General features: G+C 43.7%; 1 protein-coding gene and 1 long non-coding RNA gene across 2 annotated transcripts; one reads left to right on the forward strand and one right to left on the reverse strand.

Annotated features, from left to right (window-relative positions):
- Nucleotides 1-21,228: 21,228 nt before the first annotated feature.
- SFXN5 (sideroflexin 5) lies at nucleotides 21,229-953,637 on the reverse strand. Its single transcript, XM_029594581.1, has 14 exons — nucleotides 953,338-953,637; nucleotides 876,293-876,361; nucleotides 829,012-829,089; nucleotides 747,466-747,492; nucleotides 673,280-673,334; nucleotides 648,278-648,303; nucleotides 632,502-632,555; nucleotides 603,462-603,518; nucleotides 573,029-573,094; nucleotides 517,414-517,504; nucleotides 446,458-446,573; nucleotides 405,680-405,765; nucleotides 271,007-271,124; nucleotides 21,229-21,648 (listed from the first exon to the last, which is right to left on the reverse strand). Exons 1-14 carry the CDS (start codon nucleotides 953,392-953,394, stop codon nucleotides 21,571-21,573), a joined length of 978 nt encoding a protein of 325 aa, XP_029450441.1. The 5' UTR covers nucleotides 953,395-953,637; the 3' UTR covers nucleotides 21,229-21,570.
- Nucleotides 953,638-958,582: 4,945 nt separating this feature from the next.
- On the forward strand, nucleotides 958,583-972,127 carry LOC115080469. Its single transcript, XR_003853569.1, has 3 exons — nucleotides 958,583-958,693; nucleotides 971,823-971,876; nucleotides 972,031-972,127. It is a non-coding gene; the product is annotated as an uncharacterized LOC115080469 (long non-coding RNA).
- Nucleotides 972,128-1,001,084: the final 28,957 nt, after the last annotated feature.

Below are 1,001,084 nucleotides of genomic sequence, written 5' to 3' on the forward strand. Positions count from 1 at the left end.
ATCTGAATAAGTTGTAGACCTTATCTGGCTATATTCTGATTTATCCAGCTAAAAAGCAGCAGATAAAATGGTAAATAGCCGGATAATTACCGCTACTTATTCAGATAAGTCTCAACTTGTGCAGCTCATGGGTTTTGCATACACGAGCACGTTTGCATGCATATATTCTCAAATTGTATAACCTACACTTATTGTTTTATGGAGTGTGTACAGCTATAGCTTAGAGTTTGCTTATTCTGAGGGCCGAGGTTATTGCTATCAAAAACAGTACTTTCCAATTTAAGAATTTTATATCAACTATTGCAATAGCTTCAAATGGAGGTTTCACCAATTTGGAAGGTACCAGATTAAGATCCCATTGTGTGGATGAAGATTAAAAAGGTCTTTCATGAACTTTGCCATCAAAGGGAGGCAAGATACTGGAATGCCTTCTGAAAAGTGATGGTATGTTGCAATAGCTCTCAAATGTACTCTGACAGAATTAGATTTCAATCCTGTCTTGGAAAAGTTGAGTAGGTACTGACGTATGGTTGAGGTTGAATATTTGAAAAGATTTTGAATTTGAGATAAACACCAAATAGAGATCTTTTTCCATTTAAAGTTCTTAGAATGGCTTGCAAATGGCCTTCTTGCCACTAGAAGCCCTTCTCTTACTTTTGAGGGCAAAGACATCACTTGGAATACCCTGTATTCAATATCCACGTTGGTAGTGCTAGAGATTGAAGGTTAGGGTGAAGAAGGGTCCCATTGAATTGCATGAGATCTGGGAAGATCTGGAGATGAATTGACTGCATGACAGCTAGTTTTGGAACCATGGAGACCATATTTGGCATGGCCATAAGGAAGCTATTAGAATCATTTTCACTTTGCCCTTCCTTAATTTGTAAATTGTTGTAAGAGGAATTGGAAGAAAAGCATACATTAGGGGGTCAATATACAAAGGGATCTATTTGGCTAAGTAAGACTTTAGCTGGCTGGATCAAAGCCTTTGAAAATTAGACATCCTAATTGGCTAAATTTATCCCCCTAAATTTTAATAGGCAGTTAAATTTACCTGGACAAATTCTAGGCAAGCCTGAGGGTAATGTTAGAGCAGGACAAAATATGTAGGTGGTTAGCACTGATTTCCAGCACTACTTTGCAAAAGCAGTCCTAAATCTCCCTTCCTCATTAAAAAAAAACTATGTTACAGTCCCATCCCCTATCCCCCACACTCCTGAAGTGCCTTTTTCCCCCAAAAAGATAGCCCCGCTGGCCCTATTTTCTTTCCCCATGCTCCCAACTCTCCTTTAAATAAATGTTCCACATGCCCAATGTTCCCCTTATTAAAAATGAAATTAGTCAAAGGTCTCCATACCCCTTGTCTCCACTTTCCTGATATTCTTTTTTAAAAAGAATAACTTATCCAATTCTCCACCCTCCCGACGCTCTATTTTTTTTTTAAAGTGAGCCTGCATTTCCTATCCCTATGCCCCATCCTCCTGTTGGTCTTTTTTTTTTTTTTAAAGAAGTGAACCTGTTGTAACAGCGCACCCTCATCTATCCTTATGGTCCTTTTAACAAAAGAAGTGAGATCCACGGCTAGCCACCAGCTACAATTTCCTCTGGCTCTCCTCCCCCAGAATAAAAAAAAGCCTGTGGGGAAATCCCTGGGATCCCATGCCAACTCCAATCCAAATAAGGATAGAGAGTTGGCCTGGGGATCCCTTTCCCTGCCCTCCCGTATACCCCGTCAACAGAATATGTGACCATAGTGACTTGAAGTGCTCCCCTGCCAATATGAAATCTAAGTCTGTCTCCAGGCCCCCTTCCAACCTCCTCGCCACTCTCCCAGAACCCCCCCCCCCCAAATTCCTCAAGTCTACTTGATGCTGCTAGGAGTGGTACGAATGTGGGAGTTTTGAGAGTTTCCATTTAGGTGGGGGTAGAGGTTACAGGTGGATGGGTAGGATGGGCTGGGGGATAGCAGGATAAGCTTAAAAGGGCCAATATTCAAAGCTGAACATCTATGTATGTTAGCCCGATAAGACTTATATGGGATATTTAGCCACATGGTTATGTTGCTGAATATCCCCGTTACAATCGCTACTTAGCCAGATAAGTTTATCCGGCTATGTTTGATCTGCCATTCAGCTAAGTTAACTAGATAAGCAGAGCTTCCCCAATCCATCCACTACCTGCCCACAACTTATCCAGCCATCTATTTAGCAGGGTAAGTGACTTATCCAGCTAAGTGGCAGCCGCTGAACATAGCCAGATAATCAGTGGCTGCCATTCATCTGGATACGTCCTACTTATCCAGCTAATTAAAGTTTGAATAAAGGCCTCAGAGTTATCTGGACTACCCTCAGGCAGCCCTAAACTTTTCCAGATAATTTAGCCAGGGAACCCTAAATATCAGCATTATCCAGCTAAGTTATCTGGCTAACTTTGTTCTGCCCAGCAACAACTTGGACTCTCCTGACTTATCTGGCTAAATTGTTAGCAGGCTTATGATTTAGCTGGATAAATCTGGTGTGGTCAAACAGGTAGGAAATTTGTCCAGCTAAATGCCAACATTTATCCAGCTAAATGCCAACTTAGCCAGCTGACTCCTTTGAATATGGACCTCAGTATGTTCTATGTACAGTTTATTCTTATTATATGGAGAGACGTGGTACAGGATTAAACAATTTTATGAAACGTAGTGCCTCAACAAATGGGACAGAGCTAGTGAGAGTGCTTTCATAAGAAACTGGAAGCACATCACTGATTCTGTAAGAATCAAACAGTATGGAGTATCCCCTTGACTCTTCAAGTGTAGTTGGTGTTGATTTTCAAAATTGTCCCTAAAACACCAGCAAGATCTCAGTAACACTAGCGTCCTGTGTTTTACAGGATAGTTCTTGGGGGAGAAGGGGAAGGGGAGTTGATCTTGATTGTTTAATAAAGAGGGGCATCTTATGTAGCAAATACGTGCCCAATTAACATTAAATTTGAAAAGGAACACATACCAGCATGACATAAAGAGATATGCATCATGCAAACTTGTTCATTGCCTGACTGAGAGCCAGAATGGCTACTAGTTGCTGCTGTTGCCATCCCAAGCCACTACCTACCAGCCTTTCTTCAGCTGATCTTCTCAGGATGAGTACCCCTGTTAGTCCAACTCTGGTCAATCTGGCATGTCTTTACCCTTATCTTTCTGTGTTAGAAGGGTATGTTTGCACACCTTGATGATTGCTTTATATGTGTTGCTAGAGTGCAAGTTAGTGTTTTATCTGGACTAATAGTTGGATTTGCATATTATGGACTCAATCTACTATGTTTTTTTCATAACCCAGACCCCTTCAGCATCCTGATCTTTGTCTTGGGATTGGAGAGGGATACCAGAAGGCTTAAGTGGAGGAGGCAAGGGTGCACCAGTGGCTATTGGCCCAGAGGGATATGAAGGCCTGAAGAATTAGCTCTGGATGGTCCTGTGGATCCAGTCAGTATTTTCCCATATATCTGTTGATGTCCAGCAAGAAGTCTGGTGGGTCTGTTTGTCTGCAAATGTCTTTAGTAACATAGTAACTTAGTATATTATGGCAGATAAAAACCAAAATGGCCCACAGCAGATTCCAGTCTTTCTGTCTGCCTACTGGCGTAGAATCTCCTGCGTTCTCCATTTTGCTTTTTGCGTGTACAGTATGCATATAGAATGAGAGCCAGGTAATAAAATCAATAATTGTGTGGTCCCATGGTAGTTAATAAACTTCATTAGAGCTGAGAGAGAGAGAAGAACTGAGAATCCTTTAAGAAAATCTTGTGAAAAAAACTACCACCACTGTCTACTGCAAGGCGAGTACACACAACAGGAAATATACCCGTATTATCCAACAACAGTAAAAGAAGCACGAGAGGTGGATTAACAGAGTGCATTTTCTTTTATTTCATATATTATTCTTTACTGTTACATACAGTTTATATTATTAAATCCACTGAGAAGGTAAAAAGACTGTGTGCATTATTTAAAAGACTAGCTCATTTCACAGAGGTATATTTGTTTGTTAAGTTATATTTCATAACCACTGGAAGACAAGAAGAGTTTCAAGGAAAATATCTCTCAGCTTTGAAAGTTTCTCAGTAGTCACAGTTTTTTTTTTTTTTAGCAAACCAAAGTATATTTAAATCTGAGGAACTGGACAGTTGTTTCATTGGTAGGTTCGAAATATCTGATGACAATCCAAACATTATGCGGGCCATACTCAAAGCCATTTAGTGGGATAATTCACAAGTTAAATGGCAAGTTTTGAATATCCCCCTTGTTTGTCTGGCTAAACATTACCAGATAAGTCATTATCCAGCTAAGATTTAACTATATAAGAAAAGGGAGTGTTGGGGACATTACAGGGCAGGAATGAGTTAGCCTAATAACTTATCTGGCTAAGAGAAGATCTAATGTTTTTCTGCCCCATGTGGTTGGATAACTTTATCCTTATCTGGCTATATTTAAAAGAATATAATTGGTTAAGGGGAGCTGCAGGATTACATAAAAAGGTTGCAGGCCTAGTGGCCATCTGTCATTTCCCTGAATTTGAAATGTAGGGTCGAGTCTGCAGCCCCCCTCAAACTTAATTAAAGATTTGGGTTTATTTATTTATTTAAATGATCCTGTGCCATTCTTTGCCAACTCCCATTTAAAATCAACAAAACTTTGCCTTCCCAAGACCCTTCCCTTCCTTCCCCTTCCACCCCACCCTAACCCTCCCATCCTCCCAGTACATTAAATGAGTAAGTTCTTCATCCTGGACCGTGGGAAGCAGCGTAGCTTCTCTAGTTATTGCAGAAGTGCTGGGCCCGGGTTGTGGTAGGCCAGCATCTTATCATTTAAATACATTTAAAAATAAATAAATATATTTGAAAGGTATTGGGGCTGCAGGCTCAGCCCTGTTTGCTGAGCTTGGGTGGGGATGGAGGGATGTGATAGACCACTAGGCTCAAGACCTTCCTTTTTTTTTTTAATACATATAAATCTTGCAGCTTCACTTAACCAGCTATATTCCTTTGAATATGGCCAGTTAAGGCTATAGTTATCTGGTTACACAAAGCTGGATATCTTTAAATCTAACAGGTGATAGTCAAAAGATATCCGGTTAGGTTTAAAGTTCTCCAGCTACAGATAGCCTAGTAACTTTAATCAGTAATATTCAGTGGGTCACTTATTCCACTGAATATCTGGGACAAGTCAGCCAGCTAATTGTAGCTGTATAACTTGTCTGCTTGCCGGCTTACCTAATATTGACCTCCACAACTCTAATTTAAACATGTGTGCTGCTTAGTAGTTGTCATCAGATACATTTGCTAGTACTACTTCAGTATATTTAACCTGATGGCTAGCATTAACAGCTGGAAAGCAAACTCAGAGGAGGAGATTGTTAAGAACAGGTTCACAAATGGTGGAACAAGTTAATGCTGCCTCAGGGAAGATTATAAAGATAGCAATCACCTCCTGAAGCACTACTGGGAGACAAGCAAGCATCCAGATACAATAAAATCAACAGCCCAGCTTCAACAAAAACAAAGTGCATAGGTGAGTATAAATTAGGAGGGGTATAAATGACAGAAGTGTACACCACCTGTGGACTGGCTTAGCTTCCCCAAGTCACAACTGCTTTTACTCATCAAAATCAAAATGGATTCAGATGAAAATCTGATGTGACAAAGATGTGACCTGATTCTGAACATTGAAAATGACATTTCTGGGAGAGAAGGTCAAAATGTAACCATCTGTTTCAGAATCAACACTGACATTTGTGAAATATGTCTTCCACTTTCCATTATAAACCACTCACATATGCACCAAGGGGGGATTTTATAACAGTTTGCATAAATCAGCGAGCTGTTACATGCACAAAATTACACCAGTTTTTAAAGCAAATTTACACGCATAAGTTTGCTTTGAAAATTATCCGGGCAAAACTCCCTGCACAAGTTAAACTTTTTGATTTGTGCGGGGAGTTTTCCTGACAAGCCTTGCCCGACTCTACCTCCTAGAAAACCTCTCCGCTGTGCGCATAAAATTGCATGCAGACGGGGTGAATGCAAGTAATTTTACACACATATTGAGTGGGCAATTTTCAAACAGGCTATTTCTACAGATAAAGCACTATTTTACCTGCAGAGGTTCCTTTGAAAATGCCCCTCCAAATGTAAAAGACTGCGGTGCAAGCAGGGTTCAACAGACACAGAGATTTTGTAACCGTACATTCAAGAATATCCACATAGGATAGCATGACAAACATCAAAGCAGTTAAAATATGAAGATGTACCACAATCATTTTAAATACAGATTCCAGTTAACTGTAAAATATTTTAACCCATAGGGAAACTAGCCTTATAAGATCATCATGTCTGTGTGTCTGCACCCTGATCATTTTTGAATCGTACAATCAAATTTGTGCCACAGATAGAGGAGCATCCAGGGAAACCCTGCTCACAGTTTTCATGCGCCCTCAATACCTGCATCACTTAGGGGTTGATTTTAAAAATGTTGCTTGCTCATATACGCATGAGCAATGTGGATTTTAAAAGCCACGATTTATGTGCACGTATGCCCATGTGCGAGGAAATAAAAAAGGAGGCAGAAAAGGGGCGGGGCCAACAGTTACGCTTGTAACTCTGTATTTTGAAACCGGAGGCCAGATTGCACAGTAGCTTGTTAGCTGTACAAGTTTACTGCTGCTCCTGATGAGGAGCAAGTCTGCAGATCTTATGTTTCAGGGTTTAAGCGACAGGGTGAGGAGGTCTGTGTCAACTGGGGGGCGTGCAGAATGAAGAACCAGAGGGGTCTGAATGACCTTGAGATTGACTGGGTAAACTGGTGGACGGACTAGAAAAACTGGGAATATCCCTTGTGTGAGCAGGTTGTAAAATCCGCTTACATACATGCTTTAAAGCGTATCCTATGTAAGATACGCAAAATAGGTTTGCTCGAGTAACCTCGTAAAATTAGGAGCATGCTTACGCGAAGTATTTTAAATTATGCGTGTGCATGATTTAACATTCCAGCATATGTCTACTTGTACACCGATATGGGCGTACGTGCACTAGTTTTAAAACTAGCCTGTTAGAATCTCTTTTTTTGATTGCTTATAGGAAAGCCAACCAATTAGTTTAGTACAGTTGAAATCTGAGGGAGGTCACATTATGATGTCATCAAGTACTTTTAAAGCTACCTTGCTATTGGATAATGCCTAAGGTCTTCAGCCTCATTTCTTGCCTAGCTTCTATAGAGGAAGACATTTAGAATGTTTAAATATGTATTTATTACAGAGAAAGTCACATAATGTTATTATGACCATGTGCAATTTTCTGTACAAAGAAGGAAAGTAAAAACATAAGAACATAAAAAAATTGCCATACTGGGTCATACCAAGGGTCCATCAAGCCCAGCATCCTGTTTCCAACAGTGGCCAATCATAAGAACACAAGAAATTGCCATGCTGGGTCGGACCAAGGGTCCATCAAGCCCAGCATCCTGTTTCCAACAGAGGCCAAACCAGGCCACAAGAACCTGGCAATTACCCAAACACCAAGAAGATCCCTTGCTACTGATGCAATTAATAGCAGTGCCTATTCCCTAAGTAAACTTGATTAATAGCTGTTAAAGAACTTCTCCTTCAAGAACTTATCCAAACCTTTTTTGAACCCAGCTACACTAACTGCACTAACCACATCCTCTGGCAACAAATTCCAGAGCTTAATTGTGCATTGAGTGAAAAAGAATTTTCTCTGATTAGTCTTAAATGTGCTACTTGCTAACTTCATGGAATGCTCCCTAGTCCTTCTATTATCCGAAAGTGTAAATAACCGATTCACATCTACTCATTCAAGACCTCTCATGATCTTAAAGACCTCTATCATATCCCCCCTCAGCTGTCTCTTCTCCATGCTGAACAGCCCTAACCTCTTTAGCCTTTCCTCATAGGGGAGATGTTCCATCCCCTTTATCATTTTGGTTGCCCTTCTCTGTACCTTCTCCACTGCAACTATATCCAGGTTACAAGTGCCTGGCAAGTACCCAAACAGTAAATATATCCCATGTTACTAATGCAGAAATAAGTAGTGGCTGTTCTCTAAGTCTGCTTGGTTAATAGCAGTTTATGGACACTCTAAGAACTTGTCCAAACCTCTTTTAAACCCAGCTATATTAACTGTCTTAATCAAATCCTCTAGGAATCAATTCCAGAGCCTAATTGTGTGTTGAATGGAAACTAATTTTCTCTGATTTGTTTAAATGTGCTACTTGCTAACTTCATGGAATGCCCCTTAGTCCTTGTATTATCTGAAAGAGTAAATAACAGATCCACATTTACCCATTCTGCTCCTCTTGTGATTTTATAGACCTCTATTATATCCCCCCTCAGCCCTAACCTCTTTAGCCTTTCCTCATAGGGAGCTGCTCTATCATGAAATGCTCACACATCTTCTTATTTCTCAGTGGTGACTATTTATTATGCTTTCATTGTTGCCCTAAGCATCCAGCTGTGATTGGTTTTAGACTAGAAAATTATCATCTTTCAGTTATTTTGATACTGGTTATCATCCCTACAGATTATAAACCAACTCTAAATATTCCTATTGGTCAAGTATGATGGCAGAAAAAAGACCAAATTAGCTTATCCAATCTGTACATACTATTAAAGATATATCCTTGCTGCCCGCCCACCATAAAATATGACTGCTTGTAAGATATCATTCCTTATTCAAGACTTTTTTTTGTCATCTTTGTATTCTACCATCTTGGATAGATGGAACATACAGTACAAGATCCACCATGGATATTACTATAGGAAATTTTGTTACACAGTCTGTGGACAGATTTTCTAACATGCAGGCCAGTTTCTGGACTGCATATTAAACTGGAAAGGAGTTTTCACCATACGGTCAAGAACTATATTTCTTTTCAGTAAATGATCATGTAAAAGAACATACAAAACAAAGAACTTCCATACTGTGCCAGACCAAAATTCCATCAAGCCCAGTATGCTGTTTCCAGCAGTGGCCAATCCAGGTCACATGTACATGGTAGAATCCCAAAGAGTAGATAGATTCCATGTTGCTTACTCCCAGAGATAAGCAATGACTTTCCCCCAAGTCTACCTGGCTAAAGCAGTTAATCGACTTTTCCTTCAGGAACTTGTCCAAACCTTTTAAAACTGAGCAATGTTAACTACCTTTACCACATACTCTGGCAATGAATTCCAGAACTTAATTGTGCAGTGAGTGAAAAAATAATTCCTCCGATTTGTTATAATTGTGCTACTTAGTAACTTCATGGAATGTCCAGTAGTCTTTGTATTTTTTGAAAGTGTAAACAAATGTTGTGCTCCGCGGTTGTGGTGTTCCACGACCGCGCTCCCCTACCTCCTCCGCGGTGGCAGTCCGCCGCGACAACCTCGGGAAACCCCGGACCCGGTGCCCGGCGCGGCTCCCCGGCCTGACCGCGGGGCAGAGGGCCGTCCCTGCTCTGCTCCCGCGCCGTTCTTGCAGCCCTTCCTCTGCGGAGGGAATCAAAGATGGCCGCCGCCATCCTTAGGCTCGAGGCCACGCCCCTTCATTAGAATTAAAGGGACCTGATCCCTTTAATTCACCACAGCTGTTCCTTAGGAGCCTGAGCAGAGGAAGTATATAAGGAGACTTCCTCTGCTCATTCCCTGACTCGGCAACGTCCCTTCGCTGTCTAGTCTGCTTGACTTGGCGAGTTCCTTGTACTTGGATGCTGGTTCCTGTTTTCGTCTTGGTGTTCCTGGTTCCTGACTTCGGATTGGCTTACGGTGATTCTCTGGTTCTTGACTTCGGATTGGCTTACGGTGATTCTCTGGTTCCTGACCTTGGCTTGGCAAGCGGTGATTCTCTGGCACTTGACTTTGGACTGGTGAGCGTTGATCCTCTGGTACTCGACCTAGGACCTCTTCAAGACTCCGTCTCCAAGGGCCCACCTAAGTCCCAGCGGCCCGGGTCCCTACGGGCTCCTCCTGGGGGGACCGTGGGCTTCCAGGGCAAAGCTCCAGTTGGCCTTTGCACCGTTGCCTGACCTCCCGAGGTCCACCTAAGTCCCAGCGGTCGGGTCCCTACGGGCTCCTCCCGGGGGGACCGCAGACCACCAGTGGTGAAGACACAGTGCCTCGTCTCGACTCTTCATCGCCTCCGTATTCACCTCAGCCTCCAGTGCCAAGGGTCAATTGGTCCTGCCTCCTGTTCTGCCTCGCCACCCGACGAGAGAGCCTACGGACCCTCCGAAAGGTATTCCATCCTCTCTTCGGCCAAGGGTCCACAAGCCTGAGCATAACAACAAAAGATTTGCGTTTATCCATTCTACTTTACTTATTATTTTATAGACTTCTAGCATAGCTCCCCTCAGCCATTTGTTCTCCAAGCTGACCTCTTTAGTCTTTTATTATAGGGGAGCTGTTCCATCCCCTTTATTTTTTGGTTGCCCTCCTCTGTTTCTTTTCTAGTTCCCTTACTATGTTTAAAGTGATGTACGAATAAATTCAGTGAAGAGTTTCATTTTTGCTTTCTATTTCTGAAAAAGTTGCCATTCTAGCTTCTGTTTTGAACAGCATCCTTCTTCTTCCCTTTCAGTGTGCATAGATATCGGGTTTTCTAAGCTTACAGTTAACAAATCTGTCAATACGTGGCATCAGACAAATCAAATATATCACCTCCTAAAAAAAATGGCCAAGAGATTCATTTTTTTCTATTCTCATTATTTCTTAATTAATACCCTAAGAAATCAATTAACTACTACCTTCCCAATTAAATTCTGCTTAAGACAATAATCACAATATCATCTGCTGAGGTGAACTTAAAATGCTTCCTCCAAGTCTTAACTTTCTATAATTATTTGGGAATACACGTGGTTGCCGATTGTGCCCTCAGAGTTTCCAGACATCTCCTGATCATTAGAAATGAGTAAGTAATTAATTACCAATTATTTGAATGTGCATAATGCTGTCATTAGCTGTCCTAGTTCTCATTTTTAGCACAATGTATTACCATACTAATAAGAATTAATTGCATAGACCTCATGGTTTTCAACATCCACTCAAGACTGTCATAAACGTTATCTTTAAAACCAAGGTTTAAAAACATGGCTAACCACAAATGTCCTGGAGTTCATGAGGCTATTAATCACTCAAAACTAATGCCGCAGAGAGGTTAGAGCAGGGCTTCCTGAACCTGTCCTAGGGATCCCACAGCCAGGCAGGTTTTCAGGTTATCCACGATGAATATGCGTCAGCCCAAATGTGCATACATTGTGTTTCCATATATACAAGTGTATAGCATGCATGTTCAGTCTGGATAGCCTGAAAACCTGGCTGCGGGGCCGGTGCAACCATTAGGAGGGACTAGGGTGGCCACCCACTGACGTGAGGGCACCATTTTCAAAATGTGAAAGGAAGAGTGACAGCAGTCACGGAGCAGTTGATAGGTTTGTGTGATATGGTGTATGCAATGAGAGAGAGAGAGAGAGAGATCATAACTTAGCCAGTCAAATGACACTGACTATGGCCCTCACAGAATACTCTTAGATGAAACTTTAAAACAGAAGGCTGGTCAAAACATGTATGCACTCATGGGGTCATCTATTCACCATTCTCTTGCCCAGGACTTCCCAAACCTGTCCTGGTCACCCCACAGCCAGACAGGCAGGGCCAGTGCAAGGGTCTGTAGCGCCCTAAGCAGACCAATGTAACACCATCACCCCCCACCTCCCCAACCCACCCTGTGGGTTGGGGAGGTGGGGGTGGCTAAGTTCCAATTCAGCTGGACAAATTGTGGGATTTGAAAAACCTCCTGGACTGACCAGCCCTGAGATAGCTGGATATTTATCCAGCTAGCTTGGGAATGGGACTGGGTATCTGGCTAACTTAGCTGATAAACACTGAAGAGAAATCCTAAAGTTGGCCGGATAAAGTTATCCAGCTAACTATGACATAGCCAGGTATCTTCAGCAGCATGAGCGCAACACTGAATATCCCAGCAAAGTCAGCCAGATAAGTTTATCTGGCTAACTTTGCTAGCTGGCCAGTATCTGAATATGGAAGGGATTTTCCATTATAAGACTAACTACTAAGGCGCTAGAGGAAATAATGTGATGGTAGCGGTGGTGCGAGCCCTTTGTGCTGCGGTGTAGTTGACATTGCCTTGTAGGTGAATCTATGAAGTCTACGCCTGCAGCTGGCAAATGCACTCTGTAGCAGGACAGTCTAGCGTTTCATCTCTGCCAGCTGCATCCCCCGCAGGTTGGCCCCTTGGATTCTGGTGGTTGGCAGGACTTAGGTGGGTCCCTAGGGTGGTGAAGAGAGTCAGAGACCAAAGGCACATTGGGATCAGGGCAGGCAGCAAATTAATGGAGTTGGAGACAGGCCAAGGTCAAGGCAGGTAGCTAACACAGACGGTCAGGTCTAGGCAAGAGGTCAGATCCAGGCGGCAGGCAATCATGATCAGGTCCAGCCAAGAAGTCAAGATCTAGAGAGTCAGGCCACTGGTGGATGAAGGCACATAGAAGACACTGGACAACATGGACAGGACAAGGCTGGACAAGGTAGGCTAGAGAATATATGGCTGGAGAAGGCATGGCTGGGGAAAGAAGGCTGGATAAAGCAAGGCTGAAGAGACATGGCTGGAGAGGCAAGATTGGACAAGGCAAGGCTGGAGAGGCAAGGAACACTGGAACTCTGCGGCAACGTGCATTGCTACTAGTTAGGAAACCCGTTGCTGAGGCAATGACAAGGAGTGCAGGCCGTGCTTAAATAGTGAAGTCCTGCTGACATCATCACCGAGCACCACGGTTCCTTTCTTTACAAAGGCCCTTTAAATATAGGTGCTTACCGTGCACGCACACCTAAGAGAAGGGCCCAGAGGAGCTGGAAGATGGCAGCATCCAGCTGCAGCATCGATGCGCGAACTGTGCGAAGTGCCCCTGGTCAGAGGAGGCAGCATCCCGGCCACGGAGGTGCTGGTGCTGGGTCAGAGGGTGAGTTAGGTGGCTCATGGGGGTGTCCTATGAGCCACTGACTGTGACAACTAACTTTTAGAACTAGGGTTAAAGGCTTTTTCATTTCCAACTTAATGTCTTACAGTATTGATTTTCCTCTTGCTCTTGGTCAGCGTTAGGTTGAAGTGTTATGATGGAGACAATTCTGTTGCTTGGGACTTGGTTCTTGGAACATATTGGCAATTTGTTTCTGTTTGTCTTTGTCTATGTTTTGTTGTTTTTACATGATATGTGTATTTGTAGATTTACATGAGAGCCCATTCATGACAAATGAAAATGGTAGGTCCAAATAGCACACTGAAACAGATAAGGAGAAAATATTCTTTAAATTTGAAAAAAAACCAAAATTGTTTATGACCTGGTAGTTTCATCCTGCTCCTTTGGGCCTCCAGCTCAGTTAGAATTAGGACTGCATTCTGGTTCCATGAACTTTCATTCGCAACTATCTTGGGATTTTTCCACCAATTTTCATAATGCCCCCACGATACTTAGTCCAGTTATTGCAGTGACTGTCCTGGGCTGGGGCCATGCACAAGGGCACCTTCCAGAACCCTGCAATTACTGACCCTGAATCCAGCTACTAGGTACAACTCTTGAGCAGTGACCATGGATAGGAGACCCTGGAAAAGAACTTAGGAGAAGATTGAAAAAAAGAGACCAGAACCAACCTAATTAGAAATCTAAAATGCCCAGACAATAACAGATTGATTTTTAAAGCGTTACTTGACAAAAATGCATGAGCAACATGGATTTTTAAACCCGCAAATTATAAGCAAATGTACCCTTACGTGCATGAGGAATAAGTGGGGGGAAGGGGGTGGGGCATGGGTGTTCCAGGGTGAGGCCAACACATATGCACATAACTCCGTACTTTAAAACTGAAAACTGCAGCGAGCATACGCAAGATATCCGCATAACCTTACTGCTGCTCCTGATCATGAGCAAGTCTGTAGATCTCAAGTTTTAGGGCTTACAGGGCAATGTGAAGGGTCTGGATCAACTGGGCGGTGTGCAGGATGAAGAACCAGAGGGGTCTGAAAGACCTCGATATTAACTGGAGAGACTGATGGACTAATTGGAAAACTGGGAAACTGGCTCATGCTAGCATGTTTTAAAATCTGCACACATACACGTGTAAAAGCTGGCAAAGTCCTATGGAAGACACATGCGCTAGCTGTGCTTGAGTAACCTCTTAAAATTAGGAGTACACTTATGCATAGTTGGTGTATTTTGAAACATACACGCGCAAGTGCATGCACAATTAATAATTCCAGTGTCTCTTCGCTTGCGTGCTGATATGCGCGTATATGGATGCACACACGCTCATTTTAAAATTACCACCTTAAGGTAGAAAAGAACACATATTATTTTCAGTTTTTAGAGATTGAAATACGTCAACTTTGGACTGTGCATTACTTATACATTTGTATTTTGCTGCGTATAGACAGAAATGCATTTATGTTTATTTTTGTCCAGTGCTGCACTGCTTAGGGTTTTAAGTTTTTGTCTGCATGCTATGGTTTTTAATTTGTGGCCCCTTATTTAGAATTAGGTAAGGGTTGGTCTGTGTTCTGCCTGTGTGACAGAAGTGAGATATTCTGCTTGAGTGTGTTGATATCTATAGGAGTTCAGTCTATTATGTTTTTCTGATAGGAGGTATACTGTTCTCTAGGGCCTGAAGTATTTAATATTTGTATTGCTGCCTTTTCATAGACAGGCTTGTTGCTGTTTGAGTTCTGGGAGTTAGTGCTGTTATGACAAATTTGCTGTATAGGTTCTGGTGTCTTTTTTGTAGGGTTTTGATTTACTTCACAAACTGTTTGGCAGTGGAAGAAAGTTGTGTTGCTCTTACTGAGGTGACACCAGGATTTGAATGTATTGTTTTGTATGCTGATGAAGGACACCATTTGAAACGCGGCCTCGTTGGGAGGACAGTAAGATATTGAGGCCGAGGAAGACAGAAATATAAATGATTTAGTTTTGGCTTACAACACATGCGGAGCATTGTTAAAGGAAAATTTATTCATAGACATAAAAGACATTTATATTTACAATTATTGATAAAATTTTGACATATAAAAAAGAAAAATACCAATAGGAGGATGGTGGTTGATAGTATATGATTATGATAGCTGACTCAATACGACACCATTGGCATGTATTGGCATTACATGAATTATTTAAAGACATGCCTTTAATTGCAATATCCCGTGGGGCAAATATCAGAGATCAAGTAGTACATACCCATATAGACAAGTAAAATATGACATGAAAAATGCCAAACATGTGATTTTTGTGAGCAGACAATAGAAGGAGGAGTATGGCAGGATCCGGTGTCCAAAGTAAAAGTCAGAAGAAGATATAAAACAAATGTGGTTTATGTTTTACTATGTCCATGTCCGAAGGTGTACATTGCTAGGACAAGCAGGCAGATAAGAATAAGGTTGGTGGAACATCATTCACGATTAAACACTGGAACTTTATCGGCACCTATAGTTCAGCATTGTATAGACACACAGCACAAGTTTGAGGATCTTCGATGGACTGTCGTCGAGCAAGTGATGCAATCAATAAGGGGAGGAGACGATGCGGCAAAATTAAAACTATCAGGAACAAGGATGGATCTTTAAATTGAACTCAGTAATTCCCAGTGGACTTAACGAAGAGCTCGATTGGTTATCGTTGTGTAGTGGTTGAGAAGGTGAGCCTGATTGGTTGTTTCTGGAGCAGTAAGAGGAGTATAAAAGATGTGGGTGTATGAACAAGAGGAAATTCCATCGCAGTGCAAAAGAACGCTTGAAAGAAGAAGGACGTATCATTATTTCCCCTGAAGAAGAAATCTGGACATTTCGAAACAAGGCCTTGTTGGGAGGACATTTAACAGAGATACATGATATAGCGCTAAGTTAAGTAAATGACGGAAAATTCTTTTAAATAATTAAGGAAGTATATTGCTACATTGGTATAAATAAAAACAAATAGATGGGTTTTTCCAGGTTTTGAATAAAAAAAATAGGATGGTATGGTGGAATGTCAATGATTAAATACATGAATCATAGACCAACATTAACTCAATGGATCTGAAATTAATTGAAAGGGTCGCTGAATGAGACTTCCACTACCATCTTTAAAAATTTTTTTGAAAAATAATAAGAATAGATATTGGTGAAGTAAATATATAAAAAAAGAAAAAAATTGGTATCCCATATAGATAGATTTATTGACAATTAAAAAAAAAAGGGGGGGGGGGGGTTGAATGGGTACATTGTAGTTTAAAGTTGGACAACCCCTTTGAATGGAGATTATTAGTATATTTACAGCAGAGTATCTATATCCTGAGGTGGTGATGGTTTGCTAATTTATATGAAAATATCTTCACACCTCTTTATAGTCTTTTTGTTTTATAGTTTCTAGAGTTATGAAGTGATTTCAGCACAAAAAAGTTTTTTAGGGGTCTTATACTAGTAGATCCAGGTGTATGCTTTAACACAGTGCCAATTCAGTGCCATACATCAAAATGGCACCCTCCACTGGGGAGGATCCGCTGGAGTTAATTTTCTCCGGTGTGTCCCTAGTGGACAGTGTCATTTGAAAAAGGAAGACTGGAGAAAGAAGAATGAAGACTCCTATGAGGCCTGGGGTTGGGCCTCTGGGTTGGAGCCTAACCCTGGGCCAAGGACCTAGTATCAGGCCAGGGTCTGGCCAAGGCCCAGGCATTAGGATCCAATCTCAAGACTGGGCTCCAGCATCAGGCCTGGGCCTGGCTACAGTGTCAGATTTCTAATGGATCAGGTAAATGGGAATCAGGGAATTTCCCGATCCTGGCAATACTTTTTAGGGGGACCTTGGCCTTTGCTCACTTCATGGCAAAGGCCCTGGTGGGCCTAGGCTGAGACCCTGGCATCACGTTTGGGTGTAGGCCGTAATCGCTGCATCGGGCCATGGCCTATGCCTTGGCAAAGCCTTGGCTTCAAGCCTAGGCCTAGGCTGAGGTGTTGGCATTACATTGGGCATAGGCCATGGCCTAGTCCCTAGACCCAATGGCAAATAAGAAAACAAATAGTATTTGTTTAATTTGGGGGGGGGGGGGCTCCTCAATTCGTTTTGGGGCCCCATGAAAGAAACAAATTGTCCCTATTCGTTTCATTTTTCAAATTCTGTTCATCCAAATTCACATCTCTATTCTAGGACTGCTCTTCGGCAACCCTATACTTATCTGGTTATTTCAGCCAGATAATGCTGAAAATACAGAGAGGTTAGAAGGAAAAGCTTTGACACAATGATCTATAACACAGTTGACACCACTAGGGATGTGAATCGTGTCCTCGATCGTCTTAACGATCGATTTCGGCTGGGAGGGGGAGGGAATCGTATTGTTGCCGTTTGGGGGGGTAAAATATCGTGAAAAATCGTTAAAAATCGAAAAATCGAAAAATCGAAAAACCGGCACATTAAAACCCCCTAAAACCCACCCCCGACCCTTTAAATTAAATCCCCCACCCTCCCGAACCCCCCCCAAATAACTTAAATAACCTGCGGGTCCAGCGGCGGTCCGGAACGGCAGCGGTCCGGAACGGGCTCCTGCTCTGAATCTTGTCGTCTTCAGCCGGCGCCATTTTCCAAAATGGCGCCGAAAAATGGCGGCGGCCATAGACGAAAAAGATTGGACGGCAGGAGGTCCTTCCGGACCCCCGCTGGACTTTTGGCAAGTCTCGTGGGGGTCAGGAGGCCCCCCACAAGCTGGCCAAAAGTTCCTGGAGGTCCAGCGGGGGTCAGGGAGCGATTTCCCGCCGCGAATCGTTTTCGTACGGAAAATGGCGCCGGCAGGAGATCGACTGCAGGAGGTCGTTCAGCGAGGCGCCGGAACCCTCGCTGAACGACCTCCTGCAGTCGATCTCCTGCCGGCGCCATTTTCCGTACGAAAATGATTCGCGGCGGGAAATCGCTCCCTGACCCCCGCTGGACCTCCAGGAACTTTTGGCCAGCTTGTGGGGGGCCTCCTGACCCCCACGAGACTTGCCAAAAGTCCAGCGGGGGTCCGGAAGGACCTCCTGCCGTCCAATCTTTTTCGTCTATGGCCGCCGCCATTTTTCGGCGCCATTTTGGAAAATGGCGCCGGCTGAAGACGACAAGATTCAGAGCAGGAGCCCGTTCCGGACCGCTGCCGTTCCGGACCGCCGCTGGACCCGCAGGTTATTTAAGTTATTTGGGGGGGGTTCGGGAGGGTGGGGGATTTAATTTAAAGGGTCGGGGGTGGGTTTTAGGGGGTTTTAGTGTGCCGGCTCACGATTCTAACGATTTATAACGATAAATCGTTAGAATCTGTATTGTATTGTGTTCCATAACGGTTTAAGACGATATTAAAATTATCGGACGATAATTTTAATCGTCCTAAAACGATTCACATCCCTAGACACCACTGAGGGGTGGACAGAATGCAAAGCCATCTAGAAAAGCATAAGGAGTGGTTGTTTCTGGTAGCTAAGATTCAATATAAAAAAATGTAGTTCTGTATTTGGGGTGCAGAAATCCATAGCAGCAGTACAAAATAGGAAGTAAGAGAATGATGTGCACTGATTAGAAAAGTCCTTGGGGTAATAGGCTCCTTTGATCTCCAGAAATCATGGATATGTGCCTTTTATAGTCTTCTCAATCTTTAGGTAGGCTACGCCTTCTGTGGCTGTAAAGATCCACATGTGAATGGCAGCCTCTGTTGCAATGACTGCAACAGAAAATAGATGCAGCTACATCTGAGCTTTTGTTTTTCTCTTCCTGCAAGCTCTCTTGTCTTTCTGGATTCATATCAGTCTTTCCTCATGCTTTTGAAGACCTTTGTGGAGTTCATGTTTCTAGTGACTATGATTTTGTGCAGATGTTCCCCAAATGTCAATGTCAAGGGTCTTAAGGTCTTGCTTGCACTTGAAATTCAGATGTGGACAGCCAATTGATCTTTTACTGGAGGCTAGTTCCCCATATGAGATTTGGGAATTCTGCCATCATCTGAAGCACTGGAGGAGTCTCTGTTTCAGCAGAGTGGAGACAGTGAAAATTTCAGCCTGCTACAGGAATTTTATCCTTCCAGAAAATGTTGATGATGTCCTGCAGATAAAATTTCTCTTGACTGAGTACAGTGTCCATGTTTCATTGCCATAAAATAGAATACTGATAACGCAGGTTTTTTAAATGCTGATTTTGATGCATTCCATAAGTTCGCTGTTTCTTCCAGCCTCTCTTTACAAGTGGTGATAACTTTTCTGGATTTCAGATTTAAGTCTGCATCAAGTGAGATGTATGGGAACTTATTGATTACTTCCAGTGTACAGTTGTTGATACTGATAGAGGGGGGCATTCTGTCCCATCACATATCTTTAGACTTATGGTGAGTCTGAATCCTGGCATGAGAAAAATGATCCATGAGGCAATGGAGATGTTTTTCAGTGTGGATTGTGAGAGCAGCAGCATAGGCAAATAACCGTTCATTAATAAGATCTTCATGAACTTTGGTTGTTACTCTGAATCTTGAGAGGTTGAACAATTTACCATCAGCTCTTATATGCTTTAAGAAAAGCACAGAAAAGTGTAGGGGCAAGGATGCAACTGTGTTTGGCCTCAAGTTAATGAAATAATATGATACCGCAGTGGCCAGAGCCAGAGGAATATTACAGTGCATAGGGAAAGGCATAACCAGCAGAAGAAAGGAGGTGATTATGCTTATACAGGTCATTGGTGAGCTCTTATCTAGAATATTGAATCCAGTTCTGGAAGCCATACCCCTAAAAGGATACAGACTAGAGGTGGTTCAGAGTAACACTAGCAAAATGGTGCAGGGTCTGTATCGATTGCCATATGAGATGAGACATAAGGATCTAAATATGTATATCCTAGAGGAAAGGAGAGATATTAAAACTGCAAAGGTATAAATCAGCCACAAGATGCAAATCTTTTTGAGAGGAAGAAACACTCTAGAACAAGAGGATGCACTATGAAGTTCTATAGTATAGACTCAAGAACAACATCAGAAAATATTTCTTTATTGAGAGGGTGCTAGATGCATGAAATGATGGGATGCCAAAATGGTAACAGAATTCAAAGAAATATGGGATAAGCACAGAGGATCCCTAGTGGTGAAGAAGTGAAGGGAAAGCAGAGATCAGTTGGGGTGTATGACATTGCACCAGGAGTGAAGTTGGGCTGACTAGATTGGCCCAATAGATCTTACCTACTGTCAAATTCTATGACAGTAGATAATGACGACGGTTGCAAAGTTGCAGTACTGCAAACAGCTCACCACTCCCTCAAGTGCAGAAGCAAGGAGAGTGATAAGGGGAAAGGTGATAAGGATAAAACAAAGGGAAGAGAAAGGAAACACACCCTAGTGATACTGCAGCCAAGTTGGTTTAATTAGGCTACAACTCCCCAGAAATCTACTAGGTCAGTGTCAGCAGATTGGCAGTGGATGGCTATTGTTCAGCAAAACCATGGAAATATAGTAGACCAGATGATTGGGCAATAGGCTCGCTAGTTTTAGTAGTTGTCTAGATTATTACAAATCTTAGTGGACAGACATAGTGGGAGAAGGGAAAAGGGAATGCTGGTCAATGGATTAAGTATGGAATCTTGTGTGGTCATCTATCCAGAATAGTAGAAAAACAATGAGGAAGTAAACAAAAATTACTTGATTAAGGAGTGATATCCTACAAGCAGTTATGCTTCTACAGCTAGCAGCTGGGATATATCCTTATAGTGTACACTGGGTGGGTCAATGGGTCTGTTTCTTCCATCATCTACTATGTTACTGTTACATAAAATGAACAGAGAAACCCTCATGCCTGCTTGTGAATCACAAACAGGAAAATGATCCTCACCAATGGAATGGAAAAATTCCATTGTTTTTTCTTACTTAGAAGGAAGGCGAGGGACAAATGAAAATCATATAGTCTGAACTTCATTTGTGATATTTCTCCTTATCAGCTTTATGAATCAAACTATATAAATCTGTTTGTGTATCCATTCTTATTTTTTTGCAATTACAGGTGCAAGATTAGCATTTAATTACTCACTGTGTAAGCATTATTCTAACTCCTTATTTATTACTTTGTCTAATTCATGCACTGAGATCTCTATGAAAAATTATTTCTGTGAAGCATCCAACAGTGTTAAGATTTTAATTCTTTAGTAGACAACAGAAATCAATTTCACCCTTTTCTTATTTCCCTCATGTTTTCTGATCTGCAGTAGCATTAGGCTTTTATTAACAATTAAATCTCCTTTTCATGCAGTGTTGTTAGCTCACTGTTATTTTTCTTTTAATTAATTTTATAAAAATGTTTATAGTTGTTCTTTTATTTAACAAGGCTAAATTTTCAACTTATCCTTTCTACCTCTGTGAGGTGGAAATTCTCTGAATGCATTAAATTCTCTCTCCGACTGTCAGCAGTGGTAAGGCAAAATTAACTGTTCCTCTCTCAATAGTTTTCCACCACAATATATAGCACTGGCTGTTTCCATCCAGGACATCTGCTAAGAGGCTCCACTTCTGTTTATAATCCTTTGTTATAGACAACGGTCTTGCTGGTGGTGGCCACAGCAATTTCTGGCTCCAATTGGGAGGTCTCAATCTGTATAAAATCAGATAAAATTTGTATTAAAAATGTGAACTAATGGTTTGCTTAATTGTTTTGTATTTGTTATACTTATTAATGGTATCAGAGTGACAGTGATGGGCAGGTACAACATGGACATTGATTTAATTTAACATTCATGTTCCACCTTTTCTAATTGAGGTTATTATAACAAGGTGGATTATTACATGAAATAAAAATAAAACATTTCCTAATCATCATTATAGCCAATTCATAAAAATACAATCAGAATCAACAATTTAAAAAAGTATACTCAATAATCCCATTCCATCCCTGTTACCCCCATTATTATTATGATTTATTAACTGTCTTTTTGAAAAAATATACACCCAAGGCCATGTACAGAGTATAGCAGGTTAAAATGTCACATTTATGAATAGTGGAAGATCTATAGATAGATAGATAGATCATGTATAAAAATATATGTAAAACAAATAAAATCGTATTATGTAGGACATATTTCATAAATTATCTTACAATCATAATATACAAATAACATAGAATAAAAAAATAATTGTAATAATGATTGCTGCTGCCTCAGCCCCCAATTTCTCTCTCCACTGTTGTTATACTATAATTACTACCCTAGTCAATCGCCGGACTCAATTAATTCAATAGATCCTCACAATGGACTTAGCTATCTAAAAGTCCTGACAAACTTTATTTTTTTTTCATAAACTGTTTATTATTTTCCAATCAACTACACAAAAGCATTATAAAACAAGCATTATAGTAATTAAAGACAACCGCACACTTCCACCTCCCTTCCTACAACCCTCTACAGTACAAAGGATCAATATATATAAGGGTGAATTTTAATACATGCGCGCCTGCACACATGGACGCATTGATTTTATAACATGCACACGCTGGTGCACGTGCATGTTATTAAATTGGTGGGCCACGCACACATTTTTATAATCCACGTGCATATGTGCGTGCGGCGCGGGCAAGGGGGGCAATTATGCAGTTTCTGCGTGGCGACGCCTCCCGGCCTTCCCCAGTTCCCTCCCAGTCCGCTCCAATTAAGGAGCGAACTGGGAGGGAACTTCCCTACCCACTACCTAACCTCCCTTCTCCTTCCCCGCTCCTCCCCGTCCCCTATCCTATCTACCCCCCGATTTCTTTGTTTTGCCTTTTGCTCCTCAACAGGAGCAGTAGCAACTTGCGTGTGCTGGCAGGGTACCGGCGCACGCTTCCCCGGCACAGCAGCAAATGGCTGCTGTACCGGTGCCTCCAGCCCCTCCCCCGGAGCGCCCCTTTTCTTCGGCCTGGCACTTCTGCACACATGGCCAGGCCCCTTCTAAAATGTGTGCGGCGCGCACAAGGCCCGGCCATACGCATAATCCCTGGATTTTATGCGCGCAATGGATTAAAGATTCACCCGATAGTGTCATAACTGGGTATTAGGTGAGGTATATAAAACTGGCAGTGCTGATTATAGAGTGTCCACTCCACAAAAGTGGTACTTAAGACCTGTCCTCCTGTAACATTTGTATAAAAGGGAGTCCAGGTTCTGGTAAATTGCTGTAGATACGATCACGTCTTTGTCTGAATCGATTGTTATTCCAAACACAACACAACCAGTTTTTTAATGCTAGAGGGTGTCTGTAGGAGAATCAAACTCCAACCACTTCAACAGGATACACTGTTTCCGCACCAGGCAATACTTAAACAGGAACATATTGCCCTCCTTATCCAATCTTACATTATCAGAATCTAAATCCAACAGACATATTTCTCCCGAACACTGTAAAGAGGTCCCTCATCATCTACTTATGGATAGAAAGATAGTTTCCCAGAAGAGATGAATCTGTGTTTAGGTAACTTGCCAGGTTCTTATGGCCTGGATTGGCCACTGTTGGAGACAGGATGCTGGGCTTGATGGACCTTTGGTCTGACCCAGTATGGCATGTTCTTACATTCTTAGATAATATATACGTTAATATCTCTTAAAAATTGCAACTTCTCCACATACCTCTTGATTCTGCCATAGACTGTCCCTTTTTTGTGCCAATAAATGAATATGCAAAACCGAAAATATGTGCATTCTTTTGATGTTTATAAAACAATAAGTATGCAAATACAGGCTACACATCCTTGTATGGGCTTTTTGAAACATCACCCCTTTGAAAATGTACTCGATAATTGTATATATGAGTAATTTTCTGATGGTAATTTTCAAACGGGAGTGTAGGCACACATATACACATGAGTGTGGGCAAGTGGCCAGAATTGTGGCATTTTTATATCCTGCACGTACATACGCATGCATGTTATAAAATATCCCTGGCATGCGTATCTGTGCTTCTTATGTTAAATGTATGTGCGCATAGCCGTGTGATGTCGGATTAGAGCTACATAAGTGAGGGAATTTTATAACAGGTGCGCATCCATGCCATGACCAGTTTCACCAGTTCGTCCACCAGTTTTCCTCCAAAACTCCCTAGTTTTTTAGCTTGCACACCACCCAATTAATCCAGACCCCTTAAACACTTCAGAGATGCCTGGAAATAGTTTTGTTGAGAATTACACATCCTCCATAGCAGACGTAATTTTACGCTCAAGTATTTCTGGGTGCATGCCCAGGCATGTAGGTATCTGTGCACACATCTCTTGGCCCCACCCCGGAATGCCCATGCCCTGCCCATGCTCCACCCACTTTCTGCCCCTTTTTTGTCTGATTTGAGATATTTGCACATCTGTAGTTGTGCGCGCATGTGGGCAGCTTATAAAATTGGGTGGACACGCACATATCCTACATGCACGCACTTCTCCCAATTTTGGCTTATAAAATGTATCTTTATGTGCATATCAGTCATACAATTGTCTTAAATTCTATTTCTGTGGTTAAAACACTACATTTATAAATAAGACATTTTATAAATTGAGGGGTATGTAGTAAATGAAATCTTATTGCTCTTTTTATGGTGATAATAGGAACAAGGAACATTTAATAAACTTTATTTTACCATACATAAAGTATATTTTGAAAACTGAATCACTCAACGGATGAAAGGTTTCATACCCTCATGTACAATGTAGTTATTCCAAAGTAAATATTTATAATGTCACAAAATGAAAAGGAGAAAATATTTTAAAAATTAAAAAAGATTCTGTTTCAAGAAAATATTTTTGGCAGCCTTTAAGGGGTTTCTCCCATTCTGTGTCTCTGGAGAAAATAAAAACACCAGTACTCTCTAAATTATACCAGGGCTATTTTCATTTTTCAAAATTTGCATTTAATTTTTATGTAAACAGTCTATATTACTTTTTAGTTATTATACAATACATAAATCTGGCAATGTAGCCTAATGATTAAAAACAAGTTTGCTTACCATAAATGGTATTTTCTGTAGATAGCAGAATAAATTAGCCATTACATGTGGATGACATCAACTGGCGACACCAAACGAACCTCTCTTTCTTAGCTTGAAAAGCTTTTACTCTACTGAGCAAGTGGGGGAATTCTCACTTGGGTGTTGCCTCGTGAGCCCTCTCTGTCAATTTGAGAATTAATTCTAGCTAGGTAGTCAATTCTCCAGGGAGGTGAGCGGGTATTTAGTATGGCTAATTCATCCTATGTATAGAAAACACCATTTATGGTAAGTAAACTTGCTTTCTCATCGATAAGCAGGGCCTAATTAGCTATTACATGTGGGAAGTCACAAGATGAGGGTTGCAGCAAAGCATTTAGAAAGTAACTTTCAAACAGCCACGCGAACATACATGTAGATGCGTATGCCGGCTCGCGCCCAGAGACGCAGACATTTTATAATATATGCGCGTATATGTGCGTATGATATAAAATCATCTGTACATACAGACATTTGCACACAATTATATATGTGCATGTGCATGTACGCATAAATATTGGCTCTACTGCATAATGGGGGTGGGGGAGATTTTATTAGACATGTGCACCGACGCAATAGCCCTTTTTTCCAGTTCACTCCCAGTTCACCCAGTTAACAGATCAGATTTTCTAACCTCCCTGCCTGTTATTTAGCTTTCCTTTTACTCTTTTAACCCTGACCCTTAAAACCCCACTGACTCACCTAGTTATTTTATTTGAATACTTACATGCCATCCATAACCAAAGTCAAGTTACATGGTAAGGGACTCCGGTGCGTACTTGTGCTTGTAAATGCTTACACACACATTTCAAAGTAACTTCATGGAACACCCACGTCCCACCCATGCTCTGCCCAGACCATATCCTGCCCCCTTTTTAAAGTTTTTGATTAGTGTGTCTACCGGGAGATACATGTGTACTCACATGCTTTTTAAAATTCACGTGGCATGTGCCAGCCTGAGACACACGCTTATCTCTTGACTTTTGCAAGCACAGGACATTTAAAATCAACCTTTTACTGAATAAGCAAGCCAGACCCCAACATGAAGAGTAGACTACTTGGTGAATAGGCTATGAAAAAATGCTTGTGTGAAGTTACTCACTGAGAGATTGTCCAGACAGTAATAAAATGCAAAGGTGTATATCATGCATCTGATGAAGTGGACTCTGTCCTCAAAAGCTCATGTCTCAATAATTTGGTTAGTCTATAAGGTGCCACCCTCCTCTTGACAAAGGTGTGTACTGATGGCCATGTTGCAGCTTTATAGATGTCTTCAAGTGATATGGCTTGTGGATGAGCCACTGATGTTAGGGATGTGCATTCGTTTCATACGTTTCCTATACAAGCATGTAATATGAAACGTATGAAACATATGAAACGAATGCACATCTAATTGACATGTAATGGGAAACATATGAAACGAATTAAACGAATGAAACAAATGCACATCCCTAACTGATGTAGGCATTGCTCTACCTTCATAAACCTTGATGGTGTCTTTAATTTGTAGGCTTGCTAGCATATAGCATTGTGCAATGTAGTCTGCTAGCCAGTTGGACAATGAACGTTTGGCCACTTATTCCCAGTTTGTTAGGATCATTAGAGATAAATAGTTGCAAAGCTGTGGCTGAGTCCTTCTTTTGTAGTAAGCCAAGGCTCTTTTATAGTCTAAGATATGAAGGGCTTTCTCACCTTCATGTGAATGTGACCTCAGAAAGAATGTAGATAACATGATGGCCTGAGTAATATGGAAAACTGATATTTATTTAGATTTATACTCCACTTTTCACACTTTTTCAGCAGAACTTAGAAAATCCGGTGGTAACGGGGAGCAGGCCGGCTTTTGCAAATCAGTAGCTCTACCATGAAATGTGGTGCTATTGGCCGCATTGCTGATGGCAATAAGGCTCCTTACCTTTTCGCCATCAGTGATGTCTTTGCGGCGTCCACCCCGACTCCTCCCCTTCCAGTGCGGATGCCACTCAGAACCTGCCCCTATCTAGGTATCGCACGCGAAAAGTACCTTTGGAAAATGATTCCCTAAGTTTGTACCTGAGGCAATGGAGAGTAAAGTGACTTGCCCAAGGTCACAAGGAGCGACAGCAGGACTCGAACCCTGGTCTTCTGGTTCATAGCCCACTGCTTTAACCACTAGGCTACTCCTCCATTCATATATTTTTAGATGAAACTTGGGGTGGGTGTGGAGTAGGGGTGTGCATTTGTTTGCAACGTATTGGCAATCCGCAAAGTATATGCCATATTCATTGTATTTGTGGGGCTCATGAAAGTATGGCAAACCCCCACGAATACAACGTATCACTAACAAATAACCCCCCACCCTCCTGACCCCCCCCAAGACTTGCCAAATGTCCCTGGTGGTCCAGCGGGGGTCCTGAAGCGATCTCCTGCACTAGGGCTGTCAGCTGCCGGTATTCAAAATAGTGCCGATAGCCTTTGCCCTTACTATGTCACAGGGGCTACCGGTGCCATTGGTCGGCCCCTGTGACATAGTAAGGGCAAAAGCTATTGGCGCCATTTTGAATACTGGCAGGCCATTTCCCCCAAGACTTGCCAAAGTCCCTGGTGGTCCAGCGGGGGTCCTGGAGCCATATCCTGCACTCGGGCCGTCGGCTGCCAGTATTCAAAATGGTGCTGATAGCCTTTGCCCTTACTATGTCACAGGGGCTACTGGTGCCATTGGTCGGCCCCTGTCACATGGTAGGAGCATAAGATGGTGCCAGCAGTCCATTGCTCCTACCATGTGACAGGGGCCGACCAATGGCACCAGTAGCCCTGTGACATAGTAAGGGCAAAGGCTATCAGCGCCATTTTGAATACCTCCGAGTGCTGGAGATCGCTCCAGGACCTCCACTGGACCACCAGGGACTTTTGGCAAGTCTTGAGGGGGGTCAGGAGGGTGGGGGGTTGTAGTTAATTAAATTTAAAGGGTTGGGATGGGGTTTTTTTTTGGGAGAACGGATGCAACGGATTTAGGTCCCGATGAATCCGAATACCGAATGGGATGAATCCGTCCCTGTTGCACATCCCTAGTGTGGAGCATCACACTGTTGTGAAAGAATTGCATATAAGGTACTAAGAGAACAGGGAAAATAGGGCATACCAGTAGAGAGGTTGCAATAAATGCCAAGGTGAACTAGAAAGTAAAGTGCAAAAAGTTTCCAAATTACCCCGTCAACCGATGAGCAGGTTGTTAATACAAACAAAACATATACTTTGAAATGTCTGTATACAAATGCTAGAAGTCTAAAAAATTAGAAGGAGGGGGGTGGTCCTAGATGTTAAAGAGAGCATTGAGTCAAATAGGATAAAAGTTCTGCAGGAAACAAAATGCAATGTTGAATCTTTATGGATAGAAATTCTAGCTGAAAAAGAGAATAAAATAGTAGAAGGGGTATTTTACCATCCACCTGGCTAGAATGAACTAACAGACAATGAAATGCTAAAAGAAATTAGGGAAGCTAAGAAATAGGGTTCATTTAGAAGGAATGCGTGTGTGCCCATAAATGCATATATCTTGGCGAGTGAGCAGAGAGATGCTGGAATTATAAATTGTGCTCGCAAGTACGTGTATATCATTTAAAGTACCTCTCCCATGTACATTTCGGTTAGAGCTTTAATGGCTCTTACACGGATATGCAGGAGGATTTTAAAACATACTTGCTTGAGAGGAAAACCAATTTCCCCAAGTAGTCCACGAGTTTGTCCAGTTCATATTGAGGTCTTCAACACTACTCTGGTTCTTCGTCCTGCAAGCTCCCCACTGATCCCTCATGCAGTGCTAAACATCCCAAAACTCAAGATCTCCAGACTTTCTCCTCATCAGGACCATAAGTAAAGTGATGCGGATAACAAGCCGGCATGCGCCATGGTCAGCTTTTTTAAAATCTATTCATCAAAACATCATCAACATTCGGGAACTTATTTTTTTGTTATGTGAAACCAGACCTCATATATTTTACAGTTACATTCTACAGTGTTTGCAGACTTTCCGCTGTTTTCTTATTCACGGGGCAAAAACATAAAGGAACATGTGGTTCATGCAGAAACCTGCATATGAGACACTGAATTAATGGAAGGATACCACGATGTCTGTGGGGATTGTGATATTTGTAACCAATCAATCATTGGAACAGATTGGCAACATCCCAACACAGGAATGATCTATAAGAAAAGATCAATATTTAATTCAGTGTCCCTGTCCGTCCATTTACATGGGACATACAAGCAGACAAGTGAAGATCCGTTTAAGAGAACACCGCTGTAGGATTAACACACTTAACATGGAAGCTCCGATGGTAAAACATTGTGTCCAGAATCAGCATCAGTTTCAACAATTGAAATGGACAATATTAGATCAAGTAAAATGTTTAGGTCGTGGAGGTAATATTCAAACAAAATTGAATTTTCTGGAGCAGAAATGGATTTTTAAATTGTCTGCTCAAAGTCCGTATGGCATGAATGATGCAGTAGATTGGTCAACTTTGATATGATATCACAAATATAGCCTGTCAATGATTGGCTATATAGGGAGGGGAAAGTACCTATTGGCTATTGTTGCATCCGAAGGTGGGTTTAAATACCTCCTCGGAGGAAAACATGGTGGATCTTTAGTTGGGAAATGCTGAAAGCACAGGAAGAGTGACAACACAGAAGTATGGAGCGTATGTATACTAGATTATGGTCAGACGTTTTGTCGTCAGAATTTGGTATATCTGAATGTTTTATTCTTTTGAAGAAGCAAATAAAAGTTGAAGTATTGCCCCTGACGAAGCATCTAAGAAACACGAGCTGTGTCGGGCAGATGAACATATGATCACTCCTTCAGCGTTTTGTCGCTTAAGCTTTAAAAACGATAAGTGACATTCACTATATAATTTAAAAAAATGTTTAACCAGACCAATGATTATAAAAGTTGAATAACCACATATGAAAATATTCATGTGGTAAAATAGTATTTGTATACTAATGGGAGTATTTTCCAAAAACTTGAAGTTTCTCCCGTACAATATATGAGGTCTGGTTTCACATAACAAAAAAATAAATTCCTGAATGTTGGTGATGTTTTGATGAATAGATGTTATGAGATACATTGACCGGGCAGTTTTAAGATATAATTGTTAGATATTACTGCAAGTATGGATTCCACCAAGCTAAAGGATACCTTCAGTTATTCGGCAGATTTCATTACAAACATAATACAGGGTCAATCATTACTAGGAGAAGAAGTTTCTTCTTCCAAGATAGATTTAGAGTCTTCTTACGTGGAGCTACAAAAAAACTGATTAGATCAAAATTACATTCGGCCACTTTAATTCAGAATTTGCGACAACAAATTATACCCCGGGGGTTGAGGATTAATAAGGCACCCTTAGTTTTCCAAGAAGATGAATTGTTCATGATGAAATGGATATCTATACTGAACAAATGTTCATTTGATTTAATGACATTAATTGTTGAACGAACAAAGGTATCTATAGATGAAACAACTGCACAGATAGTGGAAATTCAAGCTCAAATACATCAAGAGTCATCAATTGAACACTTGAATCAGATAGTAGAAAAATGTCAGTCTTCATTAGATGAATATCGGATGTCAACTAAACAATTTAAAATTAAAAAATTATGACGGGATGAAGATGATTACACTTCGAATAACGTTTATCACTGGTTAAATAAAGAACAAACATCAGCGGGCCGGCATGTAACTTTTGAAGATTCAGATAGTAATAGTGGCTCTAGTGGTTCAGACGAGGGAGAATCTGTAAAAACCTTAAGAGAGGTTCAATTAACCCACATTTTTTAGGCAGAGGCAGGGGCAGAAACAGATGGCAACCTCGGACTCATCGAAGACCATACAAACAAGACCCAGTATCACAAGCATCTAAAAAACATGAGCCGTGTCGGGCAGAAGAACATATGATCACTCCTTCAGCATTTTGTTGCTCAAGCTTTAAAAACGATAAGTGACATTCACTATATCATTTTTAAAAAATGTGTAACCAGACCAATGATTATAAAAGTTGAATAACCACATATGAAAATATTCATGTGGTAAAATAGTATTTGTATACTAATGGGAGTATTTTCCAAAAACTTGAAGTTTCTCCCATACAATATATGAGGTCTGGTTTCACATTACAAAAAAATAAGTTCCCGAATGTTGGTGATGTTTTGATGAATAGAAGTTAATAGATACATTGACTGGGCAGTTTTAAGATATAACAGCTTTTTTAAAATGCATACTTATGTGTGTAAGCCTTGGCCCCGCCCTGGAATGCTCATTCCATGCCCCCTTTTCACCCCTTCTTGATGTGTGCATGAGTATGTACTTCACATCTTCTTAAAATGCATGTTGCTGGCACAAGGCCTGTATGTGGCTGTTTTTGTGCAAGCAAAGATTTTAAAATTGACATGATAATCAGCAGCACAGTAATAATGGTTGATTTCAATTACCCCAGTATTGACTGGATGAAAGAGAGGCAAAGTTCCTAGATGCAATAAATGACAGCTTCATGGAGCAGCTGGTACAAGAACCAACAAGAGGGGAAACTATTTTAGACCTAATCCTTAGTGGAACACAGGATTTGGTGTGAGAGGTAACAGTGTTGGAGCCACTTGGAAATAATGATCACAACATTATCAAATTTGGCTTAATAACTGGAGGGAGCATAAAAAAGAAATCTACTACGACAGCATTTAACTTTCAAAAAGGTGACTATGATAAAATGAGGAAAATGGTTAGGAAAAATCTGAAAGGAGCAACTGCAAAGTTTAATGGGTGAATTTTAAAAGCCCTATGGCACCAAAGCTGGGAGATAGGCACGTATATCCACCCAGCGCGTGGCGTGGAGATTTAAAGACATGCCCGAATATGCACATATCTCCCGGTACGCAAGTAAACATTTTTTCATAAAGGGCCGGGTCAACGGCGTGGTCTTGGTGGAGACTGGGTGGGGCATAGGAAGGGGCATGGGCGATCCAGGAAATATGAATGAAACCACCGTGTAAGAATTTATGCACACCAGCATATGCCGAGGTCCCTATCCACGTAACTTTACTTCTGCTATGAATGGCAGGTAAATCATGAAACAAAAAGAACCAGGCTAGTCAACGGGGTTTTAAGGGTTGGGGCTAACAGGGTAAAAGGGGTCAAGTTGGCTAGGGGTTTAAGAAGTCCTCTCCTTTACTGGGGCAAACTGGGAAGAAACTGGGGCATACGTATCTACTAAAATCCCCCCACTTACGCAATTGAGTCAGCATTTGCATGCAGATGTGCACATCAATGTAAAACTGTGCACACATGTATGCACGTATAGCCGATTTTATAGCATACATGCATATACTTCCTTTGTAGTTGCCAAGTAACGGCAGAGGCGGCACTAGAAGCGACTTCTACCGTGATCCTGGACAGCAACTTTAAATAAAGGTACGGGGTGGAGGGGGGGCAGGGGGAGAAGGGAAAGGGTTAGGGTTGACATTTGGGGGCAGGAATCGTGCCTGAAATATGGCAATGTTTAAGTCTAAAGGGTGGGGGAGGGGGACGGGTTCTCCCGGCACACAAAAATGTATTTTTTAACAATAAATGTCCTAATTTGGGGGGGGGGGGTGGCATGTTTGGCCTCTTAGGACCTTTGCAACTTGGGTTGGAGGGAGGTGGGGGACAGGCTGCGATGTGGGCTTTTTTTTAAAGGGAACCTAACTTAACCGGATAGATTCCTTTTTCAATCTATCCAGTTAAGTATAAAGATATATGGCCCCATGAAGCTGTATAAATTTAGACCTGCTTCCAACAGGTTTAAAGTTATGCAGCTAACATATAGGGTCATCCATCAAAATGCGTTATGGTGTTAATGCATGCAATAATGAGCTAACACAAGTGTTAACGCCATAACTCATACTGCTATACAGTGGCGTAGCCAGAATTGATTTTTTTGGGTGGGCACAAGGTTAACATGGGTGGACTGTAGGCATGCAGGTCTACTAGTTGTTTTTTTACTGATAAATAATGCCAAATTATGCAGCATAGCATTCACATCTACGCCTAAGTATGAGGTTTACTTAATGATACAAACATAATTCACGGTGATTTGTGGTACTTTAGCCTTCTTATTATTACGATTTTATACACGGCTCCTACCTGTCCATAAATTTTGAGAGAGCAGTTGTGTTGCTTATATTTAAATTGCTAACATCTCAAAATATAGATATATATTTTTACCTTTGTTGTCTGATCTTTGTATTTTTCTAATCAGTTGGTCCTGGTCTTTTTCCCATTTTCCCTTATAGCTCATTTCCTAATTCCTTTTCAGTGTCTTTCTTCTATTACTGTCTTCTTCCCTTCCACACACACACACACACACACACACACGCTTTCTCTCACAGACTCCCTCTCACACACTCAAGCTGTCACTCTCATATGCTCTCCCCCCCCCCCACAAACTCACATTCAAGTTCTCACTTTCTCACCCCTCCCCAGGCTTATATTCTTATGCACACACAGACGCACATCCAGGCACCCATTCTCACCCACACACATAAACCCAGACTCCTATTCTCACCCACAAACCCATGCTCCCAGTCTCACCCACACATATTCAAGCTCCCATTCTCATCCATACATATACACATTTAAGGTACTATTCTCACCCACACATACACACATTCAACCACCCATTCTTATCCACATATTCAAGCTTCCATTCTCACCCACCCACACAAACCCAGGCTCTCATTCTCACCCATATATACACACATTCAAGCTCCCATTCTCACCCACCCACAAACCCAGGCTCCCATTCTCAACCACACATACACACATTCGAGCTCCCATTCACCCACATATTCAAGCTTCCATTCTCACCCACATACACACCCAGGCTCCAGTTTTCACCCACACACACTCCCATTCTCATCCACACATACACATTCAAACACGTGCACAGCTTCCGCTTTCTCCCCCAGAGCAGGAAGATCAGCTGCCTCTCCTGCTGCCACCGGCCTCCTGCTATCTTCGGGCGTCGGGCCGTACTGCCCGCCGAACTTCCTGTCGGGGGGGGGGGGGGAGCGGAAGCACAGCGCACAACGTCCGCTTCCTCCCTCCCCCCCCCCAAGCAGGAAGATCGGCGGGCAGTACGGCCCGACGCCCGAAGATAGCAGGAGGCCGGTGGCAGCAGGAGAGGCAGCTGATCTTCCTGCTTTGGGGGAGAAAGTGGAAGCTGTGCGCGGCGCTTCCGCTCCCCCAAACAGGAAGTTCGGCAGGCCGTTTGGTCCGAAGATAGCAGGAGAACGGGTGGCAGCAGGAGAGGCAGCTGATCTTCCTGCATTGGGGGGAGGAAGCGGAAGCTGTGCGCGGCGCTTCCGCTCCCCCCCAAACAGGAAGACCGGTTGGCCATACGGCCGCAGCACTGCTTCCCCATGTGTGCCGTGATGGCGCGCGAGGCGTGGGTTCTCTTGTTCGCTGTCGCGGGGATGGGATCCCGCGACAGCCTTGCAGTTCCGGTGCCAGTTGGGTGGGCCTGGGTCTAAGTTGGGTGGGCACCTGCCCACCCAGGCCCACCCGTGGCTACGCCACTGCTGCTATAACGCATGCGTTAAGAAAAATAATCCTCGGCGCGAATGCAAATCTTTTGGAGGGGTTGGATCAGGGAGGAGTTTGGGCAGGATTTAGTAAAATGAGGTGCAATATCACACATTTTTAATGCTGGAAATAACTACACCTTTTTTCCTGGCTTTAGGCTGTGTGATATGCCTGAAATGGCCATAATGCAATTTGCAATACATTTTTTGATTTGAATTGCATTTTGGCCATTTCTGGGCTTGGGAAGGAGGGAAGAAGGGAGGGTGAGAGAGAGAGAAAGAGCCTTTGGAGAGGAACTCACAGTGTGCACCTATTTATATCTCTATAGGAGGGCTATCTAATAGGTCGAGGGGAGGTGTTGGTGGTGATTTAGGGTTTGAGGCCAGTTTCGCATATAGAGTGAGATGTACGAATAGCACAGTACACCTTGGTGAAGATTTGACATCATTTGGAGTGAGGAAAGTCTCACAAAGATGAAATTTTGTACTATGTTAGTTCACTGTAGCTTGATGGTTCCCTAACTTGAGTGCAACAAGCTAGGGTGAGAGAACATAATAGACATTTCATCTTTGTGAGACTTTCCTCACTCCACATGATGTCAAATCTTCACCAAGGTGTATTGTGCTATTCATACATTTATTATTTGTTATTTATAACTTTTATATACCGAGGTTCAATTAACAAGATTAATTATCACTTCGGTTTACATTAAACAGCAAAAATATAACAGAGACAAAGTCTTGTTTTACAATGAACAGGGAAGAAATAACCTGGATAAACAATGAACAGGGTAGAAATAATTAGGAAAACACATATTCTGGCAAACATAAAGTGGGTGAAGCAAGTTTAGAAAAATTGGGTCTGTATAACTTGGGTGAAAAACAGGGAAATTGAGTAGGGGAGGACTATGAAGGCCTAAAGTTGGATAGTGAACTCATGATAAGGGTAAGAGCCATGGCTGAGGTGAGTAGTTATTGAAAGGCTTGATCAAACAATAGGGTCTTGAGTCTCTTCTTAAAGGTGATTGGACATTGTTCTAGCCTCAGTTCAGGAGGGAGCAGGTTCCATTGCTTGGGGCCCGAGGCGGATATAGCTCTCTTACCGAAGGAGGTCTTGATGGTGGGTGTTTGAAGAGTTCCTCTCTGGGCAAGTCTAATTGGGCGGACCAAGGTGTGGAGTTGCAAAGGTATTGTAAGATCCAGAGGAGTAATGTTGTGTATGGCTTTGTGAGTGATTGTTAATAGTTTATGAAGGATTCTAAACTTAATTGGTAGCCAATGTAGATTCTTTAAAATTGGGGTTATATGGTCCCTCTTGTTGGATTTTGTGAGGATCCTGGCCGTGGCATTCTGTAGTAGCTCTACATCTCACTCTACATGCGAAACTGGCCCCTAAACCATAAACCACCACACCTCACCTCACCTCAACCTTTTAGATGGCCCTCCTATAGAGATATAAATACTTCACTACTATGAGGACTTATAGGTATTCTCTCTCTCTCTCTCTCTCTCTCCCTCCCTCCCTCCACAAGATGTGAAAAATAGGGATTATCACAGGGCATGCTAAGTTTACTGCAGCATGTGATACTACCAATGCAAATTGAAAATTTCCCTAAACACAACCCTTTTTCTTAATGCAGGCATTTTGATGAATCTAGGGGTAAGCTGGATATACCCAATATTCGGCAAAGTTAGCTGAATAATGGGACTCTTTCCTGGAACACCCTCAAAATGCCCCTTTTATATCCGGCTAAATTATAGCCGGATAAAAATATATCCGGCTATAATTTAATAGGATAAGAGGCTCAATATGCCATTTAATCCATTTAGACGGATAACCTGTGAGTTATCCGTCTAAATGGCTTTTAAATATCTACCTCTTTTATGTCTTCTAACTCCTTGGGTAAGGACAATTCAGCGATTACTGAGTGCTCAACATCCAAGCCATGAAGCTGAGGAAGGGAAGGTTAAAATGAAATAGCTTTCCCTCTTCTTGAGTTAACAAGGATGGATCTGACCAGAGAGAGATTTGAGGAATGCTGGACAGCTGTACCAAATATGCAAACCAAACTTGCTTGGGCTATGCTGGAGCTATGGTTCCAGTCTACATCATCAAAAAGGGGCAGAAAGTGCCTTGTCCCACTATGATATCATAAAAAAGGGACAAAAAGGGGCATGGTTGGGCAGGGCTATGACAGTCATCAAAGGGATGGGGACAGAGGAGGGGCTTGGGCTGGATGTGAATGCTGAATGGTTGGAAGGAGGGTCAGTGTGTGGAGCTTAACTTAGACATGAACATTGATTGGCTGAGCAACCTGTCACTCACCTGTCAAAACCAAAGTTTGACAAGTGCTGTACCCTCTATACTACTCAGGTTTATAGAATATATTGTTATTGACTCTGTCAAAGACAAAAATACTTAGGGTTGGAAAACTGTTATTTCTCTTAGTTTGGATGACTTTATAACAAGTAACAAGTCTGTAACCTAAGAGTGAGTTTATATGAGAAACTATCTATGGGACTGTATGACTCTAAGATCTCTATGGGGTCTTTACTTCAAGCTTTAATAAATTAAGAAATTGTATTTCTCTCTATCTAGGTCAGCCTTGATATCTATGGTCCACATGCTAATATTATCTCGCACAGACTATCATACCACTTTCTTATGTCTTCCTCTGAAACTGCTGTAAGCTTCAATGAATACAGCCACCCAAATTAAAGATGGGCTTAAATTGCAAAACAATATTTCACCTTTTTTGTGAAATTTTCAATGGTTACCGGTGTTATTCAGAACCTAGTTCAAGATACTTTTACTGGTGTTCAAATCTTTTAATAAGTTAGCCCTTGGTTGAGAGAGAGAGAGAGAGAGAGAGAGAGAGAGCACCTCTGTACAGAGTAAGTCTGACACTCTCTATATATGTACAACTGTAGAGGGGCACTTTGAATTGGAAGGTGGAGGTGTTACAGAAACATTGTACAATACAAATCTACTCCTCTAGTTAAACTTTTCATGCATTATAATTACTACAAATCTTTAGTGATGGCAATTTTACTATGAATACCTCAGAATATTTCTGTAACACCATCCCCTAACCCCCCACCTTCTGAAACCCACCCAGATTCAAAGTGCCCCTCTACAGTGGCACCTATAGAGTGTCAGACTGACTCTAAACAGAGACACTCTCTCTCTCTCTCAGTGTGTGAAGCAAAAATCCATGCCCCCTTTTTTTTTTTTTTATCGTGGGCGTTATTTCTACTATATTTATAGCATTTTGATAAATCTAGGGGTTAGCTTGCATTCTGATTAGATATAAAACTAAACAAGCACTTAGATCAGCTTTAGAGGAATTATAAGAAGTGCCATTCATGAAAATGGCAAAATTATTGAGGGCTCAGAAATGAGCCTTTTCTTGTTAAGACCCAATTATGTAGAATTTGCTATGTAAAGAAATGTGTTACATCTTGAAGATGGAAGAGTTTAAGAGGCAACTGAAAATGTGGTTATTCATTCAGGCCTTTGGTGAATAAGAATATGAGAATACATTATCTGTTTTCGGTGGTTATTTTTATTTTAATACAAGGAGTGTAACGTGGATTGGCTAAAGGAATGATGAGGGTATCTTATGGCTTAGTGAGAGTGAGGACTTTAAGCAGGATGTTTTATGATAGTTAAGAAGTTTTATGATGCTTTGCAATGTTTTTATACTTCAGGAATGTTATATTCTGTTTTAATTCATTATTTTATGATTCAAACTGCCTTGGGTGGTATGTACAGGAATACATCTTATGATGATGAAGAAGCGGGACCAACATAAGCACAAACCCCTGTACATAGAACTTTATACTAGCTTATTTTCAAAGGGAAACTACAAATTACGTCCATTAAATGTATGCATGTACCTTGCAGTGAGATAGCCTATTGAAAATTGCCCCATAAAAGTAAGGTGGCTCAAGAGCAACTGAGCAAACTAAGGATGGAGCTCATGAGTTGAAGTGCTACTGTACTGGACAGATTATGATTGGCAACATCAGGTGAATATCCAGCACTCTCAGACTATGCTGTCATTCGTTTTGTGAGGGTTCTGTTTTGGAAGACTGACATGTATCAAGAGCAAACAAAGGCAGCACCTGTGATTAGTAAAGCAAGAATGGAGAGTAGTGCTGGCAAGGTTTCTAATCCACATGGATCAAGATAGGTTTCTCAATAAAAGCAAGGTTTATGAAAATTATAAGTAATTGGGGAGTTTGTATTTATCTAGGTGTGCCTGGTACAGCAAAAGATTCAGAAACATTGCTATATTGTATTAAGTATGCAATATTCTTGAAAACTACAGCAGTGAATCTATGATGGAAAGAAAAAAAATATAAAAAGTAACATTACTGTTCTTGATAGCACACTCTATGTTTACTCAAGCTTACTAAAAAGGCTACAACTTACATCTAATTTAAAGTCAAACATAACACAATGAATCTGAAAGGAAACTATGACTGTTTTCTGGTATTTCTACTAATAAAGTGATCAACACAGAGCAAAACCAGTCTAGATGCATGAAAGCTACATATGACAGTACTGGGAACCCATGCTAAAAATCGAAAGGCTTTTGAAAATGTTTAACCTAGTTAGACAAATTAGCAAAAAATTGTGCCAAACAATTTAGGTATTTAAAATATTCAATGTTTTTAAAAACTGGAAAAACTGTTCTTAGCTTTCAGCTGCAAAACCCAACAAAATATAACATCAAAGCAATCTTAACATGAGGTGCAACATAACCCTTCAGCAAAGCTGTTAAACAGCTACTGAGGCATCATGGGAAATAGCACTTCATTTATTCAAATGCACATATGTCAGGTTTTTGCACCATATGTCATTCTAAGCTATTTACAGTAATAATTAAATCTTAATCAACGTTTAACCTCTGTAAAATGTTTGAAGGATCTAATCACCCTTCAGACAGCACTAATGAAGGAGAAATATATAAACATAAAAGGAAAATGATGCATAGATATCACACCAGAAAGAACAGTAATTGCAAAATTGTATTTCTTTTCAATATAATCAGTAAATTATGTAAAGTAAGCCAACAAGTATTTTAAGTTAAGACATCTTGGGTGTCAGAGGTGTGAGTAGCTAATTTTGTACTGCTATCCATAACAGATGTAGCATATTTTCTTTTAGTGCCATTATTAGCAACTTTACCATTGCTTCTTTTACTGAAACGCAAAGTACTGAATTTTAATCTCAGAAACTATTCATCATAGGTAGGAAAAAGTGACTCTGAACTATTAAAAATCTCTTTTTGTATATGCAGATGATTTCACATATGTGGATAATATGCCCATTATATAAATTCCTCTGTTCTGTCAAAGGATGCCCATAGTTAAAAAAATACGTACATACTCTCCATGTCATTAGGACCCACTCACTTACTTCCTGTATACTCTTCACTGTATATGATAAAACAAAAACATTTTAAGGAATTACATACATGCATTTATGTCACTTGTCATGAATGATTGAATCATTGAGTCTTGCTTGCTCCCCTCATGAGTTATAGACATTCATAACATGTGAAATGAAAACTTGTATGCAATGCCTTGAATGGATGCATTTTTTATATACAATTTTATTTTATATATCATGGTCAAAAGAATTTGTAATCTGAACCCAGTAATATAGCAGATGTCGGTAGATAAGGACCATTTGGTTCACCTCATCTGCATGGTTGCCCTTTCCTTCAATGAGGAAAGGGCAACATGCAGTTGAGGGTATTTCCTAGCTGCCAGCTGTACAAGATTGACTCCCTTTACTGTTCTAGCTGTAGCCATTACTCTTCTTTACTCTTATTCCTGCCACCCACTGCAGTAAGGATACCTCCCAGCTGTCAGCCATTCAAGCTTTATCACTTGCAGAATATCATCTCTTCTCCCTGGCTGCGAGGTCTAGTCCAATGTTTCCCAACTCTCTCCTGGATGCACACCTAACTGTTTTTTTTGTTTTTTTTTAAGGTTTAGGTCATGGGATCCAGCCTGATTTGTGGTGGTAAGCTGTTCCAGAGCGAGGATCCTGCTACCGTTAGGGTGTGATCCCTTGTTGTGGTCAGGCGAGCCATTTTTGGTGAGGGTATTGGAATGAGTCCGCTGTTAGTGGAGTGGAGTGTTCTTTGGGGGGTGTGATAGTGCAGGGCAGAGCTCAGCCAGTCAAACCTTTCATTGTATAGAGCTTTGTGGATGAGCGTTAGGACTTTGTATTGTATTCTGTGTGGGATGGGAAGCCAGTGAAGATTTTTGAGAATTGGTGAGATATGATCGGATCTTTTGGTGTTTGTGAGTGATCTTGCCGCTGCATTTTGAAGCAGTTGCAGTGGTCTAAGGGAGCTGGATGGTAGGCCCAAGAGGAGAGCATTGCAATAGTCGAGTTTGGAAAATAGTAGTGCTTGGAGGACTGTTCTGTTGTCTTGGGTGTAGAGAAGTGGTTTGACTTTTTTAAGAATCTGAAGTTTGAAGAATGCATCTTTTATTATTGAATTGATGTGTTTTTTCAAGTTAAGTTCATTATCTATGACTACACTGAGGTCTTTGACTGTGGTGACTATTTTTCCATCCATGTCGGGTGTTGAGTTGTTGTGGTTGAGTGTTGTGATGGCTTTGTTGTTTATAAGTAAGATTTCAGTTTTCTTGTGGTTGAGGTTAAGTGACATTTGTGACAGTAGCTGTGTTATCTTCTGAAGGTGAGTGTCCCAGATTTTTAAGGTGTTTGTAATAGTCTCTTTTATGATTTATGTAATGAATATGCATGAGACGGATTTGTATACATTGGGTCTTCAATGTATGCAAACCTATTGCATGCATACTCATTGTGGCAGTCCTGAAAACCTGACTAGCTAGATGTGCCTCCATTAGAGGCTTGGGAAACACTGGCCTAGTCAATTCAGCCTGCAGCCCATGCTAGGAAACTGGCCAACTTCCCCAATTACAATATATATAAGAATATATCAAGCCTTTGTTGTCATTTCATGTTGGTTGACCTTCTTTTCTTGGGAACTTCATACAGTACCAGTATTCTGATCAAGTTGGTTTTATCTTCTCCTATTTTTGACCTCTACTATTTCATGTGATGGACTACTTATGGAAACTTATTCAGTCAAGCCTAGTCCCCCTCTCCATTATTACTGCATACTGCATCCCTGCCTACTCTCTACACATTTCCCATGTATTCTAAAATTCTGTCACAGTTTTACTTACTACTACCTTGGCTGGTAGGCTATTCCTGTTATCACCACTTTCTCAGTAAATAAGTATTTCCCCATATTTTCTCTGATTCTTTCTATCTTCACTTTTGAATCATGACCTTCTTGGCCTTGAGTTTCTCATTTTATTGAAAATGCTTTCTCCTACTTTATTGAAGCTACAGTTTGAGTGCTTCTAACATATCCCTCCTTTTTATTCTATTACAGTGAGTACATTTTAAATTTCAAAAGCTTCTCTCTGTATGGTCTGTTTTGCAAATCCTGTACCATTGTGGTAGCACTTCTCAGAATGTCTTCCAACCTATCAACATCTTTGCAAAAGTTTGGTTTCCAGAACATAGTGGGGTCTTACAGTGATCTATACAAAGACAATATTACCTCTTTTTTTCTCTGGTGACCTCAATAGCACAGACTGCAGCTCACCAGACAAACAAAGAGGCAAATGCTCCAGATCCAGACCCATACCAGAGAGATACTCACTACACTCAAACACACAGGCCACACATCGCACTGATAAGGGCTGGAAATTTTTTTTTATTTAGATGCAGGCCAAAATGATTTTAAGAGCTGAAAAAAGTTTTGGCCCACCCTGCCCAACTTTTTTTCCTCTCTATTTTTGTATTTTTATTAGTTTGCTGTCTTTTATATTTTCTTATGTTTTCATTTGCTTATTTATCTTTCTTTCTTTCTTTTTTTTTTTTTTTTTTTTTTTATAATTTTTGCCTTTGTTCCTCCTTCCCCACCTTCTCCCTCTCTCCCTTCCATGTCCTCATTCTCTCTGGCTTCTTTGCCCATTCTCCTCCCATACCTCACTCAGACGGGTGACAGTTTTGATCTTTCTCTCTCTCTGTGTAGGGACCTAGTGGAAGCAGGAACTCTTTCTGGGCTGAGGCCTAGGAAGGTAGCTCTTTTTGAGTTGTGGAACACCACAGTGGCTCCTTCAATGTCCAGTTCTGCCTGCCACAAAAGAAGCAGCTCCTCTTCTTGGCCCACCAAAAGAGATGCATGGATAAGCCATGGCATGCATACAATGATGTCATTATGCATTGGAAGCATCCTCCCTCCTAAGGATGAAGTGCCTCCCTGGTACTGAGACTCAGCACAATGTTATCCTCCATCTGGGGACCAACGACCTTACTAGGCACAGTATTAAAGCAATATAGAATGATTTCCAGTGTCTGGAGGAGATTAAACCCAATGTAAAGAATAATGCCTTTTCTGAAATATTACCTGTTCATGGAAAGGGAAAGGAAAGGATAAGCCAGATAGAAAATTGTAATGCATGGCCCAAAACATGGTGTAAAGAAAGTGGAACTGGATACAATGGAGGCTGGGGTTGTGTATGGAGCAGTAAAAGACTATACAATAAGGATGGCCTACATTTGACAGTGGCAGGACAGAAGATGCTGTTAGGAAGAACAGAGAGGACAGAAAAGGGGGAGGAGTAGCACATTATGTCAAAAACAATATTAATGCAACCAGAATGCAAGGGACGTGGGATAGGGAGGAAGCATTATGGGCTATCCTAAAACAAAACAATGGTTCTTCCATTTACACTGGCATGGTCTACAGGCCTCCAACCCAAAATGAAGACCTAGATCAAGATCTGGTGAAAGACATCCAAAAGGTGGGAAAGAAGGAAGAAGTGTTGATCTTTGGAGATTTTATTTATTTATTTATTTTTATTTATATCATTTTAAAACATTTTGCACAAGAATTACATCTTGATTGGCAACAGTAAGTTTACATACAGAAATCCAATAACTAAGAAGTCCAAATTCAATATTAATGTCTCTTCTTACTTATAGTCCACAATAAAGGATCCAATATTCATAACATGTCTTATAATAGTTATACACTTAAAATAACTAAACATTATCACAATTCCACGCACACTACTTTAATTTTAATTGGGATATTCACTATTTTAAAGGATTCAGTGGAGTTCAATCCTTAAGTCAATTTACTATTGCTTTATCCTTTAAAAAATCAATCAATTGAAGAGAGGAAAAAAAATAATTTAGATCTTTGGAGATTTTAATCTGCCAGATGTGGATTGGAGTATCCCTTCTGCAGAATCTGCAAGAAGTTGAGAGATAGTGGATGCTCTTCCAGAGGCTCTGCTCAAACAAATGGTAATGGAACTCATGAGGGAGGGTGTGATACTCGATCTGGTGCTCACTAATGGAATACTGTCTCTAATGTCTGGACAGATGCCCACCTGAGAACCAGTGATCATCAGACAATAGGTTAGATATTGCAAATAAGATACAGAGAAGTCACACGAAGGCCTGAGTTCTGAATTTCAAAAATATGGACTTTGACAAAATGGGGACATACCTGGAGGAAGAACTAGAAGATTCGGAGAAAATGGTTGAGATGGAATAACAGTGGGCCAAATTAAAAGGAGCTATTACAAAGTAAGAAGAAAAAAACCCCATCTGGTTCTCAAAGAAGGGGGCTGAAAAAATAAAGGCAAAAAAGAACAGCATTCAGGAAGTATAAAGGATCCGAAAAAGAGGAACACAAGGAAGAATATCTGTGAAACTGAGGGAGACGAAAAAAGAAATCAGGAAAGCATAAGGTCAAGCGGAAGAAAGGATTACCAAAGAGATAAAGTGAAGTAACAAAATATTTTTCAGATATATCAGAGAAAGAATGGAGTGATCAGAGAAAGAATGGAGTGAAATTGAAAGGTGACTGGGAGCAATGTGTGGAAAAAGATGAAGAAATAGCAGAAATATTAAACAAATACTTCAGTTCGGTGTACACTAAAGAAGACCCTGGAGAAGGACCATTGTTGATTAACAAGACCGTGGATGGGAGTGGAATAGATGCAACACTGTTTACAGAAAAGAATGTATGGGAAGAGCTAGGAAATCTGAAAGTGAACAAGACCATAGGTCCAGATGAGGTACATCCTAGGAAACCGAGGGAGATCAGAGCTGAGTTAGCGAATTCGCTGAAAACCTGTTCAATACATCCCTGGAAATGGGAGTGGTGCCGAGTGATTGGAGAAGAGCGGTTGTGGTCCCCCTTCACAAGAGTGGTAACAGGGAGGAAGCTGGAAACTACAGGCTGGTTGGCCTCACTTCTGTGGTGGGAACATTAATAGAGACTCTGCTGAAGGAAAAGATATTGACCTATATAGAATCTGTTGGGTTGCTGGACACAAGGCAGCATGGATTCACCAGGGGAAGATCCTGCCAGACAAATCTGATTGACTTTTTTGATGGGTGACTAGAGAACTGGATCAAGGCAAAGTGCTCGATATGACATACTTGGATTTCAGCATAGAAGGCTCATGAATAAAATGAGAAGCTTGGGAATGGGTGCCAAAGTGGTGGAGTGGATTACTTATTGGTTGACTGACAGGAAACAATGTAATGGTAAATGGAACCTGTTCTGGATGAGAGAATGATGCTAAGTGGAGTACCTCAAGGATCGGTTTTGGGACTGGTTCTGTTCAATATCTTCATGAGCAAAATTGCGAAGAGGTTAGGAAGATCAGAAGCAGGCAGAGGGTCAAGGCAGGGAGCAAGCAGAATCCAGAGTCCAGAACCAGATGCAGGGTCAAGGCAGGCAGCAAGCAGAATCCAGAACCAGGCGGAAAGTCAAGGCAGGCAGCAAGCATGCAGTACCCGGCAACGCATGCGGTACCCGGTAGTAGATTAATCTCACAGTCATAGGGTCAATGGGGTGGGAGCCTCTCAGCCTTTTCTTGTAAAAACATCTGCGTAGGAGGCATACTGAGATGGTAGCCCAAGAAGAGAGGTGGTGGCAGTCACGCAGTGTAAGGGAGACACCGTATCTAGACAGGAGTTTTGACAGTCCAGTCCCCAGCAGACCAATTGTAGCTTCTTCCAGTCGAATTGGGGGTAATGTGCTTGGAGCCAGGGGAGCTCCAGCATGATGGGATGTATGGACCGATCAAGGACATGTAGAGAGAGATGTTCCTCATGAAGCAATCCAGTGCACACCTGGACGGGAGCGGTATCGTGGGTGACCCAGCCCGGAAGGGGTTCGCCTTGAATAGATGAGAGGACCAACAGAACCTGGGTGCGGATGAGTGGAATCTCGAGATGTTCCACTAAACTCTTCATGACAAAGTTACCCCCAGCTCATGAATCCACCAGGGCTAGGGTATGGAATTTGCTGTCTCTAAGAAAACTAAAAAGTCATGGGATAGGAGGCAATGTCCTTTCATGGATTACAAACTGGTTAAAAGACAGGAAACAGAAAGTAGGATTAAATGGTCAATTTTCTCAGTGGAAAAGGGTAAACAGTGGAGTGCCACAGAGATCTGTACTTGGACTGGTGCTTTTCAATATATATATAAATGATCTGGAAAGGAATACGACGAGTGAGGTTATCAAATTTGCGGATGATACAAAATTATACAGAGTAGTTAAATCACAAGAGGATTGTGATACATTACAGGAGGAACTTGCAAGACTGGAAGATAGGGCATTCAAATGGCAGATGAAATTTAATGTGGAGAAGTGCAAGGTGTTGCATATAGGGAAAAATAACCCTTGCTGTAGTTACACAATGTTAGGTTCCATATTAAGAGCTACCACCCAGGAAAAAGATCTAGGCATCATAGTGGATAATACTTTAAAATTGTCAGGTCAGTGTGCTTCAGCAGTCAAAAAAGCAAACAGAATGTTAGGAATTATTAGGAATTATTAGGAAGGGAATGGTTAATAAAACGGAAAATGTCATAATGCTGCTATATCGCTCCATGGTGAGACTGCACCTTGAATACTGTGTACAATTCTGGTCGCTGCATCTCAAAAAAGATATAGTTGCTATGGAGAAGGTACAGAGAAGGTCAACCAAAATGATAAAGGGGATGGAACAGCTCCCCTATGAGGAAAGGCTGAAGAGGTTAGGGCTGTTCAGTTTGGAGAAGAGATGGCTGAGAGGGAGATATGATAGAGGTTTTTAAGATCGTGAGAGGTCTTGAACGAGTAGACTTGAATCTGTTATTTACACTTTTGAATAATAGAAGGACTAGGGGGCATTCCATGAAGTTACCAAGTAGCATATTTAAGACTAATCTGAGAAAATTCTTTTTCACTCAACGTACAATAAAGCTCTGGAATTTGTTGCCAGAGGATGTGGTTAGTGCATTTAGTGTAGCTGGGTTCAAAAAAGGTTTGGATAAGTTCCATTAACTGCTATTAATCAAGTTTACTTAGGGAATAGCCACTGCTATTAATTGCATCAGTAGCATGGGATCTTCTTAGTGTTTGGGTAATTGCCAGGTTCTTATGGCCTGGTTTGGCCTCTGTTGGAAACAGGATGCTGGGCTTGATGAACCCTTGGTCTGACCCAGCATGGCAATTTCTTATGTTCTTATGTTTCCTGTAGTCAGCTTGACCAGCAGAGTCAGTGGAGGTATGGGTGATGCCAGGCCCAGGAAGCGTCCTCCTTCAGATCCTAGGGCTGAAAGTTTCCTGGACGCACCGGGCATGATTAGAGAAAATGCCCGGCACCACCACAGTAAAAGCAGAGACTGGCTTGCAGACGTCTAAGGCGTTCTTAAGAGGAAAGTTTGCCTCAGCCCAGTTGCATGGGTTCCTCTGGTGAAGACCCTGGAGGGCTTGATTCGAGTTTCGGGGACGGCAAATGTCGCTGGATTCGGAAAGCACTGGAAGCCTTCTTGGATAGCTGAACCTCCCGGGAGCATTCTTGAAGGCGTCTGTCTATGCGCCCCGTCAAGTCGATGAGGGAGTCCAGTGATCGTGGTAAATCACGAGCTGCGAGTTCATCCTTAATCCTAGGGCTGAGTCCCTCCAGGAAGATGGTCCTCAGACAGGCGGTATCCCTAGGGAGTTCCGAAGACAATGTTCGGAACTTGATTACGTATTCAGCTAGAGTCCGGGAACCTTGGTGTAGGCGTAGGAGAGTTGCTCTGGAGGCTGCCTGCTGAGTGGGGTCATCAAAGACCATACAGAAGAGAGCTAAGAACTCACTCAGGTTATGTAGAACAGGATCCCCATGCTCCCACATGGGAGATGCCCAGGCGGGGCCCATCCATCGAGGAGAGACAAGATATATGTTGTCTTCGTTTCGTCATCTGGGAATAGGGTTGGTTGTTGACGGAAATGCATGTTGCACTGGTTGATAAAGCCCCTACAGGATCAAGAGTCTCTGGCGAAGAGGGGCGGAGCCGGTAAGGGGATCACTGGATGAATATTGGATGTCGATGGTGCGACAAAGGGTCCTGATGGTAATGTGGGGTTAATAGGCCCGATGGAGTCCAAACGGCGATTCAGATTGTCTAGTGCTGAGGCAAAGGAATCTATGTCTTTTGTTGTTCCATAATCTTCTGTGCCATGCCTAGAATGGCTTGGCGAGCCGAAGCCTCTGCCGGTTCCATGGACTTGGCAATCTATAGTGTGGCCAGAGGGAAAGTGGAACCCTTGCCCGAGGGGGAGTTGGTGCTACCTGAGGGAGCAAATTCCCACAGGTCCCCACCATCGGGAGTCGAGGCTGAGTTGATGCAAGGGCCAGCTGGGGCTTCACCAATACCAGCCCAGTTCCCCACAGGTTGAGCCTTTGCGTGTGTGGGGTTGGCTGGACTTAGGTGGGCCCTTGAGAAGACAAAGGAATCGCCGAGGTTTGGTCTGAGGTCAGAAGCCAAAGGATCGCCAATCGCCAGTCCGAGGTCAGAAGCCAGAGAGTCACCAATCGCCAGTCCAAGGTCAGAAGCCAGAGGATCCATCTAGGAGCTTCAGGAGGGACGACAGGAACAGGACTTGGAAGGCAGGAACAGGACTCGGAAGGCAGGAACAGGAGCAAGAGCACAAACGAAGCACAGATGACTCACCGAAGTAAGCAGACTCGTTGCCAAGTCGAGGAACCGGAAGGGAAGGTCTCCATAAATAGTGCCTGGCTCCTGACGTCATCTGAGAGGCTAGGTGGAGTCAAGGTATCCTGCCCCTTTAAAAATGGCTCTGGGGCATGGCCGAGCGACTAGGGAGTGTCCTGCCTGTTGTGGGCTGCTCCAACGGAGGCCCGCGGCCCGGCCCCATGAAGAGGAAGATCTGAGGTTGCCCTGAGCACTGCGCTGACCCAGCGGCAGGGACTGTGGAACATGGGGGAGGTCCTAGGTCTGCGGTGGGAGCAGCTGTGGATTCTAACTCCTACCTTACCTTCTAACTTTAGAGACTAACCCACTAAGTAGGGGTTTGGACTACGCAGAATATCTTGACATTAGTTGGCAGGATAACACAAGAAAGTAGTTTAAATAAATTTAGTCATTTGTGGAATCAAAATGTTGCAAGTGCGGAGGCACAGTCGCTTCTGATGGGAGATGTGAGCCCTTGGATCGCCACGCCACTCAGGGAGGAGCCCCGAGAGCGCAGCGAGAGGTGAGCCAATGCAAGCACGGGCAAACAAGAAGCAGAAGAAAGCTGAAGCAGAGACAAGGAGATAGAAGGTCTGACCCTCTACCGGACCTGCACGCCCCAAGAAGACCAGCAACACAATGTTGGTCAATGAACAGTCCTCCGACCGTTCCAAGCCCTTTCAGACCTGCCGCTGGGTAACGGAAATAGGCGGCAGGCTGGACAGAGGATGAGGTCAGACGGAGGCCTTGGAACATGGAAGACTCTTGGACGAAGACATAGGCGAAGACTCAACGACTTTTGGACGAAGGTTCAGGAGCAAGGTACTGCATACGAGGGTTCAGGAGCAAATTACAGCAGACGAGGATTCAGGAGCAAGGTACTGCAGGCAAAAGTATACAGGAGCAAGATCAAGTACTGGGTTCTGCGATGCAGCATGCCCTACACAGCCCACCTGTGGGGCTGGTCGCGGACCACGCTGGGCTCGAAGCAGGCTCTAGACGAGATGTGGAGTAGATGAGACTGGAACATGGCAAAGATCCCAAAGAGGGCCTGCACTGGGGCGTGCCCTACACAGCCGCCTGAGGCGGGCTGCGGACCAGCCTCAGGCAGCTGGTCCACAACCAGCCCCACGGCTGTGAAGCGGAGCAGGTTCAAACAGAGTCTTAGACATGGACGGCCGCAATGCAAGGAGCTACGAAGACAAGGACAGGAAAGCAGCTCAGGATTCAAGATACAGGGGACAAGCAGAAGTCTTCCGGAGGCAAGCACTGTGGAGAGGAAGATGGCAATGTGCCATGAGGCGCCCTACACAGCCCTCCCGCAGGGCTGGTCACGGACCATGACAATGGCACGCCGGGAAAGTGGAAATCCAGGAACCAAGGAACTGGAGGCAGAGGCGAAGACAAAGCCATCAGGAAGTACTGATATCAGGAGGTACGGACGAAGAACATCAGGAACTCGGAGACATCTGGAGGCATGGACGAAGGACATCAGGATCATGAAGACATTTGGAGGCACGGACGAAGGACATCAGGAACATGAAGATGAAGCCGTCAAAGCAGGAGAAGACCATGGAGGATCTGGATCGAAGTAGAGGACACAGACGACTGTAGAACCCGATCCGGAGGCCCAGAGAGACTGAAGAGGAGCCCTTAAATAGGGCTGGAATAGGAAACTGTCATTAGGTGGGGACAAGGGCATATTCGGCTGTGGGCCCTTTAAATACACAGAAGAGGTGTGCGCTGATGCCTAGGAAGGCCAGGGGAGGAGCAGGACTTCAGCCAGCAGCACCCAGCCGTGCAGGAGCAAACAGGCTTCGGGAGTGGACTCCAGGCCGCATGGAGGACCCGATGAAGGTGGCGGAGGAGCAGGTACTGGCAGGGACAGTCTCCCTGCGAATTAGGACCCCGGCAGTGGCTCCCTGCCATGAAGGAACAGCGCCAGCGACGTCCTCATGGCCACGGAAGGGCGGCAGAAACTCGGTGGTCACCTGACTGCATGGGTGGTAGACAGCGTGGCGATTCGGGCCGCGGAGGAGTGGCAGTCTCAGCGGCTCCCTGCCGTGGAAGGACAGCAGAGATGTCGGCGGCCTCCAGCCACGTTGGAAAAGGCAGTGTGGCGGTAAGTAGGTGGAGAGGACTGCTCGCGGGATAGGCTCCGCGAGCAGGAATCGTAACACAAAACACTTAAGTAAAGTTCAAGGGGAGCTTAATTAGTGATACCATAATATATACTTCAAGTAATTTATTTTTAGTTGGTCTGTTCTTTAATAGCTAAGGCAACAGGATTCTTTATAGGATACATACTTAATAGGTGGAAAACCACATTTTATAAACTAAAAAGGTTTTGGAAAATTGAGTATAGCTGCACCTATTAGTGACTTTAGACAAATACTTTAAGTGTGAAATTAACCCTAATTAAAATTATAAGAAATAGTAGGTCTATTAGAGACCATAGTTAAACAGATTTAAGACCATAGATTAAGATAAATTACTAGGCATCAGTTGGAGAAAAGCACTGCTTGGTACCAGAAAGAGGAGACATAGCAAGATTTTTAGATCATTTTGTGTCTTCTACAAATAGAACAAATTAAGAAATTTCTTCTGAGCTTGATTTGTGGCTTCATAGTTGATATTTGTGGTAATAATAATGTCTAGTTGCTCTGGCTTATTTTTATACCCTCAGCAACAAGACTCTAAAAAGGGAACACTACAAAACTACATAGCACATAGATTTATAAATATATTTTGTGGTCTGAAAGAATAAGACACTTCATACTTCCAAGCATTAAGTAAGCAAGCAAACAAGACCACAAGCAAGGATTCCGAATGTGGAGGTGGTAGTTGGATTCCACAAGCTAGTTAATTTTACTTGCAGGACAGTTGAGGAAAAGGCAGGGATTTTAGCAAGTCTTTCTCATGTCTTTCAATATATACCAGAAGCTTCCAATAGCTGAAGGATATACAGGAAACAATGTATTGCCAAAACTGTTGCTGCTGTTGCCACTTTTACTGTTTTTCAGACAAATGTCCTGATCCATAGTGAGGAATCAGTTCAATGTGAAAAATGGCTGTAGATAAACTCTCTCAGTGAACAGGTGGCAGAACTCAGAGAGGAGGAGATGAGACTGACAAGCATCTGGGAGAATGAGGACTACATCGATGAAATGCTTATCGAGGTGCCAAAGATGGAAACCTCAAGCAGAGGGGAAAGTGAAACTGGACCACAAGATAACAGCTGGACCCAGATTACTACAGCTACCAGACTCTACACCACAACTCTGATTTCCCTTGAGCTGAAGAACTTGAATGCAGCACTGGAAGTGGAGGAGGAGAAAATATCCCAGGATGAAGAAGAACTGAAACATGCAAACCCCAAAGCTGTGGGCTCAACAACCAATGCACTTAGGAGATGGAGAGTAGTTGTAGTTGGTAACTCGTTTCTGAGGAGTATGGTAGTATCCATCTGCCAAACAGATATATTGTCCTGAGAAGTATGCTGTCTGTTGGGTGCCAAGATCCAAGACATTATGGAATGATTGCCGAAAATCCACAAATCTAATGACTATTATCAGATGCTGCCCATCCATGTTGGCAGAAAAGATATTGCTAGGTATCTGTATGCTAGGGCATATCAAAAGTGACTTCATGGCTCTGGGAGCGAGGGTAAACAGATAGGTGCACAGGTGGTATTCTCCTCCATCTTCCCATTCAAGGATAAAGGCTCAGGTAAGGAAGCTTACATTCTGGAGATAAATGAATGGCTGCATAGATGGTGTAGAAAGAGTGTTTTGGCTTCCTGGATGATGGGATGATATTTCAAGAATTGCTGAGCAGAGATGAGGCCACCTGTCAAAGAAGGGGCCCAGCATCTTCCAACACAGACTGGCAAATTTACTGACGAGGGCTTTAAACTAAGATTGTCGGAAATGGGTGAACAAATCCCCAAGGTAAGTGAAACATTAAGGGGTAGATATTCAAAAGCATCTAGACGATAACTCACAAGTTATACATCTAAATAGCCTATACAGTATGGGGTAGATTTCATAAACTTGCGCAAATGCGTACTTTTGTTCGTGCACCAGGCTCGAACAAGAGTACGCGGGATTTCAATAGATACGCGCGTAGCCGCACGTATCCATTACGCGCAAGGTTGCCCAAAATCGGCAGCCTGCGCGTGCCGAGCCGTGCAGCCTGCCTCCGTTCCACCTCCCCCCACCTTCCCCTCCCTTCCCCTACCTAACCCACCCCCCCGGCCCTATCTAACCCCCCCTACCTCTGTTGCGAAAGTTACGCCTGCTCGAGGCAGGCGTAACTTTGCATGCGCCGGGCCGGCTGCCGCGCGCCATGTTTCGGTCCAGGGCTGGTCCGGAGGCCGTGGCCATGCCCCCGGAACACCCCGGGCCGAAACCACGCCCCCACCATGCCCCCGATAACGCGTGGATCGCGACACGCCCCCGTCGCGCCCCCCCCCCCCAGGAAAGCCCCGGGTCTTACGCGCGTCCCGGGGCTTTGCGCGCGCCGGAAGCCTATGCATCATAGGCTCGGCATGCGCAGGGGGTGTTTGGGCCAGGTTTTCGGGGGGTACGCGCGTACCCCTTTGAAAATCTGGCCCTATATTTAGCCTCTTATCCGTCTAAATTATAGACAGATTTTTTTATTTATTTCTAAAATATTTGTTACCCGCCTTTCCTAATTTCAGGATAGGGATATGTCGTTATCTGGCTATAATTTAGCTGGATATAAAATTTATACCTGCTACGAAGCAGATCTAAAGTTATCCAGCCTCATGTGGTCGGATAACTAGTTACTTACTCGGATCTCTTCAGAGATATCTGGGTAAGTAGCACACATTTGAAAAAATAAAATGATACCAAGTTGCAGGCTTCTTGGCCTGATGCCCACCCCCACCATCTTTCTCAACCCCCTCTCTCCTCCACTTACCAAGAAAATGGGCCCCAATCTTTAAAGTGCAAGATGATGAGGGCTGATGGCCTGAGCCTCCTGCCCCAGCCCCCTCCCAGCCAGGCAGCAACTCACCCACATGGTTACCTTGCAAATTGCCCCTCGCTGCCCTAAGTGATCCCAGCGTATGCTTCCAGTGTTATTTAGGTAATAATGCTGGAAGTGTACCTGCACAGTATGCTTCTAGCATTATTATCTACGGTAAGTAAAGCTGAAAGTGTATGCTGGAATCCATTAGCACAGCAATTCCAGCAGATCAGGAGGGGCAATTTGCAAGATAACAGGGAGGGTACGAGGCTGCCTGACTGGGAGGGGAGGGGGTGAGTGGATGTCTGGGGGGACAGAAGGGATAAAGTTAATATTTTTTAGTGGGGAGGGGGCTGGAGGTCCGGGCCGGCGGAGCTCATCTTCTTGCACTTTAATGTGCTTTTTAAAGATTGGTGAGCATTTCTTTGGTGAGCGGGGAGAGGGGGGATGGGCATTGAGCCGGGAGGCCAGTGACTTGGTGCCATTTTGTTTAAAGGTGTGCTCCTTACCCAGATATCTCTGATGATATCAGGGTAAGCAGTCATGGATACATGAGGCCGGATAACTTTAGGACTAACCGGCCATAATCAACCAATGGCTGGTTAGGGTTCAAGTTATTTCACTATATGTAGCCAGATAACTTTAAACAAGTATATTTCAGTGGACTTTTATCCTACTGATTATATTGGACAAGTTATCGGGCTAACTATAATCGGATAACTTATCCATTAAATGGCCTACTGAATATTGGCCTCAAAATAATTGTATAGAATGAGAAAAAAGGGCAGTATCTGGAAAGCTAGGTACAATAATGCTCAGAGTATGGGAAATAAAGTCTCATAGAAGTCTCATAGCAGTCATAGAAGAAGCTGATTTAGTTGTAGTGGCAACAACAGAAACGTGGTACCTGGAAAGCCATGACTGTGACATAGTTATACAAGGCAACCTTTACAAATTCTACAAAATGCAGCCGCCAGAATATTGACAGCAGTGAGAAATTTCGACCATATAACCCCCATTTTAATATCTCTACACTGGTTACCCATTAAATATCACATTAATTACAAAGTACTCTGTTGTGTAAAGTAATAAATGGGGAGCAATCAGAGTGGCTAAATGCGGCCATACACCTTCACACTCCCCAACGCAATTTAAGGTCCTTAAACAAAGGGTTACTGACCGTTCCATCAATTCGCACTGCTCATTTAAGCGAGGTCAGATCAAGGGCATTTCAATAGCAGGACCCAAGTTATGGAACACCTTACCAGTAGAATTGCGTTTACAAAATGATTTAAAAACCTTTAAGAAAGATCTAAAAACATGGCTCTTTAAGAAGGCATTTCAGGAAACAGAATAATGATTATAATCAAGAAGAACTTAAATTTGGCTGATTTAAGAAAGCATCTCAGGAAGCAGAATATTATTGTTAATGATTTAGCTTAGACTCTGAGGCATTTATTTTATTATTTCATTTTATTTATTTATTTTAATTTAATATATTAATGTATTTTAGCTTTTATCATCTTTATCATTGTTTTACTATTTTATTTATTTATGCTTTTATTGTATGTAATTAATAGTTCTATCATTTTATGATTATGTAAACCATTGTGATAGAATACTCAATGATGGCATATAAAACCAGCAAATAAATAAATACATACAATCTATTTGGGAAAGACCAGGTAGGAAGGAAGGGAGGCTGCATGGCAATATACATAAAAAATAATATTAAAGCAAAAGAATTGCAGGACTTATGAGGTAAGGAGGAGGCAATCTGGAAAGAGGCTGGAACATCTATTTATATTGTTGAAGCACTGATTGTGCACATTGTGTAGATAATAATAATCATGAGTTCAATGCTTAGAAATGTAATTGACCGCATCAAAAGGAATCTGAGAGGAGGAGATAGAGATAAACTTTGAATACAGAAGGAACAAAAATGGATTTTTCAATTACCGTAAATTGTTTGGAGCCTCATGGATTAAATTATTTTACTGAATGGTTTGCATTTTTTTACATCAATGTCTTATCTATCAACCACTTTTTTGTAACCAATGCTATTTATGTTAAATAGATATTTACTAGTCATTAAATTAGCCTATTAAGCAAAGGATTCTCTATAAAGTATACACAGCAATTCATAAATCTATTTACAACATATCCCCACTCCACTTAAGCACCCAACTACGTTTTCATTCTTCAACTAGACCTATCAGAGGAGCTTATAAAGGCACACTCTATGTTCCTTCAACAATATCCTTACATCGGAAATGTTCCATTTCTTTAGCAGGACCTGTCCAATGGAACATGCTCCCACCAGACATCCGCCTTGAGATCTGCTTTGCTTCCTTCAAAAAGAAAATTAAAACCTGGCTCTTTAGCCAAGCTTTTCCAGAACTTTGATTATTTTTTACCTCCAGCTATCAAGATTTTCTCACCATCTCAATCCCTTTTGCAGATCACAGTTATCTTAGACAATTACGCCTTATTTTATGATTTGATTTCTCAGAGACTTTACAACTTTATCAGTGTTATTATTCGAATCTGTTTTCCATGTTTTCCAAGTTCTATAACCTTGTTATATGTACCGCCTCTTGGCATAATTTTTATGTTTCAATGTAAACCGATGTGATCTGTATTTTAATACAGGAACACCGGTATATAAAAATCTAAAAATAAATAAATAATAAATAAATTAAATCACTATAGAGTGAAAAGGTGGTTATTTCAAAAGAAGGCTTTAATTGCTCATATTGATTGACCAATTAGCTAATTAATGCAAATTTTCAGCTTTTAAATACCATGGGCAACTGTGCATATGTGAGCATCTTTTGAATTGAGTGGCTTGTCAGAGTAGTGCTCTGCTTTAGAAAAAAGAAAGAGGCTGATATTCAAATTGTATGGTGGCGGCCATCTTTAAAGATGGCGCCAGCCAGCGCTCCTACCATGTGACAGGGGCCGGCCAATGGCATGGATACCCTGTTATATGGTAAGGGCAAAGGGCCATCGGCGCCATCTTTATGAGTGGCAGCCGACGACCTGAGAACGGGAGATCGCTTCCGGGACCACCACTAGACCACCAGGTAATTTTAAAATGTTTTGGGGGGATCGGGAGGGTGGGGGAAGCTAAGGGGTAGTTTTTAAAGGGTCAGGTGGGTTGTTTTTTTTATCGGGCCATCGGCACCATTTTTGAGTGGCAGCCAAAATGGTGCCGATGGACCGAGAGTGGGAGATCGGTCCCCGCACCCCCACTGGACCACCAGGTACTCGTAAAAAGCTTTGGGGGGGTTTGGGAGGGTGGGGGAAGGTAAGGGATTCGTTTTATAGGGTTGGGGTGGGTTTAGGGGTTTTTTTGGTGTGCCGGTTTTCCCAGACCTCCCCCCTCCCCCGATTTACGATTTTTCACGATAAATCGGGGGAATTTCTATTGTATCGCGACTCTTAATGATTTTTGATGATTTAAAATATATCTGACGATTGTTTTAAATCGTCAAAAAACGATTCACATCCCTAGTTAACACTGGGCTCTGGCAGAATAAAGCCTGTGATGAAGAGAAACTCACTCTCGCCACTTTTACCCTTACCTAATTCTTTTTGTGCATTGGAAAATGAGGATGCCTCAGCAATAGAATATGAGGCAATATCTGAAAGAGAAGTAGTCACCCATGCATCCAGAAACCCTTCAACATCATCAAAATTTGGTCATTCTTCTTTGTGTAACAGATCTTATTCAGCTGTAATTCCAGGTTTATGGCATAGCCTTCCATTGAAATTGAGAGAAATACATTTACTAAAATTCCATTAAAAGTTAAAGATGTGGTTTATGTCTGTTGACAATTAGCTTCTTTTGTTATTCAGATCTTGGGTCTGAAATTCATGTCAATTGCAGAGTATCCTATCAATGATTGACAATTAGTCTTCATTTGCTGTGTGGGGGGAGATTAATTAGTACCACTATAGTTTATAAATGTTTTCTTATATTTAAATTTTATATTGATTATGTTATTTAAATATGTGAATCTTGTATTTTGTTTTTGCTTGTCGATTTTGTTTGCTGCTTGGGCGATTGCTTCAATCTGTAAAGTGATTGATAAATGCTGAAAAAAATATAAATAAATGTTCAGCTTGGAGAAGAGACGGTTGAGGGGGGATATGATAGAGGTCTTTAAGATCATGAGAGGTCTTGAACGAGTAGATGTGAATCGGTTATTTACACTTTCGAATAATAGAAGGACTAGGGGGCATTCTATGAAGTTAGCAAGTAGCACATTTTGTTGCCAGAGGATATGGTTAGTGCAGTTAGTGTAGCTGGGTTCAAAAAAGGTTTGGATAAGTTCTTGGAGGAGAAGTCCATTAACTGCTATTAATCAAGTTTACTTAGTGGAAAAGGGTAAACAGTGGAGTGCCTCATGGATCTTCTTGTATATCTGCTGCTCGAGTAGCAATCTGTTATGGTAAAGATGCTTGATGGGAGGAGCAATCAGATAGGAGGAGCAATCTGTAGAGAGAGCTCTGTGTAGCGGGCTCCTAGAGAGGGAGGAGTCAGCAATCTTTAGTGTCTCAGATATCGTCTTGCTAAGGAGTAGCAATCTGTAATGAATCTGATATAGTTGTGGGTAGATTCCTGGGCCGATGGCAGATGACCATGCTCCCGGGAGGATACCCCGAGAGGGACCACTGGCTAGGCTGGAGTATGGAGACAGACACACATCAGTTCTTTTATTAAACAGGTTATTAGAAACCACCAGAGGTGGCAGTAGTGACCTGATATGCCCGGCAGGGCTGTATTCCCTCAGGTACTGGAACAACGATCCCAGGATGGCTGAACTGTTGAGAAACTGTAGAAAGTGAGTAGGCAGAGTTCATGAATAGAACTAGATGACAAAACTCACGTAAGGTCTCAAGTAAGCTCAGGAGCTGGAAAGGATTAGGCCCTCGAGGAGCGAGTACCTGGTTCCAGGGAAAGCTCTGAGACAGCGATGGTAACTCACAGTTGTTTGTAGCAGTGATAGCTTCCAGGCAGTAGAGAATCTTCAGAGTGTCCAGAAACATGGGCCCTCGAGGAGCAAGTACAGGTTCCTATCTGTAATCTGAAATAAAGAAAAGAGCGAGGCCCCCAGAGGAGCGGGTACCTCTGGTAAGTCCGAGGAGGCAAAGTAGCATGGAACGAATCCCTTGCGTATCCTTGCTAACTCAGTTTGTTAGCGTTTTCAAAGACCTTTAAATATTGGAAGCAGATGACATCATCTCAAGGGGACGCCCCTGAGGTTCACACCCTTGCTGGTATAAGAGTCAGGACGCGCGCATGTGCCCTAGGCATCAGGACAAGATGGCGGAGTTGCAGCGTCGAGCTGGTCCGGGGACGCCAGAGGGAGACGGCATGGAGATGCCACGGTAGCCAGTCGTCCATCAGACCCGGAGGGAGTCGCCACAGAGGTAAAGAGGGCGGAGTGAGGGCATCGAGCAGCGATGGATGCAACAGATCTGTACTTGGACCGGTGCTTTTCAACATATTTATAAATGATCTGGAAAGGAATACAATAAGTGAGGTTATCAAATTTGCAGATGATACAAAATTATTCAGAGTAGCTAAATCACAAGTGGATTGTGATAAATTGCAGGAGGTCCTTGCGAGACTGGAAGATTGGGCATCCAAATAGCAGATGAAATTTAATGTGGACAAGTGCAAGGTATTGCATACAGGGAAAAATAACCCATGCAGTAGATACATGATGTTAGATTCCATTTTAGGAGCTACCACCCTGGAAAAAGATCTAGGTATCATAGTGGATAAGACATTGAAATCATCGGCTCAGTGTGTTGAAGGAGTCAAAAAAGAAAACAGAATGTTAGGAATTATTAGGAAGGGAATGGTGAATAAAACGGAAAATGTCATAATGCCTCTGTATCGCTCCATAATGAGGCTGCACCTTGAGTACTGTGTACAGTTCTGGTCACCGCATCTCAAAAAAGATATTGTTGCACTGGAGAAGGTACAGAGAAGGATGACCAAAATGATAAAGAGGATAGAACAGCTGTTGCGCTGGAGGTGGACCCTTGGCCTGGTACAGGATTGCTACGGACCTCTGGTCGGACCCAGAGAGTGCTTGCCACCAGGAGGCGGAGCACAGGAGGAGACAGAGGCTAGCTGGAGTTTCTCCAATAGCAACCCGGGGTTTCCGCAGGTTGAGCCCTTGGGTACCGGGCTGCCTGGTCTTAGGTGGGCCTCGCAGGGTCTCCTAGAGAGGAAGCCCAGGGGAGTACCCACCACAAACAAGGGTGCATGGTCAATGTCCAAACAAGATGGTCCAGGGGTCACAGGAGGCCAGAATAGAGTGTTCTAGTAGATAGCAAGGATCAAGATCAGAGTATCAGTCCAGAATGGTCAGCTGAAGCAGGGGTCAATACCAGTGGTCAGTCAGGGCACAGTCAGATCAGGCAAAGGTTCCAGGTAGCGATCAGACATCATCAGTAGACAGACAGAGGTCAGTTCCAGGCAGTGGTCAGACATGGTCAATGGGAAGGCAGAGGTCAGTTCCAGGCAGCGATCAGACGTGATCAGTGGACAGGTAGAGGTCAGTTCCAGGCAGCGGTCAGACGTGGTCAAGAACAAGCAAAGGTCATTACCGTGAGATCAGTCCAAAGGGTACTACCAAGGAATGGAGAGACAAAGGAACAGGAGATGCTGGAACAGGAGACACTTGGAACAGGAGATGCTAGAATAGGAGGCATTGGAACAGGAGACGCTGGAACAAGAGACGCTGGAACAGGCAAACTTACGACACTGGAGTGTTGACCCGATTGCCAAGGCACTGAGCTAAGGCCTGAGCCCTGCTTATATACAGGGCTCAGGTGACGTCATCATCGGGTGCCATGTGCAGATTTCCCACGCTTGGCCCTTTAAAGCTGTGTGAGCGCTGCGCGCGCAAGGGGCGGGGCCGACGCCATGGAGGATGCCAAGCCCTGGCGCGAGGATCATTGCGAGGTTGAAGGCCACAATGAGCCTGGGGAAGCTCGGGGATGCCGCGGACGAGCAGCGCTGGGAGTGAGTGAGGAGCTTGTAGATGGGCACGCCAGGTGAGCAGGCCTGGTCGCGGCACCAATGCGGCCAGGAAGAGCAACAACAGTTCCCCTATGAGAAAAGGCTAAAAAGGTTAGGGCTGTTCAGCTTGGAGAAGAGAAGGCTGAGGCAGGATATGATAGAGGTCTTTAAAATCATGAGAGGTCTGAAGCAGTTATTTACACTTTCAGATAATAGAAGGACTAGGGGCACTCCATGAAGTTAGCAAGTAGCACATTTAAGACTAATCGGAGAAAATTCTTTTTCACTCAACGCACAATTAAGCTCTGGAATTTGTTGCCAGAGGATGTGGTTAGTGCACTTAGTGTAGCTGGGTTTAAAAAAGGTTTGGATACATTCTTGGAGGAGAAGTCCATTAATGTGGATAAGTGCAAGGTGATGCATATAGGGAAAAATAACCCATGCTATAGTTACACAATGTTAGGTTCCATATTAGGAGCTAAGAGATCTAGGCGTCATAGTGGATACACATTGAAATCGTCAGTTCAGTGTGTTGCGGCAGTCAAAAAAGCAAAACAGAATGTTGGGAATTATTAGGAAGGGAATGGTTAATAAAACGGAAAATGTCATAATGCCTCTGTATCGCTCCATAATGAGACCCCACCTTGAATACTGTGTACAATTCTGGTCGCCACATCTCAAAAAAGATATAATTGCGATGGAGAAGGTACAGAGAAGGGCGACCAAAATGATAAGGGGAATGGAAACAGCTCCCCTATGAGGAAAGACTAAGCTCTGGAATTTGTTGCCAGAGGCAGTGGCTATTCTCTAAGTCAACTTAATTAATAGCAGGTAATGGACTTCTTCTCCAAGAACTTATCCAATCCTTTTTTAAACACAGTTATACTAACTGCACTAACCAAATCCTCTGGCAACAAATTCCAGAGTTTAATTGTGCGCTGAGTAAAAAAGAACTTTCACCGATTCGTTTTAAATGTTCCACATGCTAACTTCAAGAAGGAAATACCCACACTTTAAATCCCATAAAAGGCAATTTAGCTGCATGAAAATAAAGTTTAAGAACCAAATCACGATCCGTAACTGAAGCAAAAGACACCAATAAAGTGACCCTATGATCTTCATCCACTACAGTTACTCTAAAAAAGCAAAAATGTCCAAGCCCACCGGTACTGATGTACTTAAACGATTTATGTCAGTAGTAATAGAATTAACCCTCGTAGGGAGATAGTAAGCTTTCATAATAAATGGGGAAAATTCATTAGAGAAGCCCAAGACCTCACGCATATATGATTTATGTAGTTCTGATGGAGAGATCATGGGAACTACAGGAAAACTGACTATATGCAGATTTGCAGCTCTCAAGAATTCTCTAGCAATAATCTTATCTTGAAGCAAAGAGGCTTCAACTTTGGAAGAATGTTCAGATGCCTCTTTTAAGATCCTGGATATCCTTAGTATGTAAAGAGACAACAGCCTCATGTGATTGCCTACGCGAAAGAATTGTATTAGTAGAAATAGTTAAAGAGGCTAATGACTGTTCCATTGATGATAAAAATAGCCAGCCAAATGCTGTCTAGAGTAATGGAGAAGGTTTAGCACTAGGTCTTACCAAAGTCAACAAACTTGGGAGACTCTGAAGAGCAGAAACAGTATTAATTTCTGCAGGTGAGCTTTTATCCACCATAGAAACTCCCAAAGAGACTTTTGCTAGTGAAGCCAAAGTGCCCTCCCATACGAGGAAAGACTAAATAGGTTAGGACTTTTCAGCTTGGAGAAGAGATGGCTGAGGGGGAATATGATAGAGGTGTTTAAAATCATGAGAGGTCTAGAATGGGTTAATGTGAATCAGTTATTTACTCTTTCGGAGAATAGAAAGACTAGGGGTCACTTCTTGAAGTTAGCATGTGGAACATTTAAAACTAATCGGTGAAAGTTCTTTTTCACTCAACGCACAATTAAACTCTGGAATTTGTTGGCAGAGGATGTGATTAGTGCAGTTAGTGTAGCTGTGTTTAAAATAGGATTGGATAAGTTCTTGGAGAAGAAGTCCATTACCTGCTATTAATTAAGTTGACTTAGAGAATAGCCACTGCTATTATTAGCAACAGTAGCATGGGATAGACTTAGTTTTTGGGTACTTGCCAGGTTCTTATGGCCTGAATTGGCCACTGTTGGAAACAGGATGCTGGGCTTGATGGACCCTTGGTCTGACCCAGTATGGCATGTTCTTATGTTCTTATGCCCTGAACTTCTTCTGCTGCCACAGTCTCTCTCAGCATCTGTAACCTTCTCGTGAATTCATCCAAGTCATTTCCAACATGACCCAGGTTACACCATGCAGGTGTTAATGTGGCTGAAGGAGGAGCAGGGGAAAATCTAGAGTCAGGGCTCAGGGACAGCTCAACATCCTGTCCCAGCTGTTGAATCGCTCCCTTGATGTTAGCAGCACCGGGAACCACCTTGACAATAATGGAGGAGCCTGCAAGAATTCGGATATAGCCACCTGTCTCAGGCAAGGGAGCTGAGAGTGAGGAGAGGAGCTCACCTTCACTTTCCCTTGTCGCTTGACCATAGTTCCAGAGGAAACAACAGGTAAATCAGGAAAAAAAAATGTTGGCAAACTACCTCTAAATGTTTAGATGCTTTGATACCATATGTGATGCCGCCATATTGAAATGAGATGAGACCATGATATGTCCAGATTTGATAAATTTGTATAAGTTTTGGTCTTCCTCTTTTGATTTGTGAGTGAAAAGTATTTTTGCGTCTATGGATCATTTCTAACTGGCCCCTGAAGCAAATATTATGATGTTGAAACACTGGCAAGGCATTTAACCATCTATTTGGAAGGAACATATTTATTTCTCAAGTATTTTGTGTACAGCAGTCATTATATGGGCCTTTCCAATGCCTAAGTAGACCCAACAGTCACCACATAAAGTTCACTTTAAGCATAACTATTGATATTGGATTACTTCAAGTTATAGAGCTAAGTGAAGGACTATTTTGCAGTCTGTTTTTGTACTATCAATTGGTATATAAAAGTTGGTATGTTGACAATACGTTAATGAAATAATACTTATTTTGGATAAAAACAATACTCTTAAATCAGCACATTTTTTGTCAGTGCAACAAAAATATATATGAGGTCGATATTCAAAAGCCATCTGTCTAAATGGCTAGCCAGCTATATTGAGAGTCATATGGGGCATTCCGGGGGTGGGTGGGAGATGTTTCCAGGAGGAGCAGAGTTAACCTCATAAGTTATGCAGCTAACTGTGGTCAGGCCGTAGGGCTGTCCTACAGTTAGCTGGTTAGACATAACCGGCTATCCTTAAGATTGCTGGGTATATTCAGCAGTGAGACCATGCCACTGCATATTCCCATTAAGTTAGCTGAATATCTATATTCGGCTAACTTAACTAGCTGCTCCGCAGCTGAATATCGGCCCTATATATGATAATAATTGTAGTGCTTTAGCTGTTTGTGTTATGGCTTAATTGCACCATATATGATATCAGAGTGAGGACTTTATAGTCTACATCCTTCCTTTTTTTATATCCGGTGATTTTGGTTTGTGATTGGTGGTTTGGCTTCTTGTAGATTTTGTTGTAAAAAAAAAGAAGTAATATTTTGTTTCTTTTGTTCTCTGGTGAGACCCCATTTTCAGTACTGAGTTCAGTTTTTGAGATCACATCTATAAAAGGACATTGACAAGGTAGATGGAATGCAATGCATTATTGGTGAACAGCCTGCACTGTAAGACAAATAAAAGTTCTGTCTCCTTAATTACTTGGTAAATTTATAACTAAATCAATGCTGTAAATCAGAGATAGTATTACCTTAATTCCAAACATCCTGGTTGATATGTGCGTTTATGGTGCTTATCAGCCAGGGGTTATGAGGTCCTACAAAGGGATTTTGAATTGCCTCTAGGTTAGAGAGGAGTGATCTTTGAGATAGTGAAGAGCCACATAAGCTTATTGCAGGAGACAGAATGATATGAATATTCTTACTCTCATTTTAAGATTAAGACAGTAGTGTTTTATCTGCAAGTTTGGAAATGTAATCCTAGTCTGCGGAAGATCACCAGGGTATGAGATGTTTGGGATGTTGCCCACTTGAATCTGAAAATCCTAATAGTTCAGAAGTGTTGTATGGATATCCAGGTAATCATTTTATTGAATTGACATCTTGGATTAGAAAGAGATGAACACTGTTTATTGCCAATAAAAGACCTCTGTACTCTTGTATTGTCTGTATAGCTCTCTAGGGCTAAAACTAGGAATAACTCTAGTTCTGTTTATTCTTAACCATCTGTATGAAATGACTTTTACTGAAATATAAGGACCAGATGGATTTCTTACTAAGAAATGTGTCCAGGTTGCTAGGCTGGTAGTCTGACCCAATATGGCATTTTTTATGTTCTTATGTCTTTTGTAGAGAATCATATTAGTAGTGATTCTATATAGGTATACTGAACCATCTCTCAAAACACCCTAATGGGAGGTGTTTAATGGGTCATTCCAACTTTTAATATATTGATCCCTAAAGTTTTCCAGATTCATATCAGTTCAGAATTGGAGTTGAATATCAGTAAAGGAGCTGACTCTCTCTCATCCCTACATAGGATTGCAGAAAAAATACTAATAATATTAGATCTGTAGTGCCACTTTCAGAAAAGCTACTGGCCCAAAGGAAGGGGTTAATAAGCTGTTTTGCCTTGTTTTCTTTTTCTTTTCTGACTGCCGCTCCAGGGAGGAAGAATCAGACATCTTTTATCACTGTTTTGGAATCACTGTTAAGGAAAATAGGATAAAATATAAGTATTGGCAAGTTCAATGTAAAATGTTGATAAGACAGGCTAAGAAAGAATTTGAAAAGAAGCTGGCTGTAGAGGCAAAAACTCATAATAAATACCTGAGGCACTCCACTGTTTACCTTTCTCCACTGAGAAAACTGACCATTTAATTCTACTCTTTTTTTCCTATATTTTAACCAATTTGCAATCCACAAAAAGACATTGCTTCCTGTCCCATACCTTTGTAATTTTCTTAGGAGTCTCTCACATGGGACGTGGTCAAATGTCTTCTGAAAATCTAAATACACTAAATCTACTGCTCATCTTTATCCACAGTTAGTGTAGCTGGGTTCAAAAAAGGTTTATTTCTTGGAGGAGAAGTCCACTAACTGCTATTGATCAAGTTTACTTATGGGCGGATTTTAAATGCCCTGCTCGTGTAAATCCGCCCGGATTTATGCAAGCAGGGCCCTCGCGCGCCTATTTTGCATAGGCCGACGGCACGCGCAGAGCCCCGGGATGCGCGTAATTCCCGGGGTTTTTAAAGGGGGCGTGTCAGGGGCGGGGCCGAATGACGCAGCGTTTCGGGGGTGGGACACGGCATTTCGGGGGCGGGACCAGGGGCATGGCGCTGGCCCAGGGCATGGTCGAGGCCTCCGGACCAGCCCCCGGGTCGGATGACGGCGCGCCAGCAGTCCGCTGGCATGCGTAGATTTACGTCTGCTTCTAACAGGCGTAAATCGAGGGACAAAGGTAAGGGGGGGGGGTTAGATAGGGCCGGGGGGGGGGGGGGGGTTGGGTAGGGGAAGGGAGGGGAAGGTGAGGGGAGAGCGAAAGAAAGTTCCCTCTGAGGCCGCTCCGATTTCGGAGCGGCCTCAGAGGGAACAGAGGCAGGCTGCGCGGCTCGGCGCGCGCAGGCTGCCCAAAATCGGCAGCCTTGCGCGCGCCGATCCAGGATTTTATAAGATATGTGCGGCTATGTGCGTATCTTATAAAATCCAGCATACTTTTGTTTGCGCCTGCTGCGCGAACAAAAATACGCGATCGCGCTCTTTTTTAAAATCTACCCCTTAGGGAATAGCCACTGCTATTAATTGCATCAGTAGCATGGGATCTTCTTAGTGTTTGGGTAATTGCCAGGTTCTTGTGGCCTGGTTTGGCCTCTGTTGGAAACAGGATGCTGGGCTTGATGGACCCTTGGTCTGACCCAGCACGGCAATTTCTTATGTTCTTATGTTCTTATTAACCCCTTCAAAACAATACAACAGATTTGTAAGGCACTGCTGAGCGATTGTCAGCTTCCTCCCTTATTCTAGTTTAAAAGCTGCTCTATCTCCCTTTAAAGGTTAGTGCAAGCAGCCTGGTTCCATCCTGGTTAAGATGGAGCCCATCCTTTTGGAAAAGACTCCCAAATCCACAAATATTGCCCAGTTCCTTACATAACGGAAACCGTCTTCTCTGCACCATTGTCTCATCCATGCATTGAGACTCTGGGGCTCTGCCTGCCTCTAGGGTTCTGCACATGGAACAAGGAGCATTTCTGAAGATTCTGGATTTCAACTTTACACCCAAAAGCCTAAATTTGGCTTCCAGATCCTCCCTCCCACACCATTCTATGTTGTTAGTGCCCACATATACTATGACAACCGGCTCCTCCCTAGTACGGTCTAAAATCCTATCTGGATGACACATGAGGTCTGTCACCTTCACACCAAGGAAGCAAGTTACCAAGGATCCTCACGTCCACCATCCACCCAGCTATCTACATTCCTAATAATTGAATCACAATGCTCTGGCCAATGCAGTCCACTAAGCTGGTTGTGACTGTGTCTGACCATGAGAAACTATTGGACAAGCTAAATTAAGGCTTGACAAAATTGTAAGAACAGGTGAATTTACTTATTTTAATCCTCTGGCCCGAGGCTGTGGGAGCATAGCCACAGTGGGTGGCTGTGCCAATTCCGATATGGAACTTCGGGTTTGACTCCTCTGTTTGTTTTTTTACAGGGACTCGAATTCCTGTAGAGGATTTTTGAATCAATGTTCAATTGTTTTTACTCTCCAGGCTTTTTGTTTTTCTGACTCTAAGTCCAAAGTAGGCTGTATTATCTCATTTTTATTAGAGGAAGCCTTGGCCTGGCTTCTACATTCTGAGAGATACAAGATTCCCTGATTTCCAATTTGGCTGCTTTTATTTCAGCCTTCAAGTACAGCTTTGATAACCCAGGAAGTTTAGTTTCTACATCTAACTCTCTCCTTCGGATTAGATAAGGGGTCCACATGGAGGGCCAGAATGTCATTTAATACCATATGATTACAGTGAAGATAGGATGGAATACTGTAGTTTTAGCAGCTTTTTACAATGGCCTGGTGGAACAGATTACAGATGAACTGGCTTGTCGGGAATTACCGTCTGACCTGGATACCATGGTTTCTCTCTGCTTATATATCAATGCCCGTATTCAAGAACACCAATCTGAGTGCCTAGCTCCTTTCTGAAGTTCAGCACTTTCCCCTCACATCACAGGAGATGTTGTAAGAAGTGAAGGGCCCATGGAATTGGGGTTTGCTTATCTCAAACAGAGAGAGACTGAAGGAAGAGGCAGGGGTTGTGTTTCTATTGTTCCGGCTAAAGACACATGGTCAAGATCTAGTCGAACTTCATGGTCCATGATTGAAGAGGAAGTTTCTTTAGGCCTCATCATCCTTTCAGTACGTCATGTGGCTCCACATTTATCCATCTCAGTTTCCACGTGCTGACCTTCTGCATCTGCAGCAGCATCTGACCTTATTGACTCCATTTACATTTATTACATTTTATGAATCGCCTAACACATCAGGCTTAGGCGATGAACAAGTGAACATACATCCAGGGGAACATGGGAATTTCATCATCCAGGATTTCGTTCATCTGCATGGGATACCCTTAAGACTGAATCCTGCCTCGTCTCTGTCATAACCACTGATGGAAGATATTGGATCAAGGGGAAACAGGTCACCATTGACTTGAAATTCAGGGTGGGCACTTGGCACACCGAGACTCTAACTTTTGGGTTCTTGAAGGACTTTCATGAGATATCTGTCTAGGTTTGCACAGCTCACTTGTTGATTGGCATTCGGGGCAGATTGTCTCTTGGTCCTCATCATGTATTTCATCCTGTATTCCAAATCCACACTGGTGATTTCTGTGGTAGAAGTACCTTTGAGCTTCCCAGCCTACTATTATATCTTTGCGGATGTCTTTGGCAAAAAACAAGGCAAGACCATTCCTAGGCACTAGGGGGTGGATTTTCTAAATTTAGGCGAGTGCGTACTTTTGTTCGTGCACCAGGCGCGAACAAGAGTACGCGGGATTTCAATAGATATGCGCGTAGCTGCGTGTATCCATTAAAATCCTGGATCGGCTCCAAAATCGGAGCGGCCTGGAGGGAACTTTCTTTCGCCCTCCCCTCACCTTCCCCTCCCTTCCCCTACCTAACCCACCCCCCTGGCCCTATCTAACCCCCCCTACCTTTATCCATGGATTTACGCCTGCCGGAGGCAGACGTAAATCCGCATGCGCCAGCGGGCTGCTGGCGCGCCAAGACCCGACCCAGGGGCTGTTCCGGAGGGTGCGGCCATGCCCCGGAACGCCCCGGGCCGAAACCACGCCCGCGGCCCCGCCCCGAAACGCCGTGTCACTCCGGGCACGCCCCCGACACGCCCCTTCATGCAAGCCCGGGGACTTACACGCGTCCCGGGGCTTGTGCGTGCCGCCGAGCCTATGCAAAATAGGCTCGGCGCACGCAGGGGGAGTTTGGGGTAGGTTTTCGGGGGGTACGCGCGTATCCTACGCACATACCCCTTTAAAAATCTACCCCAAGGAGTATGACTATGCCATTGAATTACTCCTGGGAATCATGGTACCGCATGGTCAGATGTATCAATTTTCAATTCCAAAAATCAAAACCTTGTCCAAGTACATACATGAAAACCTGGCTCTTGGCTTTATCTGCCCTTCAAAGTCCCTTGTTGGAGCATGTTTCATTTTCATACAGAAGGATGGATTTCTTAGGCCATGTATTGACTACCAGGATCCTAACAAGATTACTGTCGAGTATCATTCCTGTTGCTATTAATTTCTGGAACTAAGATTTTCTCTAAATTGAACTTCAAGGAACTAAGATTTTCTCTAAATTGGACTTATGAGGAGCTATATCACCTCATTCTGATTAGACAAAGGGATGAGTGGAAAGCCATCTTTAATACCAGAGATGGACATTATGAATATCCTGTCATGCCATTCATACTCTGTAACATGCTTGCAGTCTTTCAAGCTTTTATTAATGATGTATTTCAGGACCTCCTCTCACAGTATATGGTAATCCACCTTGATTATATCCTAGTTTTTTCTCCAGAGCTGAATCGTCAAAGGCAGCATGTCAGAGAAGTCCTCTCTTAACTTCACCATTACCAACTTTTCACTAAATTTGAGAAATGCGTGTTTGAGCAAAGGCAGATCCATTTCTTTGGTTTTATATTCTCAGATCAAGGATTTGAAATGGATCCAATAATGTTGCAGCAGTACTTAATGGGCCAATACCTTTGGGCCTTAAAGCCTTCCAGTACTTCCTGGATTTTGCTTTATTCAGGATTTCTGAAAAGTAGTGGCTCCAGTTATGGCCTTAACGCACAAGAGGTCTCAAGGAATGCCTAGAATCCCCAAGCTCAGCAAGATTTTAAGAGACTTAAACTGCTCTTCGCATCAGTTCTAATGTTATGTTACCCTAGCCTAGCTTTGCCTTTCATACTGGAAGTTGACACCTCTGAAACTGGTGCAGGGAAAATACTGTCTCTAAGACCAGATCCAGATTCCCAATTCTACTCATGTGGGGAATATAATTATGATGTTGGAAACTGGGACTTCCTCACTATAAGAATATAATTATATATTCTTCCTCATCAGAAGAATATAATTATGATGTGGGAAACTGGGAATTCCTCACCATAAAATGGGCTTTGGAAGAGTGGAGATATCTGTTGGATGAACTACTTTTCCAATTACATTCCTTATAGATAAGAACCTAGTTTACATTGAGGTTGCTAGATGATTGAATTGATGTTGCGTCGGAGGTGGACCTTTGGGCCGAGGTGGGGTTGACGCAACCCATAGGTCCCCACCATTGGCAGGCGGAATGGGCTGATAAATAGAGGCCGCTGGAGCTTCACCTACACCAGCCCTCATTCCCCGCGGATTGAGCCATTGGGTGCCGGTGCTGGCAGGACTTAGGTGGGCCTCTGTGTGTAGTCGAGGTGAGAGTCGGTTTAGCCCAGAGTCGGCAGTTGAGAGATGGTACTGTCTTTCTCTGGACAGGGTAGTATCCTGGAAACTCAAGCACCAATGGAACAGAGGCAGACAGAGGGGTGCTCGAGCAAGAGCAGGCTAAAGCCTGAGTAAACCACCTCCAGGGAGAAAGCTGGAGAAGCGTCGAAGAGCAGGCTTGAGTCAGAGCTGGTGGCAATCTGAAGGCAGTAGCAAGCAAGGCAGAGGTCTGATCACGAAGATAGTCAATAGCGTAGTCAGGCGAAGCAGAGGTCTGGGTCTGGAATAGTGTAGTCAGGCGAAGCAGAGGTCTGGGTCTGGAGATAGACAATAGTGTATCAGGTGAAGCATAGGTCTGGGTCTGGAGATAGGCGATAGCGTAGTCAGGCGAAGCAGAAGTCTGGGTCTGGAGATAGGTGATAGCGTAGTCAGGCGAAGCAGAAGTCTGGGTCTGGAGATAGGCGATAGCGTAGTCAGGCGAAGCAGAGGTCCGGGCTTGGAAAGAGTCAATGGCGTGGTCAGGCAAAGCAGAGTCAAAGTCCGTGTAGTCAATCTGAGGTATGAAGCAAGGTAGGAACAAGGAGACAGGAACCAGGAACAGCGCGGAACAGGAACGCAGAGATGAGACGAATCTCTAGGAGGCAACGAGTACTTTCTTCGATCTGCTGATTCATCTCACTTGGTCTTTCTGGTTCCAGTCTTTACTTGTGTGTCTCACTGTGTTCCTGCTTAGTCCTGGTTCAGGGCCTACTCCCTAAGCCCTGCTGGCCACCAGAATTCAAAAGCTTAACCCAAGAGGAAAGTGGCCTGGTTTGGCCTCTGTTGGAAACAGGATGCTGGGCTTGATGGACCCTTGGTCTGACCCAGCATGGCAATTTCTTATGTTCTTACTCGACCAGCGAGGAGACCTGTTGCAAAGGCAATGCTAGGGAGCAGAGCCTGAGCTTAAATACTGTAGCTGGGTTGACGTCATCATCCGGGGCCGCGGCTAAGTTCCTGCTGCGGTTCCTACTTAAACATCAATGGTGCTCATGCGCCTAAGAAGGGGCGCAGCGCGAGTAGTAGTGTCTCTCCACGGGCCACGCGGACAGGCCCGATGAGAATTGGTAGCAGGACAGGGAATGCCAGGGACTGTGGCATGGCCGGAGACACCAGGGGAGGCCAGAGGATGGAGCTGATGGCCCACCACCGCCAGCGAGGAGGAACCAGGAGCTGAAGAGACTATAGAAAGGTGAGGGGGCTGTTCCACAGGTCTGCTGCAGATGGCATGTGTAACAATTGATGAGCCATATTTTCAGCCCAATTCTAGCTTCTTATATTTTATCATCCAGGTTTGAAGAATGTCAAGGCTGAAGCTGTTCATACAGTTCTCGTCAGAGGAAGCCCCAACATCCCAGGACAAGGCCCTAATATACCAGCTTCTTGGATTGTTATGAATACCATAAAGAGTAAATTCTTGGAAAATATTCTTCAAGAATCTGCTGCTCGAGAACTTCAGGCATCAATTCTGAGAGGCCATACTTTCTTCGATCTGCTGATTCATTTCATTTGGTCTTTCTGGTTCCAGTCTTTACTTGTGTGTCTCACTGTGTTCCTGCTTAGTCCTGGTTCAGGGCCTACTCCCTAAGCCCTGCTGGCCACCAGAATTCAAAGGCTTAACCCAAGAGGAAAGTGGTCACTGCAGGCAGAAGACATCCTGCAGAACCCATCTCACTCATCTTGCCACTCTGGCCTCAGGGTCACACTTTTCTGATGACATCTTCTAAGGTTTAGTGTATTTAGAATCAGGGATAAGGCCAGCTGAGAAAAACAAATATGAATCAACAACAATCAATGATAGGGATTATCCTGGCAGCAAGACTTCTCAAGACAAAGTTACAGGATCTTGACCAGGGATATTACAAGCAAATTAAATGAGTATGATGACAAATCATTATGACTTACAAAAAACTAGACCAAAACTAAATAAATTTATGCTATATCATGAAGGTGTACCCCATTGTGTTCTTTGAAGAGAAACTATATTATTTTTAACAACAGAACAGACGGCACTCATTAAAAAATTCATAATTAACATTTTTAGCATTTGTCAACAAACAGTAGATTTGTCAACAAATATTTACGGAGGAAAAACTGTTAAGAGAAAAAGAAAGATAGAAGTAAGATGCATTGAAAACATGAATATCTGTCAATAAAATTGTTGAAAAAGGTTCATTAAAAAAATCCTTATTTGTCAACAAGACTTACATTTGTGTTCCATTATGTCAACAAATAAACTGGATGCAAATATATATTTTATGGGGTTTGAAGTTCCATTTCAAAGGTATAATGGATGAGGGAAATTTCTGTTTAGATTGATTTTAATTAGCTAAAGCTGTAATTAAACTAAAACTGAAAACAGTTTCATTTTATTCATAATTTATATAAATTAAAAGGACTAGTTGCAAGAAGACTCACAACTCACTGAATATCATGTACAATTTATCAAGTGTATTCAACTAAAGTAATTGCTGATCTTTTTTAAAAAAAACTTTGAGGTGGATTTTCAAAAGATGCAGGTGCAAAAAATAACGTGTGCATGTACAAAGGCACATAGGTGAGCATAAAGTATTTTCAAAACTGCAAAATATATGCATAAATCAAGGTTTGCAAGTAAATATGTGCAAGTGAAAAAAGGGCATGCCAGAGACATTCTGGGATGGGGCCAATATTTATGCACATAAGAGTAGATTTTCAAAAAGCCGCGTGCATAAAAAATGGGGGTTACGCGCGTGGCCGGGCCTTGCGCACGCCACGCTCATTTTCAAAGGGACCCAGCCACGTGCTTCACCCCCGTTTTGCGCAAAACTTCTGGGCCTCTTTGAAAGGATGAGCCCGAGGGTGGGGCAGAATAGCGCCATTCATTGCTGTCTCTGCAGCCGGCGCACACAACTTACTTCAGATTGGGCCCTGAAGTAAATTGGAAAACAAGAAACCCCCTCCCAAAAAGACAGGATTTAGGAGTTGGGGAGGAGAGGAGAAGGGGAAGGGGAAGGGAGGATAGGGTAGAGGGTAAGGAAGTTCCCTCCCAGTCCGCTCCTTAATTGGAGCGGACTGGGAGGGAACTGGGGAAGGCCGGGATGCATCGCCACGCGGAAATTGTATTACTCTCTCCCCCTTTGTGCGCGCCGCCTGCACATGCACGCACGGATTATAAAATCCGGTGTGCATGTGTGTGCGGCCCACGTATTTTAGAACATGCGCGCACTGGCGCGCACATGTTAAAACGACCGCATCCATGTGTGCGCACCAGGAAGCACACACACATGAACGCGTGCGTGCTTCTTTTAAAATCTACCCCACAAGTTGCTATTTTAAAACTTGCCAAAATGATATGCATAAGCTGAAATGGAAGATTTCAGGCTGAAAGCCTACTAATTGGGAAAACTGGTAATTTAATTGCTGCATGCATGTTATAAAATACCCTGACTTACACATGTAAAAGCTGATTTACAGGGGTAATGCTTCTAAATAAGGCACTAATAATCTATTCACATATCCATTTAAAATTTGAAGTTGAAATACATGGGTATATCACTTGCACCCACTTACCCAATAAATTACGACTTTTCTGGTTAAGTAACACCTTTGTCACTACTTAAAACAGACAAATTTGAACTTATCTGGAGAAGTAGATGCACTTATCTGGCTATATTCCAATTTATCCAGCTATCTAGCAGCAGGTCTACTTAGCCAGATAAGTCTGAAAAATGCTTCTTGCCCGTCTAAGTAGGCCATTTTGGACTTATCTGGATACATGTCGCTATATAGCAGGATAAATAGATATTTATCTGGATAAGTCCAAACTTGAATGGCTTGTGGATTTTACTGTATATGCACAAGCATTTGTGCACACAATTGTATCCTTATTATATAAGCTGCGCAGATTATAAAATATAGTAGTAATTTACCATGCTCCCGTATACATGCATATATGGGCGCACCTGAGCACTTTTGAAAGTTATCCTCTTTGAAATTTCACAATACTTCCAGCATACTACTTGAAAAAAAAAGAAATGTTAACATAGAAGCATAATATATCCAAAAGAACATAAAAAAGAAAGCAAACACAAAATTACTTGTATAAAACAATTAGACACCAAAACAGAGGAAATAAAATAAGGCACAATAACTTATCATTAAAGAAAAGAAATACAAGAAACAAATAAATTTGCACTAGTGGTCTAGATTTGTATTACATTATAATGATTTATACAGCAAAAGAAAAAAAATAAATCAGCTGTATAACTCCTTTTTGTAAGCAAAAAGCAGTTAGCATTTTCTTTCATAAATAATACTGTTATGGACATGGACCCTTGGACTGGCTAGAGTGCTGGATGGATCCGCTGGAGGAAGACCTACAGTGGGACTCGTAGCCAGAAGGCGGAACTGGACTAGGAGAGCGGTCAGAATCTTCACCTATACCAGCCCTCGTTCCCCGCAGGTTGAGCCCTTGGGTACCGGGGCCGGCAGGACTTAGGCGAGGGTCTCCTGGCAACGAAGAATCCAGAGAACAGTCCGGGTCGAGGCAGGCAGAAGCGTGGGAGAGACAGTGATGGTCCAGAGGTCGTGGCAGGTAGCAGCGGTGCGAGACGGAAAACCAGGCCAGATGTCGGGGCAGACTGAAGGCTAGCGAAGCTGGAGGACGAGCCAAGGGTCAGGACAGGCAGCAGACAGAGAGAGTACCAGAAGCCAAGCCAAAGTCAAAACCAGGGAATCAAGCCGAAGCAGGAGCAGGAGCTGGACCAGGAACTCAGGAGCATGAGCAGAGCAGAAGCAGGATCACGGAGGTGGGAATGGAACTGGAACAGGAACAAGGAATCAGGAATGGAGCTGGAACAGGATCATGGAGACAGGAACACAGGAACTGGAGAACACAGGGACAGCAACAAGTTACTCGGAGAGTCAACCTGTTGCCAAGGCAGAGAACACTGATCCAAACTGGGCTTAAATAGCCTGGGCGGCTGACGTCATCTTTGGGGGCCGGGCCGAGGTTTCCCACCACGGCCCCTTTAAATTCCGACTCGATGCGCGTGTGCGTGCCTAAGGGGCGGAGCCTGGAGCAGGAAGTTGGCGGCATCTCCCTCATGGGGAGAACATCGTGGGAAAGCCCTGCCATAGCCTGGAGCCACATGGAGGAGGCCGCTGCGAGAATCGGAGAGGAGCAATAGGTAAGAAAGGACCTGGCCGGGGCTGCCCGCGGCTAGGGTTCACAACAGTAGCCCCCCCTCTTATGCCTCCTCCCTGGGGGTCTTGGCTTACCGGGATGGTCCTGATGGAAATGACAGAGGAGAGACTTATCCAGAATGTTGGAGGCAAGCTCCCATGTGTTCTCCTCCAAACCACATTCATCCCATGATATTAAATACTCCCATCGTCGGTGGTAGAAACGTACATCCAGAACATCACATACTTGATATATGGTGTCCTCCTCTACTACTGTATTTGAAGTTTCAGGTGGTCTGCGGTGAAAAGTTGAAAGTATCAATGGTTTCAGCAGAGAAACATGGAATACGTTGTATATCCTTATGGTAGGCGGTAGATGTAGGCAGTAGAAGACAGTACCCACTCGTTCCGTGACCACAAAGGGGCCAATGTATTTAGGAGCCAAGTGCATGGAGGGAATCCGGAGATGAATATGCCGGGTGCTTACCCAAACCCTACCTCCAGGGTTGAAAACAGGGGCTCTGCGACGATGTTTATCAGTGTTCCTTTTCGCGGTGGCAGCTGCCTGCTGCAGTTTAGCTTGAGTAGAATCCCAGAGAGAGCGAACCTGCTGGGCTGTGAGTTGGGCTGCAGGTGAAGGCACTGTTAGAGGGAGAAGCATGGGAGACTTGAGCTGTTTATCATAGACAAGTTGGAAGGGCGAAGCTCCAGTTACAGAGTGAATGTGGTGGTTGTAAGAGAACTCTGCCCAGGGTAGTAGGGGTACCCAATCATCTTGTTTGTCCCCTATGAAGGAACAGAGGAAGGCCTTCAAAGAACAATTGGTCCATTCCGCTTGCCCATTGCCCTGCGGATGGAAAGCTGACGTGAAGTCCAAGCAAATCCTAAACTAGTTACAAAGTGCTCTCCAGTATTTAGCTGTAAATTGCGAGCCACGATCAGAAGCGATGTGTAGTGGTAGTCCATGTGCACGGAAAAAATGCTGTGTAAAGAGCTGTGCAAGCTCTGGTACAGTAGGAAGTTTAGAGAGTGACACAAAGTGAGTCATCTTTGAGAACCTGTCTACAGTGACCCAGATGACTTGTAGAGAGATGAGTCCAAGGTTCCACTGGTATGGAAAGAGGTTGCAAAAGGCCCCAATAAGGGCTTTTGTCTAGCGTAGGTGGGGCAGGAGCTGACATATGTCCGGACGTCTCGATTGATGTGTGGCCACCAGTAGTAACATGTTAAAAGTTCCAAGGTTCAGGCTCTACCTGGATGCCCCGCCGTTAGGGAGTCATTGCCCAGGAGAGGACTTTCCTCCGCAAACGGATGGGCACAACTGTCTTGCCAGCGGGGACAACTTCAGAGGCGGCAATGCTGACCTTAGCTGGATCTAGGATGTACTGTGGAGAAATGGGTGTATCCTCTGTCTCAGTAGTATGGGAGAGTGGATCCGCACGAAGATTCTTAGATGCTGGCTGGTACCGTAGGGAGAAATTGAAGCGGCTAAAAAACAAGGACCAATGAGCTTTTCTGGGACTCAGGTGTTGGGCTCGACAAAGATATTCCAGATTTTTGTGATACGTATATATCCACCAATTGGATTTTGGGCTCCCTCCAGCCACTGACGCCACTCTTCAAAGGCCAATTTTATGGCTAGGAGTTCCTTATCTCCTATGCCATAATTCCTCTTGGCGTCTGAGAACTTCCGAGAGGAGTAGGAGCAAGAAAGTAACTTGCCTTTGCTAGAAACTTGACTCAGGACAGCCCCCATGGTCAGGTCTGAAGCATCTACTTCCACAACAAAAGGGCACTGAGGATCTGGGTGATGTAGGCAAGAGTCCAAGAGGAAAGCTTGTTTTAGTTCTTCAAAGGCCTGAAATGCTGCTGGTGGCCAATCCTTGGCATTCGCTCCCTTTTGTTGCATCCATCAGTCGCAGACGGCTGCGACTGCTCTGCCTCACCTCTCTTTCAACCTTTTCCTCCTCCCTTGGAAGGATGGCTGCCTCCACTGCTGTTTGCCGATACCCTCGGCGTCTCCGAGCCAGCATGGGCGTCCCCGTCCGCCATGCTTCTTCCTGAGGCCTCCTAGGGCACACGCGCGCACGCTGCCTATGTTTTTGAATACATCATGACGGGAACCTCGGGGGGCGGCCCCACCGCATGCCATCAGTACCTCGAGGTATTTAAACCTCCGCTCCGCTCCAAAACATTGAGTTAGCAAGGACTTTGGTTTGCTACACTGACCGCTTCTAAGCTGCTCGTTTGGATTCCTCACTACTCTCCGGGGTATCTCGCTCCTACAGGAAGCTCTGGGTACCCACTCCTTGGGGGCCTCTCACTTCTACTCGCCCTTCAGGGTAAATCTGCCTAACCTACAGGACACCCGCTCCTCGGAGTTCTCTCTGCTTTCTTTCAGGAACCCTCGGCACTCCTAGGTACCTGCTCCTCGAGGGCCTATTCTGTTCAGGGTAACCTGCACCTCAGACCACGGGTCCTTCTCTCCATTCAACTACCAAAGGGAATTATCAACACTGCTACTCTGGAGTATCACTATGCTCCAGCTCTCTTCATTCCACCCTTCAGGTTCACGGCCTATCCTGCGCTGCGGAACACTACCGGACCTTTGCTACATCTGGGTGAGACCATCTACTATAGAGTCTGAGCTTACTGTGATACAGCTGGACTACAGCACTGTCTGTTCCTTGGGCAAGATTCAATGCATCAACAGCAGTATAATAAAGCTTTCTTTCCTCAGTGTCTGCTTACTAGAGTCTAGCCAATCGTTGTGGTTCCCCATGGGGCCCCTCCCCATGGGAGGAGTCATCGCCACTTCGACCAAGAGTCCACAATATGCCACAAACCCAACCCCTTTTTAGTGAGGGCAGTGAGTGGAGCTACCTTTTGCAAGTAGTGGGGTATGAATTGTCGGTAGAAGTTTGCAAATCCGAGGAAGCGCTGAAGAGCCTTGGTCCCAACTGGGCAGGAACACAGGAACTGGAGAACGCAGGGACAGCAACTAGTTACTTGGAAAGTCGACCTGTTGCCAAGGCAGAGAACATTGATCCAAACTGGGCTTAAATAGCCCGGGTGTCTGACGTCATCTTCGGGGACCGGGCCGAGGTTTCCCGCCATGGCCCCTTTAAATTCCGGTCCAGTGCGAGCGCGTGCGCCTAAGGGGCAGAGCCTAAAGCAGGAAGTCGGAGGCATCTCCCTTGTGGGGAGAATGTCACGGGAAGGCCCTGCCACGGCCCGGAGCTGCGTGGAGGAGACCGCAGCAAGAAGCGAAGAGGAGCAGCAGGTAAGAGGGGCCCCGGCCGTGGCTGCCTGCGGCAGGGGTTCACAACAAATATTACCAAATACATAGGGATCAATGGTAAAAAATGCAAAGAATTCAATTTTTAAAGGTTTTAGGTGCCTAGGTTTTCCAAAATTGACCCTCTTGAAAATTTTTGCATTGCTCGAGCTACATCTTGAAAAGCTAAAATTTTACGATCTAGCAACTGGGTCTCCAGGTTTCTAAACAGGAGTTTGATCAATGGTAAAATTAACAATTAAAGTAGCTGGCTCTATATTCTCAGTATCCTTCTTTTCCACAGCATACGACAAATTCAAAGGATAATTCAGCCTCCAAAGGCTTGGTCAAGCAAATAATAAGCTTTGGATATTTGGGGACAAGACTATTCTGGAATCTATAAAACTTCCATCATATGCCTATCAAAAACAGTAATAGGTATAGCAGTAGACAACTTTGAGAAATTTATAAAATGCAAAGTCCTGTGTCTGATTCCAGTCTCCAAGTTTATAACTTTTGCAGGTATATTTACATTATCATGCACTAAAATATCTCAGCCTCTGTTGTTTTCTTGATAGAAGCTTCTACTAGGGATGTGAATCGTTTTTTGACGATTTTAAAAAATCGTCAGATATTTTTTAAATCGTCAAAAATCGTTAGTGTCGCAATACAATAGAAATTCCCCCGATTTATCGTGAAAAATCGTAAATCGGGGGAGGGGGAGGGCGGGAAAACCGGCACACCAAAACAACCCCTAAACCCACCCCGACCCTTTAAAACAAATCCCTCACCCTCCCGAACCCCCCCAAAATGTTTTAAATTACCTGGTGGTTCAGTGGGGGGGGGGGGGGGGGTCCCGGCGCGATCTCCTGCTCTCGGGCCATCGGCGCCATTTTCGCCGCCACTAATATAAATGGCGCCGATGGCCCGATAAAAAAAACCCCACCCGACCCTTTAAAATTACCCCCTTAGCCTCCCCCACTCTCCCGACCCCCCCAAAACTTTTTACACATACCTGGTGGTCCAAGGGGGCCGCGGGGACCGATCTCCCGTTCCCACGCTATCAGCTGCGCTAAAAAAAATGGTGCCGATGGCCCTTTGCCCTTACCATGTGACAGGGCAAAGGTAGCGCCGGCGCCATTTTGAATATTGGCAATATGGCCCAAGTGAGGGGATCGCTTCCGGACCCCCGCTGGACCCCCAGGGACTTTTGGCCAGCTTGGGGGGCCTCCTGACCCCCACAAAACTTGCCAAAAGTCCAGCGGGGGGTCCGGGAGCGACCTCCTGCACTCCGGCCATATTGCCAGTATTCAAAATGGCGCCGGCGCTACCTTTGCCCTCACAATGTCATAGGAGCGACCTATTATATCATGGCGATATTAAGTCGGCGGTCCTGAAAGTTACAAAAAGTTAAAAAAAAAAAATTGAAGTCGGCCCGCAACTCACAGGTTGAACATTTCAGATGCAAAATTTTGCCGGCGTCCGGTTTCCGAACCCGTGGCTGTCAGCAGGTTTGAGAACCGATGCCGGCAAAATTGAGCGTCGGCTGTCAAACCCGCTGACAGCCGCCGCTCCTGTTCAAAAAGAGGCACTAGGGATGCGCTAGTGTCCCTAGCGCCTCTTTTTCCCTCTTTTTACCACCGGTCCTAATTTGAATACTGAATCGCGCGCACAGGAGAGCGGGCTTTTGCCCGCTCTCCCGCGGACTTTACTGTATCAGGCCGTATATTAGTTTACCAGTTAGCACTATTAAGGCGCTCCAGATTGTGCAGAATGTGGCCACTGGAATTTTGATAGGTGTTTGGCTTAGGGACCATATAACCCCAGTATTGCAATCACGTCATTGGCTCCTGATTACTTAGTAAATAAAATTTAAGCTCACGTCTGTTGTACATAAGGCTTTAAACAATAAAAGGTGAATTTTAAAAGCCCGGCGTGTGCCAAAACCTGGAGATATCTGAATATATTTGTTATGAACTCTGCTGCCTGCGGGTTTCCCCGTGAGCAGACTCACTCACCATGTCGCTGTTCTTCACCCGACGCGGCAGGGACGCTGCTGTCAGGCCTCCTGTGCGGCTGGAGACGCGGTCTCGCCTGCCCCATGTGGCCCGGAGGCCGCCCTGGATCCTCATCTCCTCCGTGGTCGGAGCCGCGGCCTTCCTGCTGTCCTCCGCGGGGCTGGAACCGCTCCTGACGCCATTGCCATCTTCGCGGCACTAGGCTGCAAGCCCCGGTTCCATCCGGCGGCTAGAGCCGCCCCCAGGGCTCCCTGCAGCGGTTGGAGCCGCTGCCGACGTCAGGGCCAGCTCCTCAGGCCCTGCCTGCGTCTGTTCACACAGATGCTGCGCAGGCCGCTGTCCACAGTCCTGCACAGCCCCTGTTTCCTGCTCCTTAGGTGCCGGCGCGTGCCTCTCTGCATGATTTAAAGGAAGTGTGCTGGCCCCACCTTTAATGGGACTTCTTGCTTTAGCCCTATAAAGGGCTGCCCTGTCAGTCTGTTCCTGGCCTTGCATCGATGTGACTTCCCTCTGGAGGCTCCTGCCTGCCAAAGCCTCGTAAGGTCTTCTGTTCTTCGTGGAGCTCCTCGTCTCGTCTGCCTTCGTGCCACGTTTTCATGTCTTGATGTCTTGCCTGAGGTCCCTGACCATGTCCTGATGTTCCGCCATGATCTTCCTCGTCCTGATGTGTCTGCCTGCCAGGATGTTCTTCCCTGCGTCTTCGTCCGGTGCTCTTGAACCTTCTGTACTGCCAGCCGTGATCTCACGGTGACGCTGCTGTGTCTTTGGAGATGCTGGCAGTGGACTCCCGTCCCTGTGCTCCTGAGCCTCCATTCTCGCCAGCCATGACACCGGCTTCGTCATTGGAGTTCCTCTTTGCCTGGACCTGCCCCGCGCTTGTCCCGTTCTCCTCGTGGTCCGTGACCAGCCTCCAAGGGCTGTGTAGGGCGTGCAGTGGGACAGGGTGGTCCGAGACTCAGTCCCGCAGGTGGCCTGAGTAGGGCGCCCTGAGAAACAGTGCAAATGTCCTTCCTCCCAGCTGTTGTCAAGAACCAAGTGTCTTCATCAGTGGTGCCATCGCGCCAACCAAGTGTCTTCATCAGTGGTGCCGTCGCATCAATTAAGTGTCTTGTCTGCGATGCTGTCGCATCGACCATAGTCTTGTCTACGTGTCAAGGTCTCTATCTGCCCTCAACCTCAGGCCAGGCCTGCTGCTCCAATGCCAATCAAGCGGCAGGTCCGAAAGGGCTCGGAACAGTCGGAGGACCGTTCCCCTACCAACATCACATGTTGTTGGCTCTGGGAGCTTGCAGGCCTGGCAGAGGGTAAGACCGTGTTCAGCCATGCTGGAGCATGCCGTCAACCCTCGGCTCGGTCCTGGATTCATCTGGGGTCGGGCTGCTCGCCCATTGCCTGGTCTGGAGGCCAGATCCCAACACCTGGGTCTCAGACTAGGCTAAAGCCCAGACCCAGAAGCCGGAGCCCGAGCTTTATAAGTGTCATCTTCTTCTTTCTTCATCAAAATGATGGCATCCACTGGGAATGCCCTAGTTAATTAACTCTAGTGCCCCTTAGCAGATGGCACCGTTTTGGTGTATGGCAGTTTAAATGAATTGTTGTTCACCAAAACAGTGCCCTTTGCGAGGAGGAAGGCACAAGACTTAATTAACTCTGGTCTGTTCTCAGTGACACCATAATTTTAATGAAGAAAGAAGAGAACTGCATGAATGAGGCCTGGGCTTCAGTCTCTGGATGCGAGCCGGCAAACGCATGCACATGTGCACCTGTGCACCTGTTTCAAAGTTACTGTCTTAAATTTGGTTTTCAGGATATCCAGAATGAACATCCTAGTTATCTTTGCAAGTTTTGATCAGTTAGTTTGAATATTTTGGTCACTCTGAAAATCTGAAAGTCTTGAAGATAGAGTATGGGAACCCAGTATTCTATGCTGATGAATGGTTTTACAGTTCATGTATGCTAATTCAATCTCCTTACCTTTCTGCTTCTGCTCTGAACTATCTGCTGATCTATCCTGAGTTCTCTGATCGCCTTCTCTTTTCTTTTTTGATCTTTTCTTTTTGGTCATCATTGAAGGCTTTTATAACAAGGCAAAGTAGCTCAGTGATCGCCTACTAAAGAGTTCTTAATTTAGAGTGTTCCAATAAAATCTGACAGGTTATATTGCTGAGATGAAAAATGAAAACCTATTAGACTTCCAGTCTCTACACTAATTCCAAATTCTTTTATTTACAATGGGGCGGATTTTAAAAGGAGCGCGAATAGCCTACTTTTGTTTGCGCTCCAGGCGCAAACAAAAGTACGCTGGATTTTAGTAGATACGCGCGGAGCCGCGCGTATCTGCTAAAAACCTGGATCGGCGCGCGCAAGGCTATGGATTTTGTATAGCCGGCGCGCGCCAAGCCGCGCAGCCTACCCCCATTCCCTCCAAGGCCGCTCCGAAATCGGAGCGGCCTCGGAGGGAACTTTCCTTTGCCCTCCCCTCACCTTCCCCTCCCTTCCCCTACCTAACCCACCCGCCCGGCCCTGTCTAAACCCCCCCCTTACCTTTGTCGGGGGATTTACGCCTCCCGGAGGGAGGCGTAAATCTCCGCGCGCCAGCGGGCCTCTTGCGCGCCGGGCTGCGACCTGGGGGCGGGTACGGAGGGCGCGGCCATGCCCCCGGACCGCCCCGGGCCGTAGCCACACCCCTGTACCCGCCCCCAAAACGCTGCCGACACGCCCCCGAAACGCCGCGACGACCGGGCCCGCCTCCGACACGCCCCCCTCGGAGAACCCCGGGACTTACGCGAGTCCCGGGGCTCTGCGCGCGCCGGTAGGCCTATGTAAAATAGGCTTCCCGGCGCGCAGGGCCCTGCTCGCCTAAATCCGCCCGGTTTTGGGCGGATTTAGGCGAGCAGGGCTCTGAAAATCCGCCCCAATGTGTTTGCTTATTAATTGAAATACAATAAATTACAAATTAAGAAATAAAACTTTACAAGTTCAGCAAAAACAATAAAAAATAAATCAAGAACAAAATAAAGGTCGAGTAACAAACAAGAAAAATAAATATAAAACATAACTAGTCAATTCAATGCAAACAAGACAAAATTCAATGAAATAAATGAAATAAATAAAACATCTCAGAAATAAATATTAAAAGATAAGTACAGATAAAATCATCAGAACATCAAGAATTTCTTTAGAATAACTTTTCAAAAATATTACTGTATTACCTGATATTTTAAAACACAGGAACATTTAAAAAAATGTCCTAGGTTTATAAAGATTTTCCAAATTCTCTTAACTTAGGATGAAGAGCAATGTAGTGTATTTGTAATTTCAGAAGGCATTTGACAAAGTCCCTCATGAGAGGCTTCTAAGAAAACTAAAAAGTCATGGGATAAGAGGCGATGTCCTTTCGTGGATTGCAAACTGGTTAAGAGACAGGAAACAGAGAAGAGGACTAAATGGTCAATTTACTCAGTGGAAAAGGGTAAACAGTGGAGTGCCTCAGGGATCTGTACGTGGACCAGTGCTTTTCAATATTTATATAAATGATCTGGAAAGGAATAAGATGAGTGAGGTTATCAAATTTGCGGATGATACAAAATTATTCAGAGTACTTAAATCACAAATGGATTGTGATACATTACAGGAGGACCTTGCAAGACTGGAAGATTGGGCATCCACATGGCAGATGAAATTTAATGTGGACAAGTGCAAGGTGTTGCATATAGAGAAAAATAACCCTTGCTGTTGTTACACGATGTTAGGTTCCATATTAGGAGCTATCACCCAGAAAAAAGATCTAGGCATCATAGTGGATAATACTTTAAAATCATCAGCTCAGTGTACTGCAGCAGTCAAAAAAGCAAACAGAATGTTAGGAATTATTAGGAAGGGAATGGTTAATTAAATGGAAAATGTCATAATGCCTCTATATCACTCCATGGTGAGACCGCACCTTGAATACTGTCTATAATTCTGGTCACCGCATTTCAAAAAAGATATAATTGCGATGGAGAAGGTACAGAGAAGGGCAACCAAAATGATAAAGAGGATGGAACAGCTCCCCTATGAGGAAAGGCTGAAGAGGTTAGGGCTGTGTGTTCAGCTTGCAGAAGAGACAGCTGAGGGGGAATATGATAGAGGTCTTTAAGATCATGAGAGGTCTTGAACGAGTAGATGTGAATCGGTTATTTACACTTTCGACTAGGGGCATTCCATGAGTTAGCAAGTAGCACATTTAAGACTAATCGGAGAACATTCTTTTTCACTCAACGCACAATAAAGCTCTGGAATTTGTTGCCAGAGAATGTGGTTAGTGCAGTTAGTATAGCTGGGTTTAAAAAAGGTTTGGATACGTTCTTGGAGGAGAAGTCCATTAACTGCTATTAATCAAATTTACTTAGGGAATAGCCATTGCTATTAATTGCATCAGTAGCATGGGATCTTCTTAGTGTTTGCGTAATTGCCAGGTTCTTGTGGCCTGGTTTGGCCTCTGTTAGAAACAGGATGCTGGGCTTGATGGACCCTTGGTCTGACCCAGCATGGCAATTTCTTATGTTCTTATCACTTAAAAATTGAAAAATCCTCTTATAATGACCTTGCACAATTGCTGAAGAGAGACCATCATAAAGCTGAACTGTATAAATTAACAGTATCATAATTATGATATAATAATTGGTCTCTAAAATGTTTTGTCTCAGTTTTTGAGATTTTTCAACACAACATGCTAACACATCTATCTGGGTCATTATGCATGTGGTGCCTGTTATTTTTGTGAAATTATTATGCAGGGCAATTCTTCGGTACATCCAAATACAAGTTATAAAATCAAATATAACAATTATACTAACTGTACCATAATTTATGTTATTTCTGCCATCTAGTGTGAATATACTTATATAAATGTAGGGCATAGTAAGCACAATATCAAAACTCGTTTGATCGACCACAAAACTTGTCTCAACACAGACAAAAGCCAAGCACCCATTATATAAAATAAGAACATAAGAAATTGCCATGCTGGGTCAGACCAAGGGTCCATCAAGCCCAGCATCCTGTTTCCAACAGAGGCCAAAACCAGGCCACAAGAACCTGGCAATTACCCAAACACTAAGAAGATCCCATGCTACTGATGCAATTAATAGCAGTGGCTATTCCCTAAGTAAATTTGATTAATAGCCGTTAATGGACTTCTCCTCCAAGAACTTATCCAAACCTTTTTTGAACCCAGCTACACTAACTGCACTAACCACATCCTCTGGCAACAAATTCCAGAGCTTTATTGTGCGTTGAATGAAAAAGAATTTTCTCCGATTAGTCTTAAATGTGCTACTTGCTAACTTCATGGAATGCCCCCTAGTCCTTCTATTGTTCGAAAGTGAAAATAACCGAGTAACATCTACTCGTTCAAGACCTCTCATGTTCTTAAAAACCTCTATCATATCCCCCCTCAGTCGTCTCTTCTCCAAGCTGAACAGCCCTAATCCCTTCAGCCTATCCTCATAGGGAAGCTGTTCCATCCCCTTTATCATTTTGGTTGCCCTTCTCTGTACCTTCTCCATCGCAACTATATCTTTTTTGAGATGCGGCGACCAGAATGGTACACAGTATTCAAGGTGTGGTCTCACTATGGAGCGATACAGAGGCATTATGACATTTTCCGTTCTATTAACCATTCCCTTCCTAACATTGTACACAATTTGGCCATTTGTTTACCCATGTGAAATAGATATTATTGACTCAGTTCTTCCTCATAATAGAGGTGATCAAGATGAGTTATTAAGTAGGCATGAACAATTTTGGATATATAATTTAAATACTGTTTTGCCTGCTGGGTTAACTGATCAGATTGAATGACACACATTAATTTAATTCCATTTCAATCATCACCAGGTTAACGCTCTCCAATCAGAAGGAAGGTGTCATGATTGGAGAGCATCAACCTGGTGCAGAGTGAATTGATCCTGTAGCAAGGACCTGCTCTCCAGGTGGTGCATTGTCCTCTTGAACTGAGGAAGTGTCTCCCAGGGCTTCTGCCAAGGACGGAAGGATCAGTTTGGCCATCATAGCTGGTGATTCAATTATTAGGAATGTAGACAGCTGGGTGGCTGATGGGCATGAGAATCACCTGGTAACATGCCTACCTAGTGCAAAGGTGGCGGACCTCACGTGTCACCTAGATAAGATTTTAGACAGTGCTGGGGAGGAGCCGGCTGTCGTGGTACATGTGGGCACCAACAACATAGGAAAATGAGGGAGGGAGGTTCTGGAAGCCAAATTTAGGTAGAAATCTGAAATCCAGAACCTCCAGGGTAGTGTTCCTGAAATGCTCCCTGTTCCATGCGTAGGTCTCCAGAAGAGGGCAGAGCTCTGGAGTCTCAATGCATGGATAAGATGATGGTGAAAGGAAGAGGGATTCAGTTTTGAAACGTAACTAAGGAAACGTTTGGGGAAGGGGGAGTCTTTTCTGAAGGGACGGACTCCACTTAACCAGGGTGGAACCAGGCTGCTGGCACTAACCTTTAAAAAGGAGATAGAACAGCTTTTAAACTAGAACAAAGGGGAAAGCCGATAGTTGCTCAGAAGTGCATGGTTCGGAGGAAGGTATCTTCAAAGGATACTAATGAGGCATTAGAGTTAGGGCATCCCAGCAGAGAGGTTCCATTAATAATAAAAGTAATTCAATTGTCTATAATTAAAAACTCATTAAATCTAAAAACATCCAGTTTATCCCTGTCAACTGAAAAGCAGAATGTAAATAAAAACAAAAAACACACTTTGAAATGTTTGTATGCTAATGCCAGAACTCTAAGAAGTAAGATGGGAGAATTAGAATGTATAGCAGTGAATGATGACATAGACTTAATTGGCATCTCAAAGACATGGTGGAATTAGGATAACCAATGGGATAGTGCTATACCGGGGTACAAATTATATCGCAATGACAGAGAGGAGCATCTTGGTGGTGGGGTGGCGCTTTATGTTTGGTCTCGGATCATCTCTTTGTTCTTTGGAGTGGCCCCAAAAGGGGTAATATGGCGTCTATAGCCTCCTTCAACGATGGTTGAAGGAGGCTATAAATTCTGCATATTTGTTGCGTGGCAAGCCCTTACCAATGGGTCTTAGGGCACATTCGACACGTTCTCAGGCGACATCCTGGGCTGAATGTCAGCAAATTTTGCCACAGGAGATTTGCAGAGCGGCCACATGGATATCTTTACATAGTTTTACTAGACATTACTATCTGGATGTCCAGGCTCCAGGTGCCGGGGGATTTGGAGAAGGTGTAGTGAGAGCGGGCCTCTCCAGATCCCATCCCAGGTAAGAAAAGCTCTGGTACATCCCAGGAGTCTGGACTGATCCGGGTATGTACAGGGAAAGGAAAATTGGTTCTTACCTGATAATTTTCGTTCCTGTAGTACCAAGGATCAGTCCAGAGTCCTGCCCACTCAGCATATACAGGTAATGGAGAGTCTGCACTGTCAGCAAATTGTATGCTTTCTATCTGCAGATGAATCTTGTTTTTTCATAGTCTTCGGGTTCTGTTCCCAATTGGGATTAGTGATTTAGTTAAAGGTTATACGTTAATGTATATAGTTACTTTGGGTTTTTAAATCCATTCTGCTTTGTGACTGTGCAATACTGATGGGCTATAGGTGGAGCCCTGCTATATATGTCAGAGTCTTTAGAACTTCTCTGTCTCTATCTGCTAGAGGTGGGGGAGCAAAACCCAGGAGTCTGGACTGATCCATGGTACTACAGGAACGAAAATTATCAGGTAAAAACCAATTTTCCTATTTTGATGCCACAAGGTTGTGCCATCAATGTCTTTGAGCATTTCTCAAATAGGATATACAGACAATGTTATTCATTAGAACAATGTTATTAATTAGATTTTAAGCCCTTGATGTAAAATTATTTTTGTCACACTTTGGCAGTATTTACTAATATTTAATTGAGGTGATTGATGATTTTATCAACTAATAATGTTTCAGATTTTGAAAATGGAAGTTACATCATTAACATTTTCAGTCATAAAATATATTGTGTCCTTTATGCAGGTAACACCAAATCATGGCAACAATTAAGAGTCAGTGCCCAACATCATGGTGGTGTTGGAAAATGTAAAAATTAAGAGAAAGGACATGTAAGATTAAGAGACTTGTAAAGATTGTTTCTACATCAGTGGGACCATAATCTTAATCTCTATTCTCAATTTGGGATGTTTAGAGACTGATTCAGAACTGAGCTTTTTCCACACTTAGTATTAGTCTTAGTTTATGTCATCTGGTGTTCATGCAAACTCCAGTATGTGGGTAAAACCATGAGGAAATTAAAAACTCGCCTCATTGAGCACAAAAGCGCTCTAAAATATTTAAAAATGGAAGCACCTCTTGTGCAACGTTGCGTAGAGAAGGGGCATCTTTTTTAAAATTTAAAGTGCACGGTGCTGGAAGTTCTTAAGAAAGATGAACGAGGAGGTAACGCAAATCAGAAATTGTTACAAAAAGAGCAGAGGATGAGAGACAACCTAGGAGAAACAGTTAAAAAAAACCAGGCACTTCTGTTGAAACAGAGTCCAGCATTCCCTTCTTAATCCAGAAGGGTAAAGTAGCCATTTGGCAATCATCACCTGGAGAAAGGGAAGGTCTATATTGCCATTATGGGGTAGATTTTAAAAGGTGTGCACGTGTCCATGTGCGCGTGCTACCTAGCGCACGCACATGCTGATTTTATAACATATGCCGCTGGCACGCACATGTTATAAAATCGTTAGGTCGCATGTACATGCGAGCCAAATTTTGTAATCTGTGTGCGCAAGGGGGGGTAGGTTTTTGCAAACCTCACATGGTAACACATTTTGGTCTTTCCCAGTTGGTCTGCTCCAATTAAGGAGCGGACTGGGAGGGAACTTCCCTATGCCCCCTACCTCACCTTCCTTACCCTACTCTTCCCCTCTCCTCCCCACCCCCTAAATGCTAGATTTTTTTTTAACCTTGTTTCAGCAGCTCCTTTAGGCGCATGGCTGGACCTTTTTGAAAATAGGCTCGGCGCGCACAATGCATATTTGGTTATGTTCCACCGAATAGCCAAGTAAAATTACCTGAGTAACTTTATCCGGATAATTTTCCTACTCCTTGGTTAATTAATAGGGACCTCTACATCTTTATGCAAGACATATTGGAACAGATTTTTAAAAGCTTAGTTGGGATACCCTTGCATAATTTTGGAAATTATACAGTGATACCTGCCTATTTGAAAAATTATCACTGCATACGTGTGTACTTTTACCCATATTAAAAAGATTGTTTTCGGGAGCGAGGAGGGGGGGGGGGCGGGGGTGCTATGCATTGTCATGAGGAGGACCTATATTTGAGTTTTGGCTCAGATTTGCTGCTTCCCAGGTTGGCTGGGGCTGGAGGTGCTGAGGAGTAAGTGGCCAAAGCAAGCGCCAGATTTAGGATTATGGCACCCACAGACAGGGGACTTGGGGGGTTGGGGGGGGGGGAGGAGATTTGACTCTAGAAATCAAATAGCAGAAAGGGGAGTCTCGGATTTTGGGCATCTTCAGAATTTAGTGCCTGTGTCGCCTGCTCCTAAATCTAGCTCTGGCCAAAGTCCCTGGATGGAGAGGGAGCCCTGGTCATTGAACAATGGTAAATTTGGAATTAGGCCCAATAATTGCAGGATTTCGGAAGGGGACCTGGTACATGGCCCCCAGTCAAGGTTTGTCACTGCAATGACTGGAAAAAAAGTTGAGAACAGCTATAATACCTACAGTACCTGAATGTAAACCGATGTGATATCTCAGATCGAATGTCGGTATATAAAATAATAAATAAAATAATAAATAGATAAATAAATAATGTCGGGGAAAAATTCCTCGGCAATTGTAAATGAAGGCTCCTGGTGCCAGATCCCAATCCCAATTATGATTGAGGTGGACATCAACAGAAACAGGAACAAACTGCTGGATCCAAAAAAAAAAAAAAAAAAGTTCAAATGTAAGCATGTATTTCCTGCTGTGCAATTCCATTTACAAATATATGAGATATCAGATATGCAGGGACTTTTGTACCAGCGTACGTTTTTGCGAATTTTCAGACACACTAGCAGGTTAGTTTCTTTTTAAAAATGTGCTAAAACTCCCGCATGTTCACTCGTACCTTCATATTTTGCTATGAGGTGCCTTTCTGAAAAGTGCCCTGATCACCTTTCTGTCCTCATCTGAAACTGGAAGATTATAATAAATGTTATTTCACCTGCGCTTCCATGACAGCAGCGCCCAAACTTTGAAATCTGTTACTGTGACAAACGTCGGTGGTACTTACTTCTCAAGAGTATAGACTGTTACATTTTCAGTGTTAGAAATAGTATTGTTCCTCACAACCAAGGTTCTGATATAAATGAAATGGGCTGAATATAGCTCTGGCCGCAACCTTTACAAGCAAGGATGTCTGTTTGTAAATTTAGTCTAACCCAGGTAACAGCATGCTAACAAGAAGATAGCAGGGAGAGCTTTTAAGCAGAGTCCCTGACCTAGTGAAATATATCTCTAGAGGGGAACAAAGACCCTCATCCTGATACCTTCATGAAAACGCCTCTCACTGGTGCCCAGTGTGTGAATAAGGTCTTGTTCACCCTACATCTCTTCCCTATGGTGGAAGGCATGTCTCCTCTAATCAGCCACAGACAGGGCTAATTGGGGTGATAAGGAGCTGGCTCTGAGCGCTGGCATGGGCTGAACGAACAAATGGTGTGGTGGTCACAGCTGGGACTGTGTAGACGAGACAGAAAGAAAAAGACGAAGAAACCAAAGGAGGAGGAATTGAGTGAGAAAGAGAATCCAAGTAAGAAAAAAAAAAAAAAAGGAAAAAGTGGAAGAGAAGGTGGGAAAGTAAGGTTTTCGGGTTTGACGAGTTCAAGGCATCCTTAGCCCCATTTTGTGAGAGAAATGGATAGGTTTACTTTTTGGTTGATTTGTGTCTGACTGAGAGCAATCCTGTGCACACCAGTAGAAGAAAAGCAGTTTAGAAAGCAGATGCTTTGTTTGTGGCTGCTAATCATTTCTATCCCGACTCTCAGAAAGGTGTTAAAAGGAATGTGCTCCTGGGGGAGGGGGGAGACAGGTCTAGGCTTTTTGCCAGAGTCTCTTCCTATAGAATAAATGTGGTGAAGAGCAGAGTGCATGGATTAGGCACAAAGCTAGTCTTTAAATTATAAAAAGGCACTGATCAATTAGAGGGCTGGAACCAGAGGGTTACATTATATTTGATTCATTCACTGCAGGGAGCAGTCAACTCCACCATGCCATGGACATATTTAGCTATAAATTATAATGAAATAATGTGAAATGTTGCTTTTGCCTTGCTGTTCTTCCTCCCTAATAAATACAATTAACATTATAAATTATTCAGAAATTAAAACAAACAAAAACATTACAAACTGGAGTTGTTATCTTGCCAGTTCTGCTTTCAGACTTACACTTTTAATCAAGTAGTGCTCAATTTCCCACTCTCTGCTTTTGAGAAAAAAAGGCACATCTGATGCATTTTAATGGGGCATTCAATAAGTGCTAGTAATTTAATGTCACATGATTCAGATTGCAGTTACAATAACGTAAATATTTCTTTTTTGTATTTAATATCATTTTCATTTCTGAGGTGTTAGTAATTAGATGGGGATGGGCATACTTTCCCCAACTATAGTCAGCGCTTCAAAAATTGTTTTTGAATAACTCAAGCCATCTTTAATCCAGCTCACGATAGTGTGTTACAAAAAGCCTTATGATGGGTTAATTTTTAATTTAAAACAATTTTTATTGTTTTATAACAAGAGTACAATAAATACAGAGTGGCGGATTCCTGAACCACTCTCCAATAACAAGGAGACATAACCAGACAGTACATTCCCCTCCCACCCAATCCCAACCCTCTGGAGGCAAGGAAAAGTCCAGTGTCCACGTGTGATAGAGTAACTTCCACCTCATAAAGCATGTGAGAAACCTCCATAGAAGTGTCAACTGTATGTCACTCATTGAGAATAGAATTACGAGAATGTTGTGGTAGAGATTGTAACTAATAGTCCCAGATGTCTAAGAATCGTTTCTTATGACGGGGAGAGAATCGCATCACGGCCGAATCCAAGAGCATCATACGATGAAAATTGTTGCGCCAGCTCCAGTAGGATGGGGGTAGATTCTCGCTCCAATTCACCATGGTGACCTTCTTAACCACTAAACAGGCTTTGTGAATAAGCAGTCGAGATCCCAAACCTCGTATCCGTAGAGGAGAAATGCAACCAAAAAGTAGCCACAAGGGTGAGAATGGGATGTGCACTCCCAGTAAAGTTTCAAGATAATGAACCACCCCAGTCCAAAGACTATGTATAGCAGGGCATGCCCAAAAAGCATGGGACAGCGTGCCAGGAGAGCACCCACATCTCGCATACGCAGGGGATGGTGAAAGTTGTAAATGGAAGGCCCCTTGTGCCGAGATATATCCCTGACGCAAAAATTTATATTGTATTTCTCTGAAATAAGAATTCACCGAGAGTTGGGATACTCGTTTAAAACAAGCTTTAAGTATAGACACCGTGACTGTGAAGACCCCATCTCCATTCCATCTGTCAACCAAAGTAGTACAGGAATCCTGAACCGTCAATTGTTTAAGGAGTTTATAATACTGCGATAGCGAAGGTATCGTGTCTTTCTCAAAGAAAAGATACTGTCTAGGGATTGAAAATGAGAGGCTTGTCTAGCAGGGGAGGGAAGAGAGCCAACATAATGTTGAAGCTGTAAGTAGGGGAAGACTTCCTTAGCAGATAGGGCATAAATCTCCCAAAGTTCTGAGAAAGGTAGCATCTGACGCTCTGGCGTCAGCACATGACCCAACAAATGAATCCCCTTGGTGCCCCACCTTTGAAACATAGCTGATTGTGATCCAGGAGAAAAATCCGGATTCCCCTGAATGGGCAAAAAATTGGCACAGACACGATTTATCTGTAACAAGCGTGTGAGTCTCAGCCAAGAAGATCGGCTGGGCCGAGTGAGAACATTCTGCACCAGAAATGTTGGGAGGGAAGTGGCTGGAGATTGCAGAACTTATTTAAGGGAAAGGGGAGTAGCCAATTCCTTATCTGCGGGGAGATTAATAACAGTGGACGAGTCCAACAGCCAATCTCTCATTACTCGAAGATTACTGGACAAGTTATAAAGTGCCAGGTCAGGGACACCCAATCCCCCCTACCCCAATGCTCCCTCAACCAGGCCAAGGGGATCTGAGCCTCCCCCCCCACCAGTAAAACTGTCGCTGGGCTTTATCTAGCTGCTGCAGCTCTACCCTACGCAGCTGCAAGGGCAAATTCTGAAAAAGGTACAGCCATCTAGGCAAAATGCTCATTTTAAACAGGTAAACTCTGCCCCCGAAAGATAATGGTAAATGGGTCCAAGTGAACAACTTGTCTTGGGTGCTTTGCAATAATGGAGACACATTTAACTTATATAAATGCGAAAGTATACGAGGAATGGTGATCCCAAGATAAGTAAATGAGGTATCTGCCCATGTAAGTGGAAAGTCTTCCCCCCAGTCTTGCTGCAAAGTCCCTGGAAATGCCAAGGCCATAGACTTAAGCAAATTCAAGCGGAAACCATAGAATATCCCAAATGCCCAAATATGTTGAAGCAGGGTTTGTAGGGACTTACGGGGATCCGTGAGGAAGACAAAATGTCATCCGCAAATGCAGCGTATTTAAATGTGGTTGATTGTAACCGTAAACCTTTGATTTCCTTTGCCAATTGAATTGTTTGCAGTAAAGGTTCAAGCTGGAGGACAAATAGTAGTGGGGAAAGAGGGCAGCCCTGTCTGGTGCCCCGGGTAACAGGAAAGGTTTCAGATTTTGAACCATTCGCTATGACAGTGGCTTCTGGAGCCTGATAAAGAAGCCGAACCACATTGAAAAACAATTCCTCAAAGCCCATTCGATGTAACACATAAAAGAGATACTCCACTTGACCCTGCCAAACGCTTTTTCAGTGTCAAAGCTGACAGCGAGGAAGGAGGCATCCATCTGCTGGCACATTACCATGGCAGCGAGCACTTTGCGAATGTTAGTTAATGCATATCTCTTCTGGACAAAACCCACTTGATCTAAACCAATGAGAGACGGGAGTATCTCAGACAGTCAGTCTGCCATGATTTGGCAAAAAGCTTTTGGTCAAAATTCAAAAGCGATATAGGCTGATAAGACTCAGGTAGTAATGGATCCTTCCCCTGCTTATGAATGAGAGTAATATTAGCCGTGTTAGTGTGAGCAGGGAAGGATCCAGTCATTAATAGGTCTGAAATGATACTTACCAAAGGGGGCCCCACCAGGTCCAAAATGCACTTGTAAAATTCCGCACCATACCCATCCGGCCCAGGTGCTTTAAGAGCCTTGGCCTTCTTAATCACCGAGGTGACTTCATCCAGTGTAACTGGCATATTTAGAAAGATGCTTTGTGTCTGGGTGAGACGGGGAAAATTCAGGCATGCGCAAAAACGTGCGCACGCTTCACTATCCCATCCCTCAGTGGTGTAAAGATTGCTGTAAAAATCTCGGAAGCAGTGTAGGATATCTGCTGTGTCCGTAAGAATCTAACCAACAGGAGAGCATAAAGCTGGGATGTAATGTGAACCACAAGCAGTGCGTACCAAATTAGCAATCATCTTACCGGCTTTATTACTATGCTGATAGAGCTTATACTGATAATAGAGAAAGCTCTTCCAGGCTCGCTGGTGCAATAAAGTATTTAACTCCCCCTGTATTGAAAAAAAACTGCATTGTAGCTCTGTGGGAATTAGAACAGTTCAAAGTGCTCCTTGCCCTATTCAATTGATTAGTTAATGTCAAAATTCTGTGATCAATAGCTTTCTTCCGATGAGTCATATAAGAAATAATATCCCCCCTCAAGACGGCTTTAGCAGTATACCAAAACAGAACTGGGGTCGCTGCGTGCTGGGCATTGAGAGTTGCAAAATCCCTCCAGCGAGCGCGCAGATATTCCTGAAATTTAACATCATTGGCTAAGTAAAATGGAAAGCGCCAGTGAAAAGTGGTAGAGTTGGAAGTGCCAAGGAGCAAGTCTAAACACACTGGGGCATGGTCAGAGATGACAATTTCATCATTGGCCACTGCGCGTACCTGAGATACGGGAGATATGAGTAAAATCTTTCTCGCCAGGGTGCAGAACCCTCCATATATCCACCAGGTGCAGGGATTGTTCCAGAAATGAGGGGCCCTTGCCATAACCAGTTTGAGAGCCCGATGGAGGGATTTATCAAGCTGGGCATCTCGAATTGTGTTAAAGTCCCCTCCCACGATCAGACAATCCTCCCCATAAGGTAGTAACAATTGATAGATCTCCCGAAAGAAGCTGGGACTGTAATTGTTAGGGGCGTAAATATTACACAGAATCATCTTAGTCTGCTGTAAGTTGTCCATCAAAATAATATAGTGCCCTAAGGGGTCTTTAATCATAGTAGTAACCCGAAAGGGTACATATTTATTAATCCAGATTACTACTCCAGCCGATTTGGTGGTACCCGAGGCTAATAGACCTCTCCTCCCCAGCATCTGCTTAATTTATCATGCTCTGTGTCAGTAAGATGGGTTTCTTATAAAAATGCAATGCTCGCCCACTTTCGTTTGAGAAGCGAGTGAATCTTAGATCTTTTAATAGGTGAACTTATCCCACAAACATTCCAAGTAATTAATCCAGTAACATTACTAGAGACACATGAAAAAGAAGTTTCTCCAAAAAAGATAATTCAATATAATACTGGCAACAATGAAAGTGTTACTGACCTAAAAAGGTCCTACTCTGTAGTATCTTGATGTGCTGAACACGAATATGACCATGAAAAGTTTTTATTGGCTCTTGTTTTGAAGATATTTAATATAGTTCACTTTCTATGTTTAGTCATGTAAATTTATCCAGTAGGACTGTAAATAAGCCTAGAATGATGTAATATTGCATCATATTGCATAATACCATCATGCACACATCATCCAGAGTTTATTACATCATTTTCTGATGCAATGCAGTTCGACTGCCATGCTGCTGCTGAGTAAGCTGACGTCAGCAGTGTACAAACGGTATGGTTTAATATTACAAAAAGGATACGGAAAAGAAGCACAAACACCCAAGTTTTGCGGTTCAAAAACACGGACTTTGATGAAATGGGGAAGTACCTGGAGGAAGAACTGAAAGGCTGGGAGAACGAGAGAGATGTGGATCAACAGTGGACCAATCTAAAAGGAGCAATTACCAAGGCAACTAATCTATATGTTAGAAAAGTAAAGAAAAGCAAAAGACAAAAGAAACCTATCTGGTTCTCAAAGGAGGTGGCTGACAAAATAAAGGCTAAAAGAACAGCGTTCAAGAAATCTAAAAGATCCCAAAGGGAGGAGCACAAAGAAGAATATCTGGTAGAACTAAGGGAGACAAAGAAATTAATCAAGACGGCAAAAAGTGAAGCGGAAGAGAGGATTGCCAAGGAGGTAAAGAGAGGTAACAAAACATTTTTCAGATACATTAGTGAAAAGAGAAAAGTTCAAAGTGGTATAGTGAAATTGAAAGGTGGAAAGGATCAATGTGTGGAGAGAGATGAAGAAATGGCAGAAATATTAAATGAATACTTCTGTTCTGTGTTCACTAAGGAGGACCCTGGAGAAGGACCTAGTTAACAAGAAACTGGAGGGGAGTGGAGTAGATGTAACTCCATTTACAGTAGAAAATGTATGGGAAGAGCTGGAGAAACTGAAAGTGGACAAAGCCATGGGGCCTGATGAGGTTCATCCCAGGATACTGAGGGAGCTCAGAGATGTGCTGGCGGGTCTGCTGTGTGACCTGTTCAATAGATCCCTAGAAACGGGAGTGGTGCCGAGTGATTGGAGAAGAGCGGTGGTGGTCCCGCTTCACAAGAGTGGGAACAGAGAAGAGGCTGGTAACTACAGACCGGCTAGCCTCACTTCGGTGGTGGGAAAAGTAATGGAGTCACTGTTGAAAGAGAGAATAGTGAACTATCTACAGTCGGGAGAATTGCTGGACCAGAGGCAGCATGGATTCACCAGAGGAAGATCCTGTCAGACAAATCTGATAGACTTTTTTGACTGGGTAATCAAGGAATTGGATCAAGGAAGAGCACTCAATGTCATCTACTTGGATTTCAGCAAAGCTTTTGATACGGTCCCGCACAGGAGACTGGTGAATAAAATAAAAAGCTTAGGAGTGAGTGCCGAGGTGGTGGCCTGGATTGCAAACTGGTTGACGGACAGAAGACAATGTGTGATGGTAAATGGAACTCTCTCTGAAGAGAGAGCGGTTTTAAGCGGTGTACCGCAGGGATCGGTGTTGCGACCTGTCCTGTTCAATATCTTTGTGAGCGACATTGCGGACGGGATAGAAGGTAAGGTTTGTCTTTTTGCGGATGACACTAAGATCTGCAACAGAGTAGACACGCCGGAAGGAGTGGAGAGAATGAGATGGGATTTAAGGAAGCTGGAAGAGTGGTCGAAGATATGGCAGCTGAGATTCAATGCCAAGAAGTGCAGAGTCATGCATATGGGGAGTGGAAATCCGAAAGAACTGTATTCGATGGGGGGAGAAGGTCTAATGTACACGGAGCAGGAGAGAGACCTTGGGGTGATAGTGTCTAATGATCTGAAGTCGGCGAAACAATGTGACAAGGCGATAGCTAAAGCCAGAAGAATGCTGGGCTGCATTGAGAGAGGAATATCGAGTAAGAAAAGGGAAGTGATTATCCCCTTGTACAAGTCCTTGGTGAGGCCTCACCTGGAATACTATGTTCAGTTCTGGAGACCGTATCTCCGAAGAGACAGAGACAAGATGGAGGCGGTTCAGAGAAGGGCGACCAAAAAGGTGGAGGGTCTTCATCGAATGACATACGAGGAGAGATTGAAGAATCTAAATATGTACACCCTGGAAGAAAGGAGGAGCAGGGGTGATATGATTCAGACTTTCAGATACTTGAAAGGTTTTAATGATCCAAAGACAACGACAAACCTTTTCCGTCAGAAACAAATCAGAGGAACCAGAGGTCACGAGCTGAGGCTCGAGGGAGGAAAACTAAGAACCAATGTCAGGAAGTATTTCTTCACGGAGAGAGTGGTGGATGCCTGGAATGCCCTTCCGGAGGAAGTGGTGAAGACCCGAACTGAGAAGGACTTCAAAGGGGCATGGGATAAACACTGTGGATCCATCAAGTCTAGAGGCCGTGAATGAAGAAGGGGTGGCTCACATACAGTATGCCGAACAAGCAGCAGCCCTCAAAATAGAAGGGCTCAGAATAGAAGAACAACAGGAAGCCGCTGCTGCCACAGCTGCCGCCACAGCCGCCACAGAAGTGCGCAGAAAGGCTGAGCTAGAGATCGCCTTAGACCTGTTGCAGTAAAAGGGAGAAGCAGCAGCCCTTGAAGCCCAATTTAAAGGTCTTGTTGTGGGGGGAGGGGAGTTGTCACAGCCACAAAAAGTAGCGGACGCAGGGATCAATAACTGGGGCCCGCAAGGCCAGGGGTGGGAGGAGGCAGCAGAACACTGCACGGAGCGGCAGTAGCCACAGATGCATTCACGGAGCGGGATGCCAGAGGTCGGTGTTCCACCTTCACGGAGCGGAAGGCTGGAGTGGCATTCACGGAGCGGGATGCCAATGGTATACCACCTTCACAGAGAGGAAGGATGGAGGGCTGCCATCTCCAAAAAAAAAAAGCAGAGGGGTGGGTAAGAGTATGTAAAATTACCGGTGAGGACATAGGCTATAGGTATTGCCAATTATTAGGCTTGTTCAATATTTGTTGATTGTTAATGTGGCTCGTGAGAATGAGGGCTACTACCTGTACATACACATGGTTAATGAGACTCCATCATTGCTCTAGGCTTCAACAGCAAGAGGAAATGTGGAAGAAAAAAAAAAGGATTTGCATTCACAAAAAAGCGAGGTGTAGCTTGCTTGTTACGGCGGTTACTTCCCCAAAACCAAATAAGCCGATACTTTACTTTCAATACATATCCAGCATAGCTCTCTGCTTCAGTGGCAGGGGAGAAAGTCTAATACTTCACTTTCAACGCATAGCTCTCTGCTTCAATGGCAGGGGGAATGTGGAAAAGAGAAATCTGTATATGGACAACAACCAACAAGGTCTGAATTACATTGTCTGAGTGGACAAAGGCATGGGTATAGCCAGCTTATTGCTGCGGTTACTACCCCTAATTAAGCTAGATATTCACTTGGATGCGGTTCCGGCACTGCTCTCTACATTGGTGGTGGGGTGGAGGGGAAATGGAACTAAGGGGTACTAAAAGCCAGGCGTAACAAGTATGAGAAAAAAAAAGAATGCATGGCTTGCTGGGCAGACTGGATGGGCCGTTTGGTCTTCTTCTGCCGTTATTTCTATGTTTTTATACTATATAAAGCCCAGTCAGAAAGGGTGAGCATTTGAAATATTCATGCTGGCTGACTACTGCTGGACACTCCGCAGAGATGCTCCCGAACAGGTGTACAAGAGACAAGCAAAGAAATCTAAGACGTAGTCTATGACCTCATTTTTCAAACGGTATTATCCGTAGGTCTCCTACTATTGGCATACAATTCAAGATGTAATTATATTATTGCATATTACAAAAAAACCAGAGCCAATTTTGCATTTTCACAGTCACATTCATGTTTAGCACATGGAAATGTATAAGAATTGACTAATTTCATTTCCGTAACATGACTTTTGTGAAAATTTGTTGCCCAGTGTAATCTGCAGCGGAGGCCCTCCTAGCTGAGACCTCCAGCCGCAAAGCACTCGGCACCTGAGTGATATAAGAGTGGCATAGAAACATTCCTGAGGTAAAATCACACAGTGGACAAGATATATACAGACCCATTCCCCAAAGGCCCCAACCCTCCCAACTGCAACCCCCCCTAACTCCGTACTCCCCCGTATGGAAGCATGATCCTAACTATACCTTGAGAACACTACCATGCTGGCCAATCCCGCCCCCCCCCCCCCCCCCCCATTCAAACCCCATCTGCATCCAAGAAAGGATATATAGCAGGATGAGGAATGTATACATTCAAAGAAACCAAAAAGAAAACCCTTGCATGAGTTAATAGTCAAAGCCAAGATAATATGTGAATACCCCTGAAATGTGGGAAAAGGAAACCACCTACATGAGGGATATGAACAATCATAACCCCACAAATCCATGAGAGATATAAGTGATTATAACCCCACAGTTTCTCAGAGTAGGTGTAAGGTTGTCCAGTACTCTATGAAGCTGAAAAGGGAAAGAAAAAAAAACCTTGTCCTGCAGATCTCATGAGCAACCTTCAAAACAAAATGAAGCCGTGTAAGCATGCTAAGGACTATTAAGAATTTATCCAACCAGTTGAATGAACACTCTCCAGAGACGTCGCAGCATAAACTGAGGAAGGGCCACTCTAAAAAGCCCTGTAACTTCATCTCTTCAAGAAAGGTAAGTCTGCTATGTAAAAAAAGGAGGTCCTGTGAAAAATAGAATGCTGAACCGCAACAGGCCCGGGGAGTTGCATCAAATATAACTAGGAAAGAAGAACCAGCAGTTTCTGACTCAAGAACCCAAGAGCCAATCATGGCCATTAACAGTCCTTGTGAAGGATAAAAAAGGCATCACTGAATGTAGAAACAGTCAACAGTATCCGGGCGCTGTCCGAATGGGGGAATCAAAGCAAGTAAATCAAGACTCCCACCACTAAGCTAGTCAGGTTTCGATCCGGCTGCGTCGGGCCCTGGTTCCTTCAGTAAGATTTTAGCTTCCTGTGGTGTATTGTACTACGAAACTCCAGCATCAGTTTGCACCCACAATCGAGCTGGGTAGAGCAGGGTGGCCCAGACGCCCTGGGCCAATAACTGGGAGCAAATAGGCGCCATAGCCCGTCTCTGAGCCGAACTGCCATGGAGAAATCTTGAAACACGAGCACCCTGGCATTATCATATTTTAGCGCTTTCCCTTTGCGCATCGCATTCAATATTTCCTGTTTGTGCATAAATGTTGAGATTACTTACTTGATAATCTCCATTTCCTTAGTGTATGCAGATGGACTCAAAACAAGTGGGTATAGTGTGCTCGTGCTAGCAGTTGGAGACGGATCTGACGTCAGCACGGGTACATATACCCCCACAGGAAGTGTAGCAATTCAGTAATCTTCCTTGCAAAAGCTTTTATGGATATATGTGTGACTGACCGATCGTTTAAATGAACAGGATTACCCTGACCAATTGATGGTAGCTGGAGACCGCCAGTGTTCTCAACCGGAAGGCATCGACACCCGGCAGGGTAGAAGCCCTATATAAGCAAACATGGCGTACCGTGAGTCGGCGAATCCCCATGTATACCGGCAGCCGGGCGGGATGCTGAGTCCATCTGCATACACTAAGGAAAAGGAGATTATCAGGTAAGTAATCTCAACATTTCCTAGCGTGTAGCAGATGGACTCAAAACAAGTTGGATGTACAAAAGCTACTCCCGGACTGGGTGGGAGGCTGCCCGAGGTCTGTTTAGGATTGCCCTCGCAAATGCTGTGTCCTCCCTGGCCTGAACGTCCAGACGGTAGAATCTGGAGAAGGTATGGAGGGAGGACCACGTCGCCGCTTTACATATCTCTGCAGGCGACAGCATCCTAGTTTCTGCCCAAGAGGCTGCTTGCGCTCTGGTAGAATGAGCCTTGACCTGTAGAGGTGGTGGTTTTCCCGCCTCTACGTAGGCCGCCTTTATAACTTCTTTGATTCAGCGGGCGATGGTTGGCCGTGAGGCCGCTTCTCCTTGCTTCTTCCCGCTGTGAAGGACGAACAGATGGTCCGTCTTTCGTACTGCTTCTGACATTTCCAGGTATCTGGCCAGTATTCTGCCGATGTCGAGATGACGCAGTATTTGACCTTCTTCTGACTTCTTCAAACCTTCCGTGGTTGGCAAGGATATGGTTTGGTTGAGGTGAAATTGTGAGACTACTTTGGGTAAGAAGGAAGGAACCGTGCGAAGATGGATAGCCTCTGGAGTGATTCTGAGGAACGGATCACGGAAGGACAGTGCTTGTAGCTCTGAGATGCGGCGTGCTGAACATACCGCCAGCAAGAACACCATCTTCAAGGTCAACAAACGGAGACACAGGCCTCGAAGGGGTCTGAAGGTGGATCCCGCTAGAAATTCCAACACTAGGTTGAGGTTCCACAGGGCACTGGCCACTTCAGTGGCGGACGAATGTGTTTGACTCCTTTCAGGAAATGTGAGACATCTGGGTGTTTGGCAATGGTGTTGCCGTCACTCCTGGGACCGTAGCAAGACAGCGCTGCTACCTGAACTTTGATGGAGCTGAGGGACAGACCCTTCTGAATTCCATCTTGTAGGAAGTCCAAAATGATAGGAATCTTAGCGGCATGTGAATTGGTGCTGCCAGAGTCGCACCAGGCTTCAAAAACTCTCCAGATCCTTATATATGTCAGGGATGTGGAGAACTTGCGTGCTCGGAGGAGTGTATCTATTACAAGCCCCGAGTATCCTCGTTTCTTCAATCTAGCCCTCTCAAGGGCCAGACCATAAGAGAGAATTGAGCTGGATCCTCGTGGAGGATGGGACCTTGCCGCAGCAGGTCCCTGTGTGGAGGCAGGGGAAGTGGATTCCCTGCCAGTAGTCTTCTCATGTCTGCGTACCAGGGTCTTCTTGGCCAGTCCGGTGCCACTAGAAGAACTAGACCTCTGTGCCGCTGAATCTTGTGTATAATGGCGCCCAGCAGGGGCCATGGAGGAAAGGCATATAACAGGATCCCCTGAGGCCATGGCTGTACCAGGGCATCGATCTCCTGGGATAGAGGATCCCGCCTGCGGCTGAAATATCTGGGTACTTGAGCGTTGGACCTGTCTGCTAGTAGGTCCAAGCCCGGCATCCCCCACTGATCCACAATCATCTGGAAAGCTGTGGGCGACAGCTGCCATTCCCCTGGCTTTAGGCTTTCTCTGCTGAGGAAGTCTGCCATGGTGTTGTCCTTCCCGGCGATGTGGACGGCGGAGATGTCCTGGAGATTCGCTTCCGCCCAAGTATCAGGGGGCTATTTCCAGGGATACCTGTTGGCTTCTGATTCCGCCCTGTCGGTTGATGTATGCCACCGTGGTGGCGTTGTCTGACATCACTCTGACCGCTCTGTTGCGAAGTCTGTGGGCAAATCGCAGGCACGTTAGCCTGACTGCCTGCGCCTCTAGTCGGTTGATGTTCCACCCCCGACTCTTCTCTGTTCCACCCCCTTGGGCGGTGAGTTCTTCACAATGTGCTCCCCATCCGTTCAGGCTGGCATCTGTAGTGAGCAGGGTCCAGGTTGGGGAGGACATTCTCGACCCCGGCTCATATGGCCGGGCTGCAACCACCACCGTATCTGATGCTGCACTCTGGCTGGTAGAGGTAGGTGTACGGTGTAGTTCTGCGATTGTGGGCTCCACCGAGATAGGAGGGCGCGTTGTAATGGTCTCATATGAGCCCGCGCCCATGGAATCACCTCCAGAGTGGATGCCATAAGGCCGAGGACCTGTAAGTAATCCCAAGCTGTGGGCCGGGTGGCGCTCAGCAGGGCCTGCAGACGATTCTGGAGCTTTGATCTTCTCTTGGAGGTCAGGCTGACCTTGTCTTCCTGGGTGTCGAATCGGACTCCTAGGTATTCCAGCGACTGAGAAGGCTGTAGGGAACTCTTGTTCAAGTTTACAACCCATCCTAGGCTTTCCAGAAGAGCTATAACTCTGTTGGTTGCCTGGTGGCTCTCCTCTGGTGACTTCGCCCGGATCAGCCAATCGTCCAGGTAGGGGTGGACGAGGATTTCCTCCTTCCTGAGGGACGCTGCCACTACTACTATGACCTTGGTAAAGGTCTGCGGCGCGGTGGCTAACCCGAAGGGTAAAGCTTGGAACTGGAAGTGCTGGTCCAGGACCTTGAAGCGTAAGTAGCGCTGATGATCCCGATGGATTGGGTTATGCAGGTAGGCTTCCGACAGATCTAGGGATGTAAGAAACTCCCCTGGCTGTACTGAATGTTTGACAGACCGCAGAGTTTCAGATGACTGACCGTAGGTATCGGTTGACTGACTTGAGGTCCAGGACGAGCCGAAAAGTGCCCTCCTCCTTGGTAACGATGAAATAAATGGAATAATGCCCAGAATTCATCTCCCTTGCAGGCACTGGGATTATGGCCTTTAGGGACAGGAGCCTCCGCAAAGTAACCTCTAGGGCCATCCTCTTGATGGGCGAACAAGGAGATTCCACAAACCTGTCCGGCGGAAGACGAAGAAAATCCAGGTAATACCCCTCTCGGATGATGACGAGGACCCACTGATCCGAGGTAATCTCGACCCATCTGCGGTAGAAGAGGGATAGCCTGCCCCCTATGGCCGCGACCCCCGGAAGGGTCGGCTGGTTGTCATTGTGGGGTATGACCGGGACCCGAACCCGAGCCGGTTCCCCTCTTGTTGTGCTTAGGCCGAAAGGACTGGTTCCTGGCCTGCGAACGAGGTGCTTGGTAGCGAGTCCTGTAAGGGTTGAAGCGCTGAGAGTTTCTACCTCTGGATGGTCTGGGAAAGGGGCACTGGTTCCTCCTTGACCGGTCTTCTGGTAGACGGGGTAATGGAGAGGCGCCCCATTTATTGGCCAGTTTCTCAAGGTCACTGCCGAACAGGAGGGATCCCTCAAAGGGCATTCTCGTGAGGCGTGTCTTGGAGGAGGAGTCGGCCGACCAATTACGTAGCCAGAGCTGTCTCCTGGCCGCCACTGAGGATGACACTCCTTTGGCTGCCGTACGGACTAGGTCAGAGGCTGCATCAGTGAGGAACGAGAGAGCTGATTCCATTTCCTCTCCCGGGGTGTTGTTCCTAGCCTGTGATAAACAGGAATGTGTCACCACGGTGCAGCAGGTCGCAATTCGTAGGGACATGGCTGCCACCTCAAAGGCTTGTTTCAGAATGGTGTCCATGCGCCGGTCATGTGAATCCTTGAGGGCCGCCCCCCCCTCCACCGGAATGGTGGTGCGCTTCACAGTTGTGCTAACTATGGCGTCTACCTGGGGGCACGCCAGCTTCTCCTTGGTTGCCGGGTCTAAGGGGTACATGCCAGCCAAGGCCCGACCCCCTTTGAATGAGGCCTCCGGCGTATTCCATTCCAGATCGATTAACTGCTGAGCTACTTGTAGGAGGGGAAAATGGTGAGACGTCTGGCGCAGGCCCTCCAACAGGGGGTTCATTCTAGGTTCCTCTGGGGCATCATAGCCCGGAAGAGCCAGCTCCGACAGGCATTGAGAGATCAGGCCTGGGAGATCTCCTTTCAAAAAGAAGCGCCTCATGGTCCGATATGGTTCAACCCCCGAGGGAAGTTCTCCCTCCTCGGGGGACTCGTCGTCTTCCTCAGGGCAATCTGAATCCCCATAAGTGGGGGTTCCGGGTGGCGCGTGGCCGTGCCTAGGCCTTGAGGGTCCAGGGGCCGGGTCATCCGGTACGTATGGACCCGCTCGGGGAGCAGCCTGCATGGACACAAAGGCATGAATCCCCTTGAATAATTCCACCCAGGAGAGCGAAGCAGGATCTGGTCTGAGGGGTACCATGTCCCTCGGGGTCCCCGGCTGCTCACTGCTGCCTGCTAGGTCCGGGGTGTTCCCTGAGGAACTGGCAAGTACGCTGGGCTGTGATCAGTCCTGGCCTGGAACTCCCAGGGCCTCTTCACATTGGGCACATAGGGAGTCTGCTTCCTCGCTCTGTGTGGCTCTGAGGTTGCATGCCGAGCAGAGGCTCATGCCTGATGCTGGAGGGGCCAGCTCCGCTGAAGCCTGGGCTCTCTTACGCTCCATGTGCGTCTAGGAACGGACGCTTATCAGCGGGCGCTTATGAATGCGCTTAACAATGTGCGCCTAACAATGTGCGCCTAACAGCGTGCGCCGAACAACGTGCGCCTAACAGCGTGCGCCTAACAACTTGACAAACCAGGCAGAAAAATGGCGACCTCCGTGGCGGATTGCCACATAGGCAGCCTCTGCGAATCCTCACTTCCATGGAGACCAAGTAAAGATGTATGCCTTACCTTGTCTTCGGCGCTTCCCGGTTGCGACCCGGGCGGTCTCCGGCTGCGGGGGGAGAGGGTAAGTACCGTCACCGCCGCGCTCGAGGAAGTGCACCCCTGCCTCTGGGCCGTGCCCGAACTCGTCTCGCTCGGGGGCCAAGTCCACGCCGGGACCGAGGCTGCCTCTATGCCGCGCCCGAGCCCTTCTCACTCGGGGGCTAGGTCACTGCCGCGAGCCGGCCACCGGACCGAGGCACTTACTTCCGAGGGACCACGGAAATCGCCTCGGGAAACTCAACTGGGGGAGGGACCGACTGGTATCACCGCAGGAGTGCGGGGCTCGTCTTCAGGTAGGTTTCTTCAATGAATTTAGTCGTGTAGAATTTGGAAACACGCTCAGCGAGCGTGAGGTAGCTCCAAACTGCTTTGGAGATGGAAATTACTGAATTGCTACACTTCCTGTGGGGGTATATGTACCCGTGCTGACGTCAGATCCATCTCCAACTGCTAGCACGAGCACACTATACCCACTTGTTTTGAGTCCATCTGCTACACGCTAGGAAAGTTAAGGATTTTGGCCACAACAACTCTCGGCCTGGAGGTGTTTGGCTTCCAGGCCCCTAGTCGGTGAGCCCACTCTATACACAGGCGGCCATGAGCTTGAGACAGGTCAAGTTCCTTTTCTAGCCACGATTCCAACCAGGCAGGGAGTATGTGGTCGTCGATGGACTCTGGTAAGCCGATGAATCGCAAGTTAGACCTTCAGGATCGATTCTCCAGGTCCTCAAATTTAGCTGCGTTTTTCTCTACTGCCTCCCTCAGCGCGGTGATTTCGAGCTGCGCTGTCTGGACGCCATCTTGCGCCTCAGACATGCGACCTTCAAGCTCGACGAAACAGTCCTCAAATTTGTTTAAATTTGCTGAGATTTTGGCGACAGCGGTGGAAATATTTTTCAAATCAGGCCCCAAAGCCTCTAATACTGCAGTTTTAATCTCGGCAAGGGCCGGTGCAACCGGCGATTCGCCCGAACCGGCGGCAGCCATGACAGGGGCTGGAGGGGCCAGCAAAATGTCTTTCCCTTTTTCTTTGGCCGGTTTTGCAGGACGAGCGGGCACGCCGGGCAAAAATGAGTGCGGGGGTACAAGCTACAGCTCAGAATATTACAAATCCAACTTATCTGCTTAGCGATGCAGATGAGGTTCGATGTTTGAAGGCCAGATGCCGAGGGAGAGGGGATTACATCCTCCTCCCTCAGTGCATCACGTGATCTCATGATAGGTTAATTTTTATGTTTCTCTTTTTCTTTCTATAAGAATGGTCCCCAATTAACTCATGATGACATTCCTATGCAATATACATGTGCTACATATACATACATACACACACACACACATATATTTGTAATATACATTACATCTATAAATTTGATGGTTAAATACATATATCTATATATATACATATATCTATATATCTATATCTATCTATCTCAATATATACAACAGATGAGGTCAATATTTACATTTTTTTTATGCATTACTTGAAAAGTTATGTACACATAAACTGAGCTTTTAATATTTCTTCCTGCCAACCGTACAACTTATGTGTGTACAAAAAGGGGTATAAATGGAGGTGTTCTGGGCCAGGGCTAAACATTAACCGGTGAGTGCACATATTCAGCGCTCTCCAACTTACATCATGCACATAAGTTTGGCTAGAGAAACTCTACCCACAGTTATTCAGTGGGAGATTTATGCTCTTAAGTCTCACTGAATAGCCAGAAAAAGTTATGCATTTAACTTTCCTCAGATAAATCTGCGGCTTGTCTCGTCACTGAATTTTGATGTCTATGGCTCAAGAGATATTATGCAGGGTGCCGCGGGGTCTTCTCTCTCCCCACTCTTATTTAATATCTTCTTATATCTGCTGGTTAGACTTTAATCTTATGGGTTTGTTACCTATATCTATGCTGGGCTCAATGGACCTTAGTCTGACCCTGCATGTCATTTATTATGTTCTTATACTGATATGATAATTCTCTCTATTTAGGACTACCAGCTTCCTTAAAATGATCACTGGAATTGATATTATGAGCATATTAGGCCTGTGATATGGTCCTTACATTGGCTGCCTGTTTGCTGGAGTTTTAAATTTAAAGTTTTGACGCTAGTGTTCATAGTGTCCATGAGACGCTCCATTTCAAAACATCATTTGAATAAGTTCCTACTTGCGTTCTTCACTCTGTGAAAAAATATGCACTTAGTACCTTCTATTAAAGTTTTTCATTTATTGAAGACATGAACTAGAGAATTCTCAATTGTTGCACCCGTGCTTTGGAATTCTTTGCCTCTTGATCTCTAACAAGAATCAGATTCTTTAAAGTTTCATAAGAAGGTGAAAACTTTTTTCACCTAAGCTTCCAACTCTGACTTAATGTGATACTCCTTGTTTTTTTAAATTAGTTCTTATGCTGATTTGTATAACATCTACTTTTAAATTTATTTTCTGTTGATTCATAGGTTTTATGAATTGTTGTAAGAAGTAGAAATGTGGATTTACATTTTTATTGTGTTACATGCTATTTTAACATGTTTATTTTGTATGTTTTTGTTCAATGTACTTATGTTAACTTCTGTAATCCGCCGAGAGCAAGTCTTATCTAAAAACATAGAAATGTGATGGTAGAAAAAGATCATCAGACGTATCTAATCTATCTATCCACACTGACTAATCCAGTTTTACAATCCCTACCATTCCCTCAGAGATCCTCTGTGTTCATCCCATATTTTCTTGAATTCATATACTGCTCTAGTCTCCATTGCCTCCATAGGGAAGCAGTTCCATGTATCCACTACCCTCTCTGTAAAGAAATATTTCCTTGGATTACTCCAGCCTACCCCTTTTCAGACTCATACCATGATATCTTGTTCTAGAACTTCCTTTCCGTTGAAAGGGACTAGCCTCCTGTACATGGAAACCTTGGAGGTATTTAAATGTCTCTATCATATCCACCCTATTTTATCTTTCCTCTATTATTTATTTACAAACATTTGATATTCCATTTTTTCCAGGGATGGTTTCAAAGCAGTTTACAATCAAATTATGAATAACAGTATATTAATGGCGGCGTGGCCATGACATCAGCTTAACAACATGCTCCTCTTTCTCACTCCCTAGGAGTCTGAGAGGGTTCTTTATAAAAGCTACATATTATACGCTGCAAAACACTGAAATCACATCATGAACAAACGGTAAGCAACTAGGGAAACGCACAGAGTTCACAAACTGGAGATAGCCGAACGTCTTAAAAGAAAGGGTCTGGAAAAAGCTTTTAGAGGAGAGGACAAGATGGCGTCAGAATCCCCAGCAGCAGAGGGCCTATCGGAAGCAATAATAAAAGACCTTACTCATGTTGTGTCAATGGCACTTGCAGATCAGCTCTAGAGAATTCAGTCCTCTATGGACGAAGTGCAGGACAAGGCAGAGGCTTAAGAATCCTAAGAAAAATCAAGCTGATCTATGGGTTGGATTTGTATCACAGGAGTTGTAGTTAGTTGACTCCTGGCACATGCTACACGTGGAAGACCAAGAATATGGGGTAGATTTTCAAAGGGATACGCGCGTACCCCCCTGAAAACCTACCCCAAACCCCCCTGCGCGCGCCGAGCCTATTTTGCATAGGCTTGGTGGCGCGCGCAAGCCCCGGGACGCGCGTAAGTCCCGGGGCTTGCATGGAGAGGTGTGCCGGGGGCGTGTTGGGGGGCGTGGCGGTCATGACGCGGCATTTCGGGGGCATGGCATGGGTGACGCGATGTTTCGGGGGTGGCGCCGGGGGTGTGGTTGCGGCCCGGGGGCGTTCTGAGGGCGTGGCCGCGCCCTCCGGAACAGCCCCCGGGTCGGGTGATGGCGCGCCAGCAGCCCGCTAGCACGCGCAGATTTACGTCTGCCTCCGGCAGGCGTAAATCTGGCGATAAAGGTAGGGGGGGGGTTAGATAGGGCCGGGGGGGTGGGTTAGGTAGGGGAAGGGAGGGGAAAGTGGGGTGAGGGCGAAGGAAAGTTCCCTCCGAGGCCGCTCTGATTTCGGAGCGGCCTCGGAGGGAACGGAGGCAGGCTGTGCGGCTCGGCGCGCGCAGGCTGCCCAAAATTGGCAGCCTTGCGTGCGCCGATCCCGGATTTTAATGGATATGCGCGGCTACGCGTGTATCTATTGAAATCCCGCATACTCTTGTTTGTGCCTGGTGCGAGAACAAAAGTACGCACTCGCACAAAATTATAAAATCTACCCCTATATGTTTTTCTCTTCTGAGCACAGCATGTATTCCTGTTTAGACTACATTCTCATTACTGAATCGCTTTTTAATTAACTGGTGGAAAGAGGAATTTGTGACATGCCTTATTCTGATCATGCAATGGTGGTCACTATGCTTGCTTTGATACCCAGAACTCAGAGTCAGTTTTGGTGGTCCATGCCACCCTACCTCTATAATGATAAAGAATTTACTCCATTTAAGAGATAAGTGGAAGGAATATGTTGAATCTAACTTACGTCCTGAGACTGATTCCATTACTTTCCGGAAAGCAGCCAAAGCAGCCGTGCGCATATTATAAAATCCAGGGTCAGTGCGCGCAAGGGGTGCACACTAGTGCACCCCTTGCACGCACTAGGCCGCTCCGAAATCGGAGTGGCCTTGGAGGGAACTTTCATTCCGTCCCCCCCCCCACCTTCCCCTCCCTAACCTGCCCCCCAGCCCTATCTAAACCCCCCCTAATCTTTGTTTAATAAGTTGCGCCTGCCTCCGGGCAGGTGTAGGTTGCGTACGCTGGCCGAGTGCCGGCGCGCGATCCCCCGACACGGCCGCTGTGCCTGAGACCTCGGTCCTGCCCTGCCTCACCCCGCCCCGCCCCTTTCACAAAGCTCCGGGACATACGCGTGTCCCGGGGCTTGTGTGTGTCGCCGGGCCTATGCAAAACAGGCTCAGCACATGCAGGAGCGGTTATGCACGTAAATCCTGAAGATTTAAGAGCGTAACCCTTTGAAAATCTGGCCCTATGTGTTTCGTCCTCAATACCAATACACAGGAGAACCAAATAAGGCCAATAATGGAATCTTTATTTTAAAGAAAATTTGTCTTTGTTTTACAAGGTATTGGTGGAAGGAAAGAGAACAGTACACAGAGTGCAGAGTACAAACTCTTTCAGAGAGCTAGCTAGCTGTTACATCTCTTTCTTGTATACAGTATTCTTACTATAGGCTCCATACACCTCCATTCCCCCCTCCCCCATCATGTGTTACCCAGACCTTTTGTAATTTGTCATTTACCATGCACCAAAAAAGGGCACTGCTTCCTACTCCTAAGCCAGTATAGCCCCCCTTCTGACCATAAATGTCTCAGCTCTGGTTCTGCATTTCACCTCTGTGCCCAGGCAAAATGCTTCATGCTCTCTGCTAACTGTTGTCAGTCTGGCACACACTGGTTCCTCTTTTGGACATGTTCCTTCTGTGCTGTCTGTCAGTGTCTCTACAAAGATGCAAGTCTCCCTTTGGCTGGGGCTTTGGACACATGAGCATCTTGCCTGACATTTGGTGCTTGTTGCCAGGCAGATTTATACAACTGTTGGTGAATGGATCTCTTTCAGAGATTTTTACCCTGGGCAAGGGTACTAGACAAGAGTGCCCTTTATCCCCTTTATTGTTTGTTCTTGTGTTGGAGCCTTTGGCAGTTAAACTATGGGATCTCCACTCATTCCAGGACATAAAGATTAGGAATAAAAAGTTTAAATTAAATGCATTTGTGGATGATATGCATTATATACCAAATCGGTTTACATGCAGGTACTGTAGGTATTTCTCTATCCCCAGAGGGCTTACAATCTAGATTTGTACCTGAGGCAATGAAGGGTAAAGTGACTTGCCCAAGGTCAGAAAGAGCGACAGCAGGACTCAAACGCTGGTCTCCTGGTTCATAACCCACTGCTCTAACCACTAGGCTATTCCTCCTCCTTCTATTTGTAGGCAACCCACGCAGTAGCCTTCAGGATATTATTGAGGTAATTACTGAATTGGGGAATTTCTCCAACTTCCAGAGTAATTATGGAAAATCAGAGGCTTTCCCCATCTTCTGATTTGCAAAGTCGTTGAGAGGGTCCTTCCCTGCTAGCATGGGCTGGGAACCATTTTCGCTATTTGGATATTCAAGTGGCTCGAACTGCTGATGAACTTTATGAACTCAACATTGTGGCCTGCCTCCAAAAGGCTCTTCCCCTCTTAGTGATGGGCAGGTGTACTCTGGTGAAGATGTGATTCTTCCTAAGATTCTCTATCCATTACAAATGCTCCCTCTGTGGCTTAAGATGAAAAGTATTACATTTTTCCACTCGATGGTGGGCTCCTTTGTATGGAGTAATAGAAGAGCATGGGTGTGTTATGATGTGTTAAAACTAGATAGGAAACATGGTGGTGTGACTTTGCTAGATTTAAGAATTTATAACGTTGCATGTTTCTTTGCTATGTACAGGAGTGAATATCAAATCATCCTAAGTTTGATGTGGAGAGACTGATGGCAGATTGGACATCTCCCTATTCCCCAGGCAGCTTGTTACATCTGTGTTCAACCAAATTATCCCCACTGAAAGTTTCCGCATTTTGACTTACAGCAATAAGAAAGGCGTGGTCTTAGTGGAGGGGATCCATAAGTTGAAGTTCTTCAGTATGACCCTTTCTGTCATGGACTGGGAAATAAGATTTTCTGCCTGGCTTGGGCAATTCAGTTTTTAGGATTTCAAAGGGGCGTGGGATAAATACTGTGGATCCATAAAGTCTAGAGCAGTGGTTCTCAACCTTTTTTCTGTCGGGACACACCTGACAGATGGTACTCACATGCGTGACACATTGACCCATGATCGTCACGGGGCTAGATGTAAAAGTACAGTTTACATCCAGGGGAACCCCCCTGACCCACAATAATGGATGTAAAACAGAATTATGACATTCCCCATACAACTCACCCTACAAAAATGATATTCTAGTTCTGGTGTCATCTCAGTAACAGCAACTCAAACTCCTTCTACTTCCAGGCTCAATAGCCCTACTTATGAAAAGACAGCAGTTTACCACCAATGCATGTCCTCTTGAGAAAACATAACAAATAAGGCTGATAAAACGCTTACATGCTAGTAAAATATCTCATCTCGGTAACAGACACAGAACCGACCTAACATACTCCCAGGATCTGTAGTAATGCACATAAACTAATCCGCACACAGTTACACCTGTATTATGGAATACACTCAAACAGGTGCAATCCTATGAAAAGGCAACACTTGATCTGACCCAGTATGGCAACTTCTTATTTTCTTAGAAAACATATAGCTAAGGCCGAGAAGTAGATGAAAAATTAAAGCAATGAGTGGCACCGGGAGTGATGGCCCTCAGTCTATTGCTTATATGGTGGCTTAGAACCCCATAATGGTATTTCGGTATATTGTTTTTCTGATTCATGGATTAATACCGAAAGTACACCTGTACCTTACAAATACTTATATTACTTTGACTATGAACTGGTCCAACTCCTTTTATTGTTTGGTATGCAAACAATGTGGAAAGTGAGCTGCTGGACATTTCATTCCACTCTTTGAGACATTGAGCAAAACTACTTTTGCAGTTACAAATACCACCCAGTACCTATATTTTCTGTTGCAACATCCTGCTTCTGATGAGAGCTGTGAGTTTGTGTGTGCAATGGGTGGGAACACAGGCAGACACAATCTCTATTGGATTTAAATATACTAAAACTGTTATGATATATCCTAATGGTAGCAGATGCCCAAAATATAGAATTGTTCAAACTGCTTCCATAATAATACTATAACCCATGCCATTGTGAATTACTACTAGAGACCTATTCATTTCCCACAAACACATATTAATTTAACTGCACACTTTTTTAAGCCTTATTAATTATATGCACTATGGATGAAAAACAATTGGCCATTTCCTGCCCCTTTCCCATTAGGGGGGACTATTTTAAATTCAGAACTACAAATGATTCTTAATGTCACTATTTCCCATTGCAACTCCCTATTTTAAGTGCTGACATATGTATGCAAAAGGCCAAGGGGCAGGCCCCACCTGTAATAACTGCTTTGACTGTCTTAGTCCCAATGGACCTTCTTATATTTGCCATTTAAATTAAAGTCATTATATTCATTTTTCAAATATTTTTGACTCTTTCAATAAGCTGCAGCTTATTCAATTAAAATAAGACTTGGACTTCTGTGACTTCCTAGTTATTGGTGCCCAAAATGGTTTAGGAAAGAAACTGATATATGTAATTATTATTACTGCAGTTACATTCATTTTCTTTATTGTCTTGTGCCTTGGCTGTCAATGTGTAATAAGTTTCTGCTATAAATCTTCTACCAGTTTTATGATGGTATTGACCAATCTTCTGTTGCTACTCAACTTTCTGATTTTCATTCAAAAAAGAAACTCTTGGACTGTTCTTGTTGTCCTCCTATTCTCCCCTGGAGGAGAAATGACAATTTCAAATGTTACAGATCAACATCAGCTAACATGAGATTAACCCAAAGCCTCCACCCATATGATGGTCAGACTAGGCCTGCAGTGAATCCATACAGGATGGAGGCCAGCATTATTGGAGCTTGGAACATATATTGTCATACTAAATGTAACAAAAGGGAGACTGTAAAGATGCTTTGAGAAGGATTTTCTTTGAAGCTAGACTAGTTTTGTGGCGGTGAAGAATGAAGATAATTATAGCACAATGAAATAACACTGATCAGACTTGTAAAACTGTCCAAGGTTGCTGAAATGCTAAAAAGGTATGTTAAGAGTCAAAAAGTATGTTAAGGTTTATAGTTGAGTTTTGTTTCTGCCTTTTGGGCTCAATTTACAAGCAATAACATGATGTACAAGAATCCAGGGGCGGATTGGCCTATCAGGGGATCGGGCATCCTCCGGTGGGCCGATCGCTCCAGTCACATGGTCTGCCGTGCACGGCCATGACAGAGCCACGCTCGGCAGACCACGTGGTGTGTCCTGGGCCGGCCTAGGCGGCGAATACCCGGGCCGGTCCAACATCGTGAATCCGCCGCTGCAAGAATCCAATCTTATTAGCATTTAGGACATAAAATTATAATGCCAATTAATTAGAAAAATGTTATGTTAATTAAGTAGCTAACTCATTGGTTTGTGTGCAAATAGGAGATGGTCACTGTATTACTACCATTCCCTGAGACTACTCCTGAATTGCTTTTGCTGGTAATTGCACCTTTCTCTCGGGACATCTCAATAAATGATTTTTCTCTCTTGTTGTTTGTTTATTGGTATTAAGCATTTCTTTCAGCTCACAACAAAGGTTTTTACCTCATAAGAACATAAGAAATTGCCATGCTGGGTCACACCAAGGGTCCATCAAGCTCAGCATCCTGTTTCCAACAGAGGGCAAACCAGCCACAAGAACCTGGCAATTACCCAAACACTAAGAAGATCCCATGCTACTGATGCAATTAATAGCAGTGGCTATTCCCTAAGGGGCGGATTTTAAAAGGGTTACGCGCTTAACCCTTTTAAACCCACTCCTGCGTGCGCCGAGCCTATTTTGCATAGGCTCGGCGACGCGTGCAAGCCCCGGGACGCGGTTATGTCCCGGGGCTTGAAAAAAGGGGCGGGGAGTGGGCGGGGCAGTCCAGCGGCGGGGGCAGGACAGAGTCCTCCAGCACAGCGGTGGTGCCAGGGGATCGCACACCAGTAATCGGCCGGCGTGCACAACTTATGCCTGGCTGGAGGCAGGTACAACTTATAAAATAAAGCAGGGAGGGTGATTTAGGTAGGGCTGGGAGGCAGGTTAGCTAGGGGAAGGGAGGGGAAGGTGGGGGGGGGGGGCAGAAGGAAAGTTCCCTCCGAGGCCGCTCCGATTTCGGAGCGGCCTCGGAGGGAACAGGGAAAGCCATCGGGGCTCCCCTAGGGCTCAGCACATGCAAGGTGCACATGTGTGCACCCCCTTGCACGCACCGTCCCAGATTTTATATCATGCGCGCGGCTGCGCACTCATGTTATAAAATTGGGCATAGATTTGTGCGCGCTTGGTTGCGTGCACAAATCTACGCCGGCGCGAAGTTACTAAAATCTGGCCCTAAGTAAACTTGATTAATAGCAGTTAATGGACTTCTCCTCCAATAACTTATCCAAACCTTTTTTGAACCCAGCAACACTAACTGCACTAACCACATCCTCTGGCAACAAATTCCAGAGCTTAATTGTACGTTGAGTGAAAAACAATTTGCTCTGATTAGTTTTAAATGTGCTACTTGCTAACTTTATGGAATGCCCCCTAGTCCTTCTATTATCCGAAAGTATAAATAAACGATTCATATCTACCTCATTACTGATTTGAGACTAGAAGGTTAGATGAGTGTCAAAAATGACCCCTAATGTCTTCCTTACTTGGCTCTAAAATAATACCATCAATAACAACTTCAAAAGCTTTAGCAACTAGATTAACTTTCAAACATGTCTGCATAGCCCCATAGGGATCTGCAATTTGATTAAGTATTTTAGAATCTGCACAGAGTCATCTGCACAGTTTTAAGATATGATTATCTCTGACCCCAAAGTATACCTGTACTTGAGATCCTAAGTATGTGCAAACATCTCAGGAAGCTCCATATGCCTATAGTAGTCTGCTAGCCCTTACATCATTTCCCTTAGTGCCCTTGATCCTATCTGACATGTAAGAAAAAGGAGTATTTGAAGGCTTTCTCAAAAAAGCACAAAGCTGTGAGATATCAGGGATTCCTAGATGTAGCCATTATCTCATCACCTCACCTCCCTGCCCCGCTATAATAGAGAATGATCCACACAAAGCAACCCTTTAATGTCTGAGTGAAATCACCTGATGCAAGGTTAGAATTGGTTGTAACCACAGTAGCTTCCCATTCAGGTGGATGTTAGTGACAAAGTAAGGTGAACACTCAGGACAAAAACACTCTAAAGTCTTCTATTACATAGGGGTCACAATATTACACAGATGAGTCTATTTGGGTGAATGAAAGGCCATACCATTAACACTAAAATGCCAGCTATAAAGGTGAAGTGCTAGGACTACTATAATATACGTAAAAAAAAGATTCAAATAATAAAATCATCATTCACACATGCTTTGAATTCCTAACACCAAATATTTAGCATATTGTCCAACATATACAAAAATATACCATAAAAAGGGGACCCTATGCACGCATAAATCTGATGCAAGTACACATACGTAGGTTCTGCACTAATCATGAGTTTCTATGTTATAAAATTATACATATAAATTCAGCTCCCATTTAGGTGTTATTATGTTCTCGTTAAGCTTGCATGATGGTATTTAAGCTCTTGTCTCACTGCCTATCTTCTAAACTGCACCATGCCTGAAGACAAATGACCCCTACTTAGGAGGACTAACTTTCAGCCACAGGAAGTAGACTTCCTTGTCACGAAGGTGATGAACATCCTGTAAGTGAAAGAGTTAAAGAAAGTGGGGTGTTATAGAAAGCAGCAGAAATGGGAGAAAATCTGCACAAATTGAGTGCAGTCTTCCATAACAATAGAAATGTGCAAAACCTCAGCAACAAATGGTGAGACCTTAGATGCAGGATCAAGGAAAACAAGATCAAAATGAGATCAGAGAAACCCTCCATCCAGATAATGTTCACTTCAACAGAATAGATGGTCCTGAGCACTATAGCAAAGGCAGAAGTGCGAGGAGCTGGAAAGCAAGACACCTCATGCTCATATGTCAGACAAGGTGAGTATTCTTTATTAGAAAGGTGTTAAGATACTTTCAGATACTATAAAATATCTAAATATATATATATATATATATATATATTTGTGTAACTGTATATACAGATAGCTTACGGTCCAAATTATATGCAGGGACTATACTAATAGGCAGCACTTTTTTTTTCATGCCTGTTTCTCTTTATTGAAAACAGCATAATGGTAGCATGGAGACCCTAGGGCATGGTGAATTAAAAAGTTGTTTTGTAGCAGGAGGCCATTCAGTGGGGCTCCTTTGGTTGTTCTCCATGTCTATAAGAGAAATCCAGTGTGATACTAAAGAGAATATCTGATAGAGAGAGTCATAAAGTTTGTGTACTATACCTTCTTGCAGGTGAGGAGTCTCACCATGACTCAGATGGGCCTGGTCCCAGTGATCAGGAAAGGCCTGGGCATCATCCTAGAGTGCTGCCTGAAAGTCCAGAGGCACCGATTAAGTCAGAAGAGGAAAGGTCCAGTGAGTCATTAAATGCCAGACAGGATGAGGAAATGGCCAAGGAAGAAGATGAGAACTAGAATGGGGCATTGTGTAGGAGAAGCCCAACCCTGCATATGGTGAAACATAATCTCCTGATCTCTTCACACATGATGCAGACGAGGAGGAAGAATGCACTGGAGGGGAAGAACAAAGCTATTCACCAGGTGCAGATGAGCAGTTGTTGTTCACTCCTGCAGAGAGCAAGATGATTGGACAAAATGATGGACTGGCAGACCTTCTTGTTGGTCTACATCAGGATATACAGGGCTTAAAGGAAGTGCTGCAAGAGGAACTGCAGGGATGAAATGAATGCTATTAGTTCAGTTTTAAGGGAGATGCTTCAGCGCATGTCTTATTCCAGCCACAGACTGCATGGGCTGCTCCTGGGCAGCCACAGAGCCCTTGGATGCTGCCTTCTCCAGCAGTAATACCACCACTGTGGTTTCAACCTCCACCAGCTGTTGTTCCACCAGTTTGGTTGGAAGCTATCCCCGCATGTCCAATATCACCAATGATGCCTCCTCTACCTATGGTTCCACCACCTAAGAGGATGCTTCCTTCACCTCAAAGGAAGCCTCATCCCCTTGTGGACACACAAGGGGATGAGGCTTCCTCTCTCTGCGACCCAGAGGTTAGCCTCATCTTCCACACCTTCTGATGAGGTACTCCACACCAGAGCTGCCAGTCCATCTTCCTCTTGTCCCCAAATCTCAGGTCTCAGTAGCCTCTCTTGCCTTCAGTGCCATCCTTCAGCTCTTTCCCTTTGCCACCGCCTTCTGTGTCTCTGGCCTCCAAGGGTACATACAATAATCATCGCTCGCCCCTTCACAGAAGCAGCAGACTAGGCCACTGATACCGGAGCACCCAAACCCCAAAAGAAGAGGACATCCCAGGAATAAATAATGTATGCTTTGTACACAAATATCACCTTTCATCTGTTAATAAATAAATGTACCTTCACCTTGAACATTTCTTGGTATCAGAATGTTCCTTTTATATACAGCCTGCTGGTGAATCTGGTGCTATATTTCCTCTCCTTCGTCCTCCTCCTTTTCATCATTGGGTTCTATAAGATGAGCATCATCCCCCTCTGGAGAAGGCGAGTCTCAGATTTTGGCCAGGTTATGAGGCATGCAGCAGGATATAAAAATGTCACAGACCTTTGTAGGATTGTAGAAATGAGAACTTCCTGACTGGTGCAGGCAGTGGAAATATGTTTTGAGTAAGTCAAAAGTTCTCTCAATGACTGCCCTGGTCTGCCTGTAGGCCCTGTTGCAGTGTTCATCTAGTGTAGTCTGTGGGTGTGCTAGGGGGATCATGAGCTAGGTTTTGAATGGATATCCTCTTTCACTTGTTAGGGAGAAGGCAGAGAAGAGGAGAATGAGATATTCCTAGCAGATTTACAGTGAGACTGGCCCATGGTAGAGGCAGATAGAGGCAGAAGCAGGCCTCCTGGGGCAAAGCAATAAGACCATCTGGAGGAAGAGAAAAGGGCAGAAGTTAGTTGCAGAGTTATTGTAATGAGAGCAGCATGCATACCTAGAAACCAACCCCCAGTGATGTGGCCAGCCTGGAAGCAGTCATGAATTCCTGACTGAGAGAGAAAGAAGGCATCATAACAGGTCCTTGGAAACCTAGGCACTGCATCCATGATGATTCCCTTGGGGTTGCAGATCACCTGCATGTTGAGGAGTGGAAAACCTTACAATTGTGGAAGGTGGCTTTGTTGGCTGCAGGTGTCCTTATAGGCCCATGTGTGCAATCAATAGCACCCCTAGAGGTGTCTAGAAGGTGCTTATGACAAAAAAGGCCAGTGCTGTAGTGACGTTGAGGTGTACAGGCAAGGCATGGCCTCTCTAAGTGAATGGGTGCAGGTCTTGCTCTAACTGCTGGCATAGCTATAGTATGGTTTTCTTGTTCAACCTGAACCTGTTCAAGCCTTGCTCCTCAGACAGATCCAAAAATTGTGACCTGATCGTCTATACTCTCTCTAAGAGGTACCGACTCTTCCTCCTCCTCTTTTCTCTCTCCCTCCTCAAACATTGCTCCCTGAATATCCACAAGTTTATAGTAATCATTGTCTGTCACTTCATCATCACACACACACACACACCCTCACAGTTAGCACCAACAGACACCACTCCCACCCCCCAAGTTAAACACACACACATACAGGCTGGAAAATCCGGTGACATCCACTGAAAGCACCCCCCCGGTAAGCAATGGAAGTAAACTTTTGATCAGACAGAAAGACATACTCCAGAACAAATTAACACAACAAACCAAATAAACTTCTAGGCAAGGAAAATGATTTCCATTTTAGCACCTCAGATACTGTCCCTCTACTCATAGCAAGCTGCCCTCTCCACTCACCACCAGAAGTCACCAAACACCAGATCCAGAAAGATAATGAAAGTTTGAAATTGGCGCATTAAATAGCAAGTATAAAAGTGTTTACATGTTCTTGCTGACATACATGTGTACATTCATTATAAAATAGCAAGCATCTAAACCATGTCCCAATATGCTTGATGCACACTCATTTTGTATGTGCTTACTTTCCTGTAAGATCATATTCTGCATTTTTTAAAAATCGCTTGTATGTTGTTAAACGTACATGCATACAAGATGTTTTTGAGTGCAAAACCCCTTTGAAAATTGACTCTAACACATGGTAGTCTGACCCATTAAACCTCTGTTTTGGATTAAAACTCAATTTATTAAGTATCAACCGATCAAGAATCACTTTTAACCCAGAGTTCAACTTTTCTAACCTTCCCCTTTATTTGCTTTATTTATCTGAGAGTTGCTATTGCTTTTTGTGTCCCCACCTTATTCTGGCTGAGTTATCCAAGATTCAAATCCCTTCTGTGAGCAGGCAGCAGATCTCCCATATCACAATGATCTCATTGACGCAGACACTACATGACTCAGTAAAAAGTATAATAGTCTTCCTGAATCCCCCCAAATAAGTAAACAAATAAACCTGAAAATAGAGTAAGGACAAGTTCTTTGGGTGGTAACAATTTTGCAACTTTATTAAGGGCGATAAAATGCAAAACAGGGTTTATAAACAGCTCATAAGTCACATTACCCTCATCATCTAGTACCCAAAAATTACTTAGTAGTAGCAGCCTGAAATACTATATTATCTTTATAAATGTCATATTTTGCCAAATTCAGCTGCAGTATTCATCATGGAGAGAAAGACAGCATTTGCTTCATCAGCATGATGCAGAAAAAGTGAAAGATACAGCAGGCAAGCATGGCTTTCCTCTCTTGTGTCCATATTCCTGCTAGGGGCACTAACCCAAAGTGTGACCTATAGTCCTAGAAGCCTTCACTCCCAGCAATGTCACATCCACAGGAGCCTGCTTCTTGCTTTAATGTAGTTACCCTTGTCTTCCATATCATCAACAAGAGACAAAGAAGACCAAAAAGCACCCCACCCCACTAGTGAATATGACCTTTTATATGTACTCCAAGTGAGTAGTGACATAACCATTTCTTAAAGTTACCAAACCCCTTAGTCAATCTCCATTCCCAGTGGTTCTCAACCAGTCTTTGAGACATACTCAGCCAGTCTGGTTTCAGGCTATCCACAATGAATATGCATTAGATAAATCTGCATGTACTGCCTCTATGAAATGTGAATCTATCTCATGCATAATATTCATTATTATGTATATCCTGAAAATCTGACTGGGTATGTCTCGAGGACTGGATTGAGAACCCCTACCTTAGACACTGCAGCTGATTGCTGATTAGAATTAGAGATTAGGTATCTGTAGAGGTTAAACTGGCTGCCATTTACACTTAACTGTATCACTTCTTGCAGCTGCCTCATTTCAACCATCATTATTGTCATCAAATGTGTAGGTAAAAAGGGTCAGGTGCTGACTACAATATTAAAAACCTGCAAGTGTTTCACACAAACATAGAAGTGAATATGTAAGCATTCAAACACCTTGCTATGAAGAACATTACAACATTCCAGATATATCCTTGCAGCTCTTAATATCACAAACATTATGCAGCACATTAATAAATATTCCACAACAGCCACATGTTGATAACTATTTTTATCTGCCATTATTCAAAAGTTCTACACCATTTAAAAATCTCCCAGAATATTTGAAGTTTTAAAACATTGGGAAAGATATAAAGTTGCAGTAATTTGGAAAAGCATTCTTTGAGGTAACTGGGGAAAGCTTTACGTGCCATAGTGGAAATACAGTATATGATGCTCTATCATAGTGGAAAGGCAACTTATTATTTAGCAGCAACTTGCAAGAATTTATAAAAGTTATAGCAATTCAACATATCACGTATTGGCGAACACTTTCAGTCCTATAGTAATTTGGGAAAGTATCACATATTTGACAGGTTTTGAAAATCACAAAAATATGTACAGGTTGTGTGTGTAATTATGGGCTGGTTTATGAAATAGTAAAGGAAAGGGATTATAGAGTGTTTTTCCGAAACACGATGATGAGCTATAACGGTCACTTTTACATCACAAGTGATACCTTTTTTCAATATTGCAGTGTGGTTGTTGAGTGTTTATGGTTTTTCAATCTATTCTTTAAGTTGTCTGAAATTGGTTGTTCAAGAGTTTTAAGATAGATTACACCACTTTATGGCTGTATGGCATTTACAGTAATTGCACCAAACAATTTCCAGCATGTGTGCATAACTGGAATTAATTTACATCCAAAGGCAGAAATTTTATATATATATATATATATATATATATGCATGCATTCTGTGTGCAGTACAAGCGCAATGGCTGCCAAAAGGTTCCCCTGCTTAGAAAGCCCAATTTCTCAGCAAAGAAATGTTTCATGATTGTAAATGAAGTGCCACCACAAAAGACGATGTGTAACAAAAACAAAATTTGAATTTTGATTTGAATTTGAATTTCAAGGCAGATTTCATAAAAATTTGCTTGTATATCACAGTACATACATTATACATCACAATAATGTATAAAACAGTGGCTGCTCATACAATGAAAATATAAGGTAATAACAAAATGAAACTCAAAGCCTAGTAATTAATGCGGAAATTTCCTGATTATAGGCCTGCATATACAAATGTGTTTTTAAACTGTGGCAAGTCATGGCAAACAGGCTTAATGCAATATTCCACAACATAAGGATATTGAAGACCTATGGAAAAAGTAGAGGAATCTCTGCAAGTAGGAGAAAGCTAAACAGGTCACCAAAAGAGAGAAGGTCCTTTTGCTCAGACTCTATCTGGCCTCACGCAAAATGTGCTGTCCATGCTGGTTGAAACTACTCTTTCTAGAATCAGACAGTATGATGATACTTCCTACTCTGAAGTCATACAAAGTGTGTCTTTTTTTTACATTCCTGCTTTTTTTGTGTCTATGTGTGACATCCATGTGTACTTTCTCTGAGACAACTATAACTGTCTCTGTCTGCAGCCCTCAATTGTGGAGTAACAGGAACCTTCCGAGAGGGCCAAGTGAGGAGCAAGGGCTTCAGTAGAGACACATGAAATGAATTGTGGATTCGTAGTGTGGCAGGTAGGCGTAGTTGATAAGTCATGGGACATAATTGTCTTGTCACTGGAAAAGGACCAATGAAACGAGGGGCCAATCTCAATGAGGGAACTCTTAAACGGATATGTCTGGTGCTGAGCCACACCTTTTCTCCTGGACGAAATCGTGGTGCTGGTCGTCGGTGTCGATCTGTGAATTTCTTTGCAGTACTTGCTGCCTTCTGTAGCATCTGCTGGGTATGCATCCAAAGTTGTTTTAGTTGTATAGCTGTAAGCTGGGCCGCCGGAGAGGAAACAGGCAGAGGTAGCGGCACTGGTGGAGCAGGTTGTTGCCCGAAAACAATTTGGAATGGTGAAGCCCCTAACGACCAGGCCTTGATGTTTGCTTCTTTTCGTGTAAGTGCGGTAAGTGGCGCAGCCAGCTTGGAGAAATTCTTGATAAAACTACGATAGTAATTTGCGAATCCGAGAAATCGTTGGAGTGCACGTAGACCGTTGGGCTGAGGCCATTCTTGTATGCATTTCAATTTGTTAGGATTCATTTGGAAACCTTGTTTAGAGATAATATACCCTAAAAAAAGTAATGATTCTGTTTCAAAAATGCATTTTTCCAGCTTGGCATATAGTCGATGTTCTCTCTAACGTTGCAATACTTGTGTGACGTGTTGACGATGCGTCTATAAATCCCTAGAGAAAATCAAAATATCGTCTAGATAGACCACCACACAGATATAGAGCAGGTCTCTAAAGATTTCATTAATAAAGTGCTGGAAGATGGCAGGAGCGTTGGTTAAGCCGAATGGCATAACAAGATATTCATAATGGCCATCTCTGGTGTTAAAAGCCGTCTTCCACTCATCATCCTCACGAATCCTGACTAGGTTGTAAGCTCCTCGCAAGTCTAGTTTGGAGAATTCTCGAGCTCCTTGCAGGCGGTCAAATAATTCTGCAATAAGAGGTAATGGGTATCGGTCCTTGATGGTAATAGCGTTGAGTCCTCGAAAGTCGATACAAGGGCGCAATGTCCCATCTTTTTTCCCAACAAAAAAAAAATCCAACCCCAGCAGGACAGGTGGATCTTCGGATAAACCCCTTCTGTAGATTGTCCTGGATGTATTCGGACATCGCCCGAGTCTCTGAGGCAGATAAGGGGTAGACTCTTCCCCGAGGTGGTGTGGATCCCGGAATCAACTTAATGGCACAATCAAAGCTCGATGCGGAGGCAATGTATCTGCGGCCTCTTTGGAGAATACATCCGCAAATCATCTGTACTGAACGGGTAAGTTCCCCAGGATTGAGATACAGATGAGACTATGAGAGGGGGTCATTCCTTTTAAACATGTTTCATGGCACTCTGACCCCCAGTGAGTAAGTTTTAAAGGAGTCCAATCAATTTGGGGATTGTGGCGTCGCAACCAGGGGATGCCGAGAATCACCGGGTGAATAGCTTTCTTGAGAACATAAAAGGTAATTTGTTCCATGTGATCGGGTGCGATGTGGCAGTCCAGAGGTTCCATGTGGTGTGTTATTCTTCCAGGTAAAGGTTTGCCATGGATAGAGGAAATGATAAATGGCTTAGGACAGAGACGTGTGGGAATATGAAGTTGGTCCACTACTTCTTGTAGTATAAAGTCCCCGCCGGCACCGGAGTCCACTAAAGCCAGAGTTGTGAATTCATGTCCTCTACTGGTAAGTGTAACCGGCAACGTGAGTGGGGGAGCTGGTGATGTGAGGCCTAGGGTTACTCCCCCCATGGATCCTAGGCTTTGTAGTTTCCCGGACGGATAGGACAGATTGCTATGCGATGACCGGAACCTCCACAATGTAGACAAAGGCCTGCCTTATGGCGTCTTTGACGTTCTTCTGGCGATAGAGGACCTCGACACAGCTGCATGGGTTCTTCTACCATCCCTTCAGTGGTAGAGGATTCTCGAGAAGTCGTGGAGATTGAATGTGGAGCATAGGAGATGGTCGGGCGTCTTCTTGAGCTTAGACCTTCACGAGCCCTTTCTTGTAGCTGGTGATCAATTCTGGTTGCTAGTTCGATGAGGGAATTTAAGGAGGATGGAAGTTCCCGAGCTGCTATTTCATCTTTGATTCTGGCTGATAGTCCTTCCAGGTATATAGTGCAAAGGACATGTTCTTCCCAATGAAGTTCAGTTGCTAATGTTTGCAATTCAATAGTATAATCCGTGAGGGAACGTCCTCCTTGACGGAGGTGAAGGAGATCAGAACCAGCGGCTGCTTGTTTCCCGGGTTCCTCAAAAACTGTCTGAAACAATTCCAGAAATTGTGGAAAGTCCTGTAATACCGGGTCAGAGCACTGCCACAGCGGAGAAGCCCAAGCCAGGGCTTTGCCTTCCAATAGAGATAAGATGTAGGTAGTCTTGGTTATATCATCCGGAAAGAGGGGAGTTTGCAGACGGAAATGCATGCTGCACTGGTCAAGGAACCCCAAGCATAAATGAGGATCCCCGGCATATCGTGGTGGAGCTGGTAATGGAAGAACTGGGCGAGGGTAGCCCTGTATTGCTGACGGAAATGGTGCGGGTGGAGGAGTTGCGGATGGAGGATTGGAGTGCATAGCTACTACTGCATCCAACCGGGCATTGAGTCATTCCATGGAAGCTGCCATGGATTCCAACATACTCTGTTGTTCCATTATCTTCTGGGCCAAACCAGGAATGGCTCGCAGGGCGGAAGCCTCTGCAGGGTCCATGGCCTTGGCTTACTGTTATGACCTGGAAGGTGGACCCTTGATCCGAAGTAAAGTTGGCACCACTTAAGAGAGTAAAATCACTCCCAAGTTTCTACCGTCGAAAGGCAAGGCTGGACTGAGAAGATCTTGTGAAGTTGAAGAGGAGAATCTGGATGCAGGCGCCTCCTGCAGGTCGTGTGGTCCAGATGGCTGGCACCTCCAGCAGGTCGTGTAACAAAGATGGCTGGCGCCTCCAGCAGGTCGTGAAATCAAGATGGCTGGTGCCTCCAGCAGGTCGTAGACAGTTCCAAATCACGCTCGGAGGTAGTTGAAGCCAGTCCAAGGTCAAAACCAAAGGATACTCCGCAGCCAGTCCAGGAGTCAAAACCAAAGGATACTCCGCAGCCAGTCCAGGGGTCAAAACCAAAGGATACTCCGCAGCCAGTCCAGGAATCAAAACCAGAGGATAATCAGTAGCCAGTCCAGGAGTCAAATATGGGAAATCAAGCAGTGGAGCGGGAACGGGTCTCAGGAACAGAAAACAGAGCAGGAGCCAAGAAGCCAAGGCAAGGTCTGAGGTGCAGGCCTTGCCTTAAATAGTCCCCCGAAGATGGAGCCTACAGGAAGGAGCCAAACCCATTTCCTGTAGTGGCTCCTTTAAATCCTTTGCTTCTGCCGCACGCGCGGCTCTAGGGGAACCCGGCAAGGGCGGAGCCAGACGCGCGTAGGAGGACGGCCAATGCCGTGGCCATGATGGTTAGGCAGCAGGCACTGCTGCAGGAAGAACCCGCCGACGCCGAGCCTTCAACGTTGGCGGGTCGGCCCACCGCTATTTAGACACGCTGGTGAGTGGCCGGCGGCCTTAACACTATCTCCAGTTTGCTGGTATTAAAAGAAACGAAAAGCTGGGTGGACATCCTATAGGTTTTAGTACATGACAGACAGAAAGCCAAGGCTCTTTTACAGTTCAAACTGTGCAGTGCTGGTTCTCCTTAATGGACATGTGGCCTAGAAAAGAATGTTGGAAGGATAAATGACTGATCAAGATATATTTCCAATGCCACCCTAGGCAAGAACTTCGGATAGGTGAGCAAGACCATCCTATCATGAAAATATTGGTATAACATGGCTAAGTTATTAGAACCTGAAGTTCAATGACTCTGTGCGCTGAAGTGACTGCCACCAAAAATACAAATTTCCAGGTCAGGTACTTCAGGTCACTGGAGCTGAGTGGCTCAGAGGGAGCTTTCATTAGCTGGGACAAAATCACATAGTGGAAGGCCTGATGAGAGGCTTCAATTGAAGCAGGCCCCACATAAACCAGACAACTAAAGGTTATATGGAGATGGGTTTACCTTCTACATGGTAATGGTAGGCGCCAATTGCACTATGATGAACTGAATTGATATGAAGGCCAGACTTGGACAGATGTAGAAGGTAATCAAGCAGTTTTTGTGTGAAGCAGGAGAAAGGATCTAGAATCTTATGCTCACACCACAAAGCAAACATCTGCCACTTAAATCCATAGGACTCTCTAGTGGAATCTTTTTTTTGAGGCTAAAAGAACTTGAGAGACATCCTCTGATAGATGAAGCGGTTGCAAAGTCAACCTCTCAACATATAGATGGTGAGCGCCAGGGACCTGATGTTGGGATGGTGAAATTTGCCCTGATTCTGAGTAATGAGATCTGGGGAAGTCATCATAAGAACATAAGGCTGCCATAATGGGTCAGCCCAAAGGTCCATCAAACCCAGTATCCTGTTTCCAACAGTGGCCAATCCAGCTCACAAGTACCTGGCAGGATCCCAAAGGGTAGATAGAATCCATGCTGAACATCTGAGAGATAAGGAATGGATTTCTACAACTCCACCTTAATAATGGTTTATGGACTTTTCCTCCAGAAACTTTTCCAAACATTTTTTAAAAGCAGCCACACTAAGAGCTTTCACCACATCCTTTAGCAACAAATTCCAGAACTAGTCTAACTGATTCCCTGATGGACAACTTCCTGGGGAGTGGGAACCAAATTTGTCTCAGCCAAAAAAGAGCTACGAATATCATAGTTCCTCCATCCTTGATCTTCAACAGAGTCTTCGCAATTAGTGGAATTGGAGGATATGTGTACAACAGACCCCTATGCCAATCTAGGGCAAAGGTATCTGAGGCTAATTTGCTCTGCCCTCTCTTTTTGGAACAGAAGAGTGGGACCTTCCTGTTCTGAGGGGATGCAAACAGATCAATTGTGGGTATGCTCCACTGGTGGAATATCTGGTTTGTTACCCCCTGGTCTGGGGATCATTTGTGGGTTCTAAGGTCAACTCAACCTGCCTGCTAGGACATTCTCCACACCAGCTAAGTATGGGGCCCTCAACACTATCTTGTGACAAATGGCACAGTCCCAAATCTTGTCAGCCTTCTGACACAGGAGGTATGATTCCATGCCTCCCTGCTTGTTGATGCAGTACATTGCTAATTGGTTGTCCATTTGAACCAGGATGGCCTTGTTAGACAACTGATCTCTGAAAGCCTTTGGAGCAGTGCTTCTCAACCCAGTCCTCAGGGCACACTTAGCTAGTTAGGTTTTCATAATATCCACAATGAATATGCATGGAAGAGATTTGCATGCACTGCTTCTATTGTATGCAAATCTATCTCATGCATATTCATTGTGGATATCTTGAAAATATGACTGGGATAAGTGTGCTGCAAGGACTGAACTGAGAAGCACTGCTTTAGATTGTACCAAATTAACCTTAGCTCTAGGAAGTTTATCTGATAGAATTGCTCCCGAACAGACCAAAGAACCTGGGTAGAGAACCCATCTACACGAGCTCCCCAGCCTAGGTTGGATGAATCAGTTGTAATGAATCTGAGAATTTTGGAAGGGGATGCCTCTAACCTGATTGGAATTTTTCTGCCTCCAGGACAAGGAGTCCCTGGGTAGTTGTGTAACATGGATGATGTCCTGTAGGTTTTGAGTGGCCTGCAGCCACTGTAACCTCGGGGCCCATTGGGCTCTCCTCATATGGAAGTGTGCCAAGGGAGTGACATGCGCATTTGATTCCATTAGACCCAACAGCCTCATCTGAATACCTTCCACTGTGGACATCAAGGTAATGGCCCTTTGTTGTAGAAGGAAGGCTTAAACCTGAGCCATATCTAGCAGAGCTCTGATAAACTCCAATTGAGGTTATGGGTTCAGAAGAGACTTGGTGTAGTTGATAACAAAACCTAGTAGCTCCATCACCTGGATAGTCATGCCCATTAACCCTACTGCTCCGGCCCAAAATATGCTTTCGACCAGCCGGTCATCCAGATAGGGATATATTATGCACCTTCAGCTTGCACCATGGCAAGACATTTTGTGAAAACATGTAGGGCTGACTCTACTCCAAAGTTACTGGATACGATGGCCTTCCACAATGAATCTGTGTTCTGGGAATATGTGGGTGTAAGCATCCTTTAAGATAGAGAGAGCACAGCCAGTCCCTATTTTGTAGAAAGGGAATTAAGGTGCCCATGAAAACTACTTTGAATTTTTCTCTTTTGATAAAATGTGCAAGGCTCTCAGGACTAAGCTGGGACAAAGTCCCCCCGTTTACTTTGCAATCAGAAAGTACTTGGATCCCCACCGTTTTTCCCCTGGTGGAACAGGTTCAGCCATATTGGCCTATAAGAGGGAGGAAAGCTCCTTTTGCTGCAGCTGCTAATGAGGCACATTACCCCCAAATGGGATCCAATAGTGGATTTGGCAGGATACTCAATAGATTTAATCTGTATCTTCTGATGATACTGAGGACCCTCACATCTGAAGTCACTTTGGGCCGCCTCTGATGGAAAGGTCCTTTGGCACAAGTACTGTGATGCTGGGTGTGGACTGGGTTGCTGTCTGGGGCTTAGGGGCCTGTTGTTGCTGCGAATGGGCACATGGGGCCTGCTGTTTATGGGAGCGAGAGAGCAGAGCAGAGCATTTCCTTGATTGGAAGAAATGCCTCTTCTGCCCAATCTGGAGTTCCCGCAGAGAGCTCCTGGAGTGCTGGACAGTGTTCACAGATCTGTGTGACTGCCTCTTTCACCCCACCTCCAAAGAGATTCTCTCTTTAACATGGCATGTCAGCGAGTTGTTCCTGGACTTCTGGTTGGAGATCTGAAGATTGACCAGATGAGTCTTGAGGCATTAATCCCCATGATAGAGACTGTCAATGCTGTCTTGAAAACATTAAACAATTTTCCTTTCCCTGTACGTACCCAGATCAGTCCAGACAGTGGGTTGAGCCTCCTTTCCAGCAGAGGTTCTTGATGCTCACCCAAAGTCCCTGTGGGAGATGCTCTTGAGTATTTGGCCTGGATCCTGAAGAAACTCAATGGCCCATGGAAGCTTTCTCCCATGAGAAGACATAGATCAACAATGGTACAGTGAGCTCTGACCCTGATCCCCCTTCATGAACTGGAATCAGTCCCAGTATTGGCACTGGTGCTGATGCCTTGCTGCTAGGCAGCCTTAGTGAATCGAGCAGCGGCTGGAAGACCGACATTGCCTGCTCTGGTGCCTTCAATACTGTGGAATTGAGGCCCTGCAGCACTTTCTCCAAGGCCTGTTGGATCTTCTCTTTTAATTACTCATCAGAGATAACTAATGCCAATACTGACTGGGAGGCAGGAGAGGTGCCCATATTCTCCTCGGAACCAAGAGGAGTAGTGGTGGCTGACACTAGGACTACTGGAGGCTGTCGCAAGTTCCAGGATTTCTGGGAGGATGGGCTTTCTTTCAGGGGATTCTCAGCAGACACCAGACTGTCCCTGCTCCCAACATTGGCCTAGCATCGAAGTATCAAGAACTCGTGTCAAATTCATGGACCCCGCACCTTCTTCAAGTGAGAAGAGCCAGTTGAAGTCCTGTCTGTGGGTTCCCTGACAGCCACAGCACTGAGGGAACTGATGGTCCTCCCGATGCGGATAATGCTACCTCCACCGATGCAGCTCTGAGATCCCTCTATTTCAATGCCTCCAATGCCAATGCTAGTGGACCAGTCTTCTGATGCTCAAAACGTTTTCCAGCAGTTTCAGATAGGACTGATGGTCCTTCTGGGTCATGGTTGCACATTTGTGACTCCCATGGACATCATGCAATGCCCCCGGGCACAGGATATATCTACCATAGGGATCCAAGACAGACATAGCCCTGCCACATCAGGGGCATCTCTGGAACCCGATAGACATGTTCAACTGAAAAAAAACCTGAAACAAAATCAAACTTTATAGCGACGGTGGATCAAAGTCCCCAGGGCACCTCTGGTGCATCGCCACAGAACCAAAATGAAACAAAACTTACAGAAGAAAAACCTAACTAGGGAACTACTGGGTAAGATGACCTCAGGGCTTTGCAAGAAATGATCCTGCAGCCATAAAAACCTGAAGGCCTAGAAGCAGGTGGAGTAAGGCAAAAAACTCTGACCTGTGGGCTCCACAGAAAAAGAAAGACTGAGGGGTGCCTATGTGGATGCATGGCATAATGGCATGGGTGTGCATACTCAGTGTGGTATAGACATAGTCCTAGAAATTTTGACATAAGTTTTCCATGCCAAACTCTATCAGATAATGTCACCCATGTGTGGAGACTGCCATCCTGCTTGTCATGGGAATTACTGAGTCATGTTTTTGTGACAGACAAAATATCTAAGTATATAAGAACTGCCAGTGCCATACTGAGTCAGACCAAGGGTCCATCGAGCCCAGTATCCTGTTTCCAACAATGGCCAATCTAAGTAACAATCTGCCTGGCAGGATCCCAAATAGAAGATAGATTCCATGTTGCTTTTGCCCATAAAGTCTAGAAGATGTGAATGAAGAGAGGGTGGCTTGCGGGAATTACGGCTACTACCTGGAGATAATACCCTTATTCAATAAACATACATATGGTTAATATGACTCCAACATTGCTCTAAGCTTCAACGGCAAGAGGAAATGTGGAAAAAAGGATTTGTATTCACAAAAAAGTGGGGAGTAGCTTGCCTGTTACGGCGGTTACTAACCCAAATCAAATAAGACTGATACTTCACTTTCAATGCATATCCAGCATAGCTCTCTGCTTCAACGGCAGGGGGAATGAAGAAAAGATGATTTATATTCAGACAACAACAAGGACTGAATTACATAGTCTGGGTAAACAAATAAGCATGGGTGTAGCTTGCTTGTTACGTCGGTTACTACCCCAAATCAATTAAGCCTGATACTTCACTTTCAATGCATATCCAGTGTAGCTCTCTGCTTCAACGGCAGGGGGGAATGAAGAAAAAATGAATTATATTCAGACAACAACAAGGACTGAATTACATAGTCTGGGTAAACAAATAAGCATGGGAGTAGCTTGCTTATTGCGGCGGTTACTACCCCTAACCAAATAAGCTAGATACTTCACTTAGATGCAGTTCCAGCACTGCTCTCTACATTAAGGGGCGGATTTTCAGAGCCCTGCTCGCGTAAATCCGCCCAAAACCGGGCGGATTTACGCGAGCAGGGCCCTGCGCGCCGGGAAGCCTATTTTACATAGGCCTCCCGGCGCGCGCAGAGCCCCGGGACTCGCGTAAGTCCCGGGGTTCTCCGAGGGGGGCGTGTCGGGGGCGGGCCCGGTCGTCGCGGCGTTTCGGGGGCGTGTCGGCAGCGTTTTGGGAGCGGGTACGGGGGCATGGCTACGGCCCGGGGGCGTGGCCGCGCCCTCCGTACCCGCCCCCAGGTCGCGGCCCGGCGCGCAGGAGGCCCGCTGGCGCGCGGGGATTTACGCCTCCCTCCGGGAGGCGTAGATCCCCCGACAAAGGTAGGATGGGGGTTTAGACAGGGCCGGGCGGGTGGGTTAGGTAGGGGAAGGGAGGGGAAGGTGAGGGGAGGGCAAAGGAAAGTTCCCTTCTAGGCCGCTCCGATTTCGGAGCGGCCTAGGAGGGAACGGGGGTAGGCTGCGCGGCTCGGCGCGCACAGGCTATACGAAATCGATAGCCTTGCGCGCGCCGATCCAGGATTTTAGCCGATACGCGCGACTACGCGCGTATCTACTAAAATCCAGCGTACTTTTGTTTGCGCCTGGAGCGCAAACAAAAGTAGGCTGTTCGCGCTCGTCTGAAAATCTACCCCTAATGGCGGGGGTGGAAGGGAAATAGAACCAAAAGGTTACTAAGGGCCAAGAGTAACAGATAAGTATGAGAAAAAAAAAAGTGTGAAAGCTTGCTCGGCAGACTGGATGGGCCGTTTGATCTTCTTCTGCTGTCATTTCTATGTTTCTATGGGTATGCAGTGGCTTTCACCAAATCTGCCTGGTTAATAACCATTTATGAACTTTTCCTCCAATAACTTTTCCAAACCTTTTTTATACCCAGCTATGCTAACTGTATTTACCACATTCATCAGCAATGAATTCCAGAGCTTAATTGTATGTTGAATGAAAAAACATTTTCTTTGATTTGTTTTAAAAGTGCTACTTAGTAACTTCATGGAGTGTCCCTAGTCTTTTTTTTTTTGAATGAATAACAACTGATTTGCATTTACCCATTCCACTCCACGCATGATTTTATGGGCCTCTAGAATATCTCCCCTCAGCCATCTCTTCTCCAAGCTGAAGAGCCCTAACCTCTTTTGCTTTTCCTCATAGGGAAGCCATTCCATCCCCTTTATCATTTTGGTTGCCCTTTTCTGTACTTTTCTAGTTCTGCTATATCGTTTTAAAGATACTGCAATCAGAATTGCACATTACTCTAGGTGTGGTCTCACTATGGATCAATATAGAAGTATTATGAAAATCTCTGTTTTATTCTCCATTCCTTTACTAATAATTCCTAACATTCTGTTTACTTTTTTTGTCTGATGCCATACATTAAGTCAAAGATTTCAACATATTTTCCACAATGACTCCTAGATTCCTTTCCTGGGTGGGACTCTTAATATGGAACCTAATATTGTGTTACTTCAGTTTGAATTATTTTTCCCTATATAAAACATTTTTCACTTGTCCTTATTACATTTTATCTGCCATTTGGTTACCTAGTATCCCAGTCTTGGAAGGTCTTCCTGCAATGTCTCACAATCCTCTTGTGATTTAATAACTCAGAATAATTTTGTTCCATCTGCATATTTAATCACCTCACTCATTGTTCCTTTTTCTAGATCATTTATATATATATTAAAAAGCACCAGCCCCAGTACAGATCCCTGAGGCGTGCCACTATTTACCATCCTCCAATGAGAAAACTGACCATTTAGTCCTACTCTCTATTTTCTATCTTTTAACCAGTTCAAAATCCACAAAAGAATATTGTCTCCTATCCCATTACTTTTTAATTTCCTGAGGAGTATCTCAGGAGGGACTTTGACAAATTCCTTCTGAAAATCCAAAAACTCTATATCCACTGGCTCTTAGTTATCCACATTTTTATTAACCCCTTCAAATGTGTAGCAGATTGGTGAGGCAAAATTTCCTTTATGTAAATCCATGTTTGCTGTTTCCCATTAAACATGTCTATCTATAATGTTCTGTAATTTTATTCTTTAGAATAGTTACAATTATTTTTCTCAGCAGAGATTGTCAGGCTCACTGGTCTAAAGTTTCCTGGATCACCCCTGGAGCCCTTTTTAAAGGTTAGCATTACATTGGCCACCCTCCAGTCTTCAGGTACAATAAACAATTTTAATGATAAGTTAAAAATTACTAGTAATAAGTCTGAAATTTCATTTTTTAGTTCTTTCAGAACACTTGGGTGTAAACCATCCAGTCCAGGTGATTTGCTACTCTTTAGTTTGTCAATTTTCCCTATTGAATCTTCTAGGTTCTACTTCTACCATTTTAGCTTGCAGGTCTGTAATTTTATTACTTAGACTACAAGCATAGCTTTCCAGTTATTCTTCCTTCTCTTGTTTTCCCTTGGTATATCCTCTCCCATATCTCCCTTGTTGTCCCTGTTCTTAACAGGTACCCTTGTGTGAGACACTCATGTTTTTTATCATTAACTTTGTATGTTAGAGGTAACAGCTTGATTTAATCAGCTTCCATATGCCTTTCCCCTCAACTAGTTTAAATTCTTGTAAGTGTATGACCTGAACTATTTAGCTGGGATCCTGGTTCCACTCTCACACAATACAGACCATCTGTCCAGTTTTAATTTATCCAGTGCTGTGTTTTCTCTTCTTATGCTAGTATCATCTGTTTAAGATATATGCTAATTATATAGTCAAATCTAGTTATGTTTTTAAAAAAAAAAGAAGGGATGTAATGTCCTGGCAAGACATGTTTAGTAAACCTACCAGAATTTGTTTGTGCTTCATACTAGTTCAGGTCATACTCCACCCTAGGCTTTGGATATAGCATCACCAAGTTGCCAGGGATCAGATGTTCAGATTCCACACTTAGGCAGTAATTTTCAAAAGGTTTTACGCACGTAAAAGTAGAACATATCGTAGCAATTTTCAAAAGCCCATTTACATGCTTTAAGTGCACTTACAAATCTAAAACCTATTGATAATTCAATAGCATATGTTGTAGCAATTTTCAAAAGCTCCCTTACGAAGAGGTGAATTTTCAAAACATTACGCATATAAAAATAAGCATATACACACTAGGTATGTGCATTCATTAGAGATGTGAATCGGAACCGGAATCGGTTCGGTTTCCGGTTCCAATTCACATGTGGTTTTTTTTTCATCGGGCCCGATCGCGGTTTTGTTTATCGGCTGCGCCCGAGCCATTTTGATTACTGGCAGCCGATGGCACGAGTGCAGGAGATCACTCCCGGACCCCCGCTGGACCACCAGGGGCTTTTGGCAAGTCTTGGGGGACCCTCCTGACCCCCACAAGACTTTCCAAAAGTCCAGCGGGGGTCCGGGAGTGACCTCCTGCACTCGGACCATCGGCTGCCAGTATTCAAAATGGCGCCGATAGCCTTTGCCCTTACTATGTCACAGGGGCTACCAGTGCCATTGGTCAGCCCCCGTCACATGGTAGGAGCACAAGATGGCGCCGGCCATCCAGTGCTCCTACCATGTGACAGGGTCCAGTCAATGGCACGGATACCCTGTCACATGGTAAGGGCAAAGGGCCATCGTCGCCATTTTGATTAGTGGCAGCCGACGGCCCAGGAGCGGGAGATCACTCCAGGGACCCCCACTGGACCACCAGGTACCTGTAAAAAGTTTTTGGGGGGGTTGGGAGGGTGGGGGAAGCTAAGGTATTAGTTTTAATGGGTCGGGGTGGGTTTAGGGGTTATTTTTGTGTGCCGTTTTTCCCGCCCTCCCCCAAAACGATAAGAGAACCCCCACGATCAATATCGTGGGGTTTTCCTATCGTTTTGGGGGAGCCCCCGATTTCTGACGATTTTGAAAATATCATCCGATATTTTCAATCGTCCGAAGCCCGATTCACATCCCTAGCATTCATTGCTCCATTTGTTTCATTCATTTTGGTGTTACGCACATATCTCAAGAATGGATATTAGGTGCACAAGACTGATGGTATGCTTGCATTTTGACAGCCACCCACATATGTGCATATCTTCAGTTTTGTGCAGCTACTCTCCCTTCATGAGATATGTGTATATCATCAAAAAGAATGAAAGGAATACAGCAATGAATGAACGTCCCTAATATACACGTAAATAGCCTTTACTGGCATAATCCGTAGTTCATAAAAGTTGAAAATACATGTGTATTTTCACCTTTGTGTGCACATATACACGTGTAAAAAAAGGCTAGTCAAGGGGTAGAGCCAATATTTATGTGCATAAGTTGCAATTTTAAAAGTCACTTCTGTGTGTACATTTTCCAATTTACTCGTGTATTTTTACACCTGATAATTATCTTGTCTAAGTGATATTAATTGTGATTTTTGTGTAGTACTGACTGGGCTGGAGGTCTGGGTGAACTGGAGTGGAATTCAGGCTAAAGAACGAGGAAGTTCTCAATGACCTGCAGGAGGACTGGATGAACTGGTGGACTAATTAGTAATACTGGTAAAGGTAAGAACATAAGAACATAAGAAATTGCCATGCTGGGTCAGACCAAGAGTCCATCAAGCCCAGCATCTTAACAATCCTGCTTCCAACAGAGTCCAAACCAGGCTACAGATAACTCACAAGTTATCCATCTAAACAGCATATGTGACATATCCAGTCACTTATTTAGCCACTTATCCAGAGCAATGCTGGAGGTGCCGGCAGAGGGTCCCTTGCTCCTGGCTGGGATCAAAAAGGTATTGGGGGGATCAAGAGGTTCAGTGGAATGGGAAGGCAGGTTCCATAATTCTTCTTTGTGGATGGGTAGGGGGAAGGGAGCCAGCTCATTCATTTATTTAAGTTACAGTCGGGACCAGGGCCTGACCTTCAATGCCAAACAATTCATAAATCTTTAAACACTATCCACCTTTCTACCGTAGAAGCATCAAGGGTCTGAATTGGAACCATTCGGGCCGCCGACTCGATCAGAGCCTGCCTACTCTAACACTCTGGGCCGCTGGCCCAACAAAACCCTGGTCCCTCTGCTCACCTTGCTCTCACTGCAGGGCAGCCACCCACCAATGAATTTGGCAATACTTGGAGGTGCAATCTATGAAGAGTCCTTGCTAACGTGCTGGTCACCGTGCCACTGTACCCTGGTAGCAAGATCTCTTACAAGGGGACCCCCAACAACCCCATCTGTGGCCAGTCTACCCAAAAGGGGCTCAATGACATCCTCTAGGTTAGTGTTAAATATGTCCCAGCCTATATCCGACGAACTCGGAATGGCTGAATGCCTCTTTACGTATCCATGTCCCATCACGAAATTTGAGGTCCCTTGGGCAGGCCTTGTTGACCATTCCATCGCCCAAACTGGCCCACCTTAGTTCAGTAAGGGAGAGGTCTTTATCTCTAGCAGGGCCGAAAATGTGGAATTCCTTACCCACAGAGATTCGGACAGAGGAGGATATTAATAGCTTTAGGAGGCAGATAAAAACCTGGCTATTTGAACAGGCTTTTAGCCTAAATAGTTGATCCCGTTCATCATAGTAATACAGAGACACCAGGGGAAGATGGAGATGAGAGTTGGAGATGGAAGTAGGGGAGATGGGTGGGGGGGAGGAGGGTAGATGGAGGGGTAGAGGGAAGGGGGATATCCTGGTAAGATGTGGCAGTACTGCTGCGATTTGAAAGAGATTAGTTTTAATGTACTGTTTAGTTAGTGAGCCTTTGGTTTTACTGTATTATAGCCTTGTATTATGTTTAAGGATATGTTTTTAGTATATATGTATTTGAATGCTGCTACTGCAATTTCAATCAATGTAAACCGCCTTGAAATGAATTTGAAAGCCGGTATATAAGGTTGAATAAATAAATAAATAAGTGAGTTCCATCTAGCCTAAACAACCCAGGGCTTTCATCTAGCAATTCATGTCTGACACACAACCCTTGTATAGTGGGCATAAATCTGCTAACCCACCTATTAATTTTTTTCCTAGCCCTCTTGACTGCCGATGGGACACCCCCCCCCCCCTCCAGACCCAACGGGGGGTGATACAGGACCAAATGATGACAGACTGTGGGATCATGTTATGCAAGCTGACAAAATCCTTTTGTATCTTTTGTGTGAGCTGGACACTCCGGGTTGATGTTAGATCATTGCCTCCCAGATGAATATCATCGCTAATGGGGCACATGTGTTTTTCCCATATCCAACACAGTTGACATCAGCTGGTCCCATCTCATCCCCGGATACCCTTTCCATAACAGCGACAAGCGACGAGAAGCCAAGCCGAGATGTTTGCCCTCTAGCCAATGGATGGCTCTCTTATGAGCCCACCGCACATACGAGTGGCCTATTATCTAGATGAAGCACAACCGAAACCCCAGATCTGAAAGAGACCATATATATTATGAGCTAATGCATGAAATATTCTTGAGGTCTCACATACAAGTTAAACTTCTTAGACTGCCATCTGCCAATGGTCATTATTTTCTCTGCTTGCAGATCTAACTCCGCTGCCGTGTTGGTGGCTCCATTGTGAAACAAATGAGTTGCGTAGCCTCTGACATTTACACCTGATGCCCGTAGGGTTGAGTGAAGCAGCTTACTGAATTGATATCTGGTGACCGGGTTACCAGCAGCATGCACCAATAACTGCTCGCCACCTGGGGGGGGCACCTTTCCAAGTATAGTTTTGTGCAGAGAACTGGGCAGGAGGCCTCTCCCAGCTATTCCTTCAAGACTATCTTGGCACCTGTACCAGTTCTGTCTGTTTTTGACCTGCGAATGAATAGCACCAGCTTACCCCTCCCGAGCACCATATCAGCCTGTTGTAGGCTGAAAGTGCCCAGCCTAGTGGCCAAGCGGGCTGTTAACTCGCTAACCCGCAATGCCGCATAGAAAGCCAGGGAGAAAGCATATCGAAATAAGCAGACCTCAAAGCCATTGAAATAGACAGATTCCAGGGCCACTAAAAGATGCCTCAATAGACAGCAAGTGATGGGGCGCCAGGGATCCCGAGGCCTGCCTGCCTTCCTTGCCCAACCCACCATTATTCTTTTGACTGGGAAAAACTCAGTACAACTAGGGAATCCCAGTGCCCTAGAGAAGAATGAAAGGCCTGCTAAATGGGTGACCACAGATGATCTGGCTATGCCCCATCCCTTACAGTGCAGGATGTATCTTATCAACGAGGTTGCTGATATTGGCCACATATCACCTTGCTCTTCGATCCCGAGGAAAGTCCAAAAGTCGGACAGAGCCTGTTTATAACTCCTTCTTGTGTTTTCCGCTAGGGAGCCCATGATCAATTCCCAAATGTCAGGGGGCCAAGCAGCAATATTTATTCTGGTATCGGGGTTGGGAGACGATTGGCCTCTGGAGCATATAATCTGAACGTTGCCCACTGAAAGTGGGAAAGAGAATCTGTAATATTATTCTGAACACTGGTAATATGCGCTGTGAGACAGGTAATATTGTAGTGTAAGCACATGAGCATCAACTGCCTGATGAAAGCGTTAGCCATGAAGGTCCGCGCAGACATCCCATTGATCACCTGCACCACCGCCATGTTATCAGATCAGAAAATTATGGATGACCTGGCTAGAGCTTCCCCCAGATCTTAAGGGCCACTATGATGGGGACCAGTTCCAAAAAGGTCAAGTCTCTGGTGATCCCGCACTCATGCCAGCTGGGGAGTCAGCGCTTGGCACACCAAGCTCCTCTGAAATATATGCCAAAACCTAAACCACCAGAGGCATCCATGAATAATTCTACCTCGCTATTCTGCCTTGGTGGATTCTGCCAGAAAGTCATCCCATTAAATTCCCTCAGGAACCGATCCCATATGAATAGATCCTGTTTAATTGAGCTAGAGGCTCTAATCCGATGGTGTTTTCTAACTCCACCGCTGTGGCTAAGGAAAGTCTACACAAAAAGGCCCTTTCCATTGGGATGACTCTGGAAGCGAAGCTAAGGAGGCCAGTCAGAGACTGAAACTGATGTAGGGTCGCTTTCTTAACATTACATAGGGCCTCAAAGGCCTCGCACAGCTTAATGATTTTGTCCACAGGGAGCCTCGAGATATGGGACCCAACATCTAGCTCTATCCCCAGGAATGTAATCACTCTGGAAGGCCCTTCTGCTTTCTCCTTTGCTAGGGGAACACCAAAATCCTGCGCAATGATTTGGAATGTGGCCAGTAGGTGTTGGCAGTCGGCTGCAACCCTTCCCACCAATAAAAAGTAATTGAGATAATGGATGACTCGTGTGGATCCTGATCTCTGCTCGACCACCCATTGGAGAAACAAATTAAATAGCTCGAAGTATGCACAGGATATCAAGCAGCCCATAGGTATGCACCGATTGAAATAAAATTGACCTCTGAATTGGAATCCTAGAAGGTGAAACGAATCCGGGTGAATGAATAACAGCCAAAAGGTAGACTCAATGTCTACCTTGGCCAGCTCAGCCCGGTTTCCCACTGCCTTGATTGTTGCTATAGCGGAATCAAATGATGCATAGGAGACAGAGCATAACAGGGGGGTCAATCAGGTCATTAACGAAATTACCAGGAGGGTAAGACAGATTATGTATGAGCCGGAAGCCCCAGGCTCTTTTTTGGGAACCATGCCCAAAGGTGTCACTACCATATTTGGGAAGGAGGGTGGGGGTGGGAAGGGGCCCCACTATGCTGCCCATGGTGAGTTCAGGTAAAATCTTTCTTTCTGCCTCACTCTCATGTGCGGACAGTGATTTAGAATTGCGGACGGAATCCGCCGAGACAGGCGGGCCCGTTTGGAATGGAATATGAAATACATGTGTAAAACCTTTGATCAGCTCTGTGGCCTTATCCAGAAATAGGTACAGTTGCAGCCAGGTACAGTTGCAGGCATCATGGCAGTAACGCTGACTGGTGTTGGAGCCAGGGCCCTCAGATGCGCGGACGGCCGAATGTGGTTGTACCCTACATTCCCTGGTGCCTCAGCATTGAGCTTCTGGGTGGGAGTTGAGCCCACAAGTGGAGCATATGTGCTTGAACTTGCAATTCGACCATGTGCAGTGCCCAGCATTGAACAGTCTATACACATCTCGCCTCCCACTGGGATGGTGATTACATTTGTCTCGCGAGACACCCGGGCTGAATACTGACCTATCAGTCGAGAGAGACTTGTGGAGTGTCATCTCGTCCAACCAAAGGTCAAGCATTCTGCATCTCAAAGAAATAGATCTATCCTGGCCATGCTCTTCTAGAACCTAATATTATAATTTAACCATGCCCACCTACCACGCTTATGCGCCTTCATAATCGTGTCCAGGTACCTTATCAAATATGGGGCCTGGTCAGGCTCATGCTCTACTACTACACTCATGAATATATGGAAGGCATTGATCCAATTATGTATGTTCTTTGAGATCTTGGGTCGTTTCTCTGTGGGATTGCACCCGCCGTCCTTCTCCCATGTTTCTAACTCACCCGCCTCTAAATCCTTTATTAGCAATGAGAATATATCGATAAACTCGTGCTTCCAAATCTTCTTCTTAATTTTCTTAGGGATGCTGTGCGCTAATGAGCTAACCCACATAACTCCTTCTCATTAGTAGAGGTATATGCCCTAGCCTGACCCATAGGAAGGCCAGAAAATGCACCTGAGCCTGTGTCCAGGGAAGCCCCGGAACCCGCACCTCACACCTTTGCTGCAGAAATGCCTCACCTGGATGCCCGCTTCTTCTTGAACGACTTCAAGGCATTCTGCATCACCATGGCCAGGGCTAGCTTTTCATCACTACTGTCGGGAGAAGAACCAGACTCAGAGTCAGTGATGGTGATTGCCGCCTTACCTCTGCTCACACCCAGGGGGCTGCCACTACCTCTCGCAGTGGCAGAGTCCTCAGAATCATGCCTAGGGGGCTCAGTTCTGTCTGCGTGCCTGCCTTTTTCTGGTGTTACCGGTCTTGCCAGGCACTGTCTCAGCCAATCTGTGCCGTGAGCTTCCGCCTGCTCTCAAAGCTCGGACATAAGTTCCTCAATATCGGATTGCTTTGCCCAAGTCGAGACACTTCTTCCACGTAGGGCCCCATCAGCAACCTGGTCGCTCTTCTGGGCTCTGCCTCTCTTGAACACATCATTATTCTGTCACTGTCCTCACCTTGCTAGCAAGAGATTGAGGTCGAACTGTCAACACATTTTTTCACTTTGGGGCGATAGTGACTTCTAGGGACTGTGGCTATCAGAATATACCGTGCAAAGGCTGCAAGACATGAAGTATGGCAAGAAAAGTTGTGTTTCAACGTTCCAACAATTTAATTTGTTCGCTTGAACCAATAACCATCCTGGCCGCCCTCTAGGAAACAAGGCCGCCCTTTAACAGACATGGCTGCCCCCTAACAAACATGGCAACCCCCTGACAAACATGGCCGGCCCCTACCAAACATGGCTACCCATAACAAACGTGGCCACCCCATAACAAACATGGCCACCCCTTAACAGACATGGCCACTCCTTAACAAACATGGCCATCCCCAAACACACATGTTGCTTAGCCAAACATGGCCACTTAGCCAAACATGTCACTTAGCAAACCTGTATGCTTAACTAAACAATCCAAGATGGAAGCCCTTCATAAAATGTATGCCCCTCACACATGATCCTCACCTCCCTGTCCCGAGAAAATTAAAAAAAAAAATTTTTTTTAACTACTCACATTAAAAAGGTCCTGATTTTTTATTTTTTTTGAGCAGCAAATGGGGCTGTAGTGGCGAGCTCAACGAACCTGCTAGGACCAACTTGCGCTGGGAAAGGGGACCTCCCCGTGCAGCAGTAAACTAGCAAGAGCCAGAAAGAAAGGCCAGTCTCGGACAGCACACCACCCCTCCCCTGAATGCTGTAGCCGGCAAACAATAGCTGGCTCGGATGGCACGCTGCCTGTGCCATGGTAGGGAGATGTATGGGGGAGGGGGGATGTGACACGGGGCCCGGGATGCCGAGCGACACCCACTAGCATGTGCTGGCCAGTGGAATACCTCAATATGCCCCTCATCCTCCCTTTTCCTCCGCCGACTGAGAACAGTGCTTCCTGCACGTTGTTAATGCTGGTTTGCCCTGTCACAGAGCTTAGCCAGCCTGCTGTCGGCTGGTGAAACAACAACACACTCCTCTGCCCATGGGATTGTGACCACTGCTCTCCTCCTACCCTTCTGAACCAAGAAACACGAGCCCAAGCATACAGTGGGGGGGGTTTGCAGAGATGAGTAGCACGTGGGGCTACAGTGCCGGGCTCAGCGAACCCGCAACGGACCAACTTGCGTCAGGCAGGGAAGGGGGAGCCTCCCCGTGCAGCTGTAAACTAGTAACAGCAATAATGAAAAACTAAGCCTGGACAGCACAAAACCTCCCCGCCAGGTCTAACCCCTTCCCCGCTAGCTGAACCCGAACTACATGCTGCAGACAGCTATTTTTTTTTTCTTACCCGCGGCAGAGTCAGGCGCAAATCGCGTGCCTGCTGCTCCTTCTGACCAGGCCGCACAGTGCTGCGATTGCACATGTGGCTCTGCCATGCAGCCGGGAGTCTAGCGAATGACTAGTATCAGCTGCCTTGTTGAGAGAGCTAGTGAGCAGCAGGTAAGCGTGGAGGAGAGCAGTACGCTCTTTCCACCGATGAGCCAGGGCAAAAGAGAGCCTGTATGCACGCTGCTCACTTTTAAGCCCCGGCCCATCCTGCAATTTAGTAACATATAGTACTGTAAAAAGCACAGACACATTTTAAAGCATTACTTTTATTGTCGGAAGAGAAAGTGCCAAGGCATGTGTACAGAACATTATACCGATACTGTTTTGAGGAGAGGAATTCCCTAGTACTCTTCTCACCGATGTCATCTTGTCAGGCCTCACGGTCATCAGCACACCAACAAGTGTTGCAAGATGGATAACAGGTGTCAATTTAGAAATGTTGTAAACTCTGAATCAATGTAACTTAACACGCCTTAAATCGAGGACTTCCTGTCCTTGACTGCCAATCTCAGCTATTCCAATACCTCTTAATGCTATGAACAATCACTCACAGCACCAATTAGCCTACACTGCATCTATGAATTTCACATTCTTTTGAAAAGAAAAAAAAAAATATCCACGTAAAAATGGGCTGTTTTCTATTCCTGAATAACTATGGAGAAATTTTAAATCTATCTGCGTTGGGACAAAAGTATGTTGCTCCTTTTAAACCATGGACGCATTACACCAATGTTCAAAACTAAACTATGTGCATACTTTTGCTTTAAAACATGCAGTGGGTGCAAAGCCCCCATGGATATCTGCATCTGCACATTTGAGTAGAATTTAGCTGGAAAAGTATGTGCATTCAATTGAAAATGCTATCTAAATGCATAATTTTCCTTCCCTGGCCAAAACATGCCTTGGGAAAGCCTCCTCTAACTGCAACTAAAAGTACAGGGGTAGATTTTAAAAGAAGTGCGCGCGGCTTACATGTGCGCATGCTACCCGGCATGCACACGTGTATACCCGATTTTATAACATGCGCGTGCAGGCGCGTGCATGTTATAAAATCGGGGGTCGGCACGCACAAGGGGGTGCACAATTATGCATCTTGTGCGCGCCGAGCCACGCTGCTTTACCCCATTCCCTTCCCCCTAACCTGACTTTCCCACCCCTTCCCCTAACCTTTATTCTCCCTAGCCCTACTCTAATCCCCCCCCCCCAAATTTTTCATTTACCTTTTGTGTCTGCCTCTGGGCAGGCGCAAGTTGCGCGCACCGGCTGACTGCCGGCGCACGATCCCAAGCACAGCAGCAAATGGCCTCTGACCCTGCCCCCACCCCTGACCATCCCACCCCCACCCTGCCCCCTTCCCGCCCCTTTAGTAAAGCCCCGGGACTTACACACGTCCTGGGGCTTTATGTGCGTCACCGGGCCTTTTGAAAATAGGCCCGGCGTGCGTAACCTTTTTAAAATCCGGCCCACAATGTGCATGGATCCGTATGCCTGCTTTTAGGTACATTGAGGGTGATTAATTTTCAGATGGCTCATTTGCATGGGTCAAATACTCGTTATCAGTGTAACGACTTTGAAAATTGCCCTACCCATTGACAGCATATTAGAATTAAAAAACCCTGTATAAGCATTTCAAAATGTGCACGTAAAAATGAACTATAAAATGTAAATCAAGATGAGATATTTTGTAAAAGACACAAAACAAGCTACACTTATTTTCTTTGAAGTGTTAAAACTAGTCTCATAATAATGAACCAAATTAAAATATAATATTTTAACAAGTGTTTTTCTTTAATTTTCCCATCCTTTATCATATTCCTCTTCCCTGCTTGGACATCTCTTGCCCTGCTTTTCCTCTGCTATTGGTACTTCCACTATTTCCTTTTTCTATTTTTTCTGCCTCCTCAATGCTCTGTGTCCCATTTATCACTATTGTTTCTTACCACACACATTTTTCTTCCTTAACCTGAATCTTTGCTTTCTCTTCAGTTTTCTTGCATTTTCTTTTTCTTTCTTCTTTTTTCTTTTCCTTTCTAATCTTTTGCTGCTCTTTTCTAATTTCTTACTTTTCTTTACCTCTTTTCTTAGCTTCTTCTGATAAATTTCTTGTAATTCTTCATCTCGTTCATTTATCTCTATCTCCCATCTCTTCAGTACAAACCTTCCTGTTTCTATGCATGTAGGTACTCTGTAGTATTATGGAAAAATAAAACACAAAGAATATGAAAGGCAATTGTTAACTAGCTTTTGCGCTTATGTGTGTGACTACTATATTCTATCTTTGGTTTCCAAAGGTCTCACATTTTACTGTGTGCTCTCATTGGAGTAAGACTGAATCCCTTTAACAAATTAAGTCATGGCATTCCTGATAATTACAGAGGAGTTTATTTTGGCACATGTTTTGCAAAGTTTGTGGGAGAGGCTTTCATACCCAGCTGGCCTCTCCTTCCTAAACTTGGCTAGGTCACAGATGCTTGTTTTGGCCCATTCTGTTGGGGCCTCCTGCAGAGATCTAAAGAGGGAGTTTGGGGGTGGAAAGAATACGACTTCATTAGTATGACTACCTCCACCTCCGCCTAGCACCCTGCCTGATTTTAAAAGGCCAAGAACATGGCCTTGCTTGACGGCTGCAGCAGCATTTGTGTTGTTTATTAATCTTTTAAAGCAAATCCAGCTCTGAGTTGGAGAAGCGATGCCACATCCCTGTCACCATGAAGCATAGAAGCTCAGTGAGGACAGACGTTGCGACATTCCCGGCTGGGAATCGTGCCCTCAACACCCACATTGAAGGCACATGCACTACACGGTCTCTTGGCTGGCTACCCCCATGCCCATCTGTTTGGAGGGCATGGTGCCTACACACAAGTTGGACATTCAAGTTCTCAAAATCTATCCCTAGCATTATTAGTTTTGTTCACGACCCAGTAAATATTAAGGATTGTGCATAATTTAATGGTAAAACAAGTGTTCAGCTAAATAAAATAATGTATCACATTTGGTTCTTGGCATTTATTGGAATCATTAAAGGTTATCAGCTCGGAGGAAGGCAGAGTTTGGCAGTAATTTTTCACTTTTTATAAACCCATAGTCAAGAAATTATCAAGTATAGATTTTTATTTTGCTTCTCAGTAATATGTAAATGAAGTCCATGAGACCCTCTTATTTTAGTAAATGATCACTATCATTCTTTTTGTATTCAAATTGTATTGAATTTTCTCAAAATATATTGTATCAATTTAATTTCAGAACTACTTAGCACCTTGAATTGGGCTTATCTAAACTAATGGGTCAATGTAGTAAACTGCATTAATATTGGCTGTTAACACATGTAAACATGGCGTTTTTTATGCATATTAACAGCTGATGTTAATGTGATGCAAATGAGGCATGTGTTATCACAGACGGCAAAGAACATGGTTTAATGTGGATGGTAATATAAAAAATGATCTATACTTTTAGGAGGTATAGATAAGTTTTTGGTGTTAATGTGCCTGCATTGCATTTTGCTGCACTAATGGATAAATGATATATTTTGCATATTTTTGCATCTCATTACCTTATTAGCATACATTTTTAGTTTGTATTAATGCACGTTGGTTTACATGTTAAAAGTGCTGTTAACATGCACTAACTGCCTGCAATAGATAACAAGTAAGGGCAAAAATATTATTATTCAAAAAGTACTATGGATCTCAAAAAGAAGAACCAGGGAAAAAAATCTGCTAAGGGTGAAAGAGGAAGGGAACTGAGTCAGGATGACAAAAATGCAAGGGGAAGAAAAAAGAGATGATTAGGTAAAGCAAGGAGAGATGACTTTTTTTTCAGGCATGTCGGTGAAAAGAAGAAGGCCACAGGTGGATTTGTTAGAATGAGAGGACATGAGGAGAAATATATTGATGAAGACAAGGAAAAAGGAGAAAAGATAAATATATAATTTTATTTGGTATTCACTGAAGGGATTAGAGAAAGACTGCTGATCATTGGCAAGGAAATATATGGGAGTGGACCACTCATGAAAGAGTGTATTTGTGAGGAACTAGCAAAACTGAACGTGGTTGAAACTGTGGGGTCAGATGGGATACAGCCCTGAATATTAAGAGAACTCAGAGAAGTGCTGGTGGGTCCATTGAAAGACATGTTCAATAGATTTTTGGGGATAGAAGTGGTCCCATGGGACTGGAGAAAGACAAATGGCATCCCTTTTTATAGATATGGTAACATAGAAGTGGTTGGAAACTACAGTCCAGTTAGTCTTAACTCAATGATTGGACTCTACTAAAGGAAAAGATAGTACAGTATTTAGAATCCACTGGGGGCAGGATCTTTGTGTCAAACAAATTTGGTTGATTCCTTTGATGGGGTGACTAGAAAATAAATAAACGACATGCACTGTATGAGGTTTACTTGGATATCAGCAAAGCTTTCTGATACTGTCTTGAATAGGAAATTCATAAATAAATTGAGCAATCTAGGAATGGGTAATAAAATAGTTGAATGGATTAGAAATTGTTTGAGTGATAGACTACTAAGGGTGTTGCAAGATGATTAGTGGAGTGCCTCAAGGATTGGTCCTGGGATCAGTCCTATTCAACATTTCTGTGAGTGTTATTGTGAAAGGGTCAGAAGGAAACATTTGCCTTTTTACAAATGGCACTGCAACAAAATGGAAACCCATGAGGGAGTTGACAGAATGAGAAAAACTCCAGGAGTTGTCTATTATTGGCAGTTAATATTCAATGCAAAAAAGTGCAGACATGCATTTGGGATACAGAAATCCAAGGGAGCAGAGCACAATCAGGGTAGGTGTGTGTGTGTGTGTGTGTGAGCGGGGGTGCGAGAAGCCCATGTGCTTGGACAAGGATAGAGATCTAGGGTTGATAATGTCTGATGATCTGAGGGGTAGTAAAACAGTGTAATAAAGTAGCCAAAGTCAGAAGGATTCAAGCGTGCATACAGAAAAGCATAACCAACAGAAAAAAAGGACATAACACCACTGCACAGGTGACTGGTAGTGAATATTGTATCCATTTCTGGAGGCTGTTCCTCCAGAATCATAGAGATAAGCTGAAGGCAGTCCAGAGAAAGTCTACAAAAAGGGTCAAGGGTTTTCAGCAAAAGCCACATGACATAAGACTTTGGGACCTACATATGTACAGCCTAGAGGAAAGAAGAGTTGGGGGGATATGATAGAAGTATTTAAATATTTGACAGATATAAACCAACCTGGTCTTGTCTCTGGCCCTGCCCACTTTTAGAGAATCTAAATTTAGGTGCTTTGTAAATATAGGCACCTGAATTTAGGCACCAAGCAGGGCAAAATTTATATTTAGACAGATAGGTGCTTGAATCTTAAAAGTTAAACACTAAGATTTTTTGAATATTGGGCTCTCTTTTATTAGTGGCATGTTTTAACAAACTAAAGGGGTCATTTTCTAAGCTGCAGTATTTTTTCTGGAAGGAAAGAAAATACAGTGGGAGTACTGCAGCTTAATAAACCCCCATGGTATGTTCCCCTGTGGTAAAATACTATGGAGAAAAATACTGCAGGTATGTAGCCCCCACAAATGCTGCACAACAGGGGCCTGCATTACACCCATCCTGTCCATGTTGTACTCTCCATACCCTGGAGCTGACATCTTGTTAAAGGGCCTGAGTGGCCCAAAGTCTCCCCCAAAAAGTGCAATAAACTTACAAGGGTCTTGTGGCCCCTGTCACACCAGCCCACCGCCGCCTCGGTGCAAGAATAAAAAAAATTAAACATAATGACATGAAGTGCAGGCCCCTGCTCTCCTGTCCCTGCCTCTTTATCAAAATTCCCCCATCCTCCTCTCCTAACTCCCTCAGAACATACCTGTGAAACCCTTGTGGCCTAGTAAGGCCCAGATTCCCCCTTAGGCTCTGGGACACACGCCATCCGTAACACACGCCATCCATATAAAAAAAAAAAAAAGGTGCTGGCCATCTGGTGCACTGGGGCCACCTCTAGGGGCAGCAGGATGTTGGGATGGGGGGGGTGGGGGTCACAAGACCCCCCAGGTTTCTTTTTCACTCCTGGGGTTGGGATTTCGGATTGCTTGGGCCCTTTAACTCACCTCTTCCGGAACACTGAGACACACATTAGCATCCCGATATTCCCAGGGAAAGTTAGCTACAACCTCTGAGTTGTAGCTAATTTTCATGAAAATAAAGCAGCTTGAGATTTTTCAGGTAAGCTACTTTATTTTATTAATATGAAACTGCCTAGTAATGAGCTATATTGCATTTATTTGCATACAATGTAGCTCATTACCATTCCAGTAATATCAGGGTGAAATATCACACACTATTGTTGCATTAAAACATTTATCATATGGTAAATGCTGTTTACTGTGAGGTAAACACCCAATACAGCTTAGTATATGAACCTCTACGTTAACTTTGAAATGTACATTTGTCTGAATGCTATTTATGGTGTTAAGGGTACAGTTCTGATCATACCTTTTGAAAGGAAGCAATAATTGAGTAGCTGTTGCCATTTGTTCTCTGCTTTGAATTGGTTTAGAGGTGGACCACAGAGGATAATGATGAATGTAGTGTTTCAGGAACTGGCCCTTTTTAATATTTTTGTGAATGATATCGATAAGATGTTAATAGTGTAGGACTGTCTTTTTGCATATGATGCAAAGATCTGCAACAGAGAGAACAAGCAAAAAGAATGATTGATCAAGTGCAATAGATTGTTTTGGCTTAATCTCTGTGATCAAATCATCTAGATCTATAGAGATCTTAGTAGTTTTGAATTTAGCCATATCAGTAAGGTGCATTATAAGACTGAGGGAATGCTAGTTTGAAACAGAGCTCAATATGTTTAAATAAGTGCATTCAATGTTGTTGTGCATCCCGGTCACGTCCGCTCCACAGCCGGCCCTGCTCACCTTGCTCTTCTGTCCATGAGCTTCAGGCTCTCCTCCTCCGCAGCCGCAGTCAGTTTGCGGCGTCCCCGGTTCACCCGCTCTCAGTCTCCCCTACAGGCCTCACCGAGGACGCGGAGCTCCCGTCGGGGTTCCGCGTCCTCGGTGTCCTTGGTCCTGCCCCTAGGCGCGCGCGTGGCCAACCTGCAGCCCTTTAAAGAGACGGGCACGGGAAATCCCTGAGAGGCGCACGCTGATGACATCACTGAACCACCATATATAAGGCAATGATCTCTGCCTTGGCAATTGGGTCGTATACTCTGGTGTTGTCTAGTTTGCCTGTTCCAGTGTCTCCTGTTCCAGTGTCTCTTGTTCCAGTGTCTCCTGTTCCAGCATCTCCTGTTCCAGCATCTTCGTCTCTCCATTCCTGGTAGTACCCTTCAGACCGATCTCACGGTACTGACCTTTGCTTGCTCCTGACCTCGTCTGACTGCTGCCCGGATCTTGACCTCTGCTTGTTCACTGACCACATCTGATTGCTTCCTGGAACTGACCTCTGCCTGTACACTGACTTTGTCTGACTGCTGCCTGGAACGTGACCTCTGCCTGACCTGACTACTCCTGGATTGACTAAAGGTATTGACCCCTGCTTCAGCTGACCATTCTGGACTGATACTCTGGCCTTGATCCTCGCTATCCACTCGGACACTCTATTTTGGCCTCCTATGACCTCTGAACATTCTCACCTGGACATCGACCACGCACCCTTGTTCGTGGTGGGCATGCCTCTGCGCTTCCTCTCTAGGAGACCCTGTGAGGCCCACCTAAGACCAGGTGGCCCGGGTACCCAAGGGCTCAATCTGCGGAAACCCCGGGTTGCTATTGGCAAAGCTCCAGCTAGCCTCTGTCTCCTCCTGTGCTCCGCCTCCTGTTGGCAGGTGCTCTCTGGGTCTGACCAGAAGGCTGTACCAATCCTGCACCAAGCCAAGGGTCCACCTCCAGCGCAAGAAATGTACAACACTAAACAGCATTGGTATGACTGCATCAAGCTCCCAAAACATGCTAAATCTATCTGCCAATAACTCCTGTTGACCATGCCAGAAACTTCGGAATTACAATTGACAAAGAAATATCCTACAAAACCCATATAACAATACTTTTGCTAATATTTTTAGATCACAGTTAAGAAGGGAATTAGGTTGATATGAAGCAGGGTATAGAGGATCTTTGCCTGCTTTAAGAAGCACCGTTATGAGCGCTGTATTAAAGTGCTTGGAGAGAATTTTGTTTTGTACGGCTTCCCTGAAAAAGGCCATTAGTGGATTTGCCAATGCCAATTGGGTTTCTAAAAGTTTATAGAAATCAAAGGAAAATCCATCTGGTCCTGGGGCCTTTCCGGGCCTACTATTGGAGATTACATTTAGAACTTCTATGGGCAGAATTGCTCGATTTAAAAAAGAGAGTTGCATTTCTGAGAGAGTGGGCAGACTTAATTGTTCAAAGAAGGCATCCTCTTCATTAGAGCTGCCTGGAACGTCATCTGTTTTCCATATAAGATATGGAAAACTTCACAGATATCCTTGCGGCTGGTTACTGATTGGCTGTGTATGGTTTTCATGGAAGGTATAAAGGTTTTCCCTCTATGTGCTCAAACTAGGTTGGCTAAATGTCTACTTGCTTTGTTTCCAAAACGAAAGAAGTTATGCTCAGAGGCTTGGAGAAATGTTTGGGCTCTCTGCTGTAATAAACAATTAAGATCGCGTAAGATTGTGAAATAGTTGGCATGGGAGGACTGTATAGGCTGAGATATAAGTTTCTTCTTGGCTACGTCCAATTGGGTCTCTAAGTGCAAGATAGCGTGATTGATTCGGCATCTACGTGTGGTAACAAAAGAAATAACTTCCCCTCTCAAGACTGCCTTTCCTGTTTCCCAGTAGAGTTGGGGGTTAGCAAGATGTTGGTGGTTATATAAATCAAAGTCATCTCAGTGTTTTTGGTGAAAGCTTTTAAATTCAGGGTCTGTTCAAAGGAAGCTGGGGAATCTCCAAAACCTTTCGCTGGGTTCTTTTATGGAGAACTGCAAATCCACCCAAATAATCGCATGGTCAGAAATTGCCTGTAGTCCAATAGTTGCATTAACAAGAGAGGGAAAGCCCTCCCGTGGTATCAGGATGTAGTCGATTCGTGACTGAGAGGCATAGGCGCGGGAGATATGAGTGTAATCCCTCTCGTTAGGGTGGAGGGTACGCCAGGAGTCTATGAGGGCAAGTTCTGTACAGAGAAAGGGCACCCCCTTACCTCCCCAACTAGAGCTATGTTGTCCCTGGGGGGGAACCTATCGATCTGTGTGTCATGTGTGAAATTGAAGTCTCCAGCGACTACAATGTATCCGCGGGTGTGAGAGACTAATTGAGAGAGGACATAGGTGAAAAACTATGTGAATAGGAGTTGGGTGCATAGAGACAACAAATAGTAATCTCTCTGCCATTGAGTGAACCTATTATCATCACAAATCTACCATCCATATCATGCAGAGTGTTTGAAATCTGAAAAGAGGTGGATTTGTGTATTAAGGTTGCAACTCCGGCCTTCTTTCCTTTAGCAGGGGTAAAATGACATGCACCCACCCAGTTTCTCTTCAGTTTTTGGCTTTCAATGGATGAGAGGTGGGTTTTGTGTAAACAGGCAATAGTAGGATTACATTTTTTTAATTGTTGTAAAACTTTTTGCCTCTTAACAGGTGATCCCAACCCATTCACATTCCAAGCAATTACTTGTGTTGTGTTCCCCATTGTGCCTCCTGTAAATATTTGGTGCAGATGTTTCCTCTATAAGAAGGTACTTGCAAATGACAGTTATTTATGATGCTATCACCTTTTATCATCCAGGTATGTAACCCATATGGTGTAGGAGGCCCTTTTCTCCATTCATGTCAGGCGTAACCCTGGGTTCAAAAATGTACTTTCATAATCGTTTAACACATCTTAAAACTCAGCCATATTTCCTTTGAGCATGTGCACAAATCTGTCCAGAAGCCCATGGTACATCAACCCCACCCACCCTTCCCTCCCCCTCCTCCCTTCCTCCCCTACCCCCCCATCCTGAATTGTAATCCAACAATCAAAATTCCCCATAAAACGGGGCTAGAGATCACGCCTTGATGTGGGCGGGTGCCGTGCCCCAGTCATCGTAATAAACAAAAAGGAAAAAGAAAAAAGAAAACCATCATAAAGTAAACATATCGGAGATATAGGGGTGAGACATTGTGTTCAACCGAAAATGTATAAAACTGTGAGGACTCATTTCACCATCACTAAGAGCTCATATTGATTACCCCGGCTCCATGATCTTTCTCTGCCTTCCCAGTTTCCGTATAAGGGTCTATACCCAGCTTTGGGTGTGCACATTCAAACTTCATGTGCCATGAGGAATGGGACTGTACAGCAGTTTTGGTAGGCTATCCACAGACGAAAAACAAAAATTAAATTTAATTAAATTGTAGCCACTCCTGCTTGTCGTGTAGCTTCGGCATTCAATATTGTTCAATATTGTTCAAGGGGATCCCATATGTCTTTATTGTCCCACTGGGCTCAGCGGTGTCAGGCCTTACCTCATGCGGGCCTGGGGTCTCCATTTACTTCAGCTAACTGGCGGGTAAACAAACTGAAAACAGTCACTCCTTCAGAAACATTACCTTGAGAATAATCACCCAACTCAGGCAAAGTCAACGGAGAGTAGAATTCAGGAAGTTCTGTGCTTCATTGGTGGAGTCGAAAAATTTGATCATGTCCTCATGTCAGATTTTTAAGCGGGCTGGGAATTGCAGTAAAAACCGAACTTGCTTTTCAAATAAAGCTGAGCAAATCGGGAAGAACCCTCACCTCATGGATGACACCTTGGCTGAGTAGTCCTGGAAGATCTGGACCTTCGTTGAGTTGTAGGTGAGATCCGGTGCTTTACGATATGCCTGTTTGTGAATGAAATTTAGTATCTTCGCGATAACTAGTTGCGGTCTCGGGTCGCCATCTCTCCTCTGGCCTAGCAGGTGGGCCCTTTCAATTCGGAGGGACGTGTAGAGTTCTGTTAGATGGAGAGATTCCGGAAGCCAGCATTCGAGAAAGGACACCAGATTACGCTCAGCTAGTGATTCTGTTAGGCCCAGCAGCCGTATGTTAGATCTGCGGGCCCTGTTTTCCAGATCCTCCAGTTTTGATGTTTGCGCTATGAACATCTTTTCCAACGCAAGGAGTTTAGTAGTAGTGGTTAGGCCGTCGTCCTCCAATACCGCCACCCTTCCCTCGATCTGCTCAAAATGGGGATTAAGTTCTGTTAAGGCCGTTCGTACCTTGGAGATCTGCGTGGATATGGATGCAAGTTTGACATCAAGAGCTTCCTTGATAATAGCTTTAAAATTCTCCGGCATGTTATATGGAAGTCTTTATTGCTGTGCGATTTGGGGCTGGCCGCCATTTTGGGCTCAGCGGCTTTTGGTTTCTCCCTGTCTTTTTTATCGGTCTTAATGGGCATTCCAGAGAGTGAACGCTGCATATATGAGGTTATCAAAAAACTGTAATAAGAATTATCCCAAAAATAGCAGGAAAAACTTGAATCAATACTAACAGAAAAAGATTCCGCTATAATATAAAGGCTCTTATTGTATGTAAAGAGTGACCATCATACAGCGCCCTTGCAACTGGTGGCTTATGCTGAGTAAGCTTTTATGAGCACTGGGGCTTTATAATCATAGGTCACTTCTTATATGCTCATAGAAGAAATTCTATGAGAATAATGTATTCCCCTTGCTTTGGTTGGGGGCTATATAAAGGTGCACTTATCTTGCAACGAGATGTCAAAATTGCAGCTGTACTAAAATCTTCTGCACTTGTCCTTTGGAATCACGGATCAATGGTGCTACGAAATTGAATTCTTCCTTTGTGTCTACCAACACTGCAATATTTCGAAGTGATTCTTCTTCAGGGAACACAAAGCTATGAGCTGCAAGAGGATAAATCTGTGCAACAGAAAATAAATACAATAGCCCTTTAAAATCAGCCGGTAGCTTATATAAACAACATGGCTGCAGGACGAGTTGGAACACTTACTATTTGAACTGTGCGGTCAATATACCATCGGGAGTAGATTTTCGTTGCGCTAAAAAAAAGGGGAGAGAGAGAGGAACCCCATCAACCGGGAAAATGACAACTGGTTATGACGGGGATGATCATACCAAATAAGGTGTATGATGTTTTTGGAGGTGGCCATCTTTGAAAAAGACCGCTGATAATCTAATGACTTATTTGTAACAATGGCAAAGTACCTAATATGGAGAATGACGTGTGAGGTGGCCATCTTACTCACTGGGAAAACCTCAGCATTTAAATCAGAGAATACCATTCAACGCTTTCATTTAAACCCGCAGGTTCTACAAACTTCAAATGAAAAATCCATTGATTTTCTTTGATATTTAATATTACGGTTCTTTCACCCTTACATTTAAAAGGAAGAACATGATCAAGGATAATCCATTTAAGATCTTCAAATTTATGAAAGAAATCTATGCAATGTAGTATTGTAGGTGCTTTCTTATCTTGATTGTTAATGCGGCTTCGATGTTCAGTCAAGCAAGTATGTATTTTTCGTTTTGTGGGCCCAAGGTAAATTTTTTGGCACGGACATTGTAAAGCGTACACAACTTGATCTGTATTGCAATTGACTCCATATTTAATGGTAACTGTAAAACCTGTATTGGAGTCTTGCCACTTGGTACCTATGTGGGCAGTTGCACAAAAAGAACAATTGCCGCAAATAGTTTGTCCAGAGAGCATGACAGTATGATCCTCAGGGACGGCAGCTCTAACTATATGTTGCTTAATGTTTGATCCTATTGAATATGCCATCATAGGTTTTTCAATGAATGGGGGATGGTGTCAAAGTCCATTGTCAATTACGGGCAGGAACGCTAACAAGTAGCTTGTGGCACCAAAAAGTAAGTAATGTTCCCCGAGACAAGATTACATTTTAAAGACTTGGACATTTTGGAATGCTTGTTAGTTTTGCTTGTGTTATATTCGCAGCGCAACGAAAATCTACTCCCGATGGTATAGTGACTGCACTTTTCAAATAGTAAGTGTTCCAACTCATCCCACAGCCATGTTGTTTATATAAGCTACCGGCTGATTTTAAAGGGCTATTGTATTTATTTTCTGTTGCACAGATTTATCCTCTTGCAGCACATAGCTTTGTGATCCCTGAAGAAGAAGCACTTCGAAACATTGCAGTGTCGGTAGACACAAAGGAAAAATTCAATTTCGCAGCACCATTGATCCGTGATTCCAAAGGACAAGTGCAGAAGATTTTAGTACAGCTGCAATTTTGACATCTCGTTGCAAGATAAGTGCACCTTTATATAGCCCTCAATAACCAAAGCAAGGGGGAATACATTATTCTCATAGAATTTCTTCTATGAGCATATAAAAAGTGACCTTTGATTATAAAGCCCCAGCGCTCATAAAAGCTTACTCAGCATAAGCCACCAGTTGCAAGGGCGCTGTATAATGGTCACTCTTTACATACAATAAGAGCCTTTATTTTATAGCGGAATCTTTTTCTATTAGTATATAAGGTGATCGACATATACTCACGGGGCCCTGTGATATTACCATGCAAAAAAGGTTGCAAGACGGTAAAAAGCAAGAAAAGTCGGAGCACGGCACCTGGAGCCCTATGGAGCACGCCCTCTCCCGCTCACCACATCACGTGATCTCTCTCCACTCATTATTTTATAGACCTCTATCATATCTTCCCTCAGATGTCTCTTCTCCAAACTGAAGAGTCCTAACCTCTTTAACCTTTCTTCATAGGGGAATTGTTCCATCTCCTTTATCATCTTGGTCACCCTTCTCTGTACCTTTTCTAATTCTGCTATATCTTTTTTGTTATGTATTAACTAAAACTGAACACAATATTCAAGATGAGGTCGCAACTTGGAATGATATAGAGGCATTATGATATTCTCTGTTTATTCTCCATTCCTTTCCTAATATTCCCTAGCATTATATTTGCTTTCTTGGCTGCTGCTGCACACTGAGTAGAAGATTTCAATGTAGATCCTTTTCCTGAATGGTGACTCCTGATGTGGAACCTTGCATTCTGTAGCTATAATTAGGGCTACTCTTTCCTAAGTGCATCACTTTGCACTTGTCTACATTAAATTTCATTTGCAATTTGCATGCCCAGTCTCTCAGTTTTCCATTGTCCTCTTGCAATTTCTCACAATCCTCTTGTGATTTGACAACTTTGAATAATTTTGTGTAATTGGCAAATTTGATCACTTCACTTGTTGTTCCCATCTCCAGGTCATTTACAAATATATTAAAAATCATCGGTTCCATAATAGATCCCTGGGGTACTCCATTATTCACTTTTTTCCATTGGGAAAATTTACCATTTAGCCACAATATTTGGGATTATCCATTCTACTTATTTAATGAGCCAAAGAAATTAGTGCTGCCTTTCCATAATCATAGGTATATTCAAAAGACAGAAAAATATAGTCTGCTTCCCCATTAGTTTCAGCACAGCACATTGAGATCAGGGGGATACATAATGTGGCCTTTTCCACTATTGCACATCTTACAATAATCCATGAGGACCCTATAACTACACTATTTCTAACCAGTAATCAGAGCTTGCCTGTCAGCTGAAGCTGGGTCTGAACAGTTATTACCCTCAGCTGCTGCCCATCTCAATAATAAGTACACCATGAAGAGTTTAGAGGGTAGATGAAACTACTGACACCCAGAAGAAACTAGTTGGTATATATATATATATATATATATAGCAATCAAAAAACTATTGGCAATATCGTCTCTACCAGTGCTATGAGAAACATATATCAAAAAACCCCTTACATTAACAAATGTATGGGAAACAACTAGCACTTATGTAAATTCAAAAAATATTTCAAAATGATTTATTACTGATAAAGAATCATTACTTTATTTAATAAGTTAATCACCTATCATCATTACACACATTGAATTTTCACATGTCACAAAAAGTACATACACATTAAAATTAACATAGAGTCCTCTAAAGTATATCCCTCAGTGCTCACCTACTTCTTACCTCGATCTTACCCTAAACGGACCTTGTACAGCCTAATCCCATTGATGTTAACTTAGGTCTTTGTTGATGAATACACCTCTTACATCAAAAACCTCATGTATAAATCTTAAATAATAACCATATATGTTTCCAAAGATCATAAATCCTAGGTGTATTGCATTCATGCAGTTCTTTAATCCATCCCGACAAGGGCCTCGTTTCGCCACTGCTGGCTTCTTCAGGGGAATACTCTTTTTCTAAAGACCCAACATCAACAGTTACCCATGGCTCCCACCTCGTGTCTACAATACATAAAACAGTATTACAAAAAACAAAAAATTTTTTTTACATAACAAACATAACTCATGCTAAAATATATGTATGCCCAATTTATCAAAATTGTCCAATTGAATTTAATTTATGTAAAACATTGCATATATTAATATGAAGTGCCTAAATAGTAATAAATCAACTCTATGATTTATAAAAACTTATCCTAAGTCCCACTCCTACCTAAAATTGAAGGAGCGGACTCAGACACAACACACTCAATTCACTCCAGCTCAATGGCTCCCGTTGTTTATCATGAAAAACTCCCGAATATGAGTGTGATCCTAAAAATTAGTTCAAACAAAAAAATAAAAAAATCTTTAGTATTTAGTTTAATACTAAAGATTTTTTTGTTTGAACTAATTTTTAGGATCACACTCATATTCGGGAGTTTTTCATGATAAACAACGGGAGCCATTGAGCTGGAGTGAATTGAGTGTGTTGTGTCTGAGTCCGCTCCTTCATAGCCGCGAGCATGTTATAAAATCCGGGGTTGGCGCGCGCAAGGGGGTGCACACTTGTGCACCTTGTGCGGCGAGCCCTAGGGGAGCCTGATGGCTTTCCCTGTTCCCTCTGAGGCCGCTTCAAAATCGGAGCGGCCTCGGAGGGAACTTTCCTTCCGCCCCCCCCCCCCCCACCTTCCCCTCCCTACCCCTACCTAACCCACCTCCCAGCCCTATCTAAACCCCCCCTGACCTTTGTTGATGAAGTTGCGCCTGCCTCTGGGCAGGCGTAGGTTGCGTGCGCTGGCACAACCGCTGTGCCAGAGGCCTCATTCTCGCCCCTGGCCCGCCCACTCCCTGCCCATTTTTTCAAGCCCCGGGACATACGTGCGTCCTGGGGCTTGCGCGTGTCGCCGGGCCTATGCAAAATAGGCTCGGCGCATGCAGGAGCAGGTTTTCGGGGTTACACACGTAACCCTTTGAAAATCCACCCCTTACTGTATAGCACACTATGGGGTAGATTTTATAAATTTGCGCGAGGGCGTACTTTTGTTCGCGCACCAGGCGCGAACAAAAGTACGCTGGATTTTATAAGATACGCGCATAGCCACGCGTATCTTATAAAATCCGGGGTCGGTGCACGCAAGGGGGCGCACATTTGTGCAACCTGCGCGCGCCGAGCCTGGCGCGCGTTGCCTGTTCCCTCCGAAATCGGAGCGGCCTCGGAGGGAACTTTCCTTTCCTTCACCCTCCCCCCACTTTCCCCTCCCTTCCCCTACCTAACCCACCCCCCCGGCCCTATCTAAACCCCCCCTACCTTTGTTGCCAGATTTACGCCTGCTGAAAGCGATTTTACCACAGCTTTTCACCCCCAGGGGAATGGGTAAGCTGAGCGAATCAATAGAGGATTGAAGATGTTTCTCTGCCTTTTTGTAAACGATCGCCAAGACGACTGGTCCACACTCTTACCCTGGGCCGAATTCTCGCATAATTCCCACACGCACTCTGCCACTGGAAGTTCACCGTTCCAAATTGTCTACGGCAAGCAGCCTCGGCCTCCCCTTCCTCTACCCCTTTCGGTTGCCTCCCCGGCAGCTCACCTTTCCGTTTTACAACTGCATGAACTCTGGAAGGTTACTAATGCCACGCTTTCACGTGCGGCCGCAACCACCAAGCAGATGGCGGACAAACATCGTAGGCCTTCTCCACTATTTAATGCGGGAGACTGAGTTTGGCTCAGTACACGCCACATACGTCTCCGGGTTCCATCCATGAGACTCGCTCCCAAGTACATTGGACCTTTCTTCATCAGTAAACGCCTGGGACCGGTAACCTATCGTTTGCGGCTGCCTCCCAGTCTCCGTATTCATAATTCCTTCCATGTCTCCTTGCTCAAACCAGTGGTCTCCTCTTCGTTCCATGCTGCGTCGGTTCGGCCTCAGGCCGTTGCATCAGAGGAATATCCAATCTATCAAGTACGTGAGATTCTTGACGTCCGTCGTAATCACAGATGGTGGGAATACCTGATTGCATGGGAGGGCTTTGGTCCGGAGGAAAACTCGTGGGAACCATCGGCGAACATCTTGGATAAGTCCTTACTCCAGCACTTTCATCTGTCACACCCTGGTAAGACTGGTCCTTCCAGGAGGGGGCGTAAGAGGGGGGGGAACTGTTGTGATTCCTGGCCGTGGTAGCCCCCGGCCACGACCCCTACCGGTGCGATGTGCATAAGGGACCCTCTCCTGGAGGCAGCCGGCTGCGCGGGCCGCGGCGAGATCTCCCCTGCACCTCCTCGAGCAACATCGAGGAGCGTGCGGCTGGTCCCGCTCCTTAAAGGGGCCGCGGTGGGAAGACTCGGCCGGCCCCGGAAGATGACATCATCACCCAGGGAGATTTAAACCTCTCCCCGGGAATGAGCAGATGCCTTGCAACAAGGTTAGTTAGTGAGTGCTGTGTTTGTGCTGTGCCTGCCTTGACCCTGCCTGGACCCGAACTCTGTTTGCTTGCTGCCTGCCTTGACCCTGCCTGGACCCGGACTCTGTTTGCTTGCCGCCTGCCTTGACCCTGACTCTGTTTGTTTGCTGCCTGCCTTGACCCTGCCTGGATTTGGACTTTTGTTGCCTACCGCCTGCCTTGACCCTCGTCTAGGCTATTCCACTCCACCTTCCGGAGAGGAGTTCATCAGGACCGTGCCTCAGTGAGTACCCTCTGGACTAAGGGTCCACACCAGTATACTGCCCCCTTGCCCCAAGTATTCACCACCTGCATTCACCCTTTTTCAGCCTTCACCCTCTTTCCCTCACCAAAAATCATTCTGGCCTGAATGGAGATCTCGACAACTCTTTCCTCCCCCTCTGCTGTCAGATGAATCCCAAGTCTTGTGGGCATAGTGATCTGCTAGGCTGGGGGCAGAGTTTTTTTCAGCCCCTTCTCTGGACAGTAAAATGAGAGAAGGGCCCCTCTACTCCAGGGAGCAGATGGGATGGAGAGTTGAACAGGGTGGAGAGGATTTTAGCAGGAAGCTGCCTGGCTCTACTTTTCTTTCTTGCCAGCTCAAGCCTTGCCCACCTTCCTTCCTGTCCTCCACTGCTGCTGGCTGGAAACAGGAGAGGGGGTGACAGAAGGGAAGGGACTAGAACTGCTTTTCTCAGTTCTGTACTTCTTTGTGCTCCTCCCTGCTCTAGCTCCTCCAGTTCTGTCCTCTGTAATGCTACTCAGATCCATATTTTGCAGATGAAAAAGCCTCATGATGCTCCTGAGCCACAGGGTGGCCACCTGTGCTATTGGTAGGTTTATACATCTTTATTGTTTACAAACTATATTAACTGAAAAGGAGTATGAATTACAGGGCTGTCATGGCTGTTTACTTATTTAACCTATGGAAACAGTATGGGCATAATAAGGCACGCTACCACAAGTTATAATTTATGAAACTAGACAAAATAAGGGTTTTAGGGATGGGTATTAATTCTTTACTCATAGCTCCCATGACCTGGAACATAATTAAAACTAGTGCAGTTCTACACATTTGTTCAAGTTCAAAAGGGATTAAAAGTAAATGAGGTCAGTACTGAAAGTGGTTTGTCTGGCAGAGTCCCGGACTTAAGCCGGACAAAGCAAAGCATTTAAAACACTGCTGGTCTGACCACTGTAGATTTAGCTGGCTAACTTTATATCCAAGTAAAAAAGTTAGCCAGATAAGTCTGGGGTGGGGCTGGTTAGCCAGAAAAGAGCTGGCTTTCAGTGATTTCCGCCTGACATAGCTGGATAACTTTAAGACTGCCAGAAATCTGCCCCAAAGTTAGTGAATAAACTTCTCCATCTAACAGCCGCATAGCCTGAATATCCCAGTAAAGCTAGCTGGATAAATTTATTCGGTTAACTTTGCTAGCTGACTGGCGGTTGAAAATGGACCCAATGTAACCAAGCGGTCACTTAACAGGCAATTTTGAAAGCAGTCGTGGAGCTTGCATACCCACAGGCCTGCAAGGTCATTTTATTAAAAAGGAAAGCTCTTCACAGCCTTTGAAAATGTGCGGCTTCTGACATGGCCTTAGCTAATGGCCATGTCAGAAGGCCCTCAGCTCCGGCTGTTTCTTGCCTGTGGAAGAGAGGGCTCAGTGGGAAGAGCAGGTGAGTATTCTTCATCAGAACCAAACTCTTCCAATCTAAAAAGAAAACTCCACAACTCATCAGACTTACTCAAAGAAGACTGAAGGCGAGGTTTGGATGGGTATTGACCCTTGAATGGACTGCCTTTTGGTGTGAATGTTGACTCTTTGGGGCCGGACAAAGCCAAATAGTTGGAGAAGCTTCTCTCTCTCTGAGCCCCTTCAGTTCTGTCTTGGTGCACTTGGTGCCAAGGAACACTCTCAAGATCAGTGCTTTTCACCCAGTGTGCCTTTAGAAAGTTGTTCTTGTTCCTAGGACAATCCTTCTCCCTGGGTTCATGCCCCAACTATATTTGGTAGTACCCCAAATCTTCAGCTCCTACCTCCTGTTTCTGTGGTAACCAGACAGCACGGGTGAAGGCTGGAGGGGAGGGGTAGGAGCAGGGAGCCCACAGATTACAGTGAATGACAGAGAAGAGCCTACTACTATTACTATGTATAATTTCTAAAGTGTTACTAAACATACACAATGCTGTAGAGATACTCAGTCCCTGCTCCATAGAGCTTACAATCTAGTCAAGGCAAGCATATATGACAAACAAGAGTCTAAGGGACTTGTATTTATTGTAGAGAAGTGCTTAGGATGTAAAAGCAGCTTCAGAAAGGTGAGATTTGAATGTGGCCAGACACTGAGCATGACACACCATTCAGGAAGTTCATTCTAGGCATATGGTACAGCAAGGTGGAAAGCATGAATCTGGGAGCTGGTGGAGGATGAGAAGGGTGCAGATAAGAGTGAGTTGCTTGATGAATGGAGTTCACAAAGAAGTGGGTAGGGAGAAAAAAAGAAGAGAGGTAATTAAGAACTGCAGAGCAAATACATTTTTAGGTGAGTAAGAGAAATCTGAACTGTATACAGAAGTGGACAGAGAGCTAATGTAGTGATTTGAGAAGAGGGAATACATGGTCATAGCAACATTGAAGAAAGATAACCCTCTGCTCTCTACTCAGCCTTTCTCCTCCTGTGCACTCCCCACTGTCACCTGTTGCCTGTCATACAGGGTTCTCTGCTGTGCTCTATTTGCTTGAAGAATCACTACCCTAGGGCATGGAAGCTTCACAGGTTGCTTGATAGAAGTGGAGCTGCACAATACATGCCACTCTTCACTTTTTACGCGCTGAGCTACTAGCTTTGCTATTCTCCTTTGAAATGGTTCCAAAATGATTGCAGATTCAAAGATGTGGTGAAACAAAGCAGGTAGACTGATTTTTTCTGCTGGTTTTTGAGGGTCCTTAAGGCCTAAAGTTGGAGCTGGAGCTCTGGAAATCATCATAGAGCATTGATGGTGAACCTTTCAGGCTCGGTGTGTGAAAAATTTGGAAAATGCTTAACTTGACTGCTGGTGTGTCACCCCCCTCCCCAGACACAATTCTTTATATATCCATTTATTTACGAAAAATACAGCCCCATCATGTCTGGTGCTGTATTATATAAATAAATGTCAGATAATTACAAAAATTAAAAACAAGTAAAACAAATTAATAACGAAAAAACAGATTAATTATTAAAAACAGTTTCATATAGCACATTAATCAAATAGGATGAAAACAGAAATTCTGCAGATATACACTTACATGCTCCCTTGCACCCGCTGACATGCACACACATTCTCTCTTGTACCCACTGACATCTACGTACACGCTCCCTTGCACCCGCTAAAACACACACACTCTCCCGCACCTGCTGCCCCACACACACATGCTTCCTTGCACCCACTGACAAATACGCACACATGCTCCCTTGCACACTCCCACTCTCTCTTCTCTTATGCAAAAGGCAGGGCTACCAGCTGGTGTGTGACAAAATGGGAAATAAGGCCTGATGCAGGATGGGTGGGAGAGAGTTATTTTTTGCCATGGTTCCAACATAAGGGGGGAGGGAGGCATCTGCAGAAATCCGTGAGGAGCCTTCAGCTGTGGTGAGGTAGCAGCGGGAGGTCTGCTGTTGTCTCCTGCAGCAGAGGTAAAGTCAGGGCTGGTGTGAGGGAAGGTCACAGGAGCGTTTCCCACCACTGCAATGGTGAAGGGAGGACAGAACAGTCCCACAGCTATCAGTGATGCCATGGGGAAAAGAATAAAAACAAAAATGCGAGGCGATTGCAGCCGGGGGGGGGGGGGGGGGAATGAAGAGAAGCAGAAGCCTATGAAGCTGTGGGAAAAACAAGAGAAAAGAGCAGAGAGCCTCAAGGGAGGGTCTTATAATTTTGTTGGACATTGGTGGACATTGGTGTCTCACCCAGCGCCCTGTGGCATGTCACCTTTGACGCATGTCATAAGTTCACCATCACTGTCATAGGAAGTGCCTTGAGTGGGAGGTACAGAGGATCTCCAGGTGCAGTAGCTTTGGGGGTCAGAGAACAGCCTCCAGAATCCCTCAGCTCATGGAGCAATGAATCGATGAAGCTTGGTGCAAATACGGTGCTCAATTTTCACCATCTCTTCTCGTCTCCATGCTCGAGCTCCCACATCCTAATGCCCAGTGCAAGTGGGGAAAACAAGACCGTTCTCATCCCTGGGGACTTTTGCTTTGGCTTTGGATCTGGAAGAGTCAATATTTCCTAAGGTTCTTCTGTGTTACCAGTGGGTTGGTGAGGCACTAACATAAGAACTTAATGTTTTTATGTTTCTGCAAGAGGGAAGCTTTCTGTGTTTGTGAGCAAAAAGGAAGTTCTGTGGGTGTGAGAGAGAAACTGATGTTTGTATATATTTGTAAGATAGCTGAATTTGTCTGCTTGTGTATGTTGGTCCCAGCAATTCTGTCATTATATGTGTGTGTGTTAAATAGAGGAGGTCTGACTGGGTGGATGTCTGCGGGTGTGTACTGGTATGTGTATCAGGAAGGAAGATTGTTTCCGTGTGTGCGCATATGAGACAAGGAGGCAGCGTGTGTTTAAGAAATGGAATGTATGTTTGCACCTTGCTGATTTCTAGCAACACACTTTTCCAACTTTTGTTCACAACTCTCCATTGCTGGAGACTTTATATGTGTAAGTTCTGCAGCATAGGAAAAATCTGTGGTTATGTGGACAGACAAGAGAATGGACTCCATCTTGCTGCATTTGATATATTTGACATATGCACCTATTTTATACACTTGCAGTATGCATGGAGAAGATACAGTGGAGCTTTGCTTTTGTCTTTGGCACCAGATCAGTTAACATGATCAATGTTTAGTTCAACAAGATATATCTCAGTCTTAATATTGCAGCACTTAACTACCCTCGGTGACACACTAGAGCGGATGCTATAAAAGCATTTAAAGCAGAGTTGGTGATGATACATGATGGACATCTTTTGTTTGCATTTTAGAAAAACTTGAAGCTGATGCTGTTCTTTTCCGACATGCTGTGAAAAATCTTTGATGAAAAATGTAAAGACAGCATTTTGTCTCAGTGAAAGACAATCTGAAGAATAAAACTTCAACTGGCGGGTCTGTCACAAGAATTCACTGCCTAGAAATGGTGGGCTCACTGTCAGGAATCGAAAAAAGAACAGACTACATTCAAACTGCCACAAACCAGACTAGAAAAACCAGGAGGATGAGAAAGATTTAGAGGCCTATTGCAGCTGAAGCAGCAAAAAATTATATCAAAAGATGCTCTTAAGATCCAATGGAGCCACTGCTCTTTAGAAAGGTCCACTTCCTACCAGTGGCAAAAAACAAACTTAGGCATCCAGTGGGGCTGCAACAACAAGTGAACTAATGGACATGCTCAGAAGTGTTTTACCAATACTTTGAAGAACTTTCCGGAATGCATCTGATCAGCGCTAAGTGTGATGACATCACCCACATGTATAAGCGGTGATTCTACTTGTCTTCGGAGAAAAGCTTGTCTGTTAGAATTCTGTACTTGCAAATGATAGAACTGTGTAATTTTAAATCCATTTTCACAGTAAATACAGATCAGATTTCCATATATATGTATTCATTTTCATTCCATTGCAGTGTTAACAGGTGTATTAAAAATGCCAGTAGCACTTTATTTCTCTTTCATTTAAATGACATGGGAGAAAGTGGAATGGGCTAAAAATATTTTAAAATTTAAAACATTTAGAAATTGTGATGAAAAATTCCAGGAATATTTCCTCGTACCCTTACTTTATGAAGCTCCTTCTATTGTGGTTTCAGACTTACTTTACTTGTAATAGCACAATATTCAGTTAACATTACTCAGTTGCTCTCTAAAGTGCAATAAAAACAGAAGAGAAGTCAATCATTTAAATACAATTTCCTGTGAACCTAATAATGTCATGCGTTCATTTCTCTCCACAGGATCTGCACTATACTTCACTTACTCCCTATTGCAATGACACGTAGCCAGTTACCAAAACCATACACCAAAATTTGTGTAATCATGAGAAAAAAGTCAATTCATGACAATCATGACTTCAAATTGTTCTTATGGAACATTGTTCATTGTGTAGAATCTGTCAAACTTCTACCATTAGAAGAATGTTCCCAAGCAGAGATAATCTCAGACCTACTGCCCCCCACCCCCTGTCATTCCCTACAGCAGATGCTGCTGAGAAGTCCTCTGCACAAAACACAATTAGCAAACACTGGAAAAATATTTCTTTCCATCAAGTGCTTTTAAGTGCAGCTTTTCAAGTCTCCTCAAGGGTTAACCTTCAGCTGTTTAGTCAAGGCTGTCGGATGTCAACTCTTTCCTTTGCCTCTTAATGGCTTATAGTCATCAAAAGGTGAATACACCTTAAAAGAGAAGTTGTCAAGAATGTTTTCATGCCCACTAGCACCCACACACCTGCAGAAGTTTATGGTCCTACGACAGATAGTTTACATACTTGAATCTGTAGCTAAAGGACTGAGGTATAAACATGAAACCAGATCCTGCCTTGCACCTGAGTGATGCTATTATTGAAGCCTTCTGTGCCTTACAAAAGGTTTCTCCTGCTACAGTTCTTCTGCTTTTAAATAGGATTCTAAGTGGCAACAAATAACAATTGCTGGCTCCTCTTCCGCTCTACTTCACTCTACTAGGACAAACAAGATATTCAGGAAGCACAGTAACATAGTAATATAGTAATGACGGCAGAAAAAGACCAAATGGTCCATCCAGTCTGCCCAGCAAGGTTCCCTAGGTAGCAACTGCCACTCCGTGCAGGTTACCCCCATGTTTCTCTTAAGGGTAGTGACTGCCGCTCTGTGCAGTAATTCCAAGCCTTATGATAACCCTTAAAAATTGCAGCCTCAACATTTTTTACTGAGTGATGAGCTTTCTTGAAAATTTGGATAGTGCTGCTTGATGTGCATTGCTTATGGACTTTGCTGTAGAAGCAGTCCTGTGATTTTTCCCTTATGCCTGAGTATCAATACCCCAGACCATAGAAGTTGGGGCCTTCTTGGTTATAGTCTGAATCCTAGTCCCCTTTTCCCATGGCATCGAGTGGGGAGCAATGTTAAGCATCAAGCGTCAAATATGATACAGAAAGTATAAAAACAAATGGTGTAAATATGGTCACTGGGTTGTTAATTCCATTGCCATCTCTGTTCTCTACATACTGCAAATAGAATATGAAGTGCATCTATGCCTAGTGGCTAACTAATCAAAATTATTTTAGCAAGGATAAAAAGAACAAAAATGTAAATGCTTGCTGGAAATATTACAGTGTAATATTGATCCATAATGATGATGTTTCCAGTGTTTATTATAATATGTTAGACTGAATGTCACATTAAATTTTACTCTGCACCAAACTTAGGGCCTGATTTACTAGGTCCCCATCCCCCGCCCCCCTAGGCACAGAGGGGTAGATTTTAAAAGCCCTACGTGCGCCAAATCAGGGAGATACATGTGTTTTTCTGGCCGGCGCGCAGTGCGCGTATTTTAAGAAGTGTCCATGGACACGTGTATCTCCCAGTACGCGCACAAAAGAAAAAGTCCAAAAAGGGGTGGGGCATGGGTATGGGCGTTCTGGGAATTTAAATGGAAACCAGTGCGTATTTACGCACACAAGCACATGCCGGGATCCCCTACCACTTAACTTTTCTTCTGCTATAGATGGCATGTAAGTTTTAAAACAAAAAACACTAGGCTAGTCAGTGGGGTTTTAAGGGTTGGGGCAGGTAGGGTAAAAGAGAGGTTAGTTAGCTAGGGAGGTCAGGAAGTTCTATTCTGTAACTGGGCAAAGTGGGAAAGAACTGGTTTAATTGGTAATTGTGTAGGCATGTGTGTATATTAAAATCCCCTCACTTATGCGGTAAAAGCAGCACATGCATGCATCCATATAAAATGGCGTGCATAATTACATGCATCCAGCCGATTTTATAAGATGCGCTCATATATGCACGCATGTTATAAAATGACTGTATCCATGGGCACGAGCCAGCATACGTGCATTCATGTATGCCCGCATGGCTGTTTTAAAGCTGCCATCCCTATGAAGAAAAAAGCTTTCGAAAACCTGGTCCTTAGTTACTGTAAGCAATGGCGTGAGTGTGAGCCCTTTGTGCTGTGGCACAGTTGCTGCTGCCTCATGGGCGGGCCCACGAGGCCTGCTCCAACCGCTGGAGAATGCACTTTGACGTGAGCCAGGTTAAGGATCCACCTGAACCAGTCACCTCCCCTGCCGATTGGGCCCTTGGGTTCCAGCAGCTGGCAGGACTTAGAAGATTCAAGGGGCAATGCAGAGTGCAGAGGCAGTCCAAGAGTCGAGGCTGGTGGCGGGCAAGGTGTGACCCAGGTTTCAGGCTAAGGTCAGGTTCAGGCGACAAGCAAGGAGTCAGTCTTGGTCCAAGGCTGAGGTCAGACCTAGAGAGAGTGGTCAAGACAGACAAGACACAGAGGGACAGACAAGATAGAGCAGATAAGACAAGGCATGGCAAGACTTCAAAGACAAGAGTAACACAGACAGACAAGACAAGGAAAAAGAGATAGGGCAAGACTGGAAGACAGGATGGACAGGCTGGATGAGGCAAGGCTGGTTAAGGCAAGAGACCTGTTGCTGAGGCAAGGTAGAGATGTCTGCTGTGCCCTTTTATAGGACTGAAGAGGATGACATCATCTATGGGCATCACAGCATTTCCCCACTGCAAACCCTTTAAATGTTGACTCATCAGGTTCGCACATGCCTTGGCAGGGGCAGAAACTGGTGGCGTCGTACTGCACACAGGAAAGTCGGCACAAAGGGGGATGCTGGCAGCATCCGGATGAATGCAGCTGCTTGCGAGGTTGTCCTGCAGGCAAATATAAGTTCCCAATAGTCACGAATGTGGCAATTTTCAATACTTGCCTAGATCAAAGTACCCAAGCATTCTTAACATGCATATTTTGTGGCTAATGTTCAGAGATAACATATCTAGATGGAATTAGCTAGTACAGGTGGCCAAGTGACAGTAAAATGGCATGATTACATTTGAAGAGAAAATTTATGCACACTGGGCCGGATTTTAAAAGGGTTATGCGCGTAACCCGTCCTGCAAGTGCCAGTCCTATTTTCAAAACGCCCGGCGACGTGCGTAAAGCCCTGGGACGCATGTAAGTCCCAGGGCTTTACAAAAGGGGCGGTCCGAGGATGGGGAGGGGCGGGGGCATGGCCAGAGGCCTCCGCATGGCCACTGGGCCGGGGATCGTGCGCCAGCAGTTGGCTGGTGCGCCTAACTTACTTTGGCCCCAGGGCCGAAGTAAGTTTTAAAACAAAAAAATGAAGACATTAAAGGTGGGGGGGAAAGGGCGGGGGAGGTAGGGGAAGGGAAGGTGGGGTGGGAGGGAACAGGGGACGGCAACGCGGCTCGGAGTGGGCTCGGAGTGGGCTCGGCGCGTGCAAGGTACACAATTGTGCACCCCCTTGTGTGCGCTGACCCCGGATTTTATAACATGCGCGTGCCTACGCACGCATGTTATAAAATTGGGCATACATGTGCACGCACATGTAGGCTGCGCGCACATGTAGGCCGCACGCCCATGTTATAAAATCTACCCCACTGTTTTCCTCACTTGACTTAAACAGCCCCTGTGAACACTTCTTTTTAACCAGACTAAAAGCATGTACTTTCAGCCAGAAAGACGTGGGCTGTTTGTAGCCAGGCCATTTAATCCGTGTAAATGGCTTTATAAATTGTCCTTGAAAATGGACAATGCATAAACAAACATGCATTCCGAATTATTTCTGTTTTGGGCTTATATACTGCATTTCTCATCAAAAGACAATCCAAGAATTTGCATAAAAACAATACATCTTAGTATAAAAATATATAATATATATAATAAAAATTATCTATTTATTTATTTATTTTTAATTTTTATATACCGATGTTCCTGTATAATATACATATCACACCGATTTACAAGGAAATAAAACTGTTGCCTCGGGGGCAGTTTACATTGAAACACATAACAATAAAGGATTAACAGAAAACAAATAAAGGCCTGATTAAACTGCAATATAGGACTATTAAGAAACATATGTACAGAAGGAGAAGGGGATCGGGGTCAATAATGTAGCTATAATCTAGCTATAATAAAGAGGAAAGTTGCCCCACAACTGCATCATGGGTATAAAAATTGAGCTCTGCCCCTCTCCATTCCTGTACTTTCCAGCTCTGCCCTTCTTTCTCTGCATGAAAATTGAGCTCTGCCCCTTTCTGAGTCTCCAGCTCTGCCCCTCTCTCTCTGTATGAAAATTGAGCTCTGCCACTCTCTGACTCTCCAGCTCCACTCCTCTCTCTCTGTATGAAAACTGAGCTCTGCCCCTCTCTCTCCCTGTACTCTCCAGCTCCGCCCCTTTCTTTCTCTGTATTCCAATGCACTGTCAAGTACCACATATGGATATTGAGCTCCGCCCTTCTCTCTGGCTGTACTTTCCAGCTCTCTGACTTGTCCAATCCCCTCTCTACTACCACACAGTACATGCAAGCTCAGTCTGCACTTTGTACTACCACACATTTCAATTACACATATCCTACACCTGACAGGATGACCCTGTCCTTGGGCAGGCTTTTACTACTAGTAATATGCAGAATACAAAACATTACAAAATACAATAAACAGTATATAATCAAGCCCCTCAACTTTCCAGTAATCTAATAGACCCCTTCCCTTCTGAGCAGGTAGTTCCCTCACCCATATTACACCAATGTAGCAACTAAGGGTATGCAAGCCAAAAACATTTGTGTCATGCCATTTTATGTCATTTGGGTGCAAATGTCCATGTTGTTTAGATTTTTTCCACCAATTTTTTGTGCATTTTTAGGTTTCAGAAATATTGCACACTATTCAGAATACTGACCACTATTTCTGAATAGTGCCCATTATAAACAATAGAAGGAAAAACATGAAATTTTGTGTTTTTTTCTATCATTTCATTTTGAAAACATCATAAAATGACATGTCATTTCAAACAAGTGCACATCCCTAGTAGCAACCGGATATCAAACTACCAGCCTTTAACTAACTTACCCTGTTATATATACATAATTATAACTTACCCTGTTATATATACATAATTATAATTATTCCTTGTTAACTTCAAAGGAATTGTGAAAAATTGGGTCATAATTGTTGACCCAAAAATAAAAGATTCCTTCCCCTTTTCTCAGGAGTAAATATTTATTTACAAAGAAGGTACTGGATGTATGGAACAGCCTTCCTATGGAGGAGGTAGAGACAAGGACAGTATCTGAATTCACAAAGCATGTGATAAACACAGAGGATCAGAAGTAGTATGGATTAAAGAGTTGAATAGTTGGTGTGGATAGGCAGACTAGATAGGCATTAACAGTAGGGATGTGCATCCGTTTTCCACGTATTTGAAATCCACAACTTATTTTTTGCTATCTGTTAAATACGTGGGGAGGCGAAACGCATCACGACTCCCCACGTATTAAACAGATTTCTGTTTAATTCGGCCTAAATAAAAATTTAAACCCCCCCACCCTCCTGACCCCCCCAAAGACTTACCAAAACTCCCTGGTGGTCCAGCGGTGGGGTCCGGGAACTCACTCACACCCTTGGTGCTAGTTTCATCATGGCGCCGATAGCCTTTGTCACAGGGGCTACCGGTGCCATTGGTCAGCCCCTGTCACATGGTAGGAGCACAAGATGGCACCGATGGCCATGTGACAGGAGCTGACCAATGGCACCGGTAGCCCCTGTGACAAAGGCTATCGGCGCCATGATGAAACTAGCACCGAGGGTGTGAGTGAATTCCCGGACCCCACCTCTGCACCACCAGGGAGTTTTGGTAAGTCTTGGGGGGGGTCAGGAGGGTGGGGGGTTGTAGTTAATTTAGTAGTAACGTATTTACAGATCGACAACTTATTGAATTCTCCATACTTCCGCATGAAACGGAATTGACCCCCCACAAATACGGATCGCGTACGCAACGAAAACTTTTTGCCTGCACACCTCTAATTAACAGTCTTTCTATGCCTTCTTGTTTCAATGTTTCTAAATGTAGCTGTCATATTTACTGTACAATTATCACATTAATTAAACACTATAAACTTATATATGACTGACTTGCACATTTAGGGGTCAATGTACTAAAGTATGATAACAGGGATTACTGGACAGTAAATACATTGACCTGCAGTATATATTAACCATTAATTGCACCTTTAAAGTCACAATATATGATATTACTATGAATGCATTAAGGTCCTGATTCACACTAAAGTTTTCTTTCCATTCCGTGTGTACAGGAAAAGACTTTGATGGATAAGGCCTTAAGGTTGAGTTTGGAAAAGTGAGCAAGCAAGTATAAAAAAATGCTAACGGGCATACTAATGAAAGATAATGATCTGTTTAGGCATGCATGCCCTATGTACTACAGTACAATAAGTGGTGTAATAAGTCAGAAGAAAATCTCACCTGGAAAGTGGTATTAAGTACAGATTGTAGCTTGTAAAAAAAAGCCTTTATGCTGGGAACATTTCTTTCATTAAAATGGATCCTCTGTTGGAGCTCTAGCCAGTGACATTGCTATAGTGTGTGAAGTTCCCCCCCCCCCCCTTCAAAAATATAAATGGCTTGCCCCCAATTTGCCACCATAGTTAAATTTACCCCTGCAGGCACCCAACTCTGCAGATTGAAAGATGGGACAGGGTAGGCTCTGTCTATTATATCTTCAGGCAATAATTGTGGCAGAAATTGCAAACAAAAAGAAAAAAAGAACAAGGTGAGGGGATTCTAAGTCTGAGTGAGCTTACAGTCCCTATGGTGACTTCACTCCCACATCTTGCACAAGTTTTCTGTTACCAGGGAAACTCTCATGAGGCGTGAGGCTGCTGCAGGAATGGGAGCTGCTTGGACTCAGAAGGGGAGATCTTGCCATGGCAGCTGATGGAACCCATCTCACTGGCTGCGGAAGGGAATGAGGCCTAGTAGCTGAGTAAGTACATCTCACCAGCTGCAGGAGACTGAGGCAGGCAGGACATCCACTGCAAGTATAAGCATGCCTCACAATTGTTTCTGAACTTGTGGGTCAACTGAGCTAATCTCATGCAAGGTTAGCACAACCCACCTGCGAGTTTTGAAAATGTTTGAGGTATCTGACTGGCTTAGAGTGCACCAACGCTATTGGGGGGTGAGGTGGAGGGATGAATGTTGTAGAGGTAAGGAAAGAGAGAGGGAGTGAATGCTGGGAAGAGAGAAGAAGGGTGGATAATTGCTAGGGGATGGGTAGGCAAAGAGGAGAGTGCATATGTGTGTGCATAAGGGTTTGTGTATGTGAGAGAGGGAGGAGCTGGGAAGGAGCCAGGGTGGGATGAAGATTCAGAAAGAGGTCATGGGAAATTGTGGAGAAGGAGGGAAAGCTAGGATACAGGCACAGCCTGAGGGTTTTGCAACCACTGCTCATTCTAAGGTGGACGGCCCCCTTTCAGATATTTGTAGGAAGAAACAGTTCCCCCGATATAGGGCACCATTCTCTCCACTCACACAATGAACCACTGGGGCTAAGGCTGACCCTGAAAAGGAGGAATCAGTGGCAGCAGAATCAGCCTGAGGGAAGGCACAACTTCAGAGGAAAGGAAGGTTAAAGGCTGGTAGGTTTGGTCCTGATGCAGAGTACTTGGGTCCATCCAGGGAGAAGAGAGTCTGTCCTGTGAGGACATAGGGGAAAGTGATGAGGACCTGAAGAGTGGGGGGAAGGGGGAAGTGCTGGGGTAATACTGGAAGTGGAAGAAAACTGGAGCATGTCCTGGGGATAGTGTTGAGGTCTTTGCTGGGGAAGGGTGGGAAAGGAAACAACACTAGAGGAGAGCAGAAAGAGTAGAGTCTTAGTAAGAGCAAAAAAGTAAATCACTCTAATACTTTATGCGAAGTGACACTTTTATCTTAAATGATAAAGTGTTAAATGCTAATCATCATAATCATATATCTGCTGCCACTGATTACACATAGCTTTCATGGCCTATTTATTTATTTACATGTTTTTATATTCCTCCACCTCCAAAAGTATTCAGGAGGGATTACAATAAATACATTAATAAAAATACAATAAACAAAGCAGAGTTGCTTACCAGTAACACTTGTACTTCTAGGACAGCAGGATGTTAGTTCTCACACATGGATGACATCATCGGATGGAGCCAGGCAAGGAAAACTTATGTCAAAGTTTCTGGAACTTTGACTGAGCATACTAAGCATGTCCAGCATGCCCTATTTCATGTGTCCACATGGGGTCGTTCTTCAGTCTCGTAGCATAGAATTACGATAAAAATTAAACAAAAATTAGGAGAAATCCAACTCTGTGGGGTGGCGGGGGGATTTTGTGAGGACTACCATCCTGCTGTCCTAGGAGAATACCTGTTACAGGTAAGAAACTCTCCTTTCTTCGAGGACATGTAGGATGGTAGTCCTCACACATGGGTGAATTCCTAGCTACAGGCTGCTCCCCAGCACAAAAGGGGACCAACAGACACCAACCAGGTGCCAACGGGTACAACAACCACAGTTTTGTTGGTAACAGAGGGGGAGACAGCCTGAACCCAGACAATGGGCCCTAGGCAGGGAAAGTTGGGTTCTACACCTCAAAGAGATTCCTGAGGACAGACTGGCTGAACCTACTGTCACATCAGCCATCCTTGTCCAGACAGTAATGGAATGTGAATGTGTGGAGAGAACTCCATATTGCAGCCTTGCAAATCTCCTTCTCCAATTGGGCCACCGACGTTGCCATGGCTCTGACAGAATGAGCCTTGATATCACGCCCAAGATGCAGTTCTGCCTGGGCATAACACCACTGAAAGCAGCCAAAGATTATCATATACTTAAGTATCCCATTGAAGATTTATATTCCTTCCAAAACATTACATTAGTCCGAGGAAACTCAGAATTCTTGGTCTGTATAGCTCAATATGCCTTCATGCATAAATTGTTTTAGATACTGACTGCTGGAGTAGGCATTTACAGCATCTGTACCTCTTCTTGTAGTGGTCTTCAATATGCAAAAAGCATCCCAAAATGGTGATGGATGACTCCTTTCACAGCTTGTCATTTGCTGCTGTAGACCTCTTGCTCAACTCCTTGTAGAGAGGAGTGATAAGTTGTGCTTCAGGACCTGATCGACAAAGAGAATATTCTTTTTGGGTGCTGAAAAGGATGCTACAGATGCAGGATCTGGGTAGCAGCGTCCCTGCATGCTTTACTGCCTATAATGCCACTTTCCCATCCAGTGGTTCTGAATGATGAGGAGCTCCTTCACTTCCTGTCATCTCCTTTCTTCCCCTACCTCTTCTTCTGTCTTTTTACATCTCCTTCTCCTTTCTCTCTTTTGTTCTCCAACTCATCTCTAAAAGTCTTTTAGTGGAAACGTCTGCAAGTGGCTTTAATGGCCAGGCTTTTATTCTTGTCCAAAGAGGATGGGGTATCCATGATTAGGATAAACCATCCTGCTGTCATTTGCCAAAGGAGGGATGGTGAATTCTGGGTGAGATTGAGGGAATTTAGTGGGTAGTGTAGTTGAATAATAGTTTGCATGTTCGGTAGGTTTAATTTTTATTTAATCTATATGTTTTATGATTCTTTATTGTATCACTATAGGATTTGATTCCATCTCAGGATACGATTTTCAGTATATAAATGCAAATAAATAAATAAATTGCCACTTTTTTTTCCTGGCAGTACCAACTTTGTGTTTGTTAAGCATGATAAAACGATAAAACAAGGTCTTTTTGCATAGAATTAGTAGGGGCGTGTAGCCAAAAAGGTTTTGTTTCATTTTGTTTTTAAATTATCAGCTGCATATATTTCTACACAGTAATTTCTTAAGTCACTTCCAGTAGGCTACCAAAATTACCCTATTATTACACATTAGCTCCTTATAGACACATTTCCATATGAACGCACATCCTTAGATTTATAGGGAAAATAAAGAAAGGAGACATGATAAAAGAAGGACAAGCCAGTTTTGATAAAAACTGCTCAGGTTAGTACAGTTTGTCACTTACTCACCTAATGTAAGGGCCGCTGAAATAAGAGGTGTTGATCTTAATCTGAGTTTGAGTGCACATTTTTCCACGCAAACTTAACCCAGGTAGTTAGCAGGATTTTTGCATGGAAAAAAATGTTTGCTAAAACATAGGTTAAAATCTGTGCTAGGTTTAGAATGTGTCTATGCAAATCCTATGTTAATAATGGTATTAGGCAAGCTCAGACTGCTTTGTGTGTTTTTTCTAAAGTGGTAAATTTAATTCCTGGATCAGAAGTGGAGTAAAACTTAATTCATGGTTTAAAACACAAGTTTTTTGTGCAGATGATAGGGGAAATGTGCAAAAGATTATACTTCTCTATGAGAAATTGATTTCCAAATGATAAATGAGATAACATATGCCTACTGGAAGCCTATGTAGGGAGTTTTTCACTTTTTGTACACTGCAAAATTATGCTTTGCAAGATCCATGTGGTGTTTCCCTAGAAAGCCACTGCAAACTGTGCCCGAGAGTCTTGGAAGATGCTGGGAATTCCCACAGAAAGACATGTATGTGTATGAGAGGAGGAGGAAGGGGTTCTACAACAATCTGCTTCTGTTGCGTGTGCCGGCTGCGGCAGGCCCGCAGCCAGGCCCTCTTACCCTCTACTGCCTAATCCAGCATCTGACTCCACTTCCCTCGCGTCGGTAGGCCGCTGGCTCCGTCCTCGGGCCACCCCCGGTGCTCCTGATGCTATGACAAGCTCCTGTGTTCCGCAGCGGGCCTCTCCGCGTGGCCCGTGGAGAGATGCCGCCGTCCAGCGCTGCGCTCCTCCCTAGGTGCGCGCGCGCACATCACTGTCTCTTTTAAAGGGCCTGCGGCGGGAACTTGGCCGTGGCCCCGGATGATGACATCGCTGAAGCTCCAGTATTTAAGGCTGGGCTCAGCTCCTGTTAGTCGCCTTTGCAACAGATCTCCACACTGGTCGTGTACTTCGTTGTCTACTGGTGATTCCTTCGTGTTCCTGGTTTCTGTTCCCTTCAAGTTCCTGTTCCTGGTTTTGTCTTCTCCGTTCCTGTGTTTCCTGCTACCAAGCCTTTTCCTACGGACTGATCTCCTGGACCCGACCATTTCTTTGCCTGACTACCATATTGATCTTCTCCTGGACCCCACCACTGCTTTGCCTGATGATGCTATTGATCTTCTCCTGAACCTGACCTCTGCTTTGCTTGACTATGTTATTGGTCTTCTCCTAGTCCAGACCTCTGCTTTGCCTGACAACGCTACTGATCATCTCCTAGTCCAGACCTCTGCTTTGCCTGACCACGCTACTGATCATCTCCTAGTCCAGATCCCTGATTCGTCCAACTCGCTATTGCTTCTCTCCTGGATTTGACCTCAGCCTTGACTTGCCACCGCTCCTTGATTGCACCCTGCACTGACTCCAGCTTGTTCTACGATGCCTCTACTGTCTATGTCCTAGACTTGGCCTTTCAGGCTTCGGCCTGTTCTTGCTCGGGCGCCCCCTGTCAGACTTTGGTTCCTATTGGCGCCCAGGTCTCCAGGACTCTGCCTCGTCCAGTAGAGACTCCTTAGTTCTGCTGTTGCTGCCTCTGGGGGCTGACCTCTCCATCTTCTCATCGACAACTACATATGGAGGCCCACCTAACTCCAGCCAGCCCCAGTATCCAAAAGCTCAACCCGTGGGGTACGAGGGCTGGTATTTGCGAAGCTCCAGCTGGCCTCCGTCAGTCAGCCCACTCCGCCTGCCGATGGTGGGGACCCGTAGGATCCTTCCTACGGGTAGTATCAACCCCACCTCGGCCCAAGGGTCCACCTCCTGCGCAACAGCTTTAGCTACACCAAAACTTTCCAATCTTCTAATCAAGCCCAGCTAGTGCAATACAGAGAAACTGAATTTGTTTCCTCAGCTACCCCAGAAACACAATCCCAAGATGTCACAAAACTCCTTTCAGTCCAACTGACTTGGCAAAGGCTTTTCAATTCAAGCTCTCCTTTGCCAGCCAGACAGGAGAAGGCAAGACAGTTAGCAAGCTCCTCAGCAGCAAAAGCTGTGCTGATCTCTCCTACCCAAACTTCCATCACTGTCTTCTGCCTCAATAAATTAATACTTCTGTTAGGAGCGCGGCCTTTGGGCCCTGTTAGGAGCGTGGAGGTGCGGTCCCATCTCAAGGGAGGATGTGAGCCCTTGGATCACAGCGCGACTCAGGGAGGAGCCCCAAGACATACCACGAGAAGTGGGCAGGTACGAGCACGGGCAGAGCAGGAGCAAGGCTGGACTGAAGATGAGGCAAGGAACGTCTGGAACAAGAACAAGGTAGGCTCAAGCCCTCCACTGGACCTACACGCAGCAATGAGACCCAGCAATGCAATGCTGGTCTCGAGAGTAGCCCTCTGGCCACTCAATAGCCCTTCTGGACCAGTCACTTGGGAACGATGAGTGCATGAGGCCAGATGGAGGATGAGGGCAGGAACAAGAAAACTCAGACGAAGACTCTGGATACTCGGAGGACTCAGACAAGGACTCAGGATATTCGGAGGACTCAGACAAGGATTCAGGTTGCTCGGAAGTTTCAGGCAAGGACTCAGGACTCAGGCAAAAGTACTGGGTGAGAAGTGCATCGCAGCATGCCCTACACGCTGCCCATGGCTGGTCACGGACCATGCTGAACGCGAAGCAGACTCCAGACGAGGCAATGGAACTTGAAGCCAGGACATGACAAAGATGCTCCTTTATGTTATTTGTTAATTGTTTCAATGTAAACCGCCCACGAGGAGACAGTTTTACTTCTTTGTAAACCGGTGTGATATATATATTATACAGGAACATCGGTATATAAAAACAAAAATAAATAAATAAATAAATAAATAAATTCAGGAGAGGCCTGCACTGGAGCGCACCCTACATAGCCACCTGTGGCTGGCCACGGACCATGCTGAAACGGAGCTGGTTCTGGCAGAGTCTTGGGCATGGACATAAGCAGGCACAAGGAACTCCGAAGACCAGGACAGGATTCAAGACTCAGGATTCAAGACTCAGGATTCTCGGAAGCAAGGCATAAAAATAGAAATCTTCCGGAGGCTTGCGCTGTGGAATGAGAAGAAGGCCTTGTACCAAGTGGCGCTCTACACAGCCCCCATGGACTGGTCACGGACCACGACGGTGACACACCAGGAGAGGTGGACAGATGAGGGACCTGTGAACTGGACAAAGAGCTAAAGATGAGATGGACAGAGTCAGGACAGGAACATTGGACATCAGGAACATGGAACATGGCACCTCAGAACACAGGACATCAAGACATCTGGACATGGAACATCTGGACATCAGGAGAGCTGAAATCTGGAACATCAGGAACATGGAACAAGCAATGAGGGAGCTTGGATGAGGAATGAGACCAGGAACATCAAAGTGACGAAGTTCAGGAACATGAAGAATATGGAACGAAGATCATTCAAAGCACAGGAAAACCACGGAGGACCTGGATCAGGAAGAAGACCACAGATGCTGTGAAGACCGGATCCGAAGGCGCTGAGGGAAAGAAGCAGAGCCCTTTTATAGGGCAGATCCAGGCAAAGGCTGATGTCATCACTGAGGGTCACGGGGCATTTCCCGCCGCTGGCCCTTTAAATATCGAAGAGAGGCGTGTGCCCGTGCTTATGCTGCAGCTGAAAGGCTGCAGACATCAGTGGAGTCCCTGCTGCGTGGAAGACCCGACCGACAGCAGCTGCGACACCTCTGCCGCAAAGAAGAGAGCAGGTAGCAGCAGCAGCTCCATGCTGCGATGAAGGGACTCCCGGCGGCGGCACTAGGACTGCGGGGGAGCCAAGAACGCTGCGGCTCAGCCTGCCGCGAAGGATGGCGTTGGCAGCAGCCTCGTTCAACGAAAGTAGGGGACTGCCTGCGGGGCTGCCACGGGCAGGATCCTAACAACTTCTGAAAATAACTAGTCAAAGGAGACTTTTTCTGCATTTGAAAGAGGTTTGTAAAGAGGAAAGCCTCTTGTTGGAGGAAACCAGGTACAAAGTAGTAGATTTTCAAATGAGTTAGGGCCGATGAAATAAAATATAAGTAAAAAATGTGAGCTAAACTTTCTTTACTCATGCAGTAAAACCTGAGTTAATTCCTGATGCAGTAAGCTAATGGTATGGAAATGCATTGGGAATTAAAAAAGCACACTAACCCAAAAAAGTGCACAAAAAATGTAAGTAGCATACAAAGAATGTGATTTGTATGCATACATCATGATTTAAGTACATAAAATATGATTTCTGTGCACAAAATATGTTTTATGTGCATAAAGCAGGAGTAACTTGAAGAGCGTGCTCCAACCAGCCATAATGCAGTATAAACAGGAGTAAAATGGAACCTGCTATAAAAGCACCTGTGAAGTCACCCTCAGGCAGGGTTTATGGTACTGAGGAGCACCAAGCCTAAATATTAGAAGATTTTGGTTTGCGAGATGGTTTGTTTTTGTAGTTTCTTTGATTGTAGATTGCTGTGACTTTCTATCTTGCATGCTTTAGCTTGCTGTTTTCATCCTGTGCTTGTGTTCTTGAGTGAGTCAGTTGTGTGGAAGTGTTTGTTGGTCTGTACTTGTCAGGCTTGTATTGTGTCCACTTTAGTGTTTAATTTACTGAAAAAGCGGAGTAGGTGCATGTGACTGGTGTGGGTATGGAGCATGTCAGAGAAGGTGTGAATCCTATAACAACAGGTTTGAGAACAACAGTCATATAAGATCTGGCAAGGGACTAGATCCTGGAGTGCTTAAATAAAATAGCTCTTCACACTAAGTGGGGGAGAGAGTAGCTAAAAACTGCCTCTCAGAGGATGCAGTGAAGGCAAAGGCAGTAAAAGAGAAGGTATTAACAGATATCAGGTCTAGACAAAACAGGAAAGCTATGAAAGAGACCATGTATAGCATAGGAAAGCAACAGACAGAGGGATGCTAGGCTGCATAGAGAAAGGCATAACCAGTAGAAAAAAGGAGGTGATAATGCACTTGTACATGTTAGGGATGTGAATCGTTTTTTGACGATTTAAAACAATCGTCAGATATATTTTAAATCATCAAAAATCGTTAAGAGTCGCGATACAATATAAATTCCCCCGATTTATCGTCAAAAATCGTAAATCGGGGGAGGGGGGAGGGCGGGGAAAATCGGCACACCAAAAAAGCCCTTAAACCCACCCCGACCCTATAAAACTAATCCCTTACCTTCCCCCACCCTCCCGAACCCCCCCAAAGCTTTTTACGAGTACCTGGTGGTCCAGTGGGGGCGCGGGGACCGATCTCCCGCTCTCGGTCCATCTGCGTCATTTTGGCTGCCACTCAAAAATGGCGCCGATGGCCCGATAAAAAAAAAACCCACCCGACCCTTTAAAAACGACCCCTTAGCTTCCCCCACCCTCCCGATCCCCCCAAAACATTTAAAAATTACCTGGTGGTCTAGTGGTGGTCCCGGGAGCGGTCTCCTGTTCTCAGGCCGTCGGCTGCCACTCATAAAGATGGCACCGATTGCCCTTTGCCCTTACCATATGACAGGGTATCCTTGCCATTGGCCGGCCCCTGTCACATGGTAGGAGCACTGGCTGGCCGGCGCCATCTTTAAAGATGGCCGCTGTATTTAAAGATGGCCACCGCCATCGTAAAGATGGCTGCCGCCATCTTTAAAGATGGCGCCGGCCATCCAGTGCTCCTACCATGTGACAGGAGCCAGCCAATGGCACGGATACCCTGTCACATGGTAAGGGCAAAGGACCATCGGCGCCATCTTTATGAGTGGCAGCCGACGGCCCGAGAACGGGAGATTGCTCCCGGGACCACCACTAGACCACCAGGTAATTAAAATGTTTTGGGGGGCTCGGGAGGGTGGGGGAAGCTAAGGGGTCGTTTTTAAAGGGTCGGGTGGGTTGTTTTTTTTATCGGGCCATCGACGCCATTTTTGAGTGGCAGCCAAAATAGCGCCGATGGTCCAAGAGCGGGAGACCGGTCCCCGCGCCCCCATTGGACCACCAGGTAATCATAAAAAGTTTTGGGGGGGTTCGGGAGGATGGGGGAAGGTAAGGGGTTAATTTTAAAGGGTCGGGCCTCACTAAAAAAAAAAAATAACGATGTGAATCGGAACCAATTCCAATTCACATCACCCACATCATCCACGATCAGATTTTTCCCCCCTCTAGCCAAACCCGATCGTTAAGACGATCGGGCACACGATTCACATCTCTAGTACATGTCATTGGTGAGGCTTCATTTAGAATACTCTGTTAAATTCTGGAGGCCATATCTCAAAAAGCATAGAGATAGGATAGTTGCCAGAGAAAGGCAACCAAAATTATGAGCCTGCACCAAAAGACAAATGGGATGAGACTTCCGGATCTGTATATCTTAGAGGAGAGCACAGACAGTGAGGATATGATATAAATATTTAAAGATCTGAAAGATATTAACACACAATTAAACCTTTCCAATGGAAAGGAAGCTATAGAACTAGATATCACAGCTTGAAGCTACAAGGAGGTAGATTCAGGAACAGGATCAAAAATATTTTTTCATTGAAAGGGCGGTGGATGCATGGAATTCCCTCCTGGAGCTGGTGATGGACACAAAGACAATAGCAGAATTCAAACATATGGGATAAAAATACAGAAGATTCCTTATTGGCAAGAATACAATAATAAAACCTGCACAGAGCAGTGGTTCAGCCCCAAACCAAATTGAAATGATTATATTGTTTTTCTAAGAAAGGCATGGAGGCAACTTGCAAAGCGTGATAGTTACAATCCTAAACAAAAAGCATGGGGCAACTTGCACAAAGTGGAAGTTACAACCCTAAAAGCTTTGCTGGGCACACTGGATGAGCCATTTCAAACTTTTTCTGCTATCACTATTTTCCAATTTTTTAAATTTATTTAAAATATTTCTATTTTACTTAAAGAAACTAGTCACGCTAAGCAGATTACAGTTTTCAACATAAAAAAAGTTACATAAAATCCAAACAAAATACTTCCATACTTGACATATAAATGCAAAAAGCTTGAGGAGACACTCCATGTTTAGAAATGGAGTGGCCAAGTTTCTATTAGTTCACCCAAGGGACACATATAGCAACATTGCTACTTTGTTGGAGGATGGGGAGTAATGGCAGGGATGCATGCAGCAGTATGATTAGTTTTGGAGGGGAGGAGCATAGTAACACAGAAACATAGTAATGCAGAAAAGGACCAAATGCTCCATCCAGTCTGCCCCACAACCTTGAGGTCATAACTGCCACCCTCTGCAGGTTACTCCCATATTTCTTTTAAGGGTTGTAAATGTTCTGTGCAGTTATCCCCAAAACTTATGAAACCCATAAAAATTTCAGCTAGTAACATTTTTTTACTGGGTGATGAGCTTTATTGAAAATTCAGACAGTGCTGCTTGATGTGCTTTGCTTATGGTCTTGGCTGTAGAAGCAGTCCCTGTGCTTTTTTCCTTATGTCTGTGCATCAGTACCCCGGACCGTAGAAGTCGGGGCTCTCTTGGTTGTTGTCTGAATCCTGTTCCCCTTTTCTCCCTGCTGTTGAACCGGGGACCAATGTTTCAGCTGCATTTAAAGCATCAAGGCTTATTGGTTACAGGCATAATCTCCATGCTTTCTGCTAAGGGTAGTAACTGCCACGCCAGCAAGTTACCCCCATGCATGCTTTCTTCATTTCCTTTAGGACTTGACCGCAGAAGCAGTCCTGTGCTTTTCCCCTTATGTCTGTGCATCAATGCCCCAGACCATAGAAGCCGGGGCCCTCTGTTGTCATCTGAATCCAATTCCTCTTTTCCCTTTTGTGTGGGCAGGTGAGAAAGAGACACATAGCTAGAGGTGTACTACCATCAGACATATAGTGACAGTACTTATAACAGGACTCTTGCAGTGATAACATATGATTTAACAATTAAGCACTTAATCAGTGGCACAGTGGATTAATACATAAGAGTTGCTCATTTAGGATTGCTACGCAAAGTGTTCTTTGGGATAACTCACTCATTCATTTTTGGAGTCTTTGTTTAAGGTCTGAGTGGCAAATGTCCCCTGACAAAGCCCTACAATTGGTCGAAACAAAGGCCTTTGTCAGGTCTTGTTAATGATGCATTACACTGGGTTAGTCTTTTTAAATCAGTGGACCTTAGAGAAATTGAGGTCAATATTCAGTTGGTCGTTTAGTGGACTAGTTATCCAACTAAAGTTAGCCAGATAAACTGTCCTGGATATTCAGTAAACGTCTCACTCAATATCCCCGATGAAAGTTATCTGACTAGCCATAGCTGGATAGCTTTATGCATAACCGGATATTCTCTTGAATAGTGCCGGTTATTCCTAAAGTTATTCGGCTATGGTTAGCTAGATAACATCACACTTAACAAGCTGTATTCAAAAGAACATAGTTGATTAAATGGGTTCCATTAAAAAAAAAAGAAAAAAACCCCATTGTCCCCGTCCCCCTCCCATCTGAACTCCAAAGGTCCTGCTGGGCCGAGCTTGCCGTCTCCTCCCCAAAGAGCTCTGATTTCAGTTTTAAAAAATATATCAGGGCCGTGAAACCAATGCCATGTATTATACCCATTCCCACCCCCTGCTCCCGCTTTCCATATTTTAAATATTACAATCTCATGTCCAGGCCCCCCACCCCCACCCCGTCACTCCAACCCTTTCTCTATTAACCCTCCTTCCCTCCAGTACCTTAATTTTTCTTATTTCTTCACCCAGATCGCAGTAGCAACCTACCATGATCTGAGCTGGGTGTGTCTTCCATTGCTAGGCTACTATGTTGGGAATGTACATCTAAATGGCTTTTGAATATTGAAATGATTGTATTAGTAAAATTATTAATACATGTTGTGAAGTGATTGTAACCACTGATTTTTGCATGGCCATACAAGTGATTGATTTTGCAGTGAGTTGTTTTGAATATTGTATGCTGTTGGATGTATCATTTGTTTATTGTATGAATGAGTGGAGTGGAATGGTTGGTATACGATTCATATATAAAAGGGTGTTGCACTTGTTTTAAATTATGATAAGTAATAAAGCAAAATTGCTTACCTTGTAATAGGTGTTACCCCAGGACAGCAGGATGTAGTCCTCACTAGGGATGTGAATAGTTTTAGGACGATTAAAATTATCGTCCGATAATTTTAATATCGTCTTAAACCGTTATGGAACACAATACAATACAGATTCTAACGATTTATCGTTATAAATCGTTAGAATCGTGAGCCGGCACACTAAAACCCCCTAAAACCCACCCCCGACCCTTTAAATTAAATCCCCCACCCTCCCGAACCCCCCCCCAAATAACTTAAATAACCTGCGGGTCCAGCGGCGGTCCGGAACGGCAGCGGTCCGGAACGGGCTCCTGCTCCTGAATCTTGTCGTCTTCAGCCGGCGCCATTTTCCAAAATGGCGCCGAAAAATGGCGGCGGCCATAGACGAAAAAGATTGGACGGCAGGAGGTCCTTCCGGACCCCCGCTGGACTTTTGGCAAGTCTCGTGGGGGTCAGGAGGCCCCCCACAAGCTGGCCAAAAGTTCCTGGAGGTCCAGCGGGGGTCAGGGAGCGATTTCCCGCCGCGAATCGTTTTCGTACGGAAAATGGCGCCGGCAGGAGATCGACTGCAGGAGGTCGTTCAGCGAGGGTTCCGGCGCCTCGTTGAACGACCTCCTGCAGTCGATCTCCTGCCGGCGCCATTTTCCGTACGAAAACGATTTGCGGCGGGAAATCGCTCCCTGACCCCCGCTGGACCTCCAGGAACTTTTGGCCAGCTTGTGGGGGGCCTCCTGACCCCCACGAGACTTGCCAAAAGTCCAGCGGGGGTCCGGAAGGACCTCCTGCCGTCCAATCTTTTTCGTCTATGGCCGCCGCCATTTTTCGGCGCCATTTTGGAAAATGGCGCCGGCTGAAGACGACAAGATTCAGGAGCAGGAGCCCGTTCCGGACCGCCGCTGGACCCGCAGGTTATTTAAGTTATTTGGGGGGGGTTCGGGAGGGTGGGGGATTTAATTTAAAGGGTCGGGGGTGGGTTTTAGGGGGTTTTAATGTGCCGGTTTTTCGATTTTTCGATTTTTAACGATTTTTAACGATTTTTCACGATATTTTACCCCCCCAAACGGCAACAATACGATTCCCTCCCCCTCCCAGCCGAAATCGATCGTTAAGACGATCGAGGACACGATTCACATCCCTAGTCCTCACATATGGGTGATGTCACTGATGGAGCCCTATTGCAGGAAAACTTTCTGTCAAAGTTTCTAGAAATTTTTGACTGGCACTGTAAGGCCACCGAGCATGCCCAGCATGCATGATATTCTCTGCCACAGGGGTCTCTCTCTAGTCTCATATATAGAAATAAGCTTTAGCAAAAATATAATAAAAGGTAACATACCCAACTCCGCGGGGTGGCGGGTGGGTTTCGTGAGGACTACATCCTGCTGTCCTGGGATAACACCTATTACAAGGTAAGCAATTTTGCTTTATCCCAGGACAAGCAGGATGCTAGTCCTCACATATGGGTGATTAGCAAGCTAGAGGCTGAGTCATTTTGTAGTGAAGCAACAGTGAAGTATTGTTGGTGAAAATGAGTCAGCCGAAGATCATAGCAGGTTGGATGTAGAAGGAGTTGGGATTAAACTGGAAACAAGTTTTTTTTAAGACAGATTGTCCATAGGCTGAATCTTGTCATCCTTCTTTATCTAAACAGTAATGAGCTGCAAAGGTGTGAAGAGAACTCCATGTTGCTGCTTTACATATGTCAAGAATTGGCACTGAACAATAGTGTGCTACTGAGGTTGACATTGCTCTTACTGAATGAGCCTTTACTCGCCATTGGAGAGGAAGGCCTGCTCTTTCATAACAAAACTGTGTGCAATCTGCTAGCCAGTTGGATAGAATATGTTTACCCATTGCTTTACCCGGTTTGTTTGGATCATAAGATACAAAGAGCTGAGTGGATTTCCTATTGACTGCAGTGCGGTCTAAGTAAAATGCTAGCGCATGCTTACAGTCCAAGGTATGTAAGGCCCATTCCCCTTGGTGAGAATGAGGCCTTGGAAAGAATGTTGGCAAAACTATGGATTGGTTCAAGTGGAATTCCGTAACTATTTTGGGAAGGAATTTTGGATGTGTACGGAGAACCACTCTGTCATGTAAGAACTTTGTATAGGGTGAGTACGTGACAAGTGTTTGTAACTCACTAACCCTTCTAGCTGATGTAATGACTATGAGGAAGATAGTCTTCCATGTGAGAAATTTAACATCACAGGAATTCATGGGTTCGAAAGGAGAATGCATGAGTCTTGTTAAGACCAAATTCAGGTCCCATTCTGTGACTGGCGGCCAAATTGGTGGCTTAAGTTGAGTTAAACCTCTCATAAACCTGCTGTCAAGAGGTTGTATGGATATTGGTGCATCTCCCATCTTGTTATGGTAAGCTTAGATTGCACTTAAATGGACTCTTACAGATGAAGTCTGGAGACCAGAGTCTGAAAGATGGTATAAGTAGTCTAGTAGAGAAGTTGTGGGGCAGGTGAAAGGATCAATACTCTTTTGCCTACACCATAAAGTAAACCTTTTCCATTTCAAAGAATAATTCTTTCATGTTGAAGGTTTACGTGACGCTATAAGCACTTGAGATACATTGGTTAAGAGATTGAGTGGTTGTAAGATCAAGCTTTCAACATCCATGCTGTCAGGGATAGGGATTGAAGGTTAGGATGGCGCAACCGACCCTGATCCTGAGTTATGAGAGTGGGAGCTACTCCCAGACAAATGGGATCCCTGACTGAGAGGTCCAGAAATGTGGGAAACCATACTTGTCGAGGCCAATACGGGGCTATGAGTATCATGGACCCCTTGTCCTGTTGTAGTTTCACTAGAGTTTTGGTTATGAGCGGTATTGGAGGATACGCGTATAGAAGGCCTGAGTTCCAAGGGCGAGCAAAGGCGTCCTTGGCTGGCTGGTTCTTCTGTTTGTGTAGAGAACAGAATTTGTCCACTTTGTGATTCAGATGTGACTCAAAGAGATCTATTGTTGGTTGCCCCCAACGCTGAAATATCCTGGTCGCTATTGCGGGATCCAGGACCATTCATGTGGTTGGAACTGACGACTGAGTCGATCCGCCAGTACATTGTGAATGCCTGCCAGATAAGTGGCCTTGAGAAAGATTGAGTGTGTCAGGGCCCAGTCCAAAATCTGTGCAGCTTCTTGACAAAGGAGATACGAGCCCGTACCTCCCTATTTGTTGTTGTACCACATGGCTACTGTGTTGTCCGTTTGTATGAGAACAGTCTTGTGTGAAAGGCAGTCCTTGAATGCATGCAGTGCATAATGTATAGCTCGAAGTTCCAGGAAATTGATTTGAAATGTTGCTTCGAGTTTTGTCCAAGTACCTTGGGTTTGGAGATTGTTTATATGGGATCCCCAACCCAAGGTGGATGCATCTGTAGTTAAAGTTACTTGTGGGACAGGTTGTTGGAAGGGTAGGTCCTTGTGCAAATTGTCCTTGTTCGCCCACCAAAGTAGCGATGAACGGAGCTGGTGGGTTACTTGAATTGGAGAGGACAGTGGTTGAATGGCTTGGATCCATTGTGACCTTAGAGTCCATTGAGTGACTCTCATGGCTAACCTTGCAATAAGAGTGACATGAAATGTGGAGGCCATGTGGCCTAGTAAGGTTAGAAACTGATGAGCTGTCCCTTGTTTCTGTGAGTAAATGGATTTTGCCAGAAGGGAAAGTGTCTCTGCCCGATCCTCGGGTAGAAAGGCCTTTGAGAGGATGGTGTTCAATTCTGCTCCTATAAATTGAAGCAGGTGAGACGGAGTGAGATGGGACTTTTGATAATTGATGAGAAAGCCCATGGAATGAAGTAGAGTAATTGTTCGACTGAGAGAAGCCAGAGTTCCTTCTTGAGATTGGCTTCTGATGAACCAGCCGTCTAGATATGGGAAGAGATGGACACTTTTCTTGTGCAAGTGTGCTGCTATTACTGCCAAACATTTGGTGAATACTCTGGGAGCAGAGGCAAGTCCGAATGGCAGTACTCTGTATTGGAAATGTTGATGACCCACAATGAAGCGCAGATACTTGTGATGAGGAGGGAATATTGGGATGTGAGCATAAGTGTCTTGAAGATCCAGAGAACAAAGCCAATCTCCTGTTTGAAGAAGTGGAAGCATGGTGCCTAAAGAGACCATCCTGAACTTTTCTTTCTTCAGAAATTTGTTGAGATTTCTGAGATCGAGGATGGGACGTAGGCCTCCGGTTTTCTTTGGAATGAGGAAATAATGGGAGTAGAATCCTCTGCCCTGCTGAGTCCAGGGCACCAGTTGTATAGCTCTGGCTCTCAGAAGGGCGGATAATTCTGCTTTTAGATGAATTATGTGAGATTCGTCCTGCGGATATGATCCCAGAGGAGAATCTGTTGGAATTGTGAGGACATTGAGTTTGTAACCTCGAGAGACTATGGAAAGTACCCATTGGTCTGTTGTTATGTTTATCCAGTGATTGTAAAAGTAGGATATTTGGCCTCCTACTGGTAGATCTGCTCGAGGGTTGAGGAGATGGATTTGTTCCCTGGTTGTCGCCTCAAAACCCAGCAGCTGGTCCAGTCTGTGGCGGGGGCTGACGTCGAGCAGTCCTTGCTTGTCTGGACTGAGAACGTTGTTGTGGCCTAGTGGACCTGCCCCTCGATGCTGGAGGGTAGTAACGTCTTTGCCGGTAGAATGAACATCTGGGTTTACGTCGTGGAGGACAGCGAGATGGCTGTGTGGCAGATTCCTGTTCAACTAGCGATAGTTGGTGTAGGGTTTCTGAATGTTCTTTCAATTGTGCCACAGCGTCTTGGACCTTTGAACCGAATAGGTTGTCTCCAAGACATGGCAAATCGACCAGTTTATATTGGACCTCAGGTTTAAGGTCAGAGGCCTTAAGCCATGCCCAATGCCTAGCACAAATTCCAGAAGCTGCTGTCCTGGAAGCTGTTTCGAAGCTATCATAAGCAGCCCTGACTTCATGCTTCCCAGCTTCAAGTCCCTTATGGATGATCGCCTGGGCTGCTTCCTGATATTGCTGTGGTAAAGATGTAGTGAACTCCTGCATCTGTTTCCACAGATTCCTCTGATACTGAGTCATGCAGAGTTGGTAGGAGGAAATTCTGGTATTCAGGATAGCTCCTTGGTATACCTTCCTACCCAGGGAGTCTAAAAATCTATGATCTTTCTCTGGGGGAGTCGAAGAATGCGGACGTATTCTTTTTGATTTCTTTTGAGCAGATTCCACCACTACTGACTGATGAGGAAGCTGCGATTTTTGATATCCAGGAACAGACTGTACCAGATATGTAGTGTCCATCCATTTATTGACAGCAGGTACAGAGCATGGGTGCTCCCAGAGTCGATGTTGTAGATCTAGGAGAACCTCATGAATAGGTATGGCCAATACCTGCTTTGGAAGGTCAACAAATTGGAGTACCTCCAATGTCTGCTGTCTGGTATCCTCTTCCGCAACCAATGTGAAGGGTACGGTGTCTGCCAAATCCTGAATGAAGTTGTTAAAGGATAAATCGTCTGGTGGAGACTTTTTCCTTGATCTGTAGGTGAAGGCTCCAACATAAAATCTTCAGATGATGTATCTGTGTGGTTATCATCCCAAGTGTCATTTGGATCATCCTGATATGGAGATAGCGGGGAGGATCTTGGTGGATGATGGAGCCCAGAAGGTCCTGGTTGCAGATCATCAGAGGGTATCTCTGCAGAAGTATCCTCTGATGGTTTTGGTGGAAGGGCATCGACTACTTTCTCAAATTTCTTCATGAGAAGTTGGAAGAGTGCCATTTCCGGTCGTCCCGGGGCCCCGGGCATCATTGGCATCGACGGCATGGGGGTTGGCATCGGTGTTGGCATCGATGGGTGCCCCAGCAGAAGTTTTGAAAAAGTCGATGGTATTGATGTCGAGATCAGCATCGACGGAATCGTCGGTATTGGTGCGAAGATCGGTGTTGATGCAGGGATCGGCTTCGATGCGAGCACTGGCTTCGATGCGAGCACTGGCATCGGTGTTGTCACTGGCATCGGTGTGATCACCGGCATCGGTAGGGTTACCGGCATCGGTGCTGAAGGCACCGGCATCGGCGAAGGTGCTGGAGTTAATTGTTGTTCCTTAAGTGCCCGAAGAACCACTTGTCTGATAAAATCAGACAATTCCGGCATTACAACTGGTGTGGACAGAGCAGTTGTACGTGGTGGCGGAGGCTGTGCTGGTATATCCTCCACAGCAGTCCATGGCCGCTTTGTGCTCGATTCCCCTGGGGAGAGAGGTGACTCCGATGCTGATGGATGTCAGTGTCGATGACGATGCTTTGATCGGTGTTCGCCGACTGATTTCACTGATGCTATCGATGACGTTGGCGATGGAAGGTCTCCCGATCCTTCCGGACGGCGTTTTTTGAAAAGTACACGCTTGGAGACTCCGGCCGGAGACGATTTCGTCGAAGTCAAGGGAGATGGCAAAAGTTGCAGATGGAATAAATGCTCCATCTTCTCCTGGCGGTTCTTTCTTCCTTTCACAGTCATCTCTGCACACTTAGGGCAGGAATTGACATCGTGTTTCTCTCCTAAACACATCACACACTCGAGGTATGGGTCCGGTGGAAAATTGAGAGAAATCCCGTGTGGGAGAATATTCTGAGAAAAAATATGACTTTTAGTCACACAAAGCTGTGAGAGAACTCACAAAGGCTCCTAATCCGCGATGCCTACAGCAGCACAGAAAAACGAAGACTAGAGAGAGACCCCTGTGGCAAAGAATATCATGGCATGCTGGGCATGCTCAGTGGCCTCACAGTGCCAGTCAAAAGTTTCTAGAAACTTTGACAGAAAGTTTTCCCGCAATAGGGCTCCGTCAGTGACATCACCCATATTTTTTTTTAATTTAACTAATATTTTAGGGGGAACACTTCTTTTAATATATATATATAAATAGATAGATATTCTTTACAGTAAACAACAGGACCAAATGTAACTATATTTATTAGAGATGTGAATCGTGTCCTCGATCGTCTTAACGATCGATTTCGGCTGGGAGGGGGAGGGAATCGTATTGTTGCCGTTTGGGTGTGTAAACTATCGTGAAAAATCGTTAAAATCGTGAGCCGGCACACTAAACCCCCCTAAAACCCACCCCGACCCTTTAAATTAAATCCCCCACCCTCCCGAACCCCCCCCCCCAAATGCTTTAAATTACCTGGGGATCCGGCGGTGGTCCAGAACGGCGGCGGTCCGGAACGGTCCCCTCAATAGAATCGTGTTGTCTTCAGCCGGCGCCATTTTTCAAAATGGCCGCCGCAAAATGGCGGCGGCCATAGACAAAAACGATTCGACGGAGGAGGTCGTTCCGGACCCCCGCTGGACTTTTGGCAAGTCTTGTGGGGGTCAGGAGGCCCCCCCAAGCTGGCCAAAAGTTTCCTGGGAGTCCAGCGGGGTTCCGGGAGCGATTTCTTGCCGCAAATCGTTTTCGTACGGAAAATGGCGCCAGCAGGAGATCGAGTGCAGGAGGTCGTTCAGCGGCGGTCCGGAACCCCTGCTGAACGACCTCCTGCACTCGATCTCCTGCCGGCGCCATTTTCCGTACGAAAACGATTCGCGGCAAGAAATCGCTCCCGGAACCCCGCTGGACTCCCAGGAAACTTTTGGCCAGCTTGGGGGGGCCTCCTGACCCCCACAAGACTTGCCAAAAGTCCAGCGGGGGTCCGGAACGACCTCCTCCGTCGAATTGTTTTTGTCTATGGCCGCCGCCATTTTGCGGCGGCCATTTTGAAAAATGGCGCCGGCTGAAGACAACACGATTCTATTGAGGGGGCCGTTCCGGACCGCCGCCGTTCTGGACCACCGCCGGATCCCCAGGTAATTTAAAGCATTGGGGGGGGTTCGGGAGGGTGGGGGATTTAATTTAAAGGGTCGGGGGTGGGTTTTAGGGGGTTTTAGTGTGCCGGTTTTCCTGCCCTCCCCCTTCCCCCGATTTACGATTTTTTAACGATAAATCGGGGGAATTGGTATTGTATCGTGGCCCTAACGATTTTTTGACGATTTAAAATATATCGGACGATATTTTAAATCGTCAAAAAACGATTCACATCCCTAATATTTATTCACAACAGGCTTCAGAATTGCATGGAGTTATATTCATTCCTTGTCCCATCCTATACCAAAATGGTACTAAATGCCATCACTCAAACAGTAACAATCCTACCCATGAACATGCAACACTGCAAATATTACATCAGGCCCTAATACACTTGTTAAGAAAATAGAACAAGACAGGCTGCTATAGATTCCTACATAGAAACTACACAGTAGCAGGATAACTTACCTCTCATATTCACAGAACACAGGCCGTCACCAAATACAGAATAAAGTGACTATAAAGTATAAAGTGAAACACACAGACAAAAACTATACTGGAAATTGCTTTAGTGGAAAAACAGAAACATCACTCACACAGCCCCCATTGCTTCCCTTCCCTCCCTTCTCACATACTCACTTATCCCTCTCTTTCTTTCTCACTTACCATCTTTTCCTTCCATCCCATATCATTCACTTATCTTTCCTCCCAACCCAGCCATTCTTTCTCACTCACCCCCCCCCCCCCCTTCACACCTCAATTATCTTGTCTTTTCTCCTGCCCATGGAACATGTCATAATCCCGCACCTCTGGTGCAGGGTTTGTCTTCCTGCCCATGGGCCTCAGTACCTGTCAGGAATGTCATAATCCTGCGCTGTTGGCTTGGGGTTTGTCTTCCTGCCTGCAGGCCTGGGAACCTGCAGACATGTCATAATCCTGTTCCGCCATCACTAATGATTTCGGCCCTCAGGGTCTGGGGTCCCTATGGGTACATTATACTCCTTCCCAAGCATATCAGAATTCTGCGCCACCAGTGCTAGGTTTGTCTTTCTGCCCATGGGGCCCGGGATCCCCATGGGCATGCAGTTATTTGGGGCAGCTGGTAATTTTTTTTTTGCCTGGGTATGGATGCAGGGTTAGGTGGCTGCCACAGGAGTGTTTTGAGCGGCAATTTTGGTTGCTTTAAAATTTTGCTGCCTGAGGTCACTGCCTCACCCTACCTCAAAATAGAACTGCCCCTGCAATCTGTTCAGTCCAAAACAGCAGGTGTATGAATATATTGTGTTTCCAAGAAGCACTGTGATAACCTGAAGAACAGTGATTACAACCCTAAACAACAATGATATGATTTCATTGGGCCTCCAAGAAAGCATTGAGGTAAACTGCATGGATAGCCATGGTTGATATCCAAACATCAATGAGTATGGATTGTTTTTACAGCAACTTCATTTACCTTGATGGCTATGATGATCTTTTACAAAGCTTAATAAGACATAAAAGAAGACCTGGTGTTGGTTTAAGCATTGGTCTTGCAAAAGCAAAGCCGAAGATGATAAGGTCCGGAATGGCCTACTAGCGGAGATGGTAGAGGCCATCACTGTAACAGATTATGGTGTTGCTTGGACAGATAAGGAAGGTAGTAGTAGGAAAATACTTGAGAGTTGGGTAAAAGACATGAGAGGCAGGGTTGGGGGGCGGGGGAGTTGATATTGGGTTGCTAATGGGAATTTATGTGCACATTTACCCAAAGAAGTTGACATTAAACTGGGCAAACTGAATGGATTATTTTGGTCTTTACCTAACATTATATGCTGTGTACTACGAGCTGGATTATCTCAAGAAAGCCAGGTTTGGATAATTTCCTAGAGGAAAAATCCGTAAACTGCTATTATTTATTAAGCAATAGTAGCTTGAGATTTATTTAATGTTTGGGTAAATGCCAAGTACTTGTGACTTGGATTGGCCACTGTTGGAAACAGGATCCTGGGCTTGATGGACCTCTGGTCTGCCCCAGTATGACAATTCTTATGTTCTTATGTTCCTGAGTCTATCCCCTTGAAGTTTCATAACATACCCAGTTCAACAACTTTCTTTCCACTGAAAAATGTTTGTTTTTGTGCATTATTAATACTTTTCAATGTCTCTAGATAATCCCCTCTGCCTTACCTCTCCTCTGGGGTATACATATTTAGGTTCTTAAGTCTCATATGAATTTTTGTGTGGACCTCAAACCATTTTGGTTGACTTTCTCTGGACCACTTCTAACCTATCTCTATCCTTTCTTAGATACATTTTACACCAGCCCAGTGCTAGCATAAAGGTATGCCACACTCAAGGGCACATTGAAAAAAAGAAAAATCCTGCTTTCTGTGAGTCCTCCTAATAGTATTGTAGGGATACTAAGTAGGAGGAATCAAATAAAGCAGATTGAGTTAAAAAAAAAAGTTTTTGAAAAAAAAAACAATTTTGGATGCCCAAGAGACCCACACAAAATACACACTCCAAACCATGTATCTTGTACGTGCCTATGCTGGTAGCGGGATAGGCATGCACAAGATTCAGCATAGATTGAACGTCCGTTTTCCCAACCCCCTTGCAGGCACCTTTACTGTGCGCCCAATCCTGAGGGGGTGCTAGGGATGCACAAATTTTCCCTAGTGCCTCCTTTTTTGTGCGATCCCTAATTTAAACATTGGATTGCGCGCCCAGGAGAGGTGGCTGGGTGCACATTAGGAAAACGGGCTATAACTTGTTAAGGAAGGACAGAGAAGATAGGAAAGGGGGTGGAGTGGCTCTTTATGTCAGAAACAATATCCAAGCATCTGAGCTGCAAGGAAGATGGGGCAATGAAGAAGCTTTATGGGCCAACCTAAAAAAAGATGGGGCATCCATTTTTATTGGAGTGGTTTACAGGCCTCCAAACCAAAAGGAAGAGCTGGACAGAGATCTGGTTGAAGACATCCAAAAGATGGGAAAGAAGGGAGAAGTGGTGATCATTGGAGACTTTAATTTGCCGGATGTAGACTAGAGAATCCCATCTGCAGAATCTAACAATAGTAAAGAAATAGTGGATGCCCTGCAAGGAGATTTGTTCAAGTAAATGGTAATGGAACCCACAAGAGAGGGGGCTATACTCGATTTAGTGCTCACTAATGGAGATAATGTCTCTGATGTCCAGGTGGGCGCCCACCTGGGCACAGTGATCATGATACAGTATGGTTTAATATCACAAAAAGGATACGGAAAAGAAGCACAAAGACCCAAGTTTTGCAGTTCAAAAACACAGACTTTGATGAAATGGGGAAGTACCTGGAGGAAAAACTAGTAGGCTAGGAGAACAAGAGAGATGTGGAAAAACAGTGGACCAAACTAAAAGGAGCAATTACCAAGGCAACTAATCTATATGTTAGAAAAGTAAAGAAAAGCAAAAGAAAAATGAAACCTATCTGGTTCTCAAAGGAGGTGGCTGACAAAATAAAGGCTAAAAGAACAGCATTCAAGAAATATAAAAGATCCCAAAGGGAGGAGCACAAGGAAGAATATCTGGTAGAACTGAGGGAGACAAAGAAAGTAATCAAGACAGCAAAAAGTCAAGCAGAAGAAAGGATTGCCAAAGAGGTAAAGAGAGGTGACAAAACATTTTTCAGATACATCAGTGAAAGGAGAAAAATCCAAAGCGGTATAGTGAAATTGAAAGATGAAAAGGATCAATGTGTGGAGAGAGACAAAGAAATGGCAGAAATATTAAACAAATACTTCAGTTCAGTGTTCACTAAAGAGGACCCTGGAGAAGGACCATCGCTAGTTAACAAGAAACTGGAGGGGAATGGAGTAAATGTAACTCCATTTACAGTAGAGAATGTATGGGAAGAGCTGGGGAAACTGAAAGTGGACAAAGCCATGGGGCCTGATGAGGTTCATCCCAGGATACTGAGGGAGCTCAGAGATGTGCTGGCGGGCCCGCTGTGTGACCTGTTCAATAGATCCTTAGAAACGGGAGTGGTGCCGAGAGATTGGAGAAGAGCGGTGGTGGTCCCGCTTCACAAGAGTAGGAACAGAGAAGAGGCTGGTAACTACAGACCGGTCAGCCTCACCTTGGTGGTGGGAAAAGTAATGGAGTCGCTGTTGAAAGAAAGAATAGTGAACTATCTACAGTCGGGAGAATTGCTGGACCAGAGGCAGCATGGATTCACCAGGGGAAGATCCTGTCAGACAAATCTGATTGACTTTTTTGACTGCGTAACCAAGGAATTGGATCAAGGAAGAGCGCTCGATGTCATCTACTTGGATTTCAGCAAGGCTTTTGATACGGTCCCACACAGGAGACTGGTGAATAAAATGAGAAGCTTAGGAGTGAGTGCCGAGGTGGTGGCCTGGACTGCAAACTGGTTGACGGACAGAAAACAATGTGTGATGGTGTTATTGATCACGCCGCCAGGGGGGGCGGAGTTAGCAATCTGTTGTGAATCTGCTAAGGAGTTAGCAATCTGTTATGGATCACCTCCTCCAGAAGGGAGGAGTGAGTAATCTGATCAAGGCTGCTCCTTTAAGGGGAGGAGCTAGCAATCTGTAATACTCCATAGGCGAGGTCAATGATCTGTTGTGGGTTGGCTCCCACAGTGTGGCAGTCTGTATGATACCACTCTAGTAGTGTAAGGAATAAACACTTAGTGGAAATTGGTGAATCCTTGGGCCGATGGCAGATGACAGCACCTCCAGGAGGATATCCTGAGAGGGACCACCGGCTAGGCTGGAGTATGGAGACAAACACAGATAGTTCTTTATTAGATGGGAAGTAGAACCACCAGAGGTGGCAGTAATGAGTTGATGTGCCCTGCAAGGCTGAAGTCCCTCAGATACTGGAACTGTGATCTCTGGGTTGCTGAGCTGTAGAGAGTAGAGATGTGAATCGTGTGCCCGATCGTCTTAACGATCGGGTTCGGCTAGAGGGGGGAAAAAATCTGATCGTGGGTGATGTGGGTGATGTGAATCGGAATTGGTTCCGATTCACATCGTTATTTTTTTTGTAGTGAGGCCTGACCCTTTAAAATTAACCCCTTACCTTCCCCCACCCTCCCGAACCTCCCCAAAACATTTTACGATTACCTGGTGGTCCAATGGGGGCGCGGGGACCGATCTCCCGCTCTCGGGCCATCGGCGCTATTTTGGCTGCCACTCAAAAATGGCGCCGATGGCCCAATAAAAAAAACCCCACCCAACCTTTTAAAAACGACCCCTTAGCTTCTCCCACCCTCCTGAGCCCCCCAGCTGAGATTCAATGCCAAGAAGTGCAGAGTCATGCATATGGGGTGTGGAAATCTGAAAGAACTGTATTCGATTGGGGGAGAAGGGCTGATATGTACGGAGCAGGAAAGAGACCTTGAGGTGATAGTGTCTAATGATCTGAAGTTGGCAAAACAATGTGACAAGACGATAGCTAAAGCCAGAAGAATGCTGGGCTGCATAGAGAGAGGAATATCGAGTAAGAAAAGGGAAGTGATAATCCCCTTATATAGGTCCTTGGTGAGGCCTCACCTGGAGTACTGTCTTCAGTTCTGGAGACCATATCTCCGAAGGGACAGAGACAGGATGGAGGCGGTCCAGAGAAGGGCGACCAAAAAGGTGGAGGGTCTTCATCGAATGACTTATGAGGAGAGACTGAAGAATCTAAATATGTACACCCTGGAGGAAAGGAGGAGCAGGGGTGATATGATTCAAACTTTCAGATACTTGAAAGGTTTTAATGATCCAAGGACAATGACAAACCTTTTCTGTTGCATAAAAATCAGCAGAACCAGGGGTCACAATTTAAAACTCCAGGGAGGAAGACTCAGAATCAATGTCTGGAAGTATTTCTTCACGGAGAAGGTGGTGGATGCCTGGATGCCCTTCCGGAGGAAGTGGTGAAGACCAAAACTGTGAAGGATTTCAAAGGGGAGTGGGATAAACACTGTGGATCCATAAAGTCTAGAGGATGTGAATGAAGAGAAGAGGCACGGGGGGGGGGGGGGGGGGGGGGGGGGGGCTTGCTTGCGAGAATGACGGCTACTACCTGGAGATTAATATCCTTATTCAATAAACATACACACAGTTAATGCGACTCCAGCATTGCTCTATGCTTCAACAGCAAGAGGAAATGTGGAAAAAAGGATTTGCATCCACAAAAAAGCAGGGGAGTAGCTTGCTTGTTACGGCGGTTACTACCCCAAACAAAATAAGCCTGATACTTCACTTTCAATGGATATCCAGCATAGCTCTCTGCTTCAACGGCAGGGAGAATGAAGAAAAGATTATTTATATTTAGACAACAACCAACAAGGAATGAATTACATAGTCTGGGTAAACAAATAAGCATGGGTGTAGCTTGCATGTTACAGTGGTTACTACCCCGAATCAATTAAGCCTGATACTTCACTTGGAATACATATCCAGCACAGCTCACTGCTTCAACGGCAGGGGGAAATGAAATAAAGAGGATTTATATTCAGACAACCAACAAGGACTGAATTGCACTGGCAGGGTAAACAAGCATGGGAGTAGCTTGCTTATTACGGCAGTTACTACCCCAAACCAATTAGCTAGATACTTCACTTAGATGCAGCTCCAGCACTGCTCTCTGCATCGATGGTGGGGGTGGAAGGGAATTGGAACCAAAAAGTTACCAATAAGGGCCCTGATCTCAGTGGTCAGAGAAAACAAATAGGTGTGGAAGCTTGCTGGTCAGACTGGATGGGCCGTTTGGTCTTCTTCTGCCGTCACTTCTATGTTTCAACACTGAGCACCCATTTTCTGCCCTCAAATATTGCATCAGCCCCCTTAGCATGTACTGTTAGAAAACACAGGAACAGGAAATAGGGCATACACTTTGGGCCGGATTTTAAAAGCTCTGCGTGCGTAAATCCGGCCAGATTTACTCGCGCGCCGGCGCGCCTATTTTGCATAGGCCGCCAGCGCACGCACAGCCCCGGGACGCGCATAAGTCCCGGGGCTTCGTAAAAAGGGCAGGGAGGGGGCGTGTCCGGGGTCAGGGGGCAGTTTGGGGCGGGACCGGGGGCGTGGCACCGGCCCAGGGGCATGGTCGAGGCCTCCGGACCAGCCCCCGGGTCAGGTGATGGCGCACCAGCAGCCCGCTGGCGCGCGCAGATTTACACCTGCTTTCAGCAGACATAAATCTGCCAACAAAGGTAGGGGGGGGTTTAGATAGGGCCGGGGGGGTGGGTTAGGTAGGGGAAGGGAGGGGAAGATGCGGGGGGGTGGAAAGAAAGTTCCCTCCGAGGCCGCGCGTGCCGGGCTCGGCGCGCGGAAGTTGCACAAATGTGCACCCCCTTGCGCGTGCTGACCCTGGATTTTATAAGATACGCACGGCTACGCGCGTATCTTATAAAATCCAGCGTACTTTTGTTCGCGCCTGGTGCGCGAACAAAAGTACGTGCTCGTGTAAATTTATAAAATCTAACCGTTTGTCAATACAGCTACACAAAGTATGCATGCACACATGTATACAGTGCATATGTAACTGAAAGTGGAGATGTTTGGATTTTGAGAACAATGAGGGTCACACCACAGCTGTTTCAAAATTCAAGGAAATTTTAGGCACCCACAGATAGCAAAAGCATTACTTAAAATTTGCCTCTTCATTATAAGCTGAGTGAAAAGTAGCATATTTCAGAATTATCATTTGTATTGTGACTTGAATGTTTATTTAAAAGCCCATAGAATTATCAGAGAATGGCTGAAGCAATTTTTTTTTTTCAAGAATACCCTGGTTCTCAAAAGGACCCTAAAATTATCAGTTTTTGTTTGAAATCGATGGATAAAGTAGTGTGCTAGCTGTGTTGAAATAGTTTAATCACTCAGAGGTCCATACTGAGCAAGCCTGAGTGGAAAAGTTATCTAGGTAAAGTTACCCCAATAACTTTAAACGGCTTTTTAGTTAGACATACCCAGAAAAGTGTTCTGCCCGTTATGCAGAAAACTTTAGGACAGACTTACCTGGCCAACATTATCCGGGCAGCACTGCATATCAGCACTGCTTGGATAAAGTAAAACCACACCCTGAGAATGCCTCTACTGCCATCTCTTTATAGACAGGTCAATTTCGTGCAGCCAGTGAGTTGTCTGGTCAAAATTTAGTTAGGGAGCAGGGAGAAATATTGAAATTGTCTTTTTTGTTCCGAGTAACTCCAAAAGTTACCTGGACAAACCTTTTAAATATTGAACTTCCAGGAGGCAAAACCTTCAGGACCTGTCAATAGTAATGGTGATTCTTTTCAGGAAATCCTTGTGCAATTAATACACACAGAAATAAGATTTCATTGCAAAGCAATTAGCCTCTGTAGATGTCACTTTCATGAAACACCACTTGTGCAGTACACCAGGCTGCTGCGCACCAGGCAGTTAGTAATTCAAAGAATGCCTATGTCTAGAAAAGTGCTGCAATCAGCTGCAGAAACTGTAAAAGTCAAGGGGCCTAAGGTGGCTTTTCAAGCAAAGGGAAACCAGCCATGCCCATTTACTTCTAGCACGTTTGCCTTAGCAGTGGTAGGCTGAAATGAATTTTTCCATATTGATAGTTCAATACATTTCAAAATTCCTTGAAAGTTTTCACAGCATGCTGTAGGAGAAATGATGTGAGGGGATATGAGAATCCAGTTACTTCACAGTAGGCTAAAAATGCAAAGTCTCAAGCTAAATAAGCATCCTATTTAAGTTGAAATGCTATGTCTTCCAGGTTTCTGGGCTAAAAATGCTACCAGCTGACAATTAATTCATTCCGTCTCTGTATGTTTGAGCCCCATATATGCACACACTGATCCAAATGAAGAATTTGTGCAAGACTCTATTTCAACTGCAGACCAAGAGTGAGTCACCCAGACTGACAGAGCTCTTCCGATAGCTCTGACACTCACTCAGTCTGCCCACACACAAGAACCACAAGCGGCTCACAAGCTTGAAGCTGTGATGGAGGCAGCTGCTGCCTCTGGCAGAATATTGCCTACAGCTTATCATCTGGATGCCATGCTTGCTATCCAATGAAGAGGTGGAGTGGGAGGAGTGGGACAATGTGGTAAGGCACATGACATCATGTCACTCTATTTTTTCTTTTAAATGCAGTCTGGAAAGAAAAAAATTAGGTTTAAAATCTGGAAAAGCAGTTTTAATTGTTTTATAAGTAAATAAAAGGGACATCTTCAATAACGGTTTGGTCTAATACAGTAAAATAGTTACATTAATAATTAAGAATAGAAATTTAAGATTCCTACATGATGGAATAAAATGAGTATGTAGATTACTCACATCCCTTGGCTTAGCGTAACTGAGCCAAGTGTGACAAGACAACGGATATCTACAATGTCCTAGATATCAAATACAACCATAGCAATATTATACTGTGGAATAAGAATAAGTAACTTATTTGGGTTTAGGAGCAATTCAGAGCTATAATGCAAATGATGATGTGTGCACAACAGAGAAGGGGATTTCAGTGTTTATAATGAGAAAACTAGTTGTAAGATGAATGTTCACATCCTCCCAGTTTCTAATCAGAGATTAACTACATTCATTGCATACAACATGAGTTTGTGCCACACAGGATGACAAAGGAACATTCTAAAGCACAGAAACACTTTACAAAAACTGTAAATGCTACAATCATTGGTGTTGAGACACAACAGATATTGATTTTGTGCATAGGATATATTTTGCCCAAATTCATATTGTCTTCTGGATGGCAAATAGCTGAAAATCAAACAGCAACTGTCTGCCATAAAAGCACATATTCAGCCAAAAATGAACATATTTGTCACAACTTAAAACAAAATATTTGAAGCACATTGGAAGATGAGTCAACATTGATGTCCCATTAATGTCCTTTGCCCTTCTTTCCCTCTTCCCATCCTATCCACAAACACCTACTCTTGTTTCTGTTATTTATCACTGGTAGATCTCAGACTTGAATATACAATATTTATTCCTGTTTGAGGCTGGCATAAGTTCCACAGGAGTGTGGCCACATCTGGCAGCTCCCATTACAATCTATGGGGGTATTTTCTCAAGATTTGTAAGTCTCCATTCCCATTTTTCAGTAACAGCAGCAAAAGTGATCTTATTATATACAAAAGAGAAGTCTACGTCTTCATTTTTTGGAACTGTTTAAAGATGCCCTGCATTCTTTTGTAATGTACGGAATGTCTGACTTACTGGCTGGCTCTTGGAGGCCAATGAGGTGGATAGAGCTGAAGAAATGTCACCTCAATTACTATTTCTGATTTCCTGGTCACCCACAGGGCTGAAGACACACCAGTTCCAGCTTCTCCCAGCAACCACAGGCTCATACATCTACTGCCTCCCATTGTCAGATAGAAACAGAAACATGACGGCAGAAAAAGACCATATGGCTATCCAGTCTGCCCATGTGTCAAATTAATTTAGGATTATAATTCCCATCACTTTCTTAGAGATCCCCTATAATAATTCCATGCTTTCTTGAATTCAGATACTGTTTTTGTCTCCACCACTTTCACTGGGAGGCTGTTCCTCACATCTGCCACCCTCTCTGTAAAGAAATGTTTCCTAAGATTACTTCTGAGTCTACTTCCTTTCCACCTCATTGCATGATCCCTTGTTCTACAGCCTTCTTTCCATTGAAAGAGGCTCACCTCCTGTACATGGAAACCTTTAAGATATTTGAATGTCTCTATCATATCTCCCCTAACTCGCCTTCCCTATAAGGCAGGGATGATGAACTCCAGTCTTTGAGCGCCACAAAAAGGCCAGGTTTTCAGGATATCTACAGTGAATATGCATGAGAAAGATTTACATGCACTGCCTCCATTGTATGCAAATCTACCTCATGCATATTCATTGTGGATATCCTGAAAACCTGGCCTGTTTGTGGCACTCAAGAACTGGAGTTTGCCATCCCTGTTCTAGGGTATACATGTTTAGATCTTTAAGTCTATCCTCATATGCTTTAGAACAAAGACCACAGATCATTTTAGTAGCCACCCCTCTGGACCGACTCATTCCTATTTATATCCTTCTGAAGGTGCAGTCTCCAGAACTTTACACACCTCACCAGGGATCTATACAGGGGCAATATTACCTCCCTTTTTCTTCTGACCGTTCCTTTCCCTATGTGGCCAAGCATCTTTCTGGCCTGTACCAACACTTTATACACTAATTTGCCACATTAAGATCATCAGATACAATTAACCCCAGACTCCGCTCTTCCTTTGTGCTTAGAAGAATTTCACCTCCAATACTGTAACTTTCCCTTGGGTTTTTGCATGCATTACTCTGCATTTTTTAACATTTAATCTTAGATGCCAGATATTAGACCATTCCTCGAGCCTTGCTAGATCCCTTATGTTTTCCATTCCTTCCTGGCTGTTCAGCCTATTACAGATTTTGATATCATTGGCAAAATGACAAAGCATCCCTGACAACCCTTCTGTTATGTCGCTCACAAAAGGTTGAAAAGAACTGGTCCAAGGACCGATCCCTGAGGCACACTGCTAGTATAAACCCTCTTCCTTAGAAAAAACTCCATTTACCAATACCCTTTGTTGCCTCTGACACTGCCAGTTTCTAACCCAGTCAGTGACTCTAGAATCCATACCAAGGGCACACAATTTATTTATAAGTCTTCTGTGTAGAACCGTGTCAAAGGCCTTGCTGAAATCCAAGTACACCATGTCTAGAAGTCTCCCTTGAGCCAACTCTCTGATCACCCAATCAAAGAAATTGATCAAATTTGTCTAACAAGATTTACCTTTGGTAAAACCATGCTGTATTGGATCTTGCAATCTATTGGATTCCAAATATTGCACTATCTTCTGTTTTAGCAGCAATTCCATTCATTTGTTCATCACAGAGTTCAGACTAACATGCTTGTAGTTCCCAGGCTCCTCCTTACTTCCACTTTTATGAATAAGAACCACATCCGCCCTTTTCCAGTCCTCCAGAACTACTCCAAACTTTAAAGAAGCATTGAAAAGGTCAGTCAGTAAAGCTGCCAGGACATCTCTAACAGGCCGATTCAGTAAAGTCTGCGGGAGAGCGTACGAACGCTCACTCTCCCGTATTCAAATTAGGTGGTGCGGTAGAAACGGGGAAAAGGAGGAGCTAAGGACACTAGCGCGTCCATAGCGCCTCCTTTTAGCCCGGAGTGGCGGCTGTCAGTGGGTTTGATAGCCGACGCTCAATTTTGCCAGCGTCGGTTCTCGAGCCCGCTGACAGCCACGGGCTCGGAAACCGGACGCCGGCAAAATTGAGCGTCCAGTTTTCGGCCTGACAGCCGCGGGCCGAATTCAAAAATTTGTTTTTTTTTTTTAAAACTTTTTTTACTCTTTGGGACCTCCGACTTAATATGGCCAGAGGCCATGAGGCAAGATAAGGAACAGACTAAAAAAGTGCACAGAAAAGCAGTTTTTACTGCTTTTCTGTGCACTTTCCCGGTGCCGGAAGAAATTAGCCAGGAGAGGCAAGATAGGGAGAGGCCTAGAGAGGCCACTGGGGAAGCAAGACTTGGAAAGGCCTGAGGTCAGATAAAGGCCTAGGAAGGCTGCAAAGCAAGGTAAAGAGCAAGAAGGCCCTAAGGTCACAAGGCAAGGCAAGACTGCAGTCAGGGGGCCAGAGGCCATGAGGCAAGATAAGGCAAAGCTAAAGTCAGAAGGCCCAGAGGCCATGAAGCAAAACAAGGATAGGCCTAAGAAGGTCTCATGGCAAAGGTGGCTAAGGCAGGGAGCCAAGAGAGACTCAATGTAGAAGCACTGAGGCAAGGGACAGACAGGGTTAAGTACGGCTGGAGTCTAGGTGTAATGCAGGCAGGAAGGAGGAGCTTAGCCAGCCTGTAGAGTATGCTCACTGGGGACCCTTAGTAGAGGGGAGGCTGCACACAGCTGAAATTGTAACAGTACCCACCCCTTTAAGATCCCCAGCTCCTGAGTCCCATTTTCCTTGGGGGTCACAACTGGTTTAGTGAGGTGAGACTTGACTGAGAGGTTGTTGACCAGGGCAGAAGCCTCTTGCTAGGCAGACTGGTTATGAACGTACACTCTCTCCTGTGCAGACTAACTGTGGATGGACACCCTCTCCTGGGAGACTGGATATGAATGCCCCCTTTTGGGCAGACTGTGGATGAGTGCACCCAGCAGGGCAAATGTGGTGGACAGGCACCCCTTGCTGGGCAGACTGGTGGTAGGCAGGCACCCCCTGCTGGGTGGACTGGTGGTTGGCAGGCACTCCCTGCTGGCCATACAAACTATGAGTAGGCCCCTCCTGCTGGGCAGGTTGGTTATAGGCAGATGCCTCCTGCTGGACAGACAAACTGTGGAAGAGCACCCTCTGCTGAGCATTCAGGCTATAGAAGAGTGCCCTCTGCTATGCAATTGGGCTGTAGAAGAAAGCTATCTGCCTCAGGGAGCCCTCTGCTGGATTGGTTGTGACTAGACTGAAGCCCACAGCTGAATTGGCTGTATGTGGGTGAGAGCCCTCTGCTGGGCTGGTTGCATCTGGGTGAGAGCCTTCTGCTGGATTGGCTGCAACTAGACTGGAGCCCACTGCTGGGCTGACTGCAACTGGGCAAGAGTCCTCTACTGGACTGGTTGCAACTGGACAAGAGCCTACTGCTGGGTTGGCTGCATGTGGGTTACAGTCCTCTGCTGGGGTGGTTTCATCTGGGTGAGAGCCTTCATCTGGGCTGACTGGAAAAAATCTGGAAGGCTTTGCTAGGTTGGCTGAAAGAAAGCTGGAAGCCTTTGCTGAGCTGGCTCGAACAATATTGGAGCCCTTTGTTGGGCTGACTGGAACGAAGCTTGGGGTTTTTGTTGAGTTGCCTGGAACAAAGCTAGAGCCTTTTACTGGACTGAGGGAGTGGACTGTGCTTTTTTCTGATCACTGGGTGTCTGAGGCAAAGCTCTTCTTGGTCTGGACATCTGGGTTTTGTGTGTGTATCTTAAGGTTGGTAAAAGCACATGCTACTCTCTGAAGCTTCACTGATGGGCACATTAGCAGCTCCTGGACTATAGCAGATGAGGACTGGGCTTCATCTGGGTTAATTAGTCCTTTCTGCTTTTGGTAGTCTGGTGTCTGCGAATGTAGCAGGGAAAGCACAGGATCACTGCAATCAAGGTTTGTGTCAGCCCTCACTGATAAAGATTTTTAAATTACCTTGGCAAAATGTTTTCACTGTGTTTGGGCAAGGAGATAAAGATCAGATGTTTTAATTCACTTTCAGGTTTTACCTTCAAAGTTAGTTTGTCCTTTTCCCCCAAGAGTTGAATTTGCCTTACTACAAACAGAATTCAGGCTAATCAAACAAGCTGGGGTTTTCTGAGCTGCTGGGCTGAGAGTTTTTGCAGCAATCTGCAGATAGGGAGCTTTAGTTGACTTTTCCCCTGGCCGAGGCTCTGTACCTAAATGGGCTCTGGTCTTCGTGGAAGTTGGATTGGTGGCACCACAGATGGGATAGGTTCTATCTGGAGGCAGATAGCTAGAGATGAATGGGCATTTCCACCCGCTTGGGTTATGGGAAGCAGTGTGGGAATAGCAGAGTGTTTTCTCTTTACATTTGCTGCATGCCCAAGATTTGAGGTAGGGGAACTGACATGATATGCAGTCACAATAGCATAAAGGGTTTAGAGTCTGGCAAGTACCGCAAGGAAAACTACCATTCAGCAGTCGGTATATTATTCTTGTCAGAATTAAAAATAAAAGCAGACTTACCAGGTTGGCTCAGGGTCCTGCCCCCACTAATGTAGGTGATGTTTGGCTTCTGTATCCTGTTGTGGCTCCAGCTTAGGGGGAGCATAAAGGACACACCTCTAGAGTGGCTTGGGATGACATGACAAGCCTGGAGCAAAGCTAGGGCAGTCTAGTAAGGCTAGAGCAAGGCTTTGATTGTCATGGCATGGAGGGCAAGCAATGCTGGAACCAGGGCTTGGGCTGAAACAGCGTGGAGGTAGGACCGGAACTCAGGGAAGGTATACAGACAAGGCTGAAACTCAGGAACAGTGTGCAGGAAAGGCTGGAACTCCAGAACAGTGTGCATGCAAGAGTGGAACTCCAGAAGTGAATGAAGGTAAGAGAGGAACTCTGGAACAGAGTGCAGATAAGACTGGGACTGAGGCTTGACAAGGAACAGACTAAAAAGGGAGAAGACAGGGCACGACAAGGACAACAGAGAACATGGAACATAAAGCTCAAAGATAGCTGTACAGTAAAACCCTGAAGGGCAAGACAAGGGAGAGGCCTAGAGAAGCCACCAAGGGAAGCAAGGCCTGGATAGGCCTGAGGTCAGATAAAGGCTGCAAAGCAAGGTAGAGAAGAAGAAGGCCCTAAAGCCACAGGCAAGGCAAGACTGAGGTCAGGAGGCCCGGAGGCCCGGAGGCTATGAGGCAAGATAAGGTAAAGCTGAAGTCAGAAGGCCCAGAGGCCATGAGACAAGGCAAGGCAATACTGGGATCATACGGCCTGGATGTCATAAGCAAAGCAAGGATAGACCTGAGAAAGCCACAAGGCAAAGGTGGCTAAGTTAGGGAGCCAAGATAGACTCGATGCAGAAGCAGTGAGGCAAGGGGCTGACAGAGTTAAGTAGGGCTGTAGTCTGGATGTGGTGCAGGCAGAAAGGAGGGGCTTGGCCAGCCTTAGAGTAGGCTCACTATAAAAAAAAGTCTTGTTCTCCATTTTATTGTATTTGCTATTTTTTGTTCAACTTGAATGTTTGCAATCCTATTTTCACAGCTTCTCTTAAATTTTCCAGATATTGCTACCTATCTTCTTCTTTCTGTGATCTCTTGCAGTTTATGAATGCTAATCTTTTCATAAGAACATATGAACATAAGAATATGCCATATTGGGTCAGACGAAGGGTTCATCAAGCTCAGCATCCTGTTTCCAACAGTGGCCAATCCAGGCCATAAGAACCTGGCAAGTACCCCAAAACTAAGTCTATCCCATGTTACTGTTGCTAGTAATAGCAGTGGCTATTTTCTAAGTCAACTTAATTAATAACAGGCAATGGACCTCTCCTCCAAGAAATTATCCAATCCTTTTTTAAACAGAGCTATACTAACTGCACTAACCACATCCTCTGGCAACAAATTCCAGAATTTAATTGTGCGTTGAGTGAAAAAACTTTCTCCAATTAATTTTAAATGTGCCACATGCTAACTTCATGGAGTGCCCCCTAGTCCTTCTATTATCTGAAAGCGTAAATAACCGATTCACATTTACCCGTTCTAGACCTCTCATGATTTTAATCACCTTTATCATGTCCCCCCTCAGCTGTCTCTTCTCCAAGCTGAAAATCCTAACCTCTTTAGTCTTTCCTCATAGGGGAGTTGTTCCATTCCCTTTATCATTTTGGTCGCCCTTCTCCGTACCTTCTCCATTGCAACTATATCTTTATTTGAGATGCAGCAACCAGAATTGTACACAGTATTCAAGGTGCGGTCTCACCATGGAACGATACAGAGGCATTATGACATTTTCCGTTTTATTCACCATTCCCTTTCTAATAATTCCCAACATTCTGTTTGTTTTTTTGACTGCTGCAGCACATTGCACCGATGATTTCAATGTGTTATCCACTATAACACTTAGATCTCTTTCTTGGGTGGTAGCTCCTAATATAGAACCTAACATTGTGTAACTATAGCATGGGTTATTTTTCCCTATATGCATCACCTTGCATTTATCCACATTAAATTTCATCTACCATTTGGATTCCCAATTTTCCAGTGTCAAAAGATCTTCCTGCAATTTATCACAATCCGCTTGTGATTTAACTACTCTGAATAATTTTATATCATTTGCAAACTTGATTACCTCACTCAAAGTATTCCTTTCCAGATCATTTATAAATATATTGAAAAGTACGGGTCCCATTACAGATCCCTGAGGCACTCAACTGCCCACTCCCTTCCACTGAGAAAATTGTGCATTTAAACCTACTCTCTGTTTCCTGTCTTTTAGCCAGTTTGTAATCCATGAAAGGACATTGCCACCTATCCCATGACTTTTTACTTTTCCTAGAAGCCTCTCATGGGGAACTTTGTCAAATGCCTTCTGAAAATCCATATACCCTACATCTACCGGTTCACCTTTATCTACATGTTTATTAGCTCCTTCAAAAAAGTGAAGCAGATTTGTGAGGCAAGTCTTGCCTTGGGTAAAGCCATGCTGACTCTGTTCCATTAAACCATGTCTTTCTATATGTTCTGTGATTTTGATGTTTAGAACACTTTCTACTATTTTTCCTGGTACTGAATCAGGCTAACTGGTCTGTAGTTTCCTGGATCGCCTCTGGAGCCCTTTTTAAATATTGGGGTTACTTTAGCCACCCTCCAGTCTTCAGGTACAATGATGATTTTAATGATAGGTTACAAATTTTTACTAATAGGTCTGAAATTTCATTTTTTAGTTCCTTCAGAACCCTGGAATGTATTCCATCTGGTCCAGGTGATTTACTACTCTTTAGTTTGTCAATCAGGCCTACCACATCTTCTAGTTTCACCATTATATGGTTCAGTCCATCTGAATCATTACCCATGAAAACCTTCTCCATTACGGGTACCTCCCCAACATCCTCTTCAGTAAACACCGAAGCAAAGAAATCATTTAATCTTTCCGCGATGGCCTTATCTGCTCTAAGTGCCCCTTTAACCCCTCGATCATCTAACGGTCCAACTGACTCCTTCACAGGCTTTCTGCTTTGGATATATTTTTTAAAGTTCTTACTGTGAGTTTTTGCCTCTACGGCCAACTTCTTTTCAAATTCTCTCTTAGCCTGTCTTATCAATGTCTTACATTTAACTTGCCAATGCTTATGCATTATCCTATTTTCTTGTGTTGGATCCTTCTTTCAATTTTTGAATGAAGATCTTTGGTCTAAAATAGCTTCTTTCACTCCCCTTTTAACCATGCCGGTAATTGTTTTGCCTTCCTTCCACCTTTCTTAATGTGTGGAATACATCTGGACTGTGCTTCTAGGATGGTATTTTTTAACAATGACCATGCCTCTTGCACACTTTTTACCTTTGTAGCTGCTTCTTTCAGTTTTTTTCTAATTATTTTTCTCATTTTATCAAAGTTTCCCTTTTGAAAGTTTAACACGAGAGCCGTGGATTTGCTTCCTGTCCCCCTTCCAGTCATTAATTCAAATTTGATCATATTATGATCACTATTGACAAGCGGCCCCACCACCGTTACCTCTCTCACCAAATCCTGTGCTCCACTGAGAATTAGATCTAAAATTTCTCCCTCTCTCGTTAGTTCCTGAACCAGTTGCTCCATAAAACTGTCATTTATTCCATCCAAGAACTTTATCTCCCTTTCCTTTTCAGCTAAAACCATAATAGCCTCTTTTTCCTCTTCCCTTTATTTACATTCTTAACAAAAATATTAGTTGCCCTTAAGATATCTCCTATTTGGTTTTCCCAGTGCCCTTTTAATTCCCCTAGATTTCCCTACCTAGTTAATGACTTCATGAGGTACTGCCCCATTTTGAGAGAGTTAGATTTCTTGAAGTCTAGGACCCTCATGAACCTTCATCTCTTGCATCCTAATATTGAACTACAACATCTGGTGGTCACTGATTCCCAGATGATCATCCATTACAACATCAGAAATATTGTCCCTGGTGGTGAGGACAAAGGCACCCCCTCCTGTATGGGTTAGGTTACCAGTTGACAGAATGGTTATCTTTGCAAAGAATCCAGAATCTCCCTGCTTCTAGCAGATGCTGCAGTTGGGATGTCCCAATCAACATCTGGAAGATTAAAGGCCCTTAGCAGTAGCACCTCACATTTTACAGCAATCCCGTGAATATGCCCCATTAAATCTCTATGCATCTCCTTTGTCTGTGATGGAGATCTATATATTACACCAATGTAAACAGATCTTCCAATCCCCTTTCCGGATTAACCCACAGTGCCTTCTCCTTATCTCGTAAGCCCAGCAATGCTGTTGCTTTAATACTGTTCTTTATATATAATGCTATGCCTCCTCCTTTCCTTTCTTTCATGGCTCCACCACTTACAATGAAATCCATGGTACTGTGGTTCATGTGTAACCCCTGGGTGGGATAGACCCTTTAACTGTACCCAGGTGTACATAGGAAGAGAAATGGACCCTTTCTGTACACAGTTCTCTCAATGCTCCATGAATAGCAATTATACTCTGAGTTCCAGGGCTCCCTGTGGTGGGTGGGTGGGGAAGGAGGAGGACAATAGTTCCAAGGCCCTTTTCCAGTAGTCCCAATACAAGCCCCTTTCTGCCCTTGTAAAAAGCACTAATAATAATTACAGTTTTTTACATCCAAAAAGCACATTGAGAAGCAAGGTGGTTTCCAGCTTTTAAACTGATAGCTGATTTGATGACTGAAAAATATTTACAGCTCTCAATTCAGTATTTTTTGTTATTTATTAATAAATTTGCTTGTAAATATCAAGCAAATGCTTGAGAAGCTAATTAACAGATACAGGTTATGTCAAAAAAGATTCCAGGGATAAACAAAAAAAAAAAAAAAAAAAAGGAAATAATAATACATCAGTCCTCAAATATGGTTCAAAGTCCAATGTTACTGAATAAAATTACTAACAAAAAAATAATAGAGGGAAAAAGCGGCATGACCAGGCTCAAAATACTAAATCATTCATTTAGGGCAATTCTTCAAATTGAGAAGGGCAGTAAGCTGGGGAGGGTCAAAGAAAACTTACTTGATAGTTTGAAATTTAACAAAGCACTTGAATGGATATCTAAGAAAAAATAGAGCTCCTAGTTGTAATACTACTGGTCACATCAACAAAACATATTTATGACGCTTTTGAGTAGACCTGGATATGTCGGGAAACATGCTTACATTACAATTCAAAAAGGAAATATTTTTCTCTTTTAAAGATAAATGAAGTAAGCATTCCCTATCAGAATCCAGGGCTAAAGAAACCAATAAAGTAGCCTGTGAAGAAGCATCCTCTTCAGGTCTTTGCAGAAATTCAGTTAAATTGCCCCCCAGACTCGTCTCCCTTCATTGAGGGAATATAATACATATGAGAGACAATGGAATATCCTGATCTGAAGCTTTCAAACATTCTCTAAGGAATCTTTCAAACAAATCTAATGGTGATACGGCTGAGGGGGGATATGATAGAGGTCTTTAAGATCATGAGAGGTCTTGAATGAGTAGATGTGACTCGCTTATTTACACTTTCGAATAATAGAAGGACTGGGGGCATTCCATGAAGTTAGCAAGTAGCACATTTAAGACTAATCGGAGAAAGATTTTTTTCACTCAACACACAATAAAGCTCTGGAATTTGTTGCCAGAGGATGTGGTTAGTGCAGTTAGTGTAGCTGGGTTCAAAAAAGGTTTGGATAAGTTCTTGGAGGAGAAGTCCAATAATGGCTATTAATCAATTATACTTAGGGAATAGCCACTGCTATTAATTGCATCAGTAGCATGGGTTCTTCTTAGTGTTTGGGTAATTGCCAGGTTCTTGTGGCCTGGTTTTGGCCTCTGTTGGAAACAGGATGCTGGGCTTGATGGACCCTTGGTCTGACCCAGCATGGCAATTTCTTATGTTCTTATGTTACTGTAGGGAGTTTAGGAAAATTAATAAGGCGCAAATCACAGCACCTAGAAGAATTCTCCAGCAATTCAAGATTTCTAGAGATGACCAAGTTACCCTTGGAAATCATAGTGGCAAACCCTTTCTGCTCCCCAATTGTATTCTCAACCTTCTCTAATCGTGTTTTTACCAATTTTAGCTCTGCTTCATGTTCAGTCACTAAAGTCGTGGTGGAGTCAAACTTGAGAGCTAATTGAGAAATTTGAAAAGGGAGCGTTTGGCCTACTACAGCCATTGCTTTCCACAAAGACTCAATATCAAATGTTTTAGAATGAGGTAAAGAGAAAGATTGTAATGATGATAACTCCTGAGTACCTCAATTCAGTTCCTCAGACCTTCGCCTGCATATTACATCTACCGAGGTACTCTCAGACTCCCTGGCAGATCGAACCACCGTACCTCTGATAGAATCTCCACATCGAAGTGCAGAGGGAGCCAAGAGATGAACAAACACAGCCTCCAACACATTCTTTCCTGCTGCCAAACCTAATGACGACATCACCTCTTGGCAACAGAGCAGCAACTGTGCTGAGCGGGTCTTTCCCTGATGGCTGAAGTGGTGGTGCCCTAACCTCTGGGCTTAAGGTTGTATTGAGGCCAGGAGAGACTGCATGATTGCTGGCCTCTGACATCTTCCTGATGTCACTTTCAAGTACCTCCATCTTGACCAAATGTCGATCAATAGGGCCAGAAGGGATAAGACTCCCCAAAGTAGAGTGAAAAACTCGCAGTCAGCCTTTGTGGTAAGGTTGAACAAAGCCTTGCTGGGAGCGACCTGAATCATGCCGCTGTCTTCTTCAGTGTTTAAAAAGGGTCAATAAATAATAGGACAGCAGAAAAATTAATCAAGTTGTGACCTCACTCTTTTAGCAAAGTCTCTGAAATCCTTTGGAAGAACAATTCTTAACACTTGATCTATTTTTTTTTCCCAGTTACTCCAATTACTCAGTTTACTCAAATCAATCAGTTTGAAGTTAGTTCAATCCTCTATTTAATTCTCCATTTTTTATTTCTGTTCTCTCCCCACTGTGTAGTGGTTAGGATAAAGTCATAATATTTTATCAGAATATAAGTCCCAATTCTCATACCTTTCCAGAAGTCTTTTTATTTACTTTATTTCTCTTTCTCTCTGGCAGCACCTGTAGGCACTCCTCTCTCAAGCAAAACGCCCACAGCAACAATGTTTCAAAAATACCTTTAGCAGTAGGTAGCTACTGCTCTTAAGAGAACTCATGGTAGTAACCTGCATGGCGCAGTAGTTACTACCCTTAATGGAACATATGGGGGTGACCTGCATGGCGCAGTAGTTACTACCCTTAATGGAACATATGGGGGTGACCTGCACGGCGCAGTAGTTACTACCCTTAATGGAACATATGGGGGTGACCTGCATGGCACAGCAGTTGCTACTCTTAATAGAATGCCTGGGAGTAACCTGTATTATGAGCCAGTTACTCTACCATAAGACTCTTGCTGGGCAGACTAGATGGACCATTTGGTTTTTATCTGCCTCAAGGCTATGTTATTATGTTACTGTGAACTGGAAGAAGTCGGGCAATGGCCATGTTGCTGAATTAATCGATTTTTATTGTACTGTACATCCCTGATGCAGTTTTACAGTGAAACGCCAGTACCTGTGTCTATGCTGTGGAAAAGCATTTTGAAAATTAAGCAATATTTATATGAATTATGTGTGGAGATTAGAGGTTTGGGAAGACTGATGATTATAAAGAGCAGCTATATATAAGTGGTTTCCATTGTGAAACTGCATATGATGGTGTCCCTCTCCATCTTTATTTAGGGTGTTTTTTAGTGTGAGTGGTTTGTTTGTTTTTGAGTATATGTAGTTCTTTACATTATCATCAGGAAGATATTTACAGGTATTTCAAAAATCATGCTTACATCACTGGTCCCACTATTGTTCAGCCATGCACCAGGACCTTGTCCCTGCTTACTGCTTCAAGCAACCCTTGTGCAGACTAGCTTTATGTTTGCCTATTCTCTGAGTTATGGGGAACACTGTCATGAAGCTGTGCTTGTTATGCACTCATTGGCCTTGAAAAGAACTCAACAGAGTGCTACAACGTACACCTCCTATTCTTAACTGTAATTAACTGTAAAAGTTTGTGCCTACCACATCATCATTATTTACCAGGTTATGATGTCCTGTACAGCCATTGATCATGAACTACCACAAATTAATGGGCAAGATAGGTATGGTGATTTCCTTCACTTCAGGTGTTGGACACAGTCTCATTGCGCCTCTAATTTAAGTGCCTCTCCAAAAGCGCGCATGTTATAAAATCCGGGCTCGGCACGCGCAAGGGGGTGCACACATGTGCACCTTGCGCACACTGAGCCCGAGGGGAGTCCCGATGGCTTTCCCCATTCCCTCCAAGGCCGCTCCGAAATCGGAGCGGCCTTGGAGGGAACTTTTATTCCGCCCCCCCCCCCCCCCCCCACTTTCCCCTACCTTCCCCTATCTAAACCCCCACCTTCCCTATCTAACCCCCCCCCCACCTTCCCCTACCTTCCCCTATCTAACCCTCCATCCCTAACTAAACCCCCCCCCCTACCTTTGCTCCAAAAGTTACGCCTGCCCAAGGCAGGCATAACTTGCTTGCGTCAGCAGGCTGCCGGCGCGCCATGCCCCAGCACAGGTCACTGTGCCGGAACACTCGACACTGCCCCCGGACAGCCGCCACGTCCCCGGACTGCCGCCTCACCCCTGGCCACACCCACGGACCACCCCTTTTTGCAAGCCCCGGGACATAAGCGCGTCCCGGGGCTTGCAAGCGCAGGGGCTAATTTTCTTGGGTTAGCTTTTGAAAATCTGCCTCTGTGGATATAACCTCTGCAGCAAACGTTTGGCACATCATACTTCTACAAGTTGCCAATGAGTTAGCTCCTTTTAAATTAGTCTTCTAGCAGTGCAAAAAGAATGATCTATGGTATACATAAGCACCAGTTACAGTGAATTGAGACACCATTGATGGAAGATCCTCACATCATCTGACCTAGAAGCATATAGTTTGCAATTGGCTGTTAAAGAGCTACTACGGACATGGCAAAAAAAGCCTGCTAATCTGAAAGGACACATCAAGTGGGCAATATCCCGCATGAGCTATTTTGAATGTTAGGATATCTTACCCACTCCACTGAATCCACTTCAGTTAACACCAATTTGTTACTCATTCCTTCCATTGTAATAATATTTCCTTCTCATTGCACAGTAATTCTATGACATAATTTCAAATATCTGTGCGATATTTCCTGCGAATGCTAGTGGGTCATCGGTCAAGTCAGAGAATATAGATTCAAGCTGGGATAATGCCTCTATATCACTCCATGGTGAGACCACACCTGGAATACTGTGTACAATTCTGGTCGCCGCATCTCAAAAAAGATATAGTTGCGATGGAGAAGGTACAGAGAAGGGCAACCAAAATGATAAAGGGGATGGAACAGCTCCCCTATGAGGAAAGGCTGAAGAGGTTAAGGCTGTTCAGCTTGGAGAAGAGATAGCTGAGGGGGAAATGATAGAGGTCTTTAGGATCATGAGAGGTCTTCAACAGGTAGATGTGAATCTGTTATTTACACTTTCGAATAATAGAAGGACTAGGGGTCATTCCATGCACAGTAATTTAAGACTAATCGGAGAAAATTCTTTTTCACTCAACGCACAATAAAGCTCTGGAATTTGTTGCCAGAGGATGTGGTTAGTGCAGTTAGTGTAGCTGGTTTCAAAAAAGGTTTGGATAAGTTCTTGGAGGAGAAGTCCATTAACAGCTATTAATCAAATTTACTTAGGGAGTAGCCACTGCTATTAATTGCATCAGTGGCATGGAATCTTCTTAGTGTTTGGGTAATTGCCAGGTTCTTGAGGCCTGGTTTGGCCTCTGTTGAAAACAGGATGCTGGGCTTGATGGACCCTTGGTCTGACCCAGCATGGCAATTTCTTATGTTCTTATGTTCTTAAATTTAGCCTGTAGTGTTCACTAAGATGGAAATTATGCAAACTATTGCAGTAATGAATTCCTCTTCCTGCCCATTGAACTAATTTCCAACAGTGCCGTTAAAGCAATTAGAGATGTGACCTTTTTTCAAAAATGTTAATGTTTTCTTAATAGAAGTGCACCTATCAGCCACAAGCATTTATTCAGTTGCTACTAAAAAAAAGCCTTCACTTGATCCCTCAAGCTTTGCTAGTTATTGACCAATCTCTTTCCTACTATTTCTAATGAAGGTCATTGAATCCTTAGTCTTACACCAACTCATTGATTTAATTGAAAATCATTCTATTCTTCATCCATTTCAGTTTGGCTTTCACAGATCTCTCAGCAAAGAAATTTTATTGTTATATAGCTTTAGGCGTGAATTTGATGAGGCCAAAGCTATGTACTGGTAATGTTAGATATCTCTGCAGCTACTGACACCCTCAACCATGAGATCCTAAGCCATCAATTGAGAGTATGCGGAATCTCAGGTGTTGTGCTAAATTGTTTTACATTATATTTATCTAACCATCAGCAACAGATTCATATTGCATCTTCTATTATCAGGATTAGATTCCCACAGGAGATCAGCCCTTTCAGCTACACTTTTTAATATCTACATAGCCCCAATTTGAAGGTTGGTCACTGATCTTGGTGCAAGTTAAAGAATATATGCTGATGACATTCAGCTTTCATTCCAGCAACATCCACCTGGACCCACACCTTCAAACTTCAGTCAACAAATAATAGCTTTTCCATAACAAATTAGTGTTGAATGTAGACAAGACAGAGGTTATGATATTGGAAAGTTTTCCTGCCAAAGATAAACCCTCTGGAGGTAATTTTCAAAGAGTTACCATGTAAAAATAAGTCTATACCCCTGTAAGTAGCCTGTACTTGCGTAATTGCTATTTTATAAAATTAAAAAATATGTTCATACTTTACATTCTGTGCACACATAGATGCGCGTAAAATAGGGACAGTCTAGGGGTATTCCAGGACAGGGCCACAGTTATGCATGTAAAGTACTATTTTAAATGCCACATATGTATCTTTGGCAACTTACTCTTGCTAGTTTTCTTTCATAACTGATATTAGAGTGATTAACTAGGAGGGTCTCAATGACCTGGAGGAGGATTTGGCAAACTAGTGGTTTAATTGGTAAACTGATTAATTTCAATTACATGAACATGTTTTAAAATATGCCAACTTATGTACATAAATTGGGTTTTATGCAAACAAGCCCTACTTTATTTTTGTGCATAAAATATATAATATATGTGTATATGTATTTTAAAATAGGCTTTCAATGTGTGGCAAGTATTCATGTATAAGCATACATATGCATGTGTATTCTGGGATAAAGATACACATATTTCATAATATATATGTATATGAAGTACCTGAAAGGCAGAATATTAATAATATAAATAAATAAATTCATCCACAGAACTTTGGACTCAGTGGGGTTCAATTTTAGTTTATTTAACCAGAAGCTAGTCTGATATTTTAGATAAACATTGATTTAATCAGTTCTTACTAAGCAGCGTATACAATTGTATATTGACAGCACAGACATGATATCTAATACCAGCTTCCTTAATCAGATTTCCCAGAGGCTGCATGTAAATTTTAAATAAGAAAGAAAATCAAATAAGTTCTTCAGGAATGTCATATTTAGTAGGCAGAAAAATGAAGAGAGTGAACCTTTGCAGTCTTCTCAGAAAAGATTCAAACCAATTAAAGACCTTGTCTTTAATAATTAGGATCTATAAATTATTTAACATAATCTTATGGTCCACTGTATTAAAGGAGGCTGTAGAGTCCAGTAACACTGCAAGAAAATCATTTCCCTATCCAGGTTACAACACAAGTCAGTTAAGGGAAATAACATGATTTCAGTACTGTGGCCTGTGCATTTGACTGCCACAAGTCTAAAAAATGTTTATTATCCAAGATTCACTGTGATTGCAGAGCCACAAAACGTTCTGCAAATTTACCCAGCTGGATAACCATTTCTTTTAACTGTCCTGACATATGACCTTCTCCGTATTAACCAACTATCTTATTGAGTCTAATAAACAGCTTTTGCTGCCTTTAGCAACCAGAAGGGACATGCATCCAAAGGTCAAATTTCAGTTTCCTCCAAATATTGTCCAACTTATCTAAAGTAGGTTGGTCTGGAAAAACCCACCCTGTGGCGAAGCAATGTGACAAGGCAATTGCTAAAGCCAGAAAGAAGCTGGGCTTCATAGAGAGAGGAATAACCAGTAAGAAAAAGGAAGTGGTAATCCCCTTGTTCAGATCCTTGGTGAGGCCTCACCTGGAATATTGTGTTCAGTTCTGGAGACCGTATCTCTAAAGGGATAGAGACAGGATAGAGGCGGTCCAGAGAAGGGCGACAAAAATGATGGTGGTGGTGGTGGGGGGGGGGGGTCTGCATCAAAAGACTAATGAGGAGAGGTTGAAGAACCTGAATATGTATACCCTGGAAGAGAGGAGGAGCAGGGGAGATGATACAGACCTTCAGATACTTGAAAGGTTTTAATGATGCATAATCAACAAACCTTTTCTGCTTGAAAAGAAACTCCAGGGAGGATGACTTAGAACCAATGTCAGGAAATATTTCTTTTCGAAGAGGGTGGTGGATGTCTGAAATGCCCTTCTGGAAGAGGTAGTGAAGACAAAAACAGTGAAAGATTTCAAAGGGGCATGGGATAAACACTAAAGGCTAGAGAATGGAAATAAAGAAAAGAGTGCATGGGGGTAACTTGCTGGTGCGGCAGTTACTATCCTTAACCAATAAGCCTTCATACTGTAGATGCAATTCCATCTTTGCTTTCTGTTTCAATGGCGGGGGAAAAGAGGAAAAAGGAATTGGATTCAGACAGCATCAAAAGGGACCTTGACTTTTACTGTCTGGGGATACAAATAAGCATGGGGTTAATTTACTTTTGATGCAACTCCAACATTGCTCTCTGCTTCAACGGCAAGAGGTAATGGGGAATTGGACTCAGAAGGCAATAAACAAGGGCCCTGACTTTTACGGTCTGGGAAACTGATAAGTATGGGGGTGACTTGTACGGACCGGCAGATACTATCATAAGCTTGCTGAGCAGACTGGATGGACCATTTGGTCCTTTTCTGCCATCATTTCTATGTTTCTATGTTACTTCCTATTTTCTAAAGCTTAAGACATCTATGCCATTTCAAATACTATTAATCTTATGAGAAGAACTTTGCAAAATTGTCACCATCAAATCTGGGAAAATCTGGATTAGTCAACTTGGAGGATGGTTGATGTAATAAATATTTTCCTATGTGGAACATTCTTTAGAATGATTATAATAAGTGGAGATAATAAAAGAAAAATAATTTTTCTTAACTGATACATTTTCCTAATTATAGACCTTAGCATGAATTCTATATTTTAACTTATCTGCCTCACTTAAAGATTTCTGCTATGTCCTAATTGTCAATCTGTCTGTTTCATTTTGCACAAATCATAAGTGCACCAAGGGCCAGATTTAGCAACATCAATATGACACAGTTTTGAGGGAGTTATCTGATCAATTGCGTTTTTCATTTTATGTTTTCATAACTCCAATAGCAAGTCAGTATAAGTGTCAACCAGTTTCAGAGAGAGGTTACCAAAGACAGTAAACAAACTGGTAGTGTTCAAGTTATATTGGGCCTAATCTTCCTAAGGACCTCTTTACTTTTATAAAGATGCATGCTACAATCTAAAGAAAATAAAATAATCAGACCATACAAATGGCCTTATATTTATTTATTCATGTTATTTACCCTGTCTTCCAAGGTCACTCAGGGAGGGTTAAACAGTCAACATGTAATGTAATAGACGTAGATGTAAAAGGCATTCTATTATCATCTAATATTTTTATTTTATTTTAAAAGTTTTTATATACCGCGAAATGGTCAGGATCTGGCCATCTAGGCGGTTTACAATAAAAACATACATAATTAAAACAGACATTATTCATTTATGCATATTCAATGCGATATATAATTAACACCCTAATAAAGTAAATTCTAACATTAAGAACTACATAACATAAATGATTAAGGGGGTCATTTTTCAAAATGCGATAAGGCGTTTTCGCATGCGAAAAGCCCTGTTAACGCATGCGAAAATGTGTTTACCGCATGCGATCGCACCATATCGTATGGTGCGATGCAAATTCCGAAAATAAGAGGAGTGGAGAGTGGGCTGGGTTAGCCTGTCTACGAAGAGCTATCGCACAGCCGATTTTAACTACACCTCTTTCAAATGTGTTAGGTGTGCGATAGCTGCCGTGACTATGCGGTAAGGTTTCATTGCCATTTGTGATGTCTCCCATAAGTCTGATTTCAACTGAATTGACAGCTTCAGAGGAGAGAGAGAGAGAGAGAGAGAGAGAGAGACTGGCCATAATATCATGGCCCATAGGCAGGTATTTGTATCCCTATGGTAGGTTCACCTAGTAACTCGAGGTGGGGATTAGGTAAGAGTGTAGGGGGTTAGGGGCCACTTTGACATTCTACGTGACACCTACGAACAGAACAGTGGTCTCTTGTGAAGATTTGCTGGCCTTCAGAGTGAGGAAACTCACTCCAAGATGAGATTTGGGCAAGGTTCTCTCAACCTAGCTTGATGTTGGAGAACCTTGCCCAAATCTCATCTTGGAGTGAGTTTCCTCACTCCAAAGGCCAGCAAATCTTCACAAGAGACCACTGTTCTGTTCGTAGATGTCACGTAGAATGTCAAAGTGGCCCCTAACCCCCTACACTCTTACCTAATCCCCACCTCGAGTTACTAGGTGGACCTACCATAGGGATACAAATACCTGCCTATGGGCCATGATATTATGGCCAGTCTCTCTCTCTCTCTCTCTCTCTCTCTCTCTCTCTCTCTCTCTCTCTCTCTCTCTCCTCTCTCTCTCTCTCTCTCTCTCTCTCACATGGTCCCCCAATGGTTGAATACAGGAAATACAACACATCTGGCACTTATCACAGAATCTGAAATGGTATCGCAATTTGTGCTAACTTAGCTCTTTGCGCAAATTGCAATAAATGCTATATAAGCATAAAACACACCCTTTTGCTATTGCATGCAGTACTTACCGCATTTTGATAAATCTACCCCTTAAACGTGTAAAATCGGATTATCGTTATGGAACAATTTAGTCAGTTAACTGGTATTGTAGGCAACCTTAAATAGATATGTTTTCAAATGTTTTTTAAATTCTCCTGTATTTTGTATTAATCTAATGTCTTCTGGAATAGAATTCCAGAGACGAGGACCTGCAACTGAAAAAGCCTGTTCCCGTGTCATGTCCAGTCTTGCATTTTTTATCGATGGAACTTCTAAAATACATTTGTCCATGGAACGTAATTGTCTTGATGATTTATATATCCTGAGTAAAGAGCAAAGCCATTCAGAGTTAGAGTTATATAGTAGATTATGTATTATAGTGAGGATTTTGTAGGAAATACGGTAAGATATCGGAAGCTAATGAAGTTGTTGTAAGATTGGTGAAATGTGATCTCTATTGGATAAGTTATATAAAATACGAGCTGTAGAATTTTGAATGAGTTGTAGTGGTCGAATGGTGGTATTGGGCAGACCTAAGTATAATGCATTGCAGTAATCTAGACTTGATAGTATTAATGCCTGAACTACAGATCGAAAATCAGATGAGAATAGTAACGGTTTTAATTTTTTTAGCATATTAAGGGGGGGTGTTTAAGTAGCTCTTCCCAATATATCAATGAACATCAAACAGCAGTAAATAAAAAGGGTTTTAAGAACATATAAAAGACATAAGGTCAGTCGATAACAACAAAGAATAGCCAAGTTGGGCCAGACCAATGGTCCATCCAGCCTAGCATCCTGTCTTTCGACAGGGGGCCCAGAGTTACCAGATGAAAACTAGAACTCATCTCCCTGTAAATCTATCAGTGTGAAATCACTTGACCTCCATCTAATCTCTAATATCTGTTTATGTCCACCAGGAATGCATCCAGACTCCTCTTGAACCCTGTTGTGCTACCTGCTGTGACTATATTTGGTGGCAGCAAATTCCACAGTCTGACTACCCGCTGAGTACAGAAATACTTTTAGTTTTGAAACTGCTAGCATACAGTTTCATTGGGAACCCCCTGGTCCTATTACTTTTGGACAGCATAAACAGACACTTGCTTGTGCTTTTTTCTTTTCCATTCATGATATCATAGACCTCTATCATGTCTCAATCAATCATCTGTTTTTCAAGATAAAATTCCCTAAATTTTTTAGCCTGTGTATAAGACATGCCTCAATCCTCTCACCATTGTGGTCACCCTAATCTGTACCTTCTTGAGCTCCAACACATTCTTTTTCAGAAAGGGTGACCAGAACTATACATGCCAGTATTCTGTAGAGGCATAATAAAATCTTTAAATATGTCATAAACGCCTTTCCAAATTATTCATAAAATACAATTGGCTTGTTTGACATGCTGTTCCAATGGTTTCAGCATGTGGTCCGCATTAATTCAATCCCTCTCTTGATAGCAGTTTTCCAGAATGGACCCCAGAAACATGTGCTGGTAGATTGGATTATTTCTCTTAGAGTGTATAATTTTGCACTTGTTTATATTAAATTCCTTTTGAATGCTCAAGTTACCAATTTTTAAATCTTTTTTCAGTTTTACACAACTAGCTTATGTTTTAACTACTCGACATAATTTGGTATCATCTGAGAATTTTGCAACCTTACTTGTTACTCCGTTTTCTATTTATTTATTTATTTAGGATTCTTATATACCGATATTCTTGTATGATATACAAATCATGTCGGTTTACAATACAACAGAACAATCGCAGCATAGGCGTTACATTGAAACATAAAATTGAAACATAAAATACAACAGAACAATCGCCGCATAGGCGTTACATTGAAAAACATAAAACAAAGCGTCTAATAACAAGTAATATAGTACAACTGAGCAATCGCTGCTAAGGCATAACATGAATCTTAGTGTCTGAAAGAATATAAATAAGCAAACATATATGCAAACATATGTACAATGCTAATATAGCATGAGGGGGTCCTAAAGAGCAATAGCACTTTGAAACTTGACACAAAATAATCAACATTCACATGATCCAAGGGAAGTAAGGGAGGAGAGGGGGTGAGAATAGGAAGGTGATGTTGGGAGGGCGAAAGAAGAAGATGTGGGCTAAGAAAGGGAGAAGGAGAAGGATCTTGGCTCTCAGTGGTGACCTGTTAAGTCCTTTAACCGGTGTCAGAGTGGTCTAGGGGATCCGGGAAGGCTTGTCTGAAAAGCCATGTTTTTAAGAGTTTTTTGAATGTTTGGTGGCACGGTTCTTGACGGAGCTCCGGAGGCAGAGAGTTCCATAGGGTGGGCCCTGCTGTCGAAATTGAGCGTTTTCTTAGAGAGGATTTGACTGGTGGGGCGTATAATGATCCTTTGGAAGCGTTTCTGATTGGTCTGTTGGATGTGTGAGGATGGAGTTGAGAGCTTAGTTTGAGATGGGCGATGCCATGAATGTCTTTATGGATCATCATTAAGGCTTTGAAGGTGATCCTAGATTTTATGGGGAGCCAATGAAGGAAATGAAGGATGGGCGTGATATGGGCTCTCTTGTTTGAGTTTGTAAGTATCCTTGCTGCAGCGTTCTGGACCATCTGAAGTGGTTTGATAGTTAACGCTGGGAGACCTAGCAGGAGAGAGTTGCAGTAGTCTAACTTTGTGAGGATGATTGACTGAACAACTAAGCGGAAGTCTCTAAAATGCAGAAGCGGCTTCAGATTTTTGAGAACTTGAAGTTTAAAGAAACATTCTTTAGTTGTGTTGAGGACGAATGATTAAGTTGAAATGGTTGTCGATCCGGACCCCTAAGTTTCTGATGGATGGGGAATGGTTGATAAAGGTTTTAGCGAATTGGGAGGCGCTTTGGGAGTTTAGGAGAGCGTGGTTTTCGTCTGGCGAAATGATGAGGATCTCGGTCTTGTTGGGATTTAGGATGAGGTTGAGGCTGGTGAGCAGACTATTGATGGATTGTAGACAGCTGTTCCAGTGTGCCCAGGTTTTTTGTAGGGAATCAGTGATAGGTAAAAGGATCTGAACGTCGTCGGCGAAAATGTAATATATTAATTTGAGGTTAGAAAGTAATTGGCAGAGTGGCAGTAGATAAATGTTAAAGAGTGTGGGGGAGAGGGATGATCCTTGCGGGACACCCATGGTCGATTTGATTGGGTGTGATTCCTTGTTGTTGATCCTAACCTTGTAGAATCTATTCTCCAAGAATGATTTGAGCCAACTGAGTGCCTGACCTTTGATGCCGATATCTGATAAGCGCTCCAGTAGGATGGAATGATTAACCATATCGAAGGCGGCTGATAAGTCGAGGAGTGCGAGGAGGTAGGGTTGTTTACCTTCCAGATTGAGAAGAATGGTGTCCGATAGAGAGGTTAATAGGGCTTCGGTATTTTGGGATTTTCTGAATCCGAACTGGAAGGCGGAGAGAATGTTGTTCTCCTCTAGGTACTCAGACAGTTGTTTGTTTACAATTCTTTCCATGACTCTGGAGATCAAGGGTAGGTTTGCAATTGGACGGAAATTAGCAGGGTCCGACGTCGGAAGGTTAGGTTTTTTCAGTAAGGGTTTAAGAATAGCTAGTTTTAGTTGGTCTGGAACATTTCCTTGGGTTAAGGAACAATTAATGATGTCTGCTAGTGATTTTGAAATGACATTTGGGATGGAGAGAAGTAAATTAGCAGGAATTGCATCCAGCGGATGAGAGGAAGGTTTTATCTTCTTGAGGATGGTTTCGATTTCCAGAGATGATGGGGTCTCAAAAGCTGTTAGTTCACCGCTCTGAATAGTTGTTGAAGTGCTGAAAGGAAGGGTTGTCGGGTGTGGGGTAGAAAGTGGCTTGAGGAGGTTAATTATCTTATTTTCAAAATATATGGCCAGCTCTGTGGCTTTAGATCATTTATAAACAAATTGAATAGCACCAGACCTAGTACCGACCCTTGGAAACTTTGCTATGTACCCTTTTCCAGTTTGAGAACTGGACATTCAATCCCACTTGTTGCCTCCTTCCCTTTAAACAGTTATTGTTCCATGAAAGTACATTGCCTTCTATCCTATAAGCACACAGCTTGTGGTAATTTAGTCTGTCAATTTGGACCTACAGAAGAAAAATAGCGATTTTGGGCCATAACTGATTTAAAGTGTTTAGATGGTGGAATCATCAGAAAATTATGCTCTCATGACTGTAAGAACTGAGGTGGAATGTATGGGATCAACCACTCAGCCAAACTATTAAATGCCACTATTTGGGCATTTAAGACCCAGCACTGTTGCACTGCTGGGTTTTAAATGCCAAAGTTAAAGCTTTAAATTTAATATGCCAAGCATATGGAGAGCAGTCAGAATGGATGAAACATTATCTGAATTGTGCCTGGACAAATCACTGATAGAAAATTCTGATAATCTGTTTCCAACAGGAAAACTAAATTGTTCAGGGTGGCCCATGGAAAAGTAGCCTGCCTCCAATGCACTGGTATTGGAGGCGGGCTACTTTTCCATGAGCCACCGAGTAGTATAGAATGCAGTGATTACTGCAGTTTGTATGAGGGATAACATTACTCCAAAAACAATAAAAGAAAAGAAAACTAAAAGAATCGCACTGGTTTCTGATTCAACAATGAGCCCTGTTTAAAATGCTCACTATTATTCATAAAATAGTTTATAGTGAGAACTCACATTGATTGAAGAAAATGTTAGTGCTGTGTATCCTTACACATCTTTTATACTCCTCAAGGCAAGGTCTACTTGCTGATCCTACTCTTTGCAGGGCACTCTTTATTTTCTTTTTATTTATTGAAATTTTTCAAAATAATACAAAGATTCACTTTGCACAAAGAAACTAGGAATACAGTAAGTATAAAACAAAACATAAAGTAACATCAAAAAAAGGATAACACTTCTTTATAGGCCACAAAATATAAGCAGGGAGGAGATAATAAGAGGAGAAGATGCAATTGAGTTCCGTACGCTGGCCATGGAACTGAACTGGCAGGGGAACAACCTACACTGCATATTTTTGGAAGGACTGGCACCCAGGCTAAAAGACGAACTCGCCGCATGGGAAATCCCTATGTCCCTTGAAGGGCTGATGGACCTAACGGGAAAATCGGATTGATGACTCCTGGAGCGGGTCCGAGAAAACCGACCTAATTTGAAGAACTGCTCGAGGGCCTCATTTCCCACCTTCAAGAACCATCTCCTGCTCTCAGAGAACACCGAAGAACCTATGGAAATTAACCGCGACCATATATCGGAGGAAGAGAAATCTCGTCGTCAGCAGTTCGGCCTATGCCTCTATGGCGGGAACCAGGGTCACCATTGCCTTCACTGTCCTGAGAAAAGAGAACCTTCTTCACGTCAAGGGATAATGTGTTCAATACCTCTCGGCCTCAATACAATCTCACTGCTGCTCCTGTTGCCAACCTCAGTGGAGTCATCCTCCATCAACTTTGCTACTCAGGCCCTAGTAGACTTCGGTGCAGGGGCCAACTTTATTCAACAGAGTCTGGTAGACCAGTATCAGATTCCCACTAATACCTTAACTCCACCTCTGGCCCTCTCATCGGTCCATGGGGACTTCCTTCCCGGAACAGTGACTAGGGCTTCTCAACCTCTTACATTGAGGGTTGGTCAGGACCACTCAGAGCTCATCTCCTTTTCTGTTCTTCCTAAAGCAGTTAACCCGGTTATTCTGGGCCTTCCATGGCTGCAAAAACATCAACCTCAGTTCGACTGGGCCACAGCCGATCTCATCCAGTGGGGATCTCAATGTTCTGAGTCCTGCCTGGAACCGATTGAATCTCCCCGGTCTCTAACTGTAGCTACCACCCTTACCAACCCCCTACCTTGCCGAAGGATTCAGGAGACCCATACCAGTTCCAGTTCGCCTCAGAGGGGGGTCCTGAGGACGACCGAACATGAAATCCTCATCAGGAAACATAACCAAGACATGGAAGGGTTTTTATCCCTCTTGTCCTTCAAGGAAGACGAGGTCCAAGACCTTCATACCCTCCTGCAACAAGAGAAGGAGAAGCATTGCCTCCCTCTGGATATGACTGATGCTCCAAGCAATCTTAGAACACCTTTTCTTCCATACCCTGTGGGACCTCAGGCGGCAGATGCACACAACATGGAGGGGATTTGGTACCCCACCCATTGGGACCCTCTGGCGGGGGGCCTTGAGGAAGGGATACTGTTGCGAAGACTGGCCATGGGTTCTCTGGCCGGCTATCCTCACCTCCTTTCCATGGCTCTGGCAGCTTCCCTAGGCCACGCGGCGTGGTGGGGATGCCATCACCGCCTAACTTCCAGCCTGATCTCGCGGCCTATTCGCCACCGCCAAGTCCCCTTCTCCTTGGGTTCTTCCCCAGCGCACACGTGCGCTGCTCCATGAGATTTAAAGGGGCTGCAGCACGCTATGGCTGCCGGGCCCCCTCAGATGATGTCATCCTTTCAGCCCTATATAACCTTTGCAACAAGGTTTCCTGCGTTCTTTTGCCTACAGGTGTCTGCTAGTTCCTGAAATCTGCCATTTCACCTTACTGATCTTCCGGAACCGACCTCTGCCTGTCCGACGACGTTGACCTCTCCCGACCTGACCTCCGCCTGCTTGACAACGTCTGACCACTGCCTGGAACCGACCTCTGCCTGCCTGACCACGCTGACCTCTTCAGTCCTGATCCCCACCTGTCCATCAATGTCTGATCACTGCCTGGAAATTGACTTCTGCCTGGCTCTGACTTCGCCCAAACTGACTTCAGGTATTGACCTCTGCTTCGGCTGACCACTCTGTACTTTACTCTGACCTCTGGACATTCTCGCCTGAACGTCAACTGCGCACCCCTGTTCGTGGTGGGCACATCCATGAATTTCTCTCTCTGAGACCCTGTGAGGCCCACCTAAGACCAGGTGGCCCGGGTAACCAAGGGCTCAGCCTGAGGGAACCCCGGGTTGCTATTGGCGAAGCTCCAGCTAGCCTCTGTCTCCTTCTGTGCTCTGCCTTCTGGTAGCAGGCGCTCTCTGGGTCCGACCAGGGAGCCTACCAATCCTGCACCAGGCCAAGGGTCCACCTCCCAGCACAACAAACCAATGTTTAAATACATGGAAAGAGAGAAGGGAAGCTCTGAAACATCAAAAAGAAAAAGGTTCCGGTAGAGGGAGGAATAACATATGAGGATGTGAGAAAAAATTGATATGTTTCAATATTGTTGGATGTGTTCAAACGGTAGTATAAAGACTAACAGGGCTCTTCAATGTCCCTGAAGCAGACAATATTGAAACACAGCCAATGTTAGAAAGTCGGACCAGACCCACGATATAGCAGTAACAAAGAAAAGGGAAGGACAAGGGTCCACAGTAAAAATGGAGTAAGTAAATTGTTATATAAGTAAAGCAAATTGAGTTGGTCGGGAAAACCAAAAGGAGAGCCTGGATGGTATACAATTAAGAACAAAAGAACATAAGAAATTGCTATGCTGGGTCAGATCAAGGGTCCATCAAGCCCAGCATCCTGTTTCCAACAGAGGCCAAACCAGGCCACAAGAACCTGGCAATTACCCAAACAGTAAGAAGATCCCATGCTACTGATGCAATTAATAGCAGTGGCTATTCCCTAAGTAAACTTGATTAATAGCCGTTAATGGACTTCTCCTCCAAGAACTTATCCAAACCTTTTTTGAATCCAGCTACACTAACTGCACTAACCACATCCTCTTTGCAACAAATTCCAGAGCTTAATTGTGCGCTGAGTGAAAAAAAATTTACTCCGATTAGTTTTAAAGCAAAAATATAAAATAAAAAACAAGAAATAAAAAACCAGATTTCAATTAAAAGATTTAGATTAAAAATTAAATATGGCATGCACTAACATAAAAGATAACCTAACAATGGTTTTCATGATGTTAAGGGTTACCGAACATAAGAACACATTCAATACAAATTCCCCATGAGTGGTTTTCAGGTTTGTTTTCAAAGCAGATTACAGAAATTAAGATTTAAATGTTACGCTTGGAGGTGGACCCTTGTCCTGGAGCAGTGTAGGACGGCTCCCTGGTAGCGACCAGGAAGCACCTGCCCCCATGGGGTGGAGCACTGGAGAAGACAGAGGCTAGGATGAGATTCACCACTGGAAGCCTGTGGTCCCCCCGGGTGGAGCCCATAGGGACCTGGGCCGCTTGGACTTAGGTGGGCCTCACAGGTTCTCCCGGAGAGGTAGTAGAGAGGCATGCCCATGAGCAGCAAGGGAGCACGGTTGGTCACTAGGCTGTAGGTATGGAGAACCAAGGAAGGCCAGTACAGCGTAGGCGATGACAAGGCAAGGGACAAAGCCAGAATCAGGAAGATGTGAACAATGGCAGCCGGGGTCAGAATCCGAGGATCAGTCCGAGGAGTAGTCAATGAAGCAGGGGTCAGGTTCCAGAGGTCAGATGAGGTCACAAGGCAGGCAGAGGTCAGGATCCAGGCAGCGAGCAGAATGGTCAAGGAACAGGCCGAGGTCAGTACCAGAGAGACAGTCCGAGGGTACTACCTGAGGAGACAGGACAGACAGACGCTGGAACAGAAGGATGCTGGACAAGGCTGGAACAAGACTGGAACAAGACTGTGAACGTGGAGGCAAACTAGTACACTTACAGTGCCGACCCGATTGCCAAGGCAAGGAAGTGCAGACAGGGACTTCCTTATATCATACGTTCAATCAGGGCGCACCGTGGAGCTAGGACCCGCCCCTGGCCCCACAAGAGGCGGGCGGTCCACGCGCGCATGTAGGGGCGTGGCCAATGCCACTGAGGACACCAAACTCCGGTGTGAGGCCTGGTGCGCAGTGGAAGGCCCGGCGACCGCTGCCGCGGGACGCCGCGTCCTGGAGGTGCTCGCAGCTGCCGCTGGGGAGGCCGACCTGTGACCTGCAGAGGAGCTAGCGAGGTGAGGAGGCCCATGCACGGGCCGGGCGCGGACGGGGCGCGCAAAAGTACCCCCCTTCTAGGCCTCCCTCTTTCCAGCCATGGCTTTTCAGGATAGGTCCTGTGGAAAGTCCTGAGGAGCTCTTTATCAAGAATGTTATGGGATGGTTCCCATGAGTTCTCTTCGGTCCCATAACCCTCCCAGGCTAAGAGGTATTCCCATCTGCCTCGATGCCGATGGATGTCGAGGACCTCTCTTACCTGGAGTGACGAATCTGGTTCGGTAGAGATCCGCAGAGGAGAAGGATCTCTACGAGTGGGCCAGGAGAGGACCAAAGGCTTCAAAAAGGAGACATGGAATGTGTTGTGGATGCCCATGGCATGAGGTAGCTGCAGTTGATAAGGCACAGCTCCCACTCTTCGAAGAACTGGAAACGGGCCGATGAACTTGGGAGCAGGCAATGAGTCTCAACCTTATGTGTCGGGTGCTTAACCACACCTTCTGACCAGGACGGAAGAGAGGAGCAGGACATCTATGGGCATCAGAAGTGTGCTTGGAGCGCTCACTGGCCTGGGTAAGTCGTTCTTTGACTTGATTCCACACCTAGCGAATGGTGTGGGCCATGAATTGCATGGCTGGAGAAGGAACAGTCAGAGGAACTGGAAGTGGCAACCGAGGTTGTCGCCCGAATACTACGGAGAATGGAGATACATCGGTGGCAGCAGCGACATGGGTATTATACAACAACTCAGCCCAGGGTAACAGATCGGACCAGTTATCCTGCTAGGTCATTCACATAGGAACAAAGGAATGTTTTCAAGGTTTGGTTGGTCCTTTCAGCTTGACCATTGGCCTGTAGGTGATAGGCCGACGTGAAATTCAAGGCAATGATGAACATTTTGCATAGAGAGCACCAGTACCTGGCGGCAAACTGTGGTCCTCGGTTGGATATGATTTCCTTTAGGAGTCCATAGAGACAGAAAATATGTTTCAGGAACAACTTGGCTAATTCTGGGGCCAATGGGAGGCCTGGCAGGGGAAGGGAGTGACCCATTTTCAAAAAACGGTCGATGATGACCCAGATTACGGTATTGTTCTGGGATGGAAGCAGGTCTGTGATGAAGTCCATTGAAATGCTGGACCATGGCTCAGTAGGTGCTGGAAGCAGTTGGAGTAGGCCCCAAGGCCATCCGGTAGGTGGCTTCTGTTGGGCGCAGGTGGGACATGAATCTACATAGTTATGAGAGTCTTGCACCATGTTGACCACCAGTAATATCTCCACAACATCTCTAGGGTCCTGGTACGACCCGGGTGTCCTGCCAACTTGGAATCATGAGCCCATTTCAGAATTCACGTAATCTATGTGGAATGACGGTTTTCCCAACTGGAACTGTAGTGGTCATGGCAAGGGATATGCAGGCAGGATTTATGATGTGTCTGGGAACATCAGGAACATCCTCTGGTTCGAAGGATCTTGATAGTGCATCAGCACAGAGGCTCTTGGAAGCTGGGCGATAACGTAGTACGACACTGAACCGTTCAAAGAAGAGCGCCCATCAGGCTTGTCTAGGATTCAAGAGTTGAGCTTCTTTAAGGTGCTCAAGATTCTTATGGTCAGTAAAAATGGTAAATTTATGTTGCGCAGGCTTCCAGTAGTAAAGCTCATCCTAGCCTCTGTCTCCTCCAGTGCATCCTAGCTCTGTCTCCTCCAGGGGCACCACTCTTGGAGTGCCAACTTGACAGCTAGAAGTTCTCGGTCACCAGCGGTACAGTGCTGCTCTGTAGGAGAGAACTTGTGTGAGTAGAATGAACAAGGTATCAATTTACCCTTTGGAGAACACTGACTTAAGATGGCTCCTGCTCCGATTGCAGAGGCGTCAACTTTGATGACGAATGGGCATCTTGGGTCTAGATGCTGAAGACAGGGACCGGAACAGAATGATTCTTTTAGCATCTGAAAGGCGGCCTGTGCTTTGGGAGTCCACACACGAGTGTTAGCCCCCTTTCTTAGTCATGGCGGTGAGCGAAGCAGCTAGGGTATAATAATTGGCAATGAAGCTCCTGTAATTATTAGTAAAGCCAAGGAAACGTTGTAAGGCCCATAGGCCTACTGGCTGGGGCCAGTCTCAGATCCCCTGGACTTTATCTGGATCCATGAAGAACCCTCGATCGGATATGAGGTACCCTAGGAAGGATAAGAGATTTCGCTGGAAGAGGCACTTTTCTAACTTGGCATAAAAGTGATTTTCTCTTAGATGTTGGAGGACGATCCGAACATGATCTCTATGGGATTCAAGGTCCTTGGAAAAGATCAGGATGTCATCTAAATATACGACTACGAATGAGTACAGGAGGTCTCGGAGGATTTCGTTCACAAGGCGTTGAAAGACCACTGGGGCATTGCATAGCCCAAAGGGTATCACAGTATATTCATAGTGACCATCCCTCATGTTGTGTTATGATCGGCGGGGGCCGACCCCCACCGCCAACCGCACTTATGGGCTGCGATGGCCGTGGCCAGGAGCCGGCAACCCGGTCCCTGCATCATAGGTGTTTTAACTCCCCACGGCCTCCTCGGACAGCTGCAGGCAGAGGCAGAGTCAGCTTCCCTCGTTGCTCCCTGCCCTGCCTTCTTCAACGACAGAGCCGGCAGGGATCTGTCAGCACGGCTCCTGAAAGGCCAGCTTCAGCCCCAGCCAGACGCAGGCGCTCGGCTCCTCCCCCTTCTTAAAGGAACCACAGCAGTAAGTCTACTTGAACCATTTCCTATTCTGGACTACTTAAGGAGGCTTGTGAGGTTGTTCCACTGCCTTGCAATAGGTCCAGCTTGGTGTGTCTCCTGCCTTGCTTGCCTTGCCTTGATTTCTGCTTTGGATTTGGACTTTGCCTTGCCTGTCACCTGCCTCTGACCTCTGCTTTGGATTTGGACTTTGCCTTGCCTGTCGCCTGCCTCTGACCTCTGCTTTGGATTTGGACTTTGCCTTGCCTGCCACCTGCTTTTGACCTCTGCTTTGGAATTGGACCTTGCTTGTGTACGACTTTGCTTGGGATTTGACCTCGAATGGAATGCCGCCTGCACCGACCCGGCTTTGTACAAGACCTTGCCTGCCAACTGCCTGCCCTCGACTCTGGATTGTTCTGAACTTTTTGCTGCCTCTGCTGAGACCACTTCATCAGCAGCTACTATCGCTGAGGTCCATCTACCGCCAACGAGGAACTGGGGTAAGCTCCTTTACACATATCATTGCGGCCTAAGGGTTCACCAATTCTTCAAATCATAACATGTTGAATGCGGTTTTCCAGATATCTTCAGGTTGGATGCATACCAGATTGTACATACCCCCTCAGATCCAACTTGGTGAAGATCCGTGCCCCTTGAAAGTGGTCAAACAGCTCACTGATAAGGGGCAAGGGGTACTGGTCTTTTCGGGTTATGGCGTTGAGCTCTCTGTAGTCAATACAAGGGCGTAAACCGCCATCCTTTTTCTTGACAAAGAAAAAGCCCGCTCCAGCAGGAGAATTGGAGGATCGGATGAAACCTTTTTCTAAGTTTTCTTTGATATACTCAGACATGGCTAGGGTTTCTGGATGAGACAATGAATAAGTTCTGCCCTTGGGAGGCATCGTGCCAGAAGTTCTATAGGGCAATTCAACTTGCGTAGCAGAGGCAAAGTGTCCGCCTTCTGCTTCAAAAAGACGTCTTCGAACCCAGCATACTGGGTAGGCAAACTAGATAGGTGGTAGACTTCAAGACAGAGACAGCTGGGGATACTTGACGTAGACATCTCTTCTGGCATTTGGAACCCCACTGCACCAACTGCAGGGAATGCCAATTGAACTGGGGTTCGTGGACCTGGAGCCAGGGCAGCCCCAGGATGACTGGATGTGTAGAACATTTTAACACATAGAAGGACATCTCCTCCTCGTGGAGATTGCCCACAGTAAGACAGACAGCTACTGTTTGATGGGTGATGAGCCCTGGAAGATGTTCTCCTTGAATGGAGGCAATGCAGAGGCTCACATCTAATGGCTGGAGAGGAATGTTCAGAAGCTTGACAATGTCATCCATGATGAAGCTGCCACTTGCTCCTGTATTGACAAGAGCAGTGGTGGCGAAGGAGTGGGCCTCAATGCCCAGAGAGACTGGAATCAGGAGCTGGGGGCCAGTGACAGTAGTGCCTAAGCTTGGGACCCCCACCGGGCTCAGGCGTTGCAGTTTTCCGGATGGACCGGACAGGACTGCCGAAGATGTCTGGAAGCACTACAATAAAGGCAAAAACCCTCCTTCCTCCGACGGAGACATTCAGTCGGAGACAGTCGCCCACGGTTCACCTCCATGGGTTCCACCATGGGAGGAGGTGGTGGTGATGGAGTCTTGGCTGGAGGACTCTGGACACGCGTGGGATACGGTGTAGGAGAGCAGGAAGCTTTTACTTCTAGATGCCTTTGCTGGAGTTGATGGTCGATCTTCCCGGTAAGGGAAATCAGGTCCTCTAGAGACGTGGGAGTCTCACGGACGGAGAGTTTATCTTTGAGAGCGATGGAGAGTACATCTAGGAAGATGGCTTGCAGACAATGTTCTTGCCATATGAGCTCAGTAGCCAGGATCCTGAATTCCACCATATACTCAGAGAGGGTCCGTGACCCTTGACGGAGGTGGAGTAGATTATGGCTGGCTACAGCTTGGTGGCCTGGGTCTCCGAAGGTCTGCTTGAAGAGAGCAACAACCTCGGATAGCTTGGAAAGCATGGGACCAGAGTGTTCCCTCAATGGAGAGGCCCATGCAAGAGCCTTCCCTTCTAGGCGGGAAAGGATGAAGGTCACTTTAGTGGTTTCCTTCAGGAACAAGGAAGGTTGCAGTGCAAATTGCATGAAGCACTAGTTGAGGAAGCCACAATAGGAGTGTGGGTCCTCGTTCTATTGAGGAGGTGCAGGGAGTGCCATCGATGCTTTGGGTAGCATAGAGGCCGATAGGCCCACGGGATTGTACAAAGCTGTATCTCGCAGCTGGGAACGAAGCTCTTCCACCGAAGAGGCTAGTGATTCTAAAGCTTGGTGATGTTCTTTGACTGTTTCAGCCAAAACCGGTAGGGTCCTGGAGGCAGGAGACTCTGCCGAGTCCATGGCCTTGGCAACCTGTTGCACTTGGAGGTGGACCCTTGTCTTGGAGCAGTGTAGAACGGCTCCCTGGTAGGAACCAGGATGCACCTGCCCCCAGGGGGCAGAGCACTGGAGGAGACAGAGGCTAGGATGAGCTTCACCACTGGAAGCCTGCGGTCCCCCCAGGTGGAGCCCATAGGGACCTGGGCTGCTTGGTCTTAGGTGTGCCTCGCAGGGTCTCCCGGAGGGGTAGTAGAGAGGCGTGCCCACGAGCAGCAAGGGAGCGCGGTCAGTCACTAGGCTGTAGGTCTGGAGAACCAAGGAAGGCCAGTACAGCGTAGGTAATGACAAGGCAAGGGACAAAGCCAGAATCAGGAAGACGTAGGCATGTGCAGAGGGACGCCATACGTTGCATTCGGGATTCGTATTCATCGGGGGGGGGAGGGCAGAAACGTTGCATTTGGCAAGGGGGGCCCCTGATACGTACACCCTCCTGACCCCCCCAAGACTTACCAAAACTCCCTGGTGGTCCAGCGGGGGGTCCGGGAGCCATCTCCTGCACTCACACCCTCGGCTGCCAGTATTCAAAATGGCGATGATAGCCTTTGACCTTCTATGTCACAGGGGCTACCGGTGCCATTGGTCAGCCCCTGTCACATGGTAGGAGCAATGGATGGCCGGCACATTCTTGTCACATGGTAGGAGCAATGGATGGCCAGCGCCATCTTGTGCTCCTACCATGTGACAGGGGCTGACAATGGCACCGTCAGCCCCTGTGACATAGTGAGGGCAAAGGCTATTGGCGCCATTTTGAATTCTGGCAGCCGACGACCTGAGTGCAGGAGGTCGCTCCTGGACCCCCGCTGGACTTTTGGCAAGTCTTGTGGGGGTCAGGAGGGTCCCCCAAGACTTGACAAATGTCCCTGGTGGTCCAGTGGAGGTCCAGGAGCGATCTCCTGCACTCAGTCCATCGGGCCGGGCGCGGACGGGGTGTGCAACATTAGACAGGTATAACATGGTTAATATAGTTAACATAGTGTCACTGAATTCTCTAGAATTTTTCAGTTACCTAAAAGTTACAGAATTCACTAACAGCTAATGATAATTCACAGTTCTCCACAGGTTACAGATATAATGACCACTCTTTATAAAATATTTCTCTGTAACACAGTTATCACACACACTGAAATCTTGTTTCCCACAATGATTCTTGTACTGTATTTGTTCTATTAGAATACATTATTTACATTAAACAAATGTGTTGGTTCTCATCTAATTTGTTATAGAAAAGACTATTGTAATATTACATAAGACAAAGTCTGATCCCTAATTATGATGAATCAGCTTTATGGTGAGACAAACAAACAAACAAAAAAAATACTAAGTCAAACACTCAAACATTCTAAAAGTCTAAGGACCTTATTCATAGGAAGGCTAACTTTCAAAACAGCTCGCAGATGCCCATATACGCATGTATATGGGTAAGCACAAAGTCGCTACAGTATTTTATAACCTGTGCACAAACAATATGCGCAGGTTATAAAATACGAGTACATATGTGTGTAAACATGCTCATGTATGTAAAAATTGTGAGCTATGCAAGTTCAGACTTATCTGGATAAGTGGCAGCACTTATCCAAGTAAGTTCCAATGTCTAAAAAAACCTGCTACTTAGCCAGATAAGTTTGAAAAATGCTATTTGTCTGTCTAAGTAGAGCTTGGGGATGGTAACTTTGAAACAGAGTTGTGGGCGCCCATGTACGCACATATGCCGGCTTGCGAGAAAGGACACGGCCATATTATAACATATGCGCGCATATGTGGGGGGATTTTAGTAGACACGCATGCCATCAGAATTACCAGTTTCTCCAGTTTGCTTAGGTGCAGGGTAGGACTTCCTAACCTCACTAGTTAACTAGCTTAACTTTTTAGCTTGTTACCCCGTTAACTTATTTAGTTTTTTTTGTTTCAGGACCTAACCGCCATACATAGAAAAAGTAAAGTTACTTGATAGGGGATCCCGGCATGCACTTGTGCGTGTAAATATTTATGCGCAGATTTCATTGAGAAATCCAGGAACACCCATTCCCCACCCAGACCACACCTATTCCCCTCCCCTTTTTTGCAAAAATATTTTTGTGTGCATACTAGGAGATCTGCACATATTCGTATGCTTTTTAAAATCTGCACAGCACCAACTTTGGCACACATAGAGCTTTCAAAATTCACCTTTAAGTACTTATCTGGCTATGTAAGATAGCAGGATAATTTTTAAAAAGCACTACTTAGCCAGATAAGTCTTAAAACAGTACCTGTTCAGCTAACTCAGATAGCCAGATAAGTCTGAAAAGCGCTACATATCTAACTAAATCAGATAGCCTGATAACTAGCTAAATAACGCTTTTTTTAGATATTTCCAGCTATCTAACAAACAGGGTCATCATATTGCTATAATGGCTTAATGCCTGCATTAAGGCCCTAATGCATGCGCTAATTACCACATCGTGCATTAATATGCAAATTAGGCATTAGTTGAGCGAGAGAGAGTGAGAGAGACTGAGTTTTCGACAAAAGGGTCAGTTTACTATTTATATCACTGTTACAGGGGGACATTTAAATTCGGGGTGAGGTGACAGGGGTGCGGAAGGCTTAGGGGGCAGCTTAAGATACACCATCACATGTACAAACAGCACAGTAGACACCTGTGAAGATTGGGTGTCATTCGGAGTTCTGAGACTTGAAAGAAAAGTAGATTTGTACGCCAGAGAGTACATTGTGATAAAATACCTGTGCGATGTGGAAACCAGAAAATTAGCCTAACATGCTCCTTTTTCTTATTGCGGGTGTTAGGCCTGCGAAATTTATAGCAAAATGATGAATCTAGGCCATAGTCGGGTAAGTCTGAAAAATTCTACTTAGACAGATAAGTAGCACTTTTCAGAATTATTTGTCTAAGTAGCATCTGCTGTTACTTAGCCGGATAAATTGGAATGTATCTTGATAAGTTCAAATTTGTCCGTCTATGTAGCAGCAAAGGCACAACTTAGCCGGATAAGTCAGAATTTAGCCAGAGAAACATGAGCAAATAATATACCCGTGTATTTTTTCTTCAAATTTTAAAGGGATACACAAGTAGATTTTACATGCATTATTTTTTTAGTTTATGAATTACATGCCATCTATAGCAGAAGTAAAGTTACGAGGCAGGGGACCTTGGCATACACTTGTGCATGTAATATTTATGCACTAATTTCAATGTAAAATCGGGGAACGCCCATTCCCCACCCAGACCATTCCCATGCCCTGCCCCTTTTTTATAACTTTTCACTTATGTGCGTAGCAGCAACTACATTTCATACACAGGCTGCTTGTAAAATCTGCTCAACACATGCTGGCCCAACATATTTGCGCATCCCCTAATTTCAGCATGTGTCGGGCTTTTAAAATTCACCTTTATGTATGTACTGTAATTGACTAGTCTCCTGTCTATGGGGGTTATTTTCTAAAGCGTTATCGCGTACGATACAATGCAAATTAGGGGGAGGGGAGGAGTTGGGGCAGGGAGGGGTGGAGTCGGCGGTGTCTTTGCTGCCGGCAATAATGTTACTAACATTATCGTCGGCAGTAGCATGCAGAATAGCACCACCTTTCACGATGCGAAAGCCGGCAGCCGGCGCACTGCCATGATGCGAAGGCTGCGGGCTTTTGCAGGCCCGCCCCCAGTTTTCGCAGGATTCATCATTCTGCGAAGAATGATAAGTCCTGGCCTATGTTCTCTACATTGCATTTCATTGCAGACCCAAACCTATCATAGCTTGCTTTGAACTCTCTTGTTGGAAAAGCACGAAATAAAGAAATGATGATAATAATCATCATGTCATATGTAAATAGAACATGCAAAATATTTTTTTTGCAAAGGGAAGTCTTGTCTTACCAATTTACTAGATTTGTTTGAGGCTGTAAATAAACATGCAGACAAAGGTGAGCCATTCGATATAGTGTATTTGGATTTTCAGAAGGCATTTGACAAAGTCCCTCATGAGAGACTCCTCAGGAAATTGGGAGTTTATGGAATTGAAGACAGCATCTTATTATGGATTGGTAACTAAATAAAAGAAAGAATACAGAAAGTAGGACTAACTAAATGGTCAGTTTTTCAAATGGAGAAAGTGGTGTGTAACAGGGGATTGTAAATGATTTGGAGAAAGGAATGACAAGTAAAGTGACCAGATTTGCAGATGTTGTTTCGAGTTGTTAAAATAGCAGCAGATTGTGAAGAACTGCAGAAGGACTTTTTGAGACTAGGAGACTGGGCTTCTAAATGGCAGATGCAATGTAATGTGGATAAGTGCAAAGTAATGCAAGAAGGGAAAAATAATCCAATTACAGTTACATTATGCTGTTAGGAAACACTCAGGAAAATTACCTCTGAGTACTTGTGGACAATACCTTGAAATCTTTGGCTCAGTGTGCAGAGGTGGTCAAAAAGGGAAATAGAATATTAGGAATTATTTGAAATGCAATTGAGAACAAAACTGAGAATATCATAATGGCTTTGTATAGATCCATGGTGCAATTTCACTTGAGTATTGTGTGCAGTTCTGGTTGCCCCCATATCAAAAAAGACAGGAGATAATTTTCAAGATACTTTATGCACATAAATGGGCTTTTGAAAATTGCTATGATATATGTTACTTTACGTGTGTAAATCCTTTTGAAAATTACCTCCATAACGGATAAAGAAAAGGTAGAGAGAAGGACAATGAAAATGATAAAAGAGATGGAAAAGTGCTTATTTATGGAGACAACAAACACAGATTTGGGATCTTTAGCTTGGAAAAGAGACGCCTGAGAGGGGATATGATTGAAATTTATAAAATCATGAGTGAGGTGAAACAGGTAAATCAGGAGCAGCTACTTACTCTTTCAAAACATCACTAGGACTAGAGTACACTCCACAAAATCTGTAATCATCAGATTTAAAACAAATTCAACAGCAGGGGGGAAAGAGGAATTGGATTCAGACAACAACCAACAAGGATATTGAACTGTTCAATCTGGGAAAACAAGCTTGGGGATAACTTGCTTGATGCGGTGATTTCTACCCTTAACCAAAAAGCCTGATACTACTCTTCTGATGCAAATCCAACATTGCTATCTGTATCAGCGGCAAGGGGGTAAAAGTAAATTGGACTCAAACAGTAACCCAACAAGAACCCTGACCTTGGTGGTCTGAGTAACTGATAAGTATGGGAAACTGATAACTATGGGAGCTTGCTGGGCAGACTGGATGGGTCACTATGTCCTTTTCTGCCACCATCACTTCTATGTTTCTATGTAAAAGACCATACTGTCCAAGACTATCTTATTAGCCATATTAACAGTACCATCTCCTACCATGACAGCCGCAATGACAATTGGCCCAACAGGTTCCCCCATGGGGGCACCCTAGGGAATGAAGGCAACAGAAACTGCAGCCACAACAACCACCTAGCAAACTGGGGCAGAGTTTTCGATCCTACTCGACATTTGCTCCATCACAAGGGTCATAGAAACATGATGGCAAAAAAAGACTGTATGGCTCATCCAATCGGTCAATCTGTCCAATTAATTTAGCATTATAATTCTCATCATTTTCTTAGAGATCCTATGTTCCTTGAATTTGGATACTGTTTTTGTTTCTACCACTTCCACTGGAGGGCTGTTCCATGCATCCACCACACTCTCTGTAAAGAAATATTTCTTAAAGTTATTCTTGGGACTACCCCCTTTCATCCTCATCTTGTGACCCCTTTTTCTAGAGCCTACTTTTCTTGAAAAAGACTCACCTCCTGTGCATGTACATCTTTGAGATATTTGAATTTCTCTATCATAGATCTCCCCTATCTCACCTTTCCTCTAGCATATACATGTTTGGATCTTTAAGTCTATCCCCATATGCTTTAGAACAAAGACCACTTACAAATACCTTGTCAGGTACTTGTAACCTGAATTGGCCACTGTTGGAAACAGGATGCTGGGCTTGATGGACCCTCGGTCTGACCCAGTAAGGCAATTTCTTATGTTCTTAAATAATAGGAAGTCTTTTTTTCACTCAGTGCACAATCAAGCTATGGAATCTGTTACCAAGGAATGTGGGCAAAGCTACTAACATAGTTGGTGTTCAAAAGAGCAGTGGATAAGTTCCTGAAGGAAAAGTTCATAAACAGTTATTAACCAGGCAGAGTTGAGAAATCCAGCACTTAGCCCTCGGAGTGAGATTCAAGAAATAGATTAACTATTGGGGATCTGACAGGTACTTGTGATCTAGACTGGACACTGTTGGTCAGGATGCTGGGCTCAACTGACCTTGGTCTGACCCAGCATGGCACTTCTTATGTTCTTATGTAGTTACAGTAATCCTCTGTTCCATAAAACATTCCTACAGGAATATTTGGATCTAGTGACTACTTCTTAAAGTTCACTTTATCATTTCAAGCACAGGGCACAAGGTAACTATCTTGGCATTACAATTACAAAAGGTGAGGTCTCATACAATTATTCTTTCTTATACTTTATATAAGGGACCACTAAAAGTTTTCCCTGATACTTCTGGCAATTGGAAGAAATTTTCAAAGCAACTTACATGGATAAAAAGTGTTTTATCTACATTAATCAAGCGACTGAAAATTGCCATCTCTCAATGTAGCTAAAAACATAAGAACATAAGAAATTGCCATTCTGGGTCAGACCAAGGGTCCATCAAGCCCAGCTTCCTGTTTCCAACAGTGGCCAATCCAGGCTATAAGTACCTAGCAAGATCCCAAACACCAAGAAGATCCCATGCTACTGATGTTAGTAATAGCAGTGGCTAAACATCCCTGTGTGTACTCTTAGCTGCATTGAGGTGAGACATTCCCAGGGTTTGGTTATGCACATAGATGGACTTTTCATATCTCTGCACATACTTTTCCAGAAAAATTCTAAAATATATGCATACTTTTTCTGTGAAAATGGGTGCAAAACCTGTAGGTAAAAAGCATGCAGGGTCTTTATCCCAATGCAGTTTGAGAATTGATCCCTATGAGCACTACTTCAATCTACTTTGATTGCCTTCTAATCTATACTTGTCTTTCTCTAGTGTCATCCTGCAGAGTATTAATGATAATTTGATGAAGTCAATATGCATCCTAAGTATTGTTTTATGACAGAGCGAAATAATTATTCCTGCTACTAGTAGTACCATAGAGACGTTTTGTATATTATCACAGTATTTCTTGGCAGTACTGGCTATTTTCATTCTAGGAAAGCAGCAACTCATTCATTTTCAATTTTACTACCTTTCCAATGTGAATTTTAGCACAAAAACAATTAGTGTCTCCATTACTTTTTCTTCCTATACATGATAATCATGTGTAGAGTGACATCATGTGCTGCAGTGCATTATGGGAGACTGAAGTTCTTGAAAACTAACACAGCCACCTTCTTAGCCTCATTTACACTCATAGCGAGTGGGGGATGAGATTAGGTCTGTATGATATAAACTGTTCATTTTTATGTTAAGTAAACATTGAATTTTTGCTGTTGCTATCTGCTATGAGCCCTATCTTGAGAGGGAAGCAGGATAAAAATATTAAAATAGAATAGACTAAATGTGTCAAACAAGACATCTGAAAATAATCAAAATACCCGAGAGACCTAAAATGGATGGAAATGATTATTATTTTAGGCTTTGTAGTCATAAGAATTCTTCTATAAGTTTCAGAACTTAAGATCCCAAGATATCTTAGAATTTGAATGCAGCAGGCTGCTGGCCAAGAGCAGTGACATGACTGATAGAACAGCGTGTAGCAGGTAGAGGGTTAAATTAAAACTTACCATCTGTCCTACAACCTAATTATGAGCATAAAATTAAAATAATTCACAATTGCACTGTAATGAAAGATATACATGATGTCTTAAGATGCATATGTATGTCCTTTATTGAAGGAAATATGAATCTGTAGTTTCCATATTTCTGCTAAAAAATTAGGGGGGAAAACAGTTTCTTCTGGTATAATGATTTTTCTAAATTAAACAAGAAATCCCACACTAGATATATGTATCACTGTAACATTATTACTGCATTTTGTATCCACAATTCTTTTATCTATTAATTATCTTCCATACAGACCATTCCATCCCTGCCAAAAGCAGCCTTCCACAGCATCACAATTAGAAGGTAATTAAAAGGTGAGCTCTCATTGGAATTTGCTCTGCTCCTTTCAGGAAGTGAGGCGTCGGGAATTTTTATTTATTTATTTATTATTATTTTTTTGCAGCAAAGGTGTTCCACACATGCCAGGCTGTCGGTGGGAGTGGGGTGAGGGTGTAAAGGGAAGGCCAAAGGGCAAGGGCAGAACAGCAGGCAAAGTCTGGTTCTTCAGGAAATACATGCCAGGCCTGTGAACCCTGCCCTAAAAAAAAAAAAAACAGGAACAGCTGGTGCAGGTAACAAAGAAACAAAGCGGAGAGAAAGATTACCTGCGTGCAAAATTTATTTCTGCAAATTAATGTTGGGAAAGAGGGGGAGGGAAAAAAAAAAAAACGACGAAGTGCTAAGGTGAGGTGCTTGGGTAGGATGAAACTAAGCATGCAGAAATAATAAACAAAGCTCTACTGCTCTAAAGACTGACATTGGGTGAAATCCAGAAATACAAAATGACTGTCAGCTTCAGATGCAAAACAAACTGCTGATTAAAATAAAAGATTTAGCCCAGTGTTAATTCAAGTCAAGGGAGAAAAAACAGTCAGAGCAGAATATATCACATCAAACCATAAAGTTCTTGTGTTTTCTCACAGCTTCCTACCAAAACCAAAAGAGTTCATGTCTGTTTTCTACTCAAGCACTCCCAAATTTTTCTCCCATACTTCACTACACCTCTGCTTCACTCCACCCCACTCTGATTCACCCTTATCCATGCAGATAATACCTTTATCTTTCAAAGAGATGACCACCACTGATGCTAGACTCATCTCTGTAAACAAATATATCTCATGCACATTAATTCAGATATTCTGAAAGCTAGACCTGTTAGGTGAGGTTCCAGGACCAGGTTAGGAAATGTTAACTCTCACTGAGATGTGGTGTAAACGTCTGAATTTTATAGGTCCATACTTCTCTACAGCAATAAAAACATCACCATATTTATGAATTCTATATTTGCTGAACACCACTTCTCTGTCTTTAATTCCAGGCATTCATTCATATCTTTTGTCTTTCTATCACACACCACATCAGCATGCTCCACCCTAAGTGCAGATCCTCCCACTGTGCTTCATAAGAAATATACCACATGACCCTGTTCTCTGTGGTGGATGCAATCTACAAAACTCTCAGAATTTATGTTAGATCTGAAAAACACTCGTTCACCAAAGCATGCACAGTCTCAGCCTCCATTTTTCATACTAAATGTGACCGCAGCTCCAGTTCTCCACACTCCTATGTGCGATATCAGTTCATTATTATTATTTATTCATATGACACTCTTGAACAAAGTGTTCTACAAGCACTAATTAACATTACAAAATAAATGGGAATACAAAGTGGCATGGGGTACTGAGGTAGTGTGCTAAACAGATGGGTTTTCAAACTATTTTTAAATGAGGCTAGTGAAAGACATACCAGATGTAGTCCCCTTTCTCTATGTCAGGTGTGGTCCATGACTCACACTCCATGACAAATGTGACCCATGTGCTAGTCCTCCACACCAGAAATGTCACACCTCTCCATCCTCCAAGCTAGATATATAACCTATGCCACACCCACATCCTTCATGACAGATGCAGGGTTTTTTCCCACCTAATTAGACGTAGCTCATGCCAGCCATAGGCGCAACAAACACCTTTGTCCTCCATGCCATTCTGGAATTGTTTTGTTTGTGAATATTTAGCTATAAATGTTTAATAAATTCTGTCTGCAAACTGTTCAGTCTCTTTTCTATTTCTGAAAATAGACGCTCTTTAGAGTTAGCAATAATGCAAGTAATGATACAATATGATAAACAATCTGAAGGACAGACAACTTCTTGGACAATCCTTGCTGACATGTGTGTCTGATTTATCTCTTTAAACACTGGTGAAGTGAAATTTAAGGAGGGCCATGGCTGCGACCTCCTTACAGCTCTTTTATCAAGAGCCATTTCATTAAAAATCAGCCTTTTAACTGTGGACGCATTTCAACCTCACCAGATCTGCTAATTATTGACAGTTGGTGAAGAGGAGATTTCACTTTTTCCTCCTGTTAAACTGCATCTAATTAGTAATTACTGGTTCACTGTCATTTTCTTGAAATAATCCCACTGCACATTGGCTTATTAACCTTTTGCTGTTTCTAATATGGTCTGCCAACAAGATGAAGGCTAAAACAGATTGTGAAACACTACACTTGCCTTTGCTTCTATCCATTTTTTTTTGTTTCCTGTGAGTTCTCAAAGAAGATCCTTCCTTATTCTTTCCCACGATTCACAGCTGACAGCATTTTTTCTCAAGGTAAATCATATCTTCTAAACAGCTAAACATTTTTTTTATATTGCAGTCTAGGGAGGGAGGGAGGAATAGTACAATGGTGAATGGCACACATTAGTCAAGTGACAGTCATCTTGCGGACAAGAGTCATTACTTCTGCTTTATGCTATACAAATGAGTTAGTGATGTCATTTTGAGTCAGGACAATCATGCAACATTTGTTCTTCCTTTACTCGATCTCTACTGGATTTCTAAAGAAAGCCTTTATTTCATAACATGTCACAAACTGCAGTTTTCTTTTCAGACTTCCAAATCCCAAGTCTCTTTACCCGGAATAATATGCATTTCTTTATGAAGCTCTACATTGCTGTCTCCTTGCTGCCCGAGTAAATGCACTTTACTTGAGTTAATGGCTTTTGAAAATTGCTACGATAGTATGTTATATTTACGCATGCAACTACTTTGAAAATTACCCATTCTGTGTCTATGGGAAAATACCTTGATGAATCAGGCCCTTAATCTGTAAAATCAGTAAATTTGTGCCTTACTGAGCCTGGGAGATACTGCAGGTGGCCTACTATACCTGAACAGGCCTAGAAGTAGCAGATGGAAAAAAAAAAAAGATCTCTAAATATGCGAGCTTTAGAAAAACCCTTCTGAAGAAAATTGCCAAGCCATAACAAATTGAAGGATCAAAAGGAGCACTGGGAAACCCCTAGAACCAGCTACAGAGAAAAAATTTACAATAGATGGGAAATGTTTTGAGTAAATAAGATTCTTTATTTTATTATAACCGTTTAGTCCTAATATTTATTTATTTATTTGTGGTTTTTATATACCGGACTTCGTAGAATAACATCAGTTCGGTTTACATTATAACTTCAAAATCAGCAAAAACAGAGGCTTTACATTAACTTATAACTTATGGAAAAAACAGTGAATAAAATAAAATTAAATAAACTATATATTAATACGAGACTTAAATAGAAGGACTTAAATAGAGGTTGTTGGATAACTGGGATGATATTGAGAGAAATGATTATGGATGGAGTAGGGGGAAAGAAAGAATGGGGTAGAGGGAGGGGGGATGGAGATGGACGGAATGTATAGAATTCAAAGTGGAGGGGGGAGGGTTGTATATTGCTTATAGGGAGGGGAATGATGAGTTGCAAGGTTTGCATAGGGGAGGAAAAGGAGGAGTAGCACAGATTGCAAGGAACTATTTACAATAGATGCATTGGGGAGGATATATAGCATATGTTTATAAAACTATATACAAGGTGTACATTATTGAAGTTATGTATATCAAGGTGTGAAGTTGAAAATTAAAAAATGGTAGCTACTATGAGAGGTAGATATCATTTAAGTGATCATAAAATTAGAACTGAGGGATCTGATGGGGCAGGGACGCAGGAGGGGAGGGACATTAAGGGACGGAGGGGGAGGGACTAAAGGGGGAGGGCTGATGGGAGGTGTGGAGGAGAGTTGAGGGGTGGTGAGCGTAGAAGCATTATGCAGCAGGGAAAGAGTTTTTTCAGCAGATTGATGGTGAGCAAAATGAGTGAGTTTAGGTGATATGTACTATTTGAATGCCTTAGTGAAAAGCCATGTTTTGAGTTTTCGTTTGAATGTTTTATGGCAAGCCTCTTGGCGTAGATCTAATGGCATAGTGTTCCAAAGGGTTGGTCCAGATACAGAGAGTAGACGAGCTCTAGTTGCGGCCAGTTTGGTGGTTTTGTGGGAGAGGGTTAGCATGGTTGCATGATATTGGTGTCTTGTGGGTCTCTTGGCTTGGTGGAATTTAAGGGAACCGTTAAGCCAGTACATTTCTGGGTTGTAAAGGGCTTTGTGAATGAGAGAGAGGGATTTGTACTGAATACGAGAGGTAATAGGGAGCCAGTGAAGGTTCATGAGTATAGGGGTTATATGCTCATTTCTGCGTGTGTTGGTTATGATTCGAGCGGTGGTGTTTTGAAGAATTTGTAAGGGTTGTGTGACATTTGCTGATGAATGGTACAAGGTACCAGAGTTGGTACAAGGCCAGAGTTGGTACAAGGCCAGAGTTGATTGAAGAGTTTATGATATTGGCGATGGGATTAGCAATGAGTTTGGTAATAGTTAAAAGGAGTTTGGTAGGGATCGTGTCAGAGGGGTGAGATGATGGCTTGGCTTTCTTGAGGAATGATTCTACTTCAATGGAAGCAGTGCAATCAAGGGTGGACATGCCCTTGAGAGGGTTTTCGGGGAGCGGCTGGTGTGCGTCTTGGTGGGTTGGTGTGGGGGATGTGGTAGTGGGGAATTGGTTGAGCAGCTTGCTTATGTTATTGTGGAAAAATGTAGCAAGCTCCTCACATTTCATTTTAGCAATATGTTCTGGCAATTCTGGGGGTGTAGATTTGGTGAGGGTTGCGACATAGTCAAATAGGGCCTTAGGGTTAAATTGGTATTGGTGGATTTTAGATGCATAGTAGTCTCTTTTGGTCTTATTTAGTTTTTCACAATATGTGTGTAGGGAGGATTTGAACTGTGCTTGGTGTTGAGGGGATGGGTTGCTACGCCAGTTCTTTTCAAGTTTTCTGAGATGTTGCTTGAGGTTTCTCAATTCTTGTGTGTACCAGGGTTTTTTATTGCTATTCTGTGGGCAGATGATCTTAGTTTGCACGGGGCAGACAGTGTTGGCAATTGAAGTAGTAATGTTCTGCCAGGAGGACAGGGCTGAGTCAGCGTTTGTTAGGCTGATGTCGTTTAGCCTATTGGATAAAGCTGCAGTAAGGTCATTGCTGCTGCAGATTTTCCTGTAGTGGATGGTTTTGTTTGTGTGAGTGAGGCATGCTGGTTTTATTGAACATTAGGACTTGATGAGGTAATGGTCTGACCAGGGGATGGGAGTGCAGGTGGGTACGTTTGCTTCTATGTGAGAACTGACGAATAAGAGGTCAAGGGTGTGACCAGCCTTGTGGGTGGGGTCATTTATGGATTGTGTGAAGCCGAGGGCAGTTAGGGAATCTAGGAAAAGGTCACAGGAGGATGTGTGAGGTAAGGTGTCTACATGTAAGTTGAAATCGCCTAGGATGATTGCTGGGGTGTCGGTGTTGATGTTTTTAGCTATGTGTTCGATAAGGGGTGAAGGGTCATTATCTATGGTACCTGGGGGCACGTATATTAAGCAGATTTGTATTGTCGGGGATTTGAAATGGCCTATTTCAATTTTATGCAGGGAGGCTATGGGTAGGGGGACCAGATTTAATTCTTTTTTGGAAGCTAGGAGGATCCCACCTCCTCTCTTTTTGGGCCTGGAGATAGAGAAAATGTCATAATTGTTGGGGAGTTGATTAAGGAGGACCGAATCTGTTTCCTTAAACCAGGTTTTGGTTATTGCGCATATGACTGGATTTTCATCAGTGAGTAGGTCAAGGAGTATGGGGTTTTTTTTTGCATAATGATTGCGCATTAAAGAGTATGAGGGAAAGAGCGGTGATACCGATTATCTGGGATAGTGAAGGGGAGATCATGGATGGTAGTATGTGTTTGAGGTGTGTGTAATGCCGTTGGGGGGAAGGGTTGTGGTATCTGAGTTTGTTGTATTTGATGATGGGAATGTGATGCTGCAACATGGTTGCAGCATCACATTCACCAGTTTGTTAGCAATAAAAAAATATTCATTTCTGAGTTTAGAAAGTGCTAGATGTATAATAAATAGTATGATATATCTAGTTTACTTTTAAATTGTTGCAGTTTTTGTAATTTATATAACTGACTTAATTCTGCTTTACTCTGAAACTCAGGAATAATATCAGACACCGCTGAAAGTACAGAGAGCGGATACATTTTTTTCCTTATGAGGAGGACTGCCTCTTAAATTGCCAAAGCACTTTTCCTCCTAAAATTTAGCTCCCTAAAATGCATGCTAGTAGGAGATTAAGACATCCCATTTTCTGCCCCCCCCCCAAAAAAAAAAAAACTTCAAATGTAACATTTGGATGTCTACCATACTGATTTGTGTGTAATTAAACTATTTACATTCCATTTGTAAAAAAACAAAACAAACAAAAGTATTAGGAAAGAGGAAGTGGTGGAAAGTGACCCTTTCATCAGAGATACCTTAATCACACCTGAGAAAAGCATGATCAGGGCCTTCTTCCCTTGGGGGTTATTTTCTAAAGACTTATCGCACTTGATACGGCCGTATCACCTGCGATAAGCCTCTATCGCACATGAAAAGGCCCTTTTCACATGCAATAGCATGCAAAATTGATTCGGGGTGGAGTCGGGGCAGCGAGGGGGCAGACTCAGTGGTGTCTTCACTGGCAGTGATAAGGTTAGTAACGTTATCGTCGCCAGAGGCGCGCCGAATAGCACCACCTTTCATGGTGGTGCTATTCGGTGCGAAAGCCAACAGCGAAGACACCACGGTGGTGCGAAGGCTGCCGGCTTTTGCAGACCAGCCCCCCCGATTTCGCTGGATTCATTCAGTGATGAATGATGAATCTGGGCCCTAGTTTGAAGTATCTCTGTTTAATGAATTATTTTATTCAGTAGATGCATTGTTACTATGTGATTTTTCTTTACCATTATCATTTCAAGGATGGCACCTCTCTTTCCTTCTTGACTGTAAAGATGATGATCCTGGATGCAATACATTTTCAAGCCTTCAAAGATCTTCCTTTTCTATTCTTCACCCCAAATTGAAAGCACTGGTGCCTCAAACCTCCTCACCTCTAAGGAAGGCTGTAAACTTACCTCAAGTATTTTTATAACATTTTAGTCATTGCTAAGTTAGGGTCTTTTTCATGACAGTTGAAGACAGGTTTTTTAAAACTGCAGGAAGCTTGCAAGTCCACAAATACTTTGTGCCACTGGACCAGTAAGCTAATTATCAAAGGGAAACTCTATAAGATTGAGACTGGTGGATGCAAAGGTAGCTGGAGACTTTCCACCTTTATATATAGTGTATATGCAAGGATTTAAAAAAAAAAAAAAAATAAATAAATCCTTGCGCATATTTTACCTCCTCCAATCCTTTCTCCACTGTCCCTTTTTTCTTCAGCTAAAAGAATTTGGCCACTGAAAGGAGGGCAATTTTCAGATTGGGAAATTTACTGTGGCAACCTTTTCATTATCAGAGCAATTTCCTTTGAAAATTGTCCTCTAAATATGTTGCTTTTCTTTAGATAATAGTTTGTGGCTTACAAAACAAGAGAAGAAATACAGTAATTGTGCATAAATATGGCATCTTAAGACTTCTTGGGTTTCTATTATATAGAGACCAGAAGAATTCATGGACGTTTTACCAAAACATTTTACTCGAGTCCTTATTTTTCAACTGCTATTACAAACCATTATTGGTTTTGCAGTCTTACAGACTCTACAAAAAAAGCAGAAATGAGACATTGGCAGATTGTACTAGATTGTTCTCTGTGTCTGAATTTGTAGAGGAGTAGCCTAGTGGTTAGATCATCAGGCTGAGAACCAGGGTTCGAACCCTGCATCTCTCAGTGATGCTCCTTGTGACCTTAGTCAAGCCAGTTCACTCTTCAGGTACAACTTAGATTGCAAGACCTTGTGGGTATGGAAATAACTATAGTATCTGAATTGTAACTTACCTTGACTTTGAATTTTAAATGATGAGTAATTAAATCTAAAATCCATATGCTAAAACCAAATTTTATTTTCATTACATAGCATAGGGAAAGAGGAAGAAACTGTCTTACCTAGATGCAGCTCCCCCAACCACTGGTTCTATCTCCAGTTTTATATGCCATGGCCAGCTAAGTAAAGCACTCTGGCCCTTTTTGAAAAATGATTTCAAAGTGATTTGCTCAAGGTCACAAAGAATGTCAGCAGGTAAAGAAAGATTTGAACCCACGGTTTACAACAGGAGCATTATATATTTCAATATAGAACAGAAAAAATAGAGGGCGTAGGAAACAGATTCTTATTTGTTACCAAAAAGGATTCCACCTCTGTCACATTTACACTGCAGGAATCCACACACAGTATACCCAAGCAGCCAAACAATCACATAGGTACCTATGCCTTCATAAATCACATTACTGCTAGGACCTTGGGAATTTATTTAGCATTTCCATATTGTTAAAAATGACCTACATGATAAAAAGCTCTGTTCATCTCCCAAAGCATAGGGAAGAATATTTGAAAAAGCTAAAAGAAGAAAATGTTATCAGGATGGCAAAGGCACAAATGGAAGAGAAGAGAGCTAAAAAGCAAAGCTAGGTGATGACTTTTTTGCAGATTATTTTTGGGTTATCTAATTTTGGGGGTTGTGGATAAGAGGATTGGTTTTCAGGCTCATAGGCCTGTTACCTTTAAACATCTGGTCAACTCCCCTCTTTCTCCAAGGGGCTGAAAAGTCAATACATGAAATACTGAAAACATGGCTCTTCCAGCAAGCTTACCACACATCACCTCCCATTACATAAATCCTTACTGATTAAATAAGTGATTCTCCTAGTATCTGATACGCGACTTATGATTTATTTCTCGGATTACGTTGTATGCCTATCGATTTTGTACTTTGACTCGGCTATTTATGTACTTATCTTTTGTATATAGTTTTGGTGATATGTATATAGTGATTTTGCTGTTCTCAATTTTATGTAAGGGCCCTGCCCAAAAGTTAACCTGTTTGCAATGTTATATGTAAGGGTTCTGCCCAATGGTTCCTGTTTAACTGTAAACCGATACGATGTGTGAACGGTTATCGGTATAAAAAAGACATTAAATAAATAAATAAATAAATAAATAATAAAAATAATACAATATAAAATATACAATATAATATCATACTCAATGCAGATAATAAAAAAATGTAAAGACTGCATTGTACTATACCCATAAATTATATATCATCTTCACAACCTCCCAATTACACAAGAGTGGAGGAAACTAACAATTATAATCCCCTCCAACATTTATTAACGTCTCATAGACAAACATAATAGACCTTCTTGCCTTTCCTAGAGCTTCCAAAGGGAGAATCTACTGTAGATCATGCTTATTGTGGAGTATATAATCGACTGAATCAACTGCACCTGAAGGAGTCTTAATGTTGATGCTGCCTTCATTGTTTATTATTATTTGTTTACTCTATTTGTAGAAAATTATAGCATTTTAATGGAATCTTCTTTGTATTTCAATTAGAAAAATGTTGAATATCAAATGAATACAAATAAAATAAATTATGGTTTTACTATTTCCAAAGATATATATAGATAGATAGATTGATTGATATATAGATATTAGAATTATATATATATATATATATATATATATAAAATGTTTTTTTTATTATGTAACTTTAAGAAATACAAATATCAGGAACATCTTAATGAGGCAAATGATACATGTATTATAGAGAAATTATATCTCTTTCATAGACAATGAAAACCATTCCTTATATGATAAAAGGTTCCTATACAGTTCCCCCAAAAAAGAGAGGAGACCCAAGCTGAAAAGCCCAAGAGCTGGATAAAAATAAAGGCAAAAAGAAAAGGAAAGCTATTACAGAAAAGAATGCAGCTACAGGTTTACAATATTATACTAAACTTACCATTAATTGCAAAATTAATAGAAAAACTGTACAAAAACAACTGGCTGAACATTTAAACAACAATAATATACTGTACCCTTCACAACATAGATTCCGTAAACATTACAGCACAGAGACATTGCTGCTCTTACTGACCGATAACATTCTGAGAGGATTTGATAGTGGAAAGCATTACATCCTGGTGATGCTAGACCTATCATCAGCCTTTGACAGAGTAAATCATGACATACTTTTAAAGAGACTAGAAGAAATAGGACTACATAAAAAAAACTATCGCCTGGTTCAGATCATATCTAAGTAACAGATTTTTTCAAGTCCAAATTAAAAACGTATTGTCAGAGAAAATAAGCCTACAAACAGGAATACCACAGGAATCAGCACTCTCTGCAACACTCTTTAACATTTACCTGCTTCCTTTATGCCATCTCCTAGCAGGCCTGGGAATCATACACTACATTTATGCTGATGACATTCAACTATTACCCATTGAAGACACAATCGAAAAAACACTAAACCTAGCTAACATGTACCAAGACATCATCAAACAGCTACTAAACCAATTGGAGCTAGTTATTAATATCGAAAAAACTGAATTCCTAATTTAGAACGAATAAATATTACGGTCTTTCAAACTCCAATACTGCTGAAAAACAATCAGAAAATAGAATTAAACGAGAAGGTACTGAACCTCGGTGTGATAATTGACACAGAACTCAGCCTCAAACAACACGTATCACTAAATATCAAAGAAAGATGTGCTAAACTTATGGTTCTCAGGAAATTAAACCTTTACTAACATTTACAAACTTTCCAACAGTCCTACAAGAACTAATATTTGCTAGCATCGACTACTGTAACGCCCTTTTCTTAGGATTACCAGACACAACAGTAAGACCACGCCAAATACTGCAAAACTCTGCCACAAGAAATCTTACTGGCAAAAGAAAAAGGAATCACATTACTGAAACTCTAGCAGAATTACATTTGCTACCCATAGAACACAGAGTACAATACAAAACACTATGCACAATACATAAATTAATTCATGATGAAAAAGCAGAATGGCTGAACACAGCACTATGTGTACATGTCCCACATAGAAACCTGAGATCTGCTAACAAAGCCCTATTAACCGTCCCTTCTGTTAAAACAGCAAGACTGACCCAAGTCAGAGAACGGGCATTATCCTAAGCTGGACCTCTACTACGGAACACCATGCCCCTAGAGATTAGACTACAAGAAAATTATTCCTTACCTGCTAATTTTCGTTCCTGTAGTACCATGGATCAGTCCAGATGGTGGGTTATGTCCCCCGTCCAGCAGATGGAGTCAGATCAGAGCTCGAGAGTGCCACCTCATATAGCAGCGCACCCTCTGCTGGAGCTCAGTATCATGTATAACAAAGCCCAAAAAGAGCAAGAAACAAAAAACAATTTGGATCAAACAACTGACGTAAGTAAACATCAAGAACAAGAACATGTACGACCCAGAACGAGGTCGAAACAGTGAAACCTATGAGGAGCTGTACCAATCCCCTTAGGAAGAAAAAAAAGAAAGAGACAGCTACAGAGACAAGGCCGAGCAGAGGTTCACAGTCCCAAAGTGGTGGGCGTCTGGACTGATCCATGGTACTACAGGAACGAAAATTAGCAGGTAAGGAATAATTTTCTTTTCCCTGTACGTACCAGGATCAGTCCAGACGGTGGGATGTACCAAAGCTTCCCTAAACCGGGTGGGCCCCTGAGAGCCCTGCTCGGATAACCTGATCGCCAAAGTGCTCAGAAGGCGAAGGCAGTAGGTGTAGCCGATAATGCCTAGCGAAGGTATGCAGCGACTTCCACGTCGCTGCCCAGCAGATCTCCTGAGGAGAGACCGCACGAGACTCTGCCCAAGACGCAGCTTGAGAGCGTGTGGAATGAGCTCTGACGCCCCTAGGCGGATCCCGACCGGACCCAATATAAGACGCTGAAATGGCATCCTTGATCCAGCGGGCGATGGTCGTTTTTGACGCGGCGGAGCCCTTTTTAGGCCCCGACCAGAGCACAAACAGGTGATCGGAAACGCGAAAATCATTGGTAACCTCTAGGTAGTGGAGGAGCACCCGCCTGACGTCCAAATGACGAAGAGACTTCGAATCCACAGGAGAGAACGCCGGGAGCTCCACCGTTTGATTCATGTGGAAGGAAGAAACCACCTTTGGAAGGAAAGACGGGACCGTACGAAGCGAGATCCCCGCTTCCGAAATGCGTAGGTAAGGTTCCCTGCAGGAGAGAGCCTGCAGTTCCGAAATGCGGCGGGCAGAGCAGATCGCCACCAGAAAAACGGTCTTCATAGTGAGGTCCTTCAGCGACGCGCCCTGTAGAGGCTCGAAAGGCGCGCCCGCCAGGACTTGAAGAACCAGGTTAAGGCTCCACGACGGACAGGGATCCCTGACCGGTGGCCGCAAATGACGGACCCCCTTCAGGAAACGTGCGATATCCGGTTGGAGAGGCAGGGAGACTGTTGTCTGTACCAGGACATTCAGAGCCGCAACTTGTACTCGGAGAGAATTATATGCTAGTCCCTTATCCAGCCCATCTTGCAAGAATTGAAGGATCAATGGGACCGTCGCCTCCGTGGGCCGGGCTCCATGGTCGACACACCAAGACTCGAAAACCTTCCACACGCGAACGTAGGCCACGGAAGTGGAAGGCTTGCGTGCCCTGAGCATCGTGGAGATTACCGCCTCTGGATAGCCTCTGCGGCGGAGGCGGCGCCGTTCAAAAGCCAGGCCGCAAGACAAAAGAGTGCCGCCTGCTCGAAAAATACCGGTCCCTGTTGGAGGAGCCGGGGAAGATGACTCAGCCAGATCGGTCCGTCCACCGACATGTGCAGCAGGTCTGCAAACCAAGGCCGACGCGGCCACTCCGGCGCTACGAGAATCACGGGGCCGCTGTGATTCTCTATTCTGCGAAGTATTTTGCCCACCAAGGGCCAAGGAGGAAACACATAGAGCAGCTGACCTTCCGGCCACGGCAGAGCGAGAGCGTCCACCCCCTCTGCCCCCCGTTCCCTTCTGCGACTGAAGAAGCGTGGAGCCTTGGCATTGCCCGCGGTCGCCATCAAGTCCAGTCGCGGGGTTCCCCAGCGACGAACCAGGAGAGCCATCGCCTCGTCGGAGAGAGACCATTCGCCGGGGTCCAGTCTTTGTCGACTCAGATAATCTGCCTGAATATTGTCCACGCCGGCAATGTGAGAGGCCGCGAGCCGAAGCAGGTGAAGTTCCGCCCATGCCATCAGGGGCGCGATTTCGGCTGAAACCTGAGCGCTTCTCGTTCCTCCTTGACGATTGATGTAAGCCACAGTGGTCGCGTTGTCCGAGAGAACCCGTACCTCCTTGTTCTGAAGCAGAGGGAGGAAACGTTGCAGCGCGAGGCGCACTGCCCTGGTCTCCAGACGATTGATCGGCCACCTCGCCTCCACCGGAGACCATGTCCCCTGTATGGCGCTGCGCTCGCAGACGGCGCCCCACCCCACGAGGCTGGCGTCGGTGGTCACCACCACCCAAGATGGGACTGCTAGAGAAACGCCGCGAGCCAGGTGATCCGGGACCAGCCACCACTCTAGGCTGTCGCGAGCCAACTGAGGAAGAGGCAGAATCACGTGATACTCCTGGTACACCGGTTTCCAACGTGAGAGCAGGGACGCCTGCAGAGGGCGAAGGTGTGCAAATGCCCAGGGAACCATGTCTATGGTGGATGCCATCACTCCCAGAAGCTGTAGATAATTCCAAGCGGTAGGTTCCGTCAAAGACGCGAAGAGCCTGATGTGCTCCCTCAAGGAGAGGGCCTTGTCCGCTCGGAGGAAGACCATTCCCTGCTGAGTGTCGAAGGTTGCTCCCAGAAAATCCAAGCGCTGAGAGGGAACTAGGGAACTCTTGGACAGATTAACCACCCAGCCTAGGGAGCGAAGCATCTCCAAAACTCTGGTCACCGAAGCCTGTCCATGTGAGAAGGACTTTGCCCGCACCAGCCAATCGTCCAGGTAGGGATGTACCAAGATCCCTTCCCGTCGAAGGGCCGCCGCCACCACCACCATGATCTTGGTGAAAGTTCGTGGGGCCGTCGCGAGTCCGAAAGGAAGAGCCCGGAATTGAAAATGCTGATCCAGAACTTTGAAGGGTAGATAACGTCTGTGGTCCGGACGTATAGGGATGTGTAGATACGCCTCTGTCAGATCCAGAGAAGCCAGGAACTCCCCCTGGTGGACTGCTGCAATTACCGACCGTAACGTCTCCATGCGGAACCGACTGACCCGCAGCGAGCGGTTTACTTCCTTTAAGTCCAGTATGGGTCTGAACGAATCGTCCTTTTTGGGAACTACGAAGTAGATGGAATAATGGCCCGAGCCCACCTCGGCGAAGGGAACGGGAACAATAGCCTCGATGTCTTGGAGTCGGTCCAACGTCTGTTGAACCGCCATCCGCTTGAGATCGGAGCCGCAAGGAGAGAAGACGAACCTGTCTCTTGGCGGACGGACAAATTCCAAGGCGTAACCGTGTTGTATGGTGTCCAGCACCCACTGGTCTGAGGTTATCCTTACCCACTCCCCGAAGAATGCCGAGAGTCTGCCCCCGATGGGCGGACTGGAGGAGTGGGTCGCTCTGGCATCATTGGGAAGGCTTGGTGGAGGTATTTCCCTGTCCCGAGGCCTCTCTCACGGGACGTTGCCCGCGAAAGGAACGGGACCAAGGCTGTGATCTACTGGGAGCTGTACGAGAACCAGGCTGTCGGTACGACCTGTAACGTCGCTGCGCCCTAGCCCTGGTCCTAGAGGAGGCAAATGCCCGGTAAGGACGCTGCCTGTCTTCAGGCAGACGATGAACCGAGTTCTCACCCAGCGACTTGATGATTTCATCGAGATCATTGCCGAAGAGAAACTTCCCCCGAAAGGGCAAAGAACCTAGGCTCGACTTGGACGAGGCATCCGCAGACCAATTCCGCAGCCACAGGAGCCTTCGTGCTGCCACCACAGAAACCATGGACCGAGCAAGAACCCGGAAAAGATCATACAGGGCATCAGCTCCGTAAGCAATGGCAGACTCCAGGCTGTCGGCCTGGGCGGCTTCCTCCGGAGGCAACTGCTGGGACGTTAAAAGCTGTTGAACCCACAGGAGACTGGCCCTCTGAGTCAAAGAGCTGCACATGACGGCCCTCATTCCCAAGGCCGAAACTTCAAATACCTTCTTAAGGAACGTCTCCAGCTTGCGGTCCTGCGTGTCCCGTAGGGCTGTCCTGCCCATGACGGGGATCGTGGTCCGTTTCGTCACCGCTGAGACCGCCGAATCCACTTTAGGGAAACGAATGAAATCCAAAAAATCCTCCGGTAAGGGATAAAGTTTTTCCATGGCACGGGTGACCTTCAAGGACGCCTCAGGGACGTCCCATTCCCCAGTGAGAAGCTGTAGAAAAGACTCATGCACTGGGAAAGCCTTCGCTCTAGGCCGGAGTGCAGCCAGAACTGGATCCCCTTTTTTTGATGAGGTCGCGATCGCCGGGGTCACTGGAGCCGGAGGATCCGGAGGTGGATCCAGATCCAACTCCTGCAGGGTCTGCTGGAGGAGATCCTCCAGCTCCTCTTTGTGGAAAATGCGCAGAGCGCGAGGATCGTCGCCCTCCGCCTGTCCCTCCGGGTGTGCAGGGTCCGGAGGATCCAAGGGGTCAACCCCCGACGTGGAAGCCGCTCCTACCAACCGTGGCTGAGATGGCAAAGCAGAGGTCCCCGGAACTGCCCCAGCCGGGGTCAGGGACCCGGAGGGAGGAACTGTGAGCTTAGGAATCTTTGGAGCAGGAGGACCTGCTGGAACACCTCCCGGGGCTGCCAGGCCCTGTAAATAAGCTGTGTGCATCTTGAGAATAAAGTCCGGGGCGAAAAAGGGCAGCCCGGGAGGCGCAGCAGCAGCAGCATCCCCTGGGGGTGGATGAGCGGGTCGACCTTCCTCGGGACAACGATGTAGGCGGGGGGGCCCCCTAACAGCCCCTATCTCCTCCGGCGAATTTCCTGCGCTCAGATCCTGTTCCAAAATGGCCGCCTTTCCCGCCATCGGCTAGGAAGTGGCCGGCCCTCGCTGCCCGGGCTGCGGGGAGGATGGCGTCGGGAGCGAGCCCGAGGCGTGCGCTTCACCTTCCCCCTCGGGGAGGCAACGTGGACACACACCCTCCCGCGAAAAACGAGACCCCGGGTCGCCGCAGGTCTCGCAACGGGAGAAACGCGGCATGACAGCGCCGCTAGAAACAAACGCCGCGGGGGGGGCCAAAAAACGAAGCGCACCGCGGGGGGGCCTAAAAGGCCTTCACAACCCGCCCGACGAGTCCGCAAGCGCCGGCGGGAAAGTCCCTTCTGCCAGCGCGCCCAGGCCCGCGAAAAGGCTGCCGGGCCGCGGGACCGTCCAGGAAAATTAGCTGAAAATAAAAACTTGCACAAAGTAGAAAACTTACCCCCCAAACGAACCCTGAAAGGGACTGAGAGGTAGCACAGGGAGGAGACAGAGCAGAGAAAAGCACGCCTCCTCAGAAATTAAAGTTAAAAATTTTTTTTTTTTTTTTTTTTTTGTACAACTAGATCCAAATTGCTAAAAGAATTAAGACATGACAGGAAGAACTGAGAAAAGAGATAAAATAACCAAAAAACCTGTCACACTGGGGAAGCACTGATTTCCCCAACTCGCATCTGCTGGAGTCAGAATGATACTGAGCTCCAGCAGAGGGTGCGCTGCTATATGAGGTGGCACTCTCGAGCTCTGATCTGACTCCATCTGCTGGACGGGGGACATAACCCACCGTCTGGACTGATCCTGGTACGTACAGGGAAAGAGAGATTTCAAAATTTTCAAAAAGAGTTTAAAACCTGGCTTTTTAAACAAGCATTTTACAAAAAAAAACCGGAGAATAGTGGAGTAATGAAAACAGACAGGAGAACATCAACACAAGGCACTTAGCTCAATATGTGCTTTTTTTTTTAAATTTTATTTCACCTTTAATGTTGTATCTGGGAGAGAAGTGGACCCTTGGGCCGGCCTGGAAGGAGAGAGTTCTTACAAAGAAGGCCGGGAGGCGGAGCTGGAGCCGGTGAGGCGAAGTCTTGACCCAGACGGCCCCGGGATCCCCCCAGGAGGAGCCCATACGGACCGGGCCGCAGGGACTTAAATGCCAGAGGTAGGGGAGCCAGAAGCTATCTGAACTGGGGCAGATGGAATACAGCGCAGAGGCACCAGGCAGAGGTCAGGAACTAAGAGTCAACAGCTGGGCGAGAAGACGGAGCCAAGAGGAGTCAGGAGTAGATCCAGGATCGTGGCAGGCAGCGAGCAAGAGAGTCAGGAACGAGCCGGAGTCAGGAACCAGGAATCAGCAGCAGGACCGGAGGACTAAGCCAAGAGGAGTCAGGAGCAGGTCCGGGGTCGTGGCAGGCAGCGAGCGAGAGAGTCAGGAATGAGCCGGAGTCAGGAACCAGGAATCAGCAGCAGGACCGGAGGACTAAGCCAAGAGGAGTCAGGAGCAGGTCCGGGGTCGAGGCAGGCAGCGAGCAGAAGTATCAGGAACGAAGCGGCGTCAGGAACCAGGAATCAGTAGAAGCAGCACTGGAAGGCAACTAATCCGCAGAAGGAACCTCGTTGCAAGGCGAATCAAGAGAGTCAGACGCCGGGTTATATACTCTGCCAGCGTCTGACGTCATCCCGAGGGCGGTCCAGCACTTCCGGGTGCTGGACCTTTAACTGCCCTGATCTCGTGCGAGTGCATGGCAGGCGCGGTGGGTGGAGTCAGTGGAGCACTCGACGGCGTTCCCACGAGGAGACACCGAAACCATGCGGCCTACCGGGCCAGGACAGCTGCGTTCCGTCCCGCGGTCCGGAGGAAGGTAAGAGGCCCCGACCCCGACTGAGGAGGAGGCGGTCGGGACCGCAACATTTGGCAAAAAAATATACAATTCAATAGAGTTATACATGTAATTAATACTGATACATGAGGAAAAAGGGACAAGATTTATAACATTCATCAAATAGTATTTATTATGAAACTATGTAACCGGACTTTAATGGCACCTCTTTATAGATAGTATTAACATACTCAATTCCCACATTTTTATATGTGCCTTTCTGTAAACTGTTGTGATGGTATATAACTTAATGACAGTATAGAAAAGATTTGAAATAAATAAATAAATAAACCGGGAATAATACCATAATCATAATCAATCCTTTTTAATCTTGATGGGCAATCCATGCATGTACATCAGACATATGTTGGATATATATGGGAAGAATCAACCTTCCTATCTCCTCATGCAGATCAACATTTTGATGTAAGAAAAAACTGATCTGGTAGGGCTCATGGAAAGTTTATCTAACTTTTTGAAACTTAATTGAGCATTTACAGAAAATATGTAGAAGCATCTCACCATCAAGACACAGAGGTCCTGATGCATACCAATACATGTATTTCTTCAATCTCACACACTTTTACAGAGATTTGGGAAGACTCATATTCTATGCCCAAGGAAAAGTGCCTGGCTATAACAAAAATATAAGCACATAATCAAGTTCTTACCTTGTTCAAAAACAAAAATCACCCAATAAATAGCCTTGCTGACTTCATTACCAAGAGATCTCTGCAAAAGCCCTATGAGAGATGACTTTCTACCTGATCATCTCTATTTGCCATACGGCAGACAATAAATCCTATTAATGGGGAGGAGTGACTTCCAAAAATACTTCAGGTATGTCTCTTGTGATCCTGATGGTACACTTGGGAAGTCTAAACTATGCAAGTTCAGATGTCTGTAATGTTTTTCCAGCAGTTCTGATTTACAATTAATTGCAGCCTTATCCTGCATTAAGGCCGCATTGGAAATTTTTAATATCTCTGACTACTGTTCCAAAACTGCCATCTTCCCCATATGTTCTCTTAAAAGCATTTCATGATTCTGAACCTGTATCTATAAATATTAGTGGATAATGCTTCTATGTTGGAAAAACATTTAGAAACTGCCACGGGGCACCCATGTCGAGTGGAGTAGCAGTTAACATTTCACTTTTCCCACTGACACTCCTTGTGACCTTGGGTAAGTCATGGCAGCCTCCACTAACTCAGATACAAACTTAAGGGGTATTTACGAAAGGATTTCTCCCATTTTTGGTCTATGGAAAACATGCTTTGTAAATAAAGTCTTAGGGCCTGAATTACTATCTCTGGGAAAAAAGCTTTGTAAAAGAGTTTTTAAAATTGTAAGGGCTTACAATCCCTTTGGGACTTGGATATACTGTATTTGTGTTGAAACTCATATTGAGTTTTTGTTGAAAAGATGAGTAATCATTTCTAAAATTCAAATTCAAATCCATGTTAATATGAAGCTGCAAAAAAGACACAGAGCTTGTGGCATTTTAATCTTAAAGATTAACAGATTTATTGTGGCAGAAGCATAGGTTTCCGAGGACAGAAGTCCACTTCATCAGAAACTGAATGTTGCAAAACAGTTATAGAGGGCCATATGGAGTCCAATGTAATAAAGTACATTTATCCACTATAAAACAGTAACATTCCTTTGAATTCAGCTAATAAGGAGGCCATCGCTCAGCTTTGCTGATTTGCAGTCACTAAATCAATCAAGCAATCATATCCATCTCAGAGTGTTTAGCCCTACTGTACTATTCATAGTGGGCCAGATTTTCGAACCTAAGAGCAGGCGTAGATTTGTGCGCGCAACCCGGCGTGCACAAATTTAAGAAAGGAGAACCCAACTTGTGCACCTTGAGCGTACCGAGCCCTAGGGGAGCCCCAATGGCTTTCCCTGTTCCCTCGGAGGGAACTTTCCTTTTGTCCCCCCACCTTCCCCTATCTAACCCGCCCCCCAGCCCTACTTAAATCCCCACCTACCTTTATTATTTAAGTTGTGCCTGCCTCTGGGCAGGCGTAGGTTGCGCATGCCGGCCAAGTGCTGGCACACGATACGGCCTAGCGGGTTGGAGGCCTCTGGCTGTGCCCCCGCCCCGGACCACCCCCGCCCCTTTTTTTGAGCCCCAGGACATACGCATGTCCCGGGGCTTGCGTGCATCGCCGAGCCTATGCAAAATAGGCTCGGTATGCGCAGGAGGGGTTTAAAAGGGTTACGCGCGCCCCAGTGCCTATTCCCTATCTGCAATGACTCATTTTTGCCTTTTCCCCCAAATATGTGCCTCTTTTTATTGTGTATGTTTAATTGTAACCCATCCTGAATTTAGGAGGGAGCGGGCTATAAACAATTTTAAATAAATAAAGCCCATAAGTATGCCCCTTTGGTTCTATTCTTGTTCCTCTTGGTTTCAGTTCAGATGGGTAGAATTTTTTGTTGCTCCACATTTGACTACATTTACATTTCAAGCATTCTATAATTAGTTGAAACATACATCTTTATCCTTACATTCTCATTTTGCTATATGGGTTCTCCTTTCTTAAATAGTTTCATAAAATCCCCATTAACCCCCAAACAAGTTTAAAATTAAGAGGCAAGGTAATTTTCAAAGGGATTTCTGCAGGTAAAACAATGTGGAAATGGCTCCTTTAAAACTGCCCAACTGAAATGCACAATATTTTAAGCACATCAAGAAGAGGTGTTCCAGGGCGAGGTGTGGGTGGGATTAGCATTATTTAGAGACCACACCATCTGAAATTCAGGGCAGCTTACATAATAAAAAAACACTATAGCCAATCATTAACGCACATACTTTTCCTTTTTTTTTTTAAAGCATGTACATAAATTTCCCTGGAAACTTTCCTTGCAAAAACTAGCAGGTACAACTTTGTGCAGGAATTATTTTTCAAGCAAACTTAAGCATGGAAGTTTTTTTGAAAACTGGACTAACAGGCATAGAACAGCCTGCAAATTTATGCAGGCTGTTATAACATTACCTCCTAATAATATTATAATTTACAAAGATAATAAAATAATCTGCAAATACTTAATCTTCAGTCTGTATTTTGTGAAGTGAAAGAAGACTCCTGACATTTTTAATGTCTTTGTTATGTAAACTTGTCTACGTTTAATTTCTTGTATTAATTTTCACCCTTGAAAGTCTAAGGCCTGCATTACCTTGTGGGGAGGGGGAGAAAAAATGAGAAGAAGGTACTTAAGTTACCGAATCTCTAGTACCATATGTGCTGTACCTGTTTAATGCTGTACTTATCTCTTCAATTAAAAGTAGTGTATCCATGGTAACTGAGAGAGAACTAATGCTTTCCCTTTTAATGAATTCACAGAGCAATGATCATGTGAACTTTTGTACTTCAAAGAATTTAATTTCAGGAAAATAATATCATTTTCTTTATTATTTATACACCTCTTTCTATGATAATGACTGCTCTGTCTATTGGTAGCTCATTTAGGAGGTAATTGTCAAAAGGATTTACATGTGCAAAGCTGGGTTTTATGCACACAAATAGACTTTTGAAAATTTTGCATTAGTAACTCCTTTGAAAATTCACTCCATAGGACTACATTTTCAAAAGGTTTTACTGTGTTAAATGGACTTTATGTGCCTAATTGGACTTTTGAAAGTTGTTAAGATATCTGCTACTTTTACATGCACATCTCCTTTCAAAATTGACTCCTTAGTTTTGTTTTTGTTTTTTTTACTGATTTTCTCTTTAAATATAATTGAAATGCCATCAAGGAAATCACATCCTTCTCTTTTCTTTAGCTGCTTTTCCGGTATGACTTTGTGATGGTATTTCAAATAAAGAAGCTTGTATCCAATTCTTGGTTTGTTGGATGGGTGCAGGAGTTGATTCATTGAAGACATTTTTAGTGTAAATCTTTACCCAGGACATTTAACTTATTTTAAAAAGAGATAAGAAAAAAACAAAAAGAAGCAGCTCGTTTGCTTTACTTAAAATAAATTAGTGATATTGAAAAGCTCTCCAAGGGTTTATAGTGGTAACAGTGCACCATATACCCTGAAATGGAGAAAATAAATAATAAAATTATTTTGCTTGCGATTTCAGCTCTTGCTTCCAGCTGCTGAGCCCCTGGCTGCCTTTTTAAGTCCTTGCTGAGTTTATAGGTAGGATGAAGCAGAAGCATGTAAGCTCTGGACAGGTTTCACAGAGACTTGGAGCAAAAAGAAGGAAGAAGGTGCTCTTTGGATCTGTACTAATCCACAAATCAGTGAGAAAAACAGCTTTATTTTTTACAGTTTTATTTTTCCAAGAGTGCTGAAGTCTACAAAGTTATTTAAGATGAAGTACTATCATTTTATGAAACCTGATCACAAGAAAAACGTACCTTAAAAGAAAGACCCATTCCTCTCACTTTCTATGGTAATAAACATCCAAATATTGCAATGCTACTACATGTACATCATCACTTGACAATTTTAACAGTATCAAAGTTGTCACATCACTCTTCTTTGCGGATTTGTAATACTGGCCTTTTGCAGTAGACCATTAAAACAGATTTTAGATTTTACTGACCTCGGACATCTGGGGGAAAAGGCTGATGGCTAATGGAAGTGCCAACCCAAAGGCAGCAAGGCACACAAGGCTATGCATTGGAAGAACTAGTCTAGGGTGGGATCGCAGCACAGACGTCCTGCAAAGAGAAAAATTGGATTCATTGTAAGCACATTCATAATAATTAAAGTAAGCAAAGCATGACTATTTTTGAACATGTATTAGAGAACAGGAGAATTCAGCACATATTTCAGGCCTTCTGCAAGGCACTATTTTATTCTTTGCTTTTGTTTTGAAAAATGTCATCTTAAATCTGTAAAGTCCTATAATAATGATGGTAATGTATTTTAACAAATTTAAATGGTCTTTAAGTTTCTTAGTGTGTGCTCAATGAAAATTCTGGTGGCAAATCCATCTGCCATTTTCATTGACTCTGCTCTTCTTCATTTGCTGCTTAATTATTTGACCTTTCCTTTTGTGTATTAATTTCAATATTATAAATTGTCTGGAACTATGCATTTAATGCTGAGATATATGAGTCATTTTGTAATCCCACAAGGAAGTAAGCTCTACCTGCTAATGCATATGGATTTATATGCAATAATCTGACTGAAAGTAGCCTTTGAGCCTATATTAAGTGAAAATAACAGTATACAGCTTTATTTTTCATTTATTGCAAGATATATTTTTCCAGATCTAGTGCACATAACTTAAATATCTTTCCATATAGTTAAAATAAAGAAATTGGCCAATTCCAATCCTCGAGAGCCACAAAAGTCAGGTTTTCAGGATATCCACAATGAATATACATGAGATAGATGCGCATGCACTGCCTCCATTGTATGCACCTCCATCACATGCATATTCATTGTAGATATCCTGAAAACCTGGCCTGTTTATGAACCTCAAGGACTGAACGTGGCCACCCCTGCATTAGATTCTGGATGTATTTATGAAAGGGAGCCTGGATGCTAGTTTAAATATTAGTCTTGTAAAAATAAAGTTTCTTTACAGAGAGGATAATGAATGCATGGAATGGCCTCTCAATGGAGGTAAAGGAGACAGAAATGGTATCTGAATTCAAGAAAGCACAAAATAAATACAGGAGATCTCTGACAGAGTGACAGGAATTGTAAAGCTAAATTAATTGGGCCGATGGGTAGACTAGATAGCCCATATGATTGTTTTCTGCCATCATGTTTCTATATGTGGGAAGGCCATCTAAACAGTTTGTAAAATTTTTGAGGGCCACAACTAAACCTGGGATCTATGAGGTCCATCATAAAACCATCTAAAACAAACTGTGCTTAACTCTGGAAGAATCTTACGGAATATAGTACTCTGCATACTGAAATTGCAATTATTTTGGAATTATGGAAAATACAATTTTTCAAACATTTTTAGCTCATTTATTTACCATAATTATATTGTTTCTCCTCTTTACTTAATCATGTTTGTTTCCTTCATTACACAGTAACGTACCTTTTATCTGGAGATTCATTATCCAGAAAATAATTGTGGCCTTAAGGCCATATTCTCTTATCTAGAAATATTATATTCATTTATTTATTCATTTATTTATAAAATTTATATAATGCTCATCAATTACTGAGTGGTTTACAATAAAAATATTCACAATTAATACAGAAATAGAAAATAAAACATCACAAAATAAACATAAATCAATAAAAATATGTAACAAATTCAAATAGACATACATTACATAAAGCAATACAAATTCCAGCTATGGAATGCTTAAAACTTCTTTTTCAAAATTTGTGAGAAGACAACAGCGAGCCATATTCAAATCTCCATCCACACAACTATTTAGACTTACATAGGAATGGCCTCTGCTATTACTGGTATCAGTAATTGATTGATTAATAGCAGTTAATGGACCTCTCCTCCAAGAACTTATCCAAACCTTTTTTAAACCCAGCTACACTAACTGCACTAACCACATCTTCTGGCAACAAATTCCAAAGCTTAATTGTGCATTGAGGAAAAATAATCTTCTCTGATTAGCCTTAAATGTGCTACATGCTAACTTCATGGCGTGCCCCCCTACTCCTTCTATTATCCAAAAGTGTAAATAACCGATTCACATTTACTCATTCAAGACCTCTCATTATTTTAAAGATCTCTATCATATCCCCCCTCAGCTGTCTCTTTTCCAAGCTGAACAGCCCTAACCTCTTCAGCCTTTCCTCATAGGGAAGCTGTTCCTTCCCATTTATCATTTTGGTTGCCCTTCTCTCTACCTTCTCCATCGCAACTATATCTTTTTTGAGATGCAGCAACCAGAATTGTACACAGTAGTCAAGGTGCAGTGTCACCATGGAGCGATACAGAGGCATTATAACATTTTCCATTTTATTCACCATTCCCTTCCTAATAATTCCTAACATTCTGTTTGCTTTTTTGACTACCACAGCACACTGAGCAGACAATTTCAATGTATTATCCACTATAACTCCTACATCTCTTTCCTGGGTGGTAGCTCCTAATATGGAACCTAACATCGTGTAACTAAGGCATGGGTTATTTTTTCCTATATGCATCACCTTGCACTTATCCACATTAAATTTTATCTTCCATTTGGATGCCCAATCTTCCAGTCTTGCAAGGTCTTCCTGCAATTTATCACAATGTGCTTGTGATTTAACTAGTCTAAATAATTTTGTATCATTTGCAAATTTGATAATCTCACTCGTTGTATTCCTTTCCAGATCATTTATAAATATATTGAAAAGCACCGGTCCAAGTACAGATCCCTGAGGCATTCCACTGTTTACCCTTTTCCACTGAGAAAATTGACCATTTAATCCTACTCTCTGTTCCTGTCTTTTAATCAGTTTGTAATCCACGAAAGGACTTCACCTCCTATCCCATGACTTTTTAGTTTTCTTAGAAGCCTCTCATGAGGGACTTTGTCAAACGCCTTCCGAAAATCCAAATACACTACATCTACCGGTTCACCTTTTTCCACATGTTTAGTAACACCTTCAAAAAAATGAAGCAGAGTTGTGAGGCAAGACTTCTCTTGGGTAAATCCATGTTGACTGTGATCCATTAAATCATGTCTTTCTATATGCTCTGTGATTTTGATCTTTAGAATAGTTTCCACTAACTTTCCCGGCAGTGAAGTCAGGCTCACTGGTCTATAGTTTCCTGGATTGCCCCTGGAGCCCTTTTTAAATATTGGAGTTACATTGGCCACCTTCCAGTCTTCAGGTAGAAAGGACAATTTTAATGATAGGTTACAAATTTTAAATAATAGATCTGAAATTTCATTTTTTAATTCCTTCAGAACCCTAGGATGCATACCACCCAGTCTAGGTGATTTGCTACTCTTTAGTTTGCCAATCTGGCCTACTACATCTTCCAGGTTCACAGTGATTTGGTTCAGTTCATCTGACTCATCACCCTTGAAAACCATCTCCAAAACTGGTATCTCCCCAACATCCTCATTAATAGACACATAAGCAAAGAATGAATTTAGACTTTCTACATTGGCCTTATCTTCCCTAAGAGCTCCTTTAACCCCTCAGTCATCTAATGGTCCAACTGACTCCCTCACAGGTTTCTTGCTTTGGATATATTTTAAAAAGATTTTATTATGAGCTTTTGCCTCTATGGCCAACTTCATTTCAAATTCTCTCTTTGCCTGTCTTATCAATGTTTTACACTTAACTTGACAATGCTTATGCTTTTTCCTATTTTCTTCAGATGGATCCTTCCAATTTTTGAAGGATGTTTTTGGCTAAAATAGCCTCTTTCACCTCACCTTTTAACCATGCCGGTAATCATTTTGCCTTCCTTCTACCTTTCTTAATGCGTGGAATACATCTGCACTGTGCATCTAGGATTGTATTTTTAAACAATGTCTACGCCTGTTTAACACTTTTAACCTTTGCAGCTGCACCTTTCAGTTTCTTTCTAACTATTTTCCTCATTTTATCAAAGTTTCCCTTTTGAAAATTTAGTGTTAGAGCTGTAGATTTACTTATTGTCCCCCTTCCAGTTATTAGTTTAAATTTGATCATGTTATGATCACTGTTGCCAAGTGGCCCCACCACCGTTACCTCTCTCACCAAATCCTGCGTTCCACTAAGAATTAAATCTAAAATAGTTCCCTCTCTCGTTGGTTCCTGAACCAATTGATCCATGAAGCATTCGTTTATTACATCCAGGAACTTTATGTGTCTAGCATGTCGTGATGTTACATTTACCTAGTCAATACTGAGGTAACTGAAATCTCCCATTATTACTGCACTGCCAAATTGGTTAGCTTTCTTGATTTCTGACCGTTTTGTCCAGGTGGATGGTAGTATACTCCCATCACTATACTCTTACCCAACATACATGGGATTTCTACCAATATAGATTCTATTGAGCATTTAGTCTCTTGTATGATCTTTGTCCTGTTGGACTCTATACCCTCCCGGACATAAAGTGCCACACCCCCACCAAGTTGATCCTCCCTATCATTGTGACATAATTTGTATCCTGTTATAGCACTGTCCAATTGGTTATCCTCCTTCCACCAGGTCTCTGTGATGGCAATTATGTCAATCTCATCATTTACTACTATACACTCTAACTGTCCCATCTTATTCTTAGACTTTTGGCACTGGCATACAGACATTTCAAAGTGTGTTTTTTGTTTGTATTAACAACCTGCTTTTAAGTTGATAGGATAATTTGGAAATCTTTAGCTCAGGTGACATTTTTACATATTAGGCACATGGACTACGTTTACTTTTATTGGAACCTCTCTGTTGGAATACCCTAGCTCTCCTGTTTCATTAGTATCCTTCAAGGATACATTCCTCCAAACCATGCACTGCTGAGTGACTGTAGACTTTCCCCCTTATTCTAGTTTAAAAGCTGCTCTTTCTCCTTTTTAAAAGTTAGTGCCAGCAGCTTGGTTCCACTTTGGTTAAAGTGGAAAAGTCTCCCCCTTCCCCAAAAGTTTCCTCAGATCCTTCCAAACTGAATCCCTCTTCCCTGCACCATTGTCTCATCCACACATTGAAATTCTGGATCTTTGCCATCCATAAAGGCCCCTGGACCTCATGGTTTTGATGCTCTCTTTTACAAAATTTTGGTATATGAGATCTCAGATATTCTCTGACTACTTTTTGAATCCGTGGGTGATTCTGGGAGAATGCCCGCTACAATGAGGGAAGTAACTATAGTTGTTCTTCCTAAACCAGGCAGAGATGCTCAATTTTCTTCATCGTATTGACCCATTTCTCTTCTCAATTTGAACATTAAACAATTTGCCAAAAATTCTAGCGACTCGATTGAAGTTTTTTATGCCCAAATTAATTTCCACGGACCAGGTTGGTTTTGTTTATGGGTGGCACTCGACAGCTAATATTCATAAAGTGTGTATGGCATTAGAGTGCTGTATTATAGTTCTGTCCCTGATCCCCTAATTGTGAGTTGTGATGCCGAAAAGACATTTGACATCGTGACCTGGCCCTTCTTGTTTCGTGTTTTATCGAAATTTGGTTTTCATGGGAAGATTGATGAGTACATTACATTATTATACTCGAATGCCTCTGCCAATATTTTAGTAAATGGCCAGCTTTCCGAGTCTTTTTGCCTCAGGGGGACTCAGCAGGGCTGCCAATTGTCTCCTTTACTATTCATCTTAACAGTGGAACTGTTAGTGTTTAAATTACAAAATTCACTGGTGGTTTCGGGAATAAATCTCCATGATTTTTCAGTTAAAACTTTGCTTTTTACACATGATATTCTTCTGCGATTGTCCAATTCTAAAATGGCTTTGCCTGAAGTGCTTCAGATTTTTTCATCCTACCAGTGGGTTTCTGGCTTTAAGTTAAATTTGGACAAAACAGAAGCTTTAGATGTATTTGACTCGCAACAGAATTGGGAGAATTTTCTGGTGATGTGGGCAAAGGACCATATTAAATATTTGGGATTGAGACTTCATAGGACCCCTGTGAATTGGTATGTCTTTAATAGTCCCCCCTTATTGGAAAAGCTTTGTAAACAATTAGATAGTTGACATTTTCTTCGTTTATCATTATGGGGTACATTGCACTTATTAAGATAGTTATAGTGCTTAGTTGCTATGGGGGTCATTTATCAAACTGCTATATGGCATTTTTGCATGTGTTAAAGGCATTTTCGCATGCAAAAAATGCCATTAACACATGCAAAAGCACCATAATGTTGGTGCAATGCAAAAGAGAAGGATATTGGGCTGGGCTCACAGTTTTGCAAAGCTTTAACTACAACTTTTTCATTTGTGTAAAGCTATGAGAGAGAGAGAGAGAGAGAGACAGAGAGAGACAGAGAGAGAGACAGAGACTAGCCATAATGCCCTCATGCTAGACAGGTATTTATATCTCTATGGGAGGCCCACCTAGTAACTCGAGGCGAGGTTTAGGTATTAGTGTAGGGATTAGGGGCCACTTTGACATTCAAAGTAAGATGTACAAACAGAACAGTGCTCTCTTGTGAAGATTTGATGACCTTCGGAGTGAGGAACCCAAAGATGAAATTTGTGCAACGTTCTCTCAACCTAGCTTGATGGACTCTCTACCTGGGAACATCAAGCTAGGTTGAGAGAACATTGCACAACTCTCATCTTTGGGTGAGTTTCCTCACTCCGAAGGTCATCAAATCTTCACAAGAGAGCACTGTTCTGTTCGTACTGTTATCAGTCTGCTTCCCCAGAGAGGAGGAGTTAGCAATCTGTTGCAGATCTGCTCCCCCAGAGGGGAGAAGTTAGCAATCTGTTATGGATCTGCTCCTCCAGAGGGGAGGAGCTAGCAATCTGGTATCGATCTGGCTGCTGGATAATCCTGTAGAAGGAGGAGCTAGCATCTGTTATGGATAACTCCGCCAGGAGGACAGAGTTAGTAATCTGTTAGCGCTCACCCCGCCAGGAGGGTGAAGTTAGCAATACATATAGCTTAGCTCCTTCAGAGGGGAGGCGTAGCTATCTGTTGTAGGTCACTCCTCGAGAAGAGAGGGGTAGCATTCTGTTAGTGATGTGACCGCCAGGGAGGCGGAGTTAGTCTTCTGTGGAATGCTGTTTCCCCAAGGAGAGGAGCTAGCGATATGTAATACTTCATAGGCGGAGTTAGTGATCTGATGTGGGAGGGCTCCCACAGAGTGGCAGTTGGAATGATACTGCTCTAGTAGTGTAAGAAATAAACACTTAGTAGAAATGGTGAATCCTTGGGCCGATGGCAGATGACAACTCCCCCAGGTGGAGATCCTGAGAGGGACCATCGTCTAGGCTGGAGTATTGAGACAATCAGGTAGTTCTTTTTAGACTAGAAATTGAACCACCAGAGGTGGCAGTAGTGAGCTGATGTGCCAGGCAGGGCTGAAGTCCCTCAGATACTGGAATTGTGATCTTTGGGTTGCTGAGCTGTAGAGAGAGACTGGATATATAACCAGTAGGAGATGATACACTCACAATTGTAGATATCTGTAATGACCTCTTATGCAACAGAGAGTCTTCAGTATATTCAGGAAGAGGAGCCATAGGCGAGTACTGGTTCCTATAGGCATTCTGAAATAAGAACTCACAATAGCTGTGTATGAGATGGCTTCTGGAATAGGAGAGTCTTGGAGGGATTTAGGAACATAGGCCCTTGTGGAGCGAGTACCGGTTCCTATCTGCAATCTTTAATAGTAATTCATAAGATATAGATATGCGATAGCTTCTGAGATAGAAGAGAGTCTGTAAAGGGTTTTAGGAACATGGGCCCTCGTGGAGCGAGTACCGGTTCCTATCTGCAATAATAACTCACGATCTCCATATCTGCGATAACATCTTAGACAGAAGGGAGTCTTCAGAGATTAGGAACATGGGCCCTCGTGGAGCGAGTACCAGTTCCTACCTGTAAAAGAACTCAGTCTTCATGTCTGCGATCGCTTCCAGGCAGTAAGGAGTCTTCTGAGCATTCAGGGACATAGGCCCTCGAGGAGCGAGTACCAGATCCCATCTTAGCAATCTGAAATCAAGAAGAGAGAGAGCAGGGCCCCCGAGAAGCGAGTACCCCTAGGTAAGTTTGTAGAGGCTGAGCAGCGGAGAAAGAATTCCCCTTGCTAACTCGATTCGTAGTTGCAAGCAAAGACCTTTTAAGTTGGAAGCGGATGACGTCACTATGGGGGGACGCCCCCGAGGTTCACGCCCTTGCTGGTACAAAGTCTGGAGCGTGCGTGCACCTTTACTTCATCAGGCACATGGCGGATCCGCAGCATCAAGCCAGCCCGGGATTCCAGGGCAAAAAGGCAAGGAGAAGCTGTGGCAGCATCTGTCTGTCAGACCCGAAGGGAGTCGCCACAAAGTAAGAGAGGGTGGAGCGAGGGCGAGAACAGGCACGAACGCAACATGTACGTCTCACTTTGAATGTCAAAGTGGCTCCTAACCCCTACACTAATACCTAAACCTCACCGCGATTTACTAGATGGGCCTCCCATAGAGATATAAATACCTCTCTAGCATGAGGGCATTCTGGCTAGTCTCTCTCTCTCTCTCCTTAAACATGGTCCCCCAGTGTTTTATGTAGAAAATACATCAATTCTGGCACTTATCACGAAAAAGATAGCGCTTCACATAGGTATTACGATAAAGTGCCTATTACCAAAAAACACACCCCTTTTCCTATCACATGCGATATTTAGTGCATTTTGATAAATCCAGGCTCATATTTGCTAATGATGCTTCCCATTTTTTTTAAATGTGAAGGATCACAAATGTATTCAGCAGATATGTGGGAGGTTTGTGTTGTGACCGCTCTGCCTTACCTCTTTTCTTCCCTTTTCCTCCTCTTTGGGCAAGATGGCTGCCTCCGGTGCCGAGTGCTGAGGGCCTCGGCATCTCCAGTCTAGCACGGGCGTTCCAGTCCGCAATGCTCACTCCCGTGGCGTGCATCTCAGCTATGCTCAAATAAATGTTATGACGGGAACCTAGGGGGCATCCCCACCTCATGACGTCAATACCTCCTGGTATTTAAAGCCTCCGCTTCGTTACCACCATTGAGTTAGCAAGGACTTCGGTTAAGCAACTCTGACCGTTCTAAGCTGCACACTTAGACACCACTCTACACTCCAAGGGCCTCACTCCTTCAGAAGCTCTGAACATCCGCTCCTCGGGGGTCTCTTGCTTCCATCTCCCTTCGGGACCTTACTAATTGAGACAACCGTTCCTTGGGGGTCTCTCTCTCTCTCTCTCTTATTCTACAGGACCTCTGGACTACCAGGTACTCACTCCTCGAGGGCCTACCATTCTAGTATCCTGTACCACGGACCTTAGGTCCCACCATCTTTACCAGGAAGACGCCTACACTCCTGTGAGTACCTTTGCGATCCGGTGCTCCAACGCTACCCACCAGACTCGGCACTGCCCGCACCGCGGGTTCCTGCCTCTCTGAAACATCTGGGTGAGAATCTACTTGAGACTGTTTGTTCTGTTCGGAGTTAACAGTCTGCTTGGGAGTTAGCAATCTGTTCTGAAACCGCTATCTGATGGGAGGACCAATCAGATAGGAGTTAGCATTCTGTAGTATTTAGGAGAATTGTGGGTGGATCCTTGGACTAGTGGCAGATGACCACACCCCCGGGGAAGACCCCGAGAGGGACCACCAGTCAGGCTCAGAGTATGGAGACAGACACACACTAATTATTTTATTAGACAGTATACTGAACCACCAGAGGTGGCAGTAGTGAACTGGAATGCTCGGCTGGACTGTAGTCCCTCAGAAGCTGGAGCAGCGATCCCTGGAGGCTGAGCTGTAGAGAAACTGAAATATAGTGAGTAGGCAGGATAAGCAGAGTTCATGTACCGAACCAGATGGTAAGACTCACACAATCTCATAGAAGCCCAGGAGCTGGAAAGGGTTAGGCCCTCGAGGAACAAGAACCTGGTTCTAGGGAAAGCTCTGAGAGAGCGATGGTAACTCACAGATGTAGTAGGCAGTGCAGACTTCCAGGCAGAAGTGAATTCGAAAAAGTCCGGGAACAAGGGCCCTTGAGGAGTGAGTACTGGTTCCAGACTGCAATCTACAAAGTAAGAGAGAGAGCGAGGCCCCCGAGGAGCGGGTACCCCTGGTTAGTCCGAGGAGGCAGAGTAGCGTAGGTAGTGAAACCCTTGCTAACTCAATCTGTTAGCAAATTCTAAGACCTTAAATATCCATCGCGGGTGACATCATCTTCAGGGGACGCCCCCGAGGTTCGCGCCATCACCAGTACTTCAGTCGGGGCCGTACCGCGCGCGCTCCCCTAGGCCTTCAGGAACCATGGTGGTCAGCAGCGTGGAGATGGTCCGGGGACGCCGGAGGACCTCGGCAGAGAATGCCGCAGCAGCCAATCTTCCCGCGGGCGAAGATGGAGGTGCCAAAGAGGTGAGGAGGGCGGAGAGAGGGCGTCAGGAACTGACGGATACAACACTGTTAAACGTATTGGCACCTCACAGACCTCAGTGCCTTATCTTCCTGTGTCATACCATCTACCTACAGCAGTACAATAAAGCCATCCTTTCTATCTGTGTCTGCTATCTGAGTTTAGCCTATCACTGTGTTCCCCACGGGGCTCCTCCCCGTGGGCGGAGTCATCTTCACAGTGACCAAGGGTCCACAATGCCACAAACACAACAGATTGCTAACTCCATGGACTCGGCTCAGCTCGCGGCCCTGCAAGCCACCCCTGGCCTAGCCCAGCGGATCACGGAACAACAAAAGTCTTTGGAGAGCCTAGCTATTGCCTTCAATCAGTTACATGCTCAACTGAATTCTTCAGCTCCTCCTGTGAAGGAATTGCTGTCTCCAGTGGTAACCCTCAAGACCACTGTGCCTCTATCCATGCCTACCCACTTTACGGGTGAAGCCAAGATGTGCAGAGGGTTTGTTAATCAATGCAGCATGCATTTTTCATTACAGCCTACCCTCTTTCCCACTGAAGCTTCCAAGACCACCTACATCCTATCGTTCCTAGAAGGAAGGGCCCTGGCCTGCACTTCACCGTTATGGGAATGTGAAGATCCTATCCTGAATGACTTACCAGGATTCCTAAAAATATTAAGTCTGTTTTTGATGACCCCGGTTAGCCAGACTGTCGCTGGATCTGCTTTCCTCAATCTTTTCCTCCTCTTTGGGCAAGATGGCTGCCTCCGGTGCTGAGTGCCTCGGGCCTCGGCGTCTCCAGTCTATCACGGGCATTCCAGTCCACCATGCTCACTCCCCTGGCCTCCTAGGGCGCGCGCGCACACCTCTCCTACTCTCAAATACACGTCATGGTGGGAACCTAGGGGGCGTCCCCACTGCATGACGTCAATACCTCCGGGTATTTCTAGCCTCCACTTCGCTACCACCATTGAGTTAGCAAGGACTTTGGTTAATCTATTCTGACCGCTCTAAGCTGCATGCTTAGACTCCACTCTAAACTCCAAGGGCCTTGCTCCTTTAGAAGCTCTAGAAACCATCTTGGAAACCCAATGCAATCATTCCACTGCTGTTTGAGTCTGCAACCTCTCACTCCATGCAGTTTTCCTGGGCTTCAAAAACATTGGGGTAAACTGCATGGAGTGAGAGGTTACAGACTCAAACAGCAGTGGAATGATTGCATTGGGTTTCCAAGATGGTTGGGGTAGCTGGTATGAAATGACCATGGTTAAAGCCAGGGATGGTAACTTTCAAACCGGCACACATATGCACATTTGTGCACATTCATCGGCCCGCAACCAGGGATGCGGCCATTTTATAACATACATGCGCCTATTTTAAAATATTTTTGCCATGTGCACATGTTAAAGCAGTGGACTATGAACCAGGAGACCAAGGTTCAAGTCCCGCTGTTGCTCCTTGTGACCTTGGGCAAGTCACTTTACCCTACATTGCCTCAGGTACAAAAACTTAGATTGTAAGCCCTCTGGGGATAGAGAAATACCTACAGTACCTGAATGTAAACCGGTGTGATATCTCAATTGAGATGAATGTCGGTATATAAAAATAATAAATAAATAAATAAATAAAATGTGCGTGAAAATCCTGCTTTTACCATGTAAATCAGGGGATTTTAAAAGGGGCACATGCTGACACCATTCCCAGTTTTACCAGTTCGTCTCCAGTTCACCAAGTTAAGAGATAGGACCTCCAAACTCTCTCGTTTAATAGTCTTCACTTCCCACACTTAGTCCTGACTGTTAAAATCCTGCAGATCTGCCTAGTTTTCTTTAATTTTTAACTTGCATGACATCCATAGCAGAAGTACAGTTATGTGGCAGGGGACCTTGGCGTGTGCCAGGGCATGTAAGTTTCATACACTGAAATGCTCATGCTCCACCCAGACCATTCCCATACCCTACCTCTTTTTTAAAAATTTTGAGATATGCGCGCTGTGGGAGCATATCTCGGCAGCCTTTAAAACCCTTTCAGTATGCGCAAGCCCAAATTATTTGCACATCTCCTAATAAAAGCATGTGCCAGGCTTTTAAAATTCACCTCAAAATGAGGTGAATTTAGAAGATATGCGCATAGCCGCGCGTATCTTCTAAAATCCAGGATCGGCGCGCGCAAGGCTGCCGATTTTGGGCAGCCGGCGCGCGCTGAGCCGCGCAGCCTGCCTCCGTTCCCTCCGAGGCCGCTCCGAAATCGGAGCGGCCTCGGAGGGAACTCTCTTTCGCCCTCCCCTCACCTTCCCCTCCTTTCCTCTACCTAACCCATCCCCCCAGCCCTATCTAAACCCCCCCCCCTACCTTTGTCCACGGATTTACGCCTCCTGGAGGGAGAAGTAAATCCACGCGCGCCAGCGGGCTGCTGGCGCGCCGAGACGCGACCCGGGGGCGGATACGGAGGGCGCGGCCATGCCCCCGGACCGCCCCGGGCCGAAACCACGACCCCGAAACGCCCCCGAAACGCCGCGTCCCGCCCCCAAAACGCCGCATCGATCGGCCCCGCCCCCGACACGCCCCCGACAAAAAACCCCGGGACTTACACGAGTCCCGGGGCTCTGTGCGCGCCGGCAGGCCTATGGAAAATAGGCGCACCGGCGCGCGAGCAGGGCTTTTAAAATCCACCCGTTTAGCTATATGAGATGAATCAGAGTCCTTTATTCTTCCAGAAGCTATGCCAAATTTACGAGTAACCAGGAAATTGTAAAGGTGCTCTAGGTAAAAAGAATACTTTCATTCATACACACATATATATATTAGAAGACACATAAGACTGGATTTTAAAAGGTTTATGCGCGTGACCAGGCCTTATGCGTACCAGGCCAATTTTCAAAGGCCAGGTCATGTGCGTAAATGCCTGGGACGCGCGTAAGTCCCGGGGGCAAAGAAAAGGGCCGGGGCGGTCCGGGGAGCAGGGAAGGGTGGGGCTAGAGGCCCTAGCACAGCGGCAGGCACAAAAGGTAGAACATGGGTTTGGGGGGCGGGTTAGGATAGGGCTAGGCAGTGGGAAGGTTAGGGGAAGGGGTTGAAAGGTCAGGCTAGGGGGTAGGGAAGTTCCCTCCCTGGCCGTTCCTAAATTGGAGCAGACTGGTAGGGAACTGGGGAAGGCTGCGGGTGTCGGCGCACGCAAGTTGCACTAATGTGCACCCCCTTGCTTGCGCCAACCCCTAATTTTATAACATTTGCACACCTGCACGCATGTTATAAAATTGGGCGTCCATGTGTGGCTCCTGGCTCCTGGTCCTTATAATTTGGGTATGGTAAATCTTTAAATTCTTGTATTATATTATTTACCTTGGCTTGAAAGTATAGAGCTATTTTGTTATATGTAGAATCGTCCACGTCTAAGGGTTTTTGATGCGAAGATGTTGTCAGGGATTTAACGATACTAAATAGTGTGGCAGGATTGTTATTAGCTAAACTAATTTTATTCGCATAAAACTTTTTCTTCTCTACATTTACTTCTTTCTTATATACTCTTAAGGTACAGTAGTAGTTGTTCTTTGTTATATTATTTTTATTCTTTTGCCATAGGCATTCTTTTTTCCTAAGAATTGATTTCAGTTGACACAATTTATCATTATACCAGGGGAGGTTGGATTTATGGTTTTTTTGAGTTATTGTTTTAACTGGGGCAATTTAGTCTAATGTCTTAGAGATGGTAGTGTTCCATTCTTCAACTGACTTATCAACATCGTCTGACAGAATCAGAGGTTGTTTAGGCTCAAACATGTTAATAAATTCATCAGATGTGATAAATTTCCTCTTTTTTATAACCTTGAGAGGTTTTTCCAATTTTACCTTTTCTCTAACGTTTATGGTAAAAGAAATCAGGTGATGGTCTGACCAAGGGGCTTTTTGATTCCTATATTCATGAAAAGGTATTGTTATATGTGATGGGTTATAAAATACTAAATCTAATGGGGCGGATTTTAAAACCCCTGCGCGCGCCTATTTTGCATAGGCCGCCGGCGCGCGCAGAGCCCAGGGACGTGTGTAAGTCCCAGGGCTTCCTATCGGGGGCGTGGCGGGATGACACGGCGTTTAGGAGGCGGGGCGCGGCATTTCGGGGGTGGAGATGTGGGCGTGGTTTTGGCCCGGGGGCGTTCCGGGGCTTGGCCGCAGCCTCCGGAACAGCCCCCGGGACCGGACCATGGAGCGGGGCAGCCGGCCGACGTGCGCAAAGTTACGTAAATTTGGCCAACAAAGGTAAGGGGGGGTTTAGATAGGGCCGGGGGGTGGGGGGGTGGGTTAGGTAGGGGAAGGGAGGGGAAGGTGGGGGGAGGGCGACGGAAAGTTCCCTCCGAGGCCGCTCCGAAATTGGAGTGGCCTCGGAGGGAACAGGCAGCGCGAGCTGGGCTCGGCACACGCAGGTTGCACAAATGTGCACCCCCTTGCACAGGGGTAGATCTTCTCATCCGCAGCTAAGATCTCAACCCAGACAGCCTAGAATTGCTAAGCCTCAACCTCCACCTCAGACGGGACCGGCCACCACCAGAGACCACCACCAGAGACCAAAGCCATCTCCATGATCCAAAACCGAACCTGCCAGTAGGAGGCCGAGTTTCCTCCTTCTACACTCATTGGTTACAGGTAACAACAGACCAATGGGTACTCTCAGTAATATCTTGAGGTTACCAACTCAATTTTCTCTCAACTCCAAGAGACTCTCCTCCAAAGCCTCTTTCGTTACACGAAACTCACATAATTCATCTAAAAGCAGAATTATCCACCCTTCTGAGAGCCAGAGCTGTAGAACCGGTGCCCCGGACTCAGCAGGGCAGAGGATTCTACTCCCGTTATTTCCTCATTCCAAAGAAAACCGGAGACCCTCGTCCCATCCTAGACCTCAGAAATCTCAACAAATTTCTAAAGAAAGAAAAGTTCAGGATGATTTCTCTAGGCACCATGCTTCCCCTTCTTCAAACAGGAGATTGGCTTTGTTCTCTGGATCTACACGACGCTTACACTCACATTCCAATATTCCCTCCTCATTGCAAGTATCTGCGCTTCCTGGTGGGTCATCAACATTTCCAGTACAGAGTACTACCATTTCGACTTGCCTCAGCTCCCAGAGAGTTCATGAAATGCCTGGCAGTAATAGCAGCACACTTACACAAGGAAAGTATCCATGTTTTCCCTTATCTAGACGACTGGCTCATCAGAAGTCAATCTCAACAAGGAGCTCTGGCTTCTCTCAACAGAACAATTACTCTACTTCATTCAATGGGGTTTCTCATCAATTATCAAAAGTCCCATCTCATTCCGTCTCACCTGCTTCAATTCATAGGAGCAGAATTGAACACCATCCTCTCAAAAGCCTTTCTACCCGAGGATCGAGCAGTAACACTTGCCTTGTTGGCAAACTCACTACACTCAAACAAACAAGCAACAGCTCATCAGTTTCTCACTTTACTAGGTCACATGGCCTCCACAGTTCTTGTCACTCCTATGGCCAGACTAGCCATGAGAATAACCCAATGAACATTAAGATCACAATGGATTCAAGCCATTCAACCACTGTCCTCTCCAATTCAAGTCACCCACCAGCTACGTTCATCTCTACTTTGGTGGGCAAACAAGGACAATCTGCACAAGGGCCTGCCCTTCCAACAACCAGTCCCACAGATAACTTTAACTACAGATGCATCCACCTTAGGTTGGGGAGCTCACATAGACAATCTCCAAACCCAGGGTACTTGGGCAAAACTCAAAGCAACATTTCAAATCAATTTCCTGGAACTTCGAGCTATAGGTTATGCTCTGCATGCGTTCAAGGACTGCCTTTCACACAAGACTGTTCTGATTCAAATGGACAATACAGTAGCCATGTGGTACCTGAACAAACAAGGAGGTATGGGCTTGTATCTCCTTTGTCAAGAAGCCGCACAGATTTGGGACTGGGCCCTGACACATTCCATGTTTCTCCGGGCCACTTATCTAGCGGGCATTCACAACGTAGTTGCCGATTGCCTCAGTTGTCAGTTCCAACCACATGAGTGGTCCCTGGATCCCTTAGTAGCGACTAGGATATTTCAGTGTTGGGGGCAACCAGCAATAGACATCTTTGCATCACACCTGAATCACAAAGTGGACAGATTCTGCTCTCTACACAGACAGAAACATCAGCCAGCCAAGGACGCCTTTGCTCGCCCTTGGAACTCAGGCCTTCTATACGCGTATCCTCCGATACCGCTCATAACCAAAACTCTAGTAAAGCTACAACAGGACAAGGGGTCCATGATACTCATAGCCCTGTACTGGCCTCGACAAGTATGGTTTCCCATACTTCTGGACCTCTCGATCAGGGAACCAATTCGCCTGGGTGTAGCCCCCACTCTCATAACTCAGGATTAGGGCAGGTTGCACCATCCCAACCTTCAATCCCTATCCCTGACAGGGATGTTGAAAGCTTGATCTTACAACCACTCAATCTTTCAACTAATGTCTCTCAAGTGCTTATAGCTTCACGTAAACCTTCCACACGAAGAAACTATTCTTCAAAATGGAAAAGATTTACTTTGTGGTGCACACAAAAGGACAATGACCCTTTCTCTTGCCCCACACCGTCTTTGCTAGACTACTTATGCCATCTTTCAGACTCTGGTCTCCAGACTTCATCTGTAAGAGTACATTTAAATGCAATCTTGGCTTACCATAACAAGATGGGAGATGCACCAATATCCATACATCCTCTTGTCATTAGATTTATGAGAGGTTTAATTCACCTTAAACCACCAATTCGGCCACCTGTCACAGAATGGGACCTGAATCTGGTCTTAACAAGGCTCATGCGTTCTCCTTTCGAACCCATGACTTCCTGTGATCTTAAATTTCTCACATGGAAGACTATCTTCCTCATAGCCATTACATCAGCTAGAAGGGTTAGTGAGTTACAAGCACTTGTCACGTATTCACCCTATACAAAATTCCTACATGACAGAGTGGTTCTCCGTATACATCCAAAATTCCTTCCCAAAATAGTTACAGAATTCCACTTGAACCAATCCATAGTTTTGCCAACATTCTTTCCAAGGCCTCATTCTCACCAGGGGGAACGGACCTTACATACCTTGGACTGTAAACGTGCACTAGCATACTACTTAGACCACACTGCAGTCCATAGGAAATCCACTCAACTCTTTGTATCTTACGATCCAAACAAACCGGGTAATCCAATGGGCAAACACACTCTCTCCAACTAGCTAGCAGAGTGAGGACTACATCCTGCTGTCCTGGGATAACACCTATTACAAGGTAAGCACTTTTGCTTTATAGAGGACACTATACTTTTAGAGTTTTGTGGGAGGTCCTACCTCCTCAGTCCCAGGAGAAGGTATGATGACAGTTGATAGGGCTCTTGGCAACTGCCAGCAGGTTAAGCAAATAGTTTATAAATGTAAAGAGAGTAGCCTTACCTAATGACTGAATGGCAGCAATCCTCACCAATGGAGGGAGTACCCCATTCAACACCTTGGATGACTCCCATGCCAGCCACTCCCCAGTCAGGAAACCTAGATGAGTGGTGAGTAGTTGAAAGAGAACTCATTGCTAACCCTTGCAGGGGCATCTTCAAGGAGATTAAGAGCACCCAGTGCTATAATTAAGGGGACTGGGACCATACAGAACACGAGTGATGCCTGGAATGAAGTGAACATATGGACATTAATATTGTTGGTACAGCAGCATCCCAAAAAGAAGGCCCGTCTGTGATTCCCACAGAACTGGGCAACCATTCCATTATGACACTGATTGCTTCTGGAACACCAATTTGACAGAATCAAATTAGCCAGACTAAGTTAACCCCCAAAAAAGCAGTAGTGATTTCCTGTATATACTGGCATATCTTACAATCTCAGTACCTATTAAAACTGAGAGTACTGCCCTCTTTGCCCTATCCTATAATCCTGGGAAAGGATTTTCCTGGATTTGAGTATTTGTTCATAGTTGTGTCACAACAAGAGCAAGGCCCTCAGTATCTCTGGACAAGGACACCCCAATATATGAGAATTAGATCAAAGAAGTCCCACCACCAATGAAGGCTGGAAAAGAAAAAAGGGTCATTCCTGTGGATTTTCTGGCAAAGAGAAGATTATGTTATTGTTCGGTGTGGTTGTGGACCCCTAGGTCGTGTTGAGAGTTGGCTCCACCCACAGGGAGGAGCCCTGTGGGGACTCACTATGACAGCCTCTAGCCTCAATAGACAGACAACAGTAATAGATTTTATTAAGCAGGAACGTAGGTATCCCACTAGGTGGGCATAGACTCAGTCTGGAGTGAAGTGGTGCGAAGCTGGTCCTCCTGGTAGTGGTCCGCTGAGCGGGGTACGCCAGGGCAGCTCCTCTGGAGTGGAGATGCTTCTTAGATGTGATCTGGTAGTGGCACGCAGCGTGGGTTACACCGTGAATCAGGTGGAGTTGAGAGAGAAGCACTCGTAGCAGAGGAGCAGAGAAGACAAAAGCACTCACTTAGAAGAGATGAGGCAGGTAACAGAGAGCACTCGGTAGTGGCCCGAGGTATGGGGTACGCCGGAGGTCTTGTCACCAAGGTGGTAGATGATGGTACTCACAGACAGAAGTAGTAGATTCTTGCAGACGAGATGGCCCTCCGAGGAGCGGATAGCCAGAGCACAATAGGCCACCGAGGAGCGGGTACCTTAAGTTCAATATCAGTAGTCAGGAACGAGTACTGCGAAGTGAAGAGAAGATCTCCGTAGGAGTGGAATCAGACAAGATGGAAGTCCTTGCTAACTCTCTGGATGTCAGGAAGCGTAGGATTTAAATACCTCTTGGCAGGTGATGTCACAGGTGGGAACGCCCCTGAGGTTCCCGCCTTGATGGGAATGAGGGAGGCTGATGCGCACGCACCCTAGGTAACTCCGTCATCAAGATGGTGCCCGGGATCACCCACGCTATCCCAGGGACACCGGGGAGAGTGGACTTTGCAGTCTAATGCCGAAAGACTCCTAGAAATCACTGGAGCAGGCAAAAGAGAGGTGAGCAACAGAGGTCGCAGCCTTCTTATGGCCTCTCCCAGATGGTTTTGGCTTCCTTGGATGAGTTAGGTGAACTTGTCGAAGAAGATCCTTGTCAAGGATGTTAGTGGCTGGCTCCCAGGTATTCTCCTCAGGTCCATAACCTTCCCATGATATGAGGTATTCCCAAATCTTTCCTTTCTTGTGGACGTCCAAGATAGCATCAACTGTGTATGCTATGTCCTCTTTAGCTGAAAGAGGATGTGGGTCCGGAGTCTTTTTGGAGAACTTGGAGAGGATGAATGGTTTTACAAGTGATACATGGAAGGCGTTGTCTATCTTCATTGATGAAGGGAGCTTTACGCTGTACTTTACTGGTCCCAGGTGGCAGATGACAGCAAAAAGGCCATGTAGCGAGGAGCGAATTGGACGGATGGCAATTTGAGACATATGTATCTGGTACTGAGCCACACCTTGTCTCCCAGTTGGAATTGAGGTGCAGCTCTGTGATGAGCATCGTAACATTTCTTGGCCCATTGTCCTGCCTTCTCCAGAAGGCCTTTGGTCTGTCTCCATAGTTGATGAAGTTCTTCCACAGAAGCCTGGACAGCCGGAGAAGATACTGATAAGGGTAGTGGTAAAGGTGGTAGTGGCTGATGGTCATATACAATCTGGAAAGGTGAAGAGCCAGTGGCAGCAGAAAGATGAGAGTTTAGGGCAAACTCAGCCCATGGAAGTAGTTCTGCCCAATCGCTCTGTCTTGAGTTGACGTATGAGCGTAAGAACTGCTTAAGAGTTCTATTTGTTCTTTCGGTTTGACCATTCGACTGAGGGTGGTATGCTGATGTTAGATCTAGAGAAATGTCCAACTTCTTGCAAAGAGCTTGCCAGAACTTGGCCATGAATTGCACGCCTCTATCTGACAGGACGTGCTTGGGTATACTGTGGAGGCGGAAAATATGCTGAATGAACAGCTTAGCCAATTCTGGGGCTGATGGTAATCCTGGCAATACCACAAAGTGAGCCATCTTCGAAAAGCGGTCTACCCTCACCCAAATAGTGTTATTTCCACTGGAAAGAGGCAGATCAACAATGAAGTCTGTTGCGATGTGCGTCCAGGGTTCCTCGGATGCTGGCAAAGGCTGTAAAAGACCCCATGGGCGACCGGCCGGGGGCTTTTGTCTGGCAGAAGTGGCGAATGATTCAACGTATGTCTTAACGTCCTCCTTCATAGAGGGCCACCAATAATATCTTTCCAGAGTGGATAACGTACGAGTTTGTCATGGATGCCCAGCTAAAAGAGAATCATGTGCCCACATCAGAAGTTTTTTCCTCAGGTTCTGAGGTACTATGGTTCTCCCCGCTGGCACAGCGTGAGTAGCAGCCAGTACTATCTTCTCTGGACTGATGATGTGGCGAGGTGCATCTGGAACATCCTCTGGTGTGAATGAACGTGAGAGGGCGTCTGCCCTTGTGTTTTTGTCAGCAGGATGGTATTTGAGTATGAAGTCAAACCAATTGAAAAAGAGTGACCATCTGGCTTGTCGATGGCTGAGTCGTTGCGCATGACGCAGATATTCTAAATTTTTGTGATCTGTATATACAGTTATTTGGTGCTGTGCTCCCTCTAGCCAAGGGTGCCACTCTTCGAAGGCGAGCTTGATAGACAGCAGCTCTTTATCTCCAATGCCATAGTTCCTCTCGGCAGGTGAAAATCGCCTTGAGAAAAAAAAACAAAGATGTAGAGTATGATTGTCACTATGCTGACTAAGTGCTGCTCCCACCCCGACATCAGAGGCGTCAACTTCCACAATGAATGGTTGTTGTGGGTCTGGGTGATGAAGGCAGGAGTATGTCGTCCAAGTACACAACCACACATTTGATATAGCATGTCTCGCAGGATCTCATTCAACATATTTTGGAAAAGAGCGGGGGCATTACATAGGCCAAAATGTACTCGAAGTACTCGAAGTGGCCATCACGAGTTTTAAAGGCCGCTCCACTTATCCCCTTGGCGAATGCGTACTAGATTGTATGCCCCTTTTAAGTCTAGCCTCACAGACAACAGTAATAGATTTTATTAAGCAGGAACATAGGTATCCCACTAGGTGGGCATAGACTCAGTCCGGAGTGAAGTGGTGCGAAGCTGGTCCTCCTGGTAGTGGTCCGCTGAGTGGGGTACACCAGGGCAGCTCCTCTGGAGTGGAGATGCTTCTTAGATGTGATCCGGTAGTGGCCCAAAGTACGGGTTATGCCACGAATCAGGTAGAGATGAGAGAGAAGCACTCATAGCAGAGGAGCAGAGAAGACGAAAGCACTCACTTAGTAGAGATGAGGCAGGTAACTGTTGCATCCGATCTCAGACGGCTTCGACCATTGTGCCTCACCTTTCTTTCTGCTCTCCCCACTAGCCTCGGGAAGATGGCTACCGCCACGTCTGCATGTCACTCTCTCCGGCGTCCCCGGAATGCCAATAGCAAAGCTTCACGCTATGTTTCTCCTGAGGGCCTCCTAGGGTGCGTGCATGCATGCCACCCACGTCTTTATCCACGTCATGGCGGGATCCTCGGGGGCGTCCCGCTCGAGTGACATCATGCCATCCGGGTATTTAGCCTGCCCTTTGTTTGCTAGCTATCAAGTTAGCAAGGATCGTGTATGGATGGAAAGCCTCCAGTCTGAGCTACTCTGCCGCTTCCTTGCTGCCGCTGGAAGCTCTCTCTGCCCTTCGGGATACTTCTCTAACTTGGGTACCTGCTCCTCGGGGGCCCTTTGCTTTCTTTCCGGTGCCTATCTGGGATCAGATATTCGCTCCTCGAGGGCCTGCTCTCCCTGGCTCGGTGCCTGTATACAACTACTTCTGCCTGCTGGGATCTCCACCTATACAGCTACCAACTTAGTGAGTAATCTAACATTGTCAGTTGTCTCATCTACAGCTCTGCTGCACTGGGAACCTGCATCCGGATCTCCCTATACTATCTCTGTGAGACGGGTCTCCTCTGCCGAGGGCCCCTGGACTGCTACCTCTGGATCATCTCACTACTGCCACCTCTGGTGGTATATCTCAGATGTATAATAAAAGACAAATCTCTGTGTTTGCGTGTCTCAAGTCTAGCTTAGTACTGTGGTTCCTCACGGGGCTCCTCCCCGTGGGTGTGGTCATCTCCACAGTACCCAGGAATCCACTCAAATACCTCAAAACCATAACAGTAACAGAGAGCACTCAGTAGTGGTCCGAGGTACGGGGTATGCCAGAGGTCTTGTCACCAAGGTGGTAGGTGATGGTACTCACAGACAGAAGTAGTAGATTCTTGAGATGAGATGGCCCTCCAAGGAGCGGATAGCCAGAGCACAATAGGCCCCTGAGGAGCGGGTACCTTAAGTCCAATATCAGTAGTCAGGAACAAGTACTGTGAAGTGAAGAGAAGATCTCCGTAGGAGTGGAATCAGACAAGACGGAAGTCCTTGCTAACTCTCTGGATGTCAGGAAGCGTAGGGTTTAAATACCTCTTGGCGGGTGATGTCACAGGTGGAAACGCCTCAGAGGTTTCCGCCTTGATGGGAATAAGAGGGAGGCTGATGCACACGCGCGCACCCTAGGTAACTCTGTCATCAAGATGGTGTCTGGGATTACCCACGCTGTTCCGGGGATGCCGGGGAGAGCGGACTTTGCAGGCTAAGGCCGAAAGACTCCTAGAAATCACTGAAGCAGGCAAAAGAGAGGTGAGCAACAGAGGTCGCAGCTGTCTGCGACCAACAGGCGCAACAGATTAAGCAAGTAGAAATTCAAACACCACACCTATAGATTTTGAGGACTCGGATTTCGGCCCACTAGTCTTTGGGGGGAGGTGGGTCTGAGCAAAAATTCAAGAAAGCATAATGGGCCAGATTTTCAAAAGGTTACGGGCGTAAAACCGGAGGACTTATGCGTGTAAGCGGTCCTACGCGCGCCGGGCTTATTTTCAAAAGGTCCGGCGAAGCGCATAAAGCCCTGGGACTCGTGTAAGTCCGGGGGCTTTACTAAAGGGGCGATCTGGGGGTGGGGTGGAGCGGCCAAAACAAAACAAAATAAAACAAAACAAAAGAAACAATCAGAAAAAGGTTGGGGGAAAGGGTGGGGGAGGTATGGGAAGGGAAGATGGGGTGGGGGGGGGTAATGAAGTTCCCTCCGAGGCCGCTCCAATTTTGGAGCAGCCTGGGAAGGAATGGGGAAGGCAGCGAGGCTCGGCGCGCAAGTTGCACAATTGTGCTACCCCTTGCATGCGCTGACCCCCGTTTTTATAAATTGCGCGCACCTGCACGCGCAAGTTATAAAATTAGGCATACATGTGTGCGCGTACATCTGAAAATCTACCCCAATATAAGGTCAATACCTTGAAACCTACATCTGAGCAAGCCTAGTTGATAAAGGAGGAAAGGAATGAAGAGGTGGACTCTAAATCCTCACTTTCAATCTTAAATGTGAAAAATCAGTTATTATATCAGGTGGCCAAGGGATAAAGAAAACAAGAAGTATATGAGCAGTTATTGACTCCCTAATCTTTTTGGAGGTAGGTATTAAGCTTAGGCTACTCATTTTCTGGTGGGAGGGGGCATTTGGATGCCAAAAAAGGCAAATAAAATTGTTCCCGGGTTTTGCTAGCTGGGACTTCACTGTCAGGTAGAGTACTTTTCAAAGTCCTGCCTGGTTTGTCAGTTGACAATCCCCCAACCAGTCCAGATTATGCCCTGATTCTACTTCGTATTACGGAAACCACTTCTGAAAGGATAGCTATGGATTTGGTTGGAACAGTCAAGGCTAATGGATTATGCTTCACAGTGTCCAGAGGCTATTCCCCTGAAGAATATGAGGGACCAGGCTATAGCTCTCATGGAGATTTATTTATTGCATTTTTTATACTGTTGTTCTGTTACCAATCACAATGGTTTACAAATTAATTTTCATGAATGGGATTGCCAAAGGAGATCCTGACAGATCAAGAGAGAGCTTTTGTACCCAGAATACGGTAATAAAGAAACTTTGTGCTCTATAGAAAGTGAAAATTTTACATACCTCGGTCTACCACCTCCAAACTGATCGTTAAATGGAATGGTTAAATAAGACTATAAAACAAGAACTTTGTGTTGGTAAATAGGAAATACTGGGACATACTGGTATCCTATGACCTCTCCACCATCAGAGAAATTCTCCCCATTTAAACATCCATACATGTGGACACCAAGAGGTATATTGGATATTGCTAGAGAACATTAGGAAGAACAACATAGCCCTGGTAAAAATGTGGTACAATATTTACTAGAAATGCAGGAAAGGCTCAAGAGTATGAAAATGGAGGTACTAAAGAATGTACAGACTGCCCAGGCATTCAGATCATTCAGTATATAATCGAAGAGTGGTCAACTGCTCCTTTGAGATTGGGTCTAGGCTACTACCTCTTTTGCCTACCTTAGAAAGCAAATTAATAGCTAGGTCGCAAGGGCCATATGAAATTGTAGAAAGCCTACTATTCTTGAACTGAGTCCTTTGCTTTGCGTTCTAGTTAGTCCCACAGACACTCATATTTTGATATTTATATTCTTTATACAAAGTTTTATATGGATTTGTATTCTTTCAGTTATAATGTTATATTGTAAAGCTCTATGCTGAATTAATGTTTGAATGTAAACCGAGGTGATGTTACTTACGTGCCCCGGTATATAAAAAACCCGTAAATAAATAATAAATAATAATAGAAAAGTGAATGATATTAACTATAAGTTATATCATCATGATAAAGAAAAGAAAAGAAAATCTAAAACATACTATATTAAAGGACTGGAAAAGATTAGAGTGCAATCTAATAACCAAGAAACTGGAAGATGAGAATTTTAGGCTTGAACCTACAGTTATAGTCAGGAAGCCCTGTGGTAAAAGTGAGAGAGACATTCTCAGGGAGGGCTGTAAGAGACCAATTTGTCAGAAATAATAAAGACAATTTTTTCTGAAATACCAGGGAGAATGGAAATAGTAACATATGAAATTAATATGGATCCTGAAGTGGTCATCAAACAACAGTCCTATTACATCCCTGGTGTAAGAAGTAAAGCAGTGTCCTGTGAGGTAAAATCCATGTTCCAGATGAGAGTGATTGAAGATTCAAGGAGTTATTGGTGCTCCCCTTTCTTGTTAATTCCTAAACTAGATGGAAACCTATGGGTACTTACTGATTTCAGAAAGGTGTTGGATTCGTGGACCCTTGAGTTGACTAGGACAGATGATGACGCACTGTGGGAAGGCCCACAGTGGATGTCGAAGCCGGAAGGTGGCACAGGCAGGAGACCAGGAGGATCTTCACCACTAGAGACCCGAGGTCCCCCCAGGAGGAGCCCGTGAGGACCCGGGCCGCTTGGACTTATGAGCGGTCTCCTGTGGACAGGTGTTGGAGGAGGAATTCCAGAAGATAGAGGAGAGTAGAGCTGGAGCCAGGAGGCCAACCGGAACTTCACCACTGGAAGCCCGCAGTCCCCCCGAGAAGAGCTCATGAGGACCAGAGCCGCTTAGACTTAGGCGAGACTTCCTGGATGAAAGCCGAAGTCAGGAACCAGTGGACGAAAGCTGAAGTCAGAAGCCAGTGGACGAAAGCTGAAGCCAGAAGCAGCAACTAGCAACTCTAGGAAGAGTGAACCTCGTTGCAAGGCCAGGAGTGGAGTTGGTGCAGGGTTTAAATACCTTGAGAGCGTCTGACGTCACCCCTGGGTGTTGCAGTGCTTTTCCGCGCTGGCCCCTTTAAGTATTGAGCCCCTGCGTGCATGCGCCTAGGGGGCAGGGCTAGCTCTGAAGCATCGACAGCATCTCCCTCGAGGAGGGAAAGCCGCAGATCGAAGCCAGGCAGGCCTGTGTAGGCCGACAGACGCCGTAGCGGCCCGGACCGTCCCGTAGGTAGGTGGAGGGACTGCAACAGTACCCCCCTCCTACGCCCCCTTCCCGGGGGCTTCGGCTTCGCAGGGTGGTCCAAGTGGAACTGGCGAAGGAGGGTCTTGTCCAGGATGTTAGAGGCCGGCTCCCACGTATTCTCCTCGGGGCCATACCCCTCCCAGGAGAGGAGGTGCTCACATCTACGATGATGGAACCGCACGTCCAACACGTCCTTCACCTGATAGATGACTTCTTATTCAGCTGTTGTGGTAGTGGGTTCAGGAGGCTTGTCATGGAAGACAGACAGGATCAAGGCTTTGAGGAGAGATACATGGAAGACGTTGTGGATCCTCAGGGTGGATGGAAGGCGTAGACGGTAGGAAACTGTACCCAAATGCTCCGTTACGGAGAATGGGCCAATATACCTGGGAGCCAGATGCATAGAGGGAATGTGTAATCGGATGTTCCTGGTACTCAACCACACCTTATCTCCCGGGAGAAAGACAGGAGCAGGACGTCGTAGTCTATCTGCATATTTCTTCGCGGTAGCGGCAGTCTGATGAAGCTTCACCTGGGTGGATCTCCAAAGATTACGTAACTGTCATGCTGTAAGTTGCACTGCAGGGGGAGGGACTGTCAGTGGTAAGGGCAAGGGAGGTCTAAGGCTTTTCCCGTAGACCAACTGGAAGGGAGACATATTGGTAGCAGAATGCCCATTGCAGTTGTAGGAGAACTCTGCCCACGGCGATAAGGATACCCAGTCATCTTGGAGGTCTCCCACAAAGGTACAGAGGAAGGCCTTTAGGGTCCAATTTGTGCGCTCTGCTTGGCCATTGCCTTGGGGGTGGAAAGCCGTCGTAAAGTCCAGTTGGACCCCGAATTTTTTACAGAGAGCTCTCCAGTATTTAGCCGTGAACTGTGGACCTCGGTCTGAGGCAACATGGAGAGGAAGCCCATGTAGGGGGAAGATGTGTTGGGTGAAGAGACTTGTGAGTTCAGGCACTGTTGGTAACTTAGTGAGGGGCACAAAATGGGCCAACTTTGAAAGTCTATCGACCGTGACCGATATCACAGTCTTCCCCTCAGAAGGAGGTAAATCCACTATGAAGTTGGTGGACAAATGGGTACGTGGCTCGGTGGGAATGGGCAAAGGTTGGAGGAGTCCCCAGGGACGGCCAGTCAGAGGCTTCTGTGAAGCACAGGTAGGTCATGAACTGACATAAGTATGAACATCTCTCTTGACCTGAGGCCACCAATAATATTTGGTCAACAGACCCAAAGTTCGAGCTACTCCCGAATGACCTGTGATTAGCGAGTCGTGGGCCCATGACAGAACTCTCTTGCATAGGTGAGCAGGTACCACAGTCTTGCCCATATGGTCTACTTCTGATACTGCAAGGAGGACTTTGGCCGGATCGAGGATATATCGAGGCGGATTGGGGTTATCCTCTGTTTCCGCAGTGCGAGAGAGGGCGTCCGCCCGGATGTTCTTAGAAGCTTGTCTGTATTAAAGGACGAAGTTGAACTGTTAAAAAATAGTGACCATTGGGCCTGTCGAGGATTAAGGTGTTGGGCCCGGCACAGGAACTCCAGGTTATTGTGGTCTGTGTAAACAATCACAGGATGATGAGCTCCCTCCAGCCATTGGCGCCATTCCTCAAACTCGAGTTTAATGGCCAATAACTCCTTGTCCCCTATGCTGTAATTCCTCTCAGCGGGTGAGAACTTCCGAGAGAAGTAGGAACATGGCAAGGATTTGCCTTTAGGAGATATTTGGGTCAGAATGGCTCCCACCGCGAGGTTGGATGCGTCTACCTCCACAATAAATTGACGCTGAAGATCTGGATGATGGAGACAGACCTCTTGAAGAAAGGCTTTCTTCAGCTCCTGGAACGCACTTAGCACCGCCGAGGACCAGTTCTTAGCATCAGCCCCTTTCCTGGGGCCGGCAGTGGAGCTACCATCCGGGAGTAATGGGGTATGAACTGGCGATAAAAGTTGTCGAAGCCAAGGAAGCGTTGCAGTGCCTTGACCCCCACCGGCTGAGGCCAATCCTTGATGGCTGTTACCTTATCTGGATTCATGTGGAAGCCCGTGGATGAGATGATATATCCAAGGAAGGGCAGAGATTCTTGTTCGAACTGACACTTCTCTAGCTTGGCGAAGAGACGATTGTCTTGAAGCTTCTGCAGGACTCGCTGAACGTGTATACAGTGTGTAGCCAGGTCCTTAGAGTAAATTAGTACATCGTCAAGGTATACTATAACAGAGGTGTGCAACATGTCCCTTAACACCTCATTCATAAGGTTTTGAAAGACCGCAGGGGCATTGCAAAGGCCGAAGGGCATGACCAGATACTCATAATGCCCATCTCTCGTGTTGAACGCGGTCTTCCATTCGTCACCTGGTCGTATCCTTACCAGGTTGTACACGCCCCGGAGGTCCAGTTTGGTGAAGACCTTGGCTCCTTGCAAGCTGTCTAGGAGCTCGGGAATCAAAGGCAAAGGGTATCTGTCACGTCGTGTGATGGCGTTGAGTCCATGGTAGTCGATACAGGGTCAGAGTGACCCGTCCTTCTTTGCAACAAAGAAGAATCTGGTCCCAGTGGGGGAATTTGAAGGCTGAATGAAGCCCCGGTCCAAATTCTCCTGGATGTAGGAGACATGGCACGAGTCTCAGGCAGCAACAAGAGGTAAACCCGCCCCTTGGGAGGAGTAGTACCGGGAACCAAGTTTATTGCACAATCGAAGGGCCGATGTTCCGGAAGGTGTTCGGCCTTCTCCTTCGAGAAGACATCCAAGTAATCCAGATATTGCAGCAGGAGTGCCACGGATGTGGTCAGAAGTGGCACACTGGGTCGAGGAATAGTCGCCAGGCAAGAGTCAAAACAGGACGGGCTCCAAGATGTGATCTGAACAGTATCCCAGTGGATAAATAGGGAGTGCTTCTGAAGCCAGGGCAGGCCCAGGATGATAGGGTGAATGGATCTCCCAAAATGAGAAACGAGATCTCCTCAGTATGTAGGAGACCGATTCATAGAATCAATGGCTTGGTACAGGTAGAGATGCACCCCGGGAGAGGAGTGCCATGGATCGAAGATACTCAGAGTGAAGGGAGTCGGGGTTGGACCTCAAGCTGTAACTGCTGGATGAGATCCACAAGAATGAAATTCCCTCCTGCTCCAGAGTCGACCAAAACAGCATATCAAAAGTACCGCTGGGGTAAAGGGTAACCGGTACGGTACATGGGGAGGCGGAATCTGTATTACCTAGGGTCAGCTCTCCGATGAGCCCTAGATTCTGGCGTTTCCTGGCCACTCATTGCAGTGGGCTAGGAAATGCCCCTTGTTACCACAATATAGGCACAAGCCCTGGGTGCAGCGACGTCGTCTCTCCTCCTGTGAGATCGGGCCATGCCCCAATTGCATGAGTTCTGCTCCTTGGGTGCTAGTGGAAGCAAAAGAGGAGGGCACCAGTCGAGGAAAAGAAGGCCACGAGTTACCAGATCTATGGCTGGACCTCCCCTCACGGAAGCGATGTTGGATTCGACGGTCGACCCTTACTGCCAGGTCGATCAGGCTGTCCAGATCATCCGGAAGGTCTCTTGCCGCTAACTCGTCCTTGAGACGTGATGACATTCCTTCCAAGAATATGCTGTGAAGACTGTCGTCCCTCCAGTCTAGTTTGGTGGCCAGTGTGCGGAATTCGACCGCTTGCTCCGGAAGGGAACGGGTGCCTTGACGCAATTGGTGTAACTCGGCAACCACAGTGGGTTTGCAGGCAGGCTCGTCAAACATGTGTCGGAAGGCAGAGACAAATTTTCAAGGTTTCCAAGAATGGGATCATTACGTTCCCATAACAGGGAGGCCCAGGCCAGAGGCTTCCTGTCTAGCAGGGACACAATATAACTGGTTTTCACCAGATCAGTTGGGAACTGAGACGGCAGCAGGTTGAATCAGATGTAGCACTGATTGAGGAATCCGCGATAGTTCTTTGCTTCCCCTGAGTATCTGGGTGGCACCGGCAGTTGTATGGATGTCGCCGGTATGGATCTAGGCAAGGAGACCAGGGCAGGAGGTTTTGCCGCAGGGGTGGCATCCAGACGGTTGGCTAGTCTCTCTACTGTCGCCGTCAGGACATCCAGGCAGTGCTGCTGCTGCTGCAGATGTTGGGCAATCCTGGGGATAGCCTGAAGGCCAGCCAGGTCCGCCAGATCCATGGCCTTGCAAACTGTTGGATTCATGGACACTTGAGCCGACTAGGACAGATGATGACGCACTGTGGGAAGGCCCACAGTGGATGTAGAAGCCGGGAGGTGGCACAGGCAGGAGACCAGGAGGACCTTCACCACTGGAGACCCAAGGTCCCACCAGGAGGAGCCCGTGAGGACCCGGGCCGCTTGGACTTACGAGCGGTCTCCTGTGGACAGGTGTCAGAGGAGGAATTCCAGAGGATAGAGGAGAGTAGAGCAGGAGCCAGGAGGCCAACCGGAACTTCACCACTGGAAGCCCGCAGTTCCCCCCAAGAGGAGCTCGTGAGGACCCGAGCCGCTTGGACTTAGGCAAGACCGCCTGGATGAAAGCCGAAGTCAGGAAACAGTGGACGAAAGCAAAAGTCATATGCCAGTGGACGAAAGCCAAAGTCAGAAGCCAGAAGCAGCAACTAGCAACTCTAGGAAGTGTGAACCTCTTTGCAAGGCCAGGAGTGGAGTTGGTGCAGGGTTTAAATACCCTGAGAGCATTTGACGTCACCCCTGGGTGGTGCAGTGCTTTCCCGCGCTGGTCACTTTCAGTATTGAGCCCCTGCACACGCGCACACCTAGGGGGCGGGGCTAGCTCTGAAGCTTCAACTGCATCTCCCTCAAGGAGGGAGTGCCGCGGATCGAAGCCAGGCAGGCCTGGTAGGCCGAACAGACGCCGTAGCAGCCCAGACCATCCCCGAGGTAGGTGGAGGGGACCGGGGCATGGGCCGGGACCACAACAAAAGGTGAATGAAGTCTCAAAGCTAGATGACTATCCCATGTTGACAGTCAAACTAAACTTGGGGGATTCCCAATGCTAGTCAACATTAGACCCCACTAAGGGATATTGTCAGGTGCTCTCATCAGAGAAAGCCAAAAAGAAAACGGTCTTCATGACCCCAGAAGCCCTCTTTTAGTTCACTGTCCTACCCATTTGTGTTACACAAGGCATCCACTACTTTCCAGCACCTAATAGACTGCCTCTCAAAACTTCAAAGTATACGACGCATACTTAGATCATATTGTTGTGTAAGGTACTGATTGGCAGACCCACCTGAGACAACTGTAGGCTATGTTAGATTTTATCTGGCAAACAGGACTAACATAAAACCAAAAGAAAAGAACAGAAATATAGTGGAAAGAACCAAAATAGTGTCTTGGATATATAATAGGAAACCAGAAAATCAAGCCCTAACTCAGCAAGGTGGATGACATCCAACAAGCACTAAGACCATTAACAAAAAAAAAACCAGACCCTTTTTTAGCTTTGCCAGTTACTGCAGGTACTTTGACTCAGATTTCACTATGAAAGTGAAACACTTGACCTGGCTACCCCTGACATTGGGGTAGATTTACAAAAAGGGCGCCCTCGCATACTTTTGTAGGCGCATCAGGCGCAAACAAAAGTACGCGGGATTTTAGTAGATACGCGCGTAGCCGCGCGTATCCGCTAAAATCCTGGATCGGCGCGCGCAAGGCTACCGATTTCGTGTAGCCGGCGCGCGCCGAGCCGCGCAGCCTACCTCCGTTCCCTCCAAGGCCGCTCCGAAATCGGAGCGGCCTCGGAGGGAATTCGCTAACGCCCTCCCCTCACCTTCCCCTCCCATCCTCCCCCGGACTGCCCCCGGGCCGAAACCACGCCCCCCGGGCCCGCCCCCGAAATGCCGCGTCCCGCCCCGAAAACGGCCTGCCGCTCGGCCCCGCCCCTGACACGCCCCCCTCGGAAAACCCCGGGACTTACGCGAGTCCCGGGGCTCTGCGCGCGTCGGTAGGCCTATTGAACATAGGCGCACCAGCGCGCAGGGCTCTTAAAATCCGCCCCATTATGTCTAGTGGACTAGAGGACACCATTGAAAAAAACCTTAAACTTAGCCAATATGTACATTGACATAATCAAACAATTACTGAACCAAATGGAACTAGTAATAAACATTGAGAAAACTGAATACCTACACTTAGAAAGAAAGAACATTAACATAATTCAAACACCATTAATACTCAAAAGCGATAAAAAAATCAAATTAGCCAAGAAAATGAGGAACCTCGGTGTGATAATATACACAGAACTAAACCTCAAACAACACATATCTCTAAAAGTTAAGGCAGGGTATGCCAAACTAATGATACTTAGGAAACTAAAACCACTGCTGACACTATCAAACTTTCGCACAGTACTTCCAGCATTTTTTTTGCGAGCACTGACTACTGCAACGCACTGTTGCTAGGATTGCCTTATACATCAATAAGACCACTACAAATATTACAGAATTCGGCAGCACAAGTTCTCACGGGCAAAATGAAAAGAGATCACATTACAGATACACTAGCGGAACTACATTGGCTACCAATCGAACAAAGAGTTCAATTCAAAGCACTGTGCACCATACACAAACTGATCCATGACGAAAAAGCAGAATGGCTGAACATAGCACTACGAGTACATGTACCGCATAGAAATTTAAGATCAGCAAACAAAGCACTCTTAACTATCCCGTCAGTAAAAATGGCAAGACTGACCCAGGTCAGGGAGTGAGCTCTATCACTGGCCACTCCCATTTTATGGAACACTATGCCTCTAGAACTAAGACTACAGAGAAATCTCAAACTATTTAAAACAAATCTGAAAACCTGGTTTTTCAAACAAGCCTTTTACAAAGAGAACGGTGAAAATAAGTAAGGTACAGCTGGCATAAAGCCCCCAACACATAATCTCCAGATACCTACCTGGAAATTATTTTTATCACACTGATAATCGTAAAAACAACTGAAAAGTCTAGAATGAATCACATGTGCTTCACCCATGAGTCATGTATCAATAGGTAATATATATCATTATTCAACTAGTTTTAACATTTCTGTGTTACCGAATACTACTGGCACCTTTTTTGTAAAGTACTAACTATACCCTACTATATGTGCCTTTTTTGTAAACCGTTATGATGGTAAATAATGACGGTATAGAAAAAAATTTAAAATAAATAAATACATTTATTTATTTATTTATACTTTTTTTTTATACCGATGTTCCTGTATAAAATACATATCACACCGGTTTACAATGAAACTGCAAATTCGCTCTGGGGCGATACAAGGAGCAGGGGATACAAGTAACTGTGAGGAGGGGATTATGAAATCTTCACAAAACATCAGAACTGAGAACAATCCTTAACTAGAGCATTAAGAGCAAAAAACTTTTGAAAGCGATATGACAAGGCTCAAACTTAATTAAAAACATAAATGACAAGGCCCAACCTTAATTGCAAATTTGAATGATATTGCATGAGTATGTATGAAAGCGACATAAATGGACTTGAATATCAGATTTTTTTAAAGTAGGACACGTACTGGGAGATGTGAACCTACTACTGTGCAGTTAACAGGTTACAAAATATATGAGAACTATGGGTAGGAATAGGACCGGAAAAATAATGAAGAATGTAGATGCCAGTTGCGAAAGAGAGAATGTTAAGTATCCGGAAAAGCTTGGCTGAATAGCCACGTTTTGAGGTTTTTTTTGAATGCCGATGGGCAAGGTTCTTGTCGGGTGTCCGGGGGGAGCGCATTCCATTGTGAGAGGCCTGCTGTCGACAAGGTGCGCTTCCTTAAGGATGTTTTGGCTTGGGGGGCATACAGTGTGTCTTTGTAGGCTCTTCTGATAGGTCTGGATGAAGTATGCAGACGTAGTTGGATGGTTAAATTGAGAGGGTGAGGTTGTGCACAGATTTGTGTATAATTGTGAGGACTTTAAAGAGAATCCTGGATTTAATGGGCAGCCAGTGGAGGTTCTGAAGGATGGGGGTGATGTGTTCTCTTTTTTTGGTGTTGGTAAGAATCCTGGCAGCTGAGTTCTGAACCATCTGTAGAGGTTTGATGGTGTTAGAAGGGAGACTGAGAAGAAGGGAGTTGCAATAGTCGATTTTCGACAAGATGATGGATTGCAGCACCATTCGGAAGTCACAGAAGTGAAGGAGTGGTTTCAGTTTTCTAAGGACTTGCAGTTTGTAAAAGCATTCTTTTGTGGTGTTAACAATTTTTTTTAGGTTAAGAACACCCTATGGTATATATTAATCAAAAGTTAATTCCTTGGGGAGGAAAATAATTTCATTTGGAGACAGAGGTCCTGGACACTACTAATTTCTGGGATGGAAGTTTGTGTTGGTGACAGATCATTAAACCCTCAAATGGATCTACCACAATAAGGATTCCAATGAAACAGTAATACAATGGTTCCTGACACTCTAGCTCTTTGATTTTAAAATAAAACAGTGACCAGAGAAAGATAACAAGAATGCAGATTTCTTACTCAGGCAGGTACAGCTAGAATGGGTAAAAACTGATATCTATAGGTTTGTGCTAAGTGAGAAGGAATATGTGGAATTATAGGTTCACAACCAGAGGATGTAGTCCTTGGAGCCATGGTAGTTGACCAGTGGAGGGACCAGGTATAAAGGATGGGACAGGAAGGAGAAAGAACAGAATGAGGTGGGGAGGAAGAAACCTACAATAAACCAGCAAGGTAAAATGCAGAAACAAAGAGAAAAGTACAAAGGGGCAGATTTTCGAATCGACTCGCGCGGGGTACATTTGTGCGCGCTACCCGGCGCGCACAAATGTGCACCCAATTTTATAACATGCATGCGCTGCCGCGCGCATGTTATAAAATCCAGGGTCGGCACGTGGAAAGGGGTGCACACTGTGCACCTTGCACACGCCGAGCCCTAGGGGAGCCCCGATGGCTTTCCCTCCTTCCCTCCCGCTCCCCCCCACCTTCCCCTCCCTTCCCCTATCTAACCCACCACCCAGCCCTATCTAAATCCCCCCTACCTTGTTCTCAATAGTTACGCCTGCCTCTGGCAGGCATAACTTGTGCGCGCCGGCCGGCTGCTGGCGCCCTATCCCCCGGCACAGCTGCTGTGCCGGAGGCCTCGGTCACGCCCCCGGACCGCCCCCGTCCATGACCCCACCCCTTTTCAAAGCCCCAGGACATGCGCGTGTCGCCGAGCCTATGCAAAATAGACTCGGCACGCGCAGGAGCAGGTTTTTGGGGTTACGCGCGTAGGTTACACATGTAACCCTTTGAAAATCTGCCCCAAAAAGTTTATTTCATGCTGAATATTCAAGAATCTTGTGGAGCTGCAGATGCATAACCAAAAGTCAGTCCACTACATACCTATATTGCAGATCAAAACCTGCCCATTGCCTGTAATGGAGGGAGCAGCCTCAAGGTAAAGAGGTCTCTTTACCTCAGACTTATGTATTCAGTCTTACCCAGGAATAGAAAAGAAAAGGAAAAATAGTAAAGATTAAAATGTTCTACCAGCACTTAGCATTTATCAGCCATCTTGCCACCAGAAAAAAATATATTATCTGGAAGGGCCTCAGGGCCAAACATTCTGGATAAAATGTGTTCTACTTTATATCTTTCCTACCTTTTCTTCTTTTTTTCCTGTCCTTTTCTCTTTCTTCTTTCATTTCGCCATACACACAAAGCCAGAGCACCATTCTCTTTGTCCTTTTTTCAGAAATAGCCAAAGTCTCTCTTTCTTATACATACACACACCTGTCTCTCTGGGAAAGCATGCATACTCTTTTTTTTTTTTTTTATTGTTGGGGAGAGCTACACCCAGCAGTAATTTACCTTATCTAACTTGAGTTCAGTGATTTCTCTCCTGCTCCCACAATCCTCCCAATCCTGCCCTCTCCTTGCCTTGATCAGTGGTTTATCTCAGACTACTTCCATCACATGATCAGTGGTCTATCCCTCCCTCCCTCCCTCCAGTGTTCAAAGCTGTTTTCTCTGTCCCATTGTCAAACGGCAGCCTTTTATAAAAAGTCACTGTGTGCAGCAAATATATTAAATAAAGGTTACATACAGTTTGCAGTTGGCTATTACCATAATAGATCTAATTGGAAAACTGAAATTTTATATACAAACAAAAATGTTCATGTATCTGAAGCACATACACACCGAGCTTTGCAAGAAGACTTCAATAAGCCTCTGAAATAAAAATGGTACAGGTCTATAAAGACAGAATATGTGGCTGGTAAAACCATCTGGATATAATAATTTACATGTTGCACATTTATCATATAGCTAGAATCTGGGTAACCAGAAATTTATGGCCCAATAGTTATCTTAATATAATCAGCTTTATTCCATGGCTTTTAAAACAATGTAAGTTTATAAGTTTCTGCTTTCTATATCTAAGCACAATGTGCTGTCATTGTGACAGCCACTCATATACATTATTAACTAATGCAAGAGTATATTTAAATGAAGGCCCAAGGGCTATATGTGAAGAGTAAAATTACACTCCACAAATGCAGGCAGCCCTGGTTATTCTCCAAATCTAACAAAGTGTTGGAACACCTTCACAGGAAATGGCAGAGAGCTGTGTGCTAACAAAAAGTGTTTCTTTATATAATAAACCTGAGAAGTGTTTGCTAGAGAGGTGCTGCATGAAACATCCTCTTTCTTCTCGGACTTCTCAGCTTCCTCAATACACATAATTTTCTTCAGTGAATGTAATGCCGATGAAATATGCCAAATAAACATAGGATACTGTAATCGTCCTTCCATCCATAGAGAGAGTACACCATGGACAAGCAAAGAAAAAGCTTCATCACACACTGTTCTACTCATGCTCCTCAACTTTGCACAAAAGAGAACACCACATAAACTAAATGATAACATTGAAATATAAAAATCAAATCGTCATTAATCCATTCTAAAAGTACATATATTTGCATGAAAAGTTAAGGTTATCTAATGGTAATTTATTTTGGGCTTACAGAATACTCAGAAATTCCTCCAATTCCACCAAAGATAATGTTGGCTTTGGTTAGCTCAGCAAATGTACATTCAAGAAAACTTTGAGTACAACATAATTTCATTGAGAATACAGTATAGCAAGCACTACAATTTATTGAATTAAACAATGAAAACAATTTCAGTATTCAAGCTTTCTACAAGTTTTAAAGAGACAATATCCAATATAATATATAGAGTATAAGACCCAAAGCTGAGGTGCAATGGGCCTTCAACATTCAGTTTAAATAAATAATTTTGGCCTTAAAAGTTGTTACGGCTGTGGCTGCTGTGCTACCGCCTCACCACCAGGGGTCCCTCTAGTGCTGGCTTTCCTGACAGGCCCAGTCCATCTCCTATGTCCACTCTATGCTCTGGGTGTGCCCTCTTAACCCTGCCTGACAGTTGCCTCGGTGCTTCGGCATCGAGCTCACCTGGGCTCCCTGCTCTAGCCTGCCTTGCGCGGCCTTCGGGCCTATCCTTGCCTTGCCTTGCCTTGCGCGGCCTTCGGGCCTATCCTTGCCTTGCGTGGCCTTCGGGCCTATCCTTGCCTTGCCTTGCCTTGCGTGGCCTTCGGGCCTATCCTTGCCTTGCCTTGCGTGGCCTTCGGGCCTTTCCTTTCCTTGCCTTGCCTTGTGCGGCCTTTTGGCCTTCTTCCTTGATTTCCATACCTGGCCTACGGGCCTTCCGTGTGTGTGTGTGTGGCCTACGGGCCTTCTGACCTGCCTTGCCCCGCTATTGGTGTGTGGCCTACGGGCCTTCCGTGTGTGTGTGTGTGTGGCCTACGGGCCTTCTGACCTGCCCTGCCCTGCTTACTGTGCCCTGACCCAGCCTGGACCCAGACACTGCTGACTGCCGCCTGCCCTGATCCAGCCTGTACTTGACACTGCCACTTGCCGCCTGCCCTGACCCAGCCGGAACCCAGACTCTGATTCTTGCTGCCTGCCCTGACCCAGCCTGGTACCTGACTCTGTTCGAGCTTCCTGTCTCTCTCCACCTGGAGCCACCCTGCTGGGTGGTGTGCACGACTCCTGTCCGGAGCCCTAGCGTAACAGTATGCCGAAGCCATCACATTTTCCAGGGGAAGAGATAGGTCTGTGTCCTGCCGGTGAGTCAACTTTTCACTAATTCAAGATGCCTCCTTCTTTAAAGTTTTATACCTGCAATTCCTGTCAAACTTTGAACTATCCTAGCTATCAGAACTGTCTAGCCTGTGAACTTGTTGGTCAGGAACACTGGTCATGCAATAACTGCAACAAGAAAAATGTTTCTGTCTATCAGGAGTGTTTGAACTGTCTGGCTCCTAAACCAGGGTGGTGGAAATGCTCCTGTCTCCCGTGTTTGTTACCTCCAGGCAAACCCTGCCCCTGTTGTTCTGCTCTAGGACCAGCTGTGCAATTAGAAAAAGCTATCAGCTCTCCTAACCAGTATTCTGTTTCTGGCTCAACTAAAACAGACATTTTTGCTGGCAGTTTGTGGGTAGAAAAACCCAGGACTTACCTGGCCAAGAAGGCTTCTGTGAGACCAGTGCTAGAGCCTCGGGAACAGGTTTCTCTACAACGGAGAGAGCTGATTAACTCTAGCAGGGCTCAGCTTCCCACAGCTGCCAAGTGGACACTAACGAGCACCTTCCCTAGACGTCCTAGAACTGCCTGTGCCTTCTCTAAACTGCTCCTCCAGAAACAAAATCAGGAGCATCAGACTTTGGCTCGAGGTATCAAGCCCACGGCAGTACAATCTGTGTCTTCCATGCACACTACCTTTAACCATGCTACTCTGCCATCTGAACCTGCTGCACTACCCCGAGAAGAGCCTGAGTCTGCTGAACCGGCCCTGCTGCCGTCCTCGGAGGGGTCCGCACCAGCCCTGCTGACAGACTTTCTAACTCTGCCATCTGAGCCTGCCGAACCGGCCCTGCTGCCGTCTTCAGAGGGGTCCGAACCAGTCCTACTGACAGACTTCCTGAGTCAGCCATCGGAGTCTGCTGAACTGGTCCTGCTGCCACCCCGGGAGGGGTCCATACCGGTCCTGCTGCCACCCCTGGAGGGGTCCATACCGGCCCTGCTGACGCCCCGAGAGGGGTCCGAGCCCGCTTCATCGCCCCGAGAGGGGTTCGAGCCTGCTTCATCGCCCCGAGAGGGGTCCGAGCCTGCTACAATGCCCCGAGAGGGGTCCGAGCCTGCTTCATCGCCCCGAGAGGGGTCCGAGCCTGCTTCATCGCCCCGAGAGGGGTCCGAGCTTGCTACAAACGCCCCGAGAGGGGTTCGAGCCTGCTTCATCGCTCCGAGAGGGGTCCGAGCCTGCTACAATGCCCCGAGAGGGGTCCGAGCCTGCTACAACGCCCCGAGAGGGGTCCGAGCCTGCTACAATGCCCCGAGAGGGGTCCGAGCCTGCTTCATCGCCCCGAGAGGGGTCCGAGCCTGTTACAACGCCCCGAGAGGGGTCCGAGCCTGCTTCATCGCCCCGAGAGGGGTCCGAGCCTGCTTCATCGCCCCGAGAGGGGTCCGAGCCTGCTACAACGCCCCGAGAGGGGTCCGAGCCTGCTACAATGCCCCGAGAGGGGTCCGAGCCTGCTTCATCGCCCCGAGAGGGGTTCGAGCCTGCTTCATCGCCCCGAGAGGGGTCCGAGCCTGCTACAATGCCCCGAGAGGGGTCCGAGCCTGCTACAATGCCCCGAGAGGGGTCCGAGCCTGCTTCATCGCCCCGAGAGGGGTCCGAGCCTGCTACAACGCCCCGAGAGGGGTCCGAGCCTGCTACAATGCCCCGAGAGGGGTCCGAGCCTGCTTCATCGCCCCGAGAGGGGTCCGAGCCTGCTACAACGCCCCGAGAGGGGTCCGAGCCTGCTACAATTGCCCGAGTAGGATCCGAGCCTGCTGTACTGGCCCAGCTGCCGCCCCTGGAGGGGCCTGTACCGGTCTTAATGCCGACCTTGGAAGGGTCCGGACCGGTCCTACTATCGCCTCAAGAAGGGTTACGGACTATTTCTCTGCCCCAGGTGGGGTTTGTGTTCCCCTTGTCACCCCAGGAGGGGTTATGGAAATCTGCACCGCCTCTGCTACCCCAGGAGGGGTCTAACCCTGCCGCCTTGTCCCAGGAGGGGTTATGGACTATTTTTCTGCCCCAGGTTGGGGTTGTGCCTGCCTTATCACCCCAGGTGGGGTTATGGACTGCCTTATTTCCTCGGGAAGGAGTTGACCCTGCCGCATCACCCCCGGAGTGGTCTCCCGTTATTCTTGATTACCTCCTGCACAGATGGGATCCAGGAGGAGGGGGAGGCCTTGAGGGGGGGGTACTGTTACGGCTGTGGCTGCTGTGCTACCGCCTCACCACCAGGGGTCCCTCTAGTGCTGGCTTTCCTGACAGGCCCAGTCCATCTCCTATGTCCACTCTATGCTCTGGGTGTGCCCTCTTAACCCTGCCTGACAGTTGCCTCGGTGCTTCGGCATCGAGCTCACCTGGGCTCCCTGCTCTAGCCTGCCTTGCGCGGCCTTCGGGCCTATCCTTGCCTTGCCCTGCCTTGCGCGGCCTTCGGGCCTATCCTTGCCTTGCGTGGCCTTCGGGCCTATCCTTGCCTTGCCTTGCCTTGCGTGGCCTTCGGGCCTATCCTTGCCTTGCCTTGCCTTGCGTGGCCTTCGGGCCTTTCCTTTCCTTGCCTTGCCTTGTGCGGCCTTTTGGCCTTCTTCCTTGATTTCCATACCTGGCCTACGGGCCTTCCGTGTGTGTGTGTGTGGCCTACGGGCCTTCTGACCTGCCTTGCCCCGCTATTGGTGTGTGGCCTACGGGCCTTCCGTGTGTGTGTGTGTGGCCTACGGGCCTTCTGACCTGCCTTGCCCCGCTATTGGTGTGTGGCCTACGGGCCTTCCGTGTGTGTGTGTGTGGCCTACGGGCCTTCTGACCTGCCTTGCCCCGCTATTGGTGTGTGGCCTACGGGCCTTCCGTGTGTGTGTGTGTGTGGCCTACGGGCCTTCTGACCTGCCCTGCCCTGCTTACTGTGCCCTGACCCAGCCTGGACCCAGACACTGCTGACTGCCGCCTGCCCTGATCCAGCCTGTACTTGACACTGCCACTTGCCGCCTGCCCTGACCCAGCCGGAACCCAGACTCTGATTCTTGCTGCCTGCCCTGACCCAGCCTGGTACCTGACTCTGTTCGAGCTTCCTGTCTCTCTCCACCTGGAGCCACCCTGCTGGGTGGTGTGCACGACTCCTGTCCGGAGCCCTAGCGTAACAAAAGTCACATTTTAACATATGGTGTTGTTTACTTTAAAATAGGAATTTATGGATATATCTGTAAGAGCCACTGTTAGGTTAAAGTAGCAGGTTCCATAGGAAGCAGAAGCTGTCCATGGGGATCAACAGAAACAGTAGACTATAACCAGATGCAAACAATATTTATCACAGTCCTTTAGGGACACAATTTGTCTGCAGGTAAGAGAGAAATTTTACAGGAGGGTCTGTCATTGTACCTCCCTTACATATACAGTATGTTACTGAATGGTTGTTATCAATATATTAAGAATAGAGATAAATTACATTTAAAAACTTTGTGAAAACTCACATCAACAGAACAATTGCAAATGATACTTGATCTGAATAGGAATTAACTCTATTTCAGATGATATTAGCTATGAGAAAATTATTGTATTTTGTAGAATATGGTAAAATTAGGTTTCTTACCTGCTAATTTTCTTTCCTGAAGTCCTAACAGAGCAGTCCATATACACGGGTTTTTCTCCCCTACCAGCAGATGGAGACAGAGAATGAAAGCTTTGTGGAAGCAGCTTTATTTATAAGGGACTGTGCCACCTGCAGGCTTTCAGTATTTACTTCCCAAAGCAACCAAACCCTGTGAGCAGGCAGCATTAACACATGGTGAACCTTTTCAACTGATAAACTCCACCAGTGACAGGAGTATAAAAATTCAGATAGTACTCTTAATAATACACTGGAAACCTTACATATAAACAAGCAGGATCACGGGTAGAATTCTGGACTGTTCTGGTTGGACTTCAGGAAAGAAAATTAGTAGGTAAGAAACCTAATTTTATCTTCCTTATTGTCCTTACCAGACCAGTCCAGGTGCATGGGATGTATCTAAGCCATCCCTAAACTGGGAGGCAGTCTGCAATTCCTAATCTCAATACACTCGCCCAAGCTTGAACATCCAAATGATAATGTTTGATAAAGGAATGCAATGAGGACCACATAGTGGCCCTACAAATCTCTTGTGGTGACACAAACTGACACTCCGCCCATAATGTTGCCTGGGCCTTAATGGAATGAGCCTTAACCCCTCTCTGGTACTTTCAAATCTTTACAAATGTAGGCCAATGTGATCGCTTCTTTAATCCACTTTGTAATCATAGCCTTAGAGACCATTTGACTTTTCTTATGCCTACTAAACAGCATAAACAAATGATCTGACAGACGAAAACTGTTGGCCACCTACAAATACCCTAACAGCGAACTATGCACAACTAACACATGGAGCTCCTCCAACTCAGTTCCAGAATCTGACCTCCTGAATACCGTAAATTGCATCGATTGCTGCAAATAAAATGGTGAAACCACCTTTGGCAAGAAAGAAGGGACCGTACGAATGGAAACAGCCTTAGATGTAATCCTTAAGAATGGCTCTCTGCAGGATAAAGCCTGTAGTTCCAAAATGCCTCACCAACCAAATTGTCATAAGAGACACCGCTTTCAATGTTAGATCTTTCACTGAGGCCCTCTTGAAGGGCTCAAACGGAGCCATTTCCATAGCCTTCAAGACCAGATTGGGATTCCAAGAGGGAGAAAATCTCTTAATCAGGGGACACAACTTCTTGACTTCTTGGAGGAAACAAGCCACATCCAGATGAGACGCCAAGAGACTACCTTGAATTTTACCTCAGTAACATGCCAAAGCTGAGACATGCACCTTGAGAGAAATCAGTGCAAGACCCCAGTCCAGACCCTTCTGCAAAAAGAAAAGGATGCCAGAAATTGTTGTTTGTAATGGAAGTAGCCCTATTTCCTTACATCAGATTTCAAAGACCTTCTGGACTCTAACATAGCCTAGGGAAGATGACTGCTTCTGAGCCTGAAGCAATGTAACAATTACCCCTCAATCTTCTCCTCTCAAAAGTGAAGCTGAAAGACAAAAGCAAACCTACTGCTCACATATCACTGTCCCTTGATACAACAACAGAGGCACATGTTCAAACCTCATGGGTCCCTGATCTTTGAATCGTATGAGATCCGCAAACCAGAGCTGCCTGGGCCACCACCAGCTCTCAGTGTCTCTAAATCCTCCGAATCACCTGACTTCTTAATAGACAAAATGGACATGTAAAGCAGAACCCCTTGAGGCCACTCTTGAGCCACAGCATTGAGTACTGCCTATCCTGGTTCCATTCTTCTGCTGAAAAATTGTGAATACTTGGCATTCTCAACCATCACCATCAAATTCATTTGAAGAACTCCCAATCTGGACCAAACCAGGGTAAGCACTTCCTCTGCCAACTTCCATTCTCTGGGATCCAAGATGTGCCTGCTCAAAAAATATGCTGAAGTTTCTCCATTCCAGTAATGTGTGCTTCTGAAATTGCCAACAGATGTTCTTCTGCCCATTGGAACAGAAACTTCACCACCACATTCTTAGTTCTCCCTTGTACTGTTGGAAAACACTGATCACTTTTCCCTGAACCAGAGGCAGTAACTGCAGCATAGCTTTCCTGATCACTCTTGTTTCTAGATGACTGACTGGCCACCCTTTCTCCACTGGGTCCCAGAGACTCTGAACTGTCTGGCCTTCACATTGGGCTCTCCATTCACTGAGATTCACATCTGTAATCACCACTGTCTGATCTGGAACAGCCACTAGCATGTTCTTGGATAAGTTTTGAGAGGAGATCCACCAAGTCAGACTGCATCTGGCCTCTGACAAGAGAGGCAACTGAACTTTGTAATCCTGAGATTTAAGAGACCAGCGATAAAGAAAAGCCATCTGCTAAAAGAACATGTTCACCAATGCCCAAGGAACCATATCTAAGGTCAATGCCATGGAAGAAGATAGTTCAATGTCCTGAGCACCATCAACTTCACTAACCTGGGTACCCTCTCCTCGGAAACCCTTCTGCTCTATTTCAGGTATCTATCTTGGGATACTGGGTACTCGCTTCTCGAGGGCCTGCTCTCCCTAATCTTGTGCCTGCCATTGAACAACTTCTGCCTGCCAGGACCTTCAACAATACAGCTTTCTGCTTCAGTGAGTACTAACTCTTTCAGTCTGTCTCACCTTCAGCTTCAGCACTCTGTGTCTACATCCTGGACCTGTCCCTGCTACGCCGTGTAGCCTATCACCTATTCGAGTGTGAGACTGGTCTCCTCTGCTGAGGACCCCTGGACTAGTTCTGCTGGGGTACATTCACTGCTGCCCGCTCCCCGGGCAGTACCATCAAGCTGTACAAAAAATACAACTTCTCTGTGTCTGCGTGTATAGAGTCTAGCCTAGTACTGTGGTTCCTCAGGGGGCTCCTCCCCATGGGAGTGGCCATCACCGCAGTACCCAAGAATCCACTCCAACACCTCATAACCATAACACAGGCAGACCCGGATGAAACAGAGACCCAGCTGGTGCTTTGCCTATACCAGCTCTTGTTCCCCTTGGGTTGAGCCTTTGGGTGCTGGGGCTGGCAGATCTCAGGTAGGTCTCTGCTTTTAGTAGAAGAGGAGGTCTTAAGATAACAGGGTCATAGGAGGGCAGCGATCAGACATGTCAAGGAGCAGGCAGTGGTAGGTAGCAGGCAGCGGTCAAGTGCATCAAGAAGTAGGCAGATGTTAGTGGCAGGCAGTGGTCAATCATGTCAAGAAGCAGGCAGAAGTCAATCCAGGAATCTGTCTGAAGGGAAGACGGGATGGATAGGCAGGAGGTCCAGCAAGGAGAAGTATAGAGGGTAAGGAATTCTGAAGACAGGGCTGAAATGAAACAATGCAGAAGCTGGAGACAAGACGCTGAAGACAAGGTTGGGCTGTAGACAAGACGCTGTAGCAACATACTCTACTCAGAGAGGTGGGACCTGTTGCTGAGGCGTGTTGCAGCTGGGAAGCTGCCTTCTTATAGACCAGCACTGGTGACATCATTTCCAGGGGCCATGAAGGTTTTCCCGCCAGGGTCCCTTCAAATGTTTCTGCACAATATACTCATGCACCTAGCGAGAGATGCAGCATGCTGAAATTGGCAGCATCCTGCCCCGTGAAGACCCAGCAGCTTCCTGGTGTGTACACGGATGGAGTCCCACCACATGAAGGGTGGGGCCCACCACATAAAGGGTGAGGCCCTGCTGCAGGGAGGATGGCTTGGCTAGCTAGGGTCTGAAGGTGAGCACGGCGGTTCATGGGAGTAGCCCGTGGATTGCTAAACGTAACAGTACCCCCCTCTTAAGCCCTCTCCCTGAGGTTTTGGGTTTCCTGGGGTACCACTAATGAAAATCTCTTAAAAGGTTTTGAGGGGAAAAAGATGGCTGACCTGACTCGCTGATGGTGAGACGCTCGTCGGAACCCTCTTGTTTTTTTTCCCTCAATATGCCCCACTCTGGCCGAAGAGGGCCAGAGAGCAGGGTTTTCCTCTCCAATTACCCTCGGGGGAGACTCGGGGTCCTATGAACTCTCACGTTCTTCATGAAGGATTATTACCGGGAGTGCCCTCGCTGGAGCAGAGCCGGCAGGCAGAGGAAGCTGGTTCGCTCCCTGAGTTATCAATCTCGCTTTTCCTGGAAGAACGGCATCCTCCCTCCAACCCTGCGGAAGCACACGCCCTAAGTCAGCCCAAAGGACAGTTGAGAGCAGAGAAGGAAACTGGAGGCAAGGTTGCATGGCCAGAACCGGTGTTTATACATCCAGTGCCAGATTTGGAAACAGAAAAGGAGTCAGCTTCAGCTGTAGACGGAGAAAGGAAGCAAGGGAAGAATCTTTGATTTCCCATGTTGTCTGTCAGTCTGATGAATTGGTAAGGCCACCTTCTACTATCATAGATTCTTTGTGGGATGCTATCTAGATTTTAAATAAGAACTTGACCACTCAATTTAAAGCTGTCTCTAACTCTTTCTCAGCAGTGGACAATCGTATAAATAGAGTAGAGACAGAAGTGGCAGTAGTAAAGAAAACTTGTGAAGTGTATAAAGAAGAGACAGGAAAATTGTTGAATGTACAACAAAATTTAATGAAAGAAAACCAACTGCTTGCTTATAGATTGGAGAATCTAGAAAATCCCCTATGAGGAAAGACTAAAGAGGTTAGGACATTTCAGCTTGGAGAAGAGACGGCTGAGGTGGGATATGATAGAGGTGTTTAAAATCATGAGAGGTCTAGAACGGGTTAATGTGAATCAGTTTTTTACTCTTTCAGATAGTAGCAAGACTAGGGGGCACTCCTTGAAGTTAGCATGTGGCACATTTAAAACTAATCAGAGAAAGTTCTTTTTCACTCAATGTACAATTAAACTCTGGAATTTGTTGCCAGAGGATGTGGTTAGTGCATTAGTGTAGCTGTGTTTAAAAAAGGATTGGATATGTTCTTGGAGGAGAAGTCCATTACCTGCGATTTATTAAGTTGACTTAGAAAATAGCTACTGCTATTACTGGATCTTCTTGGTGTTTGGGTACTTGTCAGGTTCTTATGGCCTGGATTGGCCACTGTTGGAAACAGGATGCTGGGCTTGATGGACCCTTGATCTGACCCAGTATGGCAAGTTCTTATGTTCTTAAAGTAGGGGGAAAAACCTACGTTTCATTAATTTCCCAAAGGATCCAACTGTATTGCCATCAGAAATGTGGAGAAAATACCTAATGGAAAATTTGAAGATCCCAGGGAAAGCCATACCACCGATTTCTCGCATATATTATATTCCTTTGTTCAAGAAAAAGAGTTCTGGAGAAATGAATGAGGCGATACATGGAAGACACTGTGGATCTTTAATGTCAGTGGTAATTTTAATTGATAAGTGACAGACCCCAGTTGCTGAAGTACAGGGAAAGATCTGACATAGTGCTGGTCGGTATTGCAATTCGAATTCAAAGCAAGCGAAGAACAAGAACCAATGGGCTTTTCTTGCATTAAGCCGCTGAACTTGTTGTAAGTATTTGAAGTTCTTGTGGTCTGTATATATTGTAATTCAGTATTGAGCTCCCTCAAGTAGGTGACACCATTCCCCGAGAGCTAGTTTGACAGCCAGAAGCTCTCGGTCTCTGATAGTATAATTATGTTCAGCAGGAAAGAACTTCTTAGAAAAGAAGGAACATGTCCAAAGGGCTCCCTCTGGAGAATGTTGGCTAAGCATAGCCCCTATGCCTAGTGATGAGGTGTCGACTTCTAGAATGAAGGACCTTGAAAGATCCAGATGACACAGACATGGCTCCTCTGTTAAGGTATTCTTTAACTTCTGAAATGCCTCCAGAGCTTCAGGTGGCCAGTCTTTGGTACTGGCACCCTTGTGGGTAAAGGCAGTGAATGGTGCCACCACAGATGAGTAGTTTGAGATAAACTGATGATAATAATTAGCAAATCCCAAGAATCTTTGTAGAGCTCAGAGCTCCTTGGGATGGGGCCAGTCTCTGATGGCCTTTACCTTTTCAGGGTCCATGCGGAACCCATCACTAGACACTATGTACCCCATAGGTTTGAAAAGACATTTTTCCAACTTGGCATAGAGGTTATTTTCTCGCAGACATTGGAGAATGAAGCAGACATTTTGGCAATGGGAGTTCATTGTTTGAGAAAAGATTAAGATGTCATCTAAATATCGACTACACGGGCATAGAGAAGATTGTGAAAGATCTCATTGACCATTTTTGGAAAACTGCGGAGGTGTTGCAGAGCCCAAATGGCATGACTAAGAATTTGCAGCATCCATCACAAGTGTTACATACCATCTTCCACTCATCACCAGCCTTGATACGTATAAGTTTATATGCTTCCCTAAGGTCCAGCTTAGTGAATATCTTAGCCCTTTGCAGATGATCAAAGAGGTCTGTTATTAGCGGTAATGGATACCGGTCCTTTTGATGATGGTGTTCAGGCCGCGATAAGTTTATATGCTTCCCTAAGGTCCAGCTAGGTGAATATCTTAGCCCTTTGCAGATGATCAAAGAGGTCTGTTATTAGCGGTAATGGATACCGGTCCTTTTGGTGATGGTGTTCAGGCCACGATAAGTTTATATGCTTCCCTAAGGTCCAGCTTGGTGAATATCTTAGCCCTTTGCAGATGATCAAAGAGTTCTGTTATTAGCGGTAATGGATACCGGTCCTTTTGATGATGGTGTTCAGGCCACGATAAGTTTATATGCTTCCCTAAGGTCCAGCTTGGTGAATATCTTAGCCCTTTGCAGGTGATCAAAGAGTTCTGTTATTAGCGGTAATGGATACCGGTCCTTTTGGTGATGGTGTTCAGGCCACAACACTCAATGTATGACCTGAGGGAGCCATCTTTTTTTGTAACAAATAATCACCCAGTGCCTGCTGAAGAAGAAGATGGTCGAATAAATCCACATTCTAGATTTTTCACGAATGTAGTCGGAAATAGCCCGAGTCTCAGGAAGAGACATTGAGTAGATTCATCCGCATGGGGGCTTGCTCCCTGGGAGGAGTTCAATACCACAATCGTAGGGGTGGTGAGGTGGTAGAACTTCAGCCTTCTTTGAAAAGATGTCTTGGAAATCTGCTTACTGCGGAGGGAGCCCAGGACATGCCATAGCCACAATCATAGTATGAGGAGGCTCAAAGTGTTGCAAGCATGAGTCTGAGCAGTCGGCCTCAATGGGTAGGTTAGCCCAACAGGCAGGGTAGCCCAGTCAAATTGCGGTTGATGCCACTGAAATCAGGGTAGCCCCAAGATAATAGGATGGATGGCCCTGGAGATTACATGTAGATCGAGTTTTTCCAGATGTAGGAAGACAGTGTGTAAGGTCACGTGTGCCATTGTTATAGTGACTTGACCAGGAAGCGGGTCTCCCTTGATGACTAGAGGAGAGGTCATATTGACTGTGTGAATCAAAAACTGCTCGACGAGTTCTGTCAAGATGAATTTTCCCCCAGAGCCAGAATCCACAAAGGCCTGGATGAAAAAGCTTATGGAACCCAGCTCTAGGGTCACTGGAACCAGTAGTTGAGGACGGTAAACAGTGAGATCTAGGGTCATTTCCCCACAAGATCATAGGCATGGAGGTTTCCTGACCTCAGTGAACATTGAACCAGCAAGTGTCCCCAGCCAGCACAATATAGATGAAGGCCCTGCTCCCCTCGGTGAAGCCTCTCCTCTAGGGCTAAGCGACACCGCCCCAGCTGCATGGGCTCTTTGAAATAGGCAAGGTGGATGAAAAAGCCGATGGGGTGAGAGAGGGTTCTGAAACCTAGGTGTCAAAGCAATACTCCTTTATGCTGGATGGGTCTCACGGGCTCTTTGTTGTAGCCAGCAGGCAGCGAGCTCATCCTTGATTCTGGGTGCGACACCTTCAAGGAATATGGTGATCAGACTATCTTCTCCCCAATTTAATTCAGTCGCTAGAGTCTGAAATTCTATGGCGTACTCCGCCAGGGTTCTAGAGCTTTGACATAGGTGGAGAAGTTGGATGCTATTGCTGCCACACGGCCTGGTTCCTCGAAGACAACTGTGAATTGTTCCACAAATTGATGCAGGTTGAGCAGAAGTGGGACTCCCCTTTCCCAGAAGGGAGACACCCAAGCCAGGGTGGAGCCATCCAGCAGAGACAATATGTTGGTGATTTTTGCCTGATCGTTTGGAAGTGCATGTGATACTGATTTAAGACTTCCTGACAACACTTAGAGGTCCCCATCAAACCGGGGTGGAGCCGGTAACTGTGGAATTGGCCAGTAGATGAGTTTGAGAGGTGGTGGTGCTGATATGGGTGGAGGTGGCACCGCAGGATTGGTCAGAGTATTCAGACGGGTAGCTAACCGTTACATGGAAGCAGTCAGTTGCTCCAAGTTTTGCTGCTGTTCATATAGCCTGTGGGCAAGAGCTGGAATATCCTGCAGGGAGGACAAGCCAGCTGGGTCCATGGCCTCAGCAACCTGTTGTGTTCATGGACCCTCTGGCTGAGGTGGAATTGGTGCAACCTGCAGGGAGGAGGAGCCCTGCAGGTTCCCAGCATTAGCAGACAGTCCCAGATGAATCAGAAACCCAGCTGGAGCTTCACCTATACCAGCCCTCATTCCCCTTGGGATTAGCCTTTGGGTGCCAGGCTCACAGGTCTTAAGTGGGGTATCTGCTGTGAGCAGAAGAGGAGGTCCTTGGATAACAGGGTCATAGATGGATAGCGATCAGGTGTGTTGAGGAGCAGGCATTTGTTTGTTGCAGGCAGCAGTCAAGCGTGTAGAGAAGCAGGCAGAGGTCAATGGCAGGCAGCAGTCAAATATGTCGAGAAGCAGGCAGAGGTCAATCCAGGTATCCTTCGAAGGGAAGAAGGGATGGACTGACAGGGAGGTCCATTGAGGAGAAGCACAGAGAGTAAGGAACACTGAAGCCAGGGATGAACTGAAGACAACACAGGAGCTGGAGCCAGCATGCTGAAGACAAGGCTGGGCTTAAGACAAGACACTGGCATTTCTAAGGTTCATTATTACCCTTCACAGGTGAATCTTACAACACTGAATTGTATAGGTATATAATAGGAAATAGGTATATGCTGATTACCCCTTGTTTGCTGCTTTCTATGTATTCCATAATGTTTCCAGGACACTCTACTGTATCTGCTAATGATTCACTCTGGGACATATCTCCAAATCTTCAAATGTTTAACTCATACTTTTATAATTCTTGAAATGGAATTAAGATCCTTTATAATGACAACCAAAAAGGAACAAGAAGTGAATCCCAAATACACTACATGGCACTTCAAGGGCTGCAGTAATTCAGTCCTTGGGAAGAGCATTCAAATGAATGTGAAATGTCTTCACTTTGAATGCAACAGAGAGTCCCTATGGGTTCCTAAGTGGGTGGCCATGAACACCATACTTCTCTGCCTCCGGATGGTGGTACAGAAGAAGAACTTCAAAGACAAAGGGAGTTTCAGCAGAAATGAGAGTACCAGGAACAGGAAGAAAATAAAACCTTTCCAGTTGGGGTGGAGTATCCCTCTGCTATACAGCCATTTCTGCCTGACAAGGACAAGCATGGTCTCTGTGAAGTAGGGGATCAGACCTCACTTCTGTGCTAGGGACCAAAGATAATTACAGACTGTTTTTTTTTTAGTTGGGCCATTTTATCAAGGTGAATACCTTTGAAAATCCTCCCCTCAGTTACTCAATTAAGGGTCTAATTTTCTAAAGTATGCTATTTATTATCATGCATTATTAATGCACTTTACTAAATAGGATCCATTCATCATCATCATCATCATCATTGTTTATTTATATCAAGCTTTTTCAGCAAGAGACCACAAAGCATGTTACAACCAATTAGGATAATACATACATGAAGTACATTACAGGATCCAGGAGGCACTTAATACATAAAGATCTAATAAATAAGGCCTAAGAAAGTACAAATACATAAAGATCATAACAAATATATAAAGATCTAATAAATATGACATAGCAAATGAACAACAAAATATACTATACCATGGCACTAAGCACTATATGTTAAATATGGAGATTTAGAACACCCAGCTACACTAACTGCACTAATCACATCCCCTGGCAATAAATTCCAGAGTTTAATTGTGTGTTGCATGAAAAAGAACTTTTTCCGATTAGTTTTAAATATGCTACATGCTAACTTCATAGAGTGCCCCCTAGTCCTTCTACTATCCAAAAAAGTAAATAACTGATTCACATTTATCCGGTCTAGACTTCTCATGATTTTAAACACTTCTATCATATCCCCCTCAGCCATCTCTTCTCCAAGCTGAACAGTCCTAACCTCTTTAGTCTTTCCTCATAGGGGAGCTGTTCCATCCCGTTTATCAGTTTGGTCACCCTTCTCTGTACCTTCTCTATCGCAGCTATATCTTTTTTGAGATGTGGCGACCAGAAGTGTACACCGTATTCAAGGTGCGGTCTTACCCTGGAGCGATACTGAGGCAATATATCATTTTCTGTTTTATTCACCATTCCCTTCCTAATAATTCCTAACATTCTGTTTGCTTTTTTGACTGCCGCAGCACACTGAGCCAACAATTTCATGTATTATCCACCATGATGCCTAGATCTCTTTCCTGGGTGGTAGCTCCTAATATAGAACTTAACATCATGCAACTGTAGCATGGGTTATTTTTCCCTATATGCATCACCTTGCACTTATCAGGAACAGGAGTTTTTTGCAGGGGGCCTTTAAAGTGGATCTCAGGGTTAGGGTGTCATGGGATCAAGGGATTAGTCTGGGGAATAAGGGGAAGGTGTGAGGGCTATGTGAAGGGAACTGAGAGTTTGTGGTATGGCTTGTACTATAAAGGCACAAGCCATATGAAGGATCTGGAGGAGGTGGGGTGCTATCTGAAGGGCACCAAGTGAGGGCAGCATTCATGGTATGGCTCATGCCTGTTTTGCACATGGACCCTTGTATTTATTTATTTATTTATACGTTTTTATATACCGACAACCGTTTGCACATCGTATCGGTTTACAGTTAACTTAGAACAGATAGGCGAAAGCCTTTACATGGAACGGTAACTATAGTTAACAGCAGAAACCAGAACAATAACTATAAAACAATAACTATAAAACGGAGAACTAGTTTCCAAAAATTTACAAGTAGTAATCAGTGAACGATGTCAAGGTAACAATCATGTGGAGGGATTGGCGGATGGGTAGGCCTGGAGAAAAAGCCAGGTTTTCAGTTTCTTTTTGAATTTAGGGGTGGATGTCTCTGTGCGCAGATCTGTAGGAAGGGAGTTCCAGAGGGTGGGGCTGGCAAGGGAGAAGGCCCTCTTCATTGTGGAGGTCAGTTTGTAGGGTTTGATAGAGGGAGTGCGGAGAGTTCCTTGAAGGGCAGGATGGGTGGGTCTTGTGGAGGAGCGAGGTAGGAGAGGGGGGCAGAGCCAGTGTAGGTTATCATTAGTAATGCTCTTGTGTATGAGTGACAGTGTTTTGAAAAGGATGCGTGATTGGATGGGTAGCCAGTGGAGCTCGATGAGGGTTGGTGTGATGTGGTCTCTTTTTCTGGTGTTAGAGAGGATATGTGCTGCAGCGTTTTGTAAAAGTTGCAGAGGTTTGGTGTGGTTGGAGGGAAGGCCGAGGAGGAGGGCATTGCAGTAATCGATTTTGGAGAAAATGATCGACTGCAGTACTGTACGAAAGTCTGAGAAGTGCAAAAGGGGTCAGATTTTTTTGATAGTTTGTAGTTTGAAGTAGCAGTCACTGAAGAGGGATTTGATGTAGGGTTTGAAGGAGAGTTGGTTGTCAAGGAAAACACCCAGGTTGCGGGTGTGTGAGTGAAAGGTAGTGGAAGAGTGAGAAAGGGGAAGAGGTGGAAGAGGGAGTTTAGAGGAGATGATAAGGAGTTCAGTTTTTTGAGGGTTGAGGGCAAGGTGCATGTCAGTGAGGAGTTTATTGATGGCGGTAAGGCATGAGTCTCAGCTTTGTAGGGCGGATTGGAGAGAGTCAGAGAAAGGGAAGAGAATTTGCACATCATCTGCGTAGATGAAGTGTTTGATGCCAAGGTTAGTTAGGAGGGTAGTGAGGGGAAGCATGTAAATGTTGAATAAGGTTGAGGATAGCGAGGAACCCTGTGGAACACCCTGATCCAAACTGATAGTGTCAGATTTGTTGTTATCAGAGAGGACTGAGAATTGGCAATTTTGTAGGTAGGATTTGAGCCAGGAGAATGCAGTTCCAGTAATACCAATACTACTGAGGATATTGATGAGGATGGTATGATTAACAGTGTCGAAAGCGGCAGAGATGTCAAGCATAGCAAGAAGGTAGGAAGAACCAGTATCAGTTCCTTTAATTAAGGTGTCAGTTAGAGAGAGCAGTAGGGTCTCAGTGCTCAGATGCTTTCGAAAACCATATTGTGTGGAGGGTAGAATATTGTGTAGTTCAAGGTAGTCAGAGAGGCGAGCGTTGACAAGCTTTTCTAGAATTTTAGCGAGGAGGGGGAGATTGGAAATGGGTCTGAAACTGGATAAGGTGGAGGGATCAAGGTTGGGTTTTTTAAGGATGGGTTTCACTACCGCTTTCTTGAGAGAGTTGGGGACCATGCCCTGTTCTAGGGAGCAGTTGGAAATTTCAGACAGAGGTTTGGAAATAGCTTTGGGAATGGAAAGAAGGAGTTTGGACGGGATAGTTTCGGCGGGATGGGAAGAAGGTTTCATTTTTTTTAAGGATATTTTCTACTTCCAGGGGGGAGGATGAATCAAAGGCAGACATGGAAGTGGAGAGGTTGAGGGGGGGAAGAGTCACTTTGTTGGGATTATGGGAAAATTGTGCGGTGAGGGAAGAGACTTTGTTTTTAAAGAAGAGTGCCAGTTCGTTGCAGCGATTCTTAGAGGTGGGAGCTTGGAGTTGTGTTGTGGAGGAGTTGGTAAAGTCAGTGATCAAGGTGAAGAGGGCCTTGGGGTTGTGTTGGAAACCATGTATCTTTTTTGAGTAGTATTCTCGTTTAGTGGTGTGGATGGTGTTTCTGTATTTGTGCATGAGTTGGTAGTAGATTGCTTTGTATGCAGGGGTGGAGTGTTTACGCCAGTGCCTTTCAGCAGTTCTAAGGCGGGAGTTAAGGTTCCTGAGTTCAGGTCCCAAGGTGTAGGTAGAACAATCTGCAGGGTAAAGCCCTGCAGGTCCCCATCGTCGGCAGGCGGAGTCAGAAGAGGAAGAGTCTCAACTGGGGCTTTGCTATACTAGCCTCGTTCCCCTCAGGTTTAGCCTTTGGGTGCCAGGGCCTCTGTTGCTGATAGTACAGGTGAATCAGAAGACAGACTGGGGTCAGTGGCTGGCGGCATTCAAGGATATCCTGAAGTAGGCAATGGTCAGCGGTAGATGATGTTCAAAGATGTCCAGAAGCAGGCTGTGGTCAGTGGCACGTGGCATTCAAGGGAGGTTAAGGAAGTAAGCTGAGGTCAGTACTGGGTATCCCTCAAAAGGAAAGGCAGGATGAATAGATGGCAGGAAGGCAAGGAGCAGAACAGGCAGGCAGACAAGGAGACGTGTAACAATGCAGAACTGAAGAACTGACAACAAGAACTGAAGAGCAAGGGCAACGAAGACTACTGGGATTGAGGACAAGGACCAGGACCAGGAACTGAAGATGAAGACCACTGGAACTGAAGACCAGGAACAGAAAACATAGACTACTGGAATCGAAAACAAGGACGAAGACCAGGAAAAGAAGACGAAAACCACTGGAACTAAAGACACGGGACTCAGGAACTTGAGAATAGAAGCAGGGAATGCTGAAGCAACTCACACTACAAGGACTGTAAGGAGATCTGTTGTCAAGGGGAGGAGATTCATCAGTGGCCTTTTATAGGCCTTTCCCTGTGAGGTCATCATGAGGTACCGCTGGCCTAGTCCCACTGCGGGCTCTTTAAATGAAGAGCTGTTGAGTGCACACATGCCTTATGGAGGCCTGAGGAGAGTGTCAGCAACATCCCGCTGCAAAGACTGTTGGTGGCGTCTTGCCATTTAGAGGAGCAGTGTTCCACCGCACTGGAGGGGACAGTGCCCAGCAGTGTAAAATATTTATTTATTTATTTTAAATTTTTATATACCGGAATTCCTGTATGCAATACAAATCAGTCCGGTTTACAAGTAACGAAAGAGGTTGCCCTGGTCTGGGAAGTTAGACCTGGGTTTTTTTACATAGAACATGGAACAATAACAATAAACCATTGAACATTATTACAAGTAACATAGAATGTAACAATAGCATTGTTACAAAATACAAGCAGATTGTGAAAAATTGCAGGAGATTCTTGTGAGACTGGAAAACTGGGCATTCATATGACAGAAGAAATTTAATGCGGACAAGTGCAAAGTGATGCACGTAAGGAAAAGTAGCCCACACTGTAGTTACATAATGTTAGGTTCCATATTAAGGATCTGGGTGTCAGTGTGCAGAAGTGGTCAAAAATGCAAAGAGATTGTTACGAATTATTAGGAAAATAGACTAAACCAAATGTCATAATGCTTCTGTATCGCTCAATAATGAGACCTGGGGTACTGTGTGCAGTTCTGATTGTTGAATCTCAAAAATAGTTGCATTAGAAGAGGTACAGAGAAGGGTGACCAAAATAATAAAGGGGATGGAAGAGCTTTCAGGGTGATCTCGTTTAGGCCACGGTAGTCGATGCAGGGCCGGAGTGAACCGTTTTTTTTCCCACGAAGAAAAAGCTCACTCCAGCGGGAGATTTGGAGGGCCGGATGAAGCCCTTGGCCAAGTTCTCACGAGAAGGCTTGCATTTTGGTCAAGGACAATGGGTAGATCCTACCCCGAGAAGGTTCCATGTTAGGCAGCAAATTTATTGCACAGTCAAAGGAGCGATATAGGGGTAGAGTGTCCACAGTCTTTTTGGACAATACGTCCACATATGAGGAATACTGCTGAGGGAGGCCCAGAAGAAAGGCTGAAGTAGTCAGGCCAGGCATGGGTGTCACGGGGTTCCAGACATTGTCGTGGCAGGAGGAGCCCCAGTGAGAGAGTTGTAATGTGGCCCAGTCAAACTGCGGGGTGTGTTGCTGTAACCACGGCAGTCCCAGAACCACGGGATGGATAGGTTTGTCCAGAACGAAGAATGAAATGGTCTCTACATGAAGAGACCCAGTGTGGAGCTGGATAGGAGCCATGGTGTGGGTGACCTCACCTGGTAGAGGTTCTCCATGGATGTAGGAGAGAAGTAAGGGCACTGGGGAGCGGATGGTGGGAATTCGGAGATGTTCAGCAAGTTGTTTCAAAATAAAATTCCCGCTAGCTCCAGAGTCCACCAAATCCAGTGTGTGAAACTCTTGATTGTCCAGCTTAATGCAGATGGACACAGTTAATGGAGGAGAGGGTGAAGTCAGGCCTAGGAGAAGTCCTCCAGCAGAGCCTAGGCCTGGGAGTTTCCCGGACAGACTGGGCATGAAGCTATGGCGTGTCCGGATTTTCCACAATACAAACAGAGGCCCAATTGCTGGTGACGGCATTTTTCCTTCGGGGAAAGCCTACTTCAACCCATCTGCATAGGCTCTTCCACTTCTTTGCTCTGAGCGGTGTTGGGCTTAGGAGAGGATGTACGTCAAATTCGAGAAGAGCTCGGTGCAAGCTTCCTGGATGCACTAGGCTCCTGTGAGCATTCTCGAAGGCGGCAGTCGATGCGACCAACAAGGTCTATCAAGGAATCCATGGATTCCAGGAGTTCCCGAGCCACCAGATCATCTTTGATCCGGGGGCTCAGACCTTAAAGGAAGATAGTGGGTAGGCAATCGGAGTTCCAGTGAAGTTCAGACGAAAGGGTCCTGATCTCAATGAAGTAGTCGGTCAGAGACCTGGATCCTTGTTGGAGATGTAGAAGGGAAGACCCAGATATGGTTCTTCAACCTTGGTCATCGAAGACGGAGCGAAATAAGGCAAGGAAGCCGGACAAGTCTTGAAGAGTCAGGTCGGCATGCTCCCAGATGGGTGACGCCCAGGCCAAGACCTTACCATCCATAAGGGTCAGGATGTAAGTTGTCTTGGTGATCACATCTGTGAAGTAAGCTGGTTGTAGGGAAAAGTGCATATTACACTGATTCAGGAAACCCCTGACATAAGAGGGTCTCCCAAGAAACTTGGGGGTGCCGGCAAGGGTACGGTAGGCTGGTGGATCAGCGTAGAGGTAGCAGGGTTGAGTTTGGTAGATGTCGAGGCGGCGTCCAAACGAGTACTCAGGTTATCTATGGCTGCTGCCAGAGATTCTAAGAATTTTTGTTGTTAAGAAATTCGTTGGGCCAGGCCAGGGATGGCCTGGAGAGCTGAGACCTCTGCTGGGTCCATGGACTTGGCAATCTGTTAGGATCTGTGGGTTATGGGCCCCTGGCCCATGGTGAGAGGTGGTACCATCCACGGGGAGGAGCCCCACTGGGCTTCACTGTCGGGAGGCGAGGTCTGTAGCAGCAGATGACATAGCCCAGAGAGTACGGAAAGAGAGAGAAGCTGGGATGTGGGTGCAAATGCCAGAGTAGGAACTCACTGTGGTTGTGGCGTCCATCAGTGCCAGACGGCTTCGTCCATTTGCCTCACCTTGTTCATGGCTCCTCCCGCTTCCCTTGGGAAAATGTCTGCCGCCGCATCTACAAGCTGACCTCTCCGGCGTCCCTGGAACGGCTATGGTGCTGCCTCCCGCCATGCTCCTGCCAAGGGCCTACTAGGGTGCGCGCGCGCGCGCACTCCACCCACGTCTTTATTCCAGCATTGGTGTGAACCTTGGAGGTGTTCCCCTCTACTGACGTTACGCCATCTGGGTATATAGCCTGTACTAAGCTGCTAGCTCGTTGAGTTAGCAAAGGATTGATCTCGGCCAGTCTAAGCTACTCTGCCGCTTCCGTGCTGCTGCTGGAAGCTCTCTCTCTGCCCTTTGGGGTATTGCTAACCTTGGGTACCCGCTCCTCGAGGGCCCTCTGCTTTATTTTAGGTGCCTTACAGAGATCAGGTACTCGCTCCTTGAGGGCCTGCTCTCCCTGCCTCGGTGCCACTACCAACTTCTTCAACCTGGTGGAATCGCATACCAACAGCAACCATCTAGTGAGTAATTTAACTCTCAGTCTATCTCATCCACAGTACTGCCTTGCTGGGAAACCTACACCGGAATCCCCCTATACCAATGGGGTGAGAAGGGTCCCCTCTGCCGAGGGTCCTAAGACTGCTACATCCAGACTACCTCACTACTGCCACCTCTGGTGGTACACTTCAAGCTGTTTAATAAAAGAACTAATTCTGTGTTTGTGCATCTGCGTTTAGCCAAGTACTGTGGCGCCTCACGGGGCTCCTCCCCGTGGGCATGGTCATCAGCCTCAGTACCCAAGAATCCACCCAAACACCACTTAACCATAACAGATTGCTAACTCCATGGATTCGGCTCAGCTCACCGCATTGCAGGTCATTCCAGGCCTGGCCCAGCAAATCTCCGAACAGCAGAGTGCGCTGGAGAATTTGACTACTGCATTCAACTTGCTGCACATACAGATGAATTTACCTACCACCACAGGTAAAGAAGCTACACCACCAGAAGTGACAGTGAAGACTATCGTATCTCCATCTGCTCCTACACGCTTTTCGGGAGAAGTTTGGAGATGCAGAGATTTTATTAATCAGTGTTGCATGCACTTCTCCCTGCAACCTAGCCATTTCCCCACAGCTTATGCCAAGACCACATTAATCTTGTCTTATCTGGATGGAAGGGCGCTGACTTGGGCCTCTTCGCTGTGGGAGCGCGAGGATCATATTCTACATGACATTGAAAGATTCCTCGAGCTATTCAAATCAGTTTTTGATGACCCTGCCCGGTATACCACTGCAGGATCTTCTTTGGTTCACCTGAAGCAAGGTAATAAACTTTTGGCTGACTTCACTATCGAATTCAAGACACTGGTGACTGAATTACATTGGGACCCTAAATGCCTGAGGACCCTCTTCTTTGAAGGACTGAACTCTCGTCTGAAGGACGAGTTCGCTGCTCATGAAATGCCTGAGACCTTGGCTGAACTAGTGAAGTTGGCAACAAGGATTGATCGCCGACTTCGTGACAAGTTTCAAGAGACCAAGACTCCCAGAAGACCCTTTCACGGTGAAACTCGAGTTAAGTCCACACCCAGGCCTGTTCCCCGGTTCCAGTGGCTGGCGAGGAAGAACCAATGCAATTAGGCCGCAGCCATCTGACAGCTAAAGAGAGAAGAACATGGAAGAAACTGGGGCTGTGTATGTACTGTGGACAAGCTGGCCATGCTGTTCAAACATTTATTTATTTATTTATTTTATTTATTTGTGATTTTTCTATACCGGCATTCACGGAGTTCGTATCATGTCGGTTTACATAAAACAAGGGGTGAGCAATACAAAACTATAACTTGAATGTATACATTACAACTTATAATAAATTATAACAAATTATATGTCCGGGAAACTGGCAGACCTAAGTCCTGTGGGAGGACTCTTCTTAGGTCTTACTGCCCCCACTCTGCCGCTCTCTCTTCCTGTATCCTTGATCTGCGGACCTTTAGAGTATCAGACTCTTGCCCTAGTGGACTCAGGGACAGGAGGTAACTTCATTCTTCAACGATTAGTGGAGCATTTGCGGATTCCCACTACCACTATGAAGTCCCCGCTACTCCTATCTTCAATTCATGGAGAGCCCTTGTTGGGGGAAGTAACCCAGCTCACCGAACCAGTATGTCTGCGGACCGGTGCTCTCCATTCTGAAATGATCTCTTTCTTTGTTTTAGAGAAGGCCATGCACCCTATAGTGCTAGGGCTACCGTGGCTGCAGCAGCATATGCCTCAATTCAATTGGGCTACTCTGGAGCTTTCACGATGGGGTCCAGATTGTCATGGTAAATGCCTGATGGAGATTGCTCCTATACCCTGCATGCCAACTACCCCAGTGATGCAGGGGTTGCCACCTCAATATGCATCGTTCCAAGATGTTTTTTCTAAGGAAGCTGTAGATGTACTACTGCCTCACAGATCCTATGACTGCGCTATTAATCTGAAGCCAAACACTGAACCACCCAAGGGACGGGTGTACCCTCTCTCTGTGGCAGAGAATAAAGCCATGTCCGAATATATTCCGGAAAATCTTCAAAAAGGCTTCATAAGACCCTCCAAGTCTCCTGCTGGCGCAGGCTTCTTCTTTGTGGGGAAGAAAGACGGAACATTACGTCCATGTATAGATTACAGAGCTCTCAATGAAAGATCGTTACCCGCTACCTCTCATCTCAGAGCTATTTGACAGACTACAAGGAGCCAAGATCTTTTCCAAGCTTTATCTTAAAGGAGCTTACAACTTTCTTCGCATTCACTCAGGCGATGAATGGAAGACGGCCTTCAACACCCGGGATGGTCATTTTGAATATTTAGTGATGCCCTTTGGCCTGTGCAACGCCCCAGCTGTCTTTCAAAATTTAATGAATGACGCGAGGAGCATCCAGGATGAAGGATACTGGGCAATTAACTATGAGAAGAGACCGCTTTTAAAAAAACATTTTGGTGGGCAAGAATTGTATTTGTAATGCTCCCGAAGAAGCAGAGTCCTTTAAAAAAATTGGCGGGAGATACTTTAATTGTGTAAACGCTCCTGAAGAAGCAGAAGCGAAACATCGGCCGGGTGTCATTTTTTTTTTTTTTTTTTCATTTATAAAATTTATTGATCGCTTTACACTGTTAGGTCTAAGCGATATACAAAAATTTACATACATAATAAAAAACTAACACAAAAAAACAACTACATATAAACAACTTCGTAAAGACTGGCTCATGAAGAATTGTCAAACGTTAGTTGCAATATACGCTGACTTAAACAGGTACATTGTTAATAATTATAAACACGCTTCAGCAAATAATCTTTGAACATAGCTTTGAATTTTTTGACATCCTCGATAGATCGTACATCAAAAGGAATCATGTTCCAGCAATTAGGAGCCGCTATTGAGAAGGAAGTTTCTCTTGTGTAATGTAAACGGGCTAGTTTTACTGATGGAACTTCAAGTAAATCAAGTTGTGAGGACCTTAGTGCTCTGGCTGGCTTATGAATTCGAAGAAGGGCGTTAAACCAAAAATCAGAAGAGGCCGCACGTAATTTAAAGATGGTCATACCTATCTTAAAGATTATACGTTCTGCCATAGGGAGCCATTGAAGTCGGCTTAAAACTGGTGTGATATGATCACGCCGTTTAGAAGATGACACTAGCCTGGCTGCTGAATTCATCAGAAGTTGAAGCGAACGAATTGAATTTTTAGGTAAACCAATATAGAGACTATAACAATAGTCAAGATGAGGAAAGATTATGGCCCGTACGACCATCAAAAAATCAGTTTCATACAAAAGATGTCTTAATCCTGCTAAAAGTCTCAGTTTGAAAAAACCCAATTTCACAACAGATCTAATCTGTGCTCTGAATGAAAGAGTTGAATCAATCAAGATTCCTAAGCTCCTAATTGGTTTAGATAGAGAAAAAGAAAAATTCTCAAAAGAAATAGTATCAAAAGCAGGTTGAGAATGAGGACGGTGAATCAACAACACAGATGTTTTACTAGTGTTCAATAAGAGTTTGTTATGTTTCAACCACCGAGTAATGGTTTTCATGCATAAAGACAACAGTTCTACTGTTTCAGATAAAGAATTATGAACTTTGATATAGAACTGGATATCATCCGCGTAGATTTTATAGCCGTCAGTGATAATAGCTAATAGTTTAGTGATAGGGGCCAAGTAAACATTAAAAAGCATAGCAGAAAGAGCGGAACCCTGGGGAACCCCAGTTGTCACTTGTTGTGGCTCTGAAAAAGAATTGTTAAAATTAATGATTTGGGAGCGGTTGGACAAATAGCTCTCAAACCAAGCCAAGACTGATCCAGTGATTCTGCACTCACGAAGGCGGAATAGCAGAATTTGATGGTCAAGTGAATCAAATGCGGATGTTATATCTAATGAAACTAAGATGAACTGTTGCCCCCCATCGATACTTCGTTTAATGGAATCAATTAAAGAAATCAATAAAAGTTCTGTGCTTAATCCACGTCGAAAACCAAATTGATGTGGACTCAAAATGTCATGTTTCTCAATAAAATCAGTAAACTGTTTTAAAACTAAACCTTCAATTACTTTAGAGAGAAGTGGGAGAGAAGAAATAGGCCTATAATTGGCTAAATCAGCAGCATCAAGAGAAGATTTTTTAAGTAAAGGTTTCACAATTGCGGATTTCAAGGCAGATGGCATTATGCCTAATTTAAGGGATGCATTTACAACATGGGTAATGGAAGTTTTCAATACCCCAAATATACTTCTAAAAGCAGTTGTGGAAATCTTTAAGATAGGACACATGGTATTATTTAAGTTTGTAATTAACTCAGCTAATTCCGTAGAGGCTACTAAATCAAATTCAGTCCACACAGAAGAAGGACTACATGAATCGGATGGCACCCTATCAGAAGGAACACTATTAGATAGGGTAGTACTAGATTGCAGAGAAACAGGAGTGATCAAATATCCAGGTCCTGTATCATCAAAGATAGTTAACACTTTATTCAACTTAGTTGAAAAATGTCTAACAAATGAATCAGCTGTAAGAGTAGAAGAAACAATGTTGTTAACTTGTTTCTTTTCTGTTAATCTATGGACAAAAGAAAATAATTCTTTAGAATTATCACCAATCTCATGAATTTTTCTGGAGTAATACTCCTTCTTGGCTGCTAAAGTTTCTTGTTGTCGAGCCTACTCTTCTTGTCCATTGGGATATTTAAAGCAAAATGCCCTAAAAAATGCAAAAATATAAAAATTGAACAAAATTGAACACAAAATATAAGAACTTAGCGAGAAATATATTCAATGAGAAATGTGATATACCGATTTTGACCGTAAATGATGAGAAGTCCGGACGGCTCCCTTTAAACAATTAAGGGTGTGCGTCGCCAGGCTTGCCGATACGGTCAATTTATTTCAAAAAATTTCTTCAAAGAATTTTGTGTTATTTTGTGGTGGTAGCTCATAAAAATTGTACTTGGTTTTTCCTTTTGTTTGTTTATTGAGTATATTGAATGGAAAAACAGTAGCTCTTTTTTGAATTCTACACTGTTTCCAACCATGGGTTCCAGATGGAGCCACAGAAGCTGGAGAGCATAAAGAATTGGGCTCAACCCACGGGTCTGAAGGCTCTCAGACTTTTCTTAGGTTTCACCAACTAATACAGTCAAGAACTACTCCTCGCTCACTGTTCTGCTTACAGCGATGACGAAGACCAATGTTGCCAATTGGTCTATGGAGGCAATTTCTGCATTCCAGAAACTAAAAGACGCCTTCTCAAGCAAGCCGTGTCTCCGACACCCGGAACCCACTAAGCCCTTCATCGTTGAGGTCAATGCCTCAGACGTTGGCATAGGAGCCGTGCTAAGCCAAGCTGGTGAATCCAAGCATTTACACCCATGCTCTTCTTCTCTCGTCGCTTCTCTCCAGCAGAGAAAAATTATGGAATAGGAGATAAAGAACTCCTGGCGATAAAGATGGCATTCGAGGAGTGGCACCCTTGGCTTGAAGGAGCACATCATCAAGTCACAGTCTTTACAGACCATCAGAATTTGGAGTATTTCCACCACGCACAGTGCCTAAACCATAGGCAAGCAAGATGGTCTCTGTTTTTCAACAGATTCGACTTTGTGCTGAAATACCGCCCTGGAGATAAAAACATCAGAGTAGATGCCTTATCTCACTCATTCCTCTCTGAGGATATCCCAGAGGAACCACAACACATCATTGACCCAAAAAGAGTCATGTTGGCAGCTACTCACTCAGTACTTGCAGGTAAAACCATTGTACCCAAGAATCTCAGAAAAAAGCTGTTGGCATGGGCTCAAGACTCTAAACTGGCTGGACACCCTGGTCAACGCAGAACTCTGTCTAAACTACAAAAGTTTTACTGGTGGCCCACCATGAAGGAAGACACATTCTCCTACGTTGCTTCCTGTGCAAATTGTGCCAGAGAGAAGATGCCACCCGGTCGTCCTTGGGGTCTACTTCAACCCTTACCAGTACCAGACGAACCATGGACACACATTGTCACAGACTTTGTGGTGGACTTACCACTCTCAGGAGGAAGCAACACGATTTGGGTAACTGTAGATCGGTTCTCAAAGATGGCTCACTTCGTGGCTCTCCCTAGTTTACCCACAGCTATGGAGCTTGCCCAGCTCTTCATCACGCACATCTTCCGCCTACACAGCATGCCTAAGCACATAGTCTCTGATCGCGGAGTACAATTCACAGCTAAATTCTGGAAGGCATTGTGCAAGAAGTTTGACATTTCTCTCGACTTCATCTCAGCATACCATCCTCAATCTAATGGGCAAACAGAGAGGATGAATAGGACACTCAAGCAGAATGATTGGGCAGAGCTGTTGCCCTGGGCTGAATTCGCCATCAACTCTCATCCAGCAACATCCACTGGATCAGCACGCCAGGAAGTACAGGATACAGGAACCACAGGTCCGAGGAGACTGCAGCAGGAACCGCTTTCGTTGCTTCAGGAGGAGGGTAGAGAGGACTGGGGCCCCCTTTTTCACTCACCGGCCAGGGCAGGTGAACGAAGGCTGGGGGAAAGTTTGCCGCCTACCCTTACCCCTGCCTCTAACGCAGGGGTAAGGGTAAGCGGTAAGTTAGCAGGTTAAAAAGGTTATTTTACCTGTTTCTGATCTCCCTTCCTTATTAGGCATGCCTCAACTGTAGAATATGATTATCATTGGTTTAATAGTTTTGGTTTTATGTGGTATTTATAATGTTTCCTCTTAATTTCATTTATTTGTAAAGCCTGTTGCTGATTTATTGTTCATTGTAAACCGAGGTGATGTTTTTAACGTGCCACGGTATATAAAAAAAATCACTAAATAAATAAAATAAATAAATAAACGCGCGGCTAAACTGCAGGTTAAAAAGGCGATAGCTGGGGCGCGCGTTACTGAATGGGGGGGAATAGCTAATCCGATCGTTTACATCTCATATACATGCCGCGGGCGGAAGGGGTTACTCGTTGATTTAAAGAGGCATTAAGAATGGGTTAAAGGGGATAGTGGATCGCGGGTTGGGCTAACGGGGCCAAATTGTGAGGCGGGTTAGAAACAGGGTAACCACGGCCGCACTTTACTGTATTGACCTGTTAGAGAATAGCCATTGCCATTAGCAATGGTAACATGGAATAGACTTAGTTTTTGGGTACTTGCCATGTTCTTTTGGCCTGGATTGGCCACTGTTGGAAACAGGATGCTGGGCTTGATGAACCCTTGGTCTGACCCAGTATGGCATTTTCTTATGTTCTTATGTTCTAGTGAGGGAACTCAATGCCAAGTCGATTAGAGCCAGGCCCATGTGGTGCTTAAGAGTCCAGGGCTAGTGATGTCATCAGGAGGAGACGCCCCTGAGGTTCCCGCCCTAGCATCCTTATAGGTGGGCCAAGTAGCGAGTGCACACACCTAGGAAGGCCTGGAGGAGACATGGAGGTCAGCGGCGTCCCTGCTTCCATGAGGAGTCCCGGGACAGGGCAACATGCATCGGGAGCGGCTAGCCAGAGCCACGAGTTCACCCAAAGAAGAGAAGGCGGCAGCACATGATGTAAGAGCAGTCGTAGCCGTCTGCGACCGACGGTCATAACATTTATGTTCTATGTTCTTATGATGACATGATAGAGCCCTGGTGTGAGACAAAATAAGGTTACAGTAGCCAGCACCCCATAGCCTTGCAGGTCTAAGTGGAATGACTGTGAAGTAATGACAGCAATGCAGGGATTGAGGATAGCATGATGTATGTAAAGAAAGTTGTGCAGCTACCGTAGTATCCCGTGAATGCTATCCCTTCACAGAAAGGACTGCTATAAGTGTACAATGCAGAAGAAATTTTGTGTAGATTGGAACAAGTATTATTTTTTCTTTGCCAGAAATTCCTTGTGCCCTATTGTTTGCTAAGGCATAGGTGATTTGGTTTCAGGCTGTCATAAGCTGTTTTTTGCATGTGAGAGAGTAGTAGGTTTTCCCTATTAATTCCTATGGAGTTGGGACCAATAAGTTTTTTTCAAATTATGCAAAAGAGGTGGTATGGCAATTAGGTTACCAGATGTTCCTGATTTTGGGAAACTCTCCAATCCTTGTCCATGACTGCTCAGCTTCCCTGAATCTGTCCTCAAATTGCAATGGCTACTTCTAGATTCAAATTATTAGAAAGAAAACTGCCCCAGCACATGCTTTGCTCCTTTCAGAGGTGGCATAAAGAGGCTGCTGTTTGCACCAAACTGGTCAATTTCTTATGTTATCTTAGGCTAGAAAACAGAGTTGAGAGGGAGAAAGCTGAGAATTCCATGGCATGTCCCAAGCCCAGAAAGAGAGGAGACAGCTGTGGGGAAAAAACTGAAGTCAGTAGAGACAAAATTCAAGAATCCCAAAAGTCAAGAATAGCAGAAGCACTACAGGAAGATCTGGCATGAAAATGAGACCAAGAAGTGTGAAAGGAATAGCTAGTGGAGAAGAACTATGTCAGGTCTAAAGAGAAGGCCCAGAAGTGAGGCAGGAAAAGAAGGCAAGAAGAGGACCATAGAAGGTGTGAGATAGGAGTCCCAGAAGTGCTTCAGAAGTCAGCAGAGGACTACTGAGCATGGAAGACAAAAGGTTGACGGTCTGGAGGCAAAGGCTATATGGATCAGAAAAATGGATGGTAAGAGGACTATGGCATCAGATTGAAGGAGATGTGAAAGTGGAAGGAAAACTTAACTATGGAGCAGGCAGAAGGAAGACAGTGGTTGAAAGAATAGCGTTTTGGAGCAAGCAGTAGGAGAATGAGAGCAGTGGGTCCAAAGCCTAGTAGAGCAAAGTTAGAACCATGCAGTAGGAGATGCCAGGTTGTAAAGACTGAGTGACTCTGTAGTCTGAATCAGCTGTTAGTAAGGGGGCAACAGAACAGTAAAAAGAGGGATGGTGGATAGAATAGGGATGGGGCAATAGTATGGAGAAGGAGATGGGAAACACTGGAATGGAACAGGGGATGAGATGCGATGGAAGAGAGGAGGATGATGAAAGGAGGATGATGAGAGGGGGCACTAGAAAAGGACTGCTGTCCTCCAACTCCTTGGTCTGCTGCTGCTGTCTTCCCCTAAATGAACTGCTTGTTCATTTTCAGTGCCACAGGTTACAATCATGGTCCGAGCATGCTCATTGTATTTTACTTGCCTTTTTCTACTGGAGACCAAGATCACTCTATTAACTTTGCATGTTTAACAATCAAATGATTTGCAGTCCCTTACTCTTAATGTGTATATCAAACTTTTTAGAGAATCCCTTAACCAGGATACCTGTTCTTGTCAGTAACAGATGTTGTAAAGATGACAGATGCTTCTGATTGTATATAAGTAGGTAGGACAGTGAAAACAGATGCAGCTATCACTGTTTCTTAAATCTTTACAAATGAACATTTAACTGGTATAAGTTTGGATTTAAATTCTGAATAGTTCTTGAAAAAAGATTTCTGTTGGAAAATACTTTGGAGCTAAGATGTATTCTGATCAGATATGAACTCTCTTATAGTTTTGAAGACTTTTGTGAATGGTCTCAAAGAGGTCCATATTCAGAGGCATTTAGCCAGATAACTCACAAGTTATCCTGATAAATGCCGACTTTTGAATATTTGCCCCACTTATCCAGCTAAACATTAGCCAGATTCATTATCCGGCTAAAACTTAGCTGGATAACTTAGGGGCATTCTGGGGGTGTTTCTAGAGAAGTTAAGTTAGCTATATGTCAGGCCGATACAGTACAGTGCGCTCCAGTGGAGCGCACTGTTAACCGGCATTTGGACGCGCGTTTTCAACGCGCTAGATTTACCCCCGAGACTAATAGCGCCCGCAACATGCAAATGCATATTGATGGCCCTATTAGTCATTCCTGCACGATACAGTAAGTAAAATGTGCAGCCAAGCCGCACATTTTACTTTAAGAAATTAGCGCCTACCCAAAGGTAGGCATTAATTTCTGCCGGTGCCGGGGAAGTGCACAGAAAAGCAGTAAAAACTGCTTTTCTGTGCACCCTCCGACTTAATATCATGGCGATTTTAAGTCAGAGGCCCCAAAAGTTAAAAAAAAGTTAAAAATAAAAATAAAAAAGAATTTAAAATGGGCCTGCGGCTCGTGGGTTGAAAACTGGACGCTCAATTTTGCCGGCGTCCGGTTTCCAAACCCGTGGCTGTCAGCGGGCTCGAGAGCCGACACAGGCAAAATTGAGCGTCGGCTGTCAAACCCACTGACAGCCGCCGCTCCTGTCAAAAAAGAGGCGCTAGGGACGCGCTTGTGTCCCTAGTGCCTCTTTTTACCACGGGTCCTAATTTAAATAAAGTTACTGAATCGCGCGCACAGGAGAGTGGCCTGTGCGCGCATGGTTTACTGTATCGGCCCGTATGTTAGTTGGCTAACTCCAATATTCAGAGTTAGCCAGATAATTTGGCTAACTGTATTCATAGATAACTTAGGGGCATTTTGGGGGTGTTTCTAGAGAAGTTAAGTTAGCTATGTTAGTTGGCTAACTCCAATATTCAGAGTTAGTCAGATAATTTAGCTAACTGTATTCGGCTGATAATTTGGCTAACTGGTAAAGTTATCAGGCTATCTTTATGATAGCTGTCTATATTCAATAGTGCGACTTAATTTATCTGGATAAACTTTCAATCTGACCAGGGACTGACTATGGACCTCTAAAATTTTGTAGAGGAATTCATGTACACTTTTAGTATGAGTTAGGTCAGTTAATAAGATTAAATATGTATGACCGTCGTTTACTAAAATCGGATCCTGTAGAACCCTAATCAGGATCAGCATTCAGGATTTTCACCATGAATATGCATGAATCATATCTGTATGCATTTGGTCTGAGAATCAGATGGTGTGCAGAATTGTTTAAGATCTTGAGCTCTAAATTTGGGGACCACTGATGAATGACACGAAGAAAAACAATTATTTGATTGAGAACTGGTGATTTTCCTTAATGAGTTTTATCACCTCAAAGTTCATGCTATAAACACCTTTCATTCTGTTTATCTCCAAGTTTTTTTTAAAATCTCCTCTTTTAGTTCTTCATACTAAACTCATGTTTTACACTTATCAGTGACAACCATGGTAAACAAAAACAATAATGTAAAGGGGTAAAAAAAAAGGCACCTTGACAAACATGATCAAAAATAAAAACAAAGATATGAGAGAACTTCACAAACCACTGGATATAAATATGTTAAGTTTATATGAAAAAAACCCAACTTATACATCATCATGCCAATTTGTAAACAGTAAAAAGAGGCAAATCTTTTGGCACCATGGCCTAAACAATGCTTATAATCATATATTACAACAAAAACACTGTAAACCACAGTAATGTGTGAAACAACACGAAAAACAGCATTCAAGGTGAAATCATAATCATCAGAAGTGTTAGATATATCTGTACCCTTATCGCACTCCTGCTTTCCACTAAAACACTCCTCACTAGTTCTCTCAACAATGCCTACAATTCCTGGGTTCTGTTCTGCGGCTGATGAGAATATCAGCCCCCCCTTTGCTATTCTTCACAATTAGTGCCAATGACGCTTCTGTCCTCTTGCTCCTTCCCAGCAGGAGGGTAATGCTTGATGACAGAAATTTATAAAATACATAAGGTGAACATTCTACAAGATTAAACAGATATGGAATCTGACCACCAAAGTGCATATAATATATTATGCAATGTAAAATTAAACTAAAATATTTATAGAATATGAACATTAAGAAAGTACTGTTAAATTAGTTTCACTTTCACAAAACTAATCACATCATCTGAGCACTAGAGGTCACAGTAAATAAAATAAGTAATCTGTTATTCAGTGTTTGGCTACTATAGGTCAGAGTAACACCAGAGGTAAAAGCCAGATGACCTATTTGCCACTAGAGGTCACCAATGCCTACTGTTCTCAGATTTGAGAAGAACAAGGGAACACTGTCTATGAGGATATCAAATATAAGAACATAAGAACATAAGCAATTGCCATACTGAGTCAGACAAGGGTTCATCAAGCCCAGCATCCTGTTTCCAACAGTGGCCAATCCAGGCTACAGGTACCTGGCAAGTACCCAAAAACTAAGTATGTCCCATGCTACTGATGCTAGTAATAGCAGTGGCAATTTTATGTCAACTTGATTAATAGCAGGCAATGGACTTCTCCTCCAAGAACTTATCCAATCCTTTTTTAAACCCAGCTACACTAACTGCACTAACCACATTCCCTGGCAACAAATTCCAGAGTTTAATTGTGCACTGAGTGAAAAATAATTTTCTCCGATTAGTTTTAAATGTGCTACATGCTAACTTCATAGAGTGCCCCTTAGTTCTTCTATTATCCAAAAGAGTAAATAACTGATTCAGATTTACCCATTCTAGATCTCTCATGATTTTAAACACCTCTATCCCCCCTCAGCCGTCTCTTCGCCAAGCTGAACAGCCCTAACCTCTTTAGTCTTTCCTCATAGGGAAGCTGTTCCACCCCCTTTAACATTTTGGTCGCCCTTCTCCCCAGAATATGGAGCAGGTGGTATAGCTTCTTGTGGCAGGGCAGCAACAACTGCAGAATGCAGTCATTGCTAGAACAGTTATGCAGCAGCAAGTAGTGCTAACCTAGATAGCACAGGCAGTGCAAATTGCCAAAACCAGTCCACCTTCCTTGTCACAAGTATTACTTAAGATGACCCCAAGAAAAGACATTTTTTCCTAAAATTTTAAATGCACAGCTAGACTGGCAGGATGTCCAGAAGGTAGGTGGATTATCTATCTGGGGAATCTATTCACTGGAAATAGTTAAGATGCCTTTCAAACCACACATCCAGAAGGGAAGGCCACATATCAGGAAGTCAAAGCTGCCAGCTTAAAGAGAGTGGAACTCACCCCAGAAGCCTAACAGTGAATTCGGCGGCGAATTCTTCAGCCTGGGAAAAACCCAAGAAGCCTATTCCACAGACTCAAGGATGTCGCTTGGAAGTAGCTGTACCTGGAAGGGAATACTGGGGTGGAGGTAGCCCAAGCAATTCTGCTGGAACAGTTTCTAGATATCCTGGAGTGGCCTATGCAGCAGTGGGTTTGCCGACACCCAAACCTTACACTTAAAAAAGCACTGGAAGTGGCAGAGACCTATTACCAGGCACAGACCATGCCTGAGTTGCCACAGTCCCCAGAGAAGCCACTCAACCTGGTAAAGGATGACTGAGTCCTAAATTAGAGAGGCTCCAACAACCAGTAGTGCAGATCCAGCAGGATTTTTCATCTCAGCTGGACTGCTGATTTTCAGCTGTGGAGAAAGGGGCCATTTTGCCAGAGACTGTCCCTACAGGGGAAATGAGCCAATGGCATAAATTTCATGGTCCCACATTATTGTAATTTTGTGGATGTACCCAGCCAGGATGTCTCTACATTTGTGATTCCTGTGGAGTTAGAGAACTCTGCAACCCAGGCATTAGTGGACTCTGGGAGTGTGAAAATGCTCATTCGAAGAAATTTAGGGGCAGATTTCAAAGCAGCGTGTGGGCGTATATGTGCGCGTGCTACCCAGCGCACACACATTTACGCTTGATTTTATAACTTGGCACGCGCAAGTTATAAAATCAGGGGTCAGCGCGCGCAAGGGGGTGCACAATTGTGCACCTTACGTGCGCCGAGCCGCACTGCCTTCCCCCGTTCCCTCCCAGGCCTCTCCAAAATCAGAGTGCCCTGGAAGGGAACTTCCCTTCCCCCTAACCTAACCTTCCCACCCCTTCCCCTAACCTTTCCCCCCCTAGCCTTACTCTAACCCCCCCAAAAGTCTTAACAAACCTTTTGCGCCTGCCTAGAGGCAGGCGCAGGTTGAGCGCACTGGCAGCCTGCCGGCATGCGATCCTCCAACACAGCGGCACCCACCCCACCCCTGGACCGCCCTGCCCCGCCCCTTTAGTAAAGCCCTGGGACTTAGACACGTCCCGGGGCTTTACGCGCATCACCGGGCCTTTATAAAATAGGCCCAGCGCGCGTAACCCCCCCTACGCGCATAAATCCTCTGGGTTTACGCACATGGGGCTTTTAAAATCTGGCCCTTAGAGAAGTGAATCCAGATCCACTATGGTAAAACCATGACATGACCATGACCATGACCATGGCGTGTATCATACATGTCAACTATAGCTGAAGACCCTGGTCAGGCAGGACAAAATAGAAGTGGGAGTTTTTTCTTGGCTTCCTTACTCTGTAGCGATAGGATGAGACTGTCCAAATTTCTAAATCCTGTGGAACCAGCTCACGTTGAATTCACCTCAGGCCAACAACAAAGAACTGACATTTCCAGAGCTCTTCCCCTTAGAAGATCCAGACCTGTATCATAAAGACTCTAATACTCCTAAATCCTGGAGGCAATGTAGACAGGAAAGATACAATTATGCTGCTAATTTAGAGGCAAACAGGGAGCAAAGGTCGGAAGAGCAGCAACCCACCCAGAATGTCATACCTAGCTCCTTTGAATGGGAAAATGGGGGTAAACCTTGGAGGGAAAATGAGTCATTTAAGCGGGCCTGGAAATATATACTCTACATGCTGATCACAATCTGCAAAGTACTCCAGAGCTCAATTGGATTTTCCCCTTTTGAGTTACTGTATGGAAGGAGACCAATAAGAATCTTGGACACAGCTCGCAAGACTTGGGAAGACAAAGGAAACCCAAGGCAGAATCTTGTTGATTATGTTCTCTGGGATCACCTAAAAAAAAGCTGGGGAGGCAGCCCACCTATGCCTAAAGAAGGCTCAAGCTACTCAAGCCCCAGGCTGCAATCACCCCACAGGTCAAAAAGTATTCCAGTTGGGGGATCGTGTCCTTGTCCTCATCCCATCTTCAGAGAGCAAGTTGTTAACCCAAAATGGCACCAGTTGTTCCTGAAAAGCTGGGGAGCAACTGAGATTTTTTAAACAATATATTTATAGAAGTGAGTAACTTACACAACATCAGCTGAAGAGTATCACGAAAAAAAAAAGAAAAGCCAGTACAGCTTCATGAAAGCAACATTACACAAATCAGCAGCACAGTATAACTCACAGTTTTAACACATTTCCCCTTATTTTCCCATTCATACAAAACACCCAAACTATACAAATCTCAATCTCATTATAAAACAGAGTATACAATATGGTTATGTAACAAATAACCCCTGTTTACACCATACCGTTTACCCGTTCCCACATTCGAAAATATGCACTTAATGACAACAATGATTTCTGCCCGTGAAGGTCTTTCTGGCTTAGATTCTCAAATACAGCATAACATTTCATTTTTATTTTCCATTGGCTAAAGGTTTTTTTGCTAAGGTAAGAGAGACCCCCAAAAATGTGTAGATCCAGCAGGTAAGGCAATAGATTTATCAAAGAGATAAATCCAACATTTTCCCATTCCATACAATTTGCTGTCTAGCAAACGCTCAATGAATTTGTCTCCAGAAAGCCTGTAACTTATGACATTCTTTGAACATATCCAAATATAGAGAAGGAGCAAAGCTGCACTCCAAATTAATATACACAATCCCAAAGGAGTGCAAAAATACTTATAGGTCCAAGAGTTGTATCATCAAAATATTTATTTTAAACGTTCAAACGGAACCACTCCTTATTTTTAATCCATACATCAATTAATGACTGCTTCAGGGTCCCCCGACACGGACCCCGTGTTTCGCCCGAAGGCTGCGTCGGGAGGGACAGTCGATAAATTTTTAAACAATAGCTAAAAGAGAACAAAACATCAGTATTAGTACCCTTAAATTGGTCCTTTTTCTAATACTGATGTTTTGTTCTCTTTTAGCTATTGTTTAAAAATTTATCGACTGTCCCTCCCGACGCAGCCTTCGGGCGAAACACGGGGTCCGTGTCGGGGGACCCTGAAGCAGTCATTAATTGATGTATGGATTAAAAATAAGGAGTGGTTCCGTTTGAACGTTTAAAATAAATATTTTGATGATACAACTCTTGGACCTATAAGTATTTTTGCACTCCTTTGGGATTGTGTATTCTTTGAACATATGACATAAATTGCATATACAATGATTATATATTAAGTACAGATCAGATTCCCATAGCTGCATTTTGGCACCCAACTTTCTAGTTAGATAAATTCTATGCATAATCTTAAATTATATTTCTCTCAGATTAGCTGGTAGAAGGTATTTGACAACACGGGACCAAATGATTGATGCTCATATTAGGAGGCACATACAAACCCCACAGAAACTAAAGAAGACATTTAAAGCTGCAATGATGACATTGAATTATAAGATTCCACATCTCTCCAGAAACCCTGCAGTGTCTCTGGATGCTTCACTATCTGTCCCAGGTCAACAGACAGAAAATCACAGAGTCTCTATAATGAGTCCCAGCATTTTGTATGCATGGAGCATGCAACCACCCTCATGTTATGCGAGAACTACACTTGACTTTAAAAAGCAAAAGTCACAAGGACTTTGAGGGCTAGGATTCCATAGAATGTCGATGTCATTAGAAGTTTATATTTCTTAAACTATGACATTTAAAAATTTTTAATTTACTTTTTCTTTAATTATCAAGTTTTGGTTCTTATCCTTAATTTACAGTTGATTTATTCTTATTATACATTTATAATAAATACTTTGAAAAATTAATGTAAAAAAATTAAATGTTATGACCAATGGATAGTGTATGTGTTTTGAGGGCACCTAATTTCCCCATGTTACAAGTAATGGGGCGGATTTTAAATGCCCTGCGCGCGTAAATCCAGCCGGATTTACGTGCGCAGGGCCCTCGCGCGCCGGCGCGCGCAGAGCCCCGGGACGCGCGTAAGTCCCGGGGCGGGGAGGGGGCGTGTCAGGGAGTTCCCGAAACGACGCACAGTTTCAGGGGCGGGCCGTGGCGTTTCGGGGGCGGGCCCAGGGGCGTGGTGCCGGCCCGGGGGCATGGTCGAGGCCTCCGGACCAGCCCCCGGGTCGGGTGACGGCACGCCAGCAGCCTGCTGGCGCGCGCAAATTTACGTCTGCTTTTAGCAGGCGTAAATCTGCTAACAAAGGTAAGGGGGGGGTTAGATAGGGCCGGGGGGGTGGATTAGGTAGGGGAAGGGAGGGGAAGGTGGGGGGAGGGCGAAGGAAAGTTCCCTCCCAGGCCGCTCTGAAATCGGAGGGAACAGGCAGCGCGCACTGGGCTCGGCGCACGCAGGTTGCACAAATGTGCACCCCCTTGCGTGTGCCGACCCCGTATTTTAATGAGATACGCGCGGCTACGCACGTATCTTATAAAATCCAGCGTACGTTTGTTTGCGCAAATTTTTAAAATCTACCCCAATGCGTTTTTTCATATTACCTCTCAATATGAGTTAATGATTGGAAAATTATGCTACAGGATGAAGACAGACAGCATGGGGGGAGTAGGAGGAAGAATACTCTTAGATAAGCGGCATATTCAATTATCCCCCATGCACGCTGGACAATGGGGCTTCTGCAGTACTCATTTTTCTAATGTAAATAGCTCTCGTTTGAACATGCATGAAATTTCTACTATACGTTCTGTTACCAAAGTGCATGTTCATGCTTCCAATGCTGCAAATTATAGGATAATCTATAGTGCTGCCTATGTAAACAAAAGAATAATGAGGACAATAATAAAGAACAGCACATACGGTAAGCCAGTATGAGAGCTTCAGCTGACTGGGAGCCTCTGAGTTCTGTCTCTTTCTGACTTCCCTGATATAAGGCTTTGTGCTAAGACATCACTGCTTACACCACCCTAGTCCTTTCATTTCAAAGCTGCGCCCTTTTTAATTATTGCTCAGTTGGTGTTCCAATAAACACTCAAGTAAGGAAAAAAAAAAAAAAAAACCCCCACAGAACCAATTTAAAACAATCACTGGATATAGCTCCTAGGTGCGATTTCCAAGAGTGTTGTAAAAACTCAGGCCAGTTCAGATTACAATGGCTTGTGACATTCTAATTAAGAAAAGATATGGTTTGATTTAGAGGGGAAAAAATCCCTAATTAACACATAAGGTGCAATGTCTTAATTGGGCATCTGATTTGGAGATTTGTAAAGTTCAGTATAAATGATTTATAATTAGTTGAAAGGGTCATCCTCTCTCTTTCCCCCATATTTTTGGCTCTTTCAACTCTGATTATTCTAAACCAGGTTTCCACTTACTATTTCAGAGAGCTCCCCTCAGGCACACTTTAATAAACATTATGGATTATAATTAAGACATCCGCAAAATCAGATGCCTTCACCACTTTGTGCATGAAACCCTCCTATTTAGTCCAGAAGGTCTCACATAGTTTAGTGATAGCTCAGTTGGATGTTGGTCAAAAAATATAATCTTCAAACATTTTCAGTTAAATTATGAAACACTTGCTGCTCTTGACACTCCAAAACATAATAACTGAAATAAATTTCACTGTGCCGCGGCCACATCAAAATATGACATAATATGAACTCACACCTTTGCTAATAAACTTTGACTGAAGACCTATTTAACTGTTCTGTATATTTCTTGTCTTTCCCTTCATGCCTTGGCGGATTACTGCAGATTTTGTAGCAGGTAGAAAGCACATGCCTGAAAGCACATAAGTGAAAGTACCTGCGGAAATTTAAACATTCAGTCTCTGTGTGAACTTTGACTCCCCTGCCTTAGTCCTTCTTTACTGTGAGTAAAATGACCCACGTTAATACTAGCATAGTTACTTTTACCTATACTTTAGGGGGAGGGAGGGTATTTTCAGACCTGCTTTCTTATGCAGCTAAACAGCAGTTTATCCTTGTTAAAAGCTTTGCAAATTGACCCATATGAGTGTAATGTTCAAAGCTATTTCCACAAAAATAGTCTTTTACAACATTCCCCACCTAATACTTATGGGCTGATGCAATATCGGTGTGAGTTAAAGGGGGGCTCATGACTGAGCGCCCACTCCCTTAATGCGCGCCGATCCAACTCTCCATGGTGCCCAATGCTAAATGCAAATGGGCTGCTGTGGTAAAAAGGAGGCGCTAGGGGAAATTGCGCACCCCTAGCGCCTCTTCAGCAGTGGGCGCCCGGGAGACGAGGCTGTCAGCCACTTAGGAAAATGGACGCTCAATTTTAGAGCATTAGTTTTCCTTACCTAAACGCCGGCATAGTTTGTTTTTTGTTTTTTTTGGGGGGGGGGGACATTTCTGATTTTTTAATTCCTCCAACATAATATCACCATGATATTAAGTCAGAGGAGGCACAGAAAAACAGTATTTTTTGCTTTTCTGTACACTTTTTGGGCTCATCCAAAATTAACGCCTGCTCCAGGGCAGGCGTTAATTTTGGTGAGTAAAAAGGCACTCTTTTTTTTTTTTGCATGGAGGGGGAATCGATAATAGCCTCATCAACAAGCATTTGCTATTACCTACGTGCGCGATTGGACGCACGTTTTGGACACCCCCTGTTTTGCATCAGGGGTTATGGACATTATCATTCCATGAGGAAAGATAACTCCTGCCCTTAGCTAGATAAGTAGTGATATTGAGATTTATCTGGCTACCTTCAGTCTTGCTATTGAACACTGAATATCTCAGCTAAGTTAGAGAGATATGTTTTTCTGGATAACTTACCTAACTGGCTAGGCTTTGAATATGAACCTCAATATGTTTTTTTTTAAATATTTTATTTATCATCATTTCAAATTAATCGCAACCAGAACTTGTACAGAAAAACTGAGAAAATTCAGCATCAAATTATGTCTGAAAAACCCCCCCAAAAAATAGAAATACACTGCTGAATAACCCCCCAAAGCATAGGAAATAAAGGGGGTGACAGAAGGCCTAATTGAGCAAAAAAAAAAAAAAAACCAACAAAAAAAACTAGTAATAAGAAAAAATAAGAGAGAGAAACTTCCATTATCCAATATTACATGCCAAACTTCAGAGTTACTTAACCATGAGCAGTGTGAGAATCTAGTTAATATCTCAATTAAGAAAGATCAAAATATACAAATTTCAAATTAGAATGTTTCATAATACATTTACAAGGATAACGAAGGCCAAATTGTGTGCCTAGAGCCAAAACATTCATGACACATTTCAAGAAATTTCTTCCTATGCAACTGAATGACTCTAGTTAAATCTGGAAAAACCCAGATCTTCCAACCATGTAATAGACTAAAATTAATCTTAAAACTGAATCCCAGTCTTTTGGAAACACAAATTTAACCAAAAGAGTTCCAGAACCTGTTACCTGGGCTTCTATAGATGATTCCAAAAACTCAGAAAAATCCATGTCTACTTCTTGACCTTGGCCCTCTAAAGCTTCTATTGAGATGTAATAAGCCTTGGAAATAGGTGGTATTGTATCAGCAGGAAATTTCAGAACTTCAAGCAAATATTCTTTAAAAAGTTCCAGAAGTGGCATTAATTACAAAACAGGAAAATTTAATAGTATCAAATTAAGATAATGGAAAAAATGTTCAATATTTTCTATCTTTTTGACATCGACCAAGCCATATGAGAGGGTAGAGGTGTATATGTGTGTGTGAATGTATGAAAGGGTATGTGTGAGTATGAGAGGGAGGGTGGGTGTAAGAGAGAGAGGGGGTGGTATGTGTATGTATGTGTATGTGTGTGAGAGAGGTTAAAGTTTGTGCACCCTCCTCCAATCTACGACAATATCAGAAGGACTAGAAATCTATAGTTTCCAGGTATGGAGTGCGAGATTTATTTTTTTTATCCTTGAAAATTTTAATTATTGGATGTAATGTATCTGCTGTTTTGAAATATTTATTAGTGTTTAGTAATATTTTAAATATTTTTATACAATTTTTTAATTAGCTGAATTTATCAGCAAATTTGACATTCTTTTTATTGGTATGTTTAATGTTTTATATTTCTTGATTGTGTTTGCATTGCTTACAGAGTTTGGCTTCTTGTGATTTCCAGTTCAGTTTTTGTCTGCAAGTTTCAATTTATATTTTATGATCTCTTTCTTCTGTATTTGGTGCGAGTCTATCTGTGTTCTGCTTGTGTGACTGAGGCTTTAGGTATTCTGCTAGTATGTAGCTTCTGTGTAGGGATTTACAACAACCTGGCTTTAATCTGTTTTCCTAATAGGAGGTGTATTGGTGTTCAGGGCCTGATGTAATATTTGCAGTATGGCATTTCCATAGATTGAGCACTAGCAATTATGATATGGAAGGCTTACTATATTGGAATTGTAGTTCAATTTATTCCTGGCTTTCTGTGGGCCAAGTCCACAAAAGTGCCCTTTACCATAGGCCTAACACCATATGGGATTCAGTAAACCGCCTTGATTACTATAAGAAAGGTAGTTTATTAAGTCTATTAAACTCGTATTATTGAAAGTGTGTTTTTTTGCAGTGTATGCCTATATAATATATATGTTGTTGTAAGTGATATTTTTACTTCAGAAGATTTTACTTTGAATGTCTATTTTCCATATGCAATCTACCTTTTTAGGTTTGGGAAAATAATTAATTTTAAAATGGAAAAGAATGCACAAGTTTTATTTATGTGGAGAAGGGAGGGGGAATAAAAGGCTGTAAGGTTTGTCTAGGGCATCTAATACCCTTGCATCAGCCCTAAGAGAGAGTGTGTCACATACACAGACTCCCACCATTCACCAGCCTCTCACACCCCCAGGGGGCAGATCCTGGAGAAGAGGGGGAGGCAGGCAATAGGGAATGGAGGAGTTCTATTTCTAGAGCCATTAAACATTTCTCTGGCGCCCCCTAGTGTGGATGCTGAAGACTTAGAACAAAAAAATAACAGGCCCAAAAACTGAGTGGTTAGAGCAGTGGACTGCAAACAAGCAGGCCGATACAGTAAGGACGCGTTAGAAAGAGTGCGGCAGTGCAGGGCGCACCCTCGTTTACCGCACGCACAGTCCGGATCACATACCGCTCGATACAGTATTTAAATGGCATGCAAATGCAAGCTGCGTCCAAAGCGCGTCCATGAAGCGCAATCCATTTTACTGTATAGAGCGCTATACAGCGCCTATACAGTATCCTGGGTGCGCTGGTACCTGTCATTTCAAATGTCATTTCAAATGACATTTGAAATGACAGGTACCAGGAAGTGGATGGTTCTTCTACGCTCGGGCATTGGGGATTGCCAGTCCTCTCTCCCCCCTTCCCGAAACAAGGCACAGGGCGAAAATCGACTCGACATGTTATTAAAGCAAATAGAAATTGTAACAAAAGTAAACTTACTGCATGCTTCCAGCAGCCCCAATCCTCTCTCCCCTCCTCCCAAGGCGCCCACCGCGGCTCCCCTGCCTCCCGGGGGCGGCCGGCAGCGAAAGCGGCTTCCAGCAGCCCCGCTGGCGAAGGTGCATGAACGCACGTCCAATTTGGGCGCTCAAGCAGCGAAGGCGCATGAGCGCCCGCCATGACCTGAGTGCCCGGATGGACGTCCGAGGTCATGACGTGCGCTCATGCGCCTTCGCTGCTTGAGCGCCCAAATTGGACGTGCGTTCATGCACCTTCGCCGGCGGGGCTGCTGGAAGCCGCTTTCGCAGCGTGGTGTGGCCAATTTAGCCTTTTGAGAGGCAGTGGCTGTCATCAAATTCTATTACATGTGCTGCAATTCATGTTGAATGCGATGTTCTGCCACTTATTTTGGTTATGCTTTTTATTTATTGCTATCCTAATAAGTATTATAATTCACTTTTCTTGTCCAATGTTCTGGTCTTGCCTACTTATACCCTTCTTGGGGTCTGATGGGGTGGGAGATTGTGTGTAGGGGGTTTAGAGTTGTCTTTTTACTGGGGATTTTTTGTGGGATTATGGTTACTAGAGATTGGGTTTTGGGGTGGGTGGAGGACACTTTGGGATGTTTGAGCCCAGTATACAGTAGCACATGATCAGAAAATGTCCACTTCTTAGATCCTCATCCATCTGAGGGGTGATGCGCTTGTTAATTTTGAGATGTGGGTAGGGGGTTGGGAGATGGAATAGGGCAAGGGTTAGTCTAATGGACGGGTTTCCATGTGGTTTGTACAAGTTGAATTGGTTGGTTTATTTTGTGTTTTTGGTTTCTATAGATTGGGTATAAATGGCATACAGAGTGTACTTTTCCTGAAATCCATATATATGCTTGGATGCTCGATATTATAACATGCGCGCACAGGTGCGCACATGTTATAAAATCGGGGGTCAGCACGGCAAGAGGGTACACAATTGTGCACCCTGCACGTGCTGACGCCCGTGGCCTTCACCCATTCCCTCCCAGGCCGCTCCGATTTTCACTCAAAGCACAATTAAACTCTGGAATTTGTTGCCAGAGGATGTGGTTAGTGCAGTTAGTGTAGCTGTGTTCAAAAAAGGATTGGATAAGTTTTTGGAGGAGAAGTCCATTACCTGCTATTACTAGCAACAGTAGCATGGAATAGACTTAGTTTTTGGGTACTTGCCAGGTTCTTATGGCCTGGATTGGCCACTGTTGGAAACAGGATGCTGGGCTTGATGGACCCTTGGTCTAACCCAGTACGGTATGTTCTTATGTTCTTATGAGGGAACTTTGCAGCCCCCTACCCTAACCTCCCTTCACCTTCACCTTCCCCTAACCAACCCATTCCCTATCCCTAATCTAGGCCCCCCCCAAAAAAATTGTTTTACCTGCTGCACCTGCCTAGGCCTCTGGCTCTGCCCCTCCCTGCCTCTTTCCCAAAGCCCCAGTACTTAGACGCATCCTGGGGCCATATGCGCGTTGCCAAGCCTTTCTAAAATGGACCCGGCGAGTGTAGGCTTTTTAAAATCCGGCCCTATACGTTTTATTTGCCTTGTCATAACATATGTAGTAGGGTGGACTATTTCTTATGCTCCCCATTGATGGTCCCTTATTTCCCTGAACGTATTATCTTAGCGGGTGGATTGTCAGATCATTCCCTGGTGTAGGTGTCCTTGTCAGTAGAAAATAGTAAGCCCAAGATTCTCTCCTGGAGGCTGAACATCTCATTTCTAGCTGATAAAGGCTTCCCTTCTTTACTTAAACAATCAATTGATGAATATGATTTGCATTACCCCCCCCCCCCCCCCCGAGGACTATGCTTCTGTTTTTCACTGGGAGGCCTTCAAGGCCTTTTCTTGAGGAAGACTTATTAGTTTTGTCATTAACCTGCAAAAGGAAAGGAAAAAGCAGGCTGAAGTTTTGCTTTCCCTGATAAAGGGGCTTGAGACCTCGCATAAGCATGCTTGTTTTGTTAGTACCCTGTATTTGTTGGAGGCTAAGAGGGCTGAGCTGAAGGCCCTGGAAGTTGGGAGGATTTGAAGGCTTTGAAGTACACTAGATTGAAATATTATAAGCATGGGGACAGACCTAGTACCTTGATGGCTCGTTTGGTTAAGAAAAAAGCAGGTAAGTCCTTTATCTTAAAACTGAAGTCACTTACTGGTAGTATTACGACTAAGCAAGCTGAGATTGAATCTTTATTTGTGAAGTTTTATTCTATGTTATATACAGATACGGCTGTGGCTGATATGGATAGAATTAAAGGTTTCTTTGCCCAATTGCAGTTGCCTCAGATATCGGAGGAGCAGAAAATATTTCTTGCAGCACCTGTGTCTTTGCTTAAAATACAGGAAACAGTAAAGGTGCTTCCTGGCGGTAAAAGCCCAGGGCCAGATGGGTTCCCTATTGAGTTTTTTAAAAAGTATTTTCAGGAAATGGCACCTTTTCTCCTACCTGCTTTTTACGTGGGTGATAAAGGCCAAGGGCTAGGTGGTCTGGTAGACACAGATATTTCCCTAATTCACAAACCTGGGAAGGCTGTTATGGGGAGCTTTCAGGTTACAGAAAAATCCGAGCTACTTCGGGTTGGTTCTCATGTTACTATGCCCAATTGTCTTTTGGATTTTTGGGTGGTGGTTGATGGCTTTAAATACTTAAGGTTTTTTATTCCCAAAGATTTTAAGGACCTTAGCAAAACAAATTACAGAATGTTGATCAGTAAAAGCAAACAAGATCTGGGGGACTGGGAATCCCTTTCAGTATCTGAGGCTATTAAAGAATCAGGGTCGTTTGGCCTTGCCTAATCTTAGGATATATTTCTGGGCAGCTAGATTGGCATGTTTGAACATGTGAATTCATAATATAGATTCTGCATGACTGCCTCTAGAGCAGGAGCAGATTGATGTACTGAGTCTCACCATTCTTCCTGTTCTTCCCCCCTCTTCACCACATGTGCATTGTATTTCTAGATATAGCCCAATAATAGCACACATGTTGGGTGTTTAGAGGGAGGTTCTCAGATTTTTGAGTGGGTAGAGGGAGATATAGCGCCTATACGTGGTAATCCTGTACTGTCTGGTTGCACTTTCTCTCTTAATTTTAAAGATTAGAGGGATAATAGGTTACATTTTATTAGCCAGTGCTGCGATGAGGATGATAATTTTATGTTCTTTCAACAATTAAGGGAGGAGTACAACCTGGATCCACACTCACAAGTGTCCTATATGCAGTTGAGGAGGCTCTAGGGCAGGTTTTGATTTAACTAACCCAATTCGTGCTCTTAACAGTTTTGAAGACTATCTGATTGAGACTGGGGGGGCTTACTAATTGTGGTACTGTAATTTACCGTAGTATAGGAAATGCAAAGTTTAGTGCTAGGACTCCTTAATCTATAATAGATGCCTGGAATGTTGACTTGAATTTAGATTTAAAAGGGTGGAAAAAAATCTGGGAATCTGCTTTCCAACTTTCCATTTGTCTGCAAAGAACTGAATTGATGGTCAAGCTTTTTCATCGAACATATCGTACACCAGTCTACTATCATAGGTTGTTCCCAGATGACAATAGTGTCTGTTGGCAGGGCTATGGTGAGACTAGAAGGCATTTGCATATGCAGTGGGACTGTAAGGTTGTGAAGCAGTTCTGGGCAGTCGTTACTCAAGAATTAACTGACATTCTTGGTTTCTCTGTTCATGTCTGACCATTACTGGGTCTTCTTGGGTTTGGGCTGGTTCCCTGATTCCAGTAAAGTTCAGCCCTCTGGTTGGGCAGCTCTTACTAGCTGCTCATTTTACTATCACAACTTTTTGGAAGACCACTCCTTCTTTGGAGAACTGGAAAATGTAAGTGCGTATAATCTCTGAGACAGAATGGTTGAGATTTGAGCTTCAGGGAAAAAGCTTTAAATATGATATCATATGAAAACCTTATTGTCAATATTATAATCTTATACCCTAAAAGCTAACTTTGTTAAATTGCAATGCATTAAGTTTGCTTTTGTCCTATGGATGTGTTCTTCATGTGTCGCTGAATATTGTACCTTACTTGTTATGTGCTCAGTTGAATTACACTCAAACATATCAGTATGTCTGTGTTCTTTACTCTTTGTATGTCTAAAAAAGTTAAAATAAATAAAGAGTTTAAAAAATGAAGAAATTAATATTTACCTGATAATTTCCTTTTCCTTAGAACAGACAAGTGAATCCAAAACCAGTGGGTTATGCACCTCTACCAGCAGATAGAGACAGAGCAAAATTGACATCAGTGTATATATACCCTTGCAGTGACATCAGTCCGTCAATATTCTCTGCAAAAGCTAACTGTGGACAAACTAACAAACTTGCAGGCCGATACAGTACAGTGCCCTCGGACGCACTTTTTCAACGCGCTAGCTTTACCCATTATTCAGTAAGGGGTAATAGCGCTTCGAAAACGCACGTCCAACTCCCCCGAAACTAATAGTGCCCGCAACATGCAAATGCATGTTGATGGCCCTATTAGTTATTCCCGCGCAATTCACTAAGTAAAATGTGCAGCCAAGCCGAACATTTTACTTTAAAAAATTAGCGCCTACCCAAAGGTAGGCGTTAATTTCTGCCGGCACAGGGAAAGTGCACAGAAAAGCAGTAAAAACTGCTTTTCTGTGCACCCTCCGACTTAATATCATGGCGATATTAAGTCGGAGGTCTCAAAAGTTAAAAATAATCAAAAATAAAAAAAAAAAATTTAAAATCAACCCGCGGCTCGCGGATTGAAAACTGGACGCTCAGTTTTGCCGGCGTCCGGTTTCCGAACCCGTGGCTGTCAGCGGGTTTGAGAACTGACGCCGGCAAAATTCAGCATCAGCTATCAAACTCGCTGACAGCTGGCGCTCCTGTCCAAAAAGAGGCACTAGCAATGCGCTAGTGTCCCTAGCGCTTCTTTTTACCGCAGGCCATAATTTAAATATTTTGTTTTAGTGAATCGCACGCACAAGAGAGAGGCCTGTGTGCGCGCCGGGAGAGCGGGCGCTCGCCCGCTCTCCCGCGAACTTTACTGTATCGGCCTGTTGATTATTAGCAGATAACTATTCCAATACTCAGCCAACAGGAAAACACTGAGCTTAGATAAAGAATGTATTAACACTAGACTAGTGACAGATTGTCACTTACCAGTACTTTCTAGAAAACCCACCCATGCAGCAGGACCATAGCACAACCATTTGGCAGCCAAGGCTGGGAAGTTGGATTCACCTGTCTATACTAAGGAAAAGGAAATTATCAGGTAAGTAGTAATTTATCCTTTCTTAGCATACAGACAGGTGAATCTAAAACCAGTGGGATGTACTAGGACTAGGGGGCACTCCATGAACATAAGAACATGAGATTTGCCATACTGGGTCAGACCAAAGGTCCTTCAAGCCCAATATCCTGTTTTCAACAGTGGCCAATTCAGGTCACAAGTACCTGGCAAGATCCCAAACAGGTAGCACAGTTAAAACAAATTGAAGAAAGTATTTTCTTTTACTTAACACATACTTAAACTGTGGAATTTGTTGCTATATGTGGTTTAAGCAGTTTATGTAGCTGAGTTTAAAAAGAATCTAGACAAGTTCCTGGAAGAAATGTCCATAAACCATTATTAGCCATATAGATTTGGGAAAGTCACTGCTTATCCCTGGTTATAGGCAAGAAGAACTGGATCTATTCTTTGGGATCCTGGTGGGTACTTGTGATCTTAATGGCCATTATTACAGACGGGTTGCTGGGTTTGATGGTCTGATTTAGTATGGCATTTCTTATGTTGCTTATACTGTTAGCATCCTGCAGCAAGATACTTCAGCAGTGGCTCTTAAACATGTAGGAGTTCCTTTCTTAGAACATGTATAATCATACATGCCTCTTCGTTCTAGCAATAGCATGCGCCTCAGAGAATGGTAATTAATGGACAGCAAACAGGGCACACTGCATACAGCACTTCCTCCTCATCCCCTTCTTTGATGTCTTACAGTCTTTGCCCTATCCCCAGGCTTAGTGAGAACAGGAGAGAAGGAACATAGAACACTGGATGTGACTCACGTTTGAGTGTTAGGAGCAGAAGCAGTGAAGGAGTTCTGTCAACCAAGGTAAGCACACTCACTGCCCTCACCATACTGACTTTTCCCTTATGCAGGACTTGTATATAATGGGCCGGATTTTAAAAGCCCTACACGCGTAAATGCAGAGGATTTACGTGCGTAGTGGGGGTTACGCTCACTGGGCCTATTTTATAAAGGCCCGGCGATGCGTGTAAAGCCCCGGGATGCATCGAAGTTCCACCGCTTTACTAAAGGGGCGGTCCGGGGGCGGGGTCAGAGGCTCAGCACAGCGGCCAGGGCTGAAATACGTTTTGTAACAAAATGAAAAAAAAAATAAAAAGGTAGGGGGAAAAGGAGGGGGTGGGGGGTAGGGAACGGGGGAAGGCAGAGTGGCTCGGCGCGTGCAAGGTGCACAATTGTGCACCCCCTTGTGTGCACCGACCCTCAATTTTATAACATGTGCGCGCCTGTGCGGATAGCGCGCGCACATGTACACCCGCATGGACGTTTTAAAATCTACCCCAATGGGAACTGGTCCTTCATGATGGGGTTTATATTTGTCTCCGTTTTCTTTCTCCCTTTGTTTTAAAATTTGGAAGAGAGACTGGCAGTGCTTTCCTGCTCTTCTTTTCACCAAATGAGTGCTATAATACATAGCCCGCACTGCCTCCTTCATGGAGGCTGGTTTACCACACAATATTTTTGTTAAAGTAGATGTGTCTTGGGCTTGACAAGGTTAGAAAACACTGCTTTAAGATTCTGTTGCACTTTATTAAACACATTTTAAATGACATTTTTCACAACAATGTTTTGGAAAGGAAAAATGCATAAATAGTTGGGATTTAATGATTAGATCTTGAAAATCAGGTTGAAATAATTTACCTGAGGGGGTGATATCTTGGCCTTATGAGATGATCTAGACAGACAGACAGACAGACAGACAGACAGACAGACAGACAGACACACACACACACACACACACAAACACACACATATGTATATATGTTAATCTTGATTACAGAGGTTTTTTTATGTGGTTTACCATATAATCTATCGTTTGAGCTCTCTTGTTTGTTAAATTCCATAATAGAAATATAGAAACATACAAATGATGGCAGAAAAGGACCAGATGGTTCATCCAGCCTGCCCAACAAACTTATGGTAGTATCTGCTACACCGTGCAGGTTACCCCCATGCTTATCAGTTTCCAAGACCATAAATGTCAGGGCTCTCATTCATTGCTATTTGAATCCACTTCCCCGTTATCCCCATGCTTATCAATTTCCCAGTCCTCCAACTTTGCTGCCGTGCTTCTGTTCAGCAGTGGACAGGCTCCAAGGTGGACAGTTGGCATGTTCAGCCCTGCAGGCACTGACAATGTCCTCCTCCTTCCAGCGGGAGGGAGGAGAGAGTGCTCTTCCTGCGCCTGTCCAGCCTCCTCTCCTTCGCTCCTTCCATCTCTTCACCTGCACCCACTGGTCTTGGGGGGGGGCGGGCAGTGCATCCCCTTGCCTCTCCTTGATGTTGCCGTCGTGCTTCTGTTCGGCGATGGGCAGGCTCCAGGGTGGACGGTGGGTGAGTCCAGCCACACAGGCGCCGGCAATATCCTCCTCCTTCTGGTGGGGGGGGGGGGGGGAAAGAGGCAGCGCTCCTCCTGCACCTGTCCGGCCTCCCCTCCTTCCCTCCTACCAGCTCCTGCCGGTCTCTGTCTTATCATCTGCAGGCAGCATGTCCCCTCGCCTCTCCTCGATGTTGCCGCTGCGCTTCTGTTCGGCAGTGGGTGGGCTCAGTGGTTGGCGGTGGACGGGTTCAGTCCCTCAGGCACCGGTGATGTCCTCCTCCTTCTGGCGGGGGTTGGCGGGGGAGAGGGAGCATTTCTCTTGCACCTGTCTGGCCTCCTATCCTTTCCTCCTACCGGCTCCTACCAGTCTCCATCTCATCACCTGCTGGTCTCATGCAGGTGGGCAATGTCCCCTCGCCTCTCCTTGATGTTGCCGCCACATTTCTGTACAAGCCAACTGTACGCAAGTGAAATGTTTTGAAAATCTACCCCTAAGCTTTTATCCCAAAAAGATAAAATGAGAAAAAAGTTATACCAAATCATGTCCTTAATCACCTTTGTGATCAAGAAATTCATAAATCTTATGTTTCTTTTTTTTTTTTATAAATAAGATATTACTGTGATTGCTTTAGCACATAGGGGGTAATTTTCAAAAGGATTTACATTCTTAAAACTGGATTTTATACATGTAAATGCACTTTACCTGTGTAAGTGGGCTTTTGAAAACTGCTTTAATATGTGTCATTGAACCGTCAATTTGTTTTACCAGATAAGTGAACTTAAGGATGGTAACTTTAAAATGAGTGTGCGTGCTCCCATATACATACGCATGTGGGTGCAAGTGTGCATGCTCTTGAATTTTGTTTTATCCATGTAGGTGCACACGCATTATTTATTTATTTATTTAAAACTTTTATATACCGACATTAATTTGCATATCACATCGGTTTACATGTAATGGGATTAATAAAAAACATAATTTAGAAAGTGAAAAATAAAGGTACATGTAACAGGGTGGTGAAGGAACAAAATGGGAACATAGAGAAAGTATAAAGGGTCCAGAGGACTTGAAAAGGGCAGTTAGATTAAAAATAAAATAACTATTTATAAGATTCTGTATTGAAACTACAATTCAACAAATGAACTAAATGTTAAATAGATTAGAGTCCGAAGTTTCTTGGGGGGGGGGGGGGGGAGAGGGGAGGATGCTTTTTAGGGAGAGAGTGGAGGGGGTGTTATTCTGTATATGCCCTTTTAAATAGCCAAGTTTTTAGGGTTTTTTTGAAAGTTTTTGTGCAGTTTTCTTGGCATAGTTCGGGTGGCATTGAGTTCCATAATGAGGTCCCGCTATGGAAAAGGCACAATCTTTAGTGGAGATATGGTGAGTGAGTTTGTGAGAGGGTAAGAACATAAGAAATTGCCATGCTGGGTCAGACCAAGGGTCCATCAAGCCCAGCATCCTGTTTCCAACAGAGGCCAAACCAGGCCACAAGAACCTGGCAATTACTGATAACACCTAGAAGATCCCATGCTACCGATGCAATTAATAGCAGTGGCTATTCTCTAAGTAAACTTGATTAATAGCCATTAATGGACTTCTCCCCCCAAGAACTTATCCAAACCTTTTTTGAACCCAGCTACACTAACTGCACTAACCACATCCTCTGGCAACAAATTCCAGAGCTTTATTGTGTGCTGAGTGAAAAAGAATTTTCTCTAATTAGTCTTAAATGTGCTACTTGCTAACTTCATGGAATGCCCCCTAGTTCTTCTATTATTCAAAAGTGTAAATAACCGATTCACATCTACTCGTTCAAGACCTCTCATGATCTTAAAGACCTCTATCATATCCCCCCTCAACCGTCTCTTCTCCAAGCTGAACAGCCCTAACCTCTTCAGCCTTTCCTCATAGGGGAGTTATTCCATCCCCTTTATCATTTTGGTTGCCCTTCTTTGTACCTTCTCCATCACAACTATATCTTTTTTGAGATGTGGCGACCAGAATTGTACACAGTATTCCAGGTGCAGTCTCACCATGGAGCGATATAGAGGCATTATGACATTTTCCGTTTTATTAACCATTCCCTTCCTAATAATTCCTAACATTCTATTTGCTTTTTTGATTGCTGCAGCACACTGAGCCGATGATTTTAAAGTATTATCCACTATGATGCCTAGATCTTTTTCCTGGGTGGTAGCTCCTAATATGGAACCTAACATCGTGTAACTATAGCAAGGGTTATTTTTCCCTATATGCAATACTTTGCACTTGTCCACATTAAATTTCATCTGCCATTTGGAGGCTCAATCTTCTAGTCTTGCAAGGTCTTCCTGTAATGTATCACAATCCGCTTATGATTTAACTACTCTGAATAATTTTATATCATCCGCAAATTTGATTACCTCACTCGTCGTATTCCTTTCCAGATCATATATATATATATATATATATATATATATTTATTGAAAAGCACCGGTCCAAGTACAGATCCTTGAGGCACTCCACTGTTTACCCTTTTCCACTGATAAAATTGACCATTTAATCCTACTTTCTGTTTCCTGTCTTTTAAGCAGTTTGTAATCCACGAAAGGACATCACCTCCTAATCCCATGACTTTTTAGTTTTCTTAGAAGCCTCTCATGAGAGACTTTGTCAAACACCTTCTGAAAATCCAAATACGCTATATTTACCAGTTCCCCTTTATCCACATGTTTATTAACCCCTTCTAAAAAATGAAGCAGATTTGTTAGGCAAGACTTCCCTTGGGTAAATCCATGTTGACTGTGTTCCATTATACCATGTCTTTCTATATGCTCTACGATTTTGATCTTGAGAATAGTTTCCACTATTTTTCCCGGCACTGAGGTCAGGCTCACTGGTCTATAGTTACCCGGATCGCCCCTGGAGCCTTTTTTAAATATTGGGGTTACATTGGCCACCCTCCAGTCTTCAGGTAGAATGGATGATTTTAATGATAGGTTACAAATTTTAACTAATAGATCAGAAATTTCCTTTTTGAGTTCCTTCAGTACCCTAGGATGCATACCATCTGGTCCAGGTGATTTGCTACTCTTTAGTTTGTCGATCTGGCCTACTACATCTTCCAGGTTCACAGTGATTTCGTTCGGTTCATCTGACTCATCACCCCTGAAAACCATCTCCGGAACTGGTATCTCCCCAACATCCTCATTAGTAAACACAGAAGCAAAGAATTCATTTAGTCTTTCTGCAATGGCCTTATCGTCCCTAAGAGCCCCTTTAATCCCTCTGTCATCTAATGGTCCAACTGACTCCCTCACAGGTTTCTTGCTTTGGATATATTTTTAAAAGTTTTTATTATGAGTTTTTGCCTCTATGGCAAACTTCAATTCAAATTATCTCTTCGCCTGTCTTATCAATGTTTTACACTTAACTTGACAATGCTTATGTTTTATCCTATTTTCTTCAGATGGATCCTTCTTCCAATTTTTGAAGGATGTTTTTTTGGCTAAAATAGCCTCTTTCACCTCACCTTTTAACCATGATGGTAATCGTTTTGCCTTCCTTCCACCTTTCTTAATGTGTGGAATACTTATGGACTGCGCCTCTAGGATTGTATTTTTAAACAATGTCTATGCCTGTTGAACACTTTTAACCTTTCCAGCTGCATCTTTCAGTTTTTTCTAACTATTTTCTTCATTTTATCAATCTTTCCCTTTTGAAAGTTTTGTTACGGGCGCGTCCGTCTCGCCGCAGACGAGCCGAGGGTCTGGGCGCCCTCGGGTACATATCATAGGCGCAAGGAGAAAGACTGTCTCTAAAGCAGGTGGTGTGAGCCCTTGGGCCACGGCGAGAGCTAGGGAGGAGCCCCAGCCACACCGTGGGAGGTGAGCCGGTGCTGGCATGGTGAGCCAGGCGTGTACCGAAGCAGGAATTCAGGAGCGGAGTCTGACCCTCAGCAGGACCTGCACGCCCATGACAACCAGCAACGCAATGTTGGTTGATGAACGGTCCTCCGACTGTTCCAAGCCCTTTCGGACCTGCCGCTGGGTAACAGCAAAGGGCGGCAGGCCGGACAGAGAACGAGGGCAGACAGAGTCCATAGTACACGAAGGACATCTTAGGCGTAGGCCAGTGCAGAGACAAGGACTGGTGCAGAGACATCAGAGGCAAGGACTGGTGCAGAGACATCAGAGGCAGGAACGAGGTAAGATGCATACAGGAGACTCAAGGGCGAGGTACAAGACTGGCAACATGGAGCGCCCTACACAGCCCGCCCGTGGGGCTGGTCACGGACCACTACAGAGGTTGCCTTCAGTAATAAGGTAAGGCTTTCTCACAGATATAGGAACGAGGTGCATGGCTTACATCACGAAGCGCCCTACACAGCCCGCCTACGGGGCTGGTCACGGACCACGACATGGCTTGCCGCGAGGCACCAGGACATCTTGAAGATACAGGAACGAAGTGCTAGCATTCAGGAGCAGGGTAAGGCTTTCTCACAGACTCAGGAATGAGGTACATGGCTTGCATCACGAAGCACCCTACTCAGCCCACCCATGGGGCTGGTCACGGACCACGACATGGCTTGCCGCGAGGCACCAGGACATCTTGAAGATACAGGAACGAAGTGCTAGCATTCAGGAACAGGGTAAGGCGAGAAGCTGCGGAACAGGCAGTCTATAGCAGGGTTTGCTGCACACCGGCAGCCTGAAGCAGGGGATTGCTGCACACCGGCAGCCTGAAGCAAGGTTCGCTGCACACCGGCAGCCTGAAGCAGGGTTCAGTGGGAAAATCAGGAACTGGATCAAGCACAGGATCAGGAACAGACATCAGGTAACACATCAAGGCAGACATCGGGTAACATCAGGTAGCAGACATCCGGACAGAGACAGGACAAGGAGCCATCAAAGCAAGGCAGACCACGGAGGACCTGGATCAAGGAATAGGTACAGACAACTGTAGTACTCAATCCGAAGGCAGGTAGCAAGTGAAATGAGAGTCCTTTTATACTGCAGGTTGTAGGCAACTCCCTGGGAGGAGTTTGCCAGGACCGCCTCTTGCTGGCCTTATAACTGGGGTAGAGAGCTGCGGGCCGGCCCCTAGGGAGAAGGGCGTCGCCAAACAGGAAGTCCAAACACAGCCACGCAAGCCATAGGCAGGCCTCAGGAACAGCTAGGCCTCCCAGGCCCTGGAGCAAGTCCTGGATGGTGCACAGGCGAGGCCCTGGCTTCGGAGCGGCCTCCGGAGGAAAGGTAAGATACCTCCTGTAGCACAGCAACAGGGGGGATCGTAACAAGTTTAGTGTTAGAGCTGCAGATTGACTTATTGTCCCCCTTCCAGTTATTAGTTTAAATTTGATCATTTTATGATCACTGTTGCCAAGTGGCCCCACCACCGTTACCTCTCTCACCAAATCCTGTGTTCCACTGAGAATTAAATTTAAATAGCTCCGTCTCTTTTTGGTTCTGAACCAATTGCTCCATGAAGCAGTCATTTATTACATCCAGGAACTTTATGTCTCTAGCAAGTCCTGATGTTACATTTACCCAGTCAATATTGGGGTAATTGAAATCTCCCATTATTATTGCACTGCCAAATTGGTTAGCTTCCCTGATTTCTCTAAGCATTTCATCATCTGTCTGACCATTTTGTCCAGGTGGACGGTAGTATACTCCTATTATTATACTCTTACCCAACACACATGGGATTTCTACCCATATAGATTCTACTGAGCATTTAGTCTCTTGTATGATCTTTATCCTGTTGGACTCTATACCCTCCCGGACATAAAGTGCCACACCCCCACCAAGTTGATCCTCCCTATCATTGCGATATAATTTGTACCCTGATATAGGACTCCTTTGTAGGCAGCTCTGGTTGGTCTGTTGGAAGTGTGATAGTGCAGGGAGTCTTTAAGCCAATGAATATTTTGGTTATGTAGCCTTTTGTGGATGATTGTAAGGGTCTTGTAAAGTATTCTGGCAAGGATTGGAAGCCAATGGAGATCTCTGAGGATTGGAGTAATGTGATCTATTCTGCGGGAGTTAGTGAGGATTCTAGCTGCTGCATTTTGCGGTATTTGGAGTGGTTTGATGAAAATTGCGGGAAGGCCTAATAGTAAGGAGTTACAGCAATCAATCTTGCTGAATATAGTGGCTTGGAGGATAGTTCGGAAGTCATGGTGATGGAGGAGGGGGTCTAAATTTCTTGAGGACCTGCAGTTTGTAGAAGCAATCTTTAGTGGTGTTATTGATAAATTTTTTTAAGTTCAAGTGGTTGTCCAGAGAGACGCCTAAATCCCTGATGTGCTGGGGAAAGGGAGAGGGCTGGTCAGGGGGGAGGAGGTTGTGGGGTACCTGGGGAAATGAGAAGTAGCTTTGTTTTTGTGGTGTTTAGGGCAAGATTGAGGTTAGTTAACAGTTTGTTGATGGAGGTGAGACAGTTTTCCCAAGTCTTGAGAGCTTTAGGTAGGGATTCCATGATGGGGATGAGTATTTGGACATCATCCACATAGATATACATGTTATGAGTGCAGAGGCGTGGTCGTTTGTATAGCGGGTGTTGTGAGCCCTTGGGCTATGGCACGACTCAGGGAGGAGCCCCAAGACACACCGCGGGAGGTGAGCAGGTGGAGCACGGGTAGCGAGGAACAGGACATGGCGGAAGCGGAGCCAAGGAAGCTGAAGGTCTGCCCTCTACCGGATCTGCATGCCTCAGGATGACCAACAACACAATGTTGATCAGTGAACAGTCCTCCGACCATTTCAAGCCCTTTCGGACCTGCCGCTGGTTACGGCAATAGGCAGCAGGCCGGACAGGGGACGAGGACAGACGAATACTCTGGAACATAGAGACTCTAGATGAAGACTTCAGGCGCAAGGTACTTGGGTGCACAGACAAAGTCTCAGGAACGAGGTGCTTTGGGTACACAGATGAAGACTCATGCAGGGACTTGGACAAAGGTTCAGAAGCTAGGTACTGCAGGCAAAGGATATTCAGAAGCAAGGTCAAGAGCTGGGTTGAGACTGCAATGCAGTGCGCCCTACACAGCCACTACCAGTGAGCTGGTCATGGAGCACGCCGAACGTGAGGCAGGCTCCAGAAGAGATGTGGAGTAGATGAACTGGAACATGGTGAAGATACTGTAGAAGCCTGTACCTAGGCACGCCCTACACAGCCCCTCCTAGGCTGGTACGGACCACGCTGAAAGGTAAAGGTTCAGTCAGAGTCTTGGGCATGGACGGATGCAATACAAGGGATTCCGAAGACCGGGATGGAAGCAAGCAAGAACTGAAGCAGAAGTCTTCCGGAGGCTTGTACTGCGCAGTTGTAGATGGCCAAGTACCATGAGCGCCCCACACAGCCACTACCCATGGGCTGGTCACGGACCACAACAATACAGCAATTACCAAGACGACGTATATCTTGTCCTTGTTGGATGGAAAAGCCCTGGATTGGGCTTCACCATTATGGGAACGCAATGATCCAGTCCTGAATGACTTGCCTGGCTTTCTGACTCTCTTCAAATCTGTATTTGATGACCCTGCACGCCAGTCTGTAGCTGGTTCAGCACTACTACACCTCCAACAAGGGACTAAGCCACTCCCGGACTACGTAATCGAATTTAAAACCCTATCTTCTGAACTCCTATGGGAGATGGGTTATTTAAGAGCTATCTTCTTAGAAGGCCTCAACTCCCGTATAAAAGATGAACTTGCCGCACAGGAGTTGCCTGACACTCTAAGTTCTCTTATTAATCTCACTGGAAGGATTGACCACCATATCCGAGAGTGATCTGCTGAGGTAAAGCCTCCCAAGAAACACTCCTCCGGAGGTAATCACCCTCGCATTCTGCCTTCAGCTCTGGTCCAGACACTACCCAATCCTGAAGAAGAGGATGAACCCATGCACTTAGGCTGTAGCCACTTAACCAAAGAGAGGTGCTTTCGCAAAAAGATGGGCCTCTGCATATATTGCAGGAAGACTGGCCATGCAGTCCAAACTTGTCCCATCTGTCCGAGAAACATGCAGACCTAGGATCCATCGGAGGTCTTCCTAGGTCTGACTTCACCATCTCCTCCACTGACTCTCCCGGTCTCTATCATCTCTAGGCCGCTCAAATTCACCACACAAGCACTAGTCGATTCCGGTGCAGGTGGGAATTTTATTCTGAAAAGATTGGTAGAACAGCTACGAATTCCTACCAAACCAGTACCCACACCAATGCTTCTCTCATCCATACACGGCAAGCCTTGCCAGGAGATGTCTCGCTCACTACACAACCCATATGCCTACGCACTGGGTCTCTGCATACCGAGACCATCACATTCCTGATCCTCGAGAAAGCTATCCATCCTATAGTGCTGGGCATCCCATGGTTGCAAGACCATTCTCTCAAGTTCAACTGGTCTTCAATGGAATTATCACAATGGGGTCCAACCTGCCACGACAGATGCTTAAAAAAGGTAACCCCATTGCCATGCTTGGCCACTTCTACTGCTTTCCCTGGTCTACCACTGCAGTATGCATCATTCCAAGATGTATTTTCTAAACAAGCAGCTGATGTGCTTCCACCAAACAGACCATTTGACTGTACAATTAACCTGAAACTGGATACAGAGCCACCCAGAGGAAGAGGTTATCCACTCTCATAATCTGAAACTAAGGCCATGTCGGCCTACATTTAAGAAAACCTACAGAAAGGTTTCATTAGACCATCTAAGTTGCCAAATTGATCATAAGGCATATATTCCACCTGCACGGGATGCGTAAGCACATTCCTTGCTTATTGCGGCGGCTACTACCCCTAACGAATCAAGCTAGATATTTCACTTGGATGCAGCTCCATCACTGCTCTCTACATTAAAGGTGGGGGTGGAAGGGAAATAGAACCAAGAGCTAAGAGAAACAGATAAGTATGAGAGAAAAAATGTGTGAAGCTTGCTGGGCAGACTGGATGGGCCATTTGGTCTTCTTCTGCCGTCATTTCTATGTTTCTATATGTCTCCGACAGAGGTGTTCAATTCATCAACAAGTTCTGGAGGGCACTGTGTCATAAATTTGACATTGCATTAAACCTGACATCAGCATATCACCCCCAATCAAATGGGCAAACAGAAAGAATGAATCAGACTCTCAAACAGTTCATTCGTGCCTATGTCAACACTAGAACATAAGAACATAAGAACATAAGAAAATGCCATACTGGGTCAGACCAAGGGTCCATCAAGCCCAGCATCCTGTTTCCAACAGTGGCCAATCCAGGCCATAAGAACCTGGCAAGTACCCAAAAACTAAGTCTATTCCATGTAACCATTGCTAATGGCAGTGGCTATTCTCTAAGTGAACTTAATAGGTTCACTTAATAGGCAGAGTGATTAAGCAGAACTTTTACCCTGGGCTGAATTCACCCTGATCTCTCATCCTGCTTCTGCCACTGTATCCACTCCATTCCAGATTGTCTATGGTCGTCAACCATTCACACCACTTCCAATACCTTTGACAGGTACATCACCAGCGGCTCAGGCTACAACAGAAGAGATTCACCAACTCTGGACTCAAACTAAGGACCCTTTTATACAAAGCAGGACAACGGGCCAAAAAGCAATATGATGCTCATCACAGAGCACCTCAGTTTGAGCCAGGAGACAAGGTTTGCCTCAGTACCAAGTACCTTCGCCTCAAACTGCCTTCAGTCAGATTTGCTCCACACTACATTGGACCCTTCTCTGTCCTTCGGCGCCTAGGTCCCTTGACCTATAGCCTGAAGTTACCATCATCCATGAAAATACACAACACTTTCCACATTTCACTGCTGAAGCCTCTCATCCTCTCTGAATTCTCTCGCAAGACTCCAGATCCACAACCTCTGGATGCTGAAGAGGACATCGCGTACAAAGTGGATGACATCTTGGACGTACGTAAGAGAGGAAAGCATTGGGAGTACTTAATTTCATGGGAAAGATAAGGCCCTGAAGAAAACAGCTGGAACCTGTTGTCAACATCCTTGACAAAGACATGTTACATTATTTCCATCTAACTCACCCAAGGAAGCCGAAACCCCCTGGGAGGGGCCTTAAGAAGGGGTGTTCTGTTGCGCCCGTCAGTCACAGACGGCTGTGACTGACGGGCTAAGATGGCCGCCTCTGCCTCTGCACGCCAACCTCCTTGGCGTTCCCAGGACAGCGAGGGCGATCAAGGTCGCCATCTTGAATCTCGTGTGACCTAGGACACGCATGCGCCTGCCTCCTTCTTGTGCACGTCATGGCGGAACCTCGGGGGTGTCTCCTCTGCATGACGTCACTGCCTACGTGTATTTAAACCTATCGGACTTTCCTACCTACGAGTTAGCAAGGATTCCATCTTGCTCAATTCTTTACTCTGAGACGCTTCGCATCGCTGTTCCTGTGTTCCAGGCTGAGTGACTCAGGTACCCGCTCCTCGGGAGCCTTGCTGCACTCAGGGCTATCCGCTCCTTGGAGAGCCTTTTCTGCCTGTCTCACCTTCACCAGCTAAGTAAGTTTCTCCTGCATCGGATCTCCACTGCTGCTACAATGAATTCTCTACTTCATTGTGAGTATAAGACCTACTCTACATTACCACATCTGTCTTGCTGTGTGGATTCTCGGGTTACCCCGCTCTGCGGACCACTACCGGATCCACGTTGTCTTGTGCCAGTTGCCATCACCTACCTCCGGCCTACCCCATGCTACGGACCACTGCCAGAGCTACAACACACAAGAGATACCAGATGCAAGTACTTTCCGGGTTAACCCGCTCTGTGGACCACTACCGGATCCATGCTGTCTTGTACCAGTTACCTTCATCTGCCTCCAGCCTACCCCGCGCTGTGAACCACTACCATGCTGTGAGCTACCACGAACAAGGCCTATTAAGAGCCTGTTAGGGATCTGCTGCTCGAGTTAGCAATCTGTTAGCGAACTGCTGCTGGATGCGCCTGTAAAAGGAGGAGTTAGCAATCTGTTGTGGGGTCGGCTGCTAGAGAGAGCAATCGAATAAGATCCTGCTGCTGGACACTCCCACAAGGGGAGGAGCCAGCAATCTGTTGTAATACTGCTAGCGGTTAGCAATCTGTTGCAGGGTCTGCGATGCGGATGGGAGGAGCGAGCAGATGCGAATAGCAGTCTGATGGAATTCCCTCCCCTAAGGGAGGAATAGCAATCTGTAGTGAACTGCCTCCTATGGGTCTGCTAAGGAATGGCAATGTAAATGTAGACTGCAGAGTTGGCAATCTGTACCAGCGGAGTACTGGAGATGGTGCTCAGCTGGACAGAAAGTAATTAGGTGAATCCTTAGGCTGATGGCAGATGACAGTGCCCTCAGAAGGGAGTCCTGAGAGGGATCACCGGCTAGGCTGGAGTATGGAGACAGACACAGATAGTTCTTTATTAGATAAGTAGTATAACCACCAGAGGTAGCAGTAGTGAGCTGGTATGCCCGGCAGGGCTGAAGTCCCTCAGATACTGGAACTGCGATTCCCAGGTTGCTGAGCTGCAAAGAGACTGTAGATCGTGAATAGACAGGATATGCAGATATACATAGCCAGTACTAGATGATATCTCACACAAGGTCTTGATATGGCTTGATATGGCTCAGTATTTGGAAAGTGTTAGGCCCTCGAGGAGTGAGTACCTGGTTCCAGGGAAGCTCTGAGAGAGCGGTGGTCACTCACACTAATGTGTATCTGGAATAGCTTCTAGTCAATAGAGAATCTTCAGAGTGTTCAGGAACATAGGCCTTCGAGGAGCGAGTGCCTGTTCCTATATAGTAACTCACAATGTTTGTACCTGCGGTGGCTTCTGGGCAAGGAGAATCTTCAGAGTGTTCAGGAACATAGGTCCGCGAGGAGCGAGTACCGGTTCCTGTCTGTAGTCTGAAATAATAACTCACAATGTCCGTCTCTTGCGATCGCTTCCAGGCAATGGAGAGTCTTCAGAGGGTTTAGGAACATGGGCCCTCGAGGAGCGAGTACCGGTTCCTTTCTGTAATCTGAAATAGAGAAAGAGAATGAGGCCCCCAAGGAGTGGGTACCGCTGGTAGGTCCGGAGAGGCAATGCTGCAAGAGTGAAGCGGGTCCGGAGGAATCCCGTAAACACTCCTGTGGTACAAGGTAGTCTTTGGACAGCCGGAGCTAGTCCAATCGGAGTCCTTGCTAACTCGAGTTGTTAGCAAAAGAAAAAACCTTTTATGTTGGAAGCGGATGATGTCAATACAGGGGGACGCCCCTGAGGTTTGCGCCCTTGCTGTTACATACTTCGGAGCGCGAGCGCGCCCTACATCATCAGGAACATGGTGGATCCGCAGCGTCGAGCCGGCCCGGGTTCGCCAGGGAGAAGCGGCATGGAGACGCCGCGGCATCAAGCCGTCCATCAGGCACGGAGGGAGTCGCCACACAGGTAGAGAGGGTGGAGCGAGGGCGAAAGTAGGCATGAACGCAACAGAGCCTAACTTCAGTGCCAGGAAAAATAATGGAAACTATTCTAAAGATCAAAATCGTAGAGCATATAGAAAGACATGGTTTAATGGAACACAGTCAACATGGATTTATTCATGGGAAGTCTTGACTAACAAATCTGCTTCATTTTTTTGAAGGGGTTAATAAACATGTGAATAAAGGTGAACCAGTAGATGTAGTGTATTTGGATTTTCAGAAGGCATTTGACAAAGTCCCTCATGAGAGGCTTCTAAGAAAACTAAAAAGTCATGGGATAGGAGGCGATGTCCTTTTCTGGATTACAAACTGGCTAAAAGACAGGAAACAGAGAATAGGATTAAATGGACAATTTTCTCAGTGGAAGGGAGTGGGCAGTGGACTGTCTCAGGGATCTCTATTGGGACCCGTACTTTTCAATATATTTATAAATGATCTGGAAAGAAATACAAGTGAGGTAATCAAATTTGCAGATGATACAAAATTGTTCAGAGTAGTTAGATCACAAGCAGATTGTGATAAATTGCAGGAAGACCTTCTATGCATGGAAAATTGGGCATCCAAATGGCAGATGAAATTTAATGTGGATAAGTGCAAGGTGATGCATATAGGGAAAAATAACCCATACCATAGTTACAAAATGTTAGGTTTCATATCAGGAGCTACCACCCAAGAAAGAGATCTAGGCGTCATAGTGGATAACACATTGAAATCATCAGTTCAGTGTGCTGCAGCAGTCAAAAAAGCAAACAGTATGTTAGGAATTATTAGAAAGGGAATGGTGAATAAAACAGAACATGTCATAATGCCCTGTATCGCTCCATGGTGAGACCGCACCTTGAATACTGTGTACAATTCTGGTCGCCGCATCTCAAAAAAGATATAGTTGCGATGGAGAAGATACAGAGAAGGGCGACCAAAATGATAAAGGGAATGGAACAGCTCCCCTATGAGGAAAGACTAAAGAGGTGAGGACTTTTCAGCTTGGAGAAGAGATGGCTGAGGGGGGATATGATAGAGGTGGTTAAAGTCTTGAGAGGGCTAGAAAAGGTTAATGTGAATCAGTTATTTACTCTTTCGGATAATAGAAAGACTAGGGGGCACTCCATGAAGTTAGCATGTGGCACATTTAAAACTAATTGGAGCAAGTTCTTTTTCACTCAACGCACAATTAAATTCTGGAATTTGTTGCCAGAGGATGTGGTTAGTGCAGTTAGTGTAGCTGTGTTTAGAAAAAGACTGGACAATTTCTTGGAGGAGAAGTCCATTACCTGCTATTAATTAAGTTGACTTAGAAAATAGCCAATGCTATTACTAGCAACAGTAGCATGGAATAGACTTAGTTGTTGGGCTCTTGCCAGGTACTTGTGGCCTGAATTGGCCACTGTTGGAAACAGGATGTTGGGCTTGATGGACCCTTGGTCTGACCTAGTATAGTCATGTTCTTATGTTCTTAAGAAGCAAGGATTCCCCGGGTTACCCTGCCCTGTGGACCACTACTGGAGAATCCATCCCAGATCTTCTAATTCCAGGTCTGAATTTATAAACCCGCTCCTCGGGTTTCTCTTTGCTGTATAATAAATATTCTCTGACTCCTGTGTCCATCACTGCTGAGACCCCGTCTGTCATGGAGAGTCCCCACAGAGCTCCTCCCTGAGGGTGGAGTCAGCTGTCTCCATGACCCAAGGGCCCACAAACCAAGTTAAAACGTAACAGAAGTAAGCAGAAAACATTGGAGCTGAGTGCTTACAGTAGGCGCTTGACTGATTGTGCGTTCATATCACATGTATCATTCAAACGCTACACAGTTTCTATTCTGGGCATCCACAAGACTACTACTACTGCCAAGTATCACTGGCATTTTGTTATCATTTTCACTTTTAATTCCTTATGTTTCACAGAAAACAAAGGACTTATTTTTAGAAGCCTACTTGCTCAAATAAAGGTAGATATTAAAGCCTGCACACATGGCCACATCGATTTTATAATATGTACGTGTCGATGTGTGCATATTATAAAATCAGCTACCTGCGTACCCGATTTTATATCGGCACGCACATGTGAGCGTGAGTGCAGTCTCGTGCACGTAAGTGGAGGAGATTTTAGTAGATGTGCGTGACGACGCAATAGGCCTTTTCCCCAGTTCCCTCCCAGTCTGTTCCAGTAAAGGACAGATCCCTGATCCCGGTACGAGCTTGTGTGGGACTCTGCCTAATGGTGCTGTCCCAGCCCACCCACATTCTCCATGCCTTGCCCGACCCCGCCCTGGCCTGCCCCTTTTTTCTAAAGTTTTCTAAAGCCTTTGCAAAGTGCGTACCGGGAGATACGAGCATAGCAACAAGCTTGTGAAAATCTGCGCAGCACGTGTGCAGCCCAGTCACATGCCTATCTCCCCATTTCGCCACACGTGGGGATTTGAAAATTGGCCTCATAATGTAAAAATACAGATCAATTGTCTGACAATTATTTTTTGTAATTTTTTATTGTTTTTTAAACCATCCTCTTATATGAATACAAGCCCACGTTGTCAGAAGATATACGAATGTTCTCTACAACAGCTAATCACGGTCAGTAGATTAACCATTAGAGAATTCCACTGTAATTCAATCTGTCTCATAAACATAATTTATGCCAGTAAGATTATGCTGCAATCCAAGGGTTGTTATAAAACAGAAACACTGAATTGTGTCTAATTACAATGTGCTAAATATGCCTATACTGAAAGTTGGTTTTTTTTTTTATTGAATTTTTTGGGTAACAGTACAAAGAAATATATATAGAAAATACAGAAAAATATACATTAATGTTATCACTTGTAACACAATACCACAATAAACTAAATAACGAAACCACCGTGTTTCAATCTGTTCTCAGTTCGATATTACTACTGAAATAAAAAGCACAGGATATTGTGGATATCAAGCACGTGGAAAAAAGAAAATACAATAAAGAAGAAAGAGAAAAACAAAGAGCAAAGTAGAGTGAGGGCGAGAGATAGAAAGGAAAAAAAAAAGGGAAGAAGAAGAAGAAATAATCAGATTAATAGAGAAGCTGCTCACTAAGAAAAGAACAATCAATCAGGAGTCTGACAGGTAGAGTTAAACAATATATGTATATAGGTTAGGATTGCAGTGTCAAGTAAACGTCTAATGGTTTCCACACCTGAGCCCACGCTGCCAACCTCCTAAATTTTATTGCCATAGCTTTTTCATATTTTACACATAAACACACAGAACTCCACCATAGATGTTCAGAAAGCAAATCACTTTTTTTCCAGTTGGAGAGAATATTGTGTTGTGCAATAGTGAGAAGGAAATCTAGTAATTTACACTGTGGGGCGGAAAGAGATAGAGAGGGATGAGCGCCTTTTAAAATAGTGATAGAGTATGATAGGGAAGTCTGGAACTGAAAGATTTCAGTCACAATATGCCATACTCGCGTCCAAAAATTGAATGTATAAGGGCAGGAATAAAGCATATGTTGTAATGTAGCATTTGGGCCAGCACATGACCAACAGTGATGGGATGCAAGAACACCAGCCCTATGAAGCTTCCAAGGTGTCCATAGGGCCCTATGCATAATAAAGAACATGGACTGAGTAAGACTAGAGGATAGTGATATGCGTATCGCGACTTTCCAAACATAATCCCAACATTCGGAAGGTATATGAATAGTTAAATCCTCCGCCCAACTTGTAGAGAGTGAGGAATAGAAGGGCTTTAGAGTCAATTGATGTAGCAGCTTGTAAATATGAGAGGTCCAAATACATATCTAGCAAGTAAGGGGATTTGTCTGGGTGAAAGAGTCTCCCTCTCCGATAAAGGAGAGCATGCCTAAGTTGTAGCCAAGAAAAAAATTGAGATTGAGGGAGTGAGTATCGAGCTTGCAACATTGAAAAGGAGCAAAGTTCTCCACTTTCATATACATCCGTTATTGTCCATATCCCCGCTTTGCCCCAAATTGACCAATTAATAGGATGATTGTTAATACGTAATAAGGAATTTCCACAAAGTGGTCCAAATTTCGATGACTTCCAAGAATAAGTTTGTACAGGGCGTAGCTGTTCTAAGTTACCAAAAGCTTTGTGTAGAGAGCGTAGAATAGGATGTGAGGCGACACGTGAGGGAAGGATAACCCCCGGTAATAAGTGTAGTGGGAGCGGAGAGAGGAGAGCTGATTCAACCCCCAGCCATCTCGGAAGATGCACAGTCGGGATAAAATGGGAAAAATAAAAAGAGCCCGCCTGCAAAATAAAGGCTTGATGGTATCTATAAAAATCAGGAAAGTTAACCCCGCCATACTGTTTGCTGGCTTTCAATTTCCGTAGGGCTATACGTGGGGTTTTATGATTCCATAAAAAAGTGGTCAACAGTCGGTCGACGTAGGAGTAGAAGTCTGTAGAAAAAAAAATAGGGACCATTGCTAACATATAAGTAATCTTTGGAGCCAATACCATTTTAATAGTTTCCAACCTCCCCCACCAAGTTAAATGTAACGGAGACCACTTAAGTGTAATACTCCTGAGTTGTTGCAAGATCGCTGCTTCACAATGAGTAACACTATCTCCTGGGTCAGTGTGGAAATATATCCCCAAATATTTAAGGCCTTTATTCATTTTCTGTATTTGATATTGAGAGAGATCTAATAGAGCCCCCCTATAATTAAGAGGGAGAAGCTCTGTCTTGTGCCAATTAATTTTGTACCCAGAGATCATAGAATATTGGGAAATTAGAGTAAAGAGGGCCATCAAAGAAGACGATGGATTTGTGAGAAAGAGTAGGACATCGTCAGCATATGCAGACAGCTTAAATGTATTCTCTCCAACCGTTATACCAGTTATATCAGGGGTAACGCGAATTGCCGTCAATAGAGGTTCCAAAGCCAGGTTGAAAAGCAGAGGAGAGAGAGGGCACCCCTGTCTCGTACCACTAAAGAGTGGAAAACAGGTGGATTTCTGATTATTAATATAAAGATAAGCTGAAGGGAAGTGATAGATATGCTTTATCCAAAATAGAAAGACAGAGCCAATGCCATACCATTGCATTATATGAAAGAGAAAAGACCATTCGACCCTGTCGAAGGCCTTTTCTGCGTCTAGAGATATGGCAACTGACGGTGCTAATTCATTAAATTGTAGATGGCTCATATGCAAGAAAAGACGTGAATTGTTAGTGATTAGTCGACCTTTAATAAAACCGGACTGGTCTGGATGAACTAATAACGGCATTAGATGGGACAGCCTAGTGGCTAATATTTTGGCAAAAATTTTGTAATCAGTATTGAGAAGAGATATTGGACGATAATTAGAGGGGAGAAAATCATCTCTTCCTGGCTTTGGAAGAACTATGACGGAGCCTTCAGTGAAAGCCGAGGAGGCTTGTGGATTGTGTAATAGGGAAGCAAAGTAAGATTGTAAATGAGAGCATAGCGTCCCATGAAAAACTTTGAAGAAATCCGAGGTGAAGCCATCTGGGCCTGGAGCTTTACCGGGTTGTAAGGAAGAGATGGCCGCCGTAATTTCAGATGCTTGAATGGGATGATCAAGCTGGGCACTTTGTTCAGCCGTCAACTTGGGGTGAGACAGTGGTGATAAAAAGTCCTGTATTTGATCCGGCGATGGAGAGGTTTCACTTTGATAGAGAGTTGCATAGAAATCACGAAAAACTTGCAGGATATCCTTATCTGAAGTCTTAATTTGATTCGTAGAAGATTGGATTTTCACTATCTTCTTCTTGTCCATTCTTTTCTTCAAAAGGGAGGATAGTAAATGACCACATTTATTATTTTCGGCATAATATCTCGCCTTATTCTGAAATAAGTGAAGCTCCACTTGATCACTTAGGGCTTGATGGTATTGGAAACGAGCCTTTAACAATGGATGTAGGGTCTGAGAGGACGGATTTTGAATATGCGTTTGTTCGAGCTGCTCCACTTCTTGTAGCAATTGGCAAAGGTGAGCTTTTTGGGATTTACGTTTATGGATAGAATAGCTGATTATTTCACCTCTAATAGTAGCTTTGAATGCAGCCCACACTGTGGGAGTAGGTATAGTAGGTGAGTCGTTGAGTTGAAAGAATTCTTCTATTTTTTCAGTAAGTGAAGAAATGAAAGTTGAGTCGGAGAGCAAGGTGGAATTAAAACGCCATTGTCTGTCGAAACGAAATGGCACTTGAAAATCGCAGGTAAAAGTTACTGCCGCATGATCTGATATCACTATTGGATGGATTTTTGAAGATCGGACTTTGGTCATTAAAGCATGAGAGATCAAGAAAAAGTCTATCCTCGAATACGAAGCATGAGGAAAGGAGTAAAAAGTATAGTCCAAGACAGTGGGGTTGAGAATTCTCCATGGATCAGATAATCCATAAACCTGTGTCATATGTCGCAGCGTCTGCGTAGATTTGGACAAAATAGGTTTAGCTGTAGACTTTTTATCCAATACAACATCCATAGGCTGGTTAAAGTCACCTCCTACTATATATTGTGCGGAGTCCATAAGTAAAAGTTGAGCAAAGACCTCCTGAAAAAAAGTTGGGTCATCATTATTGGGCGCATAAAGATTGAGGATTGTATAACGTTCATTTTGTAATGTCATCTGTATAATATTCCAGCGTCCATCAGGGTCTGCCGCTTGATGAAGAACTTGTGCACCAAGATTTTTATGAAGCAAAATGGCCGTACCCCTTTTCTTCTTGTTTGCCTGGCTATAGAAGACTTGACCTACCCATTGCTGTTGAAGTTTAGCTGATTCTACAGAAGTGAGATGAGTTTCTTGTATTAGAGCAATGTTCTTATGTAGAGATTGTAAATACGTGAGAATTTTCTTCCTTTTAATCTGATGTGTGAAACCATTGACGTTCATTGATGCTATAGTGAAATGCGATATCGTGGACGCCATGGATAAAAAAACTGGAGCTGAGGCTAATAGTTCTGCCTGTCAGATTGTGTTCCCAGGAGCAAAAAGGTGAGCATGAAAAAAAGAAAGAAAAAAAGAAAAAACAAAGAGAATAGAGAGAACCTGAAAAAAGGTAGGCCTCTATCTATGCAAAGGTAATAAGGACAATAGAACATCATGATAGAACAGAATCAGATATGAGGCCTTAAAGTGTGCCAGACAGTATAGCACTGCAAGCAGCACAGTATATAAATGATGGGCCTCTAGGTGGGCAGATGGCTCCTTGCCCTCCGCTGCCAATTATATCTAGTCTGATTGTCTGTGACCACCCATACAGAGCCAAAGCAAGCAAAATATTAACCAAAGTGAAAAGTCCCAGGAAAGGGAGAGACCTTATTGTCCAAAATAAGAAACCTCTTGCCGAGAAAGTATTAGGTCTCAAATAATAATTATAAGAGCGTCTCTTATCTGTGGGAAACCAGCTGATTTTAAAACCTAAATCCGTCACTTTATAAGATATCCATAAGTCTATAAACAATATCTACATGATTCTTCTCATGGAGATCTGTTATGCGCTGAACATGAAGAGAAAAGGAACAGAAAAAAAAAACACCATGAGAGGGAACTATTCGTTCACAGCATTGGAGTAAACTACTGTGAAAGGGAAAAATAAAAATTAGATTCGCCACTAGAGAGGCGCGGTTGTCCTCCGCCAGGTCAATAGACACATAGATATAAAAGGCACAACTTATTGAGGTGTAAACAATCAGGTGACCATTCCTGAAGTCTCCTCGTGTTGTGTAATAAATTGTTCCGCATCTGACACTGTATGAAACAGTTTCGTTTGATTATTAAGGATAATCCTGAGCTGTGCCGGATATAGAATCCCATATTTCGCTCCTATAGCCTGGAGCCTGGGTCGCATCGTGAGAAAGGCCTTACGCCTGTCTGCTGTGGTCTTAGCTAAATCAGGCACAAACAAGATTGTTTTACCTTGAAACGTGAGAGGAGCTTTGCTTCTGGCCGTGGTCAAAATAGCCAAGGCTTGAGGGAATCGCAGCGTTTTGAAAATAATCGGCCTGGGGAACCGCGGGGTCCAAGGCATCCGTGATGGTATCCGGTGTGCGCGCTCAATTTCAAACGGACGGTCAAAAGTGATATGAAGCAAGGATGGGATACAGTCTTGAAGGAACGCAATCATATCCGTGCCCTCGGCCCCTTCGGGTATGCCCAGTATGCGAACATTGCTGCATCGATTCCGATTTGATAAGTCTTCTATTTCCTGTTGCAATCTTTCCACATCTTTCGTGATGCGTGGCAGAGGTGCCGTAGTGATCAATAGGGTAGATGTTTGCGATTCCAGATCCTCTAATTTTAATTGAAAAGATCCCATTTGAATAGTTACTGCTTGTAAGTCCGCGCGAATAGCTGCTGTTGCATCTATATTCGGCTGAAGCATATCTTTCAGTTGCTTGAGTTCTGCCAAGACTAAATCAGCCGATGCCATTGTCTTCGCAGGTGGGGCCTTGTCCGGCGACGGTGGGTCCGGCTTAGCTCGTTTAGTACCGGTTCCAGCCGCAAAAGCCGCCTCTATTTTTCCAGATTTAGTCGCAGCCATCTCTTATAAAGGAAGGGGATAAGTTTTGTGAAAAAACAAATGTAGAATAAAGGCTCTGTATGGCGATGCCAGTAGGAGGCTGAGCGGAGCGAAAGGTTTAGGCGGCCATCTTGTCTCAGCGCTAGAGCGCCGCCGCCTATACTGAAAGTTTAATCAAGGGAGAAGATTTGTTTTCCATTACTAGTATTACAAAACGTTTATCCTGTTATGGAGTCTCAGTTTAGTGGACCCTTGGGCCGACCTGCAGGAGACTGGGAAAGGTGGTCAATGTCTCTAGTATGTGGCAGGCTGGGAGGCAGATGTTCAGGCAGAACGTAGAGGTACTCTTCACCCTGGAACCTATGGGCTCCTCCCCCGGGAGGAGCCCATAGGAGCCCAACCGCTGGGACTTAGGTGGTTTCACCCTTGGAAGCCGAAGCCCCCCCGGGAGGAGCCCGTAGGGGCCCGGCCGCTGGGACTTAGGCAGGTTGTGGTTCAGGACTGGAACTGGAACCAGACAGGAACTGTGGCAGGACTCGGGTACTGGAACCAGGCAGGAACTGTAGCAGGCAAACAGAAACCAAGCAGGTACTGTAGCAGGCAAGCAGGAACAGAGCGAATAGCAAGGCAGCTCACTCCGGGGCACAACGCAACAGGGAACCGGGAGGTAAACCCATTGCAAGGCAAAAACTGAATGTCCGCAGCCGGCTTATCGAGGCCGCGGCGTCTGACGTCAGGAACTGGGTGGAGTCACCGCTGACGGGAAACGGCCTAGAAAAGCGTTTAAGTGGCGCGCGCACGTGCCTAGAAGCATGGCATCCATGGGAAGCTTCCCGGCGGCGCAGGAACGCCACCAAACAGGGCGCAAACCAGGCCTCCAGAAGCGGGAGTAGGTCCAGGAGCACAGAGGTAAGGGTCTGGTTGCGGCGCTCGCGGCCAGAACTGCAACATATCCAGCAAAATATACAGAGGGATGGGAATGTAATATACAAACGCATTTCTGCAGGTAAAATGATGCTTTATCTGAGCAAACGACCTGTTATAAACTTACCTGCTTGAGAGGTGGGTAAATATACTTGCATATGTCCTATATACTCAGAACTTTACCCATACTGTGCGGAGGTTCTCCCAGGGATGGAATTGGGGGGGGGGGGGGGGGGGGGGGGGTTTGGACTTAAACACATACTTTGGATTTTCAATAGTATGTGAGTAAATTTCCTTGAAAATTTCCTGCACACAAATTAGAAAATGTTATTGTGTGAGGATAGTATTGGTGGGATAATTTTCAAAATGAACAAGTTCACTTTGAAAATTGGTGTCACTTAAGCACAATTGCCAACTTTCTTAAGCGGGGTTACCAAATTGCCACCTAAAATGAAACTGTTAGGATATTTAGATACATTATTTCTTCTCTTCCTCAAACAGCTTATAAGATATCTCAGGTCTGATTTACTATGGTTTTTATCTCTTTCTATGTCTTTGGGGAAAAAAGCTTAGTAAATCAACCCTTGTCAATTAGAATTCTCCGGAACTGTGCACAGGCATAAAGGAAATAAGTATACTGTATTTTCTTCCTTCAGCAAATTATTTTAAATCATTCTAAAATGAAGTTATATTTTCTGCTTTCTAATTATCAGTCTCTCCTTTAGATTTTTTAGTTATGCAAGGCACGTTAAAACAAACCAATGACACAACTGGGAGCTTCTGGACAGCTGTGACCTGCCAATCTCAGGTATAAATTATCAGAAGTTAGGCATGTTAACAGAGATCTTAACAGGCAGAATTTCCCTGTATAACCTTCTGTCTATGGTACATCTGCTCCACAGACGCAGTCATACATACACTTACCATCAACTTTCATCACCTTGTTCATTAGTGTTTTAAATTTTGCATAATTTGTCAGCAGCCTCTGTCAGTAGGTAATTTATTCCATATGGAAGTTACTTGCTGTACTACGAGAGAGTTATCGAGTTCAGTGACCCCCAAGCACTATTTTGTTACCATAAATATAATAAGAGTTTAAGAATAATCTTCAATTTGATACTTACTAGCTTTTAACCTTATCAAATGTAATTCACTCACTAAAGACTACAGGAATTGTCACTCATCTAATATTAAAATGATTACAGGGTCAAGAAGAAGGCATTAATCGTGTTTTTACCATTTCATTTAAAAGGATCTCAGATCTAAGTACAGAACATCAGAAAAGGTTTTACAGCAATGAACAATTTCTTCTATTTGTCCCCACAACAAAACAGAAATGATGCTGAGTGAGAATACATTATGACAGTAACTTTTAAATGGGCACGGACGTACATGTGCACACGTTTGCTGGCTTGTGCCCATGGATGTGGCCATTTTCTAACATTCGCGCGTACGTGCATGTAGGTTATAAAACAGGCTGAGCATGCGCACAATTTTAAGTGGCACGCACATGTGCGCGCAAATCCCGCTTCCACCGCGAAGTGGGATGTTAAAAGTGGCGCATGTCCACGCCATTGCCAGTTTCACCAGTTTATTCCCCGTTCGCCCAGGTAAGGGATAAGACGTCCCAAACCCCCTAGTTTAATAGCCTCCCTTTTCCCCTCTTAGCCCTGACCTTTAAAACCCCGTTGACATGCCTTGATTTTTTAATTTTATTACTTACATGCCATCCATAGCAGATGTAAATGTATGCGGCAGGGCACCCCGGTGCGCACAAGTACTTATGTGCTGGTTTCATTGTGAAATTCAGGAATGCGCATGCTCCACCCAGACCTCGCCGATGCCTTGCCCCTTTTTTGAAACGATTTATTTGTGCATGCAGCGGGAGATTCGCAAGTATGCGGGCGCCTTTTAAAATCCACTTGACGTGTACAAGGCCGAACATATTCACCTATCTCCCAATTTTGGCTCATGCCGGGCTTTTAATATTCATCTTTATGCTTGTAAGAATAGCATTGTTTCTATTTTTTGAAAATAGTTCTCAAATTTAAAAGCAAAAATTGAGAGGTTGTTCTTCAAGGAACAGGGCTTGTGAATGTTTCCAGGTTAATAAAATGATCCTAGTTTTAACTTCTGTGGGTTTTATTGCCAGCAGCAAACAGTTTCATTTCCTTGAGAGTTACTCCACTCCATGCATGCATGGGATTTTACACCACTGAATGGGTATGTGCATGTAAAAATGCAGAATTGCTGCTAGTTGATTATACTGAAATATGATGGAGTTACTACAAATTTAAAGTGGAAAAACAGTTGTTTTTAGGTATTGAAACCTCCACTTAACGAGAAAGCAGTGAGAACAAACTGTATTTAATGAGCAAACATTATGTATTGCTGTTCAAGGCTGTTTAATTTCATTGCAACTATTAAGAGTGAGGGGAAGGGTTCATACAACAGAGCAAGGTGAAATCTGCTCTTCTAGATTGCTGACCTTTTGAGACACAATAACTAATTGGTCAGCTTTGGGCTCTGGTATCTGCATTTCAATTCCATAAGTGTTTACTGTTTTAAACAGTAAACTCAAGGAAGATATTTTTCAACAGCTGTGCACGCTCCTATATATGCATGTATATAAATGCACAGAAATCTACTCCTGTATTTTGTAACCTGTATGTTTATGATATGTGCAGGTTATAAAATATGCATAAGGACAGTAGTTTTCAAACTGGAGCGCAGGCGCACACTGGCGCATGTGCGCCGGCACACAGCCAGGGGCGCAGCAGTTTTATAACATGCACACACCTATGTGTGCATGTTATAAAATACAGTAGGCATGCACCAATGTGCACCCAATTTTAAATGGGCGTGCAGCTAAGTGCATAAATGCCACTTCTACGGCATAAGTCAGGGAATTTTAAAAGATGTGCGTATCCACACCACTGCCAGTTTCACCAGTTTGTCCACCAGTTTGCCTAGTTTTGAGCTAGGTCCTCCAACCCCCCCTGGTTTAATAGCCTGCACTCCTCCCAGTTACCCCAGACCCTTTAAATCCCTCTGAAACAGCTGCTTTCTTTTTCTGACTTACAGCTCCTCCATAGCAAAAGTAAATATTCTTGGCAGGGAACCTGGATGCTCACCCAGGCGCAAAGGTAGATACGTGCACATCTTTTTGCCCCACCTGGAATGCCTATGCCCACCCAGACCATGCTGATGCCCCAACTCTGAATCTCCATGAGATGTGCACGCAGCCTGAGATATGCGTGCATCTCTGAGTTTTGAAACTAGGGTGGGCACATGTAAGCCCGATTTGTATGCGCATCCCCTAATTAACGTGCATGCTGGGCTTTTAGAATTCACCTTAAATGTAACCTGCAACATGCACACATGTTAAAAAATGTGCAAATACATATTGCACTTATCGGTATAAGTTCTGATTTATCTGGCTGCATAGTGGTACTTATCTGGATAAATTTCAGTTTATCTGTCTAAGTAATAGCAAAGCCACTACTTAGCCAGATAAGTCATAAAAGTGCTACTTATCCAGCTAAGGGCTGGATAAGTAGCGCTCAGATGGTCTCAAATAGTGCTACTTATCCAGATAAGTAGCTCTATTCGAGTTATCTGTCTATCTTACTTATAGTTTCAAATACAGCTATTTATCCAGATAAGTAAGATAGATGGATAAGTCTCAAATAAAACTACTTATCCGGATAAGTAGCACTGGCTAACCATTTCTTTCTTCCCCATCCTGATGAATCTTGTTAATCTCCTTCTTCGTAAGATTGATACACTCTCTTGTTCTCTCCATTCATCTGACTGTGTATGTTCTTATTGTATCCCGCTCTGAAGTAGGAAGGGCAGGTAATAAATGTTTTTAAGTAAATAAAATAAATGTTTAAGATTTATTCATCTATCATAATTATCTGGTAAATAATTTAATTTGGATAGAAATTTATCTCGATAAATAGCGTGCAACTGTATACTTGCGTAATTTATGTCTAACTTTAATAACATATGTGTGAAGAATTTACCTGTGTAATTTTCATGCATTTACTCTCTGTAAATCGGGTTTGCCACAAATAAGTGGGGAGATTTTCTAACATGTGCTCAGCAATGAAAATATCAGTTTTACCAATTAGTCTACCAGTTTGCCCGGTCCATCTGCAAGTCATCAAGATGCTCCAGGATCTTCAGCCGCATCTCCCCCCATTTCACCTAGACCCCCCAGCCAGTCAGTATTTCACTTTTAAGATGTTTACGATCACTTAATTCCAGATTAAAAGCAGGTGTAAATATACGCAAGTAAGCTGCCAAATTTCCTTGCATAAATTGTTTATAAAATAGCAATTTACATGCGTAAATGTTCGCCCTTCTCTGGAACGCCCCTGGCCCACCCCTTTTTTACACACATAAATTTACTTGTCTACCCTTAGTTATACATGTTTTCCGGTTTATATTTTACATGCATATATGCTGATTTTCATGCACGCAACTTTTGAAAATTCATCTTTATATGAGCTCTATGAAATCAATAATCATGCCGTATATATATATTTGAGAAACTATTAAATAAACTTTTATGTAAATATATCTTTTCCAGAACGTTTAGTGTAATTATCCTTTATAGATCACAGGAGCACAGCCAGTCCTCTTTTTCAAGAAACGGATTTAAAGTACTGAGGGAAACCATCTTGAACTTTTCCTTTACCAAGAATTTGTTTAAAGCCCTCAGGTGCAGGATGGGATGGAGCCCTTTTGTTCTCTTTGGGGGTCAGAAAAAAACTTGGAGAAGAGCCCCAACCTCTTTTTCCTAGTGGAACAGGTTTGATCACATTAGGCTCTAAGAGGGAGAAAAGTTCCTTGTGTAGCAGTTCCTAATGCTGAGAAGCAGACCAATAGCTTCTCTGTCATTAGTTTTGCGGGTTTCCCCAATAGATGTAATCATTCCTGATTAAGCTGACAACCCATGTGTCTGGGTCAACGGTTTAAATAAAATATCAGCCTTCCCTCGACAGGAAGGTCAGTAAGGGATCCTGGCTTTACCCTCCTCGATCCAGGCAAAGCCCTATCCCAGGTTTTGGCTTAGATACCAGTTGTGGCTTTAGGGGGCCCTCTGCTGTCTTGGATGACCGTGAGGTCCTGCTATTGTCAGGGATAAAAGGGCAGATGATAATGTCTCCTTGGCAGATGGAAAGGCTTCCTCAGCTCCCCACTCAAATACGACTTGGATGAGAAGGGTGGGTGTGGAGGGGCAGTGGATAGAATCTGAAGTTTAACACAGTGGTCTTTTAATTGAGCCATTGTTTGCTTGACCTTATCTCCATATAGAGTCTGCTCAATGCAAGGCACATCAGTAAACCGGTTCTGGACATCCTAAGGCCCACAGCCATAGAAGTCTGTGGGTTCTAATAACTACTACAGAGACTCTTGATGCTGTCTGAAAATATCAAAGGTCATCCATGTGTTTTCCACACTCCATCCCCTTGTCCACTAGTTACTCCAGTGTGTCATGTTGCTCCTAAGGGAGATGCCCTGACAAATGATTTATATCTTTTAGAATGATTTCCATATATTGACTCGTAAATAGCTGGTAAGAAGCTATGCAGGCATTGAGCATAGCTCCCTGGTAAACCTTTCTCCCATAAGGTCAAGATTCTGTCAGTCCTTTCCCAAAGGGTGGGTACTAGACAACCACAACCAACTGACGAGGCAGTTCTGCTTCTTAAAACTGGGAGCCTTCTAGATGTGGTACATTGCAAACACAGAGAAATGGTTCTCCCACATTCTCATCTGCATCTTCTGGATGGGCAATGTCACAGCATCCTTGAGGGGGATCCATAAACTGGAGAATGTCAAGCCTTTTGGTACTCCTTGTCCTTTTACAAATCAAATGGAATGGCTTCTGCAAACCTCTTAAATTTAGTGAAGGAGAGATCATCTGGAAGAGATCTTCCCTTTTCCAGTGGAGGAGAGGGATCTAAGGGGAGACCTGTTTACTCCTCCTGATCACAGAAGTCCCAAAATCCAAAGTTGCACCACAAGAATACTCCAAGCCAGACTGTTTAATTGGCAGTGAAGTTTACATCCATCTAGTAGACATGGTGTTAATGAGGACTGCACCTGTCTGTTGGGGACTATATATCCCAATGAATTTCTGTGTCTCGGAGAAGCATTCTCCCTTGATGTACTGAAAATTAACATTGGTGGGTGGTGCCCAATGTCAATGCCCTTCTGGGAACTAGTTTCAGGGTTCTCCACCAGATGGTCTAAGAGTCTCCAACAGGGGTAAGGTATCAATCTATATTGTAGCTTTAGGAAGTCAAGGCAGGTAAGAAAAGCTGTTTTTATTGGGCCAGCAGAACTGTGTAGGTGTGCCTGTGAGGCGGCCTCATTTTATTACGTATAATAACCACAATCTGCGATAATGGCTACTATGGCGCGATAAAAACTTTTTTTCACCTCTACCACAAAAAAAAGGTGTTTTTACCACATTAAACCCCATGTTATTTTACTGTGAAATGCAGTAGGAGTCTCTCATTTACATACTTTTCTAGCTTTTGCATATTCATTAGCATATTTACATGCTAACGCATGATACGATAAACATTGAGCATTGAACATTTATTGCATAAGGCCCTAACACAGTTTGTTGAACGAACCAGGTAGCTGGATATAGCTGAAATTTGGCTAAGTTGGCCAGATAACTAAACCACTCTCAGAAATACTTTCAGAATGCCTTTTTATTCAGCTAAATTATAGCCTGATAAGTGGCTGAATATAAGAAACTTGCCATTTACAGGGTCATTTATCAAATTGCGTTATGGCGCTTTCGCATGCGTTAAGCACCATAAAGCATGGTGCAATGCACATTTTTAAAAGGGGAGGGATTGGGGGCAGGATTTCCGAAAAAGTGGGCTGGCTTCGTAAAGCCAAAACACACAATATTGCATTAAGCTATGCAATACTAAGCATTATGCCCATAATGCAATTTGCGAGATTTTTAGACTGGGGAAGGACCGAGGGGGGGAGAAGAGAGGGAGGGAGGGAGAGAGAGAGAGAGTGAGCGCCTCTGGGGGTGGCACCTCAGTAAGCAGCTATTTATGTTACTATAGGAGGCTCGCCAACGAATGCGAGGTGAGATTTAGGTAGTAGTGTAGGGATTAGAGGCCACTTTTACATACAGATTGAGACATATGAACAGAACAGTACACTCTTGTGAAGATTTGATGTCCTTCGGAGTGAGGAAACTCACACAAAGATGAGATTTGTACAATGTTCTCCCAATCTAGCTTGATGTTACCCAGGTAGAGAGTCCATCAAGCTAGGTTGAGAAAACATTGTACAAATCTAATATTTGTGTGAATTTCCTCACTCCAAAGGACATCAAATCTTCACAAAAGTGTACTGTTCTGTTCGTATGTCTCACTCTGCATGTGAAAGTGGCTCTAACCCCTACACTACTACCTAAATATCACCTTGAGTTACTAGGTGGGCCTTCTATAGAGATATAAGGCTGGATTTTCTAAACTACCACGGTTTCCTGAAACCTGGCGCAAACGGGGGGCGAAGCGGGGGGGCGAGCCTGCGAAAGCCAGCAGTGATCGCACCTCCGCAGTGCTATCACTGCCGGCTTTCGCACCCAATAGCAACATCATAAAAGGTGTTGATATTGGGCGCGCTGCTGGCGGCGATAAGGGGCCTTACCTTTTCGCCATCAGCGAAGTTTCCGCGATGTCCACCCCGACGACACCCCGACTCCTCCTCTTCCGGTGCTGACACCGCCCCGACCCCGCCCTGATCTAGGTATCGCATGCGATATCAATAGAAAATGACCCCCAAAAATAGCTAACTGCTACAAGGGCAATATAGATAGTCTCTCTCTCTCTCGCTCTCTCTCTCTCTCTCAGGGGCACATTGTAGGTAGGAAAATACAATTATGTAGGTATTACCCCAAAGTGTGAAAAGTTAACACACTTTGCAGTAATTCCTATGCTAACATAGAACACATTGTAATAATTAGGAAATTACCATAAAACACACCCCTTTTTCTACCACATGCAATATTTACAGGAATTCGATAAATCTAGGCCTTAAACGGAAACTCTCTTTTCCTCCCAGCTTTGAAAAAACCCACTGGAAAATCAACTTTTCTTTGAAAAGACAGGAAAGCCTATATATTTAATTACCTCTCACTTTTAATTTGCAACCATCCCCATGCCCTTCTGACAGATGTTAACTGCAAATGAGTTCTACATTGCACTGGTCTTTTAATCCATTTCATACATAGTAAATTTAAGGGCCAATAAGGTCAAACTAATTCTGCAAGTAAAGATGCTTCACCATATTTATTACTCCTTTTTGCCTATTCACACATCAATGTTAACTATATTATATATTCTTAAATCAGTTAATGCTAATCCCCCAACTTCTTTGTTTCCCACTGGATTATCATATCCAATTCTTGCTCTTTTATTACACCATATAAGAAAAAATAATATTAGACCTGAAAATCTAGATGTCTTTTTTTAACCCATAAAAGCAACATTTGAAGAGGATATAAAACTATGGTAATTGTCAAAAGGATTTATGCGCTTAAAACTGGGCTGAATGTTCGTAAATGCATTTTATGTGTGTAAGTGGGCTTTTGAAAATTGCTGTGATATATGCTATTGAATTGTCAATAGGTTTTTTGCACATAAGTGCAATTTAACAGGTGAATTGTTAAAAATGTGCATGCTTAAAAATTTGCATATATGTACAAAAGTAGCCTCTGCTCACATATTCCATTATTTATAAAAGTAGAAAATACATGAAAATATTCACTTTTCCATGCATAAAAGAGGGGCATCTAGGAGTGTTCCTTGGTGGTAACAACACTTACAAGCAAAAATTGATATTTTAAAAGACATGCATGAACATTTGCCAACTTGCTCGCATATTTTTACAGCTGCTAATTATCTGGCGTATCTGGTGATATTAAAACATATTTACTGTGAGGTCAGGGGATACTGGGGGGAGTTCAGGCTAAATAACCGAGAGAGTCTCGATGACCTGGAAAAGGGCAGGGCGAGCTGGTGGAGTAAATGGTAAAGCTAATAATTGCCTTGAAACTCGCATGGTTTAAAACTGGCCAGCTTATGTGCATATATACTGACATTCACAAGTCCTAATTTATTTTTGCGCATAAAATACAAGTGTGTATATTTTTAAAATAAAAAAAAAGTACATTGAAATACTCACTTTCAATGCAGTGCATGTATTTGTGCGCAAGCCTACATGTTCACGGATGTTGAGGGGTAAAGATACGCATATGCACATGTCAAATGTGTGGCTTATAAAATGCCATGGCAAAAATACGCATTTCCATACACATGTGTATATGCCGCCATGTACATTTGTTTGAAAGTTATCCTCCCTTTTCAGAATTTTTTTTTGAAAATTACTATGATATATGCTATTTTTATATACATAAATCTTTTTGAAAATTATCCCCTGAGGAGGTAATTTTCAAAAGGGTTTATGTGCATAAATGGATTTTTGAAAATTGCAACTTCTATTCATGTAACTCCTGTGAAAATACCCTTCAAAGGGTTGAATTTTCAAAAGGTTTTACATCCATAAATGGGGTTTTGAAATAAAAATGTATGCTATTTTTATACACGTAACTTCCAACAACTTTGCATGGCTCCATATACATGCTTATATGGACGTGCATGAATCTACTATATTTTATAATCTGTACAGATTATAAAATATGAATATAATCCACCCCTAATATGCATGCATACTTTTCAGTATGCATAAAGATTTTCTAATGCAATGAAATAGCATACTTTCTCCATTTATTTTATAAACATATATGCATATATTTTATGCATGAAAAAAATATGATTTATATATAGAAGTAGGTATATTTTAAAATGTCACGTACTTGAAATTGTCTGTTTGCTTATACCTCCACCAGTTCACCCAGTCCTTCTCCAGTTCACTGAGGCCCTCCTAGTATTTCACTCTGAACGCCCACCGGTTCACCCAGACCTCCTAACCAAAAATAGCAGAAAGCAGACAAGTGTGATATTGATTGTGCTAGTTAATTAGCAGGTGTAAAATTGTGTGAATAATTTGCCTCATGTATTTGCGTAAATCTCTTATAAAATATCAACTTACGTGGGTATCTCTTCGCCCCACCCCAGAATACCCAGAGACCACCCCCTTTTTGTGCAGGTAAATGTGCATATGAAACCAAAAATACACACCTATTTTTGATATTTATAAAACAGCATATATGGAAATAATACTTATCTGACGAATTGTAAAAGCACTACATGCACCAAAGCCATGAGACATGCACATGATTTGGCCCGGTGCACACCGTGCATATTTTAAAAAACACCTGCTAATTATCAGATATAAGTCAGAATATAATTCTTTATAGACAGATGCTGGGTAAGGGGTCTGAGTAAACTGGGGGGAGTGCAGGCTGAAGAATCAGAGTTGTCTTTACCTAGAAATAGACCTGGAAATTTGGTGGACTAATTGGTTTAACTGGTAATCTCTTTCACTCATGCATGTTATAAAATTTGATAATTTACATACATAAAAGCCAACAAGTGCTAAGCATAATACATGAGTTAATTTTTCTCGTGTAAATAATTACAATTAGGAGCACAAATATGGGTGCATAGCAGATGTCTGCCACTTATTTGGCTAAGTGTTTACTTATCCAGATAAGTCCTAAAAAGTGCTACATAGTCGGATAAGTAAGATAGTCAGAAAAGTCTTCAAAGACTAGTCATCTATCTTTCTTACTTATCCACCTATTTAGTGCTTTTTTTTTTACTTATCTGGCTAGCTTACATAGGAACTCATTTTCCAAGGAGTTAACGCGTGTGATAATTCCGCAAACCACGCTAACAGCAGTTAACGCGATTTGCGAATGCAAATTTTTAATTTCGTATTCAGGGGGCAGAGTAAATGTAAAGTAGGGAGGATTTATCGTGTGCCGCGAAACAGCTGCACTGTTAGCGCGGCCAATAACTACACCTCTTTCATTTGTGTTATGTTGTGCGCTACAGGCTGGTAAAGGTTTATCGTGGTTCATGATGTCTCCTAACAGGCCTGTTTCAGCATGATGTGGGGGGGGGAGGGAGGGAGGGGGGGGGAGAGAGAGAGAGAGAGAGAGAGAGAGAGAGAGAGAGAGAGAGAGAGAGAGAGAGAGAGAGAGAGAGAGAGAGAGAGACTTACCATAGTGCCTCCTCCCTAGACAGGTATATGTATCCCTATGGGAGGCCCACCTAATAACTCGAGGTGAGGTTTAAGTATTAGTGTAGGGGGTTAGGGGCCACTTTCACATTCAACGTGAGACGTACGAACAGAACAGTGGTCTCTTGTGAAGATTTGATGACCTACTGAGTGAGGAAACTCACTCCAAGATGAGATTTGTGCAATGTTCTCTCAACCTAGCTTGTTGGACTCTACCTGGGTAACAACAAGCTAGGTGGAGAGAACATTGCACAAATCTCATCTTGGAGTGAGTTTCCTCACTCAGTAGGTCATCAAATCTTCACAAGAGAGCACTGTTCTGTTCGTACGTCTCATGTTGAATGTCAAAGTGGCCCCTAACCCCCTACACTAATACTTAAACCTCACCTCGAGTTACTAGGTGGGCCTCCCATAGGGATACAAATACCTGTCTAGGGAGGAGGCACTACAGTAAGGTGCTCGCTCTCTCTATCTCTCTCTCTCTCTCTCTCTCTCTCTCTCTCTCTCTCTCCCCCCCCCCCCCCATCATGCTGAAACAGGCAATGTAGCCCAAATTGGGCTAATAGTGCAACTTGCAATAACAGCCTTTCACATAGCTGATAGTGCAATTCACAATACAGATGCTTATTAGCATAAGGTACACCCCTTTTTGGTATCGCATGCAATATTGGAAAATGAGGCCCATAGCCTAATAATAGGGATGTGCATTCATTTTGGAGTTATGTACGTAACTAGTGGACTTTATAGTACATGCATGAAAAACAGATAGTGTGCTCAGAACTTGATTTATTATAAGTACAGACATACAATCCATTATGATTGTACTATGAAGTGCATGGATTATGCGCGTAAATCCAAAATGAATGAAACATATGCACATCTCTACTGGATAAGTTTTAAACAGCTTTACTTAGCTGGATAAGTCACCACAGTGCAACTTTGCTGGATATTTATCACCACTTAGCTGGATAAGTCAAAACGTATGTGGCTATATTTAAAAAAACATGCCGCAAATGTTTTGATATGCAAAAATGTTGGGTATATTTATGTGTATTTTATATAGCGTGCATGTAATACGTGTGCATGCACGTGCAATCCATATAGCTGTGTATATGGGTGCACTTGGGCATGTTTTAAAGTTATCCTCTACGACGGTAACTTGTATGTGCATATGCCAAAGGACACGGCCATATTATAATATGCACTTGTATATACGCGCATGATATAAAATAGACTGTACAAGTATATATGTGTGCACAACTTTATATGGCCATGCGTATGTGTGTGCAAATACTGCCTCTTCCATGTAAGTGAGAGGATTTTAGTAGGTATGCATGCCGATGCAATTAACAGTTTCCCCAGTTCATTCTCAGTTCACCCAGGTAAAGGATAGGACTTCCTAACCCCCCTAGTTAATTAGCCTCCATTTTACACTGTTAGCCCCTACCGTTAAAACTCTGCTGATTAGCCTAGTATTTTTTGTTTTACGACTTTCACGCCATCCATAGCAGAAGTAAAGTTACGCAGTAGGGGATCACAGTGTATGTTTGTGCACATATGTATTACGCACTGGTTTCATTCATAAATCCTAGAATGCCCATGCCCCACCCAGACCATGCCCATGCCCTGCCAATTTTCCAGAAATAAATATTTTGTGTGCAATCTGGGAAATACATGCATATGCGGGCACCTTTTAATATCCACACAGTGCGTGCCGGCCTGACATCTGCGCTTACCTCCTCCGCCTCAGCCTTCAAAATTCTCGTTTGTATATCTGCTACGTCCACCAGATTTTAAAAGACCAGCGAGAGCTCATTAGACGCCAAGTTCCCTTTCCTGCACAAAGGAAAGGGAACTCTCCCCGGGGCCAGCCTGTCTTGCCCCTATCAAAACCACAGGGACCTGACTACCTCAGCTCTGCCAGTCTGTCTTGCCCCTATCAACTTTCTGACACTCTGCCTTGCTGCCATACACCAGATGACTCATTCTAGTCCTTGTGGTGTTCTTGCCACTATCATGGTTCCTCAGTGTGTTGGTGCTAGTCTTTCTGCTGCTTTGTCTCTTTATCGGCGCCTTGTGTTTTTTTCTGACACTCTTTCTGCTTGCTATGTTCCCCCTTCATCGTGCTGTAGGATGTTGATGCCACTTGTCTTTCCACTTTACCTGTCATGCTGCCTTCGAGTGTTCATGCAACTGTTATCGGTACTCTCTTTTGAAGCTGTGGTGTGTTTTTGACACTCTCGCTGCTGCTTTGCACCTCTGTTAAAGCACTCTTGCCACTCCTGGAACCCCTTTGCCCCTTTACAGTGCCTTAGGCTATTCATGCCACTTTGGTGCCACTTTGCCACAGTCTAAGTACCTTGGAGCTCTTTTCTTGTTCTGATGATTGCTCCCCAGAGGTTTCATCAGAATTGATAAGAACACCCCAATTCTGCAGCCAAAAATAGGCTGCAAATACTTCCCCCATTGACTTTAATGGGAAAACGGAAAATGAATAAAACTAATCAATGAATTGGTTTTTCCCCCTATGAAACTAATGCAATGAATTTAGGTACCGGCGAAACGAAAACCGAATCGAAACAAATGTTTTCCTTCTGCACATCCCTATAAGTCAATAATACAGCCAGCTGGTTTCTCTAAAGCTGAGAGGCTTCTAATTTTAACCAAGGAAATTGCAATGCATCCTGCGACATCCCTGTACTCCTCTCATCCTAGCTGCCAGACAGTAAATAAAGAGGTCAGGAACCCCCAAGGCCTCCACTATTTGTAGATTGTTGAAGTATAGCAAGCTTTCTATAAGGCATCCGCACCACCCCTCCCCCCCAAAAAAATGAGATAATGTCTTCTTTAAGTATGGAGAAAACTGCAAGTAACCATGCATTTGAGATGCATAAAAAAATATAGCAGATGGGGGAGAACTGACACTTTTATCATACAGCGCCAACCCAGAAGTGAAATCGGAAAAGGCTTCCGCTCTAAAAGGTCTGATCTTAGCTTTCTGATAGTATCCACATAATTGAATTCATATAGGTCCTTCAAGTCTACTGTTGGAGACCAAGATATTTAATTCTAGAGTCGACCACTGTGATATTATATAAGAATCATATCCAGGCCAGAAAAATTTTAGGAAACGCCATACAATGCAATACAGCACACATATTCCCAGGAGATCCTTATCAAAGGCTATGTCTGTGTCTAATGACAACAGCAAACCAGGGATTCTATTTTTTTGGCTATATGTAAAATATTAAACAGCCATCTCATACTGGCTACGGATAATCTGCTTTTTATAAATGCATTCTGATTACTATGATTAGTAAAGACATAGTATTTTCCAAATGATTTTGAAGGACTTTGGGCCAGATTTTTTGAATCAGTATTGAGCAAGAATATTGGTCTGTATGAACTGCATTCCAGGAGTCCTTCTCCACTTTGTAAATTAATATAAGTGCATCCAATAGAGATCCAGAGTCAGTGTTTTTTAGGGGTGATTGAATTAAACAGCTCTGTTAGTAGAGATAAATATTCCCTTTGAAAAGTCTTGTAATACTCAAGTGGAAATCCATCAGGTCCTGAGCTTTTACCCATCGCTAGTTCTCTAATAGCCTGCAAGATTTCAATCTCTTTCATAGGGGCAGATATCATTTATTGCATGTCAGGAGAAAAGGAAGGTAAAGTCACCAAACCTAAGAAGCTATTAATGGAGACCTCACTTGGGTCTGTATATAGAGACTGAAAATGAAATTTAAAAATATCAGCCATATCATGAGGAATATGATGCACTTTCCCCTTCAAGTTGCGAACTCCCCCTATCACTCATGACGATTGCTATTGTCAAACCAATTTAGCCAGCAGAAATCCTAGTTTATTTCCCTGTTCATAAAACATTTGCCTAGAAAATCTCATTGGTTTTTCAATTTGGCTAACCTGTAAGGATCTAAAAATGATTTGAAAACCATAAAGGGACGAGATCTGTGGATAAGAATACACATACCTCTATTTCTTGAGGAAAAGAAGGAGGCATACACTTGGCCCACCCAATCACTTTTAAGCTTTGTATATTTTTCTTTGGTCATATGTGTTTCCTGAGAGAAGGCTAGCTATACAGACTGCCTCTTACATAGCTGTGAAATTCTAGTTCTTTTAACTAGAGTGGACACCCCTCTCATATTCAATGATAGGCCCTTCAATTTTCTAGTCATAGGTATACCAACAGTGTATAAACAGAAAATAGCCAATAATGCAAGTGGAAACCATGTACATGAGCACTCTGTGACCTAGTAAGGCATTGAATAGAGAAAAGAAACCTAAAAATACCCCAGTGCTTAAATATCTTGTGTCCAATTTTGCTTTGGTTTTTAATCCAACTGTAATACAGAGAACCATGCAAACTAGAATAAGATAACAAATCCCCAACTAAGTTTATCCTGGGGTCCACCATAAATTCCCTCACCATGGTTTGTACAAAAACCAAAACGGTATAGAGAAGTAGCACTGTAGACCATTTATAACATGAATAAAAGGACCATAAATTGAACCCCACTTGATTAACCTATACATAATAAGAGAAAAATTACCCTTCCCCTCTCGTACTCACCCGCAAAGCATTCCAACCCACTGCATATAACAGATATTAAACATATATACAGTAATATACATCCATGTGGGTGCACTGCAGGTTCTAGAAATGCTTGACAAAGCCCAACTTAAGCAGGATACTTTCCCTGGATCAAAGCCTCAGTTAAAAAAAAAAAAAAAAAGCCACACTAAAAAAAGAAAAGAACAACTTTCCAAATGTCCAAATTGAAATATCAAAATAAACAAAAAAGTCATAGGGAGCGTTTGAGAAAATTAAATTCTTCCTATGATTTTCATCATCGCTGAGAAAACAGACACCAATCAGCAAGTAAAATGATCTGCAATGAAATAGACAATGGAAGAGTATTTGTGGCTCCAAATGATGTATCCCACAACCCCTTCAATACTTTGTTAGTAATATGGAAAGATTAATCCTGATGCCATAAATTCACTTATTGAACTGTTCAAAGTCATTGTTCAAAATGCACCATAGGAACAGCCAAGTTCGAATAGTGCTGGCAAAAACCCCCCAACAGGTTTTGTTGGAAGAAGTAAAATATGCCGCTGGAACTGTACTGTTGAAAAATCTTAATGGCCAAAAGCAAAGCAAAAGGAAAAAGAAGAAAAAAAAAGTTAATATCCCAATTAAAAAAAGGACATTGAACAGGAGACTCATATGGAGATTGTTGCAAGCGTGGATCCTTGGCCTGAGGTGGTGTTGGCGCTACTTGTTGGGGAGACCCCCACGGGTTCCTACCATTGGGTGGCAAGGCAGGACGTGAAGCAGGGGCCAGCTGGAGCTTCGCCACTACCAGCCCACGTTCCCCACAGGTTGAGCCCTTGGGTGCTGGGGCCGGTTGATCTAAGGTGGGCCTCTGTGTGAATGATCCCAGGAACGTGGCCAGAGAGAGCGGAGGCAACCAGGAGAAGAGGCCCTGAGGCTGGGGCCGAAGACGAGGTCAGGTCCGGTCCAGGGGTCAGAGGCAGGTGGCAGAGTACGTGGTCAGGTCCGGTCCAGAAGTCAGAGGCAGGCGGCAGAAGGTGAGGACAGGAAGCAGACTGAGACTAGAGCCAAGGTCCGCCCGAGGGAAGAAGGAAACAAAGCAGGAACTGGAGCGTAGGAACAGGGAGCTAGGAATCCGGAGCAGGAGCAGGAGGTGGGTGCAGATACAGGAACGCAGGAACTGGAACAGCAACTCTGGAACTCAAGCAGACAAGAGCGATGAGACCTTTTGCCAAGGCAAGCTCTGACTGACAGAGCTTGCCTTATATACATAAGGCCATAGACGTCATCACTAGGAGTCGCGGGAGCTTTTCCCTTTAAATCCCTGAAGGAAGCAGTGTAATCGCTGAGCTACCGCTCTCCTAGCTGCCTTTTTTTCTGGAGTTAATAATGCCTAAAGAGATCCAAAAACTCTCCATTACTAAAATGTGGGCAGATAAAGCAGTGAAAATGCAGGATGGTCAAGATAAATCTTCGACTGAGAAACAGGCCTCAAGCCATAGTGGCACTGAATCCTCAGAAGAGAAGAAGTGGGCTTCTACTACTCCACTCCAATTATTATTTTTAAATTGCTTTTCCATTTCAAAAGTAGTAGTTTTATTAATCAAAATTGCTACTCCTTTTTGCTTCCCTTAAAGGAAGAGAAAAAGCATTGTTCTACCACTCATTTTAATTTTTGGTATTCTTCATCATCCAGATGGGTTTCCTGGATACAAGTTATATTAGTTTTCCATTTTCTAAATGGAACCTCCGTTTTCCTTTTTATTAGAGAATGTAAACCATAAATATTCAGTGTACATTTTGTCATACCAGCCACAATACAACAAAAATAAGAAATCAGGTTTCAAAGATAAGATGATTTTCTTGGAAGAGACCACCCAGCCAGGATCTTCTCCAAACCTTGTCACCACAAAAATAATTTCAAATAGATTAAGAATTTCCAAACTGCTATGCACAGCAGACACCCATCCCTATTATAAGCATTCATTCCACAATTACAAAGCAACTTATTATTCACTGTCTCTTCCTCCCCCTTCTCCAGAAAAAACAACATAACCAGTGTCCGCACAATCAGGAACTATTCTTCTTTTTCTTTTTTCTCCCACGGTTCTGAAGAAAACTCCTTGAGCCAGTGGATGTAAACAAGATGCTTCTACAAATAATAAGAAACTTTTCAAAGATAACCAGAGCTAAGAACCCTACACTGAACCATCTTTAAAGCTGCATGTCATGAATATTAAACTTATCACTTAACTGATATCATGTCATCTGTCTTTAAACACCATTTCAGAAGGACCAGTCTTATGATAAGTATTCTGTCTCAATACTGCTCTACCATAATCCCATCAGCTAAAAAAGCCAACAAATTATTAGGCCAGTACATGTATCTTTCATAGCAAAAAGAAAAAGTCTTGTTTATACAGATACTGCTGAGAAAAAAAAAATATATATTTTGTCCCAGACTTCATCTTGGAATCACTATTTTGAACAATAAGAACATAACATAAGAACATTAGATATGCCAGACTGGATCAGACCAAGGGTTCATAAAGCCCATTATCTGTCTCCAACAGTGGCCAAGCCAGGTCACAAGTATCTGGTAAGTACCCAAACATTAAATAGATCCCATGCTACTAATGCCAGCAACAAGCAGTGGTTATTCTCTATTGATTAACAGTAGTTTATGGACTTCTCCAGGAACATATCAAAATCTTTTTTGAATCCAGCTACAATAACTGCCTTAACCACATCCTCTGGCAACAAATTCCAGAGCTTAATTGTGCATTGCGAGAAAAACAATGTTCTCTAATTTGTTTTAAATGTGCTACTTGCTAACTTCATGGTATAAAGAAAGAGTAAATAACTGTTTCACATTTACCCATTAAATCCTTTCATGATTTTGTAGACCTCTATCATATCCCCTCTCAGCTGTGTCTTCTCCAAGCTGAACAGCCCTAACCTCTTTAGTCTTTCCCCATAGGGGAGCCATTCCATGCCCTTTCTCCATGTCCTTTATCACGATGGGCATAATTTCACTAAATTAAATCATATAATATCTTAAAATATCTCAAGTCATATGAGCAACCTACCATCCGCCATCCACTAACAACAAAACTGTCACTATACAGCTTCACCAATGTCAATGGCTACTCATGCTGCCTTTACCAAGTCAAGTAATCTCATGGTCATTGTGTAGTTGGGAAAATTATCAATTTTGGTTGGAGATATGACGATATGATGTGTGGAGAATGTGATTTTAAAACTTAGAAGTAAATGTAATTTGAAGAAGTTAAGAGTAAGTTTTGTAATATAGTATATAGGGGTATAGAAACTGGGTTGTGGTATATTTCATTATATATTTGTTCATTCAAGGTACTTTACCATCAGGATGGATATGTGGTGTAGAGCATACCATTGCTGAAGTGTAAAGCACTGGGAGAATATTAAGGATAATGTAATTAATATTTGTCATTGAGAACCGTTTTGAGAATATCTAGGTTAATAAGTTTGATATCGCTATTGCCAAAACCACGGTATGCTTTTATATGATTAAGGGAGGGGCGAGGTAATTTCTATATGTGCAATATATGAGAATTAGTTATTAAGTAAGTTTATTTGTATTACATATAGGGATCTAATTGAAGTGTCTTCCTCTGAAGAAGCCAAGAGCTGGGTGAAACCAGAGACTATTGTCGGGGTTTGATCTGAAGTAGGGTTGAAGCCCAAAGGTATACGGAACTGAAGAACAGAAGATTCAAATATAGTATACAGAGGAGAATCTCTGGATTAGGTTTATGAGAACAGTGATATTCATCTTTGATGTTTATGATCAATTTAAGAATAATTTTATTGTCATGTATGTTTACAAGTTTTGTACATTGATTTTAAATAATGGTGTATTATGAGTACAGGGTGTATGAGTGATATCTGCGTGTGAGACTGGATATGTGAGATATTTGTGGGTTTTGGATAGATATGTTATTTAAAATGATCACTTACATTGAACCTGAATTTTTGTATATGTTACATACCAGATAATTGACTATGAAAGATATATTAACATTTGTATAGAAAGAAGAATATATATATATTTTAAAAATCTATTGAAAAAAATATTATATGCTTTTGATGTTATATACTTTCTTTATTTGTTATTCCATGTTTATCTAATGACCCAACATAAAAAGTTGCAATTATAACACCTGGGATACATAATGATGTACAGAGGTATTTTTGGTAGCAAAAATTTCACATTTGGATGTTAAACATACTACATTCCACCAAATATGAATTTGTAGGAAGGGAATATCCTTTTAGTTATTAGGACTGAGTTCTCAGGCCAAGAAAATAGCAACATCTAGCAATGTCTTAGTACAGGCACAAATATCTTCTATGAATGCAACTGATTTCCAAATATGACATGAAAGTTCACATTGTATATTCAGTATATCCTTGATCCTTCCCATACTCACATCCAAAATTGTCTTATATAGTTACAGAAATATAACATTTTTGAGAATGTCTATATCTCTGTGTGGCTAAACCAATATTTATAATCTTACTGAGTATTGAGGCCTAGATTCATCAAAATGCTGATGTGATTTTGAGTGAGGAAAGTCACACAAAGATGAAATTTCTACAATGTTCTCTTACCCTAGCTTGATGGACTCTCTACCAGGGTACTATCAAGCTAGGGTGAGAAACACTGTAGAAATCTCATCTTTGTGTGACTTTCCTCATTCAAAATCACATTTAATCTTCATTATAGTTTTTTTCATCATTAAAACTGCGTTACACTATTGCACGCTACGTTAATGCCCCTCATTTTCATAGAGCCCTCCCCAATTCCTCCCCTTTGAAAAAATGTTCAATATTTGCATTTGCATCGTATGACACAATAAATGCCGCATTCGTTATTGACGGCATTAGGGCCCTAACACCCGTGATAATGGCCTAACGCATTTTGATGAATGATCCTGTGAGTTTGGAGATTTTCACTGGTGTCCATATTGCCCTGTGAGCAATAAAATACAATGTCTGCATGAGAGCTGCAGACATTGAAACTTGCAATGACTTATTGCAAATATAATTCATTGTGGAAGTTACCTATATGCCTCTAAGTCATTCTTCCACATTTTTTCTACCCTTTGGCAAACTACAAACGCTGATACAATCCCAAAGTCACTTTGCAGGATGCTAGCACCTTATAAAAAGTTTTTAAAATCTGGTAATGAATGGATATGTTATGTTTACCTGCTCATGGGCTGCCCCATGAGTCGGCTCACTTACCCAATGCCACTTGATTGACGAGGCAAGTCTGCTCCGCGCAGCCAAAGATGATGCTGCGTCAAACAGCTAGGAATGCCTTCTAGGCATATGCATGTGCAGCATGTACCATTTAAAGGCCCTGTGGCAGGAAACCAGTCCTCCAATACTCCCCGATGATATCACATGGCCGGGTATTTAAACCCCAGTCATACAATGCCAAGACGCCTCAGCAACAGGTCAGTTATCATTGATAGTGCAAGTTGCTGCTTCCTCCCCATCTCCAGCCTTGCCTCCTGCCTTCCAGGCTTGCCTTCAGCCTTTCAGCCTTGCCTTCTGCCTGCCCAGCCTTGTCTTCAGCCTGCCTTTGTGTCTTCAGCTTTGCCCAGCCTTGTTTTCATCCTTCTGCCCTACCTTCCTCTTCCCTAGCCTGCCTGTCCTCGGACTAATCTCTTGCAAATGACCATAGCCTGTGCTTCATTTACTCTTACTTGCCTCATGCCTTAACCTCAGCCTGGACCATGACCCTTCTTACTTGCCACCTGCCTTAACTTCAGTCTGGACCATGACACTTCTTGCTTGCCACCTGCCTGGACCATGATCCGTCTTGCTTGCCTCCTGCCTAGACCACTGCCCACATCTCAGAGACTGCCGCTTAAGACCTGCCAGCCCCCCAAAGACTCAGCCCGAGGGGAAAGGTGCTGGTGTAGGTGAAGCTTCAGCCAAGTCTCTACATCATCTGCTCTGCCAGTTGGCGATGAGGACCTAAGGGTCCTTCCCTGTAGTTTGTAGCAAACTCACCCCAACACAAAGGTCCACAATCCTAACAGGATATCAATTTTTCCTACTAAGATATGGTACTCAACTTTTAAAATTTTTAAGAACATTTTGAGATAAATCTCATTCCCGGCTCTTGGAAGGTCATACCTGATCCAACATTCATATACCCTGTCTATGCCATCCAATTAATGCAAGAATTGTTCATTTTAAACACTGTGATGTATCACTGAAACATTTTGGTAGTACTGTATTTTTCCATTTAATTTTGGATGAATCCACGAATATATAAATTGCTCTACAAGTTGATATTAAAACCAATTTTTCTGTAACAATGTTTGCAGGAACTAACCGAATAAAATGACATAGGGGAACAGGATAAACTAACTCCCTTTGCACCTTCAACCATCAAAGATAATTCTCTTCCTTCCAATTCTGTAGCCACATAACACTTTATTGTAAGATATATATATAGGAGTAAATGTTCAAAGGAGTTACAGTATGTCCATAAAAGTAGTATATATCGTAGAAATTTTCAAAAGCCCATTTATGTGTGTAAAGCCCATTTATGCATGTAAACCTTTTTAAAATTCAGCCCTATGAAGTGAATTTTCAAAGGAGCTATGCATATAAATGTAGCGATTTTTAAAAGCTCATTTACATGCATAACTAGAATTTACGCATGTAAAGCCCAGTTTTATGTGTGTAAATCCTTTTGAAAATTACCACCATAGTAACAAAGGAGATGAAGGCAGAAAAAGACCAGCTGGTCTATCCAGTCTGCCCAGCTACTTCTGTCCACACAGTCAAGGATATAGCCCTGCCTCTGCTGGGGTTCTGAAAATAAGAATGTTTAAAGCCACTAGCTGCAGAGAAAAAGGTTTTTATTAAAATACTATAAAATAATATAAATCTTAGACATTAAATAATAAGGTACCTTAGAGAGAGGCTGGGTGCCATGTAAGACACTAGCATAAATTCCCTCTCAAATGATTTTACTGATAACATAGCATTATAGAATTTCAGTTGTATATTTCCAACCCCTAAACTAGATTACATAATTGTCAACATTTCTATGATTGGCTTTCTATTATAAACAAATAATCTGAAAGGCTATATGGTAATTTGTTTTCATTCTCCAAGCTAATTAATCCTTGTTTCATATGTAAATGTTTTCTTGGAATTTGCCAGCATTAGCAACCTTGTGTTTGTTCTATGAATATTTTCTATAATCTTAGATGGAATGTCAATTGGCCTCATTCTTTTCTAGTTCTAGATATGCTTCTATAATCGTAGATGGAATGTAAACTTACCTCATCTCTGTTCTTAGATGGAATATCAAATAACCTCATATCAGTTCAAAATGTTCTACAACCTTGTAGCTTAACAATTTTAACTAGCTTATAGTGCCTATCTATACAAACAACTACAACATTGCAACACAAATGTCATGTTACAATGTTATCCTTTTAAGCAATTATAAAGGCTGGTTATGAAAAATCAAAATTTAGGAGAACAGGAATAATGACCTCTTGTGTGACATGTCAAAAAATGTTTCAATGAGACTAAGGGCCTATGAGCACCCACATCACTGCTAGCCATAAAGTGTGATTACTTGTAGGATATCATCTCTTATCCAAGACTGTTTCTGTCTGCTTCATCCATTGTATTCCATCCTCCTGGATAGCTGTACATGCATGATCCCTTTTTTAGTTTATACCCAGAAAGCCTCCCCTCACATTTCAACCACAAGGTCCCACCTTTCTCTTTGCTCAAGAAAGAATAAGAATTACAGAAAGCAGCAGAAAAAAATGAATTGCTTAATTTATTAACTTTATTGGGTCCATCGCCTAGCACGTTAGGCAATATAGAAATTTTAATAAACATAAACATACCATAGACTCACTCGCTCATGATGGCTGTTACATGTCAAATACTTCAATTTCCAAATAACACAATTTTCTGCTGCTTTCCATGGAGGGTTTTCTACTGTGGTTCTTGTCCTCATTCTTCAGCATTTATATTATATATATTATATATCGTTTAATGTATCGAAACTTACTTTTCCAGTACAGACATTATAATTGGAGGTAGGACCAAAATAGGCATTGGAAGGACTACTCTAGTGAGGGCCGTCTCTATCAGTGCCTGAAAAGTTAAAAAAAATATATTAAAGTACACCAATGCCATAAATTAAAAATAAACATTTGTAAAATGAACATCAAATTCACTTCAATTTTTTTCTGTATACTCTATATGGTCTGAACTAAAAAAGAAATCTATTTGCGCCAGACCATTGGACTGTTGAGGAGGATCATCTCCTGACCTATAGAAGAACTTGGTTTGGCTTCTGGTCCTTTCTTCAGTAAGACAGATGGACTTGGAGCAATATTCAATCGTTTTATGTGGTAAAATGCATATTTACCTGTGTGAAAAGCCCCCTTGAAAATTTCCCTCCTCAGTAAGTAAAATGAGCAGAGTTAGGTTGGGAAAGTGAAAATATTTGCAGAGATTTCATTTTCAAATCTCTGCATGTTCTTTCATGTGCATACTTCAAAGCAGATGCAAGGTGCAGTGGTACTAAAGTACTTGTACTTCCTGCTTGCCATAATTTTCAAAGGGAAACTCTGCTCACAACACATAGAAAAATGTAAAATACTATCTTGAAGTTAGCAGACCCTGGGTTTGTTTTTGTTTTTTTAGAGAAGATAATGGCAAGAGCCTCATAATGGATAGAACCACACTCTATAACTCTGTGATGGCACAAAAACATTACTTGTTCCTATGATCTGCTTAAGTAAAGCAAAATTGCTTACCTTGTAATAAGTGTTATCCCAGGACAGCAGGATGTAGTCCTCACATATGGGTGATGTCATTGATGGAGCCCTATCATGGAAAACTTTCTGTCAAAGTTTCTAGAAACTTTTGACTGGCCCTGTGAGGCCACTGAGCATGCCCAGCATGCCATGATATTCTCAGCCACAGGGGTCTCCCTTCAGTCTCGTATGTAGCAATAAGCTTTAGCAAAAATAAAATAATAAAACGTATTGGACCCAACTCCGCGGGGTGGCGGGTGGGTTTCGTGAGGACTACATCCTGCTGTCCTGGGATAACACCTATTACAAGGTAAGCAATTTTGCTTTATCCCAGGACAAGCAGGATGCTAGTCCTCACATATGGGTGATTAGCAAACTATAGGCTGAATCAGTTTGTCATGGACCAACAGTGAAAAATTGTTGGAAAAAATTGAGGCAGCCTGAAATCATAGCAGGTTGGATGTAGAAGGAGTTGGGATTTTACTGGAAACAAGTTCTTTAAGACAGATTGTCCATAGGCTGAATCATGTCTTCCTTCTTTGTCCAAGCAGTAATGAGCTGCAAAGGTGTGAAGAGAACTCCATGTTGCAGCTTTACATATGTCAAGAAATGGCACTGAACGATAGTGTGCTACCGAGGTTGACATTGCTCTTACTGAATGTGCTTTTTCTCGCCCTTGGAGAGGAAGGCCTGCTTTTTCATAACAGAACTCTATACAGTCTGCTAGCCAGTTAGAGAGAGTGTGTTTGCCCACTGGATTGCCCGGTTTGTTTGGATCAAAAGAAACAAAGAGTTGAGTGGATTTCCTATGGACTGCAGTGCGGTCTACGTAGTATGCTAGTGCACGCTTACAGTCCAAGGTATGTAAAGCCCTTTCACCTTGGTGAGAGTGAGGCTTTGGGAAGAATGTGGACAAAACTATGGATTGATTCAAGTGGAATTCCGTAACTACTTTGGGAACGAATTTTGGATGTGTACAGAGAACCACGTATAGGGTGAGTATGTGACAAGTGCTTGTAACTCACTAACCCTTCTAGCAGATATAATGGCTATGAGGAAGATAGTCTTCCATGTGAGAAATTTAACATCGCAGGAATTCATGGGTTCAAAAGGAGAACGCATGAGCCTTGTTAACACCAGATTAAGGTCCCATTCTGTGACTGGTGGCCGGATTGGTGGTTTAAGGTGAGTTAAACCTCTCATAAATCTACTGACAAGAGGTTGTATGGATATCGGTGCATCTCCCATCTTGTTATGGTAAGCCGAGATTGCACTTAAGTGTACTCTTACAGATGAGGTCTGGAGACCAGAGTCGGAAAGATGACATAAGTAGTCTAGTAAAGAAGGTGTGGGGCAGGAGAAAGGGTCAATGAAGTTTTGCATGCACCACAAAGTACATTTTTTCCATTTGGAAGAATAGTTCTTCCATGTGGAAGGTTTGCGTGAAGCCTGACTTCAGTGCCGGGAAAAATAGTGGAAACTATTCTCAAGAACAAAATTGTAAAGCATATAGAAAGACATGATTTAATGGAACATAGTCAACATGGATTTAACCAAGGGAAGTCTTGCCTAACAAATCTGCTTCATTTTTTTGAAGGGGTTGATAAACATGTGGATAAAGGTGAACCGGTAGATGTAGTGTATTTGGATTTTCAGAAGGCGTTTGACAAAGTCCCTCATGAGAGGCTTCTACGAAAACTAAAAAGTCATGGGATAGGAGGCGATGTCCTTTCGTGGATTACAAGCTGGTTAAAAGACAGGAAACAGAGAGTAGGATTAAATGGTCAATTTTCTCAGTGGAAAAGGGTAAACAGTGGAGTGCCTCAGGGATCTGTACTTGGACCGGTGCTTTTCAATATATATATATATATGTACATATTTATATATACTGCTATGATTTCAGCTTTTCAATATATATATATGTACATATTTTCAATTGTATATAGTTCATTTATTTATTATTTTTTTCTCAATCTTTACTGCCTCTCCGATCCCCTCCCTCTCCCACTCCCCCCCTTCTTCTTTTCCCCCCTCCCCCCCTGTCTTACTGTATTATTGTTTTATTGTTTCATTGTTTTTTGTAATTTTCCTCCTTTAAGTTCACTGTAAACCGGCATGATGTGCTTCACGAATGTCAGTAAATAAAAGTTAATAAATAAATAAATAAATAAGTATATATATATAAATGATCTGGAAAGGAATACGACGAGTGAGGTTATCAAATTTGCAGATGATACAAAATTATTCAGAGTAGTTAAATCACAAGCAGGAGGACCTTGCAAGACTTGAAGATTGGGCATCCAAACGCCAGATGAAATTTAATGTGGACAAGTGCAAGGTGTTGCATATAGGGAAAAATAACCGTTGCTGTAGTTACACGATGTTAGGTTCTTATTAGGAGCTACCACCCAGGAAAAAGATCTAGGCATCATAGTCGATAATACTTTAAAATTGTCAGCTCAGTGTGCTGCAGCAGTCAAAAAAGCAAATAGAATGTTAGGTATTATTAGGAAGGGAATGGTTAATAGAATGGAAAATGTCATAATGCCTCTATATCGCTCCATGGTGAGACCACACCTTGAATACTGTGTACAATTCTGGTCGCCGCATCTCAAAAAAGATATAGTTGCGATGGAGAAGGTACAGAGAAGGGCAACCAAAATGATAAAGGGGATGGAACAGCTTCCCTATGAGGAAAGGCTGAAGAGGTTAGGGCTGTTCAGCTTGGAGAAGAGACGGCTGAGGGGGGATATGATAGAGGTCTTTAAGATCATGAGAGGTCTTGAACGAGTAGATGTGACTCAGTTATTTTCACTTTCGAATAATAGAAGGACAAGGGGGCATTCCATGAAGTTAGCAAGTAGCACATTTAAGACTAATCGGAGAAAATTCTTTTTCACTCAACGCTCAATAAAGCTCTGGAATTTGTTGCAAGAGGATGTGGTTAGTGCAGTTAGTGTAGCTGGGTTCAAAAAAGGTTTGGATAAGTTCTTGGAGGAGAAGTCCATTAATGGCTATTAATCAATTTTACTTAGGGAATAGCCACTGCTATTAATTGCATCAGTTGCATGGGATCTTCTTAGTGTTTGGGTAATTGCCAGGTTCTTGGTCTCTGTTGGAAACAGGATACTGGGCTTGATGGACCCTTGGTCTGACCCAGCATGGCAATTTCTTATGTTCTTATGTTCTTATAAGCACTTGAGAGATATTAGTTGAAAGACTGAGTGGTTGTAAGATCAAGCTTTCAACAACAATATGCCTTTGGACTTACGTTGTGATCCCTGCCACAAAACGTTCAAACAAAACCTCAAAACATGGTTGTTTGAACAAGCATACTATAGTTGATCAATGTCTAACTTGAATTGAAAATCAGTTTTGCTGTATAAAGTTGTCACCTTCTGTTGAAGTTAATTGTTTACTTTCCTATGAACTGTTCTATGTAAAACCTGTTGCTATTTATTGTTTACTTACTGTTTAACCTATTACTTGTAAAGCCTTATGCTAAGTTTTTGTTTAATGTAAATCGAGGTGATGTAGACCTTTACGTACCGCGGTATATAAAAATCTCCAAATAAATAAATAAATAAATAAATCCATGCTATTAGAGATAGGGATTGAAGGTTGGGATGGCGCAACCTGCCCTGATCTTGAGTTATGAGAGTGGGAGCCACACCCAGGCGAATTGGTTCTGCGATCGAGAGGTCGAGAAGTATGGGAAACCATATTTGTCGAGTTCAATGTGGGGCTATGAGTATCATGGACCCCTTGTCCTGTTGTAGCTTCACTAGAGTTTTGGTTATTAGCGGTATTGGGGGATACGCGTATAGAAGGCCTGAGTTCCAAGGGCGAGCAAAGGCATCCTTGGCTGGCTGGTGTTTCTGTTTGTGTGGAGAGCAGAACCTGTCCACTTTGTGATTCAGATGTGATGCAAATAAGTCTATTGTTGGTTGTCCCCAATGTTGAAATATCCTGGTCGCTACTAAGGGATCCAGGGACTATTTGTGAGGTTGGAACTGTCGACTGAGGTGATCTGCAACTACATTGTGGATGCCCGCTAGATAAGTGGCCCGGAGAAACATAGAATGTGTCAGGGCCCAGTCCCAAATTTGTGCTGCTTCTTGACAAAGGAGATACGAGCCCGTACCTCCCTGTTTGTTCAGGTACCACATGGCTACTGTATTGTACGTTTGAATTAACACAATCTTGTGTGAAAGACAGTCCTTGAACGCATGCAGAGCATAACGTATAGCTCGAAGTTCCAGGAAATTGATTTGAAATGTTGCTTCGCATTTTGTCCAGGTACCCTGGGTTTGGAGATTGTCTACGTGAGCTCCCCAACCTAAGGTGGATGCATCTGTAGTTAAAGTTATGTGTGGGACTGGTTGTTGGAAGGGTAGGCCCTTGCGCAAGTTGTCTGTTTGCCCACCAAAGGAGAGATGAACGTAGCTGTTGGGTTACTTGAATTGGAGACGACAGTGGTTGAATGGCTTGTATCCATTGTGATCTCGATGTCCATTGGGTTATTCTCATGGCTAATCTGGCCATAGGAGTGACATGAACTGTGGAGGCCATGTGACCTAGTAAAGTGAGAAACTGATGAGCTGTTGCTTGTTTCTGCATGTGTAGCGAGTTTGCTAGTAAGGCGAGTGTTTCTGCCCAATCTTCGGGTAGGAAAGCTCTGGAAAGGATGGTGTTTAATTCTACTCCGATGAACTGAAGCAGGTGAGACGGGATGAGATGGGGCTTTTGGTAGTTGATGAGAAACCCCATCGAGTGTAGCAGAGTGATTGTTCGTCTGAGAGAAGCAAGAGCTCCTTGTTGAGATTGATTTCTAATGAGCCAGTTGTCCAGGAATGGGAAGACGTGTACACTTTTTTTGTGTAATTGGGCTACTACTACTGCCAGGCATTTCATGAATACTCTGGGTGCTGAGGCAAGTCCGAAAGATAGTACCCTGTATTGGAAATGCTGTTGACCCACCAGGAAACGAAGATATTTGCGATGAGGAAGGAATATTGAAATGTGAGCGTAAGCGACTTGTAGATCCAGAGAACAAAACCAATCTCCTGTTTGAAGAAGGGGAAGCATGGTGCCTAGAGAAACCATCCTGAACTTTTCTTTCCTTAGAAATTTGTTGAGATTTCTGAGGTCTAGGATGGGAAGTAAGCCTCCTGTTTTCTTTGGAATGAGGAAATAACGGGAGTAGAATCCTCTGCCCTGCTGAGTCTGGGGTACCGGTTCTAGACTCTGGCTCTCAGAAGGGTGGATAATTCTGCTTGCAGAGGAATGATGTGATTTTCATTTAGCGAAAAAGGTTTTGGAGGAGAGTCTCTTGGAATCGATAGGAAATTGAGTTGGTAACCTCATGATATTATTGAGAGTACTCATTGGTCTGTTAACTGGAACCAATGATTGTAGAAGAAGGAAACTCGACCTCCTACTGGTAAGTTGGGGTTGGGATTGTGGAAAGGCTGTTGTTCTCTGGCGCCTGCCTCAAAAACCTATAGCTGGTCCTGTCTGTGGTGGCGGTTGAGGCCTAGCAGTTCTAGGCTGTCTGGGCTGAGATCTTTTCTGAGGACGAGAAGATTTACCCCTAGATGCCGGTGGATAAATCCTTTTCGGCCTGTAGAATGGTTTTCTGGTGTCCTTTCTTGGTGGATGGCGGGATGCTGACGAGGAAAAGTCTTGCGATACTGCCGATAGTTGACGCAGTGTCTCTGTGTGTTCTTTAAGCTGGGCCACTGCGTCCTGTACCTTTGACCCAAACAGGCCGTCACCCATGCAGGGCAAGTCCACCAGCTTATCCTGTACCTCAGGCCTGAGGTCGAAGGCTTTTAGCCAGGCCCAGCGGTGTGCACTGATCCCTGAAGCTGCAACTCTTGAAGATGTTTCAAAGCTGTCATAAGCTGCTCGAACTTCATGCTTTCCAGCTTCTAATGCCTTATGGATTATTGTTTGAGCTGCATCCTGGTATTGTTGAGGTAGGGAATCAGTGACTTCCTGCATTTGCTTCCATAGATTCCTCTGGAATTGCGTCATATAGAGTTGATGTGACACTATTCTGGAGTTGAGCATAGCTCCTTGGAATACCTTTCTCCCTAGAGAGTCCAGGAATCAGTGATCTTTCCCTGGTGGTACAGAGGAATGAGGTCGTACTCTTTTAGATTTTTTCTGAACCGACTCAACTACTACAGATTGGTGTGGTAGTTGTGATTTTTGGTAACCAGGGACATGCTGTACAAGATATGTAGTGTCCACTCTTCTGTTGATTGGCAGAACTGTTGTGACCGTCGGTTCCTGACGCCCTCTCTCTGGCCTCCTCACCTCTTTGGCACCAACCCTCTTCATCCGTGGGAAGATTGGCTGCTGCGGCGTCTTCCTGCCATGGTCCTCCGGCGTCCCCGGACCGGCTCCACGCTAACCGCCATGTTTCCTGGAGGCCTAGGGGCGCACACGCGGTGTGGCCCCGACTGAACTACCGGCGATGGCGTGAATCTTGGGGGCGTCCCCCGAAGATGACGTCACCCGCGACGGATATTTAAGGTCTTACAATTTGCTAACACATCGAGTTAGCAAGCATATGGATAAGGATTGACAACGGTTTCATATTCGTTCTATCTATGCTACTCTGCCTCCTCGGATTAACCAGGGGTACCCGCTCCTCGGGGGCCTCGCTCTCTCTCTTACTTTGTGGATTGCAATCTGGAACCGGTACTCGTTCCTCGAGGGCCCTTGTTCCCGGACTTCTTCAAATTCACTTCTGCCTGGAAGTCAGCACTGGGAAGCTTCTACATTTCCAGTATAATAAAGTTTATTCCGCTTCTGTCAGTCTCAGCCGAGGCTAGCCTATCATGGTGAGTCCCCATAGGGCTTCTCCCTGTGGATGGAGCCAACTCTCACTGCAACCCAGGGTCCACAACATAACAGTTTCTAACATTTCCTGTGGAATTCCCTCCCCCCCCAACTCAGAAATGAACCCTCATCGCAAGTCTTTAAAAAACATCTTAAAACATGGCTGTTTATAAAAGCCTTCCCACCAGACACTTAACCTGCCCGAACGCACCTCACCCTTCCTGACTGCATCCCACCTCCCCCCCCCCCCCTGCCCCTCCTCCCCCCCCCCCCCACCCCTGACCCTCCCCCCCCCTTCCCTACTCCCCTACACCACTGCCCCCCGACCCTACTCCCCCCACCTCCCACCACACCCATTGCCCACCTTCTAACATTCCTGAAACCTGTATATATATACTATCTATGTTAAACTATTTATATTGCCTTCTTCTATTCAAATGTTTAACCACTCTTGTTACTTAAGACATAACGGAATGTTTACCATGTTATTGTATATATTGTTTCCATGTTATAATATAAAATAGTTATAATATACCATGTTATAATGTAAAATAGGGCGGACCACCCCCCTATTTCTCAGTTTCCTGTAAACCGATGTGATATTTCGATCGAATGTCGGTATATAAAAGAAAATAAATAAATAAATAAAAATGCATGTGTGAAAGAAATTACCAATTAAACCAATTAGTCCACCAAGTTTCTGGGTCTATTTCTAGGTGAAGATCACTCTGATTCTTCAGCCTGCACTCCCCCTAGTTTACTCAGACCCCTCACCCAGCATCTGTCTATAAAAAATTATATTATGACTTACACCTGATATATCCCTTCTCTCCTGTTAGCCCAAACATTTATAACCCCACTGATCTGCCTAGAATTTTTTGTTTTACAACTTAAGACATCATCCAAAGCAGAAGTAAAGTAATGCGCTAGGGGACCCCACCGTGCACCAGTGTGCCAAAGTATTTTCGTGCAAATTTCATGGTAAAATCTCGGAATGCCCCTGCCCCACCCATGCCACACCCCTTTGGAAACTTTTTATATGTGTGCGCAGTAGCATGTGTGCATGTATCCCGGCAGCTTTTAAAATTGCTTGGTGTGTGCCATCCCAACATATTTGCGCATCCTCTAATTGATGCGCATGCTACGGGCTTTTCAAATTCACCTGTTAACATTTAGAGTTATAATATTCAAACCCACCATTTTCATAGGCTATTATCTAATGATACTTATCCTATAGCTAACATACAGTCTCCCAAGCTCCTTTACCAACAAACCTACTATAAAATGAACTCTCCCACCATCCTCCCTGCCTTCCCATTTGCCTCTTCTTTGACCACTGCAACTCAGAAAAGACTCTTATAGAGGTATGACGCCACAGAATGGAGGCCATCTTCAGTGATGAAAAGCTTCTCTATATATACTAGTACTGCAGTCAATCATTGTAAAAGGAAACGTGAACAGAGCCAGATAGGAAACATCACTGAATATTTGTTCATTCTGCTCCTGACTGTGCACATCATTTTCTCTGCACCAACACCCGCTCCCATTTTGAGAAGTCTCAATGAAGTCTCAATGAAGTCGCCACTGCCATTTTATTAGCAGTCTCATGTTTATCCTCATGCTCCTCACATAGGTCAGTTTTCCCCAGAGCTGATCTTGCCTCTTCAAGTTTTAACTTTAAAATTACTGCTGACAGAAAAGCTTAGCCTGAAAGGGAAAATCCATTTATACTGCACATTGCCTCTTTTTAGTATATGGGTTACATCTTTAACTCCCTTTTCCTCAAATGTGATCGCAGATAGGTTGCCAAAGATTTTTAATCCCAGAAAAAGGCACCCATACTCCTTGCTTTCACCAAGGAGTATCACACTGTTTGGAATGTTCACATAGCTTTGAGTCCCTACAGGCATGCGTTTTGACACAATACCTCCCCTCTTGGCATGGTGGAGATTTTAACACTTTGCTATTACAGGAAGAACAGCGTTGGATCCATTTACTCAACACTGTACAACCTGATGGCCTTAATTCTGCTCTAGAACTACAGGTGTTTCTCGGCTAAATTTAACATGAAGGATTTCAACTACAGATACAGCATTTTTTCATCCTTTGCAGCGCTATATAGCCTATAAACTTCAGGGTGCACTTGTGCAATTTATTGACAACGACCGATTTTTGACATCTATCCATTGCTGAGCTGATAAACAAGTGTTGCTCAGCTAATTCCATCATGCACAGTATACAGAGCTTTAAATTTTGTAATTTTTTTCGCATCCTTAGCTACGTTACATAGCCAAAAAGCCACAGTGTGTATTTGTGTTTACATGGTTGTTATGACAACGACGTTTGCTGATGTCATCCCGCTCAAATTTCCGCGGGCTATTTAATCAACATTGCCTGGGTACAGCGGTCTCTGTCCCACTCCTTTGAGATGCTTACGTGAGACTGTTGGTTCACAAGAAGAAGAATGGCTCGTCGACATACTTTTCAGTTAAGTATTCATATTTTCTTCTTGAATATTATGTTTCAATCCGACCTTATGATGTTTGCTCCCTAGATACTCACCCCTGATGAAGCTGAAGCCCCGCAGCGAAACACCAGCCGCTGTCGGGTTGGTCAAACCTGTACAGTCGGGGGATTTTTGATTTCTTGCTAAATTATTTAAGCAGGCTGATAAAAGCCATAAGATCAATATTGAAATAATCAATTCAAAATCTGTGGTTATCCTCGACTGCACAGTTGGGACAAACGTGAAGAAAGTTGATTTGTCACAGGTGGTTCGCTGCCGAACCAGTCGGATTATACATTGGATTTGATTCTGACAACAATTCATATGTCTTGCAAGCCCATTGGACTATAAAGTTGTCACATTAATTTATAGGTCTTGCAAGCCTATCGAACTATAACGTTTGTTACAATAACTAAATACAGCCGCTTAGCCGCAGATGATGTGCAGACCGGACGGTTCATGTTTAACAGATTGAACACGTTGACAGGTTTGCTGATGCAGTGTTTATAAAAGCTATATGCTTTGTCTATATGTTTATTATAGATTGGTTCTGAGCTACATTATTAAAGTAAGTGGTGCCTTTTGTTCTTTATTTATAGTAGATTTACAGGACCTATTGAGTGCTCTTTTTTCGTGATAGATATTATTTAAACAGGATCTATTTTCAAGGTCCTCCAGATTATCTCTCAAATCAGAATTAGAGATTTCTATTTCATTTGCTGCTTTTTGAAGCACTATAATATATCCAGCCTGCTCCTCAACCCTTTCCTCTACTTCACCAATCCTGCCCCCGAAAGCTGTTAATTCAATACTCATCTTCAATATAGTGTCCAGAATTTTGCCTTTACTATGGCAATGTCTTTCTTAAGTCCCTAAACCAGTTGCAAAGTGCCACTCCATGGCTGTCTTGCTGATATGATTGCCCTCTTCCTCTGAACAAGAGGATGATAACTTTTGCGGGGCACGGCCACTGGTTTCTTTCCAGAGGCCACTCACCCATACCAAAAAATTCTTCATTTCTGCTGTTTTCCTATGCATCAACATCTCCTCTGTGTTGACTCCCACAGTTATTGTGCAGAAAACTTTAACTACAGTTTCTGAAGCTATTTTTTAGATTACTTTTTGTGCATTTGGTCAGACCTCCAAAGGTACGCTGACATCTTAGCCTGGGATATCACTTCCTCATTCCATCTTGGAATGAGCCCGCCCCAGAAGGATCAGAGCCACAGAAAACTATTTGTACGTATGATTGTTATTCATGAAAATGTACGTGTGAACAAAGTCACATATGCACAAACACAAACACTTGCATGAAAATCTATTTATGTATGTATGTTTTCTATAATAGTTATGTATATTTTATAATCTGTAGAGATGTATGCATGCAGATTATAAATTAAGAGCGTATATCTGCTTGGCCCCATATATATGTGAATATGAGGTCATATGCAGTTTTTTGGGGTTTTTTTTTTTTACAGTTATCCTCCCTGTGTGCCTGATGCACAATTTTTACCTGGATAACTCAGGGGCAGGGTATGGATGGATCGGGGAGGAATAGTTAGCCGGATAAGTTATCTGGCTAACTTGCCAAGCCGCAGGGTAGCTGAATATAGACCCCAGTGTTGTGTTCCGCGGCCGTGGTAGGCCATGACCGTGGTCTCCTACCTTGCCCGCAAAGGCGAACTGCCACGGGAGCCCTGGGGGAAGGCCCTGACTCGAGGTCCGTCGCTCCGGCACGGGTTCCTGTGCTGCTCGCCGCAGGGGGAGCCGTCCCTGCTTCCCCCTTGCGGCGTCCAGCAGCGATTTCCTCCGCGGAGGAAATCCAAGATGGCCACTGCCATCTTTAGGCGCGAGGCCGCGCCTCCTTGACAGATTTAAAGGGACCTGATCCCTTTAACTAGCTTCAGCTGTTCTCTATCAGCCAGAGCGGGGAAGTATAAAGGGCGGCTTCCTCTGCTCATTCCTTGACTTGGCAACATCCTTCATTCGTCAGGTCTACTTGCTTCAGTGAGTCTTCCTGTGCTTTGGATCCTTGTTCCTGTCTTGTCTTGGAGTTCCTGGTTCCTGACTTCGGATCGGCTAGCGGTGATGCCTGGTATTGACTTTGGATCGGCTAGCGGTGATTCTCTGGTGTGTGACTTCGGACTGGCAAGCGGTGATCCCTCGGTGTGTGACCTCGGACTGGTAAGCGACGACACTCTGGCACTTGACCTCGGACTCCTTCTTGACCATCGTCTCCAAGGGCCCGCCTAAGTCCCAGCGGCCCGGGTCCCTACGGGCTCCTCCTGGGGGGACCACAGACTTCCAGTGGTGAAGACACACTTCCTTTCTTCTACCTCACGACTCTTTGTCTGCCTTCACAGTCGCCTCTGTCTCCTGTGCCGAGGGTCAGCTGGTCACGTCTACTGTTCCTGCCATGCCACCCGACGGGAGAACCTACGGACCATCATCCTAAGGTATTCCATCCTCCCGTCAGCCCAAGGGTTCACAAGCCTGAACATAACAGATTGCCAAGTCCATGGACCCGGCGGAGGTATCTGCCCGCCGGGTCCCAGCGAGCAGAGGCCGCCTTTCGTCGCCTCAAGGAGGCATTCATGCAACAGCCGTGCCTTCGGCATCCGGATCCACAGCGGCCATTTTTTATCGAAGTAGACGCATCCTCAGAAGGAGTAGGGGCCGTTCTGAGCCAGGCCTCCGAAGGCCATAAGCTATGCCCGTGTGCCTTCCTCTCCCGCCAGTTCTCGCCGGCAGAGTGGAACTATGCCATAGGCGACAAGGAGCTCTTGCGCCCATGGCTAGAGGGGGGTACAACACCAGTTCACAGTCTACACCGACCATAAAAACTTAGAGTACTTGCATCGGGCACAACGACTCAACCCATGACAAGCCCGTTGGGCCCTATTCTTCATCTGCTTCAATTTTATCCTCCGGTACAGACTGGCCGGGAAGAATGTCAAGGCTGACGCCCTATCACGGGTGTTTGAGTCCACGGAAGATTCTGATGAACCGCGGTTCATCATTGAGCCATCACGCAGCCTGCTATCCGCCACTACGACCATTCTGCCTGGGAAAACTCTAGTTCCGCTGCATTTGCGGAAGCAAGCCCTGGCATGAGCTCATGATTCACGCTGTTCCGGGCACCCAGGACAATCCCGGATGTTGCAGATCCTGCGCCGGTACTACTAGTGGCCAAAAATTAACAAAGATGTTCAGGCGTACGTGGAGTCCTGCCAGGCATGTGCCCGCCACAAAAGGATCTCCGGTTCAACTCCAGGCTTACTTCAGCCCTTACCTGCGCCTTCAGAACCGTGGACCCATGTGGCAACTGATTTCATGGTTGATCTACCACTATCCAATGGCAACACGGTGATATGGGTGGTCGTGGACCGCTTTAGTAAAATGGCGCACTTTGTGCCATTGCCAGGATTGCCGTCTACTCCACAGCTGGCCCAGCTGTTTGTCCAGCACATCTTCAGGATACATGGCCTACCTAAAAGCATCCTGTCGGACCGAGGGCCTCAATTTGCTGCCAAGTTTTGGAGGGCCCTCTGCCAGAAGTTCGACGTCACCTTAGACTACACGATTCGCGTGCAGGAAGTCGTTCCCGGACCCCCGCTGGACTTTTGGCAAGTCTTGTGGGGGTCAGGAGGCCCCCCCAAGCTGGCCAAAAGTCCCTGGGGGTCCAGCGGGGGTCCAGGAGCGATTTCCTACGCTCCTGATGTCGGGGGACAAATAACAAAATGGCGCCGGCGCTACCTTTGACCTGTCATATGACAAGGCAAAGGTAGCGCCGGCGCCATTTCTACAACGCACCGGAGGCCCGAGAGTAAAAGATCACACCTGGACCCTCCCTCTGGACCCCAGGTAATTTAAGGCATTTTGGGGGGGTTCGGGAGGGTGGGGGATTTATTTTAAAGGGTCGGGGTGGGTTTTAGGGTTGTTTTAGTGTCCCCGAGAGTGGAAGATCACACCGGGACCCCCCCCCACTGGACCCCAGGTAATTTAAGGCATTTTGAGGGGTTCGGGAGGGTGGGGGATTTATTTTAAAGGGTCGGGGTGGGTTTTAGGGATGTTTTAGTGTGCCGGTTTTCGATTTACACGATTTACATGATATTTAAAAAACCCAAACTGCGACGATCCAATTCCCTCCCCCTCCCAGCCGAAATTGATCGTTAAGACGATCGATCACACGATTCACATCTCTAACTGTCTTAGTATCCAAAAAAGAATTCTTTACTGAAGACAATAAATGCGAGATGGCACAACTATTTGATCCACAGCAGCTCTTTGATAAAGTTTGTTACAATGTTCTCCAAAATCTGTACAGGAATATCTCAAGGGAATTCCTACCAAGCAGGGCTTGGACAAATAAGTTCCCTAGGTGGGCAGGGTGTCCTTTGAATGGGCAGAAGCTCCCCTTCCAACTGGCAAGAATATCTATTTCTGACTGCACAGAAAGATAAATCTATTTCTCTCCCCAAGATTGATTGAAACACCGGATAGGTGGCTTCGCTAATGTTAGGCTTTGCCTTTTACTCACAGTTAGTTGAATGAACCCTTGTTTGATCTTACTGCAGTCCTTAGATCTCTTCTTTGAAACCCTTGGAGCAGGAATTTCTGTGCTCCAAATCAGGCAGGAAGGGCAGTCAAAAAAAACCTACCTCCTGAATGTTGAACTTAATCTTTACACAACTGAGAATAACACCGGCGTGACTCCTTACAGTAGGCCACTGTCATACCCTTCCTTACTGATTCTATGGGGTGCAGGTCTTCCCTAACCTTCCCAGGCCCAGATCCAGGGTTCCCCATTACCTGGGTCCAGGAGTTGTTGAATAGGCTCCAGCAAGCCTCTACCACTTGAAAGGTTGAAGTAAAAAAAAATGCACTCAGAGAGAATCTCCCACCTGATAGGTTGTGTACTGGCTGGGCAGAAACCCTCCCAACCCTGGATAGGCCCACAAATCAGTGTTTGATTGGCTAAACTAGCTGGGCCTGTAAAATAAAAAAAAATCTAAACACGTCTCTACTTTTGAACACTGTTCACAACTTAAAGGACTGCCTCCCGAGCTGTAGCAATGGTGCTGTTATATAGACTCAACAGAAGGAGGTCTGCATTTAAATGGAACCTCCCATTATCCATCCTACTCTAACTAGTGGACTGATACTAAACATCCAGGACTTACTGGTAACCCAAGAAGATGCCTGGGTTACATTCCATAAATATATTCTTTTGTTAAGAGCATAGTAAGTCCATTGCAGTCATGTGATCTCAGGCTCAGTACAATCAGCAGTTATAAATCTACAATCTACAATCTAAAGTTTTGAGCACTTGTTTTTAGTTTACTTGAATGTTGTTTGGAAAGAAAATAAGCAGGACTATGGATTGATTGAAAGGGCATTGAGAAACAAATTTTGGCATGAATTTTGAGTGAGTTTGCAACATTACCTTGTCTTTGACCACCTGTAAAAAAGCCAAGGTTATTGCTATGTAAGAAATCACTGTGAATCTGGAAGATGTAGTAGGCCAGATTGACAAACTAAAGAGTAGCAAATCACCTGGACTGGATGGTATGCATCCTAGGGTACTGAAGGAACTAAAAAATGAAATTTCTGATCTATTAGTTAAAATTTGTAACCTTTCATTAAAATCATCCATTGTACCTGAAGACTGGAGGGTGGCCAATGTAACCCCAATATTTAAAAAAGGCTCCAGGGGAGATCTGGGTAACTACAGACCGGTTAGCCTGACTTCAGTGCCAGGAAAAATAGTGGAAAGTGATCTAAACATCAAAATCACAGAACGTATAGAAAGACATGGTTTAATGGAACAAAGTCAGCATGGCTTTACCCAGGGCAAGTCTTGCCTCACAAATCTGCTTCACTTTTTGGAAGGAGTTAATAAACATGTGGATAAAGATGAACCGGTAGATATAGTATACTTGGATTTTCAGAAGGCGTTTGACAAAGTTCCTCATGAGAGGCTTCCAGGAAAAGTAAAAAGTCATGGGATAGGTGGCAATGTCCTTTCGTGGATTGCAAACTGGCTAAAAGACAGGAAACAGAGTAGGATTAAATGGTCAATTTTCTCAGTGGATAAGGGTAAACAGTGGAGTGCCTCAGGGATCTGTACTTGGACCGGTGCTTTTCAATATATATATATAAATGATCTGGAAAGGAATACGATGAGTAAGGTTATCAAATTTGCGGATGATACAAAATTATTCAGAGTAGTTAAAACACAAGCGGATTGTGATACATTACAGGAGGACCTTGTAAGACTGGAAGATTGGGCATCCAAATGGCAGATGAAATTTAATGTGGACAAGTGCAAGGTGTTGCATATAGGGAAAAATAACCCTTGCTGTAGTTACACGATGTTAGGTTCCATATTAGGAGCCACCACCCAGGTAAAAGATCTAGGCTTCATAGTGGATAATACTTTAAAATCGTCGGCTAAGTGTGCTGCAGCAATCAAAAAAGCAAACAGAATGTTAGGAATTATTAGGAAGGGAATGGTTAATAAAACGGAAAATGTCATAATGCCTCTATATCGCTCCATGGTGAGACCTCACCTGGAATACTGTGTACAATTCTGGTCGCCGCATCTCAAAAAAGATATAGTTGCAATGGAGAAGGTACAGAGAAGGGCAACCAAAATGATAAAGGGGATGGAACAGCTCCCCTATGAGGAAAAGCTAAAGAGGTTAGGGCTGTTCAGCTTGGAGAAGAGATGACTTAGGGGGGGATATGATAGAGGTCTTTAAGATCATGAGAGGTCTTGAATGAGTAGATGTGAATCGGTTATTTACACTTTCGAATAATAATAGAACTAGATGGCATTCCATGAAGTTAGCAAGTAGCACATTTAAGACTAATTGGAGAAAATTCTTTTTCATTCAACGCACAATAAAGCTCTGGAATTTGTTGCCAGAGGATGTGTTTAGTACAGTTAGTGTAGCTGGGTTCAAAAAAGGTTTGGATAAGTTCTTGGAGGAGAAGTCCATTAACGGCTATTAATCAAGTTTACTTAGGGAATAGCCACTGCTATTAATTGCATCAGTAGCATGGGATCTTCTTAGTGTTTGGGTAATTGCCAGGTTCTTGTGCCCTGGTTTGGCCTGTGTTGGAAACAGAATGCTGGGCTTGATGAACTCTTGGTCTGACCCAGCATGGCAATTTCTTATGTTCTTATGTTTTTATTGCTATGAAGAGTAGTGTTTTCCATAATGGATATTTGAAATCATTTGTTTTCCATTGGATCAAAGGGGGCGTTCATCAAAGCTACTAAGCCCAAGTTAAGATCTCTTTGCATCATTGGCTCCTTTATTGGAGGGTGCAAATTTTTAAAATCTTTTATGAATCTCTCTATTACTGTATGACAATACTGGCAATCCTTCTGTTCCTGGTATGCTGCAATAGCACTTAAATGTACTCTAATTGAATTTTAATTCTGAGTCAAAGATAGAGAAGGTACTAGAGTAATGAAGAAGGCTGAATCAGAAATACAGAGAAGGTACTAGACTAATGAAGAAGGGCTACAAATAAAGGGGTCTTGATTTTGAGACTTCTACCATACTGAATATTTTTTCCATGTGAAGCCATAAGAGCATCTTGTTAAAGGATTTTTCACTGATAGCAACACTGCTTTAATTTTTCCTGAAAAGGGCATTGTGTCCAACATTTAGCACTCAATATCTAGGCTGTTAGAGTTATAGGCAAAGGTTGGGTTGCAGAAGTAAACCATTGTTCTGAGTGAATATGTCACGGATGTGAGTCCTTAGGCTGTGGCATGGTTGATGCAGCCTAGTAGGCAAATCTACTAGACCCAAGCCAATAGCTGGTAGACATGCCCTTGCAGAGACTGGAACTGGATCTTCACCTATTCCAGCCCATTTCCTGCGGGTTGAGACTTTGGTTTCCAGGGTCTGGAATAACTTAGGCAAGTGTTCCTTATAAGGCAGTCAGAGAGAGTACAGGTACTGGTGATCATCAGAGCAGGCAGCGAGCAGATAGTATCCGGGTCCAGACCAAGGGTCAGGGAAGACAACAATCCAAAAGTGAGGTTGGAGTCCAAAGCAGAGGTCAAAACTGTAGAATCAGGCCAAGACAAATGAGACAGGCAAGGAAACAAGGCAGTATGGACTGGGTAAGATAGCAGGGAGACAAGGCAAGGCACAAAGGTAAGGAGGCACAGCAAGGCAAGATGGCAGGAACATGGAGCAGGACTGGGATAGCAAGACGAGGCACAGAAACAGAGAGACAAGGCACAGAGGAGCCTCAGGCACTGCTGAGGCATCACTGTCCTGCAGTCAGGCCTTTAAATATCTGGGAACTGCTGATGCCATCAAAAGGAGCCAAGACTGAGTTCCCGCCATGTGCCCTTTAAATGTGAGATTGTCTGGCGTGCATGTACCTAGAGGAGCTCGGAGGGAGGACTGCATGATGGCATTCTATGCTGCTTCAGCAGTCCCTGATGGTTGGCAGTGTTCCTGCCGTGAAGAAGGTTGGCAGTGTCTGAAAGTGAGTGAGGCCGGTCACAGTGCTGAGCCCACGGCCAGCCAAGCATAACAAAATAGATATGGGAACATCAGCAGGTAGATTGGTTGAGTAATTGATGGTCTTTGTAGCCAATAAACCAAGCTTGTTATAAGCCATAACAGAACTGTTAATATCATTCTTACTTTATCTTGCTTTACCTTCAGAATTGTTTTGGTGATTAGAGGTACTGGAGGAAACGCATACAATAGGCCTTCTGACTATGAAATTTTCATGGATTCCGTTGCTAAGGCCTTTGGATTTGGTCTTTTGGAGCAATTGATCAGTAGTTTGTTGTTGAAAGAAACTGCAAAGAGAACCACTTGAGATCCCCCTCAATTTTTGAAATATGTTTTGGACTTTGCTGTCATGGAACATCCACTCATATGATTGTAAACAGTGGCTCAATAAATCTGCAACAATATTGAATTTTCCTGGCATGTATATATCACAAAGAAGTATCCTTTTCTTTAATGCCTATGTCCATATCTTTAGGCCTTTCCAGGCATAATGCTCGAGAATCCAATCCCCATTGTTTCTTTATGTAGTTCATTGCTACAATGTTGTCTATTTGAATCTGGAGGAGTTTTTCCTCTATGAAGGGTTTGAAAGGTAGCAGTCCCTTTAAGATTGTACTATACTCTAAAACTGAGAGCAAAGGTAGCCCAAGTGGGTGCCCCATGATTGAATGGATATGTGTATCACTAATGTCTCTTATATTAAAAGATGAAAGTTTTGCCCTTTGAGAACATTGCATGATTGACTCCCTCAGTCCAGTGAATTACATAGTGGGGCAGTAATTAGAACTTTGTGGGTCCAATAACATTTGAGGTGCCACTGTGGTATCCTCTTGTGAAGGCATGCATACAGTGTTACATTACAGTTGCTGCAATGTTATCTAGTAGCTCCAAGAATCTCCTTGTAGAGATTAAAGTCTGATTGTGGAATGAATTCATGAGTGAAAGCAGGTCTTGAAGTTTAATTTTTAACCATTCTGTATGATACTCAGAACCTATTGGTCATTGGTTATAAATGTCTATTGATGAATAACATACTGAATGTTTCCCCCACTGGAAGTTGACTGCAGACAAAGAGCCTGTTTTTGTTTCTATATGGGCTGTTGGAGTGACTTGGTCTGAGGTCTACTTCTAGCATGCTATCTCAATGGGGATTGTTGCTGCGGCTGCTAAGGCTAAAAATGCTGACTCTGATAATGATTAGGTATGTAACGCCTATGTGCATCAGCCACAACATTCTAATCGACTGACTCACTGAAACTGGCATCTCTGGAATCCCACTGCTCTGGTGGGATTCAAAGTTAAAATAGGTAACAGTGAATCCAAGGCAATCAACATAACACGAGTTGTGCCACAAGGCTCCTCCCTATCCTGCACACTCTTTAACATATACCTACTGCCCCTCTGCCACCTCCTCTCAGAGCTCAGACTCCCGTACTTCTTATATACATAATGGAAGCAATTGGAGGACATAGAGCCATTTTGAGAACAAGAACATCTTGTATAGACTAATTCTTCCAGCCACAGAAAGTGGTAGAGAGTTCTATGGATGAATTTTATCCTTACAAAACTCAATAATAGCTAGCAGATTATTTTTGTAAAGTTTTTTTTTTGTATCATCAGGTAACCTTATTCCCAAGCGTCTTTAATTGTTATGTTTTTTTCCCAGTTACTTTAAAGTGTTTTTAAGTTGTGCAGATGTTTTAGATTTTTTTTACATTTGTTTTGTTTTTGTTTTTATATTTTAATAATTTATTTTATTTTGTATTTGTAATTTTTATTGTTGATTTATAAATTGTTTTATTGTATGATTTGATATTTTTTGTTCACCATTCCAGTCAGTCTATAGTGCATGAACTGTAAATAAAAGTTAGAATAAACAAACAAATAAAATATGTAAAGACTCCATCTGCCCATTTGAAAGGAAAAGCTTCTCCCTACGACTCTTTGGGTCTTCTTGCCATAGCTTCAGACTTATCTAAATTAATCTGAATTCCAAAGAATCTCCAAATTTTGCATATATTCCCATTAGATGTCTAATGGAGTTCTGAGGATAAGTATGAAAATCCAAGTTATAATCCGCAAAGGCTGTGAATTTAAATTGAAAGTCTCCTAGCTGCCTCCTCTCTACAGCTTTTTCCATCTGAACTTTCTTTAAAATAGGTTCTAAAGATACAAGAAGTAAAAGAGGGAAGTGTGGGTTCTCTTGTGTAAGTACCATTCAGTAAAGCAAATTCAGATGATAACCTCCCATTTCCCAGTACAGCAGCTTTTGGATCTGCATAAAAGTGTGTTAATTTAAGAAAATATCCATGTAAGCCAAACAAGTACCGCCAATCAAACTCTTTCTCAGCAAGAGTACTAATCAATAATGATGGTATATTCAGATTTTGAAACATTTCCCTAGCTATCATGATGGCTGTAATATTTGTAATGGCATATCTTTGCCTCATGAATTCCACTTGATAGTGCAAAATCAATGTCAGTAAAATTAAAGTAAGTCTATCCACCGTAATCTTGGCTAGTAATTTAATGTCAAAGTTTAACAGTGAAATAGGATGGGAAGATTTTGGTAGGATACAGTCTCTCTCCAGTTTAGGAATAACTATGAAAAGCATTTTATTTGTCTTCTAAGGAAAGAACCCTAGCTCCACCAGCTCTGAATTTACTGATTGTAAGGAAGTGTCTATTTTGTCTACCATGATTTTACAGAATTCTGAACTGAACCTGCCTGGGCCTGGCACTTTGTACATATTGGCTTTCCTTATTCCCATCTGTATTTCCTGTTTAGTTAGAGGGGCATTTAATCTACACAATTGCTCTTGAGACACTTTAGGAAAATCAATTTCTTGCAAAAAGTAATCACAGGAAGTTAAACTGGCTTCTTCTGATAAATATGATTGCTACAGAAGTAAAAAAAATATTGCTGTTTCCTTCATTAGTATTAACTAACTAACCACCCTGTCTAAGTTTTAAAGATTGCTATAAACTTTGGCCCCACCCAGTTCTTAACTAGAGAGGCCATAATTTTCCCTGGCTTGTGAAAAAATTGGTATAATTGAAATTTTTAATAAAACAGATTTTCTTTACACTTTGATGAATGAGATTATTTAAAGGTACTTATGTAGCCATAGATTTCATTTTATTTAAGGGTGGCACTAAAATTGAGTGCCAAATCCTGTTTATCTATCTCTAGTTCTTTTTCCAAAGGAAATAACCTCTTGTCAATATCCTTTTTCCTTTTAATTATATAGGCAATTATTTCCCCCTCTCAAAACTACCTTAGCAGTTTCCCCCAAAAATGTAGGGGTATTTATAATGAGCTTGATTATTTATGAGAACATTTTCCCATTTCATTTTTATGTATTCTTAGAATGTTCTATCATTCGCCAAATAAACAGGGAACCTCCAAGAACTTCCAGATATATAACCACTACCCCACTCTATTTCTACCCAAATGGGAGCTTGATCTGAATTTCTGTGATGCCACTTCCTGTTGCAGTAACTTTTGAAAAATAGCTTCTTGACATTAATATGTAATCAATCCTTGAAAAAGTTGTAGACTCTTGACATATATGTGTAATCTTTTCTTAGTGGGGGAAGGACTCTCCAAGTGGTCTAAGTGGTCACAAATGTAAGGAAATACTTTTTCTCTATTAATTTTATCTGATTGAGCAGTGTATGTGATCCATAGCCGGATCATATACACAATTTAAATCACTATCTAAAATGAACAGTTTAGAGTAGCAATTAAGCAACTTTCTCACTAAACCCACAAAAAAAGCCATTTTCATAATTATTTGGTACATACACATTACACAATATAATAGGTTGTCCAAATAGTAAAGCTTTTAAAATCAAGAATCATTCCTCTGGGTCTTTAATGATATGCTGGACTGATAATGAAATTGACTTAAGGTTCAAAATTACTACTCCAACTCTTTTACCAATTGCCTCTCCAACCCACTATCTTTTTAATTTTTTGTGTTTAATATCATTGAGATGTGCTTCCTGTAGCATCACTACATGGGAATTCTACTTCTTTAAAGCATTCAAGATCTTATGTCATTTGATCACTGAATTAATCCCTCCTATATTCCATGAGGTTATTTTCCCGCTTGTTTTATTCATTTCTAAAATCATTATTGTTAGTCTCCTTCCAAAGAATATAAAATTTACAATAGACTGTGACCTCAGCCTAGGCCCTTATATCGGAAACCACCAATCCATAAACAGATTACTCTAGTTATTGCCTTAATCCTAAAATTTAAATTCCTCAGCATTTTCATCTAACACTTAACTCCCTTTTAACCTCCCTCCCACATTCTTTCCCAATTCCTACCCCATAGCATTACATCAAATCCCAACAGCTTATCTACTCAAGGGTAAGATACATTTGAGCATAGGAGACAGCCCTAACTGTCCTTCCCAATCAATAAGAATGAACATACTGATATCATCTGCCTATCGAAAGCCTGAAAACAAGGAAGCAAATGCAAAAGAGAAATAGAAAAAGTTTCTGAACAGTTTTAAAACACAAAGGGGGGTCATTTTGTAAGCGTATCGCACACGAAAAGGGACTTTTTGCGTGCGATAGCTAAATAGGGGCGGAGTTGGGGCGGCGTCTGCACCGGAAGAGGAGGAGTTGGGGCAGACGCTGCGGAAACTTCGCTGGCGGCGATAAGGTAAGCCACGTTATCGCCACCAGTAGCGCGTCCAATAGCGCCACCTTTCATGGTGGCGCTAATGGGTGCGAAAGCCAGCAGCGATAACACCGCGGTGGTGCGATCGCTGCTGGCTTTCACAGGCCCACCTCCCGCTTCACCCCCCGCCCCCCATTAACGCGCGATTCAGAGACGTGCATGAAGAAAGAAAATCCAGCCCAAAATCATTAGGCATATCTCCAGTGCTGTAGATCAAATAATCTCCCACCACCAGAATTTTCAAGGCGGCGCATCTAAATCTAGTCCAGCTCTTGTTCTCTGAATATTTCCATCTTTGAGCCAACCCATGTAGTTAACAAGATCTTATTTAGAGTAAATTAAAACTTCTCTTCAGTGTTGCTAACAGTCAAAAGTCAATGCTTCAAATTAGGCCACTAGAAAAGTCATTCCAAACTTGGACGAAAAAGGATTAAAAATAAAAGAATTAAGAATCTTCATGCAGAGACTTCCACAGGCATCATAGTGAGCTTTCCTTCATATTTACAGTCCATTACAGACCCTAAAATATGGTTGGATCAATTACAGCAATGCAACAGGCACTAAACCTCAGAGGCTCCTATTATGGCCCTCCATTTATCTCAGAAGTCTTTCCTCCAACTTCCAGGAGAAAAGCCAACTGTATTACCTGCAGTGTAGCAAGATTTTTAAGTTATATAGCCTGGAACAAATTAGCACAAATTCCTGTTGCAAAGCCATAATTTTTGCCAAGTAATCCTGGAAAACCACCACTTTCTTGTTTTCATAGAGCAACTGTTTGTCTCTCCACACTGCCTGCATGATTTCTGAGCAAAAATTAAAATCCATGCAATTACTTTCCATTTAGATTTTTGGAGTCTGTTTTGGGACCTAATTGATCTGTCTGCTCCACTCTTACGCATTCTGAGTAATTCTCCAGGCCCTGCTCCTTAGGGAGTCAAGCCTCCAAAAAGCCTTGCAACTTGGCATTTAGTATAGTTTCAGGAATGCCAACAAAATGGAGGTTATTTCTTCTGGACCTATTTTCTAGATCATCTATTTTCTCTTTATATCTGTGCAATATTTATTTAAGAGATGCACTATCTCCAACTGTAGTCTGCACCTTATCATAAAGACTGGAGATTCTCTGCTCTACCTCCATGATTTGTTTGTCAAACTGCCAATGTAGAAGTGACTTCAAGTTTGTCATAGAGTTTGTTGAACTTGTTTTCTAAAGCCATAACCACTGCAGTGGTACGTTCTGTGAACACTGTTATGTTCAGCAGCCCATTTTTGGCCTTCCCATTGCTCTCTGCCATCATAGGCTCCAGCCCCTTTACATTCTCGTTTTCTTTTCTCATGACTCTAGTGGACATAATGGGCCAGATTTTTAAACTTATACGCGGGCGTAGATTTGTTCGCTCAACCCGGCGCAAACAAATCTACGCCCGATTTTATAACATGCGCATGCAGCCGCACGCATGTTATAAAATCCGGGGTCGGCACACGCAAAGGGGTGCACACTTGTGCACCTCGCATGCGCCGAGCCCTAGGGGAGGCCCAATGGCTTTCCCCGTTCCCTCCAAGGCTGCTCCGAAATTAGAGCGGCCTTGGAGGGAACTTTTTTTGCAATCCCCGCCCACCTTCCCCTATCTAGCCCATCCCCCAGCCCTAACTAAATCCCCCCCTTACGTTTTGTTTCTGAAGTTACACCTGCCCTACCTGCGGGGTTGAGCCCTGCAGGTCCCCACCGTCGGGAGGCGAGGCTGGCCAGGAACAGAGGCAGACAGGAACTTCGCCAGTACCGGCCCTCGTCCCCACAGGGTGAGCCTTTGGGTGCCAGGGCCGGCTGGTCTTAGGTTCACCTCTGTGTGGCTGGTCCCGGAGAGAGCAGGCGGCTGGAAGCAGGGAGTGTCAGAGAGGTTAGGTACAGACCAAGACCGAGGTACTCTCAGAGAGAGAGAGAGAGAGAGAAAAAGCCTCCGGGGGTGAGGTGCTATAGCAGTTCCGAAGGCAGTGGAGCAGGACCACTTGGGACTGGCCCCGAGGAGAAGTGCAGGAGTAGAGGCTTGAATAGTGGTATACTGAAGCAGGGCTAGAGCGGGGAATCTGCTGTAGCAGGTTCGAGTAGAGAGGAAGTGCAGAGGGACTGCCTGAGGGACAGCAGTGCAGTAACAGGGACCTGTGATGTAGAAGCGCTGAGAGGTGCCCTGGGGAGTGGGGACACTGAGACACAGTCCAGTAATATAGAGGTGCTGAGACAGATCCAGAGCAGAAGCGTAGAGACAGAGTCTTGTGGCATAGAAGCACTGACCTGGCCTCGAGGGGTGGAAGCGCCGAGACAGGGTCTTGTGATGTAGCAGCGCTGAGCCAGGTCCCGAAGAGTAGAAGCGCTGAAGCAGGATCCCCGATGTAGAAGCGCTGAGGCTGGTCCCGAGGAGTGGGAGCACAGAGACAGGGTCCCAGATATAGAGGCGCTGAGACAACCCCGAGGAGCGGGAGCTCCTAGATGTAGAAGGGCTGAGCCAGGCCCCGAGGAGCGGGAAGCGCCGAGGCAGGGTCCCAGATGTAGAAGTGCTGAGCTAGGCCCCGAGGAGCGAGAAGTACTGAGACAGGGTCCCAGATGTAGAAGCGCTGAGCCAGGCCCCATGGAGCGGGAAGTGCAGAGACAGGATATCAGCGAGTAGAGCAGGAACAACAGGTCTGGAGTACTGGAGCAAGCACCAGCTAGGAACCCGGGAACTCATTGCCAAGTCAGTTAGTGGTGGATGGAGGTAGTCCTTAAGTATCCCGGGCCAGTGATGTCATCAGCCAAGTTCCCGCCATTGGCCCTTTAAAGGGAGGACAGATGGCGCGCACGCGTGCGCCTAGGGAAGCCCAGGGTCGGAACGCTGGTCGGCGGCGTCCCAGCTGCCACGTGGAGCACAGGGAGCCAGGAGGAACGCGGCAGCAGTGACTGGCTATGGCCATGAGTGTACCGGGAGTAGAGGGCCAAGCATGACATGAAGTGAGTTGAGCTGGCTGCGGGTGGCTGCGGCCCGCAGGCGTAACAGCATATATGCACGGATAGCAGATTTTATAACACGCGTGCATACATGCGCATCTATGCACGTTTGTTATAAAATTGGTGCGTCCATGTGCATGCACTCGACGGATCTTAAATATTACTTCTAAGTGCAGGCAGTAAGTCACAAAATAAAATGTCAATATAAAAATAAAATTTGAATTTAGATTTAAACTTATTAGCATAAATCTTCATAGGTTATCTGAACCGCTTATTTCCTTTTCTGTGCCAAAAAGCTTTAAACATTTAAGAACATATATTTTGAAAATTCTGTCTTTTATTAGTAAAACGAGTTAAAGGAAGCTCAAGGGACTAAATCTTACAGGATTTGAACAAACAAGAAAATAGCACTTGGAATAGACTCAGAGGCATATGGTATAGCATTAGAAGCTTTAGAAAGCAGGTGAGCAGGTGTTCAAAAGAAAATAAAAACAGCTGGGGTCCCTTAAGAAAGGATATGGGTGACAGTTATGGCATGATGGAAAAGTGAGGGTTAAAGAGTTGTTCTACAGGCAAAATTAACTTTTTTTTTTTTTTACATGCCGGCCTCAATTCCACCAGAGAGAAAACAGGGACAGAAAGCCAACTGAAAAATCGGAAGCAGAAAATCTCTAAATTGCAAGCACAAGGAAAAGAAAGTCCCTGATAAATAATAAAGTACAAAAATTAGGAGCAGGCAAACTGCATAGAAATAAGGAACAAGAGATAAAACCCAAGGACAGAAATAACTCCACTCCTCTACCCCACTCCTTTACTCCTCTTTGTGATATATAGGACAAAGAACTAATATTTGGGGCAGAAAACTCTCTAGAAATAGGACACAAAGTAAAAATATCAGAGGTAAAGGAACAAATTAGGGACAGACACCCCCCCCCCCCCTTTGAGAAATAAAGTACAAAACCCTAAAAAATGGACAAAATACCAAATCTGGGATAGATAACTCCCTGAGAAATCATTCATAGACACACCCCTCAAGAAATAAAGTGGGAACTTGGGGACATACAACATGGGAAGAAATCAGTGTGTAGGGAGAGGAAAGTTTCTTACCTGTAATTGGTGTTCTCTGTGGACGGTAGGATGCTTGTGGGTAATGGCGATTGATGGCACCGAGTACGGAAGTGCATAGCTTGCTTTGAAGTAAAATGTTTGGGTTCTACTGTGCATGTATAGTATAAGGCACATGCCTAGTTGCCGTGTCTGGCCCCTTCAGTCATATATAACTGTTAATAAATAAATGGAATTAAATTCTGATAACTCCAAGGAGTGATGTGAGGGTATATGTGACTGACTTGTCTTGCTGTCCATAGAGAACATCAGTTACAGGTAACCTTCTCAATGGTTAAGCAGAAAAGTCAGTTACACTTGTGGAGGATTCCCAAGCTCCAGGTTGTCTTGTAGTCCCTAATACTTCACTCTCCCCAGCAACCTACTGAACAGATATTTGCGGAAATGAGTTATGATAAACTTAGTAAATTTGAAACTTTAAATAGATTTTGCAGAATTAAATGGCCAAAGATATTGTCCCTCCAGGAGTATCTAGGCCAGTAGTTCTCAATCCAGTCCTCAGGGCACACCCAGTCAGTCAGATTTTCAAGATATCCACAATAAGGAAGGAGGATTCAGTTTTGTAAGGAACTGGGGAACCTTTTGGGGAAGGGGGAGTATCTTCCGAAGGGATGGGCTCCACCTAAACCAGGGTGGAACCAGACTTCTGGCACTAACCTTTAAAAAGGAGATAGAGCAGCTTTTAAACTAGAACAAAGGGGAAAGTCGACAGTCGCTCAGCAGTGTATGGTTTGAAGGGAGGTATCTTCAAAGGATACTAATGATGCATTAGAATTAGGGCACCCCAAAAGTGAGGTTCCAATAATAAGAAAAGCAGTCCAAGGGCCTGTAACTAAAAACTCACTTGAGCTAAAAGATTCTAACTTATCCATATCAATTCAAAAGCAGAATGAAAATATAAACAAAAAACAAACTATGAAATGTTTGTATGCTAATGCCAGAAGTCTAAGAAGTAAGACGGGAGAATTAGAATGTATAGCAGTGAATGATGACATAGACTTAATTGGCAAATTATATTACAATGACACAGAGGAGCACCCGGGAGTCGGTGTAGCGCTTTATGTCTTGGATGGCATAGAGTCCAACAGGATAAACATCCTGCATGAGACTAAATACAAAATTGAATCTTTATGGGTAGAAATCCCTTGTGTGTTGGGGAAGACTATAGTGATAGGAGTATACTACCGTCCACTGGTCAAGATGGTGAGACGGACAGTGAAATGCTACAAGAAATTAGGGAAGCTAACCAATTGATAGTGCAGTAATAATGGGAGATTTCAATTACCCCAATATTGACTGGTTAAATGTATCATCGGGACATGCTAGAGAGATAAAGTTCCTAGATGGAATAAATGACAGTTTTATGGAGCAATTGATTCAAGAACCAACAAGAGAGGGAGCAATTTTCAGTGGAGCACAGGATTTGGTAAGAGAGCTAACGGTGGTGGGGCCGCTTGGCAATAGGGATCATAATATGATCAAATTTGAATTAATGACTAGAAGGGGAACAGTAAGCAAATCCACGGCTCTAGTGCTAAACTTTCAAAAGAGAAACTTTGATAAAATGAGAAAAATAGTTAGAAAAAAATGGAAAGGAGCAGCTACAAAGGTAAAGTGTGAAAGAGGCATGGTCATTGTTAAAAAAACACCATCCTAGAAGCACAGTCCAGATGTATTCCACACATTCAGAAAGGTGGAAAGAAGGCAAAACGATTACCGGCATGGTTAAAAGGGGAGGAGAAAGAAGCTATTTTAGCCAAAAGATCTTCATTCAAAAATTGGAAGAAGGATCCAACAGAAGAAAATAGGATAATGCATAAGCATTGGCAAGTTAAATGTAAGACATTGAAAAGACAGGCTAAGAGAGAATTTGAAAAGAAGTTGGCCATAGAGGCAAAAACTCACAGTAAAAACTTTTAAAAATATATCTGAAGCAGAAAGCCTGTGAGGGAGTCAGTTGGACCGTTAGATGATCAAGGGGTTAAAGGGGCACATAGAGAATATAAGGCCATCATGGAAAGATTAAATGATTTCTTTGCTTTGGTGTTTATTGAAGAGGATGTTGGGGAGGTATCCATACCAGAGGTTTTCATGGGTAATGATTCAGATGGACTGAACCAAATCACGATGAACCTAGAAGATGTGGTAGACCTGACTGACAAACTGAAGAGTAGTAAATCACCTGGACCAGATGGTATACACCCCAGGGTTCTGAAGGAACTAAAAAATGAAATTTCAGACCTATTAGTAAAAATTTGTAACCTATCATTAAAATCATCCATTGTACCTAAGACTGGAGGGTGGCTAATGTAACCCCAATATTTAAAAAGGGCTACAGGGGCAATCCAGGAAACTATATACCGGTTAGCCTGACTTCAGTGCCAGGAATAATAGTGGAAAGTGTTCTAAATATCAAAATCACAGAACATATAGAAAGACATCGTTTAATGGAACAAAGTCAGCATGGCTTTACCCAAAGCAATCTTGCCTCACAAATCCGCTTCACTTTTTTGAAGGAGTTAATAAACATGTAGAAAAAGGTGAACCAGTAGATGTAGTGTATTTGGATTTTCAGGCGTTTGACAAAGTTCCTCATGAGAGGCTTCTAGGAAAAGTAAAAAAGTCATGGGATAAGTGGCGATGTCCTTTCGTGGATTACAAACTGGCTAAAAGACAGGAAACAAAGAGTAGGATTAAATGGACAATTTTCTCAGTGGAAGGGAGTGGGCAGTGGAGTGCCTCAGGGATCTCTATTGGAACCCTTACTTTTCAATATATTTATAAATGATCTGGAAAGAAATATGACTAGTGAGATAATCAAATTTGCAGATGACACAAAATTGTTCAGAGTAGTTAAATCACAAGCAGATTGTGATAAATTGCAGGAAGACCTTGGGAGACTGGAAAATTGGGCATCCAAATGGCAGATGAAATCTAATGTGGATAAGTGCAAGGTGATGCATATAGGGAAAAATAACCCATGCTATAATTACACAATGTTGGGTTCCATATTAGGTGCTACAACCCAAGGAAGAGATCTACGCGTCATAGTGGATAACACATTGAAATCATCGGTTCAGTGTGCTGCGGCAGTCAAAAAAGCAAACAGAATGTTGGGAATTATTAGAAAGGGAATGGTGAAGAAAATGAAAAATGCCATAATGCCTCTGTATCGCTCCATGGTGAGACTGCACCTTGAATACTGTGTACAATTCTGGTCGCCGCATCTCAAAAAAGATATAGTTGCGATGGAGAAGGTACAGAGAAGGGTGACCAAAATGATAAAGGGAATGGAACAGCTCCCCTATGAGGAAAGACTAACGATGTTAGGACTTTTCAGCTTGGAGAAGAGACGGCTGAGGGAAGATATGATAGAGGTGTTTAAAATCATAAGGTGTCTAGAACGGGTAAATGTAAATCGGTTTTTTACTCTTTCGGATAATAGAAAGACTAGAAGGCACTCCATTAAGTTAACATGTGGCATATTTAAAACTAATTGGAGAAAGTTCTTTTTCACTCAACGCACAATTAAACTCTGGAATTTGTTACCAGAGGATGTGGTTAGTGCAGTTAGTGTAGCTGTGTTTAAAAAAGGATTGGATAAGTTCTTGGAGGAGACATCCATTACCTGCTATTAATTAAGTTGACTTGGAAAATAGCCACTGCTATAACTAGCAACAGTAACATGGAATAGACTTAGTTTTTGGGTACTTGCCAGGTTCTTATGGCCTGGATTGGCCACTGTTGGAAACAGGATGCTGGGCTTGATGGACCCTTGATATGACCCAGTATGGCATGTTCTTATGTTCTTCTGTTCTTATAAATATGCATGAGATAGATTTACATATAATAAATGTAGTGCATACACATCTATCTCATGCATATTTATTGTGGATATCTTAAGAACCTGACAGGCTGGGTTGAAATGTAAAGATAGGCAAAGAACATCAAGTGACTGCTCTGTTAATACAAATGTCTTCAATTGAGGCTGATCTCCAGGTGGACATAGCTTCAACATTATATACCTTGGCATGGCCATGTAAAGATAGGCCTGCTTTGTCATAGGAAACAAATACACAATCCAAAATCCAATTAGAAATAATGTGATAACAGGCAATCCAGGTTTGTTGGATTCATAAGACACAAAGAGTTGTGAAGACTTTGTGAGATCTTTGGTTCTGGTTTATTAAAAAGATAAATCCCATGTGCATGAGACCTTGGGAAAAAACATAAGAAGAATAACAGATTCAAGTGAAACTCAAATTACCTTTGGTAGAAATTTTGGATGAGTATGAAGTAATAGCTTATGCATTGACATCAATGACATTGAGTTTGATGTTGATGACCTTTATGTTTATGAGGCAAGCACACATGCCAAGAGAGCCTCCATACATGCAGACATCAATGCTTCAGGCACCGAAGCAGACTGTGACAATTCACTGGACATCAAAAGAGGGTCCTTCAACCTCAGGATTGCCAAAATAAATATGCATGAGATAGATTTGCGCACATTCCAGTGTATGCAAATCTATCTCATGCATATTCAAAATGTATATCCTGAAAACTAGACCGGCTAGGTGTGCCTCCAGAAGAGGATTGGGAAACACTGCATTAGACCGTGCCTCACACAAGGTAACCAAGGAAAAATGGATGTATTTCAGCCTGTTCAGGCTTCAGTGGTATTGAGGTTTGACTCAACAATGAAAGCCTTCACTCCCATGCTAGACTGTGCCGCACAGTGGATGTGTTTCAGCTTATCCTGACTCGATTTCAATTCTGCAGAACAGGAGGCTGAGTGGCTGCTGACTGACAGCACTACTTCAGCATAATCTGATCTTCCCAGAAATCTCCGAATATATATGGTTTTTGTTTTTTGTGTGGTTTTTTTTTTTTTTAACATTTTGATCTACACTTAGGCAACGCAGGCACGCCTTAGCCACAGCTCTTTTTGTCAGTTATGGCAGGGAAAAGGAATCAGTCAAAATGAAGAAAAAAATTCTCTCTAGAGAGCAAAGCCTGCCAGGTTGTGCAGGAATACTGCAGAGAAAGTTAGAAGAAAAATGACAGATTAAATTGAAAAACTTGCGTTCCCTAAGAGAATCTCATGACCAAATGATCAACACCACAGGACCCATCCTACTCGGTCTACAGGACACCACACATGCTCAGTAGAGTACAAAAGGTTTATTTAAGAGCAATCCCCTTCTGTCCTCAGAACCATCAGATAATGTCACCCATAACGGTGGCTGACATTGTCTATGGAGAAATCAGTGAAAAAGAACTCTGCAAAACTGAGGCCTAAACAAACATGTTACATACATGATGATTTTATATGTTATAGATGTCAAAAGCAGCTTTCATAGTAAATAGTTTTGCTTAGAATTGGAAATTATTCTGCTTAGCCTTACCTCAATATATGAAAATTTGTTAGTAGTCCATATTATGAATGCCAGCTGCAGAATATACATTGTAACATAGTAACAGAGAAGATGATAGCAAATAATGACCAATTGGCCCATCCAATCTGCCCAGTTATTCTGAGATACATTGCTAGGGATATAGCTCAGTTTCTAGTGATAGACGTTTGGCTGCTTGTGGGATATCACTCCTTATTTGAGTCAATTTTTGTTGCCTTCCTCTGCTGGCCTGAGTAGGATTAGTTTAATGGTTAGAACAGGGCTTCCCAAACCTTTAGCCATTTTGAGCCCATTTTAGCTCTTGAAAATTCATGTGACCCTAGAGGACAACCAAAACAAATTATCAGGAGTAAGGTCTCCCTCCAACCGTCACTCCATTCTAGTCCTCCCCAACTCCAGCTGATCCCCCTCTCTCAACTTCTACCCCCTTGCTCACTCTCTATTCTCTCCAGAGGACCTATTTTCTTAACCTTTTCCCTTCCAATAGACCCCTCTATCAATTTCAGATCCTTCAGTTGATCTCCCTCTTACATCCTCAAACTCTTCTCACCTCCTTCAGCCCTTTTTGCATCCCCCACCTGATCCCTCCCTTTTACCTCATCCCCATTCCCTCACATTCTCACCCCTTCCAGTCCTTCTCTCATACACCCTGAAGCTTATCCTCTCTCACCTCCCACCTTCTCTTATATCCCCCAGTCAACCTTCTGTCCTTCCCCCCTCTCACCCTCCACAACCAATTCTTGTCCATAAGAAATTGCCATGCTGGGTCAGACCAAGGGTCCATCAAGCCCAGCATCCTGTTTCCAACAGAGGCCAAAACCAGGCCACAAGAACCTGACAACCACCCAAACACCAAGAAGATCCCATGCTACTGATGCAATTAAAGCAGTGGCTATTCCCTAAGTAAAATTGATTAATAGCCATTAATGGACTTCTCCTCCAAGAACTTATCCAAACCTTTTTTGAACCCAGCTACACTAACTGCACTAACCACATCCTCTAGCAACAAATTCCAGAGCTTTATTGTGCGTTGAGTGAAAAAGAATTTTCTCCGATTAGTCTTAAATGTGCTACTTGCTAACTTCATGGAATGCCCCATAGTCCTTCTATTATTCGAAAGTGTAAATAACCGAGTCACATTTACTCGTTTAAGACCTCTCATGATCTTAAAGACCTCTATCATATCCCCCCCTCAGCCGTCTCTTCTCCAAGCTGAACAGCCCTAACCTCTTTAGCCTTTCCTCATAGGGGAGCTGTTCCATCCCCTTTATCATTTTGGTTGCCCTTCTCTGTACCTTCTCCATCGCAACTATATCTTTTTTGAGATGCGGCGACCAGAATTGTACACAGTATTCATGGTGCGATCTCACCATGGAGCGATATAGAGGCATTATGACATTTTCCTTTCTATTAACCATTCCCTTCCTAATAATTCTTAACATTCTATTTGCTTTTTTGACTGCTGCAGCACACTGAGCCGACGATTTTAAAGTATTATCCCCTATGATGCCTAGATCTTTTTCCTGGGTGGTAGCTCCTAATATGGAACCTAACATCGTGTAACTACAGCAAGGATTATTGTTCCCTCTATGCAACACCTTGCACTTGTTCACATTAAATTTCATCTACCATTTGGATGCCCAATCTTCCAGTCTTGCAAGGTCCAACCCTCTTAATAGACTCTTCTGCAAACATCTCCCTGGCCAGGGTCAGTGGAAACATTTTCCTTTGGTCCCAGGCAAAAGGTAAATGACAACTGGTGACAAGACATAGGCAACATTTTCTCTTGGAAAGATTAAGTGGTGGATGATGAGAGAAGAATAGTAGCAATCTCCACCAACCCATGCACACTTAGCCCTCCCTTCCACTTAGCCCTTCCCTCTACTCATGGGAGCCAATCAGTGATTTGCAATAGGCAGCAGCATTAGTAATGAAGATCTACATGGGCATGTGAGCTAGTGCAAGTTCACAGGCCCTGCAGCAACCCTGATCTTACCTCACACAGCGGCTGAGGTCACTGTAAGGCCCATGAGCATGTTGTCTTCCATTATTAATGCTGCTACTTCTGGTGCCTAAAGAGCATTGCCATTTGAGGCACTTGGGACCCCATTTGGAGTCCCAACCCACAGTTTGGGAAACCCTGAATTAGAACAATGGACTGAGAAAAAAGGGTTCCAGTCCTGCTTCCCCCATTGACACTCCTGGTACAGGGACTTATTGTATCTGAATTCTAATAATGCCATATGCTGCCCTGAGCATCATTTGAAAAGGTGAGCTAAAAATCCATACTTTTATTTTATTTTATATTGACATAAAATTCCCATACTTAATCTAGCACCCAGGTCCTCCTACCCCTCATGTCTTACCACTAAGTTTTGTAAAAAGCTAAACTGCCACCAAAGAAGGCAAGGTTGTTGCTTGAACATCTATCTGTCAATGTCCCTATGGTCTTGCTGGATGATACCTGGTCACCAACAACCAGCCTACTGAATTCCACGTGGATGTTTCATATCTTACAGTGTCACTAGTTGGTGTGTCCTTTATCCGCACCTTATTTTCTCCATCACTTTTCCTCTTGCCTCTGCTCTTGAGGAAGTAGCAGGTGCATTATCTGCAATATTGCAACCTCCTAACTTTGTACCTACTATTGTTTTCTATATGTGTCACAAACATGATTGAATTCTGTCATAGTACTGGTTTCCACCAGTTCTGCTGATAGGTTATTCTAGGCATCTACCATCCTCTGAACCTTGCAAATCACATGATCCCTTTCCTTGAATTTCCATTTGTATGGAAAATTGTGCTTTTCTTACAATATTGAAGCCTGTCAAATATTTTAATATTTCTTTAATATCCCCTTTCCCCTAAGCAGTAGGTTTTGAGTGTCTTAAGCCTCTCTTTATAGGGTTTGTATTGCTGGCTTTGAATCATTCTATTAGATCTTAGTTTAGACTTTAATTCATATGTAAATCTCAGATCAGGGTTTTCTGTCCTCTGTCGAGAGACAGAGCCAGAGAGATAGATTTACTCCCTCAGAGTGGGAATACTCTCCACTCCATGACTGAATCTCTCAGACTGTGAGATATCAGACGTACCACCACAGGGATTTTTTTGTGTAACTCTCTATGCTCACTATGGGAACCCTGAGACAGAAGGGTTACTTCTTGCCTCTTTAGTGCCAACTACTCTCACTCTGACTAAAATATTCTTGGCTTCTCTGACCAACAACTTGGGCAATTAATCTACGGCCATTCCTAGAGAGGGGAGTGCCATAACAAATGGTTCAGTCCTCTCACTACTCTGACAATCTTAATAAGTTTTCTGGTGAAAGGGCACAGACCCAGATGAAGAGACCTAACTCTAATCCCTTTACATAACTATACTACTAGCCTTAAGTAGATCCTCAAGCAAAAGATTCCACAGCTTAACTATGTGCTGATCTCGTACCTTTTAGTTTCATACAGTGTCCCCTAGACCTAGACTAGTACTATTTGAAAGGTCAAATAACCATTTCCTAGTAACTTGTTCTACACTACTCATGATTTTATAAACCTCTATCATATCCACTCTCAGTTATCTCTCCAAGTTAAAAAACCTTAGGGGTAGATTTTCCACTGCGCGTGCACGTCCATGTATGTACGATTCCCAGTGCGCATGCATAGAGGCGCCGATTTTCTAACATGTGCGTGCCAGCGTGCGCATGGTAGAAAATCCGTGGGCCATGTGCACCGGATTTTATCATCTGCACACGTATGTGCAGGCGGCGCACGCAAGGGGGGGGACTTTTGCAATTTCCATGTGGCGACGTATTTCGGGCTTCCCCAGTTCCCAATTAAGGAATGGACTGGGAGGGAACTTCCGTACCCTCCTACCTAACCTCCCTTCCCATCTCCTCCCCACCCCCTAAACCCTACTTTTTTCTTTTTTTCCCTTTGTTTCACAACATTTCCTTCAGCTCCCCACCCAGAACATACCCCTGGCCCACCCCTTCGAAGAGGCCCAGCACTTATTCGTGTACCGGTGTTTACACACGTGACTGGGCCTCTTCAAAAATTCACCCGGCACCCGTAAGGCCCAACCACGCGCATAGACGCCAGGATTTACACGCACGGGCCATTTAAAATCTACCCTTTAAATGTGAATTTTCAAAACTTGCACACATAAAATTCTCACTTGTGTGCACAAGTATATCAGAGTCCGTGAGAACATTTGCATGTATAAAAAAGGGGTGGGCCAGGGCGTTCCAGGGAGGGGTCAAACTTTATGTGAGTTAAGTTGCTGTTTTACAACCTGCCAAAGTGATGTGCATAAGTCTTTTACTTCCATATATTTACTCCTTCTGAATATCTGGTGTAACTGTTCATAAACATCTTAAAAAAGTGAAAAAATAATTGGGTAGGCGATCTTGGTGATCTGTGGGGACTTCAGGCTGAAGAGTCAGGAGCATCTTCACAAACTGCAGATGGACTGGCAAACTGGTAGACTAATTGGTAATAATTAATGTATTTATTCACAGTTTCTTTTAATACTGCCTATATGAAAATGCTTTCTAAGCAGTGTACAATTTACGTACATATCATTTAAAACAAGCAATTAACACAGCAAACATTAAAAAATAACATAAACAGATAAAACTATTTTAAAAAGGCATGCTGTAACTGATAAAACTGTAGCGTGCATGTTATAAAATCCCCTTACTTATGAGTATAAAAGCAGAGTTACCGGGGATAAAAGCATCTAATTAATGCAAGCAAAATCTGCTCATGTATTCTTTTAAAATTTGAAGTACAAACATGCAGGAACATCATTTGCACACACTTATCCAGCTTATCCGGCTAAGTAGCAGTAGGCACTTCTTAGCCAGATAAGTCTGAAAAGCACTACTTGTTCAATAAAGTAGGGCTCTTTGGACTTATCCAGAGAAGGGCTCCTACTTAGCCAGATAAATCGTCATTTATCCAGATAAGTCCGAACTTGCGCAGCTTGTAGTTTTTACATGATGATCATTTGTGCACTCTTATGCACTCGAATTTTATAACCTGTGCATATCATTTCTGTGCAGGTTGTAAAATACAGTAGCAACTTTGCATATGCCCACAGACATGCATAAGTGGGTGCACACAAGCAGTTTTGAAAGTTTTCCTCATAATATGTTGAACCTATCTTTATGAAGAAAGCACTTGATACTCTATAATTTTGTTGCTCTTCTCTGTACTAGTTGTATTTCTTCTATATCTTTTCAGAGATGGGGCAACCAGATCTCCACACAATATTCCAGGTGAGGTTGCACCATAGATTCAACAGAGGCATTATGATATTTGTAAATCACAATTATGTTGACAATTCCACCACCATGACAATAAAGAGAGTTATAGGAAGCGAAATTTCAAAGGGTTTTCAAAATTGCCTAACCTGCACGTGAGTAAAAGTATACTCATTGTTCCACAACACACGTACTTTTATCTGTATTATAGTGGAGGCATTCTTGCAGCAGGGTTAGGTTGGGAGAGAAAACTACATATATAGATTTATATTTCAAAACTATGCATGCAGTTTTGGTTGTAAAAAAAATATCTGCTGTAAAACCAGGTGCAAATTTCTGTAGGTATGTTTTTATCTTGGGCAATTTTCAAAGTAAAAGTAAAGGAGTACTTTCACTTTGAAAACATGTGCAAAAGCCACCAATAAAAAAATATTTTGCAGCTATATGGGTAGTATGAAAATTGCTCCCATAAATGTTGTATATAGATTATAAATGGCAGCATTAATGTTGAATAAGATGAACATATGTAATGTTTCTATTCAAGACACTAATAATCTCAGATTTAAGTAATTATGATAACATTCCAATCAGGCTAGAAGGGCCTATAATTTATGCAAACAAAGACATAAGTATAAAATCATAAGGGTAGCTTTTAAAAGGGTGCGCGCGGGCGTACATGTGCAGGTGCTACCCGGCATTCACACATGTATGCTCAATTTTATAATGTGCGCGCTCAGGCACGCACAAGTTATAAAATCAGGGGTCAGCGCGAGCAAGGGGGTGCACAATTGTGCACCTTGTGAGCGCCGAGCTGCGCTGCCTTCCCCCGTTCCTTTCCCCCTAGCTTGACCTTCCCACCCCTTCCCTCCTAGCCCTACTCTAATCCCCCCCAACATTTTTATCTTAACTTTTGCGCCTGCCTCTGGGCAGGCGCAAGTTGCATGCACCAGCAGCCTGCCAGCATGCGATCCTTCGACATAGTAGCAATGGCCACTGTGTCAGAGGCCTCTGGCCCTGCCCCTTCCCCACCCATGGAATGCCCCGCCCTGCCCCCAGACCGAACCTTTAGTAAAGCCCTGGGACTTACACGTGTCCCGGGGCTTTACGCGCGTCACTGGGCCTTTTGAAAATAGGCTGGCATGTGTAACGTTTTTAAAATCTGGCCCATACTGATTAAGGAAATGTAACAGATTTTATTTTCTGTGAATTGATGATTTCATCATTTCTGACTAGCAGCCACCATGCAGTAAATTGCTCCACAGTGGCAAAAGGGAGCATATGTAATATGCTTTTCACAATTTATATGACTTTATGGGGCAATTTTGAAGTTCTCTGTCTCAGGGGCATAGCTATGTTGAGGGAGCGGGCTGTGCTCCCTCACTTTTTAATAAGGCCCCCACTCCTAGCAGCTTGGTCATGTCCCATCTGAGTTAGCCCTTGAAGATAGAGCAGTTAGAGGGCCTGGATGCACTGGAATCACTGCCAGTCCATGATCCTCTGCTTCTTTAAGAGGAATGGATGATGATGATGATGATGATAAATAACTTCAAGGGCTAAACATGTAAATGTTTGAGTCCATCAAAGTCTTTATGTTTACTTTTGGCAGGTAACTAGCCCCTCGAAAGTTCAGGAATGCCTAGGCTGGATAGAATCTGGAAACCTATTCACAAAAGTGCTCTTCAACTTCCTGAGAGATTTATCATTGCATACCTTAAATACTGAGGGACAGTGAAAAGCAGCAGAGACAGGGCTGAGAGACTGAAGAGGCAGAAGATAGAATGTTGTCAGAAATTAAAAAGGTGAAGACCTCAATAGGATAGGATAAAGTATCAGGGTGGGGGTGGTGTTGGCTACAGTGCCCACCCATATAAACTTTGGGGCCCCCCCAAAAAATTAAGTTCTATCAATGCTCCTGCCCTACTTAAGTGCAAAGTCTACAGGTGCTTTGTATCCATGGACCCTGTTATCCAGGCTTGGATTTAAGATTTTGGCACCCATAGGTAAAGTGCCATGGTGGCATCACTTTGAAGCTATGCCAGTGCATGGCCCTGAAGCAAGAAAAAGCAGGCCCCTCTTTGGCCTGGATATTTGACACTTTCAAAATCTGGTACCTTAGCTGTTGTGTAGGACTGCCTGTATCTAATTTTCAGAGAGTACTGCTTACTCTTGAGCTCCATTACAGCTGGGCTGGAAGACAGATTGGTGACCAACAATATGAATAAGCTATAAACATCTTGCATTTTTAATGCTGTTTGGTCCTCAGATTCAAAATGGCCACTACTTTGAAATGGTTAAGTTAAAGCGCATGGAAGAAGCCACATAGTTCACTAAAGAAATGCATTATATAACTAGGCATTTAGGATATGGTCTATGAAATAAACTTTAAAACTGCCACAATACCAAAACATTCTGGATGGGAACTATATCTTGATAAGCCAGGAATACTTTCTCTGCCACCAATGCATCCTCCTAAACTGGTTTCAGACTAATTAAATAAATTGACAGCTCACAAGACTGCATACATTACTGGTGAATCACTTATATTTTAACAATGCGATTATAATGATGTACATTAGAAATAATGCTACAATGATTAATAACAAAAAGAAAAAACATAGGTACATACATGTTTTGCAGCGATTTTGGAAGATCCAACAAGCTTTCCACTACTGTCGAAAACATCAATGCCTTCTTCCAGCTCACTGTGTCTCATAAGGACTACATTGCAAACATTGGCACTGGCTAAAGGAGAGAAAAGAACAAATCAAATCTACTTATAGTATTCTGCCAACATACTTTCACAGAAGCCCCATGGAACCACCAGACAAGCCACAAATTTTGGCAGTAGCAACAGGGCTTCACATTCATGGAAATCCTTTGTTTTTTTCTTATGTTTTAACATGTTTCTTGCAGATTTCAGCATATGATCTAAAAAACTAAAGATTTGATTGCTAATTTCTTAGTCTGTTCTATAGCTCTTATAGAAAAATCACCCATAATGCCTTATGTTATGTTCCGCATACTACTCTTACAAGCGTCAAGTAGCAAAACTAGGCACAAATATTTTTAGACAATTCAGATGGTAGCTCAAACAAACAAAATCATTAAGATTCCTTATTTTCATATGGGGTTTTATTTTAATTTCTAAGAAGAAATGTTATACTAGGTTTAAAACTCCTAACTTGATTACTCCTGACTTTCACTTGAATTTTCAATGGCCTGCCTGCGCCATTAGGCTCTGTCCTGGGGAAGTGCGTGCTGGCAGCCAGCCGGCATGTGGCAGTTATTTCTGCTCTGAAGGAGCAGTAAATATTAATTGGAGCGGACTGGGAGAGAACTGGGGAAGGCCTACTCGCGTCACCGCACATTGGTTTTTAAAATTCCCCCCTCCTATGGAGGCGAGTCCTGACCCGCCTGCACATGCCCGTATGGATAGTAATATCCGGAGTGCATGTGTGCACGGGATCATATTTTATAACATGAAGGTGGGAACCGCGCTCACACGGATGCCCGCGCACTTGTTTTAAAATCGACCCCTTTATGAATTTTGGTGAATCAGGATGCTGATGTGCTACTGTTCACCAGAAAAGCCTGGGCAGACATCTCACTCATATCTGTGACACACATAGCACAAAAAAAATCCAAAAGCAGATTTAGGAAAGGAGATTATTAAAAAGAAGAGTGGAGCCATGAAAAAGTTACACACCTGTTATTTCAGAAAGTGTAAAATTTTAACAAAACTCACATTGCGGAGGGGGGGGGGGGAGGGAGGAGATCAGTAAATAAAACCTAAAGAAAAAGCAAAAGAATTAAGAAATAGGTAGACATACTTTCAGAAATCTAGAGAGAACCTTTGTCTTAAGGGTGAATTTTTGAAGAGTTAAACACAATTTGCACATGTAAAAATAGCATGTACACACATATATGATATTTTATAAACCTCATGATGTAAGGCCGAATTTAAAAAACCCAGCGTGCGTGAAAACAGGGAGATATGCGTGTGGCCGGGATTTTAAATGACTCACAATCACATGCTTATCTACTGGTACGTGCACTACAATGGTTTGAGCCAAAAAGGGTGGGACAGGGTCTGGGTGGGGTGTGGGTGGACCATGCCATTAGGCCCTGTCCCACTGACGCTTGCACCGGGATCCGACCAGTATGCGCAACCTGCTGCTGCTCCGGACCGCGGGTAAGTAATAAAAAAAAAAAAAAAAAAGAAGGGTAGTTAGAGGCGTTTTAGGTGTCAGGGCGGATAGGGGAAAAGGGAGGCAGGTTAGCCAGGGGGTTTAGGAAGTTCCCTCCCAGTCCGCTCCTTTATCGGAGAAGACTGGGAGGGAACTGGGGAAAGGGCCTATCTTGTTGCCACGTGCAACTACTGAAATCCTCCCACTTACACATGTGATTGGGCACTAGGGCGCACATATGCGTGTGGGTAATGGATTTAATGCTTGCGTTGACATGCGCATGTTATAAAATCGGCGCGTCCATGTACATGCGCCAGGAACTGCTCGCACATGTACACCTGCGCGTGCATGTTTAAAAATCTATTTTTAAGTGCATACTTGCAGTATCATGCAATCATTTTAATTAGGACAAAAGGGGTGGTCTAGGGACGTTCCTGGATGGGGTTCTCAAATACATGCGCAAATTACTATTTTGCAAACAGTATAGCAAATGTTGCTTACCTGTAACAGGTGTTCTCACAGGACAGCAGGATGTTAGTCCTCACATATGGGTGACATCACAGGATGGAGCCCAATCACTTTTGTTAAAGTTTCTAGAACTTTGACTGGCACCTTCTGGGCATGCCCAGCATGGCACTAAACCTGCAGCCAGCAGTGGTCCCCCTTCAGTCTTGTTTCAAGCTACAGGAAGTGCCGAAAAATAAAATAAGAAAACGTAACGAACCCAACACCGCGGGGCGGTGGGCGGGTTTCGTGAGGACTAACATCCCGCTGTCCTGTGAGAACACCTGTTACAGGTAAGCAACATTTGCTTTCTCACAGGGCAAGCAGGATGGTAGTCCTCACATGTGGGTGAGTACCGAGCTGAGGATGTCCGAGTATGCACCAAATGTACCCAGGTGTGCAATAGGCACTAGAACTGGGGTGAAATTTGGTAGAGGGCATCCTGAACCCTAATGGGCAGGTGGAAGGGTGTTGGTACGTCAAGTTGCGAAAAAATTTCGCAAGACAGACTGGCTGAAAATGGAATCTTGTCTTCCGGCTTTGTCTAAGCAATAATGGGCTGTAAAGGTATGGAGAGAACTCCAGGTGGCAGCCCTGCGAATGTCAGGAAGCGGCACCGAGCATAGGTGTGCTACTGAAGTCGCCATGGCCCTCACAGAGTGTGCTTTAACACGGTCTTGCATATCCAGCCTGCTTGCTGATAATAAAAGGATATGCAGTCCACTAACCAGGAGGAGAGAGTCTGCTTACCCACAGGCTGCCCCAATTTGATGGAATAGAAAGAGACAAACAATTGAGTGCTTTTCCTGTGGGCAGCTGTACAGTCTAGATAGAACGCTAGAGCCCATTTACAGTCAAGGGTATGCAGAGCCTGTTCTCCTGGATTGGAGTGGGGCCTGGGAAAGAAGGTAGGTAGTATAATGGATTGATTAATGTGAAACTCTGATACTACCTTAGGTAAGAATTTAGGGTGAGTGTGGAGTACTGCCCGGTTCCTGCAGAAGTTTAGTGTAAGGCGGATAGGTAACAAGGGCCTGTAACTCACTAAGGGCCTTATTTCCAATATCGCATTGGTAACGCATTAGGGGGCGTTACCAATGCAAATGAGGCTTCTTTTGTGCAGTGGGGAAAAATCGCGTGCGGCGATGTTTTCGCCATTCACGAAAACATTAGCCGCCCGCACGCGATGTTTTCCCAGTGCACGATGATCTTTCAGGAGAGAGAGCGAGAGAGCGAGAGAGCGAGAGAGGAGAGAGAGAGAGAGAGAGAGAGAGAGAGAGAGAGAGAGAGAGAGAGAGAAGAAGAGATGAGAGACTTACTATAGTGCCTATGCCCTACATAGGTATTTTAACCCCTATGGGAGGGCCACCTACTAACTCGGGGTGGGGATTAGGTATGAGCGTCGGGGGTTGGGGGCCACTTTCGCATTCCACATGAGACCTACGGACAGAACAGTGGTCTCTAGTGCAGATTTGCTGGCTGTCGGAGTGAGGACGCTCACTCCAAGAAGTGGTTTGGGCAACGTTCTCTCTACCTAGCTTGATGGACACTCTACCTGGGCAACAACATGCTAGGTGGAGAGAATGTTGGCCAAATCTCCGCTTGGAGTGAGCGTCCTCACTCCGACGGCCAGCAAATCTGCACTAGAGACCACTGTTCAGTCCGTAGGTCTCATGTGGAATGCGAAAGTGGCCCCCGACGCTCATACCTAATCCCCACCCCGAGTTAGTAGGGTGGCCCTCCCATAGGGGTTAAAATACCTATGTAGGGCATAGGCACTATAGTAAGGCGCTCTCTCTCTCTCTCTCTCCTCTCTCTCCTCTCTCTCTCTCCCTCTCTCCCTCTCTCTCCTCTCTCTCTCTCTCCCTCCTCTCCTCCCTCTCTCTCCTCTCCCTCTCTCTCCTCTCTCCCTCCTCCCCCCCCCCCCCCCCCCTCCCCCTGCCTGGGACTATCGTGGATGGCGGTAATCCTTTTCAGGCCTGTAACGCAGTCCATAACGCGAGGTTGGAGTTGTAGTTAGCAGCCGCCGTTTCGCCGCACACGATACACAGGTTCCCGCTTTACATATGCTCCGCCCCAACTCCACCCCCTGAATACCAAATGACTAATTCGCAAATCGCGTTAACAGCTGTTAACGCGATTTGCGAATTTATCGCACGCGGTAAAGTGCTTGGAAAATGAGGCCCTAACTCTGTGAGCAGATGTTATTACCAAAAGAAAAATCACTTTCCATGTGAGACAGCGAAGATCACAGGATTGGAGAGGCTCAAATGGTGGTTTCATGAGCCGACCCAAAACCAGATTGAGGTCCCAAGAAGGGGCCGGAGGATGCAGTGGAGGCTTGAGGTGAAGCAAGCCTTTCAGAAAACGTTTTACGAGGGGTTGTACCGAAATAGGAACGTCCCCGACACCTGTATGGAAGGGGGCCACCACACTGGCATGCATTCTGATGGAGGAAGTTTCTAGACCTGATTCTGACAAGTGCAATAGATAGTCTAGAAACTTCATGGTGGAACAGGTAAAGGGATCAAGGGATTGAGAAGAACACCATGACTTAAACCTGTTCCATTTGTAAATGTAAGACTTTCTCGTGGAAGGCTTCTGTGAAGCAATCAGAACACGGGAAAACTGGCTTCTGAAGGTTAAGTGGCTGAAAGAATTAGCCTTTCAATATCCAGGCCTTCAGGGACAAAGCTTGAAGATTGGGGTGGCGTAGGCACCCGTCGTTCTGAGTGATCAGAAGTGGGTCCTTTCCCAAGGGAATGTGCCTGCGAATGGAGAGATCCTGAAGTATTAGAAACCACACTTGGCGAGGCCAGTGAGGTGCTATCAGGATCAGGACAAGATCCCTTGTCCTGACGTAACTTCACGAGAATCTTTGATAGAAGTGGAAGTGGAGGGAATGCATATAGGAGAACCGGTTGCCCATGAGAGGGAGAACACATCTCTTGGCTGAGAGTGTTGGCTGCGAGTGAGAGAGCAAAAGTTCTCTACTTTGCGGTTTTGAGGTGACGCAAAGAGGTCTATGCGAGGATAACCCCAACGTTGGAATATTGAGTCTGCTACTGTGGGGTTGAGGGACCACTCGTGCGGATGGAAAGTGCGACTTAGCTTGTCCGCCAACACATTGTCCACTCCCAGCAAGTAGGTGGCCCTGAGGTACATCGAGTGGGAGAGGGCCTCTGCCCATATCTGTGCAGATTCCTGACAGAGCAGGTAGGAGCCCTTCCCCTCCCTGTTTGTTGATGTACCACATAGCCCCTGGTTGTCCGTCTGAATCAGGATGACCTGATTGGAAATGTGATCCTGAAACACCCTGAGAGCATATCTGATTGCTCGCAGCTCCAGGAAATTGGACACAACAAAGTATTATTAGAACAATGTACATGCATCCTTTATAAAGTACCTGCCTTCACGTTTAATTCTGGATTATTATGTATACATTCTACAATAATTTTGTGTTCCAATGTACATGTGTATTTTTTATAAATGGGTAGAGATTAGAGAATATACACTTGCTACTGCATTTCAAATATACATGCAAACTACAACATGTACGGATACTGTTGGGGAAGAAATATGTGTTTTATAAACTATGTAGCTCCTGCCTCACAGTTTATAAAATATTAGCATAAATTTTCATGGACCCCATTACATGTGCAAATGGTGTATCTTGTACAGTTAGAAACGTCTGGCTTTTGATGTAAACACAGCGGACATCAAGAGGAGCAGAGAGCACAGCATCTGTAAGAATTGCATGTCCAAAGAAAATACTCTTGACCTCACCTTTTTCCTTTTCTTTTCCTTTAAGGGGCAGCAGTAAAGAGGGTTCCTAGCTTGAAGCCAGAACAGGAGCCTGGGGGTGGGGAAGAAGGGAGAGGAACTGACCTGGCTTGGCACATGGTAGGCTTGGGGGTACAGACTGCTCAGATGACCATCAGGTATTAGGGCAGCTCTTGGCTCAGCATAGTGAGTATGTTATAAATTGTCTATTCGCATAAAAGCTGCAGTCTGTTTTTAGTCTAAGAGGTGTGGTATCTGCAGATAAATTATTAATAAATGTCCAGTTTGATCTCTTGATCCCATCTGCCACAGTTCTGTGAGGGGATACCAAGACTACAAAATGGTGCGTGTGTTCCCAAGAGCAATCAGCAACATGCTGTGATAATTTTAGAACTGCAGTGTATCAAGATTAATGCATTATAAAAATAATTCTTGACTATTTATTTATTTAAAACTTTTTATATCTCACATACACATTAACAGGTATTCATGCTGGCTTACAAAGTTCAGGCAACAGTTAAACAATATAAGTTAACAATATTAAAAACAAAAAGTTAAGAAGAATAGGAAAAAGAAGAGACAAGGGACCCAGTTTAGTCTGGCATGCTAAAATAAAACTGTTACATAGAAGCTGAAATGAAATCCCTGCAAAATAATGAATTAGAGCAGCACTCTCTTCCTAAAAATTTGCAGGAGTTGGGTTGGAGCTACCTATAACTTTAAAATACTATTTCAGAGAGCCAGACTAATCCACTGAACCACATTCCTGACAACAGTTGAATATATATGCACAGCCATGTTAGGGTCAATTTTTAAACATTTAGGCCCCTAACATTTGGAGTTAGGGTCCTAACATTTGGAGTTAGGCTCCTAAATCGTCCATTTTGAAAATGTATTAGAGCTGAATTCCTAAATTTAGGTTTCTAGCTTCACAAAGCTCTTAAATTTAGAATTCTAAAAAGTGGGAGCTACAGAGACAGAGTTAGGACAGGAAAATAAAATTAAGTGCTTGATAATTGTCAAAGTTATTGTTACAGAAAAATACTGCTGGAATATTTGCCCTATTATCTTCCATAAATAAAACCTTGATTTAAAACTAACAAGACTGTTCCTTTAAATTAACCTCCTGCTGCCATCTGATGATTGGAGAGATGAATTGCATTTAATTTTAATGTTATCTCGTGCAAGAAATTGTAGTTAGATAATAACTTTTTATATTTCATAAATACATGACTCTCTTGCAACAGAGGCATTTATATAGTTTCTTGATTACAGGCTGGGATATTTCAGTAAAATCATAACACATTGTGATGTCAAGGAACATTTTTAATGTTGCCCTGCAATTTATTAGTGCCAGTTGACTCAATTTCTTGCCTAGCTTCTTATAAGGGAATACAATCTCTAATATATATTTATTATACAGAAGTTCACATAATGAATGTGATCATAACTATGTGCAAATTTCTATACCAAAGATGGAAATTAGGCATTATGAAATGATCATAAATCTTCTTGTTTATTTGATGATAGAACACTTTTAACCTGGAAAATATTGTACAATGTGCTAACATGGGAAACATACTCTGCAATATGTTTCCATGTCATTAGCTTAGTACATAGTGAAATAACAGCTGTGGGGTTTTTTTCTTCCAGCAGTTTCATTCTACTCCTTTGTACTTCCAGTTCAATCAGAACCAGAAATGGGTCCTAGCTTCATTCATTCACAACTATCCAGGGATTCTCCTCTTCCCATTTTGAATCCCTTTCCCAACTTACATTTAGTTCAGTCATTGCAGTGATGATATTGTGCTGACAGCTTTGCATCATGGCTCCCTTCTGGAACTCTGCAGCCATAGGCCCCGAATCTGGCCACTAGGTATTAACCTTTAGTAATAATTATAAGTCCCCTTCCTCCCCCCCCCCAGGAGGGGGGGTACTATTAACTTGACCTCCACAGCATACAGTATAACAGCTGTTTTTTGTTTCACATAATAATTTTGGTAAATTGCCAATTATTATAAATTTGTATATTGCATCCTTCATGTATTTCAACATTTTGTGTGTCTACAATATTGACAGCAATTATCAGAACAATCTAACTAGTTAACTAAGAAGTTAGCTGACTAGGTCAAAAGATTTGAAAATTGTTGTGGATAGAACAGTTAAATATAACCACGTTTTAGGCATTTTTGGAGGTGGAGATGGGTCAGATGAGTAAACTAAATGCATGTAGCTTCTCAAATATATGTACGTAGTTTCTTCTACCTAACTTCAACCACTATGTGCATGGTACTGTTGCAATGTGGACCCTGGGGCTGAGACGAGATTGGCTGAGACGAGATTGGCACTAGTTGGGAATCTGGATATCCCAACTGGGGAATCTGGATACCCCCAACTGCCCTAGTTGGACTGAGGTAGTGTACGACCAGGAAACAGTCCACACGGAGGCAAATCTCTTTTAAAATGTCCCAGTTAGCCACAAGAAAAACAACTGTTGGAATCCACCCTGGACCTCTATCCATCTCAACATTCTACAGAGTGGAGCCTCCATTAGACTCTAGAACCCTTGGCTGACCCTGTTCAGCTCAAACTCTCATCAGCAAGTGAACAAAGCTATGATCCCCTACATTTCTAACCGTAGTATCTTAATTCCCCCTTCAACTGGGACTTGAAATCTTACTACAGTGTGACTCCTTTCAGTAACTGAACCCCTCAAAATAATGACTCTATAGACAACTAGTGACAACTTCTGCATGCAGGAATTGCTCAGGCAATTGTACTATCTCAGACAACAAATGTGTCACCTGCTGCTAAACCCATTCGTGTCCCAGATGGGCAAGACTGCTAAGTAGTAATTCTAGAACTACTCAGCTACTTCAATTCTTGTGCAATCCTTGGGTCTGAAGCCAGCACCAGCAACTTGTTCCATTAGCTGTTGAGCCAACCTTGAGGCTCTACATCAGGGTCCAGAACTTTTCTGTGGAGGATCTCTATACAATTTAGGACACCATCTTTTACTCCTGGGTAATGTATTTCAGCCTCTTTATATTGTGCTTGATAGGTCTTCTGGCCCTGATTTGTGAAACAGGATCCCAGTCACATTGTCCATTCTTTCTTGGAACAGCCTGCAGCCTTAGTCACAATCTGAAAAGTGATTGAGAAAGCTTCCATGTCATCATCTAGACCAGTGGTCCCCAAACCTGTCCTGGAGGGCCACCAGCCAGTCGGGTTTTTGGGATATCCACAATGAATATGCATGAGAGAAAATTTGCATATTATGGAGGCAGTGCATGCAAATTTTCTCTCATGCATATTCATTGAGGATATCCCAAAAACCCGACTGGCTGGTGGCCCTCCAGGACAGGTTTGGGGACCACTGATCTAGACTGAGCATGGTATAGTTGCTATATCTGCTGCTACTGTTGTTGCAGGAATTGTTGGATAAACCTCTGCTGAATCTCCAATTTTTGCTGGGACTGCTGCTGCTGGTGTGAGTAGCTGGATAAACTGCTGTCAGGCTTGTTAATGTAACTGCTCCTGTTCAGCCATTCATTTTAATAGCTGGTCTGGCATTCATGACTATCCTCCTGCAGAGGAGGGGGGAAACACAACCCAATTCAGTGTAGATGGTTTTCTACTGGATAACAAAAGGAGAGGAAAAGGGAGAAAGAAATCTGAATTCTCAGGATACATAATGGAGAGGATGACCTAAAGGGGAATTTGCTTGTTTCCCTTTCAACGTAAGAGACCCCTGCACCTCAAGCAACTTAAAATATTCTTACCCCGGTACAGAATAATCAGACCTAAAGCTTTACCATGTGATTTCTTCAACCTCTTTCTGCCATTAACAGGTGCCGCATCCTAATTTAGACACTAACAGTAAATTTTAAAAGGAGCGCACAATTGTCCATAAACGCACATATTAGGCACACGACCAAAAATACACTTAATCTTATATTGTGCTTACCAGTACATGCATATCATTTAAAATATCCCTACCATGTGTATGTGTGGAGCTCTTATGAGTGTATGAGAGCGAGCAAGAGTGAGCAAGAGAAAGAGAGAGAGAGAGAGAGACTGTTAAATCTGACATCTATATATCTTCTACTGTAAGAGGGCCTCTTTCAACTCAGGGCGGGTTTTTTGGTGGGATGCACCAATGTAACATCGCCCCGCCAAAACCCACCTTGAGTTGAAAGTGGCCCTCTTACAGTGGGAGATATATAGAGTGTCAGATTGTCTCTCTCTCCCCCCCCCCCCAGTGTTCAGGATCCCTCTGGCCCAAAATCTCCAGACTTGCACCTCATCAGGACCAGTAATAAAGTAACATAGGTAACGTGGCACGAATTGCCATATTCAGCCTTGCAAAATTCAGGGCTTATGAGCGCAAGTGTTGGCTCCACCCTGGAATACCCATGCTCTGCCCCTTTTCTGCCTCCATATTCTTTACACACGTACAGGTTTATACACATGTACTTCCTGGCTTCTTAAATTTCATGTTGCTCGCACGCGGCTCACATACGTGTATATGGGGCTGTTTTTGCGTGAGCAATGCTTTAAAATCTACCTATATATGTGAAGGGCCATAGCATATAGTTGGCATAGTCCAGTAGTTCACATAGGGGCCGATTTTAAATTTTACGCGCACGGGGTACATTTGTGCGTGCTACCCAGCGCGCACAAATGTACACCCGATTTTATAACATGTGCATGCTGCCGCACGCATGTTATAAAATCTGGGGTCAGCGCGTGCAAGGGGGTGCACACTTGTGCACGCCGAGCCCAAGGGGAGCCCCGATGGCTTTCCCCGTTCCCTCCAAGGCCGCTCCAAAATTGGAGCGGCCTTGGAGGGAACTTTTTTTTGGATTCCCCCCACCTTTCCCTCCCTTCCCTATCTAAACCATCTCCCGGCCCTACTTAAATCCCCCCCTACCTTATTTGATGGCGTTACGCCTGTCTCTGGCCAGCTGCCGGCGCGCGAACCTCCGGCTCGGCCACTGGGCTGGAGGACTTGGGAACACCCCCGGACCACTGCCACGCCCACGACCCCACCCCCAGCCCGCCAACACGCCCCTGCCCGCACCCCCAGACCGCGCATTTTTGAAAGCCCCGGGACATACATGCGCCCCGGGGCTTGCGCGCACCACCGAGCCTATGCAAAATAGGCTCGGCGCATGCAGGGGTAGGTTTTAGGGGGTTACACGCGTATCTTACGCGTGTAACCCTTTGAAAATCTACCCCATGGGTTTTTGTTGAGCCTCTGGCCAACAAAAGTTCTTGTCACTTTTTGTTTGCAGTGGAGTCAGGCATGAAGTAAGGCTTTAACTTTTATGCATGCTGGCAAACAGTCCAGCTGTGTAAATTCAGAAGGCAGGCTAAAAAATAGTCCAAATTGCTTAAAACCTAAGGTACAGATTTAGCTAAAAATGGAGGGTAACTTTGATATCCTAAGGGTAAGAGTGTGAGCTAGGAGAAAGACTGTGATGTATATGGGTTCATAATGACTAAATGGTTGTGAAACTGGGAAGCTGAAGTTCTTTTTTAATTTAAACATTTGTTAGGGAAAGCACAGTAGATTTATAAAGCTCTGTTGCCAAGTGATTCCCAAGAGTTTTGGACACAAGTCTACAATCCCTTATGCAATAAGGGGATTAGCGTGTCCAAAATGCTTGTCCAACCCGCTGAGAAACTAATAGCGCTCATCACATGCAAATTCATGTTGATGAGGCTATTAGCTATTACCTTCCGATATAAAAAAAAAATGTACACCCAACGCGCACATTTTCACCCTCAGAAATTAACGCTTACAACACCTAAATTTGACAGAAAAGCAGAAAATTCTGGGTTTCTGTAGTTCCTCCAAATTAATATTTGGCCATATTAAGTCAGAGGAACTGAAGAAAGGAGTTAGGTAAAAAAAAAGTGCCGGCGGTCAGGTTAGGTAAAGGGACGCTCAATTAATGAGCATCCATTTTCCTAACCTGTGGCTGTGCACAGATTAGGAAAATGGACTTTCGTAAAACTGAGCATCCATTTTCCTAACCCGCTGACAGCTGCCTCCCCTGGGCGCCCGCTGCCGAGGAGGCACTAGGGGCGCACAATTTACCCTAGCACCTCCTTTTTACCGTAGCAGCCCATTTGTATATTGCATCGGGTGCCCTGGAAAGGTCGATGGACGCATATTAGAACAGGCGCTCAAACATGAGCACCCGTTTTCCACGCGCCAATTTTGCATCGGCCTGGTCGGGCTTTGCAGAAATCCCATCACCCGAGATTGACTGCTTCGGTATCTCTATCTTCATTTATCTCCTCTCCCCTTTCTAATTACCATCTCCTTTTTCATCACTCTTCCAGTTGAGATGCAGTTGCCTTCCCCTCTTCCCATTCCAAACCCAGACCTCAAGGGCTCCACTTCAGTGATATATATTCCAACTGCAGTGAACACAAAGACTGAGTTCCTAGGCCTCACCCCCACATAACAGCCTTGAAAGAAGGCAGGGCCACTGTGAGGCCTATAAATGCACTTTGACATAATCCCTATGCTCACTGCAGTCAGAGGATATGTTGCTGGAGTACAACCCCTGAGGTCTGGGGGAGCAGGACAGGAGTGGTAGGGCAGGGTTCTGTGACCTGGGCAGGACTGTATGGCATGAGCAAGAACATTATTAGTGAACATTATTACCCCCAAAATTATGCTAGGCCTGAATCCAAGTGTTTTGAACACCTGTTATAGACATTATTTCCATTATGATTATTAGCAACTATTCTATAAATATGTCTAGTTTACTCCTGTACAATGTTATCCAGTTTGCACAAATTAAATCCTATCACAAACCATTCCAAAGTCTAGTCTTGTACACTATTTTAATAACAAAAACGTTTTGCCTAGATTTTAAAGAACATGTATCATTAAAGACTTAACTTATGACTACTTAGTTTAACCAATTCTATGTATCCAGAGCTACTCCTTACATAAATCTTTGCAGGACCCTCTGAACTACTTATGTCCTCATGGAGACTCTTTTGAAACTGTCCTTAAAATGCATACTGGGGTGGATTTTAAAAGGCCCGCGCGCGCCAGCACGCCTATTTTGCATAGGCCGCCGGCGCACATAAAGCCCCGGGACGTGCGTAAGTCCCGGGGCTTTCGAAAAGGGGAGGGAGGGGGCATGTCCGGGGCGGGCCCCAGCGTTTTGGGGGCGGGCCCGGGGGCGTGGCGCCGGCCCGGGGGCATGGTCAAGGCCTCCGGACCAGCCCCCGGGACCGGAGGACGGAGCGGGGCTGCCGGCGACGCGCGCAAAGTTACGCCTGCTTTGTAACTTTGCTGACAAAGGTAAGGGGGGGTAGGTTAGGTAGGGGAAGGGAGGGGAAGGTGGGAGGAGGGCAAAGAAAAGTTCCCTCCGAGGCCGCTCCGAAATCAGAGCGGCCTCGGAGGGAACATGCAGCTCGCGCTGGGCTCGGCGCGCGCAGGTTGCACAAATGTGCACCCCCTTGCGCGCGCCGACCCCGGATTTTATAAGATACGCGCGACTACGCGCGTATCTTATAAAATCCAGCGTACTTTTTAAAAATCTGCCCCACTTTGTACTGTGGGCTTTGCACCAATTCAAAAAGCAAAAGTATACGTGTACTTTCACTTTGAAATTTGTTGCAGGTACTCATAGTCATTTGTACTTGCTTCTTCTGCGGATGGAATGTTGCAGGAAAAGTACATATGAAAATCTGAAAATGAAATCTACATGCTTACTTTCTGTCCCCTGACCTAAACATAATCCTGGGTATGCCTCCTTTCAATGTGGTTAAAAGAACGTATGCTGTGGAGCAATGCACAGATTCTCAGCCTAATTGAAAGGGGCCAATTTTCAGACTGCCAATTAGTGCGGGCAAAACACTTTTTACCCATGTACATTGCTTTGATGAATGACTTGGAAGAAGACTGTTTTCAAAGGGTTCTAGACCATTAACCAAGGAGATAGCCAGCTAGATCCATCAGGCTGACAAATACCCCACGCAGAGCAGCTAACCATAGCCACTTTGCCAAATTAGACAGGTATATTTAGCTGCTCTTAAAGAAAGCTTTCCCAGGGGCAGGGAGGGGAGGAGGTTGGGTCAGGTGAGGAAACTATGCATGTTTCTCCTGTGTACATCCAGCCTCAGTAATAGTAGGTGCAAGGCACATGGGTAATTTTGTATCCATATCATTTTATTGAATTTTCAGAGGGAAGCTACCTAGGTAGTTTCTCTTTGAACATTTGTAAAGTTAACATAGGAAAGTATCTGCATAACTTGCCACTACACAACTGACTAAAGATTACCCCTAAAATCCCTTTTAATATCCTTTTTCCAAAGTATTGTTTGTAGCACCCTTACTTTCCTGAATTTGATCAATGCTCCAACCCCTTTATTAGCTTTTTTGTTCTTTGAACTCAGTCTTATCAGTATAGTTCTGGTAATGCACTCTTTATTCTCAATGAGACTTTCTAAGAACATAAGAACATAAGAAAATGCCATACTGGGTCCATCAAGCCCAGCATCCTGTTTCCAACAGTGGCCAATCCAGGACATAAACACCTGGCAAGTACCCAAAAACTAAGTCTATTCCATGTTACCATTGCTAATGTCAGTGGCTATTCTCTAAGGGGCGGATTTTAAAAGGCGCGCGAATAGCCTACTTTTGTTTGCGCTCCAGGCGCAAACAAAAGTACGCTGGATTTTAGTAGATACGCGCGGAGCCGCGCGTATCTGCTAAAAACCTGGATTGGCGCGCGCAAGGCTATGGATTTTGTATAGCCGGCGTGCGCCGAGCCGCGCAGCCTACCCCCGTTCCCTCCAAGGCCGCTCCGAAATCGGAGCGGCCTCGGAGGGAACTTTCCTTTGCCCTCCCCTCACCTTCCCCTCCCTTCCCCTACCTAACCCATCCACCCGGCCCTGTCTAAAACCCCCCCTTACCTTTGTCGGGGGATTTACGCCTCCCAGAGGGAGGCGTAAATCCCCGCGCGCGAGCGGTCCTCCTGCGCGCCGGGCCGCGACCTGGGGGCGGGTACGGAGGGCGCGGCCACGCCCCCGGACCGCCCCGGGCTGTAGCCACGCCCCCGTACCCGCCCCCAAAACGCTGCCGACACGCCCCCCAAAACGCCGCGACGACCGGGCCCGCCCCCCGACACGCCCCCCTCGGAGAACCCCGGGACTTACGCGAGTCCCGGGGCTCTGCGCGCGCCGGGAGGCCTATGTAAAATAGGCCTCCCGGCGCGCAGGGCCCTGCTCGCGTAAATCCGCCCGGTTTTGGGCGGATTTACGCGAGCAGGGCTCTGAAAATCCGCCCCAAGGGAGTAATTTTCAAAAGGAGTTACATGCGTAAATGTAGCTACTAGTGTAGCAATTTTCAAAAGCCATTTACTCAAGTAAAGTGCACTTATGTGAGTAAATCCTATAGACAAGTCAATGGCATATATTGTAGCAATTTTCAAAAACCCACTTACTCAAGTAAAGTGAATTTACTCCAGTAAACCTGGTTTTTACTCGAGTAAATCCTTTTTAAAATCAGGCCCTAAGTGAACTTAATAGCAGGTAATGGACTTCTCCACCAAGAACTTATCCAATCCTTTTTTAAACACAGCCATACTAACTGCACTAACCACATCCTCTGGCAACAAATTCCAGAGTTTAATGGTGCGTTGAGTAAAAAAGAACTTTCTCCGATTAGTTTTATCAAAGCCTTACAGCTAAACTAAGTGGTTATCTGAAATAGAAAACAAACACAGTAACAATATGGGTAAGCGAGATTCCCTGGCCCTCTCCCAAACCTCTCACCCATTACAAATGAGAGACAAAAACAATATTGGTTAACATGTGGCTGCAGTTTATTTGTATAACACCAAAACCCAAGCCCAAGCATAATTATTGTAACATTGACAAAGTTTAATAAATCTAAATACAACCAATGACAGGACAACCTTTGGGGTGATAAGCCACCACCCGGCTGTACCACCAACAGCCTACCCCAGCTTCCAAAGCAGCCTACCCTTTGCAAATTTTCCCCCCCTCCCGGTGGTCCTTCACCTTTCCAAGTTCCTCCCTGCCAGATCCCAGCAGAGAAATATCTCCAACATAACCAGCGATCCCACCACCATGCTGAATCCTGGGTTTTAAAACCCCCTCAAGCTTTCTTCCCAAATCCTTGTTCACGTAAAGTTATTCCCACAATGCAACAAAAGTTACTACGGGCTCGGGCTACCCACCAACTATGACAAAATTCTCCCAGGAAGTGCTCCACATGCACCCCCACCAATCAGGGCCCAGCTTCATCGGTCTTGATTCAAAGGTTCTCCACATGCTAAACCACTTAACACTCACGAAGAATTATCCCACCATGCATTGCTGCAAGATCCCTCTTCCTCCAGAGATGCAACACCTCTGGTAAGGTGGCTTTTAATTCAAAAATATACCCTGAGAAAAGAAGAGTTCATGGGCTAAGGGGTAGGGCCTTTACCATATTATTCTTGGCAGGCAGATTCCTTAGCCTGCCTTTTTATTATATGGGGGATTAGGAAAACTTTTTTTTTTAATTTAATTTCTTTATTATTTTTCAACAAATTACAAAGCAAATTAATCTTTGTAAAGAAATAAATGAGATCTTCAACAAGTTATTGAATTTGCAAGAAAATTACAAAAAAAAGAAAATTAACAAGAGTCTAGCGCTACCATCTCAATCTGGTTGCACATCCAATAACAAAGGAACGCAAATATTAGAACTCCTAAACAGAAAACATTTTTCAATCCAACATATAAGAAAAGTGGTATATATCACTCCAATTTACATATTACCTAGAATATTAAGGGATATCTTAAGACTGCAGATTTTGTTAGCTTTTCAGATAACTATTCAGTTGCTCTGGACTAAAGAACACGTAAGTATTATTTCCTTTTTTAATAAGACATCTACATGGATATCTCAATAATAATGATGCTCCACTATCCAGTACCTCTTTTTTTAAATTTAGGAAAGCTTTACGGCGATCCTGTGTAGATTTAGAAAAATCATGATAGACACGAACTTGTCCACCACAAAAGGAAGTATTTAGGTTCTTGGAATAGTGCCTCATTACCATATTAAGATCTTGAAAAGAAGAAAAAGAAATCAGGAGAGTCGCCCTCTCTAGGACCTCTTCTGATGAGGACTCTAGGAAGGCAGTTAACTCTCCTAATTCTTTGGAATTATAGGATTCACAGTAACAAATTGTTTCTTTTGAGCTGGTAAAAATACATTTTTACTTACAACAGGTATTTTCTCAGATAGAATTTTTAAATTTTCTAAGAAATATTTTCTCACTGTTACTAATATTGGTGCATCTATTACTTTAGGAAAATTAATCATTCTTAAATTTAAACGACGTGAATGATTTTCTAAGGATTCAATTCTTCTAATTGTATTATGACGTTCTCTTATCATTAAAGCATTTTGTGTTGTTATGCTCAGGCTTGTGAACCCTTGGGCCGACAGGAGGATGGAATACCTTAGGAGGAAGATCCGTAGGTTCTCCCGTCGGGTGGCGAGGCAGGAACAGAAGACGTGACCAGCTGACCCTCAGCACTGGAGACAGAGGCAACCGTGGAGGCAGACGAAGAGTCGTGATGTCAAGGAAAGGAACTGTGTCTTCGCCACTGGAAGCCCGCGGTTCCCCAGGAGGAGCCCGTAGGGACCCGGACCGCTGGAACTTAGGTGGACCTTTGAGAGGTCAAGAAGTCAAGCATTTGGTGCAAGGGCTGACTGGAACTTCACCCCTGGAAGCCCGCGGTCCACCCGGGAGGAGCCCGTAGGGACCCAGGCCGCTGGGAGTTAGGTGGGCCCTTGGAGACGATGGTCAAGAGGAAGTCCAAGGTCAAGTGCCAGAGGGTCGTCGCTTACCAGTCCGAGGTCACACACCGAGAATCACCGCTTGCCAGTCCGAAGTCACACACCAGGAATCACTGCTTGCCAGTCCAAAGTCAAACACCAGGAATCACCGCTTGCCAGTCCAAAGTCAAACACCAGGAATCACCGCTAGCCGATCTGAAGTCACACACCAGGAATCACCGCTAGCCGATCCAAAGTCTGGAACCAGGAACACCAAGACAAGACAGGAACAAGGATCCGAAGGAGAAGAACTCACTGAAGCAAGCAGGCCTGATTAACCCAAAAGTTGCCAAGTCAAGGAATGAGCAGAGGAAGCCTCCTTTTGTACTTCCTCTGCTCTGGATCATTGGCAGCAGCTGAACCTGGTTAAAGGGATCAGGTCCCTTTAAATCTAATGAGGAGGCGTGGCCTCGTGCCTAAAGATGGCGGCGGCCATTTTGGATTTCCTCCGCGGAGGAAATGCTGCAGGATGCCGCGAGGGAGAAGCAGGCACGGCTCCCCACCCAGCGGCCAGAGCAGGGACCCGTGCCGAAGCGATGGGCATCAAGTCAGGGGTCTCCCTGGAGTTCCCACGGCGGGTCGCCATCATGGACAAGGTAGGGGGCCGCGCTCGTGGCCTTCCAGGAGCGCAGAACACAACATGCATCCTGTAATGTTTTTATATCAGTTCCCATAGTTTGCATAGTGAGAGTATGATCAATTAAGATTTTCTGATGATCAGTCGCTACACTGTCCAATTTATTAGAAACCTTTTCCAGACGCTGTGATAAGTCTCTGACAACTCGCATGAAATCCGCAGACATATCCCAGAGTGTTTCTAATGCCACCACCGATGGTCTTGTTATAATCTTAGGAATATCTGGGTCCATTCTCCAACTGGTATTACAGTTCCTGAAAGTTGACCAATATCTCCCGAAGGGAACAGGAGCTGTATACTCGCTGCTGCTCCTTTATCCAACAAAGATGTTAAAATTGGAATATTTCCCTCCGGTATTCCAACCTGGTTTAATGCACCGCTTCCTTCTGTCAGTGAGACAGCATATGTTTTTTTCTGTCTCACAAATCGAAGCATCCTGCTCAGGGAATTTAAAAAGTGGTGTTCTAGGTTCAGGCAGTGTAAGTGAGACATCCTCAGGGGAGAAAGGTACTCCTCTACCTATACCCCCAATGAGGCTTACACTCGCTGGGTCTGGGGTAGATATTGCAAAATCTGTGATGGCTCGTTGGTCTGGAGGAAGTGAGGATTCCGAAGGAAAAATCCTCACTTTTCCCTTTCTTTTATGAGGCATGTTCTTAAATGATAAACAATACATAAAATTCCAGGAAATAACACCAACGATTTCACAGATATTATACCTCTTTACTTAATACTTAGAATTACCTTCCCTTGGGCGACTGAGCACCGAAGGAGATCAGAGTATCTTCTTTGAAGAAACAATTTTCAGATTTTCCAAATTTTCAGGACAATTTTTCAGATCAAAGCCGCGCGCCAGTGTTGGCTGCGCACCGCTGCAGTCCAGATTTTATAGGCAGGTTCCTGACATTGGGCCGAAATGACATCATGATGTCCCCGCCTCCTCCCGGGAACGATGAGTCAGATCTTTCAAAGCTCTGTGCAGGGAAAGGTATCCTCAGCAAGGTAACCTCCTCACCTCCTTCCGAGCGGGTGAGACCCAATTCTCGCACCATTGCAGTCCAGATTTTATAGGCAGGCTTCCGACGTCGGGCGGAAATGACATCAAGACGTCCCCACCTCCTCCCGGAAACGACGAGTCAGATCTTTCAAAACTCTGCGCAGGGAAAGGTATCCTCAGCAAGGTAGCCTCCTCACCTCCTTCCGAGCGGGTCAGTTCCCAGGAAAACATTTTTAAAAAGATGCTCAAATCAGACTCATGGTGCATGCATACTAGATTCTCAAGTAGTGTGTCAAAAAAGGGAAGAGGAAAGACATGTAGTTGCAAATGAAAGATGATTGCACCATAGTCCTAATAAGGGCCAATTTTGAGTGAGCTGGAAGTCCAAAGATGCAGGAGAAAAATATTGGGCCAAACGAGAGTCCAATTTTGACCAACACTGTTCAGATGAAAGCTCTTATGCTTCCAGAGTAAAACGTTTTACTTAGACTGAAGAAAACCTTTAATTAAACAGTTTGCCCAGGTCCCTAAAGCAATAAAATCAGCATCTCAAACAATGAACCTGCAATTAGTGAGATGATTCCTGATGGTCTGGCCAACAATTAGGCATGACAACACACACAGAAAAATAAAAAGTAGTAACTAGAGAATTAATTAACCACTAAACAAATTAATTACAGGTCCCCAATCAATCCTGCCACAAATTTAACCTCCCATTTCCTATCATTTCAAAATAAAAATAGAATAAACCTGAAGGCAAAGATTTTCCAGTTGCATTTCACAATGAATTATTTCAGGGCTGTTCGAGAGTACAGTTTTGCAATCTATTACTAACCAATTCATGCTGATCCATGAGATGTAACAAAATAATAGGAATTGTGATTATGCACTATGAAGAAATAGTTTTAATGGGATGCCAAACTCTCTCAGGCCTGAAACAGATATTCTATTTTTTTATGAACTTGCTTCATGCAAATAGCTTTGTATGGACATATTTCGAGTATGCAGATATCAACCATTGCCAGAACAGATATTTGAGTTGAAAAAAAATAATTCACCACCACTCAAAAAAGATACACAAGCCACAGAAGAACTACCGTAGACATTCCACAAATGCTTTTATCACAATGTAACTTTTTTCCCTTCCAAAGTTGCAGAAAATGAAAGCCTGAGGTGAAAGATGCACTGTATAACAACGGTACAAACTTGTAGATGTTCTGCATTTGTTTACCCTAATTTTACTTGATCCTCAAATCTGGCTCTGTATATTTATGTTTCTTTATGATCTCTTAAGAGAATATTGGGCAATGTTCTTTATTTAGGCTTGAGATATAGGGATACATGGAGCAAAGAAATGATTCTCATCTTAATTAGTATGTGAATCATTAATAGAATTCTTAAAGATATTTCATTACCACCATGTTGTGTCGGCGGGCTAATCTCACGAACTGCCACCTTTACTTTCCTGGCAAGGCCCCAAACGCTGTGACACATCTCTGGTATTCTTCATGGCAGGGCGCTGCTCCTCTTCGCCACACTCCTCCTTAGACGTGAACGCAGCCAATGCTGCTACTTTTGAAAAGCCCGCAGCAGAAAAAGCTCCATGGCACTCTCTGATCACCTCACGCAGCCAGGCCTATAAAAGACCCTCTCGACTTCTGTCATTGCCTCAGCAACTGGTCCCACTACTCTGAGTATACCATGTTGCTTCCAGCATCCTTTTCTTCAGTTCTCCAGTACCAGTGATCTTGTCTTCAGTTATTGAGTTCCAGTGTCCTTGTCTTCAGTTCTCCAGTTCCAGCATTCTTGACTTCAGGTCTTCAGGTCCAACATCCTTGTCTTCAGTTCTCCAACTTCAAAATTCTTGTCTTCAGTTCCAGCGTCCTTGGTTATAGTTATGGTTACGGTAAAGTTTATTTGTGTGCCGCCCCTATCCGGGGTGACTCACAACAAAACGTACACAGTAAAAACATAAAATAGGACTAATGCCTAAAAATAGTGAAAGACAGTAAAAACCTTGTTAAACACTGCTCATAACAACAATTACACAACTGAACACGTACATAACATGAACTGACCCTAAAGCAAAGATGATATGGGCCGGATTTTCAAAGGGTTACGCGCGCCGGGCCTGTTTTCAAAAGGCCCAGCGACGCGCGTAAAGAAGTTCACCTCCAAGCAGCTCTCCTCCAAGAACTTATCCAAACCTTTTTAAAACCCAGCTGCATTAACTGCCCTAACCACATCCCCTGGCAACAAATTCCAGAGTTTAATTGTGCATTGAGTGAAATATAATTTTCTCTGATTAGTTTTAAATGTGCTACATGCTGACTTCATGCTATTATCCAAAAGGGTAAATAACCGATTCACATTTACTCATTCTAGACCTCTCATGATTTTAAACACCTCTATCATATCCCCCCTCAGCCGTCTCTTCTCCAAGCTGAACAGCCCTAACCTCTTTAGCCTTTCCTCATAGGGGAGCTGTTCCATCCACTTTATCATTTTGGTCACTCTTCTCTGTACCTTCTCCATCACAATTACATCTTTTTTGAGATGCGGCGACCAGAATTGTACACAGTATTCAAGGTGCAGTCTCACCATGGTGCAATAAGAGGCATTACGACATTTTCCATTTTATTCAGCATTCCCTGTCTAATAATTCCTAACATTCTGTTTGCTTTTTTGACTGCCACAGCACACTGAGCCGACAATTTCAATGTATTATTCATTATGATGCCTAGATCTCTTTTCTGGATGGTAGTTCCTAATATATAACTTAACAACTTGTAACTATAGCATGGGTTATTTTTCCCTATATTCATCACCTTGCCCTTATCCACATTAAATTTCATCTGCCATTTGGATGCCCAATTTTCCAGTCTCACAAGGTCCTCCTGCAAGTTATCACAATCTGTTTGTGATTTAACTACTCTGAATAATTTTGTATCATCTGCAAATTTAATTACCTCACTCATCGTATTCCTTTCCAGATCACTTATAAATATATTGAAAAGCACGGGTCCCAATACAGATCCCTGAGGTACTCTACTGCCCACTCCCCTCCATTGAGAAAATTGTCCATTTAATCCTACTCTCTGTTTCCTGTCTTTTAGCCAGTTTGTAATCCACGAAAGGACATCATCACCTATCCCATGACTTTTTACTTTTCCTAGAAGCCTCTCATGAGGAACTTTGTCAAATGCCTTCTGAAAATCCAAAAACACTACATCTACCAGTTCACCTATATCTACACATTTATTAACCCCTTCTAAAAAATGAAGATTTGTGAGGCAAGACTTGCCTTGGGTAAAGCCATGCTGACTTTGATCCATTAAACCATGTCTTTCTATATGTTCAGTGATTTTGATCTTTAGAACACTTTCCACTATTTTTCCTGGCAATGAAGTCAGGCTAACTGGTCTGTAGTTTCCCGAGTCACCCCTGGAGCCCATTTTAACTATTGAGGTTATATTTGCCACCCTGCAGTCTTCAGGTACAATGGATGATTTTAATGATAGGTTACAAATTTTTACTAATAGATCTGAAATTTCATTTTTGAGTTCCTTCAGAACCCTGGGGTGTATACTGTCTGGTCTAGGTGACTTACTACTCTTCAGTTTGTCAATCAGGCCTACCACATCTTCTAGGTTCACTGTGATTTGGTTCAGTCTATCTTAATCATTACCCATGAAAGCCTTCTCTGGAATGGGTATCTCCCCAACATCCTCTTCAATAAATACCGAAGCAAAGAAATCATTTAATCTTTCCATGATGGCCTTATCTTCTCTAAGTGCCCCATCTAACGGTCCAACTGACTCCTTCACAGGCTTTCTGCTTTGGATATAATTTAAGAAGTTTTTACTGTGAGATTTTGCCTCTACTGCCAACTTCTTTTCAAATTCTCACTTGCCAATGCTTATGCTTTATCCTATTTTCTTTTGTTGGACCCTTCTTCCAATTTTTCAATGAAGATATTTTGGCTAAAATAGCCTCTTTCACCTCACATTTTAACCATACCAATAATCATTTTGCCTTCCTTCCACCTTTCTTAATGTGCGCAATACATCTGGACTGTGCTTCTAGTTTAATGATAGGTCTGCTCAAAATGTTAAGATTTTAATTCTTTCTTGAAGAACTTCAGGCGAGTCAAAGATCTCAACCCATCTGGTAAACTATTCCAAAACTCTGGACCTGCATGAGAAAGCAGATTTTTGAATTTCATGTAAATGAACCTCTTTGAGGAAAGGTACATCAAGCAGACCTCTCTGTGATAAATGCAACGCTCTCGATGAACAATAAGGCTTAATCATGGTGGAGATCCATGATGTTGCTGTGCGAGCAGTCAGATTATGTGCCAAATAGGCAGTCAAATTTAATTCTAAAAGCAATAGGAAGCCACTGTAAGCTTACCAAGACAGAAGATATGTTACCCCTAATTGGGAGGCCAGATATAAGGCAGGTAGCAGCATTCTGTAGAAACTGCAGGGACTTGATAGCGTAAGTAGGGAGACCTAGAAGCAAGTTGTTACGATAGTTGATCACAGGTGTTATTAAGGCCTTGACTACTAGTCAAAAGTCAATGGGTTGCAAGTCCATAGCAGTCGTAGCTTATAAATCCAGATTTAACCATTGCTCTGGTTTGCGGAATGAATGACAATTTGGAATCAAATATAAATCCTACACTTTTTGCTTGTGCATCAATTTTTATCACATTCTTATCAATGGTCATAGACAATGGAACAGATGAATGATGTTGTAAAAACATGATCTCTGTTTTTGACAAATTTAAAGTTAGTTTATTTATGGTTAACCAGGAACTAATTATAGCCATACTGGCAGAAATCTTGGTTTGCATTTCAACCCAGGTACCCTTTACTGAGATATAGAATTGTATGTCATCTGCATAAATTTGGAAGCCTTAGCAGAGGTCAGCCAAAATTTAACATATGGGAGCTAAGTAGATATTAAACAATAAAGTTAATAAGACTCACCCCTGTGGGATTCCCGAAGGCATTGGGAACCACTTTCAACTAGTCTCAAGCCTGATGTTTTCTGCCACTAATGTCGGATCTGAACCAGTCTAAGACGCTGCCATTAATCCAGAGATCCTGCAGGAAAACCAAGAGAACCTGGTGGTCAACAGTATCAAAGTCGGCTGATAGATGCAACATTATCAAAAAGTAGTTCTGCCCTTGATCAAAGCCATGTTTGATCAAGTCGACCAAGGAGACCAGCTGGATCTCAGTATTTAGAGATTTTCTAAAGCTGTATTGAAACTGATTCAGTACCATATGATCCTCCACAAAATCCTTTAAATGAGTCAGTACTACAGACTCAAGAATCTTCACCAAAAATGGTAGGGAGAAGATAGGTCTGTATTTTGAGAAGTCACTCTGGTCGAGGCTAGGTATTTTAAGGAGTGTTCAAACGGCAGCTGATTTAAGTGCAGTGGGAACGTGACCTTCCAACAGTAATAGTGTTGGGTTTGTGGCATATTGTGGACTCCTGGTCGAAGTGGCGATGATTCCTCCCACGAGGAGGGGCCCCGTGGGGAACCACAATGATTGGCTAGACTCTAGTAAGCAGACACTGAGGAAAGAAAGCTTTATTATACTGCTGTTGATGAGTTGAATCTTGCCCAAGGAACAGACAGTGCTGTAGTCCAGCGATATCTCAGTAAGCTCAAACAGTCTCTGTAGATGATAGTCTCACCCAGATGTAGCAAAGGTCCGGTAGTGTTCCGCGATAGGCCGTGAACCCGGAGGGTGGAATGAGAAGAGCTGGAGCGTAGAAATACTCACAGAGTAGCAGTGCTGATAATTTTCTTTGGTAGTTTAATGAAGTGGAGGACCAGAGGTCCAAGGTGCAGGATGCCCTAAGTAGAATAGGCCCTCGAGGAGCGAGAACCTAGAAGTGCTGAGGGTTCCTGAAAGAAAGCAGGCAAGACCCCCGAGGAGCGGGTGACCTTAAGGTTAGGCAGATTAGCCCCGGAGGGCAAGTAGAAGCGAGAGACCCTAGAGGAGCGGGTACCTGGAGCTTCCGTAGGAGTGAGATACCCCAAAGGGTAGTGAGGAATTCAAGCGAGCAGCTTAGAAGCGGTCAGAGTAGCAAAATCGTAGTCCTTGCTAATTCATTGAATTGGAGCAGAGGTTTAAATACCCAGAGGTACTGACGTCATGCGGTGGGTCCCGCCATGACATATTCAAAAATGTAGGCAGCGTGCGCGCACGTGACCTAGGAGGCCTCAGGAAGAAGCATGGCGGACAGGGACGCCCATGCTGGCTCGCAGACGCCAAGGGTTTTGGCAGACAGCAGGGGAGGCAGTCATCCTTCCAAGGGAGGAGGAAAAGGGTAGAAGAGAGGTGAGGCAGAGCAGTTGCAGCCGTCTGTGACCGACGGACACAACAGTACCCCCCTTCAAAGGGCTCTCTCCAGGACCTCTTCCTGGTGGTCTGGGTTTCCGAGAGCATGCGAGATGAAATTGACGTACCATGTCTTTATCCATGATGTTGACCAAAGGCTCCCATGAGTTTTCTTCTGGTCCATAACCTTCCAGGAGATGAGGTATTCCCACGTCTTGCCTCTCTTATGCACATCCAAGATGGCATCTACAGCATACTCTATATCGTCCTCCGTGTCCAGGTTAGTGGGTTCTGGGGTCTTCTTAGAGAACTCTGAGAGCATCAAGGGTTTTAACAGAGAGGCATGAAGGCGTTATATATTCTCATTGATGGGGTAGTCTCAAACTGTATGTCAGATTTCCCAAGCGCCGAAGAATAGCAAAGGATCCCACATAGCGAGGTGCAAAACGTGCTGAAGGTAGTTTAAGACGGAGGAACTTGGTACTCAGCCAGACTTTGTCTCCAGGCTGAAACTTAGGCACCTCTCGATGGTGAGCATCGTAGATCTTTTTTGCTTTCTGTCCTGCTTTAAGGAGTAGATCCTTCGTTTGCTTCCAAAGCTGAGATAACTCTGCTGCAGTGGCCTGTGTGACAGGAGCAGCCACTGATAAAGGAATTGGCAGAGGAGGAAGAGGTTGTCTTCCACAGACGAGTTGGAAGGGAGAAGACCCCGTAGATGAAGCAGGATGCGAGTTGATAGAAAATTCTGCCCAAGGCAGTTTTGCCCAGTCACTCTGACTTGAATTAATATAGGATCGTAGAAATTGTTTAAGCGTTCTGTTCATTCTTTCTGTCCATTAGACTGAGGGTGGTAAGCGGAGGTCAAGGCCAAGGCAATGTCAAACTTTTGACATAGAGCTCTCCAGAACGTAGCAGTGAATTGTACTCCTCTGTTGGACAGAATATGCTTAGGCATTCCATGAAGATAGAAGATATGTTTGATGAAGAGTCTCGCTAACTCCACGGCTGAAGATAATCCTGGTAAGGCTACAAAATGTGCCATCTTGGAGAAGCAATCAACGGTGACCCAAATGGTATTGTTCCCATTGGAGAGTGGTAGGTCTACCACAAAATCGGTTGCTATATGTGTCCAGGGTTCATCCGGCGCTGGCAGGGGTTGAGGCAGACCCCAAGGACATCCGGCTGGTGGTTTTTGCTTGGCACAGACTACGCAGGAACCCACATATGCTTGTACATCCTTTTTCATGGTTGGCCACCAGAAATACCTCTGTAACATGGCCAAAGTTCGACTCTGACCAGAATGGCCGGCCAGGCGGGAATCGTGTGCCCACTTCAACAGTTTCTTCCTTTGATTTCTAGCCACAACCGTCTTCCCGGTGGGTACAATATGAGTGGCTGCAAGAACCACCTTCCTGGGATCAATAATGTGACGGGGTTCATCAGGCACATCCTGAGGGGAGAAGGATCATGTCAGGGCATCAGCCCGGGTGTTCTTCTCTCCTGGATGGTATTTCAAAAGGAAATAGAATCTGTTAAAGAACAGGGACCATCTTGCTTGACGGTGATTGAGTCGTTGTGCATGTCTGAGGTACTCCAAGTTCTTATGATCGGTGTATACTACTATCTGATGTTGTGCGCCCTCCAGCCAAGGATGCCACTCCTCAAAGGCCAGTTGAATTGTGAGTAACTCTTTGTCTCCGATTCTATAATTTCTTTCAGCAGGCGAGAACCGCCTTGAGAAGGAGGAGCAGGAATGGAGCATATTGGATTCGCTGTACTGGCTCAAAACCGCTCCCACGCCGATGTTCGATGCGGATCTGGGTGGCGGAGGCATGGCTTCTTTTGAAAAGCTTCTTTGAGAGACAGGAAGGCTGATATGGCTTCAGTAGACCAGTTAGCAGGGTTGGCTCCCTTTCTGGTCATTGCAGTGAGAGGACCGTCAATGATGAATAATTCTTGATAAAGGAACGGTAGTAGTTCGTGAAGCCCAAGAAACGGCGCAGTGCCTTCAGGCCTGTAGGTTGGGGCCAATCTCGGATGCTTTCTAATTTCTTGGGGTCCATCTGAAACCCATTTTTTGAAACAATGTATCCCAGGAAGGGTACAGATTCCTTGTGGAACTTGCACTTCTCAAGTTTCGTGTATAGATGGTACTCCCGTAGGTGTCTTAAAACCTTCTTGACATCCTCTTGATGTGTTTGTAAATCCTGGGAGAATATCAGAATGTCATCAAGATACACTACTACACATGGATATAGTAAGTCCCGTAAGATGTCGTTCATCATATTTTGAAAGACTGCAGGTGCGTTACTTAGTCCGAAGGGCATGACGAGATATTTGAAGTGTCCATCGCGGATGTTAAAGGCTGTCTTCCATTCGTCACCTTCACAAATGCGCACCAAGTTGTAAGCTCCTTTGAGATCCAGTTTAGAAAATATCTTGGCTCCCTGGAGCCTATCAATAGTTCTGAAATTAAGGGCAGGGTTACCGGACCTTGATGGTAATTTCATTCAGACCCCTATAGTCGATGCAGGGACGTAAGGTGCCATCTTTTTTCCCCACAAAAAAGAATCCTACACCAGCCGGGGATTTGGAGGGTCTGATAAATCCTTTTTGAAGGTTCTCTTGTATATAGGTGGACATGGTCTTAGTCTCAGTTGCAGAAAGAGGGTAAACTCTCCCTTTTGGAGGTTCGGAACTGGGTTTCAGGTTTATAGCACAGTCAAAAATTCTGTGAGGTGGAAGTACATCTGCTGCTTGTTTAGAGAATAGATACACTATATGAACAGAGGACTCGGCACAATTATAATGCCAACAAATAAGTATATATAAATTTTTTATTTAGAAATAACTTTAACATATTATATTAGAACCATTATGTGCTGAAAACATATATCATTTAAAAACTACCAATGACGCATCACTATTATCATATCACTCATACCATTCCATTCATACTATATCCCTAATCATCTCTAAAAATCAATACATACAGGATATATATTCACCATCACCAACCAATGTTGACATGCCCAACATGTAGCAAACAATACATTTCTAGGATAACTTCTATGAGGTAACATTGGTTGGTGATGGTGAATATATATCCTGTATGTATTGATTTTTAGAGATGATTAGGGATATAGTATGAATGGAATGGTATGAGTGATATGATAGTAATGATGCGTCGTTGGTAGTTTTTAAATGATGTATGTTTTCAGCACATAATGGTTCTAATATAATATGTTAAAGTTATTTCTAAATAAAAAATGTATATATACTTATTTGTTGGCATTATAATTGTGCCGAGTCCTCTGTTCATATAGTGTATCTATTAATAGAAACAGAGGTGTACTTACTTAGATTTATAGCTTGTTTAGAGAAGACATCCTGGAAACAAACATGTTGGGGAGCTAAACCTGGTAAAGATGGTGTAGTAGGCATGCATATTAATGGTGAGACTTCCGCGAGACACAGACCATGACAGTCAGGTCCCCACGGGGATAATTCCAGCGTTGCCCAGTTAAACTGTGGCATATGATCTTGTAGTCAGGGCAGTCCAAGTACCACCGGATGCATGGCCTTTTCCAATACAAGGAAGGAGATGGTTTCAGAGTGTAAAGCTCCGGTGTGCAGGCCGATGGCTGGGTAATCAACGAAACCTCTCCAAGCAGTGGTTCTCCATGGATTGGAGAAGAGACAGCTGAGGGGGGATATGATAGAGGTCTTTAAGATCATGAGAGGTCTTGAACGAGTAGATGTGACTCGGTTATTTACACTTTCGAATAATAGAAGGACTAGGGGGCATTCCATGAAGTTAGCAAGTAACACATTTAAGACTAATCGGAGAAAATTCTTTTTCACTCAACACACAATAAAGCTCTGGAATTTGTTGCCAGAGGAGGTGGTTAGTGCAGTTAGTGTAGCTGGGTTCAAAAAAGGTTTGGATAAGTTCTTGGAGGAGAAGTCCATTAATGGCTATTAATCAATTATACTTAGGGAATAGCCACTGCTATTAATTGCATCAGTAGCATGGGTTCTTCTTAGTGTTTGGGTAATTGCCAGGTTCTTGGGACCTGGTTTTGGCCTCTGTTGGAAACAGGAAGCTGGGCTTGATGGACCCTTGGTTTGACCCAGCATGGCAATTTCTTATGTTCTTAAGTAGTGATGGCTTTGCTATTGGTGTGGTAGGAATCCGTAGATGTTCTACTAAGCATTTTAAGATGAAATTTTCTCCGGCACCTGAGTCTATGAGGGCAAGGGTCTGAAACTCAAGGCCTCCGCAGAGGAGTGAGTCTGGTAGAGACAATGGAGGAGTTGGAGCAGTGAGGCCTAGGAGAAGTTGTCCTGCAGATCCTAGGCCTGTCAGTTTCCCAGACAGATGGGACAGGTTTGGACGGCGTGGCTTGATTGGCCACAGTACATGCATAACCCCATGCGTTTGCGGAATCGTCTTTCTTTAGAAGTTAAGTGACTTTATCCTAGTTGCATAGGCTCATCTTCTTCTAATGTTGCAGATGGTAGGCTTGAGACAATTGGCACAGGTTTAGGATGGTTAGCTCCCAGGATGGGCTTCTGGGGACTCTTAGCCTCTTGAATCCGGTCTCGAATCCGGCAGTCAATTCTCCCAGCCAGTTCCATGAGAGATTCAAGGTTGTCAGGCAGGTCGCGAGCCACCAGTTCGTCCTTTAACTGAGAGTTGAGGCCCTCCATGAAGATAGCACGTAAACATCCTGTGTCCCAGTGTACTTCGGATGCTAAAGTCTTGAATTCGATCGCATAGTCTCTAGTGGCTTATTACCTTGCTGGTGATTGAGTAGAGCGGATCCAGCAATTCTGGTGAGCCGTGTCATCGAAGACAGACTTGAAAAGTTTCAGAAATCCTGATAGGTCATTCAGGATAGGATCTTCATGCTCCCATAATGGTGAAGGCCAAGCCAAGGCTCTTCCTTCAAGTAGAAATAGGATATAGGTGGTCTTGGAAGTTTCTGTGGGAAAGAGGGTAGGTTGCAAAGAAAAATGCATATTGCATTGGCTAACAAACCCTCTACACATCTGTGCTTCACCCGTGAAGTGGGTAGAGATGGATAAGGTACAATGGTTTTGACAGTCACCACCAGAGACAGCAATTCTTTCACTGGAGTTGCCGAAGTATTTAGTTGTGCATGTAACTGATTGAAGGCAGCAGCCAGGCTTTCCAGAGACGTTTGTTGCTCAGTGATCCGCTGGGCTAGGCCAGGAATGGCCTGCAAGGCTGTGAGCTGAGCCGAGTCCATGGAGTTAGCAATCTGTTGGGTTTGTGGCGAAGTGGCGATGACTCCTCCCACGGGGAGGGGCCCCTTGGGGAACCATAATGATTGGCTAGACTTTAGTAAGCAGACACTGAGGAAAGAAAGCTTTATTATACTGCTGTTGATGAGTTGAATCTTGCCCAAGGAACAGACAGTGCTGTAGTCCAGCGATATCTCAGTAAGCTCAAACAGTCTCTGTAGATGATAGTCTCACCCAGATGTAGCAAAGGTCCGGTAGTGTTCCGCAGCGCAGGATAGGCCGTGAACCTGGAGGGTGGAATGAGAAGAGCTGGAGCGTAGAAATACTCACAGAGCAGCAGTGCTGATAACTTCCTTTGGTAGTTGAATGAAGCGGAGGACCAGAGGTCCAACGTGCAGGATACCCTGAGTAGAATAGGTCCTCGAGGAGCGAGTACCTAGGAGCACTGAGGGTTCCTGAAAGAAAGCAGACAGGTCCCCCGAAGAGCTGGTGTCCTTAAGGTTATGCAGATTAGCCCCGGAGGGCAAGTAGAAGTGAGAGGCCCCCGAGTAGCGGGTACCTGGAGCTTCCGTAGGAGCGAGATACCCCGAAGGGTAGTGAGGAATCCAAGCGAGCAGCTTAGAAGTGGTCAGAGTAACAAAACCATAGTCCTTGGTAACTCGTTGAATTGGAGCGGAACGGAGGTTTAAATACTCGGATGTACTGACGTCATGCGGTGGGGCTGCCCCCGAGGTTCCCGCCATAAGTACTCAAAAACATTGGCAGCGTGCGCGCGCGTGCCCTAGGAGGCCTCAGGAAGAAGCATGGTGGACGGGGACGCCCATGCTGGCTCGGAGATGCTGAGGGTTTCAGCAGATAGCAGCAGAGGCAGCCATCCTTCCAAGGGAGGAGGAAAAGGGTAGAAGAGAGGTGAGGCAGAGCGGTCGCAGCCGTCTGCGACTGACGGACGCAACAGATAGGTTGACCAAATGACTAATAGAAGGGGCAATGCACTCTCTGGCCCTTTTTAGTGTGCTCATTTTACAGATGTTCAAGGAGGAACTGGCTGCGTTCATAGCCATTATAATGTTAGATATTTCCATAGTGGTAGATGGTTCAAATGACTCCCATTTAACTACTATCTCCCTCTGGTTTCTCACCTCCACTAGCTAGTAATGCAGAAATCTTGGCTAACTTTAAAGCTAAAAATTGCATAAATGTATTGAACTCAATGACTTTGAACAGCTGTATTGTGCTGTTCATGAGATCCAGGCCCAGTCGGTGTTAATTATTTTAAAATACTGAACAGCATCTTCGGGTTATTACCTGCGGCTTGGATCACTGATGAAAAATAATGTTTTTTTGCTTCCTCAGTTTGTTTCTGGTATTGTTTCAAGAAATTTCTGAATATAATTAAGTTGTTCGCAGATCTGCTCATCTGCCATTGCCTCTTATTGTCTCAACTGATGCCTCTTAGATCTGAGCTCCTGCGAGATCCAACCATGTGTTTTAATATGCTTACGCTTCCTAAAACGCATTGGTCACCAGGGTCTTATTCCATGTTGATAAAGCCGATTCGCTATCAAAACAAAAAATCAGAATAATTTGAGCTCTAGAGCAGAATTAAAAATCTCAGCATTAATCAAATCTTGTCTCAATACTAAATTATCATGGTCCTTATTTGTCACTGCTGTTTTATTTAGACCTAGAGAAATTCTCAACAAGAAATGATCCTACCATGGTCTTTGTCTTCAGTTCTTCACTTTCAATGTCCTTGTCTTCACTTCTTCAGCTTCTCTCTCGTTGCCTGCCTGTTCTTCTCCTTGCCTTCCTGCCCTGTCTATCCATCCCTTTCCTTCTGGATGGATACCTGGTTTGACCTAGAATATGCTTGACTGCTGCCTGCCACTGACCATTGCCTGCCACTGGATACACTTAACCACTGCCTGCCACTGAAAATGCTTGACTGCTGCCTGCTTGCCTCCAGACATGCCTGTCTTCCGTCTGCTTCGACCCACTCCCCTATGTCAAACCTCTCCATCATCAGCAGAGGTCCCCACCTAAGACTTGCCAGCCCTAGTACGCAAAGGCTCAATCGAAGGGGATGAGGGCTGGAATAGCAAAGATCCAGCTGGGCCTCTTTTTTAAATGGGTCTTCCTTGCTTCGGCCCATGTGTCTATGAATGCAACACATCCAGGGGCGGCTTGGCCTATCGGGGGATCGGGCATCCCCCGGTGGGCCAGTTGCACTAGTCACGTGGTCTGCCAAGCGTGGCCGTGACAGAGCCGCGCTTGGCAGACCACGTGGTATCTCCTGGGCGGCGAACCTCCAGGCCGGTCTTCATCGAGAATCCGCCGCTGAACACACCCCTGCTTTTCAGAACAGTACCCTGATTCAGGAGATAAAAATGGAGGACAATTTTGATATCCTAAGGCTGAGAGAGTGAGATAGAAGAAAAGACTATGATGTATATCGATTCATAATAACTAAAAAGTAGTGTAAGGGGGAAGCTGAATTTTTTTTTTTTAATTTAAACATTTGTTAGGCAAAACACAGTAGATTTATAAAGCTCTGTTTTCAAGTGATATCCAAGACAGTTTTCACATCTGTCAAACAAATTTATAAAGGGTGATCAAAAAATCCCTATGCAAATCTCAAGTTTACTGTAGAAAGCAGCCCAGTTCTAGGTGGAAATGGCTTGTGATTTTTGATACATATAGTGAACTTCCTTGACTTTCTCTGGTTACTCTCTTTCCTGCTCTTTTAAGCTGTTGCTTGCCCGGGCTTGTTTTGAAGCAGGTATACTATAGGTGTATAGGGATTTTTTGATCATTCTGTAATAAAATATCAGAAATGATTGCTCTTTGCCTATGTTAGAGGACCCTAAGAGTTCCCATTTCAAACAAGAACATATTTTTGGTTAACTTACTAAAGTTTCTTTATTTACACCCGGGTCAGTGGAAAGCCCCCACCCTTTTTCTGGTTTAGCCCAGAAAAGTCAAGGGAAGGCCTGCCTCACTTACAAGAAGATATCCCATACTTGGCTGGTGCTCAGTATCTTTTTGTCTGTAATATTTAAAGATAAAGATATGTTGTTAATAATATTTTACATCATGGTTAAGTTTTGGTAAGATAAATCTGAATAATACTGAAAGTCAATTTGAACCTTTCATCCCCCACCTATCCAATGGGGACACTGCCCAAGAAGCAGTTATAAAAACAACTTGGGCAGCCTTCCCATGAGGGCCTGTTACAAATGCCCCTCAGGCAGCCTCCTCAGGGTAGGGGGAGCAGGGGGAGGAGAGGATGGGAGCAAACAAGCTTTTATTAATAATCACCTTGTCTTACCAATCCTCAAGCCTGGATTTGAGAAACTCCCAAGAGTCCCTATTACAGGTAAGAGCATAACATGTTTTGCTTAATTGATTAAAGTGTCTTGATATACAACATCATAGTTCAGAGAAAAGACTGCCTCCCTCCTTTGCTCCCTTTCTCAGCACAGCTTCAAGGGGTTTCAGGAATGCCTGGCTTTTTCCCTACTCAGTTCCTAGAAGAACAACAGGAAAGTCCGGCTCCATCTCCCAAATAGCTGAAGAAGGCCTGCTTCCTTCTTGTTCCAACCCTAAGGTGCAGCAAGAATGCCAACCTTAACCACAAGAAACAGCCTTGTGCTCAGCTAATGCTGGAAGTCTTTTGGTCTGTATTGGTCTGTATGTTTTGAATGCACTTACATCAGAGTGAGCTTTGGAAAGCTAATTTGAATACAGTACTAATAAAAGTCTGTTTGCTAGCCCTCCACCTCTACCTCTATCCTCAGCAGTACCAAAATCCTCCAGCCAACTAGGAACTCACCCAGAGATGAAATTATAGCAAACTATTTTTATAAAAGTTAACTTTGAATGAATATGTCACGGATATAAAAAATAAAATTCAAAGCTATTTTGTGGATCATCCTTTTGCATACTCAAAATATTTTTCTTTGATTGAAATAGGAGGCTTCTTAAGTATCTCCTTTTTCATTGTTTATGCACACTGATATCATTCTCTATTCTATTGTAATACCACTTCTTTAGATTTATATATCCCCTTTCATGCAAACAAAAAAAGTACATAGTTTATAATTTATATCAGAAACCTGCTACATTTACCTCTGAAATGAGTATTATAAGTTGTCCTCACAGGGTTCCATGTATACCTGCTAATTTTTGAAGGGAGTTACATGTGTAAGTCTGCTTTGAAAATCTGGTCTGAAGTCTGTGTGTACTTTCTACATGCGGGCAGTTATAAAATTGCACACCCTCTGTATGTGCAAATATATATCTATATATTTACATACCTATATATATACATACATAATCACACAAACACATATAGACACTAGCTGAAACCCATTGAAATATCACAGGGACATGTTGTGTGTGTAGTGTGGAATTAGTCTTTGGTTATAGACCGATACTGTGAAAAATGAAGAGAAAGGGATATAAAGGAAATATGTTTTACATTAGTATTTCATGAAATATAGGATTTATGGTCACCTTGTTTCCATGAACTTTAACAGACTCAAAACTCTTGAAAAAGCTATATAGAGTCGTCCCTGTGTAAAGATGAGCTTTGAAATGTGTATCTATAACAGATATTTTCAAATGTTTGCCAATTGTCAAGAGCATATAAGACTGATTGAAATCTGTTTTAATCTGAGTCTGAAAGGGTGATTGCTGTCCAATGTTTTTTAAGGTAATTCTTGGATTACAGACTTTGTCTTCTTTAAGCATGCTTGTGGATGGGTCATGTGATGTGGTGAGCTGGGGAAGTCGAGGTTTCCTGACCTCTGAGCATCATCCTCTCCTCATCCAACCTTTTCTGAGCCATCCCCACTTCAGCAGGAAAACGTTTTTGCTGAACTTGAAGATCTTATGTCAATTGATAAATATATGCACAAATCGCCAGGAATGATGGCCCTTAAAGCGGGAAAAAAGGAGAGAGAGAAACTGAGGCCTACACCAGAGAAGATGTCTGCCGAGGGAGGGTACTCCCAGGATTTCCCACTATCACACTGGAAGTCCTAACAGAGAAGGCTACTGCAGCAGTGGTGGCTGCTCTGGACACTAAATTTTCCAATATATCTGCACAACTGGCAGCCCTTCAAAACTCTGTTGCTGAACTGCATCCACGTTTGGATGTAGTGGAAGGTAGGATCGCTTAAAGATGATTCAAACACTGCTATTAGATAACTCTCCACACTTGAAAAACAGCTAAAAGCCCAAGCAAAAAAATTAGATGAGCTGGAAAATAGATCTTGCCGCAACATGAGAATTATTGGTATCACCAAAACTGTTCTGGACAATAATCTGGCAAACTTTCTTGAGAAATGGCTCCCCAAGGCCCTGGAGATCCCCTCCCTTTCCTCTACTTTCCAAATCGAAAGAGCCCACAGACACTTAGCCCATTACACCCTATTTTCCCAAGGGTCATTCACATACCGAAACAAGATATGACCCCATGGCATCTTATCTTAATGCATCCTTCCTGACACACTTAGAAAAGCAATAATCAAACCTAGTCTGAAGAAACCAGGATCTGACCCTCAAATAATCGATTACTATCATCTAGTTTCCAGCCTCCCCTTCTTATCTAATCTAGAAGAAAAGGTAATATATTTCATTTCCTTGACTTCCTCAAAGAGGGAAGCATCTTGCACCTACACCAATCCTGCTTCAGGAAAGGCCACAGAACAGAATCCATCCTATTCAATACCACAAATGGTATTCATCTAAGTGCAGATCATGGAGTGACTCCATCCTAGTCTTACTGGGTCTTTCTGTAGCCTTTGACATAGTCAACTACAGTTTCCTAGAGAACTCTGGCATTGAAGGCACCACCCTTAAATGGTTTGAATCTTTTCTAGCCAACAGAACACAATCTGTCATGTGGGCCAACAATCAGTCCACTCCTAAAAACCTCATATGTGGAATACCTCAAGTTTCTTTTCTTTCCCAGATTCTCTTCAGTATCTACATCCATCCAATTTGTGATCTAATTCAATCCTTCAATATTGAACATAACTTGTTTGCAGATAACATCCAACTTTGCGCTAAAATTGTATGCAACCATAATTCTTCCATCACCAGTCTCAATACCTTAATAACTGTCTTATGGTAGTAGCCCTATGGCTCAGTAATCATAAACAAACTTAACTCTTCCAAATTAGAACTCTTCTGGCTAAGCTGTTGAGGACAACTCCTGCATTATTTACCATCCTAACAGGAACTCCCCTCTAGCTCAAAGAATCTGTACCGAACCTTGGGGTTCAACATGACACTAATCTCACAATGGAATTCCATATTTCTAAGGTAGTATCAGCTCTACTTATGTACTTCTGCAAGATTTGACAACTACCTTGATCAACATAGCTATGCATTGGTTATTCATGCACTAATCAACAGTTCCTAGGGTGACTCTCTACTGAATGGTATCTTCCTGACAGTCCTGAAATGTCAACAACTTGTGCAAAACACGGTGGCTAGAATCCTGGTAAGAGCCAAAACATTGAACTATATAAGGCCCATCCTATACAGACTGCACTTCTACAAATCAAAACCAGGATTAAATTCAAAATCCTCTGTTCCACCTTCAAATATGTGAATAAACAAGTTCCAAAATATCTCGCTCATCTCCAAGTCTCCAACACCCCCACTAAAGAACTCCAGTTCTCACAAAAGGCCCTTCTTCCTCTCCACCCTTGACTATGGCAAACTTGAACTGCACAAGACTGAGAACCTTCAGCTGTATTGCTACCAAGATCTGGAACCAAGTTCCACTACCCATTCACTTAGAACCATGCTATCTCACTTTCCAGAAAAAAGCAAAAACACAGTTGTTCCACCAGGCCTTCCCTCAGTCTGTTCATTAGGAAAGAACATTTCCCTACACCAAGACATTATTCTATTATAATGGCATACAATACTACAGCTATTTTATCTGGTAATGTACTTGTTATCCATTAAAAAAAGATTGTAACCTGCTTTGAGACCATTGCTAGCTAAAAGCAGAATATCAAATGTATGTAAATAAATAATTGTCCTTTATTTACCTGTTCCACCCCACTCATTTTATAAACTTCTAACATGTCCCTTTCTCAGCCATCTCTTTTCCAAGATAAAAAGCCCTAACCTGCACAGCTTTTTAACATAGGGGAGCCGTTGCATCCCTTTTATCTTTTTTGCTTCTCTCCTCTGCATCTTTTCTAGTTGCACTGGCCTCAGAATTCAAAGGTAGTCATTGCTGCTGAATTTGGCTATGCTGCTGAATATCCCTGTATTCATCGCTACTTAACAGAATAAGTTATATCTGGCTAAGGGCCTGATTCATCAAGGCATTTTCCCATAGACTCAGAATGGGAGAAATGCCTTAGTGAATCAGGCCGTAAGTTAGACCTGATCTATGGCAGTACGAATATTGATAATTCATTAGCATTAAGTAGTGCCACACTAATCCACCCACTGCCTGTTCATAACTTATCTGGATATCTACTTAGCCAGTTAAGTGACTTATCTGGCTAAGTGGTGGCTGCTGAACAATATCGGGCATTATGGGGATCTTTTAAGATGGAATGACCAGAACTACACAAAATGTGGTCGCACCATGGATTGATACACAGGTAATATGATATTTCCATTTCATTCTCCATTCCTTTTCAGATCCTTCCTAAAATTCTATTTGCTTTTTCAACTGCCCGCTGCAGACTGAGCTAAAGATTTTAATGCATTGTCCACAAGAATTCCAAGATCCATTTCCTGGGTAGCAACTCCCAATATAGAACCCAGCATTGTGTACCTGTATTTGGGATTATTTTTCCCTATGTACATTACTTTGCTATTCAGATGCCCAATCTCCAAGTCTCACAAGGTCTTTCTGTAATTCCTCACAATCCGCTTCTGTTTTAACAACTTTGAATAATTTTGTGTTATGTGCAAATTTGGTCACCTCATTCGTCATTTCCTTTTCCAGATCATTTATGAATATGTTAAACAACACATGTCTCAGTACCGATCCTGTGGTACTCCACTAAGGAATTTTCTTCATTTGGACAACTAACCATTTAGTCTTACCCTCTGTTTCTGTAATCGGTTTACCAATCCACAACAGGATTCAGCCTCCTAAATTAGGCCTTTTTAATTTCCTGAGTCTCTCAAGAGGGATATTGCCAAATGCCTTCTGAAAATCCAAATACCCAGTAACCATTGGCTTGCCTTTATCTACATGTTTATTTACACCTTCACAATAATCTAAAAGACTGGCAACCCAAGACCTCTTTTTGCTAAAACCATGTTGACTTTTTCCCATTAAACCATGTCTATCTATAATGCCAGTAATTTTGTTTTTAAGAAGAATAACTTCTACTATTTTACCCAGCATTGATAACAGGCTCACTGGTCTATAATTTCCTGGATCATCACAAGAGCCCTTTTTAAAAATTATCATTACTTTCAAGTATTGTGGCTGTATTAAATAATAGGCTACAGATAGTAACAGGTTTGCAATTTCATGTTTAAAGTTTTTTAGGACTCTGGGGTGGATACTATCCAGTCCTAGTGGTTTGTTATTCTTTAGTTTGTCAATTTAATCTATTACATTCTCCATTATCACAGAGATTTGGTTTAGTGGCTCAGAATCATCACCATCAAAGAATGTTTCCGGTGTGGATACATTCCCAATATCCTCCTTAGTAAAGACCACAGCAAAGAGTTTGTTTTTTTTCTTTTTTACTATTTCTTTGACTTGCCTGCGCACCCTTTCTACTCTTCAACATCTAGCAGCCCAAATGACTTACTTTCAGGCTTTTTGCTTCAAATGTAGGGATGTACATTCATTTTAAATTAGCAAAATGCATAAAAAGAGGAACAATTCATTTCATTTGCAGGCCCCAAAACAAATTGAGATGCCCCTGAATAAAACAAATCTTATTCGTTTAATTCATTTAAAACTTCTGGTCAAGCCTAGGCATGAGGCTTGGGTCTCACCTAGGGTATAGGCCAAGACCCAAAGCAGGGGCCGTGGCCTATACCCAAGCATGAGATGGCACCTTGGCCCTAACTTAGGCCTGAACACGATGCAGGGGTCTTGGCCAAGGCCCATGCCGATACTGGGGCCTCAGCTGAGACCCAAGCAAAGGCCCAGAAGCCCATGAAACATAACTTATCTGATCCCTTGGATATTTGAAGCATGGCTAAGCTGGGTGATGAGGTCTGGGCTTGGGCACAGTCTGAAGGCCAGGTCATGATGCCTGGGCATTGGCCCAGGACCAGGACCAACAATGGGGCCTAGCCCAGAAGCCAGGTCCTGATGCCTGGGCCTTGGCTTAGGCCAGATCCCAGGACTAGGCCCTACTCCACAGCCAGGAAATGACGCTGTCTGCTGGGGTCTCACCAGAATTAAATAATTCTGGCATATCTCCCCCATGGAGGGCACCATTTTGCAAAACAATAATGCTCTATGTCAATGCTGTGCAACAAAATGGTGCCCCCTATTGAAGAGGATGCACCAGAGTTAATTTACTCTGACACTATCCCAGCAGACAGTGTCATTACCAGCAGCAAGAAAGAAGACAGAAAACCTACAAACAGGATGTCCATGGTCTGGGCTCTGGGCCTGGGCATTAGGACCCACCCTCCAGGCAAGGGCACGACACTGGGCCTGGGTCCAGGTCAAGGCCCTGCATCAGGATCCGTCCTCACGGCCAGGCTAAGCTGTCAGGCCTGAGCCTGAGTCCTGGCATAGGCCAAGACCCAGGTATTGGGATCCAGTCTCCAGGCTGAGCCCTGGCATCAGGCCTGGGCTTTTGCTGAAGCCAAGGTCCCAGCATCCAGGTTAGAATCCAGTATTGGGCCTAGGCCGAGGCACAGGACTGCTTCTATGGACAAGTCCAAAAGGAAAGCAAGTCAGCATTGCTGGCATTTCCAGTAAGGCACCTCACCCAGGTAAACAATATCCAAATATAATTTTTAAAAAGTGTGCTTCCAAGACAGTATTTTTAGCCTTTGTAACTGCTCCTTTTATTTTGTTCTATCATATTATCCTTTTTTAAAGTTAAATGCTACTGCAGTTTTACTTAATGTCCCACCTCCAGTGATTATGTCAGATTTGATTGTAATACGATCACTATTGTTTAGCAGCCCCACCACAGTAACTCCTTGCATCAGGTTGTGCATTGAGGGCTAGATATAAAGTAACTGACCCTCTTGTCTGTTCTAGGATCAGCTGCTCCATGAATCAATGATCTTTAGTATCTAAAATCCTCTCTAGAATGCACCAATGAGACTAACTAATTCAATACTGGGGTAATTCAAATCTCACATTATTGTTGCCAAATGTATTCGCCTTTCTAACTTCAGCTGTTGAGCCTAGGACTAGGTCGTGGTGATCTACTATGGCCTTAGCCTACATAAGGCCAAGGTTTCGGCCTGGGCTTAGATCTTGCCAGTGGATCCCAACCAACAGGTAAGTGGGGGCTGGGGGGATCCTGGCCTCAGCATTTTTCTGTGCGGGAGGGTTGGGTGGTGGGGACAGGAGGCCTTGGAAGGCCCAGTTTCCTTGTTTTTGGGGTTTCTTTTAAATGTTAGATTTATTTTTTTATAAACTAAAGAAACAAATTTTACATTAAACAAAATGAAATTCATGGGGGTAAAACTCCCAAAAACTAAACAAAATCAAAACTAATTTTTTACCCCTGCTCATCTCTGTTCAAATGTACTTGAAAAAGTATTATTAGTATTTGCCTCTCTTGACCTGTCTTGCTAGTGTTTTACGTCTAATTTAGCAGTGCTTATGTTCTTGCCTATTTTCTTCATTTCAATATGCCTTCCATTTTTTGAATGATGTCCATTTGGCTTACACTACCCTCTTCTATTTATTTATTTATTTATTTATTTCACATTTTTCTATACCGAGCTTCATGGTTGAATACCATATCAGATCGGTTTACATCGAACAGGGAATAGAGAAACTTGTAACAAAAAAAAAAAAACTGAACAGTAAATTATAATCAAAAAGAGAGCAAAAAAGTTACATTGAACAAGGACTATAAACTTGGAGGCTTTACAGCTTGGAAGTAAATAGAGTAAAGAAGGCCCGAGCAGGGCAGTAACTTAAACTCAAAAGTCATAATGAGCTCGGTTCGAGCAAGATAGATTAATTGCGGAGGTATTGGATAAGAGGCATCTCACAGAGAGGCATGGTTCCATGGCTCGTGAGTAGGTTGATAGATTATTGTGTGTCTGATGGATCCGAGAAGGCTAGTCGGAACAGCCAAGTCTTAAGTTTTTTTTTGAAAGTTAGTAGACATGGTTCCAACCTGAGTTCTGCGGGAAGGCTATTCCAGATGTTTGGACCTGCTAAAGAAAAAGCTCGGACCCTGGTCGAGACTAGGCGAATGGCTTTGGTTGGAGGGGATTGTAACTCTCCTTTGTGGATTTCTCTAATCGGTCTGTTGGATGTATGGAGTTTGAGGGGAAATTCAAGGTCAAGATGAAAATAGTTATGGATGGACTTGTGTATCAGGGTGAGAGATTTGTGAAGGACTCTGTGGTAGACTGGTAACCAGTGTAGGTTTCGGAGAGTGGGTGTAATATGATCTCTTCGGTTGGTACTGGTTAAGATTCTGGCTGCGGCATTTTATATCATTTGAAGTGGTTTGGTGGTTGAGCTGGGTAGGCCAGTAAGAAGAGCGCTGCAGTAATCTATTTTTGAAAATATTAGGGATTGCAGAACAGTTCTAAAGTCGTGGAGATATAGGAGAGGTTTCAGTCTTCTCAACACCTGTAGTCTGTGGAAGCAATCTTTGGTAGTCCTATTGATCATAGTCTTTAGATTAAGGCGGTTGTCTAGAATTACTCCCAGATCTCTTACTTGAGTATGGGTGAGTTGGTGACTGTGGTGGGTTTGTGGAGGATGGATGTCTGGGTTGGAAGAGATAAGTAGTAATTCAGTCTTAGCGGAGTTGAGGACCAAATTAGATTATTGAGGAGATTGTTTATAGATTGAAGGCAAGTTTTCCAAAGCGAGAGAGCTTTGGTGATGGATTCTGTAATGGGAAGCAGAATCTGAACATCATCAGCATAGATGTAGTGGATGAGATTGAGACTTGTTAACAGATGACAAAGGGGGAGGAGGTAAATATTGAAAAGGGTGGGAGAAAGGGAGGATCCTTGGGGTACGCCAAGAGAAGAATTTGTCGATGGCTCATTATTAAACCATGAGGCAGTCATCTGGCCTTCCTTCAACCTTTTTTATTGCATGGAATACATGGAATATTTGTGCTTCCAAGATGGTATTTGTAAACAATATCCAAATATAATTTTTAAAAAGTGTGCTTCCAAGACAGTATTTTTAGCCTTTGTAACTGCTCCTTTTATTTTGTTCTATCATATTATCCTTTTTTAAAGTTAAATGCTACTGCAGTTTTACTTAATGTCCCACCTCCAGTGATTATGTCAGATTTGATTGTAATACGATCACTATTGTTTAGCAGCCCCACCACAGTAACTCCTTGCATCAGGTTGTGCATTGAGGGCTAGATATAAAGTAACTGACCCTCTTGTCTGTTCTAGGATCAGCTGCTCCATGAATCAATGATCTTTAGTATCTAAAATCCTCTCTAGAATGCACCAATGAGACTAACTAATTCAATACTGGGGTAATTCAAATCTCACATTATTGTTGCCAAATGTATTCGCCTTTCTAACTTCAGCTGCTTTTCACAGTGTTTTTTCATTTTGGCAGATGGATGGAATTTCTATTCATAAGGATTCCACAGGGCATTTTGTTTCTTATAGGAATTTTATCCTGCTTGACTCTATGCCATAGAGTCATAGACTCTGTGCACCCCTCATCAATTCAATCTGCCCTGTCTCGAAGATACAATTTATACCCTGGTATCACATTATCCCATTGGTTAACTTCCTTCCATCACAGCTCTGAAATGCCTATAATGTTTAGATCCTTATATAATGCCATACATTATAACTCACCAGTCTTACTACTCAGATTCCTGGTATTTGTATATTTGTATTTTTATTTGTATTCATGACTTACCTATTAGCAGAAGGCAGAGGCAGTGAAGAGTCATTCACATCTGTGTCCTCTTTATCTACATCCATCTTGGCTACTTTAGCCTTAAGTGTACAGAAAATCATAAGGGTGTTGGTGAAAAAAGGGGAATTGGATTCAGATGGCAACCAACACAGGCCCTGACTTTTACAGTCTAGGGGTACTGATATGCAGACATAAGGGAAAAGCACAGGACTGCATCTATGGCCAAGTCCGAAAGGAAAGCAAGTCAGCATTGCCGGCATTTTCAGGAAGGCACCTCACCCAGTAAAAATGTTGCTAGCAGTAATTTTTTATGGGGTTGACAGTTGCTTGCTTTTTGATTGTAACTATTAGTACCCTTACTATAAGGATTGGGGGTAACTGCATAGACTACCCTTAGGAGAAACCTGGGGGAGACCTACATGCCATGGTAGATATTACCATAAGAAGCTTGCTGGGCAGACTGGATGGCCCATTTGGTCCTTTTCTACAACTGTTACTATGTTACTATGTATTACGGACCAGGACTAATAAATCCATAATATTTCAAATATTTACTTAAATGAACTTCAACCAAAAATATATAAGAAATGTTTTAACCCTATAGATACCAACACAAAATCTCCAATTGCAAAAACCAAGTGAAAAAGGTGTGTTTACACAACCACCCTATTTTAATAAACAGGCAAGTAAAGGAAACCAGTCAATCATGACGCATCAAATAACATTTGTATCAAATTAACGGGCAAATTTTAAAAGCCCTGCTCGCGTAAATCCGCCCGGATTTACGCAAGCAGGGCCTTGCGCACCGGCGCGCCTATTTTCCATAGGCCGCTGGCGTGCGCAGAGCCCTGGGACGCGCGTAGGTCCCGGGGTTTTCGGAAGGGGGCGTGTCGGGGGGCGGGACCCGATGACGCGGCGTTTCGGGGGCGGGGCGTGGCGTTTCGGGGGCGGGACCGGTAGCGTGGTTTCGGCCCGGGGCGTTTCAGGGGCGTGTCTGCGCCCTCCGGAACCGCCCCTGGGTCGAGTCTCGGCGCGCCAGCAACCCGCTGGCGCGCGTGGATTTATGTCTCCCTCCGGGAGGCGTAAATCCGTGGATAAAGGTAGGGGGGGTTTTAGATAGGGCCGGGGGGGGTGGGTTAGGTAGGGGAAGGGAGGGGAAGGTGAGGGGAGGGCGAAAGAAAGTTCCCTCCGAGGCCGCTCCGATTTCGGAGCGGCCTCGGAGGGAACGGAGACAGGCTGTGCGGCTCGGCGCGCGCCGGCTGCCCAAAATCGGCAGCCTTGCGCGCGCCGATCCAGGATTTTAGAAGCTACGCGCGTATCTTATAAAATCCAGCGTACTTTTGTTTGCGCCTGCTGCGCAAACAAAAGTACGCGATCGCGCTTTTTTTAAAAATCTACCCCTAAATACATATTAAATTATTGTGCAACAACTTGATATTGCGGGGTACACTTTAAATCATACTACAAAACACACAATGAACCACTAAATGATAATATATAAAAAAAGTATTGTGATTAAATCCTATGGTGAATGTGATGTCTTTCTTATTGAATAGGTATTATATGTATTTAAGTCTGTTGTACATACTTAAATCACCTATACATTAATGCTAAACCCTCTGACATAAATCATGTTTCATCAAATGGCTTTTTCAAGGAGTTTAAGTACAACATTGAAGATAATGTGACAAGAATTATGCAGGAATTCACTTGCACTTAAAAATATTGATTGATTCCTTCTACAAAAAACAAAAGTGTATGTAAAAAAACCCAAACAATCAAAATAATAAACTGGAACTTTCTCATTAAAATATAATGTTCTGGCATAAACTATATAGTAATACTTATTCTCCAGGTAACACTGTGGACCTCACAATGAAACCCACAATCACGCAGCATCCAACATCCAAGACCGCAGGATCAAGATGAACAAAATGTCTCCAGTGAATGCTGGTACATATAGGTTCAGATGGGATAGCAATTAGCCAATAAAAACCCCACCTTTGCAGATCATTAGATGTGCTGTATTCAATCAGCTCCTCCTGATTTATCCTCATCCAGAAAACTGGGGTCTGACTCAGCTAACTTCCTGCTGACTTGTGCCCACTCAGAAAACTAGGGCCTGTCATATATTGCTGCCTCCTGACTTCGCCCCATCCAGAAAACTGGGACCTGTCATACCCTGCTGCCTCATGAATTGTCCCCATCCACAAAAATGGGGCCTGTCATAACATGCTGCCTCCTTTCTTGTCCATAAGAACATGCCATACTGGGTCAGATCAAGGGTCCATCAAGCCCAGCATCCTATTTCCAGGTTCTGGACCATAAGAACCTGGCAAGTACCCAAAAACTAAGTCTATTCCATGTTACTGTTGCTAGTAATAGCAGTGTATATTTCCTAAGACAACTTAATTAATAGCAGGCAATTTGCTTCTCCTCCAAGAACTTATCCAATCCTTTTTTAAACACAGCTACACTAACCACATCCTCTGGCAATAAATTCCAGAGTTTAATTGTGCGTTGAGTGAAAAAGAACTTTCTTTGATTAGTTTTAAATGTGCCACAAGCTAACTTCATGGAGTGCCCCCTAGTCCTTCTATTATCTGAAAGAGTAAATAACCGATTCATATTTACCCGTTCTAGACCTCTCATGATTTTAAACACCTCTATCATATCCCCCCTCAGCCGTCTCTTCTCCAAGCTGAAAAGTCCTAACATCTTTAGTCTTTTCTCATAGGGGAGCTGTTCCACCCCATTTATCATTTTGGTTGCTCTTCTCTGTACCTTCTCCATCACAATTATATCTTATTTGAGATGCGGCGACCAGAACTGTACACAGTATTCAAGGTGCAGTCTCACCATGGAGCGATACAGAGGCATTATGACATTTTCCGTTTTATTCACCATTCCCTTTCTAATAATTCCCAATATTCTGTTTGTTTTTTGACTGCTGCAGCACACTGAACCAACAATTTCAATGTGTTATCCACTATGATGCCTAGATCTCTTTCTTAGATGGTAGCTCCAAATATGGAACCTAACATTGTGTAACTAAAGCATGGGTTAAATTTCCCTATATGCATCAGCTTGCACTTATCCACATTAAATTTCATCTGCCATTTGGATGCCCAATTTTCCAGTCTCACAAGGTCTTCATTCAATTTATCACAATCTGCTTGTGATTTAACTACTCTGAACAATTTTGTATCATCTGCAGATTTGATTTCCTCACTCATATTTCTTTCCAGATCATTTATAAATATATTCAAAAGTACGGGTCCCAATACTGACCCCAAGGCACTCCACTGCCCAATCCCTTCCACTGAGAAAATTGTCCATTTAATCCTACTCTGTTTCCTGTCTTTTTGCCAGTTTGTAATCCACAAAAGGACATTGCCACCTATCCCATGACTTTTTACTTTTCCTAGAAGCCTCTCATGAGGAACTTTGTCAAACACCTTCTGAAAATCCAAATACTACATCTACTGATTCACTTTTATCTACATGTTTATTAACTCCTTCAAACAGGTGAAGCAGATTTGTGAGGCAAGATTTGCCTTGGGTAAAGCCATGCTGACTTTGTTCCATTAAACCATATCTTTCTATATGTTCTGTGATTTTGATATTTAGAACAATTTCCACTATTTTTCCTGGCAATGAAGTCAGGCTAACTGGTCTGTAGTTTCCCGGATCACCCCTGGAGCCCTTTTTAAATATCGAGGTTACATTAGCCACCCTCCAGTCTTCAGGTACAATGGATGATTTTAATGATAGGTTACACATTTTTACTAATAGGTCTGAAATTTCATTTTTTAGTTCCTTCAGAACCCTGGGGTGAATACCATCTGGTCCAGGTGATTTTCTACTCTTCAGTTTGTCAATCAGGCCTACCACATCTTCTAGGTTCACCATGATTTGGTTCAGTCCATCTGAATTATTACCCATGAATACCTTTCTCCGGTACAGGTATCTCCCCAAAATCCTCTTCAGTAAACATCGAAGCAAAGAAATCTTTTAATCTTTCCATGATGGCCTTATCTTCTATAAGTGCCCCTTTAACCCCTCGATCATCTAACGGTCCAACTGACTCCCTCACAGGCTTTCTGCTTCGGATATATTTTAAAAAGTTTTTACTGTGAGTTTTTGCCTCTATGGCCAACTTTTCAAATTCTCTCTTAGCCTTTCTTATCAATGTCTTACATTTAACTTGCCAACGCTTATGCATTATCCTATTTTCTTCTGTTGGATCCTTTTTCCAATTTTTGAATGAAGATCTTTTGGCTAAAATAGCTTCTTTCACTTCACCTTTTAACCATGCCGTTAATCGTTTTGCCTTCCTTTCACCTTTCTTAATGTGTGGAATACATCTGGACTGTGCTTCTAGGATGGTATTTTTTAACAATGACCATGCCTCTTGCACACTTTTTACCTTTGTAGCTGCTCTTTTCAGTTTTTTTCTAATTATTTTTCTCATTTTATCAAAGTTTTCCTTTTAAAAGTTTAGCAGGAGAGCCGTGGAATTGCTTACTGTCCCCTTTCCAGTAATTAATTCAGATTTGATCATATTATGATCACTGTCCACATCCACAAATCTGGGGGCCTGTTACACCATGCTACATCCCAATTTGTTCTTATCCAGAAAACTGGGGTCTGACTCAGCTTACTTCCTGCTGACTTTCACCCATCCATAAAACTAGGACCATTAGATGACCGAGGGGTTAAAGAGGCTCTTAGGGAAGATAAGGCCATTGCAGAAAGACTAAAAGAATTCTTTGCTTCCGTGTTTACTAATGAGGATGTTGGGGAATACCAGTTCCGGAGATGGTTTTCAGGGGTGATAAGTCAGACGAACTGAACAAAATCACTGTGAACCTGGAAGATGTAGTAGGCCAGACTGACAAACTAAAGAGTAGCAAATCACCTGGACTGGATGGTATGCATCCTAAGGTACTGAACAAACTCAGAAATGAAATTTCTGATCTATTAGTTAAAATTTGTAACCTATCAATAAAAACATCCATTGTACCTGAAGACTGGAGGGTGGCCAATGTAACACCAATATTTAAAAAAGGATCCAGGGGCGATTTGGGTAACTATAGACCAGTGACCTTGACTTCAGTGCCGGGAAAAATAGTGAAAACTTTTCTCAAGATCAAAATCGTAGAGCATATAGAAAGACATGGTTTAATGGAACACAGTCAACATGGATTTACCCAAGGGAAGACTTGCCTAACAAATCTGCTTCATTGTTCTGAAGGGGTTAATAAACATGTGGATAAAAGTGTATTTGGATTATCAGAATGTGTTTGACAAAGTCCCTCATGAGAGGCTTCTAAGAAAACTAAAAAGTCATGGGATAGGAGGCGATGTCCTTTTGTGGATTACAAACTGGTTAAAAGATAGGAAACAGAGAGTAGGATTAAATGGTCAATTTTCTCAGTGGAAAAGGGTAAACAGTGGAGTGCCTCATGGATCTGTACTTGGACTGGTGCTTTTCAATATATATATAAATGATCTGGAAAGGAATACGACGAGTGAGGTTATCAAATTTGCGGATGATACAAAATTATTCAGAGTAGTTAAATCACAAGCAGACTGTGATACATTACAGGAGGACCTTGCAAGACTGGAAGATTGGGCATCCAAATGGCAGATGAAATTTCATGTGGACAAGTGCAAGGTGTTGCATATAGGGAAAAATAAACCCTTGCTGTAGTTACACGATGTTAGGTTCCATATTAGGAGCTACCACCCAGGAAAAAGATCTAGGCATCATAGTGGATAATACTTCAAAATCGTCGGCTCAGTGTGCTGCAGCAGTCAAAAAATCAAACAGAATGTTAGGAATTATTAGGAAGGGAATGGTTAATAGAACGGAAAATGTCATAATGCCTCTATATCACTCCATGGTGAGACCGCACCTTGAAAACTGTGTACAATTCTAGTGGCCACATCTCAAAAAAGATATAGTTGCGATGGAGAAGGTACAGAGAAGGGCAACCAAAATGATAAAGGAAATGGAACAGCTCCCCTATTAGGAAAGCCTAAAGAGTTTAGGACTTTTCAGCTTGGAGAAGAGATGGCAGAGGGGAGATATGATAGAGATCTTTAAGATTATGGGATGTCTTGAACGAATAGATGTGACTCGGTTATTTACACTTTTGAATAACAGAAGGACAAAGGGGCATTCCATGAAGTTATCAAATAACAAATTTAAGACTAATCGGAGAAAATTCTTTTTCACTCAACGCACAATAAAGCTCTGGAATTTGTTGCCAGAGGATGTGGTTAGTGCAATTAGTGTAGCTGGGTTCATAAAAGGTTTGGTTAAGTTCTTGGAGGCGAAGTCCATTAATAGCTATTAATCAAGATTATTTGGGGAATAGCCACTGCTATTAATTGCATCAGTAGCATGGAATCTTCTTAGTGTTTGGGTAATTGCCAGTTTCTTGTGGCCTGGTTTGGCCTGTGTTGGAAACAGGATGCTGGGCTTGATGGACCCTTGGTCTGACCTAGCATGGCAATTTCTTATGTTCTTACCTGTCACACCAAGCTGCCTCCTGAAGAGTACCCATCCACAAAACAGGGACTGTCACCACATGCTGCTTCCTTTCTTGTACACATCCACAAATCTGGGAACTGTCACACCATGCTATCTCCTGACTTGTTCCCACCCAGAAAATCTGGGACCTGTGATACCCTACTGCCTCATGAATGTCCCTATCCAGAAAACTGGGGCCTGTCACACCCTGCTGCGTCATGAGTTGTCCCCATTCACAAAACTGGAGCCTGTCACAGCATGCTGCTTCCTTTCTTGCCCACATCCACAAATCTGGGGCCAGTCACACCATGCTACCTTGCAATTGTCCCTATCCAGAAAACTGGGGTCTGATTCAGCTTACATCCTGCTGACTTGTCACCACCCAGAAAACTGTGGCCTGTCATACCCTGCTTCCTCATGACTTGTCCCCATTAACAAAATTGGGGCCTATTACAACAACTTGCCTCCTGACTTGTCTCCATCCAAAAATCTGAGGCCTGTCACACCCTGCTGCCTCCTGACTTGCCTCCATCCCCAAAATTGGGTACTGACAAAATATACTGCTTTCTGAATTGTCCCCATCCAGAAAATTGGGGTCTGACACACCCTGCTACCTCCTGACTTGTCCCTATCCACAAAACTGGGGTCTGTCACAGCCTACCAACTCCTGACTCATCCCTATTCTCAAAACTGGGGTCTTTTACAACATGCTGCCTTTAGACTTATCCCTATCCACAAAACTGGGGCCTGTCACAACATGCTGCCTCCTGACTTGTTCCCATCCATAAAACTGGGGCCTGTCATACCCTGCCGCCTTCTAACTTGTCCCCACCCAAAGAACTGTGGCCTGTCACATCATGCTGCCTCCTGACTTGTCCCCAACCAGAAAACTGAGGCCTGTCACACCCTGCTGCCTCCTGACCTGTCTCCATCCACCAAACTGGGCCTGTCATGTCCTGCTGCCTCCTGACTTCTCCCCATACACAAAATTGGTACCTGTCACACCCTGCTGCCTCTTGACTTGTCCCCATCCACAAAACCGGGGCCTGTCATACCCTGCTGCCTTCCTGACTTGTCCCCATCCATAAAACTGGGGCTTGTAACATGCCATCTCCAGACTTGTCCCATTCAGAAAACTGGAGTCTGACTCAGCTTACTTCCTTCTTACTTTACCCCATTGATGTAACTGAGGCCTGCCTCCTGACTTGACCTCATCAGGAAAATTGGGTTCTGACTCAGCTTACTTCCTCCTGGCTAAGACCCAACATTAACATTGGGGCTTCAATCCTCCTGATTCCTCCTGACACATCCCCAGCAACAACACTGGGGCTTCAAACCTCCTGCTTCCTCATGATATGCCCCTTCAACAACAATGGGGTCTGACTCATCTTACTTCCTCCTGACAAGTCCTCAACAACAACTCTGGGGCATTAATCCTTCTGTTTCCTCCTGACTTGTCCCACATCAAAAACCCTGGGACCTGACACTATAGGGGTCTGACAGCACATCCAGTAGCAGCCTTTCATTACCATGCCCCAAAATCAACAGCACAGGGTTCTGGCAGCACATCCTGCAGCAGCCTTACACTGCCATACACCTCACACAAATTCAAAGGTTTGATACATTCTTTGTCTGCCTGCCATGTTCTAAGCACCACTGCAGGGTCATGACTCTACTGAGTTCCTCTGCCTGTTTGTACACCACCAAGTCATGACTCCACAGAGTTCCTCTTCCTCCTTTTCCTCAAATGCAACCTCCGAAGTATGACGCCACTGAGTTCCTCTGCTTCCTTTTCACCAAATGCAACCTCGGAGGCATGACTCTACTCAGTTCCTCTGCCTTCTTTTCCCAAAATGCAACCTCCAAGGCATGACTCCAGTAAGTTCCTCTGCCTCCTTTTCCCCAAATGCAACCTCTAAGACATGACTCCACTCATTTTCTCTGCTTCTTTTTCCCAAAATGCATCCTCTGAGGCATGACTCCGCTCAGTTCCTCTGCCTCCTTTTCCCCAAAAGCCACCTCTGAGGCATGATTCCACTGACTTCTCCTGTCTGCTTCACTCCAAACAGTTGTTGAGGAGAAGCAGGAAGGAGGAGATAGGAGAGTCATGCCTCAGGAGTGGTGTTTTCAAAACACCACTGGGGCATGACTCCATTAAGATCCTCTGTCTCTTCTCCAAACTCCACCACTGAAGAATAACATCCTTTATCAGTCTGTCTTACTCCAACTCTGACACTGTGGCCTGATGCTTGCAGCTGCAGCATGCCATTTTCAAAACTTAACCTCTGTGGCCTGACACAGTTGCAGCATGCCATTTTCAAAACTTAACCTCTATGGCCTGACACAGTTGCAGCATGCCATATTCTAATCTTAACCACTGTGGCCTGACACTTATAGCTAGCACATGCCATTTTCAAATCATAACCACTGTGGCCTGAAACTTACAGATAGGGCATGACATGTTCCAACCATTGTCACTGAGGCCTGACACAGCTTCAGCATGCCATTTTCAAACCATAACTACTGAGGCCTGATACAGCTTCGGCATGCCATTTTCAAACCATAACCACTGAGGCATGGCACAGCTGCGGCATGCCATATTCTAACCATTACCACCGAGGCCTGTCACTTCCAACTGCAGCATGCCATACTTCACTTTATCCACTTAGGCCTGATGTATCCTGCATAAGCCTCTCTTGCTGCAGCCATGAACTCCATGACCTGAAACTTTCAAACGCAACATCCCAGATTCCACCTTATCCACTCAGGCCTGACGTATCCTACATAAGCCCTTGCTACAGCTATGACCTCCGTAGCCTGACACGTCCAGCTGCAACATCCCATTCTCCACATGTCCACTCAGGCCTGATGCATCCTGCATAAGCCTCTCTTGCTGCAGTCAGCACCTCCATGACCTGACACTTCCAGCTGGTGCATCTCATGCTCCACCATATCCATTCAGTCCTGACGAATCCTACTTAAGCCTGTAAGGCAAAAACCACAATCCCTGGGATCTGACACTTCCAGCTTCAGTATGTTATCTTCTAACCATATCAAAACAGTCTTAGCAAGGCTCAGGATGCTTAATTATTTCCAATAAATTTTGCAGTCCCTAAGAATGCTACATTTTATACCTGCAAAATTATTTCTCAAATGCTACATGGACCTAAAACTGACAACAACACAGCTTTGAGAGTGTTACAGCTACACTCCTTACTGTGTTGCTCTGCTCCTACCATTCCAATTTTTAAAATTATTAATCAATATCATTTCTGCTGCCACTGCTCCAAGCCAATCTTGCCACATTACGGTTCTCACTCGCTCCACTGCTCTGTGCATGTACAAGAACTGCCAAACTCTTTTGGGAGTATTATATGGAAACCCTTCTTGCTATATTTCTCTGGTCCTACCATTCAAGTTCTTAAGATGAACCTGCCCCACTGCTGCCCCTGCCATTCCAAGCCAGTCTTGGTACCTGAGGGCACTTTCTTCCTACTATTCCAGCTGTGTTCAAGGGTTTTGCCAAATTCTCTTCCCCTACAGTACCTGCTACCTTTTTTTATCATGCCCTAGCCATATATTGCTTTTCAAACTTACTAAAACGCTCCTCAGTATTTTAATACCATTCTTCATCTATGATATTCACCTTCTTGCTTTCTTGTGCTCTTGCCATGGTTATCCATTCTTTTGCACACTTGCGCCACCGCTCCATGAACCATAACTGATTTCATGGCCCACTCGCAGTTCTACTGTACTGTGCACTTGAATACCTACCTATAACTCTGTGACAGACATCCTACTGGACTGGTGGATCAGCCAGGTGAAGCTATACTTTGACAGGAAGAGGCATCCCCCTCTATGATTGTCTGTATCCTCCAATGGAATGACTGCCATCTCCCATGCCACTCTGACTTAATGCTATGCCTCTTATCCTACACCTTTGGATCCTTGTGCCGCTTTGCCTCGCTGCCATGTGCAGATTTTCCACCTTGGGATTCTTCACTTCTTTCTGCCACTGTACCGTCCTGGCATACTCCAGCTCTTACACTTTGAGGTCTTCTTGCCAATCTGGGGTGCTGCTGTGCCCCTCTCCTATGCTTTTAAAATTTGGCTTATGCTGGTTGTTATGTTCATGTTTCAATAAACAGATTTAAACATAAAATTTGGATACCACTCTTTCTGATTATTGGTCCCTTTATCTATAATTTGGGATTATTTTCTGCCATGTTTTCTGCTTCATTTCCCCTTCATGGTGCAGAAGCCACTTTTGGTACCACTTTGCTTCTCGTGATGCCATCAACTAACTGTTCATAACACTATTGCTTGGTTGGCATCCTCTTTTTAAATCTTGGAGCATTCTTCCTCCTCTTACTGCTTCTTTGCTTCACTCACGTTGCATTACAGAACTCCTGCCAATCTTGTAATCCTGGTACACTTTTACGGAGCTTAATGCTACTATTTATGCCACTTTTGTTTCCACTTTGCCACACTCTAAATGCCTTGCAGTTCCTTCCCCCTTCTGATGATTTCTTCTAACAAGTTTGATTAGATTTGATTAAAAACATTACTATTCTAGAGCCCATAAGAGACTACAGTATTTCCCCTGTAGGTTTTAATGGAAAATGAATGAAACTAATGACACGCATAAACAAAAACTTGATATGAAACTAATGAAATGAATATGGGTCTCAACAACCAAATGAATGAACCAAAATGAATTTTTTTTGTGCTGTGCATCCCTTCTTCCAAGTAACATACTTTAAGTCCATTGATGCCATGGGCTTATAGGGGGATAGAATCAATTGATGTAGTACCAAGTTAAGATCCCATTGCAGTGGAGGTGGTTAAATAGGAGACTGCAAACTATATAAACTTTGCTAAAGGGGATGTTGGGATACTTAATGTCTACCTTTTTGGTAATGATAAACTCTGATAGCACTAAGGTAGACTCATATTGAATTTAATTTTAACCCTGTGTTTACATGATGCATCAAATAATTTAGAAGTACTGTCAGTTTACATTTGAAGGAATCTTCACCCTTTCTGTGGCATCATTTAGAAAATCTCATCCATTTGTAGTTGTAAAACCTTTGCATGGAAGGGTATTTTGCTGATAGCAACATGTCATTTATTTGCTTAGGGAGATTGTAAGTGTTTATTACTCTACTCTCAACATCCATACTGTCAGTGCAAGTGTAGAGAACCATTCCCTTATATTGGGTAAGGAGGCTCAGGATTAATGGTAACCTGACTGGATGAGCCACTGAAGCCTGTGGAGCCAAGAAAGCCATCCCTGATGAGGCCAAAATGGAGCTATAAGGATGATTTCCCCATTTTGTCTGCACAATTTCAATATGGGCTTTGCAAGCAATGGAATAAGCGGAAAAGCGTATACTAGTCCTATGTTCCATACAATGGTGAATGTATCTATCTGTAGGCCTTTTGGAGCAAAACTTGTTTAATTTGTGGTTGAAAGTTAAAGCAAAGAAATCTATGGTTGGAGTACCCAAGAGCTTAAATACATATTCTAGAACCTTGTCGTTGACTGTCCACATATACAGCTGAAGTTGGCAGCTCAACTTATCCACTAGAAGGTTTTCATTACCTGGTTGGTAGATGGCTGTTATCTGCGTCTTCATTTCCACTGCTAATTTCCAGATTTGTATGGCTTATGCACATAATTGGTAGGAGCTGTGCTCCATTGCATGTTTAGGTAGAACATCGTCACTTGGTTATCTGTTTGAATCTGTATGACTTTGTTTCTCAAGTACCTTTTGAACACCTGGAGGCCATTGAAAATGACCTTCATCTCTAAAAAGTGTATATACAGAGATGCTTCTTGTCCTGTCCATGCACATTCAGTACTTAGCAAACCAATAAGAGCTCCCCAACCATGATTTGATGCATTGGTTGTCAATACTGCATGCATCTGAGGCAGATGTATGTGTTGCCCGTGTTGCAGATTTTTTGGGTCTTCCCACCTCTGCAGTGATCACCGAAGTGCACTTGTGATTGGAATTTTGTGGTGGAGAGGCTATGTTTGTTGGTCCCAATGGTGACTTAAGAACATAAGATTTGCCATAATGAGTCAGGCCAAACCCAGCATCCTGTTTCCAACAGTGGCCAAGCCAGTTTTCAAGTACCTGGCAAGTACTCAAACAATAAATAAATCCCATGCTATTAATGCCAGTAATAAGTAGTGGCTATTCCCAAGGTCAACTTGATTAATAGCAGTTTATAGACTTCTCCGCCAGGAACTTAAGTGCTATGGAGCATACTTCATGTTTATGCTTGTTAGAGATGTAGCTTGGAGTATGGAAGCCATGTGTCCTAGGATTCTCATGTACCTTTTTGCCATGTTCGTTTGAACTGCTTTTATACTGCTTACGAGTGATTTTAGCTTGGATTCCCATTAAAATGTTAAGTAAACTCTGCTCCTCATCATGTCAAGTTTTTTGCCTAAAAACACTATGCGTTACTTTGATACTATGGATGATTTCTGAAAATGTATTATGAAACCAAGGCTGTGCATAAATGAAATGACATGGTTGGTATCTTTTATAGAGTTTTTGTAGGAGATACTCAATATTAGCCAACAGTCAAGGTATGGAAACACGAGAAAATTCTCTCTTCTTAGTCTTGCTGATACAACTGCTAGACATTTTATAATGACCCTTGGGGCTGCTGCTGGTCCAACAGGAAGAACCCTGTATTGTTACTGTTGCTGAGCAAGGTGAACCATAAATATTTTGTGTTATTTGTTGATCGGTATGCGAACATAAATGTTCTTCAGGTCCAGCATAATCAACCAGTCATATTGTTGAAGCAATGGTATGATGGTACTTAATGTGTTCATTTTGAATTTTTCTCTTTGTAAGTAGATATTGAGATTTCTGAGATCTAAAATGGGGCAGAGATCCCCCAATTTCTTTAGAATCAGGAAATATAGGGATTAAAACTCCTGTCGCCATTGATTGGTTGGTACTGGTTGAACTGCTTTGGAATTAAGGAGAGAGTTTACTTCTTGTTTCAACACCTACAACTGTCTGCGAATGATTTTGGTAATGGGAGGAGAGGGGAATTGTGGTGGAATTTTCCAAAAGGAAAGTATCCATGGCTTATGATATTTAAATCCATTTGTCCATTGTGATAAGGTTCCAGCCATGTTTAGAGAACTATAATCTCCCCCCACCCCCCAATTTGGAATTCTGGGCATGGATTTTGTTGGTATATTGTTCAATTGTCAAAAACTAGTACCAAGCATCTGTGGAGGCTGCTGGCTTTACCTTTGTTGTTGGCACATTCTCAGCTTTAATTGCAGGTGTTGATTCTGCTAATGGGTATATGGCAGTTGCTGCAATACTCTAGGTCTTTGTCTATAGTAGCTGTAAGAGCTATAACATCTTTGCTAATAATAGTAATAAGGTCTATGATATGGATCTTGGCAACATAAGAACATAAGAAATTGCCATGCTGGGTCAGATCAAGCCCAGCATCCTGTTTCCAACACAGGCCACAAGAACCTGGCAATTGCCCAAACACTAAGAAGATCCCACGCTACTGATGCAATTAATAGCAGTGGCTACTCCCTAAGTAAATTTGATTAATAGCCTTTAATGGACTTCTCCTCCAAGAACTTATCCAAACCTTTTTTGAACCCAGCTATACTAACTGCACTAACCACATCCTCTGGCAACAAATTCCAGAACTTTATTGTGCGTTGAGTGAAAAAGAATTTTCTCCGATTAGTCTTAAATGTGCTACTTGCTAACTTCATGGAATGCCCCCTAGTCCTTCTATTATTCGAAAGTGTAAATAACCGATTCACATCTACTCGTTCAAGACCTCTCATGATCTTAAAGACCTCTATCATATCCCCCCCTCAGCTGTCTCTTCTCCAAGAGGAGTATCCAGAAGCAGAAGTATCCATTTGAGACATTGAAAGTGTTGCACAGCACTACTTTGGTTCTTGATCACCTCTACTGTATAATTAATTTTCTCTCCAAACAGCCTATCACCATTGCATATTATTGTTATGGCCCTCGGCGGCGGCAAGCCATGACCGGGGCCCGTCACTTACCGGCGTGGCAGACCGCCTCGTCCCCGCTGACGGCGTCCTGCTTCAGCGGGTCTGTTCCACGGCTGTTTCACTGCTTCAACATGGCCACGGTGTCGGCCATCCTCCTGGGGCTTCTGGCTCCGCCCCCTCTAGGGCTGTACGCGGCAGAAGAGGATTTGCTATAGGAGTCATTCCTGTGATGGGATTGGCTCCTCTCTTTGAGTTCCAGCCATTGGGGACTATTTAAGGGCAAGGTCTGCATCTCAGACCTTGCCTTGACTTCTTGGCTCCTATGGATCTTGTTCCTGAGTTTTGTTCCTGTTGTGACTTCCTGTGCTTGACTCCTGGACCGGCTTCTGAGTTCCTCTGTTAGTGACGTCTTGGTCTGGCTGCGGAATCTTCTCTGGTTTTGACTTTTGGACTGGCTGTGGAATACGCTCTGGTTTCGACCCCTGGACTGGCTGTGGAACACTCTCTGGTTTCGAACCTTGGACTGGCTGTAGAATACGCTCTGGTTTCGACCCCTGGACTGGCTGTGGAACACTCTCTGGTTTCAAACCTTGGACTAGCTGTGGAATACGCTCTGGTTTCGAACCTTGGACTGGCTGTGGAATACGCTCTGGTTTCGACCCCTGGACTGGCTGTGGAACACTCTCTAGTTTCAAACCTTGGACTGGCTGTGGAACACTCTCTGGTTTCAAACCTTGGACTGGCTGTGGAATACGCTCTGGTCTTGACCTCTGGATTGACTGCGGATTATTCTGATCTCGTCTTCTGGACGGGCTGTGGAGGCCTGACTGTTCTTCTTCCCTGGACTTTACGACCGGCTGGAGGTGCCAGCTATCTGGAACATACGACCTGCAGGAGGCGCCTGCATCCAGATTTCCTTGTCCACGCGCATAAGACCAACTGAGTGTGCCTCGCCTTCCGACGGTACGAACCTTGGTGACTATCTCGGATCAAGGGTCCACCTTCCTGTGCATAACAATTATGGTGCTAGCTTATCATATATATCTTCTCATAGCCCAGAATTCTGAAGCCATTCTCGTCTATGAGCTACAATACCTGTTGCCATTACCCTTGAAGAGGTATTGAAAGCATCACAGAGTATGCCAGATATCGTGCTGAATCCTCAGGGTTATGAATTATGTCTGTGAACTGTTTCAGTCCTGTTCCAGCAGGTTTTAAACAATAATTTCAGTTGTTGCAGATTGTTGTATAGATATTGAATTATTTGAATTTGATGGGCCTCATTCCTAGACTGCAGAGAGGCTCCTTGATAAGCTCTTTCCAATGTTGTTTAGAATTTTTGAGTTCTTGCCAGGTGGTGTGTTTATAAATATTTTATTTTTCCTAGCTTTCTTCATGGCTGGCTCTGCGATTAGCGAGTTGTGTGATAATTGGATGTTTCATATTTCTGAATCCTATATTTATGGACTTCACTAAGGAACAATCGAATGCGGTGTTTTCCATATCTTGATTTAGACCTGTAGAAGTACGTGGTGCTTAGGGACTACTTTGTTCTGCTTAGGAATTTGCAGACACTGCAAGACTCTTTGTCATTCAGTTGAAGTGCTTTGACCTCGTAGAGATTGAAGGCTAGCACCACTGATATCTTTCATATAAAAGAAGAGTACATTGTATCCACAGGTGGAAAAGATGGCTTATTAGGCTCCAGCAGGGGTCCGAATGTAGATCTGGTAATCCTCCATCATCAGGTAAATCATCCAAATCCCCTGAGACATAAGAATGACCAGAATGGGATCCAATGTATGAATGATCTGGCAAAGGCATGTCTTTTTCTGAGTTACAATCTCGTCAGAAAAAGAGATTGTAATTGGGTCTTCCCTTATGATATCCTCACCCTGAGGCAGAGATGAACATTTTGCTTCTAATTTCTCTCAATTTTTCCAGTATCGTTTTTTCATAGACTTTCCCTTATTTGGAAGTTCATCAACATAAGTCTTTACGAAATCCATCCAGAGTTTTTGGATGAATGAGTAGCAGTCAAAGTAGGGAAAGTTAGCCACGGCTCCTTCATAACTGTGATTGATGAAGCATGTGGCTGTAGCAATGGTGGTGACAGAAAAATCTGTTAAACTTTTCTGTTTGCTGGATTTATTTTCTTGGTTGCTCGGCATGGGCTGTTCTCTGCACTGACACAGTAGCACAAGGAGTTGTATGTGCTGATGAGGATGATGTTTGTGCCAAGAAGTAGTGCTGTGAGCCTTCTGCACTTTGCTGTCCTTCAGTGCCGACAGTTCTGCACCAGTGGTGGCTAGCACTAATGTTGAGCCTGAAGGGTTTGGCACCGTATGTACCGCACTGTCAGAGTATGGCCCTGATTTCTTATCCTTGCACTTCTTCACCAGTAAGTGTGATGGGGACCTATCTTCTTGAGGAGATCTATGATGCATCTTAGGTTTTTTTGAGCTGTCATGCTTTGACAAGCCTTTGAGCTCATGTTGGAGGTCAGGGACATTCTGCCACAAGGGCTGCATGTAGCACTATTTTGGTCCAGGCCCAAATAGCAGATACAGTGGTCATGCTGATCTGCTATAATTGTATATAATCAATCCCCCATTAACTTTATACATAGTGGGGTAGAGAGAGTTGTTGTAAGATCTGCTATTATTGGCATTTTTAACACTTTTATCCTTCTTTGACGATGTTGATGTCAGCATTGCCATTTTTAGTTTCAGAGCTGGCTGTTAATTTAAGAATCCAGTTCTTTTCAGCTGAGGAAATGAAGAGAACTTTGACCTTTTGTGAAGCATATGAAAATAGACTGAGGGAGGTCTGCGGCGATGCTAGCATTGGTAGTCCTGGGCATGCCCAAAATGGAATCCAGAAGTTTCTGGGCTAGAGGAGAAATAAGACTGAAGCAGTACCATTGCATGACATCACATATCGTGTGTGGCTATGTCCACAGAGAATAAATATATCATATATGTAACATTTCCATGTCTTCACTGATGACCAAAATGGAGAAGTGTAAACATTAGACGTTCAAATTAAGCTACACACAAAGAAGCCACAGAGGCTTAGTTGTGCCCTTGGCCATGCCTTGAATTTGTTGGTATAATGAATTCTGGAACATAAAATAATTTTTTGCCAAAGTCATATTAGTGATTTTAGCTAAAAATGCAATCTTTTCAGACAGAAAGTCATAGACAGCCTACTCAGAGGCTACAACTTGAACCACTTCTTATATAGAGATGTTATATCCAACACTTAGCCAGATAAGTTTTAAAAAGTGCTACATAGCTGGATAAGTAAGGTAGCTGGATAAGTCTTTGAACGCTAATTATCTATTTTACTTATCTGGCTAAGTAGTGCTTTTCTCTTACTTATCCAGCTTTCTTATTTAGCCAGCTAAGTCTTATACAGAGCTACTTAGCCGGATAAGTAGCCTCAGCGCTACTTAGCCAGACTTTTGTCGCCACTTAGCTGGATAAGTTGAAACTTATGGGGTAGAATTACGTACTACTTAACCGGATATCTTTAAAAGCTGTCTTCTGTCAGAGTAGTGCTGGAGGCACTGGAAGCAGGGCAGGGAGTTCCTCGCTCTCAGATCACATAAAAAAAGGTATTGGGAGGAGACAGGGAGGGTCAGGGGATGGGGGAACAGGTGCCACTATTCTTTCTTGTGGGTGGGTGGGTGGGTGGGGGGAGGCAGCCCAATTATACTTCTAAGTGATAATGGAGAGCAGGGATGGTGTACAATGCCTTCCCCTTTCTAAGTTGTTAAAAAGGTTTGGGGGGGGGGGGGGCGCAGGGTGCTAGAAGTGCATGGCCTTACTATTACACTTAGGTGTGGGGAGGGAGGAATTGCCCCATTGATAACTTATATTCTTGGGTAATTACAGGGCTACTTAGCCAGATACTTTATAAAGATATCCGGCTATGTAGCACGTTATTCAGCCACACGAGGCTGGATAACTTTAGACCTGCTCAGAAGCAAGTCTAAAATTTCTGGCTAACCTAGCGGGATATACCCGATATTCTGCTAGGTTAGTCCGTTATCTTTGCCCCTCCCTGGAATGCCCCCAAAACACCCCTTTTTTTAATCTGTCTAAATTATAGCCAGATTACTATCTATCCAGCTATAATTTAGATAGCTAAGTGGCTAAATATGCCACATTTACCATTTAGATGGATAACTTTTGAGTTAGCTATCTAAATGGCTTTTGAATATCTACCCCTTTTAAAATTAAATAATTGAGGAATCTTCTGTACTTTGGCAATAGAATGGTCCATTCCTTTGTAGAAAACCACATGCGAGTCAGTGTGTTTAATGATCCAAGGGCGGACAGAAGTCTTTGTGCCCTTTAACAGTAAAAATAATGCAATCTCAGTCAGTTACTTGTAACTTGTGAAGTTAAAAAAAATATATATATCTTCTGTCAGCCATTTGACATCCTTTATATATTTATTCCGTTTTCTACAAAACTATGAGTTTTCAAATTTTTACATTTTAACCTTGAATTTTACTGAGAAAAATATCACAAAAGCTATAATGATTAAAGTCAACTCAGAGCTGAATTTCCCTGGTTTAGGAACTATGCTTTCTCATTGCTTACTGCTATTTTACAGGCTCTGTTACATAAAAAGTCCCACACATCGTGTGAAACTGGCACTGAAGACAGCAAAGGTTTCTAATTAAAAAAACAGCAGGCGGTAAACAATGGTCAATAATCAGCCAGAAGGATAAAATGACTAAATTGTAATAAATGACCCTGCTGCTTAATATATGCAGGAATGAGTTAAAGGTTGAGACTACTGTGGATCCTAATGCTTACACTGTAAAAAAAAAAGTTAGAGAGCCCACATATCGGAGAGGAAACAAATAGTGCTATAAGACATTAGACATAAATTGATACTATTTAAGGGGTTTTTTTTGGTATATTTTTGATGCAATAGGGTAGGGGAGGCTAATTCCAGTGCCACAAACAGATCAAGTTTTAGGATATCCATAATAAATATGCATGAGATCTATTTGGATACAATGGAGGCAGTGCATGCACATCTATCTCATGCATATTCATAGTAAGTATCCTGAAAACCTGGTCTATTTATGGCTCTTGAGGACTGGAGATGGCCAACCCTGTAATAGGGGTAGAACATAAGACGTTCCATGCTAGGTCAGATTAAAAGTCCATTGAGCCTAGCATCCTGTCTCTGACAGTGACCAACTTAGGTCACTAAGAAATGCAAGGCAGATCCCAAAGAGTAAATCCATTTCTCTTTGCTCATTCCCAGAGATACATGATGGCTATCCCAAGTCTACCTGGCTAATAATTGTTTATAGACCTTTTCTCTAGGAACTTGGCTAAAACATTTTAAACCCAGCTATGCTAGATGCCTTGACCATATCCTCCTAAATAACATATAGTGACATATATATTGCAATCTTTATTAAATTCAAACAAGAACATTACAAGCAACCTAATGCTCAAAAACTCACAGCATCACCCCAAGGAATATTCACCTAAAAATACCCACCCATTCTCGCACAATAATCATACACCATTCATACCACTTACCCACACACATCCTTCATACCTCCCATCATTAAAATTCCTCCATTTTTCCAAATTGTATCACACACAAGTGAAAAAGCCTATTCACATATCTGCATGTACGTCAAAAAAAAATTTTTGGGACGTATAGGTAAAAAAATGATATGGTTGTTTGAAGGTAAAATTTAAGGGTTTGGTAGGGATTATAGTTTTTAAGTAATATTGATTTAGATTGTTAAATGTTGTAGATGAAACCTGCGTGGGAATATGTTGATGGAGAATAAGCAGTAGGAGATTCTTCAAAGGTTCTCCAGAAGAAGCCTGTGGGAAGGCGAAACATGTTGAGAAGATGAAGAAGAATTGAAGGATTCTCGTTCCTTGAACGAAGAAAAATTTGTGAAATAGAACTCTCTCTGCTTGTGAACAGATTGTTTTTGAAGGATTTATTGTATTGTGAAGAGGCTTTTTCACTTGTGTGTGATACAATTTGGAAAAATGGAGGAATTTTAATGATGGGAGGTATGAAGGATGTGTGTGGGTAAGTGGTATGAATGGTGTATGATTATTGTGTGAGTATGGGTGGGTATTTTTAGGTGAATATTCCTTGGGGTGATGCTGTGAATTTTTGAGAATTAGGTTGCTTGTAATTTTCTTGTTTGAATTTAATAAACATTGAAATATTATATATGTCACCTGTATGTTATTTAGTATTAACAACTTCGTGATATACGTTTAAATTGCCATAATAGTTGTATCTCTTGACCATATCCTCCGGCAACAAATTCCACATCTTGATTGTGAATTGAATTTGTTTTAAATTTGCTACTTGTTTCCAATGTCTCCTAGGCTTAGTACTATTTGAAAAACTAAATAACCATTCCCTAGTTATCTATTCCACCACACTCATGATTTTATAAATCTGTCATAATCATATCCCCTCACAGTCATCTTGGGCATCTTAAATTCTTGACTTTCCACGAGTAGTTGGCTGAAGAAGCATTACTGTTGCAGCCCATAGCAAATCCCTGCTGCAGGATTGCTGTGGCCTGGGGCAGTCCAGGGCCTTTAAGAGGAGTCATCAGTGCAATAAGCTGCAAAGATAAACTGCGGCTGAAGATGAGGTCCAAGGCAGCTCCCTGCTGCCAGACTGCACAGACAAGAAGAGACTGAGTACTGAGTGCTATTAATCAAGTTTACATAGGGCCAGATTTTAAAACTTATGCGCGGGCGTAGATTTGTTCACGCAATCTGGCGTGAACAAATATACGCCCAATTTTATAACATGCGCGCACTGCCGCGCACATGTTATAAAATTCGGGGTCAGCGCATGCAAGGGGGTGCACACATGTGCACCTTGCGCGCGCTGAGCCCAAGGGGAGCCCCGATGGCTTTCCCCGTTCCCTCCAAGGCCGCTCAGAAATCAGAGCGGCCTTGGAGGGAACTTTTTCTCCGGCTCCCCCCCCCCATCTTCCCCTCCCTTCCCCTATCTAACCCACCCCCCCAGCCCTAACTAAATTCCCCCCTACCTTTGTTGAAAAAGTTACGCCTGCCCGAGGCAGGCATAACTTGCGTGCACCGGCGCGCCATGCCACAGCACAGGCCACAGTGTCGGAGCACTCGACCCCGCCCCGGACCGCCACCCCGCCCCGGCCATGCCCACAGACCACCCCGATCTGCCGTCACGCCCTGGCCATGCCCCCGGACTGCCCCTTTTTGCAAGCCCCGGGACATACGCGTGTCTCGGGGCTTATGCGCGCCGCCGAGCCTATGCAAAATAGGCTCGGCGTGCGCAGGGGCAGATTTTCTTGGGTTACGCGCGTATGTTATGTGCATAGCCTTTGAAAATCTGCCCCACAGGGAATAGCTACTGCTATTAATTGCATCAGTAGCAAGGGATCTTCTTAGTGTTTGGGTAATTGCCAGGTTCTTGTGGCCTGGTTTGGCCTCTGTTGGAATAAGCATGGCAATTTCTTATGTTCTTATGTAAGGGAGGAGGTGAGGGTGGAGGAAAGGGAAGAGAAGGAAGAGGCTGAACGGAGAAAAAAGAAAAACAAAAAATAAACAAATAAAAAAAAACATAAGTGAAAGGAAAAATAAGATAAATTAAAAGGAAGTAAATCCACCCCCCACACTCCTAAAAATGTTCGTTAGCATCCAGTTTATCAAAATATCTTCCACCTCTAATTACAAGCAGCTAATATCAGAGGACTCCAGTCTCCCACTACAAAATTATGAGCATTCAGAAAATGCATATAGACAAATGAGGAAGTCAAGCAAAATTATCAGAAGAAACAAAGGAAGGATAGTTAGACTGGCAAAGGCTCAAACAGATGTTTAAATTATCCAATCGGTAAAGGCAGGAGACAAAACTTTCTTTACATATGAAAGTGAAGCGAGGCAGACTAAAAGGGGAATATAAATCAAATAAATAAGACAAATAAAGGGAATAGTAAGAAAGGCGGAGGACGGGTTAAATGAAACAATTACGTGCACAAACTGTGGAATTTGTTGCCGGAGGACGTAGTCAAGGCAACTGGCATGGCAGGTTTGAAAAAGGTTTGGACAAGTTCCTGGACTAACATTATTAGTCAGGTAGACTAAAGAAAACTATTGTTATTCCTGGGAGTTAGAGGAAATAGATCTACTTTATGAGATCTGCTGGGTACTTTTGGACTGGCAGCTGTTGGAGACAGGATACTGAGCTCAATGAACATTGGTCTGTCTCAGCATGGTATTTCTTATGTTCTAAGATCAGAAGAACACAGATATCTTGAATAGTTACTTTTGCTCAATACTCACATTAGGAAAGGGTGAAGGCCCAAAAACAAAAGGAAAAGACATCGTGGACTGTGGGGAAACACATTATCATTTGGAGAGGAGGTGGAATTCAAGTTACTGGCACAATTGAAAGCAGACAAAGTTATGGAACCTGATGATTACCAAAAGAGCTGAAGCAGGTACTGACTTTATCCATCTCATTTTTTATTAACTTACCACTTGAGCAGTTTCCAAGTGATAAGTTGAAGTGGTAATCCCACTTCACAAAGATGGGAACAAAGAGAAAACAAAAAACTTCAGACCTGTTAGTTTGAAATCAGTGGCTGGGAAAGTAAACAAAACACTAAGGAAGAACAGAATAGTGCATCATCATGAAGTCAAAGTATATATGCCAGGAGGAATAATTAAGATGAAAGATGACAGAAAATTGCAAGAACTCTCGAGTGTTTGGCAATTGCACTGTATCCAAAACTAGAAAAATATCCAAGGACCAAAATGAAATCCAAGGACCAAATACCATTTTGGTAGGGAAGAATTAGTAGTTATCAAACAGGAGAGACATAGGGTCGGCCTGTTGGCTCAGTGGCTGCATTGCAAACTGCCATGGGGAGAAACCTGATTTAAATTCCTGATGCAGGACTTGGGATCACAGCTCCTATAAGGGAGAGACCTGTAGTCATCAAGCAATGGTGAATTCTAGAGCTGGGATTTGGGGCCCAAGATTGCTGGATTCTTGAATGAACTCTGGTACATGGCTCCCATCTAAGGACTATCACTACCATGTCTGGAATAAAGTTGAGAGGTATAAAAAGTAAGGAGGAAATCCCCAGGTAGTTGTGTATGGTGCTAGATCCTAGCTCGGGTTCTGATTGAGCTAAAAGAGCAAAGGAGCAGAAGGAACCTGCTGGGTCCAAAAAATAAAATAGATTGACAGAGACATAGACAGATTTATCTCCATTGATCTCATGGTGGCCATCTGACCTGAGAAAGCTAATGAGAAAGCTAATAGTATACTAGGGTACATAAATAGAGGTAACATTAACGGGAAGAGGAAAGTAATATTTCATTGATACAGATATCTGGTAGGACCCCCATCTTGAGAATACTGTATGCAGTTCTACATATTGTAACTACAAAAGGACACCAAAGAAGGAACATCAAAAATGGTTCATGACCTGGAACCATAAACCATATATAGGGGCAGGTTTTAAAAGGGTTACGCGCACCGAGCCTATTTTGCATAGGCCCGGCAAAGCGTGCAAGCCCCGGGATGCACGTATATCCCGGGGCTTTGTGAAAGGGGCAAGGCGGGGGCAGGACTGAGGCTTCCTGCACAGCGGCCGTGCTGGGGGATCGTGCGCCGGCGGCCGGTGCGCACAAGTTACGCCTGCCTAAGGCAGGCATAAATAACAAAATAAAGTTTGGGGGGGAATTTAGGTAGGGCTGGGGGGGGGGCGGGTTAGATAGGGGAAGGGAGGGGAAGGGAGAGGGGGCGGAGAAAAAGTTCCCAGCTCAGCCTTTGCCCACAAAACACATCTTCCTGAAGTGCTTACAGGGTGTAGGCATGGAATTTTATGCACATATCAGTCAGGCAAATTTTTAAAGGGCCATTTCTGCTGGTAAATGACCCTTAGAGGGATGAAGGAGCTAACGATATCAATATATCGACGCCAAAATTTCACGTGATTGGCAAATGGATTCACAGAGAGAAATCTGTCCTCAAAATTCCCCATGTAGAGGTTCGCGATATCTGGCGCCATACTTATAGTGTGGGAAGGAGAAGAGAGTATGTTTGCATCGTTCATGACATGGCTCAACTGTTGTGATGTAAATATAAAATTTACTTACACGTTTGATAAGTCGTGTATTGCTTATCTTGATATCTCTATTTCCCTACATGCCACTGGTTTTGCTTTTTCTTTGTACCGCAAACCTACAGATAAAAATACTCTGCTTCGATTTGAGAGCTGTCATCCGTATCATTTAAGATCAAATCTGCCATATGGCCAATTTTTAAGACTAAGGAGGCTTTGTTCTGATCTTTCAGATTATAAATTGAAGGCCAAATATTTGATTTTCAACTTCCAACAGAGAGGTTATCCTTTAAACATCATTAAAAAGGCATACAAACGTGCTAGGTGGGTGAATCGTGACCTTTTATTTTTACCATCTCAGATTCAGCCAGTGTCAGACAAAACTACTTGTGTACTCCCGTATTCTCCTCAGATATATTTAGTTCAGAACATTATTAAGAAGTACTGGCATGTAGTTAGTCTACACACTGAGTTACAGCAAGTTCCCCGTTTTGCATTTAAGCGGAGTAAGAACTTAAGAGACTTGATGGTCTGTTCTGATTTCTCTGATGAATCTTTAGGTGATTTGTTTGACAACACTGAGCCTAAGGGTCACTTTTCCTGCAATAAATGCAGCGTTTGCAGTCAATCGTTTTCAGGAGAGTTTCTTCCGTTTTTTGGCAAGGGCAAATTTAGATTTAAGTCATATACGAATTGTCAGTCTAAGGGGGTGATTTTATTGTATATTGTATATTGGCAAAACTAAACGGACTTTAAAAACTCGCATGATTGAACACAAAAGTGCCCTTGTGCGGCAACGTTTAGAAGCGCCGGTGGTACAACATTGTTTACAGCATTGTCATTCCTTTGATACATTACGTTTTGCAGTCATTGAACAGTTGGCACCTAGTAATAGAGGGGGTGATTTTGATAATTATCTTTTACGTAGGGAACAGAAATGGATATATTACTTTGACACTGTCGCTCCTAAGGGCTTGAACAGAGAAATTGATTGGTTTGTGTTTTGATTCAATTTGATACAAACTTCTTTGAGTGTGATCTTGTTTGGTGATACAGCAGCAGAAGCAAGGTTCTTAGTAGGAAATGGGTCGGCTTGCTTTTTGATCTATTGCAATGTGGGATTTGTAGTTTTTTAGTGTCCTTTTGATATGATTTCCGGTGATGTGGACAACGGAAGCAAGATTTAAATGGCTGCTATACTAAGAGGTCTTCAGAGACGCCTTGGCGCCATATTTGAAACTGTTGGGTGAGGCAGTGTTTGTCCGGGTAAGCTTTTTTCTGTGATATAAGTCAGTGTGAACCATTTTTGGTTGGATAATATGGTAGGAGGTTGTGGGGTTTGTATAACTGAGGATATGTGCACTTTTTAATATGTTGTGTTTGTTTTTAAAGGTATTGAAGAATATTGGTCGTTTCATGCAAAAAACATTGAGAAATATCCCCTGAAGAAGATTGTTTTCTACAATCGAAACATGATTCATGTCGGGAATAATTTAATTTATATTTCACAATGGATTGGCTAAGTATTCCTCTTTCCAACATTTGTGGTTAAAAATTTTTAACAAGTGGTGATAAGTATAGGCTTTTTTCATACGGATATACCTTTTTTAGGGTGATTTGAAATAAAATTAGTGGTAAGAAAATAATTTGTTTAAATAAAGTTTAACACTGGTATGAGCAAAATGAAAATAAATGATTAAATATTACATTCTGCTTTGTAAGCTGATTGAAGCTTGCGGCCCATTGCGAGGCGAGAGGCTGCAGACTGAAATTCCAAAGCAAAGATTTTTTATGATATTGTCATTTGCCATTAATTGGTTTGAGATTTATTGATTGGACTTTTGATCCTTTTCCCTCTCTTTGTTAGTATTTGATTATATTAGAGAGGTGTTCTGCTTCTTTGTTTTTTGATTTTTAAATGTTTTACATGGACTTTTCATAGAAAAAGTACCCCCAAAGAAGCAGGTGCAATTACCCATGGGCAATTTGTACCTGTGGCAAGTTTCAAAATGAAAATATGTACATGCTTTTTCTATGAAAATTAGTGTGAAATCAACAGATAAAAAGTACCTGCAATCCTTGTCCCACTGAGACTGTTCAAAAATTGTCCCATACTTTACACACATACTCGCAGACATATACACCTATATTCTTTTTCTTACCTACAGCAGGGAATGGCACAAATCTCTGGATCAAAAGACGAGTAGATGGAGTGAATGTGTTTGCCTTCTGAACCAGAACATTTAGGCCCACCTTGAAGTGAGGAAGAAGGAAAAAGAAGGTAGCATCAAATTATGCAACAATGCTCATAACTTCTTTCAATAAGGAAGACTGGATGGGATTTAAAATTTAAGTACTCGCCTTTTCAAACTCAAACTAAGTTACATTCAGGTTCAGTAGGTATTTCCCTGTCCCAGAGGGCTTACAAACTAAGGGGGTCATTTACTAAGCATTTTTGATATAGGCACAGAATAGGAGAAACACTTTAGTAAACAAGTCAATGCAGAAAGGTGTGTCTAGATGAATCCACAGCTTAACCTGCAGTTACATGCACATTCAGGCCGATATAGTACAGTGTGCTCCACTGGAGCGCACTGTTAACCGGCATTTGGAAGCGCATTTTCGACACGCTAGCTTTACCCCTTATTCAGTAAGGGGTAATAGCGCGTTGAAAACGCGCGTCCAACCCCCCCCCCCCCCCCCCCCCCCCCCCGGAGACTAATAGCTAGGCACCTTTCTGGGCACTCAATCGTATAGATTTGCGACCAAATAAGTGCCGAGCTCAGCATCTGAGGGGCAAGATTAGCTAGGCACCTTTCTGGGCGCCCGATCATATAGATTTGTGACCAACTAATGCATGTTGTTGGTCCTATTAGTCATTCCCGCGCGATACAGTAAGTAAAATGTGCAGCCAAGCTGCACATTTTACTTTAAGAAATTAGTGCCTACCCAAAGGTAGGCGTTAATTTCTGTCGGCGCCAGGGAAGTGAACAGAAAAGCAGTAAAAACTGCTTTTCTGTGCACCCTCTGACTTAATATCATGGCGATATTAAGTCGGAGGTCCCAAAAGTTAAAAAAATAAAAAAATGTGGGTTGAAAACCGGACAGTCAATTTTGCCGGCATCCAGTTTCTGAACCCGTGGCTGTCAGCGGGCTCGAGAACCAAAGCCGGCAAATTTGAGCGCCGGCTGTCAAACCCGTTGATAGCCACCGGCTTCTGTCCAAAAAGAGACGCTAGGGATGCTCTCCCGCGAACTTTACTGTATCGGCCTGTATATGGGGTAGATTTTCAAAGGGTTGTGCGTGTATCTTACGCGCGCAACCCCCGAAAACCTACCCCTGCCTCCCCCTGCGCGCGCCGAGCCTATCTTGCATAGGCTTGGTGGCGCACGCAAGCCCCTGGGCACGCGTAGGTCCTGGGGCTTGAAAAAATGGGCGTTCCGTGGGCAGGGCGCCAGCCTGGGGGCGGGACCGAGGCCTCCGGAACAGCCACTGGGCCGGGGGATGGAGAGCCGGCGCACGCAAGTTACGCCGGCCTAGAGGCCGGCGTAACTTATTCAATAAAGGTCTTCTTTAACAAAAATTCAAAAAACAACAAAATAAGTTGGAGTTGAAAATTAAAGGTCCATACTTATCTGACTAAGTGGCGGGAACTAATCGTGGCTAGATAGCCGGGAAAGTACAATTTATCAGACTATCAGCACTATCTCATTCTTCCCCAGTTACCCCTACCCCCCGCAACCAGAGTTAAAATGTATGTTCGGTACAGGCCAAATGCACATTTTAATTTAGTATACATACTTTAATTCCCAAGGTATTAGCATATCAATAGTTTGCTGCATTGGCAATTTAAAAACATTTTCATCTGTGCATTAAAACTGTGCACTGAAATCCACTGCACTGTTCCTTAAAGCACAGATTATTGCATCGGTTTGCAAATTTGTAACTGAGACAATGGAGGGTGAATTCCCAATGTCAAAAAGAGTGTCAGTAAGAGAACTGGGATTTGAATCTTGGCTTCTTTGGTTCTCAGCCTGCTGGTCTGATCCCCAGTCTGCTCCTCTACTCATACTTACAAATAATTTCATTCATAAGTTTTGGATTTTACTTTATGAACTAATTATGCTGTTAAAATACTGCCAAGCAATCACAACCCTAAATCTCATCATTTTGATTCTTCCAGAGTAGATTCTTTAACCAAGGACAACCATAAATTGAAATTTCTTATCTATAACTGTCATTCTCTAACAACAGCAGTGTAATGGATTTCTACAGATGGGTCATGTGACAAACGTGCTGAAGGAGTTTCTCAAGATGACAGTTAACATTTTTTAACCGGTTGCCATGCAATTAGTAACTGCCAGCAGCACACTCCAGCCCCCAATTCTTTTGCAACATCCTGGAGAGAAAACTGAAGGATACATTTTCAGAACAGCAGCTAACAACAAAGTTACACACACACTTTTAAGCATACATAAAACAATCTGAGATTCAAACAAAAAGTACCCAAATAAACTGTTTTGCATCTCAGTTTATGTGGGTAAACATAGGTGCATAGCATAACTTTTACTATTTTAATGATGATGTAATTGGAACTTCCAATTATGCTCTGAGAAGAGTGGCTTCAGGTTAGCTGAGGTCCTGCCAACCATTTGCTGTTCTGTTTTAAACAGTAATTCTTGACTACTTTTTCATAAATTTTTCAGGCTAAAGATACTTCTATACATTCGATACCCTCACTTTGGGCTGACTACTCGATTAAAGCTAAGAAATTCGGCAGAAGTGCCACTGCGAGCAAACTTCCCCCTGCTGAGGAATTGCGTCCGAGATACCTGAGTCCTCTGAGAACGTGGCCTATGTGAGTGATCTGATGGAGAGATTTGCGGAGAAGATTTCAAAGAAACTAGATTTGTGTCTGGCAATTATAGTTGAAAAAGTGGCGAATATCGCAAAATCTGTGGACAATGCAATACATTTGAAGGAGCACGAGATGAAAATCGATGACTTAAAACTCTTACTCACCAAAACTATGGCTAGGCTGGAAAAACTGGAATGGATTTATACTTCAGCCCTGGACAAGATACATAATAAGATAGGATTCTTGGTGTCCCTGAGAAAGTGGAGGGTTCTGATTCTGAACAATACTTTTCTACCTGGATTCCTGAGGTACTAAAAATGGTCTGTACCAAGGCACAGGTAAAGATACATCATGCTCACCATTCGAATGCTCCAGTTCCAGGGCCTGGTGAGCACCTGCGTCCAATGATAACTATGTTGCATAACTTTAGAAGCAAAAGAGCCATTTAAAATGCAGCCAGGAATATGCAAGACCTCACTTTCCATGGCCAACATATAATTTTCTTTCAGGACTTTTCTGCAGAGGTGCAGCGCAAGCAACAGATTTTTGTCAAGGTCATAAAATAGCTATAAAAGTTGAACAAATGTTATATAATGCTCTATCCTGCGATGCTTAGGCTGATGGTCAATGGCTAGAGTGTTCTTTTGACCCTGTGGAAATGGTGGAAAAATGGCTGCTTGAGAGGAAGGTCAGCCACATGGCTGAGATTTGAATCTCCATGTTACCTGGGGGTATAGAGGGACAAGCATGGCTATGTTTTAATGGAAAGAGGGGTGGGGGGATATACAGTGGCCAGGATTTCTTCTATGTGGAATGGGTTGGGGGGGGGGGGTGGGGCCTTTGTTGTGCGATTCTGACCATTTATTTTTAAACTATCTCGAGTGGAGGTCCCAGGGAGAAAAGGTGGTCGTGTTTAACCCCCGCACACATTTTACTCATTTTGCTGCTTTTTTTTGGGTTGCAGCTATGCCATTTAAATCTAACATGGGAGATTAGGGACCCATATTATGGATTCTATGCTCCCGCGTTTGATTAGCTCTTTCCAAAAAGGTGTAAATAAAATAACATGGCTGACAACTTTCTAAAGCAAAGCTCAGTTGGTTTCACTGGTATAGTTTTCATGCCATTTCAAATAGCCACATTACAAATAAGTGATATATGATTTTATAACTTGATGTGGGACCCACACTCACGGAGTTTGTATATCAATCAAACTTGAGGTTGGTAATAGGTCACTTTATTTTCAACTCCAACTTATTTTGTTGTTTTTTTTAATTTTTGTTAAAATATATATGCAAAAATCTTGCTGTATGCTGACGAACTTCAGTTTAAACACAAATTTCATTTGCAATTGGAAAGATATTCATCTACCTTATAAATGGGCCATGACCGACGGCCCGCAAATGCGCAGTAGAGCGCAGCTCTACTGCGCATGTGCGGGCAAGGACGTCGGTCTTAGCCAGCGTCAAAAAAAAACAAAAACATGGCGGCGGCGGTGTCGGGGGGGCAGCGGCAGCGGCAGCGGTGGCGGCGGTGTCGGGGGGCAGCGGTGGCGGCGGCGGTGTCGGGGGGCGGCGGCGTCCGGTGGCAGCGGCGGCAGGTGGCAGCGGCGGTGGCGGCGAATGACGACAAGGAGCGGCGGCAGCGGCGGCCAGTAGCGAGGGAGGGAGGAGAGAGAGGGAGGGAGGGACTGAGTGAGTGAGAGGGAGGGAGGGACTGAGTGAGAGGGAGGGAGGGACTGAGTGGGAGGGAGGGAGGGACTGAGTGGGAGGGAGGTAGGGGGAGGGACTGAGTGAGAGGGAGGGAGGGACTGAGTGGGAGGGAGGTAGGGGGTGGGGAAGAGTGAGAATGAGGGAGAGGTGAGAGACAGGGATGTGAGTAAGTGGAAGGGTTAGAAGTTGTGGAGCAGAGAAAAAGGGAGTGGAGGAGGGCTGAGGGAGATGGGATTGAGACAGGGTGGGGAGTGACTGAGGGAAGGGGAGAGAGGTGGGAGTGACTGAGGGAAGGGGAGGGAGGTGAGAGTGAGGGGAAGGAGGCAGTGGGAGACAGAGAGTGAGTAAGACTGAGGGGTGGGAAGGGGGTGAGTGACTGAGGGGGAAGGGGGAATGAGGGAGAAAAAGTGTAGGAGGGTGCTGTTTTCGAAAATGGACCGAAAACAAAAATGTAATGTAGCCCGTTGTGACGGGCTTAACGGCTTGTCTTACTATATTTCATACAAGTCCCATCATTAAATGGATCCTCAGTTTAAATATCAATTTTCATTTGCAATTCAAGAGATACTCATCTCAATATATCAAGTCCCGGGACTTTGACTTGATATATTGAGATGAGTCCCGGGACTTTGACTTGATAAACTTTTTTAAAAAGTTTTTTAATCAAAGGAGTTTGGAGGCTCTATTGCACAAATAAACGGGTGAAATAGCAATAAAAAATGTTTTAAAAAAAATCTTCACGCCATAGGGGAAGTGGTAAGTGATGTGATTGAACAGTGCTAATACAAGAGAGGGGTTGTAGCCCTGTAAGGGCAAGAGTCCATAAGATTGGAGCACTAACTGTTCTGATACCGCTCCCCATTGGTGTTGGAATTTTGTGTAAAATAAAAATTTTAAAGTTTATGTACTCATTATTTAAATGCATAAGTCCTGACTAAAATTTTGAAACTTTACCCCAGATATACAAAGGCAAATGGCTGGGTTATCCAAACCCATTGAGTTACTCTTACTAGAATGACAACTACAGATCAGCAATTTTTCTAAGAACAGGCAGCCTCAATGGATTCACAAAGATGGAAGGTAAAAAGATAGCATGTCTGCCATAGTGTATGTGCAGTACAATAGATTAGAAGCCAGAAAACACAACTATATTAGAATCAAGAACTGTTCAGCTTGACTTCATCCAAGCACAGGATTAAGAATTTTCCTGTCCATGTAAAACATTATAACCCAGAGATCAGTCATGTATGTCAGTGAAACAAAACAAGACAATCAAGGGATATGTGCCTAAAGTACAGAGGTTGAGATTCTATAGAATAAAAGTTAGTGTTTCTCATGCTAGGGAGCATTTGATCCAAAAGACAGAAGGAAGTAAACACAGTATTAAGTGCTTATCAGTCTCTTTCTAATACATCTCCATTTGTGACACCTGCTCCTTTTTATACCTGCTGCTCAATACAGAGGCTCTCTACATCTAATGCAGCTCTTGCTGATGCTGCCACTATCCAGCCAAGGAGAGAATTCACTTACCCAGCCTGCAGCTAAAATGACAGCATGGCTCAGAAGTGCTCTGTTGTGCCTGTCTCTTTTTTACTGTCAAATTTTCTGTCTTATGCAACTGACTCCCACTACCTCTGCTTCTTCTGCCGCCATGCTTTGCTCATTCTTTCCAAGCCTGTATCACCTACTAACCATGCCACAATAACTGCTACCTCTGTAGTCACGGGCCAATCCTAAAGGATCAGCAGCTCACACAAAAGTAAAATTAAATACAGCAATCCTTGAGTTCCTTCTCTCTGACTTCCAACAGACCAGCCTGGTCAGATCTGACCCAACCAGCAGGAGAGCAGAGCATGCAATTCAAACAACTACTGTGAAAAAAGTGGAAAGTTGATGCATTTGTGGCAGGAGAAGCAGGCTTGCCAAGTGATGGGCCACCAAACTGGCTCTCCTCTCGGTCAAGTTAGTATGGGCTGGTGAGGGGAGAGAGTGGTGGTTTGAGGTGTGGGTGGGAATGATGGAAATTGTATGTGTGGGGAGACTGGGTACTGGGGGATTGAATAGGGAGAGCATAGACTGGAAAAGACTGAAGACCTTGTGAATACATCAGCAGGAGAGATTATTTCAAAGACACATTCAAACACCCAAATACAAACATAAGCCCACACCCCCTTGCACATAATCACCAAACATACATAGATACAAACACAAAAAAATGCATATTTTCTGTTACTAAGGGCCATTTCTATTTATAAAGGAGGTATATAATTCCTACAGTATAACCTCACTGTAAATTAACTCATGCAATACACCAAGAAATATTTGGACTGTGAAATGTCACATTTGATGGGCATTCTACTAGAATATATTATAATTTCAGCATACTAATGTCTTTCTACAGGCCACACTTGTACTCATCTTATAATAAGCCAAATACCACACATATATAACACATTATAAATCATCAAATACAGCATCATCATAAAAATATAATACAATATAAAAAGTCCCCACTATAGACTGAACTTCCTCACCACTCTCCTTGAGCTGGAACAGAATGCATTAAAAAAGTAAATGATCATCAAAATTACACTCCTTCTGAAAATCCAAATATTAAGAAAAATAAACATATCCCAGTCCCCACAGCTGGTCAGCTATTTATAGTCAGCCAGCGATAAAACTAGCTAGATGGGCAGAGCCTAAACCAGGCATCCCCAAACTAAGGCCTGAGGACCAGATGCAGCTCTTCTGGTCCATGGAGTAACATCAGAAGTTGCTTAATCTGGTCTGCAGCAGCAACGATAGGACATTATTGCTGAAGCAAAAGCTGGTGAGAACAGAACTTTGCTTTGGATAAAATCAAGTGTCTGTCTAACTTGCTAAACTATTTTGCTTGCTGAGGATAGTTTGACTGAGCTTTAAAATATATTATTTTCTGTTTGGGAGTTTGATTGTTTGCTTGCTGAAGGGAATTTGACTGTGCTGTGAAATATATTTATTTCTGTTTGAGAGCTTGCTTGATTGTGAACTGAAGTACATTTCTTTGGGTTTAGGAGTTTACATAAGAACAAAAGAAGTGCTATGTTGGATCAGACCAAAGGTTCATCAGGTTTGTCAGTCTCTGACAATGGCCAGTCTCAAGAAGTAGATCCAATTTGTTGGAAACAGATGTGAAAAATGTGCAAGGGTGAGAAGACTTCTATAAGGCACTGTATTTGAGATATTAACCTACAAAATCATTTTAACTGCTTTCAACCAATAATAATTTATTTCATTTTGTATTTTGCAAATCTCCCACTGACTTGGATGTCTATTTTACCAGAGCAGCAATAACTAAAATGCATTTTTAGAATCCTAAAAAATGAATTTGACTAAGCACAAATGTGACCTGGAAGTCATAATACAAACATATAGGGCATTATTTTCAAAAGTGTGTAAAGTAACTACTTACTCAATTGACTGAACTGCACAATTTCCTTGGTTGTTTCAATTATGGTTAAATAAGCATAAAATGTGAATCTCAAGTGAAAAGAGAAATGAGGAGTTTCAGAGAAGTACTGTGCATTTATCTAAATTCATACATCTGACTTTAAACATTTCTGAAAAGCAAGAAAAAGTGAAAGATGGGCAACATGCCAAAATATACCACCTTTTTCAAAAAGAGCGACAACAAAAATTGTAATAAAACTGTACCAATCCAGTGGTCTAGTCCTTGGGACATACCAAGCCAGGAAATTCACAATGAATATGCATGAGATAGATGGCAAGCACGGTTTCCATTGTATGCAAATCTATCTCTGGTATATTCATTTTGAATATCTTGAAAGCCCGACTGGCTGGTCGGGTCTAAGGATTGGGTTGAGACCAGCATACCAATCAAATGTAAAATATAAGCAAAATAAAATAGATTATAAAAAGGAATATTTTAATAAAAAGTAACTTAACATGCACTGGATCCTGTATACTTGGATTTCAGGAAAGCTTTTGACCCTGCCCTACATAGCAGGCTCCTAAATAAACTGAACAGCCTGGAAGTGGGCTCCAAGGTGGTTTGACTGTATTAGAAGGGGGCTTGTCTGGTGCCTCAGTGGCAGAGCTGTGCGTTGCCGTGCAGAGGGGTTCTTGGTTTGGTTTCCAGACTATGAAAAAATCCTCAGGTAGTTGTGAGTAAAGGCACATGTCACCTAAATCCAAGCACTAGTTCCAACTGAACTGGAAGAAAAAGGAAAAAGAAGCAACTAACGGCCCAACAAAGAAAAAAAATACTGGTGGCATGATAGACAACAGAGGAGGATGATCTGTGAAACACACTCAGTGAAAGGAAAGGGGTCCTGGGACTGATTCTGTTCAAACTCTTCATAAGCAATATTGTAGATGGATTAAAAGGAAAAATGTGTCCTTTTATAGATGACATTGAGATCTGCAACAAAGTGGACATCCCTGAAGTAACAAACTGGTGAATGCATCAAGCTGCAGAAGTGCTCTAGCGCGCATTAAACAGTGTATATCATGCAATATATGCAATATTTTGCATCTCCCCACCCAGGTTCCTTCCCCTATTAGAATGACCTTCTTTGCATGCAATTTACATGCATGAATAAGGCATCTGCATGCAAAGAAGTCCTTTACTAGGCAATTTGATGCAAATATTTCATCATGGTCGACAGTGGTGTTCAGCTGTGATAAAATACCCACACCTATTTGAAAAGCAGTAAATGTGAGCGGAAGGCCTGGGACCCTAATGCAGATCCTGAGGCTCCCGCTTCACATTTAAAGAGCTGGCAAAAAAAAAAAAAAAAGTTGCGCCCCAAAGTGAAGTTTTTTGGGGGTCAGTGCTGACCCCTGGTTCAACCCAGGGTTCCAGTTGAGGTGGCCCCGACTCCGCAAAAGTCAAAAAATAGAAAAATAAGTCTGCACAACCACCCCCCAAAATGTCCAAATCAATAAAATAGGTTCCTGTGCCCCCAGCACCCCTACCCCTTCAAAGGTTTCACAAATGCAAATAGGGTCAAGGGCCTCCACCCTCCCATAAGGTAAAAAAAACAGAAAAGAAGGTCCCGGGCCCTGGCTTCCCCTTCCCATACCCTCTTCCACCTCTGACTCCACTCCTGCATCTGCCAAACATTTAAGTAAAGTAGCGGCTCCCGCATTAGGGCCAGGGCACACCATCGCATCCAGCCCAGTCAGCCATGTGACTGGGGCAAGGTCCAGAGATTGGATCCAGACCACATGACTGGTGACCCCGAGTTGAGCTGAGGGTCAGCACTGATACCTGCTCAGCTTCCCCATTGTGGCGTACAATTTGTTTTTGGGAGGCCAGTGACCCTTTAAGGTGATGGCAGACACTTGAAGTTGGGGCTCGTGTTAAAGGGCTGCTAGGCACGTTCTTTTGCACCATGGTGCTTGGTGGTGAAACAAAAGAACACAACATGGAGACGTAACTTTTTTGCGGAGGGTCCCTACTGTCGCAGCAATACCAACCCATGATAATGGGGCCCCCTCCTGCAAAAAAACAAAACAAAACATCATGGCTTAGTGGCTCTAGGCCAAAATGAGGTGTGATCTAAGAAAGCTTGAAGAATTGTTCAGTGCTTGATAGCTACGTTTAAATGATAAGAACTACCAAGCTGGGTCAGATTAATGATCCATTGAGCCCAGCATCCTGACTCTGACAGTGGCCAGTAGGGAAAACTAGGAGGCACCCATCTGATCCCTGCGAAATGTTAGGTTGTATAGCAGAAAGCAACTTGGGTTCTCGAATATCACAAACCAGTTAAGTTTTCAAGATAGCCACACTGAATATTAATGAAATACATTTGCACACACTGCCTCCATTGCAAGTATATTCATTACAGATATCCTAAAAACCTGATCATCTTGCAGCATTCGAAGGCTGAAGTTGCCTACCCCTGGTAAAATCTTTCTAGAAGTCATTGGTAAGATCTCACCTGGAATATTATATCCAGCTCTGAGACCATATCTCAGAGGAGGGATGGCCTGCGCGATCGGCGCCGAGCCCCGCCGGGGGAAGGTCTAAAACAATCACTCCCCCCAGGAAGCCCAGCGCCGACAGCGAGGCAAAACTCGAAGTAAGGAAAAAGTTTTTTAAACTTCAAAAATCCGCGCCGAGAACGCCGAAAAGGGAAGCCCCGCCCGCCGAACCAAGCCTCCAATAGGAGACAGCACAGAGGGGCTTTAAATTCCTCTTCAGCCAGGCGCCGCGCGCCATGCGTCGCGCGCCTAAGGAGCGCGACAAAGGGGCCTGCCCCTTTGTCTCGCCCCTTAGTCTCAGCCCCGAGGAAACCACGAGCCATACCCACATTGAAACTATATTGTATTTTAAGGCCAACGGTCCCTGGACAAACGGACCTAACAGACCGGACAAAGACATCTCACATCGACCCCTTTCAAACATCTCAACCAATCCTTTCCAGCCACAATTTAGCACCCTATCCAACCCTTCCAGCATCCATTCCAGCATCCATTCCAGCAGTTCCAGCATCCACTCCAGCAGTTCCAGCATCCAGCAATTCCAGCATCCATTCCTGCAGTTCCCGCATCCTTTCCACAAATTCCAGCATCCATCCTAGCAGAATCTGAACCTACCCGGTTACAGACCACCACTATGCTTAACACAGCAAATCAGCATACAATGATGCACCACCACTCTATCCCCATACTCAAGAGAAAACCCAGAAATAACTCCCCCCCTGACCCCATTCAGACACCCAGACAACAAAGACTCCTCACCATCATGACATCTCCCATTACACAACTTCTAGGCCTCTCATTATTCACTTAACCTTATTCAATGCACAGTCACTTTCCAAAAAAATGCATTTACTCAACGATTACCTCATTGAAACAACCCACATATGTGCAATAACAGAAACATGGTTAAAACCCACGGACATATCCTAACAAACCAACTACCTACACAAGCCTTCGACCTCTTCTCAATACCTAGACCAAAAAAGAAAGGAGGAGGAATTCTACTTGCTGCAAAAAAACAATTGGGCATAACCCTACAACAATCATACTCCACTCAAACTTGAATGCTCCATATTCAAATCTCAACATCTACAAATATTCCTCATCTACGCCACACCAGGAACTCTAGAGGCTAACCCCTCCCCTTATAGAGACGATAGCCAAACACTAAATTCAGACAAACCAACCATCATACTGGGAGACTTCAACATTCACGTGGACTCCATCCCCAATCCTCTAATGCGAAACCTTCCTTACCTCCCTCAGTCACCTTGGATTCACACAAATAATCAGTGGACCCACTCACAAAGCAGGTCATACATTAGACCTCATTTTATCAACGATAGCTGGACCATCCATACCAATCCCACCTGCACGCCAATCCCCTGGTCAGACCATCAGATCATAGACACAACCCTCAAAATGAAAACACACCACCCCAAACATCTCCAAAACCACCATTCATTTCAGGAAACCATGCTCACTGGACTTACTCAAAGAACAATGCTCCAAAGATCTCAAACAATAGACCTCTCGACGCCAACACAGCCACCACTTCATGGATCAAAATCACTAACAAAATAGCTGATCAACTCTGCCCAACCTCCTCAAAGATAATCCAACCAACAAGAGACAACAGAAAACCTGGTTCACCCCGGAACTCAAAGCTAAAACAAAAACTACGAAACAAAGAACAAACTGGAGAAACAACCCTTCACAACATCCAGACTGGACTACAAAGCCATCCTTAACACCTACAGAAACGCTACACAAAACAAAAAAGGACTTCTATGCAAAAAGAATTCATAACTTCATCTTCGACTCGAAAGCTTTATTCTCTTACGTTTCATCTCTCACCAAACCAACGCCCCCGTCCATTCCAGACCAACTAGCGCTCAGCAAGGCCAACGAATTAGCCATCTACTTTAAGACAAAAATCTCAAACCTTACTCGCTCCCTTACAACTCATCATACTCTACCAACACCTCAGAGCACATTCCAACCCACGCTGAATGCTAAACTAGAGTCATTTGAGACCACATCCGCCTTGGAGATTGAAAATTTACTTAAGAAAATTAAACCATCTGCACATCCTTCTGACCCACTCCCTACTAATTTGCTCACCGCCATCCCTAACACCGTCGCAAAAACTATTGCAGAAATCATTAATACCTCCTTAACCATGGGCACAGTTCCTAATCAGCTAAAACTTGCTATCCTCAAACCCCTACTGAAAAAACCAACTGCTTCACCCACTGACCCAGCCAACTTCAGACCCATCGCAAACCTGCCCATGATCTCCAAACTGATGGAAAAAGTTGTAAATAAACAACTCTCCGAATATCTCGAGGAGCACAACATTCTCACCCTGCACAATACGGTTTTCGGAAATCACTAAGCACAGAGTCCCTTTTGCTTTCTCTCACAGATAAATTACTTTTGAACCTGGAGAAAAAACAGTCATTCTTGCTGGTACTGCTAGATCTATCTTCAGCGTTCGACACGGTAAATCACTCACAACTCCTAAACCAACTATCAAACATAGGAATTAAAGGCACAGCTCTCAATTGGTTTAAATCATTCCTATCAAATAGGTTTTACAAGGTCAGAATAAACAACAAAGAATCTGACCCCATCCTATCAGATCAAGGCGTACCACAAGGCTCATCGCTCTCTCCCACCCTGTTTAACATTTACCTCCTCCCCCTCTGCCATCTGTTATCACAACTCAAGCTCACGCATTACCTCTATGCAGACGACATCCAGATCCTCATCCCCATCACAGAATCAATTCAAAAAGCCTTCGCCTACTGGGATAATTGTCTCCAACCAATTAAACAACTACTCTCCAGCCTGAACCTGATTCTAAACTCAAGCAAAACAGAGCTGCTACTGATTTCACACAACCCGAACACCCACCCAATTAGCCTCGCACAACCCACACCTTTAAACATGGAGCTCTCTGCAGACGTCGGAATCTAGGAGCATGGCTCGAGACAACCAACTTAACCTAAAAAAATTCATAAACACAACCACCAGGGATTGCTTCTTTAAACTACAGGTCCTAAAGAAACTAAAGCCACTCCTTCACTTCAATGACTTTCGCCTCGTTCTCCAATCCATTATTTTTTCGAAACTTGATTACTGCAACTCAATCTTACTTGGACTCCCCGCCAACAGCATCAAACCTCTACAGATGGTACAAAACACCGCAGCCAGAATCCTAACTAACACTAATAGAAGAGACCATATTACCCCCATCTTGAGCAACCTCCACTGGCTACCCATCAAGCAGAGAATCCTATATAAAACCTTAACTATTATTCATAAAGCAATTCATAACATCGCACCTGTATCTCTACAAACTCAACTACGTCTACACTTACCCTCCAGACCCATCAGAAGCGCCTACAAAGGCACATTAGTGCGCAGCTCCAACCAAATCAACTCTAAGAAAAAGAGCACTCTCAACTGCTGGACCACACCAATGGAATGCGCTCCCACCAGTCCTACGACTCGAACCTAGTCTACCAGAGTTCAAAAAACGGTTAAAAACCTGGCTCTTCAGTCAAGCCTTTCAATTCCCAGAGGGTAAATAGGCACCTCAGCATGACTCTCAGTTCCAACCATTGCAGGTTGACATTAACACCTTGCACTTAATTACATATATGTACTTGCTTATTCGTTATGTTTATTTAACAGTCATTATTTACATACTATATAACAGTACATTTGCAGATTATCTTCACTACTAAAGTTCCTTGTAAAAAGTTGTACACACACATTCTATTCCAAAACACTAATAATGTTAATTGCCATTTGCTAAATGTTATTTTTACCTTCAATGTTCCTTGTAATAATGTTTAATGGTTGATTGTTATTGTTCAATGTTTAATGTTCTTGTACAAAACCCCGGTCTAACCTCCCAGACCAGGGCAACCTTTTCGTTACTTGTAAACCGGAATGATTTGTATTGCATACAGGAATTCCGGTATATAAAAATGAAAGAAAATTTAGGCCCGATTCCTCCACAAGCAAAACATGTTTAGACTACCCATGGAATGGGCTCTGAAAATTGCTCACCCTATGGGCCGGATTTTAAAAGCCCTGCGCGCGTAATTCGGCCAGATTTAATGGCGCGCTCCCGGCGCGCCTATTTTGCATAGGCCGCCGGCCGCACACAGCCCCGGGATGTGCGTAAGTCCAGGGCTTCGTAAAAGGGGCGGGGAGGGGGCGTGTCCGGGGCGTGTCCGGGGTCAGGGGGCGGTTCGGGGCGGGTCTGAGGTATGGTGCTGGCCCGGGGGCGTGCCCAAGGCCTCCGGACCAGCCCCCGGGTCAGGTGATGGTGTACCAGCAGCCTGCCGGCAGGCGTAAATCTGCCAACAAAGGGAGGGGGGGGTGGGTTAGGTAGGGGAAGGGGAGGGGAGGGGAAGGTGAGGGGAGGGGAGGCAGAAGGAAAGTTCCCTTCTGTGCGCCGATCCCGGATTTTATAGGCTATGCGCGTATCTTATAAAATCTAGCGTACTTTATAAAATCTAAATTTATAAAATCTACCCCTATATGTGGATAAGGAGCAGGTGAGGGAGACACCTACACACAGTTTTGGAATTTCAAAACTATGCACATAGTCTTGGTCAGAAAAAGTATCTGCAGAAAAAGCAGATGCAAACCTCTACAAGTATATTCCTTGGGGAAATAAAAGTACACACACGTGGCGGATTTTAAAAGGGTTACGCGCATAAATTACGTGCGTAACCACGAGTACCCACTCCTGCGCGTCCCAAGCCTATTTTGCATGTGCCCCGGGGCTTGAAAAAAGGGGCGGAGAGTGGACGGGGCGAGGCAGTCTGAGCGGCCTCGGAGGGAAGAGGGAAAGCCATCGGGGCTCCCCTACGGCTCGGCGCACGCAAGGTGCATAAGTGTGCACCCCCTTGCGCGCACCGACCCTAGAATTTATTACATGCGTACGGCTGCGCTTGCATGTTATAAAATCGGGCATAGATTTGTGCGCGACGGGTTGTGCGCACAAATCTATGCCCGCGCGTAGGTAGGAAAATCTGGCCCATACTTTTACTTTGAAAACTGATGCAAACACTACGGATGAAAATTACTCGTGAGCTTTGCAGCTTTGTGGGTAGAATAAAAATTGCCCCCTTAAATACCTGAAAGATATTAATACAGAGTTTTCTGACCTTTTCAATGCCAAGGCACACATACATTAACAAAAATGGTGTGTGGCACACCAACCTCCATGGGCCTGCAATGCAGACATGGAGAGGAGTCATATGGTCAAAAGACCTAGGGAAACACTGAAAGCCCCACCAGTATCTCTTCCAAATTTTAAAACAAAGGGAAAGAGTGGTGGAGACACACATGAACTTGTCATAATAATTGATCAGTTCCCTCTATATATGAGTGCAGAAAAAGTGAGAAAGAAGTCATGTGATGCGGGCAACCAGCTCTTTCAGTTACCTTGGCTGCCATGCCAGAACTCCTCTACTGCTCCCAACACTAAGAATAGGTCACATTCAGTGCTCAGTGCACACTCTCCCTCTCTCACTCAGCCTGATGAGACTTTAAGAATGAAAGGAGAGAGCTCAGGAGAGGAAAGATGAAGACGTACTGTGTGCGCTCTGCATGCTATCCATTAATTACCTCATGCCAGAGCTCATACTGTAACTAGAAAGAAGAGGCACATTGATTGCAAATGTTCTCAGAGAGAGCTCCTCAATGTTTACGAGCCACAGCTGGAATCTCCTGTTGCTGTGGGCTGCTGAGAGTAGTGTCCAAATGCTGGTCTGGATCTGAGCATCAGGCAGTGGTGATTTTTCCATGGCAGAGCTGTTCAGGTCCAAGGCACACTGGCTGGGAAACACTGTGATAATTCACAAAAAGCAAACCTTTTTGAATGGAAAGGAAGTTAAATAATTAGGGGTCATGATATGAAACTCCAAGGAGGTGACTCAGGACCAACAATGAAAAAAATGGTGGTTGTCTGGAGTGCCCTCCTGCAGGAGGTTATGGAGCCAAAAACTGTAATTGAATTAAACAAACAGTGAGGTAAATTCAAGATGGTACTAATGAAGCAGTGGGATTCGTTATAAGTATGGCCCTAGTTCTAAGTCCTTTTGAGCTAAAGAGTAGAGTTTAGGTAGCAGAAGGAGGAGCGCACCATTTAGGAACAGCTCCTCCACTGAAATTGCTGGAATGGTAAAAACCCCTGGGTTTATAAAAGCAGCCTGTAGCATAACTAAATATGGTATTTGACTTAGAGGTCAGGAGTGTTTTCCTGAGTTAGTTTGCTCCTCTGATCTTTGCGCTAAGTCTCATGGCCCAGAACACCACCTGGAGTGGGAAGGGGACCAGTACCTCCCGGTGCAGGTTTCAGTGGTTTGTTTAAGGACTTCTGCACTTATACTATTGACGTTTTCTTCCTGTGAGAGTCCCAATATCCTGGCTGGAGGATTTCGGAGAATCCAATAGCTGGGTTAGAGCAAGAGATAGAGAAGCTTCTACTGCTCTCCATCCCACAAGCTTGGGTTGGATCAGAGTTGACCCAATACAGGAAGATTCCAGATTTTTTCCATTTTTGTAAGATTTCTACCTTGAATTACAGGGGAGGATGTTTGTGGCCCCCTTCCTACCATGCAGAGGGGACATTTGAGAGAGCTGCTGTGTTCCCTGCTATCTGGATTTTCCCTAAGAAAGATCCTGTTTTGTTATCTAAAGAAAACTGTGAGTAACACATTTTTTACACATCTGAGGACCATCCAGTCTTTACTAGTTGGGGAGATTGTACAAAGACTGAGCCTTCTATTTTTCCACCAGTAATTTGGAAGGGGATTTTTCCACCCACCTAAGATATGCCTTATCCATCTGAGAAGCCTTGCTTCTCTAAGCCCTGGAAAGAGAGGGGTAGATTTTATAAATCTATGCCCGCACGTACTTTTGTTCGCGCACCAGGCGCGAACAAAAGTACGCGGGATTTTATAAAATCGCACCTTGCATGCGCCGAGCCCTGCGCGAGCTGCCCGTTCCCTCCGAGGCCGCTCCGAAATCAGAGCGGCCTCGGAGAGAACTTTCCTTCCACCCCCCCCCCCCCCCCGGTACCTTGCCCTTCCTTCCCCTACCTAACCCACCACCGCCGGCCCTATCTAAACCCCCCCCCCCCCCCCCCACCTGTGTTTTAAAAGTTACGCCTGCCAGAAGCGGGCTGCCGACGAGCGATTCCCCAGCCCAGGACCTGTTTTGGAGGCCTCGGCCATGCCCCCGAAACTCGTCGGCCCGGACAGCCCCCTCGACACGCCCCCTAGCGAAGCCCCGGTACTTACGCGCATCCCGGGGCTTGCGCGCGGCTGCCGAGCCTATGCAAAATAGGCTCAGCGCACGCAGGGGCGTTTAAAAGGGTTACGCGCATAACTTATGTGCGTAACCCTTTTAAAATCCGGTCGTGAGTGTTATCCCTGACTGAGAGACACTTGCACAGATAAAATCTGGAGAACTGTTACTTCCACTATTGTGCCAAGAATGAATGTGAACTGTGCCACTTTATCATATAATAACTTCTGAAGTAAAGATTTATTTTGGACACTCTTCCTGAGCCTCCAGAGTATTTTGTTGGCATTCACATCCCTTAATAGTGAAAGTTTACTGATACCTCCCCAGGGCCAAGAAATGAGCCTACCCTAACACCTTGGGCCTTAGAGGATTTATTCCTCCCCCCCCCCCCCCCGGGAAAAAAATCCCTGCCTCAAGCCTCCTGTATTTAATTGAAGTGGGAGAGAAGCTAGGACCTGGCCCTGGGACCCTCATGTGCCCCTGCCCTCTTGGCTCATAAACTGGAACAGGGGTTACACATGCATGGAGCAGCAGGTCAGACCACAAAAGCAGTGGTATTCCTCTTTTGTGCTTCCAATAAGGCACTGGAATAACCTGCATGGAGCGGCAGTTACAACCATAAACAGCAGCATTGGGCATCCAAGAAGTTTAGTGTGACCTGTAAAAACGTAAACTTTAAAGAGCATGGAGAGACCAAACCTTTTTTTTTGTTTGTTTGTTTGTTTGGTTTTTTTTTTTTACCACAGCATTAGTAACCTTGGTGACTGGGGGGATTAAATTTAGTAATAAGACAGAAAAGGGGGCCTGGGAGTTTGCTTCAGTATTAGCTTAGTAAGAAGCAAAGTTGAAGATGGCAAGGCCTGAAATGGCCTACTAATGGAAATATGCACTTAAGACAAAACTTGAAACCTCTCATCTGCTTTTCTGACATCATGAGAAAATGACCCAGCAAAAATCAAAGACATTTCAATAAGTTAGATGACTGGGGAATAAAAAACCCTGAAAAACAGCTGACTGCTCAGACTTGTGAATGGGAAAGAAAAATTATATCCATCATCCCAGCCTGCCCGCGAGCAGCACAATAAAGATAACTAAAAAAATATACAAATTGCCAAAATTTCTGCCAGAAAAAATATATTTGTTTTTTTTTTCTTTTAAATAATAATAAAAAGTACCAGTGAAAATGCGGGGTTGCTGAAGTTCACACATTAACCATCTCCAATGGATAAAAACAAACTGAGGAGAGCAGCAGGGTTATGATAGCATGGAACTCTTCCACACGTTTTGTAAATGCCTTTAAGCCTTTTCCAAAAGTTCTGGAAGAAATGTCTATTCAGCACAGTCAAGTGACCCACTTGTATGACCTCGGTGAACTGCTTGTCTTCAGAGAATTTGTTGATCTGTCTTCTCCTAATACCCCAAAGAGGTGATTTATACATAAGGAACCATTTACCTGGAAAAATACCACTTTACCTGGATAAATTGGCCTGTCTGAAAATTGCTTCTCTCAGAGAAACTAAAAAGCACAAGCAGGATTCATAACATTCAAACTTTTAGCTGCACTAAGAAAGGGCATTCCTTTAGTTGTTTTTAGATCAGGGGAATAAAGCAGTGCAAATATTCGGCATTTTCAAAAGCACATGTGCCATTTTATTCTCTCTCCCTTCTGAATAAATAGTGGGCACAAAGTGCACTGGTACATTTAAGGTGCATATTTTGCAGTTAATTTTCAAAGCAGAGTAAAGCATTCAGTTTACACCACCTTGAAACCTTTGGGCAGAAAAGTTATGTTACATCTCCACCCGTGTTACTGCCCTGTAGTTGTGAAATGCTGCTGCCTAAAGGTTGGGGGCTTGTGCACCTTCTAGTATATTTCCATTACTCAATATGTGGTGTGTATTTTTGGACAGTAAAATGAAAGATCTACAAAAGTGGCACCGGATCTCCATCCCTGTGCCCTACTTTCTGGTCTGAATTCTTACCAGTTCTAAATGTTTCCTGACAACACTAAATAGCAGCTAATCCTGAGGGCAGTGGGTGGCTTCCTGTTTCCTCTCACAAACTGATTATGGGCTATAACACCAGATTCACAAGCTGTCAAGACAGCCACTCCACACCACTCACAAACAATTATCAGGGAGAGGGAGCTGGGATTAGAAAAACCCACAGGGGTATCATCACATTGTGTGTGTGTGTGTGTGTGTGAGAGAGAGTGTGTATATGAATGTCTGTGTGTGTGTGTGTGTTTTAAAATGGACAGGAGAAAGAAAGAAGAACCTTGCAAAGAATTATATTAGCACGTCAGAAAAAGTTACTGCTTACAACCTGTATACCACTATAAATCATATACAGAGTTCCTTTTGAAAATGTATAATAGATATGGAATAAAAGATTAACTGAATTTTAAACAGTAAAGGCCTAATTTTCAAAAGCATTTAATCATTTAAATGGGTTTTTTGAAAATTGACCAGGTGCGGGGGTCACATAAAATTATGTATGGAACTGATTTCATATGTTCTTTTCTATGTACTGCAAAGAGACAATCTGGATGAAGCTGGGGCAGGGAGATAGGGCCAACAGGAACATTAGATGGTCTACATGGCCACCTAGGGCTCCAGAAGTGGGCAGGGTGCTGAAGTTGGGCGTGAGGGCGGTATTTTTGAAAGCAGCAAACAAGGGTGGAGAAGCATGGAGCTGGGAAAGGTTGCGGTGTGTGAATGGAGTTTTGGAGGTCTGTGGTTTGTGATCTGCGGGGTTCAGGGTGGCCAGGAGGAAAGAGAGAGAGTGAGAGAGAGAGCTATCACGTGATACCGATAGGTCATCTCCACCTAGGACGGCTGCAGAGCCTTGCACTGGCACTGCAGGGAGACCATTTATGCACGTACTTTCGATTTTCGAGAATATAAGTGTAAATATATGCATATGCATTTATGCCTGCTCCCATTAATTTTCAAAACTGAAATCTGTGTGTACTTTCTACATTAGGACTTCAGCCCTACATGGGAAGTTATTATATTGTCCTCCCCCCGAACTTTCCATAAAGTGTTCTTCTGTTATCTCAGCATAAAATGAAGCCTGAATAATTTCAAATAACATGCAGTAGCAAAGAGATATCACTTACTAACATGGCAATTCTCTTGCACAAAGAATTCTGCATCTTTAGAGTACATCATCTGCAGAGCACTGCCCAATCAAAAGGGAAGGCATATTTTGAACTAGTTAAGGATTTAAAAATGAGTATTCCCTTTCCTAGTTCTCATTTAAAAAATATTTATTTTATTTTATTTTAACATTTTTATATACCGTTAGCCGTTTGCACATCGTACCGGTTTACAAAGAACAGGAGGAAGGCCACAGGAAATAGGCACAACCTTTACATGGAACGCATAAAAGTAACAATTTAATGCCTTATTTATTTATTTATTTATTTAGCAGTTTTTTATACCGACCTTCATAGTAGATAACCATATCGGATCGGTTTATATTTTAACAAAGGGTAAAACTGAGGTAACAATTCTGGTAAATAATAGATAACAAAGGAAAAGGAATAAGTCAAAGTTACAATCAACAAGGTATGGAAAACTTGGAGGCTTAAAGACAAGCTGGAAGGAAGATAGAGGCAGGTAGAATAAATATAACATGATACGAATAATTTAACGGGTTAGAGCATATGCTTTAACCAGGAAATGCCAGTGTCCATTGTTCAGGAGGAAGTGTGTCAAAGTCCTTGTAAGAAGTGAGGCTCAAACTAGTGATTATCCGGTGGATCTGGGAAGGCTTGGTGAAAGAGCCACGTCTTTAGTCTTTTTCTGAAGGTTAAGAGGCAGGGTTCCAATCTGAGATTTGCTGGGATATGCCTTAAGGAAGATTTGCTGGGATTTGCCTTAAGGAAGATTTGCTGGGAGATGCCTTAAGGAACATCGAGCAAATAAATTATATAGATTAATATTAAAGTATTGAAGGTATATAATAGAAATATAACATTCAATATTTTGTATCAAAAAATGTAGAGGTAGGAGAGTGTAGAATAAAATGATAGAATAACATATGCTAGAATATAACTTAAAACTGAATCACAATGGTAAACGGTATATATTAAATAAAAGGACAAATGCTGGCAAAGAAGGGGGCAGGGGGAAAAAGGGGAATTGTGAGCATGGAGGAGAGGGAGAGGAGGGGTCGGAATTACATTACAATTTTTATTCTGAGTAATCTCCTGAAGTAATGAATATTTGAAATCAGTCTATCAGCAGACTAAAGGTCTCATACCATTGGATCCCAGGGATAAATTTAAAAACAGCTCTTATACCATCAGGCTGATCTGTTTTATTTCTCTTTTAAATTGTTATATTCTTTTAATGTATGTTTTTAATATTGTAAGCTGCCGTAATTGTTGGAGAGTGCAGAGGATAAATAATTTTAAATATGTTAGAATTGTTTTACTGCATTTCATGGTTCATTTATTTGATAAATTTGAGGGGCAATTCCTTTATGCTTATGTTTATTTAAACTTAATATACCATCTATAAAGAATTTAAAAAATACATAATTTCATAAAACAGATATGCAAGCTAAAACATACACTTCAAGACAAAACAATTCTTAAAACACATCATTATTTGTTTATTTGAAATATATATATTCCATCTAGTCCTGCTAAGTGGATAACAACTGTTAACATAAAATGCAATGTAAAACAACAAACATGATAAAACAGGGTCTCAATATCAGTGCAATAAAATCATAAACAATCCAAACTTAATCTCGCCAATATTCGAAAAATTTTAACAGCCATGACAATGAGCCAGCAGATGTCCCTCCCATATTTGGCCATCAGCTTCGACGCTGAAAAGGCGTTCGACAGAGTGGAGTGGGAGTATTTATTTTACGTTCTGCAGCAGATCGGGTTTGGAGGGTTTTTTCCTGCAGGCTATTCAGCTTCTCTATCGGGAGCCGAGAGCGTGTATAGTGGCTAACGGGGCGCAATCGGAAACATTTCCGGTGGGTCGTGGTACTCGTCAGGGGTGTCCCCTTTCTCCCCTCTTATTTCTTTTACAATTAGAACCCTTGTTGCTTATGATCAATGAGTCTCCCGGAATCCGAGGTATTCGTATGGGTGAGGACATCTTCAAACAGGTTGCATTCGCTGACGATCTCCTCCTTTTTATTACAAAGCCTCAGACGTCGCTGCCACTCTTATTGCAAGTGCTTAAGGATTTTGGGGAGTTTTCGGGGCTGCGGCTTAACACCTCCAAGTCGCTGGTTTTGGCGTACCCGTCTGCTTTGCGGGAGACCTGGACGGACCCCTTTCCCTTGCAGTGGGCGGGGGATCACATTAGATATTTGGGGGTCAACATTCCCGGGGACCCGGAGAGAGTCTACCAGGCTAATATACCTCGGTTGCTCTGACAGACCCAGGACTCTTTGGCTACGTGGGGATCTCTGCCATTATCGATCACGGGGCGGGTGGCTCTTTTTAAGATGACCATACTACCGAAATGGTTATATCTTTTCCAGAATCTGCCCTTGCTCCTGTGGAAAAGGGACCAAGTGGTCCTGGAAAGCGCCCTGCGTAAGTTCCTGTGGAGAGGCGGGAAGTCTAGACTTCCCTTAAAATGGCTGCAGGACGCCTGGGGAACGGGTGGGCTGGGCGTACCGGATCTCGCGCGCTATAATATGGCCTGTAATATGCGGCTCTTGCGGAATTGGCTAATGGGGACCTCTCACTACACCCCAGGGTCCACAGACCGGGCCCTTTTACATCCCCTGGCCCCGTCCTATGTGTTGCAAGCCGGATCTAGTCATCTCCCGGTATTTTTGTCCCAAACAGCTCTTACTCGGCCCCTTCGTTTGACTTGGAGGCATCTCACGGGGCTCCTGTTGATACCTCCGATGTGTGCTTATTTCTTACCGTTTAAGGGGAATGCTGAGTTTCCTTCGGGATCTCAGTCGGCTATGTTTCGGATATGGGAGTCCAGGGGAATAACTTATTTGGGACACGTGTGGACTAGGAGAGGGGGTTTTTATGCAGTTCCCGGACTTTCGGGAGACATACAACCTGGGGGCGTCCCATACTTTCCCATATTTACAAGCCCGCCACTATGTGAATGCTTTGCCGGCGACGACTAAAGACCTTCAGCAATTTACTACTCTAGACAGTATTTTTCATTTTGACAGACCTATAGTCCCATCTCTCTCGGGTTATTATAAGTCTCTGCAGCGGCAGACCATGGTGGACGTCTGTTCTTCCCTGGTGGCGCGTTGGAACAGAGACGGAAACTTTTGTGTTACGAGTTTCATTTTGCGTATCTGTTTTCGCCGCATCTCCAGGATCTCTACTCATATGTATTTCAGGGAAATGCAATTTAAATTTTTAAGCAGGGCATACATCTCTCCCCAGGTGGCATACAATTTGAAAATTGCCACATCACCGTCGTGCTCTCGATGCCCAGGGACGGTGGGCACTTTGTCCCACGTTTTTTGGACGTGCCCAGTGGTTCGTCGTTTTTGGCACAAGATAGCGGACTTCTTGGCAGACCTGCTGGCTGTTGTGTTACCGGTTTCACCCATGTGGTTTTTATTCGGTTGCATTTCCCCTATTAGAGTTCGAGATCCTGGAGCGCGACTGTTGTTACAGAAAGCCAGCCTGGTGGGGAAAAAAACTATCTTGCAGGTTTGGCGATCCACGGACCCCCCATCCTTCTAGGCCTGGAGGAACCAACTGCACGCGATGCTGACGATGGAGGGTATGGCGGCTCGAGGTTCTCCAAGCCGACGACAGCGGTTTTTCAATATCTGGAATCCATATCTTCAACAGCTATCCCCCCGGGCTCGTAGCCTCGTGCTCAATGAGTGATTGAGACCGCCGGTGTTCTGATGACCTTGCCTGGCGCCCCAGTCTCCAAGGCCTGGCCCCAGTCTCCAAGGTCTGTTCCACCAGTATTGGACTATGAGGGTAGGGGGGAGGGGAAGGATAAAAGGGGGGGGGGGGCTCTTGGGACTGGGGGTAATGTTGCTATTGTGTTGGGTTCCTCTTTGTGGGGGAGGGATCAGACCTCACCCTCCCCCTTGTTAATGTATCTGTTGAAAATCCAATAAAATTGTTTAAACATAAAAAAAAGGTTTAAAAAAAAAAGGTTTGGATAAGTTCCTAGAGGAAAAATCCATAAACTGCTATTAAACAGCAAGGAATAGTAGCTTGAGATCTATTTAATGTTTGGGTACATGCCAGATACTCGTGACTTGGATTGGCCACTATTGGAAACAAGATGCTGGGCTTGATGGACCCTTAGTCTGACCCAGTATGGCATATCTTATGTTCAACTGAATTGCAAGGGATGTGGCATAGAGAAGAAGTATTATGGACCATCCTGAAAAAAAAGAAGATTGTACTTCCATTTTTATAGATATGATCTACAGATCTCTGATTCAAACAGAAGACCTGGATAGAGATTTGATCGAAGACATCCAAAAAGTGGGAAAGAAGAGAGAAGTGTTACTCAGAGATTTTAATCTTCCAGATGTGCATTGGGGAATTTACAAGAAGTACAGAGATATCGGATACCCTTCAAGGGGCTCGGCTCAAACAAAAGGTAATGGAACCCATGAGAGAGGGTGTGATATTCGATTTAGTGCTCACTAATGGGGATAATGTCTCTAATATCCAGTTAGGGGTTCATTTGAACACTAGTGATCATCAGATCATATGGTTCAATATTGTGAATAGGATACAGAGAAGTCACACAAAGACACAAGTTTTGAATTTTACAAATATGGACTTTGTCAAAATGGGGACATACCAGGAAGAACTGGAAGGCTGGGAGAAAATGAGTGAAGTGGAACAACAGTGGGTTAAATTAAAAGGAGCTATTACAAAGGCAAAAAATCTATGTTAGAAAAGTAACAAGAGTAAGAGAAAAAAGAAATCAATCTGATTCTCAAAAGAGGTGGCTGAAAAAATAAAGGAAAAAAGAACAATGTTCAAGAAGTATAAAGGATCCCAAAAAAGGAACAAATGGAAGAATATCTGTTAAACTGAGGGAGATGAAGAAAGAAATCAGGAAAGCAAAAGGGCAAGCAGAAAACAGGGTTGCCAAAGAGATAAAGTGAGGTGACAAAACATTTTTCAAATATATCAGAAAAAGAAGGAGGCCCGAAGTGGTATAGTGAAATTAAAAGGTGGCAAGGAGCAATGTGTAGAGGGAGTTGAAGGAATGGTGGTAACATTAAACAAATATTTCGGTTCAGTGTTCACTAAAAAAAGACCCTGAAGAAAGAATGTTGCCAGTTGACAACACTGTAGATGTGGATGGAGTAGACAAAACTCTATTTATAGAAGAGAATGTATGGGAAGAACTAGGCAAACTGAAAGTGGTCAAGGCCATGGGTCCTAATGTAGTACATCCCAGGGTACTAAGGGAGCTCAGAGATGTGTTGATGGGTCTGCTGAAAAACCTGTTCAATAGATTCTGGAATCAGGAGTGTTGCTGCGGGATTCGAGAAGAGATGTTGGGGTCCCACTTCATAAAACTACAGGCTGGTTAGCCTCACCTCGGTGGTAGGAAAATGAGTGGAGATTGCTGAAGGAAAGGATAGTGAGCTATCTATAATCAGGTGGGTTGCTGGATTCACCAGGGGAAGGTCCTGTCAGACAAATCTGATTGATTGTTTTTGATTGGGTGGGCTAGAGAATTGGATCAAGGAAGAACACTCGATGTGATATACTTGGATTTCATCAAATCTTTTGATAAGGTCCCGCACAAGAGGCTTGTGAATAAAATGAGAAGCTTGGGAGTGAGCACCAAGGAGGTGGCATGGATTACAAACTGGTTGGCTGACAGGAGACAGCGTATAATGGTAAATGAAACCTACCTTGAAGAGAGAACCTTGTTAAGAGAAGTGCCACAGAGATTAGTTTTGGGACTGATTCTGTTCAATATCTTTGTGAGTGACATTGTGGCAGGGATAGAAGGTAAAGTTTGTCTATTTGCAGATGATACTAAGATCTGCAACACAGTGGACATGCCTGAAGAAGTAAAGAGAATGAAAAGTGATTTAAGAAAGCTTGAAGAGTGGTTGAAGATTTGGCAGCTGGTATTCAATGCCAAAAAGTGCAGAGTCATGCATTTGGGATGTGTAATTCAAATGTAATGGAGGGTGAAAGACTGATGTGCATGGACCAAGAGAGGGACCTAGAGGTAATAGTGTCTGGTGAGCTGAAGACGGTGAAGCAATGTGACAAGATGATAGCTAAAGCCAGAAGTATGCTGGGCTATACAGAAAGAGGAATAACTAGCAGGAAAAAGGAGGTGATAATACCCTTGAACAGGTCCTTGGTGAGGCAACACCTGGAATACTATGTACAGTTCTGGAACCCATATCTCTAAAAGGATAGAGACAGGATGGATGCAGTCCAGAGAAGGATGACCAAAAGGGTGTGGGGTTTCTATCAAAAGATTTATGAGAAGAGGCTCAAGGATCTAAATATATATACTATGGAAGAGAGGAGGTGCAGGGGATATATATGATACAGACCTTCAGATACCTGTAAGATTTTAATGATGCCAAACCTTTTTTATTGGAAAGGAAACAGTAGAACTAGGGCTTATGAAATAAAACTCCAGCAGGGACGACTCTGAACCAACATCAGGAATATTTCTTCACAGAGAAGGTGGTGGATGCCTTGAACGCCCTTCCGGCGGAAGTGGTGAAGACAAAAACAATCAAAGAATTCAAAGGGGTATGGAATAAACACTGTATTCCCTAAAGGATATAGGACAGAAATGAAGAAAAGGCTACATAGGGCTAACCTGATCAGTGTGGCAATACTCCCCTTAAGAGAAGGCATGGGGATTACTACTCTTAAACAATAAGCTTTGATGCAACTGCAACATTGCTCTTCACTTCAACAGCAGAGGGAATAAAGGGGAATTGGAATGAGACAACAACCAATGAAAGCCTTGAATTTTATGGTCTGGGGTACTGATAAGGATGAGGGTAACTTGCATGGAGTGGCAAATTACTACCCTTTCAGAAGGCATGGGGAATACTACTCTTAACCAATAAGCCTTGATATATTTGATACAGCTGCAACATTGCTCTCCACTTTTAACAGCGGGAGAAAAAAAAGGGGAATTGGATTCAGACGACAATCAACACAGTCCCTGACTTTTACAGTCTGGGGTACTTATAAACAGACATAAGGGAAAAAGTACAGGATTGCTCCTATGGCTAGTCCAAAAGCAAAGCATATCAAGCAGCATAGTCTGAATTTTCAAGAATGCTCTTCACCTAGTTAAAATTTTAATAGCAGTTATTTTTTATTGGTTTGACAGTTGCTTGGTTTTGACTGGATGGACCATTTGGTCCTTTTCTTCCTTCATTACTGTTACTTTGCTAGGTTGCTTGGTATATAAATTGGTATATTGTGTGTGTTCCAGTCTAATTTCAATTGGAGAAGGTAAACTCAGTAATTTATTTATTTTAAATCTTTTCTATACCGTCGTTAAGTTGTATACCATCACAACGGTTTACAGAAAGGCACATATAGAAGTTTAGGAATTGTATATGTTAATACTATCTATAAGAAGTGCCATTAAAGTCCAGTAACATAGTTTCATAATAAAGACTATTTGCTGAATGTTATAAATCTTGTCCTTTTCCAACATGTATCAGTATTAATTACATGTATAACTCTATTGGATTGTATTTTTTTTTTTTTATGTTAATGGTGAAATAAAATAATAAAATCGCACATATTGAGCTAAGTGCTGTGTGCTGATGTTCTGCTGCCTGCTTTCATTGTTCCACTATTCTCCTTTCTCTTTGTAAAATAGTGTTCTCTGGGTTTGATGAGGATCATATTAACAGCTTCCAGTGACCAACTCTTTTCATAAGACTGGACATGAATATTGTAAAGGTAGCAGGGCATTAAAAGCTGAGTGCTCCTGCCAATCTATGTCTAGGTTTAAATATCCCTTTAAACATAAAAGCATTAAATAGATGCAGCTGTTGTGGAAGGTCACACAGCTGTGGCTCTACCATTACTATCTCTACATAATCCTGTTCAGAATTTGCCAAAAATGCAAAGAACCAAATTAATAATAGGGGTCAATTTTCAAAGCAGTTAAGCACCTAAATTGGTCCCTTTGAAAATGGACTGAGGTTGAGCACCTAAATTTAGACACCTAAAATATAGGCATAGCCAGCAGTGAGGCAAGAAAGTTAAGTGCCTCTTACACCCCTCATCTCTTCTCTGAAGCACATCTGGCATCATGCAGCACCCCAATAACATGACTGAACTTCCTGTAGTTCCTGAGCACTTCTTATAGGCCTTGCTGTTTGGAACACACCCTGATGCCATCACTTCCTCCCTAGTATAAAGAAAGTTCAGAACTACCATTCAGTGCCTCTGCAATATGTTTCTTGCTTGTCTTCAGCAGTGCTAGTTGCCAGAGTTTCTCTGGGTCTTCCTGCCTGATCCAGTCTGTTTCCAGTTGTTTCTGCTCTTCTTCTGGTTTGCCTCTGTGTCTGTCATTTGGTCCTTGTTCCTCTCTCATCTGCTGTTTGCTGTCCCCCTTTGGATCTGCTCTCACCTGCCTTAATCCCGGACTAGACTTCAACTCTGCCTTTCTCTCTGTCTGCCTCAAACCCAGACTGGACTTCATCACTGCTTTACTCTCTGCCTGCCTTGACCCTGGACTAGATTTTGTCTCTGCCTTGCTCTCAGCCTGCTTTGATCCCAGACTGGACTTTGACTCTGCCTTGACCATGGCTTGGCCTGTAAGCCCTGAGGGCTCAACCCAAGGGGTAGGTGGTTGGCTAGGAGGAAGACCTCAGCAGCAGTGAATCAGCTGCCACTTGTTAAGGCCTATGTTGTGCATGCACAAAATAGACTATACCAACTTAACAGCAGTCCATGAGCTCACTCCTCAGCCAGTGTGACAGTGCCTAGCATTGATTTTCAGTGCCAGATGCCTAACTTGGCTGGCCCAATCTAAGTGTTGCCAGAGCCTTAATCTGGCTGCCCAGATCCTATCTTCCTTCCTGCATTTAAAAGTGACACCCCCCCCCCCCCAAAGACAACCCCTCCCAGTATCAGGACCTCCTGTGTTTCACCTCCCAACAAAATTCATAATTCCTGGGGTCTAGTGGACCTCCAAACTGCTCCCCCTTCCCTTTCCCAAGAAAAAAAGCTCTGGTGGTCTAGGTTAGACCCTGGAGCCCCCTCCTGCCTTCCAGGCCCCCTACATCAAAGAGGATTCATTGGTGGGCTAGAAGGGGCCTGAAGCGCCCTCTAGCTCTGGGCCTGGTTGATGCCATTTTCCAAAATGGCACTGACCGCCCATTGCCCCTTATAAATATACCCTTTAGTTCTAATAGGTCCAATAATCAGCTCTTAAGCAAAAAGGCAGAAAAGGTGACCAAGAAGAGCAGTAAGCCAAGGAAGAAAACCTGGAAAGGTATAAGTAGAAATGCTCATAGTCTGGGCAATAAAGTTCCAGATCTGCAGGCTCTAATGGTAGAGGCAGACTTGGATATTGCTACTATTACAGAGACATAGTTTAGTGAGTCTCATGAATGCGATATGGCCATACTAGACTATAATCTGTTGAGGAAGGACAGAGGTGACAGAAAAGGGTGAGGAGTATCTCTTTATGTCAAAAACAATATTCATGCAATTGAAATGTGGGGCCATGGGGAAAGGAAGAAGCACTGTGGGCTGTCTTATAAAAAAAAAAAAAGATGGCACTTCCATATACACTGACGTGGTCAGCTGGATTCCAACTCAGACAGATGAAATGAACAGAGATCAGGCAGAAGATATCCAAAGGTTGGGAAGGAAGAAAGAGGTGATGCTCAAAGGAGATTTTAATCAGCCAGATGTGGACTGGAGTATCCCTGCTTTAGAATCTGCAAGAAATAGAGAGATTGTGGATACTTTCAAATGACTCTGCTCAGACAAATGATGATGATGGAATCTCCAAGAGGAAGAGCAATACTAGACCTGGTACCCATAGATGGAGATAGTATTTCTTATTGTCTAGATAGGGCCCCCCTGAGCAACAGTGATAATCAGACGGTATGATCTGAAAGAATGACCAAGATGGAGAGATTTGTATGAAGATAAAAAATATGGACTTTGATAAAACAGGGTCGTACCTTAGGGACATACTTTGAGGAGGAGCCATACAACTAGGAAAAGATGGATGAAGTGGGCCAAATTAAAAGGAGCTAAAATAAAAGCAACAAATCTTTATGTAAGAAAAATAAAAGTAAGTGGAAAAGTAAACTGATATGGTGCTCCAACGTGGTGGTTGAAAAAATAAAGGTAAAAAGAACAGTATAAAAAAAGTATAAAGGAACTAAAAAAGAGGATCACAGAGAAGAATATCTGGTGAAGCTGAAATAAACAAGGAAAGAAATCAGGATAGCAAAAGCTCAAGAGAAAGAAAAGATCACCAAAGAGGTAAAATTAAGTGTAAAAACATTTTTCTGATGTTAGGAACAAGGCCAAAGGAGGTATTATAACATTGAAAGGAGACAAGGAGCAATGTGTGAAGAAAGATGAGGAAACAACAGAAATATTAAACAAACATTTCAGTTTGGTGTTCACTAAAGATAAAGAAGACCTTGGAGAAGAATTGCTGCCAGTTGGCAAGAGTACGGATGGGAGTGGAGTAAATACAAGCCCATTTATAGAAGAGAGTAGTTGGGTGAAATTAGTTAAATTGAAAGTGGGCAAGGTCATGAGATCTGATAAGATACAGCCCAGGATACTAAGGCTGATTTCTAGCTGATCTGCCAAAGGACCTGTGAAATAGATTCTTTGAAAAAGGAGTGGAACCACATGATTGGACAAAGGAAGTTGTGATCCCACTCCATATAAGTGGTAGCAGAGAGGAGGCTGAAAACTACAGGCTGATTAGCCTTCCCATAGAAATGTAAAAATTAATGGAGACTCTGATGAAGGAAAGGATAGTGAATTATCTACGATCCAAAAGGTTGCAAGACCTGAGGCAACATGATTTTACCAGATTATGGTTGTGTCAAATGAATCCTGATTGATTTTTTTGATTAGGTGACTAGAGAATTAGATGAAGGAAGAGCACTTGATGTGACTCACTTAGATTTCAGCAAAGCATTTGATATGGTCCCACATAGGAAGCTCAGGAATAAAATAAGAAACTTGGGAGTGGACCAGAAGGTGGTAGAATGGATCACAAATTGGTTAACTGACAGATAACAGCATGTAGTGTTAATTGAAACCTATTCTGAAGAGAGAATGGTGATAAGTAGAGTGCCTCAAGGATCAATTCTGGGACCAGATCTGATCAATATCTTTGTAAGTGATAATGCAGGAGGATTAGAAAGAAAAGTTTGCATTTTTGTGGATGACACAGAGATCTGCAACAGAGTAGACACACCTGAAGGTGTTAAGAGAATGAGAAGCAATCTAAGAAAGCTCAAGGAGTAGTCAAAGGTTTGGTAGCTATGATCCAATACTAAGAAGTAGGGATGTGAATCATTTTTTGATGATTTAAAACAATCGTCAGATATATTTTAAATCGTCAAAAATCGTTAGAGCCGCGATACAATAGCAATTCCCCCCATTTATCATCAAAAAATCGTAAATCGGGGGAGGGGGAGGGCGGGAAAACCGGCACACCAAAACAACCCTAAAACCCACCCCGACCCTTTAAAGCAAATCCCCCACCCTCCCGAACCCCCCCCAAAATGTTTTAAATTACCTGGGGTCCAGTGGGGGGGGGGGGTCCCGGCACGATCTCCCGCTCTTGGGCCACGGCTGCGTTAATAGAAATGGCGCCGGTGCCCTTTGCCCTTACCATATGACAGGGCAAAGGTAGCGCCGGCGACCCATATGACATAGTGAGGGCAAAAGTAGCGCCGGCACCATTTTGAATATTGGCAATACGGCCCGAGTGCAGGAGGTCGCTCCCGGACCCCCGCTGGACTTTTGGCAAGTCTTGTGGGGGTCAGGAGGCCCCCCCAAGCTGGCCAAAAGTCCCTGGGGGTCCAGCGGGGGTCCGGGAGTGATCTCCTGCACTCGTGACGTTGGGTGACAGGAACCAAAATGGCGCCGGCGCTACCTTTGCCCTGTCATATGGTAAGGGCAAAGGGCCACCGGCGCCATTTCTATTAACACAGCCGTGGCCCGAGAGCGGGAGATCGCGCCGGGACCCCCCCCACTGGACCCCAGGTAATTTAAAACATTTTGGGGGGGGGTTCGGGAGGGTGGGGGATTTGTTTTAAAGGGTCGGGTGGGTTTTAGGGTTGTTTTGGTGTGCAGGTTTTCCCGCCCTCCCCCGATTTACGATTTTTTAACAAAAAAAACCATGACGATCAGATTTCCCTCCCCCCCCAGCCAAAATCGATCATTAAGACGATCGATCACACGATTCACATCCCTACTAAGAAGTGTAGAGTCATGCATTTGGGATGAAAATATCCAAAGGAGCTGTATGTGATGGGGGAGTGAGAGACTAATGTAAACGGTCTAGGAAAGAAAACTCAGAATGATAGTGTCTAATGATCTGAAGGTAGCAAAGAAATGTGACAAGGCCAAAGGTATGTGGGCTATCTAGACAAAGGCAAAAACAGCAGGAAAAAGGAGGGTAATAATGCCCTTGTACATTGGTGAGGACTCACTTGACATACTGTGTCCAGTTCTGGAAACCATATCTCAAAAAGAATGGTGACAAGATGGAAGTGATCCAGAGAAACGCAAACAGAATGGTGTGGGGCCTGCACCGAAAGACTTACTACAGGAGAATGAAGGACCTAAATATGTATACCCTAGAGGAGAGGAGAGACAGTGGAGATATGATACAGATTTTTATGTTTAAATCTGTTTATTGAAACATGAACAAGGTAACAAACATGAGTCAGGGTGAGTGGGTTCTGCATCACCCTGACACTAAAATACCTGAAAGGTATTAAAGATGCACACGAAACCTTTACCGATATAAAGAAAGGTGCTTAGAAGGATCATCCCCAGATCATGTTCTTCATTTGTGTTTAGAACTAGGGGTTATGATATGAAGCTCCACGGAGGGTAAACTAAAAGACAGTATCAGGAAATATTTCTTAATGAAATGGGTAGTGGATGCATGGAATGCCCTCCTATAAGACGTGGTGAAGACAAGAATGGTAATGGAATTCAAAAAGGTGTGGAATACACACAGTCGCTAGAGAATGGAAATTAAGCAATGGAGTGACTTCTGTAACCTGCAAGGAATGGCAATTTTTGACCCTAAACAACTGGCTGGGTAGACTGGATGGATCATTTGGGTCTTTACCTGCCATCACGTACTATGTTACTAATATGTAGTTCATTAAATTGAAAATGAGAAATCAGTGCCTCCTTTCCCACTGGCTCCTTGCTCATCAGGGATTCTAGCCCTACCCCCCACCTCCCCTCCCCGATGTCATCCTTTTTTTTTTGGGGGGGGGGGGGGGACAAAAGCCAGTGCAGAATGCTTGGGCAGCTGACTGTTGTACTCGCAGTGCCTTGATTCCTGCTGATCATCATCCCCGATGTCAGCTGGGGCATTGACAGCAAGATCATGTGTCTCCTTTCCAGCAGGCTCCCTGCTTCATTGGGATCTCTATTCCCCTCCCCGCCAATGTCATCTGTGAAGGAGGGACAAGAGCTGGAGCTGGACACTGGTGCAGTTGACTGCTGTACTCACAGAACCTTGATTCCTGCTGGATCATCAGCCCATATGCTGGGGAAATACTGGTTCTGGAGATGGTTTTCAAGGGTGATGAGTCAGATGAACTGAACAAAATCATTGTGAACCTGGAAAATGTAGTAGACCAGAACACAGCAAATCACATGGTCTAGATGGTATATCCCAGGGTTCTGAAGGAACTCAGAAATGAAATTTCAGATCTATTAGTTAACATTTGTAACCTATCATTAAAATCATCCATTGTACCTGAAGACTGGATGGTGGCCAATGTAACCCCAATATATAAAAAAGGCTCCAAGGGTGATTTGGGAAGCTATAGACCAGTGAGTCTGACTTCCGTGCCAGAAGAAATAGTGGAAACTACTTTAAAGATCAAGATTACTGAGCATATAGAAAGACATGGTTTAATGGAACACAGCATGGATTTACCGAAGGGAAATCTTGCCTCACAAATCTGCTTCAATTTTTTGAAGGAGTTAATAAACATGTAGATAAAGGTGAACCGGTAGATTTACTGTATTTGGATTTTCAGAAGGCGTTTCACAAAGTCCCTCATGAGAGGCTTCTATGAAAACTAAAAAGTCATGGGATAGGAGGCATAGGATTAAATGGTCAATTTTCTCAGTGGAAAACGGTAAACAGTGGAATGCCTCAAGGATCTGTATTTGTACCGGTGCTTTTCAATATATTTATAAATGATCTGGAAGGGAATATGATGAGTGAGGTAATCAAATTTGCAGATGATATAAATAATTCTGAGTAGTTAATTCACAAGTGGATCCTGCTAAACTGCTGGAGGATCTTGCGAGACTGGAAGATTGGGCATCCAAATGGCAGATGAAATTTAATGTGGACAAGTGCATGGTGTGATGCATATAGGGAAAAATAACCCATCTGTAGTTACATGATGTTAGGTTCCATATTAGGAGCTATCACCCAGGAAAAAGATCTAGGCGTCATAGTGAACAAAACATTGAAATAGTCAGCTCAGTGTGCTGCAGCAGTCAAAAAGCAAACAGAATGTTAGGAATTATTAGGAAGGGAATGATGAATAAAACGGAAAATTTTGTAATGCCTCTTTATCGCTCCATGGTGAGAATGCATCTCAAAAAAGATATAGTTGCACTGGAGAAGGTACAGAGAAGGTCAAACAAAATGATAAAGGGGATGAAACAGCTCTCCTGTGAGGAAAGGCTAAAGAGGTTAGGGCTGTTCAGCTTGGAGAATAGAAGTGAGGTCTAGAACTGGTAAATATGAATTGGTTATTTACACTTTCATGTAAGAGAAAGACTAGGGGGCACTCCATGAAATTAGCAAGTAGCATATTTAAACTAATCAGAGGAAATTCTTTTTCACTCAACGCATAATTAAGCTCTGGAATTTGTTACCAGAGGATATAGTTAGTGCAGTTAGTGTAGCTGGGTTTAAAAAAGGTTTGGATAAATTCTTGGAGGAGAAGTTCATTAACTGCTATTAATCAAGTTGACTTGGGGCAGATTTTCAAAGGGTTATGTGCGTAACCCCCGAAAAGCTGCCCCTGCCACCCCCTGCGCGCGCCGAGCCTATCTTGCATAGGTTCGGCGGCGCGTGCAAGCCCCGGGACGCGCGTAAGTCCCGGGGCTTTCCTGAGGGGGCGTGTTGCGACCGGCGCATCAACCGGGGGCATTCCGGGGGTGGGGCCGCAGGTGTGGTTCCGGCCCAGGGGCATTCCGGGGGCATAGCCACGGCCTCCGGACCAGCCCCCGGACCAGAACATGGCCACCGGCAGCCAGCCAGCGCGCTCAAGTTATGCCTGCCTCAGGCAGGCGTAACTTGTGAAATAAAGATAGGGGGGAATTAGTTAGGGCTGGGGGGTGGGTTAGATAGCGGAAGGGAGGGGAAGGTGGGGGGGGGGGGGCCAGAAGGAAAATTCCCTCCGAGGCCGCTCTGATTTCGGAGCAGCCTCGGAGGGAACGGAGGATGGCTGCACGGCTCGGCGCGCGCAGGCTGCCAATTTTGCACAGCTTTGCGCGTGCCAACCCTGTATTTTATAACATGCGCGCAGTAGCGCGTGCATGTTATAAAATTGGGAGTAGATTTGTTCACACCAGGTTGCACGAACAAATCTACCCCTTAGGGAGTAGCCACTGCTGTTGCTGGCATCAGTAGCATGGGATCTACTTAGTGTTTGGGTACTTGTCAGGTACTTGTAGCCTGGATTGGCCACTGTTGGAAACAGGATGCTGGGCTTAATGGACCCTTGATCTGACCCAGTATGGTAATTTCTTATGTTCTTATGTTCTTAAATAATGTGCACTTAAGGAACAGCCAGAGTCTGCCTCCTGTTTCCTCTGGCTTTTATCAAGCTGTCTACCATTCAAGTTACAACAGGATTCATGACCTATACTGTATCTCTCCCTTAGGCTTTTGCAACCTAAATATAAAACTATGAATTTTTTTTTAGCATTAAATGTTTTCTGCAAGACTCTAGGCCATTCATCCTGCTTCACTAGATCCCCTCCTCATATTTTCACCTTCCTTGATGTCTACTCTTTTGCAGATTTTAGTATCATTGGCAAAAAGACAAACCTTTCCTGACAATCCTTCGGCAATATTACTCATGAATAAACTGTTCCAAGGACCGATCCCTGAAGCACCTCACTAATAATCCCCCCCCCCCCTTCCTTGGAGTGAACTCCATTTACCACTACCCTTTATTGCCTCCAACTCAACCATTTTATAAGCCAGTGGTAGCATGGTATGGACTGTATTTTAATGCCAAGTCGTAGCTGAACATTTTTATCTACACAAATAGGGTCCTATTATTAGCAAAGTGATCCAAACAAAAATACTGAAAATACAGAATGTTTGGTGACATTTATAAGCCCTGAAAGGGAGCTATTTGCAATGAAGAGAAGGAGAAAGGGTAAACAAATTCATAAGAATACTTTTTTTTCCTTTCCTTTTTATTTTTTTTAACTTTTATTTATCAAAAACTGGTTAATAATCCTTATAATAGTGATTCATAAATTAAATGTACATAGTAAGTGAAGAATATAAAAGGAAGCCTATAAACTAGAAACAGCAACACTCTATATTATTTCATTATTACATAGAGAATTACTGTAGCCTACAACTTTCTTAGGCAGTAAGTTTTCTAATGTTCCCCTAACATTTCCATAATAGAAGAGATGTACTGTGGGAAATACGGCTGAAGAAATGTCTGTAGCACTGCTTTGGTGCCACCAGGAAACTGCAATGCTTTACTTCATATTAGTAAGATGTTTTTCTACAATCGGAAATCTGCTAATATACTTTGCAACTTTATATTGCTGGCCAAACAGCCCCTTTAATCTCCCTATAGACTGATGCCTCAAGACTTGCCTCCATTAATATTCTGGGGAAGGCTGTGTTTTAGAATCAGGGACAGCATGGGAATACAATTTCCCAAGCTGGTTCTCTTTTGTATAGAATCTCACTCTGTACACAGAGTTGTTTCCAGCTTGCTGGAGGGGTTGGCAAAGCTGTTTAAATGTCCTGAAACAGATCCAGTAATTAGCAGTGGTGGGAAAGGGGAGGGAGAGATATATTTTGCATGCACAAAGGAACTTTGCCTCTTTCTGTCTGTAGATTACTTTGGGTTATAGTTTTATAAAAATTACTAAAACAGTTAAGAATATGTTCCTCTAGAGTGGAAACAATGATTCAAGCATTGACCTGTGTAAAACAATCCAGTACACAGTCGTAGAACATACCACAGAAACCACATATTACTGAATAGTTTACATATCTTGTTCTTTATTCCATTACTGTATATTCTGATGAATCAGAAAATGACATTTTCTAACTTGTGTATAAATCAAAGTAATTTAAATTATACATTTTTATTGAGTCAGTTATAATTTTCCTTTTAGTGAGCAAACATATTATTTACTAATTTCTGAAAGGTCTAATGTGGGACTTTTTAAAGGGAAATAAATCATCTTAAGGGATATATTTCATGCCATGAACACAGTAAGTGTACTACTAAGTACATGTGCTTTTTTGACCAAAGTTTGAAAAATAGTCCTAGTTTGCCAAATTTAAATCACACTCTCTTGTTGCTGAATGTATTTATTTTGTGTTCAGCAGCACAGGCAGTCCTTCCTTCTACAATAAGTCAATATCTCCATTGTACAAGCTGGATGTAACCAGCAGCTTGAGACCAGTTTACCAGCAACAAATATTCTTTATTACATTAGCATCCAGCCTGCAAGGCCCTGCACTTCATTGGGCACTGAAACTGTCCTTCTGGACAGTAGTGATAGAGGATATATTGGAAACAGAGTTAAACCACAGTCAATATTTGATCAAAATGAAAGCTATGAAGTACAAATGTAGCACTTTCTAGCATTGCAGGGGTTTTGCTTGCACTACTATTTTCCAAGGATTTTTAACCCCTTCGTGAAACTGTAGGAAATTAAACCCTTGGACAAGAGATGTGCTATTTCACAACTCTACAAACTTAGGCCTGGATTCTCTAAGGTCGCAGACCTTAGAGAATCCAGGCCACCTTAGAGAATCCGGCGGTAACGGGGGGCGCAACGGGGGTGGTCCTGTGATAGCCGGCAGCTTTTGCGAAACTGGCAGCAATAAGGAATCTTACCTTTCACCGCCAGCGATGTGTCCACAGCGTCGGCCCCGGTGCTGCCCCGACTCCTCCTCTTCTGGGGCCGACTCCATCCTGATGTAGCTATCGCAAGCGAAAAGGGACTTTTCGCGTGCAAAACATCTCTTTTCACATGCGATAGCGTTAGAGAATTAACCCCTTACTGACTTGTAGGTTTTTTTGTATTTTATATGCCCAACTTTTGTTTACAACTTAAATTTAGCCTTTAATATGCCTATTCTAAATATTGTTATTTTATTTCTGCTATGGCTTACAGGTCTCTTATATTATTGGCTTCAGAGCCAAGTCAGTGAAATGTTCTTACTTATTAAATTTGGTTTCCCTTTCCAGCAAGACACCAGGAACAATCACATCTCTTTGTGTTCACTAAGATATTTTTACTAAATCCTAGATTTTACTTTCAAACCCAAAGAATTATGCAGTGATGTACAGGTTGCAATCTGCTTTTATCTCAGAGTTTGATTTTTTTTTTTTTTTTTACAGTAATACCACCAGAGCTGTAGTTACCAGAATATACTGGGATGAGATTTTCAACTATAGACTGGGTTCATCTGTTCCTTATCTAACCAAGAGGCAGTTGGCAACCATCAAGAGCTTCTCAATGTGCAGTTCTGGGTTTCTCACTTTAATTACAGGCTGTTGGAAGCAGCATCTCTCACCTCCCCAGTACACACAATATTATATGTGGGAGATCTTCAAAATATTCCTTCTATAGCAGAAGTTACAGCGTAAATAATTAAACTCAAAGCTCTTGAATGTGTCTTCAAGATTATATTTTCTCAGTTTGCTATAGTAGTCAAAAAGCAGTATTTTATGCCTTCAGTTGACACAAAGTAAAAACAAATTCTAAAATGTAAATAATTATTTGAGAATGACATAACAGGACAAACTATGTAGAAAAGACACGTTTATTATATGGTAAATTAACACTTTTTGATTGCTTTGCTAACCTACTGTACATATTCACACATACACTATTCTGGATAAAGTTATTTATCTCCTTGTGCTTTAGTCCACCCAAATATAATTGGGTACTATTAATTAAAACATGACCCTGAATGCTGATAACTGAGAGATGTGAAAATAAAGGATGAAGTTCTTTGTAATATTTTAAGTTAGTTGCTATATCATTGTAATAACACTAGTGTGGAATCAAACTAACAATGATATCTCTATTATAATAGCATTATTGCACTGCAGGTATGTTTTATATGGAAGATGCAATACATCAGTACTTTAGTTATTGGACTCCTCTTTGATGTCTATTATTAAGTGAACTTTTGAAAATGATTTAATTTATGAGTGAAACTTCTTTCTGGACAGGGTCAATACTCCATATCATCATGCATTATAAAAAAACAATGCCGATCTTAAACCAAAGTTCTTGGCGCCTTCTCCGCCTTCGCCGGCCTAAGCCGGACCAAGCCACGCGCCCCTTATGGAGCGCGCGGCTTAGGCAGCGCGCGCCGACGGCGGCGGTGCGCCGTCCGCCGCTTGATTTAAATAGCAGCAGACGCGAACTGCTCACGTCACCAAGGGACCTCCTTCCGGGTCAAGGCAGCCGAGTCCCGCCGCTGTTCCAGGGGAAAAAAAGATGGAATAAGTCTCTCCCGATGAGGGCAATGGGTAGCTCGCTCCTCTCCTCTCCGTCTAGCAGCTCCCAAATTCAAGCTCCCAAATTCAATTAAGATCTGTGGAAACCTGCTGTATCTCTCTCAATCCGGGTTAATTGGTTTGATTAACAGAAGCGTGAGTAGATCCTAGTTTCATTGATCAACTTTATTTGTAAAGAATGCCTCATACTAAAAGAAAAGGAAAGGTCAAGCAGGAGTCCTCAATACCTGTAAGACCTAACCCAATTCAAGCAATGATAACTGGCTTTTACTCACCATCGGGAGTTTCAACCCCAGAGAGGCCTATTATGGAGGTAGATAAGGAGCAAATATCTCCTCCATTGGGCGAAGTAACTCTTAGTCCCGGGGCACCTACAGTTCCGGCTCCTCCTCAAAGTACTGGCAATACTATTGAACCTGGCTCACTAGACATACGGAAGTCATTGTTAATAGTGAGTCCAAATGAGGAGGTTCAAGGTATAATGCCAGTACAAGTGAGCGTGCTTGAAGAAGCAGCTGGTACATCTCAAGAGGGGGAGCACATTGTCGGGGATATTATAAAGAAACCCAACGGGAGATCTAAGGTTGCCGGAGATGATTTTCTGTCCCCAGACTCTGGGAATGCTGACAGACAAGAAGTCAATGTGAATTATGTTTTGTCCTCAACCCCTATAGCTAAATCTTTACCTCCTAAACAAGTCTCCCTAGAAATGCTATGGCAGGCAATAACAGCTCTACAGACAAATATAACACATTTAAATGTGAATATTAAAGAGATGCAAAGTGTGATATTAAATATAAACCCTTTGGTCACTAGTAATAGTGCTACATTAGTAAGAGTTGAAGAAGAACTAAATACTGTTAAAAATGTTCAGGCCAGTATTATTAAGGGTGAAAATATAATAGCTAAGAAGATGGAATCTTTGGAAAATGAAGTTCGGTATCTAAACCTTAGGATAATTAATTTTCCTAAGTGTAAGTTAATGTCTTCAAGAGAACAATTAAAAAATTATTTTTTGTATATCCTCTCTATACTATCTGAAGATTTACCCTCAATTTCCAAAGTTTATTTCATAGGTCAGAGTAATCAGATTGGAAATATAAATCAAGATCAGCAGGAGATAACTTTAAATGTCACAGAATTGATTGAATTCACATTCAAAAAACCCCTTTTTGAATTATTTTTAATAAGATATTTGAACATTTAATAGCTCACAATCTGTGAATCTTGTCAATAAACCAGCGTTATTCATGCAGGAGGTCGGCGGATCATTGCTGAAGGCTGAAAAAAAATTTTTAAGAGACGGAGGGCAGGTTTCATATATATGAGTTTCAAACCCCAGCCAGGGTGTACTCAATTCTGTATATATAATCATAAACCAAACCACCACCGTCCAATTTTTTAGAAAACTCTGTGCAACCAATTCAAATTAAATCTTCATGTCCCGATTTGATATTTTTTAAAAGAAGAATATAAAAACATCACATCGGGACATGAAGATTTAATTTGAATTGGTTGCACAGAGTTTTCTAAAAAATTGGACAGTGGTGGTTTGGTTTATGATTATATATACAGAATTGAGTACACCCTGGCTGGGGTTTGAAACTCATATATATGAAACCTGCCCTCCGTCTCTTAAAAAAAATTTTTCAGCCTTCAGCAATGAGGTTGGTTTGGGTCAGACACTAGATCCGCTGACCTCCTGCATGAATAACGCTGGTTTATTGACAAGATTCACAGATTGTGAGCTATTAAATGTTCAAATATCTTATTAAAAATAATTCAAAAAGGGGGTTTTTGAATGTGAATTGGATTTTACAGTGTGATTCCCCCAAAAATTGTTTTGGGTGCTTTTTGATATTTGGTATCTTACAGAATTGATTGAGACATCTCTTAGCGCCCAAGTAGAGAAAAGGGGTACCCTTGTGGTTAAATTTTCTCGGTCAGAAGACAGAGATAAAATTCTCAAACTTTATATGTTAAATAGGACCTCTCTCTACTTGGGCCACAGGGTCTGGATTTATCCAGACATAGCAAAGGAGACTCAAGTTAGGCGGAAAATATTTATTGCATTAGCAAATATTGCAAAAACTTTTGGGATTCGAACGATAATAAGGTTTCCTTGTAAATGTGTAATGTGGATGAAGGATAAAAAATATATATATTATGACCCTTCTGATTTGGAAAAATTCTTAGAAGAGCAGAGGGCCCGGAAAGATGAGGATAGAAATGTTAGCCAGCAATAACTGTTGGTATGGTAAGATAGTCTGACAACTTCTGTTATTATAAATTGAATAATTTCCTTTAGAATTGTTGCTCATTAGTAGCTCCCCATATATTGTTTTGTAACTGGAGGGGGGTGTAAGTGATTATTGTTTTGGTTACATTATTGTGGAATAATCGGAGAATTATTGTAACCCTCTTCCTCAAAAATAATTTCATTGTATGAATATTATAAGATACATTTTGATTTCATTTTTTGAACTAAAATCATAAATAATTTAAAAAAACCCAAAAAAAAAGAACCAAAAAAAACAAACAATGCCAGTTGGCTTAGTTACATGATATTTGTTTCACTGCCTCTGTATAACTTTTGTAGTCTGCGGGTTGCTCCAGAAGTGAGCGGCCTAGTTCCAGGAGAGTTGAAACATGGACACAGACCATAGATGGATTTCTTCCTGGGCCAACCACTTTCCCTTCAGTTTGAGGCCTCAGGTGCTGGTGGCCAGCAAGGAATGGGGATGGCCCCTAGCACGGACAAAAAGCAAGAGGCTAGACACAGAATAAGGAGCTTAAACTAACCAGGGATCCACGAAGGAGAACAATTGAAGATCTGGACATAGTAGCTGAATGAAGAAGTTGATGAATTGAAGCTTTCTAGAAACAGAAATGGAGCCAAATTACAAGGAGCGAAAGGTCGGACCAAGCTCTGGCAACTGACTGCTGAGACAGCCTCATAAGAACATAAGAAAATGCCATACTGGGTCAGACCAAGGGTCCATCAAGCCCAGCATCCTGTTTCCAACAGTGGCCAATCCAAGCCATAAGAACCTGGCAAATACCCAAAAACTAAGTCTATTCCATGTTACCATTGCTAATGGCAGTAGCTATTCTCTAAGTGAACTTAATAGCAGGTAATGGACTTCTCCTCCAAGAACTTATCCAATCCTTTTTTAAACACAGCTATACTAACTGCACTAACCACATCCTCTGGCAACAAATTCCAGAGTTTAATTGTGCGTTGAGTAAAAAAGAACTTTCTCCGATTAGTTTTAAATGTGCCCCATGCTAACTTCATGGAGTGCCACCTAGTCTTTCTACTATCCGAAAGAGTAAATAACCGATTCACATCTACCCGTTCTAGACCTCTCATGATTTTAAACATCTCTATCATATCCTCCCTCAGTCGTCTCTTCTCCAAGCTGAAAAATCCTAACCTCTTTAGTCTTTCCTCATAGGGGAGTTGTTCCATTCCCCTTATCATTTTGGTAGCCCTTCTCTGTACCTTCTCCATCGCAATTATAAGTACAGGTCTATACAGGAAACAAGATAGCCCGGAAGAAATGAGGAACACAGAGTCAAGAAAGACTAGACAGACAGTTTAGGCCAATCACAGAGGAGCATTCGGCAATGGATCCTTACATACCATGTGCACATGCACGTGCAGAGGGACAGCAATGTGCATGTTGAATTGGCTGGATACACTGGCTGCTACAACAACATGGTGGCATTCTCCCAGCTAGAGGTGGTGTCAGCAGTAGAGATGATAAGTCTGTGATGGTGAGGGAACCCATATAAACCAGAGCATGGATAAAATAACTCTAGAAGCTGAAGTAACCTGTGATGCCTGAAGAATAGTTGCAGCACAAGAGATACTAGAATGGAGAAGCTAAGGGATGAAAAGGAGGAACTGGGCCTCAGTGTTCATATGGGGAAGACATGTAAGCTCGTCAATTCTGATGGACCCTTTCAGCTAGTTTTATAGTTGTTCTGTGATCACAAATATCATAATATCTCTCTACAGCCCTTCCCTATGCCTATTTCTTACCCCCCTCTTCCCATGAACAGTGTCCTTTCTTGGGCCTGGATTTATAAAAATGCACTAAATATCGCATGCGATAGGAAAAGGGGCGTGCTTTATGGTAATAGGCTACTTATTGCAAAGTGCACTGTTTTAGCGCTTCACATAGGTATTACCACAAACTGCAAAACCTTTTTCGCACTTTGTTGCACTTTGTTGCAATTCCTACCTACATCCACTGGATAGAGAGAGACAGACAGACAGACAGACAGACTAGCTATAAGGCCCTCATACTAGGTAGGTATTTATACCTCTATAGGAGGCCCACCTAGCTACTCGAGGTGAGGTTTAGGTATTAGTGTAGGGGTTAGGGGCCACTTTGACATGCAGAGTGCGACATACGAACAGAACAGTGCACTCTTGTGAAGATTTCATGACCTTTGGAGTGAGGAAACTCACCCAAAGATGAGATTTGTGCAATGTTCTCTCAACCTACTGGATGGCACGCCTAACAAATTTTACAAATATTTGCTGTTCTTTCAATTATAGAACTTAAACCATAGGTGCACGAAAATATGTGCATGGTGGTTCTAGGGTGTTATTACGCCCCGTACATTTTTAAATGTTACTGTACAAGTAGTCAATTGTTTTAGTTCTGTTTTTAAGGATTTTGTTGTTTTTTGCATCTAGTTTTTTTTTAATTTATACTTTATTGAATTGTTTTCAATTTACAAGTAAGACATTCTGACTAATAGCAAATAGAAGCATTCATATCATATTTCCATCTATAATTTACAAGAAACAAAAAACAGGAAATCTAACACTGATATATGTTTCTCCCTAAAGTAATATTCTAGTTGGGGGCGAATATATGGGAGATTTCTAACACAATTAACCAATTTCACTACATACAAAAGAAATTGGCATAACGTGACTTAACAATTATCAAACTCTTTATGTTCCCTACTTAGTACTAACTAAGAGATATAATAGTAATCATCCTAGAATGTATAAATGATTTAAGCTGTTCAGGAAAATAAAAAATAAAACATTCTTTCTGTAATATCACAATGCATTTGCATGGATATCTTAGCACAAATGAATAACCCATTGATATTACTCGTGGTTTATAAGTCAAAAATTCCCTTCTTCTCTGCTGTGTTACTCGGGCAAAGTCCGGATAAATTCTTACTGACACCCCATAAAATGGGGTTGTCATATTCCTAAAGTAATTTTTCATTACTGTGCCCATATCATGTTCAGAGGCAAATGTTACAAGAAGAGTTGCTCTTTCACAAAGCTCCGCTGTGGAATCTTCCAGGTATTGAGTAAGGTTTTCCAACATCTCAATCTGATTTTCTGCCTGTTGTCTATCCTTGAATGAGACTGGCAAGAAAAACAGCTTGAGGATACAGGGAACATTAGTATCCTCAAACTTAAGATTCTCTAGGAAATATTTTCTTAAAGTAATTTCCACCGCTTGTCCCACTATTTTCGGAAAGTTCAAAAATCTAAGATTAAGATGACGAGAATAATTTTCTAAGTTCTCAATCCTGCATGAGGCACTTTTTATATCCTTAATTAACTTTACATTGCACTCATAGTTAGCCTTCAGTGTAGCCTCCACTTCTTTAATTTTGACTTCCAAATTTTCCACTTTTGTGTTAAGAGTCTCCACTTTTGCACTGAAATCTTGAAATGAACTGCTAAACCAGCTACTAAGTCACATAGCGCATCTAGAGGCACAATGGTTGGTTTAGATATTAATTGAAAGTGGCCAGACTCACCCACTTTCTTCTCCAGCCTTTCTTCCACCGGTACTACCAGCTTTCCCTCATTCTCCTTTCAGGCATAACGGGGGCAAGATGGCGGAGTGAAGATGGCGAAGAAAACGCTGTCTCTGAACTTCCTTGGATTTTTCTTAAGATGCCAGCAAAAAGAAAGGGGAAAATTTGGGTAAACCCCTCCAACCCGACCCTGATACCGGGACAGCGATTAATAACTGCATACTCACCCGGACTGACAACTGGAAAGGAGGTGAATACCCCCGCTTCGGCATCTGAGGAGGGAGCCTCAACGTCGCAGGGGGAAGTGACTCTAAGCCCTCCTGAATCCCGGCGCTCATTGATGACGCTACCCACGACATCCTAGCTGCTGCCGAGAAGTAGCCTGGTGAAGGAATGGCTGCGTTATCGGTAGGAGAGGAACAGAGAGGAGGTTCTTATGGGCTGCCTCTATCTCCTGAAGGAGCCTCTGAGACGGGGGAAGGAGAGCTGGAGGGAATGCTGAGAACATCTATCCAAGAAGAAGGACGAAAGGAGAATTTTGCATCTAGTTTTATGTTAAATTTATGTTTATATTTACTATGAACAAGCCAAAATACTGCAATGTTTTTATTACTGAAAATCGTGAGATACTAACAGTAAATAAACCACTGTTGTCACAGACTATATCATCAAAACTTAGACACAATTTGACAAAATGGTTAACTTTTGTCTGTACTTATTACAGAGCATCAATTTTTACACAAATATTATGTTTTTTCATTCAATTATAGAGCCTAAAACATAGGTGCATGAAAACATGCACGCTGGTTATTCTAGGGTACAGAAAATTTTGGTGGGTCTAGTGATAATGTGTCTGAATTGCTCCATGGTGAGACTACATCTTGAAAACTGTGTGTAATTCTGGTTACCTCATCTCAAAAAAGATAAAAGTTGCACTAGAGAAAGTGCAGAGAAGCCAACCAAAATGATAAGGGGCATGGAACTGCTGCCCTATTTGGAAAGGCTAAGGAAGTTAGGGCTGTTCAGTTTGGAGAAGAGGGTGGATATGATAGAGGTCTACAAAATCATGAAAGGACTTGAACAGGTTAATGTACATCAGTTATTTACTCTCTCAGATAATAGATACACTAAGGGGCACTCCATGAAGTTAGCATGTAGCTCATTTAAAACAAATTGAAGAAAAGTATTTTCACTCAGTGTATAGTTAAGCTGTGGAATTCATTGCCAGAGGATGTGATTACAAAGAGCTCCTGGCAATCAGGGAACGAGTCCGATCTCTGGAGCCTAGAGTAGCAGACTTGGAGGAGCGGTGGCAGACAGAGAGGTACATTGATGAGACCTTCAGGGACATATTAGCCTAGTCCCAAATCCAATCTGGCAGCCCCAGTGCTGCCTTGGATCAGAAAGGTCTCCCAGTAGGAGAACATCATCCTGGTGTAGCAAGAAGTGATCCTGTGCCGAGTGACTGGAGAAGAGCACCCAAGTCACAGATATTTGTTTTAGTTGCTTAGAATCTCCACCATTAAGAAAGTTTCAGGTATGGATATGTTCCCAACATCCTCCTCAATAAAGACTGAAACAAAGAATTCAATCAATTTTTCTGCTATTCCTTGTCCTCCCCTTTTGCCCCTTGGTCATCTGGTGGCCCAACTGACTCCTACACAGGCTTTTTACTTCAAATGTATTTTTTAAAGTTTTTATTATTAATTTTTTTGCCTCACTGAAGACTAGATCTAAAGTAGTTTTCCCTCTCGTCAGTTCTAGGACCAACAGCCCCATGAAGCAGTAAATCAGTAATTTCAGTCAACATTTGGTATTCAAAGGCAGTGGTAAAAAAAAAAAAAATCAGAAAATAGCGTTTTGTTGTGTTAATTAAGTATTAGTCTATGGTCATATTTCTGATACTAATCCTATTCACACTGTAACACTGCCCTGTATGGAACACAAACACATAATTCCATCTCCTGTTGTGTTAGAAGAAATGAATCTGAGTCTGCAACACTGCTAAATGAAATGAACAGAACATATAATTCACCCTTCTGTACTACAGAGCACGTATGAAGTATATCAGTGTCATGAGAGGACTGGCTGGAGTTCTGACAGACTGTTGAACCAGAACAATCATCTTTGCTTCATTTTCATATGACAGTTTGTGTTTCTAGTTTCAGCTAATCAGATTATTGGCATAATTAGAGAAAGAAAAAATGCCTTATATCTGTAATATATGTAAAAGGTATTATTCTACGAGTTTGTGATGTCACAAACCGAGAAATATAAAAAATGACCCTTTATACTGACAAACAAATAAAAGGCCTTCATCTTTGTTTTCTGTTCTATTTTTGAAAATGCTATTTCTATGAATACAAATTCATGTTACATGTCTATAATTTGTATCACAATTTATAATCATGACTTTTTGGCAACCAGAACTGTTCAGCTTCCCCTCTGTGGTTCTTACATCTGACCACGGTAAGCCACTTTAGTAAACAAATTAAAGCAATATTTCAGGGATGGCCACGTCTAGTCCTCAAGTCATAAACAGGCTAGGTTTTCAGGGTATCTACAATGAATATGCAAGAGATAGATTTGCATTCAATGGTGGCAATGCATGCAAATCTATCCCATGCATTTTCTTTGTGGATATCCTGAAAATCTGGCCTGTTTGTGGCTTTCAAGAATCAGTTGGCCACCCCTGCAATACTTCATAGAAACAGTCAAGACTGAGATCTTGGGATTTTCCAACAGCAAAAGCTTTAAGGTAAATTTTAAGACCTGCAAGTGGTAACACATGTACACGCTTTTGCCGACTTGCGCACATGGACGTGGCGATTTTATAACATGCATGTATAGGCTCGCATGGTATAAAATTGGCTATACGCGCATACATGTGCCCACAATTTTACATTGATGCGCTCATCTGCATGCAAATGCCACCTCGATCGTATAAGTGGGAAGGAGTTTAGTATATATGCGTGCCAACGCAATTATCTGTTTCCCCAGTTTGTTCCCAATTGGCCCCAGTACAGGAGAGGAGTACCTAAACTCCCTAGATAACTTGACTCCTTTTACCCTGTTAGCCCTGATCAGTAAATCGCCTCTGACTAGCCTAGTTTTTTTTGTTTCATGACTTATACGCTGTCTACAGCATAAGTAAAGTTACGAGGATAGGGACCCTGGTGCGTGCTGGTGTGTGTAAATACTTACGCACTTGTTTCATTCATGTTTCCTGGAATGCCCATGTCCTGCCCAGTCCATGCCCATGCTCCGCTCCTTTTATGAAAAACAATTTACTCATGTACTGGAGTTTAGGCGCATATCCGGGTGCCTCTTAAATCCACAGCACATGCTGGGCTGATATACGCACATATCACCCAGCTTTGACATGCATAAGGCTTTTAAAAATCACCCGTTTATTCCTGCATCTCACTGCAACTCTCTTCCTGTATCATTCTACAGATGTAAGTTCATGTCATGCCACATTTAGAATGTATAGTGCTAGAGAATTATTAAGGGAACCTTGCCACAGAAATATCAATCAAGACGTAATCAGTGCAGATTGTTTTCAGAAACTTTATTCAGAGACGCTGTTGCTCTCATTCCCCCGACATGGCCCGTGTTTTGCCACAAGGGCTGCGACAGGAGGGACTGAAGCCCAAAGCCGCTGTCAACAAATAGATACGAGAGAAAACAATAGACAAACAAGGATCCAAGAAATAGAAAAAAGAATAGCAAAAATGGCTGCAACAGGCACAACACTAGACAAAATAATAATAGAAAAAATAATAACAGAAAAAATAATTAATGAGATATTGCTGACAATTGCATAGTTATCACATAGTTAAAACATGAATAAAACATCCAAACAAAATAATGTGGAGGGGGAGGGGGGGGAAGGAATAAGAGGCAGAAATTAAATTGGTGAAAAACCTTGCAATAATGGAACATAACAAGAATGAAACAGACCCCACAGAACCGTCCCCCATCGGGATCTTCTCCTGACCCCACAGAACCTTCCCCCTTCATCAGATTTAACCTGTGTTCAGAATTTTTCTTCTAAGTCTGGCCAGGTTTGCTCAATTAAACATCAGTTTTGGAACGTTCTCTTCCCCCACCCCGTGTTCTGCGATTCCCCTTGTTTTGCATTTACTCAAGGCCGGAATCTGAGGGATGTGCTTGTGTCACCTGATCTCAAGAGGGCACAGACAGATGCCCCTAATTCTGCTGGTCACTCTCCTTATGGGTCGTGTGCTGCTTGTCCCCTTTCAGCTTCTCTGAAAAGATTTGAGAACCCTACTACTGGCTAAGTCTTCATCCTACACCATGCTTCCACGTGCTGTACCTTCAGCATGATTTATGTTATTTTATGTGGGCAAAACCATTCGGACCTTAAAGTCCCGCATCCTTGAACATATGAGCTACATTTGGAACTCTCGTGAAGAAGCACCTATAGTTGTGCATTGGCGTGACTTTCATCACCGGATTGAAGATCTTTGTTTCTTCACCATTGAGGTTCCCTCCCCATGAGCTCGCGGGCGTGACTTTGGTGCTCAGTTCATTCAACAGGAACAATGGTGGATTTTTACTTTGAACATGATACAGCCCTTTGGGCATAACCGCGATAGTCAATGGTCTGCCTTCTTCTAAACTGTCCCCCCACCTGTTGCTTCCCCCCTTGTCTCCTGTTAGTCCTCCTTTTTATCCACCGTTCCTCTTCTGTTGTCCCCTCTTTCACCATCTGCTTTTATTTCTCTATTTCTCTTCTTTCACTGTTACTTGCTCTGCCTTACCCTGCTTTCTATTTTCTAGCTCCAGACAGTTCTGTCCCCTCCCCCTTCCCTGTCCCCATTCACTGATTGGCTACCGGCCCTGATCCCCCCCCCTATTTCACGCATTTCCAGGATTATTCCTGCCCCCCCCCCCCCCATGCAAGCTGAACTCCTTTCCGCATTCAGGCTCGAGTCTGTTTTTGTGACCGTAAAATTGCACTATTCTCTTTTTGTTTTTTTACTTATCTGTTTTTATTGCGCTATCTATAACCCATGTTCGCCTCTTATAGGGTGTCCTGCCTCCGACTGTTTGACGGCACCACTGCCACACTTCTTTTTCTGTGACTCAGTCCCTATTATACACAAGCAATTATTTGTGCTTTTTCATGTGCCATTGTTTGGGTAGGTTTTTTTTTAGTTTTTAGTGTTTCCTGTTTTTAAGTTTAAATTAAAATGTTATTAAGCTTTGCTGCGTTTAAACCCTGACTATTTTATTTTTCTTCGTCCTCTCTATGGCTCGGGTTTAGGTTTTCGAGTCCCGTTTGCTCCTGGCTGATCTGGGCACCTGAGCCCATCACGCTCAATCATGCGGAATGTACCCTTAATATATATATGTATTTATTCATTCACTCTTTTGTTTCTCAGCATTGATCTGTGGCAGTCATCACATTTACTTTTTCTTTCAATCCTCTTGTTAGAAATTTGTAGCTGCTCGACCGACCTTTTTGATGCTGTGCTTCTAGGTATAGGAAATCAATACATGTTATATATAGAGATGAAAATAGAGTGTACCTTCATACGATGCGAACCTGCCAGGTTCTGCTATCGTGTCTGTGAGCCACAAAACGGCTTCTAATGATTAGGTACCTCTATAGGATGGTTAGATTGTGTTATTGTCCACGGGTATTGCACTTATCTCATGCTCACACAGTCAGTCTCGAACCGCCGACACCAGGGTGTTTCGGAGCGAGGCTCCTTCTTCAAGGGCAGTACTTGTGATGGGAGAGACTGCTAAGACATTGTGGAAATTTGCAATCGCGGCAGTTTCAGTATTGTGGACTTGACGTTAGTAGTGCGATCAGTTATGCTCCGTGTATTTTTGACGGCTGTCTCTGAGCGGCTCCTTTTACTAACTGGAGCCGCTCAGAGACAGCCGTCAAAAATACACGGAGCATAACTGATCGCACTACTAACGTCAAGTCCACAATACTGAAACTGCCGCGATTGCAAATTTCCACAATGTCTTAGCAGTCTCTCCCATCACAAGTACTGCCCTTGAAGAAGGAGCCTCGCTCCGAAACACCCCGGTGTCGGCGGTTCGAGACTGACTGTGTGAGCATGAGATAAGTGCAATACCCGTGGACAATAACACAATCTAACCATCCTATAGAGGTACCTAATCATTAGAAGCCGTTTTGTGGCTCACAGACACGATAGCAGAACCTGGCAGGTTCGCATCGTATGAAGGTACACTCTATTTTCATCTCTATATATAACATGTATTGATTTCCTGTATTAAGTATCATGTTGTAGACATTGGGTCTTATATTTCAGTGCTTCTAGGTATGGCATGCCTGCAGTATGTTTTCAGCCCCTTTTTTCAAGCCAGCACCTTCTCTTCTTCTTTCCCCATTCCTGGCCCTGTGTTCCCCCTCTTCCTTCTCTCCCTCTCCTTTCTTCCCTTTTCAATCCCCTCTCATACCCCCTCCCCTCCTTCCCCTCTCCCCCCTGCCTCCCCCCTCCTCCCCAGTGTTTTATGTTTCATTTTTGTTATGTTCCATTATTGCAAGGTTTTTCACCAATTTAATTTCTGCCGCTTATTCTTTCCCCCCTTCTCACCCTCCACATTATCTTGTTTAGATGTCTTATTCCTGTTTTATTCATGTGATATCTATGCAATTGTCAGCAATATCTCATTAATTATTTTTTCTATTATCATTTTTTTCTATTATTTTATCTAGTGTTGTGCCTGATGCAGTCATTTTCACTATTCTTTTTCCTATTTCCTGGATCCTTGTTTGTCTTTTGTTTTCTCTCGTATCTATTTGTTGGCAGCTTTGGGCTTCAGTCTCTCCTGACGCAGCCCTTGCGGCGAAACACGGGCTGTGTTGGGGGACCAGCTTCTGAAAACAATCTGCCCTGATTATATCTCGATTGATATCTCCACAACAAGGTTCCCATAATAATTCTATAGCGCTATACTTTCTACATATGGTTTTTCACCAGTGAGTATACTGCTCATCTTCTCCACTATATTTTTTCTGAGTTCATGTTATGCGACAATTCATTTTGGTGGGGGGGTTTTTGTTTTTTTTACTAGAATGAAATCTTTTAAGAAACTCTGCCAAATCCAAATTTTAAAATGTATTCTCTAGATGGCAGGAAGCTACATAAGGTGCTGAAAAGTAAAATTATTTTAGTTTAAAAACATTCTATTGAGGCATGACCATTAACCTCCTGAGCATTGGAGACTCTTTCGATTTCTACATTTCTGTATTTACAAGAGAAACAATTATTCTAGCACATACAAAAGTAGAATGTGCACAGAATTCATTTTAAGACTGAATGAAGCCATCCAGAGTCAAAACAGAATAATCATCTTTCACTTTACTCAGTGGGATGAGAAAAACAATATCATGTAAGGAAAAAAATCTAGCACTCATTTTAAACAGAGGCCACATTTAAGTCTTTGCAAAGAAAAGAAAGCAGATTTTAAAATAACCCAATTCTTTTATATATCAGGCAGAAGCAAGCATCTCATAACTAATTAGACAACATGAAGACTGGATTAAGTTTTATCTGAATATTCGTTGTTTTCCATTCCCTATTTCTCTTTTAAACTATATCCACAGCTACGTATGGTAGTGAAGTTTTTAAACAAAACACAGGCAGCTAATATGAATTCAACAGTAAAAAACACAAATAGTCCAGTGAGTATAAAATCAAAGGTCTGGCTAACCAGCACTGCCTTTGTGACTGGGACTTCCAGGTTCTTTGAGAAAAAATAATTGCAAAAGTTTAACATGCTTTTGTGTTAATCACTATAAATATTGCTCTACCTTACAGACAAGGAAGAGTTTAAAGCTATGGAAAACATGATCTCAAATCACTTGTCCTGACCTTTTTCACAGCAAGCCCCTTATTTCAGATCTTCACCCTCAAGGCTCTTGCCAACCAGCTTGGAAGGAGCTCACTTTAATTAATCCAAGCTCTCTGCAGTCCACTGGGGGGAATGGCACTTGTTTTCAGGTCATCTAGTCCTAATAGGCTCACACTGGGAGGTGATTTGCTGCTAATTGACAGCAGAGATCAGCTAATGAGGTCTAGGGTCTTACAAGCCCAAAAAAGCTAAAGAAAAACTCTTTTCTATATTATTAAAGAGGTGTAATACCTGTTCCAAACTCTTAACTTTAGCTGTTAAACTTAGCCATTTATGAAGTGACATTATTTCATTTGAACAAAAAAATGCAGTTTGGAATCACTTTTCCTTTGGCCGAAATCATTTTTTTTTTTGGGGGGGGGGGGGTTAAAATTGGCTGCTTTGTAAGATATGATACACTTATTGGACCAACATAAAAAAATATCCAAACATATTTAAAAAAAAATCATCATCTCCGATTTTCCCTCTAAATTATAATTAATAAAAAATGATTATTTCAAGGACCTTGCCACGGCAGAAATGGAAAGCATACACTCCAATGAGCTGCCAGGGATGGAAACTGACTGCTGGACAGAGGTGGAGGCCACTAAAGGTGGCAGTGTACAGAGGATCCTACTGTTGGGGTTCTCATCCAAATGGAGGGGCCCACGATGGGGAAGGCATGTAATCCAATTTAGAGAAATTAAATAAATAAATAAAAGATTAGTTTGGCACAGAAAGAAAAAGTGAGATGGAGAATTGAAGAGAAGGAGGCAGGAAGTTAGGATAGGTTTAAAGGAACAGTGGCAGAAAAGCTGGGAAGGGAACAGGAGAGCTCTGAGCCGAGGTCAAGAAGAGTGTTAAAAGGGCATAGGGAAGGGGAGCAGAGAGAAAAGAGCAGATAGGGAAAGACTGGAAGAAAATATAAAAGAACAATAAATGAAGATGGGGCACAGAAAATAGTAAAGCAGAAGAAAAGTAGGTGGCAAAATAAACAAAGAAAAAAAAAGATCATGCAGAAAGAAACAGAGATCCAGTAGGAAAGGAAGATCATAGAGCAGAAGATGCAATGTTTTTGATAAGCATGGAAAGGAGGCTGAGGCAAATAGTTATTCAGGAAAGCTTGCATGAAAAGGAGTCAGAAGGGAATAATTATATCAGAAGGCCAGCAAACAAAGTTTTACTTACTGCTATGGAGACAGCACTTATCACAGCTCCAAAGTAGCCTTGTATGAACTTGGAAGTGGGAGAAGGCTAAAAAATAAAAACAAGCATTATTTCATTATGATCAAATAATATGAAGTAGAAAACTCTTCATCTTTTCCTGGTCCTAGCTTGTTAGGTTATATAACATCAACCTAAATGCAGAAATATTTAATATGGAATCTGTCAAATTGTTATCAAGAGCTACTTTTGACTTGAATACATAATAACCAATTTGCAGAATAAAAATTACTTTCAAAATATATTGCTGGTGCATCAAGGTACAATGATTTTCTACCAATATATTTAATTTACTAATAGAAATACTTATTTTTTTTCTCAGGTTAGAGACTTCCCACTCCTCACTCCTCACATTATAGCCAAGAACAAAACATTTTTGGTTACTTGATTAAAGTTGCTTGGTATACAACATTAGGAGCCATAGATCTGCTTCCCAGATTGCCATACTCCTGAGGAGCTGTAGGAAGATCTGCCTCAGCCACAAGACGTAGCCTCATGCTAAATTGGTGCTCAGTTTACTTTAATCACTTATACTGGTTTAATTTTTTATTTATAACATACCTAATGTTAAATCTCTAATAGTGATACATGATTAAAAATTGCACAATATAAAATTCAACAATTTTAGACAATGGAATATAAAATTAATCATAAATCAAAAATACAACATATGAAAAATAAATCTATAAGCTAATACTACAAATTATTAAAAGCAAACATAATAAAGAACAATAAGGGGCGGATTTTAAGAGCCCTGCTCGCGTAAATCCGCCCGGATTTACGCAAGCAGGGCCTTGCGCGCCGGTGCGCCTATGTTCCATAGGCCTACTGGCGCGCGCAGAGCCCCGGGACTCGCGTAAGTCCCGGGGTTTTCGAAGGGGGTGTGTCGGGGGCATGTCGGGGGGCGTGTCGGATCGGCGCGGCATTTTGGGGGTGGGATGCGGCGTTTTGGGGGCGGGCCCGGGGGCGTGGCCGCACCCTCCGGAATCGCCCCCAGGTCCCGTCTCGGCGCGCTAGAGGCCCGCTGGCGCGCGGGGATTTACTTCTCCCTCCGGGAGGCGTAAATCCCCCGACAAAGGTAGGGGGGGGGTCTAGATAGGGCCGGGGGGGTGGGTTAGATAGAGGAAGGGAGGGGAAGGTGAGGGGAGGGCGAAAGCGAGTTCCCTCTGAGGCCGCTCCAATTTCGGAGCGGCCTCGGAGGGAACGGCGGCAGGCTACGCGGCTCGGCGCGCGCTGGCTACACGAAATCGGCAGCCTTGCGCGCGCCGATCCAGGATTTTAGCGGAAACGCGCGGCTACACGCGTATCTACTAAAATCCAGCGTACTTTTGTTTGCGCCTGATGCGCCAACAAAAGTATGCGAAGGCGCGCTTTTTGAAAATCTACCCCTAAGTAAGCAAATATAATAAAGAATCAATAATAGCAAAAAAATTGCAAAATAGCCCACCCAGTCTGCCATACAGTGTTACATTCAGTAATTCACAATCTAGTTATTGTATAAGTATATTATTGATGTAACCATTATCATTTATATTTTCCTTCCTTCACTCCCTACCTTTCTTCTATCTTCCTAGCTCTAGTAACCCTCTATCACTGTAACTTACCTCCCTTCTTAAACGATTAAGTTAATGTTAATTCATCCTTATTCGATGTAACCTGATGTGATATGACTTGTGTCATGAACATTGGTATAGAAAAGAATTAAATAAATAAATAAATAAATATAAATTCCAATATGGAACCCAACATCCAAGTCCCCTTGCTCCATGACCCTCAACCAACAAATCATATTGTACCACTTTCTTATTGAATATTGTAACTGTTACGGTTCCGGGCCGTGCCCCGGACCCTCCACTTACCTCGGGGACAGCCTGGGCCGCTGTGACACGCCCCCAGGCCTGCTTGACCCTGGCTGTGGTGCTCCCTCCTTGAGGGAGACGTCGTCGTTGCTCCGCAGCTGGCCTGCCCCCTAGGCGCGCGTGCGCGCAGGGGCTCTGCTCTTAAAGGGGCTAGCGAGGGAAATGCAACCCTGCCCTGGGATGACATCACACGCTCCCAGGGTATTTAACCCTGCAACAGGATCTCTTCCCTGCCATGCAACAAGGTTCACTCTGAAAAGAGTTGCTAGTAGCTGCTTTGGATCCTTGGCTTCTGACTTCGGTTTCTGACTCCTGGCTTTCGACTCTGGCTTCTGTCCACCGACTTCTGATTCTGCTTCTTCCTTGGCTTCTGACTTCAGCATCTGACTCCTGGCTTTCGACTCCGGCTTCCATCCACTGACTTCTGATCCAGCTTCGTCCTTTGGCTTCCGACTTCGGCTTTGTCCAGGAGGCCTCGCCTAAGTCCAAGCAGCACGGGTCCTCACGAGCTCCTCTCGGGGGGACCGCGGGCTTCCAGTGGTGAAGATCCAGTTGGCCTCCTGGCTCCAGCTCTTTGTCTCCATTCCTGGGATACCACCTCGCAGGAGACCACTTGTAAGTCCAAGCGGCCTGGGTCCTCACGGGCTCCTCCTGGGGGACCTCGGGTCTCCAGTGGTGAAGATCTCTTGGTCTCCTGTCTGCGCCACCTCCCGGCTTCAACCCCCACTGAGTATCTCCTCAGTGAGCCACCAACTGTTCGAGCCGGCCCAAGGGTTCACGAACCCAACAGTAACTGCCACACTGTGGCTACGTCTTTTGTTTAGAATTGCAAATGGGTATACAGGAGAAAACACCAGAAATGCTTAAAGGACCAGCTCCAGAGATCTGGCCCTGTCCACCTTAAACCCTATACAACAGGGAATCCTGGTCCTGGGCAGAGGTCGCTAGGAAAGGAGTATAACTAGCCAGGCCCAGAATGGACAAGAAGGGCCCGGGAAGAGAAGATACATAGAGAAGGCAAAGATTGCGCAGCTACAAGCTACATTGTTGTTTTCTTGTTTAAAGAACTGCTATGGTAAGCATAGCTGTTTTCTGTTGGGATATTCCATGTCAAGTGAAACAATTTAGAAAATCATCCATGCTCAACCTCCTTCAAATTGAATAAAATTGTGTGTGGTTGTTCACTAGGGCCTCAAACTAACTATTCAAAATTTTTCGGCTGGATGTTTGTTGGTTCAAGAGCTAGAAGTAGCTGAATGAAGGTCATTCTTAGAGTACTGTGCTCCGCGCAACACAAAACAGCCTCTTTGTCTGGGCACTGCAGCCAAACAACCCCTGTAAGGGGCCTGAAATTTTGTGGATTATTACAAACTCTGGTGTTAAGTTCCTATACAAAGTTTGGAATCTAACATGAGCTTGCCACCCTTTTCATGGGCCAGCAAAGTGCTTGAAAACTTTTACAAAATAAATTTAAGGCCTACTTTGATGTCTCATTGCTCCTGATGTATACTTCGATTCAGGCCATAACTAGATTAGTAGTCATGGCCCATGACATACATCTAGGATTTTCACTAGAAGGCTTTGCAGCCAAGTTGAAGCAAAGATATAGTTACATCTTTTTATGCAAATGTTTGCCATTTTTTGGGTGCAAATATCTCTACTGTGTAGTTTTAAATTTTTTTCTTTGCAAAAAAATGTCACCCACTTTCGTCTTGGACCTAGCCTTGCTTTGGTCAGAATTACAGTCCCAAAGACAAGCATCACTTGCATGTATGAATGCACTATGTTAAAAAGAGCCATCTTGGCACCCAACTGTGAAACATGCAAATGAGCTAGAGATGTGAAATTTTACAATGCAGTTCAGTTTACTGTGCATACCACACTTTTAGCTTTTCACATATTTGTTTAGACATTTTCATAAATTAGTCATAAAAGTCAGTGCAAAACTTTGTATGCTGATTAGTTACTTTGCATTGGTCAGTGGTGGCTGAGCCACTGCCAGTCAGGGGTGGATTGGCCTATGGGGGCTGTGGGCATGCCCCAGTGGGTCAATCAAATTGGCCACATGATCTATGCTTGCGGTTTCCTCCGTGCTCCGGTTAGCATATAAGAATGGGCCCAGAGGAGCCGCCACCAGAGCTCATCCCATTGGCCGCTGAAGAAAGAGATGAGATTGCAGGCCGCCAGTGGCAAAAAATAGCTCCTAATATGGAACCTAACATCGTGTAACTACAGCAAGGGTTATTTTTTGCTATATGCAACACCTTGTACTTGTCCACATTAAATTTCATCTGCCCAATCTTCCAGTCTTGCAAGATCCTCCTGTAATGTATCACAGTCTGCTTGTGATTTAACTACTCTGAATAATTTTGTATCATCCACAAATTTGATAACCTCACTCATCGTATTCCTTTCCAGATCATTTATATATATATATATATATATATTGAAAAGCACCGATCCAAGTACAGATCCCTGAGGCACTCCACTGTTTACCCTTTTCCACTGAGAAAATTGACCATTTAATCCTACTCTCTGTTTCCTGTCTTTTAACCAGTTTGAAACCCACGAAAGGACATCGCCTCCTGTCCCATGACTTTACTTTTCATAGAAACCTCTCATGAGGGACTTTGTCAAATGCCTTCTGAAAATCCAAATACACTACATCTTGGAGAGAAAAGAAACAGAAAAAAAGACAATATAAAAGGAGGAGGCTATGGGCCACCTCCGGAGCTGAGGTTGGTGGCAGCCGAAGAAAGGGAAAAGAGGCTGTGATGGCCAGAGAAAAAGAAAGGAGGCTGAGGCTGCAGTCGATGCAAGAGCCCATGCTGGCGACAGCAGAAAAAGAGAAAAAAGAGGCACTGGGACACCGCCAAAACCCACGCTGGCAGCAGTCGAAACACCGCTGAAGCCTAGGTCAATGACAGCCGAGAAATTTAAAAAAGGGAGCTGGCCAGCAGTGGTAACCAAGGAAGTAAAAAAGAGAGGCCACTGCCGGAGCACAGGCCGGAAGTGGCCAAAGAAACAAAAAGAAGGCCACGGGCCACCAACAGAGCCCAGGCTGGAGGTGGCAGGGAAAGAAAAAAGAAGCTGTGGGCTGCCGGTGGTGACCAGCGAAGAAAGATAAGACGGCGGGCTGCCGCCAGAGTCCAGGCTAGTGACAGACAAAGAAAGGGAAAAGAGGCTGCAGCCCGGGATGAAGGCAGCGAAGAAATAAAAAATGAGCCTGCGGGTCACCACCAGAACCCAAACCGGTGGTGGCTGAAGAACAAGAAAAGGCACAATTTGTATGTCTGTGTGTGTATTTGTGTTGGGGGGGGGGGGGGCAGCCAGCTTGTGTGTGTGTATTGGGGATGGTAAACCAGCTTGTGTGTGGGGTTGGGGGGTAGTAAGCCTTCTTGCGTATGGGGTGGGGAGGCAGCCTGCTTGTGTGTGGGGGCAGGTGGGCAGGCAGCCTGCTTGTGTGCGTATGGAGGAGGAGGAAACCTACTTGTGTGTGTGTCGGGGTGTTGGGGAGGCAGCCTGCTTGTGTGTGGGATGGTGGGGAGGCAGCCTACTTGTGTCTGGGGGTAGGTGGGGAGGCAGCCTGCTTGTGTGGGGGTAGGTGGGGAGGCAGCCTGCTTGGTGTGCGTCAGGGCGGTGGGGAGGCAGCCTGCTTGTGTGCGTCAGGGCGGTGGGGAGGCAGCCTGCTTGTGGGGGTGGGAAGACAGCCTGTTTGAGTGTTTATGGGGAGGCAGCCTGCTTGTGTGTGTGTGTGTGGAGGGAGGCAGTCTGCTTGTGTGTGTGGTGGGGAGGCAGTGTGTGTGTGAGTGTGGTAGTGGTGGGAAGGCAGCCTGCTTGTATGTGTGGGGGGGGGGAGGCATCCTGTGTGTGTGTGTGTGTGTGTGTATGAGAGAGGCAGCCTGCTTGTATTTGGGGAGGAGGCATCCTGTGTGTGTGTGTCTGTAAGAGAGAGGCAGCCTGCTTGTATGTGGGGAGGAGGCAGCCTGTGTGTGAGAAAGAGAGAGGCAGCCTGCTTGTATGTATGTGTGTGTGTGTATGTATGTATGTGTCTGTGTGTGTGTGTGTGTGTGTGAGGCAACCAACCTACTTGTGTGTGTGAGAGAGGAGTTTATGTTTGTGTGTGCGAGTGAGAATGGGAGGAAGGAAAAAATGTGTGCATCCTGTCTCTCCAGCTAATCGATGACAATTTTAGTATGTCTGGAAATCAAATGTTCCCAGGTATGGAGATAAGGGGATTTTTTTTTTTTTTAAATCCTTACTCGTTTTAATTATTGAGTATTTTTTATGTATCTCCCAAACACACACACAAAATATTTCAAAACAGTACATTTTTTAAAAAAGCATCTGCTATTTTTATTTGTTCTTTTGTTTAGTATGGTTTTATTATTTTTTATATTTTTTGGTTTTGTTTGATGTTTTATGAAGAATAGTTATATTTCTGTTTTTCATATACAATGTCTGGCTTGTTGTGGTTTCCAGTTCAGTTTTGTGTTTGTTTCTGAATTTGTCTGTATTCTGCCTGTGTTAGACCGAGGTGAAGTATTCTGTTAGGGTGTAGTTTCTGTGTAGGGATATATATATAGCATCTTGGCTTGTTGTTTTCCTTTTAAGAGGTGTATTGATGTTTTTAGGATTTGGTGTAATATTTGCAGTATTGACTTTTCATGAGCAGGGTTGTTTTTGTTTGAGTGTTGGCAGTTAGTTCTTTTTTGGTATGTAAGGTTTACTATATTGTAACTGTAATTTAGTTTACTTATGGCTTTCTGAGGGCCACACCCAACACATTACAGTATCCCTAATACCATATGAGTTCCAATCTTTTTTACTTTTTTGTAGGGTTTTATGGTTAGTATCACAGAGGTGCATGTAAAGATAATATACCTGTTGTGATATAAGATTGTACTTTGTCCTTTTTTTCATGCAAAATCTTATTTCAAATTCATAATTTTTAATTAGGTGGGGGTGGGGGTGCACTGCAGTTGCAAAGTTATAAGGTTTGCCTAGGATGACTAATACACTTGTACCCACCCTGGCTGCACTGGCTCCATGTAGGGAAGCAGAATTCCATATGGAGCTGTGCTATTAAGGGCAAATAAGCCTCTCCCCAGTCTTGGCTGCAGCAGTGATGCATATGGTCTTGGCCATGGCTTAATTTTCTTTTTCTTAAACCCTGGAGGAAGCAGGCAGTAGGGATCACTTCTGATAACTCATCCCCAGGAGTAGGTAAGGCAGAGCAGAGCTTAGGGAATCATAAAAGCAGTAGACTATGTAGCACACAAGTCAATGAGCATGTGCTGGAGTGGGGGAAGCCCTGAAAAGTGGAGGCAAGCTCCTTACATAGAAAGGAAGGGGGTGAGGCTTGAGTCTGAGGAGGCTGGCAGAGCTCTGAGAAGGGCATATTGAGCACCCGTTTTCCTAAATGTGCACATCCACATCCCCTGTGTGCCCAATGCAATATTTAAATGAGAGAGAAAGTGGAGCAGTGTACAAAGAGTGCATTAAGGAGAAATACATGTTTCTGGCACTTCAGTTTATTTCATTAGGCATACAGACATCTAAAGTGCGCAGTCCTAGCAAAAGTGCATCACTTACATGAAATTACAGCAATCTGCAATGTGTGTTGTTTACCAAAAGGAAAGCAATTGTCCACAATTTTTTTTAAGATATCCTTTACCTATTCATCATACTCTGCGCCACTACTCCCAATATATTTACATTTCAATGCTACCCTACAAGGGGCACATTTATCGCAACACAGACGTCAAATTTTATATATTTCTCATGAGTCCCTGACTGTGAGTAAACTTTATTTCACTTCCAGAGCTGGAATTAATTTTCCATCATAAAAAATTGTGCATTGTGTGCCCAGCCTTTAAGTGCAACGGGCAGTAATGGCTAATGTTTTCATTTGCATGAAATTTAAATGCCATGGGTGCTATACGATATGCTTTGGTTAGGGCATGTGTTTTAGACTCATTAATCTCCTTGTGCATTGGATGCTATTATTGCACACTTTAAATGTACGTCCAACAGCGAATAAAACCTGTGTGCTGGGTTGGGGGCACCTAATTGCATTGGCCTGTCAATTTGTTAGGAAAAAGGTAAACTTTATGTTGGGGATTTTTTTCTCAATTCTGGCAGGCTCCAGGTCACATGATCTACTTTCAATTATTATCTAGGTGTGCTTTTGGAAGCTGCTAAAGTACGTGCCACACGGCGCACAAATGAGTTAGATACCCCGTGAGCCAGTTTTGGAAAAAATCCCCCGAGATGATATTTTCTTGCAGTCTGCCCTAGTTGCCAATTCAGCAAAATTGACAACCCCATTATCTAGGGCAGTGATGGCCAACCTTTTGAGCTCAGTGTGTCAAAATTCATTAAAAAAAACCGAGCATAACTCGGGTGGTGTGTCACTTCTAGAAAAATTCATAATTTTGTGATATTTGTAGCTCTAATCAATAACAAAAAGTTATAATTTTAATATGTACTGTATTTATTAATAAAGCAAAAACAAATAATTCTTTACCTTACCTGCTTAGTGACTTTTTTGTTGCTGAATTTCATTGGCTAAATCTTCAATTGAAGGTTGGTATTTCGTACACTTCAAGTCCAATCAAGCATTACAAACTTCATCTGTCAGTCGGTTTCTTTTATTGGCTCCCATTCATTTTCACACCACTCCCTCCCCATCCCCCAGGCATGCACACATTCATTCTCACACACACAGACCCCCAGGCAGGCACCCATGCATTCACACACACACACCCCCAGGCAGAGTCCCATTCATACACATGCACACACTAAAGGCAGACCCCCCTCTCTTTTGCCAGCAACCTCGGAACCTCTCTCATTCCTCTGCTGCCACAGTCACTGCTGCCACATGGCTATTGGAGAGGTGCCGATTGCTGTTACTGACACTGAAGCCCATTCTGCTGCCTCCTGTGCAGGCCCTGTGGGCTTCCACTTTCTCCATGCTGTTCTCGTACATTGTGAGATCCATAGAGAAAGTGCTATTCTTGCACATTCCCTAAGATTACATGTGCCAATCACTAAAAAGTAATTTTTTTTTTTGCCTTTGCTGTCTGATCTTAGTTTTCTAATTGGTTGGTCACAGGCTTTTTTTTTCCACCTTCCCTTTCTTATTGTTTTGCCAATTCCTTTTATATTGTCTTTTTTTCTGTTTCTTTTCTCTCCATCTTCTTCCCTCAAACACACAGTCAGGTTCTCATTCTCACATGCATTTCTCTCTCACACACACACACACACACACACACAATCTCTCACTGGCACATGCTCTCTCTCATACAATCATTCATACACACAGGCTCTCACTGGCATATGCTCTCTCTCATACAATCATTCATACACACAGGCTCTCACTGGCACATGCTCTCTCTCATACAATCATTCATACACACAGGCTCTCTCTCATACAATCATTCATACACACAGGCTTTCACTGGCACATGCTCTCTCTCTCTCACAAACACACAGAGGCTCTCACATGCTGTCTCTGCAAACATTCAGGTCCTCACTCTCACACACAATCTCTCAATTCATCTCATACACGCACACATACACACTCTACGGACCCTCAGCCTCTCTCTCACCTCTGGGCCTCCTCTTTGCGGGTCGCCGCAGAATGGGCTCTGCAGCGGCCCTGATCTTCTTGGGCCGCGGCGGCCCTGCTACCGGGCCTCTTCCTCTTCTTGGGCCGCTGCGACTTGGAATTCGCGGCGGCCCGTAAACGCAAATGCTGCTCCTCTTCTGCACGCGCTGATGCTTCACCTCCTCCCTGCCCACGCGGCTCCGGCAACGTTTACTTCCGGGGACGCACAGGCAGGAAGGAGGAGGAGCATCAGCGTGTTTAAATGCGATCTTTGTTTTGAGCCTCATCGCTGCGCCGCATGAGCCTCCCTGCACTCGGGGGCATTGGTGGAGAGGTCCGGAGAGTAGGGGGATACTAAAAAAACAAATTTTAAAGGGTCGGAGCAGCTGAAAAAGAAAAGGCTCAGCACACCCGATAAAAAAAAAAAAAAATTCCCGATAGTCCTTGAAACGCTGCGCTTCAGCAAAAACGTCTCAGCGTGTCACCTCTGACACGCGTGTCATAGGTTAGCCATCACTGATCTAGGGACCACTACAGACAGCCAGACAAGGTACCAGCCACAAGTTTCCAAGCTTTTATTTAAGCACAAAACAAGAAAAGGAAAGACACTACCTATGAGAATTGCTTAAACTGCAGATTTCACAAAATTCACTTACAAGCAGTTTTTAAAAAGCCTGCACACATACAAATTGGTGGTTACGCGCTTGGCTGGGCCCTGCACATCCCGTACGCATTTTCGAAAGGGCCCGGCCACGCACATAACCCCTGATATGCGCTGAAGTGCCGGGCCAACTAAAAGGGGTGGACCAGGGGCAGGCTAGGACAGCAGCCATTAGGAGCGGACTGAGAGGGAACTGGGCAAAGTCGTGATCGCGTCGATGCGCATACTTTAGAAAATTCCTGCCACCTGCGCATGTGAGTCGTGGGCAGCCCCCACATGCATTTGCGGATGTTAAAATCTGATACACATGTGCACACGGATATCATATTTTTTAACATGTGCACACCGATGCGCACATGTTATAGAATGATCGCGGCCATGTGTGGGCACCGGGAACAGCGTACACATGGATGCACATGCATTGGTTTGAAAAGCTACCTTTAAGTCTTCTTTCCTGTCTTAGACATGTGTTACGCTCGCCAGTTGCTGTTTCGCGCGGCTGGCCTCACTCAAGCAAGATTGGGTCCAAAATAAAACAGTACGACTTTTGTAGAAAAATAAAAGCTCTTTCAAATGACATAGAAACATAGAAACATAGAAATGATGGCAGAAGAAGACCAAACGGCCTATCCAGTCTGCCCAGCAAGTTTCGCACTTTTTTTTTTTCCATACTTATCTGTTTCTCTTGGCTCTTAGTAACCTTTTGGTTCTATTTCCCTTTCACCTCCACCATTAATGTAGAGAGCAGTGTTGGAGCTGCATCTAAGTGAAATATCTAGCTTAATTAGTTAGGGGTAGTAACTGCCGCAATAAGCAAGCTACACCCAAGCTTATTTGTTTACCCAGACTATGTAATTCAATCCTTGTTGGTTGTCTGTATATAGATCCACTTTTCTTCATTCCCCCTGCCGTTGAAGCAGAGAGTTATGCTGGATTTGCATTGAAAGTGAAGTATCAGTCTTTCTCCCCTGCCGTTGAAGCAGAGAGCTATGCTGGATATGCATTGAAAGTGAAGTATCAGTCTTTCTCCCCTGCCGTTGAAGCAGAGAGCTATGCTGGATATGCATTGAAAGTGAAGTATCAGTCTTTCTCCCCTGCCGTTGAAGCAGAGAGCTATGCTGGATATGCTTGAAGTGTCAGACTTTCTCCCCTGCCGTTGAAGCAGAGAGCTATGCTGGATATGCTTGAAGTGTCAGACTTTCTCCCCTGCCGTTGAAGCAGAGAGCTATGTTGGATATGCTTGAAGTGTCAGACTTTCTCCCCTGCCGTTGAAGCAGAGAGCTATGCTGGATATGCTTGAAGTGTCAGACTTTCTCCCCTGCCGTTGAAGCAGAGAGATATGTTGGATATGCTTGAAGTGTCAGACTTTCTCCCCTGCCGTTGAAGCAGAGAGCTATGCTGGATATGCTTGAAGTGTCAGACTTTCTCCCCTGCCATTGAAGCAGAGAGCTATGCTGGATATGCATTGAAAGTGAAGTATCAGGCTTATTTGGTTTGGGGTAGTAACTGCCATAAAAAGCAAGCTACTCCCTGCTTTTTTGTGAATGCAAATCTTTTTTTTTCCCACATTCATTTATGGATCCACAGTGTTTATCCCTCGTCCCTTTGAAGTCTTTCACACTTCTGGTCTTCACCTCTTCCTCTGAAAGAGCATTCCAGGCATCCACCACCTTCTCCGTGAAGAAATACTTCCTGACATTGGTTCTGAGTCTTCCTCCCTGTATCCATCACCTTTAAAAAGAAAAGATCAAAAAACTACACAGTAGAGATACTTGCACCGGAAAATTGGCAAAAATGTATATTAAAAAGTGACATTGTGTCTTTATATAATTATATCTTTGCTTCCAATTGCCTGTAAAGCCTCTTAGTGCAAATCTCATATGTATATGCCATGAGCCATGACTTTTGGTCCAGTCAGGACCCGAATCAAAGTATAGGTCAGGAGCAATAAGGAGTCAAAGTAGGCCTTATGTTTCTTTTGCAAAAATTTTCACATACTTTGCTGGCCCATAATAAGGGAGGCAAGCTCATATTATGTTCCAAACTTTGCACTAGGACTTACCAGCAGGGGTTGTACTAATCCACAAAATTTCAGGCCCCCTTAGGTTGTGTAGAGCATGGTACTCAGAGGTGACCTCCATTCAACTGCCTCTAGCTCTCCAACCAATGGAGATCCCGGTGAAAAATTGAGTACGGTTTTGTTTGAGACCCTAGAGAACATCCCTGCAAATTTTTGTTCAATTTGGAGGAGTTTGAGCGTGAACCCCTTGTCCACTTGATATGGAATGACCCGGTTTATTAACAAAAGTTGATGAGAAACAAGCTAGAGTCTAGGTTAGGTCTATATTCTGGATTGCCACAAATTGCTCACAGTGCCACAAAAATTGCAACTGCCACTCTGGGCAGGTTAACCCCGCTCTATGCAGATTACTCCAATGACCATACAAACACAGAATATGAAGATAGATAAAAACCATACAGCTTATCAAGTCTGCCCAGCCATATCTCCTGTTCAGCTTTATAGTTACTTTCTTTCCCTCTGAGATCTCCTGTGCTTATCCCATGCTCTCCTGAAATCTGATATTGTCTTGTATCCATCACCTTCAAAGGGAAACTGTTCCATGCATCCATCATACTTTCTGTAAAGAAATATTTCCTTTCAGTACTCCCGAGTATACCCCTTTTCACCTTCTTCCCATGACCCTTAGTTCCAGAGTTTATTTTCCATTGAAAAGGACCCACATCCTGTGATTTAGACATTTATTCCTTGAAGGTATTTAAATATCTCTATCATTTCTTCATGCCCTCCAGAGTATGAATATGTAGCAAGCTACTATAAACCAGGTTCCTTCCCCCAAATGCTTATCATTTGTTGGACCCTTACAATGTGGACCAAGCTGCATCTGGATCTGAGTGATGTGTTTGGACTTGCCTAAAAAAGGTTTTAAAGCCTGCAGAAACTGCAAGCCAACACAGCCAAGGTGAAGGAATAAAAACCCCTGTGTGCTCTTCTATGAATAACAAATGTTCTGCAAGAACCAGCATCCAGTACTCACAGTGTTAACAAGTTGGAAAAAGGGCTGGACTGTTTAGCCTGCCCAGAGAACAGCATTACATAGCTAGCAGAGGAGGAAGCCAAAGAAATGCTGGGAGACCATTTAAGGAAGAAAAGGTGCAAAATGGTTGGCTCTGCCTATGTGTGAGGGGTGGTGACAGCCAGGAGTTGGAACCAGGAGCCAGGAAGAGAGGAGTATATCTGTCAGCCCTGCAATCAGTTCTTCTACTGAAGAGCTGATTATTGAGAGGGAGAGACAGAATCTGCACTCTGAGGAAATAGAAAGACAGACAGCTGTTTTTGCTTCATAGCCAAGCTATCTGTATAATCCCAACAAGAGACAGAGGAGTCAGGAGCTGAGAGACTGCTTTTCCAGAGATATTCAGGCCCAAGAGCACAATGATGGATCACCCTCCTAAGAGACTGAGTTAAGTAATCTAAACTTTGCACAGAGAGTATTTTAGCAGAGGAGGGAGAAGGTTTATTTCCTTGCCTTTTGTCCCCAAATTCAGTATCTCATCATAATTACTTCAGCTTTTCAGCCAAAGTCAAGAATAAACCTTTGCTGGGCAAGAAAAACTGGTGGACCATGGTCTTTCTGTAAGAGACTGAAACCATGCCAGTTCCGGAAATGGTTTTCAGGGGTGATGAGTCAGACGAACTGAACGAAATCACCATGAACCTGGAAGATATAGTAGGCCAGATTGACAAACTAAAGAGTAGCAAATCACCTGGACCGGATGGTATGCATCCTAGGGTACTGAAGGAACTAAAAAATGAAATTTCTGATCTATTAGTTAAAATTTGTAACCTATCATTAAAATCATCCATTGTACCTGAAGACTGGAGGGTGGCCAATGTAAACCCAATATTTAAATAAGGCTCCAGGGGCGATCTGGGTAACTATAAACCAGTGAGCCTAACTTCAGTGCCAGGAAAAATACTGGAAACTATTCTCAAGATCAAAATCATAGAGCATATAGAAAGACATGATTTAATGGAACACAGTCAACATGGATTTACCCAAGGGAAGTCTTGCCTAACAAATCTGCTTCATTTTTTTGAAGGGGTTAATAAACATGTGGATAAAGGTGAACCGGTAGATGTAGTGTATTTGGATTTTCAGAAGGCATTTGACAAAGTCCCTCATGAGAGGTTTCTATGAAAACTAAAGTCATGGGACAGGAGGCGATGTCCTTTCGTGGGTTTCAAACTGGTTAAAAGACAGGAAACAGAGAGTAGGATTAAATGGTCAATTTTCTCAGTGGAAAAGGGTAAACAGTGGAGTGCCTCAGGGATCTGTACTTGGATCGGTGCTTTTCAATATATATATATATATATATATATATATATATATATATATATATATATATATATATATATAAATGATCTGGAAAGGAATACGATGAGTGAGGTTATCAAATTTGTGGATGATACAAAATTATTCAGAGTAGTTAAATCACAAGCAGACTGAGATACATTACAGGAGGATCTTGCAAGACTGGAAGATTGGGCAGATGAAATTTAATGTGGACAAGTACAAGGTGTTGCATATAGCAAAAAATAACCCTTGCTGTAGTTACACGATGTTAGGTTCCATATTAGGAGCTACCACCCAGGAAAAAGATCTAGGCATAATAGTGGATAATACTTTAAAATCGTCAGCTCAGTGTGCTGCAGCAGTCAAAAAAAGCAAACAGAATGTTAGGAATTATTAGGAAGGGAATGGTTAATAAAACGGAAAATGTCATAACGCCTCTATATCGCCCAATGGTGAGACCACACCTTGAATACTGTGTACAATTCTGGTTGCCGCATCTCAAAAAAGATATAGTTGCGATGGAGAAGGTTCAGAGAAGGGCATCCAAAATGATAAAGGGGATGGAACAGCTCACCTATGAGGAAAGGCTGAAGAGGTTAGTGCTGTTCAGCTTGGAGAAGAGACGGCTGAGGGGGGATATGATAGAGGTCTTTAAGATCATGAGAGGTCTTGAACAGGTAGATGTGACTCAATTATTTACACTTTCGAATAATAGAAGGACTAGGGGGCATTCCATGAAGTTAGCAAGTAACACATTTAAGACTAATCATAGAAAATTCTTTTTCACTCAACGCACAATAAAGCTCTGGAATTTGTTGCCAGAGGATGTGGTTAGTGCAGTTAGTATAGCTGGGTTCAAAAAAGGTTTGGATAAGTTCTTGGAGGAGAAGTCCATTAACGGCTATTAATCAAGTTTACTTAGGGAATAGCCACTGCTATTAATTGCATCAGTAGCATGGGATCTTCTTAGTGTTTGGATAATTGCCAGGTTCTTGTGGCCTGGTTTGGCCTCTGTTGGAAACAGGATGCTGGGCTTGATGGACCCTTGGTCTGACCCAGCATGGCAATTTCTTATGTTCTTATGTTCTTACTACCTGGTGCGATACCCCCCAGCGGCGAGTTTACCCTTTGTCCCTACCTGAGACTCAAACAATGTCCCAGTACATCCAAGAAAATCTGGACAAGGGGTTTATCCGGCCTTCAACTTCTCCAGCAGGGGCCAGGTTCTTTTTTGTCGCCAAACAAGACGGATCCCTCAGGCCCTGTGTAGATTATCGGGGGCTCAACGCAATTACATGCCAGGACAGATATCCTCTCCAACTCATCCCAGAGCTCTTGGACCATCTTCAAGGAGCTAGGATCTTTACCAAGCTTGACCTTCGAGGTGCATACAATCTAGTATGGATCAAATCAGGCGATGAGTGGAAAACTGCTTTCAACACTCGTGATGAGCATTACGAGTACTTAGTCATGCCTTTCGGACTATGTAATGCTCCAGCAGTTTTTTTAAACCTCATGAATGAGGTCTTTCGGGACATGCTTCACTCTTCAGTGGTTGTATACCTCGATGATGTGATCATATACTCTAAATACCTCACCACTCACTGACAGCAGGCACATCAAGTGCTGCAATGACTTCGTGAAAACCACCTGTTCGCTAAACTGGAAAAGTGTGTATATGAACAACAGTCCTTGCCATTCTTGGGTTACATTGTGTCTGTCTCAGGATTTCCTATGGACCCTGAGAAAGTTTCTGCCATTAAAGACTGGCCCTGGCCGGTAGGAGTAAAAGCCCTTCAATGCTTTCTTGGATTCGCGAACATCTAAGAACATAAAAACATGCCATACTGGGTCAGACCAAAGGTCCATCAAGCCCAGTATCCTGTTTCCAACAGTGGCCAATCCAGACCATAAGAACCTGGCAAGTACCCAAAAACTAAGTCTATTCTACTGGCATTTCATCCCGTATTTCATCCCGCACTACTCACAGAAGGTAGCTGCACACACCACCCTAACCAAGAAGGGAGCTAACTCCAGAGAGTGGTCCACAGAAGCACTCAAAGCTTTTGAGGAGCTAAAACAAGCCTTCTTCCTGCTCGACTCTTGTCTACACCACCTGGATCCCACACGACATGGTAGAGGTAGACGCCTCAGACATCGCTGTGGGGGCTATCCTCTGCCAACTCTCTGTCAAGGGCTCATTACTTCCTTGCTCCTACTTTTCATGAAAATTTACCCCCGCTGAAACAAATTATGGTATAGGGGACAAAGAGCTCCTAGCCATTAAGATGGCCTTTGAAGAATGGCACCAGTGGCTGGAGGGAGCCCACCATCCAGTGGTGGTGTACACCGATCATAAAAATCTAGAATACTTGTGTCGAGCACAACAACTAAACCTGCGACAAGCTCGCTTGTCTTTGTTTTTCAGCTGCTTCAATTTCTCCTTATGCTACTTACCAGCATCCAAGAATATCCAAGCAGATGCTCTCTCCCGCACCACAGAACTTGAAGATTCACCCACCATGCCACAATACATTCTCGACCCAGCTAAAGTCCTCCTTGCGGCCACCGACGTGGCTCCCGCAGGCAAGACGGTTGTACTCCTCCGTCTATGCAAGAAGGTCCTTTCCTGGGCCCACAATTCTCTAACAGCAGGACACCTAGGTAGGGCCCTGACCCAAGAGCTCTTGTCTCATTACTATTGGTGGCCACACGTAAATCAAGTTGTCCAAGCATACGTAGACTCTTGCCCAACTTGTGCCAGACAGAAATCCTTACCTGGACATCCATGGGGGTTGCTACAGCCGTGGAGCCCTGGAGCCCTGGACTCACGTCGCTACGGACTTCATTGTTGATCTATTACCATCCAAAGGGAAACAGGTCATTTGGGTCACAGAAGATAGATTCTCCAAGATGGCTCACTTTGTAGCTCTCTTGAAACTTGCCACTGCGCCTGAACTCGAATAACTCTTTACTAAGCATATCTTCCACTTACATGGATTACCACAACACATCAGCTCCAATTGTGGATCACAATTCACTGCTAAATTCTGGAAGGTACTGTGCAGAAAATTTGGGATCCAACTAGATTTCACGACGGCTTTCCATCCACAAAGAAACGGACAGGCTGAGCGAACCAACTGTTCCCTGAAAAACTTCCTCCGCTCCTTCATAGGAGATAAACAGGACGACTGGGTGGCCTTGCTACCTTGGGCGGAGTTCTCCTACAATCACCATGCCCACTCTGCAACAGGATCCTCACCTTTCCAACTTGTCTTCGGAAAACATCCTAAACCACCCTTACCGCCCCCAGTAATGGTATCTACATCAGCAGCCCAAATCATGGCTCAACAGCTCTGATCTCTGTGGGATTCCACTCAAGACAACTTGCGGCGTGTGGTTGACTCCGTCAAGAGAGATGTGGATAGACATCGTCGCAGAGCTCCCACCTCTCACCCAGGAGTCCGGGTCTGGTTAAGCACTTGCTATATTCGTCTCCAGGTTCCTTCTATGCGACTAGCTCCCAGATACATTGGACCCTTTGTGGTCTCTGAATGTGTTGGTGCAGTATCCTACCACCTACGCTTACCTTCGAGCCTACGAAAACACAACGTGTTCCATGTCTCGCTGCTGAAGCCATTGGTACTCTCAATATTCCACCGTGAACCAACAAAGCCGGTGAATGCAGTCGCGGACGCCGATCTTGTCTACCAAGTGCGAGAGGTCCTTGATGTCCGCTTCCATCACCAACAATAGGAATACTTACTCTCGTGGGAGGGCTTCGGTCCAGAGGAGAACACGTGCTTGCCTGCCCCCAGCATTCCCGAGAAATCTCTCCTTCTCCAATTCCATCGAGATAACCCCAGCAAGCCAAGACCCCCGGGGAGGGGGCGTAAGAGGGGGTAAGAGGGGGGTACTGTTGGGAATCCTGGCCGCGGCTGCTAGCGGCCAGGTCCCCCTCACTGCCAGGCATGTTTCCTGCTCCGCGGGCTGCTCTGTCCCGGCTCAGGCTGTGTCGGGGCCTTCTTGCGGCGTTCTCCCCACGAGGGAGACACCACCGGCATCTTCGGGCTGCTCTGCCCCCTAGGAGAATCTAGGGAAGAATCCCCTGGAGAATCCTGGGAGAATCTAGTTGCTTGTTCCTGACTCCATCCTGTTCCTGCTTGTTCCCAACTCCGTCCAGTATCCTATTTGTTCCTGACTCCGTTCCAGTCTTCCTGCCCGCTCCAGCTCCTCTCCTGTTACTGAGTTCCAGTTTCCACCTGCTTGCTTCTTTGGTTTGACTTCGGCCCTGTACCTGGTTTCGTATGTCTGCTGCCTGTCCTGACTCTTGGCTTGCTCTCTGGCTTCGTCTGTCTTCATCCAGCCCTGACCTCTGGCCCATCTCCTCATCTTGCACCTCTGCTGCCTGCCTTGAACCCCTGGACCGTCTCCGACTTCCCACGTCTTCAGCCTGCCTTGACTCGGACTGCTCTCTGTAATCCTCTTTGCCAGCAGACCTTCTCCTAAGTCCTGCTGGCCCGGCACCCAAGGGCTCAACCTGTGGGAAACAAGGGCTAGTATAGATGAAGGCCCTGTGTGGTCTCTTGGGCCTGATATGCCTCCCAGCTATGAGTTCCACTGCAGGTCTTCCTTCAGTGGGTCTACCATACACTCTAGCCGGCCCAAAGGTCCACGTTCACAACACAGAAAGAGAGTGAGAGATACATATGCATAGGAAATCTAAGCAAATCCCAACAGGATAAAAGACAAAGCTAAATAACTTAATTGAAAACATAGCAAATAGCTAAACATAACTAAAACAATATAAAATGTTTCATATTTGTGAAGCTACTTTCACGCAAAGGTTTACAATCAGCTATTTTGTTAATTTATTTATTTATATAAAAGATTTTTTTTAGTATGCATAAATTTGATGCAGACCATTCTAAGTGGATCACAATACTAAGCATGTACAATTGGAATAAAAACAAGACAAACTAACATGACTTGCTATTTTGCATCACAGTCACTAATTATTTTTTGAATGCATGCATGCATCCTAAAAGGGCAAATAAAGCACAATATTTCCATTTTAGCATGCAAAGCAGCCTTTGTGCAATTTTGTGCTGCTTAGTAGATTGGTTTCCATAGTTGATACCTTCCTTGTGCTCCCATGAACTACAACGTAAGAAAATAAGAAATGTTATTCTGGGTCAGCCCAATAGTCCATGAAGCCCAGCATCTTATCAGGTTGCATAGAAGTACCTGGAAAATCACAATCTCAAAGTTGGTTTCATGTTGCTTTCTACAAGAAATAAGATTTAGACAAAGCAAAGTCTATCTGGCTAATAATTATTTATGGACCTGTCCTCCAGAAACTTGTCCAAAACATTTTTAAACTCAATTATATGCTAGCCTTAACCATATTTTCTGGCAATATGTTTCATAGCTTAATTGTGCGATGACTAAAAAAATGCATTCTTAAATTGTGTTTTTAATCTGCTTCCTGTTAGTTTCAGGACCTGATAGTTTGATTAACTGTTCCCTATTAGCCTGTTCCAGACCACACATTATTTAATAAACCTTTATCATATCCCCTTTAGGTCGTCTCTTCTCCAAGCTGAAGAGCCCTAAACTGTTTAGTCTTTCTTCATAAGAGAGCTGATCCATCCCCATAACCGTTTATATTGCCCTTCCTTGTACTTTCATTAATTCTGCTATATCTTCCTTGAGGTGCCAATAAAAAACAGCAGAATTCTTGAAAAGCAATGTTCTACTATTTAGCCCTCCAGCAGAAAGTAAATTATCATCTATACCTTTAGGTGGTAATTTTCAAAGACAATTACGTACATTAAACCAGGTTTTATGGGGGTAATTTTCAAAAGGATTTACCCGCATAAAACTGGGTTTTACATATATAAATGCATTTTACCCACAAAAATGTGCTTTTGAAAATTGTTACAATATATGCTATTGAATTGTCCATAGGTTATATATGTATAAGTGTACTTTACGCATGTAAATGACTTTTGACAATTACTCGGATTGTATGTTACATTTATAGGTGTAACTCCTTTGAAAATTACCTACCCTGTGCATAAATAGCTTGTTAGAAAATGTACTGGTCTTTGTGCACAAAATCTATGCATATAAATCAGGTTCATTGATACTTTTATATGCACATAAAAGATGTTATGGGGCAGAGTTTGGATTTATGTGTATACTTTTTATTTTCAAAAGTATGTGCTTAAATGTAATAGCCAAGTCATACCCTGCCAATTTTTTAAACTTTTGTGTGACTCTTCAAAATGAAAGTATGTGTGTACTTTAGCTTTTAAAATTAGTAGAAAGTCTGTGGGTAAAAAATAATTGCAGATGTTCCATTCCTTGAAAATTATCTTAAATTCAAGGTAGCACCTACCCTCTACCTGCTTAAGAAAAGCAGATCCTCTTTCTCTCTCTCTTTCTATGACATCCTGCAGAAATGACTGGCAGTTACCACAAATTAGAAACTGATAGCAATAACTCAAAGTTGTCAGATCCTGTTAAGACTGATAAGCACTAAGATCCTAGTCTATGTGCAGCAGGTGCAGCTACAAAAAGTTACATATTTAGATGAACAGATGGCATCAGCGAACATGACAAATCATTTCTTCTTTTGCAACTCTAAATCTTTTTTAGCATGGTGATGATGATGATGATGATGATGATGGTGAAGACAATGATGACACACATCATCAAATTAGTAGGGATACCAGATCCAGTGATTAGGAAAAAGAAGTAAAGCAAAACCCAACAGAAAAAAATACCAAAAAACGATTTCCTCCAATTGATTCAGATTTCAATCAATATATTGTTTATATTGTGGGGTTTGCTATAGAGATTCAACTATTTTACTTTATTTTTTTGGGGGGATACTTTTTACTCATCTTGACTCACTAATGCCTAAGTTAGGTTCAACATAACAAATCAATAAATTATAAGCAAAGTAATCATATTTTCAAAATTCAAATAAAATTAACAGAAATAACTAAACTAGTTTCAAAAGAATAGACATTATAAAACAAAAATGTCATAAAATCAAAAATAGCCAAGATAAAAAAATAATAGGCCAGAGTAAACCCCACTTTTTCATAATAATGTACTCCCCGTTAAGAGGTGCCTAAGGAAGAATCAAGTCAAACTACAAAACATAAAATTCCTAGAAGCTGAATGCTTAGCTAAGTAGCCATGTCTTCAAAAGCTTGTGGAAAGCTAGATATTCTGAGGCAAGCCTAATATCTCTTGGAAGCCCATTCTAATTTGTGATCTAAACAAGAGAAGACCTAATTCTGACCCATTGCAAATCTTATCAACCTTTCTGAAGAAACCACCAAAAGGAGTGCATGTTGAGACCTTAATGATGATGGCATGTAGAGATGAAGTCGCTATCTCAAGTACACAGGGTCTATATTACATAAGGCTTTAAAGATTAAATAACATATTTTTAGGGACATTTGTTCTCAGTTTTTATTTTCTTTTTCCTGGGAATTTCAACGTTAAAACAAAGAAAATCAGTGGAAAAAAATTACACTTTTTTTTGTTATAACATTGCAATTCCCAGGAAAAATAAAATAAAAACTGAAAATGAAGGTCCATATCTATTTTGAGTTGAACTCTACGGACTAAGGGCAGCCAATGAAGCTTCTTGAGATATGTGAAAATACAACCCCTTATGCTGTAGCCCAGGGGTCGGGAACCCATGGCTCGCGAGCCAGATATGGCTCTTTTGAGGGCTGCATCTGGCTCGCAGACACGTGTCGCCATACTTCGCGGTTCCCCGCTGACCCAGCTGCTCCCCGGTCCTCCGCCGCCCGGGCTTAAAATGCTGTCAGCCCGGGCGGAACGCGGCAGGACAGCTGGAGTCAGCGGCACCGGCGTGCTCTCTTCTCCTCCCCCCCCCCCCCCCCCCGCGGCCCGGAAGAGGAAGTGGAGAGCATCGGGTGCCTGCGCGGGAAGAAGAGACCACACTAGCGTGGTCTCTTCTTCCGCGCAGGCACCCGATGCTCACCACTTCCTCTTCCGGGCCGCGGGGGGGAGGAGAAGAGAGCACGCCGACTGGAGTCATCCGGGTGCCTGCGCGGGAGTCATCGGGTGTCAGCCGGGTGCCAGCGCTGGAGTCATCGGGTGCCTGCGCGGGTCTTCCCGCGCAGGCACCCGATGCTCTCCACTTCCTCTTCCGGGCCGCGGGAAGAAGAGAGCACGCCGGTGCACGCCGGTGCTCTCTTCTTCCCGCGGCCCGGAAGAGGAAGTGGAGAGCATCGGGTGCCTGCGCGGGAAGAAGACTGCAGCGCGGCTCGGAGGAAAATGAAAATCTTCAACCGCGGCCGATGGGACTCCGCCTTCGCCTCCGCGAGGGCTGAAAATGAAGGAGGTTAGCGTTGGGAGGTGGCTGCTGCTGCCGCGAGTTCCCGGGGGGGGGGGGGGGGGGGAAGGGGGAGAGAGAGAGTGAATGAGCGAGCAAGCATGTGTGTTTGAGATCCTGTGTGTGTGAGTGAGAGATTGCATGTATGTGAATGATTGAGAGCCTGTATATGTGAAAGAGAGTATGTCTGTGATTGAGATCCTGCCTGTGAGAGAGAGAGCATGAATGTAAGTTTACCATTGGGAACCTGTATGTGTAAGTTTGTAATTGAAAACCTGTTTGTTTGAAAGAGTATGTGTGTATGATTGAGATCCTTTGTGTGTGAGAGAGATCATGTGTATGTATGATTAAGAGCCTGTGTGTATAAGTAAGAGAGAGATCATGTGTGTCTGTGTCTGATTGAGAGCTGGTTTAGGTGATGGAGCATGTGAGTATGTGATTGAGAGCCTGTGTTTAAATGAGAGAGAGAGACCATGTGTGTCTGTGTGATTGAGAGCTGATTTAGGTGAGGGAGCATGTGAGTATGTGATTGAGAGCCTGTGTTTAAATGAGAGAGAGAGACCATGTGTGTCTGTGTGTGATTGAGAGCTGATTTAGGTGAGGGAGCATGTGAGTATGTGATTGAGAGCCTGTGTGTAAATGAGAGAAAGAGAGGACATGTTTGTAAGCATGTGAATGAGAGTCTGTGTGTGAGAGAAAAAGACAGCATGTATTTATGTGATTGAAAGCCTGTGTGTGTGTAAGCGTGAAAAGATAGACAGCATGTGTGTAAATGTGTAATTAAGAGCCTATATAAGTGAGAGAGAAAAAACATTTGTATATGTGAGTGACTGAGAGCATGTGTGTATAGGTGTGTCATTGAGAGCCAGTGTGAGAGAGAGCGCTGGTATGTGACTGAGAGAGGAGAAAGTTCCAAGCAAACCACCCCACCTCCTGCTAATTCAGAACAATCTCAGGACACCTGGATATCAAACGTTCCCAGGTATGCAGAGCAAAAAAATTTTTGTATCCTTATTATTTTTCATTACTGGATCTTTGTGTCTGCTATTTTGAAATATTTTGTTGGTATCTGGAAATGTTTTATATGAGTTTTTAATTATTGGATATTCCACTCATCAGCTGTTTCGAAATATGTTCTTTTTGTTAGTACAGTTTTACTGCTGATGATTTTATATTTCTTGATTTGTTTTATAAGGATGTGTGATGTTTCTTTTTTCCTTTGTTACACTGCATACAGAGACTCTGGCTTGTTGCAGTTTCCAATTCAGTTTTTGTCTGCATGCTTCTTGTTATGCGTTTTGGTCTCTTTATTCTATGTTAGGTGAGGGACAGCACGTGATTCAGGTGAGGTTTTCTGCTGGCGTGTAGTTTCTGTGTAGGACTCTATAGCAGCCTGACTTGGTCCGTTTTCCTAATAGGAGATGTATTGGTGTCTTAAGGCCTGGTGTAATATTTTCAGAGACTTATTGTACTTTAAAAGTGTGATCTTACATAAAATGCACACATTTACTTGTATTTAGTTTTAAACATATTGTATGGCTCTCATGGAATTACATTTTAAAATATGTGGCGTTTATGGCTCTCTCAGCCAAAAAGGTTCCTGACCCCTGCTGTAGCCTAACAATAGTATTGTAATTGTAATTATAACCTATATATAAAATTGTAGCAGTCTAACCGTGATGTAACCAGGGCATAGGTAAGAGTGGTTAACAAAAAACTGTTTAAATTTCCTAATAAGCCTAAGTTGATAAAAGGTACTCTGGGACACTTTTGATATATGAGAGCAAAAATTCAATTTAGACTCCAAAAAACACCAAAACTCTGCCATTGTTTGTTTTTTTTTTTCTGGGAGATATATCAAATTCAGTCTCAACTCTTTTAGCACTATACAGCCAGCAGAGTCACCCGAAATCAGAGTCTCAAATTTAGCCAGATTTAAACTTCAATCTATTAGCTCAGACTGGTTCCATGGCACCATCTGCCTATTTTGGCAGCTGACTGAAGTTCATCCTCTATGTAAGTTGTTGTTCACAAGTACAACTTTATTCTACTATTGCTTTTATACCTCTGGCAACAAATTCCTCCTTCACTGAGTTCAAGATTTAATGGCAGTCACATAGCAGCAGAATATACATTGCAGGTTTGATCTGTGTTTGAATTGAAGATATTTGGAGAAAGAATGCAGGAAACTCAAGACAACTAGGGCAGTCCATTTGTATATTGGCAAGAGAAGGGCATATTCTAACCAGACTATGCAAAGCAGCCTTATATACCTGTCCACCAAACCAGCATCTATTTAGACAGAATATTTACTAACACTACTTGGCAATTTTAGAGGCTAACAAAATTTTCTTCCACCTAAAATGTAGAAAACCTTGTGTTATACTATAAGTAGTCAACTATGTCATTTTCACTGGATACTCTAGAGCAACTCAAAGCATACTCATATTATTCCCATATTTGTCCTGTATGTTTATCTTGGCTAGAGTGCAAGTTCTATGAAGCAGGGACTTCTCTTATATGTATTTGTGCAGCATTAGGTAGGTCTAGCAGCGTTACAGAAATGAAAAGTAGTAGGGAAATGAGCATCTAGTAGTTCAAAATAACAATGAAGTATCACTGTAGTGATTGATAATATCAGTATTACTGGTGTTGCTTTTGGCCGGTAATATTGCTCATATTCGGGCGGATTTTAAAAGCCCTGCTCACGTAAATCCGCCCGGATTTACTGTATATACTGTAGCTATACTGCTTAAAAAAATGCAGGTTTCTTGTTTCTAGCTCATTTTTCCTATTCAATAATTTACCTGTTCTGTGAATAATTACAAGACTTTGACTGAAAAAGCAAAAACAACAAATCAAGAACATTGTATATCCATAAGATGGTCTATACAGAAAGAATACTGTAGCATTGATAGCTGTAATTATTATCAAAAAGCATTACAGGAATCTGCTAATCAAAAATGAAGAATAGCTTGTGTACACCAAGGGAGCTTGCAAAGTTTGCTCCAGTTCTGCTGGTGGTGAGATGAACTTGTAGTTGACAATGATAATGGAAATGCAGAAGCACTGCAATGACGACACTACATTTTGATTTGCTGGTAGTATTGCTCATGTCATTCTGGTATGTTTACTGATGAGATAATTGCATTTTTCTGGTTCCTAGCCCAATTCTAATCTCCTAGAATGCCTTCCTTACAATCAGTGGCGTAGCCACGGGTGGGCCTGGGTGGGCAGGTGCCCACCCAACTTAGACCCAGGCCCACCCAACTGGCACCGGAACTGCAAGGCTGTCGCGGGATCCCATCCCCGCGACAGCGAACAAGAGAACTCACGCCTCGCGCGCCATCACGGCACACATGGGGAAGCGCTGCTGCGGCCGTATGGCCAACCGGTCTTCCTGTTCGGGGGTGGGGAGTGGAAGCGCCGCGCGCAGCTTCCGCTTCCTCCCCCCAATGCAGGAAGATCAGCTGCCTCTCCTGCTGCCACCCGTTCTCCTGCTATCTTCGGGCGTCAGGCGGTATGGCCCGCCGATCTTCCTGCTTGGGGGGGGGAGGGAGGAAGCGGACATTGTGCGCTGCGCTTCCGCTCCCCCCCCCGACAGGAAGTTCGGCGGCTCATACCGCCCGACGCCCGAAGACAGCAGGAGTCCGGTGGCAGCAGGAGAGGCAGCTGATCTTCCTGCTTTGGGGGGAGGAAGTGGAAGCTGTGCATGTGCTTGAATGTGTATGTGTGGATGAGAATGGGAGTGTGTGTGGGTGAAAACTGGAGCCTGGGTGTGTATGTGGGTGAGAATGGAAGCTTGAATATGTGGGTGAATGGGAGCTTGAATGTGTGTATGTGTGGTTGAGAATGGGAGCCTGGGTTTGTGTGTGGGTGAGAATGGGAGCTTGAATGTGTGTATGTGTGGGTGAGAATGGAAGCTTGAATATGTGGGTGAATGGGAGCTTGAATGTGTGTATGTGTGGGTGAGAATGGGAGCCTGGGTTTGTGGGTGGGTGAGAATGGGAGCTTGAATGTGTGTATATATGGGTGAGAATGAGAGCCTGGGTTTGTGTGGGTGGGTGAGAATGGAAGCTTGAATATGTGGATAAGAATGGGTGCATGTGTGGGTGAGAATAGGACCTTAAATGTGTATATGTATGGATGAGAATGGGAGCTTGAATATGTGTGGGTGAGACTGGGAGCATGGGTTTGTGGGTGAGAATGGGAGTCTGGGTTTATGTGTGTGGGTGAGAATGGGTGCCTGGATGTGCGTCTGTGTGTGCATAAGAATATAAGCCTGGGGAGGGGTGAGAAAGTGAGAACTTGTATGTGTGTCTGCAGAGAATGTGAGCTTGGGGGGGGGGGGGGGGGAGAGCATATGAGAGTGAGAGCTTGAGTGTGTGAGAGGGAGTTTGTGAGAGAAAGTGTGTGTGTGTGTGTGTGTGTGTGGAAGGGAAGAAGACAGTAATAGAAGAAAGACACTGAAAAGGAATTAGGAAATGAGCTATAAGGGAAAAAATGGGAAAAAGAGACCAGGACCAACTGATTAGAAAAATACAAAGATCAGACAACAAAGGCAAAAATATATATCTATATTTTGAGATGTTAGCAATTTAAATATAAGCAACACAACCGCTCTCTCAAAATTTATGGACAGGTAGGAGCCGTGTATAAAATTGTAATAACAAGAAGGCTAAAGTACCACAAATCAGCGTGAATTATGTTTGTATCATTAAGTAAACCTCATACTTAGGCATAGATGTGAATGCTATGCTGCATAATTTGGCATTATGTATCAGTAAACAACTAGTAGACCTGCATGCCTACAGCCCACCCATGTTAACCTTGTGCCCACCCAAAAAATCAATTCTGGCTACGCCACTGCTTACAATACTGATATAAGCAAGGCCATGAATACATTACTAAACCAGTGTGACAATTTCAAAAAACACCCACTGCTGACTGGGAGCCAACGTAAAACAGAGTTGCTTATCTGTAACAGGTGTTCTCCAAGGAGAGCAGGATGTTAGTCCTCACACATGGGTGACATCATCAGATGGAATCCAGATGTGAAAAACTTACGTCAAAGTTTCTAAAACTTGTTTCTAAAAGTTTCTAAAACTTTGACTAGGCACACTGAGCATGCCCAGCATGCCCTATGCCACACATCCAAGTGGGGTCCCTCTCCAGTCATGTATCATAGAAATATAATTAAAATAAAAAATAGGAGAAAGCCTACTCCATGGAGTGGCGAGTGGGTTTCATGAGGACTAACATCCTGCTGACCTTGAACACCTGGTTCTCCGAGGACAAGCAGGATGGTAGTCCTCACACATGGGTGAATCCCTAGCTACAGGTTGCTCCCCAATACAAAAGGGGACCAACAGAGGGGGAAGACAGCCTGAACCCAAACAATGGGCCCTAGGTGGGAAGAGTTGGGTTTTACACCTCAAACAGGTTCCGAAGGTCAGATTGGCCTAATTTAATGTTGCATCAGCCATCCCTATCCAGACAATAGTGAAATGTGAATGTGAAGAGAGAACTCTAAGTCACAGCTTTGAAGATCTCCTCCATGTGAGCTGCTCGCAAATGGGCCACTGATGCTGCCATGACTCTGACAGAATGAACCTTGATATCACCCCCAAGATGCAGTCCCGCCTGGGCAAAACAGAAGCAGATGCAATCTGCTAGCCAATTAGATAGTATCTGTTTGGTAATGGCAATAAATAAAATGTTTGGGAGATTGCTATGGGCTTCTGTCCGCTCCAGGTAGAAGGCTAAGACTCACTTGCAGTCCAAACTGTGCAATGCTCATTTGCATTGGAGCGAATGGGGCTTGGGAAAGAATGCTGGCAGGATAATGGACTGGTTAAGATTGAAGTCTGTCACCACCTTAGGCAGGAACGTAGGATGCATATGTAAGACCACCCTGTCATGATACAAGTTAATGTAAGGTGGATAAGTCATTAAGGCCTGGAGCTTGCTGACCATGTAAAACTGAACGGGGGAAGTCAGGCATCAGCATTTCTGCTGGTCTCAGTGGAGCTTCCTCCTCCTCAGAATTGGCAACAAACACTGTATCGGTAGGGGAAGGCCTCAGAGTCCCACTGGGCACCAATGCTGTCCCTGGAACAGACGCCAGCTGGGTCAGTATGCACCGATAAGCACATTGAGCTTCTCCAGAAGTGGTACGAGGACGGGTGGCACCAGAGCTGGTGCTGTCAGTGCCACGGGACCAAAGCCCTGCAGCACCATTCCACTGCTAACTGGACTCGGCATTCCAGCTCCTCCTCAAATGTTGCCGATGCCAACACCAAATGGGAGGAAGGAGGGGTGGCAAAATCCTCTTTGGACCTACGAGGTGGAATGGTGACTGGTATCAGGACTGGTAGAGACCATCTCGAACCCCCGGCACCGATGGAGGACTGGCAACCTCGCCACGGGGTTGCTTCAGGAGCATTGCTGCATGAGCCAGTACATCCCTGTGCCCAGCACCATGCATCAATGGGGACCAGTGCCAATGCTTCTTTTGCTTCCTTCAATGCTCAGCACAGTCTTTCCCTGGTGTCAAGGCCAATGACGAGGAACCGAGTTCCTTAGCCTGAAGGAGATTGACGGCAGGTGGTCTCCAGCGCCCTGTTCTCCTACAACATCAACAAAATCAACAGTCCTGCTGATGTCGAAGGCTGTGTGTCCATTGGTGCGGCTCCTTGGTTCTTCGATGCCAATGCTGATGCCCATAGCTCGGACTTCTTCAACCCAAATTGCTTTCCATCTTGTCGAGTCAAAGCCGACGTCCCTTTGGGGGTCATTTGGGTGCATAAACTGCAACCCTGGACATCATGCAATGCTCTAGGTCAGAGGACACATATCTCATGTGGATCACTGATGGACAAGGTCCTCGGGCTCTGAGTACATCGCCAAAAAACGGATGTGGCCATGTTGGACGAAACAAAAGGGGTATGAATTGAAAGTGATGGTGGCAGGGTGGCATTGGTCAGCAGGCACAGATGCACTGCCACCACAGGGAATTGACTGCGAAAGAAAACTTACCAGAATCACCGAAAACCCTGACTAGGAGCACTACGGGAAGGCACTGAGAGGTACCCGGCAAAGGAATAACAGAAAAAAGCACAAAAAATGCGAGACGGAAAGGTTTTCCACAAGGCCAAAAAACAGCCAAAGTGAGTTCCCTTACACTGCAAGGCTTTCAGCTCCACGGATAAAGAGAGACTGGACAGGGAGCCCACATGGACACATGGCATTGGGCACGCTGGGCATGCTCAGTGTGCCTAGTCAAAGTTTTTGAAACTTTGACATATGTTTTCCACATTGGGGCTCCATCTGATGATGTTACCCATGTGTGAGGACTATCAGCCTGCTTGTCTTCAGAGAAAGTGATACACATAGTGGCAAAGAGAAGATCAAAAAGGATGTATACAAAATAATGTTGGAGTACGTAGCGAGAACTGTATAACCAGATAAACTTTATATCAGGCTGATATATTGTTTACTTACCTTGGTAGCATTTCTGTTTGCATAGTTAACACAAGCATTGTGGCTCTGATTCAACCACTGTAAAAAAAAAAAAAAATTAAAAAGTAAATGAAATCATAACCAATTGTCTCAATAAACAGTTGTTGGGGTCACAGCAATAGAATCCAGGTATTGCAACAATAGCACCTGAAAGAAAATTCTGCGTTATTCAATTATATCCCCTGCTGGGGAGGAGATGATGTCTTGTCAAAGTCAAAACACGTTTATATTTCAGTGAGCCCAGTAAATCTCAGACATATACAGAAATGTATGTCCTCCATCTATCTAAAGATTTCAATATGAAAATAAAAAATATTTTTTCTAGCTACTGTATTTTTTTTCTGGGCCATCCTGTTTCTCCATCGTCAATTTTCCTCAGAGAATAAACACTCTGCTTACAATAAATAAAGACTTCAAAGACAAGGGTTCAGAGCATGATTCTGACAACTCGGAAACTCTTGAAAAACTGTAAATTGTTAAACCCAGTGGGGAGGTTAAGAGAGCTTACATCGGCATCAGCGTCAGTTTTTATTTTCATGGTTCTTCTCAACTTGCAGACCTGGCTTGTCACTTCCCTTCTGCTCAGTTCAAAGACCTGAATGAGCTGCAAATAAAATACAGAATTCCAACTACAGAAGACCAATGAATAAGAAGTTGGTGGCCTTCATGAATTAAAAAATAATTATATATCAAAGCACAATTACAAATAGAATCAGAAAACGGTGACAGAACCCCTGATATTTCATTCATGCTTATATTGATGGTCCCAATGAGAAATACATAGAACAGTGTTTCTCAACCAGTGAGCCATGGGAGGTTCCTTCCCTTGCAGCAGTATTGGCAGCCCCAGCATGATCCTTCCTTCTGGGTTCATAACCCAATTATATTGGACAGTGCCCCAAATTTCCTTCTTGCTACTCTAGTCCCTTGCTACTTCATGTCCCTGCAGCAACCAGGAAGCACTGAGGACGAAAAGAGGAGGAAGGGGAGTAAAAAAGAGCTCATAAAGCAGCACAGAAGAGCATAAAAAAGCATCTGCTCCCTGCTCCAGACCAGAAGTTCTCCTTCTGTCTTTCCAACCTTCTGCCTAGAGTACAGGGTTCTTTTCTGCTGTGCTGTGTGTGCTTGGAGGGACACTGCCCCATGCCCTAGATGTCTGTACTACAGAGATATGGGACTCAGCTGACAGAAAAGGGGAGGAAAGAGTCACTTGGAAATCTAGTCAGGCAAGAATGATTTGTGGGGATGGAAAGGAGGTGGATACTGAAAGGGGTTGAGCAGAGAAGGGGGTAAATTCTGGTGGGGGTGAACGCTTGAGGAGGCAGTGCAAAAGGTGGTGACTGTTGGGGGAGGAGAGAAAAAGTTTGAATGCTTGGAGCAGGGGACCCACAGGGTATCAACATGGTATTAGGCACCTCTGCTCTTGCCAGCAAGGGTGGGGGAGGATATGCCAGGCCATTTTGAGGTGATCGGGGGCAGGCGAGAGCATACCAAGGATAATTTGGAAGATGTGGTGAAAGCATATCAAGCACAGGAGGGAGGTGGAGGGAAGAAGAGACAGAGTGAAGTCTGGTTATGAGGGAGAGGGAGAGGGAGGGAGAACCCAAGAGTGGAAGGCAAGAGAAGGGGTGGAGGGAGAGAAAGAGAAGAATACCAGAGGATGAGGAAGAGATGACATAGGAAAGAGGAAGGAAGGGGAAGGAGGGAGAAAGGATGCTGAATAAGAGGGTAGAGTGATGGAGAAGGGAAGAAGACCTAGGATGCTGGGGGGAGGGGGGAAGAGATGACTGGCTATTGAGAAGGAGATGGAGAAATGACTTGGGGAATAGGGGAAAAGAGAGGAAAGTTATACCATTGAATCTCAACTCTTTTGAGAATATATGGCCAGCAGAATTAGTGGTAATCAGAGTCTTAAATTTATCCAGATTTAACTTCAATGACCAGTTCCATGGCAACATCAGCCTATTTTGGCAGATGAATGAAGTTCATCCACTATGTAAGTTGTTGTTCACAAGGGAAAAGAAAGAGAACACCAGGAACTGAGGGACAGAGACAACAGGATAGGGGAATGTAGTGAGAAAGGGCAGAGGACAAGGTTTTGGGTAGACAGAAAGGGGAAAAAACCTTTCCTGGGGGAGAGATAAAGCGTAGGGTGGGATGGGGTGGAGGAGGAATGCTGGGAAATAATGGAGGGGGTTGTGGAATGAGGAAAGAAGAACATGTGGGAAGAGGAAGAAGAGGAGACAAGGAGGAAAGGAAGGTGAGGGAGAATCGCAGATAAGAGCAAACTGATTGCAGGAAGAAAACGTATTAAAATATCCATTCTGCAAGAGAGAGACAAAGAAAAAGGAAGGAGGATTCCAGAGAGTAAGAATAAAAGGAAGAGAGCGAAGACCAAAGATGAGAAAGAGGGATATATTGACCCAGAAAAGAAAGTCAGATACTCCAGAACTTGAAACTTTTATAGTCTGATAGAGAACATTCACAAATCATTAGTGCAAAATTTCTTGGGACCCAGTTCAAAGTCATTGACCTGGATGTGTCTCTTTCAAATAATTTATAAATTTACTTTTTCTGGTGTATGATTCATTCTCTTGTCCAATTTGTGCAGACCAGAGTGCACACCTGAAGGAGCTGAGGCAGACAGAGAGTTATATAGAGGAGACCTTCGGGGATACAGAGCGGTCCCAATTGCAGTCTGGAAGCCCCTGTGCTACTCTGAAAAAGAAAGGTCACCTGGAAGAAGACCATCACCTTGGTGTGGCAGGAAGTGATCCTGCAGCTAGTAAAGGCCCTTCAAGTGATACCTTATACTGAGGGTGTCTTTCTAGGAGCATGTGCCCAGGAAGAATGGGTTAAGACTGCTATTACAGTTGCTGATTTGATCATTAGGAATGTAGATAGCTGGGAGGCTGGTAGACCTGAGGATCATTTTGTCACTTACCTGCCCAGTGCAAAGGTAGCAGCCCTCACGTGCCACCGAGATTAGATTTTAAAGCATGTTGGAGAGAAGTCAGATGTCATGGTCCATGTGGAAACCAATGACATAGGAAAGTGCAGGAAGGAAGTTCTGGAGGCTAAATGTAGGCTTTAGGTAGGAAATTAAAATTCAGAACCTTCAAGGTTGCATTCTCTGAAATGTTCACCTATTACATATAAAGGACTCCAAAGGAAGGCTAAGCTCCAGAGACTCAATGAAAGGATGAGACAATGGTGAAGAGAAGACAGCTTTAGATTTGTTAGGAACAAGGGAACATTCTGGAGAAGGGGGAGCCTATTCCAATCAAATGGGCTTCACTTTATCCAGGGTGGAACCCAGATGCTTGCAGTAACATTTAAAAAGGAGATAGAAAAGCTTTTAAACTAGACCATAGGAGAAAGCAGTCACTGAGAAGCGCTTGGTTCAGAGGGCGATATCTTTCAAGGATACCTGCAAAACAGGGAAGTTAGAATATCCCAGTAAAGAGGTTGTGGTTAATGTTAAAGCAGCCCAGATAGATGTGGATAAAGAGCACACAAAGGTGAACCACCCTACAATGGCTGTAACATCTGCTAATAAGCAAGGTGTGAATACAAACAGAAATAAAAGTGTAAATAAAAACCCATACTTATGTCTGTATATGAATGCCAGATCTGAATACAAAGACTGGAGAGTTAGAATATGTGGCATTATCTGTTGTACTTCACCTACCACAATTTATTTGTTATAAGTGGATGATAAATATTTTAATAAATAAATAAAGGTCTAGACATAATAGGCCTCTCAGAGACATGGTAGAAAGAGGACAACCAATAAGGCACTGTAGTGCCAGGGTAAAAATTATATTGATCTGATCAGATTGGTGGAGGGTGGCAGTATATGTAAAGGATGGCATAGAGTCAAACATGATAAAATCATGCAGGGAAAAAAATGCACTGTAGAATCCTTATAGTTAGAAATTCCATCTGTGATAGGTAAAAATAGATAGCATTAGGTATATACTACCATCCACCTGGCCAAGATGAAGAAACAGACTATGAAATACTAGAATGAAATTAGAAAGGCAAATAATTTTGGCAACACAATAATAATAGGAGATTTCAGTTACCCCAGCATTGATTGGGCCAATATCACATTAGGTTATTCTAGAGAGGTTAAGTTTTTAGATACCATAAATGACTGTTTAATGGAGCAGATGGTCCTAGAACCAACAAGAGGAGCAGCTACTTTATATCTAGTCCTCAGTAGAATACATAAACTAGAGCAATGGGTTATTGTGGTCAGGCTTCTAAGCAATAACGAGTATAATGCAATCAAATTTGTCAAAATCACTGAAGGGAGAACATTAAGGAAAACTACTGCAGTAGCATACAACTTTAAAAAGGAAGGCTATGATAGAATGAGGAAAAAATCTAAAAGGAGCAGTTGCAAAGTTCAAAATTTGCATGAGGTGTGAACATTGTTTAGAAATGCCATTCTTGAAGCCCAGATAAAATGTATTCCTTGCATTAAAAAAACGTTGAAGAAAGACCAAATGTTGCGGATGCGTAGGAGGGAATGCTAGGGGGCGCTCCCGATTCTGCGGAGAAGTGTGCCCTTGGGCCTCGGTGAACCAGGAGAGGAGCTCCAAGGAAGCGCCAAGGTAGGTGAGACGGTTCCTCCTCTGGGTGAGACTGGAGCCCAAACCCCCACCGACCTGCACGCCTCGGTTAGGCCAATCATGCAAGGTTTGTCTCTGAACAGTCCTCCGACCACTCCAAGCCCTTTTGGACCTGCCGCTGGGTAGTGGCAGAGGCAGGAGGCAAGGGCAGACGAAGACACTGGAACTGAAGATGAAGACTCTGGTGATGACGAAGACAAGACTCTGATGATGATGAAAATGAGACTCAGACAATAATGAAGACAAGACTCAGATGATGTCGACAACCAGACTCAGACAAAATGAGGATAAGACTCAGATGATGATGAAGACCAGACTCAGGTGAAATGAGGATAAAACAAGCTAAAATCATGTAATAAAACTCAGGATGGAGTGGAATTCAGATAGCACTCTAACACCCTCAGCCTGAAAGGAGGCTGCAGTGGCCAGAACGACCCTCAGGCTATCCACTGGAGCACAGTCCGCGGGAGGCTAGGCGTAGCCGGAGTCCAAGACATCAGAGGAAGGTTAAAAGTCAAAACTCCAAGGTGAAGGCTCAAGTCATCCATGATGGACTCCCAGGACACTCAACGAAGGGCAGCCGAGAAGAGCGAAGCAGGACATCTGGATGACTCCGGACCCTGGAGATGGCAGGAAGGAACATGGAAGATCCTCGGCCCCGATGGATGAGAAGAACCACCAGCACCCTACACACCCCAGCAGGGGTGGTCGCAGACCACTGGGCCGCTGCGCACCATACTCAACCCAGCCAGGCTGGTCCCGGACCATGCAGGGATGGATCAGAACGGAGCCTTGGAAGACGATGGACAGGATGGACATCAGGACATCAAGACTGGAACACGGAACATCAGGACAGAGAAGACATCAGCAGAGACCAGGAACAGACAACGACGAGGGATCCCACGAAGAACACAGAAAGCCAAGCAGGAGTAGGAACGCAGAGATGTCCTAGAGAAGACTAGCTCCTTGCAAATGCAAGGACGGAATGACTGCAGACCCCTTTTATAGGGCTAAAGAAGGAAGAGGCCCAGGGAGGAGTTCCACATGGGGCCCGGGGCATATCCAGCCGCGGGCCCTTTGAATCCTGATGAGAGATGCGGCCTCGCCCCTAGGAGGAAGTAGGAAGGAGTGGGCAGGACCTTGGACAGCGGCATCCTGCTGGCTCAGCGCAGGAGCAGGAGATGGGCCGCAGGACAGGCCCCGATGTTGACGGCAGCGTCTTGCCACAGAGGAGGGAGCAGGGAGCAGCTCCCAGCCGCAAGGGTGACCGGGGACTACGGCCTCTGGGCCGTGAAGCGAAGATGACGTCGGCTTCAGCCGCATTGAAGCATGGCGGCAGCGCCCACCGTGGAGGAGAAGGATGCTGGTGGCCTCCGGGCTGTGTGGGAGCAGTGAACATCGGTGGCAAGATGACGGCCACTGGGCTGCGGAGGTAAGCGTCCTTATGGACCATACATTGAAAGCTTCAACTCAGTGTGCGGCAGCAGTCAAAAAAGCAAATAGAATGTTAGAATGATCCAAAAAGGAATGGGGAATAAAACAGAAAATATCATATTGTGTGTGAGGACAGATGAAGGCTGAGGACTTGGAACAAGACAAAGACTCTGAGAGAGTCCAGCACCTCTGCATGCCCTTCCCAACCCAGGGGCTGGCCGCGCATACGGCCACCCCTGGTTCCTCCTAGGGACTGCATGCACTGGATTCAAAGTCTTGGAACAAGATGGAAGATGGAACAAGAACTCTGAAGACCAGGGGCAGGACTCAGAAACTTGGATTCAGACTCAGGAATTCAGACGAGGTACTCAGACTCAGGAACTTGGATTCAGGAACTCAGACTCAGGAACTCAGATTCAGGAAATTGGAAGACTCGTGAAGATTAGAAACAGCAATGAAGGCTCTGAAGACTCTAGACAGGATGAAGGTTGGAACCAGAAACAAAGCAAATGATTGGATACAGGAAGGAGATGAAAACTTGTATTCAGGAACAAGGCAAAGGCTTGGATTCAGGAACGAGACGAAGACTCGGATTTCGGAATGAGACAAAAACTTGATCAGGATTCAGAAGACACAGGGACCAGGAAACATCAAGAAACCAGGAACATCACAGGAATGAAGGCAGGGAGGACATCCAATGAGGAAGACAGAAACAGAAGACCTTGAAGATCACAGGAATACTGAAGTCCTTGTGAAGGCCTGGAGCATAGACTGAAGAGTCCTTTTATAGGGCTGGTAGAAGGACATCAGCAGGAAAGGCCACAGGGATTTTCCCATTGTGGTCTCTTTAAATTCTAGACAGAAGCTTGCGCGTGTACTTTGGAGAACATTGGCCGGAGCGGGGATGGAAGTTGGTGGTCCTCAGGCCACGAAGATCATGGCTACAATGGCAGCGCTCCTCTGCCTATGGATGGCAGAGGCGGCATCCAGCTAGTATCGATAGCTGGTGGTGTCTCTCCTGCCACAGGGTGCAGTGGCAAGGCTGAGGTGTCATCGGGTGAACTGGTTATCCGGCCGCGCGGGAAGCAGATGTGGCGCCAGATGTTGGCGGCACTCCAAGGTTGTGAAGACCAAGAGTGGCTCTACTGCATTGTGACCAGTGGCATCTCTCCTGCCGTGGAAGCGTCTTTAGGAGCATAGTGGTAACAGCAGCGTGAGCAGCGGCTCAAGGCCACACAGGAAGACAGAAGCAGTGCCCGCCATCGGGAGTCGACGGCATCCGGGAAGTCGGAAGGTGAGTGAGCTGCTCACAAGGCCCTCTTCTGAGTGGAATCAAAACATTACTCCCTCCTCAAAGCCCCTCCCACCAACCTCTTCTCTTCGGCTTCGGAGGAGACCTAAGTAATTCCTTACCAAAGGGCTCAAGGGGCAGACACAGGATCCAGAAATACTTCATTGTGCTATTGAGGAGAAGAACCTTTCAGAACAAGCTGGACAAAGACATGGCTGCAGTACTTGGCTAAAGACATGGTGCAGTGCTTGAATGAAGCCATGGGCAGTAGAAGAGGTCCAGAAGCCTCTTCTGCATACTGCTCCCAGCATCCCTTGGGAGAAGAGTCCAGAGGTCACCACGAACGATCCAGGGATTAAATTCCACAGCCCCAGCATCCAGAGCCCCCGCACCCTTTGCAGTAGAAGAGGACCGGAAGGCTCATCTGCATACTGCTCCCAGCATCCCCCGGTAGAGGAGTCCAGAGGTCAACGCGAGCGATCCAGGGATTGAATTCCAAAGCCCCAGCTTTCAGAGACCCCGCACCCTTTGCAGTAGAAGAGGACCGGAAGGCTCATCGGCATGCTGCTCCCAGCATCCCCCGGGAGAGGAGTCCAGAGGTCACCGCAAGCGATCCAGGGATTGAATTCCACAGTCCCAGCTTCCAGAGGCCATGCACCCTTTGCAGTAGAAGAGGACTGCAAGGCTCATCTGCATACTGCTCCCAGCATCCCTCGGGAGAGGCGTCCAGAAGTCACCGCAAGCGATCCAGGGATTGAATTCCACAGCCCCAGCTTCCAGAGGCCCCGCACCCTTTCCAGTAGAAGTGGATCAAAAGGCTGATCTGCATACTGCTCCCAGCATCCCCCAGGAGAGGAGTCCAGAGGTCACCACGAGCAATCCAGGGATTGAATTCCACAGCCCCAGCTTCCAGAGGCCCTGCATCCTTTGCAGTAGAAGAGGACCGGAAGCATGCACCGTTAGGTGAGCGAAACTCAAACCCTTCAATAATTTGAGTGAAGATCAATTTAATGGTGGATAAAAAGGATTGGTAAGTATAGCTTTGGGAAATCTTTGTATTTATAAAAGTTTGGAGAAAGGTGAGATAGTGGGATATATTCTTTAGAGTTTGTGTGTGTCTGAGGTAATAAACAAGCCAGTGATAGTTAATTCTAGTGTCTGTCTTTCCCACCCACTCAACCCTTGCTTTTTAGCAAGAGACACTTTCTCATTAAAAATCAATCAAGCTCATATCTAAATCATACTATTGTACCAGCCCTTATTGAAAGTTTAATCATCCCCTTGTAGGTCACTATTTGATTAATTGGTAAATTCACTTGTAAATATAAAGTACTCTAATTCCAATTCCCTTAGTATCCTAAACTTAACTAGGAACTCAATAAAATTATGATGAAGGCAGCAGTCCAGCAGCGAGAGGGGGGCTTTCCAGTCTTTTGCATTGAGTGTCACATGTATGCTTTTTTATCCGCCAGTGAGAGATTGTATGTGTGTACTCGGTGCAAAGAGCTCCTGGCTCTCAGGGAACGAGTTTGATCTCTGGAGGCTAGAGAACCAGTCTTGGAGTAGCTGAGGCTACTGCCCAGGAGGGAAGGGTTAGGCCGGCCATCGTAGTTGGTGATTCAATTATTAGAAATGTAGATAGCAGGGTGGCTGGTGGATGTGAGTACGCCTGGTAACTTGCCTGCCTGGTGCAAAGGTGGCAGACCTGACATGTCACCTAGATAGGATTATAGACAGTGCTGGGGAGGAGCCGGCTGTCATGGTACATGTGGGCATAAATGACATAGGAAAATGTGGGAGAGAGGTTCTGGAAGTCAAATTTAGGATTTTAGGTAGAAAGCTGAAATCCAGAAGCTCCAGGGTGGCATTCTCTGAAATGCTTCCTGTTCCACGTGCAGGTCCCCAGAGGCAGGCAGAGCTCCAGAGTTTCAATGAGTGAATGAGACCATGGTTCAGGGAAGAGGGATTCAGTTTTGTACGGAATTGGGGAAACTTTTGGGGAAAGCGGAAACTTTTCTGAAAGGATGGGTTCCACCTTAACCAGAGTGGAACCAAATTGCTGGCACTAACTTTTAGAAAGGAGATAGAAAAGCTTTTAAACTAGAATAAGGGGGAAAGCCGACAGTCACTCAGCAGTGCATGGTTCGGAGAAATGTATTCTTGAAGGATACTAATGAAACAGAAGAGTTAGGGCATCGCAACAGAGAGGTTCCAATAAAAGCAAACATAGTCCATGTGCCTATATGTAAAAAATCACCTGAGCTAAAGATTTCCAAATTATCTCTAAGAACTGAAAAGCAGGTTGTTAATACAAACAAAAAACACACTTTGAAATGTCTGTATGCCAGAAGTCTAAGAAGTAAGATGGGAGAGCTAGAGTGTATAAAGGTAAATGATGAAATTGACATAATTGGCATCACAGAGACTTGGTGGAAGGAGGATAACCCTTGGGACAGTGCTATATCAGGGTACAAATTATATCGCATTGATAGGGAGGATCAACTTGGTGGGGGTGTGGCACTTTATGTCCAGGAGGGTATAGAGTCCAACAGGATAAAGATCATACAAGAGACTAAATGCTCAGTAGAATCTATATGGGTAGAAATCCCATGTGTGTTGGGTAAGAGTATAGTGATAAGAGTATACTACTGTCCACCTGGACAAAATGGTCAGACAGATGATGAAATGCTAAGAGATATCAGGGAAGCTAACCAATTTGGCAGTACAATAATAATGGGAGATTTTAATTACCAAGCAAAACATGAAGCAAAATGTCCTGCACATCAATCAATATCCACAAGAACAGCGTGCAAGGAATAGTTAGCAAAGTCCACTGAAGTTTATAAATGTTTTAATGAAATAGTTTTTTTACATCTCTTAAATGGCAACTCCGTACAATTTCAAAGCAAACAGTCGAAGTCCCCCGACAAGGTCCCGTGTTTCGCGGGTGGCTGCATCGGGAGGGACCAATAATGCAGTATCATCTACAAAGTAAAAGAATAACATAGGTGGAACTAATATATATGGCTCTAGTATCTTAAAAATGTTTTGAAACAAAACATACCTTATGTGTACATCATGGAGCGCAACGGCTCTCCCTACTTGTTAGCTATTTGAAGAAATGGATTTGGCGCCAAAAACAGAGGCTATCGCGATAGGTACAACTCAAGCCCTGCCCCCACAAGAAACATTTCATCCAAACAAATACCACTCTATATCTTTGTTTAAACCATTAGGATGGACTGTTGACAGAGTAAAGATCCACTTCTGTTCCCTTCTACCCAATGTTTCAGCATAATCACCTCCCCTTAACGGGGGTACAACAACCTCCAAAACTGAAAAAAAGAGTTCAGCAATCGTGTGCTGGCATTGGACCCAATGCGTGACCAAGGGTTCATCCATCCTAAGGAGACGAATATTTGAACAATGTTCGATGATGCGAGTTTTCACCATCCTAGAGGTCTTTCCTCCATATAGCAATGAACAAGGACATTGTATTACATATATAACACCCTTGGTGGTACAATCTGAAACACTGCGAAATTTAAACGTTTGACCAGTGTTAGGGTGAGTGAAAAAGTCTGATGTTACAGTGTGGCTACACATCGTGCAACGACCACAGGGACCGTGCTGGCCCCCCATAGTGTCCCTCTCAAATCTAGTAAAGCTGGCATGTACTAACTGGTCCCGGAGGTTACTACCCCTCCTGAAAGTGAACCGAAGTGGTGCCTGAAAAAGGGTGGATAATGATAAATTGTTCCAGTGTCTGCGTATCATTGCTGCTATGGCCTTACTCACTATTGAAAATGGTAGAATACAGTTATAGCACTGGTCATCATCATCTGTTGTGGGAAGAAACAACCAATCACGAGTCGTATAAAGTGCCCTTTTAAAAGCTTTCTTTATCACCTGGAGAGGATACCCTCTATCCAAAAACCGCTGAGACATCAGCTGAGCTTGCTTTAAAAAATCACTACGAGAAGAGCATAAGCGCTTCAATCTTAAAAATTGTCCCGTAGGGATATTGTCTTTGAGGGGTTTAGGATGACAACTAGAATAAGCCAGTAATGTGTTCCTATCAGTTTCTTTCCTAAACAGTGTGGTGACATACTGATCCTGGTCAACTGAAATCATGATATCTAAAAATGCAATTTTTGAAGCATGAATACAGTAATTAAATTGTATGTGTGGGTTTAAAGAGTTTAGCCAGTCGTAAAAGACAAAAAATTGGACATCTGAACCTGTCCAGATAATAAGAATGTCATCGATATAACGTAGCCATAAGGCCACTCGTAAGAACCATTCTGATGGGTACACTAATGAGGATTCAAAATAATCCATGTACAGACAGGCAAGAGAGGGGGCCATAGATTTTAATTACCCCAATATTGACTGGGTAAATGTAACATAAAGTTCCTGGATGTAATAAATAACTGCTTCATGGAGCAATTGGTTCAGGAACCAACAAGAGAGGGAGCTATTTTAGATTTAATTCTTAGGGAAACGCAGGATTTGGTGAGAGAGGTAACGGTGGTGGGGCCACTTGCCAATAGTGATCATAACATGATCAAATTTAAACTAATAACTGGAAGGGGACAATAAGTAAATCTACAGCTCTAACACTAAATTTTCAAAAGGGAAACTTTGATAAAATGAGGAAAATAGTTAGAAAAACACTGAAAGGTGTAGCTGCAAAGGTTAAAAGTGCTGAACAGGCATGAACATTGTTTAAAAATACAATCCTAGACGCACAGTCCAGGTGTATTCCACGCATTAAGAAAGGTGGAAGGAAGGCAAAACGATTACTGGCATAGTTAAAAGGTGAGGTGAAAGAGGCTATTTAAGCCAAAAAAAAATCCTTCAAAAATTGGAAAAAGGATCCATCTAAAGAAAATAGGATAAAGGATAAGCATTGTCAAGTTAAGTGTAAAACATTGATAAGGCAGGCGAAGAGAGAATTTGAACTGAAGTTGGCCGTAGAGGCAAAAACTCATAATAAAAACTTTTAAAAATATATCCGAAGCAAGAAACCTGTGAGGGAGTCGGTTGGACCGTTAGATGATGGAGGGGTTAAAGGAGCTCTTAAGGAAGCTAAGACCATTGCAGAAAGACTAAATTAATTCTTTGCTTCTGTGTTTACTAATGAGGATGTTGGGGAGATACAAGTTCCCGAGATGGTTTTCAAGGGTGATAAGTCAGATGAACTGAACCAAATCACTGTGAACCTGGAAGATGTGGTAGGCCAGATTGACAAACTAAAGAGTAGCAAATCACCTGGACTAGATGGTATGCATCCTAGGGTACTGAAGGAACTCAAAAATGAAATTTCTAATCTATTAGTTAAAATTTGTAACTATCATTAAAATCATCTATTTTACCTGAAGACTGGAGAGTTGCCAATGTAACCCCATTATTTAAAAAGGGCTCCAGGGGTGATCCAGGAAACTATAGACCAGTGGGCCTGACTTCAGTTACAGGAAAAATAGTGGAAACTATTCTCAAGATCAAAATCGTAGAGCATATAGAAAGACATGGTTTAATGGAATACAGTCAACATGGATTTACTCATGGGAAGTCTTGCCTAACAAATCTGCTTCATTTTTTGAAGGGGTTAATAAACATGTGGATAAAGGTGAACCAGTAGATGTAGTGTATTTGGATTTTCAGAAGGCGTTTGACAAAGTCCCTCATGAGAGGCTTCTAAGAAAACTAAAAAGTCATGGGATAGGAGGCGATGTCCTTTTGGTGGATTACAAACTGGTTAAAAGACAGGAAACAGAGAGCAGGATTAAATGGTCAATTTTCTCAGTGGAAAAGGGTAAACAGTGGAGTGCCTCAGGGATCTGTACTTGGACCGGTGCTTTTCAATATATTTATAAATGATCTGGAAAGAGATACGACGAGTGAGGTTATCAAATTTGTGGATGATACAAAATTATTCAGAATAGTTAAATCACAAGAGGATTGTGATACGTTACAGGAGGACCTTGCAAGACTGGACGATTGCGCATCCAAATGGCAGATGAAATTTAATGTGGACAAGTGCAAGGTGTTGCATATAGGGAAAAATAACCCTTGCTGTAGTTACATGATGTTAGGTTTCATATTAGGAGCTACCAGCCAGGAAAAAGATCTAGGCATCATAGTGGATAATACTTTGAAATTGTCGGCTCAGTGTGCTGCAGCAGTCAAAAAAGCAAACAAAATGTTAGGAATTATTAGGAAGGGAATGGCTAATAAAATGGAAAATGTCAAAATGCCTCTGTATCGCTCCATGGTGAGACCGCACCTTGAATACTGTGTACAATTCTGGTCGCTGCATCTAAAAAAAGATATATTTGCGATGGAGAAAGTACAGAGAAGGGCAACCAAAATAATAAAGGGCATGGAACTCCCCTATGAGGAAAGGCTGAAGAAGTTGGGGCTGTTCAGCTTGGAGAAGAGACGGGTAGGGGGGATATGATAGAGGTCTTTAAGATCATGAGAGGTCTTGAATGAGTAGATGTGAATCGGTTATTTACACTTTCAGATAATAGAAGGACCAGGGGGCATTCCATGAAATTAGCAAGTATCACATTTAAGACTAATCAGAGAAAATTCTTTTTCACTCAACGCACAATTAAGCTCTGAAATTTGTTGCCAGAGGACATGGTTAGTGCAGTTAGTGTAGCTGGGTTCAAAAACGGTTTGGATAAGTTCTTGCAGGAGAAGTCCATTAACTGCTATTAATCAAGTTTACTTAGCTAATAGCCACTGCTATTAATTGCATCAGTAGAATGGGATTTTCTTGGTGTTTGGATACTTGCCAGGTTCTTGTGACCTGGTTTGGCCACTGCTGGAAACAGGATGCTGGGCTTGATGGATCCTTCGTCTGACCCAGCATGGGAATTTCTTATGTTCTTATGTACATCCCAACTCGGGATCTAAAGGAAATTGCCCATTCTATAGCCCCAACATTAGCAGCAATCATCATTAAATCTATTGAAGAAGGGGAGCTTCCAGTAAAGTTAAAAACAGCAACAATCAGACCAATACTAAAAAGAAAGAACCTGAACCCAAATGACATGAACAACTACCGCCCAATATCAAATCTACCCCTACTTGCAAAAATGACAGAGAAAGCAGTACTGAAACAACTCAATGAACACCTCGATAATTACAAAATACTTTATCCTACCCAACACGGATTCAGGAAAAACCTCAGCACGGAAACCCTTCTGTTCAACTTATCCAACAATATACTAAGAGGCTTTGATAACAACTTAGGTCACATACTAATCCTTCTCGATCTCTCAGCCGCTTTTGACACGGTCGACCACAAAAAGCTAATATCTAGTCTAGTAAACATAGGGCTCTCCAGCAAAACTCTTGAATGGTTTACTTCTTATCTAAAAGATAGATACTACAAAGTTGCCATAAACAACGAAACTTCTCAAGCCATCCCCCTCGAAACAGGAGTGCCACAATGATCTGCTCTTTCAGCCACACTCTTTAATATTTATCTACTTCCTTTATGCCAACTCCTTTCTAGCCTAGGCGTATCTTACTACATGTATGCTGACGAAATACAACTCCTCCTTCCAATTACATCAACTATCGAAGATGCAATGATACTTGCTGCCTCGCACCTGGATGCCATAAAAAAGATGCTAAACCACCTAAAACTATGTCTAAACATGAGCAAAACAGAATACATCCTAATAGAAAGAAAAAAAGCAGGACCCAATAACACCCCATCCTTTCATATAGACAACATCCACATACAACTTAAAGACAACGTAAAAGACCTTGGTATCTGGATCGACAGTGAATTATCCTACAAAAAACACATCACAACTAAAACTAGAGAAGGTTTCCACAAACTCCAAATACTCAAACACCTAAAGCCATTGCTTCACCACCAGGACTTCCGAACCATCTTACAATCTCTCATCTTCACCAGCCTTGACTACTGCAACTCACTCTTGATAGGGCTACCTAAAGGGACCATAAAACCACTTCAACTATTACAGAATGCCGCAGCAAGAGTCCTAACTGGCAAAAAGAAATCAAACCACATTACACCTGTCCTCAACAGTTTACATTGGCTTCCAGTCGATAAAAGAATCGAGTTCAAAATACTTACAATTCTACACAACGCAATTCACATAACAGACAACACGGCATTTGACAATGTCATACATGTACACAGATCGCAACGTACAACTAGAGCAACAAGTAAATTACAACTTGAAATACCATCTCTCCCTTTAGGTAAGCTTTCCAACACTAGGAAAAGAGCCATATCCATAGCTGGTCCGAAATTATGGAACTCTCTACCTGAGCACTTATCCTCCCAAACCAATATTAAGTCTTTCAAAAAAAGAGCTTAAAACTTGGCTTTTCTGTCAAGCATTCAAAGATGGTATTGGTTAGCACCACACAACATATCTAACTCATAGCCGTTATCCGACAAGAAACGACAAAGACTATAACATGACACTGAACGCCTTTAAGCTAGTTATTATATGGTCTAATCATAAATATACCTAGTGCTAAATGTTTTTAATTTACTTGTAAGATTGTTAATTCCTTAATATTTTTATATTTTAATATTATTTTAATATTACTTGTAAGATTGTTAATACCTAGTGCTAAACGTTTTTTAATATTACTTGTAAGATTGTTCAATTCCTTAATTTTTAATACTTATTCTTAGTTTTCATGTCTCCACTGTTTTCTTCTTCAGTTCCCTGTTAAATGTAATATGTTGTTGTAACTGTAAACCGGGGTAAAGGCTGATAGCTATATCTCGGTATAAAAAAAACCCTTAAATAAATAAATAAATAAATAAATAAATAAATAAATAAAATAAATACTTGGATGAAGACATGGCTGCAGTGCATGGACACACTGAAGGCTAGATCCAAGGCTGAAGAACTTGAACAAAAATCTGGATGCAGGCGCTTCCTACAGGTCATAGAAAAAAAAATACTCAGGAAGGAACAAGAGTCAAGCATGGATTGCCCGTTGGGGGACACATTCACCAAGAGCATGGCCTTCACAATCTGTTGTGAGCGCGGACAGGCATTTGAGAGCATGAGCCCCTGTGCTATGATGTGACCTGTGCAATCCCAGGGTTGGCCGTGGTTGATGCTGCTTGTGGGTGAATGTATCTGAACACAGAATGGCTGAAACTGTAATACTCTTGGCTTGGAAACAGGAACATGCTTAGCTTGGAACAAGAAGACTCGACTTGGAAACAGGAACTCTTGGTTTGGCATAGAAACACTCTTGACTCGGAACAGGAACACTCGGACATCCAACACGCAACAGGAACTGAGACTCAGCATCGCAATGCTGGTCTTCGGGGTAGCCCTCCAGCCACTCAAAAGCCCTTTCAGACTGACGCTACAAAACAATTTGTGCATGAGGACAGACCAAGGCTGAGGACCTGGAACAAGACGAAAGCTCTGAGAGAGTTCGGCACCGCTGCCCACTCTACATAACTGATTGGATGACTGTGGACCCCACAATAGTGGCACAGGCACTGGACTCAAAGACTTGAAACAAGAGGAGCTGGAACAAGAACTCCAAAGACCAAGGACAGAACTCAAGAACTCATATTCAGATTGAGACTCAGAAACTTGGACTTGGAATTCAGACTCAGGAACTTGGACTAGGAACTCGGACTTAGACTCAGAATCTCGGATTCAGGTACTTGGATTCAGGAGCTTGGAAGACTCCTGAAGACTAGAACCAGCAACAAAGACTCTGAAGACTCTAGACAGGACAAAGGCTGGAAACAGAAACAAGGCAAAGGCTTGGATTCAGGAACGAGTTGAAGACTTGGATTGAGGAGCAAGATGAAGAATTGACCAGGACTCAGAAGATACAGGAACCAGGAAATGTTGAGAGACCAGGAACATCAGAGAAATGAAGACCTAGAGGACCTCCAACAAGAAATACAGGAAACAGAAGACCTTGAAGATCACAGGAAGACTGAAGACCTTGCGAAGGCCCCGAGCAAAGACTGAAGAGCCCTTTTATAGGGCTAGTAGAAGGACATCAGCAGGAGGGGCGGCAGGGCTTTTCCCGCTATGGTCCCTTTAAATTCTAAACAGACGCATGCACGTTTAGGAGAATGCGACAGGAGCAGAGATGGAAGTTGGTGGTTCTCAGGCTGCGAAGGTCATGGCAGTATCATCAGCACTCTTCCATCGCATGGATGGCAGAGGCGGTCTCCAGCTGGCATCAGAAGATGGTGCCATCTCTCCATCCTCAGAGTGCAGTGACAAGGCTGAGGCAACATTGGGTGAAGCGGCGCTCCAGCCATGCAGGAAGCAGAGGTGGCATTGGATGTCGGTGGCGCTCCAAGTCCGCAAAAAACAACGGCGGCAGTGTCTCTCTACCACATGGGGACCAGCAGTATCTCTTCTGCCGTGGAAGCATCTGCAGGGGCCTGGCGATGAAAGCGGCAATAGCAGCAGCTCAAGGCTGCTCAGGAAGACAGAAACAGCGCCCACCAGCATTGGGAGTCGGTGGTGTCTGAGAAGCTGGAAGGTGAGTGAGCCGCTCACAGGAGAATCACAATAGCTAGTACTGAGGCTACTTTATGTGTCCCAAATGTATTTTGTAGTAACAAAACATTGTGCTTTTAAATATATTTTTAGAGTAGATTATTTTTCAAGCTGACAGTTCACTGGACTTCCCACTCTCACCACAATGAACTGCTCACTTACTACTAGCACTATAGAGCACAAGTAACATAGTAACCTCATTTATTTAGGAATAAAATTTATATGCCATCTTTCTGTAATTAATTAAGGTGGCTTACACAATTACATAATAACAATAACTACAATTCATACAATACATAAAATTCATGCAAATATGAACTAAACATCTTATTACAAGGGCTTCATAAATGCAATAACAAAGTAAAATAAAATAGAATAGAATCATCAACAGTAAAGTCCACACCTTAAAACCCACTCATCTTATAGCCAAAAGCAACCTATCATTCTCCTTTCTACCCAACATGATTCAGCCGAGAACACTGTTCCCTCTAGACTGTGTGTGCACACGTCATGAACCTTGCACATATAGCAAAATATAGCACACTCAAGAAATCCTGATATTATTTGCATTATACTGGGTAGTAGGCAGACAGCAAGAAAGAGAGATCCAAAGTCCAGTCCGGGTCAAAGGCAGGCAGCAGGCAAGAGGAACCCAGGGCAATCCGGGCCATAGGCAAAGGTAACTCCAGCATTGAGACAGCACCAGTACAAGCAAGCCTTTAGTGAGGCAAAGTTTGTGTCTGGAAGCCGGGTTTAAATAGTCTGTTTCCCAAGCTAGCGCAGGGGACCATCTGAGGTGTGCTGATATGCCAAGGGGGGACGAGCCAAGGTGCCGCACGGGTTGGCCAGCGCCATGCAACTGTGACATCGCTGATGCTTCATGCAGCTCCACTGTTTTGCAGTGTAAGCACGATTCACCTCCCTCTCCCCTATCTGTTTGGACAGGGTTTAAGAGGGAAACATAAATGAAAGTCACGGATTATCAGGGGGGCTTGAATATTTCTGGCTGATTCCCAGGAGTTCTCTTCTGGCCAATAGTTTTTCCATGCAATTAAATATTGCAGCATTCGTCCCTTGGGTCTAGCTTCCAGAATCTCCTGAACTTCATATTGAGTGTCCTCTTCCGCTATCATGGATGATAGCTGCTTGGGTTTCCTAGACGGCCACGACAAGACTGCTGGTTTGAGAAGAGATATGTGGAACACATCATGAATTTGTAGGGTTGGAGGTAATTGTAACTTATAGGTGACCTCCCCAATCTGTCTGTCCACTGGGAATGGTACCACAAAATTAGGGGCAAATTTAAGGGAAGGCAAGCGTAATCTGTGATTGTGAGTGCTCAGCCAGACCAGTTCTCCTGGGTGCAACTGAGGGGCCGGTCTTAGTTTTTTTATCAGCTTGCCTTTTGGCTTTGACTGCTGTTTGTTTCAGTAGAATCTGCATGTCCTCCCATAGCATCTTTAAGTTTTGAGTAGCCAGATCTACCGCAGGGCAAGATGATGATGAGACAAGAGGCAACGGTATCCATGGATGCCGTCCAAAGACCAGATAGAAAGGGGACGTGCCCATAGTCTGCGTGACGTGGTTGTTGTGAGATATTTCTGCCCAAGGAAATAGTGAGGACCAGTCATCTTGTTGTTGATTGATGTAACAGCGTAGGAAGGTCTTGAGTGACTGGTTAGTGCGTACCGCTAGTCCATTGGTCTGTGGGTGGTAAGCGGAAGAAAAGTCAAGCTATATTCCGAATTTGCTACACAGATTCCTCCAGAAGCGAGCAGTGAATTGGGCTCGTCTATTGGATTCAATATGCTGGGGGAGTCTGTGAATCCAAAAAATGTGTTGGAGAAATAGACAAGCTAATTCAGGTGCTGTGGGTAATCCAGGCAGCGGAATGAAATGGGCCATTTTAGAAAATCAGTCAACCACGACCCAGATGGTGTTATTTCTATCAGATAGGGGTAGGTTTGTAATAAAATCAGTTGCAATGTGAGTCCATGGCTTGTCAGGTACGGGCAAGGGTTGTAACAAACCCCAGGGTCGAGTTTGGATACTTTTGTGTGCGGCGTATGTAGGACAGGATTCTATGAATCTTTTTGAGTCTTCTTTCCATTGAGGCCACCAATAGTGATGACTGATGAGTTCTCTGGTATGCTGAAGTCCTGGGTGGCCTGTCACATAAGAATCGAGAGCCCAACATAGAACTCTTCCCCTTAGGCATTTGGGAACGTCAGTCTTGCCAATGGGGACAGTAAAGGTGGCAGCAATCATAATCTCCGGGCTGAATTGATAATATGACGCGGTGGTTCTGGGGTGTCATTGGAGAGAAAGCTTCTTGACAGGTAATTCACTCATTGAGTCTTCTCCGCTGGTCGAAAGAGTAGTTTAAAGTTAAATCAACTAAAAAATAAAGCCCATTGAACTTGCCGAGGATTTAGATGCTGAGCATGCGAGAGATAAGCTAAATTCTTGTGATCTGTATAAATGGTGATCATATATTTTGCCCCCTCTAATAAATGTTGCCACTTCTCGAGGGCTAACCTAATAGCCCTCGAGAGCTCCCAGTCACCGATGGCATAATTGTTCTCTATGGAAGAAATTCTTTTGGAGAAATATGCACAAGTGGCAAGGTTCCCCTCCTCCAGATGTTGTACGAGGATAGCGCCAACCCCAAGGGCAGAAGCGGCTACCTCTAAAATAAAGGGTTTTGTTGGGTCTGGCCATCATAGACAGGGATCTTTAATAAATTCTTCTTTTAAGTTTGAAAGGCTTGGATGGCCTCTGCGCCCCATTTAAGAACATTGGCTCCTTTTTTGGTCATGGCAGTGAGAGGTGCTATTAAGGTTGAGTAGCTGGAGATAAATTGTCGATAATAATTTGAAAACCCCAAGAATTGCTGTAAGGCCTTGAGACCTATAGGTTGAGGCCAGTCCAGGATTGCTTTGATCTTCTCTGGATCCATTTGTAATCCAGGCTGAGAAATAATGTAGCCCAGAAAGGAAAGTTCTTGCTTATGGAACATATATTTCTCTAACTTGGTGAATAACTTATTCTCCCACAGTCGTTGAAGGACCTGTTGTACATGGAGAAGGTGTTGGTCCATGGATTAAGAAAAGATGAGGATGTCATCTAGACAGACGATAACATGTGAATAAAGAAGGTCCTGAAAAATATCATTAACCATGGCCTGAAAAATTGCAGATGCATTACATAAGCCAAAAGGGAATACTAAATATTCGTAATGTCCATCACGAGTATTAAAGGCAGTTTTCCACTCATCCCCTTCTCGAATCTGCACGAGGTTATAGGCATCATGCAGGTCTAACTTGGTGAAAATCTATGTTCCTTTGAGTCTGTCAAACAACTCGGTGATGAGTGGAATGGGATAACGATTTTTCCGAGTGATGGCATTCAGACCATGATAATCAATGCAGGGGCGTAGAGAGCCATTTTTTTTTTTTGACAAAAAAGAACCCGGCCCCTCCTGGAGAAGAAGAGGGCCAGATAAAACCCCGATCCAGGTTTTCTTGAATATATTCTTACTTTTGTCTTTCTCACTCTTCTCCTAGTTCCATTACCTTTGTTCAATGTAACTTCATTTCCTATGCACTAGTTCAGTTTTATTGTTACCCTACACTCCTTGTTCAAATGTAAACCGGCATGATGTGATCCTATCATGAATGCCGGTATATAAAAAACCTAAATAAATAAATATTGGTTCATAGCCTGTGTTTCTGGTTCCGACAGTGCGTATACTCTGACCCAAGGGGGAATTTTCCCCGGAAGCAATTCATCAGAATTACTTACCTGTAACAGGTGTAATCCATGATCCCTTTGTCCACAGGGGTCTCTCTTCAGTCTCGTTTGTAGCAAAAAGCACGAGCGAAAAAATAAAATAATAAACGTAAGCAGACCCAACTCCGTGGGGTGGCGGGTGGGTTTCGTGAGGACTACATCCTGCTGTCCTGGGAGAACACCTGTTACAGGTAAGCAACTCTGCTTTCTTCCAGGACAAGCAAGATGGTAGTCCTCACATATGGATGATTAGCAAGCTACAGGCTGACTCATATTACAACAGGCCAATAGCAGACAACTCGTGCAGCAGGCACAATAATTGGAGTGCAATGATGAGGCAGCCTGAAATCACAGCAGGTGGTTGTGGAAGGAGTTGGGGATTATACTGGAACAAATTTTGCAAGACAGATTGGCCAAAGGCAGAGTCTTGACGGACTTCCTTATCTAAGCAGTAGAGGGCTGCGAATATGTGAAGAGAGCTCCATGTCACAGCCTAGGAGATGTCGGCAATTAGTACTGAACAATAGTGTGCTACCGATGTTGCCATGGCAAATGTTTGCCGATGGCAAATGCCATGACAAATGTTGCCGATGGCCATTACAAAATGTGCCTGCATTCACCCCTGTAGAGGAAGGCCTGCTTTCTCATAGCAGAATTCAATACAGTCTGCTAGCTAGTTGGAGAGAGCTTGTTTGCCCACTGGAACTCACAGCTTGTCTTTGTCAAAGAAGCAAAGAGTTGGGTGGATTTCCTATGGAGTGCAGTGCGGTCTAGATAGAATGCAAGTGCACGCTTACAGTCCAAGGTGTGCAATACCCTCTTGCCCTGGTGAGAGTAAGGCCTTGGGAAAGAGTGGGCAGACTATAGACTGAGTAAGGTGAGAGGCTGTGTCCACCTGAAGAAGAAATTTAGGGTGAGTACGGAGGACCAGTCGGTCACAGAAGAACCTAGTGTCTGGTGAGTATGCAACAAGGGCTTGTAACTCACTGACCCTTTTAGCAGAGGTGATGGCTACGAGGAAAATAATTTTCCATGTTAGAATTTCAATGTTATAGGAATACAAAGACTCGAACGGGGAACGTATGAGCCTTGTAAGCACTACATTTAGGCCCCATTCCGTAACCGGTGATCATAGAGGAGGCTTAATTTGTAGAAAACCCATGATAATCCAACTCATAAGGGGTTGAGCCATTAACAGTGTATCCCCTACTCCCTGGTGGTACACTGAGATGGAACTAAGGTGTACCCGTGCAGAGGATGTCTGGGACCAGAATCTGAAAGGTATCCTAGATAGACTAATAGAGATGGAGTGGGGCAGGAAAAAGGGGCCAATACCTTTTTGTGCATGCCATTTGGTAAATCTTGCCCATTTTGAATGGTAAGATTTATGTGTGGAAGGTTATAGTGAAGCTACAAGTACCTGAGAATATCAGTGAGTCTGTGTTATGAGATTGATCTGTGGGCAGGCAAATTGGTTCCTGGAGTGATAGGTTGAGAAGTTTGGGGAAGCATACTTGTCGAGGCCAGTATGGAGTTATGAGAATCATTGAAGACCTGTCCTGCTGTAGCTTCACGAGAGTTTTGGCTATGAGCAGTTTCAGAAGAGATGCATATAGGTGGCCTTTGTTGCACGGGCATTTCGATGCCTGTGTAGGGAGCAGAATCTGTCCACTTTGTGGTTCAATTTGGATGCAAAGAGGTCGATGGTTGGTTGACCTCAGCGCTAGAAGATTTTGCTCGCTACACATGGATTCAGAGACCACTCGTGAGGATGGAGACATTGAGATGGTCTGCTAGTGCATTCGGTATGCCTGTTAGATAAGTGGCCCAGAGATGCATGGAGTGTGCAAGGGCCCTGGCCCAGAACTGTGCGGCTTCCTGGCAGAGCAGCTAAGAGCCTGTGCATCCCTTTTGTTCGAATACCACCTTGCCACTATTTTGTCTGTCTGTATCCACAAAGTTTTGTGTGAGAGGCAGTGTTTGAAGGCATAAAGGGCTGCTATTTCCTACTTTCAAAGAAAACAGGCAACCTCCACCCATCCTGGACCTCAGAAATCTCAACAAATTTCTTCAGAAAGAAAAGTTCAGAATGGTGTCTCTCGGCACCATGCTTCCCTTACTACAACAAGGGGGTTGCCTCTATTCTCTGGACTTTCTATATGCTTCATAGTGAGTCAACAACATTTTCAATACCAAGTTCTGCCATTCAAACTAGCTTCAACAACTTGTGTATTTCACCAAATGCCTAGCAGTGACTGCCGCTCATCTACAAAGAACAACAGCATTCACGCGTTTCCTTACCTGGACAACTGCCTATAAGGAGTCAATCCAAGCAAGGAGCTCTAAATTCTCTAAGACTCACTATAAATCTACTAAATTTGGCTGGGATTTCTGATCAACTACCATAAATCACATAGTGAGCAGATCTGGGCACTACAGTCGCAACGGCCTTCCTGCCCAACAACTGCGTAGACATCCTATCAAATTATCCACATCTCTGCGCGCATGCAACATAGCCTCAGCCCATCAATTCTTCCATTGCTGAGCCACATGGTTTCCACGATCCAAGTCACTCCTATGGCCAGACTAGCCATGAGGAAAACTCAGTGGATTTTAAAATTTCAGAGCTCTAAGCTGTTCAACCACTTTCATCCCTGATCCATATCACCGATCCAGTAACCAAATCCTCAGATGATCTTGGCCACGGTCACATCCAATTTGGGTTGGAGAGCTCGTATCAACACCCTCCAAACCCAAAATGCGTTGACTCCGCTCCATGAAAAGTCTCAGATCAACTTCCTGGAGCTTCGAGCCATGCGTTATGCCCTTTGTTCCTCTTTGCTGTGCAAGAAACATAGAGAGCTGTCGCAGGTTTTCACAGTAGTCTTGCAATTGAGCCACTGTCTGCTGGACCTTGCACACGAAGAGATTATCTGCGGTGCATGGCAGATCAGCTAGTTTATCCTGGACTTCAGGCCGTAAATCAGGGGCCATAAGCCAGGTTATCATCTAGTATGGAGTCCTAATGCTGGCAACGGGAGGACGTTTCGAAGCAATCACATGCTGCTCGAATTTCATGTGGATGGCAGAGAGGTTCCCTTGGTGTTGTGTCAAACATAGCTGGTAAATAGCAATAGGTGATACCAATATGGGTCTTAGAAGATGTTACGACCTAGACCCTCCCGAAAACTTCTGGTCCATTTTAGTGACCAGGTCGAAAGGGATGGTTTCAGACACATCCTTTACTTAGGTCTTAATGGGATCGGTGCTGAAGCAGGATTAGAATGCCCATCGCCCTTCGAGGATCCTGGGATAGGTATAGGGGTCCATGGAGGCTCAGAAGGACGAGTCGGCATTGATGGCTTAGGCTGTCGTTGATAGGTGCCACATCGAGGTGGTACCACAGCAGTGAGAATACCGATGGCTCCGGTGTTAGTAGATTCTGGAAGGCATCGAGGACAGCCTGACAGAAGAGGATGTCCAGCTCCTCCCTGGAAGCTGGTATAGGTAGCACAGCTACAGGGGGAGACAGGCTAGGCGTTACTGGCACTTCCACATGAATCTGTGGTGGCTCAGTACCTGGCATTGGTGTAGGTGGGGAACGCCTTGGTGCCACGGGTGCAGAAGAGTATGGAGACTCTTGTACCCGGGCCCGCTTCACAACTGGCTCAATGGACATTGATGTCGGTGCGGTATCAGTGCCGGCACCAAACGTGGAACCACGTCGGTGCTGGCAACGATGTATCCCTCGGTGCTCAGCCCGGTCATTCTCCAGCACCGAGGAAACTGCCACCGATGTCCAGAATGGCGACAGTGACGGACAGTTACCGTGGCAGTGATGATGTTTCCCTCGGTGCTCGACCTGGTCATTCTCCATCACCGAGGAAACTGCCACCGATGTCCAGAATGGTGTTGGCGACAGATGGTTACTGTGGCAGTAATGATGTTTCCCTCAGTGCTCAGCCCAGTCATTCTCCAGCACCGAGGAAGATGCCACCAATGTCATGGAGTGGTTCTCACAGCTACATATTCGGTACCCCCGGGCAAGAACATTGTACCCTGCAATCTAAGAAATAAATTGCTAAGATGGGCTCATGATTCATAACTGGCTGGACACCCTGATCAACGGCGAACACTGGCCAAGCTGCAAAAGTACTATTGATGGCCAACCATGAAAGAAGACACTCTAACTTACATAGCCTCCTGTTCCAATTGTGCCAGACAGAAACCTCCGCCTGGACGTCCTTGGGGCCTGCTTCAACCCTTGCCAGCACTGGATGAGCCCTGGACCCATATTGCAACAGATTTTCTGGTGGACCTGCCACTTTCCGGAGGTAACAATACCATTTGGGTTACAGTGGACCGATTTTTGAAGATGGCTCACTTCGTGGCTCTCCCTGGCTTGCCATCAGCCATGGAACTTGCTAAGTTATTCATCAGTCACATCTTTCGCCTACATGTCATGCCTAAACATATTGTTTCTGACGGAGGAGCTCAATTTACAGCAAAGTTCTGGAAAGCCTTGTGTAAGAAATTCGACATCACGCTTGACTTCACCTCTGCGTATCATCCTCAGTCGAATGGCCAAACTGAGAGAATGACTAGAACTCTCAAACAGTTCCTCCGCGCCTATGTCGGTTCACGACAGAATGACTGGGCTGAACTGTTGCCCTGGGCTGAATTTGCCATTAATTCGCACCCAGCGTCATCTACTGGATCTACTCCATTTGAATTGGTGTACGGACGACAACCTTTACCACTTCCATTTTCTGTGTCGTCCCCGGCAGTTCAATCTACTGCCAAAGATATACAGCAGCTCTGGAGAATGACTAAAGAGATGCTCCAAAAAGCAGGACAAAAAGCAAAGAAAGGCTATGATGCTCACCGAAGCAAGGCTCCTGAATTCCAGTCTGGAGATAAAGTTTGGCTTTCTACTAAACATCTGAGACTTAAGCTTCCATCTGCTCGATTTGTTCCACGCTTTGTCGGACCCTTTCCTATTCTCCGACGGTTGGGCTCACTCACCTATAGTCTGAGACTCCCTCCAGCTATGAGGATTCCAAATGCATTCCATGTTTCGCTGCTGAAACCACTTGTTCTTAGCGCGTTTTCCACCAAGACACCTGAACCTACTCCAGTTGATGCAGAAGAAGACATCGAATATAAGGTTGATGCAATCCTTGATATAAGAAAGAGAGGCAGAGTTTGGGAATACCTCCTGTCATGGAAGAGATACGGACTAGAAGAAAACTCTTGGGAACCACTGGCTAATATCATGGACAAAGAGATGCTTCATCAATTTCATCGATCACATCCTCAAAAACCTAGACCAGGTAGGCAGTCTGGAGGGGACCTTTTGAAGGGGGGTGCTGTTGAGTCCGTTGGTCTCAGACGGCTTCGACCTCTGTGCCTCACCTTTCTTCCTTCTCTCTCCTCAAGCCTTGGGAAGATGGCTGCTGCCGCATCTTCATGCCGCTCTCTCCGGTGTCCCTGGATCAGCAATGGCGACGGTGTTCGCCATGATTTTCCTGAGGGCCTTCTAGGGTGCGTGCGCGCACACCACCCATGTCTTTATCCACGTCATGGTGGGAACCTCGGGGGGTGTCCCCTCCGAGTGACAATATCACATCCTGGTATTTAGCCTGCCCTTCATTTGCTAACAAACTGAGTTAGCAAGGATTGGATTGCCTCCAGTCTAAGCTGCTCTGCCGCTTCCCAGCTGCCGCAGGTAGCTCTCTCTGCCCTTTGGGGTATTTCTTCACTAATCTGGGTACCCATGCCTTGGGGGCCCTTCTGCTCTATATCAGGTACCTATCTTGGGATACTGGGTACTCGCTCCTCGAGGGCCTGCTCTCCCTAATCTGGTGCCTGCCACTGAACAACTTCTGCCTGCCGGGGTCTTCAACAATACAGTTTTCTGCTTCAGTGAGTACTAACCCTTTCAGTCTGTCTCACCTTCAGCTTCAGCACTCTGTGTCTACATCCGGGACTTGTCCCTGCTATGCCACGCTGCCTATCACCTACTCGAGTGTGAGACTGGGTCTCCTCTGCTGAGGACACCTGGACTACTTCACTGGGTTAACTTCACTGCTGTCCGCTCCCCGGGCAGTACCATCGAGCTGTACAATAAATACAACTTCTCTGTGTCTGCGTGTATAGAGTCTAGCCTAGTACTGCGGTTCCTCACGGGGCTCCTCCCCATGGGAATGGCCATCACCGCGGTACCCAAGAATCCACTCCAGAACCTCATAACCATAACACTGCTCCAGTGTTTTGCAGGATAAGCCCAATTTGCCGTGTTAACAATAAGGATAAACAGAGATAGTGTAAATAAAATATTCTTTTAACAGCAATTACTATAAAAGAGGTCATTGTTTAAACCTAATTACAGCTATATAGTATAAGGGGAAATACTGAGCCACTGGCTAGCTTGCAAAGTTAGCTGGATAAACTTATCTGTCTAATTGTGGCAGGATATTCAGCAGCACAACTGCTCAACTGCACCACTGAATATACCTGACTATCTTAAAGTTAGTTGGATAACTTTATCCAGCTAATATTAATAATGATCTATAGCATGAGCAGAGTTAGATGGATGAGTTATCTGGGTAACTCTGAATGCTGGAGTTAGCCAGATAACTTATCAGGCTAACTTAACTCCGTCCTGGAACACCTCTATGTTTCTCTGCTGAAAATATCACCAACTATCATACTTCGACAATAAATGCAAACCATAGGGAACACCAGCCCAATGCGTGGAATTTCTTTTAACAGCAATTCTGTACTCCCTGTCATTATGAGTCTATTTGAACAGCTACAAAACTCCGTAAATGGGACTCACACTCCATCCACCTCAATAACCAGGACAGGGATGGCTATACTTTACTACATTGACTGGTTACCTTCAGGCTATCTGAGATGATTATTCCTATATCTCTTACTTGTTTAATAATTCTATTTCTTGTACTTCTAAATTATATGTAGTTGGTGGATACTAGAGGAACACATTTTATTTCTTTATTATTTAGTCTTCATTTCCTGCTTTTCCCTTAAATCTTAAAGTGGATTTCAATGAAACAGTAAAAACATAGTTGCAAGAAGAATAAAATCAACAATAAAAGAATAAAATACAGAACATAATACTGTTCCTCAATATAATATCAATAGTAACGTAGGGCCACAGCACAAAGTACTAGTCAATTTATCCAAACCTAATCATTACGTGTATAAAGATAGGAAAAGCAAAATGGAGATTAGACCACTAGTACTACTGATGATCCAAGATAACATTTTAGAAGATGCTTACCTGCCAGAAAACAGTTGATGCCAGTGTCTGGTTTGGTAGGAGAAGACCAACAACCTACAAGGGAAAGTGTAGTTTGTCAGTTTTCTCACTAATACAATATTGACCATGGAAGTACTTTTTACATTCGTTTATCTGCTTAAATATTTCAAGAAAATAGAAATAGGTAACATAATATACGTTGCTAATTATAGAATCTAGAATCCCATTGTAGGCAGATATCACATGAGATAAAGATCACCCATAAATATTCCTTGCCAAACAATCCACTAAAATAATACATAAAAATCTGTAGAAACATAGAAACATATAGAAACATAGAAATGACGGCAGAAGAAGACCAAACGGCCCATCCAGTCTGCCCCGCAAGCTTTCACACTTGTTTTTTTCTCATACTTAACTGTTACTCTTTGGCCCTTAGTAATCTTTAGGTTCCAATTCCCTTCCACCCCCGCCATTAATGTAGAGAGCAGTGCTGTAGCTGCATCTAAGTGAAGTATCTAGCTTGATTGGTTAGGGGTAGTAACTGCCTCAATAAGCATGCTACTCCCACGCTTATTTGTTTACCCAGCCTGTGCAATTCAGTCATTGTTGGTTATTGTCTGAATATAAATCCTCTTTTCTTCATTCCCCCTGCCATTGAAACAGAGAGCTACGCTGAATATGCATTGAAGAAAATCAATTGTAGCCCTATTATATTAAATGAATTGGCTTGTAGGCTTATATACCCAGCCATTGCTAACCTATGGAATTCTATGGAAATATAATTCATTTTGTCAGATAACACTAACAGACATACAATAAAAATCCATTCTAAAAAAAATATTTTAGCATGTAATTTTCTAAACATTTACATGCACATTAAAATGGAACTTAACATGCTAGGCAATAAATGTTACCCCGAGCCATAGTACTAGCATGGTCAAAAACACAAAAAAATGGAGCATCCATGCTAGCTACAGCAAAATCCCACATGTAAGCAAGCTCAATTAGCAGGGGGAGTTCAAGACCTTAACTTCCTCTTAAAGATCGTGCTGACCCATCCCTCTCTGCACTACTGATTCCAAGTGCACTATTCAGAGTCCTGACCCCAAGCAGAATTCAACACCTCAACATGGTTGCTCCCTCCCACAAGAATACAGAAATACCACCACATAGCGAAGTGCAAGATGGTATCGTTCTGAGTTTCGTGGCTATGCCAGCAAAAAATCTCTACAGAAAAACCTTCCTGCTAGGGAAGAAAAGAGGCGACTCCAGAATGGAAGGTACATATTCCAGAAGGCTAGGTGTGGGGGGGTAGTGCTCCAGTTTGGAGAGGAAATTGGGAGGTGGAAGGCCCAAAGGAGACTCTTAAATTCTTGTAGGAAGGGAAGAAGATTGGGAAAGTGTAGACAAAAAGAAGCTATTACATTCCCTGGAGGAGACTTCTTGAATTGTTTTGCAGGGGATGGAATAGGACTCTGAATGGAGTGCCCAGGATTTGCAGCAGAAAGGGTGAGAGATTATTAATAAAAGTGCACAGTTATTAGCACAATATTTAAAAGCAAACAGGAGTAAGGAGAGAATTCAAAGTGTAGAATCATTGCATTTTAAGTTCATTTATAAAGATAACGAGACTATGCAACAAAATATGTCATACTGTTCATATGTAATATTGAGAAAAATCAATGAATTTTGAAAGGGTTAAAACCATAGTTTTATTTTTAAATATACATTCATTACAATCCAGATTCAGCTGAGCAGTTTGGGCCTCGAGAGGCAAATGGTGTAAGACAAATACATTTAGATGTCTATTAGAAACTGCCTGCAGCAAGCTTTTCAAAATTACAAATAGCTAATGGTTAGTGTTGAAATAGTTATTTCTCCTTGTAAGCTTACTAAACCAAAATTTGGCTGACTGTCTTCTTTGCGTAAAAACGGTATTTAAGATCTGATAGCAGTAATGATTTTCAGAACACTGCTGAGAATTATCTCTAGGCAGTCTTCGCCAGGTGATTCATCTGAATAAATAGAGATTATAATTCTGAAATGGAAGTCTCGGCCTTTTTACTCAGTCAGCCTAGAAAGTGAAAATTCCAGACAATTTGTTAATACATTGGATCAACTCCACTTAAATTGAGAGGAAAAATGTAAATTGGACTATATAATTAAAGAGAAGATTTAGGAAGCTATTTAAACTCATAATAACATAAAATAGTAACATAACATAGTAAAGAAGGCAGAAAAGAACCAGATGGCCCATCCAGCAAGCTTCTTATGATAGTATCTGCCATTCCATGAAAGATATCCCTATGTTTCTCTCAAGGATAATAACTGCCGCTCCATGCAGTTACCCCCAAGCCTTATGATAAGGATAGTGATATTTTCAATCAAAACCAAGTAACTGTCAAACCCATAATAAATTACTCCAACTCATTTTAATCTGCCTGGCCTAGATAGTTTTATGGTGGATTTTTTATCAACCTTTAATAGCAAGCTGACTTCTAAACTTAAATAATATGGGGCTTATGTAATAAAGTTCACATTAAAAAATGTTTAGAATGCACTTGCAAAACAATTTAGCATACACATTAACATGCCACTTTACAAGTGATGCATTAAGAATTGCAGTGTACATGGTAAAAATTGTCTCCAATAGCATACCGTGTATGAAAACCTGAAAATACATAGTGGGCCTGATTTTCAAAAGCATTTACTCGAGTAAAATCACTTCTTGAGTAAGTGGGCTTTTGAAAATTGCTACGATATATGCCACTGAAATGTCCATAGGATTTACTCACGTAAGTGCACTTTACTCGAGTAAATGGCTTTTAAAAATTGCTACGAGCATCGTTACATTTACACGCATAACTCCTTTTGAAAATTACTCCCAGTGTGAGCAGGTTGCATATTGAGGGGAACTTAAATGTGTGATTATACTAAACTAAGCATATTTAGTTCACTTTTCTTTTTGCTCTTCCTAATTGCTTCTAAAAGTAGATAAGTAAGCTTAGCAAATGAGGGTTGTTTCTTAGTGATAAAGAAAGAGCTGGGAGAGCTGCTACACTCCAGAAAAGTAGATAATGAGAGAGCATAGCTCCAGGAGAGCATATAGAGACATGAGTGTTGGTTTAGAGTCATCTGTCTTATGTGTCACAAAGAGTCTTCAAAGGGGAGTGTTAGAAAATGTAGTTGGGGATCAGAAAGAAGCAATCCAGGGAAAAAACTGCCTGCCCTATCTTAAAAAGGAAACTGTCATCAGTCCACTTCTTCCACTACAACTACCTTATAGTGAATTCACCACAATGGCTGCACCACATAGTCTGATAGTGCCTTAAATCTCACAAAAATGTACTAAACTGCACTCAAACAATTGGTTAGCTCAAAAAAGCTTCTAAGGCTCAGACTGCTGTTTATGGTCAAGCCTTTGAATGTCTATAATGATCTTTGGCCAAACTAAAAATGTCAAAGAAAGCAAAGACCATTGTTTTCTAGTAACCTATAGTCTGGAAATATATTTGCCCTGTGTAAGTAAAGGCTTATTTATTTTTGAAGAACTCAAGTGTGTATTCATGGGTATACTCTGTCACTCTCTTAGTCTACTATGTATCTCCCTTATTCTGCTGTACTTGGGAGAAGGGAAGAACTGGGGGAACCTACTGGTTAATTACTTGCCCCTGGGCTAAGCCCCTTTCTTTTGTTACTAGTCAGAGGATAGGGGTTGGAGTTATCCCCACCTCTTAAAAAAACTAGTGCTCAAGTTAAGACCTTAAGAACATAAGAATTTGTTATACTAGGTCAGACTGAGGGTCCATCAAGCCCAATATTCTGTTTCCAACATTGGCCAATCCAGGTCACAAGTACTTGGCAAGATCTCAAACAGTAAAATAGATCCTATGCTGCTATTGAGCAGCGATAAGTAGTGTCTATTTCTTAAGTCTACTTGTCTAAAAACAGTTTATTGATTTCTTCTCCAGAAAGTTGTCCAAACCTTTTTTAAACCCAGGTATTCTAACTGCCTTAATCACATCCTCTGGCAATGAATTCCAGAACTTAATTGTGCATTGAGTGAAAAATAATTTTCTCTGCTTTGTTTTGAATGTGCTACTTACTAACTTCATGGAATGTACCCTGGTCTTTGTATTTTTTGAAAGAGTAAATAATCGATTCACCCTGGAAGCCTGAGGACCCCCCGAAAGGAGCTCATGAGGTCCCAGACTGCTGGGACTTAGGAGATCGAAGGTGCGGATGATGATGATGAAACTGTCCAAGGTCGAGGCAGGTGGCAAGAACGGAATCCAGAAGCAAGCCGGGGTCACAAGCCAGAGAAACCAAACAAGGGTTGTCAGGAACAGCGGAAGCTGGAAGCAGGAAAAGCCGGAACAGGATCAAGATACTGGGAGCAGGAGCAGGAACACTAGGAGCTGGAGCAGGAACACCAGGAGCAGGAACACCAGGAACAGGAACAGGTTCAGCAAGGACTGGAACCAGCACAGGATCCGCAGGAACGCAACTAGCCACTCAAGCAGAGGAACCTCGTTGCAAGGCGATTAGAGGAAGTAGACGCCGGCTTTAAATACTTGCCGGCATCTGACGTCATTTTGTGGGCAGCCCGCGGTCTGGCGGGAAAAGCCCTTTAAATCGGGCCTCCTCGCGGGCGTGCATGCCCAGAGGGGGAGGAGCCAGGTTCCAGGGCTCGGTGGCATCTCCCTCGTGGAGAAGGCCTGAGCAGGCCCAACGAGCTGTGCGCCCCGCAGCCAACCGCCCGGGAGGCCAGGGCAGACATAGACGCCCTTGAGAGCCCCGACATTGCCGCCACGGAGCCGGAGGTAAGGACCCGGTCGCAAGCCTTGCGACCGGGGCCGCAACAGTACCCCCCCTCTTGTGCCCACTCTTGGAAGGACCAGGTTTACCGGGATAACTGAGATGGAATTGATGAAGCAGGGATTTGTCCAAGATGTGACGAGCAGGTTCCCAGGTGTTGTCCTCAGGACCACAGCCCTCCCAGGCCAGCAGGTACTCCCATCGTCGCTGGTGAAAATGGACATCGAGAACTTCACGAACTTGATAGATGGGATCGGAGTGCACGGACATGTCCGCAGGCTCTGGAACCTTAGGGTGATATCTTGAGAGAACGAGAGGTTTTAACAGAGAGATGTGGAACACATTATGAATGCACATGGAAGAAGGAAGGCGTAACCAATAGGATACCAATCCCACTCTCTCCGCCACACGGAATGGTCCACAAAACCGTGGAGCCAATCTTCGGAATGGGACTCGAAGATGTATGTTTTTGGTGCTGAGCCAAACCCGGTCATCATGGAGGAAGACCGGTGCAGGTCCGCCCATTTCTTGGCAGTACTTGCTGCTTTAGTGAGCTTGTCCTAGATGGAGAGCCAGAGATTGTGCAGTTGTTGACAGTTGAACCGCTGGCGAGATACTGGGCATTAGCAGAGGCAGTGGTGGTTTGAGTTGTTTACCAAACACTGTTAGGAACGAGGATTTACCCGTCACCGAATGGGTGTGATTGTTGTAAGAGAACTCAGCCAGAGGTAGTAGACTCATCCAGTTGTTCTGCCTTTCATTGGCAAATGTTCGGAGAAAAGTCTTTAAAGAGCGATTAGTGCGCTCTGTCTGTCCATTACTTTGTGGATGGAAGGCTGAAGACAAACTAAGCTGCACATCAAATTGTTTACACAACGCTCTCCAGTAGTGGGCCATAAACTGGGGCCCCCGATCAGACACTATATCTTGTGGGAGACCATGGATACGGAAGATATGTAGTGCAAAGAGCTGAGCGAGTTCTGATACAGATGGCAGCTTGGGAAGTGGGACAAAATGAGCCATCTTGGAGAAGCGATCCACAGTTACCCAGATGACAGTGTTTCCTTCAGAAGCAGGCAGATCCATCACAAAATCTGTGGCGATGTGTGTCCAGGGCTCAGTAGGTATGGGTAATGGTTGTAGCAACCCCCACGGCCTACCCACTCGCGGTTTTTGTCTTGTGCATATGGGACATGAGCTAACATAGGCGCGGACGTCCTGTCTTATAGTGGGCCACCAGTAAAAATGGTTGAGCAAGTCAGGTGTTCTTTCGCGGCCAGCATGGCCACCCGTAAAGGATTCGTGAGCCCAAACTAGAGCTCTCCTTCGTGCATGTCGTGGCACCACTGTTCTTCCGATAGGGATTACCGAAGTACTGGACAAGATTACCCTTGCAGGGTCTAGGATATACTGGGGATGCTCCCCCTCCTCCTCCTGCTCTGTAGTACGGGATAAAGCATCCGCTCGCACATTCTTGAATGCAGGTTTGTAGCTGAGCACGAAGTTGAACCGGTTGAAAAACAATGACCAGCGAGCTTGCCTGGGGTTTAAGCATTGCGCTTGGCAGAGGAACTCCAAGTTCTTATGGTCCGTGAAGACTGTAATGGGATGTGCAGCCCCTCCAACCATTGTCTCCACTCTTCAAATGCTAACTTGATCGCTAAAAGTTCTTTATCCCCTATGCTGTAATTACATTCAGATGGAGAGCACTTTTTAGAGAAGTATGAGCACGGTAGTAGTTTCCCTGAAGTAGTGCTCTGGCTTAGCACAGCTCCCACAGCAATGTTGGATGCATCCACCTCCACTATGAACGGGTGAAGAGGGTCTGGATGACGTAGGCAAATGTCTTGCACAAAGTCCTCCTTGAGGTTTTCGAAAGCCTGGCAGGCCATCTCCGGCCATTCCACAGCGTCAGCTCCCTTTCTAGTAAGAGCGGTGAGGGGTGCCACTTTGGAAGAGTAGTGTGGAATGAAGTGTCTATAGAAGTTTGCAAAACCCAAAAAACGCTGCAAAGCCTTCAACCCTCTTGGACGCGGCCAGTCCTTAATAGCTGCTACTTTCCCGGGATCCATCTGGAACCTTGTTGCAGAAACTATGTACCCCAGAAAAGGAAGAGACTCCTCCTCGAACATACATTTCTCTAACTTGGCATACAAATGATTGTCTCTGAGGATCTGAAGAACTTGCCTTACGTGTTGTCAATGTGAATCCAAGTCCCGAGAATAGATTAGCACATCATCCATGTACACAATAACTGAAGAGTGAAGGAGATCACGAAGTACTTCGTTCATTAAGTGTTGGAAGACTGCTGGGGCATTGCACAAACCAAATGGCATAACGAGGTACTCATAGTGCCCGTCCCTGGTGTTAAAGGCAGTCTTCCTCTCATCACCAGGATGAATCCGAACCAAGTTGTAGGCACCCCGCACATCTAGTTTGGTGAATATCTTGGCCCCCTGTAACCTGTCTAGGAGTTCAGGGATCAATGGAAGGGATAGCGATCACATTTGGTAATGGTGTTAAGGCCTCTATAGTCGATGCAGGGTCTTAGGGAGCCATCCTTTTTCCCTACAAAGAAAAAGCCTGCCCCTGCCGGTGACTTCGAGGGTCGAATGAATCCTTTAGCAAGGTTTTCAGCTATGTACTCTGACATAGCTCGGGACCGGGCAGAGATAAAGGATATACCCTCCCGTGAGGTGGCGTGGCTCCTGGTACCAGTTCTAAAGCGCAATCGAAGGGGCGATGTTGTGGGAGGATCTCCGCCCTCCTTTTAGAAAAGACGTCTGCAAAGTCTGCATAGACCGCCGGGGGCACAATGAAAGCGTGCAGAAGACGAATGCTGGGTGCACAAGGAATGTTGAGGCAGTTACTGAAGCAAAAGGGGCTCCACTCCGCGATCTGCAGAGTGTCCCAATGAATAACTGGAGAATGTTGCTGTAACCATGGTAGTCCAAGTACCACTGGGTGGACGGCTTTCTCTAGAATCAAGAAGGAAATCCTTTCAGAATGCAGAATCCCGGTGTGGAGGGTGAGAGGCACAGTAGAGGCGGAGATACTCCCTGGAAGGAGTATTCCTCAGATGGAGGTAATTCGTAGTGGAGTCTTATGTGGAAGAACGGGGATTCATAACTGTTGTACGAGGTCACTCAAAATAAAATTCCTGCCTGCTCCGGAGTCAATGAAGGCGAGGGTCTCAAAGGCTCCGTCAGGATATTCCAGCGTGATAGGTACTGTACATTGAGGAGCAGAAGTAACACAACCTAGGAGTAGCTCCTCGGAACCTCCTAGGCTCTGGTGTTTTCCAGACGCTCCTTACACTGGGCCAGGAAGTGACCCTTCACCCCGCAGCAGAGACAGAGACCCAAAGTACGACAGCGTCGTTGCTCCTCTGCCGACAATGGAGTACGCCCCAACTGCATGGGCTCTTCAAAGGACGCTTCTGAATGTGCCGGTCCTTGACTGGGTGCCGGAGTCATGGGTCTAGAGAATGCGGGTGCAAGAGGCACAGCGTGTCGAAATGGGTGGTTCTCCTTAGCCCGCTGTTGCAAGCGACGATCAATTCTTCCAGCCAAGTCAATTAATTCATTGAGGTCATCTGGAATATCACGGGCTGCTAGCTCATCCTTGATTTGTGCCGCTAGCCCTTCCAGGAAGAAGCCTCGAAGGCTGTCCTCTCGCCACCTAACCTCAAGAGCGAGTGTACGGAATTTGATAGCATAGTCCGTAAGGAGCGAGACCCCTTTCTCAATTGTAGCAGCTCTGAAGTGGCGGTAGCTAGTCATGCAGGTTCATCAAAGGCCTGCTTAAAGCTGGTCACGAACTGTGGCAAACTGTTTAGCAGAAGATCGTTCCGCTCCCACATGGGAGAGGCCCAAGATAACGCCTTCCCATCAAGCAAGGACAGGGTGTAGGCCAAGTTCACGGAATCGGTTGGGAACTGATTAGGCAATAACGAGAACCTGATGTAACATTGGTTCAGGAAACCACAGCAGGCCTTGGCCTCCCCGGAATAGCGAGAAAGTGCAGACAGCTGAGTAGGTGTATTGACGCTTACCACCGGCATGGGTAACGGAACCTGAGGAGCTTCCAGGGGCACTGCGTCCAAACGATTGGCCAATCGTTCCATGGTAGCCGCAAGTACGTCCAGGCAATGTTGCTGTTGCTGTAAACATTGGGCCATACCAGGAATGGCCTGGAGGCCTGACAGGTCCGCCGGGTCCATGGCCTTGCAAACTGTTGCGGACGTAGCAGTGGACCCTTAGGCCGGCCTAGCGGAGTGAGATGGTAGAAGAGGAGAGCACTCTGCGGTGAAGAAGTAGGCAGGTGGCAAGAACGGAATCCAGAAGCAAGCCGGGGTCACAAGCCAGAGAAACCAAACAAGGGTCATCAGGAACAGCGGAAGCTGGAAGCAGGAAAAGCCGGAACAGGATCAGGATACCGGGAGTAGGAGCAGGAACACTAGGAGCTGGAGCAGGAACACCAGGAGCAGGAACACCAGGAACAGGAACAGGTTCAGCAAGGACTGGAACCAGCACAGGATCCGCAGGAACGCAACTAGCCACTCAAGTAGAGGAACCTCGTTGCAAGGCGATTAGAGGAAGAAGACGCCGGCTTTAAATACTTGCCAGCATCTGATGTCATTTTGTGGGTGGCCCGCGGTCTGCTTAACTTAATATAGAAATTTTCGGCGCCACTAGCACCCATGCATAAACGAGAGCGGGACTACCTTGATCCCTTTTAGTGCAGTTCTGTTTTAATTAGATTTTTTGTGGCTACAAAGCCTTTTATAATATGACATTTGGTTGATTTTTTTTACCTGTTTTTAACATTTATATTTTGAATAAGTTCTAGTATTTCAGTTGTAGAGCCCTGTAGTACTATTGTTCACATTTTTAACTATGTTTGTATCCCTTTTTTTTTTTTTAGCAACCCATGTTTTTATTTTATTCTTTACTTTTATGCTCATTATTATTTTTATTTATTTTTATCAGTCAATGATATTTTAAATAGGCTTGCGTTTAATCATTATTATTTTTATTTATTTTTATCAGTCAATGATATTTTAAATAGGCTTGCGTTTAATCATTTTAATCAATAAACTTTAATCAATAAATAAATTTTAATCAATAAATAAATAAATAAATTTTATTTTTTTTATTCTAATTCTATGCATCATTTGCAGACCACCAGACTACCTGAAAATTTGTGCACATATTTTAAGAGTGCTCACTCAAACATATTGATATCATCTACACACAGGTAAAGTCATGATATGTCACTGTATCTTTTGTCCCCTAATTCACTATGTTTTACCGCTTCGATTTTAGTATTAGTGTCATTGATGACATTCTGTTTCTAAGTGTTACCTTTTTAGAAACAAAATTTTTATTTTATTTGATATTCGTTCGTATGTCCTGTACTGTTCATTTTGTTTATTTGTTGTTTTTAGCCCCTGAGGCAGCCCCATGTGGGGCGAAACTCGGCCTGAGTCGGGCACATTTACAAAGTTTGTCTCTCCAATCAAATAAAGGTCATACTTGGACTATCTTTCGGCGTCTAATCCATATTTTTGCCTCAATGGCTTTCTTAGATAGCCTACCCTCCTGCTTTGTTGGTCCATTGACAAATGTAGGCCATCATTACCTTATAATCTTTTATTGCTCCATATATGGCCCCAGCCTCCAAATCCACATTCTTTACACCAGATTTTGAGCCAGGCATTGAAGTTATCTATATGACATGAACTTTCCTTTTCCTTTCCATGAACAGGTAATACTTCTTAAAAGGCAATAGTCTTTGCCATGTATCTAATCTTTTTCCCTAGGTTTTGGAAATCTTTCTGAACTTTATGGGCATTGTTTCTAGCAAGGTCATTGGTCTCCAGATGGATAATAACACTGATGAGTACAGACTGAATAGCAAGTACGGATCCCTATGGAACTCCACATCATAAAGGCCTTGGTTTAGACCAGCATTCCAAACCGGTGTGCTACAGCACATTAGTGTTCTATGGCTGGAGTGCAGGTGTGCCACAGCTGCAGTCTCATTCCTGTTTCCCTCCTGGCCTGCAGAATGTCCTCCTATCAGCAGGGTCGTTAGAGATCAGCACTTATTGGCAGCTGTTCCTGTTTCCCCTCTGCTGGTTCTCCTCTGCAACAGAAACTTCACAGGACTCTGTAGGCTTGTGAGACCTGCCAGCCACATGCAGTTCAGATTGCAGAGAGAGGCTGGCAAAGGAAAGAGCACTTGGTAAGCCTGCTCCCAGACTTTTGCTGTTCACAGATTGCGGGTGGAGTTGGAAAAGGGACAGATGAAAGTGCCAAAGTGTGTTGGCAGAGAGGGAAGGAAGGTGATGATGCCAGGAGACGGGGCACAGAAAGTTGATGATGCCAGGGGTTGGGAGATGAGTGTAGGGAGAGGAAAGATGATGATGATTCAAGGGGTGGGGAGGAAATGTGGAAGTAAAGGGAAGGTGATGGTTGAGGGAAGGTGATGCCAGGGTGGGGGAAATGGAAGATTGATGATGATATCAGGGGGTGAGGAGTGGAAAGAGAGAGAAGGTGATGATGCCAGGGGGTGAGGGAGAGGGAAGATGATGATGATAATGATACCAGAAAGAGAGGGAGAGGGAAAGTTATGCCAGGGTTGAAGGGAAAGGGAATAGAAGGTGACTGGCATGGGGAGTGGAGGGAGAGGAAAGAGAAAGCAATGATGCCAGGGGATAGAGAGAAAGGGAAATTGATTATGCAAGGGATGAGGGAGAGGGGTGAAGGAAGAGGGAAGGAGATGATGCAAGGGGATGGAGGGAGAGGGTTGGGGCAGAGGGAAGGTGATGATAATGCCAAGGGGTGAGGGAGAGGGGTGAAGGCAGAGGGAAGGAGATGATGTCAAGGGCAGAGGGAAGGTGATGATAATGGGGTGAAGGGAGAGGGAAGATGATGAAGTGAAGAGATGGGGAAAATGTGGTGGAAGGTGATTATGATGCCTGGGATGAGGGAAAGGGGTGAGGCAGAAGGAAGGAGATGATGCCGGGCGTGAGGAGAAGAAGAGGGAGAGGGAAGGTGATGATGATGCCAAGGGATGGGGAAAAGGTGGTGGAAGGTGATGATGATACCTGGGGATGGGGGAGAGGGATAGAGGGAGAGGGAAGGTCATGATGATGTCAAGGAGTGAGGGGTAAGAATGAGACAGAGAGAAGGAGATGATGCCGAGGGTGAGGAGAAGAGACAGAGGGAAGGTGATGAGGATGCCAAGGCATGGGGAAGAGGTGGTGGAAGGTGATGATGATGATGATGATGATGCCTGGGGCTGGGGGAGAGGGATAGAGGGAGAGGGAAGGAGGATGATGATGCCAAGGGGTGAGGCAGAAGGAAGAGGCAGAGAGAAGGAGATGATACTGGGGTGAGGAGAAGAGGAATAGGGAAGGTGATGATGATGTAAGGGGATGATGTAAGTGGAAAAGAGGTGGCGATGATGCTTGGGAGGAGAGGGAAGGTAATTATGATTTTATTTTTTATTTATTTGTTTTTTTATATACCGACATGCGATCGAAATATCACATTGGTTTACATTGAACTGTTAGGATAAATAAGATATGGGATTCTTATTTTTGCAGAAAAACGTAAGAGCTTTCATATAAAGTGAATTAAGAATAGTGGTTACGTGATGGTTTAACTATACATTGACAGCATGATGCCAGGGGATGGGGAAGAGGGATGGATGGAGAGGGAAGGTGATTATGATGATACCAGAAGTGAGGATGAGGGAGATAGAAGATGATGATGATACTAGGGGGTGGGGGAGAGGGGTAGAAGGAAAGGGAAAGTAGTGGTGGTGATGATGTCAGGGGTGAGGAGGTGGAGAGAGAAGGTGATGATGCCAATGGGTGTAGTAGAATGGTGGAAGGAGAGGGAAGGTGATGATGATGCAAGAGTGGAGGAAGAGGTGGTAGGAGAGAGAAGGTGATGATGATAGGGGGTGGGAGAAGGAGAGGGAGAGGGAAGGCGATGATGCCAGGGAGTGAGGGAGAGGGATAGAAGGAATGGGAAGGTAATGATGATGATGCCAGGGGTGAGGAGGTAGAAAGAGAAGGTGAAGTTGATGCCAAGGAGTGAGGAAGAGGGAAGGTGATGATAATACGAGAGAGGGAGAAGATATGACGGGAGAGGGAAGGTGATGATGATAATGCCAGGGTGGTGGGGGAGAGGGAAGAGAAGATGATGATGCCAGGGGAGAGGCATGATTATGATGCTGGGGGAAGAGGGAAGGAGAAGATGATGATGCCAAGGGATAAGGGGAGAGAGAAAAGAGAAGAGAAAGTGATGATGGAAAAGTGGATGGTATGCCACAATGAAGTGATCTCTGTTCAAGGTGTGCCACGAAACAAAAAAGGTTGGGAATCACTGGTTTAGACCACTGTGAACCCCACTTAACTTGAAAGGAAAGACTGGAATCAAGATAATGCTGTACTTCAACACCCAGTTCTTGCAAATGAAACAATAAGATCTGATGAGCAACAGTGTCGAAGCCACACTCATGTCGATAAAAAATATTAATGCATTTTTTTCTGCCTTCGGCCTTGGCTCTAACCCAGTTCATTAAGACATTAAATTCTGTTTCACTGCTATTATTACATCTAAAGCCAGACTGCCAAGTATGATAAGCATTTGTTTTCTCTAGAAAACTGGAGATGCATAGCCATTATTTTCTTGATCAATTTGCTAATGAAGGGAAGATTAGAAACAGGTCAATAGTGGTTAACAACTAAAGGGTCAAGGTTTTCTTTTTTAAGAATAAGATGAATCGCAGCACACTTTACCGCTATGTGGGCTGTTTGAAAATGACTCTCATAGTGCAAAAAAAAAAAAACCCAACATAATAATAATGCAATAATACAAATACAGTGCAATGAAAAATTTTAAAGCAGCAACTGTATCCAGTATACTAAAAAAAAACCCAATTATTTAGCCAGGAAAGGCCTGAATGATTATTCAGGGCTTTAACATTTTCCTAAAGGCTAGGAAATGAAGCTATGAGCAAATATCTAGAGGAAGAGCATTCCACATTCGAGGGGGAGAATACACAAAAGTAGAGTGATGAGCGAATTCATGCTCAATCACAAATGGTAGTAGATCCATAACAGCCTTTGTTGTGAGGATCATAGTGATCGCAGGGGTAAATAATGCACCAGGATAGATGCATTTATAAACAATGGAAAGGACCTTGAATTCGATCCTGAACAATCTGGTAACCGGTGATGCTCATTTAGAACCAGTATAATATGATCTCTAAATTCAGACCCTGTTAAGAGTCTAGCTGCCATGTTCACCAAGAGCTGCAGATGATGCAGCAGTCTCATGGGCTGACTGGTTTAGTTATTAAGTAAAGCTAGAAAATAAGCTAGTGGACAGAGACATTCAAAAGGATCCAATGCCGCTGTCCTGCTCAGAATACAATAGTCTCTGCTTTCACATAAGCAAGGTTAGTAATTATGTCACTAAGAGCTGGATTTACTAATACCGCCGGGCTCTTTGAATTCCGATCCCGCGGTAACGGGGAGCGGGGGGCGAAGTGGGGGGCGGTCCTGCGCCAGCCGGCAGCGATTGCACCTCCGCGATGCGATCGCTACCGGGGTCGCACCGAATAACTACACCATAAAAGGTATAGTTATTCGGCGTGAAACTGGCAGCGATAAAGGTGCGTACCTTTTGCTATCGACGAAGTCTTCGCAGCGTCGGCCCCGGTGCCGCCCTGACTCCTCCTCTTCCGGGGCTGATGCCGCCCTGACTCCACCCCGAACTTGGTATCGCACGTGATAAGGGTCTTTTCGCATGCGAAACGTCCCTTATCGTGTGTGATCCGCATAGAAAATGACTCCCTAAAAGACATAACTGAGTGCAAAGAATATTAGTAGAAAAGAACAAAAAAAAATGCAAAAAGAAACCCTAAACCTAAAGATATATATCCATAGCTAGTATATGTTTTGGACACATTTTACCAGGTAATCAGACTGACTTCCCATTTGTACCTATGAAAGACATAACATACTTTGAAAAAGAATGCAACAAGGCACTGATCAGCAAAATGAATTTGATTAGTCCATGTTATCGTTAATGACACTGCATATTGCATAAATCAATTTGAATGTGTGAGATATGCAGTTTTCTTACAAACCATAATAAGCACCAAAATCAAAGCAAGCTTTTTCAAAAACACTTTTAAAAAAATAATTAAAACACTATTGCTGAAAAAAGAAAGTATATTTATAAGATTCCTCCTGATGCAGACATTGTTTTGTTATCTAAATATTGCTGACGGTGGCCATTTTCCTAACATTTGAAAGAAGCTCTTCAGATAAGTTTTTGATTTTTAAAAATTATTCTTATAATAAAGTTTTTTCAAAAGATTAAAAAAATTCCTTTTGGTGGTAAATAATTGTAGTAGTGCCATGCAAGATTCAATCTAAAGCCCATTGCATGGCAAAAGGTTCTTAGATTGAGATTAGGCACTGAGATAACTCTGATCCCACATTCAGTGGTTTTTAATTATTTTTGAAAAATGTTTTTGGAAATGTATTCTTTGAAGTTTGGTACTCCTTCTTATTGATATGGATGTTTAATAACTGGAGTAACTGGGGTGCTCTATTTTTTGGATCGTGGACTCACACCTTTCTTAGAAGCCATAAGACCTCAAAAATGTGTATGCCAGAGCAACTGATTTCATTATGGAAACTGTACAACAGTGTCTAAATAAGTGAACAATGTTATTGCACAATTCTAACTGGGTAAACTGAGGAATTAGATATGAACAATTTACACAGACTCAGTAGTTGTGTCACAGCTAAAACCCAAGTCCTATCACCCTCTCTAACTACAAGACCAGACTTCACATTAAAAACACACTGGAATGTAGTACACAGTTCCACTTTTCATAATGCAATGCTAATATACATGTAGTGAAGTCATTAAGATACTTACTATTGGTGTCCCAAAGGGAACATAACCTAAATTAAGAAAGAGAAAGACTTAATTAATGAAAATCTTACCCTAAACATTTCTGCTGTTTTTAACTGCTAATAGCATGTGTTGATTACTAAGTCAAGAAGACTATTAACATTTTTATCACTGAAACTAAACAGCATATCTTAATCACTGCTGATACTTTTAAAATCTTGTGGTGCCTTGCATAAGCTGCTTCTTACTGTATGTAAAGTAATAACTTGCTACAATTATTTTTGGTTGCAAAGCAGAGATGTCCAGTCAGAGAACAGTAGAAGCTATGACTATTCTCTCACAAAGTCTTGATTAGAGATTATCTGTCACAATAGATAAGGGTAGAAGCAGAAAGTGATACATAAATAATATTGTTAATTTGCAGAACTACTAGTTCTTTATGGACATTTATCTTATAATATTTCACATCCTAGAATTTTTCCATCAGCTAGGTGGAGTCAGAAAGGCCCTAGAATTTTCTATGTAAATAAACTAATCATACAACTTCTTGCATCTTTATATTATATGTTATTTTCTGTCCCCAGCAGAGGAAACATCTCATTAAGTCATTTAAAGAAAAATTCTACACTAATGATTTATGTTTTATCTTTGCAATTTATTTTTTAAGGTTAACAGCTGAATGGTGCGTTTATCCCATAAGAACATAAGAACTTAAGAAATTGCCATGCTGGGTCAGATCAAGGGTCCATCAAGCCCAGCATCCTGTTTCCAACAGAGGCCAAAACCAGGCCACAAGAACCTAGTAATTACCCAAACACTAAGAAGATCCCATGCTACTGATGCAATTAATAGTAGTGGCTATTCCCTAAGTAAAATTGATTAATAGCCATTAATGGACTTCTCCTCCAAGAACTTATCCAAACTTTTTTGAACCCAGCTACACTAACTGCACTAACCACATCCTCTGGCAACAAATTCCAGAGCTTTATTGTGTGTTGAGTGAAAAATAATTTTCTATGATTAGTCTTAAATGTGTTACTTGCTAACTTCATGGAATGCCCCCTAGTCCTTCTATTATTCGAAAGTGTAAATAACCGAGTCACATCTACTCGTTCAAGACCTCTCATGATCTTAAAGACCTCTATCATATCCCCCCTCAGCCGTCTCTTCTCCAAGCTGAACAGCCCTAACCTCTTCAGCCTTTCCTCATAGGGGAGCTGTTCCATCCCTTTATCATTTTGGTTGCCCTTCTCTGTACCTTCTCCATCGCAACTATATCTTTTTTGAAATGTGGCAACCAGAATTGTACACAGTATTCAAGGTGCGGTCTCACCATGGAGCGATACAGAGGCATTATGACATTTTCCGTTCTATTAACCATTCCCTTTCTAATAATTCTTAACATTCTATTTGCTTTTCTGACTGCTGTAGCACACTGAGCCGACAATTTTAAAGTATTATCCACTCTGATGCCTAGATCTTTTTCCTGGGTGGTAGCTCCTAATATGGAATCTAACATTGTGTAACTACAGCAAGGGTTATTTTTCCCTATATGCAACACCTTGCACTTGTCCACATTAAATTTCATCTGCCATTTGGATGCCCAATCTTCTAGTCTTGCAAGGTCCTCCTGTAATGTATCACAGTATGCTTGTGATTTAACTACTCTGAATAATTTTGTATCATCCACAAATTTGATAACCTCACTTGTCGTATTCCTTTCCAGATCATTTATATATATATTGAAAAGCACCGGTCCAAGTACAGATCCCTGAGGCACTCCACTGTTTACCCTTTTCCACTGAGAAAATTGACCATTTAATCCTACTCTCTGTTTCCTGTCTTTTAACCAGTTTGTAATCCACGAAAGGACATCAACTCCTATCCCATGACTTTTTAGTTTTCGTAGAAGCCTCTCATGAGGGACTTTGTCAAATGCTTTCTGAAAATCCAAGTACACTACATCTACCGGTTCACCTTTATCCACATGTTTATTAACCCCTTCAAAAAAATGAAGCAGATTTGTTAGGCAAGACTTCCCATGTTCCTGCACCTTAGACTGGTGGGATTGTGGTGACTGCACAGGCAGTGCTTTTTGCCCTCAAAGAAATAGTTTGAAAAGTATTAGCTAATGAGGGCAATAATGAGTAGGGATGTGCATTGGTTTTTTTGATGAATTAAAATATCGTACAATATTTCCTAATTCGTCATGTATCAGTAAAACTAATAAACAATCACATTTTCCATGAATTTTCAGGAAAAATCAATTTTTCGGTTTAGTGTGCACTAACGGGAGTTAGCGCGCACTAAAGGTTTTATGTTAGCGCGCACTAATGGGAGCTAGCACGCACTAACTCCCGTTTGTGCGCACTAACCCGGAAACGATTCGCCATAAAAAAAAAAATACCGAACTGCGAGAATACGAACTTTTCCCGCGGCTACACGAAAACGAAAGCAGAAACGATCGCCGGCACAATGCACAATCTCTAATGAGTCTCCCCACAAAGTTAGAAGCCCTCATTCCAAACCATGCTCTCCTAAGCAGCTATCAGCTTTCTACTATAATCAAAATTAAAATTAGCTGAGAAGCAAGGTTCTTCAAAATGTGAAGTTCTCTGGCATAAACAAGCTGATTCATTATTTGAAAATAACTGTAGAAATATGGTTCATTCTTGGAATCAAGCACTTTCTGATATCCTAAACTCACTCTCCCCTCTGATAAACAGAATTGCCAGTAACAAAAGATTAATTCTTTGCTATATATCAGAGATAAGTCAGTTGAAGAGATTAATGAGACAAGCTGAGTAGTACTGGAGAAAAACCTAAGTCATCATTAGATAAGAATCATCTTCTGTCAACAATGACCCATGACAGAAATTCTACAGGTAAAGCAATAAAAGATAAAAAAAAAATATATATATATATAATATTTATTTATTTATTTTGTGTTTTTCTATACCGGCATTCGCGAAAGGTTTCACATCATGCCGGTTTACAGTTAACAAAGGGGGTGTACGAAGAATAAACAATAACAAAACAGGTGCGTAACGAAGAACATTTCAGTTTCAATAAATATTGCAGTTACAATAAAACAGGGAAATACACAACTGGGAGCAGTGAAAAGTCGATAGGAAATTAACAGAAGGAACTAATTTACAAATTTGTGGTATTTACTAAGTAATTGAATATAACCATGATGATGTTTATCATGTTAAGGTAAGGTCAGAAAGTTGGTTAATGGTGAGTTAAAGGTTCAGTTGGGGTCTAGGAAGGCTTTCTTAAATAAATATCTATATCTATCTAATCTATCTATATATATATATATATTTACACACATAAAAAGAGAGAGGTGTCTCTATCATTAGGCAGCAAATTCCCCCCAAAACACCCCTGCAGTGGTTGCCTCATCTTGCATTCAAATCTATGACAGTGGCATGGAATGACAACATACCTGTGGGGTTTCCACACCCCACGGGCAGAAAGAAGACTTAAATGTTGCCACTGTAAATGATGACATCACATGTTAGTGCATATAGATGTCATGTCCACGGGGATTCCTAGGCCCCAAGGACAGGAACAGGATCTCAGTGTCAGTGGCAGCAATGGCGTAGGAAGATGTCTTATCCGCAGGGATTCCCAGGCCCCATGGGTAGGAAGATGACCTCAGAGGTGGTGGCATAGGAAGACATCATGCCAGCAGGGATTCCAGGCCCCGCAGGCAGAAACAGGACCTCAGAGGTAGTGGAACCGCCAACTGATGACATCATGATTCGTGCAGAAAGATGTAACGTCCATAGGCAGGAAGAGGATCCCATGGCCAACACAGCATGATGAACTGCCCGCAGAGAATCCCATGCCCCACAGACAGGAAGATGATCCCACAGCCATCCCAGGCCCTGCGGGCCAGAAGAAGATGACCCATGGAGAGGGTTGATGAAATCTGTGAGGAAGGGAGGGGCAGTGAATAGGAACCAAGAGAAGAGAAGAAAAGGGGAGAGGAAGAGAATGGGAAAGTGAGTGAGAGGGGATGGAAGAGGGGGATTTGGAAGGGGTGAATAACAATGGATAGGAGGGAGGGGTGGGTGAGTGAATGAGAGGGAAGAGAATGGAGGGGAAGGGAAAAGAAGAGAGTAAGTTAGAATGGATGGGATGGAAGGGGGTTAGAGAGAAGAGATAGGAGGGAGAAAACAAAAGGGACTGGGGTAAATGGGAAAAGAAGTAGTGTAAGTGGAGAGTGAAGTGAAGGCAGGTGAGTGAGAATATGGAAAGAAAGGGGGTGAATGAGAAGGGAGGGAAGTGAAGGGGTTGTGAATGCAAGGGAAGGAAAGGGAAAATGGTATTAGAGAGGTGGGAAGTAGAGAGGAAGCAAAACTGTATGGAGGGTTTGTGAGTGAGAGAGTGAAGGGCCAATAAAAGGAATAGGTGGCTGCATAGAGTGCCACAGTTTTGGGGATGTCACAGCAGTGGAAGGCCTGCAATGATTGTGTCTACTTGGTCTTCCCTCCAGTGAGGACCCAGAAGAGGAAGTTGAGTCACATGGGCCTTTGGGAGTGGGAAGAAGAAGGTTCAATTGCTACAGCCAGGAGCAGGAGCAGGAGCAGCACCAGCATGCAAGGCTAGAAGAAAAGAACAGAAGCTGCAGCCTGTGGAGGAGTCCTGTTGGCTTCGTGGGCTGAAAATGGAGGCTGCTGTGCCTTGTGCATGCCAGAGCGGAGAAAATGGTGAGACAAACAATGAAATGCTAAGAGAAATTAAGGGAAGCTAACCAAACTGGTAGTGCAATAATAATGGGAGATTTCAATTACCCCAATATTGACTGGGTAAGTGAAACATGAGGGCATGCTAGAGAGATAAAGTTCCTGGATGGAATAAAAGACAGTTTTATGGAGCAATTGGTTCAGGAACCGACTAGAGAGGGAGCAATTTTAGATCTAATTCTCAGTGCAGCACAGGATTTGGTGAGAGAGGTAACGTTGGTGGGGCCGCTTGGCAATAATGATCATAATACGATCAAATTTGAATTAATGACTAGAAGGGGGAGAGTATGTAAATCCATGACTGTAGTGTTAAACTTTCAAAAGGGAAACTTTGATAAAATAAGAAAAATAGTTAGAAAAATACTGAAAGGTGCAGCTATAAAGGTAAAAAGTGTGCAATAGGCATAGACATTGTTAAAAAATACCATCCTAGAAGCACAGATCACATGTATTCCATGCATTAAGAAAAGTGGAAGGAAGGGAAAACGTGTGAAGTGAAAGAGGCTATTTTAGCCAAAAGATCTTCATTCAAAAATTGGAAGAAGGATCCTTCAGAAGAAAATAGAATAAAGCATAAGCATTGGCAAGTTAAATGTAAGACATTGATAAGACAGGCTAAGAGAAAATTTGAGAAGAAGTTGGCCATAGAGGCAAAAACTCACAATAAAATCTTTTTAAAATATATCCGAAGCAGTTTTAAGGCCAAAAATAACTACACCTTTATCATTGGCATTAAGCTGTGCAATATGCCCATAACACAAACTGCAATTTTTTAACAAATTATGTTTTGGGCATTTTTAGGCTGGGGATAGGAGGAGGGGGGGGGGAGAGAGGGAGAGGCAGAGAGAGAGAGAGAACCTCTGGGATTGGCATCATAGTAAGCAGCTATTTATCCTACTATAGGAGGCCCACCTAGTAACTCGACATGGCTGAAAGGCATTTTTGTACGTATAGGAGCCACTGCAGGTTTGTCTTGTTGTTCCAAGGTGCTGACAGCTGGACTTTCAGTCAGAAATGACTTTTCCATGGCACACCTCATCAGGTCTGATGGCACACTGGTTGGGAAATATGGATTCTATTTTCAGGGCATACATTCACTTTTGCTGTCATGGCTGGGTGTTGTGCAGTTTACATGGATCAAGATGGTTCTTTCTTGTGGTTAAAGATTTCAAAAGATGGGTCACAATGTTGATATCTGTCATCAGAAAATACCATAATGTCGAAGAGTTTAGGTTGCAGGGGCAAGATGGCGGCATAGACGAGGCGGTGGACGGCTGCTCTCCTGCAGGTCTTGGAAATTGTTTTCTTTCCTCTAACAATGCCGTCTAAATGTAAGGGTAAGGTGAGAGTATACCCCTCTCTACCCTTACATTCACCAATTCAGCAGGAAATCATCCGATACTTGTCCTCACCTGCACTAACTCCAGGAGCCAAGGAGCCAGACGAACCGGGTCGTGTGGGAGGACTGCCCGAATCCACTGAGGAGGCTTCCCTGAGTCCTAATCTTAGACCACCGCCGGCGCAAAGGACGGGAGAGGAGTGCCCTGGAAACACCGCTGAAGGGGTTATCCCTTCCGGGTCAGGGACGCCAACCCGAGCAAAGGGAGTTGGAGTATGAGATCCGATTGAGGAAACAACAGACCAGAGCACAGAGGAGGAGGAGAGAGTTCTGGCTCTGAGCGATAATGCGACCGGAGGAATAGAACAAGCTGTTAGCGGTGAGTCCGTGGATACTGCTAAGAATTCTTCTGAGCCCCACAGTGAATCGCTAACCCCTGCTATATGCTATCAAGGTGCAGTTTCTAGGGATGAAGATTCATCCATATGGCTTAGCAAAGGGTTACAGCAACAACCGAATAATTTTCAAAGGTATTTACCAAGAAAATAGAGCTTAACCTATGTGAGTTGTCCTGTTCTCCTCTGCCAGTGGACAAGTGTGCACAGAATTCCACAGTATGCGTGCTTTTAGCCAGGTTAAAACGAGGCATGGCCAGGAACGTGTCTAGGTCAGGGAAGAAAAATGGCATGCGTACTTGGCATTTTCCAAAGCATGCTATTTTACCTTCCTCCCTCCCTGCCCCCTCTAAGCCGCTCACACAAATAGCAGGTGTGACATGCGTAAGCACTGTTAGCATGCATACTTTATGCTGGCTATTTTTCAAGAAAAAGCTAAACGGGTAGTTTCATTTTGAAAATCTGCCGCAAAGGAACAAGGAAAAAGTATACATGTACTTTGCAATTATACAGGCAATTTGAAACATTGCTCCCAAAATGGTAGCGGGTACTGCTTGGCTAGCTGGTTGGGGTCCTTGCTGGAGGGTTTGTGATAGCATAAAGTCTAGCTGACCAGTCAGAGAGAGCACTGGACGGCTCTCACACCATTGGTCAATGAGACACCAGCAGGGCAGTCAAGGTTGCAAATGTATTTATTTACTTATTTTTAAAAACACAAGACAGGTTCAATGCACATTCTATGTGGACCCTTGATTTCCATCTTCCAATTCCTGACATACACAAACACATATACACAGACACTCAATGATAAAGACACAAACAACTTCTGTTTCCTAATTATTCTATGGAATTATGTGCAGAAAAAACAGTATTTAAAATATTTAAAAGAAATATTGCAGTTTGAAATGTGGACAATACTCTTGGTTTTATGCCTTTCCTCTACACTAACATCAGAATCTAAGCATACTAACTGTGATCTTTCTGTTTCTATTCCAGAAATGCACATGAGAGGCATAGAAATATCAAAAAAGGAATAATGAGGTTCATATATATTGAAATGAGGATAATGTACTGGACAACTCTGAGCAGAAATAATTCTAATCTCAAGAAACAGGGGTTTATGCAAAACCTCAGAGATATGCACCCCCTCTGGATCTGTTTCGTAACACAATACCTGATATTTTATTTGCTTCTCTTTGTTGGAAATTTCTCTATGCCCCAAATGTTAATGAATCCAAGCAACTGTATATAGAAATAATCATATCACATTATAAATTACTGCATTTTTCTTGTAACTGCAAGGCATTTTGTACACATAGGGCTGTTGGAAGGTTGGTAAAACAAAAAACTGCTTTTCTTCTCACCCTGTCGAGGAGGAGAAAATAGTCCCAAAAATGTGTCTCTTTAAACCTTTGTTAATTTGTAAAAGGAGTATCTCTAGCAAACTCTCTACACCGCTGTTTTCTTGGTTTTGCCAGTTTGTACTGAAGTAAATTGATTTCTGGCTGGATTAAAGCCTTAAATTCCAAACTAACTTGAATCCAAGCACAAACCTAGATTTTTTTGTTTCAAAATAAAAATGTTCTGATCACTTGCCAGCAAGTCAGTTTTCAAACAGCCAGCAGAGTGTTTACATTTGTAGCAGAAATTTCAGACCTGCTCGTTTTGTATAACAGAAATGGGTGCTGTACTCAGCAGCTCACAAATATTCAACGCTATGTAACCCAATACAGTTTCTGCATTATTTAAATGAATGTACATGACATGGGAATATATTAGTTTATGGTTTAATAATAAAAGCAAATGATGCATAAACACTGATAAAATTTAAAAACTTGACTTTTAAGCTTGTTTAAGTATGCAAGAACACATAACTGCACATATTTCCCCAAACTGTTGCAAGGAATTGGGCCCAGAACTAAGACCTAGATTCATCAAATCACCTTAAATACAGTGAAAATAGTACCCGTGATAAAAAAAGGATGGGGTTAGGCTAATTTGCAGCCTGCCACATCACATAGGTAAATAACGCGTGCAGTGTTGTGTCAATGCATGGTGTGTTGCGTCAGTGCGTCACGCATTTAATCACTTTGTGGCACATCATTTTACGCGGCTAGCATAAACTAGTGCCTGGTGCGTTAATTTTTCAGTTTTTATATCCCGGCTTCCTGCAGCTGCCTCTTTAAGGGTTCTGTCAGGAGTTTGGAGAGAAAAGGTAGGTAGGTATTGGTGGTGGCTAGTTGGAGGTTTTTATAGTGATTACTGAGTGAGTTGTCTTGTTTTTTCTTGCCATCTGTTTCCCTTTACCTTGGTCTTTTGTCTTTCTTGGAGTGAATGATTTTGTTTGTTAGTTCAGACTGTCCATCTTTTAGTGTGGAAGAGTGAGGAGGAGTGGAGGAGTGGTGGTGGAGGAGTATAGAGGAGTGAGGAGGAATGGATGAGTAGTGGTGGAGGAGTGAGGAGGAGTGGAGGAGTGTGGGTGGACTAGTGTTTATGGTGAGGAGGATTGAGCATGAAAGGCATGGGGAGAGGAGAGGAGGGGGAAGAGGGAGGAGAGAATATGGGAGGACGAGGGCAAGAGTGGTATATGAAGGAAGAGTAGGAGAAGGGACAGAGACAGGAGTAGAGATAGGCAGGAGGGAAGAGATAGGAGGTGGGAGGGGGAAGGGGGAAGGCATATGAGGATGGAGGGTGCAGGACGTCAAGCAAGGGATAGACAGAGAGGACAGAGGGGAAGGAAGTTGGCAGGGCAGGGGCAGGAGGACGGAGGAAGGGAAGGGAGAGGGGAGTGGGAGGGAGAGTGAGCGTGAGAGTGAGGAAAGGGAGGACACCTCTCCGGAAACAGAAGTGATGCCCCCTTCTGGCAGCCAAGCAGCAGGACGCCCTCAACTCAGGGCTACCAAGTTCAGCATCCAGGATAATGAGATGGTCATTGCAGGGGTCCTGGAACATTATGCCATGCTGTTTGGCAACCAGGCGGCCAATGCCTCAAAGGCATCCAAAGGTCAGATCTAATGCAACATAGCTCAGGGCATGTCTAGGCACAGCGGAGTCCAGCAAAGCGGGGAGCAGGTGGCCCACAGGTACCGGGACATCAAGGTGCAGTAGAAAGCCAAAGTGGTGGCCAGAAATAAATATATACGGTGGACCGGAGGAGGAGCCCCTTGTCCCATTGTCCTCAACCCCATGGAGGAGCGCCTCATGCAAAGGCTGGGAGAGGATGTCTTTGAGGGTATGGCTGAGAGGCTGGACACCACGCAAGTGCGGCCAGTAAGTTCATCTCACCTGTAAATGGTCATGCAGCAACGGATGTACAAATCATTTGGCATAAGATGCTCAAAATCCTAAGAAGCAAAATGCACCTCTGATGCCAAATGAGGAAAGGATACTTGCTGCCATTGATACTTATGTCTTATGTTTTGTTTCCACAGCTCTCACCCACGAAGCTGCCAGTCACAGCCAGGAAGCCCCAGGGACCAGAAGTGCAGCAGCTCTTTTGTACAGGCCCTTCCTGATGGATTCCGAGACCCAGGTGATCGAGGAGGAGGAGCAGCAGCAGCAGCCACAGGATCAGGAGCCATTGCAGATGTTGCAACCCCTGGGTTCACCCAGCCCACTCAATGTGTCCCTCAACCTCTCTGGCTTCATGAAGGAACAGAGCCTTGAGTGGGAGCCTATAGAATCGTCACAACCTCAAGCCAGCACACCACAGCGCCAGCCTGAAGCACCACACCCTCGGCAGGAGCAGCCTAGAAGCCCCATTGTGCCACATTTGGAGGCCCAAATTCCTGCACTCCATACTAGCATCACAGCATCACTACCAGCACCAGTACCGTCACCAGCATCAACAACATCCCTGCCACCAACAGAGGAGTCTATGCACGAGCAGCTGGAAAGGAGGCATAGGGTACACCTCCAACACATATGGGCAGAGCTAGTGTGCCTCAGGAGGGCTGTCAACAGGCAGAACCAGATCTTGCGAGATCAGACTTCCGCACACACGCAGAATATTATGATGCTGGCTGCAGCAGTCAATAGCATAACGAACGTGCTGACACAGATCCTTATTTATTTTATTTAAGCATTTTTATATACCGAACATATTGTGTACACTTCAAGTCGGTTTACAATAAAACAATGGACTCTCTTTAATGACATGTCCTAAAATTGAATAAAATATCATAAAATAAACTAAAATAAAATAGAACCCTATGAATAATGTAACATAATGTAACATAATTAAACAATAATCAGTTAAAAATAATAAAATACATACAATTCTTTCAATATCAAACTAACAAAATAGGGTTAATAAAAATAAAAATCTACTAAATATGTTCAAGTTCACAGGGGGAGTCATTTGGAATCATACTGTATTGTTGAAAGCTTGTGTGCACAACCATGTTTTTAGTTGCTTCTTAAAAGGCTGAATACTCTCCTCTAAACGTAGCTCAAATGGGAGAGAATTCCACAATTTTGGGCCAGCTATAGAAAGGGCTCTCTCTCTAACTGCATTAAGATGTGCAGATCCTGCAAAGGATGCCCAAGCAGCCATCTGAGTTTTCCCTAGCATCACTGGAATCTACAACCTGCAGCAGTCCCCAGGCTGACAGATGCCTGAGGGGCAGGCCCCCAAAAGAGGTGCCCCCCCCCCTCCCACTGGCAAACCATGACGTGGCAAGGAGCCATAAAGGACCAAAGGTTGTGGCACTGAATGCCAAATACGAAGAGTTGTACCAACATTCCTGGGTGGTCCCCTCTATAGAGTTCCTGTGCCAGCTAGATGGAAGAATCCTGCTGGGCCCATCCTCACTACAGAGTTCCTGTGCCAGCATGCAGAAGTGATAGTCTATTGTCAGTCATTGTTGTCTAGCAGCCTCACTCTAAAGCCCTCCTCGATGCTCTGCCCGTATTCCATCCTCCTTGATGAGGCCTCCAGTCATGGTCCAGCTGCTGCCACTTCTCATCATGTCTCATCTCCTGCTCCGGATGCTGATGTCTCATCTCGGCTCATTCTACTGCTGCCTCTATGCTGCTGTGCTGCTGTGTCTTCTCCTGGGCCTCCTGCCTCCATGCTGCGCTCTTTGATCCTGATCGTGCTGCCTTCACTTGAACTCTGCTGCCTTGGCCCTTAGGCTGTTCCCTTGAGTGCACTCTTTCAATATGGACTGTCTGAGGCCTTCACTTGAACTCTGCTGCCTTGGCCCTTAGGCTGTTCCCTTGAGTGCACTCTTTCAACACATACTGTCCGGGGCCTTTTCCTGGCCATCATATAGTAAGGCTGCTATCAGCTCCAACACTAGAGCTGTACAGTAGCTATTGGGGGTGCCACTTCCGCTTTCTATGGTCTTTGATGTAATCATCATTGTGCCAAAAGGATAAGGTGCTAAGCCTGTATATGTAATGATGCCATTTCAAACAATGTATGTACAGATCTACACAGAATGTGTAGTGCATATAAATTACAATGTTTTGTGCTATTTGCTATCTTGCCTTGCAGATTGTGTTTACCTATGACTTTGACTTGATTTCAAACAGTGGCCTACGTGTCTTCCCCAATAAAGTGGTCACAGGTTTGAAAAAAACACTTCCTGGTTGGCTCCTTTCACTGTGTGGTTTTTGTGTAAAGGGTTCACTAGGTACAAGGTTTACCCTCCACATGACCTTGCATGCTAGAATGCCCTTGCACATTCCAAGTAGCCACTTATCTAGCAGGCAAGACCATATAGGCTAGGCCATACAACTGAATGCTCAGTGTATGCTCCTAAGGAAGACAGCAAGAAATAAAGAAGAAGTTTATTACTGGGGACCTTCAGTATTTCCTCTTGTTGCCTTCTTCACACTGCATACTCTTAGCTAATTCCTGCTTACATGGGCCTATATGTAAGATGGACAGTAGCCAACTGCCCAATACAGTATATTTATATGTGTAGAGCTTATTAGGGATGTGCAGAGGGACGGCATACATTGCATTCGGTATTCGTATTTGTCAGGGGGCAGATACGTTGCATTCGGCAAGGGGAGCCCCCAATACGTTCATGCATTCATTCTTATTTGTTTCCTGGCTAAAACTGAATTAACTACAACCCCCCACCCTCCTGACCCCCCCAAGACTTACCAAAACTCCCTGGTGATCCAGCGGGGGGTCCGGGAGCCATCTCCTGCACTCACGCCGTCATGAGGGCAAAGGCTATTGGCATCATTTTGATTACTGGCAGCCGATGGCCCGAGTGCAGGAGGTCGCTCCCGGACCCCCGCTGGACCACCAGGGACTTTTGGCAAGTCTTGGGGGACCCTCCTGACCCCCACGAATACAACGAATATGGCCCTATACGTTGCGGATTACCAATATGTTGCAAACGAATGCACACCCCTAGAGCTTATGTGGTGTTAAGGAGAAGTTAGAGTCGTCATCACACAAGCCTTGATCTTCGGCCCCCTCACTTGTGTCATGACTCAAAGGCTATCTGTATCCAATCATTTGTACATTTCCCAAAAAACCAAATATGACGTCTACCTGCTGATAGTTGGAACAGTGTGTCAGCTGCTGTATGACAACTAGAGAAGAAGAGTGAGGGAGTATTGTCATGTCGAGAATGCCTACAGACCAATAGCAGAGGCCTAGAGGGCTGCTACTGCTTTGGACCAAACAACCTTCCACAGACTGGCTAGCACTTCTGTACTGGCATGGCTTGGGATCTGTATAATATGTGTAAGGTAAGGATGACCTTACAGGTAGTATCCAGATTCCGAAGGCAGCCCTCTACAGTGATGGCAGTCAGTCTGCGGAAGTCTGCCTGGCCCAAACAGCAGCAGCAACCCTCTAGGCTCTTCACCTGTGGACAGGCTCAACAAGACAGCGGTGTCGAAGGGAAAGGTTAGTTACTATACAAGTGAAGAGCTGAAAGTGCTAAGCAAAACCTGTCCCCTAGATTCTACAGTAGATATGATCGCACTACCGCTATGTATGCACAGGAAAGCTATAGACCTACATATGGCAGAAAGAAGGTAGCCCTACCCTGCCAATGTATACAGAGGATAGAGTAAGTGTTCAATGATGCGGCCTGGGGTAGCAGCGTCTTTGTCTACTGTGCATGATATGATCAACAGAGAAAAGGCTAAGGAGACCAATGACTGGAAAAAGAGACCTTCAAACAGGACTGACGCCAGGCAAAACAACCCCATACACACACACAATCCCCTGCACCGGGTATCTCACTACATGCTGTAAATAAACCCTCATCCAATCTATTCATCTGAATCAAGCCAACGTTGATGCCATTAGGTGGTCCTTGCCACTCCATGTTCCTGCCATCCCAGCATACCCACATTCAGTGGAGAGCTTCTTAACACCCACTTCCTCCCTCCCTAAAGTGGCAAGCCTCAGTGACAGCTTAAGCTTTGAGTAGCCTGCACATCCCCAAATAACTGGACTATTAGGCCAACTCCAAGTACTAGGAGGAAAAGCTTCCTTGGCAGCGGTTGCACGGTGTGCATTAAAGGCAAATGTCAACTAATACGCACACTTGAAAGACTGCATATTTGATGTGTGATGCTGTCAAGTTTCACACCTCTGCTCCTCTCTCAACGCTAGGTATAAACAGTGAGCAGACTAGGGGAAATTTTAGCGTACAAGGCCTTAGGCCATGCATACTGGAGCCCACAGGGTCAACTTTCAGAGGCGCCCCTTCTCAAGAGTGGAATACTCGATCCCTGCTGCTCAAAAACAGTGTGTGCAAAATAAATGCACACACACACTGCCTGCTCTGGGGTATGGATTGCTGTGATAAAGGAGGGACATTCTAGTGCAACAGCACCCCAAGAGACAGAGATTGACAGAGGGTAACACAGCACGTCATTCACCGAGTCTCACACTGACACACATCTTTTGAGTACGGACTACTTGCAGCACTTTGTACACCTACACATAGGCAATGCGTATGTTCCTGGAATATTTCTCATCAAATAACACTGATGAGTGTGGCAGCTTGTCCATAACTGCCAATAAGGAATTGCCAGTCCTTCTTCGGCAATAATTATGTGTACCTAGCCTCATAAAACACATCTTTTAGAGGCAGACATGACACCTATTTTGTCAGAGGTACTGACATGGGCCCCTCAAGGCCTTAGGTGGCACTAAATGTGTGACTGACAAGACAACATCACAGAATGGCCATCAGCCATCATGGCAACTACATGAGAACTCTTGGAGCAGTAGGCCTATACTGTGTGCCGTGTACTATGGAGGCAGCTTGTAGATTCATGAGGTCATCAGCTGACAACAGTTTCTCTAGCCTTAATGATTTACACAGAGCAGATCATTGAGAGTGTAGGAGCACACCTGCCCTGTACACCACTAACTGTAAAAGTGACTTACACCACATGAGGCAGAGCATAGAGGTCAGCAGCTCTTCCTGATTCCCCACAAGTTGTGACAGGCATATGGATGCAACCTTTAAACCACGGAAACGTATGGAGTGACGTTGTAAAGCTATTTGGCGCAGGACTGCTCAGCCTATGTGCTTTAAGGGTGGTTACAGATCAAACTAGCACAGACTGCCATTCATCTACATACTCCACAATGGAATTTACAATCTGCAAACAAAGGCTTTTTGACAGTTCCCTCAGTTCGAACTGCTCACTTGAGCAAAGTTAGAGTGAGAGCCATTTCAATCGCTGGTCCTAAACTGTGGATCTCACTGCCTGAGGAATTAAGATTGCAAAAAGACTTTTCTGTTTTTAAGAAAGGATTGAAGACATGGTTTTTTAAGTTAGCTTACAAGACTGATGGTTAAAAATATGGCTTTCTATATTGGCTGGCATGATGCGTTGGAAACTGGAATCTTAATTGAGGCCTTCTTTCTTTTATTTGACTTTTATTAACTGAGGCCTTTTTTCTTTTAGTTTAAATTATTTTCTTTTATCCTATTTTAATTGTGTGATTTTAATTTATTTTAATCTGTTTTTTATTTTAATCCTTTTTATGTTTTGACCTTCTCATGTTTTACGTTTATCTGCTTGTTTTATTATTGATGTCATTTATTTGTTTTTGCCTGATTTTATGTACCTACCACTGTTTTTCTATTTATTTTACTTTGTAAACCATTGTGTTTCACTACAGAACAGCAGTATATAAACACAATAAATAAATAAAAATAAATAAATACTATCTATTGCTCAAAGCAAAATACTCTGCATATTTTCTGGGTACATTCATGTTGCGATCGTCGCTGCCCTATGGCTTCACTCCGCCTACCTTTCTTTTTCTGTGACTCCTCCTGCTCCCTGTGGACGTCTGGCTGCCATGGCGTCTGCCTGCCGTCCTCTCCAGCGTCCCCGGACCGGCTTGGGCGCTGCCTCCCGCCATGCTCTTCAGGTACCTTAAGGCGTGCACGCCGCACGGCCCTCATTCTTATTTCCTCTATGGCGCGAACCTCAGGGGCGTTCCCCTGTGATGGCATCACGCTGCCCGGATATTTAAGCCTAGGTTTGTTTGCTAGCCGTTGAGTTAGCAAGGGGTTCCTATGGATGGGATTCGCTCTCCGTACCCAGCTACTCTGCCTCCAACTGCTATTGGACTCCTGTCTGCTATCGGGGTACCCGCTCCTCGGGGGCCTCTCTGCTTCTTTCAGGTCACTATCAGGAACCGGTACTCGCTGCTCGAGGGTCCATGTTCCCTGACTCTCTGCCTGTGTCCATCTCCTCTTCTTCTTGGAAGAATTCGCTACAGACACCATCTGTGAATACTACTACCATCTACTCCTCACAGCTGTTTCCCTGGAACCAGGCACTCGATCCTCGAGGGCCTGCCTCCGTTCCAGCGCCAGTGCCATCTCCTACTTGGAACTGCTGTGTGAGTACTTGCCAACGAGTCTCTGCTCCCAGGGATCTGGTACTCGCTCCTCGAAGCCCAGCTCTCCCTATCTCGGGGCTTCTCCAAACTGGGGACTCTGTGAATGTCTTATTGTACTCATTCTCTCAGTTCTTTTCACTACAGCACTGATATCGGAGGAGGCGCTGTTCCAGCGTCCTGAGGAATACTAGTCCAGCCGGGCTCCATCTTCTACTCACTACCGCAACCTCTGGTGGCTTCACAAATTGTCTAAATAAAGATAAAATCTGTGTTTGTGTTTTCCAGAGCTAGCCTGACCTGTGGCCCCTCATGGGAATTCCCCCGTGGGCGTGGTCAGCTGCCACAGTGTCCAAGGGTCCACCCAAACCTTACAAAACTTAATACATACATACGAACATACAGCTGCATCACATGACTATCAGTGAGCTATAACAGTCTACAGCCTTACAGTACCCAGACATCTCAATATCTCTGTAAGGCTAACTATGATGGGTGATTTAAAGGTAGGAGGTTCAAACAGGTTCATGGACAAATGGGTCCAGGGTCCCCTGGCAACTGGCAACAACTGAAACAGGGCACAGGGTCAGCAATGCAGCATTTTTTGCTGTGCGAGATAGAGCACAAGTCAATGTAGGCCTTGATATGTTGCTTCATTTGGGGCCACCAGTAGTGTCGTTCAAGCAATTCAAGGGTTCATGCCCATCCAAGGTGACCTGCAACATGGGAGTCATGGTTTTATTTCAATACTTTCTCATGTAGTCTGGAAAGTACAACCATATTCCCTGGAGGGACGGTTACCATGGTAGCCAGAAGTATCTTGGTGGGATTGATGATGTGTCTGGGAGGTTCTGGGACATCCTTTGTGTGAAAGGAGAGAGAGAGGGTGTTGGCCCCATTGATTCTTGAGTGCAGGACAATACCGGAGCTCAAAGTCGAAGCAAGTGAAGAACAAAGACCTGCAAGCCTGCCTCGCGTTTTGCAACTAAACTTGATGTACATGTATGAGGTTTTTGTGATCTGTATAAATTGTGATACGGTGTTGGGCTCCTTTGAGTAGATGGCGCCATTCCTTGAGAGTTAATTTAACAGCCAAGAGTTCTCAATCTCTGATGCTATAATTACATTCCATGGGCAAGAATTTATTGAGAAGAAGGAACATGGACAAAGTACCCCTTCTAGAGTGTGTTGGCTCAAAACCGCTCCTACGCACAGAGTAGAGGCATCAACTTCTAAAACAAAGGACCACATGGGATCTGAATGACACAACAGGGTACGTCCACAAATGCATTCTAAAACTTTTGGAATGCCTCTAAGGTTTCAGAGGGGCAGTCCTTGATGTTGGCACCTTGTGGGTAAGAGCAGTAAAGCAGTAAAGGGAGTTGCCATGGAGGAGTAGCTTGGGATAAACTGATGATAATAATTAGCAAAACCCAAGAATCTTTGCAGAGCCCAAAGCCCCACCAGATGGGCCCGGTCTCTGATGGCTTTTACTTTGGCAGAGTCCATGCAAATTCCATCATGAGAGAGAATGTTCCCCAGGAAGGGGAGTTACTCTTGTTCAAAGAAGCATTTTTCCAATTTGGCATGTAGGTTGCTCTCTTGCAGATGTTACAGAATGGTGTGAACATCTCAGCGGTCGGCACTTAGCATTTGGGAAAAGATCAGTATGTCATCTAAGTACATGAGCACACAGATATAGAGTAGTTTATGAAAGATCTTGTTGAACATTTTTTGGAAGTCTGCTGGGGCATTGCAAAGCCTAAAGGCCATGATTAGATATTCGTAGCTTCCATCGCAAGTGTTAAATGCAGTTTTCCACTCATCACCAGCCTTGATGCGAATAAGGTTCTATGCACTTCTGAGGTCCAGCTTTGTGAAAATCTTCTCACCTTTAGGCAGTTGAAGAGTTATGTTATTAGTGGTAATGGATAGCGGTCTTTCTTTGTGATGGCATTCAGGCCATAGTTTTCAATGCATGGCCTGAGGGAGCCATCTTTCTTCACCACATAGGCAATTGTGGATTCAGGTTCAGGAAGGAACTTCATCCTGAAGGAACTTCTCGACCAATTCCTCATTCCCACAGTCCAGAGGGCCTCTCCCTTGATAATCTCTTCCATTTTATGGAGACCCTCTTCCTGGGCAGGTTACTCTAACCACCACACCTATAACCCTACATACCAGCATCTTGCATCTGAAAAACCTCAGCCTGCATGTGATATCAAGGGCCATTCACCCCATTATCTTGAGGCTGCTTTGGCTCCAGCAGCATCATCCACACTTTGATTGGGCTACCCTACAACTCACCCAATGGAGTCGAGACTGTATGGATTCCTGCCTGGACCATGTGGAACTCCTCACCCTATGACCGTGGCTACAACACTGCTGAGAATACTCCCACAGTACACGGAATTTGAAGATTTCTTTGAAAAGACAAAGGCTGAGATCTTGCCGCCTCACTACATATATGATTGCGGAATTAAGCTCCTCACATAAACCAAGCCCCCACATGGGTGGGATTACCCCTTGTCACTCCCCGATACTATAGCCATGTCCAATTATATCCAAAAAAATATTGAAAAGAATGGGTCACAGAATAGATCTTTATGGTACAAGACAAGTTGGGGTTGAAAGTTGGGAGGAGGATCAAGCGAACTGAATAGATTATTGTCAGTCTTTTAGCCAGAATTAGAACCAGGATAAACTCTGCTAATGCCTATTTCTTCTAGCCGTGATTTCTCTGTCACAGGTAATTTTCTTTAAAAATAGTAATAATATATATTACAACAGTGCTTATGTGGAATTTCCTGCCTAAGGAGCAGAGGTTTTTTATTATTTTTATATGATTTAATTATTTTGCTATTATACTGTATGAAGAAATATGTTTTGGATTTTAAGATTGTTTATAGCTGTGTCTTAACGAAACATATTAGTTCAGTATGTAAAAGTTTAATGAATTATTGATGTAGATTTTGTTATCTGTACCAAACTACTACATCGGAGGCTGCAGTTATAAGACCTTTTACATAAACTCTTGAAAGCTTGTCACTGTTAAATAGTCCAATAAAAAGTTATCAACTACAATTTATGTGTTGACAATTAATTCTACATATCCAAGTGGTCTAACACTGAAAACAAAATTCTTTACTTTTCTCCTCAAAAAGTCTTCTCAACTCTCTAAATGCCAACATCTCCAATCCCTTTCTCCGTAAAATATTTTAGAAATTTTTTCCCATCTCGTTACGTCTTCATTAATAAATTGTTTTTAATTCTGGCATATGCACAAGAGGAGGAGGAGTAGCCTAGTGGTTAGAGCAGTGGGCTAAGAACCAGGAGACCAGGGTTCGCTCCTTGTGACCTTGGGCAAGTCACTTTACCCTCCTTCGTCTCAGGTGCAAACTTAGGACTAGATTTACCAATGTTGCAGGGCTCCCTGAATCGCATGCTAACAGGGGACAGGGGGTGCAAAGCCAGCAGCAATCTCACCTCTGCGGAAATGGGCAGCGAAAAGGGTTCTTACCTTTTCGCTGTCCGCAATGTCCTCGCGGCGTCCGCCCTGACCCCTCCTCTTATGAGGCAGATGCTGCCCCGACACCACCCTTTTTTTTGCTATGCACGCGAAACGTCCCTTTTCGCTTGCGCTAGCTTTAGTAAATAACCCCCTTAGATTGTAAGCCCTGTGGGGATAGGAAAATACCTCCAGTACCTGAATGTAATCCACTTTGAAGCACTGAAAAAGTGCGAAAAGCGGAATATAAATAAAAAATAAAAGATACAGTGCATAAGCACTGTGATACTGATTTTGGGTCTTTATTCCTCTTCAACCTCCACACTAACTTTGACATCTAACTTTGTTGCTCTGCCTTTAGCATTATATGCTAAGGTTTAGTTTTTTCCTTTCTAGATTGTCCTCTTAGTTATTAAACTGTTTTTCTTGTTTCCTATGGCAAATCTTTATTCACTCATAGAGCTCACCTTTATTTATTTATGTGATCGCTTTTACATCCCACAACTTTCAAAGAATAGTTCTGCAGGAATACAATTGTAAAATTATAATGAATACATAAGACAGCTTAAAAATCATGTAAAAAACATTTAAAAGGTGTCAAACAGCACATTATTTAGAAGTCTCACAAAAATATAGTTCCTTCAGTTTCTTCTTAAATATTTTTAAAACTCTTTCATACCACAGTTCTACAGAGACGGCATTCCAGAGAGACAGTCTGGCTAAGAGAGAGTATGCCTGTGTGCTATTTGCAATCTGTAATCACGTGTTGCAGGGCTTGCTAACAAATGTTCCCCTGCTGATCATAAAGGGTGAACTGGAACATAACACTGTAATTTCTGACCTAAGATACAGGAATTATCTGAAAATAATAATTTGTGAACAATCATTAGCAGTTTGAATTGGGAACGCCAATACATTGGCAGCCAATGAAGGCCAATTAAAACTGGGGTAATACGATCAGACAGTCTAGCATTCATTAAAAGCCTAGCAGCTGCATTTTGTACCATTTGCAACACACAAATTTGGGTCTTAGGCAAGCCAACATCCAAGCTATTACAGAAATCTAATTGCCCATTAAGTAAAGTCTGCAACACTGTTCGAAAATAATTAAAAGGCAGAAATTTCTTTAATGCTCTTAATAGCTTGAGCTTATAGAATCTCACTCTAACAATCTTTCAAATTGAGCTTTCATACTAAGTTGAGAATCTCATATTATCCCAAGATTTCTGGCCTCAAATCCTATTGGAAGAACCACAGCAATTCAAAAGTGACTTTTTACTGTACATGCCCATAGGAGGGTAGTCTTTGAAACATTTAAGACTAAAGAGTTCTTAGTAACCAGTGACTCACTGTGGACATACATTTCTGGAAAGCCAATTCTGGGAAAACAACCACGCTCCTCAAAGGGGATAAAAATCTGAGTATCATCTGCAGAGCAGAGATAAGTCAAACCCAAAGACTTTAAATCTTCCCCCAATGGGTACAAATAAATATTTAATAAAACAGACAATAAGGCCGATCCCTAAGGTACTCCCTTTATCATGTATGCTGAGGTCCAATACTATTTTTTTTTATCTACCAACTCTAGACAACGTATTTCTTCATTCATTTCCAGTTACTATCTTTATGCAGATGACACAGTTAGAGAAACACTCTTGGTTTATTTGCTTCACCACTTTATAGCTTATCTACTTAATCTGATTAACTCAAATCAGGTTTTGTCTCACCTTTTTGCATCTGAAAGTCTAAAACTAGAGTACATTTTCTGCAAAAGAATTGCTTCATTAGCCACAATTCTGAATGTTTTTGTCTCACATCTTGATTCATCTTCACACTTGCCTCATTTGTCTGTAACCTTGGTTTCAGCCTTAATTCAGATATCATGTTTGATTATTCTAATATTTGCAACATAGCTTTCATTCTGTAGGCAATATTGCCCACATGTGCCACTTACTTGGCTTTGCTGTTTATATGCTTCATTGCTGTAATTCTCTTTTCAATGGCCTCCCCAAATCTCTTGTTCTCAGTTTGCCCAAAATATTGCCGCTCACTTCCTTATCCATTCCAAAAAAGCAGAGCCATACACCTAATCTTTTCTTGTTTGCTTATCTTTCTGACCTTATTATTGTTAATCATTTTCCTTCTCTTTTCAAATGAGTTATCTCAATAAACACAAAGGTGATAGCAGATTATTCTCTACTGCTGAACTATGTTTGTCATGCCCTACCGGTGACTCTTTGCTAACTCTCTTTTTCTCTAAATCCTGTCTCCAAGATCATCACTTCTCTCTTAAAAATATAAAAACATAAGAACCACTATAATGAGTCAGACCAGAAGTCCACCAAGACTGATTCTAATAATGGTCAATTTAGACCACAAGTATCTGGCAGGATCTCAAATAGTAGATAGATTTCATGCTGCTTACATCTGGGATCAGCAGTAGCTTTCCCCAAGTCTACCTGCTTAATAACAGTTTATGGACTTTTCCTCCAGGATCTTGTCCAAACCTTTTTAGAACCCAGCTATGTTAACTACCTTTGCTACATCCTTCGGAAATGAACTCCAAAGTTTAATTATGTGAAGAGTGAAAAAATGTCTCTGATTTGTTCCAAATGTACTATTTAGAAACTTCATGGATTCTATCCTAGTCTTTTTATTTTTTTGAAAGAATAAACAATCTATTTACATTTACCAGTTCCACTCCGTTCAAGATTTGATAGACTTCTATCATATCTCCTTCAGCCATATCTTCTCCAAGCTAAAGAGACCTAACCTCTTTAGCTATTCAGCTATTCCTTATGGATAAGCTGTTTCATCCCCTTCATCACTGTGGTTGCCCTTCTCTTCTCTTATATAATTATATTATATCTTTTTTGAGATGCAGCAATTAAAATGTGGTCATACCATGGAGCCATACAGAGAAATAATGATATTTTCAATTTTAATCTCCATTACTTTCCTAATCATTTCTAACATTATATTTCTTTTTTTGACCACACCACACACTGAGCATAGGATTTCAATGTATTATCCAAGATAATGCCTAGATCCCTTTCCTGGGTGATCTATTTACTTATTTATTTAAAAGATTTTATATATCACCTTTCTAAATTCAATCAGAGCGGTTTACATATTTAAAAATATATAGAATATGAATAACAAACTAAAAACAACATAGCCAATAAAATAAACATGGATGTGAAGAAATCTGCGAATGACTCTTAATATGGAACTTAAATGGAATAATTTTGTGTCATCTACAAATGTGATCACCTCAGTCATTGTTTCCTTTTGCAAATCATTTAAAAATATGTTAAAAAGCACCAGTCCCAGTACAGATCCCTGAGGCACTCCACTGTTTACATTTCTCCATTGAGAAAACTGACCATTTAGTCATACTCTCTGTTTACTCTCTTTGAATCAGTTTGCAATCCACATCTATCCCATGACTTTTTTATTTCCTGAGTGACTTTGTCAACTGCCTTCTGAAAATCCAGATATATGATATTCACCGGCTCACCATTATTCACATGTTTATTAAACCCTTCAAATATTTTGCAGATTGGGGAGACAAGAATTTCCTTGAGTAAATCCATGTTGGCTGTGTCCTATCAAAACCATGTCCACCTACACGTTCTATAATTTTATTCTTTAGTTTCCCAGATTAGCCCTGGAGCCCTTTTAAAAGATTGGTGTTATATTGATCAGACTCCAATCTTCAGGTACAATAGATAATTTTAATGATGAGTTACAAATTACTAGTAATAGGTCTGCAATTTCATTTTTTAATTCTTTCAGAACTCGGGGGTATAAGCCATCTGGTCCAGGTGATTTGCTATTCTAACAAGTCAATTTTTCCTGTTACATCTTCCAAGTTCACAGTGATTTGTTTCAGTTCCTCCAAATCATCACCACTAAATGTAGTTTCAGATATGGGTATCTACTCAACATATTTCTCAGTAAACACCAAAGCAAAGAATTCATTTAATCTTTCAACTATGGCCTTAACATTCCTAAACACTCATTTTGCTTCTCAATCATCTAAAGGTCCATCTGACTCCTTTACAAGCTTCCTACTTTAGCTATTTGAAAAAGTTTTTATTAGGCGTTTTTGCCTTTATGGCAAACTTCTTTTCAAATCCTCTTCTTGCCTATAAACACTATTGTTCGCCTGCTCTGTTCCAATGTATTGATATAGAGTGGTCTCAATAACCCTTGCTGAAAACCTTTATTCCAGTAATCATTAAATAAACTTCCAGAAATCATCATAAAATATATTTTTGTTTTCAGAACTTTAATGATAACTATGGAATTGGGATGTAAAGATGCAGAACAGTTAGGCATAAGTTTAATCATTTTTTGTTTAAGCTAAAAAACCAATATGTAAGAAGTAAGTAAAATACAATATTATCCATTAAATACAAGTTTTAAACTCATTAATAAGAATTTTAAAAGTCTGACGCACGCTGAAATTAGGTGATGCGTGAATATGTCAAGTGTGCAGTAAACAGATTTTAAAAGCCGCCTGAATATGTGCGTATTTGCTGCTGTGGGCATAAATGAAAAGTTCAAAAAAGAGGCGAGGTGTGGGTATAGTCTGGGCAGGGCATAGGCATTCCATGATTTAAACTTGAAATTAGCATGTAAATACTAATGTGTACTGATGCGTAAGTATGAGTCCTCTGCCACGCAACTTTACTTCTGCAATGGATGATGTAACTTATAAAACAAAAAAATCTAGACAGATCAGCGGGGTTTTAAGGTTCAGGTCTAACAGGAGGGTAGGAAGGGTATTAGGGGGTTTTAGACGTCCTATCCCTAACTGGGCGAACTTGAAAGAACTGAGAAAACTTGCAATGGAGTTGGCATGCGTATCTTTTAAAATACCCCCACTTACACGGTAGAAGCAGCATTTGCATGCATAGGCACGCACTCACTTAAAACTGAATGCACATGTGCCCACGGTCAGGCTATTTTATAACATGGGCGCATATACGTGTGTCTGTTATAAAATGGTCGCGTCCCTGGGCACGGGCCGATGATTGCGTGCACTTAAGCAACCATTAAATATTTTTTGTTCCACTTGCTTTTATATTGTCTGTGATGATATAACACTGTAATATACATCAGTATGAAACACACTAAAAAGTAATATTAAACTGTAGTGAGTACTGTACCTGACATTCTGAAGGGCATGAATATCTTCTCATTAGTATCTGGATGAATGATGGCCTATAAAATAGAGATAAAATATCTTGAAAAAAATTCATTTGGTAGGTTGGTTGCAAAGAATAATAACCAAAACAACTAGACAGGAATTGCATTATGACAAACTACTTATATAATTATTAATTATATCGTAGCATATATGCAGAACTCTAGAGTATCATAACTTATCTTCATAGAAAAACATTCTTAAGTAATAAAAAGTAAGAATTTACAAGTTTGTATGAGAGGACAAGAAAAATGTCACTGCCATAATTTAAGCAATGTGTCCCTGCCGTAATCACTGCCTCTGTTAACATTACAAACTGTACTATATTATAACATCCTCCCTAGGTTTGTCCCTGGCCTATATTGCTGACATTATTTCAAGTCAATATTCTCCTTATTCCTCTCTTCTAAAACCCATTTTTCCTCTCCCGGCATGTACAAACTTAGGGCCAGATTCATTAAGAACATAAGAAATTGCCATGCTGAGTCAGACTAAGGGTCCATCAAGCCCAGCATCCTGTTTCCAACAGAGGCCAAAACCAGGCAACAAGAACCTGGCAATTACCCAACACTAAGATGATCCCATGCTACTGATGCAATTAATAGCAGTGGCTATTCCCTAAGTAAACTTGATTAATAGCCGTTAATGGACTTCTCCTATTTTGTGTCTATGGGAAAAAACCGGCACACACAAAAGCAAAGCTCTAAATAAAGGGGCATGGCGTGGGCATGGTAGGGGCAGGGCGGGACATGGGCATTCCTGGATTTCACATAGAAATGTGTGCATAAATACTTATGTACACAGGCGAGCGCCGGGCTCCTCTGCCACATAACTTTACTTCTGCTATGGATGATGTGTAAGTAAGAGAATATAGATAAATAGGCAGATCAACAAAGTTTTAAGGGTCAGGGCTAACAGGGGGAAAGAGAGGCAATTAAACTAGGGAGGGTTCAGAAGCCCTATTTCTTAACGGGATGAACTGGAAACGAATTGGGAAAACCGGTAATGGCGTCGGCACGCATGTCTTTTAAAATCCATTTATGTGGTAGAAGCAGCATTTGCGCGTATAGGCACGCATCTCCTTAAAATTGTGCATGTAGTTAGGCTATTTTATAGCATGCGTGCAGACCAGCAATGCGCGTACAGATGCCCCCACATACCTGTTTAAAAGTTACCGTCCATGTGAATCAGGTACTTAAAGGGTAACTTTCAAACCAGCCATGTGCGCACATGTGTACGCATATGTCGGCCCACGTCCAGATACGAGGCCATTTTATAACATACATGTGTATATACATACGTTATAAAATAGTCTGTGCACACATGCGCATAAATCCCACTTCTAGCGCATAAATCAGACAGTTTTAAAAGGGGCACATGCCAATGCCATTCCCAGTTTTACCAGTTCATCCCCAGTTCTCCCAGTTAAGAGATAGGTCCTCCAACTCCCCGTGGTTTGATGCCCTTCACTCCCCCCAGTTAGCCCTGACCCTTAAAACCACACAGATTTGCCTAGTTTTCATTAAATATTAACTTACACGGCATCCAGAGCAGAAGTAAAGTTACACAGCAGGGGGCCTCCGTATCTATGCGCACATCTTAGGTTCACGCCCAAAACACCCATGCCCCAGCCAGACCACGCCTCGCTCTTTTTGAAAAATTTCAAGATGTGCGCCCTGTGGGAGATACGCGCATATCTTGGTGGCTTTTAAAATCTGATTGGGTCTCTTAGGGGGGGAGGGGGGTACTTAAGGGTTAAGGTGTGTGTGGAATGGCTGTGGTATGGATGTTGTCAGTATGGAGTGGGAAGGGGAGGGGGGCACATGTTAGGGGGATACACATGGCTGTGGGATAAAATGGTGTGACGAGTTGAGGTCACCTTGACAAACCTGAGGAGAGTTAAGTTTATCATGTATACAGTTTGTTGTAGTTACTGTTCGAGATGTTAAGTGATGGCTTGGTGACAAGCTGCTTGTTCAGACCAATAAAAATACTATTCTGAAAAAAAAAAAAAATCTGTTTGGCACAAGCCCGACTTCTTCATACATCCCCTAATTAATGTTTACTTCGAGCTTTCAAAATTCACCTCTTAGAGCACAAGTTTCCAACTCCGTGCAGTGGCAAGTGCATACATATATGGCCGTGCAGAGATCTACGATAGTATTTTATAACTAGTGCATACTATATATGCCTATATTATAAAATAGGCTCATTTCTACTCCACAATATATATGGTGAATTTTAAAAGCCCAGTGCATGCCAAAATCGGGAGATGGATGCACAAGTCGGAACGGCGTGCACCGATCAGATTTTAAAAGCCACCAGTGAGGGCATGGTCTGGGCAGGGCATGGACGTTCTTGGATTTTAACTTGAAATTAGCATGTAAATATTTTGCACGCACAGGCACACGCCGGGCTCCTCTGCCACAAAACATTACTTCTGCTATGGATGATGTGCAAGTTATAAAATAAAGAGACAAATATGTGGAGTTTAAGGGTCGGGGTTAACCGGGGAGAAGTGAGGCAATTAAGCAAGAGGGGTTTAGAAGTCCTATTCCTTACCTGGGTGAACTGGGAACGAACTGGGAAAACTGGTAATGGCGTCGGTGTGCGAGTGTTTTAAAATCCCGTCACTTATGCGGTAGAAGCGGCATTTGCTTTCATAGGCATGTGCACTTAAAATTGCACGGTGCGTGATGTCAGGCTATTTTATAACATGCGCGCATATACATGCATATGAAATAAAATGGCCGCATCCTTGGGAGAGGGCTGACGAACACGTGCACATGTCTATCCACACGTCTGTTTAAAAGTTACCATCACTGTGCGTATGTATTCTTTCGCACAAATACGATCAAAGCATTAAAAGTAATTCAATGCGTACACATATTTTCCTACCTTTTAAAAATAGAGGCATGTATATTTCACATGCAGAAATAAAGTAGGCCCTACTTGTGTAAAACTTGATTTACATGCACATTACTCCACCAGTTCTCCCAGTCCTTCTACAGGTCCTTGATCTGGGGGGAGTTCAGGACTGCTTTTTCAGCCTGAACTCTCCCTAATTCACTCAGATATCACAGACAGCAAATAATACACAATAAACAAATCTGATATCTATTATACAGAATAATTAGCATTTGTAAAATTATTTAAGTTACCAAATGTATGCCCGTGTCTTTTAGAATAGCAACTTATACATATAGGAGTAGATTTTAAAACATGCGCGCACGTCCATGTGCGTGCGATTCCAAGCGTGCGCACATGGATGAGCCGATTTTACAACATACACACGCTGGCACGGGCATGTTATAAAATCAGTGGGCCGCACACACATGCGCACCGGAATTTAAAATCCATGCGCACATGTGTGGGCAGCGCACGAGGAGGGGCTGAATTTTTGCAAATTATACGCAGCGACACAATCGGGCCTTGCCCCGTTCCCTCCCAGTCTGCTCCAATTAAGGAACGGACTGGAAGGGAACTTCCCTACCCCCTGCCTAACCTTCCTTCCCTTTCCCCTCTCCACCCTGACCCTAAATCTAGCCTAAATAACCCTTTTTTTTTTTCATTTTGTAACTTACCTGCGCTGATAAGAAGAAGTAAGTTATGTGTACCGGCCAGCTGCCGGCGCACACTTCTCTGGGACATATCCCCCCTCAGTCGTCTCTTCTCCAAGCTGAAAGGTTCTAACCTCTTTAGTCTTTCCTCATAGGGGAGCTATTCCATCCCCTTTATCATTTTTGTTGCCCTTCTCTGTACCTTCTCCATTGCAATTATATCTTGTTTGAGATGCGGTGACCAGAAATGTACACAGTATTCAAGGTGCGGTCTCACCATGGAGTGATACAGAGGCATTATGACATTTTCCGTTTTATTCACCATTCCCTTTCTAATAATTCCCAACATTCTGTTTGCTTTTTTGACTGCCGCAGCACACTGAACCGACGATTTCAATGTGTTATCCACTATGACACCTAGATCTCTTTCTTGGGTTGTAGCACCTAATATGGAACCTAACATTGTGTAATTATAGCATGGGCTATTTTTCCCTATATGCATCACCTTGCACTTATCCACATTAAATTTCATCTGCCATTTCGATGCCCAATTTTCCAGTCTCAGAAGGTCTTCCTGCAATTTATCACAATCTGCTTGTGATTTAACTACTCTGAACAATTTTGTATCATCTGCAAATTTGATTACCTCACTTGTCGTATTTCTTTCCAGATCATTTATAAATATATTGAAAAGTACAGGTCCCAATGCAGATTCCTGAGGCACTCCACTGCCCACTCCCTTCCACTGAGAAAATTGTTCATTTAATCCTACTCTCTGTTTCCTGTCTTTTAGCCAGTTTGTAATCCATGAAAGGACATTGACATCTATCCCATGGCTTTTTACTTTTCCTAGAAACCTCTCATGAGGGACTTTGTCAAACGCCTTCTGAAAATCCAAATATACTACATCTACCGGTTCACCTTTATCTACATGTTTATTAACTCCTTCACAAAAGTGAAGAAGTTAGCAAGTAGCACAATTAAGACTAATTGGAGATAGTTCTTTTTCACTCAACACACAATTAAGCTCTGGAATTTGTTGCAAGAGGATGTGATTAGTGCAGTTAGTGTAGTTGGGTTCAAAAAAGGTTTGGATAAGTTCTTGGAGGAGAAGTCCATTAACTGCTATTAATCAAGTTTACTTAGCTAATAGCCACTGCTATTAATTGCATCAGTAGCATGGGATCATCTTGGTGTTTGGATAATTGCCAGGTTCTTGTGGCCTGGTTTGGCCTCTGTTGGAAACAGGATGCTGGTCTTGATGGACCCTTGGTCTGACCCAGCATGGCAATTTCTTATGTTCTTAAGGGAAGATCATGCAAAATCAGATTCTGAAGATTAAAAACAGAGATGGTGATTATATTTATATTATGATAGTAAACTTATTTTGAACCGTTTTGCTCAATTTTATGAAGAGCTATATTCTGAGGATGCCAATATTGATGGGATCAATACTGAATATTTTCTTAGGGATATACAGCTCCCTTATATTCCAGAGGAAGCTGGTGAATTACTAAATGCAAAAATTAGAACAGAAAAGGTTTCTATGTTAATATCGGACTTGAAAGCAGGGAAAGCACCGGGTTTAGATGGATTTACCTCCAAATTTTATAAAACTTTCAAGTCAGTTATTACTAGACTGTTGGTAGAGATGTTTAATTACTAAGGGAAAATGGGGAAATGGCTACAGGAGCTAATATAGCTGGAAAAACGGTTTTGGCGAAAGGAGGATGAGACCCTACCTTATGCAGCTCATACCATCCTATTTCCTTTATAAATTTTGATCTAAAAATTTTGGCAAAGATGCTGGCACTGCGGTTGGGTAAAATTGCCCCATTTCTTGAGCATGGGGATTAATCGATTTTTATTCTGGGCCTCTTGGCTGGCAATAATGTGAGGAGGGTGGTAAATTTGATGTGGTGGGTGAAACAGCAAGAGGTCCTAGTTGTTTTATTGGCCATAGACAAGGCAAAGGCCTTTGATAGGGTGCATTGGCTCTTCTTGTTCCAGGTTTCGAAGAAAATGAAATTGGGTGATTATTTATAAGGTGGATGCAGGCATTACACCATAAGCCGAAAGCACGTATTAGGGTTAATGGGGGGTACACAGAACTCTTTTCAGTGGGGTGGAGTACCAAACAGGGTGTCCGCGCTTTCCTCTGCTATTTGCACTCTCCTTGGAACTGTTGGCAGCAAAAATAAGGTCATATCCATTTATAAAAGGAGTTTCATTAGGGAAGAAATGCTATAAAATGACTATGTTTGCTGATGATTTGCTGTTTACAGTGATGGAGCCTGAGTCTTCTTTGCAACCTTTATTAAAAGAGCTAAGGGTCTAAGGGGCTATTTCAGGATTCATGTTCAATGAAGATAAATCAGAAGTTTTGAATATTAATCTACCCAAGAAATAAGTGCGAAGATTGCAAAATCAACTGCCTTTTAGGTGGGCCAAGGAGAGTGTGAAGTACCTTGGAGTAAGCATTTTCTTGAATCTGGACAACTTATTTGAGATGAATTACAGACCTTTAGTGGCAGAAATATTTAGAGACCTAGCGAGGTGGGAGAGATTACAACTATCCTGGTTGGGAAGAATAGATACTATCAAAATGAATGTATTGCCTAGATTTTGTTTCAAACCCTGCTCGTACAGCTCCCTGATAAGATCCTTAGAGGGTGGGAGAGGAAAATCTTTGGTTTCATTTGGAGGAAAAGCCCACCTAGCGTGGCTAGATGGGTTCTATACCAGCTAAAATATCAGGAGGGGTTGGGAGTACATAGATTGAGCTACTATGTCGCAGCCCAATTGCGAGTAGTGCTGGAGTGGCATTATATAAATAAACAAAAGCTCGGGATAGCTCTGGAATGGGACATGGCTGAAGTTCCATCTCTTGCAAGTCTTAAATGGATTACTCCTGAGGGAATTCTGCTCAAAAAAATTTTAAATTCTGTGCACAAAACTTAAAATTCTTCAAAATACTGCATACTTTATATTGATCAAAATAACACAGGACCAGGGTTATGGAATGCACTATCACCCGAATTGAGGCTAGAAGCAAGCTCGCAGACATTTAAAAAAAAATTGAAAACATGGCTATTCCAGCAAACATTTACGTGATGACAATATATATTTTGTTCTTATGATGAAAGTATTTTAGTTTAGTTTTATTTGTTTTAAAAATGTTTTTATTATCTTATGATTATCTGTTTTCTTTTAGAATAGATTAAATATTTAATTTACAATCTTTGTTTATTTAATTTTATCACCTTCATTTTATGTATATTTATTCTGTTATTATTTGTACACATGGTGTAAACTGGTATGAAGCTACCACGAATATTGGTATATAAAAATAAATAAATAAACCGTATAAATGATTGTCTTTAAGTAATTCATTTAAAATGTAATACAGAAAAAAAGTTATTAATTAAAGATGAAGAGATTTAAATATTTTGAGTAGAATTTCCCTAGAAGTTCACTACAAGAATGTCTCTTCCACTCTCTCTCCCTACTCCCCTGGCCAGTCTCCTTTCACTTTGCCCTCTCAGGCCCCTACTTCTCTACCTGCCACTATCTCTCCCCTCCCCCTCTAGGCTCAATCCTTTCCATTCTATCTCCACTCCAAGAGTTTGACCCCTCTCTTAGTATTTCCCTCACACAAGCTACCTCTGTCCGTCTTTGCCTCACACACACAGAGGTTCCCTCTCTCTAGTGCACGTATACACCTCCTCATACAGGCTCTCTCTCTCTCGCACACACACATCCCCTCATACAGAACCCCCGCCCCTCTCTCTCACATACACTCTCATACATGCTCTCTCTCTTTCACACATACTCATGCAGACTCCCTTTCTCTTTCACGCATATACCCTTACTCTGCCACTCTCATTACCTCAAAACTAGTGAAGGAAAAATGCTTCAAATCTGATTGTTTTTTCTTTTGTGACATCGCAAAGATGTTCCCCAATCTTGAGTAAGATTTTCTTTTCCTGCTGGGCCAAAATACTCCGATTGCAAAAGATTGCGGATATGGGGTAGGAGCTTTGAGCCTAAGCTGCCATTTCACCGGGTGACGTCACTTTCTCCTCGATGAATCTACTTTTAATCTAAAACAAATCTAGCCAATAATCAATATGCTTTATGTCTGAATATTGTGAAAGTCTGCCAAATCAGACACCCTAAGCCTATGCCTTGGTTCACACAAGAACTAGAGGAACTAAAACAAATAGGAAGAAGCCTATAATGGTGAAGATCACCATTACAATCTAATCAAAATAACTGCAACCAAAATTAGGCATCGTATATCAGAGCCATTACTGAATCAAATAATCTATTTCTCAAATGCAATTGACCAAGCAGAAAGCTTATCCAGAGAACAATTTCAGACAGTAAATAAGTTACTAGGAGCTATGCTCTCACAATCCCCTACCATGGCATCAGAAGCACACTACAACAAATTAGCAACATTTTTCTCAGACATCACACACATTGGGACAGAGCTGGAGAATCTACCACTAGCTCATCAAGTCACCCTTTCCTACAACTTTACTACATTCCACCCAATGCAAGACAAAGAAGTTTACACCCTCAAATCTAACTTTAGAGCTACAACACAATCTTAGGACCTTTGCCCCTCCTGAACAGTCAAAACGGGCCAAATCTAGACTACTTGACCATTTCCAGCCCATTGTGAATGCATTACTAGCAGAGAGTCAAGTCTGTTTAAAACAAATAATAATCAAGTCAACCTTTACAAAACCCAACCTAGACCTAAAAGAGCTGATTAACTATCAATCAGTTTCAGAGCTACCACTTCAAGGCAAGATTACCAAAAAAGCAATATAAATTCAGCTATCCAGCTTTCTGAAGAGCAGAAATGCCAGGGGCCCTTATCCAGTAAGGATTCATGCCTCATTTCAGTGTAGAGATGATAACTGTAAGCCTTGTTCATAAACTCAGATTATGCATGAACTGTGAGCAAGTAACTCTGCTAACACTCTTGACTTCTCTGCTGCGCTGATACCATGAACTTTGAAGTCCTAATCATTCATCTAGGTTCATAGGCTTAGTACTAGCCTGGTTCAAATTTTAACTCCAAAATCAATACCTATGGGATCAACATCATCATTCCCCTATCCTCTCATCTGCAGAGGAATCTATCTTATTGCTAACACTATTCAACATCTACATTATCCCTTTAGGGAAATTCAGAGACCATCAGATCATGTACTACTCATATGATGCCGATATGTAAGAATAAAAGGTCTGAGGGACCCGCCCCTCCCCCGACGTCATCGCTCACAGAACTGATCCGTTAAAAGCACCAAGCCAGCAGGCGCCGCGCCGTGCGTCGAAGGGGCGCGACAAAGGGGCATTCCCCTTTATGCACCCCTTCGTGCATCCCCTAGTTTTAAATATTCCCCTTGTTATCTTTTATCCCTTGTTAACAATTTCTTCTTTATAATTGTTTTACATTTCTGACAAAGGTAATGTATGCTTTTTAGTATAATTTGTTAATTGTTCTATGTAACGCTCACAGGCGAAGTTATGTTTTATTGTAAACCGCTGTGATTTGTATTTTATACAGGAATGTCGGTATATAAAAGTTAAAAATAAATAAATAAATATAAATTAAATATATATATATATATATATATATATATATATATATATATATATAGCTATTAGCTTCCCTCAGCTCAGACCCAGTGAGATAGAACAGTACTTAGTAAGCTAGGAGTGGCTTCCTTGAACTACATAATCAAGGTTCTTTTAGGGAAGCCCAAAAAGCATGGAGGAAAGGAGCAGGTAAATTGTGCCAAACTAGGCAGCCACACCCTGCTCCCTGATAAAGCCACCTCTATTCACAAAGTAATAGCAGAGCCAAGGAGGAACATCTGAGCCTGGAAGGACTCCTGCAAAGCTTCTGCAACAAGTTCAGAGAGGGCTAGATAAAGACAAAGTTTGCATTACAAAAGGAAGGGATTATTCCTTGGTTTAAAATACCATTTCATTGTCGGTGTCTTAGTCTCACTCTGAGGCAGCACAAGTTTTCCTGGATTCCTGAAGTGTGCTTTAGTAAAAATAGGCAGCTCTAGTCTAATGAAAGAGTGGTGCTGATTTTAAAAAGTTCTATAATGCCCATTGTCTAAGTGGATATGTTTAAAATGGATGCCTTTTCTGAGTCTTCCCTGAAAAAAGCCAGGTTCTGCCATCTTATCTAGAGGACTGTGCTGGAATTATATAACTCTAAGTTCTGGAAATCTGGTGGGTAGATATAATACCCTGACTATAACAGAAAGTCAAAATCCTTAGTGTGTTTAAGCTTTGAGAATGCCCAGGTTAGCAGTCTCAGGCCCATGTTGCGAAATCTCTGATTAGGATAAAAGCTGGGGGTTTTTTATTCTTTATTTAATTAATTTTCACTTTACAAATCAAAACAATATTTGTAATAGACTAACACTGGTACCTTAAACAAATCATACCACTCAAGAAATCAAAATGAAATCCATACTGAGGTAATATACAAAGATTTCTAAATTAAATCACAAAACATGGTAATTTTTAACTATTAATTTAACTGACAATGATTCTAATAGTAAGGGGCTAGAAATTAGGAGTATATTTGTGTTCCATAAGCACATACTAATAGTAAATACAGATGGTCAGTACATAACTTTCCTGTTATCTCTCTAAATAAACTGTACGGGGGTTGAAGTATTGGGTTTCTTTGAATCAATAAAGCTTTTTAAATCATCCGACATAAGGAATATATAACATTCTTCTCCCTTTTTTAGAAAACACTTACATGGAAACCTGAGTTGGTAGGAGTAAACCGGACTAATCACTTCTTGACGAAATTCAAGGAAACTTTTACGTCTGACTTGTGTTACTAATGCCAAATCTGGAAATATCTTTATATTATTTTCTAGGAAATTGATTGGAAATTTTCTGAAATACACTTTCATAATTTTGCTTATATCATGTGTTGAAATTAATGAAACCAATAATGTTCCTCTATCGAGGATTTCCAGCTCAGAATTTCCAGAAAATTTGTCAAATTTCCTTGGAATTGCTTGTTGGTTTGTCTATTTGATATTCTAGACTTTGGCAAAAAATAACAAGCGTTAATTGCTGGCATATCTTCAGTTGAAAACCCCAATCCTTCTTGAAGAAACCTTTTCAAGATAGTAAAAGGAATTTCACCCAAAATTCTTGGGAAATTAAGGAAACGAAGATTGAGATTTTTGGCATTTTCTAGCCGTTCCAGCCTCCTTGCCAGCATTTCTCTATCTCTAGCAATAACAGATTTAAACTCCTGGGATTTCTGGATAAAAGCTGTTTTCACCAGTTGCTGAACTGAGAATTGGAAATTCTACTATATTGAACCTCTTTTTGTGGCTAGAAGCCAGAAAGCATTTTGTTTATGCTGAAGCTAGGATCCCAAACTGTGTTTTGAGTTTTGTTCTGCAATGCTGCCTGGAATTCAACATCCATGTCTCTGTCCTCTTGAGAATGTTAACCCCTTGGCTCCCTCATACCCAGATAAATCGATTGCCAACCTGAATAAATGTCTGGGGAAGATCTCTGGCTGGCTACATCACAATAAACTTAAACTAAATCCACAAAAGACAGAGATACTGTGGCAAAAGACAGAAATACTGTAGACAGTCTGGTATCATACCAAGTCAAAAACTTGCGGTTAGCTGTCCAGACGTTTTCCTGTTATATGCTGAGTTCTGTTTGGTACAAATCTAGCTTGCAGTCACCTTAAGATGGTGGCTCATGTCTCTTTTGTGTATAAAAATAATCATTGGGGTTCAGTTTGGGGGGTGCAAGAGAAGGTGCCTGGGGATGCAGGGAGTGGGGATGTTGGGGGCTTCCTGAACCAATGACCTTTTTTGGTACATTAGGGGAGAAGGGGGTACCCCCTTCTGAACCCCATTATTTTTATATCTTTGGGGGGAGGGGGTGCCCGGGAGGGCACTATACCCCAACAACTTTAAATTGATATTGGTGTGGAGGGCCCCCTGAACTACTATGCATTTTATTGTAACCTTTTAGGAGGGTGCGGGGGCTATTGCTGCACCTGAATGGCACACTATTTTTTTTTACTTTGAGGAGTTGGGGCTGCTTCGAGTGTTAGCCTCAGGTTGAATTGGGGGTCAGCCCTGATCCCCACTTATCTTTTCTTTTTGTCAGCAACTTATTAAGTGGTTGGTCCTTTAAGGCGATGGCCTTGAAGTTGGGGCTGCCATAGCACCTAAGGGGCTGCTAGTCGTATTCTTTTTTCTTGCGGTGTTTGGCCACGAGACAAAAGAACATGCCATAGAGGGATGTTTTTGTGGGGAGGGGCTTCACTAAAGCAGCGACACCCCTCCACAATAGTGGGACCTCTCCAGTGAAAAAACATCACGGTTTAATGCATCCAGGTATTAGAGTCCAATACACATCCCAAGCTGCAGATCTGAAAGGTAGAGCTGTCCCTTTGAAGCTCACCTTGGAAGTTTTTTTGCATTGCATATACTTGCGCATAAGCCTATACATGTGCATATATTGTGAGGCAGAGATAAACTTATTTTATAAAACACGCATAGATCTTATGCGTGGGTTATAAAATACTAGTGTAGATCTGCTCACGATCATATATGCACATATATGCTACTGTGTGTCTTTGTTTTAGTTATCCTTCCAGTTTGTAAGGAGGAAGCAGGAATAAGGGCAATTGACTCCTGACAACTTTCTGATCTATTAACCTCCCCATGCCATAGTAATCCATAGGTCACAACTACTGGAGAATTTAATAAAAGCGTATTGTTCTTCCTAATTTAATGTAGCTCTACGGCATATGTAGGGATGCCGAGTTCCCTATTTGTATCCCCAATTGGCTTCACACTGCCTATTTGTGTTTATGTTCAGATAAGTCTACACAGGGACATATCATGAACTGCCACGCTATTATTTATCTAAAGGGTAGAAGACTGTTTCTATATAGATGATGCCTAATTGATTTTACTAACCATATACATGCCCCATCTTTAGCAAACTTTACCGAAATTACAAACTGAATAATTAATAAGCTTATTTTACAACATAAACCCATGTAGACAATTTTTTAAATTAAAAATATATTGCAAGGTACAGATGACATCCCTGTAAAACATCCAAAAAAAAGATATGTTATTTATGTAATCAGTATGTAACTTGGACTAAATGCTTTGTAAATAATTATTACATAATACGTTACACTATTAATTTCAGTTCATGCAGTGTTAAAATTTGCACTTACCTCAAAAATGTTCTATTAGAAAATGATTTTACAACATTTTATCCCCATATTTTATTTAATATATTTCATTTCATAAGATTCTCATTACCACTGAGACAGCACAGATGTTTTGGCTGCATGCCAGTCTTAATATGGCACCTAAAAAGAAGCCATGAGACTTGAAAGATGGCACACTGCCAGAAAAAAACACAGATGTTTCTATGGTGAATAGAGAGGATGTGTCATATTAAAGCACTGAACTAAAAGTCAGAAACACTCTAGATAAGTTCAAATATATAATCTTATATGGTTTTTGATAGCATCCTTGGTCAAGTCAGTTTATCTCCCTGTGTGTCAATTCCTTCTTCTGTAATTTAACAATGGGTTAGAAGTAATACAGGGCAACTTTTTGTATGCTCCTATAAACCCAAATTAAGTAGCTAACATCCCAACCTTTTTGTATCACTCAAAGAGGTTTCTACCCCAAAAATAGTATCTCCTACTTATACCATAGGACTGTTGGCACAGTTTGTCCATCAGTGCAAATATGCAGGATACAATTATGCACTCTGAAATGTTGTCTCTTTTGCTTTCATTATTTAAGTTAGTATGTAGCCAAGGTACCAAAAAATGCGTTATCAGTCAACATCACAATGGTAACTGCACATATGTTTCTAACACTGTATAATTCTGAAGTGTACTAAGATTTTATTAAAAAATATGTTATATAAATGTTACTATTATATTTTAAATAAATTGTTCGATTTTCAAGACTTAGGGCCTCATTTTCCAATATCGCAGTGGTAACGCATGAGGGGGCGTGTCCCATGCAAATAAGGCATTTTTCGTGCAGCGGGGAAACATCGCGTCACGCGATGTTCTCGCCATTTGCGGAAATGGATTCGCAAATCGCGAAAACATCGTGCACCGCGATAAAACAATCAATGAATCTTCGCAGTACACGAAAGTGTCCAAACAGCCTATTTCCACTCTTAGGCGCTGCAAGCAACATGGTATATGAAACTGAGCAATTGTCTCAGAGAGAGAGAGAGAAAAAGCAAGCAAGCAAGCAAGCCTTGCTATAGTGCCTATGCCCTAGACAAGTATTTGTATCCCTATGGGAGGGCCACCTAGTAACTCGAGGTGGGGATTAGGTATGAGCGTAGGGGGTTGGGGGCCACTTTCACATTCAACATGAGATGTACGGAAAGAACAGTGGTCTCTAGTGAAGATTTGCTGGCCGGAGTGAGAAAACTCACTCCAAGAAGAGATTTGGGCAACATTCTCTCAACCTAGCTTGTTGTTGCCCAGGTAGAGTGTCCATCAAGCTAGGTTGAGAGAATGTTGCCCAAATCTCTTCTTGGAGTGAGTTTCCTCACTCCGACGGCCAGCAAATCTTCACTAGAGACCACTGTTCTTTCCATACGTCTCATGTTGAATGTGAAAGTGGCCCCCAACCCCCTACGCTCATACCTAATCCCCACCTCGAGTTACTAGGTGGCCCTCCCATAGGGATACAAATACTTGTCTAGGGCATAGGCACTATAGCATGGTTCTCTCTCTCTCTCTCTCTCTCTCTCTCTCTCTCTCTCTGAAATAAGCCGTTCGGAATAACGCGTTAATGGCTGTTAGCGCGAATTTATCTCAAATTTGCAGCTGTAAATTCCCCTAAATCTACTAGGCAGTCAGGTTTCAGTAAGCTCGGCCTTGGCTAAAAATGAACACTTAATATAACCTTTTCCTCCACCCCAGCCACAATGCCCTCCCTCCAGCTCAATTGAAAAAGTGAAGCTGAGGACCAAAAGCACTTCTAGCATCCCCACTTCCCTACCAGAATATTAAACATTTCAACTGGAAAGCCAACAGCATTTAAAATTTGAACCATGTGGGCAACAGCCCCTCCTTCACACCAGAACCCCCCTCCCTCCCAGAGGAATTTACAAATAGGAAAGGTCAACTACTCTCCTCCTACATGATCCTCCCTCCTAACACCCTCCTCTTAGCACCAGAAGCGCCCTAAAACCTTCCCCAGCTGAACCAGACACCAACTTATCTCCTCCTAGCTCAGTATCCAGCATTGTTCAAATATATGTGTTTAAATGCAGTCAATTTTCAAAGGAGTTACGCTCCACCGTGTTGCACCCGTTGGTCGCAGATGACTGCGACCTCTCATGCTCATCTCTTTTTTCCCTGCTCTGTCTATTCTGGGAAGAATGGCAGCCTCCGCCAGCAAACGCCAATCTCCCCTGCATCCCCGGGATGGCGTGGGCACTGCCGACCACCATCTTACTTCCAGAATCATCTAGGCGCGCGCACGCGCAAGGGCATCCTTTGTACACGTCATGGCAGGAACCTCGGGGGCATCCCCTCCTGATGATGTCAACTCGCTGCAGTACTTAAGCTGACCGGCCCATTGCTAAGTTGAGTTAGCAAGGAGTTCCCTCGTTGCTGAATCCGCTCCATCCTTGAACTTCTGTTCCAGATTCCTTCTCGGCATGTGGACGCTCTGGGTACCCGCTCCTCAGGGGCTCTTCTGTGTCCTGGCTATCCGCTCCTCGGAGGGCCTTTCTGCTTTGGACTTCTTCTTGTCCCGCTGCTCAGGACATTCTCCTGGGACTTTCACTTGTGAGTACCTATTACAGATTTCTACGATTCCAGCCTCACTGAAACCTTCCTACGATGTACCCTGTGCCTCGGGCCACTACCATTCTCTCTTCAGTTCTACTTGTTCCAGTATATCCTGAGCTGCAGGGAAGTGCCATTCCAGCTACGAGGTCCACTTCCAGGATTTGCATCTCTGACTATCTCACTATCACCATCTTCACGATAGACATCCTCGGCGGGCCACTACTAGATTTGCACTTCTGAGGTAATCTCTATTCATCTACAGAGACTTCCTGGCATACCCCGCTCTGCGGGCCACTACCGGATCTGCACCTCTGAGATAACCTCTACTCGTCTGCAAGGACTTCCTGGCATACCCCGCTCTGCGGGCCACTACTGGACCTTCTCATCAGTGGCATCTCTCTGGGTATACCCCATTGCTCAGAACTATTTATTTGCATTTCCCGCTCTGCGGGCTCTGCCTTCCTTCCTGCATAATAAAGTTTCTACCTAAAAGCTGTGTCCTGCGCTGCTAAGACCATGCCAACGGTGAGGCTCACAGGACTCCTCCCTGTGGGCGGAGACACCTCTCACCTCGGCCCAGGGTTTACATCCATACAAAAACATAACACACCAGAGAAAATTTTCATGAAAGAGGAGCATGGATGGAGGACACCCTTATTCAAATGTTGACTCAAGACTGCCCCTACTGCCAGGGAGATGCATCCATTTCAAATATAAAGGGGTGAGTGGGATCTGGGTGGTGAGGACAGGGTTTCCGAAAGAAGACATCTTTTAGGGTGAATGCTCTGAGAGGAGCCGCAATTGTGGAACAGTTAGGGATGAAATGCCAGTAATAGTTGGAGAAGACTAGAAACCTTTGCATTGGGTGTGGCCAATCTTAGATGCACTTGACCTTGTCTGGATCCATGTGGAAGCCCTAATTGGACACGATGTATCCGAGGAAAGGAAGGCTTTGTCTTTCAAAGAGAAACTTCTCCAACTTTGCATACAGTTTATTTTCTCGCAGTCTCTGGAAGACAAGGCGAACATCCTGGTAGTGAGAGTTGAGATCCTTACAGAAGATAAGCATTTCATTGAGATACACAACTACATAGTCATAGAGGATGTCTTTGAAGATTTCGTTCATCATTTTCTGGAACACAGCGGGGGTGTTACATAATCTAAACAGCATCACAAGGTACTCGTAGTGCCCATCCCAAATATTGAATGCCATTTTCCCTTCATGTCCTTGCTTGATCCGGATTAAGTTATAGGACCCACAAAGGTCCAGTTTTGTGACTACTCTTCATCCTTGGAGTCGGTCAAATAACTCGGAAATGAGTGGCAATGGGTATCAATCCTTTTTTGTTATCGCATTTAATCATCTAAAGTCAATGCAGGACCGCAGTGAGACATCCTTTTAGGTGACAAAGAAGAATCCTGCCCTGGCAGAAGTAGTAGAAGGCCTGATGAAACCGCAGGCAAGATTTTCTTTTATATATTCAGACATGGTCTTAGTCTCTGAGGTGGATAGAGGAAAAACTCTCCCACGGGGCAGTTTAGTGTTGGGTAACAGGTTGATGGCGCAGTCATAAACCCTATATGAAGGCAATGTCTCAACTTTTTTCTTGGAGAACACATCAGCAAAATCCGTGTACTGGGGCGGCAGCCTAACCAGGACTGTCACCATGGGAAGGCTAGGAGGTTCCGCTGTTGAAGGCAGAACTAGTGACAGTGGGGACTCCAGCTGTTCAGCTGCAAGGAGGTTCAATCAAAATGGGGAAAATGGAGCTGCAGCCAGTGTAGGCCCAGTACCACAGGGTGGATGGCCTTGTTGATAACATGGAATGCGAGGTGCCCGACATGAAGAGCACCCATTCATATTGTCACCGGTGCTGTGGTGAGTATGATCCTAACCAGTAATGGATCTCCATGGATGGAGGAAATATTTAATGGAACCTCTAAGGGAGTGGTCAGAATGTGTAGATGGTCCACCAAGGGTTTCATTATGAAGTTGCCTCTGGCTCTGGAATCCACCAGTCCAAGACGGAAAAGTTCCAATCACTAAGGGAGAAGGTAATACAGAGGGTCAGGTGGGGAGACAGAGTTGTGAAGTCTAGGGTCAGCTCCCTGATGGACCCTAGGCTTGGGAGTTTCCCGGCCTGATCAGGCATTGGGCTATAAGATGCCCCAATCTGTAACAATTGAGGCACAAGCCAGAATGATGATGCCAGGAGTGTTCCTCTGGGGTACAACCACCCTGCCTGAGCTGCACTGGCTCTTCTGGGCGAGCTCCTGCATAAAGGTGCACAGAAGACGAAGATGGAGGGTGTACAGAGCGAGGACATCTGTAGGAGCCCTTTGTGGTGGCTGGAACTCTCTGGCTCATCCTGAAGATGGTGGTCGATTCTGCCTGCCAGGTCAATGAGATTCTCTAAGGATTCCAGGAGTTCACAAGTCATCAGCTCATCTTTTATTCGGGAAGACAATTCTTCTAGGAAGATGGTGCAAAAGCAGTCTTCTCACCATTTGAGTTCGGTAACCAGATTTTTGAACTCTATTGCATAATCCAAAAGGAGTTGAGACCCTTGGAATAGATGGAGATCGGTGCTGGATGTCACCAGGCGGCCAGGTTCATCGAAGATGGCCTTGAATGCTAAGATGAATCACTGGAGGTCACGGAGGATCGGGTCGGCCTATTCCCACAGGGGGAAGCCCATGCTAGGGCCTTGCCTTCAAGAGAGAGGACGAATATTGTCTTGATTGAATCCTCAGATAACTGTGCTGAATGGATGGTAAAGTGCATAAAGTACTGACTGATGAAGGCCCGATATTTATTTTGATCCCCGGCATATCAAGGAGAAGCAGGAAAGGGAATAATAGAATGACTCATTGCCACTGGAACGGGAACAGTCACCAGTGGTGATGGAATCGCTGAGGTTGCTGGGGAGTCAAGGCAAGAGTTGAGACATTCAATGGAGGCTGCCAAGACCTCCAGGAAGTGCTGTTGTTTCTGGATCTTGTGGGCCAAACCCGAAATGGCCTGAAGGGCAGCTCTCTCCACCGGGTCCATGGTCTTGGCAATCTGTAGTGGAATTGGACCTTGAGCCGAGATGGAGTTGTCGCTGCCTGCAAGAAGGAGCCCTGCGGAGTTGGCTGGAGTAGGGGCCAACTGGAGCTTCACCAATACCAGCCCTCATTCCCCTTAGATTGAGCCCTTGTGTGCCGGGGCCGGCTGGACTTAAGCACAGGCCCTTGTGGAGATGAAGATCTAAAGAATAGTGAACGTTACAGGCCAGTGATGAAGAGGGAGTCAGGTTGGGCAGGCAGCAGGCAACAGAGTCAGGAACAGGCATAGGTTAAAGGCAGGCTGAATCCAGTCAGTAATGAGATTCAGGCAGAAGGTCAGGGCAGGTAGTGTTTAGTCAGAGTTAGAGTACAGGCAGGTGGTCAGGGCAGGCAGAAGTTAAGCAGCGTCAAGGTCCAGTCCGAGGTCAAGCCACAAGTCCAATACAGGGAGGAGAGTGGGTAGAGGAGCACGGAGGCAAGCCGAGATGCTGAAGACAGACAAGGGAGAACTGACCATGAAAATGAAGATGCAGAACAACCAGACTGCCAGGAATCCAGGAGCATGACATGGAGACACAAGAGCAACACACAACAGGAATGGAAGACAGGAACAAAAGACAGGAAGCAGGACGTAGCAAAGCACTTCTCAGACAAGATGACCTATTGCCGAAGTACTAGAGGAGTGAAGGCCTCAGTCCTTTATAGGGCACAGCTGATGACATCATCGGGAAGCACCACCCCCTGGCCCAATAAAGGCAGTGCTGTCAGCGCGTGCACGTTCTAAGAGGGGCTGGGCTCCACAGCTTCAGCAGCATCCCGCCACATAGGAAGAGGGTAGCCTGCAAGAGTCGCACAGCGTGAACTCCTGCCATATGCAGGAAGGACAACCCAGTGCCGGCGACATGCAGCGGGGGCCTGGAGACAGATGCCACAACCGACTGTGCCCGCACAGGAAGTCCGGGAGCACACTTGATTGGGTCTGGGCTGGAGATAAGAGCAACAGGCCACAGGATAGGTCCATGGTCTGCTGATCACTACAGCTACTGAAAAGGTTGCTTATGAGTAATTTGAAATCAGCAGTTTTTAAAGGAGGGGACCATAAGTAGGTATTTCTTTGTTGAGTGTAACGATCAAGGAGGAAGATATATATGTAGGACCTCCTTCAGGTATGTGGCTCCATCATCTTGCAGTGCTACATTCATTTATTTATTTATGTATTGAATATTTATATACCACCAATCAGAATTTCTCAGTGGTTTCCAAGATTACATCCATAAAATCAATAATAAAACATATAACATAAAACAAAATAATTAAAACATAACATAAAAAATACAAATGAGGGGGAGCGGTGTGAGAAGGAGAGAGAGACGCACCCAAATGAACCGAGAACTGTGAGGGGACTGCCCCTTGTAAAATCGCACCGGAGGAACAGCTGAGAACCCGAGAGGAGGCGGGGTAAAGTGACATCATCCAACAGTGCCTGCCTTTAAAAACCAAGCAGCAGACGGCGCGCCGTCACCGACGGCACACCTAAGCCGCGCGCTCCAAAGGGGCGCGCGGCTTGGTCCGGAGCAGTCCGGACAGTTTGGCACTTGGAGGAACAGGTGCTTCTGAGTGAATATTTGGTGAACTTTCTTGTCTATTCATCCCCAAATTTCTATGGGGAGAAACGAAAAATTAAAAGTTTTACAATATCATCGATAACAACGAGGGGCCCTATGGACGATCACGTGGTTAAACAGATCGATTCACCAGCTGAGGACAATAAAGAAGAGCAATTTTCAGCTTCCCTGAGTCCTGGTGACGGACCATCATCTCCTCCACAACCTAAGGCATCGATACCGGAAGACTTTTTACAACTAGAAGCTGATAGTCAGTCCGTAGGAAGTGGCTTTACAGCTTCAGGAGGAATAAAGATAAGTGAACAACTATCTATTAAAGGTCATGTTGCTGGGGGGTTGAAGAGGCCTGAGCAATGGCCAATTAACCCCCCTGACAATATAACATAGAAATGACGGCAGAAGAAGACCAACCGGTCCATCCAGTCTGCCCAGCAAGCTTCACACATTTGTTCTCATACTTAACTGTTTCTCTTGGCTCTTAGTAACCTTATGTTCTAATTCCCTTTTCACCCCCACCATTAATGTAGAGAGCAGTGCTGGAGCTGCTTCCAAGTGAAATATTAAGTTTGATTAGTTGGGTAAGCGGCAGCATAGCTCTCTGCCATGAAGCAGAGGGCAATGCTGGAAATGTGTGAAGTATCAGTTTTTCTTTTCCCCTGTCATTGAAGCAAGGAGTCATGCCGGACATGCACCGAAAGTGAAGAATGCCTTGAAAGTCACATTAACTATCATCAAATATTGAAAAGCCTAATAATTGGTAATACCTATAAGCCCATGAACCCATCCCTGTTTTTTTTTCTTTTTTTCTTTTCTTTTTTTAATTGGGAGATGGATGCCCTTCATCCTTCTACTCTGTGAAGGTGGACACCTACCACCGGCCATAACCATGCAAGATTTATGGAAATTGATGTCAAGTGTTAATAATAATGTCTTACAATTGAAAGAGTCTTTGTCAGCAGTTGTAAATTCAAATAAAACACAGATAGAGCAACAAATAAAGGAAGTAAATGCTTTAAAAGAAGATATGGGAAAAATTACATCTAAGATTAAATTGTTAGAAAATACTGAATCTGCTCATATTAGAGGTAGTATTTCTATCCATAGAGAGTTAGAAAATTTGGAAAATATAATGAGATACAAGAATTTGCATTTAATTAACTTCCCTAAGACCAGGTTGTAGTCGCCATTTGAAATGTTTAAAAAATACTTAAAGGAAGTAATGCAATATGAAGAGAGTGAGATTCCAGCAATTTCAAATTTTTTTTATTTCCCTAATAAAATTGATGAAGAGGAAAGTACTGAGTCCCCCACTATAGGGGTCTCGACCTTCCTCGAGGAGTCAATTGATATTATTCATGTGAGGGCAACTTTGTGTCTTTTTTAATGGAAGCTGACAAAGAGAAATTGTTTAGGGTTTTCCTAAAACATAAAGATTTGAACTTCTGTGGTCAGAGAATCTTAATTTTTCCTGATGTCTCCAGTGCCACTCAGGCAAAGAGGAGACATTTCCTTTCCTTGAAAGTCAAGTTACTTGCTATAGGAGCAAGTTTCTTTTTAAAGTATCCCTGTTTATGTTTAGTGAACTATCAAGGTAATAAATACAGTTTCTCTGACCCCTTACAGTTGGAGATTTTTTTGGTGGATAAGAATGTAGTAGGAAGTAGTAATGATGACCAATAGAAAAAGTATTTTCTCTCTCTCTCAATCTCTATTGTTTCTTTTATTTAACTTGATTATAGTAAAGCTCCCCCAATTATGGGTTATGTAATGAAGATGTTAAATAGTATGGTGATTTATTTGAAATGTAATAACATCGGTATTACATCCTGATATTTTTTGTTTAAATAATTTTAAATGAAAATTCAATAAAGATTAAATTGAAAAAAAAGTACAAATGAACATTTAAATAACAAAATGTTACAACAAACAAATCATAAAAACAAAAAAAACTTTGCATATTACTCTGTAATTAATTTTTTTTTATAAATCAGTGCCAGCAATTTAAACTGTACCCCAAAATCAACTGGGAGCCAAGGAAGTTTTTTCAAATAAGGAGTAATTATAAATTGTAAAATGCAGACTTCAGCGCGGCATTAATTTGAGGCCTAAAAGAGAGTGGATAACAAACCCTAAATCTCAGATAAAAATGGATAAACATAGTTATTCAGCTGGAGACAAAACAATTCATTGGGAACAGTGCTGCAGCTCACATAAAGAACTTCAATTTTTTTTTTATTAAGAGGTGGCTTGTCATACATCCATCTCTCAATCTCTGGGATTCATTCTGTTGGCAGATGTTGAGGTGGCTTGGGGAAATGGTGAATAAGGCTGGATACGAACTGTGTAGATTTTCTATTAAATACCAAATGATACTATGGTGCAGACAGATATTAAAAAGGACAATTGACAACAATGAACCCTGGGAAATGCCTGAGGTTATTTCTTTCAAATAGGAAAGATTATCACCTGATCTCATTTGTGATCGACCAAATAGAAAGGATCCAAACCATTGCAAAACAACCCCACCCCCACTCTAAATGACTCAAGTTGGCTCAGCAATAGCCTATAATAAAGTGTCAAATGCTGCCGACACATCAAGCAGAATAAGAACTACTAATCCATCATTATCTAGTTTGTAAAGAAGAAAATTAGTCACAGAGACCAATAAGGCTTCAGTGCTATGTCCCACCCTGAAATCATATTGGTATATTTGTCTAAAAACTATTGTAAATGATGTAAAACACATTTTTTTCCCATGATTTTTGCTAATCATGTTCCTGATTCAGCCAATAGTTAGCTGAATCAGGAACATCCAATGAGGGGCTGCTTTAGTGTTGCTGTAAACAAACCCTCTGATAGGGAGGCATTAACTATAGGTTCAACAAAGATTTGCTTCAAGCTAGAAATGATCCAAAATAGATAAAGGTTCAATGGAGAGGTTAAAGATTTTAATGACAACATTGCTACCATATCAGAACTGGTTACCCTATGAAAAGTGCATCAGTGAGAATTAGAATAGTTTTCACAGGTCTATTTTAATGGAAAAATAATCGGCTAAGATTTCAGAATAAATCAGGTAGACCTCCATATTACAGTTTTTCAAGAACTGCTTAGCAATTTGGAAAAATCCCTTGGATGGTTCAATGAATCTTGGAGTTTGGCTGAAATGAAAAATGTTTTAGCCATACTAAGTGTTGCGTCCGTCGGTCCTAGACGGCTTTGCCACGTTTGCCTCACCTTGTTCACGGCTCCTCCCGCTTACCTTGGGAAAATGGCTACTGTCGCGTCTGCTAGTCGCCCTCTCCAGCATCCACAGAACGGCTATGGTGCTGCCTCCCGCCATGTTCCTCCTAAGGTCCTACTAGGGTGCGCGTGCACGTGCCACCCTCGTCTTTATTCCAGCTATGGCGCTAACCTCGGGGGTGTTCCCCTCTACTGACATCACGCCATCCGGGTATTTAGCCTGTACTTTGTTGCTAGCTCATTGAGTTAGCAAAGGATTGGTTTCGGCCGGTTCTAAGCTACTCTGCCGCTTCCGTGCTGCTGCTGGAAGCTCTCTCTCTGCCCTTCGGGGTATTGCTAACCTGGGTACCCGCTCCTCGGGGGCCCTCTGCTTTATTTCAGGTGCCTTACAGGGATCAGGTACTCGCTCCTCGAGGGCCTGCTCTCCTTGCCTCGGTGCCGCTACCAAACTTCTTCAACCTGGTGGAATCGCATACCAACAGCAACCACCTAGTGAGTAATCTCTCAGTCTATCTCATCCACAGTACTACCTTGCTGGGAAACCTGCACTGGAATTCCCCTATATCAACGGGGTGAGAAGGGTCCCCTCTGCTGAGGGTCCTGAGACTGCTACTTCCAGACTATCTCACTACTGCCACCTCTGGTGGTACACTACAAGCTGTTTAATAAAAGAACTAAACTCTGTGTTTGTGTGTCTGCGTTTAGCCCAGTACTGTGGCGCCTCATGGGGCTCCTTCCCATGGGTGCAGTCATCTGCCACAGTACCCAAGAATCCACCCAAACATTGCTTAACCATAAAAGGTACCATGCTGATGGTGTTCTGTTGTAGTAATCTCTGAACTTCTTGTCCCAACTGTAGGGTCTTTGATTGATCTCGTGGGATAGCGGTAAGATGAAAGACTTTGGGATAGTTCTTGAAATCCAAACAATATCCCTGATGAATAATACTGAGTACCCACTGGTTGGATATTATTCGCTCCCATTCTGAGTAATAGTGGAACATTCTTCCCCCAACTAGAGGGACGGGCTATGGCTGTTCCTTGCTCAAAAACCTGTGGAGGTTTGTACATAGATGGTTCCACTTGTTTCTTCTGTGTATGTTCCCATTGACAACTCCTAGACTGCGCCAGTTGCAATTGGACCCGCTGCTGCTGGTATGTTTGCATAGGATAAGGAAACTGCTTATATGGCTTATGTTGATAGTACTTCTGGTATTGGGGATAGAAACACTTCGAAGTTCCTTGAGTCTCCAGCAATGTTGACAGAGACTGCACTGCCACATTCTGCTCCTTAATTTGGGAGACCTTCTCTCTCAGCTTATCCCCGAAGACGTTATCTCCTAAACATGACAAGTCTGCCAGCTTTAAAGGAACATTCTTACGTATGCTACTGGCACACAACCAGGCTATGCAGCTTGCTGCAACAGATATTGCTGATGTTTAGGAAGACATCTCGAATGATTCATAGACAGCTCTGAGTAAGTGATGTATACCTTCCTCAAGATCATAGAAAGGTTGCGGAGATATTTGCTCACCTGTCTTCAAGGAGATGAAGGGCTTCAGCTGCTGCAAACATTGACTCAGGTATTGCCCCATGTAGAATTGATGTTGCTGGATCCTGGAAGTTAATATGGCACTCTGGAAGACTTTCTTCCTAAAGTAATCCAGGATCTTGTGATCTTTACACGGAGGAGCATTAGAGTGCAGCTTTGCCTTCTTTAGAGTGGATTCCATGACCACAGACCCATGGGGCAAATGTACTACCCCATAGGTTGGAGATCTTTGAAGCTGGAACTTCAAGTCCAACTCCCTTGCCACCAGGAGGTTGGAGAATGGAGATCCCCATGATTTAGACAGAACAGAGTCCAGAATAGCATGGGAAGGTAATGCCAAGGGTTCAGATGGTACATCCATAATTTTCAGGATCCTGAATACCTCTGACCAAGAATCAGAAATCTTTCAGACTTCCACTTTCAGTGTTTCACCCAACTTCTCCAAGAAGCAAGAATATGAGAGATCCGCTGGAGGCAGTGCCTCTGGAGGGTCCGATGGGATGCCCATAGAACTGGAGGGAGAATGAACTGGGGAATAATCCCCTTGGTGGTCCAAAGATGGAAAGTCGAGAAGCACAGGTTCATCTGATGGGTCCTGCCACGGAGCAGGCAGATCTTCCGAGGGATGTGGAACAGAACTCAGTCAATGGAGATTCCTCTGATTTTCTTGGCAATCAACTATAGTATTGTGTTGTGGAAGCTAGGTGGTGGTATGTGAGGATTCAAGGATGAAATAGATTTCTGATAATCATCAAAATCTGTTGCATAGCCTGATTAGATTGGCTTGTTGGAGACGCTGGAGGAGACCTCTTATGGGATGACTGTAACTGGTGAGATTGGTTGTGTGCTGTGTGGGTGAATAGCTGCCAACAAAATGTCTGAAACCAGTTGGTAATAGGGCCCTAGGCAATGGCTCCAGGATTGTTCATTTGCCTGTCAGAGACAACTCTTCCTGAAAAGTGGACTGTTTGTGTCCAGATGGAACAAGGAGATCAGAGTAAACCTGCTGGACAGCCTGCAGGGATGAGGAAGCCGAGTTTAGAGAGTAAGGCCTGGAAGGAAATGACCACAGTTGGGCAGACAAGGTATCCAGGATCAGATCCAAATGCCTGAATTGTTGAGGAGGGGTCGAAGGATCCTCCCTCCTCCTTTTTGGTGCTGGAGTCTGGTCACTAACCTGTAAATTTGGCTCTTGGGGACACTTCAAAGAAGTTGGCTAGGAATGTTTCCTATATGACGATGTGGTTTGCATTGTAGAAGCCTTCTGCGTTGCGTGCTTCTGCTTCGACGCACTAATTGACTTCACAGCATCAGAACAATGAGAGGAGTATTTTGGAGACAGAGCATAACTGTCAGACACTGGGAATCCTCTGTCCCTCTCTCTCAATGCCACGATTTTTCAGGCCCTTTGGCGCTATGCTCTGGGCAACATGTGACTGCAGTTGCGGCATGAGGCCAGGTCATGATCCAGGCCCAAGCAAAGATAACAATAAAATGGCTGTCAGTGACAGACATAATATGTCCAGACTGACAGTACTTAAAGCCCGGCATTTTGGACATCTTGTAGCATTGAAAAGTGTTTTTTGGGGGGATTGCTTGTGTGAAAAAAAGTGCCTACTAAGGAGAATAAATAGTAGAGAGGGGCTTCAACATGTCCGTGTGAAGCCCGTAAAAAACAGAACTGAGGAACGACTGACCGCACTTTTCACATGGGAACTGCTGCACAGATGCAACACAGCAAAGCTCTGAATTCTTGGAGAGAGAGCTCCACATGGTGCACCGTCGGATGACGTCCCCAGACAGCATGGCAAATTCAGCCTGCTTAGCAATGGAAAACCACTAATGTTACTTATTTGAAGAAATGGCATTCTTGTACTAAAGATGATGGGCAAATGCAGTTTCCCCTTGAGGGAACCTTTGATTGGGATAAAATTGTATATCTGGAGAAGGTTTTGAAAGAGAGAGAAAAATTTAGTGCAGGAGAATGCTTAGCCTATCAGCACAGGTAGCATGAAGTTTCATTTAGGAAGGATAAATCTGTCAAATCCAGTCTAAAAGATTCTTTGGGGAAATCTCAAAAAGCATTGCTTGAATCAAAAGAGGAAGTGCAGTGAAGTCTTAAAAATTGTCAGCCTGGATTTTCAGTTATAGACAGTGAGAATGGGTATGTCCCTGTTTCTGGTATCTGCAACTCAAAAGAGATGAGAGGGGAAAAAGGGCTTGCATTTGACTCCAGTATCATCAGAGGTGTCTCTGGTATCCATAGCACAACCATCCCCGATATACCTTTATATCCAGTCATTGTTTCCTCTTGTCCTAATCCCCAATCGGAAAATATTCAAGATGATAATACTTCACTTTCAATGCATATCCAGCATGGCTCTCTGCTTCTACAGCAGGGGAGAAGAAAAAAAAAACCAACAAGAGCTGTACAACATAGTCTAGGTAAAACAAATAAGCATGGGTGTAGCTTGCTTATCGCGGCGGTTACTGCCCCTCCTACCCCTAACTAATCAAGCTAGATATTTCACTTGCATGCAGCTCCATCACTGGAAGGGGAATAGAACAAGGAGCTAAGAGTAACAGATAAGAATGAGAGAAAAAATGTGTGAGGCTTGCTGGGCAGACTGGATGGGCCATTCGGTCTTCTTCTGCCGTCATTTCTATGTTTCTATGTTTCTATGATCTAGCTTATGAGGCTGGGATGCAAAGATCCACTACATGGGATATGTTTTCATAGGGAAAGTTTTCTCTCAGCTTGCCAAGGACCTCTTCCCTCGCATTACCAGACCCTCCATATCAGGCTCAGTATACGTTAGGGAGTGAATGTTGCAGTAGGTTTTCAATACAGGAGATGCTGGATATTTTGATTCTAGAACTCCTGCCAAACACTAATACATTTTTATGGTAGCAATATAGCCACCCAAATATCAAACACCTTAAGAAAATAATGTTCTATATTCGAAAAATTAGAAGACTATAAACAAGGCTAAAACCAGAAATGAATGAACTGCGCAAGCTGATATTTAAGATCTGGGGCAAATCTGAGTGGACTACCCTCTGTGAAGGTCAAACAGAGATTGCTTTAGATGTGAAGCACTACTCCCCGATTTGGAGCTTTATTTGAAATGCCTAGGCTTTCCTAGTGCACTTAGTAACTCTGATAGAAAATGTGTATCAGCAATGTGCTCCTTGCTAAATGTTGAAGCTTGTATTGACCTCAGGATATACATATTCATCAGATTTCCTTACAAACCATAAGAAAATATGTTTGTTTAAAACAACTTTAGACATTTTTCCTGAGTCAATCAGAAAAATGTTGCTTTTGGCTGGTCGTGAGATGGAACTGCAACCAGCTGCTCTTACTTTCAGCTCCGAACCATGGTGGAGACCCACCAACACCAGGGAAGGCCCATGAACAAGGACGTGGCAGGCCGTCATGCCTAAGCGGGTCCAACAGGCCAAGCTGGGGACATCAATGACAGCTGATTGGGCCATCCCTAGGCACACGCGCCCAGCTCTCCAGCATTTAACGGGCCCACGGGGAAAGTCCACCGTGGCACCCTCTGATGAATTCATGGGGCCTCCAGTATATAAGGCCTGACCGGACTTCCTTCAGATGCCTCACCAATAGGGTGACTCCTTGGAGTAGCGGTTTGCCTCTGCAGTCCTGGATGTCTACGTGTTCCTAGTTCCGCCGTGTGTCGTCTGAGATCCTGTGTCTGTTTCTGCAAATCTGGTCTTTTCCTGGGTTTTGTCTTCATGGTCCCTCATCTGTCTTCTGCATCCAGCCTGTCCTGTTGTTCCACTTTGCCTTGCACCTCGGATTGAACTCCTGGCTTTAACTTCTGTTTGGACTCTTGACTGTTCTTTGGTTGGATTCCTAGCTTGACTTCAATTTGTTCTTTGATGCTGCTTGCCCTCTGCCTGCCCTTCAACCACTCACTGCCTGCTAATCATCTTCCTAGAACTCTGCCTGCCCAGACCTCTGCTCGGACCTCGAAACTGCATGAACTCCGCCTACTCTTGACCTCAGCCTGTACCATTCTCTGCTGTCTGCCGCCTACCCTGACCACTGCCTGTACTTCTCCCCTTCACTCATGATGGATCCACCTCTCCCCAGAGGCCCACGCCTAAGCCCAGCCAGCCAAAGCACCCAAGGGCTCAACCTAAGTGGAATGAGAGCTGGTATTGGTGAAGTTCCTATTAGGCTCCTCCCTGTGGATTGTGGCAACCTCACCTTGATCCAAGGGGTCCACTTCCGCAACAAAAAAAGCTCAGAGATAAAAAGAGTAGCAACTGTCAGTTTGGTGCTGGAAGTGAAAAAGGGGGGTTCTGTTTGCCAGCGTGCAAAGCTCTGTTTTCAATAGATAACAGTTAACCTCTGTGAAAGCCACATATTACACCTGTACTGTTCAGAAAGAAAGCCCAGTGCGGTTGCAAAATAATTTCAGTTTCTAATGCTTCTGTGATACATTTAAATATTGGTTAATCGGAAAAGACATTCAGGAAATAGATTCCTGTTCTGGACAAACTGCATAATGAAGCACTGACTATTTTATTTTCTTTATAATTTAAGCAATTGACTAACAGCATCCTCTTTTATAAGAAAAACTTTACAAGCTTTCTAAATTTAAAAAAAACACTATAAATGTCAGAAAAAGGAAAAGAGAATGGATTTTTCAACAGCCAGAAAACAGATATATACATTCCTCATCTAGCAAATTAATCAGGATAACCACATTTTTTTAGAAGCTGTTAGCAAAAACCACATAATTAAGTGTACTAAGTATTTACAAAAACAATCAAGATTTTATCTCTCATTTTGTAGTCTTTTTGAAAAGATCCAAAGTGTCTTATTCTGCATTTTTTAATGTATCAGTTTTAACTTCTGCTTTTTGCAGAGACACTCCCTTTGGCCAACCCAAATTTATTATCACTTCTTTTCCTTAAGATGAGACAACATAAGCCAAATTGGCTAGAATAATTTTTTAAAGAAACATCCCTTGTTATTATTAACAGACTTTCTGAGCATGCTCAATTTTAGTTTTCTTTTTCTTATAAGAGAAAGGGAGTGATGTCAATGCATCTTATGTGAGTTTTTGCTGCTTCAATGGGGCCTTAGATTCTTTTAAGAACACTATATCACTTTGGAACCATTATTATAATGTATGATTTTATTTCAGAGATTGCTGTGCTGAGATATTCTCCAAACATTTCTGCAGATAAAAGCATTAACATTGTGTGCAGTCCCTTGTATGGGGTCCCAAAGAATGTCCAGTGGCCCCTTTTACCAAACATTTATGCATATCCAGCGTAACTCTCTGCTTCAATGGCAGGGGGTAATGAAGAAAAGATGGTTTATATTCAGACAACAACAACAAGGACTGAATTACATAGTTTGGGTAAACAAATAAGCATGGGAGTAGCTTGCTTGTTACGGCGGTTACTACCCCGAATCAATTAAGCCTGATACTTCACTTAGATGCAGTTCCAGCACTGCTCTCTACATTAATGGCGGGGGTGGAAGGGAAATAGAACCAAAAGGTTACTAAGGGCCAAGAGTAACAGATAAGTATGAGGAAAAAAAAAGTGTGAAAGCTTGCTGGGCAGACTGGATGGGCTGTTTGGTCTTCTTCTGCCATCATTTCTATGTTTCTATATGTTCCATGTTTCTATATTCCTTCCCTTGATTGCCTAACTCCTTCAATTTTCCATGCACACAAGAGGGAGGGGGGAAGTGATATTGTTTTTGAGTTTTCTAAAAAAAAAAACAGTGTAGTACATGCACAGTCCATAATATAGGAAAAGGTCTTTAGGTTACTGCACTTAAATGCCTCCTGGAGACCTTTTGTTAGATTACAAATGGATTTTATTGTTATGCCACAAGTAATGAAATGGAATTATTCTGCATGTTTTCTGTATATTTAGTGGGTAGACCAAGACATTTCCTGGAGCAATAGATGATGCCATGATGTAGTTAGTGCAGTTAGTATAGCTGTGTTTAAAAAAGGATTGGATAAGTTCTTGGAGGAGAAGTCCATTACCTGCTATTAATTTCACTTAGAGAATAGCCACTGCCATTAGCAATGGTAACATGGAATAGACTTAGTTTTTGGGTACTTGCCAGGTTCTTATGGCCTGGATTGGCCACTGTTGGAAACAGGATGCTGGGCTTGATGGACCCTTGGTCTGACCCAGTATGGCATTTTCTTATGTTCTTATGTTCTTAATAGGTTCAGTGTTGCCATTGCCAAACAGACACTGTCCAGTTAGATAGCAGATTGCATCTCCTTTTGTTATGCGCAGGCAGGGCTCAACCTGCGGGGAATGAGGGCTTGTATAGGTGAAGATTCTGTCTGGTCTCCTGGTCCTGATCCACCTCCCAGCTACGAGTACTGCTGCAGGCATTCCTTCAGTGGGTCCACCATACACTCTAGCCAGCCCAAGGGTCCACGTTCACAACAGATATCTGGGGAAGTCCCCAGACTGATTGGTCTCTGGATGGACAACTCCCAAAGGAGTGGAAACCAGACCTGTCTCAGCCAATGAGGAGCTATGAGAATCATAGTTACTCTGTCCTCACGAAGCTTCAAGAGTCTTTGCCACTAAGGGAATCGGAGGATACGCATAAAGAAGACCTGTGCCCCAAGGCGGGCATTTGAAGCTCATTTGCCGTCTGTCCTGTGCAAGGAACAGATCTGAGGCACTTTCCTGTTCCAGGCTCCCCCAGAGGTGGAATATCCGATTCCCTACCTCCTGGTCCAGAGACCACTCGTGTGGTCTGAAGGCTTGACTCAGCCTGTCCACTACCACATTCTCTGTCCTGGCCAGATACATGCCCCTGAGTACCATCCTGTGGGACAGGGCCCACGACCACATCTGGACTGCATCCTGACTCAAGAGGTACAATCCTGTGCCTCCCTGCTTGTTGACATACCTTTGTTTCTCACCTACTCCAGAGGTCCCTGTCTTTTTCTATTGCCTTCTAGCCCATCCAGATCCTTCACAACATCTCCCCATCTTTCTTCACTCTGTCTCATAACTCTACTCATTCCTTTACCCAATCACTTAATCCCCATAGTCATTCTAACTTCTGAGTTCCCTCTCAAATTCAGTCTCCAGTGTCTTGCTACCTAATCCCCTAGTCAATACTCTCCCACCCTTCTCAATCTCCACCCAAGATGTGAGTCCCCAATCACCAACCAATCTCTGAGTCTCTCTGTGTTCTTCTACTCTCCCAGCCAATCCCTATCAACAATATCAGAATCCCTGTTCTCCTCCACCCCATGTCTCCAGTATCCAACCTTCTGCCTCCTTCTCCCCTTCCCAAGCATCCATTCCCCCTTCCTCTCCTTCTTTACCAGCATCTATCCCCAATTTCCACCTCCACAGAATCTGTCCTCTAACTTCCCTCTCACAGAATCTGTCTCTTCCTCTCCCCATCCTTCCACAGAATCTATCTCTTCCTTCCTTCCTCATCATCTGGCACCTCTCCCAGAGCTATCCCCTGCCTCTCCTACCCATCTAGTAGCATCTGTTTCCCCTGTTCTCCCCCAGCAACTTCCCTCAATTTTCCGCCTCGGACTCAACTCCAATCTCACTTAGTTTAAAAAGGCAATAGGAGCCTACCCCTCTTCTCCCCACTGCTGTGAGGCTTCTCTGTTTATAATGCTTGCACTGCAAGCACTTTCTATAATTATGGCAGAACTTTCTTTTGCTGATCACATGAGACTAGCAAGAGGAAATGCTGCCTGTGATTTTAAATGTTCTCTTCATGCAAGCACTGTTATAGAGAAGCCACAGCAGTGGGGAGCAAAGGGTTAGGCACCACTCAACCGCTGCTCCTCCAGCTTTCTTCTGGATTGTTTGTTTGGAGCTCCCCTCCCCCCCTCCCGCCAGCCTGGCATCAGAGGCTTTTCCCTCCTCCCTCTCGGTATGCCACTGGAATTTAAGGTGTGGCTGTAGAACTCAGGAAAATTTATCTTCAGGCAACAGACTCTGCCCTCATTAAAGATAATTTAATATTACATGCAAAACCTTTAATGGCAAGTAATATATCCTATGACTATATGCTATTTAATAGAATTAAATGACTTGTGCAACTGTACAATAATACGGCTTGTGGGTCCACTGCTCTAAAAGGTGATTTTTCAAACGTTTTTTCCGTATAAATTAGCAGTTATGTGTGTAAAATAGCAAGTATGTGAGTATATGCTATTTTAGAAGCTTTAACATAGATGCATAAAGCAGGGTCCAAGAGTATATTTGTACATGTAGAAAAGGGGAAGATCAGGGGCATTCTAAGGTGAGGCCAACATTTACATGTGTAAGTTGCTATTTTATAAGCAATTTATGCATGTATATTTGGCATCTTACTTGTAATTATTTACTTCTGCTTAATACAGTATCTGGAGTAAGTGATCATAAATGTCTTCTAAGTGAAATATTGGGTGGGGGTATGGGTGAAATGGGGGATACAATTTCACCCAAAGCTTGAAGAGTCAGGAGGGTCACAATGACCTGCAGATGGAATAGGCGAACTCCTATACTAATTGGTAAAACTGGTAATTTCATTGCCACCGCAAGTTAGAAAATCTCTCAATTCACATGGGTAAAACCCGATTTACATGTGTAAAAGTTCTCTCCACACATCTGGATATATAGTGGCTTTGCTGTACTTATCCAGATTTGTTTCGATTTATCCAGCTAAATGGTGGCAAACCCTCCACTTAGCTGGACAAATCTTAAAACACCACTAAATCAGCTAAGTCAGATAGCCGGATAAGTCTAAAAAGTGATACTTATCCGACTATCTGATTTAGCTGGATAAAAAGCACTTTTTAGACTTATCCGGCTATCTGACTTAGCCAGATACGTAGTGTTTTAAGATTTATTCAGCTAAATGGTGGTTTTGCCGCCACTTAGCCAGATAAATTGGAACTTATCCAGATAAGTGCCACTACTTAGCCGGATAATTTGGAACTTATCCAGATAACTGCAAAAATGTATTTGTGTGGTTTTTACAAGCAAGCACATGTTCTGGCATACAGGTATGTATGTACATACCTATGTACATCATATATGCACAAGTTATAAAATAGCGGAACATTTTTGCATATGCGTATATGGGCATGCACCCACTTTTTAAATTTATCCTCCTTGTATGCTTAGCTGTAATCAATTGGCTATCTTTTTTAAAGACAAAATCACTAATATTAGTTCTCATTTCCCCTGTCTGTAAATCTTGATGTTATGTCAGATAATATAATCTTTGGATGCTGGAGTGAGTTTAAGCAAGTATCATTTACAGAAGATGCCAACTGCCATCTTACTTCCAGCATCACATAAGCGTGCATGCACGCGCAGGGCCTCCTTATGTATACGTCATGGTGGGAACCTCGGGGGAGTCCCCTCCCGATGATGTCAGCCCGCTAAGTGTACTTAAACTGACTGGCCCATTGTTAAGACGAGTTAGCAAGGAATCCGTTCGTTGTTAAATCTGCTCTAACTCGGATCTTCTGTTCCAGATTCTCCTCGTGGCATTCGGACACTCTGAGTACCCGCTCCACGTGGGGCTCTTCTGCATCCTGGCTATCCGCTCCTCGGAGGGCCTTTCTGCCTTGAACTTATGCTGACCCAATTCTTGGGAATCTCTGCTGGAACTTCCTTGTGTGAGTACCTTCCTCATCTTCTTCAACATTGCTGAAGTCTCCACGGTGTATCCCGTTCCTCGGAACACTACCACTCTTCAGTATCTCTACTCTACTCACCCTGTTCCTCAGGGTATTGCTTCACCGACACAAGATCTATGGCTTGGTTCCTGTATCACAGACCTCTGCCTCCGTCACACCTACCTTACAGCTTCCTCGGTGTACCCCGCGCTACAGGCCACTACCAGATCTGCACTTAGAAGTATCTTCAACAGCTTGCAGGAATCTCCTGGTGTACACCGCACTGCGGGCCACTAACCAGATCTTCTCAATAGTCAAGAACTGTAGGAGCCATTTATCAAAGTGCTATATGACGTTTTCGCATGCATTAAGGCATTTTTGCATGCAAAAAAAGCCTTTAACGCATGCGAAAAAAACATAACGCGTAACATTTGGTGCGATGCAAATGAGAGAAAGGGGAGGATATTGGGGCAGGACTGGAGAGCCAGCCTAGCTATAAGGGACCTCCAGGGCGGGGGGGGGGGGGGGAGAGAAAGAGAGAGAGAGAGAAAGAGAGAGCTAGGTTGAGAGAACATTGCACAAATCTCATCTTTGGGTGAGTTTCCTCACTCCGAAGGTCATCAAATCTTCACAACAGAGCACCGTTCTGTTCGTACGTCTCACTTTGAATGTCAAAGTGGCCCCTAACCCCTACACTAATACCTAAACCTCACCTCAAGTTACTAGATGAGCCTCCCATAGAGATATAAATACCTAACTAATGTGAGGGCTTTATGGCCAGTCTCTCTCTCTCTCTCTCTCTCTCAGTCTCTCTCTCTCTCTCTCTCTCAGGAGGGCCCTGTAGGAAATACAATTCTGGCACGTATTGTAAAGTGTGAAAAATGTATCACAATTTGCGCTAAGATAGTGCTTCACATAGGTATTAGTGCAAATTGCGATAAACTGCCTATTACCATAAAACACACCCCTTTTCCTATCACATGCGATATTTAGTGCATTTTGATAAATCCAAGCCTGTGTTTGTTGCATTTCCCACTCCTCGGATTATACATATTCTTTTTCCCTTAATAAAGTCTCTCTCACAGCTGTGTTCTATCTCGCTGAGACCACGCCCACCGATGCTGAGGCGCACGGGGCTCTTTCCTGTGGGCGGTGACATCCCTCACCTCGGCCCGGGGTTCACAACTACAGTCAAAACCATAACACTAACTCATAACTTTTTAGTTTTCTTAGAAGCCTCTCATGAGGGACTTTGTCAAATGCCTTTTTTTTTAATTAAATTGTACTCATAAACACAAGAATCCTCTTGTACAGAAACAAGGAGATAAAACAGACATAGACAAAGATACAATTCAGGTGATATATAGCCACTTTTACATGTTGTATTCTCCACATAAAGGAAAAGGTGGGGAACAAGTGTAAGAAGAGCGATTGTTACCAAGAAAAGGAAAAGAAAAAAACAAATCACAAGCAATATTCCACCAAATTATATTAAGCACTTAAACCTAAAAAGGGAGTTCCTCAGGCATGGGAATCAAGGAACGCTCGCAATTGTAAAGGCTCAAAAAACACATAAGAACATAAGAAATTGCCATTCTGGGTCAGACCAATGGTCCATCAAGCCCAGCATCCTGTTTCCAAAAGAGGCCAAACCAGGCCACAAGAACCTGGCAAGTACTCAAACACAAAGAAGATCCCATGCTACTGATGCAATTAATAGCAGTGGCTATTCCCTAAGTCAACTTTATTAATAGCAGTTAATGGACTTCTCCTCCAATAACTTATCCAAACCTTTTTTGAACCCAGCTACACTAACTGCACTAACCACATCTTCTGGCAACAAATTCCAGAGCTTAATTGTGCATTGAGTAAAAAAACAACTTTCTCCAGTTAGTCTTAAATGTGCTACTGCTAACTTCATGGAATGCCCCCTAGTCCTTCTATTATCCGAAAATGTAAATAACTGATTCACATCTATTCGTTCAAGACCTATGATGATCTTAAAGACCTCTATCATATCCCCCCTCAGCCATCTCTTCTCCAAGCTGAACAGCCCTAACCTCTTCAACCTTTCCTCATAGGGGAGCTGTTCCATCACCTTTATCATTTTGGTTGCCCTTCTCTGTACCTTCTCCATCGCAACTATATCTTTTTTGAGATGTGGCAACCAGAATTGTACACATATAGTTTGAATTCAAATATTTCAGCAAAGGTTTACAGGGATATTTCAGCATGAACTTAACTGCCCCATAACAACACCTCAGATCTCATATTAAGAAAATTTCTTCTATAATCTTAAGTAATTCTTGCAATATTGAGGTACATCCACATTTTTTTGACAGTGGAACAACAGCATTTTTTTCTGAAATAAAGGTAAATGAAACCAACAAAGTTTCTCTCTTAGATACAAGTTTCTTGGGACAATTCCTAAATATTTGCCAAATTTAGAGATAAATCAGGTGATTATCTGATACACCATCCTCATTTAAAGGCAAAAAAACCCCCATTTTTTATATAACTGGCTTAGCATCTGATGGTATTTTCAAGACTTGAGTAACGTAGGACTTAAATAACTCTTGTGGTGGAATCAGTTTGATATATGGAAAATTAAGGATTTGTAAGTTCAAAGTTCTGAGAGCATTTTCCACATTCTCCAATTTTTTTAAATGTACCAGTTCAGCTTGAACTAAACTATGTTGCAAACTCTCCATAGTTGTTATACAAAATTCCAACTGTTCCAATTTTGCTCCAAGAGTAAAAACAGTATTCTCTATAGCCAAATCCGATGGTTAGTGTCAAGAGCAATGTTAGTTAAAGTAGACATCGTAGATTCCAAAGAAACCAAGACACTCCATAATGAGTCCAAAGTAATCACGGGAGGTTTTATTAATGGTGTTTTAGAAAGTGAACATACCTTGAAATCCATATCACCTGCTCCCAAAGGGATGATAGAGTCCTTCCGAGATACAGAGGGGCCCACTGCAGCAACAAGGCCCATGGCCTGGATAGGACCCACAGGCTCCAACATTGAAGGTGCCACACCATCTCCTCCAGGGCCCTCCAGCTCGGGATCTCCCATCTGCAGTGTCCTGGAACCCTCATCCAGATGCCAATGCTGAACTGCCTCTCCAAACGGTGAGGCAGAATACGTTGGGGAAGGAGTTATAGGTATGCCGGGGCTCAACGACACTCCTTTAGCCAGCAGCGCTGATACCTGCTCCGCGTCAGCATTTGCAGCAGCCCCCACTTCAAGCAGCATTGTTGGTGGAGCCGTGAAAAAGCTCTCTGTCCGAGGCTGATGACACTCCAGTAAGGGAGAAGAAGAAATATTGTCCCTTAATTTTGCCTTTCTTTTAGTATGAGGCATTTCAAGGGGAATAGAAAAGAAAGAGATCGGAGATAGCTCTTTCAGCATGCTTCTCAGGAGGCGGCCACCTTGTCCCCCATTGAACGCCTTCTGAAAATCCAAATACATCACACCTATCGGTTCAACTCTCTCCACATGTTTATTCACCCTTTCAAAAAAATGTAGGAGATTTGTGAGACAAGACTTGAGTAAATACATGCTAGCTGTGTTCCGTTAAACAATGTCTATCTAAATGTTTTGTGATTTTATTCTTTATAACAGTTTCCATGATTTTTTCCAGCAGTGAAGTCAGGCTTACTAGTTCATAGTTTCCCTAATCACCACTGGAGCCCTTTTAAAATATCAGGGTTATATTGGCCAACTTCCAGTCTTCAGGGACAATGAAAGATTTTAAAGATAGGTTATAGGTCTGAAATTTCATTTTTTAGTTCTTTCAGAACCCTGGGGTGTATACCATCTGGTCCAGATGAATTACTACTCTTCAGTTTGTCAATCTGGCCTACCACATCTTCCAGGTTCACCATGATTTGGTTCATTTCATATGAATCGTCACACTTGAAATACATCTCTGGAATGGGTATTTCCTCAACATCCTCTTCAGTAAACACCGAAGCAAAGAATTTGTTTTGTCTTTCTGCAATGGCCTTATCTTCCCTAAGTGCCCCTTTAACTCCCTAATCATCTAATGGTCCAACCAACTCCCTCGCAGGCTTTCTGCTTTGGATATATATTTTTTTAAAGTTTTTGTTATTAGTTTTTGCCTCTAAGGCCAACTTCTTTTCAAATTCTCTCTTAGCCTGTCTTATCAATGTCTTACATTTAACTTGTCAATGCTTATGCTTTATCCTATTTTCTGCTGATGGATCCTTCTTCCAATTTTTGAATGAAGATCTTTTGGCTAAAATAGCCTCTTTCACCTCATTTTTTTGTCATGCCTGTAATCATTTGACATTCCTTCCACCTTTCTAAATGCATGGAATACATCTGGACTATGCTTCTATGATATTTTTTAATAATGTCCATGCCTGTTGCACACTCTTTACCTTTGTAGTTCCACCTTTCAGGGTTTTTTTAAACTATTTTTCTCATTTTATCAAACTTTCCCTTTTGAAAGTTTAGTGCTAGAGCCATGTATTTACTTACTGTCCCCCTTCCAGTCATTAATTCAAATTTCATCATATTATTTATTTTATTTATTTATTTACTTACTTTTATATAGCGGTGTTCAATTTTACATATCACATCGGTTTACATTTAAACTATTTACATTGATCACTATTGCCAAGCGGCCCCACCACCGTTAACTCTTTCACCAAATCCTGCATTCCACTGAGAAATAGATCTAAAATTGTTCCCTCTCTCGCTGGTTCCTGAACCAATTGCTCTATAAAATTGTCATTTACTCCATCTAGGAACTTTATCTCTCAGTTCCAACACCTCAGCCCTTGTACTTGACAATGTATTTCTTCATGCTTGAGGAGGCCTAGAAACATCTGAAAACATATCAATTTTTAAAGACAAAAATGATTTAGATTTTTGTTGAAAAAAGCCTTTGAGGGTAAGATCCCTCTTCATTAAGAACATAAATTCAACAAACAGCTAAGCTTTAGCAAGGGATATAAACAGAAAACACTTTAATAAATTAAACACTGCATGAGCCATAATAATTTTTTAAATGTTCTTTTTATCTGGTTTACAAATTAAATCAAGAATTTCTTGACAGAATCAATTACTGAAAAGCATGCTTACACAGTTGCAAAAAATAAAAGAAGAAAAAAACAGCAGCAGCATAATTCTCAAAATTCCTGTCCACAGTAAGAGGGGAGGAAATCAAGTAGCACCAGAATAAAAGGAAGTATTAAGTTGCAGGTATATCACATGACTTAATAGGATGGCATTATTATCTTAACATAATTCCTAGGCTGTTTCTATAATATACAGAAATGAACCTTTATGGTGGCAGGCTTAGCATTATGGAATGGTTTGCTGGCTTATCTTAAGGCTGAATCATATCTGACTTGGGAAGCTTTAAGTGTCATAAATACTACTTCAGGTTATGGAAATTTGATTATTGTTCTCATTATTGTTTATTTATGATCGTGATCTATACATTTATATTACATTTTTTTATTATTTCAAAAAAGATATAGCAGAATTAGAAAAGGTTCAGAGAAGGGCAACCAAAATGATAAAGGGGATAGAACGATTCTCCTATGATGTGGTTAAAAACTTTAGTGAAACTGTATTTAAAAAAGGTTTGGACAAGTTCCTGGAGGAAAAGTCCATAAACCATTATTAATTGCAGGAATCCATTGCTTATCCCTGGGATAAGCAGAATGGAATCTATCTATCATCTGGGATCCTGCCAGGTACTTGTCACCTGGATTGGCCACTGTTGGAAACAAGATACTGGACTTGACAGACCTTTGATCTGAATGGATGATAGGTAGGTAATAAATATCTTAATAAAAATAAAATAAAAGATAGAAAGCTCAGAGAATGCTGTTAGATGGAAAATCTTGCTTACTCTTAATTTTCCTAAGGCTCTGAGTGCTCCCCATCGGATATGTTTAAAAAAAATTATATAAAAAATATTAAAATTTCCTGTGATGTCTCCTAGAGCTATGGGGTATAATCTGCCTTCCTTTAAATGGTCAGAAGAAGTTGCTAGGAGCAATCAGAATACTTTAATTTTCTCAGATAGTGTGGATGTATCTGCACTGCCCGAGGAAACAAAAGAGGAGAAATTACTCAGCAATTGAGGAGTTTCTTTCATTGTAAATAACTTTCTTTGTTATGGCCAAGAGACCTCCGCATATTTCCTGATTTGAAGAAGTGCAAGGGGGTTTTGGTGATGCAGAGGCAGTCTCCTGGGGGGCAGTGGGGAATGCTTTGTAAAATTTCATGGCATCCATTTTACCTACTTTGACGCATTATAATTACAAATAATTTCTCAAAACACAGGGAGGCAAGTTCTGTTATAGTAACATCTGATCGATTGGCAAGAACATAGCCTAGGACTTATGATAAGATAATAATGCCATCCCTATTAAGTCATGTTATATTCTTACAGTTTAATATTTCCTTTTACTCTGTTGCTACTTGATTTCCTCCCCTCTTACTGTGGACAGGAATTTTGAGAATTATGCTGCTGCTGTTTTTCCTTCTTTAATTTTTTGCAACTGTGTAAGCATACTTCTCAGTAATTTACTCTGTCAAGAAATTATTGATTTAATTTTGTATATCAGATAAAAAGAACATTTAAAAAAATTATTATGGCTCATGCAGTCTTTAATTTATCAGTGTTTTCTGTCTATATCCCCTGCTAAAGCTTAGCTGTCCTTTGAATTTATGTTCTCAACGAAGAGGGATCTTACCCTCAAAGGCTTTTTTCAACAAAAATCTAGATAATTTTTGTCTTTAAAAATTGGTATGTTTTCAGTTGTTTCTAGACCTAATCAAGCATAAAGAAATAAATTGTCAAGTACAAGGGCTGAGGTGTTGAAACTGAGAGCTATTTTTTTCTTATGGTTTTCTGCCAAGTACAGAGTGCTATTTAAAATACCAAAGTATATTTTTTATGATTCTGACCAGCTTAAAGGATTTGTAAACTCACACTGTAATGGCCTCCCAGGAGTGTCCAACCCAATCAAACACCTCCACTAAATTGTTAGAATAGAGGTGCCTTTGTAATTTTCTGTACAGATTTTTCCTATGGTGTTATTATTTGTTTAGGAGGCAATTTTCAGCTGCCCTTCGAGCACCGAAGATCACAGATTAAAACTGGTAATTTTAGGTTATTTTTCAGATGAACAAAGTCACAGCTGAAAATTCATCTAAATCTGGCTGCCTAGATTTAAGTCTGCCTTTTGTGCATAGTGTCTGAGCCATCTACTTTTTCAGCAGCTAAAATTAGTTGCCTAGTTTCACAAGGTAGAGAGAAAGATTTTCCCCCATGGGATCTAGCAACCAAAATCCAGAGTTAGTTATATTCACTGAAAATGCACCCCTTAATGTTTATCATCTCAGTGCATTATTATTGTTACACTTTCTATTTTTTCTTATTTAGCACTTTTGGATCTCAATTTAATTGTGGGGTCTTATATGGCAGGCTAGCTGTTTTGTGTATATGTAGCGGTGCAGTATATATTTCTATTGTTTCATTTTCTGTATATTACTGCCTCTTTGTCTCTTGGAAGACTGTGCTCTTTTTACTTACTAGGACAAATGTAATAATATCATAAAATAACTAAACATTTATTCACAATAATATAATTACCAAAATAAAAGATTAATCATCTTCATTAAGTAAGTTAGCAAACAGCAGAATATCAGATTGAGAGTTGGAAGAGGTATTCAAGTTTTCTTAAATCATCTTGTCAGTCTTGACATTTTGAACTGACAAACAAAAGAAGATGTATTGTAACCATCAACAAATGTATGTATTTTTTTAAGAAGGTGCTCTTCATCTCCAAGGTAACCTTAGTAATATGTAACATGGCAGATGTCAAGTTAACGTTGATAGCAGAATAAGCAGGCCTACTAAATGCACATAAATTGTCAGCACGTATGCTTCTGGTGTCCTAGGGCATTATTCACTTACCCATGCTATTCAGAATTTAAAGATGTTCATAAATGAACATGCATATTTTACCTGTAAGTTGACTTTGCTTTATTATTATATATTAACACACTTATGTGTTCACATTACACACCTCAGCAAAATGTAAACATAATGAATGCTTATATGCAGAGAAGAAAAAGAGTTTGATGATTTCAAACCTTGTGATACAAAAAGAACATGAAAAAAACTATTTCAGATTCTCATACAGTAAAAACATGATTCAGACAATCCATAACGAACATAAAAAACCTAATTCAAAGGTTAATAGTGAACAGCTGGGCTTAAATATGATTAATCAACAGAAACAATTATCATAAATTTGTAAAGATTTGCTAATATTAAGAACATGAATACTCTCACTCACAATGATAACAAAAAAAACCACTGGATTTCCTTTGAGCACTCAATGATCCAAAATAAATAAATATATACCGTATATATATATATATATATATATATATATAGGCTATTTTTTCCCTGGGAAAAGAGATTGTGTAAAATTTACTCCTTTTACCTGGTTAAATCTGTGTGTGTATGTATAGTCACTACCTGCACAAATTTAGCCAAATAAGAAAGGGATCAGATCGGGGCATTCATGGGACAGGCTTTTAAATTATAACTAGCTTTACCCAGCTAATTTGCATGGGTAAACAAATAGCCATTTGAATCTATCTGCATAGAATTTGGGCAGATAGGGTTAGTTGGACGCTCATCTGTAATTTTAGAAAGGTAAGTGCTGTGGAATATCTAGCCAAAGATAACCAGGGTAAATTTACATGGTTATCTTACCCACTCAGTGGACTTTTCAATATTAACTTCAAAGGGTGACTTCTATTTCACCCTTGGTTATATGTATTGATTACATATAAAAAATATTATCATCACCATCTACACAGGGTAGGGTCACATTTCAATATGGTGAGCCCTTGGATCGCTGTTTATTGACGCAGCTTAGTTCGTGCAAGTACGGACTAAGCTCTGGTAGGTGGCAGCTGACGAGTTATTGGCTATGGTAAGGACAGCAAGCAACTAGGCAAAGATGGACAGCAGGCTATGGTCAGGGCTGGCAGAGTTCAACTAGAGATGAGGAGACCAGGTGAGGTCAGGGCAGGCAGAAAGCAAAGCAGTGTCAAATGTCAGGTCCGGTCAACAACGAGAAGTCAGTCCAAAGTGGAGGAAAAGCAGGACAGGCAGAAACCAGGGCAGGCAAGGAAACAGGAGCAGAGCAAGGTGGGAAGCAGGCAAGGTATGGAACAGAGGCAGAAACACAACAAACAGGCAGGCAGAGAAGCAGGAACAAGAATCAGGATAGAGAACAATGACAACACCTAGGCAAGGAATTCACAAGAGGGCCTGTTGCCGAAGCACTGGCTAGGTGCACTGAACTTTCCTTATAGCTCAAGGCAGAGATTATATCACCGGCCAGCGCCACAGTAAGGCTAAGAGATTGCAGTCTACCTCCTAGTCAGAGCCACTGGATGCAGCACGGTGCCAGAACTATGTTGGAGGAGCCTGCAGCCAGAAGGTGCCACTGAGGAGGTAAGTGCCATTATAGAACTCCGCCTTAAGCCCCTCCCCAGGGCTACCTAACCTGGACTTGCGGAGGAAGAGTTGATGGAATTTCTTGACCACTCTCAGAGCATGAAGGTTGGATGCTGGTTCCCATGTCCTTTGTTCTGGATCATAACCTTTCCAGTCAATTAAATAAATTAAGTAATGGAGGTTGCCCCTGATAAATTTGGAATCAAGATATCAGAATTGATTGTAATGGTGTTAGACTTGGGAGTCTTCTTAGTAATACTGCTAAGAATCAAGGGTTTATGTAGTGAAACATGAAAGGTGCTATGGATGCAGAGAGATGGAGGCAACTTGAGTTGACAGGTTACTGGATTGATTTGCCTCAGTACTTGGTAAGGTTCAATAAATGAGGGTGTGAATTAAATGGAGGATACTTTGAGATGACTGCATCTCATACTAAGCCACACTTTATCTCCTCGAAGGAATTGGGGAGCCGGCCTGCACTTCTTGTCAACATGGTATTTATAACACTTGGTAGCTCTTGCAAAAAGGGTTTGGGTCTTCTTCCAGATTTCCTGCAGATTGCATGAGAATTGTTCTGCTGCTGGAGACTGTGAGGATAGTTGGAGAGGCAGAGGTAACTAGGGTGCCTGCCAAAACTCTATGAAGCAGGTAGGACCCAGGTGACTCACCAACATGATTATTATAGCCAGGGCCGGATTTAGACATAGGTAACATAGGCACATTCCTTGGGTGCCAAATTCTTAAGATGTCCAAAAACTGGGACTCCCCCTGCTGCTCTCTGCTTCCCAGGAAGAAGGGAAGGAGTGAACCCCATACCCTAACCTTTGTGCCTCTGGGCACATCATCTTAAATCCTGCCGTGGTTATAGCACAATGGTCCCCAGGATGTAATTGAGTCCAATCATTTTGTTGGGCTGAGATATAAACGATGAAAAAACTCTGGAGAATTTGGTTTACTCTTTCCATTTGGCTATTTGACGAGATAGTAGGCTGAGGAGAAATCCAAAGCTATATTCAAGTTTCTGCAGATACCACGTCCCTCAATCACTTACAACATATTCTGGGGGTCCATGCAGTCTGAAAATATTAGGGATGTGCAGAAGGAAAAAATTTGTTTCGATTCGGGATTCGTTTCGCTGGAACCCAAATCCATTGCATTCATTTCATAGGGGGAAAACCAAATCGTTGATTAGTTTTTTCGTTTTCCAATTTCCCATTAAAGTCAATGGGGGAAGTATTTGCAGCCTATTTTTGGCTGCAGAATTGGAGTTTTCTTATCAATTCTGATGAAACTTCTGGGGAGCAATCATCAGAATGAGAAAAGAGCTCCAAGATACTTAGACTGTGGCAACGTGGCACCAAAGTGGCATGAATAGCCTAAGGCACTTTAAAGGGGCAAACGGGTACCAGGAGTGGCAAGAGTGCTTTAACAGAGGTGCAAAGCAGCAGCGAGAGTGTCAAAAACACACCACAACTTCAAAAGAGAGCACCGATAACAGATGCATGAACCCTCGAAGGCAGCACGACAGGCAAAGTGGCAAGACAAGTGGCATCAACATCCTAAGGCACAATGAAGGGGGAACATAGCAAGCAGAAAGACTAGCACCAACACACTGAGGAACCATGATAGTGGCAAGAACACCACAAGGAGTTGAGTGAGTCATCTGGTGTATGGCAGCAAGGCACAGTGGCAAAAAGCTGATAGGGGCAAGATAGGCTGGCAGAGCGGAGGTAGTCTGGTCCATATGGTTTTGATAGGGGCAAGACAGGCTGGCAGAGCTGAGGTAGTCAGGTCCCTGTGGTTTTGATAGGGGCAAAACAGGCTGGCCCCAGGGAGAGTTCCCTTTCCTTTGCGCAGGAAAGGGCTCCCCGGAATGGGTTGGCCCCTAGAGTGGAGCACGAGCCTTCAAAGCGTGGCGATGTGAAGCAGGGTGCCATGTGAACAGCGGATCAACATGTGTCAACAGGTACTAAGAGATAGGCTGGCCAGCTACCCCGGGGAGAGTTCCCTTTCCTTTGAGCAGGAAAGGACTCCCCGGAATGGGTTGGCCCCTAGAGTGGAGCACGAGCCTTCAAAGCGTGTTTGTTTTAATTAAGGATCCATGCTGTGAAGGATTAGTATTTTGAATTGGAGAGACTGAGGGCTCCCTTTGCAACAAGGGTTCAGCCGTTAGGACCAAAAGAAGCGCTGTCATCATCTCACGCCCAAATCTACAATATCAACCTATGTTGACTTTGTAGTTTACACAGTGCCTCTGTAAACTATGGGAAGACAGAGGCTGAACTAGAGTGCAACTACTACCAGTTTTCTATAGTACTAGAAACATTACTGTTGGCACCTAAGAAAGATTTCGGGAACATGGCCCATATTATGAAGGTCAGGAAAACTATTGAGCACATGAACTATGCAAGCTCCAAACATCTTAAGTCAGCTTTTTATGTTCTCACATTCCAAATGTGGATGGACAGGCACACCATTCGAGGTCAAGCCCTTGTAGGGACATACGGCCTGGACAGACAAGCACAGCATTAGAGGTCAAGCCCTTTTAGGGACATAAGGCCTGGATGGACAGGCACAGCAATCGAGGATAGAGGTCAAGCCCTTGTAGGGACATAAAGCCTGGATGGACAGGCACAGCATTAGAGGTCAAGCCCTTTTAGGGACATAAGGCCTGGATGGACAGGCACAGCAATCGAGGATAGAGGTCAAGCCCTTGTAGGGACATAAAGCCTGGATGGACAGGCACAGTATTAGAGGTCAAGCCCTTTTAGGGACATAAGGCCTGGATGGACAGGCACAGCAATCGAGGATAGAGGTCAAGCCCATGTAGGGACATAAATCCTGGACGGACAGGCACAGCATTAGAGGTCAAGCCCTTTTAAGGACATAAGGCCTGGAGGGACAGGCACAGCGTTAGAGGTCAAGCCCTTGTAGGGATGTAAGACCTGGACAGACAGGCACAGCATTAGAGGTCAAGCCCTTTTAGGGACATAAGGCCTGGACAGACAGACACAGTATTCGAGGATAGAGGTCAAGCCTTCGTAGGGACACCAGTTTTCTATAGTACTAGAAACATTACTGTTGGCACCTAAGAAAGATTTCGGGAACATGTCCCATATTAAGAAGTCATGAAAACTATTGAGCATATGAAATATGCAAGCTCCAAACATCTTAAGTCAGCTTTTTATGTTCTTACATTCCAAATGTTGCAAAACAGGAAAAGAATATTCTGGAAAGAAGTGATGCACAAATACATGAAACTGAAATTAGAAATAGTAGAACTAAACTCAGACAGGCACAGAGTTTGAGGTCAGGCCCTTGTAGGGACATACGGCCTGGACAGTGGATGGACAAGCACAGCATTTCAGGTTAGGTATATGTGCTGATATTATCTGGAGCATAGGAGGCAGTTGGAGCTGCTGCAAGGCTTTCAATTGCTTTTATTCATCTTGCCATTCACAGGGAAAATTTGGAAACCCAAGCAAAGGCAGGTTTATTTTCAAAAACACTAGCATTTCCATCAACTCTGGTGCCAGCCCTGAGCTGTGAGGGCTCATGATATCCCCTGTCATTGAAAATACACGTTCACTGGGCACACTGGTTGGTGGACATGACAGATATCGCTGAGCCACTTTGGCTAGGTGTGGCCAGACAGTGGACTTGTGTGCCCAATATGCTAGCGGATCTGTCTGCCTATCCTCTGTGGGCTCTGAAATATACCGTGTCACTGACAGTTGTGCTGGTGTCTCCTTTGCTTGGGTGGGCTGAGAGTCACTCATGCCAGCTGCTTTCTCTCTAGCCCATAGCAGAACAGATGATTCTTTATGGGCAACATGCCTTTGGTGTACTGAAGTGGAGAAGGAGGAGGTACTAGCTGTTGTTGACAGAGTGCTGCTCATGCTTGAGCTAGCACAACTCTCTGAAGTGCCCACAGCTGTTTCCTCCTCTGCTTCATGCCTAATCTGTCTCTGCCTATGGTGCTCCTGATCATGGACTTTTGCTAACAGCAGGTCCTTCACAAATGAGAGACAACTGGACTGTAGGGCGAGTTTCCCTTTGACACGGGAATCACAGACTGAGGCGAGCATGTATGTCTGGTCTTCTGTTAAAGGCCTTAATCTCTCTTGCACCTGCTCCTGCAAAATGTCCACACAATGCAGCACCTCAGCTGTCATTCCCTCTTCCTGTTTAAAGCCCTCCAAATTTTCCTCCAGAAAATTAACTATAGGGATGATGTGAGCCAAGGTGGCACTTCTGAAACTCAGCTCCTCCATGACATCCTTGAAAGGCTGCAGGATTTTTACCAGCTGATTCATGACTAACCAATCATGATGCCCTAGGGGATTCTGCACACCTATGTCCATTGAACCAGAAAGTTCATGAAGGGGTGTCTGCAGCTCCGCTAACCTCTGCAGCATCATAAAGGTGGAATTTCACCGGGTGGCAATGTCTTGAATGAGACACTTGTGCGACATCTCCAAATCAGTCTGCTTTTGTTGGAGAACCTGCCTCGCCTTCACACTTCTGTGGAAGTGTGCTGCTTTGTTCCTGCACCTGTGTATTAACGTATACAGGTATTCATTCTCTTGTTGATTGGACTCCAACCCCAGAACTGACTTCACTACCAGGTGCAGAGGGTGTGCAAAAAATCAGATGTTCTGAAAGTGCCCCTTGGTTATTGCCTTTACCATGTTTGCACCTTTGTCTGTGACAAAGAACCCAGCCTGAGGATTCCTGTCTCGCTGGTGTAGTTGCCAGCCTGCCAGCATCTGTTTGATGCATGCTAGAATATTGGCTGAGGTATGGGCCTCGTCCGTCAGGTGGGTGTGCAGTAAAGCCCACCTCCACCCTGATACTTGTTCACTAATAGAGCTGCTGCCTGCCCCTGCCTCAGCCAGGTCCCACCAGTGTGCTGTCAGGGAGAGGTAAGAGTGTGCAGCATTCATGGCGGTCCAGATATCGCAGGTGAAATGCACACTCCCCTGTGCCTTAGCTAGCAGTGCTTGGATGCAACTGTGACACTGGTTGTACAGGCTGGAGATGACCTTTCTGCTAAATGTGGTTCTGGAGGGGACATTGTAATTTGGAACTATGACCTTCAGCAAATGCTTGAAACCCACATTCTCCACTATCTGCAAGGGCTGGTCATCAAGGGCAATATTTTCCCCAATGCTCCTGGTTACAACTTTTGAGGCTGGATTGTCGTTTCTGCCACATGGCAGGGGGCTGCTGGCCTGCCACCTGACTGCTAGAAGGGGCTGAGGGCATGGGGTGACTGCTCCTTTTCAACCACTTTATGCTGCCTGGGAAAAGGGGTCCCCTGACTTGTACTGCCACCATCCCCAGATGGCAGTACTGTTGTTGGGTGTTGCCTCTTCATATGATGCGTCATGCCAAAATTAGATAGATGTCCCATTTGCTTGCCTTTGCTAATAGCCCTGCCACGGTAATTACACTGAGCAAAACGTGGGTCCTCTGTCACTTTAAAGTGTCTCCAGATCACAGATGTCTTTCGTGATCCCTTCTCTATAGCCTTCGGGGTGGTTGCTGGCACTGGAGCTGAAGTAGTGGGTGCACCCTGAGAAGCAATGCCAGGGGCATCGGTCACACTCTGTGCCTGCGCTGACTGCTCTTCCTCCTCATCATCATCAGTTTCATCTGTCCCCTGCTGCACTGAAGTGGAGGCTAAGACAGGACTAACTAATCCTCCTAAATCTTCTTCAGCTATTACGTCTTCCATTTCTGATGATGAGAATCCCACACAAGATGGTTCTTCATCGGAATCAGAAGCAAAAAGTGCCTGCGCTACATTGTAAACGCTAAGTCGAGTCTGCTGTTGCACTGCTGCTTTTGGGTGTCGCCATTTTGTCTGGCATGACTCAGCCTCCCCTTCCCTCACCTCCAAAACTACAGGATCAGAAACAGCTGGTGGTGATGATTCATCTTTAAATTTAATTTTTTTCCAGATGGAACTGCCTGCCCCTTCAGAGATTTTAGATTGGAACAGTTCCCTTTTTAACTTTAATGGGGGACTGGCACTGCATTTTGAAGTGCCTCCTATGCCAGTCCCAATCACTCGACCACATCTAGCTTTCCCTGAAATTATGGATTTAATGTTACTGCCTACTAGGGATTTCAATTAAAAGAATTATTTCCAAAAGAGGCCCACTGGGGATTTGGCTTCGAGAGTATCGCTATCCCAATATACGTGAGCCTGCAAAAGTGCCCCCAGGTCCACGAGGCTATGCCTGGATGTACACTAAAACTGGGACCACTGTATATGTGCACACACCAAGCTTTTTACTACAAAAGAGGCCCACTGGGGATTTGGCTTCAGAGAGCCCCCCTGTCCCAATATACGTGATATGCAAAAGTGCCCACTGGCCTAAGAGGCTGTGCCTGGATGTACACTAAAACTGGGACCGCTCTATGCACACACCAAGGGGCAGATTTTCAAAGGGGTACGCGCGTAAGATATGCATGTACCCCCCGAAAACCTGCCCCAAGCTCCCCTTGCGCGCACCGAGCCTAAGTTGAATAGGCTCAGCGGCACGCGCAAGCCCCGGGATGCACGTAAGTCCCGGGGCTCTCCTGGGGGCGTGTCAGGGGCGTGTTGCGGCGGTGGGGCGTCATCCTGGGGCAGGGCCACGGGCGTGGTTGCGGCCTGGGGTGTTTTGTGGGCATGGCCGAGGCCTCCGAAACTGCTCCCAGGCCAGGGAATCGTGCGCCGGCAGCCGGCCAGCACGCGTGAGTTGCGCCTCCCTTGGGCAGGCGTAACTTTTCAAACAAAGGTGGGGGGGTTTAGATAGGGCTGGGGGGGGTGGGTTAGGTAGGGGAAGGGAGGGGAAGTTGCGGGGGGGTGGAAAAAAAGTTCCCTCCGAGGCCGCTCTGATTTCGGAGCGGCCTCGGAAGGAATGGAGGCAGGCTGCGCGGCTCGGTGCATGCAGGCTACCGATTTTGCGTGGCCTTGCACGCGCCAACCCCATATTTTAAAAGATACGCGCGGCTACGTGCATATCTATTAAAATCCGGCGTACTCTTGTTTGTGCCGGTCGCGCGAACAAAAGTACGCGCGGGCGTACTTTTTAAAAATCTACCCCCAAGCTTGTAACTACAAAAGAGGCCCACTGGGGATTTGGCTTCAGAGCGCACCGCTGTCCCAATATACGTGAGTCTGCAAAAGTGCCCCCAGGCCCACAAGGCTGTGCCTGGATGTACACTAAAACTGGGACCGCTGTATGTGTGCACACACCAAGCTTGTAACTACAAAAGAGGCCCACTGGGGATTTAGTTTCAGAGAGCACCCCTGTCCCAATAGTGCCCACTAGTCCACAAGGCTGTGCCTGGATGTACACTAAAACTGAGACCACTGAATGCACACACCAAGCTTTTAACTAAAAAAGAGACCCACTGGGGATTTGGCTTCAGAGAGCACTGCTGTCCCAATAATATATATGTGACTCTGCAAAACTGCCCAGTGAGTGCACTGCGTGTCTTCTTGGCTTAAAAGAGCACAAAGAAACAGCCTGAGTTCAATAAAAAAAAAACTGCATTTAAATAAAAAGGATGGCTTGCTTGGCACAGCAGCAAAAACGAAGAAATATATTTTTCAATGGAAAATTCTATCAAAGTAGCTAGCAATTTAATATATCTCCCACCCACAACACCCAAATCCTGCTTGCAACCTACCCCAAGGGGTAAAATAAGCAGAAAACTGCCACTGCTAGCAGCTTCTCTCAGTGGCACAGACAGAGAGACCATCTCAGATCAATAAAAAAAGTGCAGTCAAAAAAAGCATGGCTAGCTGGCGGCAGCACTGCAGCCAAATTGAACAAATATCTTTTTCAATGGAAAATTCTATCAAAGAAGCTAGCAATTGAATACAGATTTGAGACACTCAGACTAGCTCTGAGTGCAGCCACCTCCCCGGACCACCTCCCCAGACCATCCCCGCCAAGAAAGTGCGTGGCTCGCCGCGTGCTTAACATATAAATAGTGCTGCATCATCAGGAATAGCGTCACAGAGCACTGAGTGAGAGCGGAGATTGGCTGCATTACAAAAATTGCTTAGCTCTGATAGGTTGCATTCTGGTCTCCTTGCAATCTGTCTGACCCACTCTGTGACAGGGCTGTGAGGTCACTTATGATTCACAGGAAAGGGCTGGTTTTTGCTATCTCCTATTTCAAACGGCCGCTAAGAAATCACTGAGAGCCAAAAGAATGAAACTAATATGATATTTTGTATTCGTGGGGGATCGCGATGCATTTCACGAACCTATGAAAACAACGAATAGGGACATATACGTTGCGGATTGCCAATGCGTTGCAAACGAATGCACATCCCCAGAAAATATGTTTTAGGAAGTGATGGACAAGAGATACTGCTGTAGGTAGAAGGGAACAAAGTGGGCTATTTTAGAAAACTGGTTGACAGGACAGTAGAAAAGGGGGGCGGAGTGAAGATGGTGTCTCGATCAGCTGCACGCTGTGACTGTTCTGGCGTTTTCTTGTTGTTTTTCAAGATTTCCTAAGAAATAATGCCCCAAAACAAAAAGGGAAGCAGAGGACTTACCCCTCGATGTCCTCGCTACCCCCCAGGCAGAAAACCATTCCTCAATGCTCCGTCAAACCTATGGAGGAGGGCTTGAGTGGTCTGGCTGTCGGGCCGGTGGAAGGAGACCACAACTCGACTTCAGAAGTTTCCCTCAACCCCTTGGATCAGAGGCTACCTCCAGCTGAACAGGGAACTTCGGCTTCGTGCCTGACAGGAAGTCCCAAAGTGGATCTTCATGGTGTCTTGGTAGAGGGGGCTGAATCGGAGGGTAACGCTGTTCAGATGCCCAGAGAGTCCGGAGAGAATACCGCCAGAGACTTCATGCTGGGGTTGGAAGGAGATCAAGCCAGTGGATGTGGTGAGAACCTAGATTCCATTAACCCTATTAAACCTGGCAAAGTAATAAGCCTGAAGAGACCGGAGATAGTGACTTTAGAATCCCTCTTGTGTTTAACATCTACCTTGGCTAAGTCTTTATCGGAGTGCTCTGTAAATATAAGTGTACTTTCCTCTCAGATGTGCCAGCTGAATGACAACTTTCAAAAATCAAAACAGGAAACAGTGTGGAAATTCCAACAAATTGAAGAAGAAATTAAGCAAGTTAAATCGGTGCAGTCAACTATGATGCAGAACTATGGAGCTTTAAATAGAAAAATTGAATATATGGAGAATGTGATGAGACATCTAAATCTTAGGATTTTAAACTTTCCCAGAGTAATAGGAGAATTACCGTGTATAACCATAAAGAGATACTTCATGGAAGTACTTGAAAATTTCTCTGAAAAAACTCCGCCTCTGGATAAAGTATACTTTCTCCCGATACGTAAAGATCAGAAAAAACAAATAACTCCTAATGTTCTTGAAAATCTGACTGAATTCCTCGAATCATCAGCATATGAAATAGCGGAGAGAACAACACTCCTTATCTCTTTCTTTAATGAAAAAGACTTAGGGGACATTATGCGGGCTTATTTTAAAAAGCCCAAAGCAAATTTCATGGGTGCAGTAGTCAGAATCTATCCTGATGTTACAAAGAGTACACAACAGAGGAGAAAGGTATTTCTTGATGTAAAACAAGAGGCACTAGCATTGGGAGCATCCTTTTATCTACGCTTCCCATGTAAGTGTACCGTAAAATATAAAGAGGACACATATATTTTACCAGCCAGAGCACCTGATGAGCTTTGTAGAAGGGAAAAAAGCTTTGTTACAACTGAGCAATAGTAATTCTGATTAAAAGTAATGGTTTGTGAGATCCATATGATTAAATTAGTTTAATGTTGTTTCCTCTGAAATCTCCTAAATGTGCAGTTACTCTGTCCCCCCAAGCATAGGGGTCTAATCGGTATTATATATTTGGAAAAAGATTATTTTTCTTGGTTTATTATTTTTTTTCTCTCATTTATAAAAATATGTTCATCCATCTAAAATAATACCATATTTCTGTTTCAAAGTGGATACTGTGTAAGTTTTTGAAAAATTTAATAAAGAGAAAAGAAAAAAAAAAAGAAAGAAAACTGGTCGACGACCACCCAGAAGACCGTACATCCTGCAGAGAGGAGTACATCGGTAATAAAGTCCATTGAGCTATGAGTCCAGGGTTTTTTGGGAACTGGCAATGGTTAGAGGAGATCCCAAGGTCCCGGGTAGTTTTATTCAGGCACAGTTCTCACAGGAAGCTATGTATAATTGGATGTATCTAGTCAAGTTGTGCCATCAACTGTGGCATGAGATGAACTCCATAGTTTTGTGTACCTTGATGGCTGGCTATCTTAGAATCATGGGCCCATTTGAGAACTCTGCTTCGGAGGTGTTTGGGTACCATTGTCTTCCCTAGAGGAAAGGAAATGACTACTAATGGGGTGGTATGCTGTGGGTCAGGAGCAGTTTCAATTGGTTCAAATACCTGGTGAGGACATCGGTCCTTGTATTTTTCTCTGCCAATTGGTAGGTGAGCCAAAAATCGAAAAGTGTGAAGAATAGAGACCATCTGGCCTGGTAAGAGTTGAGTTTTCAAGCGGTCTGCGGGTACAAAAGGGTCTTATGATCATTAAAAAATGATAAATGGATGGGTAGCACCCTCCAGAAGGCGGTGATCCTCCTCTACAGCCAGCTTTATGGTGAATACTACCATATCACCTATACCATAATTCCTTTCAGCAGGCAAGAACTTCTTGGAAAAAAATGCACAGGGTAAGACATTAGGAGCAGCCTGGGTGAGTACAGCTCCCATACTGACTGAGGAAGCGTCTACCTCTAAATAGAAGGGCCCGCAGATATCAGATCAATGTAAGACTGGAGCAGATGAGAAGGCGGACTTCAGATGATTAAAAGCGCGGATCACCTCAGGTGGCCAGTTCTGGTATTGGCTCTTTCTTGGTAAGAGTGGTAAAAGGACTGGTGATGGTGGAATACCAATGAATAAACTGCATGTAGTAATTGGCAAAGCCTAAGAATTACTGTATCATTTTAAGACTGACAGGCTGAGACCAGTCCAGAATCGCTAAAAGTTTGGAGTGGTCCATCTGGAGACTTTGTGCCAAGATAATGTATCCCATGAAGGGTAATTTAGACTGCTCCAAGGAACACTTCTCTAGTTTAGTGTAAAGACCATAGTCATAACCTCTGGAGTACGCTCTTCACATTGCTGCAGTGTGTTTGAAGAGAAGGTGAGTAGATTAAAGATATAATCTACGTAGACAATAAAACACGTGTACTATAGATCCTGGAATATATAATTAATGAAGTTTTGGAAAACTGCTGGGGCATTGCACAAACTGAACAGCATCACCAAATATTAATAATGGCCATCCCTCATGTTGAATGCAGTTTTTCACTTGTCGCCCTCTCAAATTTTAACAAGATTATATGCTTCTCTGAGATCTAGTTTCATGAATATAGAGTCACCTTGGAGTCGGTTGAAGAGTTTGGATATCAGGGGCAGTGGATTCTTGTTCTTAATCGTGATGGCATTTAACCCTCTCCTAGTCGATGCATAGTCGTAGAGAGCCATCCTTTTTGCCCACAAAAAAGAAACCAGCTCTGGCTGAGGAAGTAAAAGGCCTAATACATCCTCATTTCAGGTTTTCTTGAATATATTCAGACAAAGCTTCCATCTCTAGGACAGACAGTGGGTAAATCCTTCCTTGAGGTGGCATTTCACCGTGCAGCAGGTCAATCGCGCAGTCATAGGGACATTAAGGAAGTAAGAGCTCACACATTCCAGTGTGAGCACTGAGAGGAGAGCACTGAGAGGAGAGGATCGCCTTGCTGGTGGCTGAAAGGAATCAGTACAATTCTTTCTTAATCAGAACAGCAGTGAGTCACTCAGGACAACTAACTGAAGTGTAAATCTCCAAAGGGATTGTTTTGCACTAATTTACCTTAGAAGCACATTATATATTAGAAGGGAAGAGCTCAGTAACCCACATTCCAGTGTGAGCACTGAGAGGAGAGCACTGAGAGGAGAGGATCACCTTGCTGGTGGCTGAAAGGAATCAGTAAGTATTTTGCTTGGGACATTGTCTTTTTTAAAAGTAATGGGGCAAACTTAACTATTTGGGAATATTATTTAGTGTGTTTGTGCTTTTAATAGTTAGTAAGGCAGTGAATAAACAAGTTAGACTGTTTGTATTTTTAAATAGTCAGTCAATAAGGCAGCTAGTAAGCAGTAGGTAGTGTGTTTATTTTTAAAAGGCTGTAAGGCAGCTAGTAAGCAGAACTGAGTGTTTGTATTTAAAAAAAAACAAACCCCCAAAAGTAGCCAGAAGCTAGAAATAAGCTAGGAGCAGTGTATACCTAAGTAAAAAGGTTGAAAATTTCAGCTCAGTTACTCACCTTGGAAAGATGTTGAGGTAGTGTGATTTGGTTTGAATAGGTACCAACATTTGTTAATCAAGAGAGCAGTGAGTCACTCTGGCTGACTAACTGAAGTTAGACTGTATGTATTTCCCAACCCACCCACCCCTAGCTCATCCTTTAATTTATAGGCAGGTGCCACTTTCACTAAAAAAAAAACAAAAAAAAAAACCAACAACAAAAACTTTATTGAAAGTTTCATCAGACCCTGGTAGGCCACTACCAGACATATACATTTAAAGGACATTAGACACATTCCAACTCCCATAGCAACCTAAAACTTAACTAGGACCTGATCAAAATTGAGATGAAGGCAGCAGTCCAGCAGCAAGAGGGTGGCTTCCCAGTCTTTTGCATCGAGTGTCACATGTATGATTTTTTACCCGCTGGTGAGAAGTTGTACATGTGCATGCGATGCAAAGAGCTCCTGGCTCTCAGAGAACGAATCTGATCTCTGGAGGATAGAGTGGCAGACCTGGAGGAGCTGAGGCAGACAGAGAGGTATATAGATGAGACCTTCAGGGACATAGTAGCCAAGTCCCAACTTCAGACTGGCAGCCCTGGTGCTGCCTTGGAGGAAGAAGGTTTCATGATTGGAGAGCATCAACCAGGTGCAGCAGGAAAGGATCCTGTAGCAACGACCTGCTCTCCAGGTGATGCATTGTCCTTTCGCACTGAGGATATCTCCCCAAGGCCTACTGCCCAGGAGGGAAGGGTTAGGTCGGCCGTCATAGTTGGTGATTCGATTATTAGGAATGTAGATAGCTGGGTGGCTGGTGGGCGTGAGGATCGCCTGGTAACATGCCTACCTGGTGCGAAGGTGGCGGACCTCACGCATCACCTAGATAGGATTTTAGACAGTGCCGGGGAGGAGCCGGCTGTCGTGGTACATGTGGGCATCAACGACATAGGAAAATGTGGGAGGGAGGTTCTGGAAGCCAAATTTACGCTCTTAGGTAGAAAGCTTAAATCCAGAACCTCCAGGGTAGCATTCTCTGAAATGCTCCCTGTTCCATGCGCAGGTCACCAGAGGTAGGCAGAGCTCTGGAGTCTCAATGCGTGGATGAGACGATGGTGCAAGAACATAAGAACATAAGAAAATGCCATACTGGGTGAGACCAAGGGTCCATCAAGCCCAGCGTCCTGTCTCCAACAGTGGCCAATCCAGGCCACAAGAACCTGGCAAGTACCCAAAACCCAAGTCTATTCCATGTTACCATTGCTAATGACAGTGGCTATTCTTTAAGTGACCTTAATAGCAGGTAATGGACTTCTCCTCCAAGAACTTATCCAATCCTTTTTTAAACACAGCTATACCAACTGCACTAACCACATCCTCTGGCAACAAATTCCAGAGTTTAATTGTGCATTGAGTTAAAAACAACTTTCTCCGATTAGTTTTAAATGTGCCCTATGCTAACTTCATGGAGTGCCCCCTAGTCTTTCTACTATCCGAAAGAGTAAATAACCGATTCACATCTACCCGTTCTAGACCTCTCATGATTTTAAACACCTCTATCATATCCCCCCTCAGTTTTGTTAAGAACTGGGGAACCTTTTGGGGAAGGGGAAGTCTCTTCTGAAGGGATGGGCTCCACCTTAACCAGGGTGGAACCAGACTGCTGGCACTAACCTTTAAAAAGGAGATAGAACAGCTTTTAAACTAGAACAAAGAGGAACGTAGACAGTCGCTCAGCAGCGCATGTTTCAGAGAGAGGTATCTTCAAAAGATACTAATGATGCATTAGAATTAGGACATCCCAACAGTGAGGTTCCAATAATAAGAAACGTAGTCCAAGTGCCTATAACTAAAAACTCACCTGAGCTAAAAAATTCTAACTTATGAAAATACAAACAAAAAACAAACTTTGAAATGTTTGTATGCTAATGCCATAAGTCTAAGAAGTAAGATGGGAGAATTAGAATGTATAGCAGTGAATGATGACATAGACTTAATTGGCATCTCAGAGACATGGTGAAAGGAGGATAACCAAAGGGACAGTGCTATACTGGGGTACAAATTATATCGCAATGACAGAGAGGAGCACCCGGGAGGCGGTGTGGCACTTTATGTCCGGGATGGCATAGAGTCCAACAGGATAAACATCCTGCATGAGACTAAATGCAAAATTGAATCTTTATGGGTAGAAATCTCTTATGTGAAGGGGAAGACTATAGTGATAGGAGTATACTACCGTCCACGTGGTCAAGATGGTGAGACGGACAGTGAAACGCTAAGAGAAATTAGGGATGCTAATCAAATTGGTAGTGCGGTAATAATGGGAGACATCAATTACCCCAATATTGACTGGGTAAATGTATCATCGGGACAAGCTAGAGAGATAACGTTCCTGGATGGAATAAATGATAGCTTTATGGAACAATTGGTTCAGGAACCGAAGAGAGAGGGAGCAATTTTAGATCTAATTCTCAGTGGAGCACAGGACTTGGTGAGAGAGGTAATGGCTTGGCAATAGTGATCATAATATGATCAAATTTGAATTAATGACTGGAAGAGGAACAGTATGCAAATCCATGGCTCTAGTGCTACACTTTCAAAAGGGAAACTTTGATAAAATGAAAAAAATTGTTAGAAAAAAAATGAAAGGAGCAGCTACAAAAGTAAAAAATATGCAAGAGGCTTGGTTATTGTTAAAAAATACCATTCTAGAAGCACAGTCCAGATGTATTCCATACATTAAGAAAGGTGGAAAGAAGGCAAAACGATTACCGGCATGGTTAAAAGGGGAGGTGAAAGAAGCTATTTTAGCCAAAAGATCTTCATTCAAAAATTGGAAGAAGGATCCAACAGAAGATAATAGGATAATGCATAAACGTTGGCAAGTTAAATGCAAGACATTGATAAGACAGGCTAAGAGAGAATTTGAAAAGAAGTTGGCCGTATAGGCAAAAACTCACAGTAAAAACTTTTTAAAATATATCCGAAGCAGAAAGCCTGTGAGGGAGTCAGTTGGACCGTTAGATGATCGAGGGGTTAAAGGGGCACTTAGAGAAGATAAGGCCATCACGGAAAGATTAAATGATTTCTTTGCTTCAGTGTTTACTGAAGAGGATGTTGGGGAGGTACCCATACTGGAGAAGGTTTTCATGGGTAATGATTCAGATGGACTGAATCAAATCACGGTGAACCTAGAAGATGTGGTAGACCTGATTGACAAACTGAAGCGTAGTAAATCACCTGGACCGGATGGTATACACCCCAGAGTTCTGAAGGAACTAAAAAATGAAATTTCAGACCTATTAGTAAAAATTTGTAACCTATCATTAAAATCATCCATTGTACCTGAAGACTGGAGGATAGCTAATTTAACCCCAATATTTAAAAAGGGCTCCAGGGACGATCCGGGAAACTACAGACCGGTTAGCCTGACTTCAGTGCCAGGAAAAATAGTGGAAAGTGTTCTAAACATCAAAATCCCAGAACATTTAGAAAGACATGGTTTAATGGAACAAAGTCAGCATGGATTTACCCAAGGCAAGTCTTGCCTCACAAATCTGCTTCACTTTTTTGAAGCAGTTAATAAACATGTGGACAAAGGTGAACCGGTAGATGTAGTATACTTGGATTTTCAGAAGGCGTTTGACAAAGTTCCTCATGAGAGGCTTCTAGGAAAAGTAAAAATTCATGAGATAGATGGTGATGTCCTTTTGTGGATTGCAAACTGGCTAAAAGACAGGAAACAGAGAGTAGGATTAAATGGGCAATTTTCTCAGTGGAAGGGAGTGGCAGTGGAGTGCCTCAGGGATCTGTATTGGGACCCTTACTGTTCAATATATTTATAAATGATCTGGAAAGAAATACGACGAGTGAGATAATCAAATTTGCAGATCAGACAAAATTGTTCAGAGTAGGGATGTGAATCGTTTTTTGACGATTTAAAATATCGTCCGATATATTTTAAATCGTCAAAAATCGTAAATCGGGGGAAGGGGGAGGGCAGGAAAACCGGCACACTAAAACACCCTAAAACCCACCCCCAACCCTTTAAATTAAATCCCCCACCCTCCCGAACCCCCCCCCCCAAATGCCTTAAATTACCTGGGGGTCCAGCGGCACACTAAAACACGGCACACTAAAACACTGCACACTAAAACCCCCTAAAACCCACCCCGACCCTTTAAATTAAATCCCCCACCCTCCCCAACCCCCCCCCAAATGCCTTAAATTACCTGGGGGTCCGTAGCCTTAAATTACCTCCGTAGCGGCGGTCCGTAGCTAAATCGGGGGAAGGGGGAGAGCAGGAAAAGCGGCACACTAAATCGTGTAGTCTTCAGCCGGCGCAATTTTGCAAAATGGCCGCCGCAAAATGGCGGCGGCCATAGACCAAAACGATTCGACGCAGGAGGTCGTTCCGGACCCCCGCTGGACTTTTGGCAAGTCTTGTGAGGGTCAGGAGGCCCCCCCAAGCTGGCCAAAAGTTCCTGGGGGTCCAGCGGGGGTCCGGGAGCGATTTCCTGCCGCGAATCGTTTTCCGTATGGAAAATGGCGCCGGCAGGAGATCGACTGCAGGAGGTCGTTCAGCGGGGGTCCGGAACCCTCGCTGAACGACCTCCTGCAGTCGATCTCCTGCCGGCGCCATTTTCCGTACGGAAAACGATTCGCGGCAGGAAATCACTCCCGGACCCCCGCTGGACCCCCAGGAACTTTTGGCCAGCTTGGGGGGGCCTTCTGACCCCCACAAGACTTGCCAAAAGTCCAGCGGGGGTCCGGAACGACCTCCTGCGTCGAATCGTTTTGGTCTATGGCCGCCGCCATTTTGCGGCGGCCATTTTGCAAAATTGCGCCGGCTGAAGACTACACGATTTAGTGTGCCGCTTTTCCTGCTCTCCCCCTTCCCCCGATTTAGCTACGGACCGCCGCTACGGAGGTAATTTAAGGCTACGGACCCCCAGGTAATTTAAGGCATTTGGGGGGGGTTCGGGAGGGTGGGGGATTTAATTTAAAGGGTCGGGGTGGGTTTTAGGGGGTTTTAGTGTGCAGTGTTTTAGTGTGCCGTGTTTTAGTGTGCCGCTGGACCCCCAGGTAATTTAAGGCATTTGGGGGGGTTCGGGAGGGTGGGGGATTTAATTTAAAGGGTCGGGGGTGTGTTTTAGGGGGTTTTAGTGTGCCGGCTCACGATTTTAACGATTTTCACGATACTTTACACACCCAAACGGCAACAATACGATTCCCTCCCCCTCCCAGCCGAAATCGATCGTTAAGACGATCGAGGACACGATTCACATCTCTAGTTCAGAGTAGTTGAATCACAAGCAGATTGTGATAAATTGCAGGAAGACCTTGTAAGACTGGAAAATTGGGCATCAAAATGGCAGATGAAATTTAATGTGGATAAGTGCAAGGTGATGCATATAGGGAAAAATAACCCATGCTATAGTTACACAATGTTAGGTTCCATATTAGGTGCTACAACCCAAGAAAGAGATCTAGGCGTCATAGTTGATAACACATTGAAATCGTCGGTTCAGTGTGCTGCGGCAGTCAAAAAAGCAAACAGAATGTTGGGAATTATTAGAAAGGGAATGGTGAAAAACGGAAAATGTCATAATGCCTCTGTATCGCTCCATGGTCAGACCTCACCTTGAATACTGTGTACAATTCTGGTCGCCGCATCTCAAAAAAGATATAATTGCGATGAAGAAGGTACAGAGAAGGGCTACCAAAATGATAAGGGGAATGGAACAGCTCCCCTATGAGGAAAGACTAAAGAGGTTAGGACTTTTCAGCCTGGAGAAGAGACGGCTGAGGGGGGATATGATAGAGGTGTTTAAAATCATGAGCTGGGGAGGCTGTCGGTGAGAGACATTTCACATTTTTCCTAGTGCAGAGGAAAAACGAAGCTTTTACCTTCTTTGAATTTGTGCCGGGGGAAACGCTGGTTCCTGACGTCAGAGGGAGGCACCGGAAGATCAGTATAAAGCTGCACTCCTCTAGCGTTTCTCTGGAGGCTGCTGGTGAGAGACATTTCACATTTTTTCCTAGTGCAGAGGAAAAAGAAAGCTTTTACCTTCTTTGAATTTGTGCCGGGGGAAACGCTGGGTCCTGACATCAGAGGGAGGCGCCGGAAGATCAGCATAAAGCTGCACTCCTCCAGCGTTTCTCTGGAGGCTGTCGGTGAGAGACATTTCACATTTTTTCCTATTGCAGAGGAAAAACGAAGCTTTTACCTTCTTTGAATTTGTGCCGGGGGAAACGCTGGTTCCTGACGTCAGAGGGAGGCGCCGGAAGATCAGCATAAAGCTGCACTCCTCCAGCGTTTCTCTGGAGGCTGCCGGTGAGAGACATTTCACATTTTTTCCTAGTGCAGAGGAAAAACGAAGCTTTTACCTTCTTTGAATTTGTGCCGGGGGAAATGCTGGTTCCTGACATCAGAGGGAGGCGCCGGAAGATCACCATAAAAATCACTCTCCCTGCGGCGCGCGGCACTGCCGCCAAGCCGCACACACCCCTTGTCTGACTTAGTCTGAATTTGCTGAATTTGCTGGTTATGCTGCTTAAATAATTTCTTGCACAGTCTCCCGGGTTATAGGAATAGCCTACCTAGTAGTCAAGATATTGGAATCCCTGGAATATGCCTGCAAAGAGAAAGGGGAACATTAGGGTGTTTCCCTCGGCACCTATTTCTTCTAACCTAACTCAACTTGAAATTAATAAATTCTTGACACAATTGGAAAATAAGGGAGCTGAGGAATCTGTTGGAGCCACACAGAATGGAGACTTGTGTGGTTCCCAAGAAGAAGCGTCCCTCAGCCCAGATAGTCGCCCACCTCCAGCACAACGCAGTACGGACGATGAAACAATCCTGCCGCTACCCCAAGAAGGGGAGTCTGCAGCAGGACAGGAGGGAACATCTGTCCGTAAAGAAAATGAACTCCTGCAAATTCCACCCTTGTCTGGAAAGGTAACGCTTGAAGCGATATGGCAAGCAGTTAACAACTTAAGTACAGCTGTGGCTAGATTGGAAGGAAAGATTGATTGTGTGTCCTCAGATTTTCAAGGAAAATTAGTTACTGTCCAAAATCAAAGTAATGAATTATTACATAGAGTAAATGAGAATGTAAAAGATATACAATCTTTGCAGAAAGTTAATGTTTGTCTAATTAAAGATCAGATGGCTAGTGCAAGGCGCTTGGAGATGTTAGAGAACCGTGCACGACAACTAAATGTAAGGATAACTAATTTTCCTCAGGTCCTAGGGGAAATTCCATTTATTTCTCTAAAAAAGTATTTTAGAGAAATATTATTAATTCCTGAGGAAGAAATTCCTCCTATTAATAAATGTTATTTCCTAACACAGAGACCCCCAGTACCTGTAGATCTTACTAATTTCTAAGAAGATTCAAATTTAGATGTCCTGCATAGGAATACACTGATTGTATCATTCATAACAACTAAAGATATAAACAGTATAATGAAAACATATTTTAAGAAATTTCCTACAAGATTTCATGGTCAAGTAGTAAAATAGTATCCGGATCTAGCACCAATCACTAGAACCAGGCGAAGAGAATTTCTAGCCTTACGGCAACAGATTATTTCACTGGGATTTACTTTCTTTTTACGGTATCCTTGTAGGTGTGAAGTAAAGAAGGGAGAACATGCATACGTATTTTTTCAGATTGATCAGATTCAACAATTTATAGAGGCCCAACAATCTATGGTTTCAGCAGTAGTACCTATAGCAGAGTCATCTCCTTCAAATGTAATACCAAATAGTAGTAACTAACAGGGCATATGTATGTAAGTAGTCCAATTGACTAGGTTATGGTTTACTTATTATTATATTTCCAGATAATATCTCCATATGTTACTTTAGTTCCTTAATCAGCCTCTTTTTTGTCCTAATGAAAGTTGATGTTTTGTTTTAGGAGTTCAGATGTACAATTTAAGATGGATTTCTTAATTGAAATTACTTTCGAGAATTATCGATGTATTTGTTATCATCTGAACTGTTTATGTTTTCCTGTATATGTGAAATGAAAATAACATAAATAAAGAATTAAAAAAAAAAATCATGAGCTGTCTAGAACGGGTAGATGTGAATCGGTTATTTACTCTTTCGGATAATAGAAAGACTAGGGGGCACTCCATGAAGTTAGCAAGTGGCACATTTAAAACTAATCGGAGAAAGTTCTTTTTTACTCAGCGCACAATTAAACTCTGGAATTTGTTGCCAGAGGATTTGGTTAGTGCAGTTAGTATAACTGTGTTTAAAAAAGGATTGGATAAGTTCTTGGAGGAGAAGTCCATTACCTGCTATTAATTAAGTTGACTTAGAAAATAGCCACTGCTATTACTAGCAACAGTAACATGGAATAGACTTAGTTTTTGGGTACTTGCCAGGTTCTTATGGCCTGGATTGGCCACTGTTGGAAACAGGATGCTGGCTTGATGGACCCTTGGTCTGACCTAGTATGGCATGTTCTTATGTTCTTAAGATTTTGGCCAGTTTCATACTAAAAACATCAATGAATGAGGTATAAGCCCTGGGCAACCCAAGCAACACAGGAAAGTCAGAAGAAGCAAGATGTACCGAAGGATATTCTCATTGCCAACAGTTCTGGAAACTCCAAGAGCGAATATATCCATACTCCAATCACTGAACAATGTTCTTGCAGCCAAAGTAATCAAAGGGTTCACTGACTTCTGAAGTACAAAGAAAGAGAAGCATTCTTTGTGTAACAGTCCCACTTTTAAAGTCATGCGCTCAATGATGTAACAAATGACCCCTAGCAAACGTTCCCCGTTTACTGAGGAGATACAAATATGTTTCTTCAGAGAAATCAGTGGTATGGGGAATTACTATAACAGATCCTCCTCTATGAAATTACCAGCAGGCCTGGAGTCCAAGAGTGCTTCGGTACAGAAGCTCAAGGTGCCAGAATCCACGGATACAGGTAGCATAATTTTCTGCATTGGAGAGGGGTGAATGGTACATAGAACAGTCTCTCCCCCATTAATCCTAGGCTCTGAAGTTTCCCAATTTCTTGTGGCAGGAGGAGACATAATGGTCAGGATATCCACAGTAGAGACAAAGATTCGGTGACCTCCACCAGCACTTTTCCTCATCTGGTAGTTTAGACTGTCCCAGTTGTATAGATTCTTCCCCAGTAGAGAGCTGTGGCAAGGGCGAGGCCGGAGCCATCATGGGCTTCTGGAACTTGGGTGCCAGGTGCACATTAAGTCGTTGAGTGTCACGCTACAGGGCTAATTCTTGGAAGTGAATATCCACCTTCAGGCACAATGAGAAAAAGTCATTTAGGGTTGCAAGAGTCTCACAGCTGGCCAGCTCATCTTTTATCTTTTCTGAAAACAGCTGTCTGTGCCTCTTCATTCCAATGGACCTCAGAAGCATGGGTGTAAAATTGGATGGTATACTGCCCCACAATCTGGAGGTCTTGACATAAGTGGAGCAACACATCAACTGCCAAAGAAGCTGTGGCAGGTTCATTGAACAACTTCCTAAACTAAGTTAAAAATGCCTGGAGGTCAGCGAAGACAGAATCATTCCTCTCCCATAAAGAACAAGCCCAAGCCAGGGCCTGGCAAGAAAGTAGTGAAATAATAAATGTCACTTTGGCCCAGTCAGAAGCAAAACTGGCTGCCTGTAGTTCAAACTGGATAAAGCATTGACTAATAAAAGCTCAACTAGCCTTGGGCTCTCTGTAGAAATGAGGTGGCGGTGATAAGTGTTGTCTAGCTACCGGTGAAGTAACAGCTGGTACAGGGGTTGTTGTTAAAGCAGGGGCAGGAGAGGCTGTGAGCCTGACAGATTGAAAATCATTCATGTGGAGGGTAAAGTCTTGCAGAAGTCCAGTAATGTGTTCCAGGTGACGCTGCTGCTGTTGGAAAGTACACAACAGGCCCTGCAAGAACTCAAGCAGGAGCACATCAGTAGAGCTCATGGTCTCAGCAAACTGTCATGTTTTAGTATGGTGAGCCCTTGTGTTACGCTTGGGCTCCGGTCAGGAGGCGTGAACACCACCCAGCAGGGTGGCTCCAGGTGGAGAGAGACAGGAAGCTAGAAACAGTGTCTGGTTCCAGGCTGGGTCGAGGCAGGCAGCAATAAGCAGTGTCTAGTTCAGGCTGGGTCAGAGCAGGCGGCAAGGAGCAGAGTCTAAGTTCAGGCTGGGTCAGGGCAGACGGCAATGAGCAGAGTCTAAGTTCAGGCTGGGTCAGGGCAGGCGGCAATGAGCAGAGTCTAAGTTCAGGCTGGGTCAGGGCAGGCGGCAATGAGCAGAGTCTAAGTTCAGGCTGGGTCAGGGCACAGTAAGCAGGGCAAGGCAGGTCAGAAGGCCCGTAGGCCACACACACACAGAAGGCCCGTAGGCCACACACCATAAGCGGGGCAAGGCAGGTCAGAAGGCCCGTAGGCCACACACACACAGAAGTCCCGTAGGCCACACACCATAAGCGGGGCAAGGCAGGTCAGAAGGCCCATAGGCTCCACACACATAGACAGAAGGCCCGTAGGCCACACACCATAAGCAGAGCAGGGCAGGTCAGAAGGCCCGTAGGCCACACACACACAGAAGGCCCGTAGGCCACACACCATAAGCAGAGCAGGGCAGGTCAGAAGGCCTGTAGGCCACACACACACAGAAGGCCCGTAGGCCACACACCGTAAGCAGAGCAAGCAGGTCAGAAGGCCCGTAGGCCAGGTGAGAACAACGAGGAAGGAGGCCCGAAGGCCGCGCAAGGCAAGGCAAGGCAAGGCAAGGAAAGGCCCGAAGGCCGCGCAGGGCAAGGCAAGGAAAGGCCCGAAGGCCGCGCAAGGCAAGGCAAGGAAAGGCCCGAAGGCCGCGCAAGGCAAGGCAAGGAAAGGCCCGAAGGCCGCGCAGGGTAAGGCAAGGAAAGGCCCGAAGGCCGCGCAAGGCTAGAGCAGGGAGCCCAGGTGAGCTCGATGCCGAAGCACCGAGGCAACTGGCAGGCAGGGTTATAAGGACACACCCAGAGCACAGAGTGGACAGATAAGATGGACTGGGCCTGTCCGGAAAGCCAGCACTAGAGGGACCCCTGGTGGTGAGGCGGTTGCACTGCAGCCAAAACTGTAACAGTACCCCCTCCTCAAGGCCTCCCCCTCCTCCTGGGTCCCATCTTAGCAGGGGGTACTCAAAGATGAGATCTAGCCCCTCCGAGGGCAACAACAGCTGGAGCCATTCAACAGGCTCAGATGGCTGAGTTAGAAAGTCTGTTAGTGGTACCGGTTTGAGCCCCTCCGGGGGTGGCAGCAGGACCGGTTTAGCAGGCTCTTCTCGGGGTAGTGCAGCAGGTTCGGGCCCCTCTCGGGATGAAACAGCAGGCTGGAACACCTCTCCGGGCGTTGTAGCAGGATCGGACCCCTCTCGGGGCGATGAAGCAGGCTTGGCCCCCTCTTGGGGCGATGTAGCAGGCTTGGACCCCTCCTGGGGCGATGTAGCAGGCTTGGCCCCCTCCTGGGGCGATGCAGCAGGCTTGGCCCCCTCTTGGGGCGATGCAGCAGGCTTGGCCCCCTCTTGGGGCGATGTAGCAGGCTTGGCCCCCTCTTGGGGCGATGTAGCAGGCTTGGCCCCCTCCTGGGGCGATGTAGCAGGCTTGGCCCCCTCCTGGGGCGATGCAGCAGGCTTGGCCCCCTCCTGGGGCGATGCAGCAGGCTTGGCCCCCTCCTGGGGCGATGCAGCAGGCTTGGCCCCCTCTTGGGGCGATGCAGCAGGCTTGGCCCCCTCCTGGGGCGATGCAGCAGGCTTGGCCCCCTCCTGGGGTGATGCAGCAGGCTTGGCCCCCTCTTGGGGCGAGGCAGCAGGCTTGGCCCCCTCTTGGGGTGATGTAGCAGGCTTGGCCCCCTCCTGGGGCGATGTAGCAGGCTTGGCCCCCTCTTGGGGCGATGTAGCAGGCTTGGCCCCCTCTTGGGGCGATGCAGCAGGCTTGGTCCCCTCTTGGGGCGATGCAGCAGGCTTGGCCCCCTCCTGGGGTGATGCAGCAGGCTTGGCCCCCTCCTGGGGCGATGCAGCAGGCTTGGCCCCCTCTTGGGGCGATGCAGCAGGCTTGGCCCCCTCTAGGGGCGATGCAGCAGGCTTGGCCCCCTCTAGGGGCGATGCAGCAGGCTTGGCCCCCTCTTGGGGCGATGTAGCAGGCTTGGCCCCCTCTTGGGGCGATGCAGCAGGCTTGGCCCCCTCTTGGGGTGATGCAGCAGGCTTGGCCCCCTCTTGGGGCGATGCAGCAGGCTTGGCCCCCTCTTGGGGCGATGTAGCAGGCTTGGCCCCCTCCTGGGGCGATGTAGCAGGCTTGGCCCCCTCCTGGGGCGATGCAGCAGGCTTGGCCCCTTCTTGGGGCGATGCAGCAGGCTTGGCCCCCTCCTGGGGCGATGCAGCAGGCTTGGCCCCCTCTTGGGGCGATGCAGCAGGCTTGGCCCCCTCCTGGGGCGATGCAGCAGGCTTGGCCCCCTCCTGGGGTGATGCAGCAGGCTTGGCCCCCTCTTGGGGCGAGGCAGCAGGCTTGGCCCCCTCTTGGGGCGATGCAGCAGGCTTGGTCCCCTCTTGGGGCGATGTAGCAGGCTTGGCCCCCTCCTGGGGCGATGTAGCAGGCTTGGCCCCCTCTTGGGGCGATGCAGCAGGCTTGGCCCCCTCTTGGGGCGATGTAGCAGGCTTGGCCCCCTCTTGGGGCGATGCAGCAGGCTTGGTCCCCTCTTGGGGCGATGTAGCAGGCTTGGCCCCCTCCTGGGGTGATGCAGCAGGCTTGGCCCCCTCCTGGGGCGATGCAGCAGGCTTGGCCCCCTCCTGGGGCGATGCAGCAGGCTTGGCCCCCTCTTGGGGCGATGTAGCAGGCTTGGCCCCCTCTTGGGGCGATGCAGCAGGCTTGGCCCCCTCTTGGGGCGATGCAGCAGGCTTGGCCCCCTCTAGGGGCGATGCAGCAGGCTTGGCCCCCTCTAGGGGCGATGCAGCAGGCTTGGCCCCCTCTTGGGGCGATGCAGCAGGCTTGGCCCCCTCTTGGGGTGATGCAGCAGGCTTGGCCCCCTCTTGGGGCGATGCAGCAGGCTTGGCCCCCCCCTGGGGTGATGAAACAGGCTCAGATGGCAGAGCAGCAAGGTTTGAAGCAGTGCACATAGAAGACTCAAGTAGCACTGCTGTGGGCTTGATTCCTCGAGCCACACTCAGAGGCTCCTTATTTTGTTTCTGGAGGAGCAGTTTAGAGAAGGCACAGGCAGTTCTAGGACGTCTAGGGAATGTGCTCGTTAGTGTCTCAACAGCAGCTGTGGGCAGCAGAGCCCTGCTAGAGTTAATCAACTCTCTCCGTTTGAGAGAAACCGGTTCCTGAGGCTCTAGCACTGGTGTCACAGAAGCCTTCTTGGCCAGGTAAGTCCTGGGTTTTTCTATCCACAAACTGCCAGCAAAAATGTCTGTTTTAGTTGAGCCAGAAACAGAATACTGGTTAGGAGAGCTGATAGCTTTTTTTAATGGCACAGCTGGTCCTAGAGCAGAACACCGGGGGCAGGGTTTGCTTGGTGGTAACAAACACGGAAGACAGGAGCATTTCCACCACCCTGGTTTAGGAGCCAGACAGTTCAAACATTCCTGATAGACAGAGACATTTTTCTTGTTGCAATTATTGCATGACCAGTGTTCCTGACCAACAAGTTCACAGGCTAGACAGTTCTGATAGCTTGGATAATTCAAAGTCTGACAGGAATTGCAGGTATAAAACTTTAAAGAAGGAGGCATCTTGAATTAGTGAAAAAGTTGACTCACCGGCAGGACACAGACCATCTCTTCCCCTGGAAATTTGATGGCTTCGGCATACTGTTACGCTTGGGCTCCGGTCAGGAGGCGTGAACACCACCCAGCAGGGTGGCTCCAGGTGAAGAGAGACAGGAAGCTAGAAACAGTGTCTGGTTCCAGGCTGGGTCGAGGCAGGCAGCAATAAGCAGTGTCTAGTTCAGGCTGGGTCAGAGCAGGCGGCAAGGAGCAGAGTCTAAGTTCAGGCTGGGTCAGGGCAGACGGCAATGAGCAGAGTCTAAGTTCAGGCTGGGTCAGGGCAGGCGGCAATGAGCAGAGTCTAAGTTCAGGCTGGGTCAGGGCAGGCGGCAATGAGCAGAGTCTAAGTTCAGGCTGGGTCAGGGCACAGTAAGCAGGGCAAGGCAGGTCAGAAGGCCCGTAGGCCACACACACACAGAAGGCCCGTAGGCCACACACCATAAGCGGGGCAAGGCAGGTCAGAAGGCCCGTAGGCCACACACACACAGAAGTCCCGTAGGCCACACACCATAAGCGGGGCAAGGCAGGTCAGAAGGCCCATAGGCTCCACACACACAGACAGAAGGCCCGTAGGCCACACACCATAAGCAGAGCAGGGCAGGTCAGAAGGCCCGTAGGCCACACACACACAGAAGGCCCGTAGGCCACACACCATAAGCAGAGCAGGGCAGGTCAGAAGGCCCGTAGGCCACACACACACAGAAGGCCCGTAGGCCACACACCGTAAGCAGAGCAAGCAGGTCAGAAGGCCCGTAGGCCAGGTGAGAACAACGAGGAAGGAGGCCCGAAGGCCGCGCAAGGCAAGGCAAGGCAAGGCAAGGAAAGGCCCGAAGGCCGCACAGGGCAAGGCAAGGAAAGGCCCGAAGGCCGCGCAAGGCAAGGCAAGGAAAGGCCCGAAGGCCGCGCAGGGCAAGGCAAGGAAAGGCCCGAAGGCCGCGCAAGGCTAGAGCAGGGAGCCCAGGTGAGCTCGATGCCGAAGCACCGAGGCAACTGGCAGGCAGGGTTATAAGGACACACCCAGAGCACAGAGTGGACAGATAAGATGGACTGGGCCTGTCCGGAAAGCCAGCACTAGAGGGACCCCTGGTGGTGAGGCGGTTGCACTGCAGCCAAAACTGTAACACCTTGGACTGCTTTCAGATTGGTGCAGCCTAGTTCATGTGAGCACGGACTAGGCGCTGGAAGGCGGCAGTTGACATGTTATTGGCTATGTTCAGGACAACCAGAATCCTGGCAGAGTTGGAAGGCAAGCTAAAGTCAGTGCTAACAGATGTCAAACAGAAATGAGGAGACAAACTGAAGTCAGGACTGGCAGAGTTCAATCAAAGACAAGGAGGCAAGCTTGTCTTTTCTTCTAGTCCTTCTAGACATCTCAGCGGCATTCGACACCATCAACCACTCCATCCTCCTGAATCGCCTCTCAGACATAGATCTATCCGTAACAGTTCACAGATGGTTCAACTCTTTCCTCAGCAACAGAAGCTTTAAAGTCAAAATTAACAATAAAGAATCACCTACTACAAATTCTTCACTCGGTATACCTCAAGGATCATCCTTATCATCTACCCTTTTCAACATCTACCTCCTCCCCCTTTGCCAGCTGTTAACAGATCTTAAACTAATACACTACCTTTACGCAGACGATGTGCAGATTCTGATTCCTATAACAGAGTCTATCTCAAAATTGCTCACTTTCTGGAACAACTGCCTTCAGTCTATCACCAGCCTTCTCAACAGTCTAAACCTGGTCCTTAATGCCACCAAGACCGAACTCCTCCTTATCTCTTCCAACCTAGATAACTCCCCCCCACAGACCCAGCCCTAACACCCAGGTCACACACACACATGTAAGAGATCTCGGGGTCATCCTCGACAACCGCCTAAACCTAAAGAAAATGATCAACATCACGACCAAAGATTGTTTCTATAAACTTCAGGTGTTAAAAAGACTCAAACCTCTCCTGTATTTCCATGATTTCAGGACAGATCTACATACCTTACTATTTGCCAAAATTGACTACTGCAACGCTCTCCTTCTAGGACTCCCCAGCTCTACCACCAAACCGCTACAGATACAGAGTGCCGCGGCTAGAATTTTGACCAATACCAACCGTGGAGAACACATTTCACCTATTCTCCATAACTTACACTGCTGGCCAGTTAACTACAGAATCTTACACAAATCTCTCACCATAATACACAAATCCATCCACAATCATCTGCAGCTTGACCTCGAAATCCCCTTCAGACTCCACACCTCCACCAGACGGATTAGAGAAGTCTACAAAGGAACTCTGCAAGCCCCTCCAACCAAAGCCACACATCTGTTATTGTTCAAAATGTAAACCGAATTGATCAGTAATTCTGTTATTGGAAAGTCGGTATAGAAAAGTTCTAAATAAATAAATAAATAAATCTTACCACGACCAAAGACCGAGCTTTCTCGACAGCAGGCCCAGCCATCTGGAACAACATCCCCACAGCCCTCAGACTGGAACCCTGCCATCTAACATTTAGAAAAAAACTCAAAACCTGGCTTTTCCGCCAAGGCTTCGCTGATTCCCCTGATACATACTAATTGGCCTTAGCACTCTTCTTGAGCTATGGATCTTGGTACCTCTTCTAAGTACCTAATAAGCACAATCCCTTAATTCTCAATTGTATTATGTTCTTAGTTAACTGCCCTCTCCGGCCCTATCTTTCCGGCTGCTTAAGCCTCCAAGTTTGACCCTCCTTGTTGAATGCAACTTTGATTCTTCTGTTAAATGATTCCTCTTTGTAACAGTTTACCCCTGTTCTGTGTAAACCGATTTGATATGGTTTTTAACCATGAAGGTCGGTATAGAAAAGAGTTATTTAAATAAATAAATAAATAAATAAATAAATAAAGTCAGGGCAGGCTGCAAATGAAGCAACATCAAAGGTCAGGCCAGGTCAACAACAAGAAGTCAGTCCAAGGCGGAGGAAAAGCAGGGCAGGCAGGAACCAGGGCAGGCAGAGAGACAGAGGCAGAGCAAGATTGGAAGTACACAAGGTCTAGAATCAGAGATAAGAACATGGTAAACAGGCAGGCAGGCAAGCAGGAACAACAGTCAGGATTAGGTGCGACAACACCACCTAGGCAAGGAATCCACAAGAGAACCTGTTGCTGAGGCGCTGGCTAGGTGCACTGAGCCTTCTTATATCTCAAGCCAATGATAATGTCATCAGTCAGAGCCGCAGGAATTCCCAGATGTAGGGTCTATAAAGGCTCAGAGATTAAAGTCTACCTCCTAGTCAGTGCCATTGGATGCAGCACAGTGCTGGAAGCTATATCAAAGGAGCCTCTGGCTAGAAGGTGTTGCTGGGAAGTAAGGGGCATTATAGGTACTCAGAGTACACAGTGTAATTAACATGATCAGTTACAAAAGGATTACACAGTCCAAGTTAAACAATTAACCTAAGTGATTTGTTACAAGAAACACAGAGTACTGGAGAAAAGAATCAAATAGGGGGTTTTGAGCACAGAGCTATGAATGTTACAGTCACAGACCACATATTGTTCATGAACAAGAATATTTAACTATTGGAAGAAGTGAGCAGAACGCTGGATAATTGCAGAGAGGAAGGGGAAGAAATGTTGTAGAAAAGAGTGAAGTGTCAGAAGCAAGAAAAATATATTTGTAGGAAAGGAAGAGGACAGAGATGCACAAATGTTGAAACAGGGAAGAGAGACGTGGATATGAATAAAAAGAGAGAAAAGGAAAGATAGACAGAGTGAGATCAAAGAAAAAAGAATATGTGTTGAGAGCTGTTAAATTTTCCTTCAATAAAGACCTGTTCCATTTACAATTAAAACATAAACAAAATATCCTACCTGCTTTATCTTCTGAGCTTGCCAAAGCTAGAAAATAAAAATAAAATAGACAATGAAATAATTGCTTTTATATGATAAAGCACTTTGTATTCTTCACTGCAAAATACATGACAGAACCGCCACAATGATTTAGTGGTACTGCAGGAGAATGTTGAAAAGGAGACACAGCTTCTGCTTCAGTGGCAAACTAATGTTGGAAAGTTTGTATAGGCAGCTGTGCAACCCCTAGAGCAAAGAGATCTCCAACAATTGTGCAACAATGATACCTACTGGTTTGAGGTAAGCATACCTGTAACCAGGCTTTGGAAGAACCACACTCAAAGGACTGTCACTACATGCTGGCTTAGAAATGAAAGATTATAAAAGAAGAGAGGGGGGATTCTGGGGAGATATGCAGGAAGGCTCATATAGCTACAGTCCCAGTAAGTTTCTGGTTACAAAAGATCTGAAAGTCTGAGGAAACTGAGAGGCCTAAAAATAAAATGGATAGCAGTTGGATTACAAGTATGTAAGTGAATTATAATAACAAAAACAAAGTCCCTTGGAATGAGATGCACTTTACGATGCTGCAAGAAATTTTACAATATAAAAATACACAAAATCCATGAAAAAACAAAAGAAAACCTAATATGAAACAGTGAAAAACCTGAAGTACTGATCGAAATGATGGCCTTACATATAAAAATTATAGTCACAACAAAAACACCGTCAAATAACATTATATATTTATAACCATTTTTTAAATAAAATAATAGAATCCACCAAAGTCAGAGTTTTAAATAATTAAGCCCGGATTTTAAAAGGGCTACACACATAAATTTCGATGTTTACGCATGTCGCCGGGCCTTGCACAAGCAGCGCGCATTTTACAACAGGCCCGGCCACACACATAAACCCCAGTACGTGCAGAAGTGCTGGCCAAGGGAAAAGGGGTGGCCCAGGGGGTGAGGTCTGGGCGAGGAGTGGGGTGGGCTGGGACAGGGCCATTAGCCGCTGTTTCAAGCAAGCACGCGCCGGCAGCCGGCCGGCGCGTGCAGATTACTTCTGCTTCAGAGGAGCAGTAAGCATTAAAATAAAAAAATTAGGGATAGTTAGGGTAGGTTTAGGGGCGGGGAGGAGAGGGGAAGAGGGAGGAAGGATAGAGTTAGGTGTAGGAAAGTTCCCTCCCAGTCCGTTCCTTAATTGGAGCGGAATGGGAGGGACCTGGGAGAGGCCTGATTGCGTCGCCATGTGCTGCTTTGGAAAATTCCCCCACCTGCGCGTGCACGAATCGCAGGCCGCCTGCACATACACACATGGATTTTAAAATCTAGCATGCATATGCACGCGGCCATCAGATTTTATAACATGCGCATGCCGGGAACCACATACACATGGACGCATGTGTGTTTCTTTTAAAATCAACCCCTTAAGTTGTTGTCTCAAGAGCAAATCAATGAATCTCGATCGCAGTTGGATCATCTGCAAACATCACCCAACAGATCAGTATTTAAGCATAGTGAGTACAACCAACATTTCATTAGGGAGGAGAAATTATGTTATGAAAGAAAAGGTAGTTACCACTTTGTAATTGTTAATCACTGATGACAGTAGTAAAATTATTGAAACTACCCTAAAGAAAAGGATAGTACAGCACCTTGGAACAAGTACATAACAGGTCAATAGACAACAGTTGCACAAAAGATCCTGTCAGACAAACTTGATTGAGTTCTTTAATAAGGTGACAATACTGAAGGATCAGGGAGATAAGGTAGATGTTGTCTATCATGACATCAGTAAGGATTCTGAAGACTGGTAAACAAGATGGACCGTATAAAACTAGGCCAGAAAGTTGTAAATCAGGTGAGGAACTGGATAAGTAGCAAGACACAGAATCTTCCAGAACAGACTAGCAAATCTAATGAGGAGGTCTTTAAACTAAGGTCATCAGGAATGGGTGGACAAAGCCCTAAGGTAAGCCCATATTTAAACACTGATAGAGAAATAGTAATCAAGGGCAGTTTCTGGAAACCTATACACCATTGCTCATAGTATGGGAAATAAAGTCCCATATCTAGTGGCAGTTGTGGAAGAGGCTGACTTGGATATAGTGGCAATCACAGAAACATGGTATATGGAGAACCATGACTGGGATATTGTTATACAGGCTATAACCTATTCAGGAAGGACAGGGTAGGAAGAAAGGGTGGAGGAATGGCACTTTATAAAAATATAACATTGAACCAACAGAACTGCAGAGCTTAAGATGTAAGCAAGAGGTACTATGGGGGTTAATCTGGAAAGAGGGAAAGAAATATCTATTTACTGGTATGATATAGATAGAATTTTAATTGAAGACATTTACAAAATTGCAGTGAAATGGGAAGTGCTATTGCTAGGTCAATTCAATTTCATTGATGTTGACTGGGTCATCTGCTGCAGTGTCATCTAGAAGCAGGAAGATCCTGGACTATATGTGGGAAGAATTGCTCCAGCAAATGGTAATAGAACCAACATGTGAAGGAGCGATAATATAACTACAAATAGGAAGATTGTTTCTGATGTCATAGTTGGAAATCACTTGATGGTGTGGGACAATATTAGAAAACAGGCAGTGCTGGTTCATTCAAAGCAAAGAATTCATACCATCACAAAAACTAATAGGGTCAATAGTGCAACGTGTGTTTGTATGCAAATGCAACATTTGATATGCAAGTGGGAGGAGTTTGGGCAAAGTTAATAGAAATGAGCAGCTCCTAACATCAAATGTGATAGAGTAACATAGGTTTTAATGACAGAAATAACTACTCCTTTTTTCTGTGCATTGTGCCCGTAATAGCTGTGTGTTATTGCAAATGCAATTCGGATAGGAGAGCGAGAGAGAGAAAGAGAACCTTTATATAGGCATCAATATGTCACTCTCTATATATACCATTGTCAGAGGGGGCACTTTTAACTCAGAGTGGGGTTTGGGGAGGATAGTTTTGGGAGGGGTTACATACATAGTAAGAGATATGAACAGGAAAGTACGCATCACCCAAGATTTTCTGTCATTTCAGTTGATGAAAGGTACAAGAGGAGTTGATTTGTACAATGCACTCTCTACCTAGCTTGTTGCACTCTCTACCTAGTTCTTTCTCTCTCTATCTCTCTCTCTCCTGCCCAAATGGCATATGCGCTAAAAACCTTTTCCCGGTGATGCGCCCGCAGTGTATTAATCAGCGCATGAAGCGAAAAATCGTGCAGGTGCAATAAATGTATCACACCTTGCAGAAATTATGTATGCGATACAGAAGCAGGGAATTTAGCCTAACCATTCCCCATTTTTTTTTATTGCGGGTGCTATTTCCATTATATTTATAGCATTTTGATAAATCTAGGGGTAATTTTGTTAAAATGGAAAGTAACTCAAGGAGTCATTGACAGGATGGGTTAAGCTAGAGAGCAGTGGACAAACTGAAAGGAAATATAGTAAGGGCAAAAAATCTATTTGTTAGGGAAATTAAAAAAGGTAAAAGGAAAAGAGGCACTGTGGTTTTAAAAAAAAGTGGCTGAAAAGGTAAGGGAAAAAAGTTTAGTATTCATAAATTATAAGAGATTGCACAAGGACAAAAATAGGCAAAAATATCTGGAAAAGCTAAGAGAAGTTGTGAAAGTAGTTAGGAGAACAAAGATGCAAATGGAAGAAAAAAATAGTTAATAAGGTAAAAGAGGGCAACAAGACATTTTTTAAAATATATTAGAGACTGGAGGAAGTGCAAAAATTGGATTGCAAGACTTAAAGTCGAAGGGAGGAATATGTGGCGGCTGATATGGATAAAGTGGAATTGCTATAGACCAGTGAGCCTGACTTCAGTGCTGGGAAAAATAGAGGAAACTATTCTAAAGGTCAAAATCACAGAGCATATAGAAAGACATGGTTTAATGGAATACAGTCAGCATGGATTTATCCAAGGGAAGTCTTGCCTCACAAATCTGCTTCATTTTTTTGAAGGGGTTGATAAACATGTAGTTAAAGATGAACCAGTAGATGTAGTGTATTTGGATTTTCAGAAGCTTTTGACAAAGTCCCTCATGAAAGGCTTCTAAGAAAACTAAAAGTCATGGGATATGAGGCAATGTCCTTTCATGGATTACAAATGGGTTAAAAGACAGGAAACAGAGAGTAGTATTAAATGGAAAAGGGTAAACAGTGGACTGCCTCAGGGATCTGTACTTGGACCGGTGCTTTTCAATATATTTATAAATGATCTGGAAAGGAATACAACGAATGAGGTAATCAAATTTGCAGATGATACAAAATTATTCAGAGTAGTTAAATCACAAGCAGATTGTGATAAATTGCAGAAGGACCTTGAGAGACTGGAAGATTGGGCATCCAAATGGCAGATGAAATTTAATGTGGACAAGAGCAAGGTGATGCATATAGGGAAAAATAACCTAAGCTATAGTCACACAATGTTAGGTTCCATATTAGAAGCTACCATCCAGGAAAAAGATCTAGGCATCAAAGTGGATAATAATACATTGAAATCATCAGCTCAGTGTGCTGCACTAGTCAAAAAAGAAAACAGAATGTTAGGAATTATTTGGAAGGGAATGGTGAATAAAACGGAAAATGCCATAAGGTCATAATGCCTCTGTATTGCTCCATTGTGAGACCACACCTTGAGTACTGTGCACAAATCTGGTCACCACATCTCAAAAAAGATATACTTGCACTGGAGAAGGTATAGAGAAGGGCGACCAAATTGAGAAAGGGGATGGAACAGCTCCCCTATGAGCAAAGGCTAAAGAGGTTAGGGCTGTTCAGCTGGAGAAGAGATGGCTGAGAAGGCATATGACAGAGGTCTTTAAAATCATGAGAGGTCTAGAACGGATAAAAGTGAATCGGTAATTTACTCTTTCGGATAATAGAAGACTTGGAGGGCACTCCATGAAGTTAGGAAGTAGCAAATTTAAAACTAACCAGAGAAAACTCTGTTTCACACAATGCACAATTAAGCTCTGAAATATGTTTCCAGAGGATGTGGTTAGTGCAGTTATTGTAGATGGGTTTAAAAAAGGTTTAGATAAGTTCTTGGAGGAGAAATCCATTAATTGCTATTAATCAAGTTGACTTCGGGAATAGCCACTGCTATTACTGGCATTAGTAGCATGGGATCTTCTTAGTTTTTGGATACTTGCCAGGTACTTATAGCCTGGATTGGCCACTATTGGAAACAGGATGTTGGGCTTGATGGACCCTTGATCTGACCCAGTATGGCAATTTTTTATGTTCTTATGCTTAACAAATATTTCTGTTCAGTGTTCACTGATAAGGATTAGGAATAGGACCACAGATAACTGCCAAAAAAGGAATGAAACTACAGTCCTATTATTCTGACCTTAGTAGTGAGTAAATTAATGGAATCATTGCTCAAGAAAAGGATAATGCAGTTTCTGGAATCCAATGGACATACCAGGCCCAATATTCTAAGATATCCAATTATCTAACTTATAAGGAATATAACTGTATAAGCTATAGCATCCAGATAACTCTAGACCTGCTATTGAGCAGGTCAACTTATTTGGTTAATTTAACCAGCTAAGGCTGAAAATAGGCACTTATCCCATCAAGATAACTGGATAAGAAGCGCTGCCCATTCCCTGCCCATTGACTATCCAGTTATCTACTTAGAAAACTGACTTAGGCCTAGATTCATCAAATTGCGGTAAATAAAGCTGAAATATAGCGCATTCACGGGCAGCAATAAAATGATGGGCGTGATTAGGCAAATTAAGGATATACCGCACTGTGTATGTAAATATTGCGTTGCACGATATTCTATCACGTCATGTGACATTTTTATGCTGCACGTCATTTTATGCATCACGTGTTATTTTTCTTGATTATATATATACTGGCTTCCTGCAGCTGCCTCTTTAACAGAGTGTCAGGTGTTAGAGAGAGAGGAGAGAAGGTGAGTTGGTCAGTGAGAGTTTAAGAGCTTTTTCTATTGATGACCTGATTCAGTTGTGGTGTTGCGGTGTTTCATCTTTTTTCCTTTACCTTTGTATCATGTTTAAGTGTGTGTGTAAGTTTTTGTGCATTTATCTAGTTTGTCTGTCTGTCTCTTTGTGTGGAGGAGTGGTGGAGTAGTTAAGGGGTGGAAGAGTGGTGGAGGAGTAGGAATACTGTGGTGAGTAGTGTAAGGAGAAGATGGATCATGGTAGGCATGTAGAAGAGAGGAGGATCAAAGAGGGGGAGGAGGAAGGAGGAGGAGAGGAAGGAGTGGTAGGAAGAGGAGGAGGAGTAGAGATAAGAAGGAGGGAAGGGATAAGAGGAGGTGGGAAGGGAAGGGTATAGACAGGTGAGTGTGGAGGGAGGAGGATGGCAGGGTAGGGCAAGAAAGAGCGGAAAGAGGGGTGGGGAGTTGTCACAGCAGGTGGAGAAGGGGGAGAGGAAGGGAGGGGAGCAGGGAGTAGGAGCAAGAGTGAGGATAGTGGAAGTGGCAGCCCGATCCTCCGGCAGCCAGGCAGTAGCTCGGCCATGTCTACACACCTACAGGTTTAGCGAAGAGGACAACAAACAGCTCATTGCTGACATCCTTGAAAATTACCACCTGCTTTTCGGCAACTGGGCTGGGAGCACCTCCAGAGCTTCCAAGGCCCAATATGGTGTATTATCGCACAGGCCATATCACAGCATAGTGAAATAAAGAGGGACAGAGAGCAGATAGCCCACCACTATAAGGACATAAAGATCCATTTAAACAACAAGGTGGCAAGCCAGAATAAATATATGCGGCAGACAGGAGAAGGAGCCCCTTGCCCGATTGTCCTCATACTGATGGAGGAGCGCTTGATTCAACAGCTGGGACCAGACATGTTTGAGAGGATGGATGAGGCCCTGGACACCATGCAAGCCAAGGCCGTCTATGTGAAATCTGCAACAGATGCCCACACTTTTTTTGCATAGGATGCTCACACTGAATGATGCAAAGCATACATCTTATGCAAAACAATATATGTGCTCTTCTTAGCATTCATACTTATGTCTTCTTGTTTGTTTCCACAGCTCTCTCCCAGGAAATCCCTGGTCCCAGCCATGAAGCCCCAAGGACCAGCAGCACAGCCCCAGATCACAGCGGCACCTTTCAACTAGATACTTAGTCACAGTGGAGTGAGGAGGAGGAGGAGCAGCAGCTGTTATTTCAACCCCATAGGTCACCCTTACACCTTGACATCAGCCTAAACCTCTCTGGCTTTATGGAAGAAACTGTTTTGCCATGGGAGCAATAAGCCCAATCACCACCTGCTTCCAGCATGCCTCGAGACCAGTGGGATGTCCAAGACAGCCAACCAGCTCATCAACTGAGCCCAGTGATGCCAGTATTGGACTACATGTCAGTAACCACCAACCCACTACTGCAGCAACAGCAGTTGATACTTCAGTGCAGGCCACACTAGACTGCACTTAAAGGAGGCATGGCTCCATCTTCACCATATAGGGGCAGATATGATGCAGTTGAGGAGGGCTCAAATCAGCCACACCAACACCATGCAGCAGCAAACAACAGCTCTTACACAGGACTTAACCACCATATCTATTTCAATAAATAATTTGACCACAGCAGTCATCCATCTCATTCAACATTTGCAAAAAACTGCACCCGTGCCATTTCCATCCTCCCAGGAGTCCACTCTGCTCAGCAGTCCCCAGCTGTTAGGATGGCCCAGGGGTAGGTCACCTTGAACCACCAAAAATCTCCAGGGAGGAAAAGGCCCATGAAGCACACAGTTATAAAAGCTTCAAAAATTCACGCAAAGATGACTTGTCCAAACAAGCCAGGCCAGTCCTCTGTACGAGTTTCTATGTCGACTAGATGGAAGAAGCCTGCTGGGCTCGTCCTGACTTCAGAGTTCCTGTGTTAGCTTGCTGATGTGGATGGTCTACTGCCTGACTGTGTTGGCCTGCTGCTTACTTATTATGTCCTCTGCCCGTAGTCCTGTCGGTGTCTCTTCTCATCATGTCTCATCCCCTGGTCCTGCTTTTGGTGTCTCTTCTCATATCATCCTGCTGCTGCCTCCATACTGGTGTCTCTTCTCATCTTATCCTGCTGTTGCCTCCATGCTGGTGTCCCTTTTCACCTCATCCTGCTACTGCCTCATGCTGCTGTCTCATCTCCGGGGCGCTGCTGCTAAATCATCTCATCTCATTCTGCTGCTGCCTCCCTGCTGTGTTCTCCGGTCCAGGACCTGCTGCCTCCATGCTGCGCTCTTCAGGCCTGGGCCCTGCTGGCTGCTACTTAAAACTTTGCTGCCATGGCCCTTTTGCAGTCCCTTTTCAGTTCACTCTTTCAACATGGACTGTCCGGGCCTTCGCTTGCCATCACATTGTTGTACTGGTATCAGCTCTAACATTAGAGCTGAACTGTAGCTATTGGTTTGCCACTTCCACTTTCTAGGTACTTTGCTATAATCATTTCGCTAAAGGATTAGATAATAATACTGTATATGTTATATTGCCATTTGTAACAATGTATGTACATCTCTTTACAAAATCTGCTGGTAATATCAGTTTCAATGTCATGTTCTATGTGATATCTTGTCCTAGCAGAATGTGATTACCATAGATGTTGAATTGCTTTGAATGTTATGACTACAAATGTTATTTAATAAACTGGTCACATATTTTGAAACTTAACTGGTTGTGTCTTTTTATTGTGTGCTTTCTATCTTAAGGTTTGACTAGGTTAGAGATTTGGGACCCACATGACCTATTATACCAGAGTACCATTGGCCATTCCAACTAGGCACATTTCTCACATGCAAGACCAAATGCCCTAGGCCTTAGAAAGGAAAGCTCATTATATGCTCCCAAGGAGGAGAGCAAGAGCAAAACATAAAACTCCTTACTGTAGAGCTTCACAAATAGCTTGTGTTGCCTTTTCCAGAGAGCATACTCTTAGCTAACTATGGAGTACATGGGCATGTATGTGAGATGAGCACTATCTAGCTAGTGTTCACCTCCATATCCTGTCCAGTGGAACAGATATAGAAAAAGCTTGGCTAGAGTGATGTAGTAAGGTGTTGGTGACCAATAGGTTGTATAGCTATGCTATTGCCATAGTTTAACTATAACAAACCATTGGCCTCTTCCATTGTGAAGATATATCACCTCTGGCCAAACAATGGGCCTTATCTCTGGGATTAGCACCTAATACTGTCATCACATAACTCTTTAATCAGAAGTCTGCTTGAAAAGTTCATAAAGCTCTTGGACTTTTTCATCTCTAATGAGCAGTAATTTGCAGCTGCATGTGCCAGGCCCAGAGAGTAATATTGTACATGTAACTCTTATCTGGTCTTAGGTGGAGTAACACAAACGAGCCCACAAGATATAACACTGGGGCCATTACATTGGTCCTCACTCCACCCAAAAGACAGGAATTACATTTGCTTTTTGAGGTATGACTGTTTAAAATATATATAATCAACTTGCAGCCTGCTAGAACACTGTGTCATCACAGAAAGTAGCCTCAATGTAAAGTTCATAGAGCCTGCTATGTGACAACTGAGGAGTCATGGAGGTGTTGAGGATAGAGATTCTCCACTGCCCAAGAGCACAAAGTGATGAGGCCTGCTGAGGCTTGGGTTCAGGCAGATTTCCACACACTCCCTTCAACCTCAGCACTGCCTTGGGTTGTTGATCAGTAGATAGCTATGAGCTAGGTCTGATCTCTGTGTTGTTTATGTCCCTTATTGGCATACATTATTTACAAGGTCATGGAAGCAAGTGTTTACATAGAAACATAGAAATGACGGCAGAAGAAGACCAAACGGCTCATCCAGTCTGCCCAGCAAGCTTTCACACTTATTTTTTTCTCATACTTATCTGTTACTCTTGGCCCTTATTGGTAACCTTTTGGTTCTAGTTACCTTCCACCCCTGCCATTGATGTAGAGAGCAGTGCTAGAACTGCATCAAAGTGAAGTATCAAGCTTAATTGGTTAGGGGTAGTAACCGCCGCAATAAGCAAGCTACTCCCATGCTTATTTGTTTACCCAGCCTGTGCAATTCAGTCCTTGTTGGTTGTTGTCTGAATATAAATCCTCTTTTCTTCTTCCCCCCCTACTGTTGAAGCAGTGGGCTGCGCTGCATATGTATTCCAAGTGAAGGATCCGGCTTAATTGATTCGGGGTAGTAACTGCCGTAACAAGCAAGCTACACCTACGCTTATTTGATTACCCAGACTATGCAATGCTGTCCTTGTTGGTTGTTGTCTGAATGTAAATCCTTTTATCTTCATTCACCCCTGCCATTGAAGCAGAGATCAACGCTGGATACGCATTGAAAGTGAAGTATCAGGCTTATTTGGTTTGGGGTACTAACCGTCGCAACAAGCAAGTACTCCCCCACTTTTTTGTGAATGCAAATCCTTTTTTCCACATTTCCTCTTGCCGTTGAAGCATAGAGCAATGTTGGAGTTCATTATCCGTGTGCATGTTTATTGAATAAGGGTATTAATCACCAGGTAGAAGCTGTCATTCCCGCAAGCCACCCCTATGCCTCTTCTCTTCATTTACATCCTCTAGACTTTATGGATCCACAGTATTTATCCCACGCCCCTTTGAAATCCTTCACAGTTTTGGTCTTCACCACTTCCTCCGGAAGGGCGTTCCAGGCATCCACAACACTCTCCATGAAGAAATACTTCCTGACATTGGTTCTGAGTCTTCCTCCCTGGAGTTTTAAATTGTGACCCCTGGTTCTGCTGATTTTTTCCATCGGAAAAGGTGTGTCGTTGACTTTGGATCATTAAAACCTTTCAAGTATCTGAAAGTCTGTATCATATCACCCCTACTCCTCCTTTCCTCCAGGGTATACATATTTAGATTCTTCAGTCTCTCCCTCGTAAGTCATTCGATGAAGACCATCCATCTTTTGGTCGCCCTTCTCTGGATCGCCTCCATCCTGTCTCTGTATGCCAAAGCCCACATTTCTGTTTTTGCCCTGTTTCATCAACCATCAATAATGTCTGTGCCAAGCTTGTCCCTACCTGATAATGAAGTCGTCACAGTCATTACTACTCACGCAATATTGTCTATACCAGGCAGCCTGATAGACATCTGTTGGAAGCATATATGCTCACGAATTATCCTTTGTTATTGATATGAGCACCTCCAGGCCTCAGGTGCACAAAAGGCATGTTTTTCTATAAAACAACACCAAAAGTGAAGAAGACATCAAGCCTACCACATGATATCTCTGGGAGCAGTTTGGCTATACAATTTGCACAGTGGAAGCTTCAGAAAGAGGCTAGTTAGCTTATGAGTTCATCAGCTGACAACATCTTCTCATGCCTTAATGCTATACACAGAGCTGATGATTGAGAGTCTATCAGCACATCTGCCATGGTCTCTGTATCCACAAAGTGTAAAATGAACAACCACCCCAGGAGACCCATCCTATAAGGTCCTATAGGACAGAAACTCTGGGTGGAGCATACAGTAAATCTCCCACCATTTTGTCCAAATAGCGAAATCTATTTTTGAGAACTCCGAAGCTGCATTCAATGACACAGTGGGTACAACATAAGGCCTCGTTGTACCTTGTCTCTGCTGGCATGCTTAGATTAGAGATGGATGTGAAAAGACAGGTCTTGCACCCATATCCTGAATCTCCTGCGGCAAAGAGAGAATGGCTTCATTAGTCACAACCCCATGACTTTGTTATCTCGCTGCCAACTCACAGCATGCTATAAAACACTAGAAGCTAAGCTATAGCATGATGTGAGCCATAAAAAGCAATTTCCAAACCTTAAGTTCATGCACTTTCTATGGTGCGTCAGATCTTCATGAATGGAAAAATGCATCTGGGCTGTGTACAAAATATGGACACGTCACTCACAAGCAAGTACGGTAATCTCTACCTGGTTCTAGCACTCCTATAACTGAAGCTGTACATCTCAACTCCCACATGTCATTGCAGAACGACATTAAACTTGTGGTATGATTGTTCATGTCCCTGGCTGTTCTGCAATATGTTCTCCAGAGATACATGTTTGTCAGACATGATACATTGAATAGGATTGAGCCAAATGGCACATTCCACAACTTCCATTGAACCCATGTGCCCTGTGATAGTGAAGACATACTGTGGCTGACATCTTACATTTCAGAGCAGAAGTTCTCCAGAAAGGATACCAATATGGGCACCATTAGCTGAGGGCCGACAGAGCACTAACAGAGTCCCTGCACTGTGCACCTAAAAAGGTTTGAGTATGTAAGTAACATTTCAACAGCTCCAAGAGACAGGATTTGAACTGCCATTTGTTTTAAGCTGACCAACTGAAAGTCTGTAGTGCTTGGTCACACACTGACCTTAGTGGAAAGTCCTTTACATGGCTACATAACATCAGCAGGTCTCTACAGTATGGAGAGAGAAACCTGGACCCATGATGGCTTGTTGACCTAACTGTGCAAGCCACTTGTCATGTAACTGATACAGTCATATCCTTGACAGCCTTCCATGTCACTGCTGTTTACTGTACAATGTTACAAAGCTACAAAGTTACTACTACTACTATCCCACCCTGTGGAAGGGAAGAGATCTACCGCAACAGAAAGCTCTTCCACTCTGTCCATGTGCAAGTGGTCTGTGATGCTTGACTGCACATCCTTGATGTCACAGGTAGGGCTTGTAATTCAAAGAGACTGATATGGTAGTTTATCTCCTAGCAAGATCACTGGCCTTGAGTTCAGATGCCTTGACTGGGTGCTTCCCAGCCTAGGAGTGATGCATCTGTATTTAAGATAACTTGATGCAAAGGCAAACTGACTGTCAGATTCTCCCTTAAGAGTCACCAAAATAGAAGTAACAAGAATTTTAAAACTCCCTAAATTACCCCTGGAGTTGCAAGAAAAAAAGGGACGTGGGATGATATTGGGCAGGCGGTCACATCGCGGCGGTGTGTTTTTGCCCACTAGGGTTGCGGGTTTGCTGCACACTTTTGCCCCATACTGCCAATGGAAAAGATGTAATTATTTCCGGCAGTACTGCCAGTGATAATGTGTAAAAAATTATCGTCCACAGCTCTACTAGGGCCTAATTTTTTTAAACCCCACCCAAACCCCACCCCTTTCCCTCATTTAAATTTTAAAGTCGTGATGCAGTAGTTATGGAGTGGTTTGGGTGTTATCGTGTGCGATAACACCCTAATGCATGCGACAACGGCCCATCGCAATTTAAAGTAAGACCCTGAAAGTGCTGTAGTTTTGGAAAGATAGATTCTATCAGGATTATAAGGTGCATTGAGACTGTCTTATGGCCATGGGGACAATATGTACCATCAAAGCTATATAACCCAGCATTTAGAGAACATTATGACCTATGGTTATTTAGTTGTTGAATACCGTTTTTCACTGATGATATCAGATCTGATATTCTGTCAGTAGGAAGAGTTGCCTTTGTTTGCTGTGCATTGGACAATTAATTTATCAAAGATGTTATTGTAATTTTGTATGTATTATTGATTGTACACTGCTTTGAATGATTTATGATTAGTTAACTGGTATAACAGTATTTTTATATACATAAAAACCTGGTCTGGATTACAGGAAAAGACTTTAATCCAGTGAAGCATACCTTTTATAGATACCCATAGGTTTTCCATAACATGGATCTTGTCTTTCGGAAGTCAATTTTCAGTAAGCAGCAAGGGTAACTGGAAATTTCAATAAGCAGCAAGGATAACTGGAAATTTTACCTTGATATCTTTAGCCGAATTTTCAGCTGCACTTAACTAGCTAGGTTTGCAGCTAAATATTTGACCTAGATTTAGGACAGCTATTTGTACATTTGAACTTGTCTGGCTAAATTTAACTTGTTAGCACTGAAAATACATACTGACTAACTCTAAAATCCACCATAGGAATGCTTCTAAAGATACCTTTTACCTGACCAACTAAATTTGTACACCCTGTGAATCTGGGAAGACAAACAGGCCGATTCAGTAAAGTCCACGGGAGAGAGGACGAACACCCGCTCTCCAGGCGCGCGCACCAGCCCCTCTCCGGTGCGCGCGATGCAGTATTCAAATTAGGTGGCGCGGTAGAAACGGGGAAAAGAAGCGGGAGCTGTCAGCGGGTTTGACAGCCGACGCTCAATTTTGCCGGCGTCGGTTCTCGAGCCCGCTGACAGCTATGGGCTCAGAAACCAGACGCCGGCAAAATTGAGCGTCCGGTTTTCGGCCCGACAGCTGCAGGCCGAATTCAAATTTTTATTTATTTTTTTTTTTTACTTTTTTTTACTCTTCGGGACCTCCAACTTAATATCGCTATGATATTAAGTCAGAGGGTGCACAGAAAAGCAGTTTTTACTGCTTTTCTGTGCACTTTCCCGGTGCCGGAAGAAATAAGCGCCAATCTTTGGGTCGGCGCTAATTTCTGAAAGTAAAATGTGAGGCTGGCTGCACATTTTACTTTCTGTATCCCGCGCGCATACCTAATAGGGCCATCAACATGCATTTGCATGTTGAGGGTGCTATTAGGTGCCGCGGGTTTTCCTCCCCTTACTGAATAAGGGGTAAGGGAAAACACACGTCCAATAGCAGGCTAACAGTGTGCTCCGTCGAAGCGCACTGTACTGTATCGGCCTGAAATTTAGGTAGTCAGCAGAGAAGAATTTTCAAACTGAGAAGTTTATCCAACTAACATTTGAAGTTAGCTGGGTAAACATTTTGAAAATTGACCCAGTATCTCGATAGCTTGAGATCTTTGAAACCTCAGCAGCCACTGGGCTTGTCTGATTTGAAAATGTGATTTGCAAGAAACTTGTACTGTTTCTACCATAAGCATTTATATGTTCAATGTTGACCATGTTGATATCTAATAATTAAATTATCTCCACTGCTGAGACTTTAATTCTTGGGCTCTCTGGTTGGGGAAATAGTCCTTTTCCTGAGTTGTATCTTGCAGAGTCTCAATAAATTCCTATCAGAATGATAAGTGGAGATATAACTTAACAAAGCTGATTATCCTAATTATAATATCTGAATGGTAATAGTCAATGAGCTCTTTGTCGCTGCCTGAACCATACCCTAGAATCAGTCACCCATCCAGCAAAGGAAACATATACATTAAACTAAAACATGCTGCAGCTTTTGCAATACATTTGGCAAACAAGGTAATACATCCCTGCAATGTTTGTATCTTAGCACATTTTGCAGTATAGCACACCACTTACTTACATCAGGCACACAACAGTCTAGGACCAAGTATCAGACAAGATCTTAACTGCCTGAACACAACGAAATACATGGATTCTACCAAGAAAGGTATGTCAGCACAAGGGACAAGATGGGTTTGAACTGAACCCCAAAAGATGGGCTCAAAATTGCTGAAGCAAAGTTTTAACAAAAGGCTGGGAAAGACAGCATTGTGTACAAGAAAAAGTAAGAAATCCATTCTGAGTTCGAAAGATAAGCCTAAGTTAATTACGTCCAGTCTGAATCAAGACAATTCATTTAGTAGCAACAAGGTCAAATGAGGCTGTAAAATGTGCATGTATTTTATTTCAAGGCCATGCCTTCTTTCAATAAAATTGAGATATAGACCATGGAATAATCAAATGACAAATTATTATATAATTATTGTATGCAGCTATTGTAATACAAGCTACTTCAACCTGAGTAAATAGCAGTTATTAGAAGTGGTAGTACCAGTAGTTCACCTTGTTGACATTCCTGCTGTTCTAGAGTTTATAGCCAGAAATATGTTTTCCTTCATGGTATTTACTGGTCTTATCTTTAGAAAAAGTAGTCTCTTTGGAGACAGAAATAGTTCCAATTAGAAGACCCCTGCTCTCCTTTCACGCTGTTAGGGAGGGTTTTTCACACTGTGGAGAGAAGAACCCTATTTTCCCTTAAAACTTCAACATTAACAAGATTGCAGCCTCCTGGTGCTTACACCCAGACAGGAAGCACCAGTTATTTCTCACTTTAAAAGTTGCAAAAAAAAAAAAGGTTTAATAAAGCAAAAGCTATGAATTATCCAGTCCAACACTGAATTCAAAGCATTTTAACCTCATAAGTAGAGTATGTGATGAATCTCCTCCTTATTTTCATTACTGAAGCAGGCTGTTGTCACTAATATTATCATTTAGGAAGAGCTTCACACAATGCTATCTTGCTCATAAAGAAAAAAAATGGTATTTCAACTGGATTGTTACCTTACATGTCATCAAACAGTGACCAATTTCAATGAATATGCACTTTTTTTCAAAGTAAAAAGTATGCCACCTAAAACCGTTCAAGCAGCAGGCAGAAAGTAAGTTTCCTGAGCAGTTCTCAATGTCTTGGTTATGGAGTGTTTCACTGATCAGAAGGAATGACCAAAAAAAAAAATCATGACTTCATAACACCCATCAACTGCCTGAAGTGGACTCCACCTTTAAAAGGAAACAATTTCTCAACTTTCAGCTCTCATCATTCATATACATGCCTCAGTCATTATGGAACTCCAATGGAATGTTTCACACCAGGGACTTACAAGAACATTTCGATTTCTAAGAAAAGCAGGACTGCATAAAATAGTTTTGGATATCAAAGGATTCTTCATGTAAATGAAGCAGGAAACCAATGTACAGTACAGCTACTCCTGCATTCATTTTAGTTGTTTCATTTATATTTATGCATGTCTTTTGATTTTCCAGTTTGTTGGGTTGAAACCTACCCATGAAATGAGCTGTTTGCAATTTGAAAGCCCATTTTAAAATGTTGATACTTTTAAGAGAACAATGAAGAGATGTTTATAGCTTTGATGGTTAAAAAGGTGAAGATGATGAAAAGCAGATGCAAACAGTGTAGCAATGGGGGTAACATACAATTAGGTCATAGAAAACAGAGCAAGAGAAATTTCATCAGTTCATAATAAAACATACTATAATTATTTCTGTATTTAATACTGAGAAAACAAAATCTGACTGGCCTCTAAGATAAAATGACTTTGAGATCCCTGAACTCTGCCACAATAAAGCGCCCAAAGAGATTTGGGTATTTTCCAAATATAATGACAGCCATTTGTCATAATAAAATGTCAAGGAAAACAAGGAGCAGTGTGGACAAAGGAGGCCAGACCAGGTGCAGCACTCTTAAAACAAGGATATAATAAATATAATACATACTATATATAAAAAATAAAATAACTCTTAAATAAAAATCTAGAATGAGGAAAGGAGATAAAAAGCATACGATGCCAATAAGGTGAAAAACAGGATGAAAAAATACAATAATATAAAAATAAAACTGTTTTACAAAATATCTTTTTTTATATTCAACAATTATAAAAGGACAAACAAAGACATATAAATAAACATTCAAATACCCAACACGGCCATGTCTGCTTCAGGAGAACGGGTATACAGTATAATGAAGAGAAACAGTAAGTCTTTTCAGTAATACCTACAATAAAACACAATAACAAATATCAATATCAATATCTACTAGTGATATGCAATCGTTTTTGCCGAATTGGACTATTTCAAAGAAATAGTCCAATTTGGCATTGGTCGGAGGACCCGAATTCCGAGACGGATTTTCCCCGAACTTCGGGGAAAATTCATTGTTTGGGTTAGCGTGGGGGGGAGGGGCACCTTTATTTTAAAAAAAACAAACATCCAACATTTAAAATTTAGTTATTTACAACCCCCCCCCCCCCACCCTCCAGACTCCCCCAAAACTTGCCTAAAATCCATGGTCCAGTGGGTGTCCCGGGAGCGATTTCCCGCTCTCAGGCCGTCGGCAGCCAGTAAACAAAATGGCGCCGGTGGTCCTTTGCCCTTACCATGTGACAGGGGTTATCGGTGCCATTGGTCAGCCCCTGTCACATGGAAGGAGCAATGGATGGCCCGCGCCATTTTCTAAGATGGTGCCGACTATCCATTGCTCCTACCATGTGACAGGGGCCAACCAATGGCATGGTAGCCCCTGTCACATGGTATGGGCAAAGGGCTACCGGCGCCATTTTATTTACTGGCTGCCAATGGCCCAAGAGCGGGAGATCGCTCCCGGGACCCCCACTGGACCACCACGGATTTTAGGCAAGTTTTTGGGGGGGGTCCGGAGGGTGGGGGGTTGTAAATAACTAAATTTTAAGGGTTGGGTGTTTGTTTGTTTTTTCGACGAAAATTGCTAAGGAAAAAAAAACGAAGTTTTCCATGGGTTGGCCGACCCATAGCCTGACCCAGGATAAAAAAACGAAACACTTCTCTAATATCTACTACTAAACCATAAAACTGATTGATTACTATATGTGCAGGAAAACATATAACTTTAGAGGTACAGAAAGGGAGAAGCATGTAAAACCATTTAATTTTACTGGTAAAGCATCATATACTGAGGGGTAGATTTTAAAAAAGTGCGCCTTCGCGTACTTTTGTTGGCGCACCAGGCGCCAACAAAAGTACGCTGGATTTTAGTAGATACGCGCGTAGCCGCGCGTATCTACTAAAATCCAGGATCGGCGCGCGCAAGGCTGCCGATTTTGTGCAGCCGGCGTGCGCCGAGCCGCGCAGCCTGCCTCCGTTCCCTCCAAGGCCGCTCCGAAATCGGAGCGGCCTCGGAGGGAACTCGCTTTCGCCCTCCCCTCACCTTCCCCTCCCTTCCTCTATCTAAACCCACCCCCCCGGCCCTATCTAAACCCCCCCCTACCTTTGTCGGGGAATTTACGCCTCCCGGAGGGAGAAGTAAATCCCCGCGCGCCAGCGGGCCGCTAGCGCGCCGAGACGCGACCTGGGGGCGGTTCCGGCGCGGCCACACCCCCGGACCGCCCCAGGCCAAAACCACGCCCCCAGGCCCGCCCCCAAAACGCCGCGCTGATCGGCCCCGCCCCCAACACGCCCCCCTCGAAAATCCCCGGGACTTACGCGTGCCGGCAGGCCTATGGAAAATAGGCGCGCCGGCACGCAAGGCCCTGCTCGCGTAAATCCAGGCGGATTTACGCGAGCAGGGCTCTTAAACTCCGCCCCTCTGCAAATAATATAAGAAAAAGAAGAAGCAAAAATGAAAATAGTGATAAAAACAAGAAATCAAAAGCTAATTTAAAAAAAAGCTAACAAAAATATACCAGCTGTTCCCACAGCGAAAAGTGAAAATAATCAATAAAAAACTCATCCAACAGGAATGGTAACTACAAGACCCGCATGCGCAAGCTTACAAAAGATAAAGAATAAAGAATAAAAAATATATTATTCAAGTTTTAAAAAACAGGAAACAAAATAATGAAAACAGATTTATATAGCGAAGTTGCTTACCTGTAACAGGTGTTCTCCTAGGACAGCAGGATGTTAGTGGATGACATTATCCAATGGAGTCTGGCAAAAAAACGTAAGACTGGCACACTGAGCATGCCTAGCATGCCACTATCCATGCGTGGTATCTCTTCAGTCTCTTAAGTAAATCATGAAAAAATAAGACAACAAACCATGAGATTCCAACTCTGCAGGGTGGCAGGCGAGTTTCCGGAGGACTAAAATCCTGCTGTCCTAGGAGAACATCTGTTACAGGTGAGCAACTTTGCTTTCTCCTAGGACAAGCAGGATGGTAGTCCTCACATGTGGGTGAATCTCTAGCTACAGGCTGGACCTGAGACCAAAGGGACCAAGAGACACCAAACTAGGTGCCAACAGACACAACAACAGAGGTGCAGTTGGTAACATCGGGAACAGCCTGAACCCAAAATAGGGCCATAGGTAGGAAGAGTTGGATTCACAGCTGAAAAATATTTCTTAGGACAGACTGGCTGAATCTGCTATCACAACGGCCATCCCTGTCCAGACAATAATGAGCCGCGAAGATGTGGAGAAAACTCCACTTCGCAGCCTTGCAGATCTCCCCCATGAGAACTGTATGCAGGTGAGCCACAGTAGTGGCCATGCCCTATCAGAATGAGCTGTGACATGGCCCACTAGCTGCAGCCCTGCCTGGTGAAAGCAGAAGGTGATGCATTCAGCCAACCAGGTGGAAAGAATCTGCTTGGTAACAGCCATACCCAGCCTGTTGGAGTCATAAGAGACAAACAGTTGGGCGGATTGTCTATGGCCTGCTGTCCAGTCCAGGTAGATGGCCATGGCCCTTTTATAATCTAGTGTGTGCAGTACCCTTTCCCCTGGGTTGGAATGAGGCCTAGGGGAAAAAGTGGGCAGGACAATGGACTGGTTAAGGTAGAACTCTGTAACCACCTTCGGCAGGTTATGGAAAAACCTTGTTTAGGGCGGATAAGTCACCAATGCATGCAGCTCGCTGACCCTGCATGCCAATGTGATCATTATCAGGAATATGACCTTCCAGGTCAAATACTTAAGAGCAGAGGAGCACAGCAGCTCAAATGGCGGTTTCATCAACCAAGCCAGCACCACATTTAGGTTCCAGGACACTGCGGGGGCCCATAGGGGAGGCCACAGTTGAAGCAATCCACTCATGAAAGACCCTACAAGGGGCTGCACCGAGATGGGCGAGCCATCCACCACTTGGTGGCACGCACCTATGGCACTCAGGTGCATCCGAATGGAGTTGGTTTTAAGCCCGGCCTCTGAAAGGTGCAGCAGATAATCCAGGAGTTCCTGGATCAGACAGGAGAAGGGATCGAGGTCCTTCTGCTCACACCAGATTGTAAACTTCCTCCACTTCAAAACTTAAGGCTTCCCTGGTGGATGGCTTTCTTGAGACTACCAGGACCTGAGACATGTCCTCTGAGAGATTCAGAGGCTGCAGGATCAACCTTTCAACATCCAGGCTATCAGGGACAGGACCTGGAGGTTGCGGTGGCATAATCTGCCCTGATCCTGTGTAAGGAGGTCTGGGGCAGTCCCCAGATGGATTGGGTCCCGCTGGGATAGATCCCGCAATAGCGGTACCCAGACTTCTCTCAGCCAATGGTGGCAGCGAAGATCATGGTCCCTTGGTCATGGTGAAACTTTAAGAGAGTCTTCATCACCAATGGAAGTGGAGGGTAATCATACAGGAGGCCCGCCCCCCCAATGAAGGGCAAATGCATCCGTGGCTGGCATTGACCTGATAAAGGGAGAGTAGCTCTCAAAAGTTGGGACTAAGTTTGTTTGTGTATTTATTTATTTATTTATGTATTAGCTTTTATATATCGACATTCGTGGGTACATCATGCCGGTTTACAATATAACTGAAGGAGGAAATTACAAAAAACCAGGGTGGGGGGAAGGGGGAGCATATAGGAAGAGAGAAGGGGCAAGAGAAGAGAGGGAAAAAACAGGAAGAGGAGAAAAGGAACAGTAAGTTAAATTTCTGACTGTCTCCTACACCAATGCATCCCAATCTTCTTGAGCATAAGCACACCGTTAACGAAAATGTAGGGCACTCTAGTCTCCACCAAGCAAGAGGTGAATACAGGGAGAAGATTCACATGGCCAGAAGCAGAGCTAGGGAAGCCCTGAAAACCCCACTAGTCTTTCTCCCAAAATTTGAACCAAGGGGCAGAGATACACATGAACCTATCAGAATGGACCAGGTCTCCCTATACTGTAGTGCAAGCGAAGAGAGAAGCTGGATTGGTTAACACATGTAGCTGCCAAACCTCCTCCATTGCTCCTGTTCCCAACATTCAGTCACAGCCAGTTCCCAATGCACATTCTCCCCATCTCACTCAGCCTGGGGATAAGACAGAGGCTGGACGAACTCGGAGGTGGCTTAGGATAGAGAAGGTCAGCTGGTGCTGTGTGCTGCACAAAGCACATGGCTATGTGTGCCCTGCATGCCTCCTATTAATTACCACATTCCAGAGTTCGTGTACTAACTAGCAAGAAGCGGCATACTTGGTTGCATATTTTCTTAGGAAGGAGCTCCTGCATGTTTAAAAGCCTGCCCCCAACTGGTGGGTCCTCTGGTACCGGAAGAGGCAACTGGCTTATGCTCTCTCGCATTAAGTCAAACCCCAGTAGCGAGGCTAGCCTGGGGCTCTGGCTGAGGCCTAGGGCCCCTCTATTGCCGAGATGATCTGCCCCTGGCACTGGTCTGCTGTGGCCAAGAGCAAGGGGGAAGGAGGAAAGTAATTCTTTGGTCTATAGAAGGGTCTCCGTGATCCTGGCCTGGAGGACCTCTTAGAAGATGAAGCTGAAGCACCGGCTGATAAATGCTGGAGGGTCTCATGGTGATCCTTCAACTGTGCGACCTCTGCTTGAACTTGTCACCAAACAGGTTATTGCCGGTGCAAGGCAAGTCATCTAGCCAGTCCTGCACTTCTGGACGAAGGTCTGAGGTACAAAGCCAGGCGAGATGCTGCGCCAAAATACCAGCCACTGCAACTCCACCCACCGTCTCAAATACTTTGTAGGTAGCACGTACCTCATGCTTCCCACACTCCAGGCCCTGCTGGACAAGCACTGCATAGGCCTCCTGAGGCTGCTACGCCAGTCCATCCACAACTTCCTGGACTTGTTTCCAGAAATTATGGGTATATTGGGTCATATACAAAAGGTAGGAGGCGGTACGAGCCACCAACATAGAGCCCTGAAACACTCTTCTACCCACAGCATCCCATGCTCTATTGTCCTTGCCAGGAGGAGCTGAGGCATGGGTTTTTGACCTCTTTGCTTCTTTAGCACTGGTGGAGTTGACGCTTCTCAAACCCCACAGTCTGCTGTACAAGGTACACCCCATCAGCCTTCCGGTTCACCGGGGTTGCAGAGAGGATGTGCTCCCAGAGCCGAAGAAGCAACTCCCTGAAGATCTCGTCAACAGGCACCACTACAACTTCCTTTGGGGCGTCCACGAACTGGAGGATCTCTGGCATCTTATGGCCGGCATCTTCCTTCATCATAAGTTGAAAAGCAATGGCTTCAGCCATCACTCGGATGAACCCCGCGAAGGACAACATGGCTCCTTTCCAGCCGGTCCAGCTTCTCGTGCATCGAGACCTCTCTTGGTGACGGTGCTGGTGCCAGAGCTGATGCTCTCATCATGGCTGGTGCCAGAGCTGGTGCTCTCATCATGGCTGGAATGGAGGTTTGGATCTCCATAAGGGGCATGAGGGGACTAGTAGGCTGCTCCAGATCAGTGCCTGCTGCCTCATGCTGGCCATATGGTGTACTGGAGTGAGGTTTCTCTGGCTCAACTGTGTATCACTGCAGGCTGGGTTCCCCCATGAATGCTGAAATGTTTAAGCTCACATTCAGTGGGCTTGCTGAGACAAGGGTTTCCAGAATCTGGCTGTGTTGAGGAGGCTGCTGTTGCTGCTGCTGCTCCTCCTCCTCCTCACTGAACTGTGTCTGTATGTCCATAAGCAAGGGGGCACAGAAAAGTGCTGCTGCACGCCTGGTCCCTGGGTCTTCACTGCTGGTCCCTAGTGCTTGTCAGTTGGGACTGGCAGAGACCTGGGCGAGAGCTGTGGAAACAAAGAAGAAGACATAAATACCAAAGTGAAGAGATACGCACTTTGCATGTCAATCAATGTGAGCATCTTATGCCAAATGATGTATACAACTATAGCAGCCTTGCCATTTACAGGTGAGGTGAACTTACCAGCTCCAGCTTGCATAGTGTCCAGCCACTCAGCCATGCCCTTGACATATCCAGTCTCAGCTATTGGAAGAAGTGCTCTTCCATGTGCATGAGCATAATAGGACAAGGGGCTCCTCCACCAGTCTTCCATATGTACTTATTATGGTTATCCACCTTTGTCTTCAACTGGGCCTTTATGTCTCGGTTCCTATGGGCTACCTGCTGCCCACTGCATTTCACGCTGCTGCGCCTTGAGATAGCCTGGGCGATGGTGTGCCAGATCTGGCCCTTGGATGCCCTCAAGGTCTTGGCCGCACGTTTGCCGAAAAGCAAGGCTTAATGTTCCAGTACCCCAGCAATGATCATCTCATTATCCTCCGGGCTGAACTTCAGTGCCCTCAAATGAATAAGCCCTGCTACCTGGCTGCCTGAAGGTGGTGCCCCTTCTGCTTCCAGAGAGGTGTCCTCTCTTTCCTGACTCTTGCTCCCACTCCCCTCTCACCTCCTTTCCTCCTCCCACACCTGCCCTACCAACTGCCCTCCTCTATAGCCCTCTCTGTCTATCCCTAGCCTGTCGTCTTCCTCCCACCGGACTCACCTGCCTATCCCCTTCCCTCTCCTGCTGCCTCCTATCCCTTCCCCCTCCCTATCTCTACTCCTGTCCTTGTCCCTACTCCTACTCCTCCTCCTTCCCCTAGCATGCCTGCCCTCATCCTCCCTCCTCCTCTCCTCCTTCCTCTTCTCACGCCTCTCCTCTCCCCCTTGCCTCTTATGCACTATCCTCTGCATTACTCAACAACATCCCACCTCACATTTCTCCTCTGCTTCACCACCACACCTTAACACCCCCCCTCTCCATTCCTCCTCTACCTCACCGCCACATCTCACCCAAACACAAAGACAAACTGACAAACTTCACAATCAAAAACTTCCACACACAGATAAAGACAAAAGAAAAAAGTTAAAGTAAACAGATGAGAAAAGAAGATAGGACAACTCATTCAGAAATCACTATCCACTAAATCCACTAAACTCCAACCAAAAACTCACCTCCTCTCCTCTCTCCCCCATTCCTGACACGCCCTCAGAGAGGCAGCTGCAGGAAGCCAGTATATATAAACCAAAAAAATAATGCACCAAGCACAAATCAACACATGCTGTGTAAAATGATGCGTAATGCACAGACTCAACATGCGACGCGACACGATAATTGCCTATGCGATGCGACACACAGGAAATTATGTTAACCATGCCCATTTTTTTATCACAGGGTCTATTTCTGCTATATTTATAGCAATTTGATGAATCTAGGCCTTAGATTGTGAGCCCTCGGGGACAGTGAATTTCCTAAAGTACACTTTGAAAGTGTCTGAAAAGCAGAATATAAATAAAAAAGCTAAAGTGTATTGGTCTGTGTATAAAAGTTCTAGGCAGTTGCCAGATGTTTCAGTTTTCAGCACTAATAGAACTGCAAATCAAGGTCAAGATTTAACTCCTTATTTGCTAACTGGCTTTAAGTAAGTGGCATCTTACACTTTTAATTGTCATGTCTCTGTTTTGTACTCAGTAACTCTCTGCTTGTGACCTTTAAGCTGTGAAGGGGGACCATAGGCTAACAGCTCAGATCCTGTAATTTCTTAAGCAGTACTATGTCCATTATCTTACTTTCAAAGCAAGCTACATGCTGACCTTGTACATAATGTCTTATTCTCTCTCGTTCTTACACCATAAAAACATACTTGTTATCATAGAAACATATAGAAACATAGAAATGACGGCAGAAGAAGACCAAACGGCCCATCCAGTCTGCCCAGTAAGCTTTGCACTTTTTTTTTTTCTCATACTTCTGTTAGTCTTGGCTCTTAGTAACCTTTTGGTTCTATTTCCCTTCCACCCCCACCATTAATGTAGAGAGCAGTGTTGGAACTGCATCTAAGTGAATATCTAGCTTAATTAGTTAGGGGTAGTATCCGCCGCAATAAGCAAGCTACACCCATACTTATTTGTTTACCCAGACTATGTAATTCAGTCCTTGTTTGTTGTTGTTTGTATATAGATCCACTTTTCTTCATTCCCCCTGCCATCGAAGCAGAGAGCTATGCTGGATATGCGTGAATTATCGGTCTTTCTCCCCTGTCGTTGAAGCAGAGAGCTATGCTGGATATGCGTGAATTAACGGTCTTTCTCCCCTGCCGTTGAAGCAGAGAGCTATGCTGGATATGCGTGAATTAACGGTCTTTCTCCCCTGCCGCTGAAGCAGAGAGCTCTGCTGGGTATGCGTGAAGTATTGGTCTTTCTCCCCTGCCGTTGAAGCAGAGAGCTATTTTGGGTGTGTATTGAAAATTAAGTATCAGGCTTATTTGATTTGGGGTAGTAACCGCCATAACAAGCAAGCTACTCCCTGCTTTTTGTGAATGCAAATCTTTTTCCACATTTCCTCTTGCCGTTGAAGCTTAGAGCATCGTTGGAGTCACATTAACCGTGTGTCTGTTTATTGAATAAGGATATTATCTCCAGGCAGTAGCCGTCATTCCCGCGAGCCACCCACTCTTCATTCACGTCCTCTAGACTTTATGGATCCACAGTGTTTATCCCATGCCTCTTTGAAGTCCTTCACAGTTCTGGTCTTCACCACTTCCTCCAGAAGGGCATTCCAGGCATCCACCACCCTCTCCGTGAAGAAATACTTCCTGACATTGGTTCTGAGTCTTCCTCCATGGAGTTTCAAATCGTGACCCCTGGTTCTGCTGATTTTTTTCGAACGGAAAAGGTTTGTCGTTGTCTTTGGATCATTAAAACCTTTCAAGTGTCTGAAAGTCTGTATCATATCACCTCTGCTTCTCCTTTCCTCCAGGGTATACATATTTAGATTCTTCAATCTCTCCTCATAAGAAATTTGATGAAGACCCTCCACCTTTCTGGTCGCCCTTCTCTGGACCGCCTCCATCTTGTCTCTGTTTCTTTGGAGATACGGTCTCCAGAACTGAACACAGTACTCCAGGTGAGGCCTCACCAAGGACCTGTACAAGGGGATAATCACTTCCTTTTTCCTACTCAATATTCCTCTCTCTATGCAGACCAGCATTCTTCAGGCTTTAGCTATCGCCTTGTCACATTGTTTCGCCGACTTCAGATCATTAGACACTATCACCCCAAGGTCTCTCTCCTGTTCCGTGCACATCAACCTTTTCCCCCCCCCCCCTCCCCCATCAAATACAGTTCATTCGGATTTCCACTCCCCATATGCATGACTCTGCACTTCTTGGCATTGAATCTCAGGTGCCATATCTTCGACCACTCTTCCAGCGTCCTTAAGTCCCAGCTTCATCTTGTCATCTTGTCAATACTTACTTTTGATCAAACTAGGAAAAAGGGGGAAAGGGGGCTGAGAGAGAAGTTTCACTGAGAATTTAGGCACAAAGCACAAAACTGCATAATTGCATTTTCTTTCTCATGTGGGCCTAAATTAACTATTTATGCATCTCTAACTAATACAGAGCCCCTTTCCATTTTTGTAGATTTTTTTAGGATGTTTGTTCCTGAAAAACCATCTGATATACAAAACATATAAGAGTCCCATTATATAATTGCAGTTCTGAACTCTACCAAATGGGATGTTTCAGGTTTTATTTTGATTACATTGGACATAAGCAATACAGATTATCAGGAATATGCTGAATAAAAGGCGAAATAATTTGAAAGTTTATATGGAATATCTTTGTGAACTGGCAGAATTAGCACTTACTAAGAATTATTTTAGATTTCAACATATATTTTATCAACAGATCAAGGGCACTGCTATGGAGGTTGCTATGGCCCTGGATATATGTGGCAGATTGAGGCAAAGTTTTTAAAGACACATATACATTTCATAAAAAAGCACTTTTATAGAAAAGGTACATACAGAAGTAAGGAAATTATTGAATGTATATTTCCATTTCATGTCTTGATTTTACTTTTGGCAAAGTTTAGATGTTTTTCCTTGCTCTCTTTCCCCACCCCACCCCCCTCCTTTCCCTTCTCCTTCCCCTCCTTTTTCCCTTCTTCCTTTTCCCTTTTTTCCTTCCTTCTTTTCCCACCCCCTTTCTGCCCTCCTCCCTCTGTTTTTCTTTCCCTCTATTCTTCCGCTTCCCTGCTTTTTCCCTTCTTTTTTCCTTTTTTCTTCTTCCTGCTCTTTCCCTTCTGCTCTTTTCCTTCTTTCCTTTTCTCTTTTCCCTTCCCCCTTGTTTCTCCATTCTTCCTCTTTTTTCTCTCCTTCCTCCTTTTTTATCCTATTTTGCATATACAGTATATTATTTTCATTATTTTGTTTCCTGTTTTTTGACTATTTGAATAATATATTTTTTCTTAATTATGAACCTTGGCTCACCAACACTGATGCTGTTACTATTAACAACCTCTGTCCTAATGATTATGTGGCTTTCTCTGAACCCAAATCCAACCATAGAGGCGGCAGTTTGCTTGTTTTAGTTAAATCATCTCTTTCTCCCTAAAAAAAATCTTTATCTCCTATCTATCCTTACAAGATTCTCCTGGTCTCTACCTCTGTCATCAACATCAGAGTAATCTACTGCCTCCCTGGCCTTTTACAGTCCAACCTGTCTCCTTTACTTGAAACCTTATCAACCCTACCAGTAGATCTCCCTCAAAATATTCTCACAGGTGACTTTAATCTTCACATTAATTTTTCGCCTCAAACCCCTGTTGTTACCTCGTTTCTAGACACCATGTCAAGTTTAGATTGGGAACAATTAATTAATGTTCCAACCCACAAACTGGGCCGCTCCCTTGACCTTGCTTTCTGCAACCCTCTCTTGCAGGCCGATACAGTAAGGACGCGTAAGAAAGATTGCGGCAGTGCTGGGCGCACCCTCGTTTGCCGCGCGCACAGTTTGGATCACATACCGCTCGATACGGTATTCAAATGAGACGCAAATGCAAGCCGCGTCCAAAGCGCGTCCATGAAGCAGTAGGCGTGTGCAATCCATTTTACTCTATAGAGCGATATACAGCGCCTATACAGTATCCTGGGTGCGCTGGTACCTGTCATTTCAAATGTCATTTGAAATGTCATTCCACCAGGAAAGTGGATGATTCTCCTACAGACCCCGCTGCCTTGAGCGCCCGGCGCCAGCAAGCCCCAGCAGCCGGCGATTGGCGGCAGGGAGCGCAACAAAGCACCTGTGCGCACAACTCCGATTTTCCACCTCCTTCGGACGGGCAAGAGAGAGACAAAATTTCACAGGCAAACTTTCCCCCAGCCCCCGTTCACCTGCCCTGGCCGTGGCCATGCAGGCCCCCAGCAGCAGCAGCAGAAGGGTGTCCATGGGTGCCGGTCTCCTGTGCGGGCGTGCTGACAGCTCCGGAGCAGCCCCAGTCCTCTCTCCCCTCCTCCCGAGGCACGCACCGTGGCTCCCCTGCCTCCCGGGGGCAGCCGGCGGCGAGAGTGGCTTCAGCAGCCTGGGGCAGATCGGGCGCTCCCCATGCGAGGCAGCTTCCAGCAGCCCCCGCCGGCGAAGGTGCATGAACGCACTCCTGTACGCCTGTACGTCCGGCACCGGGAAAGTGTACAGAAAAGCAGAAAAAACTGCTTTTCTGTACACCCTCCGACTTAATATCAGAGCGATATTAAGTCAGAGGCCCCAAAGATAAAAAAAATAAAAAAATCTTTAAAAAAAATCTGCCCATGGCCCATGGGTTGGAAAACGGATGCTCAATATTGCCAGCGTCCGTTTTCCAAACCCGTGGCTGTCAGTGGGTTTGACAACCGACGCCGGTAAAATTGAGCGTCGGCTGTCAAACCCACTGACAGCTGCTGCTTCTGTCAATAAGGAGGCGCTAGGGACGTGCTAGTGTCCCTAGCTCCTCCTTTTTACCGCAGGCCCTAATTTGCAAGCCTTGGCTTAGTGAATCGCGCGCCCAGGAAAGTGGCCTGGGCGCACATCGGGAGAGCCGGTTTACTGTATCAGCCCGACAGATTGCAACTGGTTTTCCTTCAGTCCCATTGCTCCACCACTTTAACAACCACTCTTCAGAAACTTAAAATCTTTTTCCCCATTCAACCCTTGTTCAGGTGACCTCTTAAAAGCTATGAGTGAGGTAGCCAATCCTTTTCTCTGTCAATTAGTGAACCAATCTCTGAACTCAGGCATTTTTCCTGACATTCTCAAACACACCTCAATTCTCCCAATTCAAAAGAATAAAACTCTTGATCCATTGGTTCTCAACAATTTAAGGCCCATTGCCTTGCTTACCTCATGTACAAAACTAATCAAATCTGTTGTTTCACACCAATTCACTGATTTCCTAACCAATAATGACATTTTTCACCCGAATCAACACAGGTTTCAAAAACGCCACAGAAACATGTCTTCTGTCTTCTTTTGACACCCTTCTCCACGGCTTTGACATGAATACCAATTACATTCTTGATTTCTTGATATCTCTGCTGCTTTTGATACCCTTGATCACCAAATCCTTCTTTCCGGGTTACAATCTATTGGACTCTCAGCCACTGTCCTCAAATGGTTCGAATCCTATCTCACCAATCGTCCTCAACAAATTAATATTGGTCCACATTCTTCTGACAGGTATTATCTTTCTTCCGGTGTATCACAAGGTTCCTCTCTTTCAGCTACTCTATTTAATGTCTACTTATTACCTCTCGGTCACCAGCTTTCTGATATTCAATTGGTATTCAATTTAAAATTTATGCAGATGATATCCAGTTTCTTATCCCTTACAATTCCTCTTTGTCCAATATGCTTTCTACAGTAAGTCTTTACATAATACATGGTTATCCCATAACTGTCTTAAACTCAACACTTATAGAACTGAAGTTTTATACTTATCCTCAATACCTCATTCTTTATGCAGTCCTCCTTCTCACCTGTCTTTTAACAGTCTTTCTATTCCTATTCTATCTAAAGCCAGAAGCCTCGGAGTATTTCTTGACCCTGATCTGTCCACATCCTCCCATATATCCTCTGTGGTAAAGAATTCCTTTTTTGAACTACACATGCTTAAATGCCTCCATCCCCTTCTTTTTCCCCATGACTTCCATACAGTTCTTCAATCATTAATTTTCTCTGGACTCAAATATTGCAATGCTCTTTACCTTGGTCTTTCTGACTTCTCTCTCTGGCCTTTACAAATGATTGAAAACACAGCTGCCCAAGTCCTAACTGTTTCTTCCTTGAAAAATCACATAACTCCTGTATTATATTCCTTATGCTGGCTCCCAATCAGCTTCAGAATTCAATATAAAATCCTATCCATTATTCACTCACTTATACACAATCCATCCTCTATCTGGCTATGCTCCATTCTCCATATGTATAAACCCAATAGACATCTCCGATCCCTAAATAAATGTCTTCTCGACATTCCATCCATTCGACTTACTAGACTTGACAACACCAGAAAACAAGCCTTTTCCGTTGCTGGTCCCTCACGCTGGAACTCCATACCTGACTCCTTATGTCAAATTACTAACTCTAAAGATTTCAAGAAAAATATAAAAAACTTATCTATTCTCCAAAGACTTCAATTCATATATCTCACAACTTACCTAATCATCTGTGGTCACAGTCAGTCACTAGTTTTGTTTTTTTAGTTACTGTTTTTAATGTTTTATTATTTTCTGTGTATGCTTTCATTGTAATCTGTTTTGACCAATTTTATTGTAAAGACGGTATATAAATCATTTCAAATAAATAAATAAATACATAAATATTCTTTCTTTTTTAAGGCTTGTGTTATGTTGGTCTTGAGGTTACTTTAGCTGTTGAATGAGCTTTTTATTGATTATGTTCTCTTTTCGCTGTTGGGTTGAAGTATAAATTTTTCTTACGTATTATCAGTAGGGGGCTTTTTTACCCCTCTTTACGCAGATACCTCTTTACAGCAGGTACATTTTTAATAACTTTTTTTTATTAGCCTTTCATTTCTTATTTTAACAGTATTTTAAGTTGTATTTCTTCTTTTTCTCATTTTATTTACAGCGTATATGATGCTTTACCAGTAAAATTAAATGGCAGTCAATCAATTTTATGGTTTAGTAGTAGACATTGATGTTTAGATTCATTATTATGTTTTGTTGTAGGTATTATTGAAAGGACTTACTGTTTCTCTTCATTATACTGTATATCTGTACCCCTGAAGTAGACATCACACCAAAACACTGCCATTTTGGGTCTTTGAATGTACATTTATAGTTCTTTGTCCTTTTATAATTGTTGAACATAATAAAGATATTTTCTAAAAGAGTTTTATTTTTATATTACTTTTATATTTTTAATGCAATTTCAATTTAATAAAGCACAAAATAACTTTGTACAGAAACGAAGAGATTAACAAAATTATATTACAAGGCAATAATATATTCAAACCTATTCAAATATAGCCTCCTGCATAAAAGAAACAAGTGAGGGAAAGAGAGAAAATATGGAAGAAATGAGGAAAATTTAATCCATAGTGGAAAGACACTAGCGAGTTACTATGATTCCTGAGTTTAAACAAAACAGAAGATTTTACTAGATCTCTATGAGAGCAGGAGATGTTAACATCCTTCTGGCCTCTAAAGTTGATCAGGAGAGAAGAGAAACCTTTCTGAATGATATTTAACAAAACATTTACAAGGAAGATGCAAAACAAAAGAAATACCTAATGACAAAGAGTCCTATCTAATAGCCAAAAAAGCCTTCCTTCTTCCTTATGAGGTATGTGATAAATCAGTAAAAATCCTCAAATTTTGACCTAGGAAATCTACATTTACATTCCTAAATATGCAATCAATATGTCAGCTTCAGAAAAAAATGTAACAAGTAAGGTAACAATTACAATAATTTGTGGCCAGATGTTTCTGTTGTGCTTCCAGGCCGTGTATGCTCCGTGGCCGGGCCTGCTCACCTTGCTACACCTTCTACCAGCTCCGGGCACATCCCCTCCACGGCTGCTTCCAGCTCGCGGTGACTCCAGTCCCCCTGCACTCCCGCTCCGGATCAGGCCTCAAGGCGGGGCTCGGAGTCTTCCGTGGCGTCAGCCCCGCCCCTAGGCACACGCGCACAGACCACCCAGCCTCTTAAAGGGTCAGAGGCGGGACCCAGCTCCGCGGCACGCCCTGATTGATCGCTGCTTAAAAGGAAGTGGTCTGACCCTACTTCCTTGCTTTGGCAATCATGTCGATCACGTTGTGATAGCAAGTTTGCCTTCCTGTTCCAGTCTACTGTTCCAGCGTCCTCCTGTTCCTTCGTCTCCCCAGGTAGTACCATTCGGACTGTCTTCTCGGTACTGACCTTTTCCTGTTACTTCGACTACGTTGACGGCCACCTGGATTTGACCTCTGCCTGTTTCCTCGACCACATCTGAACGCTGCCCGGTACTGACCTCTGCCTGTCCACTGACCACGTTTGCACGCTGCCTGGAACTGACCTCTGCCTAATCACTTTCCACATCTGATCGCCTCCTGGAACCTGACCTTTGCCTGACTGACCATCCACGGACTGACCACTTGTATTCACCCCTGCTTTGGCTGACCAAGCTATCCTTGATTCTGGCCTTGATCCTCGCTCTTCATTCAGAGACTCTGTTCTAGCATTCTCTGGCTCCTGGACTCCCTAGCCTGAACATCGACCGCGCACCCTTGTTCTGGTGGGCACACCCCTGAACTTTATCTCTTGGAGATCCTGCGAGGCCCACCTAAGACCAGGTGGCCCGGGTAACCAAGGGCTCAACCTGAGGTAACCCCGGGTTGCTATTGGTGAAGCTCCAGCTAGCCTCTTTCTCCTCTTGTGCTCCGCCTCCTGGTGGCAGGCGCTCTCTGGGTCTGACCAGGGAGCCTACCAATCCTGCATCAGGCCAAGGGTCCACCTCCTGACCCAACAGGTTGCCAAGGCCATGGATTCGGCTGAGTCTCCCGCCATATGGACCATCCCAGGTCTGGCCGCAACTGTCCAAGAGCAACGACGAGCCCTAGAGACTCTAGCCTCTTCAGTAGAAGAGCTCCGCTCTAAATTGCAGGATGCAGTAATGGACAATCCCGTGGGCCTAACTTCCACTCTGCTACCGAGGGCAACACTGGCTCTGCCAGCTCCTCCTCGCTTCAATGGGGATCCATGCCTCTGCTGAGGATTCCTCAACCAGTGCTTCATGCAGTTCTCCCTTCAGCCTTCACTGTTCCTGAAGGAATCCACCAAGATCACCTTCATTCTCTCATGCCTTGAGGGGAAGGCCCTGGCATGGACTTCTCCACTGTGGGAACGTTCTGATCCTATTCTCACCCAACTGTCCCAGTTCATCGCCACCTTTAAACGAACATTCAAAAACCCTGGTTGTCAGGCAGTTGCTGGCCATCATCTTCTCCACCTCCGTCAAGGCTCAAGATCCCTCTGTCAGTTTATGGTGGAATTCCGCACGTTGGCCACAGAACTGGGATGGCAAGAAGACTGTCTACGGGCACTTTATCTAGAAGGCCTGTCTCCCATTCTCAAAGATGAGCTCGCTGTCCGTGAGATTCCCATATCTCTAGAGGACCTGATTTCCCTAGTTGGGAGATTCGACTATCACCTCCGGCAATGGCACCAAGAGGTGAAAGCACCCCGGCCTCCTGCTCAACACCCAGCACGTGCCCCAAGCCCTCAGTTCAAGGCTTTACCGGCACCACCTCCATCCACAGAAGAACCTATGCAAGTTAACCATGGGCGTTTGCTCTTCAGGAGCGCCGAAGACGCTCCTGAAGAGCGTCTTCGGCGCAAGAAGCAAGGTCTCTGCTTATATTGCGGTGCCTCCGGATACCTGCGACAGTCTTGTCCGGCTCGCCTGGAAAACTTCAAAGCCTAAGCCTGGCGGGGGTCCTAAGCTTGGGCGCTACAGTCTCCGGACCCCAGCTTTTACTTCCAATCTCCCTCTCCTTAGAAACCCGTTCTTTTGCCACCACTGCTCTTATTGACATGGGAGCAAGTGGCAGCTTCATCATGGATGACATCGTCAACCTCCTGAAGATTCCTCTGGATCCCCTAGAGGTGCCTCTCCACATTGCATCAATCCAAGGGGAACATCTCCCTGGACGAATCACTCATCACACGGTGGCTTTCCGCCTCACCGTGGGAACCCTCTATGAGGAGGAAATATACTTGTACTTCTTGAAACATTCCACACATCCAGTCATCTTAGGGCTTCCCTGACTCCAGGTACATGGACCCCAATTTGATTGGCAGTCCCTCCAGCTGGTTCAGTGGGGTCCTCAATGCTAGAAACACTGCCTAAAGCAAGTATCTCCAGCAGTTACTGTGCTGAAGACTACAACTCTCACTGGTCTACCTGCCCAGTACTTTTACTACAAAGACATCTTCTCGAAGCAAAAAGCTGATAAGCTGCCTCCGCTCCGCAAATTGAATTGCCCTATTGAACTTCTGCCGGGCACTATGCCTCTCAAATGCAGGACATATCCACTCTCTCTTCCCGAGACTCAAGCAATGACCGAGTATATCAAAGAGAATCTAGAGAAAGGGTTCATCAGACCTTCTGACTCTCCAGCAGGAGCGGGCTTCTTCTTCGTCAAAAAGACGGATGGAGGATTACACCCATGTATCAACTATCGTGGGCTTAATGCCATCACCCACAAGGATCGCTATCCCTGCAAGGGGCCCAAATCTTCACGAAGCTGGATCTTCAAGGGGTGTACAACCTCGTACGCATCCAGCCTGAGGATATTTGGAAGACCGCTTTCAACACCAGGGATGACCACTATGAGTACATAGTGATGTCTTTTGGTCTATGTAATGCCCCTGCGGTCTTTCAACACCTGAGGAATAAGATCCTCCGAGACCTACTTTATTCATTTGTTGTTGTATATTTAGATCATCTTGATCTTCTCAAAGGATCTGAAGTCCCATCGCACTCTCATCAGGACAGTTCTTAAATGCTTCAGAGAGAATCATCTCTACACAAAACTGGAAAAGTGCATCTTTGAACAAAACCGTCTGCCCTTCTGTTAAATCTGCTGTTAGTTAGACTGCGGAGTAGCAATCTGTTATTATTGGCTCCTAAGGAAGGAGGAGTCAGCAATCTGATAGGATCTCCGTGCAGAGTTAGCAATCTGTTAAATATCTGCTGTTAGTTAGACTGCGGAGTAGCAATCTGTTATTATTGGCTCCTAAGGAAGAAGGTGTCAGCAATCTGATAGGATCTCTGTACAGAGTTAGCAATCTGTTAGGAAAGCTCTGATATAGTTGTGGGTGGATCCCTGGGCCGGTGGCAGATGACCACGCCACCGGGAGGATACCCCGAGAGGGATCACCGGCTAGGCTTGAGTATGGAGACAGACACACATTAGTTCTTTTATTAAACAGGTTTTTGAAACCACCAGAGGTGGCAGTAGTGAGCTGATATGCCCAGCAGGGCTGTAGTCCCTCAGGTACTGGAACAGCGATCCTAGGATGGCTGAGCTGTTGAGAAACTGTAGAAAAGTGAGTAGGCAGAGTTCATGAACAGAACTAGATGACAAAACTCACGTAAGGTCTCAAGGAAGCTCAGGTGCTGGAAAGGTTTAGGCCCTCAAGGAGCGAGTACCTGGTTCCAGAGAAAGTTCTGAGAGAGTGATGGTAACTCACAATTGATTGTAGCAGCGATAGCTTCCAGGCAGTAGAGAATCTTCAGAGTGTCCAGGAACATGGGCCCTCGAGGAGCAAGTACTGGTTCCTATAGTAATCTGAAATAAAGAAAAGAGCGAGGCCCCCGAGGAGCGGGTACCCCTGGTAAGTCCGAGGAGGCAGAGTAGCTTGGGTGCGTAGCCAAAGCAATCCCCTTGCTAACTCAATTAGATAGTGAAAAGAGACATTTTTGGAGAGGATGAGGTTTCTTGTGCATTGAGCATTGTCGATTGGATTCTTTGTTTTAACTGTAGCAGGAATGCTGTGAGCAACACCTCTTTCTTATGCACAGATATAGGTTTCCTGGTATTGCCATACTTCCTGGTTGGCTTCTCATTCAAGAAATAGTTTGTCTTGTTTGCTTCAGGAATATTGAAACAGAAGATAGGATCAATCCTTCATTTTGCCAGGTCTTGAATGAACTTGGTGAAGACTTCAAGAGGCAGATATTTTCCTTGATTGTCTTCTTTATATTTCATTCCATATAATGACCAATTCTCCCTTATGTAATATGGAGTTTTCCTATAATGGACCTTGTGCCTCGTGGTATGTCCAAAAGTAGGAGACCTGGAAAACTCTGTTCAGCTTTGCGTACTTCCAGCTCTTGGAGGAGGTCTCTTAGTTCTTGTAACATATGGTTATCTTCACTGGCTGCTTTACTTTTGGAGAAGAAATGCATGGTATTTTATAAACTGTGCAGCTCTTGCTGCATAGCTTATAAAATACTAGCATAAATCTCCTTGCATCCACTAATGCACATAAATGCTGTACAGTAGGCAGGCTTGAAAGTTAGGCTCTCTGTCTGGTAGTGATTTAAACAAAATAAGGGCTGGCTTCAATAATGCCGTAAGGCATATTGAATTCGGCAGTAACAGAGGGGCGTTGATGTTGTATGTTATCTATATCAGCCTGTACCAGCTTAGAAAAAGTAAATATCACCGGATTTTTGAAATTTTTGAAACGCCTTACATACCTCAAAACAGTCCAGTTCGACTATTTTGAGGTATGTAAGGCGTTTCAAAAATTCCTGAGAAGCCTGCGATTAAAATTATTTTTTCATGAGCAACCAGGAGAAGACAGGTTGGAAGAGTCAGTGGTCCATCCTAAGTCCTCCTGGTATCCGCCAGGTAATGTGGATCCGGTGATATTTACTTTTTCTAAGCTGGTACAGGCTGATAAAGATAACATACAACATCAACGCCGAGTTGGTAGTAAAGTCAGCTGACAAGGGTGGGGCGGTGGTAGTGATGGACAGTGGGAAATATAGAGATGAAGCTTTAAGACAACTAGCTTATAAAAAATTCTATAGGCAGTTGGAAGAAGATCCTACTAAGATGATAAAAACACAGATAGATCAGTTATTAGATGAAGCCTTCATGCAAGATTGGATCACAATGAAGGAATATCATTTCCTCAAGGTTGATCATCCAAGAGTTCCTGTCTTTTACCACCTACCCAAGATCCATAAGAGTCTAGATAGACCACCAGGACGCCCTATAATATCAGCGCGAGGGTCTTTATTGGAACCCTTGTCCCAATTTGTGGACACCTTTTTAAGGCCATTGGTCCCAAAGCTCCCTTCTTACATCCGTGATTCAGGAGATTTAATGAATACTTTAGAAAATATAGACATTCGATTGGAAGGAGTGTCTCTAGCAACAATAGATATAGTGTCATTGTACACTAATATACCTCAGGACACGGCATTGGTAGTGCTGGAGAAGATCCTAAACCAATTTGGGATTAGAGCCCGCACCCCTGTTTCTTTTGTAATTCAGTTAGCTAGACTAGCTTTAAAAGAAAATTTCTTCATCTTTGATGGAGTATATTATCAACAAACAGGGGGGACAGCCATGGGGGCAACCATGGCTCCGAGTGTGGCCAGTTTATATGTAGGGTGGTTCGAGGAGCAATGGTTGAAAGTTTGTCCTTATAAGAATAACATCTTGTTCTGGTGGCGTTTCACTGATGACATTATCATAGTGTGGTCTGGAGAGCAAGTGCTGTTTGAACAATTCATAAGGTGGTTAAACTCTTGTGACCCCTCTCTCCAATTTACTCATACTTTTGGTAATAAAGAAGTGCCTTTTCTAGATATTTCAGTTTCTATTAGATCTAATGAATTTTTCTTTTCAATATACAAAAAGCCAACGGATAGAAATACATTGCTGGAACACTCAAGCCATCATCCTCAACAGCTGATCCATAGCATACCTTTTGGACAGCTTTTAAGGTTGAGGAGGTTATGCTCAACTACAGATGAATTTAAGGATCGTTCTAAAGAAATGAAAGAAAAATTCTTAAGTAGGGGATATCCTGAGAAGGTAGTCCGGAAAGCGTTGAAACGGGCCCAGTGGAATAATAGGGATCTATTGTTAACCCCTCAACCAAAAGTGAAGAAGAACAAACTGACCTGTGTGTTACCTTATTCAGCTGGTATAGGAAAAGTAGTAACCAGCATTAAAAAGCACTGGCATATCCTGCAAGTGCATCAAGTATTTGCAGAGCGCCCGTGGATGGCTTTTAAAAGAGGAAATAACATCAAGGATTTAGTAGTCCATTCCACGTTTAAAACATCTCAAGATAAGATCTCTGAAGTAGCTGGTCACTTCCCATGTAATGCTTGCACTGTATGTGAGAATGCATGTTCCAACAGAGATATCCCAATTTTATAGACCTCGGGTAAGATCAACTTGCACCACCCAAGGAGTGGTGTATGCAATCTGGTGCCCCTGTCACTAGTGTACATTGGCAAGACCGTGAGAAGTTTAAAAACTCGGCTCATTGAGCACAGGAGTGCACTGAAGTGCATGAAACTAGAAGCACCGATGGTGCAACATTGTTTAGAGAAAGGTCATGTATTCAGTAGCATGAGATACACAGTGTTGGAAGTTCTAAAAGAGGATGAACATGGAGGCAATTTAAATTTAAGATTGATGCAGAAAGAACAGAAATGGATTTTTAAATTGCAGACCACGCATCCTGCCGGTCTGAATAAGGAGGTTGACTGGTCGGTTTTTATGTAGAAGGGGATGTGATTGGCTGAGATGGTGGCTGAATGTTTTGATTGGTGAGAGTTCGAGGGGAGGAGGGGAGTTTAAATACCAGGAAGACCTGACGAGATTTTCTGAGCGCAGAGACACCATCTGTTTTTTGTGCTGCAGGAAAGAGCCGTGTAAGGCCAACTAAACGAGTGAGTTCCATTGTGTTGAAATGCCAGGAAACTGTAAAAGAGAAAGACTTTTGTTGAAAGGGATTAGTGTGTTAGCGGGTGTGTTTTCTCTTTATTATTAGGAAGAATCCCCTGAAGCAGGCGAGATGAGCCGCCGAAACATTGCAATGTCGGGAGGTTATAGATTTTAACAGTCACAAAAATAGCGGGAGGCTGAATTGCCTTAAAGGCAGAGATAACTACGAGCCACGAGAGGAGGTGCTGGAAGGAGGTTTCACGGAGTGCTTTTGAAAAAATGGAGTGCTTTTGAAAAAGATAAGTAACATTAAATTAATGTGCAATTTTTAAAAAAGTTGGAAAATAAAAATTGCTATTTAGTGGGAATTGGTAAATGAGGTGAAAAATCAAGTGCTATTGCTGCCATGAAAATGGTTGTAGCCCTGTAAGGGCAAGAGCCTAAACGATTGAGCACAAATATTCTGATACTAATTCCCTGGGTTTTGAAATGTGTTAAGCTTAAATGATAAGTGTTGCAGTCGGACACTGCTGGCGAGATAGTGGACCCTTGGGCCGGCCTACCTAGAGTGACAGGGGAGGCCGGGAGGCAGAGCCACAGGCAGGAGATGTTCACCCGGGAACCAGGAGCCCCCCGGGAGGAGCCCGTAGGGCCCTGGGACCTTGGAACTTGGGAATACAGGCAGAAAGTCCAGGGACCGAGAAAGGCTAGACCGGGACCAGAGCAAACAGGTGGGAGTGGAAGTCCAAAGGTACCCGGGAAGCAGGGGACCGGCTGTACAGGCCGAGGGCCGGCTGAAGACAGGACAGCGGGCGGCAGCGGAGTCTGTAGCAAACCGGAGACTGAAGCAGGTTGTAGACTGAAGCGGAGTCGGTAGCAAACCGGAGACTGAAGCAGGTTGTAGACTGAAGCGGAGTCGGTAGCAAACCGGAGGCTGAAGCAGGCTGCAGGCTGAAGCGGAATCAGAGGCAAACCAGAGTCAGAGGCAGGCAGCAGGCTGAAGTGGATTCAGAGGCAAACTAGAGTCAGAGGCAGGCAGCAGGCTGAAGCGGAGTCGGGAGCAGACAGGAGTCAAAAGCAGGAAACGAGGAGATCACCAGGAACGCAACTAAGAACAACTATAGAGTTGTGAACCTCATTGCAAGGCGATGAGAAAGAGTTTGAGCGCCGGTTATATCGAGGCTTGAACGTGACGTCAGCAGCCTGGGCGGGGCCAGGCTTCCGGGAGTTGAGCGCTCAAGACGGGCGTCCTCGCGCGCGCGCAAGACTGACAAGAAGCAGGCACGTAATGGCGGCCGCCACGAGGAGTGAGAGAAGCCCCCGGGGTCCACAGCGGGCGGAATGTGGCGATTCCTAAGGCGGAGGTAGGCAGGTTTGAGTCGTAGGTGGAGGGAAGCGGTGGAGACCGCAACATAAGTGTGGTAGTCCTCATGTGTTTGATAACTTTTCTTTGCAGGATTGGTACACAAGTCTTAAATCTTTCCTGTGAATATGAAAGGAGAGATAATGACAGCCCAAGATTAGGGGATGAGGATTGAGAGTTGAAGCCCAGGGCGTGTGAATCAAATTTGCAAATGATTATAATTCAAAACATAAATATAATATTTACATAAAAGAATTCTGAATGCCTGCAAAGATCACAGTCTTTGACCTTAAGAGACTTAAATCCTTATCTGTCTACCTCATTCACATAAATCTGGCTATACCCGCAAAATGCTTCCAACCTTTTTAAAAGTCTTTATCACTGATTGCATAAATTCCACTATGTTAATGGGAGTGTTACTGCAATTAAGCAGGATGTAAGAAGGAGTCAATTTAAAACATATGACCAATATAAAGCCAGAGATGAAGACAATATTTACCAGTAAAGGTCAAATCAGCCAATCAGATTGAGCAATACTGCCTTTTCTGATGAATACATGCTTAGTATAAATCAGCATATCAGACATTAAAAAAGACTGTACATTTACCTATTTTGGCACTAATTGTTTGACTTCAAGTTAACTTTGCTATAACTTTAGCAAAAAAATGGCTTTTTTTTTCACCTAGAACACAATGGTGTGATGTCATTTTCAGGCAAAGTGGATCAAATTTCACTAAGTTTATCATATCAAATGTTGTCTGGCAATTTGTTATGAAGCGGTAGTGTATTATTTTCCTAGCTCTTACAGATGATTTTATTATAAGATAATTAATAAATCATATAAAATAGCCTTAATAGAAACTACCATCGCAGTATAACAGATATTGATATTAATAAATCAAATAGATTTAAGGCATGATGTATATTTTTAATACATTATTTTCAATCAGAAAACAAGTAAAAAATGTTATTTTATGATAAATGACTTTAAAATTGTACTTAAGGTACTTTAAAGATATTTGTTATTTAAAAGGAGTTTTCATACACTCCATGCATAGGTAAAGAAATGGTAATCAATGGGTGCTTGTGGCAATATGGTAGAATATACAGAGAAAGAAATCACTGATTTGTTATTAGGATTATTCCTATTCTATATAATATAATGTGTATACATACATATTCACATTCTTTCACTAGCCAGGCAAAAAAGAGTGCATAATTTAGAGCAAATTAATGAATTCACTCTTCTACAACAGTGTTAAAAAGATCATTATTGCACAAAATTGATGCTGTTTACCCTTGAGAGGTTTAGTTGTTTCTGCCAGGGCTAGAACAGCATGAGCAGCCTGCCCTGCTGTTCTCATGATTGAAGAAAGAAAATAGTAATAAATCTAAGCTCATTAGGCTCATACATCCCCAGAGAAAGCAAAATAAGTTAAACAGTTTCACAACAGCAAGTTTCCAGGATTGAAGAAGGGTCACATGCAAAGTGATAGACTTAGTGCTTTGAAAGTGATAAAATACTGATGTTTTCTAAATTCTATCAAGGGCTTTTCCTCCTTCAGTTAATGGATGTATAGTCTCAGTCTAGTTCCCCTTGAGACAGATCTTCACATCATTAAAACTACCAATATAACTGGATCAGTAGTTTTTAAACTTGGTAGTCGAGACCCAGCAGTGCAGGGTATCCCAACTTTTTCAAGCCCAAGGCACACCTACATTAGCAAAAATGATATTTATTTATTTATTTTAATTTCTATACTGGTATTCTGGTATAATCATACCAGTTTACAATTTAAGTAGGTCAGAACATAAAAAAAACAACATTAAAAATATAAAAGCAATCATTAACTAAAAAATTTCAAAAAAGCTAAAATATTACATAAAATAAATCCAATAAATCAATACATTAAAAATATACATCATAAGATCATTAACATTGACCAATAAGCTTCAGCTGACCTTTCCCTATTATCTTGCTCTTAATAGTCACATTCATCTCCAAAAGTTAGTTTAAACAAGTACGTTTTGACTTTCTTTTTAAAACTTGGAAAGTTTGATTCTACTCTAATCTCGCTAGGTAGTTTATTCCACTGAAATGGGCCAGCCAGAGATAAAGCTCTCTCACATACTTTGCTTAAATGTACTAGTTTAGGTGACGGCACTGACAGCTGACCTTTATTCTTCGATCTCAGATTACGTTGAGATGTGTGTAACCGGAGAGAGGCATTTAACCATTCATTTTTTTCGTTATAAATTGATTTATGAATTAAACATAGGACTTTAAATTATGTGGCACATCAGCCTCCATGGATCAGGCAGTGCAGATACAGGTCAAAAGAAGAGTTAGGAAAGCACCGAAAGTCCTACTAGTCACTAGAGATGTGAATCGGAACCAGAATCAGATCCAATATCAGTTCCGATTCACATCTCTATAGATGTGAATCGGAACCAGAATCGGATCCGATATCAGTTCCGATTCACATCTCTACTAGTCACTCTTCCAAATTTTAAAACAAAGGAAGAGAGAAATGAGACATTTGAACCTGTCATGTGGGACAGCTCCCTCTACAGTATTTACAAGTGCAGGATAATGAAGAAGTTGGGGTGATTTGGGTAGCTGAATATATTAGTTACCTTGGCTGCTGTATAAGGTTACCAGGGCTTCTTTACTGCTTCTGCTCCCAACATTCAAAGAACATCAGTGCAAACTCTCCCCATCACATGAACTCAAAGGAGGAGGCTCAGGAGGGAGAAGAGGAGGAAATGCTGTGTGTTGCGAGTCGCGGAGGTGCGGTTGCTTCTCAAGGGAGATTGTGAGCCCTTGGGTCATGGTGTGGCTCAGAGAGGAGCCCTAAGACACACTGTGAGAGATGAGCACGGGCAGAGCAGAAGCAAGGTCTGGAACAGGAACAAGGCAGGTTCAGCCCTCCACTGGACCTACACGCACCAATGAGACCCAGCAACGCAATGCTGGTCTCAAGAGTAGCCCCCCGGCCACTCGACAGCACTTCCGAACCCGCCGCTTGGGAACAACGAGTGCATGAGTCCAGATGGAGGCTGAGGGCACGAACAAGAAGGCTTAGATGAAGACTCAGGATACTCGGACGACTCAGATGAAGACTTGGATACTCGGAGGACTCAGACGAAGACTTGGATGACTCAGGATACTCGGAGGACTCAGACAAGGTCTCAGGATATTCGGAGGACTCAGAAAATGACTCATGTTGCTCAGAAGACTCAGACAAGGATTCAGGTTACTAGGAGGTCTCAGGTGAGGATTTAGGAGAAAGTACTGGGTGAGTGCTGTATCACAGCGCCCTACACAGCCACCCATGGCTGATTGCAGACCACGTTGAAAACAAAGCAGACCCCAGAAGAGGTAATGGAACTTGAAGCCAGGACATGACGAAGATTCAGGAGAGGCCTGCACCGGGGCGCACCCTACATAGCCGCCTGTGACTGGTCGCAGACCACGCTGAAGCAGGTTCTGGCAGTCTTAGGCATGGACGGAAGCAGGCACAAGGAACTCTGAAGACCGCCCCCCCCCCCTATGTCGACCCCCCCACCCCCCAGTAGTGCAATTTTCTAAAGTATCGCAGGCCTGCAATACTTTAGAAAATGAGGCCCTAAGTCTATTCCATTCTACTGTTGCTAGTAATAGCAGTGGCTATTTTCTAAGTCAGCTTAATTAATAGCAGGTAATGGACTTCTCCAAGAACTTATCCAATCCTTTTTTAAACATAGCTACACTAGCTGCACTAACTACATCCTCTGGCAACATTTCCGTTTTATTCACCATTCCCTTTGTAATAATTTCCAACATTCTGTTTGCTTTTTTGACTGCCACAGCACACTGAACTGATGATTTCAATGTGTTATCCACTATGACGCCTAGATCTCTTTCTTGGGTGGTAGCTCCTAATATGGAACCTAACATTGTGTAACTATAGCATGGGTTATTTTTCCCTATATGCATCACCTTCCACTTATCCACATTAAATTTCATCTGCCATTTGGATGCCCAATTTTCCAGTCTCAGAAGGTCTTCCTGCAATTTATCACAATCTACTAAAATCCAGCGTACTTTTGTTTGCGCCTGGAGCGCGAACAAAAGTACGCGAACGCGCCATTTTTAAAAATCTACCCCTTAGAGAATAGCCACTGCCATTAGCAATGGTAACATGGAATAGACTTAGTTTTTGGGTACTTGCCAGGTTCTTATGGCCTGGAATGGCCACTGTTGGAAACAGGATGCTGGGCTTGATGGACCCTTGGTCTGACCCAGTATGCCATTTTCTTATGTTCCATATTGATTATTTTCTGATCTCCAGCTCTTTAGTGCCTTCCACATTTTCTTCTACCATTTTTCCTATTCTCATATCTGATCATGCTGTGCTGTCTCTATTAATTCACTGTGATTTTCTGTTGTCTACGGCCCCTAGTTGGAAATTCAATGTAGCTCTGTTGGAAGATTCAACAGCCTTCACTAACAAATAGTGGAAAGTTATTAAGTAGTAGGGATGTGAAATGGGTGCCCAATCGTTCCCACTTTCGGGATCGTATGGCCGCGGAAAATCTCGTTTTCCCGCAGATCCCCGTTTTTTTTCTAGTGAAAAATCATTTTTTGGGTTAGTACGCGCTAACTCATGTTAGCACGCACTAACAAAAATAGCAAGAAGTAACAAAAAATAACAATAACCCGAAAAACGATTTTTACAAACATTTTGGGGGGAAAGTGATCTTTTCTTTTTTACCCGATATATTAACGGATTTAGAAATATCTTGGATTGGAATTGGAAATCTTAATTTTTACATCATGGACTCTGCGCACGCCGGCAGGCCTATGGAAAATAGGCGCGCCAGCGCGCAAGGCCCTGCTCGCGTAAATCCGTCCGGATTTACGCGAGCAGGGCTTTTAAAATCCACCCTTAAGTGAACTTAATAGCAGGTAATGGACTTCTCCTCCAAGAACTTATCCAATCCTTTTTTAAACACAGCTAGACTAACTGCACTAACCACATCCTCTGGCAACAAATTCCAGAGTTTAATTGTGCGTTGAGTAAAAAAGAACTTTCTCCAATTAGTTTTAAATGTGTCCCATGCTAACTTTATGGAATGCCCCCTAGTCTTTCTACTATCCGAAAGAGTAAATAACCAATTCACATCTACCCGTTCTAGACCTCTCATAGAAGTAAGAATGGTGGGGAAAGGAAAAAAGGTGTGATCCTTATCAGTAGGGTGTAATAATCTCCAGGTGTCTATGAGGTGAAATGAAGAGATGAGATTAGCAATAGCAGTGTGAGATGGTGAGGTCCTAGCTGGACAAGGGGACTGTCAAACCTATATCAAGTCTACTTGCTGATTAAAATTGCCTCCCATTAGGATAGGAATATCAGCATGTGTGTATAACAAGGTTGAGATTTTGGCATAGAAGGAAGAGACATTAGTACTTAGGGCATATACATTCAACAGTAATAACTTGGTATTACATAAGGAAACCATTGCAGCAACCCATCTACCATCAATAGCTGACTCTTGTTGTATAAGCTGGAGAGGTAGAGATTTGTGAACTAGTATCGCAACCCCTCGTTTTTTAGACTAAGCTGGCACAAAAACAAAAATTGACCAACTCAATCCTGCTTAAGTTTGCATGATTCACCAGAAGAGAGGAGAGTTTCTTGTAGAAAGACTATATCAGGGAGTAATGGTTTAAAGGGGGCCAGGACTTTCTTGTGCTTGATGCAGCGGTTTAATCCATTAATATTTAAAGTGAAAACTTTTAAATCAGCAGCCATTGTGAGCTAAAAGGCAGAGGCAGGCGCAAAAGGTAAAATAAAAATTGGGGGGGGGGGGTTTAGAGTAGGGCTAGGGGGAGGTTTAGAGTAGGGCTAGGGGGAGGAAAGGTTAGGGGAAGGGATGGGAAGTGCAGGTTAGGGGGAAGGGCAGTTCCCTTCCAGGATGCTCCGATTTCATAGTGGCCTGGGAGGGAACGGGGGAAGTCAGAGCAGCTCGGCCTGCGCAAGGTGCACAATTGTGTATCCCCTTGCGCGCGCCGACCCCTCATTTTATAACTTCTACGCGCCTGCACGCGCAAGTTATAAAATCGGGTGTACATATGCATGCACCTTTTTAAAATCTACCCCATTGTGTGTTACGCACATCCTGGCTAAGTAAGGCAGGCCATATTGGGCTAGAACGTCATGCAGATGGGGCCGTAGGCCCAAAAAAATCTTCCGGCAGGCAGCCAAACCTGGTACAAAGGTAAGGCACATGTTATCAAAAGTAATGAGTGATTTAGCTTTGGCAGCAATAAGAATCTTTAGGACTTGCTGATAGCACAGGATCTTCAGCATAATGGGCCGTAGGTGTGGCCCCCGGGGCGGCAGCCAAGACAGTAGTCAATGAGCGTGCTCAATCTCCAGCAGCAGGTCAAATTGAAGGCACAAATTTACCGGAATTAGCTAAGGAACAGCAAAATGTCGCTGCCTTCTCTGCCCAAAATGCAAACATTATTGCTCCTGTTAAAGTTTGGTAGATCTTCGAAATCGCACTGCAGAGTGGTGAGTTTCAAAGTCATAGCTTGGAAGTCAGCAATTGCTGCTTCAAAGGAGTCCATCCTGTGCTCTAAAGTGTCTAGACATGGTGGCAACGCTGCAACGCTGGCTGTTAAATCAGAAAGTTCTAATTTTATGGCACAGATGGTCTCTGTATTATGGCGTAGCATATCCCTCAGCTGTTGTAGTTCAATGAGAATTGAATCTTGAGCTGACGCAGTTTTCTCGATAGACTCCTTCTCAGGGGAAGGTGGATCATGTTTGGTTTGTTTGGTCCCCAAAGCAATGGAAAATGCAGCTTCTATCTTACCAGATTTAGCAAAATTGCTTACCTTGTAATAGGTGTTAACCCAGGCAGCAGGATGTAGTCCTCACATATGGGTAACATCATTGATGGAGCCCTATCACGGAAAACTTTCTGTCAAAGTTTCTAGAAACTTTTGACTGGCATCCTGAGCCCACTGAGCATGCCCAGCATGCCATGATATTCTCAGCCACAGGGGTCTCCCTTCAGTCTCGTATGTAGCAATAAGCGTTAGCAAAAATAAAATAATAAAACATATCGGACCCAACTCCGCGGGGTGGCAGGTGGGTTTCGTGAGGACTACATCCTGCTGTCCTGGGATAACACCTATTACAAGGTAAGCAATTTTGCTTTATCACAGGACAAGCAGGATGCTAGTCCTCACATATGGGTGAATAGCAAGCTATAGGCTGAATCAATTTGTAATGGACCAACAGTGAAGAATTGTTGGTAAAATTGAGGCAGCCTGAAATCACAGCAGGTTGGATGCAGAAGGAGGTGGGATTATACTGGAAACAAGTTCTTTAAGACAGATTGTCCGTAGGCTGAATCTTGTCGTCCTTCTTTGTCCAAACAGTAATGAGCTGCAAAGGTGTGAAGAGAACTCCATGTTGCAGCTTTACATATGTCGAGAACTGGTACTGAATGATAGTGTGCTTCTGAGGTTGACATTGCTCTTACTGAATGTGCTTTTACTCGCCCTTGGAAAGGAAGGCCTGCTTTTTCATAACAGAACTCTATACAATCTGCTAGCCAGTTGGAGAGAGTGTGCTTGCCCACTGGATCACCCGGTTTGTTTGGGTCAAAAGAAACAAAGAGTTGAGTGGATTTCCTGTGGACTGCAGTGCGGTCTAAGTAGCACGCTAGCGCATGCTTACAGTCCAAGGTATGTAAAGCTCTCTCACCTCGGTGAGAATAAGGTCTTGGAAAGAATGTGGGCAAAACTATGGATTGATTCAAATGGAATTCCGTAACTATTTTAGGAAGAAATTTTGGGTGTGTACGGAGTACCACCTGGTCATTTAAGAATTTTGTGTAGGGTGAGTATGTGACAAGTGCTTGTAACTCACTAACCCTTCTAGCAGATATAATGGCTATTGGGAAGATAGTTTTCCATGTAAGAAATTTGAAATCACAGGAATTCATGGGTTCAAAGGGAGAACGCATGAGCCTTGTTAACACGAAATTAAGGTCCCATTCTGTGACTGGTGGCCGTATTGGTGGTTTAAGGTGAGTTAAACCTCTCATGAATCTACTGACAAGAGGTTGTATGGAAATTGGTGCATCTCCCATCTTAACCCTTATGACTTCAGAACTGTATTACAGCTACTCATATTCTCAACTATCGACTACTGCAACTCCCTACTGATTGGAATACCATCTTCCAACCTCAAGCCTCTCCAGACTTTGCAAAATTCAGCAGCCAGAATTCTGACAGGAACAAAGAAGAATGACCACATAACGCCTATACTGATTTCACTACACTGACTTCCAATTAAAGCCCGAATTGAACACAAATCCATGACCATCATACATAAATTATTAAACAATGAACATCAAGGTCAAACTGGCTTAAACATAACCCCCAGAATCCCCAAAGAAACTTACGTTCAAACAACACAGGCCACTTAACTGTTCCCCCCCCCCCCATCAGAGATGCTCACTTGACAACAACCAGAGAAAGAGCTTTTTCACCATTGCCTGCCCTAAAATATGGAACTCCCTCCCAAAAGTTTTGAGAACCCAACCTAACCTCAAAACTTTCAAAAAATATCTAAAAACGTGGCTGTTTTACAAAGTCTACATTGACATTCAAACTTCACAACATCCTAACACCCAAAGGAACTACCAACCAAATCCACAAAATAACTTGTCTCCAACCAGCACCAAACAAACCCTCCTCACTCAAAAATGATTTTCTTCTGGACTATAAAAGATTAACTTTTTGTTTAATATGTATCCTGTTATACCTTAATTCACAATTGTTAAGAAAATTACACTTTGAATCTTGTAAACCGTTGTAATGGCTTCACCGAATGACAGTATATAAAACTCAACAAATAAATAAATAAATAGATAGATAAATAAATAAATAAATATTATGGTAAGCCGAGATTGCACTTAAGTGTACTCGAACAGATGAGGTCTGGAGACAAGAGTCCTAAAGATGACATAAGTAGTCTAGCAAAGAAAGTGTGGGGCAGGAGATAGGGTCAATGTCCTTTTGCATGCACCACAAAGTAAATCTTTTCCGTTTCGAAGAATAATTCTTCCACGTGGAAGGTTTACATGAAGCTATAAGCACTTGAGAGACATTAGTTGAAAGATTGAGTGGTTGTAAGATCAAGCTTTCAACATCCATGCTGTTAGAGATAGGGATTGAAGGTTGGGATGGTGCAACCTGCCCTGATCTTGAGTTATGAGAGTAGGAGCTACACCCAGGCGAATTGGTTCTGAGAACTAGAGGCCGAGAAGTATGGGAAACCATACTTGTTGAGGCCAATGCGGGGCTATGAATATCATGGACCCCTTGTCCTGTTGTAGCTTCACTAGAGTTTTGGTTATTAGCAGTATCGGAGGATACGCATATAGAAGGCCTGAGTTCCAAGGGCGAGCAAAGGCGTCCTTGGCTAGCTGGTGTTTCTGTTTGTGCAGAGAGCAGAACCTGTCCACCTTGAGATTCAGGTATGATGCAAAGAGATCTATTGTTGGTTATCCCTAATGTTGAACTATCCTGGTCGCTACTAAGGGATCCAGGGACCTTTCATGAGGTTGGAATTGATGACTGAGGCGATCTGCAACTACGTTGTGGATGCCCGCTAGATAAGTGGCCCAGAGAAACATGGAATGTGTCAAGGCCCAGTCCCAAATCTGTGCTGCTTCTTGACAAAGGAGATACGAGTCCGTACCTCCCTGTTTGTTTAGATACCACATGGCTACTGTATTGTTTGTTTGAATTAGAACAGTCTTGTGTGAAAGGGAGTCCTTGAACGCATGCAGAGCATAACGTATAGCTCGAAGTTCCAGGAAATTGATTAGAAATGTTGCTTCGAGTTTTGTCCAAGTACCTGGGTTTGGAGATTGTCTATATAAGCTCCACAACCTAAGGTGGATGCATCTGTAGTTAAAGTTATCTGTGGGACTGGTTGTTGGAAGGGTAGGCCCTTGCGCAAGTTGTCCCCATTTGCCCACCAAAGGAGAGATGAACGTAGCTGGTGGGTTACTTGAATTGGAGACGACAGTGGTTGAATGGCTTGTATCCATTGTGACCTTAATGTCTATTGGGTTATTCTCATGGCTAATCTGGCCATAGGAGTGACATGAACTGTGGAGGCCATGTGACCTAGAAAAGTGAGAAACTGATGAGTTGTCGCTTGTTTCTGCGAGTGTAGTGAGTTTGCTAATAAGGAGAGTGTTTCTGCCCGATCGTCGGGTAGGAAAGCTCTTGAAAGGATGGTGTTCAATTCTGCTCCGATGAATTGAAGCAGGTGAGACTGAATGAAATGGGATTTTTGGTAATTGATGAGAAACCCCATCGAGTGCAGCAGAGTGTTCGTCTGAGAGAAACAAGAGCTCCTTGTTGAGATTGACTTCTGATGAACCAGTCGTCCAGGTATGGGAAAATGTGTACACTTTCTTTGTGTAATTGAGCTGCTACTACTGCCAGGCATTTCATGAATACTCTGGGTGCTGAGGCAAGTCCGAATGGTAGTACCCTGTATTGGAAATGCTTTTGAAGAAGCGTTATGAGACAACAAGAAGCCTTGCAGCTTTTTAAATGAGTGATTTGCATCATTTATCCTCATTTGCTATGGTTACAGTAGGACTCTGGTTGCTTTACTTGGTGTCTATATGTTATGGAAACGCTGGAGGCGGTTCCATTTCTGAGGAATTGTGAGCCTTGGGCCACGATGCAGCCGCAGAGGAGCTCCGGTAAGCGCCGAGGCAGGTGAAGAGTGTCCAAGAATGGGCTGGTGTTGCTAGAAGTACCGGAAGTAGTGCCCTATCCTCTGCCGAACCTGTATAGAGCAAAGAGACTGAACAACGCAATGTTGATCTCTGGAGTAGTCCTTCGACCACTCAATAGTCCTTTCGGACCTGCCGCACAGGAGCAGCAACTGCGACAGGATGGACAGTGGTTGAAGGACAAAGACATCAAATGAAGACACAGGATACGTGAGGGCTTCATGAAGACAGTGACAAGATGCAAGTTGATTGAAGACCTGAATCAATACAGAGAGTTAATGAAGAAAGACTGAGATGAACTCAGAGTTGCTAGAAGAGAAGGACTCCAACAGAGTCACAAACCACCAAACTGAACAGGTACTGCCACATCTCGCGCCCTACTCAGCCGATGAAGGCTGGTCACGGACCACGGCAGCAGGCACTCCCTACACAGCCAGTCAGGACTGGTCGCGGACCACGCCATGGTTCCCCACACAGGTTGATAGAAGAATCCAATAAAGACTCAGACGAGGCCTGCACAGAGGCGCGCCATGCAGAGCTAATCAACCCCAGGCATGGGGAAAGACAATAGAACAGGCAAAGAGAGAATTTGAATTGAAATTGGCGATAGAGGCAAAAACTCACAGTGAAAAGGTTTTTAAATATATCCGAAGCAGAAAGCCTGTGAGGAAGTCAGTTGGACCCTTAGATGATCGAGGGGTTAAAGGGGCACTTAGAGAAGATAAGGCCATTGCGGAAAGATTAAATGATGTCTTTGCTTCGGTGTTTACTGAAGAGAATGTTGGGGAGGTACCCGTACTGGAGAAAGTTTTCATGGGTAATGATTCAGATGGACTGAATCAAATCACGGTGAACCTAGAAGATGTGATAGACCTGACTGACAAACTGAAGAGTAGTAAATCACCTGGACCGGACAGTATACACCCCAGAGTTCTGAAGGAATTAAAAAATGAAATTTCAGACCTATTGGTAAAAATTTGTAACCTATCATTAAAATCATCCATTGTACCTGAAGACTGGAGGATAGCTAATGTACCCCAAAAGGGCTCCAGGAGCGATCCGGGAAACTACAGACCAGTTAGCCTGACTTCAGTGCCAGGAAAAATAGTGGAAAGTGTCCTAAACATCAAAATCACAGAACATATAGAAAGACATGGTTTAATGGAACAAAGTTAGCATGGCTTTACCAAAGGCAAGTCTTGCCTCACAAATCTGCTTCACTTTTTTGAAGGAGTTAATAAACATGTGGACAAAGGTGAACCGGTAGATGTAGTATACTTGGATTTTCAGAAGGCGTTTGACAAAGTTCCTCATGAGAGGCTTCTAGGAAAAGTAAAAAGTCATGGGATAGGTGGCGATGTCCTTTCGTGGATTGCAAACTGGCTAAAGGACAGGAAACATAGAGTAGGATTAAATGGATAATTTTCTCAGTGGAAGGGAGTGGGCAGTGGAGTGCCTCAGGGATCTGTATTGGGACCCTTTCTTTTCAATATATTTATAAATGATCTGGAAAGAAATACGACGAGCGAGATAATCAAATTTGCAGATGATACAAAATTGTTTAGAGTAGTTAAATCACAAGCAAATTGTGATAAATTGCAGGAAAACCTTGTGAGACTGGAAAATTGGACATCAAAATGGCAGATGAAATTTAATGTGGATAAGTGCAATGTGATGCATATAGGGAAAAATAACCCATGCTATAGTTACACAATGTTAGGTTCCATATTAGGTGCTATAACCCAAGAAAGAGATCTAGGCATCATAATGGATAACACATTGAAATCGTCGGTTCAGTGTGCTGCGGCAGTCAAAAAAGCAAACAGAATGTTGGGAATTATTAGAAAGGGAATAGTGAATAAAACGGAAAATGTCATAATGTCTCTGTATCGCTCCATGGTGAGACTGCACCTTGAATACTGTGTACAATTCTGGTCGCCGCATCTTAAAAAAGATATAATTGTGATGGAGAAGGTACAGAGAAGGGCAACCAAAATGATAAAGGGGATGGAACAGCTCCCCTATGAGGAAAGACTAAAGAGGTTAGGACTTTTCAGCTTGGAGAAGAGACAGCTGAGGGGGGATATGATAGAGGTGTTTAAAATCATGAGAGGTCTAGAACAGGTAAATGTGAATAGGTTATTTACTCTTTCGGATAATAGAAAGACTAGGGGGCACTCCATGAAGTTAGCATGTGGCACATTTAAAACTAATCGGAGAAAGGTATTTCTTACTCAACGCACAATTAAACTCTGGAATTTGTTGGCAGAGGATGTGGTTAGTGCAGTTAGTATAGCTGTGTTTAAAAAAGGATTAGATAAGTTCTTGGAGGAGAAGTCCATTACCTGCTATTAATTAAGTTGACTTAGAAAATAGCCACTGCTATTACTAGCAACATGGAATAGACTTAGTTTTTGCGTACTTGCCAGGTTCTTATGGCCTGGAATGGCCACTGTTGGAAACAGGATGCTGGGCTAGTTTGATGTGCTCTCTACTTGGCTGCTATCAAGCTTGGTTGAGAGTAGAATGTACAAGTCTCATCTTTGTGTACCTGTCATCACTCCAAATCACATCAAATCTTCCCTTATGTCTACTGTGCTGTTCGTACCTCTGACTGTGCATGTAAGTGTCCCCCAAAACCACCAAAACCTCACCCTGAGTTACAAGTTGCCCCTCTTACAGTAGTATAAATAGTTTACTTACTTCCGCCCACTGGAATAAAATGCCTTCCCAATTACGCCAGGAACCTTGCCACAAAAAATTCAAGCACAATCTTAAAACATGGCTGTTCAAACTAGCATACCCTGACTAACGAATTGTCTCTCACCTAAGATATGACTTGACTGCCCAACCGACCGCCCACCTGACCCTCGCCCTTTCTTTTTCTCTCCCTACCCAATTGACCCTCACCCTCGCTATCCTCTCCCCCCTCCTCCCAACCTCTTTAGGTCTTCTCCTCATCTTCCCCCCCCATCGTTCACTTCACCCTGCTGATTTTCCTGATTGCTTTATATAACGTTATTGTTAAAACTAACATGTACATTTGTATATATATCTCGTATTATCATCCCCTGCCCTATAAACCGCTACCTGTTAATGTTATTATTGTAAAGCTTGTTCTAAGTTATTATTATTATTATTATTATTATTATTATTGTAAAGCTTGTTGCTAAGTTATGTTACATTGTGAACCGAGGTGATGTTTTGCAAACGTGCCTCGGTATATAAGAAACCCTTAAATAAATAAATAAATAAATAAATAAATAAATAAATAATATACAGTCTCTCTCTCTCCCTCTCCCTCCAATGTGGTAAACGCCTGTCTGCTTTTATCATGGGAGCTATTCTTTTGAAATTTATAGCAAAATAATGAATCTAGGCCTAAGTAACTTATCTGGCTAAGTATATAGTTGGATATTTAATGGGTGGGCAGTGGGCTTTACTGGGCAGAGCTATTTATCCAGCTAACAGCCTGATAAGTAGCGATATTCAGACTTATCCAGTTAAGTTAACCAGATAAGTTAGATCTGCGCCATAGCAAGCAGGTCTAAATTACCTGGCTAAGTAGTGGCAAATGCAGGGATATTCAGCAGATTAGCTGTGCTGCTGAATATTCCATGTAAGTTAGCTGGATAAGTCTTATTGGGCTAACTATTCACACCTACTCCAATGAACTCTTAACATGAGGGGTTAAATATTAACCCTTCTCTTAAATACACTATTTTACCTCATATTCAGTCTGAAATGCACACAGTTTAACATTATTTTCACTTCTGAACTGGTTGCAAGAGAAAACACACATAACTCAAGAATACAAACTCCCCACAGCATTATATGATCTCTTCTGGCTGAAATGATAGACACAGCTGTTACATTCGCCACCTGTGGGATGACCCCCATAAGTGGTATTACTCACCCCAACGCCACCAGACCAATACTGCCAGTTTCTGCGGCAAGGAAATGACGCCGATGCATGGCAGATGCCTACACTCCTTTGATGCTGTTCCTTGAGTACGCACATGATACAGCTTCAGTTAAAGGGCCCGCAGCGGGAAAAGCCTGCGGCCCCCCTAAATGATATCAATGCTGGTTGCTCTACAAAAGGGCTCTTCAGACACTTTAGCCTTGCCTCAGCAAAGTCGCCTGGTTCTTGCCTTGTTCTGGTTCCAGTCTTCAGTCTTGCTAGCCAGCAGCCTGCTTTTGTCTTCAGCTTCGCTCCAAGGGGCAGATTTTTAAAAAATACGCGAGCGCATACTTTTGTTCGCACACCACGCGCGAACAAAAGTACGCTGGATTTTATAAGATACGCGCGTAGCCTCCTAACAACATCACCACCTAACCCGCAGAACAGCCAGCCCCCTGATGTCAGAGGAGGGGCCGGGTGAGTGTCTTTTAAATCTACACTCACCCCAGGCGCCGCGCACCGAAGGAGCGCGACCAAAGGAGCAGGCCCCTTTGAGCGTCCCTTCGCGCAGCCCATTCAAAGCAGCCCATATTACTTACCCACTCATATCGCCTACCTTCCACCTCCCAAACACTAAAAAAAAAAACCCAAAAAAAAACTTGAAGATGAACAAGATCTCACCTACAATCAACCCTCCCTCCTTTTCTAAGGAACTCTCAGCACAAAAAAAACATTCTTCTTCAAAACTTCTACGCAATGTAAAATATCCAACCTTCAACAAAAACAACACACACATCCAACTCTCAAGCTATATGCTTCTCTCATTCATACTCATCAATACTCGCTCAATAATTTAAAAAATCCCTCTATTCAATGACCTACTCAGCGACAGCAAACCAGACTTCATTGCAATTACTAAAACCTGGCTAAAAAACACAGATTCCGTCCTATTAAACCAACTATCCAACCAGGATTATAACATCTCTTCAATTCCCAGAAAAAACAAAAAAGGAGGTGGCTTAATGCTTATATCTAAAAAAAACCTTCAACTAACACTTCGTCAATCTACCATTCCTCCACCTTTTGAAACTGCCTTATATGACTCACCAAAACTTCAGATATGCATCATTTACTCTCCACCAGGAGCACTTGAAAAAAACTGCTCACCTCTAATTGAATTTATCATAAATAACATCTCCCTCAACAAACCCATTATCTTACTTGGCGACTTCAACATAAATTTCAACTCACCCTCCCAATCAAAAACCTGCCAAACGATCAATGATGCTCTATCAGCTCTAAACCTTGAACAAATAATCCAATCTCCAACTCACAAAGCAGGCCACACAATTGACCTCATCTTTATCAACACTGAAATTTGGAAATCAATCTCTACTCTATCTCTACTCTAGATGATTCTAGAGTAGACAATCTAGAGTAGACAATCTCTACTCTAGATGATTAATCTGCTCACGAACAATGGAACCTCGCTCCACCTCTAAATACTTCATTTGCATTCTTATCCCCTCCAATAAGTTGACTAGCACTAGACCGGATACTGTTATGACTCTTTTGTATTTAATTTAATACCCTCTCCGGGCCTTTTTCTTCTAGCTGCCTAAGCTTCCAAGTTTACGGTCCTTGTTAAATGTAACTTTTGTTTCTTCTGACTTTGTTCCATTAAACCATGTCTTTCTATATGTTCTATGATTTTGATGTTTAGAACACTTTCCACTATTTTTCCTGGCACTGAAGAGAGGCTAACCGGTCTGTACTTTCCCGGATCACCCCGGAGCCCTTTTTAAATATTGGGGTTACATTTGCTATCCTCCAGTCTTCAGGTACAATGGATGATTTTAATGATAAGTTACAAATTTTTACTAATAGGTCTGAAATTTCATTTTTTAGTTCCTTCAGAACTCTGGGGTGTATACCATCCGGTCCAGGTGATTTACTACTCTTCAGTTTGTCAATCAGGCCTACCACATCTTCTAGGTTCATCGTGATTTGATTCAGTCCATCTGAATCTTTACCCATGAAAACCTTCTCCATTACGGGTACCTCCCCAACATCCTCTTCAGTAAACACCAAAGCAAAGAAATCATTTAATCTTTCCGCGATGGTCTTATCTTCTCTATGTGCCCCTTTAACCCCTCGATCATCTAACGGTCCAACTGACTCCCTCACAGGCTTTCTGCTTCGGATATATTTTAAAAAGTTTTTACTGTGAGTTTTTGCCTCTACAGCCAACTTCTTTTCAAATTCTCTCTTAGCCTTTCTTATCAACGTTTATGCTTTATCCTATTTTCTTCTGTTGGAACCTTCTTCCAATTTTTGAATGAAGATCTTTAGGCTAAAATAGCTTCTTTCACCTCCCATTTTAACCATGCAGGTAATCGTTTTGCCTTCTTTCCACCTTTCTTAATGTGTGGAATACATCTAGACTGCAATGACCACGCCTCTTGAACATTTTTTACTTTTGTAGCTGCTCCTTTCAGTTTTTTTCTAACAATTTTTCTCATTTTATCAAAGTTTCTCTTTTGAAATTTTAGCACGAGAGCTGTGGATTTGCACACTGTTCCTCTTCCAGTCATTAAATCAAATTTGATCATATTATGATCACTATTGCCAAGCGGCCCCACCACCGTTACCTCTCTCACCAAGTCCTGTGCTCCACTGAGAATTAGATCTAAAATTGCTCCCTCTCTCGTCGGTTCCTGAACCAATTGCTCCATAAAGCTATCATTTATTCCATCCAGGAACGTTTTCTCTCTAGCATGACCCGATGATACATTTACCCAGTCAATATTGGGGTAATTGAAGTCTCCCATTATTACTGCACTACCAATTTGGTTAGCTTCCCTAATTTCTCTTAGCATTTCACTGTCCGTCTCACCATCTTGACCAGGTGGACGGTAGTATACCCCTATCACTATAGTCTTCCCTAACACACAAGGGATTTCTACCCATAAAGATTCAATTTTGTATTTAGTCTCATGCAGGATGTTTATCCTGTTGGACTCTATGCCATCCCGGACATAAAGCGCCACACCTCCTCCCGAGTGCTCCTCTCTGTCATTGCGATATAATTTGTATCCCGGTATAGCACTGTCCCATTGGTTATCCTCTTTCCACCATGTCTCTGAGATGCCAATTAAGTCTATGTCATCATTCACTGCTATACATTCTAATTCTCCCATCTTACTTCTAAGACTTCTGGCATTAGCATACAAACATTGCAAAGTTTGTTTTTTGTTTGTATTTTCATTCTGCTTTTTAATTGATAGGGATAAGTTTGAATTTCTTAGCTCAGGTGAGTTTTTAGTTACAGGCACTTGGACTGCTTTTCTAATTATTGAACCTCACTGTCGGGATGCCCTAATTCTAATGCATCATTAGTATCCTTTAAAGAACCATGCGCTGCTGAGCGACTGTCGTCTTTCCCCTTTGTTCTAGTTTAAAAGCTGCTCTATCTCCTTTTTAAATGTTAGCGCCAGCAGTCTGGTTCCACCCTGGTTAAGGTGGAGCCCATCCCTTTGGAAGAGACTCCCCCTTCCCCAAAAGGTTCCCCAGTTCCTAACAAAACTGAATCCCTCTTCCTTGCACCATCGTCTCATCCACGCATTGAGACTCCGGAGCTCTGTCTGCCTCTGGTGACCTGCGCGTGGAACAGGGAGCATTTCAGAGAATGCTACCCTGGAGGTTCTGGATTTAAGCTTTCTACCTAAGAGCCTAAATTTGGCTTCCAGAACCTCCCTCCCACATTTTCCTATGTCGTTGGTGCCCACATGTACCACGACAGCCGGCTCCTCCCCAGCACTGTCTAAAATCCTATCTAGGTGACGCGTGAGGTCCACCACCTTCGCACCAGGTAGGCATGTTACTAGGTGATCCTCATGCCCATCAGCCACCCAGCTATCTACATTCCTAATAATCGAATCACCAACTATGACGGCCGACCTAACCCTTCCCTCCTGGGCAGTAGGCCTTGGGGAGATATCCTCAGTGCAAAAGGACAATGCATCACCTGGAGAGCAGGTCCTTGCTACAGGATCCTTTCCTGCTGCACCTGGTTGGTGTTCTCCCATCATGAGACCTTCTTCCTCCAAGGCAGCACCAGGGCTGCCAGTCTGAATTTGGGACTTGACTACTATGTCCCTGAAGGTCTCATTTATATACCTCTCTGTCTGCCTCAGCTTCTCCAGGTCTGCCACTCTTGCCTCCAGAGATCGGACTCGTTCTGAGAGCCAGGAGCTCTTTGCATCGCTTGCACATGTACAACTTCTCACCGGTGGGTAAAAAATCATACATGTGACACTCGATGCAAAAGACTGGGAAGCCCCCCTCTTGCTGCTGGACTGCTGCATTCATCTCAATTTTGATCAGTTCCTAGTTAAGTTTTAGGTTGCTATGGGAGTAGGAATGTGTCTAACGTCCTTTAAATGTATTAGTGAATTCACTATGTGTCTGGTAGTGGCCTACCGGGGTCTGATCGAATTCTCAATAAAGTTTTTGTTGATGGTTTGTTTGTTTTTTTTGTGAAAGTGGCACCTGCCTATAAATTAAGGGATGAGCTGGGGTGGGTGGGTAAGGGGTGGGAGGGTTGGGTAATACAAACAGTCTAACTTCAGTTAGTCAGCCTGAGTGACTCACTGCTCCCTTGATTAACAAATGTTGGTCCCTATTCAAACCCAATCACACTACCTCCACATCTTTCCAAGGTAAGAAACTGAGCTGAACTATTCAACTTTTTTACTTAGGTATACACTGCTCCTAGCTTATTTCTAGCTTCTGGCTACTTTTTGGGTTGGGGTTTTTTTTTTTTGTGGGTTTTTTTTTCAATACAAGCACTCAGTTAGTATTAAATACAAACACTCAGTTCTTTAAAAGTCTGGAGAACACAATGTTAGATTCCATATTAGGTGCTACCACCCAAGAAAGAGATCTAGGCGTCATAGTGGATAATACATTGAAATCGTCGGTTCAGTGTGCTGTGGCAGTCAAAAAAGCAAACAGAATGTTGGGAATTATTAGAAAGGGAATGGTGAATAAAACGAAAAATGTCATAATGCCTCTGTATCGCTCCATGGTGAGATCGCACCTTGAATACTGTGTACAATTCTGGTCACCGCATCTCAAAAAAGATATAATGGAACACCATGCCCCTGGAAATCAGATTACAGAGAGATTTAAAACTTTTCAAAAAAAAGTTTAAAAACCTGGCTGTTCAAACAAGCGTTTTACAATGAGAACGGAGAATAGGAAAATGACTAAACAGGCAGCAGAACATCAGCACACAGCACGCAGTCATCTATGTGCGTATTTTATTATTTTATTTCTAACTAACTACTAATACTAGATAAAGACAGTATAAAGTACTATACATGTATAGTTAAGCTATTACTCATATAATTGGACAAAATCTATGACACTTATCAAGTAGCTTTTATTTTTGAAACTATGTAACCGAAACCTTATTGGCAATTTGTTAAAAAGTATTACACAATTTGAATATTACTATATGTGTATATCTGTAAACCATTGTGATGGTGTATGACTAAATGACGGTATAGAAAAGATTTTTAATAAATAAATTAAATAAATAAATAAATAAATAATTAGCTTGCGATGGAGAAGGCACAGAGAAGGGCGACCAAAATGATAAGGGGAATGGAACAGCTCCCCTATGAGGAAAGACTAAAGAGGTTAAGACTTTTCAACTTGGAGAAGAGACTGCTGAGGGGGGATATGATAGAGGTGTTTAAAATCATGAGAGGTCTAGAATGGGTAGATGTGAATTGGTTATTTACTCTTTCAGATAATAGAAAGACTAGGGTGCACTCCATGAAGTTAGCATGTGGCACATTTAAAACTAATCGGAGAAAGTTCTTTTTCACTCAACGCACAATTAAACTCTGGAATTTATTGCCAGAGGATGTGGTTAGTGCAGTTAGTATAACTGTGTTTAAAAAAGGATTGGATAAGTTTTTGGAGGAGAAGTCCATTACCTGCTATTAATTAAGTTGACTTAGAAAATAGCTACTGCTATTACTGGCATCAGTAGCATGGGATCTTCTTGGTGTTTGGGTACTTGCCAGGTTCTTATGACCTGGATTGGCCACTGTTGGAAACAGGATGCTGGGCTTGATGGACCCTTGGTTTGACCCAGTATGGCATGTTCTTATGTTCTTATGCTCTTAAGCCAGTATTAAAGAAATCATCACTTGACTCCCCAAAATATTGCTAACTATAGATCTATTTCTTCACTGTCTTTCTTGACGAAGTGTATTGAAGCTGCTCTATTGAAGCAATTAAATTACATAGAAACATAGAAACATAGAAATGACGGCAGAAGAAGACCAAATGGCCCATCCAGTCTGCCCAGCAAGCTTCCCTCATTTCTTCTCCCATACTTATCTGTTTCTCTTAGCTCTTGGTTCTAATTCCCTTCCACCCCCGCCATTAATGTAGAGAGCGGTGGAGGAGCTGCATCCAAGTGAAATATCTAGCTTGATTAGTTAGAGGTAGTAGGAGTAGTAACCGCCGCAATAAGCAAGCTACACCCATGCTTATTTGTTTTTACCCAGATTATGTTATACAGCCCTTATTGGTTGTTTATCTTCTCCCCTGCTGTTGAAGCAGAGAGCTATGCTGGATATGCATCGAAAGTGAAGTATCAGGCACATTTGGTTTGGGGTAGTAACCGCCGTGACAAGCCAGCTACTCCCCGCTTTGTGAGTGTGAATCCTTTTTTCTTCTCCCCTGCCGTTGAAGTTATGCTGGATATGCGTGAAGTATCAGTTTTTCTTTTCCCCTGCCGTTGAAGCAGAGAGCTATGCTGGAAATTCGTGATGTATCAGTCTTTCTCCGATGCCGTTGAAGTAGAGAGCCATGCTGGATATGCGTCGAGAGTGAAGTATCAGGTACATTTGGTTTGGGGTAGTAACCGCTGTAACAAGCCAGCTACTCCCCGCTTTGTGAGTGCGAACCCTTTTTTCTTCTCCCCTGCCGTTTAAGCAGAGAGCTCTGCTGGATGTGTGAAGTAACAGTTTTTCTTTTCCCCTGCTGTTGAAGCAGAGAACTATGCTGGATATGCATTGAAAGTGAAGTATAAGAATGGAGTGATCAAGCTAGTTGAAAGGCATCAGGAATAGAGGAAGGTGGAGGTAGTAATCTGGATATTTGGTTTGGGGTAGTAACCGCCGTAACAAGCCAGCTACTCCCGTCATTGTGAGTGCAAATCCTTTTTTCCACATTTCCTCATGCTGTTGAATCTTAGAGTGATGTTGGAGTCACAGTAACCATGTGTATGTTTATTGACTAAGGGTATTGTCTCCAGGCAGTAGCCATCATTCTGGCGAGTCACCCACTCTTCATTGGCGGCCTCTTGACTTTATGGATCCACAGTGTTTATCCCACGCCCCTTTGAAGTCCTTCACAGTTCTGGTCTTCACCACTTCCTCCGGAAGGGCATTCCAGGCATCCACCACCCTCTCCGTGAAGAAATACTTCCTGACATTGGTTCTGAATCTTCCTCCCTGGAGCTTCAAATCGTGACCCCTGGTTCTGCTGATTTTTTTCTTATGGTAAAGGTTTGTCGTTGCCTTTGGATCATTAAAACCTTTCAAGTATCTGAAAGTCTGTATCATATCACTGATCATGCTTTTTCATGCTTTTTCAGATTATTATCAGTTTGGGTTCCAGAGATTTCATAACATGGAAATATTACATCTTTCTACTCTTGATGTTATTCATAACATGTTTGATCAAAGTACAGAGTATATTTTAGTTATGATCAATATTTCTGCCGCATTCACTAGCTTAATTCAAAAGATTTTGCAAGCATGTTTGGTGAGTCTTGGGTTCTATCTTAGGTCACCTTCTTCATGGAGGACAGGAAGTTTCAAATTCACCAAGACACTCATGTCCCCAATGAGCCAGAATGAAAACAGGATTCCATAAGGTTCGGCATTGTCCATTACAATACTGAATATTTACCTGACACTTGTCTGTAAGATCTTAGCCAACTTTGGTGTTGGATATCATATATATGCTGATAACATTAAAATATTTGTCCCCAGACAGGACACTTGGCCTAATACACTAAAGCTAGTGTGATGTTGCTTTACAGAAATTAAGAAGTGGATGCTATTAACAAATTGGCTTTAAATATTAATAAGTCTGAAGCTATTATTCTCAATAGGTTTCCTAGATTTGATTTTCCAATGGAAATTTCACATGAGGGATGTATGATCCAAACTGTTCACCAATTAAAACATCTAAGTGTTATGTATGAAACAAATTTTTCTTTTCATTCCCAGGTGAAAATTGTTGTTAATAACTCTTTCTATAAACCATGATTAACAGCAGGCTGAAGCCTTATTTGTCACCTATGGATTTTTATACTGTGATTCAGTTTTTGATGTTGTCCAGGCTGGAATATTGCAATTTGGTTTACATTGGGCTCCCTGATACTACTATCAGAACTTTGCAAACTGTACAGAATACAACTGCCTGCATTCTTATTGGGTCATGTTTTCGTGACCATATAACTCCAGTATTGGAATTTCTGCACTGCCTTCTGATTACATAGCGCATAAAATTCAAGGTTGTTACTATTGTAAATAAAGCATTAAACAACCAAGTCCTCTGTGCATTAGTGAACACTTCGCTCAAGCAGACTGGAGCTCTTGGATGTTCCATCTCCAAAATTAGTTCATCTGACTGAGGTTCAGGAAGGAGCTTTTTCAGTGGTAGGCCTTGCTCTTTGGAACACATTACCAGCACAATTACTTCTATTCCATTTCATAAATCTTTTAAGAGACAATTGAAAACATATTTTTTCAAACAAACATTTGGATATTAGTATGTGAAAATTGCTCCAGTGGAGTTGATCTGTTCCTGGTCTGATCCTTGTTTATTGCTATTGTGATGTAATTATAAATTGTGCATGTTTTATATAATGTGCCTCAAACAGTGGAGTATGTGAATAATAACATTGTTAGTAATAATAATACACTTACATAAGAAACTTAAATGCCATATTAGGTCAGACCAAAGGTCTATTAAGGCCAACATCCTTCCTCGGATAGTGGCCAATCCAGATCACAAGTACTTGGCAGATTCCATGAAGTTAGCAAGTAGCACATTTAAGACTAATCGGAGAAAGCTATTTTTCACTCAATGCACAGTTAAGCTTTGGAATTTGTTACAAGAGGATGTGGTTAGTGCAGTTAGCGTAGCTGGGTTCAAAAAAGGTTTGGATAAGTTCTTGGATGAGAAGTCCATTAACTGCTATTAATCAAGTTTACTTAGGGAATAGCCACTGCTATTAATTGCATCAGTAGCATGCAATCTTCTTGGTGTTTGGGTAATTGACAGGTTCTTGTGGCCTGGTTTGGCCTCTGTTGGAAACAGGATGCTGGGCTTGATGGACCCTTGGCAATTTCTTATGTTTTATCCCAAAGAATAGATCCAATCCTTCTTGCTCACAACCAGGGATAAGCAGTAGCTTTAACAATTCTACATGGCTAATAATGGTTTACGTGTGCACTTTTCATTCAGGAACTTGTCTAAATCCTTTTTAAACCAAGCTACACTAAGTGCTTTCACAACATACTCTGGCAATGAATTCCACAGAACAAGTTTCCTTACCTGTAAACAGGGTTCTCCATAGACAGCAGGATGAATTAGCCAAGACTTGTGAGTGATGTCACACAATGGCACTAAACAGCCCCATCTCTCAGCTTAGTAAAACTTTTACTGAGCATGAGTAGTGGCTCTCCCACACAAGCTGCCTCATGCATCTCAATTTCAGAGATTAGCAAGCTTTAGCGAGGTAGTTTAAACTCCAAGGAGGTAGGCAAGAATTTAGTATGGCTAATTCATACTGCTATTTATAGATAAGGAAACTTGCTTTCTCCATTGATAAGCAGAGCTGAATTAGTTATGATGTGTGGTGATTCCCAAGCTAAGGGTTGCTCAGCATAGCACTTACTGAAAAAGCAACCCAGTCCCACCACTGAAGCATGAACTACTGGGATAAAAAGGCTGCATAAAACTGCTTGCCCAAAACTACTGTTGTCTCTTAAACTGTCTAGACAGCAGTGGGATGTGAAGACTATCAAGTCCCAGCTTTGCAGATGTCTTCCTTCAAAGCAGCCCTTAGGTGAGCCATCAACATCATTAAGCCAGAATAATGAGCCTTGATAGAGTCTGTTATACAGTCCACTATCCAATTTGTTGGAATCCTTTTGGCAACTGCCTCTCCTAATCTATTTTGATCAAAAGGCAAAAATAAGGGAGAGGCTTTCAGATGAACAGAGTCCTCTTTAAATAGTAGGCCAAAGCTCTCTTACAGTTCAATGAATGAAGGGCCTTCTCACCTTCATGCACATGAGACCTTTGGAGAAAGGTAGGAACAATAACAGTTTGATTGATATGAAAAGCCCAAACCACCTTAGGTTGAGTACATGGAAGAACTGGAGATACAGTAAATAAGTCACCAAAGCTTGCAACTCACTGACTCATCGGACACATATGATGGCAACCAAAATCAACACATCCCATTTGAGGAACTTCAAAGGAACTAACTCCAGAGATTCAAATAGAAGCTTCACAAGCTGAATTAAGATGACATTCAAATCCAAAGATACAAAAGTTTTAATGACAGGAGGTTTAGAATGCCATAATCCTTTCCTAAATGTGGATACCAAAGAAGGAATGGATATTGGAACACCTTCTACCTGCTGATGGTATGCGCTGCAATGACACTAAGGTACACTTTCACAGAGGATATACTAAGCCCCGACGAAGAAAGAGAAAACAAATAGTGAAGCAGGTTCCTTGGGCTATATGCAAATATGTCCAGAGAGTGGGAGGAATGCAATAGAGAAATGCTGATCCAACATCCTGATGAAGAAGATGGTGACCAGTGCAGAGCCTTTAACAGACAACCATCTTCAGATTAACCTCCTGGAGATATGTGCCATTCAATATGCACTAAATGGTCTTTCTCACCTTCTAGCAGAAAAGAGAATCTTGATTCAAACAGACAATCAAATAGCCATGTCTATATAAACAAGCAGGGAGATACAGGCTCCTTTGCTCTAGGGCTCTCAGATGAGATCCATCTGCAAGCAATGTACCTTCCAGAAATCCTAAACACTGTGGCAGACCATCTCAGTTGAGTTCTACTACCCCAGGAATGTTCCCTGATAAGGAAGTGGAAAATAGTTTGTTCAACCTCTGGGCTCAGCCAAAAATCAACTTGTTAATTCAGAGAAGATGAAATTCAGAAGGTTTTGCTCCATGTTTCTAAGCAAGTTCAACTCAGTTTCTGACATTTTTTTCTTACATGGGATGCAGATCTTTATTCAAATCCACCAATACTGTTACCTATGAGGACAATCCTGAAAGTGGCTCAGGGCCATGCAAGAATGATTCTCATTGCCTTGGAGGAGACATACTCAAGAGGGAAGCTGACCTAGCAAAGCTCCCTTTCCATCCTCCGACTCAGGGTGGAACTCCCCAAATATAGGAGAAAGCCTATTGGACTGTTGAGAGCTAATACCTATGACTGGCAACTTCGTGTGGAGCTAGCTGGGGGCTCCGGATTGTGGGAACATCTCACCTATTTTTGATATGAGAAGATCCAGGGCATCCCTCTTCTATTCAAGATGCAAGGCGACAGAAATTATTCACCAACTCAGCAAGCTGGTCCTCTTGCTGAAGTGCTCTCTAGGCTGCAGTTGGAGAAAAGCATCCTCTTCACAGACCCAAATAGACTGCTCCTTGGTCAGCTGGAAAAGAGCAGAAGTGCTTGACTACAATGAAAGATTATTCTCTGAGGTACTCCACACTGACCTGGATGGGCTCCATTGCCTGGGCCTCTGGCATCTATGCTGGCAAAACCTTGTCTGATTTATTCTTCATCAACATCACAGGTATGAAGGATGGAATTGGTGCCAGTGTTTAAAGCCTTTGTGCCAATGACTTCATAGAATGCGTGCTCTGCATTGAGACTACTGACATGGCCCTGGATGCACCAGAATCTGGAATGAAAAGGTGGCCCAGCACCATGGAGATCTTCCGTGCCCTGAATCATGAGAAGACATGTGCTGTCATGGCTCTAATCTCTAAGACACACAGGGATGGCCTGCCAACTTTGAATCGTGTGCCCAGCAGAGGATCTTTTTTCAGAGCCTCTTGGGGACTGTGGCCTTCTCAGATAGTAGTGGAATTGATGCGGCAGCTAGGATTCTGGCTGGATCAAATATGTGGCGGGGTAGATCCTGGATATCTTCCGGCTCAAAGGAGAGGGACAAGACATCGGCACACTTGTTCTTTTCAGCAGGACGATATTTAAGGAATAAATTAAAACGATTGAAGAATAATGATCAGCATGCTTGTCAGGGATTCAATCACTGGGCCTGCGGGAGGTATTGTAGGTTCTTGTGATTCATATAGATTCTGATGGAATGGGCTTCACCTTCCAGCAGGTGGTGCCATTCCTCCAGTGTGAGTTTAATTGCCAGAAGTTTTCTATCACCAATGGTGTAGTTTCTCTCGGTAGGCATGAAAATCTTAGAATAAAAAAAGCATGGTTTAAGTGTTCCCTTCTCATTATTTTGGGAGAGGGCAGCCCCCATCCCATTGACAGAGGCATCTAACTCAAGGATGAAAGGTTTCCATGGATCAGGATGCTGGAGACATGGAGCCTGGAGGATAGTCTTTTTGAGTTGCTCAAAGGCTTGCATGGTCCCTTCCGGCCAGTTCATAGTGTCTGCACCCTTCTTGGTGAGTGAAGAGAGTGAAGCTGCCAGGGTAGAATAGCCATGAATAAATTGCTGATAATTGGTGAATCTGAGGAATCGTTGTAGGGTTTTGAGTCCTCTGGGTCGTGGCCATTGCTGGATGGCCCTTCCTTTCTTGGGGTTCATGTGCAGACTTTGGTATGAGACGATATACCTGAGAAAGAGTAGTTCCCCTCGTTCAAAGGTGCATTTCTCGAGCTTAGTGTAAAGTTGTTTTTCTTGAAATCTTTGGAGCACCTGTTTGACATGAACCCGATGTTCTGCCAGGAAATGAGAGAAGATGAGGAAATTGTCTAGATAGATGATGACATGAAAATATAATAGATCAAGGATGATTTCATTGACCATGAACTGGAATACTCTTGGTGCTTTGCACAGTCTGAACCTCATTGCCAGGTATTCATAGTGCCCATCTTGGGTATTAAATGGTGTTTTCCCTGGAAGCCAATTGTAACAGGTGGGAGAGAGAAAAAGGGGAAAAAAAAATGGATAAAGTGCGTAGCTTGCTGGGCAGACTTGATGGGCCATTTGGTCTTCTTCTGCCGTCATTTCTATGTTTCTATGTTTCTATATATACGCATCAGATTATAGGCACTTAGAAGGTCCTTTTGGTGAAGATTTGTGCTCCCTGGAGTCTATCAAAAAGTTCAGAGATTAAAGGCAATGGATCCCTGTTTTTTCGGGTAATTGCATTGAGTCCTCAATAATCAATGCAGGGCATGAGAGATTCATCCGTCTTCCCTATGAAGAAGAAACTACCTCCACCTGATAAGGAAGAAGGATGAATGAAACGCCATTCTAGGTTTTCTTTCATACAGTCTGTCATAAGCTGAGTTTCTGAAACAGATAAGGGGTAAACTCGGCCCTTTGGGAGCATCTTCCCCAGGAGGAGGTCAAGAGGGCAATCATATGCCCAGTGACGTGTTAAAGTTTTAGTGTCCATTTTGCTAAATATGTCCACAAAAGTGGCGTCCTATGGAGGAAGTCCTGGCAGTTTTGGAGCCAAAGTGTGAAACAATGGCACAGGTGGAGAAATTAGAATGATACACTGCTGCCTGCAGAATGGGCTCCAGTTCAAGATGTCTTTCGCCTGCTAATTGATAACCGTGTTGTGCATGGTCAGCCAGGGTAAACCAAAGATAAGGTTTACTAATTTGGGAAGTATCAGGAAGGAAATCTGCTCCTTATCTACTGCCCCAATGTAAAGTGTCATTGGCACTGTGGGTCAAGGTCAGATGGCCTGGAAGAGAATCCCCTTACATGGAGGAGATCCGTATGGGGCTTTGTAAAGTCTGCACCGGGATAATGAGTTTTCGCACAAGGGTTTCTTCAATGAAATTGCCTTTGGCACTGGAGACGAGAAAGGCTTCAGTGTGAAACTCCTCAGTGTGATCTGGACTGGAATTAGCATTTGGGGAAAGGCTAGGGCATGGCCTAGGTTTGTCTGTCTAATCAACTCTAGGCTCTGGGGTTTCCCCACTTTCTCCAGGCAACAAAATAGCATATTGTCCCTGGCTGGCACAATATAAGCAGAGGTTCAGTAGGCGCCGCCTGTTTCTTCTCTTCAGAAGGGTGGACCCTGTCTAGTAGGGGTGTGCATTCATTTTCGCCGTATTGGCGATCCGCAAAGTATATTGCACTATTCGTAGTATTCGTGGGGAAGTGAAACGTATCGCGATTCCCCACGAATACTGGCAGCAGATCGCCTTTGCCCTCACTATGTCACAGGGGCCGACCATCGGTACCTGTGACATAGTGAGGGCAAAGGCGATCGGCGCCATTTTGAGTACTGGCATCGGACGGCCGGTGTGCAGGAGGTCGCTCCCGGATCCCCGCTGGACTTTTGGCAAGTCTTGTGGGGGTCAGAAGGCCCCCCCAAGCTGGCCAAAAGTCCCTGGGGGTCCAACGGGGGTCCCGGAGCGACCTCCTGCACTCCGGCCGTCCGATGCCAGTACTCAAAATGGCGCCGATAGCCTTTGCCCATACTATGTCACAGGGGCTACCGGTGCCATTGGTCAGCCCCTGTCACATGGTAGGAGCACAAAATGGCGCCGATGACCATGTGACAGGGGCTGACCAATGGCACCGGTAGCCCCTGTGACAAAGACTATCGGCGCCATGATGAAACCGGCACCGAGGGTGTGAGAGTGCAGGGGATGGCTCCCAGACACCCCGCTGGACCACCAGGGAGTTTTGGTAAGTCTTGGGGGGGTCAGGAGGGTGGGGGGGGGGGGTTGTAGTTAATTTTAATTTTAGCTGGGGCATGAAGAGAAATCGCCGTATTAACGCATCGGGGCGCCATACGGCCGAATGCAATGTATCTGCTCCCCGACGAATCCGAATCACGAATGCAATGTATGGCGTCCCTCTGCACATCCCTACTGTCTAATTGCATGAGTTCAGCAGGACTAGTACCGAAGAAGGCTCCCAGGTGCCAGTAAGCAAGGGTCGCTGAAACCTGGGTGCCAACTTCAGAGGGTGACAGTAGGCCTCTGTCTCTCAGGTCCACTCTTGAAAATATTTGTTAATGCAGATAGCCAGTGAGATAAAGTCTTCCAGGGTGGCCTGAAGGTCTCTATAGGCTAGCTCATCTTTGACTTTTGCAGCGAGTTGCTGCCAGATTGCATGTAGGCTATCCTTGTTCCAGCAGAGCTCAGAGGCTAGGGTACAAAATCGGATGGCCTAATCCTCTAAGGTCTTGTTGCCCTATCTGAGTTGAAGTAGTTCCATAGTTTCTGAGGAGACCCAATCTGGCTCATCAAATATACACCAGAAGTACTTTAAGAAGAGCTCTGGATTGTCTAGGATTGGATCTCATCTCTCCCAGAGGGGTGAAGCCAACCCAGGGCAGACCCGAACAGTAGTGAGAGGATATAGGTAACTTTGATCTGGTCTGTGGGAAAATTAGGCACTTGCAGCTCAAAAAGCATAAGCATTGGTTTATTTATTTATTTATTTATTTATCTATTTTAAAAATCTTTTATTCCGCAACTTCCTAATATCTGTTTAGCATGGATTACAAAAGACACTCATAAAACATAATAATGCAACATATCATCTATAAAACACACAATATACATGAACTAAAACAAAATATAAACTAATACATTTCAGTCCCATCCAAATGCCTGTTCAAAAAACAATCTCTTCAAGCTTTTTCTGAACAATTTTATGTCCTGCTGCTCATGGAGCTCTACTGGCAATGTATTTCACTTGGCAACAGCTACAGAAGAAAAAACTCATGCTCTTGTCTGGACCCATTTATACTTGTTGGCAGGAGGAATAGCCAGGAAGGGGGTACCTTCTGATCTTAGGGACTGTTTTGGAGTATACCAATGAGATTTCTCAAGACACATGGGTGAGTAATTACCAATAGTTTAAACAATATGTTCAACAACCTGAATCTTATCCTCCACTTAACCAGAAGCCAGTGGAGGTCCCACAAACCTGGGGTAACATGCTCTCTCCTTGAGAGACCATTCAAAACTCGAGCAGCTGCATTCTGGACCAGTTGTAGCACATGAGTTAACTTCTCGGGTAGGCCGAAGTACAGAACACAACAATAATCTAGATAGCAGAGCACTAAAGCCTATATCACTGAACAAAAAATATCATTTGGTAGAGGTTCAATTTGTAGAAAACCACTTTCGAAACATGATGAATTTGTTGCTTCATTGTCAACTTCATTGTCAACTTCATTGTCAACCATTGTCTACAAAGACTCCCAAACGTTTTACTTCCACTTGAATCAGGACAAATAACCTGTTGCGCTCGGGGGTGGACCCTTGTCCTGGAGCAGTGGAGAATGGCTCCCTGGTAGGGACCAGGAAGCACCTGCCCCCAGGGGGCGGAGCACTGGAGGAGACAGAGGCTAGGATGAGCTTCACCACTGGAAGCCCGAGGTCCCCCCGGGAGGAGCCCATAGGGACCGGGCCGCTTGGACTTAGGTGGGCCTCGCAGGGTCTCCTGGAGAGATGAAAGTCAAGCATGCCCACAAACAGGAGGGCAGTGCGGTCAGGTTCGACACTGGAGGTCAGGTGGAGCAAGGAGGACCAGAACAGTGTAGATGATGACAAGGCTAGGAGCAGACTCAGAATCTTGAGACGTGGTCAAGCAGGCAGAGGTAAGAATCCGGGGGTCAGTCCGAGGAGTGGTCAGCAAAGCAGGGGTCAGATTCCGGAGGTCAGATGAGGTCACAGGCAGGCCGAGGTCAGAAGGCAGGCAGCAGGCAGGCAGGTCGAGGAGCAGACTGGAATCAGAAGGCAAGCAGCAGGCAGGCAGGTCGAGGAGCAGACTGGAGTCAGAAAGCAGGCAGCAGGCAGGCAGGTCGAGGAGCAGACTGGAATCAGAAGGATCCTGGAACGAGACTTGGAACAAGACTGGAACAAGGTTCAGATGCAGTGACAATCTAGCAAGACACTAACCCGAATGCCAAGGCAAGGAAGTGCAAGTAGGGACTTCCTTATATCAGGGAATCAATCAGGGCGCACCGCGAAGCTAGGACCTGCCCCTGGCCCTACAAGAGGCTGGGCAGTCCGCGCGCGCGTAGGGGCGTGGCCAACGCCACCGAGGACGCCGAGCTCTGGCGAGAGGCCCAATGCGTAGTGGAAGGCCCGGCAACCGCTGCAGAACACAGAGGCCTGGAAGAGTTCATAGCTGCCACTAGGGAGGTCAACCCGGGACCTGCCGTGGAACCAGGGAGGTGAGCAGGCCCGTGTATGGGCCGGGCACGGACAAGGTGTGTAACATAACCTATCTGCCAATTGCACTTCAGCAGATTTCCTCCTTCCAAATCCTTTCCCTACCCAAAGGATCTTTGGGGGGTTTTTAATATTTAGAAATAGACAATGATTCATCAGCCAGCTCTTTATTTCCCTAATTATAGCTTGCAATTCAATCTCTGGGAGCACCCTGTCAGGGCCACATGGTAAAATAAAAACTGTACATTATCCATCTACATAAAAAAACCTTCACATTTAAAGACTGCATGAGTGAGGCAAAAGGGGAAAGACATATATATTAAACAGTTCTGAGGAAAGTGCTGTCACTTATGGCACACCCCTTCAGATATGGTGCCATGTAGAATGCAAGTCACCTATCTGAACCCTCTGCATCCAATTAGTTAGATAGGATTGAAACCATTTCAGCACAGTACCTCCCAACCCACATTTAGAGAGATACCCAATAAGTATCTCATGATTGTATTGTGTCAAATGCTGCAAACAGGTCTAGTTGGATCAGAATACCTGCACGTCCTCGATCCAAACTATTCAACAGAGTGTCCATCAAACTCAGAAGTAAATGCTCTGTGTTATGATTCTTGCGGAATCTGAATTGATTCGGGTTTAATAACTGGTTCTCACTTACAAAAGTCTCCAGCTGTTGCGTATGCCGGAGAGACGACGCCGTCCCTCGCCGCGTCCCTCCCTAGGCGCGCGCACGCATCTCTGTTTCTTTTAAAGGGGCCACGGTGGGAATCTAAACCGCGGCCCCGGATGTTGACGTCATGGAGCTCCGGTATATAAGGCCGGGCTCAGCTCTTGTTACTCACCTTTGCAACAGGACACCACGCTGGACGTGTACTTCGTTGCCTCCTTGGTGATTTCCTCGTGTTCCTGGTTCCTGTTCCTTCTGTGTTCCTGATCCTGGTTTCATCTTCTCCGGGTTCCTGTGCTTCGTGCTACTCAGCTATTCCTATGGACTGATCTTCTCCTGGACCCGACAACTGCTTTACCTGACTACATCTCTGATCTTCTCCTGGATACGATCTCTGCTTTGCCTGGCTATGTCTCTGACCTTCTCCTGCACCCGACCACTGCTTCACCTGACCACGCTACTGATCAACTCTTAGTCCAGACCTCTGCTTTGTCTGACTACGCTTCTGGATATTTCCTGGACCTGACCTCAGCCTTGCCTTGCTACTGCTTCCTGTCTGCCGCCTGCCCTGACTTCAGTCTGTTCCATGACACCTCTACAGTCTTAGTCCTGGACTTGGCCTTTCAGGTTCCAGCCTGCTTACACTCGGGCGCCCTCTGTCTGACTCTTGTTCCTATAGGCGCCCGGGTCTCTGGGACTCTGCCTTGTCCAGCACAGACTCTCCAGTCCTGCTGTTGCTGTCCCCTGGCTGACCTCCTCATCATCTCTTCGAAGACCATGGACGAAGGCCCACCTAACTCCAGTCAGCCCCAGTACCCAAAGGCCCAACCTGCAGGGAACGAGGGCCGGTAATGGAGAAGTTCCAGCCGGCCAACAGTGGGGACCCATAGGGCCTCCCCTACGAGTAGCGTCAATCCCACCTTGGCCCAAGGGTCCACCTACTGCTCAACACCAGCTGCTCTAAAACTGCCTTTTCTAAAAGTTTTGCAACTTTTGGCAGGTTTGAAACTGGCTGATAATTTGCCAGAGTTTTCTGTCTTTTCTAATAGGTCTTACTGTGGCCTGTTTCCAAACTGCTGGAATTTCACCATCAATCAACAATTTGTTAACCATATTCCTAATAACGTCAAAGGATACATCTTTCAAGTATTTTACAATCATGAAAGGACAGGGTTCTAGTACTGAGAAAGTTGATTTTAAGCTGGATATCTTTGTACTAATCTCCTTTACTGTGGTCAAATCAAATTGCGTCCATAGATTTTTAGGGAGGGAATCAGCCTCCCATCTTAATCCTTCCAACATCGAACTATCTGCTGTCGCAAATTCTCAATATTTTCATCAAAATAATTGGCCAAATGCTCAATGCTGGCATCTCCTCATTTGAAATTAATGGACCTGCCACTAACATTTTTAAAACAGAAAACAGCTCAAATGGCTTATTGATTGCCTGTTCTAGATGGGGCACATAATATTCTCTCTTTGCTTTTTTTAAGGCCTTTTTATAGGCCAAAAGTGTATTGTCATCCTTTACTTTCCTCCATTGCTCTAATTGTCTTGCCTCCCTCTTGGCCTCAGCAGCAGTAATTGTATACCAGGGTGCATATTTCTCTTTTTTTTCTAGCCCAGACTTCATATTGTGTGCCAATCTGATTATATGCCTGCAATAGAGAGCTGTGCCATTTGTTAGCCATTTCGTCTAATGATAAATTTTCCCATGTATCCAAGCCAAGCTGCACTAACCAATATTCCTTAAATTGCTCACTATCAAACACGGGGTGCCTAATTCTCTTTTCCCTCAGCAAGCTCCCATTTAAACCTTTAACCTTCACCCCTAAGGTGAAAGAGATCATATAATGATCTGACTAAGCAACTTCTTGCAAGGTGACATTTTTTAGGTAGCCGACATTGCACTCTCTACACAGCAGGAGATCTAATGTGTACCCTGCCCTGAGAGTTTTGCCGGATATTAGCTGAACCAGTGACGCTGCCTGCAATAGCACAGCAAAATTCCATGGATTCACATGCCTCAAAATGCCAAACTCAAATTGCCTGTTATTAAATGTTTAAATCTTAATGCTAATATGCTTACAAACTCATTGAGCTGATTCCTCATTGATTGAGGAATCCCCTGCATATCTTAGGATACCCATCGTATCTTGGAGGAGGAGACAACTGTGGCATGGAGCTGGAGACACGAGGCAGCAGCATCACAGGTGGTGGATCTGGTATTGGGGCTGAGAGTGTGTTTGGATGCCTTCCATCTTGACCACTATGCCCTGGAGCTGACCAGTCACCTGGTTAAGCTGTTCTTATTGTTGCTCAACTTGGAGTGCCAACCCTGATGTGGTCTGAGTTGCAGGTGAGTTCACCAAGCTCATGGACTCAGCAAATTGACATGAAGTATGAACCTTGGCTGTGGCGAAGATGACACAACCTCATGGATGAACCCAATAAGCCCCCACCGACAGCAGATAGACTCACTCTAGATAGACTGGGTTTCACCTTACCAACCTTGTTCCCCGCAGGTTGAGCCTTTGGATTCCAGGGGTTCTCAGGAGTGACAGAAAGTCAGGAAGCAGGCTGAATGACAGGCCTGGTGGCAAAACAGACAATGTCAGGTCCAGGCAGTGGTCAGGGCAGGCGGAAATCAGGCAAAGGTAGGTCCAGGTGGGGCAGGCAGCAATCAGGCAAGGTCAGGATCCAAGGCAGTGGTCAGTATCAGGAAGATAAGCCAAGGACAGACAGGACAAAAAGAAAAACAAGGCAGAGGAGAGTGGAGAAGGGAGATGGGTGATAGGCAGGAAAGGAGATAAGCAAGGACAAGTTTTAGGGAGGTGAAGAACAAGGCAGGACCAATCAAAGAACACAGACCAGGCAATGGGGACAAGGACTGAAACAATTGGAAGAAGGCAGGAACAATTGGAAACACAGGCAGGAACACTGGAACATGGACAGAAGCAACACGCACTGCAGGCAAGGCTCACAGGAGGACCTGTTGCTGAGACGCCAGCTGGGAGCATGGTGAGTGATTAAACACCCTGCCATGCTTACGTCATCATATTGTACCATTGGTTCATTCCTGCCATGGAGCTTTCATATTTGGAAGAAGCACATGTGCGCCTGCCTAAGAGAGGCTGCAGCGGTGGGTCAGAATCCCAATGGTGGCATCTGAGCTGTGTGTCACTGCTATGGCATCCTGGAGTGAGTCAGCCGGTCATGGGACCATTCCATGGCTGGTCCCTCATTAAAGCCACAAGCGTTTCATGAATTTGGATACTAGCAGATGAATGGAAATAGGCTTATCCTCGGTTTGAACATGGTAAGCGGCTATGGCACTAAGATGCACTCTTATTGATGAGGTGGTAAAACCAAAATTGATAAGGGTTTGGGTTTGCATGTGAACAGATCCAAAATATGTTGTTGTTGACACTAAGTGGAGAATCTATTCCATTTGGAACCGTAAACTCTTCTTGTTGATGGTCTTCTGGTAGATACTATTATGTCCTCAACCTTTTTGGGTAAGGACAATTCTTTTAACATTGAGTGTTCAACATCCAAACCATAAAGGTGAAAGAGGAAAAGTTCCATTGAAACAGGAGTCCCTCTTCTTGAATTAATAAGGATGGATATGACTTGAGAGGTATCAGATAATGGCTGGAGAACTGTATCAGATCTGTGAACCAGACTTGTCTGGTCATGCTGGAGCTATGAGGATCAGACAAGCCCAGTCTGTGAGCACTTTTTTGTACTGTGGTATCAGTAGAATCGGTGGGAAAGTATACACAAGGTCTGCATTTCAATCCAGCAGAAAACTATCCAGTGCTGATCTGAGTTTGCAGAAAAGAATGGAGGAAAATGTGTTTAGTTTTCTGTTTTTCTCCGACGCAAACAGGTTGCTTGCTAGAAAGACTACCAGCTTTGTTAAAAGGCAAAATGAAAGAGGCTATTTTAGCCAAAAAAACTTCTTTCAAAAATAGGAAGAAGGATCCATCTGAAGAAAATAAGAAAAAGCATAAGCACTGGCAAGTTAAATGTAAAACATTGATAAAACAAGCGAAGAGAGAATTTGAAAAGAAGCTGGCCATAGAGGCAAAAATTCATAATAAAAACTATTTAAAATATATTCAAAGCAGGAAGCCTACAAGGGAGTCAGTTGCACCGTTAGATGATTGAGGGGTCAAAGGGGCACTTAGGGAAGATAAGACCATAATGGAAAGACTAAATTAATTCTTTGCTTCGGTGTTTACAGATGAAGATATTGAGGAGATGCCCATTCCAGAAATGGTTTTCAAGAGTGATGACTCAGATGAATTGAACCAAATCATGGTGAACCTGGAAGATGTAGTAAGCCAGATTGTTAAATTGAAGAATAGAAAATTACCTGGATCAGATGGCATACATCCCAGGGTTCTTAAGAAACTCAAAAATGAAATTTCAGACTTATTACTAGTAATTTGTACCCTATCATTAAAATCATCCATTGTATCTGAAGATTGGAAGGTGGCCAATGTAACTCACATATTTATAAAGGGCTCCAGGGGTGATCTGGAAAACTATAGACCGGTGACCCTGACTTCAGTGCTGGGAAAATGCATGGAAACTAGTCTAAAGAACAAAATCACAGAACATATAGATAGACATTGTATAAATGGACACAGCCAGCTGTAGTTACATGAGGTTAAGTTTCACCCAGGACAAAGATTTAGGCGTCAAAGTGGACAATACATTGAAATCATTATCTCAGTGTCCTGCGGTGGTCAAAAAAGCAAACAGAATGTTAGGAATTATTAGGAAGGTAATGGTGAATAAAACATAGAATGGCTAAATGCCTATGTATCACTGCATGGTGAGACCACATCTTGAGTACTGTGTTCAATTCTGGTCCAGGCAACTCAGAAACTATATAGATGCATTGGAGAAGGTACCGAGGAGGGTGACAAAAATTATAAAAGAGATTAAATGGCTCCCCTATGAGGAAAGGCTAAAGAGTTTAGGGTTGTTCAGTTTGGAGAAAAGATGGCTGAGGGAGGGTATGATGGAGGTCTACAAAATCATGAGAGGACTAGAATGGGTAAATGTAAATCAGTTGTTTACTCTTTCAGATAACAAAAGGACTAGCGAAGTTGAAAATTGGAGAAAATTCTATTTCACTCAATGCACAATTAAGCTCTGGAATTTGTTGCCAGAGGTTATGGTTAAGGTTTGGACAAGTTCCTGGATAAGAAGTCCATAAACTGATATTAGTCAAGTTGACTTAGGGAATAGCCACTGCTTATTACCAGCATTAGTAGCATGGGCTCTATTTAATGTTTGGGTACTTGCCAGGTATTTGTATTCTGGAATAGCCACTTTGGAAACAGGACGCTGGGCTTAATGGACCCTCAGTCTGACCCATATCACAACTTCTTTTGTTCTTATATTCTTATCCCCATAGAATGAACAATGTTTTGGCTGTTAATTGCTGAAGAGGCCACTCGTGTGGTTGAAAAACTCTGCTGAGGCAATCTGCCAATCCTTGAAAACACGTCACATACAATACAGCTAGATGTTTGCATGCCCATTCCAATATCTTTACCACTTCTTGGCAAAGTACATGACTTTGTGCCTCTATGTTTATTCACACAGAACAAGGCGACTTGATTGTCTGTTTGAACTAGAATACTCTTCCCTGGAGGAGATGAATGAAAGTTGATAGAGGGAGGGGTCCCTTGGTTGCCTCAGAGGGGTATAATCCTAACGTACATCCTCTGACTGTCTGGAATCCATTGCAAATGAATGCTGTGAGCTATAATCATCTTGTGGGGTTTTGATGGAATTTCTGTATGGACTGGAGATACTGTGACGCCTTGTGGGAATAAAGTGGATATCCTATAAATTAGAAGTTGGTAAGTACCCTCCTTTTCTTTTGCCACCCAAGAAGTAAAGAAATTCTTCACTAACTCCACTACTTGGTTGAGAAGCTGTAATGCCCTCTGACCTAGTGTTGATGGGGGAACATCCTCTTATAATACTAAAATCTTGCATGTCCTTGGGACTCTGCAGTATTTGGATTTGATGCTAATTGGATATTAGAGGAACTAGAGAACAAATAGGATCTGGTGTTTCGAGATGCAGTCCTTGTTCCAATAATTTTGAAGGTGAAATTGCTCTGGTAATTAGCAGTAGCAGGTGTATGATATCTCCTTGTGCTCCTGTTAAGAATCTTGGCCATGTATAGAACTGCGTGGGCAGGTCTGTGGCATGCTGTATCAATGATTCAGATTGTTTACTGGGCAAAAGCGTTGAGGATTGTTGTTCCAGGGCTCAATGCATCAAAGACTTATGTGTTGATGGCGCTGACAGAGCCCTGTGCATCAGTGGAGCCGGTGCACCATGCATTAACAGTGGTGACTCACTGCATGCTGATGCACCTGCTACACTGGTGGCTCTGCATAGTAGCATCCACAATTGTAACAGCTGGTCTATCATGGTCCAGACCCAAATAACAGTAGCAATGGTCATGTCCATCAGTGATGGACATTTTCCTTCCACAAACATAGTACTTGACTCCTTTGACTGTGATCTATTTCTTTCTGGACATTCTTTTTCTTTTTTTAAGGGTAGGACTGAAAAGTGCTATTTGGCAGTTGCTGAGGCAGCAAGGCAAATTTAAGACAAAAGTTATGAAAGTTTTCACAGAAAAAAGGAGAAGAGGTGCTCAGTCAAAAAGACTGAAGGGGCTTATAATGCAATGTCTGAATGGGAATTCTCACATATGCTCAGTGGTGCAAAAAATCAACTAAATATGGGGGTCATTTTGTAAAGCTTATCACGTGCAATAAGCTCCTATCACACTCGAAAAGTCCCTTTTCGCGTGCGATAGCTTGCTAGGGGCGGAGTCGAAGAGACGTCGAGGCAGCGAGGGGCGGACTCCGCGATATCTTCGCTGGTGGCAATAAGGTAAGCCACGTTATCGTCACCAGTAGTGCGCCCAATAGCACCACTTTTCACGGTGACGCTATTGGGTGTGAAAGCCGGCAATGATAACACCGTGGTGGTGCGATGGCTGCCGGCTTTCACAGGCCCCCCCCACACCCCCTGTTTTCACTGGATTCACCATTCTGCGATAGAATGGTGAATCCAGGCTTATGAGAGAGAGATCCGTTCGGTGCCACCAGATGATGTCACCCATATGAAATGGCTAATTCAGCCCTGCTTATCGATGGAAAATTTACTTTGGCTAGATTGTTCTCATTGAAATCTGTCCCCTTCACAGCAGCTTTCACAGTGCACATTCATTTATCCACATTAAAAAGGCCTTTCTGCGGATGTGTTTAGGTTGCTGATGTAAACAACATGCATACATTTGGATTTTCAAATATATGTGTGATGTTTGGCCCCATTCCATCACCCACAGAAATAGCAGATGTAGAATACATGGATGCAAACTTTGTAAACAATTAGGTACAAGTTCCACATGTACAAAAAAACCCTACATACTTTGCATCCATATGGGCTATTGAAAATATACCCTATAGAAAAATCCCAAAATATCAGAACACACTTGGTTAAAAAAAAAAAAAGTCATCACCATCTCAGCCCAAACAAATTAACTTGGCAAGCTGGAAATTTTAAGAAAGAATACACTGGCTCATCTCTGCAAAATTATTAACATGCTAATATCTCCAAGATAGATCATTTTAGAATCTAAACATTTTGTGAAAAGTGACCACTTCTAAATCCAACTTCCTATGTTGGTTCTCCTTAAGTAGCTATTTCAGGTAATCACGAGGGCAACTTGTACTTTCAGAACTTAACCATGTTAAACTACAATGGAAAACCTCAATCTAACCACAATTTTCAGAGATATTAGTAGGAACTAGATCAAAGGTTGCAACTGATATTTCATTTTAATTCTTATGCCATGATGGAAGATCGCACGTGATTTCTTACCTCTTTGTCATTGACTCCTGGAGGTAACATCCCATGTTTAAAATCCTCCAGCAATTGTATTGCTTCTTTAAGATGACTCTATAAATTAAAGAAAATAAAACAATTGTTCTTTGTCATTAACATAAAAGATCTAAAATACATATATCATATATTCATTGCTTGTCAAGATACTAGAAATGTCTGAAAATTCACATGCAACAAAACATTTAAAAATGTAATTACTGAATGATCCCAGTAAGATTCATCAAATTACACAGTCATGTGTCATTTTTTATTTAGGACTATAAAGTGACCCATATTAAAATGTCTCCAAGGAGGTTCAAGGATAGATATCAACCTTTCTAATTTTAAATTATAATACTAGGCAGCAAGGCTGTCATGTTTTCACACATGGGTCAATTAGGAATGAAGGATCCCTTGTTGGTCCATGTATTCATACATGATAGGTAGAAATCATTACATTGCTTTTCAGGGATCTCAGATTCCTAATATAGTTGAATCTATAGATCTAATCCAATATTGGCTCACACTTTGAAGACAGGAGGATATTTATTGATATAAAGCTCAAGTCCAATTTGAAGCCAGAAAGGAGGCCATGGCAAATACCTATTCAGAATTCAAAAATACTAGCAAATTAAAAGAAAAAAGTCAGTATTCAAAGCTTGAGCAGAGGGTGTGCAGGAAGCTGAGTAACAGCAAATTGGAAGAGCGTATAATGAAACATTTGAAGATTTCCTAAATCTAAGTCACAGAAGACATTATCAATCTTATTATATATATATATTTATATATGTATATATGTATTTATTTATTTATTTCAAATTTTTATATACCGGCATTCGAGACAGCAGTCACATCATGCTGGTTCACATAAAACAGGGGTGCATAGTAAACATAACTATAACAATGGTGCTGAAAAGGCAGTTACATATAACAGGGTGATAAGAACTTGGCTGAGAAGGAAGAGAAAGGACAGGATTAATTCACACAGGTAAACGATAGAAGATATGGTTAATCAAGATATGGTTAATCAAGGTGTAGTTGGAGATTAGTTGACCATGTTGGTGTCTGGGAAAGCTTGTATGAATATCCAGGTCTTTAGTCTTTTTTTGAAGGTTGAGATGCATGGTTCTGTTCTGAGATTTGAGGGGATGGAGTTCCATAACGGTGGAATGGCTGTAGAGAAAGCCCGGTCTCTTAGTGTGCAGTGTCTGGTAGATTTGGACGGTGGTACCTGTAGCGATCCTTTGTATGCATCTCTTGTCGGTCTTGACGAATTGTGTAGTCGGAGAGGGATCTGTATGTCAATGGGAGCCAGTTGGTGAATGATTTTGTATGTGGTAAGAATGGCCTTGTATATTATTCTAAAGTGTATAGGTAGCCAATGGAGGCTCTTTAGAATGGGGGTTATGTGGTCCCTTCTCCTGGTATTTGTCAGAATTCGTGCAGCTGCATTTTGCACCATCTGAAGCGGTTTGGTGTATGAAGCGGGAAGGCCGAGTAGGATGGTGTTACAATAGTCTAATTTTGAAAAGATGATTGCTTGTAGAATAGTTCTGAAATCTTGGGCATGGAAAAGAGGTCTAATTCTTTTCAGGACTTGTAGTTGGTAGAAACAGACTTTGGTGGTTTTGTTAATGGTGGCTTTGAAATTCAGGCGATTATCAATTAGGACTCCTAGGTCTCTCACTTGTGTGATTGTTGGCGTGGCTTGTTGTGCAGAGGTGATGGTGCTATTTTCTGAGGCGATGAGCAGGAGTTCAGTTTTGCCGGAATTTAATACCAGGTTTAGGCTGGTGAGGAGGAGTTTAATTTTTTGAAGGCATGTGTCCCAGTAAGCCAGAGTTTTAGCGACGGAATCCTTGATGGGTATCAGGACCTGTATATCGTCCGTGTAAAGGAAGTGTTTGAGGTTGAGGTCGGTGAGAAGTTGGCATAACGGTATAAGGTAAATGTTAAATAAAGTAGGAGACAGGGAGGACCCCTGTGGGACTCCTACTGACGACGGATGTTGAGAGGATTCTTTGTTCTGTATCTTGACCTTGTATCCTCTATTGCTGAGAAATGATATGAACCAAGATAGTGCTGTGCCTGAGATACCTATGGAGGCTAACTGGTTAATGAGTAAGGAATGATTGACGGTGTCAAAGGCTGAAGAAAGGTCCAGTAGGATCAGTAAGAAGGCTTGACCTTTATCGAGGCCCAGGATGAGGTGATCTGTTAAGGAAATGAGGAGGGACTCCGTGCTTAGTGTTTTGCGGAAACCGTATTGTGATGGGAATAGGAGGTTGTTTTCTTCAATGTAGTTTGAGAGTTGGGTGTTCACCAATTTCTCCATAATCTTAGCTATGAAGGGGAGGTTGGCGATTGGTCGGTAGTTGTTTGGGTCATTAGGATCTAGATTAGGTTTCTTGAGTAATGGTTTGAGAGAGGCCAATTTTAGGTCATCTGGGTAAGATCCTTGTGTTATAGAGCAATTTATGATGTCTGACAGGGATTTGGAGATGGAGTCAGGAATTGATAGAAGTAATTTCGAGGGGATGTGGTCCGAAGGGTGAGAAGATGGTTTCATTTTCCGTAGAATACCTTGGATCTCAATGGAAGAAGTGAGTTCCAGTTCTTCTAAGCGGGTATTTTTGAAGGTGGTCTGAGGAGGTGTTGAAGTAGATGCGGTGTTGGGGGGCAGCTGAGTTAGAAGTTTGCTGATTTTGTTATTGAAAAATAGCGCTAGTTCTTCCGCTTTAGATTTTGCTTGGTTGAGGGCGATTTCTGATGGGTTTATTTGAGTGAGGTTAGAGACGTAGCTAAAGAGGGCTTTAGCGTCGAAGATTAGGTGGTGGATCTTGGATGCGTAGTAGTTCCTCTTGGATCTTAATGTATTCGATTTGTATTGGAGAAGAGTCGATTTATAGGTAGATAGAGTGATGGTACATGGGTTTTTACGCCATTTAGCCTTATTTTGTCTTAGCAATAGTTTAAGCTTTCTTAGCTCTAGGGTAAACCATGGTTGTCTTTTGGACGAGTTGGGGTGAGGTTTTTTTGTAGTAAGGGGGCATAGCTTGTTGGCTATTGATTCCGTGATGTTGTTCCAAGATCGAAGCGCTGAGTTCGGATTGGTAAAGTCTACTTGGGTGAGATGTGATAATAAGTGATTGCTAAGATCTTCTGTGGTGCATGTTTTCCTGTAAGTGAAGCAATGTGAGGGTATGCGAGATGGACTGGTATCTTTTATTGAGAATGAGGAAGTTATGAGGGAGTGATCTGACCATGGTACCTTCATGCAGGAGGGGTGCTGGACCGGTTTGATTGCTGTATTGACGAAGATAAGGTCTAACGTGTGTCCGGCTTTGTGTGTGGGTTTGTTAACTAGTTGAGTGAAACCTAAAGCGGAGTATGCTGTGAATAAGGCTTCGCAGTTGGGTGATAATGTGGAGTTGTCGACGTGCAGGTTGAAGTCACCTAATATTATCGCTGGGGCATCTAGATTGATAAGGGAAGTAGTTAGTTCAACCAGGGGAGATGCGTCTGTTTCCAGTAAACCTAGAGGAGCGTAGAGAAGTAAAATTTGGAGTTTGTCTGACGAGAAGAAGCCAAATTCGAGTTTCGAGTCGGTATTGGAGGAGTGTTGAGTGAATCTGTGGTCCTTTTTTGTAGCTAGGAGGATTCCTCCTCCTTTTTTTTTTCCATGACGTGGGATTGAGAAGAAGTTGTATGTCTCCGTGGGTAATTGGTTAATTATTGCAGTGTCTGAAGGTTTGAGCCATGTCTCAGTAATTGCGCATATGTCCGGTTTCACATCGATGAGATAGTCGTTTAGTATTACTGATTTCTTAGTTAGGGATTGTGCATTGAATAGTGTTAACGTAAATAGTGTGAGGCCTAGCAGTTGGGTAATGGGAGAGATCACGATTGGAGAGAGGGATTTAAGGTTATGGTAATGGGCTTGTCGAGTTGAATATCCTTTGGAAGGAGGACAGTGTGGGAGGATTGGGATTGGAAAGGATGGGGACATTCTTCTTAGTTTGCTGGAGTGGAAGCTGGAGTGGCTGGATTGGATGCTGGAGGCTGGAGTGGATGCTGGATGCTGGAGTGGCTGGATTGGATGCTGGATGCTGGAGTGGCTAGACTGGATGCTGGAGCGGCTGGAGTGGATGCTGGAGTGGCTGGATTGGATGCTGGATGCTGGAGGCTGGAGTGGATGCTGGAGTGGCTGGACTGGATACTGCGGTGGATATAATGAGTTTTATATTGGCATTAATGCAGGCAGAAAACTTCGTAGAGCTTCAGCACTTTTACTGTCTGTTATTATTGTATTGTTTAGGCTGTAGTCATAGGCTGTAGTCACTTTCGTGGGTATGGGTCTTCCAGCTGTAGTCACTTTCGTATGCTGACAACTTGCTGAGATGGCGCTGGCTGGGTGCAGGCTGGTACTTGCTAGGTGAGAGCTGGAAGAACGTGAGCAAGATGGATGCTGGAAGAGTTCTGGTGCGGTAATGTTGTGAGGCTGCTCGGGGAAACGAGGATCGAAACGAAGGGGCGAAACAAAGGGGCAGGCCCCTTTGTCGCGCTCCTTCGGCGTGCGGCGCCTAGCAGTGAGGTTTTAAATCCCTGCCGGGCTCTCTCCGGTTGGTTGCCGGTCTGAGTTGGGGGCGGGCCTTATCGCGTTTCCCTTTTTTTCTTTTTTTCTGTTTTGGAGTTTTTCTTGCGTTCGCCGGATTGGGCCTCGGCGATCGCGGCTGGCGTCGGGGTCCCCCGGGTGGGGAGGCCGAACACTGACCTGACCTTCCCCCGGTGGGGCTCCGGCGCCGGTCGCGCAGGTCTTTGGTCGCCGCGTGGAGAAGGAGGAAGCGGCGCCTAGCAGTGAGGTTTTAAATCCCTGCCGGGCTCTCTCCGGTTGGTTGCCGGTCTGAGTTGGGGGCGGGCCTTATCGCGTTTCCCTTTTTTTCTTTTTTTCTGTTTTGGAGTTTTTCTTGCGTTCGCCGGATTGGGCCTCGGCGATCGCGGCTGGCGTCGGGGTCCCCCGGGTGGGGAGGCCGAACACTGACCTGACCTTCCCCCGGTGGGGCTCCGGCGCCGGTGGGTGTATGTATGTATATACAGAAAGGAATTCCTTAATTTATATAAACAGAACTCAATTTAACGACATATTACATTTTATTATTAAACATATAAAAAACTGATATATAAAACATAAAATCCCATAAAGGCCTATGCTGTGCTTATATTTCAAATTAACCTTACATAATCATGCTGTTCATAAAAACAATTGTAGCATTTATGTCATCACTATTATACACTCACACTCATGCACACCATTCACTCACATCTGCAATTAAAATAGCTATCGAAATTCAAATTTGATGGAAATGGCTAACAATACAAATTGGGAGCCACAAGATATAACACTTAGGAAAGATGATGATATAACCCCAACACTGGGCCTGACTGTTGTGCCTGTTAGGCTTTTTCAGGGGGAACTCATTTTACTTGTCCTCCATCAAAAAATTCCTTTATCAGTTGTATTAGTTGTTAATCTTTAGATACTGCTGAAATGTGCTCTACTTCTCACAGTTTCATTATACTGAGGGCCTTCTTTCACTCCTTTGTTAGACCAAGTGCTTTCTCAATCCTTCATTATATCAGATGCTACTATACAGTGTATCAGATTCTGTGTGTCTAAAAACATAAATAAAAAAATATGTAGCTATTTAATTATTCACCTTAATTTATAGTCCCCAAACTATTTCACAATTCAAAAGTGTCTACCTAATGCCTTATGAAACATTATATGAAACTTCCATACCACAGACAAAATGGCACTTCTCAATTTATAAACCTACAATGCAAAAAAAATCTACATTTTAACTTCAGTATTAAGCAACTTAAATGAATATTGTACCAACATAACATGGTACAACAATACTTAATTGTTTTCATTGTGCTGTTCCATCATCACGGGTAGATTGAGGGTGTTTGTTCCATATCAAAAACTGCCATGCATGCAAACAACTTACTCTTTTTAAACTGCCCGATGTAAAATGAGGCTGTCACTGGTTCAAATGGCGCCACATCGATATGTCGAAAAGTATGTGCACACCAAAAGCTTGTTACATTTTAAACCACCTAACATAAAATAAGACTTTCACCAATTCAAATGACAGCGCATCAATATGTGATGTAAAACACCAAAGAAAATGCAACATTAGAGAACAGTAGTCCTACTCATAAAAAAACTACCGCATATATAAAGGTAATCTGGGAACCATCACAACACAATTTGTATATCAAATAATATGTGTTGATACATAACCCACAACAAAGTATACTGCCATAGACGAAGGAGGGAGAGAGAGAGAGACTCTTTATAAGGCTCTCACAGTAGTCAACTATTTATACTACTATAGGAGGGCAACTAGTAACTCAAGTTAAGGTTTTGCTGGTGGTATAGGGTTTTGGGGCCAGTTTTACATGACAGTGAGATATACAAACAGCACAGTAGACATCAGTGAAGATTTGATGTGATTTTGAGTGAGGAAAGTCACACAAAGATGAGATTTCTACAATGTTCTCTAGCCCTAGCTTGATGGACTCTAAGTTACTAGCTTGCCCTTCTGTAGTGGTATATATAGATGACAATTATGTGTGCCACGGCAGAGGCTCGCTCTCTCTCCCTTCCTCCGTCTCCCCGAAATAGAATTTGTGATAAATATCGTGAATTCCGTTTCAGGCACATCATACAGCTTAACACCAGGAAAAAAGGAGTAGTTATTTCCGGCATTAAAACCATGCAATAACGTGCATTATGCTATTGCACACTGTGTTAATGCCCTTCTTTTTCATAGATCTCGCCCAAACTCCTCCACTTTGAATAATTTTCAAAATTTGCATTTGCATCGCGCGACGTGATAAATAACACATGCATTGTGGCGTTATCGTGGGTGTTAGGGCCCTAAAGCCTGCGATAACGGCCTAACACATTTTGATGAATTACCCTGCTAGGCAGAAACTTAGGATGTATGTGTATGTGTAGAACTATGCTACTATTGAAAATCTTAGCATAAGGCAAATAAGTCTGATGACGAAATCTGCCAGACGTTTGATCCTGAGGACACAGTAGCCAGTACACTTGCAAGGACTTGAACGGGTAAATGAGAATCGGTTATTTACTCTTTTGGATAATGCAATGACGAGGGGCACTCCATGAAGTTAGCAAGTAGCTCATTTAAAACAAATCGGAGAAAATTCTTTTTCACTCAACACATAATTAAGCTCTGGAATTCATTACCAGAGGATGTAGTTACGGCAGTTACCGTAGCTGGGTTTAAAAAATCTTTGGATAAGTTCCTAGAGCAGAAGTCCCTAAACTACTGCTAATCAATAAGGATTAGCAGCTTGAGATCTATTCATTTAATCTTTGGGTAGTTGCCAGGTACTTGTGACTTGTTTAGCCACTGTTGGACACAGGATACAGGGCTTGATGGACCCTTGGTGACCTATTATGGCATATCTTATGTTCTTATATAAGGCAAGTCAGATAAGTTCCACCTGGAACAGTGGCAGGGTGTCTTCTGCTTGCGATGGCTACCTTCTCCTTGAGTTGAGCCCTCTGGTACTAGTGGTCAGAAGAGTCTAGTAGGCTCTTTCTCTGGCCCCTACAGTGGAGTTATGCTTCCAGAGTTCATCTCACTGCATTGACTCCAACATATTATTTGCTAGTCCCTGAAGTCCACACAAGCTGGTGGGAAGAAATGCCTATCGGAACCTTGCAATAAATTACTAGCTCACCGATTCCTTGCGCTGAAGTGACCACCACCAAAAAATACAATCTTCACAGTCATCTAATGGCTCAAGAGGAGCTTTCATCAACAGAGTAAGTGTCACATTGAGGTCCCAAGATACATTGGGAGGCTTTATGGGAGGATTCAGCTGAAGCAAATCCCACATGAATCTAACAACTAAAGGCTGTACAAAGATGAGTTTACCTTCTACATGGTGGTGATATGTTAAGTTTTATACAGCCCAGAATGGATTTCTATATAGGCAATATTTTAAAAAATTAATTAAATAAATAAATAAGAACCAGCTCCGCCAAGATGAACCCTACTGGAGTTAATCTTTAGATCAGATTCTGAAAGATATAGAAGGTGTTCAAGCAGCTTTTGAATGGTGCAGGAGAAAGGGCCTAAGTCCTTTCTCTCACACCAGAAGAAAAACTTCTCCATTTAAAACCATATGATTTCTTTATGGAATCTTTCCTAGAGGCCAGAAGAATTTGAGACACATCCACAAAGAGATTAAAATACTTCAGCATTATCCTCTCAACATCCAGGCTATGAGAGCTAGAGACCTGATATTGGGATGATGCAATATTCCCTTGTTCCTGGTGGGGGGATTCCTAACCTGAATGGTTTCCTGATGGCCAACTTCTACAGGAGCAGAAATTAAATCTGTCTCATCCAATACAGGATCATGATCCTCTGGTCTCTTCTCTTTTGGAAAAATTTTAACCACTCCAGGAAATGGAGAATATGCATAGGTTAAAAACTTGCAGGAGGCATGGGCACTGTTTAAAGTTACCTTTCTTAAGGCACATATAAATGTATCCCATGTATTAAAAAATGTTAAATGAAAAGTAAATGACTGCCAATGTGGTTTAATAGTGAGATGAAAGAGGCAATTAAAGCCAAAACAGCATCTTTCAAAAATGGAAAGCAGACCCAAATGAGGAAAGTAGGAATTTAGGTGGTCCAGAAAAGGGTGGTGAAAATGGTGTGGGGTCTGTATCAAAAGATTTCTGAGGAGAGGCTGAAGGATCTAGTAAATATGAATACCTTGGAAGAGAGGAGGTGCAGGAGAGATGAAATATTTCTTCATGGAGAGGGTGGTGGATGCCTGGAATCCCCTTCCGGAAGAGGTTGTGAGGACAAAAACAGTAAATGAATTCAAAAGGGCATGGGATAAATACTGTGGATCCCTACAATCATTACTATATTACTAAGTTAACATAAGCATTGGCAAGTTAGATGTAAAAAGATAATTAAGCAGGCTAAAGGAGAATTTAAAAAGAAATTTCCCATAGAGGTAAAAAAGTAATGAAAAATTTTTCAAGTACATTTGAAGCAAAACAGCTGAGAGGGAGTCAGTTGGGCTGCTAGAAGATTGAGGAGTTAAAAGGAGAACAAGGAAACAGCAGAAAAACTAAATTAATTCTTTGCTTCTATGTTTAATGAGGAAGATTTTGGGGTCATAGCTAGACTAGAAACATTTTTCGATGATGATGATGCTAAGCGACTAAATTAAATCACTGTGAAATTGAAGGATGTAATAAATCAGACTGACAGAAATAACAAATCACTGACACCAGATGGTATTCAGCCCAGAGTCCTGAAGGAACTCAAATATAAAATTGCAGTCCTCTTTCTGGTGATTTTTAACCTTTTATTTAAAACAGCCATAAGAACATAAGAACATAAGATGTGCCATACTGGGTCAGACCAAGGGTCCATCCAGTCCAGTATCCTGTTTCCAACAGTGGCCAAGCCAGGTCACAATTACCTGGCAAGTACTCAAATATTAGATAAATCACAAGCTACTGTTGCTTATTAATTACCATAATAGCAGTTTATGGATTTTTCCACTAGGAACTTATCCAAATCTTTTTTAAACCCAGTTACACTAACTTCTGTAACCACATCCTCTGGCAATGAATTGCAGAGCTTAACTACATGCTGAGTGAAAAAGAATTTTGATTTGTTTTAAATGAGCTACTTGCTAACTTCATGGAGTGCCCCCTGATTCCTCTATTATCTGAGAGAATAAATAACCAGTTTACATTAACTTGTTCATGCCCTTTAATGATTTTGTAGACCTCTATCATATCCCCCCTCAGTCGTCTTCTCCAAACTGAACAGACATAACTTCTTCAACCTTTCTTCATAGGGCAGCTGTTCCATGCCCCTTATTTTGGTCGCCCTTCTCTGCACTTTCTCCAGTGCACCTATATCTTTTTTGAGATGTGGTGACCAGAACTGCACACGGTATTCAAGATGCGGTCTCACCATGGAGTGATACAGAAGCATTATGAAATCCTCTGTTTTATATGCCATTCCCTTCTTAATAATTGTTTGCTTTTTTGGATTGCCACAGCACACTGAGCCGACGATTTCAATGTATTATCCACTATGACACCTAGGTCTCTTTCCTGGGTGGCAACTCCTAAGACAGAACATGTGGCACTCGGTGCAAAAGACTGAAAAGTCTCCATCTCACTGCTGGACAGCTATCTGCATCTTAATTATTGTGTTCTTAGTTAATTTAGGTTGCTAAGGAAATAGGGCTGTGTAAACTAAAGTTCTTTAAATTTATGTGGTGTATTTAATGTAAATTTTGCAAACGCTTGCAAGGGGACAATTAATCTATTGATAAGGACTGGGTCACTTAGATAAATCTCTGATTGATTTTTGGTGTGAAAATTCTCTTTTTCTCTTAAATGGGATAAAATTCTATAAATCAAAGAATCTGCTTAGGAATGGGTGGGAGGGAAAGCAGAGTTGCTTACCTGTAACAGGTGTTCTCCGAGGACAGCAGGATGTTAGTCCTCACACATGGGTGACATCATCAGATGGAGCCCCGACACAGAAAACATATGTCAATGTTTGTAGAACTTTGGCTTGGACACATTGAGCATGCCCAGCATGCCCAATACCATGCATCCTCATGGGGTCCCTCTTCAGTCTTAAAACACAAAAGTAGACATAAACCAAAAAATGGGAGAAACCCAATACCATGGGGTGGCAGATGGGTTTCGTGAGGACTAACATCCTGCTGTCCTTGGAGAACACCTGTTAGACGAAAGCAACTCTACTTTCTCTAAGGACAAGCAGGATAGTAGTCCTCACACATGAGTGAATCCCTTGCTACAAGTTTTTCCCTAGGATAAAAGGGAACCAATAGACACCCAAATAAGATGACAATGGGCACAACACAATGGTACTTAGTAACAGAGGGGGAGACATCCTGAACCTAACAATCAGCCCTAGGCAGGATAGAGTTGGCTCTACACCTCAAACAGATTCTGAAGGAGTGACTGGCCAAACCTTCCATCGTGTCGGCCATCCCTATCCAAGCAATAGTGAGATATGAATGTGTGGAGAGAACTCCACGTCGCAGCCTTGCAGATCACCTTCATGGGTACTGCTCGCAAGTGGGCCACCAAGGCTCAGACAGAATGGGCCTTGACATGGCCCTAAGATACAGTCCCACCTGGGCATAACAGAAGATGCAATCTGCTAGCCAATTCAATAGTGTCTGTTTGGCAATGGCAATATCCAACCTATTTCTATCAAAAGAAATAAAAAGTTGGGTGGACTGTCTATGGGTTTCTGTCTGCTCCAGATAGAAGGCTAAGGCTCTCAGTGCAGGGTTTGTTCGCCTTGGTGCAAATGGGGCCTGGGAAAGAATGCTGGTAGGACGATGGACTGCTATGATGGAAGTCCGTCACCACTTTAGTCAGGAAATTAGGATGCATACATAAGGCCACCCTATCATAGAAAAACTTAGTATAAGGTGAATAAGTCACTAAGGTCTGGAGCTTGCTGACTCTGCATGCTGAAGTGACCACCACCAAATATATGAACTTCCAGGTCAGGTACTTCAGGTCACAGGAGTGCAGTGGCTCAAAAGGAGCTTCCATCAGCTGAGCTAACACCACGTTGAAGTCCCAGACACAGCTGGAAGCCATTGGGGATGCTTCAGTTGAAGCAGGCCCCATATGAAGCATACAACTATCAGCTGTACAAAGATAGGCATACCCTCTACACTACGGTGGTACGTGTCAATTGCACTCAGATGAACCCTAATTGAAATTGGTCTTCAAGCCAGCTTCTGACAGGTGTAGATGGTAATCAAGCAGTTTTTGTTGGGGGGGCATGAGAAAGGATCTAGGGCCTTCTGTTCACACCACACAGAACACCTCCTCCACTTCAGTCCTTAGGACTTTATAGTGGAAGAAAATGTATGCAGCACGTGAGGGCCCTACCACACTCGTAACCCCTAAAATTTACACATGCAGGGCCTTTAAAAATCTGGGCTTTTAAGTTTAAATCGGTATCAAGAGTTTTCTGTAGACAATAATCTGCGAACTGTTTACTGTCAATTTCTGCAATTTTAATAAGTCTAGATGAAGCCATTAATTTCTTCATGATGTAAAATAGTTCCCTAGGACAATTTAAAGAGGTCTGTAGTTGAAAGGTATAATAATGTTTCCTTCTGGCCTCGAATGCTAGTCTGCATATGAAGTGTAATTGTTGATAATTCGCTTACGTGTTGAAGTTTTATATTTGTGCCAATCCTGTTCTACTTGATGAAAGCATTGGTTTTTTTAAACAAGACCTTGAAAGAACCAGGGAACTTTAGGATGAACTCTAACAGCCTTCATTAATTTCTGGGGAGCTACTGTTGTAAACCGTGAGGTTTGGGTGGACACTTGGACACTGTGGCAGTTGACCACACCCACGGGGGGAAGTCCTGTGAGTAGCCACAGGTCAGGCTTAGCTCAGGACACACAAACACAGAGTTTGATCTTTTATTAGATTGTGTAAGGAAGCCACCAGAGGTGGCAGTAGTGAGCAGCTGAAATAGCCCAGCAGGGCTGGTATCCCTCAGGCGCTGGAACAGCGACTCCTCCAGTAGCAGTACTGTAGTGGAAAGAATTGAGAGAATGAGTACAGTGGAGAATATACAAGACCCCAGTATGGAGATCCCCAGAGTAGGGAGAGCAGACCCTCGAGGAGCGAGTATCTGAACCCTGAGAGCTGGGAGGCTTGCAGATGATGTACTCACGCAGCAGTTCCACGGAGATGGCACTGGGGCTAGAACGGAGGCAGGCCCTCGAGGAGTGACTGCCTGGTTCCAGGGAACAGCTCTGAGGTGAAGATGGTAGTACTCACTGATGTTGAAGATTAGCGAATCCTTCCAGGCAGAAGAGAAGGTAGGAATAGGCAGTGAGTCAGGGAACATGGGCCCTCGAGGAGCGAGTACCGGTTTCCTGATAGCAACCTGGAAAGCAAGTGAGGCCCCCGAGGAGCGGGTACCCCGTTAGCGTTAGAGAGTCCAAAAGAGATTGGAGAGGCAGAGTTGCTGGGTACGGAGAGCAAATCCCATCCGTAGGATTCCCGTAGGATTACCCCCTTGCTAATTCAAAGGCTAGCAAACATTGTAGGCTTTAAATATCCGGGCATCATGACGACATCACAGGGGGACGCCCCGGAGGTTCACGTTAAGTAGGAAATAAGAAGGGTTGTGCGGCGCGTGCGCCCTATGGTACAAGCGGAGCATGGCGGGAGGCAGCGCCCAAGCCGGTCCGGGGACGCCGGAGAGGATGGCAGGCAGATACCGCGGCAGCCAGGCGTCCATCCGCAGCATGAGGAAGAGCAAACAAAGAGAGGTAGGCGGAGTGAAGCCATCGGAAAGGGACGGTTGCAACAGCTACAGAGTCTATAACTTCACCTAAAGTATCACAAAATGATACAGCTGCTTTGGAATCAGTATATATAACCAAATTTTCAACTCTAGTCCACTTGAGGAGAATTCCAGTAAATCAACTGATCCACAACAGAATTTATATTGGTTGTTATAAAAAAAAAACACAATTGGCCTGAGAAAGCCAGCATGAGAAATTGATCAATTTATGATCAGACCACGGGACACTATGAATATAAATATCAGAAATGTGTCCCTGAGTGGACTAGGATGTGGGAACCCAGAGCTTATCTAATCTGCATAATGGGTGGATTGATCAATTACCTGAGTCAGACCAAGAGCAGAAAAGGTATTGTACAATTCTTCCATGCAGCACTGAGTATTCCCTGTGTGTATATTAAAGTCCCTAATAATTACTAAGTTTTTGGTTTTAAGATAAACTGATACGATAAGGTCAGAACAGACAGTAAATCTGAAAAAGTGGATTCCAGAGGACGATATATCAGGCACAAAGACCTCAAAACTTGGGCCCGACTCTTGCCTAACAGGAATTAATTGCAAACATGATTTAAAAATTAAAAGCACTCCTCCACCCCTTTTTTAATTTCTAGGCTGATTTAAAAAATTGTAACCAAGGGATGCTGTAAAGTGATAAAATCTGTTTCAGAAAGTTTACTTACCATAAATGGTGTTTCCATAGATAGCAGGATGAATTACCCATGCTGTCTAGGAGCGCTCGCGACCCAAAGTAGGCGGAGTTTCCTCAGTGAGTGACAGAGCTTTGACTCTGTGCAGCTGCGCGGTGGTCTTCCCGCGCATTTCCCTTCTTCTCCTCAGTTTCTTTGTAGCCAAGCAAGAGGTAATAACTAAGTGATCTTTGTGGGACTGTCTAGGGAGGAGGGAGGAGGGAGGGATCGCATGGCTAATTCATCCTGCTATCTACAGAAAAACCGTTTACAGTAAGCAAACTTGCTTTTTCCCATCGATAGCAGAGCTGAATTAGCCATGCTGTCTGGGAGTCCCAAGCTCCCAGATTGTGTCCATTTGGTATGTCTTTGACGATCAGGATAGCAACCCATATGGTAGTAGACAGTCTCAATGGTTTTGAAGAGTCGACAAGACTGCTGTGCCCAGTGCTGCATCAGAGGTCGCTTGCTGCTATAGACAATAGTGTGACGTGAAGGTATGGATGGATGACCAAGTTGCCGCTTTGCAGATATCCAGTAATGGAACCTTGTTCAAGTGGGCAACTAATGCTGCAGTGGCGTGTATTTGGTGCACCTGAGGCTTCTTATGAAGTTTGATTGATCGTTTGTTGTAACAAAACAGAATGCATTGTGATAACCAACTGGCGATTTTTCTCTTAGAGACGGGTTGACCAGGATCATTTGGATTAAAGGAAAGGAAGAGCTGAGAAGGTCTTATGGGAGCTTGAGCCCTTTGTTTATAGTAAGCTAGAGCCCATTTACAGTCCAGTGAGTGGAGAAGCTTTTCCAATCATTGTTATGAGGCTTTGGCATGAAAATGGGCAGAGTGATGGTTTGATTAAGATGAAAAGCAGAGACCTCCTTGGGAAGGAAGGTGGGATGAGGATGAAGGGTAACTTTGTCATGGTAGAATTCTAAATAAGGGGAGTAGTAAACTAAGGCTTGTAACTCACTTACTCTCCTAGCTGAGGTGATGGCCACTAAGAACACTGTTTTCCATGTCAGGTATTTAATGTGACTTGTGTCTAAGGGTTCAAAGGGAGGCAGCATTAGCTGCTCCAAGACAATGTTCAGGACCCATGGTACGGGTGGCTTTGTTATCGGTGGTCTGAGGCGAAGCATGCCCTTCATGAATCTGGAGATCAAAGGATGGTTAGAGATGGACAGGCCATTATGAGAGTGATGAAAAACTGCAATTGCGCTGATATGTACTCAAATTGACGTAGTGGCCAAACCCGCTTGGTAAAGCATATGAAGATACTCCAGTAGTTGTATGGTGGTGGAGGAGAATGGATCTAGGTTCCGTGGCTTACACCACGTCTGCTAGTGATGCCATTTGCCAGCATAGTTATGTCTGGTTGAAGGCTTCCCTGATGCGATAAGGATATCTTCTACCTGCGAAGGTAGACCCAGGTGGTTTAATATTTGCCTTTCAATCTCCATGACATGAGATGGAGGGATTGATGCATTGGATAAAGGAGGGAGCCTCCTTCCTGTGTTAACAGTCGCAGATGGTTCTCCAGCGGAATTGGTGGGCATGTGGAAAGTCGCATGAGATATGCATACCATGTTTGTCTCAGCCATGATGGAGCTATGAGGATCATGTCCGCTATGTCCTGAATGCATTTCTGAATTGTCCTTGATATCAACGGAATGGGAGGGTAGGCATACAGTAAGCCTGTCGTCTATGGGATGAGGAAGGTATCCAGGGCGTATTGAAGTTTGCTGGGGTAGGTGAAGCAAAAGATCCGCATTTGATGATTGCTTTCTGCGGTAAAGAGGTCAATTGTTGGGAAGCCCCATTTTTGGAAAATGGTGAGGGCCACTTCCCGATTTAAAGTCAATTTGTGTGGGTGAAAAACTCTGCTTAGCCGGTCCGTCGTTACGTTGTTCAGACCTGGAAGGTAAGTGGCCTGGAGGGATAACTGGGCTGTATTCGCCCATTGGAGTATTCGAATTGCTTCTCGACACAGAGTCCATGAACCAGATCCCCCCTCCTTTGTTTATGTAGAACATGGCGACTTGGTTGTTGGTGTACACCATGAGTCGTTTTCCTTGGACTTGAGAAGAGAAGGTCTGAAGCGCTCTCCAGATTGCGCGTAACTCTAGGAGATTGATTTGTTACGTGGATTCTTGTGGAGACCAAAGTCCCTGAGTTTTGAGGTCGTCGAGGTGGGCTCCCTAACCTTACCTGGAGACGTCCATTGTGAGCATTAGCTGATGAGGGGGCAACCTGAAGGGAGTTCCTGAGGATAGGTTGCTGGGATAGAGCCATCCTTGAATGTCTGCTTTCATTGGTTTGGTGAGTTGAACTCTGGAGTTGAGGGGCTGTAGGAACTGGGACCATTGAGATTTGAGGCCCCATTGCAAGTGGTGCATGTGCAGTCTTATGTGGGGAACTACATGGATGGCTGCTGCCATGTGGCACAAAAGCTGAAGAACTTGGCATGCCGATGCTTGATTTTGGCTGTATAAATTGTGCGCTAGGCCTGAAAGCATCTGCATCCTGCCCCGAGGAAGGAAGGCTCTCTCCTCTATGGTACTGATGAGAGCTCCTATGAATTGCAGAGTTTGCGTAGGTTGTAGGTGTGATTTCTCGTAATTGATGAGAAACCACAGTGTCTGGAGACAGTTGATGTGCGCTCCATGTGTGCTTGTAGCGTATTTGGATCCGATGCTACCAGCAACCAGTCGTCTAGATAAGGGAATATTTGGATCGATAGTTGTCTGAGATGAGCCACCACCACTGCTAAATATTTCATGAATACTCCTGGGGCCGAGGACAGGCCAAACGGTAGAACTTTGTATTGGTAGTGCATGTTCTGAACTTGAAAACAAAGGTAGTGCCACGAAGATGGATGCATGGGTATATGAAAGTACGCATCTTCAGGTCAATAGAGCATAGCCAATCGTTGGGCTGTAACAGCGGTAAGATGTTCTTGAGAGAGGTCATCTTGAACTTCTCTTTCTGGATATGTTTGTTGAGGTTTCGTAAATCCAGAATGGGGAGGAGACCCCCCAACTTCTTTGGGATGAGGAAATATTGGAAATAGAATTCCTGATTTTGTTGTTGAAGAGGGATTGATTGAATAGATTTCTGAATCAGCAAATTCGTAATTGAGGGATGATAAGTGGGAAGATGTACTCCGAAGAGGAGGGATGTGGGGGAGAGATGGGAGGGTCAAGAAGTTCAGGCGATAACCTTCCTTGATTATGTTGAGCACCCATTGATCTGTGGTGATGGACTCCTAGTTGCTGTAAAAGTAGCGCAGATGTCCTCCTATGAATGCTGGTGGGTGTGGCTCTCTGGTACTCAAAAAGCAGGCGGTTGCTTTTGTGGAGGTGCAGCTGCCTGTTTAGGTTGTCACTGTTGACAAGGCCTGCCCCTTGATTGATTGAATTGTGACGAAAGTCTTGGTTGACCATAGTGCTGAGACCTGTAAGGTATAAAAGGTCTAGAGGGTGCTCTTTGGTAGGACCTCCTGCGATAGGATGGATAAAATCTTCAAGGGCCCGTGTGCATGTCAGAGGGGGTGGTGAGAGAGAGTATCGCCGTGCTCTGCTCCTTTAGATGGGACACCGTTTCCCGAACTTGTCACCAAATAAGTTATCACCCACGCATGGGATATCTGCCAACTTTTTGTGAACGACTCACAAATCGCACTTGCTTTTAGCCAAGCAAGTCGCCTGGCTGCTATGGCCGTTGAGGAAGCTCTTGCAGAAGATTCAAAAGTCTCACAGACTGATCTAAGTAAGTGGCGGAGACCTTCTTCGATATCTAGGAAGGCCTGTGGGAGGGTGTTATCCTCAACCAGACAAATAGGGTGCAGTCTTTGAAAACACTCATATAGATAATGTGTCATGTAAAACTGATGATGATGTATTTTTGTAGACAACATTGCTGAATGGTACACTCTTCGGCCAAAATCGTCCATGTATTTGTTATCTCGTCCCGGGGGTGCGTTTGCATGGATTTTGGAGCGCTTTGCTTTTGCTAATGCCGACTCAACTATGATGGAGTTTTGGGGAAGTTCAGTGGAGTCATAAATGGCAGAATTTCTCATTCTGTATTTTAAATCTGTCTTACGAGATGCAGCAGTGGTGGAAAAAAGGGTTTCCCACATCTTGTGCAGGACCCCATCAAGGACCGAATGAGGGGGTAAGGCCGTTCGTTCTTGTGGTATCTCGAATATTTTAAGAATTCCCAGCATCTCAGCTCTGGGATCAGGAATTTTGCCTGTCTCCACTTGAAGAAGATTTCACACTTTCTCAATTAATTTTGCATATGAGAGGACCTCTGGCAGTGAATACGGCTCTGGTAAACCTTCTGGCGGGTCAGAGGGCATTCCCGTGGAGGAATTTGGGGAGGATGAGGTTATTTGTGAATCCGGTTTGTGTGGGAGAGCCGGTGATGGAAGGTCAGCTGGAGCCAGAGGTCTAGGAGCAGGCGATGAAGGTCGAGAGTGGTGAGGAGACTCTACCGGTGGATCCGATTTCGCATGCTCAAGATATTCAAAAAACTAACTTAATGCTTACGAAATTTTCATCATGGCCATGGAGGCCAGGGTTCCTGGTTGCGGGGGTAAGTGCCCCGGCATTGAGGATGGTCTTGTAGGTAATGCAGCCAACAAGATATCCTGTGGAGTCGTTCTTCCGAGCTCAGGTGTAGGTGGAATAACTGGAGATGATCTGTGACTTTTCAGAAGGGGTATTTGCAGTTGAGGAGATAACCTTTTGCTGCGAAATACTGAAGACAAATCTGAAAAAGAACCTCCACTGATTGATGCATCCTTTGAAGACTGGGAATCCGGGTCAGAAAGGAGCTCAATATCTACATCTGGGCTGTCACATGGATGTTTAAGTGTTGTAGAGCGTCCAGAGTGCGTAGATGAGGCTCTATGTGTGTGTTTGTCTCTGTGAGACTTCTTGTGGAACAGTAGTTGTTGTTCCTTACCTGGTTGCATCGATGGCTTCGAAGCGTGCGTTGCGGTTTGCGTCAGACACTTGGGGTGCGTTGTAAGCGTCGAGTGTTTCTTATGCGCCGTACACTCAGGTCGCTCCATGTGCTTCGAGTGCATTGATGGTGTCAAGTGCGTCGACGGTGCGCCATGCGTTGAGTGCGAAGGTGCGCCGTGCGTTGAGTGCGTCGAAGGTGCGCCGTGCGCCAGCTTTTTCTGATGCTTTGACTGCATCGAGTCCTTTGGCGCCGGGGAGCAGGGTCAACTGGGAACAGAGCCCTGTGACCTAACTGACGCACCAGCGACTCTTTTGTCCTGCTGAGGTACCTCTGCTGGCACTCCGGCTTTTTTGAGAGGTTCTAAGGGTCTGTCAAACCCGGGCCCGGTACCTGAATCAGCGCAGCGCATTTCACTTGGTTCAAGGGAGGAGGCCCTCTTCATGGATGCTTTACCTTTCTTCGCCGGTCCTGGCGTAAGAGCCCATTCGGAGATGCTCCATCTTTTCAGCGCGCTGGTGCTGGGCCCTCGGGGACATCCGACTACAGTCTCTACATGAGTCTTGGTCATGTTCCAGGCCTAAACAAATATAGCAATAGTTATGTCCATCAGTGATGGACATAACTTTGCCACACTGGCAGTATTAGTAGCTGAAAAGAAACAGAAACCTTGAACATACCCTGACTCATAGGTCACCCCCCAAAAAACACGCTGAGTCATCTCTGGAGCCAAAAGCATAGGTTTGATTGGAATATTGGGTGTTAAATAAGTTAGCACCTTATTGGAAACCCTATTCAAGTAAGGGTACAGCTCAGCTCTCTGCAGGGGTTCATATGGACATTCCAGTTTTTCAAGCACAAAGGCCAAATCATTTGTAGTAATTAAATGACACTTGGTGGTATTGGTGAATCAGTGACATACCTAAAAAGACAGCATTTTAGAAACAAAAACAAAAAAAAAATTATTCATCTTTTAGGTCTCTGAAGGATCCAAATGCCCACTGAAACCTGCAGTTGGGGTTTTAAGAACCACAAAAATTTAATAGTGATGCTAGAAACTGACATTACCAACTGCATAGGGAGGAAGAAAGTTAAATTTTTTTATTTATTCTTAAATATTAATGGTTAACAGAGCGCTTCGATCCTGTATAAACAACGATTGAAAGCGATTCCTAAAACAGGATCATTATAGGGAGAGAAAGATCTCTGAATTATTCCCTCTTTAGAGCTCTGCAAGTTTTTTAGGAACAGCATAAAATACTGATCAGTTACTTTTTTGCTTCATTTAATAACATTTTATTTACTGGTCCTTCAACAATTTTTTCAATAACTAGAGACATTTGTTTTCAGTTTTTATTTTATTTTTCTCAGGAATTTATCAGTGTTTATTACAACAAACAAAAATAGGAGAAAATAATCAGTGGAAAAAATATCCAAGGCTGTTAAAAAGCACACTAATAGATCAACTATTATTAATATTAGGAAACCCTCAGGCACAGTTACTGCAGACCCCTCCGAAATTGAAGATGTAATTGTGAAGTACTTCTCTGAGCTGTACACAGACACAGCTGCTATGAGCAGAGATGATATTAAAGAATTTCTTATGCCTCTTATTTTACCATCAATTTCTGTCAGGCACAAGATGCTATAGTCAGCTCCTACCTTCCCCTTGAGATACAAAAGGTAGTTGGGGCCTTATCAAGAGGGAAATGTCCTGGCCCTGATGGCTATCATATAGACCTATATAAAAAGTTCTTTCCGGAGCTCATGCCCTTTTTGTTCAATACTTTTAATGCTGCTGGGGTCCAAGAGGTTAAGCTTGAGGATATGGCTGATGCTAACATATCCTTAATTCACAAAAAGGGTAGGGATGCCCTTGACTGTGGTTCATACAAGCTGATCTCCCTGTTGAACTCAGACATAAAAATCTTGCCCAAAGTTTTGCAGTTGCATATAGACAATGTCATGTCTGAGTTAATACATTTTGTTCAAACAAGCTTTATAAAGGGGAACAAGCTGATCTCCAGTACTCGACAACTATTTAACATCCTTCATTTGTCAAAACAAAGGGATGTTGCTGAGCTGATTATTTCCCTTGACGTGGAAATGGCCTTTGACAGGCTTTTATGGCCCTTTTTGTTTGGAATCCTAGAGGAGGTGGGGTTACCTGATAGCGCCTAGATAATTGATGTGTATGAAAGCCCTCGGGCGAGAATTCTTGTTAACAGCTTCTTTCACCCTTTCTTTCCATCATCCGAGATACCAGGTAGGGTTGCCCACTGTTGACACTACTGTTTAATCTTGCTATTGAATCTCTGGTGGTGGCTATTAGAAAATGCCTTGATGTTAAGGGTTTTTGTCTGGAGAGATGGGAACATAAGTTATCTCTATACGTGAATGATATGCTGGTCTTTCATTCAGCACCTACAAAGTCTGGACCCACACTTCTAGATCTTCTTATTCAATACGGTGCCCTTGGTGGATACAAAATTAGTTATGACAACTGAAATTTTTCCTATTGGCCCTAAATTCAAAATTAGGGTCTGCCTATATGGCTTCCATTTGATATGTGTTGAATTCAGATACCTTGGTATCTTCATTCCCACGGAATTTAAGGACCTTTATTCTAAGAAATATAGCGTAATTCTCAATAAAATTAAACATGATGTTACGGCTATGCCTGCTATGTAGCCACCTCACCACCAGAGGTCCTCCACGAGCATGTCCTTCTGGCTGGCCCACTCCTTCCTTTCTGTCTACTCTATACACCAGTCTTGTCTTTATAACCCTGTCTAGCAGTACCATCGGCGCTTCAGCATCGAGCTCGCCTGGGCTCCCTGCTCTAGCCTCCCGTGCTTGGCCTTCGGGCCTTCTGTCCTGTTCTGTATTGCCTTGCTTGCGGTGTTTGGCCTTCGGGCCTTCTGTCCTGTTCTGTATTGCCTTGCTTGCTGTGTTTGGCCTACGGGCCTTCTGTCCTGACTCGCCTTGCTCTGTGTGTGTGTGGCCTACGGGCCCTCTGCCTTCTGTGTGTGTGTGGCCTACGGGCCTCTGCCTTCTGTGTGTGTGTGACCTAAGGGCCCTCTGCTTTCTGTGTGTGTGTGGCCTAAAGGCCCTCTGCTTTCTGTGTGTGTGTGGCCTACGGGCCCTCTGCCTTCTGTGTGTGTGTGTGGCCTACGGGGCCTCTGTCTTCTGTGTGTGTGTGTGGCCTACGGGGCCTCTGCCTTCTGTGTGTGTGTGTGGCCTACGGGGCCTCTGCCTTCTGTGTGTGTGTGTGGCCTACGGGGCCTCTGCCTTCTGTGTGTGTGTGTGGCCTACGGGGCCTCTGCCTTCTGTGTGGGTGTGTGGCCTACGGGGCCTCTGCCTTCTGTGGGTGTGTGGCCTACGGGGCCTCTGCCTTGTGTGTGTGTGTGGCCTACGGGGCCTCTGCCTTCTGTGGGTGTGTGGCCTACGGGCCCTCTGCCTTCTCTGTGTGTGTGGCCTACGGGCCCTCTGCCTACAGTGTGTGTGTGGCCTACGGGCCCTCTGCCTACCGTGTGTGTGTGGCCTACGGGCCCTCTGCCCCGCTCTGCTGCCTTCGGGCCTATGTGTTTCATGTTCATTGTCAGTGCTGTCCTGGTTTGTCTGTACCTTTCTCTGTCAGTCTTGTTTTCTCATCTCAGTCACTTATACCTCCAGCCATTATCACTCTTACCTGCACGCTTCCTGAATTCATCCTTACCAGCACCCAGTTCCAGTTTCCTGTACACCTGTACCTGCATTCACATTCACACATACCTCCATGCAGTACCAGTACTCAAGTTCACCCTTACCTACATGCATCTGATATTAGGTATCCCCAGTCAGTGTGAAACTCCATTTGCCTATTCCACCTTCCCACTTGCCCATAGGGTTCATTCATTCCTGCCTGCACCAGCCAGCATCTGGACTCTTCTGCAACCCTGCCTCTCTCCACCCGGAGACACCCCTGTTAGTGGTGTTCTCGACTCCTGACCGGAGCCCATTCGTGACACATGATCTATCTGACTGGGGGATTTACCAATATCTTGGGCCAGGAGAATTAATTTGCTAAGATAAGTGTCTTACCCAAATTATTGTATCTATTTTAACACGTCCCATGCATAATACCAGCAAAAATATTTGTAGATTTACATAGTCAGATTACTAAATCTATATGGAATCATAAACAAGCTAGGATTAATCCGAGTTTCCTATGGCTCTCTAAAAGACAGGGGGGCATGGCCTTATCCAAATTTAGATTCTACTACTTGGTGGACAGACTGAGCTGTCTCAAAATTTGGTTCAATAATAGGAACCTTAGTTGGCGCCTGATGGAGTGGGAGCAGGCTGGAGAAATAGTCTGGCTTCATTGATATCCTTGCCCCCCACTTCTCCTATTTGTAGAATAATTTACCAAGATAGCCCTTGGCTGACCCATATGCTACAAATATGGAGACAGGTTGCCAGATTTCTTGGCAGACAAACTAAGAATCTATCACCCAAGTCTCCCATTTTCAAAAACTCTTGCATTTCTGGCTGTACCTTTTCCCCAGCTTTTCAACAGTGGAGGGACAAAGGTCTTGGTTTTGTCACCCAGTTATGGGATGACACTGGCTTCCAGTCTTTTCCAGTGCTCCAAGAAGAATATGAATTATCTGACATCTTACATGCTTATTAGTTACAGTTAAGAGAGGCGCTACAAAGCAAACTGGATTTGCAGAATCCACTGCATCCTCTTAACAATATGGAAGACTTTTTGTGTGAAACTGATGTTTCTGCTAAAAGTATTGCTAATATGTACCTGGGCATGCTATTCGAGAAATTTGGAGAATGTATGCCTCAAAGATTAATAGATACGTGGAATGATGTTCTGAGCACTACCCTAGATATTAAGACATGGAAAAGAATGTGGAAGTCTGCTCACCACATTTCTATATGCTGCAAAAGGGTTGAATTAGGAATTCAGCTTCCTCACAGAACCTATTGCATCCCTGTATTTCTCTCCTGCCTATTTCCTGTCCTCCTGGACAGGCTGTGGAGAAGTGGGTACTTATTTTCATTCATGGTGATGCTGTCAAGGAGTGAGTTGGTTCTGGAAAGAAGTAACCCAAAAGATAAGTGACATTATTGATTACCCCGTACATGTTACACCCCTTTTGGGGTTGCTGGGTGTGTGGGATGGTTTGCTAATACCTGTCAATCTAAGATCCCTTATGGGTCAGCTTCTTCTTGCCACCAGGTTTACTATCACTACCCATTGGAAATCTAACCCCAGAATGGATTGCTGGCATGCCCAAATCCATGACACTGCAGATATTGAGAAATTACATTTTAATTTGAAAGGACAGCATTTTAAGTATGATCAGTTATGGAAATGTTATAAAGTGCATTATGGGCTTGATTTAAAATTGTTGCTCCTTGCTGCAGTAAATTGCATTTTTGTTCTGTTTTTAATACTGCTTTATGCACGCTGGGCTCCAATAAAGGTCTTTCTTATACACCGATCTCCACTTTGTTTACTGTCTAAAAAAATGATAGAGTTTCAAAAAAATAAATAATAGACCAGTTCCCTCTATATACAAGTGCAGAAGAAGAGAGAAAGGAGAAGTCGCATGATATGGGCAACCAGCTCATTAATTATCTTGGCCGCCAGAACTCCTCTACTCCTGCTGCTCCCAGCACTAAGAATGGGTCAAATTGAGTGCTCAGTGCACACTCTCCTTTTCTCACTCAGCCTGGTGAGAAGACAAAGGCTGTAAGGACTCAAAGGAGAAAGCTTGTGAGAGGAAAGATGAAGACCTCTTGTGGGCATGCTGCTCTAGGATCATGCTGTAGCTGGAAAGAAGAGGACACGTGATTACCCATCTTTTCAGAAAGGAGCTCCTACATGTTTAAAAACTACCATTGGTGTCTCCTGATGCTGTGAGATGCTGAGGGCAAATGCTGAATATGAGCATCAATCGGTGGTGACGTTTCCGTGGCACACCTGATCGAGTCTGAAAGCATGCCAGTGTATCATGGTACACTGGCTGGGAAACACTGAAATATGAGGAAAAGAACCAGATAATTAAATAATCACCTAGCACATTTTGACACAGAGGTCCTCAGAAGTCTGGTAACTGTTCAAGTAAAATCTTTGTTCCATAATGAAAATAAGCCATAACCACAACACGACTAACAGAGAAAATCTCTAAATAGGCTAGAAGTAGCATAAAAGAATGAAAACAAGGAACTTCTGATGGGAAAGGGACTGCTTTTTAGTTTAGCAAAAAAAGGAAATAAGACAACTGGTCTTCAATGACTGTAACATCCTCCTTTGGTGCTATTGTTTTTAAAAATTCTAGAGCTTGTGAGAAGGCACCAAATCATCTAACCCATCAATAGAGAATAAAATAACATGTCAGGCAATGTTTGACATAACTATTCTGACAAGGTACCTCATAGATTTAAAATAATCCTCTATATATTTTATATAATTAGGTCCCACAGTTTCCTGCACCCACAGCAGTGACCAGTGACCACAGAATCTGGGTTGTGTCATGGAGTCACTGGAAATGGCCCAAACACCTGTCTGCCTGTGCTGTTGGCCCGATGTTTCTCTTTGCTTACTGCTGGCCTGATGTTGCTGCCACCTCCCACTGCTATAACAATCCAACTTGCTCAGCAAGCAACACTGCAACTCTGAATCATCCCAGCAAAGTGTAGGATACCCGTTCTACTTCCAAGGTCTAGTGAACAGCAAAAACTGAGCTACTGGTGGTAACAGAAATACAAATCTGCATGGTGTATGCACAATCACAGGGTATGGAAAAGGACAAGAAAAAAAGAAGAAATGAAACTGAGGGCAGTAACCAGGAGCAGACAATGGATGGAAAGAAGATGAGGGAGAGAACAGATGTGTTGGAGAAGAATAGAGGCACAATTAGGAAGGGAGAGTAAAGGGAAGAGAACCAAAAGAGGAAAGAATACAAGAGAAACAGAGAAGGAAAAGGAAATTAACCAGACTTACATAATAAAGATGGAATTTAATGAAAACATTTAAGGTCTGATTGATTACAATTTTTTTCCCATTCTGTGTCTGTGGGGGAAATAAACCTTGATGAATACAAGCCCTTTATTGTAAAATTTAGAATAATGTTGCAATTAAACATTTGACTGTATGCATATTAAGTAAAGTGTATGCAAATAGGCTATAGAATTTTAAAAACCTGCTGCAAAACTTTCTAAGCCCCAGCTACAGGCTCTACACACCAGAACTCCTCATAACTTTGTTTTCATTCCATCCTTCTTATAAGGAAGCTTTCATGCAGTCAGATCACCAGAAATATGTGTTAGATGATCTGGCAGCATAATTGTCTGTATGCATGTTTCTGAAGTGCTGTGTCTATGAAACATAATAGTATCCTGCTGGGATGATAGATATGCTATAAATCTGAATAATAATACTTATATATGTGAATTTTGAAGATATAATTTTAATAACTTTATGCTATACTAGACAATATGTAAAAAGCCTTAACTTCTCAGTGAGGTTCTGATCCTGCCTATATTTCCACTTAACTTGTGAGGCTCCCAGCTTGCTTTAATGAAATGTTTCCTACAGTGTGTTAACAGTCTAAGTCAATGTCACATGGAACAAATTAGCCTGACAGAAATATCTGCTGCAGCTACTTGGTTTCCCTGGTGGAGCTTAATTAAACTGCAATTAAATGTATAATTCCAATCATTTGATCCTCACACCTTTCAGGAAATAGGCAAGCCTCCCCCTGTGGGGGTCCAGGGACTCAGGCACCTGCTTCCCTCGCTGGGTGGGCTTGCTGCTGGGAATCCAGCTGTCTCAAAAGAGCAAGATTTGTTGGGCTGACCTCAGAAGTGATAATTTTCTGTCTACCTCAAAACCGGTTATTGCAAAAGTTTGAAATGTATTGCTGGTAGAATAACTTTGTTGAACAATGGGGAAGTCCAGGAATGAATGAGTCAAAGTTCTTGTTCCCCAAGGCCCACCAGAATTGTTGCTTACTTTATATTTGTTCTTTTTGAATTCAGGTATAAAAGTGAGCTATTCTAGTGTTGTTTCTGAGGAGTACATTAATACCCACCAGTCTTCCAAATTCATCAGGAAAGCCCCATTGAGGGGTAATTTTATCTCCAGCCTCTCAGAATTTTCCAGTGCAACTTAGATGAAACGTGGCCTTGGATTCCCTGCTCTCTATTTACAATGCCATACTGCCCACCTCTTCCTCCTGCTGCCTCTCTAAGTTTAAGTTTAAATATATGAACACCATAAAAAAATCCTCTAAGCGTGGAATAATTTATCTTGTACAGGATGAAAGAGAAAATTTTGGACATACTGTACATGGCAGACTTTAGATCCAAAGTTTCTATGGTGGCCATAAGAACAGCAGACTGTTTTGCTGTGTTGTACAGTGCTTGTTTCTTGAGTACCATAAAAAGGGCCCCAGATCCTTGTATTATATTCCAGGTTGAAGGGTGGATGGGGGAATAAGAAAGCAGGGAAGAATAGAAATAGCTGGATGGAAGGTCAAACTGGAGGAAACGAGAAAGGAGGGGAAAGGGGAAAGACTAAAATAACCAGAGAACAAAATGACTAGGAAAGAAAGAAAGCTAGAACAGTGTAAGACATTAAAAAACAAACAGTAGGCAGACCAGAGATAGAGCTAGAATTTTGCAATGGCAGAATGGAGGAGGGGATGCTGGGCCCCAAGCAATTTTGAACAAACAGAACTAGCATCCCCACTTTTAATGAATCTACAGGGAATCTCTCACTCTTTTCTTTCTAAATCTACTTTCCATCTCTCTCTGCCTTATCACTTCAACTGCTTTTTCTTCTCACTCATGCCACTCTCCCTCACCTTTTCTTCTCTCACTCCTTCTGTTCTTCCACTCCAGTATCTTTCTTTTTTTCATTCCCAATTCATCTAACTTTCCCTTCTTCTTTCTCACTCACCCTACACCCTCACTTGTCCTTCCTCTTACTCACCACAACTCCCTCTCTTTCCTTTCATCATAGAAACATAGAAACATAGAAATGACGGCAGAAGAAGACCAATCGGTCCATCCAGTCTGCCCAGTAAGCTTCACACTTCTTTTTTCTCATACTTATTTGTTTCTCTTGGCTCTTAGTAACCTTAGGTTCTATTTCCCTTTCACCCCCACCATTAATGTAGAGCGCAGTGATGGAGCTGCTTCCAAGTGAAATATTAAGTTTGATTAGTTGGGTAAGTGGCAGCATAGCTCTCTGCCGTTGAAGCAGAGAGCAATGCTGGATATGCGTGAAGTATTAGTTTTTCTTCTCCCCTGCCGTTGAAGCAGGGAGCTATGCTGGATATGCATTGAAAGTGAAGTATGCCTTGAAAGTCACATTAACTATCATCAAATATTGAAAAGCCTAATAATTGGTAATTGAATAAGCCTAATAATTGGTAATACCTATAGCCCATGAACCCATCTCTGTTTTTTGTTTTTTTTGTTTTTTTAATTTGGAGATGGCAGCCCACCATCCTTCCGCTCCGTGAAGGTGGAACACCAACCACTGGCCACTGGCATCCCACTCCGTGAATGCCTCTGTGGCTACTGCCGCTCTGTGCAGTGTTTTGCTGCCTCCTCTTTATACGCGTCCTCTAGACCTGATGGATCCACAGTGTTTATCCCACGCCCCTTTGAAGTCCTTCACAGTTTTGGACTTCACCACTTCCTCCGGAAGGGCATTCCAGGCATCCACCACTCTCTCTGTGAAGAAATACTTCCTGACATTGGTTCTTAGTCTTCCTCCTTGGAGCCTCAGCTCGTGACCTCTGGTTCTGCTGATTTTTTTCTGACGGAAAAGGTTTGTCATTGTCTTTGGATCGTTAAAGTTTTTCAAGTATCTGAAAGTCTGAATCATATCACCCCTGCTCCTCCTTTCCTCCAGGGTGTACATATTTAGATTCTTCAATCTCTCCTCGTATGACATCCGATGAAGACCCTCCACCTTTCTGGTCGCCCTTCTCTGTACCGCTTCAATCTTGTCTCTGTCTCTTTGTAGATACTGTCTCCAGAACTGAATACAGTACTACAGGTGAGGCCTAACCAAGGACCTGTACAAGGGGATAATCACTTCCCTTTTCTTACTCGATATTCCTCTCTCTATGCAGCCCAGCATTCTTCTGGCTTTTGCTATCGCCTTGTCGCATTGTTTCGCAGACTTCATATCATTAGACACTATAACCCCAAGGTCTCTCTCCTGCTCCGTGCACATCAGCCTTCCCCCCCCACCCCCACCCCCCCAATCGAATACAGTTCATTCAGATTTCCACTCCCCATATGCATGACTTTGCACTTCCTGGCATTGAATCTCAGCTGCCATATCTTCAACCACTCTTCCAGTTTCCTTAAATCCCGTCTCATTCTCTCCACTCCTTCCGGCGTGTCCACTCTGTTGCATATCTTAGTGTCGTCCGCAAAAAGACAAATCTTACCTTCTATCCCATCCGCAATGTCGCTCACAAAGATATTGAACAGGACCGGTCCCAACACCGATCCTTGTGGTACACCACTTAAAACCGCTCTCTCTTCAGAGAAAGTTCCATTTACCATCACACATTGTTTCTGTCCGTCAACCAGTTTGCAATCCAGGTCACCAACTCGGCACTCACTCCTAAGCTTCTCGTTTTATTCACCAGTCTCCTATGCGGAACCGTATCAAAAGCTTTGCTGAAATCTAAGTAGATGACATCGAGCGCTCTTCCTCGATCCAATTCCTTGGTTACCCAGTCAAAAAAGTCAATCAGATTTGTCTGACAGGATCTTCCCCTGGTGAATCCATGCTGCCTCAGGTCCAGTAATTCTCCGGACTGTAGATAGTTCACTATTCTCACTTTCAACAGTGACTCCATTACTTTTCCCACCACCGAAGTGAGGCTAACCGGTCTGTAGTTACTAGCCTCCTCTCTGTTCCCACTCTTGTGAAGCGGGACCACCACCGCTCTTCTCCAATCACTCGGCACCACTCCCGTTTCTAGGGATCTATTGAACAGGTCACACAGCGGACCCGCCAGCACATCTCTGAGCTCCCTCAGTATCCTTGGATGAATCCCATCAGGTCCCATGGCTTTGTCCACTTTCAGATTCTTTAGCTCTTCCCATACATTTTCTACTGTAAAAGGGTTTTCGTCTATTCCACTTCCTTCCTTCTCCAGGGTTTTCTTTAGTGAACACAGAACTGAAGTATTCGTTTAATATATCTGCCATTTCTTCGTCTCTCTCCACGCATTGATCATTTCCACCTTTCAATTTCACTATACCGCTTTGAACTTTTCTCTTTTCACTGATGTATCTGAAAAATGTTTTGTTACCATTCTTTATCTCCTTGGCAATCCGCTCTTCCGCTTGACATTTTTCCGACTTGATTAATTTCATTGTCTCCCTGAGTTGAATCAAATATTGTTCTTTGTGCTCCTCCCTTTGGGATCTTTTATATTTCTTGAATGCTGTTCTTTTAGCCTTAATTTTGTCAGCCACCTCCTTTGAGAACCAGATAGGTTTCATTTTTCTTTTGCTTTTCTTTACACTTCTAACATATAGAGTAGTTGCATCCTCATTAACCTTTTAGTCCCTGCTTACCATCCCATTTTCCAACCAGTTTAAATTTTCTGACAGTGCTACAGCAACAAAGAAAATACTATTTTTCCTTCTACAGATCTAGCCATAGCAGATGGAAACCAAGAAGAGCAGGATACAGCACCATATGGACAGAGGAGGGCTTTTTCTTTCAAGCAGTAACTTTCTCCATCTTATATGAGCTTCCGGGTCAATCAGAATGGTCCTTAGGTCTTCAGGACCATTAGCTTTGATCTGCAGTTACCTAAGTACATAAATTGATATTCTCCAATTTGCTAGCTCTCTCCATCCATCCCAGCGCCAGTCCTGACAAGAGCCACAAACCACAGCTCCATTTGGATTGCAATACATGTGCACAGTGCTTGGCCAGAAGGTGTCACTGTTGGGCAATGACTGGTACTCCCTCCTGGAGGCTGTGACCATTATGTCCACAGCATTCCTAGACCCTGCCAGTGCAAGGAGCAAGAAATAGGCTCAGGACTTCCATCAAGTCATCAGGCCAGTGCATTCCACAAAGTCATCCTGATGGCTCTGTGTGTGTGTGCGTGATCAACAGAAAACCACAAAGATACAAACAAATGTAAACTAAGTTTGAAGTAAACCAAAGGACTGGGGGAGGGGGGAAGGGGCAACCACTCAATAACTGTGCAGTATGGTCCCCCAAGTAAGGACAAACATGTCTGTCAATCACACAAAGCGATAAAGCAGACAGAAAGACATGGCGCAAAGTTATGAAATAAAAAACATTTTGAAAAAATTATTTTTTACCACATTTTAAAAAGAACCCAAAATAAAGGTCTTCTCACATTAGCCTGTAGCATGAGAACACAAGAATCAGGGCTAAGGAAAGACTTGTTGAAATGTGTTAGGTGTGTAATGCAGCTTGGAATCTAAAACCCCAGTCGATCAGAGGTGGCTACCATGAGCAAAGAATGGGAAAAATCTGTTAATGAATCAGGCTCTAAACTGGATGTGTAGAAGAAAATGTACAAGTCCAATTCATACCTGAAAGATGTTTCCATATTTAAAAGAAACACCACAAAATGCACCTTTACATACACTAACTGCAAATGTTATTCTTCATGAATTTACTAGCGAAAGAAAGCAAGAAAAACAAATATTCTATTGTGTGTGACATGTTGCTGCCTAGTCTCTGCATGACCTGTTGATAGTTCTCTGGAACATACTGCTCAGAGTCAGACATTTGCAGTAAAAACAACTTTATTCCATGCAACAGTGTTCACTTCACACTCACAGCTTTCAGTTTCTGTCCTGAAACATCACCCAAGCAAGATACAATGGTAATTCCCTCTAGGTCAGTCCAATTCCCCAGGGCTTATAAGAACCCACTTCCAAATTGTTCTCTTTCAGATTCAAAAAATCCCTAACCAATGGATGTGGGCATCTCTGTATCAGGATACACTGGTAGTTTCCTGCAGTTAACTCAATTCCCAGGACTGTGTAACTCAATTCCCAACTGCAGATTCAAAATCCCTAACCAATGGCTGCAAGCATCTCTGCTTCTGGGCTAGCCCTCTCCACTGGCTCCCCACCAATTTCTGCTTCTCTCTCTCCCTCTTTGCTTAAAAGGCAGTGCTCTCTCCTTTAAGAGACACACTGATTCTCTGCACAGCTGTAATTAGCCTCAGCTGTGTCTCCCAATTAGTAATGCACCTTTCTGTGGCTGCCTCCTTAATCTAATGGACTCTATGCAAGAATTTCCAAACTACATTTTCCAGCAGCCCTATGCTTCTTGTTCCTTCTGGATTTACCATCCGTAGCTCACTGTTTCCCAACCCTCTCCTGGAGGCACAACTATCCAGCTGGGTTTTCAGGAGTGCCACAATGAATATGCATGAAATAGATCTGAATACCCTGGATCTCTAAAGTATCCAAATCTATAGATATATTCATTATTGATATCCTGAAAACCCAACTGGAAAGGTGTGTCTCCAGCAGAAGATTGAAAAACACTACCCTAAACAACTCTTGTTACCAGTTTTCACCCCAAACTCCCTTTAGAGATTGTGCTGTCTTCTGGACAACCTAACTGTCCTGACTCTTCAACTTGTTTCTACCTGTGTAAAACCCCTGTTTCATCATACATTCTACAAGCTATGTATTAAAAAGGAGGTCCGGGGGGGGTCACATGATGCGATGAGCTGAGAAGGATATTTCCTGCAGAGTCCCGGACCCCTGCTCCTACAATCCCTCCTCATCGGCTTTTCTGAGAGATTCATAGGTGTGAGTCGACTTGGTTTATTCTCAGCATATGTCGATACTGCCCTACATGCAGCGATCACTGCTGGATATGCCCATTAAAGGAACAAAAAAGAAAAGAGACAAAACCCACGGGTCTGAAGCCAAGATGGCGACTGCACAAACCTCGAAAGAGGTGACAGCCATAAACGCTACAGCGCTTGCTGAGATAAAAGCAGTGGTGGTGGCAGAACTCAACATCAAACTTGCTGGTATCTCAGCACAGATACTTGAGGTGAAAAGTGCACTCACCGAGATCGGCCCCCAAATCGAGCACGTGAAAGGCCGCATCTCCATTCTGGAGGACACCATAGCCTTTACTGTGAAAATGGCCGCTTTAGAACACACGGTGACTGAGCATGCTAACAAGCTGGATGATCTTGAGAACTGGTCCTGTCATTCTAATTTAAGATTCATTGGTTTTCCTGAGACTATAGAGGATTGAAATTTGGGGACCTTTTTAAAATTGTGGTTACCCGAAAATTTAAACTTACCAGATCTGCACTCTAGCCTCACCATTGAAAGAGCACACAGATTAGGCCTGTGAAAAAGAATCTGACCCGCAACAAAGAACTGTGAAGAGATCAAGGGCAGCAATTGGGTGCATCCAGGAGACCCATCTAACAGAGACAGAGTTGAAAAAATTGAGCAGAGAGTGGGTCAGTGCTTGTTATTTCTCACCAACAAAAAGTAAGTGGGGGTGTAGCTACCCTGATCAATAAAACTCCTAATTTTCAACTGCATAACACTTTTCATGATACAGAAGGCCGTTTTTTACTGGTAATAAGATCTCTGAATGGCCAGTTGGGGCCATATATGCCCCCAATGTCTACTTTCATGACTTTTTTCTCTGTCTCCTACCAGCTTTTTCTCCACATCCAAGGGCTTATACTAGTAGTGGAGGACTTCAGTCATGTACATGATCCTGTTTTGGATAAGAGTCCCTCAAAAAGTATTTCTTCACGGAGAGGGTGGTGGATGCCTGGAATGCCCTTCCGGAGGAAGTGGTGAAGACCAGAACTGTGAAGGACTTCAAAGGGGCGTGGGATAAACACTGTGGATCCATAAAGTCAAGAGGCCGCCAATGAAGAGTGGGTGACTCGCCAGAATGATGGCTACTGCCTGGACACAATACCCTTATTCAATAAACATACACATGGTTACTGTGACTCCAACATCACTCTAAGCTTCAACAGCAAGAGGAAATGTGGAAAAAAGGATTTGCACTCACAAAGCCGGGAGTAGCTGGCTTGTTACGGCGGTTACTACCCCAAACCAAATGTGCCTGATACTTCACTTTAGATGCATATCCAGCATAGCTCTCTGCTTCAACGGCAGGGGAGAAGAAAAACAACCAATAAGGGCTGTATAACATAGTCTGGGTTAAAACAAATAAGCATGGGTGTAGCTTGCTTATTGCGGCGGTTACTACCCCTACTACCCCCTAACTAATCAAGCTAGATATTTCACTTGGATGCAGCTCCATCACTGCTCTCTACATTAATGGTGGGGGAGGAAGGGAAATAGAACCAAGAGCTAAAAGAAACAGATAAGTATGAGAGAAAAAATGTGTGAAGCTTGCTGGGCAGACTGGATGGGCCGTTTGGTCTTCTTCTGCCGTCATTTCTATGTTTCTATGTAAATGCAACATTCAATATTTATAGAGGTAATGGGGTTGCATTCCTTTGCAGAGAAAACAATCTTATAGAGATATCTGGCGAGTATTACATCCGGAGGAGAAAGACTTTCCTCATATATCCTGAGCCCATTCCTCCATGTCCCAGATAGACTACATCCTAATAGCCAGAGAGGAGTTCCTCTATACTGCTCATGCTGAAATTGGTTCTCAAGCCATTTCTGATCATGCAGTTATATGGATCGACCTCAGATTCTCTAATTATACGCCTGGGGAACATGTTTGGAGATTTCCCAGCTACTTAAAAAATTGCCTAGATTTCCAGTCTTTCCTCCAGAAGAAATGAGAAGACTTTGTCGCGTTCAAAAAACATCTTAGTTCACCCCAACTTTTCTGGGAGACCGGTAAGACGGTGCTCAGAGGCAAAATTATCGCTTATGTAGCTAGTCGCAATAAAAAACTTAACGCCGCTATTCTCGAGTTGGAAGATAAATTAAAATTAGCTAAACAGAAAATGACAGGTTGCCCCTCTGAAGAAAATAAAAAGATTTATTTCACCACCTTGGGAGAACTAAATGTGTGTCATCACCGCAGAGCATATAAAGCTCTTCAGGTATTTGAACACAACTTCTTTCGTTTTGGTAACAAGGCAATTAGCTAATATGACCCGAGCTATTTGACAAAAGACCTTTATAAACCGTATGAAAATGGTGCAGGGCAAGGTAGTAACAAAAAAGGTGGAAATCTGCGAAGTATTTTATGTTTTCTATGAGATATTTTACTCAGACAATGTCTTGGGAGGCCCCCTAAAGGAAGAAAGGTTCTTCCGGAATATTACGCTTCTGAAACTATCGGAATCTCAAGTGCTTTTTCTTAACAGATCCATTCTGAATATAGAACTTTTAAATGCTATTTTGACCAGTAAACCCGGAAAGTCACCAGTAGAAGACAGACAGACCCTCACCAAATACAAAATTGAAAGATGATAAAGTATAAATAGAAACATGCAAACAAAAACTGAACTTGAAACCGCAACAAGACAGACTCTGTATGGAATGGCAAAACAAATATCATTCCTCACTAAACATCAAATAATAACATAAAGAAATATAAAGCATCAATCATAATAGTAAAACCAAACTCATAAAAAGAATAAATATTTCAAAACAGCTGATGAAAATAACATCCATTGATTATGAACATATAACATTGTTTTTTAAATTTCCCAAACATCAATAAAATATTTCAAACTAGTAGACACAGCAAACAACATCCAATAGTTAAAACTAAAGCTAAAATAAATCCCCTCTTCTCCGTACTTGGGAACTTTAGATTCCAGTTACCTTGAGATTGTCATGGATTAGTAAAGGGTGGGAGATATGCACAACTTTCTTCTCTCTCCTACACACATGTTCATTCTCACACAAACTCCCTTATATTCTCTCTCACACACATGCTCACTAGATCACACATGCTCTCTCGTATATGCTCACTGGCTCACATGCTCTCTCTTACAGACATGCTGTGTCCCATACTGACGCTCTTTTTCACACATATGCTCACTGGCTCATTCATGTTCTTCATAGACATGCTCACACACATGTTCACCGACTCATTCTTGCTCATACACATGCTCACTAGCTCAATCTCTCTCTTTTACACTCACACTCAGGCCCACTGGCTTAAATAGTCCTCTTGCTCAAACATATGCTCTTTGGCTCACTCGTTGTCTCTTGCTCACAAACATGCTCTGGTAGCCACAATAAACCCAACTATATTATGCATGAAACAATGGAAAACAGAATCATAATCACTCCTCACAAAACATCAAGAAATAAAATCAAGTGATATAACACATCATTCAAACCATGACAAGAATAAATATGTCAAAATAGCCAAACATAGGAGGCCCAATATTCAAAGCATGTTCAGCACTACTTTGACAGATAAACAGGACCTTTTTGGTTAAGTAGAGTCCGCTGAATATGCGCTTACATTTAGTGGATGCTGCTTAGCCACATAAGTCCCTTATATGGCTAAAATGTTAGTTGCATAAATTGTGGGTGGAGTGACTTAGCCGCATAACTTATGCAGCTAAGGAGCAATATTCAGTCTTGGCTGCATATGTTAATCGGCCACGTTAGATGGTTATAACGTATATATGGCTAAGTACAAATATATATGCATACATTCAGCAACATAGCCGTGCCACTGAATGTACCATGTAATTTAGTTGGCCAAGTTACTTAAAAGGCCATCTTTCAATATTGGGCCCCTAATGATTTAAAAAGTCACATAAATTTGTTGTAATATTTCCCTAAAATATTTTAAAACAGCAGGTACATGAGAGATCCCATAATTCAAACTAATAAATAATTAAATAATTAAAATATCTCCTGCTCTCCATACCATTAAATAAATAAATACCGTGCATCTTTTAATTTCCCAGAGATTGTTGTAGATTTGGGTGAAGGGGGCTACACAATCTTTATCCTCTCTCCTTCAGACACATAACCACTCTCTCTCATACACATGCAGGCTCTCACACACACATTCAGGCTCTCTCTGTTTCTCATACATACATGCCAGGCTCAGACACATAGGCTCTCTCTCTCATACATACTCGCAGACTCTCTCTCTCAAACACATCCGAAGGCTCTCATGCACACATGCAGGTACACTCTCTCTCATCCACATGCAGCTCTCATACACATGCAGGTGCACTGTCTCATACATATGCAAGCACTCTCATGCACATATGCATGCTCTCTCTCTTTCATACACACATGCAGTCTCTTGCTCTCATATACATTAAGCTCTCAGTCCCTCATACACACATGCAGGCTCTCATTCTCTCATGCATTGTAATTTACTATTTATTAATTTTTCAATTCTAATAACATACATTGAATGGAAAAAAAAGGCATAATACAGAAATCTTTAAATTTTCTCTCATTACTATAATATTTAACACACATTTATATGCCTTCATTACAAGCCCTCAATACAGGGAAATCCAATCACAAGGGGGCGACTTTCTCACAAAGAAATAATTAATCTGAAATATAGTCGCTATAAAGAGGGGCAATATTACTACCTAAGATGGACTAATTCCTAATACAAGGTCATCAAACAATTGCTAGTTTAAACTTTAACATCTGCCATTTCTGCTTATTTATCATTAAGAAATTGTTTTAATTGGGAGGGCAAAAAAAAAGTATATGTAACATCTCTAATTTTAACAATACATTTACAAGGAAATTTAATAAAGACTTGCGCTCCCATTTTCAGAACCCTGGGCTTTAATTCCAGAAACTCTTTTCTTTTAAGTTGTGTTTCCCTAGCCAGGTCTGGAAAAACCTGAACTCTAAGTCCAAGAAAAAGTTCCTGTTGGCTTTGGAAATATGCTTTTAAAACCCAGTCTCTATCTGAATTAAGAAGAAAAGTTATTATCAATGTTGCAGGTTGTGGTATTTCCTCCGCAGAAGTTTCTAGGATCTCCGTCAGATTTAAATTTACAGGAGAAAGCTGTTGTATTTCGGTATTTCCACTAGATATTTTTTTCCTTACAGGTAGATAGCATATCCTTGAAATAGGTGGTAAAATTTCTTTTGCTATCTTCAGGTTATCCACTGCATATTGTTTCCATAATTCAGTTGGTAATGTCAATTTCTTAGGGAAATTAATTAATCTAAGATTTTTCCCTCTTTGCTGGTTTTCTAAATTTTCTAATTTTCTTAGCAGATACAAATTATCTTTTGCCATTTCTTGATATTGATTTTTTAACTGATCTACATCAGTTCTGACAACATTCATTTCTTTTTTTGCTTCCAATTGCTTTTTTTTTATTTTCTTTATTTGAGTATTCATTTGACCCATTTTATTAGTAACAATTTCTAACTGAGTAGTTAAGTTTTTATTAACAGTTTCTATAGCAAACCAAATAGATTCGAGGGTAAATTGTTCTGGTCTTACCAGGCCTACTTAATTACACTTACCCACGACCGCCTCCGACCCCGACCACGAGGCAGCCCCTGCCTTCCTCCGGGAACCGCTGATGTCATCCTGCCGACCTTCCTCCGCCTCCAAGGGACACGCTGCCGACGCACAACCAATCGGGACAGCCCTGATTGGCCCTTTAATTTTAAATGTAAGAGGCTCCCAGGCGCCGAGCGTCGCGCGCCGAAGGAGCACGCCAAAGGAGCCTGCTCCTTTGTGCGCTCCTTCGTGCACTCCCTTTGTGTACCACAGTCCCCAAAGTCCTCCCCACAGATCCCACCTCAACTCTCAGTAACCTTCCAGCCAACTATGTCTCCCTCCCAGCGCTCAACTCCTGAAATCACTCATCCAACTCTCAACAACCAAGCAATCTCTGACATAATTCACCCACCAAGCAGCAACCAAGCAACCAAGCAGTCTCCCTCACACAAAGAACACACACAATGGCTTCAGCCCAATACATTCCCAAACTACCTCACCGCTACAAACACCACTACTCTCCTAAAGCCACACCCACCACTAGACGCCTCACCAAAATCCACACCAACCCTAACATAACCTATACTACACTCACATTCATTACCCTCCTCCTCATCAATGCACAGTCGATCACCAAAAAAATCCCAATCATTCATGACTTGCTTACAGACTACCAACCAGACATATTCTGTATAACAGAATCCTGGCTGAAACACTCTGACACAGTCCTACTCAATCAACTGCCCAGAAACACATACAACATATTCTCCATACCCAGAAGCAAAAGAAAGGGAGGTGGCCTACTATTCCTAGCTCACAAAAAACTGAAATTTTCATCCCACTCACTAAACTTACCACCCCCATTCGAGACCAACCTATTCAAATCAAAACATCTCCAAATACTTCTCCTCTACGCCCCCCCAGGTTGCCTACAGCACAACCTTTCCCCACTGATTGAATCCATCACAACCCACATCAACTTACAGGAGCCCGCCATCATACTAGGAGACTTCAATCTCCATATAGACACCCACCCTCCATCTCCCACCAGCGAACTACTCCTTTCCACCATGTCTGCCATAGGATTCACCCAAATCATCAACTCTCCCACGCAAAGATCTGGCCACACCCTTGACTTAATCTTCCTAAACAATAAAATATCTGCAACTGGCCCACCCGCTGTAACCCCCACCCCATGGTCCGACCACAGCCTCATCCAAGCCAAACTTCAAGTACAATCCACCCCACTGAAAACAGACAACAGCTTCATAGAATTCATCAAACCATGCTCCAGTGAAGACCTCGCTGAACTGTTACCTGAAGCACTAAAGACAATTAACCTAAATGATGCCAACTCCGCCACAAATTCCTGGATCTCCATCAATGCAGACATAGCCAAAACACTATGCCCCACGATAAGAAAGGAAATCAAACCATCCACAAAGCAAAAAGCTCCATGGTATACCCCAGAACTGAAAACCTCAAAGCAAACACTGAGACAAACCGAAAAACAGTGGAGACGAACCCCCACCCCAAACCTGAAAGACAAATACAGAACCCTTCTACACAACTAAACAACCGACCTCAACACAGCAAAGCGCAATTTCTACACATCAAGAATTCATGATTATCAATTCAACCCGAGGACCCTCTTCGCCTACGTCAAAGACCTGACCAACCCTATCCAAAATGACACAACGTCAAACTCCAACCACATCTCCAGTGAAAAACTAGCACAATTCTTCAAAGACAAAGTCGACAACATCATTGCCAAGATTCCCCAAACCCACACCGACCCAACGGACATCCCTCCTCACATACACACATGGTCACAATTCACACCCGTTGCATCTACAGAAATTGAACCCATCATCAAAAAAACCAACCCCGCATCCCACCCCTTAGACACCATCCCTATCAAAACTCTAAAACTCATCAGAGAGATTATTGTCAAACCAATAACCTACATCATCAACCTATCACTCGAGCAAGGAATCTTCCCAGACAAACTCAAAAACGCCATCATCAAACCAATCATCAAAAAACCTCAACTCAACAAATCAGACCCAGCAAACTACAGACCAGTCTCCAACCTCCCATTCTTAGCATAAATTATCGAAAAAACAGTCAACAATCAACTTACAGAACACCTTGACGACCATAATATTCTCCAGCCAACACAACATGGCTTCAGAAAATTCTTCAGCACCGAAACCCTCCTCCTCGCCCTCACTGATACCATCCTCAGAGGTCACGACAAAGGCAAATCGTTCCTCCTGATACTTCTTGATATATCAGCTGCCTTTGACACCATCAACCACAGAACACTCCTCACCAGACTTAAAGAAATTGGTCTACGAGACACTACAATCAAATGGTTCAAATCCTACCTCTCAAACAGATCCTACATTGTCAAGACAAACTCATCTGAATCCTCCCAAGTGCCCCTCACACATGGCGTCCCCTCAAGGTTCTTCCCTATCCTCAACCCTCTTCAACATTTACCTCCTCCCACTATGCAAATCCCTATCAGACGCAAACCTCACCTACTTCGTCTATGCAGACGACATACAAATATTACTCCCCATAAGCAAGTCCATTGAACACACCATGGAAAGATGGAACAAACTCAGCTCAAAATTATCCCACCTGCTATCTCAACTATCACTCTGCCTCAACCAAGCTAAAACAGAAATCCTTCACATCCACGATGACCGTCCCGCATCTCCCCTCAAGTGCACCCCCCCCAAACAACCCAGCAAGCTCAAACAACCCGGGGGTACCAAACAACACAGGAAACTCACTCACCCCATCCACAAGAAACCTGGGCGTAACAATTGACAGCCAACTCAACTTTAAACAACACATCTCCAATACAATCAAGGATGGATTCTTCAAGCTCCAAACACCAAAAAAGCTCAAACCCCTTCTCCAAGCGCATGATTTCCGAACAGTCCTTCAATCAATTATTCTCTCAAAACTCGACTACTGCAACTCCCTCCTCCTTGGTCTCCCAGAAATCCACATCAAACCCCTACAAGTTCTACAAAACGCCGCCGCCAGAATCATCACTAACAACAGAAAATCCTCCCACATCACACCCACTCTCAAAGAACTCCACTGGCTGCCCATCACACAAAGAATCCAATATAAAACCCTCACCCTCATACACAAAAAAATAAACAACAACAAAATGAACTGGCTAAACAATGCAATACAACCATACCCCACACAAAGAAATCTCAGGTCATCCAACACTGGCCTGCTTTCCATCCCCAATCTCAAAACTGCACACCTCAACTCAACCCGCAAACGAGCCATAACAATAGCGGGCCCAACCCTATGGAACTCCCTCCCCCCCAATCTCAGAAATGAACCCTCATCACAAGTCTTTAAAAAACATCTCAAAACATGGCTGTTCTTAAAAGCTTTCCCACCTGACACTTAACCTGCCCGAATGCATCTCTCCACCCTCCTCTTACCTCCCCCCTTCCTATCCTCCCTCCCCCGACCCTCCCCCCCTGCCCACCCTCCCCTTACTTCCTCCAATCAAACCTGATACCTAAATTATTTTATCATCAAGACATAATGTACATAAGTTATATGCCATAATATTTTTTCCATATATTCCTTTTATAATTGTTACCATGTTATATTTGTTACCTTGTTATCATGTTATAATGTAAAATAGGGCAGATCTCGCCCTATCCGCCCAGTTACCTGTAAACCGATGTGATATCTCGATTGAATGTCGGTATATAAAATAAATAAATAAATAAAATAAATAAATTCTGTGATGCATAAGATTTCTCCTGAATATATATATCTTCTTCAAATTGCCATTCCAATAGTTCTTCCAGCAATTGTTCTTCACCTCGTAAGGCTCCTTCCCCTTCCAGCCCAACAGTTACCGGCTGCTGCAGTTCCTCCGGAGCTCTCTCCGTATACTGTGCCTCCCTGGTGCCTTCTGGGGTCCTCTCCGTCAGGACCTGGGTAGCTGTTCTACCAACTGCTGGGTTTTTGGGTGCCGTCCGTTCTGCCGGGGACAAAGATGTTAGCGAGTCTGGGAAGCTGTCGGCTGTTGCTGCGCCTCCATGATCAGCTTCCAGCGACTCTTCTCCCGGTTCTTCTGTCCCTCTCAATACATGGGCGTCCATCGGCCCTCGGTATGGTCCCAGCGTAGAGCCTTCTAAATTCAGCCTCTTGCGGGCCCTCTGCTTCTTGCCGGAGTGCGGCATCAGACAAGAAAAAAAACTCTGAGGTAAGGAGAGAGTCGGCGTGCGTCCTGCCTCTAGCGTGCCATCTTGGATCTCCATTCCCTCATGCATACATGCAGGTGCTCTCCCTCTCTCATACACACATGCGGTGGGGAGAGCGGCGGGGAAAGGGCGGGGAGCAAGGCCTACCTAGCCCAACTGAACACCACGGCAACCAGCTCCGGGGGCAACGCTTTGGATGCGCTGAGAGTGCCCTCCCCCCCACCCTGGAAGGAGGAGGTGAGAAAAATGTTGCCAGCGCCAAGTTGACTGCACCACCCACCACCTCACACCAACTTACAGTGGCAGCAACACCGAAGGCGCGTGAAGGAGCACAACAAAAGAGTTTGCCACTTTGTGTGCCCCTTCATACAGGCCCAAAGTGCATTTTTATTGATTGCTGGTTCGAATACTACAATCATGGCCCAGATGTGCTTCATTGAGCCCATACTAGGACAGGGCCTGAAAAGAGATCTAAGGAGTGCCTCGAGTAAGAAGAAAAGAAAGATCACAAACCTGGTTTGTCCATTGGTAAGTACTAATGCTACCACTATCTCTTCCTGTCTAACGTTAACACTGCTCCTATTAAATGTTCAGTCTATATAAAAAAAAAATCCCTGTTAAAATTTAGAAGCTGTACAGCCCACTATTTTTTACATCTCTGAAACCTGGCTGACTCACAAAGATAATATACTCCTAAACCAAATTTTTCACCCTAACTACAAAATATGTCATTTCCCTAGACATAAACAAAAAAGTAGGGGATTATTAGATTTAATCTGTAAAAAAAAAAAAAGAACTTAAGATAGTACCTTGCAGAGTTGAGATTAACCCACCATATGAAGTGGCAATTTTAAAATCAAGTCAACTAAATATAGGACCAGTCTATTGTCCACCAGGTTTACTCCAAAAAGAATGCTTACCACTTGTTGAATTATTCAATAAAGTATTCCAACACCAGAATTACATTAATTGTAGGAGGCTTTAACCTCCAGGTAGACAAAATACTGAGAACCTTAGCTTGTGAAATGTTTTTAGAAGCTATGAAAGCCTGGGATGGTCCCAATTTGTCTCTACAGCCACTTATAAAGCAGGCCACACTCTAGACTTATTTGCCAATACAAATATCTACCTAAACAACATCTCACACACGATATTACCCTGGTCTGATCACCAATTAATAGAAGCGAATACAGCATTGTTGCACAAGAGGTGGACCCTTGGGCCGAGGTGGGGGTGACGCTACCCATAGGAGAGATCCTACGAGTCCCCACCATCGACAGCCGGAGTGGGCTGACTGACAGAGGCCAGCTGGAGCTTCGCCAATACCAGCCCTCGTTCCCCGCGGGTTGAGCCTTTGGGAACCAGGGCCGCCTGGAGTTAGGTAGGCCTCTATATGTTGTCATCGATGAGAAGATGGAGAGGACAGCCCAGAGGCAGCAACAGCACAACTGTAGAGTCTGTACTGGACGAGGCGGAGTCCCGGAGACCCAGGTGCCAATAGGAACCAAAGTCTGACAGGAGGCCCCGAGCAAGAACAGGCCAAAGCCTGAAAGGCCAAGTCCAGGAAGTAGACAATAGAGGCGTCGTAGAACAAGCTGGAGTCAGGCCTGGCAGCAATCAAGTTGTGGTGGCAAGGCAAGGCTGAGGTCTGGACTAGGAGATGATCAATAGCGTGGTCGGGCAAAGCAGAGGTCTGGACTAGGAGATGATCAGTAGCGTGGTCAGGCAAAGCAGAGGTTGGGTCCAGGAGAAGATCAATAGCATAGTCAGGCAAAGCAGAGGTCGAATCCAAGAGGAGATCAGTCAGTAAGGAAAGCTGGGTAGCAGGAACACAGGAACGAAGAAGACAACCAGGAACAGGAACTCAAAGGAAACAGGAACCAGGAACGTGAAGGAATCACCAGGAGGCAACGAAGAACACGACCAGAGTGGAGACCTGTTGCAAAGGCGACTAACAAGAGCTGAGCCCAGCCTTATATACCGGAGCTTCAGCGACATCATCATCCGGGGCCGCGGTCAAGTTCCCGCCGTGGGCCCTTTAAAAGAGACAGTGATGTGCGTGCACATGCCTAGGGAAGGGTGCAGCGCTGAACGGCAGCGTCTTTTCGCGGGCCACGTGGAGAGGCCCACTGCGGAACACAGGAGCTCGTCGCAGCATCAGGAGCACTGGGGGTGGCCCGAGGACGGAGCCGATGGCCTACCGCCGCGAGGGATAAGAAGCCAGATGCTGCATTCAGCAGCAGAGTGTAAGAGGACCTGGCCGTGGGCCTGCCACGGCCGGCACATGCAACAGCATTCACCAACCAAATTCACAATAACATAGATAATAAGCTTACTTTTACCTTCAGGAAAAAGACAGAATCAACAGAAAAAAAAGATCCATGAACTAAATCAAACCAATGCCACATTGGCATTTTATTCCTGGGACAAGTTAGTCAATGACATAGATGAAAACCTTAGTCCAGTCTAGATGAAAACTAAAAAAGAAAGCAATAACTCCAAACACAAAAAGCCCTGGTACAATGATGAACTGAGAAGCACCAAACAGAACCTAAGAAAAATAGAGAAACAATGGCGGAAATGCCCATCTGCTGAATCCCTAGGAAAATATAAATATCTCCTTACAAAATACCGTATACTAACCAATAAAGTAAAAAAAGAATACTAAGCTAAACAAATTCAAGGAGTTATATTTAATTCAAAACTGCTTTTTGAGTCTGTAAAAAAATCTTCCATCTTGAGAAACTACAACTTCACAAAAACCTCTTGCAATGAATATGCTACCACACTCAGACAAAATCAATAAGTTGACAAAACAATTCACTGTCAGTTCACCAACAAAAACACAAGAAGATTCAAATGATATAAATGGTCCACATTCGACAGAGTATCGAAACTGGAAATCAGCCAAGTCATTGCTAAAATTAAACCTGCTACTCACCCGTGTGACCCAATACTAGCTAGTTCCTTGAAACAAATACATCATGTTATCACTCCAATAATCACAACCTTAATTAAGCATTCACTATCAGAAGGAATTATACCATATGAATTAAAACAAGCGGTGATAAAACTGACCCTAAAAAATAAGTCTGGTAATTCTGACGATTGGGACAAGTATTGTCCAATATTCAACTTTCTGTTTCTAGCTTGTAAATCACTTGGAAGATCAAAATATTCTCTACCCAAACCAATTTGGATTTAGGAAACATCACTCAACTGAGACATTACTACTCTCATTAACAGACTCAGTTTTAAGAGGGCTTGAACATAAATGGCCCTGTCGGACCAGAAGCCCCAAAGCAAGCATGATCCCTTCCCTTCCACACACCCCTGCTGCTGCCAACACTGCTACTGCCACCTTTTCCGGTTTCATTTAAAAGGTTGCCATCAGTACCCCTGGCTTTCACCTCCCCTCCCCGGTCATACTAGAAACTGTCCTACCCCCCACCGATGGCCAGAACAGATCCCTGCTGGGAACGAGGGTGTTACTTTCTCACTCCCGGTGGCTCCAGCACTGCTTCTGATAGGCAATGCTGGAAGCGAAAACTGTTCTCTGGATAAGTTTATCTGGATAATTTAGCCAGACTGCCTGCAGCTGAATATTAACTTCTCAGTTGGTCCACCTACTCCTATTTCAGATGTGCATATTACCAGGGGTTGCATACTAAAAATACTGAGGCTCATTCAAATCAGAGTAGAAGCCATCCTAAAATGATGCATAAAAAGGGTAAATACTCAGCACTTCTAGAGTGACTTGCCCCCTCCAAAGTGGTGGATGGTTAGATAACATCAGGTAAAAATATTTTAAATCAGCAAATTCAGCAAATATCTTTCTGACAAAAATTCTGCTGTGTACCACATTTTGCTGAAACTACTCAAATTCCATGAGGAAAGAACTTTGTCTTTAGTAATGCTGTGAAATGAGTTATATAAATGGAAGTTGTTCTATAAATATTAATTATTATTAGTGAGATTAAAAAATACATATTGTTTACTTGCAAAGAACTGTATGGATCAGGAAACTGTTACTGGCATACTAGCCCTATGTCACCAATCCAATTTGAAATAAGTCAGTAAAGACCAAACTGTCATTACATTCAATACCTTTTTAGTGCCAAAAGTGAAATATATTGGTGGTTGTAGACCAGTTCTATTACAACAAGATTTCAAAATCACAAAGAAATCACCTTAAATCATCACTATCATTGGCTGTGTATTAAAGGGAAAGATGCCATGTCACGTCTTTTGCTTTGTTAGTTTTGAGTAAAATTAAATATTTTATTTTTATTTTCTAGTACTATCAGCCTGGCATCTTTCATGGGACTATAATTATTTTTTTTTAATAAAAATAAATAGCTTCTAAGAACAAATATTGTTATGTATTACATACCTCGGTCACAAAAAGAGTCCGAGGGTCAATGATGTCCAGAAAGTGTCGAAATCTGCCATAAAAAGAAATCTAAAAAGAAAAAAAAATTAGTTAGAAAAAATACCCCTCTGGAAACTTCTAGTGTGTTGTGATGTCTGATCTTGAAAACTGCAAAGTGTGTCCATAAAGCTTTATTATCATGACAAGGAAACTTTAAGGACTGCAGTATAATAGAAGGAAGGAGCAATCACTTGAAATAAGCCAGTGCTCATCAACAAAATTCTAAGCAAACATAAAGCAAGGCTGCATACCTGTAACAAGTATTCTCTGAAGACAATGGTTTGCTAATCACACAAGTAGATAACATGACTGCTCAGCACTGACTAGACAGGCAAGAGTCTTCCAGAACTTTCCTGGAAAAGACCCAACGGCCTTTGACTGTCCCTGAACAGATGTTTACAAACTGCCACAGCACAATAGCTCTCATAAAACATTTGACTGGGGAGGGGGGTGAATATAACATCATAGGGAAGATGAGAGGGATTATGGGATTGGTGAACTGCTGTCTTCAGAGTATACCTATTTCAGATAGATACATTTCACATTTTCAGAAGACAAGAAGGTTCACTTTTGATGATACAAAATTATTCAGAGGAATTAAACCACAGGAAGATTGTGATAAATTGCAGGAGGACATTTTGAGACTGGAAAATTGGGAATCCAAATGGCAGATGAAATTTAATGTGGATTCATGCAAGGTGATGCGTATAAGGAAAAATAACCCATGCTTTAGTTACACGATGTTAGGTTCCATATTAGGAGCTACCACCCAGGAAAGAGATTTAGGCATCATAGTGGATAATACTTTGAAATCGTCAGCTCAGTGTGCTGCGGCAGCCAAAAAAGCAAACAGAATGTTGGGAATTATTAGAAAGGGAATGGTGAATAAAACGAAAAATGTCATAAGGCCTCTGTATCGCTCCATGGTGAGACCGCACCTTGAATACTATGTACAATTCTGGTCGCCGCATCTCAAAAAAGATATAGTTGAGATGGAGAAGGTATAGAGAAGGGCAACCAAATTGATAAAGGGGATGGAACAGCTCCCCTATGAGGAAAGACTAAAGAGGTTAGGACTGTTCAGCCTGGAGAAGAGACAGCTGAGGGGTGATATGATATAGGTGTTTAAAATCATAAGAGGTCTAGAACAGGTAAATGTGAATCAGTTATTTACTCTTTCGGATATTAGAAGGACTAGGGGGCACTTTTTGAAGTTATCATGTAGCACATTTAAAACTAATTGGAGAAAGTTCTTTTTCACTCAACACACAATTAAACTCTGGAATTTGTTGCCAGGGGATGTGGTTAGTGCAGTTAATGTAGCTGGGTTTAAAAAAGGTTTGGATAAGTTCTTGGAGAAGAAGTCCATTACCTGCTATTAAACAAGCTGACTTAGCAAATAGCCACTGCTATTACTAGCATCAGTAGCATGGGATAGACTTAGTTTTTGGCTACTTGCCAGGTACTTGTAGCCTGGTTAGCCACTGTTGGAAACAGGATGCTGGGTTTGATGGACCCTTGGTCTGACCCAATATGGCATGTTCTTATGTTCTAATGAAGAGAGAGGAGTCAATTTCTATATATAAGGTCCTAACTTCTTCATGTTGTTAAGGAAGGGCTCTCACTTGAGATGGTCTTATCAAGTAAAAATGTCTCAAAATGTAAAAGGTTAGTAAACATAAATTTATTTGCCTGAAAAGTAATAAAACATTTAAAAGGAAATTTTAAAAATAAAGTGGCACCAATAGACAAAATCCTACTTTTCAGGGATAGAAAATGCCTCCTACGAGCCTAAGTGGTTTTGGAGACATCAAGAAATAAAAAAAATATTCTGACCATAAAATAATACATCTTTATTCTTAAAGAATTTCTCAAATACTATTTCTTTATTCTGTTCCAGGCAAAAAAAAACTGCCGCAGCACACTGAACCGACGATTTCAATGTGTTATCCACTATGACGCCTAGATCTCTTTCTTGGGTTGTAGCACCTAATACGGAACCCAACATTGTGTAATTAAAGCAAGGGTTATTTTTCCCTATATGCATCACCTTGCACTTATCCACATTAAATTTCATCTGCCATTTGGATGCCCAATTTTCCAGTCTCACAAGGTCTTCCTGCAATTTATCACAATCTGCTTGTGATTGAACTACTTTGAACAATTTTATGTGATCTGCAAATTTGATTATCTCACTCGTCGTATTTCTTTCCAGATCATTTATAAATATATTGAAAAGTAAGGGTCCCAATACAGATCCCTGAGGCACTCCACTGTCCACTCCCTTCCACTGAGAAAATTGTCCATTTAATCCTACTCTCTGTTTCCTGTCTTTTAGCCAGTTTGCAATCCACGAAAGGACATCGCCACCTATCCCATGACTTTTTACTTTTCCTAGAAACCTCTCATGAGGAACTTTGTCAAACGCCTTCTGAAAATCCAAGTATACTATATCTACCGGTTCACCTTTATCCACATGTTTATTAACTCCTTCAAAAAAGTGAAGCAGATTTGTGAGGCAAGACTTGCCCTGGGTAAAGCCATGCTGACTTTGTTCCATTAAACCATGTCTTTCTATATGTTCTGTGATTTTGATGTTTAGAACACTTTCCACTATTTTTCCTGGCACTAATATCACCTGAGGAGGTAGAAGCCAATAGGGAGCTCCCATCTCCAGAATGTCTGGGTCTAGCCACCACTTCAGAGACCTCTTCATTACTGCCATGACTCTCACTGGGAATGACAAGGGATGAAGAAACTGACTTCACTGAATGCTGCATGATGAAGCAGGTCATGGGATCCACTTGTATTGCTGCCACCATATGACCTAATATAACCAACAGTTCCCTAGTCGGAACTTGATCCCTCTGCATAAGGCTCCGGATTAAGGATCAAATGCAGCAAGCTCGCTCTGATGGAAGAAATGCTCTCTTTTCCAGAGAGTCTATCCTTACCCCAATGAACTTGAGTAGAGACAAGGTTTGACTTGGTGAAGTTTACAGTGAACCCCAGTGACTGAAAAAGCCAGAGCATCTTCTGCAGGGAAGGTCTCGTCACAAACCAATCATCCAGGCAATGGAAGACACAAAACCCCTGACAATGAAGGTGCTACTACACCGGGCATTTGGTGAACACCCTTAGGATTGCTAAGAGTCTAAAAGGGAGAACCTTGTATTGATAGTGAAAGGAATCTACTTTGAAATGTAGATATTGCCAATGGGAGCAATGTATGGGTATGTGAGAATATAAACCTTTCAAATCTAGGACACACATCCAGTCCCCTGCTTGAATGAATAGTAGGATGGTATAGAGAGAGTTAATTTTGAACTTCTCCTGTAACAGGCTCCTGTTCAGAATTCGTAAATTCAGGATGGGTCTCAATTGCTGACTTCTTGAGGATAAGGAAATAGCAGGAGAGGAACTCCTTGAGACTGAGCTGAGTTGAGTGAAATGGAGCAATATTAAAGGCCGACAACAGTGAAGCCCTGAAGGTTGGCAAATTTGCAAACGGTAACCAGACTCTACAATTTTAAGGACCAATGGTCTTGGTGATCTTCTGCCAGTCCTCCAGATGAAGGTGGATCCTCCCCCCTACCAGAGGAATCAAGGTTTGAGGATTGTATCCATACAAAAACTAGGCTCAGACTTGGGCTGAGCTTGTTGTGGCAACTTTGGATATCTCCCACGAGCTGGAAGTTGCTGTTGCAGAAGTGCAATACTGCATGATACCACTGAAATTGGCAGAAGGAGCATATTTGGAAGTAGGCATGCTTAAAAGTAAATTAAGGACACCTAGAAGAAGAAGACATTTGCTCCAATCCCATCAAAAGAAACTGGATGGCAACATTCTTCTCCTTAATTTGAGCAGCTGTTTCTCTGTGTCTCCGTCGGAAGCAGACGGCTGTGACCTCTCATGCTCACCTCTTTTTTCGCTGCACCATCAATTCTCGGAAGAATGGTTGCCTCCGCCAGTCACCGCCGACATCCCTGGCGTTCCCGGGACAGCGTGGGCGCTGTCGACCGCCATCTTGCTTCTGGAGTCACTTAGGCGTGCACCTATGTACACGTCATGGCGGGAACCTCGGGGGCATCCCCTCCGTATGATGTCATCTCGCTACCTGTACTAAAACAGACTGGCCCAATGCTCCTACGAGTTAGCAAGGAGTTCTTCTCGTTGCTGAATCAGTTTCTCCTTGGACTTCCAGTTCCTGTTCCTGTCTCAGTGTGTGAATGCTCTGAGTACCCGCTCCTCGGGGGCTCTTCCGCGTTCCTAGGCTATCCGCTCCTCAGAGGGACTTCCTGCCTTGATCTTTGGGAACCATTCCTCATGAGTACCACTTCGCTCATGTCTGCCAAACCTTGCAGGAATTCCTCGCGGTGTACCCTGTACTTCGGGCCACTACCGTGTCCTCACCAGCAGGATTCGCTACACCTTATCCTGCGCAGCAGGAGATTGTTTCTTCATCCTCAAGTAACTTCTGAGCTCTAGGACCTCAGACTACCTCAACACCATTATCACAGCACAGTCATCTTCGGCGTACCCCGTGCTGCAGGCCACTACCGGATCTGCACACCTGAGGTATTTGCTACACTACTGAGAAAGACTGTCTGGCGTATCCTGCTCTGCGGGCCACTACCGGATTGTCACATCTGAGGTGTCATCCTGGGAATACCCACAGCTCAAGAACTGTACTCTGACTGCATTCCCCGCGCCACAGGTTATGCTTTTTCTCTCGCCCTAATAAAGTCTATTCTACAGTTGTGTCCTAGTTACTGAGACTGCGCCTACCGGCATTGAGGCCTATAGGGCTCCTCCCTGTGGGCGGAGACATCTCACCTCGGCCCAGGGTCCACTTCCAAACCAAAACATAACACATGTCCTCTCGCAAACTGCTGGCTTTCAACCAAACTATTCAGCATGCTCCAATGGCCACTGTAGAGGATCTGGCTGCTGTTTCAAATGATTAATATACAAAATGAAGAAGATGACACTCGCACTCCTCTGCATACTGAAGAGCTTGTTGGTATTCTGATTATTTTCTGTCCAGCAACAATAACAAGGAGAGAAGAGACAGGAGAGATATGATACAGACCTTCAAATACCTGAAAAGAATTAATGATGTGAAAAAAATCAAATCTTTCCCAATGGAAAAGAAACTGTAAAACTAAAGGTCATGATATGAAACTCCAAGAGGAAAGGCTCAGGAACAATGTCAGGAAATAGTTCTTCATGGAAAGAGTGGTAGATGCAAGGAATGCCCTCTCAAAAGAGGTGGTGAAGACAAGAATGTTAATGGAATTCAAAAGGGCATGAGACAAACAGAGAGGATCACTGCTGGCTTATGAATGGAATGAAGTCAAATTTGGCAATCAAATATCCTATACCTTCCATATTTATACAGGTGTCTCTCAAGGTCCAGCACTCTCGGCAACACTGTTCGATATTTATATGCTCCCACTGTGTAAATTACTGGCATACTTAGGAATTACTTTCTTCTTGTATACTGATGACTTACAGTTTTATATCTCATTATCCAAATCAATTGAAAAAACAGAATTGACACTCTCAACCTATATGAAAGCAATACAGCAAGAACTATCGCAACTCAAACTAACATTAATAATAAATAAAACCGAAATAATTTGGTTAAGTAGAAATTTTTCTATGGTTAAACTTCTGCCTCTTGACCTGGCTAATTTTCAAATTACTCCCTCAGATCAAGTATGAGATCTAGGAATCTAGATAGATGAAAACTTTATTATGAAAAATCACATCAATAAATTAATTAATGCAGGCTACGCCAAGCTCTGTATACTACATTGGTTGGAACCTTTACTAACTTTCAAGGACTTGCGAACTGTTTTACAAACTCTAATTTTCTCAAACATAGACCACTGTAACTCCCTATTATTCGGTCTTCCTGCGTATCTCATAAAACCATTATTACAAAATGCTGCAGTGAGACCTTTATTAGAAACAAGGAAATTTGATCACATCACACCTTCACTAATTTCACTGCATTGGCTGCCAGTACAATCCCAAATCTATTATAATGTATTAACATTAATATTCAAAAGCATCCACTCAAGCAACACAGGTCTGATAGGCATGACAAACAACCCTACTGTTGTTCTGTAGACCCTGACCGAGACGAGGTTGACTCTACCCCCAGGGGAAGGCCCCTGCAGGTCCTCATTGTCGGAAGGCGGCTGTGAAGAGTTGACCAACAGGAGCTTCACATTTACCAGCCCTCGTTCCCCGCAGATTGAGCCCTTGGGTATTGGGGCCAGCAGGATTTAGGCACGGGTCACTCGGGAGTAGCCCTCCCTGAGGAGGGGCAAAGAAGTAGAGCCAGACGTACCAGAGGTCAGAGCAGGCAGCAGTCAAGCAGCGTCGGGAACAGGCAGATGGTCGGGGCAGGCAGCAATCAAGAGACGTCGGAGACAGGCAGATGATAAAGGCAGGCGGCAGACAAGCAGAATCCGAGGGCCAAGCGAAAGTCAGAGCCGGGAGATCAGTCCAAGAGGGTGAGGAGGAATTGGAAGCCAGGAGCGGAGAAGGAAGGCAGGAACCAGGAAGGAGCAGGAACACAGGACCAGGAATCAGGATGCAGGAGCAGGAACCAGGAACACCGGGGTAGGAACCAGAACGCAGGAACTGAAAACCAACTCACAGGAAGAGAGACCTGTTATCGAGACTGGGCCGGACTAAATAGGCCCCAAGCCCTGAAGTCACCGATGGTCTGGAAGATTTTCACACCTCTGGCCTTTTAAGAGGCGGGGTGAATCGCGCGCATGCTTAAGAGGGCCAGAGGGACACCGGCGTCAGAGGAGGCATGTCAGCCTGATCAGGCCAGAGAGCCACAGAGAGAGCCTCATGGGGGGCCAGCTCCCAGGACCCAAAGGTAGGACTGACGGCCGCGGGAGACCACGGCCAGTACACACAACAATACCCCCTCCTCTACGCCCCCTCCCAGGGGGTCTGGTCTTCTTGGGGTGAGCCAAGTGAAATTGTTTGAGGAGACTTTTATCTAGAATATTAGAAGCTGGCTCCCAGGAGTTTTCCTCTGGGCTTTACCCCTCCCAGGAGAGAAGATATTCACACTTCCCCTTGCGCCGTCGGACATCCAGGACCTCTTTCACCTGGTAACATAGAAACATAGAAACATAGAAATGACGGCAGAAGAAGACCAAACGGCCCATCCAGTCTGCCCAGCATTATCCATTTTTTTTTTTATCTTCCCCCCCACCCCTTTTTTTCTCCCCCTCCCCCGTCACTATTGGCTTCCAGCACCCTCCGGCCCCAATTCCCTTCCACCCCTCCACCAATGCAGAGAGCAGTGCCGTATCCGCATCCCAATGAACATCCAGTTCAATCAGGGGTAGCAACTGCCAAAATAAACGACCACACCCCTGCCCCATACTCTTACCCACCTCTGTTTTGCTTGTTTGTTTTTTGTTTTTTTGTTTTGGTTTTTTTGTTTTTTGTTTTTTTGGAGATGGCAGCCCTCCAACCTTCCGCTCCGTGAAGGTGGAACACAAACCACTGGCATCCCGCTCCGTGAATGCCTCTGTGGCTACTGCCGCTCCGTGCAGTATTTTGCTGCCTGAAGGTGGAACAACTACTCGCCACTGGCATCCCGCTCCGTGAATGCCTCTGTGGCTACTGCCGCTCCGTGCAGTGTTTTACCACCTCCTCTATATTTATGCCCACTAGACTTGATGGATCCACAGTGTTTATCCCACACCCCTTTGAAGTCTTTCACAGTTTTAGACTTCACCACTTCCTCCGGAAGGGCATTCCAGGCATCCACCACCCTTTCCGTGAAGAAATACTTCCTGACATTGGTTCTTAGTCTTCCTCCCCGGAGCCTCAGCTCGTGACCTCTGGTTCTGCTGATTTTTTTCCGTCTGAAAAGGTTTGTCGTTGTCTTTGGATCATTAAAGTTTTTCAAGTATCTGAAAGTCTGAATCATATCACCCCTGCTCCTCCTTTCCTCCAGGGTGTACATATTTAGATTCTTCAATCTCTCCTCGTACGTCATCCGATGAAGATCCTCCACCTTCTTGGTTGCCCTTCTCTGTACCGCTTCCATCTTGTCTCTGTCTCTTTGTAGATACGGTCTCCAGAACTGAACACAGTACTCCAGGTGAGGCCTCACCAAGGACCTGTACAAGGGAATAATCACTTCCCTTTTCTTACTCGATATTCCTCTCTCTATGCAGCCCAGCATTCTTCTGGCTTTTGCTATCGCCTTGTGATCATCCTCGGAGGACAGGTTTTGTGGTACTGGAGGTTTTCTGTGGGGCCATGACGACAGCAGCGGTTTCAATAGGGAAACGTGAAAAGCATTATGTATTCTTAGGGAGGACGGTAGTCATAACCGGTACGTGACTGGTCTTATTCTTTCGGAAATGGGGAAGGGCCCAATGTAGCGGGGGGTTAGCTGCATCGACGGCACCCGAAGTTTAATGTGCCGGGTACTAAGCCAGGCCTGGTCTCCGATATTGAGCCGGGGTGCCACTCACTGGTGCTTGTCCGTCGTGCCCTTAACCCTTGTAGCCGCTCGTTGAATCATATCTTGGGTCTTGTCCCAGAGTTTCCTAATCTGTTGTGCAGTCATCTGGGCAGCTGGGGATGGGCAGCATGCGAATGGGAAGTAGTGGAGCAGGTTGTTTGCCATATACTATGAAAAATGGGGACGAGCCCGTAGCAAAATTGATATGGGAATTGTGTGAAAACTCGGCCCAGGGAAGTTGACTAGCCCAGTCATCCTGACGTTCATTTACAAAAGATCAAAGGAAGGTTTCTAATGTCCTGTTTGTTCGCTCGGCTTGGCCATTCCCCTGGGAGTGATAGGCAGTGAGAAAGTCTATACGGACATTGAATTAGCGGCACAACAATCGGTTGGAAGCGATGTGTTGAGGGAGACCATGTAAGCGGAAGATATGAGAAGTAAATAGTTGGGCTAATTCAGGAGCTGAAGGAAGCCCTGGGAGGGCCGTAAAGTGAGCCATTTTAGAGAACTGATCTATAACGACCCAAATGACATGACAGCCGCTAGAAAGAGGAAGGTCCACCATGAAGTCAATGGACACGTGGGTCCAAGGTTCCTTGGAGGCCGGCAGCAGCTGTAATAGCCCCCAAGGTCACCCTGCCATGGATTTCTGATGAGCACAGGTCGGGCAAGATTCGACATAGGCCTTGATGTCCTTTCTGACCTGCGGCCACCAATAATATCACTGTAGCAGCTCCAAGGTCCTCTTGGTTGTGGGATGGCCAGAGATAGGGGAGTCGTGGGCCCATGCTAGGACCCTTTGGCGGCGCTGCAGGGGTACCACTAAAGTCCTAACCTTTAAAGCCACAGAGGAAATGATTTTATTTTTGGCAGAGAAAACTCCATCTGTGCCCAACCCATATGGACAGATTAAGAAGATGCTGTCTGGCCACCATGCGAAAACTGTAGTGCTGCATCCTTTGTCTCACAAGAGTATATCCATTTACACCTTAAGTATGCGGGTGTTGAGATGCCTCCTACTTACATTCTTATTTCATAGTCCTGCTGGAAAGCAGGAGTTTCTAGGATCTATGAGCACACTGACAATTTCTCAAGCATCCTTACTATTATTAACTCTGTCAACCCTACAAGAGAAATCTCTAGAAATCTTTCTAGACTCCTAGTATGCCCCTATTTATAGCTTCCCAACCGAGATGAACAAGATCATACCATTTCCCTGAGTTAGGGAAATCAATTTAATTAAGTTAAAGCAAAGGGGTCTCATGCTTGTTTTCATGCTGGTCCAATGACTTATGCTGTAACACTGTGCATGTACTTGTGACTTGGCCACTGTTGGAAACAGGATACTGGGCTTGATGGTCCCTTGGTCTGACCCAGTATGGCATTTCTTATGTTCTTATGTTCTTATCAAAGCTAATGTATGTGTGCTGGCCATTGGGGACAGATCTATTGCAACCCAGAGAGGAAGGGAAGATGACTGATGCTACAGAGTCTATCCCTGCAGATGAGATATCCCTCCAGTTTTCTGGACTAGCATGAGTAAACAAGAGTCACCCACGTGTCCCATCTGAAGCAGGGAGAGAGGAATTTAGTATACAAGGGGGAAATGGGAAATAAATGTATTTTCACATATTTAAGAACATAAGAACATGCCAGACTGGGTCAGACCAAGGGTCCATCAAGCCCAGGATCCTGTTTACAACAGTAGCAAATCCAGGCTATAAGTGCCTGGCAAGTACCCCAAAACTGTCTATCCCATGCTACTGATGCTAGTAAAATAATGGCTATTTTCTAAGTCAGCTTGATTAATACCAGGTAATGGACTTCACCAAGAACTTATCCAAACCTTTTTTAAACCCAGCTACACTAACTACATTAACCACAAATTCCAGAGTTTAATTGTGCATTGAGTGAAAAATAACTTTCTACGATTAGTTTTAAATGTGTTATGCTAACCTCAAAGAGTGCCCCCTAGTCCTTCTATTATCCAAAAGAATAAATAACTGATTCACATTTACCCATTCTAGACCTCTCATGCTTTTAAACACCTCTATCATATCCACCCTCAGTCGTCTCTTCTCCAAGCTGAACTGGCCAAACCTCTTTAGTCTTTCCTCATAGGGGAGCTGTTCCATTCCCTTTATCATTTTGGTCGCCGTTCTATGTACCTTCTCCATCATAGCTATATCTTTTTTGAGATGCGGCGACCAGAATTGTACACAGTATTCAAGGTGTGGTCTCACCATGAAGCGACACAAAGGCATTATGACATTTTCCGTTTTTATTCACCATTCCCTTCCTAATAATTCCTAACATTCTGTTTGATTTTTTGACTGCCGCAGCACACTGAACCAATGATTTCAATGTATTATCCACCATGACGCCTAGATCTCTTTCCTGGGTGGTAGCTCCTAATATGGAACCTAACATTGTGTAACTATAGCATGGGTTATTTTTCCCTATATGCATCACCTTGCACTTATCCACATTAAATTTCATCTGCCATTTGGATGCCCAATTTTCCAGTCTCACAAGGTCCTCCTGCAATTTATCACAATCCGCTTGTGATTTAATTATTCTGAATAATTTTGTATAATCTGCAAATTTGATTACTTCTCTCGTTGTATGCCTTTCCAGATCATCTATATAGATAAAAATGTAAATGTTCGTTTGTTCAAAATCTTAAATCTCAGAAAGTTCTTCACCGATTGCTTTGAAACTTTGACACAACGTTGGATTCGATTTCGTGCGTGCTTCTATATACCTATATTATATAGATGTCACACCTGTGACAGGTAAAAACATGCTTTTTGAGAAAAACAGTGCCATCTGTTGGATGTAAAAGCGACGGACCGCAAATGCGCAGTAGAAAGCAGCTCTACCGCGCATGTGCGGACCATAGAGCTCTGCGCTATGTGCTGGGTGTCACAGAGGGGAGGAGAAAAGGGCAGACGAGTCGCCGCTCCGAGAAATGGCTCAGCCCGTTCCTCCGCCGCTGAGGAAGGGGGGAAGGAGTAGGGACTGCCGGACACTTACACACAGGAGGAGAAAAGGGTAAAAGAGTCACCGAGCCAGTCCTTCCACTGCCGGGGAAGGGGGGAGGGAGTTGGGATGGTCGGAGCAGAGCTAATGCGCATTGTGAAATTAAACCGGACTGAGCCACAGCAACGCTTGGCCGGGTACAGCTAGTTTATAAATATATTGAAAACCACCAGTCTCAGTACAGATCCCTGAGGCACTCCACTGACCATCCCCCTCCACTGAAAAAATTGTCCATTTAATCCTACTCTCTGTTTCCTGACTTTTAACCAGTTTGTAATCCACGAAAGGACATCGCCACCTATCCCATGACATTTTATTTTTCCTAGAAGCCTTTCATAAAGAACTTTGTCAAATGCCTTCGGAAAATCCAAATATACTACATCTACCAGTTCACCTTTATCTACATGTTTATTAACCCCTTCAAAAAAGTGAAGCAGATTTGTGAGGCAAGACTTGCCTTGGGTAAAGCCATGCTGACTTTGTTCCATTAAACCATGCCTTTCTATATGTTCTGTGATTTTGATCTTTAGAACACTTTCCACTATTTTTCCTGGCATTGAAGTCAGGCTAACTGGTCTGTAGTTTCCCGGATCGCCCCTGGAACCCTTTTTAAATATTGGGGTTACATTAGCCACCCTCCATTTTTCAGGTACAATGGATGATTTTAATGATAGGTTACAAATTTTTACTAATACATCTGAAATTTTCATCCGGTCCAGGTGATTTACTACTCTTCAGTTTGTCAATCAGGCCTATCGAATCTTCTCGGTTTATCATGATTTAGTTCAGTCCATCTGAATCATTACCCATGAAAACCTTCTCCGGAACGGGTATCTCCCCAACATCCTTTTCAGTAAACACCAAAGCAAAGAAATCATTTAATCTTTCCGCGATGGCCTTATCTTCTCTAAATGCCCCTTTAACCCCTCAATCATCTAACAGTCCAACTGACTCCCTCGCAGGCTTTCTGCTTTGGATATATTTTTAAAAGTTTTTATTGTGAGATTTTGCCTCTACGGCCAACTTCTTTTCAAATTCTCTCTTAGCCTGTCTTATCTATGTCTTACATTTAACTTGCCAAAGCTTATGCTTTATCCTATTTTCTTCTGTTGGATCCTTCTTCCAATTTTTGAATGAAGATCTTTTGGCTAAAATAGCCTCTTTCTCCTCACCTTTTAGCCATGCTTAAAGTCTTAATGTGTGGACTACATCTGGACTGTGCTTCTAGGATAGTATTTTTTTAACAATGCCCACGCCTCTTGCACACTTTTTACCTTTGTAGCTGCTCCTTTCAGTTTTTTCTAACTATTTTTCTCATTTTATCAGTTTCCCTTTTGAAAGTTTAGCACTAGGGCTATGGATTTGCTTACTGTCCCCTTCCAATCATTAATTCAAATTTGATCATATTATGATCACTATTGGCAAGCGGCCCCACCACCGTTACCTCTCTCACCAAATCCTGCGCTCCACTGAGAATTAGATCTAAAATTGCTCCCTCTCTCGTCGGTTCCTGTACCAGTTGCTCCATAAAACTGTCATTTATTCCATCCAGGAACTTTATCTCTCTAGCATTCCCCGATGTTACATTTACTCAGTCAATATGGGGTAATTGAAATTTCCCATTATTACTGCACTACCAATTTGGTTAGCTTCCCTAATTTCTCTTAGCATTTCACTGTCCGTCTCACCATCTTGGCAGGGTGGACTGTAGTATACTCTTATCACTAAACTCTTCCCCAACACACAAGGGATTTCTACCCATAAAGATTCGATTGTGCATTTAGTCTCATGCAGGATTTTTATCCTGTTGGACTCTATGCCATCCCGGACATAAAGCACCACCCCACCTCCCAGATGTTCCTCTCTGTCATTGCAATATAATTTGTACTCCAGTATAGCACTGTCCCATTGATTATCCTCCTTCCACCAAGTCTCTGGGATGCCAATTAAGTCTATGACATCATTTACTGCTAAACATTCTAATTCTCCCATCTTACTTCTTAGACGTCTGGCATTAGCATACAAATATTTCAAAGTGTGCTTTTTGTTTGTATTTTCATTCTACTTTTTAATTGATAGGGATAAATTGAAATTTTTTAGCTCAAGTGATTTTTTAATTACAGGCACTTGGACTACTTTTCTTATTATTGGAACTTCACTGTTGGGATGCCCTAATCTAATGCATCATTAGTATCCTTTGAAGATACCTCCCGCCGAACCATGTGCTGCTGAGTGACTGTCGACTTTCCCCTTTGTTCTAGTTTAAAAGCTGCTCTATCTCCTTTTTAAAGGTTAGCACCAGCAGTCTGGTTCCACCCTGATTAATATGGAGTCCATCCTTTCGGACAAGGCTCCCCCTTCCCCAAAAGGTTCCCCAGTTCCTTCCAAAACTGAATCCCTCTTCCTTGCACCATCGTCTCATCCATGCATTGAGACTCCAGAGCTCTTACTACCTCTGGGGACCTGCATGTGGAACAGGGATCATTTCAGAGAATGCCACCCTGGAGGTTCTGGATTTCAGCTACCTAAGAGCCTAAATATGGCTTCCAGAACCTCCCTCCCACATTTTCCTGTGTCATCGGTGCCCACATGTACCACAACAGCCATCTCTTCCCCAGCACTGTCAAAAATTCTATCTAGGTGATGCGCAAGGTCAGCCACCTTCACACCAGGTAGGCATGTTACCAGGCGATTCTCACGCCCACCAGCCACCCGGCTGTCTACATTCCTAATAATCGAATCACCAACTATGATGGCCAACCTAACCATTCCCTCCTGGGCAGTAGCCGTAGGAGACACGTCCTCAGTGTGAAAGGACAATGCACCACCTGAAGAGCAGGTCCCTGCTACAGGTTGATGCTCTCTGATCATGAGATCTTCCTCCAAAGCAGCACCAGGGCTGCCAGTCTGAAGTTGGGACTTGGCTATTATGTCCCTGAAGGCTCATCTATATACCTCTCTGTCTGGCTCAGCTCCTCCAGGTCTGCCACTCTAGCCACAAACACTTACATAGTTTGCAAAATACTCCCTAGCACTGCTCTGGTTGCAAATATGCATGTGTTTAAATGGAATGTTAAGACTGCTAAAACCAGAAAAAAATCTTTCACAGAAGCATCACATTGAAGCAAATGGTCTCATTTACATAGGCTACATATTATACTGCTTTTAGATATACTTTCTTTTAGAACACAAAACAAAGTTCAGTGTATGTTATCTAGATTAATTAAATACCTTTTTATACTGTATAAACTTCACAAGTTATTAGCTATAGACATTTATGTGATCTATGGGTAAATGTCATGAGGTTTTAAGAAGACTCATGATCACTTTGGTATGCCAGAGACTTTGTTGTTGTTGTTTTAAGAGCTTAGTGATTACATCATAATTCTCATTTTTGCCAAATGTCTAGGCATCCCACTGTTTTTGAAGACTGCACTGAATTACAAAAGCAGTAGAAAGACAAGGGCAGTATTAGGGTTAGCAGTATTCTAAGAAAAACATTCATTCTATTAAAACAAAAATCAAGATTTTAATTAAAACAATAGTTTGTAGGCCATCCCCATGAACATAATGCTGAACACTACAGTGCAGGAGACATAGCTGAGGGCCTGAGGTACTAAAGGTTTTTCCAGTTTTATGTTTATGGGAAATATGCTTAACTTATTGATCTCCAAGTCTCCCGTGTGTTGTGCCAGGAGATGGACCCTTGGCCTAGTGCAGGATTGGTAGGCTCCCTGGTCGGACCCAGAAAGCGCCTGCCACCAGGAGGCGGAGCACAGGAGGAGACAGAGGCTAGCTGGAGCTTCGCCACTGGCAACCCAGGATTCCCTCGGGTTGAGCCCTTGGTTACCCGGGCCGTCTGGACTTAGGTGGGCCTCGCAGGATCTCCTAGATAGAAAGTTCAGAGGTGTGCCCACCACGATCAAAGATGCACGGTTGATATTCAGGCCAAAAGTCTGGGGTGCCTGAGAAGGCCACAATAGAGTCTCTGAATGTATTGCAAGGATCAAGGCCAGAGTCAAGGAAGCATGGTCAGCCAATGCAAAGGTCAGAGCCAGTAATCAGTCCGTGGATAGTCAGGCAAAGCAGGGGTCAAATACCAGGAGTCAGTCCATTGCTAGTCAGTCAAAGTAGAGGTCAGGTTCCAGGAGACAGTCAGACGTGGTCGAGTTCAGGCAGAGGTCAGTTCCAGACAGCGTGCAGACGTGGTTGGTAAACTGGCAGAGGTCAGTTCTAGGCAGCGTGCAGACATGGTCGTAGAACAGGCAGAAGGTCAGAGGCAGGTAGCGGTCAACGTAGTCGCGAACAGGTCGAGGTCAGTATCAAGAAGACAGTCCAAGAGGTATTACCTGGGAAGACGAGGAGACAGAAGGACGTTCGAACAGAAGGACGCTGGAACAGGACTGGAACAAGGCTGGAACACAGACTGGAACGCATCGGCAAACTAGAAATCACGATGTGATCGACTCCATTGCCAAGGCAAGGAAGTAACAGTAGGAACTTCCTTATATGCTGAGGCTAATCAGGGTGTGCCGCGGAGCTGGAATCTGCCCCCGGCCCTTTAAGAGGTAGGGCGGTCCGCGTGCGCGTGCCTAGGGGCGGAGCTGACACCAAGGAAGACGCCGAGCCCCGCCGTGAGGCCTAGCTGGAAGGAGAACGCCCAGCGACCGCCACCGCAGGACGCTGAGGCCTAGCTGGATTCGCAGCTGCTGCTGGGGAGGCCGACCCGGAACCCGAGGTGGTCTTAGCGAGGTGAGCAGGTCCAGGCGCGGGCCAAGCACGGATGGGATGTGCAACAGTACCCCACCTCTAGGCCTCCCCCTCCTCGGACGAGGCCTGTCAGGAGATCCTTATCTAGAATATTTTGTGAGGGTTCCCAGGAGTTCTCCTCGGCCCCATACCCCTCCCAGGAGAGAAGGTACTCCCAACGGCAGATCATGTGATACTTGACTATTAACAGTTTGGTTTTCACAAACATCATAGACAAAAAAACCTGCTCTTATTTAGTTTAGATACCATACAGCGTGGATTTGACAGTGGCAAGAGTTATATCATGGTTCTCCTAGATGTAACTGCTGCATTTGATACTCTAAATCAGTGTTTCCCAGCCCTCTCCTGGAGGCACAACAAACTAGTCAGGTTTTCAGGATATCCATAATGAATATGCATGAGAAAAGAGTTGCATGCATTGGATACCCAGGTTATACAAATCTATTTCATGCATATTCATTGTGGAAGTCCTGAAAACCTGAGGGGCTAGGTGGGCCTCCAGGAGAAGGTTGAGAAATCATCAGATATTATTTCACTTAAATGAAATTGGTATTTCTGGCATGGTTCTGTGTTGGTTTGAATCATATTTGTCTTAGAGAACTCAGCGGGTAAAGATTGGTTCAGCAGTTTCCTCTCGGCAATCTATCACCTTTGGAGTCCCCCGGGAGTCAGCATTTTCAGCTGTTTTGTTTAAAATATACACATCCCTTTTGTGCAAACTGCTCACTGGTCTCAGCCTTAATTACAAATTATATGTGAAATATATAGGGGTTTTTTTCCCAGTGTCATTTTAGTGGACAGCAAACTAGCTTAATCTCACTTAGCCTATCAGCAGTTAACTGCTAGTTGCATGCCAATAAGTTCTCTCTTAACATGGGCAAAACTGAACTAATTATTTTGAGTCGCTAACTGCCATCTGATGCTTCTTCTTCCATTATGATTGATGATTGCTTCATTCCTGTTGTCTCTCAGATTTGTAATCTGGGTGTCATTTTGGACTCCTATCCATTATGCGTCCTCACATTAAATCGGTGGTTAAGCCTGTTTTCTTTTTAGAAACTGTGGGTGTGCCGCAGATTTAAACCTGTTTTAAATCCCTGTGAGTTTTGTACTATACTTATTAATGGCTTACCGGATTAGAATACTGTAATTTACTTCTTATTGTGACCTATATCTATCCACATGTTCCAGTTCCTCCCCCTCCCTCCATACGATGCACTTTCTAATACTCTTATAAGTTCTAAAGTGTTCTCTTAAGGAAAATATGAGACCAATTCATGGAGCTAGCACTCCAATTTTCTGGGATGAAAGTTAGCCTTGTGGGATTGCCCATTCTTTTTGTATTCTGCCTGTCACTTACCAGGAGCTGTTGGTGATGCTTCTGCATCCTTCCAGTTCCTAGAGCCAGGATTCCTGAGGTTTTGGATAGTGGAAGTACCGTAATTGATCAGTCTTGAGTGGTCAAATTTCTACAGGCAGCTCTTTCTATCTGGGAGTGGGGGTCTTGCATGTTAACAGCTATACCAGCTAGTTCATCCATTCTTGTGGGGTATTATGCAAGCAGTGTTTCTATTTAGTTGATATCCTTTTAAGTTAAATAAGGGTGTTAGCTTTTTGTTAAGGTGCAGCTGATTTTTAAAGAAAGTCTGTCTAGAAAATGTTTGCAAATCTGATACACTGTAGCTATTTCCTTCTAATTCCCCTTACTGAATGGTCCTTGAAAGAAGCCTGAAAAGATTTCAATGCTCTGGCCAGTTATCCAATAGCAATGATTTTTGCTGTTGCCTCACTACTCTCTAACTAGGTTTATATTTCTCTTCATATGCACACAAAAAAGAAATTGATTGTAGCCCTTAGGTATCTGTAGAGTTATACACTATTAATTTAAGAATGCTACACTTTCTATGGAGTAAAACCATATAAATCCATTTGATCATATTTAAAAGAGGCAGTGTGGTGACAGAAGGGTAAGCAAGATTGTTAGCTTTAGGTTGATCTGGTATCACAGCTGAAGCATACTTATTATTCCTCCAAATTACACATGTTGGCAATATCAGGAAACCTACTGCACATATTCAGAACAAGAAAAATGAGGGGTAATCCGGGAAACTATAGACCGGTGAGCCTGACTTCAGTGCCAGGAAAAATCGTGGAAACCGGTATAAAGAATAAAATCACAAAACATTTAGATAGACATGGTTTGATGGGACATTGCCAACATGGATTAACCCAAGGGAAGTCTTCCCTCACAAATCTCCTACATTGTTTTTGAAGGGGCGACTAGGCATGTGAAGTTCGTGAACAAAGGTGAACAGGTAGATGTGGTGTATTTGGATTTTCAGAAGGCGTTCAACAAAGTCTTGCATGACAGGCTTCTAAGAAAACTAAAAAGTCATGGGCTAGGAGGTGATGTCCTTTTGTGGACTGCAAGCTAGTTAAAAGACAAGAAACAGAGAATAGGATTAAATGGACAGTTTTTACAGTGGAAAAAGGTAAACAGTGGAGTGCCTCAGGGATCTGTGCTTTTTAATATAGTTATAAATGAGCTGGAAAGGGGTACGATGAGTGATCAAATTTGCGGATGACATAAATTATCCAGGGTCGTTAAATCTAAAGTAGATTGTGATGAATTGCAGGAGGACCTTGCGAGACTGGAAGATTGGGCTTCCAAGTAGCAGATGAAATTTAACATGGACAAGTGCAAAGTAATACATATAGGGAAAAATAACCCTTGCTGTAGTTACACAATCTTAGGTTACCACCCAGGAAAGAGATCTAGGCGTCATAGTGGATAATACATTGAAATAGTCAGCTCAGTGTGCTGTGGTGATCAAAAAAGCAAACAGAATGCTAGGAATTATTAGGAAGGGAGTGGCAAATAAAATAGAGGATGTCTTAATGCCTCTGTATCGCTCCATGATGAGATCGCACCTTGAATATTGTGTGCAATTCTGATCACATCTCGAAAAGAATATAGCTGCATGGGAGAAGGGTGACCAAAATGATAAGGAGCATGGAACATCTGCCTTATGAAGAAAGTCTAAAGAAGTTAGGGCTGTTCAGTTTGGAGAAGAAATGACTGAAGTGGGATAAGATAGAAGTCTACAAAATCATGAAAGAACTTGAACAAGTTAATGTAAATCAGTTACTTACTCTCTCAGATAACAGAAGGACCAGGGAACACTCCAAGAAGTTAGCAAGTAGCTCATTTAAAACAAATTGAAGGAAATTATTTTTCACTCAGTGCACAATTGAGCTCTGGAATTCATTGCTAGAGGATGTGGTTACGTTAGTATGGTTTGGAAACGTTCATAGAGGAAAAGTCCATAAACTGCTATCACGATAATTAATAAGCAATAGTAGCTTGTGATGTATCTAATGTTTGGGTACTTGTTATGAACCCTCCTGTAGCGGTGCTACGGGAGGCTCCTTACCTCTTCCTGGAGGCCGCTCCGAAGCCGGGGTCTCACCTACGAACTATCCAGGATTTGCTCCAGGGCCTGGGAGGCCTCAATGTTCTTGGGGCCTGCCTAAGGCTGCTTGTGTCTGCATGGACTTCCTGGTTTGGGCCATGCCCTTCTCCCTAGGGGCCGGCCCGCAGCACTCCTCCGTAGTTATAGGGCCAGCTAGGTGTGGGCCTTCCAAACTCCTCCCAGGGAGTCGCCTGTCTGCAGCCCTATAAAAGGACTTCAACTTCCAGTCAGCCTTGCATCGGAGTTACTCCACTCTGGAGGCTCCTGCCTGCCAGAGCTCCGTCAGGTCTTCTTCGTGGAGCTCCTCTTCATTTCATCTTCTTGTCATGTCAAGTCATGTTCGTGCCTGAGGTCCCCGTCCAGGTGTTCTGGTGTCTCATCTTGATCTTCTGTTTCCTGATGTCCCAAGTTCTTTGGTGTCCTGCTCCTGTGTCTTCAGCGCTCCTGAGCCTTCTGGTCCTGTCAGGCCGTGCTCTCTCGGATGACGTCTTTCCCTAGCGTGGAGTTGCCTACAGGTGGAATTTGTTCCTTTGCTCCTGAGCCATCATGTCCTGCCAGCCTTTGCAGAGCTCCGGATGACTTATGGCTGTGTCGTCGAAGTTCTGCCTCGGCTGGATTATTCCCTGCGCTCGTCCCATTCTAAGCGTGGTCCGTGACCAGCCTCCTCGGGCTGTGTATGGTGCACAGTGGGACAGGGTGGTCCATGACCAGTCCCATGGGTGGACTGTGTAGGGCTCCCTGAGAGACAATGCCAATATCCTTCCACCCAGCTTCTCGTCTCGTCTGGACTTCTTCAAGTTCCTCGTCTTGTCCCGGATGCCGTTGCATCAGTCTTGGTATCATGTTAACGTCTTGTTCCTGATGTCGTCGCATCGACCCTGGTCCGGGATGCCGTTGCATCGACCATTGGTTTGTGATGTCTTCATATCAGCCTTGGTGTCATGTCTTCAGCTACCTTGGTGTCATGTCCTGTGCCAGCCCTCGTCTCTGATGCCGTCCGCATCAGCCTTGGTGTCATGTCTTTGTCTGCGATGCCGTAGCATCGACCTTGGTGTTATGTCTTCATGTCAAGGCCCGTCTGCCCTCGACCTCAGGCCAGGCCTGCTGCTCCATGCCGATCCAAGCGGCAGGTCCGAAAGGGCTTGGAATGGTCGAAGGACAATTCACATTTCAACATCACCATGTTGTTGGCCTTGGGAGCTTGCAGGCCTGGCAGAGGGTAAGCCCTTCAGCCATGCTGGAACACGCCGTCAACCCTCGGTTCGGTCCTGGATCCGTCTGGGGTCGCGCTGAGGCCCAAGGGCACACTAAACGCCCCCACGTAACAGAATGCAAGGTCTTTCGAGGCCGCCGCATAACAGTACTTGCCAGGTAATTATGACTGGGATTGGCTACTGCTGGACTTGATGGACCCTTGTATGTATGTTCTTATTGTCATGATGCAAATATATATTCTCTATTCCAAGTGGAGACTGGTCTAAAAAGATACGTAAAAAGGGAAATATACAGGCCTCTCAGACATGTTCTCTCCAACATAAGACATGATTACCGGTAGTTTTATTTGCCAAATTCAGTGAACAATTTTTATCATTAAACTTTTGTAAATTCTGGTGGGGTGTAAATCAAGCCTTAGGCTAGAGACCTCTGTCCAGCAAATGCTGGATTAGAACTACACCTATGAAATAGGACTTGATAATTAAGAATACATTACCCTTCATAAACACTCTGGAGAGTTTACATTGCTGCAAACCTCTAAAATTCATACATGATACATTAGTAAAACCTGCCAATAAAATGAGCATCCCTTGTGTAAAAAATACTTCTAAGTTCAACAGCAAGACATCACAGCCAAGAATTTAAAAAATGGGTGAAAAACTTGAGAGATGCCCATAAACCCAAATGGCTTTCAGATCTCAGCATGTACAGCAGATGCTTTCTTAAGGTTGTTGTTGAAGCAGACAATTCACTTGAAAAATATGATGCAAAGTAAGTCTGTCATGATTAATGTAGGTTATTCTTGCTCCAATTTTCATAAACCTGAACATTGTACTAATTCTCCCTATAAAATAGCTGAGCAGTTCCCAGAAAGATTTATGCTGTAAATTGTAGTATCCATTCAATTAAGCTCAAGACTGCACGATATGCGAGATCCACTGAACTAAAACATAATATAAATTGCTTCTGGAAATGTAGAGATATTGGCAAGAAGGGAGGAAGAGACGATATGGGAGTAAAATGAATGGTCAAAAAGAATTATCCAAGTCTTCCAATTCAAATAAAGCCTGTGGAAAGGAAAACTACTTGCAAAAAAAACAAACAAATGAAAGCCAATTTAAAATAATCCCGGATGTTTTGAGCCTTTCTTGGGCAGAGTCCATATGTCTTATGATACAGATTGGACTTTGTTCAATTATAAACATGAAAAAAAATTGGTTTGTTAGAATTGTTTCTTGCTTTCCCCTTCTCATTCTTCCATTATAACACTCCATAAAAAAATTACAAGTATGAGATTCAAGCAATGCAAAAGGATTTTAGATTTTAGACTTGCAGAGCAGCACGTAGAAACTATTCTGCTATTCTATTGGCATATGGAAGCCTGCCAAAATACTTCTTTTTATGACAATCTCAAAAACTACTGCCATAACGTACCAGGGATGAAAAAATATTTTGAAAACTTGGATGCCAGCCAAATAATCTTTAGAAGCAGGGCAAGAATTAGCTTTCCTAGAAATGCTTGTGTGCCATTTTTTGTATTTCTCCAGTTGTGAACTTTTTATTTTTGCTTTTTCTTGTTTTGTCTTTTTTTTTTTCAGAGTCTTATTTTGTCAATTATGGATTATCTTGGTTTTAGCTATTTGTATTTTTCTATTTATTATGCTTGGTTTGCTTCTTTTTTTTTCTCCTCCCCTCCTCTTTGCTCATAGGAAATGACCTCAGGCTGCAATGGCTCCTCCCAGGCCCTTCACAGCATTCCTGACTCACTGTTGCAACAACAGTTTTCTTCCAGACCAAGGCCATCCAAAGCAGTGGCAGATCTCTTTCAGCCTTGGACCACTGAGGCAGCTCTCTTGTAAGCTTGGGTTAGTGGCAAGTGCCACACATTAAAGTTTAGGCATCCACACAATTTGGCACACAGGAATTTTCCACCCCTGCAAAGTATAATTGATATCGTATGGAAAAAAGATCCATAAATTACAATTAGACCTCAATAAAGAGGGATACTCAGGCAAAAACATTCAAAAATGAAAAAAAAAACCCAATAGTAGTCTTATATCAACAAATCTTTTATTGTACAATAGATAATTATTTATACAAAAAGTTTATACAACTCAGCAACACATGGATAAAAAATTGTCAGGCACAGAAATCTAATGTGCAGCACTTAAAGAAAAACAACTCTAACTTGCAACTGCATTGTTGAAGGTTATTGGAAAAGGAACATTGGAGTATTCACATCATCTAGAAAAAAATATCATGCTCTGTATACAGAGGCTCCTCCACTGTCTCAATTACATATAGATTCTCTCAAAAAAGTCTACTCGTCACTTACTTCACGTTCACAGCACAAAAGTTCAGCAGCTTTTAACCCAGCCATAACCACATGCAATCAAATAAATAGATATTGCATCTATAAACCCAGTCCAGCAAGTTTAATCAATGCAGACAGCCAGTAAGTGCATGTATAAAACAGATTAATTCACATTTTACTATAGAACAAACAGAAAAAACGATTTTACATTTTCGGCATCTTTTTCCTTCTTTGACCAGACAACTTCCAGCTCAGTTGGAATCAGAGGTGAGATCTAGTATCATGAACCTTCATTCACAACTACTTGTCCCAACTTACTTTAGTCCAGTTATTGTAGCAACAGTTCTTGGCTGGGGGCAGTGACATATTTAGGGTTTTGACACCCTAGGCACTGTTGATGCCAAGGCCCTCCCCCCACCAACAAGGAACAATAGAGCAGAAGGTATAAGGCACAGGGTTTTTTCTTCTGCTCTATCTGCTTCAGGCTTGCCTCCTCCTCTCATGTCCCTAAATAACAAGAGGAGAGGTGTTGGGGGGGGGGGGGGTTGCTCTGCTCCTTCCAGCCTCACCCGTCCCCTCCAGTTCTCTGCACTGGGAAGGAGGAAGCAGAAGGCTGTTTCCTGATGAGTGCGATCCAGCACAGCTGGGAGACAGCAAAACTCATGTGGGGCTAGAAACCCCCCCCAGAATTTTGCCGCCCTGGGCACAGGTCAAGCATGCCTATTGGGAAATCCAGGCCTGGCTGGGGGGGCTCTCCTTCCTGCAGTCATGGGCCATAAATCTGGCCATTAGGTGTCGCCATGGTGTGAGGACTATGACTCCCTTCCCCTGGGAAATATGAATGCTGCCTCCATGGCATTCCCAGGCCTGCATGAGCCACGGAGTGGAAGACCTGAACCTGGAGTTGAATCCAGGCCTCTCTCTGCATAGACAGTACAGTTGGCATTGAGCAAACGGGTGGGACTTTTTCCAAAAATTGTGTACACTCCTCTTACCATATACGTACAAACTAGAGCAACACAGAATTCCCTCCAGATTTTCCTGCATTACTCCAAAGTTCCACTTAAAGATCTTTAGGGACCTTTTCAGATTTTATTTTTATTTTTTCCAGAAATTTATTACAAGAGGAAAAACAGGAGAATGAGTGGAAAAAAATGACATTTTTCTAGGTAAATATCATTTTTGTTCCTGTAATAACAAACATTGATGAATTCCTGGGAAAAATAAAAGAAAAACAAAAGTTTCTATAAATCTCTCATTCAGAGGATACTTTGCAATTGACAGTGCAACTCATTAACAACCATGGAATGAGACAAAAACAAAAGTAAAGAGATACAACACATCATACTAAATATTAGCAAAAAGAAAGGGGAAGGGAGGGCAAGATGGGGGAGCCGAAAAAAAGTTCCCTCCGAGGCCACTCCGATTTTGGAGTGGCCTCGGAGGGAACAGGGAAAGCCATCGGACCTCCCCTAGGGCTCGGCACGTGCAAGATGCACAAGTGTGCACCCCCTTGTACGCGCCAACCCGGGATTTTATAACATGCGCGTGACAGCGTGGCGCATATTATAAAATCGGCTGTACATTTGTGCGCGCGTAAGAATAAAAATCTGCCCCAGTGTGTTTTTTCGGGTTTTTTTTATTCTGCTACCATTTTTTCTCCACCATCTTCTCTGGAAGGATATTCCATGCATCCACCACCTTTTCCATTAAAAAATAATTTTCTGATGTTCCTGAGTCCTCCTCCTTGTAGCTTCTTACTGTGATCTCTAGTCCTACAGCTTCCATTCCATTGGAAAAGACTTGTTTGTGCATTACATTTTTCAGGTATTTAAATATCATTATATCCTTCCTGTCTCTCCTCTAGAGTATACGTGTTCAGGTCCTTATCATATGTAGCTTTTGGTGCAGACGCTACACCATTTTAGTTGTCTCCATCTAGAGCACCTCTAGCCTTTTTCTAGCCTTTTTGAGAAACAGCCTCCAGAACTGGTTTGTTTAAATGAAATATACATTTTTAAATAAATATATTTAAATCTGTCAAATTACCCAAGCATTTCTTTCAGATTCATACTGATTTAATTCGATTTCTCTGAGACATCAACTAGAAATGGTTCAGGTGTGGGTACCTCCCCATCATCCTCCTCTGGAAAGACTGACGTAAAACATTCATTGCATTTTTCTGCTATGGCCTTATCCTCCCTGAGCATCCCTTTTACCCCTTGATCATTTAGTGGCCCAACTCCCTTGTAGGTTATTTCTAATGTATTTGAAAAGGTTGTTGTTCACTTTTTCCTCTTTGGCAAGAATTTCCTTATATTGTCTCTTAGCTGCTTTATTAGTCTTTTCTACCTAATTATTTATGTATTTATTTATAAATAATTTGGTTATGCTTGTATGCTTTTCTGTTTTGTTCATTAGGCCCTGCTTTCCTTTTTTAAATAAAAAAAGATGTCTCTTTAGCTTTTATAGCCTCTTTCACAGAACCATTTAGCCATACTGGAAGGTGCTTGCGCTTCTTTAACCTTTTTGTGTAATACATTTTAACTTTTCTTCTGCTTTTTCCATCCTTCTTTCTTCATCTCTTTCAGCTTTGCCAAATATTCTTCCCTGTCTTCATCTTTTTGAGATTCTTTGTACTCTTTGAATGCTAATCTTTTGGCCTCCATTTTTCAGCCACCTCTTTAGAGATCCATATTGGATTCCTTTTCTTCTTGCTTTTTATTTATGTGTTGCTTTCATTATAACTCCATAATTTAACTCAGTGTTCTTCCACTTTGGCTATATCCTCCCATCCTGCCTACTCCTTGTTACTTTCCCATTTTACTAAAGTCAGTTTTTTTTAAATTCCAGGACTTTGAGCTTTTTGCGATTCCTCTCCACCTTGGCACTTATATCAAACCAAACTGCCGGATGACACTGGTATTCAGGTTGACATCCACTTGCACATTACAGACGGTGTATGCGTACCAGTTCCAGTTATCATCTCTCCCCCTGTGGGTTCCCTCAGCTTTTGTCTGAGTGTCTACAATGTCTACTTCTAACAGATTCTGCAGAAGGGAATACTCCAACCCACATCCCACATCCCACAGGTTCAAGTCTCCTACCAACACCACCTCTTCCTTCATTCCCACCTTTTCAATATTTTTGGCCAGATCGCGATCTGGTTCCTCCGTCTGGGTCTATTGCCCCTTTCTAAGTTGACCCATGGTGCCTTGTAATTTACCATGCTTGATGCATTTCAGCTGCATTAATAATATATTTTTAAATAAAGAGCTACTCTTCCCCTTTTTGCCATCTTTGTCCTTCCTAAATAGATTATAGCCCACTATGGCCATATCCCAACCATGTCTCCATAATAGCAACAATATTTAAGTCTGCCTTCACTGCTGGGGCTTGCGGATTTGGAATTTTAGTAGAAATGTGTTTTCTTTTTTCACAAAATGAACAGAACCACACAGTGCAATATACAATAGGGGCCGGATTTTAAGACGTACACGCGGGCGTATATTTGTGCGCGCAACCCAGCGCTCACAAATGTACGCGCGCATGTTATTAAAATCCGGGGTCGGCGCACGCAAGGGGGTGCACACTAGTGCTCCTTGCGCGCGACGAGCCCTAGGGGAGCCCCAATGGCTTTCCCCGTTCCCTCCGAGACTGTTCCGAAATCAGAGCGGCCTCGGAGGGAACTTTCCTTCAGCCCTCCCCCCAACCTTCCCCTCCCTTCCCCTACCTAACCCGCCCCCCAGCCCTACCTAAACCCCCCTAACCTTTATTTTATAAGTTGCCCCTGCCTCCAGGCAGGCGTAGGATGCGCGTGCCGGCACTCAGCTGGCGCACAATCCCCCAGCCCAGCGGCCACAACCCAGTGGCCACAACCCTACCCCGCCCCCGGACCGCCCTGCCCCAGCCCCACCCATGTTTTCAAGCCCCAGGACTTACACGCGTCCCGGGGCTTTATGCACACCACCAGGCCTTTTGAAAATAGGCCCGGCGTGCGTAAATCCAGCTGGATTTATGCACACAGGGCTTTTAAAATCTGCCCCTAGTTGTACAGTTCCATACAGTAAAAATTACAGCAAAATTTTCTCTTGCCACAAGGAGTGAACAACAACAATATTCCTCCTTAGTTCACACACTGCCCTTCCCCCCCCCCCCCCCCCACCCTGAATTTCCACTCCTTATCCCCTTCCTTCTATGCAGGCCTGTTTACTCTCTTCTGTCTCACAGATATACTTTGCCACATACTAAAACAAAACATTCTATAGACTATATTAAGAGAAATCATTAAGAATCTAACTTCTAACATTCAGGCTAATGCAATACCATGTGCTGGCTGCAGCGCACTGCTCAACACGCAATTAGACATACATCCATAACCCCAATGCAAAACGGGGGTTAGCGTGTTCAAAACACGCGACCAATCGTGCATGTAGGTAATAGCGCTCATCACATGTAAATGCATGTTGATGAAGCTATTATCTATTCCCCCCGATGCAAAAAAAATAAAATATGTCAAACACACACATTATTACTCACCAAAATTAACGCCTACCCCGAGCCCAAAACCTGTACAGAAGAGCAGAAAATACTGCTTCCTGCACTTTCCTAACCGGCTGACAGCCACATCTCCCGGGCGCCCGCTGCCAAGGAAGCACTAGAATGCGCAATTTCCCCTTGTGCCTCTTTTTTACCATGGCACCCGATTTAAATATTAGATCGGGCACCCAGGAGAGGTGGATCGGCGTGCGATAAGGGAGCAGGCGCTCAATCATGTGCGCCCATTTAACAAGTGCCCATACTGCATCAGCCTGATTGTGCGGTAAACGGGATATATAAGGAGAACAAATATCTAATGTTAACTTTCTTCTCTTAGGATGCGAGGATGGACAAGACATATGCTCCATTATCAGCAAATGATGAATTCTATTTTTCAAAAAAGTAAGCAAGGGGGGACTCCAAGATGGCACAGTAGCATTTCAGCTTGGTGCCTGTCTTCATTAATTTCCTAATTCTTACCCGCTATGCCACATGCTGGGAGGAAAAGAAGGGCTAAGAAGAGGACTTTCTCTGCCATTCCTCTGACTTCCCCTCTTGTCGGCCCTATGGATGCCCATATTGTGTGGGGGTGCCAAAATCGGGAGTCGATTCATTTGGGTCAGTTCGGGCAGAAGAAGTATCCATCTCTCCCCTGGACTCATTGACATCTCTGTCCCGGCTTAACAGGACTCCTCCACTGAATCCTGCCGCCACACGGGCTCTGCCTCCACAGCTGGAGAGTCACGCAAAGATGATGTTGATGCAACTCTGCTCCAGGCAGAGAGTGCGGCGGTGAGTAGTTTGGCAGCTTCCTTCGGCGCTGTCATCTCCAGTGGAACAGTGGAGGTTTGCTGCCAACAGTACTCGGTGGCCTGTCGAAAGTTTGACTTTTTCTCAGGAACAAGTTGTTGGAACTTCAATTTCCTTATCGAGCTTCTGCCTGGTAAGGCCTGCCCAGTACACCCTGGAATCTATTTGGGAGGCCATGGAAGGATTAGGGCTTTCTATAATGGCAAAGTTAAACCCTCTTGTTACAAAATGTTCTGATTTAGAAGCTCGAGTTCAAGCTCTAGAACATTTTAAAACAAATACTGGGCAGCAATCTGATCTTATTGTTCAAGAACTGGACATTATCAAATAATTAAAACAATCTATTATAAAAGAAAATCTGCTTTTTTTCAAATAAGATGGAAAATCTTGAATATCCTATGAGAGCCAGGAATTTGAGATGTATTAATTTTCCTAAGTCACCTCTTATTGCACCTAAGGATATGATTAGAAGATATTTCCTGGAAATATTGAAAGTCTCTGAACAAGCTCTGCCCCCAGTTTCCAAAGTTTACTACGTACTTCTTTTTAAACGTGACACTGGTGTACCTGGTGGGGCTTCTTCAACTCCTGCAATTGAATTGGATAATATCTCAGCTATATTGGATGCTTCAGATAGTGAAGGACTATCTCCTGCAACTCTAATTGTTTCATTTGTATTAGAGTCAGATAGAGATTGAATCTTGAAGTTGTTTTTTAGACACCGTGCAGAAACCTTTAACAATTGTAAAATTAGAGTTTTTCTGGATGTGACTAGACAAACTCAGAAAAAGAGGCAGCAATTTCTTGTTATGAGACCCAGAGTTCTTCCGATAGGTTCTTTTTTCTTTCTAAAACATCCTTGTAAATGTTGCATTAAATATAGAGATACATCTTATATATTTTTCCAACCTGCTCAGTTATCTCAGTTTATAAGTGCTAAGATGCCTCAAGGAGATATTCTACCTCAGTCCGCAATTGTTTGAGTTTCTTTTGGTTGGTAGATGAAGAGCCCTCATTCATTTAGAGAGCCCCTGTTTGAATGCTGCTTATTTCGTTTTTATTTTTATTTTCCTGAAATTGTGCTTGGATTACTTAATTTGTGGACTTGGATTGAAAAGACATGTATTCATTTCCTGACTTATTGCCTGGTTTCATACTTTGCATGTCTACTTCTGTTTTCAACTTCAAGAAATTTTCTTGGATACTGTAATAATAAATATGCATAAATAAAAAGTGAAAAAAAAAATGAGCAATGAGTTGACGTCTGCCTCCAAAAATATAGTGCAGTTGCCTTTGCCAGTAACAGCACTTTCCGAATCCACATCCTTTATGCTAAAGTACAGCAAGAATCTAATCTAATATCTCCAAACAAGGCTGATAAAGCATCAAACACTAGTGTCTGAGATATGAATGGTTCCTCCTAGAAATGAGGCGAGACTAATTCCATAGGAAATGGATGTGCCTTATTCGAGGCCCTTTGTTGTGGAATTCTATCCCACAGGAGACAAGACTGGAATCAAATTACTGGTACATAAGGCCAGATTTTAAAAGCCGTGTGCGCGTAAATTTCGGGGGTTACGTGCATGGCCGGGCCTTGCGTGCGCCATTTTACAATGGGCACAGCCATGCGAGTAACCCCCGACACGTGCACAAGTGCTGAGCCTGCTGAAAGCGGCGGCAGCAGGCCAGGACAGCACCATTAGCCGCTGTCCCGTGAAAGCATGCGCCGGCCAGCTGCCGGTGGGTGGAGTCTACTGCTGCTCCAAAGGAGCAGCAAGGTAAAACACAAAAAAAATTATTATAGCTAGGAAAGGGTTAGGGGTCGGAGAGAAGAGGTGAGACAGTGGGCAATATGACAAAATAAGTAAGGGTAGGGGTATAGGAAAATGGGGAAGCCCTACTCGTGTCGCCGTGCATATTTTTCTAAAATTCTCCCCCCCTCCCCCGCCCTTGGAGCAGGTCACCCACCCACATGTGCATGTGGCCATGAAAATCCAGTGTGCATGTGCGCACGGGACAAGTATTTTATAACACGCATGTCGACATGTGCATCTTATAAAATAGCCACATCCATGTATGCGTGCCAGGAACTGCGCACACATGGACAGGCACATTCCTTTTAAAATCTACCTTTTAGTTTTTAGGAAGAAAATAAAAACAAACAGGCCGAGCGCACCATTAGCCCCCATTTGGAAGCATTTTTTTGACGCGCTATTATTACCCCTTATACAGTAAGGGGAAATAGCACGTGGAAAATGTGCGTCCAACCCCCCCCTCCCAAAAGTAATAGCATGCTCAACATGCAAATGCATGTTGATGAGCCTATTAGTTAGTCACGCTCGATACAGAAAGTAAAATGTGCAGCCAAGCCACACATTTTACTCTCAGAAATTAACTCCTGCCAAAAGCAGGAGTTAATTTTGGCCGGCACCGGGAAAGTGTACAGAAAAGCAGAAAAAACTGCTTTTCTGTACACCCTCCAACTTAATAGCTAGCAACCAGTATTGTTACAGCTATCAGGGGCTCCTTTCTGGTTTCATGAACTCTCCACCTTACCTACTTCCACAACCTGTAATCTGGAAGGACCCTCATGCAACATTATTTACAGCCAGTCAGAGCTTGGCTATCACCTGAAGCTAGGTCAGAACTATAATTTTCCTCATTTGCTTTCCATCCAAACAATAATTAAAGGACAATGTGTTTGTAGGTAGATGAAGCAACAATAATCCATTAGAAACTATTTGCCTAGGGTATATAATACACAGGACTAAGAGATAATTTGTTGCTGAATGAAGGTTCTGTTCTTTATGAATAAAAGACCTTGTATAAAGAATAAAAGCCAAGACTAAAATAAAAAAACAACCAAGCTTCTGATGATGAGTATATCATTGTAATATGCCGCCGACTCCAGGCTGCTACACTCTGGTCAGTGTTCTATATCTTGTGGTGGTAATTCAGCATGGTTCTTGGTTTTCTGCTTCAGGGCTACATCCTGTGGTATAGTCTAAGGGCACACAGTGCTCATTTTTTATAGACCCAGCCTCCAGGAGTTCCTGTGGCACAGACTGATGATATCACTGTTACTCTGAAATAAAATGAGGCTCAGTTCTTATGGTGAGTTCCTGATTGATAGATCCTGATCCTTGGTCCTCTGTCATTGTGGTTTCTGATTCTGCTGCTTGGTGATGTTCCAGCTACTGCCTCAGTGGTTCAGTCTACCTGTGATGCTGCAGCCTTGTTCCTGACCCCTCGCAGCTTGCTGTCAACTCTGAATCTTGTCCTTGGTGCCGTCTTCCAGTTCTTGCCTGCTGACAATTCTGGACCAGGTCTATCCTGCCAGTCAGCTACTTAGGCCAACTGAAGCTGGTTAGGTTGCATCAATCCAATAGCGGCCTAAGGGTCTACTCAGCCTGAGTCAAACAATCATCTACACATGCCTTGCTTTCCAAAAACCCACAATATACCTTCTGGATGTGGGATAGCTACAGACTTCATCATCAGGGATAGGCAGAGCTGGTCCAGAATGTACCTACAGTGAAAGCCATAGGGATAAAACACAGGAGTGGCTCTGACTGTCCATGCTGATATGATACCTGTTGCTATCCCATTTATAGACCAACTCTACACCCGGCTAAATGGAAAAAATATGTACCTACCACAACATTACAATGGTTATATGCTTGTATATTGAACCAATGTGCACAAAATATAACATATGCTGAAATCTGCCAATAAATGGCGATTGGCGGTTTAGAGCATTTATAAATAAATAAATAAGCACATACATTTTCTATCAATTTAAAAAATATACACGTAATTATTTACATAAATCCTCCCCTTGCATATGCATAAATCATGCTATTTATATGCCCATGTGAGTATAAAGGCTTGTTCTCAGTGCTTGTCTTTTTAATTGCACCATGGCTGGAAGGAGGAGAACCCTGCTTAGTTTGATTTCCATAAGGAGAATGGACCTTCTGGTTCTTAAGGTCATGAAGGTCTAGAATATTCTGTAAGGCCTGGAGTCCAGGAGAGTAGGCTCGTACAGGAATGAGAAGACGTGAAAGAAGACCCATCACAGGCTCAATGTGGTCTTCCATAATAACCACAGTATGAAAAACCGGAGCCATAAGTGGCAAGACTTTCCAGTGCCTGGTGAAGCAGAAGCAGATCAGGATGAGAGCTGAGGGGCCTGCAAGCCAGATCAACTTCTTTGCAGCAGAATGGATGGTACTTGGCTCCATTTCTGAGGCACATATGAGAGGTGTGGGAGAGCTGGACATCTTGCATACTGAAGGCCATCAAGGTGAGCAGTTTATACAGGAAAGGCATATAAAGTGTTTGCAAGTAATGACTATAATAATGCAAATTACCATTTATATATATATATATATATATATATATATATATATATATATATAAGTATCTCCCATCTGGTTAAGGTCCTCAGCATGTGGACACAGAGGGAGGGCCATGGACCATGCAAGACCTCATAAGCTGTAGTTCCTGCATGGGGGAAAAGGTAGAATATTTTTCTTACCATAATGCTTTTATACTCACAGAAACTCTTCCTGCTTACTAGTCAATTTCTCCAAAAAGACACTTGGAATATTTGTGCTGTGTTAGAAAATAAAATGCTTTACTAATTGATGGCTGGGAAATAAATGTCCAAACATGAAACATTTCTGTATTGTGTTCCCAGATTACCTCTATCCACAAAGACACAACAATAAAACTGTTTTTTGCCACCTTCAATCCTGCTATACTAATCAGGTCTTTGGGACAGGTACTACTTCCACCCTGGATCCCCACAGTAGATGTTAGCTGAAATCTTTACCTCTTCGGTTTTTTTCACTATCTTTACAGTCTTGGGCTGCTTGCAATGAAACAGACTTACTCTGATGACCGTTCCCTGGCAGGATACCTCCTTGTACCCTAGTCCCCAGTTTGTTGGACCCTCTTTCTTTCTTCACTCTTCTGTATTTCCTGGAAGTCCTTACCTAGAATGCTTCTCAACTGTCCTCTGAGCTTCCTCTGTCGAGATACCAGCTCTCTTGCCACCTAATGGGGTGTGCTGCTTCTCCATTGCACATTGACACTATGCTGACATCAGACAGGTTAGATCTAATGAGACCTCTGTTATACAGAGGGCACTCAGATCAGCTAAAGCAACATACGGAATGTTAGTAAGGGACTGTGACATAGTCCAAGGGGCAGAAAATGGCCACTCCCAATCATATAGATATGTTACTTTTTAGAAATATTAATGGTGCACAAGGTTGATAGGGCCAGCACTCAAGAGCCACATCAGTTAAGTCCTGTTTCATTTACATTTATTATTGTTTTTGAATCACCTAACACCAAAAGGACAAGGCATGTAGGATATAGACAGTGTTAGTAGGGAGAAAGTTAGACTAGGTGCTATAGACAGATCTGACACTTATATTACTCCAGGAAGGCCATCATCTCTGTGGGGTGTGAAATCCTTGTTTCTGATGATTAATATATGAAGCTTTTGGAACACAGAGGTGAATTATTGCATCTTACAACAGACAGCTTCAGGTTATTAGACCTCCTACCTGCACATCTATATTACATCTGTGCTTTTAGGGGCAGATTTTAAAAGCCCTTCGCGCGTAAATCCAGCTGGATTTACGCGCACAGGGGGGGGTTACGCACGCTGAGCCTATTTTGCATAGGCCCGGTGACGCGGGCAAGCCCCGGGACATGCGTATGTCCCGGGGCTTGAAAAAAAGGGCGGGGGCGTGGCCAGAGGCCTTCGTGGGGGCGCTAGGCCGGGGGATCGCACAGGCGCAACTTGTAAAACAAAGGTGAGGGGGGGTGGAAGGAAAGTTCCCTCCGAGGCCGCTCCGATTTTGGAGCGGCCTCGGAGGGAACGGGGAAAGTCATTGGGGCTCCCCTAGGGCTCGGTGCGCGCAAGGTGCACAAGTGTGTACAAATGTACGCACACGCGTACCTCTTAAAATCCGGCCCTTAGTTTCTTGCTGCAGTAGTCTTAATAATGGAAAAGCATACAAGTCGTTTCTCTCTATAGACTCAACCTGCGTTTGAGGTTTGCTGCATTCACTTCTTTGCCCCTATTAGGAAAAAAGAGGTAAATCTAGACAAAATTATGTGTAGTGTTCATTATAGGAAGGTCATTCAGGGGAGCTAATTATAGAATGCACAGCAATAGGCTGTCCTGAAAGGGGCATTAATGGAGATGTAAATGGACCAAAGTTTGCATCAAAGAAAAGAAACACACACTAAAATGTAACAAATATTAAACTTTTATAGGAAAATTATGATTTAGTATTATAACAACAAGAACTTCTATAAAAACTATTTACAATAAAAAAAATATGGGAAAGGGGTACCACAAACTAGGGATTAAAATATCTACATAAATAAAAAGGACCCATGAACCTTGGAAGACCAAGTCCTGAATGCCCTAGGGGGCTGGTGGCTTTAGCAGATGCCTCATGGCCATAAGCTCAAGAGCAGCTGTGAAGCCTTCTTGAGCACTGGCAAGTTGCTCCACCACCTCGAGCAGGTTCCTGCTGTTGGCTTTTATCCTGCTCTTTTCCTCCCCCATCTTCTGCAAAGCCAGGTACATAGCTGCCTGAGACCCTGCTTTCTGGCCTGGAGCAGGTGCTCCAGCCACTGAGGCAACCTCTGCAGCCAATGGGTGTTGGGCAAAATCAGGTAGGAGGCTGAGAGCTAGGTCATAGCCTCCCTTACCCAGCCTCAGAAGCAGCATTCCGAGGTCCCAGCTCTACCAGGAAGAGAAGATAGATGGGTGGCACTCTAGGCTTGTGGTTGGGAGAGCAGAGGGGTGAAGTGGCTGTACTGCCACCACTGCTGGTGGTGGTGGTGGCAGCTGCTACTCCCCAACAGTGGCCACAGCTGTTGAGTTGCAGGAGGGGCCAAGAGCCCCCATGCCTCTTCCTCCCTTTCTCCTCAAGCATGGTGTTTCCTGTGAAAAGGAGAAAAAAGTGTGTAAATGCAATGCAGTTACAAGGCATTGTATCAGTGAGAGATGTGGAGGCAACGGTAAGTGCTCCTAGCAGTGGGACACCCATGTCCTATAGGGGGCACGGCCCCTGATAGATGCCCAGACATATAACAGCTTCTGTAAAGCTGTCTTGTAAAACAAAATGCCAAGCTAGTGATAAGGGCTCAGAGGTAGGCTCTGTGTTGGAGTGTGCCCTAGACAGCAAGCCAGGATGCAGCCACTATTCTATGAGTGTTGAATGAGAGGCTTTAAATGTCCCCAGTAAGAGTTTAAAGAGTAGGATTTAACACCCTCTTGAGTTTAATACTAGGTCTGTGAGTACATAAGATGTACTGCTTCATTACAGTGTTACCAGCCATCCATAGAATAGGCAAGGATACAATTATTGTGCACAAGGCTTTATTGAAGTTGTAGGCAGAGACTGGATTTTGTAGAGTGGCAGGACAATAGTGGGGCCAGTAATGGAAGCAGGAAGTCAACAGACTTTGGTGACATCTCCGTGGAGGTGTTATCAACTTAACTCGGTGCTCCTCCTGCCAGGCATGCAGCTAGTCCAGTCACTCTCCTTCCTTTAGTCTCAACTTCTGGACCTTCTTCTTGAGATCCTCAATCTATACAAAGTAACACAAAGCAATTAGTTCAATGTAGCTGAATCAGTGACCTCAAGAAAGGTCCCCAACAGAAAAATGCCCCCCTTCCACCCCCTGCCCACATTTCCAACATACTACTGCCCACCAACTGCCCCTTTACACCCCCTACCCACACCTCCATTCCCCCTAACCCACCTCCAAACCTGCAGATTGTTCCCCCCACCCACCAGTAATAACCCCTAATTCCACCAACATTCCTATTTCCCACAATGTACTTACCCCTCTGGAGTGGGAAGCCATGTGATTGAAACAGGACTGTAGGTCCCTCCAGGCCTCCTTGAGCACACAATTCCTTCTGCAGAACCCCTCCCCTTCCCCCGCCAGATGATGGAAAACAATTGCCTCATCTCTCACCACCAGGGATGCCAGATTATGGATGGCCTTGATGGTCAAATTAGGCTGTCTTGCCTGGGTGGCCCATCTTGGAATGAGCTTGCCCTGGAAGAAATGGAAGTTTCCAGATGCAGCGGAAAACCATACAAGCATATGATAATCATTTGCATAAATATACACATAAATAAAGTCACTTACATGTAAAAATTTATGCAAATAATTATCATATGCACATATATTTTATGCTACAAATATATGTATTTTATCATCTGCACAGACGTATATACGCAGATAATAAAATATAAGCACACTTGTATGTGCAGTACTTTGAAAGTTATTCTCCTTATGTATAAGCATCATTTGGGGGATGGGGTGTCTATGTCACAGGTCCTCCCCAATCACTATAATCCATTTATTCCTGTTTATTTATTTATTTATGAACTTTTATTTACCGACGTTCGTAAAAACACATCACGCCGGTTTACAGTGAACTAAGAAGAACAGAAAATTACAATGAATGAAGGAAGGGGAAAGGGGGGCAGGCTAGAAAAAGGAGGAGACAGGGAAGGGAACGAGAGAGGCTAAGAGGGAAAATAAAGGAACGCAGAAAGGAAAAACAATTATATAATTCTGTGTGGGAGTGGGGGGGGGGGGCAGATTTTCTAGATGTTTTATATAGTGAAGAGTTCTTTTAATTGCAGCCAATTTCTGCAAGTCGAGATTACTACTTTTTTTTTTTAGCACAGAGAATTAGATACAGATGAATCAAGCTCTAAGCCTCCAGATGGTCTGCCTCAGGACTTAGGCACCATAGTTGTTGCATTGAATAACAGACATTCTGTTACAGATGTTTTATTTCAAAACAAAATGTTAAAATAAAATTTAAAAAACCTTTGGCACTTAAAATAATTTAAGATTACTGGTACTGTGTCTAAGAAGAATATATAAGGAAACACTTCACGCTTCCAGCATTAACCAGAGTAATGCTGGAAGCTGCCGGGATTGCATTGCTCTGCGATCCCGGTGTAAGAACTGGCCCTGTTAAGTTACCGGGTGGATGGGTGGGAGGAAGGCTGTCAGATGCCGGGGGGGTTTAGGGGGCAGTAGATGGGGTTTAAATGTTCTATTTAGCAGGGATGAAATGAAAGGAAAGGGGAGGGCCAGGCCTGGAGTCGCATTAAATTTTTAGTTTTACCTGATGAAGGGATTGGGAGAGGAGTCTGAGAAGCAGATAGAAGATGCTTGGGAGGCCCACAATTTTATGGTATTTCCTTTAGTAAAGATTGCAGTTTAGTAAAGATTGCAGCTCCGTTGTGCTCTGTTGTGTTCAAGCTAACACTGCTCAAGCCGACATTTCACTTGAGAGTCACTATCTTTCTTTGCCCAACACGGCTCGTGTTTCGTGGAAATACTTCTTCAGGGGCTTAAGATGGTTATTTTTATGGTCCTGTTGACGGGATCCCGACAGGAAACGCTGTACCGCAATCGAGGACACAGAATTCTTCCCCATCAACAGGACCATAAAAATAACCATCTTAAGCCCCTGAAGAAGTATTTCCACGAAACACGAGCCGTGTTGGGCAAAGAAAGATAGTGACTCTCAAGTGAAATGTCGGCTTGAGCAGTGTTAGCTTGAACACAATGGAGCGGCGGCAGCCTTAAAATACAGCATTAGCTCCGATTCTTCTTACATTTGTCATTACAGCGATAAAATATAAGCTTGATATCACAAGCAAAAAAGTTTACTGTGTCCTACATTCTCATGAACGGAAATCAATGATTAAAAATTTTACAGTCACAGTCTAAATGAGTCAGACTGTCTAAAGCTTTGAATAAGCTACCGTTGCTACGACCGAGCATTTTATGAGATTCCCGTTCATAATAATTATAAACAAACCTAAGAATTAAAATAATAAAAATAACAAAAATATTAATAATACAAAAAAAATTAGTTTCCATATATATGATGTTATTTTGTTGATTGAGAACTCTACCTCCATGGCATCCTTAAAACGGTTTAAATATGATAAATAGACAGCAAGCAACTGAAGTGATGATTGGACACAATACACATAAGAATTATTATGAATGTAAGCCTTCTTATTGGTCCATTGAAAGTGGTTTATTATCCAGCTATGTTCAGTGGCCGCCACTTAACCGGATAAGTGACTTATCCGGCTAACTAGATAACCGGATGGTCAATAGTTAGGGAATGGGAGGAATGGGGTGGTATTTCTTACCCGGTTATCTTAACTGGATAAGTATCCATATTCAGTCTTACCCAGTTAAGTTAACCGAATATGTTAGACCTGCTCAAAAGCAGGTCTAAAGTTATCCGGATATAACTTATCCAGATAACTAAAATTTATCCAGTTATTTCAGCAACAGAGCCATGCTGCTGAATATACCTTCTAAGTAATAAGTAATAACTGGATATCTTTGAATATTGGGCCCAGCCTTTCTAAGACCCTCCTTAATATTAAGTGTCATCCTTGTGCTAAGCAAAGGCTGCTATTTTATGCTTTTAACTTATATGCATAGGGTTTGTAACTCACTCAAAATTTAAGATGGATTGAGCAATAAATATTTTTAAACAAACTAAGGGGCGGATTTTAAATGCCCTGCGCGCCGGCGCGCCTATTTTGCATAGGCCGCCGGCGCGCGCAGAGCCCCGGGATGCGCGTAAGTCCCGGGGCTTTGTAAAAGGGGCGTGTCGGGGGCGTGTCGGGGGACGTGCCTGGAGTGACACTGCGTTTTGGGGGCGGCGATGCGGGCATGGTTTCGGCCCAGGGGTGTTCCGGGGGCGTGGCCGCGGCCTCCGGACCAGCCCCTGGGACCAGAACACGGAGCAGGGCTGCCGGCCGGCGCGCGTAACTTTGCCGACAAAGGTAGGGGGGGGTGGAAGGAAAGTTCCCTCCGAGGCCGCTCCGAAATCGGAGCAGCCTCGGAGGGAACAGGCAGCGCGCGCTGGGCTCGGCGCGAGCAGGTTGCACAAATGTGCACCCCCTTGCGCGTGCCGACCCCGGATTTTATAAGATACACGCGTATCTTATAAAATCCAGCGTACTTTTGTTCGCGCCTGGTGCGCGAACAAATGTACGCGCTCGCGTATGTTTTTAAGATCTACCCCTAAGTGTGGTTTTATTCAATGCTACCTTCTTGAAGAGAAAGATTCACATTTTTAATGATCTAATTACAAAATAGAAGCTTAACATTCTTCTTGTTACTAAAACTTGGATTCAGAAGGGGGAATCATTTATTTATGTTCAGATCTGTCCTACAGGTTTCCAGTTTATCAATCACTGCAGAAAGGGAAAATCAATTGGAAGAACTGGGCATTTTTTTTCCTTAGTTCTCTGCCTTTACATGGTCTTCAGAGTCAAGAAGCTGCCGACTTTCAAAGCTTACGTTTTCTCTGACTCTTTAAATTAGAATTTGCTGTTAGAATATCTGATTCCCTTCTAGAATTAAGAGAGTACATTTCAGGTGTGGTGTTAACTTTCCCATAGACTGCTGGTTCTGAGTGATTTTAACCTTCCTATTAGGGAAACAGTACAAATCCAACACAGGATTTTCTAGCAAATATGTCTGTGTTAGCTTTGAAGCAGTTATTAAACTTTCCTATGCATTTGACAGGCTGCAGCCTGGATCTATTTTATTTCTGGGTGGTTGAAGGATTTTCTGGATGGAGAACTCACTGATTAAATTTCAGATCAGAGGGAATATGTCTGCTGAGGTTGAGTGTGGTCAGTTCAGGAAAGTTTGCCTATAATTTCTAGTAAATGCTCCTAGTTTTAGGGGGCATTAGAGAATTTTACTATGACTGTCGATATGGAAATAGTTTGTCGCTGTAAGTTTTGAGAAGCTATTGATTCAATTGTTTCTTTCAGAATATGTAAGCTGGGGGGGGGGGGGGGGGGCTGCTGATGTCACCGGACAATATGGCTGCTTAACTCTGAGCTCCCTCATCCACTGAGCAATATATTGATTGCATCGCCATCCATCCATCCCTAAAGAGGCTATATTTGGCTGGAAATAGTAGTCCAAACACCCGATGGTGACTTCTAAAAAAAAAAAAAAAAAAAAGGGCTGGACTTTAAACAGTTTTCCTATACCAAAACAGCGCCGGAGGAGTAAGAGCATGGCAGGCTGACAGATGCAGAGAGACCTGACGTGTCCGATAAGGGCTCTGGCATAACACCTGGTCCCCCTTTAACACTACAAATAGATTTACCATCGAGAGAATTTCTCCAGTGGTTTGGAGAAATCCGAAAAGAAATGAAAGAAAATAAGCGTGAGATAATCGAAATGATCTCTGACAAGCAAGAAGAAATGGCGGACATAGGCCAGAGAGTCGAGTACGACATACGCTTGGAGGCCCAATCCGAGAAAATAAATAGGCCATAATTGATAAGTGACAAATTACAACTCTCCGATGATGAGCTTCACAATAAACTGGAGGATTTGGAAAATCGCAATCGGCAGTGTAACTTTCGATTCTGGGGCATTCCAGAATCAGAGGAATTCGGAGATTGCCATGAGGTAGTGCAAAAAATGTGCTTATACATATTAGAACAGGACAATGCCTCTGGATTGAACCAGGAACAACAGAACATAGAACTTGAACGGGCACATAGATCTCTGGGAGCAAGAGTGGGCAATTGCCCACGCGACATCATAGCGTGCTTTCATCGCTTCCCAGTGAAGGAGAAGGTACTTGCAATTGCCAGAAGACAGCAAACATGGAATTGGAATTCACAGTCTATCTCAATATATGCAGACCTTTCACCAATCACTATTAAAAAATGGCAAGAATTTCGAGAAATTACGACCACCTTGCGCAAGGAAGGACTGAGATATCGCTGGCTGTTCCCTTTTGGGATAGCCATTACTATAAGAGGCACTACATCTAAAGTGAACACAATTAAAGATGCAACAGCCATTTTGAAAACAGAAGGGATCACAGTCAAGGTTCCTCCGGCCCCCAGCAAGCAGACAGCCTCGCTACAGGAGGATATTCTGCGCTGGCAAAGAGTGGGGAAGGGTGGGCGCCGTCACTCAGGAGACCCTATTCCAGCGAAAATTCCAGGACTGGGTTGAAAGCGGGGCCTGCGAGAGAATTTTCTACTTCTAGTCCGGACATGGATGGCTTGGGTGTTTGGCGGGTGCTAACAGTGGGAAGTATTGCCTTTAAGCGAATGGATGTGAGAGAGCGAGTGTTGAGAAGGGGGGGGGGGGAAATCGGGGGGTGGGTATGTTGACTGGGGTAGTTTTTAGTACTCAGCTGTGTTAACAGTTCTACTACCTTTAGTAGTGGCTGAAGTAAGGGGAGGGGGGGGGGGGGTTTGGCTTAGCTACATTACCAAGTCAGTTCCTACTACTGGTGAAGTTTTCACAGTTAGCACATTGCTTCGGTGCAAGGGGATAACTGGATGTACTATTTATTCTAATCGGTGGGGAGGTAGAGGAATATTTATAGCCCAGATTGAGAGCGGGGAGGGAAGAACAGTAGGTATGCGCAGCACCTATGCCGCGGGAAGAGATGTGTCCTCTCCAGCAGATATCAGGTACCTTTTAATGTAGACTCGGTATGGCTCATATTAGGATATTATCTATGAATGTCAAAGGGTTAAATACCCATCGCAAAAGACAATTGCTGCGCTCAGAGATCTCAGATTCTGGGGCTTCCCTAGTGCTAGTACAAGAAACCCATTTGAAGAAACGCTTTGAACATGTAATGGCATGATCTATATTCTCAGCTTATTTTTTTGCGCCGGCAACTAAGGACGCTAAATACTCAGGCGTGGGGATTATGTTCTTAAAGAACTTTGATTGCTCCATTACTCGAACAGTAATTGACCCAAATGGCAGATATATATTAGTTAAATTTGAACTGGGAAGAGAGGTTTACAAATTAGTAAACTTGTATGCACCTAATACTGAGCAAGGCCCCTTTTTCGATAGAATATCTCAACTGCTTGAGCGGGAAGGGGAGGGAAGTATTATAATTGCGGAGGATTTCAATGTGACAATCTCGCCCCAGGTAGACAATTCATGTGGAGGAGGACTTAGATCAGGCACCCATCGTAAGAGGCTAGAAACTATGTTAAAAAGATGGGACTTGTTAGACATATGGCGGCAACACTCCCCCAACACCCAGAGCTACACTTTTTACTCGCACCCCCACAACTCTTATTCTAGAATTGACCTCTTCTTAATAGACGCAACTCTGGCACATAAGATTATTAGGGCAGAGATTGGCTCTATCACCTGGGCAGATCATGCCCCTACATGGCTGATTTTACGTGCAGGGATCTTGATAACGGAAACCGTTTCTGGAAACTTAACGATACACTTATTTCCAATGAAGAATATAGTGCCTGCCTCAGGGAATCCATTAGACACAAGGGGACTGGAGCCCAGCCAGCTTTAATATGGGACTGTTTGAAGGCTGTTCTGAGGGGTCAGCTGATTTCCAAGGCGACCCATGTTAAAAAAGAAACAGGAAACAGGTACTTAAGGCAGAGATAGCAAAATTGGAAGCTCAGCACAAGAACACACTCTCTAAATCAGTATTTACTCAGTTGAAGAAGGCACGGTCAGATCTGCAATTGTTGGAGATGGATAGAATAGCACTTCAGCTCAATCAGTTCAAACAAGAACAGTTTGAGTGGGGTAACAGAGCTAGCCGTTTGTTAGCACGGCAGCTGAAAAAGCGCATATCACAGAATCAGATTACGGGGATACAGGATACCAATGGAAGCTTTTTAATCTCCCCTATTGATATTAGGAAGGGATTCCAACAATTTTATGGTGAAATGTACAGTGCGGATTCTTCAATTTCTGACGCACACATATTGGCTTTCCTGGAACATACTGATTTTCCGAGACTCACTGATGAGGAGAAGCTTTGAGCAAAAAATGTCAAGCTTGGAAATTCAACTAGTGATTAAAGACCTGAAGGCCAATAAGGCTCCGGGCCTGGATGGATTTACACCCCAATTTTATAAGAAATTTGCTTCATCCTTGTCTACTCCTGTGAGGGCATTATATAATTCGTTACATGAGGGGAATCCTCTCTATAAAGGTGCTAATACAGCTGGGATCACTATTTTAGGCAAACCCAGGAGAGATTTAGAAATTTGTGAGTCTTACCGTCCTATTTCTTTGATAAATGTTGACTTAAAGATATTGGCAAAAATTCTAGCAACGCGTTTGAACAAAGTGATGACCGTCGGGCTTCATCCTGGGGCGGATGGCTGCGGATAACGTACGCAAAATTATAGATCTCATATGGTAGATACAGAATGAAAAGATCCCTGCAGTCCTACAGTCCATAGATGCCAAAAAAGCCTTTGACCTAGTTCATTGGCCCTTCCTCTTCAAAGTCCTAGAGAGGATGAATTTTGGACCATTATTTCTTATAGAATTGGTTGAGACAGCTCTACAATACCCCGCAGGTGAGGGTGAAAGTGAATGGATTCTACACTGACCCTTTTGAGATCCAGTGGGGAACCCATCAGGGATGCCCACTTTCTCCCCTACTCTTTGCTTTATTTCTAGAGCCCATGGCTAGAACTCTGCAGGGGTATAGAGGGTGCAAGTGGGAAGGACAGATTACAAAATGTCACTATTCGCTGATGATGTCCTTTTTACGTTGATGTCTCCGGAGGCAGTGCACATTTTGCACGAGTTCAGTGCCACTTCGGGATTTAAATTAAACTTGGACAAGTAAGAACTGTTCAATATATCCCTATCTGATAATGAAGCATTTCGGTTGAAACATAACTTCTCGTTTAAGTGGGCATCTTGGAAGACCAAATACCTAGGAGTGTATATCAGCAACTCCCTAGAAGACTTGTACAAACTCAATTATAAACCCCTCATCCATAAAATGTTTGGAGATCTAGACTCTTGGGCTGGGCTGCCTCTATCCTGATTGGGTAGAATCGCTTCCATAAAAATGAATGTGTTACCTCGCATTAGCTATTTATTCCAATCTCTACCAATCAAACTCCCTTCAGCCATGTTGAAACAATGGCAGCAGAGATTTTTTGCATTTATTTGGAAATGCAGACCTCCTCGAGTAGCCAGGAATAATCTGTATAAGCCCAAACTAAGGGGAGGGTTGGGGGTACTGTGCCTAGACTGGTAGTACGTGGCGGCAGAGTTGAAAGCACTCCTGGATTGGAATAGAAAACATGCAATAAAGCAGTGGGTGTTGGTAGAGCAAGCCATAGTTGGCAAAATGCCCTTGTGGGCAATGCCATGGCATTGCCCACAAAGGACTTGGCTCCCAATACATATGATATCTATTACTACTAGCACTACCCTAAAATTATGGCAGAGATTGAGAACAAAACTGGTGGGACCTTGGAAATATTTTCATAGTTCAGCCATCCAGCATAATTTATCTTTTCCACCAGGATGGGAGGATAGGTCCTTTTCCAAGTGGGCGGAGAAAGGGATAACACGGCTGGGGCATCTGTGGGAAGCAGGCACAGTGAGGGATTTCTCCACAATTGGGAGAGGGCACAGCTTACCCCATTAGATGTATTCCCATACCTCCAACTACGTCACTTTATGTTAAGAGTGGATATATGTAATGACTTATCTAAAGGGAAAACACAATTTGAAAATTGGTGTGATCAGGTTGATAGGATAAAGGGTCTGATATCCTGCTTATATAAATATCTCAATTAGGATTCAGTGGACAAACTGTCCTTTGTAAGGGCATGGGAACAAGATTTGCAATGCTCATTATCAGACGACCAGTGGGACACTATATTTTACAACACCAAGAAGGGCTCTTTCTCAGCGGTGCACTCTGAAAATTGTTACAAGGTGTTACTACGGTGGCATCTCACACCTGAGAAACTTCACAAGGCTTATCCTCAGAAAGGTGAATTGTGTTGGAAGGGGTGAGGGAGGAAAGGGTGGGAATGCCCCATAGTTGCCCAGTTTTGGAATATGATCTCTGATTATAAATGAATATTGTTAGTATCTGTGACTAATACACCAGAGTGTATCTTGCTCAATCTACCTACGGAACTTCCCAAAGATCAAAATAGGTTGGCCCACTTAATATATATTTTAGCCCGATGTGAATTAGCGGCCCAATGGAAACTAACCTCTATCCCTACTAAAGAAGTAGTACTTCTGCGCCTAGGCCGTACCTGCTCTTTGTTTCAGTTGACGGCGTTGAAGAATCTTTAAAAATGGCGCGGGCCATCCAGTGCTCCTACCATGTGACAGGGCCGGCCAATGGCACGGATACCCTGTCACATGGTAAGGGCAAAGGGCCATCGGCGCCATTTTTATTAGTGGCAGTCGATGGCCTGAGAGCGGGAGATCGCTCCCCGCGCCCCCACTGGACCAACAGGTAATTTTAAAACGTTTTGGGGGGGGGGTCGAGAGGGTGGGGAAAACTAAGGGGTCGATTTTTAAAGGGTCGGTGGGTTTAGTTTTTTTTTTAATCGGGCCATCGGTGCCATTTTTATTAGTGGCATCAAAATGGCGCTGATGGCCCGAGAGTGGGAGATCGGTCCCGGGGCTTCCACTAGACCACCAGGTACTCATAAAACGTTTTGGGGGGGGGGGTTGTTTTGGTGTGCCAGTTTTCCCGCCCTCCCCCAATTTATGATTTTTCACGATAAATCGGGGGAATTTCTATTGTATCGCGCACTCTAACGATTTTTGACGATTTAAAAAATATCGGACGATTTTTTAAATCGTCAAAAAACGATTCACATCCTTACTATGCAATAAAAACTGTCATTTACAAAAAAAAAGAATATGTAAGCTGAAAAGAGCTAAGGTTGCTGCCTGGTTCTCTGAAGAGCTTCTCAAAATTAAAAGCTGTATATTAAAAAGGAAAAGGCCTAAGTCACAAAGAGATCCAGGCAAAGAGGCTTGTATGTTCCATTATATGTCTTATAATAAGGCCATTAAATCAACTAAAAAATCGTATTTTTCCACTACTATTCAAGCTGCTAAAAATTCTACTAAGAGATTATTTCTACATGCCTTTTTTTGTTTTTTTAAGATCAGCCTGTAACAGATCTCTAGATTGTTCAGCTCATGACTTTTAAAGGAGTGAAGCAGTACAGATTGTAAAGCAAAGAAGCCAGGATTCAAATCCTGCTGCCATCTCTCATCACTTTACCTTCCATTGCCTCAGGTACAAATTTAGAGCCAATCGATTAATTGATTATTGGTTAGCCTGACTTCAGTGCCAGGAAAAATAGTGGAAAGTGTTCTAAACATCAAAATCACAGAACATATAGAAAGACATGGTTTAATGGAACAAAGTCAGCATGGCTTTACCCAGGGCAAGTCTTGCCTCACAAATCTGCTTCACTTTTTTGAAGGAGTTAATAAACATGTGGATAAAGGTGAACCGGTAGATATAGTATACTTGGATTTTCAGAAGGCGTTTGACAAAGTTCCTCATGAGAGGCTTCTAGGAAAAGTAAAAAGTCATGGGATAGGTGGCGATGTCCTTTCGTGGATTGCAAACTGGCTAAAAGACAGGAAACAGAGAGTAGGATTAAATGGGCAATTTTCTCAGTGGAAGGGAGTGGACAGTGGAGTGCCTCAGGGATCTGTATTGGGACCCTTACTGTTCAATATATTTATAAATGATCTGGAAAGAAATATGACGAGTGAGATAATCAAATTTGCAGATGACACAAAATTGTTCAGAGTAGTTAAATCACAAGCAGATTGTGATAAATTGCAGGAAGACCTTGTGAGACTGGAAAATTGGGCATCCAAATGGCAGGTGAAATTTAATGTGGATAAGTGCAAGGTGATGCATATAGGGAAAAATAACCCGTGCTATAATTACACAATGTTGGGTTCCATATTAGGTGTTACAACCCAAGAAAGAGATCTAGGTGTCATAGTGGACAACACATTGAAATCGTCGGTGCAGTGTGCTGCGGCAGTCAAAAAAGCAAACAGAATGTTGGGAATTATTAGAAAAGGAATGATGAATAAAACGGAAAATGTCATAATGCCTCTGTATCGCTCCATGGTGAGACCGCACCTTGAATACTGTGTACAATTCTGGTCGCCGCATCTCAAAAAAGATATAATTGCGATGGAGAAGGTACAGAGAAGGGCTACCAAAATGATAAAGGGAATGGAACAACTCCCCTATGAGGAAAGACTAAAGAGGTTAGGACTTTTCAGCTTGGAGAAGAGACGACTGAGGGTGGATATGATAGAGGTGTTTAAAAACATGAGAGGTCTAGAACGGGTAGATGTGAATCGGTTATTTACTCTTTCGGAGTATTTATGGACTGAGTATAAGCCCGTTCGTACTGAGTTTTTAGTATTAAGTATATCTGCAGTGCTGTAAGACAGGAGAGGTTTATGTTTGCATCCCTAATAAAACCACTTGTACGCATATTCCTGTGTCTGTGTGCTGCAGGGGCTGATGGTCCTAACAGGATAAGACTGAAGTTGTTAGATATACACTTGTGACAGCTTTTGCTCTTGAATCTGAGAGATAATTATTCAAACATAAGGAAAGACTAGGGGGCACTCCATGAAGTTAGCATGGGGCACATTTAAAACTAATCGGAGAAAGTTCTTTTTTACTCAACGCACAATTAAACTCTGGAATTTGTTGCCAGAGAATGTGGTTCGTGCAGTTAGTATAGCTGTGTTTGAAAAAGGATTGGATAAGTTCTTGGAGGAGAAGTCCATTACCTGCTATTAAGTTCACTTAGAGAATAGCCACTGCCATTAGCAATGGTTACATGGAATAGACTTAGTTTTTGGGTACTTGCCAGGTTCTTGTGGCCTGGATTGGCCACTGTTGGAAACAGGATGCTGGGCTTGATGGACCCTTGGTCTGACCCAGTATGGCATTTTCTTATGTTCTTATGTTCTTATGAATTGGTGACTTTCCATGATTAAAAAATGAATGAGAAAAAATAGATTTCATCTTAATCCTAATAAAACAGAGGTTATTAGAATTAATAATCTATTTCCATTGGCAAGTTCTGCCCATCTCATGTGGGAGGAGATGACATTCTCGTTCCGTGATCAGGTCAAAAGCTTTGGGTTCTCGTTGGACTCCAAATTAACTATGGAGACACAATCACTGCCATTGGAAAAACATACCTTTCTCACTTTAGGAGTCATCATTCCCTTTGTCTCAACTAAGAATAACCCAAATTTGCTATGTTGCTGCAAACGTTTGATCTTTCATGATTAGATTATTATAATTCCATGTTGGTTGGGTTACCAGAAAAAGTGATCAAAATTATACAGTTAGTGCAAAACTCAGCAGCCAGGTTATTAACTTTGACCAAGTTTGGAGATCAGATTTTATTTGTTCTACACTTTCTCCACTGCTTATCAAGTATACAATAAGATAAATTTAAGGTCCTTATTTTTACTTTTAGGGCCTGGATTTTCAAAAGGATTTACACACTTAAAAAGTGGCTTTATGCACATAAATGGACTTTTGCGCATAAAAGTTAGCCCAGATGCAATTTCATGTGTACTTTTATGTGTACTAGAAAGCAGAAAAATCATTTATGCATACACTTTCAATTTTCAAAGTATGCGCATAAATCTAAACATGCATATTTTTACCTGTTAATGAGCAGATGTATGTAAATATATGCCAGGCAATAAGCTGTAATCATCTTACACTATATCACCCCTCTAACTACAGGAGCTGGAGCATGTTCCTTCAAAAACTTTTCTAACTGAAATGTTTCATAAAAGATGAAACAGACTCCCTGATATTTCAGAATACATTTAGAAGGAAACTTTATTTTAAAAATTCTGCACCAATCAAATTAACTTGCTGGTGCATATTCAGGAAGGCGTTATGGAAATACATGAATCTTATGGACATAAAAAGCAACATCCTTATGTTTGAATAATTATCTCTCAGATTCAAGAGCAAAAGCTGTCACAAGTGTATATCTAACAACTTCAGTCTTATCCTGTTAGGACCATCAGCCCCTGCAGCACACAGACACAGGAATATGCGTACAAGTGGTTTTATTAGGGATGCAAACATAAACCTCTCCTGTCTTACAGCACTGCAGATATACTTAATACTAAAAACTCAGTACGAACGGGCTTATACTCAGTCCATAAATACAGTCCAGGTCTCTTCATAGTTACTTCTTTCCAATGGCAATACAACTCAGCTTGAGACAAAACTTCACAATACAGTTCAATACATGCCACACAAGTACAAACGGCCAAATTTTCGATGGCCCGCTTGGGTTAAAACCGGGGGTTAAACGTGTGGTCAGGCCATGCGCGTGCTGAGCACATTTTAGAAAGGGCCTAGCCATGCACATAACTCCTGATATGCGCAGAAGTGCCGGGCCAGTGAAAAGGAACAGGCCAGGGAGCGTGGTCTGGGCAGGGAGGCTGGGGCAGGGCTGGCCAAGAAAGTGGCCATTAGGCCCTGTCAAGGTGAAGAGAGTGGAAAAGGTAGGGAAAGGTATAGAAGTGGACTGGGAGGGAACTGGGGAAGGCCTACTCATGTCATTGCACGTTGGTAAACAAAATCCCCCCATTGCTTGGCAAGTGTGAACCCGTCCGTAGATGCACGCATAGATTATAAAATCAGGTGCACATGTGCACACGGATATCATATTTTATAACATGCGCACATCACCGCCGCATGTTTTAAAATCGGTGCATCTGGAGGAAGTGACGTCATCGGGCTGCATGGCTGCTTGAACAGTGAGCTTCTCCATCAGCCGCATTAAAAGTGATATTTCTTGGGACTGAACCGCCTACCAATTCGCTCTAACCTGCGTGACACAACCTCTATTCTGCAGGGGATGGCAGCTAAAAGGAAATCAGTAGATTTCCAAAGCTTTTCATATAAGAAAGCTGAAGAGCGGGGCCGTGCTACTGTAGAACAGGCTGCGGACATGCTTTCTAAAGATGGCGGCTCTGACTTGGATGACTCTCTCCCTAAACACGATGATACAACGCAGACTCGAGCCGAGTTTCGAGAATGGTTTGGGATCCTCCGCAAAGACCTTAAAACATATAAGAAAGAGGTACAAACTATGCTGGGTGAATTTCAAGACGAAATGGCTACCCTGGGGCGCAGAGTGGACGATATTGACAATCACGTAGATGCGCAGGCCGAATCCTCAAAACACCTTCAAGATGCATATTCTGACCTCCAGGATGACAATATCGCCATTAAGGCTAAACTGGCAGATCTCGAAAATCACGCCCGGAGGGGGAATCTTCAGTTTCGCGGCTTTGCTGAAACTCCAGAAAATGGCGACTGCATGACACTCATCCAGCGCTTCTGCACATTCTTGCTACTGAACAGCAAAGATTCTGCAAATGCCCAAGCGCCCGATATTAAATTAGACAGGGCTCATAGGGCACTACAAGCTCCCAGCTCAAATCAAGCCCGAGACATTATAGTTTGTTTTCACGACTATGCTCTCAAGGAAAAAATAGCCACCCAGGCTCGAAAACAGCAACGCTGGAGCTGGGAGAACCAGGACATTTCGATCTATGCTGACCTATCCCAAACCACTCTTCAAAATCGCCAAGACCTTAAGGAAGCTACAACCTTTCTCAGGAAGGCAGGAATTAAATATCGGTGGCTTCATCCTTTTGGATTTCAATATACATAGGAAGGCACCTCCGCCCACATTCTGAATGCTGAGGAAGCGGTACTCCAGCTAAAGGACCGTGGATTTGTCCCCCAGGCACCACTGGCGACAAACAAAGTGTGCCCCCCTTTCAGAGACTCTCATCCGAAGTGGCAGCGTGTTGGGGCTAGAAATAGCCGCCTGAAGCGGCAATCCGATTCTCAGATCGCGGAGGCTACCTGATCACCTCTTTGAGGGAACAGATGCAAGTTCAGTCCTTTTTTCTAGTGGATATAGCTTCTTGCTGAGGTCTAAGAAACGATCCAAACCTCAGGCGGTATTCCACTACAGTTAACTTCTAAATTGTTTTCTTTCAGTTCTCAGTTGAAAACATCTTTTTCGGGCTAAAAGACGCTCACGGGATGATGTTCTATTCTTTTTCCTCCAAGCTATTTAGCTGTTTTGATCTGCTTGGTACTGTGTGCAGATCATGGGGAAGGGGAGGGGGGACAGGGGGATGCTTTTGTTACAAAGGGGGTTATGCACTTATTGTTTACTGCACCACATTGTAAGGAGTTTGTTGTACAATACAAGGCAATTTGTCTATGGAGAATGGTGTCTTCGACACTGTATTTCTTAGAATGTCTATTTCAGAATACATCGGAGCGATTTGGGTCTCTCCCTGATGGGGGCACTACTAGTAGACCTGGGATCCCCTAGGTAATCCTATGGCCTCATTCTGTTTAGTTTCCCTTAATGTTAAGGGACTTAATTCTCCATTTAAAAGACATTCTTTCTTTAAAGAAATGGGAGTGTTAAAAGCGGACATCATTTTTGTCCAAGAATCCCACTTGAAGGGCAAGCACGAATCGCTCATGAAATCGCATAATTACCCGATTCAATATTTTACTTCATGTCCCAAAGTAGCAAAATTTATGGGGGTTTGCAGTTTGTTCTCTCAACACATGGTATTAGATTGCCAAACATGTATTAGAGACCCGGGAGGAAGATACCTTCTTTTGACGCTCTTGATCGAAAGAGTAGATTATACTCTGGTAAGTATATATGCACCCAACCAAGACCAGGGAGCGTTTTATGATACCCTTAATCAGGTTATCTTACAGCATAGCACCGGAAAATTGATAGTGGGTGGGGATTTTAATTTGGCGCGAGTTCCGGCCCTTGACACCTCTAAGGGGCTCTCTACAGCGGCACCTATCCACAGACAAAAGTTGAAACTGCTGATGGATGACTGGCAGCTAACGGATGTCTGGCGGATGCACTTTCCAAGATCCAGATCATATACTTTCTATTCGCTTCCCCATCAGCCACACTCTCGCATCGATTATATATTGGCTGATAAAGCCATGCTTTCCCAAGTTACAAAACCAGATATTCAACCTGTGGCTTGGACAGACCACTCGGCAGTCACCATTGAACTCTCTTTCCCACAGTATGATCGCGGGAACCGCTTTTGGAGGCTCAATGACGCCTTGCTAACAGATTCTAGCTATACCAGTTTTTTTAACTGATCAAATTCGTAATTACATCTCGGACAATGATACCGGAGAGGTTACACCTCCTATAGTCTGGGAGTCCCTAAAGACGTACTTGAGGGGTCTCTTAATCTCCAGGGCGACGTATGTAAAAAAACATGATAACTTACTAGATACGAGTTTGAGAAAAGATATCCTTCGTCTAACAGGAGAACATCAATGCACGGGCTCCCAAAAAAGCTGGGCTCTTCTCTCTAGCAAACGAGAAGAACTCCAAAGGTTGGAAGCTGCCAAAATGGTCCACTTACTTCATATTGCCAAACAATCCTATTTCGAGGGAGGAAATAAAGCTGGTCGCCACCTAGCCCTTTGATTGAAGCAAATCTCTAGCCAGAACTACATTGCCAAAATTAAAGATGAAAAGGGGGATATTTTAACTACCAATACAGCTATCCGCTCTAGATTTCTAAATTTCTACAACACTCTGTACTCTGCTGCAGACTCTATCTCTCCCGAGACGATTTCGAATTATCTGGCAGGGGTCAGTTTACCCTGTCTAACTCCCGAGGTGCAAGCCACACTAGACACGGAAATATCTACCATTGAAATTCTCTCCGCCATTAAAACACTGAAGATTGGGAAATCCCCCGGCCCAGATGGACTGATAGCGAAGTTTTATAAAACCTTTGCCCCCTATATTGTTGCTTATCTCCAAAAAGTATTTAACCACTTGCGGGACGGAGGTTCTCTGGCCCCTAATTCCAATCTAGCCGGGATTACCATTCTGCAAAAACCAGGTAGAGATCCCACGGTCTGCAGGTCGTACAGACCCATATCTTTGCTTAACCTAGATCTTAAACTTCTCGCAAAGATTCTAGCGGACAGAATGAATAATTATTTAACTGGTCTAATACATCAGGATCAAGCTGGCTTCATGGTACATTGGCCTTTTTTATTTAGTGTGCTACGCAAAATGGGTTTTGGGCCATACTTTTGCACCTGGATCACGAGTCTTTATACCAACCCCCAAGCATGTCTTAAAATTAACGGTGGGTATTCTGACCACTTTCAAGTGGGACGTGGCACCAGGCAGGGGTGTCCTTTATCCCCTCTTCTTTTCACTCTCTTTTTGGAGCCATTAGCGGCCAATATCAGTGGGTATACACAGGTTGCAGGTTTTTCTTTTGAACAACAAAATTTTAAAATCACTTTATTCGCTGATGATATTATGTTCTCTTTAACTAACCCTCATGCCTCCCTAACGGCCAATGAAGATGAAATACACAAGTTTGCTGGGGTGTCAGGCTTTAAGATAAACTGGGACAAGTCAGAGATTCTTAATTTGACTTGTCGCCCAGAAACTGTTGCTCAACTGAAGCTGTCTCATCCCTTCTGCTGGGCAACTAATCATCTCAAATATCTGGGGATTCAAATTCCATCCCATCCTACTAATCTCTTTCGCTTAAACTATCCTCCACTCCTAAAGAAAATCTTCTGTGATCTGGATATTTGGGGCAATCTTCCTCTCTCATGGTTGGGTTGCATAGCGACAGTTAAAATGAATATCTTACCTAGGCTGTTATATTTGTTTCAGTCCTTACCCCTACAAATCCCTAATGCTCTGTTAAAATCATGGCAGCGAAAAGTGTTTAGTTTATTTGGAAAAGAAGACCTCCTCGGGTAAGCAGACATGTACTGTACCAAGCTAAGTTAAATGGGGGCCTGGGGGTCCCTAACCTAATATGGTATTACGCATCGGCACAACTCCGCCCACTCATTGTTTGGCACCAGACAGCTGAGCCTAAGCACTGGACAGTCATTGAACAATCTCAGCTTCCGGCAGTGCCACTTGCAGCCTTGGCGTGGCAGCCCAGGAAAACATGGAGAGGTGTCACTTCCTTACTTCCTACAACTCGACATACAATTGATCTATGGGACAAGTGGAAGGAGAAACTAGTTGGAAAGAAGCCCTGCTATCATCTTTCACACCTCTTCCACAATGTCAACTTTACACCCTGCACCGAACGCAACTCCTTTGCCCAGTGGCGCAACAGGGGTGTTACGCGCTTTGAGCATATCTGGGGTGGAGATGACATTCTCCCGTTCGCATCCATAAGCCAAAAATATAGTTTGCCCCAGACTGAATATCTGGCATACTTACAAATACGTCATTTTTGTTTATCACAGCATCTGAAAACTAGTCTGGGTAAGGGAAAATCCCTCTTCGAGAGCTATTGCTCAACTAGCAGTACTCTTACAGGCCTAATAGCCAAGGTCTACCAACTATTTAATGCGAAACTGGACTTTATCCCGGCTCATATCAAAGCCTGGGCTGCTGACTTACAGACCGTATACACTGAAGACGACTGGTTACGTCTATATCTTCATCTTAGTAAAGCCTCGATCTTTGCAACACTAATGGAAAACGGATATGAGCAGCTCTATCGCTGGTATCTAACACCGGAGCGTCTCGCTAAGATTCTTCCCACCCAGTCTGGAGCTTGCTGGAGAGGCTGCACTTCTGTTGGTACCTATCTACACATGTGGTGGTCGGGGGACTGTGTGCGGCCTCTATGGCAACAAGTTGAATCCCAGCTTTCTTCTATTCTACAACGGCCTGTTCATCTCACAATTGACGTCGCTCTACTTAATAACTCTACCCCAGCCGACCAGGACCCTTTACATCCCTTCATAATTCAGACGTGCATGGCCGCCCGTTTGGTGATAGCTCGGGACTGGAAAGCACCCATTTGCCCCTCTATGAAAGCAGTCTTAGCTAAATTAGATTCTGTCTGCACAATGTGCCGAATGACTGTGGAGAAAGACCAAACTGTCAAAATATTCTACTTGATATGGCAGCCTTATTTAACCTGGTCTGCTAGCCCTGCCACTGGCTCGATTTAATTGCCCCTGGTCTTCGGCGTCATCCTCAGATTTGCTGATAGCTATTGGAACTAGGTCTTATATCAACATCGACTGTTTCACTCATGATATCTGTCTCACAGCTATACACTTCTGAGACTCTGTTCTTGTTGGTTGCCTTTTCCACAGAGACCTTGTTTGCCCACGAGTTGGACTTGTAGAAAGATAGTTGGTCCTTTTAATCCTTACAAGTGCTTCTAGCTTGTTATTCATTATCTGATTTCATTGTATGATTTTTCATTGTTCTTATTGGTGGCATACCCTGTACATGGGGAGTGGGAGGGAGGGAATGGGGAATAAGGTTCATGTTAAATGGTGGAATGGTACAAATCATTCTTTGTATGCTGTTTTGTAGGTTTGTTATATACTATCTACCAATAAAAATGTTTATGCAAAAAAAAAAAAAAAAAAAAAAAAATCGGTGCATCCATGTGCATGCGCCGGGAACTGTGCGCACCTGGACGCACACATGCAGGTCTTAAAATCAACCCTTTGTGGGTAATTCACAGGTCTCCTCCAAAATCCCACACCTGTAATGGCCACCGTGTCATCTAAATGCTGTAAAAACCTGATAGGTGTCCCAGCAGTCTTTTAGAATCCCCTAAGGAGCTTTCCTGTGGCTCAATACAGAGCATACCAGACTCAAATCGGGCAGACCCCAGTTCAAAACCAGGAAATATACCTTTTCCCCTGACATATCCTTATCACTGTTAGCTAGTAAGAAATCCAAACTATCCAAAATCTTCAAGGTATCCTGAGCTTCCTCCCCTTTCTTCTCTTTACGAATTAAACATGATATGTAATAAGCTTTGACCACTGACATATAGCTTCCACACGAACACATAATATCTCAGAAAAATATTTCTTCAACAGCTCCATTGGTGTCACATGATTACTTCTAGGAAAATGTATAAACTGTAAATTCCATATTCTAATAGCATTTGAGAGACTCAAGCTTATTCCTCAAGATATTATCTTTAATTAAGGCTGAAAGTTAGAGACCTTAGTCTCCAATCCCTGCACAAAAAACAATGTCACCAAATTTCTAATCTTGCTCTTGGAATTTTGATTCAGTTCCCATACAAAAGATGCAAAGTTGAAATTTGTAATTAGAGGGATCAACAACGTTCCTTTATCAATTACTACCTTTATCAATTTACCTCTGGAAAATTTGTCAAGTCACCTTGAAACAGTATGTTGGAATCTCTATTTACTCTTCTAGAAATAGGTAGAAAGTAGCAGGTATTCACAACAGGCTTATCCACATCTGTAAAACCCAAAACCTCAGAAAGAAATTTTTTAAGTGTAATATTCGAAGTTTCTCCTACTATTCGCAGGAAATTTAATAAGTGAAGATTTAGACTCTTGGCATTGTTTTCAAGAGTCTCTATACGTCTTGCCAACATTTCTCGGTCCTTGGCTACAGCAAGTATTGGCATATTCTAAAAATTCATTCAGTATTCACTGAAACTCCTGTGATCACCTACAGTCGAGGCAAGAATCTTAGGGATTTTTTGACACATTCATTTTTACGTTCGGATGTCAGTTCGCCATCGGACCTCCCGCTTGGCCATTGGCCATGTAACAAATGCTCGCTTTGCGCTCAAACATTATCTGGTCCTTCTTGGATTGACAATATGGGCAATACCCGCATGGCTAAGACTTATTCAGATTGTTCTACCTCTAATGTCATCTATATGATTATTTGCCCTTGCGATAAAATTTATGTTACTCGTACAAAACGGCCGATCCATACTCGATTGACCGAACATCGAGCTGCCTCACCACTGAAAAAATACAAGCTCCCATTGTCCTTCATTGCTTGCAACAGAGACATAAATTCGTGGATCTAAAGTGGCGGGTGATTGACCGAATAGAGCTAATGCTAGGGGGGGGGGGGGGGGGGGGGAGATCCACAATACCTTCTCAATTATCGAGAACAACAATGGATTTTCTACTTAAACAGTATGCATCCTAATGGTTTGAATGCATCGATTAAATGGTACACTATTATTTAAAGCTTCCGTGCCTGTAGTAACTACTGACGTCAGTAGCCACAATTTATGTGTATTTTTCTCATTGGTTTTAATGCCCTTTAAAAATAGCGCATGTGCGGCCCCTTTGGCAGAAGAAACGCATCACCGGCAGGTCGGTGGAAATGCCGCTGGAACCATCAAATGTTAGTACTGTCTTGTTGAGTGTCTCTTGAAAGTGGTTATTATTTTTACTACTGTTTCAAATAATTTTCTCTCAAAATGTCGGCCCCTTGATGAAGGCAGTTGCCGAAACACGGTCCGTGTCGGGCTATCACATCTAGTGCCTCTTTAAACATCTGATCATACGGGCGTTTCTTCATTTAAGCTAAGTAACAACACTAATTTAAGAAGCTAATATATTGCAACGACATGCTAAAAAATGAGTTTGATTTACTACGGCATATGAACTATTAAGAATATTTTGTCTCATTTGGACTGTGATTTCACTAAGCATACAAAATTCATTTAAAGACCGATGATTACACTATTGATGCTACTAAGTTCATGCTACCTAGCATCAGCATTTATGCCCATGTATGAGGTCTACTAATGATACAAAAAAATCATGATCCACAGTGATTTATTTTTGGTTGTAAAATTTTGGGTACTTTAGCCTTTCTGCTTATGTCATTACTGTATATGGCTACTATCTACCTTTGACTATTTTTGAGAGATATTTGTGGTTCTATTTATGCATTAAAGACAGTCATGTGTTAAGGGAAAATAGGTTAATCAGAGGATGAGCAAAGAGATTTTTCATGTTTACAAGGCTTGAACATAGAAGAGATGCCCTAAAGATTTGTTGCAATTACAAGAATGGTTACTTAATTGACAACTGCCAATCTCCCCATCCTCCCCACCCAAAAAGAAAAATCTCCAGCAGTAACAGAGTTAAACTTGGGAGGGATACTCTAGATCTTCTGCAGTTCAGGTCTGAAGATGCTGATCAGTCAATAACTTGCAAGAAAAAAAAATAATCAGGATATTAGTTTCATGTCAACTATACAGGGGGATAAAATAAGACACATGACATAAAATAAAATATGACACTAAATTGAAATCTCCCAACTCATTGACCTCAAAGATCAGATTTCTGAGAGGTGATATTTACTTTTTTTCAAGCAGAAATGTGTAAGGATAAAGCTAAATACAAGTGTAGGGATACCCCAATTCTTGCTAACAGGACAAGCAGCTAAGATGGACTCTCTGATGACAGAAAAATGGACATTGTCCTGTGTGGCTTTCTACAGCCAAATGCAGATATGAGAGACTTACCAGTTTCCGTGTATGTGACCAGCTTGACAGATGTACAGGACCCTGACAGCCTGAAAGGTGCCCTGTGAGGGCAAAAGAAAACATAAGGACAATTGGTGCTGTGTGAATATGTGCACCCAGAAGACTAAGAGCCTGTTTTTATGACTCTGGGACCAATCCCAGAATAGCACTTAACGATTCACTGTCAGATGTAAACAAGTGGATTGCTGGCCCCTCTCTGAATCTGGAGAAAGAAACTAAAATGTGTGCAAAAAGCCACAGCTAATCAAAACCTTAATTGTGTATTCACCTGACTATGCATGAAGCTGCTGAATTATGCATAAGTGAGCCCTTAAAAGCAGCATGGAGCAAGCACTCAGTCACTGTCGGTCAATCACTGCCCAACCAGAAGAAGAAGATGATCCATCCAAGTGCTGCCTCCGCCTCTCCCCTGCACCTGGGCTGAAAGAAAAACCAATCCCCTCTGAGGCATCCATGAGTAGAGGAGCCAAGCATATCTTGTTGTTGGCCAATGATAAGGTAAAGCCCTGCTTGGCTCTGGACACCCTTGGCTGGGGAACCGATCCTGCCACCTCAGAGTCTGGAGGTCAGTTCACAGAAAGAGACTGTGCTGCATGTCAGCCACCTTGGTGAGAAACTAAGAGTTCTAATCTCAATCACTATCAATGGGTCAGAAAGATAGGCTTTTATGAATAAACGTTTTTATTGGTATTTCTCATCAAAAATGTAAAACATTCAGAAGGGTGGGTTCCTGAACCCTCCTCAGATACAAAACATCATAACAGAGCGCAAGGTAATATCACCAATCCCCCTTATATCCTTACTTCCTTCCCTCCGTCCCCAAGATAGGCTTTTTAGTTCTTGTATGCAAGTCTGCGCTAGAGGATGCGATGCTAGCATTAATTCTGTAACCTGATAAACTCGATGATAAGAAAGCAGTAATAATCTCAATGTTTGTGTGTTTCCTGATGACGTATTATGCCTAGCCCTGTGTAACCCAGAAAAAAAAACATTACTCAAAGAAACAGTTTTATAAGTTCTCTATGCAGACAGATAGGAGGGATCACTGGTAAATAAGAAGGGTAGCTACGGGGATGGGGTAAAGAAACCCTAACTCCCCCCCTACAGAACTGGAGCTTCTAAAAACAGAGATTTAGAGTTATACAAATTGTCCTGAAAGAAAATGAATGCCCAGTAAATAGCCGAAGCTGATCACCTCAGCACTGGCAGCTGGGGGCAGGATTAGCCCGCTGGGACACTCTAAGCGGATCATGCATTGATTAACCCCTCTGCAATAGCCAGGCTTGGGCAGGCATCCACTCCAGCCCCCAAACAAGAGGAAATAGAGACCAAAGGTCTGAATTTGAACTGCTCTGTATTCACAGTGGATCTGACAGGGAAAGAGTTAAACTGTTAATGACAATGGGCAGTGCAGAGAAGATGACTCATGACTTGAAGCATTTGCCAGCCAATCTGGCTACCTGCTGGGAGACTCTAATAGCTTGTAATGAAAAGCAGGAATGCTTGCTGTTTGAAAAACAAAGGGTTAGATCAAAGCCATCAGGCTGGGAGAACCTTACAGAAAGCCTAGTTAACCAACAAAGAGAAAACAACACCTTGAGGTCCCAGTTACAAGAAGCATGGGATCAATTAAGTAGGTCTGATGAGGTATTCAATCTGTTCATGCAACAACTGTTAGAGGTTCAACCAGATCAATCTGAAAAAGTTACTGCAGGGCAGAGTCTTACAGAAACACTAGGGTCCTTGATCAGAGAAGTGTGTTTGTCCTGACAACACAGGAGCAGGGAGCTGCACTCCTCCCAGTAGCTGATAAGGGGGGATGGGATGAGTTCCTGAGAAGAGCTAACAGGTGGCCATTCCAATCTTGCTGCACTGAAGTGCAGCCAGGAGGAAGCTGACCATCTCAGCACATACTGCAAGAGACAGGGTTAACACTTAATGACAATTAGGACAAGTCCTGTCTGGCTTTTCCCCCCTTTGCCAGCCGAGCTTGGATGGCCATGAAGCCCCCGACCAAGGGGGAAGGAAGACAGGAGGCTCTCTCCTGTACCACCCAGTAATCAGGATGGAAGGGAAGTGAAGCTACTCAGCCCCAGGGAGTATAAAATACAATCTAATGTAAGAACATAAGAAATTGCCATACTGGGTCAGACCAAGGGTCCCATCAAGCCCAGCATCCTGTTTCTATCAGTGGCCAAACCAGGCTACAAGCACTTGGCAAGTACCCAAACACTAAAAAGATCCCATGATGCCAGTAATATCAGAGGCCATGCCCTAAGTCAACTTGATTAATAGCAATTAATTGACTTCTCCTCCAAGAACTTATCCAAACCTTTTTTAAACCCAGCTACAATAACTGCACCAACCACATCCTCTGGCAACAAATTCCAGAGCTTAATTGTGTGTTGAGTGAAAAATAATTTTCTCCTATTAGTTTTAAATGTGCTACTTTGCTAACTTCATGGAGTGCCCGTTAGTCCTTCTATTATCCGAAAGAGTAAATAACCGATTCACATCTACCCGTTCTAGATCTCCCATAATTTTATAGACCTCTGTCATATCCCCCCCCCCCCCCCCCCCCTCAGCCATCTCTTTTCCAAGCTGAACATCCCTAAAAGTCTTTCCTCATATGGGAGCTGTTCCATCTCCTTTATCATTCTGGTCGCCCTTCTCTGTACCTTCTCCAGAGCACCTATATCTTTTTTGGGATGCAATGACCAGATCTGTACACAGTACTCAAGGTGCTGTCTCACTATGGAGCGATAGAGACATTATGATATTTTCCGTTTTATTCACCATTCCATTCCTAATAATTCATAAGAACATAAGAAATTGCCATGCTGGATCAGACCAAGGGTCCATCAAGCCCAGCATCCTGTTTCTAACAGAGGCCAAACCAGGCAAGTACCCAAACACCAAGAAGATCCCATGCTACTGATGCCAGTAATAGCAGAGGCCATTCCCTAAGTCGACTTGATTAATAGCAATTAATGGGCTTCTCCTCCAAGAACTTATGCAAACCTTTTTTGAACCCAGCTACACTAAATGCACTAACCACATCCTCTGGCAACAAATTCCAGAGCTTAACTGTGCATTGAGTGAAAAATAATTTTCTCCGATTAGTCTTAAATGTGCTACTTGCTAACTTCATGGAGGAACCCCTAGTCCTTCTATTATCCAAAAGTGTACATAACCGATTCACATCTACTCGTTCAAGACCTCTCATGATTTTAAGGATCTCTATCATATCCCCCTTTAGCCGTTTCTTCTCCAAGCTGAACAGCCCTAACCTCTTCAGCCTTTCTTCATAGGGGAGTTATTTCATCCCCTTTATCATTTTGGTTGCCCTTCTCTGTACCTTCGCCATCGCAACTATATCTTTTTGAGATGCGGTGACCAGAATTGTACACAGTATTCAAGGTACGGTCTCACAATGGAATGATACAGAGGCATTATTCCTAACATTCTGTTTGCTTTTTTGACTACTGCTGCACACTGAGCTGACGATTTCAATGTAGTATCCACTATGATGCCTACATCATTTTCCTGGGTGGTAGCTCCTAACATGGAACCTTACATCGTGTAACTACAGCAAGGGATATTTTTCCCTATTATGCAACACCTTGCACTTGTCCACATTAAATTTCATCTGCTATTTGGAAGCCCAATCTTCCAGTCTCACAAGGTCCTCCTGCAATTCATCACAATCCACTTGAGATTTAACTACTCTGCATAATTTTGTGTTAACCGCAAATTTGATCACCTCACTCATCGTACCCCTTTCCTGATCATTTATAAATATATTAAAAAGCACCAGTCCAAGTACAGATCCCTGAGGCACTCCACTGTTTACCTTTTTGCACTGTGAAAACTGACCATTTATTCCTCCTCTCCATTTCCTGTCTTTTAACCGGCTTGCAATCCACAAAAGGACATCGCCTCCTATCGCATGACTTTTTAGTTTTCTTAGAAGCCTCTCATGCGGGACATTGTTCAACGCCTTCTGAAAATCCAAATACACCACATCTACCGGTTCATCTTTGTCCACATGTTTATAGACCACTTCAAAAAAATGTAGATTTGAGTAAATCCTTGTTGGCTGTGTCTCAAACCATGTCTACCTAAATGTTTTGTGATTTTATTTGTTTCCACGATTTTTCCCGGCACTGAAGTTAGGCTCACCGGTCTATAGTTTCCCGGACACCCCTGGATCCCTTTTTAAATATAGGGGTTACCATGGCCATCTTCCACTCTTTAGGTACATCGGTTGATTTTAATGATAGGTTACAAATTAATTGAAATAGGTCTGAAATTTCATTTTTTAGTTCTTTCAGAACCCTGGGGTGTATACCATCCAGTCCAGGTGATTTACTACTCTCTCTTCACTTTGTCAATCAGGCCTACCACATCTTTCAGGTTCATTGTGATTTGGTTCAATTGATCTGAATCATCACACATGAAAACTTTCTCTGGAACGGATATCTCTCCAACATCCCCTTCAGTAAACACCGAAGCAAAGAAATAATTTAATCTTTCAGCAATGGCCTTATCTTCTCTAAGTGCCCTTTTAACCCCTTGATCATCCAATGATCCAACTGACTACCTCGCAGGCTTTCTGCTTCTTATATACTTTAAAAAGTTTTTATTGTGAGTTTTTGCCTCTATGGCCAATTTCTTTTCAAATTCTCTCTTAGCCTGTCTTATCAATGTCTTACATTTAACTTGCCAATGCTTATGCTTTTTCCTATTTTCTTCTGATGGATCCTTCTTGCAATTTTTGAATGAAGATCTTTTGGCTAATATAACCTCTTTCATCTCACTTTTTAACCATGCCGGTAATCATTTGCCTTCCTTTCACCTTTCTTAATGCGTGAACTATGCTTCTAGGATGGTATTTTTTTAACAATGCCCATGCCTGTTGCACACTCCTTACCTTTGTAGCTGCACCTTTCAGGTTTGGTTTTTTTGTTTTTTTGGTTTGTTTTTTTTTTACTATTTTTCTCATTTTATCAAAGTTTCCCTTTTGAACGTTTAGTGCTAGAGCCGTGGATTTACTTACTGTCCCCCTTCCAGTCATTAATTCAAATTTGATCATATTTTGATCACTATTGCCAAGCAGCCCCACCACCGTTACCTCTCTCACCAAATCATGTGCTCCAATGAGACACAGACTACCTTCCACCCTTCTAATTCACGATGTTTTTCATGTATCTCTTCACAAGCCTGCAGTTCTGTCCTGGCCATCTAGAAAACCGTCATGACCTCCACCTATGATATTTGAGGACAACACGCAATATGATGTGGCTGAAATTCTAGATGTTAGGAAAGGAAGGATAGAATTGCAATATCTTATCTCCTGGAAAGGTTATAGTCCTGAGGAAAACCCTTGGGAGCCCGCCAGTAATATTCAAGCCCCTCAACTTATTCATGAGTTTCATGAATGCTTTCCACTTAAACCCAGGCTTAGGAGGCAGAGGGAAGGGATCTTGCAGGGGAGGTACTGTTAGAACGCAATGCACTCACCCACATCCAGCGTTCTCCTGCCACATCAAACGCCGCCGCTGACAACAACAATGATCTCCCTCGAAGAAAGTGTTTCGTGGGATGCACTCTGTTTTGGTTCCTCCCCCATGCTGCATCAAACACTGCTGCTGGAAGTGCCCAGGGAGGACATCATTGAAAACCTCTATTTAAGGTTCAGACTTCGAGTATTCTTCGCCTTGGCAACAGGTTTGGTGAGTTGCATTCTCTGCTGCTCTGCTTGAATTGCTCTGTATTCCAGCTCCTCTTGTTCTCCTTGATCCCTGATCCTGTCTTATGGTCTTCCTTTAGTGTGAGACTTGTCTTGTCCCCGCTCTGTTGCCCTTGACCCCTCACCTGGTATTGGACTCTGTTTGCCACTTGCCTTAAACTGCCACCTGGCCCTGGAACTGAACATTGCCTGGATCCTGTGCTAATTCCAGATTCCAGGTAAGACAGTCAGATTCTTCCACTTGGGTCCACAGAAAATCTTAACATTTACTCTCCAGGTATCTGCCGTGTGAAAGAATCTCTCCTGTCTTGAGTCCACTAATGATGTCGCAACAACACTAGATGACATCCTGTTACACGAGAGTGCTGCCCCTTTTAGGATGTGGACCCCATCCGGAAGCATAAGTATGCCTTAGGGAAAAGGAAATCTCCAGGACTCCAATATACAATCCCTGTCAGAATACAAGATGGATTCAGTTGTGAGGATCTCCTGGATATGGGTTGCAAGGTCATCCTAATCATTCTAAGCTTGCTTAACAAGTTCTCTGCTTCCTTAAAGCGTAGGTCCACTCCGAACATGGTTCTGTGCAATGTGACACCAAGGGCCCATGGGGAAACTCCCATGGAAATAGGAGGTAAGACCTGGCTTGCCATTCAGTTAGGAGAAATAGGAGTGATGCACCCAGTTCTAGTCCCAAAGAACACAGGAGAGAAATTCCTGATTGGGAGTGAACTACTCGGGAGTCTGTCGCCAGTCCCTGACTACCTAAATGAAGTCAGGTGGACTCAGGTCAAGTACCCTCTCCTCTCTGGAAGGCTTGCCAAAGGGGGGAAATCAGCTGGTGGTGCATGCCCAGAAGAGCAGGAAGAGGCCACCGAAAGGTTCAGTTGCCAGAGGTTAGCAGATCCCAGTGTGAAAGTGCTCCGCATTGTGGAAGCCAGAAAAGGGGAGGATTAAGAATGATGTCTTCCTCTAGAAAAAGAAAGTTCTACGTATCATTGTTCTAGATGCTGATCAACTGGAGATCTGCTGCAGTCAACCCCCACGTCCATTAGACCTGAATGGAGCAGACCCCAGAGCTCAGGAGGTAAGTTCATCTGTAGCAAAGAATGCACACCTGTCATGCTCTGAGAAGCTGACATTTACCAAAGTGGAGAGGCCACTTCTGTGGATGTCCAGCTAGCAGACACGCAGGTCCTACAGGCACCTCAGATGCTGAGCAGTGAAAACTCCCATGTCAGTGAGTCTTCTCACAGAATGAGAGGTAGGATGGAACTGGATGCCATGAGATACAGTAATACTCTAGTAGAAATATCTGGACAAGTAATTAACATTATGTGGAAACAGATGGGTGTTATGTTTGTGGCATTGTGGACCCTTGGTCGCTGTGAAGATGACTCCACCCACGGGGAGGAGCCCCATGGGGAACACAGTGATAGGCTAAATTCAGATAGCAGACACAGATAGAATGGAAGGCTTTATTATACTGCTGAAGGTAGATGGTATGAAGCAGGAAGATAAGGCACTGAGGTCCATGAGGTGCCAATAAGTACAACAGTCTCAGAAGTAGTTTCTCACCCATATGTTTCAGAGAGGCGGGGACCCGTGGTGCAGGCAGTGCCGAGTCTGCTGGGTGGAGTTGGAGCACCAGATCGTAAAGGTATTCACAGGAGTGTTAGCATCTTCCTAGTATAGATGGTGGGACTGAAGGTCCGTGGTACAGGATACTAGAATGGCAGGCCCTCGAGGAGCGAGTACCTGGCAGTCCAGAGGTCCTGTAGAATAAGAGAGAGAGAGACCCCCGAGGAGCGGTTTTCTCAATTAGTAAGGCCCCGAAGGGAGATGGAAGCGAGAGACCCCCGAGGAGCAGGTGTCTTGAGCTTCTAAAGGAGTGAGGCCCTTAGAGTGTAGAGCAGCGTCTAAGCATGCTGCTTAGAGCTGTCAGAGTAGCTTAACCAAAGTCCTTGCTAACTCAATAGTGGTAGCAAAGCGGAAGCTTGAATACCCGGAGGTATTGACGTCATGCGGTGGGGATGCTCCCAAGGTTCCCGCCATGACGTGTATTTGAGCGTAGGAGAGGTGCGCGCGCGCGCCCTAGGAGGCCATGGGAGTGAGCATAGCGGACTGAAATGCCCATGCTAGACTGGAGACGCCAAGGCCCTCGGCACTCGGCACCGGAGGCAGCCATCTTGCCCAAAGAGGAGGAAAAGGGAAGAAAAGAGGTAAGGCAGAGTGGTCGCAGCCACCTGCGACCGACGGACGCAACAGCTGTGAAAAGCAAACTCCACAGGTTATATCACCCACAGTATCCTGCAGGTGGAGAGAGCAACGAAGGCTATGATCAGCATTCTGAAGCAGTATGCGTCCATATCAGGTAATGATTGGGAGATAAAATTGCTCCTGGTGCTGATGGCAAACAGAGCTACATCCCACTGTCCTGTGGGATCTCTCCATTGATATATCTGGTAGAGAAGTGGCCTTGCCCATGCACTTGCTTTACAGGACACAGGATAATAATTTGGCTACTACCACCTCTGCGCCCCAGTATATTACACATCTGTGGTAACATTTATAAAGTACTTTGGCACTGCCCAGGTATCCCAAGGCCAATGCAAGAGGTGGGAAGGCCTATTATGATTTAAAGCTACCTCTAAAGAGTATGAAATTGGAAACTAGGTCTTCTACTATAGCTATAGTAAAAACAGAACCAAAAGAAAGTAAAGTTTTGTCTAGCTAGAAAGGACATTTTGTGATTGTGGATAAAGCTTCACCTGTTGCATATCTTGTCCAAATTAAGACAAACCCTGATAATGAAGATCACCTTAAATGGGTCCACATTAATCAGCTCAGACCTGTCACCCTCGTAAAGTAGCAGATCCAAATGCTGTGTCCAATGATGTTGATACTAATGAAGAAAAGAGGAGTAGTTCTTTCTTGTCTTTCAGATGGAGAGGGAACTTTCCTAGTGCTATGGCTGACAGAAGCAGATGCTGCCAAGCTGGTCGAACCTGGACCTCCTCCATCATCGTGATGCAGAGACTCCGAGCTTCCTCGTCTACCATCCAGATAGTCACCCAGAAGTCTTTGTGTCACTTGATCCCCCAGCATTGATCCAGAAACATTTTAACCCCTAATATCCATTGCCTGCAACCCAAGCATGGTTGAAGGATTATATGAAGCATGCATCCCCTCCAGACTCTCGACAATAATTTGTTTTGGGAACTGGATAACAGTATTATCAGTCTAATACAAGGACAGATTCCTACATGTTTGGTTTCCCCCAGATGTCATTGCTCAAATTACCTGAAATAGCATTGAGCCTATCCAGATCCAGATTGCTTATCATATGAGTAATGCTATTCCTCTACATGCTGACATAGAGAATATGGAGGCTGTCTATGTGCTCAGATTGCCTTTCATTTTGCCTGAGAATGTGCACTAATTGAAACAAATGGTTAACATAGATACTTAGAAAAACAATTTATACCTGCGTGTAGACACCCCAACTCTTTTAGCCTACCAAAATGTTAACCTACAGCAGTATATAGTTCCCAATTTAGGCCTGTGCCAGCAAACAAAGGACATACATTGACTGTGTCTTGGTACGCCTTTCCTGAAAGCTATAACTGAAACTCTATGTGGTATGTCACTTGACAATGTCTGAGAGAAGTGTAAGATTACTATGATAAAGTATGATGAATTCTCTGAAACCAAGGTTTGCACCCCACTGCGGGAAATCACTATTTCTAATAAAAATTCAGTTACCAGCAAGGTTCTTTTTCCCAGCAATTCTTCTCTAATCATGTAACAAAGAACTCTATAGTCATTGTAGGGGGGATGTCACTATACCACCTTGAACCTGACCCTGTCCCCACAGAAATAGAGATCCTAAATGTGTTTCAAGGACATGAAATCAACTTGGATGAAAACCTAGTATATCTTCGAAACTATAAAGAATCTCATACTATAGAGCTGTCTGTTGACCAGGACTCTAAAGAAATTACAGACTACAAGTATGTTTCCAGGGATGAGGAAATTTTGCAAACTATTTCCTGACTTATACTCTACCTATCCTAGCCATCCTCTCAGCTGTTCAACTGGGGTTCACAGATTTCCTCTTTAATAAGATTATAATTCTAGCCAGAATCCCAACAGAAGATTCTCCCAATGAGGTTAGACTTTGCGGGACTTCTCACCTGAGCCTCTAGAAATGTAGTTTAGCTTGGTATCGGTGCATATCACTTGGAATTACTCATGAATGAGCCATACATAATCATGAAGTTATATAACATCACGCTTAGATTAGAAGTGAGTATATTATCCACAGAAATATATCCCAGATCTAAGGTTGACATCATTACCTCATTGCCATACACACATGGTATGTATGACCTATTTTTTTCATTTTTCTTCCTTGTTCCTTCCTCATGCTATTACCATCCTTCTTACTATTATCATTATTAAGATTTCCATTAATATTACTACTATTTCATTATAGCTGTTATTGTTCACCAGTATTATTGTTCCATTTATTATTGCTTTATGGTCAAAGCAATGGCTTGTTGGCTCATGTTATCTAGCCAAAACTTGTACAGTTAACCTGGTAGTTAGGTTTCAACAATGATGTGCTCATTTGCCAGAACATCCCTATTTAAAAAGGGGGGAAATGTAGGGATACCCCAATTCTTGCTAACAAGAGAAGCAGCTAAGATGCACTCCCTGACATCAGAAAATGGACATTGGCCTGTGTGACTATCTGCAGCCAAATGTAGATATGATAGAAGTTGCAGTTACTGAGCTTAACAGATTTACAGGTCCCTCACAACCTGAAAGGTGCCCTGTGAGGGCAAAAGAAAATATAAGGACAATTAGTGCTGTGTGATTATGTACACCCAGAGCACTAAGGGCCTCTTTATGACCTTGGAGCCAATCTCAGAGCAGGACTTATCAGTTCACTGTCAGATGAGAACAACTGGAAGTTGTCATCCTGGCCTCTCTCTGAACCTGGAGGACTCTGAAAAGTGCACAAAACCACAGCCAATCAAAACCTTAATTGTATATTCACTTGACTATGCATAAAGCTGCTGAATTATGCATAGGTGAGTCCTTAAAAGCAGTAGGGAGCAAGCTCTCAGGGTTATTGCCGGTCGATTGTTACCCATCCAGAAGAAGATGATCCATCCTCCTGTCTCGCCCCCTGCACCTGGGATGAGAGAAAGATCAATCACCTCTGAGGCATCTGTAAGTAGAGGACCTGAATGCACTTTGTTACTGTCCAGTGATAAAGTGAAGCTTTTCTCAGCTCTGGATGCCCCTGCCTGGGGAACCGATCCTACCACCTCAGAGTCCAGAGGCCAGCTCAAAGAGAGAAGACTGTGCTGCATGTCAGTGACTTTGATGAGAAACTAAGAGTTTTAACCTCAGTCTCTATCAGTGGGTCAGAAAGATAGGCTTTTTAGGGGATGTGATGCTACCATTAACTCTGTAATCTGATAAACTGGATAATAAGTAAGCAGTAATAATCTCACTGTTTTTGTGTTTCTTGATGAAGTATTATGCTTAGCCCTGTGTAATCCAGAAATAAAGCATTACTTAGACAAAAAGTTTTATAAGTTCTCTATGCAGACAAACAGGAGGGATCACTGGTGAATAAAAAGGGTAGCTATGGGGGCAGGATAAGGAAACCCTAACTCCTTCCCACACACATACAACATATTAGAACATATAACATACCATTACCTGAGCATGGAGAGGGGATTCTTTCTCAAATAACTATTTTATTAAGACTGTCTTAATTTGCACTTAGAAATAGCCCATTCACCACACAGCACTATAACAATCTCTCCAAAGCACATGCAGCTATCTCTAAAATGGATGCATAATGAGTAACGACTTGTTGCCGCATGATAGCAGTTAGAGGAGAGAAGAATCAATGTCATTAATCATTTATTAGATAATTATAACTAGAAAACTAGGGCATGTGAGACTAAAAATTACCTGTCCAAAGTTTTTTCACAGATCTAGAACTACTTCAGCATGAGTGCCTAAGACTTGGCAGATTAATGTCCCTGATATTTCTCCAAAACGATTACCTTCTATAAAACAGATGTATAGCACATGTTTATGCAAAGGGAACATATTTTCTTTTCTTAATCATACAATTCTGGTTGAATACTGTCAGCTAGCTGCCAAAATATCTATATTAAACTAATTTCTCAGGGATTTAGGAATGAGAAAGAATATTCAAAAAATAAATCATTTATACAAGAGCACAATTTTTCATTTTAGTAAAAAAAAAAAAAAAAAAAAAGGTCTCCTCAAAAGCAAACTGTTTCAAACTAGGTCTTCTGGGCTCTCGTTCATTTCTGTCATATGACTAGGACAATCTCTTCATGTTTAACAGGTGACAGATTGATCCTACATTCTCATTTTATCATTAAGTCTATGGAAATTACCAAGATAATGAAAAAATGAGCAATCTATTATATAGTCTGGAGACTGTAAAGATGCTTTGCATACAGAACCAGGTATGTCAAACTAGCCCATCTAAACCAATGCATCCAGCTTGTACAGAGATGATTAAGGTACAGGATAATCTATCTGTTCACAGCCAGATGGCTTCAAAGAGGGCTGTGTTCCAATGCGCTTGCACCTGATGCATAGCCCAGGCAACTGGAGAAAGACCCTCAGATACAAAATGTAGAAGATGTGAAGCTTGGTCAAAGGGCACTAGGCACTGTCTGAGCCTCCAAGTAGCTTTTCAGCTATAGACAATGATCATGCTTTTGCACAGCATATAACATTAAATGAAGAAATCGCTGATCATGACAAATGTCTGGAGGATTGATTCTGCTGACAAGTGGAAGCTGTTGTTTTGGCCTCTACAACTTGCTGAAAAAAAGAGGAGAGAGTATTTTATCTGCACTTGAACTTACAAAGAAGCTTCTACAAGTCAATGTAAATTTGTAGTTGCTATTTCAGTGCAGTAGAATTAAAGCTATAAAAAGGATCTCTGCTATGCAAAAAGCAATTCAATAAGGAGAAAGTATGCTAGATAAGATGGCTAAGGTGTTATGAATCTGCCCGCGGGTTCCCCCGCGAGCAGGCACCTTACCGCTATGATGACTTGCTGCTGCCCGATGCGGCTGGACGCCGCCGAAATCAGGCCTTCCTTGCGGCCGGAGCCACGGACTTGCCTTCCTCATGTGGCCCGGAGGCCGCCCACCTTGCTCTGCTTTGCTGCGGCCAGAGCCGCGGACTTCTCTACCTTCAATGCGGCACGGAGCCGCCGACGTCCTGCTCATCTCCGGGGCTGGAGGCCTCAATCCCCGAGTCCACTTGGCGGCTGCTCCGCGATGTCAGTGAAGGACCGCTGTCCACGGACATGCTTCCTCCTAGGCGCATGTCCGCGCCTCTCTACAAGATTTAAAGGGCCCACGGCCGGATATGCTCCAGTGAGTAGGGAGACTGTCCATTATATGTGTCTGCACAGCACTGCATACATCTGGTATGCACTATACAAATCACATAGTAATATTTCAATGTCAGAAACCGCCAAGAAGTTCTCCCCCAAAGCAAGATTTAAAAAGGATCTTCCAGGAGACTCTGTTGTTTATAATCCCCAGCTGAAATTAAAAGCATCTGTTTAGTTTCTTAAATACCAGTTGCATAACAGGGAATGGCAGAGCCTGAAACAGGTAATAAAGTTGGTGAATGTACATTCATAATCTATATACTAAGAACAAATTCACTGTGTATGAATAGATGCTATTATTGCACTTCCTGTTGCCCTACATATATGGCTGAGGTGTCTTCTGAAAGAGTAAAAGCTATAGTTTGCCAAAAAAGTGACAATCTACGAAAGACAACACCAAGAGTCTGTGTGACAGCTGTTACAGCAGCCAATATAAACCTGGCTGCCACACAGTGCATTTAGACTCCTGTGTCACGTGGATCAAAGGTCCCCTCCCTGGGATCCACAAGAAGAGAGAGTGTGGGTCCAAGAATCCTCTCACTGGGCCTAGAGAGGAGAGAAAGAATCAGCATAGTCCAGGGGGGTCCTTCCTCAGACCTTGGTAGGAAAGCACAATCCGTACAGGACATTTCCTTAAAAGTCACAGCCACAATTAATCATTTTTCATGACAAAGGACGTCTGTATGAAGAGACACACTTATTTCCTCAGAATTCAGCTGGGGTTTTAAATTCATTTAAGATGCTGTTTTTAAGATTTGGGGGGGGGGGGGTTTGTGCATTCTAGTCTATTGTTTTTATGTTGTTATATATTGTTTTGAGTAATATGATATTTATATATATTATGTTATCCGCATAGTACAACTGCATTGGTTATGCAGAATATAAATATTGGTACATAAATAAATAACCTCGAGTGAATTGATAATTCAAGGTTTGTCGCCCTGTGCTTAATGCTATGAAGTACACTGTGATACCAACAGCAAAGGAGAAAGAGAATACGATAAACAGCAAACACAGGTAAATTCAAAAGAGAGACAAAAATCCTGTTTCAATGCACATATGCTCAGCACAAGCGGAAAGAAAAACTATAAACAAAAGATGCATGTCTTATTGAATCAAAGTTTTCCTAGAACTAGTTCTTTAGCTCAGGGATACCCATTTTTCACTTACAGTGTACTCATTATTGGTGGTATTATCCAGCAGACAAACAAAAACTATCCTTTGCAGAGCAGAATGCTCCTGGGTCTGTGCCCCTCCAGTCCTGCCAAGATCACCAAGCATCAGCTGCGTTGTCTGTCAGAAAGACTGCACAATATGTCTCTATTTTTTTTTTTTAAATGTAAGTATGCTTGCCATCCCTTTCCAGATCTGACATCATGGTTCATGGCAGCACATGCATACCGCTATCTCACACAACACGAAGCCCATACATTATGCCACCAACTCCAAAAAGAACAAAATTAAGTGGCCGCCATAACTCAGAAGCGGACGAGTTCAACAATTAGCAAGCCTACAGCTTTGCCAACTTTTCTGCCACACTGAGCTTATGGGTCATGCTCGAGTCGAGAGATAACAAATCTCTTTGGATCACATCTTTTAGGATTAGCTCCTCCTGATGACAGTGCAAATGAATCTGCTAAACAAAGGACTCTTGTTTTAAAGACAGAAATAAATGCCACCTAAATTCACAATACAGTTCTCATAAGAATTATTTACTTCTCTTTAAGTCTAAGAGGGAGAGCAAGACAGCGATTAGGGCTCCTTATGGCATGGTCTGTTTGACTATGGGTAAGTCACTATGTCACCCCTTGCTTGCCTAACGGTGGTTGGACAATGCTATCAAACTGTTCCACCTCCATTCTCTTCCCTTCCAAAGATGTCATACACTGCCCTGGTGCTGAACTCATCTGTCATTATAGTGCCCACACAATTCACCCTCATATAATATTCTCCTCTGCCACTTCAGAAATCCTAAATTTCACTAAAGCTTCAATCCTATACATATCTCTGATAGCATATCTCTCTTTGAAGTTTCTTGATTCATGCTTGTACTGTGACCTCAGAAAGTAAATCTTAGCATATGTAAACACACGCAAACCACATTCTATAAGACGCACACACACACTCCTGGAAGCACTGCAGGTTGAGGGGAATAGAGGAATTCTCAGGTTAGATCACCAGAGGAGATCCCCCCCCCCCCCCCCCCCCCAGACCCACTGCTCGCAGTCTCCACAGCTGCTCCTCCAACCCAGCGTACAATCTCCTGCTGAGTGCATGTTCTCTCTTTGCCCCTATACTGCCAGCCCTTTGCAGCTATGATCCTTTTGCCTCAGTCCAAGCTGTGGGGAGAGGGGTTAAGAAATAGCAGGAGGAGTCACAGGACAGAAGTAGCAGGAGAGAGAGAGAGAGGTAAGAGAAAAGTGAAGGGGAGAGAGAAAATTGAGTGGGGAGGGCGAGAACAGTTTGAAATTGTGTTGGGACCCGTAGAAGGTTTGTATTCCTCCAGTGCAGCCCTCATGCCAAAAGGGATTGTGCATCCCTGATCTAACACCTCTGTAAAATACCTACATGGGGTACTTTTAGCAGATGCCACAGTGAATTCTTTGGTCTTGAGGATCAAGTTTTACTACCGAATGCAAACATCCTGCATTACAGTACTATTGTAAAAATGGTTGAAAACACCACAAGGATGTTATGAAACTGTCAAGCACTATAAAATTAACCATGATAGCATGAACAACTATTAACCCTCAGAGCAAATAAACTTTAGGCACCGTGCCAGATTTAGGAGTCATGTAAGCATCTAATTCTTTCACTGGAAGATAAAACTGGGAGTGACAGTTTCATTTTGTTTCCCCTGAAACACCACTAGGGAGCTGCCAGGCACAGCAGAAAAGGTTTCACTCGATGGACTTCTTGTCTCTTTTCAAACTAACACTCTGTTACACCTAGAGTGTATTATCTCTCATTCATGCCCATTAGCTCTGACATCCATTTACTGTCAGGCAACAACATTCAAGAGGATAGCAGGACTACTATTAAGTCTCTTTCTCACCGCACTGCACCAAATAGCTTAAATTACTATGCATATCTCCTGCTCCCAAAGGGTCACATGATCACTGCCACAATTCCTAGAAGCAAGTAAACCTCATAAAATTGATTGCCTAATGTTCTTACACTTATTTTAAGTGATATTTTAGTTAAAAAAAAAAAGAAAGAAAATATGCTGCAATTAAATGAAAATCTCAAGTAAAATTAAAAAAGAAAGAAACACCAGAGCTTATCTATTGCACCTCAGAGTAACTGGATGATAAACATAGTAACATAGTAAATGCTGGGAGAAAAAGATCCAAGTGGTCCATCAAGTCTGCCTAGCAATGTTTCATTTTATTTTATTCTCAGGGTAACTGTTGCTCTATGCAGGTTACCCCAGTTACCCTTTTCTTCATCTCCATCATTTAGTCACTAGGAATCCTCTGTCTTTATTCTATGCTCTTTGGAATTCCATTACTGTCCTTGTCCTCACTACCTCTTCTTGGAAGACATTGCATGCATCCACCAACCTTTCCATGAATAAATATTCCCTGATGTTAGTCCTGGCTCAACCCCTTTGGAGCAATTTTTAATTAATAAACTGAAAAGATGCCTGCACTTATAGATCATATGAAGCAATTCATAGAAACCTAGGAATTTATCCTCAGAAAAGAACGGGGAGGGGGGGGGGGGAAGAGGTCCATCTAGTCTGCACAAATTATTTCTTATTGTAATGCTGTAGATCTGTCTTTCCTTCATACCACTCATGTGCTATACCTCTTCAAAGGTGTCAAAATCCACAAAAACTCCTATAACCCCATCAAGACCAATACAGCTACTAGAACTCTTTGTTACATCTCTTAAGATACATATGAATGGCATCCAACTGCAGCAAGACAAGAAAAAATGGCATATAAAAGTTATCCTCAGTTTATTTAAAAAAAAACAAAACAACATTATTCTAAATATGAATTTTACTCTCTTCGATTATTTGGTGAAAGGAAAACCTGAATTATTCCAGAACTTAAAAACACTAAATTAGGTAAATGAAATAGTATTTTTCTGAGGTTGGTCCAGCTTCTTGGAAGAATTACGGTATTTACAAGAATAAAAATTCAATTACAGCAGATTTAAAACTACAGTAAATAAATAGTGAATAATAAAAGCATGTATGCCTATAAATGTTTTGATTAGATACTTATAATTCTTCATAAATTAGAACAATTTAAGAGGATCTTCCAAAACCTTTAAAGTGAAGACCTTCGTCTCAAACTCAAATGAGAGCAGCAAGTGTGGATTATATTTTAACAAGCACTTGCATTATGACACCCAGCCCTGCCCCGCAGCACCTGCACATACTGACACAGGTATATGGCCTGGATAGCCAGCGGCTCCCTGCCCTACTCCTGTGACCAATCACACAAAGGGCTGCCGAAAGTGACACGTCAGCGACCCAATCAGAACCGTGGGAGAGGCCCTACCGGACCAATCACTGCATGAAAGGGAGAGAAGGGGATCACAGCGGGAAAGCTTCTACAAGTTGGAGTGGGAGTGCAGAAACCGTTAGATTAGGATAAGTGAGCGCTTTCCGGTTCTGCTCTCTCCCCGGCTTTGTGATTTGTGCAACGGACAAGGCACAAAAATAAATAAGGAAAAGATTTGTGAAAAGGGTATGAGATATTTTTTTAAGCCGTTCCTTTACCATTACCTGTTCGAACCGGGGCTTCCCGAGTTGGAAAGGAGGATACTCCGCAGAATTCGTCATGGCTTCAACTTCTTGTTTAATTGTGGAATTGTGTCCCAAACAAACTTTACAAAGCTTTGGGCCGCTGCTGATCGCGGATAGCGTGGGAAGCTGGGAAATGTAGTCCCCTGGTGCTCAGCAGCGGAAGCGACAGGCTCTCTCTAAGACATCCATAGAGATACTAGAGTCCGCGCCGCCCAGAGCTTCGAGGAAACTCCAGTGGCGTGCTGACGTTGCTCGCAGGATGCTACCGTCATATCGCAGTTGAGGGTGCTGGGATATGTAGTCTCTTTCCCAAGCCACCCGTCGGTGACATGTATTAAGTTCATTGGGCATTATGATAGGTGCAGTGGTGGATGTTGCAGAAATTTGTCTTTTAAGAATTGGGGCGAGGTATGACGGTATGCTAGCAGGAGTCCTTCATAACCCAGAAAATAGCTCCTGCTGCAGCAGTCGCCCAAGTAGATGGAGTAGTAGCACAAGTAGGTGTGTCTATTTTCCTTATCAGCACACAGGGGTTTAATCTCAAAGGTATGCAGAAGAGAATCAGGTAAGGTACAGGGTCCAGTGTAACGAAGGTGAGGCTGCGTATATCTATATAAAGCTAACACTTTCTTTAACCCCATCACTGTCGAGGTGTCTGCAACGTCTGTGACCACAGCAGTTTCACAGACGGCCCTCCACCCCCAAGAAAATGTTTTAAAACAACAATAATACACTTAATGGAAAAAAATGTGATACTAGGTCAGATCAATGCTCCATTAAACCCAGTATCCAGCTTCAGTGACTAAGCCAAGATCACTTGGTCATAAGTGGCACATCCTGACAGGGAAATAGATTCCTTGTTGCTTACTCCCAGAACTAAGAGCTGGCAAACCCCAAGTCTAGAAGGCCTAATAATTAATTGAACTGTCCTCCAAAAATATCTCCAAACCTATTTTAAAGTTACAGTGTTAAATAAGAGCTATTTACAATGATAGAAACATAGAAACATAGAAATGACGGCAGAAGAAGACCAAACGGCCCATCCAGTCTGCCCAGCAAGCTTCACATTTTTCTCTCATACTTATCTGTTTCTCTTAGCTCTTTGGTTCTATTTCCCTTCCACCCCCACCATTAATGTAGAGAGCAGTGATGGAGCTGCAACCAAGTGAAATATCAAGCTTGATTAGTTAGGGGTAGTAGGGGTAGTAACCGCCGCAATAAGCAAGCTACACCCATGTTTGTTTTACCCAGACTGTGTTATTCAGCCCTTATTGGTTGTTTTTCTTCTCCCCTGCCGCTGAAGCAGGGAGCTATGCTGGATATGCGTGTAGTATCAGTTTTTCTTCCCCCCTGCCGTTGAAGTAGAGAGCTATGCTGGATATGCGTGAAGTATCAGTTTTTCTTCTCCCCTGCGGTTGAAGCAGGATATGCATTGAAAGTGAAGTATCAGGCTTATTTGGTTTGGGGTAGTAACCGCCGTAACAAGCCAGCTACTCCCCGCTTTGTGAGTGCGAATCCTTTTTTCTTCTCCCCTGCCGTTGAAGCAGAGAGCTATGCTGGATATGCGTGAAGTATCAGTTTTTCTTCTCCCCTGCCGTTGAAGCAGAGAGCTATGCGTGAAGTATCAGTTTTTCTTCTCCCCTGCCGTTGAAGCAGAGAGCTATGCTGGATATGTATTGAAAGTGAAGTATCAGGCTTATTTGGTTTGGGGTAGTAACCGCCGTAACAAGCCAGCTACTCCCCACTTTGTGAGTGCGAATCCTTTTTCCACATTTCCTCTTGCTGTTGTAGCTTAGAGTGATGTTGGAGTCACAGTAACCATGTGTATGTTTATTGAATAAGGGTATTATCTCCAGGCAGTAGCCGTCATTCTGGTGAGCCACCCACTCTTTATTGACGGCCTCTTGATTTTATGGATCCACAGTGTTTATCCCACGCCCCTTTGAAGTCCTTCACAGTTCTGGTCTTCACCACTTCCTTCGGAAGGGTATTCCAGGCATCCACCACCCTCTCCGTGAAGAAATACTTCCTGACATTGGTTCTGAATCTTCCTCCCTGGAGCTTCAAATCGTGACCCCTGGTTCTGCTGATTTTTTTCCTATGGAAAAGGTTTGTCGTTGTCATTGGATCATTAAAACCTTTCAAGTATCTGAAAGTCTGTATCATATCACCTCTGCTCCTCCTTTCCTCCAGGGTGTACATATTTAGATTCTTCAATCTCTCCTCATAAGTCATTTGATGAAGACCTTCCACCTTTTTGGTCACCCTTCTCTGGACCGCCTCCATCTTGTCTCTGTCTCTTCGGAGATACGGTCTCCAGAACTGAACACAATACTCCAGGTGAGGTCTCACCAAGGACCTGTACAAGGGGATAATCACTTCCCTTTTCTTACTCGATATTCCTCTCTCTATGCAGCCCAGCATTCTTCTGGCTTTAGCTATCGCCTTGTCACATTGTTTCGCCGACTTCAGATCATTAGACACCATCACCCCAAGGTCTCTCTCCTGCTCCGTGCACATCAGCCTTTCTCCCCCCATCGAATACAGTTCATTCGGATTTCCACTCCCCATATGCATGACTTTGCACTTCTTGGCATTGAATGTCAGCTGCCATGTCTTCGACCACTCTTCCATCTTCCTTAAATCCCGTCTCATTCTCTCCACTCCTTCCGGCGTGTCCACTCTGTTGCAGATCTTAGTGTCATCCGCAAAAAGACATACCTTACCTTCTATCCCTTCCGCAATGTCGCTCACAAAGATATTGAAAAGGACCGGTCCCAACACCGATCCCTGCGGTACACCGCTTAAAACCGCTCTCTCTTCAGAGAGAGTTCCATTTACCATCACACATTGTCTTCTGTCCGTCAACCAGTTTTCAATCCAGGCCACCACCTCGGCACTCACTCCTAAGCTTCTCATTTTATTCACCAGTCTCCTGTGCGGGACAGTGTCAAAAGCTTTGCTGAAATCCAAGTAGATGACATCGAGTGCTCTTCCTCGATCCAATTCCTTGGTTACCCAGTCAAAAAAGTCAATCAGATTTGTCTGACAGGATCTTCCAATGGTGAATCCATGCTGCCTCTGGTCCAGCAATTCTCCCGACTGTAGATAGTTCACTATTCTCTCTTTCAACAGTGACTCCATTACTTTTCCCACCACCGAAGTGAGGCTAACCGGTCTGTAGTTACCAGCCTCTTCTCTGTTCCCACTCTTGTGAAGCGGGACCACCACCGCTCTCCTCCAATCATTCGGCACCACTCCCGTTTCTAGGGATCTATTGAATAGGTCACACAGCGGACCTGCCAGCACATCTCTGAGCTCCCTCAGTATTCTGGGATGAACTTCATCAGGCCCCATGGCTTTGTCCACTTTCAGTTTCACCAGCTCTTCCCATACATTTTCTACTGTAAATGGAGTTACATCTACTCCATTCCCCTCCAGTTTCTTGTTAACTAGTGTCGGTCCTTCTCCAGGGTCCTCTTTAGTGAACACAGAACTGAAGTATTCATTTAATATTTCTGCCATTTCTTCGTCTCTCTCCACGCATTGATCCTTTCCACCTTTCAATTTCACTATACCATTTTGAACTTTTCTCTTTTCACTGATATATCTGAAAAATGTTTTGTTACCACTCTTTACCTCTTTGGCAATCCTCTCTTCCGCTTGACTTTTTGCCATCTTGATTAATTTCTTCGTCTCCCTCAGTTCTACCAGATATTCTTCTTTGTGTTCCTCCTTTTGGGATCTTTTATATTTCTTGAATGCTGTTCTTTTAGCCTTTATTTTGTCAGCCACCTCCTTTGAGAACCAGATAGGTTTCATTTTTCTTTTGCTTTTCTTTACTTTTCTAACATATAGATTAGTTGCCTTGGTGATTGCTCCTTTTAGATTGGTCCACTGTTGATCCACATCTCTCTCGTTTTCCCAGCCTTTTAGTTCTTCCTCCAGGTACTTCCCCATTTCATCAAAGTCTGTGTTTTTGAACATCAAAACTTGGGTTTTTGTGCTTCTTTTTCGTGTCCTTTTTGTGATATTAAACCATACCGTTTGATGATCACTGGTGCTGAGGTGGGCACCCACCTGGACGTCTGAGACATTATCTCCATTAGTGAGCACTAAGTCGAGTATAGCTCCTTCTCTCGTGGGTTCCATTACCATTTGTTTGAATAAAGCTACTTGATAAATAAGACTATATTGATGTTATAATGTAAAACCGGAAGCCCCTTCTTCTTGAATACAGTTACAATGTAAACGATGTGATATTCCAAATTGAACACTGGTATATAAAAACAAACAAATAAATAAACCTATCTATACTGGTAGCCTTGACAACATCCTCTGTCTACAAATTCCACAGTTTAATTGTGGAATTTGTTGATTTAAAAAACTTTTAAACTTGTTTTAAATCTGTTAGCCCATAGTTTTAGGGCATGTTTCTAAGTCCTAATGCTATTTGAAAGAATAAATTCACTACCCCCAATTATTTGTTGGGCACAGCTCGTGATTTTATAAAGCTCTATTCCTGTAGTCATCTCCAGGCTGAATAGCCCTGACCTATTTAACATTTCATACGGGGGAGCCCTTGTAAAAATGATGACACTAGCATGCCCAATCCTGTGCCCCCCCCCCCCCCCCCCAAACCTTCCCAAAATGACTAGAAAAAGTAATGGGATGTGCTTGCCTGAAACCCCCCCCCCCAGGTATTAAAATTAAAATGGCTCCAGACTCCTCCTACTACCACCACCCTCAATCTCAAGAATGTGTCAAAAGTGTGGTACAGTCTAGCCATGATCCCAGCAGCATCCTGTGTTGCTCTAACAACAATTTACACTACTAGCATTGCTGTTAGGTAAGACACTGACAACCTCACCAAGGACCTGTAGAAGGGCATTGTTACTTCCTTTTTCTAGAATGTTGGATAACCAATAAGAAAAAGGCAGTAATAATGCCCTTGTACAGGTCCTTGGTGAGGCCTTATCTGGCAAACTATGATCATTTCTGGATATCTCAAAAGGGATAGAGACAGCATGGAATCGGTCCAGAAAAAGGCAACCAAAATGGTGTGGAATCTATATTAGAAGCCTTATGAGGAGAGACTCGAGGATCTGAATATCTAAGCCTTGAAGAATAGGAGGTGCAGGGGCAATATAATACAGACCTTCAGATTCCTGACAGGCATTAATGATGCACAAACTTCAAATCTTTTCTGTTGGAAAGGAAACTATAGAACTAGGGGTCACGGAATGAAACTCCAAGGGGGAAGACTCAAAACCAACAACAGGAAGTATTTCTTCATAGGATGGCATATGCCTGGAACACCCTCCTGGAAGAAGTGGTGAGGATAAAAATAGTAAAGGATTTCAAAAGGGCATGGGAAAAACAGCAGATCCCTAGATATTGTAAATGAAAAAAAGGGGAGCATGGGGGAACCCTGCACAGAGTATCAATTACTACTTGCTGGGCAGACTGGATGGACCATTTGGTCTTTATCTGCTGTCATTAATATGTTACTAGCTTACAAACGGGCCGATTCAGTAAAAGTCGCGGGAGAGCGGGCGAACGCCCGCTGTCCCGGCGCGCGCACAGGAGAGATTCTGTATTCAAATGAGGGCCTGCGGCAAAAAGAGGCGTTAGGGACACTAGCGCGTTCCTAGCTTCTCTTTTTGGACAGGAGCGACGGCTGTCAGCGGGTTTGACAGCCGATGCTCAATTTTGCCGGCGTCAGTTCTCAAACCCGCTGACAGCCATGGGTTCGGAAACCGGACGCTGGCAAAATTGAGCGTCCGGTTTTCAACCTGCGAGCCGCAGGCCGATTTCAAATTTTATTTTTTTTTAACTTTTTTTTAACTTTTGGGACCTCCGACTTAATATCGCCATGATATTAAGTCGGAGGGTGCACAGAAAAGCAGTTTTTACTGCTTTTCTGTGCACTTTCCCAGTGCCCGGAGAAATTAACGCCTACCTTTGGGTAGGCGCTAATTTCTGAAAGTAAAATGTGCGGCTTGGCTGCACATTTTGCTTTCTGAATTGCGCGGGAATACCTAATAGGGCCATCAACATGCATTTGCATGTTGTGGGCGCTATTAGCTTCGGGGGGGTTGGACGAGCTTGTGAATAAGGGGTAAAGCTAGCGCGTCGAAAACGTGCGTCCAAATGCGAGTTAACAGTGCGCTCCGCACAGAGCGCACTGTACTGTATCGGCCTGATAACTAGGTTTAAGCCTCACCCCCAAATGCCCCGAACTGCCTCTTTTTTTTTTTTAACCCAGCTAAAACTTAGCTGGTCAGTAGGGGGAGATATTTAAACCTAAATCCCAAACATAGGGGCCGATGCAATACAGTGCACTGAGCCCAGCGCACTGTATAACCTGCAGTTGGACGCGGGTTGTAGGGGCACTAACTAATCCCCATGTCCAACTTGGAGTGAAACTAATAGCACTCATCACATGCAAATGCATGTGAATGAGGCTATTAGCTATTCACTCCTTATGCAAAAAATAAATGTGCGTCTAGGACACACATTTTAGCGATCAGAAATTAACGCCTGCCCGGAGCAGGTATTAATTACTGAGCGCTACTAAAAGTAGTACAGAAAAGCAGAAAAAACTGCTTTTCTGTACTGCCTCCTACTTAATATCCTCAACAACGTGAGTCCTAATTTAAATATTGCATCGTGCCCCCAGGAGAGGTGCCTGGGGGCACATTATGAAAGCGGGCGATGAAGACACAGCGCCCGCTTTCAGCACAAGTTTTTTGCATCAGCCCCTTAGCCAGTCAAATCCTTTGAATATGGATTTATTTTTTATTTCTTTTTTAGCTTGCTTTTTGTAAAAGCACCTAGGCTCATTGACTAACATTTTTATGAATGATGCTAGCTATAGCAGTGGAGTCATCTTTGGGAGTGATATATGATTGGATTAGATGTAACTATACTATACATATGAATGGATTAATGGTATTAATGTGGAAACCCACATTTCAACGGTGGTAAAGACCTCTTTTATGCTTCTACGCTAGATTTGCCAACTGCAGAATTACTTTAGGAAAAAACTTGCTACCTTAATACACGTGCTGATCATTAACTACATAGACTACTGTAATTTTCTATTTAGCAGTGTCCCATAACATCAAATGCCTTCTACTGCTACAGAATACAGCTGCTAGGGACCAAATCAACGTATCATATAAAACCAACCTTGCATCAGTTAGACTGGCTACCAATAGAAAGTAGGATAAAATGCAAAACTCTTTGCTTTGTCTTTAAGTATGTGAATAATAAGGCCCCTGAGTATCTCTCCCAGCTTCTATTCTCCTACACTCCCACAAGGGCAATCCAATCCTCCCAAATGATCCTCCTAACTTCCTTTCCTCTGACTTTCACCAATTAACATAAATGAGACTTCATGCATTTAGTTGCTATACCCCAAAAATATGGATCAAGATACTGCTACCCCTACGCCTTAAGACTTCCTACTTCACCTTTCAAAAAAAAAATCTTGGCTATTTGGCCAAGCCTTCCCTTAGATTTCAAGGCAGAGAATCTTGTATGTACTTCCTGAATTATAAAACTTCCTGATCATGAGCCCACAGCCTTGTCCACCATTGGACTACTACTTTAATCTTACTACTTTGGCACAAAGTGCATACCTTATTACAGTATAAATGCATCTGTAGATAAAGGGTGAAGTGGGTGGTGAATGTTCTTTTTCAGCCTAGATGACTTCTTACAATCTACCTCTGGTCTTTAGCTATACCTGTATATGTACTCCAACCTTACGCGTACTGTCTTTGATTTGATTGATTACAATTTGGATTGTAATTTTGATTATAATTTACCTTAAGACTAACTTAGGAAAAGGTGGAATATCAAATGTTTATAAATAATAAATATTCTATTAGATATACTGGGCTAGATATTCAAAGAGCCACTGAGCAACACAGTCAACTGGTTAGTCTTTGTGCAGATATTCTGCCACACATTTCAGCTGCTAAAGTTGTGACTGAAGATCCAATTAAACCTAACCACACAAAACTGGTGCAGTTACAGTAGATTTAAGGTATCTATGTGGCCACGTTTAAGAAGAATATAAATCAAATATATTTTGCCCGGTTAACACTCGGTATTGTGCTAAGTGACTAAATTGGAAAAGCCCATCCCCAGGCATGTTCTGACCTGACCCCTTGTTAGCCAGCTAAATCTGTGCCTATAGTAATTTTATGTGGACAGATTGTAGGAAGAAGAGGGGAGGGGGAATTTATAACTAGTTAGATTTATGCATCTAAAAGATAATTCTTATTGCAAAAATCTTTTGAAATTGACCCCATTTTCTTAAGGAAAGAAGTGGTCTCTTCTTTATAACTTGACAGCATTTTTGTTGTCATGAAATGGTAGAAGTATTCCATAAACTTTGTGCACTGAGGAAAAGAGACAATCACTTGGGGTACACCAGGATTTTTGTTGATTCTGATGCAAGCAGTGCTGCCAAATTCTGGCCTGTGTGGGTCTTTGGGCAAAGTTTGATTTATGATTGTCAGTAGTATATAGGGCCTAGTAAATGTCAAAAACTTTGATTTGACAGATGACCATGCCCACTTCTGGTTTAAGCCATGCCCTCAGCCAATCAGCATTGACTTCTGCGTTAACTCTGCCCACAGGTCCTGCCTCCCAGCCAATCAACGTTCATTTCTGGATTAAGCCCTGCCCCTTTGATAGTAGCCTAGCCCCGCCCAAGTCATGCTCCTTTTTTTGCCCATGGGGGCAGCCATTTTGGCTGCCTGGGCCCGCCATCTTGGATAACAGCATGACTAAAAGGTGGTTGCCATTTTGGATGCATCACCGGAAATTACATCACGGCTAACAGGAGTCAACCATCTTGGATGATATCATTGGAAATGACATCACGGCTAAAAGGGGAGGTGCCATGTTTGGTGAATGACAACACAGCAGTGATCCTCTTCCCTGTACAGAGGGCATGCCTAGACACGCCTTTCAGGAGCAGTAGGTGGGGAATAGAAAAATGCAGGGACTAAAATACAGTTTTTGTAGGGTAATAATGATAATAATTTGAATAATACATTTCTTAACAGGATATTTAAAGGCAAACCACCACATTTTTTTTTATTCACAGGTTTAACGTGTAACCACAGAACAGAATTAGGAGCTTCCCCACCATGCAAAAAAGAATATTTTCATTAACAGTGACACAATACCAAAGCCTGCAAACACACAACTCTTTAACACTGCACAGAATATACAAATTCTGGTGTCCTCCCTGATTACTTTGTTTTACATCTAAAAATCCCCCTTTTTTTTTCTACGGATGGTATACTTCCGAATATGTGAAAGCCATTTATTTTAAATCCTACAGCCATTCCTGCATCAGTCCCTAATATTCTCACCATTATTCACAGGCAGGGGCAGAGATGAATGCTTTTTTTTTTAATCTTAGTGTAAATAAGTCAGCTCACATGTTTTTCTTTGGCAGAGCATGAGTGTAGGGCCACAGGTATCCTTCTCCTGAATTATAAGAGCAGGGATCTGTGTTTGACCCAGCGAGGGGAGGAATAGACACACTGCCGTCCACACTGCCATCCACTCCTTCTTCTCCCCATCATATCTTAATAGAAACTGGTTTTTGTTAAAAAAGGGGAAAACAATATTGTAGAATTGAAATTACCCAATATGTGTTAGAAAACTATAGTATTGAAACCCATGAGCCGTTTTAAAACCTGTGCATGTTTGAAAACTAACAGCATATATATTTTTTATCATTTTAAGAAAATGTAAAAAAAAGATAGTCACATTTTAATTTATTTTTTTTCTTATCTCTGTACCGGGTCACACAGTTTTGCAGAGTGCCAGCTGGGAGAGTTTTTATCACACTCTCTGGATTCCTGACAGGCTTGTAAACTTAGTGTTTATTTGTAAAGGTTTCAGATACATAACCATGTCATCGCCCCCCTTCTCTCCACTTTATCTGCTTCCTCTCACCTTTTACAAGAATACACACAGAGCAGTCTTTGAGATATGCTGTAGCTGTTTGGCCATTCTGTGGGGAAATACAACTACCGACCATCCCTTCATATGTAAAAAATTCTCTAACAAGTCTGGACTTGTCTTCATGAAATCCATGGGAAATCAGGAATAAGGCGTGATGGGGGATGTAGTCTTTGTCTCCACCCCACCCCACCCCCACCCCCCTTTCTCACTTATCTCCTGGAAACAGATATTCTCTTGTCTTTCAAACCATGATGAAGCGAGGGGCATGTTTTGGAAGAGGGGGACAATGCAGTTTTTGTTTTGTAACACATAATCCTTGATAGTTGCAGATACCCCATCATTTTATTTATTTATTTATTTAACAGTTTTTTATACCGACCTTCATAGTAAATTACCATATCGGATCGGTTTACAATTTAACAAAAGGGAAAAAACTAGAGTAACAAATTCACGTAAACGAAAGATAACAATAAGTAGGAATAAGTCAAAGTTACAATCAACAGGGGGAGAGAACTTGGAAGCTTGCAACAAGCTGGAAAGAAGATAGGCCGGTAAAAGAAATTTTACCATAGAGTGTACAAGTTAAAAACTTAAGGACGGTGCTTTAACCTGAATGTCTCAGAGTCCATTTATTTTTTCTTTGAGAAACGGAGTGCCAGACCGGGTAGGAATGAAGGCCAACTAATGATTGTCTGGTGGTTCAGGGAAGGCTTGTTGAAAGAGCCAGGTTTTAAGTCTTTTTCTGAAAGTTAAAAGGCATGGCTCCAGTCTGAGGTTTGATGGGATACTGTTCCAGATCGATGGGCCTGCTATCGAAAAGGCTCTGTCTTTGGTCGTAGCGAGGCGTGTGGCTTTAGTGGGGGGAACATTAAGAGTGCCTTTGTAAATGTCTCTAGTTGGTCTGATAGAAGAGTAGAGTTTGAAAGGTATTTCCAGGTCAAGTTGAAGTTGATGATGGATGGTTTTATGGATTAAGGTGATTGATTTGTATAGAATTCTGTAATTTACTGGTAACCAGTGTAGGTTCCTGAGAATTGGTGATATGTGATCGTAGCGGCTGGTACTGGTTAACAATCTTGCTGCCGCATTTTGAATCATCTGCAGAGGTTTAGTAGAGGATTTGGGAAGTCCTAGTAGAAGGGCGCTGCAGTAGTCTATTTTGGTGAACAGTAGCGCTTGGAGGACTGTCCTGAAGTCGTGGAAGAATAAGAGAGGTTTAAGTCGTTTTAGGACCTGTAATCTGTAAAAGCAATCTTTCGTTGTTGTATTGACCATTTTCCTTAGGTTTAGTCGGTTGTCTAGAATCACCCCAAGATCTCTAACCTGCTTACATGTGATGTGAGAGTTGAGTGGTGTTGGTTGGTGGATATTGTTATTGGATATTGGATATTTTGTCTTATTAAAGGATGTTTTGTTTGTCCACCATTTATGCCTTATGTCATAATGGATGATATAAATGCATATATAAAAAAATATGTTTCAGTTGGAAAGCAGAGAGATGATATGAAAGGGTCAGTTTGCATTTTAGGAAACAACATTTGAACTAAATTCTGTGTCCTGTGTGCACAAGACAGGTACAGGAATGTTGCATGCTGGGAATTGAGTACCAACTTGTCAGGCTGTACTGTGACCAGGAAACAATAACTGACATACATCCAAACCCAAGACATCCTGAAAAGAAAAAAAGTATTTCAATAGTTTAAAAAGTCTTGCATCTAGCTAAAACTATGGTAGTTCAGATGGCAAGAGCATTAGATTTCCACTTTAAAAACCCTGGTTCGATCCCAGGCTGTGGTAGCAATTCTTTTTTGTAAAACAGCTGGGTGTTTTTACAAATAGTTAACATACATAGAGAGTAAATTTTGACAAGAGTACAAAGTAATCATCCTAGACAGGCCAAGAATACCTTTTTTTCTTATGGTGTTGAAATGGACAGGAATGGGGCCAACACGTCTGGGGTAAGTGTGGGTGCAAGGTAGTGGCACGCCCACACAGCGTGCATAGAAAAGATGACAGGTGGCAGTGGCCATCAAATCAGCTTCCAGACCAGAGGAGGTGGGGGGGACATGAGATGGTGGTATGAACTGGTGCTTTGGAAACAAATATGCACACATGCTCTTTACCGTAAAAGCATATTCAGCTTGCTCATACGATCACCAGTGACTGCGTTATAAAGAAATGTTGGCAAGAGATCCTAAGCAATTATTGCAAGGCATGTATCTTGGAAACGGGGACAGAATTTTTAAGCTTTTCTGACATGGTGCTGGCATGTGGAAAGGCAGAAACTAAGAAGGGATTATGATAGGCTGTGTCTCGTCTGTGTCATAAGCGTATTGGTGTTGGCAGGGTATAATATGGAGATATTGGGGCTTTGTAATGAGGACATAAATATGGTTATGGATCTGATCAATTCTGTGAAAAATGCAGAGGACTCCCAGGTGGCTGTAAGCCAACTAGTTAGGCCCAGCGTCGATAAAGATCAAATGAGGCTTATGAACTGCATAATCTGTAAAAGAGAGCACACGTCATATTTTAAAACAGTTCAGTGATGTTCTTATATCTTTTTGCAGAAATGAAAACTGTGGTAGATGTTTGAAGCAACCCAAGATGTATTTTGAAATAACAATGATACTATCTCTAGAATATCCTAAGCAGCTTTTGTTTTTTGTAGTGTGTATGTGTACGTGAGAGAGAGTATTTTGAAACTATCCATAATAAAGGATGATATAAACACATTTAACAAACTTTTGGGGCAGTATGATAAAGGGGATGGAACAGCTCCCCTATGAGGAAAGGCTGAAGAGGTTAGGGCTGTTCAGCTTGGAGAAGAGACGGCTGAGGGGGGGATATGATAGAGGTCTTTAAGATCATCAGGTCAATACAGTAAAGTGCGGCCGCGGTTACCCTGCTCCTAACCCGCTTTCTACCCACTTTTCGGCCGCGTTAGCCCTTCTTGCGATACACAATCCCCTTTAACCTACTCTTACCGCGTCCTTAAATCACCGGGAAACCCCTTCCGCCCGCGGCATGTATATTACATGTAAACAATTGAATTACCGTAGCTATTCCCTCCCATACAGTAACAGGCGCCCCGACTATTACTTTTTTACCCTACCATTTTGCCGCGCGTTTAACCTGCTAACTTACCGCCTACCCTTACCCCTGTGTTAGAGGCAGGGGTAAGGGTAGGCGGCAAACTTTCCCCCAGCCCCTGCTCACCTGCCCTGGCCGCGTCCATGGGTGCTGGTCTCCGGGGCAGCCCCAGTCCTCTCCCCTCCTCCCGAAGCAACGAAAGCGGAAAAAAAAAAGTTGCAAGAGAGAGGACGGGCACTCCTACGCTCGGGATTGCCAGTCCTCTCTCCCCTCCTCCCAAAGCATGGCGCGAAAAGCAGCCTTGCTTCGGGAGGAGGGGAGAGAGGACTGGCAGCGTAAAGCAACGAAGCGACTTACTTTTTTTGCAGCCCCCCTCCAGAGACGGACATCGGCGACGACGGACGCGGCTTCCCTGCCTCCAGCTGCCCGCCAAGATGGACGCATCGCACGGGCGAAAGCGGCTCCTGTGCGTGCAATTGGGCCGCTGAAGGCGTGACGTCACGACATTTGGCGTCACAGCATGTGACGTCACATCTTCAGTGGCCCAATTGCACGCACAGGGGCCGCTTTCACCCGTGCAATGCGTCCATCTTCGCGGGCAGCTGGAGGCAGGGGAGCCACGACCGTCGTCGCCGATGTCCGTCTCCGGAGGAGGGCTGCAAAAAATGTAAGTCGCTTCGTTGCTTTACGCTGCCAGTTCTCTCTCCCCTCCTCCCGAAGCAAGGCTGCTTTTCGCGCCTTGCTTCGGGAGGAGGGGAGAGAGGACTGGCAATCCCGAGCGTAGGAGAACCGTCCACTTCCTGGTACCTGTCATTTCAAATGTCATTTGAAATGACAGATACCAGCGTGTCCGTGAAGCGTTAGGCCAGTGCACCCAGGATACTGTATAGCGCTCTATACAGTAAAATGGGTTGCGCGGGCCTAACGCTTCACAGACGCTTCTTAGACGCAGCTTGCATTTGCAAGCTATTTACATACAGTATCAAGCGGTAGGTGAGCTGGACTGTGCTTGCGGCAACCGCGGGTACGCCCGGCACTAACGCAGCTCTTCCTACCGCTCCTTACTGTATCGGCCTGCATGAGAGGTCTTGAACGAGTAGATGTGACTCGGTTATTTACACTTTCGAATAATAGAAGGACTAGGGGGCATTCCATGAAGTTAGCAAGTAACACATTTAAGACTAATCGGAGAAAATTCTTTTTCACTCAACGCACAATAAAGCTCTGGAATTTGTTGCCAGAGGAGGTGGTTAGTGCAGTTAGTGTAGCTGGGTTCAAAAAAGGTTTGGATAAGTTCTTGGAGGAGAAGTCCATTAACGGCTATTAATCAAATGTACTTAAGTAATTGAAACTGCTATTAATTGCAGCAGTAGCATGGGATCTTCTTAGTGTTTGGGTAATTGCCAGGTTCTTGTGGCCTAGTTTGGCCTCTGTTGGAAACAGGATGCTGGGCTTGATGGACCCTTGGTCTGACCCAGCATGGCAAAGTTTTTATGTTCTTATGCTTTTTTTTGTTAAAAGATGAGAATAGAAGAGAAATCAGACGTTTTGTCAACCCTCTGCTATTGAAGACAAAACAATGCATGCTGACAGATGGAAAAAGACTATTCCCTGGGCTTTCTTTATAAAGAATGTATATTTTATGTGATAAGCAATAAATGTAACAATTTAATTTTCAGATGTTGTTACAAAATATTATAATTTGACTCTGTCTTACACATCCGTTTGGTGCAAAAGATGTGAATAGAAAAATGAATCATAGCTTCCAATTTTCTTTATCTAAGGATAGAAGTTCTTGCATCTCTTATTTTCGGAAATGCAATGTATTTGAAATAAAGCTACCATGTAATCTGTTTTGTGGTTTAGAAACAAACTGTAATAAAGTATGATATAAACACATTTATAATAACGATACTATGGTTTCCACTATACGTTGAGTCCTATCAGTCTGTGTAGGTGCTGCGGTGCTAGGGGAGTATGGGGGTCAGGAAATAACATCACAACCCAGCACGTATAGGTCAATCTTGCACAGTAAACATTACTGCGGAGCATGTGGAGGTAGCCATGTTTTATGATCTCATAGGAAAAGAGGTTATTGTAGGGCATGCTCAGTCAATGGCTATTTTGTTTTCAGAGACAGCATTACCTTGGAGCATGTGAAGATAGTCGTGTTTAATGATTTCACTGGAAATGACATTACAGTAAGAGATGCACAGTACAGTCCTTCTGCCTATAAAAGAAAAAAATGTTAACATATTCAAACAATCGTTAGGTTTATTATTAACATCATCATTGATATTATTTTTTGGTTTTGTCGTAGTAGAACAGTTCCGTAAAAGAGTTTGCTCACAGTCCTTTCAGGGTTTATGTCCCCTTTGCCCCGCATGTGCACCAAAGACACTTTCAGCAGGGAGAATGCACCCACATGCACAAATATTTAATTGAGAGATGTTATTATAAAGAAACTTGTGTTCAACAACATATAACCAAAGTTTTTAAATGTGCAATATTAGACACACAAAAGGGTAGATTTTATAAATGAGACCTGTCTGTTTCAGTTTTCTCTCTGCCACAAATTACTTTGGGGTAGATTTTAAAAGGGTTTGCGACGCATCTCAAAGGGTTTGCGCCGCATCTCAAAAAAGATATAATTGCGATGGAGAAGGTACAGAGAAGGGCTACCAAAATGATAAGGGGAATGGAACAACTCCCCTATGAGGAAAGACTAAAGAGGTTAGGACTTTTCAGCTTGGAGACGAGACGGCTGAGGGGGGATATGATAGAGGTGTTTAAAATCATGAGAGGTCTAGAACGGGTAGATGTGAATCGGTTATTTACTCTTTCGGATAGTAGAAAGACTAGGGGGCACTCCATGAAGTTAGCATGGGGCACATTTAAAACTAATCGGAGAAAGTTCTTTTTTACTCAACGCACAATTAAACTCTGGAATTTGTTGCCAGAGAATGTGGTTCGTGCAGTTAGTATAGCTGTGTTTAAAAAAGGATTGGATAAGTTCTTGGAGGAGAAGTCCATTACCTGCTATTAAGTTCACTTAGAGAATAGGCACTGCCATTAGCAATGGTAACATGGAATAGACTTAGTTTTTGGGTACTTGCCAGGTTCTTATGGCCTGGATTGGCCACTGTTGGAAACAGGATGCTGGGCTTGATGGACCCTTGGTCTGACCCAGTATGGCATTTTCTTATGTTCTTAACCCTTTCAAAACCCCCCTGCGCGCGCCGAACCTATTTTGCATAGGCTCGGCGGCGCACACAAGCCCCGGGACGCGTGTCGGGGGCGGCGCAATGTTTGGGGCGTTCCGGGGGCGTGTCGGGGGCGTGGCACCGGCCGGGGGCATTTCGGGGGCATGGCCGAGGCCTCCGAAATTGCTCCAGGGCCGGGGAATCACGCAGCGGCGGCGGCGGCCGATCAGCGTGCTCTAGTTACGCCTGCCTGGAGCAGGCATAACTTTCACGATAAAGGTAAGGGGGGTGTAGATAGGGCTGGAGAGGCTCGGTTAGGTAGCGGAAGGGAGGGGAAGGTGGGGGGAGGCCGAAGGAAAGTTCCCTCCGAGGCCGCTCCGAAATCGGAGCGGCCTCGGAGGGAAAGGGCAGCGTGCGTAGGGCTGGGGGGGGTAGGTTAGGTAAGGGAGGGGAGGGGGGGAGGGGGGAGCCCTCTCACTTTGAATGCCAAAGTGGCTCCCTAACCCCTACACTAATACCTAAACCTCACCTCGAGTTACTAGGTAGGCCTCCCATAGAAATATAAATACCTATCTAGTATGAGGGCATTATGGCTAGCCTGTCTCTCTTCCCACCCCCCGTAGGGCCCTGATAGCTAGGCTGTTTAAAATTCGCATTAAAGCCGTGCAATATGGCTTCGCAAAACTGTGAGCCCCGACCACGTGGCTAAAAATACAGCCCCAATATCCTCCCCTTTTTTTGTCATTTGCTTCGCACCATGCGTTATGGTGCTTTTGCACACATTAATGGTGCTTTCACATGTTTAAGGCATTTTTGCATGTGTTAAAGGCGTTTTTTGCATGCGAAAACGCCATATAGCACTTTGATAAATGACCCCTTAGACTACTGCAACTCCTTATTACTAGGCCTACTCTCAGGACTACTAAAACCACTACATTTACTTCAAAATGCCTCTGCTAGACTCTTACTAGGGACAAGGAAATTCAAACACATCACCCCCCTTGCTGGTAGCACTGCACTGGTTTCCTATACAATCCTGAATTCATTATAAAGTATTAACTCTAATTTTCAGTATCATCAACAATATTAACCCATGTTTATTAGGCGTGACACTTCAACATTGCACACCACAGAGAGTCCTAAGATCACAAAAAAAAAGGACTTCTAATGGTGCCTTTTACACAGAACACACACCTAACGCAAATAAGAGACCGAATGTTTTCCAGAGTGGGCCCCAATTTGTGGAACTCTCTCAGAGAGTCATTATGTCAGATAACAGAAAGAAAGAGTTTCATAAGTGAACTGAAAACATGGCTCTTTAGAAATGCATACGATTTAACGTAAAATACCAATATGCTGATAACTTCAATGTCAGTACCACAGATAATGTTAGGGAGCAAGCAATAAGTAATGAACGATGTAAAGTGTATTATAAGTAGAATTAGAATTTATATATACCTTTGTGTCGACTTAGAAAATGTATGAATATGAACTAGATTATATATTTGATATTGTGATATCCTAGAATATGTATAAACATGAACTAGAATATGTATTTGCTGTAGTGTTGACCAAGAATGTGAATGTTGACACACAGTATGTGATTGTTGACCAAGAATATAAATACTAATATTGTAAACCTTTGTGTTCTTCTTTTGGAATGACGGTATATAAAACACCTAAATAAAAAAAATAGTGGGGCTGAAGTAAGTTGTGCGTGTTGGCCAACTGCCGGCGTGCGATCCCCAGGACAAATGGCCACTGTGCCGGGAGCCTCTGGCCCCACCCCTGGACTGCCCCACCCCCTCCCCACCTCTTTTTGCAAGCCCCGGGACTTACACGTGCGACGCCAGACCTTTTAAAAATAGGCCTGGCGCCCATAACACCAGTTACGCGCGTAAATCCTCCAAAAATCTGGCCCAGTGTGTTTAGAGAGTACAGAATTGTATGAGTGGATGTGACTGTTGATTGATGTTTTTATTATGGTTTTAGGAGGTGTGGATATGATCCAACGATAATAAAACATGTATAATATGTAGTTGTACATTAGACCAAAGTATGTATTGTACAATAGACATTTTGTAAGATTTATTGTAATTTGTTTAAATAAGTTATATTTGATTAAAAATAATTTTGTACAAACCTTGTAAATATTTCTCTCTTTTGCAGTATCTGCAATGTTACCTTTTCATTGGAAGGTTGTTGCTGTTTGATTCCTGGCAGGTAATGCTGTTATGGTATAGTGGGTTTGCTTTATAGTTTATATCCTTTATGCAGGGTTTTTGTATTCACAATGTGCCTGGTAGTAAAGGAAGTCTGTGAAGCTGTTATTAAGGTGACACCAATCCTGAATTTGTTTTGTTTTATGATGCATTAGGAGAAACATTCTACTTCTGCTCTGCAGCCGAGCCTGGGAGAGTTTCTATGGATGCAAAGTATATTCATTTCATCATAGCAGACGCCTATTTGTCCGAAGACCTGTAGGTAAGGTACAAAGGAACATCAGCAATATGGACAACAACAAACCAAATGAACAATAAGATACATTGTGAAACTCTAAAAAGAAATTGGTTGAATGATGCTAGAAAATAATTTTAATGGTAGACTTATTAGGAAGTTGAAATTGGCCAGAGACTTATTAGAGGCCCTTAGGATTTTTTTCTTGTCATGTCTTTATAGCCAATTTTAAAGATCCCGGCTGCATTTAGGGCCTGATTTACTAAGCATTTTCCCCATACACACAGAAATAGGAATTATATAAATTGATTCCTTAGTGTGAGCCCTAGGTGTACATAATTTTGAGTGTGTAGTACTTCTTAGTTATTTAAGCAGAATTTGAATTGATGGAGGTATTTTGGCTTTTTCTGAAAAAAAAAAAAAAAGTTTGTCTTCTTCCAGATTTACCTGTGCCCATTCAGAAGTTCTCTAGCAGGTTTAGGTTATTTTGCAAACTTTCTGACCTAGGGAATAAAATGAGCAGATCATGTGCATATTTGATCTCCAAGTTATTTAGTCTCAGTCCTGTAGCTGAGGATCTCTCCATCAGTGTGGAAGGATCTTGGATGTCATGACCATTAGCAAGACAGTTGGAAAAAAGATGAATGAGTGGGAATGAATTGTAAATTTGGAATATTTTGAGTTATATTAAATTCAGGTACGGCTGTAATGTGATTTTCACGTAAATAAGCAGCTAATTAGCCATGCTGTATGGGAATGTCTTCCATGCCATTAGGTGGCAGAGCTTTCTAAGTCTAGTAAAGTCTTTCAGCTAGGTGCTCCCTCATATCTTCTCTGATTTGCCTCAGGCTCCTCAGTCAGTTTTTTTCCGCACGGCAGTTACCACGCGGAGCTCTACTCTCCTGAGAGACTGAGAAGTTTCTGTGAAAAAAAAAACCTGAACAAAACAACAGAAGTTTGAAGTGATTTGAACAGCAGCCAGAGACATGCTGCATCCTGGTTTCAAATTTTGTTCCTGTGGCAAAATTATGTCGGCCACATTGTCTGGGACCCTTCCATGACCAAGCAAACTGCAGACTGCGAATGCATGACCCCACGAGCCCCAGCGGGCTACCAAGCTTCAGGAACTTCAATCCAGAGCTCCGGGCTCTCATGCCCCTTCTGAGGCCTCGGTAAGATCATCCCCAGGCCCAAAGAGAAAGAAAAGGTCTCCTTCGTCGAGGAGGGCCTCCTTGGTCGACGCCCCCCCCAGGTCAGAACACCCGCCGTTGCTCGCCCGCCAAAAATTGGCACACGGCACAGGGGATGCATTGGTGGCATAGCGGCCGCATGCCTCACCGACGCAGTTGACGTATCGACGCTCAGAAGATAAACATGCCAACACCTCTCTGAAGCGTCAAAGCATCGACACACCAACAAGGGATCGACACACCGACCATTGACTGCTATTAATCAAGTTTACTTAGGGAATAGCCACTGCTATTAATTGCATCAGTAGCATGGGATTTTCTTAGTGTTTGGGTAATTGCCAGGTTCTTATGACCTGGTTTGGCCTCTATTGGAAACAGGATGCTGGGCTTGATGGACCCTTGGTCTGACCCAGCATGGCAATTTCTTATGTTCTTATGATGCTACTGCATCGAAGCCACACATTCTGGTGCATCGTCAACGCATCGATGCAAGGAGACAACTGCATCGCATCCTCGCCTGATTGACGCACCACCAACACAGTTGACGCGCATCGGCGCACAGCCGACACAGTCGACTCAAAAACAGCCTAAGAAGCACCACTCGGGCCCTAAACGACCCAGAGAATTGTCACCACCCTTGATAGTGGAATCAGATCCAGATGTTTCAACTCCTCGCACGTCTGACATGACTCCTACATCCACTGTCAGTGGAAAAGGGTAAACAGTGGAGTGCCTCAGGGATCTGTACTTGGACCGGTGCTTTTCAATATATATATAAATGATCTGGAGAGGAATACGACGAGTGAGGTTATCAAATTTGCAGATGATACAAAATTATTCAGAGTAGTTAAATCACAAGCAGACTGTGATACATTACAGGAGGACCTTGCAAGACTGGAAGATTGGGCATCCAAATGGCAGATGAAATTTAATGTGGACAAGTGCAAGGTGTTGCATATAGGGAAAAATAACCCTTGCTGTAGTTACACGATGTTAGGTTCCATATTAGGAGCTACCACCCAGGAAAAAGATCTAGGCATCATAGTGGATAATACTTTAAAATCGTCGGCTCAGTGTGCTGCAGCAGTCAAAAAAGCAAACAATGTTAGGAATTATTAGGAAGGGAATGGTTAATAAAACGGAGAATGTCATAATGCCTCTGTATCGCTCCATGGTGAGACCGCACCTTGAATACTGTGTACAATTCTGGTCGACACATCTCAAAAAGATATAGTTGCGATGGAGAAAGTACCGAGAAGGGCTACCAAAATGATAAAGGGGATGGAACAGCTCCCCTATGAGGAAAGGCTGAAGAGGTTAGTACTGTTCAGCTTGGAGAAGAGACGACTGAGGAGGGATAAGATAGAGATCTTTAAAATCATGAGAGGTCTTGAACGAATAGATGTGACTCGGTTATTTACACTTTCGAATAATAGAAGGACTAGGGGGCTTTCCATGAAGTTAGCAAGTAGCACATTTAAGACTAATCGGAGAAAATTCTTTTTCACTCAACGCACAATAAAGCTCTGGAATTTGTTGCCAGAGGATGTGGTTAGTGCAGTTAGTGTAGCTGGGTTCAAAAAAGGTTTGGATAAGTTCTTGGAGGAGAAGTCCATTAACGGCTATTAATCAAGTTTACTTAGGGAATAGCCACTGCTATTGATTGCATCAGTAGCATGGGGTCTTCTTAGTGTTTGGGTAATTGCCAGGTACTTGTGACTTTGATTGGCCTCTGTTGGAAACAGGATGCTGGGCTTGATGGACCCTTGGTCTGACCCAGCATGGCAATTTCTTATGTACTTATATCATCTGTTTCCCCAACCTCGCCCCTGAGCAACCTCAGCCACCTTCATTAGTTGTTCCACCTGAAAAGGCTGCGAGTAAGAGACGAGCACAAGCGGATGTAATACAGCTTACTCTACCACTGATTACAAAACCATCACCTACACCAGTGATGGCTAACCTATGACACGCGTGTCAGAGGTGACACGCCGAGCCGTTTTTGCTGACACGCGTAGCGTTTTGGGACTATCGAATTTTATTTTTTTTTATCGGCTGTGCCGAGCCTTTTTTTTTTTTATCGGCTGCGCCAAACCTTTAAAATTAGTTTTTCAGTATCTCCCCAATGCCCCCGGGCGCAGCGACAGGCAGATAGGCAGGGCTGTGGTGAGGCTCACGTCACCACAGCCCAAAGAAAAAGATCGTGTTTGAACGCGCTGATGCTCCTCCTCCTTCCTGCCTGTGCAGCCCCGGAAGTAAACGTTGCTGGAGCCACGTGGGCAGGAAGGAGGAGAAGCATCAGTGCGTGCAGAAGAGGAGCAGCGCTTGCGCTTACGGGCCACCGCGAATCCCAAGTCGTAGCGGCCCGAGAAGAGGAAGAGGCCCTGTAGCAGAGCCGCAGCGGCCTGAGAAGAGGAAGAGGCCCGGTAGCAGGGCTGCTGCAGTGCCCATCCTGCGGCGACCCGCGAAGAGGAGGCCCAGAGGTGAGAGAGAGGCTGAGGGTCTGTAGAGGGTGTGTGCGTGCGTGTATGAGATGAGTTGAGAGATTGTGTGTGAGGACCTGAATGTTTGCAGAGACTGCATGTGCTTGAGCAAGACAGCATGTGGGAGTGAGAGAGAGCCTGTGTGTGTGAGTCAGACAGCATGTGCCAGTGAGAGCCTGTGTATATGAATGATTGTATGAGAGAGAGCATGTACCAGTGAGAGCCTGTGTGTATGAATGACTGTATGAGAGAGAGCATGTGCCAGTGAGAGCCTGTGTGCATGAATGATTGTATGAGAGAGAGCATGTGCCAGTGAGAGCCTGTGTGTATGAATGATTGTATGAGAGAGAGCCTGTGCCAGTGAGAGCCTGTGTGCATGAATGATTGTATGAGAGAGAGCATGTGCCAGTGAGAACCTGTGTGCATGAATGATTGTATGAGAGAGAGCATGTGCCAGTGAGAGCCTGTGTGTATGAATGATTGTATGAGAGAGAGCATGTGCCAGTGAGAGCCTGTGTGTATGAATGATTGTATGAAAGAGAGCATGTGCCAGTGAGAGCATGTGTGCATGAATGATTGTATGAGAGAGAGCATGTGCCAGTGAGAGCCTGTGTGCATGAATGATTGTATGAGAGAGAGCATGTGCCAGTGAGAGCCTGTGTGCATGAATGATTGTATGAGAGAGAGCATGTAACAGTGAGAGCCTGTGTGTATGAATGATTGTATGAGAGAGAGCATGTAACAGTGAGAGCCTGTGTGTATGAATGATTGTATGAGAGAGAGCATGTGCCAGTGAGAGCCTGTGTGTATGAATGATTGTATGAGAGAGAGCATGTGACAGTGAGAGCCTGTGTGTGTGTGAGAGAGAGAAATGCATATGAGAATGAGAACCTGACTGTGTGTTTGAGGGAAGAAGATGGAGAGAAAAGAAACAGAAAAAAAGACAATATAAAAGGAATTGGCAAAAAAAAAAAAAAAAAAAAGGAAGGGAAGGTGGAAAAAAAAAGCCTGTGACCAACCAATTAGAAAACTAAGATCAGACAGCAAAGTAAAAAAAAATAAATTCTTTTTAGTGATTGGCACATGTAATCTTTGGGAATGTGCAAGAATAGCAACATCCCCAATAGTCATGTGGCAGCAGTGACAGTGGCAGCAGAGGAATGAGAGAGGCTCCGAGGTTGCTGGCAAAAGAGAGGGGGATCTGCCTTTAGTGTGTGCATGTGTATGAATGGGACTCTGCCTGGGGGTGTATGTGTGTGAATGCATGGGTGTCTGCCTGGGGGTCTGTGTGTGTGAGAATGAATTGGTGCCTGCCTGGAAGATGGAGCGGGAGTGGTGTGAAAATGAATGGGAGCCTGCCTGGGTGTGTGTGTGTGTGTGTGTATGTGAGGGAGCCAGTGAGTGTGAGAGCATGAGTATGTATGAGAAAATCCAGGGGAGTAAGAGTTTTGTGGGAAGGGGGTGGGTGGAGGGGGAGAGAGTGTTTTAATTGAAGATTTAGCCGATGAAATTCAGCAACAAAAAAGTCACTAAGCAGGTAAGGTAAAGAATTATTTGTTTTTGCTTTATTAGTAAATACAGTACATATATTAAAATTATAACTTTGTTATTAATTAGAGCTGCAAATATCACAATTATGGATTTTTCTAGAAGTGACACACCACCCGAGTTATGCTCGGTTTTTTTATGAATTTTGACACACTGAGCTCAAAAGGTTGGCCATCACTGACCTACACCATCGACGTCAGGACTGGCTACTCAAGCCATGTCTCAAATTACAAATATATTGACTCAGTTCTTACAGTCAGTAGAAAAGCCTCAATTACCACCTCATCTGTCTCCTCCTGCATCTCCGGCAATTCCGGAAGATCCAGTGATACCAGGCCCAGCACCAAAGGACCTTCCAATATCACCTCCAACTCCAATTGAAGAAATTTCGGATTCAGATTCCTTCTCGAATTCCTCCACGGGTTACCCGTCTGATCCAGTGGAGATACCCCCGGCACCATCTTCACCTCCAGAAGACCTGATATATTCACAATTCATAGAAAAGGTCGGACAGATGCTTAACATGGAAACAAGGAGGATTCCTATCCATGTCAGGAAATGTTAGGCATATTAAACATTTTTGATATGTCTACTGAACCAGTGGCCCTCCCACAGCATCCTGTTTTGACAACGCTGATGGAAAAGTCATGGGACACTCTATTGTCCATCCCCCCCACATCACGGAAAATCGATTTAAAATACAGAATGAAAGATTCTCCCTTCCATTCCTCAGTTCAACTACCACATCATTTCGTGTTAGTTAAGTCGGCAATGCAAAAGGTTCATAAATCGAGAATCCATTCCAACACACCGCCAACCAAGGAAAACAAAACACTGGATGATTTTGCGAACAAATCATTTCAATCTGTGATGTTAAACGCCCATATTCAAAACCACCAGTTTTACATCGCACAATACCTGTTTGATAATTTACAAGCACTAAAATGATGCCTCCAACAAAGCTTGCCAGACACCGCTTTACCTCTTCAGTATCATAACCTGGAGGAAGGTTTGAGGCACTTATTAAGATCTATTTATGAAGGCTTTGATGTCTCATCAAAGACTTCATCAAATGCCTTGGCAGCGAGACATCTCGCATGGTTGCGTTCCAGCGCCATACGTCCACGACAAGTTAGCAATCCTACCTTGTCATCCAGAAAACTTGTTCGGAAACAAATTCACTGAGACGGTGATGAAGATCAAGGAGCAAAAGACAGCTGTCCTTTCATTAACATCTCCTCACCAACCATCTACATCATGTCGCCACTACACTACTTCAGCTCAGTATAGAAGAACACCCTTTAAGGCATTCAAATCTTATTCCTATTACAAACCTCAGTCCTACCAACCATCTAGGCAGCAACCCTATCAACCTCAAGCACCACGCCAGCATGCCAGAGCCCCTCGTCAACCACGTCAGCAAGCTGACCCTCAACCCACAAAAACCCAGACCGTTTTTTTAAAATAATGTTGCCACCATCACAACCCCCTCCTGTCGGAGGCAGGTTGTCCAATTATCTTCCAGCTTGGAGTCAAATTACCTCAAATCAGTGGGTCCTATCAATAATAGAACGGGGTTACATTCTTCATTTCTCATCCCTCCCAACCCTCCCACATTGGGTTCCGCAGAAGCATGTAACATCTCACAAAGAATCTCTTTTGAAGGAACTCCAAATTCTTCTACAGAACAAATACATTCAGAAATTGCCTTACCTGGAATTCCATTGAGGGTTTTACTCGCAATACTTCCTAATTCCCAAGAAGTCAGGAAGTCTGTGCCCAATCTTGGACCTATGTTCACTCAACAAACACCTCTACAGGGAGAAGTTCAAAATGACTTCAAATCCATCCTTCCCTTTCTTCAGCCAGGAGATTGGATGTGCTCACTAGACTATCGACATCAGCCTCGACATAGTCAGTACCAGCAATTATACCAGCATTTATACTCATTTTCTTCAAAATATATTGTATTTAAATTGTATTTAAATTATAATTGCCATGTTCATTTTAATTTATTATTATTATTTATTTATCCAAGTTCATCTTACCTTGTTCATTGTAAGACATTATTCTATATATTGTCAAGTTATTTGTTGCAATGTAAACCGAAGTGATTAGTAACTATGTTACCAGAACGTCGGTATATAAAACTGTCAAATAAATAAATAGACCTGAAGAATGCATATGCTCACATTCCACAGCACCCCAGTTCCTGGTGTTACCTATATTTCCAGGCAGACAACCAGCACTTCCAATACAAGGTTCTACCATTCAGCCTTTCCTCTGCCCCCAGAGTCTTCACCAAATGTCTAGCAGTGGCAGTGGCACACCTTCGTCGCAGTGGCACACCTTCATCGCATACGCGTCTACATATGCGTCGCCTGCAATGGGGACTAAAGAACCAGTGGATTAAATTTCTCCATCAATTGTCTACTCCCATCTCCTTAACCAATAGCATGAAAAAAGGCCTACAGTGGTGGCTACTCCCGTCAACACTACGGATGGGCTCGCCCCTATGACCCATACAACATCAGATAATACTCACCACAGACGTGTCCCCCAAAGGATGGGGGGCTCACCTGGACCAATTACAGACACAAGGTCTATGGACCACATGCGAACGCACACTACATATAAACCTACTGGAACTCAAAGCAGTGAAAAACACCCTTCGAGCCTTCGAAGACCCCCTAAGGGGGAAAATAGTAATGATTCACACAGACAACCAAGTTACAATGTTCTACATAAACAAGGAAGGAGGGTCTGGTTCCTGGAGTCTCTGCAAGGAAGCAGTTCAGATACTAGAGTGGGCTCTTCAACAATCAATCTCTCTTCAAGCAACTTATCTACCAGGAATTCAAAATTCCAGAGCAGACAAACTCAACAGAATATTTCATCCCCACGAATGGGAATTAGATCAAAAGGTGGCTCAACACATATTCTCAGTTTGGGGCCTTCCTTCCATCGACTCTTCGCGACAGAGAACAACAGAAAACTGGAAAACTGCTCGGTTTACCTGAGCTTACGGAGAATCGCTCCAGAAGCTTTTCTCGTAAGTTGGTCTCACAACCTACTGTATGCATTCCCTCCGATACCACTTATCTCTCGCACAATCCAGCGATGCATCGAAGACCAAGCGGATCTGATCCTAATTGCGCCAGCATGGCCATGACAACCATGGTACAGCTACCTTCTACACCTATCAATCTGCAACCCAATTCCCCTGGGCAACAGCCCTCAGCTTCTTACCCAGGACAACGGATCTCTTCTACATCCTCTTCACTCCTCACGGCGTGGAGATTGAACGGCTCGCATACCAACACCTAGACATTGCTTCTTACGGTTTCCAGTTCAGTTTTTGTCTCAACATTTGTATTTCTACTTTATGGTCTCTCTTATTCTGCATTTGGTGAGGGTCTGTCTGTGTTTTGCATGTGCAACTGAGGTGAAGTATTCTGCTAGCATGTAATTTCTGCATGGAGAGTAGGGACTGCCAGAATGAGCCACTTGATTTGGAAGTGAGGTTTGGATTGGACTTGGGGGAGGACCTGAGGAGGATGGTGATTCAAATTGGTTGGGTGAGGTGGAGGCGAGAGAGCAGCCTCAGGTGGGGAGGGGAGTACAGGGACTTGGATTGTGTGGAAGAGCAGAAATTCCAGAATGGGCAGTGTTTCCCAAACCTCCCTTAGAGACACATCTAGCCAGTCAGGTTTTCAGGATTGTCACAATGAATATGCATGAGATAGATTTGCATCCCCTGGATCTCCAATGTATGTAAATCAATCTTATGCATATTTATTATGGATATCCTGAAAAACTAACTGGTTAGGTGTGCCTTCAAGAGAAGTTTGGGAAACACTGAATTGGGGGATAGTAGGAATGAGAGATGGGATGGGAGAGAAACATATCTAGGGAGGAGAGAAAAGGGACTCAGGGATTGGGTTCTGCAGGATGAAGTGGGAGCTTAGGGATGATGGAAAGAGCTTGGGGGTGCAGGGAGAGCAGAGACTCAAGAATTGAGTTGGGGGAGGGGTCATCAGGACTGGGAGATCGGATGGGGCGAAAAAGATGCCTGAAGAGGAAATAGCAGGGATGCCGGCATTAGGTGAAATGGTGGGTGAGCAGGTACGGGGGGATAGAGTAGGAGAGTGAGGACTCAAGGATTGAGGAGGAAATGTTGTTACTCTAGTGTTTATTTAGATTTACCTCACCTCTTTTCTTTGGAAGCTCAAAGTGCACTGCATGCACAATCTAACTACTTGTGGTTTCCATTTCAGTTTTGTCTGTTTCTAATTTGTGGTCACTTATTCTGCATTTGGTGATGGTCTATCTGTTATGCATGTGTTACTGAGGTGAGGTGTTCTGCTTTTATGTGTATTCTGAGTAGAAATCTGTTTCTGTCCAGCTTGTTATGTTTTTCAGTCAGAAGTGTGTTGATGATTTAGTACCTGTTATAATATTTTTTTACAAGCCGTTAAGCCCGTTAAAAAACGGGCCTACATCCCTCTGGTCTCTCACCTCCCCCTCTTTTCTCTCTCCCCTCACTCTTCAACACCCCCTCCCTCACCCACTCCTCCCACCCTCCCTCTCCTATCACTCAGTCCCCTCCCTCCCACTCAGTCTCACTCACTCCCTCCCCCCTCTCTCCCTCCCTCTCACTCACTCAGTCCCACTCACTCTCACTCAGTCCCCACTCCCTCCGTCCTCTCCCTCAGTCCCACTCCCTCCCTCAGTCCCTCCCCCTCACTCAATCCCTCCCTCCCACTCAGTCACTCCCTCCCCCCTCCCTCTCACTCACTCAGTCCCCCCTCACTCTCCCTCAGTCCCACTCCCTCCCTCTCTCTCCCAGTCCCACTCCCTCCCTCAGTCCCCCCTCTCCCTCTCACTCAGTCCCACTCCCTCCCTCTCACTCAGTCCCTCCCCCTCACTCAATCCCTCCCCCTCACTCAATCCCTCCCTCTCACTCAGTCACTCCCTCCCACTCTCTCTCTCCGTCCCTCCCTCCCACTCAGTCCGTCCCTCCCTCTCTCTCTCTCTCTTCTCCCTCCCTCGCTACCGCCCGCTACCGCCGTCGCCGCCCGCTACCGCCACCGCCGCCGCTCGCTACCGCCGTCGCCGCTACCGCCGTCGCTCGCTACCGCCGTCGCCGCCCGCTGCCGGTACCGCCGCTGCTGCCACTGGACGCCGCCATTTTTTTTTCTTTCTGAAGCTGCCTCAGAGCGACGTGCTCGCCCGCACATGCGCGGTAGAGCTGGTCTCTACTGCGCATTTGCGGGCCGTCGGTCACAGGCCATTTATAAGGTAGATAGAAATTGTTGCTGTTTAAGTTCTGGGAATAGTGCTGTTATGGTACGACAGACAAAAAAAGCAATTGAATTGCACAAGTTTGAAACTTGTCAGTGGTAGTGCTCATCGTCAAAGGTTCAACCCTGCTATTATCCATTTGTGCATCTTTCAAATATATTGCTAATTCAATCATTTAAAAATATTTGTCTAAAGTGGAGAATAGCTCTCACATTTACATATCTCATGCCTAGATCTGAAATAGCTAAATAGCATTTAGACCATTGTTTCCCAACTAGTCTGCCATGGCACACTGGTGTGCCTTCAGGACTGATCAGTTGTGCCATGGAAAAGTCAGATCCAGGCCAGAACCTGGCTCAGCTCTTAGCATTTCACAGAAAGAAAAGACAACAGCAGTGGCTCTTGAATGTGTACCAGCTTCTTTTTCTGAACCTGTGTAGACGCGCATGCCTCTTCATAGCTACAGCATGAGCCCTAGATTGTGGTAATTAATGGGTAGTAGGGGTGTGCATTCATTTGCAACACATTGGCAATCTGCAATATATAGGTCCAAATTCGTTGTATTCGTGGGTTCACGAAACATGTCGCGATCCCCCACGAATACAAACATATCATTAGTTTCATTCTTTTGGCTCACTCACAGTGATTTCTTAGCGGCCGTTTAAGATAGGAGAATGCCATGTGGGTGTATCCATAGCAAAAAACCAGCCCTTTCCTGTGAGTCATAAGTGACCTCACAGCCCTGTCAAAAGGTGGGTCAGACAGGTTGGCAAGGAGACCAGAATGCAACCTATCAGCGCTAAGCATTTTTCTCATGCAGTGAATCGCCGCTCTCACTCAGTGGTCTGTGACGCTGTTCCTGATGACCCAGCACTATATATTTATTTATTTATTTAACATTTTTTATATACCGAGGTTCTGGTAACAATGTTACCAATCACCTCGGTTTACATATAACATTAGGATGACTAAACATGTGAGTCTTACATAGAACAGGAGAGTGAACTTGGAAAAAAAATGAATTAAAATAAGGGATAATAATCCAACAAATAAGGCATAATAATACAACAAATGAATAACAGCAATCTTATAGACAGGCAATTAGAATGAGTTAATCGAGTATCTAGTATTTGTAACTTGTCTAGATGGATAAGCCATTGGCTGTAGTATTATTGAACCCTGAACAACACCACAGCCACAGTAATATAGTATTGTTGAATATTGAACACCACCACAGCCACTGGCTATTGTATTATTGAATCATGTGGTATGAAATGAACTTGACCCGGAAAAGGGGGAATTGTGAAGATCAGCTCAGGCGTATGCTTGAGTGAAAAGCCATGTTTTAAGTCTTTTTTTGAAAGTAATGGGGCATTGTTCAAGTCTTAGATCTTAGATCTTATATACATTAAGCATGCAGCGTGCCACGCACTTTCTTTGCAGGGATGGTCTGGGGAGGTGGTCTGTGGAAGGTAGCTTCACTCAGAGCTAGTCTGAGTGTCTCAAATCTGTATTCAATTGCTAGCTACTTAGATAGAAAAAGATATTTGTTCAATTTGGCTGCAGTGCCAGCTACTAGCCCCGTTTCTTTTGACTGCAAATTATTTTATTGATCTGAGACGGTCTCTCTGTGCCACTGAGAGAAGCTGCTAGCACTAGCAGTGGCATTTTGCTGCTTATTTTACCCCCCTGGGGTCGGTTGCAAGCAGCATTTGGGTGTTGTGGGTGGGAGATATATTCAATTTGTAGCTAGTTTGATAGAATTGTCCTTGAAAAATTTATTTCATCGATTTTGTTGCTGTGCCAAGCCAGGCTTTTTTGTTAATTGCAGTTTTGTTTTATTGAACTCACTGTCTTTCTGTGCTCTTTTAATCCAAGAAGGCACTAGGCAGTGCGCTGGGCATCAGTGACAGTGGGCACTGGGTAGTTTTGCAGACTCACGTATATTGGTACAGCGGTGGTCTGTGAAGCCAAATCCCCAGTGGGCCTCTTTTGTAGTTACAAGCTTGGTGTGTGCACATATTTTACATTAATGCACATCAAGGCACTGCGCCTGTGGGCAGCCAGTGTTTCAGATTTACGTATATTGGGACAGTGCTGCTCTCTAAAGCCAAATCCCCAGTGGGCTTCTTTTGTAGTTACCACTTTGTTGTGTGCACATATATTACATTAGTGCACATCAAGGCACTGTGCCTGTGGGCAAGCAGTTTAGCAGACTCACGTATATTGGGACAGCGGTGTCTGTGAAGCCAAATCCCCAGTGGGCCTCTTTTGTAGTTACAGGCTTGGTGTGTGCACACACATTACATTAGTGTACATCAAGGCACTGGGGCGGATTTTAAAAGCCCTGCTCGTGTAAATCCGCCCAGATTTACGCGAGCAGGGCCTTGCGCGCCGGTGCGCCTATGTTCCATAGGCCTACCGGCGCGCACAGAGCCCCGGGACTTGCGTAAGTCCCGGGGTTTTTCGAGGGGGGCGTGTTGGGGGCGTGTCGGATCGGCGCGGCGTTTTGGGGGCGGGACGCAGCGTTTCGGGGCGGGCCTGGGGCGTGGTTTCGGCCCGGGGCGGTCCGGGGGTGTGGCCGCGCCCTCCGGAACCGCCCCCAGGTCACGTCTCGGCGCGCTAGCGGCCCGCTGGCGCGCGGGGATTTACTTCTCCCTCCGGGAGGCGTAAATCCCCCGACAAAGGTAGGGGGGGGGTCTAGATACGGCCGGGGGGGTGGGTTAGATAGAGGAAGGGAGGGAACGGCGGCAGGCTGCGCAGCTCGGCACGTGCCGGCTACGCAAAATCGGCAGCCTTGCGCGCGCCGATCCTGATGCGCCAACAAAAGTATGCGAAGGCGCGCTTTTTGAAAATCTACCCCACTATGCCTGTGGGCAGCCAGTTTTGCAGACTTATGTATATTGGGACAGCACTCCAACATTGCTCTAAGCATCAGCGGCAATGAGAAAATGAGGAAAAAAGGATTTGCATTCACAAAAAAGCGGGGAGTAGCTTGCTTGTTACGGCGGTTACTACCCCAAACCAAATAAGCCTGATATTTCACTTTCAATGCATATCCAGCATAGCTCTCTGCTTCAACGGCAGGGGAGCAAGACTGATACATCACTTTCAATGCATAGCCAGCATGGCTTTCTGCTTCAATGGCAGGGGGAATGAAGAAAGGTGGATCTATATTCAGACAACAATCAACAAGGACTGAATTACATAGTCTGGATAAACAGATAAGCATGGGTGTAGCTTGCTTATTGCGGTGGTTAATACCCCTAACTAATTAAGCTATTTTACTTAGATGCAGTTCCTACACTGCTCTCTACATTAATGGTGGGGGTGGATGGGAAATAGAATAAAAAAGGTCACTAAGAGCCAAGAGAAACAGATAAGTATGTGAGAGAAAAAAAAAAGTGTGAAAGCTTGCTGGGCAGACTGGATGGGCTGTTTGGTCATCTTCTGCTGTCATTTCTATGTTTCTATGTTAGTACTCCTCTCTGAAGCCAAATCCCCAGTGGGCCTCTTTTGTAGTTACAAGCTTGGTGTGTGCATATATTTTACATTAGTGCACATCAAGGAACTGTGCCTGTGGGCAGCCAGTTTTGCAGACTTGCGTATATTGGGACAGCGCTGCTCTCTGAAGCCAAATCCCCAGTGGGCCTCTTTTGTAGTTACCACTTTGTTGTGTGCACATACATTACATTAGTGCACATCAAGGCACTGTGCCTGTGGGTAGGCAGTTTAGCAGACTCATGTATATTGGGACATCGGTGGTCTGTGAAGCCAAATACCCAGTGGGCCTCTTTTGTAGTTACAAGCTTGGTGTGTGCATATACATTACATTAGTGCACATCAAGGCACTGTGCCTGTGGGCAGCCAGTTTTGCAGACTCAAGTATATTGGGACAGCGGTGGTCTGTGAAGCCAAATCCCCAGAGGGCCTCTTTTGGAAATAATTCTTTTAATTGAAATCCCTAGTAGGCAGTGACATTAAATCCATAATGTCAGAGAAAGCTAGACGTGGTCGGGTGATTGGGACTGGGAGAGGAGACACCTCAAAAGGGAGTGCCAGTCCCCCATTAAAGTTAAAAAGGGACCTGTTCCAATCTAAAATCTCTGGAGGGGCAGGCAGTTCCATCCAGAAAAAAATGAAATCTAAACATGATGCATCACCACCACCTGTTTCTGACCCTGTAGTTTTGGAGGTAAGGGAAGGGGAGGCTGAGTCATGCAAGACAAAATGGCGACCCCCAAAAGCAGCAGTGCGACAGCAGTCTCAACTTAGCGTTGACAATGTAGCGCAGGCACTGTTTGCTTCTGATTCCGATGAAGAATCATCTTTTGTGGGACTCTCATCAGAAATGGAAGAAGTAATAGCTGACGAAGGTTTAGCAGGATTCGTTAGTCCTGTCTTAGCCTCCACTTCAGTGCTGCAGGGTAGAGATGAAACTGATGATGATGAGGAGGAAGAGTAATCAGCGCAGGCACAGAGTGTGACTGATGCCCCTGGCATTGCTTTTCAGGGTGCACCCACTACTTCAGCTCCAGTGCCAGCATCCACCCCGAAGGCTATAGAGAAGGGATCACGAAAGACATTTGCGATCTGGAGCCACTTTAAACTGACGGAGGACCCGCGATTTGCTCGGTGTAATTATTGTGGGAGGGCTATTAGCAGAGGCAAGCAAATGGGACATCTATCTAATGACACATCATATGAAGAGGCAACACCCAACAACAGTATTGCCATCTGGGGATGATGACAGTACCAGTCAGGGGACCCCGTTTTCCAGGCAGCGTAAAGTGGTTGAAAAGGAGCAGAGTCACCCCATGCCCTCAGCACCTTCTAGCAGTCAGGTGGCAGGCCAGCAGCCCCCTGCCATGTGGCAGAAGCGACAACCCACCATGGAGGAAATGGGGCGGAGTGCGGTAACGCAATCCCAGGGTAGGAGGCAGGCAGCCTCAAAAGTTGTACCCAGGAGCATTGGAGAAATGATTGCCCTTGATGACCAGCCCTTGCAGATAGTGGAGAATGTGGGTTTCAAGCATTTTCTGAAGGTCGTAGTTCCAAATTACAAAGTCCCCTCCAGAACCACATTTAGCAGAAAGGTCATCCCCAGCCTGTACAAGCAGTGTCGCAGTCACATCCAAGCGCTGCTAGCTAAGGCACAAGGGAGTGTGCATTTCACCTGCGATATCTGGACCACCATGAATGCTACACATTCTTACCTCTCCCTGACAGCACACTGGTGGGACCTGGCTGAGGCAGGGGCAGGCAGCAGCTCTATTAGTGAACAAATATCAGGGTGGAAGTGGGCTTTACTGCACACCCTCCTGATGGACCAGGCCCATACCACAGCCAATATTCTAGCATGCATCAGACAGATGCTGGAGGGCTGGCAACTACACCACCGAGACAGGAATCCTCAGGCAGGGTTCTTTGTCACAGACAATGATGCAAACATGGTTAAGGCAATAACCGACGGGCGCTGGATAACTGTAGGCCAGTATATTCAGTGAGATGTTTATCCCATTGAATATACAGGACAAGTTATCCAGCTAACGTTAGCTGGATAAGTTGTCTGCTTGCCAGCTTATTGAATATGATCTTCATTGTGGTAAAGGAGAAAAACACAAGAACAGTATTGTTAATAGAGGTGTTAGTAGTCAGTGACTATTCTGTGTATTGTATGGAGAAAGCAATTATATATCAAGAAAAAGTCACAGAAAAATACACAATCCCAATTATTTTTATTATTCTTCCACCTTTTGCCACTTCAAAGCAGATTATATGCAGGTACTTCTCTATCCCAGAGGGTTTACAATCTAAGTTTTTGTGCTTGAGACAATGGAGGATGAAGTAACTTGCCCAAGGTCACAAGGAGCAGCAGTGGGATTTGAACCCTGGCTTCTCTGTTTCACAGCCTGCTGCTCTAGCTACTAGCCTAGGGTTCCACTGGCCTGAGTAAGGAGAATTTCCAAGTGCATCATGATATGTTGCCTATAAAACGTACATTCTATATATACTCCAAAAAGAGGCTCTCTTTGCCACAATGCAAGTCCTAAGGGCATCAGCAGTACATTTGAGAGATTGAGGTCATTCCCCAACATAGCCTGGCTTATGAATGAGGTTTATTCCTGCCAAGGGATGCGCAAAACAGAAACACATCCCCCCCCCCCAAAAAATGGGATGCTCCACTTTAGCTTCTTTTTGTGTAGTGGGTGTGTTAGGAGATGTCCTCCCTTGGACCCATCTCTGTAACATATGCAAGTGACCAAGAAGGCACATTAATAATGGTAACTATTTAAATTTGGCTATGAAAATAGAATCAAACTAGCAGATGGGGCTGGCTGGCAGGCTGCAAGTACTGTAAAGCCTGGAAGTCTTAGCAGAAACAAAGGCACTTATATATATATCTAGGTCTTCTGGCAGGCTATGCAGAGGGCTTAAGAGGCCAGTCGTTTGGGCAGCGACCATGTTTCTGTTACTGGCTGCTTGGATTGTTGCAGAGCTTTGTGGCCGGATATGAAAAGGGGGTGTGTGGGAGAGGGGACTGTATTTGCTTGTGAGATGATGTGTGCCAGAGCACTATCCCAGAGACAAAAAAAAAAAAAAAGACAGTGTTGGAATGGAAGGTATGTTGCAGGCAGTTATACTCTGTGGCAAGCAGCTGAAATGTATCCTTAACGGAGTGGATGAAAGAAGTGGATAGACTGGGTGAGCTAGTTGATCTTTTCCTACTGTCATCCATTATTTAGAGCAGGAATGGGCAAACTAAAGCCCATGGGCCACAACCATTCCATCCCCCCTTTTTTTTTATGTGGCCTGCCTACCTCGCAGCAGTATCTATTATATCCAACGCACGCTGAGATGGCCCAACATCGCACGTGTCAGAGCATCTCCCAGGCCAATGTTGATTACATCAGGAAGGCTGCTTGTGCAGTTCCTCCTCCTCGTCCTCCTGCTGCTGCTTGGGCACCGGCTGGGGCTCCTGCAGTGCTGTCAGAAAACCTCCCAGTACAGCTGGGCATTGGCTTCAGAAAGGAGAGAATTCAGAGGAAAGGAGAGCAGAGCCCAGCAGCCATGGAGAAGCCATCTGCACCCTCATCTGGTGAGTGCTGCAGTGCCTGCAGGTATCTAACCTGTATGTTGCTCCTCCACTGCATTTTGGTGATCCTGATCTGGGCAGGTCAATGGCAGATCCCTTCCAATGAGCTGGGGGGTGAATGGTGTTTGGTGTCTCCACTCCCACCTTCTCCCTGAGAAGCAGAAAAACAGCCTTTTTTTTTTTACTTAAAAAAACCCAACCCTCGGCAGACTGCCGGCTATGAAGACCGACGCCGAGTTTACCGGCATCGGTCTTCATAACTCGGCGGTCTGCCGAGGGTTGGGTTTTTTTAAGTAAAAAAAAAAAAAAAAGCTGTTTTTTCTGCTTTTCTGTACTTTTACCTGTGCTCAGCTATTAACGCCTGCTCCAGGCAGGCGTTAATATCTGAGAGCAAAATGTACGTCTGAGACGCACGCTTTGTTTTTTGCATTTGGAGTGAATGAGTAATAGCATCATTCACATGCATTTGCATGTGATGACCGCTATTGCATTCACTCCACGTCAGACGTGGGTTAAATAGGCGCTAATCCCACTATTGCATTAGGGGGTGGATTAGCACCTATTTAACCCGTGTCTGAGTGCGGGTTATACAGTGTGCTCGGCTGAGTGCACTATATTGCATTGGCCCCTATGTTTGTACGTGAGGCAATGGGGAGGGTAGAGTGACTTGCCCAAGGTCACAAGGCGCAGCAGTGGGATTTGAATGCCTGTTCCCCTGGCTTTGTAGCCCGCTGTGCTAACCACGATGCTAGTCCTCCGCTCCGTTCTGTCTATTTGTGCTGGTGAACGGCAGCTCCCTGGTTCTGGCTGCAGTTTCCTTATAGCAGCAGTTCTCCAGCATAGGCCATGAAGATTTCCATGTCCCCTGTTCTCATCACAGCTTTATTTAATTAATCACAGTGTAAAGAAGTTTCTATAGAATAAACTACCAGATTAAAAAAAAACCAAAATGGAAATCTATATGCTTCACTGTGGCTTAAAATTTGTTTCAAGGGACCCTTTATTGTTTAAAAGTTATATACCACAAACATCATAAATTTTGTAGCAGTTTACAAATAAAAATATACATAATCGAAAACCAAAAAAAATACCCATGACTTCCGGTTATGCCTCGAGGAAGAAGGGAATGCTCCTGAGTCTGCTTCCACTAAAATTGTAAAATTATCCTTTTATACCTTTTTAAAACTGACCCAAGGGATCAAAATGTCCTAATCAAAGGAGGCAGGAAATGGCACACTCTCATCCATGCGGGCAGACTATTTAACTAAAGGTAAGAAACCAAGTTTAAAAAGCAGCAATAGGATGAAAGGTCAAAACGGACGATTCCGCTCAGACTATGAGGCAGGAGAAGAGTCCTGTGATGTGCTGGAAAAGATGATGTATATAAATAATTTAATGAAAAAGTTGCTACTAAAATTTGATAGATTGGACTTTTGCTTGGGGAGTATAGTTGAAAAAGTAGCTGACCTTTTTATAGCAGATCTTATTATGTCTACTAGCGCTAAGCTTAAAAAATTCAACAGCAACTACGGAATATTACTTGACAAACTGGATGAGTTGGGAAAAAAAAAGAGAGCAAAGATGCAACACTCGAGTGTTCAGGGTCCCAGAACATGTGGAGGGTAATAATACGGGAGACACAAATGGAGGAGCAAATTGTAACAGTGGAAAAGCTTACTAAAAACAGTTAAAGATTTGGAAGCTGAGCATGACTTGACCCAAGAAAAACTTGAGGATTTAGAGAACAGATCTCGCCGCTGTAATCTTCGATTCCGGGGAGTCCCAGAACTGGATGAGTACAAGGATGCAGTGGCAGTGGTTCAACAGATCAGCAGATTTATCCTCCTCAAATACAGAGAGAGCTGAGGGGGGATATGATAGAGGTCTTTAAGATCATGAGAGGTCTTGAACGAGTAGATGTGAATCGGTTATTTACACTTTCGAATAATAGAAGGACTAGGGGGCATTCCATGGTTAGCAAGTAACACATATAAGACTAATCGGAGAAAATTCTTTTTCACTCAACGCACAATAAAGCTCTGGAATTTGTTGCCAGAGGATGTGGTTAGTGCAGTTAGTGTAGCTGGGTTAAAAAATGGTTTGGATAAGTTCTTGGAGAAGAAGTCCATTAATGGCTATTAATCAAGTTTACTTAGGGAATAGCCACTGATATTAATTGCATCAGTAGCATGGGATCTTCTTAATGTTTGGGTAATTGCCAGGTTCTTGTGGCCTGGTTTGGCCTCTGTTGGAAACAGGATGCTGGGCTTGATGGACCCTTGGTCTGACCCAGCACGGCAATTTCTTATGTTCTTATGTACATCTGGAAAGGGTACACCGGGCCCTGGGAGCCAGGAGGAATAACTTCCCATGGGACATAATTGGATGCTACAGGGAATATTGCCAGAAGGAGGAGATCTTTCAAGCTGCTAGGAAGAACAACCAACTACAATGGCAAGGCCACAACATTTCGGTGTTTACAGACTTGTCTTCCCTAACATTACAGAAAAGAAGGAGCTTCCACTAGGGATGTGAATCGTTTTTCTGACAGATGAAAATATCGTACGATATTTTCTCATCCGTCAGGTATTGGGGTGTCCACGAAAGCGATAGGAAAACCCCACGAAATTTTTGTGTTTTTCTTATCGTTTTGGGGGGGGGGGGGGGGGAAGAAAGGACACACAGAAAAACAACCCCCAAACTCATCCCGACCCTTTAAATCGAATTACTTAGAATCCCTCACCCTCCTGACCCCCCCCAAAACATTTCTAAAGTACTTGGTGGTCCAGCAGGGGTCCCGGGAGTGATCTCCTGCTCTTGGGCCATCGGCTGCCACTAATCAAAATGGCGCCGATGGCCCTTTGCCCTTACCATGTGACAGGGGCTATCGGTGCCATTGGCCGGCCCCTATCACATGGTAGGAGCAATGGATGTCCCACGCCATTTTTTATATTATCTTATAAAATCCGGCGTTGGCGCGCACAAGGGGGTGCACATTTGTGCAACTTGCAAGTGCCGAGCCCTGAGCGTGCTGCCCGTTCCAAAATCAGAGCGGCCTCGGAGGGAACTTTCCTTCCACCCTCCCACACCTTCCCCTACCTAAACCCCCCCCCACACACACACCTTTATCGCACAAGTTACAATTGGTGAAACAACTGAAATATTGCAAAGACCTCTGGAACAGATCTCATTTACCCATATGGAGGGACAAATTTTTAACTACTCAGCGAGAACTCCATGATATTCTCCATCAGAAAGCAAAAGATTCCATTTTAATGTTCTGGCAAAAATTATATATTTATGGTAATAAATTGGGCCGGTTGCTAGCCAACTTGACTAAATCTCAACATTCTGCTAAATTTATAAGTTGAATTCGCAGGCAAAACGATAATCTAGCTGCACAGACAACTCATATAGGGGATGTTTTTAGAGATTTTTACAAGACCCTATACTCTTCCAAAAACATCAATGCTCAAAATCAGGGGTCATTTTTGCAGAATGTTCATTTGCCAAAACTAACTCCTCTCAACTTGAGAACTTAAATAAACCTTTAACTGAGTTGGAAGTGTTAGGTGTGATTAAAGAGCTAAAATTACACAAATCACCAGGCCCTGATGGTCTTAACTCTTGTTTTTACAAATTCCTGCAATCTCACATTACTCCAGCCCTTTTTAACCATATGGTAGCAGAGGAACATCTCCTGAATTCCATGTCAGAAGTGGCTATTATTGTCTTACTAAACCAGGAAAGGACCCAATAAACCCAGGGTCATATAGACCTATATTGCTTTTAAATCAAGATGTTAAAATTTACACAAGTTTAAGCAAATAGGCTTAAATATTTGTTACCCTATGTTATTTCCCTGGAACAAACCAGATTTGTAGCAGGCCATAAAGCCAACATGAACATCCGGCGATTATTTTTAGCTCTGGAAACATGCCACAGATTATCTCCGCTAGATCCACTATTAATTAGTTTTGATGTGGAGAAGGCTTTCAATCGAGTAGAATGGCCATATTTATTAACAGTACTTAATAAATTTGGACTTGAAGGACCAATTTTACACGCAATTCGCCTTCTATATAAAAACCCAAAAGCATTTCTTTGAATTAATGATCATACTATTCCAATGTTTCACTTGTACAGAGGCACTAGGCAAGGATGCCCTCTATCGCCTCTGTTATACATCCTTTCGCTAGAGCCCCTCATATATACTTTGAAAAGCGATACAGCAATCCCAGGGGTTATGGTAGGGTCTACTGAAATAAAGCTGATGCTCTTTTGCGAACAATATGCTTATGGTATTGTTGTCTGTGAGGACCTCGCTTCCGAAGGCATTGGACTGTATAAAGGTATTTGGGAGTTTTTCAGGTTTAAAATTAAATCTTCTCAAATCAGAGGCAATAGCCATAAAGGGAACTCTGACAGCTACTTGGTCAGACTTTCCTTTAAGCTGGGCATCGGATTCAATTAAATATCTAGGTATTAGAGTACATCGGTTTCCTTGGCGTTGGTATTCAATAAATATACCTCCCCTTATTTCAGATTTTAAGAGAATCTTGGCATGTTGGCTGAAATTTCCTTTGTCTTTAATGAGCCGATTGGAAATAGTGAAAATAGTGTAACTGCCAAAACTATTATATATACTACAAATGGTCCCTTTTATTGTTAATAACAATGACCTTAGGGTACTACATCGTGAGTTTGCTCACTTTTTTTGGCAAGGCTGACAAGCTAAGTCGAAATTCTCTTACATTATTACGCCTAAGGGGAAAGAGGGCTGGAGTTTGCTGATAAACAAGCCAAGTTATATTTCTGTATATTACAAAGATTGAGTGACTGGTTGAGACCAATTCCAGTGGGCTCTATAGCGGAACTAGAAAATGATTTTGTATACCCCCTGAGTGTTAAATATATAATACCTGCAAACTCAGATGAACTTTCGGTGGGCATGACTCAATCATTGCTGATAAAGGCCATGAGATGGGTTTGGCGAAAAGTCAGAACATTGTTTGGCCTATCCTGGCAACATTCATTGTATTTGCCTTTGGGGGGGGGGGGGGGGCTCCCAAGCTTATACCAGGCTTGAGGAACAGAATGTTTCAAGCTCTTCACTTCCAGAGGGTGACCATAGTGCTTTCCTTTGTGGATCTAAGATTGGGGCTGCCGCATTCTTTTACACACTGTATGGAATCCTTACCTTTTACAAAGAAAGATTTTTTAATTTATCTGCAAATTCAAAGCTACCTTGGGCAGGTGTTATCAGAAGGGTGGGGGGCGTATTGTAAATGGACCTTTTCAACGCTTAGTTTCATTACTTTCTTCACCATTTCAAAGCTTTACAACTATTCACAGTCCATTGGTACCAAATCCATTTACACCTCTTTAGCAGCGACATGGGTGGCAGACCTCAATTTCTCTATCATGAGGGAAATTTTGGAGAATAGCAACATATTGATGGGACAGGCATTGAGGGGAGTGTCCCTTTGGGAAGTCCATTTCAAAGTGTTTCATCGGATGATTTTCTGGCCAAATAAAGCCTTTGCAGCACATATATCCCCTACAAACCAGTGTGAATGTGAAGGCGCATCTTTGTTTCCTTGCATTTGGAAGTACACTTCAATTACTCTTTTTTGGATTGCTGTCAAGGCTTTTTTTGAATCCATTAAGGTACCCAATGATGTCTGGTCCCCAGCATTTGATTTCTAGGTATAATTCCTGACAGCTCAGAGCGACCATCCTGACATACTCTACTACTCACTGAAGGTTGTCTGGAGATCTGAAGCTAATTTTACAATGTTGACTGAAACCTTCCGGGCCTTCCCTAGAAAGGTGGATTGTTGTATTTACGGATGTTTATCTTTTAAAAACCACTCACTTTAAGGGAGAGTGGGCAAAATCTCAGGCCAGCTGTAAGGCAATATGGCACCCCTTTACTGATTATCTCGACCTTCAAAGGCAATGACAAAGAACATTGTATTTTAGTGATTTCTCATAAACATATGGGAAACCCCCATACTTATATTATTTTGAGTTAGGTTCCATCTGTTAGAATGCCCCAAAAGGTAACTGTGGCGTTGGGGGTAGGGGAAGGAGAGGGAGTTACAATAAAATAATGTTTTATATCTGGTTTCTCTGTTTCAGGGTTTATATACCCTCTAGAATTTGAAAATGTTTCTATGTGCATATGTTTACTTGAACTCTGTAACAAATTGTACGATACATAGAGAAATGTATATGATATATTCTCATTCACTTAATAAACATATTACAAACAAAAAAAAGAGATAGAACAATTCCCCTATGAAGAAGGACTAAAGAGGTTAGGACTCTTCAGCTTGGAGAAGAGACTGCTGAGGGGAGATATGATAGAGGTCTATAAAATGAGTGGAATGGAACATGTAAACGTTAATTAGTTGTTTACTTTTTCAAAACGTACAAAGACCAGGGGACACACAATTAAGTTACTGGGTAATACATTTAAAACTAAAAAGAAAATATTTTTTTACTCAATACATAATTAGGCTCTGGGATTTGTTGCCAGAGGATGTGGTGAAAGCTATTAGTATAGCTGCATTTAAAAGGTTTGGACAAGTTCCTGGAGGAAAAGTCCATTAACAATTATTGAGGGAGAGGGGCAGAAATCCACTGTTATTCTTGGGATAAGCAGCTTGGAACCTATCTACCCCTTGGGATCCTGCCAGTTACTTGTAACCTTGCTTGGCCATTGTTGGAAACAAGATACTGGGTTTGATGGACCCCTTGGTCTGACCCAGTATGGCAAGCGTTATGAAACATAATTATGTATGGATCATAAGATTTCATTATATGCTGATGATGTTTTAATATACATGACTGATCCCTCTACCTCCACCATAGTGCTAATGGATCAACTTTTGGTATATGGTCAGCTATCCAGCTATTAAGTGAACTATGACAAGTCTAAAATATTTATTTATTTATTTGTTTATTTGAAGCTTTTATATACCGAGGTTTAGCACATGCCTTCACCCCGGTTTACATTGGAACGAAACAATGATACATAGAACAATTTGAGAAACAAAAGTATATGCAACTAGCATATGGAGAAGGATGTAACAGGAAATAACTAAAAATAATTTAATTCAAATAACGAAAATGAAAATAGAAACGAAAAACGAGGAAGGTATATACAAACTCGTGCTCTGAATACAAGAAAGTCTGAATGGGAAAAGAAGGAAATGAGTAATAGGAAATATTTCCTATTACTGAAAATTAATCATACCCCTTAATCTTTCAGAATTTAGGGTGGTAAAAAATGGGTTCAAATACCTAGGAATTTATGTCTCTCAGTACCTTTGCGGATCTGTAAAGATTATATTATGGTGTGCTTCTTTCCAGGGCTAAAGAAGATATTAGTAAATGGACAGATATTTCGATTGCGTAGCTGGGTCATTGCAATCTGTTAAAAACGAGTGTAGTTCCCAGATTTCTGTATTTATTCCAACATCTCCCCTGTATAGTTCCAAAGGCAGTGTTTGATGAGCTGCTTACAGATTCATATGGAACAAGCCAGGGTTAAATTGAAACAGCTTTGGATGCCTAAATCACAAGGCAGGCTGGCATTGCCTAATTTAAGGATATACTATTGGGCAGCCAGGCAAGTATGCCTCATAAGAATATAAGACTTGCCATACTGGGTCAGACCAAAGGGCCATGAAGCCCAGCATCCTGTCTCCAACAATGGCCAAGCCAGGTCACAAGCACTTGGGCAGGATACCAAGGCCTAGACAGATTCGAAGTTGCTTATCCCATAGCCAAGCATAGCACAAATAATAGGCAGATACTGTTAGCTCCCTTTGCACAGCTCTTCCTTGCTGCTAGTTGTATGATGTGGAAAACTGTCTCCATGACCAAAATGGTAGAAAACCTAATTGCCCCAGGTGGGGAAATGATAAACCAATTTGGACTGGTTCTTTTGTATGTATTTGTTTCCTGCACATTTGGTTCCATGGCTGCAATATTCTCCAACTTCTAGGAATGTGAGTACAAATTTAAACTCATTTAATAATAAAAAAAAAAAAAAAAAGACAATTACTTCATGATGGTATAGTCTCTAAAATGTGTGGTCTTTTAAGCTTCAAGTGCTAACTGAAAGGAAAACCTATCTCCTCCAAAACTGATCCGTCCTATCAGTGCTAACGTAAGTCAGAACAGGTGCTAAACTATTTAACAGGAACAGATGAGGCTGTATGAAGACCATAAATTTGGGATTAAGTCTTAACTAAGCTCCTTAATTTGCACTGCTCAGGCAGTTACCAAAGAGTTTAGATATGTTTAAAAAGAAAATAAAAGAGATGGGAGACTTGCAAAAGAAAATAAGGACCTTGAAAAGAAAAATAGATGGCTGATAAAATGACAGGTGTACAGGATTAGACGACAGGAGCAGTAAGCCTCAGCTGAATGGAAAACCCCAACTGGGATAATGGTACTGCAGGCCTTCAGAATCTCAGGTCCATCAGTAAAATAATGATATTATTGTTTCTAGCATGGCAAAACTGGAAATACTATAACTGAATTCAAGTGGCACACAAACTAATCACAGTGCATCCCCATTTATAGCATTAATGCCCTCATTGTGATTCATTGAGGAAGGGCGGGTGAGTTCCCCTCCTCTGCTTCTTCCTATTTTGCTCTGTTTTCACAGGTGTGGAGAGTTTAGTCTCTGTCCTGATCTCTGACCTCTTGTTTCAAAGCATTCTTAATACTGATGATAATTGCACTTCCAAGGGTTGACTCAAGGATCAGCACAAAATCTGCTTGCCAAAAAACTTGTGGCTCATTCATGCACCCACCATACCTCTCAGAAATACTTGGGCTCCCTCATACATGCAAGGAAATCTCTTCACAGTCTAACAGAGCACACATACTTACTCAAACTGTCTCATTTGTTAACCTTTTCCAGTGAACAAACTGTTCCTGCCAGTGGTCAATGTGGACTTGCAGCTTTATATAGCATCTCAGCAGTTTTCATACAGAGTGAAAAATAGTGAGAGAAGGCAATGGGAGAAGCACACTGGAGCTGACTGACAGGCTTAATACCAAACATGGCAAAGGTCGGATCAAGGTATGGCTGCAGATGCTGATAGTCCAATGGTAGTCCTCATGCGGTCGTGCAGGAGAAACAGGTTTGATTTCTGGACATGATTGCTGTTCCTCAGGCAAGCAGAGACCACGGCCTCAGGGAGGGGGAAAGTGCCCATCATCGCACCATTTTCAGTCCCAGACAGGCCAAAGAGTTGTCGCTACAACTGAGTGAGTAGAAAACTCTGGAATAAAAATAAAACAAAGTCTGGAAAAATGGAAAAATGTAATGGAGTTGTGAAGATTAGAAACGAAGGATAACAAGTGTCCAGCAGGTATTTGCAAACAGAGAAATCTTGTTGTACAGCTGCTAGTCCAGATTTTCAGAGTAGAGGGGGCTATAGCTCTTCCATTTCTTCTTCATGTGGCCTTGTCAGAAACGAGATGCATCTCCAGAATTGTGCACAAGCTGTAGCGCTTTCCATTACTACAGCAAAGTCATCTTCCTTCTCCTCCATACAGATCTCTCCAAGGCACTGGCCTACAAAACAAGTACCCCATCGTGTGTACTTTACTACACTCACACGTGTTTGTAAGAGTAACCCCATATTAATCTCTGACCTGCCAGTTTGCATGGGCAAACAGTTCAGGCCTCACCATATTGACTGGTGCGTATCCTTCTCAAATGCCAGACCTATATTAGTACATCCAATTCCACATCAGTTTTTCCTGCCTCAGTTACACCTTATCAGCAGTTGTATCCAAAGATGCAACACCGGTCACAACACTTTCATAGCTGAAGGCATGTGGTTACACCTGTCTGACCATATAGTAGATGCCTTGGTTCTTCTATCTGATGTGATTTTTTCCTTAGACTTGCTACCTTCCTCCTGGGATCAAGTGGTGCAATGCCACCCACTAAGTATAAGCTGTCATTTTGTAATGGCTTTAGACATTCTCTTATTCCAAGACAGTTGTCATTTAGAACAGGATATAGGGCCTCATTTTCTAAAGAATCGCAGGCCTGCGATACTTTAGGGAATGAGGGGCGGGGGGGGGGGGCCGAAACGGGGGGCGGGCCTGTGCTAGCCGGCAGCGATCGCACAGTCGCAGTGCGATCGCTGCCGGTTTCGCACCCAATAGCACCATCATAGAAGGTGTAGCTATTGGGCGCGAACTCGGACACGAAAAGGGCCTTACCTTTTCGTCGTCCGCAGCGTCTTCGCGGAGTCGGCCCCGGTGACACCCCGACGACTCCTCTTCCGGGGCCAACTCTGCCCCCATTTTGGTATCGCGTGCGATCCGGATGGAAAATGAGGCCCATAGTTTCTTGGCATGGATTAATCATTCCCACAGGGGACCTGCATAGATTTCTGGAGTAGTGCAGGGCAATGGCAGGTGGATTGTAATACAGTTGGGATGGCTCGCTATTTTGAGGTGACCAACTTTCAAAGGATGGTATTGCAGGGGCTGACTTTCCCTTTCCTTTTTTTTTCCTAGGACCAAAGGAAAGTATTTGGTCCAATGTCATCCCTCCCCCTCCCGTGCCCCCCAACTAGGCAGGGATTGTGTGATTAGCACCTCCTTCAGTCATGATAAAGCTGATGAACAATGTAGTCAAATACAATTAATTATTGCATATGCTCTTTTGTTCAAATCTTCTATTTTACTGTAAAACTGTCAGGCAGATCATTATCAAATTTCCCAGAATGGTGCAATAACGGTCATGTCGCCAACAATTTCTGCGCAAAGACGTTTGATCTGATAATTAGCACAGCGTGCTTTTAAACCTGCAGGTTGCTGACACAAGGTCATTTGCAAACTTATTCTATGGTCAAGGTCAGCACAAGCTGCATCTGTATCTTTTATTCTTCATAAAAATGTTGAGCTTTCCACTGCAATTGTTCACACACAAACCCTTTCTTCCACTGGACTTGTTACGCCAGAATTTGGTTCTAGATTGCTTAGCCCAACTGTGCTCCCTGGAACTGTTCTAGGATTAAAGAAGGGAATAGATTGTCTGCAAATTTAATCTTGGAGCTTCAAAATTCCATTCACCAGTTGAGACATCCATGTATACTAGAGTCCAATCATAACATTGAAGGCATGGGTCTATCACTAACCCAAAAAACAAAAAAAGAAGAACAAACAAACATCAGGCATTGAGGATCAAGCTTGAGGAGTGTTTCCTCATGGTTCTGTGTTTTGTGTCATCAATATCGTTTGCTGTATTATGTTTGCTTGTCTTTTATCGGCAAAGTTTCATATTGTGTCTGAGGATCACTCAATA

This window comes from Rhinatrema bivittatum, chromosome 1, assembly GCF_901001135.1.
Source record: "Rhinatrema bivittatum chromosome 1, aRhiBiv1.1, whole genome shotgun sequence".
Classification (NCBI taxonomy): domain Eukaryota; kingdom Metazoa; phylum Chordata; class Amphibia; order Gymnophiona; family Rhinatrematidae; genus Rhinatrema; species Rhinatrema bivittatum.

Excerpts from the sequence above, each read along its gene's own strand:
- SFXN5 (XM_029594581.1), bottom strand. The coding sequence starts at position 953,394 with ATGACGAATTCTGCGGAGTATCCTCCTTTCCAACTCGGGAAGCCCCGG. Across the intron at positions 829,090-876,292 it reads GGACTCTTTTTGTGACCGAG|AGTCATCTTAAAGAAGCAAT; the intron begins GTATGTAATACA and ends TTTAATTTATAG. Across the intron at positions 648,304-673,279 it reads CATGCCCTTCAGAATGTCAG|GTTATGTTCCCTTTGGGACA; the intron begins GTACAGTACTCA and ends TTCTTAATTTAG.